The sequence below is a fragment of the Diorhabda carinulata genome, chromosome 1, assembly GCF_026250575.1.
Source record: "Diorhabda carinulata isolate Delta chromosome 1, icDioCari1.1, whole genome shotgun sequence".
Taxonomy (NCBI): Eukaryota; Metazoa; Arthropoda; class Insecta; order Coleoptera; family Chrysomelidae; genus Diorhabda; species Diorhabda carinulata.
Genome location: NC_079460.1, coordinates 30,158,883 through 31,139,111, shown reverse-complemented (window position 1 = coordinate 31,139,111; position 980,229 = coordinate 30,158,883). Strand labels below are relative to the sequence as shown.

Genomic DNA, 980,229 nt, shown 5'->3' with positions numbered 1-980,229 from the left:
TCATAGAAAGTTTCATTCACTATATTGGTCTCCTCAATATTGAGTTATTCTTTAGATCGAAATCATAAAAATAATTACATATTTACATTATATTACAATAACTACATACTATACATTATTTATAGTTTACCTGTAAAACTTTTATGAACGAATTGACAAAAATTTAATGAATAAATTATAGAATACCCTGATAGAAAATGAATAGGTGCTATTGTGTTTCTTCAACAAAAATAATAACATCATGAATATATAAGTAATGAAAATGTTTTGGTGTGTCTAAAAGCAATGTAATGTCGGACGTACGATTTTGGTTACAGAAATCAAAATTTTATGGATTACACATTTTTTAGTTATGGACTATGAGTAGTATCTTTTAATGTAAAGAAATAGAAATCAAAATTTTATAGGTTAACATTTCACTCAGGTCACTTAGGTACGAACTGTTAGGAGCATATTTTAATAAGAAAACCGTTCATTGTTTGTGATAATATTAGTATAAAAATAACATAGATTAGATTTTTAAAAAATTTAAAACATTCTTTGGTTATTTTTATACCACTATAAATTAGTACATTTTCGGCCCTTTACTTATTGCTCCCTTTAGCCCGTTTAGTACAACGAGGTGGCTCGCAGTGGCCACAAGAGCGGTGATAACTACACTAGCTATGATACAGTGTACACTTGTCAACTCTGCAGCTAGTAAAAAACCTATTGTTTACCTTACGGTTATCCTCTGAACTATCCTATGTCTTCCATTTTTGTTTTGTTGTGTTTTGGTACGTCTCGTTTCGCGTCCAGTTGTGTTTGTACAGTTTTTTTTATACAAATGCTGGATACTGTTATAATTAAATACCATATATTTTTCTGTGCTTATGAAATTCAAAGTTTGAAAACCATCGGTTTACCTTTTTAATTCAAAGATGTAAACAAAATGTAGGAATGTTCGACGGGGTGCCTTCAAATGTTTCGATATTCTTATATTTTGCTGTCCGCTGTAGTTTGTGTGATAGTAACTTCATTTTGCCAAGGTAATTGTTTTTTAAGTCAGAAAAATTGAAATTATTTATTTTGGGCATGCTTTTACGTATCTTTCATTTATCCACATAGTCCATGAATTTTAAAGGCAGAGTAAAAATATATTATGTGAATATCTGTTTAACCCAATATTCGTAGAATCGATAGGAAACATTATGAATTACAGAAATTCGACTTGCAGGAATATTTTGAGAATAAAAACTGCATACAGCTCACTTGATAGCCCTTGTGGTTAGGATAATAACAACCCACAGGCATAATATAAATCTGCTGATCAACCTTCGTATTAATCTTAAGATCAAAATCATGTCATCTGGAGCTGGATCAATAAACATTTAACAATTTAAGAGTAGAATATATTGTGTAGAGCTAGGCACACCAGTTAATTATTAAAGGATTATAAAGAAACTGTCCAAGTTTACATTTATTTCTTGTTTAATTCAATAAATCTTCTTCACAGAATACAATTCAATATGAATATAATTTAAAAATAGTTACTTTGTAGTCTCGCGTGTGTTTCTTCTTGATCAAAAACATTATAAACAATGATGATGAGCATACACACATATCTTATTCTGAATTATTTTAAAAATAATGTGAAATTCTTGCTATAAGAATATAATATAATTGAATAATTGTAAATTTCCTAATTTTGCAGTTGTTATGAATTGAATAAATACCTCATTATTGTGTTGTGCTATATTTACTTTTTTGTTGAATTCTCTGCTTTTATTGCTTAGTACCATTATCTTCATGCTGTAGTTTTGTTCAATTTATAAGAACATTATCAATTCCTTTCTTAATCAGTTGCAAGTTATTGAAAAGGCTTCTCTTTCAGAACTTTAGGTGTTTTCGAAGTTATACTGCCTAGTTACATCTATTAAAAATTTAAATCTATGTCAGAAGAAAATTATATTTTTCTTTTATATTATGAGACAAATGTTTTAGAAAGACCAATATAAATCCCCATTACTTCTTCCAATAATCCATTTGGTTCTCCTTCTTCTGTGGAAATTATCAAATGATCTCAACTTGTGACAGGAACAAACTTTTTTTTTATAGCACTAGGAACACTGAATCCAATTGGATTTGTCCATGATTTCAATAAAAATCACCTGCATTGATAAAATTCTTGTGGTCTAAAAATGTTTATGAAATTATCCATTCTCAAGTGGACACTAAACTCAATTCCTGAATTAGAAAAAAAAATTTAGGCAGCACAAATCTGTTGTTTAGATATATTTCTTTTAATTGTAATTGCTTCATGATAAACTTGTGGCATCATTGAGGGTTCTGAATACAATGAAAACCCAATGAACTTGAGTTATTAACATGTTGATTTTTATCAGGGTGGGGCAAAATCTGATATAAAATTTGAATATTTTTATTCTTTGAAATTATTGTTAATTATTTTAATGTATAAGTCTAAAAATTTTAATACAGGCTTGTTTTCCTTCTCAACCTATAAATTGACGTTGTCCAACAATTGCACGCATTTCGCTAGTTAAGTGAAGTGAAAACATATAAATAAAGTAAAATGAGTGGAATAAAAGAGCACCCAATATGGCAGTAATAAAATTTAGGTGTTATGTTTAGTTTAGGAATTTGGAATTATGTGCTTCTTTTTTGTTGTTTTTGCTAAAAGCAGGTACTTCTTTTGATTTTTGAAAAAACTTTTATATTATGTTTTTATCTGGTTCTGAATAAAAAAATTAATTTAAATCATGATGTTAATTTGAAGAATCAAGCGATTTAAATTAGGATTTTAATCAGCACAAGCCTGATATGTAAATAATTGTACTATTACATTTGTACACTGAATTTGTCTATATTTCTTTTTAGGAAATGAAACCCCTTTACTGTTATACTCCACTGTATATGAAATACGCCTAGTTAATTCTTCTAGAGCTTACAAACCAGAAATCATATTTAAAAATACAAAAAACTCAACATCATACATATCAACATTTGATTACCATTATGCACTTAGAAAAATATTTTGGGGTGACCATGAGAACGAAAGTATTTTCAGTATCAACTACTATTCAAAAGGAAATGCTTCTAATAAAGTAAGTAGATAAGGTTTTCCAAATGATAAATAACCATTTATATAAAACTATTTTCTGTTTTTATGATATATGATTTATATGAACTTTTAAAGTATTCTGGCCAACCTAGTAAGTAGTTGATTTACATATGTTGATGTTTATAGCATCTTGGCTTTTAGAGGCAGGCAGTTAAACATTTTTCTATTTTGTTGAATACATTTATATGACACTCTAGCTTTGCAGTGGGGATTTTAGATTTTGAGAATTGAATCTCAATGACAGAGAAAAGAAGTTTTATAAATTTTTTTAATTATGCCTCAAAAATAACAGTAATAATTGATAATGATAAAATTGTAAACTTCTGTAGCTTATTCTTAATATTTACCTTTAGCAGAGTGAAGGCTTAATACATTTTTCTTGCTTTTTGAGAAGCAAAAGTGTCATTATTAGTTTATCACAGCTCATATTATAAATCTGGTTCTGTTTCTGATTAGCTTTCACACTCTCGAACGAAAGATTGCAAAAGCAATAAATAATTAGTTGAAATAAGAACAATTAGATGGAGCCACAGACTATAGTAAATTCTCAGAACATTTGAATTAATATATTTTTTGTTATAGGTAGAAATTATTAATGATGTTATAACACCAGATGGTTTAGCTTGTGATTGGATAACAAATAAATTATATTGGACAGATAGTGAAACAAATAGAATTGAAGTAGCCACCATTGAAGGAAAATACAGAAAAGTTTTATTCTGGACTGATATTGATCAACCACGAGCAATTGCATTAGTTCCGTCTGCAGGGTAAATATTTGAACAAAACAGTTATTGATTTTTTTCAAAAATTTGTATTCTTCACTGAAAAAGTTGATCTCTATCAAAGTTAATTCCGTTACCGATTTTTTTAGCTTTATATTTTGGACAGACTGGGGTGAATTTCCAAAAATTGAAAGAGCAAGTTTAGATGGTAATCCAATTTCAAGAAAAGTGATTGTTTCTGATTACATATTTTGGCCAAATGGATTGACTATTGATTTGAAATCAAGCTGTGTATACTGGACTGATGGCAAACTAAATTTTATTAAAAAAATGGATTATGATGGAAAAAATTTGGTAACAGTCTTAGCAAAAAGATCTGGATATCCATTTGCTTTGACCCAATTCGACACCAAGTTATATTGGACTGATTGGGATCCAGGGTAAACTAACTATTAAAAAATCACAGCAAATTTTCAATAACTCTCCTTAATGTAATAGATTATCACAAGAATAATAGCAAATTTGAAAAAAATTGTATTATACAGTTTGAATCTAAAAAACCAGTTGAATTAATTTGAATTTTTTTATAATGACCAGAAAAGTTGTTAGCAGTGAATATTATATTGACTTAATTTTCATCCCACAAAGAGATTTTAAAAAATGAAAATTGCCAATGTATATTAAACATATATAAATAGTGTAATTGAAGTACCAATAAGAATTACTTTTCGTTAATAAAACAGGTTTGGGAACAAAATTGAATTACAAATGTTTTCTCAAGAAAATCTAGAAATCATTCATAGACTAGTAAGTTCATTGTGAGAGGGTGTAATAGTGTACTGATTATAAAAGTCAAAGTTTTAGATAATGTGTCTTCTTATAGGATATTACAAATAAGAATATTGAATCCATTTTCCATCACTGTAGCATTAAAACTACAAATTTTCTGAGAAATTGCTTCACATATTTCTATGTAATTTTTAACATATATTCTGTAATGGGCTAGCTTAATCCTGTATAAACTGTTCCATGTTACATTTAAACCAAGCATACAATTATTATTATTATGTAGGTGTGCTTTGTTTAACAATTATACATTATTCATATACACAAAGTTTTTGCCCACCCTATAGTTTGCGTGATACATAAATAAAAACAATATGATGGATTTTGTTATTTATATTTTGAAGATAGGAATATAATAATAATAGAACTAAAGTCTGTAATTGGTACATACATACTTTAATAATTTCGTTTCGACAAATAATCGTCGTCTATTTGGTTCCATCCGTTTTTCAGGATATTCCAAAACTTTGAAGTGGAAGTAGGACCCTGCTTCCTTACTTCCATGTCCAATTTGTCCCATAACAACGCAATCGAGTTGAGATCGGGCGGCTGTGACGGCCAAATCATTACAATCTATCAAATACTATTTGCTCAACTTAGAGGAATGTTTGGGGTCATTGTCATGCCGGAAGATAGAGATTTCTTTACTGCTACACTTTCAAAAAAGCCAGCTCTTCTCAATCTCCTTTTCACTTTAGAAAAATAGATTTGTTGATGTGGACTGCTATCTCTGTACGTTCTAGCGTTTTACAGGGCTAAGTGAGACTAAACTACAATCATAAACACGAGAAATAATTCACAGTTGAAGAATTTGTTATACCTTTCCAGTAATGCCTTATTGTTCTGGATCTATAAGTCTTCTTCATTTCCAAGATTTTCTTGTGGCAACATTTGTGATAAACTTGTTTCCCAGAAGTTGTACACTTCTTAAACTATGGCCGAGGAGATTCTGTACACAATAATACAAACACAATAATGTTTATGTTTTAGAGCGATCCATTATTTTGATACAGCAGGTCAACAAAAACAACCTACAGAACTACTACCAGTGCAAAACCCTATGGCGATACATGTGTGGGATTCTCGACATCAACCAAATATTTCTAGCCCATGTCAAACAAATAATGGAGGATGTTCTCATTTATGTCTTCTGTCTCAATATCCACCAAAGTACTCCTGTGCTTGTCCAATTGGTTATAAATTAATGGATAATTTAACTTGCTATGATAAGCCACAGGAATTATTGTTATTAGCAAAAAGACCTGAAATTCGATTGATATATTTAGATTCCCCGGAATATAGTTCAAGTGCTTTACCACTTGATGTAAAATATTCAATAGCAGTCGATTTTGATCCAGTTGAGAACTACATTTATTGGTCAGATGATGAAGTTAGGAAAATTCAGAAAGCAAAATTAGATGGTACAGACCAACAGAACGTTGTATGGAGTGACATAGAACACCCTGATGGAATTGCTTTAGATTGGATTGCAAGGAATATATATTGGACTGATGCTGGAACTGATAGGATAGAAGTTGCCACTCTTGTCAGAGGATATAGGAAAGTTATTATTATGGATAAATTATTTGACCCAAGAGGTAAATAATCCTTAAAAACAAGTATAATACTTTTAGAGTAGGTAATTCAATTTACTGTTAATATTAAAATACTTTCACATCTAGGAATAAATTTTTTCTTTTAATAGATATATGATTTTACTTGCATGATTCTGGGATAGAGAAATAAATATCCAAATACTTAAGAAAATAAACACAAACAAAAATCTCGCTACAAAATATTGAGGAATAGGAGCTTCAAATATGCTAAATAGTAAAAAAACTGCCTTAACAGTGAGTACGAATTGGATATTTGCCACAGTTTTATAAAATCAGTACAAACATAATTAGTGCAAAAAGCTTTATTTTTACAAATTAATGGAAACAGAAATTGACAAATTAATTTGCGAAATGGGACACGGACTAGTACTCTTAAAAAATTGACATGGTTAATCACAAGAAGAGAAACAAACAAATTAAACGACGGTGTGATTGATCGAAGAAAGGAATGAAAAGAGGAAGAATAATAAAAGTTGAGTAACATGAAATAACAAATAGAAATAGAGAAGCTGTATTTTAGAAGAGAAGGGTAGAAACAAAATGGCACAAACAAGAGAACAAGGCAGCCTTAATAAGCTTATTCATGAAATTAATGGTAATTTTAATTGTGATATTTTGGACAAACCAATAGTAATAGTGCTGACGAGATTAATGACGCAATTCTTGATGACTAAGGAAAAAAATTGAAACTGAAAAGTAGCCCTCCTCAAAAGGAGGATTTTCTACTGCCAAAAGTGCCATCACCAAATCCATTTTACGATTGTAATGGTGATGTATGAATGTTCTGTACATATTCAAAATGAAAAGAAAGTGGCAACATCTGTATACGAGGAGCCTAGAAAGTGATTGCTATGAGTTAGTTTAATAGTGGGGACCAAGAAACATAAAATGTAACCGCCATTGGAGGAGAAGTTGGAAATCTAATACTGTGACAGGAATTAGAAGTGAAGACAATTGCCGTCATTGGAGGTTGAGTTGTTATGTGTAGTCGGACAAGGACACATGTATAAAAAACTAGAATTTACTTCTTTCAAAATATAATCCAAATAAAAAACATGAATACTTGACGCTAGTAAAATAAATCTTATATATAATCAAATTACGTAAATAAAACAATTTTCTTCATACTTTTTATTTGGAATGTCTTAAATAGTTCTTGGATAAATTTATACTGTCTCAACTTTGTGTTACAAGACAATGTATTTTAAGCCATGGTTATTTCTAATTAAGAAAGACTTCTTTTACCACATTCAACTTTTACTTTTGCAGTTGAGAGTATTCCATTTTTTTATTGGCTTTGTGTTTTCTCTATCAGGGTAAACTTTAACTTATACCCTTTTTAAATCATTTGGTTTTTCTAGAAACAACCTTTTGAGTCTGTTTATTTTTGATATGTTTGGTGTTCTTCCTGTTTATTTTGTCATATCCCTGCTCGAACCTAATAATTATGCTTGTATTCTTTCTTGTATTTATAGCTTGTAGTTTCTAATTCCCAAAATTCATCATCTACTAATTCTAGAGCTTCGTTGATATATTCGCACAACTTTTTTTTACTACTTCTTTTCTCTATCATTTTATAATTTTTTAATACTATTTATTTTTGTTCACTAGGTATTGCAGTGGCACCGGAATTGGGCTGGGTATTTTGGTCAGATTGGAATGAAAGAGAACCAAAAATAGAGCGATCCAATCTTGATGGTTCAGAAAGGCTACAAATAGTTACCGAAGGAATAGGATGGCCAAATGGTATAACACTGGATGTTAAAATGAGAAAAATATATTGGGGTGATGCTAAATTAGACAAAATTGAATATGCAAATATGGATGGAACTAACAGAAGAGAACTTATAAATGATAATGTGCCTCATGTATTTGGTTTCACTTTGATGAATGATTATATTTATTGGACTGATTGGCAGCGAAGAGCTATCGATAGAGCTAATAAAGAAACAGGTAAATAAATTCACAGATTTATTGTATCATCTGCAGTTTCGGACATCCTAGAATTAAAAGCCATAAAATAATGATCCATACCTGAAACCATTTTTCAATCACTTTTTTGGATATCAACTTCAGTACATGATTTCTTAGAACTTAGAACTTTGAAACGAGACAAAATATGGCTGGAGCCATATCAGAGAAATATGTTAGTTATTTAACAGGGTGTATTAAGTTTTTGGTTCTTTTAAAGACATTTGAACACCAATAAAGATTTCAAATTTATGGTTGTATTATTACATATAATTTTACAGAACATTAAACGATTATTTTAGATTAGAGATTGATGCTGAATTTTTTTCAGGAAGTGACAGAGAAGTAATTGTTGATCAAATGGAAAATGTTATGGGGCTTAGAGCTATAAATTTGAATGCCTCCATAGGTTGGAACTTGTGTAAAGATAATAATGGTAATTGCTCACAACTGTGCCTTTACAAACACAATCAAGAAAGAATATGTGCTTGTCAAATAGACCATGAATTAAAAAAAGATGGAAAAACTTGTGTGAAGCCAAAAGCATTTTTGTTATATTCAAAACGAACTAATATAGGTAGAATTGGAATTGAAAATGAACATTATGAAATTACGATTCCAATAGCAGGCATAAAGCATGCTAGGTAAGTAGCAACTTTTTTAATATAATTATGACTTTAATAATAGTATATATGTATATTGTTCAGGTGACCAATTAATATACAATGATAAGCAGAAGACAATGGAATATTATTAAAAAGTACTTTTCATTTTTGGAAGAAAATACACTATATTTATTGGATCAAATACAATTCTTTTTATGATGACCTACGATTAGACATTTTTAAAAAGTTACAAAAGGTGGAATTATAAAATTTTGTATCATGGGGATTCTTAGATTTGAGAAAATATTGGAAAAACTCAACTTATTACATATTTAGTAAATAAGTACTTCTCATTACCTTTAATATTTCCTATAACAATTACATTTTTTTTTCAAGAGATTCTATAAAAACCTAGATTGTAGGTTGTACAGGGGTAATTCCAGCTTCAGAGCTGGCTCGAAGGAGATCATTTCTTGCTCCTACAAATGTCCTGTTCAAAGAATTTTCTGTATTGCTAGTAATGGCAAGGCATTCTGTAACTGGATAATTTGTAGTGCATTTCTCTTCCCCATATCTCATCAGGTGCTTCCTGACGGTTCAATGTTCTGTAAGAAATCCAGTGAGAAAGTGTAGTATAACGTGTGATATCCAGATATTTCTTAGCTTTCAGAGCATTAAATTTCCCAAAGAATTGTTTGAAGTAGTCCAGTTGTAGAAGCATATGGCGACAGTAATTCTCTTTATATTCTTTTTCCAGTCTAACTCTCTCTTTTACGTGCACTTTCCTATCCCACAAAAAGATTAGAATCCAATGAACAGTTTTTGCACCCCTTTCTTGGCAAGTATTGTTGGCCTCTTTTTATCCTTTGGGTCACCTAGTTTGTTTCCAGGTTTATTTCCACACCTCTCAATGGCAAGTACTTTTATCAGATAGTTTCTCTTACAGAAGTCCGTATAATCCAGCGCTAGTTTTCATAGTGGTTTTCAAACCGTTTGTATTGCATTTGATGGTGTGTATGGTAGAATAAAACTAACTTATTGATCACATTCTCACGATTCTCTTATGACACGTACTTGCTTAGAGAGAACCACGTTCTGCTTTTTAATTCTGTCATTACCTGTACCTTCTTTCAATAACACAAAATTGCCTTCCGGGCTAATCCATCTACCACTTTGTATAGAGGTATAATAATCATCAGTCTTTTAGTGGGGAACCTTCTTATAATTTTAGTGATACACACAAGCAGGTCTTTGTACTTTATATTTGACTTATTTTCATTAAACTTAGCACACTCTCAAGTGTATATAGTTAAATGACAATTGTTAACCATTAACTAAAATCTAATATAAATTAGATTGTAAATTATGATTGATATATTTTATTTATTAAACTTGATAAAGTAATATTACTGTTGTTATAATATTGTTAATTCTCCTTCTTGCATAGTGCCTCTCCTGTTATGTTTACTTCATTTACACACAAAAATATTAGTCCTTTTGTATTGCTGCAGCTGTTAGTTTTGCCATTGCATCACGACTTTCGTGAGTAGTTTACAATTTTATTTTAAATTTTTAATATATATATATATATATATATATATATATATATATATATATATATATATATATATATATATATATATATTGTCTCTCTCTTATAGAATGAGAATGAAATTATTAGTATTTACTTTTTAACTAACAATGAGTGTAGTTTGTAGAAAATAATCCAAGTATAATGATTTTATAAAAAATCTACAATTTTTTTACCGTTTTATTTAAACTTCATGAGAACACAAGAAATTTGGTATTTAACAATATTACTAAACTTGACTGAACGTGAAAAATGAATTGAAACAGCTACATTAAAATAATTTTGGATATCGTCCTTCAGTAGTATATTCAAATTTGTTAATCACTTTATAAGAAACTATCCCAATGGATATTTTCATCCTGCAAAGTTTGTAGGCTTCTATCAGAATAGTCACTGTAGTCAGCCATTTCTGCGACAGTATCTTGGGACTGTTTATTTAAATCTCCTTTATCTTCCATTTTCGCTTTTCCCTTTTTCTCGCTTTCTCCTTCTTTGAAACATATGACTTGTACTGTTGCTCCTACTTTTTCATCATTACATGCAATACTGTTCAAACTGCTTTTATCAGAATCTGGAAATTTCTTTTTAGAATCATCTGAAATTGGACTTTCTTTGATGTGCTTTCTACGTTTCCTAAGAGTTCTCTTGGCGGATACCTTTTTGAAGTCAGTGCTTTCACTGTTTGAAAAATTATCAAGTGAAGAAGTTAGAGATTTCATGTTTTTCTTATGTTCAGCTTCTCCAGTTTTACGATTTCTAAATTTTCTCAAATACTCACTTGGTGTAGTAGATAAGAGATAGTCTATTCTCTTGAATAACGAAGATTTCTTTTGGGGTATCACCCACCCAAAACTTGATGTGGAACTTCTTTTTCTACCTAGGTATCTATAGGATGGAACAAGGTGGGATTTTTTCATAAATGCTTCATTTCTTCTAGGAGTTACGTGAATTCTTGAGCAGCAGCCAGTTTTATTTAGATGTGAATATTTCTCTTTAAGTTTTACCATTGCATCTGCGTTTGCTCTTCGAAATACTTCATTAACATGAAAAATAAGGAGTATATGACATACACACAACAACAAGGCCAAAAATATTTCGATGGAAAAATGTGGAATCGAATATATGTGAACCACAATTGGCTGTGCCATAAACTTTCCAAAATTGTTAATTATATCTTCCATATTTAAATTTAATTTTGACAACAAAATTCTAATATCACGATTCTGGAAAAAAATTTTAATGTCAAATCATTATGTCAGCTGATAACCATAGAATACTATAAGAAGGTGAGTGAGAACTGTCATTATTTTGTTGATGATTTGGATGGTTCAAAAGTGTTTGTATTTACCTTGTTTAGAATTATTATTTTAGTTCTTGGCTAGTATATACAGGTGGGGGTGGTTGGCTTAGGTCAATTTTCAGAATGGTGGAAAATGCTTTGCAAAAAGTACATATTATGAGATTTGACCTGCAGAGCTCGGTCGTCTGGATGCAATGGTTGTAGTGTTATGAAACTGATTAAATGCACCAGAATTAGCTGGCTTGCACTGAGAAAGCTTTTAAAATATGTCTGAAGACGATTCAATAATACTAGGATTAGGATTATATTATTAGCACCTTAATGCTACTAGCATATAAATAGTTTAGATGTTTTTAAATGAATAAACTGTACTTTTTTTGCAAGAGATAAATTCTAGATTTCTAGTTTGTTAATCGTAAAGATCCATAGAAATTAGATTTAGAGATAGTAAATACTACCTTTACTTTTTTGTATGCAACATTGGTTTTATCTGGATGGATAATTTGGTATATATTTTTAAGATATTGTTACTTAGAAAGAAATCATCTTGAAGAAAACTTTCAGGAGGACACTCAAATTACTAAACTTTTAGTTTTAAATCATATCAAAAATACAATGATTATTGGAACTTGTGATTTGATTATCAAATTTTTGGTTTTAGTGCCATTGACTTTGATACAAATACAATGCGTATTTATTGGAGTGATAGCAAACTTCGCAGTATAATGAGAGCATTTTTGAATGGTTCTGATATCCAGAAAGTTATAGATTTAGGTTTAACATCCCCGGAAGGCATAGCTGTTGATTGGTTAGGGTTAAATATATACTGGACAGATCCAGTGTCTCATAGAATCGAAGTTTCTAGACTTATGGGTAGAAGTAGACGTACTTTGTTATGGAATGAAGCTTATGAACCTCACAGTATTGTTGTAGATCCTGAGGAAGGGTAAGAAAATACTATTACAGTATACAATACATATAAATATATATATATATATATATATGCTTATTATTTTAGATATATTTATTGGTCTGAATGGGGCTCTACAAATTCAATTAAAAAGGCCGCTATGGATGGAAAAAATCAGTCTAAACTCATATCAACTGATAAACCCGCCAACAGCCTTACATTGGATTATGATAAGAAACGATTGTACTGGACCGAACGAGAGACTCCTGCTATTATGTCGTCTGATTTAAATGGAAATGATCAGAAGATCATTTTCAAGGAAAATACTTTTGAACCTGTAGGTTTGACACTCTACAAAGATCTGATTTATTGGAGTGACAATAAAACAGGTAAAATCATATTTAGAAAATATTCTTATTATGTACACAATACAGTTGATTCATTTGAATTAATGAAAATGCGAATTGAGTTAACAGTTAGATATATGTGAAGTTTTATTGATCCCTCTTTGGTTAATAGCAATTTGTCTAATTTTGATTTTTGCAATGAGAATTTCATGAAGGTTCATGTATTGATAAAAAATTGTCATCTCATTTATTTAATCAAGAATTGAACTTTCAAATTATAAAAACAGTCCTGAAAATATTAGAGAAATCCGATTAATATATTAAAAAAGGTTTTTGTGTTAGTGTTGAAATCACATTATAGCTAATTCCAAACAATATTCATCTTACATAATAAATGTTTTTATCTAAGTTGCTCTTCATTTCAAACATGTAACAATTACCATATTACAAAAAGTTATTAACAGCTGCTTGTTTTTTTCACCATAGATTATCAAATATCGTTGTAATTAAATACATAGTCAAAATGTTCAGAAAAATAAAAGAAATGGATTTTCCTATTTTTACATTATCAAGGTGCAGTATAGAATCATGTGTAAAAATCATCAACGGCTGATTTTTTTGAGCAGCTTTTTTAATTTAGCAAATCTTTATATTGAAATTATTATTGAAAACATAATATACTGATACGTGAAGAAGAAACTTATTTTCCTAAAAATTTATATTGTAATTGAAATTTTATAACAAGACCTATTGTGAGTAAATTGTAGTAAATAAAAGTGAAGTATAAGATTTAGTGACCTAAATTAAGAAATAGAGAGATTGGATCAATTGAGTACAAAGGCTCAGATTATTTGGGACAAGTCGTAGTAAAGTAAATTCGTACTCTATAATTAATTTCATCCTTTCTTTCTTTGTAATTATAATGTATTTTATTTGAAATGAATTTTTATGTATTGAAAATTCTCTTTTAGGTGAAGTGTTTCGTGCAAACAAAACCGATGGTTCGAATAAAGTAAGAATTAATAAAATTGAGGGCGTAACTGATTTATTGGTACATTACCAATATAAAAATAGAAATACAAATCAGTGTGCCACAAGTAATGGTGGTTGTTCTCATCTATGTCTTGCACTACCACCGAAAGTGGATGAAGAACAAACAGGTTACACATGTGCATGTCCAAACCATTATACATTGAATCAAAAAGAATGTATACGTAAGTAGTATTCAATATATTGAAGTCTGAGCTAACGTGACCATCACATATGTTACTGTTTAATCAATGGTTAATTAAACAGTTACTTAATTCAAATAATTGATAAATTAATTACTATATTCTTTATTTTAGCTCCTATTAATTTCATGATATTTAGTTTAAGAAACTTAATAGTTAGGTTAGTTCCTGATACATCTGATTGCCCAGAAGCAGTTTTACCAATACAAGGTTTGAAAGCAGTAAAGGCAATAGATTATGACCAAAGAACAAATTATTTATACTGGGTAAGTCCGTGTTTTAATTTTTTTGATGTTCATTTTAGCCAAAAAAATTATTTATTTGTTAGATCAAGTTGAAAGATTATCATATATGTCGTGACAAACTTTAAATTCCACAATAATTACTTTTAATAGATATCCCAATAAGAATGGTTCATGGTCATGTCTTTGAAAAATTTTTTACCTAGTATTGTAATTCTTGAACTGTGTATTATGTAACTTCTTGCTTCAACTGTTGTATTCTTATTACAACAATTGTGTTCAAAAATCTACTATTTTCTTTTTTAGATTGATAGTAAATCTCGATCGATAAAAAAATCGGAAGCAACGGAACAAAAAATGGAGAGTGGAAAACCAAAAACTGATATGAATATTGTTTCAAGTCATAAAGAAATACAACCATTTGACATTGCTCTAGATCCAGTGGGTAGATTGCTGTTTTGGACTTGTGAAATAAATGACGTTATTAATGTCACATACTTGGAAAATCAAAATTCGTTTGGCAATTTGGAAAAAAGAGAAAAAGAAAAACCACGTCTTATTGCACTACATGTAGATAAAAGGTAAACTTGACTTACTGTAAACTTGAACCTAATGTAAGATGAACACTTTTTCACAAAAGTAATGAAATCTGAATAAAGTTATAATGAAAATATAAAAAAAAGTGTGCTCTCTTCAGCAAAGTGTCCAATCAGTGAACAACGTAAAATAAACCTCATGTAGGGAAAAGAAAATTATTTAAAAAATAGCATTTTGTTCTAGAGTTTTTTTAAAATCAAATGGAGAATAGAGAATATGACTTATTCAATGACATGATCAGTCAAGCAACCTTTACTTATAGAAAAAGTTGCAGGGATTTAGATTTTTTGAACGTCTTTTGCGGATGACTTCAATAGTGGTAATTATAGCACACCACAACCTACTGTTTGGTTATGTAATTATAAAAAGGCTTCAACGGCAATAGCTGCGGTACTTTAACGATTTCGTTGGCCTGTTGAAACATTAAGTGAAAGTAGTATGATACCTACTTAATACCTTCCAATAAATTGTAAAGTTTAACAAAAATGCATTTATTCAGAATTTTCTTATATAAGCAGCATGCAAGTGCTACACGGGTCTAGAGTTTAATGATCTATTTGCATATTGAAAGACTACAAATACTAATTTATGGCGGGCAGTTATCACTAATAGAGTTATGGGAAATACCTACATTAAGAAGTACAACCAAAAACAAAGCTCTGTTTTTATATAATCTTCATAAAAATAGTTCGTAAATTGAGTATGGAAGTTGAAAGAATTAAACCCGAATGTGATTTAAATACTAATGGTTGGCTTCTAGGTTACTATTCTATACAGATGTTGGTAAAACCCCTCAACTAGTACGTGTACGGTTAGATGGCTCCCATAGAATAGTTATTACTAAAGCAAGTAACATAACTGCTATAGCAGTTGATACAGAAAATGATCTCATTGTTTGGGCACAAGGACATGGTATTTACATCAGTAATATTGATGGAGAAAATCAGTAAGTAAACATATCTAATTTCTATGGATAAAAAATAAGCAATATTTGTCGAATAATAGCGCTCACACAACATGGTATTTGGTGTTTGGTTTTAATACATATTGACGAAGCAAATGAAATAATAGTTTATGTTGACTACTAAACTAATAATGGATAAAGTTTGGATCTGCTACATTGGTTCAAAAGTTTAAGAACCATAATTTTCAAGTCCCCACAAATATGCCTATTGAGTTCTTCATACCCATTTTTTTATAAGTGGTTTCATGGACTCACGTGCTTGCTTCATCTCTTCTGGTACAGAGGGTAATTTATTCCCAGTATGAATTGGTACAGCTTTTAAATTCAGTTTTGAGGCATCAGTGAGAAGACACGATTTATCAGCTGAGTGAATCCATATTCAAATGGTTAGGTTAGGTAAGGTAACCTAACTCAGAAATAACCAACCTGAGTGTTTGAAGTTCATTCTTAGCAGATATATATTTATTTGTGTTGTTATATCTGTAGGCGATACAAGTCCGTTAGTATCAACTTAATTCTGTCTACAATTAGAAGATTAGATTATGCAAATTATTATAAATAATTATAAAAATTGTTTTGAATATTCTTAAAAAAATTATTGTAATCATTTCACATTGAAGGTATTATCAATTTAGAATCCAATCTTCATATGCCAATGAATTTTAAGAAAAATTGAGAGCAATTCCATTTTGCTTCCCTCTTCTATTATTAGATGTGGCATTGTGAATTCTAATAATAACCAGATAAACCTAGCTGTTACAAGTTTAACAATTTTCCATCCAATTTTGGTCAATTTGTGCAATGGTACTATGGAGGATTATTTATTGGCACCAATTTCACTTCCTCACTGACGGTCCGAAAAGACATTTTTTCTAAAAGAAAACTTCTGATTCTTTCAGAAGATTCACTTCTATTTTTTTGTAAATAATCTGTAGTATATGAAGAGGGTCTTCTCACTGGTGGAATCAAGGAGCAGATCATTTTCATATTTATGAACTAATTTACCTTCAGCTAACAACGAATGTTACTGAATTTGTCCAAATAATTAGTATAACAAAATTTCCCTCCAGAAATACATTTTTTTTTAAACAAACATTTTCTTCTAGGCATGTAGTACTGAATGAAAGTAACTCTATAATAACCCAACTAACAGTCCATCTAGGTTTCTTGTACTGGATTGACAAAGAATTAGATCAACTGCAAAGGATTGAAATATTATCAGGAAAATCTCGTTCAACTTTACCAATACAAGCAACACATATACTTGATTTGATCTCTGTGAAAAATTACACTGAAAACCTTTGCTCTAAAGTTACTCACAAGTGTTCGCATTTCTGTATTCATAATAGTACTTCATTAATATGCGCATGTCCCCATGGAAAAATCCTTAACGATGATAAGAGAACTTGCGTGGTACCTCCACATTGTGGTGATGATAGATTCACATGCAACATGCCGGAAAAGGTTAGTATAGTGTTTTAACTACAATATTTAGCATATTGATGAATTTTATTGTTACTAGGACAAAACAGAGTGTATACCAATTGCATGGAAGTGTGACCGTCAAAAAGATTGTGGAGATGGTTCAGATGAAGCAGATTGCCCAAAATGTCTTCCTGATCAATTTCGTTGTTTAAATGGGGAATGCATCGACAAAAAGAATTACTGTGATAATTATCCGCATTGTAGAGACAGATCAGATGAAAAGAATTGTTGTGAAAATGGTTATCAGGTAAATTTTCCATTAAACTCAAATTTTCACTAACATATTCTCCCATAATACTATCTTATTATTTTAAAAATATGAACTAAAAAATTAACAATTTGGGGCGATAAATTATCAATTCTTAAAATTAGCATGTACTAGAATCTTAATAAAGAGGAGATCTTTACCATAACTCATAAACCGCCCATAGAATAGAAAAAATTACCTTGAAAAAATCTTCAAGTTTATAGACTTGTAGGCCCGCTGCTAGAGAATATTATTATGTCCAAAAGTATAAAATCAAAATTCCCCTATTCAAAAGACATTGAAAATACAATCATCAGATTCTCTGCAAATTATAATAACAAACAAGCTATTTCCAACTGAGCAAAAAGGCTCAAAATACATACGGCTGAGAAGAACACCTCCTTATTAGTAAAATGATTCACAGAAACTACAAAGAACGAAAGTAAAGCCTGCTATTATCGTGAATCGATAATATATACCGAAAAGCTTACAACTGTATACCGCACATCTCGATTGTAGAAACCCTAAATATCTATAGAACATCAACCACCCCCATATCCTTCATCAGCAGAATCATGCAAAAGTGTAACACCGACCTTTACTTGACAGAATCAGACTCTAGAAGAACAAATAGCGGTGAGAATAATACAAATTAAGGTGTAAAAATAAATAATGGTAACTACCTAAGAGATTCCTAGTCTCCTCTACTGTTCTGCGTAGCTTTGTATCCTCTTAACTCGATACTAAATATCATGAACAAAAGATATCTATGACTTAATATTAATAGTTCAAAATGACGCTAAACTTGGCCTTGAAAATGGGCGAAAGCCTAATTCGTTAAAAGAAAGCTACAAAAAAAAACATAGAAGTGAAAACATAACAATCAGATCACTTAACCAAACTGAAGTGTATAAGTACCTGGGCTTAGAAGAGCACGACTAAGTCCAACACGAAGTCAAAACTGAAGAAAGAATATTACCGGAGAATAAGAGAGATACTAAAAAGAGAACTGTGTCCAAAAAATAAGCTATACTAATAAAAAAATGATAACATTACCTGTAATACCGGTAGTCTAATATAGTACTGAATTCATAAAATGGACTCAAGCAGATATAAGAAAAATATCTTGTACAGTGCATTACATCCGCGTACCGACATCGACAGATCATACTTACCCAGAAGAGTGGTGAGCATTGAAACAACCCATAGTCAAGGAAGGACTCACCAACTAGTAAAGAGATGAAAACAATAAATAAAACTGACAAAACAGAACAGAAAGAAACTGCTAATTATATATTAAAACTTCTAATTTGGATTTTTAAAAACAAAAATTACAATTACAATCTATGTTTATTGAGCAACGTAAGAACAAAGAATGAATTATTAAAAGAAATACAGTTTTTATTATCTTCTGCGTTTCCGCGAAGTCATCATATTTGTTATATGCTGTCAGCTGTTACTTCATATGCAACTCCTCCCCTCTAAGATGAGAACATAATGGAGTGGTGTTCGATTTTGGACTCTTCTATTGAATTTTCTTTCTTTTTCTGGTTTTTGCAGCATTTTTGCAGAGTTTTCTTGATTTTCTTCTTAAAAATCCATCCCAGTATTAATAAAATTATGGCTAGTAAAGATAAGCTACCAGAAATTTTGGGATAGTGGTTGGATATTGGGATTTTTAGTGGAAATTTTGGCAGTTTAACATTTGATCGATTCTATTTCTCCAGTTATGAATATTTGGTTCTTGTATGTGTTTAATACTCTCTCAGTAATTGGAATAGAAAAAATAGGATTCTCTGTCGACGTATGTTGAGTTTCAATGTCAGATTTCGGGTTTAAATCTTGAGGTCTGTCTGATTCTTTTTGTATGTCTTGAACAACATTTGTTTCTTGATTTACGGTGTTAGTGGGTCCTATATTATTCAGTATTTATTCGAGTTGAGGACTAGAGAGTGGAGGAATTTCGTCAGGATTTTGTAGGAAGTTTTCTATTATATCATCCGCATCTCGTACGTTATTTATTATTGATTCATTATCCATAGCATTCAATTCTATGCATGGATTTCTACTTAGGGCATCTGTGGCTGAGTTCGACGATCCTTTTTTATATTTGATGACAATCTCCATCTGACTAGTATAGAATTTTGGTCTTTCATGGAGAAGAGCCACTACAGTGGCTTGTGGTCTGAATATATTGTGAATTTTTGGCCGAAAAGGTATGGGTGTATGTATTTGCAGCTCCATACTATTGCTAGAGTTCTTTCTGAATCGTTGAATAGTTTATTTCGGCTGGATTGAGAGTCCTTGATGTATACCATATAGGGTGGTTATTTTGTGAAAGAACTGCGCCTATTGCCTAGTTGGAACTATCTGTTGTTACTTCAAATTCTTTATCGAAATCCGGATAAATTAAAATTGGTTCAGAACGTTAAAATATTTTTACATGTTTCAAAACAATCTATAAATTCTTTTGTGTGTATCACTTTTTCGTTTTTCTTCAGGCATTTAGTCATAGGCTTTGTGATTTTAGCAAAATTTTTTATAAATTTACGGTAGTAGCCTAATAATCCTAGAAAAGATTTTATTTCTTTTTGTGTTTTTGGTAAGGGAAAGTTCTTAATAGCTGAGATTTTTTTTGGGCTGGGTTTTATCCCGTCTGTTGTAACTATATGACCTAGAAATTCTACCTCTTTTCGTAAGAATTCCGATTTGTCTAATTGAATTTTAAGTTTCGCTTCGCGTAGTTTCGAAAAAACAAGTTTTAAATTTTGAAGATGTTCTTGAAGTCCGGTACTGAATATTAGTATGTCGTCCATATAGAACATACACACTTTATTTTGGAGATCTTTTAAAATTTCATCCATAACACATTGAAATGTATATGGCGAGATTCTTAACACAAACGGCATTCTAAGAAACTCATAATGGCCGTCATCGACACTAAAAGCTGTTTTTGGTATGGAATTTTTTCAATAGTTGAAAAATAGTTTGATCTTCCCAGTTTGTCGAGAATCGAATTAATATTTGGTATCGGATATTGATCTGGGATCGTTTTTTCATTGAGTTTCCGATAATTGATGACTAGACGATATTTTTGTTTCCCTGATTGGTCTTCTTTTTTATTGACTATCCAAATAGGGGATAACCATGGTGAAGTTGAGGGCCGTATTATGCCTTTATCCAGCATTTCATCTATCTGGTTAATTATTTCCTGTTTATGAATATAAGGATATCTGTACGAATTATAATGTTTAGGAATTTCGTCGGTCGTTTTAATTTCGTGTTTTGTTCTTACCGTGAAGGATAATTTATCACCAGCTTTAAAGATGATGAAAGAAGATGAAAGTTTTCGAATAAGCTTTAAGATTTCAGTTTTTTCTTCGGCGTTCATCTGGTTTGTCCTAATTAATTGTGATATATCGATATTTTTTTTTTTGATTTATTATTATCTTCGTTATTTAAGTTGAGTAACGAATTAATATTATTAGTATCATAACTAGATTTTTCAAATGACTACCTCTAAAGGTTCTTTAGGATTAACTGAAATTATTTGATCTGTTTTGTTTTGGATTTCTACAAGAGCAAATCCGTTTCTAGCATCAGGCAAAATTTGCGGTATATACAATGGTCCTATTTTACCTTCAATTATCAATATTTCTCCATTAAAAATAGAAGCAGATAACTTCTTTAGAATTTTTTGTTGTGGTTCTACTGAGAATAATATATTTGAGTTTTCTTTTCATCTATATCTGAGAGGTATCTCAGTATTTGGCCCTATTAATTTGTTATTTATAAGATCAATATTAAAGTTCATATTTCTTAAATCATTTAGTCCTATAATACCATCGAAATATTCGTGGAAATCAACTAATAGAAAGGAGATGAAATAGTTTGGATTCTGAAATTCAGGAAATGCTCTAAGTGTTCATTGATATACAATATCTTGACTACCCAAAGTTGTCATAATTTGTGCATTGATTCGATTAACGGAATTTGGATAAGTTTTTTCTATAATATCAGGTTTAATAATTGAACGTGAACTACCGGTATCTGTAAGTAATTTTAATTTGGGATTATTAATTTCTATGTAAGGTAATGCGTTTTCTGTTGAAATGTTAATTTCTACTAAGGTGTTCCTTGTTGTTGGCTCGTTTGGATAAAATTTTCATTTTCTGTCTTGTCACAGTTATAGTAAGTTTGATTTGGGTCATTGTCGTCCATATTCTGATTCTGATAGTAATGTTCGTCTGATTGGTCGTAGTCGTTTGTGAATAGCTCTTCGGAAGGAAAATTTGAATTCTGTCCAGAATTTCGAAATAGTTATTATTTGACCATCTTTGTCTTTGTGATAATGTGGAAGAATTTCTTGAAGTCGTTGACATAGGTGTTGGTTTAGGAAGTTGGTGCATGGGTTTTTGGTTTGGTCTGAAAACGTTTTGTGGAGGTCCAAATACTTGTCTGTTTGTCGGGTATTGTCTGAGGGGCATTTGTCTAGGTGGGATATTAATAGATTGACTGGGGAATTGATTAACTGGTTTATTATTGTCAACGGAATGATAGGGTTGTCTGTGGTTTTCAGGATAGTATCTTGGTTGTGAATAAGGTTGTCGATAATTACTATTAAATCTGGACGTCGTTGCTCGGTTATTGTCATTTAGATTGCCATATAATTTTTTAAAGTTTTCAAATTCATTCAGATAGGCCATTGCATCTTCCAGTGAGGCTGGATTTTTAAGATGCAAGTTATTTCTTAAGATACCACTACAACCTGCTATAAAAGTTCTAAGTGCAGTTTTATCATAATGGTTTATTTGGCACACTTTCTCCGCGTTAGTTATGTTAGGAATATTACTAATTTTCTGCGCTATACTACTTCACTACTATCCTGTCAGCTGTTACTTCATATGTAACTCGCTATATGGACAAATTGCAAATGAAATTGAAAAAGAAACAGTGAACCAAAAGCAGACATGGGCATGGTTCATTTACACACATGTCAAGACCGAAACGAAGTACTCATTAAGGACGTGCCAAGACCAAGCCATTGCCACAAATTACATGAAAGTTAAAATAATTAAAATTAACATAGACCAAAAATGCAGACTGTGTCGGACATTTAGCGAAATGATTCATCACACGTAGCTAGACGAGCAAGTAGACACAAAGTGGTAAACAAACAAGAAATTACAATAGTATGGTACACACAAGTATAGACAGACAGGCAGACGGAAAGATACTAGCAAACAAACCAGATCTAATAATAAAGGATAAAAAAAGAAAGCTATGCCTATTGATAGATGTAGCGATCCCATAGGACTACAATATAAGGACCTGTAGACTGAAATAAATTGAAATCTCAAAACAAGAGTAATACCTATCATCATAGGAGCAACTGGGTTAATATCCAATGTGACTTCCAACATTTACAAAGAAGTCCTGGGAAAACACAACCACATAGTGTGGGAGGTGCAGTGAATTCATCAAATCAAGTAATACCATAAATGCACAGTGTGCACTTGGTGTTACAGGACTAAAGCAACCCAACACAAGCGCTAAGTGGAAATTAATAAAAATAACATTTAACATCTGTTTGTAGTGTGCTAATATTAACTGCACCGGCATAATCAAGTATGCACATCGTCCACCAGAATCTGGCCAACATTTCAGTCTTCTCAAAACATATACACTATATTACAAGTACCAGCCTCAGACAGTACCGGAGAATGACAATGTTAGACTATATTATGACAGGTCCTTTATCACCGATAGACAGGTGAAGAATAACAGACCTGACATCGTGGTGGTTGATAGAAGAGTCAATTCAATCCTTCTAGTCGATGTAACCATACAGAAAGCTCAACGTTCTCCATAAACACCAGGAGAAACTGGCCGAATAGGCAGACCTCGCAATTAAGATTAAACAGATGTGGCATAGCAAAAATATTCTGATAATTAGTTTTTTTAAACTTTGTAGGAAAAATTTAGACTGATCTTGATATATTAATTGAGGGAGGGGGAAAAATGCTACTGGATTGACATGTTTGGGATATTGTATGTACTGATTGTGTTGAATGTTTGTGAAAATCTTAGATTTAACTCAATACGTTTCGTATTGAGTTTAGTACGAGCAAATCACAAGAAAAATTTAAAATAACTGTTGATAGTTTGATACATATTTGTTGTCTTTGTTGTTCAATGTATCTACATTCTATGAAGTCCCATAAGTTTATAAATTGGCTGCAGTTCTGTTAAGTTAAATTTAATAGTTTCAATTTGTTTCCAATCATTGTCAGGTATTTTTTTGGTTTTTTATTGTTTTTACATTACATGTGAAACATTGATTATACCACATCAACTACCAAAAGAAAAGTTGTCAGATACTGTGAAAATATAATACAATTCTCTTTATGGGTTAAACATTGCTGATTTTTGATTTTTATAAAAATAGGAGTCATTCTGTGTAATCTATAAAATTAAGGAGCAAATGTTTCCTGTTCAATAAAAGCAATAATCCGTTTTTATTTTCAATTCCTTAAACATCAAATAAAACAAAACTTTTTTCCTTTTTGTGAAAATAGTTCAAGACTGGTAAGCTTTTAGGAAATCATTATAACAATACATTTATTTTTAAACTGTCTTCTAGTAGTAGGTAAATTCATGAATGCAACAATTCTTCACTAATATTTCTTTAGAATTATTAGTTATTATTCATATATTTTTTCTTTTGTTTCAGTGTCCTCAAACTGAAGTGTGCCTTCCATCATCCTTAGTCTGCGACGGTAATGAAAACTGTGCAGATGGATCTGATGAAAAAGATTGCAAAGCATCTGGAAAACCCGTTGCTTATACAGTTATATTATCTGTTTTAGCTTGTATATTCGTTTTTGTCATAGTTTCAGTATTGTTATTCAGAAAAAGGCTTTTGCCAAGAGATGAAGAAGTGAACGATCAAATGGAATCTTTAAATCCGATGCATCCAAATGCTACTGGAAATTTGAAATATCGCAAAGGTAACATTTTAAGTTGATGTTAATCATTCTAACATGCATATATATTGTTCAATTGTTAAGGACACAAGAGCACAAAAGGATTATTTTAATTGTTGTTGAAAAAAATATAAACAAGAAAAATCATTCATTTGAATAATTATGTAAACATAATTAAGTTATTAAAGACACAAAGTTGCAGTTGTAAAAAGAACTAGGAATTTGAGAAATTCTAATAATGATGATGAATCAAATTAAATATATTTGATTCAATTTCAATTTGCAAGATGTATTCATATCAGCACTATTTTTCAGGCATACCAGACATTGTTCGAATGTCAATGTTAAATGATAGTGGTTGCCCGTCATCGTTTGATCGAAGGCATGTTACAGGTGCATCTAGTAGCTCAAATACTAATGGTTCCAGTGTTACTGGATATCCATGTGAGACTCTTAATCCTCCACCTAGTCCTGCTACCACAGCTGCTTCCACAAGAGGTAATAAATAAATAAATCCATAGATCCCAGTTTGTAATTATTTTTTTTTATAGGAAGTAGTCCTTCTCGGTACCGACCTTATCGCCATTATCGTTCCATAAATCAACCTCCACCACCAACTCCTTGTACCACAGATATAAACGACGAGAGTGACTACAACTACCCCTCAAGAGGTCGGTATGATGGTGGTCCATTTCCACCTCCACCAACCCCAAGATCAGTGTGCCATCAAGAAAGTTGTCCTCCTTCACCTAGCTCACGTTCGTCTACCTATTTCAGTCCTCTTCCCCCTCCTCCGTCACCTGTTGCTTCGCCTAAAGGAGGTTATGATTCATGACATAAGATTTTAAAATTTTTGTTGAGACTAATGTGTAAAAAAAGTATGTAATTTTATATTTGACACTATTGCTACAGTTATACATATATATTTAATTATTGTTAACGAGTCGTTTCCATTATTTATACCTTATTTGTTAATTAGAAAGAATTTTGTTCTTGACAAAGGTTTGAATTCAGAAAAATTCATTTTCATGTCAGTTTGAGACTGTTGGTGTCGGGCTGACATCAACAGGCGCATATGTTTTCACAAAATGTTGAAAACAGGAGTATCCATTGAGGGAGTAATAAATTCAGACTTGTAAATGTTGATTTATATTTCAAAGAATCTTGAAACAAGGAAATAGACATTGAACACAATGGCATTTAAAGATATATAGTTATAAATAATACATCAATTTTCTATAAACTAGTATCACAGATAGTTGGGCTGGTTTTAAATAGAACCAGTTAATATTTCAGACATTTTTCCATATAATATAAATATGGTACACAAAAATCTTAAAATTCAATATATCATTCCATAAACCACAAATATACGATTCAATACATAATTTCAATGTGGAATTAAAAAAAAGTCTAGATGTTTGGACGTGGATTATTTTCCTTATTTCGTCTACTAGTCGATCTATGAAGAAGCCTTTTATCTCTGGAATTTGTACGTTTAACACTTGGCCGTTTCTGGACAGATTCTGCACTTATAGATAACCCAGCAATGCCAACTGCAAAAATATTTCTTTTAAAGAAGAAAGCAAATTATTAGTATTTATATAAGGTACTTCCAAAGTAATATAAAGTATTGTTACATGTAATAATTCATAATAATAATATTGTAATAGATATACATAAGAAAATAATGCTTTGTAGTAGATATTGAAGAAGGGGTCTCAACAGCTGAAGTTAGTTTGCCTCATGTGTTTTGTGTGGCCTTTGTTACTGTTTACCCGACGCTACTAGAGTAAGATGAGGGAATGGCGGTCAGTGGGTAATGCCGGTCACGTTAAAATCTCGAACTTCTGTTATTGCTACTAATATTGCCATCTAGCAAGCGGCGCCATTATGCATCGCGCGTAGATAGTTTTTACAGTTGTCTAAATGTACGGACGTGTTTTGTTGTTATAAAATCGAAAATTCAGTTAAAGGTAAGTTAAAGTGATCCTTGCCTCTTGAAGATATTAAAAAATGCACCTTCACATAAAATACAAGGAGCGATCGATGTTTTAATAGCTAACAGATGTGCTTTTTTATGATCACTGCCTTCAAATTGTAAGCTGGGAGTTCATTGTCTTTGAAAATTTAGATATGTCTCACAGATAAATTAAAAATAATTCCAATAGTCGATAGCCCCAAACCAATCATTGATTCAAAAGACTTATTGACCACTTGTAACGTGTGGTTCACGTATTGTACTCTTCTCTGTATATTGTTTATCTTTTGAATTATTTTTTTAATTCAAAATTATTAGTTTTTACAGTAGCATTAATAGGGAAAAAATTTCACCGCCAGTTTGAGATGGTTCATAAAAAAAACAAGACCCTGTACCTTATTAACAATGAGACTTGCACGATATTACAACTATTTCTTTGAAAATTGGATAAAGGACTGCTGACAATATTTTTTACTACTTTGGATGAACCCTATACACTGTTCAATGTATAAAATAATCATTCTGAAAAACTTTCAGCTTTAGGTTATATAATTAGTTCAAAGCAATAAAACAATTCAAATTAGGCAGATAGACTGAAAATGTTTCATGTTTGGTGTCCTAATTAACTTTATATGCGCATATATTCTCCTATTCCGAAATCAAGATCAGTATGATATGACAAATCTACCATCACCTCGTCGTATTTGTCTAAGTCATTGTTTGATACAGCAACATCCAACAGGAGTATTGGTTAGCTTTCTTATTCATTACCAATAGCTACCCATTTGTTCTTCACTCGACTCATGACAATAAATAGTAATTGTAGTAAGGAGTTCATGTTCTAATTAATTCAAATTTATTAAACATCTTCTAGTGTATGATTATGCTAGTGGTAAATACTCTCCATTGAAGGTTTGCACTTCATACATTTGCCAAAAAAATCCTTAATAATATTTCTCTTCCTATTTGCAGTGTTCATTTACTGGTTCTGTATAATTGCCACTTTATTGGTAAAAGCATTGTTCCTTAAAAAAAAAACCATTTATTATTATTATTACCTATGGTCCCAGAAGAGGATTTTCTTAAAAATGCGTTAGTCAAAGCGGATACATCCATTTCGTTAAGGGGTAAGTCTAAAGAACTGCAACAACCAGCACAATCTACTTGAGGACCTAGGAACCATTGAGATCTAGTTTTCATTCTTTCCGTTTGTCTTTCATGCACCTAAGAAAGAAAAGACATACTAAAACAACAGTTAAATACCAGTAATTACAAAATGAAATTTTGGTTATGAAAGTGAAAGAGGAATAGAAAAATACATAAAATGTACATACACCTCTAGGAAATATATAGTGGTAAGTCAACAAAATTCCACAATTTTAAATGGTGTTGTTTAGTGAGAGCTCTAATATCCAAACATATTAGAAGGAACTAAACATATCTTTTTATAGAAAAACATTGGTTAGACTAAGTTCAATTATTCATTCAAGATAATGTGAATTTTGAAAACTAGATATAAGTATGTACACCATTGAATTGGAACTCATGAGGTTATGATGCTTTTAACATTATTCCCATAAAAATCATACTCATCATAATTCTGAAATGCTCGATGAAGATTATCTTGTCTAATACATATTATATAGAGAAATGTTCAAATCAGTATTGTTTTGTTTGGCTCTGAGATTCTTGTGCAAAATTATTTTATTGTGAATGCATTAGCTTTCCCCAAGAACATAAATAGAAAGTTTTGGTTCAAAATAATCTGGGATTGAGAGAGTTTACCGATATAGAACGAGCTTTTTACAATTTGAAAATGGAAACAATTGGAAAACCCGTGTCTAAATATATGAATGTATGTTTTATCTATTTTACAGACAAGACTATTTCCATCCAAGTCAGTTCAAGCAAATTAAATTCGTTGCTACTCACTATTCATTCTATAATAGTTTTTGGGAATTCTAGTAAGGAGAACTTAGAGAATATTCAGCCGATCACTCATTTTTTAGTCAAAAACTTCCCAAAATATTTATCTCTCCATATATTAGAACATAACATTCTGGGCAATCTCTTAAAATACGGGGATAAAAGTGACAACCCTGACAGTGCGCCACTGGTTAAATTTTTCCATAGTTTGTTTTTGTCAAAATATTACTTTATTAAGGAGCATATTGGTCACCAAATTTGGAAAAAAATTTAAATGCGTTCTTGATTTATGGAAAATTTTTGATTTTGATTTAAATTTTGAATACCCTATACTTCAGCAACTAGGCCCCGTAAGGGTTCGTATTCCTATATCAAAATGAATAATTTATTGAGATCTCTCTGTGGAAGAGCGTTGTTGGTCGAATATAGAAACACCCTGTATATATTTAATGAGAAATATGTTATGACGAAAACTCGAAATACCCCCAACTAGTTTATACAATAATTAGCAGAGTAATTTGTCAAGTTTGAACTGTCGCTGGTATCTAATTTTGAATGCTTTTGGATAACAATAATATATGATTCGAAGGTTACGTACCATTCTCTAAAACAATTTGATCATTTAGCTAAGAATATATTTTATAAACTGATTTAATAATTATCCCAAAATCAATATCACTTTTCGCCGAAATTATTTTGCGATTTTTATGAAAAATAAAAAAACTCACTTGCAATAAATAACTTAAGCTTCTTGTACTCTCTGCGTATTTGTTAACAGCTTTTAGTTCCTCCAACGTCATTTTTAAACCTGAATAATTTTGACTAAGTCTTGAAGATTGACTTGCACTCAAAGACCGAGAAACATTACTCTAAAACAAAAAAAAAAAGATTAACAGAATGGTACGTTTATGTTGAAATGTAATAGAAAATTATTGAATACAATTTTTTGAAAAAACAGTCTTATCAGACGCTAAGGAACTTTTAGCTTTGTTCGCAGGTGACAACTAAAACTGATGCCGAACCAGTTCAGGTTTTTGTTTTACAAGGACATGTCGACTTCTTTCATTTTTGAATATTTTTGTGTTAAATCTTCTGGTCCGAAAAACATAAAATGAGGGAGGCTGGTTGAGACCAATAGGCATTTAGTAGTAAAACTTTTTGGTATGAAACATACGAAACCAAACTGCACTTGTTGTAATAAGAATCCGAGAATTGCTAGAACCGAGTCGGAAACAATATCTATCCAATGTGATCCAAGAATACGTAACTGTTATTAAAACTTCAGATTTGAAGGAACCTCGAACAACAATTCATATAAAAGATAGAGAGAGCGAGGTATGATAGGTTGTTCAAGTAGTCCGGAATTGTTGATAGAGAGAGAACGACCGTCGGTATACCCTTATATGTAATACTCCTATATGAACAGTTTCTATGAGTGGAAGGTGTTCCGACTAAGTGAAACAAATAGCGTATCGTTCTCTCTTTCTCTCTCCTCCGAGAGCTTCAGTTAGTTATTATTTTTCCACTAATGATATTTTAGAGAATTTTCAAGCATGCGCAGTATAGATAAAGTGTCTCGAACAAGAGAGAAAATGGATACTGTCGGCACCGTAAAGTAGAGACGTTTTTTTCCATAAGAACTATCCATATAGGAGTATTACATATAAGGGTATGCCACTCTCTACTCTATTGTGAATAGGGGGAAACAGCAAAGAAGGGTAATAACAATTTTAATAGCGTATAGAGAGTGGTAAATCGATGCTCTTTTTCTTTCTTCCAATAGTGTAATTCCACTTACATGCCACTCACTCAATCTTTAACATTAACTCTATGACCGCAAGTGACAACTTCGAGGGTGCATTTCACTAAACGTTGACGACGCCTGAAATACTCTTTTAGGCGTTCCACATAGCGACTACGATCATTGTGGTCGAGGCGAGAACATCACTCATGACGTCATGACTACCATTCACGACGACACTTTTCAAGAGGTGAATCGTAATCCATTCCACTAGGGTTTACGATTATAACGCTCTGAACTAAGTGGAACGGGAAATATTGTGGTCGTGAACGTGATTGTCGTAAGTTCTTTGTGGAATGCAACCTGAAAGTGCGTATGCAATCAAATACTGGATTGGTTCGCAAACAAAGCTATAAAAAGTTGAAAGTTAAGGGTAGAAATCGACATAATAATCTTGGTTTACATCGAAATTTTTTGATTCTTCGACATGGCGGGACTACTGAATGCTTCAATGGAATGTATTGTGCTAAATTCAAATTACCTGAAATAGACCATTTTGTTCCAATGACACCGAAAGCCGCGTACAAGACTCAAGAAGTTCGTGTCCGACGATAATTCCTAAAGAACTAAGGCTCACTTGCGGTTCTATTCCAGCTTCTAATAAAGTTGGTGTTGACTGACATTCATCCATTTGTGACATAGCTGTAAACAGAATAGTACTAAAATACATAAAAAGTTATTAGTCCGGGAAAGTAAGTATATAAAGAGAAAATTAATAAAAGTAGGGGTGAGAATTTTTTTTACGTAAGTGCACCGATCCTTATCGCCTTCCTAGATTTCTAACCAAATCCCATGAAAGCTCGAAACGCAGCTTGAAAGCACTAAAATTCGACGGTATTTTTGCTTATAACTTTTTCTGACGTACTCACACAAAAAATTCCTAGAGATCAAATTCTATGCCCTACACGATGATGGAAGTCGACTATTTAAATGAAAATTTTTTCGACTTGAAATTTTCCAAAAATTTTTTTCGAAAAGTCGTTTTTTAACTGGCAACCATATTGAAAATAGCCGCTTCGAGTTCAAAATAAAATCATAGATTGTCTGCTATAGAAAATTTATGTTTCTTCCGATTCGGAAAATTCAAGATGGCGGCCGCAAAAATCGGATATATATCCTTTTTTTTAAATCACGCGTCCTTTTGAAAATATTAACGATATCGAAACGCAGTTGCCTGCAATCGATAGGGGAAAATTATAGTTTTATGTATAAAATAAAATATATATAAAAATAAATTTCTTTACATAACTTTATTAAACATTAAAAAAATTTTTTTCTTTGTTATGTTTTTCCTCATTTTTGCATTGAAAAATAAAGTTAAACATTTTACTTAAACTTGAAATGAGTTTGGCGTTAAAAAACGCGTATTTCAAAAACAATTATCAATTACGATAATTAAAAACTGAAAGTTCGCTTCTTCTTGGTTCTCTCGCTATTGTCAAGGATTGTGTCTATAGAAACGAGGTCGGAGACTGCAACAACTACTAAGCGGACTCTTAGAACGACCGAGATGAAGACATTAGGCTCAATCACAGGGAAAACACTAAGAGACAGAATAAGGAGCAATGAAATTAGAAGAATGTGTGACGTTCTGGATATAGTGAGATGGGCCAGAACTAGAAGAAGACCATGGAGAGATCATGTCAATAGAATGGACGACGGTCGACTGGCGAAAATCGCAAAGGAAGAGAGACCCAATACAAGTAGACCGCCTGGAAGACCACCAAAGTGCTGGTATGAGAGCTGGTCCTCGGAGTCACAACTGCCTCTTTGAAAACACAAGACATAGTCTTAAAATAAGAAGAAAAAGAAGTTCGCTTCATATTGTGACCGCACTATTAAAATTTTTTAAATTCTAATTGTTGGCTGCATTAAAAAAACATGTATCTTACCGCGCTCGTTCGAATCTAAGTGCAATGTAGACGCAGAATTAGTTCGTTCGCCAATAAACTATCCTACAAGCTATCCTCTAGTATGTATCGTTGCTGAGAATGTAATAGTTATATTAAACCAGTTAGCTTTCGAAAAAGACAATATTGATAATTTTTTTTTTCATTTTATACCTGAAACTATAACTTTTTCCCTATCGAATGCAACCAACCGGGTTTCGCTATCGTTAATGTTTCCAAAAAGACGCGTGATTGAAAAAAAAGCATATATATCCGATTTTTGGGGCCGCCATTAAATTTTCCGAATCTGAAAAAACATAAATTTTCTATAGCAGACAGTCTATGTTTCCCTATGTTTTGATCTAGATACAGCTATTTTCAGTATGATTGCCAGTTAAAAAACGACCTTTCGAAAAATTTTTTTGGAAATTTCAAGTCGAAAAAATTTTCATTTCACAAATCGACTTCCGTCATCGTGTAGGGCATGAAATTTCCTATGCATTTAATCTTTACAATTTTGTTGTACGAGAACGTCAGAAAAAGTTATATAAGCAAAAATACCACCGAATTTTAGTGCTTTCAAGCTGCGTTTCGAGCTTTCATTTGGGATTTAATCAGAAATCTAGGAAGACTATGAGGGGTCGGTGCACTTGAGTAAAAAAATTGTGACCCCTACCTTTTTTCATTTTTCTCATTGATAGATTTTTTGATCTTACTTCTCCGGAATATATGTCACGTAGGTAGTTAATAATTTTGTATATTCCATTAAATCGTATTTAGTTCATCATTTACCGAACATTAGATAGTTTCAAAAGTAAAAAATTTCTTTCTTTTCCAAAACGTACAATGATATCGAACTTATCGATTTAATGTAAACTTATTATTTAAAATACGTGGTTTTAACCGCAAACTCGAGATATTAGATGTAAAGAAGGGGTTCAAAGTTGCATGAGCGTAGTGTATTCTAATGAGGGCATAACGAACATTATATGATCCAAAGAAACTTAGATATGATTTCGACTAATTTATGTCATTACCGACTGGTTTTATCTGGTTTTTGATACAGATGTGACAGATTGTTTGGTTGAGATCATTAGTTCTTGTTCAGCTATTTTATAGATTTGTCTTAGAAGTACTTGCGATCTAATTTTGTGCTAAATTGGGCACATCGGCGACTGAAACTTACGATAAAATATTAAAAGGGTTTGATGATGATTCTATGAGCCATGCACAAGTATTTTGTTGATAAACAATGTTCAAGAAGAGCCGTGAAAGCGTGGTAGACGAATCGCGACGTAGGACACCGGCTCGCACTGACACGAAACACGCAGCCCTAATCTACCAGGATTGTCTATCAACGGTTTGAATTAAAGCAGACGAATTAAAATTCACCAATGAAACCATCACGCAAATTTCCAAGATTTCACGATAAGAAAGGTCTATGCAAAAATTCGGAAAAGCAGAAACATCGAATTTCAATCACATAAGCATGTTTGGAATTGGTAGATAGAGATAATAGACATTATTACATAGAATTTGGCTTTTTCAATATGACCCCGAAACGAAGTGCCATATCCAACAGTGGCTATCACTAAGTACCAAATAGAGCGTGACAACGATTCTAATCTGCTTCTTTTACATCCACTGGTCTATAAGAAGTTTGCCCCATCTTCACTGGTCGTAAATCAAACATTTTATCGCGAAGTACTTAATAGACTCTAAAAAAGGGTCAACGGAATGCGCCCAGACATTGTGAACAATTGGGTTCTGCATTACAACAATGCACCCTGCCGGTGCGCCTTGAGTGTGACGCAGTTTTTAGCTTTCAGAAAAGTTACTGTGTTATCACCGCCACCTTATTCCTGGATATATCGCCCTGTGACATCTTTCTCTTCCCAAAAATAAAAAGAACGCATTTAGGTTTGATTAAGGACTAAACAACTGATATTTCACACTTCCAGAACTATTACGACGCGCGCAACAGTCTGAGGTATATTAATGAGGAAAGGAAGTACTTTGAGGGAATCATGTTTTCAATAATTTAATAATAAAATAATTTTAACAGCATCAATCAGTCTCAGTCAGATCTCGTAACATATAAATGAAACTTACTTAAAAATTAATATATTAAATAGTACTGACCCAAATCCATTGAAATGGCGATTATTATCGTTAGCGTCATTTATGGAAAATTTCAATATGAACTGAATGAGAATAATCTTTTATAAATAAGATATTTTTTTCAAATATAGATTAAACCAATTAGATCAGATGTGAAATAGAATGTCTTTAAAAAGGATGATTTAATGGAAAGGAACTGGGATTAAATATGGCAGGGCAGCGTTATTGAAGCATTTCTTATCCATGTATCTTGGATTTGCGAAAAATTATTTTCATGACAATTCGGCAATGACAATTATTTACAATCATTTTTTCACTCTTGGAAGAAGTTCAGTGACTTCTCGGCAGCAATACATAAGAGATGAAAAAAATTAGCATGTACATGCCAAATCAAAGCCCCGTCTTAATTGAATATACAACACGAGCTAACATAATAGGCGGTTTCTTAGAATCCACTTTTTGAAGCACTACAAAAGTGACAATTCACACCTTACGTGTTTGTAATTGATCTCATTTGACATAAATTTGCCCTACTATTAATTTCAATATATTGAAACCAAAGCTCATAATGTTCCTTTACAGAATTTGGATAGAATGTCACATTTTGAAAAATTGGAAAATTCTTAAACCCAAATTACACCTTAAATAAACTAATAACAGACGACGGTGTTCACTTATTATGAGTAAATAATTTCTGTTTTTAAGCTTTAATATGATTTTCAATTGTTCATTAAATCATAATTGAAACAATAATTATTTTCACTTATTGATAATAAGTATCAATTTGGACTCTTTCTTAATCATATTATTTCAATAGATTTATCTTCAATGCATATTTTCACATAAACGCGGAAGGCACAAACTACTGAATGATCTCTTCAAATTGGGAATCCATTTAAGTCATCTAATATCTGGAATTTCCGATTAGAATATGTGATTTATTTTTTTATTCGAAAATGCTTACATATATACACAGGTAAACCCCATGCTGTTGAAATTATGGTTCTCGAATCAGATACAGAACCAAATATTATATATATTTATATATACGAGGTGTGATAAAAAATATAATTTTATTAAGAACAAAGTATTTGAATTAATTTCTTTTACAGTATTGCTCTCGGATAGTAAATTTTTTTAAAAAGGCGTTTTTCGGAACAACTTCCATGTGCTCTGTCGTGGTTTCCTCAATTTTGGATTGGTTTCAAAATATTTCCATTATAGCAAATTTTTTTATTTTCTAGAAGAGTTAAATGTTACTTGATACTAAATCTGGTGAGTGAGGTGAATGTGGACAGAGAGAAATTGATCCATTCTTTAGGTTTATTTCCTCCAATGTACCAGTACCCTCTGGCCTCTGACCATACTATGACCTCACAAACGAAGAAAACGATGATATTCGATTTTAATTAACGAGAGTTTTTAAGGCGAGATAAGTCAATGATTTTCCACGTAGAATTCTGAATATCTCAGCACATAGCCATAGACTTTCTATTCGAGCGGCTATAGTAGCCGACTGACGAGCGATACATGTTCAAACTTATTACTGTTTGATTCAACAAATGTGGGTGTGTGATAAACATAGATAAATAGATGCAAAGTAAATAATTGCTGCAATAAAAATTGTTTTTTTATCATACCTCGTAAATGATACTATCTACCAGAAAACGTTATTTCTAAATAAAATGATACTAGTGGAGAAAAGAGTTTTGTTTCGCAACCTAGTACGAGAATACAGGTTAGTATAAAATACAAGACACCAAAATTAATATGTTTACAATGCTGAACATGCGCTCATCAATTATGATACAATAAACAATTACCATTCCCAGTAATAAATAAAAAAAATTCATTTTTGTGACAATCACTTTTTTTTGTTATTTTATGATTGTAGCCAATGTAGTAAATATATAGGGATGATAAATATAAAAAACGTCCATTATACTCATTAGATGCTACAAACTAATCAACACTGCATTATATTAAGTAGGACTCGAAAATCTGAAACTATAAGAAATCACAAATATACGAAATTAGAGGCAATGTGGTTCACCATTCATTCTCCATTCGTCAATGGTCAGTTAATCTGTGGTTTTATCCGGTTAGGAACGCACGTATTTACGGAACCTACATTAGATAAAGAGTCAGGCCGAATTCAGGGTCCTGTCGGTGCTGCACCTACCATCCATAACAAGGTATAGGACGGCCCCATTAATTTTTGAATATACATGTGCCCTTTACCTATGCATGACCAAAAATAGAATGTAGCAGCTTCGTTAAAAGAAGGTGTTCTAGTATTTTTCACGTGAGTTTACCTGTAGAGAGAGCAACTCCTGCCACTGGCCGTCCTGGGCGAAAAAACCTCATTCCAAAAACGGGACATCACGGCCCCGGGCAAAATAGGTTTTTTTCGTTTCATCTTGGCAAGTGAAAGATCAATACCTACATGACAGCTTCTGCCCATAGGCAAGAACCGAGTAGAGTTGGAGACTTTCTATGGAAAAACGCTATTTTTGGCATTTTTTATTTTCAGTCCTCTAACTCTGATAATATCGTCTGCCGAAATTATATATCTCCTAGTTTAAACCTACTTAACAATATATCACGAAAGCCCAAAAAGCCCTGGAGTGAATCTCGCAATTTTAAATTTTGTTAAGTAATTTTTCGACCGAGAAACTTTGGTTTACTTTGACGATAAAACAAATGAAATTTGCGAATTTTAGAGAACTTGCAAGGTTATGGTGTTAAATTGTGATATACCAACCTCAATTTTTATTGTTTCATTAAATAAATACAATAAAATCAAAATCGAAAACACTATATTTTTATGAATTAAAAAGTCTCTCCGACAATATAATTAGTTTTCAAAATTGGGTTAATATTATATTATATGGATTTTTTAACAAAACAGGATCTTCGTTCCGAGCGTTTGTATACTATTTTTAGGATCATTATTATCCTTCATTAGCTAGAATCGCTATTAATTTAATATGGTCCCAAAAGAGTTCTATTGAATATATTTACAAGGTAGCCCAGATAAGTCCAGTAACATTGTGTGCTATCTACATAATGCATCCTACAAAATGTGTTTTATATTCGTAATTTTTCAATGGTGTTTTTAATTGTTGTTTGACTACCATGCGTAAAGTATCTACATTAGAGAGTGTGTAGTGTTTTACTTTCCTCACAATTCCGTTTGCTATTTACCTAGCAGGATAATGCAAAAAATGTATTCATTAATTGAATTAAAATAACGATAAACACAAAAACAAAAATATTTCAGTTGTTTTCTGTTAATTGAATAAAAGAAATAAAGTATCATTTTAAGTAAAAAAAGAAGCAAATAAATTCTGGATACCAGGATACGTCAAGTCCTCAAGAGTTATTTTTTTCTTTTTCAAAAAAAATTTACAACAAAATTTTCCTTTCTTCTGCTTCATCAGTTCCAGTAATTTAACACAACTGGGATAATGCTTTGTATTTTTGAATTTTTTTATTAATGAGTCATTGGTCCACTTAAATCTCAACATATCTATTTTCAATTATAAATTTAAAAATTGAGCAAGTGATTTTTTCAATATTTGCAATATATGCATATCAGCAGCTTCCAATGGAAACACGGAACGTATAGCATCTGTTAATTTTGTCGCTACAAGGGCAACATTTTTGTAAAAACGCCACATAAGCAAAAAGTTGTTTTTTGCTCTGGAGGATACACACCTCCATATATTTTGAACATCATTTCTAATATTCCAATATAAAAAATATAGTAAATAACGTACGTCGCCATCAATTGAAAATTATAGATTCCATCATTGTTTGTGAATGAGTAAGTCATTTTTCTATTAGTTTATGTCACATTTGCAGTTTTTGGATTTTTTGTTCAGTAACCTAAAAAAAACTTATTCTACGAGGGTCATTTTTAAAATAAGTACTGATTATGGATCGTGTTCGCGTCAAGTGACGTCAGTTCGTCGGTCATTCTTCGACAGTCTCTCACTATACCGTCAATACGTTTTTACGTCTCTACCGGTAATTGTTGTAAAGGTCTCTTTTGTCGCCATATCAATCAGTAATCCCTCTGATTGTGAAGTTAGCTAAATTATTTCGTTACAGCTTATTGAAGGTTATAGTGAGGGTGTAGCGAATGTGGGTAAATGGTATAGGCTTGTTAATGAAAGAAAGGCAAATGGTTAGGATGAAGAACGATCTGGAGGGCCTAGAGTCATGAATGAAAATTTGACACATAATGTTGATGAAAAAATTCCCCAAAAGAGGCCCTTGACAACTAACGAGTTTCATTAGTTACTGACAACCGTCTGTATAAACAAATGTGTGCGAGCAGAATGACAGAAAAATACAAAACAAAGGGAATAGCACATTTTTTGTTCTTTTTGCGCCATTACATGGATGATGACAAGTTTTTGATTCACATTGTGATTGATGGCAAAGCATGGATTGCGTACTATACTACAGATAATAATGTCTATACAACCAGTAGCAACATTAAAATTATTCCACACGACCACGATAATTTAAACGAGAAAATATTATGGCCTCTTTTTTTTGAGACCGGAAGACATTTTTGTAAAGAAGTATAACGATAAACGGTAGTTTTAGGGCTGTCCGTCGTTTTGCTGCCCAGCAATACTAGGCCTCACATTGCGGCAAAAATAGAGACGCAACTGAAATAGTGGATCATCCAGCATACAGCCCTAATTTATCATCAACAGATTTACATATGCTTCTAAGACTTAAGAAATGTTTTCATGGAAAACAATTGGAAAATGATAATTTGAAAGTTACTACTAGTATAACGCTCAGGCTTTGATGATAGGATCCAGATGCTGATGCCAAGACAAATCTTCAATTATTAATGGTACTATGGTGATAATCAAGACAATGTTTACATTCTAGTTTGTTGTTTACACAAAAATACTTTATCCCCTCAAACTCTAGTTAATTGAACTTGACATCGTTGATATCTGTGAGTTAACGGTTACAGCTTCCTTAATCTCCTTTACACCATTATGATGAGTTTTTTGGATATGTGGTATAATCTTGAGAGATATATAAAGTCGTAGACTGCAATATCAAAGTTATAGGGTGCGTGTGGAATTGTTATACTATCTTTTTAGGCTAAAATTTTCTAGAAGTTTTTAACGTATTTGGGACTCACAAAAAACAAAGTTGTGGCAGCCAAGCCCAGCTACCCTGTCACTGTTTGATGGAAAGGAAAATATTCGTCAACTATGCTCGAAGCTTTTGAAATGTGGACATATAGGAGTATGCTACGAATTAGCTGGGAGGATAGAGTGCGTAATGACGACGTTATGGTGCAAATGAGAAAGGAGAGATTGTAAGATCTGTTGAAACCAGAAAATTATCTTACTTCGCACATGAAATGCGCAATCCTACACGTATAGTATATTGCATCTTATCATCCACGGAAAACGGAGGCCTGGAAGAAGAAGAGCATCATGGTTGAAAAATTGACGTCAGTGGTTCGGTCAGACAACTAGTTCGCTCTTCCGAGCTGCAGTGAACAAAATTATCATAGCCAACATGATCGCCAACGTCCGATAACGGACTCGGCACTATAAGAAGATGCGGTGGATATAGGAAAAATGATAGGAATTATCCTAAGCTGAGTATTTCTGTTGGACTTTGCTTCGAGGTGGTTTAAGAACACAAATGTTTCTATTTATATGAACAAATTTGGAATATTGTAGCAAGTTTCGCCAGATAGATATATGAGACGACTCAAGTTGAATGGTATGTTTATCAGCTTCCATAAAGTAAAGTTTTGTATATTTGACGTTGTTACGAAGCTAATTTAGACATTTTAATCAGTTTTCGATGTAATTGAAATTACTATTAACTTATTTTTTTCTTTTTGTTCTTTTAAATCAGTATTTTCAAGGAAAAAGAACACAAATTATGGTTTCTGAACCAATGAAACTCCATTATTTGAAGGCAGTTACTTCAAGTATGCGGTGGTGATAGTAAGACTCATAGAGAAAGTTAAATTTCAGGCTTGTTACGATTTGAAGTTCCATTTCAGGTACTGAAGTAGGAAATATTTTGTGGAAGGTATTATGAATGATAAGTACCTCAATATGCTTCAAAAGAAGACGTATATTCACATAATATTGATGTATTTTCCAACAAGATGACGCTGCTTGTCTACGGCTAAAAAGATTTGATGTTGGCAAACAATATTCCAGTTCTAGAACTTTGACATCCAAATCTCTCACTAATTGGAACCTTTAGAATAATATAAAGAAAAAGCTCAGAACAAATCCATCAAGAGCCATTCCAGAAATGCGAAAGTTTGGTACAATTTTACATGACACATGATAGTTTTTGATTCATTTTCATTAATAGATAAATCCGTTTTATAGTTGGATCAACTTCACTACGACTGAGCTCGTATATTAAATTAAATTATATATTAAATCAGTAACTTAGTTTCATTGCAGAATCATTCTCCTATCCAAACCATCATACAGCATACTAAGTCTGGGTCAACGGAATTTAGCATATCGATATTTACGTCATACATACATATAAAAATTAATATATGTATATATAGAATAAGTGATACCAGTAACAAATATATTCTTTGTATTGAGATATGCATTTCCAATTACGCACACATTAACATACAATAGAATATAAACCGCCAGTTGAATATCGCAAAATCAAACACAATACAATCAAATTGGTATTCAAAAAACGAAAATTTGCATTCGAATGTTTATTGCATATTTTATAAAGAGGTATTGATTTGAAGATATCATAAAATTTCGAATAATAAAATAATGAAGTTCGGGATGAAACGATTAATGCAGGACGAATATGAGCTGCTGATTTATAAATGATCATCGTAAATTTACAAATTACGAATATTAAGGCCTCATTAGGAGTAGGCTTCATTTACTTTTAAAATCAAAGTATTCTTCGATTTCCTTAAATTCCTCTGCTCAAAAATAACTCGTTTTCAATATTTGAATATCTTTGTCCGCAAAATTTGTATACAATATGTTTTTTTAAACTATATATCACGGACACGTACATTCGTTATTTAACGATAAAATAGATAAGATAAAAAATAATTATAACAAAATATTGTCGTATTATGATGACAGCCTTCAGCTAATGATATCTATTATAGGTTGGATCCAAAGAAGGCGAAATGGTTGGAGCAGGAGTATACAAGAACAAAGGGGGCGAAGAATACATCTATTCCCTAGAAAGGTACGCTCCTGTCATGTAAAGCTAGCTAATGGTCATACTCACGGCTGCCTAGCTTGTTGCGAAAAGTAAAAACTACATTAGCGTACACATCTGCACAGATAGCGCAGCTAAAAGCGTAACCACTGAATCATTACGGGTTTTGAAACACTAGAGACGGTAGAGCTACTCTGTATCCCTGGACATAGGTGACGAAGAGGCAATGAAATTACCGACGCCTAGTCATCAAATTTGGAGCCACTCAACCGTTAACAGGATCCGAACCTGCGGTGGGAATCTCTTATATGGATGCAAATAGATCCAAATAGGTGAGACATGGGTGATTCCGTTCTAACTGTGATTTTTTGTATTCAAAATTTCAAGATTTTAAAATTTAACTTTTCTAACTTTTTTATGCATATTATTCATCTATTTTACTGTAAAAATAAAACTCTAAGAGGAATTTACTACAACTTCAAAGTATCACGAGCAAGACACAAATGTCGGATTTTGAGTTCCACGGTACTGACTCATTTATCCACGGTACTGACATGGTAACTTAAGATATTAAACAACAAGTGCATCAATTTTCCTCAGTTTAATCATAAACATTAGAATTTATAAGGTAATTAGTTTAAATCATTTGTTACGACAAAAAAAATTAATAATTTATCGGTAAATTCTAGGAATGGACATGACACGGTACTGACATTCAAGTGATGTAGTATAAGTTAACAAGTGCATCAATTTTCCTCAGTTTGATCATAAACATTAGAATTTATAAGGTAATTAGTTTAAATCATTTGTTACGACAAAAAAAATTAATAATTTATCGGTAAATTCTAGGAATGGACATGACACGGTACTGACATTCAAGTGATGTAGTATAAGTTTTCTTCAAGTGGCAAGTTATATTGTATAAAAATAATGTTTAAATATCTTAAGAATTATTCAATTAACACAAAATTTTTATTAATTGATTATTAATTAATGACTAGTACAAAAAAACAATACAGGACATTGAATATCACAGTTAGAACGGAATCACCCACATATCCCTGAGAAAGAGATAGAGGTTTGTTGAGTTGATTATGATTTGGATGGGAACATTATTCATATATAACAAGATTTGGTCCTGATATAGGAAAGATTCCTTTGTGTGGCTGGAGTTATGGTAGAGTAGTGTGAATTGTAATAAAATGAAAAGAGCAAAAGAAAGAAAAATAAAGGAATGCTCGAGAAACAGATAATATGATAGGATTTTTATTGCTTATTTAGGTAAGCGGTTTGGCGGACACAGCTGTGGCTGTATTGTTCGGCCATTTGGCTGATGCACGGGTTCATCAGGTTACAGAAAAATCGCATAAAACCTGCAACACCGACGATAACATATCTCTCAGACTGAGCGGCAGTAATACGCCAACAAAGATTCTAGTAGGTATTGACCTAGTGGAAGAGCCTTGCTCTAAATCCAGCGACGCTCAGAGGATTCTCCAAATTCAAAGCATCTCCATAGGCTCATGCAACAAAGGATACGACAATTAAGACCGAGAAGGCTTCCCAATTAGTATAGCGAATATGATCAATCTCTTTCAGCTAAGTATCCTTATATATAATATAGGGAGAAAGTCTCATATCTCTCAACTCTTTAGCTTTAATTGTATCACATTTTGTCCTCAATTCGTTGATATTTGTAATTCTTCAAAACCATGTCGATAAACGCTTTGTTTCAAATAAACTAAATGAAAAAAATATCTTGGTAAGTAAGTTAACAGGAAGTGAAAGAACTGTGGGAATAATTTGATTTTGTAGAAGCTGCAAAGATGTATTTGTTATGTTATCCGCAAAAAATTACGATGTTTAAAGCAACTGTAACCATCAGTAATTGTGAACTTATTCAGCTATTTGACTAATTGGATAAGGACCGCAAGAAAATTTATTTTTTTATTTTGCAAATGTCACTTGATCGCATGGCTAGTGGATAGTACAGGAGCTGGCCTATCTGCATAGGCACAAATAAATAAATTGTCGATTTGCTGATCTACGTACATTGCGACCATTTTAAAATCTGTAGTCTATACAAACAACAAAACGAGTCCCACTCACACATTTTACTCTGTCAAATTGGAGTTGAGTTTATGATTTATTTCAACGTGAACATTTTTCCAATAATGTACAAATTTAGATATTGTTCAGATTTTTGTTTATAGTTGTGAAAAAACGGTAATGATTTTTTGAACAAGTGCAAAAAATCAAATAATTAAGAACAGTGTATGATTTTCCGTTCGTTGAACCCCTTTTTTATATTTTAATGAATCACGTCATTTTACAGATTTTAGAGTCCCACTTTACATGCTCAACCGATAATTGTATTTGGGAGGTTCAGAATATTGAAGTTACAATATTTGTTATTATAATTATTTGTGAGAAAATCCTTCTCAATCAATCATATTTCTTAAGTAATTCTTGCTGAATTTAGTTCAACCTAAAATGTAATTTCTAATATTTTGACATGTATTATGCAATAAAAAAGGTTTTTGTAACTTTGCTTTTTATTCCATATCTGGAGAATTTTCACAACAAAAATCGAAATATTAAATTATATTTCATGGCATGTATATATTCTCCGCCTTTTAATTTGGTTAATACACAGTCTCTTTCAACTTCTGTCAGTAAATACCGTCTATAGAGTTGGACAAATAAATATAGGAATCAGACTTATTCACTTTCTAAAAAATGTTTTTTTTTGGCCAAATAGCTTATACTTTTTACCGCTCCAATTTTTTCACTCCTGAATAATTAAAAAATTAATATTTATAGTATTTAACAAAAGGTTAAAACCTTTTTTTTAGAAAAATAAACAAAAAATTGTTATTTTCTCTTTTTAATACTAAGAAATCAAATTATTTTTAAGTTTATTAATTTTTTGACATGTAAAAGTTCTGCATTTTTAGGAGAAAATTATTAAAAGCAACTTTTAATGGCAGATTCTTAGAAAATGGGAAGGAGAAGATGAATAGTTACACCTTGTCTAATATAATGTTTTGAGTGCGCTTTGATTACGCATATCGATACCAGAGAGCCGTTGATCGTTCCTCAAAACAGTGGTACATTCTATGTTTTAATATGGCATTAAAATAGCTTTTAAAAAATAAGATATTATATGCAAAAGTCGTGAGACGTGGTGAGAAATTTATTCCTCTGCCAAAAATACAGGATAGATTGCACAAGCAACTGGTATTCGCTAGGGTACAATGAAAAATATTATCAAGCAAGGCAAAAACATTGAAAAGGGTGAATCATTCCACAATAAATGTGAAATTTTAGAACATGGTCACAATACTTGCTACCATATCAGCCTGATCTTTATCTTATTGAGCTTGTTGGGCGTTTCTTGAATAATACCGTGCAAATAAAAACACCATGTTTAGATTGTTGAAAATTTGTTCAAGTAATTTTTCGACAATATTTTACCATTAGAATTGTACCAGCTATGAAGATGACACTTCAAACGATAATTTAGTGAATTCTGAGAGTGAAAACAAATTCGATGATAGTGATTTACATAAATAAAATGTGCTTAGCACACTGAACCAGTTCATGAGAATCGAAATTTTAGTTAAGATTCAGCCCCAATGTATGAATCATGTTAAATAGTTTGAATAAACCTTTTTTCATTTATGGCAATATTTTTCCGAAATTATCTAGGATAGTAGTATTATAGTAAGGACCATTTTAATAGTGTTCATTTCATCTTTTCATTGGATGTAACTTCACAAGTTATGGAGTCTTTTTAGTTACAAATGTCGACTAATATTTTAAAATTTTATAAAATTCTAAGTATATCTAAATGAGAATTTTCATACACAGGCAATATTGATATGCATATGGTTTTACAGGAAAGTTTTAGTTAATACAAAGTTAGAAAAATAAATATATTTACGCATCTCATTCCCAGGATTTTTGAAATGTCTCCTCGATGTGTTCATACGATTTTACTTTTGCATTTACGATCTCGTCTCACAGTCAAACCGAATTTAGACAAGTTGTACATGGATATACACCAATAATTCAAGACTAATATTTTTACAATAAAGTCAAAATTTCAAATTGATGTATAACAATTATGAAATAAAATCATTAACTGTATTTTTTCGATAAATGAAAAAGTCCTTAATTACCTATATTATATTCCAATTTTACGAAAGGTATCTACAGACAAATGTGTGTTTTGTAACACCCTGTAGTTAATTAATATTGTATTATACCAACCACCAAATGTTTGCTATTAATGTATGAATTAAAAGCAAAATGAAACCTACAAATATTTTGCAGTAAACTTACACTTTGGAAATTATCGGTAATTAATTATTTTTTATTTTGAAATCTGTCATTTATTTTATACTCGTCCGACCATACTAATTAACACCTTATCAAATTCTCCTTTAGATTCCTAGCTGTTCAAAGCTATATATTATGTAAAGTGATAAGTTTCGATGCTTCGGAATTTTCAAAAAATAAAAAGAAGATTTAATAGAAATAAAAGGAACTGTTTTGTTCAGGCAGTAATCTATGCCAAAAATATTCAGATATAATAAGGGAAGGAAAATGAAAGAATAGATATATTATGCTATTATTGAAAAACCGAATAGATATAAAAATTAAAAAAAAAACACTGAAAACAAAATACACGTTTGTTAGAAAAAAAATAGGAGTTGAAAGATTAGCAGGTACCGGGTATTTCTCTATAAATTGACCCCTCTTTAACTCAAAATACATAAAATTAAAAAAAATGTTTCTATCTAAAAACTACACATTTTTTTTAAACGATATTACAAAGTGAACAAAATATTAAACGCTCTTTCATTTGTTTAAATGTGACACATTTCCTATTTTTGGTAGCTCTTGTTGTCTTGATCTATATGCAAATGTGGATCTGTCTCATTTTGTGAACTACAGCTTCCAACATGTGGAAATATTTCAAAAAAACAACGATATTTTAACATTTTTTTTAATAAATACTACTTAACAAAAACCATAATACAAATGTGATTCATATACAGAAGTCACAAGTTAGATTTATTGAAATGTTTGGCATAGCACATTAAGGTCTGATTATTAGCTTAGCTACAACCGTCAGTATCTTCATTTTGATTTTTACTTGATGTATATTCAAAAAATAGGTCCCAAATTTTTTTTTATAAACGAATCAAACCTTAACACACTTTTTTTCTGATTTTTTAATTTCAATGATTTTCCCTTGTCTTTTTGGTTTTTGTTCATATACCGCATGAAGTGGAAATATCTCAATTTTTTTAGCTCGTGTCTAATGTATGTTGGATAAATATTAGATTGAATTCCAATCTTGTGTTATAGAGATACCAAAGCAGTTTGTCGATTAATCATAGCTAACTACTAGACATTTAATCACTAAACTTGACAGAAGGCTCTTAAAATTTTAAACTCTGTAGTGCTCAAAATATGCATTTATATTTTCGAGATCAGGAGAAACAGAACCACCAAAAATTAGAATGCAGAACAACTAATTTGAAACAATTTAGTTGTATTGTATTGTATTTCGATTTGACGGACACGTGAATTTTTGAGGTTGACATAACTTTGTAACAATAATTATATCACTATTTTCCGCTATAGGTGTGATATCATTTGTCAAAATTACAGATAAGTGTGACAGATAGATTAGTTTTAAAACTCATATAAAGAAAACTGTCATCGTTATTCGGTAAATATGGAGAAAAAAGAATTTCTAGTGTTAATTTACCGAGAAAGAAACCGAGGACAAGTTAAGTGAAAATTATACTGTAAGTGCTCCGTTCCATGGAATGATTTGGTGGTTATCCTCTATTTTTAAGAAAGGCCGTATGAAGCTGAACGTGCGGGAAATGATCAATAAAATCAGTGCCCCTGTACATTAGCGTTCGTCTTATAAAATTAAGGGTGATAGATAATGAAATAAATATTTCAACTGGGCGAGTATGCAATATTTTCCAATCGAAACAATAGATTTCACAAGGAACGTGCTCCCAAGAAAGTAAAAACTGTTTTTTGTGGCTATGACTCGCCACAATGCTTCGGAATTATCAAGATCTTTATTGGTTATTTAGAAAAACAGAAACGATAATTAACCTAAATTATGCTGATTTGCTGACATATGCTAAACATGAGAAAAAAGGACCCGCATTTGTTGAATAAAAGAGTTGAAATAAAATTGCCACTCTTCCATCAAACGGTCCTTGTATGTTACCCACCATTTTGTGAAATAATTTCGACATCATGAATAACCCTGTACAATGAGGCAAATAAACTATAACATTTAAACCTTAATAGAATTTTTTTGGTATTTTAAACAATCAGTTATCTTCAAACTGCGCAAGGTTGTTAAACTTGTTACATTGTTCGTTATACTAACGAACAGTTATTTTGTCATTATGATGAAAACGTTAATAATTTATCTAGATAAAGAATAATTTTGTGTTCGCATTTTCATTACAATGTATTTGCAAATAAAATTTGTTCCAACAATTTCTGGAACTTATTTACATATGTTATAGGCTGGCCAACAAAAACGAGACAGTCAGATTATTTTTGCGGTCGAGGTGTAGGATACAGGAAAGAACTCAAATGTGCCCGAAAATCCAACATTTATTTTGTATTTAAATTTCAAAGCCTTTAAAACCTCACAAAGAGTAAAATATTTTTAGGATGCATAATATTGGCCTAACCCAAAACTAAGTCAAAATGTTTTATAGTTAAGCATATTTATGAAATTATTGAAACAAAATACAAAATAGGGTATTTTAACAAAACTTCTAAACATCAACTTACAAAATTTTTTTCCTAAAATAAAACAAATTCACTTTAATTAAATATGTAGTCTGTTCTATCAACATGTATACCAGTTACAGTTCAATCAACATTTTCACTTTCCTCACTGTCCTGATTGTTGTATAGTTCCTTTTTCTTTGTTTCAAAAGTACTTCTGGAAACTGCTTATTTTTTTTTCAATACACTTTTTTTATAAGCATTTCGTAGAATTCATCACAAGAATGATCGAAATTAACTCTGACCATCAACATGGAACTTACCGTTTCGATCTGTAGCGATTCAGCGTATGAGTAATCGGTGCAGTATAGCTTAACATACATTTTTTCTAAATCTACACGAGGGATGATTACATTATTAATATGACAGAAGTGAATCTAAATAATCTTTACCGAATGTGTAATAAGAAATTACCAAGAAACAATTATTTTGACTTTTTTATAAAACTTAAATAATTCAAATTCTCGTATTACTGGCAAAAAAACGGGACTTTTCGTAAACCGACCGGACAACCCCAAAAGCCTAAAATAACGGGACTGTCCCTTTCAAAACGGGACGTATAGCCAGCCTAATAAGTTAATAACACCAATTTTATAGGAAGATTAATAAATTGTATACGTAATACCTATCAAATATTATCCAAGAAAATTCTTTTAACAATACAGTTATGATATCAGCCTTTCACTCTGGAACTAAATGAAAACTTCAAACATCTCCTATCACGGAAAAAAAGTATCTGTTTAATTAACGTCTACATCTAAATGATAGGTAAGTTAAACCTCCAGTGGGAACATCTTCGTTTGGTGGAAGAACTGCATAAGAGCAAGGAGATCGTGAATACGGCATTAATTCACATAAAGCCGCGTCTAATACAAATATTAGATAACGTTTAAAACATTTTCAAGTAACTATATTTGTTCGTTTTCATAATATAATTAGCAAATCATGTAAAAGTAATGAAATTTGTAGGCATCAAGTAAAATAAAATATTCAGATCACAACAAAATGTTACTTTTATGTCTACAGTTTTTCAAAACTAATATCATTGAAATAAAGTGACAAAATTACCAAAAGTAAATACAGTGTTGAAAATAAACTAGGGAAAAGATGTGAGCAAATCAAAAAAAGAACTTAGTCAAATATAATAGAAATTATCTTAATGTAGAAAAATAATGTATACGCAATATTTTGGCATATTGGAGTACTACATCGAGTGCATTTGTACGTAGTTACTCTTTTTGTGGTAGGGGAAGAATATACAACTTTTTCGTTTTGAAACTCTATTCTTGTCGCTTTAGTTGATGGTTGTTCTATTTTATCATTTTCTAAATAGATGTAAACGATCTTCAACCTTTTTTCCATGGGAGGGTTGGTGAGTGACTTATTAAATAATGAGAAAGCATTTGAGTTAGACATATGGTACGATTAATGGTCAACTTTTTATTTCGCAATAGAAGACTGCTTATTTGACTGAATTCTTTTAAATAATGGTCTTCTTAAATTTAGTAAAATGCAGGCATAATTTGAGGCCATTTTCTGGTACTTACGTGGACGGCTGAGGTCCAACGATAAACTCGATCCATTTCTATAGCAGCTGTTATTGAGGTGTGAGTGTGTGAAGCCATCAGTACCCCCAGCTGCAAAAATAGAAAGTATACCTGCCTGTCAGACATATATTCCCTGTATACATGTAAAGTAATGGCCGGCATTTGAATTAATTATAAGGTGCATAATTACTGTTAAAATAATTTCCCAAGTGTAAGTTTTACCATTGATGAAGCCCAGATTGTTTATATTTGAAAACTCACCTGATAAATATATCTTCTTATATACAGAATAAACCACCCCTACACATGTTCGGCAACTTTCTCTATCTAAATAAGTTCAATCTTGACTTTTTTGGGAAATTTTTTCCTAAATTAAATCGAAATATATGTTTACCTCATCATTTGAGAGAATTCCGTTTGAAATTCACAAAAGATTTTTATTTCTTCGCGTTGAAGAACCTGTGGACCTTAGCCATTTTTATATAGTTTCGAAATTGATGTACTATTTTTATGTAGTTGTTAACATCAATTCAATAAAAAATTACACTGTTATTTACAAAGTGCAGACAAGCAAAAAATTAGTTGCTCATTATAAATTTTTTTAAATTCAAATAAACAATTTTTCAATAACAATCGGAATGAATCTTTTCGTTCAGAATGTGTTCTAATATATACCCTGTAAAATGAATATATACTTTTAGATTTCAAGTTTCTGTCAATTCGTAAGTTCAAAAACTAAACACAGAAAATCAAACTCATCTCATCCTAGGTCTAGACGAAGCTAGTTTTCCATAATGTTTCAACAATATCCTCAATGTTTCCGTTTCGAAATAAATGTAATTAAACTTATGAAAAATGGAAGAAAAAATTGGGAGGTTGTGAATATGTGGTAGTTTGTAAGTTGAAATCTTCAAAGTATTCAAAAAAGTAAATCCGTAACTGTTCCAGCTATATACACACTTTGATACCCAAATGAAAGAAATTTGCAAGACAATATACTATTTTTGAATATGAGGATTGCAATAGAATACCAAAACAAGCAGGAAATTTCATATCAAGCGAACTGAGTATTAAGTACAGACCATTCTTCAAAAAATATGAACTCTTCTGATTATCTGACAAAAATAAGGTTATAATTTTGTACTAACTTGTTATCTAAATTGAAAAAACCACAGCCAATAGTCAACGTAATAAGTAAAAAATTTCAAGGATGCGAGAATGTTTTATAATTATATAAAAATATACTTAGTGCGGTCCATGAGTTCTTAGCCTCATGTAGTAAATTCCCATTCCCAAAAATCTTTATGCACTCGTCAGTGCTATAGACAAAGTTTTAACTTGCTGCTTCGATCCATTTTATTATAGTAGAACTCGAACATCACTCAGCTAAAAAATGTCTTAATTTGAGTTTCGCGCTGTCATAATTTTTTTAACTAAAAAGAAGGATTAACAGCAACACAAATTGAAAAACAGAATGGAGGCTGTTTTCAGTGATTTCTATCCACCATTTTCAACAATCAAAAATTGGTCAAAGTTTTTTCGCTGGGGAAGGGTATCATTAAAATATGACAGTGTATTCAATATGAATATCGCCAACGGTTCCAGAAATTCCAACTTAGAAATAAAGGGAAAATATATTTAAAAATGATCATAGTTTTTTTTATTTATGACCTTTCTAGGCTAAGAACTCATGGACTGCACTACGTATACATGCGAAAATCACTACATATTATAAAGCGAAATTCTCAGCCACGTCTGTCTATTCTCGATAAACACAGAAACTACTATACAGACTTTCATGTGATTTTGACCAACAGATATAGTGATGCATGGGGAAAGGTTTATATATATATATATATATGATTCCCATTTTTTTATTGTATTAAAACGGTTGGATGCTTCCATCTGAAACACTACTTAATTCCTTGAAATATTTCGGTAATAATACGGTAGTTAGAAAGGTATCAGACGGATGCAGTATCAAAACATTAGTTAACTTAAGTAAAGCATGAAAATTATTATAATTTCCTACATCATAAGAATTATAGCAAGTTTCTCTAATCGAGAAGCATAGTATGCAAGTCTACAACCGCTTTCCACTAAGCCATTATCTTTTAAATTTGCGAACAGAAATTAATCGAGGCAATAAATCAAGACAAATGGGCAGACGCAGTTTTTATTCATTCACCAAAAAACGTTGGTTGGATGACGTCCATAGTTTCGACTATATTTCTGTTTTTAAGGTATAATAAGGCCCAATCTTAAAGATATCCAAAGATTCGTTTGAACTTTTAGTGCAATAAGGGTGTAAGCGTCGAAAATGGTTTAGAAAAATGGCGGAAATTCGTTCACAGAAACGGGCTCCCAAAAAAGCAAAAACTGTTTTTAATGCTAATAAGGTAACAAAATTTCGGGATTCCGTAATTTTTGATATTCATAAAAAAGGTGGCCATTGAGCTGAATTGATAACACGTTTAAATGTCCAACTTAAGAAACAACAACCGCATTTGTTGAAGAAGAGTTTCGTTTCATCACGACAATGCGTCTGCGTATTCGTCCACAAATACTGCAGAACAATTAGCCGTACCGTGTCATATTCATCTCTCTTAGATTACTTCCTGTCCCCACACTTAAAAAAATGGTTTGAGGTGTTGGTAGAAACGATCAAGTATTTTGCAGAGCTTCTGATTTTTTACTTTCTAATAATAAAAAATGTATTCATTCTCCAAATTCAATGAATTAAAGTACTATTTTGGCACTATTGATAAATGATGTTATTCACAAATTTTGGCGAGTACAAGGAAATTGTAGTTTTTCATTAAATAACTTTGCTAGTAAATGGAAATTAAAAAATTTGAGAAAAATTAGAATATATTAGGGATGATATCATGGAAGTGAGTAGGGTGTAAAGATAGGGATTTTTCCGCATGAATTTAGAAATGTAATGACGATGTCTGGTGAATCAAATACAAACAATTTGCACAGATAGCCAAGCAGTCTTGAAAACAATAATATCAAAAACAAAATTAAAAGTGGTAATGAGCTATCATGAGACAGAAAAACTCTCCTGGATGTATGTACTAAAGTGGGCTTTTGCTGGATACCTGGACGCTATAAAATAGAAGGGAACTTTTTAGGAGAGATGGGAAGAGGGGAGAGATATTCACAGTGCAATAAGGATGGAATTGTTAAAAGATACTGATGACACAGGAATCAGTGCCAAACAGAAATGATAGCACGACATTGAGAGCGATGTGGCCAAGGATCGATGAAGATAAAACAAAAAGATAATAAGATTTACAAAGCACTCAATCCAGAAGACCATCGGAGTGATCGGTGGACATTTACTGTTGGCAAAAGACTGCAAAAATAGGGAGTGAAAATGAACAAAAGTGTAACGGAGATGAAGGACGGTCGAGCATCTGGTATGTCAGTGCCCTCAAATGATGAGGAACGACACACTATATTGTCTTGAAGAAAAAGAAAAATATAGAAAGAATAAAAAACTTTATACCATGTTGGAAATGTGTAGAAATCAGAAAAAAGATGGAAGGGTGTTTAGGTATTTGATTAAGTTGTGGAAAATAAAGGGTAGCACAATGGTACTCAGGCATCCGACTGAACCACGACCAATCTAGGTCAAGGTTGCCTGTATTAACTTGTATAAAACTATATATTCAGTGGAAGATATTTAAAAAAAATTTAAATCTACGTATATAAAAAGAAAGAATTATTATTCTCTTATATCCCCTAACATTTGTGCGCTAATGAACGCATTACCACAATTCAGCAATAGCCGCACGATTTTTATTCGATTATTTTTTAGAAAAATACTGCCGTTAGGGGATAGATAATTCATAACAAACAAACCACTTAGAGAATTCGCGCTTCAATATGATATTGGGTAGTTAGAGACTTTTTTTAATAAATTTTGTTAATTTACTTCATAAATTTCGTTCGAATCTTTCCAGACTATCGACTATGTTGACTATGCTGTAAAAAATCCACGAACAGTAGAGCGTATATCCTAGATGTTTAGATTTATTTCGATAATAAATGCTATCAATAGGAAAGGCCACCTAATTTTCTTCAATATGTACCATTTATGTTTCAAAATGTATAGATTCTATTATTGCTATTTCACTCAAATCACACAGATGTAATTTTTGACTTGTATTTAATATGTATTTTCAATGACTCCAAGGGATGAATCCATAAGTGTAAGTGACCGCCATAAACTCAGCCCTGCATTATTATATGCATATAATGAATCGTTTTATTCAAAGTTGTATCTGTGCCACAAAACTGTTCTTTTAAGGAAAAAGTACGTAAGTGTAATAAGTGTACATAGCCAAAGTAAAAATGAAATTTGTCAAGATATTAATATTCTTAAAGTAATTATTATAACTCATAAGTCAATTTATATAAAGTCAAGAAATTGTGTACAACTTATTAGTAATTCATAAATTTCAAACTAAACAGTTTAAGTACTAAAGCTATTGATTAGAGGAAATCCTGTTTAAAATGTCTACCCGAGTAGTTTATGGCGGGATATAATTACATTTATTCGTCATCTATGGAAAAGATCTATATGTGATGAAATATAATCGGTTTTTGAATAGGTTAGCAAAAAGCAGATGTGTTCCAATAATGATTAACCATCCCTAGGCAAAAAGCCACATTTTTTAAATTATACGACACAAACCGATAGAAAATGTAAATAAAAACAACCACAAAATAAGACAAAATAATAAAAAATGACTAATTTATTATTGAAAAATATAATATCACAGTGTAATTAAACATTTAAACAAACAATTCAAAAAATTTAAATCAAACTGAATACTGAAAACGTGTGATAAAAAATATTATATTAAAATGTGCTGTTGGAACGTATGTAATCATCATCCTCATCATCATTACCTTCCAAATTGAAACTACTATTCCAGTGGTCATAGAATTCGCACTGAAGCCACTTCTTGTTACCAAGTTTCATTTGTCCTTTAAGAAATATAAACTGACTATTATTAAGATCAGGTTGGAAGATGATGGTTAAAGTTCTGGTGAACTATAACAATCAATTATGCGATGAGAGAATATTGTTATAGAGCACAGATATTCACTGACTAGTTAACTTTTATCTTGTATCACATAATTGATAGTCAAAAAGACCATCGTCTAATTCATTGTATTACAGCCTGCTCTAATTATTGAAAATTAATTATTTGGGATTTCTCCCTTTTCTTAGAAAAGAAAAATATAACAAAAACCAATAAATTGGAGTTTGCACCAAATTTTGGAAAATAAGAACTCTTTATTGAACTAACAATCCAAGCTTTCGGAAAGTGATCTTCCCATAATCAGGGAAACTACAATATTAGTGGCGAAGTAAATAAAAATTCAAACCATGAATATAACATGTGTGTTACATATATAATATTAAAGTTGACTTACGTTCAATTCCTTGGTGTGAAACCCAACTCCTTAATATTTTGCTATAACTTAGGAATTCATCCTCAAATTGAACTTAGGTCTACTTCAATATTATATATTTAACACACATGCTATATACATGGTTTGAATTTTCATTTACTTCTCCACTTATATTGTAATTTCCCTTATCATGGAAAGAACACTATCCCATAGCTTGGATTTTTAGCTTAATAGAGTTCTCTTTTTCCAAAATTTGCTGTAAACTCCAATATATTGGTTTTTGTTCTAACTAGTCAGCAAAGACTATCCGCCTTGGTATATATATATATATATATATATATATATATATATATATATATATATATATATATATATCCCAACGGTTCCTTGATAGTACTGAAATTACTTTTCACGAAGATCGAACTGTATAATGAAATTTTTTTATTTGCAGTTGTCACTGCTCTGTGAGAACCCGTTTTTAAAATGAAATTTAAAAAATCTGTACACTAATAAAACTGATTCAATTATTCATGTACTAGCTACTTCCTACTTCATCATCTAAATATTAACTATGCAACAGCAACCCCTGGTATGCTTGTACGTAGTTCAGGGTATCATGTACACTGCCACTGAAAGGATCTATTTTGTCCCCTTCTCATGCTTTGCTACTGGGGATGTTCAGTGTTAACAGAAAGTCTATAAATCCCACTCCTCTTAGGAAATTCAAAATATGAGATGGGTCTAACTGCCAAAAGTATTAGTATTCTATCTTATACACTCCCAAGTATAATGCTCTGGAGTTCCATAGCCTCTCACATTTCAATAGAATGTAGATACAGGTTTCAACTTCTACAAAACAGAATCTACCCGTTGCAATCTCTGCTTAACCTAGCGCTTTTAGGTGTCCGTTGAGGCGGCAGTGCCCCGACAAGACTCCTGTTGGTATTCGTAGATTGTTCGTGCCTAGGTTGATACATTCAACAGATGTTACCTGGTTGTATTTCCCCAGGAGTATTTTTGTCTGCTTCAACCCCTGTAGATTGTTCTAGTGACTGGCTTTACACCTAGCTACCTTCTTTTCCAGTGTTTTCTCTATTAATCTGTAGCTGATACCACAAAAGGGTTCAGGTCCTATGAAGGGTTTATCCGCCGCTATTATAACGAGTCTGTCAGTTATTTCATTTCCCTTCATCTATTAAAGTATATAAGCTGTTCTAACCTTGTTCTTCCTTTGTGTTGTTAAAGCCTCCAAATTCTAGTAATGCTCACTAATCATAATACCAGAGGATATTTCAACGAAATTACGAAATATATTTGTGAGTAATTTCCTAGATATGGTATTACATTACATTACAATGAATATTTTGTTCACTGTATCCCGCAAATAAATACAAAAAACAATTTATTGAACTAATATGACAATAACAATGTAATAATGTAACTATAACTCCCATGTGTGGACAAATTTCATTTAGAAAAAGTTTTGGTTAGGTTTGGTTTCATTTAGAGAAAGTCGTGACGTGTTCATATTCTCAAACTCTTTTATGGTAAAACAGTTTAGTTTGAACTATGTTCAACACCAATACGCGGTTTACCTCATTACCCAGCTTTTGATTTAAATCCAACAACATCGATGATGATAATGAGTTTTTCCTGACATGTGACACACAACTACCTAAAATATCAAATTAAAGGTACTTTTCAACGGTACTTTCAAAACTCAAACTCGATATCAAGTTTATAAACGACGTAAATTGTACAAGTTCGTCGGACAATCTTCGATAACAATTAAACATAGAGCTATACTATAACTACAAATTAAATTAATGCTTGACACAATAAAAAGCCACTGTAGTGAAGAAGCAGAAGAATCATGATGTACAGCAACAACCACGTTAAGTTTATAAATCGTGCTTATAAATCATCTACTATGTTTTGGATTTTGCAATAAATGGCCAGTTATCGTATCGAGGTAATTTGATCTGTCTGAGTTTAGCTTAATTTGTCACAGTACCACAAGATTACCGGAGGACACCTAAGCCCCATAAAAAAAGCTTGTATTAATTATGCCACAAGAATGCCACCGTTATGAAATATGTCACCAGTCATCCAAACAGTTTCTTCCAGAATTTCTAAAAAAGCATTACACAAAATGCTTATACAACTTCGGTTTATAACAAACTTCATATAAAAGACATAAAAGTTGTGCCCAATTTACTCTCAATGGTTTTTATTAGCGTCTTTTTTGAAGTATATATATATATATATATATATATATATATATATATATATATATATGTTTTTATAGACGTGAGTAATCACGTTATACCCAATAAAATGATTTGAACCTTACTGTAAGCCGGAAACCAACATAAAGTATGGGAATGATAGTTTGGATGTATCTAACAAATAAATCACAGCCTACTCACTATTAATTGTTAAATGATTAAATATAGATAGGTACAAAATCATTGTTTTTCACAGAAAAATCAAAATATCTCAAGAACTAATAATTTTAGGTATGGGGAATGCTTAAAAAATAACTATGCTGGTAGTACTTTTCGATACTAACATAAAATTCATTTGAAAAAACCGAATAAATAATGTATTATTATTTTAATTCACCCTGAATCAGCTTTAATGAATATCAACGAAATAAATAATTTTTCAAAATTTTTACTACTATTTGAAAACTAAGTTGAAATTTTTGAAACTGTTGTTGATATTCATACTGAACACACTGTTTCAACTATCACTACAACAACACTTACATTTACACTTTCTAAACTGATTAAACAGTTTACCTCAGTGTCTAAAGACGATAACTTGGTTATTTGAACGCGCGTTAGACAGTGTAATTGTGAGTGTTGGTGTAGTGGTAGTGTAAACAGTGTGTTCAGTATGAATATCAAAAACGGTTTCAAAAATTTTAACTTAGTTTTCGAATAGTAGTAAAAATTTTAAAAAATTATTTATTTCGTTGATATTCGTTACGAGTTTCATGGAAAATTGGTATTACCTTTCAAATACCCTATGTTATTGTGATAGGGAAGTCAAGCTGATATGCTAAATATGCAATAAAATATGGAGTATTTCTTTTAAAAAAATGTAACTTTGATACGGCACACCATTCTCGTAAGATTGTAAATAATTTTAAGATGTGAAATTAATAATGGCTATAATCCCTCAAATTTTTAAATTGTTATCTCGAAGGACAACGGAGACACTGAACTTTATCACACTAATAAATCACCCTATATATAGAAGTGATTAATTAATCCAAGATATTCATAATCAGATAATATTCTTTCACTACTATTTTACAGTTTAAAAGTAGGCGAACTATTGTTCGTTCCTCAATATTGTATTTTGTTAAATTAATAGGTCAGTCATTTCATCTGGTACACTCCTTTACATTATTGTTGATTTATTTTTAATAAAAATATTTAATAAACATTAATTAATCTAAGTGATAATAGTTTCTATGTTTAAGTTGTACTGATACGGATTAGGTTATCATAGAATCATTTTTGGTTTTCCTCAAATAAACTACACCCGTGAGCAAAAAAATGACACTTCTGCAATCGCAAGTCACTCTCAAAAAAACTGAACACGAAATGAGACTTTAATCGAAGACACAGTTCCGGAAGAAAAAGGTGCACATCGCTGAGAAAACGGGTGTTAAAGTCCAACAAGAATTCAGGGAAACGCGAGAACTAGTTGTGAGTGGCTCGACAGAAGAAGACTTAAGGCAGCTAACCTTGAGTCAAAAAAGCCAGCTACTGGCCTCATATTAACCCCAGGCCGACAAACAATGGGGCTCTGTTCTCTTCTCAGACGAAAGCATAGTGTGCCTGCATGGTAGAAGATGACGGGTCTATAGAAAACCTGGAGAAAGATTCAAGAGGTGTTGCATGAGAGAAAACGTGGCTTTTGGAGGAGGTTCCTGGATGGTTTAGACGGGAATTTCAATAGAAGCAAAAACCGAGTTGGTTCTTATTGACCTGGCAGTACATTAACAGCGAACCCATACATAGAAGAAATTTCAGGGGATCACGTCCCTATGCCAGTTTCATCAGCAAAAACTTCATTCTATTACAGGACACTGCCTGTCCACATACTGCAGGTTCCGTTCGGCAGTATTTACAAGATGTCAAAATTGTCGCTAACTAAAGAAAAAAGTTAGGACTAGTCACGGCGCTCACTGAAGAATGGGATAATATAGAACAAAATCGATTGAAGAAACTTATTCGATCCACGAAGAAGCGAAGATATTATTAGGGTCACGGGAGGTAACACATGAATTCTCATTATAACGTTAATTGAAGCAACATAAACTTATTCTAAAGCTAATACTTGAGATGCTAAAATCAGAAAAAGAATGGAGCTACAGATTTTTTGCGACCGAGAGCGTGCAACTTGAGTCGATTTTTTTGCTCACAAGTGTATATTTCTATTCGACTAAATTGAAACAATGTGAAGAAAACAATCAAATATATCAATGATAATTAATATCTCAAATAATATGGATTATACATAACAACTAAGATCAGTAATACAAATACAATTTATAAAAAAATTAGTGTTATAGACATACAAATTGAAATTTTAACCTTCAAACATATTTAATCTATTTAATCACTGTTGCCCCGTATTTTTTCATTCAAACAGAAGATAATTCTACAGATAAGATAAAAAAATTTATCCTGTGTACCTCTCATGATATAACAATAGAAATAGAATTTATATTATAGTTAAACTGACAAACAGTATAATCTATCTATGAAGGGCATTCGAATATTTGTGTTTATTAGCAAAAATAAATAGAGCTAATGAAGAACTACATAACCAACACCTCAACGACAATACCGTTAAAACCGCTAAACCGCTGTACCCGTAAAAGTAGGTGAAAATCGCACTGGGAAACAGTATAATCACAGTGTTATTATGAAGTACATACCATTTAATGCTACTCCCTTTTGTTTCAATTGTATCAATTCTATTAAAATGAATTTAACACATATTGAAAATTCTTCAAAAACGCGTCAAATGACAGAAAGTTGTGTTATAATAACATATCAATTTAAAAAACTATAAAAAACTCAGAGGTAATTTTTATAAATACTTTTACAGTAATTTCTTCAATAACTAATCCAAATATTATGTATCCGAAGAATATGTTATGTGTGTAAGTCAGGTACATTTCATTTCGAACACTGAACACTATTTGAGATTTTAGCAGCATCTATTCCACATTCCTCCGGTAAACAATAGATAATGTCCTCCAAGTTTTATAAACATATAAATTACTAGATCAAAATGCTAGAGCTTCATTTGGATTCCAATGTCAATTGAAAACAAAGCATCACAAAAAAACGAATGGGGATAAAAATGAGGGAACTATGTTGGTTGTTCATCAAATGTCACTATACAACTTCAACATACAGTATAGAACTATGGTGCTATATAAACCACATAACTACAATCCAAGAAAAAACTACAAAAACTGGAAATCTACGAAAACCTTAGAAATGCCTATTCTTCAAGATAAAAATAACAGAAGATTTAAAAGGCAAGGAGTACCGCAATCTCGAGAGTGCGGAGTGATATGTTGTAGCACGAAATTGTCAGTTAGCAAAATAGCTTATAGAATTGTATTCTGATTGCTGTTAATATATAAATTTAAAAATTATATCACAATTTTGATATTTATTTTTTAAAATAAAATTATTCTACTATACGGGAATCTATTCAAATTTTTGTACTTTGCCACTGTTATCTAGTTTAATCAACTATTTATTTCAACTATGGAATCCTCAGTATCATTAAAAATTTTTCCATATGTTGGTTATCATAAAAAAAACAATTTTGGTATGAATAACAAGCAAAAAACCTTCCAAAAAAGGTTAAAATTAAAAAAAAAATGGTAATTACTGTGATAACAATTTGTTCAAGGTTATATATATAAAACAAGATCGCCGCGTAGATACTAGTCAAAAGGATACAGTGCTGTTTTTTCAATGTTTATATACTTTTAATAATTAAAGGTGATAATTTGTTTCCTTATTATCAGTAACCTGAAGTGAGCAAACTGAAAACAACATAAACGAGAGGAAAGGAAATAGATAACATAATTACCTAGAAATTATACTATTGGCTGAAAATAACAATAAAAACATTAATAATTATAACATTATTATATAGTTATAAAACTTTTGTAGCCAAGAATAAAACTGAAGACAATTTAAATAAAAATCTATAGTATATAATAAATATTTGGTAGATAAAATTTTGTAGAAGAGACACATCCAGAACGAGTATCATCTATTTAAAACACTTTATTATTATTGAATGTTTGCCTTTTTTAAAATCCAGGGGACTCCAAATAATGCTAGTTAAAAGTTAAAAATATAAATCAATGCAGTTAACTATATTATTTTTTCAATGCACATAACTAAATCTATCACAATAATCTTTAAAATACGATTTAATTATTAGTGGTTAAATATCATCTTAAGCTCACACAGACAGATTTTTTTGTACACAATAAATAAAACTTACCAAGCAAATATCTTTCAAGCGCCGTATATTCATTAGGAAAAGAACCATTTGATGGGGGTGGCGGATACTGGAATGAACAGATCCATTCACCTTGTATTCTTAACACACGTCCTGTAACTCTAGCATAGTACTCATAATTCTCTCTTCCAAAGAGATTAGAGCTTGCAAATTCATCTATTAAATGTTTCATTACTCTCGAAGCAACCTAAAATGGTTATTTTTCATGGTATTTCTCCAAATACCATATAGGAAAATTGAAGTGATAGAAGTTTTACAAAAATTATTAATCGTTTTGTGTAAAGCATGACAATCATAACTCAATTATTTCTTAACAATTTTGCATCCTACTCCAGACAATTGTAAATATAATGTGAGAAACAAATTCACAATGTGATTATGTTAACATGTTCATTTTTTCAGAGGAGGCCTATTTGGTTGTGAATTAATTTTCAACAAACTTCTAATGTAAAGAAACAATCCGTTAACCTACTATAACACATATCACAAAATTTTGTTTAGACGAGGAAACTGTCTAAATACCTTGAACATAATTACCTTCTCGAGAAACTCGAATGTTTGTTTAAATTTTCCATAGAAAAATTTTGCTCTAATGTATTATATTAATTGTTAGTGAATAAATGGAAGCCACTGAAGCAATAATAAAAAAGAAATTATCACAAATTGCAATATTAGTGAAACGTTGAGAAACTATGAAATGTGAAAAACTTCATGACATCAAAAATGTTATTTAAAATAATTCTACTTCTACTTATACCAAAAATATATGGCTTGCCTAAATAAAAATCATGCCTATCATAAAAATGATACACTACTAAGACTCATTATAACCAGTATTCATTGTATATAAAAAATCACAGAATAAAGTGATTATATTAGAAAAAATATTCTTTCGTATTCAAGTTCAAATGCCTCTAAATAACAGATTGATCTCAATATAACATCTGATATATTTCTTTTCTTAGCCTTATGCCTTTTCAGGCGCGTTTCTCTCTTCCTTTTATTTAAACAAATATATGAAATGAACCTTACAATGTAAATCCAAAAATATTTTTTAGAAGTTGCAAGCCAGACACTATCCACAAACTACTAACAGTTGACCAGAAATACCAGAAAAGGTTTACACAAAACATAAGAAATGTAAATATAAAAGAGGACAAATAATTCAAGGAAATATGATAGCCTAACGGCAAAGAAACAATAGCAATATGTCGGAGACACATTTCTCTACAGTACAGTAGCACTTTTCAAAATAATCACATACTTTGAAAATACTGAATGATATCATAAATATCTCAATCATGTAAATTTATTAATTACAAAGTTGAAAATAGTTACTACTAAGGGAAAGTTTACAAATTAGGTAAGGCATTTTTTTGGAATATTGGATATACCCTACCCCCATGTAAGGAAACGTCAGGTTTGAAGATATCCACCCCCTCTCTTACGTAAGAAAAATAGTTTAAAATATATATATTTAAGAATTCAAATTACATTAAAAAATTCTTGTATAATGACATTGCTCGGTTAGGTATATTAAATATGGTTCTCAAGTCGCGCCGCTGTTGGCGCTTGTTTTTACTGTGGTCGCGTTACTGACAGTAGCTGCTGGTATGGAGTATGCATTAAGTTTCATTCGGCATTCACGTGCTTTCTCAAATAATATATATATATATATATATATATATATATATATATATATATATATATATATAATTTCATAAGGAATGAGCAGCCTTATGTAATTTGTAAACGTTCCCTAGTCTTAAAAAAATTATAAAGGCAAAAGGAGAAATATTAGAATTACATTGAAAATATTAATATCAAGAATTGTACATAAAAGCTCTAATCTTAATAAATTAACATAATTATATAAGACATTTAGTCAGATTTAAATATACAATATAGTTTAATGTCAAGATAATTACATACTTATACTGTTTAACTAATGAAATAATATTTTATGACTTTCTTTTATTTACTCAAATAATTATTTTTTTATACTTTTGTTTTCTTATTATTGGAGATGTTTCAAATTAGAAATAAATTTGTCAAATTTTTTCATAATTGAAGTATCTCTGGTTAAAATTATGAAAAATCCGTCAATCCTTGAACTACTAGCTGTTTAAATGAATTATATAGAATGTACATACCTTAAACTTTGTAACATCTTCCATTCTTGCAGTTTTGCCATCACTAACACATGAATGAAAAAAACTTGGTGCAACACTTACTCCTAAAGCTTCACTTGTCATACCAGTAGCTGCCTTTTCACTATTTGAAGCTATTACCCTGAATGTACCAAACAATAACACCAACAGTCTTTGAGTGTATGAAGGTAATGAAATGATTATTCTAAAACAAATTCCCCAATTTTCACCAAATTCGAAGATTTATCAACATTAGAGACCTTAATGTCTCTGAAGACGACAAATTGGTTATAGAAACGTGGGAGTATTGGTGTAGTACTTGTAAACCAACAGTTCTAGAAATTTCAACTCAGTAAACATGAATGTTTGATAATAGGTAAAGAAAAACTGATAGGAAATTAGATGATCTTGATAAGAATTGGGGAATCATTAAATCTTGTCAGTATCTGTTTAATTTGAATTTATAACTAATTAAAGTCACCAATGTTATTAGAAAATTGAAGTAAATCTAAATTCCAAGAATTCAAGTGGTACCTGGAATTAATCATTTAAAAAACTCGTATTATATAATTTCACTAGTTTGGGTGGGTATACTTTCAGTCAATAGAAGATAAAGAAGAGAATTCTGATCGATTACTGAAAATTCATACATCAAAAAATGTTTGGATGAACAAATTTATCATTGTTGTATGTGAATTATTTGCATACTTTCAATTGATACTGAATTATAAATATTTTGTATTTCACTGAAATATTCCCCAAAATTCCCTGACAGTAGTAAACAAAAATTGGTGCAATACTCACTTGTGTATTTCTTCTTGTTGTTGCCGAAAATCCATAACATCTGCAATTTGGAAAAATTTATTTTCAATGTCTCTACCGAACACACCACCAGGTACTTTTCTAAGAAACTTTTTTAGAACACTTGCTATTGTATGCACACTGAAATTGTCCATATTGACCAGTCTTCCAGTCTGTAAAAAATGTATCAGTTTCTTCATGGCTCCTTGGTGACCAGGTGCTCTGAACACATCTTTTCTATATGGTGCTTCTTTGTTGAGTTTTAATATAAGTACCTGAAAAAGAAGAGAATATTTATTATCAAATGTATTCAATGACAGAAAACAAAGCTAGTACAAAAACTATAAGTGTCACATAAAGAGTAAAAAATACTGTAAATATAAAAGTATAAGTGATATCTGTTCTCCCACTTTAGAACTGAAGCAATTTACTGATGAATACAAACCCTAGTTGCCAAATTTATTAGATCATAAAAAAACTTAATTTTTGGTGTGTTCCCATGAAATAACGCTTGATCTCTTTATTGACTATTCTAGTTATACCAACTCTATTGAAGACCTTAATAAAACTCTCAATGCACAATAGATATTTTATTCATTGAAAAGCTTAAGAAGGGAAAGTATTGTAATATTTGGTAATTGGCATATTTGATATCAATTAAATTTGCAAATTTTTTGTTATAAAACACTAGTAACAACAAAAGCTAATTAAATAGCTTTTTTGAAGCTAACAGCTATAAAAAAATGTTTTTCAAAAGATTATGATCATTATAAGTATTTATTTTGTTATACCAAACTGATTTCTCACATGTTGAAACATACAAAGAAGTGCAGTCAAAGCAAATACTACTTAGTATTACCAGTGGCCACTGTATCTTTGAATATTAAATTTCTAGAGAATTATAAGTTTGTAGCCTTCCATTGTTAAGTGGAGAATGTAATTTAAAATTTCACAATTTTAGTTGATTATCTTTGACAAGTCGCATCACCCTGTATGGCTATGAAAATTCAAATCTGAATTCAGTAAAATGACCATAATATGGATGTGCCTTCATCTTAAATGCAACACACTGTATATACTCATATACATACATACATTAAAAATGTAACAGGTTTAAGCAGACTTGTTGATAAATTATTTGTATGTGTACCTTGTATTGAAAAATAAATGAGCACACAGAATTGTTTACATAAATGTATTAATAATGAATAATACAATTTCTAAATATTAACTTAATGTTATTCATCATTAAATCATTGTTAATAATGTATGACAAATTGGATTGGCATTATTAAAATGTAAAATATGCGTTTTAACATATACCTAAAGTATAGATTAGGAGCTCAATGGAATAATTAATAGTTTTGACTGCTTGTTGCAGTATTTCAAGAAATTTGCAGTATTCTTACATGAAATAAATAGAATGTATTCCATGAAAGATACTAATTTCTGAAAAAAGTAAATGATACATGTGTTTTATGAATTACAAATGTAAAAATAGTACTATTTACATAGAACCAAAGTTGACTCTTTTACTATCACCTAATACATTTTTTAAAAACTGAAAAAATAATCAACTCTTAGATAAGCAAGACAGCTACTTATAAAAGATTAATGAATCAAAAAATAGATAATAGTATTTAGATTCAATGTTCAATATATGTGTCAATTTACACTAAAAATCATTTTTTGTTGAAAATGCTTCAACTTCCAATAACAATTAATTATTATGTTATTTATGAAAAAACAAAAAAACAGTTACACAACAAAAATTAATAGGTCAAAATTTCAATTCAACATTTAAATAACTCTCTAGTAAAATTTTCAAAAACAGGATAATTTAGTTAATTCTTACTGCACATTGGCATAACAATTGTTCTATATGAAATTGGTGCCATATCAGTAAAAAATTTGAAAAAATATATGTATATAAATAGGTCAGTAGCATTAGCCACAATTAGACAAGGAAATTGAAATGTTAAGTGTAATATTTCATTGAACAAGTTACGCATTTATTATTCATTATACACTTATATTTACCAAAAGTGGTCCCGGAATATCATTCTTACAGACTTCTTCCAGAGGAACGCCAAATTTGACTTTTTCAAGACGGCGAGGAAAGGGTCCTGTAGGGTGGCCACAGGAGGTGACAACATTACCAAAAGTGGCAGCTCGCCGATGCATTCTAGCTGCCCAATTGCTCATTTCAAGAAAAAGATGGGTTTTGGTAGTTCTAGTATGACCACTGGTGCATAACCTAAACCTTTTGACATTTAAACTAATTACAATACAAACAAAAACACATACACACTAAAATCACATAACACGCACTTTATATCTACTAAAACACATTATAACAATTTTAGAATTGGTCATTTTTATAATCTTTTTTTTATCCAACCACACCTTAATATCGCCTCTTTAATTTAGAACAAATTGTTTACATGCCACCGATTGTAAACAGACAGGAAGCAGTTAGCATTGCTGCCAACAAACTGTACGTGTGAAAGCGCGCATGTTGACTATTAAGGCATTTTCAAACCAAGCAAATTAAGAAGACACACTGTTTTTTTTTTGAAAATTTAGATTTGATGTTGAGTTTATCACGTTAATTGTTTTATTATACTTGTCAGTAAAAATAATTTCACTTAACGTTGCTTTTAAATTAAATCAATTAAAAAAGTGCCGACGTTTCAAATAACGATACTTGTATTATCTTGTATTTATATCACACTATTTATCAATAAATAACATGTTGCTTTCAATTAATTCAATACTGCTCTCGCATCTATAGTAAAAACAAGAGCAGATGCGTAAATAAGAATAAAAATAGTTCGACAAGACGGATAATTCTAACATAAGGAGTAAAAAATTTCTTGAGAATAATTATGAATAAACTTTGAAAAGTTTTATTACTTGTGAATCGATCTTTTCGAATTAACTGTATTAATTTCAATCTAAAAAAATTGTTATTCAATCATATGAATTGCTCTGGCCTGGTTCAACTGCTACTATAAGTGCACATTTAAATTTATGTTTCATGCCACTTTTTTAAATAACGCAGCAGCTTCACTACAAAATGCCTATTATCATATGTCATATGTAACCAATTCTATGGTTAGTATTGAACGGTAAAATTTACATTAATAGTTTCAAGGCGTAAATTATTCAAGGGAATTACACGTAATTACAACAAACATTACTTTGATAAACTTATCGAAGGCTTCTTAATCGATTTAAATATATTAAAATGGTGTTAATTCGTCCAGAAGAAAAACAAAATATGGCTCAAGTTGAAGGCCAAAATTCGATAAAAGTGAAAACACCTAAAAGAGTTTTGCATTTTAGTGATGGCATACTAGAAGAATACAGTACAGATGAAGAAGATAACAGCACACAAAATCAACAAATCGATCCCGTTAGTATTAATTTTGAATTTGAATCATAACTTCAAAAAGGGTATACACAAAATTTTAAAAACTCAGTTCAACTTTATATACCTTTTCTTGATATTAATAAAGAATAAGGAACAAATTGAAATAGTCAACATTAAAAATTTGAAAATTGGTGATAATTTTGTAATGTTTAGGCTACTATGACATGGGGACCCTGGTTTTGGTTGAAAGCTTGGTCTGCAGGGAATTCAACCCTAAATGTGGTAGATACAATAGGAGAATTTCTGTCATCAGTTTTTGGAATTACTACACCAAGGTTAGTGATTACCTTTTTATTAATTATAATCATTAGAAACAAATTAATATACAATAATCACATAATTTTCACAATTTAAGGCAACTAATAACTGGTATGTAATTCGACCCTGGTGTTTTTACACCAAAACTACCCAATAATCTCATTACAAAAACAATTTCTAAAAAAATGTGTTTTTCTTTTCATGAATAGTCAGTATGTAACTTTTATGTTTATGCCTAGATATTATTTTGAACTGGAAGAGTATAAGAGAAGAGAAGAGCAAAAAAGAAGGCAGAATGAATTAGCTTCTGGATGGTCACAACCAACAAATACTAGTGTTTCTGTACCTTTGAAAGACATGGGAAATTCATCACAACCAATTGATGTTTGAGATTTTGTCAAATAAATACAGTTGAATAAGTTCTTTGGTTAATAACTTTTATGAGGCACTATATTTTCTTCTACCTGAATTGAATCTTATATAAAAATGTCAAAGTACAATGATAACATTAAAATACTTATATATATACTTATTTTAATTAACTTCATTTCAGTTAAAACATATCTTTGATATTGTTTCATTTGTAATGAAGATATTAGTTCTGTAAAAATGATTTACAAATATTGCAAAATTTAGATTGAGACAATATAATCACTATGAAAAATTGAATCTGTATGAAGTGTGATTCTATACATTTATAAAAATAGTAGAAAATATATAACTTTTATGCAAATTATTTTTTATTCTGTAGTTTTCTCAGTTTAGTTGGAATTTCTGGAACTGTAGGTGATATTTATACTAAACACTGCTTACTGACACCAATATTCACAATGACACTGTTTCAATAATGATGTTATTCAAACTAATCGATGAAAGACCTTAACTAATAATGAAAGATATTTGGAAGTTATGTGAAATTTTATAAAAAAAATTGCACATCTACATAACAGCATGATGTAGGATGCATCTGTAACATTATTAAGAAAAGTTCCATTCTTATAAATTAACGCTAATATGAGAATTATGTTATGGAATGTATGGCTGCGCGTGAGTCAGTCTTCTGGGATACCTGGCGACCACCTAGAGTAATCTGCTTTAGCGGGTTAAGGGCGCACTGCTCCGCTGGACCTTCCAACGTACCGACTCGTGGGAACCACATGGAAAACAAACTAATGAGGAACTATTGGCAAGACAAAGGAAAAACAAAAAATAAACAGGAGCGGGGGATCAAAATACAGTCAATGATAATAGAAGAAGAAACCAAAGAGGAGAGCAGCGAAGGTAGAATATTAAAAAAAAATTTTGTTTGGGGAAAAGGGGATAAAAAGAGAAAGGGAAGAGAGCAGAATAGAGGGGGAGAATGAAACAAAAAAAATAGGGAGAAACGATAATAACGGGGGAGGAAGAAGGGAAGATAAATAGGAAAATAACAGAAATAAAGAATTTGATAGGAGATGAAAAATTATTTAAAAAATAGAGGAGCTTGGGGATATAATTAATAAAGAACTAAAAAATAAAGGGAAAAAATGTAGGGAGTGAATCGAGGAGGAGGAAAAAAATAAAAAATAATAGAGGAATTGGATAAAGGCGAGGAATATGAGGTATCGGAAAAATTAGTAGGTCAAGAATGGGAGGAAGTTAATAAAAAAACTAAATGGGAAAGAGAAAGGATCGAGGATATATTAAGGGGAAGGGAAAGTAATGTTGTGCTAATAGGAAAGGAAGTGGAAGGGGTAACTGGAAATTATAAAAAAAAAATAAGGGAAGAAATGTGGGGAAGTATTAGAGGAGCTGGAGACGGGACAAATAGATATAGAAAATAACTTAAAAACAAACAGTGTGGTTTAACTACATGATAAAATTAGGGAGGAAGCATTTAGAATAATAGAGGAATTAATTAAGATGGCGGAAGAGAAAGGGGAAAAGAATATCAGTTATCAAGAAAAATTAGAAAAATATTAGAATTCGTGTGAAGGATGGGGAAAATAAACTGGGGAGGAGATAGTAACGGGTGGTGATGGCACGGAACGGGACAGGGGAATCATTGTTTATAAAAACGGGTACCCAAAAATACATGGATGTTCTAAAAAACATATATAATATATATATAAATTCATTTTTCTCATCCCCATGACTGAATTAATTAATTTGACCACAAAATACACAGTTGATTCAACAAATTTCTATGCTGGTTTTGTGTCAGTTTTTTCTCAATTTCCGAAATATGGCGTCCGTTTCAGAACGTATTGAGTTTGTAGCGTGTGTCATCGAACGATTGCGCTAAGGTTGTACAACAGCAGCACAGCAGTTTCGTCCGGTGAATGCGACCATTATTTCATTTCTGGGCCCATCATTAATTCATAAAAGTACAATACACCCGAAAAAAAAGCAAGTTGCTCGTGTAAATTATATTGACATCTACATTTTCAAATTAAAAAATAACGTTCTCAAAATTATTCCTATGTTTATTTTTCTAGCAATAGGTTTTATATACTTTGAATGAAAGACACATTCCAAAATTACAAAGTTTATTAATTTGACATATAATGAGCATGTGTTTCAAAAATTCAAGCCATGAAGCTTCATTTTGATTTTACAATTGAAATACCAGAAACATATTTTATACGATTTTAAAAAGGAAGCTACAACTAGCGGAAATTTTAAAACATTTGTAGATATTATACATGAAAATAAATTTTGTTCTTTAAGAAACAATAGAATTACAAATAATCTCACTCTAAAGAAACTGCTTCACCTAAATCTAATTATAAATAAACTAAAACCTAATATGTATAGCGGAATGTAAAAAGTAATTCTGTAGAATTGTATTTAAATACCTTCATCACATGTAAAGAAAGTATACCTGATAGTACATTGGCGCATCCTTTAGGTATTCTCAAATTAAATAAAATATGTAGAATATTTGATTCTAATTCAAGCATTTCACTTCTTCAATTAACTATCTGATTCGCATTACACTAGATTGAATTACTACTGTATTAATACTATCATTATAAGTAGGGCACAAACACAGATTAGATACAAGACATAAGTACAACAAAATGTATAGAAGGAATTATTGTAATTTTTTTAATTATGAATTTTTTCTTAGTTATCTTACAGCAAACGTTCTTTATTGTACCAAATAACTAGTAGAATTTGAGATAATCGGACAAGAAATACTATTTATAGCACCAGAAATACAAGAAAAAAAATTGATATGAGTATGCCCTTAGTAATGGTTATTGTGAAATTTTGTAACTATATCTAACTCAAATCTAACAAACTAAAACAGGAACCAGGGTAAACTTTAAAACTTTAAAATTAAGGTATTCAATTAAAAAATATTAATTGAATTCCTGTGCGAACACGAGTTTGTATAATTCAAATATCAAATGAAATTATAGGTCTGTTAATTTGGTTACATTTGTAATGACTTTTTCTATTTTTCAATGGACATACTACTTTATACAAATCATTAGCTTAAGGGTGACTAGATCTACTTAGAGTTGATTAAAAACGTTTGATTAATCTTACAAAGGTTTGTTTTAAAATGAAAATGCAGAATAAAAAATAATCATGTTTAGTTTTTTTTTTCAATATAATATACGGTATATCCACAAACTCTCCTACCTCCTGCAAACTTCAGATACTAGATGTGATTTATCTCTAATCTATTTTCCTTTATCCAAAAGTTGCTCAACCTTTTAAATTCACCAGTCTTATGACAAATTTTATAGTAAATTCAACAAATGTAAGGTATTTCCAAATTTAAATTAATCATTGCAAGTTTATACAATGTCTAAAGTTTGTATGTAGCAGCTTTTAAGAAATATATTTGAAAATCTAACTCAACATCGTTACATTCAAAAGGCACTACCTCTTTTATGAGGAGCTTTCCAGCTGACTTAAAATTTATTGAGACAACATTACATCTAGTTTAATAGTTTGCGTTCGGCAGACGAATTTCTGGATACTTTGTATTCATGTATTGCATATGATGATGGAGATTGGAAGTACCCAAGTATAAGTTGTAGATCAGAAATTCCTTCAAACAAAGATAAAATGATTCAAAAAATTTTATCGACATTCTTGAAAAAATAGATCAATTATTGGAATAAAAACTGCAATACAAGAGACGTTTGAATGAGTTTATGTTATTCATTCAAGAAAACAAAATAGAACTAGAAATTAAAAAATACAGATAAAAGGTAAAATGTTAATTCGCAAAATTCATTTTAAGGTTCGTAAGTATTGATACTGTTACATAAATTTAAAACTTCACAGGGAATATACTGAAAATTAAAATTAATTATAATAATAAACACAATAATTTTTACATTCAGTTTGATAAATAACTGTATTCTTTCATAAACTTTAAAATAAAGGAGTATTTATTGAAGACTTTTTCAACTTCTGAAGTTCCCTAACAACTAAATGAAGACTATCGTTTTTATGCTCATCAGTTGACGTCATTATCGAGTAAGGTTTTGAATAATTGTTATCAAAGTTTGTTATTAATCATATTTAATACCTCGCCACAGTACTACACAAAAGAATATACATTTTCGAAAGATAAAACTATTTCAAATCACTGAAAATGGTTGACTCATATAAATCACAAACACCGATATTCAAGAGACCTCACGCTTCACTAGAGGATTATTACGCGACAGCCCTAATGAGAAATAATTAAAAAATAAATTATCAGAAAATATCTATTCTACCTAATATTGATCTCTAGCATTAAGTTACGAGCATCAAGCAAAAGTATTATAATCACAGTTATATCAGTAGTTACTTCTCCACATCAACTTCAACTTAAAGGCTTTTGTGAATCGAAATTTATCAATATAATTAATTTACTGCCATATTTAGTAAGAACCTGTGGCTAATTTGCACACTTATTTCTATATTCAATAAAATCAAACATTAATTAAAACTACTTAGAATGTTGTGTTACACTATCCCAACCACAAGCTATGTGATACTGTTTACTGTTATTTGTGTGTGATTTTTCTAATTATACTGTTAATTAATTTCTTCATACTCAGTTCTTTAGAGTCGGTTGTAATTTGGTATTTGAAATAGAATATCACTCAAAAAATACAAGTTGATGTATATTTTTTAGATTCTCATAAAATATAGCCATTTTCACTATCTTTACTGTCAAAAAGAGCTTTATTGGTTTGTTTTAATAACTTCTACCAAATTCTGAATGAAAACTGATGAATAAAACAAATAGTTTACATTCAAAAGCATCATCAACATTATGTCTAACACTAATTGGATGATTGTAGTGTTTTTATAGATTAAATAGAAGCCTTTGTGTCATACAAGTCACTGATTACTAGGTACTCAAGAAATAATTCATTATCCTTAAAAAAGAAAAATTTGGCAGTTTCTATTCGTACATACCTACCAAATATTCAAGTTGTTTCGTATAAATATATTTTATGACAACCTTACAATTGTCAATTGATTAACTTTAAAAATATCCAAATTACTCAGAGGGTGTGAGATCATTTTCAATTTCACCATCTGCCAATAACTGCATCAAAAGTTCATGCACTGGTTCAAAAGCTTTTTTACAGCCCGAATTTGTTAGTAACAAATAATCATACATATCGTGATGACTTATTGTTCCATCAGCCCTGACAAATCCATTGTCAATAACTACCATTTCAACTTTAGGTCGACCCTCTAAAGCAGGTTTTAACAATTCATTCACTTTAGCTAATTTATCTCTGACTGTATTTGGGTTTTGTCCTCTTGGTAATAATGTCTGAAAACATTATAATTTTTGCATGATTTCTAGCAAGAATTTCTTTTAAAAACAGAAAACTTACTGGTACAACAATATACACATCTGGATGCTTTTCTTTAATTATTTCAACTAACTCTACGATACCGTCTCTAATTTCTTCAGGTGTATTTGAATAGTTATTAGTACCAACATGCAAGACAATTATCTAAAAATATAAATATTATAAAATGAATAAAGTATCCATTAAACTTTCAAAATGAAGACATGCTGCTCACATCTTTAAATAAAAAATATAAAAATTTACTACAAAATAAGAGTGCATCCAAATATAGTATACAAATCTAACAGGATTGAAAAAAGTATTACCCACACATCTAGAAATAGATACAAGTTCTATAACAGAGGTAATGCTAATAACCTAACCAAAATATTAAAAATAAATCTAACTAAGTAATTATAGCCTTCAAGAAGATTTTATAAGATTTAATAAATCTGAAATATAGAAAACAGCTGCATATATATTGTAAGAGGTAGCAACAATTATCTAGGATAATATTACAATAAAATGGTAGATGAAGATAATACAAGTATTAGGAACAAAAAAAGTTTGAAAAAGAGGACCGAAGTACAGAAAAGTATTCAAAAAAAGTAAAACAAAAACTAAAAGTTGGGGGAAATTATCACAGAATCCGGATAAAGAATTTAAGAATTGTTACAATAATAGTCTATCTAATACGAGAAATTAAAAAAAAAACAAAAAGAGGAACATTACATTGAATTTTATTATAATTATAATATAGGAATAAATATTTGGAACAAATATTAAAAATTCATAGGATAAAAAAATCAAAACTTCAAATAAAAAAACATACATTTGAATGAAAATACAAGAAATCAGAATCTACAAAGAAGCGAAAATTAATGTTAAAAAGAATAATTTGAATCTAATGGAATAAGAGTAAACCAAACCACACACCCCCACGCGCACTCTCCACATTGTACTTGAATCCCAATTTTTCTCTAATACCATTAAAGATGGAAAAAATTTTAAAAATATTTCATTTACATTTAACAGTGAGCTACAATAAATGACAGAGATTAGATTTTATGATGTCTTTAATATCTTAGCTACAAATCATTTTATATATAAATCATCTCTATTAGACAATTTGTTTATTCTGTTTCTTTATTTTCGTGGAAGGTTAACTATACAATAGTTTTGCCACTGCAAATTATCCAATCTATAGACTTATTAAGATTGTGACTGACTAAGTGAATGCATTTTTTGCTAATGGACTATTTTTAAAGGTTAACTTTATTTTTACAAAAATGAAGTTTCTGTGTTGACAACATGAAGAATTAAATGCAGGCTCGATTTTTTAGTTGTTTTAACATTAAATTAGTAATTTCGATACTTGATACTGCAACTATGAGAAATTTGTACTTAGAGTTGTCACCAATGGCCATGACAGTCTTCATTGCACACACACTTGTCTTTTAAATGTCTTTGCAAATAATATTGATAACATGTCTGAATTAGTGAATATAATTATTCAACATCTAGGTATTTCTTCAATTTTTTCATTAATAATAATTTTGATGCTTCAAATGACAAAACTCATTTTCTACTCATGCACTTTTGATTAAAATTTTATTCATAATTTCTACTTTGTTATTATTATAACTAAGTTTAGTTCAAGGTCCTATAAATTAATTGTTTTTCAAAATTTTATGATATAAATTTTATTAATTTTAAATCCTAGGTTTGTATTTTAAATTTACCTCCATAAGAAACCAGGTGATTATACGAATTCTTTGATTTCTTGGTAAACATCAAATATTAAATTGTTTATTTACAAAATAACCCTAAAACCAATGTGGGTATATGATATTCAGCACTCGGGCTGAAGCAATCTTTCTAATACTAAAATAATTCAAAACTTCCAACCTAAAACTATTTGAATAGTATTTGATGATCAAACCTTACTATGGAGTTATATGCAACACACCTCAAGATCTGACCAAAGATCTAAATGACTGGGTGAATGGATGATTTTCATTTACATTACATACAACAAATTTACTAAATACATATTTCAAAGTAATTTAAAATTAAAAAAATTAGATCCTTACTTTAGGTTTAACATTATCTAATTCTCCATTCTGAATTCTCCACAACACATTTTCGATTTTATCCCTATGAATGCCAAAATTTAAACAATGTAATGGGACAAATAATTCATTCCAAACATCTGTATGTTGTAATGCTTGAACTATTGAATCTCCTATGAAAATAACATCAGCATCTTTTTCTTTACTTTCAGAGAGAAACCGGTTATGCTAAAATATTCAATATAAAATATATTTGTTTTTTCAGCAACAAAAAAATCCTACAATACTTAACCACCTATTATCACCATCTCCATCATCGACGGGCATTGGGACCTTGCAAGTATTCATAGATATAATTTAAAATGTAAATAAATATTCAAATAATAAGTCAAATTCTTTGTTCAAACATAAATTAACGATAGCTAGAAATAAGTAGTAACAAAATTTTGTTGTAGTTTTATGTGATTTAATCACTGCTTACATCTGTCAAAATAACAGTTTCTTACAATGAATCACTATTTATAACGTAAAATAATATGAAAATATGATAAAAATAAATACAATATATATTTTGATCATAATCGCAAATAATGGATAGTTATTCATTTCTAAAAAATTTTAATAACCAAATTGTTCATTTAAACAAAAAAATTTCTTTTCTTATGAATGAACGAAATTAATCAACTCTAATGGAGATATTTATATTCTGCCGTTATTAAAATTATTAGAAACAATAAGTATGAAATATCTAAAATTTATATGACTGAATGAAGTAACTGATAATCTTGATAAGTGAAAGACTGTTCTAGTGATGGAGAATTGAATTTTAATCAATCTATGATTGTAATCAAACAAACGAATCAAAACAAGATATTCGTGAAACTAAACAAAACCTATAGTTAGGTTATATTTATATTTACAATAAATTTATGTGGTATTATGGCTTGTTAAAAAAATATATTGAAATGTAAGTTGAGGCGTTGAGGAAATTAAATTGCTTCAGAACTATAAGTAATTTATATTTATTCACAAACTGCTACAATATGATTAGTACTCGACGATTTTATACTTTGGAAGAGGATAATTTAATTCTAGAATGGATAATAAAAACAAAATTATTCTATACTTTGCGTGGTAAAAACTTTTGGATTGATCTCTCCCGATGTAACGTATTTAAAGATAGAAGTTGGCAAAGTTTGCAAAATCGATTTGAAAAGAAGGTATTCGCTCCTTATCCATTTAAAAATAATTTATAATGGTACAAATACATTTTGTAGTTACGTAGGAAATAAATAGATATACTAATTATTTTTTTTTTCAACTAATTCTTGTTAACAGTTATATTATTGTTATAGATATTTTGTATTGAAGGGATATTTTGAAAAAAAAATAATGAAATTTTGAATCACACTAGAAAGTAGTACTTGATTTCAATCTAGATCAATTGTAGGTGTATCCGAATATTACAAATCCTAATTATACAATATCAGAATTGGATAAAGCAAAGATCATATTAGCATGGCAACAAACTTCTGATAGTTTTGATAGCAATGAAACTGACGAAAATGATACCACAGATACAGAGGAAAATGATTATGAAGATACAGATAAGGATACATGCTGTAAAACAGTATCTAATACTGAAAATGACTCTGTAACTAGTTCTATGGCATTTTATGATGTTTGAATAATTAGTGTTGTTAATGATTTCAGTTATTTTGATTTACCCCTAACTACTCAATAACAATTATTAAACGCTATAATCTATTATACAACTAAATAAAGGTCTATAAACGCAAAAAAAAATATAGAAATGTAAACTGAAATAACAAAAATTAAGGCAAATACCTAAAGTAATGAAATGAAAGATTTTTTTTGGTTGAAGTTTAAATTTCCACAGTAAATCATAATAAAATCTCAATCTGGTTTAGGATCCGCAATCATCTGATATATGATCTAAATCTGACACAGGAATCTGAAATAATTCTATTATAGCATAAGTGATACGATTGTTTTGAATGATACAACTCCATTGAATTGTTTCGGAAAATAACTGGACAAAAGATTTGAGTTTGTAATATGTGGCCAAAAGCAGAAAGAAAACTGTAGTGTCAAACGTTTAGTCCTGCTAATTAACCAAGAGATGGCGCTGAAACGAGAATAGGATGTGGTGATACTGTTGGTGCATTACACAGGACACTTGGTTGATAGCAAGTATTGTTACCAGAACCGTGCACAGCTGGAGATTGTGCAGAAAATATCACTTAAACACTTCCAATAACCGTTTCAAGAACGGTCTAGACTAGCAGGTTGGAATAAACCTAAGTATTCCCTCACAGAATATACCAGGGTCTATACTCTCTTATAATCTTCAGTCCTAGGGTAATAAACCCAACGTAATTATTAATATTAATGGAAATTACTTTCTAACAATTTTTCTTACTTTCGTTAACAATATTATATAAAAACTAATTACTTTCTAACAAGATTCATTTTCTGTCTTATCATCTCTAAAACTTAGTATTAACGAAATTTCAAAATAACATAAGGGTCCAGCTTCACCAGTCTGCACCACAAAACATACCCTAAGAAATGCAAACTTATTTGTTATTCAGTGGATTTTCGAACCAGTGCCCTCGATTATAGGTGGCAGAACTAATTTATTTTCGCGGTTCATTTAAATTTGCAACAAAGAATATCTTAATGTATTCTGTTATTCATTTCGGTCCACTTCCAATTTAGCATCCTGAATTCACGATAAAAAAAACACCTTAGAACTGGGATACGTTTATTTACATATATTCTTCTAAACCAAGGAAAATTAGTAGACATGATTACAATATCACTTTTAAAATAAGAACTAATAAAATACATATTTCTCTAACAAATTGAGAAGTGTAAATAAATATTAACCAGAAATAAAACAGTACTCTCATTTTTGGATTTAACAAAAATAATATTCTATACAAATGTGTGGAAAATTCATAAATATGTCTCAAAATCAAAACAAGAAAATAAACCTATTACACATAATACAGTCTTTCAAAGAAAAATAAACATTAAAAGTTTGAAAACAAATATGTTCTCTGTAAACTTAAGCCAATAAAATTCTAAAATAAATCATTATTATATAATAAATAAAAGAAAATTTTGGTCCCACAAGATTCCATCAGATGAAACCATTTTTTTTTCAAGGCAGATGTCTATTGTATGTGATGTAAAATAGTAGGCAATGACTTGCTTCCAACTCCTCTTTATATAATAAATAATTCTTTCATTGCATTATTTTAACTTTCTTATATACAAATTTCATACATCTTCTTCAATGTCTCTAACTGCTTTTTGTTATTCTTTAAACTATTTTTCGATTTTGATATTTTGTCTATTGTATTCCAATATTTGATACATAACCATTTCCATAGGTGTTAAATTGTTATTGCTAGTTTCAGTTACAGGCAAAAAACCCGATTTTTCTGTGTCAAAACTACTAATTTCCTCTGTAAAAATGGAATCTGAAAATTCACTTGAAAACTCCAATGGCTCTTCTTTAGGTAAATTGCCAGATGTTATGGTATGAGCATTGAACTACAAACTTGATGCTCCTTGATAATCATATCAGTGTCTACTATAACTGTATTTATATAATATGAATGTTCTTGTTTTAGTATACAACCATAAACTTTGGCATAGCTTTGATTTTCATAAATGGAAGTAGACGATGAGGGCAGATGAGAGGTAGGAATAGATGCTTTATATTTCAAATGTTTTCTATTGCAATTTGTAAAATAACTTTCCAGAAAATTATTTCACATAAATGATGATCACATAAGCGATAATTTAGTGTTAAGCATTGAATTTTACAGAATTTTTCCCATTTAGAATACACACCAGGAAAGCATTTGAGAAATCTATAAAATGTTTATTCATCTTTCATTCCACATTTTTACTATTGCAGCCTGGAAATTCACATCTATACTTTACTGTCACCTACCGTCAAGTCCATATTGAAATATTTAATGGAAAATTACAGAAAAGCATAGTTAGCTGTTAATTTTTCGGTTACTTCTTCCAATGAGATCCTTCGTCTTCTAGGGATATGCTCCCAACCCGCGTCTAAAACAAATTCTCTTTTATATAAAATTACAACCTGACTATGGTGAGAAATATATATTCTCCATTCAAACCGATTTAAACAAGAAATCATAGTTATAAATAACATTTCTGATAATATCACCTACCTGTGTACCTAAATCTAAAGGAAATGTTGCGAAAATGGATGACCAATGACAAATGAAAGTTGACAGTAATGACACATTTTTATTACACTAGCGTTACGATGGATAAGTGGCAGAACTAAATTTTTGTTGGCTACATACCCGGACGACAAGAGAACCAAGCGGCTAAATGTATAGAAATTAGGCTTGGTTTCAAGACCTGCATCTAAAACCGTCCCAAGGATCATAGGTTTTAAAAACCCTCTGAACGTTAGATACAAGACCACAAAACTGACTTTCTACTTAAACTTACTAGGTAGGATGTGGTTGATCTGTGGATTAAGCTAGCAAAATATGATGAGAAAGAAGACATTGACAGTTTATCGCAAAAATAGGGTGTTTGTAAACATTCTATAAATTTGAATAAACTACAAATATATTAAATACTAATGACTTCGATGGATGAGACCAAACAATTTGCTGTAAGCTGGAGTAACCATATGAACCATGTAAAACAAGCTTTTGACAATTTACTGAATAATAGTGATCTCACAGATGTTACATTATATGTTGAAGGTACTAAAATAGGCGCCCATAAAATGTTACTTTCAGCATGCAGTAATTATTTTAACTGTCTATTCAGAGATTTTCCACAAGAGCACCCCATTGTCGTACTTAAAGGAGTTAAATATGTCGTTTTAAAAGATATTCTGAAGTTTATTTACAGTGGAGAAGTTAGTGTAGACAGTAGTCATTTTGATAATTTCCTACAGACTGCGGAATTTTTAGAAATAAGTGGATTAACAGGTTCACAACATAACAATGATCATGAATCAGATTTGACCAATGGCGCTCCTACAAAAACGGCCAAAACAATTACACAAAAAATAAGAAAAGATAAAATGGATGCCCAGGAACAAGTTTTTAACAATGATAATATTGACTGGGATACTAAAATATCAAGTCCAATTTTCACAGATAATATGTGTGACATTCAGATTTCACAAGGTTTGTCCTAAAAGTCTACATAATATGTGTATATATCATTGCCAAAAAATTGTTTTAGGTTCAGATGAATTGGAAATTGATGTTGAAAAAAGTAAGTTTATAAAATATAAATTTTTGTTATAGTTGGGCTGAATAATATTTACTGAGAATTAGGTAAATCTTTCTATAAAGATAGTAAGGACTTATGTAAGCAAAAATGTTTATTGAAAAAGGTGGGAATCTGAACTTCAACAGGATTAAGTCAATTAATTCAACATAATAATATATTAATTTGAATATTTACAGCAGTTAATGGAACATATACAATGTTTGCTAAAGATCAGGATTTCATCAATCTGACACTAATAGTCTCAGTCTTGACTTATAAAATCAGTAGTCCTATCCTATAAATAATATTTTTGCCCACTTACTTGATGGTCAGTCAATAGATTTTTCTGCCACCGTCTCATAAGTGTTAATGAACTTGATTGAGATACTGCATTTCTCCTTTTTAGATTCACTCCGTGATAGCCTCCCACTATTTTAATTAATAACCAAACTATATAAAAGACACATTCTTTGGTTTTACTACTTTGGTTTGAAAAAAGTAAATTGATAATCTTTGCATTCTTGTTCTTCACAATGAACATAATTCAAATCTATCTATCTATCATTTTTACCAAATAATGTTTTGTTAAATTCAATTAGATAGGTTTTATTTTATTAAAAAACAGATATTTTGCTGACTATACTTAAGTTATAACATATAGAGTTCAAATATGAAAATTAATATAATTTATAATAAGTTTTTCACGAATTTTTACTTTTTGAAATGCATATTAGAATATATCAATTTTCCAAATTTAACTAAATTAATGACTTCGGCGACCAGAATTAATTATACTGGATGTGGCATTCCTGCATTTTTGAAGTAGTTGTGGTTACATGGAAAGTGTGAGGGACGAGTTGACAAGGTTACCATTATCATTGTATAAAGAATGGGATAGTAGGTTAACCTTATGAGGATATCATTTAACGAGGTGGATGCCACCAATAGATGGCAGTGTAGAGTTGGCGTCCATAGCACGTCTTTTTCTTACTGCACGTCGTAGCTTGAATTACGTGTTTTCTTAGCTTTGGTTGCTGAATTACCCCAATAACAGATGGCACCAAAATTATTTAAAATATATTCAACATTAAGCTGTTTTGTAAAGTTTCTTATTTTGGCTGCCTATAGCAAAGTTGCATTTTGAGTTCATTATTGTATTGTGTTCATTGTGTTATTGTTGAGTTTCGTTGGTTGTGCATTTGGATTATTTTTTTATTTGAGAATCTTTGAACTTGGATATATATTTCATTTTTAAGGTAAGTGGATATTATTACAATTAATATACATCACTACTCTCTTAGTTAATATATTCAAATTATAAGAGGCACTAGATGTATAAATGCTACAGCTCACAATTTCGAAAAAAAACTGTATATTTAGCGAACTACTTACTAAAATATATTTATATAACAAATAATCACTTCTTATTTTTAATTTTTTAGAAATGGCTAAAAATAAGTGTGTTTATTTCAAGTGTGGACTAAGTAAGAGATCAGATCCTACAATTAAAATTTCCTGTGAATGACCCTACCAGATGTCAAAAATGGATCATACACTCGGGTGAGTTATTCTTAAGGCAATTATTTTCCATAATGGAATAAAAAATAGTGAATGTGAATAAATGACTGTTTACAAATGTTCAATACTAAAGATAAGTAGGTATTTATCGTCAAATAAAAGATGATTCGTCCAATAGTTTTTTTTGATAATGAGTTATTTGTATTATAGTCGCAGTGCATATTATACGAGTACAATGATTTACTACAAATTCCAAATCCATTCAATCTTATAAACTTATCAAAAGTACTTGAATCATACCTAAATTTAAACTTAGAAGCCACTTTTATAGTAATGACAAACTTATACATAAACACATCTAACCGAATACAAAGGACTTAACTTTAATATTTCACAAAAATTGAAATAGTATTTTTTGTTATTTTTTTATGTTTATGAACTAAGCACATAATAATAATGTAGTGTGTCTGTGTGTTTATATTTGGAAATTATCCTGTCAATGAGGCAAAAATTTCACCTGTTCGAATGTATATAGACTGTTTTTTATCACATATTATAATATGGTTATAATACTATATTCTATGCCATAACAGATTGACAAAATAGTAACAATTAGGGAGAAAATTATAATTTCCTCTATTCTCAAGTTATACATGAAAATTATGCTTTTATTTTATCCAGCATAGAATGTTTGAGTGAAATAATATCAAATACTAGTTTTATTTGAATACAAATATACTATAGACATGTACCAACAAATCTTCGATACGACGTTTGGTGCCTTCACGAGGCAAACATATAGGTTTTTAATGAGGATTTGCTTATTTATTATAATTATTAGTCAATTTAAGCGATATAGCACACTTTTATCTCGAATAACTAACATCACTAATGATTATTCTTAAATACGTTTCTGTCGTAGATACTCTTTTGATTTTGTCAAAAAATGTACTGAGAGATTTACTTTAAACATTATCTGATGTTTTCGATATAAAAAAAATGAACTTTTTTTACCAATGTAATGTCCCTCCATAATATAATCACCATTTTTGTCCATTGTTCATTTTTGTTCTCATATCTATTAAGGGTAAGAAAATAGTAATGCCATATACCATCTTACAATTGTTGAATACTTTCAATAAAAATGAATTTTAGTTTCAATTTTATTATATATATTGCAAAAAACACATTTAACAAGAGATAATTTTATTTGCTAGTAAGTACCTGCTTTTATGATCATACATACTTGGTCAGATAAGTAGACCTTTTGCCTGCTTTTATTATACCATTAAACAAACAGATGGTTTTATAATATAATATATATAATATAATATATATAATATAATAATGAATAACCAATAATAATCAACGTTTTTATTTATAGTAGGTGTTTCAATAGTAAATGTGATTACTTGACCCGAGAATATCTAAAGGTCATCGCGAGTAGATTCTACATGTACTACATTTTTGGGGTTTTACAGTCTTCTTAACGAAGATTCAGGTTGTTTAGTGGATTTTGTCCATTTCTTTCTGTGGTCAAAATTAAGAGCTACTTTGTATATATTTTCTTGATAACACATAGTCCAAATGGGTCGAGTACTGGTTATAAAAAAAATAATTTCCAGAAAACAAAAATATTAGAATGTGAATAATGTTCTGAAGCAACACTATCATACTTTTTAACAAACATTTTGAGAATTTGAAAAAGTTTTAAAATTATAATAAATTTACTCAATTTGTTGCCCATTCGACTTTCCCACTAACAATGTTGTAGCTGTAAAATGCACAAGGAATATATACAGGACCGTACTACTGGTAGTTTCCGATAATTTTTTCAAACGCTCAGTCTATAATTATTATAATTTTATATCAACAATTTCATAAAAAGTGTAGTTATTATTGTTACTTTATTTAATATTTCTGTTCGATATTTTCTAATAAATTCATTTATTAAAACTTTGAGTGTTTTATTTAGTTATCTAATATGAAGGATGCATTTACCTCAGAGCAAAAATCCGTGAATCCTGACGTTTATGCCAACATTTAACAATTTTTTAATTACGTTCGTTTATTTCAATTTATTCATAATGTACTTCATAACTTCATATTGTATTGAAAATACAAAATTTTAACTCATCCTACTCTATATTAAAATCCGTCTATTTAACAATTTAACTGAAAGTCCAAACATTAGGTAATGCCATAAGATGTTTATTGCTCAACCGACCTCTGACCTGTTAAAACGTTCATGCTAAAAAATTATCATCTAGGTATCTTTAGAATTATAAGCAACAAATAGTTTTAGTAAGTTCCGAAAATCGACGACGGCATTTCTTCAAGAAAGAACATATTGCACAATTGAAGAATTCTACAATGTCATTAATTGAATTATTAGTACGATATTGTATAATGATACATTTAGTATATTTCATCTCGTTACTTTTAAAATATTAGTATAGTTAGAACTTTTTACAAGTTGTTTATCAAATATATTAATACAGTACGAAAGCGGAACAAAATCAAAAATATTTTTCCCAGGAAGAAAGGGGAAAATGGATGAATCACATAAATCAACTGAAAGTTAAAAAAAACATACAAAATAGCCAGGACTTATTTTTTCGCCTCTTCAAAATATCATTAAAATATGAATGTTTCAAAAATACATTCATGACCGAGGTTCTGAAATCGCAAATTCATATTATTCCAGTCACCAAAGGAAAGTATATATATTTTATATACTTTTGTGCAAGGATCCTTCTTTTTATCCCAAATTTAAGTGATTAACAGATTAATGAAAAATTATTTGTTTCATTTGCTAGTGCTGCACGACTCATTACAAAAATCTTTTTTTTTATACATTCAAATTGGTGACAAATAATTAGTACTGAGATTAAGTTTTTTATTTTCGGTTCGAGATGAATATATGCTATAACATTATTAGAAACATGATATTTCAAAATACGCCCTATCTATCTATTGTAAAGATTCCTATCGAATAGGTAATTTGTGTCACTGTCGTAATAAAAAGTAAAATTGGCAACAATGTACTGTCGGTTCGAATTTCGAAGATAAAGAAAACTTCATATTGAGTTGGGATCTTTCCAAAAAAATTTAGTTGTTGAAAATAGTGCCGTTTATTTCATATGGCACTAAGCTATGGGTCATTTTTATGAAGAACGAGCGTAAAAGTAACTAGTGGCGTGCAAAATTGCCTCAAATGGTTTTAACATTGTCACTGTTCTACTGTCCTATTCTTTATACAATGCCGTTATGAACTACATCGCCACCTCAGAGCATTTCAGTTGCCTAGGAATGGTGGTCCAAATAATACCAAATTTACTGTGAAAGCTTTTTACCAAACTGGTAGCTATGAAGCAGCTCAGCATCATTTTCGTATTCATTTTGAAGTTAATTGCAATCAATCAGTGCCTAGTATAGATTCAATAAAGTTTGGGTAACAAATATTGAAACAACGAGTAACTTGTTCACAACATCTGAATGAGTGATGAGGCACATTTTCATCTCTCGGGATTTGTGAACAAACAAAACTTTAGGTACAGAATCATTTTTAAACTCTGATTAAAAAACTTAAGTTTCGTCTATGCTTTTTAATACACAATAAGATTATAACAAAATTTTTAAATATACGTCCGTTCATTTTTCACTGCCATTTCAAAAATGCAGGATTGATTTCCGCACCCTGTATCATAGTGACTTTTTAACAAAGACCTTCATTCATAATTGTTGTATTACTGTATGTGTATTTCAGGAGAATTATCCGAAGAGGAACTGTATGCCAGTACTCATCGTGATCTTAGTTCAAGTTTAACTTCTGACAATTTAACTTGTCCCATATGCTTCAAAGTTTTCGCACATCCATATAGTTTGCACCACCATAAACCAGTTCATCTTGGAAGAACAAAATGTCGCATTTGTAATGCTGTTCTCTCCAGAAAGTATAATTTGAAAATGCACATGAAATCTAAACACAATGTAGGTTGAACAACTTCTATTTATAGTTTTATTGGTATCTGTAAGAATAGCAACATTAAACAAATAGTTGATACTTTCTTCGTGTATGGAATATTTGGAAGAATATTAGTCAATTTCTAATTTTTGTAACTATAATCCACATTATAATATTTTTTGTTAAATTTTCTATAATTTCATTACAATTAACACAATATTTAATGTGTAATTTGGCCAGTAGTACATTCTACTGTTTACTACCATAACAACTCTCACAAATAAACTTTTTACCTTCTGTCTCTGAAGACAATTACACATTTATTGAAATATGTGTTTAAAAGTGTAATCGTACATGTTGTGTATTGGAAGTAAACAGTATGAATACCACCAACATTGTCAAAAATTTCAACATAATATTACCTGCTATCATAGAGTTTTTCATAGTTAGACTTGAACTGATCTACTAAATTATATTTTCCTTATAATTATTTATTATTGACAATTGTTTAGCACTAATCACTGAATCAAGGATTTTGTCGTTTGCATGATAAAGTAATACATATATTCATTTTTGGATATATTTTCTTGTGAAATCCAAAACCAAAAGTTTTCTTTATCTGGAAACCTAAAAATATTTGGTAGATGTTCCATTACAATTTTTCTTCTCGTCAAATCAAATTGTAAATAGTAAGATGATTGAGAACATCTTTCACAGTATTGTAGTTGGCTTCATGCGGTATTCTTTAAAAGAAGTTTTTTACTTCCATATTCATAATAAATGGTGAATATGGTGAATTAGTGAATATGTACCTAGTTGTTTTGTTCTCAGAAAACTATATAGAAAGAAATATATTTTACTTGCTGTGATATTTTGAGACATTTTTATTAATTAATAGTAGAATATTAAGTGGGAAGTTTTAAATCTTGGAATGTATAGTAAGGTGCAGTTGAGGAACATTGAGTAACTTTTGAGTTTCTTGTTTGTTTCTGAAAATGTTCCATGAAATTGCTAACTAACGTGTATCTAGAAAACTAGTGCTGGTTGTTGCTTCTTATCGCCAGTTTCCAATTTGAGTATTTAACCTTAAAGAAAAATATGCAAAACAATACTAATTATATTTAATAGTGGAAACGATTAGGAAACTGGAAACATAATTTTGTCGTGAAATCTGTTTTAGTGTATTATAAATAAAAATTATATTTTTGAAGCCTTGGACCAACAAGACCCAATTGCCATTCAATATCAATGCCGGACATTAGATATTATTCCTGAATATACATTATTTCTCTTAAAGACATTTAGCAGGCGCCTTCCACCAATATCATGTCTTTCTTGAAGAGTTGCCTTTACACTAAATTTATGCTCTCTTTTCTTTTGTTGACAAGACACTGTACGCTGCTACAGTTGGTAAAAATTAAATTTTCTCTATTGAAGCATCTGTCAGAGCAAACCACATAATTCAATTTATCAACAAAATTCCAAGCTCCAACCCCGAGTTTCGATTTAAATTGAGAACAGAAATCATAAACGACATCTACCAATTTTAGTTCTTCATTGTACACAAAAAGTTTATCTTTGTTTCGGAAAGTTCATATTTACGACAACTTGGGGAAACAAGCAAAACACAAAAATTACTCTATATTACTCGAGCTTTACAATATATTTCTTATGAGTTGTTTTTCTGCTTTCTTGTGTTTGTTATTTACAAGATTACATATTTTTTTATTTTTAATATGTAGCACATATATGCCAAATATTATATATGTGATATGTTTATTAAATGATTATTATTTGTGATATCTCTGTAAGATGATTATTATTTGTCATATTTTTATTAGATAAATATAATTTGTGATATGTATACAATGAGGCCCTAAAATAACAAATAAATTAATGTTGTTGCTAAGTCTGAACCCAAAAGTAGAAAGTTGAAAGAAATTTATATGTGAAACTACACGTTTGAATAACTCTTCATTTATGTTTGTGCTTCCAGTTATGAAATTAGTCAGAAACTAGATTTCAGTATGTTTGAGGTATTAATGTTTGGTGCGGCATTTTTAATAGGCCTGAATTTTAAGAGGAAACTCTCAGCAGATAATTGATCCAAAAGTATTGGTACTTTTTCATGTACACATTTTAGATGCTTACATGTTGGAAAATAAGATTTTATCGAATTTTGACTTTCTCAAGTATTTTGTGCATAATATTATTTGGTATATTTTGCGACAATTAATTCTGTTTAAAATTTAGTTGGTTGAGACTAACTGCAATACAGCACTTTGATGCTTCATAATCCCATCTAATCGAGCGTGAAGTAAAAAGACGGCAAGTGTTTTCATCCAGTTTTAGAATAAATTATCTGATATGTTCAACAAATTTGATAAGAGTTAAGTTTATATAGCACGTATATGATTATATTTTGTAGTTCCAAATCTCGGGGATGTGATATTACAATTTTTCTTTTCTGATGTAGGTGGACCATTGAAAAATAATAATTGTCTTATTTTTTAAAAACTAGTTAGTTTATCAACCTATATTTCTATATATTTTCACAATTATGTTACTTTTGAAAGTGTTACACCTTGAGTCTCATATTTATTTCTTCATATAATGTTCAGTGTTTGGTTAATGTTATTGTACTACTCTATTATTTCAATAGACTGATGAGTAATGTTTTAAATGTTGAAAACTTATATGTAATAAAGTTATTTATAATCTTGATTCGCTTTATTTAATTAAAGTATGCGTGCGATGCAAGGAGAGGCAGTATGTATGTATGCGTATGTTTTTTCTGCAATTGAGTAATGTTGGTCGAATGTGTTTGCAATACTTGTCTTGTTTCTTATTAAGTTATTTCCTTAGAAGCGATGGCAGCAAGGAAAATATGTAAAATTGAAAGGTAAGACACAGTTAATGAGCGAATAGCAAATTGATGGTTTAATCGTTTTAATTGTGGAGATTTGACGCTTGAACATCGTTTACGTCGTCCATCTGCGTGGGATATTGAGGTTACAAGAGCAGCAATAGAAAACGAACCAGCACCAGCACTAACCGATTATCGGACTCCCTTGGACCTCCTGAAGATACCATTTACAATTATTTGGTGATATCTATAAAATTACTGAATAGTGCCACACGAAATAACAAAGTATGTAAACAGCGCCTTACCGTGCCAAAAGATGATCGTTTTATTAGATGTTGCGATGAAAAGTCGATTTATTTAAACAACCTTAACATGTAAAATCAGTGATTAGACAAAGGACACTTACCAGAAGAATAGAGGTCAATTCGAACGGAAAGTCTTGTGTGTTTGTTGAAATTATGAAGGTTTAGTGAACTTCCAAATCATTTGAGGTGGTCTAGGTATCAATGCCGCGGTGAATAGTGGACAGCGAATATATGAGGTTTTATCGGAAAACTATTCAGGTTTAGTTAATCGAAAGCGGGTTCTCTTACATCAAGAAAGGTATAGAATGCGATGGTCTACACTTCGAATATAAAGGTTTTTTTGTATGATACTTTAATAAACATTGGAAACCGACATTACCCTCTATAAAAATACGCACGACGACTACAGGCCTTTTCTTTTATTTTCAACTGTTTTTGAACGTAAGAATTTTTCCACGTCTGTGATATGATAGTTTTTTATGTAAAAAGCAAGCGCAGGAGGGTAAACTCTATTACACTCGAGTACTTCAAGTGGTGCCTGTCGTATGGAGATGCCTGTGGATATTGATCTTGGACCCCTTTAGGTTGTAGTGTTCGGGAAGGACGTGCCTTTGTAGCTGATTCTACAGGCTTGCACTTCTCCAAAGGAAGAAGTCCCGATAAACTGACCTTCTGGGCGTCTGCAGGCGAACTCGCTAATCATAAGACATGTCTGCCTATCGAGTAGATCTTGCAAAAGGTAACAAAGTCAGGTCAGCGATCTTTCTTCGATATACTAATCTGTCTTAAGTTTCTGGTCACATCTGGATTGCCCATAACTCAATTGCTTTCTTCTATATCGAGTCGATCATCCTCAGGGTATGCTTGGGAGCCGAGCTCTAGATGTGCGAGCAATACTCCAAAGATGGACGAATTTGGGTCTTGTAGAGGATCAGAAACTGTTGCGGAATATAGACCTTTTAGGTCTTAAAGAGGACTCTAAGCTCCAGCCTCTATTGAAGTTGCCATATGCAATATTTCTAAAATTGCCGCAATTTCTTAAGGGCGTCTTTCGGTTTGCATGGGCACATTTAGAAATCAATTGGTTGACTTTTGAACATTTTGATATTCAGCATATGGAAAAGGATTAAAGGAAAAGATAAATACATTCAAAATATAATAAACAGTATGAGAAAACTTTATTACAGGCTACAGTAAAAAGAAACATACAATTGAACGAATTGTTCACAGAAAAGCGAAAATGAAGAAATTTAACAACTAAATTTATCTGTTTTTGGTACAAACTTCAAATTGTCAGTAATTGTAAAATGTCGATCGCTTATACTGACAAATAGAAATAAAAGGTATTCATAATTTGTGTAACCAAAAATATTTGTCTCTGCAAAAAGATGGGCTATACTCATAAAAAAGCCACAATTGCTCATACAAATATGTAGAATTATATATTCTATCAAAAAATGATCTTTTTGTTTTGTAAAAAAGTTTTGCTTCACTTAATGACTATTGCCCATTATATCTTTAGAAGTCACACATGTTTAATACATTACAATTACTAGAAATTTATCATCATCATCATCTAAAGAAATTTTAATAGAAAAACGTCTACATGATTTTTTTTAAAGAAATCATAACAATACTCTTTTCAGATCCTAAATATCTAACTACCACATCGATATGTTATACAGGAATGATATTGATAGTAAAAAAAATATACGGTAATGAACAAATGTGTGGAACCCAGTATAGACATATTTTACGCAAGTTACATATCAAAACATTTACTGTAGTTGTCAAAATATATCTTTGAACAAAAGAAAGAAAAAATACTAACGATTTTTGGAACTATAAAGTTTATGTCAGTTAATCAAAATTTGAAAGAGTTAACTAGGAAAATCCAAAAATATTTACTTGGTTTCACGCATTTTTTTATAATACATTTAACGTGTAGTTTAATTATTGCCAATGTTATATGCTCCACACACCACGTAATTATTTATTATTTTCAACTATAAAACCCTGTATCTAGTATTTAAATAAGATATTTCGTATTAAGATGATGAGTATGATTCTTCTGATTATACGAATCAAGCATATCATTATTTGTTATAACTTCTGGGGAATACAAGAACACATTCATGCAACATTAACTATTATTTTGTTATTACTATCGTTAAGGCTCAAAGATTTATAATTGCTTCTACTATGCGATTTTGGCCAAGAATGATACATTTAACATCAACTCCTTTGTAGGTGTTTTAAACGTGACGATTCATCAAATCGAGTTAATATGTACATCAGAATACTAAATTTATATAATTTCGAAGCAGTGGTAAATTAATCATGGATTTTTGAATAAAAAAGCTAAGAAGTACCATTTTACAGATGTAAATGCAAAAAATGAAAAAATTTTTTGGTATTTGACTACTACTAACCTGCAGAAATATAATAAGTACTGGATTGTGAAGAAAGACACTGAGTAAAATAAAACTAATTGCAATTCTAACTAGTATATATAATGAATGTGCATTTGAATGTGATAGCCAGAGTATTATTATATAAGTAATACCAGATTTTTTATAAATGATTTTATTTTGTTTTAACGATACGTTGTATTTTTAAAAAATTACTTTCAATAGATAAATAATAAAGTAGTATATCTTTTGGAAAAGAGAATTTGTTAGGTTTAAAGTTTGATTTTTTACTCCAATAATACAAAATTGATTCCATTTATAAAAATGTCTACATTATTTTATTTTGAGGGATTAAGACAAAACACGTGTAAAAATGCAAATCAATATTACTAGGCCTAATAAAGATGAAATTAAACATAACATGTATATAAAACTTGAAAATTCTTATAGTGAATTAGATATATAAAGAAAATTTACACAGTATTTACAAGTTATTTCATTTACCTAGTATCTGTGGGTTGATTTATAATTTTTATATTGTATATCATACAAGTTAAAACATTCAGTTATTCATGATTGTTATTAGCCTAATTCGTTTTTCTAGTTTGTGAGATACGTTACAAGTTTCTTCAACATCTTTGAGATATTTGAAACAGTTGGTAAAATAATTATAATACTTTTCCAACTAGATTTTTTTTATCATAGATGCCTAGACATTTATAGAATGTATTTTATAAAAAATTAGTATTCAAACTTACACTTTTGATTACGACGGTAAAATTTTGTGTTATGTTCTGTATAAATATTTGGAGTACAGAAATATAGAATATGAAAATAGATATGAGCCTAAAAAATAATTTATGATATTTCAACCGTTGTCATCAATTGAGCCATATAATTGTTGAAGAACTTGATATAATCTTCTGCTTCATGATATAAAGTACTGCTGTACTTTTTTCTTATAGTGAATTCTAAACTGATTTTCATAAAATATTGAATTAATCATGACAGGTATATACAAATGTTTTAAAAATATTTTTACTTTGATTCATGTAGCCTTGGACCACACAATAAACCATATAAATTTTCCTGGTTTTATTTCAGCAGATAAGAAAATGTCACAGAAAATGAATACTTATTGAAGCAATACAATATATTTTCTCACGCTGAATTTTTGTTATTATTAGCGTCTAAAAAATTTGTCAGTCGAACATAAAGTTATTTAAATTTGATTTTTGAATATTAAATTATTTTTCTTTGTAAACTTATTAAGATTAATCTGTGTTTCTTTTGTATTCAGATTTTTTTACAAAAATGCATTGAAAATGAACAGAAGATTAAGACTTATTTATAGCTATATGCCTGACCAATAAAAGTAATTGTTTTGATAAATACTGCAAACTTAATGTCAATAACAGATCAACTCCAAATGAATAACACCACATTAGTCACTTTTGACTTTATACTATTCATTAGAGAATCAAAAGACATGTTAGAAACAGACATTATTAAAATTATGTAGTTTCCACTCTCCCTGGAAACTTACAAATAAATAATACAAAAACTGAAATTCATCATTTATTACAAGCTGTTTTTGGTAATATTTAAGTTGCAAATTATTTCAAAGTTTATTGCAAAGATTCGATTCATAAATTCTTATCTAATCCAATGTTTATATTATGGATAGGAAAATAATTTTGTATCTTGTACGGTGCCCAAATATAGAAATTTCTTGAAGACATAATAAATAAAAATTAGTATTGAGAGATTATAATTTGATTTTGAAAAAAAAACAGTTTGAAACTTAGTGTATACCTATATTGATAATTTGATTTTTTCCGGCTAAGCATATTTTTGCAAAATAAATTTAACAATCTGTTTAATGAAGTGGTTACAACGAAATGTTGTGCTCATTGATTTGTTTAATGAGGACTATCTTTTTATGCTCACCAGTTGACTTGATGTCATTGACAAATAACGTCTTGAAGTATAGCGTGCGCAAAAACACCGTTTAAATATGAAACATTCCCTCCCAGTTTCAATCTTGATTATTATTTATTGAAGCTTTCAATAAAATAGTGATATTTGACATTAAATTTCGGATACTTCACTCTACAACAGCTCCTCTAATGGCAAACCTGATAGCCCCCATTCGAAATTCAGCATTTCAGGTAACAAGATACTTATTACTCTCTTTTTATATAGGAATTTTTTTGAGGCTCTGTAGCTATAGAGATATGGTAGATCATGGATGATTCCATTCCTAATTATGTATATCTTTGAAAGTTTGTAGGAGACGTCTTGACCTGATTTAGGTGATTGTAGTTTGAGCTTATGTAAGTTTTTCATCCACATTTTATTTAGGAAATGAAGAAAACCAAATGGTCAAGTCGGAGTTCAACCAATTTTTTATAACTTAAATGGATAGGCTTGTCATTGAAAGGCAATTGTCTAAATATCTTCGAGGTGTTTATTCATAATTTATTTAAGGAAATTTGTTTTTATTTATAATTTCTATCCCATAAGGAATATTGTTATCAAACATCAATTATGTATTTATTTCTCACAAACTTGAGAATTCTTTTCGTTTATCAAAAAAGTTTATGCTTATTATTGCAAAATTTTAATACTTCAATATTTATCAATAAGATTTTTATTTGATTATCAACAATTTTCAATTTTTACCTATTTTAATTCAGAAAAAATAATATAATGAATAAATCTTTGATATATTGAAATAGATACGCAGTTTTTGACTTAATGAAATTATTTTTGACATTTCGTTTATAAACATACTAACGAAATTTTTAATGATGTATAAATAAAAATATAAATACAATATCAACTACTAAAATTGAAGTTAAAACATGAAAATGAAAAATCAATTTCATACATTCTATTTATTCTAAAAATAAATAAAAAATTGATAATTACTTACTTCCATATTTTAAAACTTAAATTTTGATAATTAAAGATGGAGAGTCTTAATATTTTTTTTCTTTTAATGAGAGGATATATATGAATTTTTATACAAGACTGAGAAATCTATAGAAACACACATTATTTATAAAAATATATCAGAAATTTGTATACATGCCAGAATGATTTTTCATTTTGAAGAATGTAAATATATAAAGTACATTATACATATTAAAGTCAAACTTTACTCTCTAGACAACACTTTTGTTTTAAAGATAGCTTTAGGGTTAAAATAAAGAGCATGATAAGACAGACAAAAATCTTTTAAACAGAAAAACGCTTCTAGTCGTCCAGTTTCAGTTTTTCGTGATTATATCAATTGCATTGAGTGAAATTTGGTCGATACAATCGATGTAATCAACAGAATTATAGCATCCCTTTTTATTGAAATCAAAGAAAATTAGATAGAAATTGATGGACTCCTACCGAGGAACATAATAATCAAGAAAAATTTATTCTATTTCCAAGGAAGTCAATTATAATGTCATCAATTTCTCAGATTTCTGTATATAGTATATGCAGTGACCAAAAATGATAGATTTATGAATGTCCTGTTTCCAAAATACTGTGACGTGGAATGAATCTAAACTTATTATTCCCAAACTATAAAAAAACTTTGGTATGGCCAAGAAGTATTCCAAAAATATTCCAACGCCAGGAAACTGAACGACTTATTTTTTCAAATTAAAAATAATAATTCGATTTTTCTAGTACTATTTTCACATATAAATAAAATCTTTGATTTCTATCAAAGGCAAAACTAAACAATTATCTACATAAAACATATAAGAAATTAAAATCTACTCCTTTGACCAAAATCATTATCATCACAAAGGAAAACTTCATTCAGTCTTTATTTACCAAAATAAAATACCTGACTAGGTTTCAAGCATCGCGTTAAAAACTGACCGGCTGGACCCCAAAGAAAAATTAAAAGTTGTAAATAAGAAAAGTAAACCAAATATTCGATTTGAAATTGAACAATAATTTTACACGCATTTTTGGAAGTTGTAACTATTTTTTTATAGGAAATATTTGAGCGCCGCTTAGACTCAATTATTATCTATGTACTGAAAGTAGTACTTGATTTTTTGTTTACCAGAAATCAAAAAGGTATATAAAAATATTAATATGAAAATGGATTGATTTAACCTTGAAGATGGATTGGTTAAAATTCCATATATTATCTCCGATATATAATTAACAAAATTGAACTAAAAGATGAATACTTGAAAACAAAAAAAAAAAAGAAGATTCCAATGAAAACAAGTTTTTAAAATGAGATGCCCCAAAACATATCGTATTAACCACCATTTTTTACATTTACTATCTAACTATAAATAGTATGAGAGGGGGCATCAAGAGAAACTAAAATTAGTGGTTTTACTTTTCCGTTTTTAAATATCTAGGGTCGAGCCTTTTGACGGTAAAAACTAGAAAAAAACGTTAATCGGTAATACGTTATTTTAGTCCCACGTATAGTGATTCACATTATTTGATTCGCACATTGTCATAGTTTCTGAATCTGCCTGATCATCATAGTCGATCCAAGGAATTTCGCCCATTTGTTTAAGTTTTTTCCTTGCTATCGCTTCTCTCTCTTCTTTGGTCCTTTCTTTACGAAATTCGTAAACTAGGGGGAATATGTATTCAATTGCAGCTTGAATATCAGCCACACTTGGAGCTGAAAATACAAACATCGTTTTATTTTATTCAACAAATTGTTTTCACTTCTTATTCTATGAAATTTTAATGGAGTTAATTTTAGTTGGAAGTACCACTCCAAGATATTGTGTACCACATGTACATGTTCTTCGAAAGGGTTTTTCCTATGTACAAAAAGTTTTTGTTTTGTTTCCATTTTTCAATGTTACATAGCAAATAGTTGAGCCAATCTAATCACTATATACGGGTTTCATTTTGAAAGCACTAAATTTCTTTCTTCAAATAAATAATATGAGAAATCGAAAAAATAGGTGATATTGCAAAATACACTTTTCATCAATAATTGTATCATCGTGGTTAATTCCTTAGGAGAGATAGATGTTACCTCCAGATTAAATGGGAAAAGAATTTAGATGATCGTTCAATTCTCTTTTAATAGTAGCCGCATTTATTTTATTTATGAGTAAGTTTAGACAATTAGTAATTAGAGCTTGTATACAATGAGATGCAAAATTGTATTAATTTAATTGTGAATGGTTCGAAGAGTAGGTGATACCGTTCCAGCCGCTGAAAAATGGGAATGAGTGTATTATGCAAGTTACTTTTTATATATTGGTTATTTTCCTTTTTCAAAAAAAATCATGTGTCACATTACCCTATATCTGCCAAGGGATTTAACTATAAAAATATCCATAATATAATAATAATTACAAATAGATTTCACATAATTATTTGATTTCTCATATTCTTTAATGGAAGAAAGTTATAAATGGTGGAAAGTTTTCAGATCTGTTGTGAGTTGTTAACCGTAGATACTCGAAATGCATTACTAAATATATTTATGTAACTGACGAAGCTAGATTCATAGCAATATTATGAATATTGGATTGTAAGGGCCCCTCACCTATTACTGCGCCACCTAGAGGTTCATATATTGGCTCCATTGATCATTGTTTCTGTAAAAAATATGGAAAACACCTTGAGGCTCCGTTAGAAACTATTAATACAATAAAATATTATTTATTTTTAGATAAAATGGTGTTTTCCAAATTTTAAATCAATTTGACTCTTTTTGTGTAGCTCCTCAAATTTTTACGGTTTTCTATTAGATGCTAGTTTTTTTTTATTTGGAGGTAGATATAACATTCAAAATCTTTCATAGCCTCGTTGTTGTTCTCAATGTTTTTATTATACAATCCTCACGAAAATAGTTATTGAGCAAGCATGTTTCAATATTGCCATCAACGTATTCCCTTTTTTATGTATAAAATTTCGTCATTTTCTAATTCTAACAAATACCTGCTTATTTCTAATACATACTCTCCATATCTGAAAAAACTTCTAACAATAACATAAGTAATAAGATGCTCCAAATGTTTTTAATACTGCTCTTGCTTCTGAAATAAAGTTTTTACTAATGTCAAAATATCTCTTGTTTTTGGAAGCGCCGTGAGAAGCATTCATCTACAACTTTTCATTACCGGAGGCTTTTTCTCTATTTTAAAAAAGCTGCTCTTTTGCTAATCTTTTTCCAATACGATCCTTAGTACGATTATTCATAATATTCATAATATTAAGATTCTGTGGAGTACAATATTAGTGATGATTTCCATTACATGAGTTAGGTAGTGCTATTCAAGGTTTTATTGCTTCATTTCTTGGACTATTATTGCTACTACTGGTGTTTCAATTTATTCTCATTGAATTGTATGATGTTAGATAATTTGGATTAATGTTAGAGAGAATTGTGTGAGACAAAGTCACATCATGGTGTGCTTGTGTTGTGTTCACTCCAATTTTTCCATGATGAAAAATAATAAATGAATCTATTTTTGAGGGAATATAATTTTCAGATGTACAATATCACCTTATGATTGTAAAAAATAGTCAATTTGATTCTGTTACTGTAAGAGCAAATAAGTTACAACTCTTCAATTTGGGATTTTTCGTTCATTCTGCAGTAATGTTTAAATCCACCTTTCATTTTTCTGTTTTCTATCACCGTAGATTTCAAATATAATCCTGAATGTTCGAAAAAAATTCCACTTCTTTAGGATTCTATAAAAAAGTAAAATAAATTTAATCAGGAATAATTACCTCTTGTGCTATATGCCTCAATCGACATTGAATCATACTTTATGACAATTAGTGATATAAAGTTAAGTACATTTATTCCATTTAATAATTTTATTTAAACTAAACCAAAATAGCGACTGCTACACAGTATCTTATTTGTTAGGAGAATATAATCCGAAATTCAAACTTCAAACTTCGAAGAATTATTTTAGTCTTCCTTAGGGAAGGATCTTAATTAAAAAAAATTATATATTTTGGGATCCAATTATATGTGATGTACTCTATTTGAAAATACGTTTGTTTTTCAGAGGAATCTACCCAATCTTTATTTCGAGTATCATTAAGATAGATAATAGATCAATTTTCATTTTTTTCTTGTTCAATAATTATCTGTATGCAAAATTCTTATAAGGTGTGACTCCATTATTGCATATCTTTATTCGATACAACAGACAGATCTAGGGATCTGCGAAAGAGGTCTGTACATACGGCTAAATTATTTTTTTCGTCTGATTTTAATTCAATAAAAAGTAACTTTGGTTCTTGTTATAACACGTATAACTTCTTTTTGTTCAGTTTAGTGCGGTATCTTTTACTGAGGATAATGTTGTTTTTTGATTATTCTTATTATTATTTTAGATAATCAATTTCTTTGTAAATATTATTTTAATTAATGATTTATATATATATATATATATATATATATATATATATATATATATATATACTCAGGGTTTATTGTAGTGATGGCAAAAAAATATCTTGGAACGTACTATATATAATATTATTAGTCTTACCAGTTACGGTAACGCTTCCTGTAGAAAATATCTTCAATGTAGCTTTGGGACTTTTCAATTTGTAAGTGACTCCAGGATGAAGTTCTGGTTCATAACTAAAAAAGAAAAATAACTAAATATTTTGAAAGAGAATCAGATACAATTAAAAATATCAATGAACATATTTCTATATTTTAATCCAAACCTTTCCAGGTGTCGTATTTATCAGTATACAAGAGGTCACGTGGAAAATGTTATAGCATTATCAAGAGATTTGACAAAAGTATGGCCTGTGTGGTTTTCAAATAAATCAATGTATCAAGATTTTAAAAAATTCAAGTCGTTATCAATAGATACAAATACGACAAATGAAAATGTTTCTCATTTTACTTAATTGGTTACAATAAAATCTTTCGAAATAGAGGATATTTTACCTCAAACAAAGTTAGAGACCAGTTTTAGAAGAGAATTTCTCAGAGTTAACAAGTAAGTGAAGAACACGTTGAGCATTAATTTTAATGGACTTGTTTTCTGTATGTTGTTTAATAGACTTGAGTGAGCTACACTGAACATGTTTTTTTACAAAACATGTCGTCATTCAGCAACACATTCTTTTAATGACTTCAAGCACAATCTCAATCACTTATTTTCGATATGAACTAACAAAAAAATATTAAATGATAATTTTTTACTATTATAAATTCAATTCATGTTCGAAGAGGAAATGCAAATCAAATCATATCTTTTTAAATACAATACATAATTAATTTTATTTACACATTAAGAGTTGTTATTAAACAAATAGTATGTATATTACTTTGATAATATAGTATCTAATTGGGGAAAATAGGGGAAATGTTGTTCCATAATACATGGGAAGTTTTATGTTTTGGTTTTAATGTGCACTCTATGTGCAAAGAAAATTGATAGCCCCTCTACAGGATGGCTAGATAAGAATCCAAAGGGGTTCATTTTGAAAACTACTTCATTACCAAATGGGTCGAAAAAATTATTTATGTAGGGACATAATGAGAATAAAACATGGATTTTGAATGAGTACGAACTTCTTGCATAAAAGCATTTTTGAGCCGCTCTTGCCTAATAAAAGCAATTTAGTAATGATTTTCTATATTCGTATTTCCTCGTGGGCATGTTGTTGGAATTTGGTAAACAATATCTTGATATATAGAAAGTCTCCCTTGTCTAAATTACCTCTCTTGAAATCTAATTTTTTAAAAAGTGTGCTCGGCTAACAATTACAAAAAAAATTTCTGATAAACATATTAATAATTTACCACAAAAAAACACAGCATTCTTTAGTGGGTCATGAAAGAAACAGTTCTGCTCTAGAACTTTGATGCTGGACCTACCGCAACTATTGAGGATTGTTTTTAGACAAATAATGCGTATTATGTGAATTGTGAACGTTTCTATCAGTTCTCATAGTGATTTTTTCCGTTCAATGAATTTCGGTTAAAAATTATTTATTTTCCTTAATCATATTCACCATCAAATAATAATTTATCCCTCGGTTCCAGTTTCGTCAGTCTCTACGACGAATATTTTCTAAGATACAGCACTTCCCATCCATATCTGGTCACCCAGTAAATTTATTAGATAATAATGTGTGATAAATTCACTAATAAATCATTCATTTTAATATTACAAAATGGTGAAGGTGAATTTTTTGATAAGAATAAACCGTGAACAGATGACTTTGGTTATATTAGACCGATAAAATATAACAAAGTTCTAGAATCAAAACTGCATTTTGCTGCTACAATAAAATATAATTTTTTATCGCACCTGTTGAATTTAGAGAGTCTTACTTCAATTTATTATACATATAAAGGAAATTCGACAAATTGGCGTGAATATATTTCTATCCACAATGTTTTTTTCACAAAAAGTCCTATTAAATATCAGAATCATCGTAATAATAAAAACATACCACTAAAGAAGATCAAAGTAATATGTGCTAAATATTAAAATCAATAAGATATATATCTACAACTGACCTCTTTATGAGATGAAGTTATAGAAATGTGAACCTACTTTTATTAAAAATGAAAAGAGTGAAAATATAGCACAAATTTAATTTTTCGTTTTACCACTTTGCATTGCACTAGACATAGAAATGATTTTCCTAAAATTTCTAATAATAATAAAAAAGAGCTGCCCTTAAACTTTCAGTTGACGGCAAACCATTTCCTATTACGTTAAGAATCTGTTTTTAACATAACTTCTTGGTTGTTCCATAAAATGAGGGTTCAATCGCCAACCAAATAGCAAGCCTACATTTTTCAATACAAGTTGATTTTTGGGAATATTTAAAAGATTTCTAGTTAAAAAAATGTATAATTTCCATTGGGAGCAGGTTAGAAAAAAGTCGAAAAACTACCTCTTTTTTTAAAAACCCCTCCAAAAAAAATGAAACTACATGAGAAAAAGGCTTAACAAAAAATGGAGGGACTGAATTTTTTTATAAAATCTTGATTCACTTTTGCAATTTAAACTGAGATGTTAGCTATAAACGAGAACATTTTTACAAAAGACTGGACCTTTGTATTCCCATATAAGTATGCATTTACCTGATATTTTACCTGTCACGTTCACCTATTGAAAAATAAATCGCACCCGTATTTATCAAATTCATAAATAGAGAAGATTGGGATGGAAACGACTCAATATATTTATTATCCCAATCGTGGAACCCGATAAATCTGCACTTGAAGATTTATTGAAACAGGTTATTTGCGAAGTATTATTATTTTTCTATTCAAACCGTAGATTTTTATTAAATTATTTTTGTTGAAACTATATTTTTAAGATATTCTGCAGACTGTACGACTTAACAATGTGGGTGTCGAGTTGTGTTGCATTGTTCACAAGAATTGCAGTGGAATTAGCAGTAAGTACTGTTAATGAAAGAGATATCCCCAATTTATAATAATACTTTGACAGGTGGTAATTGTAAGGCATATGGGATAAATTCAAAATTCTATTGATAATGATAGACCTCAATCAGCGACCAAGATATGTAAGACCTTGACGAAGAATTTTTTTAAATATTGGTTAAAAAACTATTTGAAAATTACACTTTTGAATTAAAAAAATTAAAACTAGAGAAATCATTAATTCTAATTATGTTATAAATAAAAAAATTTTATGTTTAATAAATTTTATTTGTTTATTGCGTATATTTGTGTGGCAAATAGGCGAAATGTAATTCAAATTATTTTACAGGTTACCAAAAGTGTAGCTATTACATCTGTAAGGTGTCACAAGACGTACATTATCGAGATGAATGGTAAAATCAGGCATAAGACAAGCTAAGACACACATAGATGGGCCTTCTGTCTGTCTGACCAGTCAACTTCTGCGCATAAGCAGGCGCAAAATTCAATTGGTAACCGGTCTTTTTTTCAGACACGGTCATCTAAAACGTAATCTCTATGCTATATAGACGGCACGAAGATCCGGAATACAGCTGGTGCATGGAGGAGGAAGAAACTGCACACCACATGCAAGTTTCAAACACTTGGGCAGGCCAAACACACAGCACTATATTTTTGATTACATATTGAAGCAAATAAGTTTCTTCTAAGATATGCCCATTCCAAGGGATGCAAACTCAATAGTATAAAAATTACCATGTTCATCGACAAACTATCTATTTTTCAAGAATCGTACACTAATTATTTTAAGCAATTTGCAAAATCTTGGCTGGAACTATAAAGTAGACTTGTATAATCTTAAACGATAGACAGAGAGATACAGTCATAGAGAATAATTATTCTCACGAGGAAGGGTCATCGTGACTTTTTGAATAAAACACAGGATGTTTGATAAAAAAATAATTTATTTTTCAACGCAGTTTCCCGTCCAGCGTTCTTCAATTTGTTTTATCCTTTTCAAAATATAAGTCTTGTCTGGAGGATCAAAATATTTATCTCTAACGTAAGATTATTTCAACGTTGAAATCAAATCTCAAACCATTTTTTCAGGTTTATGAATACGAAATTCTTTAAATCCGAAGAATATGACGAATAAGGGAATAATTCATAGTCTAATTCCTAGATTTTTGTTATGGAAACCGCATAAATTTGCATCCTTCGATTGTCCTGGCCCCTGTTGTTTTTTGGTGAATACGGTCTTTTTTTATGTCTCTTTGAATTGATCCAATAAGTAGGCATAAATATCGACATTGACTGATTCATTCTCTTGAAGGTAGTAGATGACGATTATACCGCGTGTATCCGAAACACGCTCGTCATGACTTTATTGATTGACATTCTCACCTTGGCTTTCTTTGACGACTATCCACACTGAGAAATCTACTGTATAGTATCTGATGTGCTGTCGTGATTCCATATTGTCTTTGGCAATACCAAAAACTCTAAGATGTCACGCAATTGCGTTTGTGATCGATTGTAAGCAAACGCGTCACCCATCGTGCAGAAATCTTGATCACACCCAAGTGATCGTATAAAAATTGAAACCAAAGAAACATGTGAGATTACTATATCTCGTACTTCATCCAACCAGAAATCACATCATGAACAAGTCCCTATACCAATGCCGCAATAGGAAGGTGGATAGATTTATATGGACTGACAGCCAAGTACTGAATAAATAGGAAGCCATCCTAACGCTCTCCGGAAGGTATAGCTATTGAATGGTATGCACCATTCAATTTGGATAGGAACTGGAGGAAAAAAGATATAACAATAGTATCCGACAATCCAGCAGTCACGAGAGCGATCAAACCAAGAATAAGAAAATTGAGATCATGCTCGGCTAATAGCATATCGTGAATTTTTTTGGTAGTAAAGACCTCTACTAGGCATCCAGAACGTTTGGCATCTTCCGTGCTTGTTTGGCAACAACGAAATAGAGTAAAAACTTTTTTATCATTAGAATCAATAAAAAAGTCACGAAATTATTAACCCACCCTCGTATATACGTATTGCCTCAACACTCAAATCATCTCAAAAGACAGATGCAGAATCATAGAGAATTGAAGGACAGGTGTACTTAGGATATCACAGTTATTAGTTTTTTATTTATTTTTATTAAGTACGGGGGCGGTTTGATGGAAGAACATCTTTTCAACATTTTCGCTACGGCGATTATATTAATAGTTTCCGAAGTCATATGTTAAAATTTCACAGAAATCTTTCATGAAATTATTTGTTAGAGATGCTCTGCCTGTACCTAACTAAAATCCTCACCCTTTACTACTATAGATGACGCGCGTTAATCAAAATTTAAGACGCTAGTATTATAAAGTTCCCTTTATGCTTCCTTTATGAAGTAATTATATTTTACGGCATGGAAAAAAATTGCGGAGTATTACCTTTAATGTAAAGAAACATTTTAACCAACTTACTTAAAATCCACATTTATAAATTTCAATTGGAATTATAATAACTGTTCCACTGAATTCCCACTCGCCTCTTTGAATATCCTACTTATTAGAAACGAAATCAATCAACGGAGAGATGTACATCGAGTCCACAAATATGGGAATTTTCCAGCGTTTATTTACTTTTCTTGATTTGTCACAACATACAATACACAATTCAACTTGACTTGTTAGGTTTTTTCATAATTGAGAGATTTTTCGTTCTTCCCAAGACAAGAAAAGTTTTGTTTTGAATAACCCCGAAAGAAAAAAAATTGGAGATATATTTGGTGATTTGGTTTATCGCATCACATAAATAACTTTTTTGAATCTCACATTTATTGTAAGATAACAGTCTTGCTGCAACCAAATCTTAAACTTAACAGGAAATACTAAAATTGTAGAAAATGCAGATATTTATTTACAGTTTAATTTCAATTAATCCTATGGCCTATAATATGGATCATTTAAGTTCCCGAAAACGTTAATATATTTTTGGGGATATTGAATCCGAACGGGATTGTTCAGATGTAACCATTTCAATTCAAGTATTTCGATAAGTTCTCGACGCTCCTCTTCCCGCTCTTGTTTTGATACTCATCGATTTGTATTATAATATGAACGTCACTTAAATAGTGAAGTCAGAATCCAGTGAAATAACTATAAAATTCAACATAATTTATACTGTCGTGCTAATAAAATTTCAATATTCAGAAAAAATGTTTTCCAATCGTGTATACATATAAATATAGTCATAAAAATATTGGAAAAATGGCTTGGCTTCTTACATACTTAATACAATAATCTGTATTCAAATAATAATGGTCAAATTTAATCTTTTTATGTTCGTAGAGTTCAATAGTCTATTTTTATGTACGAGAGACTAATGAAATCTACTTACTAATCCAAAACATAGACTGTTATTTTCAACATTATTACAGAATATTACAATTATTTTCTAAAATTTTTATGAATGCACCTGAGCTAACACAAAATTTCGGTTTTTTATAACCATAAGATTATATAGCTGTATCTTAAGATAAATATGTACCTATTTGCCAATGAACGTTAGAAATTTTTTGAATTCCAACAAATTTCAGTGAAAATACGATTTTAGGTTTTTTTTATTCAGTAAGGAGTTCCAAGTTGTGTATTCTTAACAGCTTAGTTTAGATCTAACTTGCAAAGTGCAGTTTATTGTAAAAACATTAATATTTATTTGTTTCAAATAATTTGGTCAAACATTTATGTAAAAGTGTTGATGACACAGTGGAATTAGTAGTACGCTTGGTGTTGGAAAATCTACAAAGTTAATAAAGAAAAAAATGTGGCGAGTTCCAAAGAGCACATAAAGCTCCAAATAGAAAATCATCTGAAAGAAAGGCTTCCAATAAGGTGCATGTGTTTGTTTGTGTATTTCCAAGAGTAGATAAAGTTCTTGCTATGGTTTTTTATAAGGATTACTCTGAAAAGAGCACACTATGAAAAAGGATTCCAAAAAGTCTATGTTAACAGAAAGATATTGTAGTATGGAGATGAAATTACATAGGACCATAAAAGAAAGAAGAAATATATTTTATTTAGACGAAAAATTGATCAACGAGGGTTGATGAGTTTACATATTAAAATTATTATTATTTATGAACGTAACATTGTTTAAAAGTCAATGTTAAAAATCCTTATACCTATATAACCAGTACGACATACCTGGTGGAAAAATAATATATTTTAGAAACAATTGCACTTTTTTACCTTCAGCCGTTTAGAAGTTATAAGGTTATAATTACGTGAAAATAAGAGTATACAATCCATACATTTTGAATATTAATACGAATAGTATTTCACACGAAAATACTTGAGATATAATTTCAAAAAATATTTCAACTTTCTCTAAAAGAAATGATGTTATATAAATGCTTTATTATCTTATTATGCTCTCATTCATATAAATAGACTATACAGAAAGAAGAAAAACTTCTACTGTCAACTAGTGAATCTGTCACAAGTTGTTTATTCAAATAAATGTATCCCGGACGCTAATAAAACTGTGGTGTTACTAGGTTGTTTATTACTGATAAACCCAATACAATCTGAGAAATAAAGTTTTTTTGAATTCATACCAATTAAAAAGTCTAGGGGACAAAAATTATCACTGCTGCTATTATCCTTGGAACACATAAGAATATAGGGTATAATAATGAATACAATATGAGCGGGGTCCGAAGACCGAACAGAGGTAATACAAATCTTAACATCTTTTATCTACGTTAGTTATGTCGTGCATGTAATTTTACATTTCTAAACCAATTTTCTCAGCAGAACGGAGTAACTAGCCATACTACTGCCGCAATTCGTTTATTTCTCCAGCGACATTTTTAAAACAGATTCATTTAACAATTCACTGATTTTTATTAACCTTCACATCTTCATACACATACATTTGATGTATGGCTTAAAATGCTCTTTTCAAACTCTTTCAAATCATTGATGGATTAAAGGCCGTTACAGCGGACCTGAGACAACTCTTTACAACATGACAAGAAGCTTGTAACATAATTAAAAAAACTATTTGATACGAATTTAAAACATGTTATAAATTATCATATCAATAGTAATAATATAAGTATTTGTTATATAAATACAATAATTCCAAGTTCTGTACTGTTTATTTCGATCAGTACAGTATTTAATCAAATATATGCTCTTTTCAATCTCTATTTTGAATTCTTTTGAAGAAGGTGAAACCACTCTTGTGCAAAAAGGTGGTAGTGGTACTTTATTTAGTACAAGTTTGAAGAAGTGATTTATTAACCCGATATTTTACTTTTTGGGCACACTGTATGTTAATATCAATATAACACGGAGCTGACAATCGATATTTTGAAGTTATTTTACAAAGTTCAGCGTCGTTTTTGATGTTTATGTTTATTAAGTAACTTTTTTTAATTTTGAAGAAATATTAGTTTTGGAATTTGGATTTTTAATCGATGCAGTTATATCAAGTTGTTTATTTAAAGATTTCTGCTTTCGTCAGTCCACATGAATGATGTCACCCGAGACCATATAAAAAATATACTTTTATGTGAGCATCAAATCTGTTTGATCTCTACGAAACTCTAGAATACAGGTTAACATTTTTATACTAAAGATAAAACTTCTATCAAAAAATTTTACAGCGTCGTATAATAATTTAGTTGAAGTGATAGTGGTGTTTAATATTGTTTTATCCATCCATAGGAGCTCGAATTCGATCGAGCCACGTTCGGTGATTAAATACTTGCATTTAATCTTGACTCCAATGCAAATTCCTGAATTATGGTGGATGCTAGAATAACTAGGAGAAAATTTCCTCAACTCAATAGAGACTATATTGATATAAAATGATATATTTGCCAATTTTTTCTTGTAAGTGTATCAGGGGTAGAACAAAAAGATTAGCCCTCGGATTTAAATATAAATAGTGAGCCTCGTATACGTACATTTTATATAAGAAATATGTTTTTGGATATATTGGGACAGTCACCAGTTGATCCTGAAAATTTTTTGGTTTTCGATTGGATAATGCCGGAGAGCACACATCATATTGTTTTCAGTGCTTTTTAACCGCTCACATATTAAAACACAAGCCCTGTCACCAGATTAGAATATAATCGCATAGTTGTGGTTAACATTGAGAAATAACGTAAATTTGCACCAATATCAAACAATAATAAATTGAAAGTAAAAATTACCGAAGCTTGGAACTTAATTTTATCAGAGTATACGAGAAAGTTATTAGAATCTACGACTGCAGGCTGTAATTGAAGGAGACCCAACAGTATTCAGCGGCTTTTTTCAATAAATAATAAAATCTTGTTTATTTTATGTTTTTTTCTCGATTTTACATCAAATTGATCTGTAACAGTTCAATCGTATTATAGATATTTGTTTTGACGATCATACGAGGTATAATCAAAAAATACGTTTGTATGGCTGAAACAATGGTATAACAATAATATAACAACCTTTCATTTATTGAAATACATCAAATATTTGTAATAGAATGCACTTAGTGAGTGTGTTAAAAATTAAATGAAAATTCTTACGCCTCAATTAAAACATGGCGTAACTGGTCTCTTATTCTATGAAGAGTACAATTGCATTACTTTCTTTTAATAATTCTCTCTTTATTTTTAGATCAAGTCCTACGTTTCTATAATAGTATGTATGGAGTACGATAATTATGAAATTCGTATATAGTTAAGCCAAAAACAAAATTTTGAAGACGCCGTGGAATCAAGGAAAATATGTGAAACTGAGGGGTAAGACACAATTAATGAGAAAACAGCACAGTGTTGGTTTAATCGTGGAGATTTGACGCTTGAAGATCTTTCATACTCAGGTCGTCCGCCTGCGTGGGAATTTGAGGTTACTAGATGAGCAATAGAAAACGGACCAGTACCAGCACTCACCGATTATTAGAATCCCTTGGATAATATACATGGCCATTTAAAATCATTAGATAGGATCTATAAAGTTGTTGAATAGTGCCACACGAATTGACCAAGAATCGAACGAAACGTCGAGTAGAGGTGCATTTATCTAAACAACCCGAATATGGGAAAACAGTGGTTAGACAAATGAGAATTACCAGAACACGTTGCAAAGAGAGGTCGAATAAAGCGGAAAGTCTTGTTATGTGTTTAGTGGAATTATGAAGTCTAGATATCAATACCGAACAGAAAGTGGGTTCTCTTACAACAATCACGTATAACGAAAGTTAAGAGAGATAATTGAAGAACTTGGTGGTATTGAACTCCTACCACAACCAGCATTTAGTCAGGACTTTGTACCTTCAGATTACTATTTAATCAGAACCTTGGCGAAATTGTTTGGTGAAAAGAAAATCTAATTCAAAGGAGATGTTGAAAATACAGTGCGAAAATTTTTTGCATCTAAGCATAAAGAATAATTTCACCAAGAGTTTGCTGAACGTTGGGTTAAACCATAGAATACGATGGGGTATACTCTGAATATTAAAGTTTTTTTGTATTATTATTCTATAAACAAAGTGGACATTAGAAACCGCCATTATTTATGAGGCACCCTTTATACTAACTCACTTTGCATCTATTTCAACTAGTATGTCTTAGACCCTCATTTATTGTTTTTCAGCCTGTTCAGCCTGGCATATCAATCTGCTAATGAAACCATGATAGTTTAGTAATTAGACTTAAAAAGTTATTAAAAAATGGAAATAAATCAGTTACGGCCGACCTTCAAACTTAAAAATAAATGAAAATGTGCGACTTGTTCTTTCAAACAGGCAACTGGATTACTGGAATGTTTGCAAAACGATGTGCGAAGAGGAAGACCTGAAAATGATACAACGGCTTTCTTCATAATAAAGCGACGTGTAACAGTCACTTAATTAAAAAATTGGAAACGTTTTGACACAGATAAAAGTCTTCCAGTTATGGATGCAATGTTGGGATAAGTGTATTGATAGCCGAGGATATTAATTAATATTTTATGTTACGTTTTCACTTTGTTTTTAATAAAATGATTTTCCGTGTGTTTTAACACATCTATAAAAGGATCATCATGGTACTAGCCATGAATACTATCTGATTAAGCGATAACAAAGTCTGGCGTATAGCCTAGTGATTTTTTTGACTATTTCTTTAAAAACAAACGAATATCGAACGAATGCTATTTACAGTTTGCAGTGGATAAGGAAATCGAGCTCATTTTAAATCTGCCATTCAAACAGGCTTTAAAGAATACCATTACTAATAATTCTTTTTCATTTCGGTATATTGCTGGTCTATCTTGACTTCTATGAGTCTTCAAGCATCATAAACATTACTTAAGGTATTATGATTTAGTAAAGGTGCATTCCAAATTACATGCTCATCTCAATTCTACGAGAATAAATAATAAGGTATACTTACTATAAATATGCTCTAACCGTAATTTTTTTTTAAAGCGAACATGTGGTTGCACATTCAGCTCAATACGGGGAATCCTCTGGAGAAACAATGAAATTAGTTATCTGCATGCCAAGGATAGGCGAGTACCGCAAATGTTGACGCCGCTTAAGGCCGCCGTTATAATTCCAGGAACCAAGCGACTGGTGGAGAAGAACAGGCGATGGGCGTTATTGTAATTATACTTTAAGGCGATAGCCACTGCTCATGGATGGATTAGTTGCCAATTGAGAGTAATGTTTATAAGGATTTCGTTTTTAACGCGTCTAGCAATTTTAGTATTAAACGGTAAAGGGGAAGAAGAAAGTATACTGTTCACCCTATTATCGAAGTACATCATGAATAAGGCGCATTTCATCATTTCTGTGCCAATATTTTGTGAGAAGAGGTTATATTTAACATTTATCAGATGAAAAAATGATTTCCTGTCAGGAAAAATGAACATAAACCTTGATTACGTAATTATGCTCAAATGCTAAAGCTAATGCTCAAATCCAGCAATTTATTATTACTATTATTTTTGAGAAAAGTGAATGGCAGTATTCGACCATTGGGTATGTACTTGTTGGAGCCGACTTCAGTTCTAATAGAAGTCCAAACTACACCGATACATGTTTGTTGTTAAGTCCCTATTGAGTGAACCAGAAAGATTTTTTTGATTGTTGTATCCTAAAACATATTGCATTTGCTCATGCTGCTTAAAGGCAGCGATGTCTTTTTCCGCAACTTTTCTTTTTAGCCAAGCTTTTCCGTTAGAAGTCAATGGTTCAATGAATGGTAACAAAATCATTAAAAACATTTAGTAAGCATTTACGGCATTTTGCATAAATTGTTTATCAACTGTCTTATCTCTTGAAAAAACATGTTTCGACATTGTCGAAAAACACTCGGTTACACAGAGACATGAAAATATACTGCAAACGTAACGGTTACAGCAGACGATGACTCCCGAATCTGTTCAATTTCACAGACGCGTATGAAAATTAGGCGACACTACTGAGTCATTACCTGCCACCTACTCAAGTACAACTACATCTGAATACAATGTAAAACAGATGCAGATGACGTCGGCTGGAAATATAAAGGTGGCCTAAGGCTTGTTTTCTTATGTCAGTCAGGTGTATGGAATTATAACTTGATGTTATAAAGCACGTCGTTTATCAAAAACACACTTGTGTGGTTCTCGACGCCTAATAGAACACTGGAAATTGTTCAAATTTTTGCGAAAGCGCGACAAATTGTAATCGAACTTCCGAAAGAGTTATCATATAATTACGAGAAGACTGGAGAATCAGTTTATTTTAGTAGTTTAATTAGTGCGAAAAACAGGAACTCGAATCTCGAGCAGTCAATATTCATTAGTAGTTAGTGAATAGTGCATTTAAAATATTAATTAGTTGTATAATAATGAAGTGTAAAGTAAATAAATTAGAAGTGAAGAAATATAGAGTCTGTTTAACTTTATGCCACCCATCAGGATAAAAATTAATAACAAACAAAAAAACATCATAATAATTTTAGTCAACTTTAACTTATAAACAAAAAAAAAAAAATAAGAATTTTCAATAATGAAAATCGTTTTTTCAAGAGAATAATAATACTTTTAAAAGTGTAAATGATAATAGGTAAAAGTGAAAATTTTAAGACCTAACTTTAATCTAACTAATTGCAATATGTAATAGTAAATGCTAGATTTTGGTGTTTTCCATATTTTTGTTCTTATTTTTGCCTAATATATCTAGAGAGTATCTTAGTAATCAGCACTCTGATAAAATCATTTTAGTCTAATAAAGTTAAGACATTACAAATGAATTCCATAAGAATTCCATTATCATATGTTGTAATTATTAAGTATTCAAATATTTATTACTGAGTGAATAATAAAGAATAAAATAAAAAAATTAAGCTGTTGAAAGATTTTATTTTATTTATATTTATTTTTTATTTAATCTGCAACATTAAATCTGAGTGTTACTGTATATGTTATAATATATTTAGTTAATGAATACATTAAAATAGACTTTTCATATTTTTAATTCGCAATTGATTTTCGTATCACGTGATCCTTGAATTCACTGGTAGTGTTTAAATTCAGGTACAACAAATCAACCTCCAGTTACATCATTAATAAAATATCAAACACCAACTACAACAAACACCATTTACAGAGTGTTGTATGCATATGTAGATAATTAATTTTAGGAAGAAAAACTTTGCAAATATGGAAATTTCATTTATTATATTATATAATCTCCACCACCTCTCTACTCCAAAAAATCTATAACCGGCTAAGAACTTCACTAAATTTAGAAAGTTTTTTGAATATAATACATACATAAGGTTTCTTGTACTTAAGTCAACAATTAACTTTAGTCTACAATACTATCAAAATATTGCGGAATAAAACTAGGTTTCAGCACATGATTGTAAAATTGAATTAGATTAAGAGTTTCCCTTAACACTTTTGCATATGAAGTATGGTCAAATATTTCTGCTTCAGATAAACAAATTCAGAAGAAATTAATAATAGTCTTGAGTTTAAAATTCCCATTAACACTACACATTCCGGGTTTTCAGAATTGGATTATTCATATGTAATTGGTAAAAAAGTGGGAAATAAGGCTAAGCACAGAATACATGATTCTGGTAGAAATATTTTCAGAACACTCTAATAATTCGACTGGGTTGTGTCATCATTTTCAATTCAAGTGAATTATTTTTGTTATATTTTTGATAATAATAAAATAAAAAAAATAAAATTAACTTTCTGGTTATTTCATATTATCAATAATTTGAGTATATAGTTGACAAACCCCGAGGATATATTGGAAAATCACATATTGGAATTTTAAAATTATAATAATATAGAAGCAATCATAAGAAAATAAAATTCTGTCAGTTATCTTCAGCATTATGATAATAATCATACTATACCTGACATATTATAAATGTCATTGATTGTATCTTTTGAATTTCAGCAATTGTCTCATTGTTATTATTACCTTTTATAATTTTACATAAATTAGACTTGAAACATTTCGGAATACGATGTATAATTTCAGATTGTTTTTATTTAGAAGAATAGCTTTTCTGTAAATTTGAGATATATTAAGCTTATTCTATTAAAGCAATATGGCGTGAGTTGCGCCATATATAAGCAATGATAAAAAGAATCCTAATTTGTAATCCTCAAATCAAAAAGAAGATAATAAAACTACATCCTTCAAGTGAAAATTGCTAAAATATGAAAAAAATTATTTTTTTATTTTTAGAATCTTCAATAAATTATGAACAATATTCATGCAATCTGGTTGGTATATACTTTAGCCATATTAAATCTCTCAAATTTAGAATATTACACAATTATATATGATTCATGATAATGATTTTTTTAACATATTTTTTCAGATGAGATATTAGTCATATTATAATCAATGCTGAATTCATGAATCCAACACCCAATATTCTGAAAAGCCTAATACATAGGCTGGAATAATAGGTGACACAATAATAGTTCATAGTTACGTAGTGGGCATTCAAGAATGGTTGCTCACATAGGCGACTATCTGAAAGGTCCACTTAAGACTACCACAGGTTGATGTCCTTTGAAAGGCTAATCGATAACCTTGGCTTGAACCTTTTAAAGTTTTAAGGCTGGTCTAAAGATATGTGGTTTCTTGGCACTCACAGATAACATGGTCTGCAGTTTCTTCCTCCTATATTTACCAGCGACATCGTCTGTGATGCCTATAGTATGCAGCTTGAGTCTTAGATGACCATGTCCTGTTAAAAGGCCAGCCACCAGTCGAATTTCCTGCCTGACTTAGTGGAGCAGTGGATTGGTATGAAAGTCAGATCTATGTGTGCCTTATCTTGTCTCATACCAGTATTAGACTAATGATAGGTGACACAATAATTGAAGGACACTTAAATAGTTTGACATATTCACATTTTTTTTAAATATATACTAGAGATGGTTCTGTTATTTCCAAATCTAAATAATGGACCTGAATGCTTTATAAAACAAATGATTAACAACTCCAAGAGATTATAGACATCTTTAATCAATGTTTAAATGGGTTTACGGATGGAAAAATAACAGATAACTTAAAGCTACATCATTTACATAAACAATGAACTAAAAAAAATGGCAATAAAGACAACATACAAAAATTAAAGGGAGAAGACAATCATGGTAGCATGTCATACAAAAAAGTATAAACGCAAACAAATCTGTGGGCTTTATAAAACACACATAGTACATAAATGTATAAAGTTACAACAGAGGAAGCCTCAGCAAAGAGTTAAATAGACAAAATAACCCAGAGAATGAAAATAACATTAACACCAATCAAGTCCCTCTTCTTCTTCTTAACAAACTAAAACCATTATATACTATAGTTATAATAAAGAGTTTTAATGAATTGTATTCCCAGAAAAGTAAAAAGGGGCCACTACCATTGTTTTTGTAGGCCTCAATCTCAGAAACTAGCAGCATAAGAGTAGTAGCATCAAGGATAAAAACAAATATGCAGCCTCAAGATCACAGACACTCCAAAACTATATGAGACTGGAAAGAAAACTTACATAATATTTGAATGCAGCATACCATTACAAAATAAATGAGCAGTATGAAATAGCATTTAAGAATACTAATTTAAAGTCCTGCACAATCTATTCACAATATGGAATATACCAAAATATACAATATTCCATTAAGTACATATAAGGCAACTCATGAGTGAGAAGTAAAGAACTAGGAAACCTTGATACAAAAAGTACTCAACAGACAGTTACAAAAATAAAAAAAAATGCTAAATTTAGTCAGCAATTCCTCATTTACTTTAATACAGTACATTTTCTGCAGACCATACAATTTGGTAAGCCATAGAAAGACAAGTTTTGCCACTTCAAAAATTAACAGATAGGTTCTTCCAAACTAGAGTCGAATTTTCAGTAAATAAAACCGAAAGCCTCAATGGAAAAAACCTTAAGAGGTCCTATATTGGAAGATATCCAATTCATCATTTTGTAAAATCAAATTGTCTTCTTTTTTTATTATTAAAATAGATTGTAAATTTGGTAAAATGACCCCTTTACTCTAATAGAGAAATCAAACACAGATTGAGGAAGTTTTGAGAGCAATGGATATTCAAATAGAGTTAATAAAAACAAATTACCTAAGTCAGGTCATGAGAAATACCTCATAGGTCAAAAACATTTGTACATGGAATGGTCTTAAAAACATACCGCATATTAAGAGTAACAAGAATAAGATGCCTCAAGAATAAATATGGAATAGGTGAAATTTTGAAAGGAAATAATGGTGGAATAATTGCAAATAATGATAGAAATATGAAAAAACTGCCCTGGGGTATCCATGAAGCCACACCAATATTCAGTGTCAAAAGATAATGCAGGTATTCTACATATCAATTATGAAATGCACAAAATAAAATTGACTTATGTGTTTTATTGATATTTTTGGCTATTTAAATATAGTTAACAATTGAGTTCCTATATAATATCACTTTAAAGAAAGCCCATAAATATTTCCAGTAAATATAAACAAAACATGCTTAATAAGATTCAAAATATTTGCCAATCTGTAATAAATCTGGAACAAATAATATACAATACACTTCAATTAAATTCAGTTGAACAGGTCAACTTGAATAACAATATTTTTGGATTTTCTCAATATGATTAAGGAATGTTTCGCACATACCTATTTGAATTAAAAGTGTAAATTTTTTAGACAACATGGTTCAGAATACCAGTTTTTAAAATCTGGTTTGTGACAGTATTCCTTTTCATTAAATCTTGTAAGTAGTTCTATTTAGTAAGATACTACAATTCACTGACATGATTCAAATTATCTATAGTTTTGTTTGAACACATTTACATAGGCCTAATGGCCATAAAAAATACACAAATGCAATTATAATATTTAATCAAGCATATAGGAAATATTTTTTATTTCATTACAGTTTTAAATATTAGCTAAAAACTATCCTAAGAACAACAATGTATAAATTAAAAATTACTTACTCAGCTTCTCTATGATGCTCTGAAAACGAACTGATTTTTATTGAAAAAGGCATGGAACATGTTCCCAGTACATTAACCACTCTATAATTGTTGAATTTCACATTGAATCCAAGTTTTTGTAAACATCGTGCAAATCGTCTGGCTGCTTGTTTTGCAGCAATCTCACTAGTTGCACCAGTACAAGTTATTTTACCAGAGGACCAAATACTGGCAGTAGTGTTGGGTCTTCGCAGTTTCATAGTAACCATACCATTTTCTTTACGATATTCTACATTTGCACCTGATAAAGCAATTTCACGAAGGTTCAAATGACATCGGACACTAAAACTACAAACTACATTGTTTATTACTATGTCTATTTCAGGCTCTTCAATGGTTTCGTCTGTGATATACTTTTCATTTTTGAGCTCACATTGTTCAGAACTGATTTCGTTGATCTCAGTGTTCTCATCCTCGATTATTTCTTTGACTTCTTCAAAATGATTTATATTTTGTACTTTATGTGCTAGTGCGTTGCCATTAGACAAAAGTTTCAAACCATTTTTCTGAATCACAGTAGCCATCGTATGATTTACTTCCTAGTTAATGATTTCAAATATTTACATCATTTAATACATTCTCTGCAATTGTATTTGTTAGAAGCACAGGCCACACAGGAAGTAAATTTATTTCAATAGTTAGTTTAAATCAAAAAATATAGTTCTAAATTTAATGGAAAAGCTATTTTTTGCCTGTCTGTGTCATAAAATAGATGCGGTAAATAATGCAATTATATCCGAGCAAACTATTTTCGATATTTTAATATTAGCCTTTGTAAGAATCTATTACACACCACAGTAAACTCTACTCTTGCATTTACAATTGACTGATGATGGGACGGACGGTGGAATAGTTTTGTTCGGAGGTCACTTGTCAAAATATTTTCAGAGCTACACCATTAAGCGCGTTCATAAATACTAAGCGCAATTTTCTGTTTTTGTTACATTTGTGACACCGCTTGAAAAAGCTTACGACTTGTGAACCTTACTAATAATAGCCAGTACACTACAAACTCGATGATCGTCAATTATTATCGCAGCGACTAGGCTATGTACACGATATACATACACTGGTATTCTGATTTGTCGGCTCAAATTTGATACGCTTCGCACATGACGTCACGCTGGAATCAGAATGTTCTCTTGGCATTAAGATTAGGTTGGAGTTGTACGTATTTACCGGATTTTTGTGTTTGTGATGTTTTTTGTATTTAGCGGCTATTATAGAGATGATCTAACTATTATATCGTATAAGGATCAGCGAGCAACTTGAAGAGTCTAGTTTATCAAAAATAATTGATAAAGAGAATTTATTGATTTCGATTTCGACAGAGAGATGATTGAGAAGAAAATAAACCTGACGTTGTTTTGATATTATGGTAACAAACTTGATGTATACGTAGAAGCATTTTGTAGCTGAAAACCTCTGTTCTACAGACTAGTTTTATTGAGGACAAACTACTCTTCTTCTATTTGAATTACTTTTTGCAATATAAAAAAATAATCGGTTACTACTGAGCATATAATTCTTTTAAATGATGAACCGTCTACATATGTTGTATTAATAACAAACTAACTTTTAGGGGACAGTTGGATATTTCTTAGTGCAACAAAATTATAGTTCAGAAATTATTTTATCTAGTTCAGTTGAAAAGAATTTATGGTTTTACCACTATTATGAAAACTGAAGAATTTTTAATTGATTGTGAGAATATAATTAAACGGTATGCAGATGAAGATTTGATAACAAGTAGAAAAAGCATTTAACATGAGGTGCTTTCCACTAAGCACTCACGACAATAACGTTCACTACCATGAACTATCCCGTTCCACTTAGTCCAGAGTGTTATAATCGTAAACCCAAGTAGAACGGCTTACGAGGCATTTTGATCGTTGAGTTAAATATTAACGAATCGCAAAACATAAAAAAATAGAGCGATAGGCTTTAGAGGTTATGTTATAATTTGTAAGTTATTGAATTTATTAGTGGAGTATTTAACTGATTTACATTAAAGTAAAATCAAAATATCTTCTGTGGCGATAGTAAAATATTTGGTAGCGAGTTACAAGAATGTTTCAAAAGTACAAATAGTATCCCATCCCGCATCAAATAATAAGATAAATTCTCATGATTGCAGTCTGCGTTGCTTGAGCTTTGAAAATTCCGCTCATTCTTTCAACGCTTACTTCGACCCACATATTGACAAGGGTCGTCGTGAAAGATGGTAATGACGCCACGAGTGACGCTCTCGCCGCGACAACAACGGTTGTAGTCGCAATGTGGAACGCCAAAAAAAGTATTTCAGACGCCGTGAACTCTTAGTGGAATGCACCCGTAATAGGTTGAAATGGACACAACATATTTCCTGCATCATTAGAAGAATTAACTAAATCATTGACGCGTTCTTTATACCTGCTCACAAATAGCTGACCTACTTGTCCTACTTCCATTCAGTGCAGTGCACTATAAACTCAGTATAGCAATAGAGAAGAAGCCTAAAGAATAGTAGGGAAAAAATTGATTGATGGTAGCTGATGGTAACTCTGCTGTTTATAAAAATGAAGTAGAAATGTCATCTGTCATTGTCATTATACTGATATCAATTGATATTTTAAGTTGGAAATTAATGTATGTATCTCAGCCATAATGCGTTACCGGTTATGTTTGTTTATCAATATTAATTGTTAGTTTTTGTGCTTATTTATAGTAGAAAATAATTTATTCCGTAATAATAATTTATGAAATTTAACGCTGTAATGGTCAACTGGTCGTTATTAAAAAAATTAACAAAATGGATGGTTTAAGAGAAATTATAAGACGTTTGATGAACCCAATTCTACCCGAAAGAAATAGAAAACGAAGGTATCTATACTATTTATAACAAAACTGCATTTCAAAAAAATTTACCAAAACTTTTCAGAGCTTTAGATTCTCCTCCATGCTCATCATTTTTCGCACCTAAACCAAAATTAAGAAGATTACAAGGAGATCCACTGAAAAATAGTTTCGATTTCGACAGTAAGCTTTGATTTGCACCTGATTTTTATAATTATTATTGACATTTATGTTTTAAGGAGAATTTTACTTCGTACAACCAATACCTTTAAGAAAGACTTCAATTTATAAAACTCCCTCCAGTCGTAATATGGAAACAGCTAACTTAATTGAAGACGATGATGAAGAAGTAATTAATGTGAAAACTTTAAATGGAAGTACAAACCTGAGTGATAGGAAATTTGGTAAATTCACATCAACTCCACATAATAGTACATCTAAAAGACAGTGTAATGAAACTGATGGTGATGTTTGTTTTGTTAAAGAAGTTTTGTCACCTATGGCTAAAAAATATGAAGCTACCAAAAAAGGTATGTATAAGCTTAAAATTAATATTATTGATATTTTGACACATTTCTATTTTGGCTATTGAACATTCTGTTTGCTAATTTCTGCTCAAGAGCAGATCAAAATGTTCAAGATAAGTAGGTTTATACATGTAATAATTATTAAGAATGATATTATAGAAATGTGAAAATAATTTTACTACTTCTATAGACATGTTTTTTTATTGTTTTTACTCTTTTTTCACCCTTATGACATTATCAATACACATAAAAATTGGATATGGTAGAACTTTTTCATTGCAATTTTCTGATTGAGCATTACCAATATGCTATGTTAAATGTGTTACATAAGGCTCCTTCAATGTTTATGAATATTATAAGCAGTATACCCTACAAAGTTTATGTCTAATATCACCATTGCAGGAAAGTGAAGGTTTGTGTTTAAATTAATAATCATGAATAATTTTTGTCTGGTTTGGTTTCTGTGCTTGACAAGAAGTGTACATGATAGATCATACTTTTAGTTTAGATATTTTAGGATAAGGTGTATACACAAGTCACTATGCGGGAAGTTGGATTATCCATAGTAGGTACTCTTTACTGAGTTTCTTTGATATAATTTTTTTTTATTCCGAATTAGGTAGGTATTAGGGACAATAGAAATAGTTCATTTTTCCATATTTGTTCAAAATTATATCTTATTATGAATTTTTTTATTAAAAACAAAGTAATAAGGTAACATAAAATTTGGTTAGAGTTCTGCTAAGAAGTTGAAGGTTTTAGAGAGAAGCTGGAAGATGAATTTCAGGTTACTTGGCAAACACAGTTGGATTTTATTTTATGTCTTCTACCACTAGCTATAGCCTAACTAACTTCTTTATGTAATTTGTTCTCAACTATTTTATATTGAATAATCTGTTTGATCATTTTGAAGTATAATTTGCATTTAATTTCATTCCATAACACTGATAGAAGTTTCTTCACCTGATTCAACTTCCTAATAGCGCTTCTCCTGAACTGACAACAAGAAAAGTAGTAGAAATTCTTATAGGGAAATGTGATGCCAATTTCACATAATGTGAAATGTTGAATTGGGAGTTTGAAAATATTGCTCTTGAGATTCTCAACCCAAAAGAACTTTTTTAAATTAAATTTATAAATAAAGTCACATATGATATACCCAGGATATCTATTCATTGTGATAAATGGTAATTTTGCAGTCACAAATCTGGCAATCTAGTAAAGTTTCTCACATTTATTTATCACATTTAAAGTAACTTTGATTTTTGTCAATTTGTGTAATTTTTGTTACGAAAAACCATTTTTACAAATTAATTTTCAAATTGTAGTAATTCATTATTTGTTTTCTAGGTCTAAATTATGTTAGACCAAGCTCTGGGGGTATATCCAAATACAGAACTTCACAAATTGAAAAACGGCTGAAAGAAAGAACAAACTTATTCCAATCATTATTGAATGACTCTTCAAGTAGTATACGTTTGAATGACAAAATGATGTATAGAAAATTACTGCAAAAATCAAAAGATTTCTCTAAATCACCGCTTTTTAATTATGATACGGCAAATATAACAAGTGGGACAATTGCTACTACAACGAAATCAAAACTGGAGTCATCTAACAAACATTTGTCCACAAAAGATGTATTCAAAAAAGTACTGAATAATTGGAAAAATGATACAATTATTATAAAGGATTCAGATTCAGAGCCTGATGCGGTAATTGTAAATCCACCATCTCCCAAGCCAGATATTAAAGTCGATCCCATTAACACTTTCAAGAAGGTTGTTGACACTGCTATAGAAACCAGGCCTGAATGGCTGGAAAATTTGTAAGTTGATATATATTTTCTAGTAATAATGAAAATTAAAACATTTCAGAAATTAGCATAGAAGCAATATAATTCTATAAGCTATTGGTTTAGATCTGAACAAGTTATGTATTCTCACTTACGGCAAGATGAAAAATGCTCTTTTTTATGTTAGATCCACAGGCAATTGCTTATTTAGTTTTCTGTTGTTTGTCTCTTGGAATAATAGGAGCAGTCTGACTTTTCAGTTTTTAGTAGTATTTGCATTTTTTTCTCTTAAAACTCAGCCTATTGGAGTGGTGCAATTCCTGGTGTAAAACTTGGTTTGCAATATAATAAAGGGTATCTATAATTAAGCAAAACTTTTTTATCATGCTCATTGAATTATTATATTGAATTTGTTATTTGATGCTGGCTGAGAATATTAGATGCTGCATTGAATCTAAAACACTGCCCGACAAACTCTAAATAATAGGAGCTGCAATATTGATAGATTTCATCATTTATTCTTGTTTAAAGTTACCTATCAGTTATATTATAGTATCCAGGATACCAAATTTTACTTACTCTGTTCCAGGCTAGTGTTATCGATTTTATTAGTAATAATGTTGGGTTGTGGGACCTTGGTATTATGTTTTATCCATTATTATGTTATAATAATTTTGCTATGCGAGATAGCAAGCTTATTGCCCATTCAAACTTATCCGGTGCTTAGGTGAGCAATATTATTTCAAAATTTTTTCATACTCCATTTTCTAGGCAATTCTTTTAATAATTTTAGAAGTATCAGGTCTGTTCATGGTACTTCGTTATTGTTTTAAAAGATTACTTGTAGTGCTTTGTCTGAATGTAATGATGCTAAGTTTTTCTGTGTTTTGCATTTATTAACTGTGTATTGCGAACAGGCTATGTGCCAAATGACAACAAATACTTGACTGGTATATTATTGTTTGGGTTTTGTATTTCAGTTCTTTGGATGTATGTAAGTGTTTCTCAGTTTCAAAAATCTAGTAGCTCAGGTAAATGAACAATATTCCCGTATATGAGTACTTTTCTATTTCACTTCTATTTGTATTGTTTCAAACTTACTAAATATTCACAACAATCTTGTGCTTTATAGTGACCATATAAATAATATAGTGAAAAGAAACTATTATGTTTTCAGAAACCTGTTTCTCTTCTTATTCTAAAAAATTTGGCGACAAGTCAGAATATATAATTCATTTGATTGAAAGTAATTATACAAAAAAATGCAATTATTCTAAATATTATATTCATCATCTTCTAATGGAGAAATATATTTTTGTGTCTGTATCTAATGAGAAGTTGCTGTGTAAGTCTCCTGAGAGTTACTTAATTGAAATACTTCTTATCAGTGTTACTGGTGACAAGATAGCTCAGTACTGTTGTTAAATGTTTAAAAACGTCAATATTAATACCAAAAACATGATGCTGAATATCGTTTAGTACAATATATTTTGAGAACACTGCAGTTTTGCAAATCAAACATAGCTCATAATTACTGAAGTTAATTTCTAACTATTTGAAGGTTAATAATTTTTGGATGTTTTTTATGTTTATTATTAATTTTTTTTACCTTATTTTAGAGTAAATCGCCATCAAAAATTAATAGCCGAAAGAAAAAAAGAGATAGACTATTTAAGAGATTGTTCCGAGAAACATGGGAAAATTAATAAAGATATGCGCATGGAGGCACTGACTCAAAAGATAAATAAGTCTTTGCAAATCAGAGATGTCGTATTACCTATAGAAGAAACAGAAGAAGATGTGGAATTTCCCCCTCTTACTGAAGCTCACAGTGAAATCATAAATAAGGCCTTCAGAGGAGATCCAAACGAAATTCTTTGCAAGAAATTTAACTTGAACATAACAAGGCGAGATTTGTTAACTATCGCCGGTTTAAATTGGCTTAACGATGAAGTTATTAATTTCTACATGAATTTGATTATGGAACGAGCAAAACACCCAAAATGGCCAAAAGCTTATGCATTTAATACATTCTTTTATCCAAAGCTATTGAAAGACGGGCATCAGTCATTGAGAAGATGGACTAAAAAAGTTGATATTTTTGAATACGCGCTTATTTGCGTTCCTATACATTTAGGCATGCATTGGTGTATGGCCATTATTGATTTTCGAGCAAAATCTATTAGGTATGTATATAATAATTTGTTATATTTGCTATTGATTCAGCAGTACATATTTGTCTCATTTTTGCAAAATGTGCATTCACATGTAACATTCAAAGCATGTGGTATTTGATATATTTATTTATATACTTATATACAGTCGAACTCCGATAATTCGAACACCGATAATTCGAATTCCTCGTTAATTCGAACTTTTGAAGTTCGAATTATCAAAAAATTCGTATTTTCTGTGTTAATTACCGAAAAATTCGAATTTTTGGCGTTTAAATAATTGAAAAGTTCGAATTTTTGATGTTCGAATAATTGAAAAATTCGAATTTTTCTTGTATAAATTATGTATATACAAAGGTATTAAAAAATTCGAACTGTTAGTGTTGAAAAAAATTGAAAAATTCGAACTGTTAGTGTTGAAAAAAATTGAAAAATTCGAATCTTCAGATTCTAGGTAAGACGACGATATTTTGTCAAATCACTCGATTTGCTTCAAAGGAAAAAATCGTCAGCATGAAGCAATCTAGCATAGCTGATTTCTTTACAAAAAAATAAATATATGTATTTTTTTTTTATTTTAAGATAAATAATCGGTCCTTTTTAGGACCAAAAATTCTTCAAACGTATACAAATTATTATTTTAAATAAATAAATAAATAAATAAACATGTTATATACCCATAACATATTTATTTATTTATAAAATGGAAAGATGCATCGAAATGCATACATATGTGTATGTAAATGTGCACAACTCCGATAATTCGAACACCTCGATAATTCGAACTTTTGCTACGGTCCCTTGCAGTTCGAATTATTGGAGTTCGACTGTATAATAATCACATTTTATTTGAGCTAACCTCATTAATTGTACTTACAAAACTTCAACATAGCATTATATACAAGTTGATAGGATTGAGCTCTTCTATTAATTGAAACAAAACGAAGTTTAGTATTTTTTTGTACTATTGATGCTTATAAATTAAAAATAATTAGTAAAATTAAAGTTCTTATAATTAAAACTGCTCAAGTAATCAATTCATTGGAGCTATTGCTTTTTTATTGCATGCAATAATATAAATGAAGGGATGCAACTACCTTTTTTATTTAAGTTTTATTTTAAGTTGGCGAGAGTTGTAGACAAAAATTATTTTCAGTGAAATAAATAACAAAATATAATAATCAATATCAATTGTGCAGCAAAAGAAAATTTGATGAACAGGTTTTCCTTATCGAAGTTAAAAAGGTAATTTTAATAAATCAAAAATTGCAATGCCAAATAGACAGATGCTATAAAATTCACTTTTGTTTGTATTTTTCTATTAGATTGGGTAAAATATATTTCATTAGTTGTAATGTAAAAGGTAGTCACTGAGATATATTCATATCAATAAAAATTCTCTTTATCTTTTTATTTTTTAATTAATAAGTTTAAAACATTTTTTTTTTAATTTCACATTTTATAAATATTCACGAGATCTTACAGACGTTTGATTCTTACCAAGCGTTAAGTATAGCGATTACAATGTTGTCATCGTTATACTCTTCCATGGCATTCATTTTGAAAATCTTAAGCTTTCAAACGAATTTGCTAAATATACAAGATTCTTATAAAATTTTCATAATGTGAAGCTGTATCATAAGTGAACTACCTTCTACTAAAACTGGAAAATGGTTATCTGAAGAAATTCTGATATCAGTAGTTCATTGTTTGGATTGTTGTACAAAATGTTGCTAACCTTTCTAATAATAAATTCTCTCACTAATTGCTAAATTGGTGTGTATGTTTATGACAATTGTCGATTTGAACTCTTTTGGATGTATTGTATACAGAAGAATAAATGTATTGCAGATATTATGATAGTATGGGAAGCAGTAACAATAAGTGTTTAGATGCATTAAAAAAATACTTAGAAGCTGAACATCTAGACAAGAAGAAAATTCCTTTTGATACGTCTGATTTTGAATTGGAGAACGTCAAAGATATTCCACAGCAGATGAATGGCAGTGATTGCGGCATGTTCTCCTGTACATTTGCGGAATTTCTCACTCGAGATGCCAAAATTGTGTTCAGCCAAGAACACATGCCGTATTTAAGGAAGAAAATGGTTGTAGAAATAATGACCGGTGAACTTTTGGTGAAGTGAATCAAATAACGTTTATATATCTATTTTTTTTTACAAAAAGTCTCAAATTGATATATGATTCAATGTACAATTTTGATTACAAGTTATTTCTGTTTTTTTGGAAATTTAATGCCTTTATCTTTCATATCATAATTTTTTTAATGTTTATTATGTGAACCATTGGTCTTTATTTATTAAAATCTTTTTTAATGTCTACTACATGACTAATTTTTCAGTTACAGTGTAGTTCAATTAATAATAAAGAGATGATATTGTATATTTTTCTAAAGTTATTTTTGTTTTTTAAAACATGAATATTATCATGTGGGTTAATATTAAATTATCATCTACTTTCACTCTCTCCTTTTCCTCGTCTTCTCCTTTATACCTTTGTACTTTTAAAACTATTGTACAAGAATCTGGAAATTCGTTCTAGAATTATCTAAACTTAGACATTCCTTACTTTGGTTAACGTTTTCTGGAAGAAACAAATTGAGAATATATGAGAAACTGGAAATGCCCATTTTGCAACGAAGTATAAAAAATGGCTTTACGACCACGAGAACGTTAAAGCAATTCAGCAATGTGAATAAGTAAAATTACTCAATAGGTTTGAATCTTTTAAGTTAGTGTAGTGATTTAGATTAGTTGTGTCAATTTTTTCCCAACCAAAATTCATAAAATAAACAAGAAATATTACTTTTTTAAGGATTTATTATTAACAGAGTCAATTATTCATCATAAAACAATTGGATTTATTAGAATAATTGATAGAAATATTTGAACAACTACTTCCAACATAAATTCCATGTTGCTGCTGACCAGGAACGTTAAATATTTCTTGAAGAGTTGATTCCATAATTTTATCATATATTTTGTTTGGGGGAAGATGGAAAATTCAATATTCTGTTAGAAATCTCAATTTTGTTATTCGAACTATCTTCTATATATGTGTTTACTACAGATCCAGTTTTCCATTCACCATGACATTTTATAGACTCATTTTTTTCAAGACAACAGTCGTTTAGCAATAACCACGTCAAGATGTATTGGAAGTCTTTGTTTTAAAATATTTCAGACGATATGAAAACACGAAATACAAACATTTTTTGTAGAACTGTGAGTTTTCATGGCACAATACTCATTTTACGCACTTAAGTCAAAAATAACAGTTTCATGTCTGAAATAAATATGATTTTAGAAAATCTTTTTCCGTGCCTCCCAAGTGAATTTTGTTAAACTATATATTTATCCTAAAATGAATTTATACCCTGTGATATATGTGGATATTCAAACTCGATTTGTAACAAAAATTTGATTGATTTTTCAAACAGTCTTTAAATCTAATACAGGATATTCCAATCAATAAGAATGGAGATGATTAAGAAAACTCGTAAAAATCTTTGAATTCTTTAAGAATATATAGGATTATATTATTTTTTTGCATATATCCATTTTCCTCATATATGGGTATTTAAGTATTTTATGCCGAAGTTTCTGATATTTTTGGGTTTGTTAGTAAGTTTTGGAGCAAAAATGAACTTTACAAAACCATCAATAGATTAGTAATAAGTCAAGAAATCTTTTAAATTCATGTTGCATTGTGTAATGACTTGGGAGATTGCTGCCATTATTTTTAAAATCAAATATGTCCTTTGAAGTAACGGTTTTAACAACTCTTGATTTTTGATGCCAACATAAGACTATAATATTCATTTCTGTAACACTATAAAAACGAATGTCTATCCATGAAAAGTATTGATATATTCTCTCAAAATGATTAATTACAACAAGACTGTGTTAATTCTTTGACGGAGGAATCTAAGTTCTGTTAATTTTTCAGAATAAACTGTATGTTTCATTCGGGTCCCATTTGGCTTCAACCTCAGGTAAGTCTAGAAATCACGTGCATTCGATTTCACCTGCAACAATTAAATATGACGGGTACAGTGACTTGATAGGAGACAGTATGGCCACCATGTTTAATTCAAACTACGACACAAAATAAATTAATTTCGTAGTTTTTTTTTAGTTGCAAATACTATTGAGTCCTTGAAAGGTTTTTAATGAAGTATTTGAAAATTTAAATTATGAGTTTATAAGCGTTATTATGAGAACAAATGCTATATCAGCAGAGTTTGGGTTACAGATGACTGGTAGCTATGTTATCAATACAGTCAAGGTTCCCCAGCGGCGTGAAGATTCCCATCAGAACTGTTCTTCTATAAGTTACTTTCACATATTTAAACTTCAATGCAGTATCAAATGCAAATAAAATCCCGTATCCACATTTAGCAATGCGTTTTTATTTATTGAAAAAACCGATTTTGTTTCATTTCTCGAACCCATATTTCTAAAAAATGTAAATGTGTAGAAAACTGAATATGTCAAAAATGGCGCATTTCCTTACTTGCATGTTTGGTTCAATTTTTATGGGTATTTTTTAATGTATCATCTTGTATTTTTATCGCTATTGGAAACTTTTATTTGTTCTTGATTTCACAATACCATATTGATATTTTTAAAAACATTTCAACTATTTTGTAAATATTTTTTTGGTGAATTAAATTCATATTTTTGTATCTGTTGTTATTTTACCCCATTTTTTTTAATGTGTCCCTCAAATATTTTAAAAAGGAGTGTTTGTTGATGATAAATATTGTGGTATAAATAAAATTCTGAATGATTTCATAAGTAAAAAAATATATTGATTCAAGAAACTATGTAACAAACAATATGTGGTAATTTAACAGATTGATTCATTCCTATTTGAAAAATTTGGCTGCAGATTATCCTGAAAAAAAGCTTTTGGACTCTTTCGTGAGAATATAATTACCTCCAATAAACCCTAATAAAAAAGGGGATTTGTAAAACTAATTCGTCCTTACTAAGAACGTAAGGAACCTACCCTCTTCCCCAATGCTTCTGTATGTAGTGCTAAAACACTCGGATTGAAGAGTAGACAATGCTTCTTATTATCACACTCCTATTTTTTGTAAGATATATTTATATCAGCTCAAAATTTGCAATATTATAAAATTGATTCAACTTTGTATATAAATAAAAGTACATCTAAATAACTTGAAAAGTAAAATAATTTAATCACTGTTTTCAGATAATTCTGCATCTTCCTTGGGCAAAACTAGTTTTTTCTTCCTTTTTGAAACATATCCAGGACCTTTTTTTGATTTTCTAAATACTTCGATTGCTTTCATTTTGTTTCTCAGTAAATTAGACTTATCTCGCAATCTTTGATGTATTAAATCTGGTTTATGAAGGCTTGTATTGGGGCCTACTTTTTTGGTTGGTGTTACTTCAAGAGCTTTGAAGGCTTCCTTGGTAATTTCCTCTACCCTTTGATTAGAGTGAGAAGTTGTGGCAATCAACATTTGGATTTCTGTATCGCCTTCCAAATTTTTTGGTATTTCTTCCAAAATTGGAGGTAGTAATGGGAGAACTTTTTGTTTTTTCTTTGAGGGATCTTCTGTTTTCAATTTCAGCAATTCATTTTTTCTTTTTCTTCTCGTCTTCAATTCAATTGCAATATTTTCATAATCTTTCAACTCACTAACCTGTTCTAAATGTAGAGATTTTGATTTGGGTACTTTACCTTTTCTTTTATTTGATTTTGTTTTAGATATATCCCTATTCACAGGTTCATCACTTTGTTTTTTATTGTTATCTTTCTTCTCTTTTGTATTTGTTTTACATTTTTGACTAGTAAGAGCTTGATTTTTAGTATCTACATTATTTCTAGAAATATTACTTTGTTCTTTTATACTTTCACTTGAATTCGTTTCATTCTCTCCTTTGTCTATTTTTTTCCTTATCTTTTTTGGATTCTGAGTTAATTTAGAAGATTTTTTTCCATTAACTTTATCTTTTGCTTTCTCTAACTCAATCATTTCGTCAGCTATCAATTCATCTTGACTTTTTCCGATTCTACTAATAGCGCTCTTCACTCTTTTGCTAACTATACCATCTATACTCTTGGCATCAACTTTAAATTTTGTTTTGAAATAATCTTTAATACATTTTTGAGATCTGTTTTCTTCTATTTTTTTAATTACTGGATTCAGTATATCTTCTGTTTTTTTCATTGTCCAACCAAATTTTTCTTTGGCAAAGACTGTAAGACCAGTTATATCAGGTTTACTCCAAGAAAATGGTGTCCTACTAGTTTCTATTTTTGGATCTAAATAAGCCTCAACTACTTGGCAACTTGGAAAATTATCTACGAAAGTCACATTTTTTAATTTATTTTTTAAACTTGACCTACCAGATCCTCCTGTTTTGCCCTTCAAATACCAAGATTTGAATTCTTTTAATCCAGATAACAGTTGTTGATTAGAAAGAGTGTATTCTTGAGTCTGATTTGGAGGAAAGATTGAAAGTATTTCTAGTGCAGTGACAGGCCCTACTCCTTGAAGCCCTATTGTATAATCACTTCCCACTAATAAGGCCAGTAAAATCATTTGTTGTCGATTTAGTTTGAAATGGTGCTCAATGTTTTCAGATTTAAACTCCATGACATATTTACTTTGATTGAAAAAATTTTTATATACTGTTTTACCACCGAATAACCAGATATCACTGTCATCAGTAATGGTTCCATTTGTCAATTCTATCTCATCTAGAAATGCACATTGTGCTTCTGCTTCCATTGGTGCTACAATATAGGGCACACCAAATAATTCTAGCAATTCCTGAAAACAGAAAAAAAAATTTGTCAGCATCAACAGAATTTAAAAGTTAACATTGACAAAATGGATAATTCAAAATAAATGAGGTATTTTCAATTTTATATATTCAGGTTTCATGAACTTTATTATCACTGAACCCAGTGGCAAGTAAATATTGATATGAAAGTTTAGTGTTGCGCTCTATATTTAATTTTGTTGGAAACACCTAGTGGAAAATTATGTATGTTAATTTCTAGAGCCGAAACTGAATAATAAGGGAGATACAAACCTTCAATAAGTAAATTGGCAATTTAATTTTGGGAGTTATTCAAAGACATTACAATAATTTACTTTATATTATCAACTACCCCACCCAATAGAAAACAGGGAAGTTTTGGTATTTTAGAAAATGTAACGATTGTCCTTAAATACATGTATACTTTTGACTTTAAATAAATTTAAAATGCTGATATCTATCGAGTACACTTTTTTGTTATAACAATCTAAAATTATAAAACTTCTATATCTATAAAATTGATTCAATTTGAGATTGTTATGAGCATTAGCTTACACTAAATTTTAAAGCTTTAGTATAACAATTAAACTTTTGGAAATGAAACCTTCAGGATTGGTTGAACTGCATTACTTATGAAGCAATTATATTCAGAGTGTGAAATGGACTCATTTTTTGTAGTTTCAAGTATAACAGTAAATTATCAGTATATAAAGTAAATTACCTGAGCTTCCTGGTACATTTGATCAGTAATATTATTTGCTAATCTCTCCTTTTTTGATTTTTCTCTTATAATATCTATTTTATCGTGCATAAGATTATCTTTCAATTCTTGCATCTCCTGTATTGTTAACTTGGGTACTGCAGGCATAGTTAATGTTATATTGTCGCTCAAATTCATTTTTTCTTTATTTTCATCAACTTGATCATTTTCTTCAACTGATTCTTCATTATTTACTTCATCTATTTTAGTTTTGTTATTAATAAAATCTTTACAAATATTACTTTTTTCTTTGTCAATAGAATCTTGTTCCATTGAGTCAACTAATTTTTTCTCATCAACCAAAGGAGCATTAGAACTATCTTTAGAACGATCATCTTTATGGTTGGGTTCAATGAAATTTTCTAATGTTTTAACATTATTATGAAGATTTTCTTTTGCTAGAAAATCTCCCTGGAGATCTTTTACAGTATTTGCTTCAAATATGTCTCCAAAGAGATCATCAGCTTCAATTTTATTAGGATCAATAACAACTTCAAAAATTATAGGTTGGTTTTCTTTTAATAATAAATTATCCTTGGTATTTTTCACACCTTTTTCTTTAGATATATCTTTTTCAGTAATATCAACAGTACAGAAATCATCATCATCTGAATCACTGTTTGACATTAGTTCAATGTCATCTTCTACATCAGTTTCATCTTGTTTGGGAGTCTGTTCACTATTTGTCATACTTGAATTTTTATTATTTTGATCTTCAGATTGTGTTTGTTTGATTATATCCTCTCCTTTCAAATTTTTTTGCTCTTTACCTTTTGACTGCTCGGATTCTCTAACCAAATCAGCATTCAATTCAGTTAACTTGGCATTTTTAAAACTTAAATATAAATTTTTATTGTCACCAATTATTTTCTCAATTTCAGCAGGAGTTAATCCACTATATTCCATCATATAATTTTGGGCAGAAGACATTGCTTTTACAGTGGGTTTATTAAATGTTTGTGTGAGATCTTCAAAATCTTCCTCTGAACTAGACTGGAAGTCTCCATCATTGAAACTTTCTAAAAATGAAAATGATGGCTTCAGTTCTTTTAAATGCGGGTTTTTTCCTAGAGACAACTGAATAGCTCTTTGTAGCTCTTCTTCTTCTTCCAAGTCAGCTTTGGTTTCTATTGTTAAATCGGCTGCTTCAAAATTAGAAGTAGATGGAGTTTCTTGGAGAGACAGTTGAATAGCTTCTTTTAATTCTGAAAATAAAATAGAGAGAATGAGAGTCTAAATTTAAAAACCATCTAAAAATTTTGACATTAGTCAATGAACTACATGAACTACACTAAATGAACTACAAAAAAGTGAATTCAATTATAATGGTTTATCACATAAAGTTTTTTAGATAATTTATTTCGCTAGGCAGTGATCAAAGCACCAGTTAATAGAATGATTACATTATCTATATTAAATAGTATTGATAGTTATACTCACAAAAATTGAATAAGACTGATGATACAAAGAAAATCTTACTTAAGAACTTTCCAAATTTCTACATATTGACAAACACTACTTTGTAATTGAAAGATAAATTCTATTTCATGAAAAAATTTCTTTTTCAAAAATAGATGAGATGCTTCATATAAGTTTTTACTCAACATTTTCGGATTTAATTAGAATATGATATTTGGAAAAAGCTATTATTTCCAACTCACCTTCCTGCTCATTTGTATTAGATACACTGGTTTTCTTGGTCTCTTCTGCCTTTTCTGATTCCTTAATTTCTTTCTGAATATCTTTTATGTATAAATATCTAGTTTTATTATCAGAAGCTATTCGCTTTCCGAAATTAGAATCATTGTTGGTTTTTATACCTTGATCATTGAGAAGAGATTCTAATTCAGCTAAGGATAATGACATTCCACCCATTTCTTTCAAAACATTATCTAATGCTGTTTGAACTTCTTGCCTTTTTAGAAGTCTCTTCATCTGATAATTAGAAAAATCATCACTTTGCTTGGGGAGTTGGTGAAGTTTGCCCCATGAATTCTGTTTCCTTGTATCTTTCAAATCTGTCAATATTTCATGCTTCACTTCTAAAGGTAAAGATTTAAAATAATGACTAGTGGTATCAATTGAATGCAAATCCCATTGCTTTGTTGGACTTGAATCTGTAGTACTTGAGCTACCAGTGACTTCTTCATCTGAAGACTCTAGAGAATCAAAATCTGCTGAAGGTGGATCATAGAGAGTGTCATACTTTGTACTAGATTTTTTTAGAAGTGGCAAGCTTGCTTTTGTTTTTTCTGATAGTACTTTACTTATTGCTGTATGTTTCAAAAGGGTACTAATAAGTTGCCTTTGTAGCCTGTCTGCTTCAGAGGAGTTTTTCGATCTATACTGGTTCCGCTTGGCCTTAAAAACAAAGAAAAATGTTGTATGTGTAACAAAGTGTTAAGAGTTGAAAAGAATAAGTCTTTTTATTACTGGATAATAGTAGAAACACTAAATTCATTGATATAAAAAGACAAATTTGAAAGTATTCTATAAAAATGGATATTGTATTTACAGGTGAACAAACTAATTTTCAAGAAACTAAAAATACAGGTGGATTGTTGCAATCTGCATTTAAAAAATGAAAAATGATTTCTCTTAGTAGTTTATCTATGTTGCTGTGTTATATACAAATAATTATATCAACTAATATTGCCTTCCATAAAACTATATTATCTACTACTGCAAATAAAATGCACCTCCACCCTTTACTTTAGTTTTAACTTCTCAATTTCAATTTTTCACAAAGTATCAATCAGATTTTTCATTATACTAAAATTGGTCCATATTTGTTTTTTCAGAGAAGTTTACTTGATTACGAAATTTTTGATTCACTTTGACTCAAATTCAACAAAAAACAAATTGTTCTAGTAATATCCACCTAGGAACTGGTTCATTTGAATCAGTTTTCTCATCTACTTATCCATCATTAATGCTAAAAATAAATCAAATATATAAATTTAAAGTATGTAAAGCAAAAAATAATTTATATACTTATAACAACTTGATTTTGATATTGTTTTCTTTATATAAATAATGAGCTACTGTGGGAAATTCATATCATTTAAACAATGTGTCCACTGTAAATAAAAACTTTAAAATTATACTTCTATTCTTCATACTTTGAATGATACACTGAAAATATTTTGTCATAACCTTAAAAATATCTATTTTCACTTTTCCCCTTATAGTGGTTCTCCAGGAGGATATAACGCTTTTATCAATTTGACATTGATATAATTACTAGTTTCCAGCAATTGACAACTGCTATTTATATTCAAATGAATAATAAACTTACAATAGTTTGTCTTTTAAGGGTAGGTACTCCTCCATCAAAAACAAAGATTGGTTTAATTTTAAAATATAGTAATTTGCAAACCCTGTGATATATTCCCAGCAAATGAGCATTTGCAATAGGTGCTCCTTTGTTGTCCTGAAAGCCTTTAATTGCTTGATGAAGCCAAATCGAGACATCTAAAGGAAACAACAAATGAGTATTATTATAAACAATATTAAACACTTTATGTACCTACTGCTAAAACTTTGTTTTCAAGTGTCTCTAATGGTACTGGTTTTCCAGACGACTCAATTAATTTCCAGAGTCCGTGAACACCCATAATACATACAAGCACTCTTGAAATTAAAAAAGAAAGTCAAATATTGAAATATTTTGACATTTTATATTAATTACGGTTCATAAATTTTCGTGAGATTCACATTTCATATCATTTGAAGAAAGTGGATATAAATTCTTTTTAAATTGCCTTTTTTTTCAAAATAAATGTGTAACGACCCGCTCTTTCCCACGGCCTTACATTAACCTATAACAGCGTACTAAACATCACTGATTCAACCAAACGCTTCCCCATACTATCTAGGATGAAGTACATATGGTTCATTCGTGGTTCATCTATGATACTACATAATTAAAAATAGTTATAGAACAAATTTAAGGAGGGGATGAAGATAAACTACAAAATTATAGAATCATATGGGAAGAGAAAAGTGGAAAATTAATTTATATTTTGAAAAACTTTCAATTATTTATTATATACAAAATCAATATTTAAATTAATCATCGCTTCAAAAAACTGTATGTCGTATTGCCTATTCATTGCTTCAATTTTGAATCAGTTATGCAACTGATGTGGTTGATTTATCATGCAAGTTCCATGGATACTGATTTGACGACTAAAACTACTTTGTATCAAGATATTCCGGTTAAAGCATCGGTAACATTTTACTTGAGTATTGTAAGAACCTCTGCGAAATATTTTGTAACAATATATTTTGTTAATTTCTAGATATGATTTTTAAGAATTAGCAATATGTAAATAAAGTGATTCTAATTTCTGAATACTTTCAGTAATAGTAATAACAGTAATACTAGGGTTTCTACACTAATGAATAATAAATAATTCCCTATCAATAATAATTGAAATAAGACATTAATGTTTATAAAAAGCAAAGTAATAATTTTTATATGTGTAGAATACAATTAACATATAATTAACCCCAATGTAGCATATCTACAACATCTTAAAAAAATAAACGACTGAACAAGAATCTGGGGAATCAAAATTAATGAAGCAAAATCACTCCAAACTACCTTGACAAAATGTAGAGGAATTACACTTACAGCAACTCTAACATAAAAAGACAGCTTAAACTATCTGGGTATCTATCTAGACAAAGGGCTCATCTGGTAAACACAAATCCTTACCAAAAGGAAACAGTTAGGAATTAAATTTGGTTACTATGACGTAAATCCAAATTTTTGCAAAATAAACTCCTAGTTTACAAAGCCGCCTTCAAGCCAATTTGGATCTACGGAATCCAGTTTTGGGGTACAGCAGCCAAATCTCAGCTCGAGATTATAGAAAGGTTTCAGTCTAAAGTATTACGCACAATCGCCGACGCACCGTGGCTTATACCCAACAATGAAATCAGGAAATATCTTCAAGTAAATTCTGTCAAAGAAAAAATAAGTGCTTACAGTGAACGCTACTTAAACAGACTTAATAACTACCGGAACGAGCTAACAGTGAACATACTTGACAACAGTGAACAAATACAAAGATTAAAAATAATAAAACTATTGGACTTGCCGTGTCGTTTTTAAATGTATATTCATATATATTAAGTTATATTACTTCCTAACTACACATACCAAATTATCAAAGAAAACAGTGACGAATGATCTTGCTAGGCATGAGCCCCAAACATACACTACATAACAGACAACCAACTCGCTTATTACTAATTGCATCTAGTATAAAGACAAAAAAACTTATTATTGTGAATTAACTGAAATTCAGCTCGCCAACTTATATGGATTGAGCATGGATGTTTTGGAAAATATAGGATATTTAGTTCCAAAACATACAGACTAATTTAAGGATAAAATTAGAATATATAAAAATTGGTTTTTCAAACACCGAAAGGTTGGTCAGACTGTCGGAAAATTTTAGGCTGTGAACAGGTGTTTTTCAAATGTAATGAGGTGAATTACTAATTACTATTATAGAGGGGAGAGAATCTCACAATTGAATAGTAGCATTTTGTTCTCACGATCTCACATATTACATTACAGCGGTAGTCGCGGAAGTGTAAGAAGTTGTGTAGTCACGGGTTGTGTGTTTATTATTTGTTTACATCTCCATGGTAAACTTTTAACAGAAAAGTCATGATGAAGTATAGAGTTTGTGAGGTTAACTGATGTTGTTTTCATCCAATATAGTGTTTAGTGAAAATGCCTCATCAATACGGTCTGCCAGGAATAAACCATGCACAATCGCCTCCTACACCTCCCCCTCAGCATGGAGCTATGTACTCCAGGTTCTCTGGAGCAGTTGTACCTGGAGGATATCGCGGGGAAGATAGAAGACTTACTAGGGAAGCAATGGAAAGGTATCTCAGGGAAAGATCTGATATGGTGATTGTTATATTACATGCTAAAGTTGCACAAAAGTCATATGGTAATGAAAAAAGATTTTTTTGTCCACCGCCTTGTATTTATTTGTTTGGAGAAGGCTGGAGATTGAGGCAAGAACAAATGCTTCGGGAAGGAGAATCTGAACAAGCCTCACAACTATGTGCATTCATAGGAATAGGTAATTGATTCTATGACGAATTTTAAAATTTGTTTTGTTATCAATCTCTTACATAGTAGAATCATATTATAGTTTAGTTGTGCATTTAAACATATTAGTAAATAATATATAAACATATAATGTAAGTTTTTGTGCTGCAAACAACAATATCTGAATAATATATTTACATAATTACACAAAAACATAATTGATTGATGGTTTTAAAATATTTATTTTTAGGTAATTCAGATCAGGATATGCAACAATTGGACCTCAACAATGGAAAACAGTATTGTGCTGCAAAAACGTTATATATTTCAGACTCTGATAAACGTAAACATTTTATGTTATCAGTGAAAATGTTTTATGGTTCGGGACATGACATTGGAGTGTTTCATAGCAAACGAATTAAAGTGATATCAAAACCATCTAAGAAAAAACAGAGTTTAAAAAATGCAGATTTGTGTATAGCTAGTGGTACAAAAGTGGCTCTTTTTAATAGGTTAAGATCTCAGACAGTTTCTACTAGGTATTTGCATGTTGAAAATGGACATTTTCATGCTAGTTCAACTCAGTGGGGTGCATTTACAATACATTTATTAGATGATAATGAATCAGAGAGTGAAGAATTTCAAGTGAGAGATGGATACATCCATTATGGATCAACAGTTAAATTAGTGTGTTCTGTTACGGGTATGGCTCTACCGAGACTTATTATCAGAAAGGTAAAAATATTTTTATAAATAAACTCATACTCAATGTGTAAACAATTTTTCTTGGTATTTTCTCAAAATCAGCTCTAACATTTTTACAAAAATGTTTACGAGTCTGTAAAAATTAGAATTGGCTAATTTATCTGGTAAATTGTAGGAAACAATGCAAAAGTTAATGTTAAATACAATTTTAAAACACTGCGAGTTAGTAATGTCCAATAGATAAGTCGAGTTACAAAAATTTGTATAAGTACGGTCAATATAATTCATGTAAAAACATAACATAGTATTATATCAGAATCACATCACTCATATGTAATTCATTAAATAGTTATCATATTTTTCACTTAAAATAAATGTATTAAGTGATTTCTAATCTCAGAAATTCCTAATAAACTGGTTATGATTTTTAGTCAATTGCAAAATATTTTTTTTTTGTATAAAATTGAACAGATATTTGTAATAGTTTTGGGAATAACAACATAGTAAGTACACAAAAAGCATTTTACTTTGAAATGCAAAGTGCTTCTAGGTTTGACTTATCAATCCCCAAATCCAAAAAAATTACATTTTTCGGGATTTTGTCTAACGAATTTTTGTCAATCTTAGGAGAGAGTAATTGAGGTAACTGCTGAACCTTAATTTCCTGAAATTAGGGTTTGATCAGTGAAACTTTAATTAGGTGTAAAATATATCAGAATAATAGATCATAATAAAGCATTTTTCAATTTTAATGTTTATTGTTTAAATAGTGCCATAATTGAAATTAGTCTTCATTCTCACATGGTCTTCAGGCCTTTTAGGATTCCACGATATATATATGAAGCCTTTGCTCCGAAGTTTAGAATGTTTTGCACAATTTCTCCAAGAAACATCTGAGCGTTGGGAATATCTTCAAAACTAGAAATTTTTCTTTCTATTTTGTTATTTGATTATCCAAAAACAGTGTGTTTATTGCACCGAGTTTTGTTTTTTAAAACCACCAACTATAACAGCTTGTGTGATATTTATAACATTTGAAGATCTTCTTTAACTCTATTGATGCTGGGAAAAAGAATGGTGTAAGCCTGCTTAAACATGTTACAATAGCAATACATATTGGTGTCTGACCGAGTCTGTCAGTCGCTTTTAGGATTGACTGATCGATGTTTGAAAGAAAAGCTAGGAAGTTCTAGGTTTGATTAGGAATACTTTAGATGAAGAAAAAAATTCGAATTTATTTCTAGTATAAAATATTGCAGGTTGACAAACAACAAGCCCTATTAGAAGCTGATGACCCAGTATCACAACTTCACAAATGTGCTTTCTATATGAAGGACACAGAAAGAATGTACCTCTGTCTATCACAAGAACGAATTATTCAGTTCCAAGCTACACCTTGTCCTAAAGAACCCAATAAAGAAATGATTAATGATGGAGCCTGCTGGACTATCATTTCTACAGATAAAGCAGAATATCAGTTTTATGAAGGGATGGGACCTGTGAGATCCCCAGTTACACCAGTGCCGATTGTACATAGTTTACATTTAAATGGTGGTGGTGATGTTGCTATGTTAGAACTTACAGGAGATAATTTTTCACCATCATTGCAAGTTTGGTTTGGAGATGTTGAAGCTGAGACAATGTATAGGTAAGTGTTGGAAAAGTATTAACCCTTATAGGAGTCAATGTAAAGAGGTATTTTTAATCCTATAACTAATAAACACTGCCACTGGCATGTATATATGTTTTATTTTGAAAATTATGAAGATATTTTATTCAAATTAATATAAAATATTGAAATTAGCGTGCATAGAAGATTTTTGCTAGTTTTATTGGCTTTGAAAAATATAATACTAATAAAAATAGAAAAACGAGTTTTTAAAATTGATTTTTAAAAAAATAATACTCAACTAAAACCATTTCGTTTCCATGTTTTATAATGACTAGTAGTGGTATTTTCTAGCATTTTTAAACACCTCATTTCTAACTAAAAAAATTACATTTATTTTTTTTAATATTCCTAAACTGGCTTTCTAATTACTGACAGACACAACAGATTACTGAAAAAACCTTGCGTTTTCACGCCTTCTCATTAACTTTAGATATATCATACGGGGAAAATAGTGGATTTATATCAATACAAGCAAATATATTTTTGTTGAGATCTAATGTTTTAGAAATGATGATCTATAGAGTCATGAATTGTAATATATTGTTTCGTATTGATGACTCAATGGAATACCAACTATCAAAAGGAAACATTATTCATCTCTCTAGCTAAGAAAAACTTCTTTGTGTAAATACTACTAAAAATTAGTTCTCATAAATATATAAAATGAAAACTTTGTGAATGTTAAGTGATGTGTGTGGAATATGGGAATAATTTGCTCACACCACTTATTAATTCCAGATGTCAGGAAAGCATGCTGTGTGTAGTACCAGACATATCTCAATTCCGTGGCGAATGGTTATGGGTACGTCAACCTACGCAAGTTCCTGTTTCATTAGTCAGAAATGACGGTATTATTTATGCTACCGGATTAACGTTCACTTATACCCCAGAACCTGGTCCAAGACCTCATTGCGCACCAGCAGATGAGATTATGAGACAACAAAGAGGTCCTGGTGCACAAACACAATCACAACCTGCAATTACTGAGAGTGCTTGGAATTCTCATGGAATGCATTAGTCAGATATTTTATCATGGTAGGTGAAGTTTGTAGCAATAAACGTCGAAGATATGGGAATACCATTAAAATTAATATGAATAAACTTAACCAAAAATGCCACTACATAAAACTTATGTACATATTGTTCTAAAGGTAAGTTGGGGCTTATAAATCTGCATAGTGGTATTATTTATTCTCTGCTCTACAATAATAGACAGGGGCAACTTCACTACAAGTGAAATAGAAAACAATGTTTTAATAGCCTTAAGTATTTTTTATAACTGATGCATTTATTTATTTTCTTTATTTCTCTACACAAAATTTAACCAAAAATACTCAACAATTTGCCAACCTCTTAGTCAAATATTTATTACTACTTAATTTGGCCTCCTTAATCAACATAAGACTAGTGTTCCAAATCTCAATATGTGATAATATGTCACAAACATTATTGATATTGAGCTTGTTCTAACTTATGCTTATTGCCTTAATGGAACCCACTAATTACTAATTTATATTAGTACTTTGTAGCTCAATGTTGTTATGTTTGGTTTTAACTTTAATTTATTAATTAAAGAATTTTTTTATTTTATTTGTATATGCTGAAAATGGAGGTCTTGTTTTAATTTTTTAATGTGGTCAGATAGTTTTAGAAACTATATTCAGTATTATTATTATCTCTTTTACATGTTTTATAAATAAGGTTCAAAATATTTATCCACAATTTTGGTTAAAACTTTTTAAACAGAGGCCAGATGTTTTAAAAGTCATTTTTAACATTATTTTATTTATTATTTATTTTCATATATATTATAAGAAAATGAGATATTCCTTAACAATTTTTTTCTATTACTTTAATTTTTATTTCAAAAATGAGAATGTGAGTGAGAGAGATAGAGAGAAAAATATAAAGATATAGAGATAAATAAATTTGAAGAAAGTTGAAGGAGATAATGATAAAGGGATAAGAACATAGAGATACAGTGAAAAATATTCATAGAGTTTTTTGATCGCTATTGTATGATGTATGGATATAGGATATAGGATTCAACTGCAGATTCATTTTATCTCTAACTTCGAGCATTTGGTTAGTGATTTGAAGGAAAACTTAAAAAAGTGGATTTTTAATTTTTTGAAAAAACTAGGAAGTTCCAGTTATGATTAAGCTTTAATTGATGTTTAGAGTAAACGTTGAGGTCGCAAAAAGTTCAAGAGACTAGAATCGTGCTTCCTTATCAAAGCAATGTCTGGTCCACCACTGGCAGGATCCTTTATGTAGTTTCTTGAAGAGTCACACAAGTGGTTTCAAAACTTTGAATTACTCTAATAACAAATAAATATAATTAAAATAATAGACCCAACTACAGTTTCTACAATTTTCAATTCACTTTGATATTTGAATGAAATCGAATGATTGTGTTTTGAGCAGGGTGATTTATATCAGAGGTTTTTGTTGTATTATTTCAAAGGTTATACAAATTTTGTGCAGAATGATAATGATAGGCTGATCTTATTTCATTATTAGTGATTGATTATATGTCAAATATGACCAGGGCTCAACTAATTCTAGAAATTGAATATTTGTATGAGCACAAAGTATACAAACTTCGGTGTATTCATTGATACCAATAAGATATAACATGTTATGTTTACAGCAATTAGGGTTTTAATTTATTAAAACTAAGGATTTGAACAAATTAGATTAAAATAATTCCATTAGTCGGAATCAGTATGTATTTGTGTTTTTGTGATTTTGTAGTATGTTTTTTAATGTTAAGTACCATATCAATGCTGTTTATTACAAAGGATGATAGAAAAAAAGTGGCAATTATCTTTTTATCAGTATTTCTTTAAAATTTGCTATACAATTTTTTCTGTACTTTGTTTACTCAAGAGTTTAAATTGAAACAAAGTGCTTCATTAATAACTTAGAAATTGCTTTTAAATAAATTAAATTGGAATATCTACCTTTTTCTTTTTATATTTATTGATTGTTACTTTTTTTTGTAAATGGTTTGAAATGTCCTTTGGTATTTTTAAATTGCACATTTCTCTCTATATATTATTTTATTTTTTTTTATATTTTCATGTGATAATTAAAAGACAACAGCTTTTAGAAAGTATTTCTATCAATGAGACAGTAAATTTTAAACCAAAGTTGTATTACTCAAATTTTCTATTTATTTGGTTTGCATTGTATTCTAATTTCAAGTGCAATTAGTCTCAACGAATAAACAAAATAATGACTGTAAATATAAATAAGTTTTCATAGAAGTTATAAACTGTAATTTTATGCTAATTTTGTAGACAAATATAAATATTTGAAGTAATTGGTTTTTATTTAAATTAAAACTACCTTGACTGAAAATATAATAGATTGAATATAAAATGCATTATCTAACACCAATGTATTCTTAGCGGTCTCAGTGTTATGTGCCTAGGATCAAGAGTTTACAAGGATAAGGTTAAAATCACACCCTCTAAGATATTGACGAAATGCATGATAATACAATATGTTCTATCATATAAATTGTTTCTTAGTGACAAAAAATGAGTGCGTGGCATTAACCGATATTTAAATAACAATAACTTTACAAACTGATTATTTATATATTGATAAAGTTTCATAAATAGTAGTAACTCAGCTATAAAAAAATAGTGAAACATATAAGAATACGTTTCGAGGTTTACAAGCTCTATGCTTCTTCCTAACAATAATTGCCTTTGAAAAGTTTTGCGGATTTGAACTACTGGCATTCGTTTTTCATTCCTTTGAGTTATTTTTTTGTTTTTCAAAGCATTTTGTGAAATTACAATAGCAATAACATTTCCGCTTAAATTTAATCGTTTCAATAAATACGTTCAAGTAGACAAGTTACAACATTGTATTTTTTTTCTTTGAAAAATATTCAATAATCATTATCCCTCATGTATTGTCAATGTCGTTTATTTTATGTCCCTATATAAAAAAATTGAGATCTATGAGTTTCACTTCTGTAGATTCAGTTGTAACAATTTGTTGAAAGAGTAGCTGTTGAAGTAGATAAGTTAAAGCTTTTGTTTTGGTAATATAAATAACATTTGCTTATTTTCTGTGATATAGAAAATATATCGGTTGCTAGCCCTCTAGTCAGTAAATGACTGCAGCATGGGATTAACAACAAAAGGCATTTTCTGTTAATGATAGATTTGTTGCTTTCCTGGATCAATAGGCTTTATTCGTGTTTAGTTCTGGTAAATTATTTAAATTTTGCAATTTCTCATGGATTTATCGTTACTAGGAACTATGTATTCAAATAAATTAATTTTATAGTCATAGCAAGTTATAAAGCAACTGGTTATAAGTTATAAAATGTTTTATTCTGTAACTTAATAAAATGGCAAACAAATCTATGCTAATTTTAAATATTTCATCTTACATTGAAATATTAGGGACACCTATAATTGTTAGCTAGAAAATAAATATTTTCCTTCGATCAATAATAATGTGTCTTATATGATACGATACGTTTTATTAACTAGTATAAATACAATAGTATTGTGCAGTCCCAATAGTAAATCACTAAGCGGTTATCCCTAACATGAGATAATGAAGTAGAAGATTTTAAACAAAGTGAAACCAATATTTTCATAAAATTTAATTTCTGGCGTAACATATATGTAAGAATGAAATAATTTAAGTTAAAAATTGACATGTAGTCTCCAATTACAAAAATATAATGCAATTAAAAAGAATTTTTCAATAAAAAAGGTTTGTTATATTATGTTTTATCGGCACCCCTGGTTGTATAATTGTTGTCCCATAGAAAGATACCATAGGCCAGATTACTGCCAATAGAGAAGCGCAATTGTCTCATAGAAAAAGTTGTGATGAAATTTTTACATACATAATAAGCAACGAAATTACCTCAACTTCACGAGAAATGACTGAACAACTGATAGAAGACATGTAGAGAGGAAATAAGTAGTGACGAAAGGTGTAGTTAAAAATTTGAGAATACTTCCAAATACCTTGGTTTCAAGTACTATTGAATGGAATGTGAAATAGTTAATTAGCTTGTTTCACGAATATATGATTCCTTGAGCTGGGACATGTTAATTAAGAAGCCAATATGCTCTTCCCGATTGATACCGGGACAATTTCAAAGATTCCCCTTTGTTTCCTCGTTTTGCAGAGCTAAATGTTATTTTTATGTTTTTTGCTTCGTTTAAATTCAAATTTTTTTAATCAAACCAAGACTTAGTTACCTATAGATTCTCGATGTTGACGTTTTCATCCCCTTTCGATAGAAATGTAACATGATCGACATTTGAGAGATGCAGAAACAATAGTGGTCCCAACACTGAACCCCGAGGGACTCCATGGACTCCCCGAGACTCACCAATGTCAGACTAGATTCAAACCTGTTGTAGCTTATGTACTGCTGTCGATTTTCTGAATAAGAGCTCCAGCTCTCTACCTCCGGATCCATACTGTTCCATCTTAAATAACAAAATGTTTGAGTTCACGCAGTCAAAGGCATTAGTTAGGTTACACATAATAGCATATGTGTTTTTATCCTCATCAAGACCCTCAATTATGCCATCAATAAAGTTCAAGATTGCCTGAATGGTTGATTCAGATATTAAGTTATTTTGTTTTAAATAAGAATTAAGTTTATTTTTTATAGGTATTTCAAATATTTTAGAGATAAGAGGTATAATAGCTATGGGCCGATAGTTACCTTACAATAATTTATAAATATATTCCATATGTTAATGAATAGTCCTCTATTAGTTTTTGTTACTATTGTGAAGTATAGTATGAACTGCTTGGATTAGATTAGGTAAGAGGAAGGTCGATGAAGCTATGGAAACTTCGCTGACACCTAAAAACCTATTGTTCAACTTAGCTCTGTTAACCATTCAGGCAGAAAAGTTTCAATAAGCTCCGCGACGTACCTAGGTGTTATGACCATTAATTTTTCAGGTTTAAAAAAATATGAGCCAAGGTATCGCGGCCTTTTACAATTGTAAGGCAAGGGTTGTTTCTGGGACTACTTAACAGAGGTGATAATTCACAGGACAATGTCCTGTGAGTATGCCCGTTATTTTCTTCAGTTCTAGGTTGTTGATTGATTAAATTTTTTTGGTCCAGACTGTTGAGTACAAGAGGAACGATTTAATCTGTCGATCATTCACCATCTGGCTGGCTGGCTGGGAAACCGTTGTGGTCCAACGAAAATGATTTCCCCCCCCCTCTCTTTTCAACAGATCTTCCAATTTATGGTCGAGCACTCTAGAGTGGTCAAGCATCCAAATGAGGTTGCCTCAATTATTCCGTCCTAGTGCGCTGAACATTTATCATTCCCATATGGTCCAACGGTAGTTGCGATATATTAGATTATGATGAAGATGTCCGTTTGAAATATTGATACTAGGGCTAGTTAGACTGAGAGACTCTTACTTAATTAATTTATACCATAAAATAACTACGACTCCAGCAAAAAATTGACCACAAGTTTGCCAAACGTGATGGGATAGGAGCAATCTCTCAATATTAGTACCTACCTGTATATTTGAAGATAGAATTATATATTCAGTCTACCATGCAGATGTCTGTATTAAGTATTACGAGAGTAATATTCTATTAGAATATATTTTATCATAATGCCGCACGTAGATACTTGTTTTGTAAAGTCTACAATGGTGTAACTAGATACTATGTACAATTTCCTGGAACCCAATGGAAACAAAATATTTGAATACTTAATTTTAACAAAATACAACATAAGCAAATTTCATTTAGGATGAAACTTGTGATGCAAAATTTCATTGAATTTGATAAGAGGATTTGTTCATATCTGTTTTCTCAAGGCAAAAATGAGGAAGTTCATATTTTTATTCCCACGATTTTGCATAAAAAGACATTCTCACGAATGAAAAAACATAAAATCTCTTGAAGACTTGTTATTTTATTCTTTAATGTGGGAGAATTAAGATAACAATAGAGTTATTTTTAATAATTGTTTCCTCCTGTATATTAATTAGGTGAACTGATTCCCACACAAAAGTCAAAGGTAAAAATAAGTCTCTATTCTTCCATTGAAGACTCCATGGGAAAAACGGAATTGGCTAATGTGCAAGTCAAGGCACTGATTTTGATTTATGAGGCTGATAACGACAACCGGTAGATAGCTAATTATTATCGTCTTGTAAACACATATATTGCGGTTTATACAGAACTCAAATTCCCAGTAGTAATTCGGGCTAGTAAATAAAAGTGAACTCGGTCCTCGACGTAAAATAAACGACAGTGGCGCATCATCGGTAATAAGTGAATTATTAAAATACAATTATTTATATTATCTTATGAAAACGGCACAAGTGTTTAATTTTGCCACATTTTGCCACAATCCCACTAGAAAGACTGTTCCAATTCATATAAGCATAAGGATGATCACTGATGATTTCCTTGGCATGCTTTTCGTTCTGTTCCCAGGTTCTGTGGATTCTCGTCAAACAATTGAAATTGACTAGGATGCGGGTGACTCATGTACGAAAATCCTGTTCGCAGCGCCAGAAATGTCGTTTGTAACACTTGTCACTTTTTAAAAAATATATTCTACTACAACAACGGCTATAATAAAGATATCACTATAAAAAAGTCATAAAAAACACGTGCTCTGTAAATTTATAGTATTTCATTTGCTGATTAAGCATGTCGGTCGGCAACCGTCATCCTTCTTTTTATGCTTACATTTCTCTCCCCTCCTTTGGCTCTGACTTTATCCTCCAAGTCTTCGAAATGTCTTGTAATATTTCTTCTAATACATGATCCTGGGCTGGTCGCAGTTTGGGTCCAAAAACGAATTTTGAAATTCTTCTTTTTTTCTTCAATAAAACTACTTAAACAGAGATTAATAAAATAATTGATGCAGTACTCAGCCACGTAGAAATTTGGGATAGATTTTCCAATAGCTCTATTAGTTGGATTTGACATGGGTTTCTGGAATTTTCAATTTTTCTATCTTGATTTTATGATCTGGTGTCAGTTTCAAGGAAACGGCTTCTGGAACGGAAATTTCTTGGATGGTTCTTTTTGTGTAAAGGACACCTTCAATAACAATTGGTCCTTCAGTTAACAGGACACTGGTTGATTGGATCAATTGATCTTGAACTTTAATAGGCTATACCTATTAATATGACTTGAGATGTTTCTTGCACAAAATTTTCTCTTGCTATACATTTCGTGCAGTTATCAACATTTGGAATTAGGCATCTCGATATGATTTGTACAAATAATATTTTCGTCTCGGCCAATACATTTCTCGTACCATCTGTTATTTGCGTAGAAATAAGCAGGCAGCAGCAACATAATGTGATCTTTGTTAGGTATAGGATAAATTCTGCATGTAGGATAAGAGTTGATATGAAGGATTGGGATTTTGATTATTATGAACATTGTATTGAAAATTGCGCAGATAAAACCTTTCACAGGGATGTTTACCGTTGATAAGAAGAGTAAATTTAAAGAAGTTCGTTTTTTAAAGATTGTAACTCTTTTAATGTGAATAATTTAATATCTGTTATATCTAAATGAAAGAGGGTGATTGGATTAATGATGAATTCGTTTAAGTTTAAGTTATTTCATTGTAAAAAACAATATAACCGTCTTAATTAGGAGATAATTTCTTGAGTGCAGATACGAGAGTAATACTATTATTGTTTATTTTCATTAACTATTTATTAAATCTGGTATCTATATTAATTTGTTTTATAATTTCATTCTCTTCCAATTCTATAGCCGTTATGTGTGTTAAAGTTAAACTGAGCCATCTGGATTTCCTGTAATGTATTTTATAGTTGTACCAATAAAATTAAAAAGTGCTTTCTTTTGCTTTCTCGTTATCTTATGAAGGTCATCAGTTGTTCGCGTAGGTTATATTGGGCATATAGGAGTGAGAGTGAGAGAGAGAGAGTCTTTAATAGTTGTGAAGAATGAACTGGATCAATAATTAAGTTTTGGCTAATAAATTTAAATCTATGTGCAATACGTATCTATGATAATGTGAAATTTCTTCATTTTTCCCTAATTCGTCGGTATAATATCCGTTATTCGGAATATTTCGTATCTTGAGGTCCCAGGTATAGGGTAATTTTGCAAATAAATTTTGTCATGAATCTTTTTGTCAGTCAATTGTCAGATTCTTGTAACAAACTTTAGGTGGGTGAAAGTGTCTTTTTGGTCTCCGGTTTTTCCAATGATTTTTGTTTTTTCTTGTTTCTTTGGGTGTATAGTTGTATAAGGAGCTTGCAATCTTGCGCGGTGTTATTTCTTGGATACATACAGGGTTTCAGAAAGGTTTATCTCTGGTATACTTTCGGCATTTTTATTTTGTTCATTCAAATTTTTTCTCTTTGTCCTTTTGTTTATTATATAAATTTTTAATAAAAGGTTGTAACTCTCTGTATGTCTTGGATTATAAGTTTCGTATATAGGGAGTTCAAAGTCAAAATGTATTTCTTTGGCGTATAATAATGAAAAAGGTGAGTAATTTGTTGCAGAATGTATAGATTGATTATAATACAATACAGCGTGGGTAAAAATATCGTCCAAAGGTCGTTTGGGTTTTGTTCTTTTAAAGCTCTTTTTTTTTTTCGAAAAGAGTTAAATGGAATCCCTCGACCGTGTATTGAATTTCGAGATTGATGTTTTATCAGGTATTTTATAGCATTGTCCATATTTTGAAAATAATTCTGGAATTGTTAAATATAGGTTTCTGTTACAATGGAATAAATCTATATGTAGAATGTGAAAAGGTTTTGGATCAAGTAGTGGTCCTAATTGCGGAAGCTTATATGGGTGTCTTTCGTATTTATTTTTTAAGCAAATTTCACATTTATTAATAAATAAAAAATTATTTTCAGAATGATATTTCTTTACGCATTCTATTTGTTCATCTTTAATGTCTTGTCACATTGACGTAAGAAAAATTGCTTTAATTGTTGAATCCAAATTTTTCTAAAGTATTTACAAATATAAGGTCTAAATATGTGATGTATTTTTATTGCAAATTTCTGATTTGGTCGTAAAATTTCTTTAAAAACATTACTATTTCAGATTGCCAATTTTGAGTTAAATTAGTTAAATTGAGTTAAAATATTAAGTATTTTTTTGGAAATTCCATCATGTCTCAGCTATGAAAATTATTTGATTTGTCGATAGATTAATAGGTCCTTTGGAAATTAAGAATTTTTGTGTACTCTAGAATGAGAATCGGCTACTTGATTTTCTTGTCCTATTTTATATTCTACTTCGAAATTATAATCTTCTAATTTGAATCTCCAACGTGCTATCCTAGAAGTGGGGTATATGATTTTATAAATCCAGATGAGAAGGTTTCGATTAGAAATTTTTGACCATATCGATAAGGGCGGGAATGTTTACAAGAATCCACGATCTCAAGGAGTTCTGGTACAATAGGCGATAGGGTGATTGTCTTGTGAAAGTACAGATCCAATAGCTATACTCGAGGCGTTTGTAGTTAGAACAAAGGATCTTGAAAAATCGGGATACTGGGGGACAGGGGCGTTAACTAATAATTGTTTGCATTTTTCGAAACATTCCAAATAATCGGGATTAGTGGGGTCAATTATTGGTATGAATCTCCGATAATATCCTAATAATCATAAGAATGATTTAACATCTTTAACAGTTCTTGGCAAAGGGAATTTTTGAATAGTTTCTATTTTGGTAGGGTTTGTTTGATACCTTCGTCGGTTACTAAATGTCCATGGCGATCTCTTTCTTAAGAAATTGGGATTTGTCCAATTGAATTTTTAAATGGTTTTTCCCAAAAACTTCGTAAATAGCGGCAATATGAACGTGATGTTAATGAAGGGATTTAGAGGATATAATAACATCGTTCATGTATACAAAGTAGGATTTATATAATGGAAGTCTCAAAATATTGTGCAATAATCTTTCGAATGTCGCTGGGCTGTTTTTCCAGTCCCATTGGAAGTTTCGTATATTCTAAATGACCATATGTGGTACAGTAAAGGCTGATTTTTGAATGGGATTGTGATGGAGTTCGATTTGATGAAACCCTTGGGCTAAATTGAGAGTTGTGAAATAAGTAGCTTTCCCTGGATTGTCTAAAATTTTGTCAATTTTTGGTATGGGATATTTATCGTTTATCGTATTTTTACTAAGTTTTCAGTAATCATTTACCATTCGGAATGTCTTTTGACCGGAAGAATCGGCATACGGGTGCAGAATAGGAGATGTAGAGGGCTTAATAATATTATTTCTTCTTGCATTGATTTAGGGTGTCTATAACTTCTAACGTAGATCGAATATTTGTCTTTTGTTTTAATTTCATGTTTAATATCAGAAGAAAACGATAAACTCGTTTTATCATCATAAAATATGTCTTTAAAATTTTTACATAATTTTAAAATTTTCCTTTTATTCAAATGCTCTGTGCGAATAACTGACTTGTCAAAGTTTCCTTGGGGATTTGTTATCTCATAATTTTCTGCTTCTACGCTTTTTATGTTAACAGGTGTTTGTAAAGTAATATCATTCATAAAACCATGTCTTACCATGTGAATAGACTTTGGAATTCTTATGTTATCAACAATGGTTTCCAAGAGTAATATTTCATCATTACTTATACAGAAATTATATAGTTTCAAACGAAATTGTTTTAAATTTCTAAAATTTAATGTTTTCACTCCAGAGGGCAATTCGAACATCAATAAATTCGATTATGTTATATTCGTAAATAAGGGTGTATTGATGTTAGAGCTGAATTTACGACTTAATTTCATGGACGTTAATGTGAATGGTTTATGATAAATATGTGATTTGTTACAATATTTTGCAGCTTCTGGAGAGATTATGGTGTTAGATTCACCCGATTCCATTAAAACTTTTAATTTTGATTCCGGCATGGTTAGGTTTATGTCGACATCCTATTTTGTTGGTTTTTAGGAAATTCATGTATTGCTGCTGACTTATTATCATATGCTATAGATTTTTGAAGGGCTTCTTCGATACAAGTGTGAAAAATATTCACAATAGGGTTCATTTATACCAGAGCAAAAGGTTTTAAGTGCCATATTTTTAAAATAAGGGGTTTTAAAAGTCGCAGTTTCTGCATTATCATTTAAAGTAATATGTTGGAGTAAGTAATTTAGATTATTTGATACACGTTGATGATATTGGTCGTAAGTCTCATTAAATTTTTGAACTATTGTCGATATTTGCGTAACTAACATATCTTCTGAATGTCTGTCGCCGTACTTAGCTAATTAGGCCGGTCGTACTTCTGTCTAAATAGATTTGTTGGAATAATTAAAAAAAATCTAGGCTCTCCTTTGATAGGAGATATAATATAAGCATTTAAAATAAATTCTTGTGCTGAAGTAATACTTTATGTAGATAGAGAAGCAATTAAGATACCGGCTGATTTTATAAAGGAAAATTCGGGCAATGCTGCACAATTTGAAATATGTTCATTAGAAATGATTATGGCAAGATTATCAACAAGTAAATGTAAATTATCTTGAGAAATGTCACTGAAACGCTCATAAAGAAAATAAACACTTATAAGTTCGGTGGTCAAACAATTGAAATTATCCAGGAAACGGGTGGCTTCTGTACGAGGATGTTCGCAGCACCAAAAATGTGATGTCGTTTGTAACACGAGTTTTAAATAGTACTTAAATAGATTCTACAACAAAACGGTTATAATAAAGATCTTACTATGAAAAAGCCGTAAAAACATGTTCTGTAAATTTTTAGTATTTCATTGAATGAATGAATATAAAAAGGTGTAGGTTAGGTTAGGTGAGAAACTGAAGAGCTGTTTCATCGTATTATGGAAAACGTGTGTGATAACAAAAACAAAATAATTTTATAAAGCATAAAATTATCGACTAAATAAAATAGCACTAATCAACTTTACTCTAATTCATAAGTTATATTGAAAGTGTCTATTGTTCGTGGAGATGATTTATCTGTCAAGTTTGAGGGGAGTTAGGTAACACAAGAGGACGTGATAACCCATGTGTTTTTTCATTTCATAATAACCCTATAACACCTTATAAAGCTGTCGATTTTTATTATAAATATCCCTCAAATTATATAATAACCTTATTAGGCATTGAATTCTATTTTATCAAAATCTATTGGATATTTAAGAGGATTTCACCGCCGCGCCGTGGTCTTTTATATGCACTTGCATGTTTTTAAATATACATAGCTTGTGTACAACGATCCGTGAAAAAGGGCAAATATTAGTGGGTCTACGTAACCGGAACTACGATTAAGGTTTTATGTACTGTTACTGTGGAGGTATCATATATTTGAATCACCATAACTAATGTTTTGGTGATTTGTCGAAACATTTGAATTATATGAACATTGATTCGTTTGGTTTACTTTTGGTTTAATTTAAGATGATATTTTATCTGCCTATCGGTTTTATTGTATCCACTGTCTCTTTTAAGAGCAGTAATATCCCCGCCTGCGTCAGGTATTGTTGCAGTAAAACTGTGGAAGCCGTTCTGGATTCGGTAATTTCACGAAAGTAGCGATATCTTTTATTATTTTTTGTAAATTGGTTTAATATAATTCTGTGAGTTGTTCATTTAATAATTTAAAAAGAAAGTGTTACGGGTTACATGACTTGGTCAAAGATTTATATGTTTTGCATATTTTGGTAAAGTTATCCGTAACAGTGAGTTTTTGACTAATTTTTGTTTTGGTATTTGGCAAATTAATCAGAAAAACTGATCCAAGATCTTGTAAATCGGTTATTTTCAGTTCATATAACTCACTACTTCTACATGCACCCATACGTAAAGCAAAATTAAATTACAAAATCTAATGAAATAACTGTTTCAAAGATTTAATTAGTATTTTAATTATCATTAAATGTTAGTTATTGATATTTTCGCTAGAAAAAGTTATCGCTTTTTAGGTTAAAAGCCTACCGATTTTAGTTTTAATAATGCTCGTAATTTTTTATAATTTTCTAAATTTATACATTGATGTGAGGTGTAAGAAAAGATTAAATACTCGGTGTAAGCATTGCATAGTATGTCCATATAGTTGAAGTTTTATATTTTGCCGATAATTCAGTAAACTATACTAACAAAGTCGATTCAGAAGTGGTTTTCTTGTCCTTTTGGCAATTAAAAAAAGGCCTATAGGCCGTATTCTATACTTTCCTTGACTCTTCCGGCAATAATTTAATAAGTCATCTTCAGCTGCTTTTCTAAATTCTAGTAGTGTTCATTCCCTATATCAATTTTTAGCTGATTTCTCACACAATTTAGCACAAAATATCAAAATTTTGAGAAATCTTAACACGCAAACATTAATGTTAAGAGGCTTTAGTTAAATTTATTTTGTTTCAAAATCTACTTCGATTTATAAATTGTTTCGAAAAATATGGTATGTTAAGAAACAAATGTTCAACACTGTCGCTGATGGCTGTACATTCCAACTGCTGATCCCGGGTTCGAATCTGGTCTACGAAAATTTGGTTTTCATATTTTTTTATAGCAAAACGCTAAATCAAGGAAGTATCAGACAGTAGTGAAACAGACGTATAATGGTTATACTATAAAATAGTCGTGAATGAAGTTTTTTATTACACTTACTAGTCGAGAATGATTTTGCGCCCGAGCGAAAGCGAGTGTTGGCAATGAAATTTGAACTAGTATATATGCTAACATTCCTTTGACCGGTTTCTGTAGCATCACAAGCATTGTTATTTTATCAACAAGCCGACAGTTTTTTTATCGACAATTGAGAGAAATTGAAATAATTGATTTGTATAACATCCAAATGGATATAGAAGAATCAGCAAATATGGCTTGAATGTCGCTGCTCCCAGAAAAATTGAGGAAAAGTTATGAAGCAATGTATAAATATCTCATGGAATGGTGCCAAACAAAGTAGCAAATTGAGAAAAAACAAGAAAACATTAATCCAAATCTTGTAAATAATATTTATAGTTATAATAATTGGACTATTAATGTTCATATCAGTTGAAATAACACAATTTTTATAAATCATTATTATTTTGACGTTCTTTTAACTAAATATGAAACACGTTTAATATGGCATAAATTATTAACTCTCAAGAGTGGTAAGTTTACTTACAACCCGTCGTCAAGGGCTATCGATACTTTTTTAGTAATTGTCACTCGTGTTTTTTAACATAGGGTCAAAATGCGTTGTTCATAATATAAGGAGGAGAATAAATAATTCACAATTCTCCTACCTGTAGCTATCAATTGTTAACAATTGTTGTTAATTGATCGGAGAGTGCAAATGGAAAAAACACATCGAGAGTTACATACGCCGCTTGTCGAGGAAACTTAAAAGCGCAGCAGAAACATTATACTTTCTGAGAAATTGTTACTTAACAACATATGTAGATAAATCTTACTTTCTTGTAATTTCATTTAATATAATTCATTCTCTGTTCAGATCTCTAACAATTAACTTGTAATTGCTTGAATAAATATATTTTTTTAAAAACGAATTTTTCGTTAAGAAAACCAAAATTCGAGGTCAATTTACTAACAGCTCCTACTATATTTCGCCGATTCATGTGATTAACAAGTTTTTTACAGATGTCCAATGAATAATCTGTCTTTAAAAGTAATGCTTAATTTTTCTTTTTACGATATATTTCTGGAATTAATTTATCTGAAAAGCAAGGACAGGTATATTATACCTTTGCGAAGCGCTATTCATCAATCTTCTTCAACTATCACTTTCTACTATATCTATTGCATCATTGTCAATTAACGCTTCAAGTAATTTTGTAACTAACTTTGCTGATGTTTACACTGCTTACTCTGCATCATAATGATCCATTACTTATCTTGCGAGACTTTTTTTGCCATGTCTATACTGCGTTGAAAGGCGACTGCGAACTGCAAATATTTTATATATTTTTATATTATGTACCATGTGGTATGGAAGACCACTATCTTCAACGAATTGTTTAATAGTCACATGTCTATCTTGCAACATTTCTTCTGTGGTAGCGGTTGTGGATCCTCCACTTGTATATTCGTCTGTATAAAACTGTTTACTTATGACATTTAAACATATGTCAAATGATACTGCAGAACCCCATAATATGTTTATCAAATGTTTGTGTATTTGCGTTTTCTTCTAAACGCAAGTATTTATTTACCGTTCGTTGCTCGATACGACAGTATTATTTATTGCTTGTTGTTAAAATCAGAGGAAAATCTTCCAAGTCTTCTGCAAAGTAAGATTCAAGTTAAACTTAAATGTTTTGAAAACATGTTGGGTTTTGTTTCCCTTGGGAATAAAATGCAATGAAATATGAAAGAAAAACCACTCAATTAAAAATATCATTTATTGTCTTTCAATATACGCACGAAACAGTAAAATCTGAAAAATATGCATGTGTTTATAAGAAAGTTATATTAACAATTTCAACAAAGATATCACAATAATTTACTCTATGGAAACAATGGAGAACAAGAAGTGTGAGGAAGAATTCATATAGTAATTGTTTCTTGTTGAACAAACAGAAAAGATAACAGTGTGCTATTCCACCCATTAGACTTCTTGACTCTACGAATACCACACAGTTTAGTGACAGCCAATCTTGAATGCTTTTGAAATAATAAATAACCTCTACATGGCGTTGTGTTTTTCAGTGGAAGACAGATTATTCCCATCTAGAGAATGAAAACTGCAATGGAATAGGTTTGTATCTGCATGTTCAAAACTTGATTTCTGAGATATTTTCTCTTTTTCAAAGACAACTAATTTTTTAATCTATTTAGCAATAACAATGATGATTTCAATTTGTCAAGGAAAGTATTTAATGTACCTAGTAATTTTAAATTATTTTTAATAATTGTAATTTCAGCAGTATGTTCATATATACTTATTTACAACTGATACATTTTACATTTTTAATGGAGTATATTTTTACAACTTCAATCTCTGTTTTAATTTTCATGACTGAAAAATCACTTAATTCTAATACTTCTTTGTTTATTCATGTTTGTTAGCATGAGCGAAATATAGGATGTCAATAAATCGTCCATTTTGTAGCCTAAAGATGTTTCACATAACAGTTTTGATCCTCTGACCAAATTTCCGATGGTCATATGAAAATAAGTGTTACCTGATGACCAGTTCGATATTCTTGTGAATGGGTGAGTAACCAAAATTTCCTGGAACAAAAAGAAAATTTATTGTAGGATTGGTGGATTCGAACTGTTATCATCTCCACCTTTCAATCAATTATAAGTTTTTAACCTTAAGAAAAAGTGAGCCACAAAAGCTAAGGGATGTTATTTAAAATTTCATTATGTATATTTGAATATACAAGTATAACAAATAGTAGAAAGTTTCTTAGGTGTTTTTGATATGTAAATATAAAAATAAAAGAAATGGAGTTTTTAATATCCCACAAATTAGCTCATCGAAATATTAAGAATAAAAAATGTTATAATATACAATAAATGTTATGAAAATTTGTTTAACTTTCTAATAATGTTCTTATTTGGTTTGATAATATTTTATTTTTCAAAATATTTTCATGAGAAGACCGAACAAGACACAATTTCCATATTTCAAATTTACTGTAATTTCTTTTTTTTTTTAGAAGTCTATTTAAACACTTAATTCAATCACTATACTAATAAATTAATGTTTTCAGTACAAAATAAACTAATGATCATGTTTGTCAAACTTAATACCAGTGGTTAACAGGATCTTACATAATCCAATATAATGTCTGATTTATCTTGATATTTTCCCATAAGTTGATTATATTTGTTGTTTCAAAAGAATAGTTTGTTTATCCTCTATCCGTCATATTTAATTGATATTATTAATTTTATTTTTAGTTTGTATTATGAATCAGTTGAAATTAAACAAACTCTACAATTACATAGATTGATCTCAATAACAAGGCAAAGGTTAAACTATATGAATTATAATTTAAAAATGTAATATAGTTTTAATATATAAATTTTTATGATCTACAATTTTCTAAATTTAAGCTATTAAATAGAATAACCATACATGAGTTGTAAAAGTCGAGTTTGGAGATATTCCTTGATGGTTAACTCTTTTTTTTATATATTAAAAAAGATATGGAAGAATTGCTAGAAGACAATCATTTGGTTCCACAGAGTCACTAATTTTCATAGAAATTTAACAAAAAGGTATTAAAATTCTTAATCTTTAGAAAGATGTATCCAAATGGTAATAGTTAATTAGCTTCCAGTTTTTGGGATACAATTATATTCATGAAAAGCATTTTCAAAAAGAATATGAGATGCACTTAGGAATATGAATAATAAGTGAACATGACTAAATTAATAATTCAATTTCGTCTGCCAAAAAAGCATTATTGGGTGAAATGACAGGAAAAAATAAGAGAGACCAAGAAAAAGATGGATTGAAGGGGTTCATAATTTCTTGGAAATACTTGTATGAAATTGGCAAGTGAGAATAAATAAGTAAAAAAGAGACAAATTACCAATTGGTATTTCTAAAATGTTTATCAAAGAAATGTTAAGTAAGCATGTTTTAGATCTATACTGTCGATAATTCCATCTAAAACTCTTATACTTACTTTTGACTGTGGATGAATAAGACTAACTCCATGCTTGTTAATGGCTATAAGGAGCATTTCAGGATAATTTGGATCAGTGGTTTGCTTCACTTCAAAAAATGCAGACCCAAACGTAGGCCAACGATACACTATTTTGAGGAATGTTATTTTAGCATCTTCAGGACTCATTCCTGCATCTTGGTTATATGCTGCTACTATTGATCGTTTCCAATCATTTGCACTTTGAAGTTTGATTAGATCGGCTGGAATAAGTTCTCTCAACATTTGTCTGAAACAACAAAAAAATTTTCAATTTATTGAAACATACTATTTATTCACTATCACTTTCAATTACATGTCAGTGCGGGTTTTTGCAGAATTATGATAAATTTTATATGAACTTCACGCATGGTTATCTTCGGTTTTATTTGTTCTACAAGACAAATACTATTAAACAAATTACACGCCCTCTAAAAAGCTAAGAAAATACCGCATTCCCGGAAAACGATTTGACGCTTTTGACAGAAATAAGGAAGCTTTTGATTAAACCGAGGAGTGAATAGCTTTATTTTAATTTGTACCATATAAATATGTCAAATTTCGTATTTGAACCCCTCTTAAAATCGAGAAAAAAATGATTTTTGAAGGCGAATCAGCTGCTTCAATGATTATACCTTCTGCACATGCACGGTAGAAAATTCTAATTCTAGCAGAAAATTAAATCAATTTGAAAAAATCATGCTTTATTCTCATTTGCGCTACCTATTAATTATCATTTACAAATTTGCACCCTCAGGGCCTCAGGTAAAGTGGAGAAAATATTAAAGTAGCATGCATTCTAAAAAATTATAATGTTTACAGAAATCAATTGAATTTTAATGAAAAAATGTTTTCAGATAATACGTAAATCACACAGTAAATTTTCAAGTAACCAGTGGCGGATTTACCAGCAGGCTGAGTAGGCTGGAGCCTAGGGCGGCAAATTTAGTTCATAAATTTTTTATTTCGGTTTACAAATTTAAAAAAAATTATTATACACACATAATACGAATTTCGAAAATTGGAGAGAAATTAAAATATTTAACAAAAATCGAAATATTCTCATATACAGTGCTAATTAATAAATATTTCAACATCTCTGCATGAAGAATTCCTAAAAGCTTTACTAGTTATACATTAATGATTATGAACTTTTAGAATCGCTATTGCGATTCGATATTATAATCGAAATTTAGTAATTTTTACATATATTCTGTATGACTGTACCGAAAAGCCTGTAACGCGACAGGAAGCGGCGGGAATACTTTTGAGTTTAGAAAAACTGGAAACGGCGGTAATGGTTGTTGTATGGGATGTTTTTTTCGAGAAAATAAACAAAGTGAATATTCAAATTCAGACTTCTAACATAGATTTGATTACTGTTGCTGATCTTTACGAATCACTTCATAAGTTTTTCATAGCTGAACGAGAAGAAGTACTTCGAAGAAAGGGCGATCGAGTTAAGTGTATCGAAAGAATATACAAGAGAGATGAAAAAAAGACAACCAAAAAGAAAAAAAAAATATTTGATGAGACACCAGATGAACATATTGGAATAGCTGCGAGTGATTACTTCAGGGTTAATACGTTTCTCGTTGTCATAGACTCATATCCGAGTTAGCAAAACGGCAAGAGGTTTATCAAGGATTTAACGAAAAATTTTCATTTCTTACCAAAATGAATGAGTTGTTATCATCAGTTCTGACGGAAAAAGCCAATTTTTTAGAAAAAATGTATCCTAATGATTTAGAAACAGACTTAGTTCAGGAATTACTACACTTTCAAAGCTACCTTTCGTCTGAAATAATTTCAATAAAATCAATTTCTGGATTATTAATAAGTCTGTCTTCATTCCTGCGAGAAGAGAATCTAAGAAACATTTATCCAAACTTGGATATAGCACTTCGTATGGCTCTCTGTACACCAGCGGCAAATTGTTCAGGTGAAAGAAGCTTCTCTTGCTTGAAGAGAGTAAAGAACTACCTACGATCGACTTTAAGTCAAGAAAAGCTAAACGCTTTAGCTCTCTTGTGCATAGAGTCAGAGCTAATGAACAAGATTTCGTACGACGATATAATAAATGATTTTGCGAATTCAAAGTCTCGCAAAAAAGTATTGTAATGCTTTGATAATTTAACTTAAATTATAAGGCTAACAAATAATTAAGAAAAGATATATTTATTGTATTGTTTTTAAACTGTGAGTGTAATAATAAATGTTAATCAACGTTCGCCAAATGTATGTTTTTTACGTAAGCTTAATTCATATTATGTAAGTATTGTATAGTGTTAAGACATACCTTACCTTACTTTAAGAGTGGTATATGATTGAGATATTTTTTCCTTAAAATAATGTTTTTTGATAATTCTTTGCCGTAAAAATAATCAAGGATCTAACACGGTACCATAGTTGTCAATAATAATAACTATATTGGAAAAGTTGATGTAACGAGGATGATGGAGCACAAATTATAAAGTTGGAATTTTATTGATAGAAAATTTATATGATTGTGGACTAAGATATCAAAATTTAGAGGCGGCAAAAATTGAATAGCCTACGGGCGGCAAATCTATAAATCCGCCACTGCAAGTAACCTATTTGGTCTACATGGCCATAGCAACTACAGTAAAATGTCGTTATACTATTACCCTTTTACTTTTGTTATTAAGAAAGCAATATATGCTTGGCAGAAAATGATGAGTTTATAGAGTTTTTCTGTAGTTGTTATTGAACTCCTGGTGCTATGTACATAGTACATAGTACATTACTCTGTAAGAGAAATAATTTTCATTCTTAACAAACTTACTATATTAGAAAATTATTAACTGAAGCAGTTAAAATTGAGTTGAAATACTAGGTAGAGCTTGTGTGCCAAACTGTTTATTCTTTTCTAATCATGCCGTCTTTATCACAGCTCAAGTAAAATCTGTTGACTATGATATTGGAAACGTCAAAAACCAAAAATTTTCTTGTCACCCCAACATGTTCTGGTATGAAAAAAATTGATAGATAATTGATTAGATAATCAGACAATTATACAATTGAGTTGAACAATATCACTGTTATATTTATCGTTGAAATTCGAGGTTTAATATATATTAGTATCGAGTATTGTGTGGTTATAAACTTAACCTTGACGATGATACTAACGAACACTCTCAGTACACAGTTGTATACCTAACGATTTTGTTTTGTATGATTCGACCTTTTTACATCATAATATCAATGTTATACGAGTGTATATAAAATAATAGGTAAATACGTCACAAATATTTTTTATTTCAGATCACATTATGATGATATATGAATGATATAATTTAGGATGACTAAAATATCTAAAATGTTTTGATGGCATTAAAATATTACAGGGTTGAGTTAAATTGAAGGAAAATATTACAAAATAGAAAATTTAAAAAAAGGACAAATTTGGTATGTTGCATCTTGTAAAATAATGGAGTATAAAAGTGAAATTTTTAGTTATGTCGAAACATACCCAAAATTCGATTAATAATGATGAGCTATAGGATGTAAGGTCGTGTTATTACACCGCCAACACTTAGACCTATTGATCTATTGTGTACCCTAGAAAGTTCACCAGTCAGGCAGTAACGACTTTGCAAAGTGAGCCACCTGTCTAGGGGCTATGCGTCTTACCACTTCTTGCTTTAAAAAGCTGATTGCCTTGCACTCACAAAGGTGTTCGGCGGATTTCTTTGGTTCATTACAGAAGCGACAAGAGCTGTCGGGAGTTTTTCGATGTTCTTCATATGATATTTTACAGGATAGTGTCCAGTAAACATACCAGTAACTCTTCTTAGCTAGTGTCTGTTCAATTTTACCGTGGATTTTATTGTCAGCATGTTCTGGTATAAATAAAATTATCATTAGATAACATTTAACTGTCTTTTATGTTATACTATCACATCAGTTAGAATCTATCCATTCTTTTATTCATCTCTAGATCTACAGAATCTTATTTAAACGTAAACTATTGAATATTTATTTAATTGTTATCACTTTAGCAATTTAACAATTTATAACAAACATCTGATTGGATAAAATATGCTGTATTACCTTTATATTTTGATTCAATAGACGCTAAAAATTTACTAAAAATTGAAAACGGAATAACTGAATACGAATAACAGATCAAATTCTTTTACTTTACTCATGTGAATATCCCTTTTGGTCTATCCTAAGAAAATCATATTTTTCTATGTACTCCTAGGCATGCAAATAAAAAAATTTCAAATGATACAAATGAAAATAAAACCATAAGGTTGTTTCATTAGAATCTTATCAAAGATTATAATTTTTTAGAACGCTCGTTACTTTTATGTTATCTCCACTTTACCAGAGGGATAGTTAATGATAATTTATAGGTTATACAAATGAAAATAAAGCGAATCATGTGTGATTTTTTTCAAATTGCTGATAACTGCTCAATAATTATTAATAAACTTCTAAAATATATTATTACTACTGAATAAAGGTCTATAAATATAGAAACGCTGAAGAGATATAAACATAATAGAGAAATTAACTAACAAAATTGATGTAATAAAAGTGGAAAGATTTTATAGGTTGTTTAAATTTCCTCTAAAAATCGAAGAGGACGTTCAGAAATGTATATTAGCCTCTTTAGTTGAAGCGTGATTAACTAAGAAACAATCTATTTCGTATTTAGTTTCAATTTCTTTGCCCTTTCTGGTACTCTTTTTGATTTCCATAATAGTTTATAACTATCAAATTATATATACTTACGGTATGGCTTGCAATTCTTGTTTACTCTCTCCAAACCTCACTCTGTATACCAACGCAGCTAATTTACAAGCCTCTTCCTTAGAACACTTATGATATCCTCTTATCAATTTAGGTAGTTCTTGATGGAAATGAAATATTAAATCAGCATTTTTGTCTTTACCCGGTACGGTATTGGTCCACAGTTTTTTCATGAAAAATACTTGATAAGAAAATTGCGGAGTAATGCCGTCTCTAGTTGGGCGAGCTTTACGGATCCAATCTGTTAAGTGCCGAACAAAATCGAAGAAAAAGTCACCTTCAGGAACCGAAATAACCTGAAAAACAAAGATCGCAGTTAAATAAGAATACAACAAGAATATAAAGAAATATAAAAATGATTTACTATGATGTTGAGGAAAAATTTCATTTCTATCATGAATGAGTAATAATATAGGCAGGATTTATGTATTCTATAATTTTATCAAATAATGTGGAATCTGGACTAATAACTATAAATTTATGTTTATGGAACTGAGAAAATTTTATAAAGTCATTTCAAATTCAATTCCTGGTTATAAGCTCAATTAGTTATTCAGCTACCCTTTTTGGCTACAATACAACTATTTTTATATATTTGTAGGTCAAATAAGCTTCAATCATATTATACTCCCTTCTAAAAGTTGGAGTTTGCTGTTATTCCTCTATAATCGTAGTCTGATTGCGCTATGCCCTTATAATCAAAGAAAACTATTACCATGATTAAATTGGAAGTTTTCGATTGAAAATTCTGAATTTTTGTCTTAGATTATACCTGTAGTCCACACTTTCTCCAGTAATAATTTGACAATGGAATTTGCAAATACAATCTTTCAAGATTTCATGAGCTTCTCTGACACTTTTTTCAATTTGAAACAAAACTGTAATATGCAAATCCATGTTAACGGCAGACATTGCAAACAAGATCTTACTAAAGCGGCTGTATAGTAATAAAATGACAAAACTAAGTATCTCATATCGATATCATTACACACTATAACATATTTGTGCATATAATTATATCTAAATATATTCATTCGACAAAATTCAGGAGGTGCTTGCCCATATAAAATTGAGATGTCTTTCCTATAACAAAATTTTCTAAGTCCACCCCTTTCCAAGATATCACCCTTAAAAGGTGGTGACTAAAATTGTATTTTTATTTTTTTCTAAAGTTTCAGTAGAGCTAAAAACTTGAAATTCTATAAATTTCTAGTCACGGGTATTTTTTCAATATTCCTGTTACATTATACGCGGGTGGAATTAGCAGCCCTTACTTTATTTCGTATCAAAAATATTTTTAAAGATGGAGCTTTATGAAATAATATTACTTAAAATCCTTGTTTTATCAAAAAATATTTTTTGGTAATTTTTTCCCAAAACCAATAGCTGCAGAGATAAAAAATATAAACATCATAATTTATAACTTTTCAATAAATTGAGTAGACAGTAAAGATGTATAATGTGATACCATTCATAATAAATGCTGGAAATTTAATAGGAATATTTAGAAAATACCCACAGGTAGTCCTTTGCTAGTGCACGAAAATGTTAGTCACTACCTTTTAAGGGTGATATATCGGAAAGGGGTGGGCTAAGGAAATGTTGTTATTGGAAAGACCCATCTTAATTTCATACGAGTAATTACCTCTTCAGTTTTGTTGCATGAATTTAGAAAAACGCTGAATTTTTAGTACTCAAAAGCTATTTACAAGTGAATATACTCACCTTATCTGCAATTTTAACAAACAAACTGAAGCCTTCACTAGATCTCAGACTCAGTCTTTGACTAATATTTTGACAGAAATCTTTAGCTCTTGTACTAGAATCAACTTCAAAAGCTTCATCTGTGTCATCAGGAAAATAAACTTTATGGAAAATTTGAGTGGTCATATGTTGAATAGCTTCCACTTCCACTTGATGTGGAGGATATTTCCTTTGGCCATGTCTTAATGTCTTTTGTAACCTTTGAAGTGAATCTAAGGAGATAGGATGTCGCCTGCTTCTGAGGAATAAGGTAAGTTCTTTGAGAAGGCTTTGGGAGCAACTGAATAATCCTGTAGCCAACCACATTAATTCCCAGCCCCGTTCTTCTGATAATCTATAATACAAATTTACATATAAATGAGGACAAATAATGACAATGGGCAAATAAAAAATATTAGTTCGACCATTGTCATGATAGATATAACATAATATCGATAATAAGGAAGAGAAAGCTAACAGTGAAAATAAGCACATCAAACAATGAATTTATCAAATAGAGGAATTTACTAGTAATGGCAAATTTTTATCAAGAAACCTACATGCAAAAATTGAGTAAATGATGAAGTATGAATGTATAAATTGAAAGGACAAAAATTGTATAAATATATAGGCATACGCAACATAAGAATAAACGAATTACTATTATTTTAATAATATTTTTACCAGTGAAATACTTCGGACAAATGAATATTAATCAAGTCTAATTCTCATGAAATTCAATTTCTGACAAATTAACAATTAATATATTGAAAATGATTTAGGATTGTGTGTATGTAATATACTAATATATAAAAATTGGAGATGATTATGAACATTTTTAGAAGTAATCAAACATGTTAACTGAAAGGAAAGAATATTTGCTATCAATTCAAGACATTGGCGAAAAATGAAAAAATTTGGGTTTGTAAGTTATCAAAACGCCCTCAGTTCTCTAAAAAAAATTGTGTGTCAATAGTGAAACGATAAGTGATTCTCAGTATTTTCGACGGAACAGATAAAAAAATAAAGATGTGGCTTATGCCATTCAATTCCTTCAAAGGATCTGAAATAAAAGTACGAAAATCCCATTCTATTTAACCAAAAAAATATTTTCTCATATCGCTGAGCCCTAAGATATATATATCCAGTGAACATGTAATCTAACCGAGAAATCTATGTGCAATTTGGATACTGTAAACCAGAACTTAAATGATAATGAAAGTGAAAATGATGTAAATAATATCAGTGAAATTAATTTAAGTGATAGTGAAAACGATAGTTTCAAATATTTTTTTGTTGGATATTACAGTAAGCTAGAAAATCCATAAAATTATTTTTCTTTTTAACATTTTAGCAAAACGAAATATTCTTCAGATTATTGGCAAAAATCATTATTAACATGTAGTCAAAGTATCTTTTTCCCTACTAATAAAAGCATTTGATTATATTTATCGACCTTTATTTATTCAATAGTGTGTTAACATCATTTCTGGATTTTCGTGACATATCCATTCGTTCCGCCAAGATCTTCAGTAATGTACAAATGGCAAAATGGGACCAAATAGGAAAGTGTTATTGAGATAATCTGAGTAAGTTCCGGTTTACCTATTTCTGTTGTCCGTTAGTTGTTTCATAATTTGGCAATAGATTTCATCCCTTAGAATTTCATGTTTCAGAGGTCCGTCAAAGATATGATCAGTATATTCATTTCCCAGCCTTGGTCTTTTTGATGGTAAATCTCCCATATATTTCAAAATAGCTGTGAATGCAAAGCATGCCTCTTCTGCTAACTCTTCCTTCATTAATAATTTCTTCAAAAGTGGCTGTTTGATAGGATCTCGCGAATGTCTCCACAAGTCATCATTTCCTCTCCGATTTGCGGTAAGTGTGAGGGCTTTGGACATTGTTCTTTTAATGGGTGGACGAAAATGATCGATGGCATATTCTGCTAAAGTATGTGGACGATCTCGAGTCTCTGTTCCGTTTACTGAGTATTGTTGGCTCAATCTTCGGCCATGTTCTGCTCCTGTAAAATAATTAAATAGAGATTAATACTAACAGTATTCAGTGGTGGATTAATCTACAGCTTATGGCGTCAGATTTCAAGGGTTGACAAATTTTATTCAAAATTTTTCATTTCGATTCAAAAAATCAAAAACATTGTCCACACGGAGAAGAGTTTTAAAATTTTATATTAAATAAATATTCCTGTGGGACAGAATATAGAAAACATTTATCCAAACTTTTATACAGCACTTCGTATTGCTCTGTATACACCAGCTTTTCTTGCTTGAAAAGGGCGAAGAATGATCGACTAAGTCAAGTTCTCGAATAATAGAGTTGAAATTTGATAGATAGAAAAGATAATTAATATAATTGTGAATTGAGGTATCGATTTGCAAAGACCAGTAGAGGCGGCAAAAGATGAATAGGCCTACAGGCAGCAAATCTGTAGATCCGCCACTGACAGTATTATCAACCATCAAGAGAAGGTTTTTTTTTCTGTAAATATGGAAAAAACTCTTTTTATTTATAAATATGCTTCAAATACTTACTAAAATATCTCCCAAACATATCAAATACTAATACGTGATGTATTTAACAAAAATCATAACACAAAATGTAAATAAACATTGTCGCAGGTCTAGACGCCAATCGAGAAAACACACAAATATTCCATTTAAGTCCATTTCATAATTTATCTAATACAAATTCCCGAAAGTAGACCAATACCACCAATTTTGTACTCACTTTCACTTAAAGAATTTATGATCAATTTATTCCTAATCCATAGAATTCAATGGAGGTAGTACCAGTACACGTATGGGTATTGATAGTTGTAGTGAAGTAGAGAAATAACAGATAAGATACAAGGTGATTCAAATAAATGCAATGTGAAACGGATTGAACTTAAACAAATTGGAATTATTTTTATGAATTTATACGACACGAGATATTATAGTGTATTGGCTCTGAAGGGTAAGAAGTATGAAATTCCTTCACTGTACGTTATTGTTAGAGAGTAGGTCATAGCTAAAAATAATATTGTGCGAAAACTTAAGATCTCAACTATAAAATCTACAGATAAACTCCAGGAATAACAAACATGTGTCAGTCATAGCATGTGTTTATGTGGTATCAGCTACAGAACAACGAAAAAAGCACTGGAAAAGAAGATAAATCATACCATACATACATACCAAGTTTCAATGTTAATATGACAACGATAAGTACAAAATCAACCAAACGTTATTTAATCATAACTCCCCGCAGCAAACAATGTCGTAAGAGTTCATTTATATCTAAAAATGTATTATTCCTACAAAAAATGTTATACTGCTAACAGGGATCAAAGCAGCTATTCTTTGAAGCAAACCAAATACAAAATAATTTTTTTTGTATCAGTATGATCAATACCGTTTATAAATTTAATTAAACAATTTTGCAGGATATAAAATTTTGAGATATGAAATAAAACTGATTAAATATGATATTTATTTGATATAGTTGTATCACTCCGTATTGGCTTCACCTTCGACCTATACAAGAACAATAACCTTCACATTTGTAACCTGGGTTGGAATAAAACTTTTTCGTTTATGTTCTACTATTATTAGTGTTATAGAGGTGCAATAATTTCAATAAAATATAAAGTAGTCAATCGACTTCTTTTGTTCATATATTGATTATAAAAGTTTTAAATAATAACCACTAATTTGTATATTGACTACATTGATTACTCTCAAATTAAGAGTTAAATTAGTTCACTATTGGTGCCTTATTCCAAGAGACAAGAACACTTGTCAATTTTTTATGGTAAAAGAGTGTGGAGCAAAGGGATCAGCCCTGCACAACGAAAAATTCATTAAACAGTTAGCAAGGAGTCATGAATATTACCAAAGACGACGGTTGAAGCAAGAATCGCCAAAACAAGTCAACATGATGGCTAGAATATATAGAAATAAATTAACAGCAGGGCGTCCATTCTTGACGTTACCCTGATCTATATACTATCAACGGCTGTTCCTATAAAGGATATTGGGTACACTAATAGGTATTAACAATAATTCTTTTATATAAAGTTATAGCAATAATATCCGGACTGAGTATAATACCATTTATAGATACATTTGTTGATATATCTGAGAATAAACTATTAATACATTGGAATCAGCAATTATTAGTATATGGTAGATTTCTAGTGATTATTAAACACTGTCTTTTGTTGAATTTACTAAAACAACCGTTGCCGAAGACTGAAATAGACACAAAAGTTGTTGGAAAATCTAATCGACGCACTAGGCATTTTATTCCTCTAACTATATCTTCCCCTTCAAGTCCATCTTTCATTTCAGAAATCATACGTTGTCTGTATTTATCTTCGCCCATTTTGATCGACCCTAAAATTTGCCTTATCTTACTTTCCGCTACTTTTAACTCCTCCGTATATTACTATCGGTCTTATCAGTGTTTGGTAAATATTCATTTTATTCTTCTTATTTAATATTTTGCTGTTCTACATCATCTTATTTGCATGGTATCCTCTATCATGGAGAGGTTACATTTTGGTCCACCAATGCCCAATCTAGCTCCTTGCACTAGCTTCGAATCATATGTATACAAAGAGATACATTTACAGCTTGCGGAAGATCTTTGAACTATGATTGGCAGTCATTGATTACCTCTTCGAATGGAATCCTATGTCCATCATGCTGTGCACTGGTTTCTCACTTATCAGATTTTCTAGCTTTAATTTAATTTAATTTTCAACCACCAAACAAGCGATGCATATGTGATCATGAGTCTGATAAATGTTTGGTATACCCAGTATACTATCTTAAGGCTTAAGTCCCTATGACTTACTAACAAGCTTGCGACAAGTCCATATCTCGCAATGGCTTTTGAGATAAACTTGTCTAGATGATTACTCCAAGTGAGTGTTTGTCCAGAATGACGTTTTACTGGGGTTGATCAAGAGTTGCTTTTCATCACCCCAATTTTGAATTATGTTTAGGATCGTTTGCATCCTGATAGAGACTATGTCTCTATGCTTACCCCTTACCACCACTACCAGATCATCTGCATAGCCTAGAACTATGATTCCAGACAAATATATCTATTAATCCAGAATTAAAATTAGCAAAATAAAATAAATCAAGAGAACAATATGTAGGTATTCATATTTTTACCAATTTTTAGCATAAATTTATTCAAATTTATTATTTCAAAGTAGATATTAGTGTATGAAATTATTTTTCTAACTCAACACAGCAATTTAATGATGAATCAAGATAATTTCAAGTTGTATTTCAATAATTAAAAACTACTGAAATCCAAATCTATTACTTTTCAGTGAACAATATATAATATACAATTTCAAGCTTGGTAACAGTTAACGTTGCGCGGAACGTAGTTGCTCTAGACTGCTTTAGTATTGGATCAGATGTAACAGCTTGTAAAAAAGGCCCTTAGCTCTATCTATCTTTATCAAAGTTATTTCTCAAATAACTGTTCCTTCTAATAACTATCTAAGATACTTTACAGTCACTTTCTATGAAAAAATAAAGTAACTAAATTACTTTGAAGTAACTTAGGACACGACTCTGGTTATACCTGAGACGATATCTAAATTCAAAAGAGGGTGAATAATGCGATATTAGGGAAAACGTGAAAAATACCAAAACATTAAAGAAAAACAGAAGATGGTTGAGCAAGTCTATGTTCATAGCATATGACATACGAGGGTACATAACATACATAATATCCCAAACATCTTCATAAAATGGTCATACATAACTTTATTTGTTAGTGTCAACATAGAAATAGTCCCTGTGATTCACAACATTGTTCAAAGTTTAGATTTATGGTAGGTATATTACGGTTGACAAGTGACATTTGGCAAAAAGAGCAAATGTGTATTGCACTGTGAGTAATGATAAAGAGTGACAGCTCAGTATATAGTATTCTATGGTTTTCAGTTGACATAATGTTATGAGATTGAAATTAATTGTCAAAATCCAGAATAGTTTTGCTATCAAAATTAAATTTTAAAATGGAAGATATAATCAGCAGTTTTGCAAAGTTTATTGCACAGCCAATAATGGTTCACATATACTCAAATCCACATTTTTCAATTGAAATATTTTTGGCCCTGATGTTTTGCGTATGTCATATACTCCTTCTTTTTGATGTTAATGAAGTTTTTCGAAGAACAAACGCTGATGAACTGGTAAAACTGAATTTGAAACATCCACATTTGAATGAATCTGGTTGCTGCTCAAGAGTTGAAGTGAATCCTCAGAGAAAGAGAACATCTATGAGAAAATCCCATTTAGTTCCATCATCCAGAAAACTAGCTAGACAAATTAGTTCCAAATCAAACTCTGGACGAGTAACGCCCCAAAAGAAATCTTCGTTATTGGATAGAGTGAACTGTCTCTTAGCTACTACACCCAGTGAGTATGTGAGAAAATGCAGAAAAAGAAAAAAAATAGAAGCTGAACTCAAGCACGACATTCAATCGCTGACTTCTTCAATTGAACAAGCTCAGAATAGCGAAGACATTAGTTTGAAAGTATTCACTGGTGAAACTTCTAGCGAAAATCTAAGCCACATCATGGAGAACTTTGGAACTCCAATTACAGATGATTCTAGAACAAGTTTTCTAGATTCTGATAAAAACAGTGTAACCAGTATTGTTTGCAATAATAGAATGGTTAGTGAAATATCTATGAGAAAATCCCATTTTATTCCATGCAGAAAACTATCTAGAGAGAGAAGTTCCAAATTAAATTTTGGGTGGGTAATACCACGAAAGAAATCTTCATTATTTGATAGAGTCAACTTTCTTTTATCTACTACACCTAGCGAGTACATAAGAAGATGCAAGAAAAGAAAAAATTTTGAATCTAAATTTGAGCACAACCGTCAGTCGCTGACTTCTTCACTTGAAGTTGTATCTACCAAGAAAACTCTGAAGAAACAAACCAAAAATAGTCAAATTATTGATAATTACATAACAAGATTTGTAGATTCTGATCAAAACAGTTTGACCAGTGTTGCATGTGATGATAAAATGGCAATAGGAAAGGCACAAGTCCCAAGATTCAATAAAGAAGATAAGAAAATAGAAAAAGGGAAGATAGACGAAAGAGGAGATGTAGATAAACTATTTCAAGATTATGTTACAAACTACAGTGACTATTCGAGTGGAAGTCTCCTAACATCGCAGGATGAAAGCCTTTACTAAGTTATTATAGGATATTGACATACAACTTTCTAAATTATTTCATTGTGTTTCTGTATCTGTTTATTCATCATATAAATTTCAGTAATATTGTTAAAAAATCTTATATTTTCATAAACTTTAAATAAAAATAAACCATGACAAAATAATTAGTATATTTTCAATTTTCATATAATTATTGCTTGATCAATACAAGTTGGAGAAGAGGAGAGAGAGAGAATGAGAGGCTTATATTTTTTGAATTATTTGTCAGTATAAAATAAAATGATAGAATTTTTATGCAAGCATAGACATTCATTAGAGATTCATTTGCAATAAAGCTCCTTAAATGTTTTTGTTGATAGGTGTGGTTAAATTCATTTAATTACTTATGTTAGAATTCAAATCAAAGATAGAAATTACTGAAAGAAAAATATATTTACCGATTTCCCCATAAAATACAAATATTTAGAAAAATTCAATGATCATAACAATTTTCCCTCTCTATTAGGGATAACTAGTACAGTGTCAAATTACTACAAATCCTCCTTATGAAAATGATGTGGTAAATAAAGTGACTAAAGCACTACAGTGGCAAGGAAAACACATACATATCTTATTACAGATTTACTTCATCTAATGCAAAAATAATTTAAAAATTAGCCACATATTGCTAGTAGGCAATATAGGTTTCCCAACCACATACAGGATTTGTCAAATGCAGATCAAAATATAGAAAAGATATTTTGTTTTAATAACATGAACCTTAGTAGTTTGTGCAGTTATGGAAAGTTGGGTATGTAGAAATACAAAAATTGTATCTTTAATTTTTTATTACTTTGATTAAACATATTATTTCCAAATTATATTATAGATGCCATTTGCATATATTTTTTGGAAGATTATTTCTAGATTTTACTGTGTAAAGACTTACCTTCAACTGAAAATAGTTGTAAAATATCATTAGGTGGTTTGGACATGCACGGCAAAACATATACTGTTTCTGCTGGAAAATCTCCTTTTTCCTGCGTTCTTTCACATCTTCCCACACACCAACCAGAATTTAAAACCGTTTCACCAGTACTGTCTTCTTCCAGAATTATCAAATCTCCTTTCATAAATGTTAGAAAACTGGAGCCTTCTCCTGGCGCTTTGTAATCTTGTAAAGCAATTACAAACTTTGATCTCTTTTTTAGACCTAAAAGGTAGGTTAAAATTTAATTCATGTTTTTATACATGTTTTGATTTTTTACCTTCTAAGAAATAGACAACCAAATCCCTTATATCCTCTGCATTTGGACTTTGGAATGTGAATTCTTCACCTCTGACAGTATTTAAACTAAACGTTTGTGTGAACACCTTATTCGTTTTTTGGCTGGAGACAGTAGTTATTTCGGGGAAAGATAATTCCAATAAAACTTGCTCTTGATCATCTACAACGTAGACTCCCGTCCAATTAACGGCTATTATCACATCGTTTTTAGGAAGATTTGGTCCCGAGTTTCTATAAGCTTCATAGAATCTTGAAAATAATAACGGCCATTTGAATTTTGCATAGCTTACTACATCTTCTTTGACTTTTAAAGATTGAACCTGAAAATGGCTATTAGTTAAAATGCTGGCAGCTTTGAGATTTTGTATTATGCCTAGATTACGTTTTGATGAAAGAGGCATGGGCTATTGATATGAAATACACTACATATAAATTATCAAACTAATTAAATGTTATTTTTGAATTTCAACAACTGGAAATTGAAGTTTCATCTCTTAAGCAGATGTCTACAATTCGTTGGTCGAACTTTCTCTCAACAAGATATTTATATGCAACTGGACCCCAGTGATAACCCCAGCATATCGAAGAGCATGGCTACAGTTTACTAGAAATTTGGAGTGAATACCACCAGATCGTATTTAATGTTCTGAGGTGTGCAGATTTTTTCGATCTAGTAATGATCTATGTGTCCCAGTATGCAGAAGAGCGAACAAAATGTTTATGCAATGCAGCAAACAACACAGAAGCTGAAGCCCGAGGACCGGCGACTGCCAGGCTGACCGCGCAACTGTGGCTGGATGATATCGAAGAGGCTCTTCGGGAGCTAGATGTGAGGGGGTGGAGACGCTGAATGTTGGACCGTGAAGGAACGTAGTGGACGAGGTTAAGTCTCTTTGAGGGCCATAGTGCCAGTGGTTATAATAGTAGTAGCATACAACCGAGATATAGTAGCAGATCATTAATGTTATGGTGTCGCATTATTATGGAGGGCCATACTAAGATGGTAATCATTGAAGAGGTCATCTTAATGCTTCCAGGTACATTGTTGACATGTTTACCACAAGTCGTATCTTTAGCTCCCTTTGCAGGAGAAAATTTTTAACTGCATGCATAACATTTCTCGATTGTATATTGCAAGAATCCTCCCAAATAACTTCAATGAGATCAAAATCCAAGCAATGGCGTGACCAGTTGACAATCCTGATCTCAATCTCCTCAATAGTTATACATTTAGTTATTTATCAAATTTAGTAAAAGTGAGCCAACTGTGATAAGCGGTTTAGCATTTTATTGCCTTTTAGTTGGTTTCTACATATTAAATGAGAATTGTTTCTTCAGTTTTATATTTTAATAAGTAAAGGTTTTGTAAGAACTTTAAAAAAGAAAAATTCATTATCCGATCATAATGAACAGAAATGACCCGTAATTTTGTTTACCTTTTCTTTCACATAATAACTTTTCTTATATGCCTGTACTACTAGAGCTGCCCATCTATCGACTGCCTTTTCCACACCTGTTAAACAGTAGTCTGGAATGTAATTTGGCAATAAAGTTAACAATCTTTCGACATTCATATCACTACTATATTCTATGTAATACTGCTGGGCTGCTATCATGGCTAAATCTTCCTCTTTATCACACCTATATTCTCCAAATTTGACTCCACGTACAACTTGTTGATAAATCAAATTAGTTGCTACTTGGTCTTCTGTTGGCTCATGCCATGGTGCAAAGATCTCCTTGCGGAAAAATAACCTCCAAGGGGCGTTTCTTTCTTGAGCTCCTTGTTCTTTTGCATATTGCTCACACTGAAACAAATATAAGTTTTATTTCCACAAAAATATAAAAATAGTAGGGGTATTTTTTTCAGTATCAAATTACCTGTGATATGGCGTCCATAACATGGTCTCCTCCACTACCCAATGAAGAAACTTTATCAAAAAGAGCAATATATAACGAAAATCCAAATTGATCCTTCAAGCTGATTTTATCTGATAATTGGTTACAAAGTTCTCGAGCAGTAGTAGCTGAATCAGCTAATAAAGTTTTGGTGTTTCCATCCATGAAAGTAATGGGAAGCATGATTGGTTTTTTCGATTTAGTAGCTTGAAGTTCTAGCCAACTAGGTGGTTGGTTTCTGGTACCATTATTAAACGTTCGTTTGAGGCGATCTTCACAATAAGGTGCATAGCCAGGAGGACCTAAAAAGTAATCAAACAGATTGTTTCAAACTAAAAACGTTATTGGGCGGAATATTTCTGTCGATTATCTATGAATTATTAGATAAATGATCAATACAATATTTTCAAATAATTATTAGTTGGATAATTATTCGAATAAGATGTCTTAAATGTTTCTTAATTATCAACTATTAATATCTTCCTTATTCATTCATCTGCCAACTTTAATTTTATTATTGTTATAATTTTCTCTATCCTATTGCTCAATTCACTTGACCTATGCATTTAAACATTAGTTATTATGTTTTAGTCCTATTTTTTCTTTATATGTCACCCTTGATTTTTTGATTACCGTCATTGTTTATTTTATCTATCACTCTCATAAAATTTCATTTCTTTTATAATAGCCAACATGCACCAAATATGATTATTCTTCTGTATGTAAAATTTGATAGAATTATGTTGATGGTATTTTGTTTTCAAGAGTATTAATAATGTTAAGATTTTTAAAAATTTGAAAAAATATGTTAATATTACCTTCTCTTATAAATGCTCTTAAATAGCTGACAAATTTTTCAGATGGTGCAAAACAGCCAACACACAAAGATAGTAGAATCCAACCACGTGCATGAGATGATTTGGAAGGATTATTGGTGAGTTGTTTACATATCTGACAATACACTTCATCTCTAAAAATAAAATCAATATATATTTTAATAATTAATAATAAAAAAAAAACAAATTTAAACTAAACTTATAAAAAATGAAATTAAAAAATAAACATAAATACAAAAACAGATAAGAATGTATCACACTTGCAAATAAAGAGTATCATATTTACCTAAGTTCAGCTCTAAGTATACCATGCCCAATAATGAAATGTAACTTTTCCAAATTGCTTGTTGGCCTCGTTTCCAGCCATGATTGGTAACTATCAGCTGTATACTCTTCATCTTGTAACTTCCTTCTAACATCTTCTCCTAATTTGTTTTTTCTTTTCAAAGTTAAAGACACCAATTTATTTCTAATTGACCTTGGTTTCTGTTTTAGATACGAATCTGGATCTAAGCCCATAAGTTGGGCTTCTTGGAATTCTTTACTGCGTATGAAGTTTCGACCCAGAGTAGCTGTTACTTTTGACATGACTGATGTAGTATCTCTGTCCATTGTATGATATCGTGGTTCTGGAAGATCTCCAGTAAAGCGTAATATTGTTATCCACAAAGCTTGAGCTGCCTAAAAATGATTCATCAAATAAGTATAACTAACACGCTTTGACAGTGATGGCTAAAAATATGAACACCAAGGGGAAAATTTTCTATGTGAAAGAGTTGAAAATGTTACATTATTTGTTGAATGCATTATTTTTATATTTTGGTATAGTAGTATGGATGACTGGATAAATAATACATATTCATATTAAAAATAAGTACCAATTGATCTCCTTGTGTATGTAGAGGTAGTAGAGGATGTTTTAGAGGTTTCCTAGAATACTGATGTCCAACATTTCCTTGGAAGTAAGTAGCTGCAAACTTTTGGAATTTAAATTCGCTTAGGTCTTCTTCATCATCCGAAGCTGTTGCTAATGGACTGATTATTTCATTTTCAGCAGGTCTATTTGGTAAATCATTGAAAACAGATGTTTCTCTTCCTGAAATATGATTTTTGTTACAATTCAATCACTATAATAATTTAGTAGAATATAAAAACCTGGTGTGGGTGCTTCACTAGAGCTATCAGGCAAAAAGTCAAACATTGCTTCAACTAATTTAGAATCGTCCACAGGTTCATCAGCTTTTCTAGCCGCCTCATTGATTTTATTTTTCTTTTCTTCAACTAGTTTTCTTTCTTCCATTTCCAATTCCATTTCTTTTTTTTCGAGTTGGTATATTCGCTCTCTAAAAAGTAAGTTTTTCATTTTCTAAACATGTTGTGATGTTTCCAGAATAAAGATATGACATAAATTTTTGTATAATAAGCCAATACTAACTGAAGTTTTTTTAATTAATAATTTACTTTAGTAGTGAAGTTGAGAATTTTATTGAATTAATATACGCAAGATCAATTGTTACAAAAAAAGGGATAAAGCAAATTCTAAATAAATGCATGAAAAAAAAATATGCTATTTCCTCGTATGTGAAAGTTTCCCATTTTATAACATTAACAGTACCATCCTAGAGTTTTGAGATAAGATAATAATAATTAATATTTTACAGTTCCAAGATTAGAACGTACTATTGATAATAATTGCATTTCTGTGGATATTTGAGCGTGGATGAGGGTTAAGGACTGTACTGGAAATTTAATTAACAATCGACTAACTTCAAGACTAGTAAATGGACATTTTGTTATCTAAAAAAATAGGAAACATCTAAAGATATTCATAAAAATTGATATGTAATAAGAAAATTGCAAAACAATGTATGATGCCTCATATTAAAGAGATATTAAGCAAGTGATTATGGGAACATATTGAAATTGTTTCAAAAGAGCTAGTAGCTTCCCAGAATATACAGCCATTGTTAAGTACAGTGATAGTCAATAGCTCTGCAATAAAATATGTATTATTTGGTTCTTACCAGCTGTCTTAAGAGACATATTTAAAAATAATTCAGTAGTTTAATCAAAGATTAATTTACTCAATATTATCCTCACACTTTGCAACACCACTGGCCAAAATGCGACTTCATGTTACTCATACATTTTGCTGTTGCACCTAGTGTGTATAAATTAAAACCTTTTTTGTTTTATTTTAATCTTACCTGTAGTGTTGCTCTGCAATTTCTTTTGCTCGTTTATTTCCAGCATCTTTCAACTCTCTTTCTTCTTTCTTTTTCAACCTCAGCGCTTCTATATGTCGTTTATGTTCAAATTTAATCTTCTTATACCTTCTCTGCGCTATCATTCGTCTTACATGCGACTGTATCTTAAGAATTGCCCACATTTTATAACCATATTCTCGTCTTACCAAATATCCCCTGGAGTGTGCTTGTAATCCAACAACATGTCCTCTTAAATGTCTAAATCTGTTAGAAAGAACTCTGGCACGGATTAGTGCTTGTAAACGCATGTAACCCAATCGCATTTTTTTATATCGTTGTCTTTGGATATAAGCTTTCCAATATTTTTGAATTATTATTGTAGCAGCTTTCAGTCGAAGAAAACGTCTTCTGTACACCCATCCACGAATCGACCTAAAAAAAAACGGTAACAACTATTCATTTATTCTTACTAGATAATTCTTGTGCAATTCATAGTCATAGAGAAGAAGTGAACTGACTATATAAAAAACTATATTTCAATGACATCTTTAAGCCGTTAGTTGAAAAAATACCCCAACAGTATTAATTCACTTCTAAGAATTCAAGGATAAATTGAGAATTCTTGGAATTAGATAGAAGATTTGCAGAAGTAAGGTAAAAGAATAAATAAAGAAGCAGTTTTTGGACATCATGGTATTAAACAAGGTCAATACCACGTTCATATCTGCCACTAGAGGCGCTGGTGTACGTGCGGTCTTCACAACTTCATATCAAATGCACTGTTTATTTGGGACCTTTAATGCATAATCGAGAGTATTCAAATGCTTTTTTTAAAGGCGCGCGAATATTGATAAGGGTTGCCATTTTCTCGATGAATCTCTACTAACTTCTTTTTTAACAGAGTTTGGACTTTAAGAAACTGCCCTCTTCCGAACAAACTGGAACTATAAAATACTTCAACATCCTTGATGTGTTCCTCAATTGTATTTCTATTTTGCTTATAAATGATTTATACTTGAACTTATATTTTTCTCAAACAAATTTTGACTACCCTACTTCAAGATCTCACTTATCAATGATGCCACCTCTGTATATAATAATAAGCACTATAGACAACTCTAATCAGTATAGTGCTCAATGGAACAATGAAAAAGGCTGCAGACAAAAGGATCTATACACGAATTGCAAGGAAAATAAAAAAGAAAATAGGATTAGAACTGAACGAAAAAATAGGAGATAAATGAGCACAAGAAAAAAAAATTACCGGAACCACCATAAAAATAGAAGATTAGATTTAAAAAAGTGACGATTTTCAAGTACTCAGACACCATAGTAAATGTCAGAAATGACAGATCAGAAGAGATAAAGGACCTCATAATATCTGAAAACAGGGAATACTGTAAATATAGATTGATAAAATATAAGTACTGACACGTTAAAAATCTATTTGGTAAACTTACCTTTGTAGAATGAGAATTTTTTTAGTAAGAACTCTATCTCTCTCTTGTTCGAGGTATAGATCATGGGCATCTTTTAGAAAAACTTTATTGTGACCTAGTTGATAATCAGATTTTCCTAAAACTACCGAACAAATTCGAGAAGTTGCATTTCTGCAATCAGTCTTGTGTGCAGGGGGTACCCCCGGAATGAGAAATCTAAAATCGAACAATTAATTAACTGAAAATATATTTAAAAGATGTCAGTTCAAATACTAACCTATATCTTTCAACAAATTCGGCAAAGCTATGCCTTATAGGATATCCAGCTCTCCTTATTCTGATAGTTTCCATCATACCAGAATATCTCAACTGTCTACAACACAAGGTTCTATCAAATAACATAGGTTTCTTAAACTCGTTAGGTTTTATACACCGTATGAAGAAAGGTTGACAATTAGATAGAGTCCTCATCAATGAGTCTAAGCTCTTTTTAAATTGAGTGGATAATGTAGGTGCCCTCTTTCTTGTTTCTGATCCCATGCCAATATCTTCAGCAAATATTTGTTGAAGAAACTTATTTCCACTTATTGTGATAAGTTGTAGTAAATCAGGACTGAAAGTATCTCTATTTTTTTCTAAGAAACCTCTTGTGTCATAAAAGACTATCCCTGCAAAATGATTCAAGCCAAAACTAGTATTAATATCAGATCTAGGTTTTAGATAATTTCTGTGTCTTCCATGCTGTTTATGTAACTTAGCCAAAAATGTTTGGTCTGTCCCTTTAGGAAATTTACCTGAAACAGAAATTAAATTTTACTTCAGTACTTAAATCAGTAATAGAAGTAATAATATTTTTTTTATAATTTGTGAACGACTTTCAATTTTTCTTCATAACCTATTTGAAAACAAATTTTTTAAATTGTGAATGTAAAAAAGCTATCTGTGTTATTACTTACTTTCTTCATCTATAAGTGCCATAATGTTCAGTTGTTTTATAGCAATTAAATCCAAGGCATCTTGGTTATCAACAAACTCTATATGCTGCCAATTAATTCCTTCCAGATTATACTCCTCTTGTTCTAATTTAAATATATGCCTAACAAAAAATTGTTGAAGATTCTCATTTGCAAAATTTATACAAAATTGTTCGAAGCTGTTGTGATCAAAATTTTCAAATCCAAATATGTCCAGTACTCCAATCGAACTTCTTTGTCTTTCTTTGGGCTTATAAATGGCTTTATTAATTTTTTTGACTATATGTATAAACAATCTTCCATATATACCTTTTACAAAGGCATCTCTTACATCAACACTTTGGTCTCTGGATAAAGTAGAAACTACAGTTTCTCCATGAGCAAACAGAGTTTTTCTAGTGAGAGCATCTATAAGTAATTGTGTAGGTACTCCCAATAAATTAGCCACTCTTAAAACATTGGTAGGATCAGGGATCTCTGTGGCATCTAAATTGTCTACAACAGTTGCTTTATACCTTATGTTTCCAATGTGTAGGATGGCTGCCAGCAATTTCATAATCTCCCATATTTCTGAATCTGAGAATAAAAGTACTTTCATTGCACTTCTGATATCAGCAAATTCTGCATGGTCATCCCTTCCTTCACAAGTTATGCAACCACCCTAAAATATATATAAGCTTTATTCAACACAAATTTTACTAAAAACAATAAACTTATTGACAACAATTCCACAAAATACCAATATTCTCACACAATTACGCAAAGTAGCTGATGAAGAAGTAACTGGAATAATAATAGAGGAAATAATTGGAGAATGATATTGAATTTGACTGAGATCTGCAATCAATCTACATTTTTTGTACAATTCACTGTGAAACAAACATTTGTAAAAGATAAACTGGGACATACTTTTCAAAAAATGGTCAAACATGACTATTTCAAGGTATGATTTTAATTTAAGCATGAGTAGATGCTTACCCCAGTTAAATATCGATATTGACTGGCATCTCCCAACTCCAACTTTTTTTTATCATCTTTCCCCAATCCAGCCAAAATGCAATAAAACACATGATAATTTCGTTCATCCGGATTTTGTGATACTATTCGACTTTTTTCTAACAGGTATTGTTCTATTTTGGCTCCTTCTATAACTCCATCTTTATTAAAATGAATATCAATGTACTTTCCGAATCTGGAGCTGTTGTCATTTCGCACCGTTTTGGCGTTTCCAAACGCTTCTAAAATAGGATTAGCTTCAAGAATTTGTTGCTCTATCCAAGAATGTTTACCACTAATGGCAGCTAGATATTGGAGAATTAACTTTGTACTTTCAGTTTTTCCTGCACCAGATTCACCTGATATGACTATACATTGATCTTGACCATACCTAAAAATAATATCCACAAATAATATTATTGGAGTGTCACAAAATCATAAGGAAGTTTGTTTACTATAAAGTGAAGTAAATATTATACATTTCTTCAAACTATTTTTAGCATATTGTCTTTTTTAGTAAGACATGTGTACAATCGAAGAAATATTTTTTTTCTATTACGACATAATCATTATCATCAATGTAATTTTAGGCCAACTCATTTCACTAGATTCTTTCTTATAATTAAAAGTTTAATTTAACAATAATTTCTTAGAATGTAATACAATACCAACAAATGGACATCACACTATATTTAGCTCCATGGTGTCATTTAATTGACTAACTAAAGTAGCTGATCAATAAAGGTTAAAAGGTATAGAAACGTTCATCAAATTAAAATCAGAGTCATGTTAATAGTTTACTCTGTAATTGGCCAACACATTTTCCATAGTTTGATCACAGTCTTTGATAAATCTTCTTGAGTATTGAGCCCTATTAATTTTTAATAATCTCAAGTCTGAACTTTTCACAAAGCATAATATCTCTGTTTTTGAATATTTTTACAGAGATTTAAATCAGTAACTAATTTTCCTCCAATTTTGCTATAACTTTCCACTTAAGAGTCCCAGTTAAATGCAACGGGATTTTTCTCAAAAGGTTCATTTGTGGCAGAAGGTTTATATGTAATGTTTGAAATAAAAAAAATTAATTATAGATAACAATGTAAGATTTGTGTAACTTAGAAATCTTTCATAGCTTATATAGCTAATACATACTATAGATTAATTTAAGAATTTAAAAATAGTGTGTTTCTTTTGACATGGTTCTATTCATAAGTATTGATAATCATTTTGACACAATTTTAATAATGGAAATAAATATAAGTTTTAAATGATTTAAGTCATATCAAACTGTTAATATTTAACACCCTGCAAAATCTAAGAATAATGAGGAGAACTGAGTATAATTGTGATCCTGATTAGGTGAGTATATACAATATATATGTTTCAAAACTATTTTACATAGTCATTTCTAATGAGATTAGTGCAAGGTCCTTCAGCAATTTCTTGAAAATATTGCAGTAGATTTTACATAAGAAGTATATAATAATCCGTATTCAACAAACATATGTTACTGAAAGGTTTCTAAAACCTTATATAATTAAACTGACATATTATCTCATCATGTTAACAGGGAATTTACAAAATTGTATCGAAATAATTTTAATAAAAGACTTTTAAAGTACAATAACAAACAATGGATTATTGTGGGGTGTGACAATAAAACACCAAATTGTATTATGACTAGGTTGGAAATGACTTTTTTGAATTTATTTTGTACATAATTATCTAATAAGAAAACTCAACTTAATTTTATGACTAACCAGCAAATAATAGATTATTTGTATTTCATTTTATTCCATAAATACTCTGAGCTTAGATTAGAGGGGATGAAACTGTTATTTTGGATATCAATTATTATAGTAACTTACAGCAAGCAATAATTATAAAGTATGATACACTTTAATATAAAATTCTATATGCTGTATTGTTGCTCTTTCTTGGCACATTAATATTGTTAACAGTTAGATTAAGAAGAATTGCCACATATTTTTATACACACCTAAGCATGCATATATGTGAACCAATTATTGGTTCAATATTAATTGATATTATTTCAACAAAATTGAATAAGAAATCTCTCCAATACTTTTTTGATTTGATGATTTTCAAAACAATGTTCTAGTAATTTACCTCCTCATATGTCCATATGAATTATCACCAATGGCAAAAATATGTGGTGGTAATTCGCCAATTTTTCGTTCCTTATATAATTTGATTTGGTCGGCAGTGTAAATTGGGAGTATTTGATATGGATTTACTGCTACTAAAATTGAACCAGTGTATGTCTGTAAATAAATAAAAAATATTAAAGTAAATACATGATAAATAATAGTGAAAAACATAATAACATAACTAGAAATAAGAACAAGTATAAAAAAAAGTAAACTATAAAAGAAAAATAAAGAACCCCAAATAATACCTCTCATAATCATGATGAGATTAATTATACTGGTTTTCTATGCATAAATCATCTAACTTTTGTTACATTAGTTAATACTATATATATATTATAAAGATGATGGAAGAATATATTTTTTCCAAATAAAACTTCAAAATAGATTAATAATGATGATACTGATATATACATCTAATCTTTATGATTTATTATCATAATCTGTTTTATAGTAGTTTAGATTATTGCATGTCTGTATATAATTTAAGTGTAATTTGTTTATATTGTATTACATTGTTAATCTAAGATAAATGAAATCAAAGAAAATTGTTTTTCCTAGTATTAGATAATTTTAGCAATACAATTAATGTTACTGACTTGCAGAATTAATTTTAAGTGACAATATTACATGCTTTTAGAGATCATAAACTTACATAAATGAGATTCTCGTTGTACCGAATTAGAAGATTCCTTAGGATTCCTGCCTCATGAAGATCACCTAAACCAATCATGTCTTCAACCCCATGTATAGAAGTAGTATGCATCGCCTTGATGCGTCTTTCTGGTGATAACCAATGTTCATTACCATCATCATCTCGAACAGCTATTCTTCTACCTTCAGCTGATACCACACATGCTCCAATCGCCACGTCGAATTCTCCGCCTGAAGTTGGTTCGATCCATATATAATCACCCTACAAAATAAATGAATAGAAATATGTTTGATATTTAATAAATTCCTTTTTCTATGAATATGATCAATCTGATTTACATAACTCAATTTAGAATGAGCTATGTTGTCCAACATGTAGAATTTGAAATGATACATGAAGCGATGAATCTTAGGATTCACCCCTAGAAAGAGAGAGAAAACAAAGTGCATTAATAATTAAGCAGATTATGAAAAAACAAAATCAAAATTTTAGTGGACAGATTGTGAAATTAAAGAAAGACAAATTGTAGAAAACAAAGTGGAAGCAACTAGAAGAGGCCCTCAACTTTCTGCAAATAAAAGTTGAAGTACTAGTCATTGCTTGTTTTCCTTTAAGTATGATTTAAGTATAATTTTTCTTCCCTTAGTTATAATTAAAGCCATAATTGTTTTTTACATCAAATGAAATTGAGAATCTGAACTGCAACGTATGCATTATTATTTTAATTTATTTGAATTGTTTTTTAAGCGCGTTGGCTTTGCTTTCGATTATTGAAACAAAATAATACTTGTAATGTACTGTAAAAATTATTACCTGTAAAACAAAGTACAATACAAATTTCTTGTTTAATCTGTTAATTCGTTATAACAAAAGAGGTTAACTATTTAATTTACGTTTGTGAATACATACACATTTACTCTTTCTTTATATAACCTGACAGTATCTAATAGTGGCATTTAGTTTTGTCGACGTCAGCGCGCAAAATTCAAAATCAAAGAAATATATTCTCTTTAAAATATAATTATATACAAAGAATTTAAGAGAGAATATTCATTTGAAGAAAAGAAAATGAATATATACCTAAAAACAATATGTTAAGACATAAGTGGACCTATATATGTTTGTCTTACGAAAATGAATGCTTTTTTAGTTAGAGCACTGTATGAAATTAATATAAAATAATTCTGCTTTTAATTATAAATCCCGTATTTATAAATCTGAAGATATTTTCCTGGAATTCTTAGGCCGAATACACACGGATCAACTCAAAATAAACTTATTTCTGGTGCAAATCACCAACCAGTTTAAAATGACTAACAACCTTTGTATTTGAATGGAGAACTACAGACGGAGCCACTGGTTACCAACCAGTTGGCAAAGCGTACGCAACCAGTTCAAATAATCTCAACCTGATGATGGCAACTTGGATCACCCGCCTCTCAAAGGTTTCAATTGACGAAGGTTATTTGTTTTCAATCTGATCACAACAACATGAGTTTTCCACTTTAACAGGTTAGTAATTCGTTCTACTAAGATTACTGCCTTCGTTTTATTTATTTTTTGTGTTGTTTGAAAATAGATTTGTTATTTTTTTATGTAAAAAGCAAGCACAAGAGAGTGAACCCTTTTACACTCGAGTAATTCAAGTACTGCCTGCTGAGTCGAGATGCCTGTAGATATTGATCTTGAACTTCAGTAGGTTGTAGTGTACGGGAAAGACATGCCTTGGTAGCTTGCATTTCTCCAGAAGAAGAAGTCCCGATAAATTGACGTTCTAGATGTTTGCAGGAGAGTTAGATGTGCATGAACTACGTCTGCCTGTTGAGTAGGTCTTATAAATAATGCTTTAGGTAGGAATATGTTGGAGAGCTCAGAAGAGCATTTGCCGTGGTAGTATCGGTAAAACAGAGTCAGGTCGGCGACCTTTCTTCTATGCTCTAAGCTGTCCAAGTTTTTGGTCAACTATGGATCGTTTATAAGTCGAATTGTTCTATTCTGCATTGAGTCTAGCATTCCTAGGGTATGCTTAGGGGCCGAGCTCCAAATCTACGAGCAATATTCCAAAGATGGATGAATACGATAGTTTATACATTTGCAAAAGAAGTTTGGAGTGGATGTTTAGCTTTGACGCTGAGGTAATTTATTTTTATTATAGTTAAACTTTAAAAGGGGATGTAGAATAGCTTCTGTTACTTTATAAAACTGAGGAAATCAAAATGAATTATTGTTTACTTTTGATTCAGTCAGATTTAGGTCACAATTGAGTCTGCTTTGTGTGCAGAGACATGTCAGTAATCAGTTCGCAACCAGTTGGTGACTTCAGTCATTTTTGAGTTAAATTTATTTTGAGATGCTCCGTGTGTATTGGACCTTATTGTACAAATATGTTGTTTATAGTATTTAGTTGTTCGAAAACATTCATAAAGTATATGTAGTTAAATTCATTTCAACCACATTAATATTTCAATAAAAAATTATTGGAAACCTGTACTTCTATCATTATTCCAAAGATAAAAATATCGTCATATTTAATTATATTTACAAAACTTGGACTTTCATCATTTTTTTTAACAACAAGCAGGTACTGTGCAAAAACTGATCCTCCTTGGTTATCAAGTCGGTTAATCAAAAATTACTAGTTTGATATCATTAGAACAATTTAATTTACAGTTTGAGTATTTATGTTTATAAATTATAATGAGGAATGAGAGATTGCAGTTGGAGGAATTATTGCGTTCCGATATACTCGTTTCCGTGATATTTAAATAAAATCAAATCAAAACCAATACATTCTTGAACGTAGTCGTCAATAATACAGTTCTCCACATGAAAATAGTATAATAATTTGCAAATATGTTCTATTAAACTTAACGTAGCTAACTAAATCTGCCTAGCAGAATATCTATGAAATACGAGGTGCAAACAAAAAATAAGGTGAATTACTTAATTGAAAAAATTTGAATTGATCTATAAAATACTGCCATTGGTTAGTAATGAATTATCCCAACGTTGAATCCATGACTGGAAATATTTCTAGTATTAGAAATTGAATAAAACTTTTCCTTTTTAGCATATTTTTTTTTCGACAAGAGCCGGAAGTCGCATTCCACTCAATCTGATAAGTAAGGCGGATGTAGACAGAGAGGAAGATTTTAGTGACCAAAAACTCGGATCTCAAAAGTGACTTGTGGTATAGCGCATTGTCATGATAAAGATAAAAACCATTGTCTATTTTGCACGGACTTCACGAGATTTTAAGTTCTTTATTAATCTATCTAATAGTCAATTACCTCTTCAACTTGAACTTAACTCTCTCTGACTCTTAACTGACTTATTGAGGTTTTTAAATGCTCATACTATTTGTGAACAGTCTTAACAGTTAGTGGATTTAGAATAACATGCGTAGTCTATGTTGTGCCAATTGTACTCCTATAGAGAATACACTATGTATAAAAACTTATAGTGAAATAAAAAAAATTCTTATAACAAATACAGCCGTGAAACGGAAACAATTCTAACAAAAATTTATACTGTTTCCCAAAATAATGTTGTACTTATATGAGTTGTGACAATTAGATTCCAGATATGTAACAATAAAAAAATTAGCAAATAAATTTTCCCACCTTTTATTATCGAACTTCATAAATCTCTAAGCCACTTTATACAGCGATTCCAACATTGCTTCTACGATTCAAAGCATCCTTGATAATCGTCTGAAGATAACCCATTTACAACCACGCACTTCTCAACATTACTATAATGAGTTCGTTTGAGGTTTTACTTAATCATGAGAAGTAAAGAGTCACAGGGGGAATATCAAATACTATAGGGTGGATGCGGCTTCATTAGAATGCCATTTTTGCCAAAAAATATTGCACAGTTAATGAGATATGGGTGAGTGCGTTGTCGTCGTGCAAGATCTATACTGTCTTGGTGAGTTAGGGTGGTATACTAAAAACGCTCAACACCTACAGCATCTAATAATATCTGTACAGCCACTATTTGCTGCCGTTGCTGTGTATATGGTACAACAAATCCTTAAAGACTGTATATCCTATTTGTTGAATCACGATAAGTTAGTGTGATGTGATTTTCTTTAGAAAAATTCGCAAAACACAAAAAACAAACATGACATTGACTTCAGGCTAGAAATAAAACTGCAAAAGAGTTCGCTAGGCAGCATGAGATAGAAATCATTATTTTTTTATTAACCATTATTGTATTGCCTCTTCCGAAATTTCACACAATTAATCAAAATATTTATTAAAATGCATTTCTATGAACCTAGTCCGGTATTCGCCGCGAATTTGTTTATGTGTTTTAGCGACTGGAAATGGTTAGGTACCTCTAAGTAATTTTCCGAAAATATATTGACATGAATTGAAAATTTCCGATTCTACAGCTACGTAAAATTGAAAAAATAAGCTTCATACTTGATCGACACGTCTTTGTTTTAGGTGCCACTTGTTCTGGAAGGTGTCAATCCGAAGCATGTTGAGTGGACAAGGAATTCGCGTCTCTAGCAATTCTTATACAATTGAGTTTTCATATAAAATTAAAATGTTGCGGCCTTGTTCATTGGTCTGGTGACAACGCTTTTCATATCCAAGCAATTGTTTAAACCACGATTGTTTAGTTACCATTTTCTTTATTTTAGCGATATTTATTTCAGGTGAATATATTGATAACCGAGCTAGGCACTCAAACACCAAAGCGATTCCAAAAATCTCTTTAAGCGAATTTTTCAAAGGAAAAATATCCGGCACTCCCTCTTGAAATGTTATATATTTCATTTTAAATAATGACAATGATATAACAAAGACATTTTATGTCATTTACTGTCACTTTTTCACAATTGAAATTTTATTCTTCTAGTTTTTTGCTGTTTTTTTTAATAAATTTGCATCAGAAGTATGTATTATCCACAATTTCAAAATATTTTTTAACTATATCTTGTTAATAATTTGGTATAAAAAATTGTTCTGTAATGCGGTCAAATGTCCGGAAGTTCCGGCATTTTCACATCAGCATAAGTACAGATTCGGATGAAAAAATGGAACAGTAAACCAAACAAAGAGTGAGATAAACTGAACAATCAGTAGAGCATAACAAGAATTTCCTGTAGTTCAGGTCGTTCCTACGACAGGGGTATAGGCTTACTGGCTGACCAAAAAATTTAATGAATATCACTATTTATAAATAAGCTTCAAAAAAGTTCAAACAAACCTAATTTTCTTGAATAGACGATAAAAATTGTGTAAAAATAACGCAATAAATACATACACATTAGTTTGAAACATAATATATTTTAGGAGTTTCCCAAATATTTATTAACCACAACAAAATGTATAAAAATTATGATTGTTTAGAAATGTTTTAATCAGAATCTTAGGTGGCTTAGCAAATGTGTTCAAACACTGCAGTCAAAGAAGAGAAAAAAACAGATTTTGTTAGGTTTTAAAAGAGATTCATAGAATAGCCATGTGTTCATTTTTAAAATTCATGTACTTTTTGTAACCTCAGAATAATGCAACTTTTTTTGTGGACATTTGAAAAAGTATAAACTATGTTTTAGCTATACCATATTTAGCTCCAATTATGACATATACCATAATACTTTTGAACAAGCATTGAAGTCACATGATGCAAAGTCTTACTAAGGAGTATTGTTATTATTCTTTGGTATTTTAAAAACTATCCAAATCTTTCAAATTACGACTCTCGAGTTATATGTTTAGCATAGTACAATGTGATTTTCAAATACACACAAAAAACAAACATTTCATTATAAAATAATTTAAACCTACCTATGGAAAACAGTACATACAAATTTCAAAACTCTCCATTGGGGTTAAGACATGTTTGCCATCGATTCCTAACATTCCTAATTCGTCTTGAGAGAAATATAGTTTAACCTCCGCAAACCACAATACATTTGCGCAACTGTTTTCTTTTATGGCATAAGCATCTGCAATTTTTGCTCGACATCCATTCAGCATCCAATATAAGATTAGCACTACCTCGACTGAAGGTTAGATTTTGAATATTTTTGACGGTGATGAACATCGATGTTTTCACTCCTTACTCTGCATTTTGATCTCTGAATCATAGTGATAGATCCAAGACTCTTTCATTGTTACTTACCTTATAGGAAAAATTTTTGTCTTGCCATTACTGCATTAAAATACGTCTGCAAATATCTTTTTGAGTTTGCTTATGTGCATCTGTTACTATTCGTGCTAGCGAATGGACAATTCTTTTATATAAGTTCCGTAATATATTATGTACCACATGGTATAAGACACTACTACGTATATTCAACTATTTGTCTAATATTCATACACCGAACCCGCAATACGGAATCATAGACTTTACAAATATTTTCATGTGTGGTAGAGGTTATGCATATTCGTCTGCACCCGATTGTTAACTACATTTAAATTTACAATACCACCTTAAAAACTTTTTTAAATAATAGGTTATAATACACTGTGCGTTGCTCCATACGATCCATTTTTATACGGGGATATGACTGTCGAATGCTGTCTTCCACTCTAGGCAGCTTCAGCTTCAGAGTTATAATACACAATAGGTTACAATGCGTTGTAATGATAAATAACTGTTTCAATTTATAAATGAGTAATAAATGGGCCAGAGGCGACGTGTGTTACATTTTTTTTAAAGTGAATCAAAGTAATTTGTTACTGGATTATCCGCTCAAGATTTATAGAGTTTCATCAATGTAACAAAACATTTTCCAAAGTAATATTTGAACCATTGTGAAATATATTGCTTAATGTATAGTCCAGAAGTTGAGTATCTAATAGGATAAATTATTTCTTATTTTAAATTTCACATTACATAACGACATTGCATCAAACTAATTAAATTATATAGAGAGTTTTTAATGATAGATATTATGACTCAAGTAAGAAAATAGATTCGGAATCAAATTAGCTATCAAGATTTCACAAAATTATTTTTCATCAAGTATTATGTTAACAATTACAAACTAGTTGACAACTTAGTTCGAAAAATGTCAATAATAACAATAAACTATTAGATGAGCAACCTTTCACAAACAACGAAACTTTGCCATTTCGTTAAATCACCTTAAGTTTTGATAACGTCATTGACAATATTTTGCCGTGAATCCATGGTATGATTATCTAAGTCTAGCTTTCAATTCTTCAATTCATCTTGCAGTAGATACGCGTATGTCCCTTTCCATTTAATGCCGTATTACGTATTAAGGGCGATAGATTAGGATTACTTCTAATGGAATCTTATTGTCCTTGATATGTAATACTCAAACATTCCTTAAAAACGGTAAAATATTTATCGGTATTGACACCGACTGACACCTAAACAGACTTCCAAACGAGACTCGTCACTCCAATTTATGTTGTTCCAAGTCTCATTCCGATGGTCTCTGTTCCATTTTCTGGTTTTTTGGTTTGAAGTTAATAAGAATTTCTTACCTTAGACAAACCGGTAAAAAATTAATATTATAGAAGGAACTTTGATTTGGGTTATATCCCTACATAGTACACTCAACTGGCCATAAGTAGCGCTTTTATTTTGTTTTGTTGTTCGCTTCAAAGTTTCTGTCGTTATCTGTGAGCTTTTTTTTAAATTAAGAGATTTTGAAGTCACTGAATTGTTTTTCTTGTGAACTTTCCTTTTCCAAGATTGTACCTTGTTATACTAAGACAAAGTTACTCCTTGTAAACTTAAGATTCATTTGCCTGCGTTTTCATTATACCTTAATTAACTCTATTCCTTGTAATTTTAATTAATGTTACACCACCTGCAGGAAATAGTACAAAAATTTGAATTTCCAATATTTTTTCTCATGGTAACTTTCATAACATTATTTTTGCTGAAAGGTTGTGTGATTTCCATTATTAAATTGGATTATTTGTAGCATACTATTTCAGATCAATTATTGATGACACTGTATTTATTGAATTCTTGGAATAGAAAGAGGATATATATATATATATATATATATATATATATATATATATATATATTTTCATGTAGATAAATTTCTGTTTATTTTTGACGCATTAAAAACTTACAATAAGGTTCCACTTTCCAAATATTCACTTCCAGAATCTATTAGAGAACAAATAACAATAATAACGACATTTAAAGTGGGTAAAAAATGAAAGATTCCGTTACATGATCTACTGACGATCTGATAAGGATAATAGTAAATTTATGAAATTATTGCATTGTCATCGACCCTTGTTATTTGTGGAAAATGGGTCAAAAAATCGAGTCTAAAAAGTTCGTCACATGTTATTCTGGTGGTCCTGGTAAGGATAATGGCACAATTAATGAAATTATTATATTGACATCTGTCCAAGTGTTCAAAATCTGAAATTAATCCGAGGTTTTGAAGTGCACCAAAATCGAGTTCAAAGATTCTGTTACACAGATACATTCTTACCCTGAATGTTGATATGTGTACATTTGATTAAACATCATTAATAACCGTAAGCATTAGGTGAAATCGTCTCCTGGGTGATAATTGTACATATGTAGATAATTAATCGTGTATCACATTTATATTTCATCGTTTTTTTAATTCACACCCACATAAGAAGTTTGGAAGGTTTGTTTAGCTTGTTAATTTAGAATCTCAATAAAAAAATTCAGTCAGCATAGCTTAGAAATAGATTAAAATTAGAATTTTCTCAATTATGCAATACCTCTATTTGCAACCATATAAAAGCATTAATGAACATAATAACCTACTTTTTAGTTCAATAAAGATGATTACACAGCACTTTCACGTCTGATATTATTTGTAGTCCAGATGACTATTAAAAAAGATTATCTATCTAAATATTAGTTTTTGTTTTATTGTTTTCCTCATTCAGTATAAAATTACACATAATTTAGCGACTATACTAAAGTCGAACAATATAATAAAACATCCAAACCATACAACATTAAATTAGGTGTGGTAGAAACTTAACTAGCGACATAAATATATTCCCCTATAGTTCATTTTTATTCTAATATCTATACTACTGATATGATTATAAAAGAGAGATTAAAAAGAACAGTAACATAGAAAGTAGATGAATTATTTATCGCTGATTTATATTTTAACAATCGTTATTTTATAAAAATATGGGATCGTTTGTTTGTAACGTTCAAGTTTTCTAGGAAATCAAAGTCCAAACTTTTTCCTTATTACAAAAATGACCTACAAAGTGACTAGTATGAGCGGCGTCCATTTCTCATCTTGATTGTGTAATAACTGCTAATAAAGATGTAGCAATTAACTTAATATTAAGTTAAAAAAATGCGAATAAGTCATTAAGCGGGCTATCTTCAATCATTCATATCCTATTACTTTGTTAATGAATTGCAGTTTTATAAGTAAACCTTAAATTACACTGTAATCGTAAGGTCTATTGTATGCCTTAACAGAGTTAGTTCCAAAGATCTAATGAACTAGATGTACTGGTGTTTCATCATCTTCCCTATAGAATCTGCAGTTTCTGATAGACATAATCACTTGATGTTCTTTCTGATTCGACTGTGCCCTGTAAGGATTACAGGCGATGTAGCTTATGTGTGAAATTCAAATAATTGTTAGATCTAGCGGTATCAAAATTTATAACAAACTTTTGGGACTTTTTATGTTCCGTTTATTCCTTTTTCAGGAACTGTTTTCAATCTTCTATGACGAGGAATCCAGACTAAAGAGTCTTGACTATTTATTCGGGACATCTATGTTAGCTTCACGTCTATGAACATTACTATTACTTACGATTGGGAGGCCTTGTCGGTCCTAATTACCCGAATAATACCTGCGTCACCCTAGCCCATTGAGGTTCGCTAGGATTGGAGAATCGTCCGGATTTCACTGGATTTGAACAAGACTGTTTTACTAGGTCAAATTCTACAATTTTTCTCCATGTCTTAATAAAAACTTGAAGGTTACAACGGATTTGTATCTGTGATAACTGACTTCCGCATGCCTTGTCATTAGACCTACTAGAGTTTTTGACTCCTGTCTAATTAGTTGAAGTCTGACCTCTATGACATATTTTGACATATCTGCAGTTATATGATTGGATTCATGCCGATATATTTCTTCCCTTTCCTATCGCTTAATCGTTCCTTAAATCACAAGGAAAGGATTCAAACTGCATGGTTCGGATCCTGTCAGCGATTAAGTACTCCAATCTTGGCCAGTTCGTGGAAACTTTCAATGCTTCCGAGTCTCCTATATCCAGATCTACTATTCTTTCGCTAGTTGATAACGATGTTGAGTATTTCGTACAGTCCCAGCTACTGTGGTACTATTTGATCGAATTTCTTCCGAAAATTACTTAGCACTGTAGTTCTTTTTGTTTTGATGTTCAGTATAGATAATTTTAATACCTAAGCTGTTCCTAAAGTGATACATTATAGTTCTTAATATTACTTGCTTATCTTGTAACATTGCCAGCCAAAGCTGACCCTACAGTTTATTGGAGTAGATAAAATTTATGCATGGCAAACTTACCCGTGTCACTATTACCATTGTGGAGAGTCATCAACGTCGGGAAGTCTGTAATAAAATAAAATTAATAAATAAAAGTAGTTATTCCACTAATTTAAGCGTAATGATGAACATTACAAAAATATATATATTATATATTGGTTCATACTTATATATGAACCAAATCTGCTCAATCTGTCTTCTCCTTGGATATATATATATATATATATATATATATATATATATATATATATATATATATATATATATTATTGAAATGATTTCAATCGTAAAAATTAAACGTATTTTGCATGTTAAAACAAAATGGAATAGCACACATGATATGATTGAAGTACAAATTAGTTTAAAAAATAGTTCAAATTTAATCTGGTTGAGTCACGACAATAATAAAAGAATAAGTATGTTAAGACTAAGTGAAAATGAGTGGTTATTACTTAAACAAACATATATATTTTTAAAAAATTTCAAAATAGTTTCGAAAACCATTTGTGGTGAAAAATACGTGACACTAAAAATAGTTATCTCAGATATTGAATTGACAATTTTTGAGTAAGACAATAAGGCAAATCGCACTATTGTTGATGAAATTCTATTAATTGCTTTTCAATCATCTAGAGATAAGATCTAAAATCATTACAGGAAAACCAATTGGGTTTATTGTTCGAGTTTATTAAGACTTTATGAAAAATACGCTAAAAATACCCTCAATCATCAACCTACTGAATGAATAGTCATTGAAAGCTATAACGATTCAATTAACAAATGTATTGATATTAATAGCTTGTATAAAACTTCCACAGGAACTTCGAAACATTGGAAAGCTGAGTTTGAAAAGTATTTACGATTAGAAAGAGCAGATAGAAATACAAATATTTTAGAGTGGTGGAAAGTGCATGAAAAAGTTTCTCCTACACTTTCCGAGATGGCCAAAGATTTATTTAGTATAATGGCTACATCTGTGCCTGTTGAACGATTGTGTTCTACAGGTATGATAATGACAAAATCACTACATCATTGAAATATGTGATGCGAGCGTTTTTATGTTTGAAATCTTGGTCATCGTGTAATTAAAAAGATTAAATTAAAAATGTTAAAAATTAAATAATTTATGTATATGTAAAATATTGTTGTATAATAGTATTTTCAATATAGTTGAAAAAATTATTTATTATCAATTTTTCATTTCATATGATATTTATTCTTAATATTTAGAACTAAGCGAGACAAAACAACTGGTAACGAGACGAAACCAAGACTTGAACTAGACTTTATTTTTTCGGATTTGACGAGACCGAGACGACATTTTTGATACTCTCGTCTCGTGTGAAGCTCTACTCAAGACATAATACTACATTTAATTAATAGTTGCAGTCGTTTAAAATTTAAATTATCAAAAAATTATTTATGTTAAAAAAGTAGTGAGTTTTTCTGTCATGAATTATTTCTTATTGTCATTAGTGTCATTAGTGAGAGGTATTTATTGTGATTATATACTTAAAATTCAACAATGTTTACCAGACAAGAGAGAATAACGATTTTTATGATTACGTTCTTCATCACCAAAGCTGCAATTTGTATGGTTATGAAATTTTGGAGAAATAGATTCAAAACCCTTAAACTAGCCGACCGAGGACCGTAACTAATGATAAAAAATCCTTGAACGTTACGCAAAGTTTTGTATCCATTCGGAAAACTGTAGAACATAATGTTGGTGTAGGATCCATTTGTAACATTATTGAGATGAACAATGTTTCGTCCTTATAATGTAAAGCTAGTATAAGAAATATCTAAAAATGATCCTGGTCGCAAATTGGAATTTTGTGAAAACATAACGTAAAAATTTTTCGATGAAGCTACATGTTGAATGATGCAGTGAATCGCTACAATTGTAAAAATTGGAGTGATACTAATTTTATATGGGTGCGAAACATAACAGAAATACCTTTGATGATAAATATTTGATCAGGCATTATATGTATCACTGTTATTGAACCATTCATTGTGAAGAACGATCCAAAGTATCGAAATTTGTTCAGAAATCAATTAGTTACTGCAATAAAAGATGAATTTGGTAACAATTTTAATCACATTTTTTTCAGTGGGATGGTTGCATAGCGTAGTGTTGCAATTTTTTGTTTATCATCATCTGTTTTGGACGTCGAAGGATGCCACAACCGTTTTTGGTTCTAAGCTGACACGTTTCCACTTTTATATCGCTCATCTCCGTTTTATACAATTATTATATTACATTATCGCCATAAACAGATTTTTACATTGCGTGAACTGATTCTTCACATTTTTCTATCTTTCACGATTGATACTGCATACACAATCTAACTAAAGCGGCTATACTAACAGATTAATAATCTGGAACGGATTCAAACTGCTTGTCTGGGTATATGATGGAATATATGCTGCTATAATTCATAAACCGTATTTTTTATCATGCCTTGTACTTATCTGGAAAGAGTCTTAAAATTTAAAGAATTTCGAAATTGGAAATAATTTTCTAGGACAACCTAATAGCACAAATTTGAAAGAAGTGAGTATAACTTTCAATAAAATTTAAGTTGATACTATTAATACAATCATTGATATAGTATTTTTATTGAGACATTCAAAATAACACATTACGTTAAGAAATATAGACCAAAGAGTTACAACTGAAAAATACACATGTATTTATTACTTTCATTAAATATAACTGTTTAATCAGGCTGAAAATTACAAAGTCAAATAATACCGTCAGCGTTTAACATCTGTGGTGGAAAGTCCGATGTGAATTTTAAATTCTTTCAAGACTACTTTAACCGTTAAACAATTTACAGGTGTATAAAAGTGTGAGTTTATTTTCGCTGATTCCATGTTACATCAATGAATTTTTACTTCAAGTACAAAATAACTGTTTTTCTAATTTCAATTGCTGAAATTTAATTTATAAATAATGTCGAAGTAAATTTGGAACTATGATATAACAATAGTTCACGCAAAAAATACATATTACTCTTAGATAGGGTGATTGATTACCTGAATAACATCAATGAATCCAAATTTATTCAAACACTGTAGATTTAATTATTTATATTCAGGTAAGTAGAGAGTATGTTCTCTAGAAATCTAAAACAACAATTGAAGGAAACTATCCTGTACACCATTGGTTCCCAGCCCTGTCGAGTTTCCCGTGGACCCTTGGAATCACGGCTGTACACCAATAAAATGGCAAATAGACAAGAAATGATCTTATGATGTTGTGTTACATTCAACATAACAATGCAAGAATTACACCAATATAAACAAAAAAGGCCCTGTGTCTAGAATATGTGGAATAAGTTGTATAGGTAAATACAATACCAAACCTCGAAAAAGCCTAGAAGTGTGTCATCTTACCAATAAATTTTTTTATCAGAAACATAAAAATAAAAATAATACAAACGATGAACGTTGATATACTAAGTCCTACGACGGGTTAAAACTATCTGTATATGGCAAAATACTTATATGTAGTAAAATCATGAAAACTTCGTTTGGGTTTTCGAATACCGAAAGTCGACCATAATTTTATTATTTTAAATTGAACACCCTGTATATTAATAAATTTTTGAAATCTACGTAAAATTTTAGTATTCTTTTGACGAAAAGTGCATATTCTTTGAGTTATTAATTTTTTTAAAAAATTTGACCATTGCAGACCCTTATAAATTATTTTTTTACGAGATATTTTCCTTAAAGATATGAAAATGGTTTCTGTTCGGTTGCTTTTAGTACGATCAGACGTATTTGAATCTATGTTGAAAAAATTTTCATTTTATACAGGGTGTGTATAAAAAGTGTTCAAAGTTTAACTTTCTTTATTTTTTTAAATAGAACCACCCGCCTTTTTCTATTTTAATGCATTCAGGGGTAAAAAATAAAGCAAATTCATGTATACTTTCCTATACCTAAACTTTACCGTTATCTAGATATTAAATGAAAAATACTTTTTTCATGATAGTTTGATTAAAACGCCCCAGCAGTTGTTTTGTAATCATAAGTTATCAGTATAATAATTTTACATTGAACTTTGTTAACTTCAATTCTAAAAAATAGTTAGGTTAACGGAAATACATAAAATAACAGTTTTATAAATGATTTTTCCAGAGATAAACCACAAATACAACAGGAAGTATCTCGTTACACCACTCATATCCAAAGAAATAATTAATGAAATAGAGAAGCAGTTTCGCGATTTTGATCATATAGGGCAGAAAAAAGCAGCTGAAATACAGTGAGTGATGAAACCAAATTAAGATGTAATACTTGAATTTGATTTAAACCCAAATACATCGAGTAGATAAACATACACTACCTTCAATGTTAGCCATAAATCGATAGTGAACAAAAAGTGCATTTTTATAAAGTGATACGTACCCAGGAGTTCTTGGAATACGATTTTGATTGGCGAACTTATTTTTGTGAGCATGATGGACATGTTAGATAACAATATACCATTAGAAGACGTTACGTTTTGTAATAAGTCACTTAACGGTTATGCTCATCGTCTAAATTGCCGCTACTGGTCAACAGAAAATCTTCACTGAATGAGAGAAGAACACACGTAATATCCTTCAAACGTTAATGATTAAAAACCATAACATTGGTTCCTTTTTTATTGAAGGCAATTTATTTGAATATATTTCCAAATAATGTCTCTCTAACTTTGACACATTTATATCCAGATCCCGGACACTATTAAGTTCCAGTGAATGCGATATGGTTTCAGAAAGATGGAACCTCACCAGATTACCAACGCAATGTCTGGCAGTACCTCCCGATGGGAGGTATCCTCCCAATGTATAGGGAGGAGGGAATCCATAGAATTGTCAGCGCGATGAACTAATTTTGCATAATTACATTTTTTTTCTATGGGAATATGTGAAGGGTACTGTGTACATTGTGTTTCACTTTTTATTTCATTTTGCATTATACTGTAATTTTAGATTGTATTGTAGTGAATTTCTGTAATCATATGATTTTGTTTTTTTTTTCCATATTAATTGTTGCAATGAAAACATTTTTCAATAGAGTTTGAAGAGATATTACAAACAATAAACAACAAAAGCCTTTATTTCCGATTTAAAACATATTAGTTTATAATTTAAATTTGACGTGGCTTTCACATTCTGTATAAGGTGGATTTACCGTTGCATTTACAATATACACACGCTTTTAATAGAAATAATGCAGGTCTCTCGAAGTCTAAGTAAACATCTAAGAAAAAATTCCATTCCTACTTTAATAATATAATATACTATAATAATAAAATGTTAATAAGGATTATGATTTCACCGATTTATATGCATATTGTTATTATTGCTTTCCTCTCCATTTTTTATCATTATTGATTAAAAAAGAAAATTATTAGCTATGTTAAATGTGATAGAGCGTAGGAGATACTCTCATAAATATTACTTAATATGAAATAAGGTTTACATGTATATTTTTTTTAAAAAAGCGTTAAATTTATTAGGATTAATGAAGTGCAATAGAAAATAGTCCTACATAATATTACTTACAAGCCATATTTATACTAATTAACCATAAAAACGTAATGGTAACAAGTATATGCCTGACTAAACATGCCTTAGTCGTTATGGTTGATATTACGAAATTTTACTTTGAAACTTGATAAGTTTAAGCAACAAAAACTCCTTATGGTGTTAATTGATTTTTAACTGATTGGAATTATTACTATTATTATATACAGCTACACAATTTTATGGTTTTATTGACGAATTGATGGTCGATTTTAATTTGATAATCTCTTTCAAATTCATCGGTTTGGAAAAATTTTCTATATAAAGACCCGCCCAAAATTATTGCGATATGGCGATGCGCTATCGTATTAAAATCATATTCTGCGACCTAAATAGTTTTTGGGTCATATTAAAATTTAATGTATTCTCAGTGTATCCTAGTCAAATTCTCTTGTTAAATATAAATTTTAAAATTTTTCATTCTACTGCTCAATGTTGTTAGTCAATTTTTTTTATTTTCACTGCGTTGATACTGCCTCCAAAAGCAAATTTTAGGATTTTCATGTTCTTAATAGCAGACGAATATTTTGTCAAACAATATAAATATGTTCAATAGAATTCTTGTTTTTTCTTAATGCTCAACCCTTACTAGTGTTTTTTTAGGACCCAAATATTCAACTGTTTATACAAACGATTTCTTTATATGTATATAGTAACTGTACCAAGTTTTATACTTTAATAATACATGAACAGTATTTAAGGGAACGCGACAGTTTTTGATTACATTTGTTTGTTTCACAACTCAACTGAGACACATTAATAGCTACCCTACTAAAAGAAAAATTGGGACATTTACGGTAAATAGGTATATGGTCAAAAATTCCATCCTCTTCATTGCCAAAAAATTATTCTACGCTAAAAATGGTAAATAAATTTAATAATTTCTGGAGATTGACAATAGACTGACATAATTCAATTTAGTATCAAGTAAGTTATAAATGTATTATGATTATTATTATTAACCCAAATTGTTATTTTATATTATCTAATATAATAATTATATAATAATTGTGTCGTTTTGTCCATAAAATTGTAAAATTTCCTTATGACAATAAAGCTTAATCTATCTTTAAATATGTAGATACTATACTCTTAGAGCCGGTTTCTTCACGTTCTAATAAATAAGTGCCAAATAATTATTAGCGACATAACTTTAGTAGAAACTTTTAATTGTCGAATAAATGTTTGTAGTTGTCACTTTATTATGTATTTAACAAATAGTCTACTGTTAGTAACACTATGAAAGATGGCTATATAGCAATCGTCCATGTATTAAATAAGGAAAGAAATAAGCGAAAAAACGATCTTCTATTGACGGTTTCCTATGATTTGTGTTTGTGACAACGATCTGTGAATAATTATATTTGCACGTGTTTTGTTAAGGTTAATGTTGAAGTAGTCGCTAGTTGGAGAAATATGTGTTGGTCTGCAAATTATACTTTATATTGAAAATAATTGATAGGAAAGGAAAAAGTAAACTTATGACAAACGGAATAAGCTCGTTCTGAAATTTTCTGTATTTCCTAAATCAATTCTTCATCAAACAAATCTTCTTAATCTTGAAAAGCATCCATATTAAATATTTAATTATCTGTATGACGAACATTTCCAAAAATGAACTAACCAAATATAGGTATAATAAACTAAACTCTTTAATTGACATTTGTGACTGCCTAATAACTTATTTGGCAAATAACTCGATTTACTAGAAGGTTTACTTTATTAGAAGGTGAAGACACCGAATTTTTGGTTATACAAATAGTCTTAACAATCCCTTCAAATCCGTTGGCTTTTTAAAGGATCTCTTCGTTTTCTATTACCTAATAAGTTCCTGTCTTCATTTGAATTTTTATGAAAAATTGTTAGTAGAAAGGTTTCAAAATAAGCCAATGGAATGGTTTTAGGAAGATTTAGAATAGTTTTTCAATAAAGATTTCGAATGAAGTACGAGGGTCAGTAAAAAATTACAAACACGTTTTCTTCTACAACTTTATTAAGCTAAAATATACTTTGCGACCTTTAGCAATGCAATTGTCCCAGTGAGTTACAAGCTTTCGTATGTCTTCCTAGTAGAAGGTTTTCGTTTGTTCATGAAGCCAATTTTGCTCCGCATCCTGAAAGTCCATATCAAATGCTCATTTGAGTGATCTATAGAGATGAATGTTTGAGGAATCGAGATCTGGGCTGTAAGGAGATTATTCCAGGGTCTCAAAGCCCAATAGTTGACTGTATGGGTTGTGACCGGTTCGGTTTTGTCGTCCAACAACAAAACCTTTTTGGAAAGTAAAATTATTTTACGTTAGTTCTCTTTTTTAGTGTAATCTGAAAACGCAGTTTATACGCTTCTGCTGTTGTAACTAAACAACTTTCGCAATCATAATTCAATCCCTAATACTTGATCACAGACGCGCCAACGGTTTCTATCTTTATTTAATAAAGTTGTAGGGAAAAGAATGAGTAATTTTCGACTATCAACTCCAAAATGTTATGTATTTCCGTATTAGTAACATTAGAAAGTGAATGAGAGTATCAGAAATACGACCAATTTTATTTCGGTGAGAGCTTGACCTTACTGCTTCATCCTTTTTAAGAATTCAACTGATCGAAAATATTTTCATGGCTACACTATTGACCTACAAAATTTTTTTAATGAGTTTAATGACCAATATTATACCAAAGCTTTGACATGTCTATTGAATAATAAGTCTAAGCCATAATATCATTATAACATTCATAAAAAATCTAATAAAAATATTAACAGAAAATCAGATGTATCAATTTCTACATATACCGGATATTAATGTTAATTTACTTATTTCGTCCCTGACTACACACGCAATTAAGTTGTTAATAATGAATATTATTGAAGAATACTAATCCAAGAAGATGTTCGTTCATAACCTTTCTCACCATCTCTACGAGTGAGAATATAGATATTGATATAGTTGTAATGCAAAATAACAGTAGTAAATTTTCAAGTTGAAATTGAATATTGTGATAATTCAAAAAAAAAAATGAATGTGTCTTACATGATAAAAGGTTTGATCTCTTCCTCTCAAACATATAGCCATTATAAAGCAAAATATTAAAATCCTATTGTCCTGCATATAAAACACAGTTCTATACTTAAAGTTGTCGATCTGTCGACTATACAAATGGATTTTCTACAAGAAACAGGAATCTCCCTAAGAAAATGTGTAGCAATTGCAGCTGAAAAACTCTTTATAGTAATGAGAATGAAGGCATATTTCGCTGTCTTCAGGTACTACAACATAATAATATTCATTGTCACTCATTTGTAAACTTAACGGTTGTATCAATAGTGAGGTAATAGTTATTTCTCTCTGCCGTGATCACACTTAGCCACACAACACGACATTTGGTGAAGAAATGTAGAAGAACTGAAAACATCAGAAAAACAAGATGATAAAATTGTGAAGACAAAAGAGTAATATGGATATAACACTTTGACCAACTTATTACAATTGATAAGACTAAATTTCAATAAAAAGATAATTTATAATAAACTTAACTGTTCTTATGAATTCCCACTCCACATTCTGAGTAGGAAATAACATATTGGAATGAAATCGATCTGTATCAATACATATCAATTCATAAGGACTCAAATAATCTTTTAGCTAAATATATATCTTACTTATATTTCTATGAAAAGGTGTATTCTTTTTCTTTTAATTCATTGTGATTTGTAACTTCGAATCCATGTCGATACACATTTTGTTGTAAATAAATTTAAAGAAAAAAATATTTCGCGATGAACCTGGTGATCTGGTAACTTTATTTATAGTAAAAGTACTTTCCAAATTCGAATTTGAAAGTAAGTAGGACAACCGTATTACTGGAACCAAATAATCACCAAGTCAACACTCATACAATTGTGGGAATTATTTACTTTTGTAGACGTTCCAGATATTTATCTCCAGTTATATTTTCCATCAATTCAGAAGGGACGTATGTATGTGTAGTTCCGTAAAATTCCTGTCAAAAGTTATTTGGGTCCGTACAGGAACGCTCAGGGGTTTATTTTTCCGAATAGATTATGTTTACAAAATATAGAAAACAAAAACAATATTTTTTTGAAAATTAGGAGCAATTCTCGATACTTGATACTGGTTCAGGTCGATTCTAATTAGTATGGTATTCAGAGTGAGGATTAAGAAATCTATGGAACAGTTAAATTTATCATAATTTATCTATTGAAATTTACACTGGTAGGTGGAGCATAAAATATCAATGTCAAGTTAGTGTCTAGACTCTAATATTAATTCTCATATTTTCTATTTTAAATGTAAATAATGAAATTAAAATGAAAACAGGTTGCTGAGTGGGCGTACGGTATTTAGATATTATAATTAATTCTCTCGCCAAATATGTAACTTCCATGTTGCATAGCATGTATAGCATGCAAATCAGCAAGTTATGGACTTGTCAGACATTGACATTGTTTGAATTAGTCATTATTGCACATTTCGTAAAGAGAAATAATACAAAATATAGATTCATGAAACGAAAGAGTAAATTTTTTATTTTTGATGTCATTATATTTCAGTAGCAAAAGTTAATTGGTCATGAGATATTGCAAAGTAAATCATCTAAAATAGAAACATCTGTATTCATCGTAGTTGAAAACAAGTAGTAATATAGTAGTGTCATTTTAATATTATATGAGAAACATTAATATCAAAAATCATGTGGATTCAAGAAACACGAATATAATAAAATTGACGAAGCAAACATCGATGGTAGATAAAATAGAGAAGAACAATTCTAATGGTCACAGAATCAAAGAAAAAAGAGTTATCAGAAAAGTAATAAGGGTAAGAAAAAGCCGAAATAGATGAATAAAGAATCAATAAATCAGAACAAATAGTAAAAGTAGTAATAGAAATCAGCAAACCGTACAAAAAATGAAAATAAATAAAAAAATTAATTTGGCGCCTTACTTAAATAAGGCACTGCGACGCTCGGGAAAACGCTATAATTATAATTTAAGATGATAAGAATAATTAATAAATAAAAGATTAATAATAATTAAAGATGAAAATAGCTCTTCTTTACTCTCTTATCTAATCTAAAAGACAAATCAAACCACATTCCCGCTTCTGGAGCACACTATTTTTTGCAATCGCGAGAAAAGTGTAGTAAAACGGTGGTGTATACAAAACACAACAAATAAGGAATCTACAAGAATATAGGAGGGGGGAAATAAGAAAGTTACGAACAAGGAGATTGTTCCTGCATACTCTTCCAGGTTGGAAACAGAGGAGCAAAGTAGGGAAGAAATTTCAGAAATAGTGTCAATGTGTGGCCCCGATATTGGCAATTCGCAAAAATGTTCATTCATGCAGTGACAAGTCTCAAAAAGCTTTACACAAAGTTTCAAAATGTTGTTTCAACCCATTTTATTATAGTGGAGCTCGAACGACCGTTCGGTTAAATTCTTTTGAAAAATGAATTAACACCAACACAACAAAATGGAGTTGTTTACAGTGAAGAAATTGTTTTACGTAACCGGCACCTGAAAAGAAAGAAATAGCAGCCCAGGGAATGATTTTCAAAACGTTTTCCAAGGATCGTACATGAGCATATTAATGACTATAATTAGTAAATTGTGGGGTTCCTCGAATTATCAGCGCTGTGCAGAAACAGCGTCGAGTAGAATGTTGTGAGCGATTTTTAGAACTGCTAGGACCGAGAAAGTATCAGATCATTTGAAACGGGTGATGAAACTATGACCCGACATCCAAAAGAGATTCCATGGAGTGGCATCGAAAAGAAGAGCCTGTGCCATAAAAAAGCAAAGTTCACGAAAAGCACCAATAAAGTGATAGCTGCAATATATTGGGACTGCAAGGGTATCTTTTTGATCGACTTTGAGGAATCAAATACAAGTGCCTTTGCTTCATGATAATGATTCAGTCTACACTTCTTTATTTTCTAATGTACACGAATATCCTCACAGAGATTAAACACCCACCTTATAGCCCTGATCTGACCTCGTCCGACTATTTTTTGTTCGCAAAGCTGAAGGCCGAGTTAAGGTGTAAAAGATTTAACAGCGAAAATTAAATTGAACAGGCGGTGTACTTTTGACTGTAAAGATGCACCATATTTTTATAGTGGCATAGAAGCTTTTAGTCAGACGTTCTGAAAATGTGTGGAATAAAAAGAGATAATATATTTAAAAATAATCACATTTTTTTTATTCATGACCTTTTTTTCTTTCTATGTTACGCTAAGAGCTCATGGACCGCACTACCTATGTTGAAATTTCAAACATTGATAATCCTAGTTTGAATTGAACATCTTAGCACTCAAATAAGAACCAACTATCATTTCAAATGTTCCTGAATAAATGATACGTGATATCCTAGATCGTAGATGCAGTTAATCGTGCCACAATGTATAACGTAATAAAATAGAATTTGTATCAACTTAAAACTTTAAATTTCCATGGCCTTTAATTACATCAAATCAAATTGAATAAATTTTTGACAGTTAAAATTGATTTGTAGGGTAAATAGAAACTATATCAGAAATATAAGATTCCTCATTTTTGCAATTCCTACCTTTTATATAACAGCAAAATTTTCCATAATAATCTTTTTGCCTTATTTATCTTCTAGTTGTTTCTCCATAACACGTGTCATAATTCATAATGTCAGTAAGACCAACGTATTAATACCGGCATAACAACACTACTAAGTAATTATTTATATTACTACACGAAATTTAAGCTGATAAAATATGTACATATCAAAGATACACTTGTTAAAATTTAGATTTGTTGTATATTGCTCTCTTTTTATAAAATCATCATCACAAAATAAAATGACCTACTTCACGAGATAATACAGAAGATTTTAATATCAAGTAAGATAGATATCAAATAATTTCAGAAATTGACTGTGATACATTCATTATTTTTATCCCATTCCGCTATCAAATATGACACTTTGACATTATGAAACGTCACATTTTTCATAACCTTCATATATGATATATGAAAAGTAGTTATGTAAAAACTTAACGTAACTGTTAGAGTAATTTATTAATTACTGTAAAAACGGACAATTATTTCATTATTTAAACTGACTGACTCATTATTTTAATTCAATAGATTTATAAATATTGAAACAACATTATTAAAGACACAGTTGTTTGAAATAAGTCCATTTTCTGGGTGAATATTCTCTTGAACTTCTTGTTTAATGTTAATTTCATTTGAAACTGTGATATCTACATGTATGCCAGGGGCTTAGCCCAGAATGTTTTCTGAAATTCTTTTAGTGTTTTCTAATGAAAACTCAACATAGCCTACGGCTATATTGATGTATTTCTTTCAGAATGTCCGCTCCTGAGTCTGCCAGGAGAGTCGCTGACGAGCGCCTGCACAATATCCTGTGAATCTTTCATCACTAAGCAGACCGAGGTGCTGAGCAATCTTTGCTGGTAATTTTCCAATGGTATTTATGCCCACTGCTTGTATGCCACATTTTCCATTATAATATCGTACAAAAAATCTGTCGTACTTTACAGCAGGAGGCTTAATAATTCTATACTTTTTGAGGAGCTCAACAAAATTGACATCAGCAATATTTCCAGCAGTGACCAATTTGCGAATAACGTGTGTTTTGCTCTCTAGAATTATAATTTTAAAAAAGGGTGCCTTCATCAAAAACGTCTCCTTCTCGTAGGAACGTCAGTTTATCCTTCCTACAGGCTCCTGCAATTTCTATTATAGTTGCAGCTTAAGGAACAGATTTATTTAATAATATCGTAAATTAAGTCGTACTTTTGCAAATAGAAATATTTCATCTTGAGCCTCTTTTATAAATCTTTCTACATTCTCTCTTTCGTCAAAATCTCCGATTTGTTGCAGGGTATCCTGCTGACCGTCTCTTCATCCAAGCCAAAAGCATAGTGTATTTTTTGATATCGACATTTTTGCATACGGTGAGTTCAGATCTCAACATTGAATATATAGTCCACAAAGTGGACGCTTTTAATATTTTTAAATTCTAAAAATAAGCAACTAGTACCTTTCCGTTGATGTTCTTTATATTTTTCAAATCCTACCATTTTTAAAATTTTTCGTTGGTAAGGGCGTATCTACTTTTTGATTTTTCATGTATTAAGCTACCCACTGCAGCATTTGCAGACTCTATTGTCTATCTAGCTCGCTATCTGCAGACATTTCAAGTAATTACTTCTAACTTGTGTTTTCACTTATTTTGAAAATCGTTTTTTGCTTGCATAGTAACAATACTTCTAACACCATTTGATTCCACATTAATATTTTCATTGTAATTGAAGATTTTTTGAATATTATAAAAGCGCGAAATTAGATAAAACGTTGTACGTAAACACGTTTTGAAAATAACTATTACTTAATACCAAAGAAGAAACCTGTTTCTTGATAAAATTAAAAATTTCTACTGACAAACCAAATATTGATATTACTTTAAAAATGTACCTAGTAGTAAGAAATATAAATGTGTATTCATGAAATACTCTCGTTTGTGACAATTCTGTCCAGACGAAATTTCACTGCAGGAAAACTGCAAGAGAAGACTACTCATTTGATAACGAAGAGTACGCTATTTTATTTCACACCACATTCCTTTATTTAATAAATTAACTAAGTATACCATAGATAATGAGTAGTTGAAACAGATACACGATATTGCGTAATTGTATTCATTGAAAAAGTAAACCATGACACAAAAAGGATTTAAACGTATTTTTTATTCCTATTCAAGCGCAAAATCGCAGATTACTTTTTTGTTGTCTCAAGAGGATATCGGAATGGTTAATGAATTCATTTTATGTAAGATGAAAAAGTATACAACTTTCATGGAAAGTTACGACACTGCTCTGTAAATATTTACTCACTCAATATCTTTTAGATTTTATTTTGTTTAAAAATAATTTATACACATTGTCATTGTAGCGTTTAAAAACAGTTTTAAAAACTAAGAAAACGCGCTCCAATAAACAATCAAACTAAAAATTAGGGAAATAGTGTTTTCAACATTTCAAATGAAAGTAAAGTGATCAACAAAAGATAATTTAATGTATATAAGTGTCGTGCGGTTCCTAAGGTAATTTTATGACTACTTATATCTATCAACCTAAAATATCTTTTATTAATCACTCTACCTTTATTTGAAGCGCTGAAAAAAATGATTTCCCAATATTCAGTTTGGTTTGCCAATAACGCGTATATTTTAAACTTCGCTTCATGGAAAGTAGTTTTTTTTTTCAATATATCAACACTTTAACGTAACATCAAATGTTATAACAACTGATAACTGTGTAAAAATCATAATATTCATAGTAAACATTTCAATGAAACGCCCAGTAGTACATGTCTATTTAATCAAAAATTATATTGTACCGTCTCTAGTTTAAATTAAACAAAGATACTAGTTCGATGTACGTGACTAGAGGATACAGATATTAATAAAATTTGTGTAAGTAGTTAAATAAGCACATGCAGTTGTTAAGCAATAAGTTGAAATAATAAAAGATAACCGTATAATAATAATAAATGATATCGCAACGGTATACAGTCCGAATCGTCAGGGCCAGCTTCAAGGAGTGAAAAATTAAGTCTTTACTCAAATAAAATTCAATTGGTGACTTTGTACGGTAGCAGTTGGTTGCAATGAAAAAATTGAAGCTGGCTCAAATTATATAATAATAAAACAGAAAAATCAACGATATATTAGCGAAAATTATGAGTTACATTTAATTTTCAAAAATACTGCCATAAGTATAATAATATTCAATTTTCATTGAAGTGGATGCCAATTTAAATATCAAGCAAGGATCCTCAATACTCATCTCTTATGAATATAGAGAGAATGCTTCCTCAGAACACAGTTACTAGATTCCTTTTCAAATGGTGTGAAAATAACGAAAAGAAACTTTATTAGTTATTATGTATCTCTTTATGTCATCAATTGTGTTGATATATGATTTTTTGAATTGTGTTAGTGTGTCTCTATTCTATACAATAATTTTATAGCTGCTTGCGCCTAAACGATTCTGCTAGTTATTTCCTCGTTACCGTCTCGTGTAATTGATATCTTCATCCGGTTCCAAAATACAGTACTGCACATCAAAATCTCAAGAGACACGAATTTGCAGATAAGTTTATAATTCCAATGAATAATGTTGGAAGTAGTGGACGATAATAAATAAAATTTAGTGACATCTACTATATAATAATAAAATTATTAAAAAATCTCCTTCAAAATACCAAAAAAATATAATTCACATCAGCGTAATTAATATCGCGACGCGTCTCTCATTACACAAAAAAATTACATGTTAGATGCTGCTGATTTATTGAGCCCTTTTTTCTATGCTTAGCTTACTTTACATAAATAGATTTCATCATGGATTTGAAGGCCTAGTATAAATAAAAAAAAAATTGTTGCCACGAGTCTCCTATATAACCATTATATTTCCAAAATATACCTACTTCTAACAGTTAGATTTTTGTTGAAAACAAACTGTTTGATACAATAACTTATAAATTGTACCTCTACCTATGTTTACATGTCCGTACGAAGTTTTGTCGAAAATATAACATTAACTTATTCATGTTGTTCATTTAATAAGTTTTATATATAAATATTAAAATTGATAATTATCGAAAACTCTCACACAACTGTTTTCTTCCATTATTCCAGCAGACAGCTTTGAATGAAAAGCTCAATTGACAAGTTTGTCAATAAACTTTGTCAATTGTAATTTAGAAACAAAATTATGAATTTAAATTAAATGCCTAGATTAGACTTATGTGATAAAGTTTTTTTATTGTTGTATTGTTTATTTTCTCTAATTCTTCAATATTTGCTGTTTTGGAACTATTGCCCATAATTTTTCCATTTTAAATATCTCTATTATTGGTTCTTACGAAACGTCAAAAATCCTGGAGCAGGTCCTGGAATCGGAGGCACAAGTCGAAGGTACCGGTCCGTTGTCGGTACCCAAAGAAATCTACAAGGACATGGAACCCGATAACTTGACCTCCACTGTTCCGCAAGCTGTTTTACACATTCAACGGCAAAATAATAAACAAATAATAAATCATAACATCGGACAAGCACTACTTTTGCTTATTTACTTTATGAAGGTGACATATCATAAAAAAATTGGAGCATTTGCAGACGTGTACCGTTTTTCAAAAAAATAATTGACACTCACCTGTATTAAATATTTTTTCCGTTTTTTTAAATAATCCTTAGCATTTTTTGATTTCTTTAATATAACACTGAGTCACAAGGTAAGACAATTTATAGTGTTCACGAAGCACTATCAACCGTAGTTACGTACAATTGTACTCACAGGACACGGTGTAGTCAAATGCTGTTACCTGTAATTATGTTGACTGTGTTTTTAGACACGGTGGTGCCCTCAATAGGAATGTCAGGTACTACGAGATTATTATTCGCCTTCCAATTGCTTCTTTGGTTGCATATTCGCGAGCAATATAAGAATACATATTGAATGAAAAGTTTAAAGCAGTTTTTTTTGGTAACTTTAATTATGTATCCGACCCCAGCATCTAACAATAAAAACAAAGAAATTAGCTGTACATAATACGCTCTAATGACAAAATTTCGTTCAAAAATTTATTTTACATATATTCTTTAACTTGGAGTTTTACTTGTGGAAGAATATTCAATTTTTGTTTTCACAAATTAGTTTAGGACGATGATAGGCACTTTTATCATTTTAGATAACAGACAGTGAACTAACATTCGCATTATTCTTAGGCTTTATGAGTTATGGTGTTATTAGTTCCAGGAAAATATTGATTTGCCTTTTTTGAAATGTGATCAATAAGTACAAAAATAATGAAAAAGTGATTTTCAGTAACGAACACTACAGCAAATATGTGATTGTGCAGAAAATAACTTTTTTCCATGAACCACCATCCATAGATCAGAGATGTCTATTCCTAATAGTTCTGACGAGTATTCATGATGTAAAGACTACAAGGTATACTCTTCCCGTGGGCTCATTTTCGACTGCGCATCTTTCAAGAGCCAATGAAAATTCTCTTCCAAATTGGCACGTCGTTTTGGGAGCGAATTCTCATTGGCTACTTCCCAGCTGGTGCGCAATAGCACACCTTGTAGTCTTTTTACATCATGTGATTAGTTACAGCTTATAGATCAGAAATGTAAGAGATGTATTGAAATGTTCATTGAATTTTTCAGGCAAATATAGATAAATTTTGATAATCAAAGTATTTATTGGAAACAGGTCCAGCTTCAACTGCAGATAGGCATTATCTTTGTGGTTTCAAAAAGCCTATAATTTTCCAGACTTCACACATTATACCCAAATATTAGCCAAGATATTTCGGACCCTTGAACTTCCGATAACTATACTCTGTATATTATTTTTAAATTTAGTAGTATACGTAATAACCATTTCCTGAAATTAATTATTGGAAAGAATGTAAAAAATTGTATCGACTCATTCGATTTTTTCCGCAAATAGAATTTTACTTTCAAGCTTACAAACGGAGGTTTTTCGTTTTCTCCAGAATATTTTGCCATTGCTATTAAATCCCGCAGATTTACCTAAATGTTTATTTAGTTTGTCTTACCTATGATGGTTTTGGGGTTTTGGCTTATCTGTAGCTATATGACTTTTTTGTTTTTCCCTTTTCCAAAATTTAAAGTATACGTTAATTTGTAATTGACATTTAATGTGTATTGAAAGCTGTATAGATTTTATAAAGGTAATGTTGACTGGGTATCTATCAGCAACAAAGTGAAACATATTATGGCCAAAATCGTGGAAGTTCATATCTTTGAAGATGATATCGTATGTATGTACCATAGTTGGAATGGAATAAGTACCAATTTTTTATTGCAAACGACGTTTTGACTGCAATTACAAAGCTAGCTAAGCATTGAAATTAATACTGTAACAGATAAAGTTATCACAAATTAAATGTATATGCAACATGTAACGAAAAATACATATACTACAGATGCTCTGTGACCTGGGTCCGTGATAAGCGATTATTTAAGATATCTAGTATATATACCAGAATGATTAATATGTGGCAAACTTCTTAGTATAAGTTAAGGTTGCACCGTAGATATAAAAATCTCCAACTATTAAAATCTCGAAACTGACATAGCAAAAGTGCAGTCAGTTTTATCAAAGGTGCATCTAATTTTTACTGGGACACCATTTTATAAGCCTACCATAGAGTTAATATTAAAGATAGAAAGAGTGACATGTATTAAGTCGAATGGTACCAATGAAAGAGAGAAAGAGCATCGTTTTACCACTCTCTATCTATCTCTACTCGCTATTACAATCAAAACTGACCATTTTCCTTTTTACTGTTCCCTCCACTCGAAGCTTCGACGTCAAGGCGATCCAATCAGAATGGAGTATAGAGCAGAGGTGTCAACCTCAATTTTGCAGAGGGTCATATATATCAAATTTTGAATTCGTAGGTGGGCCACATTGAAAATGTGCCAAATGATTTTAAATGAGAGAAATGGTCCAAAATTTGATTTTTTAACTGATTGTCTCACAGCCTCAACTTTGTTTCAAACGCTTGAATTTATGAATTTGAGTGACAATCAGATGTTTACCCTGTAACTTTAAATTCAAATCAGTCAAGTGTTTATTCATATTTACCAAAAAGGCACAATCAATCCACCAGTCATAATCAATTGGTTTCCTTTTTCTAACATGGAAGTTTGAGTAATGCAAAAAATCTTTCTAAAACTACTCCTCGACTGAGCCAATAAACGTCGGTGAAATAAGGGATATAAGAAAATTTTTCGTCTAAATCTTGTAAAAATTGCCTGCGCTGTCGGTGATTTATTCCTCTGCTCTTTATAAAATTTACAATTTTAATTATAGGTTGCATGACATGGTCCATTTTTAAATGTTTGGATGCTAATGATTCCTGATGAATTGTAGAGTGAAATTCCCAATGTTTGCCAGCCATGGCAGGAGCGCTATCCGTAGTTGTATATTCCAGTCGAGTTCATATTCTGCTATCAAATGCTCAATTGCAGACTAAATATCATTTGCTGTTGTAGTACCTGTCAATGGAACGCACTTTAATAGTTCTTCAGTTATTTCAAAGTTACTGTTAATGCCTCGTATAAAAACAGCAAGTTGAGCTGTATCAACAGTATCAGTGTTCTCGTCAACAGCCAGTGAAAAGTTTGTAAATTCCTTAATTTTCACCTTCAGTTGAAGAACCAAGTTTGGAGATAAATCATTTATTCTTGAAGCAACAGTGTTACTTGAAAGCGAAATATTTTGAATTATTGACTTTTGAGATGGAAATAAAACATCGGCAACTTTCAACATACAGTCTTTAATAAAATCACCATCAGTGAAAGGTTTTGATCTTTTCGCGATTTCTAATACAATAATAGAACTTGATTGCAGGGCATCTTCGCTCTTATTTTTTCAGTGTAGCAATCGAATTTTGACATGATCGTATCATAGTGTCTCTTCAAATTAAATTCCTTACAAACAGCAACTGTAAGATTAAAAATAAAAAACAGTGGTTTACCTTCCGTAGAGAAATCGAATGAAGTCTAAAAGCTCTAAAAAAACATGATTCTTCTTTCTGTGACACATTGCGATCGCGGGCCTTATGATACGGCCCAGGGGCCGGAAGCCATGAATGGTATAGAGTCGAATACCGATGTTCTTTGTGTCTTTATCAGCCGTTCGGGCCCGTTTAAATGAGCTCCTACTACGCTCAATATGAGCGTACCACCTAGAATTCCCACCTACAACATCAACGCATTTCTACGTAATGCAACAGGTGATTTTCATAACGAAACCTGCTATACAATCAAAACCAATAAAAATTACACATAAACGACGTAGCTGCATAATAATATAAATTGCAATATCGTATAAATCACGCAAAAAAACGTAAATTGAAACTAATTCAATACTTAAAACATACTTTTAGCATTGTATAAAGAATAGAATAGTGAAACAGTGACAATGTTAAAACCATTTGAGGCAATTTTGCACGCCATCTAGTTACTTTTACGCTCGTTCTTCATAAAAATGACCCTTAGCTTAGTGCCATCTGAAATAAACAGCACTATTTTCAACAACTAAATTTTTTTGGAAAGATCTCAACTATATGTGAAGTTTTCTTTATCTTCGAAATTCGAACCGACAGTACATTGTTGCCGATTTTACTTTTTATCACGACAGTGACACAAATTACCTATTCGATAGGAATCTTTACAAAGATAGAGATCCTTGCTCAAAGGTATATAAAATATATATCCTTTGGTGACTGAAATAATATGAATTTGCGATTTCAGAACCTCGGTCATGAATGTATTTTTGAAACATTCATATTTTGATGATATTTTGAAGAGGCGAAAAAATAAGTCCTGGCTATTTTGTATGTTTTCTTAACTTAACTTATATATACCATATATATATAATTTGTTTTTTCAAAATCTATAAAAATTCAACGCCATTAACAACCAACTAACCTCACTTAACCTATAAATTTCAACTTCACTTATAACCTAACCTTTTGAAATTTAATTTACCAATCAATATTACGCATCATTCACTAGAGCTTATCCTTATTTAACCTATAAAAATTAACGTCATTGGTAATCTAACCAATTAAAAATTAATAAAAATTCCTATAATAATCACAATCAATATTTCTCTTAACGTCAATTTGAATTCTATGATTTTAACAATTTTTACAAGCATTTATATCAAAAATCACCGGAAATTAATTATTGTATACATACAATATTTTTTTCTAAGAAATGGTTGAAACCTCTTCTGTATATGATTCGTGTGATCGATACCAAATCATCATTCGGTACAGCCTCGCGTTGAGTGATGAATCACAATAAGCTAATAGCGTTTATGATACTGTACAGGCGTTTGAAGAAGAGAAAACGTAGAATGCATTGGGTTTATCCAATCAATCAAGATAAGAGGTTGGGCGTTCTTTTTACTCTTTGAAGATTTGAGTAACTTTTGATAATCTTCATATAAGAATTGAAGATTTGATACAACGTTAAAGCACATCATTTAAATAATACATCCATCCTATGCAGGTGTTAGCAGTAGTAATAAAGTAAGTCAAACTTAATTTATTTTTTTTATTGTATCTACAAATTTACATTTAGTTATATTAAAAATAATATGTATTTTACAAGGGAAAATTGAGCAGTTTTAAACCAAAAAATTTATTGAGTCCATTGGCGAACTTTCATAAAAATCCGATTCTAAAGGGGAACCTGACCCATAGAGCTCTTGCCCTTCATATAATTGGGTGGCACTAGATGATTGGTATTGTTTAGGTGAACGAAGCGTATGATATTGTTCATTATCATGCCAGTGGCATGGGGTATCAGGGTGGATAGCAGAGTTTATATTCGCAGTGGTTTTTTTGATTTTGGATATCGCTTGGAGCACTTTTAATTGAAATTCAACAATTTCGTCATTATCAAATTATTCCAAAGTGGATATTAACCTGTTGAAAACGACGTTAATCGATCTGGTTTTTCCTTGATTGCAGTAACTACTTGTAGATATTCAACAAATGTCCTCTCTGGAAAATCTGTGGATATTTAATCAACCTATTTTTCTTTAGAAAGTTTGGAAGAATAGGTTAGGAGAATTGATAATAGTATATATATAATTTCAATAATTTGAAATTATTGTTGGCTGTTCTTTAAAAGAGAAATCCTATTTCCTGGGCTAATACAGATAAAGAAAAATCAGTTACAGTAGGAAAATGAAAACACATTTAACAGTGAATTTATTATTTACAATAAATAACTTACATATAACACTTTACAAAATACTCATAAATACTATCGGTTTGTTGAAATCTGCAAAAAAAATAAGAAATAGGATAAAAACAATTCATATTATAATAGACAGTTCAAGCACAACAAAATGCAGAACGTGCACAAACGCGTTAATGAAATTATTAGACTCAAAAGTTGTTAGCAAAAAAATGAATGAGTTAAATATTAGTCCTGTGCCATCACCATACACACACATTCAGAACAATAAAAATTACCATGGTCTGATGTCAGCTTGTAATATGTGATCAATGATTCTTTGAACTACGTCTGTGCTTTTGGCAGTACCTCCTAAATCTGAAAAATAAACATAATTCTCAATTCTTAACAAGAAAAGATCATTTATTTTGTTTTGAAATTTTGAAGTGCTCTTACCAGGTGTGTGGATTTTATCTTCGGAAATAGTTTTGAAAATAGCTCTTTGAATCAAATTAGCATGCTGTTGATGTCCCAAATGGTGCAACATGTCGACACTTGCACTAAGCATAGCAATTGGATTAGCAATATTCTTTCCAGCAATAGCAGTTCCTGTATTACGTGTACCAGGCTCAAAAATTGCATACTAAAAAATAGGTAAAATAAGTTCTGTATTCAAATTAAGAAATGAAAAATTAATGATCCTCTAAAAACAGAGTTTAATTACAAATTATAGATGTAAAATTTCTTGAGACAAATCCTGCATAAATATAGATGTATTTAAATTAACCAAAGCTTAAACCAACTAAATATTGGATGTGGGCAAATTGTTTTTATCATATCGGCTAACTACCTCTACACCAACTCAATTACACTGTCTGGTTCTTTGGATAAGATATGAATCAGGGACTTATGGTAGGTTTAAAGGCCTATATGGCGCCATAGTGAATGATGGTATAGTGGTAATAAACAGCAATATGAGTGTTTAAAAATTTTTTTTCAGTGAAATATTGTGATACTAAATAATAGATGTTACTTCAATTATAAAAGTCTAGTTAAAGTAACCAACGAGTAACAATTATGTTAACTATCAATTGGTAGTAAATTGTCCATAGAATAATTAAAACTTCTTCATCATCCTAAAACTGCAACCTTTCTCAAAATCTTAACTATGCAAGAGATGAAAGTGAAGTCTTCACGTAGATGTTTACATCTCAAAAGACAATCTAATTTAAATATCATGACATATGTAAGGAAAAATGGATGGGTCTTAGATGAATTAATTTTGTTTTTTCTATTTGATATGAATATGAATCAACAAAAAAAAAATTATACTTATACTCAAACTTCATGCACTCTAAGATACAAAAAATTGTGATTTAATATTACATGATCTCCGTAGTTTTTTCCAGATAATAAACCAGCTCCTCCTATTAGGCCACATACAACATTAGATACTATACTTCCATACAAATTTGTCATGATCATTACATCAAACTGATGAGGTTTTGACACCAATTGCATGCAACAGTTGTCTATAATCATTTCGTTATGTTCAATTTCAGGGTATTCTTTAGCAATTCTTTTTGATGTTTCTAAGAAAAGTCCATCAGATAGTTTCCTGAAAACAATATTCAGTTTTTTATAACAATGCAAATGATTAAGTTGGAATTTCTGGAACTGTTAGAGATATTCATACTGAATACACCGTTTACACTACCACTACACTAACACTCACAATTACACTGTCTGACACGCGTTTCAATAACCAAGTTAAGGTTAAGGTAAACTTTACCTTCATTCTCTTAAGACGATAATTTGGTTATCAAAACGCGCGTCAGACAGTGTAATTGTGAGTGTTGGTGTAGTGGTAGTGTAAACAGTTTACTCAGAATGCAAATGATTATAAAAGTAATAATGACATACATCAAGAATTGTTTATTGAAAATTCCTATTTATGACTCATCTTAGATTATCAGATGTATACTTACATAATATTTGCCTTATGAATTGTAGTGATCTTCTTTCTACCATGTCTTTTTGCCCATTCAAAGGCAAACCGTGCTACTCTATCAGAATTTGATTCAGTAACAACTTTCATGCTCTCTACAACGCCATTTACACTCTGAAAAGATACACTTATAACAATATAAATATCACCACTATACTTTGTCACAAAAACAATAACACAAAATCAACCTTTTTATAAAGCAGAAAAAAGAAAATTATAATACAACAATTAGGAAAATCATGAGTATCAAAGATATTGGTATGGCAAACACGAATTAGCAAAATGAAACAAAGACCCGGTTACAGAGATATGACAGAATTAACAATACAATAAAAAAACTGCAAGGTTATTGACTACAAAGAGCAATTAACCAGTTGAATTAATGATAAACACTATCATATTAGCTTGGGTGACTTATTAGCATTTTTGTACTTTTCAAATTCTAAATTTGCTACTTAGTAAGAGAGAAAAACAAAGAAGTTTTCATAAGATTTGTAATAATTTTGAGATTATACACTAGCAGACTTTACAACAAACAACAAAAAAATACTAGATGTATTCCATTGTCAAGATATATATGGTTCAAAGTTCATGCAACTAATGAATATTTCCTTCTTTTTATTTAAGTTTTATCAATTGTTAAAATCAAACTTACCTCATGTTCTAACATAGCATATTCACCTTCGGTATTTTGTCTGATAATTACAATATCAATATCTTTCTGTCTAGCAGGAACTCCAGGATAGGATTTAACATGAAGAATGTTAACATACAAGTCTAATTCATTTCTAATGGCTACATTCCTGGATAGTACACCAGCACTCTCACTTTTTGTCTCAATGTTACCTTTAATAGCTACCCCATTACGTTTAATTGAAGTTAATGCATATTCCAACTCCAAATTATCTTCACTTTTTGGGTCAATATCAATTACTTCAAAGTCTACTGGTGCTCCAGCATATTTGAAAACTTCCCTTACATATGCCATTAACTCTGGTCCAATACCTCCGCCAGGTAACATTGATACTGCATTTCTTCCACCATACAGAGCAATAGGAATTGAACTCTGAAATTATATAGTGTTTTATATATGTGTTTTCATATTGGGAATGTGGCAAAATTAAACACTAAAGGGTATTAACTTCAATATATTCCGAGTTTTCGAATACTTATGTATTCATTACCTGGGCAGTTTTAAATTGTGTAATTTTTTGAATTCATATACTTCAAAATTCAATATTCAGCATGAATATTTAATTTTGCCACATGCCCAATATGAAAATGCTCATAATCTAGCTGACAAAGTGTCAAATCATATTTTGATAAAGACTGAAAGTTGTTGAAACGTCAAATTTTTATCTTTCAAAAATTATAGAAAAAACTAATTATAAAACAGAAGAGACCTAAAATCAAGAAAATTTTTAAATGAAAACATATATAAAAGGTCTAAGAAATTAAGAAATTTATATATCATCTGTTTAAGTAAAATTAAAAGCTCACCCATCAAATGAATGAATATTGACATAAAATATATTAATAGGTTTATTAGATAATCACCAAATACCTTTTCTTTATATATAAAAACAAAACTGTGATCTCTGGAGAATTAAACTTATACTTTGGATGCAACAATCTTAACTTACAGTATGGTGGAATATTTTGCTTTCTATTGGAAATTTCTTTGATAAAGTGAGAACACTAAATCTAACATATTGAAAATGCTTAGCTAAATTAAAAGTAAATAGTTCTATTCTTACTTTTATCAACCATAAAATCAATACGATTCACTTCTAAAAAAGTTCTTATTGAATTAATGAAAATAAAACATTTCAAATCAAAAATTATAAGTTTCATTTTGGTTATCCACATTTAAGTAAGAGCATTGAAAATAGAATCTACAATTTATACGTATCCCAGCAACTTACTTGTTTTTTTATAAGCGGAGTTTTATGTTGAATTTCAAATGCTGACATAGTAGATTGGGCCTAAAAAGGAATGAAATTAAGGTGGAATGTAAATATATGAGATTATATAATAAAAATTTTACCCTGAATATGCATTGGCCCAATCTAATTGTGTCTCTTTTTATAACTCTGGATGCCATTATTGGGAACGGGAAATTCGGATATTTGTATTTTATTACAGAATTAATGAAGATTATATATGATGGTCTTCACAAAAACTCATCAAACTTCAAATACAAATGTATGTTTGTTTCACAGTTCTGCGGAGTGTCAGTACCAATCTGAAGACATTGACAGTCAACCTTAGGGTATGTTCTGTGGATCAACCCATCTAACAATTAGCTTTGTTCAAACGCGACTCTCGATAGTTCATTTATTGGTATACTTTGTTATATACATCTATATTAGCATACGTATGTAAATATTTTTTACACAGTACATCACTTCCTATGTACTCATTGAAGTGAGAAATAAATTTGTTAAATGATTGCAAAGTATTACAGATGTGACATGTGACACCGGTAGTTTTACGATTAGTAGGCAAGTCAAGACCTTTTACTGTTTTGTGGTCAATGCATAATATTTTGTTCTGTGACAATTTCAGTATTTTATTACCATTATATTTTATTATGGTTGCGTGTTTAACAAATTGTATATTTCTTAAAAAAACAATCAAAAATTAGTTTTCCTAACGCTTCGCGACAATTATTTTTGCTTGTTATATATACTTTTTTTTTAAAATATATAACAGTTCCTGCTAACCATTTGGAAATCCGTTATTTGTCCATCTGATGTATAAATATCCTTTATAATTGGAAAATGCACCTTAACGCGGATATTTCTAGTGCTTTGCAACTATTGGAAGACATAAAGCAAACAGTTGACAACTTAGGAGACCCAAAACTTCAATTAAATACAAGTCAGGACTTACATCTGTTAATAAGCGTTTTGGAGAATCCAGTCTTTCGGAGTATAGTTACTGTACAGGATTCAATAAGTGAATTAAATCAGCAGCTTGGACAGCATCCTTCAATTTTACCAGTTGATTTTGATATCACAGCTGCAGGTGAATTAGTGTTGAATGTACCTCCAGCAGGTGAATTATATGATCCAGATTATACAGATGATTATCCACCTAATAGAGATTTTGATGAACAAAGGGTACCTTCTGCACCTATTTCACCCAATTCTCCTCAAATACCAATTTTAAATAATTCTGAGAACCATATGTTATTAGCCAATAGCCCAAAACTGAATAGTGAACTAAGCAATCCTGAGGTAAAATAAAACATATTTATAAAACAGTCCTTGTTTGTTATTATCTATTGTCTTATCAGTTATTTATAGAAATAATTAACTTTTCTTTCAGTCATTACACCTCATACAGAATAACTCAAATGATGATGAACTTCAACGATCTCCTTCTGTGGGAAGTAATAGCTCTAAAACTGAACCTGATTTAATAAAATTAATAAAGAGTGAATGGTCTCAGATTGAAAACATTACCCTTGTCAATGATGGATCTGGCTTAGGGTTTGGTATTTTAGGAATGAGAAATATGGGTATAGTGGTAAAAACAATTTTGCCTGGTGGTGTTGCAGATCGTGATGGGAGATTACACAGTGGTGATCATATTCTGCAGGTAAGACAGAGATAGTTTTGGGATACTAATTACCTCAGTTTATATGGAATTTATATGAAAAAATATATTCATTTGATCTATTATTTTAGTAGTGACTTAAATTTATATGTGGTTGGAAAATGATCTTTATAATATTACAGATTGGTGAAGTGAATCTTCAAGAAATGAATTCAGAGGCAGTAGCTGGTGTTTTACGACAATCTGGTACTCATGTGAGATTGGTAGTTGCCAGGCCAGTACCCATAACTTCCACTGAATATAGGTATCTGGGAAGTGCTGCACCCCTTGTTCCTACACATTTACTACAAGATTTTGTCGAGTTGGATAATTATCTTATTCAGCATAATCATGAACCAGTTTTTCAAAGAAACATTGATACAGATTTGTATCACAATGATGTATCTATGCCATATGGAAGTTCTGGGTTATCTAGAGTTCGAGCGTCATCTTCTCTACCATTACTAAATTTAGATATGGTTGTAAAAATGCCAGAAATGGAAAAGTTTGATGTAGAATTAGAGAAAGATGCTAATGGTTTGGGTATTACAATTGCTGGTTATGTATGTGTTAAAGAAGAGCTCTCTGGAATATTTGTTAAAAGTGTTAATAAAGGTAGTGCAGCAGATTTAAGTGGCAAAATTAAAGTAAATGATCGAATTGTGGAAGTTGATGGCCAATCATTACAAGGATATACCAATTTTCAAGCTGTTGAAGTATTGAGGAATTCTGGAAATGTAGTCAAATTATGTTTAGAGAGATATCTACATGGGCCCAAATACGAGCAACTACAACAAGCTATTGCTGCTAGCGAGATAAAACCTGTGTCTCCACCTGATGTATCACGGTAATAGAGAAGTGTTTGTACATCCTTTATTAGTTGCCTTTTCAATCTACACCTTTTCCTATAGGCCTAATTCACATTGACCCTAATTTAATCATACTTCATGTGTACTAATCACGGTATCTGGATATAGTTTTACATTTTTAAATTCTAAATATACCGTATTTTATGTAAATTTCAGATTTCTCAAAGAAGAAGGGACATTAATTCTAAATGGTAGTAATGTTCATGATTCCAGTCAGGTCCATAAGGAAAATTACAATGTGTTTTCAAAAAACGAAGCTATAAATGAAGAAGCTCTTCAAAAGAAGTGGCAAAAAATAATGGGCCCAGATACTGAAATAATTATAGCACAGTTAACCAAATTTGGAGAGAAAGGAGGATTAGGCATTAGTTTAGAAGGCACTGTAGATGTAGAGGATGGACAAGAAGTTAGACCACATCATTATATCAGATCAATATTACCAGAAGGTCCTGTAGGAAGAAATGGCACCTTAAAATCGGGAGATGAATTGCTAGAAGTAAATGGCCACAAACTTTTAGGAATGAATCATCATGAGGTTGTGAGCATTTTGAAAGAACTACCCATTAATGTGTGTATGGTATGTGGTAGAAATCCATTTAATTTATTAGTTCAGAGAGAGGACTCAATTACAGAACGAGGATCTTTAAACAGAAGCTTACATAATCTTCTACCTGTATCTGATAGACTTGTTAAAGCTAAATCAGATGGGTCATTAGCAAGTAGTATTACAGTATTAGGATCCTCAGATCAAACTTTTACCAAAATGAAGTCACGTTCACTAGAACCACTAACTGGTTTAGCTATGTGGAGCTCAGATCCACAAGTAATTGAATTAGTTAAGGGCGAACGAGGATTAGGATTTTCAATTTTAGATTATCAGGATCCTATTGATCCAAATGACACTGTTATTGTAATTAGAAGTTTAGTTCCTGGTGGAGTGGCGCAACTTGATGGAAGATTAATCCCGGGTGATCGTTTGTTATTTGTTAATGATACATTATTAGAAAATGCTTCCCTGGATCAAGCTGTACAAGCTCTTAAAGGTGCTCCAAGAGGAATTGTTAGAATTGGTGTAGCCAAACCTTTACCCATTCCAGATACTGTAGGACATAATTCCCTAATTGATATTGAGTCAAGTAGGTTTATTTCAAGTAATCCAATACTCAATTAATAGACCTACGAGAAACAACATTATTTTTGATGTCGATGTTAAGATCCAAAAACAATTATGCCACTTCAAAAACTTCTAATATTTTTAGGGATTTGTTTTTATCATTTGCGCTGATAATGATTACAATATATTATAAATAGAATAACTATTGAACAGCTTAAAAACTTTCATTATCAGTGTGTGGAGAGATTAAGTTCGGAAAGTCCATTGCCAAATGCAAAGTAGATATACTGGATGTGATTTTATTTCCATCAAACCTAAGTTGCCTCTATTCATAAGTTCTTCCTAACGGAGCTAGCGCCCTTTGAATATGACACTGTTATATCCGTTTTTAAGCATATATAAAAAATCGCTACTTTGAAACTTCTTTTTCCGGAGTGTATGTGCAAATTGAGGTTTCTTAAAACCTTTTTTTCATTTCTTCTGGGCAGTCTTTTTTTTATTTTTTTTATTCCTATATGCTTAATAAATTGCTAAAGTGAAAACTTGAGTTAAAGTAACATTCCTAATAATATTAAAAGCTTTAGGTTGTAATGATTATTATTTTTTGTTTTATTATATCTAGATAACAAAAAATATTTAATTGTATTACATTCTATATTAATATCACAGCTTGAATGATGCAAAATTCAAAATAAACAAAACAAGGAAAAAATTGTATATTGAAATAACTAGCTAATACTGTTCGCCCTTTTTGAATATCAATTACAGTTTGTAGATATCTAGACATTGACTATTCTTACTCTTATACTTCGATAAAATTGTGTTCAAAGCTTCAGTTATTTTTTATTTTCACTTAATTTCTATTTGTTATTAGAGTACTATTTATGTATTTCTTAATGTCAACTATAGATTTTCGATTTTATTAGGATATGTTTAAAGGACTGGGTTTAAATGACGTTTCAGAATTTATGGCGACCAATTTCGAACCAATGTGAAAAACTCAATAATTATCCAATGTTTAAACACTTGCCATTAGATGGCATCTTCATTTCTTCAGATAGTTCATTTTCACGTCTATAACATATGTATTACCAACCCTTGTAGACGATATTATACTACCATTATGCTACTATGCCGTAACTTTTATAATTCAATTTCAGTACTTTATTGACATTTTTTTAATGATAAATATATTCCTATCAGAATCAAATCGCTCCATTCTAGCCCTTATTATAAGTTAGCTGGCTGTTTTGCCACTAAAAGGTTAATTTTCATCACTTCCACCATGTAAATAGTCTATTTACAAATCTGTAGGACTTACATCTTCGCCACATCTTTTACTTGAGAATACAATTTTGGAGGAGCTAGTTTGGTATTGATTGCAGTTTTTTTCGATAATGTTCACTGATTTGTTCAACAACACGCAAACATTAATTTATGAAAAATCAAATCAATTGACTTTCTCATTTTTATTTTATTTAATTGAACAATACTCTCTCACAACAAAAATAAAGTTTTTCAACTAAGTATACAACATAGGAGCTTGACAGAAAATAATTATCATATCGGTTCACTTAAATAGTATTATAAAAAACATTATCATTTTGCAATTTTGCATGTATTCGTCGATAAGACTGCTGACATAACTTTCGCGAAAAGGTGCTGACTTAATATGTTTGGATATAATATGTACTGATTTATATTTCCTGCTATAAAACGTGGATTATACTTACTCGTGTATTGACATACACCCCCATAACATAACACAACCTTAACCAATGAAAAGAAATCGAAAAATTGAGAACATTGAAACATACCTACAGATTATTTGAATAAGATAATCCCTTTTTATTGTTTACTCTATATTTACCATTCACAAAAACATAAAAAATATAATAAAAACACTTCCGGTATCTAAGATACTTATTTAAATTACAAGGTAGTTCCTTTTATGAAGTAGCAAAGATACTAGTTACTTTTTGCCCAAAAATAAGTATTTAGGATACCAAGTACTTTTTTAATAGCTGTGTCCATTAAATTTGTAATTTAATATGATAAACTGTATGTGAGGCTTTTAATGATAATTTTTAGAGGTATAAAATGTTTATTTTTATTTAAATTATAAAAAAAAATAATCTAATAGTCCATGAATAAAACTATAATGTGTTCATTTGGTTTGATAAAAATAAATAAAATATATTTGTGACTATCTAAGATTTTGCATTATTCTGCTCATATTCTAGTCATTGTGTGACTGATATTTATTTCGTTTGGTTAAGTTCCTAAAAGCCCAATGTTCCTTTACTAACTGATATCATCCTAATAAATTCTTTCTTTATATCGTCGTTTCAAGTAATTTATGTACTTTGACCTTTTTAGAAAAGATCCATACTGGTTTTCATAATGTGATAATAGTTTTGGATTTATAATTTTCACAAGAATAACAATTGAACTGATTCCACATGATTCCAAAAGTTTCAGTTTTAAACAATGTATTGGTATGCCCATTTCTTCAATATACTAATACCGGAATTGTTTATTTTATTTGGTTATACGAGCATCATTGAGAAAGTAAGGAACATTTTGGAATCAAAAAAAAGTAAAATCTACGTTTCTACAGTCGCCAAATAAATTGACGGTGGACAAAGTTGAAATTCCTTCCGTCATAGAGTTTTGCCGCCAAGTACTCATTAACGCGCACCCGCAACTTGTCCTCAAAATGTTGTTAGCTAGTTCTTCTAATCAAGTGAAAATCACTAGATACAACATCGGGAGTAGGTATCTCTCATTTGAATGAACTAAGGCGTTTTCAAGTTCGGTTTGTCATATAAGATCGGGCATTTAAAAAAAATGTCAACTTTCCTTGCTTGTTTTGAATTGCTTTCCTAAGTTTAATAGGACCGTCCAGTTCATTGTTGTACACATTTTCTGTCCATCCCAAAAGATACTCTTCATCATTTTCATTTGTGTTTGCGAACAATTCCTCTTTTTTGGAGAAAGTGTGTAGTTTCACTCCTTGGACTGCAATTTTGTTTAGCAATTGACCTGATTCACTCACTTCTTCTCACAGTTTCAAACAATAAAATCCTTAAAACATGTGGAAAACCAACTAACAGCTCGGTTTCACGAATCTTCTCATCAATTTTAGCAACCAGTTCGTCAGTAGTAATGCTCGAACATCCACTAATATCTCCATTGTGAATATTAGATTAATCATATTTAAACTGAATGCACTATTTCCAGACTGAACTGATGTTTACGTAAACTTTACACGTTTGTTGATACTCTTCCATAGTTCTTTGGTTTTTTTCCAACCGAATTACCCGCACATCATCACTGATTGCTGCATTTTAATTTTTAGCGCGCATACTAAATTTGAATATATAAAAAATGGCGACAGTGAAAATGTTTTCGTTTTGATTTCTATACGTAGACTGATAAGTGATCCGCGCTCCTAGCGGTGGCATTCTTTACTTTCCGAGAAGCCCTAGTATGAGCTGTTTGTTTATAACACTTTGTAACGTTTGGTTATTAAAGTCATTTTTTGCTCATTTTTTCTATTACATAACAATTTTTATGTATACATCCATTATTTACTATATTTGAAAACATATCATTTTACAATTTTATTGGAAAAATAGCATTTGTGACAAAATACCATTTTTTTGTTTGGCCTATTAACCATACTATTAAATTACCGAGATCACTATTCAGAAAATTGAATTTGATTTCAAAACCAGATTTATTAGTAACTTACAAATATGATTGATGTACAGTAGAATCTCGATATATCGTATCTCCAAGGGGACAGTGTAAAAATATGATATATCGAGATATTCACTAAATCGGGTGAAATTTTTAAGGAGGGTTGGGGTAGAATAATGAAATTTTCATAGCATTTTAAAATAGCATATTTCATTTATATAACACAAAAAAAATTAAGTAAGAAATTACAAAATTATTAGATTAATTTGTATGTACAAAAATAGGTAAATGTTTTATTTAAAATAATCCCTGATTTTCTTTCGAATTAAACTGCGTTGTCTGGTGCTGTCAATAGCATTTTCTAAAATATTGATAGCCGCAAACAGATTTTCGTCGACTTGAGATCGGGCTAAAAAGTGGCGTATGCTGTTCATATATTGCTTAGCCACTGTGGGTATTATAGGACATTATCTTCTTCTGTTTCTTCTGTTGGAGCTAAAATCTCTTCTTCAGTGAGCATCCCTGTTACAGCAATGTCATTATCAAAATGGACGAAGTCTTTAAAAGTGACGGGATTTTCCTCATTTTGTGTAACTAGGCCCCATCCAAATGGTGCTTCTGGTTATATGATTAACTGCTCCTCTTCCTTTATAAAACTACAAGTTAAAAAAAAAATTTTTATTGTCATGTTTCTTATATTTTTCCAGGTTTTGTCGGCTATATTCATAGCAGAAAACAATGTCAGTTTGTATTCAACCCCTTCCTCAAGACGGTCTAAAAGCTGCATCACTACTTTCGATAAAAAGTTTTATAAACTTTAATTATGCCTTGATCCAAGAGCTGAAGGACTGATGTTGTGTTAGCAGGCATATAAACTACCTTTACATTACTTAGAGGGGGTATGTTATTGTGGGCAGTACAATTGTCTACAAATAGAAAATTTTATTTGGAAATCAAAATTAACTGAAATAACCCACTCAGCTGTCATACATACCTTTTTGTTAGCCCGATAAGTCATAGGAAAAGTTTTTATGTTCTTAAAACACCTTGATTTGGCAAGACTTACCGATTAATAGTGGCTTCAACTTTCAATTATCTCATTTGATTTGTATACCTACCATTTGCATTTGCGACTCCAGTGTAGGAAAGGTGTAGTCCATTATCTGTAAGATAGTTTAAGAGATTATATGACTTGATTTTACAACGGATATATATTTATATGTTTATATATCTTTTGAAGATGTATAATTATTTTTCTACCTTGTCTAATTATAATAGAGGTAAACAATTTTGGGAAGTTAAAATGAGTTTTTGAAATTGTTTTTGCGTCCAGGAAGAAAACATATATCCCATTCAGCTGTTAATAAAAAATTTTTCAACAGGGATGGTAGAAATTTATCAAGAATTGGAAGACAACAAAGAAGAAAATCGTATTAGGAGAGTTCTTTTCAACTTCTACTGCAAATTTGGCACTAAATGATGGTGTAAGTTGTCTTTGTTTAAGATATTGAGAAGAGAGAAAGTACGTACAATCCTCTTGAAATATAGGTTCGAGAATTGCCATAGCATCATCTTTACAAAAAGCGATGGTGGAACTTTACAAACGATGACAGAAATATAGACAACTATATTTGGTAATCGAATGGTATGGAATGGTAATCGACGGAATTAGTCACATAAGTAACTTCACTAGTCGGATACGTAATTTTGATGGAAATTTTTGGAAATAGGATTATCCGACCATTTTTTGAAAATAGAAACTCTGATGCTAATATAATGGTCGTCTTAACAAGATGGACGTCGATAGATGTCTTTTTGAATGCCACGCAACTAAATTGATTCTTATTTTCTATATATTGATATTTGCGATTTTTCTTTAGGCTTTAGGCTATCTCGACTATTTACCGGCGACTAATTTCCTCATAAGAGCTGGGGCGAAATATTACCGATAAAAGTAAAATAAAATATTATAGAATCGTTTTTCTTCGAAAAATTGAAAAAAAACTTTATATTTATAAGAAATTTAGCTCACATGAAGGTTTATATCTGAAATGTTTCAGAATCAGAAATTTGGCGATACCTTAATATTTGTAATAAAAAATATATATGAATATATATATCTGTTAATAAATATATAATCTAATGGTGATGCTTTTTTATTTCTATTTGTCTTACCATTTAGTAAATGTCATGGATAATGTATGTAGTATTCAGAAATACTTTTCTAAACATATGAATATCTAATGTTTAATGACCACCTACCAGTGTAAATTTCAACATCGCGATAACTTTTTCATTGGACTCTCCATTTTCTAGCCCCACTTATCTATAGTTTGATTATTAGCATCCAAATTAAACAGTTCCTACATCAATTCTACAAAAATTAGAATTATTAAGTGAAAAAAATTTTTGAACAACTGTTGTATTGAAATCGCCGATTTATCAGCAAAAAATAGATTTTTACAATATTTTGTATGCATTTTTTTGAAATACAATATATCAGCTTATGTCGTGTTAACTTAAAATCAGCGAAAACAAACGTCTGTCGAAAACACGAATCCTCATACACCCTTATTACACTCCTGGTAAAGTGGAGTGGTATTCCAGTGTTTTAGTTGTTGATTGTAATTTAACGCAACACTATAAAAAATTACTGGTAGTTTGTAATTAAATTGCTTAGAAATTGTACATCGATATTCCTGTTTTGTAAAATATTCTTCAATAGGGGCCATCCATAAAGTACGTCACACGAATTTTAGGACTTTTGAACCCCTCCCCCCGCCCTTGTCACAGGTTGTCACATTTTTATAACCCCCCCCTCCTGATGTGACGTCACACATTTTTTAAATTTATGTATGTATTTAAAAATAATCGAGAGAAAACAGCTATTTTCATTTTTTACTTATTTTTATTAAATAATAATCTAATAAAATCAACATAAAGTCCAGCATTTCATAAGATTTTTTAAATTTTCAATTCACATCCAAACTTTGCGTTTTAGTATTTTAAATTTCGACATGTGACGTCACAAAACTATTGACCTCCCCATGCCCCTTGTCACACTTCGGTGATACCCTCCCTCCCCATTAACGTGTGACGTACTTTATGGATGGCCCCATACTGTATATCATTAATCTAAATTCCATAACTACTAAACAATAAAAACTTTAGTTTCAAAAGTCTTTTTATCTTTTCATATTTAATCTAAGAACAAACATAACAAAATATAAAGTGCAACATTTTTATTCTGTACTTGTGGCATAGACAAATGAACTTAGAAGATGCAAAAAAAATCAACAAAACACGCTAATAAAACCATCTAATATGTTAATTTAATTACATTAAGCTTAGCTCGTTCAAATTGGTCATAAAATAGTAGTGGAGCTACAAACATCCACACCATTGAAATTTTTAAAAAAAGGAGATAACCATAAACGGACGATTAATAACTTTTAAAACTGAAAGATGCTGACATAATAATGATTAATTTCCTAGAAAAATCGCCAAGCTCCATTTTTATTTGTACTACCAGAAAAATACTGTTAAATAATTTGCACTTTTCAAAAAAGCGGAGAAAATACCTCGTTCATGGAAAACGTATACTTTAGCCAGAAAAATGGAAGCTTGTGATTAAATCAAGGAGTAAATAATTTTGTTTCCAATTATAACAGCAAAATATCGGAAATGTTTTGTTTGCAAACAAATTATTGTATTATTTTTTTAGGACGGATCAGCTGCTTAAGTGAAAGATGAAAGATGAAAAATCCAGCAGAATATTAATTCCATTAGAAAAATCGACATGATTCACTTTGTTTTCGATTGTAATTCCTATAAATTATCATTACCTAATTTGCACACTTAGGCAAAGTCCTAAAAAAACATTACAAAAAAAATTGGATTGTAATGAAAAAACATGGTGGTTTTTAATGTTTTCTTGTTTTACACCCCTAGGATACATAGTAAAATTTGATTTTCTTAAGATAGATTTCTATAAGACCCGTTTTCTTCAATCAGATGTTTATTATTTATATCAAAAGTGGTAACAATTAAATATATATTCGTTGATTTACGTCTGGATAGATTTTAACTGATCCAATGGTATAAAATAAAGCACAGTAATTAAGTTATACTGTTCAATTGTCAATTTTTTATCTGTACCAGAACATGCTGGGGTGACATAAAAGCCATGGTGAAATTAGTTTCTTCATCTATAACAAATAGAAATTAAAATAGAAGGAACATACTGGTACACAAGTACACAGGTATTTCATTAAGATCTTCTTTTTATAACCTTATCACAGATTGAATTGATTATATAAAAAAAATAGAAATTTTCTGCCATACTCAGGATCTTCTACCACACATGCGCAGAAGGTACAATCATTGGAGCACCTGATAGGCCTAAAAAATCATTTTTTTTTCTCCATTTTTAGAGGGTTATGTTATCCATCAAAAACTTCCATTTTTTTCCCAGAAGTATACGTTTTCCCAGAGCTCGGTATTTTCTTAGTTTTTTGAGGAGGTATATGAAATTAATCATAATTCTACCAGGGTATTTCCGATGTATATCATGGTAGAAAGAGTCAAATCATACGACCCGAGTAACTCTATCAGTTTCAGAACAATGAACGTGAACCGGGTTATTTCCCGAACATTAGATCATAGTTTCCGAAAATTCATTTTTTTCTTGATTTTAGAGGGTTCTCAATAGAAAATTTGATATATTTAGATGGTACAAATTAAAATAAAGCTATTTACTTCTTAATTTAATCAAAAGCTTCAATTTTCGTGCCATATTTATAAGTAAGTACATGCACGGGGTTTTCTCCAGAGTCTTTCCAATAAATTTTAAGTTTAAAAAAAAACAACAAAACAACTTCAAAATATGTAGTTCTAAAGTCTAAAGTCATATCATATTGCAGTAGAATAATACCAGCATCCATCATATTATCATAAATCCTAAGTTAATGACATGCATATAAAATCGGGTTTCAGATCTTACAATCGATTGAAAAATATTAATAAAATAATATGAATATATTGAATTTTCACCATCTTAAAACAATTGTTTATTTATTGATTGAATAATTTCATGGTTTACGAGGACGTACCTACTCCCAAATTGATGCATTTTTATAATGATGTGTCATTGAAATACTCTATTATATTACCTACAAAATTTCATGCTAATAATGTAGGGTGAATGGGTAAGGAGCCATTTTTTTCTAAAAATACTCTACTATAAAGAAATTGTACTTCGAGTAGTGCGTGCTATTTATTATCTATTACTTTTCTCAACAAACAAAACAAACTAATCTAGAATGTCTAGAATGACATATCATTTCATGAAGTTTTGTCAATCTCCATGTTTCCCTGAAAATGGGTGGGAGATTCGTTAAGACAATATTGTTATTCAATGGTTTGGAATGTTCTATTTTTATCCAAATTTATGCAGTGTTGTCACTGAGAAGTTTATTCTATATTTCATTTCCTTTCAATCTTACCGACGTGAAAAAATTGATCTGAAGGTGATAATGTTAAATACATATCTTTTATACTGCACAATGTAAAAATTCCCTGTATATTATGGTATAATTCGTATCGTAGCAGACAGCAGAGAGGGTTAGGATTAAGGGGCAGAGTTAATAACCGTAAATCTGTTTAGTTTTGGTGCAATTGCAGAGGAGACGCCGACGGGCGTCGGGAGTAGAGCAACGCATTGCTGCGATCGTTAGTAAAATCGTAGTCGGCGCTGAAAATTTGCGACTCGCGTCGTCGCAGAATGTTCGATGTTCTCACAGAAGGAGGAAATAGAAAAGCACATGCCTTCTGCCTTTAACTAACAACATGCATTCGCCACGGCCTAAACACTATCCCAAATACCATCGTTTCAGCACTCCTTAGCGTCGTCGTCGAGATTCGAAATCTAAATATAAGCGCCGTGGCGACTCGACGGACGTCTCCCATTTATTAATAGCAATTCGAACGTGAATCTCTGTGGAGTTTTGTGTTTCTCTTTCCTTCGGTCAACGACGATTACAGTCATTCGAGATTTGAAACTTCGTTGATTTGTATGGTGCAGGATGCATTTGTGATCGTCGTTGTACCAAGTGAAAGAGAAATTCGGAGTTGAGTGACTATTTTTTGAAAGTGTTTGTGCATTAGGGTGGACTACATTATTACAGCCTCTAATGATGGAAAAACTTTCGCAATCGGCCGTAATTCGGTGACCGTGACGTAATTGTGAGGAATGTTCATCCCTGACACGCTGCGCAGCTGCATGGTGGAACCCGATGTATCCTCATATCTGCAGACCCCGTCCACGGGACAGGTGCCTACCCGCTGCTAATCTCCCCTCTCCCCCACGCCGCAATCCGCGATGCGTGATATGTAATTAACCTGATTAACATGAGTGTTATTATGTTCCGTATAATCTGTTCAGTGTCTGGCTCAGTCGGTTTTTCTCACAACTGCATGCCATCTTTCACTCAAAATGGATTATTCAATCTTCATTACAATTTGAGTCCAATCTCTATTCACGTATATTCTTCTTATTTGTTTAGACTATATACTAACAATAAATCAAGTTTTTCATCTTAAAGTTACATGCTTATACTTTCGAAAGTTTATTTGCAGTTGCAACTCAATTTTCTTTTTTATTGGCATAAGCACTTTAATAATAGTTTATTTATGTTTACACTAGCTTCGGTTGGATGATATAGTATTTTACTTCCAAATATTCGTAGCATCACATATTTTGTTTTATTAGAGTAGTTGTGCTTGATCCAATAAAAACGATTCCTACTTTTATTGTGTATAACATAAACCTATAGGATATGTGTTATGTGTATAAATTATAAATAGAAACTATAAATTAAAAAAGAGTCATGGAACAGCTGTATATTACCACGAAATATTAACCTCTTTTTTGCTTGCTTTTTCATCATTGTTTTATTTTTGATGTATTATTTTACAATTTAAATTTTTCTTTATTTCTGTTATGCAATAACATCTGCCTAATTTAATGTAGTGAGTGTATGCTATTTTCCTGTAGATTATGAGTCTTTCATAAACACAATTTTAGGTTTAATCTAATCCATCTTTTTTAGAAACTGCTTAATTCCAATTCAACAAAACATATGAATATACTCAAAAAATATTTTAGCCTCACCAAAAATCGTGTCAGCTAGTTTTGGTTGTGTATAGTCGTTATTAAACTGAAAAACATATAAATATTTAACAATCGTTCTGTGTATAACCAATTTCATTTTTCAGTATTTTAGATTCATACCTTAAACTCTAAAATTTTCCAAAACTGACACTTTTATACTTTATAATAGTGAAATTTTAAAATCTAACTATTTGGAAAGCCTGAGATCATTAGAAGTAAATTTTCTGTTTTTCAGATCGTTTGTATTACTAATGGTCTATGAAATATCTTCCTTTAAGAGGAATATATGTTTGTTATATCCTATTACTTTCGTGAATAATTTAGTCACCTCATTATATCTATTTTTTTAACTTCCGGACAATCTTGAAACTTCCAAATTCAATAGTTCATACACATTTAAACATTTGATTTTCTTTTCTGTCACAGTAGTTTTAAATCGTTCAAGCTTTTCATAAATAAATGAACCGCTTCATCAATTTCTTCAAGCTTGCCGCTTTCCAGGAAAACGTTCATGGTATTATACTCTTGCTGGTAGTATGTGAATTCATTCGAAAAAAAAAACGATAAAATAATATATTAGTATTTTCATTCACCCTGTATCAATGAATATTAACGAAATAAATAATTTTCCAGAATTTTTACTACTATTTGAATACTTTGGCCGTAACAGATCTTCATTCTTGAATTTCTCTTACATTGTACAGAGTTTTGAACTTGTTATGATTTCTATGGCAATTTCGTTTTAACTTTTCAAATATCCCGTAGAATACATTACAACTCTATATTATTGTAATAGGGAAGTTAAACTGATTCCAAATAAGAAAAAAATATAGGTTAGACTCTGTAAGATTGTGTATAATTCTAATATGTGAAGTCTAATATGGCTATAATCCCTCAAATTTTCAAATTGATATCTCAAAGGACAAAGAAGGCACTGAACTTTATCAGATTACCAGATTAAAAGAAATACATCACATAACAGAAAATTAATATCAACGTTGCGAAGAAAAAATAAACGTTCATTTTTTTTAGCTTAGTGGCATTACAGGTTTGTCTTGACATTAGTCATTGCGAAATGTCTACCTTATTCATTTTGAAATATTTGAGTTGTTTCCATTATTAATAAGATAAAAATATTAACAATGGTTAAACCCTTGACAAATTTTATTCATAGACGATCCAAATTTCTAATTTTTTTCTTATTTGTACTTAACAGATACTTATAGATATTATTCACGTCGCAATTCTTTTCCACTAGGGTTTTCGTATCATTTGGAAAATTACATTATTGCCATTGCGATGTGTATAATGTAAATTCTAAAAGTATACACTTTACAGTAAGTTCTCGGTTACAAGTTGTGCACATAGGTTTGTTACTCCTACATAATAAATATTCGTGTGTAATTTTAGTGTGACCTATTCTTAGTCTAGTTACTACCTATGATTTGTTTTGGGCGATTAGAGCATATTCGCGGCCACTGTTCAACTCTTCTCTTTATTTGTCTTCATTTTTGAAATTATCCTTGCCACTGAAGGTTAATTTTCATTTTCATGTATGCCTTCGCGTCACTATAAACCACACTATTGATTATATGGGTATCACTATATACCGTACCGCCTTTTACGTGTTTGTCAGCATCCGCACTTCCTTGTTTTCTCAATGAGAGAGCACCCACAAAAATCTGGCATCTAAGTTGTTGTTGTTTTGAAGTAGATGCAATTAAATCTTGATTTGTAGTTCAAAATGATTGTTTGTATATAAATATTTTTAAAGAACTCAAAGCTTGTAGAATAGCAAATATTTCTGGTGTATATACAGAACTTACGTCAGATAATTTATATTTCAAGGGAGGTTTAAGAGAAGTGATATGGAGGCTAGTCAGCATGTTTCTATCTATGTTCCATTCTTTTATTCTTCTTACTATGTAAGTCTTCCATGTGGTATCGAAGGTTCTATGTCAAAAAATACAACTATGCATTTCTGATTGTTTGCTAAAGCCTCATGTATGTCACTTTCTAGATCTATAATGTTTTCCTATTGTGCTTTTGTGTTTTTTAAATCCACTCTGTTCTGATGTTGTCAGTTTTCTTCGTTCGAGCTCCCAAACAAGTCTGTTATTAATTATTTTTTCTAATAATTTATACATGGTGCAGGTTAAGGATATGGGTTAGTATGAACCACATGATAATGTATTTTTTCCTATCTTCTGAATGAGTATAACAGTCACTTGCACTCAAACGTAGGCTTTGTCCATATTTAATTAAATATTTTTAACAGTGTACCTTTAGCTGAATTTGGGAAATATATAAAGCTAATAGGGATATGATATTACCCTGAGCTAGAATCATCAAAAGAAAACTCATTCTTTAAGAAAGGGTTTGTTGATATCCGTTTCTATATTGTTGATGTGAAAATTGTAAAGTTTGTTTGTATTATTTTTCGAAAAACTTTCTCTGAAAGTAGTATCGCGAGATTGTTTTTCGTAATTGCTCGCAAGTGAATCAGCCATTTCATTGGGATTACTAATAATTTTTCCGTTATCTTCTAAGACACTAATTTTCTCATATGTTCTGTAACTGGATATCTGCATTTTTTCCAGATAGTACTGATATTGGTTGAGCTATTCATATTTTGTATGTATGCTTTCCATGATTCTCTTCTATTTTTTTAGTGTATATCTCCTCGCCTTAGCTCTTAGATTCTTAAAACTTGGTAGATTTTCAAGGGTCTTGTGCTTTTTATAGCGATTGAATGCTGCTTTACTTGCTTTTATAGTCTGTCGACATTCGTCATTTCACAACGGTATTGGATTGTGACCTTTTATGGTTTCCGTCATACCAATACTGTTTTTACGGCTTGTTTGATTATGTTGGTAAATTTGTTATCCATTTTATCGATATCTTCTGTTATTGTTTATTGAGTAAGAAATGTTTCTATATTCTCGGAAAACAGATTCAAGTTTGCATTTTTGTAAAGACTCAGTATTTTCTGCGCTGGTTAAGAAATTATTATTGGGATAAAGATATGATATTACATTTCCATAGAAAAAAGAAATAGCAGCATCACATATTGTTAAATCTATAGCAGAGGATGTCCTTTTGTATAAGTTAAATCTTGTATTAGATTGGGAGTATCGTGGCATATTATAAGTATTTATTCTTCAACTGGAAGAAGATTTATATGCAGTGTGACCTGGTTGTTTGCATTTATAGCGACCTTGAGAGAAAGAAAGAGAGAGAAATATTTATTGTCAAAAAGTTGTTCACAATTTGTAAACAAAAGCTTGTAAAAACCTAAGAAACAAATATACTAATAACTAAATAAACACACAAATATAATGAAATCTAAATATAAAGTATACTCAAGAAAACTACAATGAATAACAAAATTACCTTTGAAAATATGTGTTATTTTAAATATTGTCAAAATTAAATTAAATAATAAAACTAACTATACGGCAATCCTAAAACAGCTAATAATTTGTATTAAAAACAGGCAGAACCTAATTTATGTATTTTTATATGGTAAAAGTTTTGGAAACTTTGAGACAAATGAATGGAATTTAAGGGTGATTAAGTCACTAGATATGGTTCTATGAAGTGCCACGAGATCAGGGCTGCTCCAAGAGTAACTAGTATCATCTGCAAAAAGACATATTTTACCACTGATGTCTAAATTGGCGATGTCCTTCATAAACAGAAGAAACAAAATAGGGCCTAGTACTGAGCCTTAAGGCTCCACATTATATTGGCTTGCAAGAAGATATCCATGCGAAAGGTGTTCCCCTGAAACCGTAGTATTGCAATTTGTTAATTAAAACATTATGATAAACATAATCGAAAGCCTTTGAAAAATCACCAAAAATTGTTGCAGTGATGGTTGTTTAGGTTGGAGTAAGAATTATTTAGGAGGTGGTATATAATATCATTTCTGCATTTGTTACTTAAAAATTCAAATTGATAGGGAGTAAATATTTTATATTTAACAGAAATGATAAAAGCCTCTTTTTGACCAATCTTTCTATGATCATAGATAACGTGGGCAGAAGTGCAATTGGTCAATATTTTGATGCTTAATCTTTATCTCCTCCCTTATGTAGAGGTATAATTATTGCCGTCTTAGGGCATTAATTCTACTGCGAAGCTCTGCTGAAACAACAGGCATGAAGAAGAAACTATGTGAATTCATATTGATCATCAGTATTGATGCAATATTTGGTTGTTTCGAATTGTATAATGAGTCTGTCTGGTACGATAATGTTATTTGGTAGGTTAATCTATGCTTGACGTCGGAAACTAAGTATATGGTTGTAAGCAGGGTCAGTTACATCAATTGTTAGGAATGTTATATTTGACATTAGTTTTAATCCAATATTTTCTCAAGCGCTTGTACAATTTCGTTAGGGATTGAAGGGCAAACATTTGAAATTATAAGACATCCTCCTGGTGTTATCATTCTATAAGCTTTGAATAATAGTTATTTCTCCTCCATAATCTTACAAAAAATTATCTACAATATGGTTCGATGATAAATATAAACAAATTTTGTCATTGACATATTTATAGGTGTAATGAGTGGACCAACTTTATGCAAATACTCTTTGCGTTTTATTCCATTAATTTACGGATAAATTATAGCTTTTTCTTTCCAATTATTTGTTATATTATGGGTGGCCTTCCGAACACAAGCCCATTTGTACAATGGGTAAATATGAGTGGTAAAATGAAGTTCATAGTACTTTGAATGATTCAGTCAAATCAAGTCAAAAAACTGTAAATTAAGTTCTATGTGTTATTAAGAAGACTAAGAAATATTTTTTGATTTCCCTTTTATATTTTCAATCGCAGTTTTAATATTTACTCATGTCTTCTTCGAAATGTTCGAAATAGTTTAATTTCGAAATTCAATAGTAATTAGTATCAATAAAGAGAGAGGTGTACGTAAGACCACAGAATTGAATGAAATCAATTTCTAACCGATAAATAATTTATCGATTTAACAATATCATTTGTGACAAAACATATAACAAAAAACCATGTAGACATAAATCTTAGTATTAGAAGACTCCTTTATTATGCCACGTGAAGATTTAATTTGATTATTATTAAAATTTGAAGCCAGAATAATTTTGTAAAAGTATTTATTTCCCGTTAATTTTCCATTACTTAACAACAGGTCTTAAATGAAGTTCCCTGAAGAATTTCAGTTACAGGCAAAAATGTTTTATGCATTGAGTCCGTAGATACAAGAATACTGGTACTGTATTTACAATTGTTTATTTTCTCAATCAAATTTCTTACAGTAGACGAATTATGTTTACGATGTATCCAAAATGTGGATTCGTGTATAAAAATATGTTTTTGTTTTGATTTTCCATCGAAATTCCCGAAATCTTGCTTGATATTGTCATCGGGGCGTTTGCACTTTAAGGTAACGGTAATTATTTTGTTTGAAAGTATTCCTAGCAGATCGGCTCAAATTCTAATGAGTCGGTTACTTAAAAAATGTAGTTAGAATCCAGTTAAGGGTATTATAATTTATAGTGTGCGTATTGAAATTCCTATTTTCAGTAATTTCTCCTAATACTGTATGCATGCCTGTTGAAATAAAATTGAATAATTATCCTATCCAATAAAATTATTTGCTAATTCTAAGCGCACTGTTTGCTATACATGCGTTCCGGTGAATATGCTCCCTGGATTGTTCCTGTCTGTAGCATCTAAATAATTGTCACTTAAAATAGAGAATACAAATGGTTGGTTACATGTTCAGCTGTTCGACTTATCAAACAGTGAAAAAGAGAAGGTATCTGAGGTTGGTTTATAGAATTGTGTTCCCAATAACGGAAGAAATTATTTCAAAGAAACTAATTGAATAACTAAATACTACTTTAAGAATAATTCCTGCAAGACTTTTCACGTAAAAATGTCGGTTTATAGATGACTAACCGAAAGAAACATGCTTGATATTATATTGAAACATGATCAGATATGTTTTAAATTTAATTATTTTCCTATTTGTGAAAAATATGTCATTCAAATGTTTTGTCTTGGGTTAAATACGCAATTACAAATTCTAATCAGTAAAAGAAATTGATTATACCAAAATATTTATGAACTGAAATTAAATAATGGCCAATGTTCTGCGTTACCAAGTTCAAAATCAGGACTACTTATTGCTTGAATGCTCATGATACAAATTTTGATACAAAAACCGAATTCCTAACTTAGTAGTTACCGTTATCGTATTTGCCTATTTTATAAAGAACAGTACAAACTTATGGTAAATTCTGTCATTCTAAAATACCTAGATTTTCAATTATCTTTGGTAAAGACCCCCATGAATCATTTTGTGTTCATAAAAGCTGCCAAACTTTAGGTACCTATCGAATTATTTATTTGTTAATTAGGATATTTATATTTATCCATATTGAATTGTTACAGATAGTACACTGAAATTAAAAAAATATAATAGATGTTTGATATCTTCTATGATTAAACTTGCTAGCAATGGATATATTAATAACGAAAAAAGGGTATATGAAGGATCCATTTTGAGTGAAAAGGGCCAATTCAGTTTGCTGATTGAGCTGACTGTGGCTTTCGATGTTGAAATGCTATATTGATGTTTTAACTGATTGTTGTTACAATTGAATGAATTGTTTTGTTGTCTTTTGTCTCCTTTATGCATCAAATTAATTAAATTAATACTTTTGCAGTATATGTTGTTGCTCTCACACCATTCTCTTTCTTTACTAGTAGATATTCCTTTGTACATTTACATCAACTTATAACTAACATTAAACCTTTCAATCCGTTATAAATAAATCTAGTAGTTTATTACGCTTATAGGGTAGTTGACACTAAGACACTTTGGTGGAAAATTCACATCTACCTACTTATATGATATGGTTGTGGTGCGGGATCAAATTAATCTCAATATTATCTGGATAAAACTGAGAATAACACGTTTAATTGATTAATTTTCAATATATATGATGAACTTTAGTTCGAGTCTAAAATTAGTCGGCTTCTCTCATTGCTACCGAAAACCAGAAGTTGAAGTCTTTTTGTGAAATTGCAGCGTCATATTTAAATGAATAATTCTATTTTTTTAAATTGATTACGCTGCATAGTTCTTCAATACGCTATCCAATAGCAACAGGAAAAAATAGTTCGGATATTAATCAAGAAAAGTTAATATTATTGGTTCTTCTACTTTAACATTACATTCAGATTGAGTTTGCCCAGGTTATGTTGAAATTTCTATTTTTAGACTCAACAGATATACACCTATTCAAAAATTAAAGATATTTTAAAATCACTCTGAATTCGGAACTAAATACACGTATATCTATTTGGGATTATTCATTGAAAGTGGTCCTGTGATAAGAAGCCTGAATTTAGAATTACTTATTTTTACTTGTATAAAAATAGTGAATGGCTGTACAATTTTTTTTAAATAATTCGAATTCTTCTCCGGCTGTTTTATTACTCAAAGTCGGCTACACATGACGGGTGCTGCAAATAAATTTAGTGAGTTTCAATGGTCATTTCACAATAATGGTCTAGGCAGGAATTTGTGTTAATGGTCATACTGAGTTGATTGTATTGGATGGAAGCATGACAGGACAGGTATATAGGGTCGCACATACACTGCAAGAATTTCATGCCTCCAGTTCATTTTTATTTATAATAATATGAGACCACATCGAACTACGGTTGTTTCAGAATAATAGAAAATCAGGGTTTTATTAATCTTTTCTTCAGGTCGCCTGATTTGAATCACGTAAAGCAGGCTTGGGTCCAATTGCATAAAATTTATTACGCAACTTGATTGAAAGCATGCCAAGAGGGTGTGCAAATGAATATTAGCTGTTGTTTAAACATTCTTTTTTGTTTCCAGTATTCCAGTAAGAAAAAATATTTTATGATGCGCATTTGGCATTAAACAGTTAACAAATATAAAAAATACTATTAAATTTTTTGTTCCAGCTTTTAAAATATTTCTCCTTATGATAGAGGATATACGATAATAAAAATATGGAAAATAATAATATACCGATATAACATCATTCCGAAATTGTTTATATTTTGTGCAGAGCAGCCAAATTAAAAAAATAAAATAACAGACCTTGTTGGAAGAATCGACTCCTCAATTCTTTGTTTATTAAATAATCGAACAGAAAAGTCTTCGATATTCGAAGTATAGCCCATTGTATTCTATAGTTTTAACCTAACGTTCAGCAAGCTCTTTGAAAACTTGGTAAAACTATTTTTTGGAATTAGATGCAAAAAATTGTCGAACTGCATTTTCAACATCTCGTTTGGTTTAAAATTTTTCATCTCACAAGAATGTCGCCATGGATTTGGATAAATAGTAATCTGACGGTGCAAGGTTCGCACTAAATGCTGGAAGTGGTAGAAGTTTAATACCACCAAGTTCTTCGATCTTTTTTCGCGTAACTTTCGCAATATATAATTTAGCATTGTCTTGTTCTCAAGACAACGCGCTCTTGGTTCACTAAACCTGGATATTTCTCCGGTAAAATCTCATACACTAACATCAGCTGTCCACTATAAACCTCGGCGTTGATAGCTTAACCAACTGGAATGATTTCGAAGTTTAACCTGAATCTCGGTCAATGTGTGCCACTATTCGACAACTTTTGTAGATATTACCCAATGATTTTAAATAGTGATGTATGGTATCTTTAGGAGGTCCAAGGTAGTCCGATAATCGGTGACTGCTTGTACTGTGTTCATTTTCAACCCTTGTAACATCAAAATCCCACGCAGGTAGAGGACCTGAATGTGAACTATCTTTAAGTGTCAAATCTCCACTATTAAAACGATGATTAAACCAATGCTGTCTCGCTCGCTCATTATCTGTGTCTTCCCTTTCAATTTCACATATTTTCCTTGCTGCCAAGGATGTTTGTAATAATGTCTTAACAATAATAATTTCATATTTACCACAATCCATGCTATTTATTATAAATACATAATAAGTTGTCATTTAAAGAAGAGAGAGTGATTAAAATAAAGTAAAGCAATTATACTTTTCATATAATTTAAAAGTAGTTTTAAAAAATTACATATTCAAATTGAGGAGTAGTAATTTTTACATATGAAAATTGCAATTACTTTTCAAAGTCATTAGGAAGTTTGAATTCTACGCATAGAGCAGGATTATATCGAATTAAAATTATCCCAGGAGTAATAGAGACTCATTTCATACGAACAATATTTACATTCATAAATCAGGTCAATTTGAAATATATTCAAATTGTTTCCATGAATTTAAAGTTAACTATTGAAACAATAATAATTAGTATAGATGTTTTCACAATTTGAGTGGTTTTTCTTATTTATTTACACTATCACTATCGGTGGGGTCAATTTATGAACAAGGTCTCTTCATTCTTAATTTATGTAAACACTTTACACTATACTTAACTTATCACACTTATAATAATTAACTTATCATTAACCCTTAACTAACTTATATAATTTATTTAAATTCTACTGTTACTTTTCTATTTCGTTCTGTAGACTATTACTATTTCTTATAAACTAATTAACTCCGCTAAGCAAACTCGTTAATATACACGAACGAATTTCAAAAATTCTAGGAAATAAACAAACAAAACAAATAAATAAAAAAATCTGCCTAGAAAATTAGTTCAAAAAAACAATGTAATAAAAAAGGCCGCTATGATAAAAACTTATTTAAAAACAAACAATTTCCAAGTCAGCGGGTGTTTCTCATAGCATTGTTCTCAAAATTTTGTATATACTCAAATTTTATCCTAAAATGCTTTTGATTCTGAACTAAAGTGAATAACATTTTCAGAAACGTTATATAATGTGCGAAAAACTTTTGTATTGATTGTACAGTATTGCTAAAATTTAACAATACTGGAACTAAGTTATGGGGCAACTTTCCATACTGCTATAGTAGTTCGCCAATTTCTTCGGAGACATTTTCCAAATAGATTAATTTCATGATTTACTGACTTCCCTTATCTTCCAAATTCCTCAAATCTAACACCTCCAAACTCATACATATAGGGGTTGGTTCAAAATACCGTTTTTATTTGGGTACCACAAACCAAATACATTTGAAGTAATTTATTACTGATATCATAATTTGTTGAGACTTGATTTACACATTTTTTGAACCCTTTATAGCTTAAAAGAGTGTGGTCATAGAGAGTAGGAGAGTTATAGCGAGTATATTTCAGTAAAACGATGTTCACTTTCATATGATTTTGGATGAAATGTACCATTTTCTTAAGAAAGTCGTTCCTACAGAATCGACAAGATCTCTGTATAATATTTGATATATGCTCATGGGCGTCTTCAAAAAATTTCTATAGAGATAAAGTCTAAAAATCCGTAAACGTTAATTCTAGAAGTCTACTAAATAAAAAATGCGGGGAGATACGGTGCTAAATAGGTTATTCTTTGGTCCCTATAACTTAACCTTTGCCTATATCTGAGATTCTGGAATTTTCTCATAAGTTCCTTAAAATAGTTCCAGAATAGTCAATGGCTGCGAGACATGTAGGCAAAGACCAAGTTACAGGGACACGGAAAATAACCTGTCTGAGCTTGATACACTACTTCATTCTCTTGAAGAAGAAATCTTTTAAATTGTACGTTTATTTTCAAATTGTAAAGTTATAAAGTATTTATGTTTATTTTCAATCTCTCCGAAGTAGTTTTAGACTTTTGTAAATCGAGTTTTTGCAGTGCCTTTCTAGTAGATTGCCTTATAGATAAAATTTTTGTTTTTCGAAAATTTTAGCAATGTTTTATTTATTGATAAGTAGAATATCATTACCTAGCGTCCATTAGAGCTATATTTGAAAGGCATTTTTGTCTTATAAGTTGATTATTTTGGTATCAAATCTATCTGTCAGAAGTGATTTTAAATTTTTTCTGAATTCACTCTTGTGTTAAGTGCTAGTAGCATTAAATAGAAAGATAGGTACTTAGTTTCATTATTTTCAGTTATTTTCTGTAATTTATTTAGTGGTGAACAACCAAATAATTTTGCATGTAAAAACAAAATCGAAAGAAGTTTAAAAAATAACATTTTCACGAGGTGGAAATGTCATACAATAAACAATAACGTTACATCTTTGCCACAAAAACAAATTTTTAGGGAAATTCATCAAGTCCATGATATGTCTCGAGGAATACCGTCGTTTCTTTATTGTTTTGTTTCCTGTTCTATAGATATCTTCAAATTAAGCTGTAAACATTGCACTCTTAGACATATATATTAGAAATAAGTTATTACTTAAAAACTTTAGATTGTCATCAGACTTAGTTTTATGATTTTATGAATGTGGGAAAATACTTTTCACATTTAGTTCAATGAGTTTAGCAATATTTGACATGAAAATAGATATAATTATTTGGTGATTCAAATCAATCTCATGCTAGCTTTGCTTGCCGATATGTTCCAGCGATTCTTATTTGTTTCCAGTGATGGTGTCTAGAGAACCAAATTGGTGGATAAATAGTAAAGTATCTGATAGGACACTAGTAAACTGACATAACACACTAGACGACAGTCGGATGTTTCCAAGATGATCTTGTGGTTCATATCCTTAATTTTGAATGTATTATATAGATGACTTTTATAAATATGCACAAAAGTAAACTACTAAATGTATTCCATTTGGTTGTTCCCCACTTTATTTAATTTATTTATGCCATATAAAATGTTATATCATTATTGTTGTTGGCATGTGAAGCATGTTACTTTGATGTTTTAAAATCAATTTTATATTCGTTTTTTTATTGTTTGGGCATGACTCAATTCAAGTGTGTGTTTAGATTAATCAAATTTTGTATTGAAATTACTCTTGTTTCTGGTGGTATCATCATCTTAATTATGTTCCTAAACATTTGAAATTGTATTTCTCCAAATTTCCAATATTTTCAACTGTACTTAGTAGAGAACATATAAAAGATAACATGAGCTAGTTAGGATTTTATATCGTGAAAAATTTTCTGCATTCAAACTATATATGTATTCCGTTAGACGTTCGTTTAATAAACTCATTTTTATCTCAATAGAAATAGTCCTCTTAGTAGTCCTAGAATTATTTTTTCACCTTGGATTTGAATTCATGAATCAATTTTGTGGTCTCCTGATTCTCTTCAGCATAATTATTATACTGTTATATTCAGAGTCTCTAATTTGAATGATTCACACCATTTTAAACAGGCTTTTTAGGGAACATTTGTTTAGATATAACCTTTGTTCGCGAGTCAAATTTCAAATCAGCTTAAGGACTGATCGCATGCGCACTCTCAAAATTGTCGTTCGTGAGATTAGAGGCATCGACCCGCGAACAACAATGTTGAAAGTGCGCATGCAATCGGTCCTTAAACTGATTTAGCATTTGACCCACGAGCAAAGCTAGATAGTCAGCGAAGTAGTTGTTTACTTATATAGAAACGGTACAAATTTTGTTTTAATAATATTGATTTTTGAATAAAGAGAGGATGTGAGGAGAAACCAACAATCTGCAAATGTTTTAGTCTAAACTATGAATTGTATTATTAACTAGGATACGAGAGTCATATACAAATAGATCCGTTATTTGTTAATATATATGAATCTTTCGTGTACTCCCCCTCACATGTTCAATTTGGAATAAATTGAAGAATTAAAATCATATGATTATACTTTGCTTTACAAAGTGTTACACTACCAATCGGTTGTGTTGTAACAGAGGAACATAATGTCAAATAATAATAAATATAGATACGTATAAAAAAAGAGTTCTAATTTCTCAGTGACAGGAGACGACTAAGCAATGTAGAGGAAATACCAATAGTAAATTACTAAATTCTTATTTGGAATCACAAAATACGAAATACTTTTAATATAGCTGTAACCATTTAAAGCGACCGATTTCCCATCTAGTATATTGCGAATAATGTAAACTGGCGCAAAATGGACAATATAATGATACATAAGAATTGTTGGTATGAAACATTATAGTTTGCGCTTCTTATAGATGTCAATATCTGTGAAGGAGATTCGTATTTAGTTCTTTCTTGATATAATCAAACAATATCTTCAATATCTAATAGTGGGGACATCTAAAAATATATACAGAAAATAGATCTTTACATAATATATGTAGATATGCATCAAGATTCTCTGAATAAAAAAAAATTACAGAAGTGTATTTCAATGCCTGCCTGTGTATTTGTAGGAAATCACAAAATCTATTTCTAAAACTATGAAAGTTTTATATTTGGCTTTAATGGATGACGATAAATTTTAATCTACGTTCAGCAAACAAGCAATACAGTCAAGTGCGCATACTTGGGGCAGTTTCAAAGATAAAAACGCGGTACAAAAAATTTGAAATATAATAATAATAGAAAGGTATACATATTGTTCTCGACTGCTATTTTAACTCCACCTCTTCAGTTTTTCATAGAGACAATATTTTTTTTTATTTTCTAAAACGATCTTTGTCCCAAGTTAGGGTACTTTCCCCCTAACATGGGACACCATTTATTTTATTCTTTGCACCATGTTAGGACTGCTGTTAGCTTACTTGGGACATTAAAAGATTTACATATAAACTGTTATTTACATTTCAAAATAACAAATATTTAAGCTCAGAAAACTAGTTTTTTAAGGCTTTATTAACAAAAAATGTAAATATATAAAAACTTGACAAAAAAAAGAAAAAATGAATATTACTATAAATACAAATAAAACTATTTTCTATAAATTATTTATAATTTATTATTTTATATATTTATAAGTGTATTTTCCTCTGGACTCGCAAGTTTTATGCGATCTGCCGAAACATTGTTGTCAATGTCCTCTATAATGGGAAAAACAATGACATTTTTGAACCCCATATGGTTTCGCATAAAACTGACTTTTAAACAAGAGTTGTCGCTTTCCTCACTTGGTGGTGAAATCATCTTGGCCAATTGATGATGAACTGTCATGCAGTGATATGTTATCACTCTCGTCTTCACTGTCATCCTCATACCTTTTATTTTGAATGCCTTTTCGCTCCCTTTTTTTTGTAATAATTGGTTTAGAATTGTCTAGAGGAGGCTCATTTGTGTCATCAGTCTCCTTACTTCCACCAGCCTCAACTGTTTTATTGTTTACTTTTTGTTTTCTTCCTCGCTTTTGTGCGGCTTCAGTCTCATTTTTTCTTAGTTCCTCAATTACATTTTCTTCAGCTAAACTCTTTCCAGGTGTTACAGATATCTTCTTTCTCTTTGGGTTGACTTTGGCTTCCGTTTCACGTGTGATCGTAAGATATACCCCTAGTGACGATGTCCAATTTGCTGCTGAAGTGGAGCCATCTTGCTCTCGAGGAACTTGAGGCAGGCTGTCGAGCACTTTGTTATTGTTAAGTGGTGCAATCCCACTCTTTTTGAAACCGGCTTTCAAGTTTTCAGGTGCACGATCCCCAAGTTCTTCCAATGTTTTCTTTAGGACGTAGGAAATTGATCTTTTCTTAGAGATCCCTTGTTTTTCATCTTCCAGTCTGTCAGCTCCCTTCGCCAAATTGTTTTTAATGGGCTAAAAAAAGCCAAGTCTAGGGGCTGATATAGATGGGTGCTATTTGGCGGTAGAAGTATAAAGCGAATGTTATTCGCAACACACTGGCTTAAAATACTGATTGAAACATTACTGGCAAGATTGTCACCAATTATTGCTTTTGGACAATCGCCACGTTTTTTTAAATAAGACAAAGCAACAATTTAAAACCTATCTTCAAAAATACTACCTTGGAACCACCCAGACTTAGATCAATTATATCTAGCTCCTGGTGGCCCGCCTTCTGTCCAGCTACCAATAAATTGCTGCTTTGTAGATGATATATGGTGGTGGAGTAACACCACTTGCTGTACCAGCAAACATGACGGAGAAGTTGGATTTTGAATGAACAATTATTCTTTTGGGGTTCTTGCAGCTTCTTCTAACGATAACTTTACTAGTTCCTGGATTATCTTGCATGCTTGTTTCATCATAATTGATAGAGCGTCCAACGGAACACCTTCTAAAGACTCAGAAAGTTCCCGAAAGTAGGCTTCTATCATTTCTGGAGTCACAGCTGCCCTAGCTCTCTTGATGTTATGACACATGCGAGTTTTTAGGTCAAGACTTTGCCTCTTGAAAAAGCCTCTTATCCACTTCTTTCCTAGCATGTTGTTTTTAAAACGCGATTCAGCAACACCTTTTTTATCTAAAAATTTTTTCACAATACATCTTACGTCAAAAACGGTAAGTGGAAAACCCCACTCAGCTGCTAAGGTTAAGCATTCTGCCATACGGATTTTGTTGCTTATTTTTTACTTTTCTTTGAATTGACGATTTAGGAACACCAAATCTTTGTTCGGCTTGTCGGAAAGACATCCCATCCCGCACAGCTTCAGCAGCTCGATCCAATGAAGTATTCTCAAAATAGTGATATCCTCTTTTTGGTCGACTCATTTTAGATATACTTTAGACTTAATCTAAAAAGAAAACCATAAAAGTAAAGGCAATCTATGAGGTATGTAATTGAACATTATTACATTATATCCTATATATTTCCTTGAACAATATTTACAATCCACTGATTTAAAAAAATAATCTGTTATGATTATAAGAAAAATTGTAGTTATAATAGATAGATGATACTCATAAGATCCTAGGAATCTAAAAACTTAAAAAGCTACTCTCATAGTGTGGGTAAATTAAGTTATTTTGATTATAAATCTTACCTGATTTTAATGCCGAATTTAAATCGCCACACACTGTACAAATACCAGATATTTGTGACTTTATTTCTCGTAATTACACGCCATACACTTACTTGTTTAACATAACCTAGTTGCAAACGCATAAAGTACAATCGTAGGTGCTACCAACCACTAAAAAAATGTCAAAATATCCCAACTAAGGGCACCGTCCTAAGTATGGGCACTTGACTGTACACAATTTCCTTCCAGAAATCGACGCAATATTGTATATATTTTACTAATTCGAAGTTATTAGAAAGTGCTCACAGTTAAGTGTTGTATAAATTTAAATGAATTATATATTATATTTTTTGTGAGAATAAATTCCAAAAATGGACACATGTTTCATGGATGTTTCATACAATGACGTTTTATGTATTTAAGGTATATTGCGAGTGATAAATCCCAATATTTCTCTCAACTTAACTGACACGTTGGACACAAAATATTACAATTTAGTAACCAATTCCTGCTTCTTCATTTGCTTGGCGATTGTGAGGTGTGGGGTTAAAATGCATTCGATTAATTTATTGATTGTAATGGATAAATGTAAAATCGGTAGTTCATTTTACTTTTTGCATCCACATTGTCAAATTTGTTCAAACCAGTAAAGACGTTCTCCTTTTTTTACAGGACGAATTTCATCCTTTCATCGAGGCACTTTTGCCTTTTGTTAAATCATTTTCCTACACATGGTTCAACCTGCAAGCTGCAAAAAGAAAATATTACAAAAAACATGAAAAACGAATGTCCTTGGAGGAGGAAAGACAGTGTAAGGAGGCTTTACAGGTTAGTTGAGTCAATCTAAGTGTAAAAGATTTTCTGGATATTATGTTTAGGTCTACGAGAAATGTGTAAAATAAAGCACATATTTGTCTGAATATATGCCTTTTCCACATAATTACCAAGTTTATTTAAGCATTTATAACATAAAACCAACTTGTTAAAACTTTCTTGGTAAAAATCAGGTCCCTTTAACTGAACACATCACTGTCCGAAGAGAACCTTGTGCCGAATAAGTGCTCCTTCACGTAACCTTGACAAAGTGATACGATAACGATGTATGTTAATGATCTGGTCATGCTCTAGGCAATCGATCAGAATAAGACCTCATGAATTCCAGGTTATTATCGCCTTAAATTTATCGTCTGAGGATATAACTTTAAATATCTTTGTCGTAAGTGATTCGTTGAAATCTTTGACCAGTCTCTTCCTCACATATTCCTGTTGCCTGATTGAAAAAAGCGAATGTTTCTGTACATGATATATCTGCTCATTGCTTCTTTAGCATAAACTATCACATTATTTGTCCAAATAATGGAAATGTAGGAATTATTTAAAGTTATATTATTAATTAGTAAATAATTTTCAATGATAATTATTGTGATATATAACTCGAGGACTATTTTGATGACATTCGCAAGACATTCGTGTATATTTTTACAATGTAGGACTATAATTTATTTTCTCTTAATATTCTTCCTAAAACAGTCTTAAAGTCGAACGTATTATTGAATACTATTCCACTGTTTTAAGTTTCATATTAAAGATATATTTTACTCATTTATTTTCAGAATGAGAAGGCGGAAGTTAAACAAAAGTGGGCATCTCGTTTGTTGGGAAAACTGCGAAAAGATATTACTCAAGAATGTCGTGAGGACTTCGTCTTAAGTATAACCGGTAAAAGATCTGCCGTTTGTGTCCTTTCAAACCCTGATCAGAAGGGTAAAATGCGCAGAATAGACTGCCTTCGTCAGGCTGATAAAGTCTGGCGACTTGATCTCGTTATGGTGATATTATTCAAAGCAATTCCTTTAGAAAGTACGGATGGTGAAAGATTAGAAAAAAATCCCGACTGTTCGCAACCTGGACTTTGTGTTAACCCATATCATATTAATGTATCTGTGAGGGAACTGGATCTCTACTTAGCTAATTTCATCAATAGTCACGGTAAGTTTAAATGATATATATGATTAAAAAATAATTTTTATATATCGGCTCGAGTTTATCATATGTTCAATGCAACTTCTATTTCCGATTTTCATTTCCTTTTAGAAATTTATTCTTTATGAAAACGATTCATCGCACATTTTTATAGCTTATACATTGAAAAAGAACTATAATTATATGAAATACTAAATAGAGCAGACACGTATTAATATTTTCGCTTGCATCATAAAACCACAAACAAAGGGATCAGAAGGACGAGGTTAATTGCAGCTCTGACACGTCAAACGTGTTGGAAGACGTTGGTAGTTAGCAGTAGAATATTAGAGTGGAAGTCTGAATTTGGATAAGTTGAAGGAACAAAGATCTGAGCTGGCAAAGCAGTGATAGGCATATCTATCAAAATTCTGAGTTTTCAATCAAAATTAATTTAACATTTGGTCTTTGAAAGTCCAATCTATTATGAGAAGAAGACATGGTTCTAAAATCAATAAGACAGCTGACAGTTTGGATTGTATTGTTGAAAATAATCATTATAGGTTATTATACGAAAACATAGAAGTATCACTATTCTGATGAGAACAAAGAAAACACTTTGAACAGAACTATGGAGATAATATTGATCACAGGATGACTTAGATAAGTTTTATTGACTAGATTGTATATAGGGGTGACCTCCAAGGTCATTGTGATCTAAAACATTATTTTACCCTATATACTGAAAAACAGTTTTTATTTTACTTCTCGTATATAATAATTGATGTTTCTACGCATCTAAAATTGATAAGAAAATTGGGTCTTCATAATTTTCTTGCAAAAATATGGCAAATTAAAAACAAACATTGATTTTCTCTGGAATTTTCATTAAAATTGTTTGTCTAAAAGTCAAATTGAACATCACGTTATAGACAGCTGCAGTATTGTTTCTGCTCAATAAAGGATGTTGATATTTTTAGCAAAATAATCCTCGTGCGTCTGGGATTAAGGTTTTGATTTCGACTTTCTATTATTTGAATGAAGTGCATAAATAAAAGTTTACAACTGACGTTACTCAATTTCCGTGTCATGCGTAGTACAGATACCAAAACTCATGATTCTAAAAATAAACATGCTGATATTTGACATCAGAAAATATAACTGTAATACAAGGAAAAAACTATTTGAAAACTATTCTGATTTTTAAAGTTTCTACAAATATTTGCTATATATTTATTTTCTTTGACAGAACATAATTATATTGTATAGAGTGCATCAAAGAGACTTAAAAACTGATATAGTAGTATTATTTTTTCTCTACAAAAATTGTCTATTCGTTATTGGTAATCATAGGAAGTTACTTATCCGAAAATAGGTATTACTCCGGATTATTTTATAACATCTCCGGATATTTTGAGATAACACTATTTAAAATTGCTCGTGGGATAAAGTGTCAACAAAGCAGAAATCTTGATTTGAATAGAGATAAGAGAAAATTTCTTCCCAAGTTGAAACCTGAAGTTTGTTTCAATTTTTTCTATTAAGGGTGTATTCCTAGTATATTATAGACAAGGACCATAAATAAAATCTGCTATTTTTCTCCGAAAGAGTGTAATGGTAAGGAAAAAAAATAATTTTAAAAAAAAACGAAATTGAATTTTGTTGTGATTTTATGGATGTCAGTTTCTATTTGAAAAGTGAAATAAAACATTCATAATTAGATATGGTGCGATAATTTCGATTTCTAACTCGAGTGTCAGACACTAAGTTAGATGATTGTAAACCCCTAATGGAGCTGAAGTAATAGTAGATTCCAGGCATTACTAAGAATAGATGGTGCTTATTATGTTGAGCTCAAGCGTTTATTGTGAAGGCTTTAGTTGAAGCATTATCATCTAAGTGAAGTCAAGTCAAGTAGCCTTTAGTTTAATTATCGGCGCATAGATTGAGAATACATAATTTGTTTTTTATTTGGGATTTTTAAATTAATATCGAAATATCTTCGATGGTTGAGGCTGCAAGCTTTACAAAGAAGACAGCTTCAACAAGAGTTAGCTGAAGCGCTCGAAATGTAAAAGTTACTCCACAAAATAGTTTTAGACTGTCCTGGACACAGCCAGGATTTAAACCTTATAGAGCATGTGTAGGACATTACTTACAGAATGGTAGGATCCTCGGATTAGACACCAGCTAATCTTAAAAAATTGCAAGAGGTGTTAATGACATTGGGAAAATTTTGACCAAAATTACTTTTTATTGTTTTTATTAAATTAAATACAGAAAACGGTTAAGACTATCTGAAAACATTCATATAAATAATAATAGTTATTGTATATCATTGCAATGATAAGAAATCATAGAGATGTGATACATTTTAGGCGGAGTTAATTATGAAGGTGTTTTTCGGTTTTTCGATGGGCGTCGAACTCTATTTTCGATATTTTAGAAAATTAATTTTCTTTGATTTGCCCGATTTTTATTCCTTCTTTGATGAAAACTAAATATTTTAAATTTATGTTCCGCAATTGTCAGATGGGGTCTGGAAGCACTTAATGTTGGTTAGAGGACAGAAATATCTGTGTGTATCTTAAAATCTATATTTTTCTGTCTGTCTCTTCTTTTACTTATGGATCTTCTCACAACTTTTTTATTTAAAATAAAATGTGAGTTTGGTTGTGTAATAACTTAATATACGTGTGTAATAACTCACTATTAGACACATCCTATATTTAGACCTCCCATACCTTTTTATCTTTCTATCTTTTACGTAGAGGTCAACTTACTATTTTTAGGTTTTCTCTTGTTTATTTCAATTTAATTAATAAAGTTGAACATATACAATTAAATTTAATATGGGAAACCTATGCTTGCTGTATCAGAAAAAAACTGAGTTCTGATTTTTAATTATTTCATGCAAAAAGGAAAGTTGTTATAATAACTTGGTTATCGAAACGCGCGTCAGACATTGTGAGTGTTGGTATAGTGTTGGCATAAATAGTGTGTTCAGTATAGATGTAAAAATGTATGTATGATGTGTGATTTAGGAACGATTAATATTGGATATTAACTAGTATGAAATGACAAAATATCCATTGTAATGTTTTGTTTCAGAAATATTAAGTGGAGTATGTTATAATAACAATCATCACAATAATAATAACAAGAAAGAAGATGACAGAAAAAATAAAGGTAAGTTTAATTTTATTATTTTTAGTACGTTATTATAACAGTTTCCATAGTGTTTGTATGGAAATTCATTCCAAGTTCTGGATAAAATGGGTTGTTGATACTTTTGTGCGAATTAAAAATAATGGTAAAAACCGAATAGATGATGAGCGCAAAACCATATAAATAAATCAATAATAGTTATATGAGAAGTTCGATGAACACTTGTAATTCTTTTCAGTTCGTTTGTTACTTGATTCAGATTCATTCAAGGCATCACATAATAAAACAGGTCGGCAGCAGATTAATTGATATGTTGAAAAATACATGTTATTGGATTAACCCAGCAAAAACACTAAGAAACATAATTAACGAAATGAGTTTTTCTAAAAAAAAACCTGAAAACTAAATACGTCTAGTCTAAACCTTAACAAATAACTTATATTTAACGGGAGAAAAGTTATTGCAATTTGAAAAGAGACATGAAATTTCAAGTAATTTTCGATCATCTTTAAATTATGATAAATCTTACATTGTGCACTGACGGACAATTCTAAATCAATTTATCACATTATAATCTATCCATGTCAGATCGTCAAACCTTGAACTGAAATCTAACTGGCATAATATGAAACGCACCTAAGGCACCGATTTTTTGATTGTGTAACGGGCGATAATGACTTTAATTGTAAATGGTTGGTTGCTATTCAAAATTTTTCGTTCGTATTTGTAATATCGCATGATTGATAGTAAACTAACGTTGTTTACAATAATATCGTGACATATACAGGACGTGACATTTCGCCGGCGATGTAGCACAGATCCCGTCACGTTTCAATTGGCACACCTCTAAAACTAATCTAGAGATAAACTATTTGAGAATCCTGGTTTGGAATATGTTTTGAGCTATTTTATTTTTAATCAAACATTTTGTCAACAATTATAAATGAATTTAAAACTTTTTTAAGAAAAAAACGCCTTAAGCTTTGATAACGATATGGATTATCTTGGGCATAATACCTACAAGTTCTTGATGTGCCGTGAATCCATGTCATATTTTTCGAAACCTCGGCTTTCAATCCAATCACTGATTTTGCACGATATTCATGCACTTATCTTTTCATTCTATGTCAGAGTTCCTATGAACGCTAGATCAGAGCTGCTTGAGACCCAATCTAATGGATTGTAGTTGAGTTTTATGCTGTGTTCGCAGCCTTGTCTGGCTGGAATATGAAATCCTGCCCAGATTTTAAAGTTCCTTCCATCGAGGGTTGCAAAAATTCCTTAAAAATAGTTGATTATTTATTATTATGGACAATACCATCTATAAAATATAAACATATAATAACTTAAGTTAACAGCGACCATACCATGCCATAACGGGTGCCGAAAATTTAACTTTTAATTTCGGATAATCTTCTTAAATTTATAAACATCATCGTAAATGTAGGGTAAAGAATTTAGGATTTTTTGTTTTCCGCCATACGAAGCATTCTTTAAATCCAAACCATAAAACAAAATTCATACATTTCGTAAATAAGGGCAATTATTTAATGACAGAACACAAAATAGAAAAAGAACAAAAGCCGGTAATTTAGTATGTCTAATAGTTTTAAATATTAAATATCCTTCAGTTATTTCAAACTTATTGTTTTGTGCAAATTACTATCAAATAAAAATGCACACATTGCTCTGGAATAGCCTCTTGTCCTGGAAAACAAAAAATAGTTTTCAAGATAATTTTGCTCATTGTTCGAATTCCACTTAGGTAATTTCAGTTCAATTATCACTAATAGTTTATTTCCTTTAACCAGATATGGAGCGTGTAGTACAACATTAATATGAATGAACCTTTGGAGGATTATAAAAAAGACAACGAGTTTTCAAATCAAAAACTAAACCTACAATAACGTTTTATTTTTAATACTTTAATACCGTGCATTGATAAATAGTTTTAAAGTTTTTCTTCAGTTTACTCTTTAGATTATTCATTCTCGAGGTTTAGCTACTTATTGAACTTCATAATTTCAGGATATACACACAATCCATACAACGGCGTGGTATGTAACGACATCATCCTAGCAACAGGAGTATTTTCTTCCAAAGAACTGTGGAAATTATCAAAATGTAATATGAATTCATTTCTTTTGAAATAAAATTTTAATGTAATTTATTTGTAGCTTCTATCCTGCACGAACTTTCCGAAAGTCACCCGAACATGAACAGCGTGAAATTAGAACATCCAACCTTCTACTGCAACAGTTATCCAGAACCAGGTCCTGTAGTTGTGGATCGATCGTCTTCTGTAGATTCCATGGTGGTATCAGCTACATACTGTAAGTTGAACTTTGAATATATTAACATGATTTAAGGAAATCCAATCACAGTTTCATGGAAAAATAAATTTCAAAATAAAATCAAAGTACTAAATTAAGAAAAAGTTCTAGAATAACAGAAACTTGTAAAAGGAATTATCAATAATGTGTCTGCACTGAAGTACAGTTTTCCTCACTGATACATAATATCTATATTTATATTTCGTAAAATCAGCATTGTTTATGTTTTCATCATAAGTAAAGATGATACTTTTCTATAAAATGTGTACTCTTTCAGCTATGCCACAGAATACCACATTAGTTTCATCAAGTTCACAAGCAAGTCCCAGTACCTTATTTTATCAACATAGTCCAGAATCTCATAGTCATCAAAATCAAGTGAAGTATCCAGAAAATGGGCACGATACACTGTCAGATTTTGTAACTTTCGTTTGCCAGGAAACTGATAATAACCAAAACGCACAGGTAACATTTATGAATTTCAAAAATATACATAAACTGTAAGAAAAACACATTTGATGAACGAATGTAGTTTGGAAAGGAAAAACATTCTCAAAAATTTACTTTTTCACTGTAATTTTGGTGTTTTTGGCTCTTAGTCCTATTTAAGAGGAATATATTTTTTCAACTGAAAATATTTTTAAAAAATATATGTAAAGCTAAAAATGTTATAAAATTAACTGGCCGTGAAATAACGGTATGTTCAAAGCTTCTAGTTCAGGATATAATGAAAACTTTATTACACTTGCCAATTTCTATACTTTTTCGATTTGCGTTATTAAAAAGATAATGATCACGACATTATATAAATTATTTTTTGTTACATAGGCGATGTTAGAACAAACATTTTGAAATATGACGCTTTTCTTTTATTTCATAACGAAAGAATTTACATAGGTAATTAACAATAAGGCAGTCATAAAGACAAAATGAATATGTTTTATAAATGTATAACCAACAAATAAAGCTATATTTTTTTCAAGATTCTTAAAAAGCAATGATCAATTGAGTTTAATATAATTTGACATCAATAATATCAATATCAATATATATATATATATATATATATATATATATATATATATATATATATATATATATATTGTTAAATTATACACATGTAGCTTTAGTAGGTAGTAAAATGAGCTGTAAGAAATGTTGACGTCACTGCTTGTATATTGTGAGTGAAATTTTTCCTTCTTACATATTTTTCTTTTCAATTCAATTATTTGCGTAAATATGGTTCGTGCAGAACCCTTAAATATATTTCTAGCCTTTGAAACTATTCTCGGACTAAATATTGTTAAAATTCGGCGGTATTATTAATAGTACATCTGGCTCGAAACTAATACACATACAAGGACTCAACCCTTTGCTCCGTCCCTCACCCATTTTTAAATTAAAACCATGCTTTACCAACACGTGACGTAACCTATTATGTATAAACTCACGCTGAAACTGACACAAGTCTGAATATGTTGAAACGAGCCTACAGTATAATCCCGAATTAGGGAAACTCAATTCTCAGTACCAAAATATATCGTGTCAAACAACGCACTGTGGTTGAGTTCTTGCGTTTGACTCCAACACGCAGTATAGATAAGACGAAGAAAAATGTTTTTGCAAGATTAGTAACAATGAATGAGTCCTGAATCCATCACAATGATGTCGAGAGCAAAATGCAGAGTAAGAAGTGGAAACGTCGAAGTTCACCAGGAAAACATTGAAATTGGAACATTGGAACACAAGGTATTCTCTTTCATCAGTAACAAGTCTGCCACTGCAACAGTCGCAGTAGCCCTATCAGGTTTCGAATTGGTTGAGCTTCGATAGAACAATGTGTTGAAAATGATGTTTGACATTTTCTATTGTAAGTGGGCCAGAGGAGGAGTATAGGAATTAGCATTCTCATTATTAAGTTTATTGCCAGTGTACGATAGAAATTGGACTTGTTGGTCGATTTGTTACACAATAAGGATTTTCAAAAAATGTAACACGGCAGCTGGTGTTAACTAGACGTCAATAAGCATATTTCCCGAATTTATTTTTAAGAAGTTTCGGATAATGATTATGTTATAGTAAGAATTTGAAAGATATCTCAAATAATATAAGAGATAGAAGTATTAGGAAAATTGGGTGCAACGACAGCTTACCATTTGCACCTAAGTTATTAAATAACTTAATTTCAAATTAAGTTCCAAAAATTTTTAAAAAGCTCTTTACCACCTAATTTCAGGTAAAGAAAACTTTAAGGAATTTCAATGATCACTTCCAATATCTTTGTATTTGACACTTTATATACATTCCGAAAACTGAAAAATACATATGTCTTAATTTTATTCTAGATACAGTCAAATATATCACGAAGTCCTAAACCACAGTATTTTCCTTCTACAATGCTACCGCCTCCTCCACTTCCCCCGATGGCACGGCCAGTAGCAATAATCCGGTCGACATGTGACGTTAACATGAGTGGAACAAACTCTCCACCAGCGAGCATAACACCCCCGTGTAGTGAAGCTTCACCAGCAGACGAGGTACCGGAAATAAACTCATCACCACCACTTAGCCCTGGGAGCCATGACATGCGGAAATCACCATCACAAAGAAATTCCGTCCCGACCAGTAGTCCATACTCTCCTAGTCGGGAATATTCTTTTAATCATTTCCACGGGCAGCCGGGACATGTTGGTATTAAATACTGTTGTCCTTACGAAGATTATCAACTTATTATTATGAAAAACATTTGAAACTCTTATCATTTGTTAGAAGAAATATTTATATACATAGTATGAAACCTGCGATAAACAGTTCTCTTAGCTTGTTAAATTTCATCATCATCGCATCGCATATTATTAGTTCTTGCCAAATTTCTTGTGTCTAATGACTAATTAACCATTCTGATTCCAGCTATATTACATTGTGTCGATATTGTTGTTCAATCGGAACGTTAAGCTTCGCGAGTCACAGCATTATAGCTTTTTTGACTTTTGTAATTTGATTTTCTTGTAACAATTTTCTTCTTAAGCTAGTTCCTTCTCGCGTCACTTCCATTAATTTTTTCCTTAATTTCGTAAATGGAAGTAGCAAGAACGTCACTGGTTTATCTGCAAATATTAAAATGATTCTGGGGTAGAGAGAAAATCAATACAGTTCTAGACGCCGTAGTCTAGTCGTCCCATAATTAATAGCTCCGAATGAACATAACAAACTATTAAATAAGAAATATCTAAACAAGATAGAAAACTACAATAAACAGTAAAAATTAGTACAGTGTACATGTTTCAGAAAAGGCGGAGAAAGAGAGAAATCCAAAATGTTTAATGGCTGAATCGCCCGATTTTAATGAAATTGTTTGCAGAGGATCCGAGAAAAGTTTAGATTCACAATTCTGTCCAATGGATAATGTTTATTAGATCAATTGATAATAAATTGTTGTTGATATTGGAATGTTTTACATTGGATACGTCAGACTCCGCTATGATCGCACTACCGAATATTCAAAAATATAATAATAATAATAATAATAATAGCAAGTTGCGCTGATTTCGGTGATGTGGTATTCGAACCATCCAAATAATAATTTCATCCTTAAAAAACAAAAGTATGAACAAAATTCTGTTCCAAACAGAACAGAGCTGAACTTCACTCTTTAGTCCAACTTTTAATATTCCGGTAAAATTTATGCAATGAATCATAAATTATCCCGTTGGAACCACTTGAAGAATATTGAGAACTTCAAGGAAATGAAAAAGTAGAGAAAATGTATATGGAAACTAAACAAGGGGTAACTGAAATCCATTCTAAGCACAATAAATTCTCATTGATAATAATGCATCTTAGTTATAGTTTTGTAGCACTCTAACGTGTTTTTCTAAAATAATGAGCTTTGTTATGTGGTTGCACTCAAGTTCAGACATCTATGATTGGAAAACATTATAACTGCTTGAGAAATGTCTATTATTCCAGATTAATGAGTGTAGTCTTCCTTTGGACAACAGGATATTGGAAATAGGGGTTAAATTGTTTCTAACTTGAACTTTTTACAGCTATTCAGCTATCCCAGTATGGCGGGGATGTCTGGTGTTATCAGTCCTACGAACCTCAGTATGTACTCACCCACGGTGAGTACGGCGAGAGGTAAGATAATAAATCAAATATTTATGTTTTAAATGAACATTTAAATCAGTTCAATGCATGATTTAACGCAATTTTTAAACTGAAAGGCAGTTTGAAAATGAGTTCTCAACTTTTCTTATACTATAAGAGTGTAAAAGTACAAATAAATGGTATATCTTGTCCTTGTGAGATCAATGGTTTGACTTAGATGTCTGGGCTCACTTTTATACTTCATTTGAAACACCTTTATGATGAAGTATTACTATATATACCACATGTCACTTGAAAAAGTTTAAAGATAATTAGCCAATTTGATAGGGAATTAAAGTATTATTCTCAAACTTTCAAAAAATTGTATTTTGTACGATGTTGAGAATGAATAGTTTATAATAAATATATTGTATGTTTATATATTAATTAATACTATTTCGTAAATAAATGAATATATGAACTTTAAGAACAATCCAACCAAGTTCATTACAACATATTTTCTTCGGACGTTTTAAGGGAACATATGTGAAAAAAGTAAATAATCCATTTCCTTAAAACGTTCCAAATTTTGATAACTTCTTTCCCGGATGTGATATGTATTCAACAACACCAACCAACAACACAAGCCATATAGGTAGAGTGAGTCAGAGAGGAAGAGACACCTTCGAAATTAAATTCGAGCTGAAACAGCTACTACTCCACTAATACGAATCACTATACGTCTGGATAGGTATATATCCTCATAAACCTAGATTAATTAGGCACAATACAAACTTCATGACCAACATATGACACCAAATCTTAATTTTAAAGAAGAGAACCATTACAGGTATATCATTCACAATTCAAGACTTCCGCGCAATAAATGTCTCAAAAATGATCTCTTCAAATGAAACCACAACTTTCAGAAGTGAAATTCTTTCCGGTGTTATTACAAAAAATCGGAATCTTATGATAAATAGTTATCTTTCACCTTCAGTATAAAAGTCTTTTTTAGTAAATTTATAAATGAAATTTTGAAGAGCTGTGAGCTTGAAAATTCACAAAAACTGCTATTTTTAAACCACAAAAGATTTACTTATACTTAATAGAAACACTACACACCTATCAGTAATTACTTCTGATGATCTGTTTAGTATAATTAGCATACATGGATGTTGATATTTGAAGCAAATTGAAATAACTAACGAAATTTTATAAATAACTTTCAACTTGGGTTACCATAAAACTACAAGTTGAGTTACCGTGTAAAGCTTTATATTATAAATGCTCTTGAAATTATTTAGAATATTAATAATATAACTTAGTATTAAAAGAAGTGGTTTTGTACTTAGAATACTGCTCTGAATTAATCAATAATTTCAATGTAGGTACACCCCGCTCTAGCAGTATAACAAGATGGAATAATCCACTGTTTACTCTGGACCAAGAGGATTTCAGTATGATTACTCATACATCCAACGCGGATTCGGGAGCTATAATCCTAATGGATGAAGCATCTCCTTCAACAGCCCCATCTTCGTCCGATCATACGGGACAATGTTGTAACAGTGCGAATATGATTTGTGATGCGGATCGGTTTTTTCAAGCTGGGGACACCTTGGAGGGTTCTGATTCCAGGGAAAATGATCGAAACCTGATCGCACCAAAATCTCCTTAACTAGCAAAAGACAATAAAATACCGCCTTATGATTGTTAAGTTGCTTTATGCGTGACTGCGTGTGTTTAGAGGCCAATCTGTGAATAATTGTTGAATGTCTATAAATTTTGTTTTAAACTGCATTTCTCAAATCGTGAGTAAATTTGGAAAAAATCTTATTGAATGATTTGAAATTGAGAGTTGATTGATTGGAAATAAATTCAGGCATTTCGGTAGCCCCCATTTAATCGTTGGGGCATAATAGTTCATCAAAAGTAATAAAAGGTCAGTTGCTTCTATAAATAAGATCGTTTGAATTGTGATTATTTATATTTTCTCACAGGAGAAATGCGATTTAATAAGAGATTTTTAGCAGCATGTAAATTTAAATACTTTTATAGATTGGCCAACTAGTAGATGCTCAACTAATGTATAATTAAGTTTAATGTAGATTTGGGTGCCAAGACAGGCTGTGCAATTGTTCGTGTAGGATATTTCAAAACGTTTGCGACACACTTACGATATGAAAACTACCTACACTCAGGACATATTCAGAAAATCGAAGAAATAGTTACAACATTCCTAACATCTATAATGAAACAAAACGCTCTCCCTTATTTTTGATAAAACCGTAGGAATAAGAAATGTTCATTTTTGTAATTTTCTAGTGGGTTCGTGCCTAATAAATCGTGTACCTATTTTATGTATTCCATTTAATAATGTATATTATAAAGTTGATTTCATATACATATACGTAATTGATTTATTGTTAGAATTATTACAAATAAAATGAAATTTTAACTCATTTGTAATATGGATTATTGAGAAGCTTATGGAAAATGGAATATTACCATACTCTTTTTTTCATTTACTTATGTGATGAGAGAATTTTGAAAAAAAAGTTACATATACATTTTTAGCACCATCGACGGATGGATTGACTTAGCAAATGTCGTCCAACTTCTACGTGACAGGCTTCCAGGTAATGGAAAAACCCGTTCATGTAATTCCGAATAGCTTTGACTGTTATGTTATTTGCTTCCACTCTTATTCTGGTTGTTTATATGTTTCCGAATCTAATGACGTTAAGCTTGCGAATATTGATGGTCATGCAATTGTACCAGTGCTAATATTTTCACGACTGACAATAAATCAAAATGTGGAAGAGCGTTGTGTTGTTAAAACTATAATGTTTCAATAAATATACTTCATTGGGAAACATAACAGCTAGATCAAGGTACTAATTCATATATTAAAAAGTTTAAGTAGCCTTTAACTGGTACTCTTATTCGGACGCAATCATAAACATCTATAAAATATTCTTTTGAGTCTTTATGCACTTAAGACGTAACATTCCGAGAATGTCAATTACCTGGAAGTCCTTTAAATAATCAAGCTAAGCAAAGTGAATTACCACAACTTAATCTTCACAGAAAAGCTCTAGCCGGGAGGATATCTTGGTTGAAAATCTTACGAGTATCTAATAATACTACAACACTTAATCTGTTGATTCAAAGGAAAAAATAGTATCTTAACATATCCCTTTGAATAAGTCTGAAGAAACTGATTTATTTCCACAATACGTTTTAATATGAAATCAATGTTATCATAGATGTGTCACTTTCTAAATTTAATCAGTACTTGGGTGACCTAGCAGCCGTATATGGAAATTCGAAATACTTTGATCAAAAATTGCTCCAAATTTAACAAAAATTGGAACATTAATATTTCACACATTAAAATTATTCTTAAATTCATTAAAAATTTGAGGTTTAAAGCGGGTCCAGAATATAATGATCCATCTCAGTATAAAAGAATCTTCATTTGTTGTAGTTAAATTTTTGTAGAAACTGTATGGAATACATTGCACATAAAATTTGGAGAGAATTGTTTTGCGCTAGGGGATAAACGGTTAGAAATTTTGTAACACTTCAAAAGAGTTCATTTACGACCTCAATATGATCTCGTTCCTGGACTTGAATGAAAAATTGAACATATGAAAATTTTGATAATATTGAACAAAATCTATATAACGAATGAAGAACCAAATTGATATATTTTTAGTGGTAGGTGTAAAAAAGAACACGTTGACTTAACTAAAAATATAGCACGGCTTGTTTAATTTCATTCATCCTATCAGAATATTCCTCAATAAAAATAATTTGAGTCAACAAAATTTTTTGGCAATAAATTTGATATTTTCAAAATGATAAATAATCGAAATATCTATCTTATTTATTAATATTTTTCTATACAATTCCATAGTTGGAGAATATTGGAAAAATACAATAATCTACAGGGTGTATCAAAATAACAGATCTTTAGAAAACCAGAAAACTGTTAAAAGGAATTTTGGAAAACCCATAAATTATGTAAATTATTTGAATTATAATGCTTTCAATTGGAAATTTGTAGAAATTTTCAAATAATTTGTCTTATTTTGTATATAACTTAAAATATTTTTAGATCCCATAGTATTAGAAAATCGAATTTTATAAAAAAATTAGCATGCGTAATCAAAAAATATACTTATACAATAATTTTAATGTAAGTCAAAATGTAAACTTTCATTAAAATTCTATAAATTTATTTTGAAAATATCTAAATATTGTATTAAAACCGATTTTTCAATTTTTATACCAACTTTGAGGTATATTAAGTTTGGATCGAATGTCCAGCAGTGCTTGTCTTCCACATACGAGCTTATTGCGTGAGCAAGCAGTGAGCTGGATCTGTGCCTTAGTATTACAATAATACTGATAATAGAATAAACGTAGTTTAGTTAGGGATTCGATAATCGAGCTTTTTTGCTCACAGTGCATTACACAAGTGGATTTATACTTTTTCAGTTTATAGACAATTTATTACTTTATCACAATATCGCATTAGTTGTCCTCCTAGTAAACTAGTTAAGGAGGAGAGTTCGGTTTTGAAGAGTCCGTTCTAATAGATATCTTTTCAGTCTTAAGTTATTTACTCTGAAATTTAAGGTTATATTCGATTATTGACATGCTCATCAATAAACTCCTTCATATCTGCTTCATTTTCTTTTGGCTGTTTTGGTTTAGAGATCTTAATACAGATTTAGATCTGGAGATTTTTTATTGTTCTAGCTTAATGAATATACCATAGTTTCAGATAGAAATCATTGAATATAGGATAACATTAAATTTCTGTCAATAAGAAGTATCTTTCATTTTCATAATCATTTTTTGTTGGTATCCAATTTTGATTAATTTAGATAACATAGTTTCAGTGTTTCTCAATAGTAAATTCTTATGGAACAATTCCTCCCTTTCCTCTCATTAAATCAATATTATATCAAAATTATATTTCATAATTCATATGATTTCAAAATATTAGAGAATAACTTGTCTGTGAACTGCGAATTTGTAAATTCCGTAGTAAATTCACTTATAAAGTACGGAAGACTTTAGCGTCACAGAAATGTGATAAAGTATACTTTGTAATTACTATGTAATAACTTTTTAAAGTGCTTATGATTTCGAAATTATAACCAAAAGTGTCTCTATAGTAACTACTTGTAACTATGTATATGGAAAATAATGAAAATCAACATTTTAATTAAGGAATACTATTTTCTGATCTCAAATTCAAAAGTATTCATTCGAAACTATAGTTCTCCTTCCACGCAATGCATTTTCAGTATGAACTTCCTTTTTCCAATATAAAAAATTATTGCAGTAAGGAGCATCAGACGAATTCGATAAACTAGTCCATAGTCTAAAAACATGTAGAGATATCACGAACAATGCTCATCATAAAAAGAAAGTGGGCGATGTCACTAACGTGTCATCAACAGAGTCGCTATTTAGTACTGTAAATGTATCATAATCTCAGTGCCTAAGTAACCAGAAGATATGAGGAAACGGACCAGAAAAAAATATTTTAGGCGCGTCAATCCATAAAATAAAATAGAATTAGTATCATTAGCAATCTAGAGTCTGAAGAGCTACAGTTGTCGCTATTAACACTTTACTGTAACAATTTTATTTCGAATATTTTGTTCCTTTTGGTGGCTCTAACTAGCTTGTGCCAATAGGAGATCTAAGAAATTTAGTTCCCAGTGATATGGCAGTAGATGAAGAATTATTACTTCATGATTTGTGGTAATTTCCTAGCTATATCAACAATTAAACTTTTGGCAAGCTTGCTTCATTATGCATGTTTTTCACGAAGTAGGAACTTGCTCTAATCACTAGCTATAAAATATTAAAAGCATCCATGTCTACTTACTAGCATTGAAAGGTCAACTCGTAGAAATTCCTCATTACTGCCAATATGAGTAATAATAAACATCCGGGTGGTACTTTGCATCCAATGGACAAACCATCCAAAAATACATGACGGTAACTTAGAATGTTCAAGTATTTCAAGATTTTCTTTACCGAATGTCTTTATTCAGCTAATTCTCACCAATATAACTTTTTCGATCTCTTTGCGATATTCTCGTGTCTTTGACAAATATGTTATTACGAATCGGAAATTAATTTCTCGTATAGTTCTAAATAAAACTTAACTTCTCTGTACAATTTTCTTTCTGTCCCTGGATTTAGCTTTGTGTTCTATATATTTTTCCCAAGCTCTGTTATTTGAAAATATTTCTTTCCGATACCTACGTTAGGAAACTATACGTGGCAACAGCATCACGTATCGCTAGAGAAGTGTCACTTTCAAGAAATCTTATGTTATTACCTTTCTGTCATGACAATAATTATAAAATTTTTCAAAACCATTCATAAATGCACATAAAGCACTCAACACCAGTAAAATTAACCTACTCAATACGTTGTTCAAGGAATTTGTAAATATTACTATTTACGTAGGAGAGCTAGAGCTACATCAATCAACGATAATTAGTTTCATTGCAATTTTGCCATAATAAATTTTACATAATGTGATGAATTCGTCAGACAAACAAAATCATGGTTTGTTATAAAAACACACTTTTAACACAATAATAATTGAATTAATTCATAATTTACTTAATAAAAAGATAGCACATAGCAATTTATTGGTTCTCCTTATATTGGAAAATTCAATACTACACTGCGCAAATCAAAAATTCTATCTCTTTTTATTGCTGGTTAATTATTCATAACTTAATATTTTTTCATATTATTGAGAAGTGATAATAAATTCAAAGTTGTATTATTGAGTATTAAATCGTAACCCGATACATTAATCACAGTTAACATTTTGATTTTGGTATCTAAAAATGTTATTTCATTTATTCATATGAATCATAATCAAGAATGTATTTCTATCAGCGATAGTTACTATATTTATTTTGATAAGCTATTAGTAACCCGATTTTTTATTGTATATTTTCGTACAGGCATAGATTAATAACCAAATCAATATTGTAAAAATTATTTTATTAATAAGAATAAGTTAAAATATTCCTTAATTAAGTATTAAAGTAAACAAGTAGTTGCACATCTCTTGAAAAATACACTAGTTTACACGGTTTTCATATTCCAGCTGAAAATTGTTATTTATTGTTTATTAATTATTCGGCCAAGTTGGAGTTCCTGGAACCGTTTGTGATATTTATAATCAACACTTATCCAGAAAAACTAATAAAAATTTTGTAAGGTCTGTTTCAAAAAAGATTTATTTAGCTAAATGAGTTACATAATATTGGTATTAGTACTAAAAATGGCGAATTTCCTTCTTTTCCTAGTTATTTCATCAGCTTCTCTTATAATTTGTCAACAGTGAACCTTCAGTACATGTTTCTAAAAAATTCCTCGTTCTCCAATTAGACTATACTTTTAAGGGTCTACGAATAAGTGCTTTATCATAATTTTAATTTATTACTTCAAGCTCCGAGATATCAGTGTAAAAATAGTATCCGATACAAAACATGAGTAAAATTTGTTTTTGTTTCTAGGCAACGGAACTTTGGTGTTAGCTAATAAATTCCATTTTTGTAGGCCAGAAACGAGAAGCCAGATAATTGTAAAGCTCTTATAAAATCATTTAATTCAGATTGGTTAATTAATCAACGTTACATGCATTTTCATCTAGTTTATCTATATTCGAATTACCGAGACAAACTGGACGTAGGAGTCAACGAATGGGCGTATAACAGAGACTTTGGGATATTCGTGTCTAGGATAGTCCTGCCAAACGCAATCTACTAATACTGGAAAATATTTTATGTCCACTTAACCTAACTTACCTGTATCTAAGAGCTCCTAAGAAAACTAGTGCCCTTCGAAGATGACGTTGTTTTTTAAGCATATCTTCTTAAAAACCGTTACTTACATTCTTTAAACATTGTATAAGTATTTAATGAAATATTTTTAACCTGCGTACTCTACGTGGGGGAAAAGAGGTACGTTTTATAAAAATTTTGGTGCATTAGTTCTTTGATCAATTTTTTCATAAATTTGAAAGCCATTAGGTGTTTTTGAAAAAATGCGCTAATCTTTCGCTATTATGTGCTGTTTTTAAGAAAAATCAATTACTACTACGATCTACTTAAAATCATTAGTTTATGCCGTTTCAATAAAAACTCTATTCATCGTATTCATTTGTGGAAGAAGAGTGGGTGATGAAATATAAAATGTCTGAACAGTTAGACAATAGTTACAGAAATGATTAGATTTATATCTATTAGATTAGATGTTATAAAATTCAATGATAATCTTAATTTTTTTCTGAAAATTTTATGCTATGTAAAAATAAGAATTAGCTCGCTTTGCTGGCTATGAAGGGGGGCATTGTCCATGACATTTATTCATCACGGTTTTATTTTCTGAAGTATCATTTTCTGCCAACCTTCAAATATTTGGAGCATCCATATTTTCTGGTTTTCAAATCGAAACATTAGAAGGCCATCTCCTAGAAATCCCTCATTAGATTCGTCGTTGTCATGTAGATAATAATATATAATAACCGTAAAATTAGTCAAAAACCTGATACCTAAAAAATTCCAAAAAATTCATCCAATGCCTCTACTTTAAGCAATCCTCACGGCAATAACAAATCGCAGTTTTATAGTATAGGCTTATATAACGTGAAGCTTGTAGGTAGTGTTTTTTGCTTTGGTTTTAAAACTGACTTAATTGAATCATTACCAAAGGACGCTAACTCTCTTGGAAGGTAAATTCGGTCAGTTGAACATCTGTACATTTGGCAGAAAACTTTCTAGACACCTTGTATATTTGTCTTATTTATTTATATATATATATATATATATATATATATATATATATATATATATATTATATATATATAATGTCTCACAACACAGAGGTAATAAGCATTTTCATGATTACTATTACTACTACTACTTGGCATTAGTGAAGATTTATATTGTCTCCTGATGACCATGGAGTAAAAAGATTCAACTGTTTTCACAGAAGATACTAGTTTCTATCTAGGTTTGCTACAGGAAATATGAAATAATAAAGATATGCACTTTCAAACAAATCCTCAATCGGTCTTTTTCTTTTTTAAAATATAACCTGACCATATATGTAGCCAAAACGATTAGAACTTTGTTTATACTTTCTACTCATATTTGAATTCAATTTGTAACAAAATATTTTTTTCGTTTCAAACGACGATGGGTAGTTAAAAAATATTTAACGGCAGATTGTAACGTGATTTTATTTTGATGCCTTTGGGGCTCGTAAGAGATTGAAATTTTTAAACTAGTGATATTAATGAAATAAATGTATTGTAACAGACTATAAAAACTTATAGTATAGTTTTTTTTATGATTGAAAACTAAAGAAATAAAAATGTAGTTGCTTAACACGTATCGATTCCTAAATAGAAACATAAAATACCTAGGTATGTAATACTAATAGAGGAATTTAAAATATATAGCAATTAATAATTTTTTCAAATTTCAATAGCATGTACCTCTTACTGGTGAATCTTGGGTTTCTATTAGACTAAAAGAATCTGCTAGACACTCAGGAAACTTTATTTCCGGCAATGTTTTGTTTTGTTTTATTTTGAAGATTCGTTGAAGATAATATATGTTTTGGAAAGCTTATTAAAGAGATGTTAAAAAATGTATTATAGTATTTTGAATTTTTCAACAACATTTCATTTAATCCAAGAGCATAAACTTTCTGCGAAGTTTTAATTTTTAAAAATTGTATGAGATCTCATACATATTTTTTTAAAATATCAAAGTTCAAATTTTTAAACTTTTATCGAATATGCATATTTTATTATATATTAAACATTAAAGAATTCAAATGTCAGCACAAAATTGCCCCCAAGCTTCACTAAACTTGGGTTAGTTTAATTGGAGTCGTTCTCGTGTAGTGGACAATGCTATTACATATAGTTATAAAATTATATTTTCACTTAATTAATACATTCTTATTATAAAAATATTTTGTTTCATCTGTTACAGTACATTCATGACTTATTTGTCTATAAATATCTACAATACAAGTATCCTCATAAAAAAATAAGATTAAAACTATCCGGTCCAAATTTCAATTGGTAATTCTGTCAACTTCTGTTATTGTATTCATTCAATTCTATTGCAAATGTTTTCAATAGTAAAAATTATTTGTTGTTAACATTTATTTTACTTCGTTTTATCAAAAATTGAATGAAGCTTACTTATTATAATTAAATCGTCCTATATATTATTATGTATTTCGATAAAGCTACTTTTGAGAAATCTCTCAATTTATGGTTTTACTTCCTTAAATAGAATGTTTTCCGAAATATCTACCAATTTTATTACGAAACTTGAAATAAGTATTCTCTTACACTTGAAAAAAGAATAATTTTCAATATACATTAATTATCTCTGATCAGAAATATTAAACACAATAAGATTCTATTCATATTTATCATTTATATCCTTTTCAGCATAAAGTGGTATAGGCAATTATTTATTATTATTATTTCATCACAAATTTTTTAGCTTTCTTTCTTCTGTTCGGCTTATTAATGTTATTTACTCATTTATGTCTTCATATCTCGACAGCGAATTAATACTTATCGAAAACGTCCAGAGATGAAAAATATTGTTACCATTTTAATTAAAATTTAAAATAATTAGCTTTAATGGGAACGCACTGTATGATTGACATTCTAATAAAAACAATTCAATAATGAAATCGCCATAAACGAAAAGTATTTTTGTAACTCCATGTGTTTTTATATTGAAGTTACTTACAATATTTATAACTGTTTGTCTCATTTCGTGGAGTGAGGATGAATATTTGCAAAAATTATAGAGGAAAACAATATTAACGTTAACCAACGAAATCAGAACGAATATGTTCCAATTGAAAATACATAGCACCCGATGCATAATATTTATTGCTACACATTTTGAAAACTAATACCATTAATCTAATTAATTTTGTATAGATAAAATGACGTACAAATGTACTTTTCGCAATTAATTTACACGAATATTAGATACGGTTTATTATTAGAAAATGAGATATTTGGGTTAGAAGTCGTATATTAAGAATATTTAAAATCTTTGCCGATTTCATTCTATTAACTTACATTTTTAACATGACATTGAAAAATTGTTTCATTTCGAGTTAACCTTCTCAATTTTTAGCTAATATAATATATACAATGAAAACTAAACCTACCAGAAACCCAAAAAACTGGATTCCAAATTAAAGAAAAATATAGTTTTATTACCATATGTATAATTTAAAATATTAGAACAATAAATGAAATTTCATAATGGACAACAATCTACCTGGTATTGAAATCCAAATATATCAAGTTAGAAGAAACTATCTAGATTTGTGATGAAAGTATGATTTCTAATATTTAATAAGAAATAAAAATACATACCTTCAATTTTTATATCAATTTCTTAACCAAATGTCAAATGAGTATGAAACATACAACTATATCAACCTGGGTATGATCTTGACGAGAGCACATTCTGATAGTGACCAACTTTTTTTTTAAGATAAACAGGATCTTCATTTATTTCAGAAATTAAATAGCTGCCCAAAAGATTGAAAAAATTAACATTCCAGGTGTAGAAAATGTTTCCTTATTAATTAAACTTCTAAGTATTATATAAAACTTTTGAGTTTTTGGCTAGGGTCAAGTTTTCGTTGATAAACACTAAATAGAATAATAAATACAAAAGTGGTGAGCAAATATTTGGCGGCTTTTTAAAACTATTGGCTACTCATGAAAATATAAATATTTACAAAATGTCAGATAAAAAATTCCTATGAGCAATTTATTGTATATCTCTTTCTAATGTTAAGCTTAATCAGCATACTGTTAAAAATTGTGAAAAGTGTATCTATAGTTTTAACCCGTATCTAAATAATTATTCGTGCTAAAAATATGAAGTATTACTGTGATTTAAAACCTTGTAAAGTAGTCATGTTGAGCGAAAGTTACAACGAACAGGTCTCGTTGTATCTTCAGGTCACGCTCTCTTGTGACTTCTTTAATTCTAGTCATGTTTAGCAGAGTGATCTTGACTGATATATCTACTCCCTCCGGTGTTTATGACAATTTCTGCTTTATTGAACACTCTGTATATTATTTAGTTCTATAATCCGGTGTATACTCCAAGTTAATAGATCTCTTCATTTCAATACTTTATGTCAGGATTGTTTAATTCATTAAAATATAGAAAGAGTTTCTGAAGTTGCTTTGTAATTGAAATTAATTGTTAATGTTTTAACAGGTCACGTACAAGTAAATAGAACAGAATAAAATTTTAGACAAATATTTTCATTTATTAACTGTTAATTTCCAATGTTTGTCAAAAATTTGAACAAAAAAACTGTTTCGTTTACTTAGTATTCTAAAACATTACAATTAAAGATTGAACTTTTCATAATATATTCAGTAATATTGAATACAATACCTACTAAAAATAAAGTATAGAATTATCTCAAAAACAATTTAGTATTTTAATATTAATTTCTCAGTTTAGGTAGGTGTTGTATAAAATCTAATAATAATCTAATTGAGGAGCTTAGGCTTATTAAAGCAACAAACAGGTTACCAGATACTCTATTCTTTCTAAAATAAGAACAGTGTTAAATATATTATTGTTTGTAATATTTAGATAGATGTCTTCCAAATAACAGTAACAAGCTATAGCCTGTTATTTGTCTTATTTGAATAGACTTAATATAAGCAAATAGATATTAAACGATTTTTATGGAGGTTGTGACAGTTGAAATATATTAATTCAAAATAGCTCGATACTAACTGCCCTTCAGACACTAACAAAGCTATGCTCCATTCATACAGAAATGTTAACACAAACACAGACTTTAATGGTTCAATTTGTGTCGTTGATTACATGTTGTTATGTATAAGTGCCTAGTTTCTCCTGGCTCAAAGGAAATAACTGATCTAATTCACTTTAGACAGCATTAATAGATTGAAAATTGTCACATTACGATTAATTTTTGATTATAATCATTTATTAATGAAAAATAATGATATAATATTAAAACACATTACCAAAGAGTCAGTTCAGAGCATCATGACAGGAAAATCTTTCTACCTATAAGGAGACCAAATTCTCAGAATCTTACAAAATCCAATGCTCTGAAGCTACTACATTAGAATGAATTTGTTAAAAATACATTTTATTAAAAAAGGAAACTATATTAGGTGTGAAAACATAATTGCCAAATCCCTCTTGGTACTTTCTGCAGATTTACATATATGTAGTAGTTTTATTTATCAAATTTGATTGTTAACAGCTTGTTATGTATGTAACATTAACTTCCATTTTTTAACGTATATATACAGTAATAAGAAGTTACATTTGATAAGCGCTAATTAATTGTTAAAAGTATGGTTCAAATTGTGTGATAATAAATTTTCTAATACTTTTTTAATTCCGTAAGTTAGTTTAAATTGTCTAAGACAACAATGGATTGATCTATTAACTATTCAAACCCATTTAAACTTAATAATGAAGAGTTAAATAATAATATTGTTTTAATGTAAATATATAAAGTAACAATTATTTCTTATGCGTACTTATAGAATCGGGTGATATTTAACCAGTGCCATTGGTATTGTTGATTCTGTTGTTAGGTGAAATATTGTACTAGTTATTATCCTTTAGTTATTTAGAATGTATTAATTCAATTTGTATTAAGTATAATAAATCAGAGGGTTTATCGTTTAATACGACTGAGTTTTATTTAATCCAATCAAGGTTACTTGACATAGAGCATGACAATATGAAAGAAAATGCATGCAATTTCTTGCAAAGCAAAATATTACATATGATAAATATACAACATAGCTTAACATTATGCAATGCTCTTCCCGTTGCATCATGCCTACCACTAACCCCTCTTGTACGTGTTTGCAAAAGTCCGACCCTCCAAAGTTAAGAATGAAGTGTAAATAGTAGCAACAAGAAATATATCGAACCGACGAAGTTAGATTCACCAATAAAAATGAAAATTACAAGATTTTCCCCTGAAATTACATTGAGTTCTTTCTTGGGTTTAAATAGTTTCGGTCTTGTCTTTAAACCCTTTTCAAAACCAGTGTAATTCGTCAATGTATATTGCACTTTTAAATTTAAAAACATTTTTTTCAGTTAAAAACTATATGTTGATATTTTTTACTTAAATCATCACAATAAATACGGTGAACATTTATATTAATGGAATCAATATATAAATTGAATGGATTCATCAATGAACAATATTCTTTCCCAATCATCTTTATCCCAAATCACATGTTGCAATCTATGCCTTCTACTCTCTCTTTCACAAGTGGGCCAGTTGAAGCCCTATCCAAACCGCAAGTCTTCTTATTGTTTTGTCTCATATCAAACTTGTAACTAACAAAAAATTCGTTTAGTAGATAAGTCCTAGTAACAGCCATTTTTCTTAGTGTACGAAGTTTCAAAAATCAATCTTGATCAGGAGTTGGAACCCTTCCAATGCCTTGACAGTAACTTAGCGCTCATCAGGCTCAACCTGAATACATCCTTGTTTCTAATACGGCCAGTTCTCGCTTTTTCTTGCTGATGGTGATTTGATTTAAAAGAAAACCGTTAAAAAACTAGAAAACGTCTTTCAAGGATTTAGCAAAACGTTTTCAAACGAAACTAAAAAATAATTAAAATGAAGAATTGCTAGCATATTTTCTATAGGGTTGGTTCCAAAAAACGTTAATTTTTTCTGTTTTGCTGCTAAATTCTTACGTTATACCGAAGGTAAGAATAATTATACATTACAATATGCAAAACATGAAAATGATTTGTTTAGTCACGGTTTTTAAAATTGTGTTTATAATTAAATGAAATAAATCTTACATAAACAAAAAAACACATAATAATAATGAAATTTATTTCTCTTGTTTACATACTCAAGTCGCAACTTTCAAATACATGCTTGAATGTATGAACAAAAAATTATGAGAATAATTTCAAAGTGCAAAAATCATTAGATTAGTATAATGAGACTATGTTATAATAATAAATGATGAACGTTTGGTTCATTTGAGAGTTTTGAATGACGCATTGTAACAAACTACTATAAATTGTACTTAACAGCTGTTGGACGATATTTACTATTCTGATTAACTGCAGTTCCTATTATTGGAGCTCGAAGATGAGGAGTAAGCCTGAATCGATGTCCAGCAATATCGATTTCATATTTAGCATTTTTTGCTAGAATATATTCGCTTGTCACTATTGTAGTATTTGATGATTTCGGTTGACGAATATATCCAAGACAAATCAATTTATTGGCAGCAAACCCATACCTAATAAATAAAATCAAGTTAAAAAAATTGACATATCATTTAAAGACTAATCTTAATATTTCATGAAATAGTTTTATGGTATGTCCAAAACATTATTATGTAATCTTATGCTTTATACATAACTTTTATAAAAATGAACAAAACATTACGGTTTCATAGATAGAAGCTTACTTGTAAGCAGTTTGGTAGTTTGGAATAGTCAAAATATTGCTCACAACCTAGATGGAGTCGACTCATTGTTAAGTAGGTCTAATACTGACAAAAGTGAATAATTTGTTTTTGCTCAATGATTACCATAAAAATGAATTTTTTCTATCTGTATGCAAAATACTTCAAGAAAGCTTTCACATCAAGTGTTAAAATGCATAATTTACCCTGATGAAGTAACATTTCCAACATATTCATTATTTCTATAAATAGGTTCTCCACCCCAAGGCCACACATCTTCGTCATGGTCGATGTCATTTAAGTAGAAAAATACCAATTGCTTTTTAACACCCTGATCTTTCTGTTTTTGTAAAGCAGCTTTACCAGTAAAATTCTCCTTTTTTTCCAGACGTACAGTGAAACCAATTCCTGCTTCAAAAGCAGTAGTGAAGCTATTTAATTCTTCTGCCCAAAAAGGTATAAATCTTTCAATTCTCATAAGACGTTGAGTAAATGTTCCAACATCTCTAACTCCAAAATCTCGTCCAACCTATAAAAGAAAAAAAAAAGAGACTGATACTGTCGACTGTATTTATCAGTTCTTCTCATATTGAAAAAGTTATAGAGCATTAAATGCAATGCCAGTCTATCACAATACAGTCTTACCAAAAAACTATTAGCAAGTAAGATAAAATGATTCATCTCTTTGTAAGAAACTATATTAGAAAATTTATTGTCGTGTCTATTGTGAAAAATTAGGTTGGTATTATACTGGTAAATCATGACCAGATGCATGATAGATATTGTGGACTACCAAGAAGTTGTATAAGCATCTATCTACAAACAATATCAAATATATCCAATTCAAAAGAACTGCACACAGATGATTATAGGCAAGTGTTCAAAGACCAGTCATCCACTAACTCCACCTGCCAGTAAGAGCACCTAGAGAACTATAAGATTATAATTATTTGTCAGTATTTTCATTAATGCAACTTCTTTAATAAATGATTAAGCATATTTTTCATGGAGTATTTTTTGAAATTTTGACCAAAATTTTCCATGTGCCTATTGTTTACTAATATATATATTATTTCCCAATCAGCAATTTAAAAGGTAGTTTAAACCTTACAAGGTTTATAATATATATGTAATAAACATTGAAATTATTACAGCATCTTTAATATTTTATGCAGATATACTTACAGTCATTAATTTATAATACACATGAAGAGCATACTCAGAAGGAATGTATAGACAAAATCCAGGCTCACCAGTGTGAGTAAATGACATAACCATGACATCAGATGCATATCCAACATTAACTTTTTTACATAAAAATGGAGCAAACTTCATGTCAGTATTTGATAACTCGCTCAAAAGAGCCACCGCCTTTGGGCCAACTACATTGATAACCGTATACATTGAAGTCACATCATTAACATCTATTGTGGAATTATTAGGAAGATTTCTAGTTACCCAATCAAAAACTCTTGTTTGCTGACTAGTTGGTGATATCATAAAAAAACTGCAAAAAAACAATATATATATATACATGTATATTATGTTTAATATTTGTTAATCTATACCAATTTTCGCTTTGCCTTATCAACATACAGTCATTTTCATAACCTCCTCTTTCATTATGCATACCAGTATGAATTATTGTACCTAGAGGGATATCAATATCATTTGCACAGAGACGTTGCAAATACTCTACAATTTCCAATCCTCCTGACTAAAAATGAATTTTGTAATCGCAGAATTAACATACCTCACATATATTCATGAGAGGATTATTACTTCATTATAAAATATTACGAATTTTGTCCGATATATACCTTAAGTAATATTTTCGAAAAAGAAGACATATCAATGACACCAACACCTTCTTTGCACGCTAAATATTCCTCTTTCATAAAATCAAAAAACTTTGGTTTAAAATATGAGCCCTGTGGCATTTCTGGTTTCTTATCTCCTTCTAAAAAATGAGTTATCTCAGTGTATATTAAAATATTTCAAATATGAATTATTACTCTTATATGTTGAATCGAAATAGAGAGCTCGTTCATATGCCATTTTTATTCCAAACACCGCCCCTTTTGTCTCCAGCACACTATACAAAGGTGAACAACGCAGTTTTCTTGCATACTTGTACTCACATTGGAAAGGGTACAGAATGGAGTAATGTCTAAAAATCATGATAAAATTATATTTTTGCTGACATTTGATATAAACCCATTTTGGATTATAGAGTATGTAAATCATGAATATAGAAACAAAACCTAAAAACAAAAGACAAGGCAAATATATCCTTAAATTATATTGAAACAACAATTCCACTTTCAGGGGAATTCTAAATTAATATTGTTGTAAATGTAAATGTTGTCTGTAACATAGTCTATGTAACACTGTGTTCACAAAAATACCACTAATTAACTAGAGAAAAAGTTAACAACAATAATAGCACAGAATATATTTTAGCAAGCTGAGAAACTGATTTTGGAATGTCCAGTTTTTTAGAATGTTTGAACTTGATGTATATGACACGAGGTACTAATTTTAATTGCAATCTAAAAATATAGTAGATTGTCACTTACCGTCCAACAACCTCTTTTGTTCTTTGTTGCAAATAAAGTCTACTATTGTGCACATTCAAGAATCTCTGCACATTAAAAGGCAATAAATCTTGTTTTGGTTTTCCTTCAATGATCCAATCAGCAACTGCTTTACCTATCCCACCAGCACCCTTCAAAATAATGAATGAAATTTATAAAGTGCATTAAATATATCAGCAAGGATCTCATACAACAATCTAATACCTGACTAAATTTTGGATTTATTAACAAATAACAAAAACATTGAATAGTTAAGAATAGAATAGAAATTGTTATGGTTTCAAAGTGCATAAATATGTTCATACAAAAAGGCCATTTTATATATAATTAAAAGTAAATAGACCCCAATACTTTTTATTGGAATCCCAAATCAACTTTTATCACATGTTTATTTAACACCTGTAAGTGTTAAAGAAAATTTAAGTGGATTAGGTACTAAGTAAAAATATACTAAAACTATTTTATAAAAAATAGAAAAATACAATTAAACCAATAATAACCATAATTTTTTAGTATCAAGACAAAGTAACTAAATAAATAAGTTACAGACTAGCAAAAAGGGTAGAAGCAAATTAGAGTGTTAAAATAAGCACATTGCACTTGTACAGAGGTACTAGAGGTACAGCACCCTAACAGGTGATAGGTCCCACTTCAGATAATCTATTTTGTATTCTCTTAAGTATGTAGCTAGGTTAGGCAGGTTAAGCAAGCAACTTTTCAACTATAAGAAACTGAGTGCCTGGTTAGTATATTATCTTTGCTCAATGGCAGTTCATTCTTGAATTTATATATTACTGGAGTTGATATTTTTTATAAAAATCTCAATTATAATAAATGAAATTCCTTAACCAAGAACTCATAAATACGCAAGAGAAGATTTATAAACATTTGAACAGAAGTAAGGAATCCAAGCTTGAAAAATATATAACTAAAGAATAAAAGAATATGTACTATTTCCATCCCAATTTTAATCTAACCTTGCATATATTATTTAAACAACACTCTAAATGTTAATTACACCACACTATAATAGAAGACCTTAATTTTTTAACAGTTTTTAATCCCATGTAAAATAAGCCTTTTAATATATTAATATATAATTACTATTTTTAACTATGATAATATTTCAACTATATTGTTTGAATTTTACCAATAAAAAATATGGTATATGGCAAAAACAATATTGTTTCTCATGGATGCCATCATGAAAGGATATTAATTTCAAAGAAAACAATGAGATACTCAACAGTTTGATCATAAGCTATCTACCAACGAAATAATGAGCTGATTGAGTTGATAAAAAAACAAATAAAATGAAATATGTTAAGCTGGGTTGAACCATGGCAGTGGAGTTTTAATAAAATTATGATTCTTACTTAAAACACGTGGTTTCAAATATTTGATAATGAGGATAATAAAAGCTCAAATAGTTTGTATAATATATTCTCATAATGTTAAAATATTAAGGTGGTATACTAAATATTACAAGACACAAACATCAAAGTCACCTGTAGAGAATTTCCATTCATTCCACAGGCAACAAAATAATTTTTTACTTCTGAAGATTCTCCCAATATCCAACGGCCATCAGGAGTAAAATTATCAGGAGAATTCGTCAATTCTGTTTTAGTACAATCTTTTAACATTGGTACCCGATTTACAGCCTTTTCCCATAAGGGTCCTAATAATGTCAATATATCAACAATATAAAATTTTATTTGTCAGTACAAAGTTATCAATATACTAAGATACTTAACATTTTGTACCTAATATCAGAGTTACAGTAAATAATGTACTTTAGAAATACTTAGAACCCACAATAAACCTTAGATTTTTATAAGTTATTCAACATGAATACATTTTTTACAACACAGACATTTACAACAAGCAACATTTTAAAAACACATCTTAGAATTAAGAATTTTTAATACTTATCTTAGAATTAAGAATTTTTTATACTTATCTTAGAATTAAATTTTAATACTTACGGAAATGATTGAAATCTTTAGTTATGTGATCTTTCCAGTTTTTTGGTACTTTTTTCTGTTCAAAAGCTGGTTTGGCTTCTAATTCAAACCAACCTACCATCAAGCCATTTCCATAGCTACGGATATATGTTTGTGCATCATAATCTCTAACAATTGGCAAATATTCTTCATTTACTGAAAACATTATATTTATCAAGTACAAATAGTTTGAACTGATTCTGAACATTACAGAGTTATTTAAGCAGTATTCAAATTATTCAAATAATGTATGATTTAATATTTCAAAAAATAAATAAAAACCAATTATAACAGCTGTTAAAATTATTTCGTACAAATACTAATCTTTTATGCCGTAAAATTTTGGAATAAGTTCTTCAATTAGTACTTTGATAAAAAAAATTTGTTTTGATATAAAAGTTCATTTTAAAAAATTCAATGTTCAGATTTAATTCTAACCTTGTGGTAGTGGACCTGTAGTAGCATAAAAATGTTGGGCTGGGTATGCAGGTATACTAACTGGTGGATCACATTGAAGACCTAACTCGCGAGCCCACATTCCAGTGCAGTTAACAAAATAGTCACAAAATACATTGCCTTTATCAGTTTCAATGGCATAAACTCTTCTGTTTTTTGTTAGAATCCTCTTAACACTAGTATATTCTATGTATTTAGCACCTCCTTGCTGAGCTAAACTTGCAAGAGTATCACAAACTGATGTTGGATCTATAACTCCATCTTCTGGAACCCACACAGCTCCTTCAATGTCATCTACTCTTAAATATGGGTGAAATTCTTGCAATTTATCTTTACTAACCAGTTCACAATGTAATCCTGTAGGAATATTATATGCCATTCTTCGTTTAAGTGCAATTAATCTATCTTTGGTCTGAGCTATATTGATACTTCCAGTCTTCTTCATTTGTAAATCATATCCCATTTGTTGTAACTCTTTGTATAATTTTATACTATACCAAATCAGATTTCTATGTTGAATAGGTTTAAACAATCCCAGAGTTCCTGAACCAAAATGAGAAGTTCCACTACCTATCGTACCTTGTTCTATTAACATTACATCTTTCCAGCCGTTTTGAACTAAGTGGTAGGCTACCGAATTAGCAACAACTCCTGCTCCAGCAATAACAACATGCGCCTGGGAAGGTATATTTGGACTTGAATAATGCGTAGAAAATTTTACCGACAAATGTGTTGAATTTTTATAAAAGAATATTATCGAATTTCTTGATATCATACTTTTAACTTATACCGACAATTTAAAATTAGTACCTACAGACTCATAACTATTCACTTATTGATTAAAACAATAGGGATACTATTATTTGGAGGTTATCTATGAATACATTATCGTATTCATCTTCTTTTTATAAAATTTGACACAAATATCTTCTTAGTTTTTTTTAAGCACACACTAAATGGCACACATTCCAGCCAAACAAAAAGTCGCGCCAGTTGTAGGTGCAGCCCGCCAAATTTAAACAGATAAACAGAATTTAGTAGCTGTTTAAAATAAAGTGTCAAGTGAAAATTTCTTTGGCTTCCGATATATTTATACAGTGAGACATAAAAAATAAATGGGTGGTTGATACTTCTTTCCATGTGATATATAAGTGAAAAAATTCTAAATTAAGAACAAAACTTCATTGTTGCAGCATTTTTTATTTAAATGAATAATGATAAAAATTAATTTATTCTCTATGCTAGATGAGGTTAATGAAAGACTGAAAATAAATCAAATTTGGAATTAATTCACATTAAAAATTTACACAATTGAAATTCTTCCATTTTTCATTTCATAATGTTTTCGATGGACTTATTGGTTTAGATAATTTAAAGATATTTCTAGCAAAACTAAATTTTCAAGGACTTCAATGAAACATTTAATACCACCACCGATGCTTCTAATATAGCACTATACCTTGTTTTTAAACTAGGAGGATTAATTTGAAAAACCTGAATCACACCACTAAAAGTTACTAGATTTAGAGAACAGCCCTGATTAAGAGTGTGTTCCGAAATCGTTGTGTTCAAAATCTGAATATTAACTTCAAAACGGCTTTTCATTGGCCCAGGTGACAATCATGGAACTGAAATAAGTCAAAAGGTTATGTTTCTATTTATAAATAATAAATGTGGTAACCTGCTAAATAATTATGTGAATAAGTGGTACTTACCGTTTATTTATAATATGAGAAATTAATAACCACATAGCGTAAGAATAGCTATCCTATCACAAGGTTCTATCGGACAAGATCTTTCTACGCCATAAGCTTCAAGAGCATTCAATGACTCGGTTTAAAATTACTTTACAATTGAGAAGGAGCTACTTACTATTGTTTGGGCAACAAAATATTTTCGTCCATATTTATAGGACCGTCAGTTCAATATAATAATAGATAATAAACCTCTTGTGTGGTTAAACTCTTTAAAAGAACCAAATTCTAAATTACTACGTTGGCGAATTAAATTAGAAGAATTTGATTATAAAATTTTCTACAGAAAAGGAAAATCAAATAATGCAGATTGTTTATTGCGAATAGAACTCCATACTTATGATATCAATTTATTTGGAACGATAAGGCATTTTGGAAATGTGTCGATGAAATTTTAGGCGAAACATCAAATTATTAAAATAACCCTATTACGTCCGAACAAGCGAATCAAACATTAAATACCCATTCACCAACTACCAATAAACTAATAAACGACAATACCCTACAAGATAATGACGATTGTTCAATGATAGCATTGTATGAAGAGTAGGATAGGTTAACCTTATGAGGATATCATTTGACGAGGTGGACGCCACTAATAGATGGCATTGGAGAGTTGGCGTCCACAGCACGTCTTTTCTACTGTACATCGTAGCTTGAATTACGTGATTTCTTAGTTTTGGTTGCCGAATTACCCCAATAACAGATGGCGCCAAAATTATTTAAAATATTATATTCAACCCTTAAGCTGTGTTGTAAATTTTCTTATTTTGGGTGTCTATAGCAAAGTTGCAATTTGAGTTCATTATTGTATTGTGTTCGTTGAGTTTCGTTGGTTGTGCATTTGGATTATTTTTTTATTTGAGAATATTTGAACTTGGATATATATTTCATTTTTAAGGTAAGTGGATATTATTACAATTAATATACATCACTATTCTATTAGTTAATATATTCAAATTATAAGAGGCGCAAGATGTATAAATGCTACTGCTCACAATTTCGAAAAAAAAACTGTATATTTAGCGAACTACTTACTAAAATATATTTATATAACGAATAATCACTTCTTCTTTTCAATTTTTTAGAAATGGCTGGAAATAAGAGTGTTTATTTCAAGTGTGGACTAAGTAAGAGATCAGATCCTACAATTAAAATGTACCGATTTCCTATGAATGACCCTACTAGATGTCAAAAATGGATCATACACTCGGGTGAGTTATTCTTAAGACAATTATTTTTCATAAAGGAATAAAAAATAGTGAATGTGAATAAATGACTGTTTACAAATGTTCAATACTAAACATAAGTAGGTATTTAATTATCGTCAAATAAAAGATGAGTTTATTTGTATTATGGTCGCATTGCATTATACGAGTACAATGATTTACTACAAATTCGAAATCCATTCAATCGTATAAACTTATCAAAAGTACTTGAATCATACTTAAATTTAAACTCAAAAGCCACCTTTATAGTAAAGACAAACTTATACATAAATCCAACTAAGCGAATACAAAGGACTGAACTTTAATATTTCACAAAAATTGAAATAGTATTTTTTGTAATTTTTTTATGTTAATGAACTAAGCACATAATAATAAGGTAGTTTGTCTGTGTGTTTATATTTGGAAGTTATCCTTTCATCGAGGCAAAAATTTCACCTGTTCAAATGTATATAGACTGTTTTTTATCACATATTATAATATGGTTATAATACTATATGCCATAACAGATTGACAAAATAGTAACAATTAGGGAGAAAGTTATAATTTCCTCCATTCTCAAGTTATACAAGAAAATTATGATTTTGTTTTATCCAGCATAGAATGTTTGAATGAAATAATATCAAATACTAGTTTTATTTGAATACAAATTTACTATAGACATGTACCAACAAATCTTCGATACGATGTTTCGTGTCTTCGCGAGGCAAACATATAGGTTTTTAATGAGGATTTGCTTATTTATTATAATTATTAGTCAATTTAAGCGATATAGCACACTTTTATCTCGAATAACTAACATCACTAATGATTATTCTTAAATACGTTTCTGTCGTAGATACTCGTTTTGATTTTGTCAAAAAATGTACTGAGAGCTTTACTTTAAACATTACCTGGTGTTTTCGATATAAAAAAGAGCTTTTTTAACCAAAAACCTTTTGCCTACTTTTATTATACCACTAAACAAACAGATGGTTTTGTGAGCATTTATGGTCTCATTGTAAAATATAATTTCTGAAAGTTGAAGGTAGCAACAAACTCCTCAAGTACATTTCACCATTTACCTATCCATAACTTCCTACAGTGATAATAGAAACAGCCTATTTAAAACTATTGAACAAATTAATTATTTTTAAAAAATGTTACGTATAAAAAATCCTGGAAAAGAGCAATTTATGTAACTGTAGTAGTTGGTGCCTTTTTTGTAACGTTATAACTATATTAAATATGACGCCTTGGATATATTTTTTAATGGTATATATTGTTTGTATTGCACTTTAATAGGTTATAATTTCAAAAATATATGACTCATGCTTGATTTACTTATAACAGATTTGTGAATAAAATCATTTTGTTAAATTAGTACCAGTAGTAATATAAATATATTTAACTCAACAATGAGCTCAGTTTTAACATATTTATATTATTTTGTGGTCAATCCAAAAAGTATAAATAGATAATACAAAAATAATATTTTCGATCATTATAACTTTTGGCTCTCCAAGATCGGTCCTGGGTTAGTTGGTAAACTTATCGGTAAGGATGAGGCCATTGTATAAATATCTTTACACAATGATAAAACTGACAAAATGATTATAAGTAGGTATTTTAGTTGTAGTTGACAATTTTTTTTTCTTTATTACAAAGAGTTTTTTTATTTATTGGTCTTATCCAAATTTTCGCATTGATCCTATTCTTTATACAATGATGATAGTCAACATTACATAAGACGACATTCATCAAAACTCAAACGATCAACAAAACAAAAATATCGCTGATGACACTACCTAATACAATACATTCAAATTATGATGAAAATCCAATTATAGGCATAACGTCTATTTAATGTGCTGTAAATGATGGTAAAAATCAAATTTTCATTAAATTGGTTTTACATTCTCCCACAAACGGTTTTTAGTTCAGCTCGTTAAAATTTTAATAAAGATGTAATCAATCTTGTTATAGAATATACAGTTCCAGATAACCAATATTATCTATACTTCGAAGATCCTGGCTTGTACGAACCATTCTCAGCTTGCTTGCAAAAATATTTTAAGTCATCATCCTTAAAACTTAAAAAATGTTCTATAAAATTTCTAGATGTCATAAACAAGTACGATATTAAAGGTATAAAAAATTATCAGGAAAGCAATCAAACCACCGTGGAATTAATAAAACCCTTCAAAAGGTTAAAGAAAAGTATTATTAGGCGAAAGTGAAAAATCTATTCAAACATTTATTATTATCCCGAAAACTTGAAAATTAATTTGACACCGACTGCAAATAAACCATTCGAAATCATTCACATAGATTCCTTTACTTTTGATAATTCAAAATGTTTAACGATATTTGATAGTTTTTCCAAATATGCCCAAGCATACTACTTAAATGCCCTTTCTGGTACAGAAGTAGCGAACAAATTGATAAAATACTTCTTCCATCACGGTATCCCAAAACAAATTATTCAGCGATTTATTTAACGTCTCGAATAATAAATCATATTTGCTAAACTTTGGACAACTGAGAAAAATGCAAAAAACGTTGATTTTTAGAAACATATATTGCTCAAAATGATCAATGCATTAATAAGGAAACTGATTTAAATAACCTTAGTATATATATATATATATATATATATATATATATATATGTATATACATATCTTTTAGATTTAAAAAAAAACAAATTCTTTGAAATGAACGCCACCGACAACCAAATAACCTCATCTTACCTATGAAATTCAACTTCACTCATAACGCCTAACCTATAAAATTTGATGTCATTAATAAACTAACCAAATAATATTCCACATCATTCACAACCTAACCTTATCAAACATAGAAAAAATACAAAGTCATTCATAATCTAACCAATGAAAATTTATAATAACCAGAATCAATATTTCTATCAAGAGTTAATTTTAATATTGAATTTTCAATTCAAGTATTCGAAAGCTTGGAATATATTAGAATTAGTACACTTTGATGTTTAATGTTACTGACAACAACGAATTTCTTAAAATTACCACTTCTATTACTAATCTATGAATCAACATTGTTTCCAAGAATACAGTTTTTAGAATGAATGTTCGTTAATATTACTACAGTTTTAACTAGAACCTTATTATCTACTTGTAACACGAACATTCCTTTTTAGAAATAGCCAATAAGACTGTCTATCAATATTCTTGCCCTCTCATTATCAGTTATATGGCAAAAATGTTTTTTTATCTACTTAGAACAACATTTCTAGTTTAAACTCGTCTGAAATATACACAATAAACCTTGCTAGCTTTTAAGCGCATTTGGTCATGGTCTTGCATTTTTGCGACACCTGTTGCGCTCATCACTCATCACTATACTACAGCTATAGTTAAGACATTCTGGATCAGAATTGGATATGAAAATTTTAAGCTTTTTACTGGGAATTATTATTTCTTGAAAATTCATACCACTTAGAACATCTCACGTCAGGTGAACTTTCCTACATACCATCTGAAAAATATCGAGGCTATAATTTATTAATCCCCGAATGTTAACTTTCCCATCAATACAGAATAAAATAGACAAAGCCTTTAGATATTAACCGAATTATTCCCTGCCAAGTAACAAATAGCAATATCAAACATGATATTATCATACGGCCAATAGCAAAATTTTGTTAGCCATTTAGCCAATAAAGAATAGAACACTACTTAGGTATCGAAACAAGATATTTACGATATTGAAAGCCTTTCAAGAGGAATGAAATAGGATCAGGCGTATTAATTAAGATGACAGAGTATTCTTAATAATGTGACGCGGATGCTCATTCAACATTCTAGATAAATTTCTTATTGGTATGTTTTGTACCATTGGTTATGGCGACAGCCCATTATGTGAATAGTGAATAATCAAAAGACGGGACAAGTTTCCCATAAATAATTGGAATTTTGATCATTATAACCACCATACTGGAACTGATACTTAAAATGTCTATAGATTGTCCAAATGATTATGTTTAACATTATACTACCCTCATTTCGATCACCAAGTTATCGTCTTCATACCTATACTGGTTACCATACAAGATGAAAAAGAATTTTAGTAGTTGTGCAAATGAACTTACCACTTTAAAATGTGGAGTGAAGCAATTTTAAGGTAGATCCTAGTTCGGACCGTTAGAGATAATTATTGTTGACTGTTTACAAAGTAGGAAGAGAAAAATACCAAATTAAATATAATTATTTGAGGTTTCAAGTTGATCAATATAACATGAGTATTTGAGATAATAGTAATGGTTGAATAAAAATCTTTTGGTCCCGTCTGACATTAAATTTGTTATTTATAATTGGAATATTTTCCTTGATAAAAGAAAATGTTGAAAACGTTATATTGAATTTTCACTGTAAACAGGGCCGGTTTTTTTATAACTAACGAGATTCGATTGACTAGGTAAATCGTTAAAACTAGTATCGGATGTTCAATACGCACGATCCTAATGATATTACTGACTGCTCCAAATATGTAATTGATGAAGGAAAAGACCTCGTTAAAAAATATATTTACTGAGTCCTGACAATGTTTGTTCGGTGCATGCAACAGTGTTACAGTTATAGCTTACGAGGATGTATTGATATCTACCTATTTGTTCCTTGCACAAACAAAATATTGCGTTACCATAGCAACGAATACTTATTAGAAGTGTTAGAGTAAAGTTACCATAGCAATGAACAATAACTTATTAGAAGTGTTAGTGTAAAGTTACCATAGCAACGAACAATAACTTAGAAGTATCAGTGTAAAGTTTGACGTCAAAAAAGTCAACCAGAGTTACGTAATAAATTAAGAAAAAAGATGTCCTCCGAAATTGTGAAAATCGAAAAACTGGAGTATCGAGCCATCATCAAATACCTGTATTTGAAAGGGTTAAAAGGTAAGCAGATTTACGAAATATGCTTAATACCCTTGGTGATCAATGTCCTTCAATGCGACCGTGAAAAATTGGACTGCAAGCTTCAAAAGAGGTAAATTTTCCATTGAAGATTATGACCAATCGGGAAGGCCAGTCCCCGAAAATATCGATGCAGTTCATGACATGATTTTATCAGACCGTCGAATTGGGCTAAAACGGATATCTGAAGCATCTGAATATATCATTCAAACGCGTTCATCATTTCGATCACGTCAATTTGAACATTAGAAAAATTGCTGCAAAATGGATCCCCAAATGTTTGAATGTTGACCGAAAGCGTGCAATGGTAGAAGCATCGCGTTCGATCTGTGCTCGATTTTAAAACGATGTAGACTTTTTAAACCGAATTGTTACTGTGGATGAGACTTGGGTACATTTCTACGATCCAGAAAGAAAGCAACAATCGATGGAATGGCGACCCTCTGGTTCTCCAAGACTTAAGAAGTATAGTGCCCAAAAATCTACTGGAAAAGTTCTTGCTTCAGTTTTTTGGGATTGCCATGGAGTAATGTAATCATAATTGATTTTTTGAATACGGGTAAAACAATAACTGGAGATTACTATTCGACATTACTGACCACTCTATGGGAAAACATTTAAGAGAAAAGACGCAGAAAGCTATCCAAAGGTGTTTTGATCTTGCAAGACAAAGCCCCTGTACACAAATCTCATGTTGCCATGCAAAAAATTCGTGATTTAGGGTTTGAATTACTAGAACACCCCCCTTATTCACCAGATTTGGCTCCGTCCGACTATCTCTTTCCTCAACTGAAAAAAAATTTAAGAGGAGACTATGTTGAGTAATAAAATATTTGGACATTGAAATTGTGTTCGGTTCTCTAGTAGGCTAAGAATTTTTCAATATACCCTCGTATACTGGGAACGACCAATAACCACTTTTTTGGTTTAATCAACAAAGTTAGATAGTTAGTCGGTTAGATGTGCGAAAATGAAATGTTACGGGACACCCAAAAGGATAATAAAAAGTACACATCAGAAATTATACTTTTATTCATAATATAGATATATTTTAAAACTCCAATAATGTACAAAAAATATCTGTGTAATTAAATTATGTTTTGTCTGTCAATTTGTTCATTTTTTTTTTAATTTTTCGGTGGCTAGGGTGTAATTGACAATATAATCAAGTACGAATTCTATTTCTACATATACAGGGTCTAGGATCAAAATCCTAGCAACAGTAACATGGCCAACGCCTATCACAATGTCCAACCAAACGGGCTTTCCAAATAACATACTTTAAATTATGTATAAAATATTAACAGTTATTAATTTATACTTTTTGGTAATGCGTAGCTTGAACACTCAGTAAAAGGAAGACAACACTAAACATATTCAAAATAATTTATATTACTATACCCCAGTCGAATATTTAAAATATTCTTATAAAACAGTTAATCAAAATCTAAAAAAGGTTTTGGTCGAAAAGTGGTATAGTTAAAAATTTTAATAAATAAAATTGATGTTTACTGAAAAAAGTAGTCTCAAACAAATAAATATCAGGTTAAGTTGTTATGTATACAATTTGTTCTTAAGCATCAAACTTTTATTTTTGACTCAGATTTAAAATTATGTTGAGTGTTACCTTGTACAATTGAAATATTTTAAATATTTACGTCTAAAATAATTCCTTCTCAATATAATTTTTTATATAATGAACAAAATATGATTACCAAATTTACGAACATTTTAATAAGAATGTAAAATCATTATATATTGTTCTTATATAATTTTTAAAAATGTAAGATTCACTTGGTACTAAGTTTATATGTTGATTCTAGTCCATAATTTGAATTAAATGAATAAAAAAGAGTTTTTTATTCTTCCATAAATATTAAAACAGGATTTATAGGGATTTTGACATTAAAAACATTAATATAAATCATTTCGATATAAATAATATAATATACTTCCCTGGAATTATTTTAGAATGTTATAGTTGGAAAAACTAGAAAGGCCCAGTTTGAGAATCAGTTTCATTTCATGAGTTTTTCAATGGCAGTTTCATTAAATAATTCTTGAAATTTGTACATTTAAAATTTCGATTATTTCCTGAGATTGTTTAGAAATGATGCCAAAATTGGACCTAGTAATATATATTATTAATAAATTGATTTCTTAGTGCCAATCAGTGCTTTCTGTTCATTTGAAATAATGTAATTAAAACATCTATTTACAGAAAATAATACTTTGGAACGTTAATGCGCATGATATAATTTGTTTAAAGAAGAATTCTTTGTTTTTATAATTAAAAAAAAACAACAAAATCACTGATTTTATTTGGTACCAGCTACGATAAAAAGAAGTGATCTCTGGTCTTTTTGTGAATTTAAAATATGTTAAACATCTGGTACTTCCATTTCAAAACTTTTCAACAATTTTCTCCGTTCTCACTATTTTTTCTATAGTTTCAATTGGAAGTATTAACAAACTAATAAAAGGGAAACAGATAAAAAAGCAAAATTAACAAATAACATTTTAACAATATCTAATTCTTAATAGTAAAACTCTCATGAAACAACAAATTGTTTAAATAACGGAAATCGAAAATAACGTTTATTAATAATTATGCAATACAATAGAGAACTCCTTACAGTTTCCAGACTCTCTACATTCTTCACTTGATTTTTTTGATAAATAGTTTTCCACTGATGCAATATAAAACAAAGACATCAGGTACAATCTTCTCATTATACAGCAACTATGCTATTGTTTACTACTCCTTTTCAGAGAAGAGAACTTCCACATACCCCTCAAAACGTTCATTTAATCTAATGAGCAATTGAAAATATGATATAACAATAATAAAACCCATTCTACTGAGAAATAAAAGATGGATCGGATATAGAATTTTTAATTTTAAAACCTTTTATTCATATAATTCCTCGTTGCTATTTAATAATTTCATTTGATTTATTTATTAGCCACAATTTGACGAATTCAGTAACCAATATTTCTGCATGATCAAATGAATCTTGCAAACGTTCTGAGATAGATGGTTATTGGAATATCTTTAGCAAAACATGTATCTATATTTTTACAGTAAATGCAAATATTTGAACAATGATAATTATACTGAAGACAATCTAATTATTTCAAGTAAATATTTTAATCAGTCAGCAGTGATGATTCGGACTGTCTTTATTTTCAGGAAAATTAAGATGAAATATAAAGAAACTAGAAAATGTAGAGTATAAAGCATAACATACAGATTAAGGTTTTAATTTTAATACCACTATAATTATTACAAGAATGCAATATTAACAGGTTCTGCACTCTTAATAAATGGATATCTAGGTATTCCAAACTTAAAGGCCGAATGCAAAATCATAAATGTATATAAATTACCCCAAACTTACCACCCTCAACATATCTACGTATGTTGGTTAGTATTCATACATTATTTTACTTTCAAATATTCAAACATTGTTATTTTCTTGTTCAATAAAGGAATATAAAATGTAATATTGAATGAATTATACATTTTTTCAATATTTTAATTATGAAATATATAAATGTTATTTTGATTTCCTAAGAATTTAAATAAATCTGTTGCATATATGACAATCTTATAGTAATCAATCCGACTGAGGTACAAGTTTTCTAACAATTTCAGTAACAAACTATACTTATCATGTATATGTATAATATAAACAAGTCCCACAATATCAAATATGTACAATTGCACAGTCACCCCTGCGCCTTCCAATCTGTTGCTCCGCACTACCCTATCTTAAATATATACTTCATATATATATATATATATATATATATATATATATATATATATATATATATATATATATATATATATATATATATATATATATATATATATATATAACGAATAAGCAACGTAATAATGCACTTTTGATACAGCTAACCTGTCTGGATTACAGCCTGTTGTAGGATAACCAATGAGGTACCTAGTAGTGTATATCTCTAATATTTACAAGTGGTCACTCTGAGAGCAGTTTCTGTAGAAGCGAAGACTTTGAATCACCTTGCCGAGCCTCCTCCATAGTATTCTGTAAAGTATCATTTTAATAAGTAAAATTACTGACTACAGTAAATTACATTAAACTACATTATATCAATATATTAGGAGATTTAAACAAAAGCATTGATTATATAGAGAAAAGAAAGAAATAATTCATTAAATTTCCACATAGTTTTGTTGTCTAATCCCAATAGGTGGAGAATAAAATACTATATTAGATTGAGTAAGTAATAAATACAAAACATATCAAAAAATGCTCATTTTACACTTTCAAAATAATTTTGTTTTGTTTTTATTTGTTATATAAAATGTACCTCTACAATCCACAATATATTCTTCATTTACAAGTATACTGCAGAATCATGCCAAAGAAAAGTAAGAAAAATCCTTTCCCTTCTAAAATTATTAGACCTAAGTGTATTATACATTTATTTGTAAATCCAGTAATTCCATAATTACATAAATACCTGAAATTGAGTATTTAAGATACTGGTAATTTCTAAAGCTAAAATCAATTAATTCACGTTATCAGAAACAGAAATATAATAGTACTACCAATATTTTTTGGAAAAACATAATTATTATCGAAATTTATTATAATACCATTTTTTTACACTAGAATTTCATTTTTTTACACAAAAACCACTTATGTGGTAACAATGTTGATTAATTTTGGAAATGAATATTCTTAAGAACCTTTCTTATAGTTTGTACTTTAATTAAGTAATAAAAATTGCTTAGACTTCACGCAATGTTGAATATTTTATCAACTTCACTTTTCAATGAAATAAATTGATTTGTTTTTTTTGCACTTTTATAGTTAATTGATTTTTCATTAGATCCTTAGAGTAACGGAATAGAGAAGTGGGTCAACTTTGGAATTTGGAAATTGAGGGAGAAGGGATTATTTAGGTTGTTGAGTAGAACTAGGGTTTTGTGTGTATATTCAAGATATCAATCAGTTTATCAGTTTGGTGTCGTGACATTTAAAGTATAAAACAATTGTCTATCCAATTTTATAAAGAAGTACCATAATCCATATTAGCGATAATTAGATAGTGCAAAAATCAAAGTATTACATGCAATCAATAGCATAATGTGTTAGTAAACATGAAAAAGCACAGAAAAAGCAAAAGTAAAAAAACAGGAAATCAATCGTAAATGGACAGGTGTGTGTATGTGGCTTACCCTCGAGTTGACTGGCTGCGGAGACATTGAGCCCATATCGGTACCCATCGCGCCCCACAGTTTTGGGCTATCACTCGCACCTGCACGCAACAATGACAATCATTGTACACTATCGCACTCCCTACAGAATCATCTCCAGTGCTTTGCGTTTCATTAAAAATATGATCTCAAGTTTAATTGAAGAAAAGAAAATGTTCTGAAATAACATATTATTTTTTATGTCGGACAATAAATAGATAATCTTAAAAAGGAACTTTTCATTCAAAAGAAAATTTTTATTCATGTTATATTATTAATATAATATATTATATTAATCCTCCTTATATTAACTATTATTAATATGGCAATAAGTTGTTATTATCATTATTTTTTCTTAATCTTACATTTATATTACTTTTATTGGATAAACAATTCATTCATTCAATTTATTTAGTTTGTGGTTATCCTTAAATTCCACTGGAACTAATTTGTGCTTGTACAAAACTATGGGTGTTAGTAGTCCAATTGGCAAAGCTTATTTATCCTTAGCAGTGTAATTGAATGATATCCTTTCTAGCAAACATTTCAATAAGAATAGAAGTGCATCTAATTTCAGAACTTTACAAATATATTTGTTAATATTTTCCCCTACGCTCCAAGGGAATACTATATAATTTCTTTCCATTTTAAAATTTAATATATCCATCGTATGAAAAACACGTAACAAGTTTCATAATCTTTTAGAAAGCAGTTTCTACTGCTCCAATATAAATTTCTTCTCTCTTGTACTCTGAATTAAATTTTTTACAGAGACTTGAGTGAAAATTAAAACAGTGCAGACACCATTTTTCTTACAATTGTATTATAATGCCTTTTCCAGTATGGTTCAGTATAAACTTCTAAACTTTGTAAAATTAGTCTAATTATATTGATACTAGATATTTATAATCAATTCATCATTTTACAAACTAAAAAATTAAAAAAATTATTATTATACATCATTAAAAGAATCTACGAGCCGACTGTCTGGAAAGTTTTTTCTACAACTATTAGATGTATTTATTTATTACACATATGGCAAAATATTTATAGATACAATGTATATATTTTTTATATAATTGCATAATTGCCCACCTTAAACTTAAAATATGACAAGATCTATTACAGACTACATGTATCATACATTTCAATTTTCCTTTTTAACATATCTCCACATCTATTTATATAAATTTGGCACCGATAGTACAGACTGTTACAACTTGAAATAATAGTAACTCCCTATGTGTATTTCAGAAAATGCAATAGAAATCAGTTGCACAGAAAAATTAGGTTTTCTTCGTGAAATTAGTAACCTTATTGATTATGCAGTAGTCCTAACTGAATTATAATTTCCAAAATATAATTCTAACCACTAGTATCCTGATGTTGAAAATGCTTCATATGAGAAATGTTTCGAAAATTAGTTTTAACACATGTAGGGTACACTTTGATGTCTTCCATTGTTGACATCAAACGTGGTTGATTAACAGACATATATCAAAATAATTAAGCTGATTCCAATGGGAATGTGCAAAGCAATGGAGGTGATATCTGCCCCTCATATTTTTAGTAAAACACAAAAACACACAATACAGACCATTTTGTGGATAGACAGGAGATGGGAAAATATTAAGGTTCCACAACTATTAGTATGTGCCCATCTCCTTTACCGATTATTAAATTTAGTCTGTACAGTATTTCGTTAATATATTATTCTCTTTAACAAAAACAGTCTACCCTTGTCAAACATTTTTGGTATGCAATAAATATTATGAATGATACACTGATTTGGTATATTTCCTACCATGTTCCTTAGAATTGAATCTAACTCTTTCCACCAAAGCAGCATGAAATGATTCAATGTATATCTTTCCTATTAAGATTGTATTGCATTAAAAATTTTATGAGAATAGATTTACAGTTCATACATGAAATATTTTATTTGGCAGGTAAAAAACATGCTACGAATATGATAAAGAAGTTGAAATTTTTGATTGGTGATTAAAATGGATAGTAATTTTTGATGATATTATATAAGCTTATAGCAGCTACCATTAACTCATTTCAGTAATTGAATTTAAAGTATTGACAAACACAAGAAAATAATACCTGATGATGGAATTTGGTTACAAATTGTCCCTAAACTTTTATTTCGAGTTATTATATCAGAAACAGTATTTCATCAAACTTCTTATTTTCATATCTCAAATTATAAAATTAACAGCAGAGAAGCAAAAGATACTATTACAATTTCCTATTTTACTTTCACGAATTATTTCTGCTTATGCACGATTTTTTTCGTGTAGGTAATTAATTTACAGTTTCTGATCTACTTTGATTGAAGTATGTATAAATGATTTTCAAATTACTTTTAAGACCTTGACTTTAAAAAATTCCAATGTTTATTTTCTGAATACCTTTTCTGTTGATAGCCTAAAGCATCTGCAGTTAGTTCAGGTGGAGATTGATTTAAATTATACAATTCAAGAGTCCATCAAAAAAGCATTCATTTGTCAACTGTGCGTGAATGAGTGAAAATATACAGAAAGGATTCGATTTATAATTATATTGAATGTCACTGATATTTTATTGACAGATATAGGAAATCATGGAAGATAACATGTGAAATTGACAGTATTATAAATATTTTGATTATATTTTTTAAAGTACAGTAATTTCCATATGTAATATTTCTAATGAGTGGTTCTGTGACTGAAGCAGAATTAAAGCATATAACAACAATTATGTTTCATAATTTACTTACAAAACAAAAAAGTAATTATTTTAAGGTCCCAAGAGTGGAATATGCTCTTGAGGAGCATTTACTTTTAGCACTAATACGAATAGGATGAGATTGATGTAAGACAGTCCTGCAGTTAATTTTTTTTAAATAACGTCTTTTATGAATTAATGTAGTCGTTTGTTGTGAAGTTTCAGTATGCTGTTCTTGACTTAAGGAAAGAATCCTGAAAATGAATCGGTTCACCACTACATTCTATTCATTTGTCTGGTATAGACAATTCATTTGATTGGTCACTGCGACATTCGCCTTTGCGTTTAAACTATTATTTTGCAATTGCTGTTGATTTTCATGACTAGCAACAATATTCACTATTTCATTAAAACATTGAATGTGGGAAAATACGTTGCAGTAATTTAGATAACTAATTAATGCAAAACTGACAAAAATTTGAAAAAAAGTTTCTTTATATTCTTCAACTATTCACTAGATTTTGTATGTTTTATTAAAATGTGAATTAGGCTCCAAAAAAGATTTCCTTCAGATTGTATTTATATAAATAATTATTAGTTGTAGTTCGGTATGCCATAAAATGGCAGACCATCTTTGTACATCAATTAAATATTGTATTCATTTAATAGAGGTCGAATTTTTAAGTGCACATATGAAAAAAACTTAAATAAAGACGTCGACAGATAACCAATATCCAAACAAACTAGTGATGAGACATGAATTAACTACAGACTTCCAACACAATAAACCTAATCACACATATTGTAAAAGGCATGTGCAGTGGAAAAATAGTGTTGTGCATTTATAGTAGTGGCAATTACAAACGCGTTTACTACACTAGCATAATCATATAAAAATGCGTAACATTTTCACAAAAAAGTTTTAAAAGGCAATTCACATATATAAGTATGTAACTCCAGAAATACATTGAAATAAGGCTAGTATTAGTAAATATATAATTTCTAAAATGAATGTATAATTAAAAATGTGCGCCTTTATATATCTACATAAATATACATGAAACCACTCAAAAGAACTAGAGGCTTTAAAAGAAGAATAAAGGAGATTATGAACATAAACCTTCCTTATTCTCCTTCCAAAAATGTTTGACAATAAAAATCCGATTTGCTAGGCACCCAATGAAAGGGTAAGTTATTAATAAATGAAACACTGAATATATTATTTAATTTTCAGTACACAAACGATCAAACCAAATTTAGATTTAAGAAATTTTTATCAATTGAGGGAGGTAATATGAAATTAACTTTTCTTTGTAAACAAATCTAAATTTGATCTAATTTACACTAATTTGATACCTAAATAGAAAACTTACCAGTAGCCATTTCAAAATTGAGTCCTAAAGTTTCGAGATCACTGACTTGTTGCTGTTGGGTTAATTGCATTTGTGAAGGGGGTCGAGTAGGAGGTGCCGTAGTTCCTGCAGCTGGCTGTGCTTGGGCAGTTCTTGCTCCAACAACTGCACGCAGCTCTTGCCGTACAAATTCTGAGGTAGGGGCGCTGCCTGATACTCCTGTATTAATATTCAAAAAGTTAGTTATTATCTTTTATTGCAAATATGTAAGCTTTTCGAATTATGGATCTTCAAAATTATTAAAATAACGAGTCCCAAAAAAATAAAGAGATTCTTTTTGGTTACATTACAATTTCATCTGGATGTGGCTAGTTTGTAGAAGCAGTCTACTAATAAGTAAACTGTGTGTGACACAGTTTTGTTACTTCCTACATAATATGAAAAAGTAGAAATGTATCACATCTAGATAGTATATATACATTTTTCAGTAGCTTTTTCAAAAGTTCTCTTACGAATCTTCTGTAAGAGCAAAGTATCCAGTAGGCAAAACTAAAAACTGATGAGTTGAGCGGAGAATATATATATTATATATATATACATATATATATTTTATATATATATATAATGTTATTTTAGTTAAAAAGAATTATCTTTATTTCTCTGCAGACCTATGCCTTAAGCCTTTTGCAAGAATTTATGTGTTTAAATTATATTAAATTTGTTTGAAAATAGTTACTCACAAAACATATTAGTGTTTTCTTGCAATAGACTTATTCGATAACGTTTTACTTGTTTCAGTATTAACCTTTTTGTTAAACAATAAATATTCCAGTAATTTGGTATCCAAACATATTTTAACAAAATTCTAGAGCTGACACAGTGCAAAAATAAAAATGTACAATATCATAATATTATGTGTTATCGAACTTATTGGATAGTAATAGTACCAAATAATTGAAGTTGATTAATATAATAGCTTTCATGCTATTCGCCGTTCCACGTATTCCAAATTCAAACATGTACAAATAAATAATATACTGTTTTTGCAGCTGCACTAAATATTTTTGGCGCTGTCTTCCTCTACAAAACACAAATATTCTCAAGTAGTCCAGGTCATCATCCATTACTTTGATGTCAAACTATAAAACATGACTTCGAACGTTTCTTCTTAAGTAGAACCATGTAAGGACGTTATATATCAATTGTTTTATACATCATGCTGGTGCAGAATATATCTGCTTATTTTCACAGTTTGATCAATAATCCTTTTACGAATTCAGTAGAGTACAGTTAGTTGTTAGATAAGAATTTATGTAATTTCAAAATTATAAAAAATATATTTGTACATTTTTATTTGGCATATTTTCTACAAAAGAAATATAATGAAATGTAATAAAATCCAAAAGGCCACAATATTTCAAATAGAAACTAGTCATTCTAAAATATATAATGTCAATGCATCATGCTTGATAGACTAATAATTTTTAGGAACATAAATAATATAACTGTGGTAGATGAAACACAAAGCACAAATAAAATCTGCAAACTAAAAACTGCCAAACAAAAAAAAATAAGCACACAAAAATAAGCGACATAAAAACCAGCAAGGATATAAATTTCTAATGATGTTACCCATGACGATATTATAAGGAAAATAGGATAACTTTTTGGGACATTTAAGGATAAGGGGTACATCGTTTTGGTATTTTCCCAGTGATTTTAGCACAGCTATGAGGCGAGCACATGTAAATGTATGAGAGTTGTTCACATTTATATAACATCGATTTATTTCTATAAACTCAAATATATTTTCAAAGAGCATCAATTTCTTTAGTAATATTATCCAAAACAGTATTAAATATCATCTGAGAACTACATTGGAACTTATTCACTTAGACATTTTAATATTTGTTGATACCCAAAAGGAGAAATTGAACAAACAAGATATGAAGAAAACGGAAACTACCGCCGGCCCAACCCAAATGTAGATGCCACAATAAGTGATGTGATTAAAACTTTAACCTGAAAAAAGTAGAATATTATACAAAAATTAGAAAATTTGTCCGAAAGCAATGTGGTCATTAATTTAAATGCCAACAAAGCTACAAATTTCCACGTAGGTGATTTATATGGGCGGTTACTTTGCAAAATATTATTTTTAATACAAACCAGTTGACAATTTGATGTTCTTGTATGGTATTGATGTAGAATGAGAATGAGAATAATCAATATTAATGACAAATTCTTCATACTTTTTATTTCAATGTACAGTAAATAACTGATCATGTGTATTGTCTAAATGAATAGTACCTTGTCTCAATGTAGATGGTATCAAATTTTCAGTTAATATTTCTACAATGAATTGTTGTTATTAATTGGAGTAATGTATACTTTATAAATTTAAGGATGTAAACAACCTCGGATTTTATGAATAATGTTAGACACAGGGGTATGTGCCAGATGAGTGCTATGGTGAGATGACCGCGTTCTTAAATCCTCAGAATATATATTTGAACACTTTAAAACTCCTTGATCTTCTCAAATATTTTCCCAACAAAAACAATTCACTATGATGAATTTGAATTTATTTTTATTTTTCATAAAACGAACATTATAAATAAGTCCATGTTATCTTGGTTATTTTAATATCCTATCCTGCATATTGTTAGAAAAAAAAATGAGAAGGTCATAAAAGTGGTAAAACCACAGGACGAGGTTACGAAAGAATTCTGAAGATTTTTCTTTCGTGGGAGTGTTCTGATAGATAACAGAGGTGCCCCTAGCTTGCCAACGGAGACAATGACTTACCAGGCTGAAGATGTGGGGGAGCCCGGCCCCTATCTGCGCCATTGTAGGCTAATGGTATACCCGTCTGATCATAACAGTACTGGGAGTCTTGTTGGTAACTCATCATTTGGGGGACAGAATGTGGATGGGGAGGAACAGGAGGATAAAGGTGGGAATGGTGGTCCCTGCCTGTGTACGGCCGGGGTGATCCCAGCCCACCTGTAACACACGCCACCCTCTATATTCATTGAATTTTCATTTGTATCTCCTCTCTTATTTACCCTATTATCTAAGGTGGCTAATAAACAAAACTTCCTTTCATTCATCATATATATATATATATATATATATATATATATATATATATATATATATATATATATATATATATATATATATATATATTAATAACATGACAAACAAAAAGGTTAAATTATTGAAATAGCAACAATTAAAAACACTAATTATTTTGATCTAAAATGATATTCAAGTAATGATTAAATTATTAAATAAATTTTATAAATTCAATTCTTGTACTTCTTTTCTTAAAAATACTATGAAAGGAAAGTAAGTGAACTGTGCCGCCTTGAATTAAATAATGTAACTGAAATTCCTTCAAGTTCTAGATCACCTATCCATTATATTCCCCAATGAATAAATGGTTTTGTACTGACCACAACTTTTTATGATTATTTTATACTAAAAACAAAAAACGAAAACTACTAAGTCGTGATATATTGAGGAAAATAATCTAATAATAAAAAATTCTACCATGCATACTCATAGTAACAATATTCTAAAAAATTTGTTTCCTACGAATGCATGGGTAGCAAATTCAAAACATGCCAATATAAATGGTAGAGAGAGAAGAGTGTATATGTGGTACATATTTTGATATTTATAATAACTGATCTCAACTATTTATATATATATATATATATATATATATATATATATATATATATATATATATATATATATATATTACAAATGGAACAATTTATTGAAAACTGTAATATATATCTTATGTGTACCACTTGACATTATAAAAAGCACAGAAGCGAATTTTTCTGCCTTCATTTAATGAGTTGTAAAATTATTCTATTTTGCAATAAACTTTCCAAACACCATCAACTCTAAAAAAAAATAAAGTAGTGAAAACTCGCACAAGTTCAAACTCGCAAAGTTTTAACAGTGTGAAATATTAAAAAAGAAAAACATCAGTGCTCACCATAGATCTTTATCAGTTAATAGATTGCTAAAACATAACAATTTGAATTATTTTATTGAACAAAGAAATTTTTTATCAAACCAAAAACACCTGAAATATATTAAATTACAATAAAAAAGATGGCTCAACAAATAACATAGTTAAGAAACAAAAGTAATGTGATACTATTAACTACAGGCTGCAAGTTTAACACAATCAAGGCTTTCAATATTGCAACATAATTGTAAATAATAAATTATACAACAGATCTATCTGAACTATTACTTTGTTGACATAAGCCTGTCTATTTTACAAAATTCAAAATTCGGTTGGGTTAGAAAAAAATTCATATTTAATAAAGGAAGCATCTATTAGATTTCATTTGCATTAGTGACAATGAACATCTGCAAACAATGTACTTTTGTGGAGAATAAAAATATTATACACCTAAGCTGAAATAACTAATCAAATTCAATTCACAGTACTTTAACAAAACAAGAAAGGGGATCACATTAATTGAAAAAATTATTTCACACAATCAAAGGTTCAACATAAATATGAAGAATTCATTCCATATTGATCTAATAATAGTAATATTTTTTTAAAACAAAATTAAGACAATATAAGAAGCAATCAATTAGCGTTCTCAGGCGCACATCGGAAATAATAAATTAGTAGACTCTCCAGTGGAAAAAAGGGTGTAAAAAGGTAGTTGAAGAAAACAAATCAGAAATAAACGGGTACAAAAATATATATATAAAAAACAGCAATAAGCTCAAAAAACTAATTGAAATCACATCTGTCAAAATTTGGTTTTTGGACTTGGAACACAAAGACAACAGTGATATTGTCAACTCCTTGCCAATTTAATTCAAATTTTAGTGCACAAACTGTGTGGATATGTATACGTTTATTATAATTGGTAATAATTTTTTCACCATACTGTCGTTTGAGTTTCTATTGATTGATTTGCAAATTGTGGATAGATAATTAGTTATATTCCAATATTTTCTGCTTTCTGAAATAAGTTTATGGTAATTTAGAAGTCCGAATAACACAGAATAATGAATCTTCTCATTCAGTGAAAAATTCTAAATAGTACTACTTAAGGAAACTCTTCCAAAAAAGATTTAGATAGATGTAATGAGCAATTCATTTTTTATATTTAGTTGTGTACCCTACTTTGATATATTTTCTTTATAGAGCAAGCATCAAGATCTTTGTTGCAGCAAACTACACTGACTGTTATAGGTTACAAAACATTGAACAAAAACATGAAAGAAAATACATGTCATCCCAAAAAATTTATTGATAATAAAATTAGAATCAAAACGTATTCCTACTATTAACATTGTACTTAACAAATTAAAATATAATATATTCACAACAATTTTCATTGCAATATGGTCATCTAAGAGCTTGGATGCATACATCATACTTATACACATTTTCTCTCCCTATTAGTCATTAACTTAGTTTGTAACAGTAGCACTAGGCTGGAACAAAATCATATTCAAATAAAAACAAAATCCATTCAGAGTTGAATAATGAACAATTTCTATGATCATTATGTTAAATGCAATCTATTAACTTCACCTCTATGGTATTTAAAGAAGAATAAAGTATTATATTAGCTTACCAGGTAATTGTGATGTGGCAGATGGTACGCTATTTGCCCGTTGGAGTCTCAGGTACGGATTGTTAAAGGCCGAATTAGGCGAATTAGGAGTAGGAAACTGATCACCTGTAGGATAAGGCGAATGCCTTGCACCTACCGATCCAGGACTATTAATGGATCTCTGTGACTGCTGGGGTGGTCTCTGAAAATTTTGCATGTTTCAACAAGTACAGTATATTGATATTGCATAAATGTAAATACTATATTTTTCTAAATTACTTTAATAAGTCTCGAGATTCAAATGCAATGCAAGAACAAAAAAACGATTGATCTCTTATTGTTTTCAATGGTAATGTGGAAAACAAAATACAACCATCAAAGATTTGAAATTAGTACAATATCTTATCAATAACAAGAACAAAGAAAACTATTTATATATAGGGTAAGTCATGAACTAAAATGCTAAACTAAATTTTCTATTGTTTATGAAACTGATGAAATATACTTACTGTGAGTTGAGCACTAAGCATAGGATTTTGCTGAACACTCATCCTTGATTGTGCCTGTTGCCATGAGGTGTTCTGTGTACTTGCTTGTGGATATGCTTGCCGTGGAGACAATTGCGCATTAAATTGCGACTGTGGCGACAGACCCGCTGGAGAATTCTGATAGTTAGTCACAGAGGTAGTTTGAGGAAAAGCTGGTGAGGTTAGCTGAGAATGGGGTGAGTATGGTTGTTGATTATTTACTCTAGATGTTTGCCCATATGGAGGAGACAGTTGGGATTCTGAAGGAACGCTAGAAGAGCGTTGTAATGATACATTAGGAGCTACTGTGTTGTTCAACAAGCTATCTATGTTCTGAATGGAGTTTATCTGCAAAATAAAAATGATTAAGGAATACAGTTTTATTACCTTAGTAGAATATTATTACTAAAAACAAAGCATTATGTCAATTATATTTTACGAGTGGGTTCAGTTCACTAACAAATCCTTGTCTATTCCTTTGTATCTGTTAATATGAGAAGTTTTTAACAAGAATTGGCTGATTAATTGGATACAAAAACTACCAAAAAGAGAGTTCAAACGTTTTATTTTTTGACTGGCAGATAAATTAAAATTATAGGTCAAACATTTGATTGAGGTTGTAAGTGACTTTGATATACTATGCTTTTTAAGCAATAAACTTAATAAAATTTATATATTAGCTATGAAACCAATAATTATCCAGCATTTTTATATAAATGAAAATACAATATATTCATACTTGCAATTTTTTTTAAGATTATTTTTTTATTAGACTTATTAGACTTTATTAACTTAGAACATGAATCATTTTGAAATAATATATTTATTCGCTGTGAGGGAAGGTATGGCAGGGGAAATTAAATCGACTGAAGCGTTTGCAGTGGTCACTTTGAGCATTACGGGAGGCTATTATAACCGAAATTATAAACAAATCCATGTTAAAATTTTTTGTTTGTTTTAATTATAATAAATTAAATAAAAATGGGCCACCAGAGTTGTTGTGTAGTGAATTGTAAATATACTAGCAGAAAAAGTATGTGCAAATTTTATAAATTTCCAACCGCTACATGGAAAATAAATCAACAGAATCGGTGGATAGCTGCAGTTAAAAGGTTAAGTAACTAGTATCATAACCTTATTGTTATCAAAAATCCTGAAAACGAGGGATGAAAAATATTTTATTACTCATGAAAATTGTTCATTAAGTACTTGTGATAATACAATCGAAAATTTGTAAGAAATTTTAAATTTATTGTAAGCTTTTAATAAAATTAATAATTAAACTTATTGTAATAAACAGTTATATTCTTTTAAACTTGTTTATAACTAACAAATTAGTAACGAATAATAAAATTCTTTTAAATAGACATTATTGTAACACACAATAACACTTTTTAGTTTTTAATTACTTAATAAATATTGCTTTTTCAGTAACTAATTATAAAAATACTGTATTGACTTTTACACCATTATACATCATAGAAAAAAAATATTTATATTAAAATATTTGCAAAATCATTTTTAGTAAAGCTTCGTTTTTCAGATGTCCTTTCATCTTGTTTGTTACTAGTATCTAAATTATCAGAGACTTTATTAAAAAGATGTCAAAGTTTCGTCGATGTTCCTCAACTTCTCTCACATGTCCAGCTAGAATAAGATTTTTACCCTTGGTCATAGTTTCTGGTTGAAATTTTATTTGATGGCTGATGGACTGAAATACTGTTTTTATAATAATATTCATGTCTTTGGTTTAACTAAAAATAATGAAAAAATTAATTAAGCAAATATTTACTTATTCCATTAAAAAAACAGTTTAAAGCAACGTAACCTCATATATGTTTACTGCATTCTGTTATATATTTCATCATTATACTTACTTGTGTTTTTGGCTTGTTCAAGAAATTATAAAATTGTAGTAAGTATTAAATTTTCACATTTATTTTTGACGACTAATTTATTACTATTTATTATACTTTTATTCCAAAATTTTTCTGTTTAATATTGAAAAATGTAATAAAACATGCTCTGACAGCCTCCCGTAGTTCATATTCACTGTGGCGCTGCAGTCACACTCGGAGCGAATACCATGGAACATTATGATCAGCCTAAATTCTATTTACAGACTTAGAATATTGACCAATAGATAGTCTTGTGAGATGGTGAATTGCAGTGGTACAAGTGTGTTTTATTTCCAAGAAATACTCTTTTTTGGGCAATTTACTTCGACTACACTGCATAATGCTGGTATTATATAGTTGCTTCACTACCTCAATCTCTGGCAACAATATATCAACAAAGTTGCATTTTATAATGTTCTTTTTAATTTTCTGTTCAACTAGTTAGCTCTATTTTGAAACTTGTTAGAAAGTATGCACTCATGTCATACAATCTAAACAAAAATATAGGATTTTTGACCAATAGAAATTATTTCTCTACAAATATAAATATTTTTGTTTAATTAAATGATAAATAAACTATTGATATTTTATAAAAATTAATTTAATCTATTGGGATAATATTTTATCAAATATAGTCACATTTTCTTACAGCATATTGTAACCTAGATGTTGAAAAAATATCTTGATACTAATGGAATATATTCCTATACTTATGTATGAGTAATTTATGTGCATAGAATTCGTAAATAATCTGATAATATGGGAGAAAAATATAGTTCAAAATCTGATGTGTTAATGTGCCGATCAGAGTTAAAATTAAATCCATTACTCACATTACTAGAAATCTCATTGGACGCAGCATTAGATGAAATTAACAAATGTTGCTGCTTTTGCTGTAGTAACAAACGACGTTTTTGTTGCTGTTGTTCCAAAAACAATGTTCTGTGCATCAAGCTCTGATTATTAACATTAGTTGGACATTGTTGATTTCCAGCATTGGAACTTCTAATCTGCACTCTTCGTTGCTGAGGATAACTTGGAGGTGGTGAGAAAACAGCATTATTTTGGCTCGACAACTAAAAATAACAAAATCAATTATATGGTAGAAATATATATTATTTGGTATATAAGTAGAGTGAAACAAAATGCTATGAATGAATTTTTTTTATACAAATTGATATTTTCTACAATTTTTCACCAAATGCAACAGTTCAATTATTTTTTTTTTAATTTCCAGTAGTACAATGTTATATAGTCAGTTCGTGTTTCAAATTGATAATCACTTATGGCTTAATCATGGATATTTGTTCTGTACTGAGATTGAAATGTGTTATAACTTTTCAAAGTTTTCTAATGTATAGCTTGAGTTTGACTTCACACTTACAAGTGAAATCAATGCTCTTTTAATCATACAACTACATATTTTTGCTTGTTCGTTTTTCTACGATTTATAAGATGAAACGTTTTTAGCTGAAAATTCTATTTGCAGCATACAATAATACATATTCGTCTGTTGTCATGATTTCCATGTTTATACAATATAAGCTAGATGAAATTGTCCTATTTGATTCAATGTTTTATTAGTGAATACTTCTTCTTAGCTAGAGATATTTTGATTACTATGATATTTCGACTTTCTCTAGCATTTGGATCTTCTAGTTGGTTTTTCTACAACTTTTCTTTGGAGTGAAAATGTTTTGAATGTCACGGTATATGTAAAATTATTGTCCATTTACAATATATCAGTGATACCAATAAATTTAGGTTTATCCACTAATATGGAAGTGGTGATCAAGATGATATTTTAAAAACTCAAAGAGGTGTTGATTATGTTAAAATAAATCATAAGAAAAATATAACGATGTTTTATCTGGATTTTAATATTTCACTTAATAAATAATAATTGCTCTAGATCTATACGGCATTTATCAAAACTGGAAGAGAGTTTGTATATGTTGATGGTTAACTGTCTTGCATTCTGAAAGAGTATATTAATAAATTAGTAGATATGAGATGCCATTGTTGTTAAATAGGGGATTATTCAAGTATCAAGTTATTAGAAAGTTACTCAGATAGTATCAAATTATAACTCACATTTGAGGATGAATAAGCTGGTGGATTTCCTGATAAGGAAACTGGTGACCCAGGGCTTGTAACGACACTTTCACATTGCATTAATGATTTCTGAATGTTATTGATCGCCACAGCTTCACTCAAAGCAAAATTGTTGTTTTGTTGACCATCACCACCATCGAGAAGCATAATTCCAACGTCGGGAACAAAATCTATTACCTATAATATTAGAAGGTTGAAATTTTAATATTGTTTTAAAATGAATTGTATAATGAACATTTGTTGTATTTTTCATCTAATTATAATAGTAATATGATCATAATAAAATAGAAAAAATATAGTAAGTAAAAAAAGGTAAAATAATGAAAACAGACAAAAAATAATAATAAAATCCCCCTAAAATAAAGTAATTAAAGCATATAATTTAATTGTTTTCCATTTACTAGTAGTTAGTACAGTGATTTTGGCGTAACTAAAGATAATAATTACCTGATCAAGAAGTTCAGATAGTAGAGGATCGGCAGATGCTTGCAAATTTGGATCCCAGATGCAATTGTCCGTCGTTGAGGTGGCTGGCGATGAAAAACAGCTAGAGTTGACTAGGTTTATGCGATTACGTTGCATGTTACTATTACTGGACAGATTATTGAGGTAGTTTGAGTTTGCTTGACTTGGACGTCCAGGCATTCTACAAAAAGAAAAACATGTACCACATAATCGCGCTAATCTCGTTTACTTTCAGTACATGAGAAAGCAATGAAACATAATTTTCACTGATTTCAATTTAATCTGTTAACATCAAATATCTAACTCATTAAAAAAATTGTACATTTGAAGTTAATACTGGGATTTAGCCAAATCTTGCATAAGTGTTAAATATCACCATAAACTACAACAAAATCATTTGAGAATATATTTTTTTTTACACATTGAGAACAAACGAACCTTAATGGTGTTGTTTACTTTATAACAATTGATAAAATTTCTACTTATTGTAAGGTTAATTTTAATATTTGCTAAAATCTGATATAACTACCAAATTATTCATTAATGTAAGCGGTCAAACGGAGGCTAATGCGTCTTCGTCGGTTGTCCAATAAGAAACATATTCTTTCCTCCTTTTTTTCCGATTTATTGTTTACCGACAACATGTTTTTAGAAGATTTATTCATTCTACTCAGAAGGTGACAGTATTTTAGTATATAATTTGTATAATATATTTGTTCACTTATATTCATGACATCAGTTCATAAACTGTAAATTTGTGGAACACTTCTGAAACTAGTTACTTAGGAATGTGTCATTAAAAGTCAATTAACCTTCAAGAACTTCGGTTGCCTCGATATTTTGATTTATTGAAACATATTTAATATTATATTAGAATTCATGAAGTTTTGACATTTTTCTCATTTGAGAATGACCGAGCCTACCGATTTTCCATGAGAGGTAGTGTTTGAGTTATTCAAAAGTGTAATTGAAACAGTAGAGAAAATGAGATTTTTTCATGACATAGAAATTAAAGGTCAAATGAACTTTAAATAAGATCAAACGCCAAAAAAAAACTAACAAGTACATGTACAGAACAATAAACTATTTCAATAGCGACCAATATTTTTCTAAGACATCGATAAAATAAACGTTATTAATTAAAAATAGTAAAATATCACCTTATTAACTAGCTATATACTTGATAATTAGTATCTTTATTGGTGATTTGGAATAATTTTCTAAGTAAATATATAGGAATATTTTAGATTTTCTCTAGGTTCACGAGAGTGAACACAATCTACTACACAGCTCTAAATAATTATAGAAACACGTAGTTAGAAATTATGGATTGCAACAATATATAAATGTAATAATACATATTCCAAATACAAATGTCTTGTAATTTGCAAAAATAAAACAAATTCTATATTCCGATTCCAAGATAATTTTCAATATTATCCCACATAATAATATGCTTCAACATGGTTTAATAATTCACATTTCCATGCATTAGAGTTTCTTTTACACGTAAAGAAGAGTCCAAGTGGGATCTGGGCGTTTACAAACACGTTTGTCTTACACATTCTAAAGATGTTACATAGGGTTAGATCAAAACAATCCAATTCATGGTGATAGCTACTGTGTGGTGTTTGCGTTATCTTGCATAAAAACCAAAACTCGGACCTTTACCATAAATTGTCAATATAACACGAAACAAGATAAGATCGATGTCCATTAAACATTAACTTAAAATTACTACATCTGTTTTTTTAAATCAGACTAATTCCTGTGCAAACAATCATGTATTGAACAATTCATTGTTAGGTTGCTGCCAAAAACAAAATCCCATGATTTGATTTGTTCACAAGCAAATGCAATCTCATGAAATTACGTATTAAAACAAGTCTTCTTAAAGGTCTTTTATATTTCAGGTTTTAGGTTCAGGTTGTCTCTTCCTAATATCTGGGTGTATATTCATTTAAGTGGTTCTAAATCAAATCTGAAAATCCCTGGTTGTCATCATGCCATAAATGCAAAAAAGCGGTATTGAATTTAATTTCTTTTCCTTTGTTACCTTGCCTAACGCGTGTTTTATATCAGTTCTACATAGCTATGTAAGAAGGAAATATGAGTTCTCCCAGTTATTATCGGCTATGCATTTCCAATTTGCATAATCAATTGAAACACTATAATAACCATTGAATTACAAACTTTACATATTAATTAAGACTTTTGTAATTGTTGAAACATGTTCAAATAAAGAATACTGCAAAATACAACTCTATACAAAAAACAAAACAAAAAAAATTGAGAACTTTTGAAGAATTTGGCATTTACATAACAGTATGAAGCATAGTTATCACAACTTCGATTTAATTCTTCTCTATGCTAATTTCATGTTTTGGACGTTAAGTACCGTACTAAACATTTCAGGGTTTTGCATTTATGATGAGCATTTATTACTCTACGCTCTTTCCAAATAGAGTATAATGAAGTCTAACCACTGTTATGTTGTGAATACTAGATAAAATATGAATAAATTTAATAGCAAGATGCCAATTTATATTTGAAAAATATTTTTTTGTATTATAATCTACCTTATTCAATAAATTAATAAGTGTGCTTTTTACCTGCTGACGCCCAATCTAGAGTTGTTCATTGCATTTTGGTTCATGACAATTTGCACAGCTTTGTTATGATCAGAAATTCTCGGCAGTTTTTCTTGAGGTGTGGCAGAGATCACGCTGGCAGGAATGTGTGGTATAGGCTGGTGGTTTGAAGAATCTTTTTCTAAAAGCGATGCCAACATTTTATTGCGCTCTCTCAAAGAATTTCCAGATAACGAACCGGAAGATGAAACCTGAAATTATCAGAGAATATTAGGAAACATAATTTTTTAATTGAATTAATTTTATTCAATAACATGGTCGAAATGTTTTAATTGATGTCATTCCAGCTCATTTATATAGTAAGCAGTTTTAAACGATTATTATAATCTAACAATGATAAATTAGATCTGCCATTTCTTTGAGCAAGACTTACAAACTTCTAATCTCTTACAATTCTTCAAACTTCCAAACCTCAGCTTTGGTAGAGTATCCAAATTTAACCCTTGTTAATTTTTAGGTATGATTTCACCCAAAGTTTCTTATTTCTCGTTACATTGATAATTACACTGATTCTTTTATAGACCCATCAGACATAAAAAACATACCTGTGAAACTTCTGCCGGTTTCTTTGCTGGATTTTCGTCTTTATCTTCTATTGCTCTCTTTTTAGATATATCTGTTGGAGAGGAAGGGAATCCTAGACTACGCATTAGGTCACTATTGCACTGAATATCGTTCTTTCTATCATCTTCAGTATCTCTTTCCGGCTTCAATAATTGCTGGAGTAGCTCGCTCTGTTTTTTCCTTCCAACTCTCGATTCATTATCGTCATCGTCGGTCTTGTTCAGTAACTAAAAATGAGAAGAAATACATTTATACATGCAATAGAAGGATTGTATTTGTGTGATGTTAAGGTCCACGACTAAGGAGATTCGTCATATACCAGGTTCCAGAAAAATATTTAAAGACTCCCATAAGATCGTAGGAAAATATAAAAGAGCTTCGTTAGTCTAAACCACATACATCGTGTTACACTTGTGACTTGCTCAATATTTGCGATTTTTTTCAAAATACTCCAAATAGAGCGAATCATCATTAAGTAGCAAATGTAGTTATGTAGTGTATTTTGTTATTAACTTGCACAGTTTCTAAAAGTTCGCCAAAGGAAGAAATTCCAAAAATAAATATTAGCCATTAGAACATTAATGAATATAAGCATAATTTATAACCGAATACAAACAAAAGCAAAACTGAATCCAAATCCAATTCAGTTAATTCTTGAATGATTGAAACAGTACTTGTTGATAATCCAAATTGAATATGTTCCTTCTTATTAGTTTTCAAAGGACATTGCATTACTATGTAACAAAGACGGTTAGGTTAGGTTTCAAATTCAGCACTCATAGGAGATGTTTTAAACTCAAAAATCAGATTTAGATATCTAATTGAAAGACCCCAAGCAACCTGAAGTTCTACGTCGGTGACCTGACCCCACGTTTGGTGGGCAGAACAAATTTCTTCTATGCGATTTTCAAGAGGTGTCGCTATCCATCATAAATTATTAGCTTTGCTACGTTGTCTACATGTCAGGTGATCAAGCAGGCCATCACCTTGGACCTCACTGTCTGTTCCATTAATATAGAAATTGGATTATTTTTTTGAGGTTCCAAATATAAAATGTTTACAGACAGATGTAGAACATTTATTGTACTTATTACCACAGATGAAAAATATTCCTTTATTTGTAAACTCTCAGGGAAATAATTGTTGTCAAAGATAGTAATATTAAACAATATTTTCTTGGCAACAACGGATGAATGATTCACATAACTGACCTTTAGAAATTGGTGATAAGCAATTATCTACTTTTTCTTAGAAAACTGAGATACTTTATCTTAAATGTTATCTGTTGACAGTTGACTCTAGTTACACCGTAGAAAGTATTGTCATCCTAAATTCTGCCACCAAAGAATATAATTGAGAATAGATACACAGTGTGGAATATGAAGTGACTTAACTTGCTGATATTTAAATTTCTGTTTATCGAGAAAATTTTTCAAATAATCGAAATCATTTGCAGTCGATTAGAACTATACGCTAATATATTTTGTTGAATACTAAACTCTTAGTATATTTTCAGTTTGGATTTAAAACTAATGAATAAAATAATTTGAGGGAACGTTTTTCTTACACAAAAATAATTTCAAAGAACAAATAACTTATTATTCGTATTTGATCAGATGTTCAAATTGTTCTCCTGGTTATAATTGACATTATCCGGGTCTATAATAAAAAGCTGATATAGAATTACGCAATTGCTGATTTGTTATATTATAAGTAATCTATTTCTTAATATATTCCAATTTGGTTTCCTTCTACACAATGTTTTTCGTAAATCCCCAAAAAACATATAACATTCAAATGTGGCTTCATTGGAGAACATTCATAGTTCATAGTTACATTGTGGGCAGCCAAGGGGCAGTTGAGAACATAGGGCTTCAGATAGGCCCATCGTGTCCATTGGAGAAGATAATCTTTTATTAGTTACGGTCTTTCGCGGTTTTAGTAATTTGCGATTTGGATACATATCATCTCAAATAAATCTTATCGTAAGTTCCTTTACGAAATATAGTTAAACTTTAAAAGAACTTAATTACCATGAACACCTTTCACTAATGTCTTTGAAAAATAATTCATTTAAACACAATTAACAGAAAAACTTACTACTTTTTTGACATAAAAAGATTTTAAAAGTTTCAATTTTAAACGACTGTAACTTTGGAACCACTATTATGTAGAATACTGCGGCTTTGACTGTTGTATTTATAATAAAAATTGTAAATATATACAGGGTGTACTGTGTAATAAATATATTAAGTTTTGTGGAGAATTATGTAAATGGCTCGAATTATTGGAAAAACTTTTTTTCCTGAATGTAACAGAAATAGGAATATTAGTAATTGTGTATCTACAATTATAAATTAAAAAAGGTGCACATTTTCAATTTCATAAAAACAGTGGTTTTCCTATTATTCTGTTCTAGATTTAGTTCTACAATAACCAAGAATATAATAAATACAAAATCTTATACTTTTTTAGTTTCTGTTTTTAATTTGTTTTAAGCAAATAATGTGAGAAGATTTTCATATTTAATATAGCGGAAAAAAAAATATAAAATAGATATTTGGAAAAATGTTTGTAGGCATATGTGGAATATTTTGAATTACTACCTTCCTGGGTTAACCATAGGTAATATTGTGAAGTTGAGAGATATATAACCCTCAATTATCAACAGAAAATATTTGAATCAGTGAAATATTCAGAAAATGCACCTGACACTAGTACGGCAGCTAACCTGAACATTTTAATCTCCAAAAAGGCAATGTCTTGCTTTCTTTTACATAAGGTGGCCCAAAGAAAACGTGCAGTGTATAAGTAAAAGATTTTGGTGAGTAAATAAGACACATAAATTTTTGGCACAGAAATTATTATTCAAACATTCAAACCCTCCTAAGTGAGAAATGGTGGGTCAAATGAGACTTGTTGAAAACAGCTTTTGATTCCTTACACATTGCATATTTATTTTTAAAATTCCATTTTGAAGATATGGAATTTGAAATGTCATTAATGCACTCATCGAAAAAATATAGAAATTAAATCATTTAATTTGATTAAATGTTAGTAAAAACGATTTGTTTCTTTTTGTCGACTTGTATGGGTGTTCAAACCTGCATGAATTGAAGATATTCCAACGGGATAGAGCACCTAAAATTATCACGAAATATGCGTGCCTATATGTAGGAAACGTTTTCTGGTTGCTGCATAAGCAGTTTACAGTTTATTTTTATCATTACATTTTCTACAATCACTAAAAATTTTGGGCGTGGGTTTTGATTTTCTTTTGAAATCCACCAATTCACATCAAGATAAATTCTCAATCTATCACGAATTGGCTAAAAAATATTTATTATATATGTGAAATATTATATTTACAAAAATGACTCATCTGAGATTATGCGTGTGGTCCTGAAGGAGTCCTTCTTGTAAGCCAGGCTGAGGTTGATTTGTCTTTATATAATTCTACATTTGGGGCATTTACTAGCATGAAACTAACAATAAACATTGCATGACGACCAGGTTTCACGATAGTAGTAGTAGTAAGTTTCCCAATATTTATGAATCTTAACAGAAAAAGGTCCTTTTAACATCGGAAACAATATATTGTTATAAACATAACATATATATTTAAAAATACGATTCATTTTCGAAATTTTAATAGCAAAATATGTTTCAAATATTCTTGAAACTTTGCCGAAAACTATAGTTTTTCATGAATCCATTAATTATTGGAATGTTTGTTGGATTGATTGTAAGAAACTTTTGTATTTAATTTATTAAAGGATTGCACTATTTTTTTTCACGACTTTTAAACATGTTTTTCCAATTGAGTAAAAAATGTTCTCCTTCTCCTTCAATTGAGTTGAATATTTTCAAATTATGAATAGATTTTAACCGATCCAGCCATTTTATGAATGATTGTTCCTATTCGAGTGATTTGATTGGTTTCATACCCCTACATCGACCATACATTAGATTATGGTGGATGATTCATCAGCAGCTTTTACTTTAAGTAATAAATCATAAAAAAGTTGTGACAATGACTTTCAGGGAGAAAGTTTATACCTGTTATGTCATAAATTTCGAGCTTTAGTCTGAATAATCTAAGCGGCGCATGCGAATCAAACTGATACTAGATACCAATTGGAAGTTTGGGGAAACCAAGCTTATAGATATTTAAGACTATAGGTTCGGAACAGTTGTTTTGCTTCATCATTCACACATTATACATCAAATTTAGATAATGATTAATTCCAAATATTTGACGTAAGCTTTATAAAATATATAAATAAAAAAACCTATTCTTACAAATTATCTGAAAGATAATAAATTTTCATAGTAGAACACAAATTATATATGATAATATTTATTGATAAAATCAATTGAAGTAAATCGAACAAATATAATAGGAAACTTAATTAATGCATAAAATAAATGTGGTTATAATTACAATCGTCCATATAATCTCATTCAGAATATTTTGATTGTTATTTAATTAATATGTATCAAAATGTATACAAATAATTTCCAAATTGCAACTATATGATAAAAGCAAAACATACCGTACCATAGCACACACACACAAACAAACCAACAAGAAAAACTTAAAACTTGACAGGTTCACTAATCTTTTTGAAGAGGTACTGACAACTGGTAAAAGTAATGCAAATAAAAATAAATCTGATAAAATTTGTATTTGAGTAGGTAGGAGAGAGGGAAGAACTGTAATGCGACGTTGCTACATTGTGATTAACAATTTATCAGTATTGAAAATTTTGCAACTGCTGCAATCTTATCGTATTTTATAAAGTGTAGATAAAATAAAAACTCTACGTGAAAATATTAATTTAGATTTTAAATCACCAAAATAATTATAAATTTGTAAACATGTAGTCGACATGAAATTGTTAATGGTAACACCTTATTCTGCTTCAAATCATATTTTGTGATCGCAGATAAACAATCATTGAACGTTTCTCCCTCATTTTCAGTTTAAATATTTACATGGTTCTAAGAAAATCAGAAATTAACAACCAATGTTATTGTCCTAACCTGTACGTTGATGGCAGGCAGTGTACTGTAAAATAAATAAATAAATACATTCTTGTCCCTAATTTTGAAATTAAAGTAAGGGCTAGGTAGTTGAAAATATTTTTTTTAAGAAAATACTCCAATTATAGTTTCAGTCTAATTGATGTATGGCTAATTGTCTTTACTACAATCGAAATCAATAAATTCAATTGTCGTAAAATATCGTAATTTAATAAACTTGGCAATACTGCTTTTCTACGGTCATTAAATACCACTCGGATAATACAAAGATTGCAGCCAATATTAGTTTAGGGGACCAAACAGGTAAAGTAACGGATGTCTTTTCATTGAATCGCAACAGCACAGGATAATAGATCTGTTCCCAAAAGTTTCTAAACAAGAAAAAATTCTTGCTACTTTACATTCAATTTAAACAAAAATATTTTAGACAAGCCATGCATGCTTGTCGTGCAACGATTTTAATATTATTTTCATTTTAATGGATAATTAATGGCCACGATAACTGACCTCAAACAAATTAAAATGCATTTTGTTTTACACGTTGAGTTCAAATATTGGTCAATTGTGCAATGACAGTGGAAATATACGTATATTATATCGTTAAAGCAGGTCCGTATTGACGATATTTCTAGCGAATAAGAAATTATGAAAAAAATATATTGTTGTATATTTTTGTTTTTAAATAATGTAGTTACATATTTTACTACTCTTTACAATAATATCCACTGCCTGGTTTCCACAATTACCATTTCACTTACTTGAAAATCTCTATCGTCTGCATTTCCACATCATAAGATTTGAACATAGTTTTTATTAGAGGGAGAGAGAGAGCAACATATGTAATTGGAATTGAAGCATTAAAAAAAAAAGAAAGAGTATACCACTATAGAGAGTGGTATACTGATATTCTTTCTCTGTATATTAGCAGCTCTAGTCCACTTGAAAAAGCTCTTTCTATCTTTAATATTAACTCTATGGATTTGAAATACTCTTCAAATTCTTTCACGAGTGTGTAAAAACTAATTTAACTCATCTTGATATTATTTGAAGAAACGCCAACTTCATGCGCAAAGATTCACTTTTGCTACTGAATTAAAAGATTCACTTGTGTAGTTTTTTCTTCATTATTATTAGAATATTCGTGCGCTTATAAAGATGTAAACAATTTGTCAGCTCACGGTATTTTTATTCAAAAATATGAATTTATATTAATAATATAAATAAGATTGGAATATGTACGGGGAATCCCAATAAGAGTCTATCTCAGCCACATCTCAGGAACCGATACAAACAATTCGGGATACATTTCCCGAGTAAAATATCAAACGGCTGGTATTTTGTGATCATGATGTATAATCAAAATGGGATTAGAACAAGATTGTTTGCGAATTAATCGATGTTCTTCATATATTATAAACAAAACCAGTCGACAGTCAATATATAGGTCTCTGGAAAGTAAACACCTTAACACTCCTGTCGGAATCAAATACTCCAACAAATTAATGTTTGGAGGGGAATTTTAGGGGACTACATCATAAGCTTCTTTAACGGAAAATAAATCTTTGTAACTCTTACAAAAGCAAATTATTTCGAAAAATCCACCACTTCCTGTTAACTTTTGGGGAGATTTGGTTCCAACAAAATAAATGTTACGATTAAAAATTATTTGGAAAATAACTTTAATTGGATTTCTTTCTTTGAGGCTATTTAAAACAAAGTTTTTATCAATATTGCTTTGAAACTGCGACAAATTTGAACAAAGTAAAAAATAACTAAAAGAAATTTTTTAATCGGAGAAGGCAAAAAGACCTATCAACATGTCTTGTCACGAAAATAATCTTTTTAATTCATTTAAACATTTTCATTTTTATGGACTTTTACAGCTCTTAAATCTTATTTTGATACTAATTGATTTCGATCCTAATAAGTAGGGTACTCAAAATATGGAGTGGGAATACAGCAGTTGAACAATTAAATTTAGTATAATTTATGGCGACATTCCATTTGAATTGTACACAGGTATGTTGGAATAAAGTTTGTTAAAGTGATAACACTATAATTTCTATGTTCTACAAACTTTTTCCATTTGTGTGTCATTTGAAATATTCGTTTTGAAACATGCCGGTAATCTATTGTGTATACAATGATTTGAAGATAATTGTTTGAAATTTAATGTGATTGGTTGAGGTCTATTTTGTTCTACTATTGCTGGCTTTAGTTTATGAAAAAAATACTAAAAATAGGCTATAAAACTTTCTTGTTAACATGCTTGATCCTCTAATTACAATTTGATAAATAGATTATTCCTTAAATTGTTTTTTTCTTTGCTTAATTCAGTCATGTACCGAACTAAGATTTTTTATGGTTCTATCAATAATAATATTCCGCTATATCTTCGATCATATTTTTAACCACCGTTACTTGCATACGCACGGATAATTAAATTAAATTAAAAGCTATCATTAAAAATTATTAAGTGAAGAAATTTTATGATGGGTAGAAAAAATGATAGAAAAAAGCTGCGACTTGTTATTACTTAATAGGTTTCCAAAAAAATAAAAAAACAAAGATTAATGAATAATATATTTGAAATATTATAACTGGATAAATTTTATATTTATAACATTTAGGAAGGTCTGTGGCTGATTTATTTTACAAAAAAATAGTTTATCAGTTGAACGCTTTCCAGAAACCACCTGCAGCAAAAATGAAACAAATATTTCAAATGACACACGATTGTATATGTATAACATTGAGATTGTTTATGAAATGTTTCGATAATGAAATAGTTTCAACTCAGATACTAAAAGAATTCCATTTCTCAAAAAAAAACTTTTTTCCTTTAATGTGTCAAGTTATCCACATATTTAATTCAATTTACTTATCTTTCTTGTCTGATAAATGCTCGTTGTTTAAGATTTTGATGAATGTACTGAATTTAAAAGTGTAGATATTTTTAGGAAAATATTGAGATAAGACTCCCACAAATCAAGAGTAGCCCTCACTTTGAATTATCTTCAAATGAAATAATTTCAGTTAAACCAGTGTTTATCGCAAGCCGACAATATTTCAATGTTTCAAAATTTGTGCTCTGACTCAATTTGTACAAATTAGAAACAATAAGAACGATGAAAATGGTGAAATGTAAATTGGATAAATATGTCTAACTTTATTCAATGGTTATGTTTGAAAGCAAATTGTATAATATATGTAAAAAGTTGTTTTGTCTTCGCCTAGAATTTATTTTAACAGATAAATCACGATTCCATCTTAAATGGATTCAAATTCCAAAAAGATTCCAGCCAAAATCATCTTGATTATAAAACGTATTTATATATTACTCTTGTTATGATTTGAAATATTGACGTTATTTTTTACGATACTGTCAATGATAAATACTAATGGTCATAAAAGCAACATTTCTCGTGCTGTTAATTATATTTTATTTGTTGTAACAAAAATGTGAATTGAATTACTAATAACTGAACAATTTGATTTTATGTAAAAACTCCTCAATCTTCGATAAGAGTTATTTTCGTCATCGTGGGTACTATTCACTACAGAGTAAACTTGTTAAAACGAATGTACTATTCGGTGTTTTAACTTCTTGTGTATTACTATTAAAAAATAATGAGGATTCTTTCCTATTAAAATATTCTAGCAGGGAAGTACGAAAGGAAAACAAACATTTGAACTGTAGAGAGATGCCTGAACAATGGTGAGAAATAACAGTGATCAAGTGTTTGAACAGATCACATCTTGTAAAAAAACCTTTAAACGTCCAGTTTTCAACTTAAAAATGATTCAGTTTTAGCGTGTTTTAGTGATAGTGCATTGATAAATCATATCTATTATTTTATAAGCAAATTATTAAAAAATTGCTCTATTCTTATGTTCGAATCCCGAGTTACTGAATAATATGGACCTGCTATAATAATAATTCTAGTTTACCTTCAGTCAATTTACATACAGCCTATGAAGACGATAACTTGGTTATCGAAAGGCGTATCAGACAGTGTAATTGTGAGTGTTGGTATGGCGGTCGTGTAAACAGTGTTCTCAGTATGAATATCACCAACGGTTCCAGAAATTCCAACTTAGTATTGAATTCAAGAAAGTATTATCTGATAAACCCCAAGTTGAAGTAAGTATATTTGCTACTACATCATTAAAATATTTATTTATATCTTAATTCTAAATATAGTTCGGGACAGAATTAAGTGCCACTTTCTGATTTTTGTGTCCTAGATAGACAGAATCAAAGGAACCCTGATTATCCAAAATGTTTAAGATAATGAACATTCGTAAAAGTCTCCTAATTTTTAATATTTGTTTTTAGGGTTTACAAAAAAAGATCGATTTCAAGAATATGTGGATTGCGCCTACAGAACAGTTGATAGGGCTCTACCTTAAGAAGATGTTTTCTACTCTGTTCACTTTGAAGAGTCTTGTTTTTTCAATCATTCTAACGTTTATCTGTTCATTCATTCTTATAGATTGTTTTCTTACGAAATTCAATGAAACTATTTTTAATATAGATTAAAGATATAGCTTTATCCCTCTGAAAATGTTATTATCATATTGCTTGAATTTATGCGAAGGAAAAATATCAAAAGATTTGAAAAAAGCAAAATTTCCTATCAGATTAAAAACATTTTGTAGATGTTGATATTTTCTCTAGCTTGTGAATTTATCAATTAGATAACTTTCCTGATACAAATCACATATCAGATCTAATATGAGCTTTTTTTGCGAAATATTTGGATATTAGATTTGATTTCATTACAAAATAGATCAATTTTGAAGAAATAAAAAAGGTAATGTAATAAAATAATTTTTTATAAGGGACAATGAAATTTGAAAAGGTTATTTATTTAATATATATATCGAAGATGTTTTGATTTATCGATAAAAATAAAATAAATGTTTGTCTTCGATAGGATGGAGGCGCTGATACTCCTTACGGCACTAGTCAAAGATTTTCAATTAAGAAAAATTAATAAAATCATTTCCTATATATTTCAGCACATTCTTCAGCTTGCATATTCGTCTAGAATTTTGACTCATTGTTTATGCAGCATATTATTCTTCTTTTTATTTAGCAATAAAAAATTATCATTGATTACAATCAATTCATACACATATTAGCAGGAAAAATATAAAATAATTAAGATAGCGAGTGTACAAGAAAAGCTACCATTTTACAGTTCACAGAAACGAACTTCAACAATATAACAATTAAAAAAATAGGTTCCAGTAAGAATGAAACAAATCCAACAAATGAAGCCAAGGTACAAGCAATTATAATAACAGAAGGAGAATTACACACCAAAAAATAAAATTTTTCAAATGAATCTTGGTACAGGTGGCCTTTTAGAATGTTTTAAATAATAGATGTTAATTAAAAAGTGCATTGTGACCTATTACTTTCTAATAATTAGTCGAAAAATCCGCTATTAAGTAAAGTTGAAACTTGTCATGAACACTAACAGAAATTTTGATGAAGTTCAAATTATTAGAAATTGTTGTAATATGTGTAAAAATAGTTAAAGAGTGTATGAACCTAGTAACACAATACCACTTCTATCGAACTCACTGTATATATCAAACGCCCACACTTTATACTATTACTAGTTTCATTTACAACCGTTTTTTAATAATTCTTATCACACTACGTATAATAATATCCATGACGACGAACTTTAACTTCATTCAATAGCGGATTTTTCAGCAGTATAATGAAGTAATAATTTTTATATGACCAACTTTCCTTCACATCTCTGTACTTATATGTTAAAAATATACATTTTCAATTTTGTCAATATCAGTATTTTTTATTTAAATCATTCTTAAATTGTATGTTCAAATAAAGTATGGTATTTAAAAAAAATTTCGATCATTTTTTTAAAAAGTCGCAAAAAAGTTTTTTTCCAGTTAAATTGACTTCGGTCTACCAATTATATGATTTTTAACCGCGTTCACGAAACATTGAGTTATGGAAGCTATTTTACATTTGAACCACCTTTCGTTAAAGGCTCTTGGATATGATTGATTTCACAAAAAATTATTCTGAAATTTGTAAAATCAAATTAAATCAATTGAAAATAATATTCTAGTACGACAAAAATTCAAATTAGAATATTCTGTTCCCAATAAAAACGCGACTTTATTCAATATTTCACTCATTTTTCAATGAATTATCCACTGTCACCAAAAGCTAGAAAGTATAAGAAACAAGTCAGATTCCATCTAAACAGAAAAACAGAGTAAGTCACATAAAGTGTTGTAAATTTGAAGACGATTTCGTTTATTGCAAATGTGAGATGCTAGCATTTAGAGGCAATAAAAATATTGATATGCACTGACAGATATTTTTCAAACTGCATCTGTTCTGTTTCGAGCCTCGTACCAACATAATTATATATTATTCAGCTTTAGTAAAAATTAACAAACAAATATTTTGTAACCTATTAAAACATGAAATAAAATGATTTCTTAGTAAAATATAAGTTACATCAGATTTATTTTCATAGAAATTTAGTTATTAAAAGACTCACCTTTCTCAACATAATATTTTCAGTCGGAGCATTCGGAGTCTTTGGTGGCTCAGAAGGTCCCGGTAATGAACCTCTGTTAATCAGTCCTCTAGGACTACCTCTATTGTCGCTACGCATATTATCCTCATCTTGCTGATTAAGCAACTCTTTCAATATCGGATCTTTATTTTTATCATCGTTTTCATTTCGGGGATTGGTAAGCAAACTTCGAAGTTTAGTAGATTCGGCCGTCCTAACAGCATCATCTAGAACGTTGACTTTGGTATCTTTCTGCTCTTCCATGGAGAACCCTTGGTCGCTCATAGGGCTGAAGAAATTTCCCACGCCAGCGTATGGGTTAGAAGCAACGGGAGGAGGTGGGTTGGGAACGGTGGGACTCTGTTGTGAAGAAAATGGGGAAGACTGCACCACCGTAGGCGCATTGCTATAGGAGGGATTACTAGGCGGACGGGGTGTAGGAGTGACACTTGTCCGAGAATCCGGTCTTCCTTCTTGCCAATTTGTAGAATCTAGTTCCCAAGTGGAAGAAGTAGGGAAAATATCGAAGTTGAATTCGTTGTCAAGATTGAATGTATTAAAAGATGTATTTGGATTTAGTAGAGTGTTACTAGAATTCTCATTACCGGAACTAATAGGTGGGCCTTTACGGTTTCCGTTCACCACACTAGGCATCAAGGGTCCTCCTACTCCTGTATTTGAGAGATTGTTGGTACCACTAGTCGTATCACTTTGGCCAGTGAGGTCGTTTTCACTGAAATAAAAATAAATAGATGTCAAAATTCATTGCAGAAATTCTATGTTGATATATTATAAATAAGGGTCATTGAATTTTCCAAAGAATTATCTCAATAATCTTAAGCAGGGTGATTGAATATATTGTATTGTTCGAACCAAATAGGCGTAGGTATAGTCATCACGTTCGAAAGAAATAATAGAGTTAAAATTTTCAAATTTGGAGCCGATTAGACATGATGATTGGAGGACTGCCCTTCCATATTCTACTATGAATTAATATAGACAAACTTACTTTTAGTACTTTAGTCGAAACACCCCTGAACCAAACATTGCTAGTATATTAGTATTGATGTAATTTTTGCTCAATGGGGTATAGAATTATAACCAAAAATCATTTATCAAAACCAATAGCTTATCATTGAGATAGTTTACAATACAATATTTATGTTGAAATTAATAAACCCAAGATCTCGATCTTTAAAGCGAAGATATAAAGAATGTCTCATAAATAATGTCGGTTCCCAATGTTGACTTTGTTCATTAAATAATCATATAAAAAAACCTTAATATTCAATGTATGTATAAAACAATTCTTTTGGCTTAGGGGGAAAAATTGTTGCACTCCATTTTCAGTATCTCCTTTGGATTTAATTTTTTCCACGCAAGATCTGAATCTGATTAAATAGTAATATGACGGCGCGAAGTCCGGATTATGTTGGATGTGGAAGGAGCTCAATACCATTAGCATAAGCTGTATACCTCGACATTGACAGCTTGACCATCTGGAATGATTTTGAAGTACACCTTATAATTCCACCAGACACGCAAAATTCGTGTGGTACTATTCGTCATCTTTTGTAGACCTGACTTTTAATGATTTTAAATAACGATATATGGTATCTTTAAACGCTCCAAGGGAGTCCGATAATCGGCAAGTGCTAGTGCTAGGTTAATTTTCCACTGCTTCCTTTGTAACCTCAATATCCTATGCAGGTGGACGACCTGAGCGCGAACGATGTCTGTCCCTTCAATTTCACTCCCTACTACTTATTATACTCGTAAAAGGTACTGCGTGATCAATAACCATAGAGAGAATGTAAAGCAATTGTACTCTTTATAGAACTAGAGACTAGTCTTAAGTTACGACATTTAACCGTAAATGGTAATATCCGTCTGTAGACTAGCTTAACAGTTTTTCCGCTAGACGTACTACCTATACGTCAGTTGATCCATCACCTTAATTCTGTTAGATTACTTTGGATGAAAGCTTCGTGCTTCATTATAAATTTGTAATTTGAAAATAAGTAACACTGCTTTTGGGACCGATATTTTTCTTTTAATCGATTTCGAACCATGTATGTACTCAACAAATTCTAACTATTTTTTTATTCTTGTTTTCGTTTGTGTCATCTATTATTTTCGTTTGTGTTATTGATATTGTGATTTTTATTGATATTATCAAATTTTCCTCATTAGAATTCTAGAGAAATAGAATTTATATAAGAATTTTTTAATGGACTTCTATACCCTAAAGGCAGAAAAATAGTGTCATAAACGGATGTTAGTGAGGATGTGAACTGGATAGAAATGGTGCTTGGAATCATTATACTCAATTGTCGAAAACGGTCATCGTCTGAAAATTATGCTCACATAGACAATTTCATGAATTTGCTGAATTTATGGGTAATAATAAAAAGCCCCAAGGTAAAAAAATATAATCTTAAATAAGATTCTAAGAAATTCTAAGATAGTTTAAAAAAATTTGATAGAATCGAATCAGATTTAATCTCCTCTTAGATGATGAATACCATTACCAGTGAAATTGGGAGGCAAAAAAGAATGCAGTTTGGGGATACTACTTTCAGGAAAACTTCAACAAATACTGAATCAATACAAATTGTCCAATATTGGAGGGCGAAACGTTGATAAAAAAAGATTCACTAACTAACGCAGATATTGAACTTTTTGTTCAGCATGAGGGTTTAATAAATTTTATGACATATAAATATGGCACATAAACGTGTTTTAAGTTCTATTTATAATCAACTGACAATGTTCTGATAACCCTATACGTAGTGTTCCTAGACATTAATAAACGTGTATAGTAAATGTTAAATTTGAATAAAAATATGCTGCAAAGGGATTGTGTGTATTGTTTTTAACCAAATGAACTTATAGATATTCGGTAACTTCAATTCCTTTTACTATTCATTAAAACTCAATGCTAATTGTTTTGTAGATTAATCTGACACATATGTAGAATGAGATATTCTTGGTTGATTTTTTCTGTATTTTCACAATACATTATGCAAAGTAACAACCGCAATGAATTTATTAACCATTACGTAACTAACTACTCTGGCGTTTAGTCCTAAAATGGTTTATGTCCGACAAGACACTCATCAAGCTAAGGATTTATACAGTTCCAGAAAAACAGATATTTTTATAGAATAATCGTCTGTTTCGACAGAATGTTGCATCTTGATGGTTTCGGCGGTGGTGAAATTGGATTTATTCACTCCTTACTCTGCATTTTGCTCTACATCATAAAAGATCATCAATTGTTATTACGAAAATTTCTTGTCTCTAATCTGTAAAAGGAAGTTACAAATTTTTGATCGAGTTTACTTTTGCGCAACGCTTAACATTTGTGGTACCTTTATAGTGTAGAAAATTTTTTTATGTTCATTTCGGCAGTAAGAATATTATCTACCAAATCGTATGAGAGACCACTATCTTCAACTGTTTGTCTTAGCGGTTATTGATTTTCGACCTGCATATTTGTTCATACATGCTGCGACGGTCTATCACTCCAATAAACTTAGCACAACACCTTTTCAATATGTCATATGATACTACAGATTCCTCTTATATATCCACCAAATCTTTGTAAATTTGCATTAGTTTCTCGAATACACGCTTTCATTATAGGTACGCTTCAATAGGTTTAGATTTGTCAGTTTCTAGCGTGGGTATATATAATAGGTCCACTACACTATTCCCTCTAATGCTTGGACGATGTCCTTGACGAAGATAATTGAAGTTTTGTGTGCATATTGATAAATTCGTGAATTTTTGCGAGAAGTCATTTTGTTCAAACTTCGTCTTACTTCTAATCCTTTGACTCGTGCCAAAAATCGATAGTGATCGTTGAGCGAGACGAGGTAAAGTAGCACTAAGCGAGATGAAAGTGGGCCTCTATATTATCTTACTCGATTACCTTCGATAAACTTTGCAAGTAGTGTAGTGGAGTCTTAATATGTCACCATGTAACTTGACGAGTATAATTTTGAACCAACTATGCATTAAATCTATCTGTAGTCTCATCTAATTAGATATACAAGGTCAAGGCAAAGCACCGAATTTATGGTTTAACTATGACTTTCACAAAAAATTGTCTTGAATTTAATTTTTTGTATATATCGTATATTATGTAATGGTATTTGCAGATTCTCTGCTTCTCATATTTTTTTAAGAAAAAGCGTCATCGGGTAACATTTTAAATGCATCACGACTAACGGATTACGGCGGCTTAAAATCAAATTCAAAGTTAAGTTTGAATATTTATGCAATACAAAATGAACAGTAATTGAAAAATATTTATATAGGATAGTTATGCAAAATGAAAACCTTCGGCTGCCTGACAGTATCCTAATCTGTCAACAAATAATCCTAGCAAATTTTGAATCATTTCAGACAACGCTGACTTAACTGTCTTATAAACCATAGACTTCAAAGAGCACCCAAGAAAAAAATCCAGTGGAGATAAATCCGGAGAACTCACCGTATAACCTCTTTTCATTTCAGCGGCAATACAGTGTTATGCACATAAGCATAATGAGATGAAGCACCATTGTGCTGAAACCTTTCTTCCAATAACTGTAAATGATCAATACCATTGGGCAGTGAATGAATTCTGTTTATCTAATCTCATGAAAGTTGTATGTGTCTCTCATAAAAAGGGTCTAATTATTAATCATCTAACTATTCAACATTCAGTTTTTGTGGATACTGTGCATGACCTACTTCCATCCAATGAACACTATTATCCGACCAACACCGACAAATAGGTCGGTTTACAATTCGTTCGATCAAAATTGCTTCGCAAAACAGTATTCGTTCATCAGGATCATCTTCATTCAATGCTTGGTGTAATTGCATTTTATAAAAATGAAATGTCTTTAAGTATCCTCAATAATATAGTTATTTATAGCAAGTATTGAAAAATTGATTTTCAAGTTCTTCCTATGCTCTTAGAATTACATCAAGTTGATTATCTTCATTTGTGGCTGTTCTTTCGGCCACAACCGGAAATATTTTTTACACTGGAAATTTCAAGAAATTTACTTAAATTTTGAGGCATTGCAAACAAATTACAAATTTAGTGTAGAGCAATAATTACTAATATACTTTTCTTTAAAATAGGATAGAATATTTCGCATAGTATTGAAAGATAATTAACCAACCTGTATAGCAAGATAGAAACTGAAGGTTTGTACATTATTCCACTCTTAATTAGCAGTTGCCATATTGACAGATTAGTTCACATTAGACTTCCTAATTTTTACAAGATCTCTAAAAATAATAGCTTTGTTCGTGGGTCAATTTAGAATCGATTACGATTCAGTTGAAAACCAATTTAGATCGCTGTCATACGCATGCTTGATTACGAACCCATGGAGGATAATAATTGACCGCGAACATAATCACTGATTATCGGAATCGCAAACACGAAATTATTATTAAAAATTCAGAACTGAGTCACTCACGGACCTCAATTTACGAAGTGCGCATGTGATTGGTCCCTAAACTGATTCGGAATCAGAATGTTTAAATGAAATGTAACTTTTTATGGAACCCTAACACAGAACAGGTTTCGTTTTCTAGAAATACTTCAGACAATTTTATGATTAAAGTTCTAATTATTAAAATGTGCGGTTATTTATTCGAAGAAATCATATTTCACTTGTTCAATAATAATATTCTGGTACGGCCCAAATGAATCATGAATCAATAATTTTTTGGGATTGGATTAGTTACAACAAAGGAATTAAAATCAACCCACCCATACATGATGTCCCAACGAGAAGTACTCACTCTAAATAAATGTGGAGGTAATAATTTTTAACAAAATCGACTTTGAATTCAAGGGTGATCAATTTTATCGTACACAACTCTACTACCTTAGACCAGGGGTCGGCAACTTTTTTCAATCAGGAGAGTCAAAAATTAGAATTTATAAAATTTCAAAGTTTTTAGAGAGCCACAACATTTTCTGTTGCCAATAATGAATAGTACTCAAATAAATAAGATTTTTGCTAGCATGGGTTGGTTGGCCAAAGACAAGTTTGGCTATTGGATAGTGTGTTTGGACTTGGTTAAAATGTCTTTTGTTGGAGTCAAACAAAAATAACAATCACTTACATGATCCTTTGGTTCCGTTTAAATAATTGGTATAGCAAATGGCATATGTATAACAAATTAAAAAGAGTACTGTTCAATTATGTTGAATGTGAATTTTCAACGTTGAGATATAGAAGTTAATTCTCCAAATACATAACAAAAACTGTTGGGGTTATTAGAAAACTTTCGTGGCATGTTTACGATGTAACGAACGTATATAAAATGTAAGTTAGTTGAATGCAATAATAATACTGTCGTCGGAATTAAGTTTAAAATAGATAAGTATATGAGGTCAGAAATGAATATGTATCTGTCACAAAAAAACTGAACGTGATTGAAACAAAATTATCATATGTTGTTAATGAAGGTACACCTTCATGAATTAAAATCATCACAAAGTGTGTGACAAAAGCCGTGTTTACTAGTATAATTGCTATCCTTTGTACTTTATTTTAAAATTTCAAAATTATAAACTAATATAAAAAGAATTCGAAGATCTTTTAAAACACTCGACTCCCATTGCATTTTAATTTTTTAGTTTGTGACTGTATAGGATAGAGAGGTAACATTACGTATACAAGTATTTTGATAAAGGGTGGGTACTTTTCATTGGGACACCATGTGTATATTGTTCATTGATATATCGTAATCGTATGATTAGTTATATTCAACCAAACTAGGTTAAAAAAATTTCCAGTTCACCTTCAGTCTCTGAAGATGATATCATAGTGATAAAGTGTTGATGTAGTGATAGTGTAAGTATGTTCGGTATAAAATAGCGTTTAATAGCTTAACATTACATGTTAATATTTCTTACATAGAACAGTAAGAGATTACATCAAGATTAACAAAAAAAATTTCAACATCAAGTGTATACTCTATCAATAAAGTGTTGCGATTGCCTATAGCTCTAGCTAACAATATATATTAAAAAACTTTTTCAATAAGTTGTTTCATTTCATGGTCTTCTTTTAATATATATATATATATATATATATATATATATATATATATATATATATATAAATATATATATATATATATTTATATAAATATATAAATAAGGATAAAATCAACTTAGAACTTTGTTCTAAAAGAAAAATTTATTTTTCCTTGGTCCCTACATCTCAAATATATAGCAGTAATTAATTAAATTATTTTTAGTTTCATTAGAATTTATAAAATAGATCTATGAATTTTACTTAAAATATTTAGGTTTTTTTCATCATTTACAGCTTTTTCGTTCTTATGAATGTGAACCATTTCTAAAAATTCCCTTTTTCGTGTATTAGTTTCCGTTTCAAGAGTTTTTGAATCTTTCTGAATCTGCATTAACAAACCATGAATTATCAATTCAATTATAAAGATTCAAAAATTCTTTAAACGGAATCTAATACACGAAAAAGGAAATTTGTTTCACATGCATAAGAAGGAAAAAGCTATAAATGATAAAAAAGATCTAAATAATTCAAGTAAAATCTATAGTTCTATTTTGTAAATTCTAAAAAAACTACAAATAATTTAATTGATTACTGCTAAGTCGAAACGTCAAAATTTATCTTTCTTTAAAAATTATCAAAAAATTTTGAAACAGAAGAGACCTAAAATCAAGAACATTTCCTGCTTCTCAAAATTTTGTTTTTGTCAGCATTTTTCTGGATTGATTTTATTCTGAAAGCAAAGATCCAATGTCGAAAACTATTTAAATCTCGATATGCTTAGATAATAATTTTGTTTGTTTGTTACACTGCGTTAAAATGGCAAATTTTTATTTATGAATCAGCAGTAACGGAATATTATTAATGTTGTACAGGACTAACAGTTCAGTAGTCCATCAACACAGTTCTCCTGCCTAATAAAAGTGGTTTTTAAATTCTCAATATTTTTCCTCTTTGTAACACGGTACTTTTATGCAACACAAAATTTTTTGAATAAATTATATTAAACAATCCCATGATGACAGAATAAGAAATATGCATGCAATAAATTCGATTATCTTTTCTCAGAAAGATTATAGTCGCAAAATCATTATTTTTCTGTTCCTGAAGTGTTTTTATAATCTGATTTTTATTGTGACATTAAAAATCATCTACAAAGATTACTAGTAGTTTTGTGGAAGCACAATCAGACAATCTACCGAAAATAGATTGCATTCATTTATGATGACTGCACATTTTGCAACTAATCAAGATTTTACATTGGCCGAGATTGAAGGAGTAAAAGCTGCAAGGTTTTTTATCTATAAATACTTACAGTCGGCTTTAATTACAAAAACATAACCTATGAATAATATTGAAATATTGAATTTGCTGTTGTATTATTATCTATATTATAATGTCTAGTAAGTAATAATAGGCTTTATAATTGACATTTCCTCAAGTTTAGTGTGTCTAAATTAATTTCTTGAATTTTAAAAACACAAACAATTCTCTTTTATGTTCTTGTTTATTATAGATCTGAAAGAGAATATTATGGTGACTCTGTAGTAAGCCATGTTCAACTAAAACCATATGGTAACAAATGTGTGGTGAAAGGTCGAATTACACCTAAGCATAGTGTTCACAAAAAATGTTATGCCGTAACAGTTATTTGTGAAGAAACCGAATGAACTATTCTTTCTGTTCACTATAAAGATTTCCTTTCCTCCTAATGTTTCAAACAATTCTAGGTATTATTTTGATTGGATTATCATCGATTGGTACTAGTTGAAATTAATAAAAGCGAAGGATATTTGCAGTGTAAATGTATTCCAGAAACTTTAAACACTGATAGTTTCCTGTAAGTAGTAAAAAATAATTGTAAGGTGATTGGCGACACAAATAATCATTTGATGACATTTTACAATGAGCTTAGTGCAGTAGAAACATTTTCAAAACACCATTTGATGCTTTCATGTAGAGCCAGTAACCTAAGTGTTTTTATTGAATATTCCAAATTTGCAATGACTACACATGTATGTGAAGCTGCATTCTAGACTTTATAACAAAATGACGGTCAATTGGCACGAGCTGAGATATGCAAGAATCACAGCCTTGAAAGCATATGAGACTGCACATTGCACATACAAAGGCTATGAAATGGGGAAGACACTTGAAAAGTCAATTATTGAAGGAAGTAGAGAAAATTGAGAAAATAGAAATGAATAAATGTGTATTGAAGTTGAATTCTGCCTATCCTTTTAAGGGTGCTTCTCCAGATGGGGAAAGCGCCATATATTGTATTGAAATAAAAATTTCTCTTGTATGTTGCTCATAGTAATTATGAAACAAATGAAAAAGTTACTATAATAGAGGTAAATTATGATAAGAAAATGCGTGAAAATTTGTTGGAAAAAAGCTTAATGTTTTGGAGTGAACCGATATTTTCTAAATTAGATAAACAATATGTATATTCAACTTGAATAAAACAAAAGTAAAATTCATTCATTTTTTATTAAAACATCCTGTAAATTTGTCAAACCACATTATAATCACTTAATCTATGACAGGGATTAAATTATGGTCTATGCAAACATGAGGAAGTAACATATTGCAATATTTTTTTGGCGAACGACAAATTGGAGATAGTGCCACATTTTTTGTTTCCATTGTTAACTTTACATTAACACGTTTACTCCTGTACTTTGTTTCAGTTGCACAGCCTTGTCACAGTTTATTATAACTGCATCACCACACGTTTCAATTTGTCAAGAAATGGTTTATGGGGATTAACTCAGTACTGAACTCTGTTGTCAGCTAGCTGGGGGAAATCTTTATTTATGGAATGGAATATATGAGGCACAACTCCTTTCTTTAATTATAGTATTACATTTTTACGTTGTTGTTTCATAATCTTATAATGTATATAATTTTCTGTCTTCCTCGACCTAAAATGAATTCATAAGTTAGTATTTTACAGACAGATAAATTTCATTACTTTTGTTAATTAGATTGGGTTGCATTGGGAAATAGCAATACTAACATTAAAATGATCTTCACAACAATGCTAACATGATGTTGAACATACTTCTTCTCTTCTCACAACTTAACACCATTGCATTCTTGTTTTCGCATGTCTCGGAACTTTATCAAGTGTCTTTCCAATAGAGTTTTTACACTCTGGTACAATCCAATACCTATAAAATGGGTTTTTAACTTTTCCCACGGCGTTTGTCGCTATTATAACGTAAAATCTGTATAAAGTAATTGTCACACTTGAAGTAAACAAATATTGGACGTGGCAAGTGACTCATGCAAAAGCCCGCGAAAAATAGCGGCGTTGAAAAAAGCCTAATTCAACCAGACAGAAAAGTGCTTTATGCTTTTTAATTTATGAGGATTTAGGGAGTTGGAAAATAAGTTTCTAAATGTATGCTCTTACAAATAATCTAGTTTTAGCTCCATAAAGCATAATTTATAGTAAAAATATAACATAGACTACTGTAACTGCAACTGTAAATATTAAATTTACAATACTTGAAGTTTATTTATCAGTTTTATTATCAATGTAAAACATTTATTTTTGATAAAAATAATTATTAGATACGCGTTTTCTGGAAAATATTTATTTTTGATATGTATATTACACATATATTGCAAGTGTACTGAATAATACAACGTTTGTTTTATGTAAAAAATCAATTTAATGAATTACAGTAAAATAATAATTTCATTTTTTATCAAATAGATGCTGTACAGAGGAATGAAAATTGTATGATTCAAAAATGTGTATAGTAAAGACTCTATAGATCACGTCGCCCATGTATTTTTCTGAAACCCTCGGATTGAGCCCCTGAGAGGCTCAGCAAATTCAATTCTCTTACAGATTTCTCTAACTTGGTATTCGCATAAAAACAGAATTGCCTAATGTAAATTTTTTAATGTATTAGTACTAAGTATTAATATAATGGCAGGCAATAAAGACAGCTGACCATCATCCTTTTAGAAGTCTCATGAAGGCGACCAATAGGAATGGTTCTTAGTGTAGAGAATTGATATCTTGGTCCCTGGTCCATTTACGAGTCAAAACAATTATTTATCATCATGTCACATTGTAACGTATAGAATCGAGCAACATGCGCTGGATGAATACTGGCGTACAAGAGTTGAATGAAAGTGTCCAAACATTCAGATCGTGATCGGATTAACCCGATCATAGTTTCCGAAAAGTCCTCATAATAGTTTTGTTCAGATCAGAACACGAAAAAGAGGGTTTCGTATTTCCAAAGAGGAATTATAAAATTTATCTACGAACATTTTAAAAATTCGCACATAATTTTGTATGATTGGAGATAATTGAAACAATTCATACGCAGCTTTGATTTTCCAAATATAATTTACAGAAATTATAGAATAAAGTGCAACTAAATACGAAATATTCTATAACAGAATAAACTTGAAAATGTCTGGATAAAACATACCAGCCTAGATTTTGATCAACATGGTTATTTTGGATAGAGTTATACATACTGTTTATTATGTATAACCTAGTGTATGCTAGAAACAGAATTGAGAAGCTGTTAATCTTGTCATTACATTTGATAAAAGTATCAGAGTTGATAGTTGTGAGTTGTTACATTGTGTTTATCCCTATAAAATCAACGATGAAATTAATGAATTTCCACATTAAATACAATCTTTGAAAGTATTCTTTCGAGGCAAGAAGCTGAGAGACATAGTTTACTCGCAATTTTTGACAAAGAGTAGCATAATAATCCTGACGTGACTTTTGACACTTGTAAGATTAGTACACACAACAATACTAAAGAAACCAAAATATAATAAAACTTTCTATCAATATATCAGAATAAGATCGTAGACAAATATGCAAGGGCATTTATAAAAAATCCGTCTATTTTGAACATATATTTGTTTATGTTTCATCTAAATCGATTTTGAAAAATCATTGTGTTTATAACGAAAAAGTTAACAAAAAAAAATTAAAAAATAGCCTGTTGTCCAAAATTAAGATGGTTTGAAAATATTCCAAATTTTGGCATTAATTAAGTGAAATGAAGTTTTGAGTTACATATTCTAATAACAAATTACAAATGAGAACATAAGAAGAAGAACAAACGTTAAGGACATTATTGAAATTATAGCTCAAAAGAAATGGAAATGGGCAGGCCATGTAGCCCGAATGACGGATAATAAATGGACGAAAAGAATATTGGAGTGGAGGCCAAGAATGGATAAGAGAAGTAGAGGCAGGCCGCCAACAAAATGGAGTGACGATGTAAAGAAAATTGTAGGAAATTGGATACATACAGCTCAAGATAGAGATAGATGGTTTAAACTAGAGGAGGCCTATATCCAGCAGTGGATGGAAGATGGCTGATAGATGATGATGATGATGATTCTAATAACGCATATTACTAGATTTACATGGATATCTACAATCATTTACGCATAATCTTCCAAATTTAAAATGAAATCCTTTGAAAAGTATGGGAAACATATTTATTCATCAACAAACCCCAACATCTTTCACAATTTTGCACTATTACAATGCTCATTTTGAAAACCTTCAAAACAATGAAAAATATTATAGATTTTGTTAGATTATATAAACATGAATGTACTGAAAATATTCATGAGGTCTCATAACATAGGCTAGATGGAGGGTATATTGAATGAACCAACCAATTTTTATAATAGTTGTTAACGTCTAGAGACCACATAGAGTATTTTTTAAAGATGGTCACTTAATTAAACCCTCCCATAATAATTATTTGAGTAAGTTTTCCGTAGATTATTTGGCAGCCCGATTTAATTAATTTAATTGTCTTTAAAGTACAAAATGACTAGACCTCCAGCAACCCTGTCATCTACTGTGATAGTTTAAACTGATTTTTAATTATTAAATTATAATAAAAAACTATTTTATGTCTTTTTATTGCTGTCCGACACACGAATTTTTGATAATGGTAATATGTATTTAATTTTTATTTGCCCGTTCGGTGTAATTTCAAAATACTTACTAATCTATATCACAATAAAAATCTCATAAGAAATTCGGTTATCTGAAGTGCTCGAGTAATGTTCAACACTAAACAATCATTTAGACATAAATATATTCTAAAATCAATAATAACGCGTCGAGAAAGGTATTAAAACGTTTATCAAATGAACCGCACGCCTTGAGAAAAACCTTTTCACTGCTGTGACATATTCAAAAATAAATTGTCGATGCATGTGATAGTGTTCAAACTGAGATAAGGCGAATAGTGACTAAATAATGATAACGAGTCGGAGAGGGCAGTTTTATCAGACTTTTCTTGTTATTTCGGATGTGAAACTTTATTACAAATACTTTATAACCACATATTCAATTCACATATTGAATGTGTGAACCGCTATCTTAACTTGTTAGTTTTTTAATACACGTAAATCCTAATATATTATATATTTAATTATTTGTCTCGTAAAAATCTTATAACTATATGTTTATTTTGATAAAAAAGATTATATTGAGGAAGGTTATGTATACCAGGAATATCACATAATAAACTGAATAATTTGATTCTTTGGATAATCAAGACAATGAAACTATTGCTATTTCTTCCGGTTCGATGAATAGAAATGTGATTCCAACAAGATCCACATCCAATGATAACTGACAGCTATCAAAGTAGATGTCTAACTGAATCACTTCTCTTGAAACTAAAGTTTGCGATTGGATTGGTACCAATACATGATATTAGTTAGAGTTGTTTTAATTGCATGATTGACAAATTTAATCTACGTATATATATATACATATATATATATATATATATATATATATATATATATATATATATATATATATATATGTACGTATAATTATGGAAAGATCTCTCAAATAACTTATCCGAACGATCCCAAATAGAATGATCAATACTTGAGCAATTGCATATGAATATTATATCCAACACCCATTGAATATTTCCCCACTTTTTAATCACCTATTCAATCATCATTTAATAAAAGTTGGATGTTACAAAGTTTTTTTGATTATGAAGCTGAACTATTTAACAGAATATGAAGTCACGACTTTTTTGAAGTAGTCACCGTTACAGGACCTTCCGCACGTGGGTAAAATTCTAATGATTCTCGTCCCCAGCGAAATAACTTGGACCAATTTTTAATTATTGAATATGATGGACACAAGTCATCGTAAGCAGCCTCCATTCTGTTTTTGATTTGTATAGGTATTAATTCGTCATTAGTCAATAATAGTTTCAGCTCTACTCTAATAAAATGGACCGAAACATCAAGTTAAAAGTTGTGTAAAGTTTGTTGAGATTTGTCACTGACACGTGCATAAAGATTTTAGCGCATTCACTCTATTTACTGTATGAGGTCAAAAATTCATGAGCCGCTTTATGTATAATTTTAATGTAAAAAAGCGTGGGGTGCTTTCTAAGATAATACTGTACTTATATCAGTATATATGAACATAAAATATTTACATCAATAAACATCAAGCAACTCTACGCTTTTTTATATTAGAATTATATACTTTATTAATTATCCTAACCTTATTTAGAGTTTTAAAAGAATTATTTTCTCCAATTTTCCGTTTGATTTGCAATTTTTTTCCAGTTTATTACATTCACTATAGCCCCCTTCTGAAACTCAATGATCCTAGAACTAAATTATTTTTTAAACGATCACTAATTTTTCTGTGGGTTTTGTTAGTTTGGTAATAATGCATTTTTCAGACACAGAAATTAATGCGGTTATCTTTTGCGTAAAGGTAAGACTGATGTTTATTGAGAGTTAAGTCGGTACCACACGATGCGTCCAATGCTTCCAACGTTGAGCTGGTAAGATTGGACGCTGCATATAGTCGTAGTGAGCATGTCATTCGACGAATGTTTTGTTTCCAACGTCGGCATTGAAATGTTGGCAATGACACGCGTCAAAAGAGTACCCAACATTGCAACGAAGTTGGAACCAATACTTATTATACAACTGCAAACACTTTTTGTGTATGGATGATACATATGTTGTATGAAAAATCAAATTTTTTAGTATCATCTAGTATATTTTAAAATAACTACATTAAGTAATATGATTGGCCAACTAACAACAGCAGTTTAAATATTATATAGGGCACATTGTTGTTATATTTAAAAATTGGTTAGGTAAAGTTAGGGTTAGTGTTAGGTTTTCTTAGCCTGTTACATTCCGCTGGCTCAAGGGTCAGGCATTGTCTCACCCTCGTCAAACATCAACATGGCGGAATATACGTAATCTTCGCTAAACATGAAACATTTACAGCGTATGGGCATACTAAAATAAATAAATTTTTTCCAGATTTTTTGTCGGTGTGTCAATATCAAGAAAATTGAAACCCAAATTTAATCTCCATTATATTACGTATGAGTAGAGAAAGAAGTTCTGCCAACTTAATGACTTTCAAATGATATAAACTTCAACTTTATTTGTTTGAAACTAATTCTGAATTGATTTCAAATTTGACAAGTAAATATTAATATTTGGTTGGATCTCTGCTTCTGTTTACAGCTTCATTGGATAAATCCTACTGGTACAGGAGCCAATAGTCGCCATTCAAACGCTTTGTGTCGCGTCTTTAGTTATTTCGAACCAGTAAACATCGTACTTGGTGTCAACATAAAATGTCGAAATTCGATAAAAAAGGCGAATTACTGATTTAATCAGTCCAATGGTATTGTGACTGTGAATGACAAGGAACAAAAAAATAATATTTATAAATGGTTCTTGAATGAAACGAAGATATTCAATAAATTTAGCATTGTTGTCTTTTCGGGGTTTCATTATCAAAATCTGCAAACATCCTCCTTTCTTCCTCTTCAAAAATAATCGGTGCCTTATTGCTCTGATTTTTCTTCGTATGCGGTCGTCTTGTGCCTCCTCTTAAAGTATCACAAGTACCGCCAAAAGTGTCGAATTTATATCCATTTTATATCACACAACTCCACACTAGCACTCTTTATCGAGTACTGTTGTGACCGAGACGTCATCGTTCGCGTATGAAATGTATTGACCGTTAACGCTGTGCCTGGCGTTCAGACATCGATCGAAACGTTTACGCTCAATTCGGACGCTGCATTTAATAGGAGACCGAAGCCTAAAAGATAAATTGGAAGATAGGAGTTATAGGTGCATCCTATATCTAAAAACACCAATTAATATCACTTTTGTGTATAACTGTACGAGAATATTAGCATATTATATTTATCTACGGGATTTTTCTCTATAAATTGACCTCTTTAATTTTATAACAAATATACACAGACCAACATTGGACGAAATCTATTTTCTCAAAATTATTTCAAAGCTCAAAATATATACTGGGTGAACAACATAAATACAGTTACTTTTCTCTTGATTCTAAAAGCGGCGATACGACCTATTTCCATTTACTCCAGTTCTTCTGCAGTCCTAAAGCGACTAGCGGTATCATTTCTAAATATGTATCTCGTATTAATATGTAGTATAAAATATAGACCCCACAATTTTATTATAAACACTGCCACACCAAGAATGTCTATTTCTTTGGTGGAAGAATCCCGCAGGTGAACAATTATAAGTTCGTATATATTGTACAATTCAATTAATCATGGCCATCCTTCAGTTTTGCAGCATATGTAGACAGAATTATAAGCATTTCCGCTTTTGGTGTTTAATGAGAGGATGTGCTGGTACTAATTTGCCTATACTGGTTCTTTGTCAACATTCTATGAATCCTTGAAAAATTATTTTAAATCCACTTCCTAAAACAAGTTGTGCGGTTTTTTTCGTATAACGCAATATATTCTTCATTTCAATTTCCAAAACACTACGCTTCTTTATGACATTTGAGAGTTTTTAAAAATAATTTAAAATAATTTGATATGTTTCACATATTCGATAAAGATTTTTATTGAATGCTGTCCTTATACCTATCCAGTTTGCTGGTGTTATTCAACAGTCTACCACTTGAAAGTGAGTTTGCCAGGTGGTTGGAAAATTTGGAACTCTGTAGTTGTAAAAATAAGAGCCGTGACCATTCATTTGCAACACCATGACCTAACCACGCAACCGCTAACATATTTTCACATATGAAATTATAGTTACTTTAATTACTAATATTTAAAAGTCGATAATAATTGTAATGAAGCCAAAGATATAAATATAATTATTTTTTTTTCATCGTTTTCATTTTATAACGCTATCTTTTGGTGAAATTATGTTTTTTGAATCTTATATGGCCTTCTAAAATTAGAAAAATATTAATACGTTATATGTATAACATTCGGTTTTCTATAAAAACTATTAATTCACGCGATATTAAATAGTTCACCATTTACATTGGTGCTTGTATTGTCATCAAGAAGCAAGAAAGTATGCAAAATTCCAAGTCAATTGGTTGATTAATAATTAGTAAAAACTTTATTAGATAATTGTATGAAAACATACAAGTGGTAGACAAACTCCCAGTAAGTTAAATAAAGTGCGGTGAAAACAGGGTATTTTATATAAAGAAATGTAGATGCAATATTTTTTATCAAAAAATCTCTGTTACTAAGTTTACGGGGAGACAAATTATATGAAAAAACCGGTACACCTTATAATTTTTTAATGATAAAATTTCATAAATGACACAATTAATGTTTCAGTTTATATCTGACGTGATTTTATTGCAAACTTTATGATCAAAAGTAAAAGATTAAAATATTGTTGATTATTATTGTGAAAACTTTAATTCAGCATAGATAAACAACACAGAATCAATGTTTAAATATTGATAATTTGAAATTTTAGTAATGAGGTACTGAGGAGCTAATTAATCTATTTCAAATAATCGTAATAAAATGAATAAAATATCATTTTCTCGTGAAATAATATAAGAATAGTCGAAAAAGCAAAATACATTATTGGCATTCGATTACAGGTTTATATTAATAGAGTTACATTAACACGTAGCAGAATTCGAATTAACCAATTGACTTCAGTTACTATCTACATTGTTAAATCTAGTCTTGTTGTAGTAATACGATTAGAGAAAAATAACGAAATGAAAATAAAGTACATGGACATACAACATTAAATGATGCTATTAATATAATATCGAAACATGGATTTTTTGTAAAAATGGTACATTTGACCGTTATCCCAAATCTGAATTTTCAATTCGATATTGATCCAAAATTATTATTTGTGTTAATCTGATTGAACTTCGATTGTTCCTAATGTGTTTTCGTCGTTTTTATTATTCATTTCATCTATCAAGCCTTTCTGATTCAATTTTAGAAACTTGATGTATATGTTTGACAGATTTAGTGTATTATAAATAAAGTAGTCGAAATTATTCTCGTATCAATACTCTGGGTAGATTTGACTAATGTTTTGATTCAATGAATTGGAACTATAGAAACACTATTTAGAATCAATGTTAAGTAGCAAATGATGTATTCTGAGATAATTTAATGAAACTAATTAGTCACGGACTAATGGTGTTTCTGTGTTGAACCAATAGTTTCAGGGTGTATAAGATACATTTCGTTTTATCTTTACTTAGCCGTCACTGTCGGTATATTTGAAGTATTCACCCTGTTCGCGTATCTACTAGGTATACCCACAAGTAAGTGCCTTTTGGTTATATAATAAAAACGCGTGTACAGATACAGAAAAAATAATTTCAACTTTTATAGATAACAAATTTTCGACAATGACATGATTTGTTGTATATTTCAAAAATAGATAATTGTGCAATAATTATTCTTGTTAAACTTGGTGAATCTCCGAGTATGACTTTTGAAAGGATGGAACAGATTTATGGGAAAAAACTGCTCATCAGAAGTTGAGAATGTGTTAAAGATCAACTTCCCTTAGAGAGACCTTCATTTCAAAGAAATTAACGAAAGTGTTGAACGTGAGATCAAATCGTCGTTTAAAAATATGCCAAATTAAACAGAAGGTAAATAGAAGAAATGTGAACGTTGATTTTGTTGAGAGAAATGCTAAATATAATAACTAAATATTCTGATTTTAGCCTTTTCCATAAACTAAAACTTGTGACAAAAAGACGTCATTATGAAACTATAGAGAACACTTAAAAAACTGATCTTTTAGTTAAAAATCAAACCATACGTGGAGAGCTGCTACCCGACTTTGGTTGTGTGAACCTGCTCAAATAACAATAATGTTCCTCTCATTTGTGTGATGACAATAAAATCAAAAGTTACATGAATATTAATAAATTTGATGTCAGATTCTTTCAGAAGGATATGTTAACCTATAAAGGTAAAATACATGAATTAGGTACAACCATTTGGTAAACATAATCCCATAATTTAGAACGGTGATTTACTGATTTGAAGATTTGTTGACTTGGAACATCTGGCTAACTACAAACCATCTGTTTAACTTATGGAGACCTTACATGTAAATGACACTTCCAACAGCAGCCGTCAATAAATCATATGTATGATCTCTAAAGAAAGAGGAAGATATAATTACAATTTACAGCTGATGTATATGTATATTTATGTTTAATAATTAAATGGAAACGGTAGAAAAATTTTTTAAAAATCAGTAAAAATTATTATTTATTTAAATGTACTTTAACGTTCTTACACAAACAAAAGAAATATCCTTTATCACAAAACATTTAACATTCAAGTATAGTTAGTAATAGTTGTTGATTGTAGGTTTCTTCTGTTCCAAAATTAGTTTTTTTTAATAATATTTGAAAGATGGATAATAATTAATTGACGTCTCGACTTTTCTTCAAGTCTTTATCAAAATGTGATATTGACACTGACAATTTGCTTATTTATATTGATCAATAGATCAGCTTCATCATGAATATCAAAATTAATTTTTCCTTAGTCCTCACACCTCAATTGTATAGCAGTAATAATGTGATGCTACAATAAGTTCTCTGATATGTATATTAATTTGAAAGCGTTGATGGTCAACCAAATAACGCTAATATTGAGCCATGACCGTCTCTAAATATTCTGCACCATTCTAAAGTATTTCTTTTGCTCAGTTTAATTCATCGTAGTGTAGAGCACTGAAAAAGGTTAAATAATGACAATGACGCTTATACTGCACGATCACTCTTCTTAAACAACATGCTGTTCGGTAGAATTATATTTATTAATAAAACTGGTGTTAATGACATTTGTTAATGATTTCCAAAGTAGAAATTTGAGCGAAATTTTTCTCCTAGTGTTAAACGTTCAACTAAATTATCAATAAAAGTGAAATATATGTAAATAAGCATACAAATAGAGTATAATGAGCATTTATTACATGCTTAATTATTCAGACAATTTAAATTATTCAAATTTAGCTGAACCATAAATCTATGTTGAATAATCTTTTACACAATTGCAATTTTGAATTAAATTTAAGAGATTGAAACGGCGATAAAAATACCAATTAAATACTTCTTATGAATAAAAAATATAATGCAATATAAGTTTTTAGCCATTACATTATGAAGGTGATTTAATGTAATTAAAAAGGCTTTTCAAATCATACGTTAGCTAATTATGTACACCAAACTAAAAAAATATCAACCAACTCCATATATTGTTGGATTCAAAAAACGAATAGTAAACATGTATTGATGCATTTTAAGAAGTATTATAAACTATTAATTGGATTCTGAGTACTTGCAAATTTTTCAAATTAACATTATTCGAAAAAAGAAGAGGTTTGAAATATATTAAAGTATAAGTGGATCTAAGTATTTAAATCACGCTCTATACCGGTACTTTAGGATTTTTCGGAAGCTATGAGCGGGTTAACCCGATCATGATCATGTCTAATATTAAATCTGATGAGCAGCGTTATTGATAAGTGATCTACCTTAAACCAGGTTGTAGTTTCCCAAAAGCCCTTTTTTAATCATAAATACTGATAATATTATATAAGAAATAAGAACTAACATTAGTGATGTGATCAGTATACTTTTCGTTGTCACGCAAAGTAGGTATATCAATTTTTGTTATCACAGTTGTTACAGGCTATATTTCGCTTAAGCTGAATATTGACATAGATTACTTATTTAGTGAAGCGTATAATACCGTAAAATTTCAAATACAATAAGTTTATGAATGGATGGAAGAGCAAAAGACAACATGTACAAGATAAATAAGCTTTAGTTGGCCACTTTCAGAAAATCAGCAGTACACGACGGCGACTATTAGAAATTGGAAGAGATGTTTAGGGTAAACTAATTAGTGAGAAAGTGCGTGGATATATAAAGAAAAATACCAATAATGACGTATCAACATAACATATGTATTCGAGACGGATTCCATCGATGTACTGGACATTCAACGTTCCAATACAGTAAAGGGTCGACATTTTACTTTCGCCGACAGTGATATAATCAGTTATGGCCTGTGGTGGAGCAGTATTCACCATAATGCCCTAAAAATTTGAGTAAAAAGCGACTTTGGTTACGGTCTGTTGAAGAAGTGCAGTAATCACTTTGTTTTTATAAATAAGTTGTATCATGTTCTTTGCAAATTGAACTTCATCTTAAATTTGACAATCTTGAGAGATACAAGGGACATGCTACCATTATATCGAATAGTGGCATGACAATAGATCAATTTCAACAACGAGTAGGATGGAAATCGTATTGAATTGAATTGATAAATTTAAAATCACAAATTATTTATTTGAAATTGCATTCCTATTTAAGCAACAGAAAGTTTTACGTTGAAAACATGGTGGGACCATACCCCATAAATGTTGGAGTTCCGCAAGGATCAGTTTTAACACCTTTGTTGTATTTCCTTTTTAAATATGATCTATCCATTTCTCAACAAATCCTAACAGCCATATACACTGACGACACTTGTTTTGTAGCATCGGCAAAACACATTTAAACAATAAAATTTTATCATATTTCCAAAACAATGAAATACCTATAAATGCCTCAAAAACAGAGTACTTGTTACTCAGACGTATAGCTAGGAAAAGCAGCCCATTGCAATCGCAGCTACACATTAACGGATTATCCTGCCAAGCAGTACCCTAAAATGCCTAGGGTACATTGTACAAGAAAACTTAAATACTAACACCCACATCGCTAAACAAGTACAAAAAGCTAATATTGCAATGGGCAAACTTTACCCTCTCATTTATAAACACAGTAAACTCACCACACAAAAAAAACTTTTCTTCTGCAAACAAATCAATAGATCCATTTTAACATACGCAGCCCCAGTCTACTACACAGGTACCAAATAAAATTTCCGCACCCTGCAGATGATACAAAACGTGCCAAAAGTGCCTCCGTATGGCTAATGAAAATGCTACCGAAAACTTCCTAGAACCTCGTGGTTACATGACATAGATGACATACGCACTGTAAAAGAATTTCAAAAAACTTTTACAATTATTGTCTGCCAAAAGATCTTCGAGAAAAACTCAAAGTCGTAAATCGCGCAGGAGATAACCACAACAGTGGGTGTAGGTTTCTGCATGGTTCACTAGTAACATAGTTGTAAAACTTAAACTTCCACATATCAACACGAATTATAATCTACGTCAGCCATATTACCTTCTTGAAAACTAAAACCCCGATCGATTTTTGAAACCCTGTTTTTCAGCTGCTTTTCTGGGATATTTCAGCCGAAAGATTCTGGGAGTCACAACTATATACAAAGGACAGAGTTATTATACCTACATCAAACTTGTGGATAATACCCCGTTGCAAGGAACCACAACATTGTATCCAGACATACACATGGTATCTATGGATCGCCAGAATATCGGCAACGTATTTATTTGCTAATCTATTAGATGAAATGTAACTATGGAATTAGAACAGAAAATAAAGACATTTTTAATAATAATGGAAATCGTCAGTTGTATCGAGTAAGAGTAACAATAAGACGAGTATTTTGAGCAATTCTTCTGACTTAAACAAGCCTAATTATTTCAAACTATACCAATTATACCTATCACGGTCATCAAAAAAGTTAAAATTGATGAATATTTGCAATTATTAATTATTATATAAAAAAAATTTAGAATAAATTTCACGTGACTGGTATTGTTTCTGTTGCCATGGAAACTTTAAAATCCTCGCATTTATACAAGGCGATTCATAAACACTGCAGCGTACTTTAAATGAGTAAAAAGGAAATCAATTAAAAAAATAATTTTATTTTAAAGAAATTAATGGAAAAGCTTTATTCACACTCAACCAATTAAATATTTGCATATAACTATGTTCTTTAGATATATTAATATTACACAACGTTTAGTTGAATACATATTACGAACTATTTTGAATGATAGTAACAATGAAGTACCCTAAGCAAGTAATGCAGCAGTAATGTTTCGGGTTCGCACTCCAAGTCGGTAGAATATATCCCGAGGTAAATTCCCTTTCTCTAAATCTGAATTTGGCTGAAGTGACCAAGAAGTGAAGAAGAAGCTTCACATGTTCACGGTATCTAGTTTTATATTTGAAGTACTAACAGAAAAATAGTGTATACGTCGAACCAATTCTAAATATATAGACATTCCACGTATTCAAAAAACTAGTTATTTTATGGCCACTATCACTTTTTTTTGTAAAATTTTGTACAAATATTTAAAGTCAATATTAAGATATATTAGTGTACTTACCCAATCACAGAGTGCGTTGCCATTATAAAATCCGAATCGGTATTCGCATGCGGATTAGTTTTGAACAATTTTGATTTGGTTTGAACTTGTATCACTTTATCCGGCCCGAATTGTAACCTATAAATCGAACTCGAAGATTGTCCCAAACTAATAGTTTCTCTAAGATGTGCAGTAACTTTGTTGACTTCTTGTTGCGGTACCAATTCTCTTAAAGGTCTATTTCTCAGTTCCTTTTTTATGTACTGTGCTAAGGTATCCGTCACTCCCGAAGTATCTACACAAATGACCTTTCCTGTAGTGTCTAGTTTCGTCGTAAATTGTTCAATGTTACAAGTAGTTTTGTCTCTATGCGATATCCGAGACGCGACACACAATAAACAAGGCCCACTGTCACTCCCGTCCTCTTCAGAAACAGATAAATGATCCCTTAACTGGGTACTGGAAATATGCATTAACTCGTAACTGCTCACTCTTTGTTGCTTTTCTTCTATGGTTTGGTTTAAGTCATCCGGAGGCTTGACTAAGAGCCTTATGTCTATCGATTTGGATTTGTTGTTTACTTGTTGTTCGTTTCCCCACTCTATTGTCACGGGGAGTAGGCTCGAATGGAATTTTGTGTGATCCCCATGATGAATGAAATTATAAATGCTTTTACCCAAAACGTCATCTCTAGTAAATTTAATGTAGTTGGAAATGTTTTCTGTCACGTGTTCAACCTAGAAGTAACAAAATAGGCAATCATTATTTTTCAAGAAAGAGATTTCAAACATCATAAAACTTGTTCTGATCATTACTAACCTTCCCTTCACTGTTGACAACGAAAAGGAACCCCTCCAACGCTTCGAGCAACAATGGCCCGTAAAAATCGTTGGAAAGTATCGTCGGTCTGGAAGACGAGACCTCTCCTTGTTGGACGGGGTCCGACGATTGGGTGGCGTTTTCTTGCTGCTTTATACTTCGAATCTGGTTAACAGCTTCTTGAAGAATGGCGCACTTATCCGGCTTCACCGACAACGAGCTCATGTCCGCGAAATTTGCGGAAATCAGCTCGGCCAATTCCTCTATATAGATGTTTTCTTGTTCTCGGCGACGTTTCTCATTGTTGCACTTATTTCTGAAACAAAAAAATATTCTATTTATTAGTGTCTGACAAAGCATTAAAAACCTAATATAAACGCCTTCCAAAAACCTAGTCTATCCTTCTATATACCCGGTTTCAACAAATATATATTTTTTTCAAATAGAATATTTCTATAAAATCAAAAAAAAATAATTTTCTTCGTTTTTAAAATAGAAAAGTCAATATTGAGAGGTCGGTTCCAGAAAGATGAACAAAAATTAAGATGATGGAAGGGTTACATGAAGAATTGTAAATTAACATAAGCAAACAATTTACGACTAATATGCCTAAAGTGAGAGAAATCATCAAATATGTGGAAAAAAAGTAAACAATTTGCCACAATATCCTCAGCAACAAATGAAACTTGATAGAAGAATTGAATTGGAAAGAGACCGCATAAAGAAAAGTAGAATACTTTTGGAATGTGAATATACCGATGTCACCTACTATATACTAATAAATGATGTTTTAATTAACTTGTTCTTGATAAAGGTGATATATCCATTGCTACCGGTATTTCTGCTATAACTACGATGCTTCATAAAGTAGTTTGAAGGGGGAAATGAATAAAATAAATCCTCTATACGTGAAAAATAACAAAATAAAAAACGAGAAAGATATTTCGCTTGAGCAGTGTTAATTGTAAATAATAAAGGATCCATTTAAACATTTTGCAAATATTTTCTTCCATTTCATTATTTCAAATATGCCAGCCGGTTCAAGTACAGTATTTATAGCACTACCCAATGTTTTACTGTTGCCCCCATGTTTTAAATAGAATATAAATCCAACAATTTATCCAATCTTTCAACTGACTGGAATAGAGATTGATTATCTTGAATTGTTGCTCTTGATCACAGCGCATCTTTATTTTCGCTAATTTTTGTCACTCGGTTTAGTTCTACTTTACATAATTCTTTCATAATTGATACACAGATTGTTTGAATAGATTTTACCTCTCCCTTCGGTTTTTGTCTGTTTTATTTCATGAGTCAATAAGAATAATCAAACAATCAAAAAGCTAAAGTGAAGCGAATCGTAATTATTTTTTTTGTTCCACTGATAGTGTCAGATATGAACGAATTACTTGATTGAGATTTTCGATTCAAATTAAGTCGGGGTGTGTAGTTTCTAAAAATAATTAATAAACCTATTACCAGACAAACAGTGATTTCGAAACGACCTTTATACTTATCTTTGTACATATGTATTTATATTATTTACAGATTGAAATTAAGTGTTTTATGACTAACATCATATTAACTTGAATCCACAAAAAGACAAAGGAGTATTAGGGTCTATGCACACGGCGTATTTTTAACGCGCCGACGACGCACGGTTTACAAGCGCTTTCTCCCGGCACTGTGGGTAACCAAAAGCTGATGGTCGCATTTGTCTTTTTTCGTGCGCTATCAAAAACAAGTAGTAGCAATTGTGAGTTTGTTCATAAATTATCGGCGAAAGGATGTTTTAGGGGGATCAGCTCATTTTATCGATCTAGTTTGCCAGACCCGTACCCATGTGTAAGTAGTAGTAAGGCCAGCGTAAGCCGTGTTGTCTTGAACGACTCGATTTTACTGAGACTGAAAACAAAATTCATTATTAACATATCAACTATCAACGCATGCGAATCAAAATCAATGAGTCATAATTTTTTTAACTTATACAAAGGTTTACTGTCATCTGTACATCGTCGGCCTATGTGCATAGGCCTTTATAGAGCTCACTTCTATATATGGAAACTTGCGTTGTGGCTGAGTTTTAATGAAGAATTAACAGTTTTCAAAAAAAAGTTAGAATTGATTGATTTATAGCAAGTTAGCCAATAGAAAAAGTGACTCCATCCAACTTTTTTGAAATCTACTGTGATACAAGATCCAATCAATTCTCACAAATTTTATTTAGAAAACTTCTCATTCGGAATGGTAAAAAAAGATTAAGATATAGTATATTTTCTTATGTTGTAGGTATTTATTCAAATATATAAATTTTTACACTATTATTAGTCATACAGTCGTAATATAATCAAAATTGTACACTCATAACTTAATCTAACTTCTACAATGGTAATCACAAAAAATATTATTTGAATAGAAGGGATGTACTCGATGGATTGACAGCAAATTATCAATATTTGTCTTGAGTTTTGTGAAGAATAACCGCAAATCTCCCCGTTCTGTGATATTAAATCTGCTCCTTTTTTTTAAGTTTGTAATGTATGTTGAACGTATGTCTGAATATGTTCATCAAGACATTCTACCTGCGTCAAGTTTAAAAACTATGAAAATTCGCGCCGACCAATATTTTCCTTCATAAATTTCAATTTGCCAAGAAAAGCTGAAATTACACTGTTTGTTTTAATTAAATTGAGAATGTCCCCTTATAAGTTGAGGCCATGTTTTAACAAATCAGTCAAATACGCGATGTCTGCTTTAAAACTGATCAGGTTTTATTTTAAATTAGGATATTTACCTACCAGTAAACTTGAGTCAAAAAGTGAATAAAATCTTGATAAACATGCACTTTTCGACAACCAGCGTACTTCGCCATGTAACAGTAATGGTTAGAAGTGAATTGCAGTTAATTCTGGTAAAATTATAATAAGATAAGATTATATAAGATTATAGACCCACGATATCACCCGACCATAGCAGGAGCTCCATCCATTGCCACCGAAATAAAGTTTGTGAATGGAATCGATTTTTCCTTAAAAAAATCACTCGGGACATTAAATATTGATTTACCTTGAGTGTTCGTCCTCAAAGATTTCATGAATAGTAGCTCTTCATGATTTTATTCGCCCATAACAAATCAAATATATACCAATAATAATGCTTTATTGCCAGGTAGTTGACTCGTCCAGTTGAATAGAAAATTGAGTTATTTGCAGATAATCACACAAGAAACTTTAACAATCAGAGCTAATTTCATCAATACATCTTTATAGTGTTGTTAATCACAGGAATTCTTTTAAGTATGTAAATGAAGATTTATGCAGAAAAATGTTTGAAACCTCTTCATCAGCAGGTAAAATTAACTGGTCTCCAATGATGTGCCGTTTTCCAGATTTTGCTATTGGTAATGGGATATTAAAAGATGCCCGCAAGCTATAATCGTTGCTTTCAGATGTTGAAGCGACATTCTGGGCACGTTGGGTCTCTTTTCATATTTTTTCACCAATGTTTTGAATTTTTCAAGTCTTTACCTATTTTATCAGAATGACACCTTCTCAGATACTCTTCTAGCTTTGATGGTTTCATAGTCACTGCTCAAAACTTTTGCATAAATGGCATGTGGGCTACCGTTTTATCTACCTTTGATGGAAGAAAACCTAATTTCAAATATTAAACACTGTACTGACGACACTTCTTAGATTCGGCCCTGTTTCGTATCAATTATATACCTGTAAATGAAAAAAAAAAACTTTGTTTTATTAATCTTGAGGCGATCTAACTCAACAGGATATGGCTATTTTAACAGAATATGATTATGAAAGCCAAGATTAAATAGTTTCACACTGAATATATATACAACCTTTATAATTCGACCGCTTTCGACAAAGATGTTGTCATCATCAGAAATTGAATAATATGATCAATCAATTATTGAATATTATGAAATAAACAAAGTTTCGGCGTCAAACTATTTCTAATTATTAAAAGCAATAAATCGCGAAGATCCACAATATAGTTGGGTGCAAGCGGCTGAACGTATTAAATGTGATAAAAAATTATTATTCCATTCATTATATTTCTGTAAATTCTATAGAAACTTTTAGATAATCTTTAAATATGGAAACTACGGAATAAATAAATAAATTAGATAAGTAATAAAAATATAGTAGCGACAATTAAACCTATAGCAGGTTGATTAGGTTATTTCCATTTAATTTCCATTTTTTGTTTAAAATAAATTGTAAAATAACTAATATATAAAATAAAACTATATGCATATAACAAATAGACAGGTAGGTACTTACTTTTTCTACACTAGCAATCACTAATATCGGTTCACTTTACTTTTCTTTTCGAAAATCTGGAGACAATTTCCGTCACTGGCCAACACTAAAATCGATTCTTTATGAAATTCCGGAAACAAATGAATATAGTTTATCTTTGACATTCGTATTTATATTGGTGAAGAATCAAACAATTTCATGTGAGATTTCAAGCACATACACCACAAGTCGTATTAATTTGCACGTCTGACAAGCGTTGCGGACAGGACGACGGCCGCGGCCGTCGCGGTAACTGCAAGTATCGACGCGTTAAACTGAATATGGAATATGCAAGTTTTTACGAGTAACACTCGCTCAGCTTCTTACAGTATTATCTGCCTATATTGATAAGAGAAGTCAAGTCAACATTCTAGTTTTTCACTATCGAAACCAAATAAATTTTCATGGACCCCCGCTTACATTTTGTGGACCCCCATTTTTTGTCACGCCCAGCGTAGACCCCATCGAGTCTTATAACTATGTTTTCATTCAAAATTCATTCATATTTTACCATTGACTATATGACAACAGATTACAGCAAGTGGAAAAGTTCAGATAGTATTTCATTTGATAAAATTTGGGAAACAAACATAACTCTCTACAAATAACGATATTTTTCTAAAATAAAAATGTCTTACCTCTTTGACACCACAGTGTAGATATAAATATTTTTCAGTCAAAACGAAATTATACAGAAATACCGACCTGTTTTGGTCTAAAGTCATGTTCCAATTTTGTTGAAGCACTAACACACTTGGTTGGTAGTTCGATGAAGAATTCCAAAAACATAGAAAATGTTGAAAACTAGAGTAACGTCACGTTCGTTGTGTCGCGGTTTCTTTCAGGCAGATAGTGAAAACTAAACTGGAGTTTTTTATATCACAATCATGACAGTTGGTTGTAGTTAGAATGATAAAAATGCAAAATAGGCACGTTTCCGTTGGTATATTTATTCTAGTTATTATGGTAAATGTAAACTATTGTGTTAGCAGGGCCCACGTGGTGTTGCAATACTTGGTTGATTTCATTTCACAAAAACAACGTGCTGTTAATACATAAATATCAATGTGGCAGAAGTAAATAATTGTTTTGGAAACGCTGACGATAGCGATTTTTCATGTAATAATAATTTTAATATTCTGGTAGGTACCAATACAGGACCGGACTAGATAGTATATCCGTTAGCTTGAAAAAATATGTAAGTCTAGTTTTAAACATGTACATAAATCAAACTGAAACAAATGTGTAACTTGATTCTAGTCAAATGTCAATATTATGAAGAGTCCGATATATTGCAATTGCCATTAGATTAGGTACAAATGTATCCTTAATATTGTTCTTATTCCCACATGATAGGCGTTTGCGCTCCGCCATGTTGAAAGAGTGGTAGTATGAAAAGTTTATATTATTTTCGGCAATATTATCCGGGAAAGCAATATTTACAAAAAATGATTGTTGGTACTTCACAAGTCATTGGTTAATGTGTCATAAGCAAATAGGCAAACACTGGTTCGGAGGTTAACTTATTCCATTCAACTATATTAGGGCCACATGTAGAAACTAATCAAAACTTTGTTCATAGAGTCAAATTTATCTAAATTATGAGAGAATAACTGATTTTGGTGTGCTTTATAGAAAACCCAGAAGAATGTTGTCACATCTATTTTACCAGGACATCTTTACGTTCTTTAGATCTTGGGATGTATGGGTTTACCACGAAAAGTTTAAACAAGGATTTTAAGATTCACTTGGAGCAGGCATTTCGGATGTGGAAGGGGAAATGCAGTGGGATGGGAATACCTCTCAGTGAAAACACAACGCTATACACGTTTTGCTTCGCAGATGATCAAATACTAATAGCACAGGATCATGACGATTCAAGCTAGATGACTTGAAAACTTATAGAAGAGTACAAGAAATAGAATATCGAATTAAACGTAAAAAACTCGATATATGTGTATCGAAGCAACAGCAGAAGATATCGATCTGGAGGACAGGACACAAATAAAATACTGCGAGGAATAAAAGTACTTAAGAATGAAAATAACACAAAACGCAACACTCGACACAGCGATCGAAGTTGGAAATATACAAAGCAGATAAACTATATCAATAATGAATGGAATATTATTGGACCAACGAATATAGAACAGAACAGAATAGATTCTAAAATATGGCAGCGATGTGTGATGAAAAAATGCAAATGACCACCGAAATGGACTTCTGGCAGCGGGCAACTCCAGGAGGGAGAGGATAAAAAGCCAGCCGGAGAGATGGTAGAATTCGGGAGACGTCGAAGAACGTTGTATATGGATCAATTACCTTGTGATGATTGTGACACTGTTTACATTTTACATAGAGCAGACATCTCACTGTTTAGAAGATAGATTAAAAGGTCATCAATACGATAAAAAAATAAAATATATATATATATATATATATATATATATATATATATATATATAATTGAAATATTTTAATTAATTAATCAATATTTCTATACGTCAATTTGAGTTTGAAAATTTATACAAGCATAAAAAATCACCGGAAATCTTAATTAATTATTTCCAAGACGATGTATACAGAAGTATTCGAAAGCTCGGAAAATATATTAAAGTTAGTCCACTTTGGTGTTTCCTTGTCAAGTTCCCAGTAAGAAACCACGTCCTTAAAGATCCAATCTAGCTTCTTGCGCTAGTTTCGAACGATCTGTATACCACAGTGCTTACAGTGCTTGCGAAAGATCTGTATTCACCTATGACTGGCGATAACTGATAACCACTTAGATCACTTATATGTTTTATACACTTTGCTTTTATAGTCTGATTCATGTATTTTTTAGCACACTTGTATGGAGTAAGGAGAAACAGAGGGGAAAAAACAGTTTGCGCAGGTAAAACCATTCAAAATGCGTTTTCAATGATAAAATTTCAGACAGCATGAGTAAAGATTTCTGGTGGTATCAATAAATCGATAAATTATTTATTCATCTAATTTAGATGGCATCTCAGAGGCTAACATAAAGGAATACATGATATTTAGTATTTTAACAATAGAGTCTGCGTTATATTTTGATGTTTGAACAACATATCGATTATTTTCAGAAAACATCAGACAATTATGTTTTTATCTGCCTTTCTCATGTTACTGGTTTGAACCTTATAATTCCAACTTATGTAATGATTTGGAACATAAATAAAAATGGTTTGCCTAATTGTTAGATCGCATCCTGAAAGGATATTATGTCTATATTTTGTTAATAAAGTTATTCGAAAAAAAGAATTATACTTATATTTCTATCCTGTACCGTTTCAAATTTCATTAACATGTTGAGGCCTACTCGCCATATTTAGGTAACATAATCCCTCAAAAAGAACTCTCATATTGCAACTTAAGCACATACAAACTAACCATATTCAAAGAAGAGATTTTCTGTAACAAATGCTTCTTCCGTATCTCTATTCTTTTTATGGCTGACGCAGACGTTTAACACAAAGATGTAACAATGTCAATAGTTTCCGAGAAAAGTTAAGATCTCTTTCCGCTGTTCTCCCTCTTCCAAGTATGCTTGGATGAATACAAGTCTTTATATTTCGAAATATGCAACGTTGTCTATTTTATCAGTTATTATAACGTGGAGAATACTAGTTAGGATGTACTGGTTGAAAATGTTACGTTTAATTATGGTTACAAATGAAAATTCACAAAATTTTATCTTATACTGAAGACTATACCTATTTTATAATATTTGGAAGATAATACAGAAAAAATTTCTTGCAACACTTGTCAAAACGAAATGAATTAAGCACATAATAATAATGTAGTGTGTCTGTGTGTTTATATTTGGAAGTTATCCTGTCAACGAGGCAAAAATTTCACCTGTTCAAATGTATAAAGACTATTTTTTATCACATATTATAATATGGTTATAATACTATATGCCATAACAGATTGACAAAATAGTAACAATTAAGGAGAAAGTTATAATTTCCTCCATTCTCAAGTTATTCAAGGAAATTATGATTTTGTTTTATCCAGCATAGAATGTTTGAATGAAATAATATCAAATACTAGTTTTATTTGAATACAAATTTACTATAGACATGTACCAACAAATCTTCGATACGATGTTTCGTGTCTTCGCGAGGCAAACATATAGGTTTTAATGAGGATTTGCTTATTTATTATAATTATTAATCAATTTAAGCGAAATAGCACACTTTTATCTCGAATAACTAACATCGCTAATGATTATTCTTAAATACGTTTCTGTCGTTAGATACTCGTTTTGATTTTGTCAAAAAATGTACTGAGAGCTTTACTTTAAACATTACCTAGTGTTTTCGATATAAAAAAGAACTTTTTTAACCAATGTAATGTCCCTCCATAATATAATCACCATTTTTGTCCATTGTTCATTTTTGTCCTCGTATCTATTAAGGGTTCAGATAAGTAGACATTTTGCCTGCTTTTATTATACCATTAAACAAACCATCTGGTTTTGTAAGCATTTATGGTCTCATTGTAAAATATAATTTCTTAAAGTTGAAGGTAGCAACAAGCTCCTCAAGTACATTTTTCCAGTCGCACATTATGAATGAATTCATCATCATTTATCAACAAATATTGATGTTAGTTATTTATTTTACGATTTAACTATAATAGACCTAATGTTAATAGAAACAGCCCATTTAAAACTATAGAACAAATTAATTATTTTTAAAAAATGTTACGTATAAAAAATCCTGGAGAAGAGCAATTTATATTTTCAACTGTAGTAGTTGGTGCCTTTTTTGTAACGTTATAAATATATTAAATATGACGCCTTGGATATATTTTTTAATGGTATATATTTTTTGTATTGCACTTTAATAGGTTAGAATTTCAAAAATATATGACTCATGCTTGATTTACATATAACAGATTTGTAAATAAAATCATTTTGTTAAATTAGTACCAGTAGTAATATAAATATATTTAACTCAACAATGAGCTCAGTTTTAACATTTCTATATTATTTTGTGATCAATCCAAAAAGTATAAATAGATAATACAATAAATAATATTTTCGATTATTATAACATTTGGCTCTCCGATGTGAAACCAAGACCGGTCCTGGGTTAGTTAGTACACTTATCGGTAAGGATGAGGCCATTGTATAAATACCTTTACACAATGGTAAAACTGACAAAATGATTATAAGTAGGTATTTTAGTAGTAGTTGATAGGACAATTCTTTTTTCTTTATTAAAAAGAGTTTTTTTATTTATTGGTCTTATCCAAATTTTAGCATTGATTATGATTATGATTAATATTTATATTAAAATCAGATTATTTAAATATCTTTGGTAAGTATATATATTTTTTATTTCTGGTTTTTTACAATTCTTTTGAATGGTCTTTTTTGTTTGATTTTAAAAACCCTTATTAAAGATAAGTATGAGAGTGTTTTTACCGTTGTTGTGAGCATGCCAAGAAATTTCAATGATGTGTAGTTGTTTTTGAGAATGATAACACAGGTATGGAATTATCTTACACAATTCGGGAAAATTCTGTCATTCCGACGATGATATAAGATACTATTAGTGAAATTCCAAATAAGGGTACTACTAGTCGTTATTCCATTTATGCCCGTTATTGAAATGAAATAAATTCAAGTTTTTGAACATAAAAAATACTTTACCATAACCATTACAATAAATACGTATGTTAACATTGATGGTCCATATTTCAGGTAATGCTGTTTTGGCAAACCTAAGCCAAAAATAACTAAAAAATAAGGCTGATCTGTAGCAAACATTTCAGTAAAAATATTAGTCAATTTAAAATATTGCCTACTACTTCTGTACCATTCCGCTACAAAAATGATGAAGGTTAAGAAAGTGTTCCCCTTCCGCCATTTTAAATAAAGGGGTGAAAAGCTATTTTTGACGATATCTCGCGAACTATTGTCCCCTGTAAAAGACATCGTGAAGACATAAATTGCGATAAATCGCTTTGCTTACAATTTTGTCTATGACATTTTTTGCCATTAACCGCGAATTTAAAAAGTGCAAAAATTTTGTAAAAAATTTCTTTTTTCTCTCAATAACTTTCTATTTCTTGATTTTTCAATAAAATTACCTCAGAATAATCTTTTAGAGCGTTCTTTGAGAATTAATTTTATATGTGGATTTTTTGAATTCCACTCATTCTGGTGGCTCATAGAGCGCCCCAACCAACACAACCTGGACCATCAAAAAGAACTAAAATAGACCAGGTAATACAAAATACCAGGTAAATTTAGTCATTATTCAAATCTCTCTCACCTATAACTTATCTGCGGATTAGGCCTACTAGGGATTCCACGTAAAAAAACTTCATAGGTGGCGGGGAAAAGAGTCGATTAAAAATAATAAATTTCAGTACAGAAAAATCTTTAAAGAAAAGAAAAGTAAAAAAAATATTGAAGTGATAACAAATATTTTGTTTTTGGCACAATGTGGTGAGCATAGACGCGTCCCGCGAGATATCGTCAAAAATAGCTTTGCACCCCTTTATTTAAGATGGTGGCCGGGAGACAAAGGATGGAACCCCATAGAGTTAAGCTTTCGTTGATCCCCTGCCCCCCCAAATATCGAGAAAATAAAATTGCGTTCTCAGAAAAACGCAAGGTCCATTGTAACATTTCAAAGGACTATTATGAATCGTGATAGAAAGGATGTTTCACTATGCCGCTGCAGCAGAATTTGCAATAAAGTTTACGAGAAGTAATCATTTGATTCATGTAAAATATTTCATTTAATACATCTTTTTATGCTATATCTAGAGTTTTCTGTAAAGGAAACGAATCTTTTATATTATTAAGATTGCAAAAAATCAAGTTTAAGTTTACATCTAAACATTTCTCTAAAACCTACCATAAAACAAATACTACTAATAATGTTCGATTCAACGAATGAACACTTACAATGTATCAGTTTATAAGGAAAACTGTCAACATTGTAAACACAAATGTGGCAAAAAGCACACAGACTTTTTATTAACAAGAATAAATTGGCGCTGACTATGACGGATGTACAAGGTATCAAATGGCTAAATGTGTATATGACTGTTTTTTCAGTATTTTGCAAATTGTAAGAATAGACATGGAACCCTTTAAATATACAGTGGGATACAAAATATGAACATTATACACTGAAATTTTTTCTCAACAATGTTGAAAGACATGAATTCAAACAGGGACTTAATTCTACAAAAGTACTAATTGGACTCATACTGCCGTATTTTCCTAATAAACTACTAATTAATTTGAATACTGGTTCCATTAATTTGTCTATTTAAGTTACGTATATTCAATTAATTATCGGGAAGACATTTTCGAAATTTTTAATGACGTTAAGTTGCAACAACTGCCTATGTAATAAATATTTTTAGTACACCTTGACTTACTATTTATTATTATTTGCAGGGTAACTTTTTATTTTAAAGATGTTGGACAGAAAAAAATTGTGATAGGATAATCAAAGATGTATGGTCTTGGTCCAGATTAAAGTTTAGCAGCCTTCAAAAATAATTAATAAAACGCTTATTTATATATACCTAACCGATTCGACTTTTTCATGTTTCCTAAAATAGCACATTCTAATCACTTCCAACGATTATGATTTTGATTCATATATAATCATACCATTCAGCCATTTGTTCTTTATTTGAATTGAATTGCATATAATTATACATTCGATTGGTAAATTGGATTCCAAAAAGTAAATGATAAAAACTGCAGATTCAAATACAAAATTAGAATGAATTAGTTTGAAAAGTAGTTATGGAACATAAAATTTAATCCAATAAAATAAGATCAGAAGACCACAGATTGATTAAAATATTATTTTTTCAGAGACAGCATCGATGAAAATGGAGAGTGATAACGGATGCGTCTAGAATTGAATCGAAAAAGAAGAATTAATTAAGCCACAATGTCGGACTAAAGGTTCTGCATCTATTTTTATATCTCCAGTATGGATTTGCTTCAGTCAGGATAATATACGAATTGGGTTTATTAAATATTTTTGAGCCACTTGTTAAGATCTGAGATTAAAGAATTTATTAAGCCAATTTCATGATGTCACCAAATTTATCAGAGCAAAATTAGCAGACAGAAAAAACAATAAAAGGAAAATTAAGTACTAATTAAGTGCCATTATACGAAATTTTCCGTTATGCAAGTATTTGAGAAATTTATTGATCTGCTAACTTTAGAAAAAAGTTGCCACTTACATGTTCTAAAACATTTGTCATATACCTGACCCATCTTTTTTAAATGTCTAACTCATCGCATGATCAAGAACATTATTTCTATAGGTAATTGCATCATTTAATAACAGTAACATTTAGTAACAGCACCTCTATATTTAATTTTATATCTATAATGGAGACTTACATTTGCGCTTGAGGTTTTGTCTCCGATTTTTTTCTTTTCTTATTGACACCGGCTGTCAATGAGCTCATCTTCCCCCAAACCGGGTCTTGCAATTCGCACGAGCCAAGCCTGAAACAATAATTGACATTATTGCATTGCGTTTTCAACTTATTAAAATACTAGTTACATCTGCACGCACTTTTATGACTTTCTATAAAAAGAATAAATGCTACGATTCATTTGAGGCGATGCAACCTATACTTATGGTGCGGAAATATGGGCGCCTACCTTTAATATCTACATTGAAAATACAAGAGTTTGCACAAACTCGTTTTTTATACAGTTCCAAAGATAAAGTAACGGCTTATAAACTCTATTCGCTCGATAAATTTACAAAAAAAAAATCCATACTAATGTACCCACCATCATAGGTGGTGGAAGCAAAGAAAATTGTTCCCGTATATTGTTTTCTTTCTTTCGAACTCTTAGCAAATTAAAAAAAAAATATAATAGTTTTTATTACAACACAAAATACATAGGTGAGAGTTTTTTTATAAAATAACATATGGCATCCACGACTTAGCTAGCACGGTCATTATGCATATTTGTGATTGACTTTCATTGATACAGCATTATATTTTGTCTTGTAATGGACGTATGATCTTTTACTTCAAAGAACCCCATAAGAAGGGATGTAATGGTGTACAATCACCGAAACAAGAGTAACGAGCAGAAAAGATATCATTCAATTGAGTGTATGGGACTCATTTTCCAATATAGTGATGATGCCTACAGCCAAAAATTCACACCAATCGGTGACTCTTTGTGGATGCACTTGTTTTGCGAAAATTACATGTGGGTTCTTCAATCGTCAATTTTTTTCAACTTGGGATAAATTTTCTCAAACGTGTCTGCTTGTTGACGTTTATCCATTCCATTAACTCCATTAGCTGTGCACGGTCATTAGTCTTGAGTTTTGCGTTTGTTTATTAGGTACATACCCCGTTTGATATTGAAATTACTAAAACATTGTTTATGTCAGAAAAGTAGTAGATTTTCTGTCGTTAGTAGTGCTTAAATGTCATGAATGGTTTCTCATTATCACTATTGCAATTACGTACTTTTAAAATAAAATTCAACAAATAGGAAAGAAAAACGATTCTTATGATGAAAAGTAACGGCGAATCTAGAAGAACTTGTCATACAATCAAATTACCGAAGCTGCAGTCTAAAGTGTGGAACTTTTTATAGAATTGGATTAAACTAAAAATCGCCGACCAAAGTCCGTAACCAAAGATTGAAATTCCTAGACGTTATGCAAAATTTTTAGAAAAATCTTGTACATACAGTGCAACCTTAATATAACGTACGTCAATATAACGACTTCCTCGATTTAACAAATTCTTCGTATTCCCCTTGAATTGTCCATAAGAGTCGATGTGAAAGATACCTTTACATTATGAACATTTTTTGCAAAAAAACGAATTTTCAACTATCAAGAAAAAGTATAAATACCTCTAAGTAGTTAACGAATTTTGTCAACCCAAAACCTTTATATAAAGTTCCCACCAATGTATAACTCTTAATCTCATAGTATGAAATTCATATCGCGACAGATTTCGACACGCTTTTGTTCGTAAAACAATCATTGTTGTTTGATGGAAAGTAATGTAAACACTGCTGCTCGTTACTATTGTTAAAGATTCAAGTTGAAATGGCTCGGAAACGTAAAAGGTGTTCATTATCGGTCTCAGAAAAGCGAAACATCATTCACTATGTTGACAAAAATCCTATGACGAAAAAATTAGATATAGCTAATAAGTTCGGGTTTCCTGCAAGTACGTAATGTTGAGTTGAATGAAACTATTTTTTTACCTCTTTAAAACGAATTTTAGACCAACCTAACCTCAACATAACAAACCTCAGTTCAACGAATTACTTGATATAACAAATATTTACGTGTTCCCTTCCGATTTGTTATATCGAGGTTGCACTGTATAAATAAACGCTAGTACAAGAATTATCCGAAGACTCATTTTACAAGTAAAGGATCTTTCCGTTAAACGCACCCAATTGTAAAAACTGGAATTATACTAATAGACGAATGCGGGAACATAAAAGCCTTGGAAAGTTAATGTTTGGGAAGGTATTATTGACATCGCTCCCATTGGACCATTCCTTCTAAAAGGAAATTTGAACGGACCAGAATTTAATGAGAGATCAAATAGTTCCGGCAATTGCAGTTGGTAACAATTTCAAATGACATTAAGTGCATCACCACACACACCACAGTACTGATGTTCGAATTTACTTGAATGAAGTTAAAAGAAATATTTTTTTTGTAAATATAACAGAAATCTAAACATTAACATGTTACATTACACGATCGAACTGTGTATGTTCTGGTATACAAAATTTTAACTTGGTAGACAAAACTATTCCAAAGGTTCTCAGATATGGTAATAATCTAAAATTATGTCACTTGCCATCATTATTTAAGGAAAATCAAAAAAAAGGATGAGTAATATGGATTTCCATAATTAATTGTGAAATAACTTTTTCCACACAATATTTTGTTTATAACAAATAGCATCTTTATTAGTTCAACTAATAAAGACATCGATATGCGATTTTCAATTTTGCATTTTCATGCTTGCTATTAAAAAAACTTTGTTCCAAATACACATATTTTGTGGTTATAAACTAATTTAATAAATTTTTAACATAACTTTTTTCATGAAGCAAGCGAGAACTGAATTATTAATACGTTACATTACTTTTTGAGCAGCACACTTATAGCAGGGATATACTCAATGTGTGATAGAGAAAACATTCTATACGCCCTCTACCGAAGATGTCCTTATAATAAGATCTATTCAGTCTGCAAATGACAAAGTACCTGTCAGAATATACTTATAGCTAGTGAAAACGGTTGTAGTTGGTATTTTCGTTATACATTTTCAATTTAATTCGCACCAATATAAATCCCGATAACGTAGTAGATTTCATATCGAGAAAAAAGTTACATCGTTATAAATATACAAATATTATCATCATCTGTCACTTCGCATCTATAGTTACTGCGAAAAGGATATATCTGTCATATAGGAAAATATTTATCGGACATATAACACCTAGGTATTTAATGAATAAATCGCACGCAGTATTAACAAATGAACACCCAAACTCGATATCAATAAATTATTGAATTTAATTCAAAACTTTTTGTAGCTACGTACCAAATTTGCAAATCATTTATTTAATTAAACCAATTCTCATGTAATGAGCCATTGCACCACTGGAAGAAATATTTTGAATAAGAAAATAATGCATTTTCACTCTGAAACCTTGAATTCTACTTTGTATGTTTAAAAATAATTCTAAAACGTGTATAAATATATCTCTGACTAACTAGCATAAAGTGAAGGAAAAATTTTTGATTATAGAGAGAGAGGATCTTCATCAAATCTATAATAGTAAGAAAATTGCTGATCCAGTATTCAACTCCGATATTTTCTGCAAATAATTACCACAATATTTTTTTTTCAAAACCTCTCAAAGGACAGCAACGATTGAGCCTTTGCAGCGAGGACAAAATTATTTATATATCTATAATATTAATTTAGTATACTTTTTTCTACCATACCCACATTAAAAATAATTGTAAATTGGGTATATATACGAGTATTAATATACTCGAGCAAACAATATAGAGGAAAAAAGTCTAAAAAATAATAATGGAAACATCATCAATTACGAAAATGTTTCTATTAATTCATGTACAAAAAAGGGAGAGAGAATTTTTGTGTAAATTATGTGTTTTAGAGACTCAATATCCAAAACAAATGAATCCAATTGAGTCTACACTACAGTCTTTACACACTACCCGCTCCAAAGCGTAGATGTATGTTATGCAGGACCTTATCCGAGAAGAAAAGATTGCTGTAGAAGACTACTAAAGATAACCAACGATAGAAATTTATGAATCTCCAATCAATACTCAAAATATATTTGTTTTTCTAAAAATATCTAACTTTCTCAATAGCTATGGTATATAGCATATCAAAAGCACAATAAGATTTGTCTAAACTGCAAAAAAGATACTTTTGTCTTAATATCTTAAAACAGATAATATAAAATAAACCATTTTAATTCTATTTTGTAAAAATATAAAATTTAAATATAAGGCTTATGTTGACATTAAGACATATAAATATCACAGCTTTATAGTTCTTCACAAGAATTTGAAGAAAAATAATTAAGATTTAAACTTACCATTTTCCAAAAAATTTCATCATACGATTTCAAGAACACGAAAAGTTAAATCATCCAGTCCAAAATTTTTACAAGAATATAAAATCACTACAATACCCGATTCTTATCTTATCAATGACTCCAAAAAGAATTATAGATCCTCGTCAGCCTCCTCAAGAAGAAAAGATTATTAAGTTATCAAAATGTGTAAATCTCTCACGCAGCTCAGATGAGTTTTTAGACTCCATATCAGAAAATACAAAAATGTCGGAATCAAGATTTCTGAGAGAAAACAAACCATTTCTATAGTGTATATCATGCTATAGCAAACTTTCTAATACAATGTTAAGCAAAAACTATTACACGTAACGCTAATATATTTTTGTATAATGTAAACGTTTTTAATAATTTATAATTCTTCGTACACTACGAAAAATGAAAAGTTTTTTTAGAAAAATTGTAGCATGGATATTTTTGACAATAATAGATCATTTCGTATCCCCTCCTAAGACGATTTGTCCATTGCAGAGATCCGAGATGATGAACCGAACTTGCTGCTATGATCTTGCAATCGCTGTTTGTCCATACAATGTTTGACATCCGAGATCCGTTATCACAAACTGCAAATATACTGCCCAATCGGAGGATTCGCTTGATCAGGTCCGAGAAAGTTTATGGCTTTCTATTTTCTAGCCTTTTTAGTTGAAGTACGGACAAATTGGGATAAAGCTGAGAAGAATGAAAAATAAATTTCAATTGGTGGAATGCACATCCTCGTGTTTGTGTGTTGACATCTAGTAATTGAAGTGTATTTCATTGTACTGTTGAAATTTATTATAAAATATATAAAATGCCTCAGTTAAATAATTTTCCTTTATTCGAGGATATATCCAACACTTTTTGGTCTTCTACGCTTTAGTATATATAACGAAAGTGTCTGCAAAAGTCACTCTTCTACCTGGGGAGACATGATAATGTTGTTGCAGCTGCACAATAGCTATTACTGAACCGAAGATACGAATGTAGTGGACAGACCTCTTCCGTTCCGCACTTCCGACATTGGACAAATTGTCCGTCGTCTCAGTTCGGAGTGGACCTAAAGGTTTCTGATACATCAAAGTCGTAAATGTTTCGAATGAATATTGTATGTTTCATATATTTATTGTCTCTTTTTTTTTAGAAAATTATAAAAGCGATGTACGTTCCTTAAACCCAAATTCAGTGTACAGGGAGATTCATGACATTGAGACGTCGCGAAGCCTTGTGTAAATATTGTCTTAGCAAGAAAAGTGAATACTCTCATACACAGTTACTAAAACATTCAAGTTCGGATCTTACGGATTATTGTAATTATTCATGGATTAAAAAATAATTAGCCAGAACTATCCAAAATACCTGCAAGGGCATGCCAAAGTAGCTCAGTCACGCGGGCAGGTCTACACGCCTGTGCAGGTGTAAAGGATAGAATTTCTATTTTTCTCTGGTCGTCTGCATAGATCAGTACTCTTCATAGTTTGAGCTGAAGCGGTTGGCACACACGCTCTGTTTTACCTGTACACTTAAACAAATAATGCTTTTTAGCTACCATTTGTTTTATTTAGTAAAAATAACCCATAATGAAGCTAGAAAAACGCGAAAAAACGTTTTTTTTTAAATAAATCTAAATATTTATAATCGAAAAATACATTTATTCTCATTTATTACTGATTGAATCATGGTGCATTCTTATTGGCGTTTATATACAGTCAATGATTGATTATAAAAATCTAGTAACTCAATATTGGTTTTATCATGTGTGAAGAAAAAACGTATCTCAAAATTTTTATTTATTTATCATATCAATCGATTCTTAAACAATTAAACTTAGCAACACAGTAAAAACTAAACGAAACGGTCAGTAGATGCCTTTCTTGTTGAAAACAAATTGTCATGTGATGCTTTGTTCTTGATAATACAGCATTTTCGAATTTCTCCTTCAAACGTTGTGCATTTGCATATCAAGAATTCTGCTTATTATCCTGTATATCTCACGAGTAACTCGAGGAATTGATCTTCTTTCCATGTTCTCTTGTCTCTTTGTGTACTTTTATTGTGAGCGCATTCGCATAAGCTTGACTATCTGTCGCAAAATGTTTTCAGAAACAGGTAATTTCAGGTATCTACAGGTCTTACATGACTATCTCATGTCCTGAGTTCGTTCCCTCACTATTGGAGCTTTGGTCACCAAATTGAGTCCTATTATACGTGACGAACTATACATAACCGCCTGAAGCGATTCCTCCCTAAAAAATCTTCATTGTTACGTTGGTATTGTCACTTTCAAGGTCACTGCTGCCTGGAGAAAATTCTCACGTATCGTATTTTAATAAGATATTTCCATCATCTGAAGCATTGTTTATCTCACTGGCAGTTCACTATACCATTCAAGAATATTTTATTTATTTATAATCTTGGTCTTCAATTTGATCCCTTTTAGGCTGACCAGTCATATTAAATTCGGTGTAACCATTTATGTTTATATATGTATAAATGACTCAATTGAGATGGACTACACACTGTTTTGTCTACAAATAAAATATATACAAGAACATTGGACGACTTCAACTGCACCACTCGGTATATGATTATTAACCCAAGACATTAAATCCGTTAGAAGACAAAACAAGTCATAAATCATGTTTTAAATTATAAATAAAATCAATTTGAAACGTGCAAATTTAGTTTTTATGGATTCAATCACAAACGTGAAATTGAATTTACAAAAAAAAAAAAATGTTAAAACCACCGATCATTGTTAACTACCTGCGTTAATTCTTAAAATTATCGATCGACCCACTAACCCGAATCTTTTAAAACAAAAGAGATGTATTTCATTATTGTGAAAAAGATTGGGTAATAAATGTTTAATTATGTGTATTCTAATTTTCTATACATCTGAAATGGATTCCGGTAAATTAAAGCATTGATTTTTTATGAACATTATCTACTTTTATACTTGTTTGTATCTCTACCACAGAGTACCGAACACACTATTTACGACGATTACACCAACACTCACAGTTCCTACATTTGATTCAAGCGCGTTTTGATATCAAAGTTATCGTCAGATCGTAAACAATAAGTCTCTCTGAAGATGAAAACTAATTTATTGAAACACGTGTCAGTCGGACATGAGTAATGGTGTAGTTGTAACACGTTGTGTTCGGTATGGGCTCAACCTAGTTTATCACTCAGATATTATACAGTGAAAAAACCCTTTATGGAATTAATCAGTATTCTATGTGTAATTCAATTTAATAAGTAATGAATGATACTATTTAAGTTCTTGTAAACGAAAATGAGATCTTTGTGAAAAACAATTGACATCAGCTGACAAAATAGAACTAAATTACAAATATGATGCTAATTATGACGCTTAACTATGGATGACAGTAGCGTCAACTTAGCCGTTGATTGACAGTATAATATTGAATAAACAATTTTTCTAATGGGTATAGATTTTAGTGTCAACAATTGATATAAATTTTCTATATACTTACAAGTTCAAGCAGTTGTTTGATAATAGTAAACCTCTAAATTTTTATTTTCAGAAATATATATTTGACAATATAAAATCCTTCCTATCAAAGTATTCTTATTCATGTATTTTTTAAAAGCTTAGCTCCTGCGGCATAACTGTCAAGATATAACAGCTGCAAATAAAATACGAAAATGAAACTTTTTCTTATATTTCTTGTCAGTAGATTCGAATGGAGTTTAGTCCAGTCTTTCCTTTCCTGTCCCTTTGAATATAATTAATAAATTACATATCGTGCAACTATTTGTATTAGGCATTTTACGATGATGTTTTATACCCAGATTATATAAAAGTCATAAAGACTCGTTTTATGTACAATATACACTTCGGTACATTCTGTGTGATGACTTTTTATACAATGAGAATGCCACTTGGTAAGAATGAAAGGGAGTTAGGCGTCGTCGTCGTCGTTATGAGAATTAATCAATACCCGGCCTGGTCGACGACGATAGAAGAGTCAAGAGACGGTTTTAAGAAGGCGTCTCAGCGTAGAGCTTTGCACGCAACAGGCATCCCACGCTTGCGTAGTCTACATCTCACAATCGACGTTCATCGTTTATGCGCGGTGTTGTCAGATCAACTAGATAAGTTTAGAAATTGTAAGAATACATCATATTATGATTCAATTTTTTTGGTGAACAATATCATGTGTTTTTATAAAAAATGTGCACAAGATATCAACAGCAGGATATAACTAATAGGTATTTCGAATTAACCAAGTATTTGTTGTGTTTTGAAAAAGTACATAATTAATTATTGATGTTGATGAAAGGCTCTTGTCTTATTATCAACGTTTCTATAAATTTCGATACTTTAAATACAATACAATATTATCAATGAAGTCATATTTTTACACCTTCCTTTAATTTTTGTCGTGAAATGTAAATCCAGCAAGAATGATCACTTCACACAAAGCCGGGTATTTCAACCATTAGATACTGAAAACTCTGGACATTCCTAGACCATATGTTATACGAATAAGTCGTTATTTGGTGCAATTTGGCCCATGGTACGTTTCGCATTGTTATATCGATACCTATAGTTTTAAGACGATTCCAAAATGCAAATGTACGGGATATAAAGCAATTCTGTTTCTCCTTTCTATTTTTTAGAAATCGTTCGTTACGAAGGAATCGAGAGAATAACGGTTAATTTTAGCTATAATGGAGATAGAGAGAACCAGATCATCAACGACAATTCAATTTTTCACGCGAAGTTACTTCATATCAAGGAATGTTGCACCACATTAATTGCATATCACAAAATAGGACAATTCAAGTTTACATCGAAGAAGCTATTACACCAAATATCTATCTCTTAAGAAACAATTTACGTGAAAATTTTGTATTTATGGACGACCACATCGCCCAAGGTGGGATCACTGGGCGCACGCAGGGGATTGAGCTCTCCTGATATAAATCACTGTGTATGTGTAATTTCAATATTCAAGCCATTCACAGTCTTGTGAACTAACCTTAAATCATAGATGAGCTTATCGCAGCGGAGTTGAATTGAACAAATTCACTAAAAACTATCAATTGCTTGATATAACATATCATATACCTACATTCGATGTACGCTTTCGTGATTTTTCGCAGATAACGTATATTTACTCGTGAAATAATCGATTATTTTTAAAGCTCTTGTGATATTGTAGCAGAAAATCAGACGGAATATTTCAAATCGTTTGTTATCAGATACGTCACATACGACACTTGAGCTGTTGGAAAGTTGGCAACGCCGAGTCCTTGGCATATGCCTACATAAATCGGCTTTTCCACAGTATTTGAGATAGGTCGGGGACTCTCTAGCGCGGATCGACACAGCTGAGACTTGCAATATACAAACTCACTTTCCAGTCTCCCCGATCCAACACATAAAAGTAAAAGTAGCCGAAAAGAGAAAAGTGCAGAGGGTTGTAAAAATAGAACGTCATAAAATGTCGAGGACATCGATAAGAATGTCATATGTGTACTTATCGAGTGTTTTCTTGTTAAATCACATCTATTTTTTTTGAAAATTCGAAAAATTGCAGAATCATTTGCTTTTAATTGAATACTTTTAAAAAATTTACTGTAAAATTATAGGAAACAAAATTTTACGGTCTATAAATGACGCAAAATTCTTTATTATATACTTTCTTATACAATCGCCATAGTTGATTTCAATTCATGTTGCCTCTATTGGTAAGTAAGGGAAACGTAGAAAGGGCATTTCCTAAATGTGTTTATTGATACCAACAATTTGTACCATGAATACAATATTCTACATCTGACGTTCGACCATTCCGTTAGAAGATAAAGTAGAGGAGTGTGTGTACACAAAAATAGCTAAATAACAAGAGCAAAGAGATTTTTACAAAAAAGTTGTTAATAGATATTATTAACAACAACAAAAATCCTGTTATAATAACAGACGTACAGTAATGAAAACAGGCTAGAAAAAATACAAATAAATTAAAATGCGAGAGTAGTTAACCACAAAGGTTTTGATATCGCTTGTTACTGATAACAACTCATCAGATAACAAACAATAATTTTGAAAGTACAAAATCGTATTGTATACAAAATTACAGAGAAATGGTGTAAATAGCAGCGCAGACGCAAAAGTAAAAGGGAAATAAGAAGAATAAGAGGCTTTGAAGGGGAGCAATAAGCTTTGTGAAAAAGTAAAATAATCAAGAGAACGCCAGAAAAAGGAGAGTGGAGATGAGCATTAACATTAACTTGTGGAAGCAATTAATTAGATGTAGAAAAATATAGAACAAGAGGTACGAAGCGAACTGAACAAACACAGAAATCATCTGATGTAAAAGGTAATGGCACCAAGAGAAGAAATGAAGAAAATATGAAGAAAACTATATGAAAAAGTGGAAAAATTGGACAATGTACTGAAGACCATTGATAAGAAACATTTTGAAGCTAAATATTTGTTGCGAAATACTCTTCTATTTGAGTTAGGTACATAACGATAAGATGGTAATCACAACACTTTAACTCCATGCTGTTTTACTATTTCATCTATACTATACTTTTGGTGAATGTATAATAGATATTTTTCAGCAATCCATCTTCTGCCACTATTTCTTTGGTTATAAGACAATGAGAGAGTTTTTGCTTTTTCCATTTAGCGTTAGATAATGGTTTCTTGAATGTTGACTGGCATTGTCCATACTAATACAGTACGGCTATTATTATTGGACTGAAATGTTTCTCTTTAAAATTTCTATGAACTTCAAAATGAAAATAAATCATTTTTCATAAATTTTAGAAAGAAAAACACTAATTTTATTTTGGAACATATATATGTCCTATATTCTTTCTAGCGAAACTTCATGAGGTTTTGTATAATTAACCGAACATACTAAGGTCGAATTCTGAAAATAGGAACCGTGAGTGGCTTCCGAAGTTTCAACCACGAAGTGATAAAACTTTTATCGAACTGCATCTTTAAGTTGAGTCGAGTAATATTTTTCATGTGTAATGAAATTATTTTACATTCACTGTGTATCTGGATAATGATATTTGTAAATAAAAAAAGGACCATATGTGGAAAATATTTTTTAAAATATTGGAAATTAAAATTATAAGTCTAATTTAAATATTAGTGATATTGTTTTACGAAATTTTTATTCAGCTTTCAACATAACTTTTCATATTCTACATTTTTCTGAATTGTAAAAATTGATATAGGAATATTGAATTTACAAAAGCAGTGAGTATAAAATCTATTTATTACTTGTTGAAATTTGGAAATAGAAATATAGTTACACTAATTTATTAAGCACTAGATTTGAGAAGGTGATATTATCCTATCATTAATGATATAATTAACAAAAGCATGTATTAATTATAATAAACGTAGCGTCCCTTTAGAAAGCTGTAACGTGACCGCGTAGGTAATAAAATTTTATTGCATAGATTTTGTAGTAGTTTCTTAATTTAAATTTATATGGAACAAATTAGATTCATTTTGTTGCATTATAGACAGAAAACCATATAACTCAATAGTTATTGATGCCAAGGTTCTGGGCAATAACAATTGAAGAAATTTCCTAAAATGAGTGATTTGAATATCTTCACTCAATGCAATTGAAAATTTTCTGAAATATCACAAATATATGATTAATTGTTTGAATACTTATATATTCTAATTAGTAAAATAAATGGCACCTTGAATTGGAAGCCATAATAAGAAAATATGGAGACAAAAGAATCGCGAAAATAAATGTGAAAAAGATTATCCGTAAAGTACGAGTAGTAACAGAAGGAACATTATCTTTAGTCTATTGTGAAATTAAGAGCGGGGCATTTGAAGAAACGCTTAAGTATATGGTAATATTAAAATTACTCGGTTCTAAGTTCGTTAGGTAAATTGGCGAGTCCAGTAAAATTTTGGTGTTTTGTATATCATGTTTTTTTCATATGTTAACAAGCAAAGGAAAGAATTCTGGTTTGAATCAGAAAATTTAGCATTCAGATGAGCCCTAGTCTAACGCAGGACTAACTGTATAGAAAGTAAGTGTAGACAAGAACATTAAAACTCCTTGAGCAGTTATCTTTGGAAAAACTTTCCGCTGGACAAAAATATCCTTCTCGTAAAAGTGGACGTTTTATCATTCTAGACATAGGTTCAGAAGACGGTTTTTTTAATGATGGCTTATTACTCTTGGAATCAAAATAAAATGGTGATTTCCCTTACGATAAGAATGCGAAAGATTTTGGACATTATTTCAAACAATATAATGCAGGTAGGATAAAAAGACCATTGCGATGGACAATGCATCTTACCATAGAAGGCAATTGTATAAATGTTCAACAAGAGCGGATAAACAAGCTGTAATTATTTGAGAATTGTATTTGGAAAATAGAACTATTAATTATAATTTAATCTAAGGAGGCAGTACAAAAACACGTTGTAAATGGCTGCACTTACACAACGCACAGTATTAGGTTTGCTAATTTACCATTATTAAGTAAATCGAATAGAATTAATTGGAGTTCAAATTGAGGGTGAGGTAGTAAGAAATAATAGTACAATTAAAAGGTATTATTTACGGAAGCCGTAAAAGGTATTAAGAAAAAAATTGAATACGAGCAATATAGTTTGTAGAAAATGAGAAAAATAAAATGTGAATTAGTTTGGATTTTGGACGATGTGAAACCAGTGATAATTAATCTTGTAGAATCTGAGTCAGACCAATGATTCGGGAGCGATTTTGAATTTATAAATAAATGTTCCCAAAAATAAATCTTGAGCGGTTTAATTCGATTAAATACCTAAATAAGATTCCAAATCCTACAATATTTGTTGATTTTCTCTGAAATCACCGAAGGGAATCTAAATTGAGAAACTACCTACAAATTATTTTTTACCGCCAACCAAAATGCTTCATAAAGATTTTTAACTTGAAAAATAATAGAAAATCCTGGTTCAAATTGAAACAATAAGAAATTCGTAAACGTGTTTAGGCCAGTTCTAGTCTTTGGATCAAAATCGTGGGATATAAGAGAAGAAAGAGTCGGAAGCCGTGAATGAAATCTGGTCTTATAATAATTTAGCAAATGGGGTAGATCGGTAACAAAACGGAAATGAATTGTAGCAAGAGAACTGGACATAAAAAACAAGCCATTTTTATGAATCTCATTCTGTTTTAATTAAATCCAAACTTCTCGCAGGAGTCCTACAAAATCCAGTAATAATAGATTGTATACTCAGTTTAGCGTGCGATAACAATAAGGTTAACCGTCGTAAACCAAAACATTCCCTTCTAATAATATAGACTATTATCATATCTTTTGAAACCGATGACGAATTAAGTGAAAATGACTTTTTACGTTGGGTGAGTTTCTTTATCATCAAAGCTCACAAAACAGGGTAAACTTGAAAATCGAAGTTTGAAAATGATTTATTTGTTAGCAATATTTCTGAATAAATCTATTGTCAAATAACAAACGACGTTATTCATGTGTTAATAGTTTATGTAACATTGAACCATTTGAATACATTACAATCAACAAAAAATTATATTTTTAAACTTTACCGATTTATCATTTATTGTCTAGACTGTAAGGAAAATTTATAAATTAATTGCTGTTGTGACATCAACATGATTCATACGAATACCTAAAGCCGGATTTATCCACTGTTTTATATATGCAACGAGGCAAATGAATCACATTTCGAAAACTGGTCAGACGTTAGCAAATACGTTTGTAAACCGAGCCTAACAGATATGATTTGAATGCTATATTATTATAATATGATCAAATACACCACCGTAAATTTTAGATCTTACGACAATTCCTACAAAATTGTTCTAGTTTTACAATGAGGGGAAAATAAGACATTTGTATAGAGTAATTTATTTCTTCGAATTGATCCGTATGCACGTAACGGTCATTGTATCTACATTCATATATACTAAGTATTTCATTATTATATTTTGGACAAACATTTTCATACTAGATTCATTTGCTAAGGTTTTTATTCGAAATACTTGTAACGAAGTATTTTAACTGAAAGTCCAGCGTTCCATTTAAATGCACATTTCTTTAATCACGTATACTGTCTATATTCTATCACTTAATTAAAATTACTTGCACTGAAACTAATTATTCACTTTTTATTTATTTCAACGTTGTCCGGCACGTTTACAGACTGAACCCAGGTGTTCGGTTAACAGAGTTCTATACAGTGGACCAATTGTTCCCGGTCGTTCACAGAAATCGAACGCCACATTTTTTGCAGACACAAACAAAATAGACTTTTTTCATGTTTCAGGAAATTTTTTTGAGTTAAGTCTGATATAAAGTTTATCTGTTGGGACATTACATTACATAAGTAATGTCGGTTTTTATTTGTGAAAATTACTACGCCTTAATTTAAACACGTCGTAATTTGTTTAGACTAGTCTCTAATTCTATGTATCGCTTTACTTTATTTTAATCATTTTTTTTTGTTCATTGACTAAGATGTACGTTTTTATAATAAAGAGTATGGAGTGCGATAAATATAAAATTCGTGTATTGTTAAGACATTATTTGGAACAAAAACTGAAAGCAACCTTAGCAGCAAGGAAAATATGTGGAATTGAAAAGGAAGACATAGCACAGCGTTAGTTTAATCGTTTTAATAGTAGAAATTTTGGACCTTCTAAAGATACCATACATCTCCATTTAAAATCATTAGGTAAGATCTATAAAAATATCAAATAGTGCCACACTAATTAACCAAGATTCAAGAAAAACGTCGAATATAGGTGTGTAGACAGCTCCTTGCTCTGCCCGAAAATGATCGTTTTATTAGACGCATTATTCCTTGAAATGAAAAATGTAAATATCTAAACAACCCGAACATGGGAAATTAATGGTTAGACAAGGACAATTAACAGAACTGTCGCTACTTCAGTGTACTTCGAAATCATTTCAGATGATCGACCTATCAATGCCGATGCGAATAGGCCGCACCGTTAGATCACTATTTATTCAGATCCATGGTGAAATTCTTGCGTGGGAAAAATTTGAATTCAAAGAGATGTTTAAAATGTAGTACGACAGTTTTTTGCATCCAAGCACAAAGAATGGTTTTACCAAGGTATCGAAGAACTTGCTAAACGTTGGGTTAAAACCATAGATCACGATGGGCTATACTTTGAATATAAAGGTTTTCTTTTTTTATGATAATGTAATAAAAAAAGTGAACATTGGCAACCGATATTATTTACGAGACACCCTTCATATCTTAAACGTATATTTCCAAATAAGAGTAGTTAAATAACGTTTGTACTTGACTTCGTTTTACTAAAGATAACTTCTAAATATCGGTCACTTGAGAACATGTAGTTTCGAAGTGGAAGTTTAGGCCATTGGAAGGTGAGCATAATCCAATTCATACTTACAGGAAATATCTGAAAATAGAGCAATTATATCACAGATAATAATTATATATAATTAATGAATTAGGCAATGAAAGCACGTTTTTCTAATCTGGGGTGCTAGTACGCATATGTATGGATGTAAAGCAAATAATTTGGTTGAAAAGAGATCTCAGACTTTCTTCACTTGATCAGAACTATTCTGTTATCTAGGAAGAAATTACTTGAAAGCAGAACCGAAGAAAATAGAAAACCACACCCGAGTACTCGAATGGGAGTCTACTATATCCGATCTTAGACACGAGACTTTACCTCTGATATGATTCAATTTGACCGTGATCAAAAATGGAGAACTAACATTCCTGAAGCCGTCTCAAATAAAAGCATTACTTGCTATTGTTAGTTTTTTAGTTGAATGTTAAAGGCGTGCTAAAATACAGGTTATATAATTCTCATTTTATAACCATTTATATTTTTACACGTTCGTCTGGAATAATTCATTTATGCTTTTCATTAACGAGGGTTACTAGTAATTCTAGTCGAAGAGTCTCACGTTCACTTTCTGAGTTCCACGTTCCCACGTTCCCAAATAATTGATGGGAATTAAGCATGTTTTCGTGTGAGTGGCGAAAGAATTATTGTTGATGTATATTCACAAAAATATTTTTATTGCTTCAATCAATAGTTTATGAAATGTCAATAGATTTAGAATCACTTGATAAAAAAATATTATTTTAGTTAGTTACTAATAGATGTAGAACTTAGTCTTTGAATATCTCAAGCATGCAGAGGTTTGTATAAATGTAATTCCTAAAAAAAAGTCTACTTGACAAATGTACTACAGTTTTATCAGCTCTAGTGATATTGCATGAGTTGATAGAAACTTTTCTAATGAAAGACTATTATAACATCTAGTATTTGGTATTAAAAATTCATTCATTTTCTAAATGTGGATTAATGAATAGTATTCTGGAGCTTAGTAAATAGTGCTGATGTTTTATATGAATAATTTGTACAACTGATTAAGTATAATTTTTCCGCAGAAATTTATAAGTTTGCCAAACAACGCGAGTTGTCATTCTAGATGTCCAAAAATAACCAATAGTTGTATTTAAACCAAATGATTTACAAAATAGATTGTGACGGTCTAGCGGTATCACGTGAAATATTAGTACTAATATTCTCTCCGTGTCACTGCGTTCTGAACCCAATAGAGCTAGCATGGTCTGAAGTTGAAAATAATATAGCCCGGAAAATGCGTTCCTCAAAATACAGAATATTTTGTGATGGTTCGTAAAATAAGCAAACAACTGAAACATTCAATTTATTCAAGATGTTATTACTGTATTCCTTTTATGAGGAAAACTAGAAAACTAACATTTCTAAAGGCTCAAGTTGTTCGTGACATTGATAATGATGATTCATCTTAAGATTTCGATACCAGTTCAGTTAAATTTAATAAATTTTCACGCTAAACTGTTTTATTGTCATAGTTGTGGAGTAATTAAAAATGTTCATCAAGCTTTCCACTTATATCTGAATTTTAACATTATCAAAGTATGCCATGTTAGAGGCTCAAAGGCATTTGATAATTCTGACGTTTTAATGAACTGTCAGTGAGGAGTGAACAGTAACTGAACGTTAAATTTCGAATTTATGTGATTGTTAATGCTGTAAAATACCAGATACTTATTCAAATTTAGAATATGCAAATATGGTGTTTGTTTATGGTTTCTGTAATGGAAATGCTACAGCTGCTGCTGAAGAATATTGTCAACGTTTTCCACACCAAAGATATCCTAATAAAAGCGTATTTATTAGAGTTTTTAACAAATTGTGCGAGGGTGATAAGCTTCCCAGTGCTAACATATCATCTAAACTCACTACTCGACAAGGTTTGGTAGAAGTAAAAAATATTCTGCATCTAGTAGAAGAAGATGCAACTACTAGCTCACGGAGAATTGCCACTCAATCGGGAATTCCACAAAAAGGGGTGATAAACACACTCCACGAACAAGGCTTATATCCTTATCACGTACAGAGATTACAGCACCTACAACCAGAGGATTACGCTAACCGTATGGAGTTTTCTCGGTGGATAAATAATAATCATCGTGTTGTATCGAGTATACTCTTTACGGATGAAGCTACATTTATCCGTGATGGCATTAATAATACTCGTAACTATCATGTATGGTCGGACGAAAATCCCCACGCAACAGTCGAAAGCAATTTTCAACATCGGTTTTCTGTAAACGTGTGGTGTGGTATGGTTGACAATTATTTAATTGGCCCTTTCATTTTGGAGAATCTTCTCACAGGAGACAACTACCTAAATTTTTTACAAAATGAATTACAATGCCTACTAGAGGATGTTCCTGTAAATATTAGAATGCAGATGTACTATGGAGCTCCTGCACATGTCGCTCGTCAGGTCAAGCAACATTTGGACGAACGTTTTCCAGGGCGTTGGATTGGTCGTGGAGATCTCCATACCTCACACCACTAGATTTTTGTTAATGGGGCTGGATGAGAAATGAAGTCTACAAAAGAGAGTTTGGTGCGCTCCTCCCGACTCACCCTGTATAATCTTCATAACTCTTTAGTTTTATCAATAGATTGATTTGATTCATGAACAAAAAGGATTTTCACGTATTAAAACAAGTTTTGGACCCAGAACCGTCTAAATTTTAAGGATGTTCCTTTGAATGTAAGAAAACTAAACTCTTTGCTCCATTTCGACCCATTCACAATAAATAATTGTAGTTTCTATTAAGAATAGTAATTTTTCCACCGATGTTCAAGAATTTCTAATTCGTCTCGAAAGAGAAGTTGTTCAAACTCTGTTAACCACTGATCTTCATTTTTCGAAGAGTATCGATTACAACGCAAATGTTCTTTAAATTTTGGAAACCGTCGGTATTCGCTACTTGGGCCATTGTGGACCTGTGACTGGCCGTGTTATCATGTTGCAGAACACCTTTCCTCTGGATTTTTCCTTTCGCCTTACGTAGTTTTGGAACTAAATTGGAAGAGCCTGTAGGTGAGGCTTTCTTTCGCAGGAAATCTACAAAAATACGTCTTTGTGAATTTGTATTGGGATCAACTGTTTTCAATGCACGTATTTAATCACTTCCTCTTTGCTCGATACGATCCAATTCCATCATGAAGGGTGATTCTACAGAAGGTATGTTTTAACAGGTTCAGATTTGTCAATTTCTGGTGGAGTCTATACATAATAAGTTTAAGTATCGAATTATGATAAATAATTGATTTGAGTTAAAATGGAAAAGAATTAGAGCAAAGGAATCAACACTCTTATTTAACTTTGATTCGACTCATCAGAGTTTAAAAATTAATGTCTCCTCAAAAATGTGTTGAAAAGATATTCACAGATTGTTCTACATGTTATTTTAGAGAATTATTATTTTGATTTAATTGGAAGTATGTTAATGTTATATGTTGAATATAAAAACAGTTCTTGTACGAAATGCCATAAATATTACGATGAATTATTTTATTGAAAACAAAGCATGAAATTTGAAATCATCTCCATTAAAGTAATAATGTCCTTTAATTCATGTCTAGGATTATCTTCTATTTGAATGAACAAGTTTGTCCAGATGTATATTTTCAACTGCTTCGGACTTCGAAAGACATACCGCCGATTATTTCTCGTCTGACTAATTTCTGACTAATTTGAACATTCCGTGAGCTTCTTTAAAATTGATTTTTATTTTGAATCGTACTTAATAATTTGCTCAAGATCCAGTGACTGACAGACGGGTTCAAACTTGTCACTGCTTGTCTCAATATATGAGGGTATGCGATAATCTAGTTGGAATAGATCCAGGCGTTTTCACACCTAGTTTATATCTAGAATCAATGTATACAATGAATCAAATTTATAAATCATACTTAAAATAATATAATTGCACATTTTATTTCGTGGATTTTTAGACATTGGTCTATATAATATCATTTCAAATTGATGATTTGATTTAACTTTTTTGATGAAATAAATGAAATTGAACCAGCCCTACACCTACAACTAACAATATGTAATTAGCTTTTCTAATGTATTTTTTGTTCAATACGGCATAATATTATATTATAATATTCAGTTAAAATTTTTTTCTATCTTTTAGGGAAAAATATTGATTACTTAAAAATGATGGCAAAAAAATGTCGTCGTTTAATTTCAATCTACTATTTTAAGGTATAAGGAACTTTTGGAACACCTGGTAATTCCAACAATTGTACCATTGTACATAAAATTAAACTTCTGCCTTATGAATATTTTATAGGTAATATTCACAGAAAACCGGACGTACCGTAACTTACGTAACAAACTTAAATACTGACCAATGTAGGTCAATATCGCCTATCTGGCAACCCTGTACACGCCGTTGAGTTAATTAATTCCTTTCACAAGTTTCACATACATACCTAAAATATCACCGTTAACCAAACATACACACATCCCGATCTCGCAAATAAAGAATTCACCATTGTTATCACTTAATTCAAGTATACACATTGATAAGAAAGTTTAAAAGTGATGGATGTAAAATTGTTCGTTGTCAAGTGAATAAAAATGAAAGTTGATGTATGCGCTAAAGATGATACTATAGTAGCAATAATCAGTGGCGTTCAAATATGCATACATGGCAGATTCGTGACTAAAGACAACAATTTCGATGTTATGTGAGCTACTTATAATGAAGTTCCGTTAAATAAAAAGAATACAGAATAATTATACAAACTCACATATGTTTTAATGTGTATACAGGGTAGCGATAAAATATCATAACGTATAATAATTATGAGAAATTTTATGTTCAATTAGATTTTGTGACGTTGTTTGGATGAATAAAGATTCATTTCATAAATTCTAAATAACAATAATACTAAGAAAACTATCGTTCACAAGTAAAACATGACAAACACAATATATCAAATTTCGGAGGGCAACGAATTTGTATATAATATCACATTATATTCCTAGCAGTGGAAGGAGCTTATTATATGTTAAGTTCAGACGTCTACGCGCATTGTAATCTGAACGAAACAATCAAATACTAAAAAGTCTATTTCTATCTACATCTACCTATTAAAAAATTATCTGGAATTGAAGATATTCTCTGGTGTTTGGGCGAACACTAAAAATTGTTTACATTCTGTCTTTGAAAAAATTCTTTGTGAAACCACTACTCCTTTTTGATATTTATTTATTCATATTCATATTTATTCATATGTTCATTACTTCTGTTACTTCGTTCTTTATCATCAATAATTTTTCTCGTGTTAATTCCCGTTTTGGTTTTGAACTCTTTTATTTTAAGGTCAATTCTCATAATGCGGAGATTAAGTGCTTTCTTAATTTTGAAAACGATTGCTATTTGTATTTTTCTCACCATAAAGTAAAAATGAATAGAGTGGAGTGTATAACCACCAGTTGGATTTGTCAGAAATAGTTATTCTGTATCACATAAGTATTTCGATAGATATTTTATTTATTAGTAACAAAATAAAACTACCGCCCATTCGACCTCTCTTACGTCAATCGTCAGCCTCTGAAGATTATAACAATGGTAATCGAAACGTGCGTGTAAACACTCATAAGTACAAGTTAAATGTTAAATTATTTCATTTTAGGAGCTTGTTCTCTCGATTAAAAAAGTGAACTGTTCTTATGCAAACTGTCAACCATTGAAAACCAATCATATCAAGAAGACCGTGGTCATGTCATTACTTACATCGACTCATATCTAATATAATGATTGACTTTATAATTTAGTTACTCGAAAATTTCTTATCATACTTATAACTGGCACATGTAGGAGAAACAACAAAAAAGTTAACAAACTCTCCTTATAATTTTGCCACCCGATTCATATTTTATATCACTGGTGAGCAAACTTTTTTGTTTCATAGACCACTAGACTAGAAAATTTTGCTGGATCCAGTGTACCTTGCGTTCACTTTTCTCTATTAAATTTCGGAAACAAATGAGTAACGCTTATTCTTAAAATTCGTATTTATATTGGTGAAGAATCAAACAAGTTCATGCAAGATTGCAAGCACATAAACCACAAGTCATATTAATTTGCACGCCTGGCAAGCGTTGCGGACGGGACGGCAACCCCAACTCTCGACGCGTTGTACTGAATATGGAATATGGAACACCCAAATTTTTACGAGAAACAATCGCTGAGCCCCCATGTTTTGTTACACCCAACGTAAATCCCCATCGACTCCACCTGGACCACATTGGGAATCACGGTTTTAGATGTTAACCTTTTTACCGTCATATCCGTGTTAGTATGTTAGATTCTACTATTTAGATTATTATTAATTTCTTAATTTGTAATTTTATTCCAACATCATCAAATTTTCGTTCTCGCATTTTATTTACACAGTATTTATACTACTCGGTTGATCGTGAAAAACTGAATACCTAATTAACAGTACCTTCTAGGTTGGGAGCTGGCTAAAGACACGTGATGTCGCCTGGAAAATAATAAAGCCAAATATACTTAATTAATTATATAAATAATTTTGCCGAAAACATATAATTTTTGATGAACAATTTTTGATCAAAGTAGTTGGCATGAATTTTTACTCAAAATATATGAGGGCGTTAAAATCTGACAAATTTGAAGGATGCTTACAGTACAATTACGAATTCGTGGGAGTCATATCTCGATATCAAAAGAGGTCGTGTCGAACAACGCGTGACGAGGGATCCATCAGTATGATGTAGAGAATACGCACTATATACGCACTACACCAACACTCATAATTATAGTGTCTGACACGCATTTCGATAACCAGGTTATCGTCTTCAGATATTGAAGGTAAAACTAAAACTGTCTGGCGCGTGTTTCAAGTTATCGTCCTCAGAAACTCAAGTTTAACTTCTTACTTAGAGAAATATAAGCCAATCAGTGGAATAGTGAGTGTTGGTGTAGTGGTAGTAGTATGTTCAGTATGAATATCGCCAATGGTTTCCAGTAAATTCTACTCAGTAAGATGTATAAATCAAAATGCAGAGTTAGGAGTGGAAACATCAAGGTTCACCACCATCGAAAACTTCAAGATGCCAATTTCAGCAAGAAAAGTCATGTAAATATAAATAATGAATTTCTGTTAACAACCTCTGCTCACTATAAAACAAAATTTGTTACTTTCACCTTTTATATGGAAAAAACAAATACCCCTCTTTCAAGAAGTATGTATAGTGGTCGACTTGACTAATCCTCAATTTTTTATTTCAGTTTAACGTGCCTCGACAGCGCTGTTCATTGGCACACATAAACAATCATAAGTTAAATAGAGGACTGTTAAGTGTAAGTGTTAAGTGTCTCCTTGAGGTTGGTTTTCATATCAAACTGTTTATATGCGGTAGAATATTCTCTGCAGTCGGTGAGGATGTGCTTAACAGTCACAGGAACTGGACAAGTTCGGCAGACAGGACGATTTTCTGACGACATCAAATAACCGTAAGTAAGTTTCGTGTGGTTGATGCGAAGTCTTCTTATTGTCACAGCTTCTCTCCTATTCAAAATGTTTAATGAAATGTGAGAAGTAGATAGGTGGATGTGGTGTAGTGCTGTAGTACTTTTGCTCCATGTATCGCGCCAAGATTTTTTAATGAGGTGTTTGAAGTTAATCTTCAGATCATTGGCCAGCTGAACTGAGATTTCAGGATGATTCTTTGTGGCTTCTTTGGCATGGCGATTGGCACATTCGTTTCCAGCAATTCCAGTATGCGATAGAAGCCAGATGAGAGAGACTGTTATATCAAGAGCAATGAGAGTACGGTAGATATCAGGAATGTTTTGGATTATTGGATGGTCGGTAAATATGGTTATGATTGACTGTATGGCGATATGTTTATGGGGAGGAGGAATATATTTGAAAGCTTGAAGGATAATGTATAGTTCACCAGTGTAAACACTACACTTATCGAGTTCGTGGTTTGTAGTGACTGCGCAACCCACACCGGATTCAGCTTTGGAGGCATCTGTATAGATAATTAGGTCGAAAGATTTTTTATGCAGAATTACCAAGAATGCTTTCTTCTACAAGAACGCTAGGGGATTCGTGTTTATTGTAGATGGTTAGTAAGGTATCTACTATGGGAATATTTTTTATCCAAGGGGGAGAAGAAGGCAAAGAAAGTGGAAAGGTCAACGAGAGGTTGGAATTTTGGAGTAGAGGTGCGAGCAATTGAGGGATTGAATTTACAGTTGTTCGTGAGTTGATAGGTACGGAAGTGGTGGTAAGTAGCGAATGGACAGGATTAGAAGGATTGGAAGATATTTTAGCAGCATATGACAGGAGAAGAGATTATCGTCTTAAGGATAGTTGTGGCTCATTAGCTTCAACATTGACACTAGCGGCGGGGCTTGTGCGAAAGGCACCAAGGCAAAAGCAAAGAGCGGCGTTATGTACAGAGTTCAATAAGTCCGTTTTAGACTTGGAAGTGGACATATAGATAAAACAACCTTAGTCAAGCTTTGAGCGTATAAGAGCTCTGTAAACTCTTAGCAGTATAATTTCATTAGAGCATTGAAGGTGGCTAAAGGTTTTAATTATGTTCAGCCTCTCTAGGCAAATGCCTTTTACGTCATGAATATGGTGATTCCATTTGAGTCGAGAACCAAAAGTCATACCAAGGATTTTACACTGAGTCACAATAGGTAGAGGGGGGTTATCAAAGAAAATTTGAGGTGAGTGAATAGATGTTCTTCAAGAGAATTTTATCAGCATGGATTTGTTTCGAGAAATGATAATCCTAGGTATGGGGATCTCTCTTGTAGTAGATTTATTGCGTTTTGGAGCAGTTGGCATATAAAGAGGAAGTATTTACTATGGCAATAAATGATTAGGTCATCAGCGTATTGGACATATTTTAGGGGAGATAGGAAGTTGTCACATAGCTCATTTATTGTGAGGATAAATAAAGTAAAGCTTAATACTGAACCTTGAGGGATGCCAGTATTTTGTGGATGAGGAAGGGAGAGCTTACCGTTTGCGGAAACCCTGAAAATTATATCAGTTAGGAAATTATGGATGAATGATAATATGTTTCCATGTAGATTGTATTGAGTAGATAGAAGGATAGAAGGCATAATGAAGGTCTGATCTCGTAAGGGCACAGAAGGCGGTGGAGATTTTGCTGAGGTAGCTGCAGCATGTGATAAAGGTGGGGAGTGAATATTTGGATTGGTTTTTGGTAGTGAGGGAAGGTTAGACATATTGCTGTGATCTTGATTGCCAAAATCACAGTCAATAGTTGGAAAAAAAATAAAAGAAACGGATCAAATATATAAATAAATCTCAGCTCGAGAAAAACCAAACAGTCTGTGTCTCAGTGATTGGCCTATTGATTTCCGGATACGTAAATAATTTTAAAGTATATTTACCAAATTCTATGATAAAAACGCTGCTTTAACAATTTGTTGTATCACATTTTAATTATAGCAAAAAGCGAAGAATTTATTATTGTTGGGATTTAACTTAACGATCTGAACCTGACGAGGTATACAGAAAGTATGAATAATCCTCAATTAAGTCATCTATTTTAAGTAAATTGAAGACAAATATCAACCGTCTAGCCAATGTCGGATTCATGAAATTTCAAATACATAATATCAATAGTTCATGATTTATGTTTATGAATTTTTCCACATATCAGTAATAAAGATGGTTAATGTCGTAAAACAAAATAATAAAATCCTTCGATTTCTGTTACACATTTATTTTGGATGAGGTACTTCTTTTAATAAGAATTTCAGTTACTTCCTATTAATATAAGTTTAAAAAATAACTTTAAATGTTTCAAAAAATGTCGATTTCTAATATGTCGTTAACTGTATGACAACAAAATAGTCAAAATATGCCATATTCATGCAGTCAAATAATTACCCTATTACTAAATTATTTTGACACATTACGGCGGCTCTGGGTCTCAAGAAGCTTTTTCTCGTAAATCATCAACAGCAAGATACTTGGACAGAAATTTCTCATTTCTAAGCGATCCCTAATTATTACTTATCCGAATAACATCAATATCATAGTTGGAACATCGTAAGAAAAAAACATCGTAGGATTATGTGATTTTGAATATTTTTTTCTGTAGTCTAGAAAAAATTGTAATCTCAACTGTTTATTTCGAGATCTTTTGTCTAGAATGGCGGTTAAAATAATAAAAATCGATTACTCAGTCTCAATTACCTAAAGAACATAGTGTAAAATAAATTTATTGCAATAGTTCATATTTTAAATAAAAACTAGTGATAAAATATTCAAGGTTCAATACAACCAATCCGAACCAGCTTCAAGCGACTATGAAATCACTTTTTATAATATTCAGTTATTTCACGCAATCAGTACAACATTTAATTTCTTAATATCATCTATGGCATAATTTCGAGTTTGTAATAATAGTGTCATATTTAGATCAAGTTCATAGTTATACAAAGTGTATAATAAATCAAATATAAAACTTTCAAAGTTATTCTATTTTTTTTGTATCTCAAACAGGCATAATTACAGAGGGTGTCTCATAAGTAATGTCTATTTTTATATGTGAAAATTTCTACGCCTCATGTCGTTGAGATTAGTCTCTAATTCTATAAAGAGTACAATCGCTTCACTTTCTTTTAATCATTCTCTATTTGTTTGTTGACTACGCAGTGAGTTTCTATAATAAATATTTAATGAGCGAACAACACAGAATCGGATTAATTATTTAAATAGTAGACATTTGACGCTTAAAGATCGTTAGTGCTCAGATTGACCACTTGCGTGGGATAGTTTTGATGTGTGTCTGGGGGAATTATGAAGGTGTAGTATAGTACTTTGGAATTATTCCAAATAGCACATCTGTCAATGCCGAGGTGTATAGTGGACAGCAGATGCGAATGTATGAGGTTTGATCGGAGAAATATCCAGGTTAAGTTAGCTGAAAGCGGGTTCTCTTACAAGGCAATTCTAAACCACATATTACGAAAGTTACGAGGAATAAGGTAGAGGAATTTGAGGGTATCGCACTACTATCACATCCAGTATTTAGTCCAAAAAGTTTTATCAGGGTCTGAAAGAGCTTGCTGAACGATGGGTTGAAACTAAAGAATACGATACTTTAATTTACGATTTAACCGACAATATTCACGAGACACCCTTCATATCTTATTTCCAAATAGGAGTAGTTAAATAATGTTTGTAATTGACTTTATTTTACTAAAGATAACTTTTAAATAAAGGTCACTTAAGAACATGCAGTTTCGAAGTGGAGGTTTAAGCTATTTGAAGGTGTGAATAATCCAATTTATACTGTAAAGAGATACAGTATCCCCCTCTGACAATGTAGCAATAAAAGCAATTATATCACAGATAATTCTATATAATAAGTTGATTACATAATGTCTAGAAACACTGAATGAATAAGACAATTAAAGCAATGTTTTTCTAATCTGGGTGCTAGCACGGGAACAAAAAAGCAAATAATTTGACTAAAAAGGGGGCTCAGACTTTATTCACTGGATCAAAACTATTCTGTTTCCTAGGAAGAAATCACTTGAAAGAGCAACTGAAAACCACAGCCGAGCACTTGAATAAGAGTCTACTATATCCGATCCTAGAAACGAGATTTTACGTTTGATATAATATAGTTTGACCCATCGAAAGTGGAGAACTAATATTCCTGAAGCCGTCTCAAATAAGAGCATTCACCAATGCTCTAGGACTAAAGATGTTGCCAATTCTAGCACAGCTCCAGCACGTACGAAACTACGAAAATATTTAAAACTTATTGTAAGTCTGGTACTCAAGTTCAATAGTAACTGAAAAAGAAAGGTGGATTGGAACCTTCGGTAGTGGAAATAAGTTATTTTGTAGGTGGTAAAGTATATATCTCGATTTTCCTAAATTTTTATCCTTTGATTCTGACCTAACCTTAAGTAGCTACAATACGCTACATCTTGGAAAAAAATTATTCCAAATAAATTGTTATAATTCTATAATTCTATTAACTCACGATATAATACAAGGTTAGAATGGTTGACGAATGACAATACGAAATATTCGAATTGATAAAATATTTTAAATCGTTTTTCTCACCTATAATTGATACGAAAGTATCCTTTTCCATACACAATAACCCAGGTTACACTGTTTGAGTAACACCTAAACTGTTCAGCAACCAGTATATTGTTATAATGGAATTAAAACAATGTAATGTGATATTATCTTAATTTGGATTTAATACCTCTAAATAAGCAAATGAGATATCAAAGCGATAAAATTTTTTATCAAAATTCGTTCTAATTATTGTTTTGGTTAAATAATTTTTTTCCAAGAGCATATGGAATATCAGCGGCAAAAATGAAATAAAGAATAATACTGTTACAAAAAAGTGATGAATGTTTTTGACACAAATATCTAGTGATAAAATTTTACGGCATGGTTACGTGCCAGCCAAGCAATTATTCTATTGACAATAGATGGGATTTAAGGTTAAAGTTATTAAATTATTGTATTGTTATCAGTTCTGAATATGTTCAGAATCATTGATAGGTAAGAAAGTGGGTGAATGTTGTTGCTACATTTAAGTAAAATTATATGAATAACTCATAAAAGCAAACATTTAAAGGAAATAATTAATAGTATTAGATAAAGCAGAATGCAACATTTTTTATTTTATTGTCATAGCCATTTATTTTCTTGAATAAATGTTGATGTTTTGACCCAATTTTCGCTTATCAAAATATTACCTGACACTGACAAGCCTGATATATAATAGATCACTTATCACATGAGTATTAAAGTACAATCTATTTCATCAATCTAAAAAAAGCCATTATCAATTTAAAAAATTTATTCTTTATTATTTTACATAAATTATTTGGACATTTTTTTATTCATGATAGATAGAAATTTTTTTTCCTATTTATATGGTTTATAGAGATAAACTGATTCCAAATATTTCACAAAAAATGTATCGGTACAAGTGAATGGAAACAAAAATCTTTTAATAAAAATACAAACAATAAGATGAAGATTTATATAGTTTGAATTCCTTAATACATATTAAACTTTTTTTTGTTATCACCAGATATTTAAACTTTATTTATGTTGATATTGTATATCGAACCTACAGGTTTTTAGTTCATGTAGCCAAAATCTGCACCAAATATTGAAACTTTTACAAAAACAATCGCCAAATTACAAATTCATCGGTTACGGTACAAATTCATGAAAAATCAAATCTAAATATCAAATTTAAATTCTAAATTGATAATCTTCAAAGTGAAAATGCGATCACTACCCTCAAACCCTTTGGAATCAACAGGTACAACTCCCCAATTTTTCAAATGCCCCAAATATTTCTTTTGAAATATCCATTCATTTCCTATTTAAAAATGTTATCGTTCTCAAATTTATTGCAGCAATTTAGAAAAATAGATTATGATCACAGAACTATAATATACTGAGATTTTTAGTTTGGATTCATGAAAAATACAGTTATGAGTTTCCGTGGCAATATTAGTTTGTTTAAAATGGTTTAGCAAATTGTTTTTTAATTATAAGTTGACAGAATTATGATGTTAGTTTGAAATTGGTTAACTTAAATTCAAAAAAATAAATCCATAATAGAACAGTTTTACAAATGATTTATTACGGAGATAAAACCCGAACACAATAGTCTGCTTCATGACATATTTCCTGATTTACCACCGATACTCCAAGAAACAATTGGTAAAATAGAGAAGCAGTTTTGTGAGTTTGGTCATGTATGGTAGATTAAAAATTAAAAAAGCAGATGCCCATGTTTTGACTGATGAAATCAAATTAATGGTTGTGTTTGAGGAAAATCCACACACATCGAGTAGACAGGCATCCACTACAACCAATGCTAATCATACATCGTAAGTAAACATATTTAAAAAAATAAAATGTATCTCTACAATTATATCTACTCAAAAGTTCATGGAAGATGATCTTCATGTTTTATTAATTTTTGTGAACAAATAATGGACATGTTAGAAAACAATATTATTTTTCACTCAACGGTCATGCCAATCAGCAAAATTGCCGCTGATGGTCAACGGAAAATCATCACTGGATGAGAGAAGAACACACGCAATACCCTCAAAAGATTAAAGTTTGGGCAGGGATTGTTGGAGATAATATTATTGGTCTCTTTTTTATTGGGGTAATTAGAATGTCGATTATTATTCGGTTGAAAGTTAACTTTGAGTGAATGCGATATAGTTCCAGCACGATGGAAGGCCACCATGTCACTAACACAATACTTGGTAATACCTAATACTACTAATGTAATATTTTCTAATCGATGAATAGGAAGGCAAGGATCGATAGAATACTTAGCTCAATAACCGGATCTTATAAAACTGAACATTTTAATTTAAATAGCTATAAGGTTAGAAGGTAGTTTTGTGAAGCTTGATGTGAAGAATTACTTCATTAGCATTCATAGTTCTTTTTAGAATATTGACTGTATTGTAGCGAATATCTGTAATCATATGGTTTAATTTTATTATAACATGAAAACGATAACATTTTTCAATAGAGAATGAAAAGAGCTTTCGAAGGTTTTGGAACAAACTGGATAATTACTACTTAGAGTAATCTGCTTAAAGACCTAAAAGCGTCATATACAATTGAGTAGCAAACAGTGCTGCTTTTTAGAGGTCAGCGAAAGAAAAGTATCAGCACTTAATCATATTAATTAAAAAACTAATAAAATGTTAAGATGGTTACAGAAAATAACGAAGAGATCGTTGTGCAATTTTTCACCATCAAGTTAAAATTTTTCGTCTAATTCCTTGAGTCAAATTCTGTAAATTTTTGGTGAAATATTATTTTAACATATTCTGCTACAGTGGTGTTTTATCTCAACTACTTTGTTTATGTAAAACATATTCTGATAATCATTTATTATTAAAAAGTTAGTTAATGAAGTCACAGTATGAATCTGTTAACATCTTTTGGAATAATACAAATAAACTATAGTGACAGATTTGAGAAATAATAAATAATTATGATTACGATAATATCATAAGAAATATTTTTTTCACAAGAACAGTCTGGAGGCGGTGGACAGAAGAGAGTCATCATTTCTATTCAGATTGCATTGTTAAGAGAGTTAAACATTAGGCAGCGCCAATATAAAAGTACTAGACAGACGGCTACTGCAACAACTAGAAGACTGGTTTTCTATACAGAACTTGTTGGAATTTATGGACCGGGCTATCGCCAAGGAAGTTAATCGAGAATTGCAATTGCAATAATCTGCAAAGAAAGAATTTGTCTTAATCTATATTTTACTTTTATAGTCAAATAAGCCACTTCTCTCATGTGAAAAGTTGATTTTAATAAAGTACGTTTATAAACAAAAAAAAATTCCAAGATATGTCTGTAACCAATTATTTTTTCAGCTAACTAGAAAATACAAAAATCTGTACTGTCTCCAATAACTTGGCTACCTATTGTATGTCCTTGAACAAGGATAACAAAACATCTTGAATTTAATGGTTTGCTAATACTGACCGCAGTTTGGTGATTATTGTTAAACAAAAAATGGATAAAGGTACCTACATCAATTAACATGTGTATTAGTTGGCACACCCATTTATTTTAGAAAGGAATAATCCTAAAAATAAAACTGATTATACTGTGTAATCTTCTAGCATTATCATCTAAATCCAAAATATATTTATTCAATGTGAAAAACTTTTTAAACATATAGAGATATATGTCAAATAATTATAGGTCTATATTTGCAAATTTAGCTCAGTACAAACAAAAGCAAGAAATTAAGATTCAATACTGGAGTTCAAATGACACTTACATCAGCAATATCCACAACAATATAATTATAGCGATTGAGTAACACTAACATCCAAACTTTCACATAAAAGTATTTACAGTAACTATTAGTACTCTTGTGTCCACGAGACTCGAACTCTCACATTTTTTTATAATCCGCTCATATTCTATGGAACTGCTTGTGGTTATTTTTGGTTATTCCTTGAAAAAAAATTGATAGAAAAATAATTATAGGAAAAAACTACTCAAAAGGCGAATTAAGTACAATAAGTGGCAAAACGAACAAATATGTGGAACTTCTTTTTTTATCTAATTTCATTTGTCTATTACCATTTACATACAGTAACTCACAACTACGGGCTGCTATTTCATTTTTTTAGTCTTGGCATCAATGATTGTCACTGATATTTTCAGTGTAAAATTTACAATGTTGCACATAACATCAATCACAAATAATGTTCATTAGTGTTGTTTGTAGTGGCAGGAAATGAATACCCTAATCGAGATAGAAAACGGCTCGCGAAAATTTGGTTTACATGTTCGAAAAAGTGTATTGATCCCAATGGAGAATATTTTGACTAAAATAAAACGAGCGTCCAAAAAGGATACGTCAAAAATATAAATCCTTCATCATATATGTTTTATATGGTTTTTGCCGATTTATAATCTAATAGCTAGGCACCTACTAGTAGTTTGTCGATTACATTTCTCCATAATTCCATCGATATCAAAAGTAATATTATTTTCAGTAATTCTCTGATAAATTAAAAATCTCACGAACATACTTATATCGTGATATTTAAATGCAGACTTGTTCAAAAACTGTACATATTACTTTTTACTTATATGTAAATTAATAATTTTATATATCATCGTGTATACTTTATAAATTTGTTCTTAGCAGCTCTTTCTCTTGAGCAAACTGAATTTAGTTTTGTTTGTACTCAGTAATGGTAAAAAGTACGAAAGGGTTGTTGTTAAGTAAATATAAAAAAAGCTAAACATCTCGAAAAACATCAATGCTTCCCCGATTAGTGGCAAAATTGTACACGTGTCAACTTGATACAGGCTACAATCGTGAATTGTTTAGTCTATTTCCTGTTTTCATTTTATTGCTGATTTCTTGCGTAGCGGTTATTAACATTTTAGTCCGTAACAAAATCAGTTTTTTCAATCATTGCGTGTTAAGCGTGTATTATTTGCATCCTAATAAATAAACAACGACTTTTACCTAACATAAACAGAAATTAAAATAGAAAAATAAGAGAAAATTCAACAAAAACGTCGAATATCATAATTTAATGTTACAAACCAACACTATAAGCAATGATAAATATTACCAGTTTTTATTTTTTAACTTGCAACACCTAAATTTTCATGACAGTCTTAAAGTTTGCGACGACATACGAGGCATAGGTCACAATGGCCGGTCAGTGCTGATCTGCTCAAGGCTTACTCAACTTTTTCTGTGTGTAAAGAGTGTTCGTACTATTGCAAAACTTTATTATGTACTGTGTGTAAAGAGTGTCCGTACTATTGCGAAATTTTATTATGTACTTACTGTATCAAAATTCGGAAATATGTAACAAAGCGCCGAAAGTTGTTAGAATGGGACATTAAAAAGAGAAAGAATATATTTCTTTTCCCTCAACTAACAAATTCAAGAAATAAAATTGTAATTGTATTGTATATATAATATAAAAAATATTAGAGAAAAGTTCGAGTTTTATACCTATAAAGTATTAATTTTAAATTGATTTTCTTGCGAGCACTTTTGTGAAAAGTTATTGATTTTTCGCTTTCAGATGGACCCATTTGAGAGTTAAACTCCTCAAGAGACAGATCTTCTTACCTCGTTCCATAGCCGGAACCTATGTGTATGAAGATCACGCCCCAAATTGATATTCCAACTCAGTTATTAGAAAATCATCTTTAAATGTAACTATTACGGCAAACGGAAAGTTATTTTTCATTATGCCTTCCTGGGTTACAAATCAAAGAAATGGATGGAGAACATAAAGAGAGCTGATCCATCAAAAGTTGTGTTTATTATTTCACTGCGGTTCATGAGTTCCGAGACTCATATAGTAAATAGAGTACGTTCGCAAAAAACTTTATGCAAGCGTCAGTGAAAAGTCTCAAAAAGCTATACACAAAGCTTCAAATTGCTGCTTCGATCCATTTTATTATAGTAGAGCTCAAACTACCACTCAATCAAGTTGTCTCAAATTGAGTTTTGAGCTGTTATTATCTAAAGCATTATTAACACCAACAAAAATCAAAAACAGAACAGAAACAGATTTCTGCTACTGTTTAAACGTAGCAGTTGATTGGTAAGACAGACAGGGATCCAATGGAACAGTTTAAGAAATACTCAAACATTAAAAGACAACTCATTTTATTTACACTCGGTAGATTGGAAGGTTAATGTGTTTACAATGAAATTACTATATTTCGTGAATTTCTCTTTCTAATAATATATAAAACTCGGCGCTTTCGTATACATATGTAAAATTAATAGGAAAATTTAGAGAGATCGGAAACAAAAGTTAATTAACTGTAATTAAATAACCGAAAAAGGAGTATTGGTGAGGAAATAAATAGCATAAAGTGAAACCAAGATGAAAGAGAGTCTAATAGAACATAATTAAGTTGAAAGAAACATGTATTCCATTCATTTTCTGTCATATTGGAACCTGTTTTAAACTTGGGTAGCTATTGGTCCATCTTTATGTACAGTAATTCACAATGAAATTTCACTGTCACTGTCAGAATAGTTCAATCATTATTTGAAAAATCACTGTTGTAAAGATTAACATTATGACTGGGTTGAGCTAAGCAATCTATGCAAAAATGTGGCTCATTTTCACAATTTTCACATTTGCATTTTTATACAATTTCGAAGACAAAGACGTAAATACAACTCACAATCTAATAAGTTATAACACAGATTAGGAGAAAAGAAATTTCTAAATAAATGAACATGAAAATCCTACAAAATAATATATAGATTAATTATCAATTTCTAAATATAGCTGTAAATATTTTGTTGCAAGGCAATCAGTCATACCAATTCCAATTATCTGACCGCATATGCTTCTTAAATACTACTATACTAATCGTATTTATATAAAGTACACAAATTCTCAAGTTTGCAGTTTGGCTACTATGTATTTATAAATATAAAATTGTGTTTATATAACAAATCATAATTATACTTAACTGTACTGGCAGTTTGAGAAAAATTAGTTAGTTGAATTTTGTTTTGAAACCTTGGTCCAACATTTATTGCCTTCTCAGACTACTCGACAATCGTATGTATAATGAAAAAACTTTTATGTATAGAAGTTAGTTTTAGTTAGTACCAATTTTGCGGAGCGGGTATCAATAAGCGTTTAAAAGTGTGTACCTACGTTGAAAGCGGAACAAGATACTAAAACCTGCTGTATGAGACAGTCGCGTTAAAGGGCAATAAATTCTAAAAGGTTTCAAGTAAATAAAATAACCATATATTTATGTTTCTTTGGTTAAATTCGCTTTTGGAACACTGACTTTTATTATCTTGTTATTTTTCACTTCTTAGTTCAACTATGAAAGCGTGTTATTCAGTTATTTTAACTATATTTCACTTGAATATTAGTTTGCCTTAGGAATCATTTTTCAATCTAATCACCTCAACTAATGCTTCCCCGTTACATGGAACTTCACCTGTTTATTTTTATTCGAATACAGTCTAAGAACCGTACGCGGCTAAGTGTTACTATATAAGCTTATCCAGCAGCCGAGAACCTTGATAAACGATAGCGTACAACCTTGCATCTTGTGGGCAGTCGATGCCCAGAACAGAATGACTATTTTGAATCGGTAAATATTTCCATTAATTTAACGTCATCTTCTAGCAGTATATATTTATCTACTCTAATTTACAACGCGAAATTAGAAGTGTTACAGCCAGAACGTAATTTATCGATCCTCAATTTTTGGTAATGGTATCAAAAATTAAATTTTATTAACATGTACTAATACAATTTTAATATGTTTTACAACTCAGTAACCTGAATACATTCCTGTACACAACTCGACAAAAGAAGGTGATCGATGCATTCTTGAGGCACCTAGTTCCAAACAAGTCGTAACTTACGAAATTAACTGTTCCAGAGTCTGTCTAAGAAGATTAACATTGGATAGTCGCCTTCCCATTATATTACGGACGGTAGCTACGGTGAAACATTAACAGCAGCTTCTTGGAGGACCTCCATAATTCGACGGGCAGTATGTAGACATATATTGTCTTGTTGTAAAAGGACGTCCATTCATGTAAGGCAATTAAGTGATAACATGAATATATCGCCCAGCTGTCTGCCGCGAATTAACAAAATTGGTGAATCATTATATTATATAGCCCGCCAAACAGAGTACGTGCCTTATAACAGCAAATTCAATTTTACGTCACTCTCCTATAATCGTAATGTGCCCTAAACGCAATTTGTTGTTGAATACATTATTGCGCCATTTTGGCCAATCTACGAAAAATACAAGAAAAAAATTGTTTTCGTAAGAACAAGGTCCAAGGTTGCACTTTGATATTGTCATGTATGGTCATGATGTTCGAAAAAATATATAAATTATTTCTCAGGGTATCACGAGTAGACTTTAGCTGGTTTCTCTTAGGCAGTAACACGATATATAGAAATGTTAAAATATATTATAGAGTTAAATATTTAAATATGGTTAATAATATACCTGAGAGACGATATCTTTGTTTTCATATTTAAAATATTCCAAGAATTTGATAAGGTAAAACAAAACCGGATTAAAAATAAATAATTTAACGTGGTGATATGTGATCTAAAAACATCGAACAGTTAGGTATTTCATGAAACGAGTTGAAAATATATTGATGTTGCTGAAAATATTTAATGAAATAAAGGATTTATATTGTTCATAAATAATGGTTGAGATTATGTGGGATCAGAATCGTGCTTTGTAAATTGAAGTGAATCGATTTCCTAGTATCAGTTTCTAATTAAAAACTTCCACCTTGCAAATCGTTTTTTCATATGTAAACTTTCATGCAAAATACCAGTTCGGTTTTAATATTTAGTTGATTCGATACAGCAAGTTTTTTATTAGACGATCTGTAAGTACTGGGACACAGATTTTGGTAAATGGCGGTCCCGGAACTCATCACCACTTAGGAATAATATTTACGTAGCGGGTCCTCGGTTCTTCAATTGTTTTTTCGCGTGAAAAATAATATTCAATTAAAACAATTTATTTTTCCTCAATTTTTTCCCAAGCGCGGAACCAGTTTTATTAATATGAATATTACTATTTGCCAAATTTATGTAAAATTTTTTCAAATGATATTGGAAACATGGAGAACACTAATAGAGTAATCACCGTACCAAAATGTTGTCAACATCTGAAAAGTTATCCTTCAGTCAAATCACATTCGTATTTTTATCCACACTTATTACCATTCTTTTACCCAATGTTTTGAATAATGTTGAGTCTCTGTTCGGCTGTAGCAGATACATGTTCCGTTCGCCTTGAAAAAAAGCCGGTAAACTTATCCATATTGCAGTTGAATAACACAAACTACTTTTTCGAACTTGTCACACGATTACGTTCTATTGTGAGCAAACGTGACACCCTTCTTTCTAGTGCCCAAAAGAGTGGAAAGTGAAATAATTAAGGCATCCAAGCTGTCTTGCAGTTTTGATCGATTGTTTCAGGTGTAGATACTTCAACTGGTTCAATATCTCACTTTATTATCATTGAAATCGATGGTGCAGTGTTCCCATAGTATTTATCTTCCAATCTTAGTCTTGATTTGAGTAATGGTAACTTTTCCGCAAAAATAATGTTTAATGAACACACGTGATTTTGCATTTTCTTCTCAAAGCACAAGATCTTGTTCAAATTTTGACGAGAGTCCAATAAAAGATGTCTCTTGTAAGAAATAGCATAGCAAATAGTCTTGCTAGTGAAGAGGTGGGAAATTCAAAATTTAACAGATATGAACAACGGATAGATAAATAAACCCAACTTTTATCTTGTTAAGCATAATGGAGTTCAATGCTGGTTGCCAAATTTGAAATTACGCATACATTGAATGAAATGAGAAAATATGTCCAATTCTGTACACAGAATATGTCAATAAATTATACAGTACTAATTATTTCCACACTCTTGAAAGTATTTTATTGAACATTTTGATTATTTTGTCTACCAACATGTCTGATGTAAGATGATATTTTCTTTGCACAACCACAATTACTCAGTTTATTATCAAAAATCATAATGGCTCTCAAAATAATGAGATGCAACTAAGTGATTAACCATCTTTTTTTTTTTTGGAAAAGTACATAATATATATTGTTTCAAGACTATGTTATTTCTGCAAAAGTAAAAGAAAGAATAATGAAGCGAATCTTCATATTTTGGTCTTTTTGTTGCTAAATCGTTTTGATTTTCGTTGTCTTCTAATTTTTATGACGGTTCTTCTAATTAAAAATTAGTTGTTGAAAATGGTATAAATTTTTTGACGTTTCAACTTTTATCAAAATATGACTTGATATTAAACAACTTGCATAATTATACAAATGAAGACATGACCTGCAATATGATTCTCAAAATAAAAATAATTTTCTCTCATTTGTTATACCACAAAATAAGTATTGTTTAATTCTAACTCAAATTGTTTAGATCTTTTTTATCATTTTCAATTTTCTCGTTCCTATGTATGTGAATCATTTGTAAAAATTCTCTTTTTGTGTATTTGATTTCTTTAAAAATCAATTATATAAATTCGAAAATTCTTGTAAAAGAATCAAATACAAGAACAAGAGGATTTTTATATATAATTCATATACATTCATATACAATTATAAAAAAGATCTAAAAATGAGAGTCAAATATATATCGCAAAGTTATTTTTTTGATAGACTTAAAATCAGGTTGAAACGTTAAATTTATTACATGGTGTGAAAACCAATTTTAAATCAGAAGGGACTTAAAATCAGGACGATTTAGAACAAAAACATATAAAAGGGTTTAAGAAAAGTGTATATATATTTAGGTTCACAAAATTATAATATACTTTAAAATTCCTTGAAAAAACTCATTTTTTTTTTAAATTTTTGATTTACATATAACAAAAATTTGTTGGAAAAATATCTATGTTTGGTGTCTTTTTCTTGATTTATTAATAATAACTAAAATTAATTATAAAATTTCACTGACAAAATAAAAGAGACTACTGCGAAATTTTGCATCAGTGGATGAACAGACTGGTAGACGTTCCGCTACATAGTCTAAACATAGAATTAATTAACGTTTCGTCTCTTTTCATCGGTGAGCACAATTAAATTTGTATAAACGTCGCTTATTATGTTTCAAGGCAACATATACTTATGTATACATCTAATTTCGTTACGAACCACTGTAAAATTCAACTTTTTTATTAACATTAATCATTAGTAACTAAGAAGAAATTAAACAGTCATTCGAAGGATAAAAAAACTATGAGAATAATGAATATTTGATAATTTACCTTCATTTATCTTCAATAAACAATTCTACTAAAAAATTGTATTTGGTTAGAAAGTTAAACAGATTTGAAGAAAGCATTGAAATGATTCTTTTTCATATCTATTGCATCGCTTCCCCGTTCTGAAATAATACACAACTATCAATCCATTTATAAAAACCTTATTCAGAGAGAACTCCAGTATTTGCTGTTTTTCCTTCCAACACTTGGAAGTAGAAGGTGTTATTGAAATTGTAGATACAAACATTTGTTTAAACTGTTGAGACAATTTGAGTCTAATTTTAAGAAATAAACCCACGATTTAAAACAATTAGTAAAATTTCATTTCTTCATTTATTAATACAATAGATTTTGATCTACTAGCATTTCTGATAATCCAGCTTTTGTTTTACGTACGCGGTAAATTTTAATTTTAAGCGATAAAGATTTTGATTTTAACATGAGCGTCAAACTACTTCATTCAAAGTAGACCAAAGACCAATAAGACGGATTTTACCAAAAAAATAGTTACATGGAAGAAAGACACGAGTAGATGAGAAGTACAAATGATGTGATCTCTCTCAGCATTACAATAAATAAAGTCGTGAATAATGTCTTAAAATAAAATAAGAGTAATGCATTACACTACTGATGGAATACCAATCAAATTATTATTGAAAAAAAAAAATTATCCATGAAACTACAACTATACAAGAAAAACTAAATAAGCAATAAAATAAATTAATTGGGGATGAGCTCAAGATCCAAATTATTGATATAGTTGAAAGAAAAAATAGTTGATTAATATATGATAATCGGGGTAAGTGTATCAAGTGAAACTGAGTGTGAATAGAATCTAACATTCGTCCAAATAACACGGATTGTTATTTGAAATTTATAGAATTGATGCCACGTAAATCATACATGAATTAGGAAATTTGATAACCTTGATTAAGGTTCATTGGTATACGAATAAATGATCAACACATACATTTCGTGGTAAAAATTTCTCATTTTGTGTTTCATTCATTGTTTTTCACCCGACAGGTGCATTATACCGAGACCTGAGCTTTAAGATAAAACGTTTCGTTTCAATCGACTTAACTTTGTTATAGACTGTTATTATATTAATTAGTTTTACATAGGTTCATAAAGGATGTTCTTTCACAAACTAGTATTATATTAATTTTCGAACCTTTCCGTCGTCGACCGTAGAGTTGACTGTTCTAGAAACATGATGGCGGGACTTACCTGAAAAAAAAATGGTATATATTAAACTAAATTACAACAATTAATATTTATACAACTAGCGAAATATTTCAAGTGTCACTAATAAAGTTAATGTTGATGTAAAATGACAATATCTTCATGTTGATAACAACCAAGTTATCTGATAATTTAAACGAAATGTATTTTTTACAATTGTTAGTTCGACATTATGTAAAAATATATTTGAAGAAATTCAGACTATTTATATATCAGTTTGACAAATCTACATCTTTATAATTATCAAGTAATAGTTCTGTAGCCAACAATCAATGAAAACAGACTAGAACATTTTCAATTAAAATAAGCAGTTTACACATAAACAAGTAAAATATATAGTAGCGTGGATTTGATTTTCAAATTATGTGTGAAGTAATTATTAAACGGCTATAATATTACACCGTCATCGCGAATTTCGATGATTCTTAGGTACAATTTTTCTTTGTCCATTAATCATTACACTATGTTTACAAGAAAATAATTTTACATGGAAACTTTCAGATACTTTGAATACACTTATTTGAAAATGTCCTTTCTTAAAATGTATGAATTTCTTTTTCATAACTCGCGGCACATCTGTCAGGTAAGGTGTGTGAACCATCTCGAAAAAATGTTTCAATGCTGTAATAAGAACTAGCTTTTATTGGCCTTCCTTTTAAGTTTACTCATAGTAACTAGAAACCCATATATGTTCTATGAGACCAAAATATAAATTTTGCTATCCAATAGTGTGTCACTTTTAATTCAACAAATTCATTTTTTTGAGACCCGCTAAATATTTACTGTTACAATAAGGAAGATAATGTATGGTAGCCGTTAAACCAGTATTGTTTAAAGGTAAAAGGGAGATCAATCGATATAACTTACCTATAAGGAATAACGGATAATCAAGAAAATTTAAAGATTTATGTGTAGCATCACGATTTGTAACAATTGCTATGTATCAATATGCTATAAATGAAATTGAACAAATCAAGAAGTTCTAGGATATCAGCAATTTTGGTAGTTGATTAACATAAATAATAGAATTTAAACAGCGGTCTATGATGTAAATCTTTTTCTACTTTTGACTTAATTTTTATTTAGATAGAAAATTAGAAACGTTTACGTGGGTGTTTCTAAATTTACTTCAGAAAATGGTTGCCAGTAGACAAAGTTATGTAAATAAATCTGAATTAAGTAGTTACATACCAACTGGAACACTTAGCATCGGTTAAATCGCATCAAAAGCTTTGGAATATGTTTTACAAGAAAATTGTATCATTACCATACTTCCATACTTCATATTACAAATGAAAAACGATCAAACTTGTGGATATCTTCATACAAATGATTTGTTAGGAACAAAATTTGGAATTTACTGATTAAACAAGTCTATTCAAAATTTTATTTCATTTTTACAAATGTACTTTTCGATACGAGTACTTGTAGTGGTCGTTGTAATGTAGTGCTATGTCTTTTGACATCCTACCTGCCGATGGCAAAGGCAATGGCAATCCACCGAAAATTACTAGTATAGACTGTCAACGTTTGCCTTTAAGGTGTAGGTCTCTTCTGTTTTATTATTATTATTATTAAAAACACAACACAGGCAGAATTGGAAGGTCTCTTAAATCCTATTACTGATATGGTACAAGAAAGGGAAACATAGTTTATAAACTGATATTCATAAAATAACTGCAAACTCGACAATTTTGTCGTATTTGATCGAAAAATGAGCAGCATATTTCGTACGAGGTGATTTCATAACAAAAAACAGAACATCGTTCATGAATAATCCTTATATAATATATTCATTATGTTATCTTTCAAAGCATATCACTAATTCAAACCATACCTGTCTTGTTCGAAAAAAACGTCATATCTTAATCTAATCTTAGCGATTCGTAACACAATCAAAATGTAAGCAAACCAATTGAAGGTTGTGACATATTATGGATAATACTTATAAATAATTTTGGGTTGATTTCCAAGTATAAGTATCAAATTTGAAGTTGACAACGCTGTACGAAACATAGTTGTTGTCTTTCTTTATCTCATTGATAAGTATGTGGTATTATAAGAGAAATATTTATCTTTTGCATCAATAAACGTAACATGGACTAACAGTATAATGAATTGTGATATAATGTTGTTATTCTTGTTTTACGAACCGCTTCCTTTTCAGCATTTTTTTGTTACTAGAGTGTTGAATTATTAGGCAAGCGAATTAATAACATATGGAAATATAGAGAAAATATTTCTTGGTGTTTTCCAATTTTACAAATTCAATACGGCGGTTGTATAAACTGACTTATATAAGTACGAGGCGATAAAGAAATGTTTAACTACATACTTTTTGTATATGGTAATATACATCGACCGCGTGGGTCATTAGCGTCATTAGTGCATACAGTCCTGCTGAGTAAATAGAGCAGTTGATGAAAGTTTGAATATAAGAGTCGAGGTTGTTTTCACTTCGGCTACTCCGACATTATTGGAGGACATTGAAGCGTCAATGTAAATGTGAAGGTAATTAGGGAACTTTTCTAATATGCTACTTAGTAAAGATTTTATAATGTTAAGGTTCATAGAATATTTGTCGAGGGACGAAAGACTGGTGATACAGGCTGAAGTTTTAATTTGCCAGGGTGGGATGGGAATGAGCTATTGGTATGGCATTCTGGTAGTGAGTAGTATTGTATTGTTAGGTAATTCTTAATTCGTACATAAAATAGTTTGCACCCTAAGAACTTTTAAGAATTTCAATCGTTTTTTACATGTCAGAAAAAGATTGTTTATGTGGCATTTCTAGTTGAGAGGTTAGTTAAAGGTCCAAAAATGTAACAGAAGTTTTAGTCTACAAATATTTCCCTGCAGGTTTAGATTGACGAACTGCGCGCTCTGAAGTTTTCTTCTTCAAGGAAATGATGTTTTTAGATTTTTCACTTAAAAAGATGAAGCTTATTTTTGTCCAATGTTCTAAAGTGGCTATTTTTAAGGTTGCTAGTCTTACAGTAAATGACCAGGTCGTCGTCATATAAACGTGATTTCAGAGGCAGTTTTGATACTTCGTTGCTACTATGATTAGGGTCGGGCTCAGTACTAAACATTGTTGAATACTGTTTTTGCGAAGTTTTAAGTAAGATATTGTATAGTTTACTTTGATTTTGAACAACCTTTCTTGAAGAAAGTTTCTGATGGAGAATAGGCTTTGTATATTCCAACTATAACTGTTCAATTTTATAATCATGCCAGGCGGTGTCAAAGGCTCTAGTAATGTCTGAGCATTTACTTTTTAGTTCAAACGCTTCATTAATTTCGCATTCATGATATTGTCTAACGTTGATCTTCCTTATCTTTAACCACTCTACTATTAGGTTGCTTTTGCCCGTGTCCATAATAATCTTTTGTCGATTATTTTTTCAATTATTTTGCTCATTACACATGTAAGAGAAATAGGGTAAGAGAAATTGGGGATAGTAAATGCTATCTTTAATATAAATTTTTTCTTCACCCAATAGAAGTAACGATAAAATAGCTTTTCTCATAAGACGTTTATATGGCAAAAACACTGGGTGATTACGTAAAATTTTTCGTTAATTGTCGCATCGGTCATTAAAACGAAAATGAATCAAAGAATTCCTACAAAACGGATTCCAATTGAAACAACCGAAGAGTCTTTGTGTTGGACTTTAAGTTAATTATTGCCAGAAGATCCGAAATAACCGACGTACATCTTTTTATTTTCCATTATTTCGACATTCTTGTGAGTATGACACACCACATTTGAAATAGAAAAATAGTGAAATGAAACACTGCAGATCAAAGAACATCATCGAAATCTCGTGTCGTAATTCATATCGGACATTATCGCACATTTTCTTGTCTACATTTTACAATTTATTTTTTGTGGTTTGAATGAATAGAATGATAACCATTCATGTTAATTTATGATATGATGTAATCAGAAAAAGGTGTAATAAATCAAACTATGGGATTGTTGATGTAAACCATATTAGATTATAAACAATGAATGACTAAAACAGTTGTTTGTTTTAATTGTTATACGATGAGTTTTATTCAATATTTTCTAGCTGACACTGGTCTAAATTATCTGTAATAAAGATAGGGTTCAAGATAAAAATTTACTGAACGTTTAATATTTGCCGATCTTGGAAACATCTTCGATCTTTCACATATTCAGTCTTTTACGGATTTATCCAATTTGCTATTCCATATAATCATTGCCAGAGTCTAATATATCATATAATATGTTGGAAGACATAAAAACCAATGACCGTTCCAAGTAAGGTCTCATGAAGGCACTTATTTTAAAATAAGCAACTTTGGTGAATTATTACACAAATATAATAATATTTATTAATTTTTTTATGTGTCGGTAATGCTTGAGTGCAACTACAGAAAACATATGTATCTATCATTATTTTCAATATTAAATTAAGAAAATTAATTTTTTTTAGGAAATGACCAATAGATGTATAGATTAAGTGTAAATATAGACATAGGTTAACTATATAGATAGACAATGCTATAAAGTGAAAATGGAGACGGTAAAATAATACAAAAAACAAATTGCTTGGAAGCTGAAATAAAATATATGCATGACGGGCGATGGAAAAATTTCTGAATATATTTTTTATTAGAAATTGTGTTTACATTAACCGTGAGTATCTGTGCGTCTTTAATATATGTTAAATAATTAATGCCTAGCATCAACAGATGAATCGAAGCTTCATCTTTCTCAGTACATTTTAAGTAATTTATTAATAAGATATTTATTTCGGAAGATCTTGTTGGTTTGTATCCGTAATCCTACTCAGTTAATTCCTCTGATAATAGCAGTAATATATCTGAAGCCTTTTGAAAAGACTGGACTTTTTACAAGAGGACTTATTGGGATTATGGTATTCTTTTATTAAAATTATTATTTTATTTATATTTTTCCTCTAATAAAAGCTTATATAATAGTAAATAATTCTTCGCTTTATTTTTGCGGGTTATCAGAATATTTTGCTACAACAATTATTCATGCTGCATCTTAAGTAATACCCATATGTCGAGTAAACAGTTTGAATCGTGTTTGCCGTAAAGCATAGCTTGTGAACGCATAAAGTTTTATTTCAAGTTGAAATAACTGCCGATGAAACTCACGAAAAATCAGTCTAAGGTGATAAAGTATCAGTTCATATGAGTCATGGACGAGAAACGGTCGATATAATATCATACGGGTACAAAACATTTCAACAGATGATTTGCAAATAAGACAATTCGTGTCAAATTTGATTCGACAACAAGAAGAAAATCGCATGGATATAAAATATTGTCTTCCTACAAATCAGGATTTCAGTGCAATAACTATTACTGAATATGAAACTATGACTCTTAAACAAGAATTCAGAGGTCTCGCTATAAAACTTCTTCCCAAGAACAGAGCAACAAAACGGGAACCATTAAATGTACGATGGGTGCAATGCTAGCCAAGGGTAATATTTTGAAGGATAATAATCCTAATTTTATGCTTACTACAGTTTCGATAAAAAAATTCACCGAACTGTTTTATTACACCTTGTATAATTACATTACAAGTGTAAGGGCAGCTCTTTCCATTTCTGTTCGTATTTTCCAATGTTTACAGTTACAGTAGTATTGATAGTTTTGTAGATAAACCTTGCGTAGGCTACTTGTTTTACGTCACTTGTGTTTCATGAAAGTTTTATTTGGTGTTGGTGTAATATTATTATAGATTAGGTCCAAATGGGAGTAGTAATTATTTATCTGTAAAGCAGTATCTTGTCAATTGAAAGTTTGTTGTTTCTACAAGCTACGGGTAGTGCAATGTTTGATGTTTGGATTTGATTTCTGATTTGAGAGTTATTATTTGATTGCACCAGTGTAATTCAGGTAGTTTATGCTGGTACTTCAGTAGGTATTCTATTTTAAATATGTTTGATAATCAATTTATGTGATTGCCAAATAAGGATGAACTCTCTAAAACTGTCAGTGGAATTATTGTCCTATTTTTATTTTAATTTTGCCCCTAACCACTGAATACAAAGACCAAAGGAGAAAATCACCATTTTATAAAAACACTATTCTCTACAACCACTACACCGGCACTCACAATTATACTTAGAAAGTTTTGAATATTTCAGAGATTCCACTATTCGTGAAAACGTTAATTTTATAACGTTACTGCTCTTCTTAAGAGTTGCCATACTGTTTAATTCTAAAACAAGTATAGTAGTAGTTATGCTGTTATTCTTGTTTTTGTGAATTTAGTCAATGTTAGATGAATTCTAACTTGGATAACTTTACAGAATTCCTATCATTTGTTATTTGATGTAAAATACTTTTTCAAATTTGTTTCGAAATGCTTGTTTATTTCGTTTAAATTGTTAGAAAATAACCGTTAACGTTAAATTAATCATCTCTAATCTTGCATATTCATGTTATAGAACATAAACTAGTTTAACGAGTTTCATGAGGATTGACTTCGTAAAATTTCGCTCGATCGAACATTGGCTATAATATTGTGTGCTTTCTTGTTTACTTAGTTTTATTTTATTTCATTATATTTATTTAGTTACAGAGTGATGAATAAAACGTTTTGAAGTACCGATTTGAAACACATAGATACTATAGATAGTACTTTGACATTAATAAACGTTTCAGTTGATGATTTCAAATAATCATACTTTTTCACTTTTCAATGAATCTACTGTTATTAGGTGAGTTGCAAAAACAATATATGGGATATAAATAATTGTGTGATTTAATTATATGTTAAATATGGTTCGTGTTGATTTCTAGGTTTAAAAAACTAATATATATGTAAAATTTCATATAAAAATTTTTCTTCGTGTCAAACAACGCAATGCAACCGTTTAAATTATGAGAAATTTTGCATACTAATATATTTTCTAATATTCAAAAGTGTATTTCTTATTGATTATAGACAGTAAAATCAGTATTTCGACCAAATCCTATATCAATCGATCAATAAAAAATGTTTATGGGGTGTGATAAAAAATACGGCGAATGAATGTTCATCCAAGCAAATACTCTTGCTGCATCCATTTTAACTAGTATCTCTCATATTCTTAAGTGTTGAAACTAGCAGTTTTAGCTTTAAACCCATTTCAACTTTTCATTATGCTCCTATTGATGCTTTGTGTTCAAAATAATATCAGTTGAATCAATTATGGTTCTATGAATTATCTGATATTTCATTTTGTGTTCAATGCTAAGCATTTTTTGAAAGGTAAATTTCATTACTTCGTAACTTTTGTTAAAAAATAAATAAAATGAGCAATTTCGTTCATTGAAGTTTATAATTAATATGTTAATTTTATAGAAAAACTACATTGGTATGTACGCCCCAAACCTAAATATCTACTTGGCAACACACACTGACATTAAATATTGTATTTCTATACTACGAATTTAAGTGCCAGCTGATTTCTAGACATCGGCTATTAAATAACGGGTTCAAGGAGTGGTTGTTGAAGTAGTTAGATTGATGATGATGGAAAATAACACAGGGCGTTTCAATGAGAATTATAGTGGAAATTAGATTAAAAAATGAAAAGAAATATCCTAAATTTATTGGAAAAATAGTAACACCATAATGATTTTTGAAAAATAGCTGAAGTATGTAAAATGAAGAATATTTCATAATCACATTTAATTAGAGCAAAAAAATGAGTATTATAGAATTATACAATTCGAGTTAGATTTTTAACCCAACAATGTGTGATTTATTCTAGGACCCCATAAAATCAAATATAATTTGAACTGAATCAATGTATTTCCCATTTTATTTAGAATTCCATGAATTATTTCTAAAATGTTATAATTATCTAGAAGTGACCTATTGGCATGGAGAGAAATATATAGTAGGAACAACTGAATCGATCACAGCGTTGGATGTGGTCAAATTGTCGTTAAATCATGCTCTTAATATAAATAAACATGTGAAAATGAATGGAAAATGGTTCATAATAGTTGTTGAATGAATATAAAATTTATATTTATTTTGTAAATATACAAAATATTTGCATTTAAATAAATGTAATGAATATAATTAAATAAATGGTTAACGATTGATAGCCAATTTATTGAAATCTTTTACACTCTTTGGGTTTCTGAAGCAGCATTTTTATATCTGCCGCTAGGATTATAAACGCAAGAACAGCAAATAATGTTCAACGAACTTTGATGTGAATTTGAAATATTAGAAAAAATTTACGTGCCTTTAGAATTTTGTCATAAGTCATAAATTTGCATAAGTATATACATAGTTGTTGTAACTAACTCAGTTATGATTAACAATCTCATTATTATCAATTTTTGTATTTTATTTCAATCATCTTAATTATCAACTATTTTAGCCATTTTTATTATTGCAGTTGTCATGCATCATATTTGTCTTAAAAAATACGATTACAGTGTTTGTAATGTATATCAAATTTCAAATTATTTTTGCCTGCCAATACCATGTACCTGAATATTATTAATTTTTTTGTTAAGCGTAGACATTCGACATACTTTAGATTTACACACACATACACACACACACATACACACATCTTCGTGTTATACTATGGAATTCAACGATTTAATGAAGTTAGTTGAAAAAGGTCGAAGAAGTTATTTTAAAACAAACATAAATCAACGGCGGAAAATGGTTTCACTACCAACCACAAACCGAAATTTATTCATAGTTTGCCAAATGACTTTTTTGCAATTATTGAAAGGAAACTACAATTTTTGAATCATCTTATTCCAAAACTGTTAGATTAGGCGAAAATACTTAAAACTGTATATACTTTGATGTGGTAGTGATACATTTCCCTTCGAGCATGTATTTTTAACATGATGAATATTCGTCACATTTGACTTTACCAATAAGAGGATAAATATTGTTTGTATAAAGTTAGCTAAAACAGAAAATTTTCGAAACAAATGGGAGTTGGAGTTGACTATAATTAATGAAGTGCTCAGAAAGGCTTAGCCTTAGAAATTTCTTTCAAATTACAAAGAAATGAAAGATCGTCTTGTGCAGATCCGGCTTTCAATTAAGCTCCTTATAAAATTATAAGGCAGCAAGGGAACTTTTGCGAACTATGTGTGAAGAAACAGGCATGAAAAATGAACCAACAGCTTTCTTCTTCATCATGCACACTACAGACGTCATGTGTATAAAAGGTAGAGAATATATACGATGGTCCGCAAGCAAGTGAATCGACCTTAATGTTTGTCACCTTTCCACTAGTTTCCATATTTTCGCGAATACATGATTTTGATTTTAGGTTTATTTTAATAAATATCGTTAGTTTAATAAAAAATATTTTTGTCGTTTCGATTTAATTTCGGTCGTCATCTTCTTTCATAAAGTTGCGAAACAGTATTTAATGTTGCAAATTTATTGTTTTATATCGTTCAAACCATTGCTTCTCAAAATTTTTTGTTTCATAGACCACAATTCACAATTCACAATTATGCTGGAATCGGTGGACGGAGCTACATTATTACCAATTTCAGAATCTTGAAAAAAAGTTAAGATTAGATCTATTGTTGACAGAGTTTCAACGACGAATAAACAGGTTTCGAACATAGGGTTAATTATTTGATAATAAAATCAACAAATTTTGAAGTAAAGTTTAATTGATTGTGATGTGAATGGATATCAGAAAAAAGTTGACCAATCGAAAAAGTGACTCCATCCAACTTTACTTTTTTAAAATCTACAGTGACTCACAGCACAAGAACCAATTAATTCTCACAAATTTTATTTAGAAAACTTCGTATTCGGAGTAGTAAAAAGAAATATAATATATTATGTAGGTATAATATTGTGTTGTAGGTATATTTATATTATATATTATATATTTCTTAAAATGGCGTGGTTTCAAGATGAAATATCACAAAAGATGGAACTTTGCCACCTATTTATTAAAAAAACAAAATTGGGAATTTATTTAGAATAAAAATATTATTGTAAGTCCCTAAACTAATTTGGAATCAGAACTGCGAAAGAAACTATTAACGCATAATTTTCTTTTAATAAATGTTATTTGATTTGTTTTCAGAAATATTCCAGTAGGTATGTTTAAAATTGTTCATATTCCATTATTAGACAAAACTTAAACAAACAAATATTGTTTGAACAATACTAACTAACTAAAATCTATTTCTAGAAATAATTAAATGTATTATGAATAATCAAGGTGATGGCTATTGAATGTATATTTACAAAGCTTTCCAAACGCTGTTCCAGTATTACATTAAATTTGGTCGATTTAAAACTCTACACAAAAATAGAAATTCCCATCCGTTCCAACTTTATCCAACACTTAACCAATAATTTACGATCTTTCTGAACTAACTCTTATGATAAAAAAATTTTAATTATTCTTATTTACTAGCGCGTTCTCACGAGCCTAATTTTATTGATCAACAAAATTTAAATTCATGTTTAAACGTAAATTAAACATTTATAAACTAGTTTCAGTATTAAAACTTCGTCGAATGATTATGGTGATTGAGTTGAGAGAAGAGCTGGGAAACGTTTTATTTGACATTGAAAAAATAGATAACGCGTCGTTTTACAGCGAGATAATGGAATTCAAGAGTAGGAGGATAAAAAGAAATATGGAAATAATCTAAGAAAGTTTGAGGAAAAATTCAATGAGTTCCTGGTAATAGCACCGAATCAAATAAAAAACAAAACACAGTAATACTTCAAGTAATCTCTTTAAACAAGTTTTAAAAAAAACTGTCTTGTCAGAAACCCTTTACACAAGACATGACAGCAATGATTTTTCCAACTTTACTTCTTTAGTATATTAAAGTAGATTGTTTCAAGGAATGATGTTGTTTTCGACATATTTTGATCTCATAAAGATAAAAATTCAACAACAAACCACCCTATTTTGTGAAAGCTCTAGAATTACTTCATTGAAATGGTCAGCCAAGGATAATCTACATCTTCCAGTTGGTTCACCAATGTTATGTAGAGAGCTGAGCAATCATGAATATGAGAGTTACTTTAGTGTTACGGAGACATAGGGATACAATAGAAAAAATAAGGCCGATATTGCGTTTTTTGACAATGGAATTGATGTTGTCGTTTAATCCATTTCTAGTGACTCAGAAAATTTATTTCTTCAATACATTACTCCACATTTAATTAATCCAGCTGAATTAAATGATCTCATTAAGAGATTTACAATTTTCATGATCTAGAGCAGAACTTCTTGGATTTCGCTTACAACATTGAAGAGTAAGAATTACTAGGAATTTTTCAAAAGAGAAGACAAATAATGTCGAGACTTTTTAAGCATGACATTAAAACTGTAATAAAAGGATAAGATAGGGGTCATTCGTTGATTCTTCGAAACACAATCTGAAAGCTGTTTCATTGCATATATACCAATAACACACGCAGTGAATTTTGAAGAGAGCTTTGAATCGATGTGTACGTTAATGACATTGATAAAGTATGAAGAACATCATTAGAAAGTGTGCAGCGACAAAGTGCATGGTTCGTTATTAATTTCACAAGGTGTATTTACCAAATAATCTCGTTTTCTTTGTCGTCTAAGTCGTTGTTAGATCCAAAAATATTATTCTACCCTCTTTACAATTAAGAAAGCGTTATACAAGAATACTAATGCATTTCTGTATCTGCAAATAAGATTTCCAAAAACAGATATTATAGAAGAAAAACTGAAAGATATAATATTTGTTATATCAAAGATTCCCAGTTTAGAAATCTCTTATCGTCAATTAGAACATTGCTTGGAAGTCATTCAAAAGGAGTTTTTGTGAAATGAAAACGTAATAGGATTGGATTTATCATTGAAGATCATTTCCTGCACGCATATTTGAATTCATACATTTTCATCAAGATTCAAAGATTTTCGGAGAACGTCATCGGGGAAAAGAAGCATTTGTTAATTATGTTGTTATTGTTCATCATAATCAATCTTTTAGTTATAAAGTATTTCTAAAAATTTTTATTATACTCTCTGGTGGGATATAAAACCGTGTAAATAAGTGTGATGGCGTATCGGTATTTTCATATAAATATCGTCATCCACTTTTGTAAATTTCGATTGATCTAATTAATAAATACTTTCTCTCCTTCATGTTTAATAATTATATCTGTATATTGCATTGATAAACTCCATTAAAAGAGTGATGGTAATTTGAAGCAAAAATGACAAGGTGTGTCAAAAATATAATTTAAAAATTTATTTTCAAATTTGAAGCGGTTGTCACTTCGATTATGCATATTTTTAATGACACGATTTCTCTTTCCATAGATGTAAATTTATGATAAAATTAAGAGTCAGTGTGTTGTTGTTTTTATAAACACACTCAATTATTTTGTAGCCTTTGTTTCATTACCTTTTTAAAAAATGAGTAGGTACACATCTATATTAGTTTGCATGATTAGTTTTTATTCAATTTTAACCATAAGGAAACATTTTTAGTGCATTATGTATAGGGTGAAGAATGATTAAAAATATTAATTCTGAGAAAGACCTGATATTATACAATCATTTGAATAAGTCTATTACAACTATGTAAAAAAATGTAAACTTTTAATTAAAAAAGGTGATAAATGAGAAGATTTGACTAACTACTCAATTGTAACCCTTCATCAAAACCACATTTAAATAATTTCAAGCAACAGTACACTACATATGTGGTGATACATCTTCCTGCTATAACCAAATGCCATTAAAATTATTATCAAATGCATTTCTGGCTGTTTGAGCTATTTGATCAAACCCAAATACTTGGGTTCCTTCCTTTACAAGGAATGACCCAATATAAGTGCAAAATGAAACGTGGCTACCTTGGAAAAATATACCTTATTTGAAAATGAGAGTTTGCATCTACCTTTCGCATTATGGTTTTCCAAATATCATTCTATAGTCATGATCATGTACTAGCCTTAGTTATTCGTCTATAATAACGGATCATAGACTAACGCCATGTTTTAATGCAAATTGTCTGATCTTTGATCGGCCATTTTTATGACTAGTTCAAATCCTACAATCTACAGTAATTTGGTTGAAATTTGGATACATATAGCAAACTAAGTTCTCTTACGGTCACTGTAACCTCTTATAAGTATCTAATTACAAAAAACACTTTCCACTAATGACAAGTAATTGTAGAAAAGCTTACTACTTCTTTGATAGCAATTCTTTATATATTAATTGGAAACGAGTGTAACTTTGAAACTATTAAACAACTATGCGATCTTGATGGTTGTATTTTTAATTTGATAGATTATAAAACAATGAAAATGTACATAGGGTGTACCCCTATGTTCAAAGGTTATTTCGAATTAACGGTATATTTCCAATCCGCTTGAGCAAATGGCCTAAATTATTTGAGAAAACTTTTATTCAACATTAAAAAGCCAAACAGAAATAAAAAGATCGGCAAAATTCGTTGCTTTATAAATAAATACTCTGTATTATATTACAAATTGGAATTAAAAGTTTACTTTTCGAGCTCTTCATTCTACAAAGAAATCTATGTCTCTTGTGCAATCACATATCCTTTAGAAAACGATGTAATTTTCAGTTTCCACCAAAAAGTAAAATATTCGCAGGTAACTCTATATTTTAGCCGGTATATGTACTATAAACTTGGCGCAATTGAGTGGGGAATGTTTAGCTGTTTACTGATATACTGGCATGCGTTGCATGAAGGAACATTGTCATTGAAATAAATATGCGTAAATTTAGAATGTTCTACTCCAAGTCTAGTGATAATGACTTGCACTTTGCGCGCTGCCTCTACTGCCAGATGTTCAAAACTCATTTTCGAATAAGCATTGTTCAGCATCACGCATTTCATTTATAAATTCGACTAATCACATACTAATATCTTGTGTGGAGGAATCCATGTGAAATCGATTGATTATCATCGTTCCGGATATATTGAAGATTAAACTATCGGAAGTTTGGGGTTAAGGCATGTCAAAGAATAATAATAAAATCAGGGTTTGGGATTGGGGAAAGAAGTGATTATTTTGAGAGCACATAAGGTAGCGAAGAAATCCGCTGTAAAGATGATTGTGACTAAGGAAAACTTGATGCTGTAGGTTTCATTTGATGAGCGAAGTATTTTTGTAAAATGTGTCCCTGGACCAATATACCAACGCATTTTTCAATACATTTTCGAAATCGTCCAAAAGCTTTCTATAATTGTTTCCTAGTAATTAATCGAGATGCGCTAGTTATTGTTTTTTCAAATTTCACTGTTATTCGGAATGTTTGATTAAAGTACTTTCCTCAGAAAAAATTATTATTTATGAAATGTTTTCTAAAATTAGCTCACGTGAAGACAGATAGACCGAAAATCGGCCTACTTCGAAACTTTATTCTAAAGTGTGACAAATTTTCACTTTATATGTATAAATTCTGTTTGCTTCTTATGTTTTCATTACGCTTCGATTTCTGACATTATGGGATTTAAAGCAATTAGAGTAATAGCATCAGTTTCATGATGATCCTTTGTATCTCTCTTCTTAAAATGAATGCTTTCTGTTGTAAGGAATATCTTGATCAAACGCCCAGCAGTACTTTTGTTCATTTCAGTATTTGGATATTTCTCACTGAATGACACGGTCCTATAACATTGAATCACAAACTGTTTCCTCTTATCTCAACATTATATTTAAAAACCGAATAAAGTATTGGTCCTGAGTTAGTGAACATAAAAAATTAAAAAACATAATTGACAGATTATTATGAGGTTTTTATTCAAATTTTATTTCACTTTAATTGCTCCTTACTAAGCATTATTAAAATAATTATAACTAATATGATTAGAGAATATGGTGAAAACTATTTTATATAGTATTTAAGTAAATTTGTCAGTGAATTAGAGGATCAAGTAGCCATATAATTCAAAGTATAAAACGTATGCAAATTAACAGATTAACAAGAAAATTGTGGAGGCTGCTGTTAGGTAATGTTTATGGAGGATAGAGAGATTGATCTGTATATATGAAAAAGTATCCGTCGAAATATGTCAATTAGAATCAGGTTTAATTTTAAAGGAATCGCCATATATTATCTACGCACTGGACAACTTTTCACAATTTTGTACGAGGCAAGTTGTTGAAATCTTCAATAATGAACTATTATATTTAATTTTTTACAAGAGATTAGGTACTTCAATTCATCTATAATTGCTACGTGCAATTATGTCTATACCAGCACCATTCTGAAGGTTTTTGAACTGTTATTTATCGTCTACAGTTGGACAATTTTTCAAACCTTCTCCCGTATGAGCCACTCTTCCTTCTCTGTACCCTCCATAGTAAGGTTTTAAACGAGCCTGATGCTATTATTATCTGCTCTGGCGATGGGATATGAATAACGTCATATTTGTTAGTAGATACAGAAACTAGTACCAGGTTTCTATCAATAAAATTGTTATACTTTGTAAATAAGGAGATGAATCGCCGTCAGTAAAAATCCGGAATCAGTATTTTTTATTTTTGGTTTGTACATTAACAGTGTACTATAAAACAACAAATTAAAAATTTATGGTTTTGGAATAAAAAGTTATTCTACCTGTTCAAATATGCCCATTTGTATTTTAAATTAATATCGGCTTGATCACTTGTGAGCAGCTTAATAAACAAACACTGCATTTGTCATTATTACAAAAAAATTTATTTGTTTACAAAAAAACAAGCTGGTTGGAATTAATGAGAATAATCCCTATTGTGACGTTTACTTAAAATTTACGATTTTTTTCTCGTTAAATGATTAATTTCATGTGAAGCGAGCATTTGTAATTTTTCCAATTTAACATTTTTGTTTATCATCTGTTAAGTGTCAAGAGGTTTGCGATAACCCACGCAAAATAGCTGTTATTTTAAAACTCTTTATCAGAATCACTCTTCATGCAATAACGTGTATGTTTGTAAAGTAACTAATTTTCTACAGCCAACTTATATACCGAGTATCCTTTCAACTGGGCATATTCCAAAAACAATTCAATTATTATTTAACTTACTACTCTAAAATAATGTAGATTTTTCATTATACAAAATTATTGACTTTTTCTCGTTACAAAATAACTAAGTATTATTGGAATATTCAAAAAAATTCTTTTCTTTACTTAAATAAATACAATTTCAGGAATGATGTCAATGAATGAAAGAGTAGCTACATTTTTTCGAAAAAATTTATACGAACATTCTTCATTGAATCCTCATTATGTAATTCTATCATTATATATCTTGATCAATAAAATAAACTTGAGAGGCAATTATTATTATATTAGTAACCTTCGGCAATCTTAAAATTTTGACAACGATGGTCAAAATGATTTTAATGTAATTCATGTTGTTAATGTTGGTCCATCTGAACAAACCTGTTATTTATTCTACAATGGAAATCTTATACAAACATGTACAAGAATAAGAATACAAACTTGATGTGTTATATGTTGAGAAATAAGATTATCAAAAAGAATTTTTTTAAATGTACTAACAGAATATTATCTCTTAATTAATTAGTATAAGATAACAAATAATTAAATCTATTGGGCTTATAACTTTCTAGAATAATATACCTGTAGTCTTATGCTATTAGAAGATTATAGAATACGTCTTTTATTGGCTACACAAGCACAACAACCCACATATTTTTGCATTTCTACTCTTTGTCTATTTTCTCCTGTTTTTGCTTTACCTTCAACTTTTGCGCCTAAATCATATTATATGGCATATGAAACAACGTAAGATTATTTATCTGTTATATATTTGGATTACATTTACTGTACCTTGTAGTCTGAAATTGTAAAATCTTTTAACCACGATTACCGAGAAATAGGAACTGATTTATTTGGAGAAAATGTACGTCAAAAGGTAGAGATAAGTATAAGTAGCAAAAAGTTATAGGGAGTAGTGAATAATAATTTTTTCTTAACAAAAATAATAAATTTCAATATAGTTAATCATCAGAATACTGGCAATCTAAAACAAATTTGAAATCATCTAAAAATATTGGGCACATTCACCTTTCGAAAACCAAACCTTTGCATAAAAAACAACTATCATACACGCTAAGATCGTTAATTTTAAATTTAGCGATGATGTCAAAACATCTATTTTTTTGCATTAGAATGACCAACACTTTCTAAAATACAAGGTAAGTTAAATAATGGAATCATCCTAACCTGATATTAAATCAATTTATTTTTTTTTTTAATTAGACTTTACTTTTAATTACTCATAATACAAAACTAATTCAATTGTTTACAAGCAAATTTTAAGTTTAATTAGAATTTCTTGTCATGTAAATGGATTTGTAAATATAATCAGTTTAATAAATTCCTTGTTCCAGTTCGTTTCAAAAATTTATTACCTATTTCATATTAAAATACTCCTTTTTACCATCATATATTATAATTCACGATGATAACACTTCATTCTTTATATCACCCAATTTCGGAGGTACATTTCTTTTATGTCAATCTAAATCAAGCGTTCAATTTTAATGCTCATAGAAAACTACAGTTTTCAACTTAGCCACACATACCATATCATATCAGATATAGGAATGATTAAAACTAAAACCAAATGTAAAATTTAATCGTACTAACAAAAATGGTAAAATAATTTTCAGATACTCATTTTTAACGCTCAACTCCTGACGTACATATACGTATGTGGTACGTTACTCACACGGTTTCCAGTTAAAAACAATTTTCCCGGAATTTTCTAAAAGCCCTTTTTGGTAATTTCCTAGTCATCAGTAACGTGGTGCGGTGGTGGACAACAAACGGCTACCACATTCCTAAACAGATGCATTTTATATTGCCGACGTATCTATGTGGTTAATGTGACTTTTTTAAAATATTTATCTATGTATGTCGGCAGATAAAATGAACCGTAAGTTGCTAAATTCTTGTTCTATGCCATCTATATAGTGCCAAGAAGAAATAACAAAATATTCGCATAATTAATCTGATAAATCATTAACGGACGAATGTTTTGGTGATGAATAGACTTCTGCTTGTGATTTGGTTTCTACATCTTATGAAAACAACATTCCATTGTCACATATTGTCGAGCGAACTGACCACCAGATATGATTAATGAGAGTGATCTATCGCAACGTCGCAGAAAGACTATTGCGACAAAAGACGCAATGAAGTGATATGCAGAAGGGCCATTAACATCATGAACACAATACCGAACATTAACGGAAATTCCTATTGTTAAAAAATACTGGTTTTAACTTTTAAATGTTATTTTGATTACCTCTACGGTTATTTATTAATAATTTTTCTATGATTATTATTACTGTTGTTTTATTATTCCTAATTGGAATAATCCTGTGAAAGGTCTCTCATTGTGAGATTGAGACTAAAAATTGAAAAATTAAGTTTTCAAAAATTTCTTTTTTTTGTAAATTTAAGCGCGTGAAACAATTATATGATAAAAGTTAATCAATTAAAGATGTGTATAGACAAGAACTATAAATAATTGGCTGTGGTAATAAAGTTCAAGATACTCGCAGCTAGTTGACTAGCATTATGATGATAAAAGCTCCTTTAGTTCCTAGCTAACAAATTCACATGCCAGTGAGAAGTAATTGATTAAAACGATCAAAGACTAAATTGAAATCAAACATTGGACGGTTAAGACAGAAAGTTGTCAAATGAAAGGTTTTTTCAGTGCAACTAGACTGGTACCTAGGATTCGTTTAATTTAATTTAATAATTCCACCACACCAAATAAATTTTCTGTAACCTCTTTCTTATCTATACAATAAAACTTGTCATCATTGCAAACCTCTATAGACTATATTTATTAACCTTAATTCATTTCGAGTATTTTTGTTACTCTTCTGTCAATTGTAATGATAAAGGTACTATTTAAAAGTACTTCTAAAAACTATTTTATCCTAATCTTTAAGTAGATCTTTCGAATAGTTTCTCTTTCCATTTCTTCCATGAGTTTTATTCACAAATAATTTCAATTGAAATTTTGTTGGAATTATATCATTGTATATCCATAATCAGAAATGAGTATATCGTTTAATTAGAACCACAGTTTTGAAATAAATAGAACCCTTAGTGAGAACTAATTCTCTTACGTTGGCTTTGTAGTGGTTTTTATTTGATGTAATGAAAAAATATAAGGTTTTGTGTTTTTATAAAGTGACCCCTCATTTAATAATATATCTATATAATTCGACATGTAGTTTCCCAATTAGTGATTATAAATCTTTCTCGAACAAAATTTCCTAGACATGTACTTTTACATTTCAGTTGCAATTTGCAAAGAGGTCTGCTGCCAACGAGCACAGATAGTTCTTTAAAACGTCCTGAATCTCTTTATCGGTAGCGCAGTGTTGTCCTAACTACCTAACTACGCCATTTTTTCTCGAAAGAGGTGACAGTAACTAGATGCTACATGAGGAATGTAAAATGGGTGGTCAAAAACTTCTCATTTTGGGTAAGTTCTTTTGTCACGTTGCCACTATGCCGCCGTACACTGTCATGAATCAGAACCTTGCCAAATGAAAAGCATGAAAGCTTTCCGGAAGCGTCGTCTTTTATTGTTATTCCTTGCACGCATGTTGTGTCCCACAACAATGTAACCATTGTTTTCCGCATAGTCAAACAGTATTGAATCTTTTTTTAATTCCTTGGAGGCGTATGTATCCATCGCTTTGATTTTTGTCTCGATTCTCCCATTGTTATACCGTGTGAGAAACGTTAGGTTTGACGCCATTTGTGACTGTCGATCAAAAATCTTGGGATTAAATCAAAACAATTTTTGGAATTTTAGTTTTATGGTTACAATTTTTTTCCAAACAAGACCGTGAATTTTGGAAATTCTGTGGAATGTTTACTAATCGTAAACTTCGTGTTTCTCGGATGACTACTTGTTTAACTCTGTTTACCAAACATGTGATAGTGCCCTTGAGCATCTTCGTCAATTTTTCTACACCATTGTCACGCAACACACACATAGAGCGATGAATTTCAGCAATACTGCATCGATCAAATTATAGAAAACGACCATAGCAGACTCGCTTCCTCACACTGCTAACTTGACAAACGCTAATTGACAACAAAAAACTACAACCAAACATTTGAAGTAGGTTGAAGCAATATACGAAATAAAAAATATTATTTAACGAACTTATAGAATAAAAATTATGTGAGCATTGTCTAGCTGTCGAGTCATTTAAAATACTCTATGTAATTATTATATTCGTCTATGTTGTCTATTGGCACAAGTATTTTCAAATAATGGGTGAAGTGTTTAATCTCTGCTCTAGGAATACTACCAATCATAAATAACTTGTCTAACTAGCCAACTTAAAATTTTCGTTCGTCATTCATAATTGAAAATACACAGTTCAATCGATCTATTATATGATTTTTTTTTGCAGAACTGAAACAAATTAAAACTGTAAAAATAATGCTTTGGCCGACAATAATTTATTAATAACAGTTATTGTTACAAAGCTTTCCAATTATTTATAGACTTCGGAAAACTCAAAAAAATAAACAGATTTCTAATGAGAAGTCAAGTTAACAGTTCCCTAGCTTCTATTATTTCTCCAGATCTTCATATCAACTTTCAGAGATATTAGTCCAAAAATAAATAAAAATTCTGTAACAACTTCAAAATAAAAAATTTTGTTATTTGGCTATGTACAATTCATAATTAAATATAAGTGCATTTGAATCAAAATACACCTTGTTTAAATTTATGCATATAGAAGTAGAGCTGTTTTTTCTTCTATTTATTAGCAAAATATTAAATTAATTGTATTCTAGCCGGGGTACCATTCGAACCCAAGAAATACGTAATGTTTTCATTTACTATCTAATAAAATTTCGTTGGAACGAATTGGTATCCCCGTACGATTTTTGTTTCATAATAAAATTATTGATAATAAATTTTTAAACAAATATTATGCGTCTCAGGAGAGAAAAAATGGACTGTCCAATATAACTTCCAGTATTAAAGCGAGCGTTAGCTAATAAACTAGATAGTATCAATAAATATAAATGCGGATTCGAGAAATCATGATTAAGAGTACGATTTACCGATGATGCAGGTTTCCAGTTTTAAGGGGCCCCTTTTTTTGAGTAACGTATCCACAAGGTTAGGTCTTTGACTACATTCGTGACACAATTCACACCAAGATTGTAACCACCACTTCGTTGTTCTAGAACCCGTTGCGTAAATATACAAGCGACAAAGATTTAGCCAAAAATACATACAATATTTATAATCTATATCTAGATCTGACTGCCAGTTTTATTAATTTAAAGTTTAATCGAAGTTATATTTTTAACAGCAACATTTTAAGACAAGTATTTTCAGCAATCTAAATAAATATTTGTCTAGAATAGCTAACAAATAAAGTACAAAAAACAATGGTATTTATGAAACTGATTTACACATAGAAACACCTCTACAACGTAAAATAAATTGAAATTGACACTGGTGATAAATTACAAATCCTAGATGTTTGGAAACGGATGGTGTTGAAATTCATTTATGGAAATCATTATATTATACAATCATCAAACATATGAACAGGCTTCTTATACATATGTAAATAGTTCGCAGAAAGTATAGCTTGGGGAGAACGTCAGATTTGAATATATTTTGTACAACGATATTATTTCCTCTCATACAAAATGTATAGTGTCAATCAACTATACATTGTCGGTAATACAAAAAGTTTGCGAAATGTCAACAACGTACTGGTTATTGACACGCGACATAATATATACTTATTACTAAAAATATACGGTATGTCACTTTTAAAACTAAATTTCGTTCGCAGCGCGCATGGCGTCATATTCGGCAATAGAGATGGGCTCATTGACCTGTCTGTAAATTGCCACATAGGTAATTTTGTTTAAGTTCAAATTGAGAATGTCTACGTAGCAAAATGTGTTTATATTATATTGCTGTAGCCAAGTATAAAAACTAAAATCAAACTGAACAAAACTTTAATACACAATAATCTCGTTTTATAAAAAAATTTGAAATGGAGAATGAATAAAATACCAAAAAAAGCCGAATATATAGAAAATAGAAAAGAGGAAACGTTAGGAAGATATTTTTTTTCGATTTCCATTTAAACCAGTGTTCTCCAGAAACAATTAAAAATTCTTATTATTAGTTTTAAATCATGAGATTATGAAGCTAGCGTGCAATGAGCCGAAACAACAAAAGAAATGAAAAAAGAAAAAATAGAAACCAGAAACACGTACCACGAAAAACATGCCATAGCCCACAGATGCACAATAAAGATTTTGTGCTTGCGGGCACATCTCGGGTATCTTTATTCAGTTTTTCAGTAATTTATTTTTTTTGACTAGTTTACTATCTGTGAGTAACGAAAAGTGACATCTGCGCAACTATAAAAAATATAAAATCCTTTTAGAGGATTTGATTGGAATATAAACGAATAACTATTGTATTTTAACTATTTCAAAGTTTTATTTCTAAAAATATACGAAGTTCATAGAAAATCCAACTATTTTATATTCTCACAGAACTAGTTTTCGTTGGACAAAAGAAATTTTGATGGCAGGGGGACATTGAGGAATAAGATGACAGGAAATAAAACAAGTAACAACTCCTTAAAATCAACAATAATTTCAATATTACTGATACGGTCACCGGTAAAAATTATTTTTACAATAAGATCCATCAAATATCGTATCTGGATTCAAGATACAAATACTGCACAAAATTTTATGAACTATCCAAATTAAACTTAATATACAATATTTAATTTAATCATTATTTTAAACTAAAGGTTCATGTGCCAAGGATGACGTTATTCATCAAAACTGAAATTAATAATTTTTTTGCCCCCTTTCCGACAGTTTCTCACTCTCAATGTTTTCAAATTTTTTCTAGGCTCCTTCAACTCCTTTCAACTATCCCGCTCCCTGTGTTTTAATAATATGGGTTATACTTGAGTGTATATATATAATTCTGTATTTGTTTTCTATACACTCTATCTACTTCAATTCCTGCGTAAATCTTTTTGAGCATATTACGGTCACATACTTCCAGTTTCATCTCTTTTTATTCATTGTGCAGGTGTTACATGCGCATTGTTTGGTACATTTTAGCTGGTCGTGATATATTGAGTTGTCTGTTGTTTATTCACTTCTCTTTGCTATTCTTTTTTTATATCCCTTTCTTTGTATCCTTTATTTGGGATAGTCCCTCTCAAATATTAGATTTAGTAGTATTATTATATAATTATATAACGCTGACAATTTAATGTTATATAAACAGTTCAGTTCAGTTGATAATTTCTAGAAAATCTCGATTTAAAATTATGGAAATGAAACACGAAGAACTAAGAAAAAATGTTTTTAGATACAGATTATGCAGAAAATTGCTGCAGCTCGGAAAATAGCAATGGTGTTTCTGAAAAAGTTTTATATCTCCAGTTTTGCGAAAGATCTGTATTTACAAAACCATCTATAATGCTAAGGAGCTCTATTTCGACAAATAGAACCTTAATATTAACAAATATAATCAGCTGTTGGCTTAATTCCTTAACAATTTTTTCTAAAAACTAAATAAATTTTCAACATTGTAGGCGTCGTCAAAGATCACCAGAACAACAACCTTTCATATACTATCGATGTTGTTAGATTGTTTGAAATAGGGAGTAATATATTATTGGTTATCGAAATTTCCAGGAAATTGAAATAGTTGTCCTATCTATTATCAATTAAAATCGTGTATTTATTATTTGGACAAATGAGTCACTAATTATTTTGATTTTTTTGTTACATTTCAGTGTTTCTTCCTGAGCCTCCGATACAAGAAAAATCTCTAGCAATGTCGCAATATTATGAAATAGTTTTACCTAGTTCAATAACCGAATTTAATTATTGAAATATGAATCATTTTTACACGTGTAACAAATAAGTGGTACCTACAAGTATATACTTGTTAAAATATAATAACAACAATGAAACATAAGCTGGCCATGTGTACCCTAACATGGGAAATGCTAGATTACCATAACCGCGTGGTAAAATTGTGGGAGTTTTAAAAACGAATTAAATTGTTGAAATCTTTTTGGCAAACAGATGTCAAATCATTGATATTTTTAAAAATGGATTACCTCATTGACTAGGTTCAACGTAGATTGAAGTTTGGTTTAAAACTATTATAAGAGTCGATTTAACCAAATTATGCTACACATAAACTTTCCTGCCAAACTGGAATTACAGTTACTACATGTACGTCAATTCAACCTAATTAAGTTACTTTTAAGAGATCTTGCGCAGTTTGGTTAACGTTTTCAAAAATATCTCAGCAAAGCCAAATATTTGTTGAAAATCTTTTTCTGTCGTCAAAAGCATGGAAAGGTGAGCGGTGAATTTTTTAGAAATCTTTGTGTATCGTTTTTTTATGCAAGTTTAGAGAAAACTCGAAAACTTTAAGGTATTTTGCACCGTTTTCGAGATAAGTAAATTTCAAATTTTTTTTTTGGTTTACAATTAACATATGATTACTAAACGATCTTTATGGTACCTATTAAATTTACATTTATTACCCACGGTGAATGCTTGTGACGGCAATAAAAAATGCGGGATTATAACAAACATATAAATATATAAAGTTTGAAGTTTGTAGGTAGCTGTTTTCTTAGATATATTCAAAACCTAAGTAATAGTGTCATCTTGAATGGGTACTATACATATAATATACGAACGTATGCCAAAATAAGCGGGAAAACTAATCACTGAATTGTGATTCTTCCACAAATTCATCTTCTGAAATAATTATACACAGTTATACAGCACTTATCATTTCAGTTCATTCCATGGATTTGAATAATTATAGTTAATTTTATAATCTGTGAGTAAAAGATATGTTTATAAACTATTAACAGTGGTAGTACAACTCTTTGATTCCGATTGAAAACTAGTTCCAGGGCATTTGAAATCTTATAAGCAAACCTGAGAGATAAACATTGGTGGTGCATTCGATGACAGATTCTCACTCCAATTTCAGACCTTTTGGACGCTTAGTTTGATGACAGTCGTATAAGTGAGTCGTTGTGAATATTTTTCGTGACAACTTGCCGAATAGTATTAGACGATCGTTGGATTAAAGTCAGAGAGAGAGAGAAGAGGCTATCAGCATATCAGAAGATGCATTTGTCAAGTAATGAATAAAGAATTCTGCATTCGTATGCTATCCTGGCGTTGGGTGCCGCGTTCACTCAGTTTGTACCAAAGGCGCATTCAAATGAAAATTTCCCAGGCCTTACTGACACGATTTAAGCAAAATGAGTCGGCTTTTTCGCGCCTATTCATATCTGTAGATATATATATATATATATATATATATATATATATATATATATATATATATATATATATATATATATATTATCAAATTCAAGGTTTTTATAAAGAGCTAGTTCAGCTCACAGTGAATACCAAAACAGTAACTAACAGTAGAGTAGAGTTAGTATAGAATAGAAAATCATAAACATATGTTTCTATTGATAAATCGTCTTGATTTTAGGTCTCTTTTAATAGGAAATTAGTTTAAAAAAACAGATAGAAATTGACGTTTCCATATACTTTGGTCTTTGTCAAAATATGTGTTTCTTAACATAACTTGATCCGTCACCAAAACTGCTGTCAAGAATAATATCATCATCCGTATTCGTATTTGTCGAAGAAAAGATACTTCTTTGTGCATTTGTTATTGTGGAATACAATGAAGTGTTTATATAGCAATGTCTGACATTATAACCTGGAATAATTTGTCAATCGCACTTCTGCTTACTTTGCGGTTCGTTGTTGTTTGTTGTCCTCCTTCACGTGGGTAATCGGCTAAAAATCGTAGCATTGAACCACACTGCATCTTCATTGATATAAACATAGCATATCTACAATTATAAAGCTTTTTTTTGAGACTGACATCATTGTCCTAGTTTTATATTAATACAATGATGGCTCAATATTATAAATAAACATAAAATATTCTAAAATACTTACTGAGCATTTTATTTATGAATTATTATACTATGGATCATTCTTTCTGTTCCTATACAAAATGTATGTAATATGTTCCTATACATCATATAGCTGGATTTAGTTTCATCCATCCACAATGTTCAGGTGAACCTGTTTCCTTTCTATCAATTCCAGCAATTCTATCCATAATACTATTTGGAATATACGAGTATATTGTCCAAGGAACTAAGACAATTAGTGCGATGTGGATATTTATGTTCACATTTCTTAATAATCAACTTAAAATAGTCGATCATCATTACTCAAATTTAATTCTTCTTTTCATTCTGTAGACCTAAATAGGAAATCATTCGGAATTATTTTCAAGTATTCATACGTCTCAAGGCTATCCGTGTTGTCCCTAACATTAGAAACCGTTTTCAAAAATATTCTAATTGGCAAATTGACGGTGATGCGAATAAACATGGGCCTCCGTCGTTCTGAAACGTTTGGCATCATTCCAAATTGGATATTCAGGTGGATAATACCAGCAAAGTTCTATTTTTAATATTTTGTTTCCATAATTGTCACCCGATAAAAGTTCTGCTAATCTGAAGGTTAACTATTGTAATGGGAATAATATAAATTAGTTCTGACAATGTACATACACTTGAACTATTTACAAAAATCGTAATAATAAATTAAGTGATTTGGGATATGTTTCTGTGTAAGAAGACGTCCATTTATTTTTAGAAAATAAAAACAAATGATCATGGAAATGAATATAATACAATTTATATGCGTTAACCAAGTCTTCATTAATTCATAAAAGAAGCTACAGGAAATGATTTTGAGCTTTTTTTTTCGCTTGGCACAACTGTTTCCTATACTCAAGCGAAGTTTATTTCATTAAGTCAGCGACTAAAACGCTATCGATGTTCATAAATTTAATACTTTTATAACTAATTTAAAGTATATTCTAATAAAGCAAGTGTAAGTTTCCATTGAAGTTAAAATATTCAGCTTTCTAACCTATAAAACTATATAAAATATAAGCAAAAGCAAAGAGAATCAACTAACAAGAAATGCTCAATCCCTGCTTAAAAATTGCGCATTTCTAGTTTATATTTGTGATTTTATACGTTTATTTTTCACATGTGATAAATTTGCATTATGATTTATGAGGATGACAAAATTTAATTTTTCTCAACCACTTCAAATTGATTTTTGTTTCAAATTAGAATGAAATATTACATGAATGAGGTATTTTCTGTTGATTATTAATAAAGAAGCCGACATATTTGAGAAAACATCAAGCTGCAATACCTTCTCAGTGAATACAAAAGAAAACAAAGCTAGAAGCAAAGGGAAAAAACAAAATAAAAAATTACGAACCAGCACTGAAGTAAACAATACAATTGGAACTCTAGGTGATGTCGAACACAAAACCTCGAAATGCAAAACTTCTCCCTATGCATTGAACACTGCAGATTAATTGATTTTAATTGAGCTGAAGGTTTATTTTTTCGCATTCCCAAAATATATGATTTAAATACCAAGTGAATTTTACCGATCACCTAAAGTTTATTCGAGAAGAATTTTTATGATCCAGGAGGCAAACTGTAATATCATATCATATCATATTTTTTTTTCCAAAATAACATTTTACAAAACGCTATAAAACATGTTTTAGCAGTGGATTAGAAAGTGTGGAAACATGATGTTAGCAGAGGAAATAATATCACTAATTATCATTTCTGTGAGAAGCGAAGAACTTTGGCATAAAAACTGTACTGTCCCAAATGCTCAAATATCATACTTCTGAAATGTCAAAAACCTTTGCTGATTGGAATCGAAAATAAAAATTTTTAATCGCCCGATGCTACATCTGTTTTAAAACCATGCGGTTGAAATAGGATAAATAAATAACTCAGTATATTACAGACAAAAACGCAAAAAAATTCCTTGGTAAAATTATCAAAACAAAAATAGTAGTGTCGATGTTGTTTTTAGTTTTCAATTAATAAAAACAATCAGAAAACTGTGACTAATACTTGATCTATACTATTTACTTGTTCTTATTTGATAGATATACAAAATAAAAATTAACGAAAAAATTTATTTATATCCACAAATTCTTTGTTAAAAATTATTTGAGTATAGAATAGTCAAACAACCAGTAATTTTGAAACAATTTGAATACTATTTATTTCTCCTTAATTTCTAGATAATGTAGTCGATTTGGTTGATTTTTAGTGTGCATAATGTGTAAATGTTTATCGTAAATAACAGAGATTCGACAAAGAACTTCAATGCGATAAGCAAAAATGGAGGAAGGTTTGTATATATGAATGAAATATTTCGACCTCTACCGTACTCCTACATTTCTATGAAGAAAAATTTAAACGAAATAAAAATTAGGTAGGTACATAAGTAATATTAGCCCTGTGCTTAAAAATTCAGGATCCACTTCTGATACATTGTTACTAGTTATTAGAAGAGAGAAATGCACCGAGGCAACAAGTTTTCAAAGTTCGACGGGACCTGTTCAATTCTCAGTTTTAATTCCAATATATTTACAATATACCATATTTGTTTGTTATCAGTACTATGTACATTGCTTCCAATGCAAAATAACTCTATACCCATAGCGAGCAAATTTTAAGCCTTCAAGTGCCATAAAAACTTTTCAATTAAGTTTTTCTTAAACCTTGAAACGTCTTTAATCCCAAAACATTTTCAATGACCGGTTAAACATAATGCCACTTAAAGCAGAAATTATATGAATGAGAAATGCCGTAATTGTAGTGAACTAATTCTTCTTTAGTTCCAAAACTGTCCATATAGTATCTACTTAAACAACATGGTGTTGGGCTGCTCTCTGTATTGATTATTTTTCATTAAAGACATAATGTAATCAATGTTAGAAAATGAACTTAGAGAATAAGTGACTTATTGAAATGTTAAGAACATTCACAAAAAATGTAAAATAAAAATTTTTGTAGTGAAAAATTTACATAATTAATTACCAGCCGGTTTCATAAAACTTCAAACTTTCTAAATCTTGTATATTTTTTGACGTAATCAGTTGCGTTTGTTGATGAAAGTTTTTCTTGTGTATTATAATAATATAAATTTATAGGTATATGATCAAAATACAAGACTTGCACATTATGATTGTCACAATTCTTATTGGCATCAAACAATGTACTTTCTGCAAAATGATCCGGTAGAAACTGGTTGTTAATAGAAATAAGAGTTTTTGTTCAACTACCAGAAGAAATTATCACGACACGCATTGTGTCCTTGATTCTTAAGGCGGTATTAATCGTTCTCTGAAATCAACGTTTTATTGATTCTGATGCAATTATCCAGATGGCATTTAAGGTATTGCGATGTTCTATTATACAAAATTGATTCCACCGACGGGATGCAAAAAAGTCGGGAATTAAATGGCGAGATGCGGTTTAAAAATGTGTGACGAGTGCCTCAGAGAAGAGCTAGATGTCCAAGTCGACTCTGACAATAAAATCGTGAAACGAAACAACGAATCGCATTCAGAACTGCGTGTCGAATTACAAAGATTGTGTTTTTAATCGCTCCAAGAGAAACGAGTTTTGTCTAGCAACAAAAGAATCAGTGTAAAATCAGTTCGGCTAGAGAGAGAGAGAGAGAGAGAAAGGACATTGGCAAGATTCCAAGATAGCACAAGTAAAATTCAAAGACCTTATACACACAAATATACTCACTACAAATCGCATAAATATTATTTATACGAACCGTGTAGTATAGAAATCCGGAAAAAATGAAGTATCTTCTTCATACGGTGGTGTCACGTTAAGATACATAGCACTATGTTCCAACATGTTATCTTTAAAATTTGATTATAAACACCAACATATCCAACCAACCACTAGTTCCAACTATCACAGCACGGATCACAATCACAGTTTCATATTTTTCCTGCGTCACACACGTCACATTAAAGCGGTCGGCGGTAGAGCTAGCTTATCGTTGTTGCGCGTTTAAAAATGTGTATCCAAGAAAGCAGAGAGGCAGGCAGACAAGCAATAATAAGAAATCAAGTGCGGCGCACAACTTGTATAGCTACGTGTTCTCGACACGAAAACCGACGACTCAATGGCAAAGTCGACGTAGCCGTGCCGCGAGGTTCTCGAATGGGGTTAGTAGGTCGAAGTGACGCAGTCCGAAGACGCGAAAACACACGATCGCTAGAACAACTTCGAGGCCAACTCGAAAATAGTATTTTTTTTAATCGCACTGACCTTAGTGTAAGGTGGTTTTTCATGTTCATGTATCAGTTTGTGGCAAATTTCGTTAAGGGACCTCGAAAAAAGTGCGAATTGCATGACAGAGCATAGCGGTCTTCCCAGAAGAGGAACGCTACTGGAAACTAGCTAAACAGGAAACAACTGCGAAACAGTCTTTATGGCATCTACAAATGTCTCTCGCATACAATATAGTACCGACTCAATTTCATTTATAACGAATTTTATATGTTTGTGTTATTATAAACCAATTTCTGATTATAAAAACTGAAAGCGAAATTTTACACAACCCACCAAAATTATGTAGAATCCTATAAATTTTCTAAAATGTAATAAAATCTAGAAGTGACGTTAACAGTGCTCCTAAATTATTGTCAATCTTCGTTTAATAATCCAACAGTAATTTTTTTACAGTACTAGGTATTTCAAGTGTTATCGTTTTGAGAGTGTTTTGCACAAGTATTTGATCGAATTATTTAATAAATTGATAATATCCCGTTATGCGGAAGACTCGATTTCGAGGCAATTGTTGGTGAAACATTCAATAGCATCTAAATGTTTTATAGTTTTTAAAAGAAATATAAATTTTGACGTTTCGACTTTTCTTTAAGTCTTTATCAAAATATGATATTGACATTGATAATTTGCTTATTTATATTGATCTATAGATCACCTTCATCGTGAATATCAAAATAAGGATAAAATCAACTTAGAACTTTGTTCCAATAAGACAAATTAATTTTTCCTTCGTTTCCACATCTCAAATATATTAAATTTGTTAGAATTCACAGAATAGAGCTATAAATTTTACTTCAATTATTTAGATCTTTTTTATCATTTTTAGATTTTTCGTTCTTATGAATGTGAACCAATTCGGAAAATTCTCTTTTTCGTGTATTAGATTCCGTTTCAAGAATTTTTGAATCTTTTTGATATGTCATGGTTCGTTAATGCAGTTCTATTTTTTATCGTATTGATGATCTTTTAGTCTATTTTCTAAATACTGAGATGTTTGCCCTATGTAGACAGCGTCTCAATTAGTACAAGGCACTTGATACATAATATTACATCTTTTCTTTTTTGGTTTTTAGATTTCAATTTAGTGAAATATTTGGATAATATATTATGTCCTCTATGACTTATATTAATATCATATTTATTGAAATAATTCTATAGTTGTTGGGAAAGTCCTTGTATATAAGGTAAGGAAAATGTTTTATGTTTTGATGTTTCTTTTCAGTTTTGTTTTTAAATTGATTGTAGTATCTGTTTATCCTTTTCTTGAATATGTTATTTATCATTTTTTCCGGATAATTATTTTCTTTCAATTTTCAGTTTTTACTTTTTGAATAGCTAAGCATCTAAAAATTCGAGATCTGATAGTTGGATAGATCCATAAGCCAATCTTATTATCACTGATCTTTTTTGTGATATAGGATGACACGAATTGAAGTTTAAATATCTTGAGAACCAAGTTGGTTTCGTATACCATTCTGTTCTTATGTTATTGTTAATTTTATATAATGTGACATTAAGAAAATTGATTCTATTATTTTCCTCAACCTCGATTGTGAATTGAAGTTTTTCATGATAAGAATTTTTTACTTATGTTTTCAATTTGATTTTTTGGTACAGCAGTAAAGCTATCATATGTTGTTGTAAGTAAGAGTTCTATAGCTTTCATAAATTCGTTTCGAGGTATTTTTGTATAATCTTTAATTTTGTATAATTTTTTCATTAATGGAAAAGTCGAAGTGGAGGATAAAATTAGTTGCAGAAGTGCCCAAATGTATTTAAGGATCCCAGTAACTAGTTAGAACAGAAGAATATATGAATTAAATTTTAATATGATAATTCCTTCACTTTGAAATGCATACATTCAAAATACCGTTTCATTACGTTACACTTTTTCAAGAATTATTTTTTCGCTGGGCAAACAATAGACACGCACATTTACACTGGTGACAAGCTCAATTAACTCGTCATATGATGAAACTGATGATCTCATGTGTGACGTAAACAATCTTACTTTCATTCTTCACATTCGCTAGACTTTTAGGACTCCTTTGGTTACAATTTTTATCTTACGTTGAGACAATCAACAAAAGAAGCATGTCTCTTAATTTATGTAGGCAATTAAATTCAAATTTATGATTAAGGGACGCCAGAAACTAAGAATAATCACCGTAAATAACCTCGCTCAGAATATTTTGTACATTTTCGTTCGTGCTAAACCTCTCATTTTGTAGAAAAAATTATAGAGAAGCACTTTAGTGCAACCTATTTAGTTTTTAAATAGTTTGTGTTTTACTGAAATTTTGAGTGAACATAAGGAAAAAAACTTAAGTGGACTTAAATGACAAATTATTGGGAAACAAACTATCGAAAAAATATTTTAATATTTTACGTGGATTGTATTTTTAAGTATTTATTATATTTGTCCACCAATAACTTGCACAAAAAACCATGAAACACTAAACATATTTTTATTCTGGTGGTCATTTATTAGGTGTTATAACTGAATTTTTAGTTCTATTGACGAGTGAACTAACCTAGCAGATGTTTATCATTGGTTCCAGGTGATAGACCTAATATCGATAGGCTGTCTTTAATGAGTTTTCATTAAAAATAGGCGAGCCTAGGAAGCTAGAACACCAACTAATAATGAAACATAGATTAGCATTTGTTATTTTTTTGTTTTTGTTTTGATAATTTTTTTGCTCAATTTCTAGCAATTTCCGTAATAAAATTGATGTGGGAATAGAACACGAAGTCAAACTGGAGTGTGTACTTTATTTGATGCAAAAAAATCATAATTCGGGAGATACTATCAGTAAGATATTCCATAAATTCCAAAAACAGACACTGAATATGTGTAGCACAGCGATGGTATAGGCAGGGGTCGTCAACAATAGAATATAGAATAGGTCTATACTTGAAAACCTTACAGCTAAATGCTATTTCTATTTTTTAAGATTTGAAGACTGGTATTTCCATTTTAAGAGAAACATTAGGTAGTGTTACAACTTAGGCATTGTAGAAATTCACCTTATTGACTACAAATATGTCCAATGTATAATAAAATCACGTGAATTGGCGTTTATTGTTATATGATAAGCAGTAATTATTTTTTTCCCAAAATTCACGCATTTCTGTATATTAAACTTTGTGATTTTAAATGAATCAGATTTAGTATTTTTTTTTATTTTGAAATCCTGAAAAAATACTGAAAATATTCTTTTCGATTTCCTATTAAAGGAAACAAATAGGCAGAATTATAGATAGTAGAATCCGCGTTGGATGTGTCAATCCCACACATATCCTGAGAATTTTAATGTATGAACTCGAATAATGTGTATTTGAATACTTTTTCATCAATAATAGCTTGAATATATAAGCGTATTTAAATTTGTTGCCACGGTTATTTGTAAAACCAAAGTACTTTTATTTGCTTTTTTTCATTATTTCTTACTTTTAGACAATAACGGTGCCCCAAAAATATATATTTAAATGGTAGTACATTCTACAAGATCGATTGGAATCACGCCGATTTTATCAAATTGCCACTACATTACAGTTTCACACGCTATGAATCAATTAGACTATTTCCTAAAACGTTATTTAATGTTTTGGAAAAAACCCGCTCATAATCAGAAATTAATATTGAACTAAACAAGCAGCGTCTGTAGTAATCGCATTTACGTTTCCCGTCACAAGCTCCCTATTTGTTACGGGATTACTGTTAGGATATGAATTATTGGAAATTTTTCAAACTGAATCAGTGAATTCGTCGGATGTAACGTGATTTTGGTCAAACCTGCGTATTATATCATTATATCATTCAAATACATAGAACAACATAAAATTTGTTATACGGGGAATGTCTGAAAATTTTCCGAACTAACAAAGGAACAAGACATTTTTATTTCTAAATATAGTGTTCTTAATTTTCTCAGTCCAGCGATGTTCTAACCTAGTATCTTGTCGCTAGAGGCCAGATCTGGTGAATATAGTGGGTGGTCAACTAATTCGAAGGGCAATTCGTGGATTTTAGTAACGGTGATCACCTAAGTGCATTGTTTCACTTACTTTTTCCTGGAGTGATGGATTTAGGTTTTATCTATAGATATAAATTGACGCGAGAAATCTTACTCACTTTGCGTCAATAAGGCCTGGGAAATGTTTGCACTTTTGATACAAAGTGAGAAAACGAGGCTGCGGCGTGCGGATAGCTCACGCACACATAACTCGTCAGTCCGTATTTGGCAATTTAGATATGCTGATAGCCTCTTCTATCTCTCTAGCCTCAATTCAATGATCTACCAATAATATTTGATGAACCTTTTAGATGATATCGTTTTTGACCGCACCGAACGCTCGTCGTTGTCAAGTTGATAAATTTTATTGTCGTAATTGATGGTGCAGTCTTCGTGCATAGTGTCTAACGCCACTTGCATTGGCGTAGGTCCTCACAACGACTTACCTATACGATTGCCCAGCAGAAACTAAGCGCCCAAAATTACTGAATTTTTAGTGAAAATTTTTCAATGTTTTCCAACTTATATTGATAAGTGCTGACTTATTTTTTCAAATATACCTCGTACTATAAAATCAACACAAAACATGATATTTATAGAAAAATCGTGCAAGCGGATTTTTAAAGAATGGTGGCATTCCATAATTAAGACTTATTAAGACTATATAATTATTTATTGAGCTCATTTATATTAAATCTTAATATTGCGATAACGTCATTTAACAGTAGTTTTATCGTATTTCAACAATATTTCTCTTATTCCTCCTGATATAGACTGATCTTCGAGTTATTCACTCAGGTTTAGTGATTAAAATAACTTGATTAACAATGTTCTTACTAAATGTTTATCTCTTATAGCTTTTAAAAATAAATTAATAATATCTTGACTGCCTATGTATCGATTCATTTATTATAATTAAGATTATTGTGAAAAAGTGCGATAATGCAGTTAACCGGAAAACAAAGGCTTATCAGAGCCTACAAACCTACTTTTTAAAGGGATCCAATGTTATCTTTATAATATATAAACGATGTGAAAAATTACATTGGTTCTATTTAAAACACCATAATATTAACACTGTAAACAATAAATTGATATCAGATATAAATTTCAACAATAACGTGTTCTTGCAACCGCTAGTATATAAACCTGTTGGTAAATTCATTAGTCAAAACTGAAGAGCACTTTTAAAAATGTTCAATTTACTTCTGGCAAAAGCAGCCAAATTAATGCATACAGGTTACAAAATTGCACAAATTTCAATAATATATTAATAGAGAGGTTTGACCCAAGAGCAACTTTTCAGAAGTTAGCAACACACTATAGTGATTATATTGTAGGTTTTCGCCTTCTTTCTGATGTCATGTGTCAAAATTTTATATAAATCTGACAAATAGATTAGTTCTAATACTCATGTAGAGAGAACTGTTTCCGTTTTTGAGTGAATACGGAGCAAAAGAAATACTAATTTTTTTCAATTTGACATATTGAAAAAATGATTAATCAACATTTTTATATTATACTACGTGTCATCTATGATCTCTCCTTTTCACATCTGGAATATTCTTAACTTAGATTTCTGTATGTGGATCACTGTTTCGAACATATTAGAGAAATAGATAGATAGAGAGAGAGAGAGAGAGAAATGCTTTATTGTCAAAAAATTGATACAATTTGTAGACAAAAACTAAGAAACAAATAAAGTAACTAAATAAAGATAAAACAAATGGAATAAAATTTCAATATACAGAATAAAACCATAATGAGTAACTAAATTATAGGTAATAGTAATAGGTAATAATTAGTAAAAATAAATAAGCATACAGCATGCCCAGAATTAAATATTATTATTAGAATAGAAGTCGTTTACATAGTAGATGGCACGTTCCAGTAAATATGCCCTCAAATTATTGCGGAATGCGGGAAAAGATGATATCTATTTAATTTCAATTTGCAAGTGATTGTGCATTTTATTTGCATAGTAAAATATTGAGCCCTTAACTAATTCTGAACGTGGAATAGGTAAGTGGATAGCCGAACAACGATCTTTTTGAAATTGGAGAAGCGTGCTTACGAATTAGGCAAACAGAGTCAAAGATGAATACGGAATGAAGAGTCAGAATTTTTAATGTTTTAAAGAAGTCCCTGCAGTGAGCCCTGCTGTTAAGTCCGAGTAAATGTCTAACAGCTCTCTTTTGTAGTTTAAAGATTCGCTCAAATTGAGACGCACCACACATACCCCAGAAGGGAGATGCGACTCGATAAGGGCATAATAGACTGTTAAGGAGGTGGATAAGTTCAATTCTTTGGAAACTGATCTTAGCGCAAAACAGGTGGAACTTAATTTTTTAGATAAGGCGGCGCAATATGTAACTCCCATTTCAAGGAATTGTCCACAACAAGGTCTAAAAATTTTACAGATTCAACGACGTCAATGGTGGTGTTATGTAATAAAAAAAGACTGCAATGTATTTTTATAGGACAAAACTTTGGTTTAAGAAACATTAAGACAGAGAAGGTTAGAATCGCACCATGATTAAGGGGGTTTAGGTCACTAGATATAGTCCTATGAAGTGCCGTGAAATCAGGGCTGCTCCAAGAGAAACTAGTGTCGTCTGCAAATAAACATATTATACGACTGATGTCTAGATAGGCGATGTCGTTTATAAACAGAAGAGACAAAATAGGGCCTGGTACTGAACCTTGGGGCACTCAACATTCTATTGATGTACAAGATGATATCGTTGTATCAACTCTTACAAGCTGACTTCTGTTGGTAAGGTATGACCTAAACCATGCGAGAGGTGTTCCCCTGAAACCGTAGTACTGCAATTTGTTACTTAAAATATTATGATTAACATAATCAAAATCCTTAGAAAAATCACAAAAAGTTGTTGAAGTGGAGTGATGGCAGTTTAAGCTAGGGTAAACATTATTAAGGAGGGAGAATATAGCATTATTTGTGCATTTGTTACTTAAAAATCTAAATTGATGGATATTGAGTATTTTATATTTAAACATAAATGATAACAGCCTCTTTTTGGCCAATCTTTCTATGATCTTAGATAACGTGGGAGGGAGTGCATTTGGGCCATAATTCCACGCTTGTTTCTCCTCCTTTGTGCAGAGGTATAATTATAGCCATCTTAAGTTAATTCTAGAGTACTTGAAATGTTTCGCATTAATCGGTTTTGGAACGTTTTTAGGTATTTGTGATTCCTTTTTTTTGGTACAGTCGAACTTTAATACATGGAATTTAATCCTGGGTACAAAAAGACACAGAGTAGAATAATAGCAGCAGAAATGAAACAACTAAAGAAAACAGTGGGGAATGAGAAGGTGGACAGGATAATAATGGGAAGAAGTAATAATAGAAAAAATCAGGAATCAATAGTTAAGAAATGTTTATACTGGTAAGGACACATTAAAGGCAATAATACAACAAAGCCTTATAAGGAAATGGGCAGAAGCAAAAAAAGGAGAGTGATAACTAAAGCCCCAATAATCCAACGCTTGAAATCACATATATAATTTTATAGAAAAAGAAGAAATATTCTTTCAACAGCGGACCTATTTTCATTTGTTAATAGATGGTAATAAAACACGATAAGAACTAAAAAAGAAGAAGACAATTGTCTTCTTGCATGATAATGCACCTGACACCCAAAAAGTCGATGCTTTTTAATGAAATAGCATTATCGACATACTGCATTTGCATATATTACTTTTACTATTTTAAATACTACTGTAGGTATAATTATTAACTACGAAGAATTTTCTACGAAATAACTGTTCATTTCCGATTGCCGGGTACCATTATCTATAAAAAGATTATCAAAAACACATTCGCATTCAATATAGTCTTTTTACAATAAATTAGACTCAAATTGTTAGAGAAAGGTGTCAAAAACAAATTTCATTTATTAACAACATTGCTTAGATACGGAAGTGGCAATCAACCCAGGTTCTTGTCATCCATACCTTTTATTGTAACGTATTTAATGTATAAAAAGTTCATGATATAGTCAGTCTTTTACTAATTATACTAAATTCGGTTTTATTACTCTATATTGATGAATACATTGTTTGTGTATGTTGTTTGTGTACCAGGAATTTGACATGGTAAAATATAATTTTAAATAATAAATGTTTGAAGCCCTGTAAGTTATGAACCATATTATTTTCTAATTGTGCGACTCAATTACAGTTGCATATATATAATACTTGTATTGATGCATAGAAAAAAAGTTTTGTTAATATTTTAGCTTTTTTATTCAAAATGCTGTGTATACTGGTAACTATTAATTTAATAATAATTAGTATTGATGTGATAAAAAAAAATGGTCGCTTAAATTTGATAGCGGTAAGATTGAAAATTTCATCTAATCAAATCAAGATAAGTGATAAAATTGTTAGTGACTATAACGGGTGTGGGAGATTTATCGCAACGTTACTTTTAAATGTAGCAAAGTAAATGTTTCGATTTAGTTCCAGCCATAACTTATTTGAAGATTGGCTTGAATACTCAACTTGAAATGAGTATTTCACCCATATTATGGAAAGCACTAAAGTCGCAGATTCTAAAATTGGTTGCGAAGTTTCAAACCATTTGGTTACGAGTGAGGTAGCAAATCATCAATGAATCTCATCATTTAACTAAAAAGATCTATAAACTCCTTAGAGTCAAGGTTCTCCAATATTAATAAGAGTTGTAACTATTTTGACCAACGAAGAATTATATAATTTGAATGGATTAAAACTCTTAATAATAAATTGGCTTATAAAAATTCCAACAGATTCAATTAAGATTTGGTCTTATTGTCAGAATTGCACTAAAGATCCTTTCAACTTAATCTGTAACATTTGTAATGATGAATTTGTTTTAAGACAAAAAACCACTGCCTGTGATTCATAATGACACATAATTGATTGTCTGCATTGGCTATGATTTCTATAGAACATACGATTCATTATTATTTTAATTACGATGTAGATAATAGTGACGATATCTACGCAATTATGTGTTTTCGCATTCTTAGCTTTAAAATAATAATATTCCAAGATTTAAGATTTGCACCTTATACTGGATATTTTTTCTTATAATACGTATCTAACTTCATAATTCAAGTAGTATCTAGTCCCAAATGTACGAACTTCTCGAATGTAGTGAAAAATACAGAATTAGCTACAGAGAAAGGATAAAATTCCACACTGCCCGTATCAAACGTGTCGGAACAGATTAATGGTGATGAAATTGAAACATAATACAAGGGCGGTTTCACGGAGCAGCGACTTTTTTCCAATAAACTTTTCTTTCAACTCTACTTATTTAAGCTAGCGAGTTTCCAAAGTAAAATCTTTTGGAAATCCCTCTCCATTTGCCAGAAAACGCTTTCTACTGAGTCTCTTTAGAAGTTTAGAAACAGAAACAGAGGAAGCCATATGAGTTAAATAAGGTGGAGGGGCAATCATTGTAACATAATATTTCTGTAACAATAGCGATAGGACAGATAGGAAAACGCATCGCGCGCAGTGGCTATGACCTTATTGGCCAAAAACTTTTTCTTAGTTAGGAGTATGTTCCTCAGATGAATCCCATTGTTTACGGTGTAGTTTTAATTCTAAGAAACAATACTTTACATAAGTATCCTCTACTATGATGTATCGATGGAAAAATAATTTCGATTACGTTTGAAGTTATCAAAACATTTGTTGCGAGCGCGCTTTTAATTAGCACTAATCAAGCGTGTCATAAACTTTACAGATAGATAATTTTGACAGGTGACATCAGAAACTAGGAGAATACTTCTAATCTAATCACCGTGGCGAAAGTCTTGTCAACATCTGAAAAGTTACTGTTCCGTCAACTGTCAAGTTAAATGGTCGAAAAAAATATGTCAATTCTTATCCACAATTGTTAAATAGCCCAATCGAGCCCTATACTATACATATACTTTGAATAAACAAAAGCCGGATTCCAGGGCCCGGACGGTGAATTAAAACATACGATACGATACGTTTGATTACCAAGATTTATATTGTAAGTATACGGATTATAAGCAATAGAATCGCACATTGGCGATGAACAGTGCAGTGGCCACGACAAAGGAGGGTCTATTTAAGGACGATATTAGCGTGGGTGCGAAAGGATGAAACTATATTCAAAAACTTCGTAGATATCCACGACCATGTTTCCAAACTTCAAATTGTATTTATCTGCTATTTACCATTCTTATCGATAAGCCGTACACTATACCTACGTATCGTTCTTTCATTTACAAATCCAGAAACTGTTTTAAGGGAACAATAAAAATTTCCATTTGCTAATACCAGAGCATATGCGAAATAATGGAACGAAAATCTAAGTTTACTACCAGTACATATTTAAAGGAATCGATAGTCCTTGTTGACTTGATTGAATGGTAATGTTAAATAAAGTCTATTCGTCGAGCAACAAAATCACAACCTCCATAAAATTGCATATTTAACCCAATAGATTTAATATGTTAACTCCAAAACATAGTGGAGGGGTTGAAGAAAATTTACAAACAGTTATAACAGGAGACCACCAAGAGATTTCGAAATGTTGTGCGTGATATGGGCAAGGCTTTTGAATTCAATAAGTTACGTTATGTTTCTAAATCGCTTTGATTTTAGGTCTCTTTTGTTTTAAAAGACGTTTTTTTTTTAATTTTTGAAAAATTATGGTGTCTGTGGGTCCGGTATAACAGATTCAGACTTGTTTCTAGCGTGAGTCTATACATAACAGATCACATGTGACGTAATGATATTAATGGGTTGGGATCGGAACAAAGGAATCAGCCTAGGTACTTAGCTATAGTATTTCCGCCATCCAATCTGGGGGTTTGTCTCACCCTTATGTTATTAAGAAGCTGTATTCAATTGAAATTCTTCTATATAAGTTTTCAAAAATATTGTGTTGTGTCAAATGGAATTAAACTCGTTTTAAAGTAATTAATGCAATAGCAAAAACAACTGTTGAATGTAACATTTCTAAGCAAGGTTTTCATCCAATTGTTTATGTGATTTGCACAATAGTTTTCGTAAAAACAAAGAAGCAATTAGAGTTGTAGCAATGTTACTGAAATTTAAGAAATTTGGACGGATGTCGTATGTCGAAACTGTCGAAATAGTTGTCGCCAAAAGTCAATTATTCAATCGAGAAATTTATTCTCTTGATTGAAGAATTGTTTGTTAAAATATCCGCTATAAAATAAATCGTTAATCCATAGTGATTCATGGAATTTACAGAACAAAACTGAAAGTAAACTTTCACTCTATCAGTTTAATTACAACTGACATTCAAATATTAATTGTTAATAAAATAATAGTTTCCATTAAAAAAAAGCGTATTTAACCGTACGTACGTAATATTATTATTACATATTTTCAAAGCTATTTATGATATAAGTATGAATGACAGTTATTCTATATAGCATGGAATAGAAACCTTCGAGGAATTCAAATTGAAAGTTCGGAAATAAAAGTGCTCTACTGATAAAGGAGGGATGTGGATTGAACCTTTTTAAGCAGAATTTTGGTGAAGCAATGTGAGTGGCTACCCATCGGAATAGCTTTTCTTCTAAATATAACTTCCACTAGAACATCTGACATAATCGTTTGGGAATTGGGAAGACGAATATTGGTGAAACTATAAGCGACATCCAAGTATATCGTTGAGATGAAAAGGTTATAAGCAGAGTTTAGAATATATAATGCGCAAAAATTTTGGCTTCTTTGTAGGTGAATAATAGCTATTGATTGAAAGGAAATCTGGAAGCTAAATATTTGTGTAGAAGATTGTGTCTTTTATTTTGATTATGTAATGAAATTGTGCACATGGCGTTAACCTTCAACTATTTGGAGCATTTAAATATCAAAATATATTTTCAAGTTTTGAGAACTACATTTTTCTCAAAATTAGATGAAATTGAATTTTTCAGTAGACTCAAGACATTTGGATGTCTTAAACCAAGGTGAGACAGTAACAATATATAAGTTTAATCAGAAGTTGACTTGAAAATGTGTCCGAAGATTTGAGAGGATGCTCCATTTTCAGCGAAGAGCAAGAGATGATTTCAAGAAGCAGAAATTTTGTTGTCACGATAGCAACAAAGAAGATATCAGAAAATAGAGGAGACAATGTGAAACGAAGTTTGAGGAATTGAACGGTTTAAACTGTATTTCTGTAGTAGAAAAATCACGGCGACTGATATCCATTTCGGAAGAAGATTGTATCAAAATCGAGTCATTTTCAAGACATTTAAGAGTATTGAGCTTATGGTTTGATAGAATAGTCTTTGGCAATACACAGGCAAAACAGTACTGAATACTTAGAATTATGTGTGTATCTATACACTATTGTGAAGAATATTTCATTTATCCAAATATACAATAATCATGAAATTTTAAATATATGAGCTTTTACTGATTCTGCTGAATTATAATTTTTCCGACAGTTTATTGACCAAGTTCTCTAGTTGATGGAAAAAGAAGTATAATTATCTAAAATGTAGAGTAGAGTAGAGTAGAGGATGGCAGTTTATCGAGAGCCAAAAGTTCGATTGAGCCAACCTGATATACGTTTCACAAATGGCATTTACATTTTTGTGCAGATAGCTTTGTTGATCAATGTTTGTTTATCTTAAAAGTTATATACAATTGAAAATGAGTAAAAGGCTATAACGTATCATAAATAAACATAAAAGTTTTTTAAGATGAAAATGCTGCAACTGAAGGTACCGTATCGAGCGTGGTTGGTTTGAATGTTACTGTGGTAAACATTTGGTTAAAACATATGTGCCTCGCTTTGTCCGGTCTCTCATTGAAAGAAATCCATGAAATTTTGCAACTGATCGAAGTTACAAAATATTTAAGCTGTCAAGACATCGCTGATGCACTGATTATCAAGAGTTTGGAATAATTTGAAGAAGATGCGATTGACTTTGTTAGAACGCAATTGTATGGAGCCAGTTCTCAAGAGGTTGCGAACAACTGTTACGAGAACGCAAACGATCGTGGTCGAAGGGTAGCGAAGTGACACAAAGGAATTAAAAGCCCGCATTGACGGTCCGTAAGGTGTACATACAGCAAAAGAGAAATAAATTGTATCTACACCATGAAAATTTTAACAGTGTCACACCACAACGTCAGTTCACACACATCTTTAATAAATTTCTCGAAATTGACTTGACAGAGAAGTTTTAATACGAGTACACCTACCGTATAGCATGGATATTTGACCATGTTTCCGTCAAATATATTTCTAAAAATAAGGTAAAATAAAGTACTTTCAGAAATTGGGATACGTTTCATTAATTTTATACACTGAAAAAAATATTAACTACCAATCTCTCTTATTAAAAAATAGTCGTGATACGCCCTAACCAGATCGTAAACGTAACTACGAGTATATTACACATGCGTTCAATTGAAACTAATACATGAGTACGCATTTTTTAAACTACAATTTTATACAGTCAAAATTACAGTTCCCACCACGCATCATACCATCCTGATATCATGTTTTGAAATATAATTCACAAAAATACCATAGCAAACAATATATGCTAATTACATCCACTTAGTTCCCATCTGCCTATTTGATTTCCCATATACGAGTCTCACTTCCTGTGTTGTAGGAGAACACGAAATAATATCATGTTTGCCTCTTACTGTTATTATTAAGCTGCTTGTTTTCGTATATAGACCATATGTGTGTCGTCTTCTTGGTTCAATCTGTTTTCTTTGAGTTAAGAAAAAAACTAGATATTGTAATAAATGAGGGATAGACAGTACATCTTTTGTTGTAGTATACTCGAAACTTAACCGTCAAATCTCATTATATCTGCACAAAAAGAAGAAAGAACAAACTTTCGCAAAAGTATGAAAATATATATTCTTCACTAAGGATTTATTATATTTCACCCAAATTAATGGCAGAATAGCATATTTGACATGACGAGAATTTTTAAAACTTTAGGGCAGACCACAGAACATACCCAATCGACTTGTATCTAAATTTCAGCAACACAAATTTAGTTCCGCCACTTACCAATCCTGGCGCTAGCGTAATAAAAATGTGTCATTACTGTCAATGTCAATTGTCAAGATAAATAATCATTTGTTTAAATTTTCTACACGCTTCTGATGTGTGTTCTAAATCGGAAGAATTTTGTAAAATACAATGCTCAACATCAAATTATCGCTTGTGTGAAAATCATCTTCTGGAAAGTGATCTAACAAATTTCAATAGAAAACATGTAAAGATAAAAAAAACTAATTTTGAACTAGAAGAGAACTAAAATCAAGAACATTTATGCATGTAGTATTTATTTACATAATAACACTTTTCATTTTGTTTCTTAGAAAAATCTGTATTCAGTCAGTTTTCATTTTAAAAGTTATATTTTATTCACGTCCACTAATTTCCTTGGTTTACTGATGTATGTATGTAAAAATTATTTAGTGAATAAACGTGTCTGCGTTCTAAGATGTTTTTTTGTGAATTCAGGAAACTGCGAAATCGGAACCGGATGGAAATGTTATAAATTTAAATGAACCGCGAAAATAGATTAGTTCTGCTACCTATCATCGAGGCCCAGGTGTTGTCTCCACTGAATAACCACTAAGTTTGCATTTCTTCGTAGAGTATGTTCTGTGGAGCAAACAATACCTAAGTAAAAGCTTGAAATTGTTTAGTTGCCATTAGTATCCTCCAGGAATAATCTCACAGTTAGCACACTTTGGATATACTCAGCATGTGAGTGACTCGATGTGTGTCTCGTTCAATAGTTCAGCAAATAGTCTTCCTTCATCAAATATTTTCGTATAAGATGCTACCGAGACGAGATTCTATGGCTCGCAATATCAATAAAAGATCAGATTTTAAGTAAAATTAAACTTATAGCTCTCTATACTCTTCAAGTCCCAACCTTCACAAACTCTACATCTAAGTTAAAATATGTCTAGTCCGTTTTGTTATCACTATTGTATATCAGAAAGGTACTAAAAGGTGAAGAAATCTTTCAAACGCTTTACGCCCATGTGACGCTAGTGAAACGATCAATTCACATATTTTTACTAAGGTGTTAAATTTGTAAAGAGTTACAAACTTGGATCAACCTGAAATCTGATAAACTTTTGAGAATGCGAGCTATATGTCTTAGCAATTTTTTTATGGGATTTTATTCCTTTTTGAAAGTTTTTTAGACAATATTTTTCAAATTTTTTTCCTTTTATTTGAAGTTAGTTAGGTTTTATTCGATATTCGACTATTTTCGACCACAAGAGAACGAGGATGACAAAATATTAATAAAAGCATTATTCAAATTAAGGATTTATGTATGGTAACAGCAACAACAAAGTAGAAACTTTTCGAGAGGACGAATGATCTATTAATAATTTCAAATTTTAATTTTAGAGACCTCGAGTCGAAACGTCCATTACCACAATGTTTACCTTCATATGTATCCCACTTCGGATTGAACGCTCTCTTCAGAAACACTAATTAAAAATCTCGAAATATGTATTTTTTCCTCATAACAAAGACCCCTTATATGGATTTTTACAGCGTCTGGGAAAGTGAAGTTTTGAAATTTTTTTTTGTGTACTTTTTATATTTCTTATTACATAAAATATTTAAATGAAAAAGGAAAAACTATAACATAGATTTTCCGTGTTCTTCGAAATAAAAAATATATTTTGAGGAATGTTTTCAACAAATAGTGGCATCTATGATTAGAAATTTGAAACACGGTAAGAAAAGTATAATTACACACGAGTGTAAGAAAGTTAGTTTCTATAAAGTTGAGCACGCTATTTATTTTACTAAAACTAATGAAGTGCACTGTATGAAGCCCAAAATCTCAATATCCAAATGAATCGTAAAGCAACGCGCAGTGATTAAATACGACGAGTGATTAATATACAAATAGTTGATGATCGTCTCTCACATACCATGTGGTGTACCATATACTTACTACCAAACTAAACACATGAAAAAATTATCTGAACGATTAGTACCACGACCAGATGCATACAAACAAACTCAAAAAGATATTTGCAGTCTTTTTTTAACGAATAGACAAGACTAGTAAGCAAGATTAGTAACAATGGATGAGTTATAGATCCATTACTACGAGTATGATGTAGAACTAAAATAAAGAGTGAGAACATTGAGGTTCACCATCACCAAAAAATTTAAGACGCCGACATCAGCAGAAAATGTCCTTACACGCTATTTTGTGATGGCGAAGTTTTCACTTCATTAGATTACCTGCTAATGGGAGCCACACGTAGAAGTGTTTATTATGCCAATTTAGTTCCAAAATTAGGCGAGATGGCAAAAAATAAACATCGGGGGAAGTTGCGTAAAAGTGTGAATCAGTATAAAGAATTAGTTGAGCATATGTTCTCCAAATTTGCCCCTCAACGATTTCCTAAACTTGAAGAACTTGCTAACCGTTTTCCTTTAAATAATGAACAATTTTTCTTTAGAGACGTATTAGATTAGAAACAATAGAACATTGATTGGAAAAAATGTGTTAAGCTCTATAAACAATATACTGAAAAATAGAAATATATATATATATATATATATATATTTCACAATATTCTATTTTCTTTCTTTAAGAAAGTATTTAATCTTTATTTATATAAGATTGTCCTGCTACTTCCGTGCCTTCATTATAGATATATACGTTTCGCAGAACTAACAATTTTATTAAGGATGTATATATCATACCATGAGATGCTGAACTTATTTGAACAGAGAAAATCTAAGGCTGCAGTGAAAACATTTCCAACATAAATCTAATTAGAAAAATAGAAAAAACGACTTTATATCATCACTGTATTATTATTATTATTATTATTATTATTATTATTATTATTATTATAAGAATGAATAGATAATATCGTGCGTTTTCATTTCATTTATTATACGAGGGTATTACTGTACTAGTATTCTCATATTAATCAATATTTACCATTAACTACTTAAAAATTCGGCAGCTAGAAGCAAATGTTGTTCTCAATACAAAGTCGTTTATTATGCGAGTACACTAACCCCTATAATACTATACAAATATATATTTTCCTTTGTGAAACGTTTGCCTTTATATGAAGAATGGATTTATTCATCATGAACAATTATTATATAATTATTCTTCAATTGTCGATTAAAATGTGATGAGAGCTACGATGGGTGATGCTGTATTTGAATAAATAAAAATACAATTAATGATAATAGGCACAATGGATACGGGTTTATTAAGCAATAACCAAATCGTATTTGATAATTTGTAAATAAATCCATGTGCGTATGGAACTTACTAACTTTATTCAAGTAACAGCATTTATTGTTTTTTTACACGTTTATCCCAATAGATAAAATTCAATATTTTTCTAAAATAAATTAGGAAAAATAAAGCCAATTATCACGTAATCTTTGGTACGAGTTGAATGAATAGGAAACTTATCTAAAAATAAAAAATGGTCGATGTTTTTAAATCAAAGGATAAAGGAGAAAGGTGGAGAAAAAACACATGAAATGAATAGAATTTAGAAAAACGTAGTAAAAAAACGATAAAACTAAGAGAGTGTTTTTCTAAATAGAATAATCAAAAATAGTGAAGGGCAATAAATGAATGATTGCACATATGCTGGAAAATTAGAAATGATAATCTTCAATGAAAATTTTGAAGAGCAGCCCGACATGGGAAAAAGTTGAAACTTCAATTGCTGTCTCTCTCTCTTTCTCTGATATAAAAATATGAAAACTGCTAAAACCATTGTCTCCATCAGTACCTCATGCGCGAAATGAAATTGCTTTCGTATTCATAGCTAAAAAAAGAGGCGACTTCCGAAATAACAGTACCATCCCAATCTGACCGCATGTCTCTCAATATTTGAGATTTAACTAATCGACTAGTTAATTAAATGCATACCTAACAATAGATTATAACAATTTTTATTGCGCGTTTAATGAATACGAAACTGTGTAGATTCAAGGGTCCTAGTAACACATAACTGTATAATAATCCCAAGACTGTTAAGAGGTGTGATAAAAAACTTCAATCCGTATGTTTTATCACTCATGTGCTGAGACAAGCAAGGCTACTATAGTGCCAAATGAGTAACATACTGTAATTACTTTGAAGAGTGTTTACAAAAACAAATAATAAGATTTAAAACGAGAAATAAGGTGATAAGCAAAAACATGAAATCAAAGACATCCAAAACACAAGGAGTGTGACAATGAGACATTATGAGCCCATTACTATTAAAATTTTTCATGGATGAATTAATCAAAAGTGTAGAAAAGAAAACTACACCACTTAATATTGGATGCCGAAAACTAGAGTGCATTAATATATCGGAAAACGCTTTTGCAGTTGACACAATGATTATAGCAGAAAACCGGGAGGATCAACAAGAAAATTTAAACTAGAACCAAATATTGACAGCAATCGGAATAGAAATCAACAAAAAGAAAACCAAAGTTATTGTAGTGGGAAATGTAAAAAAAATTGACAACACAGTTGGATGAACTTATAGAACAATTTAGTAGCTTCCAATACCAGGAATTATGTTGGTAGGAACAGGAAGACAAGATTTACAATAAAATAAAAGAAGACGAAAAAGATATACTATGCATTAAGCAAAGACAAGAGTAAAATTGAAGCAGCAGAGATGAAATATCTTAGAAAAATAAAAGGAGTAACTAAGATAGGCTTAGAAACGCGCCTATAAAAGAAGTTCTAAAGGTTGCAAATTCCATTTATTAATAAAAAAATGCGTATTCGACTTTACAAGGAATTGAAATATCTTATGTAGATCCAGTAGATCCAGCTTTCAAAATTAACACTAAAGTTGCGTCTGTGGCTATCACTATGGGACAAGAATTTAGATTTCACAATGGAAAGAGTTCAACGTCAAGATCGTGGATAATGTTCGATTGTGACGGCACAAAGCGATCAATGCTTGTTCTAGAGACCACAAGTTTTTGAGCCGCAAAAATCTACCTATCTGTTGACATCTGTATTCCTCACCAGATTTAGCATCACGCAGGAAATAAATGTGCTAAAATAGAAACTTTTCGAAACTTATATTCAGAAGGTCACAACAGAGCAGACGAAAACCTTACAGATATGCTTCTAGTCATGGATTTAACGTTACAATTACTTATTTATTAATAAAATAATCCAAGGCTAATTTTTGACCACACCCCGTATCTACCTACTTTTTTTCATTTCAAATTTGATTCAACTTAAGTGAGAGCAATAACTAACAATTTCTAGAATCAACACAAACAGTATGAGAATAAATATAATTGATATTTACCGTGATGCTGCTGAGGTACTAACCTATAAAAATAAAGAGAAATGAATTAGTATGACAAATATAGATTAATATCAATTATGGTAGTATGAGGAGTTTATGAAAAAAATAATATATATTCAGTGTACACTATTGTATAAGTTTTCAAATTTATCTAAAAATAAATTCTACAAGTATACAATGCAAATGTGGATCAAAAGGAAGAAATAAGAAACAATTGCAACTGTAAGTGTAGATAATATGTTTATTGAATTTAGTCAACCAGAGGTTTCGAAAAAAGTGTTTAATCAAACATGCCTACAAATAACTGGAATCATAAGTTTGTTTTTGAACCACCGAGTGGGTTGGCATAAAGTACCAAAGCCTTAATCTTTAAATAACTATTGTGATGATCGGTCTGAACAAATATTTACATAACAGAGAAAAGAGAACAAGGTGTGTCCGTATTTGGATATATTTGTATCATATTGATTTATTATATTATATGATCCTAATACTCATAATGGATCATAAATTATCATTGAATTTTGTAGATCGATGGTCGGAAAGACAGGAAATAGATATTGAGATATCATTTAATCCTTTATCAAAGAACAAAAATTTTTGCGCATATTATCATGTAAGAATTCTAGAATCAAAATCAGTCCAGCACTTTTCCAATCTTTATGTGCTTTTTTTAAAATGACTTTCATTTGCTGTTTTAACAGCGATAAATTTTTCGTTTGATATTTATTCCCTTAAAACACTTTATTCAAGTCTGAAAACAGCCAGTAATCGTTGAGGATAAGACTGAGACAATATGGAGGATGCGAAACGATTCGATATTCAAATCCTGTCATTGTCCTAGTGAATTTTCTGCTTCTGAATACATCACCATTTTTTGTGATTATTTTTTCAATCGGTGTATGTTAGTTGATCCAGGACCCATATATAGTGAAGTCACCATTTTCAGGATCTTCCATGTTTTTTGGACAGCCTGATCCTTGAGCACGCTTGTACGGTCAAGTTAAAATCCCGAATACCCGTGAAAATGGTTGTTTTCCTAGAGATGAATCTCAATATTACTATTTAAAAAAGCCATTACTTGAATTTATTAGAAATATAATGAACGACCTATTGGATGGAATGGGTACAAACCTTGACACTGATGTTTTAGAGATGATACTTTAAAGGTAAAATATAAAGGCCCTGTAGGAGAAAACTTTGTGTCCTTTTCTATTCTCTTCTTTCAAGAAATTAATGGCGTCGAATTCTTCTTTCTTGTGGTTTCGATAATGTAAACAAAATAGATTAGACTTGCATTTGATTTGTCTGAAATGTTATTTCCTTCATAAAACTTTTACAATTTGAATATGTCCCAATAGTCAATAACATTGAGCGATCATTTGAACGGGCCACTTTTTCGAGCGCTTCTCTTATTAAAACTGCCATTAGTTTCTTAGCTCGAGGCCAACCAGTCGCGTGAAATACCGCTCGTGTCCAGACTCTCCTGTACAGGGACTTAAGTAAAATAGTTCTGGTGACTTCTACCTGTCAGATCAGTATAAGTACACTTAGCATAACAAATTAACTTAATAGCTTAATAACTTAAACTAAGAAAAAGTTTGATATGGAAAATGACAGATAAAAATTTTATTATTTAAAGCGTCTTATGTTATTGTGATTCTTTTTCTGCTTTACCATGCGGATGCCATTTACCAGTGACAGTAATGGTAATATTGGAGTTATTGGAATTATTATTATTTCGAAAACAACAAATTGTTAAATTCCATTCAATAAAGCCAGAGTTATCTGGAATGTAAAACAGCCACATGGAAAACCTTGTTACTTAGGTTACTTTACAGTATAGAAAATCCTAACTATTTACCCCCACCAAATGAAGATACAACCCCATTTTTCAAATAGAAACTATAGACTTGTGATAAATCATTTGAATAATTTTTTTTTCCTTTGAAAGTTTCATATATTGTCTTGTATAATAGTATTTTCATAAGATTAGGATGTTACCAAAACGTTAGAGGTACTTGTTTGCTATCCATACTTTCTTTGTTTTTTACACTATAAATACCTATTCATTACATTTAAGTTTTTGAGTGTACGGTATTCTTTAAATCACCGATATTTTTTCAATAATCATTTATGATATAAACTTGGAAATCATAACATTTTTCGTAGAGAATTCTAGTACCTTTGAAACTGCTTAATGCTAGTTTCAAGAAACAGGTGTGGATAGCGAACTGTCACAAACAGGTAAGTAGTGTCTATGTACATGACTCAATGCAAGTGAATTAATCACTTAGCGTCATTTTTATCAACTTGATGTTGGCAGACTCTAAGGTTATAAACTGAAAGTATAAAATTGACCCCGTCTGATGAAAATCTCTCACCTGCAAGTGGTACGTTGTGGTTAGAAAACAGAAAATAGTTGCTGGTGGGCAGATCTGGTGAATACAGAGGATAGTCAACCAATTAGTCAATAAACATATGATTATCCCAAAAAACGGTCGCTATCACTTTGTCTGCCAATGAAACAGTAATTGCCTTTTTGGGAGCACAATAGACCTTTGTAATCAACAGTATTGACTGTTTTTTTCGTTTTAGGAAGGTAGTGGTGGATCAATAATCTTCAGAAAAGCAATAACAAAGCATATTTCGAAAACATTTATATTTCATTTCTTTTTAATATTGATTGACATTGATTAAAAGAGTTTTGATTTCGCATTGTCAATTTATTATTATATTTCTTGAATTGGAATAATTTATAAGAATTAATTGAAGAAGGTGATTATAGTTTTGAAAGAATAGGTTACTTATATAGATAGACAACGCTGTAAAGTGAAATCGAACGGAAGACCGCAAAAAATACAAATAAACAACCGGTTTGAAAACTCGAATAAAATACTTGTATCACGGGTGCTAGAATTGAGACATCTCTGATTGAATTTTTTGAATGTTTATGTTGAAATCCCCCTTAATAAGTATTGATACAATGACAAAATATTCAACCGAAAGTGCTCAGAATTTGACTCGGGATAAAAAATATCAAATTAGATCCTCTCCATTATATTCATGATTTGATCACTTAAGGAGCATGGTACCTTTTGGGTTGCTTCAAAATTACCACTGATATATTGGTGGAAAATAAATATTTTTGATATGATAAATCGATTAAACAGAACCATAGTTTCAGATGTTTTTTTAACAGAATACAATTATTTTATTTAGTCAAATTTCTTCAAGTATTATAGTTCTTCTCAAAAATCAAGCTCACGGTAGAATGTCCGTTTAAAGCAATTTTAATACACGTCATACTAAAACTATGAACGTCAAAATGAAAAAACGATATTGCAATTAATTGTTTTAACTTTCAACATAATCGTCAAATTTACTACCATTATAAAACAGCGCTAAGACTAGAGATACGAAATTCTGGATTTCAAAGTTCTAAATTGAAAATAACTACTTATAGAAGAATTATTTAGTTAATTTTTAATTAACTAATAATTATAATAAATATTTTTTATTATTAAAGAATTTAAGCAATATTACAAAAATTTCTTTAATAAAAGACTTTTGTCCACAAATGCGGTTGTTTCAACTCAAGCTAGGCATCAAAATCTGGCAGCAAATGAGCATCAGGCTCCTCCCTACGTGGGCGACAGAAGCGGCGCAACAAGAAAGATAAAATTTCAAACCAATGTATAAGCATAGGAGCGTCATAAGTGGGAGGCAAGAGCGATGTTTGGCAGTGTGGGTTGAGAACGTATTTTGAAATTCCAAATTATTCTTTTATATTTTTTCTCTGGACATCATAGTCGAACTGATCGATTGAAGAATAATTGACGTCCAGGCCATTCCACGTATGACACAACAATTTACAACGCTTTGAAATTCTGAAACACAATGATCTTACTGAAAAAACAATTTCTGCTTTCTTGAGCAAGTTCCTTAGATAAGGTCCGTTGTTTTAACTATACTTTTGTTTCATGGCTTTGAATTTTTCAATACGAGCGAGTACTTAATCAACATTAATCAATCGCAGCACCTACCATGCAAACAGCTTTTTAATATATTATTTAATCTTTCATGCAAAATATTGCATACTCGTTTGGTTGAAATATTTAGCTAATTAGCTATTTTACATACTTTTATTCAATTTTATTTACCATGATGAGCATGGGTATTCAGCATTATCCGTGTTCAGAGGGCCACTTTTAAAAAAAGAGAACCACTTCAAATCATTCTATGAGAAGAATCACAGAAGAATTTTTTGTGATATGACAGATGATATCATAAACATAGCGGATACTAACAATATAAAGACTGTAACGAAAGTGTGGTCAAACCGGCCTCGTATAATTGTTCTTAGAACATACCGTTTTCATTATTATCAAATATTTTCTATATATATAAAATAAAAATTACAGGAATGCACAATTAAAAAAGTAATGTATAAAAAATGTGCGCTGTGAGATATGTGATTAGAGAGTTGCGTGTTTAGTTTCGAAAATCCATTAAACTGTCCAAAATAATACATTGCTGCAACATAAATCATCGCATAACCAGAAATTATGCAAGTTGAATAATTTACTCTTAAGTTTACATACCTAAGTGAAAGATTTCACAGATATACCAAGTTGGTATGTAAAGTTATGAACGTATATTTTCTGTCACTTGTTTGAACGTTCATTGTGCATTACTATCAAGGAAGCATTCTTAGAAAAACTCAATATGCTTACATTTTAAAAAAACCGACTTGCGAATAAGCTACCTTTATCTTTGTAAAAATAAACTCTTTAAGGAGATTTATATATGTTTTTGTACTGGAATTTGAACTATACGAGGTTTTTCCCAAAAGTTTCACGTTTTCAGTGGTGATTTCACTTCCTAAAGCAGTCGTAAGAGTCAGAACCAAAAGGTTGTGACAGCAATACGGCTTGATCCTTCTATAAATACTGCTGCACAACACTCGAATAATGAGCTGGCGCTTAGTCATGGTGATGCATCCAATCATGACAACCAAAACTTTTTTCTTCTGATCTCGTTACGTACTATATTTAATACTTCAACGATATACTCTTTAGAGATCATGTGATCTATTGGAGCATTTCTCTCTAATCTTTTTTCTTTTCTCTAATTTTTCAAAAAGTTCTCTTCAATTCCTGAAAAGGATCAAAAAGCAACAATTCGGAACTCTAGTTCGTGCGACTTCGTGATACTATATTTTTAGCATTTGTGTTAATTAAGCTTAAGAAAACAATATAGATCTTTTAGGTGGAATTTATTAGTGATAACTGCGCTCCATAGACTTTTTCGCTTTTCGTTTTGTATGCAAATAAAAAATCATTCTATTCTAGACCTGTGTCAAGCTATATCTTTGGTCTATGGTTTTTAAGGAAAATGTATATGTTAAGTATGTACGTATCTAACAAAAACATAAAATTTGTTCAAATACTCAAGTTGTGTCAGTAATTATTGTAACTCGTAAAAAAGGTCAAATTATGTTGTCGCCAATATAGTTCAACGCAAACTATTTTATTGTAGCAATTGTTGGTTTAAACGAAGCAGTAGTTTGAGCGGGCTATAGGTACCATTAATGCAGTGATTGGGTGATTTGGTAATAAATAAACTGCAAGAACTTGTTTTAAAATGCTCAATTACATAAAAAAAATGACAAGTAAAAATTGATGATTTTCGTTTGCGTAATATTGTTAATGAAAAACATGACCCTAATAAACTAAAGTAGGTAATAATATATATTTACATAAAATGCAGCACAATCTTTACGATAAAGGTAAATTAAGTTAGATAGACATTAAATCATATCCAGTCTCTGTAATTGGCAGGAGAGTTATTGATCACTTGTACAGGCTGGGGCATACATTTTTGCATGTTTCTTGCCTGGAGCACAATATTAATCAGTGTCCAAATATAAATTAATTAAATCATGAGTTGAAAACTTGAAAAAGCGGCACGACCATCAACAACAGATCTGAGCAGAAGAAGCGAAAAGACTATGCGGGACGATCCAAGTTTGTCTAAGCGCAATCATTCAATTGCTTTGACGATACCCCGAACAATTTTGGATCTCTACTCCAATCGCGTAAAAATGGTCAGGTTTTCTTCCTTATCTGTAGTCCAACAAGTTTAATAAATTTATTCCTAAAATAGTAGAATTCAACCATGTTTAAGATGTTTTATTTGATACGAATTCATAGAAATTAATAATGTTTCCAAAGTTATTGTTTGATTTTCTGAATATTCTTTCAACAGTTATTAGAAGCTGGACTATTGAACAAATGAATGAAACATTTATTTCAAAAGCAATGTCCATGAATATTTGAGACAAAAGTTTTTATATATTATACTGGGGTTAATCGAATGAAAATGCTGAGAGTGTCTTTTTTCTGGTATGTACAATAAACAACTATTTATATTTAATGGATTACGGGAGAGAATTGTTTCAATACATTATATATTAACAAAGTTAATTAACGAAGTTTAAATTCAGAATAATTAATTTGCAAGCCAAATAAATGTAGTATTTAAGTGGAAGTTCACAACTCTTTTCTTACCATCATTGTAAATAATTCAACATATTTAATTAGCATTTGGTATGAGGTTTTTTAACAGTTCTGTTATTTTTAGTTCAATGACCTTATTTTCATTATATTTACTAAAAACTATCATAATTTCCATACGTTTATATGACTCATATTTATAAAGGGAGTGAAACATTTTTAAACAAATAAGTACTTGGTAAAAATGTTCCAGTTTGATCTATACGATCAACAACAGAGCTAAATAGAAAAATATTGACTGTCGCTATTTTAGATTACATTAACTTGTCTCTAAGTACCGCTATATACTACAAGAAAAACACCCGGTCGGAGCCCTGACAGTGCGAATCTGTTTCATATTAAGTCGTATTAGGACCTTGATCATCTCTTACTATATTTGAAACGAAGAAATGCCTGGTCCGAGAGCGAAAACCTCTCGGAACCCTACTACTTCTCACGAGTGTCGGACTGGTTTTGTCTATACCGATACGAGAGTGGAGAAGTGTGGTAAATAAATGCCCCAACTACACTGCGTAGTACCCGGACAGGGTACAAGGAACATTACACTGCACTGGCAAAATTTCCGGGACGATACGGGTCGAATAAATCACATACGAAAATCACTCGAACCATCAAGTATTTGGACCTATATTCCCAAGTACTTAAGTTTAGCAAAGTAAAAAAGAAAATTAGTTCGTTACGTTATTGATATTTAAAAGCTCCACCAGCAGAAAGATTGCAACTATTAGTGTGTATAATAAACTTAAGCTTAGTACACATTATTCTAGTCCAGTAATCCAGAGGGTTAATCCAGTCCAGTACTGGATCATATCGTCCACATTAATCCAGTCATTCAAAAGCTGTCGGATAAGTAACACTATAGTGACAAAGAAGTTTAGGAACTTCATTAGGAATTACCTATAGAATTCCTCAAAAACAACATATATTCAAGCACTGGATTGGTAGTTTACACCATCCAAGTGGCACTTGAATGGGTGAGTTGAAACATAGGCCGTCATTCCAGTCAATTGGACTGGATGGATTACTGGAATGATGGAATCAAATAAGGTGAACCGGGCTTAAGGGAGGTACTGCTTTGTTTACGATTATTTGTATTTTTATATTTGCTTGTATGCTATAGAGAACCTGTTTTGCTCAAATATTAAAAAACAAGGACAGTAATCATATTTTTATTTTCGTAGTGAGAAAAAAGATAAACGTGAATCGTTATATTATTAACGTGATTGAAATAGTGAAATACCATAAGCCAACTAACTATCAGCAGGGACAATAAAAAAACATTGAAATTTGGTCGCAAACATTTATGAAAATTTTTGAAGAAGAGGCGAAAAGACTAAGTCGTTGTAAGAGTATTTAAGGGTGTCAACGGGAACTAGCTATAGAATTATCTCACGAAGATTTTTAAACAGAGACAAAGGTATCTCTGGAGAAAAGTAGCATGACCTTTGCATACAGAAAACTGGTACCTATTAAGAGAAAATGAACTAAAATCACTTCTAATTGTGGTTTGAGTCCATCCTAATGCGTCTTCTAAAACAGTCGTTGAAATGAAGAAAAATAAATTAAATACGATGACCATGCAATCATTTCAGGGCAACCAACTATCGAACTACAACAAGCCAATTACATTCAATACGTTTTCAATAAAATGGTAGACGTATTATTTCAAATAGGTGCTCAACCCTATAAAGTTTATTTTGGGTACAGACAAGAGTGCTTCACAGTGTAATATTTGATATTACAGATATGAAGTGTTTGCTACTTTTTACAATAGATGAAATTAACCACATGTGGGTATTGAATGTTTTAGTTGATACGGTTTCTGAATGAGGTATCATCATATTGGGATCTATAGTACCAGCAACAAAAGCGGACTATCTTCCTATCAAGCGTACATTTGAATACTGATTAATTAAATTTGATGAATTGATTAATAATAAAAAAAATAACAAAATTTGAGATACAGCACTTATAAACTAATTAATTTCCTCATGGTAAATACATAAGTATTCGAATGCTAGGAAATATATTAAAAATTGTACACTCTGGTGATTAAATTTGCCACGATTTCATGAAAACGCTTATAAAATAGCTGGCAAAGATTTCGTTCCAATTCACATACAAATATGGGATACTTTTAAATCATCTCAAGTCGTGATCGAAATATATTTTGATAAAAACTTAAAGGAAAGTCGAAACGTCAGTTTTATCTATCTTTCAGAAATTATAAAAAAATCTAATTTTGCAACAGAAGAGACTTAAAATCAAGAAGATTTAGAAACATATATATTTCTTCAATTTCTTATATCTAGACCTTTTGATATATTAATGCATCTAAATGTTCTTGATTTTAGGTCTCTTCTGTTTCAAAATAAGTTTTTTTATATAGTTTTTAAAAGAAAGATAAATTTTGACGTTTCGACTTTTCTTCAAGTCTTTATCAAAATATGATATTGACACTGACAATTTGCTTATTTATTTTGATCTATAGATCACCTTCATCATGAATTTCAAAATAAGGATAAAATCAACTTAGAACTTTGTTCCAATAAGAAAAATTGATTTTTCCTTGGTTTCCACGCTTCAAATATATTAAATTTACTAGAATTTACAAAATAGAACTATAAATTTTATTTAAATTATTTAGATCTTTTTTATCATTTTCAGCTTTTTCGTTCTTATGAATGCCAACCATTTTCAAAAATTCTCTTTTTCGTGTATTAGATTCCGTTTCAAGAATTTTTGAATCTTTATAATTGAATTTATGTTTTTTTGATATTTCATGGTTCGTTAATGCATTTCAATTTTTTGTTATCGTATTGATGACCTCTTAGTCTATTTTCTAAATACTGAGATGTTTGCCCTATGTAGACAGCGTAACAATTAGTACAAAGCACTTGATATATATTACTTCTTTTGTTTTCTGGTGTTTTAGATTTTAATTTAGTGAAATATTTGGATAATGTATTATGTCCTCTACGACATACTAATATCATATTCATTGAAATAATTCGATAATTGTTGGTTAGGTTCCAATTTTGCACAAAATATTTCTAGTGACAAAGAATTACCTGTGACAAATATCTCATGTAATATTGAATGCAACACCAATCATCTAAATAACGAAATTCAGAATAAAATAAGATCTGATACTTGTAATATTATCACTAATTTCAAAAATAAATTGAAAAACAAAAGACAACAAAACAATATCAAACCTCAAAATATAACTAAAACCAAAGAATTCAAAAATAAAAATAGAAATCTCAAAATTTTAACGAAACAAAATTAAACGATAAGACAACTTACAAAAACATTAAACAAGACCCTAAGAATTCTTACCAAAAACAAAAGAATGATCTAATCGGATCTTGGGAAGAACAACTTTTTATTTCACAATGCCTTACCCCCTAAAATATATGGTTTATCAAAACTGCACAAACCTGACATTCCCCTTCGACCGACTCTTTCAAGTATTCAAACTCCTCTCACCTCATTATCTAATTATTTTGAAAATATTTTTAAAAAAATTTCATATCAAAACAAACATTAAAAGATTAAAAGATACAAAAATATCTCAAAATGAATTTATTAAAGCTATAGAACTCACACTTACAACAACATATTTCAAATATGAAAATGAAATATACAAACAAATTGATGTTTGTGATATGAGAGCTTCCATTTCAAGTGTTATAGCACAATTGGTAATGGAAGATCTTGAGGAAACGGTTATAACCTAACTTGATATGAATATTCCATTCTTTTTCCGATATTTAGATGATTGTATTACTGCTGTACCAAAGCATCAAATTGAAAACGTAAGTAAAAAATTCAGTTCTTATCATGAAAAACTTCAATTCAAAATCTAGGTTGAGCAAAATAACAAAATCAATTTTCTTGATGTCACATTATATAAAATTAACAACAACATAAGAACAGAGAATGGTATACGAAACCAACTTGTTCCTCAAGATATATAAACTTCAATTCGTGTCATCCTGTGTCACAAAAAAGATCAGTTATAATAAGTATATAATATTTATATAAATAAATATATAAACGTTATGATATTAATCATATGTAACATGCGGTAGAATTTGCGCCGTCCGTTCTACATACGCAATGCAATTGGTATCGAAAGTAATATATACTATACTATACTATACTATATTCACATTAAATGAACATTAAAACGAAAGGAAAAACAGTTTTATGAGGAGACTGACACCTAAAAACAATTTCAACACACGTTATTCACCTATTGTTTCTATAGTAACTAGTATTCGAACACTTAAATCTTCTTGCGAGTTCTTTGAACTTGCGAATATTATTGACCTTTGTAATGACCGACAACGCAATTTTTTTGCACACTTCTATTAGGAATATTTATTCATACAAAAGTTATTATGTCATTTAAATTTCATTCGTGAACATAATAGGTCCGCATAAATGAAACCAAAATCGAAACGGTTAAGTACAAGGTGGTATATAATATTGGGGAGTTGGAATTTTAATAATGGTTCATCATGGTATCGTAGTGTAGCGATATATAGTAGCTGAATATACATATATAAGCCATATTGTACGAAAAAGCAGCTATACAATGTAATAAAAACTCAAACAGCTGATCTTAATTGTTTGAATATATAGAGTACAAAAAAATAGTTCTAGGAACAATAAATGACGTTATCGTCTGCATGAATTGATCTGAGGAAGAAAAACGCAATGGTGTAAAGTTGTGAGAGAGATGAAGTATCTTCAAAATCATGTTTGCATTGTTGTGAATATCATATTAATGTAAGTATTGTTATTTCATAATTGCAACCTAATCTAATTAACTAAAGTAATGAAATTTTCATTTAAACAATCATGCATATATAGGTTTCTTAAGATACACCTTTTCTTTTTTTGTCTAGACAATACTAACTTATGAATTCATTTTCGAGGAAGACAGAAAATTATATATTATATATATAGATTATGAAACAACAAGGTAAAAAAGTAACACTACGATTAAAGAAAGGAGTTGTGCCTCATATATTCCATTGCCAAAATATACCATCACTACAAAGATTAGCAGTTGTAAATGAAGATCTCCCCGAGCTAACAGACAACAGAGTTCAGTACTGAGTGAGCTCCCAAAAACAAATAATTATGAAGCAGGATGCAGTAATTCTCACGTTGATATTTGTAATGATTACGAAATGGACACCATTTCTTCAAAAATTGAAACCTGTGGTAACGCATACATAATAAACTGTGACAAAGCTGTGCAATTGAATATTAAAACAAAGTACAGGAGTAAACAAAAAATGTGGCACTGTCATGGATTAAGTGATTATTATGTGGTTTGACAAATTTACAGGATGTTTTATTAAAAAAATTAATGAAATTGATATTTATTTCCTTCAAGTTGAATATACATCTAATTTGGGAAATATCGGTTCAATTCCAAACATTAAGCATACTATAATATTTGAAGCATACAGAGTCAAATCTTTATTCGTCGTATGTTTTCATAATCAATTAATTTTCAGCACCAAAGCTATCCTAATATTACTTAATACTCAAGTGTTATAGTCATATCTGGATCTATACTACGAGGAGGTTATTTTGTTAGTTCACTTTTTGAATAATCCACCTTTTGTTAAGTGGGATTTTGTCAATGACTTTATATACTTCTGTCAAAAATTGGCGTGTAGTTATCTACATATTTTTTGTTGAAAATATAGTTTTCAGAAATCAAAAAAAAAACTAACACCCAGTAAAATTATTTGCCATACGATCAGGAAGTTGGTAATATATAAGAAACATCCCCATCCAACGGAAGTTCATGTTCATCAACTTTTATATTCGGTTAATGTTCCAAGATTTCTCACACTTCCCTCAATAGCTCTGGGCATACACATATTTTCCTGGAGTATCTTATGACGAAAAGCTTTTAGAGTTTGATGGAGGCGTTGTAAGATTATGACCCAAGCATGTACAATTCTGGATAAATCCGGGAATCTCTGCACCAGGGATAAATTTGAATTTCAACGAAGTAATATAGGGTTTCTTTGGTTGTATGTGCCCGATTTATTTATTAATGAAAAATTTTATTTTGGAGTAATCTGAGGTGAGGAATCAGATGTACCTCCATATTTCTTAAATGTACCTATATGCATTCGTATTGTCAGACGTGATCTTGAGTCATAAACAATGGTACTGCACACCATAACTTCATCCGTGTGAATTACATGAAGCTAAAATTACCATATTTGCCTCGTTCCTCTCTCCCGATCCATTCTCGATTCTATGCTTTGTTCTTGTGATTATTGCAACTTTGAGTTTCTTATCGGAAAATTGATAGTATTTGAGTGTTTATATAAATTGTCCTCAATTCCATTCGTTGGCTAGTTTTTTGAATAGATTTCTCACCACTGTTCCATTTTTCAATCCGTGTTTCTGATTCCATTCAAATGTTTGCTTCCCATAAATTTTAAATAATGAAAGATAATTAATGAATTAGCATGAACATCAATACGCGAACACGTGTATTTAATTTAGTATTTGTTTTTATAAATGTATATTACGTAGAACCTATTTTGAATTTTAGGTCGTTATACAGTATTATATTTGCACAAATCAAAATAATATATGCTAACTCCACTCTTCTACAAATTATAATATTTATTCGAAAATAAATAATATGTTGATATGTGATATGAGATGTAAATATGCAAAAAATATAACGGAGCAACAACTTTATTCAGACGTTACTGATATGAATTTACTAACCACTTTGCATAGTGATATGTTCCGTCACATTACTATGAAAATTTGACTTGAAGTTGACAAGAAGTTATTAAGTAAAATTGAGATCTAGATACTCAGAATTGTTCACATTTTAAAAACTAAAACTTTTCACAATCGAGCACGAGCGATCCGCCTGTATAATTGACAGAGAAGAAGACAGAACGTGTATATGTTGTTTAATTGTGGGAAATAAGGATATTTTTATGAGGGATATGGTATATTTTAGGAATAGCTCTGATATAGGAAATTTTGTTTTGTTTTATAGGTCTGTATTTGGGATGGTTTCTTTTTGGGTGGGACTTGCCCACTTGTGTGCGTCCTACTACTATCACACGAGGGATTGAATTTAGAATTGTATATAATAACAAAATGGCTCGTCAGACCAAACAGCTTTTGGAGTTTATTGAGCAGGTGGTGTATACAAATTCCCTGTCGCCATAGATTAGACTGATGATCTTGTTCACCAGGTTACAAGTGGTACCCATTTTTTCATGTTAAATTCGGCAGTAACTTTTACGTACCACATAATATATTAGACCGCTATCTTCAACTACTTGTCTGATAGTGATACGTAGATCTTGCAAGTCGAGATCTACTAAGATTTTTCCAACAGTTTCGTGTTTGGTACCGGTTGTGAGTGCTCCGGTATGTTTGAACACAACTCTCTACCATGTTTAGACTCGTACTACCATCTTTTCACTTTGTCATATGATACTGCTGAATGTGACGTGATGATAAATAATTGTTTTAATTTGTAAATAGGTCATGAAAGAATTGTTTAACTAGAGTGTATGATTGATTGTGGTAAAATATCACGCTCAAGAGATCGCATTAATGTTTTTGAGAAGTTGATTTATTCAATGACAAAATTATTTGCTGAACTTCAGTGTCTTGTATGTAATCAAGATAATAATAGTCATTTAGGAACACTTGTGTCCAAACAAAGAAAAGGGCCCAGATTAACAGAAGCCATTCAAACAATCATAATGTAACTTATCCAATAGTTATTCAATCCAATAAAATACCTTACTGAGATCGCACAGTAGCACAGTCGACGTTCACCAAAACCTCACGCTACAAGTTGAATCACTCAACCTCTTCATTAAAAATATTGGAATTAAATGATAGCGTAAATAGCGGTGCCGGTCTAAAGTGAAGTTCCAAGATCTGTACCTATATAATGATAAATAAAGGAAAAGGCATTGCTCAAAAGCTTAAAAGAAATTGGTACAGTTGCAATTCTTTTCAAAAGATAAATTTTGAAATCTATAAATTGAACATAAATACTTTTATTTTCTATTGTCAAAAATGAATCTGTCAAAGGAACACAATTAACAAGACTTTCTTTGGTAATCGAAGATCCCAGAGTGAAACAAAAGGTGTTAACCGAAAACCATGTTCGTTAGCAGAATTTTATTGAAATACGATCTTTTATTTGATGTTGTCTGAAATGGCAGATGGTAGATGCGTATTTTTTACCGACATTTGATATATATCAAATCTTTTTCAAATAAAAATAGTAATAGAGACAAAGGTTTTTAAATCGCTAAATATTACGGGCATCGTTCAACCAATACCACACACAGGTATTCTTAATTACTAAATCGTCATTGGATATTTTAAAAAAATTATACAATGCATAATCGGGACAGAGTTAATTTGCATATTGTAATATTAAAAAAGTTGAGAAATAGAAATATGACTGTCCTTGTATTGTTTTGGTAATCAAATCATATAATTTTCACGAGCAATTACTTATTCTTACAGTTTATAGTTTACACTGATTTCTAAATATTATTCGTCACGCATGGGTTTATTTCCACGCGTTAAGAAATGCTCATGTGTTACACTGTATAACTCACACTCTAAGAAGAGTCACGATAACTCACTCTCTTCTTTTCTGTAATATGGTTATTAAAGGATGTTCTTGGAGTCTTGTTTCATACATGTTTTCATTAAATAAAATTTATTTTCTAGATCATCTACTGTTTAGTTTTTTAGTAAGAAGGCACCTAAATTATTTAAAATGCAAAATTTTAATAATTGGTAGGATAGGATAGATTAATATTGGTGGCAAAGAGGGTTACTAATAAAATTAGATTTATAAACCCAAGTAATTGTTTATAAGATTGTAGTATGTAGCTAAATAGTTATATTAGTTACATATTCATGACCGAGGTGTAGCTTACCAAGGGTAATATGTATGTCATATCTGCCCATTTCAATGGAAATCATTACGAGGGCGGTTCGACAGAAAGTGTGTCAATGAAAAAGTTAGTTGTTACGTTTCAACATAACCTACACTTAGTCCGGGAAGACAGGAAGTAATCGAAGGGAAATAGATCAGGTAAATATGTTTTAAGGGGGATAATTGCTCTTCTTGCATAAATGTGATCGATTTTTCGGTATCCAAACGCCATGGATTACACCTTTGGAATATAAAAAAACTTTTGTCATGATTATATTGGCCGTACATCTCTTCGAATTTTTGATGCGAGTAAGCTTTTGATCAACATTAAGGAATCGTAGTACCCACCTTGCAGATAGCTTGTTCATATGTAACCTTCTATGCAAAATATTGAAAACTTGTTTGCAATATTTACCTGATTAGCGATTTCACTTACTTTTATTCGACTATTGCTAAATACAAGGGCATGGATTTTATTAACTATTTTGGAGTAGTTACAGTTAATTGGCTGATCTAAGACGTTCAGTATAATGCGTGTTCGTACGGCCACTTTTAAAAGCAGACTACCACTTACAAATCACTCCATGGGACTAAGCAACATCGTCATGTAACTTTCCTTGATATAGTTTAATTAACATTTATTCTTTAATTTCCATATTTACTCAACAAAAATACAAAAATACAGTTTTCTTTATATGAGTATTAAAACTGATCTATTGGGCAGATTTTTGTGCTATTTTTAAAGCTAATATGGCATCAGAAACATGGTGAAAACTAACAGTGTGATCACCGATGCCAAAGTGTTATCAACATCTGAAATGCCGCTCTTTAGACAAACTGCCCTCTTATACTTTGATTTTTTCTCGTTCTATTTCTTGAAGTGACTTTCCACACAAATAAAGTTGTCTAATCTAATTTCTTCATCTATTTTTCTCATTTTTTTCAATGCTACTATCCTTCTATTCCATCTATTATTGCTTTATTTTTAACGTAGTATTTTGGCAATTTTATATTAATCTATTTATTTGTAGTTCTAGCTAATGACATTTTCCAAATCAGAAACGAACTATGAGATATTAATTTAACATAAAATAAAAAAAATGAATTACTTTCCTTTTTAAGCATCACCGTATTTCACGATGTAATAAATTTTTCTTCGTATAAAACTTCGCTACGTCGTCACTTTTTGCGTTGCAATGTTAGTGTGTCAATGTTACATCAAAGCTAAACCAAAACTATTTTAATGACTAACCAACCAAGGCAGTCGACCAGATTGTGTGTTAAACCGTTTTTCCTACGACTACATTAAACTTTCGATATTACAACTTTTCCAATTAGTAAACTCGATTATTTTAATGATTATAAAATTTCATTAAACCAAATAGATAATTAATTTATTGATAACATGAGGAATAAAAATTTTTTCTGCTGTTTAGAAAGGTAAATCTATAATCAAGAAATCTCACAGCTTCCTATATATGTATACATCTAGAAAAATTAGTTTTTGAGAGGAAAAAGATGTAAACATAACGGAAAGAGTCTTTGAAATTTCATATGTATGTGGGGAGAGGAGCAGAAAAACATACAATATAAATAAGATTAGAAAAATTTTTTCAACTGCAATGACTACTAAATTAAATAAAAAAGGCAAATTTCATGTCAAAAAGAAAAAAATCGGTACGAAAGTATTTTGGAGAAGGCGTATAAGCTTCTAACGGAGAAATAATACTCGTAAATCAACAGCTTCAACAAAAATAGACAATATTATATTGCTATTATTAAACCTCTTTTAAATATAAAAATTTCAATATTCATGTGATTTTTGGTTGCTGATCGTCCTCCAGTGAAATAAAAGATTTGAAAGTGAAAACATATTTTCCAACAAAATAAAAGTAGGTCAAAGCTGCCAACTTGTTTAATAATATATTCAAAAATGTATATCTCAGCACTACACCAAATGCATCGTATAATGCAGAAATACATGGACTGATAATTTAATTTAGTAAGACCCTGATTTAGACGTTTGTTGGATAATTAAATTCGAATGCTTTCTGGAACAGCTGTTCAAATGAATTTGATTAACAATTGAATAATATTCATCAAGTCTCTGAGTGAAATCTTATCATGTATTAGTTGCATTTACAGTGACAGAAATCTGGTTAATCACTTAATGAAGTAATTGAATAAATTAAGTAACTGTGACATTGAGGAGTGATATTGAATTATGTCTAGTTGACAACTTGAAAATATATAGTTATAAAAACAATTTACGAAATGCTATTGATTGAGGATCGTTAGGTTGGTATCAATAAGGAAAAAGTATATTAAGAAAAATGTAATGTATATTTTTTTATGTTATTCAATTATAAGTAATATTTCTTTTCAATTTAATTGATCTATAACATTACATAAATAAATCAATTATAAGGAACAACAGATATAACTTGAGACTTTCAAAAAGCTTCAGGCAAAAAAGGTAAAAACAAAACCATATGAATATGGTGTTTTCTTCAAATATCAATTGCAGTAGGAACAATCAATATTCCATAAATACCCACGGCACTCATACCAAATTAAGAAATGAAAAATAATGTTTACTCCCCGTATAAAATTCTCATCTAAAAAACCGTCAGTCCACGTGGACTTATCATCTTCACTGATTACCAATGAAAACATCGAATCGTAAACATATATGCATTTCTATCAGCCGAAGCTGTCGGAAGGTGTATGTATACAATTTCTTTGAAATATTCCTACTAGACAGTATGTGATAAGCAGTGGCGTGGCCAGGTGAGGTTAATTTAATTCATAAATTTCTTTAAATATATAGAAATATGGGCGAATGAAAACAATGAAATTGCACAGTGTAAAGAGAATAAAGACATATGAATACACATCAAGTTATTTTGAATATATTCGAATGTTTAGAAAATATTCAGCAATCTGATAATGCAATCATAATAAGAATTGCTTAATTAACTAGAGTAAATAAATTTACCATTTATCGAGTAGTAACGAAAGGGGTTGCGGTGGATCATTCACAGAACCGAAAAACGTGTAAAGAAAAACTGAAATCAGTTGACAAAGCTAGTCAAGATTTTATACGTTTATATAAGTAGAACAGGGATGCGACATTAGAAGTAATACAGCAAAAGGTAGCAGATTATCCAAAATACAATTATACCAGTTTAGAAACATTGCGTCAAGTTTTGTAAGCATGTGGTTTTAAACACAAAAAACGGATTGCAATAATCGAATCGTTCGATATGTCTAAAAAAAATATTCCTGTCACCGATCGTAAAAAAGGTCCAACAAACAAAGAATTGATTACTGTTATTAAAGGTCTAAAGTTAGAGTGAATTTATTATATTGACAACTGTGCAAAGAACAGGGTCATACTCTTCTCAGACTACCTCCTTACTATTGCATATTTAACCCTATAGGGTTAATATGGGCAAACGTAAAATCAGAATTACGAGAATGTAATCAGTTTCCAGAACTGAGTAAAGAGGTTGTAGAACTCGTAAATAAAGTTCTAGCAGCAGACTGCCAAGAGTTGTGGAAAAACTGTTTTGAACATGTTATCAAAGAAGATGAATATGTGGTATCACCCTCTTTACAACCCTTCATAATTCAATAAAATCATGCTTTTAGTTCAGACGATTCTGACTACCATTATTGTTTATAAATTTGGAGTTGAAATGTTTTTTTCCTTTGTTTTATTTGCTAATAATTCATTTTCCTTTATGGTTTCAGCTTTGAAATTTCGATTTCCAGAAAAAAAAACGAATAGGGTATAAAGAGGGCTCAGTTCACGTCTGGTAGACTGTTTAAACCAAACTCCCTTACAGACAGTTACATTTTACTCGTAGTAAGTTAGAGGTATAATAATGATTTTTTTCTAAATTCCAAATAGGACTACAATTAAATGCATCTGTCTAAGGAACGGCGGACAATGCCGTTCAATTTATAATTATTCGATTGCCTTTTAACAAATACTTTCCCACATAAGATATTTTTAAAAGTATTTATAAAAATAATAAATTTATAAAATGAGGTATCTACGCCTATGGTAGATGGAACAAAATTGTCGGCAAGGGTTTTTAAATATAATAAGTTTTTATAATCTGCAATTGATATTGGAAGAACTATACTTTGAACTCAAAGTAATATTGAGTAAATTGAATTTTTTTTGTAACAGAATAGAATTTAGCAACCACTTATTCAGAATTCTATCATTCCGAATATTCTGCAATACAAAAAATATTATGGAAAGTGGCTGTAAGAGAAAGCAATACACTTCTCCGAAAAAATATTGTGTATGGAATGGCAGCTATTCGGGGCATTTTAATTTCAAGACTTGCTCCTAGTTGAATTTGGGAACAAGTGAAGAGGTAGTAGGGGAGTGGTTTCTTTTTCAATTACTCTCACTAATAACTGATAATTGAAAGTGAAGTGAATTTTATTTTAAAATTAAATTAAAAATTCCTAACCTTGATAATTATATTAGTATTTATTCGAATTAAGTGGATATACAGCTACTGATTGATTCTTATTCAACATACGTCCAAAAATTTCTTATATCTTATGAATCACCTTGTAGAATGATCACCGTTTACAAAAGTAGGACATCCGTTGAATTTCAAGTCATAAAAGTGTATGAATACTCACGTGTATATCGTGTTGAGTGTGACACCACGTTTTACGAAGAGTAGTTATTTTCGAGCATCCGATATTATGGATCGCATTTTTATCCTTCGATGCAATACGGTTTTTTAATTTTTTCCAGTTCTGTTCAAGTCGCTTAGTAAAAACTGATAATTGAATTTATATATTTGCTCAACAAAAAACATATAAAATGTATTGAATTGTACAATTTCATGAAAATAGATGAAGGTAAGATTGTTATTAAATGAAACAATATAAATTCTAAAAGTATTTTACATATTTTTGATTTGTATGTTTTCCACTCACTGATGTAGTTATGACTGTTATTCATAAAAGAAAACGGAATTAAAAATCAGATTATTATGAATTATGCTTCCAAATAACTGAGTAGATTGTGGTTCTTCTTGTCCCAGTGTCGGTTGCTTCTTTCTTTGTCATCTGAGTCTTCTCCGCTCTAATTTTCTGTTAGCTTATTCTGGAATATCCAATTCCTTCATTACTGCTATCATCTTATATTTATTGTGACAAAAGATGTTTCCTAGTCAGTCTATAATATAGGTATCTTGTATTTTATCTTTGGTACACGTCTGTTCATTAAAATAATATACAAGTCTTGCGACAGGTTTTTGAAATATTTTAGCTGTGTACATTTACTCGTACTTGACATTTGTTGCCAAGTACACCACCAACATTAAGTTATCAGGTAAATATTTACAAAAAAATTTTCATCATACCAAAATTATTAACCCTTCAAATCCAGCCAGCTTCCAATTTGGCAATAATGACAGCTTTCTGAATTTCAATTAACTGAGGAGATATTGAGTACACTTGTAAGTCTACACACACAGTAAGTGTATACTTTTTCAGTTTACATAGCTTCACGAGACCAAATGTAATCAGTACTTTCCTGATTTCCTCATTCCTCTAAGCATTTTGTGTTTCGAAACCAGTAACATTTCTTATGTGTCTGACAGTGTAGATTTGAAGTCACGATTAAAGTTTCGTCTTCCTCCGTTTCTATTTCTAATTCAATATGAACAGTTTTTTGACTTCTTCCGCCTCTAATTCGCTAATTACAATTCCACTATTTCGCTCGTACTCGTAAGTAGGAAAAGAGGCTCCCAGAAGAAGTGAGTAGATATTCAAGATCGGTGAAAAATATTAAATTAAAAAATATGAAACTAGAAACAAATACGAAAATATTCACTAGGTATAATCAGTTTTTTAATTAGCATAGATTAAATTATTTTGACTGTCTAGTTTTTAAAAAAAACGTCCAGAATAATATGTATGTTTTTAACTATCATCATAATACGATGAACTCTAGTATTATTCTATCGTCGTAACAGACGATTCCACTTTTATTATTAAAATATCTGTAATAAACGACATCATGAAATTGGCAATCGATCGATAACAGCAATCCACCGCCTTCATTCATATAAAATCACCATTCACCGCAGTAGAAATAATTTTACCATTTCAACGACGCAGTTAAATAATCGTATCGACTATTATTTCCAGTGTAATTACTTACATTTCGTGCAAAGAGAAATTGGCCATCAAGGCGCGTAACCTGGCAACTAGTATATTTGTTGTAATGAACAGTTACTCCTACTTTATTGAAGACAACAAATTTGGCGGCCGGCTGATTATCGAGCGGTGACGTCATACGCTGACGCCTTTTGCACTCTTCAGCGCGTTTGGGTAGAGCTCTGCAAGGCCCTTACGGTTGACTGTGCGAATACTCGACGTTGCCAATGTTACAGATTTCGTATCAAACTAATAAAACGTGACAAAGAACACAAATAGTTAATTTTGTGATAGCGATTCAACTTGTCTGGGTGAGACTTTATTTTTTAGAGGGGATCAAGGGATTAGTAGCTGAGAATAATAAAATAATAGGGAATAAATTTTTGTTAGCATACCCAAATAATAGTCAGTTTTCTATATCTTTTTAAATCGTTGTTTGTGAAAAATATCTGTGGATTTTTATGATGAAAGTTAATCAAAAAAAAGCTAAACATGTACAAAAATATTTATTTCTTGCCCTAGGTAAACAAATAATATAAACCACATATTGCCCTTACTATTTTTGGATAGGAGTAAGGTCCGAAGATGGAGTTTTGCAAATGGTTTTTACCTAGAAATTAACATCTTTCTTACATATATGTAGTGACAAGGAAATATTATTTAATTTACGGATCATTACTGTCAAATTTAAATTCAACTTTGGTATATCTGCCCTCGGTTTAAGCTTAAGCAAGATTTGAGCTTCATAAAACTAGTAGGTATTTATAAAAATTTCGTGGGTATGTTGGTAGGTAGTACACACGTAGGCTGAAATTCCTGGAACCGTTGGTAATATTGATAATGAACACACTGTTCATACTACCTCTACACCCACACACAATTACACTGACGCGCGTTTTGATAGCCACGTAATCATTTTCAGAGACAGAAGGTGAACTAAAACTTATCAACTTGACCTACATATTTGTACAAAATTTTACTACTAATGGCGAAAAAAAAATCAAACCGATCCTCAGACCTTGAGGTATCTTGGTGGTGGTACAGAACTCTATACCTTTGAAGCTAATATAATAGAAGAAAATCTATACGTAACGAAAATATGTATGGACCAAAACAAGTTCCTGTACAAAAATGAGTTTTACAAACAATACAGAGGACCAGCTATTAACAATTTTCAATCACCGTTTATGGTTGAAGTATTTATCAGATTAGCCAAGAGTTTCAGTATTTTGTTTCTGGACGATATTTTTGCTTAATTTGATACGAAAAAAGTAAATGTAGAAGATTTATTCTTAAAACTCAATTCAAAATGACTAAAAACTTGGATAATTGGATAATAATGGACTGTTACCATTTGTATATACCTTAGTAAGAATAGTAATAAGCTAAAATTTGAGATATTTGAGAAAAACACCGTTTTCCAATTAACATTGAAAGACAATAAAGAAAGGATTTTTTTATAAAGGATGTGTTTGTACTTAACCGCAATGACAAGAAAATTGTAGATCGGTTGATTTACAGATTTACCTTTTTCCAAAATCAAAAAGAAAAACAAGAAAAATTTACTCTGGTACCTTTCAGTCTGGTTTATATAAAAGGATAAGAAAACATATTTAACAAAGTAGGTTAAAAATTAGTTTATAAATCCGACAATACATTAAAACACTAGTTAGATGATTCTAAAAATAAAGCATTAGATTTGGAAACGAGTGGTTTTCACAAAATTATCTCTAATGATTGTGACAAGAAGTAACTTGAGCAAACTAGGAGGTTTATCAATGTCTGGTATAATGAGCACCTAGTTCATTTGCAATATGGACCGATAGAAAAATCGGGTACTACCGAGCACGCTGTCTGTCATTGTCACGAAATAAATATAAATAATATAAAATTGTTAAACATGTATTCAATAAAAATTGTTGATAAGTTTTAGTTTGCCTTCAGTCTCTGAAGACGTTAACATGCGTGAGATGGTGTAATTGTGAGTGTTGGTGTACTAGTAAACAGTGTATTCAGAACGACTCCCTTTTTTATAGGTCTTGAATTTGATAGATCAGAACAATTGTAATTATGAATTTCTAATGTAAAAAAACTTGATTATCATTATTCTAAATCATCAGATATTACACAATGAATGGAGCATTATTGAAGAGATGCTAATGTATCACTTTAAACATCTCAATTACTCTGTTTGGTTTTCGTGATGTAGATAAGACCATTTTTTTTAATTATTGTTTTCGTCGGGTTATTAACCATTCCTTAATTATTACTCGGAAGGGGAACTCCTTTTTCTTTTTGTGAAAATGCAAATAATGATAAATATTGACCTGAATAATATCATAATATTTATTTCGTATCTCCTGTCATTATTTGTTGATTATCTGTGCGTCGGTGAAATGTGAATAATAATCTTGACCCATATGAAGTTATTGTCAAGTCGAAAATCGTAAAAAATTCATATTCATGATAATAAAAAGTAACGGTACTTGTTATCTCATAAATGTGTTAAATTTCTTCAGACATTCACCTGGAGCGTAATTAGAATACGGTTATTTTTATTTATCAGGATTTACACTTACGTCAAATGTTATTTTTAGGAAATATATTCATACGGATTTGATTTTATAGTGTATCAAATAAATATAAAATTATGATGCTATATTCAGATCATTAGAGTGTTTTACATTTGTAGTTTATTATACTTTCGATAGTATTTGATGAATAATAAATTAAATACTTTCGGCAATCAAAATTTACCATCTCTGAGATAAAAAGCAAAATGATTCGACAGCAAATTTTATTTCTAAAATCTAAAAGCAAACATGCTTATATACAAAAATATTGCGCATGAAACAGAAGTACCCAAAAACTAAGAAAACCCGTAAACTGTTAAGGATAAGTGCGCAAGAATATTTAAAAAATATTAATAAAAAATTACAAGAAAGAAGAAAGATTTGAAGTATTTGAAAGTGGAAAAATTAGATTTTAGCTGAATAATTTCTATATTTGAATTACTCGCACAGAATGGAGTTTTTAAATTTTGTCCTCAGAAATAGAACAAAATATATCGAAACGACCATTGTTCCGTAAAGATATACAGGGTCGAACAAAATGAGCGGAACATCGAACATCTCATTAATATCGTTATTTGTTGTAAGTTTTGATATTGAATTCTTAGGTTCTTCCTGTACATCTAGAATTACATTAAATACATTTCATTTGTGACTGTTTTTTTTTTCGTTACAACAGGGACTATTCTTTACACTACCCGTTTAAATGAATTTACTCAAATTTTGAGACACTTTAGACTTGGAAATATGAGAAATTCTGTCAAGATATGTATCATCAACAAATCGGCGCTTAGTGCGAAACGATCTCTTTGTATCTCCAAAACCAACAATTAACAATTTTCGGCATACTGCGATAGTTACTTAGGCTATTAATAGTAGTAACAATTAAATTTGATGTTGTTAAACTGTAATCTATAAGTAAATTCAGGAATATCATGTCTACTAAAAAAATATAAATACATGGTGATACATTAAAATATTACCCGATTACCCATATCTCAAAAATGTGTCATAAACAGAAAATATGCAAATACCATTAGATAGTATAGAGAATATGTAAAAATTTTTATTTGAGAAAATTTTTTATAGTCATAATTAAGCCACAAATCCTGTCTATTTTGCCCGACTCTGTATAGGGTATAATACTAGCCGAGCGAATTGTTATCTCAGAGCGGGACATCTCTTAAAAAATTATGCAAAAATTCTGGATGTTTTATGAACTTAAGTTTATACAGAACAGACTACTATTACTGAATAATTAATCAGCTCAAACCCCAATGGAACACTCTTGTATTTTTATATTTATAAGCTGAAGAGCTTCGATTGAAAATATCTGGTACCTACATATCGGACTCAGTACTTTTATTTATATTTATCTCTGTAAAAAAAGTTGTTGAGTGCAGATTTTTCGCACTGTAGAGTTCAAATAATTCCAACCAACGGTTATAAGCAGCATTATAACTAGAGATTGTACTCTTCTGTCTCAAACAAGCTTCTTGAGAAAAGGGCGATCCTATTAGTTTTTTTACGAATTCCTATTCAAATAGTTTGAGTATTCTATTAAATTGACACCACTGCACAGGGTTATGAGCTGAAACTGTTCTTTTTGGACGATATATTTGTTGCATTCAGTCAAAAGGTGCTTGATTGCTTTAATTACAGATGGTACAAATGACTCTGGAGCTAGAAGACTTTAGATAAATCTCCAGATAAGTGAGTCTTTGGTGGTCAATTCTCACTCTTGTTGTTGGTTAGATCTTGCCTTGAGGGACCTGCAAACATTTTGCTGCAACATTACTCTTGTTTCCTTTAGAAGTGAAGTTTTATGTGCTTATGAATACTTATATTTGTCGGTGATGGTATATGTTGAAGTAATTTTTGCCTATTGGTCTGCTAGTTTTTTTCCTACGATGCCAATGTGGGGTGGTAACTAAATGATAGTATCTGTTACTTTTTAGGAGGTGAGAAGTAGGACAGTAGAGTAGTTGTTTTTATTATATATTTTGAATAGATGAAATTGCTAAATGCTAAATACTTCGCCTGTGTGAACACCGCAGGTTGATGGGATAGGGATGATTTTATGGGAATCTGTTATGATGTTACTGGACAACCTACTCCTGATTAATTATTAGATGTATCTGTATATGAAATTAAATCGTTGTTACAACCAATTATTGTTTCTTTGAAGGCATTTTTAACTACGTGTTTGGGCGTTGAGTATTTGTCGTATCTCGTAAGGAATTGTATTTATGAAGGTTAATAGTCCATGGTGGAATACATGATATAGAAGAGGGGCTTGGTTGAGGAAGGTGATAAAATGAACTGGATGCGTCTCATCACTGGAATTGTTGATGAATGGTAAAAATTATTCAAGGAAAATTTAAATGGAAAGTAGACAGGAAGTGTTAGACGATACAGCGGCAGCATAAGAAAGAAGAAATTTCTGTCATCTAATCCAAAGGGGTTCATGAACTTCACGTAGAGTTGTATTACGCATAAAGTCAAGGTTTGATTTGGAGATTTACTTCCCAAAGGAAATTTGAGGGAATTGTAAGAATGATCAATAGATTTCTGATTTCGAGCATATGATATTTTCAAGTAAGTCAGTTGTCGAATAAGAAATTCAAAATTTTACAGTAATTCACAATGGGATACTACAGGTTGAAGATATATGAAGACACATATTAATCATTTTCGATTCTGTTTAGTTGTTTTTAATTAATTTATTTTTTTGCCCAAAATATTTACTGCTAACTGAATTAAACTACAAGACGAGATGACACGTTCACATATTATTTTTGAGTGATGTTTCTTCAAACACAAATCAATCATGGGTTTGTTACTACTGCATTGGTAATATGGATGACAGCGTTGTCTTTTTGGCGTCCTATACGTTCCTGGTTCAGGGTTTCGTCGAGTTATTCTTTCAATATATTTATAACTTTATAATTATTCGAGAGTTTTATTTCACGTTTTCAAGTTTATGAGCTGGTAATAAATCACCATCTTATAATGTAGCCAACTTTATAAGTGGCACAAAGTTTGATTTCCGGTTTCGTCTCCTTCTCCGTGAAACTATTTTATGAATAAACTTGCAGGATTAACAGCAATACAACGGATTTTGCTTGATCTCGTTTCAACATCATGTGGATCTGAAGCAATCTAGTACCAAAGTGGTTCAGTTGGGGTCCACGGGAGGTCGGAGGAGACTCGGCTTCTCCTATCAATACAGATAATATTTCAATAATCTCAGAGACTGTTACTTGTATAAACTTGCATATTCCATATTCAGTACAACACGTCGAGAATTGCCGTTGCCGCGCCGGTCGCCGTCCCGTCCGCCACGCTTGCCAAACGTGCAAATTAATACGACTTGTGGTTTATGTGCTTGCAATCTTGCATGACTTGTTTGTCAAGTATAAACGTTACTCATTTGTTTCCGGAATTCCGTAAAGAAAAGTGAATCGATATTAGTGTTGGCTAATAACGGAATTTGTTATCGAAAATAAAAGTAAAGTGAATCGATATTAGTGATTGCCAATGTCGGAAAAGTAAGTACCTACCTGCCTATTTCTTATATGCATATAGTTTTATTTTATATATTATTTATATTTTTTAAACAAAAAATGAAAATTAAATGGAAAGAAATCTCTTCAAATCAACCTGCTCAAAATTTCGAAAATATCCTCCACAAAATTTAAAAACTGAAAAATCTAAGAATTTTTCTACTCAGATGCAAAAAAGATAAGTTGATACCTACATTTCTAAATTTAAAATTATCCCATATACAATTTACATATAGTCGCCTGCAGCATGAATATCAAAAACACGTTTTATCTAGATTCATTTTGTAAGTCATACAATTATCTATTACCGAATCAACTACTCTAATAAGAAAATTAGAAAATGATTTAAAAAACATAAAGAACAAAGTTCTAAGTTGACTTTATCTTTATTTTGATATTCATGATGAAGGTGATCTATAGATCAAAATAAATAAGCAAATTATCAGTGTCAATATCACGTCAAAATTTATATTTCTTTTAAAAACTATCAAAAAAAAAATTTTGAAAGAGAAGAGACCTAAAATCAAGAACATTTAGATGCATTAATATATATATATATATATATATATATATATAATATTATATTATAATATAATATAAATTCAGCCACTTTCATAAAACTCTATTATGGATTTTAGCGATTTATTGCATCTAATAATTAGAAACAGTTTCGTGCAGAGGAATATATAATAATTGATTAAAACATATTCCTGATGAGCACAACATTGTTGTCGAAACCGGTCGAATTATAAAGTTTGTATATATCAATTAATTATTGCTTTTAGAATCATATTCTGTTAAAATAATCATATCCTGTTAAGTTAGGTTAGGTTAGGTTTTTTTTTTTAATTACATTTAGGTAATTGCTACGAAAGATGGCCGTCAGTACAGTGTTTAATATTTGAAATTAGGTTTTCTTCCATCAAAAGCAGATAAAACGATAGCAAACATGCCTTTTATGCAAAAGTTTTGAGCATTGACTATGAAACCATCAAAGCTGGAAGAGCATCTGAGAAGGTGTCATTCTGATAAAATAGGTAAAGATTTGAAATATTTCCAAACATTGAAGCAGAAATATGAACAGAGACCTAACGTGCACGGTGTACACCATTGGAGAATTTTACTTGCTGTTAAAGAGGTTTTAAAAACTGTTCTACATAAATCGTCATTTGACATACTGAAAACAATTCTTTCATTAACACTATAAATATGTATTGATGCAAGACCTCTGATTTTGAAAGTTTCTTATATGATTATCTGCAAACAACTTATTTTTCTATTCAAGTAGACGAGTGAACTTTACCTGGCAATGAAGCATTATTATTGGCATATGTTCGATTTGTTAACGGGGAAGAAAATCATGAAAAGCTATCAATATTTAAGGTCCTGAGTGATTTTTTTAAGGAAAAATCGATTTCATACACAAACGTTATTTCGGGGACAACAGATGGAGCTCCTGCTATGGTCGATTGATATCGTGGGTTTATAATCTTACATAATCTTAAAAGAATCATACCAGAGTTAACTGCAATTCACTGTGTTATCCACCATTTGAAGCAAAAAATTTGAGTGGTAGATTCCACCAATCGCTTCAATTTGTGATTATTGCAGTTAACAAAATAAGAAGCTATGCATTGAATACCCGCTTATTTGCACAATTCTACAATGAAAATGATGAAGACTTCCAACGATTGCTGTTACATACCGAAGTACGCTGGTTGTCGAAAAGTGCACCAAAATATTGGTCAGCGCGATTTTTCACTGCTTTTGAGCTTGTTGCACGTAGAATGTTTTGATGGAAATATTCAAATATACGTTCAACATACGTTACAAACTTATTAACAAAAAAAGTAGCAGATTGAATATCACAGAACGGGAAGTTTTGCGGTTATTCCTTACAAAACTCAAGACAAATATTGATAATTCGCTCACAAATCATCGAGTACATCCTTCCTATTAAAATAATATTTTTTTGTAATTACCATTGTAGAAGTTATGCTACGTTCAATTCTGATTATATTATGACTGTTATAACAATAAGAAGTGATAGTGCGATAATTTATATATTTGAATAAATATCTACAACACAAGAAAATATACTATATTTCTTTTTACCACTCCGAATAAATCAAATTTATGAGAATTAACTGGTTCTTGTGCGTCACTGTAGATTTTAAAAAAGTAACGTTGGATGGAGTCATTTTTTCTATTGGTTAACTTTGCGATCAATCAATCAATTCAAACTTTTTTTTTTCGAAAACTGTTAATTCGTCATTAGAACTCAGCCACAACGCAAGTTTTCATAGATAGAAGTTCAATAGTGAGTAAGAAGCAATGCATTGAATACGGGCTTATTTGCACGATGATGAAGACTTCCAACGATTGCTTTTACATATCGAAGTACGATGGTTGTCAAAAAGTGCATGTTTATCAAGATTTTATTTACTTGTTGACTCAGTTTTAGAGTTAACGGAAAGAAAAGATCCTGATTTAGAAGGAAAGCCGATCAATTTGAAAGCAATTATCACGTATTTGACAGATTTGTTAAAAACTTAATGACCTCAACTTACGAGGATACATTAAAAAATTCTTAGTCTACTATAGAACCGAACAAAATTTCAATATCCAAATATTTTATTACTCAACATAGTCTCCTCTTAATTGGATACATTTATTACAGCGAACCTGCAACGTCTCTAGACCTTTAAAAAAAAGGTTTTTTCTGGCTCTGCAAACCAAACCTCAACAGCTTTCATTACCTCCTCGTTGGAAGAAACTTTACGACCTTTTAAACTTTTTTTCAGTTGAAGAAAGACATGATAGTCGGACGTAGCCAAATCTGGTGAATAAGGGGGGTATTCTAGTAATTCAAACCCTAATCACGAATTTTTTGCATGGCAACATGAGATTTATGTACAGGGGCGTTGTCCTGCAAAAACAAAACACCTTTGGATAGGTTTCCGCGTCTTTTCTCTTCAATTTTTTCCCGTGGAGTGGTCAGTAATGTTGTATAGTAATATCCAGTTATTGTTCTACCCTTATACAAAAAATCAATCATGATTAGTCCATGTCAATCTCAACAAAATGAAGCAAGAACTTTTCCAGCAGATTTTTGGACACGAAACTTCTTAGGTCTTGGAGAACCAGAGTGTTTTCAAATCGAGATCGAGATCGAACAGATCGAACGCGATGACTCTACCATTGCACGCATTTGGTTAACATTCAAACATTTGGGGATCCATTTTGCAGCAATTTTTCTGGCCTTCTAGATCGGTCATCATATTTAATGGAAAATTTACCTCTTTTGAAGCTTGCAGTCCAATTTTTCACGGTCGCATACGAAGGACATTGATCACCAAGGGTATTAAACATATTTTCGTAAATCTGCTTACCTCTTAACCTTTTTAAATACAAGTACTTGATGGCTCGATACTCCAATTTTTCGATTTTCACAATTTCGGTGGACATCTTTTTCCTTTTAATTTATTGCGTAACTCTGGTTTACTTTTTTGACGTCAAACTTTACACTGACACTTCTAATAAGTTATTGTTCCTTGTTATGGTAACGTAATATTTTGTTCATGCATGGAACTGGTCCAGGCTAATTAGATATCAATACATCCTCGTATAATTACAATTTAATAAAATCAAAGAGAGTAATTTCCGCTTTTCTTGGTAAATTGAAATTTATGAAGGTAAATATTAGTTGGCGCGAATTTTCAGTTTCAGTTTCAGTTTCACAGTTTTCAAACTTATCGCAGGTAAAATGCCTTGATGAAGATATTCAGACATACGTTCAGTATTTGATTGTCGATGGAAATGATGATGAAACAGAACTGAGCAATGTGATACAAGAGGAGCCAATTGAGCTTAGCACTACTGGGGAGCTGAAAGTAACATTTAAAAGAGGGATACAAATTTGGGCTGCAGGTTAGATAGACACGGAAAATATCCTGGACTGTAGGAAATTGTGCAAAAGCTTCTGATCGCGTTTCCCACCTCATATCTTGTTGAAAAAAGTTTTAGTGTCGTTACAAGCTTATTGAAAATCACAGAACGGGAAGATTTACCATACTTTATCAAGTAGGTACACGGCTGCCGCCATTTGAGTTTCATGAAAATGACAGCAATAATAAAGTCTACTGTCAGATGGATTGTGATTAACGGAGTATCAACCATTTTGAAATAATAAGTAAATTATTTGCTTCAACAATGTGCCAAATTTATATTTGGTTTGAAGAGGTAATTAAGACGAAATAGCAGCAACAAAATTCCTTTTCCTAAATAAATGTTACATTTTAATAAATTATCAAATACACAGTGTTGTTTTCCTATTAATTGATAGGGCCGTATAATTTTGAATTGATTTCAAAGTAGCAGAAGTAATCACTACAAGGAAACTTTAAGGTGGCAACGCGTACACATTTCCGCCGGAAAAGAATTAAAATAAAACAACAATTATCAGCTAGCAAAATGACTAATAATTTGCCAAGCTGTCCCGTTAACTTATTTGATGATTTTATCAAGTTCCTCCTACCATTGTATGTTGATATTACGTTTGCAGATGTTTTAATACATTTAACAGTGGCTAAGCAAAATATATTATATAATACCTCGATTTTTATTATCTTGATTATGGTTTAGAGATAAGAATTCATTATGAATAAACTTTATAACAGTGGTTTCATTAAATTTATTTTGTTATATCGGCGAACAAAATTTGCTCTACTTTTTCAATAAAATGTTACCTAATTAAGCTTAAAACAATCTTAGTTTCAGTAACGTCCTACAAGAAAAATTTTGTGATCATAATAAAATTTCAGGAAATAAAAAAAATAGCTCGACAGAAAATGTTAAGTGGGTAGTTAATAATGTCTGAATTAAATTTGTAGAAATAGGTGAATTTATAAAGATTGTGTGAGTTAATTTCGATTGAAAACGATTTCTCTTTCATAATTTTGATGCGGGAAGGATGGAAACAATGTTAATTTGAGAATTTTTAAATAAATTGTAGTTAATATAGAAATTATTTTCTATGCCAACCAAAATTTGAAAACTATTATTTGGAATACATTAAATTACGACGGGTGTTCAAATGAAAAGGTACGATACGATACTGTGGATATTATTTAGCTCTTCATTTGTAAGTAATAACCAGTGCCGTGAGCACAACTATCCCACTATTTATTTAGCATGTTACCAGAACTACCATGGCTGTGTACTTAAGTTCGTCTTCCGAGTTTAAAAACTTCCAACATGTTTGTTTGGGCACTAAATAATTAGAAGTTACAGGTCGACATGTCCGGGCTCAAGCTACTCCAATATAAACTTGACCAGTATTCACACTTTGTGCAACGCTGTAGATGCATGGATCGAAATCACTTCCTTTCTAAGCAGCTCAGGTCATTTGCTCTTGATTGCGGAGCATATCGCAGTACAAGTCACTCACATACAATTGCAGATTTCTCTCCTACATAATATACACGCATCCACGCATGTTCACAATCAAGTTAGACATTAGATTCGTGTCCCTAGATTACTTATTACTTACTACTACTTACTTATTACTTAAATACTGCTTACTACTACTACTTACTACTTACCCTAGATTACCTTACTACATTATACAAAGCGTTATATTAAAATTTCAGCCGGTTTGGTTTTAAAGAGATTTCTTAACATTTCATTTGAACACTTCTCATTTATTGAGTGTAAATTTATACCTTGACAAACATTTTTATTCATTAACACGTCTATGGATGCACATTGGAATAAATCTGGAATAATGCTAATCCTAAATTATTTATCAATTATTAATTTATGTAGATACATGAACTGATTAAAAGGTCGATATGCTGTTAAACAAATATCAATAATGATTCAGAATAAATTTGTTCGTGTCATACAAGTTCTAAATAACCGATTCATCATCTACAATGTGCAAATAAAAATGACAAACATTTTACACTACTTATCTCACTTCCTACAAGCTATATGTATATTTCCGAAAAACTTTACACATCAATAACAAAATTCATTCTGTTTCTGTAGAAATAATACTTTGAACAGATGTTGTTCCTCTGTTGATAAACAAGCCCAAGATGAATTTTAGACGTTCATTGGGCAGATGCACAGTGACATAGATTTAAATTATTATTAGCAGGATTCTTGATATAGAAGATCTTGTTGTTTTGGATAACTATAACAACTTGAAATACAGCAGGATTAGATAAAAATATATAAACAACTATCAGTTCCAATCAGAAAAAATAACCTCACTGTTATTTGCTATGTGAGCGTTTCCTTCATTTTTATTTACACTGATGGAGGAATGAAGGGATACAGCTTCAGATACAAATAAATTATGTGAAATGATAAAAGTGAGGGAAGCAGGAACATGGTTGGTTCTACAATATTTTTCACCATGTCTTATTAACAATCGAATGAAGCCAACCCTTTACTTTTGCGGTAAAAGGGTAAATTTTAGATGAATAATATAACCAAGACAAAGAAGAAATAATTGTACTTCTTTTACCTACAAGCGTATTTTCGCATTTCTATAGTTTTATCTTCACCTTTGAATTATTATGCTGTCTGTGACCTTCGAGTTTAATCCCAATCCAAATACTTTTAATAAAATTGATCACGTATATTTTATTCTTCGATTTTCCTACTTTTCTATTTATAAAAACCTCTGCCCATCTCTGTTCTTCGTTTCAGTTCAAAAGATATTAAATTTTCAGTTGGTTTGGTTAGAACCAAATCCGAATAAGCACCTGGTTTCTAAGAAAAAACTATTAGCGATGTATGTGGAATATTTTATCGGTTAAATCAAACACGAACTTGAAATGCTGCAAGAAGACCGTGATGTAAATCGACCTTTTTGTCGATATTAACATCCCCAATGGCTCGCAATTGCAAGGAGAGGGTGTAACTACTGACTAGTTTCGAAGTTATTACGTCTCATCAGAGCAGTTTAACACCCCTAGTTCGGTCTTGAGACCCGAACTGAGGACAACGTTAAACGTCGCATTTGGTACATGTAGTTAAACATTTCCCGCGCAATCCTCACTTCCAACTGCGAACCATTGGTCAGGTAGAAGTCTAGCCTTGTACATGAGGTGTGCAAAATGTATCAAAATAAAGGATTTCTACTATCCACCTCTGACGTTGTCTTCAGTTCGGGTCTCAAGCTCTGATGAGACGTAATAACTTCGAAACTAGTCAGTAGTTACACCCTCTCCTTGCAATTGCGAGTCATTGGAGATGTAAATATCGACGAAAAGGTCGATTTACATCACGCTCTTCAGGGGGGTTCTAATTCAATATTCGTCGAGGCATTAGACAGGAACTTTTCAAAATACGGTCCTGACTATCAATCATTTCAGTTATTCCGAACCGAAATTATAATATCATCAACAATTTTCTTCACTTTCCAATTTTCATTATAACCAACAACCGAAAAAATTTCTATACTATATAAGTACAGATATTGTTGGCAAGCGTTGTTAATGATCTAATAGTCTAATATAACAGATGTTATATCTATTTATAATCTCGAAATATAATACGGCCTTTGTGAAAGATCGATTTTCAAAATATAAAAAATATAAAATAAAATATAGGGAAGGCGCAGCTGCCACGTTTTTGACGATTAATAGTGTTAAAAGATGTTCTTTTAATAATTATCGCCCTTAAGTATCACTATTAATGACTTCACTGAATGAAAGTTTTTCAGAAACAGTAGTGTATAAACAGGATTCAAGTCGTAAATCACATCATAAAATATAATTATAGATAAAAAATAAACGCAAAATCTCTTTCATAAACATGATGACATACAGGAATTGGTGAATAGAATTACCAATGAATCTTTTTATTTCATTTATCTTAGATTGTTTCGAGAATTTTGAAAATTATATTTATGTGTTTCCCACCAATATATTTCATTATTGTTTATTTTTTTATCAAGGATTTAATTAATTCTAAATAATAAATTTTACAAAATAAAACAAAATTAATTTTTGGAAAATTCCAATTTTAATTTAGAATTTTTTCATATACGTATATTTATTAAATAGGCTATTTAACAACACTGATAATACACACAACGCCAAATTTCTTAATCTCTGATGTTCGTGAAAATAAAATAATTATCTAATGAAAATTGCCTGAATTGAATTTTTATTGATAAAAAAAATGCAAAAAACAGGGCACAATTAAATGATTATCAGAATTTGAAATCTAGAAGAGAAACAGTTTAGAGCGAAATATTTGTTCTGTAGTAGGATTAAAAATTACTCGCCTGTGCATTGAAACAATTGAGGCCTTTATAGTATCCATTAGAATGTTATTCCATTCTTCTTAGAGTGCCAATGTGAGTTCTGGATGGAAGAAGGATTAATTCTGTTTGAATATGCTCATTCCACCAAATCCCACATCATCTCAATGGGATTCATGTTGGACGAATTTGCTGGTCACGGTATTTTTCTCTTGCGGTGGGGTTTAGCATTGTCATCCATGAAAATGAAATTGGCTACAATTTCTTTCGGACATAAATAATGGGTTCAATAATGTTTTGAACATATCTATCCCGTCATAGTGTCTGGAATGGGAATTAGCCGCGTACGACGATCATGCTTCATGCAAGCCCAAAACATTGCTGTTCTTTCTTGGTATTGAACGACTTCTCCGGCAAAACATAGTCTTTCAGGTCTCCAAAATCTATGTCCCTGATAATCACTTCATCAATTGAACCAAATTTTGTTTCGTCGGAATAATTTATAATTAAAAAAAAAAACACTAAAAAACAGGCTTTTAGCAATAATACACTAAAAATAAAAAATAGTTTTTGGTAATTCTCTGTATGACATTTTCAAACTGACTGCGTTTTGTAACCAATAGATCTGAGTCTGATTCCAAGTTCGGATACTGAACAAATTTTAAAAATGTCACACTTTTATAATACGAATGTTAATTTCCTCATCAGTAATTCTATTCTTAAAAGAATTATTTTTTACTTTGATTATTGCTAAAAGCGTGTTTTTTAGTTTTTTTCAAACTATAATTTACTTTTTACTTATTAGTTTACTAAAATCATGTTTCTCGGTATTTTTAAACTATATTTTAGATAATAAATCAATCGATTGACTTAGCTTTTGTGTTAGGTTGGTAGCTGTTGAAAAGTCAATTACAAACATACAGGTGAAACTGATAAAAGCCAGTCTTCTGACCATCACTGAAGACGAGCGGCAATATGTCTGGAAAGTAACCTGGGTACTCTTAATGATCTTCTAGATCGCAAATTGGTTCCATATTGTGATACTGAAAATGAATCGACCACACGTTTTTCTGTAATGAATTTGGAGAGCTGAGACACTCAATTTCAAATCTACTGATAAGCTTTCTGGTGCAAATGCACTATTCGCTTAACTGAAGCGCGAGGATTACCGTATCTATCTTCGATTAGTTTATTCGGCAGACCCTCATCAAGCATCGCTTTATTGAACATTGAAATTTTAGTGCCAGAAAAAACAATCCTTTAAACAAACTGAATCTATAAGAACTTTCTAGATATCAGTGTCTAGCATTGTGGGAAACTGTTTTTGTAAACGTAAGGTAGCAATGGAGAAATAGAGTTCAAATGTACATAAAGTAGCCATGATATATATTTCGTTTTAAAATTCCAAGGGGTTCAAGAATTTTGGCGATGTCAGTATAATACAAATTGTGGTCTTCAGGTAATAACCCAAAACAAATATATTCCTTCTGTAATTTCATATGAGGAAAAAAAATTATGTCTAAATGTGCTATGGTGATTAAGAAGGTCATCTGAATAAGCTTCTTTACTTTGCATACTTCGTATAAAAAAACAAGAATTGTATTATGCAATTGTATTTACTGTTATGTGCCACGAAACGTCAAAACTAAAAAAAATCAATTGATTTGTCAAGAAATGCTATTATTTCAAGTATTACTTGCCATTTTGTAATTTTTGAGGACCAGACAAATTGTGCTGAAAGTGGTTTCATGCTGTAAATATTAAAAACTTATTCTAATAATTAATTTTTACCGGAGTGGATTCTTTTCGGTCACCTGAATTAGATTATTATGAAAAGAAAATAAGAATAGTGGTGCGATGCCATGTGCGAAAGTCGAGAAAACAAACACCGATTTAACATTTAAGTTCATTTTTTTAAACCTCTACATTTACGTTTTTTATGATTTCGGCACATTAGAGCATATTGCGAGAATATCATCAGCTCAACTGTTTTTAGTGATGCAAAGTAATGTTGCTAACTTAGGTGGCCAAAAAAAGGTAGAAATATTTTTATGATAACTTTTCTACTACTTATGGCACCTATGATCATATTTTGAGTCCATTTTTGATGAGTTTAAAATGAATACTAAGGAAACCAGGAAAATTAAATATATTATTTTATCCATTTTATTGCTCAATCCCAACTTTCCTCAATTAATTCTGTTAAATAATTTTGTTATCAAATATTTTTTTCAATCTTATTGCAAAGCATTACACCCCCTCTGTGAAGTTGTTTTGACAAATAAACAAAATATGAAGTACTTAAGAATATATTTCTATTAACATCAGGAAAATTTTAAAAGGTTTTTATTTTTAAAAATAGCAAATATTTGCAAACATGACATTTGCTGTTTTAAAATTAGCATAATTTTTATTGAAAACAGGGACATGCAATTAAATGAAAGATTGCATTGTAAAAAGCACATTAACGTCATGGTTAAATTTATTATACAGTCGTCGGCATTTAAAAAAATGCTTTGTGGTAAATATTTATTTTATTTATTTACTCGATATTCTATTATATTTGTTTTGTTTGCTATTTACTTTAACGTCGAATATTTTCTTACTATTAAAAAGAATAATTCTGATTTGACATTTCAAAAACCCTTTTGTAAGGAAATCTTTCGATTCTGCATTTTCGCCAGAAGTGGCATCAGCCATTAAATAAACTATTTGATAATAATATTTTTCTAACATTGATGTACTGCAATTGAAGTGGTGGATGTCCACTGTTTTAGTGTTTTTTGTGCTTAAAAGGGATTTGAAAGGCTTTAGAAACACGTGGTAGAGACGTCCTAAAGCTACTAGAAAAGTAGGGAAAAGAAAATATGTCAAAGTCAAAGTTTTGATCATCGGTAACAAAAGAAAATTGAAGAATGATGGCCTTCACCAGAATAACGTGAAGACAATGTCAAGAATGAAGGAACTTTTGATAAAGAATTATTAAAAAGTTAACATGAATAAATGCACCTCCTAACTGCGACTCTGAAAAGTAAACCAAACATTTTGCGTTGCAATCTCCAAAGAAAATACATTTTGTAAGAATTTACTGGATGCGATAGCAAACGAGCGATATATAAATAAGCAAAGTTTCGAAATAAAAAAATGGATTGTAAGTGCTGCGGAAGTTGGCTTCCTCTTCAAAATCTGCGAAATGAAAGTCAACAACTTTTTACAAAACTAATAATCAAATAATATATCTTCATTCAATTGTTTATTTTAAATAACAAAAAAACATCAAAAAATATCAAACTTAGCCTTGTTTAAACAACAAATTCATAAAGAGGCAGTTAAAAATTAGATGTGGATAAAGAATTGGAGGGTTAAAGATTTCAAGATAGCAGTGAGTTAAAACGAAAAATTCTCTCGACTCCATGTACACCAGTAACTAATTGTTCGAGTGTGAGAAACTATTATTGCTAAACTAAAAACACTAAACATTGTAATTAATAAATTTACGAATCTAACATGGGCAGTGCAAAATTTTCATAGCCTAATCGATTTAACAGACAATTGATCGTATTGTTCTTTAACTATATAGTGCAATAGAAAATATTTAACAACTACCTTCCTGTTCCTTTCTTTATTAGTGACTAGCCCGTGGTTTTGCTTACGTAGTATTTTATAATCTTTAGAGACAATAACATAGAACTGATAGTATTCGTCGTATAAGATATGATACAAGTGCGGGACGCTGTTATTTTTTGGTTTTGGATCTTCATTTATAAAATCTTCTACGGTATATACGATGTTCTTTACGTGTAGCTTATTAGCTCTGATGTAGCTTTTCCGGTCGGTGTGTTCTCTGGCTTGCTGAAGATGTATATCAGAATTTCATTTTCGTTTTTTTGTTTGTCGATTATATCTTGATTAATGTATATTTTTGTAACTTTCAATTTGTGGAAGTTTCGTAGTATTTCTTTTTTTTTAAATAGTATAGCATATATGTCACCAATATCAGTTTCGTTCAATTGGATATCTACTAGTTGTTTTATTTGCCTGCAAATTAATACTGTGTAACGAAGTTTTTCTTTCACTAATGTTTTAATTATGTTATTCAATGATTTAAGTTTCATTAGTAGTCGAGTTTTCACTAGCTTCAATGTAATTTTTTAGTTCACTCCTGGTTTTTACTATTTCTCCGCATGGTTGTTTTCTATTGTAGTTATTTTTATTTCTTCACTGCTACTGGTCTTTCGTAACTGAAATATTTATCGTTTGTGGTCACTTTTATTTCAAAATTGTTTATTAGTTTTAGCTATGCCTTTTTTGTATTTGTGGTGCTTTTGTTTACTAATATTTTCTCTATATTATATCGAAAATTCTAAAAAAATGTCCATTGTTTATTATATCATAGAGTTTTGATGGTTATTCAATTTACTGTCATTGTTTAAAATTCACCTTATACACTCTATTTTAGCACATATTGACAACAAATATTACTGAGTATCTGGAAACACGTCTATTCTCTACAGTGAAAGACGTTGACAAAATTTCAATGTACAATATTAACTAAATTATATGGTTACTGCATGTTTTTTCCGCATCCCAGTTTCTGTGTCAGTCCCCGAAAATATCGAAGCAGTTCATGACATCGAATTGGGCTAAAATGGATATCTGAAGCACTGAATATTTCATACAAACGCTTCTATCATATAGTTCACGTGAATTTGGACATAAGAAAAATTGCTGCAAGATGGATCCCCAAATGTTTGAATGTTGACCAAAAGCGTGCAAGGGTAGAAGCATCGCGTTCGATCTGTGCTCGATTTGAAAACGATGGAGACTTCTTAAACGGAATTGTTACTATGGATGAGGTTTAGGTCCGTTTCTACGATCCAGAAACAAAGCAACAATCGATGGAATGGCGACACTCTGGTTCTCCAAGACCTAGGAAGTTTCATGTCTAAAAATTTGCTGGAAAAGTTCTTGTTTCAGTTTGTTGGGATTGCCATGGAGTAATCATAATTGATTTTTTGTATAAGGGTAGAACAGTAACTGGATATTACTATTCGACATTACTGACCACTTTACGGGAAAAAATTGAAGAGAAAAGACGCGGAAACCTATCCAAAGGTGTTTTGTTTTTGCAGGACAACTCCTCTGCACACAAATCTCATGTTGTCATGCAAAAAATTCGTTATTAGCGTTTGAATTAATAGAACACCCCCCTTATTCACCAGATTTGGCTCCGTCCGATTATCATCTCTTTTCTCAACTCAAAAAAAAAGTTTAAAAGATCGTTTTGTTGTTTTCCAACGAGGAGGTAATAAAAGTTGTGGAGGTCTGGTGTCCAGAGCAAGAAGAAACATTTTTTTTTAAAGGTCTAGAGACGTTACAGGTTCGCTGTAATAAATGTATCCAATCCAATCCAAGAGGAGAATATGTTGAGTAATAAAATATTTTGACACTGAAATTTCGTTTGGTTTTATAGAAGGGCTAAGAACTTTTCAATATATCCTTGTATGTAACGATATCGTGGAAATCGATTTTAGAGCACTTCGATTCGTTAGATTTATTTAATTCGCACACTTATTGAGGACCGATGACAAGAGCATAATTTAAAAAATTCGGGCCATGATCTTGATGAGGTTAACCAAGATTAGTTTTTATTGGTAGTTCTTTATGCCAACTACTAAGGGACATACTTAGACTACATTTCATTTAATCGAAAAACAAACGCTATATTTTCAGAAAGACAGCTTAAGAGCCACTGACTTATCAATGTAGGTAGTAAGCCCGGTATTTTTCCACTGCTTGAATAAGTTAACTACTTTCACTGATTTGAAGTGTTGAAAAATTAATTATTTTATAATTTCTAGATTGGTTTGCTAAAACACGTTTTAGATTTTTCAAGTTTTCTTTATTTTCCAATTTTTAATTTCGTTTGCAATTGAAGAGTGTTTTTCAAATTTTTTCAACTATTTGTTCAAGACTTAATTTGTAATCACACAAGCAACCATTGCATTGCACAGATTAAAGGCACCCAGAAGCGTCAAGAAACTTGATAAATTTGTTAATATTGGTCAATTTGAATACTAATTCTATAACTAAGAATTGCGGTTATTTGTAGACTACACGGCTAACTCATATTATGAATATTATACAATAAGTCCTTGTTGCATCTTAACCTAACACATATTAATGTACTTTTTATTATGTTAAATCTTCAACCAACACTTATCAACTAAAAAATGTTCACTCAAATTTATTTGACATTTTTCCAGCAGAACAATTGAATTAGAAACAAGTTTCCTATCTCAAGCAATTAAAATACATTTTATATCGAAAAAAGCATCTTAGAAGATCGAAGAAGCGGATATTGATATCTCATAAAGATAATCTACTGTTTCCGATTCGTTATTTTTAACTAATTAACGTGATATTTTAGGATATTACTATCTACGTTTTATTCAGTTGACAATAATAACTTCCTGAAGGTACTTAAGTAACGATTATTGCTACGTGAGGGTGTGTATTGAAGCGAAGTCATGCCAACAAATAAAGCGTAAGAAACAACATGCTGATCCAGAATATCTTGGATATATCTATCATATCATCAGAAGATAACAATCCCCTATCTACCAGTAATTATTCATATGACACCATAGCAGAGCCTTCTCCAGAATTTGTCGATGATTTTATGTTACATAGAAAATTAGACTCAACGTCTCATCTATAAAATGGTATTATTCGATATTAAAAGTACGTAACTTCAATTATAAATTTTCCATTTCCCATGTTAGACATACTGTACAGTGCTCCTTGGTGAATCTTGAACCAGTCACAGTAGTAGTCACTTTAGCTCTAATTTTAGACTATGTTAGGATTTTTACTACGGTTTGTGAAGAAAAGCCTCGGCTAAGTGACGTTGTAATTTTCTTGCAATCATGTGTCTTTGATGCGAAGCATGAAGGGTTAAAAAAAGAGCTTGGGTAAGCGTAGTTACCCTCAGACGGCCTGTTGCGTATTATTTTTCATAAAGCTGAGTCTCTCACTATGCAAATATTGCACTTAATTCTGTTGACTGACTGACACCTACTAAATGTACCATCTCTGACTCCATGTATCTTTAATTTGAAAAATTATTCCATCTACGTGGTCTATAGTTTAATTCAAATTGCTATTGACGTGACAGTATCATACGCCACAATTTTAATTGACCTCAAACTAATTAACAAAAGAAAACTTTACAATCTATCAATTTTGCTTAAACAGTAAAGTACAATTTAATGTATACTTGATATTGTTGGAAAAAAAGGAAGAAATCAAATGTTTTGAATTCGATAGCCAAAGGCGATCTTTTTTTGTATGTATATAGAAGGTCTTTCTAAACGACTGCAACAAAAGTCAGGAGGTAATTGCTCACATAGAATTATAGTGAAGTAAACTGTTTACCTTAAGTTTCTGATGACGATAACTCAAACAGTGTAATTAAGAGTGATGGTGTAGTGGTAGCTAAGCAGAGTATTTGGTACGCCTATCCTATCCTATTTTCGTTAAATAAAACTTAATCAATCAAAGAAATAAGAGCCACACTCTATATATGTAGACAATCGATGAATGATTTTATAAAAATAATGAAATAGCTGCCTTTTGTTAAATCTTAACATGCACTAGATGCAGTGGCGCACACATATATCCTATGATTTAATTTCTTCATTTTAAACACTTGTATAGTTCTTGTTACCATATTTCCGTAGTAGAATCTCACTAAGCCGAATGTTTCTTGAGAATATACCACCTGGACTAATATCGAATTATAAGGAGGGTTAAAATATTGCAATAAATGTTTGAATAAATTTAATAATTCTACATCGTAATATTTCAATGTATTTGAGTAATTCAATGGGAACTGCGCTATCAGTATCATTTGCTGTGGAAAAAATCCAAACATCTGTTTAGAATGTTGGATATAAAGCTCATCTTCACTTCATCTAACGATACTTGATAGATATTACTGTAAAAACGTTTTCATCGTTGAAAATCACCTTTGCCCAGTTTTCAACAGTCTATGATCGGTATTTTTCAGCTCATGTTTCTAATTTGAAATTTGCTTAAAGTTGTTTTCCGTTTGCGCCCACATTTTCCTTTTTAATTGTTAAAACACTTGATTTTCTCACAGCAAACACCATGCACGTGTTTTCATTAAGAACAATGTTTTTCGCGCTTAGTAGAAGAAATATCCATCTTTGAACAAGTAAAGTAGCACGTGTTACACGGAACATAATATTATAACCATCGACCGATAAGCAGATACAATCACAAATTCAACTCTAAAACCAGTTAAAAGAGTTTTCAATATTCTACATACTGTCTCTATGCTATATAACTGGTTTAAGCAGCAATCACAATCTAACACAGACCAGAAAAACAATAAATTTGAACAGTATTGTATGTTACCGAACCCATGTTTTAATTTTTTCCTAGAAAATTCTGTCTAGGTTCCCATTTTTGGTTTCAGCACCTAATTATTTTCTATATTGTACGTTTTTTCATATTTCTAATATAACCCATAACATGTGGGTTTTTATTTTTTATAATTCTTTTAATACTTCATTTCATCAGTCGTTTGTCTACATAGTTGTATTTACTAATTGCTTATATAATAATTGTTTAGTTTATTTTGATCAATTTATCATAGATTTCTAATTTATTGTGGTTTTTTCTCGTACTGTATTCTAAACTTGATATTTAGTTCATTTTTAAAAGAGGAAAATGAAAACCCAATGGATAGATACAAACTTTTCACCATATGAAATAATTAGCATTCTGAATGAGAAGAGATTCTAAAGACAATTTATAAGATAATGCTACGGTTTTGTCAAGGTTAAAAATATGTTTATTAACGTCACATTATGCTTTGATGATAACTATTCATGATCGATGAATGCAACTGCTGCACAAAGTATCGTTCTAAATATAAAAATTTATCCAATGAACTTTCATAATTTAATAATCAATTCCAATATACTTTATATCATAGTTATCTATAAAATTTTTTACTAAAAAATAAACTCATATTTAGCTATTTTTGTACATTTATACAGTACGCTACTGTTAATGTACGACCCATTTACCTACAAGTTACATAAATTTATAATCTTCAGAGACATCACTGTCCGATCTATAACGGTTCTCAATTCACTATGCTAATAGCTAAATAGCAAATTTGTTCACCTCTTCAACTAAAGCTATACTTCGAATGAAAGAGAGCCGTCCAAAACAGTGTTGCCGCTTTTAAATTATAGTCAAATGCCCATAGCTGAGTGTGTCAAACTTATGCCGTTCTGGTACAAAATAGAATTGTAAAAATCAAATAAAAATGGGAATAACGTGTGTAGTAATCTCATGTACCAAAAAATTAATAACATCTAAAAAAATAAATTCTCATGGCAGTTTTCATTGATATCAATAATTTATTTCAAAATATTGAAATAAGAGCCATATGAAATATAGAACAAAAACAAAATATTCCATAAAAAAGGCATATTTGTGAAAATAAAATGAGCTTATACATTTTTATAAAAGAATATTGATAGCTATAGTCGGACATGTAACAAAAATAAAAGAATAAATGGGTGGAGTGGAGAGATACAGAAATGAAAAGAAGAAATAAGGAGACTATCGTGATATATATAAAGAATTAACATTCTACGAAAAATACCTATCAGATGAATGTAAGGTATAGAATAGAACCAAAAAAGTCTACTTGGCAAAAAAATTGACAAACAAGAAACCCAAACATATACTTCAACAAAATTGGAGCAAATGTTCGGAAATATTATTTAGTGGAAGTAAAATAGTTAATTAATGATCAGAAATTCTGTCTAGAGAATAGCCCCAGAATTCAGTGCAGAGTGCAATACTGGAAAAAGAGAAGAAATTCTATAGAACGTTGAATCTAAACATTATTTATACAAAGCGGGGGCAGACATTCCCTTCATGGAACCTTAACCCTTCTGTTGTATCAGCTGCACAAAGGGCAAAACCTCTATCCACATTCTCTCGAAGTGTGAAACATAAACGAACTCTAGAGCACTATACCTGGGAGCGCTTGAAATAAAAGACAAAGATCTTTAGCAACTAAAGCCATCCCATATTCTAAACTTTTCAAAAGGATTGGGATTGATAAATCAGCTGTAAACACTGGGTTCTCCAATACTGCAACAAGAACAGGAGACACAATAGATCTTTTGGGTCACAGTGTATACGAGACCCCAAATCCATAAATATATACATACATATTTATGCGTCATTGATTAATTTAGGTTAGATTAGGATAGGTTAAGTTAGGAAAATTCTATTTTAAGAATTGTCGTGCTCTTATTTAAACGATTTCTACATCTAAAAATCTCATTACTTTCAAATGCATCATTTATTGTTTGATACATTTTTTAGCAATTTCAAGTTTTTTATATTTATAGCATAATTATGACTGATAGCGTGTTCGGCAATACCAGATTTTTCTGTCTGTCCATATTTCATATGAGTTAGACCTCTTTTACTGGACATTTAACAGATTTTCTAGTTTACCCAACACACTCTCATTCACAATCATACAGCTAATTTCATAAATACCACTCTTTCAAAATCCTAATCTAACAATTACTTCCAATTATTTATAAACTACTTCTGTAATATTGGAAATATATTGCAAACTTTTTATAATAACAGTATTCACAGCTACTATAACAAGTTCATCGTGTTATTCATTTAGATTTATATACATTTTGGAAAAAAGTAGTTTCATGAAGAAATTGTTCAAACCTATCACGATTAATCAACTACTATTGTCATATTATAGTTTATATCAACTATATCCCCATACAATTTTTTTTTCGTTTTTGTATCTTTAAAGAAAAAGTGGAGAATGTTTCAATCGGTTTATAAGGAAATGAAAATGTAAACCGAGATATCCTTACATGTAGCAGTATGTTCATCAAGTTCAAATCTAATTGTTAGTGTATCTAAAAATGGTAACTGTTAATTATTTTCCATTTCATAGCTGGCCTTTTCAAATTAAATTCTAATGTGAATCATCTACATTTGTTTCATTGGCTAATCTGCCCCCAAAAATGGCTTCATGCATAGATTAGCTGTGAAAGGTTGTAAAAATATCACCAACGGTTTCAGAAATTCTAGCAGAGATTGTGGTGAATGATTTTTCCTAAGAAACGGATTGAAAATCCTTATCCATAATATTAATAAGTTAGTGGCTCAGCGATGATTCAAAATCCTCACTAATGTAACAGGTATGATAGAGAAAACAATGCTACGCCAAAAAAACAACTTCAAGTTATTCATCTCTAACAATTCGCAGTATTGGTACAAAATAATCTTTGAAATCAAAAAATGGATCCAAGTGGTATCGTTTCAAGATAAGTGGATATATGAGTAACACCCAAAAAACGAAGATGATGCTGAAATAACGTCTATCTTTTAATATTTCAACTTTGTACTTTGAATTAAATTATTCCTACGTTTTTCTGATGAATGCTGTTAATAAAAATTACAATTGCATTCAAGAAACTATCCACGTTTCCTGTGAACTTATCAAACAACTGGCAGCGTCGCACATTAATATACTCTTCACGTAAGTAACGGCATTGCTGTTGGCTATTTACGATTTCAATGATGTCGTTTCTTAAGTATTGCCCATTGGATACGTTCCATGTTCCTTTCTATTACATTTGCTTGACTATCTGTTTCGCTATGCGGTTGAGTAAAATGTTGTGACTGGACAAATAGAGATAATCTTGAACGTTACGAAACATCAGATAAAAGTCAAGGTGTGCGTTTGTGTCTATTTGCGCTTGTCTTTGATGTTGGCTGGGAGTAGCTCGCTAACGTGAAACTAATTGGTCTTTATCACACTCTCTTTATAAATCATGCCTGATGATAAAATAAGCGAAACATATGGATGAATAGATAATGCGAAAATATGAAGATTCAAAGCGATAAATTAATTGAAAAATTAGTTAATAAATAGAATGAAAAAATAATTCCTCGAATGTTAAGAACACGACGTATCTGAAACAACCTCTCAAATATATTAAATATAAATATAGAACACAACAATAAAATTAATATCCAAATTTTTATTTAATTCTTATTTATCCATTATTGGTTCTGATCGTTGCAAAAGGCTCTAAATTACAAAGGTCACCAGACATTTTTAAACTTCAAGTGTATTGGTGGTGTTGACAAATCGCAACAAAAGTTAATGTATGATCACAGTTAATAATTATGTCTTTTGAAATGGTGCAATATACAGTATGCCTCAACTATATCGAGTGAGAGATCAACGGACATGTATGAACACTCTCCATCTATATTTAAATTCAAAAGGGATATTCCACTCTGGAAACATGAACACATATGAACTCTTCTCTAATGGTGTTGACAAATCGGCTGCTTCTATCATGAGAAATGGCGACAAAAGTTAATGTATGATCACAGTTCATCACGATGTCTTTCGAAATGGTGCAATATACAGTAGCCATGCACGGTTTTCAGCAGATTCTTTAAAAGGTTCAGGGGCGTTTTAAGACATCGTTCAGTTTTTTCATCAAAATAACTTAGAATTCGCTGCCGTCATCAGATGAAAACTGCTGGACATGAACGGTTATTTCATCTGAATGCATCACATGTCTTTATACTGAATACACTGTATACACCACCCCTACACCAACACTCACAAACACTGTCTGACGCGCGTTTCGATAACCAAGTTATCATCTTCAGAGATTGAAGGTTTACAGTTTACCTTGAATTTCGGTTATTTCGTGTGACATTATTTATGTCAATTTTTATAGATCGCACCTAATAATTTTAAATGGAGATGTATGGTATCATTAGAAGGTCCAAGAGTGTCCAATAGTAATGCTAGAACTAGGTTGGTTTTTTACTCAATATTCCACATTTTTTCGTTGCTGCCACGGCTGCTTTAAACTTTTATTTCCAGCAATACACAAATTTCACGTTTATTGCACACTAGTTATTATAAAAATCTACTGCGTGGTCAATACACAAAAAGAGAATGATCAAAAGAAAGTAAAGTAATTGTACTTTTAACAAGTTATGACATTTTTTAATTAAAGTGATGGAATTTTCAAATATGAAAACCGACCTTACTTATGAGATATCCTCTGCTTACCATGCATACAAATTTAATATACAATGGAGTAACCAAAGGTTTATTGTTCTTTTTGCCTCGAATCATGACATATCTTTAAGGCCAAGAAGAAATCAACACAAATTGTTAATCGATATTTTTCGTATTTGATTTTTTTTTAACTATTGCAATGTTTCATATTCCCCTTTCATAGTAGTGGTATGACTAATAGGAATTAAACCATATTTGTTGCTTTATGTCAAAAGAACACGTGTTCTGTCCATTTTTGTCCATGTCCTTCTATATTGTTACAGTATATCATGTTATTTTCGTTAGCAAAAATAGCTAGCAGTATGAAGTAAGTTTTTTTTTCTTATAAACTTGATGCAAATATTTTAAACTTCTTAATCAGAATTAGGTATATTGTTGGTTAATACGATTCTAATTTTGAGTAGAAAATTCGAATTTTGGCCATTATAGATCATTAATTAACCTGTATTTTGAAAACTAATGTTGATAAATAAGGAATTAGTGGAATTTTTCAACTCAGCACATAAAGAACATTTGAAATTATATATATATATATATATATATATATATATATATATATATATATATATAAATTTCAAATCATATATTGAACTTGGATAAGTATTCGATTTGCTCGTATTTATAGTACCAACCAAGGTTATATACATTTTTAAGCAATTTCGCATCATTTAAATTTATTACGTGACAACAGCAGCAGTAATTTAGTGTTGCCACTTACTCCATATTCTCATACTTTTATCCATAATAAGTAGATCTAAATGCTTAATTTAAATTTAATTGAAGCATAATCTTGGTATTGGATTTGGATGTTTTCTATTGAAAAAAATCAATTTGTTAACTCATATTAATACAACTATATTCACTTACAAATGACAGACATAGACAGTCAAGAGCCTAATTATAGGTGAATCATCTTTATAATCTATACATTGGCCACGAATGGGGTGCTGAAGAGGAGAAACATTATTTTTAAGTTTAGCGGTAAATGTCATTCTCTATAAAATGTTTTACTAATTTGGTCCTCTCTTAGGCCAGTAATACACAGCTTATTTTTTAGAACGGAGAATTTACCGTCATCTATGAGTGAAACCTCAAACGTAACACACTGGGCGGAGAAAAATTTTTCTCGCCATAGTACAAGTAAACTATAAATATACATATCAAGTGTTCACTAATGTAAGATTCAACAATGGTAAAATAACTGCCGCGTCTAAACGTGCATTTGGTCACGTAGGCTATTATGGAGGTGACTATAAACTTCTTCTGCCGCTAGTAGCACTCTACGTCTCCTAAAGACACCGTGGACAACGAACTTATCTTTTTTTGACTAACCTATGCGCTCCAATTTACTTTAGTTGTCTACTATAGCAACGGTGTCGAGTCGACGGTTACTTTTCCATTCCAAAAAGACTGTGTCTTACCAGCAAGCGTTATAATACATAATTAGAACTAAACTCAACTTTTTATTAAACAGTATCTAACGAAAACTAGTTTAGGAAAAAAAATAGATAGTTCATTACTTATTAGATTGTTTCAAAATTCTTATTCCGCGACGAGCGAGTTTTCGCTGTCAAAATTTGTGCAAAAAGTCGAGCGTAGCTGCCATTTTAAAGCATGTAAAAAGCGACTCTTTTCATATTGCAGTTTTTTCGACAACAATCCAACTTTTGTCGCCTGTTGTCGGCGATTCCTCCGACTGACTACACCCCGATTCTAATGTTATTCTTTTCGTACGTGGCAACAAGTGTGTTTTGTTTATTCAGGTGATGAAAGGGAGCCCTTTGATATTATAGAGTTTTATAACCTTAGCCCGCGTTTTGAGACTACTGTACTGATTTTTACAGGAATAAAACTGAAAAGAGAGAGAATGAGCTTGTGAAAAGATACGTAGTGCGGTGCATGGATTCTTCGCCTAACATAGAAAGAAAGGTCATATATAAAAAAATGGTTATTTTCCAATACATTCCCACTTTACTTCCACACAATTTTCAGAACGTCTAACTAAAGCTTCTAAGCTGTTATAAAAATATGATGCATCTTTAGACTCAAAACGTTCGTACGCGGTTTGTTAAATTCCATCGTCGCTGTTAAATCTTTTCCCTTTTATCTCGGCCTTTGCGGAGCGGTGTGGAATAAAGCATTGTCATGTAGCAAACGCACACCTAGGCTGTTTTTGCAGCACTTTTCTTTGATATTTTTTTACGCAACTGCCTTAGTAAGTCAGATTAAAATGCGGTGTTCACGGTTGTGTTTGATTCTTTAAACTCAATCAAGTGGATACCCTCGCAGTCCCAAAATGCTGTAGCCATCACTATTTTGGCGCTTTTCACGACCTTTGCTGCTTTTGGTACAGACTCTTCCTCCCAAAACCACTCCAAGGAATTTCTTTTGGATGCCGGATCATAGTTTTATCTCGTTCCCAGCGAAGCAACTTAGATAACTTTTTATTGTCTAAAATAATGGACGAAAGTCACCGTAAACAGCCTCCATACTGTTTTTATATTGGTGTATTGGTATTTATGAGACAACAACTTGACTAAATGATCGTTCGAGTTGTATTATAATCAAATGCATCGTATCAGCACGTTAAAACTTTGTATAAAGCTTGTTCAGACGCGTGCATTAAGATTTTTTTGAACGCATTCTATTTGCTATATGAGGCAAAGAACTTATGGACCGCACTACACATATACAATAATTCTGAGGAGCTGAGTGGGAATTAAAAATAAACCAAAATCAGTGAGTACCTATCAAATAATTAAATGGTTTTATTTTCTTTAGTTGTCATTTTGACATGTTATATTGCCAAGGAACTAGTCTCTCGACTTTCTGGAAACATGAATAGGTACATATGAATTCTTCAGGTGAATTCTAATGGTGTTGACAAATAGGCTGCTTTTATTATGAGAAATCATAACAAAAGTTAATGTATGATCACAGTTCATCACGATGTCTTGCAAAATGGTTCAATATACAGTAGGCCCCAACTGTATCGAGTGCAAGATCAACTGATATCTATGAATACTCTCCATCTATATTTAAATTTCAAAGGGATATTCCACTCTTCTAGCACTTGATAATCGAAAGTTCAAACCTAATTCTTTTTACAAACAATTTTTCTTGCATACAGATACAGAAATGATCTTAAATACCAATCTAATGTTATGTTTCAGTTTCGTCTACCCAACATTGTAATTTCAATCGTATCAAAAGGACAACCACATCTAGTTTCTTATTCATCAGTGCGATTATTCTACTCTTATCTTCCAAATTCATTTAATCTGATAAGGACTGCTACTTAGTACAAGAAAGTGGCAAAAACAGCTAAAAGAATAAATGACTCAAAACCATCAAGCTCGACTATGCACTATTACCTTGGATAGATTCAATGACTCCAAAAGAATCTAATTGCGTTTTATATTTCGAAAATTCCTTCTTGTTGACTATAGTAGTGTTAATTGGTGTTCTACCACTTTCCTTCTGTTGGAGAGAATAAATAAGTAGCAGCCCATGTTCATTATTTTGATTGATTTCTTTACAAAATTACACTTTGGTATACCAATATCAAAAAAATAGGGTTTGATCAATAAAGGCGGCGTTGATAAACATCTATAAATAACTCATTTTGATGAGCAAAAATATATGTATATAATTAACAAGTGCTTTTCACTTAGTGACCTTCTATTTGGAATTTCATCATTCATATTGATATTCATGTTGTTTCTTCATATGGTTTATATGTACTCGATGTTACAACCAGAAGGAATAATTCATTGACCATGATTTTTTGGCAACATTATGACAATATTTAGAACAGGGTACAACAGTAAGATCAAAAACAATTTATACCTTTCGTTTTTTAGCTGAATAGTGCAATAACTTGGGTGAATTCACAACGTTTGAGCTAGTGGAGAGAACGATAGCACTGTGAGGCAAAATGGCGTAATATTGTATTTCACATGGTGTGAAGTTGCCTTGGAGAGCGACGTGATGTCAAGTTTCCTGTTAAAAGTCAAGTGTACAGGATTGGTGGAGTATGACGCCCGACAAACATCTTTACTTCTCTGTCTAAATAGGCATCACAAGTACTTTTTTTAAAAAAATAACATACATCTACATATTGTACGTCGACCGATGGAATTTCTACAAGAAGATGGCGTTAATGTTTTTCCGTGACCTATACGATCACCACATTTGAATCCAATCGTACAAGTGTAGGGTATAATAGAAACGAGAAGGAAAATTTTGCACGACTCTTCACAGACTCCGGCTCAGTTAATCTACAAATTTAAAGTTGCCTCTAACGAAGTGTCACAAGTAGACATCAACTACTTCATTTTGTCGATGCCTAGACATAGCTTCACCAAATATATTATTCCTTTTTGAGCACCTGAAGACGCAAATTTCGTATTTTACCTTCAAAATGGAGCCACAATTACAGGTGCATATCATGCCAATTTAGTTCCATATTTACGTAAGATAAAAAAAAACGCCGAAGAAAGTTATTTTTGTCCTAGGCATCGTATATATAATTATTTGAATATTCACATTTTTCTTTTATTTTCGCGGCATCATAGCAATGTTGGCGCATGGCAATACAGCATATAATAACTATTGTTTATAAATGGGAGGTCATGCATACTTTAACACAAAACGTCAGCAAAACTCGTTGATAAAACCATCGGACATTATTGCTTAGTATTTTTTTAACGTATCATTTTGCATATTACACAATGAACACTTTGTGCAAAAAACTTGACTCTAGTTACATATATTGATAAGACAATAATAAATTAAAAACTCACTTAGTATACAGGGTAACAAAATTATAGCCGAATATAAATAACTGTTGTTTTCAATGCCACTAATTCTATTTATCAGCTCTAATATTTAAAATACTAAGTAGATTGATGTTAGTTTTGTTGTTACTGAAAAAAATTAAAAAATGAACAAATGTTTAACGATCTAAAAAAAAATTCCGATCAAAATTTGAATCTAATTAGCCGATCATGTGCCTAGAATTATAACTTAATCTTCTTATACTAGTTAGCAGGGCCTGCTCCAATGCTCTAAATAAAATATTCTTGGAACTACCAATAATTCTACATACTCATCAATGGATGAATATTTTGTATGTAAAAAACATTTTTGCCACCGTAGAAAATTGGATAAGTGCTACCAAATATGGAGAGAACCGCAAAATCATCATGATGATGCTTTATGCTGGTTAATATTGAAGGCATAAATGGAGACAGTAGACACAAATGGAAAAAGTCTGACCTATATAGATTCTACAAAAAAACATGTAGTTAAATCGGAAGAAATAACCGTACCATCGCTCAGCTCTCTATCGTTATCAAGAAGATGCCAAGTACACAAACATGAAGCTCAAAGAATTCATACTGTTGACGATAGCGAATTTCAGAATTTCTATCATCTTTTCATGTCTTACTCTTACAAATGCTTTTTGAAAATCGACAGTACATACGTCGGGGTTGATATCTCTACATCTTTGAGCGAATGCTTAATGCGTATCCAATCCATTTAGGAAATCAAATTCAGTGTTTTTCATTACTTACTCAAGTATTTTATACACCTGTTGTAGATTATTCTTAAAAACATTTTTACCACGGACTTACCACAAAAGTGAAGTTCAACCAATCTAATTAAATAATGCTAGTTTCATAAATATTATTAAACCAGTTCGTTTATACTATTATACTATTTATTTTTTTGCGCGGTTAATTCTCTAGACACGTCTTCGATGATGCTATAACCCTATATATTTTCGAAATCTAATCTTATCTAATCAGTGACTAAGTAACTGTTAAGGGCAAATTCAATTTCTATGTATGGGTACAAAATTTTTCCGAAACTCGTCAATTTTATGGGAGGAACTAGATGTTTAAATAAATTTATTCATGAATTAAATGATAACTGTTCAATTTTTTATTGACGCGAAGAAATATTTAGAAGTGTATTCCATATATTTTTAATAATTATGAACGTATTCCATAACGTCTAGCAGGATTTGTTCAATTTCATGCTTAATTCAGTGTTTCGGATTAATAATTTTGATTAGTTAAGTGATATAAATTTTTGTTTTTGATTGAATCCACAAAAAAATAACCAACTGGAGTTGACAATTTCATTTTGTTACGCCTGTCCTTCGATCAATGCGGAAACAGTTCGTGACAACTGGTGAAGAAATATCTGAATGAAATTTTTGTCTTACAAAATCGAAGCTTTTTCAAAGTCACCAATGGTAATTCAGGAATCTTCATTTGAAATTAAGACATTTGCATTGTTGGTGTACAATAATAAAATGTTACCACACACATACTAAAATTAATTGTCTGAAATTTATGTAACCTTTCGAAACAGCTAATTTATTCTAAACCAGTACATAGTTTTTAGACATTTTCTCTTACAAGAATACACATAGAATTCTAACGAGTTTATAAATGTTAGTCGACATGATATTGGTATATAAAGTTTACTTAATTACTTTTAAGTGAATTTATAATTAGTTACGTTAGGAAAAATAATAGCTCATGATTTCTAAAATATCAAAAAGGTCTTAAATTCTAAATAAATTAATTATATGACAAACTTCTTTTGAATTAGTGTGTAAATGTTTAACAACAAAATTGTTATTTATAATAATAAGCTATATAAGAAGTTTCCAAAGTTGTAAGCTTTTTCAATCGAAATAGACTACCTTGAGGGCTTAAGATTATATATGTAAGTGAGCGGTTTGACGGAAGTAATACTTTTGACAACAAGTGATTATATTGTTGGTTACCGCCATATTTCTGATATCATCTATCAAAATTTCACATAATTTTGAAAAATACATTAGTTTTAATACTCATATGAAGAAAGTATTTTTCATTCTTGGGTAAATATGGGAAAAACGATTTGCAAAAATTAATGTTTTGAGGTAAGTAAGTCGATGCTGGGTATAAGAGTATGTATATGAATTTTCAATTATTTTTCATTATTCTATAAAACTTCATAACATTTATTCGTTCACTTATTTTACACCTGTTAATTGAATGAAATATTTATCTCCACTGACCTACACTAACTTTCTATATCATACTAGTACGTACAGCACTGTGAATATGGTTTCTACTCTATAGTTCGGAGATGTGAAATTTTTTCTTCGTCATAAAAATTAATTTGTACCCAGGTTTTTACTATAATTCATCCACCTTCAGTTCAGTGTACTACTATTAGAGATATAAAAAATATTTTATACAAAACACTCAATTTTCATATAACGTATAATGTTCGTTTTTGGAAAAAATGTTAAAACACACCAAACCTCTTTTTTATTTCCCCTCTTTAGATAGTCAACAAGAAACGTCAAATTTGTCATTATTATGTCGTCATCAAATAACAACATAACAAGCTCGTTTTTCTGCAATTTAAATTATTAAAGTGGGGGTGACATAAGAGAAAAAAACGAGAAAAGTAATTCAAATCAAAACTATTTCTTAAAGAAATTGTTCAAACTGTGTTTCGTTCATTATATGACATAAGATGATGGTAGACCTGATGTACAGAGTTTTCGATTATTATACCAGTCATTTCATATCTACTTAGGCCCATTAACTCTTCTAAATTTTGTAGTGGCCACTCCATCGATCCACAAAACATATTTTTCTCTGTCCGCGCGAACACTTCAAAAACTGATGTAGCTGTTAGTTACAACATTACCAAACCGCATAGAACCAGTGATTTGGAAGTATCATCGAAGACACCAAACGCTGGACATTCACTTTATATTTCTCAATTCTCAATCATATAGTAATCAACGCTGTGATTTTATCTAATGTTCCACAATGGTATTTCATCCGGATAATAATAATAAGGAGGGGGTTTATTCGTGATTTAAGAATGTCTTTAATTGAAGAGCACTTGAGAAAGCGCAGAAACAACCCTTGTGAAACCGTTAAAGAGAAAACCAATATCTATAATAAAATATCGTGAAAGCCACAGGAGGAAAAATCGAAAGACCAACTACGATTGCAAACGATAATGAGTAACAATACGCTTGGAGTACGGTTTTTTTTTGTAAAATGAAGAGATTTGAACTAACTCTGATTTCAAAAATAGTAAGTATGTTTAGAGACTGGAGTTCTATTTTTGTTACAATGCCTAAAAGCATTAACAAAAGTGCATTTTTCAATAGGACGCAACCTTGGTTCCATGTTAATTTCAAAGTTTTGATAATGTATACAATTTTTAATCTTATGAAAAATGATATAAACCAAACTTCTAATAAACTAATAGCTTTTAAAATACTCCCGATAAAATTTCAGAACCACATATACATTTCTTCTGTATACAGATCTCCGTCAACAAACCCAGAAACGTTTATACAAAACCTTGGGACTTATTTTGAACGTAAAAAAATCGATATATCAAACCTTCGTATTTTTGCAGGGGATATAAATATAAATATGTTACAAAATGAAGAAGGTCATGTCAATAACTGTACAAACATCTTTAGTGAACACAACTATGTCTCATTAATAAACAAATGTACGCGAATCCAGAGAAGAAACGGCAGTTGTCTTCATCATATCTTTCTAAAAACACATTCAGATGAAATTCTTGATCTCTGTATTGAATTAATACTTTATTAAAGCAAAACCGATCACTCCTCAACCATTCTTGATATACCTATGGACATAAAACTGAAAATCAAACACCATACATTTAAAATTTATATAAACCACAAGAAATTGGTAGAGGAATTAAAAAATACAGAATGGGACAGTCTCCAAGGATTAAGATTGCTAGAAGCAACAACAGTTTTTATAGATGCTGCTAGTTGTTGGAAAACACACGAAGAAAACAAAAATCAAATGGGAGCAGGTAAAAAGAAAATGCTGGATAACAGATGGGTTAGTACAATCACTTATACATTAAATTCAACAAAAATCCTGAACTGCATAAAGCAGAATACTCACACAAACTAAAAAAACCGATTAATACAAGAAACAAAACAAAATTATTGCAATAAAAAATTGATGAAAGTAACAATCATCCCAAAGCCTTATGGATCACCATAAAAAATCTTGAAACCGGAAAAATCAAGAGATGTCATTAAGAAACTATTAACAGATGAAGTCAAATAAATAAGAGATGACCAACACAAAGCAGAAATCTTCAGCCATTATTTCTCGGAAATTGGAATGAAATGAAAGAAGGAAAAATAAAAACAACCAAACGCACCACTTACAAAAACACACTCAATACTTTTTCTTCAGACCTACTACACCTACAGAAATAATAAATACTATACAAACAAAGAGTGGAAAATCTCCTGTGTATGATGGTATTAGGACTGCAACCTTTAAACCTTGCTAATAGACTAAACAAACGAAAATGTAAACTAATTTCTAATAAACAATTTGAATTCCGTAAGCTCTCACAAGACATAGTAGATAGTACTCGAATAATATATTCGAATACATAACTGAAACTCCTCATATTATTTACAACCCTTAATAATCCATAAATAAAAGCAGTTGGTTAGTGCGGGTCTCTTAGTCTCATAAAAGACAAAAATCAGGTTTTGCAAAGTTGAAATCAATTTTTAATTTCCTGTGGAGTTAAAGGGTGAAAAGTTTGCAAAAAAAAAGAAACTGGTTTCGTGAGAAAATATTAGCACTCTTGCTGTTGCTTTTGATTGTCGAATGTACAATCAGATAGAAATTTTAACGAAACTGTACGTTATCTAGAAGAAGGGTTTGTAGAAACTTGATTATTGGGTCAATAAATCAAAAAATTTTATTTTAGAAAATTATTTTATACATTTATAGACTGTACATATAAAAAAATGTTGTTTATTCTACAATAAAATGTAATGAAAGTTTTGATTACTACTGTGAATTATGAAATATTTTTTAAATAACAAAAATGCTCGTCAAAATAATTTGAGTCTCCCATATTCTTGAGAAATATTGCATACAAATGGTTTGCTACATATTTATACAAATGAATGCAGAAAATTCATGCGTTTGCATTTTCACTTACCTTGTCCTAAATTACACAAACCAACATTATCTCTCTGTCCTCTCAACATTTACGATTATATATAAATACTGGTAATAATCGATTTATAAACGTTACAACTGATATGAAAATAGCTTTTATGTGTTCATAAAATGAATAATCTAAACTTTTTTTAACTAGAAACCGTATTTGTTCTCAAATATCTTGTGGTCTATAAAAATGATATGTATGAAACTATAAACAAACAAAACAATTCATTAAATCTACTGTATTAATGAAATCTCACTTCTATAATCTATAATTTGCTTTGATACTTTACCCACCAATCATCTCTATAACTAATGAACAAGTCCTAGAAAGTTTGAGTTCAGCATATTAATGATTTTATATTATTCTTTTGAAATGTTTTTGTAAAATATGGCTTGAGGAAAATTTGCCTAGTCAGACTCATTCCCTATTATTATTTTGAACCTTGAGAACGAATACGTTCAAAAGAATATATATGAAAGATCATTTACAAAAATTTTATTTCTAAATTCAAAAAAGTTTGAATTGTATGCTATATTGTTTGCAGCTCGATCACTTCATATAATTTGGAAATTTTTTCCAGTACATATTCTAACTTCTAATTATTAAGCTTAAATATCTAGGTCCTGTATCCATGTTTTTATATATTTTCTTCCAAGGTTTCCGCGTTTTTGTCTATGAATATTTTTATTGGTTACTTTTGTTTCAAATGGCTTTAGTCTTTATTTTTTATTATACATAATTTTGTGTTTATTTAACTATGCTTTTTATTATGGTTTAATACAATCTTCTAAAAATATGCTTGGTTATAGACTTGGTAGACTCAGTTAAATTGTTTTTGGAGTATATCATAAAGCATAGCAAATAATACTATGACGCTCTAAGTGATGTGTGATATTTTTGACACTATTACGAACATTATCGATTCGACATTATCTTCCACCTGATCTAGCACATTTTATCCAGAAAGACATACGTCTATAGTTTCTCATGAGGCCCTCAGGTTATTGGGCTTTTTTTTTAAAATTTGAAACCACTAAAATCCTCAAAGCCAATAAAGCCGAAATAGCTAAATGCATTTCACTAGAAAGTTGGATATCGATGATTATTTTCTCATTCTCCAAAAAGTATCAATAAATACGAAAATATTATACCCGATATTTTAGTTGTTAACAGAATATAAAAAAAACTATTCAAGTTGTGTTGGTATCAATTCTAGAATCAAGTAAACAACAGAAATATTGAGCAGTAAGTTTCCAGTACACGCTTTCTCTTGTTTCCCCTCGAGATCAGGCCCACCTACAAAACTTCCCCTCGTGATACTATTGAAGAGAAAGAGAGAGTGAAAGGAAACCTTTCGCATATATCTATTTCGCTCTACAGCAGCAGGGTGAAAATCGATACGAGCACCGGCGGTCTTAGTTAGGGGGCTGGGGAGACCTAATGTGCAACTTCTGCATAGTCTGTTGACTCCGAGATTGATCACCCCGGGTCTCTACGTCTGGAACATGAGAAACATTAGAGGGTACTGGCGGCCCAGGCCAGGGCAACATATTGGGGAATACTGCGGTTACTTCACTTTCCATTACACTATAGCCGCTAAACAGAACGTTTAAGAACGTGATAACACGGGAAAATAAATTTATTTTTCAATTTTTGGTAATTGGTCCTTAGACAATGTTACCATTAAATACTCCATTCCAAGAATTAATTATTTTAAATGTAACAATAAATAAATAGACATATATTTCTGCGTAAAATTTGCTCGAGATTTTATCACTCCAAAGAATTCTTTCAGTGAAATACGATGTGTGATAATAAAATATGAAGAATTATTTTTTTAGAAATAATGTAAGCAGATAAAATAAGCTCATTTCAATATAGAATCTATGATAGTGAACATTTTTGGAAGAGTTTTTTCGGAATGGCCTTCAACTGTTCCAGCGTGGAATAATATCAAAACGTTATTTTTGACTATATTTGCTTTTCCAAAAGTTGAGATATTCTAAAACTGGTAAGACGAGCGTGGACAAGCAAGTACACTTGTTCGCCGCTGTTCCGTTATTCAGATGTTTTTATTCGCACATTGTTTCGTTGTAAGATTCAAACTTTACAGTTGACCTTCTGGGAACTAATTCTGATCGCACTATATTCTCACAAGAAAAATATATGAATATTAACTTGATATTCTACATATAATTGACATTCCATTTAGAACTTTTAGAATTAGAATTTTATCTCGGAGACCTACTCATGTACCTAACTTTCATCTCCAACAATTTAGTGATGATATTTGAATTTCTGAAGACAATTTTTCATTCTATTGAAGATATTCCACGGTAGACAATCTAAACAATCTTTGAAGGGACTATAGTAGCAGATTTATAAGCCTAAACGGATACAAAGTTAACATTGCTTCTCTTAACACATAACTTAAAATACAGCGTAAGAAATTGCTGGTATAAAAATTTAATCGTATTTTTTTAACGCACATTATACTTAGATTGGCTGGTTTACGAAATTTTTTAAACTAAATGTACGATACTGTAAACTGACAGTTATGTATGTACACCCGTTTTGACCATGTGTGTACAATCATCTCTCGACATCACAAGATACAAGTAGATCTGAACAAGAACCAACACGTTTTAATAGTAAATCATACTGAAAAGTCAGAAATAATTCTCTATATAAGAATAAAATGACTGACGCAAAAATAGAAGTTACTGTTCCCTTTGATTACTTTATTCTCTAACTACAAATTATTTTTTAGTTCAATTAACTATGAATACGTGTGTTTAGTCTTAATAAGGACATCGGGAGAAAATTGATAAATTGGTGTTTTATCATTGAAAATTGTACAGAATTTATCTGATCGGTTGAAATGGTTAAAAATCGAGTTCGAGGATTCTGCTCAATAGATACTTAAATACATACCAAGATTACAAGATCGTGTTAAAAAATCGTGAGTTATGGTGAAGAGTAGAGGAAAAATAGTCACATATAAATTTATTACCTGAATTGAAAGTATGTTAGAAATTTTGATAAATCACCTAATAATAAGAAAACAAATATAATTGAATCTTTGGTCTTTGGTAGCTATATTATTATTCGATAAAAGTCTTATTGACTGGTAGAATACCTGTTCGATGTTAGCTGTTCTTTTAAGTTTTGGTATCATCTGAACACGGTCTTTTTTCTGTTTTCAGGCCTAACTGAAATTTATTTTATTTAATTTATTTATTAGGGTGGGGATAAAGGGGACAGATCCCTCGGGCTTCAGTCCTCATTGTTCTATTTATACTTTTTATAAGACAACGTTCTTATGAGAAATGAGAAATTCTGAACCACTTCAAAATCAGCAAAACAGAATACAGCACGCAGCAGTTAATAGCTGATGTTAATCAACACTTGCAAAATATAATAGACATCAGAGAATCAGTAAAACGAAAGCCAAAATGATATTTTGAAGTTGTGTGCCAAGTAAGTTAGAAATTTAATACTGGAGGAAGTGAAGTCAGGTCACTACTATAGCACAATTGTAGATGGGACACCGGAAATATCTCATAAAGAACAGTTCTATTAATGATCTAAAGCTGTCTCTCTTGGTTTATCAAACCGGGTTTTATTTGTAGTTGTGGACGAAAAATATCTTTGAGATGTCCCATTATTAAGAAACATAAAGCCCAGCAATATGAAGTCGCGTTCAGGTTTTATCAAATTGAGATATTATTTAAACTCAAGCATTCCATCAAGCCACTAACTTTTCAAAAAGGAATATTGTCTGACTTTATATTGTGATATCCTGACATCACGTTGGAGATTGTTTTCAAGTGATTCTATGAAAAATGAAGGTTTTTAATAATTTATTCATTAACCTCGACTCAGTCTATATAAGTTTTCATCTGTTTTATTGAAATGTGACGTGCAAAGCTCAGCAAAGGCGATTAATAAACTCTGGAAGTAGAACAACATAAACTATGAAATACATACAGTAAGAACACGATAATTAAATTTACACAGTTATAGATAAACACTTGGACAAGATAATGACATGTCACTGTAAATCAAAAGTAAGATATAATGAGTAATTATAATGAATTCAACACTTGGAAATTGATTATATCTTGGCCCGGAAAATTCCATGTGGTAATATACTATCTACGTCTTACATACCTAATTACGTTTAGATAAACGTCAACGCATCCAAACTCACCTGAAACAAAAATATTATATGATAAATGGAATTTTTATGTTGTTTTATCTCAACAAAAGCTAATTATAATATAAAGATATCTCTTGCTAAATCTTTTTAGTTTTATGTAACTAACTTTAATGGTGCAAAGAAGGTCAAAAATAAACTGTTCTCATTCGACGTAATACGTAAATTAAATTCAGCATACGCAGGACTCTGGCTAGACAAAATATAATACCAAAATCAAATTTTTCTTGTTTGTTCAATTTGTAAAAGTATTTACTGAAGTACTAAATTATCAATTCATGAGACGTATTTAAATATAAAAAAGTTGTCATACTTAAATTATTTATTGAACACGTAATTGAAACTAGCTACCGAACTACAATAATACAACCCATGTTGTCGGTGGCGGCTGGCGTCGGTATTGAGCGGTGGCGGTGGTAAAGCGTCGTTGTCGACAGCCGCGTCGTAGGCGGCCGTGAGGCAGGTTAGTCGAAGGTCAAGGGTACTTTTCCTAGCCGACTACGATGCATTCTCTTACACACCCTCTCCCACTTACACCGTAAAAATTCTACTGAAATTATGAAATAGTTACATTGAACCAGAATGTTTTAGTTGCAAATTTCAATCATAACAACTTAATATGTAATATCTAGTTTAAGCCATAAATACCATCCTTCATTAAAATTTTTGTTTGAAAACCTCATAGCATAACAATTTAAGTGAAATCCAGCATCTTTTTCGGAATATTATTCAGTCGATGTTTGAATAATAAATCTATTGAATGAGCGCCTAGAAATGGTCACCACTAAAATCATAGAAAAAAAAAGGAAATTGCAATTACCCAGTCCAACAAAATGAAAAAGATGCTGGTAATCCCACAACTGATTCCAAAAGTTACTTCAAACATTACTCAAAAGTAATGAAATAAATAATTAATTTTTTTTAAATTAAGATTTAATAAGTTGAATATATATCAGGAATTATAACTATATTTTTTGAGCTGCCTATGACCCTCACTTCCCACTCCTTCATCCCAAATAATTTTATAGTATATTAATTTTTGCAAGTGAATTTATGGGAGATGAACATAATTAATTGGCTCCACGTTTTATACGTTAAACATGTGTTTACCAATTGTGCGGCAGTGAAAAATTGGAGAAAGGAATTGCCTGCCTTACATTCAATATACCAAGTTTACCACAATTTACCAAATCATCACCATAAAAGCTGTTTTTTGTTGATATCAAACGCATAAATCGAGACCATAGACACATTTAAAGATAATTCAATCTAAATTTTGCAATGAAAACCTGTAGTTTATTGCAGAAATATCACTCTGCTGACGGTAGCGAATGTGAAGCAGTTTTAATCAAAAAGTACTGAACGGCCTCATAACAGACCTAAACTTCTCAAAGGAGTCTGTCAAAATATTTATGTATTAATAATTTGATCGTTTAAGAAATGATCCTTTATTAAGGGACTTGGTATTCTGTTACAAGATAGGTTTTAATAGACAGTTCAAAGCGTGGGTTGAAACGGAGCCAGTTTTGAAAAAAAATTTTTTTACGCTTTATTTCTCAAAATGTAGGGAAAAATGTCTACATTCATATATCGCTTTCAAATATTTCAATTTTCTTGAAGATTTCATGGACAATTATATATCAATGTATAATTAGCAGGCCAACATACAAACGATTATCAGGTAAAAACCACTGAAACATAAAAATATACGAATGGAAAAATTTCGTATTTTTCTCGAAAACCCACGATCAGAAAGTTCGGTACAGTTAATTTTTTTGTAACAATAGCGGACGAATAGATAGGCGTATTGTTGTTCTCTAGAGCCGCCTATAGTAACGGCGACTGACCATAATCTTCCTGTTTTCTTTGGATTGACGAAGCAAAAAATTTAGGTTTGTGAAAATTGACGACGCTAGAAGAAACCTTTCAATTATATTGTTGTTAATTTATCAAGATGGAAAAAAATACAGCTCATCTACTTCAAGAGCGCGAAAATTGGAAATATATTTTACCGATGTTTAACAAATGAAAACGAGGGCGATTTTAAACAGATTTGATAAAACAACATTAAATAAACAAGGATACAAAATTTAAACATGTTTTAGAATTCCACTTTATCGATAGCTCGTGAAACAGTCGTCTGCTTCTAGAGCAAACAGTCTGCGAATAGCGAAGAAAATTAGTAGCAGCAATCAGAAATCCTGAAGAAACAGCATTTCAAAAAAACTACTCAAGTTTTGAGTAAATAAATCGCTGCTATTCTGCCGTAGTAGACAAGAACCGGCGACTGTGGAGAAAAACGTAGTTTAAGATTCGGCATCAGGATAATAATCATTCAAGATTACAAACTTGGAATCGGAAAACACTGGTCTTGCTTTCATCGGAGCACCTTCTTCGTCCATTGTTCCAGCTGAATTTTGTTTCTGGGGCATAATGGTGTGCCCAAGTTTCATTTACTGTGACATGTCGGCGGAAAAATGTACTTAGATACAAGATATCTGAACAATTGTTGGAATTTTTGATTCCAGCGAACATTTGATCAGTATCAAGCAATCGCAGCAACCACTTGCAAATATGGAACAATCGCTTTAATATATATATATATATATATATATATATATATATATATATATATATATATATATATATATATATATATATTAAAATCGATTTATCTGTCAGATTCATATAATATTTTGAGAGATGTCATCAGAAACTAACAATTGCTTTGTTCGCTTCGTTCAAAATATTTTCTGAGCCTTCCCGAACGATTTATGAACATCTAAAAGTAATTTAAAATCAAAACTAGCTAGGAGAATAAAATGTATATAATTAACTGAACGAAGATTTATTCTTGATATTTGTATTAAGTCAGTTACCACGTTTTTCTTCAATACAAGTACATATAAAACCACATAGGTTAGAGGTTATTTCGTGGTAAATATCAGAAAAATGCCAAATAGGATGAATGCACATGCGCCGAATTGAAAATCCTTATCCAAGTCCGACGATACATTGGTCGTATTCAGAACACGTTTGGATATTGGAGATCTGTGCTCCACAAATACAGGATTTTAAATCCTAAACATTAGCTTCGAGAACGCACAATTTGAAGCTGCGCATGAATCTGGTGACAAAACATGTTCAAGATATCTACTGCGAACAAAGTTAATATATAATAAGTGTTGTCAACCACCGAAAACGTTCTCTTCTATCAAACCGTCCTCGTATATAAAGATAAAAATCAGCACGATGAGAATAGTTACTATTTAATATCTACCAATGAAATATAATTTTATTGTTTCTGAAACGCCATATGGTTTAAATACCGTAAAATATCAAAACTTCATTCTATTCTCAGAAACAAATTATATATTGTCTAGACGAAACTCTATCTATGTGCTAACTTCGATCATTCTAATCGCAACAATCGTTGAAGTTAATTATTATTTTGATTAGTGTTTCAGTACAATTTACAATCATTAAGAGACAGGTAAACAATTTATTAGGGTGTTTAAGCCAAAAAACTTATAGAAAATCTTATTAAAATCAGGTTATAGCAAAAAGTTTTCTTCGAAACACAATATTCTATTTTGATTGAAGTTAAACATGTACCATCAGTGCCATAATATGTATTTTTTGAAAGCTGAATTTTTTAGAGTAGCTACTATGAATAAATATAAAGACTAACTGTTCAACTAAAACTAATCCTGTACATATTCTATGAGGATAAGTAAATTTGGTGAGAATATTTGACGAAAAAAAGTATGCAAAACATTATGTTTACAAAAATTTCTATTAAAACCATCTTTGCTTTTAGCCGTATTGCAACAGATAAGTTTTTTTATATATCGATAATAATAAATTTAGATGTTTTCACTCAGATAACATGGTTTTTGTGGTCAGTTTAATAATAAAACTCTCTGGTTTAGATTTTTCATGTAAAATTAACACATAATCTCTTGCAAGTATTACAGCTCATCGAAATATTTGCCTATTTTTACGAAACTATTTTATCGCATTGTTAATGCCAAGCACTTCTCACATGACCTTGAATTCATATAAAATATGTCACTAGCATATTAAAAAAAATTGGATATTGAACGACATATTAAGAGGGTTGTCTGTTTTAGACCTAAAAAAGAAACAAGACATTTTTTTCATAATAATTTTAATTTTTGAACATAGTCTCCTTCAAGTATAGCAATGCTTTAACCTTTTCAACTATTCTAAGTCATACTTGCTGTCTATCTCCTTGAAATAGGCGTTCACGTAAGCAATAACGTCCTCGTCTGGTGAAAATATATCTCCTACAAGTGAAACTTCAAGGTTGGGAAACCAGAAAAAGGTACCGGTGGCTATATATGATGAGTACAAAGTCAACCAATTAGAAATGCAATTTGGGAATTTTAGCCATGGAGATGACCGAAGTGTGAGAAGATGCGTTCTTATGATGGAAAAGCACTTCATTCTTCTTTAAATGCAGTCTTTTTTTCACAATTTCCCCCTTAACGTTACCAAGCTTATTCCTTTCTTGTTATCGCTTGACCTTTTTGAAGATATTCGACGAATAAAGTCCTATAGCTATTCCAAAAAATAGTTGCCATCTTTGCCTCTTCCGGAGCAGGTTCGTTTGCTATCCAGTGTTTTGACTGTTTTTTTTTTATTTCAGGAGTGCATGAATAATTGTTCGGCCAGTGAACTTTTCCAATAATGTCCCTGATTGTCGAAAATGTTGGCCGTCCAGAACTCTAGTTGTTAGACAAGCTTATAAGATCACGTATGAATACAGCTACCTAAAATTTCACGGTCGTAAATGATAGTGCAGAATCTCCCCTATCATTTGCGTAGGCGTATTGCCTTTCAAAAAGAAAAATTCAATGACAGCGTAATACTAAAATTTCGGAAAATTTTTCAAAACGATTCACTTATACGATATTTAAACAGAAACGAAGCGTCCAAATTGGCTGAAATTTTAATGAGACTCTCTCATCACATGCGCAAATATATTTTCCAACTTATATTGATCATCTTCAGGTTGAGGTCGGAAACTTTTTAGTATACCTACGTTTAGTACGTGAGAGCAGACGACAAATTGTAAACGGGGCGCCAGCCTAGTAAAACACCACGCTAGTGTAACAAAAAAGATTGGAGCATTCTATACAATTTCATGCATTTATAGTCATATTATAAGGAGATTTTATCAAGTGTTGGTTTATCTATAAAATGGAAGACGACTACTTGAGACCATCAAGAGTTCTAACTAAAGAGATTTTCGGAAACAATGACCCTGTTTAGATAAAACACTACAGTTAATTGCGGATCCTAACCCAGAACAAGAGTTTTTGAACGTCACATTCAATTTTCGGTGGAAATTTCAAATGTAAAACATGATCTACAAAAACCTTCGGTTTTTATCACTTTTTTCGTGCGTTACTGTTTCCATGATATTTATACAATTGTTCTGGATATTTAATAACTGTTATTCAGCTAATTACTCACTAACATGGATTTTGCCTCAATACTATTTTTATGTAGAAATGACGAAAAGTATGAAAACCGCAAGCATCAGTAACCTATCAATCACGATTCTCATGATAACTAATCATAGACAACCATAAAAGTTTAAAAAGACACAAAAAAACGAACAACCCGTCAGTTGATCGCAATCACCCACTGGTCTACCAATGTAGAAAGCATTCTATAATATGACTACGATATCTGAAGAGCGTGATGGAAATCGACCTTTTCATCGATATTAACATCCCCAATGGCTGCTAATTGCAAGTAGTAGTTGCAATTGCAATTAGTCACTTATTCGGAGAATTCTGTGAAATAAAAATTATTTATCGTTGACCTTTTCTAATAGACTTGAAATAATAGACTTAATTATTATGAGCTTGTCATAAAAAGTTTATACAGCAAGGAATAGAAGTCAGTCATGGATCAAGAAAATTATTAGAGCTGGGATTACATGTTTTATACTTCTATTTGTGTTTTACATTGCTATATTTTTCTGACAGGCAAATTTTATGCTTCAATCTCCGTGTTTAAGAGAATCACGCATTATTATTTTCCATCTGAGATTGTAATTATTCTTTGAAAAAAATTTCATGTAACTTGTATAATCAGTCTAGAGACTCGGAGCTATCCATCAAACCTCCAACAGAATTTTAATCTATCATTTTCAAAATTTTCATCATTATATTCTTGCTGATTGTTGGAGAAATATAGTATAATTAGAAATTTTGCTATATTTAGTTTTGATTTGCCTCCATCTTCCATCTTTTTCACATAATATAAGAACCAATGTAATATATTTTTTTAGTCTTGCTATCTTTATGGTTCCTGTTATGTTGGAAATTAAAATTATCCAAAAAATTAATAGTTATAACTTGTTATATATATTTGTTCAATTCCTGCCATTAATACTACATTTTATATTTCTGGTTTACAACCCGCAATTCCCAGATTATCGAAACGATAATGATCGGTGAATACAGAATAAGTATTATCAAATCAGGAAGCTGAAGTTATTCCAGCAAAGTATTAAATATTGAAATTCCTTTTTAAATGTTAATTGTTCGACTGCTAAAAAACTAGCAACCACTTCTACTTCTACCGGCTCGAAAGAACATGAGAACATGTGGAGCTGGCATAATCCATTTTTAACTAGAAGATAATAAGAACGTTTGATATACTACTATCAATTGCAAAAGCGTTTCGTAAAAAGAACAATCAAAAACTAACTTAACGAACATAAGCGTATGTGGAAAGTAATGAAACGAACAATAATTTTTACTACTCGTATATTCGTCCAATCCAAGTTGAGTGACTTGAACAAAATGATTATTTGCTCTAATTTGATGAAAGTACATGAATGAATAGACTTGAAATATGGAGTGAAAAACATTCTTGAATATTTATGAAATAGTGGATAGTTTCCATATATGTAAAACTGCTTTGTACAAGACAATTGAAATATAGACTTTCGTTTGGGTGCTCCAATTGCGTAATTCTATTATCTTTAGTTCTCCTTTGAACTGTTTTTCTGGGAATCAAAACGGTTCTGGTGTGGTGAAGGGAGTCGGGATCCCTTTTTTAACTAGACTATTTGCTTTGTGCTGATTTGCTTTGTGCTGGTATCCAGATTAGGAGAATAATGTTTTATTTTCCTAGTTCATTCAGTATTTTTAGACTTTTCATGATCAGCTTTTATACTTGATTATTTGTAAGTTTACAGCTTTTATGACTGCTTTTTTCGGTAATTCCTGACCAAAGTGGAACGTGCTTGGATTGGTTTCTATTGATTCGGAGTATTTGGTTTTTTCCCATATACACCTGTCCCCATTTCTACCCCATTACCATGTTAGGGTATAACTCTCCCTTTTCTGAATCCGCCTCTGACCATTCTGAAGATAAAAGCGTTGGTATGTCTTTCTAGAGAAATGTACAATAGGTTTGGGTCTAGAATGACTTCCATTGCTGCTATTAGACAAGTCTCCATGGCACCTGGAATGCAGATACACACTAGTCTCTGCACATTGCTCAGTTTTCGCCTCGTCAATTGTTGCTTGCGTTTTCCCTGTTTGCTAATTGTTTTATAGGTTGTTATGACTTTACAATCATGGTGTACATCCATCGTAGTATGAGACGACTACATCGCCACCTTTTATCTTCTATTGTTTTCTACATCATGATTTTAGTTAGAGTCCTGCTTTTATTTTCAATACGTAGTCTTTTTCTTTTTTCCAGCCTTTATCATGTCTTGTATGTAATCACCCAGCACTAACAATATATACCTTCTAATATATTAAATAACATTGGAGCTACGGGTCTCCTTGTCTGAAATTGACTCAAGAATCTCATCTTTATGTCACTTTTGATTACTACTTGTGTCAATAAATGTTTCCAGATTTTTCCATGCTTTTCTTTCTAATTTTAATATTATCTACTTTTCTTTGGCAAAAGAGTATATAGTATAAGCAGCAAATACATTTTTATTTCGCAATAGCGTTAATATTCATAAAGCAACTAGTGAATATCGTTGAGCATCCAAAGAATATAGTTTATAATTAATGAGTAAAATGCAAATGCTGCATTACAAAATTCGACCATTGTATTATGATTAATCGTAATAATAATTATTGCGAGATATATTAAAGCGTGTCCATGATAAAATCTTTAATAACAACTTTATCAAATCTAACTCTAATGGCCAATGGTCTTTTTATAATCGAATTACTGTTATTACTTAAAGATACGTTGTAATTTATTTTATCGTCTATATCTCTTTTAATGATAACGTGTCTTTGGTATTAAGCATTATTCTGTTATTTTTTCTTTGGTTGAGTTTAACGTATAGTAAATAGGTATATCGTTTCCCGTTTGTTCAGAATGAAATACAGACTACAGGTGCAAGATAATTTTATATCCATATGAGTTTATTTGAATTTATTGAATATTTGCAGGCAATGCTATACATGTCTATACATGTTCCATCTATAAAGTATGGTGAATGCGTATTAAAAAAATATGTAAGTACATACTCAAATAGGTTTGGAAAATGATCTGTAATTTAGATTAGTTATTGTAAAATTCATTATAATTTGAATATCATAAGCGTATTTTGTTTCAAATGCAATAGTACTTTTGCTTTCGTGAAGGTTAGTATAACTGTATCCTATGTTCACAATGTACATAATGCGGTCCATGAGTTCTTGTGTCCATCATTTCCAACAATTAAAACTATAACAAAAATTAGTGCAGTGCAAAAGTAGCGTCAAGAAGAATGTTGTGAGTGATTTGAGATTTGTTGCAAGGACCAGAAAGTGTTATCTGATCAATTGTAACAGTTGGTGAAACTATGGTCTTTGACTATGATCCGACATCTATAGAATAAAAAGTAAACGTTACCAAAATCATTGAAGAAGTGCTGGCTACAATATGTTTTGACTGCGAGGGTAGCTTTTCGATTGACTTTAATATTTAACAGCGGCCATGAATTTAAAGATGCATCATATTTTTATAGTTCTGAAAAGATGTTCTGAATAGTGTATTGAATTAAGGGAGAATCTTTCGAAAAATAATCACAGTTTGTTGTTTTATGACCTTTCTTTCTACGTTAGGCTAAGAACTCATAAGCCGCACTAAGTATTTGTTTTAAATTTTTCCGAAAAAATGTCAATACATTAAAGGAACGAATTTGTATTTATGAAAAAGGATACTTTTGTAACTAGATTATAGAGAAGTAAGTTTTTCTTTTTTAGAAACGCGCTCTAACGATAAATTTTTTTCTATTTACCCCTTACGGCCACTCTCTTACGAATGATTTCATTTCAGTTTTTAGTCTTTTTGATATTATCATATCTGTTTTAATGTGATAAAGTTTGCACTTTTCAACTGATTTGCATTTAATGGTTAAAATTGCTGATCTTATTTTTGCTTGATTCTCACGAGTATCTTGAAATCCCATGCATATTCAGAAGTTATTAAATGTACGCGTATATTGATTCTTTGGAGAAATTATCAACCTCACAATGGACAAGTTGTAGAGAGAACTCATTTACTTATAAGGAGGTATAAAATTACCAAGTTTGTCATTCACTTGTATTAAAACTGTCAGGCAGATAACACTGATCAATATAATGAAACACCTACTCAACCTAAATAACAAATCATATCTAATCTCATTTGATCATATTTAGTTTTTGAGTTACACCTATTACCAGTTAAATTGAATTATGGTTGTTTCTAACTTACTTTTATTAATTAAAATAACTATGTAATATATAGTGTAAAATGTATAGCGATAAGTTTTGTTACATTTGTGGTGAAATGTCACTTTAATAAATTGAAAAAATTAAAAACAAATGTATCAAATTAATTTCCTTGTTGTACAAAAAAAATTGATTCCTTATATCTGTTGCCTAGGATGAGCAAAAAGAGCTGGGTGCCTTTCAAAATTTCCGTGATTTGTATAGATAGAACCTACAGAACATTAACCTTTTTGTTTAAACTGTAGTAACTGAAATCTGCCTAATATGTAATGAGCGTTTGATATGGATGATAGTAGAGACTTTATCCTAAGACATTCCCTTTTGGAAAACCAGAGGGTAAGAGTTGATTATCGGTATGTTCATTGCCTTTTGTCACAGTAAAGTATCTGTTAGTTATATCGTACCTCCACTCAAATAAGTAAAAAAACTATACTAACTATTTACATGACATTATTTGAGTTTTATACCACCAATGGTACAATGAAATTTTTTGACTTATTTGAGGAACTGATAATGAGGAAGGAGAAGTAATTTTCTTAAGCTTGACTCGCAATTAACTTAACTGTCATATTTTCCTTAAATATGCAAAAGGTATTACAAATAAAACTAAGAAACAATTGAAGTATTTTGTTTCCGATTCTTCAAAATAGAAATCTACCTATACCACCTTATTTTCAAGTAGAAATAAAAGCAAATCTTACTGTCTTAAATTTTGATGATAATGATATAAAAGTCATATATAAAAACATGATTTAGAGAAACTAGCATATGAATCGTTTATAAAAATCACCGATCAAATGCCTATGAAAATATAGTCGAACAACAATGAACTTGATGAAATATAACACCAAGCTATTCTTGCAGAAGAAAAACGATTTCAATGAAAATGGAATCAAAGTTTGATGTCGGATTACTGCTGGGGATTACAATGAGACTACTAATTCAAGTAGAATAGAGTCACAAAGCAATACTTGATATTTTAATATTGCTCAGATTCCACGTTTTTTAACAAATTTGTCATTGAAAAAAAAGTATACAAATTCGTATCATAATAATAGAATTTTCCGTGAAATGGCATAACTTTCAAATGCAAGGATGTGGGTTATGGTATATGGTTATGTACAAGGAAATTAGACTGTTGCTCAAAGATTATATCATATCCTTTAACCTTTTAGGAAACCTGAAATGCACTACTAGAAACCAATAACAAAGTTACTAGATTGGAAGCGATTATATAGAATACTGGTCATACTTAAACAGTCTGAAAATAATGAAGCACAAACTAAATAATAATATTAACCTAATAGATACACGAGTGAAATTTCGAAATTAAATCTATTTGAAAGAGAGAGAGAGAGAAATGCTTTATTGTCAAAAAATGTTTAGGTAAAAACTAAAAACAAACATAAAAATAACTAAGTAAGGATTCAAATAAATTAAATTTCAATATACAGAAGAAAACCACAATGAGTAACGAAATTATAGGTAATGGTAATAAGTAATAATATAAAATCTTTCTGAAATTGGAGAATCGTACTAACGAATTCAAAGATGAATAAAGAAGGAAGAGTCAGAATTATTAATATTTTAAAGAAGTCCTTTTAGTGAACCCTACTGTTTAGTCAGAGTAAATATCTAACAGCTCTCTTTTGTAGTTTGAAGATTCGCTTAAATTGCGCACCACACGTACCTTAGAAAGGAAGCGCATGTCGGAGATGCGATTCAATAAGGGTATAATAGACTGTTGAGGAGGTGGATGAGTTCAGTTCTTTGGAAACATATCTCAGGGCAAAACAGGCGGAACTTCATTTTTTAGATAAGGCGGCAATATGTAACAACGACGTCAATGGTGGTGATATTTAATAAAAAAGGCTGCCATGTATTTTTATATGATAAAACGTTAAGACAGAGAAGATTAGAATCGCATCATGATTTAAGGGTGATTCGGTAACTAGAGGAGAGAGTTTGTAGGAACCAAATCATACGAAAATTGCATTGTTCAGAGAGCTGATGTTTGTTTTCCGAAAATTGCTATCATAGAAATGAACATCAGTTGACTAAAAAATTGGTTGAGTGGAATATAAGAAAATATTCTATTGCAAGTACAAGAACTTATTTGTTTTACAAATACAACAATCATATATTTTTGTTCTAGAAATGAATCATCAAAAATATCTGTAAGTGATACACTTTAACAGTATAATGTATTTGTCATCACTTCTTCCATAGATTTATTATGTGGAATATTTCATAGCAAGATTGATCTATGCTTCAGTTTTCAGAATTTTAAAGAAAGAAAGCTTAAGACTATTTCATTACAAAGTAATTCTTGTTATTTACAGATCCTCGATAAATTCAATTTGCACAATTTGTAATGGATATGACAAATGCAAATAACAATTTCGTATGCATAATTCTTTTTATAACTCAAGTTTAAATAACGAAAAAAAAAATGCTAAAATTATTATTACGACAGTGGCGTGGATTTTACGAGGGGAAATAAAATATCTATACGTATAGACCCTCGCGATAATAGAGAAAAGTTTAAACAAAATTATTTGTAAGAAGGATTATTAAGCGCAATATTGAACTCCTTATATTATACTTTCCCAGTTACTTTATGGTAATTTCTAAATAAAATAACCTCATATACATATTAAGGTTGTCCACTTCATTATTTTTTCATGAAGCAATTTTACCAGCTCTGTATAACCGTTTCGGTTTTGAAAATTGGAATTCTAATATTTATCGGGTTCATAGCCATAATGTTTTAATTTTTCTCAAACACATTTTAATAATTTAACGGATAATTTAGTACCAATAGAAAATCTAAATAAGCAGTATCTTAAATGGAGAATAATTTTATTAGAATTGCATGTTCAGTGAATATTTTAAACTAGAAAAGAAACACTAAAACTCTATGAATATTTAAAAATATCCTTTAGCGAAGATAATACAATAGAACTTGCAGTCGGGTAAATGCCCATGAACAGAGATAGAATGAAAGATCATGTGAAACATAATTTCGTTGTGAAACAGGATGCAATTATATACCACTTCAGTCATAATTAGAGAACAGCAAGCAACGTTATAAATTAATGTAACACTGTAGTAATTAATTTCTACAATGTCTTATCTGAGGCGTTACGATAAAAAATAACAGTTCAGAGAAGGACCACAAGTAAATATTAATACTATTTTTTTGCTACATTTTTGTTCTCGACCCAGTTCTTTTATTTATTATTCTCTTTTTAAATGTTTCTATGATCTTTTTATATTTGGGTTACGTGAAGTTTATGACGTCTAGCCCTTCGGGAATAGAATATTGTTTTTGTTACCACAGCCACAAAGTTGAACGACATAAATTTTCAAAATTGCTCATATATAATATTAGTGTATATTTATTGTAACGTGACTGCATGATTGGTCGTGGGGACGTCAGCCAAACATCACTCCGTTTAGTATGTTCCAAGAATACGGAGGGTGAGGATGGAGGTTTCTGTAAAGTTTTTCTTATAGCCTTGTATTAGTAGAAATATATTAGTCGTCAGAAAGACGAGTTGCGATCAAGTTTTTGAAACACGAGAAAATCGCGATGAAAGTTTGAAATGCCGGTAAGAGGCTGACTGCGAGAATCGCGCTGGATAGTCGTATCGTTATGAACTATATATCGAGCAGAAGATGTGCGATAATATGGTACAAAAAATGGTCAATGAAGACCGTGAGTCGTTACGCAATAAAATGTACTGCAAAAATGTAATCCCCAATTTTTAAATGTTATTACAGATGACGAGACTGGTGTTTGGATATAACTCGAAAACGAAAAGGCAATCCTCAGAGTAGCACTCGCCCAAAGAAAGCTAGGATAAGCAATTGCAAGGATAAAATTATGTTTGCGTTTTATAATATCCGCAGAGTGGTTCATCACGAGTTCGTAGATCCTGGTAAAATTGTAAACTCCATACTCCAACGACTGAAATACATGATTCCACGCGACCGGACAAATCTTGAGGTTAATCCACGACAATTCTGCGGTCCATACCAACTTCATCGTCTCTGGCTACCTAGTTAAAGCATGAGCGCCAACGATACTCCAGCTCCTATACAGGCCGGACGCAGCTCCCCCGATTACATTTTGTTTTGACGTCTATTCGGAACAATTGGCAGAATCAAAAAAGCTTGTACCGCGGCATTATTTGACATTGTAAATATTCTAAATAATTCTCCAAATATTTCTCCTAGCTCTTCTTTTGTTACAGATCGTTTTCGATTCTAATACAATCAGTACAATAAACTTTTTTATATTATAAAAAATAGAGTGAGAATCCATTATTACAGTTAAATTTATTATTATTTATTTATTGAAATTTGTGCTGCTATATTTGAAGTAAGTCGGTTAAAGTACATTGTTCCGTAAGCTTTTCCAATACTACATGTTATGTAGTATATTACCATCGCACATTAATTCGGCAGGACCTTATTATGAATACCGATATAACTATGAGCAAAAAGGTTGAGAATTTCACTTTCAATTTTATTATTGCGAATGCATTATATCCGAGGATAATAGGTCTTTAATAATCGTAGATAATTAACCGTTAGCATTAGAATTTCGACAAAACGATTCATTTTATATTTATTGAGTGTTACTATAAATGGTTTATCGTGTGTAAACAATTGTGAATCACACGCATAAACCCAACGCATCCAAAAGGAAATACAGGTAATTGTTATTCAAGGTAAACTTGACACAATTCAGTACAATTGTCACCCTCCAACTGTACGATTGTCATTTAACAAAAATGTTAATTTGTCATCGTTTATAATGGAGAGAAAATACAATTTTTTATTCAGTTTTAGTCATAATGGTTATCGAAGACAATGAAAAGGTATTAATTAATTCTTAGAAGATTATATAAAGGGCTAGCCCATGCTGAGATGCAAATATTCATAAATTTGTAATAAGCAATGCTTTCCATTGTCAGAATACAGGAGCTAAGGAAAAATATGTTGTGGATATATGTAGATAGCAAGCATTTTGTTTTTCAAGAACCAATGATAAACAACAATTTACGAGGTCTAGATATTAACTACCTTTCTACCGCTAATATGGTAATTCTGCTCAATCCACACATATTTTTCCACGCTGAGAGCTATCATTAGTTCTTTCTCAGCTGCGAATTTTGTACATTTCTGTTAGTGGTGCTTGTCTTAGAAATGGAGGAGTAAAATTTCAAGCCACACGACGCGATCAAATTTTGTACAAAATTGGGCGATCCAATAACTAAAGCTTACGATGAAAAGTATTAAAACTGGTGAGTATTCTGTGAGCCGTGTACAAGTGTTTCGTAGGCATAAAATATTCAAAGAGGGTTGTGAATGCGTGAAAAAGGTATTGACACAAACGCGCAGCGTGTATGCGCCCTAATCTGCTCAGATCTTCGGTTAATGTTTTGAATGATAGCAGCTGAACTGAATATCAACCGTGAAACCTTCAGCCATATTTTGACTCAAGGTTTTGCGATAATTAAGCTATGTACAAAAATAAATAATAAAAGGTTCTAAAAACCTTTGACTATTTGAAATAGGCAGAAGTGATCGTACGTAAGTTTTTTGAGTATGACACCAAAACGAAGTACCAGACTGAAAGAGGCTAGCACCAAATTGTTCCAGATAAAAGAAAAGCTCGCATGAGTAAGTCGAACGTAAATAAATGCTCATTTGCTACTTTGACAGGGGTGGTCTACAACAATACATCCTACCACTGCATCTTCAACGTAGTAATAAGTTTTAGATAAAAACATTTAGAATTGCTATAACCTGGAAAATTGCTAGAATCATTTTATTACTGTAGAAGGGAATTTCTTCGGAGAGGAGCATCGAATAATTTTATAGTAAATAATGGTCACAGCATTAGTCTCAATAACTGTCATACCTCTTGAGTATATATTAAATACCAGGAAGATTTAGCTGTTATTTAGAACTCTAAGAGTTGAGGTCAGAAAGGTATTAACGATCGTATTTTAATCAGTCCCAACAATTCGTCAACTCGAGCCAAAGACAGAAATTTGGCCTGACCTATAAAAATATTTCAGGGCACACACAGGAAAATTAATCTATTCGACGTCGGTTTCTTCGACAAAATAATTATCAACATGGTCCTACAAAAACTTGATTGATGAAGAAATAAAAACAAACATGGATCAATAAACAAATATGTCGAAATTAAAATGGTGTACACTACTAAACTGCCTATTTAAAATAAATAAATAAAAGTGTTGAGAGAAAATGGCTTGAATGCAAAACTCTTACTAGATAATGAATAGGTGAAAGGAACGTTTATAAAAAACTGAATAACTTTATGATTTTTGTATATTTATGCCTATTCACTGCAACTGTTGAAATAAACAGATCTAATAATTCTCTTGAACCTTCTTCTTTAGTGATTTTCTAAATACTGCAAAATAGAAAAGGGTCAATTAGACTAGCTTATAAGGAAATATCCATCAGTTAGATTAGTTTTAATACTTACATGCTTCGTTATTAGCAATACATAAAGAAAAAATAATTTTGAGTATTTATTAAGAGTATAATACGCATATTTCATATTGTGTAGCGTTTCCAAAAGATTTTTTCTTTGACGGTTTGAAAAAATGGCTGGACTAATTATGTAGAGTTAAGAAGATATTATTTTGAAGAATAATTTTTCACAGTAACTGATCCTTTGAAACGTGTATATTGATTGAGTAGCTTATTCATTTTTACTATGTAATTTTAATGAAAGTCATATGCTACTGTATCCCATATCATTGTAACAAGGGGGAGATATTTCTAGTTCCCATTAATAAAACCAAATGATTGCATCTGCTGATGGCTAGTGTCTGAATCCGCCTTGCTAGAATCATCTTTTGTTATGTTATTAAGTTTTGCACTTCGGATATCAAACAATTGTTCCAAATTTCTACAAAAATTAAATTCGCGTCCTCTTACGTCCTAAAAAAGTACGAGCTAATATATTTGGAGCTTGTGGAGTCACTTTTGGTGGATAAAGTGGTTTTAGAATCGTCGCATCCCTAAAGCAGTAATTTGGCTTATTTTATACGAAAATAATAAGTCGTAATGTCGACCACTCAATTGCCTGGTTTACAAAAGCTAATGACAGGCATAATGGAGCTTCAAGTATCTAACTATTTAAATTTTGTACAAATGTATATATTTAAATGCAGGAATAATGATCTATGCACATTCAAAGTACGAATTGAAATCTTCTAATCCTCCCGAACACACTGGTTTAGCTACTCAACACTTTCTTTCGTTGGCCGTACAGTTTTTAATTTACTTAGTTTTGGTCTTTCCAAATTTTGACCCTTTTTCGAATGAGAATGCTTGGTCGCTGCCCAGTCGCTATATCACCGTTTTTGTAAAAATATCGTAGGTACAGCGCACGGTTTGCTCCCGAGAAACTAAAAAATTGGACAACTAATTGCTTAAATCAAACGTTCGGATTTTTAATACGCTTTCATTAGTTTCACCTTTATGTTTGTACACTGTATGTTTGTTTACCTAGGGTACTCCGTTTTGTACTCGTTAGATCTGAGTCTGATTTTTAGTCCGGGTAATTTCCAAATAATGTTTTCGATTACAGAAAATTTAAAATGTCATGGAAAGTAATCCACTTATAATAATGAAAATTGATTGATCAATAATTTTATTCTTATGTCAAGAGCTATTGTTCACTTTTTAATTTGATTATAGTTAGAAGCGTGTTTATTAGTTTTTTTATTAAACTATAATTTATTTATTATTTAGTATCATTTTCTTACAATATTTTAAGGTACCAATAGAATATGTATGTACTCATCCTCATTAATGTGTTCGATAATCTTTTAGGCCACGTAATTTGTTCAGAGTTAAATAGTCATTATGTTATGATTTTCACTGCTCCATGAGCCTTCCTCCTGAGGACGTCTTACATCTATTAATTCTAGTAGAACTAGTTTGTTGTTTTTCATCTAAACCTATATTAAGGAAATATTTCCCATAATTAATGTTCACAAAAATGCAATTCAATCACACTATTATTATATAGGGAGTGAACAAGTTTATAAACTGGAAGTATTTATTCATTTTCTATCAAACGAAGATAGTTTTTTATTGTTTTTTTTTGCAGGAAACGAATAAGTGATACGGGCATTTGTTAGATGTCAAAAATGTTCAATTAGTTTAGTAATGTACTTTTAAATAGAAGTTAATAGGTTTGCTGGTTATGCATTATTGAAAATAATGATACAGTTTCATACTTTAAACAACAAAACTTCTTATAATAACGGCTGAGGGTATTTTGATATTGGTATGTTGTGTGTACCAAGTGTTAACTTTAGAAAATAATTAACTGTGTTGAATTGAAATGACATGATGACTTTTTTATTGAAGCAAGATCCAGAAAAACATTTTTTTTTTCAAATCAAATGGTTCGTTATTATTAATATATTCTTCAATATAGAATTTAATTTATTGTTAAAAAACCCATGGCAGCAGGATTTTAATCTATTAACCTATCCTATTATAAAATAGTTACTCAGTGCCGGAGAATTTAAATCTAAATGGTTTATCAAAAAACAGAGTATTAATGAATTTTTTACAACAAATATCTGTATAACGACTCTTAGGATTAGGTAATCGATCAAATTTTGAGTAATATTGACTGTTGGATGTCTTAAGCAATCAGAAACACGTTGAGGCATACTCCTGATGAGATTGTTGATTTCATTTTGAGATACGTTATATCATCCCAGACAACTAGTACTTCATGTTAAAGTACCGCTAAGTCGGGAGTAAACGAAGCAATCTTGTTTTTATAATGTACCAGGTGTGTTCTATGGATGGGAAATCAAAAGATCTGAGGAGCTAAGGCAAAAAATCAAATTATTTGTCTTCAAAAATGTAATTCTGGTTACATGTTACGTAACGTGTTCATATTACCTCTGATGAATACCAAACGTGACGTACTTCTACTAAGCATAAAAAAATTCCTACTAAAACTAAACAACAATATGCACATTATCTTTCACAAGGAAATGAGAATCTTATCTATCATCGTCTTCTGACACGTCCTGTACTTCTTTATCTTCGTATAAGGCCTTAATGATTCCATATCGAATAATCCATTGCCGTTTTTACACTTCTACGTATCTTCGTGACCAAAGGACAAACCATCCTCGCGTTAGCCCCTATCAAACTCGCTAAGCTGTTCAAAACTTTCCTCTTTTCTAAACAACGTATTATGAAATAATGAAATACGAATTGGGTAGAGAACACAATTAGCGTGTAACTACTTTTTGTTTGATAACATAAAAATCACTATATAGATATTGTTGAAATACTAATCGTGTCTTACCCTGACTTAAAGAAATATATTCCTAAAAATTAATTGATACTAGGATATTAGCTAGTCAAAGTAGATGTTCAAAATGCTCGTTGTGAATGTCTTGACAGCATGCTAAACCGGTATAGAAATGTCTCTAATTTTACTCAACAAAATTGAAGGATTAGTGTTGTATGCAATACTTTTTATATTTTCATATTTCAGTTTCAAATATTTATCTCCATTGAAGTTGTCATCAATGAAAAAGCGACCTACGACATGATTTCCAATAATTCTTGCCCAAACATTAACTTTTTCAATAAATTGCGTTATGTTCTTTCATCCCGTGAGAATTATCACACACACATTGTTATCTAACATTGCTACCATTTGTTCACAAAAATATGTTGAAATTGTCTTCCATGAGCTCTTGAGTATCATTTTATAGGAACATATTTTATTTTTCTTTAATATTCGAAAAATTGATATGTAGCGAACGTTGACTTCTTTTTAACCGGAGTTATGTGGATTTTTTTGAAACTTAAGCATAATATCCAATTTCGTATTATTACTTATTGCTTTGGCAGCTACTTTTGAATCTGTCTTACATAACCAAGATTACGAAACTGTTTTTCTATTTTGCTAATTGTACCTTGGGATATAGGCAATACATACAATACATATGAACTTTTTTCGTGAAATAAGCGTTTTCCCCAACATGCCCTCATTTATTTATTAAATAAATTATTATATTCGACTATTTCACATCGTATAGGTTAGCAGCAATCTGTGTAATTCAAATCACGGAGTCTAGAAGATGTGGTAACGGAATGTGTAGTGAGAATAAGAGGCAAATGAAAGCAATTTTTAAAATATAAAAACATAATTGTAATATATAATAAAAGACATGTGATAGTGATGAAATAATATATATAAAAAGTTTTTGATAAATAATGTTAAACTTTAACAATAAACAGAAGAAAAAAATAAACCGACCTTGGGTATTTTAGAAATGAATATTTGGCGAATAGTTTCCAATTTTCTTTTCTTTCGATCCGTTCACAACCACACTTGTAGTTCCCAACTAAACAACGTTTAACCATTTTTACAATTATCAATAAAAAATTTTTGCTTCAAAAATTAGGAAAAAAAACTGGGATTATAATCACTTGAATAATAGTAATCACTGTAATAATTGTCAAAGCAATAAAACAAAACACTTGAAATTCTTATAACAATTTTGAAAATGAATCATAAAATTAAAAAATCAAACAACCAATTTTGAAAAATAATACAACACAAATTGAGAAATGGGTCTATTGCAAAAATTTAAATGAGCATGTGTAACTAAATTCAGTACAGTTAAAATCATAATTAAAACAAGCGGCAACTTTATTCCAGCCCTTTAGCTCCTAGCGGCAGAAAAACATACTATTAAATTTTACTTTCTGTAACCTATATCTGGCCTGCAGAAGTATGTCTCCTCCTTATGACTCCATGATTCAAATATTCTATGCAATACTTACTTGTTCACTACATTTTATATCTAGGTAAAATATGAGTACCAACCTATGAAATAATGGACAGTTACGTAGAACAAGTTATGTTAATTTGGATACATTTGTAATGGCAGGCCTGTGGTTGAATGCGTTATCCTGGTGAAAGAAAATACCACAACTTTCTCTTGGGTTTTTCTTTTATCACATCACCCAATTTGTGGCTTCATTTTGCACGGTATTCTTTAAAAATTACGCCTTTCCAGTCTCTCAAAATACGGTTAACATGACCTTTCCTGCCAAAGGATACATGTTTGTGATAGTGTCAACAGTGTTTCTTATTTCTTAGACCTTTTGATATGTTCCAATATGATTCTAAATCTTTTTAATTTTAGGTCTCTTTTGTTTCAAAATTAGTTTTTTCAGTAATTTTTTAAAAATAGATAAAATTGACGTTTCGACTTTTCTTTAAGTCTTTATCAAAATATTTTGATATGAATATTTCAATTAATCAATATTTCTATCAACGTCAATTTGAATATTGAATTTTCTGTTCTATGTGCTTGAAAATTTATACAGGCATTAAAACTATCAAAACGATGGATACATAAGTATTCGAAAGCTCGGAAAATATATTAAAGTTAGTCCACTTTGGTGTTTCGTTGCCACGTTACCAATAAGAAACCGCTCATAATATAGCTGGCAAAGACTTCTATACAATTCATATTTATATATATATATATATATATATATATATATATATATATATATATATATATATATATATATATATTCTACATGTTAACAAGGTTAACAAGAACCGCCTTATAACTTACAACAGTATGTTAAATAAGGCATACTTATTGGTTTTGAACCTCACGCCTTGCTATTATAATCTAATGTGTGCTTGCACGGATTTGCGAACGTAGACACGACCGTCCATCGATTGAAGTCATACAAAGTTAATCTAGTTAGGCAAAATAATATCTACATAATTTAATTTGTAAACTAGACTCGAACGAAGTCAAAGCCGGGTTGGAAATCTCAAATTTACTTTCTTTTTTAGCCACACTCCAAGTTTTGCTCGTATTGCGAATAACCATAGTTATGATGTGGATTGTTTTATACATTGAATAACATACTTAAGACTTAGTTTAGACTTTGAAGACCTTATCTCAAAGACCTATTGATAGTGATACATATAATATAAAAATTTCTTCATCTCGTAGGTAAATTAAATTTAATATCATTTTATCTTCCTAACGTTTCGCTCATTACCAATAGCATCATTAAAAGAAATATATCTGATATTGACAGATAATAAACAAGATATAGAAAATGTCTCAAAAAATGTTCATTTCCAATTTTCCTTTTGTGCATTTATTAAGAAAGTCTTAATATTCGCAGTATAGCCCATCTTATTCTATGGTTTTAGCCCATCGTTCATCAAGTTCTTTGTAACTTTGATAAACCATTCTTTGGGCTTATCTTACGCAAGAATTTCGCCATGGATATGAATAAATATGAATCCCACTGTGCAAGGTCCGGATTAAATGTGGGATGTTATAGGAGTTCAATACCACCAGGTTTTTCGATCTTATTCCGCATTTAGCAGTAATTGTTTTAGCGTTATCTTTTGTAAAAAAACACTGTTTTGGTTAATTAAACCTGGATATGTCTCCGATAAAAGATCATACATTCGGATCAACCTGTCTTTGAGACGAATTCTGGTCATTCTATACTGTTCGCTCATCAACAGTGTCTTACCCTTCGTTTTCACATATGTTTCTTACTGCCGCTGCTGCTTCAAACTTTCGTTTCTAATGATGTCTTAATAAATCACGAATTCCATATTCATCGCACCTTATGCTATAAGAACGTACTGCATCGTCAGTAAACAAAGAGAGAATGATTTAAAAAATATAGTAATTCTACTCTTCATGGAATTAGAGACTAGTCTAAATAAATTTCGACAAGTTCAAATCGAAGCATAGGAATTTTCGCCGGTATTACTTAGCCTCTGGAATAAAAACTTAAATCAACTGTATTATAATTTAATTAATTAATTATTTAACTATACCTTGTATATCGTTTTATTCTACATTTCAAAGGTAGGTCTGCTGATTCCTAATTTTAATTTTAACTGACATTTTATGTTACATTAATTGTTGAAATTTTCCAATATAATTTCAACTATTCTAATTACTAATAACTTTTGATTCATATTTTGTACAGTTTTAGCAATAGTTTTTGTTCATATCAGTTTTTTCTTGATGATGCTCCTAGTAGGGAACAAAAAGTAAAAAAAATATTATTAAATTGAATTAGAAAATATTTAAACTTACGAAGTCGATTCGAAAACCATGGTCCATCATTCTTTGAAGGAAAAAATAACTATTTTCCTGGGTAATACTAAGTCGAATATTTAATTATACCTATTCTAATAATGTCGATCGACTTTTTGTCAATGTCCACATCTCCAATAACTGACAATGGCAAAGAAAGAGGTAGAATTCGCTTACCGTTTGCTCCACCTCTAATATTGTTTCGAATTTTCAAAATTCCAAAACATGATCTTTCCAATTATGGGCATCTACCAATTGGTATCTTTAGGTTGGATTACACATTCCGTACGAGAGATATCCAAGATATCCAATAAGATCAAGACCGCTCAGCGGATCATACCACTTTCCTTGCGTGCCATTAGAGGTCGATTGGTCGATGGAAATATATTGCAAAATTCTTTGGGGTATTGGCCGGGAAAATGGGCCTTTTCTCCCACGAGGATCGACAGACCATATTATTAAATTTGAACAATATCAGAGCATATACCAGGATTTTCTGAAAAAGTTTCCAACCTTGACTTGAAGATGTCAGTACTTATCAATATGAGTTAGGGAATACATCTGCGCATGCTTTTAGAGATTTTCACTAACACTTAGTTTCTATATGATAATCATATAAGGGAGTTGTTCTGAAAATTTGTCTAAAAATGGAAATCATTGAGTATCGAGCTGTACTCAGCTATTTGTTTTTGAAAAGTAATACGTACATGAAAAAGGAATTAATTACTACAGTAAAATTTAGTTAACTGAATTCAAATGTGATATCATCAGCTTGACTGACAACAATCATTATGGACGGCCAAAAACTGCGAAAATCAACGTTATCATCGAAAAAGTTCACCAAATTGTACTAGATGGCCGTCGGATTAAGGTTAGAGAGATAGAAGAGGATATTGGCATATCAAAAAAACGCATTTGCCACATACTGACTAAAAAATTATGCATGCGTAAACTATTCGCTCATTGGCTGCTGCGTTTTTTTACCTTGGACCTAAAGCGCATTCGAATGACCATTTCGTAGACATTATTGACGCATTTTAAACAAGAGTATGAATCTTTACGTCGATTCATGACTGTAGATGAATTCTGAATCGACAACTACACTCCTGAATCAACACTCACTTTGAATTGGTTGATCATCCACCTTATTCATCAGATCTGGCCCTCGTAGACTGATTCCCGTTCCCCTACCTTAAAGTTTCGCTAGCAGAAGGAAGATGTTTCACAGGAGAGGACGTTATTGCATACTACTACTAACTATTATTTGGAAGACAATTTTCAGACAACCTCTGTATAGTTGGAATCAATATTTGTCAAATAATTATGTATCGACATAGGAAACTTATGGGAAGAGAACAAAAAGTACCTAAACTAATAAATGATATAAGTTTTGACCGTTATGTTTTGAGTTATTCGTCTTTAACAGATGCTTAATAAGAAAACCTTATTGTTCGTTTATTTAGATGGAATTTATACAGATATAGAAATTTAAAAAAAAAACATGACCGTTTAAATTGGAATAAAAACTGAATCAAACATTTTCTTTAACTGAATAAAGAGATTTTGATCAGTCTGATCGTATATAAATTACATACCCAATTTGCTTGTTTACCCAGCGATAATTATCAATTCAACACCTCATTACTTCGGAATTATCTACATATATCTACACGTAACTCACGGTTGTTAGTAGTTGGTTTGTAGTTTGCTTTATGCAGGGTAATGGCAAGTTTTGCATTACAATCATCTATGGTATTATCAGTTAATTGAAGCTCCCCTCGGGCACCCCTTTCAAATCAACACTAATTCAGGTTGCGGTTACATTTTATTTATTATGTAGTAGGACGAAGAAAACACGTATAACACAGTACAAAGAAATCAATGTTCGTAGATTTGATCGGTATAAATTTTATTTAGTAATTTTCAGTAAGTAATTTCATGAAACATGGCAAACAAAGGAATCTGAATATGTTTTATACAAGATGTGTGTGATAAATTATACATATTTTCTTGGAAATATGTTACAGTGGCGTATACATGAAAAACTTACAGAGCTCATATTCAATATTGGAAGGAAACCAGTCGTAAAAAAATGGAAAAATTTATTGGGTGTATTATGCCAATGGGTTTGGTTCAAATGCCTTCCATAACCTCTCATTGGTCGACTAATAAGATTTATACTAATTTTCTAAAAACTATCATGCCAAGAAATCGCTTTCAGCTGTTATGGAAGACATGGCATTTTACAAATAACCAAAATCTGCCTTAGTGCCTTTCAAAGACAGGTTAAAATTTAAGCAATATATTTCCAACAAGCGCCATAAATTTGGAATAAAACTTTTCATCTATGTTTGGAAAACGGCTACCTTTATGATCTTTCCATTTACTGCGGACAAGAAAGACATCCAAATCAAGAACAAACTGTGCCGATTATCAACCACTGTTCACAAGCCATCTTTCAATTTCTGTATGTATTGCACACAAAACATGTATATACATGATGAATCAGAAAATTTCATGATATTCCAATATACAATTTCAAAATTATGTTCATACATGAATTTTTATTTCAAAAAATTTTTCAACTCCGAAATGACTTCTAAATAATAATGAAATTTTGAGGATAACAAGTAGTTCTTGCCTTAGAAATTTTGATTTCGAGGGATGATGCGGAATCCATACTGTTCGAAGTAAATTTCATTTTGAATTGAGTTCAGCAAAAGTACGAGTGACCTCCTCAAAAACAAGTGTAGTTCATGTTAAAATTTCTAAAACCGTTGGTGATATTCATACTGAACTTACGCTACCACTACCAATACTCACAATGTAATTATATAATAATAATAATAATAATAATAATATAATATTAATAATAACTTATTATTGGCAATTTTTGAATAATAAATTCCAAATAAAACCGTTTGAGTACCGTGACAGTGGTTGGGCTATAACTAACACAAATGCTATCATACGCCTCGAAAAGACGGCTTAATTCACATGTAGAGTAAAATAACCTACAATTCTATACCATGTTTTCAAGTTGAATTTTGTGTTATTTTTCCCGACACTATACGTTTTGGAAGGCAGGTGGGAGTTATTTTTATTGAGGCGCCTATTAAATCAAAAACTATTCAGGTTATCGCTTTAGGACAAGAATTTGCTAGTTTAAGTGGCCGTGATAAACTGCTGAACAATTTACACAGTTGAACAGTTTATCATACTATAGCTTGATCTGCTAGGAGGCGTGATTAAATTCAGAAACAAAATAAGCATGTTAGTTGTAAACGAATATATTTCCCTATTATTCCACCTACTAAAATATCAGTTATTTACATCGTTACGTTGATTGACACCAAATTGCTAGAAGTTATACCAAGGTAAAAACATAAAAAAATATGGAACACCCACATCCATCTATCAGTTAAATATGACCGTTCAGAAATGAAAATGAAAGGAAAACGTACGCTACATCCTTTGATGTCAGTTATTAACTTTCCCATTTTTGATATTTAGCCAAGTATTTCATTCAAGGTTAAAAATTGAAAATGACAAATGCATTAATTAAAATCAAGCTAAATATCGCCAATGTTAATATTTCTTTGCAAGTGAACTTCAAAAAAATCATATCGTTCTCAAAATATGTCAAGAATGAATTACTTGTGCCTAAGTGTGGAAACACATGTAAAAACCAAGTTAATTTTGTAAAGTCGCCAAGAATTGGCAAGATAAATTTGAATTTAAAACATTTTTAGCACAATCTCGAGCTTTGAATTATTTGGTCTATCATCTAACTCATTATCTAGAAGAAGATGCAACTGAAAGAAACTTCCTTTGCATTATCCGAAAGGAAAATGTATTCCTTTATACATAAGTAATTTAAGTAATTTGTTAATAAATCAAATCAAAGTAACGTTTAATTGAATATAATTACAAAAGCTGGAAATTTATTTAGCTGTTAGCTTAATTATTGTAGGGACATGCACTCAAATAATTTCTGAATTATAAAATTCCAGCTGTGAATTTTTCAAATATTCATATAAAATATACGCATTTTTTCTCTACTCAATCCCGTTCGTTCACCATTTTCGAAATGATCGTTAGGATACTAAGATATATTTGACTACTTTTTTAGGCTCTTGGTTTAGTAAGGGTATATTGGAGCGGTCAAACAACAGAAAATGTGAGAAAATAGCAACATATACAAACATATATACGAGGGTTGATCTCTTTCCTTTGCCCCCGACACACAAAAGATTGAAAAATATATCGATATTCTACAATTTCTAATACGTTTTTAAATAAATATTGTTCAACCTCTGTAATTTACTGAATTACCGTGTATATGAAAAAGTGCAGATCTGTGACTCGATATTCCCACTCTTCACTTTGTATTTTGGTCTATACATCATGGTCATAGATTCATGATTCATCCATTACTTTGTCGTACCTATACTGATTCAAGCGACAGCGGCAATTGTCATTTCGAGTTTGCTTGTGTGCATTTGTTAACATTCGTTGTATTCATCGTGCAGATAATTTTTCCATTTTCAATACAGCAGGGCGTATATTATGTACCACATTGTATAACAGACCACTATCTTCAACTTATTCATCTAACAGTCACACTTCGATTTTGTAACACGAGATGATCGAGTTTTTAAATATTTTTGTGTGTGGTATCGGTTGTAAGTGTTCCCTCTGCATTTTTGTCTGTAAGCAAGATACTACTTTTTCATTACGTCGTGTTATAGATAAGATTTTTCTAATGTATCCACCCAACCCTTCTGAATTTCCGTTGGGGTCAATTCTTTTGAACGCAAATATTCAATCACGTTGCTCGAAACGATTCAATTTGATACGGACTATGATATTCTTTATTCTTTCTGTAAAGCACGCTTCATTAGTTTCTAACGTTGCAGATTCTAGCTTGAGTCTATACATAAGAGTTTACAATGTGACGTGTGATAAATAATTGTTTTGATTTAGTAGTCCAAGCATTACTGATATAGAGTTGAATAATAATAAATTAATTGATTTTTCATTACTTGGATAAGAGATTTTCTATGAAGATGTGGTACATTTATTTGAACGGTTTTTCTTATAAATAAATGATGGTTTTTGAATAACTATTTCTCAAAAATGGTTCCGGTAATATTTAAATTTCGTTAAAAAATATATGAATACCAACTGTATAAATTGATGATTATTTATTCAAATCAATAAATATTTTTTAAACCACCTTGGCATCCTTTTGATGACAACAGAATTTTAGATATGTCAAATATTTTTAGAGTACTATGATCTTAACTAGGTCATGCTGCATCTAATAAACATGAAAATTGACAACATTGTAAATATATTCATGACTAAGGGTAATTAGTTTTATTTTACTTATTGTTTATTCGATAAACTCGGTGGTGATCGAAAACTCCTTAGCAGGAAACATTTCCTAATATAGAAACTATCTGTTGCTTACATCTTTCATTAAGTGAACATAGGCGGAACGAATTATTAGTGATATTCTACCCGAGGTCTAACAAAATTTTGATATAAAAGGGCTTATTAGTACATGATGTAACTTATTGATAATTATGTTCCGGATAGCTTAAAAAAAATACAATTATAGTTTTTACTAATTCTAACAACATGGTGGCACATGGTATACTGGAATTTTTCAACATATGGTGATGTCTAAAAACTAAAAATGGAGTATCTAGTATATAAAAATTCAAGCACCAGGGGAAAAGGAATTACAAATATTCATTAGATATGAACTACAAGTAACTACAACAGTTTTTTTTAATTTGATAGTTATTTTAATACTTTGTGTTTTGGCAATGAAACAATTCAATTTTTGTTTGAGCATAGAATATAGAATTATAAGAGGAAAAAAGAAGTGCAAAGATATCGCAATAATTTCATTTCTACATGAAAGCCTGTACCTTAATCTACTTTTCTACATAATTTCCGTGAATATTGAGGCACTTGTCATAACGTGGCAACAGTTTTTGAATACCCTCCTCATAAAATTCTGCCGCCTGACTTGTTAACCACTGTATAACAACTGTTTTGACTTCGTTATCGTCTTGACGGCCCAGATGTTTCTTCAAGTGCAGGAACAAATGGTAGTCGCTGGGCGGCAGATCAGGGCTGAAGGGGGATTATCTAGAGTTTCCCATTGAAAAGATTTGATGAGATCTTCGGTCCGATTAGCCACATGTGGACGGGCATTGTCATGCAGCAAAACGATACCCTTACTCAATTTGCCACGTCTTTTGTTCTTGATTGCACGACGCAGATTGTTCAATGTCTCACAATAAGACGCTGCATTGATTGTCTCATTACGAGGCCGAAACTTCACTAGCAATACTCCTTTTCTGTCCCAAAAAACTGTGCACATGATTTTCCGCGCAGAAATTGTTTGCTTAAACTTCACTTTTTTGGGTGATGATGAATGTCGCCATTCCATGGATTGTTGTTTTTGGTGTGACGTAGGCCACCCATGTTTCGTCACCAGTAACAATTTGGTCTAAAAAATCTTCACCTTCATTGGGTTGGAAAACCTTGGGTTTTGTGCAAATTATAAAGCGTCTGTTTTCTCTCACCTTTTCGCCCTGGTTATGGATAGTGTAACTTAAATTATTATGTTTTCAAATATGAATTGTGATTTGAGTCGGTCGTGCACGTGGAAGATCAGTCGATTATCATTATTATCATACTTGTCATAGCGCACATATTTCCACATATTTCCACTCTAACTATCCAAGCTTAAATACTACAATAGCTAGTGACAATCTTTGGGATTGGATACGTTGATACTGCAAATAAAGCAGAGTTAAATGCAACTATCATACTATACCGAGCCAATTACATTCAATACATTGTTAAAGTGGTTCATAGGCGCTGTGTCACATTTTTATGACTATCACCGAATTATTGCGAGATCAATCTTACAGAACTTATTCGGGAACAAACAATGAGTTACGTGATGAGTGACAATGTCATGCAACATTGCAGAAATGAAGCGTATTGTAATAAATAAAGTTGCCCTAGCAACATAGAAGAACGCTATAAACCATGTTCGAAAAAAGGAAAACTATGGAATGGTTATAGAAGAATCATTGTTTTGGGATTGATAATAGCAATGATAATGGCAATTCTTTATCAACAGAAGCGAACTAAATCGAACTTTTTATAATTACTCAACCATTACCTAAATTTTTTATTCGTCATATATCAAACATAGCGTTGATGTGTAAACAACCTATTCTTTACATTATAATTATATTGGAATATCATGAATACTTCAGATCCCTCTGCCGATGAATTTGTATACTGACGATATAGCTAATTTTTACTTTTAGTTTGTTATGTTATGTTTGATATTCACAATTTGAAAATTATTATTTTTATTACATTGTATGAGAGCCAGTCGGTTATGACGTTATTACTGCATGACACCATGTAAAGAACTTCCACTTAAGGGCTTTCTGAGAACTATGATCGTTGGTCAGATAGATCATCTTTCAGCATCTTAAACCAAAACGAGATTTTTTTCACAATTTGAAAATGGCGCATTGGATTTTTGGTTCAAAATTTGAATCTCATTTTAAATGAATCTTCAATTTTTATAACCGTTACGCAATTGCTCTTCTATAGGTAAAGTGCCAGATGTTGAGGCATGAACACACGGACTTTCAACTTGATCCTCTTCGATGATCATAATCAATGTCTACTATACCTGTATTTATAGCATATGAACGTTTTTGGTTTACTATACAGTCATCCTCATAAATGGAAGTAGACAGATGAGGCAGATGAGAAGTAGGATAGATGGGATAGATTTATACTTCAAATTTTTTTCTAATGAAATTTGTAAAATCAGTTTCCAGCAAAGGATTTTCACACAAGCGATAATTTGGTGTTGAGCATTGAATTTTACAAAATTTTTCACATCCTCATCAGTGTTTGGGAAATTGAAGCAAATGATTATTCATCTTATCAATTGACATTGCCAGTAATGACACATTTCTATTACACTAACGCCACGATCGGTAAGTGGCAGAACTGAATTTGTGTTGCTGAAATTTAGATGCAAGTTCACCTTCTTATTAGGTATATTCTGTGGGATCCTATCATATGATAAATATATCAACATGAAGAGAGATATCACATTTTTCCAAAATAATTGTAAAAATAAATATATTTCGCTTGGTTTATTATTGAGAATTAACGGTATCAACTTTCAAAATCCAAGGTATATTTGAACAATTACAGAGTCACTATACAAACAACAGTGTTATAACTGTACAATATTCGTAAACCAAACAATAACGCTTTCTTGTGGTTATAGAAATTCGCCTTGATAAATTTGTTTTTACCTTCGATTATTATTTTCTAGTTGTACATTGTAATCAAAATACGAGTATATTTCAATACTGGTATTATAATGGCCTTCCACACAAGGTTAATTGTTTGAAAATATTTTTGTATTGATATTTTGTTTGTTTACAATATTTTTTAATTAGTGTTATACATTTTTATTAGAAAATATTTAGCATCGTCTGTTTCACTTCTTCACCTTTCACAAATATTCTTTCACTTATGCTCTCTGCAGCTTCAGTTATTTGAGTAATTATCACAATACAATAACATTTATTTGAAGCGGTAGTTGTTTATATAAATATTTGTTTTTAACAAGTTTTTATTAACAATCAGAATACTTTTCACATTCTATAAGTTAATTTGCTCGCGAGTGTTAGATAATCTAACATCTATAATGTCTTGGTGAGGCTTACATCCAGTGATACAACCTCTTGTACCTCATATTAGGTCTATTGGCCAACTTTTTTTAGCCTTTTCGTGTTTCGTGGCGTTAACAACTCCTTTAGTAGTGGATTTGGGTGGGTTTCTATAGTTTGGTGGTATTTGATGATTCTCTCTTGGATAACATCTTGTAAAATGGGCACTCCCAGGGCCACGTGAATAGTGTGATTTGTTACATACCATGGAGCATCTATTAGCTGACGGAGTATTTTAGATTGGGATCTCTGAATAATATTTGTATTAGATTTAGAAGCGCAGCCCCGCAACTCTATTCCATATGTCCATATAGGCTTGATAACAGATTTGTAGATAAGGATTTTCTCCCTATCAGCCGATGTAGTTCTCTTGCTTTTATATCAAGTTGTTTTCTTTTTTTTATGATGTGTTGTTTTCAGTTAAGTTTTTTGTCTAGGTGGATTCCTAAGTATTTGGCACTATCTGCTTGAGATAATTCCGTATTGTTTAACTTGACTGGCGGACATCATACCGTCCAAGGCTTATTGGACGGTATGATGACACATTGATTGAGTCTTTGCCAGGTTTACTAATTAATATAATTTGTGCAATTTTATATGATTTTGGCCAGTCAGTATCCGAGTCTCAGAATTGCATTGTAGATGTATTTTAGCATGACTACCCCTTTTTGTGGCAATTCTTTAAGTATTTTGGCAGTTTTTTCAAGTTTATTAATTTTATTTCATTGTGTACTTCTTTTGGAGTTAATACTTTTATGGGGCTTCTTGTATTTATTGCAGTTGCTAAGTTTTGCTCTACTTGTTGGTCTGTTACATGACTTAGTGGCTGGAAGACTGTAGTGAGATGATACGCAAATAAATCTACTTTTTCCTTGTCGCTTCTAGCCCACTATTCATGTTCGTTTATTCGTACGGGTGGGGCTGTTATCTTGGGCTTTTTTAAATTTTTTATTGGCTTCCAAATGGAATTATCTGTTCTTGTTAATTTAGATACGTATTCCTCAAATTGTGCATCCCTTATTTCTTTAAGTTTTTTCTTCAATTTAATATTAAGTCGATTGACGTTATTTTTGTCTGCAGGAATGTGACTCATTTGCCATCTTGCCCGAGCCTGTCTTTTTTCTGCTATTAGACTCTTTATTTCGAGTGGGACATCTTTGTTTCCTTTTTTCTGTTTCGTGTTTCGTGTAGCAGCTTGGGCTGCTAGCTGAAGTTGTGAGTTAAATAGATCTGTTGCTCTTTCGATATCTCCTGGTTCTTTAAGCTTAATTTTTTGTTACGGTATGCTTCCCAGTCTGTTTTGAAGTTGTGTAATCTTTGTGGTGGTGTTCTAATTATGATTGACGCTTCAACTGTTGCAATAATAGGCGAGTGATCAGAATTTAAGTCATAACTTGGCAGGATGTCTGTGTAGGTTGAGTTTATTCCGTTTGTAACAAAGAAATCCAAAAGGTCCGGAATTTTGTGTGGGTCAGTTGGCTAGTACGTCGTAGTACCTGTCAAGATAAATCAATATTGGTTAGCTTCTATGGTTTTGTATAATTCCCTTTCTTTAGTTGTGCACAGTGTGGATCCCCACATGGTGTGTTTGCAGTTGTAATCACCTCCTGCTATGAATGTTTATATACATATATATTATATATAGTAATTTGGTCAAGTAAAAATTATTAGCAAGTTTGGCAGTTAGTTAAATTCACTAGTAATCTAAAATGAGTCATAAAAAATAATAAAATGGATCATTGAATAAATATTATCAGTGAAATCAATAAATGGGCGCTATGTGTAGGCAGCTAACAAATCGGTATTAGTCGGTAAAGAAATCTGTGTCCTGGCGGTTCGAGAATAATCCGGGAACCAGCAACCGTTTTTGATGACTAAAACTGGAAACTTGTCCTAAGCTTTTTTTAGTATCACTATTAAACGAATGGACCTCCAGCTCGCAGACTTCCATGGGGTGTAGCTGCGGCAGCCTCCCACATATGTACATTAATAATTAAAAAAAGACTTTGTTAACATTTACATTATGTTACAAAATAAAGAAAAAATATATCCAGCCGAATGTAGAGTGGGGGATTATGTCCCAGCTTTTCACGTAAAGAAGTGAAAAATGTGCACTGATTAAACTAATACCGCAAAAGCTGAAATTTGGTAAATTTATAGTTAAATTAATAATTTAAACGAAAAAAACATCCAGCTTCATATTTAGTGGGGGAAAAGTGTCCAGCAGATGCAGTCAAAGACGCTGCGCAACGGCATGCGCTCGGGCGCGTTGTATCTTTGAATGCATCAGCTGGACACTTTCCCCCCACTAAATAGAAAGCTGGATATTTTTTTCTATTAACTTATTTACTTAACTATTAGTAAATATTTACACATTTGAATATACATAATAAACCGAACAATACATAACATAAACAGTTGCACCACTTATATTGCAAACATTTGGGCACACGCTCATCTTCAGGTTCCAACGGAACTGTATCCAACCGATTTTGGCTGGGAAGAGATGGACACGAAATTTCACTTCAAATGGTTCGAGGGTGAGCAGCTACCTTCTTCTTTGGGAGATATAACGATTGATGATGATTAACAAAGTACTGCAGGTTAGAATAATATTGATATATTACTCACATTTTTATACAATTATTATTAATGCTTTGAAACATATTATTATTATGTATGTTTGCAGATGACGACGAAGATATTTCGAGGGTCGACATCAATTGCTTCGATAATGGAAGCGACAACGAGTCCGATGGAAATGAATCCGAAGATGGCGAATTCTTATAAATTCGTATATTATTTTGTTATTTTGTGCGTAATAGCATGATATGTTTGTTTATTTTCATTTTTTCATTAGAAATTTTTCAGCCTTGGTGAAATGACCACCCTCAGAAGGTCGCTAGCTCCCGGACTATACACAATAAGATGGTAAAATGTACTTCATTCATGTATGAAAGGAGAGAATAAACATTTGAACCGTAAAGGAAAGTCTGAAGTTTGGTTAACTTATGACCAGATATACGCTCAGCGTATTAGTATTCATCTAGTGATCGTACAGATCATATCATGTAAGAAGATATCTAACGTTCAGTTTTGTATGGTTCGTGTTTAGTTTTAGTGTTTTGGAAATAGTGCAATAATTAGTTAATTTCATTAGAGATAAATTATTAAGAATTCGCTCATTTATTCGTATATTTAAATTCAAAGCCCGGAGAAGCTACTGAATATGCTTAATAAATTGGGTATTATTCTTAGAAGACTTGCTTCAATAATAATTGTAGTATTAGTTTCCAAAAAGTATTATCTGATTAGCTTCAATTTTCTTTAAGCATATTTGACATATGTTTCCAATATAAAAAATGCAGGTTAATAACTTGCAAATATACCATAAAAATTATAATTATTTATATCTTAATCTCAAATATTGTTCGGGACTCTCTTATTTTTGTGTCCTAGATAAGCGGCGTGGCGTCGAAGAAATCGTAATTAAAAATATTTATAAATATTCGTAAAATTTTCAATATTGGTTTCCAAAAAAAGGGATTCCAAGAGTAGGTGAAATAAGGCTAAAGAGTTGATTGGGCTCTATCTTATGGAGATGTTATCTGCTTTGTTCGTTTTGAAAAGTCTTGTTGTGATACTTCATCCGTTCATCCACCATATAACGAATAAACAAAAGTACAAATAATATTGAATATGAACATAATTCAGATGATTGATATTAATTAGAATTTTAAGAGTTTGCCAATTGGTGTGAGGTTACCAAGAATATATTTATTTGTAGTAAAATACCTCTTAAAACTATTATATTGTTATTAGTGCACTTATAGATTGTTTTGTAATGAAATCAAATCAACCTATTTTTTAATATGGATTAAAGATAATTTAATTCATCCCTGTAAATGTGTTATTGAAATATCACTTAATTTTATGTGGAGAAAAAATATCAAAAGTTTCAAATAAACTATATCAGATGAATTTTGTAGGTTTCGATATTTTTTTCCATTCATCAATTAGATAACTTTCCTGATACAAATCGGAAACATTTCGGATCTAATAAGAGCTACTTCTGTTCTGAATGTTATCTACGTCACATAATTAATCGTTTGATGTTTCCGCTTCTTTTTCAATCTAGTAGTGTTTGTACCGAGATCCGCCAGAGAATTTTCATTTCCTTTTCTTTTTAATAATGGATATGACAAAATTGAGGAAAAATTGAAAAATATGTTGACAGTTTTGCAGCAAAAGCTTAGTGTTCTGAGAAAAAAACAATAAAACAATTGAGAGTTTAGGATTAGTAAAAATGGAATAAAAATCTCAATAATAATGAATTGAATTGGTGGTCGCATTTCGAAAATTTTATGAAAAATATGTGAAATCAGTTGCAGAGACTAATTGTCAACAGTGCCGTATTTCGGTTAGAAGATTGAGGAAAAACAAATTTATCCACATGTTAATTTGATGCGAATTTTGAGGTGAAATTGTCGTTAGTCAAGTTGTAATTATTATTGATGCTCTATAACGAAATATGATTACCCAGTTATTTCTAGCAAAATTGCGTTATACTGATGTTGTTTCATACAAGACGCTGACATATGCGATACAGCCCATTAAAATGAGAAATTTTCTGATTGTGCACTCATTCATGACTTTTATCAGAAACGGTCACCTAGACTATGTGATTGGTACGCCGTATATAGGGTTCAAGGAATGATATGTGTGATATGATTACTTATAATTTAGATTAAACTATACCCTAAATATTGTGAAACAAATATATCTTTTTTTAAGAATCATACAATAATGTGGTACTAATTACGGTAAAAAATTTGTATTTTGAATATAAATGTTACAGATTCACATTAGATTTGTGCCAGTTCAGACAAGATTTTCGAAAATTTTCCCATTCCGAAAGTTTTAATTTGTTATCTTAACGAACGTTGAAAAAAACCCACGTAGCCAAAAATAGACAAAATGTGACAACCTATATTATATTTTTTATATGATTATCCTAGAAAAAGAAAGGTACATAAAAACTTTGTATGTTGAGCTATTTCTGCTTTTTATACATCCTATAATTAGATTCGCAGGATAAGTTATGATATTTGTTTGAAGTTAATAAATTGAAAAAATTATCAGTAATTAAGGAACTTCAAGACTGAATCATTTGGCACATATGCAGAATTTTGACTTTCCTGACACTACAACATTTGTCTTTGTACTTCTTTGTCAAGTGTATCAAGTGTTTCAAAATTTATTACAAACATTAACCTTATAGAAATAAAAATATTTGACAAATTCGCAACAAACTTATATCCTGATCCAGTCAACCCACAAGTTCCTGAATAAATAATATGGTTTCAACAAGATGGATCGACTTCTTTTTGTGAGGATATGTCGAAATTATGGTATATTAAACTGAACCCCTCAACTTAGATGACGCATCATGCTTGCAATTACATCAGTCATTCCTAGTATGTTGAGTTATTTAAGTTAGAAGACATTGCTATCTTCTGCCTTTAAAATAATAAGACTCTTTCATTGCGAGAGCCCTGCTTCTGTTGTATTGATTGTTTTACAGCTTTCTCCTATTCCTTTTCTCAATATTTTAGCTGAATCGTTTTACAATAAGTTGATTTTGATAGTGATGAACCATTGTTATAAAAATTTTATTTTATTCAATTTTTAACTATGTTTTCATTCATTCCAAAATTGTTAACGCGAACTGTAGTACATTAGTCGCTATATGTTTAATTAAAATAGGTTTAGAATTTTACGGGGAATAGGAATAAATTAATAATCTATTAATGCAAGGAATTCCCCAAAATATCTTATAATATCAAAACTTTCCCGTTTTTTGTGTACAATGTCTCGGTTACAAATTCGAATAAACGTCCACAAATTCGGGCCTAATTCGTTTGTTGTTACCGTCACAAATATTTTTTCTGGAAATATAGTATTGATCAGTTGTGCACTATGCTTTCCACTCTTCTCACTCCCTAACAACATTTCTTATCTGAATATGTGAATATGCGTAGGCTTTTGAGGAATCTATGTAAATATTTAAATCGATATAAAATCCAATGGAGCGCTAATTCCATATATTAATTAATCCATTCACTTTGAAATATTACCTCTTTTATGTTCACGTTAACTGACTACCTACCCACAACAAAATATAAAGAGATATTTGGAAAACGTACGTCCAAAGTAATTTCACGCGATAATAGCTGCCTAAAAAGTATATAACTTTACCGATTACCTGCATCATTAGCCAGTTTGTCGTTAATTACATGTTTGCCTTGTCTTTGAGGCTTTTCATTATTATATATTGAGCTGCAGCACGGTTAAGTGCATCACACATCGCAACATGTTTATTGGTGGGCGTTTGTGCACCCGTTAAGGTTATCATCGGTATGTAACATCACAACAGTTTCAATTCGAATGCAGTTAGAGGAGACTTAACAACGAATCAATTCAAAAACACCAGTTAATTCATAGTCCTAGCATTGCTAACGTTCATTATAAAGTTAAAATGAAAAAAAATTAATATAAAAAAATGAAAAAACAGGTGTGAAAATAAAGTAAAATGTGATAGAGTCTCAGTTATTTTAAGTCAAATTGATTCCCAAATACTTAGTCTTCAAAAGGCTTAGGCCAACAACACTTACAAGTAGTTTTCAGAGGTCAGACACACACGTATTTTTCTGATGCCAACTTGGAGCTGCAATCGGGAAAATCTAAAGGTGTTTAAGTTTAACGATTCATTCTGAATCTTTTCTTAAAAGTAGTCATACATTGTATATGTGATTATCTTCAAGATTCTGTTTGCTGACATTACGAAATTATGAAACTAGCATAACTTCGAATTCCAACATGGCGGAATCAAATTGACTGGCAACGGTGGAGACAGCCAAAAACTGCGATAACCAGAGATATCGTCGAAAATATTCACAAATACGTACTGGACGACGGACTGATTATGGCAAATCAAAATAACACGTTTGCCATATGTTGACTGCAGAATTAGCATGCGTAAGCTATCCGTTCTTTGGTTGCTGAATTTTTTACTTTGGACCAAGGGGGCGATATTGACCGTTTTTTGGGATAGTCATGGGATTGCCATGGCTGAAATTCACGAATTGCTTTTCGAATTTGTTGACCACCCACTGTATTCACCATATCTGGATTTTAGCGACTTTTTTCTGTTTCCTACCCTCACAGTTTCACTGGCAGAAGAGAGATTTTCATCAGACAAGGACTTTATCGCAATACGTGAACGCCTAATTTGGGCAAAAAAGGGACGTATTTTTTGGAAGAGCTGAAATTAGAAAATCGCTGAACTGAATTATTATATAGACTTGAAAGAAGACTATAATAAAAAATATAAATGATTATGGAAATGTCTTATTTCTTTGTTAGGTTGGAAAGTTTTTAGACAACCCTCTTATTTACCCACAGAAAGCGATATATCGCTGCATTGGAAACGGTAATACATGAAGCGAAAATTATCGATGTTTAAATTACCACGATAAATAAAAAAATGACCATCGATGGATAGTTTCTCTGTACCTACGTTGGTATGCATTCTATTTCAAGATGGCGAGCCCCATTCGGTGATTTATCTCCCTTGTTGAAAACAGATTAACAATATGAGCGCATGGATGGTCATTCTATGACTTGTGACCTAGTTGTTGTTGAACTGTGTCCTTTTTCTCTTATCATGGCTTCATGATTGTTGGGTTTTTCTTATATTTTTTCAATTCACTGACCTCTACATATTCTGTCGGAGACCGACGACATAATCATCTACAAAAGGGAGCTTTGAGAATTCATTCAGTGATACAGTTCAAAGAGGACTCAATTACACAAGATGGTGATGTTCTTCGGTAATACTAAATTTCCCCAAACAAGACCTTCACGGGAAGAAAAACTCAATGTTAATCCCATCCAACTAGACGAGCAAGTCATTGAATGAAAAACAGAGAGGACATATCGAGGACTTACATTAGATAGTAAACTCATCTGTAACAAACATAAAAAGGAGATAACCACTAAAGCCACGAAAGTCCTGATGGTATGCAGAAATTTCGACGGGTTGTAAACCAAAGATTCTACTGTGGATATACACGTCAATCGTAAAACCAATAATCACGTATAGATCAGTGGTTTGGGGACACCACGAGAAACAATCTCTCTAAGGTACGAAGACTAGCTTGCATATGTACAAACGAGGATGAAATACTGAGAAAAATATGCAAACTTTTTTTTCAACTTTATATGATATTGAAAAAAGAAAAATGGTATTACAGCTATTTCCTTCTAATGCTTGAAACATTAATGTATTAGAACTTCGATGGTGATAATTTAATACAACGCACTATTGATGTTTTAAAATCCGATATATCGATAATTACAACCAATATAATTATCCCAATGTCGCAGAATCATGTTAATCAATTTGTCTGTGTCACGTTATTTAAACCTAATCTACAGAATTTAATACCCGAATACTGGGTCGTTGTCCTATATATTCCTGTTAAGATAAATTGAGTGTTAGTTTTCTTTCTACCAAATTAGATAATGGAAATGACGCCAACCTGTATAAATTCAAAGAGTAATTACACTGAGATTTCCTATACATATTCATATACTACCTCTTGCCAAACAGCACGCGTGATTGTGCCAAATTTAGTTGTCGATGACGATAAAGCTGATGAACTGTTATCGTTACTGTCAGGTAGTGAAAATTTATTCATTTTGTTCATTTATCAAAACAATTTTTGCTTACAAGACTCTTCCTAATTCATTCAAGAAATTGATTAACTTAATTTGATTTCAAGATCAAAGAAATATTCTAGTAAAATATGTCGAAATTTTAATTTAAAAAATATAAAATCGACTCTTTAATATTTTGTGTCAAATAATTCAAGATAAATATAAAATTTGAAAAATATTTATTCTGGTTTATATTTTAAATATAGAGATGATGTGGTGTATAAAACATTTTATTGTTGAGGTATTTGTAAGTTAGAGTATAATGAAAATTTGTATCAGTTTTTATAATGCTTGAACACTTTACGTTACATTCAAAGAATATAATAGTCCAGGAAATGAAGTATCGTTTTTCTAAATCTCTGACAATAGACCAACTATTTGACATTCAAAAGACACGTAAAATAGGTATCTATCGGTGTGCGCAAATACAAAAAATCTTAAAAATATAACATCGTGATGAGAACCGTTTTATATAAAAACAAACAAATATTTAATTTCACAAAAATACTGAAAGGAATTATTTTAATGAAATTGAATATGGAAATTATTAGGCTAAACAAAAGTCTTTTTCCAGACTAAAAAAACAGTATATATTATAAAATTGCTTTTTCCAGGCACGTTATTGGTATAATCACTTTTTTACTTAGTTATGCTGTTCGTTACATGTTCCTGTGATTCTCACAAAGGTTAAAATTGGGCGCTTTTTTAATTGACCCTTTCCCCTTGGAAAATTCGACTTGTTATTAATTATTCCGAATTGAGGCCAGGTGTGCCCATTTTTTGAAAAAAAACTCAGCGGGAAATGTTAAGTTTTTAAGTTTCAATTTCGTAAAAAATGCTTACGTTGGTAATTCAATTCAAAATCAATAGAAATTTTTCTATTTGTTCAGTTGTTTCTGAGAAATTCGAAATTTTTTACAAACTGAATCTTTATTTTTAAATACCTATATTTTCATTTTCAATTCCATAAAAAATAATTACATTGTAAAACGTAACAACAACATAGTCGGAAGTGGATTAATTTCAATATATTTTCCGAGCTTTCGAATACTTATGTATTCATCGTCTGGGACTGAAATTATGGTCAAATACAATATAAGAAATATGTATAAATATATAACAATAATAAAATTTTACTTATTTAATTAAGATTTTCGGTGATTTAGATATTATTAAAGCTTGTAAAAATTTTCAATCTCATGGAATTCAAAATTCAATATTCAAATTGACTGATAGAAATATTGATTAATTGAAATATTTATTCTGGTTACTATAGGAATTTTTATTAATTTTTTATTGGTTTGATTTTGAATGACGTTGAAATTTTATAGGTTAGATAAGGATAAGTTTTAGTGAATGATGTTTAGTATTGATTTGTAAATATGTGGATAACATTAAATTTCAATAGGTTAGTTAGGTCGTTATGAATGTAGTTGAATATTCATTGACTAGAATATAAATGACAATAAATTTTATAAATTAGGTCGTTATAAGTGAAGTAGTCGCTTTAGCTCTTGGACTATGAAATTCATCATTTAAGAATATTCCATATAAAGGGAGTTAATCTATAGAAACGGATTATCTCTTTTGATTTCATTATGGAAATATTTATATCAATAAGCAGATAGCTATCGGATGTTGATCATTTAATAAGTCCGCTTAATGGTACTATCTAAAATATGAGATGAAAAATAAAGTCTTAAAAATTTCTGATCCAATATTTCATAAAAAAGCTTAAAATAATTTAGAAACTCATATCTTTTGGAAAGATATTTAATCTATTCTAACTAAAATAAAAGATAAAACAACTACCAATAAATTACCTAACATAGTTTATGGAATTCCTTGATTGTGATGAGGTAACTCACCAATCGGAAGGTCATTCTATGAATTATCAATCATCCAAAATTTTGACAATTGTGAATAACTACAAAAAACGCCTATTTTGAGAAACAACACATATTGCCCAAAATGATCTATGTATTAATAAAAAACTGATTTAAATAATATAAGGGAAATCTATATATATCTTTTATTTAAAAAAAATCTATAGAAGAAATTCAACGCTATCGGTAACCAACTAACTTTACCTAATTTGTGGAATTCAGCTTCACTTATAACGACCCAACCTATAAAAATAATGTCATTCATAATCGAACCAATAAATATTCAGCTCCATTCATAATGACCTCGAGTATAAAAATTTAATGTCATCCAAAACCTAACCAACAAATATTCACTATCATTCATAACGACCTAACCTAATCTAATCTATAAAAATTTAATGTTATTCATAAACTAACCAATCAAAATTAACAACGATTTCCATAGCTACCAGAATGAATAAGCTTAATAAATACTTCTATCAATCTTCAATTTGAATATGGATTTTTGAATTCGATGAATTTAGTATTTTTTTTATGAAACAACAAAATTTAAAACACCGCAATACTCAACTAAATAATGTAAGAAATTTTTATTATCGTTATATACTTTTACAGATATTTTTAAATTGTACTTTGACTATAATTCCTGGTGTTCCTGATGATTAATGTATAGGTATTCGAAGGTTTGGAAATATATTAGAAATAGTAAACTTTGGTACTTAATTTTGCCCATATATATACAGGATTTTCCTAAATTCATGCGACAAAATTTGGGAGGTGATTGCTCGTATGAAATAAATATGGGTCTTTCCTATAACAAAATTTCTTCAGTCCAATCCTTTCCGAGATATAACCCTCAGAAGGTAGTGACTAAAATTGACTTTTCATTTTATTTTAATAAAATTTCAAATTATTCTATACTATTCTATACTACGGGTATATTTTCAATATTTATGTTACATTATACAGCAGTTAAATTAGCAACCCTCAAATTACTATACTTTAGTTATACAAGATCCTTATTTTATTTAAAAATATTTTTTTTCTCAATGTTTTTTCCCAAAACCAATCGCCACAGAGAAAAAAATAAGCCACAAAATTTATAATTTTTTTAACAAATTGAGTGGAAACTAGTAAAAAGATAATACGATTCATAATAAATGCTAAAATGACCATATCTACCTTGTGTTTAATTACAGTTTTAGAGTAGTCACTCGACAATTCATTTACCTTGTTTATTATTGTTTATTCAAATTGTAGTCAAAGACTGTTGTTGATAGTTACACAATCTGAGTTTACTTTTAAGTTTGTAGCATTAGAAAAATTGCTTTACATATCAGTCATTCATCTGTGTGGTGAGTTTTACATTTGTCTTGATTCGAGGTCTCTTTTTTGTGAAAAATAGAAAAGAGACCTTAGAGTAACAGGTGAAAATTTTACGTTTCGACCTACATCGGTCTTTATTAAAATATATTTATTCTTATGAAAGAGAAGTAGGAAAAGTTGAATCTACAAACTATTCGTTAATATTTACATTGCTTTTCAATCGAAAATAATGTAGATTGAAAGGTACGAGACCTTGTCCATCAGGAAAAAGTCATTGGAGCTAAGATAATTTACCAGCTCGTTAGGTATGAAGATAAAGTAATTTGATTTGAAATTTAGCAAGAAATTTACAAACTATGTTATTGTGAAGAGATTGATGAAGAAATTTTTTGAAAATCGAGATGATCTTTGATAATTATCCTCTCCGTAGGAAGTTGTTACAGAAAATAAAATCTTCTTCTGCATAGATAGACCATTTTCTAATAACAACTAACAGTCACTTTAAAATCAATTTGATTTAATTGTAATTCCATCTAATAGGTCTATCTATGCATGAAGAACCTCAGTCTCGGATATCAAATAAAAGTAGTAGTCTCAAAAGCACTACTTTGAACTTAAGTACCAGTTAATCTGTAACAATAGTTTCACCGAATAATCTCTCGATGGGCGAAAGCAAAATACTGTCGCAACTATACCTTCCTCAAAATGAGTATCTAATCTGTATCTATCATTGGTTATTCCAATAGTATTTGTACTTGGTTAAATGAATGCGTTGAAAATGCCGTTAATATTTTAATGAATGATAGAATATTATTTTGGAGCTACTTTTGAAGGCGAATACAACGAAATAATTACCATAACAGAGAAAAATTAAAAATAGTTAATGATGTTAACAAAATTTACTTATCACATTATTGCAATTTATACTGCCAGAGGCTATACGAAGTATTATAGAGGTTTATAAACTATAAATTACCGAGTTCTTCTGGTTTTGTTGCAAATACCGGCTAATATAACCTATTACATCAAAAGTATAGTTACATGGCAGGATCTCACACCAATACGACATGCGCTTGTGAAGATTCTTATCTCCAAGATTTAATCTTGACAGGTCAAAAGGTGCAGTCACTGTTGAGCACTTGTATTTAACATTCAACTTCCTTGAAATCAGGTAATATATGGATTTATTTTTAGCTAAAAATACATATATGGTAATATATTGTTAGAGATAACATTCTGAAGTTTGCATTCTGTCACACATTTATCACTTTATTGGTATTCCTTTCAAACTAGAAATAACGTTCTACTGACTAAATTGGAGATGTGGCAGATTTTATCATATCTATTATGTGTAATTCTGTGAAAAGATTTCTTTCTTCAGCTTTTAACACTTTTTATCTTGTTATTCAACTGAGCGTTTTCATTTAATAATGCAATTTTTGCAAATAAACGACTCGACTGTTGTTAAGAAGCAAATATTATGTACATAGTTAACAAATATTAAAGATAACAAACACAAAAAGTAGTTGATAGGTGATAGCAACCATAGCATTAATGATGCTAATAAGACTTTCCATAATAACAAATATTAAGAAAATAATGATAGTAAATATAACAACCCCAACTTAGGGGGGCTATTTTGCAGTGTAGTCCAAAAGACTTAAATAGTATTTGTACTTGACTGTCGTTTTGCTATGGGGTTCGGGACCTAGATAGGTATAACTATTTTTACTGCACACTGTTGCTTAATCGCTTCAATTTTCAGAGCAAGTGAGCTTTTGATCAGTATTAAGCAGTAGAGGTAATCAATTTGCAGATAGCTTTACTATTGCACTGAGAACCGACATTGAATGATTTGGACATTTGTGGAAAGTTTCCAAAATATTGAAAATCACAATCAAATATTCTAAATTGTCAGGAATTCAAAGTTTTCCGATGTAATTTTCACACTAAACATTTGGAAAAGCTGTATCAATTTCTATTCTCTCTCTTTTATTGATAGTATAAACTTCATTACTTCCATTTACTATTTATTTGAAACTAACAAGGATACAGTTCTTGCATAAAAGGGAACATTTTTCAAAGTAGTCTTCTTCAAACTCTATACTCACTAACGTTTCTCCAATTTTTTATTTCTTGTAAAGTTCAACAAATCCCTTTCTTCAAGCCATTTCTCGAAGTTTGGAAACTAGAAATAGTCAATCGGGGCTCTATCTCCAGAGTAGAGCGGATGATGGAGCCATTAGTGCGTAATTAGAAGATTTTTGGCGTAAAAACAGCACGTGTACAAGGTTGCCTAGATCTAGTGCGTCTACAACAGCTGGGTGCCCAGCTCAATCAGAAACAATTACAAGAACTTTTGGAAAACATTCAACTTCTTCAAATATACATCCGTCTCCAATGATAAACCAAATCTTTGACCAAAGAGTTAATTAATCCACGTTTGGTTTTAAAATAGTCTCTAGAGAATTTAAGCGCTTATTAGATTTGTTCCACATACAATCATATGGTTTCTAGCCATAGCAGAAGAAGTTCCACTCTGAATACATTATAATATTCTTAATACATCATTTTAGTAGGAAAGTTTTCCATATTTTCTGAATTCTAACATAACAAGGAAGTTAATAAATAATTTTTTAATGGAGGTATGCGAAATATTTAGATTTTTCGTTCCCATTTTTCATTCATTTGTATGCAGCCATTGCTACAGCAGAGATATATGTTTATGGTTGATAGTGTTTCATAATTACTGAAAAAAACAAAAATTGGATACTGAGTGTTATATGTATTATGATTTTATTGGATCATGGCCATTTGAAATATGAAAATAACAATGATCTAAAAATGACAAATAACATCATAAATCCCTACACTTTATATTATTTCTTAAAATTAGAATGATGTTCAAAATATCCAGGATTGAAAAATTTTTTTTAAAGCCCCAATTTGATTATCACTAAAGTGATTGCGCGGCATTAATGAAAAATTGAAAAAAGGCCTCAATACTACATACAATATTAATTTAGACAGAGGTGTATCAAAAACGAGGTCTGTTTGCGGAAAAGCAACTTCAATTTGATTTATCTCATATCTTCAAGTTTACATACTTAGTCCAGCGAGTTATCAATTTTTATTAACGAAAAAAAAAATCCCCAAAATATGATTTGAATCTCTTCAATATGGCGGATGGGACGGAAGAAGATAGAACAAAAGTCTTTTCTTTAACAAACAGGGTTAAGATTTACATTAAACCGTATCAGTATATTATTCAATCTACAATAAACATTACAAGTTTGGAATGGATACCACTGTAGCCGTGATTGGCCAAAAAACCAGTTTTAACTTACTTAAGAGCACGTTCCTCAAATAAAGTCCATTATTTCTGCAGCATTTTTATTTATATAATAATATAATGGGTATAATGGTTTATTCAAATGAGGGTCCCGGAGATTCAGTATCATAGAATTACAAATTATTCCATGAGGTAGTGCCCTTTCAGTATAAATTTTCGTTATATTTCCTTGGTTTCCTTAATTTTTTTAATAATGTTAATTTATAAATTATAAATATCGAAATTCCTTCAGTTTTCTTCAAGTCAGTATTAAAACCAATTTATTTTTCGAATTTAAGTAAAATTTTGACATTGAAATCAATGAAAATAACAATAATAAAATCTAAAGACATAAATAAATGAGTACATATTTGCCAGAATAATAATTATAAAGATGGGAATTTCTCCTTTCACATCTGCCAGTTTTACAAACTAGATTTGGACGGCTTTCCGACAAAAAAATAACTAGTTCTCTAGCTCACCCTGATGACGAATATTCTGCCCGAATCACGCTCTCTACGAAGCTACACGAGGGGCAAGTGCGAGCGTGTGGATGGTCCGCTCGCCTTCTCTCGCCTTCACACGCATCACCTCTCCGTCACTTTGTGTCAGTTTTTGAGCGCGAGTCAAAAGACCTAAGGATGCGAATAAAGAATAAATTGAGTGTGTGGATGGCTAGCACATCTCTCGCTTCCGCTCGCCAAGGTTCGTGTCGAGAGCCTTAGGAGGCGCCTCGCGAGGGTCTGGATCGGGCAATAACATTATCAATTCCAAGGTCAATGCTGAAACTGCTGGCTGATAACTAAATTTCATTTGATTTTGAGAGCCATGACAAGCGCGTGAATGTTGACACATTTGGAGTTTTATTAGAAGACACAAAATTGTATTGGGAATTTGGTATTATATGCTGAGTGCATGAAGTTTTATTAGTTGCGTGCATTTTATTCCAATTGGAATTTTCTCTGAGAAGAACATCAGAACAAATAGATTAAATCACACGCGGAGAACAGTAAGTACAATTCCAATTCTGACCCTTTAATATCTACAAGTAGGAAAGCAAACCAATCAATTTTGATGATATTGAACAATATCTTTCAAACGATGATGAAAATTCGTTGGATTCAATTGAATTTGAATTGGAGAACTTATCCTTATCTATGTTACATGATAAGAGGGACTTAATTTAATTTTCAAATTTTTCTTCAAAGATCTTCAAAATACTGTTTTAAAAATGAATAACTTTAAAAGCAAGTCAAAAATTACCTCTGTTTACGTGCGATGTTCTGAAATCTCCAGAAATCGGGTTCAAAGATCATACATACATAGCAAGCCAATTGAGTTATCTGCGTGAACCATTTATAAAGTAGGAAACTTTGCCAGAGTATCAAAACCATATATCAAGAGACGGAATACGTTAGGATAAATAGTTCTCTATATAAAATTAAGAAGTTTCAGACAACTTCCGGTATAATTGAACATAATAGAAGATTCTGTTTCCGGATTTTCTCATGCCTTATATAAAACTTGATTTTTTGATAAAAATATATTTTGATACAGTATCTAAATATCTCCTGTTTATTGTCGTCTGATTACTCTGTATAATGCATATTATAATTAATTATATATCTTAAAGATGAAAGGGCATAATTTACTAACTACATCGCTGTTTCTTTGTCCATTACTGTTCGTCGTCTTATTATGTCGGTATTATGTCTCTGAGTTACACTCAAATGAAGTGTATTTTAACAAATGTAGAAGCCATTAAAGCGCCAGTTGGTGTACCACATTCTGTTCGCCAATAATGATGATTACCGTCCTAATGAATGTGGCTAATTGAATTGAATATTTCTTCAATACTGTTATGAGTTCCCTTCTTGTTTATGTTGATGTGGATTTACTTACTTTTATTGACTGGCACATGGGAAGGCTGTGTATAAGGAAATTATGTTCAAATCATGTACCTACGTCTCTAACAAACATCTGGATATATTACGTAATATAAAACCGTGTGTAACAAGTCGCTTCATATATAAGTGAAGTCATTTTTGTATTTATAATATTGTTATAATGTTTTATATGACATTGAGCTACCAGATATGGTTCTACAGTAGTTTAATTGAATTTTGAAGCTATTTTATACAAGGCGATATTTAATTACGTAGATTTCTGTTGATTTATATTAACTCATAATAAATTATGCTGATTTCTGTCAAAATTTTCGTATTTCTGAAATAAATATCACCTTTCAATATATAGTGTCAATCTTTATTAACGAGTTACTTGTATTTAACCTACCAAGTCTAATCGTAATTCATTTGAATGATTTTCAAAAACCGATAATTGGTAGATATAAACTACCTAATGTGCAAGCCATACAAAATCATTGGGTCCACAGCTTCTTTCCCTAGTCAGTCGTTGGAAATCTATTATTGACAAGGAAATACGTCGGTCGAGTTATCTTAAATGGTGATGCGAGACTATTTGGTCGACCGAATGAACGGATTTCCCCAATTGACCTTACATTAGCAATTGGGAATTGTTTTAAACCCTAGGAATTGATACCCCCTATAGTATATTCTTGAATTCAATGAATATAGATGCTTCTAAATGTAAGAACTCATTGGCGGAGTTGGTGGGCAACGTTGCCTTTCTTATTTTTTCAACATGCGAAACGCGCATTTACCACCGTCAACACTTTCAAAATAAATTTCTATACCCCTCTAGCTTTTCAAAACAGATATTTGTGAGTTAAAAAGTGATAAAGTAATAAGAATGTAGGGTTTTCTTTGTGCGTGTCGTTTCAATAACCATTTTTTTCACAGAAAATCGATACCTGCGGCAACAGTCGTGGTCAGTACGTAGAAAGTTGCTTAAGTTCTGCAAGAAATTTTTTTGTTTGGAACAAAAATGTCATAGAATCATAATACTATGGTTGGGTAACAACATATTAATATATTATAGTGTATGTTTTTCTTTATCTACACCTGCCACCTGCGATAGAACTTTCATACAATCAATGCAATCAAAACTAATTTCAAGGAAAAAATCGTCGATGATTAATATATGAACAAATATGCTTTTGTATAGCACTAAATTTTGAGTTTCAAACATATGTCATGTATATATTTGTGGAGTCAAATATTATTGGTAAATAAACTTTATTGTAAAGAAATTTACTGTAAACTTCTTACGATTATATGTCTATTCTCTAAGAATATTTCTATTTGCTATGGCTTAATAATAACTAAGCCTTTCCTTTACAAGTTAGATATATGGTCATCAATTTAGGTATTATGTACTCTTCGTTATTCTTGTTATTGCATCTAATGATAAATATTGTTCCAATCTCAAGTTTTTCGGTATAACAATCGCAAAACTTCTGTCTTCGACTTATTTTTCTTATTCTTTCAAGTTATGTTTTTTTGCCTTCAATTGTTAACATCCAATAATTTTGCACAAAGTAACCACACTTAACCAAATTTTTCAAAGCGAATACCCAATCAAATGAAAAAACATCCCAGTTAATTAGTTAATTATTAACATACAATAACTTTACATTGCCTATCTAATTGAAGACTTAATCATGTATCGATATTAAACATCTATTGAACTACTAAATTATATAGAATTAATATAGCATGCAACGCAGCTTGCAAGTGTAACTAATCGTACTTGAAAATTGAGTCTTTCACACTAATAAAAATTTCCAACCCCCAATTTCTCGAAAATTTGTTAACAATTTGAAATTTTTTTTTATTCATGCGGCAAGTTTAAGATAGAATTTTGAGTTCGTGATTGGTTCGTTACGTTACTAAATCCAATCTGTGAATTTATTCATCTTTTAATCATCATTTTACAACTAAATATATATTTAGAGGTGGTTATTCTGAGCGCTGAATGAAACTATATCGGGGCAGCGGCACACAGTTATGGTGTGGGATTCAATAATCTAACGAATCAATCACACATCAACAATTGCAATAATGAAGTATAAGATTATTTGGTGCTAAACTAAAACAGTGAAAATTAAATCAGTGTTTTCATAAATTGGTGAAAAATCAAAAATTTTGATATTTTATTAGGAAACAAAAGAGTGGAAAATTCGTGTATATAAGCTACTCTACCCTTGGCAAAGGTTTTACCGACATCCATGTATATATAGTTAGTTTGCTTAAAAGATAATACAACAAACGTTTTAACAGACAAGCAATTTAACACTCCAATATATCTAGAGAACACAGATAAATTTATGAAACGGAAACATAAAGCTAGTTAATATTTTTCGGAAACAAAATATATCTACATTAATTTTTTTCGTAATTGTACGTAATTGCTATTAAATAACGAAACTTATGATGCTACTGAAGTATGCCAGTAGCCGATAGCTTGTTACCGTATAACAGAAGCCTTTACTCAGAAATGTTTGTTTTGTTTTGCGCGGAATGATATTCAATGTAAAATAGAGCAAACAACTGTTATGAAATTTCACATGAAATTTTGTACTTATACTTTGAATGAAATAACTCATTGGAAAGCATAATAACATTTTACGATGTTATACTTTTGATCCTTAAACGAAACACCAATTCATGCAAAGAAAAGATCCATCTCCACCAAGACCCGAAAAGCTCGAATAAACAAATCAATGTGCAAAGCAATAATGTTTGTTGTATTTATGAGATTGTTTACTTTCATTGGATCCATTGGATAGCCCCCAAGAGGGCTATATTTACTTCCAACCCCATCATTTAGGACTGTTCCAAAATTTCATTCATATAATAATAAGGTTGAATTATTCTTATATATATATATATATATATACAGGTTTTCCTGGACGCCTCTTATATTAGAAATTTTCGCGGATGTGCTACGGAAAGTTTCTGATATTTTGCTGAAGTCCGTTTCAAATCGGATTCAATGGAACCATGGAATAAAAAGTCAATCACTTTTGTGCATTTAGAATATAATCTAAATTCTCAAATTTTTTGCCATTAAAAAATCTGCTGCTACTTTTTTTGGATGGTCGAACAAGATTGGTGAAAGGTGTTTCAAGAGATTGTCCGATTGCTTCTACTCCTGCCCTTTGAATGTCGTTGATTAATGTTGCTCTTTCTGATCGATAGGGGTCAGAGTAATTAAAATACTGAATTTGAAGTTAGATAACCATCTTTATATGCTTTTCTGGTATTTCACTCCATATGGAAAAAAGTCATATATTTAATTATTTAGAAGTAGTTGAGTCAAAATAACCTTAAAATGAGCTGACAAATGACTTAGGAGTACCCCTAACTATGAAATTGGATTAAAGTAATAATTAGTCATTAGTATTAATAACTGCAAAACCTGATTAATTGCACATCAACAATAAAAATGGGGTGAATTCACTATTTACTTATGGGAAGATGTTTCAGTAGAAGATATGCATCATTCGTCAGATATTCATGACTCAACAATGATTCTCTACGGAAAATGACATAATGTTTACAAGGTGGCCAGGAATTATGCACAAACTCTACAATCAAAGTGGTTTGTTTGTACATAAAAAGTACCTTTACTTTTGGTCGAACTAGCTCTAGAAATTTATATATAAAATTCAGAGCCACCTTATATAGTTAATTTATAAAGAGAGAATCAATTATACGGTAATGACTAAGACGGAAATATTGAAATTGATTTCAATCAAAATGAAATAATTATCCAACAAAGGTTGCTCAGAAGAACATGAAATATTTTTTTTATTTCATTAATTGAATTCAGAGGTATTAATTAACGTTTTTGCGATTTTAATGAGAGAAATAAGACTGAATACTTGAGCCATCGTTGTTTGTCACTCGTCACTTAACGGAAACACATTAAAATATTTTCAAATAAATTATATGAAAAGCGTTATGCAACAACAAACGTTTCATTTAGTTCTTTTTATCTGTTCGACCAATATTTTTGTGAACTATTGAAATTATAAGTCAACAGGTGTTTGCTTGTACGTTTAAGGGTTAAGGTTAAAGGTTTAAAGAGCATAAATCCTTAACTTCCAGTGGCAAAGACTTTGTCCGTAGATAGATTCAACTTTGGAATAGTCTGTCGTACCATTTCTATATGTTTTCGGGTTAAACATAAATACTGCTTAATCGGAAAATTTTATTTCAGAAAAACAGTTCAGTATCTACTTTGGCATTATTTCACAAAATTCTCGTCCATCTTATGTTCAGTCATTCTAAAACTAGGTCAACTTGGTATTTTTCCTCCTACTCACAATATCTTCACTCCTCAGCTTCAGCTGACTACCAATAGGACCATTATTATTATCACGTACAGTCTAAAGAAATATCTATTTACAAAAGCTCGCAAAACTCCAAAGTGAAAGTACAATATGTTGAGATCTTTTTTTAAACCCAGTTAATTATTTATGGTATCGTATCCATTTCGTTATAACTGTAACATTTTTCGATGAAACTCCGTGAAGACACTGAGTATTCTCTGTAAAAATCGTAGTATTTCATCCTTTTCGTCCGAATATAGTCCTTGTTTCAAATAGTTGTGGAAATGCCAAAATAATCGTTTAGTTTGTGAGAAGCTAGATGCCGAGACATAAATCTTGAAAGCAAGTTTTTCAATCTAACACCGGCCAGATCGTATTAAATGACACAAGTTTAATATAAAAGAATATGTAACACAACCAATTATTTTTCGTTGTTGTGAGAATCAAACAATAAATATACGAATAGAACAATATCCAAACAATCGATCATTTCACTTCCTAACCAGAGATTTTCGTTTAGGGAGTTGACATGAGGTTATGTGCTAGTTCAAATGAAAGGTTTAACCTGTTCGTCCTAGTTCCATAGGAGTCGCAACAATGCCAGACATTTTCAGTTTATGTAAAAAGGAAGAAACCTTTTGCATGCATGATGGTCTCAAGGTTACTATACTATTTAACTCCCTAGATCGTATTAGGATTCGTTTTTGGGTTTAGCAGCATGCATATTGTCTAATATTGAAACTTCTTGAGCTCTGAGGTTTATTTTGATTTGGATTTTATTTTATCTTAACGTTAAAATATGGAATAAAATTAAATAACATTAGATTTTTCGTATTTTTAGTTTTTCTTTTTAATTTTGTATATAATGGGAGCAGTGTATTTTCCGATTTATGACATACATGTTTTGGATAGGATATATTTTAGTTTTTCAGATAATTGATTTGTGTAAAGTAAAGCTATATATGTATTATTTTTTTCCTCTTATAAACGTTGTTTAATAATTTTATTGATTTGGTTTTAAGCTTATTAATTATTTATTAAGGTAGTTTCAAGTTTTTTTAATTACTTCAGAGTGATATTTAATAAATTACAAGTTAATCCGAATATACAGTAGATGACTCCAACCATCCCTTCTTTTTGTTTTGAAAATAGTTAGTTTGTTAGATAAAAAGCTCTGACATTCTTTGAGAAAAAAAACCACTTCTTTCCAGCATAAATGTGATAATGACCAGTGAATAACATCCCTTTCGAAAGACGGACGTCGATATAGGCCTTTCGATTTCAGTATCTGTAGGTTGACCGTTTTCGATCTATTTATCTATGATTAGGATAGCGGCATACCTTATTTGTACTGTTTAACCGACCAGTTGATATTATTCATCATTTTTCCTAATAATAAATTTATTGCGTATAAAATACATCTCATTAATAGTTTAACAATTCTGCCATATGACTAGATTTAATGACTACATAGTAAAACTGCCAATTATACCTAATGTTTTCGTCGTAAGCCCTACCTTAAACATAAAATCTGTCTGTGTACACGGTATTTTAAAATGACTTTCATTTCCTAACAAGACAATTATATCCAAGATTATTAGATGTACTGTTCAAATGTAGAATATTTTCTTTAATGTAAAATCAATTCAAACTTTTAGGAGTAACAGATGACTTTCTAAAAATATGTGTATTTAATGTATCGCATCATTTAGTGAAAATACAAAAAGAAGTGCTATGTCGTCGATCCTTCCTAATGGATGGATGTTGAGTCTGAATTTACATTCTAATTAGCTTATTGTTATTTTTCGCTCAATTTGCTGCCATTTGTTCTGGCTTCATGAGATACTTATCTTTTTGTCATTTTACATCTGACGGTTCATTTGGCTTCGTATTTGCTTCACTACATTCTGTTTTTTTGTACTGTCTGCAAAACTACACTAAAAAACTGAAATCCAACACAATGTTATTCTCATGAAAAATAATTATCCAATGAAATTGTTCAAAAATTATCATAACGTCAATGTGCAAACAATAAAACCCTAATACCATATCAGGTCACATATAAAGAAAGTGGAGGAATGTTAAATTACAATGAATATGTGTAAATGAAAAGAGAGGTATCTACTGGAATGCAAGTATTACCGACCGTTATGCCTGTTAAATATATTGACAAACAACGAGATCATTAAAGCAAGAGAGTTGAAGAATAAATACGAACACTGATTCCTTTGCTTCACCCCTGCTTCACCTTCATACAATGAAAATCGATGCTCTAGCATTTCGAACGCAGTTCTATAGAAATATGTGCAAACTGATTTACTTCGAACATGACTTCATTATTCGGAGAAAATCGTTTACTGTGCAAGTGTTCCTTGGAGTTTCTTCGAAGTCTACTTGAGCAATTGCGGCTGTTGAAATGGCGGACTTGTGACTGAATGAATTATCCTGACGTAAAAGAACACTCTGCATTTTGGTCTCTTGCTTAAACTAATGAATCTAATGAAACTAATGAATTGCGCAAGGAAATTTATTTTGTCAAATGCGGTAAGTATATTACGAGGTTTTTCTGAAAAGTTTCTGATCCCAACCTGAAGATGTCAGATTTATTAATATATGTGCTCATGCATTGAGAGATTCAGCAATTTTGGACGCTTAGTTTCTGTTTGAAAATCATATAAGTGAATTTTTCTGTAAATGGGAAAAATGAGTATCGAGCTGTCATTAAATATTTGTTTTTTGGAAGGCAATACGCCTATGTAAATAAGAGAGGAGTTATACACTCCGAAAGGAGAGCTGTATCATTATTTAGGACTGTCAAATTATCGGCAGCTGAATCCAAAATTACTCTATCGGCTTGACTGATGACAAAGTTTCGAGACGGTCAAAATTTGCGTCAAACAGTGAAATCATCAAAAAAATTTTACTAAATGGATAGGAAGAGGCTATTGGTATATCAAAAGAACGCCATTGATCGAAAAATTATGCATGCGTAAGCCACCTGCCCAGTGGGCGCGTTTACTCACTTTGGACCATAAGCGAATTCCATTAAAAATTTCCCAAGTCTTATTGACGCGGTTTAAGCAAAATGAGTCGGATTTTTGACGTGGATTTATAATTGTAGATGAAACCTGGATCCAACAATACACTCCTGAATCCAAAAAAAAGTTAAAACATTGGATTGCAAAAAGATAAAGCCAGGAACCATTTTAATACTGAAATGTGACTTTTGAATTCCAGATTCTATTAAAGACACGCTTTAATAGTCTCGACTTTCAGTGTATAGCGCGAGTCTATTCGTAACGGGTTACGATAATAAATAATTATTTGATTTATAAATTGTCAGGGACGAAGCGAAGGAATTAGCCCTCGTATTTCTGCAATTATCATCTTCCGAGACATTTTGACAAAACTCCAGTGGCTCAATGCAGATAAGTAACACTAAACTGTATGATAGGACGACAAATAAACATTTAAATAAGTATTACCAAAAGGCAAAAGTTAGTGTAAATATGTGATGGTACAAAGTAGTGAAACAAAGGTATATTACGTACAGGGAGAGTTTAACTAAACAAACTAGATGAATGAAAATTCATAAAAGAAAAATAAATGACAGTACTGAGCTTCTACCTTTCATGATAGTTACAGTTTAAATATATGGATACATTGCGATACATTGAAAATTCGGATGAAATCTGTAGGCTTACAATGACCAAGTGCTTGTAAACACGATTATAGGACTAAATGTTAGCAATGGATCAGGAATTAGAGAAGTGATACAATGAAAGACAGAAGAATACTAATGGAATAAGTTGCGGAGGTGCTTGGCAATGGAAATGGCATGGAAATCGTAAGAGCGATAGAGATGACAAACAAAAAGATAAATACTGTGATGTAATGGAAGATCTTGAGGAAACTGTCCTAAGTAAACTTGTTATAAATATTCCATTCTTTTTCCGATATGTAGATGATTGTATTACTGCTGTACCAAAGAACTAAATTGAAAACGTAAATAGAAAATTCATTTTTTTTTCCATAATTTTATTATTCTATATTGGTCATCTTATTGCAAAACAATTTCGTTGAAACTTTATGGTCGTTTTAGTAAAGCTCTGAACACATTATTTGTTTCAGAATCTTTACCGTTATTTTTCTTACTTCACCACTCGGATTTTGGAATATATTTATATAATTACATAGATTTATGGAGGTTCAAAATACTGGTCAACATTCACCATATAATTATAACTGAAAAATACCTTGCGCGTTTCATACTAGGTATACTATTATCAGCACGAAATATTGAATTGCATAACGCTGTTACTGTTCTAAAGATTTAACGTGAAACCAATATATTTTCACGTCAATACTCAAGAGTTTAATATTTGAGCTGATCTTACTTGTATGTATGTATGATTTTCAAGTGAAATCTTATATAAAAATTGATACATCCCTTACCATAAATAAAATAAAATCACACAATAACCTCACGACATTAATTATAGTCAAAATTCATATTTCAATATTAGAAAATGAAACAATTAACAATTCATATGATTTATAGTTTTTTTGATAAATCTAAAATAGAGTTATGAATTACATTCACATTATTTGAATTTTTCATTAGATTCATTGATATATTTTTAATTTTTATGTAAATGAAACATTTATAAAAATTCTCTTTTTTGTATTTGTGTCTGTTGTATATTTTTACATATTTCACGGTTTGTAACTGTTGTTTTATTTTTTTATCGTATTAATATCTAACTAATCTATTTTCTAAATATGGTGATGTTTGTCCTATATAAACAACATAACAGTTACTCATTTCAATTTATATGACAAGCTTTCGAATAATTATGTGGCCATCATCAGGAAATTGATTAAATAGTTGTGTCTCCCATGGAATGATTTGTAAGTTACTCCGCTTTTAAAGGTGTTCATATAAACATGGATAATAGATGGATGGTTAAAATAAAATGGACTAAGTGTTAAGAGTTGGAACGTGATTATGTTGGATAATAAAATATTTTCTTCTCACAGTAAAGTATCATTGAAAAGTCACTGTTCCGATAAACTTTTTTATTATTTGATGTTTTAAATTTTAGACTAATGAAATATGTTCTTATTATATTATGTCCTTTATGATTTATTCTAATCTCATATTCACTAGAACAATTTGATAACTGCGAGAAAGTCCTTGGATATATTGTAGAAATAGATTTTTTACATTTTGATGTTTCCAGATCTTTTAATGAAGACCGAGGCTAGACTGAATCTTCAAATTTTGTGTCTTGGAAAAATACGTTGTTTATTAAAATTAATAAGGAGGAAAGTTGAATTTTGAGTAGTGGAATCAGTGTAACAGAGTGATGGTAGAGGCTGGACCGAAAACAAAGATTTTTTTATTTGAAATTTGGTTTGAAAAAGAATTTGAAATTAAAGATGTTTGGGTTAAGTTATAGAATTGATATATTTTTGTAAATTAATTGAATTTATCTTTCAATTGCCAAATCAGTAGTCTTCCATTTACAGAAATATTGTAGAGATACAAATCAAATATTTTCATCTCTTAGTCTATATGTAGTGAATACTTCTATAATATAATATAGTATAGTATTTTCAGATTTGAATTGAACTAATTTTGTCTCATAGAAAGTGTTTTATTACAAACAAAATGAACCAAGCCGGTTGTAATTTTTTATTGTTCTGTATGTTTTGTACATAAAATTATTCATCTCGGAGTAAATACTCGTTATTAAAAACAAAATAATAATTTGTCAGACAATCAGTCACTAACTGTGGTTATTGTTTGTGTACCTAAACGAAATAGCAGTGGGCGAAGTGAAGATTGTTAAAAAAAATTAAAAGTAGTGGATGCTAATCTGAATGAAGAGGAAGGGGATGGAACGTCAAATTATTTCATTGGTTAAATCAATTGTAGGGACCAAGGCGACTGTCCGAAATTACTTACGATTACATATCGTCTGTATTAAGGAAAAAAACACGCAAGTAAAAAACAATGTAATCACCCAATTGAATTTATAGCTATTGAAATTTAAATAGTAGTTGTGGTCCAAAGCCCAATACCCTTTTTAATTTTTACATTTAGGAGTAGGTTAATTTAGTTCACAGAAGTTTCATATAAGCACATATTTGTCTGCGAACATTGCGAAAACAATGCGCATGTGCAAAAATATTGATTTGAAAATTGATTGAGATTATTTTTTCAACAATTCAAAGCACATTTTTCCAGCAAGATTAGAGATTTGGTCTAGTGTAACTTCTACAACATAGCAATTGAATTATTTAAGTTGGACTTTCTGGGACCGTTGGTGATATTCATAGTGAACACACTGTTTACACTACTACTACACCAACACTCACAACTACATTTCGATAACAAAGTCTTTAAACCGGACAATAACGGATCCCTTAGTCTGCCCAATATACTTCCTGTCACAATCACCACATTCACATTCGTGTTTTTGATTTCAAGTTTGGAAAAAAGTGGTTTCACATAGAGATTTCTTAAGCCTATGACGGTTAATTAACCTATTTACTTTTTTTATCATAACCGTTGAGTACAGCCACATCGCCAATAAAGGTCCTTTCCTCATTGTATCTCTTGATGTTAAGTGGAAAGTGAATTAAACGATGTTCTAGGAAATGGAGACTGTATGAAATGTATCTGCACGTAGCAGTGTTTTTCCTAAATACATTAGGATCAGGACCAAATAGGCCAAAGCTACATGCAGTTTCGTTGTTCAAGTATTATTAGTAGAATACAAAAATCACGTTTTCCTCAATTATGAAATTATGAAATATGACATGAAGAACAAGGAGCGCATGGTAACCATCGAGTGATGTGGAAGGATAACTTGAAATATGATCTGAAAGAAAGGAAATCAAGTAGACCACAAGGTATATGAAACCTTTGATAAAATAATATGTATGCTTAAGGAGAACCAGTATAATTTGCCAACGTAAAAATGTTATCCCTATCTCCATATTCGTTTAAGTAACAGTTATAACCACTAATATTTCAATTAGAAAGTATAGGATTGTGATATTGCCGGAAACGTATTTTTACGTTATTCACACGTGCAGCTGTTTTTTAATTACTCAAACTCGCTCTATAAAGTCTTTGAGAATGAATTAATAGATGAGATTATTATTCAAGATTTTCCCTTAATTTACCTGATGCCCGTCCAATTGAAGATTTTTGGGCACTTTTATCTTGCTAAGTGTATGACGGAGGGTGGCAAGAAAATGAGTAACAATACGCGGAATATATGTTCAAGTCGTCAAAGGCCTAATGAGAGATGTTCGCAGAAAATTTCGCCTAGTCGAGAAGCAAGATCCTCTCCATTTAGTTTAAGTTATTAACTTTGTTAGTTACTAAGCCGTTTATTAATACAAATAAGGAAAGATTCATTAAAGATAATTGTTACAAAAATGTATTATCAAATATTTTGTGCCGAAACTATTGGTTGGAATATATGTTAATTGGGGTCGATTTTTAGAATAAGTCTAGGAATCTCTGAACTAGATTATTCACTATAAAATGAAGTATGTTAAAAGAAACTCTATCTCTAGCTTTTCAAAAAATGTTTATTCTCTTATGTCCATTGTTGAACATATTTCAACAAAATTTTAACTTCCAGCAACGACTTTTCCAATCGTTTTATTTATTTTCTTCATATTAATAATATACGTAGGTATTACTAATTGATAAAATTAATCAGTTTTGGATATCGATTAAATTAAAAATCCGAATCTGATTGATTAGTAATCTTTCGATTGTTATTTATACAATAATGTCGATATCACACAAAATTTGGAACAAACACGAACACCATAATCGTTTTTAATTTACGGTTTAAGTGGCTATTGTAAATATACCGAGTGTAACCTACAACCGCAGACCTTGAATATATCAAGGTAACTTCACTTTCACTTCCATCTATAGTTTTGCAGTGTCGAATGATTATTCCGAGTTTCAGGGCAAGCCGACCAACGTAACGAATATTCAATAGAGGATTACTAAAATTCAAATATTACTAACGCTGTTTTTCAATTTTTATTCCAAAGGATTCTACTATTTACGTTTTTTTATTTTATTTATTATTATTATTATTACTATTATTATTATTATTATTATTTTTTAAAGGATTTTCACTAAGTGGTATTTTAAGTGCTATATAATACTAATTTGTTTGTAATTCTATAAACTTAGAAACTATACTTTGAACAAAACTATTGTAATGTAATTCACAGAGACGTTTGTGACATTCTTGTGTCTTGTGTCACAGAAATCTAAATATTAACCAAAATCATTCACAATTTACTTAATACTTTCTGGCGTTTAGAAATTTTAATTCTTGTGAACAGAATTAAGTTGACCTTAAATATTTTCTACACATAGAAATTGCATATTTACCTTACTACTGCTGAATAAAAGAACTAGAAAAACAAAAATTTAAACAAATTGTTTTTTTAAGAAGGAAAAAAGAATACCAATGGATTTATTTTGAAACAAATAATGCCAAATATTTTATTTTAAAGATTCTTCGTGACTAATTTATGATGTTAAACTGAGCTTTTCTCTCTAGATTCTAAAAATTGTGCCACCATTCATTTTCTAACAACTATATACACATCACCATATACTTATATTACTATCCCAATTCGTTCTTCATCAGATAAAATATTGTAAGTATCGAAACATAGCAATATAAATTGGAACGTCAACATTGTAATTCTTTGTTTTAACTTCGACGAGGGGAAAGGGAGAAGTAGAGAGAAGAGAGAGGGTTGATTTTTGGGTGGTCCTGATATAGGAAAAATGTTTCTCTGCAGCGTTCGCTCAGTATGTGTGGTCGCTATTCAATCACTAGTGGACTTGAAGTTAGGTGCTTGAGAACTAAAATGACTCGCTGAAACCAAGCGCTGTTTGGTGGTAGTAACTAGGGGGAAGAGCGGGTACACCTGCGGTTATTATTCCTGGGCGTATGCCATTTGGCTGATGAATGGAATCATCAGGTCACACAGAAACCGCAAAAAACCAACGATTAACTTCAGCGGACATATTACACATGCGGCTTCGAACTTATGGCAAACAAGTAAAGGGAATCTAAGGAAGTTATTCATTTCAATTGGACTATCTGAATACCATATAAAAGCCAACATAATATTACAAAACAAAAAAATGCATGACATTCATGCAAGCTATTTCATATAAATCACAAAAATACCCGTGGAAGTAAAATACCACTTTGTAATAATATAACGAATACAAATTGTTTTATATAATCTTGAATAACTGCCTGCGATTAACAACCCTCTAAAGCAACTTAATAGAAATAAAATGAGGTTTTTTTAACGTTGATTCATTGCAATATATTTTTTAAGAATTCAGAGGTATAGAAAAATGAGAAGCAGAGACTATACAATTTAAATGAATATTCCAAAAAAAGAATCATCATTAATTACTCATTCTCAGCCGAATGAAAAATTAGATCCTAAAAGTAAGATGAATATTTTAATCGGTTTTTCAATTTTCTTTTTGCTGTTCTTACAAAATTTATTGGATCTGTCAATTCTCATTTGACTTTGATTGAGGGAACAAAATGAAATATCAGAGAAAGTATTTCAGAATATAATGGGAAAAATTATTTAAAATTGATTTTCAAATTGGATTTTCAAATAGTTTAAAACTATATTGAAAAAATGAAACATACCAAGAATACAGAATGCGCAAATATAATCTACATTTACTTGCTAGTGCGGATGGCCTGCCTATGGCGCTTCAAAATTTCAGGAGTCTTCCTACAGAATAGTAGGCATGTGTGAAGACCTCTTAAAAACACCTTGTAAAATAACGTGTAATCAATTTATTCACCTGATGTTATCAAAAATTAGAATAAGCCTTGAACAAGAAAAATACAGTTAGACGAAAATACTCCTGAAGCGGAACTAGAAATAACTGAGCAATTATATGAGGGGTTGAAAAAAACTAAAAGAGATTTGTATCAAACGAGATAAAACAATACGTGGATTTTTAAAAAACAAAATAGCATTGACATGAGAGATTTGATCTGGGTTGAATGCTCAAGCTCAACAAATTTTTAGTTTTGACAATACGTTTATGCAAATTGAAGAGGAGTTAGACACTGTGTACGGAGACTACCGTAAAATTTTGGTCATTCTAAGTCAAACGTGGTCGAACCAGCGATATCATCGAAAAAGTTCACACCATGCCCGTCGGATTACGGTTAGAGAGATAGAAGAGGCTATCGGCATATTAAAATAACGCATTTACTATATACTGACTGGAGTATTATGTGCTTATTCACCCGGTTTAAGCAAATTGAATATTTTTTTTTTTCGAGGATTCATAATTTTAGATGAAACCTGGATTCGCCACTATACTCCTGAAACGAAAAAAACAGCAAAGAGCGAACCTGCTCCGAAAGAGACGATTTCATCGACTGGAAAGGTGATGGGAACCGTTTTTTTGGCATAGTCATGGGATGGTTAGAGCTTTAAAATAATAAAACAGTAATAGGAGAATATTACATATAATTTCCTGATAAGCCAAAGGAAGAAATTGCAAGAAAGCGACCGCATTTGAAAAAAAAGAAAGTGCCTTTTCCTTCAGTGACTGCCATGACTAAAAATCACGATTGTACTTCGAATTGATTGATCATTAACCTTATTCACCAGATTTAACTGCCATAGATTTTTTTCCTTTCCAGGAGAGAGATTTTCATTAGACGAGAACGTTATCGGATACCTAAGCGCCTATTTTGAGAGAAAGAGAAATGATTATGGAAAACAATGTATTGTTTCTTTTTCAAGTTGGAAGCTTTTCAGACAAATCTCGTACATCAATTGTTGAAAAAACAATAATTATGATACCGTTTCAACTGACATTAATGAAGACCTGCTTTATTTAATCCCTAAATTTTTTTTTATTTCGCGTATTAGTTATTAGTTGTTAAATTTCAAAAAGACATCCTGTCCTCAAAACGCTAAATTGTCGTTGGTATTGCTCTTCCAACTTTTCACATAATATAACAACGACGATTTAAGAATAAATGCAGTATAGAATTGGACAATTCTAGAAACTAACAAAGGGATAGAGATAGCCATTTAAACTAGGGTAAGGCCAACGAGGACGAGATGGGATTTAATCAAGTTGTAAAAATAATACTGGGCGCGTTCAGTTGCGGAGCTTACCGTAGTCTTCAAGGTTACCAAAAACAAAATTATATAATTATATTCTCGAAGACCACTTGATATGAATTATTTCTTGCATTCAAAAAGATCTTCTTTTTAAGCTCAACTCACTGTTTGTTTATCACAAATTACACAAACTTTCTATTAATATTAGACTTTGCTTGCTTACTTACTGTTGATAACAATAAAAAACTTTAAATTTGTAATTAAAATATTTCAACATTGCTGAAAATTAGAAAAAATTAAAAAACCTTTTTTAAAATCACGCTTAATAAAGATTCAAAGTTGCACTGGAAAGTGAAAAATAAGGACAGGATAAGGATTGTGACGGACAAGGTTGATACGTATGATGTCAGAAGAATTGGATCAGAGTTGAAAACAAATAAAAATTTAAAATAACAACACCAATAGTGAGGGTACTGGATGTAATAAAAAAAATTAGAGATAAAATTCAAGCACCCAGGCGACCTATATTATTTTCAATCTCTTGACAATAGAAAAATACGAAAAAATTGTATTTTCTTGATAATGTTTCAATATTACTTAGATTATTTATCTTCTGTTGTTTTTTAAAGTGACGCGAAGATTTATTATTCCGCCATATTTATGAAAAAATATAAAGTAACAGACATTAACATTAGTAATGTCTATTTACTCAAAAATTTTTGACTAATGTTCTAAAAATTATAAATAAGTTGAAACTTCAAGATATCTCTAAGAAGTGAACACTATAAATAGAAGGAATAGAATGAATCCTTAGAAAAGAATTTTTTTTTAATTCTTTTAACAACGTTTTTTAAGTGGACAGAACTTCCAGTTCAAAGCAAAATTCGTTTTAGGTTTGTTTTTATATACGTTTTTATCATAGGGGCCACTTGTTTACTTTGTTTTTTTTTTAACTAATTTCTAGGTAGGCTTTTTATTTAATTGTTTTGTTTGTTTATTATATAGAATTTATTAGAAATTCGTTTTGGGTATATAAACGAGTTCGTTTAGCGTAGTTACTAAGTTTGAATTAAATAGTGATAGTGAACAGAACGAAATAGAAAAATAGCCGAAGAATTTAAATAAATTATAAAAGTTAGTTAAGTATTAGTGAATAATGAATTATTGTATGAGTGTAAAGTGAGTGAAAGACAGTGTTCAAAAATTCACCCCACCGATAAAAATACTATACATACATGAGAAAAACATTACAATAGTTTTAAACCCACTTCTTCAATAATGGGGAATTTACTTCTCAAAATTCATATTGTCTAAACGTAAACATTTACGGCATTCATTTATTCGAACGATAAAATTTGTGATAACGACTTAGAAGATCATCTTGCGTCGGAGAAATCGGTTTATTCTCTTAAATTCTGTTTCAGAGGAATGCCCGTCTTGCTGAATTTATCGTCTTTTTTATAATAAGAGAATTTTTGCAGTTTTGGTAGCAAAAAATTGTCTAATATTTCCACATAACTCTCTGAATGCACTATAACAACGCTTTCTCTAACATCTTTGAAAATTAAGGTTCAATAATACCTATCAGTCACCTTTGGTGGTGAAAGTGATCTTTCATGTTATTGTTTCGAATTCCTCACACCTAAAGGCAGTTTTGCTTGGTTTATCCTATAATGAGACGTGGAATTGTCTGGATTACAAAATAAAGCTACAGATTAACATACTGGGCTTTCGGCATCAATTGAATTTTGTACGTGTATTTTTATAAATATAATGATCTATGCAAATTAAGCATTACATCGAATACTGCAAAGTCTACGTACTAGAGTCGCTCAATCCCTGATTTTATAAATTGAATTGAATTCGAGCATCAAATGCATCACGTGGTACAAATTAAATTAAAACGTTATCTGAAACAGGAGTAGAGTCAAGCGTCAAAGCTAAACGTTATTAGCTTTTTCTCAGGCATCATTAACGTGAATCGATTTCAATAATCAAATAAGAAATACTCTATATATACATAGTGTTAGCAGTTTTTACCCTTGATTTGAATTTTGTAATAATAAATTATTTATAGTTACGCTGAAATGTTGATGGTTGATGCTCTTTATATTTGACGCTACATCTATTCCAGATGACTTCGCACCATATGTGAACGACCGAATTTGGGGAAGGAATCCTGCGTCGAGCGTCTATATGAAATAGCACCTTAAATCTCTCACAATAACAAATTTATCTACTGGGCCCCCATATTGGATGCATTCATGCAGAAAAAATATTAACTTATTTTTATTAGACACTTTCAGTTTTATTTTTCTACTAAAAATGTATGTCTTAGATATTTTCAGTTTCAGTCTACGTGACAATGGTCAAAGAATATATTTTACATTCTTTTGTATCTTCTGCACTGTATGAGGTCCATCAGTGGCTACAAGAATGGACCGAGAAAACGGAACTTGTATATATGTTACCGCACCATATCCTTTGATAATATTGTGTCGAATATTTCGTGAGTTTACTGCATTTCACAATGGTTAACAATCCGAATAGCGTACTAAATGGGAATTGCGAGTTTCATGGGAAACTTTGTTAACTCAAGGTTAACTTTTCACTCAGAATACGTAAATTAACGAATTTCACAAGCAAACCGTACTTAAGGGAATGGCTATTGTTTTTATAAATATAAATGATGAATAATTTCATAAGATTATATTTTGCAAACCAAAAAGTAGCATTTTTAACTAATTCGTTTTTAAATTTTATTCGAGATTTTAATAATCAGTCTGTATTTCAAAGATGACAATGCTTCAATCAGGAATTGAAATTCTAAATTTTGAATACAATACTATGTTAATTTGGGTTATGTGAAAATTTCACGCTGCGATATACAAGTGTTGCTGAAATTTGACATGGAAATTTACTCCAATCGTTTTTATTGTTTGCCAGTGTTGATGCCTGCCACCATATTTTTCTTTTCTTTGAAAGACCTCGTTGTTGTATCAGATCTAACTTCTGGATGACCTCTTTTTTCTCCAATGGGTTTCGTATTCCAAACCTTGTTAGCACTTTTGGACTCATTACATATATATATATATATATATATATATATATATATATATATATATATATATATATATATGAACAAAAGAATGTCAACAGTGTTCTTTATGCTTTTCATTTCCAAGGAGTAGGCAGATTGAGACCTTGGAATCACAAAATCGGATCACTTCTTACAAATAAACGAATAACCACTCTTTCCCCAGCCTTCTCTTGATAATGGCTCAAAAGTGGGAGCCGAAAGGTCGAGAATAAAATTCCAACGCGGTTCAACCCGTGAACCTAGTTAGAAAACATACACATCAGACATAGTGATGTGCCATTTGTCTATTGATTATAGTCTTATGTGTTTAAAACACAATATATACGCATTAAATTCAAAAAATTGTTAAACGAACAGTTTATTTGTGTTGCACAAACCTTTTCCAATTACATCCGAAGCTGGACTAGAGACTCACCTGAAACAAATTTAATAACAATAACTATCTTGACATAATTTTATATATTTTTGTTAAACAACTTAAATAAATAGAAGATTTTAAAGAGAGGACAAGAAGATGGTAGTTATAAAATGAATGAAGAACTAAAATATGAACGGAGAGAATAAAAAGGAAATCCTAGGCGTAAAGATTCCAAAGACATATGGAGTGCAATCAAAATTAAAAATATAGATAATTAAAAAAGATAAATAATAAAACAAATATAGAAAATAAAAACTAGAGCAAAAGGTATTTCTGGATACAATCAGAAATTAAAAGAGGAAAATCAACTAGGCCGATATTTCCAAAAATCTGAAAAAAATTTAGTGTTTAATAGAGTTTGAAGAAAAATGATACGAGGGTGGGTTATTTGACGAAAAAGTTACTTTTCAATGTAAAACCTACTTTACTGTTAAACATTTATTTTATCTTCTGGCATAATATCATTTCAACTTTACAAACGATTTTCCAATTTTTTCAAACTATTCTAATAATTATCTTCCGTAAATTCATTCATTTGTCTGATCGACATCAAAAGCGTGTTAGTAAATCATGTGCCAGTTATCGTTTTTACTTTTGTAAATAATCAATTTGGAATCTCAAAACACTGTGACCATATTGGTCAAAAAATTATTTCTATTTTTTGGAGAGCATTTTTTTGGACAAAATCCTTTATTTAGACTGTATTTTTGTATTTTATTTCATTTTGCGAACTACAATAGAAACAATCCTGACTCACATTCTTCTACCTTCAAATCTCTTCAAGTTTGACACAAAAATTTTTGAAAATTACAAAACGTTGAATTCTGCGGAGTGTCAAAGAAGACAAAGTAACAATTTCATTACTCCATTACATATGCATGCATAAAAATTACAGTCCTTTCAAGTTAACATATTTGTGCAAATTAAAAATTTTGAATGAAAAATAATTAATAAGAACCTAACTTTTACACTCATATATAAGTTTCTGTAGAATAATATCTTCGAGAAAACTTGTTAAAACTAATTTTACAATAATTTTGATGTCAAGAAAATTCCCATCATTATTAATATTTCATTAACAATTTATCGCATAAGATGAGAACGAATCCTACTTCTCCGATAAATTCGAATGTAATGAATGTGACTTCATGTCGTACAAATCAAATAACAACATCAAAATTGGAGAAACTCACATGGATTACTATTGACGCGCTTTAAGCATCGCGGTACCCACCTTGCGAATAACTTTTTAATATTGTACTTTTTATACAAAACATTGGTTGATATATTTAGTTATGTCACGCGTACAAAGGCACCGATTTCGGGCGCTTAGCATCATCTGTGTCAATATGGCCACATTTAACAGCAGAGCCACTAACAAATTATTCAATGAAGCACTTTCAGGATAATATTTACATAACTTTTCCTCAATTTCCTCACATTTAAAAAATAACGTTCAATCAACACTCGAAAATTGTCCCCTCCACATTTACCCAAAAGATTTCTATTTGTAATGAGTACTGAAACTATTTTATGTAAAATTTGGACAGATAACATCAGAACCATGGCGAAGCAAATAAGAGATGGGTGTATTTTTGTAAAAATTTAAGTTTTTTAAAATTAATATAGTTCCATTGAAGTAGAGATACGGGTGTTATTCTTGAGACGAATTTGCGGAAGAGTGTGAATATTCCAATAATAATTTTATTGCTGTTGGGTGGATATTTAACTGTTTAGCTAATTTGCTTCTCAAATTTGGTGAGAAACTGTAGTAATGCCTGCGAGTCATCTGCGTACGATATTGTTGCACAGAGTATGTCTCTGGATTCGTGACTATTTTCAAAAAGGTCCACTATTCGGGCGAAATTCAGCAATTGAGTTTCATTTTCTAAATATTCTCTTATAGGTTCTAGTAATGTTGCGAGGTTAATGCTGTCTTTTTTATAGGTCTTAATTTTTTCTCTAATTAGGGTTTCACAAAGATGTCGTCTACAGGTGGTGAAGATACTTCTTCGAAAGTTCTTTTTGGTGCTAAAGTTGATAGTCCCTCAAGGGTATCAATGGATGTGTTTGTGGTTGAAAATAGCGATTGGCTAGTGACAGATAATGTTGGAGCATTTGTTCAAGTTGGTATGTGTGTTATAGTTTTATCTGGAGTAGGCGAAGATTTAGGTGTGATTTGTTAATCAAGGTTAGTTACTGAATTTTGGGATATGGCGTGTTGAGGGAGGGTGCTCGGTGATTGGTTAGGAATATTTGGTAGGTGTATTAGTTGAACATGTTGCAGCATGATGACCACTCTGTTTACATTTAAAACATGTTTCGTTTTGGGTTATAAAGATTCGATATGTAGTTTGTTCAAAATCGATCAGAAAAAATTCAGGTAGAATAAAATTGTCTGAGAGGAGTGCTGCAAAAACTTGTTTGCTAAAACTGAGTGTATGACTTAAAGTGAAATTGACTGATCCTAAGCGTAGATATGAGATATCTGATTTAAACCTAGTTTTTCCAATTCCTCTTTAATTATGTCAGAAATGGATGGAGTCATTAATATTTTAGCTTGTAACACCTTTTCTTTTATGGTTATATGCCCTATTTCTTCAATTAATTTTTCTACTTGCTCTTGATGATAAATAAATGCACATTCTACTATTTGATATGCCAGATACAGATTTTATATTCTTTGAATTTACGTACTTACTTAATTATTCGAGAGTTGTTAAGGAAATTGAATGGAATAGCCTGATGTCTATTTAGAGGTAGGATGCTGCGTTGTTGAGTGGCTGCTTTTGAATATGAGAAATTTAGTGGTCGATTTAAAATTTACATGATAATTTAATTTAGATCGAAAACCGACCCAGTCCAACAGTTATACTGTTAGAGGGGCGACAGCTTGTAGATATAAAAAGTTGCTTAATTTAATTATTTGTAGATAATTTTTGTGTGGAATAATTTTGATATGAAATAGATTTTTAAAAATCAAAATTTAATAGTAATGAGTAATTTTATTTACTCACAGTTAACACTTGATATGAACAATTCACTTATCACTAGGTTTTTGTACTTTTTGAACTTTCCAATTTGAAAGTTCCCTTGATTTGATACTTTTCAACAGAGCTAATTGAAACGACATGCATCGCTTTCGAATTCAGGGTCGGTCTGAATATTCATTGTTGATACCCCTCATATTAAATTCGAAGAATCATTAGTGTGAGTTTCCTTTATTAATGAAAGTTGTAAGAGAAACGAATAAATATGACACGAAATTACCAATACTAGATGCATTCAAGTTTGGTATGATATTTCTCATCCAATATAACTCTAATATCTAAGGATTTTGCGTTGGTAAACCTAATTTTATACAATGATTCCTCTAAAATAAATAGGTAATCCGACCTAGAACTGAATTGTTCATTTTTGCTGAAGTCCCAGATGACTATGACAATAAATTGGATCACATGGCACAGATAATTTTCCCTTTTATTTTCGTCGTATGTCCTTGCTTATAATAATTACATTTTCAATGTGGATGAAAATAGTTGATTACTATAACATTCCATTTCAAAATTCAAATTCTACTCTATTTGTGTACCCAGGATATGAATTACAAATAGCCTGATGCGAACGGACGTTCGTAAAATTTTAAACATGCATATGGAAGTCTTTGTCAATAAGCCAATTTTAGCACGCAAATTGCAAACAAATCTTGTTTGCTTCATAAATTATTACAGTCTATGTTAATAATTTTCTGCTCTATACAAATTATACCATAATATAAGTTGAATTTAAATGTAAATAGGTCGAAAAAATACCGGGAAAATATTAAAAAAATTTGTCACTGGATAGAACACCATGGTGATGGTACAACTACTGAAGCCAGCAAATGGAATTTTTTAAATGAAACTAGCTTTGCCGTTACATAATTGAATTTTTACTTCGAACATAAATTGGACGGAGCCTGTATAACTACCTTTTAATTATTCGGAAAAAAGTGTCTTATATTTGAATATGTCCAACTACATCAGTATTTATAATTGGCATTTTTTTTTGTATTCACCCTTATAATGAGTTTTTCTAGACACTTCGCAATAACGGTTCTATAATTTTGAGCAGTTCATTCTAAACGTAGCCTATCAGCTTGACTGACGACGAGCGTTTGGGTCTATAAAAACCTGAGAAAACCCGCGATATCATTGCAAAAATTCACTGAATGATACTCGACACGACCGTCGGATAAGTGTTAAATATATAGAAAGGGTTATCGGAATATCAAGAAAAAGCATGTGCCAAATTGTAATCTCTAGCTTCAATTCATTTGATACCGTATACATTGTCAAGAAATGCTCAAGTTTTTTATCAAGCCTAGGATAAGAAGACGGGGCTGGTTTATTTGTAGATGAATAGCCACTAAAAGACACAGTGTAAAAATGTAGTAGATTGTTATCAGGTATGGAATGAGTAAGGATGTCTATGACGCGTTAGAAGAACGAATCACTTATGCTAATGGCTCTCGGTTTTCTTCATAAAGTCAACTGCGAACCAATGGTCTTGAGATTATGGTAGACCAATTGCAATGGGAACTGTTTATCACCAGATGAATTGTTTTGGATTTACATATTATCCTCAGTTTGTCCTACCCCTCTCACTCCTTGATAAAGGAGTGATCGATTGGCTTAATGCAGGGAATGGTGTCCTTTAATCAAGATTAGTTTTAAAACCTATATATATATATATATATATATATATATATATATATATATATATATATATATATATATATATATATATATATACAGTCGAACTCCAATAATTCGAACTGCAAGGGACCGTAGCAAAAGTTCGAATTATCGAGGTGTTCGAATTATCGGAGTTGTGCACATTTACATACATATATGTATGCATTTCGATGCATCTTTCCATTTTATAAATAAATAAATAAATAAATATGTTATGGGTATATAACATGTTTATTTATTTATTTATTTATTTAAAATAATAATTTGTATACGTTTGAAGAATTTTTGGTGCTAAAAAGGACCGATTATTTATCTTAAAATAAAAAAAAATACATATATTTATTTTTTTGTAAAGAAATCAGCTATGCTAGATTGCTTCATGCTGACGATTTTTTCCTTTGAAGCAAATCGAGTGATTTTGCTGATCGCTGCGAAAATATCTTCATCAACGTCTTGTCGCGACTCTGCAAATTCCCTCAATTTTGCCAAAAATTCCAGCGCTTCATTGGAAGTTGGAGCTACTGAGGATGAAAGCTGCTCTTGATTTTCTTCTTCGTCGTCTGATAACTCCACAGCCGTAGATCCTTGGACCTCGTTCAAAATTTCAAAATCAGGTAGTTCGCCGCAAATGGCTACATTTTGGTCGATGTTGATGAAATCTTGGTCCAGCTTTGCCTCTTCCAGGATGCTTTCCTCGAACTTGATTGAAGTTTCTTCGCCACGGATGAATCCTGCCTTCCTAAATCCATTTTTGATCGTCGTTGCGCTTACTTGTCGCCAGGCATCTGCACACATCCTCAAGGCTTGCAGAATGTTGACCTTTACTTGGTTTTTGCTGAGTGTAACTTGCTCGTCCAACACCTCGCGCACTAGAATTGACCTGTAGTGAATCTTGAAAGAGTTGATGATTCCTTGATCCATCGGTTGAAGAACGGACGTCATGTTTGGCGGGAAAAACACCACTTCGATGTTTTCTAAATCCGGAATGGAATTGTGGGCACTGCAGTTATCCACGAACATCAGTACTTTTCTCTTCTCTCTGTAGAATTTCTTGTCCAACTTAAGGAGCCAATTTTCAAAAATATCTTGAGTCATCCAAGCTTTCTTGTTAGCTTGATACTCGCATGGCTTCGTTTTGACGTTTTTGAAACAACGTGGATTAGCAGATTTTCCAATAACAAGCAGCGGAAGCTTTTCACTGCCGTCCACGTTGGCTCCTACAAGAACAGTTACGCGCAGTTTACTCAACTTCCCACTGCTGCAATCTTCTCCCTTGAAGGCGAAAGTCTTGTTTGGCGTGCACTCGTAGAAAAGAGCAGTCTCGTCAACGTTGAAAATGTTCCTAGGCTCCACTTCTTTGATTTTTTCTTGCAGCGTCGTTTGCATCCACTCTTCCGCTTTTGACATATCGACGTCCGCCTTCTCGCCGCAGACAGCCTTCATCACGATGTCATTGCGATCCTTAAAATTGCGCAGCCAACCATTGCTAGCTTTGAAGTTGTGACAATTCAAACTGCTAGCAAATTGTTGAGCTTTTGCCCACTCACTGGAACTTTCTTATCACGAGCTTGCTTGAACCATTTCTTGACACATCCTTCCACGCCTTCATTTTCTGGTCCTCTGCACCTCTTTCTACTTTGAGATGATTGAGAAGTCACTGATAATCTTCTCTTTATTCTTCAGAAAAGTCGAAAGAGTATTGCGAGGAATCTGGAACTCTTCGGCTATCTTCGACTTCTTCTTCACGCCCTTTTCAACTTCTCTTATGACACCAACTTTTTCTGCTAAAGTCAGAGTTTTGTACATTCTTTTAGCAGAATCACACATCATGAAATAAACGTAAACGGCAACACGAAGCAAAACTTTTAGAAACTGGCTCCGAAACGCACTCAATGGAAAACCAATTGAAAATGTCGGCTCTGACAGTTTTAACTTTGCTTTATAAGAGGGTGGTGGTAGCCATCAGCGGCGCGAGAGCATATCTTCTCACCATCTAAATACGCACCTTCTTAAAAGTCGTCAGGTATCAATAAAACTCTGGCGCCCTTCTTTCAGTCACCACGTTTGCTCTTTACTCTACTTTGTCTCTCTCCAATTCGCTCCCTCTCTCTTTCTCTACAGTTTGAAGGTGCAATTAAATCCGTCCCGTGAACTCGTCGTTTTTAATTGCACCTTCAAACTGTACCATCAATAATAAAATCGTCGCCCCGGTTTTTGGGGAAAACCCAGCAGCTCTTATTCTCTTTTCAGTCGTTTCATACATTCGTCCTCTAATTGCAGTTCGAACTAGAAAACTATTTAGGAATGCTTTCTTAGCTCTACCAGTAATAAAATCGTCGCGCCGGTTTTTGGGAAAAACCAGCCGCCGTCTGCAGTTCACCCATATTTCACACTTACAAAATATCGTCGTCTTACCTAGAATCTGAAGATTCGAATTTTTCAATTTTTTTCAATACTAACAGTTCGAATTTTTTAATACATATGTACATACATAATTTATACAAGAAAAATTCGAATTTTTCAATTATTCGAACATCAAAAATTCGAACTTTTCAATTATTTAAACGCCAAAAATTCGAATTTTTCGGTAATTTTAACACAGAAAATACGAATTTTTTTGATAATTCGAACTTCAAAAGTTCGAATTATCGAGGTTTTTTTACATGTGTTAGTATAGGAATGTCAAGGGACCGACGCAAAAGTTCGAATTAACGAGGAATTCGAATTATCGGTGTTCGAATTATCGGAGTTCGACTGTATATATATATATATATATATATATATATATATTTGATCATATTCTATCACTTTCAATTGTATTAGACAATACATTACAAATCGTTTATATTTTCAGAAACTGTAGTTCATTTTACGTGTTACGTTTTGGATTATACTCGTTCAAGGTGGTAGACATAACTACTGATTATGGAATTACATTCAGAATATGGTGGAAAAACATGCTCTGCCTTACGCTGTCCAACCTACTCTTCGAACAAGATAAAGGATATGTAACCACATGTAGCCTGAATTACGTTGGATTATTTTGAAAACAATTAAGTCTCCCTTGGTTCCCTAGATCTTCATATTTCACCTATAGATAACGTCCGGAACATTATGAAAATTGAATTTTTCATTATTATAGAGACACAGGTACTTCGACAAGATTCCTGGGATTAGATGCCACAAGAGGAAATTGACCACCATATTAAGAGTATGCCCTCGACGTATTTTTGAGTGCGGGAGACATCGTAATGGTCTGAAGTATTCTTAATTTTATTTTTTTTTCCTTACAGTTAGACTTTTCTGAAATTTAAATCTATTATTTATCTAACTCTAAGACACATGTATGCAAAATTGTGGTAATAAATCAATTACTACTGTGTGTTTTATTGTCTATGTCACTTATGCAAGCCACGTGGGCCTTTTAAAGATTTAACTCATATCAATTTTTTAGCCCTCATCTCTAGTTTTTAACATGTACGGTTACCATATTCTCCAAGAGATAATTTTTCCAATATTTTATAGACGAGCCATCCTTACTGGGACACCTGTACATGTGTAATTAGGATTATAATGTCATCAACACTTATTTCAAATTTTGATTGACTATTATACGATGCTTTACAAATCATATTCAATTGTTCAAAGTATTGTTAGAATACATGTTAAAAATTATTGAATACATTATACAACAGTTTCCATATAAATTTTTTTATGGTTATGAAGGTGGAATTCTATGGTTTGGAATTGCAATAAAATTACTGTTTTCGAGTCATCGACATCAACATACTCATTATTCAACTATGTTATTTTATGTTGAGTCATATTTTTACGGGAATACATTAAAATGTTAAGTCATTTGAAATTAATTGTCAGGTTATATGGTAAACAAATTTTATTCAGGTTTTTTTTATCGAATTGTAAATATTGTTTATAAATCGTTAAACTCCTAAAACCAAAACAAATTTACCCGCTGTTTACTTACATTTTACTGAAGTAATCAAGTCATTTAGATTATGACTCGATGTTTCAAGATTAAATTCATGACGTTTTGTGGCCCATCAAGTAACAACCGGTATCATTTTATAAATTACACTTCCACCTGTTTCCAGAAAAATAATTTAAGGTAACGAAAGTTTACAATACAATAAGTAATTGATAATAATAGAAATATTAAAATTAGTAATTTACAAAAAAAAAATATAACATAACGTCCCGAATGAGGCTAAAGCAGTTATAGAGCCCTGAATTGTTGATTATCTCTGGCCTCTCTTCCTCCGAACCAATATGTCCATTGCAGTTACTGTTAATGGTTTAGTTGCATTTTCCTTCGGCCCTCTGCCGTCTCAATAACTTATACTCCCTAGTTAACTATGGATGTGGTTCACTCGTTCTTGTCTTCAGCCATATGTAATCTTCTTCTGACAGTTTAATTACTGTGCCAGTGGGGTTACGCAATGACCTACAGATGCGAGAAATACAGTAGGTGGGGTTCTCAGCTTATGTTGTGATAAGTTTTCTCTCTCCACTATTGATATACGAGGTTGCATCATTCCTCACATAACGATTCTACGGGCGACTTCGTGTGGAATTCAAACGTTGAGTACCTTCACGTTGCGGTAACCCTTCAATGATCCACTGTGTAATTTAATACATATTTTGTTTGGAATTATCGTACCAGTGGCGATACGCAGTGCCCTACTGTTGCGAGAGCATTGTAGGGTTCTTCCAGTAAAACTCAGTAATGGTGTTCAGTATAAGTTGTGGCGTCTTGTCACCCTCCACCATGAACATGTGAACGTCACATAGTGATTCCTCCCGCGATTTTTTACACATTTCATGATATTCAGTAATTCACTGTATAATTTGATGCATGTAGACGGAATCTGAAAGTTTTCGAGGCATCTTTTACAATGAGAACTAATACATTGACTACCCGTTAATATAACAGAAATAAAACTAAGGTAATACACATAACCAAAATTAAAAAAAAAACATGAAAAAAACACATTTGATTTCCCATTTTGTAATGCTAACAATATTGCCAATATACAACAATATATAATTTATTTTATTTCCACAATACTCGAGATATATAGAGTGTATATGTATTCATCATTAATATTGGTGGTAGGCTTGTTTCCCTTTTTCGGGTGTGATTTTTCAATTGATTTATTCGTTAGTCACTATTTTTAGCCACTTTCTGGTTGTCCGCTTTTTTTTTCTATATGTCCTATTCTAATCTCTGTTACCTTTGTGTGCGTATCAGCCTTCTTATTCTCCCTTGTACAATACTATCAACATTGATAATTTTACGTTATATTTTTCTTCCCTGATTCAATAAATTTGCAACATCAAATGGTAATGAATATTTAATAACGAATTTTATTCAATTATTGGCTTGGCTAGTTCTAATCTAAAATATAAGGATGTATCAGGTCTCATGTGTTTTATAAATTTTTCCAAATAACCACGTTAAAATTTTGTCTAAGCTAATTAAAATAATACTTGAAGCATAATAGTTCGGAGATGTTGACCATAACAAATTCGCTACTGACAAATGTTATTGGAAATTTTCATTAGAATATTTGGAGATTATCATGGAGTTGTGGAAATTTACAGAACCTATATAACTTAACATGCTAATTTAATTCCAAATCTACGAATTTTGTTTACTTTTTGCTTTGTTTATTTCAGTCAATTAGATGTTGACGTTGGATGAAATTTGTTATTTTATAAGAAATATTATATTTACATAAGCCTTTTCCATGACTGCGTCATCTACATTATTAGTCATTGGTGGTGCATATAAAGAATTACTTCACGCTGTCAGTTTGAATCAGTGACACTCGAGTGATTAATAAAAAAATTCAAAGAGTTGAAATGTTTAAACAGGACAACAGCATAATTCCTTTCAGTTCATTTGCAAGATTTTTCGTTTGAACAGCTTTGTTTTTATGATTGCTCTTTGAATTTGTTTCGTTAGGTTTGTTTGAATGTGCAAAATGGTGGATATAAACAATTGGGAAACTATTTAAGGAATCATAATGGAAGTTTATGACTTCTTTGTTTACCAAAATGAGAATAGAAGTATAAGAAAAAGCCCTAAATTCATGGTGAGAAATGTCTAGATGTTTTTCTGTACACCGACAAAATAATACAAATTTTTTAATTTAAAAAAGGGTCCACTTATATGTACTTCTCACAGGCCACTTTGAATGAAAATTACCTTATTTGGACTTCCTATTTATATTTCTTTTCTCAAGAATGAAAAAATAAACATTTATTGTCAAAGCCAGTTGAATTGTTCATCATTAAATGATAAACAATAAAATAGGCTTTCCAAGCATCTTAATTCATTTGAAAATCGCATTTTCTTGAGGTAGCTCCAAAATATGACGTTTGAACGCAAAAAAGGCTCATTCATGTACTGATAATCATTAATCACTCCGTTTGTTTTTGATGTGTTAGAATCAATAGAAATCATTGAGTGCTAAATCAGGCCTGTATAGTGGCTGTTTGAAATCTGCAGGGGCGTGAGAGGTTACTTTAAGACGTTTTCTCGAATTTCTTTAACGATTTTTGTCAAAGACATGGTTGTATACCAATCAGAATTGACCTTCTCTAACGCCAGTGTTGCCACATTAACATTAATGCCAACTAGGCAGGTAACCATTTGCTTCAATGTACTTCTTTCGCGCAGAATACTGTTGGATTTGGTTCGACTTAAAAGGCAGTTTATTTCGGAGTCATATGCATAGATCCATAATTCGTCCCCTGTACAGGTGTTATACACAACCATTGATATATGTCACATGAAATTCTTGTTTGTTTAGTGTAATATCAGCATCAATGTCCAGATTTTGGACGACATTCACAGTTCTAAAATGAATATAGTCCACGTTCAAATTCATCAAACTAGATTTTACAATGCTACAATAAATTAAGTACATTAAATCACTCTTGTGATAATGAAAGTTATAAAAATTTTTTCACTAGAAACTGCACTTTTAAATTACCTTCAACACTAATCGCATTGTGAAGAAAAAATGAAGCTGAGGTTATGCTGCAGTCCTTAGTCGGAGTCATTTAAAACACCTATGGGCTGAATAGATATGTAATAATTGAAAATAAACTAAGCACTTCCGCCAAATCCAATGCTCTATGCTGGAAACGCAAAAAATTCAACAGTCTATTACCCAAGTGTTGATAATGCATTATAATGTTCGTAAGTCGCTCGAGAGTATATATTTCTTATTTTCAAGGTGCATACAAAATTTTATATTATACTCAGACAATACAGAATATGACCAATTTTTGTAGTTGATACCAGAAATTGGTGTTGAAAATATTAACGCCCTAAAAATACCGACCAAAAAATCCAGTCTGCTATCTCAAGAAAATTTCCCAAAATTTATGCACCAATTTAAACGATTTAAATGAACAAAGTCGCATTATTATTTGGTATATTTGGTAGATGTCGACAACTTTAAATATGGCCGTCGTACTGTACAATCTGTTGGAAAAAATATTTTTGAGAAAATTCCCTTGTAATATTGCATAATATTTAGGTTTGAACAACGCTGAATAGTACACTGATCGTTGATTACATCGAACGTCGGCAACCTTTTTAGCGAAAGCTGGAGCAAGTATGACTACACTGAAGCGCCATGATGGATGGAAGAGTCCCACATTTGCTTAAGAATATTTAGACGACAGCATATCCTCAAAAAATGACGTATCAAGGATGTTGGTAGGCCTATCATCTGGATTTCACATTTATTTACAAAAACTAGAGACCTAAATAAAGAATCATGAGTCAACAACAAGTAAATTTATATTTTGTTGATGAAGAAGAAGTAAATCGAAAACTGTTTCTTGTGCCTTAATTTCCCCACAAGCCATGAAATAATCCATTGTGTAAATTATATCGAAGGTATAAAAGCACAATAATGTACTGGTAAAACAGAAAAAATAAATAAACGAATCAACCGCGAAGTACCCCTTATATCTAAAAAATAGCATGCTAAAGATGGCACGCTACTGGTATTCACAAAGTCCACAAGATGTTCACAGAAAAAAACTCAAGTAGTATAGAACGGTATTGAATGAATATTGAATGGAACGTTCTATTGCAAATGTATCTTTGTTGAAATTATTTTCTGCTTGAAGTTAATTGATTTGAATATTTAAAAAAAAACGGAACAGAAGCAATCTCCTTCTTTCATAGTAAAATCGATTATTTATTGCAGCTATTCAAGGTTATTTCTCTTTTTTTTCTCATTTTTTTATCTAAAAATTGAATAACATTGACAGTTGACTTTTCTGCTCTGATAATCTCCCAATACTTTTTATTTTTGAGTTTGCCTCTATCTCCATGTTATTAAAAATTATAGTTAAGATTTTCTCACAGATTTCCTTAATTATTTTCTAAATATTGAAGTGATTATGCTTTTGTTATTAATCGAATACCTTGTGAATTGTTTTTATGAAATAATCTGTTTCCTAAAATATTTTAATCGTCAACTTGATTTGAGGTCTTATTTTTTGTCCTTCGAAACTTATATGGAATTATTTGTGATCCAATTAATTATTATATTTTTAATTCTACAATGACAGTAACTTCACACATTTTTCTTTCTTTTTACTTCCTTTTTCATATATAAGGCGTTCAGAACCAGAGCCAACCAAGCAACATTTTCCTCTCAAAATACGTCGTATTTGGCTATCGAATTGTACATTATCAAAATCTGTCTGCAAATGAAATGATCTAAAATACAAGTACTTTGAAAAAATAATTATTTTGCAAAGCAATCTACCTTCTAACCTTATTTCATCAATATAAAGAAATCTAATCATAGTGATATCAGGTGACCATTGTATCGATCCTCTCCTTCCTATCGCTTTCTGGATCATGATATAAATTTGCTAAAGTTAAAATAACAGTTTTAAAGTATTTGATCATCATTCAAATTGCATTCAATGAAACAGAGACCAATGATATGGTTTCAAACAATCCTTGCTTTGACATTAACCTTTTGAGAGTATTGCATAAATTTTTCTCTCAACCAGTTAGAATTGTTGACCAGCAGCTGCAATTTTACTAATTTGGTGACTGTTAAGTGAAGTGAAGTGCACTTATCAAAAACATAACGTCTTCTAATAGGACAATATTACTATTCAACATATCCACCACTTGCTCACAACAATATATTCTCCTATCAAAATTGTATTCAATGAACTTCTGACTGTCATTTTATGGAGATGAATCTTATTTTGTAATGTGTTAATAATGGAAGTATGGTTAATTTTGAGTGTAGTGTCTACTTAATGTATGAGTTTTCCTCAAATTCAAGCATCACATCTAATTCAGTTTCATCGCTCATTCCATTGGTTGCTGATTTTTTTATCTGCTTTACATGATCAAAATTGCGAACTGCTTTTCTATTTTACCACATGTTCCTGGGAATATCGGCGGTAAATCAGCCAGTTACTAACTATTGTGTTTGGGTTTTTATTCCGTATTCAATCATTAGTGAAAGTTTATGCATTTTTCAATATTGAAGTAAACGAATTCCAAATTAAAATTATAATAATAACAACCTATAATTACAAAACAATTTGCTAAGGCTTTCAAACAAACTAATGTTGCCACATTTTCAAAGTATGAATACCAACTACAAATCTGACTATATTATAGCAAATTTCTATAAACATATAATTTTATTTTATTCTTACTTGCTCCAGAACGGTAACATATTTGAAAAGAGAATACGAGACCGATACATCATAATCCTATTCTTCCCAATTAAAATGTTGTGGATTGAACCTGTCATTTAATTTATGATTAAAATTTGATGTGTTTCAGATTTTTTATAAGTATGTACAAAATCCGAAATAATGAATTTATGCAATTTGGCTTTTTTGCACACTGTATATATTAGATGCCCAACTATATGTTCTCTGATAACTTTTTGTTATATGATCTCTAATAGAGTCCTGTTTAAATTTCTTCAAAGCGTTTTATCTCATACAAATGATAAATTAACGTTTTTATGAAAGGCGGCACGAGGCATGTGGCATTTGGCGAGTACCTTTTTTATGTGTAAAATAAAGTTCATAGTCCCTAATTACTGTTTTGGAAAATAAAATGTTTTTCTCATTTTTGTAAGTATATTTTTCACTCCAGAAATTTTCCAGATGTTTTATTTCTCCGTGAAACATCAAAAATAAATATTGAAAGAAACTGCGATTGTCCGAGAAAATTTTCATATAAAACGAGAAATATACGAGGGCGGTTTTACGCCAGCGTGATTTTTCAATGAAAAAGTTACTTTACTATAAAAAATTCACTTTTTTAACGGTCATCTACATTTTTTTTAAACATCCAATGAAATAATCTTTTCCAAAATATGTTTCTGTCATCACTTCGTCGTTGGCCTGAAATCGTCTTCCCTCAAGCTATTTTCGTAAGTTTGGGAACAGAAAGATGTGGTGAATATGACAGATGAGGTAATCAATCGTAACGAAATTATCACTATATATGCGAATCAGCATTATATTAACCAGTTATAGTTTTTCCATTTTCAAAATCATCATTGAGATTACATCTTTGGAATCCCAAAACTCAGTCACAATTATCTTATTGACCGAAATATCGGGGTTTTCTTTTCTTGCCAACAAATTCCTCGAATACAGTCAGTCCATTGTTACGTCGTACTTTTATATAATTTACATTAATATTGACAGTCAACACATTTTACGAAACCAAATTAATAGGAATCCACCTCAACACCTTCCCAATAGAAGTTTTTGCTATTGGAAGGTATATACAATCCAATTTAGATTGGAGATTATAGGTAGATCAGCTATTAGTGGATTCTAACCCAGAACAAAATTTAGATCTATTTTCCGAACATCGGCCGCGTTCAATTTTAGGTGGATATTTCAAATTTAAAACATGATCTACAAGAACTTATTACTTTTTTGTGCGTTGGGTCTTTAATGATATTTATTCATTTTGTTGTATAGCAGATTCTAAATGTTTAATAATTGTTATTCAGCAGTTATAAACGATTTACCTTCTCACGGATTTTACACTTTAATATTAGAAGCTAATTTTATGCTGAAATGTCGAAAAGTGTAAACACCGTGAACCTCAGTAACCTATCAATGACGCTGCTCACGAGAATTACTAATAGACATTAAAAAGAATATATCATTTTTAAACTTCAAAAAAAAGTTGTGTGTGGCATACATGCCCAGCATTAGCAGGAGAACAACAAAAGATGTAGTGTATTTACATACCCCTCAGGTTTTTAATCTAATATCTAATCTATCTAAATATTTTACATACTATTCGATTTGAATTAATTGAATTTTCTGGCTTTTCGTGGTTTTTCCTAAAACCAACTTCCATTACACATTTTAGTAAAATTGGAATTTTCACTTACTGAATATGCAGCTAGGGTAATTTATTTTAGTTTTGAAGACGTCTTGTTGATTTATGAATCTAGTCGGCGAAGTGGATACATTCAAATAGTTAAATTTCATGCCTGTATAGAACATTTTTAGAAATAATGTTATCTTAATTACACATTGTTGAAAAATAATGACACTACCAAAATGAAGAAGGTTCTGGAAAATATTTTTATTGTTATATACTACTTTAATTTTTTCTAATACTCACTTCAACAACACATCATTACCATGACAAACTCACTAAAAAAGTAAAACAAACTAAATTATAAAAACTGTTTATCCGACTATTCAGAATCTCGAGAAAATGATCGCAAAAGGAAAATTGTATGTTGTTTCTAATTAGTTTGTCTCCAAAGACGGAGGAAAATTGGTGGATTCGGGATTGGATATAGAGAGATTAGGGATAACGGTTTTCGTCGTCTTGATTACGACAAAACTCTCGAACTTAACGTATCCTATTTTTCCCAGTAATACTTTGAATCCGCAATTTAGAGTGAAAATTAAACTGTATCTCTAACATAAATTTGTGATTATACCAAATAACTCGAAACATTGTAAGTGTGATAAAGTAGTGAATTTGCAATTGCATTTCATTAAGTCAATATATTAAAGTAATCAAAAATAGTGCCCAAGCACCTTACAGACAAAAATACTGGTAATTGAAAGATACGTGGAAATGGGACTGAAAAGAAACTATTCAAATGTGAAATAACCATAAATTCTGATAATTAAGCAGTTATCTTAACACTAAATTTCCATGCATCGACTCAAATTTGAGAAGGGAGTGCCGAAGAAAGGTAGATGAAATTAGTAAGAATAGCAGTGTCTGAGAACAAACACTTTTTATTGGTTTAGAAGCTTGAAGTTTCAGATGAAACAAGCAACCAGCGATTTCTTCCTAAGTGTAACAGAAACTGACGGGAATCAATTTTTTTAGAAGGAGGATGAAACTCCAGTTCACCTAGAATCTTTCGCAAATACAAGTAGCAGAACTATGGACATGAAAGGTGAGCTGGAGATATCGAAAGTTACTCTGATAGGAGACACAATGAACTTTCCAAATGTGTCGTGTAATATAACCTCTCATAAAATATAACAAATTTATTTTCATTTAATGTTATTTTTCAATATAATGTAATTTCCGATGCGTTACTCACTTAACTGTTTGAGCTCGCAGTTTATCAAAATTGGCGTTTTCAGGAAAAAAATACATGCCCAAGAAATACTTAGGGCAACCTTACCTGGAGCACTATCCGAAGAAGTCTCAGCAACCAAGCGAACTTTGACCGAACGGCTCTTATTAATAGTAATAGGACACCAGATAAAGTTCAATAAATCAAAAGATTTAGTGAGAGTTCCGTATCATAACAACCAAGAGAATTAAGAAATAATCATTGGAATTACACCTTTGGAATACCAAAGAACCTTATTGGTCGAAAAACCCATGGTTTTGCTTTCTTGGGAGCACATTGCTCGAATGAAATTCATTGTTTTTTTCGGACGAACGGGAAAATTTAATTGGTCTACGTTGAAAAGTATCTATTAACTATGACGGATCAGATGTTCGGCATCAAAAGGTCAGTTTTAAAAGCAGAGAACTTACGAATCATTCATATTTTGCTTCTTGGGCCAGTTATCGATTATTTATTTCTTAAACAATAAATGAAGATTACACCTTCGAGTTTCCAAACCTTTTTGGCCATTACATTACTAAACGAAAAAAAAAACAGCTCTCTTGGAAGCACAATTACCTTGGATTACATTCGTTCATACGAGCAAGCTTTTTATCAGCATTAAGAAATCGCGGCAACACCTTGCAGGCAGCTGTATTGAAGTAATCACTTCATTACAATGGCACTAAGGGCACGGAATTATTAACAATTTATGGAGTAGTTATAATAAATGACGTTCCCAGATATTCAGTCCTATCTTTTCCACGGTATCTAAGTAATGATTATTATCAGGAGTCGATATTTCTTTAGTTTCTTTTAATAAGAGTAATGAAACTAATGTATCCGTCAAAATTCTTGCTGTGATCAACTTTATTTCACTTCTACGACGCTATTAATTAAAGTTTTACGCAAACATAACAAATATAAATGTTAGATACGATTAAAGACGTCTGCATGTGCAAGTAGATTCTCTTATTTTTTTGTTTATCATCAACGTCTTCAATTCCTTTGTTTTCAGTATAAACAGCTCTCAAATACTTTGGATAAAGGTATTAAATACAATAATTTTTATAATTTTTCACTACCTTCCAATTTTGTGTACGGGAATTAAAAGTCGACTAATAATCGTTTTGTCTCTGTTGTTAACAGAATTATGAGAGGATCGGCAAATTAAATTTGTTTGAATTTCTTGATTTGGAAAGTGAACAATTGTCATCATTGTTTTTTTAATGTGGAATTTTTCATTACTAGAGAATTTTTAATATCTTGGTCTCAAATAATGGGAGGCGGTGCAGTCTCCAACGACTACAGACAACGCCGGCATTATTTGGCGTCACATGACGATGCACCAGCGACTGAGGAGGCGGTTCAGTCATGAATTCTCGGTCTCGAGTTCCACTCGAAATTGCCCCAGAAGACACTAAAAGATCCGCCACCACCACTATATCCGAACTCGGCATTGCGGCGCCCTTTATCCGTCATTTCATTCTATTGCGTATTTTTCGATGTATACATGTAACAGTTTCGGTATTTAAAACAGCATCACGCACATAATATATTCTATTATAAACAATTTATGAAAATATCTAAGTCTAATACCAAGAACTTGAATGTGATGACCTTCACTCTATCAGTAATAAGAGAACAAATGAATCATAATATTCCTTAAGTCCGTCAGCTTATTCGATTGTAGGTATTCCTGTATTTGTTAAAAACTTTATACAGTCTATGGAATTGAAGACGAGCGGTTTTTAACACTAATGTATGTGATAGAAAAATAAATATAGGGCATTTTGTTAGTATTCTAACAATAATTTTAGATATATTAGAAGCGTTTCCTCCCATATATATTGCATTACTGTATACAAATGGAGTGTAGAGTAAAGAACGCCTTTATTTTCTCAAAAGGTGCTTTTTTATAAATTCATAATTTGTGGTATATAAATTGTAAAATGGAAAAATGCACTCGAAAACGTAATTCAATGCATCAAAAATGATAGTTTTGAACTATACGGAACAACTTTTTGGATGTTGGGTAATAATACATACATAAACAAAAAAATAGTCTCAGTTCAGTTCAGATGTTGAAAATGCGCTAAAATACAATAATGCTTTTGACATCTAATCTCCTATATTGAAAATGGGGGTTTTCTAATTGACATATCATTAACATTCTTCTGATACTCGTCAGGAGGATGAGGAGTTGGAAAGTAGCATATCATCTCTTAAAGAGATCTCTGGTTCTTCTGTCCCATACCAAAATTTTCTTGTAATTATTGTAACTAAAGAAGAATTGAATAATTCAAATTCATAGCGCAATATTTCACTACAGCTAGCTTCCAAAAGAAGTTGTACGTGGCTGCTAGTCAAGAGTGATGAGGTGTATAGTCGTTTCATATTGCTGATACCCTGGATAGTGAATATTTTATTTGAAAATATATGTAAAATAGATAATCGTAATTTTGTAAAATGGAAGAATCTAGTTGATAACAATATTTAATGCCTTAAAAATGAACTTGTACCCAACAATGTTTTAAATGAAGTGTAAAAACGGTAGTTTTTGGACAAAATATGAAAAAATCCTTAATAGTGTTTTTTATTGAACACGTTACGTTGTTATGTTGCTATTATTGCTATTGTGAGATGAGAAACGGTACCCATAGAAAGGGATGTTACACAACTTCCAAGTGGCACCCCGCTACGCTTAAACAAAATATCTTCAATATGAGAGATTGGTGTGAACCAAAGACGCCCCAGAAAAGAACGACACAGAGTGTCGAGTAATAATAAAGATCGATTTTAGAGAATCCAGGTACTATGAAATCGATTCACCAAAAATAATGCACTATAGCAGGGATAGTCTTTTAACCTTAAAACATAAAACATTCAGTTTGCCCGAAAACATCAACAATGAAGCAATGTTAAGTTGTGACGGATTGTATTAATATTGAAGTTTATTGAATGTCCTTTGTAGCTGTTAAGGAGAAAACTGCACGTGTTTAGAAGGAGTAGACAGAAGATGACTGACAGCCAGTGGCGTATTTACCGATTTGACGCCTGTAGGCTATTCATCTTTTGATGCCTCTACAGACCTCTGAAATTAGATATTTAGTTCGAAATTATTCAAATTGCATTTTCTATCAATAAAATTTGAAATGTAATATCATCGATGTAAGCAAATAACATTTCAATCTTGTACTGTTTAAGTTCAATTAAAAACCTTAAAACAATACATTTTTGCGGATTTTGAATCTTTAATTATATTGTCGTATGAAATCTGACTCTAAAATATGCTGACCCTTAAAATCTGCCGCCCAAGGTTACAGCCTACTCAGTCTGCTGGTAAATCCACCACTACTTACAGTACTGTTTAAAACATTGGACGGTTTGCATGGAGCATTGTAAAAATAGAGGAGACGTATATTAAGGATTAGTAAAAATCTGTGAATACAAAATAAAACCTAGTTATTTAATAACCACGCCTCGTATACTATCCTTAATAATATAACGCAACACCAGAGCTTCTTCAATCACCGTTTAAGATATCAGTCGCTATCAAAGCAAAATGTGAAATCTTATTTTGACGAAATAATGATATAATATAAAATAATTATAAAACTCATTATACATATGGCACATATTGCATCTCAAAAGCCTTAAAAAGTGCCATCTGGAATAATTCTATAATAAATAACTAATATTATATTCTATTAGTTCCTCTCGGCGGATTTTTAATTGGAAGCATTTTGATATTGAAATAACCTGTTGTTGACTTTTCTCAAACCATTTTCTCAGTGTTATTGACGGCACATTAACAGTCTCGTTTATTTTGCCTACACGAAGCTTTTTAATAATTAGTTTGGTAAAATTCTGAGTCTCTCTAAAAACCTTTTTGATGTATACGAAATATTACAGAAATAAACAAATAACTCAAATAAATCAGACTTTAAGAGGAATATATCAAAAAAATCTGCAGGGTGTTTCCAAAGTAATCTGAAAGATTGCTGTGGGCGATTCTCAATTTAATTTTAAAACGAAAAAGTTTTCATGAACATGTGTGATCAATCTTATGACTTACAAGGCGTTGATTTGTTTGTAATAAACGAACTTTGTATGAGAAATTTATTTTAATGGAAGCAATCATATGAACAAAAAATAGAAAATTTCAGAGCAAATGTTCAAAATAATACAATAATACAATGATACGATTTTTAGAATGACTATGTTTAAGATAGGGGTTGTGTAAATAACATCATTTTCAAGATTGTTGGGCAATTCGTCAGATACTCGTTTCTGAACATTAGTCAATAATTTGATAAATCTAGTCATCCAGTTGAGCAGTAGCTATTTTATCTCCCAAAGTCATGGTTTTGATCACTGGAACATCTTATCACTTATAACCGAGGTTTATACAAGTCTTCGTATTGTACAATTAGAATGGTGCCACAGAAGTACATGGATTGTTGTCAACTTTGCTGTTACGTTACCTCAACAAGCATTATCCAAGGTCACTCGTGTATCATTGATACACTGGATGCAACCGATTGAAAAAAGGTCGTACAAAAACAATAGTTGTGTCCATTATTGGACAGATGCTAACAAAAATCAGTTGTCACCGGGTATGTTTTAAAATATTACGGATTTTAAATTTTGTGACTTGTTTATATCCAGTAAAATGTAGTGTATTATAATATTTTGAATCTATCAATTAAGCATCAATTTGTTTGTTCAAATTCCACATAAACATTACAATATCATTTCTACAGCTATTCAAGTTTTGAGACGACAATAGTCAGTAAAATTACATATTTCAACATCGGTAAAATCATTAAGACGCACCATACATAATTGATATCTGCTCTTAGTAACATTCATGTTCCTTTTTGTACAAAGAGCAATCATAAATAACTCAACAGGTCATCAATATGCCATCGTGGTGAATTAACAGATAAGGAAAATCAATTTGCAAAACATACAAATCAGTCAATATGGGTTACAAGACCACTATGTAATAAGTTCATTTCTTCTACCCACTCTTTCTAGTCGAAAGAGTTAGGCAGAACCGGATTAGGAACAGCAAATTTAGTCTTTTCTAAAAATCCACAAAATCCACATTATTGAGGTATTATCAGTTATTGAATATCATATTACAAATAAGACATTATGTGATCAAAAGTGCCTTCTATACAACATTGGAAATTGTGTTCTTTCGAATGCAGCTCTGTAGAGGTCAACTATAACCTAGTATGGGATTGTGCTTGTGCTCTAAACACAGTAGGTCGCTAAGGTCATAAGATCAACGAAAGAGCGTTGGAAAATCAATAACCAAAGCAGCCACTATGAGTGAAGTAGGAATCAATCTCTAAGCTAATAGAATTTATAAGAAGAATATAACTGGATAATGAAGTTTACATTTAGAAGACTACAATACATATCAAAACCTCGCAGTAGAGCTTACATGTGCTTAATAACGATTTTGATAATGATCATAGTGATGTGTTTGGGGAAGAATCTGCTTCCGAAAGTATCTTAAAAATTGTGAGGAATATCCAGTTAGCCATGAATCAACCTAAATAAGTCGTATAGAAGCGCTTAAATAACATCTTCATTCTAAAAAAGTTAAAATACAGGGCGTCAAGGAGAAAATGAAAATTTACTACACAATATTCAGTACACAGGTGAACATATTATTGCTGATGTTATATATACTATCTTTGGAGCAAACGCTCGAGTTCCCAACAAAAATAATTCGGATATCGAACTTAAGTATGGTAAAGCTAATTTTGACTCAATTATTCATTCAAAATAATGTATATTCTATGGACTGGGATAGTGAATTACTTAATTAAAATACTTATTACAGCACTTGAGTTTGACTGCCATATGTCATTTGCAATGACAAACAGTTCCAAAAGATCCTTGATATCATCGAAAATCTCTCACTGGATTAGGTATCATTCAAGCTTTTGGCGGTGGGGCGAACTATTTAATTGACTGAAATTTTCGAAACTTTATTAATATTTGGCAGTTTAAAAAAACAAGTCTGGTAACATTGGATCCACCAGGGCTTCTAACAAGAAACTGATTACTGATTGCCACGTGATCCCCAATAATTTCTCACAATATATTGATTCTGTCTCAAATCTTCCTAACCCAAGCCCTAACAATATTACTTCAACTAATAATATCAAATATTTATCGTCGTATCAATATTAATATCAATAACATAAGGCTTTTTCCCAAATATATGGAAAGTAGTAAATATTCAGTGAAAAATTATATGCCAAATTATTCGAGTCAATTATTTTCAATTACAAAAAATATGCAGATGATTTCAAAATATACCTCAAAATTAGTAATGTTTCAGATTCTCAAATAGACTTGTTGCTTATTGTAAAACAACATTGTTTTCGAAATTGGAATAAATGCTAAGCGATTAGTTTTTCTAGAAAACGATTCATAGTTGATTTTTATGTATGTACATATGGGTTTGGGGTCTCGTACACACTGCGACTCAAAGGATCTATTGTGTCTCCCGATACTGAAAAATCTTGTGTTTACAGCTGATCCATTAATCCCACTTCTTTAAAAAATACACCGATCGATCCAAAACTTATTTTCGACCAACATATCAATTATTTTCGAAAAAAGCTTTAACGACTTTGAGTTATATTATCAAGACTTGTGATGACTTCACGCGATTTCTATTTATTGCCAGTGTCTTGAATACATTAATAAACTGACATCATGAATTCATAAATTACTACGAAAAGAAATGGTTTCCTAATAATAATATTGTATATATATATAAATATTTCTAACGTCAAATAAATTATGTTAAATTTGAAGATTAAATTTTAAATAATATTATTGATTTCGTCGAAAATACCAGCATCATTAAATTTAATATCACAGTCTATGATATAAGAGATTTTGAAGTTTTTGATACCAATGATCATCTCTCTCTTGCGTCAATGCTGAAAATGGATTGGTTGATAGTACCGTTTTAATCATTGATACGTTTTGATACGTACTATTATCAATCTATATTGTATAAATAATATGTTTGTGAATACTGTATCTGGGTTCATCCCGTAAGTAATCTCTCTCATAATAAATATAAAAAAGAAGACACGAACCATTTTCATAATAAGCAAGGTTCTCTCTAGTTCACGTGAAAATATTAAGGAAAGGAGTCAATTTTTTTCTAAGGTCGGTAAAAGTATAACAATCGTGTTGTTTGTGTGAGTCGTTCTCTAGTTCCTACCGCTTTAATGATGATCCAACCAACCCTAAGCATCAAGTTGTAATGAGATAGAGGTGATACCGATGGAAAACTCTCCGAGCGCATGCTCACAGACGAATTAAATTTATAGTAGACCTTACATAAATCACACATTATCAACAGAAGATTGGTAACTTGTTTCAACCGTGGTATGAATTGCTATTAGTATGATCCTGAAACTAAGCAACATTCTGTAGAATAAAGTGAAATTTGTTCTAAAATTTGTTTTTAGAAGTCAAAAATCAAACTTTCATCAAGACTTTCTAATTCTTAAGGTATTGTTCACAAGGAAGTTGTTTTAGGAAGTGTGGTGCAGAATACTATTTACAAGCTTCATATAGTTTGCAGCAGAGGGATGTTAGTATAAGAAATAAATAACACTCAATATATTAATATTTTTTTATTGCAAGATAATGTACTACCTTAGAACAGATCAAATTGTTAGCTTTTTACGATGACGTTACATCTATATATCGTTCGTAATACACGTGCTGAATAACACTAAAGTGCTAGAATAATAATCCTTATCACAACTCTGTTTTGTTTAGTCCGAAGGCTAGTACAGACTGGGATACAAAATATGGCCAACACTTTTAAATTTTGTTTGATACGTCAATTTGTATCTGGATACATGTTGCTAATACTGTTGAGTATCCATACTAAAATCACTGTTGTTTGTAAAATAATTATTGCCGCAAACAGAAAGAGGGTGGCAGAGAGACTATTTGAATTGAACAAACCATAGCGGATGTTTGAGCCACATTTAAATAATGGTAACTCAAAAAATAATACCAACTACCCTATCGCTATTTCTTCATAAATAAGGTTACTCTGAGATATTTAGCAACTAGCGACTCGTTTACAAGTCTTTTGTATTTGTTTAAATTATCGAAGCAATGGATTTTCTCAATTGTAACTGAAGTGTGTGTAAAACCAACATTAAAGCCCTGAAAGGATATTATTAGTAGATAAAAACAAGTAAATTCGTCGCTCTCTCGGTGCGCATTTTTACCCTTAGCAATCAGTAAACATTAACAAAAATATTGATTTATAAAACGAAGTTTCCATGAAAAATAAAACAAGAAAAATATATATGATTTTATTTTTCTACGTTCATGCAATAAACACATCTTTATTGAACTATATTTAATGGAAAGTGGATCTTTATTGCACTAGTGCTATAAATATTTATTGCACTCATCTGTCATTATAGTACAGAGGTTTGTGATCAAGACAAATATAAACATTCAAATGAACGAAATATTTAGTCCTTTGTGAGATTGTAATACGTTTCCAAGAATTGCGGATTTTATTTCATTTTATTATCAACCATATTTATTATGTACTGGATTACGAAATTACAAAAAATGCATTTTTTTAAAATGCCATATGATTAAAATTTATAAAACATAAGCCTACACGGTGATTAAATACTTGCTTCTGAAGAGTTGGCTGAGTTTGAATGAATGAATAGCGAGAGGAGTACCCACAACATAATCTCGAATCTCAAGATCGACTTTTAGACAAATAGTTGGAGGTTGTGATCTCTCATTTAATAAGGTCTGCACGATGGGAATCAAGGACTTTAGCAGATATACACAAGCAAATGAAAAAACATTTCCATCGGCTTTAGACGCAAGGCAAAAAATAATTTTGAAATACTGAATGCTTAATTTTATTAAAATACCTGCAAAAAGGAGCCACAATGACAGATACTTATCATGAAATTGTAAACTACAATAGAAATTATAATGGCACATAAAAATAATTCTATATTGATTGACAATTTTTTTACTTCTAGACATTATATTTTGCCTTCTAGTAACTATCGCTGAATATTAAATTGTTTATAGCTCAAATTCTACATGGTATATCTTTTCATATGGCCTTGGTATACTGACAATAAACTAAAGTGAGTGAGCTTAAAATTCACCGCCTTAATATAAAAATACAATAAAAAGAATTTCAATAAATCAGACCGGTACTATAAATATTATGTTCAACAACAAAAATCATGAGATTATGATAATAACCGTCAATATCGACAACATCGAATTTAAAGTGGGGCCGCGCGTGGTGTTTGGGGGGCACTAGGACATCTGGAGGCTCAATGGGGGGATCGCTATTCGTCGATCGGGTGCACTCACCGCCTCCAAGGCCAAGGTTGTATGCTATGCCGTGTACCTCAATAGAGATGGAGGAGTTAACAGGTATATGGAACGATAGTGCGTCCACCAATAACTTATGATTGATATTATTACAATATTAAATAAATAGTTAATGTCTTACAATGTTCGATTGATTTTGTTGAATTTAAAATACTTGTATTTTTTTTAATATACAGGGAAATAGAATATATGTGTCCAAATAACTGAGTAGATTATCTGTAGATAATTATTATGTCAATTTAGTTCCAAATTTCAAGTTATCTCTTGCATTAGGATAGCGTACCCAATCACAGTTTCATTTTCATATTGGTGGTAAATCGGTGGTTTGCAAAGGTTGATATGATTTTTTATAATTAATGTAGAGTAACTGAAATAATAAATTTATTTGATTTAGTTTTATCTAAATTTCAATTAATTATGGAGAACGCTATATTCAGGAACCACATGCATTATAAAGAAATGTACAAATAATCAACTATGAGTCTTCTTAGAAAGATAGTTTGTATTGTAATAAAATTTTAATTTTTTTATTGACATGACATGAAAGTTGTATTAGTCAATAGATAATTTATACTATCTTAACCAAAACCGCATGATTCCAGATTTGGATTTTATTTTCTCCGTCAAGCAGTAAGTGTAGATATTAATTTGCCCCCGGTATATATTTAATTAGCGATTTCTTCTAATGCATGATGTAAATAAAATCAACTAAATTTCATCACGTGGTTACACATTTTTAGTTTTAATAAAAATGATGTAGCAGAATTTGTGCAGCGTCACTTCAAGTGATTCTTGAGAAGTTTCTTTTACGCGAATTACATTATTGTAGTCAACGATATAACATGCTAATTAAGTAAACAATAAAGCAGAGTTAATATTATTAATAATGAATGATTTGTGCAAAATTGCAAATGATCGTTGTGCTATATAATTATACAACATTAATTTTTCTTTTGTGTTTGTTCTCAGCAATGGTTTCGAATTGATGTTATGATGATACATGATAACATGTATTATCTCCATGACTTCGTTTCCTTTCTCTTTGTACTTGAAATTTCGAAAATGTCAGTCCTTTTTATTAATTTTCAACTTTTTTTTTAAATGGATAAATGGTCATTTAAGAAAAGTACAGATTCAAATGATGATCAACCACGTGCAAAGCTGAACATCATTATCGTGAAGAAACTGTTCACCTAAAGCAAATATACAGCGCCGAAATAACAAGCGTCAAGCTATTTGAGCGAGCGTAACAACAAAGATCTCGCAAAAAAGTTTACTGATACTTTGAATACCGCTCAAAATGAAAAAAATATGGAAAAGAAGAGTAACATTTAAAAATATCCATGAGATTCTATACCTTTAGTGAGTCTAACTATCATTTAACATCATTACCTTAATTTCTTGCTAAACTTAATGGAAAATAAGGGAAAAAAGACTTTCACCTTTCATTCCATCAAGATAGAGTTGCTTTTTAAGTTCAGTATGCCAGTGTTAAACCATTCATTGTCGGATCGTGAGTGAGGTTCTATAGGTATATTTCGCACGATAAAAAATAGGGACAAGACAGGGACTCGTTAAAGTTGTGAATAGGAGAGCAACACGCGTACTGAAGGAGTTGATAGAAAAAGACTTCCAGCACTGTTTCAAATAATGGAGCTTTGTAGCGATAGAGATGTGATATATATATTAGAGGTGATAATAAATAAAAACTCAAGAATTTCAAATAAAATAATTTAATGTGTCAGTCACACCCCGTATTCTCGAAATATTCTGAACAGTTGGAGAGGGGTACGTTAAATCTAAATAATTCTAATTGTATTATATTTCAATTAAAATATCCGGAAACAAATGACGTCAAATGCACAGATATATTGTAATCGGGTCTTAAAACCGTGAAAAATTATGTAATTCAAAGGTTCTACATAGAAATTAGATTTAGATATGATCTGAATTCGTAACAATGTGTAGTAATTAAATATTGTGGAAGGTATCAGTTGGATCTAAATTGTAATTCTGACAAGTTTAATTTTCACAAAACATTTTCCTTTGTTCTCAGTCCATAAAATTCGACAAAGGCTATGTTTGTGAAATACTCATTTAGACTAATACACAAATATTATTTATTACAAATAAGTCGACAGCGCCGATTTTACTACCGTACAGTGATGTATACTCTAAGTTACTTTCCTTTAACAAGCAAAGGAAACAGCTGGCCAGAACGAATAGCGACATTACTCATAATTTCACTAACTGTTTCACATTATATTGAGTTTAAAGTAAATTTTGAAATTTCGCGCGATAATAAATTTTCATACCTTCTACGTCTCCAAAAAATGTGTTTCCAGTCACTTGTAGAATATGGTTTCTAAGGAAGTGATATTAAAGAAAACTATTTGCGTCGTGCTCGAATAAATATGATTCAGCAAATCAATTCTTTAGCAAATGATATGAATGATGAGTATCTTATATGTGTTAGGGCCAATTAAATCATTTTTACTTAATTATGTAAAACATTGAATAACTAAGTTTTCGCACATTTGTACTTTCAAAAGTATTTTCATAGGTGACGAGTAATCCAATTTTTTACGTCGATATCACATCTACGGAGCACCACCTTTAGTCGAATTACAATTAAAATTAATAGACATCATATTTCACTATAGTCCAAAAATTTCTAGCATTTTTATAACGTCTCGATTGGATGATTGTTCAGCTTCTGCAAACCACTGATATACTTACATATGACTTCATTATACGAAAAAAATCGTTTACCGCGCAAGTTTTAGGAATAACGGATAATCGTTAAGAACCAAATCTGGAGGTAATCGAGTACACTTCTTCACACATTTGAAGCATTCCTGAGATATTGCGACTGCTGCAGTGGGAAACCTGTGATTGGGTGCGTTATGGACAAAAGATCATCTTTGTGCAACGTTCTCCGGCGTTTTTTTTATCATTTCATGATTTTGTAGCTAAAATGCCAAAAAAATTCGGACTTCTATTGCTAATAGAGAGATAAAGAACATCGATATATAATTCTCTATATCTCTCTTAATTTCTGATTGAATCGCCATGATATCGAAGTTTCGAATGATGCAAACACCAAATGAAGAGAATAAGTTTTGATTTCAATAGCAAGTATATTGATATACATAATGGTAAATTGATGCTTTTCTGAAAGTGGTCTATGAAACGAAAAAGTTTGAGAACCAATGGTTTAACAGAAAGAAGTCTGCTAATAATAGGATGTGGGAATAACACACGGAAACAAGTGGAAGTTTTTAGTAAAATAAGAAGTAGTTTCACGAACTGAGACACCAAAGTAGATATTAAATAGTTAAAAAACAGTCCCAATATTCAATATCAGTCATTCACTGTTATTTTTAATAATGAACCTAAAGAAAATGCATTCAAACCAATGTTTGCTAATATGTAAACAGAATCTCTTCAAATTTATCAGCATGAATATGATCACTATTCTAGAATATTCAACTACAGGATACCCTGATCTGTCATTATTTGATTTTTTCTTAAATCGGTATAACCAAAGAATTTCATACAAAATATACACTTTCTGAACTGGCTTAGGAAGATGATTGATTACTGATTTTAGATTTATTTCGCCAGAGATGTTGAGTGACTTTAAAAAACAGTTTTATTCTAAATTAAGATGATGTCAGTTAGCGGTGTTACTTTATCAAGAAGTAAACAATATGACTCACGAGAGTTATCTGAAAAGTTTTCGACTTGACAAAGAAACACTTTTTTCTATAATCAGTTTTATTTTTCAACATAGTTTCTTTTCAAGACTGTACACTTTTCCCAGCCATGCTCTAACCCTTCCATATAGGTTTCTATCTTTCTCCTCAAAATAGGCGTTAACGTATTCGATAACGTCCTCGTCTGATTAAAATTTCACTCGCAAGTTAAACTTTAAGGTGCGTACTAAGTACATTTCTTGAATTTTCGTCATAGCGATCGCAGAAGTGTGAGAAATTGCTTTATGCTGACAGACAAACCCTTTCTTTTTTTTCAAATAGTTGTTTTTTCCCAACTTCTTCCTTTGCCTTATCAAGCAATGATGCGTCACACTCTCCTGTCATTGTTTTACTCGCTTGATCATAGTCGATGAAAACCATCTCATGACTATCCCCAAAACGATCGCCATCACTTTTCCTGCCAATAAAACCGTCTTTGCCTTCTTCTGAGCAGGTTTGCCATTTGTAATCCTCTGTCTTGACTGTTTTTTTTCTTTTATGAGGGTAGTGGTGGATTCAGGTTTCATATACAGCAAAAAATTTGACTCATTAATAAGTCCTGGAAAATATTCAGTCTAATGCGATTTTGGTACAAAGTGAGAAAATCTATTCTGCTATCCAGTACCATTTGCTGAACTTTTTCGATTATATTCCGCAGTTTTTGGCTGTCCTGAATGTCAGTCAAACTAATACGTACACGTTTGAATTCAACTGCCCCAAATTTTACGGTTGTAAATGATAGTGTTGTTGGAAGTGCCTTAAATGACTGACATTTTGTGCCGACATCTTCAGGTTAATGTAGAAAACTTTTTAGACAATCCTTGTATTCAAGTTTTAAATCTGTAACTCATACTGTATTATGTGAATAATTAAATGACTATGAAGAAAAAACAATAGATTTATTGTGGTGCGAAAATGTGTGTCGAAGGTGAGCTGTGCTACAGAGAACAGTTATTATTAGATGTATGTGTTTTGATTCTAGTCAAGATGTCGAGAGTGAGATGACTATCGATGTGTATGTGTGTATGACGTAAACAATATTACGCAGTTATAAATTGATAAACGAATACTTATCACGCATTGACCTTTGGCTGAAAAAATTGTTATTTTACCTATCTTGTTCTGAAAATAATCGATTTGGAACAACTATTTAGTCTTCGATTAGGATTATCTCTTATACCAAGTCGTTGGTTCCTCAGTTTGCAGTGGCCTGTGATATTTGTTTGCTTATATTAATGCAGTTGGCAAATATATTGGTTGTAATACTTGAAAACTAGTTTCAGCTATTCACTCCTATTTTATACCAGGTACATATTATTGTATGTTTCACTTGTTTATTGCAAATTGTTTGTTTGATGACGTTATTATTAATGTATTCATTGAATTGAGTGTAAAAATTATATCCGGGAAACAATGTATCATATTTTTTTAAAGGGACTGTACGTCACAGCGGGTTCGGATGTAGGGATAGATAGAGGAGACTCAGCAGACCGGGACGCTTGCATTAGGGGACATCTCTCTCGGAGTAGGGTCGAAGGCACAATAGAGAAAGCGATCGAGAGGCGGTACGTGATCCAATCTTTGCGCAAGACTCAACAAAACGCCAACGGAGACTCTTGCAATGCTTTAGGGACCTTTAGGGATGGTTGTATCTCGAAATCTCAGTTGGACAGGTGGCACAACAGAAGAATTTTTGCCACCTGGACAAAGCATTATTGCTACATAACAAAGAGTCTACCGCATCACATCGAAAATCAAGGTTTCTTGGCAGCGCTAGCACGACAATGCGCCTGCTCGCTCAGTCTTTCTCACGGCCGTCTGCTTGAGAAAAAATGAGATCAGCGTCATACCTTCACCGGCATACAGTCTCGTCCTCGCCCCGCCAGACTTCTTGTTGTTACCTCAACTGAAAGAACAACCATTAGAAACCATAGACAACATTAAAGCCGTTACAACGAATTCGCTGAAGAACATCCCCATTGAAGCCTTTCAGGAAACCTATAATACTATAAAAAAATCTCGATGACAAATGTATATTGATGCAGGAAGGTCGTATCGTTCACTAAATTTTCAAATTCATGCCTTGTCGCATTACTTTCTGTATATATCTTGATTATCTGACAGTTGTGTTTAGTAAGAATATTTCGTGCAACAAGAACTGAAAAGTTTTGTTTCAAGTAGTCAATTGGTCAGCTAAGGAGCGGTCGGGACGTCCTTTGATAAAAAAAAAATGAATATCTGCAAAAATTGGACAAACTTGTTGGATTATGAGACAGTGGAACGTTTGCTAAACGTTTTTGAATTGCGAGCTTTTGATTGTTAAAAGTCTCTCAATATCCAGTTAGTCACCATATTTAGCACCATGCGACTCCTGGCTTTTCCAAAAACGATAAAATGTGCAGAAGGGTAAATTATTCACACCATTTATAATATTTAGAACGTCAAGAAAGAGCAGATGACGCCTACAAGAAATGCTTCTAGTAATAGAATCAACATTGTGATAACAGCATTGTTATTCAAGAGATTGATACAAATTTTACGACACGTTTCTGCTTTGTTATTAATAAAATATCATGTATTTTTTCACATACAGTTTATATACTATATTTATTGGCACACGGTGAGAATTACTTCAGACGTCCGCAATCAAAATCTATCAAAATAAAAAATGTACAAAACCATAAAAGAGTTCTGTTAATTAATGAAAAAAAATTGTTGGAAACATTTCTTATATTTTAAGAAAACAATTCCGCCTCTGGTTGAGTTCCTAGAAATTGCCGGCCAGCGCGGATTCAATTTCTAAGAAACAACGACGATATTTCTAGCGTTGTATAAAGAATCGGACAGTAGAACAGTGACAATGTTAAAACCATTTGAGGCAATTTGCACGCCATCTAGTTACTTTTACACTCGTTCTTCATAAAAATGACCCGTACCTAAGTGCAATCTGAAATAAACGGCACTATTTTCAACAACTAAATTTTTTTGGAAAGATCCCAACTAAATGTGAAGTTTTCTTTATCTTCGAAATTCGAACCGACAGTACATTGTTGCCGATTTTACTTTTTATTATGACAGTGACACAAATTACCTATTCGATAGGAATTTTTACAAAGATAGAGATCCTTGCTCAAAGGTATATAAAATATATATACTTTCCTTTTGTGACTGAAATAATATGAATTTGCGATTTCAGAACCTCGGTCATGAATGTATTTTTGAAACATTTATATTTTGATGATATTTTAAAGAGGCGAAAAAATAAGTCCTGGCTATTTTGTATGTTTTTTTAACTTTCAGTTGATTTATGTGATTTATCCATTTTCCCCTTTCTTCCTGGGAAATATATTTTTGATTTTGTTCCGTTTTCGTACTGTATTAATATATTTGATAAAATCAAAAACATGTAACAAGTTCTAACTATACTAATATTTTAAAAGTAACGAGATGAAATATACTAAATGTATCATTATACAATATCGCACTAATAATTCAATTAATGACATTGTAGAATTCTTCAATTGTGCAATATGTTCTTTCTTGAAGAAATGCCGTCGTCGATTTTCGGAACTTACTAAAACTATTTGTTGTTTATAATTCTAAAGATACCTAGATGATAATTTTTTAGCATGAAGGTTCTAACAGGTCAGAGGTCGGTTGCTAATGCTAGGACTTTCAGTTACATTGTAAACAGACGGATTTCAATATAAAGTAGGATGAGTTAAAATTTTCTATTTTCAATACAATGTGAAGTTATGAAGTACATTATGAATAAATTGAAATAAACGAATGTAAATAAAAAAATGTTAGATTTTGGCATACACGTCAGGAATCACGGATTTTTGCTCTGAGGTAATTGCATCCTTCATATTGGATAACTAAATAAAACAATTAAAAGTTTTAGTAAATGAATTTATTAGAAAATATCGAACAGAAATATTACACTACAACATTGTAGTGGGAAATTCGAATAACACTTATCATTTAAATAATAATTCTTATAGAATATAAGAAGCTCTTGTCCAGTGTTTATGTCATCAGAAGCTTCTAAACTGATTTTACTGTCTTTGCAATTGAAGCGATCTAAACAATTTTTAATTAAATAACCTCCAAAATATACTACAGAACAATTTTCTAACGTCGCAATATCATTTGAATGTACCTTGGAAGAAATTGGATTGGTGGATGAATCCGTTTGTTCGGATGATGATTCTTCAACATTTAATGAAGCGAGTGCTTCATCGTCATCTGTTGGTGAAAGCAGTATATTATCATCATCATCCAGTTGACTGCCTGCATTAGCACTTCTAGGTGGCCTCATTAAATTGGCGACAATATTTATTTTAAATGCAGCTCGAAATGCTTTCACTGTTGAATATGTTTATGGATGTGAGGAAACATTCAATTTTGTAGCGGAATGGTACAGCAGTAATAGCCAATCTTTTAGATTGACTAATATTTTCACTGAAATGTTGCTGCAGATCAGCTTATTTCTTAGTGATTTTTGACTTAGATTTGCCAAAATAGCATTATCGGAAATAAGGAATGGGCATAAATAGAATAACGACTAGTAGTACACTTATTTGGAATTTCCCTAATTGTATCTTATATCATCGTCGGAATGACAGAATTTTCCCGAATTGTCTTAAGATAATTCTATACCTGTGTATCATTGTAAAAAACAATTACACATCATTGAAATTTCTTGGCATGCTCACAACAACGGTAAAAACACTCTCATACTTATCTTTAATAAGGGTTTTTAAAATCAAACAAAAAAGACCATTCAAAAGAATTGTAACAAAACCAGAAATAAAAAATATAGAAATGAGTATATACGTACCAAAGATATTTAAATAATCTGATTTTAATATAAATATTATATTCATCGGCTTTGTATTGAAAGTTAAGGATCAATGCTAAAATTTGGATAAGACCAATAAATAAAAAAAATTGTCCTATCAACTATTACTAAAATATCTACTTATAATCATTTTGTCAATTTTATCATTGTGTAAAGGTATTTATACAATGGCCTCATCCTTACCGATAAGTGTACCAGCTAACCCAGGACCGGTCTTGGTTTCACATCGGAGCCAAAAGTTATAATAATCGAAAATATTATTTATTTTATTATCTATTTATACTTTTTGGATTGACCACAAAATAATATGTATAGAAATGTTAAAACTGAGCTCATTGTTGAGTTAAATATATTTATAATACTACTGGTACTAATTTAACAAATCTGTTATAGGTAAATCAAGCATGAGCATATATTTTAGAAATAAATCGTGAAACAAATAACTAACATCAATATTTATTGGGATGATAAATTCATTCATAATGTGCGACTGGAAAAATGTACTTGAGGAGCTTGTTGCTACCTTCAACTTTAAGAAATTATATTTTACAATAAGACCATAAATGCTTACAAAACCATCTGTTTGTTTAATGGTATAATAAAAGCAGGCAAAAGGTCTACTTATCTGAACCAAGTATATATGGTCATAAAAGCGAGTACTTACTAGCAAATAAAATTATTTCTTGTTAAATGTGTTTTTTGCAATATATATAATAAAATTGAAACTAAAATTCATTCATAATAATATGAATAATATATGCGTTTCAATATCAATCGAAGAGCTATTTTTATATGGAGCAATCAAAAACTCACTTTACAACACAAGCGTATCAATATGCAAACTAAATGAACGAAAAATTTCATTACTTGTATATATTCAAACAGAGCGATAGTCTACGTGGACTTGATCGACGTGCATCAAAATTTTTTGATTTGTCCGTCCTCCTTTTATCAGGGAAAAACAGTCATAAACCTTATTTTTATGATTGGAAACTTTCAAGGACTACAGATTTCTTACGAGTCGCCTCAGCTTACTTTCTTTATTAATTGAAGTTCTTTGATTCAGTTGCGAACATCTGCGTTGTTTAGCGAGATTTGAAAGCGGGGGTCCGCACGGAGCCTGCCGTCTGCCGCAGGGAAGTTAACTTAACAACGCCAGAAACCCAGTTAATATTTTGGTCTCGTCAAACGCATTTATTTGCCGCAATTATTTGAGAATTTGCTTTTTTCTTTCAATTTTGACACACATTTTAAAATTGTCCCCCTTACAATTAAATTGCCTTCCTGTCCCCCAAGTTGGAAAACAGGTAGTTAGAGCATCGCTGGACTAACTGTATAGACTTGAAAGGAGACTATGTTAAAAAATTATTATGAAAAAAAAGTCTTGTTCCATTCTCATGCCGGAAACTTGTCAGTCAAGCGACGTAAATACACCATTTTTAAGAAAAATGGACCTGGTCTACTTATGCATAACTTCGTTCAATCGTCTAATAATTGAATAAAATAATATTAATATTCTCCGTCTATGTCTTTGTTGCTTCAACGATGCCTATATAAATCTTAAATTGGGGATGGACAATGTTATATATCTCCTGTTCTTTTTATAATCCCTATTTCTTCAGTGATCAAGGATAACATTTTAATAAAAACATAACGAGTATTTATTTTAACAACTGAATACATTGTGATTTACTAAAATAAATCTAGAGCCTAGTTAATATATATTTAACTAAATTTACCCCGACACTTATCATTAATGTCAACATTTTTAGAAATAATTGTGTATAATTGTAATTTGAAACTTCAACTTTCCCTTTTGACGTCGATTAATGAAATAATCTAAAAAATAAAACAGAGGAAGCAACAAAGAATTGGTTGAATTACTTGCATAAACGTTACCTCATATCGTGATACAATAAGCTTCACTTCACGCCAAATTTATTTAGTAGTAGTCAGAAAAGACCTTCAACAAATCCGTAGCACAAAATGTAAGGTCATGAGGCAATTATGGTACCTAGCGCTTATTCGCCGGACGTGTCTTCATAGACCAGTACACTTTTCAACAATGTGATATTACATAGCACTTAATAAATACAAAATGTGATCACAAGCATAAAAATAATCATTGAAATGATGTCAAGGGAAGGAGAACTCAAAGAAGAGAAACTAAGAATATAAAAGAGGAGGATACACGGAATAGTTCTGATGTAATATGACAATATGATTTAATGGTTATATTGTTAAAAAATAAAACACCCAACACAAAAGGGCATATGTACATAACTCATGACTAACAAGATAATTTCTTATAATTATATCAGTTGCTTAGAGTGAATGAGTGAAAGCGTATTGATTCAAATAACAATGTAAAATTATGTGAGCAATTAACAATATGTCGTATGTTCGCGTTTAAGAAAACAATTATTTTCGAAAAAAATTATATAATTTTTCCATATTCTATACACGCAAAAAATATTTAATAGTTATATACATCAATAATATAAACAAAATTTAGCACAACTTCGTTATTTTTGTGTATTTAGGTATGAAATCAGAAAGAAAATTCAACAAATCAATCTTCAACTTCAACATATATGATATATAGAATGAATAGACTAGGATATCTCAAGACACGTTTTCTTAACCATGTTATTTACTGTATACTGGCCTATAATTGATACTTTTGGAGGTGGTACCTTCCTTCGACTGTGTCATCGTCAAAATTGCGAGGAGATATCTTCGAAGAATGACAAGTCTTGTGTGTATTTATATGAATTATTTATGTTTCGAAGACAATGAAGGAGATGAAAAACAATCGAAGGATTCCATTATTTGTTGTGGGCATTGCATTTTTTAATTTCTCAAATTTAAAAATGTGTTTTCGAACAATAACATGCATACAAATTCTACCTTGACAATAATTGAATGAAAAATATTGTTACTAATTTATTTTCTTCACAAAAATATTGATGATAATGATTTTTATGACTACGACTTTAAATATAAAAAAACTTGTTCGGAGTTACTTTTGACAACTAGAATATGTCATGAAATTTATGGCCTATCTCTCATTATACCTTCTCTTTTTTGAATTTCGCTATAGTTAAGGAGGAGTGAATTTTAGGCCTTACTCAAGCGCTTTAGATTAAGATTAGGAAGGTTAATCACTATACAAGACGTTACAATTTCACCACTACTCTGACGATTTGAGCATAAAATAAGGATGTGGAGAGTAATAAAATTGCAAAAAAATGTTGTATGGATTTCCTCGAGCGTGGTAGATTTTTTTATTTTAGAGGTAATAATATCAGAATAACAAAAAAACCCTCCTTAATTTTCAATCGATCAAAAACAAAAAAATCTTACTTTCGAAACTTTATGTATAATTTTGAGGTATCTACTGAAATTTTACAGTTTAATCACTTATGTGACATGTAACACTAAATAATTAAAACTAGCACAAACGATTGAAATAAAAAAAATTCGGATGCGAGTTTCTAAAAAATTTACCATGGTTATTTTTATTCACACTATCAGAAACTAGAGATTTCAACGGACAAGAAACCCACAGACTTTTTAAAAAAAGTTGATATTTTGACGGAAAAATTTTCGATTGGAACTTAAGGTGGATTTTTGATATCAAGTCAAAATAAGACAAAAAAAAAATAAATATTTTAAATCAAATGGGACGTAAAAATGTGAGTTTTTACAAACTTTGAAAAAAGATTTTTCATTGTGAAACATGAAAATAAAAAACCAAAAATTTGTAAATAAATCGACTTCTCGACCTATTCGTCCGTAAATTACATTTCTTTTCATTTTTGTTATATTCTCATCTTTTTCAAAAACGTTCCATCCAACTATTACTTTTTTTGGTTTCAAAAATAAACGACCCTGGTCTAATATATATCTTCATCATGATATCTGTTACGTTTACAAATAATCTGATCATAAGGAAGCAGATACAAAAATTGTATTATCAGCAAATCAAATAAAAAAAGATTCAACTGTTGCTATAATATGCTCAGACACAGGTATTGTTAAAATAATAATGGCCAATACGATGTATCTACAATTACCACTAAAAATATCTGAATAAACGACAGATTGTAATACCTTAGCGCCGAAAAGCACTGAAGGAAAGGTGTGAGGGAGACAGAAATAGAGGAACATTAAAAAAGGCAGGGATCTTTATCAGCGAATTCCATTACTTTCGGTTTGCGAAAATTGTCAGAATATATATTTTTGTTATTATCGCATTCTTACTTCTAAAATAAAAAAAACGACTACACTCGGAATAAATTCACATATCGTTTTTGTGCAACTTTGTTATCCAACCACCCACTCGAGTATTTCATATGATTCATATGGCTGGAGGTAGAAATCAATAGGTGAGGTATCCTCTCTTAAATTAGTCTGACGGGCTCTAGTGTATCTCAAAATCCCCTTTTGGACTTCCCTACTATAAATATTGCTAAAATATCATCAATCTCGAGCCTCAGAATAATTATGTGAATATATTAAAATTAATAACTCGTTTCGACCAGCTTTAATTAAGCAATTTAGAATTTTTCTTCCGAATAGTGATCATAGATAATTTAGAGAATTATGAGGAATGCGGTTATATAATCGTTATCGGGAAAATTTGAATAACTTGGTAATTTTTTAAATTTCAAAACAATTATAGTTCGACAATTGAATTTCACACAAATTAAAATTGACCTGTTACAGGAGCTTTGTTTTTTATTTGAGTCGGTCATTTGAGAAACACCTCTTATCCAAAAAAGTAAACTTTCGGGAAGAAAAAAAAATAGCATCCGTAATTTAACATAATTTATTTTTTAAATTCCTTTATGTATTTCTACAGAATATTGACAAGTTAATTCTACTAAAATAAAATTTTATTATTTTTATTTTGTGTTTACGGCGACTTTCCCCCTAATTAACTTCATCGTCTTACTTATATAAGTTGAATGTATTTAATCGAACTTTGATTATTATGTTACACTTTCGATACCTCATGAGTCAATAATACAAACAAATTAAGGTAAAATTAGAAGCATTGTAATGTTTATATCAAAAACAGAAAATTGTTTGATGATTTGGATAGAAGATTGCCATGGAAATAAATACAGACAAGCAAGAATATAAGCGCTTAAGTATGCTACGTAGAGGACTGTATGAAATAGAAGATAAAGATCAGTTAAAGCCACTCCATATTCTAAATTTTTAGAAAAGAAGTAGGATAATAGATCAGCTGTAAACACTGAACATCTAGTGCCGTAGCAACAAAAAAGGAAGTAGTGTACATGACACCCTGAATTATATACATGCGTGAAAAAATAAATATTTGAACGGTGAAAGTGAAACATTCTACTGAAAAAATATGTAGCTGGAATACTGACAAAATAATTGTTTTTAGTTATATATACACTTATAAGGTTTGTTATATGAGGTTATATGAGGTCATACAAGCTTGTTATACATGGAAAACATGCACAACGCATTTTCCTAAATTGTAGAATATATTCACTAGATTCACTATTCAGATGGATTGGACATACGGGTGAAAACGTATGGGTTGACAAAGTCATCACAAACAGTCGGAAAACTGTTTATCGACAGGTTTGTGGGTACCAGCAGCAGTTTATTGTAAACCAGACAGGAAATGACTGTGCATTTCTGGAGTAAAGTAACATGATCTTTATATCTAAAAAAATTGACTATCACGAGGACTTGAACGCAGATTGCTTCAAATTTTGGTTTGAGTTCGTCATACACATCTATTATTTTCATATATAATATTATATTATAATATCTAGTGCGTAAGTCTTTTAAGTTCAAACGGTGAAAAGCTCAAACGCAAAAATGGCCACTGAAATTAGAGCAAAGTTAATAGCATCTATTACCTACAGCAAATTATATTAAGTAAGTGCAGATTAAATGGTTGGTAGACGCGTTCTTACAATTTTACGACTGCCAACATATTATTACAGGTTGAACCCTATTCAACATTTATAGGCAAAGAGTTACGTGACTAGCCACAATCCCATTAAATATAAAAAATTGAAGGGATGTGTAAAATAGAACCACACTAATGTATTATAATTATATAAGAATATTATAAATAATTCAGATTCCTCCGGCAGTGACCGTAGAGTTCGAATATTTTTATGTACACGGATATGTAGCTGACAAGTTCAATTTTGTTTTAGTCTCAGTTAGGAATAAAGTGCCACTTTTTAAATAAAATGAAAATGAAGTCAATTCAGTAAGCTCCAACCTTGGGAATATCTTTTCAAAATCTAATTCCAATTAGCCACAGTACGCTCAACTTATAACATATTAATAGTTCCTTAGTAACGCTTCAACATCTGTATTATACAACTATCAAATCAAATCTTATAGAAATAATTGTATTTGAAAAATTCCAGAGCAAATAACGTGTTCATTCATCTGTGACATAACCAATAATCAACAGAATATTTAGATAGGAACGAACAACGATGAAGTAAAAAAAAAACCTAAAGGCAATGCTGGTTATATGAATTTATATTTGTGTGGAACAACACGCTATTCGTATCAGTCGATCAGATCAAAATCGATAAAACCATCTCTCAATTTACGACCACAATCAAACTTGAATAAATGTCCACATGTAAAAATTCAAAGCGCACAACTTCATTATAAAAATCTAAAAATCTTCTCATTTTAAACATGTCATGTTTTGTTGAAAGAGAAAATATAACTATCAGACACTTACCATAAAATTCAAAAAAAGGTTTCAACTTATTTTTAGCAGTGTGTCAGTTCGGTGCATCAATCCACGATACAATGTCTACCTCACAATCGCAATCCCAATAACTACATAGATATAAGGCATCTTTAGGTGTATTATTACAATAAATAACTTTGATAGACTTTCTCGTATTAGCAAGATGGTACGGGTAACAAAAAAGAATTTTAACTATAATTATAGTTAATATAATTCGAAAGCCAAAATAAAGTATGAAGTACCAAAACAAACCCACAGCTGAAATGGCCACTAGTTCTTTGCTCTCAATAGACTTTGCTTCACCAGTCTGGAAAAATTCGGCACAATGTAGTTTCGATTGAGTCAAAATTAAAAATAGAGAGAGCGGCATGTAAGTGGAGTCGTACTATTAGTAGAGAGAAAAAGAAAATCAGTTCATCACTCTATCTTTGCTTACTCGCTTTTACAATCAAAACTCGATATTCTTCACCTTTGCCGATTCCTGCAATGTCATGGCGATTCAAACTGAGAGTGTTATACCGATGTTCTTTCTCTCTCTATCATCACTTAGAGCCCACTTCAACTAGCTCCTATACCTCGCTATTTCATCAATATTAACTCTGTGGTTTGCCATTACCATAATTTTGATGAAGTCTCTTATGTAAAAGAACCCCGAAGACGTGGCGGTGGGAAATAGCTATTTGTAAACAAGGGAGGAAAGTGGGAAAGTCCTACATTTCCTCCCGAGAATGAAGTTTACGTAACGAAGGGAGAAAAATTAATACTTTTATCCCATGTTATATATATGATTTGTCCCCCTTCCCAAATAAAAAGTTAAAATTATTTATAAAAATTATAAACAAGATTTATCAAAGAACTACAACTAAAAAGTAGGTACAGTATAACTTACAGGCACGTTTTTTTCATTCTTGCATCCCACATATTTTTGATTGTTCTGTTACATTATCTTGTTCCAAAATTTCCGGTGGTGTATTATTTATATCTTCAATTTCGCTCGAATCACTTATTCTTGAAATATTATTTGATGATATGTTATGTAAATATATTGGCCTGGCGACTAAGTAATTTCGGTTTTGTAATATAAAATAAAACACTTTTCTTTAAAAAACGGTCATATTAAACGGTTGTATTAAAATGTTGCATAAGTTGAGAATAAGAAAAACGTGGTGGTACAAATCCCAAGTCTGACATAGTTCGCATTTTCCAAAACCCAAATATTTCACGCAGAAGCGTTTAGCTATAGCCAACTGAGAAGAATACCATGTCTAAACTTGCCAATTCATAAATCAAAGGAAACGATAGTATTTATACGGACAATAGAGAAGAGTGCTCTAACAATGTAAAATATAAAGGAAAAGCAAAATTTTCTGATAAAGTTTTGGTCTAATGTGCGATTTCAACAAGAGGGATATCCAGACCGAATGTAGACCATTGAGGGGGAAGCTATAAATTTTGATAGAATTATTAACGACTTAGCGTCCTGCCATTATGCAAGAGCAACTGAAAATTGGTTATATCTAAATAACATACCTTTGTACACAACAAGACAACCCCTTCAGGTGCGTATGATTGAAATATTTTTGGGCACTTTTAACTTGCAAAATGTTTGATAGAGAATATGAGGAAAATTTACAGCGTGGAATTTTTGTTCAAGCCGTTCAAGACATGTTCGCAGAAAATTATGTCTAGTTGGAGAACTCCATTTAGTTCAAGTTATTAACTTTGTTACAAAGCCGTTAATTATAGTAAATAAGAAAATTACCATTAAAGATACTTATTACAATATTATATGGTTAAAAATTTTGTGCCAAAAACATTGGCACACATTATCCTTGATTGTGCGTTTGTGAAAAATAAAGAAGAAGACCAAAAATCACCCTGAATTTATTATAGTATTCATAATAACATATTCTATAAGTCCTTTAAATACAACAAAAATTACCCTAAATTCTATAGTATTTTTAATACGAGGATATGCAACAAAATATTGCGTTACCATAGCAACAAACAATAACTTAATCAATTAGTCTCAGTGTAAAGTTTGACGTCAAAAAAGTAAACCAGAGTTACGCAATAAATTGAAAGAAAAAAGATGTTCACCGAAATTGTGAAAATCGAAAAATTGGAGTATCGAGCCATCATCAAGTACCTGTATTTAAAAGGGTTAAGAGGTAAGCAGATTTGCGAATATATGCTTAATACCCTTGATGATCAATGTCCTTCGTAAGCGACCGTGAAAATTGGACTGCAAGCTTCAAAAGAGGTAAATTTTTCATTGAAGATGATAACCGATCGGGAAGGTCAGTTTTTGTGTCAGTCCCCGAAAATATCGATGCAATTCATGGCATAATTTTATCAGAACGTCGAATTGGGTTAAAACGGATATCTGAAGCACTGGATATTTCATACGAACGCCTTCATAATCTAGTTCATGTCAATTTGGACATGAGAAATGTTGACCAAAAGCGTGCAAGGGTAGAAACATCGCGTTCGATCTGTGCTCGATTTGAAAACGATGTAGACTTCTTAAACCGAATTGGTACTATAGATGAGACTTAGGTATATTTCTACGATCCAGAAACAAAGCAACAATCGATGGAATGGCGACACTCTGATTCTAAGACCTAAGAAGTTTCGTGTCCAAAAATCTGTTTGAAAAGTTCTTACTTCAGTTTTTTGGGATTGCGATGGAGTAATAATGATTGATTTTTTAGATAAGGGTAGAACAATAACTGGAGATTACTATTCGACATTACTGACTACACTACAAGAAAAAATTGGAGAGAAAAGACGCGGAAAGCTATTCAAAGGTGTTTTGTTTTTGCAGGACAACGTCCCTGCATACAAATCTTATATTGCCATGCAAAAAATTAGTGATTTTGGGTTTTAATTACTAGAACACCCTCCTTATCCACCAGATTTGGCTCCGTCCGACTATCATCTCTTTCCTCAACTGAAAAAAAGTTTAAAAGGTCGTAAATTTTCTTCTAACGAGGAGGTAATAAAAGCTGTGGAGGTTTGGTTTGCAGAACAAGAAGAAACATTTTTTTCAAAGGTCTAGAGACGTTGGAGGTTCGCTGTAATAAATGTATCCGATTAAGAGGAGAATATGTTGAGTAATTAAATATTTTGACATTGAAATTTTGTTTGGTTCTATAGTAGGCTGAGAATTTTTCAACATATCCTCGTAATATATTTTGTATAAGCAAATGAGTTGTTTCAAAAACATCGACGTGTTTGTAATGATCAGTAATAGGTCATAAGACAAATATGCCGACAAGTACTTCTTTAAGAAAGAATCTTCTGAAGATCATTTGGAATATTCATTATTAAAATCAATCAACCTTTGATTACCTTTCCGACAAAATTAAATATCTTGATTCGTTATTTAAATTATTTCGACCATATGATAAATAATTTTATAATTATGTTCGTTATTATTTCTCATTTACGTTTAACCGCATTTAATTGAGATTTGTTGATCTAAAAAATTGGTTAGAAATCAATGATTATGAGAAAAGTTTTTATATCTTATGTAACTATAACCTTGTAATTCCTAAAAATCTTTTGGACGTAGCTCATATAATACGACTATGTATCTTTTAAGTAATATTTTATGTGATCAGCATTTCTAATTAAATGAGTTTTGGATGTAATCGCTCTTGTGACACCCTATATATTCACATGTTGTATATGGTTTCCAAGGAATTATATTAAAAAAATTCTCAAATGTAGTTCTTAATAGAAAATTACTTATTTCAAATGAAATCCCACAAGTACTTGATAAACTTGATGTAGTGAATATTATGATATCTAAATTTCAGTTCATCTACTCTAATAACGAGTGGGAGAGAACATTCAATTTTTACCAACATACGAGTGATAATTTCGACATAACTTAATAAAAGAAACGTATGCTAATTATAAAATATGGAAACATAGAATGGTGCAAACCGCATTCCGATATCTTTTTCCTGTTCCAAGATATCTTCAAAAGTGTGAGTTTTAAGCATTTTCCTTCGAATATAGGTTACGTATTAGCTATTTGGATCAAAAATTGGCTTCCACATCCTATCCATATGTCTAAAAATGCTTAAATATCCTTGGAGAAACGCTTTGGACACCTATCGTGTTAAAACAAAGACCTACCACTTACTATGTATCTTCTGAAAGAAGAGGAAATTCATCCCTCAAATAGTTTAGTGACCGTTGTCCATTAAGTGAAGTATCAAAAATGAAGGGTGTAACTATTTGACAATCTAAGGTACCCCTAAATCATACATTTTCCAACCAATTGCAGTAACCAACCTTTCAGCGTTAATTTGATGCAGTACTAAATGATATAGATGAGACCAACAACAAATATAAGATTTTAATAAATATCTATACAATTAATTTTATTTTAAAATACAACTATGAAAACGATATTACTCTGTATGAATATTTTATTGAAGAGACGACTTCTAACATTCAATTTAAAGAATTTACCTATCAAAATATGGTTAAGGTGGTCCTACTTATTATCAAGTATCACTAAAATTTTTAACTGAGGGTTTAACTGCACACAAGTCAAAACTTGAATTATGTTCTCGTCGAGGTAACTTTGCGGCGTCTTCTATTAATAGGAAGATTTACATTTCTCGTCGTTCTGAAATCTTATACCCGGTTCGAGAAAGACAAGAAACTCTACTGTAGTATCTTTGGAGATGCACACACCATACTGGAACAGTAACATTTCGCAAAATAAAAGCCTATAATGTCAAATGCTTAATGGTTTGTGAGAATTACTTTTGAATTAGGTTATATCGAATATAATACGAACAAATCGCAATAAAACGTAAATAAACTAATAACTATGTTCCAAATTGATACATACATCGTTTTCTTATTTTACGAACTTTCGCTCTTATGTTATTAATTAGGTTTAATTTTAGAATTCCTAACACAATCTTTGTTAATATTGTTAGGAGTTGCATGTGCGATTGAGCCACACAGTGGTTCAAAGATTCAATGAGTAGACATTTTAAAGTTTCAAGATAGAAAATGTTTCACGTCGTAATTACTCATTTCTTGAAATTGAGTAACGTACTCCATAAGAAATATTTGGAAAAATCCCATTTAATCAAAAATACACGTTATAATTTCACTTTTTTTGTACGTACTATCTCATCCACACTCTCGATTTATTCTATATTTACGAAGTCACAACCTTTACTCGCGCCCGTAAAATCGACATGGAGAGAAACGACAGAGATGCGATGCAACGAAGACTTGTGGAGGCAGCACCGTCTACATCCTCGCACTTGCGACTGGATTCGACTAAAGATACAGTAGAGGATCGAGTGGAATCAAGGGAACATTATTTGTCCGTTTTAATTTGTATAAATTGCAAAAATTATATAGGTACAGTGGATTAATTCAAATAATATAAAGGATTATTATGAGTACGAATCGCTCATCTCATCACACTAGGTGTTGAGATGTGTTAGATCCTGGTTTAACGTTTTAGACACTGTTTAAAAAATTAAATCTAGTACTTATTAAAAAATGTTTCTTTTTACGTATACGAGCAGTGAAAAATGTGTTCTATGCCAGCAATTTCTTTTGGAACCAATCTGTGATATTGAAAGTATTTTTTGCTCCAGTATACATATTAATTAAGCAAAACGTCGCACTTTCATTTTCTAATAGCATTAAAAGTAATGCTAAATTTTATTACCATGGCAAATTTCCAAAAAAACGACAAAAGTCATTATTCAGAAATAGATTTCTAGTAGTAAAAACATGTACATACACAACGCAGATGTAGCATGATGTTGAATTATCGTTCTGTGACCGAATTCATAAATGACATTTTTTATGTTTTCAGCATTCATATTATCATGCCATTTTAGTAATTTTGAACATCTATAGATTATTCATAATCTCTCCTCTGCATATTATCTAGTTCTCAAAAAGTGAAAAAAAAAATTACCACTTTTTTCATTGTTATAAAAAGTGAAAAGATTGTTTCTACACTAATATAATTTGAATACGAGGGCGGCATAATGAGGCCGTGACTTTTCCAATGAAATACAGGTTTTTGAATAAAAAATCATTTATCAACGAGGTCTTCTTTGGAATTTATCGATAACTATCATCGGGTTAACCCTGAATGTTCGGAAACTAGCCCGGATGAACGTATCATTATTGTTCGGAAACTGATCGAGTTAATTGGGTCGTAGTCATATGATAAGATTTTTTTACCCTGGTAGACCGGTGGGTGAATTTAATTCAGCTGACAGGTTTATTCATTTGTCTATGGTTTTCGGAACATCAAAAATTATTTATATATTGCGGTTAACTAATGCTAAATACTCCTGCGAAGTAGTCACACGATTGCATTTGTGGTCGATTATGAGAGCACTAATGAATCTAGGGAAAACTTCCTAAAACCCAAGTGATTATTCAAGCAATGTCACATGTGTTTGACGTCTACAATCTGTCACATGTCTTTGACGTCCACAATCTGTCACACTTTTAATCTAGGATCGGCCAACACTATACCGTTGGCCCAACTATAGAAATTTTTTATTAAATTTCCTATTAACGAAAATATTGTTTTCTGACATTCAATATTTAACTTTTTTAGCCGTATGGCAAGCGTCATCAACTTATTGGAAAAATAATTTAATACTATTTGAACGCATGTCTTCAATTTGAATGTTGATATATTTTGAAACACATTGAAATACCTATCAGCATTCATAATACTTAATTTTTTTTCAAGATATTCATTTTGAAACAATTTTTTTTCTAATTCTAATGATATGACTATCATCAACGCATACTTGCAGTATTTGGCTCCATCACTCACAATACATTAATAGAGAATAATAATCGACTGAATTCCAATTCTTAGTTTTCGAACTAATGATCTCATTGATTGGTATAATTTTATAATGTTTACAACGGTATAACTGAACTATCAGCGATTTGGGTTATTTCGCCAGGAACAGCTTCATGTATAATACTTTTAATATGTATAAATAAAAATAACATCAATGCACCGAAAACGAAGTAAAATGTCAAAATAGGTTGCTTCGCAACGTTAACTATTTTTATTATTGGTTGTACAAAGATTACCTAGAGTAGACTAGAGCATTGTCATGAAGCAAGCGCACGCCTCGGTTGATTTTTCGGCGCTCTTTTTCGATAACTTTTTGACGCAACCTTTGTTATTTTTGCATTAGTTTTCCTTTCCGATGCCACTCTACGAAATCACTTTTGAATGTCGAACCATAGTAAAGCTTCTTGTGTACTGCGTTGAAAATTCGAGGCACCCACTTTTGTTTTTAGTCGCCGGTCACTTATAACAATTTTCCCCACTAATTCAATGTTTTCTGGAGTAGTTACCGTCACAGGATCTTCCGCATGTGGCTCATCTTCTAATGATTCTCGTCCCCAGCGAAACAAATTTTCAATTATTGAAAATGACATACAGATGTTACCTATATTTTGTTTTTGATTTGTGTTGGTGTAAATCCTTCTCTAGTCAAAAATTTTATGACAGAGCGAAACTCAATTTGAGACATTTATCAAAACAACTTGACTGAGTGACCATTGGAGCTCAACTATAATAAAATGGATTGAAGCAAGCTGTTAAACATTTGTATAAACCTTGTAGAGACGTGTCACCTAAACGTGCATGAAGATTTTTGCGAACGTTCTCTCATATAAGACCATGAACTTATGGACCGCACTTCGTAGGTATATTAAAAACATTAAGGTCATGAAAACTTCGAGAGATTTTTGTGATGTATGAAGCCCCACTTATTTTTGACCATACATTCCCCATCCGCCTTTTTAATACAAAATGGTGTTCATCAAAAAAATGCCTGCAAATATTCAATTTGGTTCAACTTTCTAAACATACAAACAAGTAATAGCCACTTTTCATACAGAAACCATGTCTAAGATAATAAAATCGGCAGAAACAATCAATAAAAGACCGCCACCTGCCAGTTAAAAAAACTAATTTCACTAGTAAAAACAAATACACGTTAGAAAACTTGCGGTAGCCAATGTTATAGCCAAATTATATTGGTATCGACCTAAACCTCTCAGTATTTCCTAAACTATAATAATTAAATGCTGAAGTCCTGATATGATCTAGAATATTCAATAAGAGATTTTATTAATCTGTGTCTCACTCAACAACGGTTTCTTAGACATTAATAAGAATAAATAGTGAGCGTAATATTCTTAATGATTATAATAAATTGCGATAAATATATTTGCGACATGACCCGCACAACATCCTTATTTATAGAATTTTATGAGATTTAACGATAACTATACGTAATTTTCACACTAGCACACACTATTTTGCTCGTTGAACAAGTAAGTGTTGAGTCATGTGATATAAATAAATGGAGAGCTAATAGTTGAAGGGTACAGTTTTAACAAACTACTGCTTTATATTTATTTTTTCCCAGACATTAATTATAATATGACACTTAATTTTATATTCCAACAGTAATATAATGGATAAAATTATTTTTTCTAGATAATTAGATGTATAATTATATACAGATAAAATTAATTAATGTATTAAGTAAAATATTAACATTATATGAACTGGTTTCTATTCTTGATACAGTGGTATTACCGAAGTTTGGATTTATAGGCAGCAAAAAATGGAGAGAAATTCACTAATATAGGCAAATCTTTGTAATGGAGATGAAAACTTTAACGTTTGAGCTGTAGATGATAATTACTCATTTTTATTATACACATTTCTATCTTTAGTAGTCAAATTACTAAAAGAAGTTACATGTTTATAAAATGGAATTATAAATGTTACTATAATTATCTAGGTCTTTTTTATTATTTCTATGTATGTAAACCATTTCTAAAAAATTTATACAACTCATAATTATTACGAGAAGCCTTATAAATAATTTCTCATTCTATTTATTTGTGTCTTGGATTTTAGTTTAGAGAAATATTCGCGTAACTAACTAAGAAAAACTCATTTTTTGCCAAACATTGATTTTATTCATCAATGTAATACAATCAGTGAAGGCGCTGCTGAACACTGGATGGCGCTGCAGTTTTTTAATGGAGTTCTTGAAATCAACAGAAAACACGGACTTTTAAGATTCAAAACAAGGGAAAGTTGATCAAGAACACTGCAACCCTGCTCCAGACCATATTTGAATTTGTAAACTTTCATTGCTACCCGTACGCTTGTACGCCGTAGTTTTCTCTGAATTCGGACTGGATTCTTTGAGGTAACGCGGAACGGTAGGTTGTAGCACACACCTCATATACACAAAAGTAAAAGTGAAGACAGTTGACATTGTGCTTTGGAGGAATCAATTTGTATCACTCTAACTAGCGATGTAATTTGTAATTTGGAATTCTTAGTAAGTTAACAATAATTTGTTTCGTAGTATGTAGTGCGTGTAGTTATTGTTTTAATAATACAAAACTTGTATTTTCTAAATTTCTTTATTTATTTCCAGTTCTTTTACAAACATGACGACAGAGAACGAAAATAAAAGAAGGAAATACGAGCAAGAAAATAGAAGTTTTAATAATGAGTGGGAGAAGACTTTCTTTTTTATTGCCAATAACGGAAAAGCATAATTCTTCGGTCAAAAATTATAAAGCTTGCAATTTACGACGACATTATGAAACCAATCATCCTCAATTTTCTAATCAGTATCCACCAAATTCTAAATTAAAATTAGACAAACTTGCTTCTTTAAAATCAAATTTAAATAAACAACAGTCAATTTTGACGACCTTTAGCAATCAAGCTAATAGTGTGGATGAAGCCAGTTTTGTTATTGCCTGGAATATTGCTCGTGCAAAACGCTCGTATGGAGAGGGAGAGTTTATTAAAAAAAACTTAGAAGATGTAGTTAAAGTTTTAGATCCAAATAATGCAGCATTGCACAAAGTTATTTCGATTCCCATCTCGAGACACACAACCGAATGATGCATAACTGCAATTAATACATCTCTTGAATATAATTTAAAAAATGATTTGGATCAGCTTAGCCCTTGATGAATCGACAGATATCACAGATCTTCTACAATTGGCAGTTTTCATACGTTTTGTTTCACCTGATTTCGTTGTCAAAGAAGATTTGTTAGATTTAGTAGCACTTCAAGAGTCAACGCTCGGTGTCGATATCAAAAATGTATTAGATTCCATAATGAAAAATTTTGATGTGCCTCTTGATAAACTTGTAAGCATTGCAACTGATGGAGCTCCGGCAATGCTGGGTAAAAATGTTGGTCTTATTGGGCTTTTAAGAGATGATTCTCAAATTCCACCGATTCACTGCATAATTCACCGAGAACATCTCGTTGCAAAATATTCAAAATATCCTGATGTTATGAAAACAGTGTTACACATTGTAAATTACATTCGCACTAATGCAAAAAATCATCGACAATGCAAAAATTTCCTTGAAGAATTAAAAGACCAAATGACATTAATTTCTTTTGCATTGTTAGATGGTTATCTAGCTACAACGTATTAAATCGATTTGATTTATTTGATCCGAAAACTGCATTTCTTAAAGAAAAGGAAATAACCTATTCAGAATTAGACGATGTCGAGTGGTTACAAGACTTAATGTTTTTTACTGATGTCATGGAACATTTGCAATCACTCAATTTACAATTGCAGGAGGAAGATAAAATAATATCTGACCTCTCACAGTGTATATTTAGTTTTCAAACTAAATTACGGCTTTTTCAAAAGGACATCAAAAAGAAAACATTTTGCCACTTTCCTCAAATAAAAATAAAACTGTTCCAATATTAAACAAGAAAAACTCAACGAGTATATAAAGCAGCTAGAAGGAATATTGACGGAATTCCAAAACAGATTTCAAGACTTGAAAATTTTGAAATCGTCTCTTGATTTTTTTCTGAATCCATTCGAAATTAACATAATTCAAGATGAGTTTTTCATTTCCAATATAATTATGACCCAAAAAGCATCTGGAGAATTAGAATTAGTAGAGATGCAAGAAAATCAAGCTCTACAACTAAAATATAAGTCGATGCCGATTTTTGAATTTTGGAAATTTGTACCAGAATCGAAGTCTCCCGAATTAAAAAGGCTGCTTGTAGAATTATTTCAATATTTGGAACAAAGTACTTATGTGAATCATTTTATTCTACTTTAAAATTCGTGAAATCCAAACACCGATTAGTATCAACTCACCAGCATCTGAAAGAATTGTTGAGTGCTTTAACAAATTATTCACCAAATTTTTAAAAATTATCAAAAGAAGTAAAATAAATATGTTCAATACAAACATTTTGTACTTTATTTGTATGTTTTCAATAAACATAATTTCTGTAAAAAAAGTAGAAGAAAAAATAATACCCTTTTTGCATACATTTTTAATAACGGCTCGCGAAACATTTCAAATTTTGAAAAATGGCTCGGACTATTAAGGAGCTTGGCCATGTTATAGTTACATTGTTTTAATCAAATTTTTACGTTATAAGAATCTTCTATTACATAACCAAGACATATGTGAAATCGTTAAATTTTTTCTCCTGTTGGTGGTCGTTTGAGATTTATTAATTTTGAAATTAGTCGTTCCATTTAAACATTGAAGAAACGATAAAAAGTTATTTCCGAAGTAATGAATCGCTCTCGGTTCTTTGACGTTATTTATAGTGCATTCTCAGTAACTTCAAATAGAGACCGTAGGCTAAGTAACACCAGTATCAACAACGTTTCCTTTAATTGTCAACAAATATCATTACGTTACATTAGAGAGGAAATTTGAAACGATTGTGTTTGATTTGGTATTTAACTGAACTGATAGCGATAGTTATTATGAAAAAAGTCTTATCTTCTTGCTGTTAGACTACTATCAGATAACAGTACACTAAAGTATAGTATGGATCCCTCGACCCTCAATTTCTTGTTATATTGGAAATATTTAATTTGACAAAACTGGGACTTCTTAAAATTTTTCAAGGAAACAATATACGAGAGCTGATCTCTGTGGAAGGCGAACCTATGACAGGGTGCAAGAGAACACCTTTGTCTAGTTTCCCTCGGGTGTTTCTTTAATCGCCTCACGTAATTTTGGAATTAAATTGGTGAAGTACCTACTTGTATGGCTGCATCATATGAAAAAAAATCCTATAACACGCAAAAATTCCTTTTAGAAACAGCTGATAATAGCTCAACTAATTCAAAGTTTGCATCCCTCTTAGCTATTGCGGCTTTTGCAACGCCGTAAGACCTATGACAGGGTGTTTTTCTTTAATCGCCTCATTTAATTTTGGAACTAAATTGGTATAAGTACTTGTAATTGCACATATGACTGTATCATTTGAGAAAAAAATCCTATAACATGCAAGTATTCCTTTTGGAAACAGCTGATAGATTCCGCCCGTATTCCTGATCCACCAATAATAGGTAGCCGTATTGAATGTCTCGGGTCTGAAATTGTCAAGCAAATTTGTTTGGTCTATACGTATTTTGACCTGAAAAATTTAATAAAATAGGTCTCAGATCTGTAACTGTAATATTTTTTATGTTAATTGACGTAAAATAAAAAAAACTCAACTCCAAAATACACTTTTTTTATGTCCAAATAAAATTTAAGCTATGTAAATGTTGTAAAAAGTGAGTGTAGTATGTCTAAGTGGTTTATGTAAAATTTGCGATAAGGGTGATTCCGTTCTAACTGTGATTTTTTGTATTCAAAATTTCAAGATTTTAAAATTTAACTTTTCTAACTTTTTTATGCATATTATTCATCTATTTTACTGTAAAAATAAAACTCTAAGAGGAATTTACTACAACTTCAAAGTATCACGAGCAAGACACAAATGTCGGATTTTGAGTTCCACGGTACTGACTCATTTATCCACGGTACTGACATGGTAACTTAAGATATTAAACAACAAGTGCATCAATTTTCCTCAGTTTGATCATAAACATTAGAATTTATAAGGTAATTAGTTTAAATCATTTGTTACGACAAAAAAAATTAATAATTTATCGGTAAATTCTAGGAATGGACATGACACGGTACTGACATTCAAGTGATGTAGTATAAGTTTTCTTTAAGTGGCAAGTTATATTGTATAAAAATAATGTTTAAATATCTTAAGAATTATTCAATTAACACAAAATTTTTATTAATTGATTATTAATTAATGACTAGTACAAAAAAACAATACAGGACATTGAATATCACATCACCCATAAATAAAACTTATTATTATTATTTTTATGTTACTAAAATTATTATTATATTATTTTTCATAAGTTTTCGATTTTACGATATATCCAATTTTCGTTTTTCAAGGTATGTGAAATAAATACATCAATTTTGTTCTATCTTGACGCACCTCTATATTAATAAAAGTTTATTATAACTAATTTTTATTTATTATATTTTTTATTGATTAAAATAAATTTTATGACTGTAACAATATTATACCGTTCGGCAAAAAGAGGAAAAAAATAGATTAAGTAATTAGTTGAATGGGTCCATTGACATATAGCGGTATTTTTCGACAAACAAAATTTAGCGCCCTCCTAGAGTTAACCCTTAAACGTGATTGTTTCGTAAGTGGTGAAATATAGTCTGTGAAACTGCTATTTTTCAGAAGCCATAATTAATTTCAAAAAAAACTTTCAGCTAAATAATAAATGAATGAAAACTTATAAGAACATGAAAACATATAATTGAAGGTAACAAATTATACTATTCGTTTATAATGATTTTCAATTATTTATTATAAGAAAATATTTTCAAAACTTTATTTTTGATATGTAACAAATAACAGAAGTAAGAAAACTGAATTGATTATTTATGCAGTTACAACATGTCGATTTGGAACATTGTAAGCACACGGGTTTCCGACAATGTAAACACGAAAACTTCATCAATCGATGTGTTTGTTGTGTTATAGCACACATAAAAACACACTCTACGTTTTTCCAATATCGTATTTTCATTTTCTTGTACGACATTTTCATGGAATTTAACAAGAATAAAAAGGATTGTGAAACGATGTACACGAAACAAGTGTGGCTTGGTAAATATCTTTCTTAATGTCCTTGGACTAATTTTGCTTCTTACTTTCTAGCAAATGTATTTTTTAACACTATGCAAAAAAATATGACTCCATGTACTACAATTACAACGGTCTGCCGATGCACTTTTTCTAATAAGTAGAGTTAGTAGATAAAGCAATTTAAAACAGAAATAACATATTTATTCCATCCACATTACTGGACGAACATCAAAAAAATTGTAGAAAAATCTTATTCAATGATCAACACTAGTGTGAATAGTAAATAACATTTTACTTAATTTTGTCCGCATCTTGTATCTATCTATTATATTTTGGAGTGATAACAATGAAATAATTTTCTAAATTTTTACCATTTTCTCTTGTCAGCAACACCAGTGTAAAGAAATATTTGAACGAACAATGAGAATTTGAATATTGAATTTTCAAATTGATAAAGCTTGATAAAAACCGATGTTTCGTCTTTTATTTAAGACTTTATCTATCTTTTGAAAATTATTGAAAAATCTAATTTTGAAACAGAAGAGACCTAAAATCAAGAACATTTAGAAAACTTGAGTTAGTTTGTAAGTATACAGCTTTCAGTACCAACTTTCCAATTGTATTTCCTCAATTTCAATACTGCTTCCATGTTCCAATAAATTGTACTGCGTACCTACTTGTTATTTATTACATACACTTGATATTTATTACACACATTTGACTCAATGTCCTGTTTGTTTCAAGTCCATATTTGATTTTTTCGGACACTTTCAAATTTAATACTTGTTTAATGTCTATAAAACCGAGGTATACTTTTTGCTTTATTTTCAGTTTTGTCTCTATTATCTGTCTCAATATTAACAATTTTCTTTGTACTTCCTTACCTGAAGCTACTTTGGGATTTTTGTAATTGCTCTCTATTATTTACTGCAGTCTAAGATTCTCTCGTGGACTTTTAGTATCCCGCTCAGCAATATTATGTCTTTATGATTATTGCATTGTGTTTTGTCACCTTTTTTTAAAACGTAAAATGATATTACTCTTCAACCACTTGTTAGTGTTTGTAGAACCCTTTCTCCAAAATTTTTCAATTTATTCGCAATCATTCTGAAAGTAACCCCTGTTTTTCACTCGCAACTTCCACTCTTTCCTTAACTGCCGATTTTTATATTTTTTCCCAGGTTTCAATATCCTCCTCTTCAAATCGTGCACGCACAAAACACCTCTCGACTGCACGTTTGCTGAGTAAAAAGAATAGACCTTTAGATATGAAGCACAAGGAAAAAATGATGAATGTCAGTCGGGAACATCTTTGCATAAATAAGAATATAATCTCAATGCTAAATTCAAACACTTATATTTCTCAAAATTATTGAAGTCAAATTATGAAAAATAACATGTATTAAAATTCTGAAATTAAATACCGTTAAAGTAAATAGATAAAATGCATTAAAAAGACTGTCAGTGACATCCATCGTTAATGCATTTTTTATCATCATGTAGGTGGTCCTGAAATTGATATTGAAGAAAGAAAAATATACTTTTAATATTATTTGTTTATTACGTCTCTTCTTGCCTCTTGCTACGTGGTATGTGATGAGTTTTTATCAAATTATTGGGCCCCATTGATAAGCAAAATTTGTAAATTCCAGTAATTTTCTCTGCATAATTTCAGTAATCCTGAAATACGATCGGTTGTACAAGGAAAAAATTCTGCAACAAGCATATATATAGTATAAAGATGAAACGGAAGAAGATAATGAGAAGAAACAGATTAAAGAAATATGGATAGAAGATTTCGAAATTCTATTAACAGAAGATGAACGAGAGCAAGAAGTTGAGAACGAAGACAAATGTGGGGAACAACAGAATATGATGAAGTACCAACAACGGAAGGGGTCACGAGAGCGTTATGAATGAAGAATTATTAAAATGCGGAGGAGAATAGATGCAAGAAGAGTGGTCAGTTGCTGAAGAAAATATGGAGAGAGGGAAAGAAAGAGAGAGGGATTAACAGTAATGCAGAAAAAAGATGAACGGTTTCCAAAGACGTTTTTATGTACAATACATCAACCCCCGACTAGAATTTATGAGGGGGCATGCCTTATATAGCGTGTGGGCCTCATGTGGCAAATGGGGGGCATGCCGATTGAGGGATTTCCCCGCAACTTCCTCATGAGCACCTCACGGAAAAAATTATAAATATTGAAGTGAGGTATGCCGTATGAGTTTCCCATAAGGATATTATAGGGTAAACCTAACACATATATGGTATTTTAAAGAGATGGGCAATCCCCTCGTCTACCCCATGAGGGCTCGATTTGACAAATATCAAATATACTATTTTTGGTAAAATTAAACTTGTCACAATTGTTACTTTACTACTACTACTACTACTACTAATTGTTAATAGTACAATTGTTCATGAATTGTAATAATTGTTAATCGTTGTCTTATCGGATTTACCTTACGAAATTGCAATATTTTAGAACGTATTGCATAAAGTATATCGTTTATGTACATCGTATTGCGCATGCTCAGGTACACATAGTGTACATAGTACATATAGTTCAGTCGTTCGTGTATACTCTTAACCATATAATTATTGTAGGTTAATAAATAGTGATATAATTAAAATAGTTGATATATTCTCGAAAAATAATCACCATGAGTACTGATAATAGTACATCAAATGATGATGTATCAGAAGTGGTTGCAGATTATAAGTATAGACTAGTTGTTTTTGTTGGTAAGAAAAAAAAAAAAGATATTGACATAGTGCCATCGTCTTGGATTTTTTATGATGAAAAAACAGACACAATCAAGTGCAAATTTATGCCTCCACCATACGATGTAAAGCGATCGGATACGTTATCAAAAATGGTACAGAATTGTGAACAACCGATAAATGATTGGCCAGTTTATTCAGTAGACATCCGAGGAAGAGCTCGTAAGTTGTGAAATTATTCGATTGATTAATTTCATCTCGAATTTATATACTCTGAGAAAATAAGATAAATAGAACAAAGGTATGTTTCTTGTGTTGGATTCATTTTTCTAACAACCTCAATTAAAAAAATATTTCTAGCTTAAAAAAACTTTTAATGTCAATGTCTAACATGATATTATGATTACTATATTATTTTTAGTGATAAAAAATAGTTTTCAATACTGTAATTATTATTTAAATGAAAAAAAACTTTTTCGCAACAATTACAAAAAAACTCCTTTGTTCTAAAATTCTATTTTTTTCAGTTATCATTTTTTATTGATTTTTTTTATTAAGTACATTATTCTAATATTCAGGAACGTTTGAAGAAGCTAATGAATTGGCTATCCAATTGGAATATAAGCCATTTGCTTATTCTACACAAAATGAAGAGACAGCTAAAGTAAAGGCTGCTAATGATGTGCATTTTTTTAAAAATAGAAAAACATTCAGAGATGAATCTTTGAAGATGTTAAATGAAATCAACATCGATTTAGGTGAAAAAACACGTGTGAATAGAGGTAATTTATGATGAAAATATAGATTTTGTTACTTGGAAAACATATATTTGTAAGTACGAAAAGGTGATGATATATTTTAAATTTTTAGCTCAGCCATCATCGCAAAAGTTACCAACAGAAGAAGATAAACAAGATAGATATTATTCTTCCACAGACTCAGACGAAGAACATTGTTACGATGCATCTAGATCAAAAAAAAAGAAAATCATTACCAGAAAAAATATCAAAAGATCTCGCATATCTTCGTCCAGTACATCTGATTCGAATTTAAAAATTGATGAAAATAATCCACAAACACCTAATGTAATGGAAAAGCTAGATAAGAATTGTCAACCAGTATTATTATGCTCGTCAACAAACCAACATTCAATTGAAAAAATCGAAGGTGACCAATTTGGTAGGTATTGAAAGATGAATAGAAACCGCATTATTAATTATAATTATCAACATTTGGGAAACGAAGTATATTCTTTTCTTATGTTACAGAAAAGTTATATCGTATGATTGATGCCCGCTTTAAGACTTTTTCAAATGAAATATCGGAGAAATTCACTAAACTCAATAGTCAATATAATTCATTATCTTTACAAATTGGACAGTTAAGTGGAAAAATTATTGAGATTCAGCATCAATTAACAAAGAATAATATCAATAACACAGATATTGAAGTCGATAGTGATGATGAAAATGCTGAAATAAAACTTCCATGTAAAACAAAAATAGATTTTGATCAGTTCGATGAAAAACTTGAAAAAGATAAGAATTTTCACAAAAAAATTCGTAAGTATTCATGTTTAAAAAAAGTTTTTATTATAATATTAACGATTTGAATACTTACCGAATATTGAATTATACGTTTAGGTTCGGAAATTACTTCAAAAAGTCAATAGACGCTTACCCATAACTAGGAATTTTGGCGAATTATTAAGATATTGTATATCTCGCGATGTAGGTCTCATGTTCGCTCCAGTTAAGACTTCAAAAAAAAAATCACATGTATTCAAGGATACATGTCTTTTTAAAGTTATAAAAGGTTAGTGAAATTAATGTTCAAGTTTCACAAAATGAATACAAATAATTAATAAATATTGTATTTAATATTTATAATTGTCCTAAATTAATGTTTTCTTTTTAGCGACGCTCAGAAAAGTTTTTTCGAAACCAGGCGAAGATGTCCCAGACCAAAATATTCTTGATGCTATGGCTTCAGCTCTACATAATTGTAAAGACTGGGACGGTGGACGAACTGCTCGTTCCAAGAAACCTGCTGAAGCTAATAGTGAAATAGACAATGAGCATTTAGACTAGTATTTCAGATTAGTATTCTTAATTGCGTAACTTTTTTATATAAAGTAAAATATACATTATGTAGTTTATCCCGTGCATTATATTGTATTCTGAAAGTTTGATTTAAAAAATAGTTCTTTATTACTTATTGTATTTTAAGATTGTAATGACTATGAATGTATTGTTTGTAATTGATATATCTATATATATTTTAAAATACATTATTTTTAATGTTGCCAATGAAATTCGGTTAATTTCCCTGAAAATTTTCAAATAGGGTAACAGTTAATTTTCCTTATGAGGTCCACATGCGGTATACATAATGATGCACGAATGAGGCAAGGCGTTATATACCCTTTGTGCGCCCTATGAGGCAGCATCATGAGGTCCCCACGAGGCAGTGTGGCTAGCCTCGTGAGGGCCCTAGCTGAACCCCTCCCAAAATTCTAGTCGGGCCATAGTTAATACAACTAATAGAAATGACCATGGAAGAGCTAGAGTAAGAAGAAAATATGGTGACAGAAAAATTTATAAAAAATAAAGGGGGCAGGCAAGGCGATGTAATCTTATCAATATAACTATAATATCAAAGAAATGTAATGAGAAAGAAATTTCGGAAAAATGAATGGAAAAGCCGCTAATTAGGTATTAAAATTATTGCTGCGTATACAAAGTGTATGAAAGGTAGTAAGAAGACAACAAATATGAGTTTAATGTGGTGGAGAAATTCATGTCCCTAGGTGTAATAATAATGAATGATGGATTTAGAACAAAAGAAGAGATGAGATATAAGCAGTGAATACATCATTTGGTGCAAATAGAAAAATATTGATGAGCGAAGAAATAAACGAAACTTAATATATATAAAACAATGAGAAGACCCATCATGACTTATGTTGCTGAGACAATGAGTATGATAAATAAAGAGGTCGAAATGATACTGATAATGGAAAGAAACTCCGTGATAAGTTTTCTTTCCTAAATATGGCGCGGTATTTATCATATATTTTATTGAGGAATCACAAGTCATTACAAGCTTCAGTCCACACTTAGACAGTTTGTTAGAAATATACATTCTGAATGCACATCGACCACGGAAACCTAACAATTGTTCATCAATTGTAATGTAGGACGTTGGTGTGTATGAAGTTTTGAAAGTAGATATCAAAATATCCCAAATTTCTATAAATGGCGTAAATGGATCTTTTCGTAATCTTTCTTGTCAAAACATAAGCAATATAAGAGAAACCGAAAACGAGAGCTACTCATTGTTGCCCAGTACAAACTTCCCGGACTTGCGGTCAAATAACTGCTTGGTATATATGGTATATACGCATATGATTGTTTCTCATAGCAGCTGTAAGAATCAATAAACCCAACAGAGCCAGAATTTCATCTTTATATGTTTCGTCGATTAATCTTTGGCTGATTTACACAAAATTCCTTGATTTGTAAATTCAATTATCCCAATCGGCCCTGGGATAAAATGAATTATATTTCTTTAGATACCCTTTTTGATTGTGACGGTGGTCGGTGGACTGTGCTTATCTATGCTTATTTTTACCATTCAATTGTATTTTGCCAGGTTTTCGACTCTACAATTTCATCATTTGAATCAATCATTTCATCTTCATCTTGAATAAAGTCATCTACGTCCATAAGATTTGATCTTATGTTGATCTTAATGTTATTGTCTTATAAATCATTACTATCATCAGAATCATTTATTGAATCATCATCATCATCATCATCATCATTCCTACCATTCATTATTTTTCAAGAAGTCGATTATCTCTATATTTTGATGTGATTGCCATTTTTTGCATATCACTTGAAAAATGGAAATATTATACTCCTCACGCCAAAATGCAAAATAAACACTTATCTTTTACTGAAAAAACAAAAAAATAGTGTTCCCTAAACACCAGACCGTCGTAATATTTACGAGGAATAGTCAATAACCCTAAATTGTGGAACTCAAGAAACATTTACAGTACAGTAGCATATAATTTCCCAGAAGCAAAGAAGCTACAGAAACCAGCAGGCTGCTGCGATACAGAAATTACTGGGGAGGGGTAAAATTGTACGCGCGTTCATAAATATTACGACGGTCTGGGTTAAAGAAGTTCGGAATGAAGTTAATGTGATAAAAATAATAAGAAATGCAAGAGTATAAATTAAGAGCTGGAGGCTCCGCAAAGCTCGATACATATATTTTATATACAGCAGCAGGTAGATGGAAAATCATTCAAGTCGTAATAATTCCCTTGGAATACAATCCAATGAAAGTTTATACATCAAGAGAAATAGTAAAGCTCTCAAATTTACTGAAAGGCAATTCGTGGATCTTATTCATAACATAAATGACCTAAAACTGCTCTGGTTTTCCTAGAACATAGCTATGAGATTATAAAAATTACATTTTATGATGCCAATATTCTTGTCACATTCCATATAGGGAAGTCCTCAATATGAAATTTATTACACGTTTCAATAATTGCAGGTGTTGTTCATAAAATAAACACATAGGATCATCAAAATTTCTTTTCTGTCAATCAGCTTAATCACAAAAACGCTCAGATGCTCCATCCTCATTATATCAAGTTAAGTATAAAATGGTGAAGCAAGTAAATAACTTCATCTGAGTCTTTTTTCGCTGAAATCTATGGAAATAGATGAAAATATCCCCTTGACAGAACAAGAATATTGGAAGAATACATAAATAATTGCCATCTATAGTACACACAACTCGTTGTTATATTTGGCAGTGAAATATTTCTCTGGTAATATTTCTGTTTGTCTGTCAATTTCATTATTTGCAGCTAATTATCTTATGCTTTCATAGTATTGATATTATATTTCTTGAATTTGGCTCTGTATTTTCAAAGTGATAACTTGTAATTAGGATTTTTCCTCAAATACTTTACATCAAACTCTAACAAACGTTGTTTTAATACTGACAAGGTTATTGTTGTGTCTTATAAAGGCACTCCACAACCTCTTATTCTCAATAACAACCCAATAATGGAAATTGATTAGGATTTGGGGTGTTTACATTGACGACTCTAACCATTTCTGTCCACACAACAAGTATTTATTGCATTACAGCTGGACGATAGAATTCGGTATAGAATCAACGAACATCACGATATGCCACTATTCTACCCTGACAAAATATCTAAAATGGTGATAATTTTAACCTGAGTAGATGATTTAAGTGATTAGACGAATGCAAAAATTAACATTCTGTTTTCTTAAAAAGTTTTCTTTTAGAACTAATTTTTCTATAAACATGGTCAAAAACAAAAAGTTAATATTATCATATGACCATAATGTTGCTAATAAATCACGAACTAATGTTACTAACTATATATCATTATCATGAGGAAAGTATACAAAATTTTAAATTGGACAAACGTCTACCAAATGAAAATAACTCACCAATTCTAGTTTGTTTAAAATTGAAATTGAAAGTGTGTATGTATCTACAGTAAGTAAAACATGTGGGCGTGTGAGACTATCACATCAACTGATGTGCTATGTGGAGTATTTTCAGACGCTAAAATAAACTTCACGTGTGCAAATTTCTACGACAGAAGTCAAGATTCGTTAAAAATGTACATGTAATTATTTAAACAAGGATCCAAACTTATATATTTCTACGTAACCATTTCCTGCTTAAGTCAAGAATGGTTATGAGAAAAAATACTGTCACTTTTGGAGGACAAAGAATATTTGAATTATTAATAGTTAAGAAAATGTTGTGAATTTTATTTTAATCTTTGTCAGAAATCGGCAATAAAAAATACAGTAATAGAATTTTGTGTACATATTGTCCAATCTAGGGGCAAGCTAGGCAGATGTTTTCTAGAAATTAAATATGTTTTAGATAACAATCAAAATGGAATATCAAACTGGCTTTTGGAAGTAACAACATCGCATTGCATACTCTCTCGATTTTTCATATACCCTTGAACTTATGTAGATAAATCATTATTTCACAGCTCCAATATTCATAATTAATTACTTAGAACAAAGATCGAAACAGTCGAGAAAGTTCCGTTCTTATTTCACACTTTTCACCATATCTATCAACTCCAAAATTCTTCTAATGAATACCTCTTTTAGATTAGTTTATACTTTAAAACAACGTGAATGATACTAGCTCCGTCCAGTACCAAGCTCCGAGGAAATCAGAATTTCCCTAATATCTTCAAATTGTCATTAACAGCAAACTCCTTTACAATATGTAGTACGCAACATCTCCCACTACTTTCTGTTTCGTCAGCGTTTGTTGCCTAATGTTATTTATTTTCATGTGAATTTTGGGCAAAAAACCTTAAAAGTACGTAAATCTACATAACGATAACGATAGGTATGTTAAACTTGATTACTATAATTTTTTGGATTCATACGATATAAAGTACGGGGAAAAAAATAATGGTCTTAAGAAGGATTCTATAAATATCGATATATTCCTAATACCGACCACTGGTCAACATGAGGGGAATTTACAGGTTATATTAAAACATTAGAAAATTGATTAGTGAGTTGTTATGGGATAGTCTAGTCAACAAGTTCAAAAGCGTGAAAAATATAAATAAAGATACTAAAAATATAAGCGATTCGAAATCACCTCTACAAAAATGTTTTTGAAGGATTTTGGCGCAGGTAAAAATTTGCAATTGCAAAGTTATTAACGAAAAACAAAAGAAGAAAAAAAAATGTATTTAGATTTTCGTTAATAACTCGAAAAATATTAGTATTTGAGAAATTTTGAAAAAAGCTCCTCAAAATGGGAGGAAATATCCGACAAAGTCCTGACTTCCGGACCTCTATCTCTATTATTTATAATTTTGATTTGACGTTAAAAATAGGGCTCTTATGATTAGTCTGTTGGTGACAGTTTTTTCCACTTTTCCAAAAATTTCTTGAGATGGTCTTTTATTCCAGGCGCCTCATATAGTATAGACGCTGAATATTTCCTGACACTTAACTCAGTTTCCGATAATTTGTGTTGGTACTGTTCCTTAAAGTGGCAGAAAAATAACGAAATTCAATACAAACATTTGTCATTCGCACCAGAAAAATTGCAAACATACTTAAAAATTTCTTAATATTTCATGTAATTACTTAAAAAGAAAGAAAATTATATTTGAGGCCTACCAAATCAAAACTTGTAACATCGATTTTGGGGTATTTTGCACAACTAGCTATAAACCATAACGTCGTTTTTTAGTATTTCTTATGACTAATACCTATAACATTAAAAAGAAAGGTTGGGTGATTTGTACTTGCATTTAAAAAACGGAATAATAGTTTGAATAAGCAATACACACAAGTCTGGTCACAGTGTCACTTTAGTTTATTTAGTTTAGAGATAAGGGATTAGTTTTGCCAAATGGAATAAACCAAGCGTTTATTAAAAAAAAACATAATGTAATGAAATTATATTCTTAGATCAATACCTCTTCGGATTGTGGCGTTCTTAGTTCACAAGTCTTCCTCGATCTCCTCGATAGTATCTGCTTGACTAACTAAGCCTTGTCTTTCTTGCCATTTTTTTCCGAAATGAGTAATTTTTCAACCCCAACTAGCTTAGATGGTTTTACTGGAACTCCCAGAGAAAAGCTGGAGCTGTTTGCCTCTTTCAAAGCTGGTTTAGCTGTTACGATATATGAATTATAATAAAAATTCTCACATATTGCTACCGTTTCAGTTTTTGATAAATATGAATCCTTTGTCAAGCGAAAACCGCCATAATCCAACCGGTTTAAAAAAACGCTTAATTTCCAATCCATCACTAGATAATTATTCTCCAAGATAGCAAGAGATACCAGGTTCTTTAGAAATATCCAAGAATGTTTTGGTGATCGTTGGCTATTTCTTTAATATCTTTTTGATTTCTCCAAAAACTCTGTTTGGAGATTGAAACGAATGTTCTGCTATCAGAAAAAATAACTCAATAGTGGTTATATTAGAAAAGGCATTTCGAGACAAACAAAAAAATATGATAGCAGGCCAATCATAGTTGAGTTTCGGTTCTGTTTCTTACATCAAAAATCACTAATTCTTATTGAATATTATGAGAAGTCAGTATTTAAAAGAATTCTGCTGAATCAATTTCGTTTGAACCTTTATGAAACTGATGTTCCATCCAAGTAATAATATATACAATGTTATTGCTCATGTTTGATGTATCTCAATTAATAATGTTATTAATAAGATCAGTTCTGCTATGATTGTGATATTTCAGATGTAGAATTAAACGGGATATAGCTAATTTTGCTACTTTCTAAATTCGCCTACTGCAGAGAAAGAAATAAGAGTTAAATAATGCAATATCTGAGTCAATTTTCATAAAATGTGGATAAGAGGAATTATGTTAGGCCTCAATTGACAGGTAGATACACTTTTAGTTTGGTGTTGAGATATTATGTGTTCATATGGATTTTTATTTTACTACATTATTTAATGAATTGTTTACGAAACGCCTATTTATTGTTATAATCAGTTCTTTCAGGAGCATCAACTTCTAATCATATGAACCTTAAATTATGCATCAAATATTGTGAGACGAGAACATTAGAATAAATAAAAATTGTACAAATTATTAATTGTAATAATGTGTCAAATCTTGTGTGATTTATATTTTCATGTAGAACATTATAAAATTGCATTAACTAAATAGTAGATACTCAAACAAGTAAAGTCATACATCAAATTTATTGGAACATTTGAAATTAAAATATGAAAATAACACAACTAAAGTGCATTGATGGAGCCGCCTACTACGCACACAAATCACCTGCGCAATCCTGGCCATCATACTGTACGATCGTAGGTTGAAAAAAAAATAATCCCGTACTTCCCGAGGACAATTTCAAATTATTAATAGAATTAAAAATCAGAAGAAAAATTAAACTTTTTGAACAAACATTTTGTTTGCTTTTGTACATGGTGATCATAATCAATCCACTGTCTTGTTTCAGGTCAATTAACACATGAGCTTTTCTGTAGAGACTCAATATCACCCACAAAATTATCATTGGATGAAACTTAACATAGGTTCTTTCTAAAATAATGGACATTTGACGAGAAATTGATATTTGAAATTCTACAAAATTGAGTTATTCGAACAATTCTATCATTTCATGTTAACATGGGATATTTAGTTTCATCCAGAGGTTGTTTTACTTGCAGAAATATGAGGTTTAAAATTATTTTAAGAAACTTTCAATAATAAAAAAACAGTTTTAGCTAAGTTGGCATTTCTGGAACTGTTGGTAATATTCATACTGATCACACTGTTCACGCTACCACTATACCAACACTGACAATAACACGTGTTTCGATAACCAAAATATCGTCTTCAGAGACTGAATGTGAACTGAAGAAGAAATATTTGTTATCGTAACGCGCGTCAGCCAGCGTAATAATTGATAGAGTTGGTGTGCTGGTAGTGTCAACAGGGTGATAAATATCTAATTTAACTCAAAAGACTTATCTTGTTCACGCTTCATTTAAGATAAAATATTTATCGAAATTGCTTTGAAAGATTTGCAAAATATATGTTAAAAAAAAATAAAAAAACACCCTTTTAAACTCTTCAAACTAAACAAATGAAAATAATTTTTTTTAAATAAGCTTAAAATAATAGTGAATGAAACATACTAGTATTATTGTGAAAAAAGCGTCGGGTGCTGGATAAACGAGAAAATGTTCTACTGTTTGGTACCATAGAATGTTTCTACAAGTTCTATTCATTAGTATTGTAAATCTCCAACAGAGGGTGCACGGATTTCAAATTCTTCTCGAAGAATATAATGAAATTTAAGGTGTTTAATTCTAAAGTAAAACTGATGTAGGTAATATAGTAAATCTCCAACAGAGGGCAGACAGTTGTAAAATTTGTTTGGATACAAAGAGAAAATTTGTGATAATTTCTAAAAAAAATTTACTGAAAAAATATTTTGTTACAGCGTTAACGGGATTTGACCCTCGACCGACGAATCCAGAGGTTGACGTCTTAGCCCGCTCGGCTTAAGATCGCAATTAAAATGGTGGAATTTACTAACAGTAATAACCACAAAGGAGAGTTACAAACAACTGAACGAGCTCACACTTACATACAGGTGATGCTGATATGAACATATTAATAATTTTGGACATTATTTAGCTGAAAGTGGTGGATATTGTTATCATATGAAAGTTTGGTTTTGGAATTTTCTTTTCATTTGATTTTGTAAAATCCACTTTTATCCTATTCTGAGAAAAATATTCAACAATTTTTCTATTTAAATTATTCGTGTCATGTCCTGTCACAAATAATTTATTAACTTCTTATTTTGATACTAATCGCTTTCAACTAGTGTACTAAAAGATTGGAGTTGGAGTGGAACAGTTCAGTTCTATTGAAATTTATACTGGTAGGTCGGAAGTAAGTTGGTTAAGTGTTTACATTGAAATTCTCATGTTCATTCATTTCAAATACCGATATCAGCAGAAATATTTTCATATCTATTAAAGTTTTGGAAACTCTAGTCCAAAACACTTATTTGAGTGATTACATGACATTCGATCTTAAATTTGGTTTTCCATGTACACGAAATTTTCATTACACAAGAGTATTTAATCTGAAAACCGCACATTCCAAAATATTGTTTGTATAATAGTATAATAATTGAATGTGTCTGGAAACCAGAAATCATTTTCATAAATAGCTTTAAATAAATACGCAAACCAGTATGGTCGAAAAATGGAATATTTTTTTTATCTCGGATATTTTTAATTATTCATTGTTATTAGATACTATAGTATGAAATTTATTAATAAATTACTGACTTCTTTTTCCATTTAATTCTCTATCTGTTTATACCAAAATGTATAAAAGTGGCAATAATACGACATAGAAAATGACAGATTTGAACGATACATTATTTGTTCACAAGGGTCACCCTATTATTAATCATAAAATACATCATATATTTTTCAAAAAAAGTCGCTCTTTGTATTGGTTGGTGTAGATTTGATACTTCTTGTTAAGAGAAAATTCCAATATTTAGTATATATGTTTAGTCTGCCACTATTTACGGCGTGTTTATGCATAACTTCGTTCAAGACCCATTTTTATACACACTAAAATCCAAAAAACTATCTGTCCGCCTATGTACCAGTGTTGTGTGGAAAGTATCCAACGTAACAAAGAAATAAGACATTTTTTTCTATAATCATTTATATTTTTTAACATAGTCTTCTAAGTTTATACACTTTTTCCAACGGTGCTATAAACTTTTTAACTTTTTCAAATAATAATTGTCTTTCTCTTCAAAAAAGGCTGTAATGTATACGATGAAAATCCCTCTCATGCAAGTGAAACTGCAAGATTAGGAAAAACTCGCTGGGGTCCAAACCTGGTGAATACGTTGGATAATCAACCAAATCGTGTGTTACCATGATGGAAAGTATTTTCTTTTTCTTCAAATGTTGTCGTTTTATAGCAATTTTTCCTTTAACTTATCAAGAAATGATGCTCAATACTCCTCATATTATTGTTTCACCTTTTAAAACATAGTTGAAGAACACAATCTCATCACTATCAAGAAATAAAACGGTTTCAGATCGATGAAGCCGTTTCTGATTTTGCAATCCACTGTGTTGATTATTTTTTCGATTTAGAAATGTTTAAACCGCTTCATTAGGCCTGGAAAATGTTCGTTTGATCGCGCTTTTGGTCCAAATGAGCCAATCATGCATAATTCTTCGGTCAGTATATGGAAAATTTGTTCTTTTGATATGCCGATAGCCTTTCTAATCTCTCTGACCTAAATCCAACGGTCGTCCAGCACCATATGATAAACTTTTTCTCGAAAATTCGAGCCTTCTCAAAAGTTTGTCATTAGTCAAGCTGATACAGCTATGCTTAAATACAGCTGCTCAAAATTTTAGGATCGTGAATGATTGGAGCCTCCAAACACAGTGTCTAGCTCGTCTCTCATTTATGTAGGCACATCACCTTTCAAAAACAAACATTTAATGACATCTCGATGCTTAATCATTTCCATCTGCAGAAAAATCTTCTCACGACTCACTTGTACGATTATCAAACAGAAACTAAGTGTCCATAATATCTTGGCTTTGGATAAAAAAAAGAAGAATATTTATTTGGTTTATGAAGCTGTATAACACGCTAGAACTAACTTTTCCATTCTTTGTATCACTTTTCAATTTATTTTCTTAATAAAATTACACACTACACAAATTCTTTCATAATAATTTTCTAAATGTAAATAGCAGACGTTTGATGTCAGTCTGCGTCTCCAGTTTACGAGCATACGGGTAGCAAGCATATTTCCAGACAGACAATACCCAAACATTTGCGAATGGTTTTTCTATCCATTGTGCGTCTGCAGATAACGCATACACGTCTGGGCAACTGTTGATTCCACACAAACGAGTTTTATATTTACGAATTACGAATTCCCCCTGTAGAAAGAAATCATATTATGTTTTTGTCTGGACACATTGTGGTCTGGACCGGATGTCAAGCAATTACGATCGTCCTATCTTCGATCCTTAAACTGTGAAGTTTGTTTGTGTTGACCCAACAACAATAAACATGATTTAATTATACTTTTTATCTTTCATACACCCACAATAATATCGAGCGAAAAGTTGTTATTTGTACTCATCAGTTCAAAATTCCTATATATGTTTGTGTGAAATGTACTTCGTGAAAAACAGATAAGGTAAGGGAAAAAGTTCCAGTTTTATGTCTTGATAAGTTTTCTCGTGAAAACCACAAATTCCATGATGTTGTACAGCCTGAAAGTCATAACGATGTTATAGAATATATCTTTATAAACACTAAGAATTTGGGGTTATTTTTGTCTTAATATTAAATTAATTATATATTAAGAGTATTAAAAATACTATAGAGTTTAGGGTAATTTTTGTCGCATTAAAAGAACTTATAGAATATATTATTATGAATACTATAATAAATTCAAGGTGATTTTTGGTCTTAGACTCTGAAGTTGTTAATCAAATAGTCAAATAGAAAATTGCAAAATTCCCTTAAAAATTAAATGACTACGCAATACTATACAAAAATAGCTACAAGTTGCATAATCGAAGATTCTATTTGTTCTATGAAACACAGAATGCTTTATTCGAAGGAAAATGTTCGGTGTTGGTCATAAATAGTGGAAAACTTAATATTTTTTCGATTTTGTTCATTTTTTTTCGACGCATTTAAGATAAAAATGAGACCTAATTTGAAAACCAAAATTTCAGCACTTTTTCAGTCAGTATCCAAATCCAAAAGCAAACAAATTTCCTTATTTGTCTCAGAAAACTGTACATACAAAAACGAACAATTTGAAAAAAATTGAGTATTATAATTCAAACATTTTTTACAAATTATTGGAAAATTTTTAGGTCAAGTAAGGATTCTATGAGTGTAAGTTAGGTGTATAATGTGTAAGAAAAGTTATAATATACTTAGTAATTTATGTATAAACCAAAAAATGTATAAAAGAATCCAGTCAATTAATTCACATATCATTAAATGTTTTAACAATTATTTTATTTATGTATTGTCATCAAAAGGGAAAAAAGTATGCGAAATTTCAAGTCGATAATTCGATTGAAAATTTGTGAAAATTTAATAATAAAATTCTATCCAAACAATCAGACTTAAGTTAACTAGAATGTGGTAATAAAAACTAAAGTATACGAACTCACCAAAAAACAAGGTTCACATATTGAACCGCGTGAAATTTTACTCGTGGTATGAGTTTGGCTTTTGTCGGCAGGAAGTTTGGATTTGTTTATGTGAATTTTGGTGGTCTTTTCCATATATGTACATGGTAAAGACACTTTTATAATTGGAAGTTTTGAGATTATTAGCAGTGTTACGAACTCGCCTACTAATATAGACCGTGAAGCCGGTCCCGTCCTAATATTTTATGGAAGTTTTACAAGTGTGTCGGGTAGTTCGTTAAGTTAAGTATGTACATAAATTAATTATGAGTGAATAAATAAATAAATTACGTTGGTAAGATATACCTTGTGTATAAATTTATGACACTCGCTTGGTGTGTCAAGTGAAGTAGATAGATATATTAAGGATGATCGTGACGTTGGCTTTATCCCAAATTATCTCGACATATTTTACCTCAAAACTCTCTCCCAGTAAACATCGATAATGCCACATTTGTCGGCAAAAATTCTAGCACTCCTATATTTGGACTGGTTCTTGGCGAAGGCTTCAATTACGCTGTTTATATTAGATCTCAACTCCCTTGCAAGTAGGCCGAAATTTCAAGACAACGTATTGCCAAGATACTCTGAACACTAAAACCTTCTCCTTCCAACCTGGTGTTTAAAGGAAGGCCGGCTCTCAAAAGATACAAATACAGTAGTTCTCCCAGACGATGAATGCTTCGATCGAATTTAATACCTCTTTCTGTCTTAATAAATAACACTTCCCAAATTATCCCATATCAAAATTTCATATATTTGTCACAGTAACAAAGGACGAATCTTGAATATTTTTCAAGTAATTTTTCATATTATTTTATCGTTTTATCTAATATTATGTCAAAATTATTTTTCTTATTCATATTAAATCTCGTTTCTGTGTGCATAGTACGAAAATAGAATAACGCATACACTTCATTCCTTTTTTTGATTTACTCTTTCCGTTCCTTAACTACAAAGTTAAGCACTGCTGACATGGAATTTGATCAGCCTCCTTTACGTCACTGCCACTAAATGTCAAGTGTTTTATTTATTTTCTGTGCATGATAAACGGTGCCTAGGTCAGTAACACACATACGCAAGATAAGACAATATGACACGAATAATGTCATTTTATCTTTGAAAAATATTTGTATACTACGATGAGGCGCCTAAAAGTAAATTTTATGACTGATTCGTGGAAAAATTTCAACCATTCACTTTAAAAGTATATTTCTGTATTATCAGATGTAAAAAATTAATGGATTTTTCCTAATGAAATATTTTAGTACCAAAATGAAAGCATGAAATTTATTGCCAGATGTTTCAAATTTCCCATGGATTTAAACTAATAATTTTTATTAAATTTAAATTTAAATGAAATTTAAGAATCTGTAACTTTAAATTAACAGCTTATAAGTCAATTTATATACACAGTATCAAAAAAAAAAGAATTATTATATTTTTTGTCAATCTGTTTGTAACCGGCTTGACCGATTTTGACGGGACTTTCACTTGCAGATAGCTAATGTGTGAAGAAGTAACTTTAGGTTACTTTTATTTTAGAAATTTTATTCATATTAATAGAAAAGGGGTTTCGCGAAAGCAGAATTTTTTCATACTGTATAGTTGAACGTAGTCTGCCCCATCCACAAACTAGAACTTAAGATCGGTGTGCACATCATACTACGGTTGTAGACGAGTTGCGTCCCGGAGTCAATTTTTTTCTGGATTACTCTAACGGTCGTATATGAATTGAGTCTTTCAAGAAATGTAATACTAAATGGTTCTGTAATCTAATTATACTTCGCAGGATGATCGATAACTAGATATTGAATTCTAGATAACCATTTTTTTACCTGGAGCTTGAGTAAAATACATATTATCAACTAATTAATCATAATACCCCTCTCATATTGGGATAACTACTATGGAAGAAGATAAATTCAAAGTAATTGGTTGAAATTTTAAGACCAATGATAACGTAACCTAACCTTAGCCTGTATATAACAAAATTAATAACCCGGCCGCAACTAATATAGAATTTACAAGTCCGGGTAATCGCGGGACGCCACTAGCGTGCAGCACATACTACTCCATATTCAAGCTAGCTTTGTCGTTGATCACAATGGTTTTGATGATAGTGGACATCTGCAACATTTCGTTCGTAAATCGTTCGTAGTTACCAGTTTAATTTAGTTCTTAAAGAAACTAGATATTATAAGAACATTTTAATAAACTTGCAACTGTTCTACTTGATCCTATTATACCAAAAAATAATTCATTTTACTGTGCTTATGAAGTTCGGACATATCAGGAGGATTCTTCGAAAATACTAACAACTCAGGCACTATTTTTCAATGATATCAAATAGATAGAATTTGGTGGGAATATTTAAAAAATCCACATCGCAAATATAATCCGTCTACCGTAAGATATTTGCTTCGGAGAAGTAAACACCTGCGCATTTCTGTATGTTTATACTCAATGTCTCCCAAAATACTGAGATGTTTTAGTCACATCATAGGCGCCTTTTTAATTAATCGAAATTTAATGATAAATGAAAATTTGAAAATACAACAGCACACGATTCCTTTAGTTCTGTCGATTAGTTTTACGATTGTCCTGCTAACATTTGGGAATACAAAAGCTCATGATTCCGATAGTTCTATCAATTCCTTTGTCCTGCTAGCAATAAACATGATTTAAATTATCACATTAGAATTATTTATGCTCGTGACGCGATCATCATCTTTCTTCATACATTGAAGTAATTCAACTCTCATCTCGTGATCTGTTTTTGATATTTTACGTACATTACAAGATCTTCCAACGTTTATCGTTGTCAAGTCAAGATTTTAAATCGTATAACTAGACTGAGAATTGAAAATACATAGCTGATTTTTTTTGTGACAAATACTATCGTTTATTCATTTTCGTAAGGTGCTAAGTAAATTAAGTGGTTTGAAACTGTCCGAAAAATAGTTCCTCTTAATATGCGCGATTTTGATTGTTTATAGTTCTTCTTGCTTAAAAAATACTGCCTGTCACATTCGTCTAGTGACTTTGAAAATCTAAATTCTAAGTACGTGAAAGTAGGGATATTATACAGCCTAATTCAAACAATAATATTAGTAACTGACCGAAAGTAGCTGCAAAGATACTCACGATTTGTATCACAGAATATTATGAAAGATCAGCAACTTATTGTGGTATTATCATATTTAACATTATTGAAATTATTTTTGTGAAGGTAAATATCAATATGAAATATTCCGTTATAAAAAGAGATCGCAATATAATATGCTAATTAAATAATATCATGGGTCATATGTAAGACAGTGATGGAACACTCAAAATAAAAATCAATATTTAGATTTAGGAAACGAAGAATTCCTTTTGCACTCTATATAATATTAATTGGGAACGAAGACTGAAACACTTACCGTGCATTTTCCAATGATCCGATTGACATGTGGGCGACATGAATAGGAGGGGAAGCAATAGACGATGGTGTTAACAACGACCCCAAGAAAAAAGTTGGACCTGATCCCGTATCTGTCGCTTTTATCAAATCTTCACCGAACAACTCCACCTCCTCGCTTTTGCGGTCCTCGGCGGCGATTGTTTTATCACCCGTATAAAACAGTTTGAATGAAAATCTAAAGAAACTTCCACAAAATTCACTTACAACAACACTATACAGTCTGATTAGCATTCACTGAAACGTCTCCCTTGGGAACACAGTTAAACCCTTTTCGGTACGACACACATTATACAATTCTGACTATGTCGAAGTTTCGGATGAATCGCCAAAGAAGTTAAAAGTGACGCTTTATGAATCTTCACACAACTGATTATTTTTATCTTGCAGTCTAAACATTTTATTTTTCTAATTAAAAACAGCCAATTATACAGTGCAAGACTGGTAAAAACGGTGGTGGTAACTGTATCACTAAAATTACGTTTCATGAGAATTTCGTGAAAAAAAAATGAGTTAGAGCGAAAAAAAAACACCTTTGATGTCACTGCAAAAAATATTTCTCAAATGACAGGTTCGTTATTTACTACTGCTGAGAATCGATAAATAAAAGTTAAGAGGACATTTAAGCCAACAGAAATGATATTAATCGTTTCATATTCAAAAATAAACCGAAAATACAAAAACAGATTGAAGTGTTGACTTTCATTATGTTTACTTTCGGATTTGTTTAAAAATAAAATACCGTGAAGATTTTAATTTGTTAAGCGATAGGTGCTCGCAACTGTTGCGCGAAACTAGAAAAAGTCTACGTTATACTGACCTACCCGAAGGCCACGTTCTCATGTCGATTGTTTACGACTCCCCTCGTCGGATTTATTGCACAGGTAACAAACAAGACCAGATTTATCAAATGTAATACATCATAGTTTTCCTTGAGACAAATCCAAGAAATTTTAGATCTAATGTCTCGTGGATTCAATCATGGAACTGGTCATCAGTCGTCTATAATCGACAAAGATATCACTTGCTTGTGAATTAACAAAAAAATATGAAACATCCAAAAAGAAGCAGTAAACTTAAGAACAATTAATAAATAACAAATTACACAATAACGTGATATTATACATATGATAATTCCGCACAAATTTCGCCTTTGAAGCACTGAAGTCACTAAATATTTCGGCTGTTACGTCGTGCTTGAACTTATGTCACATTAACAAACATAGCCAACTACATTAAAATACTTTTCATTTGCGATTCTCGGCTTGGCAACAGTGATTGCCGTCGTGAGATAGTCGAGAATTGACTGATATTTTTCGTATTACGTCGACATAGGAGGGGATCAACGAATGGTTCGACTTGGTTAAATACCACTATTTATTACACATATCTACTTATTTGATTCCGGATATTTATAAACATATAGTATCAGTATTATCTACGTAAATCTAGTTCTATTTTGATATCGAACAAACAGCATACGTAGACTAGGTCTTAGAAAAGTAAACAATTACAAACAATTATTGTAGAATGCATTCATACCCGTAAATACAATATTATACCCGCCAAATAAACAGTTTAACAAAGGTATGGTGTAACTCGTCTCATATTTTATGGCAGCCTGTAGGCAACTCAACTACAAAAATTATTTAATTTTTGTAATACTGAAACCCATTTGATTGTTTCTATTTGAAAACCGTTTGACGCATCATTTAGTATTGTGTCATGTGATTTTAATTTATGGAGTTGTTAATGAAAGTGTAAAATATTTAAATAGTTTATTTCTTGATCTTTCAAATGATAATATGTCAAAAATAGACAGTGGAGCTGAAACCTTACTAAGCAATATACGAGTGTTGTATGAGTGCTTTATTACGACTCCCTTACACTTCTTGATAAATAACGCATAAAAAAGTAGTTTTTATTCAGTAATAAGAACACGAGACCCAGTTTTTCAAATGCGTTTCAGGGGTAGGCGCATGCATTCTATACAAAACCATATTCACTCCCAGCATAAAGAATAATTCCTTGTTTCCTCCTTGAACAAGGAAGGAGTATTCAAACACTTTTTTTATAATCATTAACCCAGCCATATTCAACTACACCATGTGTATCGACCCAGGTTTCGTTCAAATACATTATATTTTTGTCTGGGCATGTCTTAATAAATCGTAAATATTCTTGTCGAAGTTTACGATGTGACAAGATTCCATAATAGTGTTTTCAAGTACCTTATATTTAAAACCACACTCTACTAAAGTGTCTTTCAATATTTATAGTCATAATCAGATAATCAGGGTACGTACGCTGTTTTGAATCATCTCCAATGTTGGCACTATATTGGCTATAAGTCATACACTATTCGTTGAATAATGTCTTTGGTTGCATCGTCAACTTTTATCAGTTTTCGATTAACTTATTATTATTATTTTGAGAGTAATATATAAAATGATAAAACTATTGATACTAGATGTAAGAAATGTGACATTTATTTCGTGTAATCGATGTCACTTACGGTAGTTTTTTTTTTGTCAAATTCCAATAAACGAGTTTGTCGAAAATAATAAGAGTACCTATATTAGCAAAGTTTCTTATAGTTTTTACATGTTTATATATACATAATAAAAATAAACTAAATTTGTCAGTCATCACTTTCCATTTTATATTTTTCAGTCGTTTTTCGCAGAAAACAGTAGGTATTGAAAACATCAAACACGATATCGACATTGTATCCATTGTTTGTTTATGTAAGGTTTCATTTTATTTCCTCTTTTTATGTGGAATTTTATAATGTATCAGTAGCTGAAACCAAACAATACAAACGTAGGCGATAATGGTATCGAACATTATCAATATTCAATGTTGTAAAATCATTTTATTCACAATGAGGAACTGAATAAATTCATTATTTTTAAGAAACCTACTTGCGGTGAAGTTGTGAAGGATAAAAATGTAAACAAAAACAAAACAATATGAGTGTTATTTTTTGGGTTGTATCAATTATAGCAATGTTACTCGAACCGTGGATTGCTATCCATGGGGGAGTGCACTACAAGTTGAAAACAATATGATAATGTTGAAAATATTGAAATTTTAATTAACAACGATAAATAAACATCCCAACGAAAAATGGAAAACAAACATTATAACATTCATATTACGGTTAATATGAGTGGATTTTCTGTATTTAATTTCAACCCAATTTCCAAATATGAGTCGTTCTAATAAGCAATAGTATTTGACAGTGGTAAAAAATTCATTAATACTGATTAATTATTTATGAACTGCGGAATTTAAAAACGTTTGAATTTTTATGTAAGTATACATGATGTGACTATTAAGTATCGAGATTAGTGCTGCTACTGACAAGTACGCATGCGCCAAAGGTTTGCGACTGAAGCCTACTCTTTCTATTAGAATGTATTAATTTTGGCAATTCATTAAAAAAAATATAGAGTTGACGTCTTTGAAATGTCAGTAAAGAGCCAGCGTTTTATTTTTTTATTCAAATTTATTGTAGTTTTTCCACTGCAAGAACCAACATAACCTAACCTAACTAATAGGTTATAAGCCCAGAACGTTGTTAAGAAGAATTACTAATATTTCATGGCTGAAATCAGTCGAGAAAAATTTAGCGTTTTAATGACAAGGTCAAAAGAGAAAAGTCTCAAAAGAATTTAGAAAAATGACTACAAATACGACGATACCGATACTAGAAGCTAACAATTTAAGCAACTGGCTGTTTAGGATCAAAATATTATACCGAAAAGATAAGCATTTAGAGGCAATAGATGGTAATCTACCAGACTCAACAGCAAGTAGAAAAGAGAAGGATGAATGGGAGTGTAAAGATGCAAAAGCTAAGTCTATTATTATTCCGGGTATATCAGATCAGCATTTAGATATTAACAAAGAACGCATAACGGCCAAAGAGCAAATTGAGGCACTTAAAAATGTGTTTGTAAGGGCAAGTTCTTTGACTAAGATGGCATTATGGAGAAAATTATTAACTATTAAAAATGTGGAATTTGAAAAAATGGAAGACATATTTTTTTAAAATTTGATACAACTATAAGAGATCTCAAAGATTTGGGATCTATATTAGATGAAGGAGATAATGTGTATCTTTTATTGTTTGCTTTACCGCCAAAATACAATAATATAGCCACTGTTTTGGAAACAATAGAAAATGTTAAGTTAGATTTCGTTAAAGCTAGATGAAGAACTTAAAAATAATTCACAGGACACTTCAGAAGCTTCAAATGGTTGCTATAAATGTGGAAGCCGGGAACACTGGTTTTCACAATGTCCTAAGCGAGACAGAGGTAGAGGTGGTTATAGAGGACGTGGAAGAGGAAGAACAAGAAATAGAGGAAGGGAAAGATCATATACTCAAAATTCATGGCAAGCTAACGTTATAAAAGAAGAAGAGGAAGGAGTGTAGTAAATTTATGTTCTGAAACAAATGGAAAAATGAGAATGATTTTGGATTCTGGAGCAAGTAATAACTTCTTGAAAGAGGAACTAGAAAAGTATATGGTTAATATAAGAAAGCTAGACACGCCCGTAACCATTCATATTGCAAACGGTGACATTTTACAATGACAAAAGTTTTGTTTGGAAGGATTGATCGTTCAAAATATGAAACATAATTTGTTATCACTTTCGAAAATTACCTCAATGGGTCATACAATTATAGTAGAAAGAGAAAGATGATTATACAAGATAAAAATTTGTATTTAAAATGTAAAAACAAGAATAGTCTATATGTGATGATACTTAACAAAATAAGACATGAAGATGAAAAATGTAATGTTATATTAGATGAACATATATGGCACAGAATATATGGCTGGGTCATGCTGGAAAAGATGTTTTAATTCATTTAGGATTACCAGCAGAAAATAAAATTTGCTCTACATGTATGGAAGGTAAAGGTACAAGATGCCCATTTACTGATAGAGAAAGAAAACCAATCAAAATTGGCGAATTGATCCACAGTGACGTTTGTGGTACAATGAACCCTATCGCTTTTGATGGATCGCGATATTTTCAGACCATTATCGATGATTATGATATATAAAATGGGGACTGCAGATGAACGAGAAGACAGATTACTTGTGTATATAAGAGGATACAAGCGACATACACCTAGAAAACAATGTGAGATGTGATGTGAGAACTATAAATATCTAGGAATTATTTTTGACAATGAAGGGACAAGATGATACAGACATAAATAAAACAGAGCAATAACTAAATTACTAAATGAAATACTGAAATAGGAAAACAACGAACCTCCAACGCAATGATTAGGATTACTTTGGTATATGGATCGGAAAGGTAGAGAGAAAAGAACTACTGAAGAAAAAAATAGCCACAGAAATGGACGTTTTAAGAAGAACAAATAGAACGACAAGGAAGGATTGAGTAAGAAACGACACAATACAAGAGCTAATGAACTGAAAGAAACAATTATTGAACAAAATGAGAAAAAGCAGTTGATTTGGTGTGGGCACGTGTAAAGGATGGGAGAGGAATTATTGCCAAACAAATAATTTAATTAATTCCACAGTAGAACAGAAAGAGAGGAAGAACAAGATTATAATAGATGTATGGAATGAAAAAATCAATTAGTGTAGGACGTTGTGAACCCGAAATCCATTAATTATAGAGCCATTCGGTACAGAGTTTGGCGCGAAAAGTTTTAATCAAAAGTGATGTTAAAAGTCTGAAATTACGAAACTGTAGGTTTTGAATGACCCTGACTTCAAATTTAATATTGTCCCGAATGTGGCACTTCTGGTTATACCGAACGTAAACGTCAACTTTGTTATTTTAAACAGAACATAACATTTTTTATTTTATTTTCGAATTTGACACGAAATTTGAGAGAAAAATTGTGCTTTCAAATGGTCTCTATCAAAATCGAAATATTTTCAGTACATTTGTATTTTTTTAATTTTGAAAAAACGATATCTCCATTATTAACGAAGCTAATGACGTGAAATTGTAATAATAAACAACAATTACTCTTTCATACTGGGTAATCTAAATTTAGTCGCCAATATGCACAATTCAAATCATTTATACTTATTTCCTTTTTTCAATATTAGTACGGTATCCCATGGCTGTCAATGATTTGATAGTTGAAACGTTAATTGTTTATATTGTTTTGCCAATTTTTTTACTGTGTGTTGACAGACTTTCCGTATTTACGCAGAAAGATATCCTAATAGACCAACTGAAACGGTGATATTGTTAGAAGATTGCTTAAAAATGTCTGTCAGTTTGGTCGACTTAAAGCAAAAATTAAGTGACAGTGAAGTAGATCTTATTTTTAGGACGAGAATAATTCTTCGCAATTAAAAAAAAACCCACAAATGTAAACCATTTTCATACCAATTGGTGCAGTACTTCCAATTAGGTGATTTTCCTCGAAGAGTAAAATCCTATGAATTGTTTTGAATGGAAACGAGTGAGGAAAAAAGTTCAAAAAAAAGTTATATGGTGTGGAGAAAAGAATTGATTAAATCGACATAATTCCCATTTTTATTTTAATGAAAATCCGCATGTTAGAAAAGAACGTTATTTTCAAAATAGTTTTTAGTGCAATAAAAGACGTTAAAATGTTAGCAATAAAGTTTCATGATGAAAACTTTTCGCGCCACACCCCGTATAGTAATTTACGATTTGTGAAACAGAAACCATAATAAATTCATTGATCTGTTTATCTCTAATAATATTTTTATTTTTGTAAATATGTTATCCATAGCTTTTTTCCAATAATAACCAATTTCTTTGGCATTTGATTTGATCAGAATCTATTTTAATCAGCATATAACATTTTACGGCATACAAAGCATACGTTTCATCATTAACTTTAATAATGTAAATCATCAATAATGATGGCAAACATTATTGAATTACCATAAAAACAATCTAAGCTAATTGAAGTCGACGAAGCGATGACCGCAAGGATATTTAAATAAACGCCACGGAAATCAACTGGTTCGCGCAAACTAAAGCGGTGGTATTCGCGGAGGCGGTGACGGACACTTGCAAAAAGATATGAGCAACACTTTCAATTCTTAATATTCAAATGGATTTTGAGCGGACTGAATATAATGTACACAGTACTCACTTAGCTGTTAACAATTTTTCAAATTTGTAAGCGTTATTTGAAATTACTTATTCAATTTTTATTTGGTAGACCATGATATAAGTAGTTGCAGATTAATTTTAGTGATTGGGACCATATCTACGGTATTGGGAAATAAATACAGGAAAACAGAAATTTCAATGTTTTACAATCTACCAGTGTAAATTCCAATATAATCCAATTGTTTTGCTGCGTGCGAGTGAGGTGGTGTACGTGGAAAATCATTGCTTCAAATTTGTAAATTTCAGATAGGAATTATATTTCAAGGACAATATTATATGAATGGATTTTTGTGGAAATTCACTTCTTTAATAAACGGAAAACATAATCCGTCCACCATAAAAAGTTGGTCAAGGAAAATAAACAGCTGAGCGTTTTTGTATGGACTTAATATTACCAAAAAATTAACGTTTAGTAGATAGAAATTCATAATAAGTCTTTTATGGATCGATTGAAAGTTTGAAAAGATTGAAAATATAAAAACAATTTCCAACTTTTGGCATTTTACATGTTTGCCTCTGATTTCCATTAGTGCTTTTGTCCATTTTTTCAAAAGATGTACGAATAGTTTGCAAATTGGATTATCTACCTGTAAGTTATATCTGGATAATAATGAAAATGTACTATTGTAAGATGATTCAGTTTTACCCCAATGATGAATGCCTGTCTTCTAATAAGTAAAATAGCTTCAAGGTATATCCACAAAGTGAGTTCCGTTTGATTATATAAAAAACGTGTACAGATACAGAAAATAGTTATTTATGTATCAAAGCACTAAAGTCATACTTTTTGTCACGAGGCTTGAGATAAGTTACCTTGGCGTTTAGCCGAAGCAACCAACCAGACGAGTGATAAAAAAAGACTTTTGTGTCGCGTTACATATTTCATTTTTTTGGAAATCTCCCAGATTCAAAAATATTTGCGAACATATTTGGAATTGAGGCGAGCAGAATAGGTTATGAGTGCGGCGTTTAGATACACAGATGAATATATTAATGGTAATAGAACAGTTTAAATTATTAGTAATGTTAAAAGGATGTAAGCTGGTTGACGTGTAATCGACTGCTGTCGAACATGAAGAGGATGACAGTTCATTTACTTCAGTGCCTAGACACTAAAAAGCGATTTCATTTTCGATTTCTATCGACCAATCAATCAGCATTAATAATTCAGTTTACTGACGATTTCGAAAACAACATTTATTGTACAAAAATGTAAAACAGTTGAACAAATTTTCTACATAACTTTCGAAATTTTATATGTTATAGTGTGGACCAAGTTTTGTATGCCTTCTTCATAGTTGGGTTGACATCCGTTTTTTGTTTTTAACCATGTGGTAGCATGTTTTTTCAGCTGGTGATCATCGTTGAAGTGTTAACCACCATGGAAAGATTTTAGATGTAAGAAAAGATGAGGTCAACATGAGTTTTCGAGTCAAATATTGTTTAAGCTCAATTTTCGTTGGGGACGTGTGCCTCCATTCCATCGAATGCCAAAGAGTTTCTGGGGTGTCATAAGATACAAAAATTTCAACTATCCAAGAAATAAAATCATCATCGTCTTCATTGTAGTGGAGTGCGCTACCTATACGTTGTATACGTGTTGTTCAGTAAAAATATCGAGGTACCTAACGTAAGATTTCGAAATTTTAGTTTTTCAGTAAAAATTTCATGAATTACTGTGAGATTTGAGGAGATTCCATAGAAAGAGGCTTTTACTAAGAGCACCAATTTTAAAACACGTCGACTGCAGCGATCTGAACATAACGTCCATATCTTCTGTTTGAGTCAGTAACTTCCGCGCATGCTCGGAGCTGCGATCGCTGCCGCTGATAGAAATAGAAATGGAACTTACATTTTGGATATACCTCGTATATATACCACGTAACTGCGTACCGGCCCAATGTATCAGACGGATTTCATTCAACTATACGATCTGCTAGTTTGACATGGAAATAAACAGGAAAATAAAAAATTTTTTGACAGAAAAACTCATTTTTTTAAATATGTATGGAATACGTTTTGTACATAATTATTAAGAATAAGAATCGGCAAAATTTCAAGCGGGGTCATAAAAATCCTTCACCTTCAAAATCGTAATTCTGTATTGATTACTAAATATTTTTGTTTTTTTATTGACACTGAAAAGTCATAAAGATGCAAAAACTTAAGTGAAAACTACAAAACAAAATTTTGATATGAAAATACAATTATTAACCCAACACACTATCGCCAACAAGTTTTCTCCTGATAATTTATTTTAAAATTAAACTTCAAATAAATAATCTGTTGTTGTTTGGCGGCGTCATTGAAATTATTTTGGAGGGGTTCTTGATATTACTTTGGTAAAACGATGCAATAAAATAACGACATGATTATTATAAGTCGTCATGCCGACAACTGTTTTCTTGTAGAGTTTCCCACTGCAATTCACGCGAGATGGTGGCTGAGAGATTCGTCCGCCTAATATTCTAATTCTAGACGGCTCTTTAATGTATAAAGGAAAAAATACGACTAGAATAAAATAAATCGTTAACCTTATATACAGTTTTTTTATGATTTTTATAATTAAAACCCCATGTTCCTGTTGACCAATGCATAAAAAGGGTATATGAAGAAAACTATTCAATTTAGCTACAAACAATATCATATTATAATCATCCGCATATGATGTCTTACCATCGAAATAAATATTTTCAATTTTAGATAAACATACAAGGATGTATTGATATCTAGTTAGCCTAGATCAGTTCCATGCATAAACAAAATATTGCGTTACCATAGCAACAAGCAATAACTTAAATAGAAGCGTCAGTGTAAAATTTGACGTCAAAAAAGTAAACCACAGTTACGCAATAAATTAAAAGAAAAACCAACGAAATAGTGAAAATCGAAAAATTGGAGTATCGAGCCATCATCTGTATTTAAAAGGGTTAAGAGGTAAGCAGATTTGCGAAGATATGCTTAATACCCTTGGTGATCAATGTCCTTCGTATGCCACCGTGAAAAATTGGACTGCAAGCTTCAAAAGAGGTCAAAGGCTAGTTTCTGTGTCCCCGAAAATATCGATGCAGTTCATGACATGGTTTTATCAGACCGTCGAATTGGACTAAAACGCATATCTGAAGCACTGAATATTTCATACGAACGCTTCCATCATATAGTTCACGTGAATTTGGACATGAGAAAAATTGCTGCAAGATGGATCCCCAAATGTTTGAATGTTGACCAAAAGCGTGCAAGGGTAGAAGCATCGCGTTCGATCTGTGCTCGATTTGAAAACGATGGAGACTTCTTAAACGGAATTGTTACTATGGATGAGGTTTAGGTCCGTTTCTACGATCCAGAAACAAAACAATAATCGATGGAATGTTGACACTCTGGTTCTCCAAGACCTAAGAAATTTCTTGTCTAAAAATCTGCTGGAAAAGTTTTTGCTTTAGTTTTTTGGGATTGCCATAGGTAATCATGATTGATTTTTTGTATAAAGGTCGAACAATAGATTACTATTCGACATTACTGACCATTCTACGGAAAAAAATTAAAGAGAAAAGACGCGAAAAGCTATCCAAAGGTGTTTTGTTTTTGCAGGACAATGCCCCTGCAGACAAATCTCATGTTGTCATGCAAAATATTCGTGATTTAGGGTATTAGAACACCCCCGTATTCACCAGATTTGGCTCCGTCCGACTATCAACGAGGAGGTAATAAAAGCTGTGGAGGTCTGCTTTGCAGAGCAAGAATAAACATTTTTTTAAAGGTCTAGAGATATGTTGAGTAATAAAATATTTTGACATTGAAATTTTGTTTGGTTCTGTAGTAGGCTAAGAATTTTTCAATATATCCTCGTATAAAAATACATAGATTTTACGAAGGTGGCTTCTGGCCTATTAAACTGCAACCTATTCAGATTTGTTGAGGTCCTCTAAATCTAATCTTATTCTTTTTATAATGCCTATCAGCATAAAGACTTGATATTTCAATTGCTTTTTTACTCCTAGTACTTAAGAGTCGCATGTTAGAAAAACTGTCCAAAAAATTTGGTTAAATTGTTTATTCTCGTAGAATATTCTAATCGATGTTATTCAATGTCTAGTTGAATGTTGAATCATGTTTTTTTTCTAGAAATTTGCATCGCAATAATTGATTACTTTCTTCTTATGGTACGTTAATATGGGTTGTCCTCAACGCTTAATGTTTCAATTTATTAAATATATTTGTTTATGAAGCTGAAACACTGTCGCTAACAAAGGGGACTGTGAACAAAAAAGAAGTAGCGCAAAGAAGCATAAAAAATTGGCATATTCTAGAGAAATAAGTGAAAATGAGAGGAAGGGTCACGGACACCATCATAAGAATATTTTATATCACGTGTGTTGTACCAAAATTAAGGTTCCCAATTTAATACACTTTCCTGGCAATGTGCTAGGCTAAATCAGACATAGTACCGTGCGCAGCGGTTCCCCCACTCTCAAGCCCGCGCTTCGCCACGTCGGTCGAGCAAAGTGAGGTGATCAAATAGTTGTTTCAAAAGAGTTCACTCTAACCCAATTCACAACGATTTGATGGATACATTAGGGGATTCTTCAGTATCATATGATACACCAATACCAAACACGAAAAACTTTAATAACTCCATGAACTCAAGTTGCAAGTCGACGAGTGCCTATTAGACAAATAATTGAAGATAGTGGTCTATCATACCCTGTAGTACATATTGCACTTACTGCTGACAGTATGTTGATAGATACACTCAAGTAAACTCGAAAAACATTTGTAGTTTGCTTTTAACGTAACAAGGATAAAATAACAAAATTTTCTTGCAAAATTAATAGCAATTTATGAGTCATGGATCCATCACTATTGTATAGGAACAAAATGCAGAGAAAGGAGTGAAAACATAGAGGTTCATCACCGGCTAAAAACCTTCAGCAAGTAAAGTCATGATAATAGTATTTTGGGATACTGGAGGTTTAATTTTAGTAGATTACCTTCAGAAGGAAGCAATAATTCTTATTATGCCAATTTGGTTCCATAATTATGTGAGTTTAAAAAAGAAAAATGCATCAGGCTATTGCAAAAGCAGCAATAGCTCAGGTAGGCTTTGAATTACTTGAGGTGCCGCCAAATTGTCCAAAATTTCGCCCCAACTAATTACGTGTCGTTTCCGAAACTTGAAGAGCATTGCGTATTTTCGATTTTCTTCGAATAATGAACGGTATATCAACGTGAGAATATGTTAATCTCAATTGAAACTGCATTGAAATAATAAAAATTATATGTTATTTGTTGTAAGTGGGTCAGGGTTCAGTCAGGTAAATAACAGTATTTATAAAACACTAACGACTAAATGACTTACGATGTAATCTGTCAATTTATTATTGGTGAATTTACCTGAAACAGAAATAAACATAATTAAAATAGTGAACTCTATTTTTAATTGGAAATAATTATTGTTAAACACAGACCTATTCTAATCATTAATTAAAAAATCTTAATAAAAATTTATTGCATTTAAAGTATGAGTATCGAATGATGTCTGTAGAATATTAGTTCTTGGCCAAGAATAATCCGGATTCCTTTCTACCGACTGGAGTATTTTATTTCCCATATTTATTTTATTTGCTATAGAATATAACCACGTAGCCTTTTGTTACAGACGTGCTCTTCCAGGCCTCGTGACGGTTAAGAGTAGTAATATCTTCACCTGCATCAACCACCAAGGTGGCAGGAGACCTACGGAAGTTATGCTCCTAATCAATGCAACCTTGAAAAATTCACTAGTTTTTACGTAATATGTATTTGTCACTTTTGTTGTAAGGAATACATCATCTGGAGTTAATAAGATGAATTCATTTAATTCTTGTGGAATAAATGTTCTGTATTTCTTCGATTGATAGCCGATTTGAGAAAAACACGCAGTTTTTATTTCATTATTTAATTTTGGCATGCTGTTCAACATTGAATGTATGTTCCACAAGGACCAAGATTTCTAGTTTTAAGAGAGTATTGTAAAATAAAACAAAAGAGTACGTTCTTACAAAAAGAATTTACTTTATTGATATTTCTCTAGTCCATAAAAACCGTATATATTTGAATATATTGTTTCATCGATTGTTCGGGTAATAAATTGATACCAAACTTATATCAAACCCACAAAACGACGTATGTGGAACTCATTTTCAAAAGAAACTATACAAACTTATATTGCGAGATATCAGCAATTAATATTTGACTTGTTTAGCGGTTGCTTGGGACTTTTTGTTTGCAAGGTAATCGGATTCTGGAGATCGTGCAAATCTCGTGGATTCCGAAAATAAGCGAAAAAGTATTTTTTCGACGAACATTATTCGATTTTTTTCCTCGGTTCCAGAAAATGACGCAGCATCGCTGCGGGACCTTCGATAACAACAAAAGTTTTTGGTAAAACACATAGTTTTAAGAAATCATTATCATCATATTCACTAATAAAGCCTTACCCCTATATGTTAGGCTACTGCTTTCATTACTTCACCAGATTAAACTAGATTGTGCTGGGAACTAATTTCTTAGAAGTACCTAGTGTTAGGAAGTCAATTTGTGTGAATCACTAATGAATGTCTCCAAGCTTTTAGAGAGTCCTCTTTCAAACATATATTTTTTATGTAACAAGGCTAGATGGCGCAAAACACAAATATCGTAAATTTGTAAATTTATTTGACCAAATTGAAAGCTTACGTTGAAATTATCAAACTTTTTCATCAGAAACGATGAAAAATCATTTATCATCTAACAGCAGTGGTACCAACTTAACTGTCGGTAGTGTGCGCGCGCAGCTACCGTGTTATACTTTTAAGCAGTTGAGTTCGGTCGTGAATGATTAACAGCCCGATTTAAGTATCGACCGGAAAAGTTTACAAGGGTTCTTTTTGATACCTAATAAATACCAATATATCCTAAGAATTTCGACACTATTCTGCATTCAGATGCTCTCGTAAACAAATATGGTATTGACTGTAAGTGCTACTGATATTACTAACTAATATTCGGTTTCCCACTTATTGCAGTATTCACTCTAGTGAACAGTATAATGTATTGAGGGCTTTAAAAACAATAAATAGTCGCCATTTGTAGTGCTTATCCTTGTTTTCATCTAATCTTTGATTATTACAAATCATATATAGGCTAATAAGATAAAGGAGTTAGAATTAAACCCACTTTGAAAAAGAGTTAAAGCGCTTGAATGAATATATGAAATAATTTTTAAAATTTTCATTAACATTAACTGCATAACAAAACTGTAACTAAATCATTTTAGATTTTACAGCAACATAATCCGCTTTGAAACGTAAGTATACGCAATGAGCTCAATCTAACTTAACGCCACTATTATTTTCAGAATATAACTATTGTTATTGTTACTATCTCCTCAGATTTACAAAAAGTATGAAAACATTCCCATTTCAAATGAGTATCTTTTCAGACTTGATTTTGATTGATTAATAGCGATTAAGCTTAAAGTAAAGATTAAACGAATGCAAATCTGCAATTTATAGTTTCAATGCACAAAGTTGGAAGAACTTTTCAAAGTGCAAAAATAAAATGAGTCATTCCAAATCAGACACAGATTGCAAAAGTGTACATAGAAAATACTGTAGTAGAACTTGAAGCAAATTCACGCAATTTGTTCAATTTTCAAATAGACTTTTCGGTAATACCATACCTGCGGACAAATGAAGGACAATAAGACAAAAATTTCAGGAATTTGCTGATCTTTTACCTCTAGTGAGATCTTTGGATGAATTGATGGATACTGGTACTAGTTGTCGACATTTTGAAAGGAAATCCTTTACTTTATTTTACGACAGAAAAAATGAAAAGAATCCAGGAGTGCCTCTTCGGAGCTCTGTTACAATCCTGAAGAAAGCGAATTTATTTAAACTCTGTCTTGGCAGCATGACATGAAGCGTGAGAATCTTACAGTCACAGGAACCATTCGAACTGATCGCATTGAAAATGCTCCTATGAAACATCTGAGAAGGCATCTTCGAGGCTCTTTATATGGTATAACAGATGATTCAACAAATGTAACTTTGATTCTTAGTACAATAATTCAAACAACAACAACAATAAGTTTCACAGACATCTTTGATCATTCATTGAATCATTAACAGCATACAGACACAAACATAAACGTTTGATCCATAGTGTGGCAACTTGAACAACGTTCGGCATTTCTTATTACAGTTACTGAGGATACTGTTAGGTACTTTCCCTCCCAAACGCACGGAGTTGTAACTACAATAGTTTGAAATTATTAGTTCAGAATTATGGACGACACAGATGTTCAGAAACATGTCGAAACACCTTGCAGTGTGCCAACTCATACCATTTCAACAATTTCAGTATATGCAGCATTTTTTCAAGTTGTATTCACTACAAAAATAAATTATTTAATGACTTTGACTGCTAAACTATCACTTATTTATATCCGACGAATTTCTAGATAATTCGGATTCCAGTAAGCCGCAAACAAACAAAAATACCTCCGAAGGAAATGTCTAGAAAGAAGGAAATCTAGAAACTGCTATAACATAATGTAAATAACTTATAAAAATAATATAAAGGAAAGCCGTTTTATAAAGACATTCCGGGAGATGTACCCGGCGTATCCGCCAAACTTTATTAATGCAATAGAGTTCATAACAGATAGATGGAATGAAAAAAAGAGCCGGCTCTACCAACAGAAAGTCGGCGAGAAAATATTGAAAAGAGGATGATCTATACCCAAAAAAATTTAATTCCAGATTGAACTGCATCACTGCCTAAAGAATGTCCCAACTGTGTAATAAATTCCGAAATTTAAACTTACACGTCAAAATATCTAATAATTCGTTACAACTGAAATCTATTCAGAATATTTCACAGCTCATATACAGAATTACCTATCCGGCCCTACTTTTCCACACTATACTATATCCAAAGTTTGGTATAACAGTGATTTATGTTCGGATGCAGATTAAAAAGAATCACGCACGGCACATATTAAATGAATCACTTATTATTTAAATTATCACACGACATATTAATACAGCACAATAGTAATTATAAGTAAGTATAGCACATAACTAAACATCCAATTGGCAAATATTTGAATACAATACTTTCATTATCATTTTCCTAAATGTACAACGTGTTTTTTTTTTAATTGTATTGAAATAACCGATATGACTTGCTACTCGAGCGATGTTAATAACATAATTATTGCACAACTTCTAAGTTTGGGAATATTAGAACAGTATAATCACTGAATGAGGAATTGAAACATTGAATACATAAAAACATTTAGCAGTCGTAAACGAGGTTTAAGGTTAATCAAAAAATGTGATTTTTCCTCAAGGCTAAAGTACTTTTTGATTTTTGATATTATCGAAAATTAATACAAAGAAAAAATGATGATTTTTTTAGAAATTTCGGTTTTCATATTGATACGTGATTAATGTCGCATGCTTTGACACAATTAAAAACTTGTATTCAAATTAGTCTGAGAAAATATCAATAATTCTTAAAAGTGTAGACGATAATATTTTTAAAAATGTTACGGTACAAACACTTTTTATAGTCAGTCTACAAGTGTTTATTATAACTTTTCCATATTTTAAGATTTTAGATTCACACATTAAATTGACGCGGTTTAAGCAAAATGAGTCGGATTTTTGACGTGGATTTATAATTGTAGATAAAATCTGGATCCACCACTACACTCCTGAAACGTGAAAACAATGGATTGCAAAAGGCAGATTTGCTCTGAAAAAGGGTTTCATCGGCCGAAGAAGTGATGGAGACCGTTTTTTGTGATAGTCATGGGTTTGTGTTAATCGACTATCTTCAAAAAGGGCAAACAGAAACCGAAAAGTATTACACATCATTGCTTGATAAGATAAAGTGGGAAATTGCGAGAAAGCGACCGCATTTGAAGAATAAGAAAGTACTTTCCCATGAGAACAACGCACCACCGTATTTACCAGGTCTGGCCTCCAGCGACTTTCTCCTGTTTTCTAATATTAAAGTTCCACAAACGAGGAAGTTATTCTAAACCCATTATACCAACAATGGAATGTAAGCCAGAATTTACTACAATAATTCAATTAATGCCACAGAAAACATTTCACCCCGATATTTAGCAGTATTCGTTTAGATTTCATAGAAATGCTGAAACGATTTCTACAGACATTATTTATAAAACCCCTTTCCATTTACACATCCCTCATTTTTCAATAGGAAAATACACAGAATGGCATTTAGATGTTTTTGATGTTTACATAGTCTTTGTACGAAGAAGTCTGTGCAACACCTTTTAAAAATGAAACGTAGAGCCTATGGATTGCTAATGTTTTTCAGCATAAAATGAATTAAGACAAATTATGACAAAACTTAGTAATTATATACTATACTTGTTTGATATTGTTTTTAGGTATTCTTTGAATGCCTTGAAATGTGTGCAAGAATCAACAGGATCAGTAGCTAATCAAAAAAGGAACTATAGTAATAGTTCAGGATTGAACCTGCCGAGGTAGCAATTTTATTTATATACACCTAATCCAGCGATGCTTTAATCTTTGTTACCTTTCCAAATACTAGTTGTCGTCTTTCTCCTCGAAATAGGCGTTTACATAAGCGATAATGTTCTCGTGTGATGAAAGTATCTCACCTGTAAGTGAAACTTTGAGATTAGGAAACAGAAAAGATCTGCTGGTGCCAAATCTGGTGAATACCATGGGTAGTCAACCAATTCGTGAATTTCAGACATGGCGCTAACCGAAGTGTGAGAAGGTGCATTGTCCTGATGGAAAAGCAAAAAGTTTTTTTTTCAATGGCGTTCGTTTTTCTGCAGTCTCTATTTTTAGCTTATAACCTCTTGTTTTACATTTTTCAAGATAGATGATAAACACAATCTCGTTCCAAAAAACGGTCGCCATCATTTTTCCGGCCGATGAAACAGTCTTTGCATTTTTTTGGTACAGGTTCGTCGTTTGCAATCCACTCTTCTAACTGTTTTTTTTTCATTTCAGGAGTGAAGTGGTGAATCCAGATTTCCCCTAGTTATGAATTTTACTTAAGCAGCGTCAATAAGGCCTAGGTAATGTGTATACGAATGCGCTTTTGGTCCAAAATAAAAAATGCGGCACCCAACTCGCGGATAGTTTATGCATGCATAATTCAAGAAAATGTCGGAACAAGGGAATGAGTGACAAATCAAGAGAATTTGGGTTAGTTATCAAAATGCTTTCTACTCCCTAAAAAAATGTAACGCTATAGGATAATAGATGGCGCTATAATACCAAAATATCTCTATTAAATTCCCTATAAAAATATCTTGAGTGTTCTCGTATTTAACATGGTTGAGATAAACGTGATTTGGTACGAAAATATTATTATTCAGACAGTTCCAGCCGTGGAAGTGGTTGGAGACGGACGTAGAGATTTGAATGGAATACTGTTTCACATCCCCCTTACAGCCCAGATTTGGCCCACAGTGATTACCATCTCTTCCCTGAATTAAAGAAACATTTGGGAGGGATGCCTTTCACCGAGGAACTGAAAGAAGAGGTTTCGAACTATCTTCGCGGCCAACTTAGGCATAAAGCAGATGGTACACCGCATGCAAAAATGCATTCAAATGAACAACGACTAAGTCTGAGGTTTCCAAACATGTATTATTCATTGCCAATAGACATGTTTCACAATGTAAAAATTCGTTAGGGACCTTATTTTATGGATATCATTGTACTTTTACTTGTTCGTGCACAAAATTTTGGTGACATCTAAAGGTTAAAGGTAGTTTACATTTTGATTAACTTAGTTTCAATAAAACGTCGTTAGGATTTCGGCCGACTACTTTACTGAGGTTGCTCAACTTGTTTCAAAATTAGCAACAATAAATATTAAATTTTTTTGAAAGCTACAACATAAAACCGTCTTTGTTTAGATATTAAATCTAGACCTTCCCTTTAAACAGAGCAATCAGGTTGATTTTGAAATTCATACTTGTAACATGCCATTCGGCTTGTTACTTTTTCTTGACATTTTGAATATTGAACGATGAATAAGTATGTGATTTATCCTCTCAAATGACTTCAAAGGATCTGAAAAAAAATTATTATACTGTATGCAAAATGAGGACAAACCACACGTTTTTCAAAACTATTTTTGCCAACTTGAAATATTTCCTTTTTTCCTATAATTCGAACAAAAGCTTTAGTGATAATTCTCGACTTTTATTTTGAAAACGTGATTTCAGGAATTAATTAAAACTTAAATTTTGGTGGCATATCCCTTTGTTCCGCCAAAATCTTCAATTCTATTGTCAGATTATGACAAATGCATTATTTTGATATGCCTTTATCCTCTTCTATCTCTCTACCGGTTGTATTCAGAACGACTCACTGTTGCTACTGTCAAACAGAAAATAAGCATAAAAAATGGATGAAATTTAATGCATATACAAATATATTGCTCAACTTATATTGATGACATCTTTAGGTAGGCGTCCGGACAACCTTCGTAATTAGGAAATGTGTCTTCGTTGTCTCTACTAATGCAGGTTAGGTTATCATTTGAATCACCACCACAACCGTGTTTACTCCAAAATTTAATATTAGCTCTGTTCCATAAAGATTATAATCGAGTATGCACCTTCTAACGAAAATTATTCGTGGCGCTATAAGCATGTTCTACGTTTCAAATTTTAAATTAAATTTTAGGTCACACCGTGTATATACCGTTCTTTAATTGCCACAGTTTATTACGTATTTATTAATAATTGATGAAGCAAAATTAACGATATTTGTTCGAATACGTGCCAAGTGACAACCAATAATGAACTTTTAAAAACACCTACACACACAGAGGGACTATTTACTAAGAAACAGCAAATTGCACCTTTAATTACCACAAAATTTTTATATACGATATTGGTAAAGTTACTGAGACACAGAGTTATAAATAATAATTCATGGTGGAACATTACATTGACTGGACCTATCCATACGTTATCGTTCAGTTAGATAGTAAATATGAAAAAATTCAAATTGAAAATTAGGATGAGAAAAACGAGACTTGGAAGTTCTGTTTGCGTCATTTCAACTTTAAAGTGTCATACACCCTTATCAATAATCTATATCCTAACAGTCACCGTGTATCAAAAATGAATGTAAATATTCTAAGAAACAGTAGAAGATTTTTCTCACTCATATCGCAGAAATGCTCAACTAAAAAAATCTTTAGATTATTATGTTAAAAGAAGGTGGACAGATACTTGAAATATTGTTCACGTCAATATACAAGCCATCTTCCCTTCTTCCAATCATCCGATAACCAATGTTCCATTTCCTGGAATTCCCCTGATTCAATCCAACCACCTTAACTTCATCCTTCCGGTCTTTCTTTATGCAACAGGTTTGGCACTGAACTTCCTTTTCGAAATTGAATCTTCATCCCACCCACCATAATCTCGCACGTCTTATGTACTTGAGCACTAGATAATTTCGTTTACTGGGCTATATATGTCACAAGTCTTCCTTCAAAAACAGAATTTTTTCGCTTTATAGCCCTCGTCATCTTCCAAGTTTCCGTCTTGTAAGTCATAACTGGGCGTATGATAACGTAGTAGGGGCATACTTCGATCTGAGGAAACGTCCATTAATGCTGTTTATTATTTGCCAATAATGCATATATCATCAGCGTACTCCAATATTTGTATAATTGTATATTCAGACATCTCGTCTTCTAACAGAGTTAAAACCGGATTTCTTACCAGCAGTATAATCAATTATTTTCAAGGTAGCTCCCCTGCATCTGTCATATATTCCAAATGTCATAAATTTTCGCTTAGCTTACCATTCTCCTTATATCATTATAAAAAGTTGGGACTCTTCTGCGGATAGACATCAGAACTCTTAGCTTAGTTACAGGGTGTCAAAAACCGACACAGAGCATATGCGTATAGGGGAGCCCAAAATAAGACAATTGGGCCAATTTACCTCTATACCAAGTTGCACCCCTGAACAAATATAAGGTCTCAAAGTAGGCCCCAAAATTTTGAATAAAATTAGTTTCTTTGCAACACTAACTAAAAAATACCAAATTTGGAACATTAAGGGCATTTTGTAATGAAACAAATCTCTGTCCATTTTCCTTCCTTTCCTCTTCTCGTGGAAGCTATGTCCTACCACTAGAAAAAATGAACTTTCATTACCTATCGCTGCATTCTGAAAAAGAATTCAAATCCATGCCTAGGATAACAAAAGTTCTAACAATAATATAAATACCACCATAATATCGCACACATTACAAATCTCAAAAAGAACCTCAACATATTTGTGGATGATATCATGTCATGCAACATCTTCAACGACTTATCAACTGAAAAGAACATTAATAAATAAAAAGAAAATGTAAATATTGTTTTAATAATCATCAACTAATATTTCATTTGATTACGATTCTCAAAATGTTTTTTAAGGAAGCAACATCTGCTGATATGACATCACACCATTCGCCATCTGTTATTTATTGTGTAAAATCGTTATTTCATAAAAATTGTCAGGTTTTGTTTTTATTAGTTATTTGTGTATCTAGTGCTTCAAATCTTACTTTGTGAACAAAATTTCTTTAATGCCCGATACAGACTCTAGCAACACGAGTCTTGATAGCAGAGTCGACAGGAGCGCTAGCTATCCACAATCTCGTACCCGCGTTCCCTCGTGGAGAGTCTGGATCAGCCTTAAAGAGGCACAGCCATCAGCTTTGGTTGCGGGTCAAATTTATAATCGCTTCCTAATCAATTGATAACAAATTTTGGATCGCTCGCCCATGCTTAATTATGGATCTATTAAGGATATTGATTCACAGCAAACGATGACGAACCGAATCAAAGTTTTAGTTCTCTAACAAAAACCTCGTAAGTGCTATAGCTGTTTCGAAATCAGTAAATTTACAGAATCGATGTCGTATGCGAATGCGAAACTACTAAAAATTCAGAACCAAACTAACCGTGAACGAAAATTTTGGATATGAGCTTGCGATTGGTCCCTAAGCTGATCTGGAATAGGATCTGCACCTTACATATGAAAAATAAACAATACTGTTTTCACTACAATTTTTCTGTTATTGAAACCAAAACAACGCCATATTTTGCTTGGAAAGATAATAAAACATGCGAATGTACTGCTTAGTCGACCCCCTCAATATTTGTTCAATGTTAACGGGTACAAACACCATTCATATTCCATTCATGGAATTCATATTGCCAAAAATGTACCGTAAAACGTATCGGTGTTTTAAGATTATGTATTTTTGAACAAACTGAATAATTAAAGTATAAACCATGAATTATTTCACACTAAAGCTTTCGACTTGGTGTGATGCCACCTTTAGTTATCGTTTGTGTTTTGAATGGTTTTTCTTCTATATGTTCAGCGTTCAGCATCATGGACATTTCTAGACGCAGAGAAACACTTCTAAGTCATTACACTGAAGGTAGAAATTTCACGATAATTTTTGCGTTTCACACCCGTAATTCTTTTTTAACCATATTTACCCAAATACAATAACGGTTTTTTATATAAGAGTATTCAAACTAATCTATCACTCAAATTTTCGTTAAGTTTAAAAGGATAACATCAAAAACATAATGAAAACCAAAAATTTAATTACCACAGCATAAGAAGGAAACCTCTGTTAAACCGTCCTCGGATGTACTTTGCACCAACGCCAACGGAGAATATGGAAAAACTATCACTTAAAGGCTCATTTATGTGATTCTGAACTGCATAACCGAAATATGGTAATGCACTATTGGTCTGGACTTGAACTTCATTGGAATTATGATCAGTAACCATCATAATTGCAGGAACTAATTACTACCCTGTCCATACGTTTTTGTGTTTTATGTTCTCGCAGACATGTGGGAAGTTACATCAGTAGCTACATATTAGTGTGATTCGATAAAATCCTCTGCAGTTAAATCTTACATATTACATTGTACGTAAACTACAGAGATCCCACACTAACATCTAATACAGACGAATTGATGTTTGGATTTTCTGTGAAAAGCTGCATGATATTTAAGAATTTGTCATTTTCAATTGCGGGCAACAATTATTTTCAATTGTTTCTGTTTATATTCAAAGCAATTTATATAGCAACCATGAACCAACAAATTACAATAGCACATTTGCAAACAGATAGGAAAGCATGTTCGAATTAAACATGTTGACGAGTTGACTTCCCCTTTTATAAGAGAGTTTCTAAATATATCAGACAACTAGATATGCAAATTCCTCCCATTCTACAATTAAATATTGATATACCTCCATCGTGGCTGATTAGAAAACATACTTTTAGTATGTACATTAAACACATCGCAAAGGCAGCAATGTAATTTTCCAAATGACATGAAAACTGATAATCAACATGGTTGATGCGAAAGAAAACTATATTCAAACAGCCACTTTTGAGGTTAAATATATTTTCCTATCTAGATTTCAAAATTACAAAAGTATGAAAAAGGGTTTCAAATATGATGTGGCAAATAATCAACCCCTCTCACGTGTCAGTGGCAGAGAATTACTTTGTGGGTTTTTAGGCTGTTTGTCATGTTGACTCCATGTATACTGTGTCATCATTCTTTTGTACCCTGTATTCTACTGTAATAAATTGGTGTATTATATTATTTCAGTGGTATTCATTGTTCACACACGTAGTTAACATCTTGTCCTTTCGTCTACTCGTATATATGTCACATTTTCCAACCGCCACGGTATCTTCAAAAACAATCATATCAGGAGAATTTTTATCACAATCGCCCATACTAAAAAGTTACTACTCAAGCTAATAAAGTGTGTACCAAAATAGTTTTCGTCACTTATATTAAAATTCTTACTTAATTGTTAAATATTGATAAACATGCCTCGTTTAATAGCTTGATATTAATGTAACATGGCTTGAAGTATAATTTAGCAAGCCTCTGAATTTTGTGTTGAAATAATTGTGAATTGAATTTTAAATTAATAATTTGAATATAAATATCAAGTGAAAGCTGGGACACACAAATACTTTTAATTAAAAAATAATTGATTAGTTTGTGATTATGAAGAGCATTTTTGACGAATGTTAATATGTCTCATTAACAACAATACGTAACAGAATTATTTTAAAATCTTAAAATATTCGCTTGTGTAGGATTTCTTTAGGATCTGATTTTTCATAGAGAATTCCGTTTAATTCCTCAACCTACTGTCCTTCCAGACTGACACAATAAGTCACACACTTTTCTAACCTCCTTTCTCTACCATTTCATCGAACGTTTGTTTTAGCGCTATCTTTATCGTTTGATTAATATTTTTTTCCTTCGAGTATTATTGAGTTTGAAAGCAGCTAGTAGTTGCTAAGACTAGATCTGGACCATATGATGGGTACGGAGAGAATTTCATGTTTCATTGATTTGAGTATCGGTTTTATCGTTTTGTCTTGTCCTTTTATGCAATAATGCACACTCATGTTAATTGGTTTTCCCCTTTCCAAAATTACCGATAAACGACTTTATTCAAAAATACAGATTATTGCGTAGTACTAAAAAACTCCAAACAGCCTTCCCTTCCAAAAGCTTTTTTCATGCTCTAATGCTTATGCACAATGGAGGTCACCACACTTTTTTCTCTTAACCATAGAAGTTTAATGGTGTATTAGGAAATACAGCTACATATCTACCATATTCCAAAAATAATCTTAAAATGTGAAGATAAGATCTAACGATAAAAATTTGCAGAGAACCGATTTGAGTCTCCCGTGGACCCCTATAAAAAAACTGACTCAAACAGATATATTCGTCGCACTATTTATATCAGGTTCCCTTTGCAGTTTTTCATTACTCTTCAAGCTAAGTCTTTTCTTAACGATATTTTTCAAACAATGCTCAATCAATACACGGGAAAGAATGTAATTTATGCTGTCTATCCGTCAGACCTCATTGTAATTTTAGGAGAGTACTTCTGGTTGCTATACACGTCATGGTACACCGAAGAGGTCTACTTGCCTAGACATTTCTACGCAGGTAGACCCAAACGTCTGTGAGAATAGACATGTGGAAGCAACCGGTGGCACAAGATCGAAAATCTTGATCGACACCGTACGGTGTACTTGCGCGTGTGGGCGTATACTCCAATCGCCTGCGCAGGATGCGTTAGTTGTCTTCTAGTGTTTGTCTCGGAGAATTGCTCGTTGCTCCCATTTTATTGGAAAAATACTAATGCATCATTCAAAAATGATTCCATCAGATTAATCAAAAACCTAATTTCAAGATTCTATTAAAATTTAAGAAGTCGTCCTTATCTTTGGCAAATAAAAAAATGCCAGAAGAAAAGCAGCTGCTTATAATTTACTCATAATAAATTGAGCCAGATCTGAACAAAGCAGTTGAGAGAAAATATAATTTGAGAAGCAATTTTAGAAAGGAAAAAAATATGAAAAAACTGCCTGGAGCAGCTTCTGAGTATGTATACTGTAATTTTATTGCATCATCATTGTAGTACTCTGATAATTTCAATTCATGATCAACGTACTCTCAGGGAATCTTAGTCTTGACGAATACAGTTCGTGTACAGAAATACTATTTTTCATAACTTTGTCTTCTTTTATCACAGTAGTAACCACTGCGAGTAATTTAAAATAGATTTTCTCCTTCATTTGGAGATGGTTTTGAAAATCTGGTTCAATTCATTTAGTAAGTTAATATGACTAAATATATGTATGATTACATATATGTTTTTCTTTTTAATAACCACGTTTACACCACTTTTATCCACTTCCTTTTACTATTTTTATATTCTCTAATTTCAAATTTAAATCAAAGCCTAATAATGCTATGACATCAATTGATGCGATCGCAAAAAGAAGAGAACACCTCACTTGTACATACCGACGTTTAGTTTAGTCTGCGTAGGCAAACTTGTATAGGTGACCTCTTCAGAAGATCTAGCTTAAATTTAGAATTTGTAGGTACAATTTCCTGGACCATTTCGAAAATTTCTGAATTGAATGTAGAATTATTATTAGGAGTATTATTATATGGGGTATCGGTTGCCAAAATTTAATTTTCTCAATGTAGTATGCATTGTCATATCCAATGATGGATATGATTTTCAAAAAAAATTGTTTTTACGTTGTTATGAACTTTGTCTTTCAACCTCGTTTTTGGGAATTCAAATGCATACAAACCTTGTACCGACATATTTTTGAACAGTTTTTGTGATACTGAGGTCTAGTAAATAACGTTGAAATCGATTAATCTTAGGTGAATCATTTTCCATGCCAACTTTCTGAGAAAAAGTATAACGTGAATAACATTGAGGACGTTTCGTAAAGTAGGCATTTCTCTCTAAAACTTTTCTCATCTTCGAAATCCTATGCATAGACACAGTGTTTATTCTTAGAATTACATATATAAGATTTAAAAAATCTACATTATAAGCAAAACAATAGAGATATTTGAAACGAACAGTTTTCCACGTGAAATGTTGATGACGTCAGTGTGTTGGTGCGTGCTCCAAATATAGACAAGTAATTAGGAAATTATCACGTAATTTCCATCGGTACGTGTTTTGTTGCATTTGCAGAGGGATCTCCAATAATAACTAGATTCATCGTTATTACTTGAAATTTAAAATGAACCAAACTCATATTTCGTTTTAGGAGTTTGGTTCGCGTTCAATTTTTCAAATGCATTTAATTGATTTCCAATTTCTATAGCATTGAATGTTAAAAGCACTGCTTCTATTCACAACATAGAATTGGAAGCCATGAATATCATTTCGAAATTTTATATGAAAGTTTTTATAAAGAAGAAATATTAGATGCAAAGTACCTATATGCTAAATTAAAAAACCAGATTATTTCTATTTGATGCTATATTAGTACCAAGATGTGAATAAAAAACTAGTATGAACAATGAAACAAAACAAACAGAACTGATTGTATTGGACTATTGGACATCTCTCGAAAACCGTTTATACGAGGACTATTCAGAAAGTAAGTAACGTTTCCGTCTTACGCTGCCAGGCGAGCGTCCATCACGCACAGTTGAATGCAAAATTATCCGACTAAACATAATTTTTTGATTATTTAACAAATGACGAGTGTAAATTGAAAAAATATATAATGTATCATCATAAAACAGTTTTATTATGTTATTGAACTATATAACTAAACAATTATTTTTATTACTACTTGTGTTTATAATCACGGGGCTATGTGCCAGATATTCTATTTCGAACATATCTGATTGTTCAATAAGTAATGTCATTCAATTAAAAAAACACGATTCAATGGTTTATAACAAATTTTCTTATTTAACATTATCTCCTCTAACTTGAAATCACTTGTTTTATTGATGTTGTTTTGTTGCAACAGCTGGCACTATAATTCAATTTTTTTGCAACTGCATTATAAAATCATTTTGTTCCAGTATAAACCAGATCGATTTTTCATCAAGTTGAGTGCAAAATTAATCCACAAGAAAAAAAAATTCCCTACATTTTAAAGAGCTGATGATTACACCTTCTTATCCAACTACTAGACCTTTGGAGCTGAAATAAGAAGGTGTAATCATCAGCTCTTTAAAATGCAATTCCAAATGCAGCATTCCATCTTTTTACTGTTCAAAGTATTCATACACTACATTTAACAATCATTCGCAAATTTTTTTTGATCCTACAACTTCAAAAACTAAGAATTTGATTACAACACGTTTTTCCAATGTAAAAAATACTTTGACGCGTCAGTTTTGAACAAGTGACAAAACAGGAATGAAATAGCCGGTCTATATTAAACTTCATATCTGCAATAAAAAACATAGTACCACTCTAGGAAAATTAAATCGATAAACCCAATACTGCCATCTCTTATTGAGCGACAGAGCTTATAGAACACAAATTTTCTACATACTATCTTCTTCTATCAAGAGAAATCAAACATGATAACATAAGATCGATTGTTGTCCTCACAAAACCAATTAATAGACATAATCAATAGCTCTCATTTCTTCTTTGAATTGACAGTAGTAATCGTCAAAAAAAAAGAGGTTATAATTGACATAACATGAATAACCTACCGTACTAAAAGTTGAATTTGACGTGACCTATGCTAACTGTGTTGTTTTTAGCGAATTTTTAGATTGAAAGTATATTTATTTATGAAATCAGTTCTTCGAATAAATAATTTGAGTTTTTTTCAACTTCACATCGGTAAGAACACATCAACTTGTTAACTTATGACATTTTATAAATCCTAAAATGGCGTAAGAGTGCCTGATTATACTGTAAGGGTATTTTAACCAGCAGTAATTTTAAAAAAAAAATTGTAATGGTATGTTCCGTTAAAAAAGCAAGGAACATAATCGAACTTCCCCAACACCACTCAATCGGACACCTTGATTAAAACTAAAAACGGGATGTACCCGAGGGAACCAAAATGGAAGTGTGAACAAAGTAAGTAAATAGATATGTGGAACAATAATAAAATATCGTCCCATGTTCTTAACGTTACACTTCAAATAAAATCATAATGCATGTATTATCTATACAGTGTGAGTTTTCACCAGTTGCTTATAGTGTGGTATATGAAATTCTTAGAAAAAACTAGTAATTTAATTTAAGTTGGATCATAGAGGTTCTAAGTCTTGTATTAGGTAAAAATCCACAATGTTCAGTTTAATGAAAACCTCTCAAGATCTGATCAATTAAAATTTTTTAAAATGAACCGAGAAGAAAATGTACATTTAGTTTATCAGTTGTTACGAAAACATGGTCATAACCTCCCTACCGATGCGGATTTAATGCCTCTGAATTATTTGGGCCCACTGGAAGACATTATAATAAGCATATTAATAGAGAGGGATATGTTGATGGAAGTATGTGAAAAGAGGCACTGGAAAATTGTAGTTCATAGTTAGGGATAATTTTTTTAGACATACCGAATAAATAATTTGGTGAATATAGATGAGCCAGTGATAATAGATACTAGTGAAGACAGCTCAGATTCCGAATCGGATGGACTCTAAGGCAAGATTTTCTGCTGCAATTCCACCGTCTTAATTAAATATTCCGCTATAAACGTTACACAAGTGTAAATCTACTAACGCTTCTAATATAAATCATTTTATAAAGTGTAATTTCAATTTAGTTGAGAGGACACCCAGTTCATAGACTAAATATTTTATATGATAATTATAAATATTTATGGCAATATTAATTTTGAATTTGTAACTTATTCACCCAGTGTATCGATATGTTTATCAAAAGAATTTTGCTAAATATGTTGAGATTAATCATATAAATAAAATACAAACAATTAAAAAAGTTAAACTTCTTTTTTAATTAGAAATTCGTAAAAGTCCGACCTTTGGAATATTAGTAATAACAATTATTTCTACTGAGTTGACAGAAATTTTGATTCGATTCATGTCAATATTGTTGCGTATTAGTCACGTGATGAAAAACCTCCACCATTCTACTACAGGCTTCTTTAGAAAATACCAAATAAAGATATGCTGTTTCATTCAGTAACGAAGAGGGTGTCTCATATAAGTAATGTCGGTTTTCATATGTGAAAATTCCTACGTCTAAATTTAAACATGTTTTGTGAAGACTAGTCTCCAATTTTATGAATTTAGACATTGTTGGGAACAAAAGTTTGAAGCAACCGTGGCAGTAAGGAAAATATGTGAAATTTAAAGGGAAGATATAGTTAATGAGCGAACGGCACAGCGTTATTTTAATCGTTTTAATAGAGGAGATTTGACGCTTGAAGATCGTTCGCGTTTAGGTCGTCCACATACGTGGGATATTGAGGTTGCAAATGAAGCAGTAGAAAACCAACCTAGTACCAGCACTCGCCAATTATTGGACGCTGTTGAACGTTTGAAGATACCACACATCACCATTTAAAATCATCAGGTGATATCTATAAATGTTGTCGAATAGTGCCACACAAATTAACCGAGATTCAAGCGAAATGACGAGTAGAAGTGTGTAAACAGTTCCTTATCCTACCGAAAAATAAACGTTTTATTAGATGCAAAGTTATTTGCGATGAAAAATAGATTTATCTAAGAAATCTCAACATGGAAAATCAGCGGTTAGACAAAGGACAATTACCAGAATTCGTTACAAAGAATGAGAGTCGAGCTATCAATGCTAAGGTAAGTTTAGTTAAACGAAAGCGGGCTCTATAACAAGACAATATTGAACCACATTCTGAGGAAGTTAAGATGAATAAGATCAAAGAACTTGGTGCTACTGAACTCCTACCCTATCCAACATTTATTCTGTCAGATTACTATTCATTTAGATCCATGTCGAAATTCTTGCGTTGAGAAACTTTTGAATCCAAAGGAAATCTTGAAAACGCAGTGTGACAATTTTTTGTATCTAGGCCCAAAGAGTGCTTTTATCAAGGTCTCAAAGTACTTGATGAACGTTGGGTCAGAACTATAGAATACGATAGGCTACACTTCGAATATTAAGGCATTCTTTTTGTATAATTATTAAATGAACAGTGAAAACTGACATTATTTATGAGACATTCTCTACATTATATATGTAGATCAAATTGGCAACAGAACAAGGAAATTGCATATCTTTTTATTATCCCCAGATACAAGAATCGGATAAATTTGAAGCATTATCCTTTGAATACAAATTACTCTGATTCTAGTGAACTGAAGCGATTCTCGCTATTCTATTACTAATTTGGTTATCCACTATTAGAACTGGATACTTCTATTCACTATTTTCCAGAGAATTAGGTATATAAAAAAATGAATGGTGCCCCCTAGAGGGTACCTTATAGAGGTTATTTAGAAATTATAACTATAACTTGTAGAAAATAACTGTTTTTAATAAGACCAAATTTGCTCCGATTGATTAAGCAGCACCGCTGGCCATTTTCTTCCAACTCTTATTTGCAAAGATAGACTAGTACTTATGAAATAAAGTATACACAGAAATTTTCGAAAAATTGAAAAATTTTCAATGCCTTTTAATTTGTGATTTGTGGATATGAAAGCCATTAAATAATATCTAGATTTTTCGGTAGACTGTAGATACAGTGAACCGACATTTATTAATGGTCAGCAGGAATGTGTAAGATCGATCCTTAGTCAAAAAAGTAGATGGCATGATTATCAGCTTTCTAATTATATTGTATAATTTATTCATAAATGATTAACAAATTTCAAGAACCTCTGAAATGCGAATACATGATGAATCATCCAATATTCGGTTTTTTTGGAATGAGACAAAAATTATTTCCTGAATATGGTGCTGAAGAATTTAGTTCGCATTAATAGTAATTCATTCAACTTCTTCATCACAAAAATTGTCAGTCTTCCACATACTTGATTCTTGTTTCCTGTTCTAGTTGTTGCTTTTCCCGTCACATACGGCTCAAACAATAGTTTTACTCGAAACTAGCAGATCTATTTGCGTCCATATTAATTCAATGAAAATTAGTTTATAATGATAATTAGTTCCCAACGGTCCAATCCACCTTAATGAGAACTTGGATTCATTATTAAAGTAAGGAAACCATTAGGAATAAGATCTAATATTTGCTCAAAACTAAACTATATCTCACAAACATCACCGATCATATCCTCGTACTAGTTAGCACGTCTACAAAACGTTTCCAATGTGCAAAATGATTAGTATTTGCCCTATGGTGCATTTAGATCTGTAGATACATCGTCCAGGAACATTTACATACCGCTTTATCCACGATTCATCAAAAAATCTGAAATAACGAGTATTTTTAAACGAATATACGGGTTTCAAGTGTTAATATCTAATATATTGAACTTATAGTTATAAATGATATGTCAAATGAAACAGCAGCTCACTTTCTATTATAAGTGCGCAAGTGCACGTAATGTTTCAGTCGGTAATAGCAAAGGTGGAAACTGATGAAAACAAAGCGTTTTGCGTTTTATAGTGCACAAAGACCGAATCTGTAATTTCTGTGCAACGTGTGTTTCGCTGTAAGTTCGATTATGATCCTAGAAGTGTTGATAACGTCCGTAGATGGTATCATCACTTTGAATATGTTGGCTGCCTTGGTAAATGGAATAGCACAGGACGACCAACGGTGAGTGAAGGAATGTTGAACAGGTGAAAGATCAGACGCCATGTGATTTATACCTTTGGGGCTTCGTCACAGATCGTTTGTATGTCTGCTGACATTCCGGAAATACGAAACAGGATTGAAGCAGCTGATGCAACATTTACTGACCTGATCAAAGTTTGGGAATAACTTGGCTAGAGACTTGATGTGTGCCGTTGACACGTAGTGATCACATTGAGCACTTATAAGCTTCTAGATAAAATTGTTGGAGTTGCTCTTTCATTTTATATATCATATATAACTGAACTTTAATGTGATAAATATTAGAAATCATTCAAACTTCGATCTTTATTTATAAACAATTTGTTTGCTTACTATTCTGGCTCCCTCCGCAAATATTGTCCTCTCCAGGATCTTGTTTTTGTCTATGCAGAAATATGGATTTCGAAATTGTTCCGGATACAGAATAAGTAACCGTAAACGTTATAGTGCTGAAGCCTAAAAAGGCGAAGTATGATCTTCCTTTGGACTGTTATCCCAAATAGCATATGAGTCGTCAATTACCTTGTTAATTCACACATTGAATATTGACAGATAATTTCATTAATCGCAGCATAATATAGCCTCCATCTCCAAATATGAATTGCAACCAGGTTTGTTGACAGGAGATATGTGCAAATGTTAAATTATTTTACTACGAATGAAGTGCAGTTACAAAGTTCATTATAAAATGCATTAAACAGAAATTATGTAAACTTTGATGGAATAGCTAAGTCGATCGATGTGACTCCCATCGATTTGTCTACTTGTCAAACGATCTTTACATCATTCAATTACGAATTCAAAAATACGGATAGAAAATTATATGGAAGCACACAGAGTGTATAAATAAATACAATGTCTCCATCGATCACACTAACACAACATTAATTGATAACAGAATTCAGGCATAGACAAAATATGCAAAGTAATTGTTAAAATATGGGTTTAGAATACGGTTGAATGAGATTTTGAAAAAGCCAGAAACTTCATTTTAATTTAAAAGTGCCACCAAACTCGCATTATCGTACCTACATTGGTGTAGAAACACCAACTTATCTACGAATTTATGGTGAACTTTGAAAAGCAATAATTGGAACCAATGTAGATAAAAATTGTAATTGTTCAGATAAATCGACAATATACTCAAATTTTATAATTTTAGCACTATTACAAATTCGTAATTTGACGAATTCAATTATTTAACAAAACAAATCATAAAGATAACTTGTTTGTTTTTCATAGTGTTCGATAATTGAACTAATGGCAGTTTCTTTTCTCAAATATTTGTATAATATATGTAGCGTTAAAACATTCAAAAGTACGAGGTGTCACCAAAAAATTAATTTTATGAGAAATCACGGTCATTGTCGTCTATGTATAAAGCCCATTTTCTGTTTTTAAATTTTATGGCACCTTATCATTATTTTTTATTTCTGGTTTTGTTACAATTCTTTTGAATAGTCTTTTTTGTTTGATTTTAAAAACCCTTATTAAAGATAGTATGAGAGTGTTTTTACCGTTGTTGTGAGCATACCAAGAAATTTCAATGATGTGTAGTTGTTTTTGAGAATGATACACAGGTATGGAAATATCTTAAGACAATTCGGGAAAATTCTGTCATTCCAACGATGATATAAGATACAATTAGGGAAATTCCAAATAAGTGTACTACTAGTCGTTATTCCATTTATGCCATACTTTACCATAACCATTACAATAAATATGTATGTTAACATTGATGTTCCTTATTTCAGGTATTGTCGCCAATTTAATGAGGCCACCTAGAAGTGCTAATGCAGGCAGTCAACTGGATGATGATGATAATATACTGCTTTTACCAACAGATGACGATGAAGCACTCGCTTCATTAAATGTTGAAGAATCATCATCCGAACAAACGGATTCATCCACCAATCCAATTTCTTCCGAGGTACATTCAAATGATATTGCGACGTTAGAAAATTGTTCTGTAGTATATTTTGGGGGTTATTTAATTAAAAAATATTTTTCAATTATAATTTTTCAATAAAAAATGTGCTTCAATAGCAAAGACTTTAAAGTCAGTTTAGAAGCTTCTGATGACAATTGACAAGAGCTTCTTATATTCTATAAGAATTATTATTTAAATGATAAGTGTGCATTGAAAACTCCAACAACATTATTGAAAAATTTCACCATGATAGTACTTAATAGCTTCGACAAAAATATGGGGAAAATTTCAGATAATAAAATAATATTAAATTTGAAAAAGAAAATTGTTGGAAAAATAGAAAAAATTCTTTCCGAGTGGTATGCAACAAATGCAATCTGTTGTAGTCGTAGGCAATACATTTTCAATTTATTATTGCGAACTCAGATTTTCAAATATTGTAAAACTTTTTCAAGTTCATTAAAAACTAGACAAATTAAAAAAAATTATAAATTACCAATAACTCAGCATAACTGAACAACCAATATATTTTGTATGTTTCTTATGGTATATTCTTTCTGTTTTTTTTTGTGGTAAATCAATACACAATCTTTTTTATGTCAACGTTTCGGTAGCGTTGATCCAGCTACCGTTATGAAGAATAATGTTTTAAAAAATTGTTGGTCTCTAGCTGGCTGTAATGAAAAAATTCGAAAACTAGAACATCAATAATATTATATATTATTATATATAATAAGATGGTTTAAGACTGATGCAAAAAATTGTCGTACATTTTTCAAGGTCCATTCACAGTAGATTATATTTTCAATAAAAGGTGAATACTGAAATATTTTTGTGGATTGTGGTTTGATTTCCAATATTCAACAACAAAAAGAATAATAAATAAAGATTAATGAAAAATTATTTGTTTCATTTGCTAGTGCTACACGACTCATTACAAAAATCTTTTTTTTATACATTGAAATTGGTGACAAATAATTAGTACAGAGATTAAGTTTATTTTCGGTTCGGGATGAATAGATGCTATAACATTATTAGAAACATGATATTTCAAAATACGCCCTATCATCTATTGTAAAGATTCCTATCGAATAGGTAATTTGTGTCACTTTCGTAATAAAAAGTAAAATCGGCAACAATGTACTGTCGGTTCGAATTTCGAAGATAAAGAAAACTTCACATTTAGTTGGGATCTTTCCAAAAAAATTTAGTTGTTGAAAATAGTGCCGTTTACTTCAGGTGGCACTAAGCTACGGCTCATTTTTATGAAGAACGAGCTTAAAAGTAACTAGATGGCGTGCAAAATTGCCTCAAATGGTTTTAACATTGTCACTGTTCTACTATCCTATTCTATATACAATGTTAATAGTAAGGATGGTGTCGATAGAACTGTTTCAGAATAACAGTCTCACAAAGAAAGGTAAGTTTGCGACTTCTGTTACGATTTCGGAATCTATGTTCGCTAGTGAAATGGAAAACTTACATTTCTTAGAGGAAAGTATGAATCTGCTGAAAAATAACTAAAAACCACAAATTGAAGACATGCGTTCAAATACTATTGAATGGATTTGTAGTCCAAATATAACATGAAGAAAAGATCTCCATGAAATTTGAAAGAGTGGTGCAATATTTGGATATTGCACCTTCAATCATTAGTTTGGATCTTGATAAATATTTTTTTCGAAAAGTGGCAAAACGTCAAGGATAAAAATGCCACATATCTTCTTGAATAAAATCGAATTTTATCAAAGAAAAATTTAATTGGAATGGGAACATACCTTTTAGACCACTATATTTTACTTTCTATTAGATGCATTTGGAATAATACGAATATTATCTCTTTTTGTACTATGTTTTTGTATATAACCTATTTTTCCCCTGCCTATCAAGGCGTTCTCGTATAAATGAACCCTTATCTTGCAGTGCGATAGTATTAACAGTGGTGAATTTCCCAGCAGACTGACTAAGCTGTATACGAGGGCGGCAAATTTTGTTAAAATTTTTTTCATTATTTCATTATTCACACGGAGAAGACTACTCACCCCCGTAATTTTTCATTCGGGAATTCAGGGACCATTCAATTATTACGCAAGTACGATAGGAAAGGAGTATTTGCTCTGCTTATTTTTGATAACATGAGGGTTTGTGGGAGGGTCTAGATGCTGATTACGTTAGCAGTAGTTATTGACTTTTTTACATATATGGCAACCCACACATTTCCTACGCTTGAAAACGAAATGCATTTTCATTGATTCTCACAAATAATGAATACGTTTAGATCCTCGCTTAGAACAGAGTAGCACTATTCATTTGAATGTTTTAGTTTTTTCCGTCAATTTATTGTTCCGTTTGATATGATTGACATTTTTTAAGCATAGCCAAGGAAGTAAATGTTTGCGATACCATTGATCGTATAAGTTTAAAAATTACGAACAGTGAAAACTGCTTATGGATAAATAAAAAGAAGACAGAATACATTAAAAGAAAATTACATATACCAATATCCACGAAGCATAGGAGAGGGAAGGTAAGAGCTTTGCTAACAAGGGGGAAGGAGAGGTAAATAATTGTAGTGAATATGCTTACGTAATAACACTGTTCGACCAGAAAAGATTTTTTTATAGTAACACAAGAATGAATAGCATATTGTGATAAAATGGACCTATACAAATACGAAAATATGTTACATTTATGGAAACATATTCATTGATAAAATATAATATTTATTAAAAAATTAATTTCACGTTTTTTAAATCGTATATATTGACAATATTCAAACAAAAATCACTTTAAATTTCAATCAGCTCTACTTTTTCCTTTTATGAGTGGCTGCACTTTCTCTTTCTAAAAACCAATAGTAATCACCCACCACGGCCGATTTCCATCGTCCTTGATACCGAATTTCTATTAATCTAATATCTTGGTGGAACCTTTCACCCTGTTCATAACTGACAGCTCCCAAATTTTCGGAAAAAAATGTCAGATAACCCCAAATCACGTGCTAAATCATTCAACTCACTTTGAACAGTCAAAATTGAATCGCCGGAACTATTAGTTGGATTAAAAATAGGGTCGGTGCATTGTTCTTCGGAGCTTCCTGATGATACTTTGTCTCCAGTATCTTCTAAAACAATATTTTGCGGATCTAAAGGCGCAATCGGTACTGGTAAATCTTAGTTATGGGGAACAGGTCGTATAGCAGACGGCAAATTTGGATACTCGAGCTTGTGCTTTCTTTTCTTAGAATAACCTTCAGTCTTCGTTAGACAAAAGTAGCAGTCGTCAAAATGGTTAGTAGGTTCTCGCCATACCATTATAATCACTTTTTGCACTATGAACAGAAAACCACTTAATATGAAACTCATAATAAATATTTTTTTTATTATTGGACGGGTATTTCCATTTTAAAAATAAAGGTTTACGAAAATCTTGACGGCCAGTGTAATTGAACGGCCCATTGGGGTATCAAAAAAATAGACTAGAGAAATGTAAAGAAGACAACCAAAAAAAAAGGAAGATTGGATATTGGAATAGCAACAAGTGATTACTACAGAGTTAACACGTTTCTCATGGTCATAGACTCATCATAGTTAGCAAAGCGGCTACAGGACCTATAAAAATTTTAGAGAGAAATCTTCATTTCTCATAAAATTGTTACCATCTGTTCTAACGGAAAAAACTAGTTTCTTGAAAAAAATGTACCTTAATGATTTAGAAACAGAATTAGCTTAGGAACGCCTACACATTCAAAGCTACGTTTTATCTGGAAAAAATTTCATAAAATCAAGTTCTGGACCATTGACAAGTCTGTCTTTATTTCTGCGAAAACAAAATTTATATAACATTTATCCAAACTTTGAGGTAACATTTCGTATTGATCTGTGTACACTAGCGACAAATTGTCCTTTTCTTGCTTGGAAAGAGTGAATAATTACTTACGATCGTCAAGAAAAGAATCAGACCTAATGAACAAAATTAATAAGGGGATATAATTTACGATTTTACGAATTCAAAGACCCGCAAACCTATATTGTGATGTTTTTAAAATTTAACTTAAACAATAATAACAGATAATTGAGAAAATATTCATTTTATTGTTGTTAAACTGCAACTGTTATGAAAAATACGTTAATCATTGTGTAACATTCATTAATATTATATGAGTGTTGAATTTAAAACATACCTTACCTAACTTTTCTCTGCTTAAAATTATGTCTTCTAATAATTCTCTGCCGTGGAAATAATCGAGAATCTTACACGAAACAGTTCTCAAATTATAAAATTGAAAGTTTTATATTAAAATTTTTATTTAAAAATATATAGCGAATATCTGTAAATCCGCCACTGAGTACAATTTTAATAATTCCTTCACATCGTGTGGAATTTTTTTTCTTTTAGTCCTCGTACACCGCTTAATACTAATAAAAAAGGAATAATTTCTGACTTATAATTAGATTTGAAAGAGTATAGTTTATTTGACACATGTTTTACCTGGTACTGGCGTTTTATGTGCCAATTTTGCAAAAAATCTAAACTAAAATTTCATTTATTAGTACAATTTCACGCCTTGATATTCAATATCTTATTGTCGCTCAATTTGATAACGAAACAGTAACTAACAACCACAAAGCATATTTTCTAATAAATTTACTATTATGATTCTGAGAAATTTTAATGTTGTAGTGAGATATCGATAACAACAAAAAGCCTCTATGTTCGTACAATTTAAAACCATTACTTGCAATTTTTTCGGCCATGGTTACTCTACATGAATCATGGCAATTAAAGTATGGCGAAATAATATTGTTTTTCGATCCGAAGTTGCCGCATTGTAATAACGAAAAAATTAAGTTCGTATTATATTTCAACAGATACATATTACGAATACAGATATAATGAAGAAAATATATTGTTTGAGCATTTGGAAACTAAAAGATATTGACTATTACATTACAGGTTATTCTACGTTATTAATAAACATCAGTAAAATATATTTGAAAATTAAATTGACAAATTACAGCTTGTCTAATTCAATTTTTTCTCTGAGCTTTGTATGAGCGTTAGTGACGCGTGCTGATAATTGTACCAGCTACCATTCGTAACCAGAAAGCCGTAGATTACACATCGTTTCTTAAAAGAGTGATACTGTAATGTTTTTCTTTTTTATTCATACGATCTCTATTCGTGGGGTGAATTACTAACACTTTCTCTTACGTTTAATTTATTTGAACACTATACACTACACTAACTAATATAATTCACTTCGATTACTTTCTATTTCGGTCTGTTCACTACGAATATTTATTATAAACTTACTTTGCTACAAAAACTCCTTCTAAATTCTGAATATAGAACCAAAACAAATAAATAAATAAACCTTCCTAGAAATTATTCAAAAGAAACAATGTATATAAGCCGCCTGTTATAATTAAAAGTTATATCAAAAACAAACATCAAATGTCGTCGAATTTTAGAATTCCACTAAATCCAGGGCGGAGACGCATTCGTAACAATACATTCTATGAAATAATTTTTAATATGATATTTGAATCGATGTTAAACATAAGACTCTCAATATACAATGTCGTGAAATAGTGCATAATGTATTTAAATTTATAACATTGGAGGTACATCAATTTCTTAGGCAAAAATACAGGAAAGCGATGCACAAGCAATTGGTATCAACCAGGGTACGAAGAAAAAAATTATTAAGTAAAGCAATAACATAGAAAAGGGTGAAATTTTAATAAAAAATATTCAAAATTGGTATATGCAAGAAAAAAAGCTTACAGCAAAAGATTAAGAAAGACTTGAGGCTAGGGGGTGGTAAAGACAGTTTGCGTAAAATCATACGTAATATAGGTGCAAAATTAAAACTAACAACAAGCTACTGATGGAACGATTTACAATTAGAGAACAGAGAACAATGTTTTACGGGAAATAAAACAATGGCGTGAGGAGGGTTGACCTATATGAAAGAAACGCACATCCATTCTCACCTTCAACAAAAAGCTTGGTCTGATAACAGAGCTACGAAAACCAATATCCAAGTGGCAGCGGTTTGTCATAACTCAAAATGATACGCAGTGTTACAAAATTGACGTCAAATTTTGACATCTAGAAATTGTTTCAAACACCAATAAATTCTATGCCAAATATGGGGTGTTTTTGTGTAGAATATTGAATAAAGTAGAATTTCCGTGTAGTTATTAGAGACATAAATATTATAACTAGGCTTGTTTGGAAAAATAGACAGAAATGCTGTGTCAACAAACAAAATTTGTTTTGACGTTAACGCATAATAAAATTGAAATTATTTACAATGTCCCAGTCAGATTTTAGTGAAAAATATTATTTGTTTAACAATTTACTGAGAGCTTATGAAACCTTCCTTTCCTTTCCAATTCGCTATAGATATCAAATAATTCATTTAAAATACTGTTTTTCCATACTACTAAAAAATTGTTTATATCTAAATAAAACCTTTCTCATTTCTAACTATCCCTGTCAAAAAATAGTGATGATGAATAGTAACCAAACAATTTACAGGAATGTAGATAATTTGCATCTATGTTTGCAAAACAAAATCGAAAGTAAATCAGGTAAACATGTCAAAACAAAGTTAAAATCAATCATCATTAGAAACGAAGAGTTATGTCAAAAATTATCATAGTTTGCTCAAAAACGTCTGAAGCTTCCTAAAGTTAAAATCAATACTAATATGATGAATAGATAACTATAGCTCTGTTTGTGTTTGACATCATACATCATAGGTTTACGTTGTGGGTAGTAGAAAATAATAATAAACTATTTGATTTTCTTAAAACAGATAACCATATTTTTAGCATAGTGGCACTTACTTTGTTTATTATCGCCTCTTCTTCAAATATTGAAATTAGTGTTTTATATTCTGCTTATATTCACATTCTATGGCCGTCGCAAAGCCCGTATATGTACGTGACCCCGCATTGTACCAAATATAAGGATTTGCATAAAACGAAACTACTATCGAAAATACTTGAACTAAATAAAAGTTTGTTGAAAAATTGCGGTATTTTAAACAAGAGCTACCAACCTATACTCCAGATTTATTATGCACAATATCATCCAAAAGTTTGGAACAGTAAATTCAAATTAAATAAAACGAGACCATTAAAATTTATTTTTATTGATTGATACACAATTCTAAAACAAAAACTGACTTCAACACATAAACCAATAACATAACATATAAAAAGCGAAATAAAAATTAAACAAGAGGAATATGCTGAAGGGCAACTACATCAATTTTCAAAATCGACATAAAATTCGAGAATCAAAAACTAGAATATATAAAACAGTAATAAAATGCAAAGCTAGATTCTCAATATTCCTAATTCCCAAATAACAGATTGAATAGATTGCAGATGTTGGAACACCTTGAAAGTATTGATCATAATCAAAAATATTGTGGGGAAAATATTAGAAGGGGAGAAAAAAATGGAGGATGAGAAAGAAATGAAAGCAGCATTATGCAGGAAAACAAAGAAACATTTACAGAGCAAATGTACATAAAGACAGGACATATTCTGTACTGTAGGACTACTTTAACAAGCTTTAGAGACAGAAAAAACATTAATATTCCCTGCACTGATTTACTAAAAGCATTTAATACATAAGTCAAATATTCAAGTCCTATTTTAAAAAATCCAATTTGCACCCAAACTTAAACAAAACAATTTTCTTAATATGTCATACAGAAAAAATAGAATAGTATACAAAAACCGATTTGGTTCTGAAAAAGTTGTAACTTGAATGTCATTCTATGTGAAAAAATGATACCTAAATAAATATTGAAAAGGAGGATGAACATATAATACTATACTCAGTTAAAACAAAGCACATCCCAATCATAAAAAAAATATAAAACAACTCTTTCTACCCATGCTATCACAACATACTATCCTACCAAAATTTAAAAGAAGCATAGTATAAGGATACAAAAAAACACTATACAAGTTTAACAATTTAAAATAACTCCAAAAATAAAATAACAAAATAGTGAAATTAGATGTGATTTGTCACAAGACATTTTCTTATTGGCCTATTTATCTCTAATATTTTTCTTTATTTATTCATATCTATTTTGTCATGGTTACTCAGAAATTATTTTCTGGTTCTGTCGAAACCAAAGCAGTAATCCAATTTTTTCATATATACACAACATGAATATTATATTTCACTAATAATGCTCTATACCAACTAAATAGAGTTCAAAAAGTTCCTACCAGTACTTCTGTTGTGCATAGTAAAGAAATTTGACAAATATATGAAAATGCTTATGTAATTTTCATTGCTTCATTGCTTGAATTTAGCAATATTTTGCCATGTTGAGACCTTGAAACAGACATTTTTAAGAATTCTCTAAAATCACATGATATTTGGGAAGATGATACATGAAGTTTTCATCAACAAATTTTCAAAATTATATATATATATATATATATATATATATATATATATATATATATATAGCGTTTTTGTAGTGGAAATGTGGCAAAATTAAACACCAAAGAATACTAACTCTAATATATTCCAAGCTTTCGAATACTTATGTATTCATTTTGCGGAAAATGATACATAAGATTTGCGGCAGTTTTAAATTGTGCTATTTCTTTTAAAAAAGATATTTATATCATTTATATCAATAATCAAATTGACATATATATATATATATATATATATATATATATATATATATATATATATATATATATATATATATATATATATATATACACACTACAGAAGAAAGCAAACTTTGCAGAGCTGCTGGAATGCATCAAACTCAAAATAGGAAGTGGTAAGAATTTGGTGCTAACTTAGGAACAGATTCCTAAGAAATGTAGAACTCAAAAATTATTATCTAGATTACAAATTAGAGGTATATGTCTAAAAATAGCTGTTACCTTAATAGCCTAACAGTATTTAGTTTGTGATGTGATGCTTAGAGTTGAATATTTACTAGTGGAATGTTCATTATAATCAATTGAAAGACAGTATCACAATATAGTAAAAGACTTAAATGTATCATGGTATTCAAAATCAATCAACAATTGAAGTAAAATATGATTTCTAAAACTAATTGTATTTACTACTAGCTAATAATTCTGCTTGGCTGAAGTTTAGTAGTGCAATTTTAAACTTCTTCATTTTCATTAGAACTTTTTCCTAAATCTTGTCTAAAATTCCTTCACAATATCTTTTGTATCTATTGAAATATATAACTGATGTTCAATTTTGTTGCCATTCCAATTTTGTTACAGCTTTGAATTTTATCTTGTGATAAACTCTCTCTACTTTCTGCCAAGTAATAATTAATTTCTCTATTTTATTCTTGTCAAGGATTAAAAAAAATCTCAAATTTTATATTGTCTTAATTTCCTCCAGTTAACATCTGGTAATTGCTTTGTAATCTTGGTCTACAATCATTAACAAAAACAATTTATCCATTTGATACATGTACAATGTATCTCAATAGGTATTGATGAATTAGAAGTTTTAGATTAAGTGTAAAAATGAGGAATCTCTTGCATGGGTTTGTATTTCTTCAATTATGATTAAGACATGAAAATTTATTATGATATAGAGAGACTATAATAAAACTGTAAATTAGGATGTTTTATAAAACTCAGAAAGACACTAAATGTATATAAGATAAAATTGTCTACAGCTTCATAAATTCAATGGCATTTTTATTGTGTAGTGCTACAGTAAAACATGTAAAACAAAACCAATATATTTATCACCATCATAGTGATTTGACAACATCAGTAAATTATAAGTATTTTATGAAATAATTACAACTTTGAGATGGAACAATCAAGCACAATCAGGCATAAACTAAGTTTGGTGAAGTTTTACTGTGAAAGTGAAAATCTAGAATTAAGTCATGAAACATATTTATTTCATTATTAAGACTAATACAAAATTGGTGGTAACAGATAATTTGATTTAGAATAATTTTAGAGAAATAGAATGTATTTATTTCAATTGTTCGATTCACTCAAATTAAATTAATGAAAAAGTATGATAAATGAAAGTTCAAAATCAATAATATAACCTACAATCTTCATTCATTTATGTAATACTTCGTACTTATGACTTCTACTTTTCTATATTCTTGAAGTCAGATGGTAAATAATAGCAAACTATGACAGAATATCTCCAAAATAACCCTCAATAAATATTAAAGTAAAAGCAGCACATAATTATTGTGCTTGTGATGTATATACATGAAACCTAACCTTATCTGTAGGTATATTGTCAAATAATCGAAGTTATTACTTGTAGAAGCTATATTCAAATAATGTATCTAAACAATATACAACCACACGATGTAGAATCTTACCTGGATAAATGAAATACATAATGAATCGTGTCCTAAACTCCAAAAAGATTTGTTAAGATACCAAACACTACTCAAGGTCCCGTGATATCAAAACATCATTATCGTCATTATTATCACATACGAAAGACAACACTAAATATTCGTTTTTAAAAACAATTATCCACTACACTTAAATCATGACTTTTATAACATTATAGGAAAAAATACATATACATTTTCAAACCCATATCTATGGAAGGTTGTTTTCAACATGGCTGCCAGAAAACTCGGCTATTTCACAAGAATTTGTTGACCCTGGTAAATCAGACGATGCAATTGGTTGCTACAACCAGGCTCGAGCAGTCATTGGTTAGATTCAAGGTTATGGCCAAAACATGGACATGAAAGTGACGTACACCTGTCATCCCGAATCTAGTTTTTAGAAAAAATGTGATCTTAAAAATCCTTCATTATTCACTACACTACACAAAAGATGTTTGAACCACTGTTTATTTGGTGCCTCTCTTATCACATTAAATCAAGACGTAATAAGAGAACATAATACTTGATAAATATTCCGTAGATAACAGTACTAGCGTCATCTACACCGAAATAAATGGATTACGGATGTGTAGGCAAATATAAGGCGGGTGGTTTAAAAACTAAAAAATATATTATCATTTATATCAGAAAAATGTGTACAGAAACTCACCTTTCATCCTGAAGATCTTCCCCACTACCTGTAAAGTATAAACAAGAAGCATCAAAAAAATCCATTATTCCGCAATTGTTCTTGTACAAGGTGTGAAATGGACAATTCAGTTAAATTTGCAATTCGAGGCACTTGTCATTGAATAATAAAATAACTATATAAGGTTTTACACTTCATAATTTACATTAGTGTATACATGAAACTCATATATTAATATTTACACCATTATAATGGTACAATGATATTTGTATGGAACTAAGATTTAGCCGACATATAAAACAGGCTCTAATTTTCATGCGCTTCAGCGCTTGACAACAAAGTTGCTAGGCAACTAGACAATGACCAACGCCATTGTATTGAGTGTATCTCACCTTTACTTCACCCTCTATTACAACCTAATTATATGAATGAAACTGAACTCTTCATTAAAGTCTAATATACATTTGGGAATGTAGAGATGAATAAATAAGTATAAGTGAAAATGTTTTTATGAATGTTGATAAGATAATCCACATATCACAAATAAATTTTTTCATGTAAATGGATTTATACCAAAATTAAAAAGCAAGGTTTGAAATCTAATTGTAAAAGTTCGAAACTAGTTATATCATTAATTTTCATAATAAACTAGATATAATGTAAAATATTTAGACTAAGGTAAGTACTCATCAAATCATTAAATTCATGTGTTCAAAATATTAGAAAAAAAAATAAGATGGATAACACAACCCTTAGTATTATAATAAAATTTAAAAAAAATGCGGTTATATTTTGAAAATGTTATATTGTTTCTGTATATAAACATTTAAAATGCCCTTTATACATTCCTCTCAAGTTTACTATATTTGCTTTAATAGTTTCATTATTTCTATTTTCAATTGCATATTTAGGTGTCTGCTAAATAACAATTAATTCACAAATTGGTAGGTGTACCTATTCAAAACAATGAAAAAGTCTTTAAAACATAGTAGGACAATAAGTTTGTAAAATAATGTCTAATTTGGAATCCATCATCAGATTCTAGTAATTTTGATTTGAATTTTTACATATATAAAATATGTAAAAAATAACGGCAGGGTAATTGAAAACAAATTTGAATATAGGTCCATAATACTTAAGGACTTCATCCATTAAACTGATGACACAATAAAATTAACTGTTTCTGGGGAGAGTGGGTAGTATATCTAGATGACAACAAAATATCAAATGAAACAAATCGACAAATTGTTATTAACACTTAGTTAAACTTTATTCCATCAGATCATTTTTGTGATTCTTTCTTTATTTTGTTTTGAGTACGTCTTGTTGTACTGAAAATCTTTATAGATTTTAAGTTGGAACGAAATTAATGGCAGTATTGTAGTTTTTAAGCCATTAGTCACTGGTCAAATTCTATATTTGTAGTTACTTTTAAATTTGACTTACTTTTTGTTACTGTATTTAATATTTGCATTTGCTTTATGATGTTTGCGTTCCTGTAGAATTATTGAAAAACTTGATTGTAGACTTTTTATTATTAAACATTTCTATAAATTTTCTTACAGATAATCTGTCTATTTTAAACAGGATAAAAATATCAAATAGTGCAGTTTGGATTGATGTACAATATATACAATAATTTTAGATAACGGCCATATATCACTTTAAATTCTAAGAATTGTATATTTTTGGGAGGGAAAGGGAAATACCCAGAGTAATAGATGAATTTAAGCATATATAATATTAGCAAGTAATAATAAAAATAATCTTAATGGTATGCATTATGCATACTATCATGGTTAATTCGAAGAACTGATTTACAGAAAATCTGTGGATTCTTTCTACTAAATATTGAATATAAAGGGCGATAAATGAAATCTAGTAGTTTTTTTATCTTAGGCAATTAGAAATATTGAAATTCTCCTATATCTTTATTTAAATACTCCTTGCTGGCAGTCATTTTTACTATAGATCCTGGGATGTATGGGGAAAGCATAAATTGAAAAAACAAAATTTGTAAAATTTTATTTGTAAAAATAAAAATAACTTTTACAAAAAATCTACATCCAATATCTAATTCACAATACAGAGACCAACGTAGATATCTTTTATTGATACAAATATAACCATTTTATATTTTTACTAAAATTATACATCACATTAATTATTTCCAATAATTTTCTATCATTAACCTAATGCAAATCCAGGTATAGTCATTGAAATATACTTTTCTTATCACTTTGGGTTGAACTAAAACGTAGGAAATATTGGAAAAATTTTGCATTGCAGAGAAACTATTTCAGTTAAGGACATATTCATCTTAACTGTTAGTTATAAATGGAACACTACCAATAAATAATTGGCAATGAAGGATAAACACAGAACAGGAAGAAAAAAAACATGTTTAATATAGTAGCATGTTTTGCAGTTGACAATTTGGTTATTTCAAAATAAGATTGTGACAGTAACTTCTTTGGAACGAAAGCCCCCTAACTATGGGGTCGGTGATTTTGTTCTGGTCGAGATTGAAAACGAGAAAATGAAAAAAGAATTTGCTGCTAAAATTATAAGTTTGGATAATGTCTTTGCTGAGGTCTCATTTCTAAGAAATTTTAGAAAACATAAAGACATATTTGTTTTCCCTGAAGCTAAAGATAGAAGCTTAGTATACAAACATGAAATAAAAGGAAAATTTATGTATGCTGGTTCGATGCGTAGGGGCAGATCATTTTAAAATAAAAATGTAAAAATTTATATTGTTATCATATTAAAACATTTGAGTATATTATAAATTGTAATATTACAAAATTTTTTTGACAATAAACTTGTATTTTGAATTGTCTCTGTTCCACTGTGCCCCAGGTGATATTCCACTTTGCCCCACAGGTGGGGTATTTATACAGCAATAAAAAGACCTAAAAATTTATAAGTTCCATTATTGCAAGTCTTGTGATATTTATTAAAGTAATGTTCAAATAGATTTATAGTGGCTTAAGAACCTACTGAGGATTTTTTATGTAAGAAAAACTGTTAATTGGTTGTTAACCCTCACACTACTGCTCTGAGAGGTTGAAGTGATAAGAGAATAATTTTATTTAAAAAAGAGTTCACATATAAAACTTGAACTTTTCAAGGATTTGTTTTGTGGAATGAATGAATCCTTAGGACAACATATTATTTGAAAGAGATCCAAAAGAGAAAACATGTGTAGTGTAGTCAAAAACTCAACTGCAACTGATGCTAACTATAGTATTAAATGCAAAGAATGTACTTAAAAATAGGATGAAAGTAGTACCAAAGAATCAAACATAAAAATAACTATCAAAAATGTATTCAAATAGTAATAGATTTATTAAAATTAATCATAAATGCATACCCTGCACTCCGGCTCATGTTTATTCCTTCATTTCTAGCTTATATCTTATATTCATGATGAAGTTTTTGGATAGAAATTCTCAATAACACATATTAACTGAATCCAACAATGGATGTTTAACAATACATAATGCAATAAAAACATGCTATATATTTAACTATAATTTGTTTTGAGTATTTTCTTTGAAACTATTTTATTTTTTATGATACACTGTAATAATGTAGATTATACCATTTTCAATTATACTATACTAAAAATTACTCTTTTTAAAACTAAAATGAGTAAGGAAACAATTCAAAATTATTTACTTGAGTACTATCTTATAAGAAGGAGTGAGGAAAATAATGGTTGCGCCAAATTTTATAAGATAAATAGGATTTGTTCTAATGAATATGTTTCATAGGATCAAAAATAGTATAATAGACATATACATCAAATTTCGAATAAAATTTAAATGAAATGAATTGTATGTCCAAAAAAAACATAAAAAATAGGAATCACCTAAGAAGTATTATAAAAAGGTATATGGGTCCAAATATTCCCAGAACCAATACCAAAAAATGCTCTGAATTAATGATAAATAATGATGAAGATAGAAGTATAAGGTTGGATCCTTTTGATTGTTGATATAATTTTCACATCCCAACATTCCCACCACACATTCTGGAGTACAGTAAACAAACTGCATTTGGACAATCAGAGACTTTTTGGCATCAAAACCAATAATTGTTAATTTAATAAACAAAATTTCGTATTAAGAAAGAAAAAATTGTTTTAGAGTTAGGCTTAGCAATAGCATTGAAAACAGACTTTTTACCTCAATTCTCTTAGCATCGCCGTTGTAGAAATTTAATATTTATTAATAAACATTAGAGATGTCACTGAATTCTGTACTAGGTCCGTACTACATCAGTAGGTACAGATAATAAATGTTTAATAGAAAAAAATAGCTAGTAAATGACAATTTAGCTATTTGTTCGAAGGCTTGGTTGAAAGTATTTCATTTATCTTTTTTAGAAGTCCATTAAAAAATGTTATTCTACCATAAGAAAATTGACTAGTATAATCAACAAGAGTGGTAGCGAAAAATTCCGAATTATATGAATTAACATAAAATGTAGACACAAACCTAATATTCTCTATAGAATAGAAACTACATGAAATTGCAAACTAAAAGAAAGTTTTATTACCTGTTCGATGTTTAATAGAGAAAAAATATAGTTTGTGATACTGACATGGTTATTTTAATTTTTTTTTTTGAAATATTTAAGTAGATTTCTTGATATGGTATGGGATTTAAAAAAAAATGTACTACAGGCAAGATCATACTTACAATTTAAAAAGAGATGCAACATTCATATTATATAATAAAATTCAATCTAGACCTCTGCAATAAATTAGGAAGAAAATTACAAAACCTAATTTAAGGAAGTCTCTAGTCAACTATTTACAAATTATCTACAGAGAAATTTTGATATTTAATTTTGTTTATAATTGCACAATTCAAAATATTATCCAACATTTCTAAAATGTATAAAATGAAATCAACCAGTTATTAGAGACTATTTAAACACTTTTTTGAAAATACTAAATTATGAAGTTTTAACAATGAATCAAAATATCTATTCATAAATTTTTTCTCAGGGATCCAAATAAAAAAAAATAATATTAATATTAAATAGTCGATTATATAAAAATCATATAAAGATGTGAAACTTGGATAATATTTGAAAATAAAAAAATTCAAGAAATATAAACCCATTATCTCAACGCCAAAACAAATTAATTTATCCAAAAGTAATATTGAGAGTTTTCAAAGATAGAGGTTCTAAATAAATATCACTTAATTTATCTAAACTTGAAATTGTATCTAACCCCGTTAAAGTCTTCAATTCCATATCTTTAACACTAACAAATTCAAAAGTTAAGTCTTTATGAAATTTATCTACATCACAATTATAATTTCCACCGATAACGCAATCGTATCCTTGTCTATGAAGAACCATAAGAGCACTGGAAGAAGGAAACTGAGAATAAATCGAATCTGGTTGTGTGCGAAGTGTTAATAAGTGCGTATCGCATGGGAATGGTTTGTTTATCAGTTTTACAGAATGATTAAATGTTACTTGATGCTCAGAGTCCACTATGAATATGTTCGCTGGATAAATCAAAGAGTTGGAGAGGTGAATACTGAATAAAGATGGACGAGAGAAGGCTTCTTGTTTTGTTGAGTCTGAAGGTTCTGTAGGAAGATTGAATGATCTAAAAATCGAAAAAGATTATTTAAATTTTTTATAGTTTGCAGACATAAAATCAATTCAATTCAATTGGCAATCCCAGCATTTTTATTTGTAATACCTATTTTCAAGTTATTTTGATAATTTTCGTTTGTGGTTTTTTGAAAATTCAAATAATATCAGATTAGAAACTTGACCTATCTAATCAGGATCATTTAGGTTGTATAATATTCTTTCTACATATGTTTCGAGTCCATATGAATTCCTAGGTATGCAAAATCTAACGCACATTTTTCAATTAATCTCAATGTTGTAAATTAAAATGCAAGGATATATGCAGTGACTAACATCATAACAAAATTGAGAAAACCTCAAATTCCCTTTCACTCATTTATTTATACTGAACACACTGTTTACTTCTATTACTACTCAGTTATTTTGTTTGACGCGTGTTTTGATAAGTGATTCATAGTCTTAAAAAAACGGAGATAGTTTTTGAAACATAATTATTGAGCTACTAATCTGTGGATTGAAAATTGATTTAATATGATATTAACTCAAAAGTTCCATAGAAAATATATTACCTGACAACATCCTCTTTTTCATAAGGATCATCAGCATTATCGAACCTTTTCGGTTGTTGCTTATTATCAGTTGTTTTTATCTGTGATATATCTTCAACTAATAACCAGTATTTACTGACAGTCTTTCTGTTATCAGTCAATCCTTCTCCCATTCCTCTAGAATCATCATACAACGTTCTTCTATCTAGCATTACTTCCAAAAAACCGGGTTGAAAACTTGAACTACCTTGGGCATGGTTGACTAAAAGGCTGAGACGGACGTTATTGTCTTGAATGTAAGTCATGGTGGTAGTAGGGAAATAATTGCCTTCTAAGCCTATAATAGTATAAAAATAGACAAATTAGTATATGGACCGTTTTTTTATATAAACTGTATTATTAGCAAATACTGATTGTTTTAACGTTTTTTAAGATATCAAAAATCCTAAAAAACATTTTTCACATTATTTCAATATTTTCCTTGGTTTAAGTTTATTTTGGCAAATTCAACATAATAAAGTTGTTGACGATTTTTGAAAAAATGATTACTCTAATAATCGGTTAACGTAGATGAGTCAGAACAAGTTAATTTTCTATTTTCCGAACAAATCCAGTAAATAATTTTACATTACATGGTAATGTTCTATAATTAATTATATCTATACATAATTTCCGTAGTCATCACATTATTAGGTCAATCACTGCGATGATCATTTTCGCAGCTTGTAGGGTCTCATTTAAACTTTTTCTTCCAATATTTCACTGTTGTAAATTGAAGAGAAGACTCACCCAGATTAGAATCTAGTTCAGCTTTTATGTTAATATTTTAATTAATTATTGCTATCTCTAGTCCAGGACCCGTAATTATGAGACCACCCAGTTATAAATAATACTGATTCAAGATTTCAACATTTTATATGTATTATCATGACTAACCCTATATTGTTAAAAAAGGATTTTAAATTTTATTTGACTAAAACGATTCTTTGTGATAATAAACCTAAAAAATATACCCGTTTGAGACTTATTTTGAGGAAAAAGATAAAATTGTGGTCAGAATAAATAACACTGCCGTGAATCATCTAAATATATTTGACACTGTATCCATAGAAATATTTTCAACTCAATCCCACTTACCAATTCTCTCAACTTTTATTCTCTTTTGCATATTTAACCCATTAAGATCAGAGTAATACTCAGGCGGTTCTCCATTCTGTATATCAGTTATAACTCTCATAAATAGTTCAGTCTCTCTATTTTTTGGAGGATTTTCAAAATCTACAGTATTTTCTATAAAAATTCCATTCGACAAGGAAGAGTTTTCTCCTAAATATACAGTTACCGTATGCATTAGGAACGGTCCATAAATTACAGATATTTCTGTAGAAAGAGGTCCTGTGGTAATGATAATACTTTTTTGTTCTTTGTATAGAGACAAAACATCTTTTTCATAGTCTCTTTCGTTTGGATCTGGCATAAAAAGGTAAGCCCCTGAATGGAATTGGGCGCTCCTGTAAGCTGCAAATTGTATGCCACATTGCATTATTTTAGGGTTATGCTTTCGTGTTATTGTCTTCATGAAACCTGTACCCCCATTAAACAGTACCTAAAAGTAAATTATCTTGCTTTGAATATGTATAATTGTAATAAATTAAGGGATGCCTATGTCCAGCAGTGGACACTAGTGGCTATTTGATGATGAAATTATGAAATATGTCACTGTTCTTCTTACCTTAAATTTGCCATTTTCCAACTGTATATCTCCTGGTGGCATATCCTTAAGAATGAATTTAGCTTGAACAGTTTCTCCTTTAACGTCATTTTCAGTACTTATAATAGTAGTCGACTTTTGACAATTCTTACAATAAACAGTTGCCAATTTATCACTAACTGTCGCGTCGTAGATTATATTAAAAACTGTAACAGATAATTCTGATAGCTTTGCTATAAAAACAACTTCATACTCATCTGCAGCTATCCATAATTTTGTAAAGTCCGACGTATCCCAAACAGGATTAATTTGGTAAAAGACATTGTTTCCTTCACTATCAGTGACTTTTATGTTACTCGTGTTAACTCTAATCTGAAACGGATGATGATTCAATCAATATTTATTACATTGTTTGAGATTGTACTTTTCCATATAGTGTAAAAGTTATGATAAAAATGTAACGACTGTGTACTATTAAATATATCATTTATAAACTGATAACATAATTATGTAAAGGATTACTTAGTGTGCTCAATATAAATCAAAGATTTCGATTTACCTGTATAACTTGTTCTTGGGGAGATGTTAAAGAGTTGTATACTAATATTCTTCTAGACTGACTATTACCTACTGGAGAAATTTGTATTGGAGTTTTTCTAGGCAATTTATCAAATGATTCTCTTTCCAAATCACTTAATATAAGACTTTGATCAGGCTTAATAGGGATATCTGGAAATAATAAGCTTTGTAGAGCATTTTGTTGTATATTTATGGTATCCCTGATTCCTTCAAATAATTTTAGACCATAATCTCTCATTACAAACGATTTACTAGTACCAGTGATAGCATCATGATGTTGAAAAAGACCTAAAAATACAATTTAATATTAGTATCATAGAAATACTTTTTTCAATAGGAGGCAACAAGGATATATACCCTTTTAAGAAGTTTCATGGATAATCCACACAAATTATTATTTTACATGACTTTGTAAAAGAGCAGCATGAACAATTTTTGGAATAGAGTGGAAATCAGAAAATTATTCAAAATATGTATGGAATAAACTAAAAATTATAGATACAAAATTACCTTAAATCAGATGGCAAACTACTATAGGATTATGAAAAGGATGAAAACTAAGCTCAACAATGTTCAACATACCTATGGACAACATCATTAGCAAAAGTGACAGAAAATGTTTGTTGGATATACGAATCTAGAAATAATTAAAATAGCTGAAGGAGAATAGAGAGTGATAAGTGACCAATAAAAAAAACATATGGATAGCTGGAACAGAAGAGGAGGGTATGATTTACACAAATAAAGTACTGGTATCAGGAAACATCAATACAGAAATTGAAATAGACAACATGCGAGCAGAATAAGTAAAAAATAAGAATATATGAAGCAAGTACAAAAAAAGAAGAAAAGACAAATACAGCAATGGATCAAATTCTTCAAGTTAAAACTTGGAAAGATGCAAAAACGTTAACGAAAAATAGAAAATAACGAAAAACGTTCATATATGCTACTTGAATGTAAAACCAACACCTTAGGGTTATAATGTACATATAATTCTAGGATAAAAACGTATATGTGTAATAAATATTAATCTTATTTTTCTTTCATATTTGAAACGGATATATTTGTGGAAAATTCCATATAACTATATGTGGAATTTTTTAGGTCGATATTACACATTCATCAGTTTAATATCGTCATTACACAGATATTCTTATAAGGTTATCTCTTATCTAAGCAGGTTAAAAATTTCAAAATTTACTGAAACAAGTAAAAGTAGCCAGAGGAAATATTCATTTGAATAGGAGTTTTATGTATCCGATCAAAACCCTATTCTTTTTTCATATCAATTAAATGTAAGAAATTTGAGTTTATTCTATGTTTGATTATTGATTATATAGTATTCTATTGATAATTGATTAATAATTTTTACTTTATCCCTCCGATATTCGTATTACATAATGAATTTGAAACTTCTGGAAGAACTAGTGATATTCATATTGAACACACCGTATTCTACTAACACTACATCAATACTTACAATTACGCTATTTGACACGCGTTTCGATAACCTACTTATCGTCTTCTGAGAGTGAAAGGTTACAGTGTAGTTGTGGGTGTTGGTGTGTGGTAATAAACAATGTACCCAGTAGTTAGCAATTGTGATATTTAATTCCAGTTTAACATCTCTTTATTTGGATATAGTTCAATATATGAACAGTATACAAAATCATTGAATCAATTTCTAATAGAGAAATGAAAAAGTTCAAATTAAAAAATTTTAAGAATCAGTAAGAATTAAGTAAGATAATATAACGGGTAATGTTATTGGGCGGCTGTAGAATCTACCTATCTTTAATTGTTTAGACATACCTCAAAGTTTATAAAATTTGATTTTATTACAACCCTCCAAATAATAAGACCTAGTTTCTTTTGAAAAACAAGAATTAACAGAAATCTAGTGAAGAGTACAGATACTTCTCAGTAATAGGATGATACATACTCTCATATTTTTGGGAATATTGTTTTTAGACAGTACGAAATATAAATGTATCCATATTGATTCATCCAAAATTGGAATTTCCCGGAAAAATTTAAATAGTTCTATACTCAGAAATTCATATATATAAGCAGAAAGTCAAATGTACTACAATTAATTATTATCGCCGTATGACATAGTTGTTTAATTGAAAGTATTCAAACAAGTAGATTGGACGCAGTGTTAGTATAGAAGTAAAATAAATGTTACTTGGACACTAGTCCTTTGATTTATACTATAAAAGTGATATTTGGAAATTTTGTTAACAATTTTAGGAATATTTAAAATATATTTTAAAGAAAGCACATGAAAGTGCTATTAAAAATATCTGAAGATGGGTTCTAAGGTAGTGGAATATTAAGAAGACACATTCAGAACTTGTGCTTTTTTTGTACATTGCAATCAGTTTTCTATGCTTGAAATACATAAGGTATATTTACCTAAATTTCTACGAGCTCTAATGAGTTTCTCAAAGTCTCTTTCTAGAATTTTTGAATAAGAAGCAGATTTATTTTGTTTGGCTTTATTGAGTGCAATAGTGTATATTATCTCTGCTCCGCGAAGTGTATTTTCCAATTCTCTGTCTAATAATTTCATATATGGTCTAGTAGTGAAATATCCAGACCAATAAGCAGGTCGGCCCTCCGTAAATATATCGGAATAAACAAAAAAGTCGCCTTTCAATGTTGGAAACTGATTGTATCTTTTCATAATTTCCTAAAAGAAGAAAAACAACAATAAAATCATAAATAATAACAAAGGTTTGAATAATGAGTTTCAATCAAACTGTAGTTTTTATAATTGAATTCCGATTTAGAGAGATTTAAACAAATGAGTAACTTATCCGTAGCTTATTTTAGACACATTATTATTGTGATTGTTCTGTTTAGTAAAAGAAACTGTAATAATCTAATAAGTCACTAGAAATTTTATTTACATAAACACTAAAAGTTGAAAAGTTCAGTCTAGGAAACACTAGTGCAGTTGTTACACATACAAAAAAGTTGCCCAGAAAAAACGTTTAGAGCCACGAAATTGAAGAAAATCTTCAAGAGACTTGAAAAAATAGATTGGAATTGGAATATTCTGGACAACATAGGAAACGTACGAAAATTACAACAATAGGAGAGAAAAAAATATAGCTAATGAAGAAGTAACAAAACAGACAAATGGCCCGAATAAAAAGAGAAAGGATGAAGAAATATAAACAGGAAATACAGGAGTAGGCAATTACATTGATCATAAACGTATAGTTGATGAAGATTTAAATTGGCTAGGCCAAATATATAAAAAAACACAGGGCGAAAAAAAATTATTTGATTTGTAGAAATATATTGAATAGGGGAATGTGTGAGCTATCAAAATTAAATAATGATATGCTTCTCTGGACAATGACTTTAATCCAAAGTTGATACAATATATGATGGAGAGCTATATAGATAAAAAATTTCTTATTAAATGTATGAAATGTACCAAATAGTTATGGTTTAGAAAGTAACTTCATAGATTGAATACTTAAAATTCGAATGTTATTCTGAACTTATTTTAATTACCTGAAAGTACATTGCTGGTGTTCCAAAGCTAATATCCGTTTTATAAGTTTCTTTGTTGGCATTAATATAGTCTATGAGTTTTATATAACTCGTGTATTGTTGATCCCATTCTTCTTTAACGTTATACCTAAAGTCATCTCCTAACGGCATCAAAACCGTGTTGTGTGGAAAAAGTGATCCTGTTCTAGCGTACTGTTCTAGTAATAATTCCGCTTTTTCCTTCACATTTTTATCAGTAATTGTTTGAGCTTTGAGTGAATATTCTGTATATTCCCCTGGAACCTAAAATTTAAGAATTTAAGTTAAAATTCTCAAAATTTCTTCCAAACAAAACTTTTATTGTTTTATAAGACTGCTACTAACGAGATTAGGAAAAATACTTCCAGAATCATAAAAAGAAGAAGACAGAACGTAGATAAGAAAGAAGTTCACAGGCGTGAAAAAAATAAGTTTAGAAGAAGTTGAATAAGCTAAGGGATTTCGAGTTGAAGATATGCACATCAGAATGGCGGCGTATTAATAGAGTAAATTGAAACACTTATGAGCGAAGCACCCGAGGAATGTACTGATTGAAGATTATTATTCAAATTAACTATGTGGGAGGGAAATAGCAAGTTAGTCACTATTTTACTTTTACTGGTAGAGAGGGGTTGTTCACAATAGTTCTGAAGTTCTGAAGATCCATCGTCTTATGCTTATACCGCGTCAATAAGGCCTGGCAAATGTTCATTCGAATGCTCTTTCGGTCCAAAGTATGCAAACGCGGCACCCAACGTGTGGATAGTTTACGTAAGCATTGTTCAGTCAGTCTGTGGCAAATGAGTTTTTTGATATTCCAATAGCCTCTTCTATATCCCTAACTTTAATCCGACGGTTGTTCAATACCATTCGGCGAACTTTTTCAATGATATGGCTGGTTGCTACAGTTTTTGGCCATCTCGACGCTTGTCGTCAGTCAGACTGATATGACAATGTATGAATTCGGCTGCCTAAGATTTCATGGTACAGTGTCTCGGTACATAGGGTCTAACTTCTCTTTCATTTGTGTATTGCCTTTAAAAAGCAAATATTTAATGACAGCTCCATACTTAATGTTTTACAATTGATCAAATATATTTCCCAATTTATATGATAAGGTTAAAGTCTTGTATGATTTTCGACGATTCTAGAGATCAGTAATGATATTATATGATTAATTAAAAAAAATAATAAATTATAGAATGAACATTTTATCCAAAATTTTAAAGAAACGGGAGTGTGGAAACAGCTACTACTATTATCATTTTAGAGATAAACATTCTATACATAATTCAAAACAAATTATAATATGTACGACATGTTGTAAATCGTAATACTTCATTTTTTGTTTTGCTGAAAATTGAATCTGTAAAGTGCAATGCACATAGTTTAAAAATAGAAAAGCCGTTTTTTAATAATTTTACAGACATCATTAGGTAATTATTAAAAATTTAACGAATAAATGGAATAACACTGTTTCGAATGACATTACTGATAAACGATTGTTGTTGTCTTGCAATCACTAATTAATTTATTGCTTTTGTATTCTCTTAACTTGAAAATTTGATTTTATGTGGATCATTTTACAAGAGTTAGGCAAAATTTAAGTCGTTAAAGTCGCAAGTGTCTCGACTATTATAGTCTATTTTTATGTACAAGTGAGTTATCAAACCTACTTGCTAAACCAAAAACTTAGAACTGTCATTTCAAATATTATTAAAGAATACTCTAAATATTTTCTAAAATTTTCATAAAAAAAAAGTATTAGTGCTTTTATCGGCTTTTTATAACCATAAGCTGTACAGAGCACTTGAAAAAGGTTTGGACTTTTTAAAAATTTTAAAAATTACATAGTCGTGTCATAAAATCTAAGTAGTACCTATTTGCCAGTAAATTTTAGAATTTTTTTTTAATTTGAATTCCGAAAATCTCTTCTCGACAAATTTTATCGAAAATACGATTATGGGAAATTTGAAAGGGATGCGTAAATGCCGAAAAATCTTTCCTTTAACAGTTAATGAAAAAACAATAATATTTAATTGTCTTAAATTTCCAGAAAAACATTTATGAATAAGTGGAATACTTGTATGGTATAGGGAAATCAACGATTTAAAGAGCTTCAAATAGTACGTACAGCTCCAGGAAAACAACATTAGAAATTTATTTGAAAGAAAGACATCGAAGGCAAGTACATGAGTCTCTAGAACAAAATTTCCGACAGTAGGCAAGTTCTTAGCACGGTTCGAGATGAACTTTTAAAAGTTTTAATTAATCTTGACAATATGGAACTGAAGTCGAAGACAGATTTTTAATATATCTACTCAAATCCGCCAAAAGGGAGGGGGCCGCAGACTGATAATCGGCAGTTCAAATGGTTTCTTTAAAGGTGGTTTATTCACTTATAGTAGTAATGGATAAAGCAAGTTATTAAGTTCCATTCCTGTTTTTGTGTATCCCTCAGAAAGAGAAATTAAATGGAATGATGGTGGTTAGATCTCTATCATCTCATTGCGAACTAAACCCGATTTAACTGATATGGGCATATATAAAGGAAGCAGTTTCGAGAAAAAATAGTTCTTTTAAAATTAGTTTTGTTAAACAGTTGTTTTTAGAGTACATGATGTGAGGCCTGAAAAATGGGAAAGTCAGTTAATCGTAAGATTAAACAAGAGGAAGTTGGACAATATTACTAATGAAATGATCGAGCCACCCTTTGTGAATATTGGTTACAACAGTTCATCTTCTGATTCTGATTTGGATTTGTAAGAACTATCTCTACTTATATTGATGGGTTTTTATATTATATATTTTCACTTTCAGTTGTTTTGAAGTGAAAAGCAGGTTAATAAGGTGAAAATTCAAGACTACACCCGAGATATTCATCAAATTTATACAAATATTATTTCATACAAAAATATTCGAGGTATAACTTCAAAAAATATTTAAACTGTCTAATAAAAATAGTGATACGCCTAAGGAACACGAAAGCTTCATCATTTTTTTTACTCTCTCAATCATAAATATAGGCTATAATAATTACGACACTTGCCCACTAAAAATGTGAAATATTATTTCTATATTGTGGCTTTATTCTATTACTCACCTTTCTAAAATCAAAATTCAAACAAATATAAGGATGAGGGCCACAGCTGTGTTTAATTGAATATATATCAAAAGGTTGGTTATGAGTAAGAATCGATCCAAAGGGATCAGCTGGAGACCAAGAAGGAATCCATTTGAAGTCCCCATATTGTTTCATAGCTAACCATTGTTTCCAAGCGTAATGAACTCTTTGGATAACCGTTCCTTTAAAGCCAGAAGCTGCTAAAAGATATGGAATGGTACTGCCATGACCGAAAGGATCTATAGACCAACCAGACTGCGGTTTTATTCCTAGATTTGTTGAAACCCATTGGTGACCTAACAAAAACATGGTTACATCAATTTTTATCTAATGAAATTTACTAAATGGTCGTAATTTCTGGAACGAGTTCTCAGTTTATTAGAGGGATGTTGAATATACATCTTAAATTGTACCAATAACAATAAAGTTACTAAGATTGGCAAACGATTATGCTCCTAACGATGTTAAACAGCTACAACTGTTGTGTTTATTATTCATACATTTGTATGCTACCTATAATATACATCTTATGTGAGAAAGTATTCGTTAAAAGGCAATCGAATCAATATAAATTGGCATTATACGCCGTTATTTAGACAGATGCACTTAGAAAAAAATCATTATTATACCTCGTTAACTTGCTACAACTGAATATTAAATTATAAAACGTAAATAGACGAGTAAAATGTACCTGCCTGTAAGAGAGTTGTGTTTAAACAGTATACCAGACGTGAACCGAGCCCTTTTTAAGCCCCATTCGTTTTTTTTTCTGGAAAACGAAATTTCCAAGCAAAAACCATGAAAGAAAATGAATTCTTTGCAAATAAAAGATAAAAACAACAACAAACAAGTATCTTTATAAATAACAATGGTGGTCAGAATTGTCTGAACTAGAGTCATCATTTGTTTGAATTATGAAGGGTTGTAAAGCTTCGGCCAATAGAAAAGCATTTATGTTTAAGATTCGATGTTTTCATTGATAAACAGTGGAGGTGATGAATTTTGACACACATTCATCAAGTCCACGTATCTTAATTTGGTATAAGTGTCGTGCGTATTTATGAAATATTGATTGATCCTCACATACCTATCTTCTGCAATTGATATTTATGCTAGACGACAGCATACATGGTCCCATGTTCCATTTCTTTATAAAACCAGCCTTAATAGATTTCCTTAGCATTTGTTTTAATGATTTTCTTTTCGCACGGATAGAAAGACATTGAGCTTCAGTATATTGAATTTAAGAACTACTTGTTATGGAAAACAAAACTTAAGGAACTAAGAGGTTTTAGAAGGTGATAATCCTCAGGATAAACCAAACGAAATAATGAAATGTTGGGCTTCTTTGCCAGATAAATTTATTTGCTCAATTTGCGTTTGGAATCTTTTCAGCATTCGGTGCGTCCTATAAGTGTGAGCATTTTTTTTACCATATGAAAATCATTTTGAATCTATGTCGATGCTGGCTGACAACAGATAATCCAGAGGCGTGCGTAATATTAAAAGTAACTAGACAAACCAAAAATAGAAAAGCTTTCGCGAGAAACAGGAAAAAATATAAGGATCGTCTTCTATGAAAACATTTATTTCGTTTAATAGTAAAGTCTGTGCTATGATAAAAAATTTTAAAAATATCGTTAATAATTTTCTTAAATTTTATTAGATATCTTCTATACTACCTTTTCCATTTTTTTATATCATCTATTCGGATAAAAATGAAACATTTTTGTATAGCAGTACTTCGGCTTTGTTGTAAATTGCACATGGGCATCTCTTTGTTAAAAGGTTGCCGACCATTTATTGTAACTACTCCAGAAATGACTAATAAAATTCGGGTCCTTCTACATAGCGATCATTTAATAAGAAAACGTTGAAATAACTAATGAAGATTCTTTGTTGTCGATCAATAGCACGCGCGCATTAAATATTCAAACGAATATGTGGATATCTCGAAAAGTATGTATGTGTGTACTTTTCCGTCGATATTTAGATGAATATTGGGTACACTATTAGACCCCAGACATAAAAATACAATAGAAACAGTGGACTTCAACCGAGGAACGTACTCTCAAGAAAGAAAAACCGTTTTTTCGTTCAGAGTGTTTTCGAATTACAAAGATTATTTGGAAAAAGAGAAAATGCAAACGCATTCGTGGATGATAAAAGTTTTTTTCCATCATGACAATGCGCTTAATGTCCCTTAATGTTGATTTATTACGTCATCCGCCATATTCACCTGATCAGGCTCCCTCCAATTACTTTCTGTTCCCAAACTGAAAAAAATGGCTTGGTGGAGAGCAGTTTCAAATAAATGAAGAGGTGACGGCAGAGCCGTTCGTATATTTTGCTTCTAAAAGTTTATTTTTTGGGCGGTTAGACAGGACATAATGTTGAAAAATAGATTATTTTTTAATGTAGATTGAGTTTTTCTTTGAAAAGTGACTCTTTAGTGGAACCGCCTTCATAAAAAGTTTGCACTGTCAGTAAATTGAGTTTTAAGGTGAGAACTCTTTTTACACACTAGCTGTTTATAGGAGTACACAATTTTTTACAAATTTTCTATTATTTATTAAAATTTAATTTGTCATAAAACTACATCGTACCGCTATTAATCCCGACCCACCGAACCGGCTCGGTTTATATGCAGTTACTACGTAGGTCCACCGGGAATTTATTAGTTATCCCACATGGACCGTCCTCCCCGGAATTTGAGCTACATTGAAAATATGGTTTCATAGTTACGATGTCAACTATAGGAAATTATTGTTCATTTGATTACCGCTATATCAAAATTAGAATGAGTTGTGATAGTCAATAAAATATTAGCATATTATTAACTGTCAAATATCGAGTAGTTGTACACATTGTTTAAGAGGTCTATGGAATTTTTTTGTTTTTGACAGTTCAACGATAAATATGTAGATCATCGAAGATCTATATTTGAATTAGTAACAGTTCAATTAAAGAGTCAGACCTATATGAAAACATTTTATAAAATATCTAGCAAAGATCAAATGGACCTAAAATTTGGCACATGAATACTTGGTTGAATTAACTGAACTGTATTAGTTCCCTGTTCAAAATGTTAACGTCCATATCTGATTCTCAAATAAATTTTCATGCAAAAATGCGCCATGATAAATTCAAAAATTGAGGGCATACATTTAACTTATACTCGTACATTTGAGCTTTTTTAATCCTAACAGGTAACTGACGAAAGAAATGAATTATTTCGACGTATCTTTTGTTCTTGTTCAAGTTTAGAGTTGAATTTATGATATCACGATATCTGCAGAACATTATTCAAATGAGAACTCGATTAACCGTTGTTGAAGTTAAAGAAACAATCAGGTGAGCGAAATTGCGAGAAATGTTGAAACTTGTAAAGAGCTGAAATTAGCGAATCATTCTCAAAACCGTAAAAATGCAATGAATCTTCAATTTACAATTATTTATGCAACAAAGAGCCTTAGATGAGATATAAGTAAATGAGATTTATAGGTTCTACAAATTGTTTTTATACCTATCGAGGTGTTTTCGATGCCTGCAACGGATGATTCTCTTAATAATAACCGCCCGCCATAAAGGACTAATTAAACTTGGTATAAGGAGATTCAAGCCTTGCAAAAGAAAAATGACAGCCACAAACGAAGGCAACAAGGAATGTTATCACACGACAATATAAACATGAATAAAGAAGATAAAATCAAACATTGGGAAACATACCTTGACAAATTATTTGAATACCAAAGAAACAACAACATTGAAATAGAGGAAGCAAGAAATCCAATCAGCAGTAATGCAACTAAAAAATAGCAAGGCAGAGTAGGCCCTGATAACGTACACGAAGAATTCCTCAAACTGTTTTATACCAAAACGACAACCCTGCTAACGAAATTGTTCAACAGCATATACTTATGATTCTGGATGCATACGATTAGTCTTATGTGCCACTTTTAAAGCTCTTTCTCAAAGTAGTCCACAAGAAAATTTACAAATTATATGAGATCCGAATATCCTCCAACCAGTTCGGGTTTAGGGATGCTGTTGGTACAAGGGATGCATTGTTCTCAGTACAGGTCCTGAAACAAAGCATTCGATCGAATGAAACATGGAAGAATTATGGAGATACTTAAATTAGCAGGAATTGATACTAAGGACTTGATAATAAATGGAAACCCCCAATAAGCCCAACTGAAAACCTTAGAACACCCAGAAAAGTGAAAATAATGGGAGGAGTCCGACTCATCTTCAACTTGTGCTCAGAGCGGATATAAGAGAAGACCTATATGATACAGAAAAAGGTATACTGCTAAATGGGTACAGGTTAAATAACATCAGATATGCAGACGACACAATTGACAACTCATGATTATAAGTTAAAAATAGGATCACAGAAAGCCATCTCTATATCAATCAAGTTCCAATATAAAGAGTTAAACCATATAAATACCTTGGTATTGTTATTGCCACCTTTAACCGGATCGGTACTTTCCTTCAAAAGTCACAATATATGTCTTGAAATAAAAATATGATGAGATGCTAAGTTTTATGGAGTTGAGATTTGAGCCTTGAACGAAGATATGGGCAAAAAATTAGAAACCTTCGAAATGTGGCTTTAAAGATGAATACTCAAGATCTCTTGGACCGCCTGGGTAACAAACGAAGAAGTCCTCAAATCAATAGAAAAAGAATGAGAAGTGTTCATAACTATAAAAATTCGTAAACCTTAGTACTTCGGCCACATAATGTTAAATGAATCCAGATATGCATTGCTCCAAGCCATCCTGCAGGCCAAATTATTTGAAAAAAGAGGTCCAGGAAGAAGATAAACATCCTGGCTTAAAACCTCCCCTTAACTCTCTAACATTGCAGCTGACAGAATAAAGATTGCCATGATGATCGCCGACTCTCGTCAGGGATAGGCACCACAAGAAGAGGATAAACTTTAACATTAACTTTTCAATTCAATTGCGGCTTCTCTTGCTTAGAAATAAGAATTCCTGGAACCATTGGTAATATTCATATTGAACACACTGTTGACTGCTACTAGTAGACTAAAACTCACAATTAGATTATCTGACGCGAGTTTCGTAGCCAAGTTATCGGCTTCAGAGACTGAACGTAAACTGTATATGTCATACAGTGTGATTGTGAGTGTTGGTGTAGTGGTAGTATTAACAGTGTGTTCTGTATCTCGTTTAGAAAGCTTCGATTTTGTAATTTTTTATTTCAATTTGTATTGAACTTCATTTGAACAAGGAAAATAGTGAGTTTAAGTTATTAGATGAACAAATGGAGAATATAATCATAATTAATTTTGCGACTTTATTTATTTATGATGGGAATAATAGAAAGATGGAAAAGCTACCCAAGGAATTTCAGGATGAAAATGACAGATTTTTCTACGCACACAGACAACATATAAATAATAAATGTTCATTCCAGGAAAGGTTAATTAATTAAGTGCGATACTTATATTTTCATTAACACAGAGGAGTGAGTGATAATTAGGTTTTAAATTATAGATTTGAACATAATATGTTGAAGAAAATTGTTTCTATATTATATTTTTGGAATTTATTTTCTTTCGAGCCATCGCCTATAAAATTTTTCGAGTTTAAACATTTGAGACATGTCTTGTTGCACTTAATCTTCAAATTTAACACACTATCGATTAGAATTCTAATTTTTATGTACTCGTCATTTTAATATTGATCGATTTCGATTTTAATGAGCAAGGTACTCGAAAAGTGGGGTTGGAGTCCAGAGGGTAAGTGAATTTTGATTAAAATTTACAATGGTACATTGGAAGTAAATGTAATGTTTTTACAGATTCCTATGATCTTTACAATTTTCTCCAAAACCGTATATAATATACTTTTACTTTCAATATTCCAAGCTCTTTGTAACACCACATGAAAATTTTATGACTACAGGAATAAAATCAATTAAAAATCCATACGATATCAAAAAGCGATTCTATCAATTCAACTCTTTCAATCTGACTTTATAATAATAAATAATAAGTAAAACGAAAATTGGAGCAGAGGCTATGGTTTATATAACTATATTCGACACAGATTTTCAATAAGAAGCAATTATTTTAACCGTTAATTTCGTAAGATGAATTCAGAAATACCCCGTTAAATCGTATGTGTAATCAATAAATATTATTGCTGCTACAAATAAAACTATCAATGACTCCAAAACTTAAACATGAGATTTTCATTTGTTCCGATTTTAAAAAATTGTTTAGTCCATTGACTTCTCATTAAAAAGATTATTCGAGAAAGGTGTTTTCTACAGTTAACATATTTTTATAGTTTAGATAAATAAAAAAATATGCTTTAATACCAGTAAATCGATTGGGATAATAATTTGAAAGGCAAAATGAAAAATCATTCGCTTTGATATGTTGAGCCAATGTAATACGACTCCCATAGGGGAGAAGGTTTATGGACAGAAGCTATTTCGCTAGCCAATATGTTCTGACGATTCCAAACTGTAAAATTCGAACTCATAGTCGTAAACGTAAACAAATAAGAAATAACCTATAGACATGTAAACTTATCAAATAAAATTTTTATTAGTTAATATTTATTTCTACACTTTATTTTCATGATAAATGAGTGTCAATGATGTAAGACTGATTTTTGCGTATTTAACAAAAAATACTGAGATTCAATTATTTTCAGTGGATGACTAATAGATATTTAAAATGTTACTTTAACACCAAAATTATATTACTAAATTTTTCAAATTAGTTTTCATTCTCGGAGATATTGTTAATGTATGTTCTACATGCACAAGAGAAATATTTTTCGAAAAATATTGACAAAACGTATTCAATGATAACAATATTATTTTTATATTGATGAATTAAATCAGTACAACAGTGAAACTGTTGTTTTTAGAAATAGTTCATAGGAGCATTATTATTATTTCCATATTTCATAATTTATCTGGATTATCTATTGAGTTTTCATATTAAGCATCTCTATGGCAATTTTCAATATACTAAGATAGATCTTATAGATTGAATTGGTCCATTGCTGTTGTTTTACAAGGTATCTGCACAAATATGACTTATATGCCTCTCGTTGCCATAGATCTTCTAATTCATACGCTCTAAGATGTAATGCTCTGGAGTTCCGTAGTCTCTCACACTTCGTGAGTATGTGAATAGCGTAGCAGAATCTGCATGTTACCTTCTAAGCCTAGTGTATTCAGGTGTCCATTCAGAATGTTTGGTTCTGGTCCTGTACACACATATTCCAGTTCTTGTGTTGTTGAGCCATTCGTATACTATTTGATGGCATTTCTGTTCATTTCTAGTATAGCGGTTTGATATAATTTGCTCCTACAGCTTAGTTTTTAGGTATATATCCCAGATTTGATCTTTTTTTTAGAGCAGTTTCAGTTTAGCCCTGGTGACTCTTTTTCTGAACATTCTGAGTGAGGTTTTTTCGCCACACTCTTCAATAATATGAGGAGATGTGGGAGATTTAGTATGACTTATAGTGCAACTGTTGGTCATGTTCTCATGGCCCCGAAAGATTGATTCTCGTAGTGTTAAGTCCTGTTCTTGTGCCCCATACCAGTCAATACTAGATAATTGGTCTCACTATCGCCGTGTACAGCATAGCCTTTTACTAATTTACAGGTAAATTTAACTTGGGTTGTGAAAGAAGTAGAACTGACTACCATTTCTGCCATTGAATCAATTTACGTTACTATAAGAAATTTGTTATCAGTGTTATGTAAGATGTAGTATTCCAAACTTACTATCAAACTTTTTAAATAAGTTCTTGAAATAGGATAATCGTCATTAGCGTTCTACTGTATAAATATTTTGCCTAGATTTATAAAATATCATAAGACGGTGCTACTTTTGCTACTTTATCTCTTATCACTATACAATTTCGAGCGATTAACAAAATTGAACCAAGTATTAAACGTATGAAAAGTTTTTGAAAATTATGTAGAACCAAACCTTAATTTTGGCATTTGATAGTTTACTAATGACTAATTCATTTCAATTCCAAAGATACGAAGGAAGAAGAGCAATTCTAAATAGTTGTGTGTCAATTTATGTCTCTTAACCAAAACATTACTTTTTCAAAGTTATTATATTTTAGTACTTTAATTAGATTTTCTCTATATATTTTGTAAGTTATTAAATGCCTTACCCTCAATAAGCTGGTCGACCATAGCATATAAATGTGAGTTGGCTTCGTCTGTCATTACCCATCCCCCTGTTGTAATCTCTAGCCTCCCGGAATGCACCAATTCTTTCAACGTTCGTTGTTTACTGGGATGTGCTTCCTCCCACCACACATTGAGGAAAGATATTTCGGACCACATGAAAGTAAGATTCTTGTATTGTTGCATCTTTGCCACCATATTATTCAAAATTTGCCTTGAAGATGAATGAAAATAATGCTCAAAGGTTTTTAACCAACCTGGGTCGTTATGCGAATGAGGTACGATTATTACCTGAAATAAATGAATGTTGTTCATCAGATTGTGTCTTTATTATGCATTAGGTAAGACAGAATATTTGTTATAAATAAGACACTATTTTGAATAATTTTAAACAAAAAGATGAGTGAGAAGAGAAGAATAAATGTTATTATTATCTGTTTCAATATTTATTTCTCCTCTCTATGGTCAACCTGGCTGTTTCACTTGTAACAAGCCACCCGCTTTCGTTTAACATGGGCATGTAGTCTAAATACTAAAATTGTGCGATACCGCACGCGACCATTTCGTAAGGAATCGACCATAATAGTGAACACCTCGTTGCTGCTTCCTTGGGAGCACATTCCTCACATAAAGTCCAATATTCCGAGAGTATTTTTGTTTTTGGAGTATATGGAGTTAATCGTGTCCTTGTGATATTGATTCTTTATTACCTGGTAGACCGGTGGGTAAATGTGATCAGCTGATGGGTTGTTTCATTTGTCTATGGTTTTTTGAGATTTATAAATTAAATATTTCCATGAAATGGCTAACTACTATTAGCAGCATCATTGATAGGTTACTGAAGTTTGTGGTTTTAAACTTTTCATCATTTCAGCATAAAAGTAGCTTATTGATATTAACATTTAGTGTAAAATCCGTGTGAGTAGTTATATCGTTGATAACTATTCGATGGCAATTATTAAACATCTACAATCAATTAGGTATATTATTAAATATATATCATAGAAGAATTAACGTACAAAAAAATAGCTAATAAAATCAAAAGTTCGTGTAGATCATATTTTAAATTTGAAATTTCCACCGAAAATTGAACGCGACGTTTGGAACCTGTGATCCAAATCTTATTCTGGGTCGGAATTCGAAATCAGCTGATTGAGGATCTACCTGAACGCGGGTTATAGTTTCCAAGTCCTCTACTTTGACACTTCCATAAAAATTAAAATCTTTACGTTTTTATTATTTATACAGATAAAGGTATTTGATTGAATAGTAGATATTCATCTTTATATATAGCTCGAAATATGCAATAATATCTAGGGTGTTTCATAACTTTTCCACTACCGAAAAAGTAGAAAGCTCTAAACATCAAAATTCAAAATATTTAAAACTTCATATTTCATGGGGATTTCACTTATTTCGCGAGTTTTTTTAAATGAATTATCACAAGTTGTTCTGTAGAAACTAAAAAAAATAATCCAATTGATTGGTTAGAAGTGTAGTGATTACAAATTTTTAGGAATATCAGAATGCTTTGTTGGGAGGTATTTATCATGACCTAAGCTGAAATATTTCATTTTGTAGTATTCTAGACTACTGAATTTCGAAAATTTGTCAATAGAAAACAATAAGCAAACAATTTTTCACATAAAATTTTTTCATTGACATTCAACACTGTACAATGATTTCAAGTGAAGTTAACTCTTCTAGAACCACGGTTACGGCTTCTTTAACCTTCTGAGTTTCTTTGAGGTCTTGATCACATAATAAAAGCAATTCAGAAATCAGCAGGATGGACACGGAATTATTGGAATACCTCTTTTACTAAAAACAATCAATGAGGAGATTCAAGATTCACTCAGCCTTTGTGAGATCGGATCAATCACAGAAAACGAGTACCCTCAACATCTCTAGGACGTTTTCATTGAACTGTCCTGGTACGGATTGGCCAGCAGAAACATATCCAAGTTGAACGATGCTGTAGATATAAAAAAAGCATTGCCTTCAATCGCAACTTAAACATCTTCACTTTTATTGAGGAAAAAAATTTTCTACATATTCTCGTCTTTACAACTACCTCGATTGAAAGAGATCCCCTCCTACATCTAAGAGTGGGAGATGCAACTCCCATTTGTTCTGTACTAAAGGGTTTTGTACAAGCACAAAACATAAACCATACGTGTTGTGGCACGAAGTAAAACTGATATAGTGCCTCTAAACAATTGACTCTTATTAAATTGAGTCAAAGCTAGTATGGAAATGCACACAATCTATGACTCACCGCGAGCAAACAATAAAGTTACTCTAATGTAGGTACTCGGCTACACCGAAGTGCAGGGCAATGAACAAGCTAATCACTAGCGAAGAAAAGCGGAACAACTCCGATCATAGGTTTCCTACTGAGTAAAGATGAGCTTTCAATAAGTAAAGATGAGTTAGGACGAGTAACTGTATGCCTACTGTAGACTGTCCGGTAAATTAGTATCTGAAGAGCACCAGAGAACTCCCGACAGCTCTTGTCATTTCTGCAAAGAAACTAAAGGAGACAGCCGAACACTTCCTATGTGAGTTCGAGGATATGGTACTAACATTCAAGCTTCCTAAAGCCACTTTGCATAATCGTTGCTACCTGACTGGATACATAATAGATCAATAGATCAAAGTATTACCGAGGTAGATTCACGGCCTTTACGCCTCATCTCATCTAATCTAACATGATTTAATACCGGACTTCGTGCCGACCTGTTTACAACGGGAATATCAACTTCCTGAAGGTACTCAGTTATAATACTTGGTACGCATTTAAACGAAGTCATCAGTAACAAATAGAGCGTCAAGAATAACACGTTGATCAAGAATATGTCTAATATATTTATAAGCAGTTAACAACACCCCTACAAGTACTATTTCGTATGACCCCTAGAAGGATGTTCCGTCCTAACACTTAACAGAGCCTCTTTCAAAATTTGTGGATAACTATATGATTTATAAAATTGTATTTTTCGATACATTTGATACTATTGACTGGTTCACACTTACAAAATTTGCCACGCATCCATGACTTCGTCAATCTTCAATAAGATTGGAACCACATTCGAAATTGCATATTTAGTATTATAGGCTCTAATTGTTCTTCAACCCAAATTAAAAACTTTGATAAAAAAAATATAATGATTTTTTGATTGAACATTAAAGTAAATGTACAGTTTTTTTCAAAAATTTGGATTTATTGATTGATATTCTTGGCTAACAAAAAGGAAGAATAGGAATGCTACCGAAATATATGTAATTTAATATTGATACAATATTTTTTTAATACATTCTACAATCATAGTTATCTCATTTTAAAAATATTCTAATGAATCTTTCAAATCTGCAAAATTTGTAGGCTTCTATCTGAATAGTTACTGTATTCATCTATTTCAGCGACTGTATCTTGAGACAGTTTATCTAAATCTCCCTTCTCGTTTATGTTCGCTTCTTTCCTCTTTCCCTCACTCTCTTGTTTGAAACTTACAACTTGTGCTACTGTTTCTACCGTTTCATTATTATATGTGACATTGCTTAAGTCGTCTCTATCTAAGACTGAAAATTTCTTTCCAGAATTATCTAAAATTGGATTTTTCTTGTGGTTCAAACTGTTCCTACGAGTCTGTTGGAATAACTTTTTCAAGCCGTTGTCTTCGTTATTCCGAAACTTTCTTCGTGATTGGATGTTGTGGTTAAGGTCAGCTTCTCTATTTTTTCTGCACTTTTTTACGTACTCGCTGGGTGTAGTAGATAAGAGATAGTCTACTCTATTAGATAACGAAGATTTTGTTCGGGGTATTACCGACCCAAAGTCTGTTTTGGAACATTTGTTTATACTTAGTTTTCTGCATGGAACAAAATAGAAGTTTCTCATGCATTTTCCACTATCCACTTGATTGTTATATACAACACTGTTCAAACTGGTTTTATTAGAGTCTAGAAAACTCGTTTTAGAATCATCTAAAATTGGGCTTTCAAAGTTTTCCTTCGTGTGGTTCACACTTTCCCCAAGAGTTTTCCTGATAAATATCAGTTTCAAGTCATTGTTTTCATCATTCTGCTCGTCTTCAAATGAAGAAGTCAGCGATGGAATGTCGTCTTTAAGTTCATCTTCTCTGTTTTTGCTGTTTTTGTATTTTCTCAAATACTCGCTAGGTGTAGTAGATAGAAGATAGTCTATTTTATCAAACAACAAAGACTTATCTCGGGTCATTTCTTTTCCTAAATTTGATTTTGTACTTCTCTCCCTATCTATTTTTCTACATGGAACAAAATGTAATAGTCTGGTAGGTGTTTCATCTCTCCGAGGAACTATTTGACCTCTTGCGCAGCAGTCAACTTCATTTAAACGTTGCAATTTAAGTTTAATCAGTGCATCATCGTTTGCTCTATATACCTTGTTAATTTCAAATAAACAAAGTAATAAACTCACACATATCATCAGAGCCAAACATATTTCTATGGAAAACCGTGGATATGAATATATGTAAACCACGATTGTTTCTTTGATAATATTTACGAAGCCGCTAATTATATCTTCCATAATCACAAATAATTTTGACACCAAAATTCTAATACAGTAATTTTGACAACTAATTCTAATATCTCATTCTCACGTCAACTATAACCATAGAATACTATTAATGTACTCTAGTATGGAGTGAATGGGAACTGTTACCTTTAAACTGCTATACATCTATACATGAAAGAAAACTCATTTGATAATTAAAAAGATTTCTTTCTATCCACTTTATGGGATTTTGAAACTCTTTTTGAGGGTTCACAATGTTGGAATTTATGATTTGGCTAGTTTATACAAATTCTATTTCAAATATTATTTAGATTTATTGAACAGTCAGAATAGAAAATGACGGTGTTATTAAGAACTGCGTTGGTGTTGACGGAGGCATGAAGCTAGATGGGGTTATTGAAGTTTGAATGTTAATTAAAGAAGCATAATTTGTGTGTGTAAAAGTGTTCTTTCTAAAATGATTTTGTTATTTTTTTTTTGTAATTTACTCAACTTAATATTCCAAGTTTCTGATAGGTGTTAATTGAACTGATGATTTTGTCATTGGAATGTACCAAACACGTACGAGGTGTGATAAGAAAATACATTGAATGAATTCTAATGGCACTTATCACTTTTTTATCAAGTGCAGGTAGTACCAGCCGGGTTGGGGTCAATTTATGGGTTTAGCCTATTGTTATCCACTTACACTGAAAATATGGTGCCAAAGGCTTGCCGGTAGGATACTCATAAAAAAGGAAAGAATTTTATTTTAACAGAATAAAAATTAGGCATTATGTACATAGTAATAGGTACACTTATTCTTTATTGAACATTATACGAAAAAGAGATTATACAGAAATTAAATTATAAAAAATCATAATATTCTTCGTCATCTGAGGAACCGTCATCTCCTCTTGACGTTATAATCGGGTCGACGGTCCGATCGTTCAAGTAGTCATTCCTACATTCCTACGAATAAATCCGCAGAATTTGGTTGCAAAGAATAAATAATAAGTTAATGCGTGCAGATACAGTATTATCATCTCATAGAGAATGTGATATTCATTTTAAACCAATTTGTGGAAAGCCCATTGGCAGGTTAACAAAATTTTCACTGCCAACTCTACATTTACCAGGTAAGTACTTATATTTACTGTGACAATAAACCTCTTATGAATCCTAGTGAAAAGTTATGCAGAAGAAAAGAATTGCCATTTTTGTTTCTGGGTTACGAAAAAGGTGAAAATGATATTTTTTGGGTACAGGAGCAACCATCTTCATTTTCAACTCCAAAAAGGCTGATTGGTAGGTATGAATTGTAGTATATTATTTCCACAAAATTCTGCCTGTTAATTCTTCTAGTCATGTAATGAAGATGCTAAATTGTTTGAATCATTGTACATTTTGGGTATAGGCATGACTCAAACCTTTTATGGCAGTTATAAGCAGGTAGTTATTTGAAAACAAAGAGAAATAGATTGATGTGTTCAACATCTGGGGAACGGGATTCATGTTTTTATTTCATAATAACCAACAGGATTATTCAATAATAATTTAGGTGAAAGATAAATGTCATTGTATATTTTCTATAATGTAGTTGTTCAATTGTTTATTTTTGCTAACTGATTTCCTTTTTCTATTGAGATTAATTGAGATATTTTCGAAAGATTGCCCAAGTTAATCAATTCGTTAGGCATAAAAAGACCAATATTTCGTTTGGAGGATTTGACAGACATTCCCTCAATACTTTGTTCAGATCATAAGGATTATGTAAATATGTTTGTAAATATTAGTTTTAACATATGCATCTTTCATTACAAAGATCAACAATATAAAAACTACGATGTTGTGATGAATATGGCATATGTTAAATATAGGGAAAGCTGCAAGAAAGACAACGTTATAAAATATACCATTGTATGTACCATGTATAAACAGAAACATTTTTTAAAGACGCCAACATCTCAGAGTTAACAGTCCTAAGCCTGCTAAAATGTGAAGGAAAATTTTTTGTTTGTCGATATAGTTATAAAATGTCAAAAACAAAATAAAAATTATAATAATCATCCTGTGTTTCGATATTCCATCTACCTATATCTTATATAAACCATTTAATTGTGAAATTTAGATGGTCGGACCTGGTTGTCACATAAATTGTGAATGAAACCAAAATATTTTACAAAATACTTCATTTAAACAGCATTTTAATTTCAAGTATTTATATTTTCTTGTAAACAACAATATTTGAATTTGAAATGTTAGCAAAATGAAAGTATTTTGCATAATACTTTTGTTTCATTTGGATATGAACCTTAGATCAAATCTTTGATTATAGAAATCAAGAGATGTCGCTAGGAAAAAACTTTGCAATCAAATTTTTATACAGAGTGGCAGATCTATCGAGTATATAATATTAGTTACTTCAAATCTAATCAAAATAATTCTAGATATAACTCATTCTAGGTATACATATACTTGGTTTGTAGAACCGGTACTAAGTTGGCAAAAGTCGAATTAGTAGAAACTAATTTGTGTACATTATTCCCACTGCTTATTTAAATAAATAGACTTGTAATATGTATACAGATTCTGATGAATGCGGTGGTCGTTATTACGGTCAATTTTGTTAAATTTGCCTTTTTGAATTTTTTATTATATTATGCTGAGACATTTCTAATAAATTTCCAAGAGCCATTCTTATTGGGACACCCCATACAAAAAAAGATTAATACACGATAAAAGTAATCAAATTTCACGATCTACCGATCTAATTGATATATTCCAAATTGTTTCGGCCCGGATTATAAATATGCTGTTACTGCTCTACTTTACAATTAGTTTGTATTGATTTCCTAGAAGGTAGGTACCGTTTAAAAGTGGAAACCATTGTGAAAGCATTACATTCGTTTCAAGTTACAATCAGGAACAAATTGTTCGTTTGTTTTTTATTAGTTTAACAAATTACAAATAATTATCCGCACGGAACAGTTTTTACCAGTTCACTTATATATATTACAAAAAGACATATTAGCATTGCACGATATTTCTCGGATGATGACTTAAAAATGTTAAGAAAAACGAATGCAATGCTGCGTGAAATATTAATGAATCTAAGAAAATATAGAATGGCGCAATAACTTTATTTTATGATATTATAAAGCAATGAATTCTTCTATGGTCATTTGTCTGAATACGTATGGAAAAATTCGCTTCACATCAGCAAACTCTACCAAAAAATAGAGGTGAGTAGATATTCTAACACGGCTACACCAACGGCGTGAGGTCTATTTTGAAAAGTAATTTTATTCCGAGTAAAAATCAAATCAACCATAGTTTTCCCATTTGAACACCAGCAGCTCAGGTAGCTATATCTTCCACGGCGTATTTCATAAAACGATAGTAGGTAATAGTTCAGATCCCACATTTTCTCCTCTTCTTTAATGACATGCTGGACTGCTTTTTGCCAGTTCACCTCCTTCATGGCCTTATCCTTTCACTTGCGCCCATATAAGTTCTATAGGATTTAGTTCGCAACGATATGGCGATGTGCGCAGCACTGTTACACTCTGTTTTTCTGCTACGGCGTATTTCATAAAACGTTGTTTGTGTAAATTTGCTATAGCTAATAGTTCTTTTTTTATCAAATTATCTTCAAATTCAATACTTTTGGTGGTTAACCAGTCAATAATTTCTTGTTTTCTCCAAGATGAAGTTGGAGCCTTCTCTATGCGTCGAGAATGATAACTTGCGTAATCCATAACTACTACTGAATATTTTATCATTTCACCAAAATAGTCTTCAAAAACATCCTAATCCATGTCCTCGTGGAAATCTCCCGTATGGCACGAATAAAAGGTTAGTAAACCTTCTTTCAAAAATCCCTCTTCGCTTCCAATATAAACGATTATTAGTATTTTCCATTTACCTGAAGGCACCTTAATACCCGTTGACAGGCCTTGGCGAGCACTGGTTATATTTTTATCTTGCCACATTTTTGGTACTGTATAACCTTCATTAATCCACGTCTCATAAAATAAAAAAATTTTCTTCTGGTCTGTTCTGTACTACTTTATACTTCTTAATTATTTTCGTTGCCAGCAAACAATTTCATCGCTTTCCAATGAAAGAGCTTTGCGGTTATGCTTTTCCCAGGCAAAATCTATATTTCTCAAAGTGGTCCATAAAAGTTTTTATCCACGGAATACTGTCATCCTGGCCAAACTCCATTAAAATCTTATCTAGGTTGGGTTTTTATTTTTTAAAATAAAAGAGTGAATTTTTCTTTGAATTACACTTTTGGTGTCTTCATCAAGGACTTTTACTGGTCTGTCTGGACTTTTCTACACAATATTTCAAGACTTACACCTATGGCCGACCCCAAAATTGAGCCGAACTGGACGGAATTTCCCATTTTATTGCTATATACATTTCTGAAATAGACTATAATTTTATCTAGTTGGCTAGATTACTGTTATTACAGTAAAAACGGATTTATCAACGAATTCTGTAACAATCACGCTGAGTGTTCTACTCGATAAACCGGACTCACTTTCCCCCATCTCTTTAAATGGACTTCAATATAAGTGAACCTAATAACGACTATCTACTTGATAGCCTGATAATTATTTGGTGTTTTTAGAAATAATTAGTTTCAACGTTATAATACAACCAGAAATTAATTGTCAATTTCCTGTTCTCACAAATAGCAATAATTCCAATCATTTTTAATAAATAATGAATAAAGGAAATAATGTCACGAACGATATATAGCGTGAAGTCGGTTATAATGGAATTCTAAAATTTGGTATATATATATATATGAATTAATGCATCTAAATTTTCTTGATTTTGGGTCTCTTCTGTTTTAAAATTGAAATCACACTTTTCAGAGGCATTAGCCAGGAAAGTAGTTATTTTCTCTTTTGAAGAACGGCAGAATACATTTTCAAAATACTGAATTTGGAATCAACCGAAAAAAATGGGTGATTCGTTGCGTGGAGTAGGCAGATTGAGACCACGGAATCGTATCACTTCTTACCAATGAACGAATAACCACCCTATCTCTACCCCCACCCTTTTCTTGATAATGGCTCCAAAGTGGGAGAGTCGAGTATTTTCGACGTGGTTCTTACATCTCAAATATTAAATTATTTGTAGTTTTATTAGAATTTACAAAATTTTATTTAAATTATTTAGGTATTTTTTATCATTTATAGCTTTTTCGTTTTTATGAATGTGAAGCATTTCTAAAAATTCTCTTTTTTCCATTTCCATTTCGCTAAAATTCACAATGCCTTACCCACTAAAATATATAGTTTATCAAAACTGCACAAACCTAACATTCCACTTCGACCGACTCTTTGAAGTATTCAAACTCCTCTCACCACATTATCTAATTATTTGAAAAATATTTTGAAAAAATTTTATATCAAATCAAATACTATATCAAAAACACATGAGATTTCAAAGAAAACATTAAAAGTATCAAAATTCCTAATGAATATGTATTTATTTCGTTAGATGTGGTTTATTTATATACAAATAGTCCTATTACCATTGTAAAAAACATATTAATAAAAAAATTTGAACAAAATTAAAGAATATACAGAAATACCTCAAAATGAATTTATAAAAGCTGTAGAACTCACACTTACAACAACATATTTTAAATATGAAAATGAAATATACAAAAAAAATTGATGGTTGTGCTATGGGAGCTTCCATTTCAAGTGTTATAGCACAATTGGTAATGGAAGATCTTGAGGAAACTGTCCTAAACAAGCTTGATATAAATATTCCATTCTTTTTCCGATATTTAGATGATGACCTAACCACTGCCGTACCAAAGAAGCAAATTGAAAACATAAATACAAAATTCAATTCTTATCTTAGAAAACTTCAATTCACAATCAAGGTCAAGCAAAATAGTAGAATCAATTTCCTTGATGTCACATTACATTAAAATAAAATAGCATAAGAACATAATGGTATACGAAACCAACTTGGTCCTCAAGATATTTAAACTTCAATTCGTGTCATCCTATGTCACAAAAAAAATCATTAATTAAGATTTTCGGTGGTGTTAATTCTTGACAAAATTTTTAAATTCATAGGTTCAAAATTCAATATTCAAAGTGACGTTGATAGAAATATTGATTAATTGAAATATTGATTAAGATTACTATATAAATTTTTATTAATTTTTTATTGGTTAGATTCTGAATGACGTTGAATATAAATGACAATAAATTTTATAGGTTAGGTCGTTATAAGTGAAATTGCAATTTTTAGGTTAGGTAAGGTCGGTTGGATTATCTTTATAGCGAATGACACTTTAAGTACGAAAAATAATTTAACTAGCATTGCAAGGATTTAGTACCGTCAACCAATGTATACATTACACAGGCCAACAAAAAAACTATCATTGAAAACTTTTATTAATGTGCATCATCTGAATACAAATCTGGTCTTAGCTTAAAAAGTATATCATACAGGTTTCACTTTCAACTGGGATAGGTTTACACGTTTTTTGCTTTGAAGCTTCTTCTAAAGTAGTAAACAGTAGACTATTTCCCCCCAATTTGCATTCCCGTGTTCCATCGGCCCGGGTAGCATTTTCCATTGTTTTTATTTTCACCTTGCACCAACATTTCCTAAATTGTCTGATAAGTAATCAAGGTAATTAATAAGTAATCAATTATTCAAAATTGAAGATTCTAGCTCATTAAACATGATAAATGTTTTCTATTTTTCATTATGTTAGTTACAATAATAACATATTCTGACAATTTCCATCTCCCATGAACTTTGTAAAGACTTCTTTTCATATTACCCATATTTTTCTCCATTTTAAACCAATGTGGAACATGTCAAGTTTGATAAAGACACCCGCTTTTATTTTAACTTCTAAAGGGTATGGAAACTTGTTAGCAGAGAGACTTAAACATGGACCACCTTTAAGTAAATTCATTACAAAATGGTTCAAGAGAACTAACTTTATATGTCGAGAAATTGTTAAAAAGCTTACACTGTTGTCTATTTTCAACATAGTTTCAATTTTTCCCTACTGTTATTTTAGCTTTGAAAAAAGGTGATAATCGCTGGGGGTCTAAGTATATGGGGAATGGTGCACAATGTCCACCCCAATTACTTCAAAAGATTATGTATTTAAAGTGATTAGAAACTTGTGAAGAAGCACAACTCCTTCCGTCAGTCGTCCTCTCCGGTGATTGTTTGCCGAAGTTTGGTCAATGTTTCACAAATTTGTTATTCCAGGTTGCATGAAATTCATGAGGAGTACCCCATTTCACAGCTGCCATAAGCTTTCTTGCCGACTGTGTTTGTTTGAATTTCTTTGGTGCCGATAACCAGATTGACGCCACTAACGAGATTGTTGTATTGTTTCGGGAGTGTTGCTCCTCGTATCCGTCAGTCAGCATACGGGGGACCCAACGGGCACTTACCTTGCGACAACCTGACGTTTCTGTTGAAATTCTTTCAAGTGTGATATGGCAAGCTTCAAGAATGCATTTAACCAGTTCACAGATAGTGATCCCCTGGTCTTTAAACAGTTCACTGTTGGTTTTCTGGACAACTACATCCGAAGCCGGCGGACATCTTCTTCTTCCATGCGACATTAAGCAAATGCCTTGCATAATTTGCAGAACGGACTTTTCACCTTAGACCTCAATCAATTGCAGATGAATATCCACGGATGGTAACTTGCGTCGAGAAACTGGATTATTGCTCGAACCTTGCGCATGGTGGGAGCTAATATTAGAGGTCAAAATATCTGTATTTAACTTTTTTAGTCAATTTCTCAGTGAAAATATTAAAAAAAAACAATTTCTCAACGTTAATGTAATGTGTACCTGAGTCGTTGCTACTCCGGAAAAGCGATCTGGGGAGATTACGAGATTAGGATCTAAGTCATATTTCAGAATGCAGATCCAGTATAGTTTCAAGTCGCGTCATAACCGAATTTGAATTATTTTCATATCTGTACTATTAGAAGTAGAGTTTTAGAAGGTAATTTTCCCTATAAGAGCCTTTTGGTTGAAATAACTAATGCTTTTATCATCGTTATGCAAAACTGCGACCAATTATATTTTATGTTATATATATTTTCATACACTATACCGTTTTTAACACGCTTTTATTAGCTTCACCTGTATGTGAGTTTGTTTGTAACTCTCCTTTGGACTGAGAGCAAGTGACTTATTATTGTTAGTATATCCCACCACTTTAATTGCGTTCGCTAGCCGAGTGGAAAAAGACGCGGTTCTGCACTCCCGTTCACGTTTGTTTCTTCGGCAAATTTTTTTTAGATATTATCACTACAAATTTTCTCTGTACATCGACATAAATTTCACAACTGTATGCCCTCTGTTGGAGATTTACTAGACTACCTGCATTAATATACTTAAGAATTTAACACATCAAATTTTATATTTTTCAAGAAGAATTTTACATCCTTGCACCCTCTGTTGGAGATTTACAATACTAATGACTAGAGCTTGAAGAAATATTCAATTTTTAACAATAATTAGAACTGAAAAGTGGAATATATATATATATATATATATATATATATATATATATATATATATATACGCTTTCATAGCATATGAAACTAAAAAGTGAAAAATGAATAAAGTTTAAAAAATTAAAAAACAGGCTTTTAAAGCACATCAAACTAAAAAGTTGAAAATAAATTTGAAAACAAGCTTAAAATAATAGTGAATGAAAAATACTAGTATTATTTTTAACTAATTTAGATTGATGTACTTCAAAAGCGTGTTTTTTAGTTTTTTAAAACTATTTATTAAGTAATTGGTATGTTAGAATTTGTAACATTCTTAAATGAATAATTTTTTAATAAAGCTATTCTATATACGGTATGGAGATTACCAAATTGAACTATTAATGCTTCATTCCGTTTTGTGAGCGATGAAACATAGCGACAAGCGCATAACAATGGTCAACTATTTCAACTATCGCTTGTTTCGAATCAGAATCACACGTCAGTCGGTATAACTGAAGCATGATTTAAGTTTTCGAGATAGAAATTTTTTCTTAATTACCCTATTTTTCCAATTTTTCAAATTTTCGAGTTCAGTTAGCTACAAAAGCCTGTTTTTCAAATTATTATTTATTTAGTTTTGTGTTGTGACTACAGACTTTATCGGCCAGTGTGTGTGCATACGACTATAGCGCAAATATATAGTACTATACACGCATCAATCTTCTGTTAAACGCTGACACGACACGTGCAGCAACTTATTTTGTTATGAGATTGCGAACAATAGTTAATTCTGAATTATCTGATGAGGATAATCGGACAATTTATGAAATTATTTTTTCATGATACCGAGCTAATAAAAACGTATTAAAAATAGACCCAAAGTTGCATTTTTCAAGGATTCCAGTGCAATCATTCAAGTTTGTAAATTCTTATGTATGTTTTTAGCGATATGTAAGGATTTACATTATTCCAAAGCCTCACATTTTGAGTATCATTAATTTAAAACATCCATAAAATAACGTAAAAATTAATATTTAAAAGATTCCGGAGAAATCGTGTGTTGGAGAAGGTCTTATTTAGAGACGATTAAAAAACTCCGAGAGGAAGGAAAAACTATTTTTTATTTGGACGAGAATTGGGTTAACGAGGGGCACACTTACAGATTTACTGTGTATTTGTGAATAATTGAATAAAAATAAATGTATATATTGAAAAGCAATAATAATATTTTATTAATTACGAAAAACCCATTGCAACGGCTATGATGGTTCGGATTCAGAGGTTGGTGTGAAAGTATTAAAATAGAGAGAGAAATAAAGATATCCTTCAATTTTGGAATGAAAAGGATGGCCATTCGGATTATCTAGATAACCGCTTACATTTTAGTACGGTCAATTATGGGGAAAATAGATCTCTGTCCAGTTACTTATTTATCATTGGCATATTTAAATATTTCAAATTTTGGACGTAAAGTACCATACTAAAAATTTCAGGGTTTTGCATTTATGAAGAGCATTTATTACTCTACGCTCTTTCCAAATAGAGTATAAGAATAATTGAAACTAATAATAAAAACTAATGTTTGGCATTCATGAATTAAAACAAAGCTGGTGTTAGCTCTCTCTAATACGTTTAGGGGTGAGCCTGCCCAACTAGCTAATACCACCAAAAATAATCTAAAAAATAGAACCATCCAAAAAATATAACTTCAAATAAAAAAAAGTGAAATTGCCGACACAAAATATCCCAACCCACAGCTGTAGATCATTATAATTATAACAAAAATTATGATTATTTAGGTGACATAGAACTATAAGAATTTATGTAGTGAGAGAATGAAACAGTTCATAAGTTTTTGTCCAGCAATTGGTTTCTTTCTATTTATGATTCTCTCTCTATTCAACCTCGTGTATCACACAGCACTCCTATGGGGTTGCTTGCTTAAGTTCAACTAAGGTATAATCTAAGCGTTGTCGATGTCATATTACTCGGATTCACTAAGACAGCGTTAAGAAATTATCGAAAAAAGGCACGACTAAAATTGGCCGATGTGTGTGCTTCTATCATGACAATTCTCCAGCTCACACGGCTTCGCTTTCCAAGGCTACTGTACACGAATGTAGCTTCACAGAGATTGAAGACCCATCATATAATCCTGATCGACTATTTTTTGTTCGCAAAACTGAAGGGCGAGATAATGGGTGAACGATTTAACAACGACGATGAAATTTAGCAAGCGGTGTACATTTTGATTCTAAAGATGCATCATATTATAACTGTAGGATAGAGACTTTGGTCAGACATTCTGAAAAATGTGTGGAAATAACAGGAGAATATATTGAAATATAAACACAGTTTTTTTAATGATGACTTTTCTCTCTATGAACCGCACTACGTGTACATCATATACTGTCCTCGTGAACTGTTATTGATTGTATATCTAAATTTGACTACTGATTTAACTCATCAAAACTACATGAACACAAACAATATTGGTATAACTAGTTGACCAGTTTACAACTTCAAATTTTCACTAGTTTATGTATATCCGTCCCAAATATACCAGAGGAGGATTTTTGAATTTCATTGTAATTATATAACACTTACCTTTAGAGGTGGTCGTTCGGGGTCCATTTTTTGGCGTTCATACCGATCTTCAAATGTTTTATCCCAATATTCTTTATTCTTCATCCATGATGGCTAGAACAAATAATCTTATCAAAACTAGGTAGTGCACGTATTTGTGATAATTCGATATAATTGAAATTCTGAAATTGATTGTATTTCCTACGAAGAGTATGTAGAGCACATCCAATTTACGAGACGTTAATTGAATATCAATTTCATTGACTTATATATAGTTCGCTTGATTTTATTTTATTTTACACGCTTATATTAGCTTGGTATGTAGGGATGTAACGGAATCGTGGAACTCGATTTTCGAGCACTTCAATACGTCGGATTTAGTTGAAATTTAGCACACTTATTGAGAACCGATTACAATATGATGATTTCATAAATTCCTGCCGTGATCCTGATCAGATTCATCAGAATTATCGACTTTTTGTGCTCAGACAGGCGCATTGCTTGATTTCACGTTAAGTTTCTTTAAATGACACTCGTATACTCCCTCCCTAAGCCAAAACTCCATACAATATTTGACTTCATACGAGAGCGTAGTATGATCGTTTCAATTCTTTTGAGATATTTAAACCTGAATATCATTATTATAATTGGGTTTGTTACAGTCTCGATGTGATGGATTCCATCTTAGATAAAGATCAAGGTAGACTCCCAAGTATTTAATATCACTAGTGGCTTTATATTAATGTCATTGATACTAACAGTGTCAATTGTTCTTATATGTGAGAGGCATAAATAATGTTTTTTTTATAATTTACAGTTAAAAGTTTAAAAAGAATTTTGAGGTTTGTTTCTATTAACATTTCTATTAACTTTTTGATGGAGGCCACTGGAAATTTGTTTTAGTTAATTAAACGTTAGTGTATCTTGGTTCTCTACTTCAGAACAAGCTTATCCTACAGGATATACGAATAGAAAAACTTGAAACTAATTTTGGTTTATTGTGGTAATTTGGGTAATGATCAGTTATAGTACTTTATATAATTAAGGGTAGTAAATTTTCTAATAAAGCATGATTATGTGATTTGACGTGTATGTGATCAATGCATAAAATTTCAAGAGTGAAGTACATTTAGATTATCAACTTAACTCGTATGTCCAATAGAACAAAATGAAGTTTGCACACTATTTATTGGTATTTTCAAGGTAATTAGAGAGTATTGTGATTCCTAGACTATAATATTTTGAAAAAATTGAACTCATTTCAATAGCAAACCAAACTGAAAATTTGGAAATAATGTTTTCAATACGCCACTCTACTTAACATTAAAATGATATGTTCTATTAATCACTCTACCCTTATTACTTTAAAAAAAACTATTCTCTAGGTTTTGGTTTGGTTTGTTAGTAAAGCGTATTTTTTAGTTTTTAAATTATTATTTATTATTGTCTAAAAAAATCTTTGACCCATAATTTAGTACTTTTCTGTAATAGCTGTAGCCATTTATACATTTTATGGTTATGGGCTTGTTTTTATTGGGTCTCACATACTTATATTTCCGCCAAAGCAAATCATTTGTATCCAATAAATTATAATCTGAATTATATTATGAGGTAAAAAATTTATTTAGAAAAGAAATCTAAGCAATTCACACCAATTCTATTGAAAATATTTCTTTTAATTTTATAAGAAATGATAACAAACAAGGTACTACATCTGGTGTTTTCTCCGGTGTGGGGGAGCTACTTGTCATAAAGGTGGTATGCCGGTAGATAGTAGAATTATCCAGAGGGTTTAGGACGACTAAGATATTTAGAAAATTGGTCTCGTGTGTAAATTCGAAGCGTGATGCGATATTTGTAATCAAAGATTGTATCCGCATCTAATGTTCACAGATAGTGGAAGTTTACGACGAAGAGAAGATAGACAGAAATCAGTGAGGCGCGAAATGAATTGATAAATAAAAATAATCAGCCAGCAACTCTCGGTGAAATGGTGACGGGAAGCACTTTTTTCATCTGATTAGTTGCGGTATTCTCAACGTTAGCATTGTCACTTTTCGTGAGAAGCCACAAAAATTTAATGAATAAGGTTTATGAAGACAGACAAAAAGATTTTAAGTGGTCAATAACTCAAATTGAGAAAAAAGCCTTTGATCGATTTTTTAGATATTTTCTTCGCATATCGTTTTACAAACGTCCTAGTGCCTCCTCATATTAAAGTTTACTTGGAACAAACTTACACGATGTACCAACCATTAAAAACAAACAGTAACCTTGACCTGGATGTTCAACTTTGATTGTCGGGCCTTTTTAGAGTAGACTTTCCATTGTGCATTCCCATATACTAAACTTTCATCCTTTCATTCAAGGTTGGGGATGAAATCAGGATCTGCGGATTTATATGTCTTCCATGCAATTTGAAACACGATTTTGTTCATCAGTCAAAAGTTTGAAACAAATTTGGCCCACACTCGTCAAATTTGGATATCGACTTGTGAAATGACTTGCACAAACTCTTCCGATTTCTTTACCAAGCTCTTGTATAGGCAATCGCCTATTTGAACAAACAATTTTTCTCAAATATCCTTCTGTTGATGTGTTCGGAAGACATCTCTATCGTTCCTTGTCCTTAACTGACGCATTTACTCACAACTATGTCATAAAACTTGATAGCAGTCTTCATTATCATTATATTTCAACATTTTGTGAGCTTCTCTAGCACTTTTGTTCAAAATAATAATAAAATTAATGTTTAACATCTTATACATTGCATTAATCAAAATTCATTCACTGTTTAATCAAACCTCGAATATTTCAACATCATTAACTACGCAAGTGATGCTTACGGATTTTATTGAAAAATTAATTAAATCTAGAGGCTATCTTTCTAGAACATCATACATTTAATGACTCCTCTTTTATATGTACGTGTAAACGTGCGTTGTACTTAAATTCATACTCGATTGAATTCGCTCGTAATTTCATATTATATAAAAGAGAGTCACGAAGATCAAAATAAGGTCGCAGTCTAAGGAAGCCCCGTAACTACCTTGTACTGATTCTCCTTGCTTTATATATAAACTGACACAATAGGGAATTACTTTTGTGCAGAGAACCGTAACAAACCGATGCATTACTATAATAATTTGTTCCTTATTATAACATATTTAAAATAGCTTATTGCGTATGGAAAAATGAATTCATTACGTGATATGGTATGAGAAGTATCTATTCACATCTTTAGCTATTACTTTGAAGTAGAATTTGAATTTTGTTTCTATCTTTTTTAAAACATTTAAAATATTATTTACGTATTTTACTGTCAATTTTTCAAAATATCATCATTCATGGGGATATTATTAGCCGCAAGCAAGTGGCATATTCAACTATGTCAAAAAAGATATTTAAATGGGCCAATGGCCATAAAATTATTTATTCCACTCACCAAAATAACCAGAAAATGACATGTTAGGCTTCGACGTATTATGCGATTCGATAGTAGGAATTACGTATTTCAATTGAAAGTTGTTTTAACGGCTTGGAATGGAAGGCAAGTCTTAGGACTTAATAGTACTTGAGAAATAACTTTTCGCAAGACAAAATCCTCATAAGATGATTTAATAGAATGCTGTGAACGTTAACTCGATATTCGATGTGAGTCAGATGGATGGTTTATACGTTTGGAATAGGGTTGAGGAGAGAGAAATTTCTGTCTGTTTATAGTAATGATCAGGTCAAAAAAAAGGATATTCTTCTCAAAATGTCAGGTGGTAACTTTGTGGTAGCTTTCTTTCCCTCTGGGTACTAGGATATTTAAAGACTATGCGTTGGATTTTGGTTCAGACTTTAAGTTCAGAGGCCATAACGAAGATGTGATACAAAAGTATAGAGATAAGGCAGTAGTGGGGTAGTAACATTAAGTTTATTTATATCGATAGACTATCTGAGACATATTTATTTTATCCTTTTAGGCGTGGTTTTCACAAACCGAATTTCCATTTAACCTTTAATCCTATGCGGCATTGGCAACAAGATGAAAGGTTCCATCAGGGTTCCGAATTCTCAGGAAAAATTATAAATAAAAATAAAGAAAATGAATTTTCTATGACATTCGAGGCTCTTGCGCCGTAAGCTTTTTTATGAAATTAATATGGTCCAGCTCAATAGAAATACCCTCCTCCTAATTAACATTTTGAGATCCTTACATAGTCTGTTCATTCACGACAAGACTGTCCCACAAAACAAAGAAAACAGCAATAGTCGTGGAGAGAGTATAGTATTCTACTCGCGTATAATGAGTTATTATAAACGAGGTGAAGTTTACTGCTACGAACGCTAGCATAAATCACCACAAATCAAACTCCATTACACACTCGTGTATAAAATACTATTATCTAAAAGGAGGCGCATAGTTTCTTTCATTGTCACTGAATGACATTGATGTTTTTCATCGTTGTTATTGGTAAGTGTAAATATTCGACCTTACGTTTTTATTTTTCAAAATAACCCTAAACAAAAATATGAATAATCGAAATGGTTGGCGGTTTCTCGCAATACCATTGAAACTGCAAAATATATACTTCTTTTCTTCCCTTTCATCGACTGAATTAATGACACGTTACAGTTTACATAGCACACATGGGGAGGCCAATATTTGGCTTGATCTCCGATTATAACACTAAAATACTTGAAATAAGCTTCTTCCACATTTTCAAAAAATGGTCTGGCTTGTGACTTCATCATAATTTCTCCACAAATTATTACACAACTTGTCAGGACAAATTTTGCAACAGTGTCTCGAATTCAAGTATCATTGGTTTGCAAGCTATTATTTGCATGAACAAGTTATTTCCAGTTATTGACTTAGCAGTGAGAATTACGTAAAAATAATGATGAAAATATTTGCGTTATGGACAAAAACTTTATTGAGACCCATGAAGAGTATTTTATTTGTCAATTCCTGGTAATACTGGAATGGTAGTAAACGCCTCTGTGTATCACGGCATATCATATTTTACTCACATCAAGTGTTAACAGCCAGTGCTGGAATAATGGAAAATTTATCCATTGCGTATATACCGTATTAATTGAAATAAAGCGGATGAAACTCTAAACAAAATTTATCTTATTTTAAAATTTGTTCCTTGCCAGATTAACCATAGAAAATATGGATCTTCTCTTAACCCTACTGTTAATCGATATACTCTTCTAAGTAATATTAATAGATATCAATTTATAGTAGTCAGGTAGCTGACTTAGTCTACTTACATTAATAATAAATTTACAATTTACAGTGGGTGCATATCTATAATATAGTCCAGTCATATAAGCGGCTTCACCGGAATGAGAGGTAATAAACCCACAACCCGCCAACCCAACATTAATTTTGGCACTCAAAAAGTTGTTTCAAAAATATTATAGAATATAGTGCCCGCGTCTTATATTCAAAGTGAACAATTACAAAACATTTGTTTTAGAAAATATTTCGTTTCCTATGATTTAAATGTTATTTGTATTTATTACAAAGATTTGGAAAATAAAATTCTTGATAGCTTTTATGTGGAAAAATGGCAACATGGAACAATTTTTGAGAACGTCAAGTGCATGTTGCAAGGTTAACCGTTAGTCTCGTTATGCAGTACAGTCTATAAACCTTGAAAAAGATATGGTTATAAATACATTCCACTTTTCATAAATTATTACATTAACATTAAATATTTTTCATAATTAAAATATACTATGTAGTTTAAACATTGATGACTGAAAAATTGAAGTATATTTTAGGGCTGATTCTTTTGCTCCGCTCCTGACCTATGATGTCTAGATTCACACTAGAAACCGACAAATCTGAATCTGTTGAAGCGACCCTACAATAGGAGGCCGAATTCGAAAGAAGCACATCTCAGTGACAGTATCAAAATGGATCATGTTGAGCAACACGCGATGATACACTTGACGAGAGTTCACCCCAATGTAAATTCACAAATATTATGGAGACATTAGGAAAATCTGCAGTATCATGTGATATAGCAAAAAGGTGGTGTCATGAGTTTAGATATATTACAGTAAATCTGAACCTAATATATCGACTCAACTCAAACATTGATTTAATAATAACATCGGCGATTCGATTAAGAGGTAACATTGTTTGAGAAGTTTCAAAATTCCTATTTAAGATCCAAGTAACGTAATATTGATGGCAGAATTCCGAGCTTACATAGGCCACGAAATTCCGATGTATTTAGCAGGATGCAGTCATGAAAATTACATCGATTAAAGAAACACGATTTAAGAGACCACCATCGACTCCTGCTCGATCAACAAGGCATCAAGCGCAGAGTAGAAACTATCAACGCTTCCATATAACAGCAATTCTTAGAAATTTTGCTAACTTGTAGGTTGTTATAACCAGATAATAAATTGTAAACAAATCATACATAATATTGTATAAATAAAGTAATTATATTAAAAGTATAATTCATTGTTACTGCCTTAAAAAAATAGGAACACCATTAACTTTGAAGTATAGATATGTGTGTAGGATCCATATTCTACTAGTATGTCAAATCGATGGATAGATTCATCAGTATGAAGTAGAGACCCAAATACAGAGTAAGGCGTGGAAACATCGAGGTTCACCACCTCCACAAAATCTGCAACGGGGAACCACATTTACAGGTACTTTGTATGCCAGTTTGGTCCACAAATTACGTTAGGCTCTAAGAAAAACATCGGAGGAAGTCGCGCATTGTTTTATTGAATCAGGATAACGAGCTCTGTCACAGATCCTCCATTGCAACAGCCACAATACTTAGGCAGATTTCGAATCAGCTCAAAAGGATCCGTTGTATTCTTCAGATTTGGTTCCAACGATTACCGGCTGTCAAATGAGCGTAAAATTTAAAATTCTAGCACAAAAGAGTAAACCCTTTTCCTTTCGAGTAATACGAATGGTGTCTGCAGATACAGATGCCTGGGATGTTCATCTTAATCATCTGTAGGTAGTTGTGTTCCAGAAAGACATGTAATTTGAACAGCTTGCATTAGTATCTACCGTGGTAGTGTCGGTAAAAAGAAATCAGGTCTGTCGCTTCTGCGGGGTATACAAGTTTTTGTGAATCTACAAGACGAACATAATCATTAGTTTTCTTCTTCTTCGTCAGTCTTTTCTGGTAACTAGAAACAATTGAGATAAGATTGTCCATTACTCTAGCGACAATCCAAAGAGCATTACATCCTTCACCTACAACCTGAACTACGAACATCACGTCACGTTTAATCAGAAAGTTGCTAACGATTGACTTGGAGAATTATAAACAAAAACGGTTTCAGTCTAGTTTGAAATATTTAGATAAGATAACCCTTATTCATGTGTTATTTGGCACGTGTTTGTTCCATTAATTTCGAAGAGGGTGGTTCCATATAATGCAAAGTGTCTAGATTTGAAACACTGTTTATTTATCTATATGATTCGCTCAAAGGAATAAATAAAATATAATATATCAGAAACAATAGTATTAAATTGAATAATTTCATTAGTTTGTTAATCATATTTTAAATATTTATAATATCACTTTAGGAATCAAAATGAAACTTTATAACAGGTATACATTATACTATATTAGTATACATTTTGATTCCAGCGTGACGTCACATTGTGCGAGAGAGATCGCGCGTGTTTGCGTATAGGCATTCTTCATAATATTTATACTAAATGCAAGTAGCTATGAAAACAAGATATTTGCCAAAATCGATTTTTGTGACTATGATCGTGAAAGACGCGGACACGAAGTTCCATTAGACTTTTAGGATAATTTAAAATAACAATATTAAGATCTACACGAGTTTTCAGCTGATTATTTCTTATTTCAAGGTTGACTCTAATTTGTGACCTACAACTGGTCTAACAAAAAGCTAATACCGTTATATAATATCACAGGTTTCGTATCAATAACAAAATGGCAATTAAGTTATCTATAATGGAGTTTTTTTCTTTAATTAAATGTCGACAAATTATTGATATGGTATAGAAACAATTCCAAAGTACCGTGAGCATAAAATCAAATTAAACAAAAAGTCACACAAATGACTGCTATATCTGATTATTTCCATTTATGAAGTCTTGTTGTACAGTGAAAAATAAACCTAAATATTGATTTCACATTTCAAAGAACTTTATTTCCAGATATTTCACACCAACACCTATTCCATCCCACTATTATTCAATCCAAATACGATACCTATACAAAGAAGATGGATGATAAATAGCAAAGACTGCATTGAGCTAATTTTACCAATTTTATATCAACAATGTATAGTGTATATTGCTCTATAATTTGAATAAGAAAATATTGACTTTTATCAAGGTTGTTGAGCTCGTTCTCTTTGTTGTATGATGATGATGTCTGTCAAATAACGTTACGATATCAAAACCCATTCAACCCAAATGATCTCGGAGTAAGTTGTCGCTTCTTTGTATATTAATTGCCTACTTACGTTCAAAACTTTTGACTGTATATTTTTACGATCAAACTCTCAACGTAACGCCAATGATCAATCGATTTCAGACTCATGTCAGTGCTCTGAAAACTCACTCATCCTATAACCCAAAACCGGAAATTGCAACTTTAGATAGTATTAACTACGTAAAAGACTGACGTCTTGTAAGGTCAAATTTCTGCGATGCTTTTATGTCATCCGAAATTTCTTTTCTTTTTATATCGTTTTATTATTAGAATATGATATCCCTATTTCAACATTTTTCAAGGTAAGAAACAATTTAATGAAATAAAAATGGCACTGCGAATTTGACGTGTAAAAACATTACATTGGAATATCTGATTCGCGTAGTTGCTCAGGATTTAATGATAGAAATCTCACATATTACAACAACCAAAAGATATTAAACAAATGATGAGATAAAGGCAAGTGCATTTTATTGAAAAATAGAACTAATTTTGAATTTGGCATTCTGGAGCGTTTCTCAGGTAGGGTGATATAGATACATATAGCCGAAGGTGGATTTAAAAATGCATGTAGCTTATTGTTTCAGTTTACATAATAGAAGACCCAAGAATAAAGAACAAGAACATACAAGAAGAAGACATCATATTGGCAATATTCAAGTACCACGTCGAGTACCCCATAGGCAAGGCAAAAAAGGTAAGAGGACGATTGGGACACCACATCGAAAGACGATTAAAGCCGAAGCATAACGCCAAAGTCCAATTTATCAGGACTATCTTCATCCCTATAATGCCGTACAGAACATCAACCTGAGGCGAGCATGAATATCAGGACTTTGAAGATGTTCTGAGCATTGGACCATCATAACATCCAAATAAAGAAAGATCACCTATTAGAGGACCTGCTGATCCCTATCAAGTCGAGATAGCATTAGTAAATGAATCCACCTTTTTAAGATCGTTTCTAGTCGTAATAAGTCCGTAATAAGAATTTGCTCTCTGTAGAAGCGGCGACAAAATGAGAATGTTGTAACAAAAGAAAAAAGAAATGGACTACACAGAATATTTATAGTCTAGTGAAGAGAATGTAGCCCCTCTTTTCCAGCAGATCATTAACTTTTTCCTTTACTTCTTTCTGCTGACGCCCAGATTAAGAGAACATTGTTTTCTTTGCCTAATGAATTTTATTGTTTTCAGACATTAGATGATCAACTTAGACTTAATTATTTATCCGTGAGCTGATCAACTTTATAGTTGCTTGACTGAGTTTTGTGGTGTGCAACTGCCATATTCCGATGGACCTTGCTCTGTTAAAGACTTTTCTTAATTTTGACAGTTCATTGTCTAATCATGGCGTGCTACTTCACTGCCTCTATCTGTGAGGTAGCTAAATTCTTCCGAATCCATTGAATAAATTATGATAGATACTACGGTAGGATAGCTAGAGCATATGGTGTAAAAACTTCCATAATACATGTATGGGTTTGTGATTTATGGCCTGTATTCAATATTTTCATAAATAACAAATTTTATGAATTAACTTATATATTATATGTTCAAAATTAGTTGGCCAGTAATTGTCAAATGATTTCGATCATGGGTAATTAAGATGACTTGAGAAGCATTAATTTTTGTACCCAACATTTGATTTTTCAATATTTGTTCCATAAAAGAAATGAAACGTGCTTGTAATTGATTTTCGTTATCAAAATGGATATTATAATTATAGTTTATAATAAAAAAATAGACGCTTTTGATTTATGTTCATATGAAACAATCGTATCATTTTTTGATTTTCCTCGTAAGATAGTTACCTATAATTTAAAATTTTGCTAACGCTTAATTTGATTTTGTCCGCAAAAGCTCATTAGACTCAATTTTCATCAGGACAACCCACTCTTGCATGCGCGTTCAACCGCTCTTCATAGATATAAAATCCTTTTGATATCTTTTCAAGTCCTCTAAATTTCGCAAACTGAAGGACCCGAGGGAAATGTTCAACTTACGGTTTTCGCTTTGGTCAGCAAACCCATTTTTTTAATTCTTTTTCGAGTAGTAACGTTAATGGATTTTTCTGTGACAAGTTTTTGATGAAAATAAGCTTCAACTGAGAGATTTATTTAGATAAGATTAACTCTTTAAATGAATTTCAAAAGATTTTAAAGAAATTGTAAAAAATATAAGCTATTAAATGAGGAAGAGATTAGACAACTTCTCAACTCTATTATATAGGTTAGAAGCTTGTAGATTGATAAAAAACATATAATACGTTTGCTGTTTAAGAACATGTTCACACAGCTTGAATTCATACTCATTATAAATAACCTTCATTTAGCTCGATTCTTATTATCGCAATTTTTTTTTGACTCTTATAGCATGTAATATTGTTCTATATTGAAGTTTGTTTCTTTTCTTCACATTACTTATGAATTGTACCAGGTGTCGCAATAAGAATGGCACTCGGCCATATCTCGGGAATCGAACAGCTTCGGGAGCAAAAAAATTACAACAAAAGTGACCTCGAGAAAAACCTGGAAATTATTTACAGATTTGTAGGTCCACCGCCAGAGGGCGTAATTAAATACCAAAAATTATAAAATGAATAATTCACAAATTTTGCCTAATTAAGAAGCATTTAAACTATGATTATCGTATTCTTTAAGAAATTCAGCGTATATTTGATTCTACAAGTTTTAGTCTATCTCTTCAAATAAGAGGTGGGGGGAAGCGGGAACTTTATTATGAAAAAACGCCTGAAGCCCAGTTCTACTTAACCTATCTATGCAAACTTAGTCTTTTTGAAGAGAGCTCCTTTCTACCAATCTAAGAGTTAAAATTTCGAAACAACCTAATTTGTAACGTATACGCTAGAGGGCGCTATTTATTTATTTTTATAAAGCTAGCTATCCTTGAAAAATGTTAAATGGAAACATGTAGTTTTAATTAAGGAATATAAAAGTAGACCAAATTGGCAACAGAATAGCGAAAACCGCATGTCGATATCTTTTTCGTATTACGAGATATCCTAAGAAATGTATAAATTTTAAGCATTTTCCTTTAAACATAAATTACTCCGGGTTGACTGAACGGATTTTAACATTTTTTGACTCCTCAAAATTGTCTTTCCTTGTTCTATTAATAATAGTTCCAATTATTATGTCAATATTATTTATGCTTTCATCGGGAACCTGCGTTATGGAAGTTAAAATTTTTCAAAAGTCCATTTTTTAGTCCATTGCTCATCACTCTCCACGTGACCCAAACTAAAATCTTTTTGTCGGATGAAGTCATTAATTCGTTTGAATGTTTAGCGATACCAAGCTTGTGATTAGAGTTAAGCAATTACGGCACAGATATCTTTCTCATATGTAACCTGTCAAGCAAATTATTCCATATCCGCTTGGTTGTTGTATTTAATTCATTAGATGTTTCAAATACTTTTATTACACGATCACTAGGTACAATGAGACAGATTTAGGATCTTCCCTAATCTTATCGCCTATTTTACATCAATCCATGGGACAGAGCATTTTGACGATAATATTCACGTAACTTCCGCCGTAGTCACTATTGAATCATAAGAAAAACTACAATAAATAAATTTCGCTTACAATTAAACTATTTCTTTTTATTATTATTTTAGAACGATTATCTAGATACGTTTTTAATTATCAAAATAATTCACTAAAGTTCAACACTAAAAATTTACATCTCATTAAAAATAAACAAGTTCGAAAATATTGACAAAAAATCATAATCATCATAAAGCACACTTTTAGTTGAAATTATAGACGATAGAAAATTTTATACCAGACCATGTTTATTCATTAATATAAATAATGAATAAACAAATATAAAGCGCAGTGTTACACTCAAATTCACAATGGTCGTTGTAGTGACGGCGATCCTTTCAGATCTCCAGTTAAATGATTATATATAGGTGAGAATGTGAAAAACAAACTCAATTTTAAGAATGTGTGAATAAGCAACATCGTAAATATTTACAATGGCCTAACAATGTTGACTTGAAGAGTTATTAACAATTTTTTTACAAAATGAATTTTGTTATTAACTCTTGTTAATCGTTACATTTAGTACAGTGAATGATTGTTTTTCTATAGGAATTATTTGTGGCCCTATAATCCTCAGGGAGATGGAACTAGGTAGGTTTAAGCAAATTGCCCAAATTTCGAAAAAAATTATCAAATTTGGAGATTGTTAAGGGGATTAAGTAAGGGTAAGTATAAGGCAATCGTTGGCAATTTAAAAGTTATCGCAACTTTAGTAGGACTTCAGAGACCCATTTATCACTTTATCCTGAGAATTTGAGAGCTGTCAGCTACTAGTATGGTGAAAGTTACCACCAATATATGAGAACAAGGAAAATTTGGCACTAAAGACGATGGCATCCAGCTATGGTTATTGCTGGTTTTCAAAGTGGGGAAATATGACCCTCATAAAAGGAAAAAAATAAGTATTTTAATTCTGAACTAACTGTAATTCTCAACAATATTCTAGCAATTTCGGTTGTGAACCTAGATCCGTGTTTGTTTTTTGAATATTCCAGATTTCTGAAAGTTGATTTCTCCTACAACCATATGTAGACACATTCAATTAAATTTGGAAATTTATTGTAATCGATAGTTTTCCAAAAGTCTTAGTGAAACTTTTCCTTTTATTTTTCTTTAAAAATAACTTAATTTGCCGGCATATCAATAAATTTATTGTTGTTAAGATCCACGGGTTTTCAACTAGGCAAAATGGATCTTGGTATTTTTTGAAATCAATAAACCCCATTGAGATGTCGTGATCTAGAACAATACTGTTAAATAAGATACATCTTCAGTAAGATTTTCTTCAAACAGAATTTCTACGCTAGAAAAATTGGGATAGTAATTTTCCCACATCTATATACAAATAAAATTTTGGTAACAATTCTGCTGTTTTCTTGTATTCTTCTTAATGTTCTATTAACAAAGCAATAGTATTAATGAGAAAAGCTACTTCTAACTACCAATTGAAGTCATAAACTACTGAAACTTTTTTCTCCTTTCTAGACAAAAACAAGTGATTTCATGATGAAGACCAGAAATCTCTCCAACACTTTTCCTCTGCTTAACTACTTCACCTCTATGTGGGAAACCCCTTTCCATATTGAGAAATTTGTTTTTCCAAAAACTCTTTCAATATCCTATGAATTTAACAATGTTTCCATTATCGATTTAAAGCTGTCCCTAATTTAAAGGCAGGACTTTTTGAATAAGTGGGACTTGAAATATTCACTGCTGGATCTTGTGATCGTTTCATGCAACTTGATTCAGATAATCGTTTTAGTGTATAAATACTGTAAAGTTAAAAACTAACCAAATGGACAGATTCTATAAGTGAAACAAATAGTGTATCGTTCTCTCTCTTCTCCGAGCGCTTCACCACTGATAATTTAGAGAATTTTCAAGCATGCGCAGTATAGATAAATGCGAAAATGTATGTACGCGAAAGTGACTAATATTAGACCACAATAATATCAAGAATGTCACGTCAACTAATTAATTACATACCTACTGTACTTCTGTTTATAACAATTCTCGATTACAGGTGATAAAACAAAATATAAAACTGCTTGGATATTTTTATTGGCAGTAATGACACATATGTATTACACCCAAAACTAAATTTGTGTTGCTGATGTTATTTATTCCAAAACAAAAACAAAAAAAACTCGGCTTCTGGATCATTACAAACGAGGTGTGATCAAGAACGTTGAATCGTTTCATTGGAAACAAAATGGCAAGGGAAAAATTTGATTTAAGCTAGCAATGCACTTATTAGGTGGAAGCATTTCTGGAAGGGCTTTCAACTACCCTATAAAAAATGGTGTCAAAACGTTCCCTTTTCAGCATTTTTTTATTATTGGGGAGATCCAAAAGTTGCATGATAGTAAATCTGGTGATTAAGGAGGATGAGAGACGAGAAGACTTTTAGTGGCCAAGAGAATAGCGAAAACCGCATGTCGATATCTTTTTCGTATTACGAGATATCCTAAGAAATGTATAAATTTTAAGCATTTTCCTTTAAACATAAATTACTCCGGGTTGACTGAGAGCTCGTTATTTGGAAGCCACTTTTGATACAGCACCTCATTATAATTTGAAAAAAAAACTGTTGTTCCATTTTTGTTAGCAAATCATCTTGCAAACGTTCGTGGGAGTTCGTAGTTGTTACCGTTGGAACGAAATCTGGTCCCACAATTCTCTAGCTATCTTTCATTATTTAATTTTCAGTGTCAATCAAATTTGGATCTGCATGGAACCGATCTTTCAATTCCTCTAATTCCGTGCAAATTTTTTGTTCATAGCTCAAAAATCTCGAAACAAAGTATGCGCTCAGCCTTGACTTATTTGTAAATCATCTGATAAAATATACGGACCCTTACAAGATAGAAAGAATGAGTTCAACTACTTTTTGCACATTTTCCACGCCCTTAATTCATTGGTACCTTTGAATCGCTCTTATCACTTCCAAGTTGCGCATTGGCAGATTGTGTGAGCTTTTTGAAATTATTTAGAATCCATTTCTCACAATATATGTACATGATTCAGCAAGCGGCTATAGTAGCAGACTGGTGAGCTGACCTAATATAAAAATCAATTCACCACATTTTCATCACACCTCGTATAAAGCGTGAATATTGAGTATTAACCAAATAAGTTCATATTCTAGGAGTGCATATATGTATTCATATTTTATAATACGAGGATAGTTTAATGTTTTCAACAGAAAAATTATTTTACCGTACAAAATATCTTATTTTCCAATATGTCATTATAACTCTACGCACTTTGTCTGAATAGTTTCCATTTTCTTCAAATCATCCAAAAAATAAACTTGGCGAAATACGCCTTACTCTTTCCCGCATTTCTTAATTTATCTGCAGTTTCAGCAGGCGCAGATTGAACAAACTCTTTTCTTCACGTCTTCAAGTCCCCTACAAAAACCTATCAACAATAAGCACAATGCTGGCCAATTATTGTTTTCTTTTTTCTTCGTACAAACAATTAATTTATTCTATCAAGTGATCGAGATATTGGTTAACCCGGGCACTCTAAGTAATAGTCATAGCAGTTAAACATTTTTTCACAATTTGAAAATGTGAAAAAACCTGAAGATTAAAAAATAAAGGATTTCTTGGATTTTTGCTTGAATGATGACCAAAAAGATCTCATATAATGCAGACTAGGGTGCATAGAGGGAAATTCTAAAAAAATTCCCTTCGTAGGAAAAAAGTTTTAAAACGTAATGAAGTACCAAGTACCAAGAGACGTGCTCAGACATACAAATTGCATAATTTCATAGTCGAAAAAATCGATATTTTCAAAAAAGGTCAAACTTAAACACATTGTTGGAACATTAATGCTTATTTGTTAATGGGGAACGTTCAATTTTTATAATGACATAAAATTTGTTTGTTCAAGTTTTGATTTTTCCTTGGAAAAAGAAAGATAATCACTTTATTCACATTATAAATCTGTCAATTTTTATTCAAATGACTTTCATCAATAAATTAGATAAGATTCTTAAAAAATTATCTTTTCCAAAAATTAACCGTTTTTCCGTTATTTTACCTTGTAATGTCTCAAATTTTCAGCTCCGATTCGAAATTATTCTTTAACGGCTATAAAAATTTTAAAAATCTAAATTATTCGCTAACTTATATACTTTCGATTAATTGATCTTTTTCGCAAAATGCATAGCTTTCCATTTATTATTCGAGTAAAGACTGAAAACAGGCATTTTAATCAATCAAAAACGCGATTGAATGAATCGTAAAACACTAAAAAAGTATGTTTAGAATATTTTTACGTAACATTGATTCATTGGAGCCTTGAGGTATTTACTCTCATGTCGAATTTCATGATAATCAATGTTGTCAGAAAGAATTGCTAACGAAAAACCATTGGTAACTGGACTATATAAGGAGTGAGTGATTTATAATGAAGATTTTTTTTCATTTGAATTAATTTCAATCGAATTGATTATCAATACACGTTTATGTATTTGTGAGAGATTGAAGTTGTGGAGCGTTTTATGATTTTTATAAATTTTAATTCGACCTCCTTTAGTTCAAATAAGTGCTTGTTAAATCACTCAAACGCATGTAAGAACAATCGTGCTTGAATATGACATCGCTGACTAACAGAATTCTTTATCGACATTACTTCCTTTCCCTTATTTTTTGTAGGAGCCAATAAACGAATCATTATTTTTTGGTTCAACAGAACCGTTTAATTTGTCAAGTAAAAGTGTGAAGGTGCTGCTTGATTGAAGAAGTCTAAATGACTTTCTCCTTATTTATTTTCTGAATCCAAACGACTGGGTCAGATGTAATTTTAAACTTCTTCCGACTTAATTATTTCATTGTCCGGACCCCAACATTAAAAAGACTTCGGATAGTTATTAATTCTTACGAAAATAATGAAAAATTGGGAAGTTACAATTTTGATTTCATTTTTATTCAGGTACTACAATGTTAAAATTACGATGGATGTAAAATTTATCAGAACGAATAGACGGTGTTTTAGATTACGTTGACTATAGAGTTAATATCAAAATAATATAACCTTCGTTATTAATTACATTTCCAATCCCATCAAGTGTGCAAATTTTTACTGCTGGGCCTATAAAAACAATTAGATAGCGGATAAGCGGGAATAAGGTGTGTGAGGCAGCACCTCCTACCCCAATTAATAAATTTTTTCCAAGGTCCGTCTCGCATTGTCGTGTTGCTGAATAACGCCTTTTCTGTTGACAATCGCCGGATAGTTTTCTATTAAAGATTGTTTCACTGGATTCACTTATTCACAATAAAGATCTGCATTAAAAATTTGTTCCGGTTTTAGTACTTTAAAATCAACAATTTCGCATATACTCCACCAAACACACAGAAGTACCTTCCTGGAATGTAAACTTTTACGTTGTTGATTATTTTTCATCTCCAGCAATCAAAAAAACAAACAGTTAGGTAAGGTGTTGTTGTTTTCTTCGGAGAAATTATAGGTCATCCAAACACCAATGTTGGATTGAGAGTATTTGAGAGTTACTCGATATTCTGACACGGAGTTGCTTCAACTTCTGCTCTTAACATGCTGTGACAAAGATACACATCGCAAATGTTTTTGGTCGCAACCTCGAATGATTTAGAAGTCAATAACACACAATACCCTTAAAATGTCTTTGCCACAAAGGTCACAATGAGCTGACATATGACAAATATCAACATGCGCAGAAATGACTCGTTGTCCCTAATATATGCTGGATACCGAAAGAATGCAGTATTTAGAAATTTTGTTACAATATCGAACTTTTTAGAAATAATTTGCATGATCAAGAAATAAAAATATGTCACAATGAGATCAGTAACCATATGTTATGGAAATATGATAGAGTGGTCCAGCAAGATATTCCAGTGCATGAAAACTCAACTATTAGATTTATTGTTGGCACTTAGGTTTCCTATGACGCTCTTTTCTGGTGAAGTGATATTAATAACTAACGAAGTCCAATTCAAAATAAAAACAATAATAAACATTGAAGAAATGTGCGACAATCTCATTGAATAATAAATATAATAATACTTGCAAAAACAAATAATTGTGAGTAAAAATACGATGGAAGAGACTAGCAGAGCACTACACCTGGCGGTGTATGATATAGAAGATGAAGATCTATGAAGGTTAGAGCGATCCAACATCTTGAAATTTCTGAAATGAGTGGCATTAATAGATCAGCTAAAAACACTGAGTGTCCCCAGTGCCACAGAAGAGGGAACACAATAGATTTTTTAGAAAGCTGTGAATGTATGTACATTTTGAATGTGAGAAAATTTCTCTCCTTTAGATTTGCTTTCTACAAGCTCTAGCAACATACTTTAACTTTTTAGCAGTCTAAGATACGGGATTAGAAAAAAATACCCTCATCTGTTAATTAGATGAAACAATTGTTTATAGGCTAATTATGAATTTATGAAAACAACCTCTGTCACCATAAGTTTGCTGCAATTGATAATAATTAATTAATTAACAACTAACTTATTTAAAGTTTTTACCTTCTCACTTTAATTTCACACACTAATCTAAAACCGTCAATATTTTATATAATATACCTTACTGTACAAGTACCCACTATGATTGCTATACTTACCTCCTGCCAGGTGAGAAAAGGTAGATAAATGTAGCTTATTTTTATCACATGTTAATTTAAAAATGCAAGTGCAATAATAAACGGCGTCGAATTCTAAACATAATAATGTTTCGCTATTGTATAAAAAGCTGATGAAGTCAAAGATAAATGATAAAAATAAAAATTTACAAACGAACAAAGACAGCGTAAAATTCATCCGTGCACATCACAATCTCACTTAAAACTACTAGAATAGAGAGAGAAGATGAGTAATGGAGTATAAGAAATATAGCTCCTTTTTTTACGAAATTTTTTGAATCCACGGAATAATGTGCAATATTAAAAAAAATCCAACAATTATACACCTACCGTTAAGTTTTTTTGTTGCTTCAATTATTTATTTTTTTTTATAAAATTACTTAATTATGATTCTTATACGCTGAAATTGATAATTTAAAAAATTTTAAAACAGAAAGTTTAAAACATTTGTTGTATTTATTATTATACATTTATTATAAACAAATAACAAATAGAAAATTAGTGCAATGAAATTATGTTGAAAATGATTGTGAGGCAAGAAATCGATTATTTATTTTTGGTACGACTCATCTGAAGTTGCAACTAGGGATTGTATCCAGCAAAGTAAGATCCCGCGATCCAGCGGGATCCAGCTCAATTTTAGGTTCTGCGGGATCCCGCAATATCTTGCGGATCAGTAATGCGAATCCGCAAGCATCAGCCGGTGCAAATGTTTAATCTCCTCAGCAACGCGTTTTACAAGCTGGATCATAGAATCTGAGATAAAATTTACGGATGAAGAACGATATAAAATCAAAAATCCTGCCCTTTAAATTTGGTGTTAAAATACTACAATGAAGAGAGTCTATACTAATAAGTACAGACACAACATTTTGATTTTTTTTTGAGAAGGTGGAAAAGCAATATACAGTTTTAAGTAAAGAACTTTTTGTGGTGCTGCGTACTGCTATTGATTTACTCACAGCATCCAATTAAGTTTGACCAAGACGTGAAAACGCCCAATCCTACAATTGTAATACCAAAAAAAGAATAAGTTACGGCAAGAAATGACAAACATTTTATGCAGAGTCATTAAAGACGACGCTGAGAACATAGAACTCCTAGATGATGTAGACGTAGATGCTGATAATAGCCAACAATCTCTGGAAGTATTTGAAACCGATGGAGTGAAAGGAAAATATTTGATTTTGTTGCACGACTATTTATTAACTATCAACTATCAACTTTTCGGCCGCTGGCTAAATATGTAGTTCTTTGAGAAGTAGGTTGAGAGATAAAACCATTGATGCCATTTGTTTTTTAAGATCATATTTTCAAAAAGAGAAATGACTGATTATTTCATATTTCTGGCCTTACGATTAATATTTTAGTAAGAAAAATTAAAAGACTATTAGTAAACTAAATTTATCTCTTTGTGAATACAAAAGCCTGATTATAACTATTAACTTTTACTTCAGATAAAGATTGCAATTAATATTTTCAGTTAACTAGAATAGTAAAAAAGTACCTACAAGGTTCTACCAAATATTGATATTTTAATAAAAAGTTGATTATTACCATAATAAAGTTTATTATTTTGAATTGCAAAAAAAGCTATAAACTACGCGGGATCCTGAAGAATCCCGCTGTTCCGAAGTCAATCCAGCAAAAATCTCGTGAGATTGCAATCCCTAGTTGCAAAGTAATCATCGCACGGCGAATTTTCTCTATCATCATCATCTGAGTTTTTTGCTTCATTTTTCATGTATCTTGTAAAATTTGGAACGGTGTTGGGTCTCCATGGAGGTTTCAAGTCATTTTCCATAAACCAACCACACTTCTCCGGATCAGGTTTAATACAGTCGCGCTTAACCTCATGGATATAACGTTCGCAAAGCTTTTTGTTTCAGCGACTTCCAGCATGGCGGTATTAGCGTCGAATCAAAACTTTTAATTTTTTTATATATAATATTTATGATAATATTTTTGAAAAATGCTATATCAAGCTTCATTAACAGTGATACAGTTATTTATTCCATACATTAAACACGTAAATTCTCGAGCAGCTTCCATTTTTTTCCGAGAAAAGGTCATTCTTTAACGACGCGAAACTGAAACTTATTATTTTTTGAGAAAACCTTGAAAGGCTTAACTTTTTATGTTACATTTATAGAACCATATTCATTGGTAAAATATTCAATATTTATTAAAAAAATAATGTCACTGTTTTTAAATCGTATATATTGACAATATTTATAGTTTACATATAAACATGCCTCACCTCTATTAAAAACAAAACTTAAAAAAATCCCTTTAAATATCAATTAGCTTTTTAGTTTTATGAGGGGTGCACTTTCTCTTTTTAAAAACCAATATCTCTTTTTAATCACCCATCATTGACAGCTCCCAAATTTTCGGGAAAGAATGTCAGATGGGAAAGGAGGAAATTAATTTTCAATGACATTCGAGCACCAAGGGATTTGTAGGCGTCTAGAAGTTCACCAACTAACTGTTGGTAGTTTGGTCCCATATTGTTGCCCCAAAAACTCCTCACTATCCTAAGAAATGCATTTTATGCTCTTTGTTCCTGTCTGGTGAGATTTTTTGCAAAATTGTCATCGTCCACTTTACAAAGTTTTTCATAAATCCAAGTTTAATGTGAAGGGGAGGCAGAAGGACATTTTCGGGATCTACTAGGGGTATAAGCTTAACATTTTAAGATCCCTGTTGAAACTCTCTACTTGTTTGCCAATTTTTTTTTACATAATGTTGATCTACTGCCCGACTGTCCCATAGACAAAGAAGACAGCAAGAACCACTTACTATGAAACTCAAAAGAATACTAATTTTTAATGTTATTTCTATGTTTATTATTCTGAATAATACAGTTCAGGAATTTTTTCGGCCATAAAGTTTACCGATATTAACCGCCCCTTTATAAAGTTAACCACCTGCTAACGTAAACAGGGATAATAAAGCTATTGAAAAGTGGTACGTGTTAGGGCTTAATAAATATTTTTTCTTTTATTGGATGTGTATTTCCATTTTAAAAATGAAGGTCTCGCCTGTGTTACGAAAATCTTGTCGGTCAATGTTATTATTAATTGCAGAAGACTTAAGGTGGTAGAGGTTGTTTTTATAAATTCATAATATTGAAATCAGCATATAAAAAATTGCTTCATTTAATTAACATAGTTTTGACTACTAAAATAACAATAATAAAAGAAATCAAATTGCATCGTTATTTGGATAAATTTAGAGTGATAAAATAGTTATTTATGCAACAAGTGAGTAAAGTAATACTTTTTTTCACGAGTAGAATGGCAATTCCTACGAGTGAAATAAAGTTTCATACAAAAAATTTTCTACGTCCGTAAACTCAAAAAATTCGATAAAACTTCTATCAACTTTCATTTTTTAATAGTAATATTAAAAGTACAACTGTGAGGATTATTAATTGGGCATTATTACTATTGGTACTTGAATTGGCAACATTTAATGAGTTTAAAGAAATAACATCGTTTAGTTGGTGGGTTTTGCATTTTCCATTTCTATACTGCAAAAGTAAATGATCTGTTTTGACATTTGTGGGTCGTTGGTTTTCATATATTTTTTAAATGTTTACCAAATTTAATCTTATGTCAGATATTTCACCAATAACAGTAAATCGACTTTGAACATGAGTTATTGTATCAGGTACTGTGATAATTAAAACATTTCCGGTAATATTAATATCTTTAATCTTCATTTAATATGTTTCCTCCCTCCGTAGATCTCCTGCGACCAAAGTGTTGAAGACTTCCACATTTTGGATTTAGTTTCAAAGTAAGCTAGTAACACTCTTCCTGTAAAGCTGTTTATGCCTTTTTTAGTACGCCCTCCATGAAAGAATTAAATTCCTTTCAATACTGTTCACAGAATTTCTCAGGGAGAAGACTCCTAGACGTTGCTGTTGCCGATTCACCAATATATTCTGGTTTGCTGTTCAAACTTTCTTCACTATTACTCTCCATTACTAATAATAATACTACACTCCTTTTAATGACACTAAATGGATTTTCTTGAACGAATATGAAGAAATAAAAGTGTGACAGTTTAACGGAGAAACGAATTGACATGAGAAAGAAAGGTTCACAGCCCACTATTTTGATAAAACAATTTTATAATTGCGTTAAAAAATGACAAGTTACGGTCCTTTTTATAACGCAAAAGTGTGAAAAATGCGCCGCTACGGTACTTTTTTTCACGCTTTTTAACCGATTCATAAATTACATTCTTTATTCCAGAATAAAAATAACAAAAAAATAATAATGAGAACAGACAAAGTTACGAACAGTAGGTTAATAAGTCATAGCACCACTGTATTTGGCCGACGAACTCAACATATATATTAGTAGTACTAGTTTTAAACATAAAAAAGAACATAAAATTACGTGGATGATACCAGAAACCACCGCGAGCAACCAAATAGATCACGTCTTAATATCAAAAAGAATATCAAAGATGATACAAGATGAAAGATCATACAGAAGAGCAGGTGCTAAAACTGATCATTTTGTAATAATCAAAATGAAATTAAGAATGGTAAATATAGTGGACAAGACGATAAAAAGCAGAAAATGGAATTTGCAGAAAGTCAAAACAGGAGAGGACGAATACAGATAAGAAATGGAAAAGCAACTAAAAAAGAGCAAAGAAAAAGATACTATTGATGAGCAATAGGAAAAGGTGGAGGAAAGTGATATAGATGCAAAAATTTAAAGAGAAAACAAGATGATTATGATAAAAATAGGAAAATAAGAAAAAAGAGCACGAAGATAATAAATACAAAGGGATTAAAATGGATAAATGACAGTAAGGACAACTTGGACAATGATAATAAAAATAATGTGGAATTGTATCAATATATAATAAAGAAACAAAATAGTAAATGAGCTAAAACAGATATTAAAAAAAAAGGATGGAGTCGGTATTTCAAAAAATTATCAATGGAAGAACAAAGTGAATAAAAAGTGATAATGGTACAATACTAGAATGAAAACCCCACAAAAATAGAATTAAATGACATAATCAACAAACTGAAACACAATAAGACAGGATTCTAGGACGAAATAGTGAATGAGCTAATAAAATATGGGGGAGATAATTTAATGTCAAGGAAAGAGTATAGGAAACAGAATAGTGGTCTCCTGGATTGATTATACGAATAATTAAGGGAGGAAATCCCAACAATTGTAGTAATTATAGAGGTATTATTTTGATGATCTATGTTAACTCTAATAACAAAAGGACCGAAAAAGTCTTGAAGTCATATAAGAAAAAATTGTAAGAAAGGCAGGTGATACAGGATTGTAAATTAATAAGAAAAAGTCAAAATATATGGAAATTGAAATAAACAAAACACGGTAAAGATAAATGACCTCATCTCCTATGTAGTCGACACCTTTAAGTACTTAAGAACAATGATAAGCTGCAAAAATGACACAAAGAATGAGGTAAGACAAAGACTTGATGCATGATATAGGGCATATAATAAGTACAAAGTCATAATGCAGAAAAAGAGAATAAGCTGGAGCAACCAAATGAGTCTACAAAACTTCGATAGAACCGTGCAAACTAACAAATATGGACAGCTAAGGATAATAATTAGGCATATTCATGGACCAGTGGAAGTTGGAAATAATGGGCAAAGACAACTTATGAACTACGAAATTAAAAATATATTAGAAAAGGGGGATATAGTTAACACAATTAAATCAAAAATAATACAATGGTACAGACACATTAGAAGAATGGAAAAACGGCAGTGGCACAAAAGAAATTACAGAATGGAGACCGAACGGGAAAAGATTGCCTAGTAGACCAAAAAATAGATGGGAAGATCAGATTGTACAAGATACGCAAAATCAGGGAATACGTGACTGGCACAACCAGATGCAGGGTAGAAAGAAATGAAGAAGAATAGTTGATGCTTCAAAAACTTGTGTTAAGCTGTAATTAAACAGTGATAAGATGTAGGTTGACCACCCACATGTATTATTAATACCCATAATAACAGATATTGTCGTAACGCATTATAGACAAGACAAAGAAAATTTTATTGTAAAATTAGTCACAATAAATGAGTCATGTATCAATAACTTTGATGTAGAGATCGAAATGCAGAGTAAGTAGTGGAAACAGGTCCACGAAAAAAGAGAAAAGCTGGGGAAAATTGCATAAAGATATTTTCTTGTATCACAATAGATGAGCATTCATTTTACTGTGAAGTCAAATGTGCAGTAAACCAGTTCGTAGATATTTCTTTCAAGACGCATTTGAAATGCTAGAACATCTATGGTAAAAAGTATGTTAACCTTAATAGAAACTGTATTGACAAAAGAAAATCATATATTTGTCAATTTTTTATTGCAAGCAATGGAATCAGCCCTTGTGTGTCATCAAATGGCGAAATAAAGAAATTCCACAAAGTAAATGTAGAAGCAAAAATTAATTTCACTCACCTGAAAGTCGAAGTCTTTGAAAATATCTACAGTATTTACGTCTGCTTCAGCGGCACTTAATTTAGGACATACTTCGTAAACTTTATCTCGTATGTTTCGTTCGGAGTTTCTGATAACATCCCGGAAAAACCGTTGACTTTGTCTAACACCAGAAATATCACTTTGTGGAGTTTCATCCACTCTTTGATTTACATCTGACGTGTAACTTGTGTAATAAATACATAATAGTATCGTCAAACCCACAGCTGAGAACGCAAAACATCTGAAAAAAATATTAATGAAGTACAAAAAAAAGCAAATAAAGTAAAAAAACCAGGAAATTCTTATTTAAGTACCGGCGCAAATCCTATCTAACAATTGAGAATTTTAACAACTTTTTGATAATGTTCATCTCAGAATTTACCAAATGTATTTCGACAATAAACTTTAATATTATTTTAATAAAGCAAATCTTAAAAGGGATCCTAGAAACGTGTAAAATATTTATAACGAGGTGTTAGTAAAATATATTTAGATATGGAAATTATGAATTGCACATATACCAACTTGAAAATAAAAGTTTTTCGTAACAGAATTTATACTGAAACACACTGTTCACACTACCACTATACAGAATGTAAACAGTTCAGTCTCTGAAGACGAAAACCTGGTTATAGAAACGCGCGTCAGAGTGTAATTGTGAGAAGGATATCAATCATTCAAAAACAAAGGAGAAAATGTTGTAACCAATCTATACGGGGTAATAGTGTAACATAAGAAGTAAGTATAGTTCAGTATCTAGGTTCCGAACGAAACAATTTTAGTGTACAATAGGTTTAAGGTGAGTAAACTGAATAATTATTATAGAATTATACCTATTTTATTTCATTTAAACTCATAATATACCAAAAAAATTAAAATCACTTAAACTTAAAATATTATTCTGTAAAGGTATTATGTTTAGTTTGGAACCAAAACGGCGATGTCAGCAGTAATGTAGCGTATGAACCTTATTGGATCTCGGTGCCAATTTTATATACACTTGAAGCAACAACGCTCACTAATGCAAAAGACCATGGGTATTATAGGGGAAAGTTATGGGTGGAACGCACATCTTGAAAGCTGTAGGTTTACAATACGGCGACTTGATAAACACGTACTGGTTAGGAATAAAAATTTTGTATAATTTAGCATATTTATTTTGAATATACGATTGCGTTTTTGATAACACTTCTACTGCAACGTCATTTTCGGGATTGAAAAATATGACTTGTTTGAGTTCGCTGTGACCCATCAAATTTGTATCAACGAAGTGGGCATAACACAGTCCAGAAAAATGATGTCATCTACGACGTCAGGCGATCGCTCACTTTTCCCATAGTCCTTAGGTGGAATAATACAAAAGGTATTTCCATCGTTATCGGGGCTATAGATAGATTTTATTGTTTGTGGTTTTGGGTCTATTCCACTGCGACATTTCCAGATATATTGTGCTCGTTAAAACCTAGACAACATTCTCCAGCTCTATCCTTTTTACGAAATTTATAAGCTTAGTTCTGAAAATCTCTGAAATAGCTATTTGCCAGTGGTTTTTCTAAGCCTAGTATCGCAAACCACGCGCTTGTTAAACTATCGCAGTGACATAGTTTGTGCTCTGCAGTTTTTCTCCTTTGACAAAATATACACAAGGACTGTCAAACTCATCAATTTTAAAGTTCTATTGAGCTTCCAATGCCCTGTCAATAGATTGATAACAGTTTTGACCGTTTTCGTGTCATCACTTATCGGTTCGATTATAATATGAACTATTTCGCTTGCCTTTGACTTAGGTTCTTCCGCCATAGGTGAGTGTTGTACTGCACCCATATTTAGTGGCTGCTTTGGTTATTGTTGACGCTGCTGGTTTGGCATTGCGTCTGCGTTTTCATTGCCCTTTAATCCTCGTCACCCAGTACCCAGACCACTGTGATCCTACTATAGTAACCTTGCTGTACGTAACCACATATAATCTTGAAGTGAGTGAAGTAAGAATTGAATTTTCTTAGCGTTACTTGTCTGTGTGTGAGCACCGTAATTGAACTACATGTTATTTCATAACTTTTGATTTTTTCCAAAATTGTAGATCACCGTTATTACCGGAAAAATAAATATTGGAAAATTGTTCTATCGCGACTACTTCTATACCTACACCGTCCGACGTCTTTGAGCTGCCCGTATACCAATTTTCCGCTTGTTTGGTACACCTCCTTTTCAGTCTTCTCTAACTGATATAATTATTTCTAATTTCTAGTTAAAACTAATCTCGTCACCGTTGCATTACAATGTCCGCTTTTAGTTCCGCTATTAACTTCCTATGTTCCACTCTTTGGATCTGGTTTATGAGCTCGACACAATACATTTGTGTTACGTATTAATGATGTTTCACTCAATATCGCTTATTGAATACATTCGCCATATAATTATTTTTTATTCGTATTTATCATAGATCGCACTAATAAGTACTGTTCAACTAAGATATCTTAATAACCATTACCAGCCGTGTGAATTAGATAATGAGTCTGTCGGTAATACAACATATGAATTCGTGATTTATTTGCCCGAAGCGATATTCTCTGAAAAAGTTTTTTCTAGCACTGAGTGATGTAAATGTCGAGCAACACTAAACGTTTGATTAGAAGCTTTGGTAAAGTACCACGGACACTTTTGCAAAACTGGAGCAGTACTTTGTCAAGGCCCAGGTTTTATGGTGTTTCCGGGGTGATAAACCACAACAAAAAAATACTCATGACCATGAAACGATAATAACTTGGATAACATCTTGGATTTTTTGTGTGTATTTTTCGATTTAATTATTACTTCGTTCAATACATAATCTCAACATTTATACCAAAATCACTTACCTTGGTGACAATCGTCTACATAATCTGCTAGATAGTGTCATGGTGACCGTTTGTTTCCTTTTTAATTTTCCAAATTAAAGAAATATTTCCATAACAAAATTTATCTAATCCATTTGATACGTCATGGGTGCAATGAGTTGATTCATTTGGATATCTGTAATAAACACATTAATTGTCAATGCAATGCAATAATACTAACCGACAAAGAAACCATCGATGGACCGAATAACTAATTATGTTGGCCTGCAAATGAGGGGCAGAAGTTTATTTTTAGAAGCTGAACGTTTTTTGAGTAATTCGGTTTCAGAGCCTTCGTATCACGTAACAAATAGCTATTTTACCTATATTTGAAATTATGTATCAAAGCGCAACTTTTTTGGTGTGTTAATAGTTGTATGAACTATTCTCCAAGTAGCGTTAATTTGAAATTACGTACCATTAATGTCATAGTCATTGGGTTTAAAGCCTTTCGAACAAAACTTCTAACCTTTGTTTTATATACGAGGTGTGGCAATCAAGTTCTGGTAATTTAGTCATTACTCAGAAACTAGCATCACTTCCACTTACACTTCACACCAGGTGTCACTTCCTCCACATCTTGCCTAACAAAGAGGCTCTCTTTTTTAGTTTTACTTCAAATATGTAGGCAAGAGCACGTTCATGTTTTGTGCCAAACAGTGACTACAACAACGCAACGGCTCATGGCTTATTAAACTTGCAAGATATTTTAGCAAAACAGGTATTCCAACTATGCCGCATCCACCCAACAGTTCCAATAATGGTTTATAAGGGTTATTTCTCTATAGTAAGCATGTTTTATTTTTCCTTGTTATACTGAAACGGATTCTAGCCCATATTTCAGTTAGAACTGATATTAATTCAACGTCAAAATTCAAGAAAAAAAAATTGTATTTCAAATTTTTTTTAAATAACCCAATTTAACTAAAATATCGAGTAATATCCGTTTTCGACCATCATTTTTAATGAAAAAGATGAAAAAAAATTTCCCCCTACGATTGGTTTTTATAATTTTTTATAATAAAACTTAGAAAAGAATTGTGCAATTTTCATTGTTAGTACTCCTGACTGGACTATTACATCGAGAATGATTGGCCGAAGGAAAAGTTGAGACGTTTATATTATGTGTCTTTTGATTTTGAGAAAAGCTGTTTTCTAAAACAAAAAAACTTTAAATTTCAGACTGTTTCTATGTACTCCATTAGTACGAATGTTAATAGTGGGTTACTGGGAAGTACTTGTGGTTGTGTCATTTTATATGTGAAAATTGTCCGTCGACGGTGGACGGATGTCGGTGAATTCGTTAATTAAAGTAATTCCACGTATCCAATTAACTACAGCAGACACGTTAATTATACTTACAAGAATAATATTCGCCCCAGCATTTCATTATGATATATTTAGTGAGCGACCAAAACAGAAACATCAAAAATTAAATCACAAATTAAAAAAATTAGATATGATTAGTTGTAGAAAACAAATAAAAATCATTATATAATAATTATGATTCTCAAACTACTTAGGTATATCAAAACTTATCTATCGAAGGTATTGTGAGTTGAACGAATAAATATTTATTTTCTTAATTTGCTCTATCACTAGGTGTTGATTCTTACAAGCTCAAGTGAAAAAATTCGTTTCGTAAAGTTCCCTACTAGTCATGATAGATTGCATATTCGTCAAACATAAAGATCTCGCTGATATTGGACGATGTGTCTTCACGGGATGGAGTAGATTCGATCTCTGGAGAGTTTTCTTTAGAGGAAAATCCATTGCTCAACAATGAGGACTTCGAAGAATCATATAAACCTTCAAATAGTTCCTATCAATAGAGTGGAGAAGAAAACTGTGACATGGATGAAGAGAACGAGGTTATAACAAACAATTTATTGGAGCAAATACATACGAGGTTGTCTGAAAAGTTTCCTAACTAACCTAACTTTTCAACCTGAAGATACAGCACTTCTAGCCTTGAAGACCCATGCCTAGATTATTGAAAAATATACAAAATATATATTTCAAAATCTTTAAGCTCTGTTATATTCTCCTTCCTCTAATCTTTTTACTATAACTCCTCATCAATTTCTAGCTGCGGTCGTTTTCGTGTTCTTTCATATTCTCATCACTGGGTATAAGATGGCAAGAGCTAAAATGATGTAAAGTAAAAATTCGAGATTTAGGAATGTGTATAGTTTCTTAGAAAGGCATATGTTTCATGGTTTTATCTCATCAATTTTTCACGCATCTGACAATAGATATTAAGAGACTTGTCATTCTATACAGACAGCTTTGAAAAAGCTACTTCTACGATGTATAGAAATAAGTACCGACAACTGATAACCAATAAAAGTGTTAACAATGAATACATTTTATATGAGAAAGTATAACATTTGTCCACTTAAATATGTATATTGCAAGGAGGGCTTTGTTGTTTGGATGAGATATAACTTCAACATACAATTATTTCATATTTTTTTAGGGACATAAAGTTACAGTCAGTAATAAGAAATCGGAACAGTAAAATTATTGTGTTTTGGTAATACGAGGGTTGCCTTTCAAGTTATTACAAAACTTGAAACAGAAACGGAAACGTTCGAAACAAAGTATTTTATTGCTTTTCGAAATATTCGTCCTTAAGGTCTATATATTTATGAATAAGATCAAACCAATTCTGGAAACATTTTCTCTACTCTGAAGCTGAGCTGATGTCGAAGAAAAATGGTTTTGAAAGTCGTCAACAGCTTCTTGACGTGATAAAAAACGCAGTTCGTACATCTCTTGTTTGACAGAGGGAAACAATAAAAAGTTATTAGGCGATAAATTGGGTGAATACAGGCAATAAAGCATTAATTCGATGCTTCTCTCTTCTAAATATTAACTTGTTTGACCTGCTTTATGAGAGCTGTCATTGTCGTGATAATGAATTATGTGACATATTTTGTCCATGTTCATGCAAAATTGACTGTATTGCAATCGCCATATCCTAAGAGACATCTCTTTCTGTCTGTAAGTCACATACCAATCTTCTTTAATCATGTTGAGCACAGCATCGATGTTTTTCGTAATCACAAACTTCTCGACTGATGGACGCACTACTATGACAAAATTATGCAAAACAATTGTAAATAGTTTTGACTATCAACAATTCACTCAATTAATTTCTATGGCCACTGGCTTCGCAATAAAAAGCGTTAATGTTCACAAATACAGTGGTGCCACATCTCATCAACGCCAGGTTTTGTTCGATTGTAAAAACTTGAAAGAGAACCCTCGTATTTGGTATACATAACAAAATGTTCACTTTAATCGGGTGAGGATAATCTAATAATACGTTTTATCTCGACAACGTTAATAATGAAATGAAGATCCATGATTTCTCACAAAATCTCTAATGTCAGTTGAGAGGAAGACATATTAATTGTTAACTATCCAATCCGATTCTCAGGTAGGTTTGTAATCCGAACAAATATTATGTGCGGACATGGGTCGAGGTTTTCTCTAATGTGTCTAGGTATATGTGGTCGTAAGTCTGGTGGTAAATATCGTCCTGGGGTATCTCATTCTATGCCAACTTTATCTCATGTCGAGAGAAGACTGTGAATTCCTAACCTTCTACCAATCCAGGATAGATCTGGGGATCACGAGACCAAGATACAAGATTAATTTGAGCCTTGTGGAAGTAGTTTAACGTTTGTCTGATTGTATGTTTATGTGCATTTATACTGTCCCTGATGAAGACTAAATGTGATTTTGAGTAATAAAATATGACATTCACACCTTTAACAAAAAATTGAGAGGTACGAGATTACAGAAGGAAACCAAAATGAGTAACAAAATTATAAGTAATAGTAATAGGTGATAATTAGTATAAGTCCATAGAAAAATTAAGTAAGTATGCAGCATGCCCGGAATGAAATATTATTATTAGAATAGAAGTCGTTTAAAAGATTATATCGATTTGATTTCAATTGGCAAGTGATTGTGCCTTTTTTTGCATTGTAAAATATCGAGCCCTTAACTAATTCTGAACGTGGTGTAAAGGTCGTAATCTGCGTTTCTAATTGGAACAACCTTTCTGAAATTAGATAAACGAATTAGATGTACGGATTCAAAGATGAATTAGGAAGGAAGAGTCAGAATTTTTAGTACCTGAAGTGAGCCCTACTATTAAGTCCGAGTAAATATTTAACAGTTCTCTTTTGTAGTTTGAAGTTTCGCTCAAATTTAAACGCACCACAAGTACACTTGAAGGGGAAGGCATATCGGAGATGCGACTCAATAAGGGCATAATAGACTGTTAAGCAGATTGATGATTTCAGTTTTTTGGAAACTGATCTCAGCGCAAAACAGGAGAAACTTGATATTTTAGATAAAGCGGCAATATTTAACTCCTATGTCAAGGAATTGTTCACAACAAGGCCTAAGAATTTTATAAATTCAACAACATCAATGGTAGTGTTAATAAAATATCCTGCAATGTATTTTTATGATAAAACTTTGGTTTTAGAAACGTTGAGACAGAGAAGATTAGAATCGCACCATCATTTAAAGGTGATTAGGTCACTAAATATGTTGTTATGACGTACCGTGAGATCAGGGTTGCTCCAAGAGAAAGTAGTGTCGTCTGCAACAAATAGACATATTTTATGACTGATATCTAGATACGCGATGTCGTTTATAAACAAAAGAAACAAAATAGGGCCTAGTACTGAGCCTTGGGGTACTCCTCATTCTATTGATTTGCAAGATGACATCGTTGTATCAACCCTTACAAGCAACCAACCCTTCTGTTGGTAAGGTACGACTTCCCTTGAAACCGTAGTACTGCAATTTGTCGATTAAAATATCATGATTAACACAAGCCTTAGAAAAAACACCCAAATTGATGAGAAAAGTCTCTTTTTGACCAATCTTTTTATGATCATTGATAACGAGGGAAGGAGTACAATTGGGCGATAATTCGATGATTGATTTTTATCTCCTTTATGCAGAGGTATAATTATAGCCGTCTTAAGGCAATTGGGAAAAGTACCATTTTGAAATGGAACGTTAATTAGAGTGGTAAGGTAATTTAATCGGGCAGAGTCGAAAACATTTTTGATGTAAGTCCATCAATTCCAGATGAGTTTATTTTTGATGTCATTAATTGTACTGCAAGGCTCTGTTAAAACTACGAGCATAACGAAGAAACTGTGTAAGTTAGCATTACCATCAGGTAGATATGAAAAAAGAATTAGTTTGCTTTTTAAAGGTAAGGACTCCAGTAAGGTCAGTAGTTTGTGCTAGAAAGTATGCACGTCAGCGGCAGAGGTCATAAGTCTTGTGGTAGACGATAGAAAATTTGAATAGTTTCTCAGATATTATATCATTGAACTGTGTTATTTCTGAAAAATCGTTTGTGATGATGATCATAGTACCTCCACGAGATAAATTGGTTCTATTGAATCTGGCTACTGTGGTATAGTTTTTGACAAGTACAGGCTCATTACTATTTAACCAATGTTCAGTGATGGCAACAATCTCTGGAAAATTAAGCTGCTCTTGTAAAAGATACAGTCCATCTGTTTTGTGCCTTAGGGATTGAATATTAAGAAGCAGGCCGGACATGCTATCGTTCAGTCTTTCAGAGGGTGCTTGCTTCTTTGATCGCGTCATTTTAACTAGAAATTACGCAAAGGAGATGGGAGACCTAAGAGAGAATTCGTGACTGGAAAACGAATGTAAAAAATAGGAAAGAGTGGAAGGCAATCACTCCCATGTTATGGACCTAAAAGGCTTGCGTACTATACACAATATTATCTGCCTCCTAAGTAACCTGCTCTGTTCTATGAAAACGTCAACAACAATGAAGTTTTGTGTGACGTGACGTAACACTTTCTGATTGATGTTCGCAGTCACGTGACTTAATGCCCATTTTTTTTATCGAATTTATCATCTAAGACTATAGAAACTATAAACAAAGAAATTCGTTATTAGTGGACAAATGATGCTGGAACACCACCTTTGGTACAAGTAGAGAAAAGAAGAAAATTATCTTTATTGTTTTTATAGGCAATATTGACTATTTGAAATTATAGCAGCTGTACTAAATTAAACATATGAATCATCATTTGCAAATAAAAATAAAATTTTATTTCATGAGCAACAATAGCTCCAACAAATATATCATCTCGCGAAAAATATTTTACCATCACTTTTTTTCTTGATCATTCGTCCACGAAATCACTTCAGCAGCCAATTTGCTCAAGAAATACTTATATAACTCTTCCAACTATACGAAATAAACTGCTGATTGTTATATTGAATTTCAAAAACGCACTGCACTGCCTTATGATTCGCAAAACAAAGAAAAATATTACATATAGCACTGACAATTGAACGTATTTGTTTCAACTGATTAACAATGTCCAAAATTATTCTATTAACCGTAAAATGTAATTTTCATTTTTAAGCCTTTTTGGTCTGCCCTCAAAATATTCTATATTTATATAGATAAATCACGATACAAGATTCATGCGAAACATTTTTGCACGTCTTAAACCACTGCTGAACAAGTGCAATTTGTTGGTCGAACGTAAAACTTTTTTGTTAATTATTTGAATTTGATACTGTTGGAACGTTATTTTCATACCACGCATAATCAAGAAGTTACAGTCTGCTGAAACAAACCTACTATATTAAATAGTTCAAAACTTGAGAGCGCAAGCTCTAAAACTCATAATATGACATTCAGTTAAGGCTGGGACACACTTCCGTTCCTACTCCGATCCGATGTTGCCCCTCGAAAGCAGATCGGTGCGGGATTGGTATGATTGAGCCCACATATCAGAAAAGCACGAGACAAACTTTTTCTAGTAAGTTGAGATAGCCGTATAAATGAGAAAAATGTCCAGGGACACGCGACCCTGCTTGATTTTCATGCTCCATGCCAAATTAGACACTGATATATTTTTTCAATATTTCATCTCTAATTAATATGATTCTCTCCTCTAAAAACGAGATGTTTACATTTTCTACTAGCTTCGTCCTAATTTAACCTTCGCCCTCTGGCATCTACGCAGCTATTCGTAAGTAATTCATCTTTAAATGTTTTATTTTCTTACGTTTTACTATGATTAAAAATAGTTTTTCGAATTCTCCTTCTGTTTGCTGCCTTTGTGTGTCCGAATACCCCCCAGAAATTGTTTTTCTTCAATATTCTTCTTCTCATCTTTTACTGTAATTTCTTTCTATTTGTGGTATATTGTGATTTATTCGTTTACTGCTTTGTCTTCTGATTTATTCGTTTACTGCTTTGTCTTCTGATTTTTCTTTCCTTTATTTATAGCGTTCACTTTAAGCGCTCTTATGCAAATGCCGAGTAAATAGAATCCGCATATAGAGACGCAAAAAACAAATATAAAAGCAATATCTCCCTAAAACCCACTCCAATCATATCCCACATTTTTTCTAAATTGATTCAAATTCTATTTCAAGTGATACTAATTGCGGCTCTACCTACAGTAAAATCAAGTTATTTGACACGCTCTCGCCGTGTTATTCATAAGTACTTTCGTTTACATTAGCTATCTTTTTAAGTTTACCGCGTTCTTATTTAAAATATCTCATGGTTGAAAATTAAGTCTAGCTTTTAAAAGGTAGCGAAGGGTGGCACTTGTTAGTTAAGAATGAGAAATAACGTTTAAATTGTGCCGATGAAAAACAACTGAATTCCAATATAAATAGTTACAAAAATTTGATAGTTGTCACTGCTTCCAATATGTCAATTAATTTAAGTCGACTACACTACTTGACAGTTTGCTGTAGTTATTGAAATTACAACTCCTAAAACATTTAGGTTACATCGACTGGGCGTACCAATTATTCAAGAGCCACAAAAACCTAATTAACTTTTGTCTGACATTTACAAAACGCCACACTCGAGGAAGGTAATACATTTTCCCACGGTAGTCCTCATCATTTGGTGATTCAAAAAGGATTATTTTTTTTCAATGGCACAAAAACGTGATGTGTCTAAGATGTTGGACCAGAATACAACATTTCTACCTTCATACCACAGGTTAGTGATTGAGTTTTCCAGAATCCAATTTTTTTATGAAATGCAATCAAAAGCTGATATTTACATATGGAGGTTCATTAGAAAAACTTTCTAAGAACATTTATTACGTTTTTTTATTAAAAAAAATCGATAAGACTTTTTTTATTAATATGATAAAGGATTAGAGCAATTCTAAGTGAATATATATGATTGACAGTTTTAAATCTTGCATGATATTCTCCAGTATTTAGTCGATGTTGGCTTAACACTAGAGTAATTCCTCCAATTCATACTATTATAGAACTAGAAAAATATGATAATAATACTATGCCAGCTGACAATCCTATAATTTGTCTAACATTATATAAATATTGAATATTCGATTTTCTATTTCAAATAAACTTCCTTACATGTTTACTTACAAGAATTTTTGCTAGTTTATACAAAGTGGTACACCTTCAACTTCCATGTTCCAGTATTTTAAATAGTGTCTCTAAACAGTTCAAGCAAAGTCGAATCCGGCGATAAAACATGTTTTCATTCGCTCGATACGGATATGTGTAAGTATAATATTCAATTCAAAAATTGCATATAAACAGATAATCGAATGAAAAATTCACATACAGAATAAAATGTTGATGCAAAATACTTTTTTTGACTAAAATTATTAATGAAAAAACTTCATAGTTCCTTTACTGGCTCAAATTTGTTGCCACTAAATTTTTTCAGATGTACCCACATCTGTAACTCAATTGAAACTTTAGAATGAATCCTAAAGTTTGTTGGAATCACAATCTTACCTTCGAAGAATATGTTAAACTATCTTGGTGATTGAAGAAGGCTTTTTACAAATACAAGTACCACATATAACACAATCTTCAATTTCTAAAGCATAAGGAGATGGGAATAAAAGAAAAACAGAAAAACTCAATGGCTATGGTTGTGTAACTGTTTAATATCAGTACCTATTCCAACATTAATTGCTAAGATGAAGGTTTGTTACGCTCTTCGCTTCGCTAAGATTTTATTTGTCGCTACTACCAAAAAATTAAAAATTATTGATAAGGAAACGTCTTAGAGAGTTCGATTTGTGGCTGAGAGTGTCAACAACTGAACTTCCTTCAACACATCGAAGAACACGACTACAATTTGCTAGAGAACGTTTGAACTGGAAATACCACTAGTTGTCGATTTCAATGTTCCAGATTTTGCTTATTTCGCAACGTGTTCCAGTATGAAGAAGAACAAATGAAAAGTTTGCACATTGCTGTTTACAACCAAAACATGCGTATGGTGGCAGGTTAATATAGGTATGGAGTACCACACATGGTGATCAGTGAAAACATGTCTGAATGCTGACGGGTATATTATTAACGTATTTGAAATTAACAGAGCTGACCTCAATCCAATGGACACTTTTTGGGGTGCTTTTGATAGTCATTTACGAGATTATTAAATCCGCCTCAAAGGTTGCTCAATATATCACTTATACTCATTGATATATGGAATGTTACCACTAACAAAATTGAATGAAATAATTGAACAAACAAAAATAATATTTGACAGTTTGGGTGTAGAGAGAACTACTTAACATATAGTCTCATGTCAACACGACCTTAAGCAGCTGTATGTTGGCAAATCAGATGGCTTACTAGTAGTACACTTTTTCAAAGACCGACGACTTCATGATGGCTATCCAGGATCAAGTTATCAACACTAATAACTACAAGAAAAATGTTATCAAGGATCCGAACACTCAATCAGACAAATGCAGAAAGTGTCAAGAAACATCAGAGACCATTCAATATATAACATCTGTTTGTAGTAACAGATGCAACATCATCCACTACCCACAAGTTCGGTCTTCTCAAAACTTAGACACCGTATTACAAGTACCAGCAGTACTTCGGGTGCCCGAAAATGATAATTTTAGACTCTACTACGATTATCACCGATGACTAATAACAGACCTGAAATCGTGGTGGTTAACGGAAGAGTCAAATCAGTCCTTCTTGTCGATGTAGTCACACCGAACACACAACGTTCTCATAAAATACCAAAATGGGATTACCAAAAAAAAGCGTCGCCGACATCCAGAAGGCTGTGGTATTGACTACTGGGAAAGTTTATAATATGAACTGAGATTTATCCATTTGATACTTTGTTTCCGAGATAGATAAATAATACCGTCTCCAAGCTGAGTAGTAGTGCATATGCCTTTCGCGTAATAATAATATTAATAAATTCAATAATACCATATATAAATTAATTTTTGAAACATTATTTTTTTCAATAATCAGTTAAATGAACATAGCAATATATATTAAAAATTATTTACAGTTTTTTACAATTTTTTATAAAAATCGTAACAAATTGAACACCCTGTAGAATGTAAAAGAAATTAAAGAGTGAAGATCTGTTGCGGCTAAGATATTGGAATAGTAGTAAAAATTCTAGAAAAACGTTTATTTCTCTAATATTTATTGAGCCTGATACAGGGTGAATCACAATACTAATACATTATTTTCTGGGTTCTTTCAAATAAATCACTCTGTATTTTATGTGAGTATCGAACAGTACTATCAACACACTATTGGTCATAAACTAATATTTGACGATGACATGACATGATAATACTTTTAATTTAGCAATTTAGCGGTTTGGTAAATTTTTTCGTATTCTGAACAATTTCAACTAGGGCAAAAACGAAATTCACTAGTGATTTAAAGCTCGATATTATCTGCATATTGAGAGAATGCAATAAAAAATCCTTACTATCCACAAGAGTATACGATGAACGTTATCCTGAAAAGCGGCAACCTACAAAAGCAAACTTTGAGAGATTGATGGAGTGGTTCAATCGCACGGGTTCAGTTAATTATGAAAAACATGAACGATTAAAAACTTTTGTGACAGAAAAAAATGGAATAAATGTTTTGCTGGCAGTTAATGAAAACCCACATACAAGTGTAAGGAGTATTTCCAGCGAACAAGAGCTACTACGGTGTGTAAAGAGTCCTTGACAAAATTAAAATGTACTCTTACCACATTTACTTGCAACACGAATTAATTGAATTATGAAAAGTTATTTAACAGACTTTTTCGACTATGTTCTATTTGGAGATAAAGCCACGTTTAATAAAAATGGTGGTGTTAACAGGCAAACCTTCCACTAATAGTAATCAAATAACCCATATCACATAGTGACAAACAGTTAAACTAGATGGTCGTTGAATGTATGGGGAGATATTGTTGGTGAATTCGTAGTAGGCCCATATTTTTCTGAGGAACATTTGAATGCTGAGATGCATTGAGATTTTTTAGTAAACCAATTACCTCTTTTAATAGAAGAAGTTAGTACACGTCAAAAGATTTGGTTTTTGAGTGATGGTGTGAATGCTTTCGCTAATCAATTGATTAATAATGAACTGAATCAACTATTTCCTGGGAAGTCGATCGAAGGAAATTTTCCTGTACAGTGGTCGCCAAGATCACTAGATTTCAATAACATGGACTTTTCTGGGGTGACATTAAAAATGAAGTATACAAAATAAATCCAACAACAAGAGATCACATAACGGAGAAAATACGGAATGAATTTCGGAATGTTTCTTCAGGAATTCTTTGTATTGTGATAATCAAGATGTGTACTTATACTGTAGTAAATAGGATAGTATGTTTATTGATTCGTTCCTGTAATATAGTCGTTTTTTCTTCGTATTTGCAATCAACCTCTACAATTTATGACAAAGAAATCATAATTAACTCACAATTAATTGTTAAATGATTATATATATATATAGGTACATAATCATTATTTTGCAAAGAAAAATCAAATAATCTCAAGAACTGATAATTTCAGGAAATGCCTGATGAAAAAAGAAGTACGTTGATAGTACATGTCGAAACTCACAGGTTGATTCATTTAAAAAAACCGGAAAATAATGTAATAATATTTTGTTTCACCCTGTATCAGATTCAATGAATATTAACAAAATAAATATTTTTAAGAATTTGTATTACTAATCGAATGCTTTGGCCGCAATAGTTCTTTATACTTGAATTTCTCTTTCATTGTACAAAGTATTAAAGTTTTTACGAATTTTATGGGAAACGGGTAATAAATAACTCAGTCAATCATACTCAGTCATATCACAAACCTATATTATTATAATAGGGAAGTCATGCTGATTCTAAATATGCAATAAAATATTGGGTGTTTCGCTTAAAAAAAATTAATTTGGATAATGCACAGCATTCTGTAACAACTTGTAAGTTTCTGAATAATTTTAAAATGTGAAATATGATGATAGCTATAATCTCTCAAATTTTCAAATTGATATCTCAAAGAACAAAGGAGGCACTTTGTAACACTAATCAATCACCCTTTATATATATATATATATATATATATATATTTCATTTAATTATTGTAGCTTAAGTGAGCTTTTTTATTCAAACTAGAATATTAGGAACAAATATAATCCATTTTAAGAAAGTATTTTAAGTTTGAAAAGGATTCGAGGTACCTCAAAATACAAATTAAAATTGTGTCGCGACATTGTGCATTCGCTCACGAACAAACCAAGAGAAAAAAACAAGTTTGTAGAACCAAACTAGTAATGTTTGTAACGTCATTAATTATTGATAAATAAGACTGGATATTCTGGGTATCAAAAAAAAAACAAAAAATCAATTTTTTTCTGAAAGTATAATTAAGAATCCGATTCCGAAAAGATGTCTTGTACCCCCATTTTGTTAAGGGATTTTCCTTCATTACTTAAGTGTATGCTAAGTCTCATAAGTTCCTATTGTAGGAGAAGCTTGTAATATTAATAAACGTATCAAGGTACCTGAACCTCAGGTAGTCAGTCTATTGTGTAAGAAACTTGAACAAACTACTATCAAAATATGTCAATTCAATAACACAGTATATTCGTTTCAATCTGGCACAACCGATGGTTTATTTATGGAGTCAACTGTACAATATCTACAATAAATAGTGTTAATATTATTTAAGTAAAATTGTACAATCACGATGCCATAAGTTATCATCAGTGATAATTTCCTGTCTAACATGACAAAGCTCAGTCAACCCTACTTCTTTTGGTCCACTGCAATCAAGGTCATTTAAGCGTACGTAAATGCTCGTTTGTCTGTACACATCAATGGACAGACGAGCGGGACATTGACAGGGGTGTTTACAGAGGCGGATCCAATTAATATATAATATGAAGAGGTTTATCACAACTAGAACGATGGTTTGTCAGTTTTTACCAACAATTAAAAGCATCTAGGATCAAACCGAATACAAAATATGCAAAGCTAATATGTATTGACAAATTGAAAATATTCAATACTGTTGATCGAAAGATTATCAATGTACAAGGGATGATAAAAAATGTTACAAGTCGAATAATGTAATTGTTAAAAATAGACAAAGAATGTGTAGGAAATTAAGGGGCATACATGCCTATCACTTTTCGACATCATCACCAATTCTATTAATGCATTTATCAGAATACAAAACCAACTTGTTTAATAACCCTTCTTAGTAGAGATCATCCATTTGGCCAGGTATCAACGGATGTTTTCACATCACAAAAAACCTTAAAAATGAGTTACCATCCATTGGTGTCACCCAGTTCTTTTTGTAAGCCCCTTGTCTTTCGTCTTTTTTTAGGTCGTGTTGAACGAATAATTGGAGTATCTCGATGTTAACATGATTGTGTCTTGTGTTTTTGGGCATATATTTCGATATATTATCCTTCCTCAACTATTGTTACGTTGAAGTCCCCATGCATATTTGCATTTTTAATAAAGTATATAGCATCCATATTAGTACGAAGTACTTTGTTTGAAATATTTGAATAGGTGCAATGTTAATTGATCTGGCACATCCCCAAGGCTGTAGTCCGTATGTTCAGTAGTGAATTTGCTTGTATGTTAGCAATTTATTTTGTGTTGATATTTGATACACACGCATTTAACGAGCACATTTTCTTCTATAATAGTTTTGAGTCTGTTCGGGAACAACTTTTCAAAAAGTTTTGATATTACAAGCAATGGGGAAATTTACCTGTAGAATTTGGTTTTCCCTGGTTATGAATCGTAATAACTTTAGCTATTTTCGAAACTCTTGGAACATGCTTCAGTCTATTCTTTTTCTAGACATTTCTTCTTCTTCTTTGTTTTTATTTCGTCGACTACTTCTTTGGGTGTAACCAATCAGATTTCTTTTTCTTCGGCTGATTGTCTTCCTCCAAGAAGGTTTTCTGTGATTAGTTCATTAGGCCATGTTGCCAAAATGTGAGACTGCACTTAATTCATGTGGCTTTGTGCTCATCGGGTAACGCAAGTAAAACCCAGGGGCCACATGCAAAGCTACTCGTCGATCATTTCTTCGTATCGTGTTGATTAATGGCGTTGGAAAATTTGAGCAAGTACTCTCAATTTCTTCACAAAACGTAGTTTAAATTATTTACCTTTAAATTTGAATACAAATCACTAGCGAACTGACGGCTAGAACAAACTGTGCTACAATTTTATGCATATTTTAATATGATTTTTCAAATAATTGCGTAGAAGAATGCATCTGTATATATACCAATAAAAAATTTATGAATCAGTGCTAAATTCTACCAAAGAATTCGAAGATATAATTTTTAATGAGTAGCTAAAGGTTTATTGATTGATTGATTGATTTCATGTATTGGAGAAAATGATGGACATGAATAATGTTTGTAACAGGTTTGATTATTCAATGATTATCGTCTTTTATTATAATTTGATAAATATTTTCGTAAAAACAAACAATGATCCTTGTCGATGAAACCATTTGTTCAAGTGCCGATATTATTCAATTTATGAATAGAAAAAACATTTTGTCAAATTATGAATACATATGAAACCATGATTTATTCAATAGCGTCAAGTTTAAGGTACGCGACTGTTTGCCCTAATTTGAAAGGTTTCTCTACAGAAGTTAATTATCTTTGAAAAAAATTTAATAAAAATACGAATGAAAAAGGATAGATATTTATCTAAAAACTGGTGGGTGGTAAGAATTTGTATTGACTGGGCAAACAATTTTTTAATTATTAATGTTTTCGACACCAATATCCTGCTACTATTCTCCCCAAATTTAGTGTCACTGACCTGTCGATAAACTTTCATCGTTTTCCATTAGCTTGTGATGTTATTTGTCAATCCATTTTTTTCTATCTGCCCATGACCTGTCTAAATCGTAACTTTTTCTATTTTGTTTGCGAAATTCTGCCACTTTGCGGATGTAGTTTCGTTAGCAGATGATTATTTCCTGTAGTATCAATGCTGATATCCGGTTATGTTTAAAAAATGTAAAGTTAAGTTTGCGCAAGATTTCACGTTGTATATTGTGAATTTGATTGGATCAGATATCATCAGCCTTTATAAAAAGTTGGTTTTCAAGTTAAAAAGGTCGCCGAATCATTGTTTCGCATATTAGAAGCACACAATTTGTAGATGGCAACCGGTATTTGAAATGGAAAAAAAGAGATACTATTATGAAGAAATGAACTATTTCAACTCAATCTTTGTTCGGTTATATTACCAACAAGTCCCTGGAAAAAAGATAAAAAACCAAAATTGACCTCACGAAAAATATACAATTCGACTGGTTAAAGTAAAATAATGTTAGCAAGCAATATTGTGGCGATGAGAAGACTGGAAGTTTAAAATATGAGTATACTTGGACTATCACCATACCATTACGAGTTTTAACTTGTGAGGTAGATATTAAAGGAAATAGTGATGCTAAATACAACTTTCAAACTTACAGATGTTCCAAATACATATTCGTTTACAAGCTTTTAAAACTGTAAATATATGAAAATGGGAAATATGTAGAGATCACGTGGGTAGGGTGGAATTGATATTCTGTGAATTTAATTTTTGTTAATTTTAATATGATTAATGACATGGGGAATAAAAGTGTTTACGCATAAAAATCAAGAACGTTGAATATTAAATGAATCATCAAAAACTTTAATTTCATTTCATTTTATATTGTTATTGAACTAGTAATACTTTTCATGGCATTTTTCTATAAAACTAGAGAAAGTTATTCATCCCGAGCACACGCTCTTGACAGACCTATGTTTCCGAATAGCATAGAAGTTACCAAACCGATACGTAACTTTTAATCTAAATTAACACGTTTAAAAAAACAGAATCTACTTGATATTATTTTTTCGTATATGAGTTACATATCGATTATGTCCAAATTATAGTTATAGTATTGAGATTGTAGATAAAGCCAAAATGTAAAACGTGTATATAATCGCTAATTATCTGCTAGCAACCGTTTCTATTCAATTTTACCCCTCACAACATTTATACATATCATAACACAATTTAGTTTTCACTAAACACGACAAGATAGAATTGTTAAAAAAAGAAATAATATATTTTTTTATTCTAAGAAAACCCTATTTCTGGCTTGCTTTTCACAACTATGTGCATAACTTGATCGAAATCAATATAGAACCTAACAAAGTGGGCTTGTTATATTTCTAATAATTGTAAGGCCAATATTAATGTATATTTTGAAACTGCAACAATAACAGTAAATCTTAATTCTGAGTATAAAGATGCAACAATATAAATAAAAACTAGTCAAACTTGAATCATAAAAATAATGATTAATTGAACTTTGGAAATAATTTCAAAGAAAAGAGTTTCTTGGAAATATTGTCAAAACATGTAATAGGACTTGAGAAATGTTGTTACTAAACCTGTTTACTACTAAATAATATCAACACATAACTAATTTATTCCTAATGAATACAAGTATCGAACATGAGTAAATATTTTCAAATTTATTTAATAAAAATAGATTTATGTTAAATCCTTTTAAAGAGTAGAATTTAATAAGCCTAGACAAGATTGTTATTACATAAAATAGTCATGCATATACTTACTTCATTTACAGAATTCAAGGATAACATGTTAATTAAAAATATTCCGAAATTTTTTTATTGAAACTAATGTTTGGTAAGGTGAGTTTAAATATTTATGGGATTTGTTTATCACAAACGTCAAAACACTAGCAAACCGGACGCCATCTCACACTCAACTGCACAGCACACTGGAGGAACACTACTGCACAGAATCGAATTGGCTAACTAACGAAATTACTTTTTAGTTAGTCTTTGCAGTGTGTTATTTGTTTTCTACGATGGTCATTAAAAAATCATGTTATATAATAAAGAAAATTTTGGAATTTACTACTGAAAGTTGTTTTAGAACAGTATAAAAGATAATGTACTAGATGATATGTTTTTATTTTCTAAATCACTATTTCTTTCTTCATAGAGATACCTGCTATTGGTCTAAAAATCTCTTTTAATTTAGTTCATAAAAAACTTGAAATTATTACACATTTTCTTCTTAAATCGATTATATTAATCAGTAACAAACTTAATTCCATGAGGATTAATAAATATAAAATATAGCTAATTGAGTTAAAAAGTTTTATGTTGCCCGAACTATAGCAAAATCACAACAAATAATATTCCAGAACAGGATGTAATAATTCGTAATACTAAATATTAAACCTTTATTAATTTGTGAATGGATGTTTCTTAGATTAGCCAATATTTTTATGAGCTACCTATCGAGTAAGTATGCAACACTAAATACTTAGATGAAGAGTAAATGAATAAGTTATTACTACAATGAAACTAGCAAATAAATTTTACGTTTCCATATATTTTCGCTATTTTATCATGGACTTATAACCTTAAATATATTATTTATAAATGGGCATGTACAGTCTAGTTATTGGTTCCAGTATTTTAGAAGAAATAATATTTAAGCAAATTTATTTCCAATACTTGAATTGTTTGGGTTAAAATATTTCACAAAGAAATTATTGTAAAATGATTACTTATAAAATCTTGTTATTTATATTAATGTATTGTTTTTACTCAGTAAGTAGTTAAGAAAAACAAACAAGGAACAATAATAACGAACTAAGGATTTCCGCCTTCACGGGAAAGAGAAACGAAAATGCTACTCCAATTAACTACGGAAAATCTGTACATACTAAAAGAAAGCTGTTACAGTAATAATGAATTATGTTATCTTAATAAGAAACTTTTTTATTACTAGTTTAGAAATATTCGAAAATCGTAACGGATCAGTAATAAATAAAGTATAGTTCCATAAACAATCCTCGGAAACTGAGTGGGGGGGACCACAATAGATCACTCAAATCTCAGATAATCGACACCCCATGAAATATAGATATACATACTTATGAGTTTGCTTATTAAAATTTATGAAAATGGTATTTAATACAAAACCAGATTTGTCGAGTACTCAGATGATGGAGTCCCAAAAACTAAGTAAAGAAGAAGAAGAATTATTTTAAACTGGTTTGTGTTTAACGTACATAACAAAAAACTTGAATAATAAATGTATGTACGTTGAAAAAATTTAGAATTGAATACGTTTTTCCAAAAAAAAGGGAGTTTGAAAGGTTGTGATATAGTATTTTTGTGGTTATAAACAGAATAAATATATATTACTTTACAATGAATACCCGTAAGTACCTTCTTGTTTATAGAATTATTTACTATCAACAAATTGCATATGAAGAGAATAATACCTTTGAATCTGCTTAAATATATATTAAGATTTATCTTATATAATAAACATTTTCACGTAATAGGTTAAATAATTATAATTTTCAAGTTTTTTTTTATTTGTCAGTTCTCTGGCTATTTTCTTTATATGTAGAAATTTTATATTGTATTTATGTGTTGAGCTTCTCCACATTTTATGAAATTAGATAAAGTGGTGCATCACATTCACTCAATTTTTTTTATTACAGTGACTTCAGATATGTCTTTAAATAATAGCTCAGGGATTAGTTTTTTATGTGATTGGTCAAATTCTTGGATGGCACAGGAACTAATGAGTACAAGACAACAAGGCTTACAAGATTTAATATTTCTGAGTGAAGAAACAAATTTTAATTGGTCTAAAAAATCTGATCAATGTGAGTGTTTGATTCTATAATGGTGTATATGCTTGTAAAAGTAATTATATTTACAGATAAGAAAATGAAGAATAAAATGAACAAGTCAATTACAAAATGGAGGGAAACAAAAAAGGAATTTGATGATAACTTGAATTATTATGAACAAAAATTAAGACCTGTCATGGAAAATATAACAGAGAAGCAAAATGAATTGATTCAATCATATAAAATCCTCACTGACCTAATAACTCAACTCAAGGAAGGTAATCAAAAATTGAAAAGTTTTTTTTATCTAACAGTTTCTACAAAAAAAAAATGTAAAATACATTGACATAGGACCCAATCACTTTGATTTACCATTTCAAATTATATTTGAGTGTACTCAACTAGCATTTCTATGGTTTAATATGTTTTTTCTATATTTGACAATAATGAAGAAGTCTTCTTAGGGTTTATCAATTGGAATTTGTATCCTTTATTAAGGTATTCGTCAAATATTTGTGACCTGTAAATAAAGTTCAAAGTTATATTTTTTTATAATGTTAATTTACTAGTTTATTAACTGGCAGGTAATGAATGTTGTCAATGTTAATGAATAAATATATACAACAGTCTCAATTGATTGTGTATTTTTTCTATACTTCAATAGTCACATGATAAGCTATAAAACTAGATAAACTATAGCAACTCTGGTTTATTATTCATCAATAAATAAATAATTTTATTTATTTAGTTTTAATAATGTGGATTTTATGGATATCATATTGAATAGTGATAAGGACATCGATATAATGGAATGCCTTCAATATAAAGTAGAAAAAGAGTTGATAATTCCATTGTTCCATCTGTTCTTATATTTGCTTGGTTGTTAGCCATTTTTAACATGCTTGAGAAAGTAAAATTGCTGCCTTGTTTCCTATGATAACTATTTTCTATTTTTTCAAAATAAATCTCACAAAAAAACAGTAAAGATTATTTAAAGATACCAGTCTTCAAATTTCTGGTCTACAGTATGTATGGGCTATCATGAAGTTATTTGTTTTATCTGCCAGTTGATACTGTTTCACATGCAGGGTATGATCAAGAGCAAGTTCCAAAGACACCTACTAAAATCCTTTTGTTAATGATACGATGCACCCATATCATTCATGTGAAGTGGCATTAAGAAATAACCATCATTATTTAACCAACTGATTAATGTTGTCTGGTTGTCAATAAACCCAGCTTTCAATAACAACTGAATGTGAGACTTATCTCACAGATCAATTGTATTTAATAAAAGAGCTTTTTAGGTCGAGATCAAAGTTGCAATTTCTGCATCTGTTGTTAATATTGATACCAAATACATTGTGCGGTAGTAAACAGTGTGTTAAGTTAGATAGTTTCTGATAATACAGAATTTTACCATGAAGTTTCATTTTGTGATTAATTTTGCAATTAGTTGTTTTGTATGAATTCTTTTAAACTGTTTTCAATGAAGTCTTCTACAATTATATATTATTTAAAGAAAAACTTACCATTGAGTACATTTTTCAAATGTATCTCAATCGATGACACTATTTTATGTATTCAATAATTTAATTTTTAGAAAAAAGAAGTAAAACTGCCGAATTAAAATTGGAAAGTGAAGCAAATCAAAGAGCGCTAAATCTGTTTAGTAATTTTGATATGAAAGTCAACATTGGAAATATTTCTGGAGATACAATTATGGCATCCGTAACTTTCGGATTTTCTAAAGAGACACTGCCCATTGAAGTAGTTGTTGATGCACTTAAAAGAAAAATAATGAGTGAGTACTTATATTCACATGACATGATATAAATTTCTTTAATTTCTTATTTCTTAGATCTTTTGATATATTAATGCATCTAAATGTTCTTGATTTTAGGTCTTTTCTGTTTTAAAATTAGTTTTTTTTGATAACTTTTAAAAGAAAGATAAATTTTGACGTTTCGACAAAGACTTGAAGAAAAGTCGATATATATATATATATATATATATATATATATATATATATATATATATATATATATATATATATATATTTTCCCTATAGTCTACCATCAGGAAATTATGTTGAGCGGATTGTGAGGCTTGATTGACTAGTACCTTGGTTGCGATACTTCCCATTTTTCCAAATAAGTAACTTATAATGACCAGAAATTCTGAATTCCCTCTTCTTGAAATGATGGAAATGCTTAAATAACTATCAAAATTTAAAAAAATCGGGAGAACTCCATCAATATAAGCACTTCAACCTACACATCTCCTAGTTATTTTCCTTGCACATAAAAAAATCCTTGAAGTAACTATTAAAAATTATAGAGGAAATAACCAAACTAGAAGTATGTTGGGAAGAGATTTGTAGCAATAAGAATGACAGTTAAATTTGTAATATATCCAATTGGGCTTTATCAATATTTTCCCTATGTGTTAGTATTCATTATTTTTTTCCTTTAAAGGGGTGTGTATCTAATACTTCTAACGGATTGTTTCTATAAAAAATTTTTGAATAATCTTGAAAAGTTTTTTTTTATTGATATGAATATTTCTGTTTCAGACATAAACTTTAGAAGTTCTTCAAATAAACCTTCACTTGGAGATGCTTCTGGCCCTAAATTTTTATGTGACTTTCGAGAAACTTATGAAAAATAACCTAAACATTTTTATCCCTAATGATATATTTAAATTTGGTTAGTTGACTTTGCTAGTATATCGAATTGGGAAAAAAGTATTTTTTATAAACTGGATGTTCAACTTCCAATGTATCAATTAGCTGGAATATATATTGAATATGATTTTATTTTTTTAAACCTTTTTACATGAAATTAAGTGAAAAACATAATCTATAATATTACAGCTGATATCACCTTCTTATCCCTTCCTTTTTTCCTCTATCAATCGCTGTTATTATTCTTCGTAGTATATAAGAAACACTCCATCTCTGTTATATTTCTCAGTGGACCTTGTGAACAATCCAAGATAAGTTTTCAGTACTCTTTTTTAAAATATCCATACAATAATTTTCCAATGAGGGTTACTACGTTTGAATTTGCCACTAGACGCGCTAGTATAATACTCAGGTCTTTTAAATGTCAATTTGATTGTCACTGTTCGAGAGGTTCAATTCATAATCGTCTGAAATGTTTCTTACAATGGGGCATTACTATCACCTTAAATTACTACCAACTAGTAAAATTTTGAATTTTAGGAATTTTTATTTACGTTCAACCTCAACTATACTAAATTTACTTTCTATCGATGCCAAATGGTGACCATAAAAAGGTACCCTAAAATGGTTTCACCTCACATCAAATATAGAGGTTATGCTGATAAATCTCATTATTCATTCAATATTCATCGGTCTTTCATAAAAATTCCACCAGTGCACTACAACAATATTAAAATAATCTGACTCTATGGTTGCAAGAAACAGAATGCTCAATCTCGCATAACAAAAATCCACTTTTGTAGAAAAGATCATACCTAAAACTAAACATATTCCTTATTGACAATGCAGAAATCCCTGTTATGACAGTTTGAAGATACTATCAGTCTATTTGGATTTCTCTTTGGACTGGATTGTCTCCAATTCTTTAAATGAAACTTTTGGATCACATTCAAAATCAAGTTCCAAAACTGACTGTCTAGATGTCTAGAGTAATAAGAATCCCTGATTGAAAACAATCATGGTATTACAAACTAACATACTTACATCTATGTAGCTTTCAACAACGGCCCAAATTGCAAAGACTCCATCCAAGTAAATAACTATCATCCTCTTATACCACCACAATTTGAAACAGAAGTAATATATGATCCCTAATGTCCTTATAAAGAATCTCCAAAAACCACCCGTTAATCAATCAAATTCAAGATATTTTAAAATGAAAGCAATTGGGATTTCATTGTACACCATCAAAAATTTAAACATATTTATCTTCTAATGTGAAAGGACACCATACAATCAAACTCGCCCGGTTTGAAATAGTTGGCATATTTGAAATGAAAATCGGTTTTTTGAGTCTTTCACCTTCCAAATGATCTAAGGTTAATTTAATCAAAAAATTTACCATTGGGCATATCAGAATCACTCATTTACATCTTGGATTATTGCTTTTTCCATTTTGAACTTATGGTGCTATTTATCTCTAATTAATTAGTTGGATTCTTCACCAAAGAAGTCCTTGCCGTTACCCCGTTCTCTATGTTAGAGACTCACGGCTTCGGCTGTCAATGAAAGTTCTGCCAATGTGAATGATGTGTATGATGATAATAAAATATAAAAATATACACCTGAACTCATTGATTACTTGTTCAATACACAAATATTTATTTTACAATTTGTAACACTTTCTTCTGCTTTCAAAGGCTATCCTTCATAAATATCTGGGAAAATAATAAGTTGAATGTACGTATGCAACTAGTAATACATTCTAATGTGATAAGTATCTAATTTGTAATCTTGCTGTCGTCCGCTTAGAAATTTTCATTTTAAATCGTTTTATACTGCTTAAAAAAGCTTATATTTTGTGGATAGTAATAACTATTGATATACTATAGAAAAAATTCAGCTTCTATTAATAAGATTGCAAATATTAAAAAATAGACTTAACATAACTGATTTGTAAATTTATATTTTTGAAATTCGCGGTAAAATCTGTCGAAGTGATTTTGATCACATGACCCACGCTCGTCGCCATTGCGCCGAATAAACAACGATCGGGAAGCTTCTTGTGTGTATCGTTGACGTTTTTTCTCTTATAAATCGTGAAATTAAATAGTCATAATGTCGGAAATGGATTCAGTGAACACCAACAATACTGTTAATGAAGAAAATAGTCAAGTGAGTACATTAATATGCCCCGTTTGCTATTAAAATATATTAAACAACTCTACAATGTGCACGTAATATGTATGGCTCCTTAGAATGGGTTATTACTAAGATGGTAATGATAACATGATCACAATCTAAGGACTATTAACATTGGGATAATACGTTTATTAATAATTTCATTACAATGTAAATTTCACTAAAATTCCTATGGTCAAACTTCATTTTGGGTCACATGCTTGATATTGAAGGTGGTTTTAGCGCGTTATTTGTGGTTAATATCTATAAAAATATATTTTATGCAACCTACGCCGTGGATTCCGCAATGAGAAAATACATACGTTTAGCTTTGTATCACTGGTTTCCTAATGTGCTTCTCGTGTGATTCATGTCGTAGAGTTAATCACTTAGCATTCTGAAATTGGAGGGAAAATTCAACTTATTTTACAACATTGGCTTGTTCATTTGTAATAGTGAAATTTTGGTGTCATATCCTTTATAATGGTAAATTATCATGTTTTTGGTAGTTCATAGTCAACAGGTTACGTTTTTCTATAAATTAGATAAATAACTTAGCGCCGACTGATTTATTTTCAAAATATTCTAAATGTACTGATGTTGTAATTATTCAAATATGAAAGAAGTTTTATATTTAATGATAATAAATAAAAGTTGGATATTTTGGTACATTTTTACCAAAAAGATTTAATTTACCATTTTGTTGCTGTGGTATTATGAAATTATACAGGGAACCACAGTTAACTACATAATGTAACTAGAGTTTGAAATTCCTCTGTAATGCTTAAATTGTTTAAATAATGTTGATTTATAGCATAGCTGATAGAAAATATATATCATTTGTAGAATGAAAAAATTTCTAAAGGTAGAAAATCTAAAACCCCAAGGCTATCCACTATTGAAAGAACAAGAGAAGAAAGTGAAGCTATAACAAAGGTTCGTTTTGAAATTACATTAAAAATCTATTATTTTCACATATTTATGTTATAGGGATTAGGACCAGAAGTTGAAGGTAGACGCAGAACAAGGTCAGCAGCTAAGGGTATAACAGCTACACCACCACCACCAGCCAAAAAGGAGAAAAAGAATACTACAACGAGCAAAAGTAATTGAACATCTTTTATTTATAGTTGATTTATTTATCACAATCATCTGTCTTACAGAAAAAGTTATTCAATTACTTGTCTAGAAGTTTATCAATAGAAAGTGTTGATCTAAAAATATAGTCACCATGTTACTATTATTTATGTGATATAAAATTTTTATCTAATCTGATGATTTTTCTGCACAAAAAAGAATCAGTAGTAAGTATATATCAACTTCTCATAAATAAGTTTATATTTAATTGTGCAATAGTATAATTTAAAATTTAGTTACACATTTTTCTTAACATCCAATTACATAAGCTCTTTTATTGACAATTAAATGTATGATAGTTGGATTAATGCTGAGTTAAAGTTGTGGAAGCAATTTCTATTACATTATAAATAAAATTTTAAACTGGAAACTTGAATTTCAGGTCAAGTGGTTATCAGTAAATAATTTATATCAATTCTATATAGAAGTCCTAGTATAGTTTAATGGTGTCTTAATAGAAGTCATTCAAGTAACTTCCTTTGTGAAACATTCTTAAAACTATGCTTAACCTAGTTCAATGTATCAAGTAATTAAGAATAATATTTTTTGTACCATTATCTCAATTAACTTTTATTTGACAGAAAGGGGAAAGCCCAAGCGAAAAGTAGTTTCAGAAGACAGTGATTCCCTTGATGAACAAACAAAAATAGCGAATGAAAGTGAAGAACAAGAAAGTATTGATGAATCTAAGGATAGTGCAGATACAACTGAAACCAATTCACATGATGACAAAGAATCAGGCAACAATAATGCTGATGCTTCTAAAGTAAGATCTCACAGATAATAAATCTTTGTCCTATAGTTTTAATGGCACAAACTCAAAATTTAGTTGAAAATCATAACAATATGAACAATTATAACAGTTCATGTCAATAATTTTAAAAGCTATTAGCACTAAATTTAACACAAATTCGCCCACAAATGCTAGTCGTCCTAACAGATACCATATTTTCCTTTCTGTATTGTAAACTAAATTAATAACTAAGTTGTAATTTCTGGAACATTTGATGATTCTCATTCTGAACACATTTTACTACCACCACACCAACATTCACAATTACTCCAGTGCGAGGTAACACCTTTAGAGGCAGAATAATTCGCGTCATAAGTTGCTGGTTCTTTTATGGTTTGAATAGTAAGCAATTAAATACTGTTTGATACATTGATGTTTGAGAATCTTTAATAAAATACCTAAATTAAAGTACATACATAATTACATATTTGGTTATTTTAACCTTAAAATTCTTCATTACTTTTCAATAAAGTAACTTTTGAAATAGAGATAATTGAAATAACTAATTTTAGTTCTCCTTATTCAATGAGTAGTAATTTAAGTTGACTGAATTTTTCCTGGTAACATCTTGTTTTCACCAATAAAAATTGTTGAATATTGTTTCAAAGGAGGGCTGACATTAACTATAATATTGATTAAAAAAAAAACTTCATGAACAGGTGATTCAAATAATACTAGGAATGACATTACAAAAAAATCAACATGTGTATTGAGTACAGTTTGTGCTATTATTTTTGTATAATTGATTCTCGGCAAGATCTTGAGCTGGTTTATGATACAATAATATACCAGTGTGGTTTCCTTGCTATAAAAATAATGGTTAACAGTCTTTATGAAAATATTCCAGATATTTTCTCACATGTTCACCAAACACAACAAATCTAATATTTTGTATGGTTAACAAAAATAATTTGTAACACTTTTTTATTGTATAATTGTCAAAATTTCTCGAAAAAATAATTTGCATTATAACCATATTACATTTATTTTCCATCATATTTTCATATTACAATTTTCCTACCCACTTGATACATCTGAAAATTATTTCTTCTTATATCATTACAAAATACTTCTACCCATTTTTTTTACTTTCTATTGTAAGGGACTTATTGAATGTTTTGTTGTAGTCTTATGTTTAAATTAGATAGCTTCTTTGTGGATACCTGTTTATAATTTGATCTTATGATTGTTTTGCATCATAATGTTTGTCACTTGTTTTTTTTATATTTTATTAATTAATTTTTCTTAGTTCAGATTTTACTTTTATTGATAAAAAATGTGTATCTAAATTCGGTATCTCAAGCTTTATCAGCTAAACAAATCATTGATTTTTTTGGCAGGTAAGGTCACACTAGCTTAAGTTCTTGAGGACCATATTCATTTTTTATACAGTTATTTGTATTATTTTGTTCAACCTGTAAATTAAACTTTTAAGATGGGAGTAGGGTACTTGCATTTTCTAAAAAGTATTTATTTTTTGTTTATTTTATAAGTTCCTGATATGAAATAATGTTGGAAAGTAAAATATTTACTTAAAAGTGAAAACATTTAATTGAAAAACACAAAAATTTCAAATTTTCAACTACATAAGAAAACTATTCTTATTGGTTTTCAGTTGTGATGTCATAGGTTTAATAAAAATATTGAGCAGTTGTCTGCTTGATGATCACAAGGTTATCATTGCTGGCAAAGTAACATGTACTGTTATAATACTGTTTTTATTCATCACTTACATACAAATAAAACGTATTTTGATATATAAGAATAAGCGAATAAACCTTTTATAGGTTCTTACATTATTACATATTCACCTTAAAAATTAGAAGCATAATAAACTTAATTACTATAAAATATTAAAATAAGTTAAATTTGAATCTTGGCAGCATAAAAAAACTTTTATCGTCTTAGTCATGGTATTTTTACATCCTAATAACGCTCATTTTAGAATAACCGAGAGAATAACGTATTTACTTTGTATATCATTTTATTTTATATCTATTACGTCAAGCAATATGGCGGCCATACAGAAATTTTTAAACTACCTACAAAATTTTTTAATCTTCAATAATATTTTTCTCTATAAATATTGATCAAAGAATTTAAAAAAAATTATAATAAATGTTGGACACAAACTATCAGAAACTATTTTTTTTCTCAAACCATGCAAGTACCCTATTGAATATTTGACTTGTTTTCTAATGTTTTTGGTACTATATGAAAAAAGAATATAATCATGTTGTGTTTATCCATGATAGCTCCTTAAGGTTTTCTTTTACTGTGTTAACACTTTATATGAATGTTCTCATAACCCCACCAATAACTTGTTTATATAGTTTATTTTAAATTTCAAGTATCTTCAAGAAAAATTTAGTTTTACAGTTCATATATTTGTCTTGATGTATGTCTGTGTTTTATAAATATATATAAGAAAACTGGGTCTGGGAGTCAATACCACTATGATGCTGTGCGAGTGCCTTCTAGACCAATATAATTACCATAGAGAGAGGTGTTGAAATGAATCTAGAATGAAACTATTAAAAATGCGAGTTGAGTTTTTTTCCAAAACGTTGGGTTAATTTGGTGGTACCATAGGAAACTTTATTATCTAGACAAGAACAATAAAGTCTTTTTGGTTTGGCTTTCTAGTCGTTCGAGAATCGAGGCAAACTAGGAAGTTAATATTCTTGTGAAAAAAAAGGAGAAAAAGAATTTTTCCAGAACGGGATCATTTCATCGACACTTTAATACAGGAAGATCTAAGATATACCTGTATATTAGAAAAAATATTGTACACCTTATATTAGCTTTAATATAGGGCACCGCTTCTGAAGAGACACCTAATAAGATTAGGTCTGAAAATGCAAGTTCTGTATGTTTGAAATATTATTCATTTTTGTATGTGAAATGGGGAATTTGGATTTATAATTTTGGTTTATGATGACAGCTTTATTTAAAGTTTCATGTACGTTTTGCTCTATTTTTTAAAATATATTTATTTTCTATCATTTTTCAATTTATATTCAAATCCTGTAAAATTATAAGTATCGGAACATGCTTTATCATTTATTAGTATTTATGTGGTTGTTAACATATTCGAGATACTTTCTACAGGAGTGCTTTCTCATTGGTGTCCTGCACAAAATATGTGATGAACATAAAAATTCATTCACTTAACTTGCTATTTTGTTGATGTTTAATTATTTGTTCAGGAGGAACCAGAAGCAGAAACAGAAAAAGGAACTCGTGCGCCAGCTGCCACTGAGAATGGTGCGAAAGAGGACAGTGTTGATGCTCCTGCTTCTGAAGAAGAGAAGAAAGAAGTGGAAGAGGAAAGTAAAAGTCCTACCGATGAATCTGAGTCTCCAAGTACTGAGCCGACAGATGCTGAGAAACCTGCAGAATAAGTATTTTCCAATTTTTATTATCAGCTCGTTTTTCTATTCATTAAATCTACTGTAGGTTAAAAAGAGTTCTTTTTTAAAAATATCATTTAAAAAAAATGACGATAAAAAATAATACAAAATATCATGGATATATTTGATTTGTGATTAAAAGTTGTATTAAAATTTTAAAAAACCTTTTTTGGGTTAGTTTGTATGAGCTGCGCCATGCAAGATAATTACTGTTAATAATATATTATATAGGTTAGGAGTCATTCTTTTGTAATTTTCTTTATTTTGTTTTTACAAAAATTAACTTTTCATGAGCATTTTCACCTTTACCTACAGACTAGTTTGAAAGAATTGAGAGACAGCCGAAGTACATATAGCGGCAGTATGTACCTGAATCTCTTTACAAAATGCTGTCAACTTTTCATTTGCACCAAAAACTCATTTATAAACATTTTTAATTCCAGGTCTGTTCTGGTAAAATATATATTTCTTTTACCTTTTTAGACCTTTTATATGTTTCTTGATATCTTGATTTTATGTCTCTTTTGATAGAAAATTAGTTTTGACTTATGCCAGTCAGCTTAAAATTGGCCAAATTGTAATGTAACAAAAAAATCTACAATATTCATAAACTCAATACTGTCATTTTAAAAGTTATTTGAATCATATGAATTGAATATTTTATTAAGAAAGTAGATACCACAATTCTTGGCCTCTTCTAATTAATGTTTGTAATTTGTAATATTTTTATTTTTATATACAATGTTTATATTCTTACATACATAGTTATTCTAAATGTGGGAATATATATTAAAAATAGTAAAATATAACCCCACATAAATCACATTTAATACCAAGTTGCAAAGACTTTATTTGAAGAATCAAGAGTTTTACTTGCAAATGAAAAGTTCCTGTTTTATACCATATAAAAAAATTTAGTAATGTTTAGTAAACCATAGAGTAAACAATGTTACTTTACAAATAATTTAAATTCAACTGTTAATTTCAATTGTAAATTACTTAAATATTACCTATTGCATCATATAAAAATTGGTGAGTGGTTATATTAACAGCGTTACATATTTTTCTTATTTCTGATTTCAAGATTGCCACCTTAGAATTCACCATTGGTTTTTTTATTTGCACTATTTCAAAATAATTTGTTTTGTTTAAAAATATATGAAATTAGACTACTTTATGATGTGTAAAAATACAAATAAGTTTAGTTTGTACATGACATATTGTATATAAAAACAGATGGCCAAGGTGTTATTAACCATTATTAAATCATTTCTTGGCATAAAATTAGATCATCACAAAGGATTCAGACCATGTAATTTTTGAGTTCTAATTCCTTCTTTATTTGTAAACTTTTCTTTGAAAACGTTTAACTATTAGTAGTCAACTGAGTTGAATGAATGAATAGGTGAACATAAATCATTTTCAATACCAAAATAAGCCAGTTCTTATAACTATTAGAAAATGTATGTCAAACTTAAAGGCAATTTGGTCACAGATTTGTTCTTTCGTATTTTGGGACAGTTAGAAAAGATAATTCAATGGTGTGTTTTGTACAGAGAATATTTATTTTACTTGATAGGATTCTTTCTCTAAAGTTTTGAAACTAGACTGTTATATTAGAGAACACATTTATAAGTTATTAGAGATAGGCAGTAATGCTATCAAGTGAATAAATATTTTTATGGTGTCTTTATAATTCTGTTGATAAATTATATTTTTATTTCGTTTTGTTAGAGAAATAGTTTTCTATACAAATTAGGAAATAATGGATAAAGAGAAAATGCCATAATTAAAATTGTGGACAATATCCATTACATGATCCTAAAGGCCTTACAAACAAAATCTAAATGTTGAATAACATTTAACTGAAATAATGTGAGGTTTAGGAAGCGTACACGTTCAAAAGGTATAGATTTTGGGAACAACGTTTTTCCGAATCGATTTTTTTGGATTAACATACAAAAGTTAATTAACCTTTTCCAGCGATTTAACAAGCCTCATTGGATCTTGTTCTTAGACTACTCTTGCTTTGGTCATTTTCTTATACCAAGAAGTTGGCCATATTTCTGTAAATAATTTACATTTTGAACCTGCTTCTATTTTTTACAATGGTGCCATTGCATATCTTCAGCATTTTTTGTAAGTCAACATGTCTTCTTATATAAAGCATTAAATTATAATATTTACTATATTAGTTTCTTGTACAATACTCTCAAAGTACGAAGTTATACTCAATATTCTGGTTCACCATTTTGTTTTTGTTATATTGTGCCATCATAAAGTATAAGTACTTCTGCATATATCATTTTTTTGTATCAACTGTTGATTTTTGGTAGTTTGTATTTCCTCAAAAATTATGTTTTTGTGTGAAAAAAATAGCTGTAATACACACATTCTTGACTACTAACTGCTTAATGATTTTCTTTACTGCGAACGAGGAGGATCATATATTTAATTGCAATTTTTATCTCTCATTTGTGTGTTGAATCTTATTAAGTTGAACGTAAGGGATTCTTAACGAGGTACAAAACAATTCAGTTAATGTTTGACACAATGACACGCACACGTTTTTATGTTCATTGGCACTACCCACACGGTTTAAATATAAAGATTACTTTCATTACTTTACAACTTTTTTTGTTTCATTATAATAGTGAATCTATAAGAGAATATTTTTGAACGTGTACATCTAAACTAACATGATTGCGATCGTCTTAAATCCCCTTATTTGACATTTCATTATTTCACTCTACCATTAATTCTCCAGTAATTTAAAAATTTTATCACTTTTAAATTTAATAGCCTCATTAATTGAAAAATTAAAAAAAAGGTATTTTTTATTTGATTTTGCCAAATTTATTTGATAATAACATCCAAATTCGTAGTAAACCATTAATAATTTTCATCTACTAATAAAACAGTCAAAAATTTTTGGTATAAACATGATACACATACACTAAACTTGTCAGCTAAATTTTGACACGCCTCGTGCATGTCGTCACCCTGGAAACAGAATGTTTTCTTGGCCATTAAGATAAGGTTGGAGTTATACGTATTTACTGGGTTTTGTGTATTTATGATCTCTTTTTGTGTTTAGCGGCTATTATAGGTTTGACCTATATATAAACATTATTATTTTCTTTTAAAACATTTTACTTTCTATTATGAGATCATAATGACGTCGATAAATACAAAAACACTAATCGAAATACCAAAGAAAAATATATTAAATACTTTGGTTTCCAAAAAAAAAAGACTTGGCGAAACAGTGGATAAGACCTGTTGGTCGAGAGAATAAAATTAATTTAAAACATGGTAAATGAACGCCTTAAATCAGAAAATAACACATTCCATTTTTTCCAATAATTACTTTTAAGTCTCGTTGGAAATAATTTAGACACGATATCCATTTATGTGTTATTTTGGCGCGAGTTTGTCCATTCATTTCTAAGGGTTCCATATAATGCAAAGTGTCTAGGTTTAATACATACATATATACATATTTGCATGTATATATATGCATGTATATATGTATATCGTATTTTGAAAAAGACTGATATAAGTCGAAACGTCAATTTTGATCTTTCTTTTAAAAAAAATTTAATACAGAAGAGACCTAAATTCAAGAACATTTAGAAGAATAAATATATATTTTAAATAGTCCCTTAATTCACGGAACAGGCGGTTTACTTGAAACTGGTAAATTGAATAACCATATAAATAATACATATATAGACATGTCTTTGCATCAAATATTACTTTTGGGATCAAAATAAAACTATAACATTTTGATTCCAACGTGACGTCACGTTATGTGAGAGAGATGGCGCGTGCTCTGCTCTTAAGTATACCAGTGTATGTGTATCATGAGTATAAAGACCTTATATTATGTTTGTATGAACTTTTGAAATAAATAAGTTTTCAAATTGCGGGTTCAATTTCTAAAGCAACTGAATCCCTCCTTATATCCTCTTAATATTGGGCAATTTACTTTTGAAATAGCTGGTCTGTATAGTAATTAAACTAGACGAATAGAAAGAGAAAAAATTGTTTTACAGTAGTTAATATATTTCTTTAACTTAACCTCAATTATATTTACATATTCATTCTTTTTCAGATAAGAACTGATGTAGAATCAATTCACATACAAAATTTTGTACGAGGTACATCGTTGTTTAATTATGTTGATTTTTTCCGTGCACTTGGCCGCTAAAGATTTAATTAAAAAATGACTTTATTTTGGGTCGTTCTTTGTTTGTATTTTCATAGGAATATGTAGTATCATGTTTCTATTTTGATCGTGAAATTGTCCTGATTTTATATTTATGTAAACTAAACTGTATGTTTAATTAATATAAATGTGAAATAAATTTTCATTACTTGGACTTTGTTTTTTTTTTTCATTTCTATTGAATTGTTCTGTAAATTTTACATAGTTTATTGGCGTTTACTGCATTTTCGTCTGATTTTGTAAATTCACTCAATTTTGTTTTATTATTAATTCCTATTTTGTCCGTCTAATATGGAATGTATTTATATTTTCTCTCGCTTCTAAAAAAATTATACAGACTTCCAAACATGATTGATTTATGAATATTATTCATTAATCACTTATTTTGTTGGACAAATTCACTTCTGTTTCACACACAATTTTTAAACACTGGTGTTAGAATCACGAACCCAAAAGACTCAAAATTGACATGTTTCTGGTGTTGTATTGGGTGAACGCCTCCCTTTTTTCCGTATAGTGGTTATGCTATATAATCTCATTATAATTAAGAAAATGTGTTATCACAAACCCAAAAGCAAACGCTTTTGTAATGAGCGGTATGAATATTTGTGGTAGACTGGTCAAAATGAAGGTCTTTAAGTAGGTTTTCATTGATGGCCTAGGGATTATAACAAAAATATATGTCATCTGCATTATTGGTAAATAAAAACTGAAGCGATAAGAGGGATTAGCCCTCTTACTGAATTACAAAACAATGCATGGCTGTGGAAGTTAGCATTCTATGTTGATTGATTGAAACCAGCATCTTCCTGATTTATACACTAATATCAAATCATTCCGGGAGAAATTGATACTGTTTCAATCACAACTATGAAGTAAATGTATTTAAAACATGTGAAATATTCAGCCACACCACTGAGGCTGGGTTTCCTATCGATTTTGCAAGCGAAACTTTGAGTGCTTTGAAAATAAATTTTGATACTCGTTTCTCGGACTTTGATGCCATTGCGAATCAAATTAAGATTTTTCAGAATCCTTTTGATACTGACATTGAAACCCTAGACCCGGAACTTCAAATGGAAATGATTGATCTACAGTGCAGTGATTGTGATAATTAAGAACGAATATCAAAACTCATCTTTGTTGGAATTTTTTAAGAGTCTTCCACTGACACAATTTGGTAATTTGCATGAATGTGCTCGTGGGCTGTTTTCTGTTTTTGGTACTACTTATTTGTGTGAGAAGACCTTCTCCAAAATGAAGTACACAAAAAATGTTCACAGATCTAAATTAACTGATGAGCATCTTAAATATCTTTTAATAATTGGTACAAGTAAAATTAGTCCACAACTACAAACTATTGTCAGTGGAGAATCTCAATTATATAAATCTCATTAGTATTTCATATGTCATTATGCTTATTATAAGTTATGCTTTTATTTAAAATGTATAAAAAGTTAGTTGGATTCATTTCAATAATTTGTTGGTTATTATATACTGAAGTTAAATGTTCTGCATATTATACATGTCTTTACTCATTACAATTCTGTGTTTCTTTATCCAACTTATCACAAAAACAATAACAATAAGCCTACAACAATGTTATGAGTAGTAAGCCCGTGACCATATCAATGTAGATGTCATATTAATAATTATTCAACATAAAATTAAAATACTTGAGTAAATTAAATTCAATTTGCTATAAAGAATATGTTCTCTAAAAGGAGTTTTCAAGTATGCTAGCTCTCCGCGGGCCGGACAAAACCGGATGTGCCTCTCGGGCCGTAGTTTGGAGACCCCTGGTATAGTCGATAAGTATAATACTCGGTATACTGCAGGTACAACAAGCCTTTGTTTCTCAGACTTGAGAACTTGATATCAGTTCAGTTTAGAAGCTTTAAAGCCAAGTTAACAATAGTTACATGTATAGAAGAGAGTAAACATAAACTTATGGTTTTGTGTGCCCGTTGGAGGCAATAAAATGACAACGGGACACAAGTACTATAAAGTTTTATTTAAAAGTTCATAATTTTGTTATTTCAACAAAAAACAATTATTTCTAATTGCTCTATTTCCAACACTAACCATACAGCTTGTTAATAAAGGCGAGAAGTATAAACCTCTAAAGAAATTAAGGATATTTCTTATTCTTCAGAACTAAATCAGTCTATTTGCAATTATTAATTGAAATTTGCTTTATTATAAGTATTATCGTTATCTTTAGAAAATAGTGGAGGAAAAAATATAAAAATTAAATTTTGCCACCCAAATATGCTCGAATTGTAGTGGATTGTTAAAAAAATAATTTATTTCGTAAATGATATATGACGAAGAATGTAACAGACCTATTGGCATCTTACAAACTTTTCGAACTTCGTAAGCGAGTTCTTTTTTGGAACTTCTTCACAGTTTCAGAAAAAAAAAATAGAAACTTATTAGCTTTTCACGTGACGTTTTATTTTGTAATAATTTTATTTGTATATCAATTAATTATTCTTTGCATGTTCTATACTTCAAAATGTAATGATATAACGGGATTGAAAATTCTAGAAACTTACTTCATGACAAAATAAAAGATAGTGAAATTTGGTGAGGACATTAATAAATTGATTAAACAGTCCTATACCTTAATTTGAGGATTACGGTTGGACTCGATTATAGCGCAGTGACAGGAGCGTCGGATTTTGACGTACAATCTGGGATCATAACCAACAAAATATCTTTTTTATTTTTAATGGATATTATATTCTTATTAAGATACTTGTTCCATAGATTTCTTTTAATAAATTGATTTGATATTATCTTTACAATTCTGCGCGCGAGGAATTCAATGGCCGTTTTATCGTCGTGCTGGTGTCAATTAGTCGCCTCGATTATATAATTTGACACCATTGGACTTCAAGTTTTTGATACTCAAAAAATTCTACACGTTAATAAGCCAAGAATAATTCTAGAGTTGAAGGATGAGATAATTCGGCACATAACGATATTGAATCTTGAGTTTTTAAAATTTGGATAACTAGATCCCAAGATGTAACCTTGTGAACTCGTCCAGAAGCTAGGGCTTTATTTCAATGATCAATTTCTATTCAATTTAAACATTTTCACTTGCAATTTGCAGCAAACGCGCACATGCATGCAAATACAATTTCCAAAAAACATCCTAACCCTAACAGGAGAAATATTACAATATTATGATCATCTTAAACAATTTCAAAAATTTCAGAATACCCTTGGGTACTTCCAAAAAAAAATAATGTGTTTTTAGGAAGAGATGATTAAGAGTTTAAATCGCTTTGTCAATATCCAAACCGACCCACATTATCACAACTTGAGAAATGACATATGTGTGAAAAAATGTTTGAGGATATTTCCCAGTATTCCAGCTTTTGCTCGATTACTGGAAGAAGTAATAACAACGAAATCTGGATTTACAATACCAAAAGGTGTAAACGTGCGCATATAAATATTCGATCTTCATCAGGATTTGGAAGCGTGCTGAATCACTTGATCCATTGTCATCCATTTGTTAAGAAGTATCTTCTATTACATTCTTTTGCTAATTTCATTTTAATTCTATCTATTTATTTATTTTCAAGAGTAAAATTGTTTGACATGCTCCCAGAACAGCTCATCTTCCCAGACATCAACGTCGCGTTGGGATTTTTGTGATCTACTATACAGGCATACATATCACACACAATACCTTGCAACTTTAAATTATTACATTGCAATTATTAACTTATAATTAAATATTTATAAAAATAATTCATTTTCAATAAAAATACACAAGTCTTGAATATTTACTAATGTATTTATTTCTTGGCGATGGAGAGTAAAGAGAGATGATTTTATTGTTTACATAAATTTTCTTAATGAGATTTGATTTTCAATAAAAGCTTTTTATAGGTTTAATATTATATATACAGAAGGTATGTGAGTTATCGATCGAACTTTATCTTGCGGAAACTGCAAATAGCAGAGATGTGAGAAATTGACTTTCGGAAGATTTTTGTTTGAGCTCCATCCGAAAAAAATATTTCTTTGCAGCTATTTAATTCTAAAGACTATTAAAGGCACAAGAAATGATAAGTAGAAGGCGATCGAACCTTTCTGGTGGGTTAATTACAGGTGACTAATCTTGATTATTTATTAATGAATTTGGTTTAAAATTATTTTTACTTCGAGAAGGTCTAGGCTCATAGAATTGACGATATAACTTTTCGACATATTTATACTCGTCCACGTAGGCGATTGCATTATATTTAATGATCCCTGAACATCCTTCTATAAAGGTGTTCGAAGCAGTTTTATCGAAATGGTTTATCTGACATATTTCATCACTTAAACTAAAATCATTGCTATCTTTTTGTATCGTATGACTTTTCAATAATAGTAATCGAGTTCCAAAGGTTATAATATTTACTTCTTTGAACGGTCCAGTTCTAGTAAACTGCAATCTATCAGCATTTTTTTTTTTTTCGTGTAAGCGCCGAAAAAGTACTGTTCCATTCAAAGTACTTTGGCCAGATGTTTAGCAGGCGTCAATAACGACAAAACTGATAATATTCATATAAAATGCGCAAGTTTTATGTATTTGCATACTTATTACCTGATATGTTAGTTTGGATAGAAGATTGTTTCCTTGAACTGTAATTCTCTCTGTACTATGATCAGAATTATTCTGTTGATTAATGCAGAATTATCAATAAATTTGGTATAAATGTAAATGGCAAATTTATTATATTTAACTGACTAAAATGAATATTGGAAGAAATCATTTTTATATGGTTTTATTTCTATTATTCACATTATGTAGGACAGTTTGTTGCATTGGGAAATAGTTCTGATAACCTTTAGCTTAAACGACATGAGTGTATTAAAAAATAGCAGTAGCGGTAATCAGAAGTCAATTAATACAAAATGAGGATTTATTTTTCTATTCTAGTAACTATTTGTGTAACTATTTCAGCTAATCCTATCACAATTAGTATTGATAATCCAAGCACACACACTAAGGTCACAACAGAAAATATAACATCGCCAAAAAGTACGTTATGTTAATTTTTTTATGAAAAAATTCATTAGCGTTTTGTTTCTATTTTCAGTTGATGTGAAAATATTAGACAAACCCCATCATCTTTTCATTGGACGATGTAACCCCAAAGATGAGGTTTTTCACAACGAAAACATTATTCTTACAAACGATGGCAAAAGTCACGTGTCTGCTAAAATTCGGGTAAGTTCACTTTTCAGAAATTATTATCAGAATAAAATAAAAGAGCGAAAACGTTTTGTATGAATAATTCGAAGAACATATTTACAAAATTGTTAACATAAAAGGTCTATAAGTATAAAAAAGTTAAGTAATTGTTTCAACCCATATAATAACAAACTTGAACTTAACATTTATGTTATCAATCCCAATTAAGATAAACAAAAAATTCCGTGTCCCAGACCAGACAATTTCGATACATTTCTGCAACATTTTGTTTAATTTTTGTTCTGTTTTCTAAGGAGACTTTTGCATGTCCCGTCCCGAGTCGGCAAAAACCAAATTTGACTACCTTTATATTTTACTAGTTTGATGCTCAGTGTGGACTATGTGCGCTGACAAAAGTAGGACAGCAATATACGGCGGAGAGTACAAATATGTTATTACTCCACAGATCACCTATATAAAATAGGTGGTTTGTTATTTATTCTGTTGCGCTTAGCATGTCTTTGCGAAGATATTTCAAAGAAAATAGTGGAACTTAGAAAATACTTGCAAACTGACAGAACTGTACAAGAGACCATTCATTATTATAGAACCCTGAAAATAAAGGATAGAATAATCATTATAAGAAAACCGATGCATCGACGAAGATTGATTTAGCATTAAATGTGGATGATTTTGAAAAGAAAATAAAGAATATTAACAGCCAATATACGAGAGAGAGAAGAAACTATAAGAAAATGAAGAATTCTGGGGTAGATAAATAATTTATTTCCAAATGGTTAGGATATTAACTCTATTAATTCTTCACTTCCAAAATCAAATTACAATCAAATAAAACTCTTTGGCCTATCAGTGGACCTGACCTTTTAGAGTGCGATCCGAGAGCTTTATATCAATTTGGTCATGTCTTGTTCGGCTGAAAACGCTACATAGTGGATACTTGACAATTGGTCAAGACCTTTCAACTTTACACCAGGATTATCAGACTTTACATTTGAGCTAACGTATCGTTGTTGCACGTTTTAAATCGAAATTTGTATTTTAATTGTCGTCAACTATTGCAATCTATAAAGAAAGTATAATTGTTATTATCGCCATCTATTGGTGAAATTATAACCAAGTTTCTCCATATGAAATATTAACTTAATTAAATATCTGAGTTGATTCCTTAACGAGAATTTAGTTGAATATTGATTACGTAATTTGTACCATACTAAAATCTATTTTATTTAAAATTGATAATTAAAAAATTTCTCGTGTGTCTACCGCTGCTAAAAAATTTATGATTATATATTCTGAATATTCTACATCGTCGTAAAATTTTTTCATAAACATTATTTTGTAATTAAAAAAAAACATAAGGACAATATTTTTGTCTATAACTGCTCCCAAACGACTCAAAACATTCCATAGTGCTATTTATTTACAAAGTTCCATATAATAAAATCTTATTAGATTAAAATATCCGGGGGTAGTTTACGAACATTCGCTGTTCCTTTGTTGAGCTTTAATTAGTATTTGTCTTCGAAATATACCTTTATCTAGAATTAACGACACGGATAATTACTTTCCTTCCAGATTCTGTTTTATTTCATTTAAAATTAGATGGGATGTTGAATATTAGGTAAATTACTTTGTTAAACGTCATTTCAGGAGTTCAGTGGCTAAACATCCAAAGGGGATTGTGTTTGTAATCGATCGTTCTGATTTTATATACATATGTTGTTAGAACTTAAATCAGTGTTAAAACAAATATGCAACGTGCTGTGCGAGCGGACAATGTATTAAAAAAAACACGAAATTTTACTACAATAAAATAGCCGTAAAATATTGTATAAAATAAAATTGTGGTAAATTTAATTCGTTTTCATTTGAAACCAGACTGGTATCTGTAAGCCCAGCGGTTCTCTCAGAATTACCACCAACTTTTCCCTTCGTGCTCTTCTGAAGATTGCCACTTTTCTCATCAGCACCCAAACCACGGATATAAACGACCAAATGCAAGTTCATTCCCGCTTTGACCAACACCTGATCGATCTCGATCCGCATTTTCTTTGGCAATACCCACTTCCACTCCCTCCTTCTGGATGGGATCTCAACGAAAAGGTGTGAGTCGTCTTGTGTGTTCCACATTGCCCAATATTTTAGATATTTCAAAAAAAAATCATTATTTTGTGAAAAATGGCCTATTTTCGAAGATCTGTATCTTGAAAACCAAGGACTATATAGAGCTCGCCTTAGTCTCTAATTGCAGTAAACTTAGTAGACAAAGGTCCGAAAATTTTAAAATTTTGGGAGGATACTACTACTGCACAGCACTTTGGAAAAAATTCTAATCTGGTTATTCATTTGATTGAATTGCATATGTAGTTTAAGACTGTAGACAATAACCCTTCTTATTTTTTGATTATACCAACTGAAACGTATTATTTTTTGTTTCAAATAACAGCCTCTGGTGGATAATCTCGTATAAATAATATTGAACCTTCTTTTTATTAATATTCATTATTTAATGTAATTAAGGTAAAAATTTTCATAGGCTTAAACACAGGGCACGCGGATCTCCAATACCGAAAAGCCTACACGGGCTAAGGCAAGGACGACCGAAGGAATTGCAAAGAAATTACACAGGCAATAATAGTAATCATTCGAAAAATCTATCTCAGTTTCTGTAATGTGTGTTTTTCAACAAATAATATTCTTTCAATTGGATTAACTTTACATAAGCGAATCACTCGACATTCTGAAGTTTGTTGTTCAAACATAAAGAAGTTTTACACAAGCACCATTAAATTATACGTATAACGTTGATATTCAACAAATAAAGATTTATAATTATAATAATATATTCTATTCCCAAAAAATAATTTTTTTGACCTGAAGAACACTAGCCCGTCATCATTCTAACAAGCAATACATTATTCTATTTTCCAATCCGTAAAGATGCTATTGTTGATCGCAACAACATATTTGTCAGCTTTGTCGTGACATCTTTTTTTAGTAATATGCGTGACAATGATTCTTCGACGAGTCTACTTAATATTCTGGCCAAGATTAAGTCTTCTAGCCTGGTACATTTAGCAAAAAAGTTTCAACCTATTTTAAATTCTAAAAAATGTTTTTACACAAATTCCTGATATTTCTATAGGGTTATCCTTAATTGTTTAGAGGTCCATTACATTTCTATTTGTAATCTGATGACTTTATTCAAGAAAAGCGTACTCTCACTGATAAATATCTAATTTCACTTCTGAATTCAATATTCCACCTAATTTTTTTCTCGCTTAATAACAGACAGAATAGTCATAAACCCGTATTGCAAATTGAACGACATTAGCCCTCGCCAAAGAGTCATTACCTCCCCTATCTATCATCAACTGAACACCTGGTCTTGTCCATATAGCGGTGTTTTCGCTAGACCCTCACCTCTTCAAAGTGGCAACTAATTAGTGAGAATTTATATAGTATAGTATAGTTTATAGTAATATATTTTCATGAGTTGCAAATGTATGAATTAAAAAAATAAAACGGAAAATTTTTATAAAATTGGAAAGACTGGTTATCTCTTTAAATCGGTGTACAACGTAGCAAAACTGATGTCTCTTTAAAGTGATGGCGTCGTTAAGTGGATTTACTTATAATCGGAATACATATAATTAATAAAATTTGATGTTAACCAGCTCGTCAAGATAGTGTCTCCCAATAGAATATCAAATATAATATTAAATAACTATAAATAAAATATGACTCTTTACTTTGAATTTTTTGTCTCTTCGTCACTACTACCTATAACCTTTCCTAATCTATAATTAGTTTTAAATCATTTTATTAATCAGTATCCGTACTTTTGACTTTGGACGCAGATGACCCATAATTCTAATTAATAACCTTATAATATTAGAAATAATCAAAATGAAGATTATTTTAGTCAATATCATTTTCACTGTACTGACGTAAGGTGGAAAAATTTTTAATCTAAACAAACATAATTAGCAAGCAACTCTATTATTATTAAAAAAAATCGCATTGTAATTTTTCAGATGAACATAGATGGTCCTGTATACATTAGTTGTGTTAATATTTATGATGAAATCCCGGATGGTAAGGGTGGCTATCCAAGTTTTGTAGCGGGAGGAGTAGGGTACAATTTCATAGAATTTAAAGTTCTAACGGACTATGGTAAAGGTTTCCACTTCTTTGTCAAGATACAAGGATACACTAAAGACATCGATGTAAAATAATTCATGTATCGGTTTAAACAAATTCTCTGTATATGACACACATAGCTCACAACTATTAAATAAAGATATTGGATTTTACCGAATTTTTTTTCAAGTTCCACTCAGTATTAGTTCATTATCAAGTGGAGCTAAATAGAAAAAATATAGGATATTTAAATTTACACAGTTTGACGAACGAGTACCTTGAATAAAAAAGTTGCTTTACAGTGAGAAAATATTTAAGACTCTTCCGCACCTAGTTCTGCAAGTTTCCAATTTTTTCAAACCATCCAAAAAATACAATTACTACTTTTTATACAATTGATATCTTTTCAAATTTTCAAAAACAAATGGAGTGGAATGCATTTATAATGACATCACAGGGAAATAATAAACACATCCTACCCAACCTACTAAGCGAATGTCTCACGAAGCATTTTGTAGAAAATAAACCTCTCCTGTTTTTGTTAGTATGTATTTATTCAGTATAACAGTCTCTAATACTATTGTGTAGAGAAGACATGCCATTATCAAATCATCATTTTTCATATTGCTATAAACAAATGTGGCAACAATTCTGCAGCCTTTAATGCGTCTTCTGCGGTAAGTAATGTTTCTTCCCCATCACTTCCGCGTACCTCATTATTTTGAATATTCTGTATATTTTTATCTATGGGCTCTTCAGATGTAAGGAGAAAGATATCGATGTCAACATAATGCTCCCTCATTTCCGGTGCTGCTAAGAAAGCAGTTTAATTTAGGTTCTGTAACTACAAACTGGAGTCATCTTCTTCATCAAATTCATGTGCTTTGTTTGAACCAGTGAACTGTTGTGATTTTCAATGAATCCTGCATGTTCGAAACAGTTGGGAATTGTATTGTAGTTTATGACATTTTATTCCAAACATAGAAAATTTATTTTTGTAGAAGAGTGGTCTTTATAAACTTATATTTTAGCGACTTTCACAACCCTCTTTCTCGTTAAAATCTTTCAAACCTAAACTTACCTTATGCTCATAAAATTTACTGCTTGGTAAACCCTTTGTTAACATATCAACTGGGTTTAATTCACTTGCATTGCACTGTATGTCAACAAAACCTTTTCCAAAGCAATCATTTACAAAATTATATTTTAAATTGAGGTGTTTTACACTTCTATTGTTAGCTGGGCTCTTTACAATATTTATACATCCCTGATTATCTTCACATATTTTTATTTTCCCTATACTTAAACCTAATTCACTAACAATTCTCGTCAACCATAGTCCTTCTGAAACACATGTACCCAAAGCAATCAGTTCAGCTTCACAGGTTGATAATGCAATACAATGTTGTTTTCTAGTAGTCCAAGAAATTTTATTGCTGCATAATTTGAACAGAAAACCTGAAACTGATTTTCTGTCTATACTGTCATTACCCCAGTCAGAATCGACATATCCTGATAAGTTATAAATCTTTTGATTTCGTTTATATTCTAAACCTACATTAACTGTACTTGAAAACCCTTTTCAAATGATTAAATACTATGTCAGTAACTCTATCTTCCTAGCATCAGGTATATTAAGCATCCTATAATTTCTCTAAAAGGTTTCTTTGTTTTGTTATGCTCAGATTTACATAACTCTAAATTCAGTTTTGGTTCAATTGGCATACGAGACTGTTTGAATTGTTCAAAATTGAACTTTTTTAACATTTTATCTACATATTTAGGTTGGTTTATTCTCAAAATTCATCTTCTTGTAATATATTTTCATACCCAAAAAATACTTAAGGAATCGTTTATCTTTCATTACAAACTCCAAAGTCCAGTTAAAATTATGTCGTCAACATATAGCAACAGATACAATTTACCACCACCCTTACCAAATTATTTCGTATATAGACAGAAATCATTTTCAGATTGCTTAAAAACCTAATTCTAACAAAAAACTATTGATCTCAAGGTTTCAGAATTTCGCTGCCTATTTAAGCCCATATAGAGGCTTATTTAACTAACATACTTCATTTTTATTACAATTAACACCTTCAGGAGGATAAATATTAATGTCATCAGTTAACTTTCCTTGTAAAAATGCAGATGTAATATTTAGTTGGTTAAAATAAAATTTTGATTTTCTACAACTAAAAGAGCTCTCAGTATGGTATTTTAAAAACTGGTGAATAAAAGTTATCAAAAAATTTGTTTTGTACAATGCCCCAACAAATAAGAGTGTCTTATATTTATCCGATTTCTCAAATGGTTTATAACTAAATACTCATTTTGTGTCAAGAATTTGAACATTGTCTGATTTCTGAATAATACTCCAGGTATCGTTTTTATTTACAGAGTTTATTTGTCTTTCAATGGAGCTAAACCACCTTTTGTTATCTGGTTTATTTTTGACATCATTAAAATCTGTAGAAACATTTTCCAGAAAATTATCAACAACAAACGCCATTTTATTTAATATTAGAGTTACACTTACAAGCTTATTTGTCCTTTTAAAATAGCAATTATTCTCATCAACTGAGAGACGATGACCTGTCGATGTACACCATAACATTATACATTTTTCTGTTTTGTCATCAAATTTATTTATTTATTTATTTATTGCTCATGTACATATGTTAGCAGTACATCTAAAAATTTTCAAATTACGTATTAATGTTTGGTTTTCCACCATACCAAATTTCAAATGGATCATTCCAACTTTCTGTGGGTCCTCTATTTATTATAAAGGCTGTAGTTCGTATTGCTTCCCTCCAAAAGTTTTTTATCTACACCTGAATCTTTCAACATAGCCCTTGCTCCCTCCACAAGTGCCTTATTCATCCTCTCAGCTTTACCATTTTGTTGCGGAGTACAGGCAGCCGTGTAATCTAGAATAATCAAAAAAACTGCTGAAATTCTTTGGATATATTTTTACCACCGTTATCACATATAAATTTCGAAATTCTAGTATTAAACTCGGCTTGAGTAATTTTCAAATATTCTTTAAAATAACCAAGTACTTCAGACTTTTTCTGAATTGAACAGACTACTGTTAAATTAGAAAAATCATCAATGAAAGTGACAAAATAAGTTGAACCATGATACGCAGCTGGTATGATTGATCCGCGCACATCAGAACGAACAATTTCTAGTATTCTAGATTTGGTAACACAGACGTCAACCAGGTTGTATGTTGTATTGTTGAATTTTGTTCAACAAAATCAACAATAAAACACACGATCAAAAAATTTGCTTTTTCCTGTAACATAGAGTCGTTGACGGGTATTCCTTTGTTTTTCGTGATTTAAACTACCAAATTAACGCTTGATCAACATTTTGCTGTTGCGATTTTAGAAGCCTCTTTTGTTTCAAAACATCTAAATTTAACGATTTCTTAATCCAGTACTTTTTTGAAAATAATTGAGATTATCGAATGACTACAAAGTGCTTTGTGAGAGAACTTGGATTCTTCATTTTCTAATCTACATATCATTGCACCTTTATCTTCAATTGTAAATGTATTGTGACAAGGTTTAGATGTCATTTTAGAAGAATGAATGCTGATAGTAATCTTTTTTCAAAAAAGAAAAATAACAGCATACATAAGTACTATATGTTGAAACAGAAAATAGTTTGTGAATTGTTCCATACCAAACTCTTCAACAATATGAAATTTGACAGTGGGGTAGAAAATAAATTTATATTGACTTCTAGACTCTAGTCATCCCTAAAAATAAGAAAAACATTCCTAAAACATGTTTTATTCTATTATTTGTTAAAACGATAGTATTTAATAAAAGAAATTGATTAAATTCAAACATTTTTTCATGTGATCAGGAACAGACGATACACCAATCAACTGCGAGTGACGTCACTAAATAAAAAAAACGGCCAATTAACGCCATTTCACTTCGTTTTGGCTATCAGTGCACCAGTAATTTTTTTGCGATTACAAAATATTTATTATAAAGTTGGAAAAGTGAATAAAAAAATTTATATTTACATCGAAGTGATCTGAAAAATATAAATTGAAGTTGTATTTGATAAAGTGCCTGGATCTCTTATAACACTTAGCTCCCTCATTTAATGTTCTAGGCATGTGATTACAATAAAGTATTAGTACACTGAGGCACTATACACCACTCAAAAGTTTTAAAAGACATTTTATAACACAAAAGCTGTTTTCATACTTTGTGTCAAATATCCTTTTCAAGAGTCTAAAAAACATTCAAGAAAGTGGGATTTTAAAATTTCAAATTATATTTTTGGTTTTTATCATGAAAAGACAACTAACAGTGTATATAGTTTGTTTATTTACATCAGAATTCAAATTTCATACTAACATGATAAACTATAAAAAATATATATAATATTCAACAGGATATAAATTATTGATTAAGCGGATTTTCTGGAGACTTCTGCCATTCCTTAAAGATCATTTGTTTCAACTGAGATAATCGTAACGTGGAATTTTCTTCTTTTAATTCACTAAGTCTTTTTTCTTCATAAGCTAAATAAGCTGCTTTCATTCGTTTTTCAGGATGTTTGTCAATGTCATCTTTATTGCTGAAATATAAATACTATTTTATTTCGTGCATATGATTTTCAAAAACCAAACATGTTTGTTAACAATACTATAATGTTTATACTAATAATGGGCATTAATCAATCTGTCTGATTTTTAAAGGATAGTTTATATAGTTAATAGGATAATATACCAGAGCAGAGATATAGCTTCATCCACAGTTCTTGCCTCTTCTCCATCTATTACAAGCCTATTAACATTTTCAACTAAAGGTGCTTCAAGATGTGTCTCAATTTTATTTTCTGAGTTTTCAGTTTTAGATTTTACTGCAGCTGTTCTGGCATTGATTTGGGCTCTTGTTACTTTTACAGCAGGTGGTGGTTTTGAAGATTTTTTAGCTATTTCATTTGTTTCCTTCTCTAATAAAGCTTTTGCCTCAGCTTTTTTCTTTAAAGTTTCTTGCCTTTTCTTTTCTTCAGCTTCCTAACAACATAAATTAACAGTGGAAATATATTCTATGAAGAAATACATTATATCCATAACATAACAAACTTTTAAACTATGAATAATAAACCTACAATATATTGGATATGAGAGAAATATGGATTATTTAAAATACTAATGATACAGAAATATTAAGCAAAAGTGTATGAAAATGTTGAAATTATCAGATTGGAAATTGTACTTTAGAAAAAAAAACAGAAATTCAGATTTGTAGGACAAAACAAGAATATAAAGTAAAATTCAGACAAATGAAAACAATTATTTAAAAATCCTGGTTAACAATACTCCAATTGCCATGTAGTGCCTATTATCCTTATTTAAAACAAAAATCCTTTATCAATAGATTTCTGATAATAGAATCCTAGCCTCCCAAAATATAATTGGTAACAAAATATGGCGACTTAAAGATGTCTTACCCACAAAATAATTAGGTACATAATATGCTCTACATTTCCAGTAATAGATATTAGTAGTTCACAAAGTTTTCAGTTGTAGAATTCTTCTATACTGCTCAACAAATAAAAACCATCATGGGAACTACTCAGTCTAAGTAAGAATATTCAAGATTTCAATAAAACTTTTTTATATTAAAGGTGTGATTGTTATTTGTTATAAAATAATATAATTGAACTTAACATTACCTTTTTCTGTTGCTTCTTTTGTATTTGCTTATCATCATCTTTCCAATATGCATCCTCTATTTCCTTCTGTTTTTTAGAAATTGCTTCTTCTTTAGCTTGTTTTTTTCGTTCTCTGGCAACTACAGCCTTTGTATTATCTGTGGCGAACTTTTTGGGCATTATGTATAAATATAAATAAATGATAGAACTAAAAAATAAATAACACTTGTAGATAATTTCTTAACTTGACTATTGTAGAAAATGTATACCTAATATAAATAATCTGTAATGACAAGTAGCACTATAAGCTGTCGCCCAAACTTTATTATATTCCAGGAAATTATATAGAATATTGTAGCTATTTGTAAGAGTACGTCTACCAAAATTTTATTCTACTTCACTCAACTAACCGATAGGAAATTATCAGTCAAATCTGTCAGATACATTGCTCCTGTCAAAGCACTAGCATACAATATTATTAGTAGTCTAGTAGTGCTTAGGCAGTTTGCGGGTGAAGAAAGAAGAATTACGTCAAGTCAGATATGAATTAAACAACAAAATACACAGTACATAACAAATGTGTGACGAACAATGGCACCGCCCAGAAGAAAAGAATATGAAATAATTGTAACATTGCTAATAATTTTTTTGAGTGACATTGTGGGGCTAGGACAATATGATCACTATACAAGTTATTCTAGTGGATATCCACCAAATGTACAAAATCCATATAATGAATATGGCCCACGATTACCATACAATCCCAATAATCCTTTCGATAATAGAGTTACTTATGTATATAAAGGTAGAAGGTATGGACAAAACTATAATACAAATTATTATAATCAAGGTAGACCTGGCGACCCCAGAATTAAAGGACAGGATGAAAGATTTACCTATGACAGGGTAAGTTTATTAAATAGATAATGCATATTCAGTAATTAAAAATGACCCTATTAAAATAATGAATATTTTAATTGGAGTAATTCAGATGAAATCATATTTTTTATTAATCCAATCTCATGAATCACATAACTTAATCATCTATATGTGTATTAGATTAATTTTTTAAAAACTAAATACAATTAATCTAATTGTAGTTTAAAAAATTAAATGAAATTTATCTTGTATCTAAATCATTAATGTTCACTTCTTATACTTTTTCAACATGTGAGATGTAGGTAGATAAGCTAATTTCACATATTTATTATATTGATTATTAGGAATCAATTATCTATGGTATTCAAAATTATTGGTTAGCATCCAAAAGCATATCTTTTGGAAATTAAAAGCAACTTCTTTGATCCATATAATTTTTTTGAATAAAAGAACACAATCTCAAATTTAGTAATATTGCTATTGATCTTTTTAATCTAACTCATTTATTTGTCAAAACTGTTTTTTAGCCCTCCATTAACCATCATCTAGTTATCTGCAAAATAAAAGAATGAAACTTCTGAACTCAAACTCTTTCAAAGACATCATATCTCCAACTTTATTTTTAGCGAAAAGTCATTGCATATTTTTAAATGGATCTGTATGACTAAAGCAATAAGTTTGTAACATTTCCACCCTTCCTCCATAATTAAATTTTGAAACTTGTTAAGAAATATTAATCCATGCATTTTATTTCTTACATCTAGAATTTTGTGTATTAGATTTTTTTCAAATTTTAATTGTATGATTAGGACAACAGAATGTGATTAAAGCCATTGTATTTTCCTGCAGGCGGGAAATGCCGAACCTATTTTGCCTGGTATATTAGGAAGTTGGAGAGAAGATTTGCAAGGCAAAGCAAGGGAACAAACTAGAGAACAACCTCGAGATGTTTTTGTTGAAACAAGTCATGGTACTGTACAAGGTTTTCAAGTATATCTTTTTGACAATCCAGACCCAGAATCATTGTATAGACCTGGAGCTGAGTTTATTGAAAGACAACAAGGCATAGTTAGTACTTTCCTTGGAATACCGTATGCTCAACCACCTGTTCTTGAAGGAAGGTTTAAGGTAAAAATACTTCTTTTATTATAGTATTGTTAATGTCAGTACAAATATTCAAATCAAGTTTTTTATCCCATACTCAAGTACTTGAAACCATTTACAATCAATTAGTATTAAATTATATTGTTATTATATTATATTGTTGTATAAAAATTTTAAATGTCTTAGACCTGTTGATATGTTTATGTTTCTAATTGTTCTCGATTTTAGGTCCCTTTTGTTTCAAAATTTTATGTATCTTCTAAAAATTATTAGAAAACTAATTTTGAAACAGAAGAGACCTAAAATCAAGAACTTTAGAAACATAAAAATTTGAAATTTGATACAACATAATGTTCGTCAGCTGTGGTTAAGAGCCATTCTATGATTGCATAGGTTCCAGTAATAAATGATTATTTTAAGCATCTGAAATCTTTTGTACCAGCTCTTGAATTGATCATATATATTCTTTAATCTAAATTTATAATTGTTGAAAGTTGAGTTGGCCACAAGTAAAACCCAATGTAGAATACAAGTAGTATTGATATTGCGATAATAAATTAGTTGTCATGTTTTGAAGCCACTAGTTTTCTTCTCATTTTTGCTTAAATAAAACAACTATGCTTGCCAGATGTCTAAATCAAAAACTCATGTCTACTCACTGATACTCTCATATAAATTGGACAGAATTGAATTAACCACAACCCTTGATAAAATAGAAGTAGACTACGGTAACTAGGGCAGAGGTACAAATAAGTTATTTTATGAATAAGTATGATTTTAAATGCATCCATCACTTTTAGTTTTCGTTTTTAGCCTCCAAGACTTCATAGGGGATGGCAAATAATGCAAGCTGTTGATTTTGGCCCAGCATGTCCTCAACCTATTAAATATACTGGAGTTAATTTTGGAATAAGAGATGTGGATGAGGACTGCTTATACCTTAATGTTTTCACTCCAGATATAGTAAGCTTTTACCAAAGATATTATATATGATAACATAACTAATTGTGATATGTTTCTTTGTAGACTAAAGGAACTGGACATAAATATCCAGTGATGTTTTACATTCATGGAGGTGACTTTATAAAGGGAGCTTCTAACACATTTCCGGGTCACATATTAGCCACTTTTTATAAAGTAGTTGTTGTAACAATCAATTACCGTTTAGGTGCCTTAGGTTTCCTTAGTACAGGAGACGTTAACTCACCAGGAAACTATGGAATACTTGACCAAGCCATGGCATTAAGATGGATATATGATAATGCTGGCAGCTTTAATGGAGACAGAAACAGTATTACTTTGTTTGGGCCTGGTGCTGGTGCTGCATCTGCTGGATTGCTCATGGTTGCACCTCAAACCAGACATATTGTAACCCAAGTAATTGCTCAAGTAAGTTTACCAATAATTGATATATAGCCAATTTTTAACGTTGTAAATGATACTAATGATTTTGCTAATAAGATTCATAAACTCAGACTCAGAAAAAGTTTCACATAAGTATATAGAGGATAATTTATGTGCATGTAATTATGAGAAAAAATTGTTATATTTTTGTATTGAAATTATTTACGTTAGTAATAAAAAGTAATATTTTTAGAGTGGATCAGCTGTAGCAGACTGGGCAATGATTTTTGACAAATATAGAGCCCAAAATACGAGTAGAGTTTTTGGGCGTCAAATTGGATGTAGTATAGAATCATCATGGAAACTAGTAAATTGTCTAAAAAATTCTAGAAGTGCCTATGAAATAGGGAATGCAGAATTTCCACCAGAAGTGGGTCTGTTTCCTTGGGCGCCTGTGATAGAAATGAATGTATCTATGCCTTTTTATGAAGGTTGGTATGAAAAAGACTGGCACTTTATAACTGAAAGTGTTGAAACTTTAATTAAAAAGAGGGCTTTCAATCAAGGTTTACGATATATGTCAAGTGTTACTCTACAGGAAGCAGCAGGATTCATTAGTAAGTTTTTATTGATTTTTAACAATATCTCTAACCATGGCTTTATTCGAAGAGTATACTGCAATAACAAAAAATAGCACAATCAAAAATTCTATTTTCCTTCTCAATTTGATTTATTTGGTTTTCAAACTTTGAAGATTTTATAATGGTTCATATTATTAGCAATCAGTTGCTTATTAGACATTGTTGCAGTGGTATATTGGCTAATTAATTACATAAAAAGTCTGTATCAAAAGCAAAACACAGTGGTGTCATGTCTATTAATCTAGGTATACTACATAGAAAAAAAATAATCATATATTGACAGACCCAGAAACTGGTATGCAATTGATCTGTGAGATTGATGTAGTCTTATCTAAGCAATCATATTTTATTGGTGTGCTATAATATATGTAGCAGCTACTGTGTGGCAATCATGGCTTGAGCGTTTTGAGGCGGCAGTTGGTCGAAATATTTGATAAGTTCGCTTTTCTTGTTTCAGTCTAAGTTGGCTTTATATATATATATATATATATACATATATATATATATATATATATATATATATATATATATATATATATATATATATATCATAACTGAGGTTTTTAGTTATTTTGTTAATTATTATGTCAAATTTTAATATATGAACAAAATGGTGAAATAATTGTGGCTGTAGACCATTTTCAAGATTCACATTCTTCCTAAATAGCGCTACAGATCAAGTGTCATAATTTATTTTGAAATATTCAATTCAATATTTAACACAATTTATTCTTATTTAAGCTTCAAATAAAACATTGGAACCAAATTTTATTGTAACACAAGAATTTTTTGATCTAAAAGTGAAAGAACTGGTTTTGCGATATAATTATACACTTAATCCCTATGGAATATTTGATGCAATAAAATATATGTATACATATTGGCCTGATCCTACTAATGTTACACACATTCGCAATGAATACATACAAGTAAGTATATAAATTTGAGGTTTTATTTAGTTTTCAAACTAAATTTTATATTTTAACTAGAGGTGAAAATCAGAACCAAGATTTTGTACAACTCAAAATCATTTGACTTGTTTTTTGGAACCATACAATATATAATTTTAGTCTGTTCAATTTAGTAATAATTATTAATTTTATAAAATCGCTATTGAACAATGCCAAACTAAGTTGGATCGTTTATTAAACACACTACTTATTCATTTGTATTGTTTCAGCTCCTTTCTGACTTCTTATATACAGCTCCTAATGATAAAATTGTAAAATTGCTAATTGATCAAAACGTACCAGTTTACATGTATGTTTTAAACACCACAATAGAATCATTTAATTTGGAAGAATGGAGGAAAGTACCACATAATATTGAACATTATCTTCTATGTGGAGCACCATTTTTAGATGTGGAAATGTTACCAGCTAATGAAAGATTTGTTAGAAATCAGTGGACAAGAAATGACAGAAACATGAGTCACTTTTTCATGAAAGCATACAGCGACTTTGCAAGATATGGAAATCCTTCCCACACACAAATATTAGGATTACATTTTGAAGAGTCAAAGCATGGGCAACTTAAATATCTTAATTTGAATACTACCTATAATTCATCAATAATGTGGAATTTTAGACAAACTGAAACTGCTTTTTGGTCCCAGTACATCCCAACTTTAGTTGGACACCTCATACCTACTTATCCACCTACTACAGAAGTAAGTCTTTAGTATAAACATTTATTGAATTGCTTCAATAAATTTTCAGTTATGCTAAAAATTCATAGCTTTCTCAAGTTAAATTTACTTATCTACAAGCTACCTTTATGCATGGTTATTACATTTTTTATATTCTCGATTTTTTGACATTAGTGTAAAAATATCTATTGTTTTTCTGTTATTCTTTATGAGTGTTTTCAAACTTCATATCAGGTGATTAATTACAGTACCCTGTTGAAATTATATTGTTTTTTAGTTTTGGTGGGAACCAAGAGCACCTTTACAAATAGCATTTTGGAGTATTTCTGGAATATGTCTGCTACTTATTGTACTTCTAGTAATTTGCTGTATGCTATGGAGGAACGCAAAGAGGTAAGAAAGGTAATGGAAACTTTTTTAACTACTGGTAGCATGGTAGTGTAGAAGGTTTCCTGGTCTTTCAACATAAGCTTTCATCAGTAGAATACAGTAGTTTATGCAAAACTTTCTCTAGTATAAACTTTCTTCAATTTTATGTATTAGTAAATGTCATTTAAGTTTTATAGTTGTATTTTGACAAAAAAGAGCTAATAAATTATCTATTTCTTATTGGGAGTAATTTTATGATAACAAATCAATGTAGTTTATAAATCATGGCATTTTTCAAATAAAACATAGAGATATCAGAGATATAATAAAGTTTGAGGGTAAATGTGAACTAACTACTTAACAAAATTAATGCTTATTTAAACTGTAATAATATTGTGGCCTGTTGAGGTGTTTTTCATGTTCAGAACCAGCAATTTCAATCTACATAGTCCATAGGTATGTACACTACTGTACAAAATTATGGAAATCTGTTTTAAAATGTAACAAAAAATTGTCGACTATTTGCTGTTAAAAGCAAGAGTAACAATTGATTACTCAATACAAGAAGTATAATACCGTGTTTATCAAACTTAAACAATCCCAATTTTAATGAAATATATGATTTTTGGTTATTCTGATAGATAGTTATTGATTTGACTTTTTATAGTAATACTTATATATTGTTAGATAAAAATCAGTGTAAGATCATTACTTTATTAATTAGCATAAATAAAATGTAATGTTTTTATTAGTAAATATATTGAGGTACTTTGTTTTCCTTCCATTTCATAAATGTCAATTGTTTGTAATAATTAAGAGAATAGTAAAGTCCACAGACGGTTGATCCTAACTTTTGCACCTTGAATATAATTATGACATTGAGAATTGATTAATAATTGTTCTCTGTTTCAAAAGCCTTTGGTTATTAGTTTATAACATTAATTTTACTATTGAATTTATCTATTTAGCAATATAAGTTTCAGCAACATTACATTACTAAAAAATAGTTCACTATAACCTTAAGACTAAATAGCTCTCGCTATATGTTTAATTTAACAGGGACAAGTGAGAAATTACCACTTGTACCCATTTCCAAAAAATCTAGTTAAGTTTTTTAATTCAAGAATGCCAATAAGATTGGTCCTACTAGAAAATCCTTATTAGAATTTAGAAACGAATGTGAAAAATATTAGCATTCCCATTCTACTATGGTTTGCTCATATATCTGTCCACTACATTAAAAATCGATTTTATTCAGTGTTCTAATTGTCATGCGATACTCAAGGTGAGGATAACCAAGACTCAGAAATTACCAAACATCATCTATTTACGTTTTCTCATAATGTTAGAATCACTTAATAACATTGTAGATGTATTTTATTGAGTCAAAATTACATATATGTCAGTCTATATTTGCAAAATGTGCATTAACGCATTGTAACAATTTTTTTATAATGATAATTATATTTATGCCAATAAATCTTACATTTAATATTTTATCTATTTAGATCAATATTAATTCCTAGATCATTAGACAATTTTATTACATTTATATAGATATTAATTTTTTGTATAATTTTTATCATCATCATATTTCTTTCCAGATCATCAGACAGATATTACAATCCTTATCTTTATCCAGCAGATACTGATACAGATAACGAAGGAATTGAAAACAACCGTAGAACTGAAGACAATGAATATATTGAAAAATATGGTTCTCGCTTGGTACCTCCACTCTCTAATAGTGCTACCTCATTTCATAGCATGTCTATGAAAGAAATGCAAGGTTTTGTAAATAAAAATGCAAATGGTGAAACCCATCAACATAAAAAAGGCACGCCAGTTGTACCACCCAAATTTAATAAATCACGAGAATTACCATTGGGTGTTCCTCAGACAGATGTTTAATATAGAAAATAAGTCTGTTATGCATATCATAACACAGAAGTATGATACTTACTTGTGTTTATAGAAACATGTTTTGTTATAAGATTTATGTACAAATTATTTTTAATCTGATATGACTGCCAGAGTATGGGCTAGATAAATAATGAATACAAAACTTTTTTTAATTAAATTGCAACATATTTATGTATTAAAGAATTATATGAGGTATGGGTTTTGTTGAACAAAACATTTAAGACAATCATTTTCTTTATTTGAACAAAACGCCAAGGAAAATCAGACTGATATGTGCAATGTGATATACTGAATAGTCTACCCCAATATTGACAGCTCATGTTAATTGTTGAACAAGATATATTTTGGGACTCCATTTTCTATGTGTTTTGATATAAAAACACTTTTGGCGAACCACTAAGTGTTCAATATAATCAATTCCTAATGAAAAGAAAATTAAATAAATTTATAATGCAAATATTTGATCGTTTATGTTGAATGAATTTTTATGGTAATACTGAACATAATACATATAAAACTACAGATATGATAAATTCAATAGAATATGCAATATACACTTATGTCATTGCTAAAATTTTTGTACCCTGTAACAAGCGATTCAATGATGTTTCGACATTTTTAACTAGAACTTGTTTGAGTATCTCTGTAACAGACAATATCCATCTTAGTCTAATAAAACAAGTATAAATTTGTACTTTAATGTATATTCAGCTCTTATGAGCATGTTTTCATATTTTAAATAGTTGAGGTATCTTGTATTTAGTTATTGTTTAGTTTGGCTTTACTGAGTGTACTCCATTCTACGAATTTTTGTATTTATGTACACGAATTCATCGAAGCAAGAATTTGAATGTTCTTTTGCTTTAATCAGTACGACAAATCAATAACTTATTGTTAGCAAATTTTTAGGTGTTTTTAGTACTGAACATACTTTACTTTTACTACACCAACACTTCTCTTACTGACTATCTGACGTTCTTTTGCATTTTGATACCCAAGTTACTTTTTTGAAACATGTGGTAAATTAAAATTACCAATTATAGCAAACTTTCTACGCCGATGCACTCTCTTTCAAACGAAAAATTCTACTTTATACAGAAAATCTCAAGTTCAATTCTCATATAAGAAAATATAACATGGATTTTGAGAAATAAGTTCTTTATTTGTATTTAAACTCTTCCACAGAATTTCAATAATTTGAAATTATTATTGGATATATTTTTTAACAATTTTATATTACATATTATGTTTTATAGCATACTTGATAATTGAAATTTTCCTTTCCGTCCATATTTTAAATGCTTCTAAAATCGCACTCCAACCCAAACCATTAGTCTCCTTAATTTATTTCCCTCACAATCTTTACAGCTAATTTTGTAAATATTTTCAAGTTTTGTTGAATATATAAACTAACATTAAACCTATCATTTAGATAAGATTTTCCAATCATTTTGAATAAGCGAGATTAGGAGGTACTAGAATAAATTTCTTCTGTTTTTCGTTTAGATATTGGAAAAAAGTAGTCTCACAAAGATTTCATTAATTAGTCAACATTTTACCATTATTCTAACATAATCATTTAAAACGGCTATGTGCTCATTTAAATTATTTTCATTCTTTTATCTTCCATGTTAAGTAGGAAATTAATAAGGAAATTGCAACTGACCATTTTAGCTGGAAAAATAGAAAAAATCAACTTGAATGTACCTGTATGTAGCAGTGTTTATTCTAAATTAAACTCTGATTTGTTTCTAAGTACTATTGTATCTAAAAATGGTAACTAATCATTTTTATTTTACCTTTAGTCTTTGAAGTTTTCGAATCGCTGTTAGTGTAGTCATAGTTATCAGAATGTTTAGTATGAATATCACTAATGGCTCCTGAACTTTGTAAACTTAGTATTTTTTAGTAACGTTAGGTTGTATATCAGTTAATATTGTTATGTATGTATATATATCAACTATTTTTGAGTTATGTAAAAACTGATAACTTGAGTGTTCAACGTTTGGAAAATACATAAAAATGCAAAAATATTCATATTCTAAGTAAATCATATGAAATAATATATTTCTTTCTAAAGGCTAATGACGATGTGATATTAACAATAGTATAACTTAAATAATAAATATCTTGTACTTTACATCACTCAAACAATTAGCAATACAAGAAACGGCATAAACTGATATTTAAAATCTATAATACTTGTTTCAGAAGTAACTATGGATGTTACCTACATAAAAAATTTTGAATGCTTTTTGAATCACTATTTTTCAAACGTCAATTTTATTCTGTTACTAGTTTATTTTTATGAAATTGAATACGACCGTTGTATTATATACCCTATTACAAGTATATATAGTATGACTAATTGCAATGTTGAGAATTGTTCATTATTATCAAATCATAAATTAGAAGTTATTCCATTCAAAGGTTTCATATACATTTTACAAATTTCACAAATTCTATGTAATCAATTTGTTTATACTTTCCTTACACTATTATAAGAATTTGATTCCTTAGTGATTATCACATCTCGAAGATACATCACTTTATCATGGGCACTATTTCATCTTCTGGAAAAGCAGGTATCCGTCTCATAAGAACTTATAGTTACTACCATTAACCTATACTGACCTTACTTTATATTCTCATTATCTACAAGAGGTTTAGTTAATTATACGAATCCTATATAAATTCCCATGGTATGAAGGATGTATGATTGGTCACATAAAATTTGATATTATTACTATCATACAAAGCCTTTTTCATTTGCTATGTCATGACTTTCTCAATGTCAGAAATGTTATAAAAACTTTTCAGCACATTTTTTTATCTTCAGGAAGAATGACTAGTCACATGATGTTAAATCTGTTGAGTAAGGCGGATTTAGAAAGACTGGTAGACTTTAAATGGCCAGAAATCCGTGAATTGGACCATTTTGAGATTCCTTCTGCACATCATTTTACAAACTATCCAATCCCCTTTTCCAATAGAAAATGACCTGTTTAAACGAACAGTCTGCCCTTTTGACCAACGTGATCTTCTTTGATGCTGCTCTAAAAATTCATTACGCCAATTTTTTTATTACACCTATTTATATATTTAATACAGTTACTTGCAGACGATTATCAGAATCGTAGTGATTTCATGATTATCGGTTTCCATACTCTATCCCATTCCTGTGTAGTATTTAAACTTGGAACTTCCAAGTTACATTTCAATATTATCTGTGATGTCTTTCGTATTATTTCTACAAAGCAGGTTATTCTTTTTTGTATTTTTTACATTTTTATAAAAATTGTAATGTAAATATGAAATTTTTAATAAATAATATATTTAAATATTAGTATATCTATTACAAAAATCCATTACACCTCTAAGTAACTGAATTAAACAATTAAATATTATACAAATTGCTTTAATTGTATGAATATTGCTATGTATGTCATAATAAATGAAAATTGAATTAGCTTAGGAAGAAAACTGATAATAAAAAATACATGCTTTAAATAAAAAAGTGGGAATTACGTTTATTAAGTATAGAATAAACGTAACAGATCACGTTGATTGAAATAATGAAGAAATCTACAAGGAAAAATAAAAAGCTTGAAGAAAACTGTGAATTAAAATCAGTTTCTGGTCAGAGAGGTGATAAAACAGATTATATCATAAGCAATCAAGAGAAAACTAAAATAAAACAATGTTCATATAGATTAAACGGTGGAGATGATGAAATAAAATATTTGAAAGATGTCCAGTAACTATGAGAAATTAGAATAGAAGGTATAAATACTGTACTATATAAATACAAGTAATATTGTGAAAGAGAGTATGGAATGTGATCTAGAAGTAATATAAAAGAGGAGATTCGGGAGCAAATGCTGGTTAGGAATCTGAACGAAGCAAAAATTCATACAGAATAAGGCAAGTGAAGTAAAAATAGAACAGGGAAACATAGAAAATTGTAATAAATATGATCTACGAAATTTCTACACACAAAGGGCTCCTAACTAGAGTATAATAAAAATATGATGAAGGAAAGTAGGGCAAATAGGCTGTATTAAAAATAGAATTTATAGATGGTAAAGAAATACTATAAAATGAAATACGAAGAAGTTGTAAATTTGGAATAGGACAAATATTAAAAGTTCTGGAAGACAAAACGTGAGGAGAAAAGTTGATCGAATACGTTCATCTTTTAACAAAGCTCCAGGTTCAATTCCTAAAAATAGTTGACTAACACGAAATCAATTGCTAAAACAGAATTAGTGCGACAAAACAATGTTGTCGCATCGTTATGATAAATATTGTATTTCCATTAAATTAATTCATTACGATATCAATGAAACAGAAAATCTGCTCAGAAAAAAATCATCAAAGGAATAGCATGGATATTGTCCTATAAATGTGGCTTTCAGAAGTGCATTAACAATAAATTTCCACTGTAACTCGAAATACCATATACAGAATACAAATAAAAAGGTGTAAGTAGAAATTTGAAAATATTATAAATGTGGCATTAATAGAAACAAATAACTTTCCATGTTTGCCAGAATATGGAAGAGTTTCAATAAAAAAATGATTTCAGAAAAAAGCTTTTTTAACGAAATTCTGTTGGCTCTCATGTGTTGACCCCAAACTTTATTTTGTATCCAAAATTGTTCATATTTTGTAATTTTTAAATTAGTATCAAAAATTCTAACCTCATTCTTGTCAGAGAATAGAGACAGTACAGAAACGGATGAAGAATACAAGTTGAGTGAAATAATTACAGAAGACGAGTATGGCCGCAAATTTTAAGAATTAGAGGAATTCAAGAAAAAAATTGTGATAAATCGCTCTACAAGTTCAATAAATCCAAACTTCTAGGAAAAAATAATTTGACATTGAACAAAATATTCATTTTTATAAAACAGTAACAATGTACACAGCAGTAATTAGATTTGGCAAAGCCCTTGTTTAGTTCTAATGCTGCAAAGACAGATATAACAGGGAAATTTAGTGTAACCACTTTTTCTATTGAGAAGAATGCTCACAATTTTTAAATCGACACAAATTTGCCGCTTATGATCATTGTGTTTTATTTTGTTCAATACCAGCGAAATATTCTTCTTGTAACTTTGTACTGTGAGCAATAGGTACAATAGTATTTATTTCCATTATGTAATAGAATACATTTTAGACTACATTTTGAGCTGTCAATGAATAAATGCCAGTCGTTTGGTTCGTAGAGTTCGTACTCTTTCACGCCCATTTTTTTCAACAAGTTTTGATATCTGACCAAAAGGTAGTACCGTTTTCTTTGGAAAAATAACGCCGTTATTCTTTATCTAATGATTTTAGTGCCTAAGGAAAGCAAATTTGTTTCTTCTAGTCTTGATGCTAACAAATCTGAAGCTTGTTTAAAAAAATTTAAATCTCTAAAAGATCATCTAACTCATTTTGGAACAAGCATTTTGACTCATCTGGCATACCTCCAAAATCAACAACATTTTGTGATGAACTTGATCTGTATTTATCTTGTTCTAATGGTTCAGATATATTTTAAGGCTCCCAAGAGTCAGGCGTGCGCTGAACTGGACGTTGAATACAGCTATATAGTATATATATACATGTACTTGGATAATGCAATTTGATTCGAATTTGTATTTAAACCGTTTTTACGTTCATGCTATAAAAATAATAGTCTTAAAGATTATTTCGTTGCTCTGGTCAAATAGTCGGTGTTCCAAAATTAAAGGCAGTTCTTTGACCATTTTTCCATAATCTTAAATATTGGAAATACGATTTACAAACAAAATTGTGAGCCCAGGTTTTCTCATTTTTATCCAAGAACATCACAAAATATTAAAAAGGTAGGTATTTTTTACCAACTCTGATATTTCTACAATATTCAATTATACATTTTCGCATATAGCAAAAATTCTGGATTGTTCAAACTTCTCTGTAAACTACCCATGATACAAAAATTTTAGATGACAGTTAAATATGCCTGTTATTAATTTATACGCATAAATTATAGAAATCAAAGACAAAGTAACAAGTCATAAGTGAGCATGCAACAGACAAAAAGTTAAATTTTGTAGAATGAAATTTGTATTTGATGAACAAACCACAATATAAGTATTTAATATATGGAACAAACACATGAAAGAAATAAAGCGTTTAAAAAATATATGACAAATGACAAGAGACAAAGTTATTGCTAAGTTCGACTTGTAATTTGATGTAATGTAAATAATATTGAGAAGTTTAAGTAAAAAACAAGCCTATTTCACTAATAAGTGATTTTAGATACATGTTCTATCTTGAAGTCCCAGGCCGTTATGAATTACGTACATATCTTCTAGAAAACGTAAAAATAGGTTACTATTAATAAAACCCTAATATAGACTGAATTGCTTTTGTTAATAAACTCACTTGTTTGGGACTGTTAATAGTAAGTTTGATTCCTTGTCTGTAATTTCTTTTCTAATTAAATATATTTAAGGTTGACGTGGAATACAATGTGACCAGTATATATCCTCAAAATGGAACAGCCATGACTAATTATTGAAAATTTATCAACTTAATTAAAATATCACTAGAAACGAAATGGCGGAATCGGTTCTTACTGTAAATATAGTATTGGACAGCAAACCCATTTTAGTACCTTTTATAGTTAATCAAACCAATGCAGAAGATGTTTGCATTTACATTTGTAAATCCTTAAATATAGGAAATGTGACTAGGCATCTATATGGCCTTAGGATAACTGGAAAGAATATTTTTTTGATGCCAGCTGCAACGTTTAATGATAAATCTACAACTTTAGATTTTAGAATTAGATTTAAAGTAGCTAATGTACTTAAACTTAGAAAGATAGATATAAATACATATAACTATTATTTCCATCAGGCGAGGAATGATGTTCTAGAAAATAAGATACCAGATATTGTCTATGAAAAATGCAGAAGAGAATTGGTAGGATTGGGGATTACAGACATGTATAGAGTAATGTTAGAAAAGGATATTCCAAGGGAAACAGTAGAAAATGAATACAAAAAATATATTCCAAGAGAAGTAATAAAGCGTCATGCATTCTTTATCAAAAAACCCATTCATGATACTCTTGGTAAATTGCAGAAATCTGTACATGATGCTTCATATGTGAAAGCAGAATATTTAAAACAGCTAGAAATACTAGCTCCAGAATATTTGTCTGAATCATATAAAGCAGTAGTTGATCAAAGCGGCTCTACATGTAATGTAATTATAAAAGTTACACCTCACCATCCTGCAGAACCAGGTGTAAAGTATTGTCTAGATTCCAAAAGAGATGAGTGGCACTTGATTTGTACAATTGAAGATATAATCTTTGTATCTATTAGAGATGATGGTACAACTGAAATAAGTCGTAAGAATGGAATACCTTTTTATTTAAAATTTCACTCACTTCCTGTTTTGCATTCATTTATTAGTATTTTAGATGGATACTACAGACTCACCTGCAAGTGGACTTTTAATATATGTAAAGATGTTTATACACCTTCTTTACAAAAACTATATGCTATGAAATGCCATGGTCCTGTAGGAGGAGAATTTTCTTATGCCAAATTAGAAGAAAAGAGGAATAATAGGCTTGGATGCTTCATTGTAAGAGAAAGTGAATTAAAATATGATGATTATTACATAGATGTCTGTGTTAAAGAAGGATTAAAACCAAAAACGTATAAATTGGAAAAGATTACAAGTAATGAATTTATTTTTGATAATGATTTAAGAAAATATAAAAATTTGCCTCAGCTAATGATGGCTTATCAAGATCCTAATGGTGCCATTTACTTACAAGAATGCTTACCCCCATCTGAGTATGATATCTCACCATTACTTCTTTGTCGAAGTGAAAATTTAGTAGGAGATTCATTAACTGACTCTTCTGCTTTAAATTCACTATCCATGCCAACAACACCTGTTTGTATTAATTGTAAGAATTTACAAGTTTTCAAAGGCCAAGAAAAAGAGGGTACAAGAGGTTTAACATTAGTTTATCGTAGTATGTGGAAAATAGCCAAAGGTAAAAAAATTGAAGTTGCTATGAAGGTACTTAAGCAAGAATATATGGAAAAGTATCTAAAGGAATTCTTATCTCTTGCTGGCCAATGGGCATTTTTAAATTCGACTGCAGTAGTTAGACTGTATGGTATTGCTTTCACTAGTAATGTTTCTCTCGTCTTAGAATATTTTAGATTGGGCCCTCTTGGAAATTATCTAAGAGAAAATAAACAGCATTTGAAACCTGTAGACTTAATCGAGGCAGCTAGTAATATTGCATCTGCTATGTGGTATTTAACTGAAAATGGTATTATTCATGGAAAAATTAGATGCCAAAAAATAATGGTTAGTACTCACGAAGAGAACTCTTTTACTGTAAAACTCACTGATCCAGGAATACACACTGAATATACTTCCTCAGAGGTTCATTGGATACCAGTGGAGTGCTACTCCAATTTGAATTATGCAAAAAGATCAATGGAAGCTGATGTTTGGGCTTTTGCTACAACATTGTGGGAAATTTTTATGTATGGACAAGAAATCAAGTCAACAGACCATAACCAAGCTATGAGATGGTATGCTAGCGGTAAAAGATTGCCACAACCAGTAAGTTGTTCCCATGAAATGTACAGCCTTATGAAAGAATGCTGGGATAACGATCCCCACAAAAGAAAAAAACCACAAGCAATTATGAGAGACATTAACCAAATTTTGTATCAACTATATAATTCTAGAAAAGTTCATTCTTATGCAAAAGTTTTCAAATCTAGTCTACAAAGTACTGAAGGGGCTTCAACTAATAGTCTTTCTTCCCATAGTACTGAGTACACTATAGTTGCTGATGACTTAATTAGTGCTAGTGATGTATGTAGTGATGCGTCTGATAATTGTAGCCTGTCTGGTAGCTTATCCAAGATTCAATTGAATTGTGATGATTTCAAAAGTTACAGTGATGACTCATATTCCTATGACTGGTCAACTTTGTTAACTGGCATAAATATCTCAACTGCATCAACTTCTCTTGATAGTCTAAATTTAATGCAAAGTGTATTTGAATTAGATGGTAACTACAATGTAGTTTTACAAGGAAGAATTGGACAAGGGTTTTATGGAGAAGTATTTAGGGGAACTTTAGAATTTGCTAATGGTCAAAATGGCGAACCTAGAAAAGTAGCAGTGAAGAAATTGAAATCATCTGCCGTCTCCTCGTGTTTACAGGATTTTGAAAGAGAAATAAATATAATGAAATCATTAAATCATCCAAATATAGTACAAATTTTTGGAGTTTTACGAGAGCCAGAAATTTCTCTTGTCATGGAATTTGTACATCATGGCTCACTCCAGTGTTATTTAAAAATTTATAAAGAATCTCTATTAGAAGTTCAACTTTTGAAATATGCTTTGGACATTGCCAAAGGTATGGAATATCTAGGTATAAAAAATATTGTTCACAGAGATTTAGCTACCAGGAATATCCTTGTAGTTGATGAAAACCATGTTAAAATTTCTGATTTTGGCTTAGCACAAGTTATGGGAAATAATGATTATTACATCCTGAGAACCCCCAATAGAGAATTACCAATCAAGTGGTATGCTCCTGAAAGTTTACGAGATGGAAAGTTTTCAGTACGATCAGACGTGTGGTCATATGGTGTTACTCTATGTGAGATGTTTAACTTTGGAGAAGAGCCTATGTTACAAAACCTAGATGAAAATATTGATGCTCCTCATCAACAGATTTTGCTTATGGCATTAGAAAACGGATCACGTTTTCCATGTCCTACCAAATGTCCTTCGGTGGTTTATATTAGAATAATTCATCCTTGTTGGAATGCACATCCACATGAAAGACCATTATTCTCGTCATTAATCATAGACATACAAGATCTGTTGACAAAGTTTTAATAAAGACATACAACTGATTATTGTTAAAATATTTGTTATATAATATAAAAAACAATTTTTCTCGATCAATTGAAGTTTTATAAGGTGTCAAATCTGTATAATTTGAGTAATTTTAGGTAAATTGTAAATTTATGTACATTTGTAAATAAAAACTATGAGATGTATTATATTTAAGTTATTGTTTTTGGGATTTTTTTAGAATCTGTTTGCGTAACAGTATTCAATTTAATACAATTTTTTTTGTGTCGAATAATTTATCCCATAAATCTGCTCAAAATTTTAGTATAAGTAGAGTGAGTATACAAAAGATTTTTATATTCAAATATAATTTCACTTTAAATGTTATCAATATTTTAAAATACTTTAGGTATCATATATTCAATCATTTTTCATATTAAGTTGTGCTTTTTGAGATAGCAAAGTTGTTCATGGCTATATAGGGTTGATTGTTCACTAATACAAACAACTTTAAGTAATGAAACTCAAAGAATATCCAACAAATAATTTTTTATGATACTAAAACAATATTAGTTATGCGTATAAGGATTAATGTTTCATCGAACCATATTGAAATAAGAAATACTATCTTGGCTTTGAATAATTTCCTTTTATATATTGATATATAATTTGAAAATATCTATTATTTCTGGAGTTAGACTCTTTGTTCTTGTAAACATACAATTACCATTTTTACAAGTAATAAAAATGTATTATGTAATGTTATAATTTTAATCCCTAGTGCTGTAATAACTTGTATATGGTTGACACAATTTTCCAAAATTTAAATTGATTATTTTTTTTTGGAAATAGTTTTGTACCAAAATTTTATTTAGTTGTAGAACGTCTATCCTGCATTCCACCAAGTTATATTGTATTTGGATTAACCTGTCCACAACGAAATAATTCTAAAAAATAATAAATTGATAATTTTTCAATAAATAATGGTGAAATTATTTCCAGATCTCTTCAGTTATTGCTTCCATAACTTTTTAATATTAGTTCTACTTATTCTTCAGTCTTGTGACAGTAGAAGATAGCGAGATTGGTTGACTATTGACATCTGTGGATATATTTTCTGTCACTATCGCTATACGAGCACGTAGGATACAAAACAAGTTTTAGGAAATGTTGCTTATATAGCAGATGAGTGTATCAATGGCCATAACATGAAAGATGCATACATTATTTTTTCTTCACCAATTAATATGTAATGTTTAATTAATAATAAAGAACTTCTACAAATAAATTTAAAACTTGTGAACGTAATATATTCTTTGCTTATGTTTATATTACTTAAATAGCACGTTAATCTTTGTTTCATTCATGTTTTCATTTGAATTGAAAATTATCTGGCTGCTTCTTTAAAAGCCTCCTAAATTCATCTGGTAAAAATAATTTTTTAATAATAAATCCTTTTTATTATATACTTTCTGTATCTCCACTCCACAAATTACTTCTTTTTTTACAAGTTTTCCTTGGATTTTGACAGAGAATGGCGGAAAATAACAATATAATCACGGTGAGGGCGGAGGTGTGAGCCGGTGCGTTATCATTGTGAAAAAACACTGTTTCCTCTACCAAATGGGCTGTTTTTTCTTTAACTCGTCGTCGAATCGGCCTAATAATTTAACATAGTACAGCCCTGTGCTCGTTTTGCTCTTCTCCAGTTAGTGAAAATAAATCACACCTTGTGAATTTCAGAAAACAGTCGCCATCATCTTTCCAGCCGACAGGACAGTTTTCGCAATTTTTGAAGCACGTTCACCGAATGAGGCCTACAATTTCGAATGTTCCTTTGCCTCTGGTGTGCAGGAGTGGGTCCTTGTTTATTCGACTGTCAGGAAACGCTGTAGAAACTACTTCGGATTGAGTTTAAACGCGGAATCCACTGCACCGACAGCTTTCTCATACCCAGAATTCCGTGCTTGATATATCCCTCGCAGTCTTTAGGAATTCCTGCAGCCTTTCAGACTTCCACCACTACTACCGGTCCATTGGTAAGACAATTCCAGTATAACGTTAGAGATTACTAACAGAAACGAACCGTAACTCAAACCAGTTCAAAGGTAAACATTACGGTAATGAAACGTGAATCCATTTCTATAACGTTTTTTTCACAAATTATATCTGAAAACTGGTTTTATCTCATTCGGCCAGAAGCCGGATGAAAATAATCCTGCTTCATATTTATAAAAATTCTTAGTGGAGCAAAGATTAAATATGAAACGTGGAGAAAAACTCGTTCAAACATAACGTAAAAGAGAGAAAATCTAAAATTCCCAAATTTGTTGACGTGCTGGATTTTGCCTAGCACCGAACTTTACGTTATACCATACGACAAATTAAAAATCAAAAGAGTGACAAAGTTTAGATTTATTATTTCATTTAATAGCTATGACCTACTGTTTCTCCTAATGCAATGGCTATGACGAGTAAATTTTTCATAATATTTGACGTACACACTCGCATGTGGCAAAAATCACTGTAGAATGTAGTTTAGTTTAGAGAGGTATATTAGTTGTCCAATAACAATTCTTTTAGTTAAAGTAGTGAAGTAAAGTGGACAAGTGTTTCATCTTATATAATGTTCTATTATGCCACTTCCATCGAAAACTTACCTTATATTCAAGATAATCATATCAACAGTTTTCGAATATATCACGTGGTTAAGCTAGGTTACCTATATTAATATGCTGCTTGATTTGTAATATATCTACGAATAAATCGATTGTTTAATTAATTATGTGTATTTATATAAACATAAGCCAGTTCAGTAAGTTTAAGATATAAAATTTAAATAAATATCAATAAACAGTGAAGCACATAACAGAAATACATTTTTCGTGATAATTAGGAAGTAAAAGTTCATAAAAATATTCTGTATTTATAATAGGTTGTCGCTTATGCCATAATTTAATAGTTTTCTGAATTGGTAGTGTATTAAGTTTTCTATTTCTATCACTGAACCAATTTTGTTTCAGAAAGAATCGATGTCAAAAGCCGTTGTATCTGCGGCTGAAAGCTTTAATAAAAGTCGTAGTACCTCGACTCATTGAATTGTTATAAACAGTCTGGTATCAGAGATCCCTTTGCTTCATATTTAATGGATAGGTTGCAGGAGGAATGTTATTTTTAACGGTTAAACTTTCTATAGATCTTCCTATTATTTTCAGCTATCCCAGGGCTCCATTTTGGATTCGCTAATCAATGAGAAACTTTTCTTGTCTCTATTGGCTGGTAATAGGAGGTCGTTTCTGATGGTCTGTCTTATTCAAAGAACTGGTTTACTGCCAACATATTGCATATGAGAATCAAAAAATGAAAGTAATAGCTTTGGTTCAGACAAATCTGCTAAAAAAACTCGATCGATTCAACAATTGGGTCAAATGTTATCCAAAGTTTCAACTTAAATGCTCAATAGACGCTCTTTGCTCAAATTTTGCTTTTCAGATATCTAAAAAATCGCAGCAATTTGTACAAATAATTACTTTAAAGGCTACATACTTCATATTGATACATTCACACATACATAAAATTTCCCTCCAGCGAGAGAAATAGGCTACTTATTTTTCTGAAATTTGTTTGTCTCACTGTTGATAATGCTGTTTAAGATGCTTTTTTGAAAACGCTTTCTAACTTTCATTAATGTATTGAGAGTATATATAAAGTTCATTGTTGTATTTTGTATTTGATATATTTTCCATTTCTCGATTTTTGTCTTCACTTTTTTAATAAGATACCTTTAAGCCATTCTAAACTTTATTTATTTTATATTTATAATTAATATGACCAATCAAATAACATAATATTGATGAATATCCGAAATTTTCAAAGTTTATTTGTAAACATTGTATTAGTTACAATTTTATTTACGTGGTATCCCAAGTAAAATTGGCACCTTACAATATATTGAGTTACGTTCGATTTTTAACAAAACTATAACAAATCAAGTTCAACTTTGAGGAGGCTCAACTTTCATAGTAGCTCTTTTTTATTCCTGTTGCGCTTAGAATCGCTTTTTGAAGTATATTGAACGGCATGTGTGTTTAGTAACACACCAGTTTGATGTTGCTTCCATTAACTATGCCACCCCGTTCTTTTTATTCCGAATATTTGTTTTTTTAACTGCTTCGATTGTAAACGAATACAACAGTAGTTAAAAAAAATTAATTTTGAAGAATATAGGTAATGTATAAAGTGCTCACTTCCATGCAATGGTACATCCTGATTTAAAATATTTCCAAAATTTTTCGCAAAATTTCTGGTATTCTGTCAAGATATTTTGTCAAATTTCTTGAATAGGCGATCTAGCTGGCCGATCGATGTGGTATCCATTTTCCAGAATAACGAGCATTTAAAAATTTGCATTTTTTTACATCGTACTCATCGTAGTGTAGTGGTACTCGTGTTAAAAAAATGGGTTCCATGGAGGCCTTTACCATCTTACTGTGTTTGGTTTATCGATTGATCAATATTATCTTTTATGAAGACTAAGTAAATGTCACCAATCATATTCTTGTCAAAAAAAAGTGACTGGATATTGTGGTCGTCCTGAATATTTGGGGTCTTTGTATGTATGGCATTCAACAATGTGTGGGTTGGTATCACTCCAATATCGACAGTTATGCTTGAGACTTCACCATTCAACGTAACCTTACTTCCATCGAAGAAACTTTGTAAACTAATTTTGCATCATAATTTAACTACCGAGTGACATTTTAACAAAACTGTAAACGTCAATCTTCTATATATTTTTCAACAATTCGATGAGCACTACTTTTTAATACAGCAGATATATGAAGGATTTGATATGAAAAACTAGAAACTGTATCCATAACAATAACTAAATCAAACTTTTAAACACAGTAATACTTATTTATTTTAACAAAAATAATATTTAATTGAAACATAGCCTGCGGGAATTTTTTGCAAAACTTTCAACCACTTTATCATTAAAATTATTTAGGCGATCTTCTGCCATAGTGCTTCTTGGCTATGTTTTTAGTCTTCTGAGGCTGCTAAAGGATCGCTCTACTGTATAGGTCGTGTATAGTAGAGCGATCAAAATTTTTAGGAAGGAATTTGTTTCTTTTAGAACATCAACAATTGTTAGATTTGTTATATCAAGCCTATCATGCCAGGATTGCTGCCAAAGTTCGATTTCATTCTTTATGTTCGGTAAATCATCAAACTGGGCAAACTTAGATAATACGAATGACGGCGTGCTTTTTTCAGAAAAACGTACTTCAAGGGAGGTGATAATTGGAACCAAGTATGGCATTACAAAGACTTCTTGCAGTATTCTGAAAGGCTTTCTGCTGGATGATTGCTTCTATGACGTTGTTTCTCCGTAATACGCGGCATTGATGTGATGTCCTCCTCCAGTACGACTTTCTCTGCAATAACAGCAGCTTCCTTTATAATTTCGTCTGTCACTTTTTCCGGATTTTCATGGTGGTTTTTAATTACAAGTAAAATCCTTTTAACGTGTTCCGAGGCTTTGACCACAACCAAAACTACAGATTGGAGTACGTTGACAACGGGTTCAGTCAAAGCCGAGTATTTGGCTACCAACATAATCCCGAGAACGAAAGAAATTCTGGAAGTAGCCGTTTTACAAGGATTGTAGTCGTTTTATTCAACTACAACACATACACACAGCATATTTACCTACATATTTTTACACTGTTTAATGGCCTTGTGTTTTCGCAAATCTAATACAGTTGTGATGAAAATGACGGATGTGAAAATCTTAATGCTATTCTGAATATTTCAATAATTTCTACAATATACATTAAATCTCAATTTGTTATTCGATGCGGAATTTATTAATAGGTAAAAAACTCAATTGCTTGCACGCACGACCTTAGGACTTTGGTCGCTTTGCGGCTATCTCCATTTGATCTCTAGGGGGGGGCAACTAGTAAATTATGGGCAATACCTGACACTATCATCCCCCCCAATCACCAGCATATCATTATATTTGGTTTTTTAATTAGCCTTACTTTTTTGTTTCTAGTACAGTTAAATTTACAATTTTTATTTTTACTGGGGTTGGTAGCTAATATAGTGACATCAATTATATATTTCTCATATTTGTCCTGCATGAATTCTTGGTCGGTACCAGAATCTACCATAAAAACAATTTCTGCATGCATATTTGAACACTTAGTGTAATATGTAATAATGTATGTTGAAAGCTACAAAAATCTCTTCCTGGTAACTATTATAGTTGCTTGCCAGCTTCAGCTTTCACTGCTCTCACATTCTATTTCTTCTTGTTTCTGTACTTTCATTTTTAGCTCTACGTCCAAGACACGAGATTTCAATTCTTGTACATTACTCATTCTTTCTAGTGTCTAGAGTCTAGAGTATGAAATTCTTTCGGTAATGTCAGAAATTGTCAATTTATCACTCATTTAAGTCATCAAATACCAGAAAGTGGTTTTGTAAATCTCCTGATGTACATTTCATAACTATGTAAAAGTTTCTTTCTTAGGTACGCTCTATCATTTATGAAGCTTTTGTACATTTCTTTATGATTTCCATATGTTTGTCTGTCACACACTGGCCAATTACTGCTTTGGTGCTGTTTTCAACAAACGCCTTGTTTGCACAAATGCCCAAAACATTTGTCAAACAGTACCGATTTGGGTAGAAGAAGTAAATGTTATCATTGAAAGTTTGACAGGAGACCCTGAGGTAGCCCTAGGTTTAGACATACAAGAAATAGAATTACGTAGCTAAGATGATAATAATATCTGTGAAATAGTCTCTACTGATAAACACACTAATAAAACTGCTGTTGGGCCTGCTACACAGGATCTAACTAAGAAAGGTACAGTTAGGAAGAGAAAATTGCTTGTTGAAAGTAAGGAAAAGCTGATGGAAAAGTATATATTTTGACAACGTGTGAGTTAGTAAGAGGAAGAAAACATTCCAGTACTTTCTTTTGGGAGAAAAGGGCCAAAAAGTTCGTGTATGTAAGACTTTTTTCCTGGCCACACTTGGGTAGAAGCCAAAAAATTATCGTTTCATTTTTGAAACACTATCAAAGACACCAAAACATCAAATATCGCCCGTCCCGGATAAAAGAGGCAAAAAAAGCCAGCAAACTTCATTTCTAAAGATGAGATGGAAGCTCACATATTATCATTCCATCCTCAAATTTCACATTACAGACGGGAGCATGCTCCAAAAACATTTTATCTCCCAAGTGACGTAACCATAACTCTGATGCATAACGACTTTTTGGAAAAACATCCTAACTCAAAATGTTCTTACGAAGTGTACCGATGTCAAATAAGGAAAATGAGAATTTCATTCTCTAAACTCGGCAATGAAGAATGTGAAACGTGTGCGCAATTTAAACTGCATGGTCACAAAGAAAATAACTTGATTGATGGTTGTCAAGAGTGTATTAACTGGACCAAACAAATTAAAGAAGACAGTTTTTGACTTTTACTTATGGAAAGATTTAAAATTATAACAGAAACTTAGAAGGGACCCAAACCGCACTTATATGTGTGAAATCGTTCAGGTGAGACTTTTGCTGATAGCTTCTATAATATTATAGTAACCAAATTATTTGAATACATTGATTATTATATAATATAAAATTATATTACTTTGAATTAAGTTAAATTATTTTTATTTCTAAATTTAAATTTCAGGTTAAAGCAAAACGAGGATGCTATACTTTACAATACAAGACATCTTTCGTAGATGGCCTGAGAAAGAACTTGACTTCTTAATGAACAAAGTTTTAAAAAAGAAAAGTCAACATTTTGAGATTCATGGAGTCATGAACAAGTAGCAAGGATTTCCCAAGAACAAAAGGGACAACATTCTGAGGGAGTTCGGGAGTTATACCAGACAATCGAAAATTGTTTTGGGAAAACTTGCCAGTGAGGAATTAATTGACTTGAGGACACAAATTATAAAAGTGTTTTGTTAATATATCAATTTGTAACCAATTATACTTATGATTATTATACTATTGTGTTACCAATTATATTAAATTTGATTTTTAAACCGGTCAGTTTTGATACAGTTAATTACTACAGTTGATATATCTCTTAATTTTTTTTACTTGATATGTAGAGTTTTATTTAGTCCCCTACTGTATTCTCATTAAGTACGAGCAAATTTAGTTTGAAAAGTACTCCGATGCTTAGCGAAAATGCAGTAACTGATTTTTTTATAGTAAACAAAACATCAATTACAAATTTATAAAAAAACTACAAGCTTCCAACTTTAGAGCTATTTTTCTCGATTTGGAATACGATGCAGTTACGGCACTTTTGTTAAGGAGGGCAGTATTACTATCGGCTTAATTGCAAAGAAAAATCACACCCATCATTGAATCCAATGAATTTGGCTTCCACATGCACCACATTATCCAGATTTGACTTCCACTGTTAGTTTTCAGAACTGAAGAAAAGCTGCATGGAATAAAATATCAGTCAAATGAAAAAGTAATCGCTGAAACAAAAGCCTATCGAACTTATTCACTTATAAAGCTATATTTATGAATAAAACGAAATTTTACCACAAGACTTGCTTTTGTTTACTAGACCGAGAAGTTATTGATCGATGTGTCATAGCCAAACTGCCCAACACATATCTAAATTTCGATAAAAATCGAATTTGATAATATGGCAATAAACACTAAATAAATTCTTTAATTTGCTTTCGCTGTTTGGGTCCGCGAAAAATTTCAATAATGGCCGGTACACACGACATTTTTGGTATTAACTTGGTTGCGCAGTTTATCGAACGTCCATAGCGTGTCCACACATTTGCGATATCAGTGCACATATAAAGCTGTTGTATGAGTCGATCTAAGAGTTTACCACTTTAAGAATAATACAAAATACAGTGAGAGTCAATGATAAAATTTGGCGAAACGTAAAATTTTACCTTTTTTCCAAAAATTATTAAAAAAAACTAAAGAGACCTAAAATCAAGAACATTTAGATGCATTTATATATAGTGGTTTTCGTAAATTAGGGCAAAAAGCAAAAAAAGTACAACCTAACTAAAAGAGCGTCTAAAATCTTACTCCTCCACAATAGTTCCAAGACTGCATTTGACGGTAGAGTAAATTTCAAATCTCCTGAAATTGGTTTGTTTTCGCGGTGAGGATTACGAACAAAAGAACTAAGTTCATGGGTTGAACCTCGTTGGAATTTTAGAAATTCTCGACGTTTCGGATCCCAATTTGAAACCATTATCAAGAGAACGGTGAGGATAGGGTGGTTATTCGTTCATTGGTAAGAAGTGATCTGGTTCCGTGGGCACAACCTGCCTACTCCATGTAACGAATTATCCCTTTTTCCTGGTTGATTCCAAGACATCAATCTGCCTACTCCTTGGAATTTTACCGAGGAAATCAAAAGCTGAAACAAAAAAAATATAAAATGATTAAAATAGAAAATAAAAATAATATGCTTACCATCAAAAACACTGTTGACACTAACACACTCACTGCTGATCTTGAGCTAGCTAGTGTCAACAGTCTTCTTGATGGTAAGCATATTATTTTTATTTTCTATTTTAATCATTCTATATTTTTGTTTCAGCTCTCGGTTAAATTCCAAGAAGTAGGCAGATTGAGGCCACTTAGAATCAACCAATAAAAGGGGGTAGTTTGTTGCGTGTATAGGCAGATTGAGACCACGGAATATATAGAATTTTTTTTTAATTTTTCCCTAGTCCTTACATCTCAAATATATAGCAGTAGTCGATTAAATAATTTGTAGATTTATTAGAATTTACAAAATGGATCTATAAATTTTACTTAAATTTTTTTAGATCTTTTTCATCATGTACACCTTTTTCGTTATTATGAATGCAAACCATTTCTAAAAATTCTTTTTTTCGTGTATTAGATTCCGTTTCAAGAATTTATGTTTTTTTTGATATTTCATGATTCGTTGATGCAGTTCTATTTATCGTATTGATAACCTCTTAGTCTATTTTCTAAATACTGATATGTCTGCCCCATGTAGACAGCATCACCATTCGTACAATGCAATTGATATATAATATTACTTCTTTTGTTTTTTGGTGTTTTAGATTTTAATTTAGTAAAATATTTGGATAATATATTATGTCCTCTATGACTTATACTAATATATTTATTGAAATAATTCGATAATTGTTGGGAAAGTCTTTGTACATATGGTAAGGAAAATTGTTTTATGTTTTGATGTTTTGTTTCAGTTTTGTTTTTAAATTGATTGTAGTATCTGTTTATCCTTTTCTTGAATATGTTATTTATCATTTTTTCCCGATAATTATTTTCTTTCAATGCAGTTTTTGCTTTTTGAATGGCTAAGCATCTAAATTCAGGATCTGATAGTTGGATAGATCTATCAGCCAAACTTATTATCACTGATCTTCTTTGTGACATAGGATGAAATCAGAGTACCTCCACTTTATCGTGATCGATATCAATATCTAAATCAAAATGGTTACCAAGAAGCATTTAAAAGAGACTGGCATGTCGCCCAGCAAAAAGGAGGATATAGGGCCTGACCCAACCATTGGAAAATAACATAACTAATGACCAGGCATAATGGATAATGGCTAATGGATTCTATCTCTATAACAGATCTAGGTACATGATGCAAGATGCTAATATTCGAATTGCTTTGCGAATTGAATCTACTATTCCTATTAGAAAACTGAAACTTATTGAAAATTATTTGCTATCAATTAATAGTAGAGTTTATCCAGTTTCGCCATGTTAGCACTAGAAAATTGAAGTGCATATGAGATTTATTATGACTAAGCAATAGATTTGTTTGTAAAAAAAGCATGATGAGTGAAATATCAATTTCATTATGTAAAACACAAATATAATTGATTTTTATTTCCAATATTACATTGTATTTTCGATAAGTGGGCTTCTGATGCCGGAAAGATTAATTAAACTAAAAATATAAGGGATATATACAGTTTTTTTCAGTCGGTTCTTTATAGATTTTTTTGTATAAAGTGAAAATGCACAAAAAAAGATATTTTTTGAGTTGTTTAAGAATATGAACTTTATAATTTAACAAAATTTGGCCATGTTTTGCGATTGGTATGATTGTATTAAGTATATATAGCATCGGTATAAGATTGAACGTCTGCACCGCCGTCGAATTCTCCGGGGTGTATGAAACGCGCGCAGAATATCGACCGTTCAAACAACCCCTGGCCGACACCCTTTCGGTGAATGCCATGCAACACCATTTAGTTATTGCACTCTCTGAATAACACTTGTGTTACGTTTGGTAGTGTACGTTATGTAATAATATAATTCCTTGCATATTTATAATTATTAATAATAATTCCCACTACTATTGTCTATATTTAATCAATAGTAATAATATACGGATTATTTCAAGTTTATTATTCAAGTTCTGTTCCTGTGGTACACTAGGTTGGCTTAAATAACATTGCATTGTTACTATTTATTCCATTTAAACGTCTTAAAAATTAGTGCAATCTTTTTAACTATTTATTTATAAAATACTCATCACTCTACTCACTGTACAATACTCATCATCGTACCATCCATCAACATAGAGGATATCTACTTCAAATCTTCAGATTTATTTACAGCAGTATCAAAACTTGTGAAAGGTAAGTCCACTATTCATTTTTGATTATGTCCCAATTTCCTAAAAGATTTGTAATTATGTTTTGTTTGTGTGTGTTTGTAATTTGATTATTTGTTGTAATGGTTCCGAAAATTCTGTGTGTGGGAGTTTGTGTTTTATACCAGCGAGCGATAGTAGCTGGTTTCGCGCGGTATAAGGGAGTGAGGGTGGGAGCTGCTTGTGGATCAATACTACAGGTCGCCTGGTCTAAGCTAAACTCTATTACATACATATGCTCATTTTCAAATGCTTTATTTATTTTTGAAAAAATGCTTTTACTATCTCCGGTATTCGGTATTACAAATAAAAAATTATATCAGACGCAAATTTAGTTAGTATGAGAATATAATTCAGGTTTTCCTACTAATGATATTCAAAAATTTTTGCGCAAAATCGGTAGAAATGATTTATAGTTTTAATGCAAACTAAATATAATAGCCTATTTTAATTTTAAACATATCTTTTTCCAATTAACTGGTTGGTTTGTATAATGGCTTCAATAGATATGTTACTTTGTAAAAAGTAATAAATGTTTCGACCATTTTTAACTTAACTAATTTCAAGCTTCAGTTTATATTACATAAAACGATATAATAACGAAACTATTTTATCTAAACAAACACCAAAGTATTAGTTTATGTACTACCACAAAGTTAATCTACTCAATCCTAATATCAACATATAGATTAACGTATATAAATTTTTTGCTCTATATCGTGTAAGATAAATATTACACACATTCTTCTATTGAAGAGTCAGTCCAGGAAAAATTTTTGATAATATTGTGAACAACCTCAAACAACTTTTTCACCATTTGCAGAAGAGTCTAGTAGTCTTTTAGTTGAACTTCGAAACGTCTTACTGTCCCAAAATTCAATTTTAGTGATTAAGGAAATATTTGGAAATTTATTATCAATAATAATAGAAAATTTACTGTTCGAAAAAACATCATACTTACCTCTTAGAAAAATATTTTCGATCTTTTGATCAACAACAAAAGTTGAAGAAAATTTTCGATAAAGCTACTTCTTTAAAATGCACATAATAGTTCAATGACAACCTTAAGAGTTTAAATTTAATTAATCAATCAAGGCGCTCTACAATCGACCAAATATATTTGTAATTGTATGAATCATTTAAAAATTGTAGTCATTGTTCTATACATTCTTGTACAAACATTTTATAAATAAATTATTAACACCTTCGAGTTAGTCGAACGAATAGGAGCCATTTCTTCCAGTTTCAGTGATTTTATTTCTTATAAATATTTCTTTTTTAGAATAAGATAGGTATAGGCATATGCTAGTCCCTAGGCCCTACAAATTTTAGAGCATTATTCGATCTGCAAGAAATGTATTAACTTACGATACAAGATTTTTTTGCACGCTCTTATCTCTTATGAATTACAACTCAATTTCGACATTATTAGAATATTTTCGAAAAAACTAGCTGATTTTCAAAGTTTATGTGTGCAACTCGTATCAAGTTGTTAAGAGCCAATAGGGACGTAATGGAAGGAACATTTATGGTACCTAGATTTTAAGAAGAAACCACCTTAAACTTTGCATATATGTTGTGATTATTTATATTATTTCAGATGAATTTGATGGCTATTCAATATTGAATATCTTTTAGGTCTTCTAGATATTAACAATGTCCCTACGTGCGCTAAGATTTTCTCTTATCCTTAGCAGAACCTATATAAGGTTGTATTGCCAGTCCGCTATTGGTAATGTTTGTTCAGTGTCTAGAGACAAAAACTCAACCTCGATTATTTGCCTATTTTGGCGAGTAGGTAACGCACTAATTTCAGCGATGAATCTAGGAAGAGTATAGTTGACCAGATAAGGTGCCGTCCATAATAATTAGATCAAAAATATTTCAGTGTACGGACTCATTTAATAAGTAGTCACATGAAAAGTGAAAAGGATTTGAAAATAAGAAGACATTTTGGGTAGTGTTTATTTGACTACGAACGTGAATATTACTCCATGGAAAAAGATAAAATTGCTTCATGTTGAAACGGTGAATAATGTAGCAAGGGTTGTTTTGAAAGCTCCTTGACATTTCAGTTATTTTAATTCGGAGATAACAGTGAACGCAATCGGCTTCTGCAACGTGAAGTTTATGAATCAGCTTTTCTGGTTAAGTAAAATGAGAAATATTGATCCTTTTCATATGTCAAGGAAAATAATGATATTTTAGAATAGTTTGTTACAGTTGGACCGAAAAAATGTATTTTGGTAACTCTTTCCAGTGTGAAAGGAATTAAGAAATATATAGATTGAACGTTTTTATTTAAATTGCAAAAAGTGTAACTACTATATAGTCATGTAAACGAAATTATGATTACTGTTCAAGAAGATTTTATAGCAAATGAATATCTGGGGGAACGATACAAATTCTCTTTTGTTCTCGTTTGTCGATGATCTTCTTCATTCAAGAGAATTTTTGCATTGGCTTATATTGTGTCTATTTTATTTAGGCTTAAGAGTTCTTATGTGTAATGTTTCATGGTTCTACTAAAATACAACTTACTTAGATTCTAGCAGTGATTGATTGAGTAGTGGTTCACACATCTAGTTTTGTGATGGTAATAGATGTGGAGATCTCTCGGATACAGGCTATAGCGTTGAAAAAACGTACTTTTTCAAAAGCCGATTCGTTGTTATAGGTGTCTTTATTGATAAACGAATTTTATCGGTTTTCCTCGAATGGGTGATTTTTTTGCTTGCTGATAACAGATCTGAAATTCCACATTTTCTTTTATTATCAATTTTATACCTCTCCATTCTATGCGTTCACAGCTCCTAAAATATTTCGATGCCAGACTCATAACACCATTAAACTAGACATATCAATACAAGAGTACCAATCGACTCTTAATGTTCAACCAGTTACTTAAACAGAAAAAAAACGTTTTCATAAACAAAAAAGTTACAAATATCTTTTCACTGTTAACGTAGTAGATGTTTGAAATTGAAATGTCCTCCTTTCTCTACTTAGTATATTCCCAGGATGTTATTCAATTGCACTCTTCTCTTATTTCATTTCCACAAAAAATAATCTAATAGCGTTAAATCTGGGGATTTTGGTAGCCATTTTACCACGTCGTCCAATCCAGTGTCCCATAATAATATCATCGAGCTATTCTTTGACAAGAATACCCAAATGTGGGAGAGCGCCGTCGTATTCAAACCTATTAGTTTACTGGTGATATCCGGATCTACTCCATTAGAACATATGATAGAAAGATAATAGAAAGAGGAGTTCAAATAGCGTTCACCTAATATTCTGACTCTTGAAACGATAATTGTGCCTATTAACTATTCCTTATAATGAAAAATTACCTACATCCAAAAAGAGTACATTCAAAAAGCTCTTGGAGAAGATATAAGGTATATATAAGGTATTATATTCTTTCTAAAAATCTCCCAATCTGGACGCAATACAACAACTGGCAACTGTGGATATTCCTGCATACATAATATAATGTCGAGTTTATTTTCTTCGTTTAATACATGTCGCCCATCACTTCTAGGCAAGACGTTTGCCGGTATCTTTAAATTTTTCTCGATACTCACTATTTTCTATTTTCAAAAAAATTTTCACAACTCACTTATACAATTTTCCGACAGAAACTAAGCGGCCAAAATGCTAAAATTTTAGTGAGAACCTCTCAACGCACGCGCAAATGTATTTCCCAATTTATGTGTTGACAGGTTGAGTTCGCGAACTTTTGAGACAACAAAAATATTTGGTAATAAGTATCTTTGTATTGTCATAAAATAATTAACTTTATTAGCAAAATGATAAACAAATTATCAGAAGTTACATCTCTGTATATTAGAAATCGTGCAGTGAAGAGAAAAGTTATAATCAGCGTACCTAATAAAGTTCGATATCTCCTCTATTCTGCAATTTCCTATTTGAGAACATTAAGTATATCAAAATTATATTTGCATATTTTTGACCATTATATATAACATGCCTAATGTCATGCATTATGCAATATTATTTTGTGTTTCATATCCGTTTATTCAAAATTATTTTTAACAAAATTCCAGATATTTTTTTCCGTACATGATTTTGAATAAGAAACGTCATAAAGATCCTTAACGTATACATTTACCTTTTCGTTCTTACTTCCATTTTAATATTTTGTTGCAGATTGTTGCTATCAATAAATTTTGGTATTTTTTTTAAACCCTCCTAAATGATCACTAGAGCCATCTATTTCTCAATGAACTCCCTCACATCTTTCCCTAAAATAATTATTGAGTTATGAAAAAAAAGAACGGATTTTAATTCTCAAACAACTTTACCCTTCGTATTACAAAGTCCGTCAACAATGGGGGAACATCCCCTCTGTTCTTTTTAATGGATCGTGATGCTAAATATGAAATACCCAAATCACTATGTTAAAACGATAGAAGTTCTAAAAAGTTAAAAACAGGTTTTTCTCGCAATAATAGAAAACTTCATTATAAAGATATGAATACAATTGGGGTGGCACAGTTCATTTTTTTAACTCGTATAAAAATTCGTCTTAAGTATACACGTTGAATTAGAATTCTAATTATTACAATAATTTAATTCAAAATGTTCAAAATCCTTCCAAATTGTCTTTTGAGTTCCATATTTATTTACTTACTTCACTAATAAAGAGAAGAAACATTGGGACACCCAAATTTTGAATTAATATAGATAAAACAGAGTATATTACAGTCTGGATTTAACATTTCGAAAGTGGAGAATATACAATGATACACACAAACGAGAAGCAATCACAGTATTTATGTATACAATAAGCAAATCAAATGGAATGTTATAAGGAAAATGATATGTCTAGAAAATAGGAAAGTATTCTATTAGAAATTGGTAATGAAAATATATATATATATATATATATATATATATATATATATATATATATATATATATAGTGAACATTGAAAGCCGAATAAAGTATATTCACAGAAGACGATTCTGAAACTATGGTCATGTGTCTTCCAGAAATCAAAATACGTTGGAACGAGCCAAAAAGAGGAATCATTTTGTATCACGAAAATGCATTGTAAGAAACAAAGGATTATTTAGAATCACAGAAGATCAGATAGCGGAATTTTCACTTCACAAATTGGCACTCAATGATTTTTTCAATTTCTTACCGATTAAGCATAAACTGCGTGGACACCCAAAAAAATAATGGAGGTTTAAAAAACACATTTATAAGAAAGTTTCTATAAATTAGTTATTTATAATTTGAATATTTTATCATACGAATATTAGGAATAAATTTAGATTGAATTATCTGAAATTCGTAAGATTAACGAACAAAAAAACTGCTTCCTAATGTACATGTCTATTTGCAGAATCTAGGTCAGGTTATGTTTATTTTTCCCTTTTGCTTATATTTATGCCTTTAATATTAATGTGATAAAACTAGAGGTCATCAAGATGGATTCGCAGATGTCCCCAAACTATTGGTACACCAAGTTATTAGCTCAACTTTTTTTCATTTTCTTGTTATTTGGTATTGACATCTCCATTATTTTCTTACCTCCGAATGAAGTTACTAAAGAAAATAACGAAACATCAACATAATCAAGGTTATGCTGATTTTTAATATTATTATTTTTAACGGATTTACTTCCTTGAAATTGAACAGTGAGGTAGCACAAAAAAGATCATTTGGATGATGATTTAATTTGCTTCTGATATTGTTCTTCCTCATGTTGTCTTCTGAAAAAAAAATTTCTATTTTTGAATTTAAAGTAGAAAAATTGGTTTATTGGAAAATGGAATATTTTAATATTTAGACATTTTAGACAAACTTAGATTTATATTCACAAATATTCAGAAATATGAACAACGAGTGAATATATATGTTTCTCATAAAAAATTAGCATTACTTTTTTATTCATTTGTTTTTTTTTGTGTGTAAATGTGTAAATACTGGACGAACCGACTCTTTCTGATATTATAATACAAAATGTATTCGACTACTGTTGTTTTGAACGTTCCTTACAAGAATCCATACGTGTTTATCATACATAAAATGGAAAATTGGAAACTATCCGCAACTGGATTCGAGCGAAGTCGAATTGTTGGTAAACTAGGCTGTCGCTTCGAGAAATTTCTGGTAAGATTGTTGTCAGATATTATTAGGCATAGTACCAAGAAGGCCAAACACAAACAACCAGAGGCTTAGGACAAGTGATCGGAACAAAAGAGGGCCAGGCTCATTTATAAGTTCTAAGAGATCATTTTTCATCGGAAAAGAGAACAGCAACTCAATAGTTCGCAGAACTTTCATAGGCGTATAATAAGGTTTGAACTTCAGTTGTGTTACATTCAACTCTATATCATCCAGAAATCGACTTCAGTGATGCCAAGAAGGACTAGCGTGGAATCAGGAATGGAACATTTTAGTGTTTAATCGCGGGACTGCCTAGAGAGGAGGCGAATGACGTAACACATATATTTTTTGTGAATTTGTTTATTGTTCAAGGTAACATATAATCTCCATCAGAGGTAATATGAATACATATCGATAGATTCCAGAAATATTGTAACGTTCAGTCACATATAGCAGACAAAATTCAACTCAAATTCATTTTATTATCACTCAAGATTCCAGGATTTGTCTGAGTTAAAATTAAATACTCCATGAGGATATTGATCACCTGATTATGGGTATGCTTAGACACATTATGGAAATCGTGGAGCTTCAACCGATTATTAAAGTTGGTAAGCAGAAACTTGTCCTCAGCTGACTGAAATGAAATTTTGAAAAATGACTTGGTGTTGTGTTCCTGTCACAAAATATATTATGTGTGATTTTTCAAGTTTGGTGTTGTTTACGTACCTTCCTTTTTTTTTCTATCCGTAATAGCATTATATATATAAAAATATATATATAATACCAGTGTAAGAGAATTGTAAGTTGTGAGGGCTAAACATTGAAAAAGGGAAATTGGCCACTGTTTAACCCGAATCCATATGTGTTCAGATTTGTTCCAAAAACATCGTTTGATCCGTTCATTGAACAGTAAATGTAATACATTGACTGGCATCTGGAATAGTATACCGCAAATCGATATTTCTTTTGCGATAAAAAAATGCCTCAATTTTCAAGGTTTCTTTAGCCGGTAAAAATTTTTTCACACGACCGATAGATAAACTCTCCACTTGGCAGTTTGCTAGTAACTTTTGGCATTTTTACGAGTCATTTTAACAGTCCCACAAACATTGGTTTTCATTTTGTGTAGAGGATTAAATAAGTTAGGCCTTGTATACCAATTGCCTATAAATAAGATGTGATAATAAAAAAAACTCGTCGGTTGACCAGTCGAATCTGTCTTGATCGGTGCTTGATTTCGATTTGGCTTGTATCTAAAATATAGCACGCAACACTCACATGTTGATTTTGCAAATTTTCAGTGTCAGATAGTTTGTTATCTGAAGAAAGCGACTCATATTCTTTGTCACTGTCATCGCTTTTAGCTAGAATTTCTTTCAACTCTTAGATTATACATTTCGTTGACCTAACATAATTCATGATATAGTCTATTTCAGAAAGGTATAGAGTAATAAAATGGGGAATTCCGTCCAGTTCGGTTCAATTTCGGTGTCGGCCATAGGTGTAGGTCTTGAAATATTGTGTAGGGATTACTTAGGTTGTAGATTATACAGTTACGCTTTGCGTTTAACAGGTACCGTTTAACCTTCTATTAGTGCCTCTGCCTAATTCCAACCCTATTTCAGATTCGGCTTAACCATGCGCCGTAAGGGTAATGGTGCCTTACCCAAAATTTTTAGACCTTTATAAGTATATTTGTTTAGTTTAACGCATCAGTATTTGCTGTTAAGCCGTAAATAGTGTTCACAGTATTATAAAATTAGTAATAAAATGGCGACATTTACACCAACGAAAAGATGTTCCAATAATTCTCTACTATCAGTGAACGAAAAACTTTTATTTTAAATGTACACGATTGCATAAAATACGATTACCCGAAATTTACTGTACCAGAAACTGTCGACCGATGTTCCCAAATGAATGGAGTTGGAAAGTCCGCCGTTTTTAAATTATTGCGGGGGAGAAAGATAGCAGGGCAAGTGAAACTTCCCAAGAAAAGTCCAGGCAGACCAGTACAAGTCCTTGATGAAGACACAAAAAGTGTAATTCGAAGAAAAGTTCACTCTTTTTATTTTAAAAAAGAAATACTCACCCTAGATAAGATTTTAATGGGGCTTGGCTAGGATGACAGTATTCCGTTGATAACTAAAAAACTTTTATGGACCACTTGGAGAAATATGGATTTTGCCTGGGAAAAGCATAACCGCTAAGCACTTTTACTGGTGACGAAAATACAAAAGTATAGAGCAGTATAAAGCAGTACAGAACAGAGCGGAAAAAATCTTTTATCTTGATGAGACATGGATTAATGAAGGTTATACAGTACCAAAAATGTGGCAAGATAAAAATATAACCAGTGCTCGCCAAGCTTTCATGAAAGGCATGTCAACGGGTATTAAGGTGCCTTCAGGTAAAGGGAAAAGACTAATAATCGTCCATATAGGAAGTAAAGGGGGATTTTTAAAAGAAGGTTTGCTAGCCTTTCAGTCGTGTCATACGGGAGATCACCACAAGGGCATGGATTCAAATGTTTTTGAAAATTATTTTGGTGAAATGATAAAATATGTTTCGGCTGATTCAATAGTAGTTGTGGATAACGTAATTATGCGTTATGTATATGTCGTCGTGTAGCAACGTTGCCGCCGCAACAAAATTTCTCTCCATTGGCAAGTGTGAATTACGTTCGCAAGTATATTTGGCTGGAGCAGTCAGAATCTATTTTATTTTGAAAGGCGAGTTATCTAGTATCGAGCAATATATCTATGATCGAGAATATTGATATTGAGCTAAAAAATATGCTATCCTGTAAAGTTAAAATTTATTATCGTTGGTAATAATGTATAATGTGATAGTTTAAAGTATTTGAAAATGGTTGTAATGTGCCAAAAAAGTTAGATGAACATATTAATATCAAAAAGTATGGACGGTTGATGTTTATCGTGAATTCCAGAGTAGTCCAATAAGATTTAAATCACCCACATTTTATGGTATTACCATTTCGTTCATTCTAAGTATTCTTCTATACATAACAACCATTTTTTGATGATTTTAACTCCATCATATTATATCAAAAATTGATAGGTGGATTAAAAGTGCAAATTTGGTTATAAAATTCTATTTAAACAAACAAACAAGACTGATTATAGGGATATTGTTTTTATTTTACTTTAACTATTCACTAATAAGCTAGCAACCAGGAAAGTCTGAAAAATAAAGACAAATTGCATTCAGAATGAAAAAAAAAAACATTTGAGCCTCCATTATATATTTAATATATCCTACAATATGTCGTTGAAAGCCTTTAACATTTTACTATTCGAAACCAATAATTCTACTAATTAGATTTTTAAATATAAGCATAATCACTTTTTAATTAGAAAAGACGCATTTTACAAATTAACAATTCTATAAAAATATATCCCTTCTATACTTATAAATGCAAATTTTTTTACGTAAAAACTTTAAAAGTTGGTAAAACATATTCACCCTTCTGAATTGCAAAAGTCTGGCGTACATTTTATAAGTGCGTACGCGTACGTATTATGCGTTGTATCAGTGTGTCTGTGTAACACACGATATTCTTATTAAATATATTATCTAGAACATAAAGCATTGGTCACGTGCATTTGTTGTAACCCCAAGCCAACACGTCACGCATAGAACATACGCTAATCCGGATGCAGGAGGAAGAATGGACAACAGGGGTGTATTAGTACTATAAAATATCACTCAATTGCGTGCCTAACTATAGAAGTTATGTTTTTTAGGTATATATTCATGAAATATTTTCAGTTTTAATATAAATCAACTCGAAGGTATATGCCATAAGTAAAAATAATCTGACTTATGGGGTGGAAATACGACTAAACGTCACTGATGGTGCGATGAAATCTGACAATAGACTGTTTTTAAAAATTTTTCCGAATTCTGATAGCAGATCAAGTCAATTTTGTTCTCTGACAGCTTTTCTGAAAAGAATATACAGGTACACGTAATTTGTGTATTCATCAATTAAGTTCCAACATACACACATTAACCTCTCCACAGTTTTAGAAAACTTTAATTTAAGCACTTCAACCAGGCTAAATCGATTTTTTGATAATTATCAAAAATAAAATGGTAACCTAACAACAGAAATTTTAGTAATATGTGTTCAGAAACAAATTAATGAAGCTTTTGGCGAGCCCAAATACACCCCTGTAAACATCTAGACATCGACAAAAGGAGATGGTCGATGTCTGCTTGCGATACTAAGCAAGTCTAACTTCGTAAATTAATTGCTCCAGAGTTTATGTAGCGTGGTAAAAAATTGTCAGTCTCCACACCATCATAAACCAAACCTGAGCTTGCCGACACACATTACCACTTCTTCCACATTTTTCCGCTTGCAATGGAAACACAAATCTATTATTTTTTTGCTGTTAACGAAGGGCAACATAGTTGAACTTCAGAAATATTTTTGTAAACACGAAACAGAAGTCAAAATGTTGCTGTTGCTTTTGTAAATACGCACCTTTAGAGATAAGTGATATTTTGAATATATTTACGATTTGATTCAAAGTAAGGTAATGGAGAGTAATTACAAAGTAGACATAATCTTGTAAAGGAATTTTCATAGCGCGATTCAAAATACATTCATTATTTCATACTAAACTTTCAACCCAATCGATAAAGCATAATTAAATGTATCCGAGAAAACGGGGGTGCGTTAATATTGACCATATTCCAATGGGGCTAGTGAGATACTGTACAAAGGAAGAACTGGAAGCAGAAAGAGAAAGAAGTAAACAGTGGTTGAATTGAATGAGAGGAGAAACGAGCTGAGAGAACAGCTGATATTAGAATAGGAAGGGGATGTTATAAGGGAACGTAATGTCGACAACCCCTGGCTTTTTTGTGTACTGTAGCCATGATTCTACACTAGGGTTCAGTCAGGTTCAGAGTGCATTCACCCGAACCTTTTAAATTTACTACAGCACTTTTTTAGTTTGTCTGTTGTGTTTTAGATGACTCGTGATTATAAAATCTGTGGAATAAAAGTTTAGGTTAAGAATTTTTTCATGTACCGGATATTCAACATTAGAAGTAAGTAAATATGTTTTCTGATTTATTGATTAAATAGTAATTTTCCTTTGTATAACCGATAAACTTGTAATGCAAATATTTTTATGAAAAAAGACACCTCAAAAATGATTGCCATGAATAAGGCATAAACAAGAAGTATTTCCACAAAAACTACTTTGAACAAGATCATGCATTTTAAGAATAATATTTTGTATTCCTTGTTGAAGAACTAGGTACTAACAAATATGCTTAAAATAAGGATTAATCTGTATACACGAAGACCGATTTAGTAGTTAACATATCCTTGCTATGCTTTTGTCGAAACCAGAGCCGTATTGATGGCGCATGTATACGACGTGTTTTGAAATAAGAGGTGTGATCATTAAATAAAGATTATGAAGCTGATTTTGAATTCACACATTTTTATTTAGTATCTATCACCTTCAATATTATACCTTTATGCAGAACTTGTTTAAAACACTGCTTGAAATCTTCTTCTGTCAACCTCTTGGTGCGTGTCGCTTTTTTCTTTACAAGTTCAAAAAATTCAAATCTTTTTCCTTTTAATATAGAGTTAGAAATTTGACAGGCCGATGCTGGATAATTAAGAACCGTGTTGTTTCAGTCAAACAGAAACAAACATCGTCAACCTCATTAAGAAGTAAGGAAAACTTTCTAATGAAAAAATTACTTTACTGTAAAAAATATGCTATTTTTCAACATAATCTTCTTATAATCCTAATCCATACTTAGTCCAGCGAGTTTCCAATATTTTTCAAACCATCCAAAAAATAATACGTGTTTGTCTTTGCCACCACCTTTTCATTTGTCTGAAATCACAGGAATTCTTCTTAGGAATTCTAAAATATGTGGCCGCGACCTTATTGGACGAAAGAACGACTTTTGCAATCTTGGGCGCACGTTCTTTAGATGAAGTCTATTGTTTCGACTGTATTTTTGTTTCAGAGGGAATCATTTACTCAAATCTAACATATTCTGACATATCGATAGAAAAATTCACTTGGATAATATTTGAAGATATTCAAACATTCATTTTAATATTCTGTGCGAGTGAGCATTTCATCAGCATCAAGAATTCAAGGTCCCAACTGCAGATAGTTTTTTTATTTGTAACATTTCATATGAAATATTGCAAATCACGGCATGGATTTTAGCAATTTCTGGAGTAGTTGCAATGAAAGACGTTTAGCCTCGGAAGTTTAGCCTCCGTGTTCATGTGGCCACTTTTAAAAGCATTGAACAATTTATAAGTCATTCCATAGGACGGAGCACTTTCAGTATAATATTTACGTAACATTTCTTCGGCTTTTTAGTTCTTCATTTTTTCAAAGTTCTGTTCTTCAAACAGTCTTCTTCATTTGTATATTCAAGCTAATCATTCTATCAGATTTATGTAAAATATTAATAGATGAATAAAATAGTTACTCTTTCGTCAAACAGTCCCCGTAAAGACATGCAATAAAGTGGTTTTGTAATAGTTCTATATGAAATTATGGAACTAATATTATTGACATTAGGTGGGTGGACAAGAATGGACATGGTAGACCACTATAAGAAATAAATAGTTTTTATCCATTCATCAATAGAACAAACAAATTACTATATAGCACTTTGTTCCATTTTGTGAAGTATTTAACATGTTTTTTTGTTGTAGATTCGATTACTCTTTATTATATTAAAGTTTTCTAAACTCTTCCTATCAACCTTGCTGGAAATAGACTTCACGCAAGGCCGATATAATAAATCACTCGTTGACTAAAAACTAACGCTGAAATATCTGCATAATAACATGAATTCACTAAGAACATTACTGAGAATGTACTGTTTTGAAAATAAATCTAATGAGTTTTATATCGGTTTCAAAAAAGTTGTGAATAATCTTTATAATGAAATAAAATGGCATTTAAACTCTCTTCGAATGACCTTGTGAAGCCAAAGTGTTTCTAGAAAGGCCAAGAAAAAAATATTAAGTTTATTTATTTATTAATTGAATGGCCCTTATAAGTTATTATGTTAAACATATCTAAACATTGTTACAACTGATCTGAAAAGTAGTTTCAAATAAAATTTCTATATTTTCGCGTGTTCTTGCAAAGAAACCATTGATTGTTTTAGAAAATATTTCAACTGAAATATTGGTTTTCTTCAGTACTATAGCGATTTCTCAGTTGGAAGTAGAAAAAAGTGAAAAAAGCAATAGGTTATTTACCTGAAAACGTTAATTCCACCAACATTAATTTGCTTGATATGGTGTAGTATTAATTGAAAACAAGAAATTCAATCAAAAGGATAATCTCTTTTATTTCGAAAACTATTGAAAGCAACTATTCTGCACCGGGAGAACCTCCTTATTGACGTTTCCTTGAATTTAAACGTTATCTTATAAACACTTATGATGATGCGTTACAATCCAGTGGCCAGGGGTAGTTGTAACGAAAAACATAAAAAGTCCACAAAATCTCTTCGATAAACCGTTAGGGCAGTTACAGATGATATCTGATTCAAAATATACCAATGTAGCACCAATAATGGACGATCATATGCTTAAATCAAATCGATAATATTTTTGAACTTATGGTATTTTGATATAGTTAAAATAGTTATGGTATTCTACTTGTAGACTACCATGAACAGGAAAGATAGTCAATAGCGATAGCTACATCGTCCAATTGAATTTTTTCAAAAAAAAATTTCCAAGAAACTGTTTAATTTGCAAAGAAAACAAGATTTTTACCAAGACTATGTACCGTAACAAATGTCATTGGCTAGAATGTAAAATTTCACAATTACTCGTTGATTTCATTCCGTCTATTATTTTTTTCCAAATTTTACTCTAGCCACTTTTACTGGCTCCTTCACAATACATAATTGTACCATGTTTTATAAGGAAATTTTTGAAAGCCAGTAGAAGGAGAGTACCATTTTATGTGACTTCATTAGTCTAGAATATACAAAGGGCAAAATTTAAATAATAATATAAATAAATAATAATATTAAATAATAATAATAAAATTTAATTATATTATGAAAAAATGATTCGGTATCTTAGTAATCTTATCCAGTAAAAAGACGCAATTCCACTGGAGTAACATTATTAAAGGTATGAGAAGCACTGATCTACATCTTACTTGATATCTTTTTTGTTTAATTTGCATAAAGAAAAGCGGACCTTAAATTCTTGATTCCCTTTCTTATTCATATTTAATCCCTAGTATATCAAACTTATTATCTATCATCACAATCTAGTCTTTATAAACAGTAGGTTCATAATCTGGAGCCTTTCTCTCAAAATAGTTTTTTTCACAATTCTGATTTCTAGCAGTAGTTTTATTGCGAAATTATGTATAATTGATTAAACTATCTAGAAAGTATGTTTGGTTGACACGTATTATCATAGCCAACCGAAAATACGACTCTTTCTGCATTTTCAGGAATCGAATCCAATCGACTGAAAAAGAGTTACTCGAATTGCTAATTTTGATCTCATATCAGGAAAATATGCCACATCACGCTCAAAAAATATTATTTCCCTCCAATCTCTTGGGAGTAATCCTAGTAAACAAAGAAGATATCCTAAAAGCTGCTTGACTGGTTTGCATAAGTAAATCTATATATTATCACTGTTTGATTTTTTGCAGAAAATATAGGTCTTTCTGCACAAGTCGAGCGGCCGTTTTCGAACAATGATACTGTAAAAAAACTAAGTGACACATGACATTCAACTTATAGTGAGTTTTGAGGGTAGTTTTGTGTCAACCTGGCAACATAATAAAGTCGACAATTACTTGAAATGATCAGTTCCCGCTTACTAACTGTCTGTAACTATGATAATTATCATTTTACGTTGTTATCTATGTTACTTCCGTTATATATATACGTGTTTCTCCTTCATTTCTTATTTCAGACATATATTAGATCGTCGCACGTTAATGCAGCTTTTATTATATAATAATTTAATGCTTTATTTCAGTCCTTATCTATCAATTAATTCCGATCCCCCAGAATTATTTATTCCAGTCTATATTGTATATTGGGTGCTTAATCATTAGACGCATTGCAATCAATAAGAATACTAATAAATAACACAAGGTAAATGAAGGTAGCAACAAACTAAGACACTAACAAATAAAAAGCTGATTTTCAAGAGGTAGACAATCACTGGACGTGAGTGCTTGCGTGCTTTTGATCTCATTTGATTGAATGATTCTTCAAATTGTCCGACCCAGTTCGGAGTCACTGCAGACGGGAAATACGTATTATTCATCTGTACCTGTTCCAATTCGCGCTATGCAATCCCTGAAGTTGTTTAACAGAAAACTCTACCAAAAACATAGATGGACCGAATGAGTTCATCAAAGAGAGAAGGATCAAACAATGATGACGGCTAGGAAAAAGGAGCGGTGACTATGTTTATCAGATAAATGACAAGAACTTGATCTTTCCCCCGAATTTATGCTTAATTGCGTTTTCCACAGATACTGGAGACAGAGGATGTTTTTAGTCCGTATTTAACGTTTAAGTCCAACATATCAAACCGAACAACGATCATCAAAGTTAGCCCAAAAGTCACACAATATTTCAATACAAAAATTAATAATATATTTATTTTTATGACTAATCGCATACAAAATACATTTATATTAACAGAAAAAAGGAATATTTTGAAAATTATTTCTATTAAAAGAACAATTGGTTTATTAAAATTAACCGAAAATAGGGAATATGTATGAAATAAAATAAAAGATTAAAGGAGTAAAATGCCAAAACAAATTTTAATTAATATCACAAATCTAAAACTTACCCGAAGATCTTTGATTTCACAATTGAAATTTTGAATGAGGAAATTTTGTTTTCTATCGCTCGAGGCACTTCATTACTCTATGCTTCGACTCTGTTCAAGCTTTGTTTCTCTCCCCTTTGTTTCTCTCTTCTGTCGCCATATTACTTTTGAAACAAAAATACAGTCGAAGTCATCGACTTCATCTGAGCTCTCAAGGAAACAAAAACCATTTTTCCGCTAATAAAGACATGGTCACAGTTTTTGGAAAGTTCTTTATTGATTGTTTAGAATAAGGGAAAATAATAACAGGCCAATATACAGCTGATTTTCTGCTACATTTTGATGCCAAACTTAAAAAATAACGACCGCATCCGTTACTTAGAGTTAAGAGTTATTTTCATCCATAACACAGTTTTATTCGGAATTGGGTCAATTGTGTTCATAGATGAAAAATGTAACGGTCCACGGTAAATTCACATCTCGGAAACGCTATTGAAAACAGAAGAAGTACATAACTTCGTTGTTTTATTCTAAATACACTAAATATTCTGACTCTACTCGTAGTTGGAATGACTAAAAACATTATAAAACTGCTTCGTTTTTGGAGAATAATGTAGGTTTTCCAATACCTGCTTTACTCTATTCCCATCCTCAAAATGTATAGCGAAGATTTCACAGTATCCAAATCTAACTAAAAGATATAAACGTAATCAAACGTAGTCGTAGTAACATTTCCTTGCATGTGTCCTGATATATAACGCAACACTAGATACACTTTTGTTATGATTATGAACATATAGTGTTGTGTCTTATTATTTGAAAACATATTCAATTGAATTCTCTTTAATGTAAGAATGCAACAAAACATCAAATATAATATATACTCGTAATTAAGGCATGGTACTTTAAGCATGTTTTTTGACAAAGCAAAAGAATTGAATGATTGTAAAAAAATATAAATTTGAACCAATAACTATTTAAATAATTAAATTAAGCGACAATAACAATTAACTCCCTGTTAGACGCATGTGCTGTGTAAACCCTCACAACCGACAGTCCGGACGGAGCTGTTCAATTTTAATATCGCGACCCATCGGTAGTACGAATCCGAACTCGGTTGGAGTAGTTTTGGTTTTTACTTTTTTTTTCTTTTTTTTCTTTTCGTTTGTTTTTAGTTTGCCTTTTATAGTAGTATTTCAGTTTAATTTGTTAGGTTATTTTGAAACGGTTGTGAATTTCCACATGTTTAATTTGCCGGATTTTGGTGAGTTGTTATTTATTTTTACGATTGTAGTAAATTTGTTTTTATATTTCATGGAATATACTTGATGAAGGGTCTATTAGTATCGATTTAATTACAGCTTAATTGAAATAGATGAATATTGCTCAGCCTTTGAACTAAACTGTTTTAGAAATCAGTGACAAGTTCTAAAAAATTTAATTGCTGATTGGTATAATTTTGTTAAGTTTGAGTGAACGCTTGTTTCCAATATTCTCTTAAATATGTGGGATTTGTTTTGCCTTTTACGAAAATAGCTACGGCATCTATAAATAAACTAAATTCAAATTCATGTGAGCATACAGTAGGAAGTTACTTCATTCTGAAGTGTTAAAAACTAGACCATTCGCAACTGCTTTTATTTACATACCTAGTTTGTAATTTGATATGCCCACGCTGTTATGCTTTTTATGTCAAATCACCGTTCCAGACAATAAATGCTATGATTCAGACTTCTTTTAATATCACATTCGGTAGTGATTATATTTTATGTGACAGCTGTTGACAAACATTCAAATTATTGTTGACTGATCATATCTCTTACTTCTTTACTTAAAATTCATAGGATTATTGATATTTGTATTTGAAATATTTTAGCGTCGTTTCATAGTTTTATTTCTTGCGCTGGCTCGACTACTAGACAGATGTATCGTCAGTTTCGTATGTTTATAGTCATGGATATGGGGTCAGAGAGACTGATGATTCTTCACCCTAACATTGGTGTTTCCCGTTACCTTCATATGGCTCAATTTTTTTTCATAACGATCTTGATTATAATGCAAATGAAATAAAGTACACCCCATTTTGTGTGGAAGTGACTAATATTTATTCGAATTTCTGGCGTTGTATATTTTTTTCGTCTATGAGAGTATAAACACTTATTTATAAATATTTTTTAGTTGTTTAGAGACATGAGTGTAAGAAATCAAATATGCACCCGTAATAAAAAACGTCTTTTGAATTATCTTGTTTCCATATGGTTTCTGAATGCAGTTATTGGCAAGTTTTTACAATATTATTTCAGTAATGTAGAGTTGGTAGATGCTCCAAGTTATTTCCAAATTAATCTACTGAATTGATAGTTGCTAACTAAAAAATCAAGAATGGATCAATAGAAAAAATCGAAATTAATAGGGGCCACATAGCACTCGAGCGTTCTTAAATATTTTTTATAAAAAAGCATGATTCAAATTTTGTATTGTGAAGAGAATCTTGAATGTTTGATTGAACATAAATTCTTTTATATGTAGTGCGGTCCATGAGTTTTTGGCCTCATATTTACTAAATAGTGAAAAAAGTGCGTTCGAAAAAATATTTATGCTTCGGTCTATTTTATTATAGTAGAGCTCGAACGACAATTCAGTCGAGTTGTTGTCGAGTTGTTTTGTAAAATGTCTCAAATTAATTTTGCGCATTTATAAAATTTTTGACTGTAGAAGGATTATCACAACCATCATTTTCATTCAACATTAACAATTGGTCTAACCTATATCGTTGGGGACAATAATAATTAGAAGGTGAGATGGAAGCCTCTGTGACTGTGACTTCTCCAGAAAACATTAAATTAGTGAAATTGTTCCGTTACCGGCGCCTAAAAACAAAAGGAATTGCAGCACAGACTGGTACTTCTAGAACCAGTTTTCTAAGGATTCCAATGAGCATTTGAATATGACAAAAATTAGTGCAGTGCCAAAGAAGCGTCGAGTAGAATATTGTGAGCGATTTTTAGGGCTTTTAGGTCCGCGAAGACCAAGAAACTGAAATCCGATCAATTGTAACGGGTGATGGGAATAAGGTCTTTAAGTATGATCCGACATCCAAGAGATTCCTTGTAGTTGCATCGGAAATGAGAGCTGCTGCCAAAAAAAATAGAAAGGTCACGAAAAACACCAGGAAAGTGATGGCCATACTTCTAGACTGCGAGTGAATCCTTTTCATCTCCTTTAAGGAATGGAGTACACCCGTAAACGCTGCATATTACTCTGACTTATTAAGGCAGAAATGTTTTCGCTACGATGATATTATAACTTCAGTCGTAGAAAATTTCAAATTAATTTTTAGATATTTTTTAGACGTAATATTAGTCAATGTTTTTGTTGATACATAGATGAAGCTTTAGTACACCATTGTAGTCCGGGAGCCAGGAACAGATTTTCATGTCCAGTTTCTTCCCAAGTGAAAATTCGTAAAATACAATAGGAAGTTTCGCGACCGGCAGCGGCAGCCTCCCAAGCACGAAGAAAAAAAAGTGTTTTTAGTCATTTCCTCCCATTCTAAAATTTCTCGAATAATAGTTTATCTAATATCTTGAAGAAAAAATAAAGCCAGCTGACCATAATATGACGGATTATACGTCAGCTGGCCGCTCGAATATGTAAAAATAATTTATGTTTTCAATGATTTCCTCTCAACTTAAAATTAATCTGGTGATAGTTTATATGTTACTGTGAAGGGAAATTAATGTCAGCTTGCTGTATCTCATTGAAAATTTCGTCAGCTGGTAACTTGAAATGTGGAACGTAGCAGCATCTATCACCTACTGAATCTTATCAGCTGACGACTTTTCCCTTGATTTACAGCTAGCTGATTTTTTTTATTATTTACTAGATTATATTACCTATTCTCTTATAAATTTTCACCCTAGAGGAAATCACTTTGCTCTAGTTGTTTGACAGTATACTTGATTTGAGTATGTTGATATTAAATATGACGTTTAATAATGAAGGATATACATATAGGTATAACTAAAGTAATTTTATCAACTAATGAACCCTTATTTTATTATAATGAATACAAATAATAATAACAACTATTCATTTTCGCTCTCGCTTTGGCTTGAGTCACTTTCAATTTTCTCGAATTCAATGTCAGATTCGCTGTCAGAGGAATTACCTGCGATCATGTCATCATCATCATTATCATCTGTTAAAAGATACCTTTTTCAGGCTGAATGGTTATCTCCTCAATTGACGTTGGTAACTGAGTCTCACAAAACCAATGAAATTCAAATCGATTATCAATTTCTTCCCAACTAAAATTTGAAGGTTATTCAGTTGTAGGAGCTTTAAGGTGTGCTCGAGACCAAATTGGGGCAATGTAACACGTCCTTAAATATTGGTTATAAAGTTGTAATTCACATGGGGGTAGCGAAGAACCGTCAATAACTTTTTTGGGCAACTTGAATTCATCTGTATTGTCCAAAAACTTTTTTGGAACATCGCAACCCTAGCTTAAAGTTGTACCTTTGGAAAGTAAACTCTTGAATTCTGGCAAATAAATCTTCCCTGTTCATCGATGGCTCTGACATTTGAACAAAACACTCGGTAAAAGCTTCAGATTTTGACATGATGGTAAATGGGCGCTTTTAGCCTTTTCTAAAAAATGCAGGGTTGAAATCACATCCTGTAAAAAATGCATGGAATGCCGGAAGTGCTGCACTTAAACTCGGTCCCAAAGTTTTGTAAAGTTGAATGACATTTATGAATCTAATATGCTTTCCAACGCCAACTTCCATAAAAACGTTAACATCGTTTGAAACATGAGCCATATAACATAACCAATACATCTGTGTCAGAACAACGGATCGTTAAATTTCTTTGAAAATCGATTTGGCAAGCGCTTCTTCATGAGCTGGACACGAACATCCATTCTGTACAGTTTTTATAACTTGTCCATTCGTTACCATGTATGTATAACAAACATCCGTATTCACAAAAATAGTTTTGTTGCTCATATATGGTGCCAAATAATCTTGCTCCCTATTTTCAATAAGTAACTAAATAGGAGCTTCCTTGAAATAAATATTTTTCAGCTCAATTGAAAACTCTTTTTCGTACTAGATCAGGACTATCGATACGGAAGTTAACTTGCTCCGCACCTCGAAGTTTGTGCTCGGTATCTTTGATCGATGGAAATATGTTCCAATGAAAAGTAATGACAATTATCTTAGCCCTGTTTGCATAAATTATCTGTAAAAGTTTTTTTGAAATATTCCTAAAGCTAAGAGGCACGTCTTTCATTTGATGTAACATGAAATATCCATCGTTTATAATAACATGTATAACTTCAATTTATAAAAAAAGAGAATAACTAGAGCAAAGTGATTTCCTCCCTGGTGAAAATTTATAAGAGAATAGGTAATATACTCTAGTAAATAATGAAAAAAATCAGCTGACGAACTTTCTACTGCGATACAACAAGCTAACATCAATTTCCATTCACAGTAACATATAAACATTATAAACTATCACCAGATTAATTTTGAGAGGGAATTATTGAAAATATAAATTATTTTTACACATTCGAGCGTCCAGCTGACGTATAATCCGCCATATCATGGTCAGCTGATTAAAAAAAACTTTTTTTTTCTTCGTGCGTGGGAGGCTGTCGCTGCCTGCCCCACTACCGGAACCGCAGCTGACGGTCGCGAAGCTTCTTAACACAAATTCCTATTGCATTTTACGAATTTTCACTCGGGAGGAAATTCGTGATGAAAATTTGTCACTGGCTCCCGGAACATTGTACTTCATAAATAAGAATACACTAGAAAGACGGGACTTTGTTGAAATTGTTTTAAAAAAAGTTTTTTTTCGGCCAATAAGGTTATAGCCATTTTATTTTGAAATTCCAAAGATGTAATGTTTTTTATTATGCTGATACGTTTTGTTGCCGAACTTTAGAAAAAATAAGCACAGTTGTTGAAGAATAAAATTTTCTTCCATCACGTGCGTCTGCTCATTTGTCATTAATCCAGAAACTAGCCAAATAGGGAATTTTACAGTGGTGGAAAATTAATCTATATTGATTTTTATTCTTTGCTACAAGTCTCAAAAACTTCCAAAACAAATATTTTTTCACGTGATCAGAAACAGACGTTGTACCAATCAAGTCACTAAATATTGAACACCCTTTGCGATCAGATGAAAGCTTAGTTCTTATTGTTTTGGTTAATAGACACTTTATACCAGAAAAACAAATAAACATCGAACAATGCCATAAAAAAATTGTAATAATTTTATACATTATATATTACATATTCATATCTTTGTAAAGTAACACAGTGCTTGCCAATAAAATAATAGCTTGTATGTTCGGTCCCCGAAGATAATAACTGATAACAAAACGTACGTCAGAGAGTGTATTAGTGAATATTGGGGTGGTGATACTAAACAGTGTGCTCAACGATTTCAAAAATTTCTACTCAATCATTTTCTTATGGTTACGCTTTTTTTTCTACGAATTGCTGCGTGAATCAAACCCATAGAGCTTTTCCTAACCTGGTCAAGTTTAACCAATCGTTGCTGTCAATTATACAATGGTTTGACGGAAGAATGATTTTTCTATGAAAAAGTTACTTTACTTTAAAGTATTTCCCTTTTCAAAATGATCCCTTTTTAACACACTTGGTCTGGCAAGTTTCCAAACTCTTCGAAAATTCATGTCAGCAAATTAGTAAAATATCGGCCAATTATCGTTTACTTTTTCTAAATAATCAATGGAGATTACACCTTTGGAAACCCAAAACATTGTGGCCTTGACTATTAGACGGTTAGCGGTTTTTCCTTTCTTGGAACGCTTGTCGGATGAAGTCTATTGTTTATTCTGTATTTTTGTTTCTGAGATACAATGATATACACAAGTTTAATGTACTTTGACATATCGACGAAAAAATTCACTTGGATTACGTTTAAAGATATCCAAACATTTGTTAGAATTAAATGACAAATAATCTTGTCTTTTTTCATCTATAACCTTTTCTGGAGTAGTTGCAGTGAATGTCGATCCTTGATGTCCAGCATAACCTTGTTAATTTGGTCACTTCTAATAGTAGAGAACACTTACAAATCTTTCCATGGGACAGAGCACTTTCAGGATAATATTTGCGTACATTTCCTCGATTCCGGTGTAACAAATGTTTAATTAACAGTCTAAATATTTTTTTCTAAATAATGACACAAGAACGAAAGCAGTTTTCTTCATATAAGTATTAAAACTTATCCATATGTCATAATTACAAACAAAATGTTACATGTAAATTAGATATTTGGCGGAAACTAACCTCTGAAAAGTCACTCTTACGACAAGCCACCCTCGCATAATCAAATAGAATTTATAAAATAATTTTTGAACTATAAATTTCTGATTTACTGTAGTTTTACTCTTATTAGGACAAATAATTTGACATCTGATTGAAATAACAATGGGTTTTTTGTGTATGTATATCTAGTTATTTAATTGATTGTTAAGTTTGTCTAGGATATTCGTCTACCATTATTGTTCATGTTAGTTACGTGACATATTATGTTGTGTGATATAAGCTAATTAATTGGTTATTAATGCACCCACGCATAACAAAGGTTGGGAAGGAAAATACGCCTCATTACAATATTACGATGGAAATTTTTAGGTTACAAGAGTAAATTACACCAGAAACTATAATGCAATTTTTATTTGTTATTGATGCTATGCAGTATTGAAATAATTTTTATGGAACATAGTAATTTTAATGTAAACAGTTTAAGCTAAAGCGGGGGCAGACAATCTTCTGTGGTATTAGCTACAGAACGATAGAAAAAGCAATGGAAAAGGAGGTAGATAGGAGCAAAAACAATTACTAGAACAATCTACAGGGGTTGAGACAGGCAAAGACTTTGCTCGGAAACTATAAGTAGAGAAGATTTGCTGAAAGTATTAACCTAAGTAAGAACAATTTACGAATACTAACAGAAATCCTATCAGGGCACTGTCGCCTCAAAAGACTTGCAGATAATGCGGCGTGCAGATTTTGTTGCACGAAATACCTGTTAACATTCTCTCGAGGTGTGAAACACTACTGAACTCCAGAGCACTATATCTGATAGCGAATTAAATAGAAAATTACCTTTTCAAGGATTTTCTAAAAACAAAAACATGAATCCTCTATATAATTCTTTGGACTAACTTTGACAAATTTGTAATAACCCATATGTGCAGCGAAAAATTCAAATTCAAAGCTCAGCAGCGTGGAATATCGAATAAATTTATAAAATGAATGTCCGAAAAGTTAGTTATTTATATATTTCAAAAAAATATTTTATTGCAAATATTTCAATCTCAACATTTTTTTATTCAACTTCTTTACTTAAATTTCAATGTTTATGTTATATGTCAAATCATATATAATTATGATTTGACACTGACAATTTGCTTATTTATATTGATCTATAGATCACCTACATCATGAATATCAAAATAAAAATAAAATCAGAATAGAAATCTGTTTTAACAAGAAAAATTAATTTTTCATTGATTTTTGCATCTCAAAAATATGTAGCAGCCATCAATCAAATTATATATTGATCTAGGAGTATATAGGGATATATTTAAATCTTCTTTCCCCTTTTATATTTAAATGAATATGTGATTTTTATGTAAAACAATATATAATAGTTTAGTTCTTTCTTAAATATTAACCATTGTGTCTTTTATTTCATTACGTATAAAAAGTTTCAATTCTTCATTGCCAAATTGGCGCCAAGCCAAATAGTGAACAATGTTACGGCACGCCACCTATGGCTTCTAATGAAAGTGTTAAAATAATTCACATATTCCAAATGAATTGCTTTCTGATATTTCTATTGCAGTTTTGAAGACTTGATAATATTTTTAATAATAAACTGTCATATATATAAATCCTATTAATAAATTTATCTCCATGTACCCCTAAATTTGAAGTGTAGCTTTCGAAAAAGATGGGAATATGTTTGGAATGTTGTAAGGCAGTTTGTAATGTAAACCTTTTTTCAATACAGTGTAAAAAAGAGCTTCAGTCCTAGTCGAACGCAATTTGTGAGTGAAAAAAAACTGTTGCTCAGCACAGTACAGTGGCGTATATATTAATTATTACATAATGGAAAACGATGTTATAATAAAAAAAAAGAGTAGTATAAGGGATCAGTAAGTTTGCTACATAATTAAAGCGAGAGAATGCAAAAGAAATACGGAAAATTTACATTAAATTTCTTATATATCTTGAAGAAGAATCTTATTGGACAAACTTTTTTTTATAATAAAGAAATGATATAGTTTTCTTGTTATCATATGTTTTTTTTCTTGTACCAAATAATATAACAACAAGGAAAAAGTGGTGCAAAGTAATGAAGCGTGATTTAATTGGCGCTAAAAGCACTAAATGTGTGAAGATCATTTTGATGTAACTATTAATAATAGGTGCCTATTTCTGATCGATATACCTAATCGTAAGTAGGTCCGGAATAACTTATTCAGTAAAAATAACTATATATTTTATGTAAATATATTTGTTATTTACTTCATATGTATGTAAGTACTGTGAATATCGAATTTATTTACAGGTTGAAAATGACACAGAAAATTTAGTTGAACATCGACTAGTTGGGGGAACATTGAAGTTAAAAGCCAACATAATATGTCCTCATAAATTTGTTTGTCGAAAGGCGGTGAAACCTCAAAAAGAACGAGTAGAGTATGAAAAAAGACGTCGAATTGAATTTTATGAAAATCTATTAACAAAAGAAGTACCGTCGACTTCAAGTCATAGAATCCTAGCGCAACTAGGAAACTAATACTTGAATGATTCGTGGTGCGGTGATATTGAATAGGTCAAATGACGTCACAGGCGAATCAGAAACCACAGACGTTCCATACTAAAATACGTAAACTTCAATAATTTATTTCTAAGTCATTTATAGATGGATTTCAAAAATTTTTTCAGTGATTAATTACTTTTGATCTATATTTTAATACCATCACGTTAAATATAATATTCTCCATTATCTAGCTCAACTCTTTATCATAAATTAAATGTGTTATATATTATATCAATGATTAAATGAACATTTTGTGTATATCTGAATTGTTTCGGTACCTTTTTAAAATAGTTAGCAAAATTTGAAAACAAAGATGTATATAATAATTATATGTATATATATATAAAAAGTTAAAAATTGTAATAGCACAAATCTGCATAGAACTCCGAAAACTTAAGCTTCTGAGTTACAAATGGCAAATATATAAATAATAAAACAGTAAAATTTATATCTATTATGTCAATTTGGTGACATTCTAATAAAACAAAATTGAATTATTAAAAAAGAAAATAATTATCAAATTCTCACCTGAAGCCAATGTCACCATACATCGATAAATTCGTTGGAGAAAATATTGTTTATAATATGTAATATATATACTACATATCTCAGTAGTTGAGTGGATCTAGTTTCTTTGTCAGAATATAACGCTTGAATCATCTCGTCTCTATATTTCACTTGGATTTTTTGGAACTGTTAGCGATTTTCCATATCTACCACACTTTATACTACTTGTAGTAATTCTTTTTCACTATCAGAAGTGCGGATATTTCACTCTAAAAGTGTGCTCTTTAACAAGACTGCGATTTTTCTCATTCATTTGCAAAAAATGTTTTTAGGCCACTTTAAAAATTTTCAAAGCAGCCCTCATTTTTATTTAATTGCTCCGCTACTGACATTCTCCAAGTAGGCGGAGCAATAAATAAGATTTCTGGATATTTGGCGCTAACAATATATACATACCCGCCAATAATTTTTACAGTATTAATTTGGTTTTGTTGTGAGGTTGTTGGTCCCAATGAAAAATTCGTTTTGTCCAATGAATTGAGATTACCTTAATATTGAAGTTGAGCAATTTAATTGTTGTAAATTCTTGAAATACATCAAACTAAGCTGCCTCTTTTGGAGGTTATTTAGCCGGTTGAAGGTAAATATAATTTGATTTTGTTCATTACATCTCTATATTAAAGTCTTTGTAATAGATTCTTTGAAAACTATTAAAAGTTTATTTGGAGGTAGTTTCATTGTGTTTCTAATTATATTCAAAGTATCTATTCAATTAAATCGGTACATACATATACTTACTAAAAAATATATTGCTTTGTCATAAAGACACTAAACGGGTATACATATTTTATACGTAAAATGAGTATTTCGGTTACGGAGGTTTTTTGTAGTTGTAGTTGATGATAACATTTTTACATTATTGATCATTTTGATTTCCAAGTTCACAAATTCAATGAAACACCAATTTTACATTGACGTCCGTCGTAATCTACGAATTTGTATTTTAGTACCTATCTATCAGATTTCAGTTTCCTGTCTTCAATTCCTTTTTCAATATGTACAATCAATATCAAAAACTATGCAGTAGATATTGAATATATTTATTATATTAAACTAATTGATTCAATAAAGAATTTGGAGGAAATCTGCTGAATGTCATAAGAAAATCATAGTTTCTCTAAATTCACTAAAATGTATTAAAAACCAGATTTTAGCTGGTATCATTCATTTGAGCCTTTTCCAGCGTTGCCAGACGCGGAGGAGGCTGCTTACTGGTTACTAACCGGCCGCTTGGCGCGAAGCGCATGAAAGCGCGAGAAAAGGGCGCGACCGCAACATTCTCAATCACTCTTTCATTTGTTTCTTTCTATTTCACAATTATGCACGAATACGTATGAACATCATTTATGCCTTTTGCGCCCAAGGTCAACTCAAAGACCAAAGGATTGTTTTATCGGCTACCAGATGAAACATTTTTAATAAATTTGCTGAATTTGAAAAAACCGAAGCTTCGAAGACCGAAGCGTTATCATTTTTCAGATGAAAACATTTTCGTTAAACTGAAAATCATGAATCGAAAAAATTAAGTTTTGAAATGGTTGAGAATGCTACAACTTCATTAAACTTAACAAGTGGAAGGAAATGGTAAAGACACTACTGCACAGAGATGGTACCAGCTCTTTAAACATATCTGAAAAATGATACCAAGAATATGTTTAAACTAGTTTCCTTCATATTGAGTGTTCCAACTTCAAATAGAAATAAATGCTCAGTAAATTTAAATAAAGATAAAATGAATCTTTAAAAGAAGTTTAATCTTTAGAGAAATATCATTAAAATACGTTTTCTATGGGTATCTATCAATATAAGTGTAAACTTAGTTTAAAACTAAGATAAAATCATAAGTAATGAAAATACCACTTCAATTTCTTAATTCTTAGACCCACTTTATACTTTTATAATTATTTATGGAGAATTGTGGTATCTTAATTTTGTTATATAATATTGAATTCATATCATTCAAAAAACAACTGTCCAAATGGCGTTTGTTTCATTATGTATAATAGAGATGGGATGAATTATTTCTCATCTCTCATTTGGATTTGCATGTTTAATGTTTATTATTAAATTTTAATTTGTGGTCATTGAAACGTATGTAATTTAACAATATATTAATTTGTTGCAGATTATACATAAGGGTAGCCTTTACCCTTCAAAAATACCAAAAAAATAATCATCAAGGTTTCGATTAAAAGTAAACAAACAACACCAACTAAGTTAAGTGTACAGGATAAGTTAATTAAATAGACGAGCTATTAAAGAAAATTGAAAATTTCTTCGTTTAAACTGAGTAAAGTTATCAAACAAGAAAAAAGAAACATGATGTCCAACGGCTTAGACTCCGCAGTGGTGGGACAGCAAAATGGCAGTAGCGGCAATAGTGTCGGAGGAGGACAAGAAGAGTCAAAAACTAACCTCATTGTCAACTATTTACCTCAAACCATGACACAAGAAGAAATAAGATCTCTATTTTCCAGTATTGGTGAAGTTGAGAGTTGCAAGCTAATTAGGGATAAAGTTACAGGTAACTTAATTTGTTTGTTGTAACATCTTAAAAAGTTCATTTAAAGTAGATTTATTAACAATTAATGGATTTAACTACAAAAATTTGTCAAGTTTGGTGTACCTATTCTTTTTGACGATATTCCTAAGAGTGGTTTGTGCTTAATGTATTGAAAGCATACAAAAATGATAATTATAATTTAAAAATATTATAAGTGAAACAAAATCACTAAACAAATTAAAAAATAGTGCTTAACAAACAAACCTAAATCCAGACTAAAAACGATGATTGATTACTGACTTTTTCAAAGAATATATAGAAAACTATTTCAGTAGCTAATTTTTTTTTGTATTAATCATATATAATATAACATTCAATTGATTATCTTCAGACAATTGCTACTGTTTTTTAGTAAAACAATTGCCTCAATGCTGATCAGAATAGTATCCACATGGTAATTATAAAATCAGTCGATTTTTCGAAATCTACAATTAGAGGACATTTTTTAATATATCTATTAAAATTTTCTAAAAGATAATTATTTTCTTGGGAATGTCTTTTATCTTATCATATCTTTTATTAATGCTTTCTAACGAAAAGTAACACCTCTCATCAATAAGCTGATTTTAATTAACTTGATGTCTACAATGACTTGAGTATGATGTATTTTTTTAATTGCAGAAAATTAATATCTGCTTTACCTCTAATTTTCAAGTTAATATGAAGATAAATGACATTGGAATTGTAGTTTTTGAAGATCATTATAAATTCTACATCCCGTTGGGAGCCTCCACCGCCACAGACATTTGTTCATTCCTGCTCTCCAGTTAGTAGCCCTTATATTACCTGAGTCTCCTAAAATCCTCTAATTCCATCTTAGTTTTCGCCTACCTCTACTTCTTGCGCCTTTGGTGGAGATCTTTTTCAGTAAATAATTTTCCTGGTTCTGTTTACATGACCCTCATTTCAATAGTTGTTACAATATTTATACTATTCGATAATTGGTGGTATTTTGGCACCTTTTAAAGTTAGCTCTTATTAAGTCAGGTGTTTGAATATTTTGATAAAGTGAAAGACACGATATTTTAGGGGTTATGTATGTATGCATGGATTTGGGGTCTCATACACACTGTGACCCAAAGGATCTATTGTGTCCCCTTTTCTTGCTGCAATACTGGAGAACCCAGTGTTTACAGCTGATCCATGAATCCCACTCCTTTTAAAAAGTCTAGATTGTGGTATAGTCTAGTGCTCTGGAGTTGTTTAGTGTTTCACATTTGCGAGAGAATATGGGTAGACTTTTTATCTTTTGTGCATTATCTGCTAGGTCTAGCGTCTTCGGGTGTTTGTGTAAGCGATAGTGCCCTAATAGAACTCCTATTAATATTCTTATAGTTTATTTTAGGAAGGTATTGGCATTGATTTCATTGTAAAATTCTTTCTTTTTATCAAGTGCAGGTAGTACCACCCGGGTTGAGGTCAATATATGGGTTTAGCCTATTGTTATCCATTCACAAACACTGAAAATAGTGTGCCAAAGGCGTACCTCAAAGGAATATCTAAAATAGTGGACGATAATGTTAGAAAGGGTTTACTGTTAAACGAACTATTGTACTGCGGTCACTTTTTGCCAATTATAATCGGTATACTTTGAGTAATTATCATACGTAGATTGGCGCTTGAACAAAGCTATCAAATTATCCAAACTTATATTTGGAAATCAATTCTCGCAACTTGAAAACATCTTAATTTTATGGCGCATACAATCTAAGCTAGCCATTCATCGAACTGTATATAGGTTTCATACCATAAAATCTCTAAATGATACTAACATGTTGAAGGAATGTACGTTCTGATCAGAAATTTTTGGCTGAAAACGTAAGTGTGAAAAAATATCAATTTATCGATTCGGTGTCAAATTGGGATTCTGTCTGCATTAGATCCAACTAGTGTAGAAATTGAAGCAATTATCATAAAATTTTGTTCAGAATTGAGATTCATTTCTGATATTTTTGTTAAAAAACAAAATTGTCACATATGAAGTAGAATCAATTCATAACAGACCATAGGGAATATAATGCCGGACCTTATTTTATGGTCTGTGGAGATCATTAACGTACTATGATAAATGATTTTTGTTTTAAAATATGGATTGGACATTGATTTGAGTGAAATGCGTTTTCAACAAAATGGCGCAATTTGTCAACTATCATCTCTCGAGAATTTCCCATAGGGCCACGTGAATTGACTAATTTATGTTCAACCATCAAAAATTGATGTCTAAAACTGGCTAAAAATGATGGTGTTATTCGTAGCATACGATCAGCTGCTGCTTCCATATGCAGAAAACCATTTTCAAATGTTATTACCATTCAGTAATATTTTGAATAATAATTTTTTCGTGTAAAATTCAGTTTTTGTGTTATTTTTTACAATTTCAATACTAGTGAATTAAAAACTTGGGAAATTAATGAACGATATTTCTAAGAAAAAAAAGGTTTTAGTTTAGATTGTCAAAAAGAATAAGTGTACCATTTTTTCACGACAATTTCACCCTAACCCCTAAAATATCGTGTTTTCCACTTTATTAAAATATTAAAAAACTTGGCGTAATATGCCAGCGCCAGCTCCTGTAGTGGTTTTCAAACCATCGAGTAGGAGGCATTACTATAGGTCGAGTCAATTCTTTTCTGTTTCTATTAATTTAGAACTGTTGATTTCAAAAATCAATGAAAGTGTGAACGCTTAAAAGCACATATACTTTTTCATTAAATTTGATATAAAACTCTAACGAATGAGTATAGATTTCTCACATTTTTGATATATTGTTAAAATTTTAGTATATCTTACTCTCAATATGAGTAACTAGAAATTTCATAATCCATTTATTTTAAATATGAAACGATCAAGACAATTATGATAAATATTTCATTTTCTTGTCATAGAAATTTGCCTATTTTATTTAAACTTCCGTGTGTGTCGGTTAAAATCCAAAGTCTGCGTTGTAGCCTCATTGATTTTTTGATAGTTAGATTGCGGAGGATGGTATGCGATATCGATTAGATGGTATTACAGTTCTGCGCAGCTTTTCTACGCTGTTGCCATTATGGAAAAAAGGTTTTTATAATTTACTGTTTTCCCAAGTGTTCCACATCGCTCACATCGTTGCCAATATGTGCTTTATTAATCGAACTCTTTTCCTAAATAGTTTTCATCATTTTCAATGTAGATTGAATGTGAATGATGAGTAAAGGAAACTGATTGAAATATTTTTATGTATTATTTAGTCGCGTTGATGGGAACATTACATATGTAATGCCGCTTGAATTTAATTTTCCAATTTTACATTTTTTATATGTTATTAGAAAAAACGTAGATTTCATTCATTTTTTATTTAATATCTCGAAGCTGTTTTTCAATACATATCCTATAGGCTCTGTTGCGGTTTCCTATCACATCATTCGTCCTCTGGAAGGTCTTTTTGAATTATAGCTGGCTCTTCCCATTTTTTCATTTATTACATAGTATCATCTCTATTTGTAGGATATTGATATACGATAAGCGTCTTTTGGCTCCATTCGCATAACGTGTCTGTACCAGATCATTGTTTTCTTATTTGTTCTGCTATCGTGGTTTTCTTTTGTGTGTGCTCTTTTATCCAAAATTATTCTTGAGATTTGATACGATTTAAAAAAATCAGAGTCAGAGTCAAGTTTTATTTCAGTACCATATGTTATTACTGCTCCCATGTGCTGTTACTAAGTAGTTTGTTTTAAAGATACCATAATATATCTTCCAATTGTCTTATGTTACCTATTTCGGCGTGAAAATTCCAATTGTAATTGCTATTTTTACATATTATGAAATTCAGTCGAAATGTTTGTGTAAAACGCAAAAATATATAATTCCAAGTGTGGCTTACCGTGTCATAAAACTGTTTGTCTGAACCGAATATTTCGTTTGTACGTGTAATAAAAAATTTGGCATGTTTCCAATGTTCAACAAATTTGAGGGTTATAAGATCAATATATTCCGGAAATTCGCACACTGTCTTTACTGTACGAGAGACTGACCTAAAATTGCATAAACCTTCTGCCTATTTTTAAACCGACGCTACGAGGGATAATCAGAAAAGAAGTTATAAGCCGCAACAGCGAGAACTATGTATGTGAAGAAATTTCGTTTTCACAGATTGAAAGACGATAGCGCAATTTATCATACAGCTGGTGTGCGAATAGGTAGAGAAATTATCTAGACTATTTAGGAGAACTGAAACAATACGCTTGATTCATAGTCAAGTCGAGTTTATAGTGAATATGCAATGAGCAGACAGGATGTCGAAAACCGTAAAATGGAAGAGTCATTCTGGAATATTTGAAACTGAGCTATAGTAACGAGTAACATTTGATGTTCTCCGATATCCCAAGATGAACAAAAATACACAAGAATGATGGGCAGCTCAGCGTTTACTATACTTACAGCCAGCAATTCATCGATTACATTTGGCTCAATCATTCTGTCCCCACAAAAAAAAGAAGCAAACATGGAGTGGAAATATCTTTGATCACCAATAACAAAATGAGAATACACCTTCTGCGGATGAAGTCATGGCAACCATTACCTATCCAGACCAACAACGCAGATCGTTTTTGTTTAATTTTGAGAAACTAATTTGTCCAACCCAAATGATGAGGAATGTTGGGTGCCTGTATGACAATGCCAGATTCGGCACCTGGTAACAATTTCTTGTTCTCGACATATAAAGAACACTTAACAAGCAATCAATTCTCTTCAGAAAATGATGTGGGTACGTTTTCAGGTACCTACTTAATGAACAGAGCTCAGATTTTCACCAAGATGAGTGTATCAAGTTGGCTCTGCGTTCTAATAAATACGTAAATCCTTAATTTTGTGATTAAGACAAAGAAGTGATAGGCACGTATGTATCTTAATTCCCTTACTTCGTATCAATCTATTTTTTATTCCGCTTATATTATTATCTAACAATTATATAATCCAAATAAACACCGTGTTATAGGTTTGTTAAGATTCTATCACCGTGGAGTTTTCAATCTGTATAACTAACGTTATAGAAAATAATCAATCCAAACTTGGAAACTGGAGTTTGTATTGCTGATTAGAAATTGAAAACTCTGGGAAATGAGTTGTAAATTTAAAGGTTCTAATTGAAAATCTTGAGTATTTAGATGAAAATAGTTACGTTCTTTGAAAGCAAAAGATCGATTCCGAAGTAATTTCCCAATTGCAAAACTTGTATGAACCAAAATGGTATTGTATCTGATGAATGTGAAAACATGATGCTTAAGTATATATTCAATTTTTCCTCTCAAACTTTGCATCCATTTTTCCTAAATTTTCGTTTGATTTTACCTAATAAATCCTTCTACTAAATTTTAATACTGTTTATTTAGAAATACATTCAGTAAAAACTTTCTTCAATTTATTGTTCGAATGTAAAATGCTTTTGGGAATTTAGTTTAGTTCCATTGTGTTCAGAATTGGTTCAGCACTATTGAAAATATAGACTGATCTTAGAGACTAAAACTATTTTGGTCGGTTTTTCATTTTCTAGGCGACTTTCACAATTTTATAATACTAAGACCGCGGAGCTAGGAAACGTAGAAAACGCGCGTAAATGAACTTATTAGTGCTTGCATGTGAAGCCTGCAAGGGGCATCTGGGTTCTCGACAAACCACTCCTCTTTAAGACAATTCCGTACTCACATTAAGTAAAATATATAATCGTATTAATATGTAATAAATTCCATAGTCCCTTAAACATAAGTATTTTATAACTGTCTTTTTAAAAATTGATTTCTTTTGCAATAAAATCAAACTGATAATATCTATATATTTTCCAAAAATAGTTTTTATTAGATCCGATAGTTGATTTGTTGGCCCATTCTTACTATTCAGTAACTTTCCTGGGCTTTAAATTTAAACATACCAATAATCGAGCAGATGTGATCTGTCAGAACACTTGATAAAGACTAATACGCTCGATTAAATGTTACCATAAGTTACCCATACTTTAGGCTTCTCTCTAAGACTCAAGTTACATTATTACATTATCTAAATTCTCATCCGGGGAATAATTTACATATTAGATTGCAATCCGTTCTAAAATATAATGCTAATGCTTTAGTTTAAAATGCACTATTGTATATACCTAGTATTCGTTTGTTTTTATTGAACACATCGTAGTGTGTTCAAGAAAATACGTGCTATTTAATTAAAAATGGTAATGAAAAAAAATAATACACATCGTACACGTATATTATTGTCAGTCATACTTATTTTATAAACTGCGATTTACATCACATGTACATACGTAAATATTTTGTATCTATATCGTGTCGACATACTACATTCACTAGGTATAAATTGATAAATAAAACTACAAATCTGTGTGAACTATCACTGACAGATTACTGAAAAAAACTAGAGACAAATTGGTAGCGTTCAAGTTCAAGTGCACGCAACAGTTTTAGCGCAAACGAATACGCTACATAAATACATGGGTTAATAATTTGCAAAAAAAATTACATATCAGTGAGAATCAACTGACACAGGGGTGCTTAATAAAAAAAATGCGCATTTCCCGTGTATGTTTATAATGTCACTCTCCTTTTTATGATAATTCTCTCTTTGTTTATTGCCGAAGCCGTTTTTTTAATAAATAGTGCGATAAATATGTAATTCCTGTATTTTTAAAGCACTAACACTTGTGGCAGCGAGGAACATATGTGGAATTGAAGGGGAAGAAACATTTAATGAGCGAAAGGTACAGCGTTGATTAATCGTTTTAATAATGGAGATGTGACGTTTGAAGATCGTTGCCAGCACTAGCCGATTATTGGACTCTTCTACTTTCTAAAGATACCGGCTATCGTCATTTAAAATAAGTATATAAGATCTATAAAAGTTGTCGAATAGTGCAGCACGAATTAACGTGATCATGAAAGATGATCGCTTTATTAGACACATTATTACTTGCGATGAAAACTGGATTTATCTAAACAACCCGAACATGGAAAATCAGTGATTAGACAAACGACAATTACCAGAACCCGTCGCAAAGAGAAGTCTGTTCGAGTGGAAAGTGTTGTTGTGTGTCTGGCAGAATTATGAAGGTTTAGTGTACTTCATAATTCCATATTCCAGATGATCGAGCTAACAATGCCGGGGTATATAGTGGACAGCTGATGCGAATGTATGAGGGTTTATCGGAGGTTTAGTGGAATGAAAGCGGGTTCTTTTAGAACAAGACATTCTGCGAAAGAATTTGCATGCACAGGAGATCTTGAAACTGAAATTTTTTGCTTCTAAGCGCAAAGAATGGTTCTACCAAGGCCTCAATGAGCTTGCTGAACGTTGGGTTAAAACCATAGAATACGGTCCGCTATACTTGAATATTCAGGCTTTCTTTTGTTATGATTATTTAAAAAGTGAACATGTCAATCAACATTATTTATAAGACACCCTCTATAGTTTTTTATTGACAAATATGACCAAAAGGCTTTTAGACTTTTAGCTAATAACTGGCATGTTGAAACTAAAATTTTATAAAACATTTATTTTTGAATTATGTACATGCACAAGTTGAAAATTACAATTATTCAAACTTTTCAATTTACCTTGAACGAAATTGATACATTTCACACGATTTGTATCGACTAAGAAAAATAACGAATATTAATTTTTTTATATTCCTTGATACCTCTTAATTCTATTTAATTTGACGGAAAAATTAGATTATTTTTTACTGACAATAAGAATACTAAATATATTACTAAACCAGTATCGGCGAAATGCTTTTGAAATGGTAACATTTTTTCTATACATATTTTTAATTCGTTCTAAGGTTTCACTCAAATGAAAAAATTAAAACAAACTTTAAATATAACTTCATTTATACCCGCTGGTAGGTTTTAAAGTTATCGATGAGCATGGAGGCCAACCAAATAGAGCGAATACATGACTTCATTGCAAATTGAGGTCGCCAACAAATAGCGTCCGTTGAAAAAGTGAATACGAGGGAAATTTGACGGAAGTGTAACTTAATAAAGGTTCGCAAAATTCTGACAGATAGTTTAGTTTTTGCTCATATAACACAAACTATTTATAGAGAAAAGATATTTGGGGTGTTTATTACAAATTATACTTTACGTAGAAAAGCAATTTGAAAAAACCAAACAGGAAAAAGTACGTAATTATTATCGCATGCCATGGTATGATTTAAAAGAGGTTCTCTCCTTTTGAAATTGGCCATATGAATATGTTGAGTAATAAATATTTTGACATTGAAATTTTGTTTCGTTCTATATAGAATATATTTTTCAATATATTCTCGAAAAGTAATGGTCACAGTATTTTGAATAGCGAATACAAAAAAAAACAAGAACAGATGTGAAACAAACAGAACTATTAAGATAAGCAGAGACGTTTGAATTAATTAACTTATTGTAAGATATTCATTAACCTAAAGAAAGTTTCTTACGTATTAAGTATATATCTTGAGTGAACGGTACAGCATAACCTCACAAATTTGACCATTTGTCTTAAATCGCGTCTATACTTAGGTTTATGTTTTTTTTCTCAACAGACCTTAATGATTATTTATTATCTTCGTTCAAATATGTAGTAGCTTGCTGGCAAGAACTTAAAATATTGCTCGGTACTATTATCAATATAACCAAGATAATGTTTTAGTCCATTACTTTGTCAATCAGAAATGTCTCAGATCTATTTTGAGGCTTCAGATGTTTCGGGAGAAAATTGGGCTTCAAATGTAGCACCTGTACGTTCTTTTGTGAATAATAAAACGAGTTTTTCATTTATATTGTTCTCATGTATGAAATTTAGCAGTTACGTGAATCCTACATTTTTTTAAATAAGACGTTAATGATAATATATTTTTTATATCTCTTTCCAAAAACAAATTCAACCATAGCAGATTTGTCATCGTATTGTGCAGTAGCGGTAATGGCTCAGCTGTATAATTCCAAATTATTTCACTAAAAAATCAAACAGGCAACTAAAAATTAATTAAAAAAGATTGAAGCAAATGTTTAAATGTATCACTTTCACATAATATTCATTCTTTCTATTCTTTGTTAATTTGTTTGTTAATTTCTATTCTTTGTTAAAAGATTCAATGTAATGCTGCTGTAATGGTTTCTAGTTTATAATATAGTATAGATTAAATGTTATGCTTTGAATCAGTTATACCCAATCCACAGAAGACTCGACATGGTTCTACATAAATATACATCGTTAGATCTTCCACATGTGTCGAATAGTTTTAGGAATTTGGTCGAAATGTAGCAGGGTATTCACTGTAGTCAATAATAATTTGAAAATGATCCAAGAGTTAGAAAAACTTTGAACCTTTGCTTTAAATCATATGAATTAATATGGAATGTCACATAAACCATACTTTTTGAGTAAATCCAAAGAAAATAATTTAAAGATCTAATAACCGGAGATCGGAATGGCCATAGAAACGCAACATTTAGACCATTCCCAATAAGACTTGAGATTATTGTCCGTCTTGGTGTCAGTACATTATTCACATTTCAACTGAGGAAATTTGAAGCAATTCTAGTAAAATATTTTGAAGAAAAACGTACTTTTCTCCCCACATTAAGCATTGATTGGGCATATTTGAAAATTTATTGCATCCACTTTTTTGCCACCAAGAATGTCAGTCAAATGATAGTCAATAACAATACCATTGTTATCGAATTTATTTACATAACTAATATTTTTTATAGGAGAAAAGGTCGCTGTTATGTTAAACTCACATCACGACATTGAAATTTAGTCTAGTTTTAGGGTCAGTAGAATCCTTGTGCTTAATGCATTTTATATGGCTGCTACATATGTTTTTATACTCCTTGTATTGAACATTAACGTATTTCTGTTTCTTGTTCAAGAAATCGTATTGAAGATAAGCCAAAATATTAGATGATCAGTCTTCAACTTTTAGGCAACATAGCCTGAAGTATTTATGTTTGGAATTATTCATGAGAAAAACAATTTCTGTATAAACCTTGAGTGTGCGTCTTATATTTCTCAAATTATCTATAAGTAAATAGCATGCCAACATATTTCTAGTAGAGAAGATATTTTTTAGAATAAATTGACAACAACTAATGTTATTGTTTTAATATCATAGCCACCTGAATTTGTGGCTGGACAATATTGCTTTAATAAATTTATAAAAATCAATATTGCCCTATAATGGCTGCTTAATTCAATGATACAGGGTGTGGTATCATCATATTTCACTTGTAAACCCACATAAAAAATTTTGTTGAGGTCAAATAACCGAAAAAAAAAACAGACGTCGTTTTCTACTAAATTACCAAAACGTCGTAGACATACGTATTTTAGAAATTCAGATATACAAATTAAATGACTTCATTCATCAATATAATACCTATTTTCGTTGGCCTTTAAAGGTATCTATCGATAAGTGTAAATATTTTCCTCAGAAAATTTTGAGCCTAAAATTTGGATTTGAACCAAAACACTAAAATATTCCCCCGTTTTGATATATTTTAAATCAAAATATAAAAATTGATCTCGCTCGTTCCTTCAAGACTATAAGATGTTTTGCTATCATACTGGATAATAGATTCAAGTTGATGAAAATATATTGAGGTTTGTTATATGTAGTATAAGTAAGGGGGGATTTTTGCCTTCCTAACATACTCCGTGCCAATTCAGGTGAGATTTCGCGAGATATTTGCTGTTGAATAGATGGTTTTATTTGTCATCATGAGAGTGCATTAATAGATAACTAAAACATTGTGGTACTCTGTTCTAGTTTAAAACCAATAAATAAATTTTAAAACGTATATATAATTGATTTCTTAAAAACCGTTTTGGTATACTAAGTGGTACAATTTAGAAGTGGAATAGAATAACTTAAATGTAATGTTGTGTTTGTTTAATGATTTGAAAATGGGAAATTGGCTGACCATAATATATTTTCCCAATAAAGAAATGTGAGATTTGCTATGTTGAAATACACAAAAGAATTATTTATGTCTTGCTGCTTGTCGAAGGTATGCAGTTCTGTGTCCTAATGGGATACAATTAAATCATCAAATGGAATGAGCTTATCACTTGTCCTACCATAGTTCGTATCGTTTTCTCTTCATTATTTAACGAAGTTCAATAAGAACGTGTAGGTTGTAATGTTAACTTTTAGGAATCCAGTGGAATTACACAATTCCATGAATATAGAAAAAAAATCATCATTGTTTTGGAATGTGATTTACTGTATCTTAATGCGCTAGACGATTATTATTCAATTTTTCGAATATTGAAAAAAAAACTTTAACTTCACACTTAGTTGCCAATTTTTTCATCCACATCATTGGAATGACAGAGGAAGTGGTTTCCTTGGCAGGCAGTTAATTTATATTTTTATTTTTAAAACAAATAAAATCTTTGTATACTAAATTACTAATTGTAAAGAGTTGCAATAAAATCAATAATTTTGTTGCTATTTAGTCAAAAATATTTTTCAAAATCAGGATAAACTAATCGAATCGAATCGAGGCCTCAATGAACTTTTTTATAAATTGTTATATTTCCATGTTTTGATATTGTAAGTATAATTTGTTTAACTTGTTTGTATTTATTCTATTTTTTACATAGGATACTCTATAAATTTTTTATGGTTGAAAATGTTTAGAGTACTAAACCATATTCATCCTATTCCAAAACGATTGCTAAGTTGTATTCTTCAACGTAGGTTTAATGTTATCCGGGGTATTTATGGATATTAAACCTTAATCAAAGGACAACTCTATATAGAATGAAATATTAAATACAATCTCATGATGACAAATCCTACTATGAGACATACCTTTAATTTGTACACGCGAGATTTTGCAGTCTCATGTTTAACTGTAAATATTTTGCAAAATCTTGATTGAATCAGCAAGACTATATTTACATAAAAAGTATTTGGAATCGAAAAATCCTAATAAAATGATAGTACGCCAGTGACGTAGAATATACTATATCTTACCAAGTTTTAATGTATTTTCTTAAGCCTAAATCCATTAGTAAGTATGATAGAAAATTATCCAATAGTCTTGAATTAAGGAACCAAATTTAGTTTTATTACATTGTAACATGAATCGTCCTGTATAAATCAATCGATAAGTTCGTTAGAATTGGTACTCCTTTGTTTACCACAAAAAACGTTGCAATTATGCGATATCAGCTTTTAAATTTTTGTTTTAGCTTATTTTGTACACTATTGTAAAGAGAATTTATATACATACATATACATATAGGTTGATTTATTTTATATTGATGCCATTATATTTGTAGGTACCAAAATAATTTGAAAATGAACTGTTACTTTAATATGATTTATATAGTTTTGAAATATTGTTTTGCAATTTTGTCCATTTCATTATCGATATATTACAACATTTTTTACTAATATCATGGAAAAATGTATCATTTTTTGTTATTGTAGATAATGCAAACTTTATTGGTTACTAACAAAGCTTTATATATTTCTGGGATATAACATGATTATAGACATATTCGAATGAACTATTTTTATTAGCTTCATCAAGTAGATAGATCAACGTAATTTTGTTTTTCTTAATCTAATGAATTTAACCAAGGATTGACGGCTGTAAAATTGTAAATTGTGCGGTGCTTGACTCAATTAAAATATCCTAACATTAATTCACAAAAAAATTCAAATGCTATAAAGACGTGTTGTAACCCAGAAATAACTTAATTCGTTTTGTGCATAGTTGATTAATAACTTCTTCAATTTCAATTTTGCTATAGCTGGGGTCGTATTATACCAGATGTCTCATGGGTTTTCCTCTAACTATCTAAATATGGAAATGACTTCAAATTCTATAATTTTGACAAAATAACAAAATCGGTTTTAAATATATGATGGATATCGAAATAATCGATTTAATTAAAATGATTGATTCAAAATTCGTAAACAGTAACGCGAAAAAAGGTATTTTGATGTACAAGGTGTGGCTATTAGATAACTAAATTGAAGCTGTAAAATATTTTGAATTTTTGATTCCATACATTTATATTATCATTTTCAATATATACCCCTCCTCTATCCCTACAATGTTCCTTGCCAACTTTCCGTGGTTTGAAACAGTGCTGGAAGTCTTCTTGTTTCAGTTAGTTTTTGGCGCGTGCCACATTTTCGTTCACAATTTTATAGGACAGAAATATTGGCCCTATTAATGTTTAACCATGGAAACAAACATAAATTACATGGCGTATAATCTAGCAAATAAGGTGGATGGTCTAAGACTGGAATACTGAACGGAAATAGAAACCTCTTGAGAAGAAATGAGGTCCGAGTCCGTGCATTATCTTGGCGGGAATCCTATGATTTGTCCAACTATATTTCTTATCGTTTTATTTTATGATTTCACAAGTTCAGTAAAAACGTGAAGGTAGTAATGTTAACCTTTAGAAATCCAGTGGGATTGTACAATTCCATGATTATCGAAAAACAATCATTGTTTTGAAATATGATTTACTCATTCGCGCATAAGAGGTTTCACGGTAACCGGCGTTTCGAATATGTGCACTGTTTCTGTAGCAGTCAGTTGTAAACCATTCGCGAAAATTAACCTAAACCCAAAATGGAGTGTCAAAATTGAATAAACATTGAGAAATCTAATGAAAATACGTCACTCAAAACTAAATTATATCAACTCTCTAACGAAGCCGAATACAACTCAATCTCATTTCAAAAATTTATTAATTACCTTTCCAGAAATACCACACTTGGCCCCGTTTTTTGGCAGTTTTAGGTATCATAACACATTGTGATATTGTAGGGCTTTTATTATAACCCAGGTTCAGATAGATCACCTATCAGCTGATAGCGGATCTTAAACCAGATTGAGATTTAGATCAGTTTCCTAACGTTTCGTTAAATTTTCGGTGGGAATTTAAAATTTAAATTCAAAGAATTAATATTAAACAGCCATTTAAAGAGAATAAATTATTTTTGAAGTTGAACCATACATGAATGAAAGAACCCGTCAGTTGATCCCATTTACCTATCCATTGGTAACCATGATAAAAAGGGAAAAAGGATTAAATATATGACTATGACCCAATTAACTCGGATTAGTTTTTGATCATCCATGAACGTGATCTGGGTTAGATTTTTAACATTCAGATCATGATAAGGTTAACCCGATCATAGTTTCCAAAAGTCCTTGTGTTGAATTACTTCTAATATCCAACAAAAATATGTAGAAGCATTATATTAAAAAAATATTTTTAAAAAGATTGTAATTAATCTAAGATAATGTTTTGTAGTCGTACAGATTGTAACGTAAAAATGAAGATCGCACGGAAAGCATTCTTAAAATTTTTTATTCAACATTTCCGACCTCATATTATCTTTTATTTGAAGGTTGCACGTTTATTAATTTTTTAAAATGATTTTGACACTTCAACAAACAACTACAATTATTCTTTAATCATGAGTTATGTGGAAGACTAACATCAACAATATTAAATGAAAGATATACGGATAGTAATTCAAGTCGCAGATATGTTCTGGATTAAATGAAACTGGTTCCATAAAAGAAGAAATAATCGCTGTTTTTAATGTAGCAGTGCTAACACACCTCTTCTGCAGAATTTTTCATATAATTTTCTACTACAGTTGAATCAGTTTTACCCGTATAAAATGAAAATTCACCAGCTATTTAACAGGATAGAATTTCGTGGAACATTATCGGCTTTTACAATTAACCAGAACAAAGTGGAAGTTTATGCTTGTATTCTTGGGAATACTATCATTTCCTATATTCATTGACGAAAATCTAACGAGTGCGCTCTACTTTATGACTCATGAAATAATATACACCTTAATAACAACTAGTTTGGTCAATAAAATTGATGCGGCTGGTAACATGACTTTGCAAGAAGCTCTTAATCATTTCCAACATTTCGGAGCTAGACAGTGACTAATTGATAGATTTACCTGTGAAAGAAGAGCCATATAATGATAACCACGATCACATTTCGATCTAAAATTTATCGTTCATACAAGGATGTCGGGATTTTGAAGATATGAAGAAAAGAATAACTGCGAAAAGAGTTTCTTGCAGTTTTTCGAAATTTTAGAGACAATTTTCAAAACAAACTATTAGAAAATAACGGAAAACATTTTCAAAATTTATTGCAGAACATTTGATATATAATATCAGTACTTCTCAATTTTCATTTTTTCAAAATACCGAAACGAGTATTTACTATTTTTGCCAAACTAATTTAACGGCTTTAAAATAAGGTATTAGTGAACTCCCATTTCTCTTTGGTATTTTATGGGTTGTGTGTGTATACGTTAGAGGGTTGATGTATTTTAATTGAAAACCGAGAGTGGTACGTTTCAAACTGATCTCCTGTATCCAGTGGAGACCCGGTTTTAAATAAAAACTGGTCATTTAGTATGGTATCTGTTATCAGTTATTCGTAACATTACAGTCGTACTATCTGTTATCGTATGAGTATGATGTAATATACCGTTAGATATAATGTTTGAAATGTGGCTCCGCTAAATTGGAGACAACTATAGATTGTTTATTCCACTATGTTTTCAGATCATTAATAACATTTTAAATTGCTTCAAACGCATCGAGCGTGGGTGGATATTAATAATTTTTTTAATATTTTATGGGGTTCTCTCAAATAAAAAAATTCCGCAGGATGTTTTTCATATTAAAATATTATGTGTTTACTTCTTTGATAAAGGTAAATTATCAATCCATTTACCTAAATAGTTTGTTTAGCTTACTGAATAAGTGCATTACTTAATTGAACTTACTACGTGTTTATATGAAAGAAAATGAGACATCTGGTACTTACAACATCAGTTTTCTTACTAACCTCCGTATACTATTAACGTTCTAACATTAGTTTCATTTTAGTTTTTGTTATTAACATTTGTTTTTTTTTGGAACTTTTTATTTCTGCAGTTCCCGGGGTTATGACTAGTCCATTGCTTACAGGGCAATCCTTGGGCTATGGGTTCGTGAATTATCATCGACCAGAAGATGCAGAGAAAGCAATCAACACTCTGAACGGATTAAGGTTACAGAATAAAACTATAAAGGTAAGATTTCAATTGACTTGTCATTTAAGAATGATCAAATTCAATACACTTCTTCTAGTAAATATGATTTTTAGTTATAATACACCATGTATATTAATCTTTCGTCTCTATCATCCCCTATTTACGTCGGTTCCTAATATTTATTAGCATTAAATTACTCTCTATTCACAACTTCTTTCAACTAGCACGTATTGGATATAGTTACATTTTAAACGGAGCCGCGTCCAGAAAAATGAATTTTCAATGAATCTATAATATCATTAAATTGTGAACCCAAATTTCATGAATTTTTTCTTTCTTTTTATACTTTAAACTCACGTCTATCTTACAATAAAAGTTCTACAGTTCTTTCAGTTTTTATAATGAATAATTGTATTTTCTTAAGATAAGCTGCTGATGCTGGAGTTATATGTGGCTTGCTTTCGGAGCTTGAAAGCTGCTCGTAAAATTTCATTAGTTAAAATTAGTTAAAAGTATATTAGCATGTGGTTATGCACATAATATTCTCTTATAAATCTATGTAGAATTCATAACCTTATCTTCTAATAATGGTTACTGATTTACTTTTATTTATTTGCAAACTATTTACTCTTATATATATATATAAAACGACAGAGTACTGGGTGCCAAATAATCTTACTTTGAAAAAGATATATACTGAGTAGCAGATTATTACGCGTGAGAATATAATTTGTTATTTTTCACGATTCTTTGTTTTATTAATTCACTGTCATTCATAAAAAGTTAAAAACACTGATTGAAGAGCTCAAAATATCAATATGGAGAGTCTATATTACCGACAGGTGAAATTCTAGATATTTTTTTGCAATAGAACAAAACACTATTCCATCTTACAATATTTTATCATTCCTTCAGGTATTGGCTAAACACTATGAAATTATTCAACCACCAATGGCATATTCCATGTTTTTAAATCTTAAGATTGGGGATTTGTCTTTTGTTAGGTTATATTTTCATATGGTTAATAAACTTCATAATTTCAATTTTAAATCTGATACAGTTGTCTTATTTATTTTAAAACATAAGAATGTGTAGTAAGTATTATTATTTTTAATTAGAATATTTGTATAGGTATTGATCAATCATCACGTTTAATATTAGAATTGTTTTGATTTATTTTTATAATAAAGTTAGGCATTGATATGGTCAATTCTAATAAATATCACAAGGTCATTTAGGTTTGTTCAAATATTTATTAGTACATTTGAAGAAAATATATCTCTTCAATTTGAAAACAAAGTAGAGGCGGTGGCATTGTAAGGAGTATAGTAGAAGATGGATGGGGAAACTATTTACAAAATATTTCAAATATTTAACAATTTTAACTTGAAAAAAATTTTTTGACGGGATTACTATAAGGGATTGACTTTCATAGTATCCCATTAATCCTGTCAAAGTTCCATTATTACGTAGTAATTATTAAAATCCGCTAGACATAGAGGGGGTAAACGTGCAATGCGCAGGTGAAGTTTAGCTTGATACTTTTGATTCAAAGACCAACTAACTGTCAGATCACTTGATTTAGTTTCAGTTAGTTGCAGATATTTTGCAATGACAACAGTTTTACATAATGTTCAAACAACAAACAATATTTTGACTTGCAAGAGACCTCTTTTAATTTTTTCTACGTTGTCTTGTTTCAAGCCAAGCGTTTCAAGGAACTCTGTTTTTTGACATGGTAGCAGTATATATCACATGTAGGATAAGCGACATTTACGTTCAATTTTTCAACAAAGTTATACTGAGGTTCAATTCCAAATAATTTACTTGATTATGTTTGCAGGTATCATATGCGAGACCAAGTTCAGAAGCAATCAAGGGAGCAAATCTATATGTATCTGGTTTACCAAAGAACATGACCCAACAAGATTTGGAAACACTTTTCAGTCCATTTGGTCGGATAATTACATCTCGAATTCTTTGTGACAACATTACAGGTAAGAGAAAGCGTTTAATTATTAATTTTTATCAGGTTTGTTTATGCAAACTTTGTTATAACCATTAACTCAGCTACAAGTGACGCAATATGTAAATTTCGAATTGTTAGAAATTTAATTTGAAATATTTACTATTGATTTTATTTTACATACTTGTACAAACCATTGAATAAATTGTGATAACATATTATTGCTGGTAACGTTCGGCTTCAAAAGTCATTATTCACTAATCATTACACCACTGTACTTGCGTTTTCATGTGTAAAACTTTGCTTTTGCCATATCATGTTTACTTTTCCAGCTTTCTTCAAATAATTTATGTGTTGCCATAAAATTCTTCTAACAATGACTTTATTGCCACTGTTTTCGGTAGTAAGTACTGCAGTTGCTTTCTTATTATTATTGACCTTCAAACACTCGCTTCAAGAGATGATGAACAGACGTATTTTGCCGACCTCCCTCGTATGATTCATTAATGGAGTTTTTAGAAAGTTAATTTTGGGGAAGTTATTTTCTAGTATATTACAGCCAATAATTTTTTCATTTACTTTATAATAGATTTATTCAAAATTTTAATAGTTGTGTTTAAGTAGCTTTTTTTTAAATTTACTATAGGTAATGGGTATACTAAAATAATTGTTTTAAAACATTGGAAACATTAAATAATGTAGACGTCACACGTTTGAGCCTTGAACGTTAATTTATTACAAACAGTTTTGTTTTCACAAAAAGACATCTTGTTATGAATAAACCTCATTGTTAAAAGTGATTTATTTCTTTATATCACAAGATTGACTATAACCCTAGTTTTTCTTTGATATGCTCTATCCTAACCTTTTTTTATTTGCAAATTCTGTTCTAAGTTGTCATTCTTTCTGACTTTTCCATTTATTTGTTCTCATTGTTTACTTGTCATGTATTGTCATAAAATCCGCTATTTTTCGATTTTCAGTCTGTTTTTGTTTTGAAATTAACCCTGACGCCTCTTTATGTTCTGCACTAATAATTACACTGTTTAAAGAGAGTTTCGATAACCAAGTTGTCGTCTTCAGAGACCCAATATTTTTACTTGGTTATCGAAACTCGTAATTATTGTGAGCGTTGGTGTTTTCAATAATCCAATGACAATTTTGTAAGAATTTCTTATGTTTTTAAAAAGATTATATAAAGTATATTTTCTACTTCCATTCTCAGATAATTTTAGTGAGTGATTTTATAATTGTAGCCGTTGTATAGAATACTTATACATAACTTGATTATAATAATAATTTCATAATGTGTGATACAATTACAGTCTTTTGGAGTAGCTGTTATTACTTTATATATCTTTTGTACATATTTTGCAGTTTAGTAACCTGTAATAAGATTAGATTAAAGTTATTCAATTCCAATCAAATTTTTTTGTTAAATATTTTTTCAATAAAAGTATTTTGTTATAAAAAATACATGGTTTCTGCACAATTTGCATAAACAAACAATTGATCCTACAGCCAAAAGCTCGAGCCGAATTAAAAATATGAGAAAATCTAGAAAAAGGGACGTTATATATATATATATATATATATATATATATATATATATATATATATATACATATACATATATGTATATAAATATAATTTGTATATTTTTTTAGCAATAATTTACTTTGAACCAGAATTTTAGCTAACGAAAATTATTTTTTAATATTTATTTTTAAAGCGAACTGCTTATATTACAGTTTTTTTTATTTCTGTATTAAAGGCTTGTTGAAAACCCCATTTTATTAACGGGTATGGAATTAATTGATTACTTATACTTATTAATAGACGTTGACCATTTGGCTGTGTTCCAATACTTCGTATAATTATATACTATTGAATTTTTACCGTCACATACGAGTTTTATAGAAATGCAGTGACTAAATCATCTTTAGTGTAGTCTTGTTGCACTAAAGCTTTCCACTGACCCGTAACTTTCAATTAGAATTAATTTATTCATATTTTTGTTTATTGTAGTCTATGAAATCGAGAATATTACTCAAGTTTATAATCAAGTAATTGGAATTATTTTAAAAATTACTTTTCCAAAATATTTGCTTAAGGAAAACGTATCGTACTGAAATTAATTTAATATAAAATTCAATAACTTTAGTTACCTTTATTTCCAGAGCTAGAAATAGCATCACACTGAAAGTTCAACAATTAATTTCTGAATGAGTTTAGTGGCCGTCAATCTTATTTTTCTATTTGTAATGCGTATATACGTTAATTAGATCTACCTGCGATTGTCATTGATGAACTATTGAAATGAGACTGTTAACTATTCTCTTATCAGATGTGTTCAAATGAGGGCGAGGTTATCATTCATTTAAACCTGTTACAGTTTGCAGCCTTGTTGTAATATTGTGGTAATTCATAATATCTCATCCTTTCAAAAGAATATTTCTTGACACAGCTCTACCTCCGTTATGTATTACCACAAAAAAAAATAAAGTTTAACTACAGTTCGGAACATTGTTTTTGAAATGCTGTTAGTTGTCTAGAGGGGGTAAACAAATTGATTGTATTTAATAAAATTACTGAGCAGTCCTCCCGAAAAAAAAACCACACAGAATATTCTGTATTTTAGTTGATATATTATAAATTGATTTACAATGAAGACTTCACGCCTATACCATGTGTTACAGTTTGCATTTTGATAACTGTATCCAGTAGAAAATACAGTATAGTCTTATGTTGAACCTACTGTTCACTACCACCAATACCCACAATTACACTGTCTGACGCACGTTTCGATAATCAAATTATCGTGTTCAGACCGGAGGTTAACAGCTTTATTTTCAATACTGAGATATTGATAGATAGAAAATACATTGTTGTTGCAAAAAACTACGGAAAATCGATAAGTGATTTAATATTAATATATAATAAATATAAAATAATAAACAAGGTATGATCTCTTTGCTCCGCCCTTGACCCAGTTCGGTCAAAATTTTATTTATTTATTTTTCAATATAGTCACATTTAAGCTTAAGACATTTTCTCATATCGACGTTCTAGCATTTTTAGTGTCTCTTGGAAGAAAAATTGTTCGTCTACTGAATCATCACTTTATTAAGGGAAAAAAAGTCGTTTACCAGGCAAATGTTTTTGTATTTTGGAAACAGTCAGTAATTATTGGGAGCAAAATTTAGAGATTATCGCGAATGTTAAAATTTTTCCAAGCCTGTCTGAGGTGCTGCTATAGATAACCAGTCACTAGGTCCGTTATCCACACACATCTTAGCGCAATTTTCTGTGGCGTTTATCTTCTATCGCGTTACATAAGTTTGAAACTAATTTGGCATACTAAGTATTTTTTATTTTGGATATATTTTTTAAAGTAATCTACTAACATCAATCCTTCAGTATCCCAAAATACGATTACCGTGATCTTCCCTATTGAGGTTTGCAATTTGAACTCTTTCGACCGCGGTGAATCTTCATGTTTTCACTACCTAGTTTGCAGTGTGGGCTCTACATTGTGGTGATGTTACTAATTTCGCAAAAAATTGTCTTGTTTATGCTGCATTAAAAGACGACTGCAAATGTTTTCAAGTCAGCCTTTTTGCACCTATTCATGGTAATTATCGTACAAACTACTTGCCACACGTCGATTTTGCAACACGAGGTCATAGCCTGTAGATTCAACGATTGTATTTAATCACGGGGCGTTCTTCAACACGATCCATTTTTATTTGTTTTAATTTATAAATGGGTCAGGGGCGGAACAAAGGGATCAACCCTTGTACTTATAATGGGTGTAGGTAGATTGCAGCTGTAATATTTCATTTCAAAGTTGGTTTACTTAACCAATACATACATTTTCATCAATATAGTACCGTTATTTCAACAGTTATTTGACAAATAACATTAGTTGAATAACTTATTTATATTAATATATTAAAGTAGAATTTCGGGCAGAAGTTTTTCTATGACCAATATGAAGTGAGATCAAACCTACAAAAAGAAACTATTATCAATAGATTTTGCAAAATCTAACGAAAACGATTTGCATGAAACCAATTTTTAGAAAAACTAACAATAAAGATAAGGTTGGTTTAGTATGGAAATACAAAAAATGGGAATTTGGTATTTTGAAATAAAAATGGTACTGAAATATTTTCTGAAAATAATTTTATTTAGCTATAGTTGAGGTATACAAATTTAATTCATTTGTTATAAAATTCAGAAGAACAAAAGGACAAAAGAAAATCATTAAATTTATAGTCTTATAGGCATCAACTAAGATTTGACCCATTTTTTAATATTTATTGGCAGATGTAAAATACATATTCGTTTGAATGAGGAATCAAAAATGTGATCAATAACAAATGCGATGGATTGAGTATATTGCATTATTCTTGTGAAACTAAATACTAAATAAACTAAAATAACATTTTCCATACTAAACCTCTTTTATTTTTATTGCAGCAAATTGTTATTTAAAGAATGAGCAGTTTGAAAATGGTAAGTAGCCATTTTTATAGTAAAGTAATTTGTTACAAACGTTTCTTGGCTTCCATTGTTGAAGTTTTGTCAACTCTATTATCCATTTCCGAAATAGAAATCGATAGGCCCAAATCCAAAAAGGTAATAAATATAAAGCAACAACGCCATAAAACCGTTTATCAAAACAAAAATAGCTAAATCTAATTATCAGAACATCATTTATGTTTAGAATTTTTAAGTAATTAAGTAATTATAAACACTTTGAACAACTTTCAAAGAAGTAAAAATTTTGATTTTGGTACTATATAGTAAAATGTGGTCGAAACATATTTTTAACGAACCGTTCTAATTATTACAACAACATTACAAACATTACATTACAAAAATGTTACCAAAAGTGGGGTATGGGAAAATGTATTTTCAAACGCAAAATGTGGCACAGGTTAGGTTTGTATCTCTCTCTTGTAAATACAACTCAACGTCCGAACACCAGGATGCTTTTAATGAGCTCATTATTATCATGTTTGCATTAGAGTAGGAAGTCTGTACAAGTGGTAATTATGGCCAGCCATAAACTACTGATCTGCTGCGGTATTCAAACGGTTTGATTTAACACTTATTAAATATTGCCTATACTAAGTTGAACATCGTTTTTTAAGCTTTTTTTTTTTAGTTTATTCACGAGTTGATAATTACTGTGACAACTTAATCATTAACAAATTTTATTTTTATATTCTGTGGGTACACATATTATTTATAATAATTGTGAGCATTTTTATAATAAGCTAATTTTCACTAACTGTCACTGTGTTTGCGCACTTGATAAGTTACCTTTTCTTGGGATTAAACATTGTTATTTTGTCGGTATGCGCAACGAAATTTGACCATGTTTCATTAAAAATCGGTCGAATGTATTATTTTCATAATTTAATTACCCCCATTTTGGTTTTCGTACCTAATGAAGTGAACTTTCGTGGTTGTATTAGTTACAATTGTTTCCACCACTATTTTCCATATTCAAACAAATGTCACAAAACAAGTTGAAAATTTGAATTATTCGATCTAAATAGACTGCAATTCCTAAATTCATAGGAGTTAAATCAGTGTCCTGATGAAATATTTTCATTTCATACAGGTAGAGTGTAAGTAAACGATCATACATTCATTTGAAATAGGAAAAAAGTATAAGATTAACAATAGAGATTTTGAAAACACTATTTGATGGTGTGCAATTTCAGTCTTCGGTCGGAAGTGAGAAGTCTTTTTCCTACTTTCGATTTAAAATCGTACACTCCTTAAATTCTATTCAAATTAGCTTTTATTTTTTATTGAATTATATTACACAATAAAATCAGGAATTACTTGTTCTTCTGCCAAATTTCATCACCTTCACTTTGAATCTCAACAATATATTAAAATTTAGAGAGAAATAAGTGTTTCGCTATCTTGTGTACTGAGCACCTAAAAGCATGATAATTGTTTATTAATAATTATTCAGTTACTGATGAAAATTATGTATTTAAAACATAAATTGACGTAAATTTCGTATAATTTTGGTAAAAGCGATTATAGTATTATAAAGAAATGTCATTTTAAACTAAAAATGTTCCTTTTTTCTGTATTTCCTCATATGTTTGATATATTTTTCACCTCGAGCAATTTATAATATAAGATACTATTGATCAATTGACTATTTTTATATGTGTTTTAAATCGAAACTTGGTCTAAGTATCTTATAATCATAGTTTATATAATTTGTTTCACGTAAACTAGAAACACAATTTTTCATTATGTATCGTAGGATGATGTTAAAATTCGTTTTGAGAAAATATGATAAACCTAATTTTTTGTATAAGTTAATTCACCTTCCATTTACAATTCTAAAAATTAGTGAAAGGTAATACTACCACTAAATAACTATCCATATTTCATTCAATCTTTAAATTGCGTTACAACATAAATTTGACATTTTTCCAAAGTTGTTGATGTTGATACGAATTTCAAACTACTCCTTCTCAATGTAATGTAAAATATTAGAACAGTTACTTTGTCCACGACTGTACTATTTATGACTAGAGAATATAGTATATATTATTAGATTAGTGTCATTATTACATTTTAGGTTTTATATAACTAAGATCTTGAATCTCTTGTAAGAAACCTAAACCCAAAAACTAGATTTCAAAATTCAATTAAAGAGGGCTGCTACTAAGTTTTGAGATAGACAAGTAATAACTAATATTTATAATTGGATATGGCTTTATGGTTTTGCGTGCGCGAACCACTTTCGTTGGATTTGGCTGGTTTTGAAAGAACCATAGAGTTGATTGCCAACAAATTTTTTTGACAGCCAAATGTTCATGCAACATTGAATGTATGAGCGGAACTAATGCCCAAGTATGCTTCATTCTCTTGAATTCGGAAAACTAGCGAAATACGGTGGTTCGAGATGATGCTTCATCACCAAAAGTCTAGGCGAGTTAATGGGTGTTGGTTTAATCCACGTCGAAAGTCATAGAAAATAATCGCACGAAAACATTCTTGATTTAATTTCATTTTTTGACCAAGATGAACCACTCAAATAGCATTCGTATGGCAACCCGTTATGAGTACTCGCACCATAACATGCCAGGCAATGTCAGATTTGACATATTCACATCAGTGTTGCCATATCCCAAAACTTAAATAGCAACCTTGAAGTAGCAACTTTATGTTCTAAGGTAGCAATCCTCCTATAATGATATAAATTTTGGGAATTTTATTCTGTTTAATATTTATTATTTAAGTAAGCTCCGTATTTTCTAGTAAAGCGCTTAAAGAATAGAACTTTATATTCTGATAACAACAGTATTCCATATAGGTAACTCATTTCACATACCTTAAATAATAGAATTTCCTATTTGAAGTAACATAAAAGGTGGGTGATAAATTGCACCACACAGGTCAAAAAAAACTCTAATATAATTTATCTTAACGTTAATATGCTTATAAAAAGTTACATCCCTTGGAAAATAAAAAATTGAAATAAATTCGTTCCAATGTTCCATGAACAGTTTAAACATTATGTAATAAAAATTTATACAGACTTTCTTATCGTAACATTATTTGTTTCCTGTAAAACAACGACGTTTTAGGGAAATTTTAAGCCCATAAACCCCTCAAAATTTATGAGTTAAAATTAAATCAGTAATTGGTTTTATAAATGATTTCTGGGATATTTACCCCTAGCAAGCTTTTTACTACGAATAACTAACAAACCATTGATTTAATAATCACAAACTGAAGCTTTCGTTTATTGTGCATAAAAAATTGAATTTTCTGTTGAATGGGTTACACGTTTTAAAAAATGGCGAATATGCATTCAATTATGAGTGATTTTGGTCGGGCTAAAACAGAGTATCTGTAATTCTGGCAATCATAGGTGAATAAAAACTTTGTATCAGCTGAAAGGCGCAGAAAAATATCCCACTCAGCATATACTGGACAAATGATTATTTTTTTCCATTTATCCTAATTTACAGAAGAGAGATCACCAACTTACTGGTAATAGTGGTCGTTCAGAAATGGATTAAAGTATCGAGGATATTCCAGAATTAGCTGAAAGAATCATGAAAGCAGTACAAGGTTAATAACTGCTCAATCAGATGTTAGTCACATAGTTGTTTGAAGAAGAATTAAAAGATGAACATTATCTTCTAAAAAACGGAAATATATCAATTATTGTTTAATTTAAAAAAAGTGGTATTTACAAAATATAGTCCCTACGCATTTCGATAAGTTACTCTGTACCATGTAAGATTAGAAGAGACCCTCACGTAAGTCAGTTATTCAGATCTTAATCCTATTGAATTTTACTTCAAGGATGGTTAAGAAGAAGCCTTAAGAGGCAAAACAATTTCATAAATTATTTCAGAAAAATTTGGGGTTTTAGGGATTCAAAACCTGCCAAAAACTTTCTCCTTAACTGTACAAATTTCAAAGTTTTATATGAAAAAAAAAATGCTCTTATGATAAGAAAACTATTTACTAATTTTCGTTACAAAATGAAACATGTCATGAAATATAAAAAAACCATATATTGATAAATTGATGTTCGAAATATTGAAAAAGTAAAATAAGTCAATTAATATACTTTAATATAATATTACTTATTTTAAATAGGTGTGCATCAGTTACAAGTATTGTAAATATTTAAATGTAATAATGATAACATTTTCTCAGAGCTTTCAGTTAAATTCAAGTATCAGTCGTGGAGAAAATATTGTATTCTACTCGCTTACAAAGATTATTATTTACCCAGATAATTTATATGTATGTATATATAAAGTTCACCTTCATGAGTAATAGGTAATATTCTAATATTTTATGCTGCCGTCCTAAAGTTTGACGTTTAAAAAATATGCTGCCAGTTGAAAGCAAAAATATCTTTCCACGTTTATCTAGCTTTAATAAACTCATTGATTTTGATGGAATACTTTGTGTAATTTCAACCGTTTCTGAAGCTTAATATTAAGGTTAAGTTGGAATTCCTAGAAACGATGGTTACATCATACTGTTTGCTGCCATTACACAAACACAATTACACAGGAGCTAAAGTGACCTTAACTGACGATAAGTTTGTCATCGAAACGAGCGTCAGATATGTATAAGTAAATGAGTGTTGGCAGTAAACACTATGTGCAGCATTATAGTATTCAACAGTATATTCTAAAGATTTTGAGCACTCTATATAAGGCAGGGAAATTTTCCCCACTCTACTTTTTTTAGAAAACGACAAATGAAGATAGTAAGAAAAAGTTCACAGTAGAAATTTTTTTTATATTAACATGATTGTAGAACTGTATCGGAATTTTAGAGGTATATTTGTTATAGTGAGTCAAACTTTGAAAATTCCTAGGAATTCCGCATATATATATTTTTAATCAATACGGATACATTTGGGCGATATTGTTGTTATTTAATTTTAAGTCCTGCTTTTAAACTGGACGGTAGTGTATAATCTTCCATTCAAATGTTAATCAAATCCTATCGAATATTTTATACCTGATGTAAAATAAAATATTCTTGGTAGCATTATAATATTGTTAAGGACCCAAAAATTCATCTTGCCAATTTTTGTAAGTAGGTTAAAGAACGTCTGCTAGAATTTGTTGGGATCTGAATTTTCTAGTTATCTATTTTCTACACAGGTAAGTTTTACTTTTTTGAAAATATATGATATAAAGGGTGAAGGTATTTTATGTGTACATCCGACTTAAGTCTTATTTATTACAACAAATGGAATATTCATTAATTACCCAAGCATTAACCCAATTATTTGGGTGCCATTTGACTATAGGTAACTTGAACACGTGTCATTTAGTATTAGTGTTAGTTGAATGTATTGCATTGAAAAAACGCTGGTTTTATAAACAGTGATTGACAAGAAAGTAGGTGGAAAATAATATTTCACCAAAAGTATTTTATTCACGTTAAGGAAAGGTATTGAAAAAACATATTAGAACCGAAATGGTAATGCTCTTATTCAACAATTTTAGAATGGAAATATTTTTTCCTTATTTCCATCGTTATTCTCGTCTATTTCTTCAGATAATAGTATATTGTTCATCAAATACGATGGTTCTCTACATGTTTTTAAATAAATAGTGTATTTATTAAGTTATTTCTTTTTGGGTAGCAATGATAGTTTTGCTGAAACAGATATACACGGTGTTCTAAGGAAAAGTACCCACCCCAATTAACTGCGAACGTAATAATTCCCGAAAAAATCTGAAATTCTTCACCTCACCTTCTCTCTTGAAACATAAATGGCAATGGGATTGAGTGATACTCCTTTTAGAAGATATTTAAATTGCCTTGAAATCGGGGTCAACGTATTACACCATTTTTTTTTAAATTTCTTTCGTTCATATTATTTAGTATGGGTATTTTTATTTGGAACGCCTTTGACAATACTGAAAATTTAACGATGACCTAACTAAATAATATAAAAACTGTATTTCAGGTCAACTTTAGATAATAATTAATTGATTCTTTTTCGTATATTAAAATATATAAAATAGAATTTTGCTACAATTGCTTAGGTTTCCTATTATTGAGAGAATAGTCATTTATATGTATATAAAACTTCACAAAAATTCTTTTTATTTCTTTTTGACTGTGTTTCAAGGATTTTTGATATTTTCTTAATAAATATATGTTATTTTGAGGTTTGTTAATATACTTTTAATTTTTGGTTGTTTTATTTTTAAATACAAATATTCCAGTTACAGTTGATATGTTGTAGAACAAGTCAAATTTATTATTGCTGTATAAAGACTAATCACTTCAATTTACTCCATAAAATAAAGAAAAACTTATCCTCGCGCTATTTGGGCATGAAAACTTTATGTAAATATTCCATTATTTTCTTATTCATTTATGTGGATTGTTACTCAACTGTTCCAATAAATGAAATTCAAAATATAAACCGAATATCTAATTCTTCTCATGAAAAACAAAAATCTAGACTACAGTTTGAATCCTATAACAAAATGACATCTCTTAATGTCACACTACCTAAAAGCAACAAACTGAATGATTTACCAAACCAACTTTATCCTCAAGATATATGAACTTTTCATGTCATTCTATTTCACAAAAAGTCATTATTAGTTTGGTTGATAGAGCTATCCAACTATCAGATCTTGAATTTATATGCGCAATCCACAGCTATTGAATAATCAAACACTACTTAAGAGCAAATGAGGAACTTCAAAAAATGATAAAAAAATAAATTATAAATATTATAATTAATTTACACCAACACATATATTTAACATTAAAATATGAAATACCCAATCTTATCATATTTACAAGGACTTTTTCAACAATATCAAATTATTTTAGAAATTAAATTGAAATAATACATTTTTTAAAATATTTCATTTGTCTGAAATTTAAAAAATAAAAAAAATTGTTTGGGAGGTTCCTTGTAATAACCAAAATTCAAAAATACTTGGAAAAATGTTAAATTAAAAAAAAAAATTTTTGATAATGGTTCATATACATAAAATAGAAAGACCTTAGCAATTTGAGCAAAACTTATATCAAATTTAAATGCAACCATGAATCATTTAAATTGATTTTTTTAACAAAGTTGCCAACGTCGGATAATATTTCGATAAAAACCGAAATTAGATCTAAACATAAAAAATAATTTGTGTAGAAACCCCTTTGTTTATTAAAGTATATTGAGAAATTGATTCTAAGATGGAAAATTTAAAACATGTAAACGAAAAAAATTATATCTTTGTATGTATCCGATAATAAGACGGAAACCTTCTAACGAGGAATGAGTGATAAGAGAACCTCCATTATATGATTTTTGGTATATTTTTCTATAGAATGGTGACTTCAGATTCATATGGAATGGATAGTTTGTATTTCAATCCTGTTAAATAGGTAGAGCACAAATGAATTTATATATATTATCGTTTCTGTGGTCTTAATCTGCCTACTCCAAGCAACGAATCACTCTTTTCGGCCGATTCCAAGGTCTCAATCTGCCTACTCCTTGGAATTTTGCCGAGAAAAGTGAACCTGTGAAAATAAAAAAATATGCTTAACCTGGAGACTAATCTTACATATTAGATAAATTTACCGAGAAATATATAATGCACTGAAATTTCTTATAAAGTTTACATTTTTTCAGCCAATTTTCTTGAAGCGAATTTAACAGAACAGTACGAACAATGCAATCATTATGAATGTATAAAAATGTGATTTCTAGCTTTAGTGGAACACATTGTATGCCACAATCACAGTAACATACATACAAACTACATCAAACATACTTTGCAGTTTGTTTATTGATTATTGTAATCAGTAAATATTTAGTTTTTTATTATTTTTAGATGTTGTAGCTTTGATTTAATTATGGTATGATTTTATTCAAGTTACTGTTGAGATTTGGCTTTTAAAATTGGAAGTAGTCACGGGTACAAATGCCCGCGTACTGCCAATACTCACCTTAATTTTTATCTTACTGTACCTATATTTTGCGTTTTTTCTTCTCTTCCTTAGTACGTCAATTTGTCTCGGGGGCCGGAGAAAGTTTGCCTGGTACGTACCTATATCTCTACCATAACACCCAAAAAACACCACCCACAACTACTAATCATATTCGTGATAAGTACAATATAATAAAAAATCAAACAATATGTACTCAAATATGACAAAATGATGAACATTTCTGAGTTTACATTCAAAATAATAGAATTCAATCCATATCAGCGACATGTGATTAAAACATAAAACCTTACGCATAGTAAATTATTCAATTAATCAAAGTAACAGATATCTCTTTCTGATCTTTTTTAACCTATAGTAGTAGATATATCTCTTATTCTCATTCCGGTATTCCATTTGCTGAGGACCTTGTACTAGTCCTACATATTTCTATCTTTGTTTTACCAAATTTTCCACAATAAACTAATTCCCTGTAATTGTATTATAAATAGAGATAAATGAAAATATCAACAGAAGTTGCCCGAAATAATTTAATTTAAATTAAAATGATTTATATGTTGTTGAAGGATTATATTGATATTAGACCTCTTTATAAATTAAAATTTCGTTCAAAAGCAGAAAATCTTGGCATTTCGACCAACATTCCCTATATTCGGACAATATTTCAACATACTTTCAATAAATATCACAATAACTAATAAAACCAAATAATAAGTAGGAATGATGGTACGAAATGAATTCGTGAGAAATGCCCATTACTCAGTATACCTACAGAATTCATATCGTTTCCTCGAATTAGTGACAATAGTAATAATAAGCTTGATACTATTTACAAAATTTCAAAACCAGTTTTTATCAACGTAGAGAGTTGTATAGAAAAAAGTTACCCTAAATTCTCAACATGTAATTATAGTAACGTTACCTTTAAGATTACTAATCTTCTTTTTCAAAAAAAGATAACTTCATCCTTAGGCGGTTGTAAATGTAACGTGTATTATATATCTCCATGCAGCTTATTGTCATTGTTCTTCTCCTACATTGGAAATATTTCAAAAATTACAGTTTTTGTGTAATGCATGTTTGATAAATAATTTTCTTGTTTGTCAAACGTCTGTCATAGTTATAAATATAGTCGGTTGTTCATTTTCACAGCCTGTCACTTAACAAGTTAGCACATATCTCGAGGAGAAAAAGAATTAGCCAATATATACAGTGGGTCCCATTTGAGAAGTTGTTGTTCACTCTGTACATATTTCATTTTGTTCAATTATTTACAAAAAATTTACTCAACTTTTTTCAAATTTTGTACGAAATATTTTTATGACCTGTATTATAAAATTAGCGGGTTATCAAACTATGGAGGAAAGCTCGATACCATAGCTATATTATTATACCTATTCTCAATTTGAATTAATCAATATACGATCTTTCTCGTGTATTCATGCTAGTGAATATCTTATCCTTTCCTCTGTTTGATAAAATAATCTCATTCTCAATATTTTATTGGCATCTACAAATTTTCAAATGAATCATTTTTGTAGTAACTCAATTGCTTTTTAATTGAAGATTAACCTTCCATACTAATTATCGAGTATTCTTTAAGCTATTAAAGATTATTTATTTGGATTGGTGGTGGCATAAGAGTTAATAAACTTTTCTATACTAGCTATAAAGGAAATAAAATACAATATTGTTGTAAAATCTTAATACCGCGAATTAATACAGTTACCTAACTGTATATTTTAATTGTAATAAACAAAATAGTAAAATCTTCTATGAGTTATAATGTTTATTGATTGTTCTATGGTTTTATGCAAAATATTTGTTTTTGATTACACCTATCGAAATTCTTTAATAAATGTTAGGGAATAACCCAGTTGAAAAACAAAAACAATTTTTGTTGCACGTATATGTAACGAATTTTATCAAACAGATCAACAACTCTGCAATATTATTGAATTCTCAATGAAAATAAAAATTTATATATCGGTTTCTAGAAGTACGGTGTGAATTGATTGAAGAATTGCATACGAGTTTATAAAAACATACTAGTTAAAGATTACAAATTATTCACGGAAATTGTCGGTAGATGATAAAAGTTTTAGGATCATTTCCCTTATCCTCTTTTCAAGTCGCTATATCCATCATCGGCTTAGGGCATATTATTCTAAAAGTTACCTGGTGTAATTTGAAGACTTAGTCCCATTTGAAAACGAAGTAGTTTGCTGAACACTTATAATAGAGCAGATACCTAATTTAAGTTTGTGGAACCGTGATATCCATACACACTATTCTCTGCCAATGCACCAATACTTAAAATTACTCCGTCTGTCGCGCGTTTCGATTACAAAGTTCTCATCTTCAGAGATCCAAACCAAACAGTTCACTTTCGGTCTCTAAAGAAGATAACTTTTTCATCGTAACACGCGCCAGACGATGTAAGTTAAAATGTTGGTACAGTGGTAGTAAATAGAGTTCAATATAGATGTATCATTTAGTTCTAGCCAGAGCTTGCAGATGTTCGTAAATCAAATTAGTATACTTGGATAATGTTGTTGTACAAAGTAACTTTCTTTCCCAAAATTAATAATGGATATGTGTTAATATCATAAATGATTTTTTCATGACTTAAATTACGGATTAGATACATATTGATGATTCAAATTATTGTGGAATAGCAAAGTCAAGTCCGTTTCTAGATATTTGATTTTTACGTTTTTTAAAATACAACAAAAATCAACAAAGAAAATTCCATATACTTTTGGTTCTTCTATATTTCATGTTATCCAGTTCTGTATGTAGCGTTCCCTTATCGACAAATAGATGAACTTTATTTAATGATTCTATAGTCTAACACAACTTCGTATTCATAATCCTTTTCATATCTAGACCCAATCCTCAAATATGCCTTCTTCTTTTTATAACAGAATTTCTCAAGTTGTCGTGCCATCTCTTATTATAATACCCCTGACTGTAGTGCTTTGATATAGCGTTTGTAAAAATGAGTATCGTTATTCATAATCTCTGTAGTTTTCATGATTTCTGATTGTTTAATGACTCTAATAACTCTTATTGTTTTAATAGTATCCTATTTGGTACCACAATTATTGTCTTTATTAGGTATAGATCATTGTTTTTATTCGCCCTTTTTTGAAGTATGTAGTTTTGATCCACCTTGTCGCATCAATATGCTTCGTTGAGAAATATAGTTTCATTACTTAACAAACGCTCAATTAGCAATAACAGTCGACAACAGAAAAAGTAATAGCATAAAACCAGGACAACCAAAGGTAATTTTATAATAAATAATTTTTACCGTATTTTTCTTTTTACCTAATGGGTGTTATACTTTTGGTAAACAAGGTTGTCGCTGTTGAACTATTGAACAAATTAACAATAAAATGAAACTTGTTTTAAAGTAATGATACTAACTTATATATTTATGCGATTAACGGCCACCATCTATTGAGAGTTTGTTCATTGATTTATGAGGTTATTAGTATTAAGTCATAACCAAATATCTTGAAACAGTTTATATACCTCCAAAAAGTCAAATATGAATACAAATTTCATTAAATATAAAGGATGATTAATGCAGTAGCAAACGTTGAAAATTTCTATGGCAACAATGAATCCGATAAATTATATTTTCCACACTTGCTGATAAATATATCAATTATTTTAAGTATTTGGATAATATTGTACTTATTGCGCATATTGATTCACCTTTGGTTGTTCTGTTAACGAGTCGTGTATCAGCTAAATGTAAAATCGAATCGCTAACGTCAAAATTTATTCGAGAAATAAAATAAAAATTAAAGATCTAAATGCACCCATCCCCCTAATCAATTGACGAACACATGTTCATAAAATAATTTACACCTTTTTGTTTACGTTAAGCTCATTTATAGCTTCAATTAATTTAGTTGTTGTTTTTGTCTTTATTTGCGACGTGGCATGTAGATTTATTTAATTTTTCTGTTCGTTTTCGTTTTGTTTAATTTTGATTAAAAAGCAGAGCAATCACTTCCTTACACATCTACACGAGCACACTTGTCCATAAGAATAGAATGATGTATATACAATACATCCTTCCTCTCTTTGGTCATCCACAGCAAACAAAGGCTTTTGGGATTGATTATAATTTCAATATAAACTTATTGTTCTTGTAGTCAAACATCATTTACAAACAAACGAAACTTCCAAAATTACCTAAGGGCCTGTGTTTGAGGAAAGGAACAATAATAGGTTTTCAAAACATAACATTACTGAATTACTTGAAAATCGCTTTTATTTGTTCCATATTGAAAGAAATTTTCTAAAACTGCTTTTCTTGTTAAGGTCTTTCAAAAGGTGTTGGATTTATTAGATTTGATCAACGTCTCGAAGCGGAAAGAGCAATCCAAGAATTGAATGGCACCATTCCAAAAGGATCTACTGAGCCCATAACCGTTAAATTCGCTAACAATCCAAGTAATAACAACAAAGCTATTCCTCCTTTGGCAGCTTACCTTACTCCACAAGCAACACGGAGATTCGCTGGCCCTATTCATCATCCAACAGGACGTTTTAGGTAAGATAATTATTATTTATAAATGAATGGTATGTATTTTTTTGTAACATGATTAAAACCGGGTAGTTCAGCATAAATCAAATATTATGTTTTTCTTTTACAACTCAATATAATTAAAAATCTTTAATATTCTAAAAATAAGCTTGCCACATTCCGATTATTTTACACTTGCTATTTTAAAACCAATTTCAACTAGAATTACAAAGTAAATTGGGAAGTTGATTTTTGTATAATAAATACAATTAGTATTCTCTTCAGAAATAACTACAAAAATAATAATTGTAAACATATAATAACACTGTTAAAAATAAAATGGAAATTAGAAGCCAAATGGTAAGAGAAAATATTAAAATTATGTAACGAGGGTATAACATGATTGGCTACTTTTATAGTACAATTATACTTTTAAAGTGCTCTTGCATACTGCTTAATTACGTATACAATTACGAATTCTCGTTATTCCAAACACGATTTTATAACTCTATCATGATCATCTTTAGAAGGAAGAAAAAAGTTTCTTGAAGTTACTATTAAACATTCTTTTTCTACGACCGTGCGTTTTAACCCACTTTCCCGCACGCATTTTAGTTTTGAAAGTGTCACTTTCCGGCACTAGTGCGGGAAAGTTAAATTATGCAAACTTTGACCTTATTAGATAGTTTTTTACTTCGGAGGCTATAACTATTGTTACTTCAGGTAAATAAATATTTACGAAATAGTCCATCAAATAAAATTTAAACCTGTTCTAGCTTTTTGTAGCATTTTTAATTTTTTGAAAATATAAAATAATAAAGATATATTTTTTATATAACTATGTACATTTTTCAAAGGAGTGTCACAAAACAACTATCAAACCATCCGTGTTTGATATCAGTTCCTATGACAACCCAGGCGTGTAATTGTTACTAAAACGTCAAAGTTGTTCAAAACGTCTTGGAAGTGACCGAATAAGTACAATCTTCTTCTAAATTAAACCACAGTAAACCGAATCCGATACAATAATATTAATGGATTCATCCGACGAAGAACTTCCCGAAGCCATTTTGAAGGCTGCAAATGAAGCTAATTCCGAGCTGTTACCTGCCAAATCCAGACTAAGGTATGAGAAGCAATACGACCATTTTGTTACATGGTGTAAGGAGAAAGAGGCCAAAACTTATAAGGAAGAGGTATTTCTGGCGTATTTTTCAGACCTAAATAAGGTTTTGAAATCTAATACATTATGGTCCCGCTATTCGATGGTAAAAAGATCACTGTCGACGACATTCAAGATAAAGGCAACCTAATTGTTGTAAAAATTTCTGATTCCAAAAATCATTCGTCAAGATCATTTGTTTTATCTGAAGAAATAAATGATGGAACCTATTTGACGCTGTACAGAAAGTACGCAGATTTACGACAACCTACCACTTCACACCGCCGATTTTTTTTTTCATTATAAGAATGGAAAATGCTCAGTTCAATGCGTTGGCGTAAACACTTTTGGTAAGATGCCAGCAGAGATTGCCGCATATTTACGCCTACTTAATCCGGAACGTTATACAGGACACAGTTTCAGACGTTCTTCGGCAACGTTCCTAGCAGACTCCTGCGAAGAAATAACCAACCTAAAGCGCCTCTGTGGCTGGCTACTACTGTCGCTGAGGGCTATTTGGAGGACTCCGAGAATCAGAAGAAAAAAATATCAAATAAAATTCTCTGTACTACAAATGACTTAAAACCGTTGCCGTCGCCGTCATCGTCATCTTTATGCGACCTGCAACCAATGCCATCCTCATCGACGTCATCTACCTTCCAGTTGAAACCAAATAACTCCACTGGACCGGCAATTCTTACTAGTCTACAGAATGCAACAAATTGTGTTCTCAATATTAATATTTATAATAATTAGTAGTTTTGTATATTATTATGTTTGTTGTATTAAAATAATTTTTGTAAAATGGGTTGATATACTTTTTTGTATATACGGTCGTAGAAAAAATAATGTTCCTAACTCATGCGTAGTGTTTTTCCCGCACTTGACTGCTTGCCCGAACTTCGCTCCGGACAACTGCAGTCGCGCGCGGAAAGTATCACTTTCCGCACTTGTTAGGAAAATAACTATTTATTTGAATCAGTTTAACTAGTGAAGTCTTTTCGTAAAGGACACCATATCATATTGTGTATATGCTCTTCCTATTTATTTAAATAGTTTTTAATCATAAACCGGTGGGGTGAATTTATACACACGGTGTATCTTACTTGCGTAATTTATTCATACACTAACTATTAATTAACGACACTAAACTATTCACTAACACTTATCATCTTATTCATACACCGTTTGGTTTACTTGTTACTTTCCCAATGTTATCACTATGACATAAAACTCCGTCGGTCTGATAGAGACTTATTCTATAAACCCTATTCATAACATTCTAGAATCGTTGATCTTTTGGAAATCGTAAATTTTCCGTAAAAAAACAAAAAGACTTTCTTAAAATTGTCTCTCTCAAAATGGTGAAAATATTTTTTATATTATGATGAATAATATTGAAAGTTTAAGTTTTGGTTTGAAGGGGTTGAAAGAATCACCATGAAAAATATGTTGTTTTAGGTATTCTCCTCTGGCTGGAGACCTATTGGCTAATTCAATGCTACCTGGAAATGCAATGAATGGTTCCGGTTGGTGCATCTTTGTCTATAATCTCGCTCCAGAGACAGAAGAGAACGTTCTTTGGCAGCTATTTGGTCCATTTGGTGCAGTACAAAGCGTTAAAGTAATACGCGATCTCCAAACAAACAAATGTAAAGGTTTTGGATTTGTCACTATGACCAATTACGATGAGGCAGTGGTAGCTATCCAGTCGTTGAATGGATACACATTGGGCAATCGCGTATTACAGGTCAGCTTTAAGACAAATAAAAGCAAAACTACATAGAGCGAAGGGAAATCGTAGACACCAGCGCGTTCGATGCACTCTTCCTCTCCATTATTTATTTCTATTTTTTCTTTGTGGTATTTATACTACTAGATTTTAGGTAATTGACTTCGGGGTGTGAATAGGGTGCAACGGACTCGGGGGTGCCACTGCCAGACAGAAGCGCACCTCCTTGTACTTTAAATATTCTCTAGTACTTAAAATACGAAGCTAGTCAGAAGTGCATTCGCGTTTCCTATAGCAAACCATTATATAGTCTGATGTTTTGTATTAGTCATTTATATTTACTGTGCCATTGCAGTTTACTTTTGTTTTTACATTATTTGTCGTCTGATGTCCGTTTTAAATATTTTTCCACTTTTAGGTACCGTCTGAAAGTTCTGTGTACCATATTCTTGTTAATAAATATTTTACATAGATTAATGACTTCCTTCATAAATTTTTCGCTGGTGGCACACAACGTGCTTCAGTTTCATTGATCCAGTATAGAATTAAATTTAAGTTTTCATTTTTCTTGAATTGCTACATATAAAAGTGTGCCATCAGTGAAAATATTAAAAAAATTGTTAAGTATTTGAAATGGATTGAATTTGAAAGACTATATTATACTGTTTCGATTTATTACTTAATTGTTAAAAGTAGAAAAGTATTTTAACTGAAAGATGATTAATTAAATATGTAAAATGAAAGGTAAAGCAGCGTTTTTTTTTTGATAGAAATATGAACCAAAGATTCATAGTTCTGTTTATTAGCATTTTCATGTAATTTCGATTATTTTCTAATGATAAGTTCAATGTCTTTAAATAATATATAAAATTTATGTATTTGTATGTAGTATTTTGTGTCTTATTTTTATTCAGACTAGTCGCTCGCAACGGCCCAACTCTGGAATCATACAATTTTGGTATATTTTCTGTGGCGTTGCGTACCTACCTGTATTTGTGTTAGTTGAGTCGGCGGTGGCAAGGGCGCCATCTAGCCTTGTGATAGTGTACTAGGTAGATGATTGAGAAAATGACTGATCGTAACTAACGATTTTTTTTTATATGGTGATCGCCCCTGCCACTCAAGATTCTCATTATTCATTTGTGTGTTGTGTTTAGTTTCCCAATATTTTTTGGCTTTTCTAGTATTTTGCGGTTTTGCCTGGAACGCCCTTACTGGTTCGGTGGTAATTACTGGCAAGACCACATCTATCTATATTCTTTTATTACTTGAACCAATTTTCATTAATTTAGCTTTTATTAAATCTTATCTTTAATTTTACTAAGTCACTGAGCTTAAAAGCTCTCATTCAGATTTATTTTTCATTTGTTATCTAATTTATGAGTTTGGTTTGTTAATTTATAAAATAACTTATTTTATTTTTTAATTTAATGTTTATTTTTTTGTGAATACAAATTAAAATTTATTTATGATTTATTTTATTTATTACATCTTTCTTTTACCTTCACTTGCTTTTGTGTCTTGCAGTGTTTGCGAACATTAGTCTAAAGTTTTGCACAAACGGCGTATTTGTCTATACACGCAAACTCAAATTCTTCAAATTTCCAAGATATTTAATATGTACATATATTAATTTTCTCAACAAAACTTCACACGGGATTTTTAACAAACGTTAAATCGAGAATCATAAGGAAAGTAACGTTCACAGAAAAAATTGTTCAAAAGTTCAACAGTAAAATTGTAAATTATTTTGAAACCATTTCATAAGTTACATATCATGGGCAAATATTTATTTACCAGGTAACTGAAATGAATCTAAATAACAATTATAGCATGTATTGAGAGTAATACATGTTCAATAATCAAAATATAAGTACGATAATTGATATTTTACCATTACTTCTGAAACAACTTTCAAATTAACATTAAACATTTAGTTGATTCATTTAGATTGTTGTTTGAAACCTAAATTATTTTGGAACTATGAGGAATTTATTACAGTCTAATGTACCAAGGCTGTTATATTATTTGCTACAAGCACAGTCATGTATCCTCCCTTCAAAACTAACCACCCAATTTCCAAAATAACTATTTTCTTCGCTCATATTTTGATGAGTGTAATGATTACTTTATCTAGCATATCTCTGAGCAGATTGACTGCATTCAAGCAATCGTGAATATGAACTTCCGTTGTGTCATATCCAGTCCTTATCCTAGCTAGAAAATGAGTAAATCCATGGATAAGAATTTTTTATAAATATTTGTTCTTGACATCAAAACGTACTGGGTTATTCAATCTAAAAGTACCTCAAAAAACTATTGAATATCACTTTATTTTCCAGAGAAGAGTAAAAATATAAAACCAAATTAATAATTGGTTGCAACTTTATATGAAAAATCATTAAATATGTTGCTGATCTTGTTTAAAAAATTTGTCATAGAGAGAAGTTTACGTTTTCTGCTTGGATGATGGTATGGTTGCGCGTTTTAATTGAGTTTAAGTCTTGTTTAATAAGATAAACGTAATAATTCCTTCAAACGATAGATGTACCCACAAACTAGAATTCTGGTACGACGGCGGCTATAGTGTTATATATTGTAAAGAATGTTTGAACATTATGTATTCCAATCGTTACAGATCAATCAAAAAATGTTTTCTTATTTACTAGTGTATTCAAAAGAAAAGAAATACAGAGATATAAAAAAACATCACACTAGAATGGGAGTATAACATTTAAATTAAAAATCAGTAGCAACAAAAAATGATTGTGCAGTGTAGATTAACAGAAAAAAGAAAGAATAAATATGACCTTGATTGTTAAATAAGAAAAATCTAATTGACTATCATTTTCATTGTCTAAGCCCCCATGCGCACGTGGACATTAGTGGCATTAAAAACTTCATTTATATATGTAGAATTCATAAACTTGACGTGGGCTAACAGAAAACTCAAGTCAGGAACTTGTTAACGCAGTCGTACTATTCTTTCCTATAAGGAATATGATGCTCTAGTAGAGATCAGTGACTCAATGCAACGTCCACTAATGGATTCCAGAATGATATCCGAAACCAAGTCATGGAATTTAATCTTAAAAGGTTCATCTTTGAACCAAACCTTTTATGACCTTAACTGTTATAGGCTCTTGTTGAGGAGTCATACTTTTTTGGGCTTTACTCGACTTTAACAGATTGTGAGAAATTAGTCAATCCATTTTCAAGCACTTTTGGCAAAATAATAGAACAAAAAACGTACACTTATTTGTTGAAATGAATGGTGAATGTTTATTACCTCAATTATATATTCTGAACGAAGTTAGTGGGTGATGTGAAAATCAGTATTTCGAGGTATGGTTTTTTCTGAGGTAGTTTCTTATTGTAGGATATAGTCGAAACGAAAATAATAATAAGCATTCCTAACGCACACCCACCACACAGTGATTGATGTGAATTGTACATAGGTGACGAAATCGTAATAAACAAATTTTATAGGTGAAATCTTGATAGCTTTAAAGGTGGCGGTGCTTTTCTACGTTTTGTGTGATTATATAACATTAGTATCAGCACTTTTCGCCTTCAACTTGAATTTTTTACCTGCCAATCAAAATACAATAGAATTAAACAATTTAAATTTTAGCATTTATGATCCCTACATTGTAATATACAGGATGTATTAGTTTTTAATATAAGGCTAAATTATTTAGCCTAAATACCGTTAAAATGTTCATGAATTTGTAGGCAACACCTTAGTTTTATTGAAACCAAAGATAAATAACAATTATTACGAATTTCTATCTCGCTTAATAGGAAGTATATACATACAATATTGTCATCCAATCAACTCAACATATTGAAATTAGTGAAATGTTACTCCTTAAATAATATAAAACCATGTTTCTAAGATGATATTTTTTATAGTCAAGAAAAACATTGGCAAGTATTGTTAACATAATTCATTTTCAAGTTTATGTTGTTGAAAGAATTTTCGAATACAACTCAATAAGACGTACAAATGAAAGTATTCGTATTAAAATTCGTGTTAGAATGTTTAATTCTATTGTGTCAACATTTTGAATGATTCAAAATCAAGCAGTAGGTATCTCCGCGTGTGATTCACTGTAAGAAAAACTGTGATCATAAATCAATTTGAAGGTAAAATGTTCTATGTAGGTTAGATATACAAAGAAAGTGAGAGTACAGTTAAAAGGACATATCCAAAAAAATATGAGTCAAAGTAATATTCGCAGATTTGTCCCTGCGTGTTACTTGATTGCAAACTAAGTTGTTCCTTTTCGAAAGGAGCTAATTATCCAATAACAGTGTCCAGTTACATCTTGCAAATCTACGTAAATTCTCCCACAGATCTAGAAAAACTTGTGTAAAATTTCCATATCACATCATCATCATCAGACAAAAACTCATTTACTTATAAAGATATTTATGAGGAACATTTTCATTAAAAGTATCTTTAGTGTTACAATTTTCATTTATTACTCTGTATTCAATATAAAAACGTAATCCTAATAAACATTAATCTATACATTTTTAGCTACTTTACACAAATAAGTTTCGAATAATTTCACATTTACAAGTTAGAGAATATTGTTTTTTGACAAAACAATATCTCCTAGGGCATACTGCACGTGGATTTATACACGGAAATTTCGCCATTCCTCAAAACGTAACAATTAAAAATTCAGATATTTTGACTGAATCAAATATTAAGTTTTGTATGCCTCTTCTAAGTCAATTTTTAATTTAACTTTTTATTCTTAATCTGTAAAAGAAAAATATAACGGTTTGCAAGATTATCATGTAATTATTTATCATATTCGTTACTTCAAAATAATATCCCAGACATAATGGTTGAACTAAAAAACTTTAATCAAAGGCATTCTTAGGTCAACAGAAACAAATGTTTGATGTTATTGATAGAAATTAATTAAGATGTAGAAAACTAGAGAAATATACAAAATGGTAAGGGAGTTCGAGAAACCATGTTCTCAAAGTTGAATGTAATATTGACTAAAAAAGAAGAGGAAAAGGATTAATGGACATGTCAATAAAAATGTATTGTTGAGAAATTCTATTCATGACGACAAATGATATTAATTAATCGCTGAATAATGTAAACTTTCATGGCGGGAATTAATATTTTTACTATTTTCTGAAAAAATCATAGGGTTAATAGATTGTATGTAAGTCCATTAAACAGATGAAAATAGGTAAAAGTAATGAATGTGTTAAAGAATTATAATTTCCCGATTAAAATATTGGATCATCATTTGTAGGAAAATGGCGGTACCAGTGTTGGATAATCAATGTTATATTTGGTTGATCACCATTTCCAAACATAGTATAATAAAGATTGGAATAACAGTATCGATTCAAAAGATTCTAAAAAATTCATTCATTCAACTTATGTATTTGACAATAGTAGGGTCGGTATTAATTATACTTTACATGCGCATAGTACTGTGTCATGAAATATTTTTACACAGTACAATTGCCAATTATATTTTATTAAGCGATTTAACTCCAACTAAATGCGAAATTATACAAAAAAAACTATTAGTTGAAGCATTTTGAGTCTCCAGTCTAAATCGATAGTCTCAAAAACATTGATTACAAATTATCCAACACTAAGCAGTACAGACGCGGCCGCCTACGCCGTGTATCGCGCAATCTCTTAACTCCGTACGGGTTAATGTACAATCTTACATTTTTAAGTGAGTCATAGTATTCGGAGCACAAAATATATTAGCGACGTAGATGATGTTATATTGGTTACTCTGGCCTAAATCGAAACTCGTGTAGACTAATACCATATTTACAGAACAACGATATTCAAATGATATATGTCTGTCAATACTTATTTACCAGTCTTAGCTTCTATTTATATATGTGCATCTGTATGTATGTATATATATTTACCTACTATATACACCCAATACTTCCCTAATTTCAAAAGCATTCCTTTGGGATTTGACGTTTATTAAACTATTACTCTTATTTTAGATCCTATAGTACATATTTATCACTTAAATAATTTATTTATAATATTAAGGATTCTATTACTTGATATTACACTCAATTTTTCTTGAGCATTAGTGTTATTAGTTAAAACTATCGATTGATTATGGGACCTCTGAAACCTTCGGTCATGTACCAGCTGTTTGTAAAATTTCATAAGTTTTTAGATTATCATACAAATCCATTTGTTTGGGGATGAATCTTAATGAGCGTACCCAAATTTTGCTTATATGTATATTTAGTCAGTATACTTTATTAATAATTTTCCAAGAAATGTGAGAATTCCAAATCAATAAATAGTTGATTTGCAATATTGAGTACTAGCAATGCTTAAGTGTAAGAATAAGTCCCGTAGTATACCTTATCGATTTGAACAATTTTTAAAAGTTCAACCAAAAATATTTTCACAAAATTTTAGCTTACCAATTTAGAAATGTTTATATGCCTATTTATAAGACACAAAGCACAAAATTGAGATTAATGTATAGTAATCATTTTTGAGAATCATATAAAATTGTAAGAATTGATATATTTATTATTTAAAGTCTTATTCATCACTATTTATAATATATTAAGGATAAACTTATGACCAATACAGAAAAGGGAAATTTTTCGCGGAGTTCTATATAACGTAGTGCAATAAATAGAAAATTTATGCTTTTCTGTATGGAAGCAATGTAGTTAGATGTAGTGAGAAACACAATGAAAAGATCTATTCTTATGAATAGTTTTGATCTTTCATGGAGTTCCAAAGATTATGGTGCTATGTAATTATCTAGAATGGATGTTTAAGTCTTCCTAAAGGCGCATGTTCACAGATCGATTTTAGTTGAACAATATGAATCGCTTTGATGCAGACCAAAAATACATTGAATGCAATAGACTGTAATCCATTTCACCGATCGAACTGGTCCATTAAAACGACGAACAGCTAAAGGAAAAAAGAGCGAAATTATTTACACAATATCTGTATCAAAATCATTTAAGAGTGAATAACGAGCAGTTTGATGAAATGTCTCTGAAAAATTCCGTGTATACAGAAACAAGATTTAAAAAGTAAGGATAGCATCACCAATAAGATTAAAACTGTGAATAACTGCGCTTTTTAATAACGACAGACAGGTAAAAGTGGTGCTATTCTTTATACTTTAATTGAATCGAACTGTTTTTATGATCTTCCAAGTCAAAACATGTTCAGTTTTATTTCGAAATATCAATTTAACCGTCGTTTAACTGAAATCGACTAATACGCGAATGCACGATGAAATTAACGGTGTAAACTACGTTTCTCTTAGATTGCATATCTACTTTTTGAACAAAAAAATCAATGTTGGAAGAATCTGGGTGGAAAATGTAGACACTTGTTTTGCTGTTCAGTGTCTATAGTTGATACTTGCTTTTGTAATAAAAAAAGGAGCTTCGCCAGGAAGATGAAAACTGCAAAGAACTTTGTGTTTTGTTAGGCAGTTACGCCTTCCTTTCTCAAATTTTAAATAAAGAAAAACCATTTTAGAGGCTCTATAACACAAAAAGCATCGACTTTCCACACTTAACAGCTTTTTGGCAACTCTAAAAGGTGTTTAAATTGTCGTTGTAGACCGTTCAACTTATATTGTGTAATTTTTCTGTTACTTTATGTGAGAGCTCATTAAATTGTTAGTTATTCATTCTTAAATGACTTTAATACGCTTTTTTGTTACTAATTGTCTCAATTGTCTCAATACAAGGTTTGTACACCTTTAGATCGTCGAGTTTTTTTATGTATTTTTAACTCTTACTGTAACATTGAACATATGTCCATTAATATTGAAATAATTATGGACGAAATGTGTAAATATTTTTCATTCAATTCGTTTGCTTCAATGTGAACACGCGCATTAATATTCACAAACCACATACAGTAGCTCGTAAAGGCTACAACTATAATAGTAGTTCGAAGAGACATACTGTGTACCCATATAAAAATACGAAAAAAAAAAATATTTTTGGTTGGATTTAAAAAAAAATGCAGACGCTAAAATTTCTACTTATACTAATAGGCGCAAAATATGCTGATTATCGTTCGGGAAAATGTAAAATTTAAAGGTTGAAATCGCACGTTTCTAGGCAAATAATAGGAAACAGTTATATTCACATTCCAAAGTACCAATTACAAATGAAATCGATCTATTGATTAGGTTTATCACGCAGTGCAATGCATTTAATAGTACATTAGTCGATCCTTATTCAGCTCTTTCTTAAATAAAGAAGTTCCTAAATGTATATAAAATGAAATATGTACAATTTTAATAGCTCAAAATTGAGATAGGAAGGATACGGGTAATTGCCTAGAAATAAGCGATTATAATATAAATATATGATATAACTCAAGAATGATTGTAATATTGGAATAAACAGCATCGGTGGGCATCGAGAATGAAACATAATATTCATTTCTTCAACCTTTTATTCACGATTAACGTCGATTATATTGCAGAACTGCATATGTGTCGTATTCTATATTTACATAAGGATTTACTCTTGTGTGTTGTGTAGGTCTTCTAGAATAAGTGTAATATAGTACATTACATATTCCAATTGGTTAATTTCTCTAAATGTATAGCTGTTGTGTTGAGAACGGTCCCGACATAGACTTTTTATGTCAGAACTCGAATCTCAACTAGTCAGTATAACTGACATATATACCTTGCCCCGCTTAATGAAGTGGGGTTTATAGCTCAAACATTGTTGTGACGAGATACATTCCATTATTTAAAAAATACCGATTGATATATACATATTATATATACTCATGCCTATTATATTCTATCTGTTTTGATAAAATTGTGGTTATTAATTATTACAAATAAAATCGAGTGCAAAAGTTATATGTACAGAGGTTAAATCTTAGGAAATACAGTACCTCATAACTGTAATTCATGCAATAACTTAATATAAGAAAGTTCTAATTACAATATACTTTAGCTTTAGTAGTATATAAGAAAGTGAGGTTTGTATGATCTCTTTTGCCGTTTGACGGCCGGTAGACCCGTTCAGGGCGGCTCTAAGGCTCGTCTTCCTCCTCGTGCCAACTACTTAACTAACCACAAATCCAATCCCAATATCAATTTTAATTTGCATATAAATTATTCATAAACAATAATCAACATATTTTCATTATTAGTTAGATCTAGGCGATAACATAAAACTACTTAAGTTGATTGATATGGAAGGAGGATAGGCCTTCCGATGAAGCATATAAAATCACGAATTTGATAGTGCTATTGCTTAATGCTCAGATGTTGGGATTTCAAATACAGCCGAGGAACTTATTCCAGATACTCAAATTTATAATTTAATGTTCAGCGCAGGTAATTTGAAATATACTAAGAAAATAAAATACCCAGTATTAATGAATTTATTGTTACAATATCTGTATACTTGTGTCTTAGAATTGGGTAAGTAATCGATATCGGCCCAGTAAACTTGTATCTCGCGTCGAATTGCTTCTAGAGTTTGTGGAGACTGGGGTAAAAGCCAGTCGATTCCTAAGAGCGAGATAAACAATCCAAATTATAATTGCCTACTATGCTTTGCAAACTATTGGTCCGCAATTGATTTTTTGAAAGTGCAGCGGTACTATACAGCCAAAACTCTAAGGCGGCCATCTTGAAATGATTTCATACCGAACAATAAATCACTACTGTATTCACACGTTTCTGTATCCTAATAGTTATTTCTCTAAAGGTAAAACAGACCTAGGTTAAGCTCACTATTCAGACGCTATCAAATTGTACGTCTATCAAAAGCTAAATCAACAATAGCTTACTTACTTTTTTGTGAAAAAAGTTCATAACTCTACATATATAGTTGAAAAACTAACCGTTCCTTATCCCGACTCAAATAAATATATACCTAGAAACATTTTCTAATAAGTTAATTGATACTGAGTGTTCTGTTTTCTGTGAAAAATTATTGAAGAAGTTTTAGCAATTTTTCATCAATACAACAAATTTATGCGAGCCCATAAAAAGGATTGCAGTAATTTCAAATGATAAGTGATATAATGCTAATTTTCAATCAAACATCAAATTTTATACCACATATTGGGAATTACAAATTATTTCAGTCAAAAGAAGGAATTCAATTAAGTTCACCTTCTTTCTTTGTTTGAAAAACATGTTTCTATTTTTATTTAATCAATTTGTGATGGTCGATTTTTTGAAACTAAGTGTTTTAAAAATTACCAAATGAGGTGTTAATAACTAGGAGCATGTAGGTTTGCCTTTTAATGACTGAAACCTTAGTTGGTGATATTGCCACTTTGCGTTGATCAAGAAATCGTCCGTATACTATGACAGTTATTTTAACAATTTTTAAGCGTTAAACTTTGACATTTCTTTGCTTAGAAATATTTAAAGCTGAAATTTAAATGGGAATTCTACTACTTACTAGGTTTCAATATAGAAATAGACTTTTAAATTATTGAAACAAGCACGTCCTGTTGAGATCAATTAAAAATATTTTACACACTGTTATTGAGACGAATTTTTCGATCTTCTGAGATATTCATCAATTTTTATGAAATTTTTGATCGTAAATAGTAGTAGATATTGTCATTTTTATGACTATTACTTGCAAATGCATATTAATGTTAGTAGGAAAAGATTGGATTTGTGACTGATTAAAACATGACCGAGGAGTAAAATAGTAAACAAAAAGAGAAGCGAGGAGGACATAGATGACATATCAACCGAAACCATCGCAACAATTACTTTTTTTGAAAGAGTATTGGTCGGTGAACTACATAACCCCGCTGTTAGTCTTAACCATTCCCAACTCTGTGCAATCTTGACGTAATTAAATGCACCAAAATTTCTTTCCGATATGCCTTTAGATATATTGAAAATTTACACGCATTAAGTTCTTTGCCGAAAACCACTGTATAATCTCTATTATTTCACAGAATGTTGAGCTACTTCTCGACTATTTTTGATACTTAATAACTAAGGGTCATATTGGGTGCGGATGAGAGGCACAGGCTTAGGATTGGAGTAGTGACTATAGATGGAACTGGACTGATTCACTCATTTCCGATACTATATTATGAATACTTAATGTTATATGGTAATAAATAACAAGCGACACGTTCTAACCGTACAAGGTTGTGACTTCCGTACCGAAAATCACTAGACTTTTTAGTAGGACGAAGGTAACAACCATACCGAGTTTTAACTATTTAATTCGATTAAGTTCTACACATATATACTTCTGTGTATATATTATGCTTGCGTTAGTTATATATTTAATCTGTTATTTGTATTTTCTTGCTTACTGTCCAGTGTCACATGCGCATTTGTGTGTATTATTGTCATTTGATGGTTATTTGTATCTTAATATTATATCTATTTATTATATAATTGTATAAGTACATACTGACATTAGTATTAGTTGAGTCATTTAGAAATTTGTGTAGTGTACGGGACCGCGATCGCATACCAGACCAGTTGGTATTTTATCACTTTAATATGGGTCACTATTAGATGGATAATGTTTAGAGTTCGGTTCAGATTCGTGTAAAGGGTTTATTCACTAGAAAAGGGCTGTGTAAAGATGGGAACCAGGTCGGATACGGATAGTACTTAGAACGAAACTAAGTTATAAGTACACTGGACACTAGCAAATACTAAAATGGATGCGACTGCAATAAATTTATATTGCGAGTTGTACAGAGATCGACTACATTAATTTACACACGAAGCAATTGTGTATTTCAGGCTAGAAGTCGGTGTTATGCAATATTTGTACTTTTCCATGTTGACAAAATTCAGTACAATAAAATATAAAAGCTGTATGTTAGTAGTTTTTTTCGATACAACCATCCTGTACACCCTTCAATATTTATTCAAAGGTAACACATTTTAAATATTGTACAATAATAACAATTGAAGTAAGTGGATGATTAAAATTTTTTAGTAATTCATTTAAAAATGTATTCACTCAAAAAAACGTCAACATTTTTAAAAGTGACTTCGGTGTATTCGATTTAAAACCCACAACGATTGTGACACTCTGTGTATCGTTCCACCAAAATCCGGTGGGCATCGGAAGCGTTCGCACATAAAACAAAACTACCGTTGCAGTCGCAATGCAGTCATGCTTGGTAATTATGTTACCAACAAATCACGCCAATCCATTATGAATTGAATCTTGCCTGCAAAGCTCATGGTCCTGTTAATTAGTACTTGTAGAGTAGCACTTTAACTGGGTTAAAATTAAAGATGGAGAAAGCGGTGTATAAGGGGTTTATCACTCTCTATTTATCTTTATTAACTATTACAATCAAAACTTGTTATCCTCAGCCTTCATTAAATGGCCAGCTGATACCAACGTTACCCGAACATTTCGAACGCCAATGACGGCGACGAAATTGAAATATTCTGTAGGCTCGTTCCAACGCATCGAAAAACCGTCTTTGGTACAGTGATTCTGTGCAATATACGTGTTCGAATCGGTGAATTACCGTAAAGCCGCGTCCCCACTGGACAAACATTGTTTGCCAAACATTTGTTGAAAATTCCGACAAACTTTTTTGTTTGACAAACAATGTTCGTTGGTGTTTTTGGTGTGGACGCTATCCCAACAAACATTTCATGTGAGGAAGGAAAAGGGGCCGCCATTTTTGTTTTGTCTAGAATGTTCCCGTCCTAGATCGAACATTGTTTGTCAGGGACTTCCCTGTTTGGATTGTTTTAGTGTATTTTGAAGTGGTTTTCTGGCGTAATTTTTGGATATAAACATTATTATTTGTATTTTTTTATTGAAAATATCTAGTGGAAAAGTGTGTGTGTGTGGTTTTTCTGCAAAATTAGTAAGTTTTGGAGCCAGGAGAATTTGATAAGGTTAATTGAAGTTTACGAAGGTAAACCTTTATTGTGGGACCCTAATAATGATTATTATAAGAACAAAATGAAAAGAAGAGATGCATTAGATGACATTGCAAAAGATTTAAGTGTAAATAATATCGCCGAGATTAAAAGAAAGATTGAAACTCTTGTAGTGTAATATAGACAAGAGAAAAGTTACTAGCAACAAATTGTAAGTCCGGGATGGGGGCCTCAGAAAAAAACAAACCTTGGTGAGGATGAGCTTATTTTAATTTTTTGGCCGACAAATCAACACTCGGGAAATGTTTTCCAGCGTTTTATGAGTCCAATTGGAAAATAGCGAACAGTCAAGTGGGATTGCCATCTTTTAACACCGGTGTGGGATCGTCAGAAAAAAGCTCCACGAGTAGCATGCCGTCGCCGAATTCTAATAAAAAGCCTAGCAATGTTTCTGGAGTTGAAACAGTCACAGGACGACCTGGGCGCTGGTCATCTTTAGTGCTCTCTCAGCCCTCGCTAAAGTGCTCACACCACTCAAAAACACGCGCGCGAGATAGAGAATTGTCCCCATAGGCACATAGAAAAAAACACGTTCGTTTCAAACCGCTACTGCACAATTACTATAATATTGGCGGAAACGGATCACGTTCACTATCGTTCGGAAACTTATCGAACTAGTAGAGTCATAGCCATATGGTAGGGCTTTTCGGAAACTATAATCTGAGGTCAGATAAATCATCCATCAGCTGATTGTGAATTTTTCGTTTTTTAATATTTTTTGGACCCAGGTGTCCACCTGAGTTATCTTTAGGGCTTTTTGGAAACTATAACCCAAATTCAGGTACATCACTTATCAGCTTATTGCGGATCGTATCCCAAAACCAGATTTTGATCACAGTTACCGAACATCGCGTTCAATTTTCGGTTGAAATTTCAAATTTAAAACATGGTATTCAAGAACTTTTGATTTTTTTTACTTTTTGTGCGTTAATTTTTCCTTGATATTTATTTAGTTGTATAAAAGACTTTAGATGTTTAATAATTGTTATTGAGCAATTATAAACGATTTATTCATTTACGCGAATTTTGCACTAAAACTTAATACAAATAAGCTATTTTTATTCTGATATATCGTTAAGTACAAAAATCGCAAAACTCAGTAACTTATCAAATACTTTTTTTAGAGGGTACAAATTTTTTAATACTATTTTCCTGGTAGTACAAAATAAATCATTATTCTGCCAGGGTATTTTCGATGTTTACCAGGGTAGAAAGAATCATATAAGACTACCATCCGATTAACTCGATTAGTTTCCGAACAACAATGAAGTGATCCGGGTTAAATTCTGAACATTCAAAACTCCATCATAGTTTCCGGAAAGTACCACCCTAGTATATAAGTACATAGTAATTGTGGTTAGTTGTTTCGTTACTTTTGGTTTTTTTAACTAAAAATAATTATTTTCCGTTAGATGGTTATCTATGATTAATTCTTATAAGCAGTTTGCTTGAAATTTTATTAAAGCTTGCTGTTTTTGTACTTTTGGCATTTTAACATAAAATTAGGTTATTTAAAATCCGTGTGAGTTGGTAAATCGCTAATAACTACCTCATAAAAATTATTTAAGACTTAGAATTTATTACACAAAAGAATAAATGTTTATAGATACAGAACCAGATAACATAACATGAAATATGGAAAAATTTAGGCACGAAACGAAAGTAGTAGAAATGAAAATTAAAACATGTCTTAAAAAGATATCAATCCAGAGCTCTGGAGATTTGAATGAATAACCGCCGGGTAAAGTCATAGATACCAATTAAACATTTTTGGCACTGTCACATCATTTTTTACTTTTTTCACGCACCTCTTACTTATAAATATAATTAACAGATGAGCTAGGAAATGACTTAGACTGAAGTCTTGATGAAAAATACTAATATGATATTTTGAAAAATTGACGTGAAGATTTTGAACGAAAAAGGAAATAAACTTATATAACAGCGAACATTTTTATGTATGTATATAAAATCGAATTATCTATTAGAATTAAACAGTTATTCAAGATAAAATTTACAAAAAGTGTGAGGTAAAAAATTGAGGAATGTTACTAATGTAACTACATAACTGAACTAAGTTAAATTAGTACATTTTTTCTTTTGATTCTGGTTAATGTAAGCATTAACGTCTTCCCTAATTATTAAATTAAAATCTATGATAGATAAAGAAGGTTCTGGTAAGACCACGTATGTAGTAGGAGATAGTGGTGTATTATTTTTTCCTCTCTGCGTGTTATCTTCTTTCGTGTGTAATTGTTCTGTGAGTCTATTAAAAGTATGTCGATGTGAAGTTGCATGTCGATGACTGAACGTTAACTCATCAAAGGAGGTATCATAATCACATATATTCAGATTTTTGAAATGAAGTTCAGCTAATGTTCGACTTGTCAAAGGTCGTTGAAGTCTCTTTTTATTTCTTCTTCTTATTTCTTTCAATCTTGGTTTTTGTTTCTTCTGAACTATCTCTGTACCGAGTAGAATGGGAATTGCTCCTGTATTGTGATAATATTCTAGGAAAGTTTTCACCAAATTTCTACCACATCTCATATCGTTTGTTGGGTAAGGAAATGTAAGACAGAATATTTATTTAAAAAACTATAAGGAATAAATTTGAAACATAAACACTTTTATAATGAGATTTCACACTCATCCATCTACAGGATGAGTTTTTGCTTTGATAAATCAGTCATGATTTGTACATGCCATTTAAGTTAAGCAAAATATGTAGACAACAACTTTCGTTATATTGCATTTTGATAATTGATTTTTTATTTCAAATAAATATCTTGTATATCATCACATTTTTCTATTTTATTGCCACTTTGTGTTGATATCTGAAATGTACAATTTTCAGAATGTTCATGTTTCAATAAAAATTGACAATGGTAGGTTTTTATACTGATGGTTGATAGAATTTTTGACAACAAATCGCCACTTCAATGATGATGCCACATAGCTATTTTTAAATTTCTGGATTCCAAACAAACTTTGTACAGAGCTGAATTACTAGATCTATTCACATCGTTTTAAAGGTATAGGTATTTTAAGTTGAAAAACTTATGTATGTGAATCAGCCTATCTTTTGAAGTAAGCCCATAGTTATAATAGTAATATGATCAAAATAGGCAATAAGGACCTACCCATTCTTAGTAATAAACTTGGATTTGTAATTTTGGTATAGTTTATTCACTTTTAGTGCTTCAAATTTATGAAATGAATAAAATATCAATCTTAATCCCAAAAAATGATTGATCCACTGACCCACACCAACTTTTCACGTCAAACCATGTGGCGTGATTTTATAATACAGAAAAAAAAAAATTTAACCAAGAAACGTCTTTGACCATTTTGACTTTCTCGAAATCCCCACATAGTAAGTTGAACGATAAAACATTGTTACCTCACTTTTCAAGATAAGCTAACAATATTGGACAAAGTAGAAATCTCCAACAAAATATTAGTATTAGGACTCCTCACTTTGTAGCATAGAACAGCCAAACTGGTTCCAAGAGCTTGAAGGACAAGATTAACACTTCGTTAAATATGTTTGAAATAAGGGATTCTGCAAAAATGACCGATAAGGTAATCAATGTTTGGATAGCATAACTTTGCAATATCTATCCTGACCACACTAAATTGCCAATATTGGTACTGTACGAGGATATATTGAAAAATTCTTAGCCTAATATAGAACCAAACAAAATTTCAATGTCAAAATATTTTATTACTCAACATATGCTCCTCTTAATCGGATACATTTATTACAGCAAACCTGCAACGTCCCTAGACCTTTCAAAAAAAATATTTCTTCTTGCTCTGCAAATCAGACCTCCACAGCTTTTATTACCTCCTCGTTGGAAGAAAATTTACGAGCTTTTAAACTTTTTTTCAGTTGAGGAAAGAGATGATAGTCGGACGGAGCCAAATTTGGTGAATAAGGGGGGTGTTTTAATAAATCAAACCCTAATCACGAATTTTTTGCATGGCAACATGAGATTTGTGTGCAGGGGCATTGTCCTGCAAAAACAAAACACCTTTGGATAGCTTTCCGCGTCTTTTCTCTTTAATTTTTTCCCGTACAGTAGTCAGTAATGTCGAATAGTAATCTCCAGATATTGTTCTACTGAAATTGAAAACTGAAGCAAGAACTTTTCCAGCAGATTTTTGGACAAGAAACTTAAGGTTTTGGAGATCCAGAGTGTTGCCATTCCATCGATCGTTGCTTTGTTTCTGGGTCGTAGGAAAGTACCCATGTCTCATCTATAGTAACAATTCGGTTTAAGAAGTCTACATCGTTTTCAAATCGAGCACAGATCGAACGCAATGCTTCTATCCTTACACGCTTTTGGTCAACATTCAAACATTTGGGGATCCATTTTGCAGCAATTTTTCTCGTGTCCAAATTGACGTGATCTATATGATGAACGCGTTCGTATGAAATATTCAGTGCTTCAGACATCCGTTTTAGCCCAATTCGACGGTCTGATAAAATCATGTCATGAACTGCATCGATATTTTCGGGGACTAACACAGAAAGTGGCCTTCCCAATCGGTCATCATCCTCAATGGAAAATTTACCTCTTTTGAAGCTTGCAGTCCAACTCTGGTTTATTTTTTTGACGTCAAACTTTACACTGACACTTCTAATAAGTTATTGTTCGTTGCTGGTTTAGGCTAACCTGATATCAATACATCCTCGTACTAGTTTTAGATGAGATTATATCATGAATTTATGATCAAAAGGATACAGGTATCTTCTGTGTAAGGAATCACATTATCCGATGTTTTGAGTTTATAACCATAAATAGAGACTTCAAATGTGTAACAGTTAACTCTATCACTTAATATAGAACAAAGATATCGTCTTGCAGTTCCAATTTTGTTAATGTCTGAATTGAACATAGTATTTTCAGGTACATAGTCATCTGAGGTATTAGCCAAAAGTTTTGGAAATAAAATATGCCGTTCGTACCTATAAAAAATATATTGTGCGTACTGGGTAAATAATAAGAAGCATAACAAATTTCTTGTTTTGACGAATGTAAAAGTGTTTAACATGTGAACTTGTTTTATATGTAGACCCTGTTATGAAACGGTATGTTAATTCACATCTGGTTGTCAGCAGTTTATTTTGAACAGAATCTATAAAAAATTGTATATTTTATTCCATTCAGATTTTATAACTTCACTCATATAAGAGAAAATTCAAAAAAGAAATTCTTATGTTGAGTTATATAACACATTTTTGTTAGATTGAATATATTTTTCAATCCAATTTTAATCAATCCTTTATTGAAAAAAATATTTTTCTGTGTGGACATTTTGAGACCATGGCGATGGAAAAACAGATGGTAAACATTTAATATAATATAAGCTGGATGATTCGTAATAATAGTGAGGTAAAGATATTACATTTTTAAATCACAAATAATTATTTAACATTGCAAATTTTTAATAACAAAACAAAAATAAATGGAAAAATATTACTAGATTGTTTGGTTCAGCTATTATGCATTTTATTCTTCATCCACTTCCAGTTCGGGTTTAAACTCTATATTGGCACCAAGCATTGAAGTGAACATTGAATTACAGTTTACAGTACACAATGCTAGTCGGCAATAATGGTATAGGATGAGTTTTTTGTAAATCGAACGTAAGAGTTTCAATAACCTTGTCCCCTCTTACATTTGCTATATTTATATACATATAAGTTTTTTTATATTAGTACGCAAAAAAATTTCATGATCAACATGTTCTTAGTGACTTGATTCCAACTGTCGAAACTTTTCTTTTTGCTGCTCGCTTCTCAGCTTTAAACAACTCACACCTCATACATTTATCTTTTTTTAACCTGGGTAAGCTTAGAAGACTTTCAAGAACATTTTCTTCAATTTTTGATAGAGAAGTTTCTAATCACTTGGGTGAATTTCCAAAGTTTGTCTTTCTATATACAAATTTCTCTCTCGAAAAGTTTTAGCGAAGGCATTGAAAACCTTGGTGGTTTCGGGTCATGGGTATTGTTTACCAATAAAAATTTGTGGATTAACTTATTATCGTTTTCTAATCAATGGGCTTTATTTTCAGTAGTGCGTAGAGAGAAAGTTTATCAACAGTTTTGCAATATGAAATAAATTTACATTGCATAACATGGTCCATGTAATAGTGTAATATGTAATAATAATGTAATTTGATGTATAACAGCCTAAATTGATCTGTTGTTCTATCTGTATCGTACTCTCTGATAACGGGAACTACAAAATAACGAAATCCTATGTTAAGATGCTATACTAGGTAAAATACTGTCCGTAATACGACATTGCCTTCCGATAGGTGGAATGGCAATTGTTCTTGATTTTTCGATGTTATCTGGAACTAGGTTTGAACCTGAGTTACCCTTAGGGCTTTTCGGAAGTTATAACCCGGGTTCAGGTAGATCACTTATCAGCTTATTGCGTATCCTAACTCAGAACCAGATTTGATCACAGTTTCCGTACATGTTCAATTTTCGGTAGACATTTCCAATTTATAACATGATCTAGAAGAAATTTTGATTTTTGTTACTTTTTTCGCGAATTTTGCACTAAAGTTTAGAACCAATAACCTATTTTTATACTGAAATACCAAAATACAAAAACCGCAAAACCGCTAAACTATTTAATAGGCTACACGTGAGAATTAATAGTAGACTGCCATTTAAGGAAAAAAATAATTTTCAAACTTCAAAAAAGTATAAACAAATGAAGTTGATTGCATTGATTAGTATAATGATTGATTTTATAGGAAAATCGCAAATGGTTAGTTTCGTTTTTATTTGTTCTACCAGAAAAATACTTCATATTCATATTCATATTCATAGCATCAGGAGTTCAATGACAATTACAGAGAAACGCTATAAACTAACCGTTTCCTACCAAACATATAATGCCATCTTAATAATGAACGTACGGATAGAAAAGTATGACCACATATAACTGTAGTTGCCATGGCCATGTAGATACTGGTAAAAGTATTACTCAAAAATTTACTTTGTGATTTAAGTATTGTCTGAAAATCAGCAACAATGCGAAAAGATAATCAAAAAGTCACTATCTATTTTGTTTATTTATTTGTTTATTCTTGACTATTCAATGAAACTACTGAAAGTGTAGGTATTTAATTAAGATATTTTCTTTATAACTTCACCACAAATTGAATGATTTTATAAAAAATAAAACCTTAAGCATTAAGTTTTTTTTATAGTCATCTAATTGTTTTCTGTAAGGTTTATAATTTTATGTTTTCTCCACTTTACCTGATGGTACAAATTAGGTAATGATAATATATAGTTAGTTCAAATGCAAACAAAGTGATTCATGTGACTTTTTTTGGATTAAATCAGGATTTCCTTGGAGCAGTTGATCTGCCCTTAAAAAATCGTTTTCTCCCAGTTTTTCTTCTTCTTCTTCTTCTTCCTGCTGTGTATAGGCATCATTGCCTGTTTTTCTTCACGTCATTGCCTCTGCTCGGTCACCTGGGAGGTTGATACTCCATCTTTTCCTAGGTCTTCGAAGGCTTCTTTGTCCCTTGATATTTTCACAATTCGTTTTTCCGTCATGCGGTCAATGTGCTCATTCCATTATATCTTTCTATCCAGTACCTAGTCATTGATGTTATCTATCCCGCATGTTCGTCTTATGTTTTCACTTTCATTTTCTCCCAGTTTTTAGTAAAAATAAAATAGAAAATTTGACATAATCATCTGGTACAAATTGAAATAAAGCTATTTACTCCTTAATTCAATCCAGAGCTTCAATTTTTATGTCTGAAGTATACGTTTTTCGAGAGTACGATTTTTTATTTTCTTCACTTTTTGGAAGATGGAAATTATTTAATAATCTTTTTCTGGAAGTACAAATAAAAATTAAGTTAACTATGTGCGATTTTTTTATAAAATCAATCATTGTTCTGCCAGGGTCTTTCTGATGTCTACCAAGGAAGAAAGGATCATATGTAGCGCTTAACTCGATCAGTCTAGGAACAATGAACGTCATCCCGGTAAGTGTCCGAACATTCATATTGGGTTAACCTGATCATAGTTTCCGAAAAGTCCTTTTGTTAGCAGACAGAGCATCATTAGACAAGATTACGGCCACAACAGATTTTCTAAATTTAGTTTTTGTATTTAATAACAACTTAGTACCGATTTGATGTTACTTTATCTTGCGACGTATATAATTGATTTGGATTGTGTGAAACCTCAATACGCTTATTAAAAATGATGCATACAAACCTATATACATCTTCATAGCTATTTCCGTACATAAAACAACCCTTAAGGCTCGAATGTGCATGTATATCGATCACAAAATCTAATTGAAATTCCTGAAATAAGAAATTACTGTTCATTTCAAAAATATATTATATAATGCTTCGTCACACCTGATCTGACCCTACGGAACGTCAACGTTACTTGACCATTCTCAATTAACGTCTTATTTTTATAGAAATCGTTAGAAGCATTTGTGGTTAATGGAGGTGTTTTGTTATCTTTGTTATATTATAATTCAGTAAAATAAAATCAGCGTTTAGTTATTTTGAATAAGGATGAAATTACCAAGAAGAAAATGGATACATGAGATGTTTACAAAAATCATAAGAAGGAGAATCTTATACATTGTTTAAGGAATTGGAGGATAATGAGATATGTTTGTGCAAACATCTGAACATCTCGGCATCAATTCTTGCTTACCGTTTATCATGCACATTCATACTGCTAGATGGGTTCAGCAACATTACGGATCGTTATGTTGAAAATACGTTTTCAAAGAATCTTAACGGATAGTGTTATTGACGTTTGCTGTATATGGAAACATTACTATGAAAACCATTCAACAATATTTTCCGGGTCAGTGACGTAACGTTGACATTCAGTAAAATGCAAATATATATATATATATATATATATATATATATATATATATATATATATATATATATATATATATATATATATATATATATATATATATATATATATGTATTCTTATCAATTTTACATGTATTTTCGGAAAAATATTGAATAAAATGATCTCTTACTTTATTTTTATCTATTCTCATTAACATATCAATCACAGCTCTTAATGCAGGATGGCACCATTGATTCGAAATATGCCAAGATCTGTTTAAATCTGTTCCTATAACGGTGCTTCTGTAATTACCTAAGAAAACTCCATCTGGATTGAGCATTGGAATAACTTTAAATATCACATGTTCTCTTAAAGTTGTTGCTATATAATTTGAACTTATTAGTAGTTCTAGCAAACCTGAAAATCAAATTTATATTCAATTGCGTTCACTTGAGAAAATTACTTTTCTAAGAAATCAAATATCTAAATTCTCGATCACATCCTTATCGTAAAGCTTATAATACATAAGAGGTTTGATTAAAGCACTATTTTATTAGAAATAAGGGAAAGGTACGCAATGCACTTCTCCCAACGTTGAATTCATGACTGAAAGACTTTTTTCGGAATAGCTTCTATCTTACAAATGGTTCCCTAATGGAGACATCAAACACTATTAAAAACGTATAAACATATAAATAATATGAATACTTAGTCCTGCTACGTAATATTTATAAATACCTAGTACAAGATAGAATGGCTATCGGTCTATTTTATATCGATCATTTTTTGAAAATGTCAATTTATTTGAAATAAATGTAGTATGTAGTTTAGAAACAAATAGTTTCAATCGAGTATATAATAAAATTTTCTTTTAGGTAACTAGGTCACGTATGAAAAGAGGTCTCTTGATTCATTTAATGCTTTGTTTTGTTGTAAAATCGCATATATTATTACTCAATAGTCCACTAATAATTTAAAGATGGCAGGTACTTGAAAGTTCGTATATCTTTAAACATGTAAAAATATACCTTGACATACAAAGCTAGATGGAGATTCTCCTGGGTGTACTCTTGCCATTATAGCAATCACTCTTCTTTTAGAATTTGGATTATTTTTATTTAGAGATCCTATAGTTATCAAATCGATTCTCCTTTTTTGCTGAAAGTAATTTTTTATTAATTGATAGTAATAACTGAGAATAGTTGATGTACCACAGAATGTTCAAGAAGTTCCTTTTTGAAGTTCTCAGTAAGATAAGCAGCTTTTTTCTCTAAAACATTTGAAAATGTCTGAAGCTTCGAATAACTATAAGGAGGAGCCAAACAAAATTGGAAAAGGTCATCTTCTTTATCGAAACCAAATGAAAAACTAAGTACATAATGGCCATGATGAAGAGCAGATTTATGATAGAAGACATATTGTTTAGGAATCCTTTGCCTACAACATATTTATTATATTTTTTCCAAATCCAATTGACAGGAAAAATTTAGAATATTTATTTTTATTACTAAATAAAGAATGTACGCTGGGATATATAATAACAATCCCATTGAAGTGTACTTACCATTGTGGTCTACTAGAAGATTTAACTAGAGGTGTCATATTTTCCATGAATAAATTTCTATCTTTACTAATGTTTACAATATTGAATATAACTCTCTAGAAGCAATACATATATTCAATTACAAAAATCGGTGTTTGTAATATTGTCAATAAATTAAATAATAATATTTATTCTCCATGGTCTGAATTTATCTCCAATATCACCCATCAAATTTTTAAACCAGCAATAAAATGAGACTTTGGATATTTGTCACATCAAGGTAGTTTCTATGCTCAGAGTTATATGATAGTTAGGATAAGGATGGATGGGATTAACCAACATTGTGCTGCAAGCAGCCCAAGGATTTGTATGTTGCCTTCGTTTGCTGCTAATTATTTTCACAAAATTAAGGCACGTCCCAGAAACTCGCAAGATGAATTTTAAAATAACTGTATACATATATAATAAATAATAAATTTATTAACTGATCGACAAACAAACTGTCTTGTGGAAGTTGATAGACATCAGGAAATCCCTATCACCTATTGCTATTTCGCCTTTGTGTAGTCTTTCCAATTACAGCTTTGGAATTAATATTTGGGTACATTGCGATGATTGCCGCATATCATTTAATACGAAATATGTTTTATTAGATATAATATTTTGGTGGAAGCCCTAAATAGTTCACTACACTATCACATATGTTGATTAGTGGAGATTCAATTGTACGTGTAGTTTCGGATTGTTGATTTGACATTTAATACATATAATATAATAATTAGTTAGCCAATAGCCAAATCAATCATTCCATTTTTTTCTAAACTTGACCTCTTTCGACAATAATCCTATAAAAAATAATTTCCAACTTAAAAATCAACTTACAAAAACCTTTCATTTGTTGTTGTGTAATAGATTTTACAGGTTTTAATAATTATTGAGCATTTAGACTAATTTACACGGTTTTTCAAAAATATTTAACGCTCCCGTTGTTCATCGCTCTTACTTCCTTAGTTGCCAGGAAACAGCTTCAAATGTGATAGCAGGAAATAAATCCTCAACGACATTCACTTCTATCTGTTGACAGTTTTTTAATAAGTCGGCCACATCTTTTTTCAAATTTTCGTATTTTTATTTCCCAAAAACTTTTCGACAAACTTTTTGAATGACTTTCAAGCAGTTTTTTCTTTGACAGATAAAATACTTCCAGACTGAGGATCTTTTATGACTTTTCGAAACTGTGGGCTAAAATATATTTTTACCTTCTGTAATATTTGGAAATTTGGAATAACCATTCTTGTTTAGCGTCTTCAAAAAGTTTTTCATACGGCCAATGTTAATGTGTAAAGTAATGATTTTGGATCTACTAATGACTTATATTTGATGTTAATTTTCCTGCCATAAACTCGTTTCGAATAGGCCGTTTTTCTCTTACATAATGATGGTCTCTGCCCTGCTGTCCCACAGATAAAGGAAAGAAGAGTATTTGGTAAATCCACCTTGTGAACCCGATAACAAACCGAGGACTTTGAGGTTGCTGCACACTTTCCATTCATGTTCTTCATACTTTATTAATTTCATTAAAGTACACATTAAATCATAGCTGTCATCACAACTTATTGCCGAATGTAAAATTGGCTTAGTAACATTGGTGAATCAAATTAAAGGTATACGTTATTCTTAATTGACTATTTAAGTAAAAAAATTTTGAAAAAATACACGTTTCACTTTCCATCTTGGTTCGCAATATGAAATCCAAAATAATGAAAAAAGGTTTGCAACTTTTAAATAATCTATCAACAATAACGATTAGAATTTTCTCCTCCACATTTTTATCAAATTTGAAACGAGATATTGGACGTTGAATGAGAATGTGACGTGATTGACTTATCAGCGATTCATTAATACACATAGATTTTTCACCAAATTCTAATATAAGTTATTTTTATGTCGAAAAGAAAAAACTGCAAGCATCGGTAGCACTGCCTATAAGAATCAATCATATAAGAAAAATTTAGAAAAAAAAAGACTCTTTAAGTTAAAAAAAAATCACATCTACCTATGATATACTAGAATAAAAAAGATAAGATTTACTGATAAGATAAGATATATATATATATATATATATATATATATATATATATATATATATATATATATATATATGTGTTCTATTGAAATTTAAACAGATAGATTGGAAGTAAAGTGGTTAAAAATTTTACACTAAAATTCTTATATACAGCAGAATATTTTCCAATACGACTTCTAATACTATAGATATGTCTATACATGAGCCATAATGCTTCAGCACAATTAAAAACCTTAAAATGTTAGCTCAAACCTCTACGTATCATTTTAATAAGAATCACTAAAAACATGTTATGTTAAATATCGAAAATATTTCTTACCTGATCTTGTTTTACATTGTCTACAGTAAAATTAAACCAAAACCTCAATTTTGGGCTGCAGGTATCAGGTCGAATAAAAAGATCATATTCGTATTCATTAATTAGATCTACCCTTCCTAAATTACCAGTTTCAAAAGAAGCGTCAAAGCATAAATGCCCTTTTTTTGCCTTTCCAGAATGTCCTGGAGGACGCATAATAATCCTACTTACATTTCCCATACCACCTTCACCATCACTATCATCCGAATCTGAAAGTACCAGTTATGTTAACGTAACAATTTCAATGTCTGGTTTGATTATTGTGAGGGGTGTATGAATAAATGAGATACTTTGACATATATCGGAAATTATTTACTTTGCAACTATTGAAGAAAAATATACACAATAATGTGCTAAATAGAAATTATTCAGATTTTTAACTTAATTGCAAAGGTAAGCATTTGTTATAACGATAGTGAAACGTAACCAATGTCTACACCTTCAAAATTAATAGTTTACTATAATGTGAAAAGAACCCTTTTTTGCTTTCTGTGTCAATTGCAAGGAGATACAAAATAAAAACAGATTATCGATTTTCTGTAATTGTACACATTTTTAAATTTTTTGTAACGAAGTTGACTACTTCGAAAACAGTTGCAACTTTATCTGTCTATTTTGTTAATTAAAATTAATGATAATTAAAAATAATAAGAATAAAATATATATCAAGATATGAAAATATGGAGAATAAAACTACACTCTTAGCGGTTGTGGTAAATTAACTCAATTTATTTAATATTATACAGTCCATGCTTGAAAATTGTTTTGCAGTATTTTTAGTTTGCATAAAATTTAAGATTATTTTTCATTTAAACTTTCTGTGGTATTTTTCTAGTTTACAAATTAAAGTATTTTATTCAAGCAAAAATATCATTTTGATACCACTAATACAAAAAATATATACTTACCTTCTCCGAAATCACCCATATTATTTTAAATTTGAGAAGGCACTTTAGTTTATTAACGACTTGGATTGAGCTCATAAATATAGCACCTGGTAGTGACAATGTGTCTAGATAGTTTGTTGACAATTTTCGAGCATATATTGTTTGATCAATAGGAAAATTTCGTTGCTTGTCTACCTTTGTACATGTTGATAATAATGACCTAATTATTTTTTTGTTAATGTCATATATAACAAAAAGTTTTTATGTATAAAGGTAGACAAGCAATGAAATTAACTTCCATTCTTATAAAAGGTTTATCGATCCATATCTGCAATGTATCATGTGTTCTTTTTGAAAAAATGTATACAATGTACCTTGAATAGCAGTGTATCTTATTTACTGATATTGTTAAAGCCATTTTATATAAGTCTGAATCAAATATCTAACAAAATATCTTATACCATTCTAATTTCTCAAAATTTTACATATTTCCACTAAAACTTTAAAACCTACGTCGTTTTCAAATGGTTTTATACTCGATTAGAATATCATAATAATGTTGTGTCCAACTTTTAGATGATTTTTCCTATATCTTTGTTTCCCAATGCAATTCAAAATTATGTGGTTCACCACCAACAATTGACTGTTACATCTTGTCTCGCCTAAAATTTCAACTGTAAGTACCCGTTTACTAAAAATTTCTATCGAGCACATATTTTTTCAATCATACTCGTAGTATAAAAATAAGCTAGTTCTTAAGTGGGTTCTTCTAACATTCTCCACTATATGCTTTTCTCTCGTATCAAGAAGAAATCAACCACAGACAATCGTTGTTTAGTTTTACTTCGTCTTACCTACATGGTAAGGAGCTACATTATTGTAGCTTCTTCTTCATTATTCTGGTCTCTAATTTAAGCTCATTTCTATCGAATATGTCTTTAAATACTCTGCTGTTTTACACCACTATATATGATCTATCTATTTCTTTCCTATATCCCCCCTTTTCTACTTCCACATGCTTTTCCTTTGTCCAACACACCTTTTTAGACAACTTCTATTGTCCTATAGGGTATATTCATGATATCTAATATTTTTCTCGAATCAGTAGCGACCTTCGAACCACAAATGTTTCGCTTCAAGAACAAAGCGAAAATCTCTTGACAAAAAATTATTGCATTCTGAAGACATTGTATATTTTTAAAATCATTGTTTGCCTCCATTACTTTACTTGAAGAGTTAGAAGAAAAAAGTACTGAACAAAAGTTTCTACTAATAAATTCATTTGCCTGCATTCTGGGTGAATCTGAAATAGGCAAATTTCAGAAAAAAACTTATTCGTCGCAATCTTAATTATTGTCACGCCTCCTAGTAGACATTTTGCAAACTTTAGAATAATTTCAAACTAGTTCTCTTTGCCAATTTCATAACAATTTTTTGTACCAAAAGGTTGTAAATAAAACAGATACAACCACTCACTTATTTGGCCACCCCATACAACTTGTTGGGAATTTTAAGATTTAAAATTCTACCTCAATATTATATTGTAATTTAAAATGAGTACCTTTAAAAAGTCTTCGGGTATGAGTACTTCTATGAAAAGTACTAGAATGATTACTCCTACAAATTTTAGAGTACTCGTGAAAACTGAGTAACGAATACTTCAAATAATTCTTATTAGAGACTACGGGACAGGTGAGCAAAGAAAAGAAAGTATTATAGTAAGTAACTGGAACTGGTAACAGACATTAAGCGACTTATCCTACTTATCCAATCTTACCCCGTCCGTTTCAGTTTTTATATTTTAAATTTAATATACGAGGGTCGTTTTTGTTTCAACCTCCGATTGCTCCGTGCAGATGCTACACGGACATGCGCTGTAGGCAGCAGCGAAGCTCTAGCACTAAACACTCCACCATTGTTGAAATTCAGGCATCAGTCGGCGTTGTGCTGCAGCCACGTAAACATGTCCGTCATTATTGATACTTCCGCCAAGTGTGATTAGTTTTCTACAAACAGAAATCCATCGGAGAATGAATCGTGTGTATGGGGAAAACTTCATGAGTGATCGTGTTGTGCGTGAATAGTGTCGAAAGTTTAAAGATGGCCGTAATGATGTGCATAATGAAGGGGGCCAAGGACGCAAATCTGTCGTTTCAGATAACCTGGTCCAACGAGTTGACAGAATGGTTAAAGAAAACCTCAGATTCACCATTACTGCTTTGTCTACGGAATTTAGGGTCTCATTGTAAAATATAATTTCTGATAGTTGAAGGTAGCAACAAGCTCCTCAAGTACATTTTTCCAGTCGCACATTATGAATGAATTTATTATCCCAACAAATATTGATGTTAGTTCACGATTTCACGATTTACCTATCCATAACTTCCTACAGTGATAATAAAAACAGCCTATTAAAAACTATAGAACAAATTAATTATTTTTGAAAAATGTTACGTATAAAAAATCCTGGAGAAGAGCAATTTATAATTTCAACTGTAGTAGTTGGTGTCTTTTTTGTAACGTTATATTTATATTAAATATGACGCCTTGGATATATTTTTAAATGGTATATATTTTTTGTATTGCAATTTAATAGGTTAGAATTTCAAAAATATATGACTCATGCTTGATTTACCTATAACAGATTTGTGAATAAAATCATTTTGTTAAATTAGTACCAGTAGTAATATAAATATATTTAACTCAACAATGAACTCAGTTTTTCTATATTATTTTGTGGTCAATCCAAAAAGTATAAATAGATAATATAATAAATAATATTTTCGATTATTATAACTTTTGGCTCTCCAATGTGAAACCAAGACCGGTCCTGGGTTAGTTAGTACACTTATCGGTAAGGATAAGGCCATTGTATAAATATCTTTACACAATGATAAAACTGACAAAACGATTATATTGGTATATTTATTAGAAAGAGTTTTTTTATTTATTGGTCTTATCTAAATTTTCCCATTGTTCCTTAACTTTCAATACAAAGCCAATGAATATAATATTTATATTAAAATTAGATTATTTAAATATCCTTGGTACGTATATACTTATATTTGTATATTTATATTTCTTTTGTGAATATGCAATTATGACATATGAAATCCCCATGGTTACTATCTGAAAAGAAAACTACCCTGTCATTATTTTATAAAGGATCTAAGACATACAGATATTTGCGAAAAAAGGGTTTATTTTGCCAGCAATATCAACAGTGAAATCATGAGTTGCCAATTTCCGTTGCAAACCTGGATTCAATAAAAAAATTTTTATGCACCTTACTTTAAAGGCGGATACGATGCTGTCTTACGAGAAGAAACGTATTCTGATTTTCGACGAAATGTTTATTAAGAGGAATCTTGAGTACAACATGAAAACAGATTTAATTGATGGTTTCGAAGATCTGGGCAAGTTTGGGAGAAAGCCTTTCCCTGCCTGTGAAGCTCTTGTTCTCATAATCAGAGGAATCTATAGCAACTGGAAAATTCCTATTGCCTTCTTTGTATCGAATGGTGGGGTGTCATATGCTTCTTTATGGTGTTTTCAATTACCAAGGCAAAGGAAAAACTTAGTGAGACAAAACTAGACACTATAAGCATAGTATGTGATTTATCAACTACCAGGACCCGAAATTTTTTGACAAAATCAAAACAAGTATCTACGACAGAAACGTATTTAAGAATAATCATTAGTGATGTTAGTTATTCGAGATAAAAGTGTGCTATATCGCTTAAATTGACTAATAATTATAATAAATAAGCATATCCTCATTAAAAGCCTATATGTTTGCCTCGTGAAGGTACCAAACGTTGTATCGAAGATTTGTTGGTACATGTCTATAGTAAATTTGTATTCAAAAAAAACTCGTATTTGATATTATTTCATTCAAACATTCTATGCTGGATAAAACAAAAGCATAATTTTCATGTATAACTTGAGAGTGGAGGAAATTATAATTTTCTCCCTAATTGTTACTATTTTGTCAATCTGTTATGGCATAGAATATAGTATTATAATCATATTATAATATGTGATAAAAAACAGTCTATATACTTTTGAACAGGTGAAATTTTTGCCTCATTGACAGGATAATTTAGAAATATAAACAAAGACACACTACCTTATTATAATGTGCTTAGTTCATAAACATAAAAAAATAATAAAAAATACTATTTCAATTTTTGTGAAATATTAAAGTTCAGTCCTTTGTATTCGGTTAGTTGTGTTTATGTATAAGTTTGAAATATTTTCAAAAATATTTTATTCTATTCTGTTTTTCTTTACTATAAAGGTGACTTCTAAGTTTAAATTTATGTATGATCCAAGTACTTTTGATAAGTTTATAAGATTGAATAGATTTGGAATTTGTAGTGAATCATTGTACTCGTATAATATTCAATGCGACCATAATACAAATAAACTCCTCTTTTATTTGACGATAAATAATTAAATACCTACTTATGTTTAGTATTGAACATTTGTAAACAGTCATTTATTCACATTCACTATTTTTTATTCCATTATGGAAAATAATTGTCTTAAGAATAACTCACCCGAGTGTATGATCCATTTTTGACATCTGGTAGGGACATTCACAGGAAATCGGTACATTTTAATTGTAGGATCTGATCTCTTAGTTCACACTTAAAATAAACACACTTATTTTCAGCCATTCCTAAAAAATTGAAAAGAAGTGATTATTTGTTAGATAAATTCATTTTAGTAAGTAGTTCGCTAAATTACAGTTTTTTTTTCGACATTGTGAGCTGTAGCATTTATACATCTAGCGCCTCTTATAATTTGAATATATTAACTAAGAGAGTAGTGATGTATATTAATTGTAATAATATCCACTTACCTTAAAAATTAAATATATATCAAAGTTCAAAGATTCTCAAATAAAAAAATAATACAAGTGCACAACCAATGGAACTCAACAATAACACAATACAATAATGAACTCAAATTGCAACTTTGCTATAGGCACCCAAAATAAGGAACTCTACAAAACAACTTAATGGTTGAATATATTTTAAATAATTTTGGCGCCTTCCGTTATTGGGGTAATTTGGCAACCAAAGTTAAGAAAACACGTCATTCAAGCTACGACGTACAGTAAGAAAAGACGTGCTGTGGATGCCAATTCTCCACTGCCATCTATTGGTGGCGTCCACCTCGTCAAATGATATCCTCATAAGGTTACCCTACTATCCTATTCTTTATACAATGATGATACTAAATTTTAGTTATCGTGTGTATATATTTTCTTTCTGTTTTAATAATTAAATAAAAGACATTTAATTACATAATATAATAAAGTAAATACATATTTATAAAGGATAAATTCATGGAAAATAAAAATTTTATGTTATATAAAGATACAAAATAAGAACACATTTCCAACAAAGCTGTAATATTAATTTACAAACCTACTCAATCATGTAAATACACAATTTAATTTTTGGTTCATACTGTATACTGTGCCACTAATATTTTTTATATCTTTTGTGATATTTAGCTACATTTATTTTTTTTTAATATTGTTATGCTGTTGTCTAATTGAGTTGAGTATTTTCCTAAAATTGATAGTTTTTTCAACTATTCAAAATGTTTTGATATTATTATACAATAATTTCACAATCAATTTAAGAGCGTGTTGCTAATGATGACTTCGTTCTTCTAATTAAATAACAAATAAAAAAACTTATATAACTAACACATTACTCATATACTATAAATAAATAAACTTTTGTACTTAGAAAGTGAATTATTAAAGGTTAGTAAAGCAAAATTTCCCGTTAGTGTTTTTACACAATATAAAATTATTTAAAAAATATAATTAAACTAAAGAGAAATATAAAAAATATTCTCCTAACTTAAATGGAAGTGTGGTCGACATAAAATTCAGTAAATGTGTAAACAGTTTTAGATATATCAATTTCAAAAGCGGACTTAAAATATGATTAATTCATCAGTTTTTATCATTAACCTAAGATTTGAGTTTTGTGGTTATATAATAAACAAAGAAAATGTTTATATACATGGATCTGCTATTGAAAAATACTATAAAATCATTATATAATGGAGTTAAAGCAGCTAAATTAAACTATGAATAAAATGAAAATATTAGTTTTTTATAATTTTAATTTAATATAAAAAATTTAATAGAAAGTCTAAGCAACATTGTGAAAATCGTAAGCTATGGGAGAAAAGAAACTAGTGTCTGGAATAGCATTAATTTGTGGGAAAACCTGCTTCATAGGGATAGAGCATTACCGTCTTCGCCTAGACGCCTAAAATACACTAAGGACTCATTAAGGAAGGCGAAAATATGAAATCAAAAAAAGTAAGACAATTCAAAAAGAATCCGTTTGGTCCATTGGTGTCTATTTGTAAAAAAATTGAAGGTGATTTTTAGAATTTACGGGTGGAACATTATATTTCAACTAGATAGTTGAAATTAGGGATTTATTATATAGATTTTATGAGGTTACATTTCCTTTGCACAATAATTTTTCTGTCAACATTCAAAAAAAGCTGAGGTAAAATATTTAAAGTTAGAGTTGAAAAATGGAATGTATTTTTGTAATAAAATAGTGGAATTGCCTACATCATAAAACAAAATCCCAAATTTCAACTTTTTAGTTACCGTCAATTTTCAAATACAGGAGCATTTTTAGACTTTCTGGCATCTTCTTAAAAATTAATTAAAAAAAAAGTTATAAATATATCTACATAGTTTTGGTACAATTTCAGATGACAGCTAAATAATACAGAGACAGAGATACTACTATATATACTAGTGATAAAAACACAATATTTTTTCTAAAAGAAGTTAATTGTTGCTACAGAGATGTCAAATTCTTTTTAGGATAAAGAAAACAATATGTGAGATTTTTTTGCATCAACAGTTTTGTGGTTATATAATAAACAAAGAAAATGTTTATATACATGGATCTGCTTTTGAAAAATACTATAAAATCATTATATAATGGAGTTAAAGCAGCTAAATTACACTATGAATAAAATGAAAATATTAGTTTTTTACAATTTTTTAATGTGAATATAAAAAATTTAATAGAAATCGATTTTTAGAGTGAAATTTATATTAATTAGTTCGATTTAGTATTAACTACATATATAAAACAGTTTTGATGCAAGAATTTCAAGGTATAAAATTTTTCCTATTAAGCGTTTCTTAATGAAACTGTATCTAAAAAAGTTCTGGAAATTTTAATACTAGTTAATATTCATCTTATAGAATACAAACATTCCAAATACAATGTTTAATATTGTAATTTCAATAAAAATTATTTCGGATAAGTTCTTTTTAAAAGTAATCAACACTGTCTCAGATGCTCTGGTGCATGATAATGCTGTTGTGGATTGATGGATGGATGTATAGGTGGTGGAAAACATCTGACATGTTCTACAGATAATTCATCACTTTCTCCAGATCTCAAAAATTTATTTAAAATAGCGAATATCTGAGAGTTCAATACCTGGAAACGTCGAATCCTGTCTACCATCCTTTTAAGATTCTGAAAAGATAATCAATTATGATCACTACTAGAACAATCCGTTTAAGTTGATTTATTTTATATTATTTGTTTATAATAAATTTACAGGCCTATTAGCTTTGCCTGTACCATTTAGTTTAAAACTATATTAATAAAAAACTCATCTTGAATTTACATTGAGATGTAAAAAATTAAGCCAAATCTTGGCAACTGGAAATTGATCCAATGACCTCAAGGTTAAATTATTAGATTAACGTAAAATCGTTACAACCAAAATTATTATATGCGTGTAAATTGTGTAATAAATTGACAAAATTTCATGCAAGTAGGCCAAAAAAGCCTATTTTTCTATAACCCTGTATAAACATTTGTACTACTACGCCACCTTTAAATGAGATATAAAAACTGTTTTAATACAGAAGTTTGATTAATTATGAAATTAAATAATCTATAATTGTTTTTTGTATTTTTCATAATTAATCTAATGTGTGAAATTTCAAGCCAATAGATTAATTAGAAAGGAGTTATATTGATTGTATAATACCATCAAAACAAAGTGCATCAAGTAAAATAAAACAATATCGGTGAAATTATCAGGAAATATTTACAGCACATTATAACAAAATTAAATCTACTTTCTTGGTAAAAAATATTGGAATAAAAAATATGTAAAACTTCTAGATACTTACAATTCTTTTAACAACTTCGTCTTTCATATCTACTCTTTGAACTCGTAATATATGATAACAGAAATCCAATGCTTCAAATCTTCTTTGTTGGCCAAGAAGAACTATCATAGTACAACCTGCCCAATGTAATCCCTCTCCAAACATCTCTCTATCAATAAAATACACAAAAATAGTAAAACACATTTAGTTGGAGATAAAGCTTATAATTTGAACGTCACTACAAATTACTAATGATGAATTACTACATTTTCAAATTCTGTATTTAAGCTATTGACAACATGGCTACCCACTTCAATATAAGTGCTTGAAAAAAGTTTTCCTGTAATGAGAAGATTAGATTTGAAAATTGGAAAATCTTTATAAATGGCGTAAATTTATAGAATTCCAATGTAAAAAACATTGTTTTAAGTCCGAAGGGATGTAAAATAATATGTTAAAACAATAATTATTTTTCTCATCAATTCAAACTTAATACTCATTTTCCCTTCAAATTTTTCTGAGCAAAGCGTGTTCTTAATATGGAGTAACAGATAATTTTTTTTATTAGATCTAAAAGATTAAATTAATATGTGAATTTATGGTGATAACTGATAATAAAGAGAGCATTTGTCAATATAAGCTACATGTCTTTATTAACCATACATTTTGGTATAATTAGTACAAGATTAAGATTAGATTATTAAATTAAATTTTTAACAACCTATGAAGAGAATTTAAGTAAAAATAATACAATGCAATCAAAATAACTGGCGACAGTACACGTTAAAGCGAATATTAAAAATAAATTTTATTGAATACTTAAATCTCTATTGACTATTTAAAAAGAAATATGTCTAAGCTTTTCGCCCTCTTCTACCTAATAGATAATCTAGCACTACTTTCTAAGCAAAAATTTTCAATTCAGAAACACATTTTAGTCATTAATGTTTTACAAATGTAAATTATTTATTGGACTGTAAATTCTACAAATTGCTGGATTCTGAATTACTCAACTAAATTTATCTTTCTATTTTATGCTTGACGACAAACCCCATTTTCTGATAAGAATAGTTTTCAGTCATCCTTAATAAAGAGCCAGAGATATATATTCAATAATTTTTCAATCTTGAGTAAATTTCATTAGTGCTACTACATCAATTAAGATGGATTATGAATACTTACTCAACAGTATATTCATTTTCACTAACTGGAATACAGTAAACAAACTGTAAGGCTGACCATAATCTATGAAATTCAGTACATTCATCAACATTCATGACTCCATTTGTAGGTGGAGGTCCAACCCATACAGGATCATCCAAAAAGCTTCTCAGTCTTTTAAGAACTACTTCAAATATTGATAAACCACAACAAAGTCTTTCTCTTGTCAGTAAGTCCCCTTCGCGAGATATCATGGCTTGTTTTGCTGTTCCTAGTTTTTCTATATTAGGAACTATTTGTAATGCCTGGTACTTTGCTTCAAGTCGTTTCTGTTTAGCTTCAAGTTTTTCGCCCTCTGAAAATACAGACATGTATTATGAAAATAACTATAAAGGTGAGTGACTATCATAGAAAACTGAAACAGTTGAGAACGATGGTAAAGTTTTTCAAATATATTACAAATACTATCACTTGGAAATTTGGTGTCAGGTGATTAATAAGTACACTATACACATTAATTTTCAGTGTGCAGACTTTGATCATACGAGGCTTGTCCATAAAATAAGGTTCCCAACAAATTTTCACGTGTTTCTTGGCTTTGAATACTAGATGTTAGGAAAGGTTATACTTCCCTCCATTTTCCGATATAATCGTCATTTACACCAATGCATTTTTGCAAGTATACCATCTTCTTTATGCCTGAGTCGTAGAAGTCCACCGCAGGGCCGCGAAGATAGCTTAAAACCTCTTCTTTCGGCTCTTCGTCGGTTGTGAAATGCTTTCATCCCAAGTTCCTGGATTGTAAGGGGAATGTGAGACAATATTCCATCCAAATCTGTGAGACCATCTTTGAATTCTCTGCTCCATTTGAGCACACTTTTACCCATACACCTCACACACTTTTTGCACATAAAATTCAAATCAAATAAAAGCCTCGTCTTTAACGGCTACCAATGATAAGAATAAACGTTGTAGGCAGATCGTTGGGGAGGGAACTAACAGAACGGTAGCCAAGCTACCATAACAGCGTTCTTAGCGTCTGTGGCTCCTTGGTAGTCTTATTTTATGAACAACCCCCGTATACAAAAACTAATGATTCTGATAAGTATTCATTTTACCTTTACAAAACGGTCTGGGAAGAATATTTTGGAATGGTGCAGCTTGTAAAAGATCACAAACTTCTTCCTGTGACAGAGCTTGTTCCATTAATAAACAAAATAAAATTATATTTCCAAATTCCCTAAAATTGTGAAATAGTTCAGTGCGAGCATCAGGATATTGAACAATATCATTGAGTTGTGCTTGATAGTAACCCAAAACACCTGGAGAACCATAATCATATCTAGGCAGTTTGCAAATCTTTGGCATTGCTTCCATAAGTGTTTTTGTAAATTGAAGAAGACTTCCTTGGATGAGACTTTTCACTATTTTGAGAAGTTCTTCCATTACTACAGCTATACCTTGATACCCCAGAAGTCGGCACATTGTGTGGAAGTGTTGAGGACCTACAAAACCTACAACATAGAACATATATTCAATTTTTACATATTTTTCCAAACTGTGAAAATGTTACGTTTGAAATAATTATATTAATTATTCAAGACCAAATGAAAATTGTAGTTAAGCTTTCTAAAATTTACCTGAGTATTGTGAATACTGAGTAGTATAAGCTAAGTTCAATTGTTTTGTTCCCCACAGATAATGATGAGACATTTGTGGAGGTCTATCTCTAGACACAGCTGCACCAAATGATATACCTCTGTATTTAGTAAACCTTAAAGTAATGAAAACATGAATTCACACCAAATTGTAGCAGAGAAATTAACCTACCTATTGGTGGCTGCATTGTAAACATAGTTTGGTAGAAAATCGTAATTCAGCTCCCAAAACACATGTAGGGTTATTCTTCCATAAGGAGCCAGGACATTATGGTTTGCTTCTCTGAACATTGAATCAAAATCATCCAAAGCTAGCCATTTACTTAATAATTTGTGGCATAACCGATTGACCTAAAATTTCAATTTCAGGAGAAACAATGGAGGTAGACAAAATTAATCAAAAGTGGAAAAATGAATCGATTTAACAGAGTTGTTTCATGCAGAAAAAAATAAAGAAACTATTAATAATTGATAACAGATCAACATAAATGATAAACAAGAATAACAAGTAAACAAATTGAGAAGATATTTAATGAATCCGAAATGATAGGACACATGTAAATAGAGTAGTTACCGAAAATGAACAAACAAGAAAAAATTAAAAAATGAATGACTGAATAAAAAAAAATTTAAACAAAATGATTATATATATATATATATATATATATATATATATATATATATATATATATATATGTATATTATATTATATTATATATTATATTATATTATATTATATTATATTATATTATATATTATGTTATATATGTCTAAATCTTCTTGGTCTTTAGGTCACTTCTGTTTATCATATTTTGATAGACTTAAAGAAAAGTCGAAACGTCAATTTTATCTTTCTTCCAAAAATTATTAAGAAAAAAATTGATTTTGAAACATATCAAAAGGTCTAAGAAATGAAAAATTGAAGAAATATATATATATATATATATATATATATAATATTGAGAGGTCTGCCCTATGTAGATAGCGTCACAATTAGTACAAGGCACTTGATATATAATATTGCTTCTTTTATTTTTTGGTGTTTTAGATTTCAATTTAGTTAAATATTTGGATAACCTATTGTGTCCTTTAATGACTTACACTAATAAATATGATATTATAGTGAAGAGGAATAAAATGAATAGAATATACTTAAACTTAACCACATTATATTGGTACAGCAAATAAAAAATTCTTACCTGTAATAGTCCATCCAATTCTATAACTCCAGTGATATCACCTGCTTCAAATTTACTAATTGCTAAATCTAAAGATTTTTGCATATCAGCATTTATTCTCTGAGTTATTAATTTGTTTAAATCAATGGATCTACCCAATAGTTGAACATGTCTTTGTTTTAGAAGAGTTTCGTATCGATTTGCTCTTGGGTATGGCAATAAGTAAGCACCAACTGCTGAACATTCTACTCTGAATCTTTTATCCAAGAATATACTGCCAAATGATAAAAACAAATTTTGATAATGCACTTTTCTTTGTTTAGAGTGCTATATTAATTATAAAGTTATATATTAACAATATAAAATACACTGAATATTTATTGCATTTTATCCCTATATATATTGAGGGTTATGGTTTTCACCACTTAGCGAGTGAGGTCTCCAAGTTTAGCTGTCAATTATAATTATATATGTAAAAACAAGTTCAAAAATAAATTATTTCCTAATAACATGAAAATATTTTTACAGAAAATATCAAGCATGCCACACTGTTATGCAGTTCCGTTTTGGCCACAACAGTAAATACTTATTTAGTAAATAAACAAGAATTCACGCTCATAAACAGTGACTATTAAAATGAAATTTAGGAGACCTTCAGTCTGCACTACGTCTCTAGTGGTAAATTCAATGAAGTAGTCCTCTTTATAGGAGATTTTAATTATAATTAAGGACTGTCAAATAAAACAATGCAGGACCTATTAGCGTTAATGACAGTTCTTTAATATACAACTGTCAATAATAATAATATATTTCATATTGTATTGTAATAACATTAGTACTTACCTTGCTGCTAATTGTTTATAATAAGCAAAAATTTGTTCACTTAGTTTATAAACAAATTGGTCAAAGCACAAGTTTACCTCAGCTTCTACTTCATCATACAAAAACTGTTTCCTGAATATTGTTAATGCATATAAAGCACTATCATTATATAAGTCTAAAGGATACAAGACATACCTAAAATTAAAGTAGTAAAAACATTTGTCATGGAATGTGAAATACATAAATAATGTTAAGTATGAAAGTCAACTGTTATCTAAATTTCTACTATACATTATCATTATCAATAGACGTTAGAAGAAGAGTATTAGAAATAACAGGTGAAATGAACAAAATTCTTTTGTTATATTCTCCATTTTAGCATTTTTTCTTCATTGTTTTCCAAGATACCTTCTGTAAGGAAAAGTAGGAATTCTAACATAATTTCATTTTGGTTTTAAAATTTGTCTATTAACAGATCAAAGATTTTTTTCTAAAATTATGTCCATCTGTCAACTTTCCTCTTGTGGTGAACAGTATTATAGTATTCCGATTCATTTCCCAATATTCTTGCAATTTTCATACAAACAGTGAAATTGACAGGTTACAGAGGAAACAATAACCTATCTACACTCTCTACCATATTATATTATTTAATATTGAAAACCAAATGAAGGTAATAATTTTGATAATAATTATACTTACTCCATCATTGATGGTTCTTTAGTTTTTAGAATATGATCAGTAAGAATCCAAGGCATTGACATATCAATGGGAAATTGTATTCTTTTTTCCATAGTAATCAAATCATTACATTCCTCGTTGTGATTATGGCGTACTGTACATTTCTAAAAATAAATTTGAAATACACTTATATTCAAGTTTCGTTATCTATCAAGTGATATTCACAATTCTTTAAAATTTTTGAAATTGGAAGGATACAATATATTTTACAGAATAAAAAGCAAAAAAGGGATTTAATAACAATATAGGAGCTTTATATTAATATAAAAAACAGCAACTTACATTAATTCTTTTGCCCATCGTCATCTCCAAGTAAAACTCCCTATACCATAACTGAGATAAATCACAGCACTTTTGCAAGTATTCTGAAAATAGAGAATGTATGAAAACTGTACCTATTCCAATAAATTGCAATTATTACACAAAAGTGCTTAAAAACTAGCACAGGATAACTAGTTTTAATTAAGTATAACAGTTGAACTCCATAGATTAATTATTACAAGAGATAGATTTATTACTTAATGCTTATAATAAAATAATTATGAATGATGAAATTCATACGTCAAGTTATATAGGAAAAAACTAATGTATTCAAAGTTATTTCAATGTAACAAAAAAAATCTTCAATTTTATGTAAAATAGTAAATTACGAATATTATTTTCAGCTATTCATTTTGTGTATGTTTTGTAACTAAACAAATTTGTTTTTAGAAAATCAAAAGTGACCTCGAGAATATAGCATATATACATACATACAATTGTTATATATTTAATGGATGTACCTCCCTCTTGCTTTCATTATTTTAGTGCCGAATTTTGGCATTCTCTGTAACGATTTCGACAAATAATTGTCGTCTATTTGGCTCCATTTATTTTTCAAGATATTTCAAACATGCGAAGTGGAAGTAGGATTCTGCTTTCTGACTTCCCAGTCCAATTTGATCCACAACCACTCAATTCTATCAAATAGTCTTTGCACAGCTTCGAGGAATGCTTGGGATCCTTATCTTGCTGGAAGATAATTTTCTGCCGATCGGGCGCTGGCCAGAACGTAGTAAATTTTCTTTTAATATTTTTTATAGCCTTCTTTCTTCAAAATCCCTTGAATTTTTACCAGATTTCTAGTCGCACTTCCTCCAAAACATTCCAAACCATTACTGAGCCTCTGCCGTGTTTTAGAATCAAGATTATATATGGATCTAACATCCGTTATTCCTTCGACTTGCATACAAACACTCTTAAACCTAAAAACCTCATCACTACATTAAACTTTCTCCCACTCTCCATACGTCCAATTTTTTATGTTCTTGGCCATTACAAATTCAATTTGGATGTCTTAAAAGAGGTTTCTTCACTGCCACCCTTCAATAAGGCCGGCTTCTCTTAGTCCTAGTTTTCATTGCTCTGAGCAGCTATTTCTGGGTCTGTGAGTCATTGATAACGTTTACTGATCAATACAATTAGTTTATTTTCAGTGGTTGTGGTTATTCGAGGCCGATCTGAACGTTTTCTATTGCCAAAGGTCCTGGTGCATGCATATTTTTTTTATATTTAGTCCACGGTACTTCGAGTTATTTTTAAATCAGCGCTACTGGTTAGGTTAGTTTTGCCTTGATTATAGACTTGCGATTAATGCAAGAGTTTAAGCCGACAGTTCCTTGGTTTTACCCATTTTAAAACTTACAAGTCTAAATTTACGAGAACGAAAACAATTTGTACACAAACTTTGCAAAAAGATATCTTGGTCCAATAAGATTCGACCTTCGCTTGAAACCATGAAATAGAAAGAAAGTGTATTATTTTGAAATTTAATGAATGGATGATGGGATGAGTAGAAACTTTTGACCTGTAGTGTATAAATATAAAATTATTTTATATTATTAATTACAATATAAGTACTCACCACTAAAACTCAATAAGTAATTCCAGTAGAATGAAGTTTTGTGAAACGAATCTATATGCATTAAATATTGTCCATCTATATCTTTGCGCAAAGTTCTTTTACCACCAGATTTATCTGCTATCAATGATTCTAACATTGTTCTGACCATATATAGTTGTGTAGACGATGGTCCTAAAAATTGATATTGAAAATTATCTGCTAGATAAGTGATAAACTGTAATTAACAAGTTTATCAATGAACATTACTTACCAACATTTCTTCTGGGAACTTTGATATGGAAACCTGTATCAGGATCTTTTTTTCCTTTTAATACATGATCTTGAATGGGATCAAATTGTTTTGACCAGTCAGCACAAGTTTCTCTTACAGACATAATTATACTGTAAAATATCACAATAAAGATTATTATCTTAAAGATTAGAATTATTTTTATTAGAAAAAAAAAGTATGAAATTGAGAGACTTCACATATTGTGACACAGTAGTCACTACTGATTTACTTAAAGAAATTCAAAAAAACTTCAGAATGTATTCCGATTCTTCCTCTACCTGTCTACTCTTCAAATAAAAGTAAATTTTAGTGAATTTGTGGTGATTTTATTCTTTATATTTGATGGTAAGTTTTTCTTTGCTTTTTATATTTTGTTCACAAAAATTCCAGTAATCTTTATGGATTTCCATTTGTTTTAAGCAAATTTTGTATTATAGTTTTCATGTAAATTCGTATTTTCTATTTATCTGAGGAACAGAACGAATAGAATAGATTCCTGTTTGGTTAAATTTAAAAAAATATAAATTCAGTTTTTTTACATGTTAGAGCATAAGCTCCTTTTATTCAAATCTGTTCTTTCTACTCGTTCATTCCTCAGTAATTTCTATCTGTGTTCATGTTTCCTTTTATTTTTTCTATCAATATATATATATATATATATATATATATATATATATATATATATATGCTTTGATTCGTTTATTATTAATTCAATTCATTAGGTGTTTCCAGCTTTTCCACCTTTTTTTATTCATTTTAATGTCATTCCTTCAAAAGCTGGTGGCGTCCAATTTAATATTAATTGTTCACCCCATCTGAGTACCAGTTATTTAAATACTTTAACTGAAGTCGAATACCACTTACTGAGGAAGAGTCTCCTGCGGGGGAATTAAGGTTATACATAAAAACACAAAAATGTGACTTACAAGAAATTTATCTTAAGATAGAATATTAATTAAAAAAGAACTAAGTTATATAAACATAGTGATTCTGGGCCAAAAAAATAAAATTTGATAGATACTTACTTATGGTGTGAAAATAAGGACAGATACATTAAAACAATCTGGATAAGAAGGTAACAATAGATATACAAAACTTATACTTAAAAGAAGAATCGAAGGACTGTGATTATTCAGCCACTCGGTAAATATCAGAAAAAAAATAATGGAAGACAGTTGAAGGTAGTTTTTTTTGTTAGTACTCAATATGGCACATAAGAGAAGATATAGAAATGAATCGGAAAAAGTGTGGAAGGCAAGACATGGTAAATTTGATCCCATAAAATAAGCAGTAAGGATAAAAACATGTTAATTAAAATATTCAAACTGTGCAAAATTAATCACCTTCGTATCAAATCTTTTTTATTTTTTATAGCTTTTCTTAGAGGTTCTCTCAAAGTAAGTTGTGCAAAATCTTGCAACTCAGCATAAATATTACGTCTTATAGCATCTGTAAATACAGTTTCCATTCTTGCCATTAATACTTGCAGTCCTTTAATCATGGCAATTACTTCAATCAATGCGAATTTTTCCTCTTCACTATAGTTGTATCTAGTAGCCTAAAACAACATAGTACACATCAAATAATTTTACAGAAAACATACCAAAGTTAATAATTATTATATTATTTTAATAATCATAGTTTCCTACCATTTTCCATATTTTAATGTTCGTAAAACTTACATTGCTTCAACCCCTCTATCTATAGCGAGAAATGTAAGTTCCATGAATGTACCACAAAATTAACATGATGAAAAAATTTAAAAAATTATCTAATTTCTTTCAAACTGATCTCATTGAAGCAAAGGATTTTATTAGAGAAGCTTTCACTTCCTGGAGGTAATTTTGTACAACTCTAGATATGTACAGGCGTGTATATACGAGGATGTATTGATATCTACTTAGCATAGACCAGTTCCATGCATAAACAAAATATTGCATTACCATAGCAACGAACAATAACTTATTAGAAGTGTCAGTGTAAAGTTTGACGTCAAAAAAGTAAACCACAGTTACGCAATAAATCAATAGAAAAAAGATGTCCACCGAAATTGTGAAAATCGAAAAATTGGAGTATCGAGCCATCATCAAGTATCTGTATTTAAAAGGGTTAAGAGGTAAGCAGATTTAAGAAGATATGCTTAATTCCTTTGTGATCAATGTCCTTCGTATGCGACCGTGAAAAATTGGACTGCAAGCTTCAAAAGAGGTAAATTTTCCATTGAAAATGATCGAGAAGGCCAGTTTTTGTGTCAGTCCCCGAAAATATCGATGCAGTTCGTGACATGATTTTATCATAGCGTCGAATTGGGCTAAAACGGATATCTGAAGCACTAAATATTTCATACGAACGCTTTCATCATATAATTCGCGTCAATTTGAACATGAGAAAAATTGTTGCAAAATGGATCCCCAAATGTTTGAATGTGGACCAAAAGTCTGCAAGGGTAGAAGCATCGGATTCGATCTGTGGTCGATTTGAAAATGATGTAGACTTCTTAAATCGAAATGTTACTATGGATGAGACTTAGGTATATTTCTACGATCCAGAAACAAAGCAACATTCGATTGAATGGCGACACTCTGGTTCTCTATGACATAAGAATTTTTATGACCAAAAATCTGCTGGAAAAGTTCTTGCTTTAGTTTTTTAGGATTGCCATGAAGTAATCATGATTGATTTCTTAAATAAGGGTAGAACAATAACTGGAGATTACTATTCGACATTACTGACCACTCTAAGGAAAAAAATTGAAGAGAAAAGACGCGGAAAGCTATCCTGAACACAAATCTCATGTTGCCATGCAAAAAATTCGTGATTTAGGGTTTGAATTACTAAAACATCCCCCTTATTCACCAGATTTGGCACCGTCCGACTATCATCTCTTTCCTCAACTGAAAAAAAGTTTAAAACGTCGTGAATTTTCTTCCAACGAGGAGGTAATAGAAGCTAATGAGAAAAATAATCTTGGGAAATTCCAGTCCTTAACAATTCAACCTATCTAGGAATTTTGGAAGCTTACTTAGTGTATGACGACATTTAAATATATTGCAGTGTGTGTTGTTAACAGCTTGATGGTGAATAAATTAAAAAATATGAGGATCAAACAATTTTGTTGAAATAATCTGACTTGTTCATGAAATCCTTAAAAACTTACTCTTTCATACTCTTCTGCATCCTTTGGACATTCCTTATTTTGATGGTGATCAGTAGGGTGCAATAACTTCCAAGAGTACAACTCAGTTACTACACTTGTCCATTCAGACAGAAGCTGCAATCCTCTCAAAGCCAAATCTGCAGTCTCTTTATTTTCTGTATCACTACCACATTCTTTGTATGTTGTGGTAACTTCGTTACTATATCTAGATAACTCACTTATGTATTTAACATGATCTTCTCTTATTTGGGGAAGATGGACCATAAGGTCAGCTTGTGGGGATGGTGTATTGCTGTTTGATAAAGGCCATTTGTTTGCATCAAAGTGTTTGCTTCTTTTTATATAGTTAAATGGAGCAATTTGCATATCACCAAATAAAGGAACTACTTCCAAATTCTAAAACAAAATCAAAGTTACTACATAGAAAAGGTAATACTAATCAGTTGTAAATATATATAAAACGTAAGCACTATGTAATTACTTCAAATAACATTATATGATTTACCTTAAAAATTCTATCAATTTTGTCAAGTCTCAATTTCTTCTTTGTATCAAGTTTATTAATATTGCACAGTTCACTATCCATCAAAAATAGTCCAAAGCCCATAACTTTAACCAACATATGTTTTTCACTGGGTGTCAGGTACATTTTCGTTTCAAACATGTGTACACAGATATTCACTACATCAGCAAGCAACTCTTCATATCCAGTTATTTTTTCTAAGTTTTCTTTAACAGTATCTCTTATTTTATTTTGAGTTGCCAAAAACATGGAAAGATTCTGAGATTCTTGTAGAGTTTGTGAATCTGACATTACTTTCAAAAATTGGGCAGCTCTTGAAAAAGTATTTATACATGAGATTTTTCTCAAACAATTAAATTAGTTTGATAAAATATTGGTTAATGGATAAAATTTTGGTATAATTATATTTCTGTAATTACATTTATTTCCATAGCATTATGTTTTAAATGATTCATAGATTAATTGTAATCTCATAATAAAATGAAGTTAAATTTAAAATTACAGTAGACTGCAAATGAAAATAAAAACATGAGAGAAAATGTTGAAATAAGTACATTACCACATTTATTTATTCGTAAAAGGGTTCACTCTTAATACAAAAGAACAGACATACAATTAAATACTTATAAAACTAAACTAACTGACAAAACATGAAATTTATAATGCCCTGTTCATTGAATGTGAAAGAATTATTTATTTCAAGAACATTGAGAATTTTTCCTCAGTTACATGAAATGTGGATAATAAAGCTATCTTTTTGGAATTTTCAATTTAAATAACAAGAAATTTTCTATGCTTTGGTCAGTTCATTTGACTTACAACTACTCATACAAAACAATACTCTTCACTGATTAAAAATAATCCTATTTCAACTATTTATGACATGCTGATAATGTGGTTTATGATCAATTTACCTTCTATAAGTTGAGTAGTCATTTTTAACACTAGACTTCATATTTTTCAGTTCATCCAATACAGCAAACATATTAATAAATTTTCCCAGTGTTAGTAAATATGCTTCAGATACAAAATCTTTTCTTTTCTCTGTATGGCATAACCTTTTAACTTCTTGTGAAAACCTTTCAATTGCCTTTCTCTAAAATAGAATTATATCCTATTAAAATTTACTACTTTGATTTTTTTCATGCAAAAACAAGAGGCTTCCAAAGTAGAAACATATACAACAAATAGAATTAATACCTGGAAATACATAAAATTTAATAGTTTATTCACTTCAGGTGCTAGCACCTCAACAGTCTTTTCATAGATCTCAACTCTATTAGGTTGTTCATTAGATTTAGGCTGTGGAATTGCCCTAGAACAGCAACGCCAGGTATAAAGCATAACAGCATGTTCTTGTCCTTCATCTAAGAGTTCATTCTAAAAGATAATATTTATAATATTCGTAACATGTGTGAATATAAATAACATACTAAACTAGCATGTACTGTGGCCTCTTCTATATATTTTGCTATGCCTGTAACGAATCCATTCCTATCTTCAAAGTTTGTATCAAAATTAGCTTGATATACTACAGAACATGGTTGGGCTTCTATACAAGGTTGTTCATCGGGTAAAGGAAGCTCATCTAATACTTCTACATTCGATAGAGCATCGTTTAATGAAACTCTCTCATTGCCAGCCATAGCTCAACTGATATATGATTTACAATTTAACTAACTGAAAAATAGTCTGATTAATGACATATACATTTTATATTGAATGTACATACATGTTCACGTTGGTCTCATATCTAATAAAATGTTTATTAATTGTTGAAACTAAAAAAAATAACTATCAGTAATTTAAAGGTGCGGCAGTTTATTCGTGTAAACATCCCAGTTGACTAATTAATGTTGACATTCATGACATTGACGTTGACATTTTGACGTGTATTCCATTAGTCCGTTTTATTTATAATTTTTTATACTCTAGGCATGCTGATTGTTTAGGTTTTTTTGTTCTTTAACATGTTATGAAGTGAAATTAATTTGAAATAATTACCTCCAAAAACAAAATTGAAGCTAATAAACAATAATAAATACGCAGACTGAATATTATTTAGCCAACTTATTCTTTAAATCAAATATTTTAAACTGAAAAATAAGCTCGAAAATACCAAACTCAGTGTGTGAATTGTATTGTATTAAAGATCATAAACAATTTAATATTGATTAGGCATATATAATTTTAGTGAGCTACAATGGCTTCTAATAATAACCCAAACTATTAAGTAAGATTGACAATAAGACGTATGCTACAGTTAATAAAAGTTAGATCAGAAGAATAAAGTCAGTGTCATTCGGGCCAACCAGCTACAGTTTAAATACAACGGAAACTCAGTTTCATGCCTGCACCTCTATTTTCAGTTTCTAAATTATTATTATACAATGTAAGACCAATAATAATTTGTCATATTAACGGCTTATAACTTCTGCTAGAAAAAGTAGTGAGAATAAACAAATTAGCTCTCGTTAATTGTACAAAACATGTAACTAAATGAATAGATATAATTTATATTGAAGGGTCGCCTTCTTGATTTTATTGTCGTTCTTGACGAGGGCAGACATTCAATTAATTCAACTTACCTCAGTAATGTTGACATTTCCCAAATTGCATTTGTTATTTAATAAATTATGTCATTTGTTAGTTTTTTCTTATTTCGATGTGATAATCTTATGGTATTAAATAGTTTTTCTTCTAAAATTATTGATTATAACAAATTTTATTTACCGTTACTGTCTAATTTCAAAACTCTAAAACATGTTCTAATAAATTATTCTGGCCCACTCTGTACTCTTCCGACCAGTTTATACTACTCCCACGATAATGTTTATGCATAGGGATTATAAGATTATATTGTACATTTAAATAAAAGATTGTAACAGAGATGCCACTAGTTCTAAAATTACATACTGTCCAACACAAAATTGAAATTGTTTTTTTCTAATATCACAAAGAAGCAGTTCTAATGATTCCATATAACTAAAGTTTTAATTTATTTTGCCCTTTCAGATGTCATATGTAGTTTGTTTTAAATTATGGAACAGCGAAATGGGATAAATTCATCAAATCTATTATTAGGCATTTGTAAAATCCTGAAATACGTGAATTTTACATTTTAACATGGCATATATTTTAAAATGATAATTTCATCCCTCATTCCGTTTCCTTTGAATGACAGTCGCAGCCTCAAAATGTTTGAAAAGGAAGTAGGAACTTGTGATAGGTATCATTTAAATGTTTCCTATGTTCTGTTTTCAAATATTTTTATTTCCAAATTTATTGTCATAAATAGGTTACAAGGTTATCGTTTTTTTTAAATTAACATTACCTTACAAGCCAGTGGCGTAAAGTAGCTGAGTCTTGAAAGCAAAAAGATATCGCTTATAGCATAGCTATTTGGTTTACATTTTTTTAAGCTATCAAAATTATCTCATAACTCTGTTAATGTGATTGGATATAATAAATAATCAATTGTAAAAGTATAATTTACATTTCAAATAAGAAATCACATATAACCATATCGGAAATAGTTCGAACAAATTGGTCGTTTTTCACCTCTCTTGAAAATATTGAATAAAGCAGTAATTTGATAATGTCTCGAAAATAAAATTAGGGTATGATATGGCAAAAGTTAGACTTTGTTTGGAATCTATGTTAAATAACTGTCACTGTCCAGTAGCAGATTTACAATTTTACTTTGGGAAATGGGGCTATTGAACGGGTGAAAATTTTGTGACTGGGACCGCTGAGTCACTGTATCTGCGTCCTCGATAGTGCGCGTTCATTTCAATGAAACTAGATAAACTGATCGGGCACAAAAACCAAAATACTATATGTCGATTGATTGCAGACAAAATAAATGTAACTAAGATATTATACATACATTTACGGATATCATACAATTGAAAACGTAGTAATGGAATTAGGTCATTCTTGCTAATGAATATATGTTACGAGCTTTAAACTAATTATATTTGTATTAAATTTGTATTTTTTATCAGTACAAGTTATTACACTAATTGCAACCTTAAGTGAACTTTTCAAATTGTATATGTATCTATAGTTTATACAAGTTTTGTTTCATAGATATCTAATATGAAGCTGAAAGCGCTATGATTCATTAAGAGATGTTAATTTGACAAGAAAACTTTCATCAAAAGAATATTTTTCACTCAATATACTGTTATAAACATTTTATAAGATAAATTTAATGCGACACTCTACTTCAGAGGATCATAAAAGAAGAGTAAATTTTATTGTTCGTACAAATTTATAATGATGTTACCCTCTTAAACTTAATAGCAAGACGTGTCGAAAGAAGATTTGATAACAATGAGATTGTTAATCATAACAATTGCTAGTATTGTTAGCTATTTTTAAACTTATACGACAAACAAATTTTAAGATAATAATACATATGGAGAGTTTTTAGTTTCCTGGTAATTATTTCGAAAAACGGTTGTTTCAAGTTGAATCTACCTGTCAAGCAATATTAAAAAATGAGGGACGTCTTTAGAATAACATTTTTTAGGATTACCTACCTCGCCATAGAAATAATTAATTTGTAATTACAATTACCATCATACATAGTAGCATGGTTCTGAAACATATTAGAAATAATGTGTATTGTAACTGATTCTTTTCATTGGAAAACTATCACTTTTTGTATCCGGTAGCCTAATGTGGCTAAATAGTAGGTGAGTATACTTGACCATTTAGTCTACCAATGAAAACTGCTCTTAAGTACACGGATTTTATTAATAATTTCTGGGTTATTTACAGTTAATCACGGCCCCAGACCTTCAGTATCATCAGTGTTCATATGGCCCCAAAAAACCGATTACTCAATGGGACAGAACCCATTCAGGATAACTTTTACGTAATTTAGTCTCGGTTTATTCAATTATTTGATCATGTAATAAAATTTAATTAATACTTGGAATTCATAATCTTCAAAAACAATATAATCACCGTAGCGTTGTTAAATTTTAAAAAGTCACTTCCGTCAAACCTCCCTCGTAAATATTTAATGCACTCGATGTGACTATTGCAAATTAACCTAAGCGTTTTCTGTTCGTAATTGTAAATACTGAATACACTGTTTACACCAACACTCACAATTACACTGACGGACAGTGTAATTGTTAGTCTTGGTATAGTGGTGGTGTAAGTAGTGTATTCAGTATGAATATCGCCAACGGTTCCAGGGATTCCAACATAGTCGTAACTGTTAATTTAATATTTATCGTTTTCAAAGTTTTATAAATAGTAAGACAAAACGCTTGGTAGGACATACTGTACATATTGCAATATTGAAGCGTTTCAAAGCATTCCTCAGGAATACAATGGAAGTAGAAAGACCTGCTATTTAATATTAAATTTAAATATGAACCTACATTATTTTGTGTTTGAAAGCAAATCAGTGATGATGTTAGCTACTCGAGGTATGTTAGATATGTTCGAATTATTTTTGAAGTATGTATAAGATTTTCTTTTGAATTCTGCAGTTTGAATTGGAATGTTAGTTGTTCAAAAACAGTCATATCAAGATATTGTATATTAATGAATATAATTTTGTTTTTGTCAAAATTGTCAACAAACCAACCAACTTTATAGCGGCCACGAACCACTAACGGAAAAGAATAACATAAGTATCTACCTATGTATTTAAGGAAAGGTTTCTTAGAGGGAAAGAGAGAGATGCTTGTAAAAAACTAAGAAACAGACACACAAATAACGAAATAAAGAAACAAATAAAATGAAATCTAAATATAAAGTACATATATACAAAACTACATTGTCAAAATTTAACCAGAAAATAAAACTAACTTTACAGCAATCTCTAAATAGATAATAATTTGTATTATAAGTCAATAACAACATTAAACTAGTGGATAGGATGCTCCGATTTAAATATTAGTATTGGAATAAAAGGCGTTTATAGAGTAGAAGACACTTTCCAGTAAATATTGCGAAATACGGGAAAAAATGTTATGGATTTGATTTCAATTATCAAATGATTGTGCATTTTTTTGTGCTGTATAGTATAGAGCTCTTAACTAATTCTGAATAAGGTAGATAAAGGTCGTCCTCCAAGTTCCTAAGTGGATAACTGTGCAATTATCTTTCTAAAATTGGAGAAGCGTGCTTACGTATTAGGCGAACGGATTCCAAAACGAATAAGGAAGGAAGAGTCAATATTTTCAATATAGTACTCCCGACAGTGAGCCCTGCTGTTTAGTCTGATTTAATGTGTAACAGCTCTCATTGGTAGTTTGAAGATTTGCTCAAATTGAGTCGTATAATGAACTGTTACAGAGGTGGATAAGTTTAGTTCCTTGGAAACTGATCTTAACAAAAAACAGGCAGAACTTAATTTTTTAGATAATGCGGCGATATGTGACTGTCATTTCAAAGAATTGTCTACAACAAGCCCTAAGAATTTTCCAGATTTAACGATGTCAATGGTGTTCAAATGAAACGGAAAGAAATGTCTTGACAGCGAAACTGGTTGACATTTGAATACAACCTTTTGGGATAATGTAGCGAAACATATAGAAACGTGAATGTAGGGTCCAGTTTAGTTGTGCGCATGCGCGGGCGCCCACATATGACACCGAGGAGAGGAAAGCAGTTGTGCGTTCGGTTCAATTGACGTGACAGCATGCAAAGTGATACTCAACGTCCAAAGTTGGATACTTAAATACTCAACATCCTGTGTGACGTGTACTTCGTATCTTACACAATTTTATCGAGTGCAAACGGTCAGAGCTGCTGTCAAAGTAGTAGTTAATCTGCCCCATGGTAATGTGCCTCTACAGGTTTTCAGGGCTACACAAAGTGTACTGACCAATTTTAAATGGGAGCAGTTTGAGCATCCGCCCTACCTCCCGCACATGTCTCTCTGTGACTACGAGCAGTTTGATACACTAAGACATCATCTTAAAGGGGAGCGCACCAGCTCGGACAAGGAACTGGTAGGAACAGTGGAAGCTCTTATCACAGCCACAGGATTTCTGACTCTCTGTGATGGTTTTTACTAAATACCTCTATTATACCCACAGTATTGTTTGATACCTTTTTATTTGAACACTCTGTCTAACGTAGATCCTTTGTCAAATGATGATACGATTTTGAATCTAAGTTGTTGTTTTTGTCTGCATTTTCTGGTCTCGGAATCAGAAATGAACTTGGCTACTCAAACAGCGCACCTGAAATGGATTGATAAAATTTAACATGGTTAGACAAAAGGAAATCTAGGAATATAGACATGATAATCTTTAGAAAAACAATAGTTAAGTTGGTTGTGTGCTATTTGGAACAAATACGCAATGAAATACAATATCAACTTAAAAAAGTTAATTATAAAAGAGACTTGACATAAGTGATTCGAATCGAGAGATCTTTCCAAGTTCATACATTTTTCGTAAAACTACTTTTCACTTTTCCAATTTATACATGTAGATGTTTTTGAGTATGAATTATTCGCAGCATAATAAGTAGTAAAAATTAAAAGAAATCGTAGATCGAAATATTTTTTATTTGTCCTATAAACTGCCGTATCATCAATTGAGATAATTTAATTGACGATTTAGTTAATTTGCTTAACAAAAACTTTACGAGAATGAATATTTTTGTCTGAAAATATACAATTTTTCCAATATTTTCCATTATTTATGAATACTATTTTTTCATATTATCATTTTATATTTTTTGAATGATTTGTATAAACATATTCCTGAGGAAAATGTTGAGTTAAAGTCTATTGACCTGTAAATAATTCAAAAAATCCAAACCATGTTTTTCTAAAGTAAAGTGAAAACAAGTAATAGTTATCGTTTAAATATGAGAATTAAGATGAAATTAGAACCTTATGATACAGTTCCTAAGCATATTTTATTATGTATACAGAAAATATGAAGAGTTATTCCAAACATTACTGCTTTTGTTAACTTCTACTTTGTAGATATTTATGTAGACAAACTTTATCCCTTTAACATAAAATAATAAAGATGGGTTGTTTCTATAATTAAAATAATAAATCGCGATATTCGTCTTCATATATTTAAAAATGTATTAAGCTACTCAAAATATCACTAGTACATTATGTTTCTTGGGAATCTGCTCAGTAAAAACACTAAGCATTGTAATTAAAATTTATTGCAAAACTTAAAATATATTCTGCCAAAATAAATTGAGAAAATATATTACATGGTAAACAATCCGTTGAAGTTCAGTATTTATAATGTCGCAGTGTTATCCTAACAATATTTTACTTAAAAAATAATTATTCTAATCAGAATTATTATTATCTCTTTATTATATCTAATTTTCTATCGACTAAAGTTATCTTGAAAGGAAAATATTTCCCATGTACATCAGAATTTGTGATGGCCATATTACCATTAAATTATATTTCAAAGTATCGGAGTGACTACAATCTACGCCCAGAATTGTAAAAGTGGTCGATATATAATCTTTGGGGTCGAAATAAGTTTCCCAGGGTCGACATAAATGAAAGCTGATTTTGGGGATTGGCGACGTTTACAAATCGACCCTATCAATTAATATAAGTTCTTTAAAATGTTCAAGATATTCTATAAGTTGTATTACGTATATCAATTATTTTATTATTATTACGAAAACAATTAAAATCAAATATATATGTATCTTGAATTCGATTTTTTGTGTGTAGTATTAGATGAAAGTATGAAAGTACATGAGCAATCAACATACACTTCCCACCAAAATTAACTACAAAAAGGAGTTTCAAATAAATCTGAAAAAACTACTTATGCGTATTTCTTTCCCAGACATTAATTATAATTATACACTCTCTAAGCATAATTTTAATCCCATTTCCAATTTAATCGTGAGTAGAGGTCCAGTTGCAGGCACGCAAAAACTTGAAGGTGGAGGGAAACTTTTCTCTTAGTTTAAATGGGTCCCAATTTGTATATATTGCAAGGCCATGACCCTGGAGGGAAAACATTTTGTATAATTTCTCATAGACCAACAGATTTTCTCTCCGGTGGGACAAGTCTACATTAGCCGTGAATGAAGAATCTGTTGTTAGAATTTATTGGATAAATTAAAAGTCCAAATAAATAACGAGAACATTTTTCGCTACATATTCAGAGATTGATACCAAAGGAGAATCAATTTTTCAGACGTGAAATATTTTTTACCAACAAAGCTGTTCCATTATATCTCTTGCGACTGATAGTTCACCATTTATGACTGATCTACATAGTAGCTTTACAGTTCATTTAAAACGACAACTATGAGGTTAAAAGCAATTCTATGGACTCTCGGTTATTTGCTTCGCTATTTGAGTGATATGATAATTTTTTTACTTTTACTTGTTTTCAAGAACCTTACTTAACAATATTTTCAGATATATTTGAATCTGTGTTGGTGTTTTTTCAAGGAAAAGATCCGAATTTGAAAGAAAATATGAACAAAACAGACATTCTGACAGATATTAAGGAGGTTTATGAATCTCTTAAGCTCACAAATTTCTCAATAGATAACAAGTTTATAGCTATATTATAGCTTTTAAGGCTCATCAATATTGAACCAAACTTAAGTAGATTCACCATTCCAGTCCATCACGAATTTGTCGTTGCTTTATCTCTACTCTAAGATTTTAATGTTTTGTCCAAAAAATCATTACCTCTCAAGTCATTTTATATTAATTATACTCTTAACTATTAATTACACTTGATCACTGAATTATAAGTCTATCTATCATGATAAATTTGGATGAGAAAATTATGTTTAGTCACTTAAACAACATATCTTTTATGAAATTAGTTCTAACACTGTAGTCTAGAGTTTTACTCCACCCATTTTTTGGTGGCCGCTTAAAACCCTTAATTTGGCAGTGTAAGTTGCAAGATACATGACTTTCCCTGATTTTTGTTGAAATTTAGCGCTTAACGCCTTTATTTCCATTCCATAATCTACCGCATCGTCTCTTTAGGCCTTGTACTTAACCTCTATCAGTTTCCAATACACACTTGGAGTGAAAGTTTGTTTATTTTGCAAATTGGAACAGTGAAATCAGCCTCATCCAAAGAAATGGCATCGACCTCTGGTTGGGTAAGTTTCCAGTCAATTTACTATTATTTATCATCTGAATTCAGCTTTTTTAAATTATGATTTACCTGTATTTACATGTAAACATCTGTTTTGAACAAAAACTGAATCAATTCAATTGATATTGACCTATAAAATTACGTTTTACCATCTGTATCCTGTAGAATACATTGCCAATTCGGCTAATAGTTTGGACATTACTTATGATTTGGGAGAAAAAAGTCATTACTTCAATAACTATAGTAAATTTACGTGTTATTTTTTCAAAAATCATATTAATTTCAAACAATGGAGTATAATTTAAAAAATCAATTATTTTACCTCAATTCAAAATTTATTTAGTTTTATTATTTTAGCTTGTTATCATTTTTTCTTCTCAACCTCATTTTGATGTTTTTTTTTTCTTTTTCAGAGCAAAAATTCTACTTCAAGAGCTTCGAGAGCTATATTCTTTCATTACTTCCTAAGCCAAAAGCGAACTCTGGTGATGAGGAAGAAAATGAAGAAAATTTGGAGAGTGAAGATGTATTACTTCAGGCAGCGAGCAAATTTTTAGATGTATACGTTAAAAAACGTTTTGATGCATAGGATGCATCACAAGCTCCAGAAGTGTCAAAGGATAAGATAATGATGGACCGGTTGATTGCTGACGAACCGATACCGGTAGATGAATTGTACACAGACCTCCTGATGAGAGATCTTTGTTCATCTGTAAGAATAATTGATCAACAGAATAGCCAGCATCACTCAGTGATAATATAGCGACCACCTCACATCAGTCTGGATCAACTCGTTCTCGGAGACATCAACACCAAACCATTACTTCTGCCGCCAACCTTAAACCAGCTTATTTGTCAATGTATCCTACAAGATACATATTGCATATCTTATCCAAAAATGAACCCAAATTTTTCAAACTTTAAAATTAGCTTATTTAGACCTTAAAAACCAATTTCAAAATTTTTTATCATCAAATTAGATCATTGCCAAATTAAAGGCTGTAATTAATTTTGAAACTCCGCATGAGAGTGTAGGATCACCAGCATATTTAGAGTACACATGGAACCCCAAACTAGCTTATAGTTGACCTCCACAGAATTGAGCAGTGTTAGCGCTGCTTGGCTGTCTGTGGAAAAACATTTTTAAGCGAGTACCTATCCCCCTCTTCTTAATAAGACAATTTTTAACTCTAGAAACTATATAATATGTTCCCTTGGAAAAATATCCTGCGAGCGCCACTGTTTCCAAATTATAGTAATCTCTGTTCGTTCAAGAAGCCGCTAGTAGAAAAACGTATCAATATTCATTGAGCCATTTTTCATAACGTCTAATCAAACTTCTCGGTTACCTCATTTCCAATAAGAATATTACACCTGGCCATGATCGACTAAAACTTCTCAGATTACTGTGACCTTTCAAATAGTCTTCACGCTTAAAATCGGTATTGGAATATTTGCATAATTTTCGTCATTTACATTTCTGAGCTCCGAAAAAATATTATACGTTTCACGAACTGTATTTCTATTTACTTAAGGAAACTTGAGGAAACCATTGTGAAAAAGGGCAAAAAATGAAGACCACCATCTTTTTACTGTATTTTATTTAATCCTTCAAATGTAGATATGTCCAAGATTGTATGAATAATGACTAAAATTGAACTAAGGACCGGACTAAGTTCGAAACAATAGGGTGGTGTAAAATAAAATATATGAACAACTCAGCCAAACAAAAGTAAATAATAATTGAAAATCGGCAAAAAGTCTGATAATAGCTGAAATTCTGTAATTATAGAAAACTTGTGGGTTTAACACACCATCTTACATGTTATCATTATGAACGATTTTCTGGCAAAAAAACTCAATAAACCTTTTCATACAACCCTAGTACTCTGAAAATAAGGATTCGAATTTTATTTCCTCACAAAGTTATGAAATTTATCTAGTTTATTGAAATTATATTGTTTCTCCTTTTCTACTATAAACTTCTCGCTAACTTTTTGTGAAAAACGCTTTTATTTTTTGTTAATGATAAAGTGAGCCACTTAGCGTAAACTATGAACGTTATTCTAGTAAATCCACAAAATGTGAGTTTACAAGTTCATCTAATTTATTTTTTCGTCATTTCAAGTAATCCCAAAGATATCTTAATTTTATATATCGTCGTTGCACCTCCAAAAACCGTTATATGCATTTTAGATCATTTTGGAGGAGACACAAATAATGTTATTACCAAATTATTTTTCACTATCAATATACAAATAGGGAATCATTAAACAAAAACGATTGACAAATTTTATTGGTCAAGCGTTATTCTATTCATAAATCCAGTACTTTTGTAAAGAAATTATTTCATTATTTGGTATACACATAGCGGATTTGGATATTTTTTATTTGCACATAGTGTTTTCGTAAACTGAAGAAGCATAAGAAAGTAATATAAAAAATCATTTTTTATCATTTATTTAAATAAATCAAGAAATTCATTAAAATCGATAATTATCGTCAAACATAATATTAGAATTGAAAAACAAAGTAAAAATCATTTGTTTCACATTATACTTTGACATTTAAATTTTTAGCTGTTCTTGTACAATTTTTTTAGAGGATTGATATTGTG

The 980,229-nt window shown here is 30.7% G+C and overlaps 27 protein-coding genes and 2 long non-coding RNA genes across 70 annotated transcripts; 16 read left to right on the top strand and 13 right to left on the bottom strand.

Annotated features, from left to right (window-relative positions):
- Positions 1 to 722: 722 nt before the first annotated feature.
- LOC130899012 (low-density lipoprotein receptor-related protein 6) lies at positions 723 to 25,725 on the top strand. The gene is made up of 18 exons (XM_057808680.1): positions 723 to 1,028; positions 2,878 to 3,104; positions 3,704 to 3,891; positions 3,996 to 4,286; positions 5,683 to 6,290; positions 7,920 to 8,261; positions 8,611 to 8,923; positions 12,437 to 12,721; positions 12,794 to 13,074; positions 14,004 to 14,246; positions 14,379 to 14,530; positions 14,813 to 15,087; positions 15,864 to 16,049; positions 17,174 to 17,531; positions 17,590 to 17,799; positions 24,533 to 24,809; positions 25,101 to 25,283; positions 25,337 to 25,725. The coding sequence occupies exons 1-18, from the start codon at positions 962 to 964 to the stop codon at positions 25,618 to 25,620; spliced, it is 4,770 nt and encodes a 1,589-aa protein (XP_057664663.1). The 5' UTR covers positions 723 to 961; the 3' UTR covers positions 25,621 to 25,725.
- Positions 25,726 to 25,918: 193 nt separating this feature from the next.
- On the bottom strand, positions 25,919 to 67,581 carry LOC130899008 (uncharacterized). Its single transcript, XM_057808667.1, has 8 exons — positions 67,133 to 67,581; positions 65,096 to 65,367; positions 64,295 to 64,496; positions 62,124 to 62,328; positions 30,975 to 31,135; positions 29,421 to 29,561; positions 27,825 to 27,990; positions 25,919 to 26,341 (listed from the first exon to the last, which is right to left on the bottom strand). Exons 1-8 carry the CDS (start codon positions 67,295 to 67,297, stop codon positions 26,199 to 26,201), a joined length of 1,455 nt encoding a protein of 484 aa, XP_057664650.1. The 5' UTR covers positions 67,298 to 67,581; the 3' UTR covers positions 25,919 to 26,198.
- Positions 67,582 to 68,187: 606 nt separating this feature from the next.
- LOC130899000 (protein FAM177A1) lies at positions 68,188 to 69,519 on the top strand. The gene is made up of 3 exons (XM_057808654.1): positions 68,188 to 68,510; positions 68,682 to 68,803; positions 69,026 to 69,519. The coding sequence occupies exons 1-3, from the start codon at positions 68,343 to 68,345 to the stop codon at positions 69,174 to 69,176; spliced, it is 441 nt and encodes a 146-aa protein (XP_057664637.1). The 5' UTR covers positions 68,188 to 68,342; the 3' UTR covers positions 69,177 to 69,519.
- A 1,778-nt stretch (positions 69,520 to 71,297) lies between these two features.
- LOC130898991 (platelet-activating factor acetylhydrolase IB subunit beta homolog) lies at positions 71,298 to 77,400 on the bottom strand. The gene is made up of 4 exons (XM_057808642.1): positions 76,948 to 77,400; positions 76,687 to 76,893; positions 74,636 to 74,758; positions 71,298 to 74,571 (listed from the first exon to the last, which is right to left on the bottom strand). The coding sequence occupies exons 1-4, from the start codon at positions 77,011 to 77,013 to the stop codon at positions 74,290 to 74,292; spliced, it is 678 nt and encodes a 225-aa protein (XP_057664625.1). The 5' UTR covers positions 77,014 to 77,400; the 3' UTR covers positions 71,298 to 74,289.
- A 130-nt stretch (positions 77,401 to 77,530) lies between these two features.
- LOC130898982 (uncharacterized) lies at positions 77,531 to 78,366 on the top strand. The gene is made up of 2 exons (XM_057808630.1): positions 77,531 to 77,885; positions 78,116 to 78,366. Exons 1-2 carry the CDS (start codon positions 77,709 to 77,711, stop codon positions 78,350 to 78,352), a joined length of 414 nt encoding a protein of 137 aa, XP_057664613.1. The 5' UTR covers positions 77,531 to 77,708; the 3' UTR covers positions 78,353 to 78,366.
- Positions 78,367 to 79,439: 1,073 nt separating this feature from the next.
- LOC130898978 (uncharacterized) lies at positions 79,440 to 80,958 on the bottom strand. Its single transcript, XR_009059951.1, has 2 exons — positions 80,904 to 80,958; positions 79,440 to 80,778 (listed from the first exon to the last, which is right to left on the bottom strand). It is a non-coding gene; the product is annotated as an uncharacterized LOC130898978 (long non-coding RNA).
- A 275-nt stretch (positions 80,959 to 81,233) lies between these two features.
- On the top strand, positions 81,234 to 90,184 carry LOC130898962 (longitudinals lacking protein-like). Of its 2 annotated transcripts, none has more exons than XM_057808602.1 (3): positions 81,234 to 81,887; positions 81,946 to 81,978; positions 87,263 to 90,184. In XM_057808602.1, exons 1-3 carry the CDS (start codon positions 81,329 to 81,331, stop codon positions 87,493 to 87,495), a joined length of 825 nt encoding a protein of 274 aa, XP_057664585.1. In that variant the 5' UTR covers positions 81,234 to 81,328; the 3' UTR covers positions 87,496 to 90,184. The 2 variants fall into 2 exon arrangements, with proteins under 2 accessions (XP_057664585.1, XP_057664592.1); XM_057808609.1 differs by lacking the exon at positions 87,263 to 90,184 and adding an exon at positions 83,418 to 83,938 and having other exon boundaries at positions 81,252 to 81,887.
- Positions 90,185 to 91,792: 1,608 nt separating this feature from the next.
- LOC130898956 (TATA box-binding protein-like 1) lies at positions 91,793 to 118,930 on the bottom strand. Its single transcript, XM_057808589.1, has 3 exons — positions 117,966 to 118,930; positions 100,560 to 100,654; positions 91,793 to 97,705 (listed from the first exon to the last, which is right to left on the bottom strand). Exons 1-3 carry the CDS (start codon positions 118,526 to 118,528, stop codon positions 97,488 to 97,490), a joined length of 876 nt encoding a protein of 291 aa, XP_057664572.1. The 5' UTR covers positions 118,529 to 118,930; the 3' UTR covers positions 91,793 to 97,487.
- A 1,588-nt stretch (positions 118,931 to 120,518) lies between these two features.
- LOC130898947 (uncharacterized) lies at positions 120,519 to 127,674 on the top strand. Its single transcript, XM_057808577.1, has 6 exons — positions 120,519 to 120,866; positions 120,925 to 121,022; positions 121,079 to 121,369; positions 122,717 to 123,194; positions 124,781 to 125,347; positions 127,187 to 127,674. The coding sequence occupies exons 1-6, from the start codon at positions 120,796 to 120,798 to the stop codon at positions 127,479 to 127,481; spliced, it is 1,800 nt and encodes a 599-aa protein (XP_057664560.1). The 5' UTR covers positions 120,519 to 120,795; the 3' UTR covers positions 127,482 to 127,674.
- Positions 127,675 to 130,146: 2,472 nt separating this feature from the next.
- LOC130898930 (DNA excision repair protein ERCC-5 homolog) lies at positions 130,147 to 138,377 on the bottom strand. 2 transcript variants are annotated; one of them, XM_057808549.1, is made up of 6 exons: positions 138,089 to 138,377; positions 136,448 to 136,551; positions 136,217 to 136,392; positions 134,580 to 135,279; positions 132,880 to 134,123; positions 130,147 to 132,166 (listed from the first exon to the last, which is right to left on the bottom strand). In XM_057808549.1, the coding sequence occupies exons 2-6, from the start codon at positions 136,533 to 136,535 to the stop codon at positions 130,559 to 130,561; spliced, it is 3,816 nt and encodes a 1,271-aa protein (XP_057664532.1). In that variant the 5' UTR covers positions 136,536 to 136,551; positions 138,089 to 138,377; the 3' UTR covers positions 130,147 to 130,558. The 2 variants fall into 2 exon arrangements, with proteins under 2 accessions (XP_057664532.1, XP_057664523.1); XM_057808540.1 differs by lacking the exon at positions 138,089 to 138,377 and adding an exon at positions 136,610 to 136,840.
- Positions 138,370 to 142,696, top strand: LOC130898941 (suppressor of hairless protein). The gene is made up of 4 exons (XM_057808564.1): positions 138,370 to 139,031; positions 139,251 to 139,735; positions 140,965 to 141,353; positions 142,116 to 142,696. The coding sequence occupies exons 1-4, from the start codon at positions 138,671 to 138,673 to the stop codon at positions 142,393 to 142,395; spliced, it is 1,515 nt and encodes a 504-aa protein (XP_057664547.1). The 5' UTR covers positions 138,370 to 138,670; the 3' UTR covers positions 142,396 to 142,696.
- Positions 142,697 to 157,762: 15,066 nt separating this feature from the next.
- Positions 157,763 to 213,814, bottom strand: LOC130898917 (myosin-VIIa). 2 transcript variants are annotated; one of them, XM_057808528.1, is made up of 22 exons: positions 213,587 to 213,814; positions 196,776 to 196,820; positions 186,242 to 186,502; positions 185,546 to 185,700; positions 183,395 to 183,803; positions 182,399 to 183,077; positions 181,720 to 182,236; positions 181,464 to 181,658; positions 180,004 to 180,435; positions 178,952 to 179,139; positions 178,675 to 178,892; positions 178,083 to 178,477; positions 177,779 to 177,930; positions 176,943 to 177,262; positions 176,498 to 176,869; positions 175,042 to 175,381; positions 174,723 to 174,986; positions 168,169 to 168,589; positions 166,546 to 166,918; positions 164,803 to 165,116; positions 160,021 to 160,288; positions 157,763 to 158,608 (listed from the first exon to the last, which is right to left on the bottom strand). In XM_057808528.1, exons 2-22 carry the CDS (start codon positions 196,791 to 196,793, stop codon positions 158,402 to 158,404), a joined length of 6,498 nt encoding a protein of 2,165 aa, XP_057664511.1. In that variant the 5' UTR covers positions 196,794 to 196,820; positions 213,587 to 213,814; the 3' UTR covers positions 157,763 to 158,401. The 2 variants fall into 2 exon arrangements, with proteins under 2 accessions (XP_057664511.1, XP_057664503.1); XM_057808520.1 differs by lacking the exon at positions 213,587 to 213,814 and adding an exon at positions 208,936 to 209,299.
- A 5,369-nt stretch (positions 213,815 to 219,183) lies between these two features.
- On the bottom strand, positions 219,184 to 223,483 carry LOC130898902 (isocitrate dehydrogenase [NAD] subunit gamma, mitochondrial). 2 transcript variants are annotated; one of them, XM_057808509.1, is made up of 8 exons: positions 223,224 to 223,483; positions 223,102 to 223,161; positions 221,832 to 222,242; positions 221,157 to 221,290; positions 220,555 to 220,786; positions 219,625 to 219,811; positions 219,468 to 219,546; positions 219,184 to 219,273 (listed from the first exon to the last, which is right to left on the bottom strand). In XM_057808509.1, coding segments are annotated over exons 1-8 (1,161 nt in total). In that variant the 5' UTR covers positions 223,281 to 223,483; the 3' UTR covers positions 219,184 to 219,272. The 2 variants fall into 2 exon arrangements, with proteins under 2 accessions (XP_057664492.1, XP_057664485.1); XM_057808502.1 differs by having other exon boundaries at positions 219,184 to 219,546.
- Positions 223,484 to 223,697: 214 nt separating this feature from the next.
- LOC130898894 (patj homolog) lies at positions 223,698 to 232,567 on the top strand. Its single transcript, XM_057808490.1, has 5 exons — positions 223,698 to 224,418; positions 224,510 to 224,782; positions 224,923 to 225,626; positions 225,805 to 226,784; positions 231,850 to 232,567. The coding sequence occupies exons 1-5, from the start codon at positions 223,960 to 223,962 to the stop codon at positions 231,945 to 231,947; spliced, it is 2,514 nt and encodes an 837-aa protein (XP_057664473.1). The 5' UTR covers positions 223,698 to 223,959; the 3' UTR covers positions 231,948 to 232,567.
- A 3,737-nt stretch (positions 232,568 to 236,304) lies between these two features.
- Positions 236,305 to 278,774, top strand: LOC130899649 (nuclear factor 1 B-type). Of its 5 annotated transcripts, XR_009060049.1 has the most exons (11): positions 236,417 to 236,798; positions 254,070 to 254,225; positions 255,011 to 255,386; positions 258,471 to 258,548; positions 260,556 to 260,651; positions 260,705 to 260,860; positions 261,138 to 261,325; positions 263,206 to 263,547; positions 264,910 to 265,000; positions 266,341 to 269,599; positions 269,692 to 278,774. XR_009060049.1 is itself a non-coding variant. In XM_057809737.1 (10 exons), exons 1-10 carry the CDS (start codon positions 236,718 to 236,720, stop codon positions 266,628 to 266,630), a joined length of 1,854 nt encoding a protein of 617 aa, XP_057665720.1. In that variant the 5' UTR covers positions 236,305 to 236,717; the 3' UTR covers positions 266,631 to 278,774. The 5 variants fall into 5 exon arrangements, 4 of the variants coding, with proteins under 4 accessions (XP_057665720.1, XP_057665730.1, XP_057665749.1 ...); XM_057809737.1 differs by having other exon boundaries at positions 236,305 to 236,798; positions 266,341 to 278,774; XM_057809747.1 differs by having other exon boundaries at positions 236,418 to 236,798; positions 263,206 to 263,397; positions 266,341 to 278,774.
- A 1,161-nt stretch (positions 278,775 to 279,935) lies between these two features.
- Positions 279,936 to 286,649, bottom strand: LOC130899641 (pyruvate dehydrogenase phosphatase regulatory subunit, mitochondrial-like). Its single transcript, XM_057809720.1, has 10 exons — positions 285,580 to 286,649; positions 285,124 to 285,297; positions 284,644 to 284,816; positions 283,118 to 283,266; positions 282,554 to 282,708; positions 282,359 to 282,498; positions 282,107 to 282,255; positions 281,724 to 282,045; positions 280,745 to 281,067; positions 279,936 to 280,370 (listed from the first exon to the last, which is right to left on the bottom strand). The coding sequence occupies exons 1-10, from the start codon at positions 286,370 to 286,372 to the stop codon at positions 280,139 to 280,141; spliced, it is 2,610 nt and encodes an 869-aa protein (XP_057665703.1). The 5' UTR covers positions 286,373 to 286,649; the 3' UTR covers positions 279,936 to 280,138.
- Positions 286,650 to 287,077: 428 nt separating this feature from the next.
- LOC130899672 (uncharacterized) lies at positions 287,078 to 297,527 on the top strand. The gene is made up of 3 exons (XR_009060053.1): positions 287,078 to 288,252; positions 288,440 to 288,565; positions 297,431 to 297,527. It is a non-coding gene; the product is annotated as an uncharacterized LOC130899672 (long non-coding RNA).
- LOC130899560 (nuclear receptor coactivator 3) lies at positions 294,524 to 708,663 on the bottom strand. Of its 17 annotated transcripts, none has more exons than XM_057809601.1 (17): positions 431,760 to 431,856; positions 405,813 to 405,868; positions 365,534 to 365,641; positions 352,793 to 353,108; positions 351,995 to 352,710; positions 328,260 to 329,010; positions 316,638 to 316,883; positions 316,054 to 316,283; positions 313,424 to 313,622; positions 312,956 to 313,153; positions 311,695 to 311,937; positions 308,946 to 309,311; positions 308,458 to 308,638; positions 305,630 to 305,827; positions 302,843 to 303,040; positions 298,740 to 298,819; positions 294,524 to 297,579 (listed from the first exon to the last, which is right to left on the bottom strand). In XM_057809601.1, exons 1-17 carry the CDS (start codon positions 431,853 to 431,855, stop codon positions 297,511 to 297,513), a joined length of 4,251 nt encoding a protein of 1,416 aa, XP_057665584.1. In that variant the 5' UTR covers position 431,856; the 3' UTR covers positions 294,524 to 297,510. The 17 variants fall into 17 exon arrangements, with proteins under 17 accessions (XP_057665584.1, XP_057665618.1, XP_057665608.1 ...); XM_057809635.1 differs by lacking the exons at positions 405,813 to 405,868; positions 431,760 to 431,856 and adding exons at positions 387,694 to 387,732; positions 393,352 to 393,421; XM_057809625.1 differs by lacking the exons at positions 405,813 to 405,868; positions 431,760 to 431,856 and adding an exon at positions 708,369 to 708,663.
- LOC130899663 (uncharacterized) lies at positions 646,089 to 648,645 on the top strand. Of its 2 annotated transcripts, XR_009060051.1 has the most exons (6): positions 646,089 to 646,617; positions 646,974 to 647,177; positions 647,266 to 647,574; positions 647,664 to 647,957; positions 648,039 to 648,210; positions 648,313 to 648,645. XR_009060051.1 is itself a non-coding variant. In XM_057809780.1 (5 exons), exons 1-5 carry the CDS (start codon positions 646,335 to 646,337, stop codon positions 648,483 to 648,485), a joined length of 1,263 nt encoding a protein of 420 aa, XP_057665763.1. In that variant the 5' UTR covers positions 646,089 to 646,334; the 3' UTR covers positions 648,486 to 648,645. The 2 variants fall into 2 exon arrangements, 1 of the variants encoding a protein (XP_057665763.1); XM_057809780.1 differs by lacking the exon at positions 648,039 to 648,210.
- A 2,385-nt stretch (positions 708,664 to 711,048) lies between the features above and the next one.
- On the bottom strand, positions 711,049 to 793,723 carry LOC130896934 (alpha-mannosidase 2). Of its 2 annotated transcripts, none has more exons than XM_057805387.1 (13): positions 793,099 to 793,723; positions 776,083 to 776,236; positions 773,204 to 773,465; positions 748,063 to 748,155; positions 732,376 to 732,682; positions 724,160 to 724,476; positions 721,039 to 721,320; positions 719,926 to 720,202; positions 717,485 to 717,792; positions 716,947 to 717,297; positions 716,352 to 716,820; positions 715,236 to 715,551; positions 711,049 to 714,676 (listed from the first exon to the last, which is right to left on the bottom strand). In XM_057805387.1, exons 2-13 carry the CDS (start codon positions 776,121 to 776,123, stop codon positions 714,202 to 714,204), a joined length of 3,498 nt encoding a protein of 1,165 aa, XP_057661370.1. In that variant the 5' UTR covers positions 776,124 to 776,236; positions 793,099 to 793,723; the 3' UTR covers positions 711,049 to 714,201. The 2 variants fall into 2 exon arrangements, with proteins under 2 accessions (XP_057661370.1, XP_057661457.1); XM_057805474.1 differs by lacking the exon at positions 793,099 to 793,723 and adding an exon at positions 778,036 to 778,054.
- Positions 793,724 to 794,527: 804 nt separating this feature from the next.
- On the top strand, positions 794,528 to 797,967 carry LOC130891748 (uncharacterized). Its single transcript, XM_057796669.1, has 5 exons — positions 794,528 to 794,725; positions 795,015 to 795,182; positions 795,239 to 795,427; positions 796,753 to 796,953; positions 797,725 to 797,967. The coding sequence occupies exons 1-5, from the start codon at positions 794,716 to 794,718 to the stop codon at positions 797,817 to 797,819; spliced, it is 663 nt and encodes a 220-aa protein (XP_057652652.1). The 5' UTR covers positions 794,528 to 794,715; the 3' UTR covers positions 797,820 to 797,967.
- A 1,895-nt stretch (positions 797,968 to 799,862) lies between these two features.
- LOC130890817 (uncharacterized protein DDB_G0286299-like) lies at positions 799,863 to 809,744 on the top strand. 2 transcript variants are annotated; one of them, XM_057795159.1, is made up of 6 exons: positions 799,869 to 800,010; positions 800,863 to 800,952; positions 801,007 to 801,121; positions 801,735 to 801,919; positions 805,156 to 805,350; positions 809,477 to 809,744. In XM_057795159.1, exons 1-5 carry the CDS (start codon positions 799,954 to 799,956, stop codon positions 805,348 to 805,350), a joined length of 642 nt encoding a protein of 213 aa, XP_057651142.1. In that variant the 5' UTR covers positions 799,869 to 799,953; the 3' UTR covers positions 809,477 to 809,744. The 2 variants fall into 2 exon arrangements, with proteins under 2 accessions (XP_057651153.1, XP_057651142.1); XM_057795170.1 differs by having other exon boundaries at positions 799,863 to 800,010; positions 805,156 to 809,744.
- A 3,771-nt stretch (positions 809,745 to 813,515) lies between these two features.
- Positions 813,516 to 819,122, top strand: LOC130892993 (uncharacterized). Of its 2 annotated transcripts, XM_057798760.1 has the most exons (4): positions 813,516 to 813,721; positions 814,563 to 814,640; positions 814,699 to 814,829; positions 818,852 to 819,122. In XM_057798760.1, the coding sequence occupies exons 1-4, from the start codon at positions 813,676 to 813,678 to the stop codon at positions 819,050 to 819,052; spliced, it is 456 nt and encodes a 151-aa protein (XP_057654743.1). In that variant the 5' UTR covers positions 813,516 to 813,675; the 3' UTR covers positions 819,053 to 819,122. The 2 variants fall into 2 exon arrangements, with proteins under 2 accessions (XP_057654743.1, XP_057654740.1); XM_057798757.1 differs by lacking the exon at positions 813,516 to 813,721 and having other exon boundaries at positions 814,460 to 814,640.
- Positions 819,123 to 823,292: 4,170 nt separating this feature from the next.
- Positions 823,293 to 825,076, bottom strand: LOC130891710 (coiled-coil domain-containing protein 124). Its single transcript, XM_057796611.1, has 4 exons — positions 824,921 to 825,076; positions 824,673 to 824,859; positions 823,721 to 824,010; positions 823,293 to 823,568 (listed from the first exon to the last, which is right to left on the bottom strand). The coding sequence occupies exons 2-4, from the start codon at positions 824,829 to 824,831 to the stop codon at positions 823,391 to 823,393; spliced, it is 627 nt and encodes a 208-aa protein (XP_057652594.1). The 5' UTR covers positions 824,832 to 824,859; positions 824,921 to 825,076; the 3' UTR covers positions 823,293 to 823,390.
- A 55-nt stretch (positions 825,077 to 825,131) lies between these two features.
- On the top strand, positions 825,132 to 835,900 carry LOC130895522 (neuroligin-like protein glit-1). Of its 2 annotated transcripts, none has more exons than XM_057802866.1 (9): positions 825,132 to 825,557; positions 826,380 to 826,658; positions 827,448 to 827,597; positions 827,661 to 828,023; positions 828,232 to 828,595; positions 829,361 to 829,548; positions 829,800 to 830,288; positions 830,545 to 830,660; positions 832,241 to 835,900. In XM_057802866.1, the coding sequence occupies exons 1-9, from the start codon at positions 825,243 to 825,245 to the stop codon at positions 832,545 to 832,547; spliced, it is 2,571 nt and encodes an 856-aa protein (XP_057658849.1). In that variant the 5' UTR covers positions 825,132 to 825,242; the 3' UTR covers positions 832,548 to 835,900. The 2 variants fall into 2 exon arrangements, with proteins under 2 accessions (XP_057658849.1, XP_057658859.1); XM_057802876.1 differs by having other exon boundaries at positions 825,204 to 825,557; positions 830,545 to 830,669; positions 832,241 to 832,368.
- Positions 835,901 to 838,726: 2,826 nt separating this feature from the next.
- LOC130895513 (tyrosine-protein kinase hopscotch) lies at positions 838,727 to 843,440 on the top strand. Its single transcript, XM_057802854.1, has 2 exons — positions 838,727 to 838,998; positions 839,050 to 843,440. The coding sequence occupies exon 2, from the start codon at positions 839,154 to 839,156 to the stop codon at positions 842,496 to 842,498; it is 3,345 nt and encodes a 1,114-aa protein (XP_057658837.1). The 5' UTR covers positions 838,727 to 838,998; positions 839,050 to 839,153; the 3' UTR covers positions 842,499 to 843,440.
- Positions 843,441 to 853,714: 10,274 nt separating this feature from the next.
- LOC130895455 (ELAV-like protein 3) lies at positions 853,715 to 922,656 on the top strand. 12 transcript variants are annotated; one of them, XM_057802748.1, is made up of 8 exons: positions 853,747 to 854,135; positions 882,740 to 883,138; positions 899,164 to 899,300; positions 901,105 to 901,258; positions 905,713 to 905,748; positions 913,795 to 913,833; positions 918,082 to 918,313; positions 920,910 to 922,656. In XM_057802748.1, exons 2-8 carry the CDS (start codon positions 882,934 to 882,936, stop codon positions 921,232 to 921,234), a joined length of 1,128 nt encoding a protein of 375 aa, XP_057658731.1. In that variant the 5' UTR covers positions 853,747 to 854,135; positions 882,740 to 882,933; the 3' UTR covers positions 921,235 to 922,656. The 12 variants fall into 12 exon arrangements, with proteins under 12 accessions (XP_057658800.1, XP_057658766.1, XP_057658784.1 ...); XM_057802766.1 differs by having other exon boundaries at positions 853,750 to 854,135; positions 899,197 to 899,300; XM_057802757.1 differs by lacking the exon at positions 853,747 to 854,135 and adding an exon at positions 871,198 to 871,426.
- Positions 922,657 to 936,209: 13,553 nt separating this feature from the next.
- LOC130894954 (cytosolic carboxypeptidase 6) lies at positions 936,210 to 947,935 on the bottom strand. Its single transcript, XM_057802024.1, has 9 exons — positions 947,917 to 947,935; positions 946,970 to 947,217; positions 944,586 to 944,680; positions 944,233 to 944,458; positions 944,050 to 944,179; positions 943,212 to 943,438; positions 942,406 to 942,497; positions 938,885 to 939,108; positions 936,210 to 936,685 (listed from the first exon to the last, which is right to left on the bottom strand). The coding sequence occupies exons 1-9, from the start codon at positions 947,933 to 947,935 to the stop codon at positions 936,210 to 936,212; spliced, it is 1,737 nt and encodes a 578-aa protein (XP_057658007.1).
- A 5,265-nt stretch (positions 947,936 to 953,200) lies between these two features.
- Positions 953,201 to 970,315, bottom strand: LOC130895895 (cytoplasmic FMR1-interacting protein). Of its 2 annotated transcripts, none has more exons than XM_057803493.1 (20): positions 970,095 to 970,315; positions 969,239 to 969,287; positions 968,940 to 969,186; positions 968,707 to 968,886; positions 968,421 to 968,602; positions 967,489 to 967,819; positions 966,984 to 967,379; positions 965,170 to 965,384; positions 963,806 to 963,936; positions 963,556 to 963,726; positions 961,935 to 962,017; positions 961,614 to 961,756; positions 960,933 to 961,106; positions 960,111 to 960,363; positions 959,084 to 959,262; positions 958,894 to 959,027; positions 958,372 to 958,767; positions 957,275 to 957,608; positions 956,114 to 956,261; positions 953,201 to 955,445 (listed from the first exon to the last, which is right to left on the bottom strand). In XM_057803493.1, the coding sequence occupies exons 3-20, from the start codon at positions 969,150 to 969,152 to the stop codon at positions 955,245 to 955,247; spliced, it is 3,864 nt and encodes a 1,287-aa protein (XP_057659476.1). In that variant the 5' UTR covers positions 969,153 to 969,186; positions 969,239 to 969,287; positions 970,095 to 970,315; the 3' UTR covers positions 953,201 to 955,244. The 2 variants fall into 2 exon arrangements, with proteins under 2 accessions (XP_057659476.1, XP_057659484.1); XM_057803501.1 differs by lacking the exon at positions 970,095 to 970,315 and adding an exon at positions 969,511 to 969,531.
- Positions 970,316 to 980,229: the final 9,914 nt, after the last annotated feature.

Bases quoted from the DNA above. Each gene is read 5' to 3' on its own strand.
- LOC130898930 (XM_057808549.1), bottom strand. From the start codon at position 136,535: ATGGGTGTTCACGGACTCTGGAAATTAATTGAGTCGTCTGGAAAACCA. The intron at 134,124-134,579 runs GTGAGTTGGAAA...TTTTATTTTCAG, and splicing joins TAATACAAATGAGCAGGAAG to AATTAAAAGAAGCTATTCAA. The intron at 132,167-132,879 runs GTAATTTACTTT...TTCTGTTTTCAG, and splicing joins AAATGTACCAGGAAGCTCAG to GAATTGCTAGAATTATTTGG.
- LOC130896934 (XM_057805387.1), bottom strand. From the start codon at position 776,123: ATGACACTATCTAGCAGATTATGTAGACGATTGTCACCAAG. The intron at 732,683-748,062 runs GTAAGTGTTATA...CATTTATTTCAG, and splicing joins CCGAACGACCACCTCTAAAG to GTAATAATCGTACCTCATTC. The intron at 714,677-715,235 runs GTAATATATTTT...TTCGATTTTTAG, and splicing joins GAAAAAGAGGATGTTGTCAG to ATCATTCAATCTTCCTACAG.
- LOC130899012 (XM_057808680.1), top strand. From the start codon at position 962: ATGTTTCGATATTCTTATATTTTGCTGTCCGCTGTAGTTTGTGTGATA. The intron at 12,722-12,793 runs GTAAGAAAATAC...TTATTATTTTAG, and splicing joins GTTGTAGATCCTGAGGAAGG to ATATATTTATTGGTCTGAAT. The intron at 24,810-25,100 runs GTAACATTTTAA...ACTATTTTTCAG, and splicing joins AAATTTGAAATATCGCAAAG to GCATACCAGACATTGTTCGA.
- LOC130898902 (XM_057808502.1), bottom strand. From the start codon at position 223,280: ATGGCATCCAGAGTTATAAAAAGAGACACAATTAGATTGGGCCAATGC. The intron at 223,162-223,223 runs GTAAAATTTTTA...ATTCCTTTTTAG, and splicing joins TGGGCCAATGCATATTCAGG to GCCCAATCTACTATGTCAGC. The intron at 220,787-221,156 runs GTAAGTATACAT...TATTGTTTTCAG, and splicing joins ATTCATAAGGCAAATATTAT to GAAACTATCTGATGGACTTT.
- LOC130899641 (XM_057809720.1), bottom strand. From the start codon at position 286,372: ATGATATCAAGAAATTCGATAATATTCTTTTATAAAAATTCAACACAT. The intron at 285,298-285,579 runs GTTAGAATTAAA...TAATGTTTTCAG, and splicing joins TACAGGTCCACTACCACAAG to TAAATGAAGAATATTTGCCA. The intron at 281,068-281,723 runs GTAAGTATATCT...TTTCTTTTATAG, and splicing joins TGTATTATAAATTAATGACT to GTTGGACGAGATTTTGGAGT.
- LOC130899663 (XM_057809780.1), top strand. From the start codon at position 646,335: ATGAGTACTGATAATAGTACATCAAATGATGATGTATCAGAAGTGGTT. The intron at 647,178-647,265 runs GTAATTTATGAT...TTAAATTTTTAG, and splicing joins AAAAACACGTGTGAATAGAG to CTCAGCCATCATCGCAAAAG. The intron at 647,958-648,312 runs GTAAGTATTCAT...TTTTCTTTTTAG, and splicing joins GAATTTTCACAAAAAAATTC to CGACGCTCAGAAAAGTTTTT.
- LOC130899000 (XM_057808654.1), top strand. From the start codon at position 68,343: ATGGTGTTAATTCGTCCAGAAGAAAAACAAAATATGGCTCAAGTTGAA. The intron at 68,511-68,681 runs GTTAGTATTAAT...TGTAATGTTTAG, and splicing joins AAAATCAACAAATCGATCCC to GCTACTATGACATGGGGACC. The intron at 68,804-69,025 runs GTTAGTGATTAC...GTTTATGCCTAG, and splicing joins TTTGGAATTACTACACCAAG to ATATTATTTTGAACTGGAAG.
- LOC130895455 (XM_057802748.1), top strand. From the start codon at position 882,934: ATGATGTCCAACGGCTTAGACTCCGCAGTGGTGGGACAGCAAAATGGC. The intron at 883,139-899,163 runs GTAACTTAATTT...TTATTTCTGCAG, and splicing joins AATTAGGGATAAAGTTACAG to TTCCCGGGGTTATGACTAGT. The intron at 905,749-913,794 runs GTAAGTAGCCAT...TCTCTTCCTTAG, and splicing joins GAATGAGCAGTTTGAAAATG to TACGTCAATTTGTCTCGGGG.
- LOC130898941 (XM_057808564.1), top strand. From the start codon at position 138,671: ATGCCTCATCAATACGGTCTGCCAGGAATAAACCATGCACAATCGCCT. The intron at 139,032-139,250 runs GTAATTGATTCT...ATTTATTTTTAG, and splicing joins ATGTGCATTCATAGGAATAG to GTAATTCAGATCAGGATATG. The intron at 139,736-140,964 runs GTAAAAATATTT...AAAATATTGCAG, and splicing joins CGAGACTTATTATCAGAAAG to GTTGACAAACAACAAGCCCT.
- LOC130898917 (XM_057808528.1), bottom strand. The intron at 177,931-178,082 runs GTAAATATGATA...TTTTATTTTTAG, and splicing joins ATACTTAGAGCTGAACTTAG to AGATGAAGTGTATTGTCAGA. The intron at 177,263-177,778 runs GTAATATTAACA...ATTACTTTTTAG, and splicing joins AAGAGCATTTATAAGAGAAG to GTCCTCCTGGCTATGCACCT.
- LOC130898982 (XM_057808630.1), top strand. From the start codon at position 77,709: ATGATTAGTACTCGACGATTTTATACTTTGGAAGAGGATAATTTAATT. The intron at 77,886-78,115 runs GTATTCGCTCCT...GATCAATTGTAG, and splicing joins AAAATCGATTTGAAAAGAAG to GTGTATCCGAATATTACAAA.
- LOC130891748 (XM_057796669.1), top strand. The intron at 795,183-795,238 runs GTGAGTGTTTGA...TTATATTTACAG, and splicing joins GTCTAAAAAATCTGATCAAT to ATAAGAAAATGAAGAATAAA. The intron at 796,954-797,724 runs GTGAGTACTTAT...TTTCTGTTTCAG, and splicing joins ACTTAAAAGAAAAATAATGA to ACATAAACTTTAGAAGTTCT.
- LOC130899649 (XM_057809737.1), top strand. From the start codon at position 236,718: ATGTTCATCCCTGACACGCTGCGCAGCTGCATGGTGGAACCCGATGTA. The intron at 260,652-260,704 runs GTAATATGAATT...ATTTATTTGTAG, and splicing joins ACTGTGGAAATTATCAAAAT to CTTCTATCCTGCACGAACTT. The intron at 261,326-263,205 runs GTAACATTTATG...ATTTTATTCTAG, and splicing joins ATAATAACCAAAACGCACAG to ATACAGTCAAATATATCACG.
- LOC130895513 (XM_057802854.1), top strand. From the start codon at position 839,154: ATGGCGGAATCGGTTCTTACTGTAAATATAGTATTGGACAGCAAACCC.
- LOC130895522 (XM_057802866.1), top strand. From the start codon at position 825,243: ATGGCACCGCCCAGAAGAAAAGAATATGAAATAATTGTAACATTGCTA. The intron at 827,598-827,660 runs GTAAGCTTTTAC...GTTTCTTTGTAG, and splicing joins ATGTTTTCACTCCAGATATA to ACTAAAGGAACTGGACATAA. The intron at 830,289-830,544 runs GTAAGTCTTTAG...ATTGTTTTTTAG, and splicing joins CTTATCCACCTACTACAGAA to TTTTGGTGGGAACCAAGAGC.
- LOC130898991 (XM_057808642.1), bottom strand. From the start codon at position 77,013: ATGAATACTTGCAAGGTCCCAATGCCCGTCGATGATGGAGATGGTGAT. The intron at 74,759-76,686 runs GTAAGGATCTAA...TTATATTTTTAG, and splicing joins TAGATAATGTTAAACCTAAA to ATAATTGTCTTGCATGTTGG. The intron at 74,572-74,635 runs GTAAGTTTTCTG...TAATGTTTTCAG, and splicing joins ATGTGTATATTGTTGTACCA to ACATTATTACCAAGAGGACA.
- LOC130899560 (XM_057809584.1), bottom strand. From the start codon at position 663,924: ATGCTAATCAGACTGTATAGTGTTGTTGTAAGTGAATTTTGTGGAAGT. The intron at 316,884-328,259 runs GTGAGTCTTTTA...TCTCATTTTTAG, and splicing joins AAAATATTATGTTGAGAAAG to TTACTGAACAAGACCGACGA. The intron at 313,623-316,053 runs GTAAAAAGCACA...TTCTTTTTGTAG, and splicing joins TCTAGATTGGGCGTCAGCAG to AATGCCTGGACGTCCAAGTC.
- LOC130898956 (XM_057808589.1), bottom strand. From the start codon at position 118,528: ATGGCTACTGTGATTCAGAAAAATGGTTTGAAACTTTTGTCTAATGGC. The intron at 100,655-117,965 runs GTAAGTAATTTT...TTTCTTTTTTAG, and splicing joins GAGCATCATAGAGAAGCTGA to TTATGAACCAGAACTTCATC. The intron at 97,706-100,559 runs GTAAGACTAATA...TTGTATTTTCAG, and splicing joins AGGAAGCGTTACCGTAACTG to CTCCAAGTGTGGCTGATATT.
- LOC130898947 (XM_057808577.1), top strand. From the start codon at position 120,796: ATGGATGGTTTAAGAGAAATTATAAGACGTTTGATGAACCCAATTCTA. The intron at 121,023-121,078 runs GTAAGCTTTGAT...TTATGTTTTAAG, and splicing joins AAATAGTTTCGATTTCGACA to GAGAATTTTACTTCGTACAA. The intron at 121,370-122,716 runs GTATGTATAAGC...TTTGTTTTCTAG, and splicing joins ATATGAAGCTACCAAAAAAG to GTCTAAATTATGTTAGACCA.
- LOC130892993 (XM_057798757.1), top strand. From the start codon at position 814,514: ATGAGGATTTATTTTTCTATTCTAGTAACTATTTGTGTAACTATTTCA. The intron at 814,641-814,698 runs GTACGTTATGTT...TTCTATTTTCAG, and splicing joins AAATATAACATCGCCAAAAA to TTGATGTGAAAATATTAGAC. The intron at 814,830-818,851 runs GTAAGTTCACTT...GTAATTTTTCAG, and splicing joins ACGTGTCTGCTAAAATTCGG to ATGAACATAGATGGTCCTGT.
- LOC130898962 (XM_057808602.1), top strand. From the start codon at position 81,329: ATGACTTCGATGGATGAGACCAAACAATTTGCTGTAAGCTGGAGTAAC. The intron at 81,888-81,945 runs GTTTGTCCTAAA...AAATTGTTTTAG, and splicing joins TGACATTCAGATTTCACAAG to GTTCAGATGAATTGGAAATT. The intron at 81,979-87,262 runs GTAAGTTTATAA...TGTGTATTTCAG, and splicing joins GGAAATTGATGTTGAAAAAA to GAGAATTATCCGAAGAGGAA.
- LOC130894954 (XM_057802024.1), bottom strand. The intron at 944,180-944,232 runs GTACATCAACTA...AATTACTTTCAG, and splicing joins AACTTCTTGAACATTCTGTG to CAAAAAAGGAGAATCGATTT. The intron at 943,439-944,049 runs GTATATTTTTAC...TTTGATTTTCAG, and splicing joins ATCTAGCTTTGTATGTCAAG to GTTTGCTAGAACTACTAATA.
- LOC130898894 (XM_057808490.1), top strand. From the start codon at position 223,960: ATGCACCTTAACGCGGATATTTCTAGTGCTTTGCAACTATTGGAAGAC. The intron at 225,627-225,804 runs GTAATAGAGAAG...TGTAAATTTCAG, and splicing joins TCTCCACCTGATGTATCACG to ATTTCTCAAAGAAGAAGGGA. The intron at 226,785-231,849 runs GTAGGTTTATTT...ATTTTTCAACAG, and splicing joins CCTAATTGATATTGAGTCAA to GGATGGTAGAAATTTATCAA.
- LOC130890817 (XM_057795170.1), top strand. From the start codon at position 799,954: ATGTCGGAAATGGATTCAGTGAACACCAACAATACTGTTAATGAAGAA. The intron at 800,953-801,006 runs GTTCGTTTTGAA...TTTATGTTATAG, and splicing joins AAAGTGAAGCTATAACAAAG to GGATTAGGACCAGAAGTTGA. The intron at 801,122-801,734 runs GTAATTGAACAT...TTTATTTGACAG, and splicing joins GAATACTACAACGAGCAAAA to AAAGGGGAAAGCCCAAGCGA.
- LOC130891710 (XM_057796611.1), bottom strand. From the start codon at position 824,831: ATGCCCAAAAAGTTCGCCACAGATAATACAAAGGCTGTAGTTGCCAGA. The intron at 824,011-824,672 runs GTAATGTTAAGT...TTATGTTGTTAG, and splicing joins AAAAGAAGCAACAGAAAAAG to GAAGCTGAAGAAAAGAAAAG. The intron at 823,569-823,720 runs GTATATTATCCT...TTTATATTTCAG, and splicing joins GAAGCTATATCTCTGCTCTG to CAATAAAGATGACATTGACA.
- LOC130899008 (XM_057808667.1), bottom strand. From the start codon at position 67,297: ATGAGCAATTGGGCAGCTAGAATGCATCGGCGAGCTGCCACTTTTGGT. The intron at 62,329-64,294 runs GTATGTACATTC...TAACCATTTTAG, and splicing joins AAGATGTTACAAAGTTTAAG to GTTGCTTCGAGAGTAATGAA. The intron at 29,562-30,974 runs GTAATTTGAATT...TTTTTGTTTTAG, and splicing joins AACAAAATGGTCTATTTCAG to AGTAATGTTTCTCGGTCTTT.
- LOC130895895 (XM_057803493.1), bottom strand. From the start codon at position 969,152: ATGGCTGGCAATGAGAGAGTTTCATTAAACGATGCTCTATCGAATGTA. The intron at 965,385-966,983 runs GTAAGTTTTTAA...ATGTTGTTTTAG, and splicing joins ATGCAGAAGAGTATGAAAGA to GCTACTAGATACAACTATAG. The intron at 961,107-961,613 runs GTAAGTATAATT...CTTTAATTTTAG, and splicing joins AAAGAACCATCAATGATGGA to GTATGTCTTGTATCCTTTAG.